This window comes from Schistocerca americana, chromosome 4 (assembly GCF_021461395.2).
Source record: "Schistocerca americana isolate TAMUIC-IGC-003095 chromosome 4, iqSchAmer2.1, whole genome shotgun sequence".
NCBI classification, from domain to species: Eukaryota; Metazoa; Arthropoda; class Insecta; order Orthoptera; family Acrididae; genus Schistocerca; species Schistocerca americana.
This window is the reverse complement of record NC_060122.1, coordinates 338,971,107-340,124,539: the sequence shown is the minus strand read 5'-3', so window position 1 is coordinate 340,124,539 and position 1,153,433 is coordinate 338,971,107. Positions and strand designations below refer to the sequence as shown.

Sequence of the window (1,153,433 nt, the reverse complement as noted above, 5' to 3'; positions counted from 1 at the left end):
GCGACGGCATAGAAGCGATGGAAAAAACGGATGCCTATAAATATCTAGGATACAGACAAAAAATAGGAATAGATAATACAAATATTAAAGAAGAACTAAAAGAAAAATATAGACAAAGACTAACAAAAATACTGAAAACAGAACTGACAGCAAGAAACAAGACAAAAGCTATAAATACTTATGCCATACCAATATTGACCTACTCATTTGGAGTAGTGAAATGGAGTAACACAGACCTAGAAGCGCTCAATACACTTACACGATCACAATGCCACAAATATAGAATACATCACATACATTCAGCAACAGAAAGATTCACATTAACAGAAAGGAAGGAGGAAGGGGATTTATCGACATAAAAAACCTACATTATGGACAGGTAGACAATTTAAGAAAATTCTTTCTAGAACGAGCAGAAACTAGCAAAATACACAAGGCAATCACTCATATAAATACATCGGCTACACCACTGCAATTTAATAACCACTTCTACAACCCTTTAGATCACATAACATCAACAGATACGAAGAAAGTAAATTGGAAAAAGACAACACTTCATGGCAAGCACCTGTATCATCTAACACAGCCACACATCGATCAAGACGCATCCAACACATGGCTAAGAAAAGGCAATATATACAGTGAGACAGAAGGATTCATGATTGCAATACAGGATCAAACAATAAACACCAGGTATTACAGCAAGCATATTATTAAAGATCCCAATACCACAACGGATAAATGCAGACTTTGTAAACAACAAATAGAAACAGTAGATCACATCACAAGCAGATGTACAATACTAGCAAATACAGAATACCCCAGAAGACATGACAATGTCGCAAAAATAATACATCAACAGCTTGCCTTACAACATAAATTTTAAAACAACACGTTCCTACATACAAGTATACACCACAAAATGTACTGGAGAATGATGAATACAAATTATACTGGAACAGAACCATTATAACAGATAAAACAACGCCACATAACAAACCTGACATCATACTCACCAATAAAAAGAAGAAATTAACACAACTAATCGAAATATCCATACCCAATACAACAAATATACAAAAGAAAACAGGAGAAAAAAATTGAAAAATACATCCAACTGGCTGAGGAAGTCAAAGACATGTGGCATCAGGATAAAGTTGACATCATACCAATTATACTATCAACTACAGGAGTCATACCACACAACATCCACCAGTACATCAATGCAATACAGCTACATCCAAACATATATATACAACTACAGAAATCCGTAATTATTGATACATGTTCAATTACCCTAAAGTTCCTAAATGCAATATAACACATACCGTACAGTTAAAAGGAAGTGATGCTTGATCAAGGTCCGCGTCACTCCATTTTTAACCGGACTTAACGTCTGAGAAAGTGAAGGAAATAATAATAATTAAAAATATTAAGTGCCATGTAATATTTTGTGTAATGTAATATCTTGTATAACACCTTTTATTAACCTGACACATTCCACACCATTACGAAGTGTCGTATTCATGATCTATGGAACAGGTACTAATCTAATCTAATCTATAACTGCCATCTGGTTTCTGTACAAATTGTGAATAGCCATTTGCTCCCTGTATTTTACCCCTGCCGCCTTCAGAATTTGAAAGAGAGTATTCCAGTCAACATTGTCAAAAGCTTTCGCTTAGTTTACAAATGATAGAAACGTAGGTTTGCCTTTCCTTAATCTATCTTCTAAGATAATTCGTAGTGTCAGTACTGCCTCACATGTTCCATCATTTTGATGGAATCCAAACTGATATTCCCTGACGTCAGCTTCTATCAGTTTTCCATTCATCTGTAAAGAATTCGTATCAGTATTTTGCAACCACGACTTATTAAACTGACAGTTCAGTAATTTTCACAACTGCCAACACCTGCTTTCTTTGGGATGTAATTATTATATTCTTCTTGAAGTCTCAGGGTATTTCAGCTGTATCACACATCTTGATCACCAGATGATAGAGTTTTGTCAGGGCTGGCTCTCCCAAGGCTATCATTAGTTCTAATGGAATGTTGTCTACTTCCGGGGCCTTGTTTCGACTTACATCTTTCAGTGCTCTGTCAAATCCTTCACGCAGTATCGTATCTCCCATTTCATCTTCAACTACATTATCTTCCATTTCCATAATATTGCCCTCAAGTACATCGCCCTCTATATACTCCTTCCACCTTTCTGCTTTCCCTTCTTTGCTTAGAACTTGTTTCCCATCCGAGTTCTTGATATTCAAACAAGTGGTTCCTTTTCTCCAAAGGTTTTTGAGATTCAGAACCAACAAACTGCTACCCTACAGACGACGGTATAATAACTTCTGGCTGCACAAGCTGCGTCGGCAGCACAACCAACCAACCAACCAGCCCAACAAATACCGCTGACCAGCATACCAATGTTCCAGGAATTTAACGACACAGAAGAGGAATGGCTTGAATACCTGACTCAGTTTCAAGCTTATTGTCAAGTTCATGTGTTCAAAGTACTGCAAATTTACAATACTTCCTTTCGATTGTGGGGTCCCAACTGTTCAGGTTAATACAAAAACTATTCCCAAATGTGTCTCCTCCTGAACTCAGCTATGACCAAGTGTTCGCCGCATTAACTCCATACTATGACCAGTAAGTCCAAATAGCTGCAGCTAGATATCAGTTCTTTCACTTTCAGAAAAAGCTAGACAGACTTACTGCCATTGGTACACAGAATTAATGGGCTTGAGTAGGAAGTGGCAGTGTTCCAGGTTGTAGAATATGGGAACAGTTCTTAAAGTACTCTGATCCATCGCTTCCTGAAGAATTGCAAATCTTAGAGTAATATGATTCAGGTGCCACAGCGACCAATAAGTTTGACCAGGCTCGAGTTTGTCAGGTCGAGTTGACCCTTGTACACAACCACCCCAAGCAGCCACAACAACAAGCTTGTTCACAGCTGTTGGACGGCCATTTAGACATGTAAACAGGTCTGTGAATTTAGTGAAGTCTTGCCCTAGATGTTTTGGTCGCCATAAAAGACAGAATTACACATCACATAAGGTAACGTGTTACACATGTGGAAAAAAAGGACATGTCCAAGCAGTTTGTTTGCAATGGCACAAAAATGCCAACTTTGCCCACTCCCAGAAAAAACAGGCTCATGCACATGCAGTGAAAGCAAAACCTGCAAAAGGTTCTAACTAAAGTAAGATTAAGGTTGTGCCTCCTACTCACCCTAGTGCAGTGCAATGATGTTCTAACAAACAATTTGTCTCATTACGAACTGATGGTCATTGTATGAACTTTCAGTTAGACACAGGTGCCTCAGTAACTTTGCTTAATCATGCTACATATGAACAATTAGGCTCACCAAGCCTTTCTAAATCTAGCAAGCACCTCATTGCTTATGACAGATAGGAAATTCCAGTGCTTGGACACTTTAGTTTGCCTGCCACTTACAAATCTCACATTAGGACAGTGAATTTTACTGTGTTGAAGTCAAGAGACAGTGAGAACATATTTGGTTTAGATGCCTTTGATTTGTTCGGACTTAGCATTCAAGACAATGTACTTTCAGTGGCTGCTTTTACTCCAAAAAGACAGTGTAGGCAGCTTGCTTAAAGAATTTGTTGATCTATTTTCAGAAGAAATGGGGAAAGCTAATAACTTTGTAGCATATGTTACACTGAAAGACAATGCACAGCCTAAGTTTTTGTGGGCCCGCCCCATTCCAATTGCTTTAAGATACAAAGTAGCAAGTGAATTGAAACAATTGCAAGATAATGATGTAATTGCTCCCATTCAAACTAGTCAATGGATAAGTCTTCTCATTTTGTTGCCTAAGCCTTCTGATCACATTCACATTTGTGTTGACTTCTAGTCTACAGTCAACCCACAGACAGTAGTTGATACTTACCCATTACCTTGCCTTGAGGAACTCACGGGCAGGCTTGGTGCAGGGCGTTACTCTTCTATGATAGATTTGTGTGATGCCTACTTGCAAAATCCATTGGATGAAGAATCACAGAAAGAATTTGTTGTAAATACACACTTAGGACTGTTCAAGTATTTGCATTTGCCCTTCAGTAGTTTTTCCACAGCCACCATCTTTCAACGTTACTTGGAACAGCTGACTACTAAAGTGCCATTTTGTTCAAACTACCTTGACAGTATTGTCATCTCAGGTCATTCAACAGAGGAACACATTGCCAATTTGCATACTCTTTTTCGAGTGTTGTCAGAAGTAGTCAAGTGTCATCTCAAAAAATACTGAACAACAGTACTTAGGTCATGTGATAATCAATCAGGATGTGCACCACTCAAATCCCATTTGCTTGCAATCCATGACCAGCCTGTTTCTCACAATGTGTCAAAACTGCAGTCAGTACTAGGCAAGATGACATTCTACATTCAGTTGATACTGAATGCTGCACAGATTGTGGCTCAATTGCATCACTTGTGTTGCAGAAATAGAAATGTGCCTTTTTTAGGGACTAAAGACTGTCAAGACACATTTCAGAAACTCAAAAATGCCTTGCTCAGTGACAGATGTTTAGTGCATTTTGACCCTGCCAAGCCACTACTTTTGCATGTCAACACCCCTTCCTATGGGATCAGCACTGTGCTTTCAGACAGAATTGATGCACAAGACAGACCTATCTCTTTTGTCTCAAAGTTGTTAACTCAAACTCAGCGCAATTATTCACAAACTGAAAAAGAAGCACTCACTATTGTGTATCATGTAACCAAATTCCATTGCTGTTTGTTTGGTTATAAGTTCATTTTAGTTACAGATCACAAGCATTTGCAGTCCTTGTTTCATCCATCAAAGCTGATTTATTTACTTATTTATTTATTGTTCTGTGGGACCACATTAAGGAGAAGTCTCCATGGTCATGGAACGAGTCAATACATGAAATTATAACATGATTGTAGAAACAGATAAAATGAAATATAAGAAACATATTTAGTTGTAGATTGTAGAAACAGATAAAATGAAATATAAGAAATATATTCAGGCGACACGTCGTTAGTTTAAATAAAGAAAATCAAGAATGTAACACTGGAATTTACTTAATTTTTTAGCTCTTCCAGGAACTCCTCGACAGAATAGAAGGAGTGAGCCATGAGGAAACTCTTCAGTTTAGACTTAAAAGTGTTTGGGCTACTGCTAAGATTTTTGAGTTCTTGTGGTAGCTTATTGAAAATGGATGCAGCAGAATACTGCACTCCTTTCTGCACAAGAGTCAAGGAAGTGCATTCCACATGCAGATTTGATTTCTGCCTAGTATTAACTGAGTGAAAGCTGCTAACTCTTGGCAATAAGCTAATATTGCTAACAACAAACGACATTAAAGAAAATATATACTGTGAGGGCAATGTCAAAATTCCCAGACTATTGAATAGGGGTCGACAAGAGGTTTTCGAACTTACACTACACATAGCTCGAACAGCCCATTTTTGAGCTAAAAATACCCTTTTTGAATCAGAAGAATTACCCCAAAAAATAATACCATATGACATAAGCGTATGAAAATATGTGAAGTAGACTACTTTTCGTGTTGAAATGTCACTTATTTCAGATACTGTTCTAATGTTAAATAAAGTGGCATTTAGCTTCTGAACAAGATCCTGAACATGGGCTTTCCACAACAGCTTACTATCTATCCATACGCCTGGGAACTTGAACTGTTCCGTCTCGCTTATAACATGCCCATTCTGTCTGATTAAAATATCAGTTCTTGTTGAATTGTGAGTTAGAAACTGTAACAACTGAGTCTTACTGTGATTCAGCATCAAATTATTTTCCACAAGCCACAAACTTATTTCATGAACTACATTATCTGATAATGTTTCAATATTACACACAAGATCCTTCACTACCAAGCTGGTGTCGTCAGCAAACAGAAATATTTTTGAATCACCTGTAATACTAGAAGGCATATATATTTATATAAATAAGAAACAGCAGTGGCCCCAGCACCGATCCTTGGGGAACGCCCCATTTAACAGTGCCCCATTGGGACTGAACATCATTACCACTCTCAATATTGCGGAGAATTACCTTCTGCTTTCTGTTCTTAAAGTAAGAGGCGAACCAATTGTAAGCTACTCCCCTTACTCCATAATGTTCCAACTTCTGCAGTAATATTTTGCGGTCAACACAGTCAAAAGCCTTCGTTAAATCAAAGAAAACACCTAACATTCGCAACCTTTTATCTAATCCGTCCAAAACCTCACAGAGAAAAGAGACTATAGCATTTTCAGTTGTTAAGCCATTTCTAAAACCAAACTGTACATTTGACAGCAAATTATGTGAATTTAAATGCTGCAGTAAACTTGTGTATACAACCTTCTTGATAACTTTAGCAAACACCGATGGCATAGAAATAGGTCTATAATTATCAACATTATCCCTGTCTCCCTTTTTATAAAGTGGCTTCACTACCGAGTACTTTAATCGGTCAGGAAACCGACCACTCCTAAAGGAAAAGTTACAGATATGGCTAAGTACTGGGCTAACATACATGGAACAATACTTCAGTATTCTGCTAGATACCCCGTTCTTGGTCATTAGTGATTTAATTATTAACTCAATCTCCCTCTTGTCAGTATCATGGAGGAGCATTTCAGGTAACAGTCTCGGAACACTTTTTTCTACGAGCGCTATATGATTCCCTGTTGGGACTAGGTTTCTATTTAGTTCACCTGCTATATTCAGAAAGTGATTATTAAATACTGTACATATATGCGACTTATCAGTAACACGGACATTCCCACTACGCACTGATTCTATATCCTTGACCTGTCTCTGCAGACCAGCCACTTCCTTTACGACTGACCATATGGTTTTAATTTTATCCTGAGACTTAGCTATTCTATCTGCATACCACATACTTTTTGCCTTCCTAATAACTTTTTTAAGCACCTTAAAATACTGTTTGTAATGGGCTACTGCATTTAGATTGTGACTGTTTCTAACGTTTTGATATAATTGCCACTTTGTTCTATAAGATATTCTTATACCTTTAGTCAGCCACCCAGGCTGCCTGTTTGTGCTAGTACCCTGTTTTGAACATTCTAACGGAAAGCAACTTTCAAAGAGCACGAGAAAAGTCTTGAGGAAAGCATTATATTTATCGTCTACTGTATCAGCACTATAAACATCTTGCCACTCTTGTTCCTTGATAAGGTTTACAAAAGTGTCTACAGCAACTGGATCAGCTTTCATAAAAAGTTGGTAACTATATTTAACATGTGTTGCAGCACAAAAATCTTTTAGACTTAAAATTTGTGCATCATGATCTGAAAGGCCATTCACCATTTTGCTAACAGAATGCCCTTCTAGTAATGACGAATGAACAAAAATATTGTCTATGGTTGTTCTACTGTTCCCTTGCACTCTCGTTGGAAAGAATATGGTTTGCATAAGATTATATGAATTAAGGAGGTCTACCAGCATCCTTTTCCTTGCACAATCACTTATACAATTTATATTGAAGTCACCACATATAACTAACTTTTTGTATTTCCTATAAAGTGAACCAAGAACCTCCTCTAGCTTTAGCAAAAATGTTGTGAAATCGGAGTCTGGGGATCTATAAATAACAACAGTAAGAAGTTTAGCTCCACTAAATTTAACCACACCTGCACAACATTCAAACACCTTTTCAGTGCAGTACTTTGAAACATCAATTGACTCAAATGGGATACCGTTTTTCACATACATGGTTACTCCCCCACACCGCAAAGAGCTCCTAGAAAAGCTGCCAGCCAACCTGTATCCTGGTAACGGAAGCCTCTGAATTATCTCCTTATTTAAGAAGTGTTCAGATATACCAATAATTTCAGAGTCAACATCTATAAGCAGTTCATTAACTTTATCTCTAATGCCTTGTATGTTTTGATGAAATATACTAATTCCCTCATTAATTGGATACCTAAGCTTTGTCAAAAGTGGTTTCTTTGTTAGAGAGACTTCCCTTAAGCAGGAATACCTGTCAGCTGACTTGCTTTTGCAGCTGTTGTTGTGGTCTTCAGTCCTGAGACTGGTTTGATGCAGCTCTTTTGCAGTATCAGTGTGATATTGTGTACAGACCTATGGCAGAGCATGGCAATACATACATCCTATCTTGGCTTCCGATTGGCCCAGACTGTGATTTTGATGCATCCACCGTATCTTGTTGCCATATCGGTGTGCAGGACTCTGAATTGCTGTAATCTTTTCCCTTGTACTATGGAAAAATTGCACAGGCTGTGAAAGCAGGCTGAGATCTAAAGATTTTGTTGCATTACATTCACACATCTTGGCCTTGTTCATTGAACAGTATACTGAACTCATTTGTGCACCGATTTATTGGACATCAGCATAACCTTTCCATTCAACAGTGTGTTATTCTAGTTCAGAATGACAATCACGTGTGCTTATTCCCAAAGTGTTGCAAAAGGATGTATTGCGATTGCTCCACCGAGGACATTGGGAAGTTGTTCGCACTAAACAGTTAGTGCATTGGGACTGTACTTGGCAGGACATGGATGCCCACATTGAACAGATGACATCACAGTGTCAGACATGCATGGGAAACCAGCCCACTCCACCACAGATATTGTTAGCTTGGCGTAAGACTCAGTCACCATGGCAGTGAGTGCACATAGACTTTGCAGGACCATTTTGAAACACTTGTTGGCCCATAGTGGTAGACTCGTTTAGCAAATTTCCATTTGTTGTGCCTGTGGCTTCTACCACATCATGTAGCACCATTCAAGCAATGTCCTCCATATTTTGCATAGAAGGTTTGCCGGAAGTACTTGTGTTGGACAATCGACAACAGTTCACTTCATGTGATTTTGAAAAGTGTTGTGAGTGAAATGGCATTCATCATCTAACAAGTGTTCTGTTTCATCATCAGTCCAACAGAGATTCAGAATGCTTTGTACGCATCTTTAAACAACAGATGGCCAATCTTTGCACCACCCACACGTGGGAACATGCGCTGCAACTCTTTCTCACCTACTATCACTCCCACCCCTGACGCGGACCATCAACGGCAGAACTTCTGCATGGCTGCATCAATTGGATGCTGCTACACTTGCTACACCCACCGCAGCATACAATGCTGCCAATTGTCTGCAAGTGTTGCTTTGCGCCATGAAATCTTATTCGTTTCAGGGTTTATGGCAACCATTGGCGCTGGGAAAGAGATGTGATCCAGGAACGCATTGGCTCTTATATGTACTTGATTGCAGATCCCGATGGTTTGCAGTGACGTCACCAGAACCAAATTCGTGCATGTCATTTGCCCCATGATTTTTCTGCTTTCCTTCCTACAGATACACAGCCTTATGGTACCGCACAGCCTTTGCAGCCACCTGCAGGTGCCACCAGGGCACCCCAGGAGGAGCAAATAGGCAATGAACCCTTGCCCCCACCGTCCCCACTTGCTGACCCAGTGGACCAGGACCCACCATCGCTGTCACCATCATCACCTCAGGACACTCCCTCAGGCCTGGTCATTTTCTCTGGCAGCAGTTTTCTGGAGGATGTTCCTGTTGCCTTGCAAGCCAGATGGCGGGGTATGGTCAGGAGTAGGTTATCCTCCATGGTCATGGCTCTTGGCTTGTCTCTACATCCAGTGTCCTGCCTCCTTTCCCATTGTCATTCTCATCTTCCCTACATGACAATGGTGTGGTGTTTTGAGGAGGGAGGAATGTACTGGTGTAAGTTGTTGCTACCGCCAGCACACCGGTTGGCAAACCTGTAGCAAGAAGATCGATAGTATGAAACCTGTAGCAAGAAGATCAATAGTACGCACAGGATCAAGCATGCCTATCACAAGGGAAGCCAGAGACAAACCAACAAGCAGCATGCCGTAATGCCTTCTCAACAGCATGTATTTAGGCTGCTGCCACTGACCAGAAGGCCTCAGTCACTGACGTACTAACTCATACTCTGGTTTGGCATCTCTCATTCAGTTGCAGTGTGGGCTCTGTTTACGTCTCAGGCTACGATAGTACATAGCATCAGATTATAGCAAGATTACCGACATTGTCTGCAAGAGGACTATTGCGGATGAGCTTGTACCACAACATATGGGCTCTATTAAAATTAAGTAGCAGCTATCCGTTCATGTAAATAAAGAACCGTGTTAATCCACAGGTACATTTGTGATGTAGAAAGAAGACTCTGGCCACCCATGTCAACACCCTCTCACTTGCTTCCTATGGTACAAGACTCTACACTACAGTCTTTCACACAGCCCTTGTGCACATCCTACTGCAGACTTTGCATGGCCTGCCAGTGCAGTAACATTGTTGACAGCAGTGCAAAATGTCCCAGTACGCTACTGCGGAAATTACTGACATGGTGCTTACACACAGCAAAGCAGATTGTAATGGGAGAGCAGCATGAAGATTGCGTGAGGAATGTTTTCCTAACAAATGTCCCCCGCATCATTTAATCTTCTCGTCCATCGAGAAATGCCTCACGAAAGTCAGAAAGCTACATGTAGATATTTTCTGCCTAAGGTGTGTTCATTGTTTGATGACATAGTAGCACTTTGTGTTTGGTACTTGTGAATGCTATCCCCAGTCTACTGTTTGTACTCTGATAGGTGCTGAAATGTGATGCAGGTCATCCACACTCGGCTTGAATGCTGCAGCTGGATGAGGATGTGCTGACAATGTTCTAAGGGGATCCAGCCACCAGCACTTGGCAGGTAGCACAGGCACTGCACATGGTTGAAAGTGCCATGTGACATGTCCAAGAGCACTGGCTCCAACCATACCATGTGCAGAAAGTCCAGGCATTATGGGAGAAGGATACCCCCTGTGTGTACATTTTGTGCAGTGGTATTTACAACAATGTGTATTTCAGACACAATTCCTGAGCTTGGTGCTATCCACAGATGAATGCATGCTTGCTAGAAATAGAGTATTAAACTTGCACAACATACATGTTCAGGCAAATGAAAATCCACATGTGCAGATGATTCAAATTCACTGACATCTGGTCTGAGAGAACTGGTGACCATATAATAACAGACTAACAGGACTGATCTACCTCATATTTATTATAAATTTTTTGCCTACCTTATTGGATATAGTGCCACATAATACCTACTGACATTAAAACACTAAAAGTAGGCTAAATTAGAATGTCAGTGGTGCTGCATAATTTTGGTGGGAGTCATTTACAAGGTATTGTATTTTGAAAAGTTCCCACGCTGACACTTGTACAATACCTGTGATAGCACATTAACCATCACAGATTCTGTTCAGAATGACTTGCCTTCCAGTCTGATAGGGAACAACTGCTGCACACATGCTAGCATTTCAGCAGAGATGTCCAAACAGACTGCTGTGATATGTCACTGCATATCATCAGGTGTAGTTGGTATGTCCTTCTAAGCAGCAGCTTTCCCCACAGGAAAAAGTCTAGAGGCATCAAGTCTGGGGAATGGACAAGCAATGGTACATGTCCTCTGAATCCACTCGAACAATTTGGAAACAATTTGTGAAGATACGCTGTAGTACTTCATGCACTTTGGGTTGGACAGCCATCGTGTTGGTACCACAGGTTCCTCCTAGTCTGCAGAGGAACATTATTTAGCATCTGTAGAAGATTGTCTGTTAGGATGCTGTGATACTTATGCATCTTCAGCGTTCTGTCTATGAAAAATGGGCCTGTGAGCTAATGGTTCACTATCCCACACCACATGTTTACACTTCATTGATGCTGACATTCCACCTGATGAAGCCAATGGGAATTATCAACAGACCAATAGTGAATGTTTTGGTGGTTTACCTGCCCTTTATTGATAAATGTGGCTTCATCACTGAACAAGATTTATGATACATCTGAAGTACCCTGTTTTAATGCCTTTGTACAGAAGACGATTCCCATAATCATTTCTATTAAGCTGTTAATGAAGAGAGATGTGATAGGAATGGAACCTATGTTGGTGGAGAATGCATTGGACACTTGCCTAACTCAGGCCACTACCTCATGTTATTGTGCAGGAGCTAACATGTGCATCAACTGCAGCAGCAACAAGAACATTAATTTCACCTTCTTCTGTCACCACTTATTTTCTTCTGTTACGTTGTCTAGGTGTTACCCTACCAGTTTCATGTAACTGGTTAAAGAAGTTGATAAATCATTTCCAAGATGGTTGACATCTATTGGGATATCTTGCTGCATACTCCATTCAAGAACAAACAGCATTATTCCTACACTCTCCATACACCACGAGTGTGCCAGCTTTTTCTACATTGGTAAATTCCATTGTCCACCCATGACCTACTGCTTAGACTGTCACACACTAACTGACTAGCAAGTTGCAGTGCACTCAAGGAACACACAATCACACTATAAGCAATCATAACAATATCACATCTAGCAACTACATAGGTTGAATGGCACAAACAAGTGGAAACTTTTAAAAATACAGTCTCCTGTAAATGATGTGCACTAAAATTCTGCAACAAACAGCACTGACATTCTAATTTACCCTACTGTTACTCTGTTGATGTCAATAGGCTTTGTTCTATTTAAAAAGTATGTGTTTGCATAAAAAACACACTTTCTAAGTATTATCACAATCTGTTGATTGGCTAACAGTGTGAGCCTGTGATTACCAATCCTGCACATCAATGGACTTTCCATTTCTGCAGTATTTGAGGTGCAAGTTTTAGGTGATTAACATGGAAAGTTTTCTGGATGACAAATTCAAATTGGGGCAGCATATAATGTCTCATAAGGATATTTTGCATGGAATTAGCTCTTTTGGTTGTGAATCACTGACAAGAGTGCTAACTTATGCGGTATAATTTACTTCCTGTTGTCCTACAGAATATTCATGCAGAAAATGCAGTTACAATTCATAACATATTTATTCAGTGAAAATGAATAATTAGAACATTATGGTATGTGAAAGAGATACGTAAACACTTTTCAAGAAGTGTCCTTAATACTGTCATTATGATTACTTTTGACTGCATGTACACCTTAATGATGCTTGTTTTTGGCTAAAAAAATATGTTTCAAGTGAACTTTGACTTTTGTCAACCAAACTGCCAAACACAATGATAGTTCCTACATTTTCCTTTGTGTAAGACTGTGTGTACAAGATTGTGAGTGGATGTAAAGTTCTAGATTTGCATATTTTACTGTTCACATTGTTTCTTTGTAATGTTTCATTGATTGTGTTGATACTTGTTTGTATTGTGATATATTGTGAAATTTTGAACATTTGTAAGTGCTGTGATAAACTGGCACTGTTATCATTAATTGTAGGCTTTATGGGATGTAACTCTGTGGAGTTGCCCAGTACAATATCACTGCCATGAGGTAGTCCAACTACTCTCTGTGGACCTGCAGTTAGTTCACTCTGATCTATGTTCATGACAACATGCTTTGTACCTAGTAGGACAATAAAATATATTTTGATGGAATTGTATGACCCCTTATTTGTTGTTATACATAACTACTATTCTGAGAACTGTACTTCCTTACCCTCCCACACATCACCATTTCTCTGTCTTTGCAAAAGTTTTGAAAGCTTTGAGACGCATAAGATACACAAAAGAAAAACTTTTTAACTTATCTTCATTTTCTCTTCTTGCTGGCTGCAGTTTTTGCATATAGGGACACATTAATGAGGCTAAAATTTTGATATTGTGGGTTCCAGTTGATCTGAATAATTGATGAAATACTTTCTGTTGCTATGACTTTCTTTCATTTTATCCCATTCTTCTATATCACAGTGACTTCACAATCTCCATTTTCATAAAACAAACAATCACTTTGTTATTGACAAAATTAAAAAAACACATGCATTGCTATCAGAGGCATGCTCACTACTGCCTACGTTCTGCAGTACTCACAATATTCCAATGAGTTTACAAAGCGAAAGAGCTTACAAACTTTCTTGACAAAAGAAGAATCTTCACCAAGTTATACCATTATTTTATAAATGAGTCCAGAAATAAATTTAATAATTAGTGTTAAAATGTGCAATTAATAATATGAATTTTAAGTATGCCAGATATTTCATGGTTTCAAATATTTCTGAAAGAAGAGTAATTTTAGCTGTATGTATCTGTTACAGATTAATTTCTTTTTATACATTTTAGCCTGAAATATAATACATCGTATACAAAATCATATAAAATTCATTTAGTTAAACAGCCAATATAATGTTCACCTTTACAAGAATCAAAACTATACATGGTATTGGCTATTTCTATTTTTTTTAAGGTAATTTTATAGGAGGGTGTCCTATTAAAGTGGTGACCCCGAAATTTCAGCCACGTCAACTTAGTGATGTCACATCTCCACCACCCACCCCATGTTCACTTGCAGCCACCACTGCTATGCATGATGCACACACACTGCAACTCCACCATGTGTGTGTAATGCCTGGATTCAGCACAACTGTCTAACCAGATTCATTACCTTATGAGCATACCATGTACTCACAGCATCCGGCAGCTCCTATGGACCAGCACTAAGCACCACATACTGCCAATCATGTCCAACTTCATGCCTGGCTCCCCCCTAACACACTGCAGATACGTTCACCTCATCACGATGCACTCCATCCCGAAGCTTCCACATCTGCTATGCCTACCATGCCGCATTTCTCTTCACTGCTTAACAACACACTGCTCCCCAATGCTTTGGTGCCTGCTGCACCTACAGTGCCGCATATCTCTTAGCTGCATTACGATGCGCCACTCCACAATGCCTCTGCTTCTGCTGTGTCTACCACACTGAGCAACAACCACCTCATAATGGTGCCAGCGTCACATAACCGTGGCCCTTACCCTCCACATGTCCTCAGCTGAAACACTCTCTGTTGAATGAGGACTCACTTATGCTGTGGTTTACACTTAGTGAGTACATAATGCAGTTTGCAGGCATCTCTGTGGATGATGACAAATTTGCAGTACTTCCCAACCACCTTGGTGATAATGCCAATCTCATTAATTACTCTCTGCTTGATATGCACACATAAACAAACAGGTATGAGATTGACAAGGCCCTTCTGCTGATTGTCTCACACACTAGAGCAACAACTTCATCCAGTGATAAGTGAAACCTCACTCGGTCATAGTATGCATTCCACACTGTGGCATAAGCTTCACCTGCAAATTGATATGAGCCTACTACCAAATCATGTCTGTGGACTTTGTGGCTATTAAAACTGCCAGAGAGCATTCAAAAAGTGATGCTCATCAATCAGGATGCTCCACTAGATTTCAAACTATGCCTGGCTGACAGAATGCTAGCACCACTCGTTGGTTAATTCTCATCATGACCAAGCTACAGCTGACAACACATGAACCCAACCAAGCCTAGCCAACACACCGGCCACTATTGCCACTATTGTGCACCTCCTACCACACAGACGCTGGCCATCCAACATAAACTGGGACTTGCTGAACCTTGCCGAGTAGGCACCTGCTAGTGCTCCAAGCAGATTCCTGGGAGATGAACATAAACAAACACTACATTGCAGACTACCACTGGTGCACCTCCTCCAGGTCACTGACACGTGCCTGCCAGTGAAAACAATGCAAATCGGCAGAGCACTATGCCTGTCCGCATGCACCACCTCTGCTGGCTCACACTCAGTTCAGCACCGAAGCATTATGTTCCAGACAGCCTTACTCATTCCCAAACTTATCTCACAGCCTGATACCAGTACACCAGATCACTCATCCTCTTCAAGTTGCTGGAAACCACCACTTCATGACAGCATCCACAGGTCTTATCTATGACCAGATGGCCCTCACCTCTTCTTTTATGATGCACTACGAAATTCTTACCTTCTAGTTAACACTGGAACTGATGTCAGTACGATTCCACTGTCTCTCACTCCTGCTACACTACTACACTTTCACCTTCGCCCATGCAATTGCATGCAGCTAATGACTCCATGATTCCAATGATTGGCATTGCCTCCATCACTCCCGATCTCAGCAAACACGCACCTATGCTCTGGATGTACTTGGTGGCTGAAACAGTGGAATCCATCTTAGGAACCAACTTCCTCAGGCACTACTGTTTACCACCAGATATGAACTTGCTCTGCTCCTACACACAATGACCAACGGCCAATCAGTGGCAAGATTAGTGACTCCCTTTCTGCCAACGATAAGTCACCATCTCCTACTTTGAAGTCAGAGATGCCTCTAAATCTTATCTTGAAATGTCAAACTCTTCTGAACGAGCTCCATACAATATCTGTTGTACACTCTGAACTCCGGCATTCCACCTTTGATATGCAAGCTACCAACAACATTTTCCACTCGTGCATCACTGAGACATCTAGTGAGCTCACTGTTCTGCTACACCTACACCCCCTTGCCCAATAACAAAGACATTGTCGGTCTGAAAACAGGTCAGTCAAGTGCCATTACCTAATTGTGCTCACCTGACCACACCTAGTGTTACTGATAGTGCCTTCGTGACCAGGTTGTCTATTGACAATGGTGTTACAATAACAATAACACTTATTGCTATGCCCTCAGCCCCCACTTCATGCCAGCCCATCTGGCTGAAGACTATTTGTACCATACATGGCGGGACAGTTCATCACATCAACATCATCCCCAGCTGACCAGACTGCGTCACTCGTACTGCCTACCTCTTCACAAACTCAAACTGGCAAAAGCACCCATCAACAAACTCTTATGTGCTGGTATTGTTCAGCCATCCAACAGTGCCTGGGCTTCTCTTATCAAGCTCTCAAAAAGGACAATACTTGGCAACTGTGTGGTGATAATTGGTACCTCAACACCCAGACTATAATAGACAGATACCCTATACTGAACTTACAAGACTTTGCACACAAACTTCCTGGTACCACTATACTCAGTGTAGTGACTGTAAAAGGACATATTTACGGATACCTATGGCTGGCAAGGATATGGATGACATGATAGTTTTCTCGTAGTCTCGGTATGAACATGGGATTCATTTACACATCATGTTGGACAAGTTAGCGGCACATGGTATTGTAATTAACAATGGTAAATGCCAACTGGAAGTTGTGTGTCACCTTTGTTGAACATATGGTTGATGCCACACCGGAGAAAAGGGAACAAATCTGCCTCCTCCCTCCCCTCCCAGACAATTGAGCTACGACATTCCTCCAGCGTCATCTCCCATATGCTGCCAAAATACTCTTGCCTCTGACTGAACAACTGCACAGCAAGAACACCACCATCAAACGATGCCTGACATGGACACCTGAAATACAAATGGCCTTCTACAGGATTAAACCCAACCTTACACATGCTGTCATCTTTGTCCTTTCATCACCCAGATGCACACCTCATGGGCACCGCAGAAGCCAATGAGCACATGATTGGTACAGTACTGCAGCAAGAGATCACTCTCACAACACAGCCATTGCTGTTTTTTCTCTTGAAAGTTGACCAATACTCAGAAGAAGTGGTTGATTTTCAATAGAGAGCTCTTGGCCATCTATTAGGCAGTCCGCTATTTCTAGGATGACATTGAAGGACACCATCTAAATGACCACAAGCCTCTTGCAGAGGTGATTAAAAACCCCTCTGTTAACAACATGCCAAGGCACTTTTACCATCTCGACCTGGTCTCACAATTTACTAACAACATCAGATACATCTGAGGTGTGAGAAACATAGATGCGAACTACTTGTCTCACTTGCTGGCTACATCTGCTCAGCTGGACTTTTATTGACTCTCTGGCACACAGGCCATAGATCCCAACCTACAACAACTACCCACTGAACAAGTCACTGGGCTACAACTACAAAAGTGCACATTGTCGGGAACTACCAAAACTGTTTGGTGTGATGTATTGCATGAGAAGATACAACCTGCCAGCCCACAATCCTGTCATGAAACTCTGTTCGACTTGCTGCATATCTGCACATGTCCCCCACTCAAATTAGTCACAGAATGCTTCATCTGGCCCAAGAATGCTTCATTTGGTCCAACATCAAGCTAGATGGCACTGTATGCACCAGGGACTGTGCCCTTGTCAACAGACAAAGGTAGGTCACTACACTCAGTCGCCCTTTGGGAAATTCCCTTTCCTAGAGGGGTGTTATCATACTGATTTATTTGGGCCACTTCCCGAGTTGCAGGATTCAATGTACATTGTATCCATGAATGGCCATCCATGAATGACATGCTGAGTTGAGGCCACCCTGTTAGTGGACATTTCAGCAAACACAGTTGCCAGGCCTTTGTTTGTAACTGGATTGTCAGGTTTGGCTGTGCTGCATCACTGATTGATGGCACACCAAGGCTGACAATTTGAGTCTACCCTGGACTAGCGCCATAGGGTTGAGAACTGTGAGATCCCCCTAAATGGGTCAGGTGTGCACTACACATCAGAGACTGCCACTCAGGTAGCTGATTGTGTTTTTGGTGCACACAAAGGTTTCTCAGGTTAGGCAATTCTTCATCCAGTCCAGATAACAATAACTGTATCAAACCCAGAAGTATCAGTGTAATATTGAAACAAATGCCTCCCACAGGTGAGAATATTAAAATCCTAATGCAAAACTTCTGAAACATTTGCAACAAAACACCTGAGTTTGAAGTGTTCATGAAAAACAGTGAAGCTCACTTAATATTACATAATATTAGGTACAGAAAGCTGGTTGAAACCTGAAGTGGATAGCACTGTAATTTTGGGGGGAAATTTAAGTGTATATCCAAAGGATAGGCAAATGGGAAATGGAGGTAGTGTATTTGTTGAAGTAGACAAGAAACTCAAATCTACTGAGGTAGAAACTGAAGCTACATATGAGACCGATTCGGCAAGACTTAATAAAATGATGGCATAAAATTATACTTAGATCCCTCCATCAGCCACCAGACTCATCTGCTGATGTAACCAAAAACTTAAGAGAAAACCTCATTTCACTTGTATGTAAGTCCCCCCAGTTGTACTGTAATCATCAATGGATACTTTAATCATCAAACAATTAATTGGGAAAATTACAGTTTTGTTAGTGGTAGGTGTGATAAGACTTCCTGTGAAATTTTACTAAATGTCTTCTCTTAAAACTATCTAGAACAGATAATTAGGAAGCCAACTCTTGATAGAAATGTATACCTCCTTGAGGAAGTCAACATCAAAAGTGGTATTAGTGACCATGACACGGTTGTGGCAAAAACAATTACCAAAATACGAAGGACAACTAAATTAGAAATTCTGGTAATATGTAATGGCTATTAGTGGCACCGAAGTCAATGTCCAGTCCATGCTGAATGAAATAGGAACTGGAAAGGAGTGTAGCAAAGCAAAAGTTGAAATGCTTAACTCCATTTTCAAATGTTTATTTCCAAAGGAAAACTGAGGAGAATTACCCCAATTTAATCCACACACATATAAGATGGCGGCTACAGTAAATGTTAAGCAAGTGTCCTTCCAGAAACACTTAAATTTTGCCGTAAAAAAGAAATCGTGTGAAAATTGTAAAGACGAAATCAAGAAACTGAATGAACGCATAACGAGCTTACAGTTCATAATCGGCAGTTTGAAAACGGACATTTCGAAAATACAACAAGAAAATAGTGAACTGAACACGCTAAAACTTGTGCGAGATAGTTCGTCCGTTACGGAAAAGTGGTCAAATGTAAAGTGCAAAAACAGCAAGTCCAAAGTGCAAATTCGGAAAACCTGCGAAAGTTACGCAAGCTTTGTGCACGAAAACACATTTCAAGTACTTTCGATCGCCGATAGTGAAAATGCAACTTACAGTTCGCATGAAAGTTGGGAAAAGCAAAATGGCACTTTGGGGAATAAGGTAAGAGAAGAAAATTTACTGACGCAAACAACTGTGAAGGAGGTCAATATAAATGTGCCGACCAAAAATTGTGTCGAAGTGTGTGGTAAAACAATACAAAACGATTCGCAAATTGTGAACTCCAATAACAGGAAACTGTTTGTGTTTTCAGACAGCCATGGTCGTGGACTTCCTAGTAAACTAAAAGAAACAACTGAAACATTTTCGTGTGGTATAGTGAAACCGGGAGCCCCACTTAGCGAAATTAAAAAAATGACCGAATCCGCAGAGGCAAAAAATCTGCATGATAAAGACTTCGTTGTACTTATGGGAGGCGCAAACGATGTCTACAAAAGTGAAACATTGAGTGCAACGCGCGATCTTAAACAGTGTCTGAGGAACCTCACTCACACTAACGTAATACTTGTCAATATTCCGCATCGCTATGATCTTGTAAGATGGTCATGTGTTAACAGGGAAATAGAAAGTGCCAACAGTCAGTTTGCAAAAATCTGCAAACATTTTAAAAACGTGAAATGCGTTGATATAAGCAGTATTGGACGTAGATTCCACACGCAACACGGACTTCACCTGAATGGCTTGGGGAAAGAATATCTGACAAGCCTGATAATCAGGGTAATAAAAAACCACCAAAACAAATTCAAAACCAAAACGATAATTGCATTGCCATCGCCTGACTCCATTACGAAAACACTTCAAAAAAATTCATTAGAAACTTCATCAGCAGCAGCAAAACATGTAAAAAAAGACCAAATTTTAACAGAAAGAACAGTGGACATCGATTTCAACAACAAAAGAACTACTGTTCCTCATCAGCCAAGTATTATTTTAGACGAAAATAACAAAAACGAGAAGACTCCAAGTTCACAAGGAAACACAGCAGTAGTGGTAGAACCAACATTTGAAGTGTCAGAAACAGCACCACCATCAACAACAACAAATAGAAGGCTGTTGGACAGAAGAAATGCTGAGCCTCCTTCTCATCTCAACGATTTTTTATGTGTGGGCCCGAAGAAAAAGAAGGGACAACAGTAGGTAGTGTCAGGTGTCTCCTCTCTCCTGTCTCAAGGCAGACTCCAATGGATTCTCAGTCAGGTAACAGCACTAATAGAATGAAAAAGCAAGAGGAAGGCATCTCTTTCTTTCATCAAAATATAAGGGGCCTCTTAAACAAAATAGATCAACTCCTTATTAACATTAGTGAAAAGGACAGTATAAATAATGCCCAGATTTTGTGCTTAACTGAGCACCATGTTACTGATAAATGTGCCTTGCCATCTATAGCAAGTTATACTTTAGTAACATACTACTGTAGGGAAAGTAAAGATAAAGGTGGAGTAGCAATTTATGTTAAGGATAGTGTAGCATACAAAGCTATAGATATTAAGAAATATTGTGTGGAACAACAATTTGAGGCATGTGCCACAGAAATAACAACTAATTTCTGTCTACAGGGCTCCTTCAGGTGACATAAAAACTTTTCTGCATTCAATGGAACTCCTTCTGTCATGGTTACTTTCAAAGGCGAAGGATATTGTAGTATTAGGTGATTTTAATATAAACTTTTTGACAGAAAATAAGAATAAAATAGACTTTGAGATTGTGATGACCTTACTCAATCTGACTTCAGTAATAAATTTCCCAACAAGAATTACATCCGAGTGCCAAACTATGATAGACAACGTTTTTTTAGATGTAAATAGACATCAGAATTATATTGTCAGGCAGGTTATAAGTGGGCTTTCAGATCATGATGGACAAATTCTCACTATTTATGACGTTAATCTGTTCAAAAAAGAATTTCCTCGATGGAAAGTCATAAGAGTAATTAATGAAAAGGCGAAAGGAACTTTCAACCACAGGTTGCAGCAAATGGATTGGTCTTTAGTATATAGCCATGATGATGTTGATACTAAATTTAACTGTTTTATAAATGAATTCTGTGCTCTTTTTGAAGAAATATTTCCCAAGAAATGGGTCAGAAACAGTGCTTCCAATTCTGTAAGCAAGCCTTGGATTACAAAAGGTATAAAACAGTCATGTAAAACCAAAAGGGAAACTTATGCTGCAATAAGATTCTGTAAAGATGTAGAAAAATGGGAACACTATAGAATATACTGTAAAATTTTGAAGAAACTAATACAGAAATCAAAAGCCCTTTATTATGAGAAGAAAATAGATAATTCTAATAATAAAATAAAAGCAATTTGGAGCATTGTAAAAAAAGAAACAGGAAGAGATGCAACAAGTAAAGAAGATATAAATAATATCAGATATGAAGGTATCCTAGTAGATAACCCCAAAAGGGTGGCTGAGATTTTTAATAAACACTTCCTATCAGTATCTCAACAGATTGGTTGCAAGCCTGATGTTGATGAAGCTGTAACTCTTTGTCAAGCTGTATATTCTAACACAATTTCAGAAATGCACCTTAATCCTGTCACTGTAGAAGAAATTCAAAAAATCATCATGTCTCTAAAAAGTACGAATTCTGCAGGGGTTGATAATATATCTAGTAATTTATTGAAATATTCTTGTGTGTGGATAAGGGACATTCTCTGTCATATTTTCAATGCTTCCCTTCAGAAAGGTGTTGTTCCCAGTAGACTTAAGTATGCCATTGTGAAGCCCCTGTACAAAAAGGAGGATAAAGCTGAACTAACTAACTATCGACCTATCTCTTTGCTGACAGCTTTCTCCAAAATTCTAGAAAAGCTAATACATGTAAGAATTACTGATCATCTCATGAAGAATGGAGTTCTCAGCAAAAGCCAGTTTGGCTTTCAAAAGGGCCGTTCAACAGAAGACGCAGTCTACGCACTTGCAAATGAAGTTCTAGAAACCCTTAATGAAAAAATGCTAGCACTTGGTGTCTTCTGCGATTTATCCAAAGTGTTTGACTGTGTTGATCACCAGATTCTCTTGCAAAAAGCAAAATTAGTAGGAATAAGTGGTGTTGCAAGCAATTGGCTACAGTCGTACCTCCAAGACAGAAAACAAAAAGTTGTGTTGAGTAGCTCGGGTGGAGTATGTGACACTTCCTCAGATTCTGAATGGAGTTCCATTACATGTGGAGTGCCCCAGGGCTCAATTCTTGGGCCACTATTATTCCTGATTTTTATAAATGATCTACCATCATGTACAAGCCTGCCGTGTAAATTTACATTATTTGCTGATGATACCACAATTTTTATGAGCAGTAGAACAGACAACAATCTTGAGGAACTCAGTAATCACATACTCTCAGATATGGTTAATTGGTTCAAGGTGAATGGTCTCTCATTAAATTCCAGTAAGACCAGCTTTATTCAATTCTGTACAAAAACAGAAAAAGAGAGAGAGATAAGTGTGACATGTGGTAATCAACCAATAGTCAGAATGGAAACAACAAAATTTCTTGGAGTGCACATTGACTAGAAAATGAACTGGTCTTCACATATTATTGATCTCTGTAAGAGGCTTAGCTCTGCTACCTATGCTTTACGGATTGTCACTACATGTGTTGAACCTAACACTGCAAAAGTGGCCTATTATGGCTATTTTCATTGTCTCATTGAGTACGGAATTATTTTTTGGGGCAACGAGCCATTAGCAAGGAAAGTGTTCATTGCACAGAAGCGAGCTTTAAGAATTATATGTAGATTGCGCCCAAGAGACTCTTGTAGAAATAGTTTTCGTAATCTTAAAATATACACAACTACATGCCAATATATTTTTTCTCTCATGTGTTTTGTTTGTAAAAATATAGATATATTTCAACCAAATAGTAATTATCATGAGCATAACACACGGAGGAAGAATGACATACACAGTGAACTCAGAAATTTGAGCTTGGCACAAAAGGGTGTCCATTACACTGGAGTAAAACTCTTCAATGCTCTTCCTCCCGAAATAAAGACAAAGATTCATAACAATAGCGAGTTTAAGAAAGCACTAAAAATATTTCTGCTAGAAAAAGCTTTTTACAGTCTAGATGAATTTTTAACTAAATAAATTGTAATATTTTAATATTATATAATACAAGTTGACATAATGCCACTACGAGTTTTATTTAACCTGAGATCTGTATCTGTGTGTGCTCCGTATCTGTTTTCTGTAGTGTTTTAATAATTCTAAGAAAATATGTATTTTCTTTTTCTATATTGCTGCCCAAAGAATTTACTGTATAAGTTTTTATATAATTATGTACTCAAATTTCTGTATATGCTATAAGATTATCAGACTGTATTTGTAAAAAACTGACTCGTTCCACGTCCTTGTGTATTCAACACAGTTGACCTATGGAACACGAAATAAATCAAATCAAATCAAATCAAATCAATCCTCATACCATTGAAAAGATGAATGGAATAATTCCTAGTGTGAGTGATGTTGAGAAACAAATGAAATCATTAAAATCGAACAAAGCTCCAGGGCCTGATGGAATCCCTGTCAGATTCTAAACTGAATTTGTGTCTAAGTTAGCTCTTATTCTAACCATAATCTTTCATAGATCCCTCGTACGAAAGACTGTGCCCAGTTCTTGGGAAAAGGCCCAGGTCACACCCATCTACATGAAGGGTAGTGGAAGTGATCCACAAAACTGCTGTCTAATATCCTTGACATCAATTTGTTGTAGAATCTTAGAACATATTCTGACCAAATTCACACTTTTCTCACATGACATACTGAAAGCTTTGGGTAAAGGCAGTCAGGTAGAAGCTGTATTTCTTGATTTCTGAAAATCATTTGACTCAATACCATATCTATGCTTATCAGCAAAAGTGTGATGATATGGGTTATCAAGTGAAATTTGTGACTGGACTGAGGACTTTTTGGTAGGGAGGACACAGGCATGTTATCTTGGATGGACAGTTATTCTCAGATATAGGAGTAACTTCAGTGTGCCCCAGAGAAATGTGTTGGGGCCCTTGCTGTTCATGTTGTAATTAATGACCTTGCAGACAATATTAATAGTAAAATCAGGCTTTTTGCAGATGATGCAGTTATCTATAATGAAGTACCATCTGAAAGAAGCTGCATAAATATTCAGCCATATCTTGATAAGCTTTTGAAGTGGTGCAGAGGTTGTCAACTTGCTTTAAATGTTCAGAAATGTAAAACTTTTTTCTTCACAAAACAAAAAATGTAGTGTCCCATAATATCAATAAGTAACTTTTGGACATGACTAACTCATACAAATATCTGGGTGTAACACTTTATAGGGATATGAAATGGAATGATCACATATATTCAGTCATGGGTAAAGCAGATGATAGACTGGTTTACTGGTAAAATACTGGAGAAGTTGTGTTGTAAAAAAAAGGGGGGGGGGAATATTATTATTAGTAAATATTATTGAATATCCATCTGAAAACACATTTTTGTAGGATATAATACAATTGTGTTATTAAAAATGTTCCGTGCTTATTTGAATTTTTCTTGGCTATCGAACTTCGCTCACATTTCAATTGTAGTTGCAGGCAGTGGACTCGAAGAACACCGACACTTGTCATAATCAAGAAAATCAAAACAACTTGATGCCGTACACAATTGTCCAGCTCTAAGGAATAAAGAACAACTAAAAGCCTTTTTAGGACTCTCTTCATTTTTTCGTAAGTTCATATCACAACAACTGATGAACAGTGACGCATTGCTCATTGGTCATGGGCTGATAAATGTCAGGAGGACTTTAATAACATTAAGCAGGCGTTGGTAAATGCAAACATTCTTAACCACCCTGATATGTCCAGGATTTTTGCCTATGTACAGATGCCTCATCTCAAGGGCTGGGTGCATGCTTGTTCCAGATGTGAGAGGAAGAAGGTAAGGAAGTACATAAGGTCATCAGTCCCCCCCCCCCCCGCCCCCCTCCACTCCCATGAGCCACAGACCTTGCTGAGGTGGGATGGTTTGCATCCCTCAATGATACAGATAGCCATACAATAAGTGCGAACATAATGGAGGGTTATTTGTTGCAAAGAGGCCAGACAAACATGTGGTTTCTGATGAGGGGCAGCAGCCTTTCCAATAACTGCAGGAACAAGGGTCTTGATGATTGACTGATCTGGCCTTGTAACGTCAGCCAACAAGGCCTTGCTGTGCTGGTACTGCAAATGGCTGAAAGCAAGGGTAAAGTTATAGCCGTTACTTTTCTTGGAGGCATCCAACTCCAGTGTTTAGTTAAATGATGATGGCATTCACTTGGGTAACATATCCCAGAGGTAAAATAGTCCCTGTTAGGATCTCTGGGTGGGGGACTACTCAAAATGATAACGTCATCATGAAGAACAAACCTTGCATTCTACTGATCAGAGCGTGAAATGTTAGATCCCTGAAATGGGTACATAGAATAGAAAATTTAAAATGGGAAATGGATAGGCTCAAGCTGGGCACAGTGGGAATTAGTAAACTTCAGTGGCATGATTAACATGCCTTTTGGTCACACGAGTACAGAATTATAAACACCAAATTAAACAGTAGGAGTAGTTCTAATAATGAATAAAAAAAATAGAATTGCATGTAACAATACGAGAGAAGGAAAGTTGCTACTCACCACACAGTGGAGATGCTGAGTCGCGATAGGCACAACAAAAAGACTCACACAATCATAGCTTTCGGCCATTAAGGCCTTTGTCAGCAGTAGCCACACATACACATACACACACACACACACACACACACACACACACACACACTGACGCAAGCGCAACTTGCACACAATTCTACAGTATCAGAGAGCTCAAACTACAGTGTAGCTATGATTGTGTGAGTCTTTTTATTGTACCTATCGTGACTCAGTATCTCCACTGTGAGTAGCAACTTCCCTTCTCTTGTATTGTTACATTCCGTCCTGGATTTTCCATTGTTATAAATGCAGGTAAGTTACTAAAAATGGCATCGTGGATGCATTATTACAGGTAAGAGAGACATGAAGCCAACACCCACCACAGTAATAGAAGTTTTTATGCCAAAAGTTCTGCAGATGATGAATAGGTAGAAAAAAATATAAAGTGAGATAAAAATAACTACTGAGACAGTTAAGGGAGATGAAAATTTAATTGTGTTGGGGGAACTGGAATTAACAGTAAGAAAATGAAGAAAAGCAAAAATAGTATGAGAGTGTAGATTGGGGAAAAGGAATGAAAGAGGAAGTCATCTGGTAGAATTTAATCATCGCTGACACCTCATTTCAAATCATGAAAAATTACTGTATACACAAAAGGGACCTGAAGGCGCTGAAAGGTTTCAGACTGATTTTATAATGGGTGGAGAGATATTTCAAAACCAACTATTAAACCGGCAATATTTGCAGGGGCATATGTGGACTCAGCCATATTGCTTACAAACTGTAGCTTAAAATTGAAGAATTAGCAGAAAGGTACAAATTAAGGAGATGGGTTCTTGACAAATTGAAAGACTGTAAGGTTGTTGAGAGCTGCAATGGGACCCATTAGGCAATGGTTGACTGAAACAAGGGATAGGAATAGAATAGATAGTGAATAAGTAGGTTTGGGAGATGAAAAGGTGAAGGCAGCAGAGGTTCAAATGGGTAAAAAAACAACATATAACAAAAATCCTTGGAGAAATCCCAGGAGATACTGAATTTAATTGCTGAAAGGAGAAAACATAAAAACACAGCAAATGAAGCAAGCAAAAGGGAATACAGACATCTAGAAAAAGAGACTGACAGAAAATGCAAAATGGCTAGGCAGGATTGGCAAGAGGACAAATGCAAGTCTATAGAAGCATGTACGATTAAGAGAAAGATAGATATCACCTACAGGAAAATTAAAGAGATCTTCAGAGAAAAGAGAAGCAGCTGTATGAATATTATTACAAGTTCTGCACCACTTGTTAGCAGCAGACACAGTGGCTGTGCCAAAGACTGAGATGGCGTGGAGTTTTACAATTATTTATTTAACTTTCTTTACAATTTCTCCCTCATCGTCATTGCCCAGGCCTGCGGATCCCTCCGCCTGGCTGCTGCTGTGAGATTCTCCAACAATGCGCACAACATGCGCCGCTGATCGCACTCGGGAGCCTCAGGCCACCGGTACTCCACTGAAGCCAGGATGCCCTGTGGTTGAGATGAACTCATCGCCACTCGTCGCCCCACTACGGCATTCCCACAGAGCTGCGTCACCATGAGGTCAGCTGCCAACAAAATGGTTCAAATGGCCCTGAGCACTATGGGACTTAACGTCTGAGGTCATTGGTCCCCTAGAACTTAGAACTACTTAAACCTAACTAACCTAAGGACATCACACACATCCATGCCCCAGGCAGGATTTGAACCTGGGACCGTAGCAGTCGCGCGGTTCCAGGCTGAAGCGCCTAGAACCGCTCGGCTACTCCGGCCGGCTCAGCTGCCAATGCCTGCTGCACCGGCGGCTGGGAAGCCATCAGTCGTGATGTCCGTGAGGTCATGGACGGACCAAGTGCTGTGGGGTCAGGTTGCCATGAAGTCCGGGCATCAGTCCCCGGCGGCACCTGTGACTAAGACCGCGCTGTGGCCGGTCCTTATGGAAGTTCTCGCTGTAGTTAGTCAGCCATGGTGCCGACCGAACTTGGGCCGCCCTCCAGAGCTGAAGTTGACATCTGGCGGCAAACAGATGACTCCTGCGAGCTGGAACAGACTTCCGGAATCGTCACTTACGAAGATTGAACATTCAGACACAGACCACGTCCGTCCTCAGATCCGAACTGCTTCCTAATGGCTTCTGTCTGTTGCTGCCTGTGCTCCACTGTTTATATCCGGCAGGATACCCTTGGTGGTAGCCTTTTGTTATTACTCCTGCAGTATATTGCAGTGTAACTTAGTGTGCTGGCCTCACTTCCCCTTACTCAGCACTCTCCAGGCTTTGCTCGGTGCTCGGTCTGTGCGTGTCCTTGCGTCAGACTGTTGGTAGGCTGTTGCTGTCAGCCAGGCTATCTGTGCATGCTTACTTCGCAATGCCTCGGTCGCCAGCATTCCTCTATTTTGCCATTCTCCACTGCATGAAGCAATGCTTACTACATGTGGCCACAACACTGCCTCCTCCTAAAAATTAATTCGTCCCCGAATTTACCCTACATGTTAACTCTAGTTCTATCCTATATTCTACTTCTTCCCTATATACATCCAGGTTGCCCTGACTCATGCCCTATTGGTAATCCATCTACAGGAATCTCATGGAACGGTCTTGCATTAACATGCTGAATCCTTTGTTTTAATGAGACATATACCACACCGATAAATACAGTCAACATGGTAATAGTACTGGTTGAAATACCAATGGTCACTATGGTATGTTTCCGCCTGGTATCGTACTCCTCCACATGCCTTAATAATTGCTGCGTTGAAATTTGACCTTTCTCTGGATCTATTAGTTTATCTATCGTTTGCAATAGTGTAGAATCCGAGGTGTTGTTAATATATGTCAAATTTTCTCCTGGAGTGATGCTGAATGATGCATCTGGCCAGTACAACTTCAGATGAGTATCTGTAACCTTGGTGACTCCAATGACTGTTGCTGGTAAGCTGAAATGATCCCCTACTATTTCACAATTTGTCCCATTGATTATCAAACCACTGTCCCATAATTCCATCTCCGTGGTTGCTGTCCAGTTCCCATTGTCATAACACTTGGGTGATATCCTCTCTGTAGCGAATACTGAATACAACCAATGCCTCCCAACTTGCTGAAAATGTGACGTAGGCTTCACTATTATTCTCCGACACTCCGATGCTTCTGCTTCTGCCCTAAATAACTGGATCTCACATGACCTCTTGCCCGTGAAAACAACCCGTGATGGACAAATGGAAACTGACTCCGTCAGACATCTACTCAACTCTAAACTTGACATAGTAGCATAAGTATGCCCCTTGTTAGAAATTAATAAAACCTACTGTGTCCTGAACTGTACGCCCTTCCCCATTCGCTCCCATCTGACTGGATAAGGATCCACTGTGTAACAGTGATACTGTCTCCCCACACTAGTTACTGGAAATCTAATCTCTATATACATCTTAACTAGATCCATTGTTACCTTAATCCTAGACATATGATAAAAAAGTGACATACTCACTTCAATTATCGGCACTACGTGCTCTACCCCCTCTGGAAACTCTCCCTCTGCCTGCTTCAGACTCTGTCTGAATTTTTCTGGTGACATCAACGTCACACTCACCTGCCCGTGCAATGCATTATGTACTGCCTCTTGCAATTCATCCATCCTCACCGCCGGCCGCAGTGGCCTAGCGGCTCTAGGTGCTTCAATCTGGAACTGTGCGACTGCTATGGTCGCAGGTTCGAATCCTGCCTCGGGCATGGATGTGTGTGATGTCCTTAGGTTAGTTTAAGTAGTTCTGAATTCTAGGGGACTGATGACCTTAGATGTTAAGTCCCATAGTGCTCAGAGCCATTTGAACCATTTTGAACCATCCTCACTCATGTATCACCAATGCTGTTAACCAGTTCCAGCAGCAATTTAGCCATTTCCAGCTTCCTTTCCACTATATCCAATCACGTTTGTACCTGTTCCAGATCTGTATTCAATAATTTCTGTGTTTGTTCCATATATGCTCGTAACCCTGTAGCCATCCCACGCACCACGCAAGTCACATTCAACAACTCTGTACCTAATCCCCATATCTTTGTTGTGTGTATATCTACTAATTTCCCTATGCTTTCCTCCCTGTTGCGAATAACTGTTAAAGAATTGTTCAGATCCTCAATATTGTCTCTATCCGCTGTACCAAAAATTGTTTTCAGCAACTTCGCACCTGCATTCAACCAACCCCTCTTTACTCTCTTTCTCCTCCATGGAATCATGCTCACAACTTGGCGCAGTTGTTCCCTTATTTCCTGCCACATCTCATTCCTTACCTGCGGGATGTTGAGTGCCAGCCGAAGCGTCCACTCATGACTCGTAAGGACCACATCCGGTTGTTTCCCGAACAACACCCCACTTCACAACGGCATATCCTGTACCTGGCCAGCTTGTGTCAGCTGCCAGAGGGTTATGCCCCATACTATCTACTTGTACCCCATCCCAAGTCACCTGCAGAATGGAGAGAGAAGGAAAAAACTGCCATCACTACCCCTTAATACCAATAAAATAACCCTAGTCTGTGCACAAAAATAATACACACATGATAATTACTGCTAACTACACATCCCTCGAACACAACTTATACTTAATACCTGGTTTACTGTCTGCTTCTGGCGCTTCTTTTCGCTTTCCGCCAGAAGGAGAAGTACATATATATGGATCTACTACCCCCTGGAACGGCTTCACTCTACTAACATGAACTACCATTGTCTTGGTAGGCAATTGTAATTTCACGTTGACAGGTGATGTCATTTCCACTACCTGGTACGGCCCCTGGAACTTGTTTGTGAACTTCCTGGTTCTCCCTTTTGGAACACACGGATTAGCTAGTAGCACCCATTGGCTTACTCTGTATTGTGGCAACTTCCTCGTTGTACCTCCCATCCATTTGTGTCATTCCAATGCTTTCGTGTTAGCTCCTCTAACTCTCTGCCATACTTTTTTTCGCAAATTGCCTTACATCCTCGCCCTCTGCTCCCATCCTTGGACGAAGCTTGTCAAAAGGTGATGGCATCTTCCGCCCATACACCAGTTCGTACGGCGACAATCCTGTTGACATATGTACCTTACTATTATATGCACTGGTTACGAATTGCAATACACATCCCAGTCGGTGTGTTGACTATTTACATAGTGACTCAACATCTTAGCGATCATGCGATGCACTCTCTCCGTTCGTCTGTTTGCTTGCGGATGGAATGGACTAGTCCATAGTTTCTTTACCTTCAGTAACTTACACAGTTGCTTCATCAGATCAGATGTGAAATTAGTACCTTGATCTGAGATTAAAGACTGAGGTATCCCAAACCTGAGTAACCAATCATTAACTAAAGCTTGTGCCACCATACTTGCTTTCTGATCTGGTAATGCGACCATGACTAAATACCTAGAAAAGTGGTCAATCACTGTTAACACATACTTATTCCCTGCTGCACTCCTATTAAATGGGCCTAATACATCAATTCAAATTTGTTGGAAAGGTCTGTCTGCCTCTGGTAATCTTTGAAGCTGAATCTTTTGATGGCTCAAGCCTGCACACTGTGTGCATGGCACACAATTCCTGACATACCCATCCACGTCTTGACGTCATGTCCTCCGCCAAAACTTCTCCACTATCCACCTAGCTGTAGCTCTTCTCCCACAATGTCCTGAAAGAAAATGGTCATGTGCCTGTTGCAAAACTTCAGATCTTAACGCTGCTGGTACAACGACGCGCGGACCACATTTTGTCGACCTGCAAAGTAACCCGTCCTGTACTAGGAACTGCAGTTGCTTTCTGAACAATTGGCAATCACTATCCATGGCTTGTGCCCTTTTTCACTCATCTTCAGTAGCATTGGCATGTTTCACACCTGGCTTGTGTATTACCTCATAATCGAACTCACTGAGTTTCAGCGCCCATCTCACTAGCCTACTTGCTGCGTCTTTCAGACCTAATAACCATTTCAGATCTGAATGATACATCACAACCTTAAACCTTCGGCCTTACAGATAACATCGAAAGTACGAAATCCTGTGTATTACCGCTAACAATTCCTTCTCCGTCGTGGAGTAATTTTGTTCTGCCTTGTTAAGTTGATGAGATGCGAATGCAATCGGAAGTTCTTTGCCATCAATTTCTTACTCAAGTGCAACCCGAAGAGCGTGATTAGATGCATCACATTGTAGTATAAACTCCTTTGAAAAGTCTGGAAACTTCAAAACTGGATCTGATTTCAGTATCCGTTTCAACTCCTGAAATGCTTTCTCACACTCTGACATCCACTGGAAGGTAACACCTTTTCTTAGCAACTTAGTAAGTGGCCTCACTATTTCTGCAAACCCCTGTATGAATTTTTGATAATAGCTCGCAAGACCAATATACGATTGCAGTTGTTTAACAATTTGCGGAACCGGAAAATCTCATACTGCAGAAGTGAGACAAGGATCTGTCTGTACCCCATCCTGACTGATAACATGCCCAAGATAATTTACTTGTGCTTGCGCAAAATGGCATTTGTCCAAACTTAATGTTAGCCGTGCTGCCTCTAATCTTTTAAACACCTCCTCAAACTGTTCCACATGCTGCTCTATATCTCTTGAAAAACTATAATGTCATCCAGATACACCATGCATTTTTTCGGTTTCAACCCACAAAGGACTCCATCCAACAACCTCTGAAATGTTGCTAGAGCATTTTTTTAGTCCAAACGGCATTCTTTTATACTCGAAATGACCACAATGCATCATAAATGCTGTTTTTGGCGTGTCCTCAGGACATACTTCAATCTGGCGATAGCTGCTTCGCAAATCCATAGAGGAGAAAAATTTACACTGCCCTAGGTTGTCTAATGTTTCTGTGATATTCGGAATCAGATATACATCCACCACTGTACGTTTATTTAAATGTCTGTAATCGCAACAAAAGCAAAATTTTTTCTACCCGTCTGGTGTCTTCTTTGGAACTAGGACCACGCTACTAGACCAAGGACTATTACTGTGCTGGATTATCCCACCTTCCAGTTGTTGCTCTATTAATTGCTCTACTACTGGTTGTAATTGTTTCGGTAGTCTGTATCACCAGAGCGTGATTCCCTGTTGGAATACAATGCTGTGTTATCGGTGTAGCAGGTAACGTACCCTGTGCTTCAAACAATGCTTTATACTTTGGTAATAATTTCCATACCCGAATGATCATTTACCCCCAAATGATTTACCTTGTCATGAAGTGCAGACATGCTGATGGTTTGCTTTACATCATAGTCTAGCCTTGAACTATCGATGTCCTCTTCATCCATTAACTCTACTGTGGCTATTACTAATCCCTTCGGCAGATCGACATCATCCCGCCCAAAGTTATCTAAACTCACCGGAACCATAAACTGCCCATTTATATCCGTTACCCATGTTACACTCCTATGAATAAAGCAATGCTTTTCATCTAAAACCTCATTACTTGGTAGTGGCTCTACCAAGAATAATCCCTGCTGTAGCACATCGACATCCACCGGTACCCAGATCAACTTCCCTGTACCTGTTTGTACTTTGTCACATGAAATCACCTTTAATGCACTTGTACGCAGTTCAGTTGGTATCACCTTAGCTATTGGTGCACCTTGCAAATCTGAAACATTTGCAACGGCGGTACCCATTGAGAACAAGTTCTCATCGAGTTACAGCGTATGTTGCAAAAGGTCAATTTTGGTGTGATGTTTAATCAGGAAGTCCAACCCAAGTATCGCTGAAAATCCCTGTCTCACAGTTGACAACACCTCCATTTGCTCCTGGAACCACATGTTCCCTATCTTAAGCTTGAGCTGTGCTGTCCCTAGTGCATCTAATTTTTTATCACCTACTGCGTGCAATCTGTATCTCGGAGCTTCCAATCCTTTCTTGCCCACGAGGTCCACACTGACAACTGATACACGCACTCCAGTATCCACTAAAACTCTTCCCCACTTATCTTTTATCCAAACCATCAAACTTCAATCCACCTCTTCGTGCACTCTCTGAGTACATCTTTTTGCTGGGAATGCCTCCCGATGGCAGGAACACTCCCTTTTTAGTTTAATAGTTTTTTACCTGCTGTATCATTAATCCATTTCTTGGCTTTACACTGCCATGCCTTATGCCCTATTTTCTGACAATTGAAACACTGCAGTTCTTGACATTGTCCCTTAAAATGACCTTGCTTCCCACAATGGTAACACTCTTTGGAAGACGAAAAAATTTTCTTGTCATTGCGACTTCTAGTGGCGCTATTGGCGCTATCCACTTACTGCAAATGTGTAGCTATGCACAACGCTGCTGCTAAGTTACTTGGATTTTCCATCCATATTTGGCATGAAAAATCTGGCGAAACCCCTCGCAAAAATGTGTCTAAAGCTCTATTCTCTGCTTCTTTCAATAGAACTTCATTTGCACTCACATCTTGCGTGAACTCATACATGTGCACATTTGTTCTTCTAACTCTGTCTGAAAATTCTTCTACCATTTCACCCATTTTTTGCATCATCCTCCCCAATTTTTCTCTAAAAAATCTGGCACTGTTTTGTTTCCTAAACCTTTGTAATAATCCCTCAGCCAACTCTGTGAACGTAGTAGCATCCTTTAACCCTTCGTGTTATGCCACATAAGTCTTTGTGTCACCTACTAACTGTAACCTCACCATTTGCAAACACATTTCATACGACCAGCCACACAGTCCAGTCATACTACGTATGTCACCAATGAAAACATTCACATCCTCTGATGTTTTACCCACGAAGGAAGGTATCAAATTAGCCACTGAACAATCTGCCACACTGGAAAAGACAGTACCCTTGCATTTTACCTTATCGCTTCCTGAGCCTGATTGAGTATTTTGCAACAATTGTTGCTCCATCCTCTGCATGTGCTGCTTTTGCAACTTATTTTCGTCAATCAGTTTCTTAACGTGCTCTGTCAATGCGACTACGGCATCACTTGTCGCGGTTGCACATGTCTCTGGCATTTTCCATGTGGTATAATTCACCTCACAAAAATAATATTGTATTACCCAGAAGCAAATTAATTCCTAGCACGTCTAATGGCAAGCCATCTAGACTTACCACATTGCCGCGTTACATGACCATAGAAGCCACACACATCACAAGTGCTTGGTACAAATTTATTGCAAGGAGCGACGTGACCTGTAAATCCACACACTACACATTTAGATGGTACTAAGTTAACGTGACTATCATTCCCACGAAACTGCGATAAGTCTACATGGCTGCTAGCCTTTCAAATGACACTCTCACATCCCTTAACGTTACCCTCAACATGTCTAGCTACACAGAAAACACAGAGAGAAGGCAGTTGCTCGACTCACCCTATTCGGTGTTTCTTGGTTGCTCTGCACAGTGCTAGTCAAAGTCGTGGTGTGGGTGCACCTGACACCACTTGTTATGACTTCTGCACCACTTGTTAGCAGCAGACACAGTAGCTGCACCAAAGATTGAGACGGCGTGGAGTTTTACAATTATTTATTAAACTTTCTTTACAATTTCTCCCTCGTCGTCGCTGCCCAGCCCTGCGGATTCCTCCACCGGGCTGCTGTTGTGTAGATTCTCCAACAATGCATGCAATGCATGCCGCTGATTGCACTTGGCAGCCTCAGGCCACTAGTGCCCCGCTGAAGCTACGATGTCATGTGGTTGAGAAGAACTCGTCGCCCCAGTACGGCCGTGAGGTCAGCTGCCGACACCTGCTGCACCGGCGGCTGGGAAGGCATCAGTTGCAAGTCCGTGAGGTCCCATCATGCGTAGTGGGGCTGGGTTACCATAAAGTCCGGGCGTCAGTCCCCAGCGGCGCCTGTGACCAAGACCGAACTGCGGCCGGTCCTGCTGGAAGTTCTCGCTGCAGTTAGTCAGCCATGGGCCGACTGAACTTGGGCCGACCTCCAGAGCTGAAGCTGACATCTGGTGGCGAACGGATGACTCCTGTGAGCTGGTACAGACTTCTGGAATTGTCACCTATGAAGATTGAACATTCGGAAATGGACTAGGTCCGTCCTCAGATCTGAACTGCTTCCTAATGGCTTCTGTCTGTTGCTGCCTGCTCTCCTACTATTTATATCCGGCATGAGGACGTTTTTTACCCTCGGTGGTAGCATTTTGTTATTACCTCCCACAGTATACTGCAGCGTAACTTTGCGTGCTGGCCTCACTTCCCCTTACTCAGCACTCTCCAGGCTTCGCTCGGCACTCGGTCTGTGTGCGTCCTTGTGTCAGTCTGTTGGTAGACTGCTGCTGTCAGCAAAGCTATCTGTGCGTGCTTACTTCGCAACACCTCGGTCACCAGCTTGCCTCTGTTTGCCATTCTCCAGTGCATGAAGCAATGCTTACTACATGTGGCCATAACAATATCAAGAGCTCAGATGGAAACTAGTTCTAAGCACAGAAGGGAAAGGTAAAAGCAGTGTATGAATGGCCTATACAAGCATGATGAACCTGAAGGCAATATTATAGAAAGGGAAGAGGAAGTAAATGGAGATGACATAGATGTGATACTGCGAGAAGAATTTGATAGACCACTGAAGTACTTCAGTTGAAACAAGGCCCCTGGAGAAGAGAAAATTCCCTCAGAAGTATTAATATCCTAGGGAGAGCCAGTCATGACAAAACTGTTCCTGTTGTGTACAAGATGTATGAGACAGCAGAAATACCCTCAGATTTCAAGAAAAATGTAATAATTTTATCCCAAAGAACACAGATGCTGAAAGATGTGAATATTACCAAACTATCAGTTTAATAAGTCATGGTTGCAAAATGCTGACACAAACTGCTTGCAGAAGAATGGAAAAAAAGCTGACCTCAGGGAAAATAAGTTTGGGTTCCAGAGAAACGTAGGAGTATGGGAAGCAATAGTGATCCTATGACTTATCTTAGGAGACAGGCTAAGTAAATTCAAACCCATAGTATTTGTGGGCTTAGACAAGGCTTTTGACAATGTTGGCTTGAATACATCTTGGAATTCTGAAGCTAGCAGGGGTAAAATACATGGAGCCAAAGGGAAATTAAAGAGATCTTCAGAGAAAAGAGAAGCTATACTACTTGTATAGAAACCAGACAGAAGTTACAATGTAGCCTATCCCTGATGTGATTTAATCTCTACACTACAAACAGCAAAGGAAACCGAAGAAAAGACTGGAAAAGGAATAAAGTTCAGGGAGAAGAAATAAACACGTTGAGGTTTGCCAGTGACATTGTAACTGCATCAGACAGCAAAAGACTTGAAAGAGCTTTGAAGAGAATGGACAGTGTCTTGAAAGGAGGATATTAGATGAACATCAACAAAAAAAATACAAGGGTAATGGAAAGAAGTAAAACTAAATCAGGTATTGCTGATGGAATTAGATCAGGAAGTAACAGATGAGTTTTGCTATTTGGATAGGGAAAACAACTGATGATAGTCAAGGCAGAGAGGAAATAAAATGTAATCTGGCAGTGGAAAGGAAAGCATTTCTGAAGAGGAGAAATTTGTTAGTTTAAGTATTAGGAAGACTATTCTGAACATATTTGTCTGGAGTGTAGCCTTGTACAGAAATGAAATTTGGATGATAAGGAGTTTAGACAAAAAGAGAACAGATGATTTTGAAATGTGATGTTGTAGAAGAATGCTGAAAATTAGATAGGTAGATCATGTAACTAATAGGAAGTACTGAACAGAATTTGGGAGAGAAGAAATTTGTGGCATAATTTGGCCAAAAGAGGTGACCGATTGACTGGATACATTCTGAGACCTCAAGGGGTCATCAGTTTAATATTGTAAGCAAGTGTGGGAAGTAAAAGTTGTAGAGGGAGGCCAACAGATGGGTACATTAAGCAAATTCAGAAGGCTGTAGGTTGTAGTCATTTTTTGTAGATGAAGAGGCTTGCACAGGAAAAAGTAATGTGGAGAGCTGCATCAAACAAGTTTTTGGACTGAAGATAACAACAACAACAACAACAACAATGTTTCCCCACGCTTTCACCCGTTTCTGGTAATAGCACAGGAAGTCCATGTTGACTAACGCTACAAGGTCAGATCATTCAGTCATTCAGACTGTTCCCCTGCAGCTACTGAAAATGCCATCGTTAGAGTCTTTTGCTGTAGCAGGTCTGAATAAAATCTCTGTTTTCAAACCACGTCAGTTCAAATAAAATACTCAAGCTTTCAATGGCTATCTCCATCACCATAATCATCAGGAGTAAGCTTTAGTCCTGATAATGATGGCAGGGGTACCCATTGAAGCTCAAGTATTTTATTCAGATTGACGTGGCTTCAAAAACCAGAAGAGTTTACACTGAAAATGCTGCTCTTACTCTTAAGGAACCATACACTTGTCTGGCTCACCACTGTTGTTGCTCCATTGGTATAGCTATGTGTATCATTCAGGCATGCAAGTCACCCCACCTTCTAAGGTCCATGGCTCATGAGAGTATCTGTGTACTGCATCAATATTATTCATGACCACTTGCATTCCTTCATACGTGATGTCTTCCATGCCAGTGATGGCATCTTCCAGCAGGGTAACTATCCCTCTCACAAGGCCTGTATCATGCTACAGTGGTTTGAGGAGCATGATAATGAACTCACTTTCATGTCTTGGTTATGATATTCTGCTGACCTCAACCATGTAGAACCAGTCTGGGATATTATTGGCTGTCAGCTCTGTACCTACAAACCGCTGGATTTTAATTTACAGGAACTGTGTGGCATGTTGTTAGACCTCTGGTGCCATACATCTCTGGAAACATATCAAGGACTTGTTCTATCCAGGAAACACAGAATCACTACTGTATTGTGTTCCAAAGGTGAACCAACACACTGTTCAGCACGTACTCATAATGTTTTGGCTCATCAGTGTGTGGGGGGCTGACAAAAAAAAGTTAAGCTCTCTGGAGGCGTGTAAGAAATTAAATAAAACTTAATAGGTTGAAAGGGTGTATGGTGTTATATCAGTGACTAGAATATCGAGTCAAATTTACAAAGAACTTGGAAGTGTTAGCCCACATATTGGTGTGACACTGAAACCCCTCTCTAGCCTGGATGCATGCACTGTTTTGGTTGCAATAGTGTCATAAAGCCATTGTATACTCTCTTGAAGCAAAGTGCGTCACAACTGTATTAACTGCTCCTTGATGTCCCACATACTGGCACTGGGAAGGATTTGATGTCAGAAGTGATCCCACACATTCTCTATCAGGGAGAGATCTGGGGATCTTGCTGGCCATGGGAGTACCTCAGCACCATGCAGACATTTCATAGAATCATGTGCCCTGTGTGGAAGAGAACCATCCTGCAGAAAAATGGCACAATGATTCTGCTGCATGAGAGGTAACATACAAGGACGCAGGATGTCTGTGACATATTGTTTGTGCCATCAGAGATCCCTCCAGCACTACCACCCATGACCTGTATTCATACCCAATAGCTCCCCACAGCATGATGCCAGGAGTAACACTGCTGTGCCTTTCCAAAACATTGGAAGAGTGGGACCTCTCCCCAGGTCGCCACCTTAGTTGTCAATGGTATCAAGAGTAGTGGAGAGGAGTGATTCATCAGTGAACACAGTGCCATGCCATTCATCAGCAGTCCTTGGCTCCCAGTCACTCCAAATTAAACCATTTGTGTTGTGGTGTTAACAACAACCTTCACATGGTGCAGTAATTCCCAGTCTGGCTGCTGCTGGTCTCTGACCAATGATGTGAGGTGACACAAAATGTTGCAGGGGATTCATTACTTGTTCTTGGATGGTAGGAAGATGTGAAGTGGTTGAGACAAAATTGGCATATAATACGGCAATCCCAGTTCATGGTAGTCAGACATGGTCGACCAGAACCTTGATGACAAGTATGCCTGCCTGCCTGCCTGCCTGCCTGCCCTCATGTTCCCACATGCAGCCCGACAACAAGCAACAGTCACATTGGAATGGACCACGAATCGGGATATCACATAATTAGATCAGAACATCATATATACCGGTGTATAATACATAAATGATATTAATGTAAGTAATCTGAGGTGTTCCCAGCATAATGTTGCTTCTGTGGTTCTTGGGTGTACCAATGGATCCGAGCGCCAAACGTTCATGATATTTCAGTAGACAACCATTCTACCATCATTAGATAGTGCTGATGGAATGAAATGTCTACTGTGGGCTTGCAGTATTTATAGTTGCCAGTACAGAGTTCAGGTCTCGCCGGCCCTGTCCTGTGCTCAGTGGTGGGGGTGTGTGCGGATTGGAGAGGAGAGTATGAGTTGCCTTCCACCCACCATCCCCATCATATTTTGCATACATGTGACACATTTTGCTTTTTTGGCTCACTGCTGATTAAATTATTAGTCACATACACTTCAATTGGTTTTTCGAAAATGCAGTCCCAAAATTTATTGGTGGTAGTGAGGACTTACGTTCGCTGGTAACTCGTTTTATGTCCAATTTCAGTGGAGTTTTCTGCTATTGCAGACTTGTTGGGCTGCAGTAAGTTGGTGTGGATCTCATGTCCTATACCATGTGCAGATTGTTTGTCCAGTATAAGTTTTCACATTCACATGGAAGTTGGTAAACCCCTCCCCCTTTTTTGAGACCCAAGTCATCTTTCACATCCCTTATAAAGTTCATGTTTGGGCTGACAGTCATCAAATGCTTTATATGGTATTTTCACAATAGTCTGACAATTTTTGATGATGCATAGCCAACAGACAGTAAGAAAACAGTCTTCTTATCTTCTTTTTATGTTTTTTCATGTTCTGTGGTGCTCTTGGGGCTCTTGCATCACAGAGCCATCTGAGTCTGTCATTTTCTGTATCCATTCTTGTGGAAGAAGGATTCTAGGTACCACAAACCTGCTGTCAGACTTTGTTCAGCTGAGGCAGATTATGTCCTGTATACTAGAGTGTTGAGATGGTCTTTTTCTGTGAGCAATGATGGCAGCTGGAGGCATGCTGATATGAATCCATATGCATTGGCTTATGATATACACTGTGGGCAAGTGAGCTATCAGCCCTATACTGAAACAGGATGTTGAGGAAAGGAAGCTGGTCATCTTTTTCTATTTCCATCATAACTTGATGTTTTTGTGGGCTTTCAATGATCAGATCCAGGATTACACCCAAGAACCATGGAAGCACAATATTAATGTATTTTATCAAAGTCACCACACAGATATGATAGTGTAAGAAAATGCCAGTAGTTAGGCATTTTGGGATGAACTTCGTCTGTATTTTGGGGAGTACTGTTACTATAAATTGGAAACTTCTTGTCAATTTTGTCTTGACTTTTGTAGTTTCTCACTGTGGGTAACACATTGTTTAACACTGATTCATTCAGTCATTCATCGAATAAGCACATTTGTGTTCCACAGATGAGGAAGAAATACCACAAATAACACCTGAGGACTTAATTTTATTCCTTTTCTTTGTACTTACATTTCACTTGTCATTTTTAATAGGGGTTTATTATTCGATCACTTCATTATTATTATCAAGTTAGTCATTTTTCTTCTTTGCATCAAAACCACTGGCCTACGCTGCAGTCTTTTTCATAGTATTTTTTAAAGTGGTCCATTCCTGCTCAACATCTGTTAACTAGAATATTGCTAAGTCAATCCAAAAGTGTATCTTGCAAGAAAGAGTGAACAGTTTCATTCCACGCACTGTTGATATCGAATTTTCTCTTGGAAGGATTTGAGAACCAGGATCACGGTTTACAATGGATGAGGATCCTCACATGGCTAACCAGTAGTTTGTGATCAGTCCAGAAATCATTGACATTTCCAGCTGTTTTTGGGATCAGGATGTCTTTCTTGTCATGTTGCAGAGTGATGATTTAGTCAATGAGATGCTAGTATTTGCAACATGGGTGCATTCATGTAGTCTTATAACTATGCAAGCGGAATCGCAAGTTAGTGATAAAAAGCTCATGCTCAGCCTCATAAGTGCAAAGTGAGAGTTATCTATATCTTGCTCAAGATCCATCCTCCACAGAAATGAAAACATATTTACAAGGGTTCAAGCAGAAGAGTCACATTGAAATAAGAACAATCAAGAACGATTGGTGGCAACAAAACACCAAGGAAATCCATAGACTGTCAAATGCCAGGGACATGCTGAGTTTTTATGCTGGAATAAAAGAAATATATGGGCCTGTGTGTTCCTCATCAGGGACATTGAAAGCCACCAACAATATGACCATCCTCAAAAATGGTTCAAATGGGTCTGAGCACTATGGGACTTAACATCTATGGTCATCAGTCCCCTAGAACACAGAACTACTTAAACCTAACTAACCTAAGGACATCACACAACACCCAGCCATCACGAGGCAGAGAAAATCCTTGACCCCACCGGGAATCGAACCCGGGAACCTGGGCGTGGGAAGCGAGAACGCTACCGCACGACCACGAGATGCGGGCTGACCATCCTCACTGGCAGTCAGAACATTTTTAATCAATGAAAACATTCTAGCTGACTCTAAACCACAGTTGTCTCGCTGCCAATAACTTTCTCAAATATGTCCCACAACATCCTACACTATCTTGGATGGCAGTCCCACTGACATTTAATTACTTCACCAAGGCCCTAGATTGTATGAAACTGTGAAAGGCACCCAGACCTGACAATATGATCCTGGAGATCATCCAGCCTGCCTCTAAAAACCAGACTCTTCTCCATATTTCTTCTAATGTGAGAAACCCTTAAGGTAACAGCTGATATGAGGAACTCCACAATTGTCACAATTTTTTAAAAAAGCAACTCAAGAGTATGTGATAATTACCATGGCATATCCTTACTCTCCATGGCTGGTGAAATGTTTGCTATAATTCTGTTGAATTGCCTCCAGACTCTTATCAAGACTGTACTTCCTGAACCTCATTGTAGATTTCGCCCTTCCAGGGGAACTATTGATTTGAGTTTCTGAGAAAGATAATTGCAGCAGAAGTGCAGGGAACTACATAAGCTTTTACTGCTTCTGTTCCATGACCCAGAAAAGTCCTCTGATACAATGTCCAGAGATGCTATGCAGACAATCTTAAAATGTTTTGGCTGCCCTGAACACTTTGCTTGACTGATTTGAGCTTTCGATGGTCACACATCTGGGCAGATGCTGTACAAAAATGGAACAGCTGAATAATTCTCCTGCTAGAATCAATGCAGAGAACAGTGACGAATTTTCATCTGAAGGGCTTGGTGAATTCATTTGTTTGAGAAGGGGGGCTGCTATTGTTTGCCTACTTTCAGCCAGTTGGTGATGCACTGCACTGATAGAATCAATGTGCATGCCCTGCAGTCTTCCCCAAACGATTTTACAGAAAGTATTCAGTAAAAAAATCATTTTTGTGCTGCTTATGGTTTTACATATCAACTTCATGATGAACTGCCCCTCATTTCATTACTGTTCATAGCCATTGTGATATTTACATTTACATAAGACACTGTGCAAATTCGAATAAGTTTGCAATGAAAAACAGAGTTTTTTACAATTTTGTGTTTGATGCGTATTGCATTATATGTTGTTGCATATGAAATTTATCTAACATATTGAATTTTTATTAGGACTTTGGTGGAGGTCTCTATCTGTCACCAATCTCAAGAAAACTGATTTTATGTACCACAATCACTTGTGATCGTGCATGTCACCAGTACAGCCACAATGAAATATCCATAACCTTCCTCATATCCCATAGGCTAAACAGTTTGAGATATCAGTATGAGATATTGGCAGTTAATTACAAAACAGTTTGAGATATCACTACGAGATTTTGGAAAATAATTGCATGCAAAGAGGAGTGTATTTTGCTCTGTGGTTAATACATGAAACTTCATTATCTACCTTGTAACTCAATGAGCCACAGACTACTTCAATGAAACAATGTAGTTTCTAAAGGCCATCAGTAGCTGTTGAAATGAGAATTGCTTTGGGTTTTGGAACGATATATGTCAACACATTACATGTTTATTTTCGTACTAAGGATGTAATTTTTCACAAGCTTTTGACCTTTCTTGTACTCAGTTCCTCACTTAATTAACCACTATTTCAGGATTCTGTCACAGTTACATATTCACAACATATTAATGAGGTGACATTGTGTAAACTGTGCTGTGTTTTGCCAAAAGAAGCGAATTTTAACGTAGCAGCAAGAGAAATGTAGTAGGTTTTACTCAAAATTCGCCACTTCTGACACTTCTCTGAAAGTTAAAAGTGGGTAACAAGTCAGATGAAAATAAATCTCAAATTATGTTGCATTTTCATTGGAGTACTCTTTGGATACTAACCAGAGAGAGGTGAAAGTAAATCTTTCTGGACTGTCACCATGCAAGTGTGGATGTGGAAGGGCTCCACTTAATATTTACAAAAAATATGAGTGTTGCCTTCAGTTTAGAACAGCTAGTTCCCCTCCAGCATGTGTTAGTTTTCCCTCATAGTGCATTGTCGGCTCACTTTTAAGCCCCATCACTATCTCTCTTCCGATGTTTGCCCAGCTTATTGCACATCTACTGGCCTTATTATTCTGCATGCATCTACTAATGGGCTCAAACAAGGCTGTATTCTCATGTCAATGTTGTTTGCTCTGTACCTAGCAGCCATGCTTTATGAGATATAATCTGTAAGCAACACAGGAGTAAAACTTCAATGCAGATTAGATTAAAGGCTATTTAATCAGTCCACATTGCTTTAAAAATGGGTCGCAACTCTCACTCAGATAACTGAACTGCAGTATGCAGATGACGTTGCACCTTCCACTCACACACCTGCAGAGCAGCAATTGTCTGTAAATTGTTTCAGAACTGTGTATAAACAGTTTGACCTGACTATCAACATCCGAAAAACTAAGGTACTCGCACAACTAGATCACTGAACTGGTTTTCTAGATTTCAATACCTCTATGTTGACCACACCACTAGAACAACTAGATCACTTTCTCTATCTGGGAAATATATTATCAACTAATTGCACTTTGGAAAAGGATGTAGAGAACAGGATTCATGCCATACATATTGCTTTTGGACATCTCGTTCAGTGGGTCTTCCTGAACGCAGATTGAATTGAGCAGCTGTTGTTTCTACCCTGCTCTATGGGTGCGAAACTTCAGTGCTGTATCGCAGTGATCTTAAAAGAAACTAGAATGCTTTACCCAGCAAAAGTTAAGTACCTTTTGAATGTCAAATGGGATGACTTGGTTTCAAACATTACTGTTCTTAAGAGCGTAAAGATGCACAGTATAGAAGCCACTGTTATTGGCCATCAACCCAGATGGATTTGGCATGCCCATAGAAAGAGAAACAACAGACTTATTTGACAAATTTTGCATAGTGAAATGAGTGCTCCTCTGAAGTGCTGTAAGGACCAATTCAAGAATAATTTGTAGCCTAAACATTGAACTGAATAATTGTTGCTGTCTTAAATTTTGTGCAGGAAGGTCACAGGCAGCAAAAAGAAATATGTCAGAGATGCAAACTTCGCCAGGCCCAGCCACGGCACCACTCCCCATTATGTATTTGTTTTTTTATTTATTTATTTCATTTCCATTAATCTCTATTGTGATAAATCATATGGAGTAGAACGAGTCAAGATTACATAACACAGATATAATACATGTATACAAAACGACCAAAATGCACCATAAAATGATGAGTAAGTTTGACGATTAAAATCAGATCAAAGGTATTGCTCGAGTAATATAAGAAATTACTTAACAAGAAAATATAATACATTGTCTAACTTAAACAATTAAAGATGAGTTATAGCAAAGCACATTAAAACAAAATTTTAAGAATATAAATACCAATGCCAATACAATTTACAAAGAAACAATAATTGCTTTATCTGCAGGTACTCATCAAGAGGGTAAAGGACTTTTATTAGGTATTCTCTTAATCTACGTTTAAAATTAGGTAAGACATTAAGGTGAACTTTAATATCTGAAGGAAGAAAGCTGAAAATTTTTGTGGCACAATAATGAACACCTTTTAACACAAGACTTACATTTTCAGATCGCTATGTAAATCATTTTTGACCTAGTATCATGATCATGGCATTCACTGTCAATTTTGAAAAGAGGCTGGTTATTAGCAACAAAAATCATCAAAGAAAATATGTGTTAAGAGGTGACAATATTTGTAACTTACAGAACAGATTTCTACAAGAATATCTTGGATGAACACCGCTCATGATTCTCACAGCTCTCTTCTGTGTAGTAAATATTTTTTTGGCTTAAGGTTGGTTACCCCAATATATTATACCATATGACATGATAGAATGGAAATAACCAAAGTAGACAGCTTTGATAGCATCCAAGTCACCAGTGGGGGTGATTACATACAGAGTATACGTTGCCACATTGAGCCTTCTATGAAGGCCTAGGATATGCACAGACCAGCTCATCTTGCCATCAATTAGAATGTGCAAGAACGTAGATGATTCACAGCATAGTATATTTAGTTTATCACAGTATAAGTGGCATACTTCATTTTATTGCTGAGATGTATGAAATAGCATAAACAGATTTTTTTTTTCGATACTTAGAGTTAGTCCATTGCACTTAAACTAGTGTAGCATATCAACAAGTGCAGCATTATATTTATTTTCTAGGTCATTGTCAGTTTGACTTCCAAGCAGAACAGTGGTATCTTTAGCAGACACTCGGTGTCTGTACAAAATGGGAGATCATTGGTGAAATAAGAAAAAGCAAAGGTCCCAAAATGAACCCTTGAGGCACTCCACACTTTAATGTGCCTCTTACATATGAGACGGGACTATCATCAGCACCATTAATTATCACCTTCTGTTTTCTTTTTTGTAGATATGATTCAATCCACCACCAATGCTAGCTCTCAAGCCATAAGACTTAGCCTTCTGTAAGAGGATATTGTGGTCTACACGGTCAAAGACCTCTGACAAATCTCAGAAGATCCCAATAGGCTACATTTTATTACTTACTGATTTTAAAATTTCATTTGTGAGAGAAAAACTAGCCTGCTCAGTTGATTTACATTTTTGGAAACCAAACTGGATTCTATTGAGTATGTTGTGGCTGTTCAGATGTTCTACAATTCTTTTATGCATTAGTTTTTACAACTCTTTTGAGAAACTACCTAGTAGTGATATTGAATGGTAGTTACATAATTTTGTTTTGTTATCCTTCTTGAAAAGTGGTTTCACAATGGCAAGCTTTAATATCCCTGGAACAGCACCTTGCTGCATAGACCCATTTAAAATGTGACTCAGGACCTGACATGTGTGGTCAATACAATACTTTAGGATTTTAGGTGAAATGTTGTCAAAACCAGTCGAATTTTTTTTAAGGCCTTTGTGGTATTTTTAACTTTAGTAATAGTGACATAGGCAACACAAATTTTGTCATATGTGTTGGGAATTTTACAAATCTATGGCCCCCATGTTTCATGCTAGGATTGGCCTCCTACGCCATCAAAGACATCTCTATTCCTGAAATGCGATGCAATAATGCAAATGCACTGACACGAGTATCAGCTGACGACGACGATTATTTAATAAGTAGTCGTGCATTTCGTAACAAACAAAATCATTATGTCTCCAAGCATAGCAGAAATCTTTCAACACTGTTGATCGAAAGTCCATTCTTCTTATCCGTGTACTACATTCCAAGCGAGCAAAGAAAGTACTCTCTACATTACTGTAGTGGGCTGGTACGATTAAAATATACTCGCACATGCAATATAAATCTTTATATAGCTCGTGAAATTCCGTTTGTAATTTTTAAAATGCAAAAGCCTATTTTTTGGAAGCTGTTTTGGTTATTCCAATCTGGAAACTATGATTCACTGTTTAGAATGCGGTGACTGGACTGAATAAAAATGTGTAATATAATTTTTTTCAATTATTCCCCCGATTTTTCTACATCTTTCCAATCCGGTATTTTTTTCCAAAGTTACCCATGAAATCACGATGTAATTTATTAACCGTACCGTCCACAGTTTCACACGGTGAGCCTTTGTTTTATAAAATTTTATTACTTCTTCTTGAAAAGTATCAATTTATTTTTTGGAAATGACTTCATTTTCTTGGCATTTACTTACAATTAATTTAACTTAAAAGGGCAAAAACTGGATTTTTAACTTTTCCATTGCTGTGTTCACAATCGATGTAAAAACATTTAGAACCTCTGTAACTGACGTTTCCCTTCCTTTAATTTTTAATATTTGGAAATCAAAACTGCATTGACTGCGAAGAAAACAAAGATCGTCTTCGCTGAAAGGACGGGAGAAAAATCAGAATTTTTGGTACTTTTTCTTTCGGCAAAAAAGATATTCAAGCATCTGTAGCGCCACCAGTTTTTCGCCACGAAATAGAAGCACTGCCACAGTTCTTGGAAATCGATTGTGTAAGACAACGAGTGCAGAGCTGACCAAAATACCGTACCGTCAGATGCAGCAATATTCCCAGCCTGTTTCCACTCGAGGTCCGGAGGCCAGCGCCTGCAAAATCGCCCACGACAGCCAGATCACGGCAATGGCGAGCCAAATGCTACACCTTCTGGCCACCACCATGTTCTGCGGTATGTGATTGGAAGGGTGCCTCGGCACAACAAGTAGGCATCGATCCTGTATAAACATCCACTATTTTTAGCCATAGGTACCACAGTCTGCCGGCCAGGGTGGCCGAGCGGTTCTAGGCGCTGCAGTGTGGAGCCGAGCGCCCGCTACAGTAGCAGGTTCGAATCCTGCCTCGGCCATGGATGTGTGTGATGTCCTAGGTTAGCTAGGTTTAATTAGTTCTAAGTTCTAGGGGACTGATGACCTCAGAAGTTAAGTCCCATAGTGCTCAGAGCCATTTGAACAATTTATCACAGTCTGAAAAAGAGGAGATAGAGAAAGTATATGAGGATATCAAGAGGGTAATACAGTACATAAAGGGAGATGAAAATATAATCGTTGTGGAGACTGGAATGCAGTTGTAGGGGAAGGAGTAGAAGAAAAGGTTGCAGGAGAATATGGGTTTGGGACAAGGAATCAGAGAGGAGAAAGACTAATTGAGTTCTGTAATAAATTTTAGCTGGTAATAGCGAATACTCTGTTCAAGAATCACAAGAGGAGGAGATATAGCTGGAGAAGGCCGGTTGGTACAGGGGAAGTACTAAGAAATGACGAGATCTGCTTGAAGTTCTCTCAGGCTATAGACACGGCAATAAGGAATAGCTCAGTAGGCAGTGCAGTTGAAGGGGAATGGACATCTCTAAAAAGGGCAATCACAGAAGATGGAAAGAAAAACATAAATACAAAGAAGGTAACTGTGAAGAAACCATAGGTAACAGAGGAAATACTTCAGTTGATCGACGAAAGAAAGAAGTACAAAAATGTTCAGGGAAATTGAAGAATACAGAAACACAAGTCGCTGAGGAATGAAATAATTAGGAAGGACAGGAAAGCTAAGACGAAATGGCTACATGAAAAATGTGAAGAAATCGAAAAAGAAATGATTGTTGAATGGACTGACTCAGCATATAGGAAGTCAAAATAACCTTCGATTAAATTAAAAACAAGGAATGTAACATTAAGAGTGCCATGGGAAGTCCGATATTAAATGCAGAGGAGAGAGGAGAAGGTGGAAAGAGTAGGCATTGAAGGCGCCTTGAGCGGGAATTTTGTCTGATGTGATAGAAGAAGAAACAGGAGTCGATTTAGAAGAAATGGAGGATCCAGTATTAGAATCAGAATTTAAGAGAGCTTTGGAGAACTTAAGACCAAATAAGGCAGAAGGGATAGGCAACATTCCATCAGAATTCCTAACGTCATTGGGGAAAGTGGCCACAAACCGACTATTCACGTTAGTGTGTGGAATGTATGAGTCCGGCGACATACCATCGGACTTTCGAAAAAATATCATCCATACAATTCCGAAGACGGCAAGAGCTGACAAATGCGAGAATTATCGCACAATCAGCTTAACAGATCCTGCAGGCAAGACTAAAGAAAAATCAAGTCACGTTCATAAGATTTGTCGACCTGAAAAAGGTGCTCGTCAATATAAAAAGTTGCAAGATGTTCTCAATTCTGAGAAAAATTGGGGTAAGGTATAGGGAGAGACGGGTAATATACAATATGTACAAGAGCCAAGAGGGAATAATAAGAGTGGACGACCAAGAACGAAGTGCTCGGATTAAAAAGAGTGTAAAACAGGATGTAGTCTTTTGCCCCTATTATTCAATCTGTACATCGAAGAAGCAGTGAGGGAAATAAAAGAAAGCTCCAGGAGTGGAATTAAAATTCAACGTGAAAGGGTATCAATGATGAGATTCGCTGATGACGTTGCTATCCTGAGTGAAAGTGAAGAACAATTACATGATCTGCCGAATGGAATGAATAGTATAATGAGTACAGAATATGGATTGAGGGTAAATCGAAGAAAGAGGAAAGTAATGCGAAGTCACAGAAATGAGAATAGAAACTTAACATCAGGATTCATGGTCACGAAGTAGATGAAGTTAATGAATTTTACTACCTAGGCAGCAAAATAACCAATGACAGACGGAGCAAGGAGGACATCAAAAGCAGACTAGCACTGGCAAAAGGGCATTCCTGGCCAAAAGAAGTCTACTAGTATCAAACATAGGTCTCAATTTAAGGAAGAAATTTCTGAGAACGTACGTTTGGAGTACAGCATTATATGGCAGAGAAATGTGGACTGTGGGGAAACCATAACAGAAGAAAATCGAAGAATTTGAGATGTGTTGCTACAGATGAATGTTGAAAATTAGGCGGACTGATAAGGTACGGAATGAGGTGGTTCTGCACAGAATCGAAGAGGAAAGGAATATGCGGAAAACACTGACAAGGAAAAGAGACAGGATGATAGGACATCTGTGAAGGCATCAGGGAATGACTTCCATGGTACTACAGAGAGCTGTAGAGGGCAAAAACTGTAGAGGAAGACAGAGATTGGAATACATCCAGCGAATAAGTGAGGATGTGGGTTGCAAGTGCTACTCTGACATGAAGATGTTGGTGCAGAAGAGAAATTTGTGGTGGGCCACATCAAACCAGTCAGAAGACTGATGACTCAAAAAAAAATCTCAATCTGGCAGCACCATCTAGGAGGAGAGGACTACCCAGGCAACAGGGCGACGTGGTTCTGCAAGCAGCCACAACGAGACTTGGGTTCAAAAATGGTTCAAATGGCTCTGAGCATTATGCGACTTAACTTCTCAGGTCATCAGTCACCTAGAACTTAGAACTAATTAAACCTAGCTAACCTAGGACATCACACACATCCATGCCCGAGGCAGGATTCGAACCTGCGACTGTAGCGGGCGCTCGGCTCCAGACTGTAGCGCCTAGAACCGCACGGCCACTCCAGACGGCCAGACTTGGGTTCCACCACCGAAAAGCCTACTGCTGGTTCTAAGTCCACACCCATGGACTTGGCGTCTTCTAGCTAGTAGGTCACTTCTTGGTTCACTTCGACTGCAATAAGCCTTTTGCCCTGGAGGGAACCCATTCGGGACCAGGGCAGTGCAGTCATTCCACCACCTGTGCTCGTGCAGACAAACTGATACTGTACACCTCTGCTCACAAGGGTGGACACCATCGCAGGGGGCTGTCTTTCTGTACAAGAATCACTATTGACTTCCTCATTTACCAGCATGTCCTGCCCTGAGTTGCAGAGTCATGCCTGAACTGTGCATATGCTGTCACAAAGGTGTGCATCAGCATTCTGGGCCAGCCATCAGTAGGCCACTGGACGCTTCTTGGATCAGTACCAACACGCTCGCTGCTGTCAGCGCATACCAAAGGGTGTTACCACTGCAGGACATCGCTACGAGTTCTGTAGCCTGTTTTCTAATAAAATGTTTGACTGTTAACAACGTTTTCTTGCACCGCTATTGGTCAACATCCTGAAGAAAACCCGTCAGCTGAACTCAACCAGAGGTCACTCATCCTGGCCCTCTACATTTGCGTGTCAGCCCTGGAATCAGTATCTGTAGTTGGATCAGAAACCACATCTCCAGCCACAACCTGCAGCATCAACTCGCATTGGGGCGAGTGCAGCGTTGTTTTGTGATTTTTTTCCGACTGCAAGTATCATGGCAAGTTAATTGGTCTTTTGCCAGAGGTCAAATTGTATTTGTAGGCTCATTATGTAACAGGTAAACCCAGACATTGTTAGGTGTATATGTAATTATAAAAGTTAGTTTTCGGCAGGTTGTAGAAGTTAAGGATAGCAATATAAAACTATCAGCTCCGAGGAATGCTGAGTCTGAATCAACTGTCGTGCCAGAAGAAGTAATTGTGTGCTGTAATGAAGTAAATTACGTGTAAGGATAGCAACATGGGTGATTTAAGAGCAATAGTACCTATCCCACTGTGGGATAATGGGTGGTGTTAAGAGACATTCGAGCCTAGGCCAGATATGCAGGGAAGCGCACGTGCCAATGATTGTTCTGCCGTGCAGAGTGGAACTGCAGACAGTCAATTTGCTGTTGATACTGCAGGGAGTGCACCGGAAGCCATCAGTGAGGTTGATCGTGTTGCAGATATTCTACGTCATGAAGTTGTACAAACACATTGATATCCAAAGTATGCATATTTAACGCCACCTGTAGTCTAACGACGTAAGTTTTGTGTAAATGATTTTCTTTTGACATATGACCATGTGCAGACTTCGTCACCAACGTCAGTTACAAAACACTTCAAAATTATTTAAACTCTTTTCAAAGTTGTCGCTGAATGGTTCTTGAACGAAACTGTAATTAAAACATCATCATTTGAGTCGTATGCACAGAACTACGTCACTCAGTCCAATTGGTTTGCGCAATTTTTTTTCAATTTAGATGTCGTTTGTTTCTTCTCAGAAATTATATTAATGCAAGTTATCTGTTTTAATAAACATTAAAACCACATTGAATAAACCTTCAAGACTCAAACTCGCGATGAACGTTGTCAAAAATTAATAATCTTGTCAAATAAATTAGTAATATTTCTTCCTTAACATAATTCTTCATAAATAAATTCTCGGAACACGTATTTAAACTTTTGTAGTATACATTAGTTTATTATCTTCCTATATACTACATATAGACGTGAACCTGAGCCTTGACAAGATAGGACTGAACATTTACAACATGATTAAACTTTCTATGACGTCATTGTTGTAGAAACATTACAAATTCTTATTTTTTCAGTTTTTAGAAGCACGACGCAACAACTCGGTTTCAGGATCTTCTGTTGCTCTTTGGCTGTCGACCCGCGACGTATAGTGCCCAGCAATTTTCTCTCTGGTCCCGGCAGTGAAGATGCTGTCTCCGTTCGTTGCACCGCCCTCTCCGTACATGAAACATAAAAATAAATACAAAACTTCAGATAATTCACAACCATTACAAATATTACAAAATACATAAACAAAACACTAAATTAAACTTATATTCACCTGCAAACTGGGCTGACACTGGTGGATGGGTGACGCTTCAATTTCGCGTCCCACTACACACCTGTGGTGGCACCGCCCCTGCTGAAGCAGAAAGGTGGTAGTAGAATAAAGAGGAAACGTTTTGGTCGGCAAGGCGGTGTCCTTTGAGGCTTCTGTGCTTGAGGATCGGAACGTTACGGTATGAGCACTATCTCACAGCTCGCGCAGTGACAGAGAATGGTAACTGCACACGCGGACGGCGTTTACAATGCAGCTCAGTTCATTGTGCCCAACGGGCACTGCACGAGCCTAGCATTAGACATGCGGGCGTACAAGAAAACCTAGAGTTGCATGAAGAATTTAGTCTGTGAGTAGCACTACAGACGAGGGCAAAAGGTGGAACATTTTGTGTGTGATAGTGCCATATGTAGTTCATGGATGAGCGTGATTGTAGGGCTACGTTTCCTGCGAAAATGTAAGGAAACTTTGGTCGCAGAGATAAAGTTCCAAATTATGCGCCAAAATAGAAAGTAAAGAAACCACAGGATAGACGAACAGAAATTCCTGACATAGGAGATGAATGAAGTAGAACCATTTACTGTTAAAGGTGATTTGTCTGAGACATTGTATCACGAGCTTGTTAGGAGGGGAAGACTTTTACAGTGCTGTATTAGTTTGTCCCAGATTCATTTTGAATAATGGTAGGAATATGTTTGTCTATGTTACGAATGACATTCGAGATACCTTGAATGTTTCGAGTGACTGGAACTTGAACTGTAATACACTGGTGGGATTAATGGTATATCAATTGAAGAGGTTTTCTTTTTATGCGATGATGAATAAGTGAGGTAAGCAATTTGTGGCTCACTAAGGATATGCCAGTGGCTATATGGGATAGTGGGAGTCAGTGCACTTTGTTTTGTGTAACTTTGCACGGGACCCATTGAGCTACGTAGGTATTACAGGATATACAACAGGAGAGAAGAGTTGTTAGTTGATAAGTAGTCACTTAAGAGAATTGCAGATCATATGGCAATGCCCATGGGCTAATGCCGTAGGCTTCGTATACAGTCAACGAATCTTGCGCGTTAAACTGACTATACTTACTAAAAATGTATTTTACACAGTCATCAGTGTGGAAATATATTTCGAGCCATTGTGGAACTACCCTTCGGCTAAGATCCAGGGACCGGGTTACCAGAGGGGGCACGTATTAGCGCCGCCAATACATATGGTGCTACAGGGTGAAACAGCAGCACTTCCACGGCTATTGCAAAAGGTCCATGGAAGCTAGCGAGTGCAGAGCTGACTAAAACACCATTACGCCAGATGCAGCAATATCGCCAACCTGTTGCCACAACGTGGGCCATGGACCAGGACCCACAATACCGATGAGACAGCAGAAAGGCAGGCCAACCACGGAAACGGCCAGTCAGATGCTACACCCTCTAGCTGCAAATAATGGTTCAAATGGCTCTGAGCACTATGGGACTTACCATTGGAGGTCATCAGTCGCCTAGAACTTAGAACTACTTAAACCTAACTAACGTAAGAACATCACATACATCCAAGCCCGAGGCAGGATTCGAACCTGCGACCGTAGCGGTCGCGCGGTTCCAGACTGAAGCGCCTCTAGCTGCAGCCTTCTTTCAGTGTACGTGGGTGGAAGTGGTGTCTCGGTACAACAAATACGTACTGCACCTTCTATCAGTTTTAGTGAAAAATATCTCAGTCTGACAGCACCATCTATCAGAGGAAGACTGTGCCAAGCGACAGGGAGACACGGGTCTGCAAGCAGCCTCTATGAAACCTTCCCCACTGACGAGCCTACTGCTGGTTCCAAGCCCACTCCCGTGGGGTTGGTGCCTTCTAGCTAGTGGTCCATCTCTGGGCTCACGTCAACTGCAGTCAGCCTTTTGCTCTGTCTGCCTGACATCGTGTGCCTCCGCTCATAATCGCAGGGGTGGTCCTCCTCCATAAGAATCATAGCGGGCTTCCGCGTCTGCCGGCGCTCTCTGACCTGAGTTGGAGAGTCGCGCCGGGATGGTGCATGTGCTGCCACGAACGCTGTGCGTCAGCATTCTGGCTGAGCTGCCAACAGACCACTGGCCACCAGTTGCATCAGCACCGGCGCATTTGCTGCTGTCACCACACGCCAAGGGGGCGTTGCCACTACGGGACGACGCTACGTGTGCTGTAGCTTGTTTTCTAATAAAATGAGTGACTGTTAATTATGTTTTCTTGAGCCACAATCTGTCAAAATCCTGATGACAACCTACTGCCTCAACTCACCCCTGCCACTGGAGGGTCATCCACTATGCGGATGGCCGGCCACTGTGACCCAGCGGTTCTAGGCGCTTCAGTCTGGAACCGCGCGACCGTTGCGGTTGCAGGTTCGAATCCTGCCTCGGGCATGGATGTGTGTGACGTCCTTAGGTTGGTTAGGTTTAAGTAGTTCTAAGTTCTAGGGGACTGATGACCTCAGATGTTAAGTCCCATAGCGCTCAGAGCCATTTTTTTGAACTATGTGGATGACATCCATCTTGTATTAGTATGTGACAGCAGGATTTTTTGTTCTACAATAACAAATTCAGAGATCTTTTAGCCTTTCTGTCCTGAGAATGTATATAGCAAAATGATTAATAATATTTGAATTATTTGATGAATGTCACACGATAATTGGTCACCTGCTGTGTGACGTGTTTTGTAATACATGAGCAAGGCACCCAATTCCTGCTACAATTTCCGCTCTTAGTTTATTTCATACATTATTAGTACCATATGTCTCACGTCCTCGGAAGTTGTCATTAGCATTGTTGCCCGCAAATCCAATGTACTTCTTTACATCAATCTTTAAATCACTTAAAATCTGTACACAAAAACTGAACATCATATCCGTCGTCTCCTCTCTTAGACTTACCAGTATCAATAATTTCATATTTATACATGTTCTGGCATAATATTGAAAGAAGAGTGGAATTTTTTTTTCATTTTCATAGTTGCTTTCACCTGTGTTAAAGCTATAAAATGAACAACTTTGAAGTTCATTACGAATGAGATTAACTGAATGTGGCACGGAACTTGCTTAATCAAATACGTTGTTTTTGTTGTAGGTGAGAAATACTGATTGTGTATGGCAATTTTTGAATCACTAATGTGTTTGGTATTAACTTATTAAGGCAGTCTATAGACGCAAAAGACTGATGTTTTTCGACCACATTGTTTGCAAACCACAGTTATGCAGCAGAAATTTTTTCTTCTTCTAAACTATCGTGTTTTATGAAATAACTTGTGAGAGTTTTACATATACTTGAGGATGATACGTTGGATTTATGGTTCTATTTTCCAATGTGGTCCTTTATATCTGCAATTCCTCTGTGAGCAATACTTAAATACGTATTACTGAGTTTAAGGAATGCTTCATATTCTGTTCTGCCTTTTTTTAATAAAAGGATATTTCTCCCTATATTTGTCAGAAAATTTGCACTTCCTCTTTGCATTTTGGACAGGGCTTAAAAATTATGAAGTACACGATTTAGAAACTTCATCATTAATTTTATGAAACTATATTTCACGTAAAGTAAAACTTTTTAAAGACGGGTAAGGAGCAGTGCGGTGGTAAGCAGTTTGTACAGTACTAATAGATTAACTCTTGCCGATCATCTCCTGCAGTGTCCGCCCCCGGTAGCTGAGTGGTCAGCCCGACAGCATGTCAATCCTGGGGGCCCGGGTTCGATTCGCGGCTGGGTCGCAGTTTTCTCTTCTCAGGGACTGGGTGTTGTATTGTCCTGATGATCCCTATCGACGCGGAAGTCGCTGAAGTAGCGTCAAATCGAAAGACTTGCACCGAGCGAACGGTCTACCCGACGGGAGGCCTTGTCACACGACATTTACATTTACAAGCTGCCGTAGAAATGCCACACAGGAATAGCACGGTTCTGGGATTGCACTCAGTAAGGAGGCTCATATTCAAATATGTTGCTATATGTAGTAATAAACACTAAAAGACAATTGAAGTGGCAGTTGCGCAGTGGAAAACCAGTAAGATTTTAAACTTAAGTTGTGTATCTATTCTGCATCAGATTGTTATATCGCAAGCATTGGCAACAACAAGAAAAGGCAAGGCTCGGTATCCATCGACTTACACCGACGCCATCGAAGCGGTACCAGGATGGGGAGCCTTCTTCAAAAACTTCTTGTTTTTCTTCTGCCTTCGTCTCCGTCTGTGCGGGATCGGCGTGGTTAGTGTTGTATTTGGCACGGTTAATTTAACGGGTAGCCAGACTCCCTATAGCCGGCCGGAGTGGCTGAGCGGTTCTAGACGCTACAGTCTGGAACCGCGCGACCGCTACTGTCACAGGTTCGAATCCTGCCTCGGGCATGGATGTGTGTGATGTCCTTAGGTTGGTTAGGTTTAAGTAGTTCTAAGTTCTAGGGGACTGATGGCCTCAGAAGTTAAGTCCCATAGTGCTCAGACCCATTTTTGAATCAGACTCCCTTCCTGACGCCACCCCAAACTAACTGTGTTTGTGTAAGCCATGTGAAAGTGTGCGAACGATTTCTAAATGATTGCGAATATGAGGCGGTAATTGGCCAGCAGCCAGGTATTCACGTATTCGAATGTGGAAAAATTCCTGAAAGCCAGATCCAGGCTGGCTAGCACACCGGCCCTAGACGTTAATGCGTCGGGCGGATTCAGTCCGGAGCTGGCACACATGCAACAATGTCGGAAGTGGTGTGCTGACGAGCGCGGCTGTAGGGTGGACAGTTATTTAAAACGTTGTCGTAGTGTAATTAGTAAAATTGACTTACATCGGTAGCAAGCTGTCGAAATATGTGATATGTAAATAAATATTATCGTTTCAAACTTCGTCATCAAACGCTTTCTAATTAGACGATTACAGTAACAACAGAACCTCAGCGCTTATGAGTTATATTTTGACGGTTGCGAAAACACGTGACGAGCGCAACGTGCTGCGCGCCGAATACACACACTGTGAAGAGTCAAACAGGCGATAAACAGGGATATTTAAACGTCCCAAAAGATGTAGCAGGGACACCGGGACTCGAAATTCTAAATGAGAACCATCCCTATTGATCGGAACATGGCAACAAATGGTTCAAATGGCTCTGAGCACTATGCGATTTAACTTCTGAGGTCATCAGTCGCCTATAACTTAGAACTAATTAAACCTAACTAACCTAAGGACATCACACACATCCATGCCCGAACATGGCAACAGATCACATCACGAAAGAAAGACCTTCGAAACTGATTTTTTTATAGTAAGTCTGAAAATTGGGAAACAGCAACTTAAGTGGCCGTGCGGTTCTGGGCGCTACAGTCTGTAGCCGGGCGACCGCTACGGTCGCAAGTTCGAATCCTGCCTCGGGCATGGATGTGTGTGATGTCCTTAGGTTAGTTAGGTTTAATTAGTTCTCAGTTCTAGGCGACTGATGACCTCAGATGTTAAGTCGCATAGCGCTCAGAGCCATTTTTTTGAACTATGCGGATGACATCCATCATGTTAAGTCGCATAGTGCTCAGAGCCATTCGAACCATTTGAGCCATCAAACAGCAACTTGCTATGAAAGTACCCATTTTTATAACAGATATCATCATCACTATGACGCTGCTAGTTCTGTATACATAAAAATGTACCGCAGAAAGGAAAGGTAGGCCTAATATAAAATAATTTTAAGAAAAGCAGGAAATATGTTCGGTAAGGCGCAGTGGATGTAATTCAAGCAGGGAATATACAAAAATTTTATTACAAATATAAACTTAACAAAAGGAGATACAGTACGTACATATTAAAATGTGAATCACGTTGTTTACTCTGATTTGGTATCTTTTTATCATCAAATTCTTCAGAGACATATCACTGTCTTATTTAAAGAGCTATCGAGTGCATATAGGTATTTATTTGCTGGTAGGCCTAATAGAATGTTTTGTAAATTACGATTTGAAATAAGTTTCTTTGCCTCTTTTAACAATATCAAGCTTATGTTAGTTCACTGGAATTCAATGAATCGATTAATTACTGTATAATTTGTATTGATTGATTTCCAGCTATCGAAGTTTACTTTAATCACTGTCTTTTTAAGTATTCAACGAGTAACGTGGACAACAGAGTGGAGTTTGGAATGAAATGCTCTATAGGCTTTTAATGAACTGTTACCCCGCAGTAGCTGAAAAGAATCGATGTGACATTTACAATTTATGCACACAAGAAACCATGTCAGCGAACTCACTTCATTCAAGCGTAACTGCTGAATATTAGTGCTTTAAGGACATGAAGGCACCTGCTTGTGAAGAGTTTACTGTGTAGAAGATTGAAACATTGCTGATGACAGCGCAGTGGGCTACCCCCACCAAGTGTTTCAGCGGTGTTCCCGATCTCAAGGACCAACTTAACAAGTCACGCAGTGACGTAACGCATGACGCTTCGAAACGGCTGCCGGTACGCGTTATCACGGAGCAGTACAGTTTGTCTTGCCTTGTATGCGCACCAGTTACCATCTTCTCCACTCACAAGGGGAGACTGTGCAATTCTGCAGACTCTAACAGCCAATAAACTTTTTCTTAGCAACTTTTCATCACAGAAATACGCCTGCATGACCTTCGGAAGTATTTGGCGACTGTCTTTAGGAAATATTTTACATTGTTCCACCAAAAACACTACTTGTAATCACGACAGTAACGGCATTATAATCAAGTAAACTTTCATTTCTTTGTAAGATATACCACACCACAAAAAATGGATTCCTGTTTTCGATATACTGAACACAAAATACCATCATCATACACAAGATGCACGATTAACTTTATTACTAAGTCTTAACTCGCCAGTCACCTAAACACCACAGCCACATTACACAGGTTGTGTCCAACACTGGAACAGAAGGAAATGTAACCTTCTAAGAAAAAAAATGAAATTTTTCTGTGTGACGTGATTTGTTGTGTGGTTGCAATGATACATGCTAGGAGCTACTTTCTGCGTCTCCTTTTCTTGCAGAAGATAAAATTAATTAATGTGCTTGTTACTCCTCTCCTCAACCAGGTAGCTGCGTTGAAATTGGATTGAGGTGCTTCATTTACTCAGGAACAATCATAATAATTAGTTTGCACATTTTGGGCTATGAATCGTGGTCCTAATAACACTAAAGCAGAGATGCCGCATGCGGCCCGCCATTGATCTGATGGTGGCGATGGTACCTTTCTTGGTCACTAAAATTTGGTAAGTCTTCCAGAAAATGAAACGTTACTAACGTACTACCACCGCCAACAAAGTCGTTTTGCACAGTAAAACACCTGAAAATTGAAATCATTTCCCGAAACGTAAACAAAGAATATGCACAGTGTGATATGTTAACAAAACCCAGTGCAACAATCTCTACAATGCATCAAATACGCATTTGCTACGATCTATGTGGATCATTAGTTTGTACCGTCATGATAGCGAAAAACATAAACGTTACCTGTCGCAGGAGTGACCACTCAGTCACTGAATCACAAGAAACGTCGCCAGAGCGCGACGAGAACAATAACGATGTACCTAATACCAGAATAAAAATGGTCCTATCGGAGCGAAAACTGCGAATATGTTCCTATTTATTTATAAGAGTCTGACAGAAATGTGAGGTAGCAGCTGCTTCATTCTACCTTCCCTAGTACCTTTAAAAATTTTCCCAAAAATTTTGGCATGCGAACATACTCCCGCTTTTTTTAACATGCAACTCATCTCAAACTCCCACAAGGTCCTCTGACTGTAACTGGCTCAAACTCACTGGTCAACTCTCTCATAGCTATCTACTCTCAGTTGCCCTTTTCTCACTCTCTCATTCAGCCCAACTCATTGTCATTATATCTTTGTGTCTCTCTGTCATTGTCTCCTGTGTCACAAAGTCCCCATTGTTCTGTCGTACTTCTACAGTCTAGTCTCACTGTCACTGTCTTCCTCTTGCTCTCTCTTATTGCTAATACATCTTTCCTTCTTTCTATTGGTGCTATCCCTGCTCACTGTCACTATCTCTCTTTTCCTTGTTGTCATTGTCATATACTCTGTCTCATATTATCTCTGGCTCTCACCCACTTCCAGTTTCTCATTCTCTTTATTCCCTCTCCGCCTGGAGACTGGATGTTTGTGTTGTCTTCATCATTTCATCATCAGTCATGAAAGTGGCGAGATTGGACTGAGTAAAGGCTGGGAATTTGTACAGGCGCTCCAGAAACCGAACATCATCATCATCTTTATTCCTCCCCTTCCTCCCTCCCTGGCACTGCCACCTTCATTGTTTTCCTAGCACTGTTCTGCCACTTTGTCCCTCTCTTCCTCTCTCACTGCTATTGTCTTCTTCCTTCTTTCTAAAACACAACCACTTTCTAATATGTTCCATTATTTATTACTTTTCCCTCTCTTTGCCACTGCCACCGTCTTCTTCTCCCTCAACATAAAAAAGCACAAATATGTTCGCATGCCAAAACCGTTGGGAAAATTTTTAAAGGTGCTGAGTGAGGCAGTATGAGACAGCTGGTACCCCACTTTTCAGTCAGTCTTAAATAAACAGGAACATATTCGCGTTTTTTGTGCTCCGTTGGTTCCCTACTGTTCCCTACCGCAGCAGGGCATGTAACTCAAATGAAAATAAATGTATTGGTTAGTAAAATTTAAATAGTTTACTTATGTGAAACTGAAATAACGCAAATCTAATTTTTCATCTCAGACCAGATTTTATGTGCAAAAGAAAAAAAAGTTGCATGTGCTTCAGTATTACAACATGGGTTTCCCAGATGATAACGGAGACACTTTACAGCGTATCTCTCCGTGCTACGTCACTTTATAAACTAGGTTTTCGCATAAAAATATGAGGAAAATTTTCAAGGTTGTTCGAGGTCGAGACCTTAGGAATATATTGTAAAAATTACAGCCATTTGCTTTGTGTAACCATTCCGAAGTCCGTGGTTGGGGTTTGGTACCCAAAAAACAAGTTTTCGGGGTGTTTACCGAAAACGGATAAGAATTTTGGAAACGGGGAGAGGGCTCTTCTAGATAAATGCCTAGTGAATGTACCGTTAAAAAGTGAGTAACTTGATGCGGTTATTTATATTTCGCATCATAGCGCATTTTAAGTGCAGCAGTACGGTAACTTTGAACCTCTGTATCTTGGAAACGGATAAACATCAAGAAAATTTCGGTTGTCCGAGATCGTAAATTTAGAATATACCGTAAAAATTTCCGACGTTTGCTGTGCGCAGCCGCCTTGGAATCCTCGCCTGGGTTTTGTTCCGCTAGTATAAGAGAAAATAGAGTAAAAAACCCTTTTTTGAACTAATGATGTCTTTGTTAAGTTCCATCAGTGACTCGTAAACTTCATCACATGCAATCAGTTCTTGTTGTGGTCTTCAGTCCAGAGACTGGTTTGATGCAGCTCTCCATGCAACTCTATCCCGTTCAAGCTTCTTCATCTCCCAGTACCTACTACAACCTACATCCTTTTGAATCTGTTTAGTGTATTCATTTCTTGGTCTCCCTCTATGATTTTTACCCTCCATGCTTCCCTCTAATACTAAATTGATGATCCCTTGATGCCTCAGAATATGCCCTACCAACCGATCCCTTCTTCTAGTCAAGTTGTGTCTCCAATTCTATTCAATACCTCCTCATTAGTTATGTGATCTACGCATCTAATCTTCAGCATTCTTCTGTAGCACCACATTTCGAAAGCTTCTATTCTCTTCTTGTCTAAACTATTTATCGTCCACGTTCCACTTCCATACACGGCTACACTCCATACAAATACTTCCAGAAACGACTTCCTGACACTTAAATCTATACTCAATGTTAATAAATTTTTCTTCTTCAGAAACGCTTTCCTTGACATTGTTAGTCTACATTTTATATCCTCTCTACTTCGACCATCATCAGTTATTTTGCTCCCCAAATAGCAAAACTCCTTTACTACTTTAAGCGTCTCATTCCCTAATCTAATTCCCGCAGCATCACCCGATTTAATTCGACTACATTCCATTATCCTTGTTTTGCTTTTGTTGATGTTCATCTTATATCCTCCTTTCAAGACACTGTCCATTCCGATCAGCTGCTCTTCCAGGTACTTTGGTGTATCTGAAAGAATTACAATGTCATCGGCGAACCTCAGAGTTTTTATTTCTTCTCCATGGATTTTAATACCTTCTCCGAATTTTTCTTTTGTTTCCTTTACTGCTTGTTCAATATACAGATTGAATAACTTCCGGGAGTGGCTACAACCCTGTCTCACTCCCTTCCCAACCACTGCCTCCCTTTCATGTCCCTCGACTCTTATAACTGCCATCTGGTTTCTGTACAAATTGTAAATAGCCTTTCACTCCCTGTATTTTACCCCTGCCATCTTTAGAATTTGAAAGAGAGTATTCCAGTCAACATTGTTAAAAGCTTTCTCTAAGTCAACAAATGCTAGAAACGTAGGTTTGCCTTTCCTTAATCTATGTTCTAAGATTAGTCATAGGTCAGTATCGCCTCATGTGTTCCAACATTTCTACGGAATTCAAACTGATCTTCCCCGAGGTAGGCTTCTGCCAGTTTTTTCATTCGTCTGTAAAGAATTCGTGCTAGTATTTTGCAGCCGTGGCTTATTAAACTGATACTTTGGTAATTTTCACATCTGTCAACACCTGCTTTCTTTGGGATTGGAATTATTATATTCTTCTTGAAGTCTGGGGGTATTTCGCCTGTCTCATACATCTTGCTCACTAGATGGTAGAGTTTTGTTAGGCCTGGCTCTCCCAAGACTGTCAGTAGTTCTAATGGGATGTTGTGTACTCCCGAGGCCTTGTTTCGACTTAGGTCTTTCAGTGCTCTGTCAAACTCTTCACGCAGTATCATATCTCCTATTTCATCTTCATTTACATTATCTTCCATTTCTATAATATTGTCCTCAAGAACATCGCCCTTGTATAGACCCTCTATATACTCCTTCCATCTTTCTGCTTTCCCTTCATTGCTTAGAACTGGGTTTCCATGTGAGCTCTTGATATTCATGCAAGTGGTTCTCTTTTCTCCAAAGTTTTTTTTTTCCTGTAGGCAGTATCTATCTTACCCCTAGTGATATGCGCCTCTACATCCTTTCATTTGTCCTCTAGCCATCCCTGCTTAGCCATTTTGCACTTCCTGTCGATCTTATTTTTGAGACGTTTGTATTTCTTTTTGCCTGCTTCGTTTACTGCATTTTTATATTTTCTCCTTTCATCACTTAAATTCAATATCTCTTGTGTTACCCAAGGATTTCTATTAGCCCTCGTCTTTTTACCTACTTGATCCTCTGCTACCTTCACTATTTCGTCTCTCAAAGCTACCCATTCTTCTTCTACTGTATTTCTTTCCCCCATTCTTGTTAATCGTTCCCTAATGCTCTCCCTGAAGCTCTCTACAACCTCTGGTTCTTTTAGTTTATTCAGGTCCCATCTCCTCAAATTCCCACCTTTTTGCAGTTTCTTCAGTTTTAATCTACAGTTCATAACCAATAGATTGTGGTCAGAGTCCACATCAGCCCCTGGAAATGTCTTACAATTTAAAACCTGGTTCCTAAATCTCTGTCTTTCCATTACATAATCTATCTGATACCCTCTAGCATCTCCAGGCTTCTTGCATGTATACAACCTTCTTTTACGATTCTTGAACCAAGTGTTGGCTATGATTAAGTTATACTCTGTGCAAAATTCTACCAGGCGGCTTCCTCTTTCATTCGTTACTCCCATTCCATATTCACTTACTACGTTTCCTTCACTTCCTTTTCCTACTATCAAGTTCCAGTCACCCATGACTAGCCGGCCGGGGTGGCCGAGTGGTTCTAGACGCTACAGTCTGGAACCGCGCGACCGCTACGGTCGCCGGTTCGAATCCTGCCTTGGGCATGGATGTGTGTGATGTCCTTAGGTTAGTTAGGTCTAAGTAGTTCTAAGTTCTAGGGGACTGATGACCTTAGAAGTTAAGTCCCATAGTGCTCAGAGCCATTTGAACCATTTTTCGAACCACCCATGACTATTAAATTTTCGTCTCCCTTCACTATCTGAATAATTTCTTTTATCTCATGATACATTTCATCAATCTCTTCGTCATCTGCGGAGCTAGTTGGCATATAAACTTGTACTACTGCAAACAGAACCAACCGATTTGCTCCATTTGCCTAAGCAGGAGAAGTTCGTAATATTCATACTTTGATCCTGTACTGTAGAATAGCAACACTAAGAAGATCCTTCTAATGGGAATACAAACTGTCCCCAGCCAAAAGGCTATGAAAAACACTTGACCCTACCTTTTTATCACTAATAGAACCTGATGTATGAGCTACAGAAGATTCCCGTTTCTATGCGCGGCGTTTTGCTACATACTAAGTACGCATTCTGTTGCATGCATACCGATAAATACAGAAAACTGCAACCAGTCATGTAACATGCTGTGTACCATCTGAAAGGTGCGAAAACCTGTTTAGGGAATAAATAAACGCCGCCTGGGACAAAATAAGATGGTATTTGGCCTGAGAATACGAGCTAGGTTCAGAGTCACACACACACCTGGCGCTCTACTCCTCTCAAATACATGCATCTTGCAATCGTGTTCTGGAAGATACGGAAAGATATGTTTACCCCATTGAGCACACGCGAGCACACAACACAGAGATTCCTCTTTGACAGACCCAGGCCGAGGAGGATTCTGGCAGACTGAGGTGCCCAGGTTCAGATCACTGTGGCTGAGGCGGTCCGCACTTCCTCAATATACCAGTGCAGATCGCGGACGGCACTACGAACGTCTTTGTGATCGTATTTGGAAGTCTTGTCTTGGTAACACCAGTCGAGACGCAGGTGGTCGCCGACAACCTGTGCATTGACGACGTGGGCAACGGCGCCTTTCGCCGCCACGATTTCGGGCTTCTGGAGTCCTAGTCGTATCCGGAGGTGGGGCGCCAGTCTCCGCGCGATGTACTTGACGACAGCGTCATGTCTCTTCACGCGGGAGCCATGGGTCCTGCTGCAACTCTGGACAACGTGGTTGGTGGTCCCGACGACGTTGCGTCCAGTGCTGTATCTCTTCTCGGACTCCCGGCCGCGTCTGCAGCGGGCGTTGGATGGTAGGTTGTTAATGCGTGAACGTATGCAGTTGATGCAGTCGCGGCCGCAGAGGAAACGACTGGTGTGCGCGAGCCGCTGATGCTGGCCAGGTGATGCAGCCGAAGACGTCAGCGCCACACCGTCGAAAGACACGTCGCCTGGTACAAATACAGCACTTAACCGCCCATGCCCGCCGCTGCCTGTCATCAGTCTCCAACCGCGACAAAAGGTGACTCGCATCGCCGACACCCCGAGGATTCAAAAATGGTTCAAATGGCTCTGAGCACTATGGGACTTAACTTCTGAGGTCATCAGTCCCCTAGAACTTAGAACTACTTAAACCTAACTAACCTAAGGAAATCACACACATCCATGCCCAAGGCAGGATTCGAACCTGCGACCGTAGCGGTCGCGCGGTTCCAGACTGTAGCGCCTAGAACCGCTCGGCCACTCCTGCCGGCCGCCCCGAGGACAACGACCTAAAATGGTGGGAAACACCATCCCGTCCCTCCTGCGCCAATAAGCATGAAGCCTCCCCACCTTCCTCCCTGCCCCCTTTTAGGATTACAGCCTTGTCAATCTATATCAGATTCCTGACTTTGAGAGGAAGCAATGGAGTTATTCAAGTCATAAAATGACGCTAAATATCCAGTACTGATGTTCCACATTATGGTTGGAAGTATTAACCACTGTAAATTACTTAGGAGTAGGCATCTAGACTGTGCTAATGTATATTCTCGCTTCAGTGTCATTTGCAGGAATGTACTCGTACTTCGTCATCCACGAAAAAAGTGAGCTACAATACACCTCTGGAAGTGTACTGCAGTACCAACCAACTTGCGTATGTTTTTATTACAACAGAACAAGAGTAGTTCTATATACATAGATGCTTTATACCCGAAAGGAGGTATCTTCAGCCAGTTCCCCAAGATTTTTACGTTTTCTTGATTCGTTCAACAATAATACACTCAGAATAGCGTGATAGTAAAAATATGCCACGTTGTTAATATTTTCCCACTGCTATTCGAGAGAAGGTGATTCTGACATCAGATTCGGGAAGAGAAGGACATATCTCTACCGTCTGCTGCAGTAAGCTCAAAATAATTTCCTTAATAATGGTATTCCCAACTCTATTCGACAAATAGCCACATTTTATTAAAACAAATAACAAGATAGAAAACTATGTGCCGGACCGAGACTCGAACTCGGGACCTTTGCCTTACAGGGGCAAGTGCTCTACTTGCCCGCGAAAGGCAAAGGTCCCGAGTTCGAGTCTCGGTCCGGCACACAGTTTTAATCTGCCAGGAAGTTTCATATCAGCACACACTCCGCTGCAGAGTGAAAACCTCATTCTGGAAACATCCCCCAGGCTGTGGCTAAGCCATGTCTCTGGAATATCCATTCTTTCAGGAGTGCTAGTTCTGCAAGTTTTGCCGGCCGGGGTGGCCGAGCGGTTCTAGGCGCTACAGTCTGGAACCGCGCGACCGCTACAGTCGCAGGTTCGAATCCTGCCTCGGGCATGGATGTGTGTGATGTCCTGAGGTTAGTTAGGTTTAAGTAGTTCTAAGTTCTAGGGGACTGATGACCTCAGCAGTTAAGTCCCATAGTGCTCAGAGCCATTTGCGCCATTCTCCAAGTTTCGCAGGAGAGCTTCTGTAAAGTTTGGAAGGTAGGAGACGAGGTACTGGCAGAAGTAAAGTTGTGAGGACGGGCCGTGAGTCGTGCTTGGGTAGCTCAGTTGGTAGAACACTTGCCCGCGTAAGGCAAAGGTCCCGAGTTCGAGTCTCGGTCCGGCACACAGTTTTAATCTGCCAGGAAGTTTCATATCAGCGCACACTCCGCTGCAGAGTGAAAATCTCATTCTGGAAACATCCCCCAGGCTGTGGCTAACCCATGTCTCCGCAATATCCTTTCTTTCAGGAGTGCTAGTTCTGCAAGTTTCGCAGGAGAGCTTCTATAAAGTTTGGAAGGTAGGAGACGAGGACTGGCAGAAGTAAAGTTGTTAGGAGGGGGGCGAGAGTCGTGCTTGGGCAGCTCAGTTGGTAGAGCACTTGCCCGCGAAAGGCAAAGGTCCCGAGTTCGAGTCTCGGTCCGACACACAGTTTTAATCTGCCAGGAACTTTCATATCAGCGCACACTCCGCTGCAGAGTGAAAATCTCATTCTGTGAACAAGATAGAAGCTTAGAGAGAGTATATGAACTACTCTCTCTGACCATATCCCCGTAATAATATTATCGGTAGAAAATCTATACCAAGTAGCCTCCACACTGTCGAACGACTGGCAAAATTGCAATGTAACAGTTACAGAAATAACTGATGACAATAAGGTAACTTCGTTTTTTTTTTCAATAATCAGGAAAGCGAAAATACTTTAGCCACTGCTTACCACAGCTTAATATACACAGACGGCTTTCCAGGTGTTTGAAGGCCATCAATCTGTAATAAGCGCATTGTTTGTTTTTCCCAGGTTTTCAGTGTGCAATGCGTATGTGTTAACTTGTTTTCCGCCTAGTTACTGGCAGCGTGATCTGCTTTTTGTATACAGCATCTAATCAAAAATATCAGTACGCTTCCAGAGCACTGTGCTGGATACGAATGCCGCAAAGCAGCCGGTAACGCTCTCGCCGTCGGATTCCTAACAAGGAAACCTCCCCATCGCACCCCCCTCAGTTTTAGTTATAAGTTGGCACAGTGGATAGGCCTTGAAAAACTGAACACAGATCAATCGAGAAAACAGGAAGAAGTTGTGTGGAACTACGAAAAAAATAAGCAAAATATAGAAACTGAGTAGTCCATGCGTTATCATAGGTAACATCAAGGAGAGTACGAGCTCAGGAGCGCCGTGGTCCCGTGGTTAGCGTGAGCAGCTGTGGGATGAGGGGTCTTGGCTCTAGTCTTCCTTCAAGTGAAAAGTTTAATTTTTTATTTTCAGACAATTATTATCTGTCCGTCCGTCCGTACGATGCGAGGTAAACTGCGCCGTAGTATCGGGCAAGGTAGAAGAATCTTTTTACCCATTCTCCAAGTGTACAAGTTAGGTGGGTCGACAACGTATTACTGTCACGTGACGCACATGGCGTCGCCAGTGTCGTATAGAATGTATCAGACGTGTTTTCTTGTTGAGGAATCGGTTGACCTATGACCTTGTGATCAAATGTTTTCGGTTCCCATTGGAGAGGCACGTCCTTTCGTCTACTAATCGCACGGTTTTGCGGTGTGGTCGCAAAACACAGACACTAAACTTATTACAGTGAACAGAGGCAAGTCCTTTCTTCTACTAATCGCACGGTTTTGCGGTGCGGTCTCAAAACACAGACACTAAACTTATTACAGTGAACAGAGACGTCAATGAACAAACGGACAGATAATAACTTTGCGAAAATAAAGAAAAAAAATTTTCACTCAAGGGAAGATTTGAACCTAGGTCCTCTTATTCGGCAGCTGCTCGCGCTAACCACGGGACCACGGCACTCCTGACGTCAATTTGTCCTTGATGTTGCCTATGTTGTCAATGGACTACTCAGTTTGTATATTTTGCTTATTTTTTTCATAGTTCCACACAACTTCTTCCTGTTTTCTCGATTGATCTGTGTTCAGTTTTTCAAGGCCTATCCTCTATGCCAACTTATAAGTAAATCTGAGGGGGGTGCGATGGGGCGGTTCCCTTGTAAGTAGGAACTAACGTCTCACACCACAATGGGCTCCAAATAAGGATACCAGTGCACATGAGGCGAAAGATAGCCAGTTAGGAATGATACATTGTTATTAACAAGCCATCATCCTGACGCACACTGAGGTTAAAAAAGTCATGGGATAGCGATATGCACACACACACAGACGGTGGTGCTATCGCGTACGTGGGGTATAAAAGGGCATTGCACTGGCGGAGCTGTCTTTTGTATTTAGGTGATTCATGTGAAGAGTTTTCCGACGTGATTATAGTCGCAAGACGGGAATTAACATGCTCTGAACACGGAATGGTATTTGAGAGCTATCCGCGTGGAACATTCCATCGTTAAGGGAATTCAACACTCGAGATCCACAGTGTCAAAAAATTGGCAACAATACCAAATTTTAGGCATTACGTCTCACCACGGGCAATACAGTGGCCGACGCCCTTCACTTGAAGACCGAGAGCAGAGGCGTTTGAGTAGAGTTGTGAGTGCTAACAGACAAGCATCACTGTGTGAAATAACAGCAGAAATCAATATGGGACGTTCGACGAACGTATCCCTTAAGACAGTGCGGCGAAATGTGACGTTAAAAGGCTATGGCAGCATGCAACCGATGCGAGTGCCTTTGCTGACAGCACGACATAGCCTGCAGCGTCTCTCCCTGGTTCGTGACCACATCGGTTGGACCCTACACGACTGGAAAACCGTGGTCCAGACAGATGGGTCCCGATTTCAGTTGGTAGGAGCTGATGGTAGGTTTCAAGTGTTGCGCAGATCCCACGAAGCTATGGACCTAAGTTGTCAACAAGGCACTGTGCAAGCTGGTGGTGGCTGCGTAATATTGTGGGCTGTGTTTACATAGAATGGACTGGGTCCTTTGGTCCAACTGACCCGATCATTTACTGGAAATCGGTATATTCGGCTACTTGGAGACCTTCTGCAGCCATTCGCGGACTTCATGTTCCCAAACAACAATGTAATTCTTATGGATCACAATGCGCCATATCACTGGGCCACAATTGTTCGCGGCTGGTTCGAAGAACATTCTGGACAATTTGAGCGAATGATTTGGCCACCCATTGAACATTTATGGGACGTAATCGAGAGGCCAGTTCGTGCACAAAATCCTGCAGTGGTAACATTTTCGCAATATTGCACGGCTATAGAGGCAGTATGGCGCAATATTCCTGCAGGAGACTTCCAACGACTTGTTGCGTCCATGCCACGTCGAGTTGCTGCACTATGTCGGTCAAGAGGTCCGACACGATATTAAGATGTACTGTGGTGTCACCGCCAGACACCACACTTGCTAGGTGGTAGCTTTAAATCGGCCGCGGTCCATTAGTACATGTCGGACCCGAGTGTCGCCACTGTGTGATCGCAGACCGAGCGCCACCACAAGGCAGGTCTCGAGATACGGACTAGCACTCGCCCCAGTTGTACGGACGACTTTGCTAGCGACTACATGGACGAAACATTGCTCATTAGCCGAGCCAATAGTTAGAATAGCCTTCAGCTAAGTCAATGGCTACGACCTAGCAAGGCGCCATTAGTAACATTGCATGTATCTAAAGAGTCTCACTTGTATCGCCACAATCTCCAGATGTACCAAAAGGATGGATTAAAGTTAAGTATTCCAGAAGCTACGTTCTTTTCTTTATAGCATTCATTACGTATCCTGTTTCAGACCTCACGCCATCCTGCTTTAGCTTAGCGCGTGCCTTTCGGCTTCCTCTCATTGTGTCTAGGCTGTCTTGTCTAGACACAACATGTACCCCACGACTTTTGGCATCGCAGTGTATTGTCCCTCCTGAGGTTCTTCCAGATAATGATATCTGATTGATCTGTGCAATAAGTCGCACAGAAAGGTAAGAAATGACCACTGTAATTTCCCTTATAAAGAAACTGTTTTGACACTGCACAGTATGTGATATACATTTACATCCTTTGCCAACCTCGCCGAAACTCGGAATTATTTCCTGTAACGTGACATGTAAGTGATAAGTAATGCTAGTTTGGGCTCGTCTGCACAGGTATTCATAGGTAGTCTATGGCGCTTTATGCCAGTAGCGCTGTGAGGACTGTTACGCAACAATATCAGTTGTCAGTATCATGCTGACATACTGTCGCTAGTGAGGTTCTTCCGTATAAAGGAATCTGACTGATCTGCACAATAAGTGGAACAAAAATGTAAAAGATTGAACCAGTAATTTCCTTTGCACGTAAACCGTCTTGATATTGCACATTGTTGTTGCTGTTGTTGTTGTTGTTGTGATCTTCAGCCCAGAGACTGGTTTGATGCAGCTCAACATGTTACTCTATCATGTGCAAGCCTCTTCATCGCCGAGTAACTACTACAACCTACATCCTTCTGAATCTGTTTAGTGTATTCATCTCTTGGTCTCTCTCTACGATTTTTACCCTACACCCTGGCCTCCAATGCTAAATTTGTGATCCCTTGATGCCTCAGAACATGTCCTACCAACCGATCCCTTCTTCTTGTCAAATTGTGCCACAAACTCCTCTTCTCCCCAATTCTATTCAATACCTCCTCATTAGTTACTTGATCTACCCATCTAATCTTCAGCACTCTTCTGTAGTACCACATTTCGAAAGTTTCTATTCTCTTCTTGTCCAAACTATTTATCGTCCATGTTTCACTTCCATACATGGCTACACTCCGTACAAATACTTTCAGAAACGACTTCCTGACACTTAAATCTAAACTCGAAGTTAACAATTTTTTCCTCTTCAGAAACGCTTTCCTTGCCATTGCCAGTCTACATTTTATATCCTCTCTTCTTCGACCATCATCAGTTATTTTGCTCCCCCAATAGCAAAACTCCTTTACTACTTTAAGTGTCTCATTTCCGAATATTATTCCCTCAGCATCATCCGACTTAATTCGACTACATTCCATTATCCTCGTTGTGGTTATGTTGATGTTCATCTTATATCCTCCCTTAAAGACACTATCCGTTCCGTTCAACTGCTCTTCCAAGTTCTTTGCTGTCTCTGACAGAATTACAATGTCATCGGCGAACCTCAAAGTTTTTATTTCTTCTCCGCTGATTTTAATTCCTACTCCGAATTCTTCTTGTGTTTCCTTTACTGCTTGCCCAAAATACAGATTGAATAACATCAGGAAGAGGCTACAACCCAGTCTCACTCCCTTCCCAACCACTGCTTCCCTTTCATGTTCTCGACTCTTATAACTGCCATCTGGTTTCTGCACAAATTGTAAATAGCCTTTCGCTCCCAGTATTTTACCCCTACCACCTTCAGAATTTGAAAGAGAATATTCCAGTCAACACTGTCAAAAGCTTTCTCTAAGGCTACAAATACTAGAAACGTAGGTTTACCTTTCCTTAACTTATCTTCTAAGATGAGTCGTAGGGTCAGTATTGCCTCGCGTGTTCCCACATTTCTACCGAATTCAAATTGATCTTCCCGAGGCCGTCTTCTACCAGTTTTTCCATTCGTCTGTAAAGAATTCGTGTTAGTATTTTGCAACCGTGATTTATTAAACTGATAGTTCTGTAAGTTTAGCACATGCCAGCATCTGTTTTCTTTGGAATTGGAATTATTATACAGCAGAGTCCCGCTAATCCCAACCCCGGTAATCCGAACGTTCGTTTAATACGAACATGAAAAATGTTAGTCTAAGTATGGAAAACTGAGCGGTAAACTGCTGTACATACACACTATTTTTATTTACACAGTACAGTAAACATTTATTAGAAAATTGGCAAGAAAACATTATGTTTAAACAATGCATAACAATGAAAGAAAAGTTGTCAAACATGCTTTTTTTGCTTAATGAAAACTCTGTTACTCAGTCAAGGGCCTCTGCTGCGTCACTGTGTGGCACCAGCTCTCCTTTGTTGCTTTCAGTCTCATTGTCACTTCCGTCACAGCGGTCCACTTCTTCATGGTCTTCGAGTCACAGTAGCAACTAAATCAGCGTCAGTAAGGTTCTCCACACATGCCCCATCCGCTGCCATCCACTCATCTACGTCTCCTTCACTAGCTACGAGGGTTATTCCAAAAGTAAGGTCCGATCGGTCGCGAAATGGAAACGACTATGAAAATCCGATAAAGCTTTGCACAGATGTGTTGGGTAGTGTCTCTAGTATAACCCCAGTTAGCATCACGTCGCTCTTCTCATTTCTGAGCTCGCAGTGAGTGCGTAAAGATGTCTAGAAAATAGTGTCTGCCGCCAAGTACGAGGGCCTGGTGAGAAATTTCGCCTGAAGCTATGCAGCCAACATTACATAACTGTCGTGCTGTTTCGTCTTCACGACAATTCTCAGCCGCATTCTGCAGGGGCAATGAAGATGCTCCTGCATCGTTTTCAAATGGAAATGTTAGATTACCCACAATACAGTCCGCAATTGTCTCCCCCTGAGTTTCATCTCTGGTCACATGAACCGCTGTCTTTGAAGACAACATTTTGACACAGACAACGAGGTGTAGGCCAGCGTGGAGAATTGGCGGAAAGCACTGGCGGCTGCCTTCTATGATGAGGCTATTGAAAAGTTGGTACAACGCTATGACAAAAGTCTAAGTCAGAACGGCGACTACGTAGAGAAGTAGCTGAAAGGTGTAGCTAATTGTTACAAGTAAAACATTTCTGATGTTCACTGTGGTTTCAATTTGGCTATCAATCGGACCTTACTTTTGGAATAACCCTCGTACTTCACATCCAGGGATTGTCTGTATCATTTGTAGTAGATTTTCCTCTCCATTTTCAACTAGGTTGCCCTGAAATTGACGAGATGTCGACAGTTTTCTCCACGATTTTCTCGGAGTATTTTCTGAAATATTCTGCCATGCCTCAGCAGCCCAATAAACGTTATGCTTCACATTGGTCTTGGTCTTTTTTATTTTGTTCACTAAAGGAATGCTATTATCTTGGATCAGCATTCTTAAAAATTGTTTTCTGTAAATCATGTTTGGTGTTTGCAATATGACCTAGTCCATCAGCTATAGAAGTGGTGTAACATTCGGCGGCAAAAATTTCGCCACAATTTCTCCATCACATAAGTCCTCAGTGCTGGGGTGAGATGGCGCGTTATCAGTAAAAACGATGGTACGAGGAGACAAATGATTTTCCTTAGAAAACCATCGAACTGAGAGAACAAACTGGACGTGAAACCATTCTTTGAACAGCTTACTGTCCATCCATGCTATTTTCTGGTTGCCATAACATACGGGCCGGGACTTCATGTTGCATTCTTTAAAAGCTCTGGGCCTAGCAGATTTGCCTATCACCATTAAAGGCAGCCTGTGATTACCAGCAGCGTTACTGCACGCTAATAAAGTCACACGATCTTTGCACATTTTAAAACCAGGACCATGGTCTTCTGCTTTTGATGCCGGGCTTTTTGTTGGCAATGTCCTAAAATTAAGGCCAGTCTCGCCAGCGTTATAAATTTGTTGGGGAGAATACTTTCCCTCTCTTATCCTTTTTTCAAACTCACCCAAGTATTCCTTCGCTGCATCACGGTCAGAAAAAAGCTTCTCTCCAGTAATTGTTAGCTGACGGATTCCATGGCGTTTTCTGAATCTGTCCAACCAACCTGTACTCGCACTAGAAGACTCATCACCATTCATTAACTTGTTCAGGGAAACAACCTTCTCCCGAACCAGTGCTCCACTCAAAGGAGTTCCCCTTTCTCTTTCCAGCGTAAACCAAAGGAAAAGAGCTTCCTCCATTTTATCGTACTGGGACTGTTTCAATGTCTGCCGAATTTCGAGTGTTTTTCCCGAAGACGTTGCACAGAACTTATCAAGTTATACTCAGATCTTCTTCTAATCAAAAATGGTTGCTTTACCAACACCCAGTTCCGTTGCCAGTTTAGATACATTCTCACCATTGTCTATCCGATTCAAACCATTCAGTTTTTCTTTGAGAGCTAACGTTGCATGTTTCCGTTTAGTAATGACGAAAATACGTACACCACTGCACCTGAACGAATACAATACAACTGTTACGCGTGCCAGCGATAGATAACTAACATAAACAAGCACTTATGCGTGCCAACTGGCAGTGCACTGATCACAGACACTACAAAGGTCTCAACAATGCATAACAGCAAGGGCAGGGAGTGAGGGTGAGCCATCGTTCTCAGACTTGTTCTCGTTCGTTACCATGGTGTACCTACTTATCTGCTTGGTATACTTCATTCTAGAAACTCGTCACCGTAATTTCGGCTAATCCGAACAAATCGGTAATCGTGACAAGGTCCGGTCCCAATTAGTTCGGATTAACGGGGTTCTGCTGTATTCTTCTCGAAATCCGAGGGTTTTTCGCCGTCTCGTGCATCTTTCTCACCAGATGGAAGACTTTTGTCATGGCTGGCTCCCCTAAGGCTACCAGTAGTTCTAACAGGATGTTGTCTACTCTTGGGGCCTTGTTTCGACTTAGGTCTTTCATTGCTCTGTCAAATTCTCAACGTAGTATCAAATCTCCCATTTCATCATATACGTCCTCCCCCATTTCCATAATATTGTCCTCAAGTATATCGCCCTTGTATAGACCCTCTATATACTCCTTCCACCTTTCTGGTTTAAATGGCTCTAAGCACTATGGGACTTAACATCTGAGGTCATCAGCCCCCTAGACTGAGAACTACTTAAACCTAACTAACCTAGCCGGCTGGTGTGGCCGTGCGGTTCTAGGCGCTTCAGTCTGGAACCGCGTGACCGCTACGGTCGCAGGTTCGAATCCTGCCTCGAGCATGGATGTGTGTAATGTCTTTAGGTTAGTTAGGTTTAAGTAGTTCTAAGTTCTAGGGGACTGATGACCACAGATGTTAAGTCCCATAGTGCTCAGAGCCATTTGAACCATAACTAACCTAAGGACATCACACATAACCATGCCTGAGGCAGGATTCGAACCTGCGACTGTAGCAGCAGCGCGGGTCCGGACTGAAGCGCCTAGAACCGCTCGGCCACAGCGGCCGGCCCACTTTTCTGCTTTCCCTTCTTTGCTTAGGACTGGTTTTCCATCCGAGCTCTTGATATTCATACAGGTGGTTCTCTTTTCTCCAAAGGCTCTTTAATTTTCCTGTAGGCAGTACCTGCCTTATCCCTAGTGATATAGCCGGCCGGGCTGGCCGAGCGGTTCTAGGCGCTACAGTCTGGAACCGCGGGACCGCTACGGTCGCAGGTTCGAATCCTGCCTCGGGCATGGATGTGTGTGATGTCCTTAGATTAGTTAAGTTTAAGTAGTTCTAAGTTCTAGGGGACTGATGACCTTCAGAAGTTAAGTCCCGTAGTGCTCAGAGCCATTTTGAACCTAGTGATATATGCTTCTACATCCTTAAATTTGTCCTGTAGCCATTCCTGCTTAGCCATTTTGAACTTCCGTCGAGTTCATTTTTGAGATGTTTGTATTACTTTCCACCTGATTCATTTACTGAATTTTTATATTTTCTCCTATCATCAATTAAATTCAGTATCTCTTCGGTTACCCAAGGATTTTTTTTTATCTACTTGATACTCTGCTACCTTCACTATTTCATCTCTCAAAGCTTCCCATTCCTCTTCTACTGTATTTCTTTCCCCTGTTCTTGTCAGTCATTCCCTTATGCTCTCTCTGAAACTCTCTACACCCTCTGGTTCTTTCAGTCTATCCAGGTCCCATCTTCTTAAATTCCTACCTTTTTGCTGTTTCTTCAGTTTTAATCTAGAGTTCATAACCAATTGATTATAGTCAGAGTCCACATCGGCTCCTGGAAATGTCTTATCGTACAATTTAAAACCTGTTTTCTAAATATCTGTCTTACCATTGTATGATCTACCTGAAACCTTCCAGTGTCTCCTGGTCTCTTCCACGTACACAACCTTTTTCCATCATTATTAAACCAATTGTTAGCTATGATTAAGTTATGCTCTGTGCAAATTTCTACCAGGCGGCTTCCTCTTTCCTTTCTTACCCCCCCCCCCCCCCCCCCCCAGTCCATATTCACCTACTACTTTTCCTTCTCTTCCTTTTCTGCTCTCGAGTTCCACTTCCCTATGACTATTAAATTCTCGTCTCCCTTAACTACTAGAGTAATTTCTTTTATCGCATCATACATTACTTCAATCTCATCATCGTCTGCGGAGCTAGTTGGCACATAAACTTGTACTACTGTAGTAGGCGTGTGCTTCGTGTCTATCTGCAATAATGCGTTCGCTACGCTGTTCGTAGTAGCTTATCCGCGTTTCTGTTTTTTATTCATTATTATACCTACTCCTTCATTACCTATATTTGATTTTGTACTTATAACTCTGTGTTCACCTGACTAGAAGTCTTGTTCCTCCTGCCACCGAATTTCACTATTCCTCACTATATCTAACTTTAACCTATCTATTTCCCTTTTTAAATTTTCTAACCTACCTGCCCGGTTAAGGGATCTGACATTCCACGTTCCGATCCGTAGAATGCCGGTTTTGTTTCTCCTGATAACGGCGCCCTCCTGAGTAGTCCCCGCCCGGAGATCCGTATGAGTAACTATTTTACCTCCGGAATACTTTACCCAAGAGGACGCCATCATCATTTAACCACGCAGTTAAGTTGCATGCCCTCGGGAAAAATTACGGCTGTAGCTTTCCCTTGCTTTCAGCTGTTTGGAGTACAAGCACTGCAAGACCGTTTTGGTTGATGTTACAAGGACAGATCAGTCAAGCCGCCCGAGGTGGCCGAGCGGTTCTAGGCGCTACAGTCTGGAACCGCGCGACTGCTACGGTCGCAGGCTCGAATCCTGCCCCGGGCATGGATGTGTGTGATGTCCTTAGGTTAGTTAGGATTAAGTAGTTCTAAGTTCTAGGGGACTAATGACCTCAAAAGTTAAGTCCCATAGTGCTCAGAGCCATTTGAAGCAGATCATTCAATCATCCAGACTGTTGCCCCTGCAACTACTGAAAAGACTGCTGCCCCTCACCAGGAACCACATGTTTGTCTGGCCTCTCAACAGATACACCTCCGTTGTGGTTGCACCTACGGTACGGCTACCTGTATCGTTGAGGCACGCAAGCCTCCCGAGCAACGGCAACGGCCGTGGTTCACGCACAATATGTCACATATATTTACGTCCTTCGTCAGTGGAATCATTTCCCCAAAACGTGTAATGGAAGCAATAAACAATACTAATTTAGATCTGTCCAGGTGGGTATTCGTAGACATTCTAGGACGGTTTAATGCCAATACCCTAGTGAGCACTGCACTACGTACTGTTATGTGTTTTGTATCGTCAGCGTAGTAAGGCATTCCTGCGTGCAGACAGGATATCATCTACTAGACAGTAAGCGGTTAGACAATTTAGAATAGCTGGAGATTGATACTATGAAACCCAAGGAGCCGGATAAACTCAGCGTGTATGGTGTTTACTATGTCTGGGCCATATTCGATTGCAAGAGTGACCTGTCTTAATATGCCTATTACATTCAAGGTTTACAGCGACCAGCCAAATGAGAAGTGGATAATTTACCACATTAGAACAGAACGAAAAAAAGGGTATGTGAACAGAGATATACAGATGATATCCCGCCAGACGAACGGGTGTTATATGTAGATGCTACATTTTAGCTGGGGAGACTAATTTTTCCCTCAATTCAAAACCTTATTAAAGTGTTAGAACGTATTTCGAAATTCTATAGCAAGACGGAAAATATCTAACATGCGTTTTAATGGTGGCAAACTTCAGTCACGCAACATCCTACAGTGGTCCATTGCAAATTTGATATTAAAATATAAGAAACATTTTCGGGACATATAGACCAGAACACAATGACAGGTTTAATCGAGCAGAACAGCAGGGTTAATCAGTTTCCGTGGCCAAATAAAACATAAGAACATATTTTTAAACAAATCGCTAAATTCAGTTTGTTCCTCTCCCCCAAACAAAATACATGTCGACCTTAGTAGACCCCCCCCCCCCTAAGGCTCTTACGCACACCACTGAAATGTGATCTGTTTGAACGGGAAGTAGCGGCCTAGATCTGCGGCAGCGGAAATTTACTCAAGCAAAGGGTGTGGGAGCGAAAGACTCTAAAACTGAAAATTTTCACATAACTTAATTGATGATTTTGGATATATTTCAAGTAATGCATACTAAATTTTATTGGCGACACAAAAACCTTTATGTACCAAAGAACTGATGGCTATCCACGATTTTTATTTGTACTGTACTTCCGTACAAGGCTTCTTTTTTCTGTTGGCGCTATGTATACAGAAGCCAAATTCGTACTCAAGATAGATGACGGGTGAGGGGGAGTGAGAGTTTCAAATCCCGAGGCACTTACTAGATTTTTTTTAGTGTGGATGTGCGAAAAACTAATTTAATTGACGTGTAGCATACCTTTTCTGTTAAGACAGTAATGAGAAACGGTAAACCAATGCACGGGTGTCGTTCCTTGGTGTATCACCCTCCCTTCCCTATTTTTGCGTCATGTCGACTTCCATGATGGCGTTCTTTGTGTTCCGACTGTTGGGGTAATCAAATTCCCTATACTTTATATCGCTAAATAATGATACAGCACGCTGTATAGACTCTGCAACACTAGACACTGCAAGACACTGCATTCCGGGCGGGTGTGCAGCCAGTTATCCCACAGTACTTTTCGCACTGTGACGTCATCAGCCAGACAGCCGGCACCTGACAGTGTGGAAGTGGCTCGTGTGAAGATCTAGGCGCAATGCGAGGCTTAATAATTATTGTATCAGAATAGCGAGAGAGATAAGTTAATATACAAGTAATTGTGAAGTTGCAAACTGTAACAATTATGGCCGTAAAAATAGTGGTGTAATATATAATCGATTCCCCAAAAATGCAGTACAAAGGGAATGGGTCACTCGTTGCAAGCGAACAGATAAAATGAACGTTAAAAGAGCACATATGCGCTCAATTCATTCTCTTCCAGAGGATCACGAGAGTGATTTAAAGAATGAGCTCCTTGGTTTGCAATAAAAATGAAAGTGAAAGCAAACGCATTTCCATCACAATATTCAGCAAACTAGCATGGATGTGCACATACAGCTGAATACAACAGTGAAGCTGCCGGTGAGATAAGCAAGCTTAATATGTTGCCGTATCTTGCCGAACAGCCAACGGCCTTGCCGCAGAGGTAACACCGGTTCCCGCTGGATCATCGAAGATAAGCGCTGTCGGGCTGGACTGGCTCTTGGCTGGGTAACCGAGCGCTGTTGGCAAGCCGGGTGCACTCAGTCCTAGTGAGACAAACTGAGGAGCTGCTTGATTGAGCAGTAGCGGCTCCGGTCTCGTCAACTGACATACGGCCGGGAGAGCGGTTGCTGACCACACGCCCCTCTATATCCGCGTCCTGTGACGCGTGTTGGCTGAGGATGGCCCGGTGGCCGGTCGGTACGGCTGGGCCCTCAAGGTTGTTGGGGCGGAGTTTTAGTTTTTATGTCGTTGAACTGATAAACTAAATTATGCGTTGATTTCACTGGTTTAAATATTCTCAAACAGTATTCATTTTATGTGTAGGTACATAATCATTATTTCTCGCGTATTATTGATAAAACAGACAACCTAACCAAACATTTAACCACCTTCATTGTTATTCCTGTAGGCTACACGCGGATGGGCTGTACACCACGAAATGAGGGACGTATAAGAGAGAGCAGTTGAAGCCTCTGAGTCTGTATGCTCAGAGAAGAGGAAACTGGACGAAGAAACAAATACGGTACCCATCTGTGAACTCCCTGATTTAAGATTTAAGGACGAACAAATCAAAAGGATGAATACATAAATAGAAGTTTTGTAGAAGAAAAATGAAGTGTAAGTAATGATCCTAAAAGAATGTGATGCAGCCCTGAAATGGATCAAAGCTGTCAGACGTTTGTTCAGAAAGAGAAAACGAAGTACTGTAGGGAAAGAAAGTGTTGTAAGGAACAAGATAGAGAATGTATTGTCTAAATGTTTCACTCAGGGACAGATCCACACTTGTTACAAGGCAACTGAAAGGTTAGTGGAGTTCCCATAATGTCGCCAATGCATTAACTTTAAAGGCCTTTGCTCGAAAATGTTATGGTTATTTGAGAAAGCACAACTTTCCTTTGTTCTGTTGTGCAACGCTTCAAAATTGGACGAGAATTTTAAGTGCAATCCAAGAATCTCGGAAAAATTTTTGACCATTTTGAAAGCAAGGGCTCATACATTTACTGTGCTAGAAAAGAAAATCGTGTTCTGTTTTGACGAAATGCACATTGACGGGCGAATTTGCTACGATGTGATGGAAGAAAAGGTCTTAGGATCTAAAAGCAATGTACTACTTGTGATGATTCGTGGTTTGTGTAAATCTTGGAAGGAACCAGTTTGTTATGAATTTGAACTGACTATGGTTAGTAATCTGTTCCAAGATATAATACTGAAAGCTGAACGTTCAGGATTATATATTGTGCCCATAACGTGTGGAAAAAGAAGAAAATTCTGGAGTGTTGCATGAGCTTTGCGTCAACACATCCAAAACATAATTCACAAATCTAGTGGACAAGGAAAGGAAGAAATGGTTCAAATGGCTCTGAGCACTATGGGACTCAACATCTGAGGTCATCAGTCCCCTAGAACTTAGAACTACTTAAACGTAACTAACCTAAGGACATCACACACATCCATGCCCGAGGCAGGATTCGAACCTGCGACCGTAGCAGTCACGCTGTCCCGGACTGAAGTGCTTAGAACCGCTCAGCCACTACGGCCGGCGGAAAGGAAGACCTGAGTTTTCTACGATGTGCCTCACTTACAGAAGCTCCTTAGAAATTACTTTTTAGGTGAAGTAGTACTTCTGCCTAATGGAACTTCAATAACGAAGTAGTTTATTGAGAGCCTTTTAGACAGTCACAAAGGTGATCTGGCTATAACACAGCGCTTATTAGAAGCTCACATCATTGTCACAGGTAGAACGCGACATAATGTTAGGATGGCTGCCGTTTATTTTCACACTACACGGCTAAAGTCCTGTTGTATATTCTAGGAAAGAAACGTTAAAGTATTTTCATTGAATTAGTCAATGAAGAGTATGACGTTTCGAAATTAGAGTTCCCTTTGGCCATGGCACGCCTCAACATAGTGGATTCTGTCTGAATCTTCCACATCAAGACAACACGTCAAGAAGGGTTCGAGATATTTGCCGTGATATGCACTTTGAAAACAAAAAGGATCTGTTGTCGTTTCAAAAGTGGTTTATCATCCATCCAAGTCTGTTTCAAGAAATAAAAAAGACGAAGGAAGGTATATTCTAACCGACTAAATCAAGACTGTCTAGGGAAAATATTTTTCGAGAATTCGAGGTCTAGTTTCTTCCTATAATAACATACGGCAGTGGAGGCCAAGCACAGAATTGGACCTCTTGTTGTCATAGGAAACGCAGAGTACGCACGGTTAAAAAGCACCGCAGCAGTTGCTGATGAGAGAATCAGTACAACTACACCTACATCTTACACACTGCAAACCACCGTGCGGTGCATGCCACAGAGTATCTGTATAACTGCTGCAAACACCGAAACACACCATGACGAATTCATGAAATTAATTACCAGTGAACTTTGTATTGACATGACAGAAGAAAAGCTCAGCGTGCAAGTAGTTCTGACAATGCGCACATGGAAGAGGAGAAAGAATTCCTGAGAACAATCCACGAAACAGAGGAAAAAAATCTGATGCAGTGGACGTTTCGCTGACTGTTCACAATATGGAAGGCTATCTTGCATTAAAGCAGCGTCCCATTAATAAATCTTTGGGGTCACGAACTGAAAAATGCTCAGTTCGGTTCTGATTCCTGAGTATCTACTGTTGAGCGATGGGCTCTTTTGATTCTGACAACAGACCGGGTGATCATAGTAAAACAGTTCGAAATTATAGCTTCCTGTTTTCATGGACATATCATTTATAAGTGTGGCAAAGCAGTCAAAACTTTGACAGCAATCGTTATTTAATGATTTACTTTGAAGCAAAATTTCCTCTGGTGCATGAAGATACAATTAGTTAGTACGCAAGGATGAGAATCCTTCCCCCCCCCCCCCCCCTCCCGCATATGGTATATGTTTATCAAACTGAATTATTGCATCTAGTGTGGAATTAGCCGGCCGAAGTGGCCGCGCGGTTCTGGGCGCTGCAGTTTGGAACCGCGAGACCGCTACGGTCGCAGGTTCGAAAAAATGGTTCAAATGGCTCTGAGCACTATGGGACTTAACAGCTATGGTCATCAGTCACCTAGAACTTAGAACTACTTAAACCTAACTAACCTAAGGACATCACACAACACCAAGTCATCACGGCAGGTTCGAATCCTGCCTCGGGCATGGATGTGTGTGATGTCCTTAGGTTAGTTAGGTTTAAGTAGTTCTAAGTTCTAGGGGACTAATGACCTCAGAAGTTGAGTCCCATAGTGCTCAGAGCCATTTGAACCATTTTTTTTGTGGAATTCTTTTCAGTTATATAATTGTTAAGACAAATTCATTAACACATTTTAAAAGCGTTTAAATGATTTACGGAATGTACATGCTATCTAAACCTTCCCACAACCTTGCTATCATACTTCGAGTTGGCTGATGCGGACAGCGGCTGTCCGCCTCCTGACATCACGGAGAGAGACCACTCATAGTTTCTTTGACGAACTGCCTACCCCCCTCCACCCTGCCTCCAATCAATATCTTTTATAAAGTGTGAGCTATTTGATGTGCACTTATTATATACACATTATCGGAGGGGTGGCTGATGGGGGCTACTTGAATCGATGGAAATCAAATGACACCTACCGGAGTTAACTGATTTCTGAGTGCTGCTATCGTGACCTAGCAGACAACACTGCTTTATGTATCAACTGTACGCAATACACCGTCCGCGCAAACTAAGTTGACTAGCGGCGCGGTGGCTGGTGGGAGAGACAGTGCCCCCGCACTGAGCGTCGACTTGGTTTGTGGTAGGAACGGGTGATCATGAGTTTGAACAGATGAAATGGCCTTTCCTGTTATTTAAATAAACCGATTAATCATATGTATTAATTGTTTCCTAATGATAGATTATTCGATAAATTGTTATGTTACATCTTTTATTTCTGAGTCTGTAAAGCATCATTTTTATGATAAAAAGGTTTGTTCTATAAAAAAAAGTGTTGGTATTATAATGGATTATACTGTAAATGATGAAAGTATGTGAATGCAGCTTGCCGCTAACTTGGTGTAATGTCTCTCACACATAAACCTGTACAGTAAAGTAAGGGCCTCCTGTTTTATCTTTAGGTTGATCCGTGATAAGACAGGCAAACAATTATACTAATGGAGGATTCTGCGTATTTTCTCTAATTTCATTCGCTCTCTCTCTCTCTCTGTCCTTTATCTATACACAGTTTTAAATATAATATTTCATTACGCGAACTCAGCCCAATAGAATCTCTGGTGGAGCCCTTCGTCTTAATATTCAGCGGCTGGCTTGCTGTAAAAGATCTTTATATCTATTATTATTGTTAAGCGCTGCATTCAGTTGGGAAACTCGATCGTTTGAACAATTCGTTCATTTTACGACAGATTTAGAATTTCAGATGTGTCCGAAGCCTTTTTGGACGATTTTATAAAATCTCAGTGGTTGCAGGCTCTCTTCGTCACAACTGAAACTTCCCCACTAATTACAGGGCCAAGACAATCATCAGTGATTCAGACAGAGAACTCATTCGTCATTCACTCTGGAATAAAAGGGTCACAAACCTTATTTCTGAGGAAAATTGTATATTCAATCCATCTCCATTACATGTTCCGTTTTCTGTTGAATCCAGTCTTACTTAATTTGCGTTTACAGTTTTTCTCTCTCTTCAAATAACCCGCTAGTGGCACAAACGTTAATAGCTCGCTTTAGCGAGAAGAAGAGCAAATATGTCTCTTTTAGCAACCCGACAATCTTCCAACAGATACTTCCGAAGCTGTCCTAGTTATCCCTCTATAATAACCATGGAGAATACATATATGTATCTCTGTTCTTCCAAAGAATAAACGTACTAGAAAAATACCTTGGCGTCGACGAGCTGTCGGCGCATATATTACTAGAAAATCCGATCAGATACTTTCCAAAAGTGAAATAAATGTGGATGATTTGATTGATAATTATTAATTATTGCGTGGTAGAGGGTAATTTTCCGTGGGGATAGGTTACAGTATGACATATAAATTTCTCTTTTTGTAACTAACAATAGTTGCTCAGTTTAATGAATTACATAGGCCTAATTGCCATTTTAAACATTGACAGAAAAAAATGCAACGCCAAGGAGTTGTGCGACATAAACGAAAGTTGGTAGGCCTGTTTCTGCATCTGAAACATAACGTCTCTTCAGATTTACCGCCAGTCACGTAACAGTGACGCTCGTAGCGCCACTACGAGGATGCAAATCAGATTTGCTTTAAATACACACTGCAACAGTCGTGAGCGTTAGTTACCTTTGAGATTGGATGTGGTGAGTTGGTGTTAGTCAAGAATGCCTTTCATGTGCCAAAGACGCCATTATCAACACCTCACTGAGTTTGAACGAGGTCGCGTAATAGGGCTACGAGAATGTGGGTGTTCCTACCGCGATATTGCAGGAAGACTTGGCAGGAATGTAGCCACAGAGGCGGGTATACATACACACCCACTAGGCATAGGCCTAGGGGCGGCAGATTCAGAGAGCGGCATTTTTTGCCCTATATTTATTTTAACATTTTACGTTTTAAAATGACTGCACTGACAAACGTAAAAAACTATTAACATTTAACTAATTTTGATTCCATCAGTAATTAATATTGTGAAATAGCTTGGTAGTTAAAAGAAGGCGTAACAACGGCAATCGACAATACAAGCTTTGAAATATTATTAGTTTACCAGGTGACTGATACGTGCGTTCTACCTCTTCTGAGGAGAGCTTGAATGTCTGGTCCATTCTTCACATCGAAGCTGTCCTAACTAATGACCGTCTCAACTATGACGATATAATTAACGAGTTGCTGCCATCAGAGCCAGACGCAAGTTGCTGACTGGTGAGGTTTGTTTATTTCCTTATACTAGTTTTAAAAATTTCAGGTTATGGTGTGATTTTTACTAGCAGCTTCAAGCAAATTCATTGATTTAAAAACTATATAGTTGTTTAAAACATTTTTCGGGGGGGGGGGGGGGCATATACTACGGCGTGTCTAGAGGCGCAAAAAATTTTAAATTCGCCGCTGTATATGATTGCTGGGAGATGTGGTAACGGGACGGGATTCCAGACAGCCACGTGGCATTACTAAGCACTATTGATAAGACCATCATGTTCGGTGTATGGCTCTGGCGGATCCTCCTACATCTGCCGCAGCAATCTGACCCGCAATTGGCACCACAGTGACTCAAGGAACTGTTACAAATCGCTTACTTCGAGGACAGCTCCGAGCCAGAAGTGCATTCCACTGAGCCCGAACCACCTTTATTTGCGTGTTTAGTGGTGTCAAGCGAGAGCTCGTTGGAAGGCAAGGTGGAGGTCTGTTGTGTCTTCTGATGAAAGCTGGCTGTGTCTCGGTGCCAGTGATGGTAGTGTGTTGGTTAGAAGGAGGCCAGATGAGCATTTGCGACAAATCTATCTGCGTGCTAGACACTCTGGACCTACACCTGGTTATACCACGCACTCTGACAGCAAATTTGTACGTCAATCTGGTGATTCGACATGTTGTGCTGCCGTTTATGAACAGCATTCCAGGGTGTGTTTTCCAACTGGATAACGCTCGCCCACATACCGCTGTTGCAATCGAACACGCTCTACAGACCGTCGACGTGTTGCGCTGGCCTTATCGATCAGCAGCTCTGTCTCCAATCCAGCACACACAGCTCATCATCGACGACAACACTACCGTCATCCACAACAAGCATCAAGAAGCCCCTGTATTGAGCGACCAAATGCAACAGGCATGGAACTCCGACCCACAAACTGACATCCCGTACGTGTACAACACAATGTATGCACGTTTGTATGCCTCATTCAATATTCTGGCAGTTAACAGCGGCTATTAATATACCAGCATTTCACATCTGCAATGGCTATCTCGCGCTCACATTAACCTGTGATCTTGCAATGTTAATCACTTAAATATGTTACATAGACAAATATATTCCCGACATTTCATTACCCTACGTCAATTATTCTTTGGTGTTACGATTTTTTTCATCAGTGTGTTTGTATCAGAAATATGTATCTATTTAACATTTGCAATAAAGCTAATTAATGTCAGTGTTTTTAACACTGATACTATGGTGAATATGCTTAAAAATACCAGAATTTTTTCTCTTAATGTTTTCTTTTTTAATTTTACAATTAGATCAGATTAGATTAGTACTAGATCATGAATACGACACTTCGTAATGATGTGGAATGTGTCAGGTTAATAGAAGGTGTCTATACAAGATATTATATTACACAAAATGTTACATGACACTTAATATTTACATGACACTTAATAATTTGTTTTGGTGGGGGGTGGGGATATTACCCACTTACTATATCCAAAAATTCATCTAATGAGTAGAAGGAGTTGCCATTCAGAAATTCTTTTAATTTCCTTTTAAATGCTATATGGCAATCTGTCAGACTTTTGATGGTATTAGATAAGTGACCAAAGACTTTTCTGAGCCAAAGCTAGATTTAACCTTAAGTAGTGAAGATCATCCTTCCTCCTAGTTTTGTAGCCATGTACACTTCTATTACTTTTGAATTCGTTCGGATTGTTAATAACAAACTTCATAAGTGAATATATATATTGTGAGGCTACAGTGAAGATCTGTGGCTCACAAGCTTTTGTGCAATGAACGCTCTTTTACTCAATGATGAGTTACCCCAGAATATGATGCCATACGAAAGCAGAAAATGAAAATAGGCGTGGTAAGCCAATGTACTGAGATGTATGTCGCCAAAATTTGCAATGACTCTAATAACATAAGTAGCTGAACTCAAACGTTTCAACATATCTTCAGTGTGGTTTTTTTTTTTCAGTTCAACCCATCATCAGTGCATACACCTAGAAATTTTGAATATTCTACCTTAGCTACCGATTTCTGATCGAAGTCTATATTTATTAATGGTGTCATTCCATTTACTGTCTGGAACTGTATACAGGGTGTTACAAAAAGGTACGGCCAAACTTTCAGGAAACATTCCTCACACACAAAGAAAGAAAATATGTTATGTGGACATGTGTCCGGAAACGCTTACTTTCCATGTTAGAGCTCATTTTATTACTTCTCTTCAAATCACATTAATCATGGAATGGAAACACACAGCAACAGAACGTACCAGCGTGACTTCAAACACTTTGTTACAGAAAATGTTCAAAATGTCCTCCGTTGGCGAGGATACATGCATCCACCCTCCATCGCATGGAATCCCTGATGCGCTGATGCAGCCCTGGAGAATGGCGTATTGTATCACAGTCGTCCACAATACGAGCACGAAGAGTCTCTACATTTGGTACTGGGGTTGCGTAGACAAGAGCTTTCAAATGCCCCCATAAATGAAAGTCAAGAGGGTTGAGGTCAGGAGAGCGTGGAGGCCATGGAATTGGTCCGCCTCTACCAATCCATAAGTCACCAAATCTGTTGTTGAGAAGCGTACGAACACTTCGACTGAAATGTGCAGGAGCTCCATCGTGCATGAACCACATGTTGCGTCGTACTTGTAAAGGCACATGTTCTAGCAGCACAGGTAGAGTATTCCGTATGAAATCATGATAACGTGCTCCATTGAGAGTAGGTGGAAGAACATGGGGCCCAATCAAGACATCACCAACAATGGCTGCCCAAACGTTCACAGAAAATCTGTGTTGATGACGTGATTGCGCAATTGCGTGCGGATTCTCGTCAGCCCACACATGTTGATTGTGAAAATTTACAATTTTATCGCGTTGGAATGAAGCCTCATCCGTAAAGAGAACATTTGCACTGAAATGAGGATTGACACATTGTTGGATGAACCATTCGCAGAAGTGTACCCGTGGAGGCCAATCAGCTGCTGATAGTACCTGCACACGCTGTACATGGTACGGAAACAACTGATTCTCCCGTAGCACTCTCCATACAGTGACATGGTCAACGTTACCTTGTACAGCAGCAACTTCCCTGACGCTACATTAGCGTTATCGTCAAGTGCATGAAGAATTGCCTCGTCCATTGCAGGTGTCCTCGTCGTTCTAGGTCTTCCCCAGTCGCGAGTCATAGGCTGGAATGTTTCGTGCTCCCTAAGGCGCCGATCAATTGCTTCGAACGTCTTCCTGTCGGGACACCTTCGTTCTGGAAATCTGTCTCGATACAAACGTACCGCGCCACGGCTATTGCCCCGTGCTAATCCATACATCAAATGGGCATCTGCCAAATCCGCATTTGTAAACATTGCACTGACTACAAAACCACGTTCATAATGAACACTAACCTGTTGATGCTACGTTCTGATGTGCTTGATGCTAGTACTGTAGAGCAATGAGTCGCATGTCAACACAAGCACCGAAGTCAACATCATCTTCCTTCAATTGGGCCAACTGGCGGTGAATCGAGGAAGTACAGTACATACTGACGAAACTAAAATGAGCTCTAACATGGAAATTAAGCGTTTCCGGACACATGTCCACATAACATCTTTTCTTTATTTGTGTGTGAGGAACGTTTCCTGAAAGTTTGGCCGTACCTTTGTGTAACACCCTGTATACCGTGTTTTGTCAAAGTTTAATGAGTGCCCATTTGCAGAGAGAATCACTTAATGATTTTCTGAAAAACATCGTTTACAATTTCATCAGTTAATTCTTGTCTGTTGGGTGTGATAGCTATACTTGTGTCATCGGTGAAAAGTATCGGCTTTGCATCTTCATGAATATAGAATGGAAAGTCATTAATATATATTAAGAACTGCAGAGGACCCAAGACCGAACCTTGCGGCACCCCTTTCTTGATTGTTTCTCAGATTGAGAAATCACCAGTTTTTTGCATATTATGTGAACTGTGTATTTCAGCTTTCTGCAGTCTTCCAGTTAGGTATGATTTAAACCGTTTGAGCGCTGTCCCATTCAAACCACAGTACTTGAGCTTATCTAGAAGTATTCCGTGATTTACACAATCAAAAGCCTTTGAGAGATCACAAAAATTGCATTCACGTTTCGTACAGCCGTTACGGCGCCTTCTATGACCACCAGCGGCGTACGTCAGGCCCACATAATGCCACCCCAAAACAGCAGGGAACCTGCACCTTGCTGCACTCGCTGGACAGTGTGTCTAAGGCGTTCAGCCTGACCGGGTTGCCTCCATACACGTCCTCGACGATTGTCTGGTGTCTGGTTGAAGGCGACGCTCATCGGCGAAGAGAACGTGATGCCAAGCCTGAGGGGTCCATTCAGCATGTTGTTGGGCCCGTCTGTACCGCACTGCAAGGTGTCGTGGTTGCAAAGATGGACCTCGCCATGGACGTCCGGAGTGAAGTTGCGCATCATGCAGCCTATTGCGCACAGTTTGAGTCGTAACACGACGTCCTGTGGGTGCACGAAAAGCGTTATTCAACAGGGTGGCGTTGCTGTCAGGGTTCCTCCGAGCCATAATCTGTAGGTAGTGGTCCGCTCCAGTAGTAGCCCTTGGACGGCCTGAGCGAGGCATGTCATCGACAGTTTCTGTCCCTCTGTATCACCTCCATGTCCGAACAACATCGCTTTGGGTCACTCCGAGACGCCTGGGCACTTCCGTTGTTGAGAGTTCTTCCTGGCACAAAGTAACAAAAAAATGGCTCTGAGCACTATGCGACTTAACTTCTGAGGTCATCAGTCGCCTAGAACTTAGAACTAATTAAACCTAACTAACCTAAGGACATCACACACATCCATGCCCGAGGCAGGATTTGAACCTGCGACCGTAGCGGTCGCTCGGCTCCAGACTGTACCGCCTAGAACCGCACGGCCACTCCGGCCGGCATCTCACAAAGTAATAACGCGGACGCGATCGAACCGCGGTATTGACCGTGTAGGCATGGTTGAACTACAGACTATACGAGCCGTGCACCTCCTCCCTGGTGGAATGACTGGAACTGATCGGCTGTCGGACCCCCTACTTTGAACAGGCGCTGCTCATGGCATGGTTGTTTACATCTTTCGGGAGGTTTAGTGAAATCTGTGAGCAGTCAAAGGGACTGTGTCTGTGATATAATATCCATAGTCAACGTCTGTCTTAAGGATTTCCGGGAACCGGGGTGATGCAAAACTTTTTTTTGATGTGTGTGTGTATATATATATAAATTCGATTACCAGAAAAATTATGATTAATCGAATAACTATAATTACTCAGCCATTTCCAGTTTGTGGTAACTTGTGCTGTGTCAAAACGCACGGGTTACGTTCGCCCTTACTAGTGCTGAGCATAATAAACGATAACTTAATAATAACACCTGGTTATTGTTACTGTAAATACACGTGTACGATGTATTAAAGCCCGCATCTCGTGGTCGTGCGGTAGCGTTCTCGCTTCCCACGCCCGGGTTCCCGGGTTCGATTCCCGGCGGGGTCAGGGATTTTCTCTGCCTCGTGATGGCTGGGTGTTGTGTGCTGTCCTTAGGTTAGTTAGGTTTAAGTAGTTCTAAGTTCTAGGGGACTTATGACCACAGCAGTTGAGTCCCATAGTGCTCAGAGCCATTTTTTGATGTATTAAAAAAATATGATGTAGAGAACCGACAGCAGCAATGAATAATTAATTAATTGTCGAAAGTTGGCGTGGCGCTGCGTGTTTGTTCGTTTTAAGTGGTTCCTATGGTATGACATAAAGAGTTAGTTAGTTCTCATGTAGACCTCTCGCCGACTAAGTGGATATATCGGTGTGCGTCTAGGTCTGATAGTTGAGCGACCCACTGCGTGATGTAGTGAGGCACCGCAGCTGGCGGTTAAGGCTTGGGAGAGGGTAAGGAGTTTTGATTGGTAGTACCAGTATTTTAATTTGGATACACTTCGCGGAGGCAGCGTGGCTATTTAGTCTATTAGACCCCTGCTCATATACGTGGTTGTGACGGTTGTTGCCTCCCAAAGCTGAGCAACGGAATATATAGAGATTCTGTGGGATTTCCTGAATAGTCGCTGGTGATACACCGGTTTTGGCGAATTTAGGTGCACGAGCTATCAATTGATTGTCGTCTTGTAGACAGTTCCGGTCGTAAAGTTTGCTGCGGTAAATCCAGCGTGAGCCTGGTTTGAGAGAGAAGTAGATTTGTAGATGCTGAGTTTTTGGGAATCGGTGGAACAGATATCCTGTCCGTGTTGTACGATTAGTGGTCGCAGCTCGCCCAGAGGTAACTGGGTTGTTACCCGTTTTGTTGAAGTGGTTTGGTAGTGGTTGGTGTGTGTGTGTGTGTGTGTGTGTGTGTGTGTGTGTGTGAAGAAAGGAAAGCCTCGAACACATGTTCGTAGTTGTTTAAATTCCACTATCTTACAGCGGACCGAGAATTTGCTCGAATAAATACGAACTGTTTCATTATATTGTGATAGAGTGCACCAGTAGTTGAGTGGATAAGCGACGAGAAAATAAAGGAACCATTTTACAAGCAGCTCACAGCTAAACAAAAACTTGATTAGCCAAAGTGACGAGTGGTTGAATTCAAGTAGGGAACTTAGCGGGTCGCGTATTGTCAATGCCTGAAGAGGTTCAGAATTGTTTTAAATTCTCACTTAAGGTTAGATTTCAAGTGGCGGTGGCACTTAGGGTTTTTGTTTAATTTTATTAATTACTGCGTTTCCGTGTTGTGGAGTGTAGTCTTTGATGGCACTCGCTCACTTTCGTGAATGAGATTGTATTGAAATACCTAGAGAAAATAAATTCAAGTTTTATTGGGTTAATATAAACATTTCCTGCCTTTGATTAGTATCTGGTTGTGTATATATATTTTACGAGAAAAGAAAAGGGTGAACCCAGAGATTTTAATACCGCGTTGCAGGACACGAGTATACGCTGGTATTTTGCCCAATCAAAAGTTCATTGATGGAGTGGAACCACGATAAACCTACAGAGGATTGAAATTCTAAAAAGTTAAAAACGATTGCATTGATGGAAAGATTGTCTAAGCAAATGCAAGTAGAATTGAAGTTCTCGTAATTCATTACGGAAAGGTCAACGATTACACCAAGGACAAAGATTATTAAATCTGTGAAGTACGTGACGTCGTATTATTTACATAACAACGCTGGGCTAAGTGCCAAGAGATTTAGTGGTAGCATAAACTATTTCAATTCTTATCGATATTGGTGGAAGCGTCTTAATACAAACTGGCCATAAAACGACGGCATATGGAATAGGAATTTTGTAAGTAATTAAAAAGTTACTAGTCTTTTCCAGAGATCATGTACTGCGTTGTGAGAATTTCGTTGTGTGGGAGAACAATTGCAATCTAGTTGGGGCATTTATCTCGACATAATATAAACAGGCACTGTATTTAAAGAGATTTGATGCTTGGATTCGGCCAGTAGCTTAGATAACGAGAGTTGTTATTTAAATCTGCCTATCTCGTAATTATTGCTTGATATTGGTGATCATTGTCATTAGTGTAATCGTGTCATTGTTCGATCACGACGTTGTGTGAAGTAAGGGTGCTGTCTTTCATTATTCGATATTCGAGCCGATTGCATAGTCAGTGGTTGAGGTTGCCGCAGTAGTAATTATACTAAGGGTGATCTGTCTTCAATTTGTTCCTTGAGAGTGCGATTACGGTACGAGCCAGACTTCGAGTAGTCACTAGGCGCTCCACTACGACTGGAATCTTCTAAAATCAGATAGCGATCCGCAGTCATAACATCGACTGTGAAATTTAAAACTGCACGTAATTAAAGCTGTAGTGGTCGACTGGTTTGCCCATGTATTTTGCGCGGCAGGAAACCATAGATTAACGGCGTGGCGACGTTGATACAGTACGATCCATTGTCGTAAGTTCGATCTTGGGTACCGCCAGTCGGCGCGTTACAAACTTGGCTCTTTGGGGGGGGGGGGGGGGGGGGGGGGACGCTGGTAACGAAAGCACTGCTGCTGAGAAGGAAAGGTGTGGAGGAGCAAGCCCTCCTCCTCCTCCTCTCAGGCAGGAGCACAGTGAAATCAAGACTGCATTCGTAATGCCTACTGCAATGCTATGCTGCTACGGCGCACTTAGTGTTTCGTACCTAAGGTTGGGCAAAATCCATACCGGTGCGAAGTCATCTGACAGCCACCAATTATATTGTGCTAATAGTACGTCTACGAGAGCAGAAGCAATACGGTGAATTGACGATAGCAGATGTGTCATGTGTAACTGATTTGGAATCTTGTATTTCTTGACGTTTTCGACCTGTTTAAAACAGTGTCACCTGCTGTCTAAGGTAGCGATGGGAAAGGAGTCAACAACGATTCAAGGCATTCGATTTCATTCGACGCAGCCGTTACCATTAATCATCTTCATAGCACGAGTACCACTACTGTCATCCAAAATCTGTACCTAAAGACTGGAAAGCTGCACAAGTCACACCAATAGCCAAGAAAGAAAATAGGAGTAAGCCGCTGAATTAAGGAGCCATCTCGCTACCGTCGATTTGCAGGAGAATTTTGGAACATATACTGTGTTCTAACTTTATGAATTACCCCGAAGAAAGCGACTTATTGATAAACAGTCAACACCGATTCAAAAAATATCTTTCTTGTGAAACACATTTATTTTCAGGACGTAACGGAAACTATCGACAGAGGATGTTAAATTGATTACATATTTTTAGATTTCCAGAAGGCTTATGAAACCGTCCCTCACAAGCGACTTCCAATCGGATTGTGTGTCTACGAAGTGCGACTGGATTCGTTATTTCCTGTCAGAAAGGCCACGGTTCGTAGTAACTGACAGGAAGTCATCGAGTAAAACAGAAGTAATATTTGGCGTTCCCCAAGGAAGTGTTATAGGCCCTCTGCTGTTCCTGATCCACAAAAACGATTTAGGAGACAATCTGATCAGCCCTTTTAGATTTTTTGCAGATTATGCTGTCATATATAGCTTTGCAAAGTCATCAGATGATCAAAACCAACTGCAAATGCCTTGGACAAGATATCTATATGGTGCGAAAAGTGGCAATCGACGCTAAATAATGAGAAGTGTAAAGTCATCCACATGAGTACTAAAATGAATCCAGTAAATTTCCGTTACACGGCAAATTACACAAATTTAAAGACTGCAAATTCAACTAAATACTTGGAACGACCACATACATAATGCCGTGAGGAAAGCAATCTGAAGACTGCGATTTATTGGCAGAACACTTAAAAATGCAATATGTCTGCTAAAGAGACTGCTTACACTACACTTGTTCTCTTCTGGAGTATTGCTTTGCGGTGTGGGATCCGCGTGAGATAGGATTGTCCGAGGACATCAAAAAAGTTCAAAGAAGGGCTGCTCGGGGGAGAGAGTGCCGTGGATATGATACGCGAATTGGGTTGGCAGTCATTAAAAGAAGGGCATTTTTCGTTGCAGCACGATCTTTTCGTGCAGTTTCAATCATCAACTTTCTCCTCAGAGTGTGAGTATCGCGCCCATGCACGTAGGAGGCCGAAATGATGATCATAAAAAAAAAGAGAAATGAGAGTTCGCACGGAAAGATTGAAGTGTTCGTTTTGCCGCGCGCTTTTCGACAGCGGAACGGTAGAGAAATAGCTGTAAGGTGGTTTGGTGAACCCTCTGCCAGGTACTTTATTGTGAATTGCATAGTAATCATTTAAATGTAAATGCTGAAATGACTTACTATGTAATGAATCGGAATATCTGTTGTCGAAATTATTCTTTCAAGTCCTCTTATAGGCCTTCAAAAAAATTAACCAGTCTGTAGTCAAGTTAGGGAGCACTATAAATATTCTAGGGCGTGCACATGCATTAATTATTCGCTCTTCTATCTTCTGTTTCAAATTGTTCTTGTTAATCCGGAATATACTCTTTCTGCAGATTCTGCAAAGCTTTGCATCTGTGTTGCTTAGACCAATGGAAAAACGCAGCTGCGACGAGGAAAACGCCGTTATTTCGCGCGAACTGAGTGATAAACTTCAGTGACTCTTAACGCTGTAGTACTTCTCATTGTGTTGGTCCACGTTATGCTGAAGTTCGATTCATACCGCAGACGTCAATGGAACGGAACGACAGGCGCTGTCACCGTCGATAAGTGGTGATTTCACACTAGACATGCAATGTCCCTTCCATCAGCCCTGAACAACACGGTGAAAATGTGGTTATGAGACTGGTAACTAGCAACGATAAAGTGTATTTAAACGCCAAAGAAAACTTCGTTGTGGACGTCCTTGATGAAGTTTGTAGCTATGACTAACTGCAGAAATGTGAAGCAGAAAGAGTCATCCAGACATTTCAGACTGTCGACGTTTATTTGCTAGCGAAGATACATACATACAAAGAAATCAAACAATATTTGTAAGACAATGTATTGAGCCTGTTTAACTTAACCACTGTTATTTTTTGCTTTCGAAGTACAAAATAACGTCAAAAATAACCGTATATTTTCCTTCAAGAGAGCTGTTAAAAAGAACTTAATTAATGAAAACTCTCGCATCAATTTAAGTTATTTATATGAAGTGTAGCCTTTTACTCAGTCCAGGTACTGTAAAACCTACGTACTTCATTTTTCGCATTTACATATCTCGCCTCTCTCGCAGAAGAACACTCTATACAAAAATATCAAACTAGTTATGGAACAGTCGCAGAGTATAAAAAAAATAAAGACAAATAATAAAGTCTAAGAAAACGCAAAAACATGAAATCCATTACGGAATAGAATTTTGCTGTGAACAAGTCTGTCCTCATCAATCCACCTCCTCGTGTACGTCCACGATGACGCCCCTGCACCAAGCTGACACGTAGCAGACGGGAAGACCAACTCCACAATCATAAATCACATTAAAAAAAACCGCAGGCACAGCCCATGGGTTAATAACTGCGTAACAATACGTTCTGAGAATAATGTCTTCCCCAACTAGAGGAAATAGGCTTGCCGCGTGCGTGAAGACGCCTTTGTTTACTCAGTGATGTGCAGCATCCAGAGAGAGAGAGAGAGAGAGAGAGAGAGAGGGAGAGTTGTAAGCTAACTCGCAGCGTCATTGCTGAGCATGTGTTGCGTGCTATCGCGTACAGAGTCACTGAAGCATTTTGCAGCACCTTGTGGTAGGGCGGGCGCCTGCTGTGTGACTGAAGCTGCTGATTCACGGGTGGGGGGACGCACGTGTTCAGCCTCGCTGACCTTGCCACGACTGAAACAGCAGCGTAACTGTGGATATCGTCGATTACTGCTGAGTGAGCGGCCGCTACTTATATCAGCCTACTTCCTAGCGTCACATCAGTCGGGCGACAACGCGTGCCGGAGAGGAGCTGAGAAGCTTGTATTTCAGGTAGGCCACAACAGGCTTAACTTTCGCGTCGACTGCTTGACAAGTGTGTTCAAGCGTTGGTGCTTCTGTTGTCATTTAAAAACCTGTGAACCATTGTTGGTAATTTTTGACACGCAAGTGGTTTAAAGCTTTTTTTGTACATGCGTAGGATGTTTCCTGTGAACTAGAAGCCGTAGATATTTCCTTTCTTTGTTGACCTGACTGATAGACGCAAAATGCAAACTATAAAACACTAGTTTTCCCCCTTTTTGTTTTGCACTACAGAATTTTTCATACTTAGTTGACAGTGTGGAACCTTCATTCTTTCTCTTTATATCTCACAATCATTATTTCTTTGTGGACAACAAGCAATCAGTTAAAAAACACAGAATAAGAGTACCGAACCGTAAGTCTATGAAATATTGCAGAGACTATAAAAGCTCAGTGAAGATACCATATAATACTGTTTGAACTACGTCAGGAATCTTTGCTCCCTGGATTTTTTCAAGCGATTTTGTACTTGTTTCCTCAGTTTGTTTACACTTTGAAATCTATTTTTCACAGCTGCCATAAATCTTCTGGTTATATGTCACATACCATATTCTGGTATTACATGTAGATTAAACTGGCAGGTTCCTGTGAAAGCTTCGGTACATTTGCTTAAATGCATAAAGGTATTTATTTATATTTTTTTTCATTGAAGGTTCATCTCACAATGATATAGGCACTGTTATACTAATATACAATGAAAACAAATAGCTCAAAATATACATAGACACAGAATATATATGTACCATAGAATGGAATGAATAGAAACAGTTTTCAAAAAAAATGATGATTTGAAATATAAGCACTAAAAACTAAATTACAAATGGCTCAAATGGCTCTGAGCACTATGGGACTTAACATCTATGGTCATCAGTCCCCTAGAACTTAGAACTACTTAAACCTAACTAACCTAAGGACAGCACACAACACCCAGTCATCACGAGGCAGAGAAAATCCCTGACCCCGCCGGGAATTGAACCCGGGCGTGGGAAGTGAGAACGCTACCGCATGACCACGAGCTGCGGACTAAATTACAGTAGGCCTCTATGGGATTCTACATATTGGTCTAACTTTAAACGTGTAATTGAATCTGGGACCTACCTCACACTTTTATAACATAAAAATATAAAAACTTGGTATTTCTGTTCACACCAGAGAGAGGAGGAATAGAAACAGGGGTGTTAATCATTTTTTCTATTTATTGGTCTTTGGCGTGAATAAAGACAAGTCAGAATTGTTTCTTTGGATCTAGGAGAGTAAGAAACAAAATTCATCTGGTTGAGAAAAAGTTTTATTTAATACAAAAACTAAAAATGTTGCATGAACTGTATTTTACATTGATTCCCTACAACCTAGGCAAACAAAACTTCGAATGGTATTCCCATTTGTCTTCTGATATTGTAGCATAGAACATTTATGGACATTTTGTTTCTGATTGCCCCGTTGTTTCTATACACCCCATTTTATGGTATGCGTTCATAGGATAGGACAGGACAGGTAGTCGGGACAGGTGGTTGCTGTGGCCTTGATGGAAGAACTGTCTTGGCATTTTCCTGAAGTGATTTAAGAATAACTAAATCAGAACACCTGAGTCAGTGTCTTAACAGCTGCACTACCTCTTTTGGTTGCTCACCATTCTGTAATATTCTTTGGTTTACACACAATTTACTTTTAATATGAAGTGTAGTTTTACTCTTCATCACTGGACACACTGACACCTGCTGGTGATTCCTGGACTATGGACATGCTGCTGTGCCCCTCATACTAACTCCAGTCTGTTTGGGAAACTGGTTGCAGGTCCATAAACTTTCAACTACATTCTGTGCACATCATCACGTTCGCCCTTCGTATACTTAAAAAACTTAGTCAGCATCCCCTATGATGTGTTAGATGCTGAACTCAGGAGATCGACAAGACATTATATGGTGCATTTTAGATCTTGAAGCATGATTTTTTGTAAAAGCTTTAAACCATGATCATGAACTGTAGTGCAATATGATGCTTCCTTCTGATCTGACCTGAGTTCTCTAAGTAAACATTAATAGTGTCGTCTGTATTTCTTATGAAGAATGTTTTGCTGCCTTTTTAAACAGATGTATTGTAGCGATATTTCTCCTTACCTTGGGCAATTTATTATACAATTTTATTTCTGATCGAAAGTACTGTTTTGAGTATTTTGTTTGGTTTTCCTTGGTGAATGTAAGTCCAGACTGGGTCTTCTTCTGTGATTATGTGTAGAACTGCTAATGAAATGCTTAGTAATGTTTTCCTTAACATGCACCACAGACTGGTGACTGTACTCACTTTATGCAGTGCAGTAAGGATGCCCACTTATTTCAATAGTTCTTTACGGTGAGCCTGACCACTACTTTTGATTATCATTCTTAGATTAAAATTGTGTGCACATTTTATATCTTTGAACACCAGAAAAGAATCCCATAGCTAAGAACTGAGTGTATGTAGGAATAACAAGTCTCTATAAGACATTGTTACAATCCGATGATAAAACCTATGAAAGTAATATGCTAATGACATTCTTATTGTCAGTATCTTTATGTGTTTATTGCATGTTAGTGACAGTCCATATTCATCCCTAAAAACTTTGTTTGTTACATAATCTGTGGTTTATCATGAATGCGTAATGTGACAGAGATATTTTCCTTTTTTATGTTTTAGTGTATGCTGTTCATTTTCTTGATTTATACTGCTCAGTTGTAGATGCCCCTGATAGTTTCATTTGCTTTTTCTAGTAGGAGGTCTGGTGTTTTATCAGTGATTATAATATTGCTGCCACCATCAAAGAGAATTTTTTCCCAAGTCTACTGTCTAGAATGTCATTGATATATGGCATATTAATAACAGAAATAGACCCAATACACTACTCTGAGAAACACCTACGTTCATATGTTTCTTATTTAACAACTGTTTTACTAAAAATTTATCAACATCATGCATTTAACTATCTCTACCTTTTGTACCCTGTTTTTCAGACAAGAGTTTAACCACTTGTTTGCAATTCCTCTTACATCTAGTGCTACACATTATGGTGTCGTCAATAATGAGTCAGCTTGGTGTCTTCTTCCAGTGTTGTACTCACATAAAACATAACTCGTTCCATTTGCATTGAGGTTGTTTATTTATGTTCTTCTATTAGACATTAAGCGTATCATGTTTACTCAGTGAGGGTAACCTTATCATTCCTAATGCCATTATAATTCCAAATGCCATATACTATCTGTTCACAAAGCAAACAGACCCAGAATATTTTAACAATAATGGTAAATCTGTTAATATTTTTTATGATGGGACATAACTAAGTGCATGCAATTTTAGCTATCCAGTTCTTGAGGGAATGCAGATAGCAGAGTAAGGAAGATGTGCCTTTCACTTACAGAGTGAGAGGAGTGGTCCAGAAAAGTACACAACATTTCCATAGTAGAGTGTAATGTTACCAATGAGAAGAACACCAAAAAGACATCATGAATGCGGACATATTTCTTATAGTCAAAGTTCAAACTGGGTTGTAAAGTAATAGATGCAAGTCCTACTCTGGTGTCAAAAATTAAGCAACAAATAGAAATTTTGTAAGGTTGCATTTATTTTGCTACAAAATAATATAAACAGGTGACAGTAAAGTAGAAACAGTGTAAAGAATACAGAATGTAAGCAACTGAAACATGCATAACAGTGGAAAAAATTTCACTCCATTTTTCCTATGTAACAGATTTGCATGCACATTCTGGCAGCTGGTTAATGTGCTCAGCATGGGATATGACTACCTCTGGCAGCAAGACAGGCCTGAAAACAATGGTTCATGCTGTGAATGATGTCATCAATCTCATGTTGAGGCAATAACGCGCGTTCCTCCCGCAGAGCTACTCGCAAGTCATGGAGAGTGGTTGGTGGATGCTGATGTGATGCAGTCCGTCTCCCTAGGCATCCCAGGCATGGTATGTAGGATTCAAATTGTGAGAGTGAGGAGGCCACGCCATGCGTGCAATATCTTCTGTTTACAAGAAAATATCAACCACCCATGCTCTGCGGGGTTGAGCATTATCATCCATCAGTATTAAACCTGGGCCACAGTAGCTCATGATGTCTCAAGATGTCATTACGATACCTGACAGCAGTTAAACCTTGCCTATTCACTTGTACAATTTTGTGAAGAGGCGTTCGAGTGGTCAACATAATCCCTGGCCACACCATTAGGGATACCCCTCAATATCGGTCCATTTCGACAATGTTTGGGTTCGGAGATCATGTACCATGTTTCCTCCAGATGCAGATCCATTGAGAAACACTCACCAGACTAAATCGGTACTCATTCATGAAAAGGACATTGGCCAACTCTTCGACCATCCAGGTGCCATGTTGGCGACTCCACTTTATCCGTTCCCTTCTATGAAGACACAACACAAGTATGCATACACCAGATCTCTGACAATAAAGGCGACTCTGCCAAAGCCTTCTGTACACTATTTGCCTTGATACAACATGTCCAATAGATGTTGAGACGTCCGATGCCAGTTGCCATACAGTAATAAGGCGGTAATGTCATGCCCTTACAGCCAAATAACGATCTTCTCTTCCTGATGTAACATGTGTTTGGCCCTGCCCTGGTCTTTGGGATACTGTTTTGGTCTCTATAAACTGTCACCACATCTGAGAAACAATGGAACAATTCATATTAAGAGTTCAGGCCATCAGTTTGCAACTGTCTAGCTTCCATTCTTCCTATGGCCCCCCACTGCAAAGAGTCTGGTAGGCATCTTGTCTGCACCATACTGCACTGTCTGTGAATTTATACACAGCAATTGTGGATGTGGGACTAACAGACAAACACTGCCCCATTGGTAGGTGCGCTGACGTCATCATCGGCATGGTTGTCTGTTGACTGGAATGCCATCTTTCATGCAGAACACAATCATACAGGCACTTTTTGACAGTTTGTATGATTGTTTCATGAATTAGGCACAGAACGGACAAATAGCAGTTAGTTGCTTTAATTTTGAGGACAAGTGTGGATTATAGTATATATGGGTTCATAAAAAATATCAAATTCAGCAACAGTCTGAGTGTAGAAACAGAAATTTGAGCAATAATGTTGAGGCTGCTCATCTGCAGAGATGTCATTGGTTCTAAGGTTTGCAGCTGCAGATATCTTTGTTTGCCTGTAGTTATCCAAGGGGGCTAGAGAATCTAAGCATAAAATATTGGGCACACTTTACATAAAATCTGTTGTTTTATATACTGTATTTGACTTTTTAAAGTTATGGAGTGCTTCCTCACTCTTGTGGAATGTTGGATAAAGCTCATTTCCACACCAACAGTTACTTCCCACACCTACAAGTTTAACAGGCTGTTAAGTACTACATCTTCATCTGTACCCTGAAATTCACTGTAAAGTGCATGGAAGAGGGCACTATGCCACCATATATTAAATTTCTTCCTGTTCCATTCACATATGGTGTGTGGGAAGAGTGACTGTTTAAATGTCTCTGTGATTAAAGTAATTCCTATATGATTGATATTCAGGTGGTTCACACACTTTGCAGTGACCCCCTCATCGTGGTTCTACCAGGTGACGAGCAATGCATCCATCATTCTGAATAAAGGTGACTACGACACTTAAAATTCAGCTGATTCTCAAGGAGGATACTACTGGAAACTGCCACTGAGGAAGACATCAGAACTCCTAAAACAGTGATCATTGGAAGAAGCCGTTATTAAGATTCTCCTCTCTCAGAAACTGAGACCACCTACGCTTTATAGGCTGCCAATGATCTACAAAATAGGTTCTCCTCTTTGCCCCATTGTGAATGCTGTGGTTCACCGAATAACAGAATGCCGAAACATCCTGCCAGCCTTGTTACACCACTTGTGGGTGTCTGTGTGCAACACATCAAGAACCAAACTAAACATCTGCATCTTGAGGAAGGTGATATAACGGACAGTTTTGATGTGGTCTACCTGTTTACACATGTTCCTGACAAAGACTGCATAGATCTTCTCTCCCAGTTACTCAATAGTATGATTGTGGGAGTGCTTAGGCATAAGTTAACATCATCGTATTGGAACCAGTTGGATGGCATAGCGACTGGAAGTCCATTAGCTCTAACCATAGCCAACCTTTTTATGAGAAATTTGAAGATGTTGCTTTGGACATGGCTCCAGATAGGCCAAGTTGCTTTTATTGTTATGTCAATAACACTTTTGTCATCTGGCCCCACGGAGATGAAAAACTATGAGAATTTTTAGAACACCTGGATGGCATTCACAACCACATTAGGTTTATGATGGAAGTGGAGATAGATAGTGCATTGCCCTTCCTTGATGTCATTGTTCACCGGAAAACCATTGGACACCTCAGCCACAGTGAATACTGGAAACCTACATGTGTGGCTCAGTATATGCACGCTCTTAGCCACCACCGTCCAGCACAAAAATAATGGCGTTCCGAACACTCTCATTCACCAAGTTAAAGTGGTCTCAGATGCTGAAAATCTGCCACTAGATCTAAGAAACTTCCAAAAAGTCTTCCAAGAAAACAGCTACAGTGATCACTAAATATCACAGGCTATTTCTGAAGAAGAGAACAAGAAACTTGCATTTCTGACTTTCTGTGGCACACTATCAGGAAAAATTGAAGAGATATGACATCTAATCAGTGTTCAGACCTCCATCAAAAATATGACATCTCATAAGGCCTGTGAAGGACAACCTAGGCTTGGAACACCTGGAGTGTGCAAAATACTTGTCAGTGTGGTTGCTGTGTTGGCCAAACAGTATGCACTATGGAACGATTCCAGATGGAACACGAGAGGTGCTTACGTTTATGCTATCCTGAAAAATCAGCCATGGCAGAATGTGCTTTAGAAAATTGACACCGAGTTTCGTTCGAAGAAACGTCTGTCATTACAACGACAAAGGGATTTTGGGATGGCACCATAAAAGAAGCAGCAGAAATGAAAATATCTGAAAACACCATCAATAATGATGGTGGTTTGCAGCTCAACACAGACTGGTACCCAGCCATCACGAGGTTGAAGCAGACGCGGCAGATATAGGACGAAAAAACTGCCACAGTTGACAAGGAAGATAGCACCAGTCATGTCACAGCCAGCAGTGTGACTATGTAACGGCGAAGCCGCAGTGACACAGCGGACATTTATACGTGACAATGGCTGAGGAGAGCTTAGTTGAATGCTCAAGGGATTTTAACCACCTGATGTGGCTGGAAGCCCAAGAAGACTTTATTAAACTTGTGACCATTTGTGCTGTCCTTCTTTGTGTATCTTCAATATCCTGTGTTAGTCCTATTTGAAATGGGCCCTACATATTGGAGCGATACCCTAAGATTGATCACATGAGTGTTTTGTAACCAACCTCCTTTGTGACTGACTGTGTTCTTCCCATGTTCTGGCAGTGAACCAACAGTTACTTACTATACCAGCATTTAAGCCTATGTGATCATTCCATTTTATATCCCCCAAAAATTATTACATCCAGGGATTACGGTGAGTTTTATTTCAGTTGTGGCTATTATGACTCACTGATTAGATACCATAACATTTTTGTTTTATGAGATGTATAATGTTACATTTCTGAATATTTCAGGCAAGTTGGCAGTCTTTGCGCTTCTTCTAAATTGTATCAAGATCTGACTGGATATTTGTGCAGTTGCCTTCAGCTAGCGCTTCATTACAGATTACTGTGCCATCTGCAGGAAGTCTAAGGTCACTGTTAATATCGTCTGCCATCTCATTAGTATTCATGTGAGACAGTAAGGTTCCAAAAACTCTTCCCTGGGGCACTCTGAAGTTACTTCTCCATCCAAAGAAATACTCCCTACATAGAAATTGTGAATCCTGTTCCATATTTCATTTGATGTCCCATATAGGATTGTACTTTTGTTAAGAAGTGTTTATATGGTACTGAGTCAAATGCTTTGTGGAAATCAAGAAATACTGCTTCACCCAGATTGTCTTGATCCATAGCTGGCCTAATTTGCACATTTTCACTCAATAATGCCATATGGAATAATGTTCTGGGGTAACTCATCTTTAAGAAATTCTTCATTGCTCTGTTGAGCTGTAAGAATATGTGGTACTTATCCACAACTATCTTGTAGGCATCTGTTTAAGAAGTTGGGCATTCTGACTGCTACTTCACAGTATATTTATTGCCTCATGAAGTTTGTACTAAACAATCCACTACTGTTTAAAAGGAACAATGATATACATAATTACAATACCAGAAAGAAAAATGACATTCATTACTCCACATTAACGTTATCTTTAGCACAAAAAGGTGTGCACAATGCTGCAGCAAAAATTTTTTATCACTTGCCCAGTGATATAAAATGTCTGACAGACAGCAAAGTAAAATTTGAAAACAAGTTGAGACAGTTTCTCCTTGACATCTCCTTCTATCCTGTAGAATAATTTCTTTTATTGTAATGTGTAAAAGATTGTTAGTAGGCCAACTAACTCACATCTGTGTATCTTTATTTTATGTAAAAATTAATTTGTGATGTGAATGTAAAATGCAAAATGCAAAATAATCCATGGAACATGAAACTAACTAACGAACTTTCAGGATGTCATATGCAAAAACATGAGTTGGATTTCACTTGACCAGTTATTTTGGAATCCTTGCTAGATGGCACAGAGGAGATGTTATTGTGTTGGAAATGCAACATTATGTTTGTGCTCAGAATATGTTCTATCATTCTTCAACATATAAATGCAACGATATTGGACTATAAGATTGTGACTTCTGCTTTCCCTCTCGTAGATGGAAATGACGTATGTTTTATTCCAGACAGTGGTTATAGTTTTTCTTGATGGATTAATGACATTTTATTGTTAAGAGAGGGACTAATTCAGCTGTAGTTTCTTGCCTTTCATTCTTTCTGGCCAACCTGATTTGTTTCTTGTTGGTTCCCAAGTTCCTTCAGGTAGCCGTATCTGGCTACCAATCTGATTATTGTCAAACTAGACTTGTAAATATGTAAATGACTATATATATGAATTATGTTTTTTTCTTAGACTGTAATGTCATAGCATGCAACAGCCCTCTATTCCTACATATTGAATGATTGCAGTATATTCTTTGTGTATAGGATGACAGATGGCTGTGTAGTGGGATGGTGTGGTCGTGGTGAGGGCCCAAGGAAGTTTACACGCAGGCCTGTGCAAGTGTGCTATGATTCGCCTGCTGCTGCTGCTGTTAATCGTTCATACTATGATGACCGTCGTTATGAGGCACTCACAGGTGACAGGGTTCTTGAGCTCATTGTGCCAAAGAAGTCTGCTCGCACGTGGAAAGTGATGCAAGGGGAACTGTGTCGGATAACTGTCTGTGAAGGTTCACAGGTAAGATTCTTCCTTAAAACACCATGTATTAAATCTGAAACCAATTGAACCTGTGCAGTACTCACTGGACAAAAGTCAGAAACAGTGTTCAAATTCCCATCTGACCATCCAGATTCAGGTTTACTATGGTTTTATTAAATTGATTAAGCTGAATGCCTGAATGATTCCTTTGAAAACAGTATGATGAAATTATGTTTTAATCGTTGTCCAATTCAAGATTAGGTGAGCACTGATCTGACTGGCTGTGTGCCGTGCAGCTGCATGAATACTGGCTATGTGTAACGGTATTGGCCGGCACACTCATGTGGCAAAATGGTGGCACACTTGCCATGTGAGCGCAACGTGGCCATGGTGCCCTATATCAGTTATCAAGGTCCATCTCCTCAAGCAGGCATTCAGCCTCTGTAGTGCCTAATACCAGACTTGGAAACATGAAGGAACTGACATATTTTAACTCATTAGTATAACTACGGCTTCTGCAGAAGAAAATGAAGTTTACTTCAGCAGTTGAAACGTTTATGATACTTGTATTTGTCGACAGAGAAAGGCACATCCCACATTTTCTCCCTCTCTTAATTGAGTACCATTGGTATGGAAATACAAGAGGTCTGACCATTTCTGGTATACTAGGCACATTGTACTCTGATACATGAGTGGCTTGTCTGTTAGTGATGTGCCAGTTAAATGTTCACACTTTTTTGAGAGAGGATCCAGTAATTATGCACATAGATAGAGCAAACTTAAACTGAGGATATTGTTGAGAGATGAGCCCATGTTCTATGGCTAATTATCAGTACATGTGCAGAGGTGCTATGAAGAGCATTCAAAAATGAAGTCAGTGGCCTCCAGTTTGGAATGGAAAGGACGATTTGAAAAGCACACCCTATTAAGTACAGATTTGTCCACCAGCAGCTGCTTTCTGACACGCAATGGCTTTTCATGGGCTTCTATTAAGGAGGCATTCTTAGTGGTAAAGCCGATAGCACCTTAGCACTGTTGAACATATGTAAACTGAAACTTTTCTCCAAATGTCATTTTGCCTGGTAATGGACGCAACACGAGCTTAGTCAAGTCTTCATCAGATAGGGCTTTCTGTAACATCAATAAATGTGTGGGATGAGAGCCCCACCAAATTTGGGAGACTGATTTGATATTACATAATGCTTTTTCACAGTCACGTATTACAAGGTTAGTGTGAGGGACCATTGAGAACTAGGAATCAAGAACAATGCCCAAGAATCAAGTCTGTGATGAGACTGTGTAGCAATCAAAATGTAGGATGATTCTGTCACAAATTCATCGATAGGAACACTTGAAAAATACAACGAGGGGTGACTAATCGGCCGAAGTTTTCAAGCTGTGTGCTCAGATGCAGTTTTTTCACATGGACCATAACAGAGGAAAGTGCAGCTTCACATTCCACAAAAGATATGGCGTGAATATACAAGCAAATATCAGCATCATAATGAAGTACTTTGATCAGTGTGGGAAAAGCTGTTTTAAGATCCATGGTGTACACAGCATGTAGCAAAGGATTGAGAACTGCCCTTTGTGGGAGGACATTTGAGACAATCTGGGGAACTATCATTTTACCCTGAACTTTATAAAAACCTTTCTTTCTGAAATCATACATTCTAGTCTGTAAACATTTCTTTCTAGGACACCTAGAACCCTCAGTTTGTGGAGCAAGTGATCTACTTTTACATTGTCATATGCTCTCTTGACATCAAGGGAAAAAAACTGTGATATTTTGTTCTTTGAAAAGACTGCCAAGATATCGTTAAGAAGTGAGTGATATTGTTGATTGTGCCGTTTCCCCTTTTAAATCCAAACAAGGAAGAAGCCAAGAGGTTGTTCGATACCAGACACCACTACAGTCATTGTGCAACTAAATGTTCCAGTGTTTATCCAATACAAGAACAAAGTGCAGTGGGTCAGTACAAAGTTGACTGACAATTGTGTGTGTTCTCCAGTCTTGGTTTGTTCAGTTCTATTAACATAAATGGAGAAACAAGGTAGTCATCACTGTGGACATGGCGTATTGAACCTGTGAGTGGTTGAGGACATACCAAAAGAGGAGAGATTCAATCAGGATCGCTTGTTCCTAAATTTATTGATTCTGTGCCATAATTCTGTAGTACTACTTTCCTTAGTTAATGCAGAGCAAAAGTTTGTCCAACTTAGCTTCTTTTCATGCTTAAGGACTTTCTTAACTGTTTGTTTATTCTCTTGTTGTTCAGAAAGTTCATCATAATGTGATAAGCACTTAATGCAAGACAGTGTCGTGCCACTGTCTGAGAACAGGCATACCCAAACAGGAGAAGGGTTCCTGACAGTTCCTGCCAACGATAAAGTCTTTCTTCTAATGAATGGAAGCATGTTCTGCATTGTTAGTGGTATCAAGGAGCATCAGGTAGGCTGTATGTGTGTAATAAGCAGCTGAACTGCTGGACTGGTTCTTCTAATATTAATGCATAAAGTGTCCAGAATGGCTGTCCATGTGGTGGAGGGACAAAGTATGCAAGTGCATTTTAGATTACTTGTGATTCTTACCTCAATTTGGAATTAATTGGACTCTATTGACTCCATTTTGATGCACCATTTGTCGGAAAAACTGAAGTCACCAGAACAATGTCTTATATCAACAGCTGATCTGCTTTTATGTGGTGCTGAGATCATTGTAGGAGATCTGTAATTTAGAATAATAGGCTTTTGTCATCTATGGCCTCCAACAAATCTATATTGCTCACATTCATGGCAATACATCTCTAAGCTTGATGGTGAACATTAAAATCCTGATAGACTGTATATGGAGATGGAGGCTATTTAAATAAGTCTCCCCAAGCACTGCTTTAGAGTCTATAATGGAGAAGCTTGTACACTGAAGCAACACAGAATTCAGTAGTAGGAGTCTTGACCTTAACCAGTATTGCCTGGGAGTCCAATGAAGGTAGGGACTTTCTGGAAAGAAATCGCAAAGCTTGTTAAAAGACCAATGCCATGTTTACCTTCCTGTTGTACTAGGTCGTAACCTCAGAAGTAGATGCTGACATTATGTTTTGCCACATTTCACTCAAAGAAACTGCAAAATAACTGTTCTGGGAGAGTCCCCTCTGAATAGCTTTCCAATTAGTTACAAGAGAACAGAGCATTCCGCTGGAGAACAATATTAGTCTTGTAGATGTTTACAGAAGTACTAGCTATGATTCATTATTTTCAGATTTTCTCTATTTTGAATGACCATTCAAGTGATTTGTGAATGACTCCAATAAACAACAATATTCATTATGTTTCTTAAAATATGCCAGTTACCTGAAAGGTCGATTGGTGCTCCTGCTTTCCTTTGTTAGACAATTAACCTTTAATGATATTGAGAAATTTCTCATTAATCGAACTAGGCTCTTGATTTGATGGATTTTTGTTACTTGAGATGTCAGTTCCTTCTGGTATACTAGATATGGCTTATAGGCATGATGTTACTGATGAATATGAATTGTCCTTTGTATTACTATCTATGCTGGGAGCTTGACAGTAAGCACAGAAGTGGGAGTTGTGTTCATTGGAACAAAGCAGTTGCCTTGGGTCTTGATAGCCACAAAGATATTGTTGCAAGTTAGGAAAATTGCATTGTCATGTGTATGTTCAATTTTAGTACACATTTGGCCATGGCACACTAATTATTTGGTGTTTGTCAATGGTGTGGCTCTTCTGACCCTCCCTTTGATTGGTGTCAACAAGATATGCTCATCTCGGAGGATTCTGTAGTGCAGTTCCTTCAGTTGGTGATGTCTATACCATGCGAGTGTAGGATTTGTCTGATGCACAAGACGGCTGGGGAGCAACACCCTTATAAACACGCTCTCACCTGAATGCAGCAAGACATTGTTGTTTGGGGAATTTTCTGTCGATTAACAAGATGATCACAGACTGAATAAATGCTGGCCAGAACACATAGAGCATTTGGACTGATCATGACAGTGTGAACTTGCTATGTCTGAATTACAGACTATTAAAGCACTGAATCCAAAAGGGAATGTATGGTTCCTCTTGACATCAGACTCCATATAAATACTGTAGTCACATCCTGGTAGTCTCTGCGATTTAAAGATTAGTGTACAAAATGGTTATTGAGAAATCTGTTCCGATCCATTAATATTAACTTTTTTAATATTCTGCCTAACATTTAAGATTTATTTTTCAAAGTAGAAGATAAATCATTATTTGAGCTCTGTTTCACCAGCTTATACAGTGTGGTATACATACTAAACTCTAATGTAGGTACAGAGCACCTACTTAACACTTGCTATAATTGGAATAAATGGAATGGGACTAATAGAAGCACTAAAGAGAAGAAGACAACTCTTAGAATTACTTTCTTTGCCTGAACCGCACATTAACAGCAACAAATATTGTGCCCAAGAACATATTCTAATGTAACTGAGTGTGGATTCAAAGGGATACTGTGTGTTATATTGAGACAGATTTGTGAGTGCCACATATTACTAAAAACTTGTTCTGGGAAATTCTTTGTCATGCCATTTGGCACCTGAAACATTGAACTGATAGGAAATTAGTTGTGAAATGAGCATGCAGAAGTGCTGAAATATGATGATGTATAGATGATATTCTGAAAACACATTCACCACTTACTGGAGATAAATAATACCTAGTCCAAAGAAATTGTCAGTACCCCATTCTGTAATAAACTGCCAGCAATACCAGTGCAATGCAGATGGTGATGGTATGTTATAACTCTGGAGATCATTACAGAACAAAAATCCTCATTTCATTGAAAGGTGTAATATGGTACACTAAATGGAGGCCAGGATTGCAGGACTCTCCTGCAGTCTGACAGTTTTTAGCATAGTGCCCATATGTTTTCTAAAAAATGTTTCTTGTTAGAGACAATACATCATCAGTCTGAGGTAGCCTGTGTCATAATCTGCTACAAAGAAATGAAAACTTCATTAAAAAAAAATAGAAGTAGATACTCATTGATATACCTTATAACTGTCTAAACAAATGCTGTAAGGGAAATATGCGCATAATAGTTTCATTCACCTATTTTCAGACTATTTATCAAACTTTACTAATGGAAGTCATTTAGAATTATACGAGAAATTTAAAAAATTACTAATAAAACATTTTTTAGTGATTATTGTTATGACATTTGTGGCGGAAGACTTACACAGGTAGCTAATTATAAGTATTAACAAACTATCTGATAAATACCTATATTGTTTCCTTCTTTAAAAAATTACAATTTTTTTTTTTTTTTGTGTTTTTAAGATGCTGAGATGTAATTTTAAAACTGTTTTGTAAAAATATTAATATAAGGTTTGGAATGACTTCATTAGTACATTTTCTATAGTTTTCATTTGATGTATACATGATTTTTTCAGGTTGGTGATTTAAACTTCTGGAATCTTCACAATACAAAGGAACGATTTTATTCTGGTAAGTAAATATGAAGGAACGGAAGGACTTTAAAATTTTTTTTTAATGTTTATTTTGACATACAAAAATCTTAAAGACAGTGTGTTACTCTTTTGGTTTGTTAACTGTACTTATTGGAAGTGATGCATCCAGAGAAAAACAAAACAAACTTTGTTTTGCAGGAAAAACACGTCAGCTACATTCTGCACATCTGACTGTTTATGACAGATTGTGGAGCAATTTACCGTACCTACGTCCAATGGCAACTGTTGTTGCTGACTCCATTAAGTATGGTATAGATGAGGATGGTGCAGGTGTACATGATGTTATAGGTAATATTGATGAATATAATATTGTATATATCAGTAAATTGTAAGAAAACTACTAAAAGTGACCATTTGCTATATTAACACACACACACACCCCCTCTCTCTGTGTGCAATGTATCATGCACGTGTAATGGTCCGTTTGTGTGTATTTTATGGTTGCCGTATGTTATAAACTTTGCCTACCTGAACTTGGAGGTAGTTGCAGAAGTACCGTGGCCCAGATATCTTGGCTCCAGACTCCTTTACCTCTGTTGTGATACCTGTGTCAGCTTGGAAAGTTGCTTAAGATGCCAGCTATTGCTGAATGATTTCAGACTCTTCTTCTTCAAAATAAATGTATTAATTATCTGTTGATGTGACTACATTGTTTTTTCACAGTTGGTTGCACTCAAAGTTGCACAACATTAGCCTGGTACAATGTCTCTTGTATGTCCTGGCTGTCAACCAGTGACTGACTTATCTTTGTTAGATGTCAACAAGCAAGTTTTCTACTCCCTCAGGGTTCAATGGGTAGGAGCATATCTCCTAGGTGGGATTTACATGGCACAGAAGAATCACATGTAGCAGCAAGTGCTGCAGTGATCATATCATTTCCCACTGCCCTGTCTCTTAGATGTGCTGTTTTCATACCAGCATGTGGTACATTTACAAACAAAACAAAAGTTTGATTCACAGAAGGTGGTAACTCACATATCCCGGTACATTACTGCATTTTACCACATTCAGTTGCTTGAATTGTGCACACAGCAACCTGATTAGCTAACTTCAGTGCTAAATAACTCTGAAATGGTGCAGTGTATCAGTTTTTTCTTAACAGTTATTTCTGAGTATAACCTCTCCTCCAGCACTCTTATAAGCTTTTCAGACTGTTTCTGACCACCCTGAATAGACAAGATATGTCCTTAAGATAGTCCATCTCCAAAGATAGATGATGTTGCTTCAGAATTGTACTTGAACTCTGTACCAAGGTGCAAAAACTCCCATCTGCTTAGATTCATGTTGACATGTGTTGAAACACAAATTGTCGAATGTCAGTTTCTTATAGATGCTGTTCTCCAATCAGCTATCATGTGTTCTCTTGACTAGCACAATTTGGAAATGAAGACATATATTATTCACCTGTCTAGTGAGATAAATATTTGTGTGAAGAGAAGCCAGTACTCTGTGTTTTGCCTAGTGGAATGATGCAAAACTTGCTGAAAAATAATGCTGAGCTGCTTTATTTTACTGCTTGATTTTATACAGTTATATTTTTGGCATCAAAAATCTCACTTTGACTACTCATTCAGTCTCTCTGATTAACAGAAGTCAAGTCTTTCAGAATGGGGAGACCAAGTGTAAAAATTTACTATGTGATGTAATATGGTTCCACCAAACATAACACACTTCCACATGAGACCCTGAGCACTTCAGTACAACTCTGTTTAGGAGCTCCATCCACTGTCATTCTAAAACAGTGCAGTTACTTGACAGAATGTTCTTGTTGCACTTGCTCCAGTAATTCTAGACCTATGAGATCAGCTAGTACACAGTCATCGTTGTCTGGAAAGTTCTTGAAAGTGGCTGAATCACAATCACTAAGTAAAAAAAATTAAATGTAGAACAAGTAAGTTGCAGGAGAAAGTGAAATCTGAGGGCCTTAATATAATGGTATTGTCCACATATCTCCAGAAGCAGAGGGGTTTCAGGTCTGTGCCCACTCCTTAAAATCTTCCATAAAAGAGTTAGTCACTGACGTGAACATAGTTCTCAGTTCAGCTAAATCAGCATTTTCTTAAGTTCTGGTCATTGAAAAAAAAAAGAAAAAGAAGTTGTAGCACAATGTCTGCCCAGCTACCATTACAGTGACAGTCATAATGATATTAGTCTTTCACTTTGACTGTTTGACACTGGCATTTATGGAATACATATTCATTGATTTGCAGTCCTAGATTCAAGTAATATTTGCTTTTAACAGTCTCGGTTACAGTGTACATCGAGAGTGGCAGGAAATTAGCTATGGGTGAAGAAGGCAGCACACAGCTGAACTGCTGCTAACATTATGGAATAGTTCTTAGTTCTGCCTTTTCAGTGCAGTGTTGAACCATCACACATTAACCATTTTGTTTGTAGTGAAAGTTTTTGTACTTCCCTGCCTTCTATGTAGAAACTATCCATTTCTGAGTTTATTAAATTTTTGATCAGTACAGTTTCAGACCCTTGACAGTTTTTGCTAAATGTAAAGGACTATATGTATGACTTGTTCGAATTAAATTTTGTTCATGTGTTAGTTGGTGTGAATTTAAAGTTTCATGGTTGGATACTCGTGTTTAGTGATCAATGGAATCAAAAGGAAAATTTCAGCTTGAAATCAAGATTTTAAAATGTGAAACATATATGTAGAAATGTCTCTTCAAATTTATAGAAGTTAGCACAAACACAATCATTCATGAATGCTTCGTCATCGTTGTTTCTCTCTTACATCTGTTTGAGCTTTCTGTGGGTTATGATCTTGTCTTGGTGTTCCCTGCCTCATGTAATGTTTATATTACTCTCTCTATGAATAAACCAATCATTAGTTCAATAAATAAATCACACACACACACACACACACACACACACACACACACACACATACATACATACACACACACATGGACACACACATGCAAATGCAACTTGCACACATGTGATCACAGTCCCTAGCTGCTCAGGCCAGCCCCCTTTTCATAATATTGTCATTATTCCATCCTGGATATCCCAGTGTTTGATTTCATTTGTGTTTTTAGTGGCATAAAAATGAACTGTGGGAAACAAAATTGGATCAGTTAAATTATGCAAATATTAAATAACTTATGTGCTGTTTACAAGAATTTTGTGAAGTCTAATTAAGTCTCAAAACTAAATCTAAAGTTATTTATACACATACATGTAGTATAAAAAAGTAAATATCCATGCATTTAGCTTTAGATATTTTACTTGTGAAACCTGCCCAGTGTTTTGAAATTGAGAAATAATTCTGTCTCAGATGGAAAAAAAAAATTATGAAGTACTTTTTTTCTGATTTTGTTGGTAAATTGTATGTGAGGGTATATTTTTGTCTTTTGTGACCACAGGAACTAGGTGTGATCAGTATACAACAAAGCTGATTACTGGAAAAGAAACAAATGACTCGTGTCATGCGTACTTAACAGAAGCTGTAAAGAAAGAGGGCCTGACGGAAGATGATGTACATGATGTATGGAATATATTTATGTGCACAGGATTCACTAAGGTAATATACGTATTTAGTTTGTGTATTACTAACAACTTCAAATTCAGGAATTTAAAAAAAATAGAATTTGAATTGATACTAGAATTACTAGTTTTTGTATTTAGTCGGTGATAAGAGAAAACTGGAAAAAACACCATAATGGGCACAAGAATTATTGTATTGACTTGAAGGCAATGCATGATGTCACACGGAACAAAAATTACAAGATGAAAAGTATGTGAAGGAATGTTGATGGGAAAGACATAATGTACAAGTCACCAATAAGTTTGGATCCTAGTGATGCTATACCTGATATTGCGTGCCATGTTAATTACAGAAAAGGAGTATATGCAACTAAAGAGCTATGTGTGGATGGATGGATTTGGTGTTTTAAGAGGCCAAACTGTGGTCATCAATCTCTCTATAATGGGTGTGTCAGAAACATGGGAGAAAACCATTTTATTTTAAACCATAAACGAAATGAAAGGGGGCAGGGCAAAAGAAACAGAGCATAGGACAAAGTGCATTTGACCATCAAAATGAGCTGACAGTCATAAAACTCAGAGATTTGAGGTACAAGTTGTTGGAATATCCACCATTTTCGCCAGATTTGACACCCTCTATGTCTTTGTACATCAAAGGCAATTCATGGGTGGAAAACATTTTGAGTCCAATGGCAGCCATAGACGGAAATATTGCAGATTTTCCATAAAAGCACTTCATTGATGGAATAAAATCACTTAAACATTGTTGGGGTATGTGCATTGACCAAAAAGAACCCTGCCTTGAAATGTAAATGTACTTTTTAACCTAGAAATAATCATTTGCTGTCAGATCAAAAATTCTTCACATTGCTCTCAGAAGGAAAATCCTTAGAACTTTTTCATGATTCATAACTCTTAATTTCACCCTGATTACAATTGTTTCGGTATGTGTTGAGTATAAGCCATTATTTGCCTCTATTGCAGTCTGTATTCCATTTTTTATATTCATAAGCTTATTGTGTACCTCAGATAAACTCTTTAAATATGAAGCTCCTATATATTATACTTAGAGTCTATGAAGAAATAAAATTCATCCAATAAGTCAGAATTTGTATCATCTGTGGCAGCTGCTTACTAAATGAAAACAACCACCAATTGAAAGGTTGGTGATCAATTAGAAACAATTTAAGAGGTGTAGTCCTATTGGATGTTTTATTGTTTTATGCACTTGGCATTCTGTGACATGTGGACTAGCTTATGCAATCAGGTACGGGGGGGGGGGGGGGGGGGGGGTGTCAGTGGGGAATCAAAATGTCAGTGGGGAATTATGTTTCATGTACATTAAGTTCCATCATAGGTAATAGCCATGCTTTTAACTTATTGCTCTTTAGAATTATTTACAAATGCTAGATGCAGTGGGAGTGCTGAACTAAAGCAAATTATAATATTAAGTATCTGATCTTTTGTTAGGATACACATCAGTACTTTGCCAAAGCCAGCCCAGCGAAGAAAGGTGACTACATTGAATTTATAGCAGATATGGATCTTCTTGTAGCATTAAGTGCATGTCCACATGGTGAGTAACAAAGTGGAATGAAGTAAATTAGAATGTGTACAAAACATATCACATTATGTACTCAGCTTCATAATAATTTTGCTTCTAGGAGATGTATCGATCCCAGTTGGCAGAGAAATACCTGACAGCATTTGCCATCCTCTGAAAGTTGAAGTTTTTAAAGCAAAGAAACCAGCAGCATGACTCTGTATTTAAGGGTTGGTTATGTGCCATCTCAGCCAGTTCTCACTTTCTGATACTTTGGCATAATTACCAGTCAACCATATGTGCAGGTGTTAATAAGCAGAGACACACTCAGTCATCTTACCACAAGAGCTGTCTCTACTATTCCTCACCTATGTTCTGTAGAGAAGAAAAGGAATATATTGCTGATATATGCTGTCTTAAGATAGTGCAGTTTTTTTAACTTTACAGTTTTTGTATGTGCAAAATAATCTGAAAATAATGGAAGTATGTGCAATTTTTTTACTAGTGTGTACTAGAAGTGTGTACTGGTTTTAGATGTAACAACTGAGTTTCTTCTTATGAAGTTATTGTTCAAACACTAAGAAAGACAAAATTCTTCAAAGAATAAGAAAATGTTTAATGTATATAAAAAGATAATACGTATACAGAATGTGCAGTATCACTGTTATATATATTTCCAGTGGAGGTTACTTTTACAATTACTTTTATTTGATGTATCATCAGTTGTATAAAGACTAGATATGTTGCTGATATATTTTTAAAAAATAAAGTTTTTACATAAGTAGAAGCATATTTGTACACACCACATATTCTCACTGGGAATTGCATACTACTTATGTAGGTTTTCATAAAATCGTAATATTTTGATTTTGTAATTGTCTAGACCTTTCAAAATATCATTTACAAATATATATTTAATAAAATTTAAGAGAAATTAATAGAGGGAAACAATCCACATGGGAAAAATATACCTAAAAACAAAGATGATGTGACTTACCAAACGAAAGCGCTGGCACGTCGATAGACACACAAACAAACACAAACATACACACAAAATCCAAGCTTTCGCAACAAACTCTTGCCTCATCAGGAAAGAGGGAAGGAGAGGGAAAGACGAAAGGATGTGGGTTTTAAGGGAGAGGGTAAGGAGTCATTCCAATCCCGGGAGCGGAAAGACTTACCTTAGGGGGAAAAAAGGACAGGTATACACTCGCACACAAACTCATATCCATCCGCACATACACAGACACAAGCAGACATTTGTAAAGGCAAAGAGTTTGGGCAGAGATGTCAGTCGAGGTGGAAGTGCAGAGGCAAAGATGTTGTTGAATGACAGGTGAGGTATGAGTGGCGGCAACTTGAAATTAGCGGAGATTGAGGCCTGGTGGATAACGGGAAGAGAGGATACATTGAAGAGCAAGTTCCCATCTCCGGAGTTCGGATAGGTTGGTGTTAGTGGGAAGTATCCAGATAACCCGGACGGTGTAACACTGTGCCAAGATGTGCTGGCCGTGCACCAAGGCATGTTTAGCCACAGGGTGATCCTCATTACCAACAAACACTGTCTGCCTGTGTCCATTCATGCGAATGGACAGTTTGTTGCTGGTCATTCCCACGTAGAATGCGTCACAGTGTAGGCAGGTCAGTTGGTAAATCACGTGGGTGCTTTCACACGTGGCTCTGCCTTTGATCGTGTACACCTTCCGGGTTATAGGACTGGAGTAGGTGGTGTTGGGAGGGTGCATGGGACAGGTTTTACACCGGGGGTGGTTACAATGGTAGGAGCCAGAGGGTGGGGAAGGTGGTTTGGGGATTTCATAGGGATGAACTAAGAGGTTACGAAGGTTAGGTGGACGGCGGAAAGACACTCTTGGTGGAGTGAGGAGGATTTCATGAAGGATGGATCTCATTTCAGGCTATTTTTTGTTTTACTTTGTTCATCACTTATTGAAAAAAAAGTTACAAAAACACATGACAAAACTACATTTTTGTATCACACATCAGCGCTGGCACGTCGATAGACACACAAACAAAGACAAACATACACACAAAATCCAAGCTTTCGCAACAAACTCTTGCCTCGTCAATAAAGAGGGAAGGAGAGGGAAAGACGAAAGGATGTGGGTTTTAAGGGAGAGGGTAAGGATGCCTTCTTGGTTACCCAAGCCTGCCAACCCAAAGTTTGGTACAGATTTATTGATGACATCTTCATTATCTGGACTCACAGTTCAGAATAACTCCAGATTTTCCTCTCCAACCTCAACTCCTTTGGTTCCATCAGATTCACCTTGTCCTACTCCAAATCCCATGCCACTTTCCTTGATGTTGACCTCCACCTGTCCAATGGCCAGCTTCACACATCCGTCCACATCAAACCCACCAACAAGCAACAGTACCTCCATTATGACAGCTGCCACCCATTCCACATCAAACGGTCCCTTCCCTACAGCCTAGGTCTTCGTGGCAAACGAATCTGCTCCAGTCCGGAATCCCTGAACCATTACACCAACAACTTGACAACAGCTTTTGCATCCCGCAACTACCCTTCCGACCTGGTACAGAAGCAAATAACCAGAGCCACTTCCTCATCCTCTCAAACCCAGAACCTCCCACAGAAGAAACACAAAAGTGCCCCACTTGTGACAGGATACTTTCCGGGACTGGATCAGACTCTGAATGTGGCTCTCCAGCAGGGATACGACTTCCTCAAATCCTGCCGTGAAATGAGATCCATCCTTCATGAAATCCTCCTCACTCCACCAATAGTGTCTTTCCGCTGTCCACCTAACCTTCGTAACCTCTTAGTTCATCCCTATGAAATCCCCAAACCACCTTCCCCACCCTCTGGCTCCTACCCTTGTGACTGCCCCCGGTGTAAAACCTGTCCCATGCACCCTCCCACCACCACCTACTCCAGTCCTATAACCCGGAAGTTGTACACGATCAAAGGCAGAGCCACGTGTGAAAGCACCCACGTGATGTACCAACTGACCTGCCTACACTGTGACGCATTCTATGTGGGAATGACCAGCAACAAACTGTCCATTCGCATGAATGGACACAGGCAGACAGTGTTTGTTGGTAATGAGGATCACCCTGTGGCTAAACATGCCTTGGTGCACGGCCAGCACATCTTGGCACAGTGTTACACCGTCCGGGTTATCTGGATACTTCCCACTAACACCAACCTATCCGAACTCCGGAGATGGGAACTTGCTCTTCAATGTATCCTCTCTTCCCGTTATCCACCAGGCCTCAATCTCCGCTAATTTCAAGTTGCCGCCACTCATACCTCACCTGTCATTCAACAACATCTTTGCCTCTGCACTTCCAACTCGACTGACATCTCTGCCCAAACTCTTTGCCTTTACAAATGTCTGCTTGTGTCTGTGTATGTGCGGATGGATATGAGTGTGTGTGCGAGTGTATACCTGTCCTTTTTTCCCCCTAAGGTAAGTCTTTCCGCTCCCGGGATTGGAATGACTCCTTACCCTCTCCCTTAAAACCCACATCCTTTCGCCTTTCCCTCTCCTTCCCTCTTTCCTGATGAGGCAACAGTTTGTTGCGAAAGCTTGGATTTTGTGTGTATGTTTGTGTTTGTTTGTGTGTCTATCGACGTGCCAGCGCTTTCGTTTGGTAAGTCACATCATCTTTGTTTTTAGGTATAAAATTTAAGAGAAACATGCATTCGAATAAAAACAAATATTTCTCAAGTGAAAGAGTCATCTTGGAAATAAATGAGAAAGTCACATAAAAAGGCATGGGATATCAAATTTTACCATTGAATATTTACTGTCTTAAGGAACTTCTATTTGTTTCATTTTGTTTGTTGGGATGACAATCAGATTGTAGTCATACATTGATCAGTTTTGATTATAAACTCCAGTACTTCATCATATGACAATGCATACACCTCAGATGTCACAAGGATCTTTATACAGCAACATTTGATCATGAAGATGACAAGCTTATAGTCAAAATAATCATTTTATAACTAACAATTATTATTCTTGTGTGAATCAATAATAGGAAAAAGAAGAAGTATATCAAGCTCAGCATTTTCTGAAACAGCAGTTAACTCATGTATTTTACAGTTTTAAATCTCATAACCCTTTTTTTCCACTGACCAATCTCAGCAGTTAATTATGTGCCATAACACTGCCACATAGATTTTAGTGACAGTGCTATATCACACATTTCTACATCCATTTCTCCAATAGGCTAATATGTGTACCTTTGGTAGCATATTATGGTTTGAACAATAAAAGGTTTAACTGACAACAATTAATGGCAGACCACAATAAGTATTGTTTATTATTGGAATTATTCCTTCTCCAAAAATAAATCTGAGATACACTTTGTTTTGAATAAGTTCTGTACCTCACAACTGTAACAAATTTCTTCATGCTGAAACTTCAGGTATAATGCAACTGGAACATGAATCATTAACTAAACATAGTCTTGAGATAGGCGAATTTTCATCCTGGTTGTAGTTTGTTTATTTATTTGCCACATGATCCATTACAACTTTTTGTAATACTACATTGTATGTATTGCACGTGCGTGTGTGTTGTGAGGTGGTGGGGAGGTAGTGTAACGTAATGTTTGTGTTTGTGATGTTCGCCTACTTTATTTCCTTTTTGATTGTTCTCGGTGTCAACATACTGCGTTGCTACACTGGCTGAAAAATGGGGGGTGGAAGTTCAACACTGACTACTTTAAATGATGCTGCCGAGAGATGCACATTTGCATTTCACAGTTCTTTACTTTCACTGTTGACAACCCCCCTCCCCCCACCCCCCACCCCCAATAATACACAGTTATATGGCCAGTGCACTACTGTTTGACATTCGATAAGTCTCTTTAATAGATTGCAAGCAAACATCAACAAACTGCTACAATAGTTTACTGTTGAGTATCTACGAGCAGTAAAAACCTAACCACACAGTTCCTGCCACATGATATTATTGAACAGACACTGTCATTGTTTTAGCACATAGCCTATTACACTTATTTCACAGTTAAGTGGATGGATTGTTGTTGATCTAACCAATATAGGTTCCTCGTCTGAAACTCAGCCGTGGACTGACTGTCTCAGGACCAAAAATTGGGCCGTTACATATCATCACAATAATAGGCACTGAAACTACACATTGTTTGTTGTTTAATTTACAGAAAATACAGTTAAAACTTAACTCTTTCAATTAACTGCATACATCAAAAAATTGCGTCTTTTAACAGTTTTCTCTACTACAAGGGTTAAGCCATATTATTTGTTTAAATCAAGAAATTAACAAATATAGTTATGCAAACTATACTTTTGACAAAACTGGAAATTACTTTGGAATTAATTAAGAGCTGCCTTTGCTAGCATGTTTTCAAATAGAGCCAAATAGATCCTTTAAGACTACTATTAGTTGTCCCCCCCTCTGTTTACAATTAGAACACAATTTATATTTGTTTATAAGTCAACAATAGAATTTGAGCTAGAAAACGATTACTGATTTCACCCTATAACAGAAGATACTAACTAGGAGTAGTCAAAATAAATTAGAAAATCAATTACTTGTGTAAAACTAAGCACAAAATTATATCTGATGTTACATTCTTTAAAACTGAGGGTCAACCTTTGTCTTTTATGGAAACGCAGATTACACTCACATGTGTTAATAGCAATTAGACAGAGATGAAAAAAATGAATTTTAAGGAGGCAGGTGGCAAAACAAGAGGGGAAGTAAAAATATCCCAATTTGCTTCGTCGCATGTTGTATGATGATGAATGAAGCAAGAGGGTGAAACCCAGGGCCACCACACAGCCTACTCCATGCGAGCAGCACCAAGGGGTTCACCAAGCTTAACATCCCCATCCAACGGACAGAATACCATCAACAATGTCACATGCCCTCACTCCATGAGACACAGGAGAGGTTTGATATTTAAATCAGGACATTGGCACAAAGTCTGGTGATAATAAACTTTACGCTACCACCTCTCCCTCCTTGCTAACTAAACACTGGCAGTGAAATTTTTTTTTCCACCACCAGGATTCAAGTCAGCTTACTGCCGCGTTGAGCACCACCTCACAAGCACACATTAGCGACCTCGAGCACAGAGTGAAATACATGCCCAAACATGTCTGCATGTCAAGAACACTACCGACTAACTGAGGATGATTGAAATACTATGCCCACCACATGCAACACAAAACAATACAAAATCATAAACTATTGTCAGCAGGCAAAGTTTTTTTTTTTTTTTTTACTGCTGGATATAGCTTAACCAGGTGTAGTTGCGTGACTGTTAGCATGCAATGTGCAGACAAACTAAAGGATAAGCTTAGAAACTGCCAAAAGTTAGTAAATAATATTCTGTCTGAGGCTATAGGATCCTCACAATGACATAGAAGTTAAGTATTGTGTCACAGAATGGAAAATAATGACAGTATGTATTTTGACTCACGGTATAAATCCAGCACAACTCCTTTTTATTTGTTTATGTCCTGAAATATTTGAGGTACATATATCATAACCTAGTTGTTGGATAACAGTTCATTAATTTAAACATTGTTAAATCAAATATTATTTGCTAGGGTCATTTTTATGTTTCTGTGGGCATACTTTACAAGAGACAAAATTCTTTACATGGGCGTTTTACATAATTTTCCTCTGTTAAGTGGGATACCCTTAATAATATTACAATACAATACACTTAATGCAATTTGGCACATGCGCGCTCTCATTTTTACAATACTAGTAATACATATTTCCCAGGAGAGAGCATCTTGGCATCAGCTGTGCAATATATTTGCAAAAAGTGGTTTGCAAGATACTGTGATACTGAGTAAAAACAGTTTTCCAGAAGATATAGAGTTACATATTTTTTAAAGATATATATTTTGCTAATAACCTTTAATGACTTTGTAGCCTATTAAATAACTGTAATTCTGAGTGATATACGCTTTTCTTGCACAGCATGGTATAACAATGATATCTGTGTGTGTCACTACTTGACCTCGTATGATATACATGTACAGTTTTAAGTAAATACTTTTTCCTTTTTTAGCATGCCCTTTTTTATGTACATGACACATAGTAGGGGTACCGGTAGGCTTCTAAATTGTTTAAAGATGGGTTTACATGATTTTTGACTGTTTACATTTTTCATTATCCTCACAATCTCGTTTTGTCAGTGGAAAATTGTTACACTGTGAGGGGAATTTTCCCAGAATATGTTGCCGTACCTCAACAGAGAATGTATGGAAGCGTAATACATCACTCTGTTTCAGGACGTGTGTTGTTCCATTTAATTCTTATTGCAGAGGTCATTTTGGATAGTTTAGAATTTAAGGGTGTGATGTTTAAATTCCATTTAAGATTGTCTAGTAAGTGATTTGCATTAAACAGATTTTGATTTTACAAGTATATAGGGATCTGTATGAAGATGTATAAATGGTTTACTTTAATTTTTGGGTAAAGGCAGCAGCTGATTAGTGTAAATGGAGGAGCACTGGCTTTTTTAATTTAGATGTTTTTACCCTGTTTGTATATATTATAATGAGATGGCTGGATGATTGGATGATTTGCTGAAAATGGATGCGAGCGCAGCATGAGAAGACAGAAAGTAGGTACAAGAACTTCTCTATTGCAGTTTGTTTATAATCATTAGACTCCGATACAGCTGGCCTCGATGGTGAGCAAACTGAATAAATTGTTCAGTATTGTCTCCCAATGCACTGACCTCCAGCAAGGTGCAAAGGAAATACAGGGTGTCCAAAAAGTCTTTCCCTGATTACATAAACTGATAACTCAGGCTAGAAGTAAGATACAAATATGAAACTGGTGTCTAATTGTTTACAAACTATCAAAGTTTTTTCACACATAAGTAAACTTCCACATGAGCACCATTGGTAGCACGTAGCACATCTACGCGATATTCAATTTCCGTCCACTCATTAGCCAACATCACTGGAGGAATCAATTCAATGACTGTGGTTATCTGTTGCCGCAGGGTTTCAAGATCTGGTACACGTGTTCGGTAGACCTCATCCTTGACATAACCCCATAAAAAGAAGTCTAATGGGGTTATGTCAGGAGAGCATGGAGGCCAAACCATTGGCCCATCACGACCAATCCATCGCCCAGGAAAGGTCATATCGAGATAGGCACGGACATCCAAACCCCAATGAGGTGGTGCACCGACTTGCTGAAACAAGACATCAGGGTGATACTGAAGCAGCTGAGGAACAGCATACAGTTGCAACATGTCCAGATACACTGCACTGCAGATGTGATGGTAGCCTCAGCAAAGGAGACTGGCCCGATAATTCGATCGTGCAATAGTGCGCACCAAACATTCACCTTTGGACTGCCTATGGTGCACTCCTTGACCTCGCCAGGGGGTTGTGAACCCCAAATGCGCACATTATTGCGATTCACTACTCCACTGACAGAAAAGGTCGCTTCGTCGGAAAAGGCAATTCGTCTGAGATAACCATCATCGTCCTCAATACATTATAGCATTTCAACCACAAAGTCGTATCGACTTGTCCTGTCCTAGGGCAACAAGGCCTGAATGATTTTGCACTTTGTATGCACGAAACAATAAACGTTTGTGTAAAATGTCATGGAGAGAGCTTTTTGGCATCTGTAATTCACGTGAGGCCTTGCACACCGATTTCTCCGGACTTCGCAGAAAAGACTGCCTTACAGCTTCCACCCTGACTGCTGAGGTTCTTGGTTGACCAGACCTCGGAAGGTCAGCAACCAATCCTGTGTTCTTGAACCTCTCATACCAGGTTTTTAATTCTTCTGACATCAGGTGGATTCCTTCCAAATGTTGTCTGGAAGTGTCTCTGCACTGTGGTTGGTGATCGTGTCTCATGGTACTACAGGACACACTGTGCCTTCTCCTGAATGGTTAACATGACTTCTTGGGCACTGCACCTCATGCACTACTTACTTACTGCGAACATAAAACAGAAAAAAATCTTTGATAGTTGTAAACAATTTGACACAAGTTTCATATTTGTATCTTACTTTTAGCCTGAGTTATCAGTTTATGTAATCAGGGAAAGACTTTTGGGACACCCTTTAGCTCTGAGCAGGTGCCTCCACTGCGGCTGCTGTGTAAGGGAAGATTTGCATTTTCCAGACCGTGTCATGATTGCTAGGTGTAATTTCTCTGTCGTGAACTCATGAACACATCAGAATGCACCACATCCAGCTGTGCAGGACATGTAAGTCCCTCATTAGTACTTTAGCAGGTGCATGGATGGCAGAGCCTGTGTGTTGCACTCCCAAGTTACAGGTGGGGGTTTGTGGGCTGGCAGTGGTAAATTTAGTTGTGACATTGACACGGCACTGTCCATCACAGTCTAGGCATAATGTACCTGCTCCAGCTGTTCTATGACGAGCTGTTTCAGTTGGCTTTAAATGCGACAGCTGCCAGCTCACTTCACGGTGCAGCTCCATTTGTATGTCCTGCCAAACATTCTGGAACAGAGGCAATAACCAGCTGTCATACTTGACAGCATATTGGACTGTAGAGACTTCCTGCGGGACTGGCCTAATGTCAGCATGCTGAGGTGTGATGACACAGGCAGTTGCTTTTGTTAATCATGCAGTTTAGTGACCAATGCCGGAAGGCAGTGGCTGTGGCCTGATTACAGCTCTAGGCCCCATACCCTGCTTCAAGTTCTGCCATAGTCTTATTCTTTTACAACTCCTCCCTTCTAAGAAAAGAAATTGTCCTTGGACTTCTATTGGAAGTTTTACTGTAATATAGGCACCAATTTATTTACAAGTATTTACACTTCACATTTTTAAATTGACTCAAGGTGACACTTTGTCTTTTACACTACGTACACTTTCTTTCTGACTACACTAGCAGTTGTCTCCACACAGAGGTTTCATTCGTTATTAATTGTGTCCTTTGTCAGACTGTTTCTCATTGGTGTTATTCTGACTTGTCTGAACCTTAGGTTGAAGTTGTCAGAGATGGAATTTGGGCAATGTAGTGATAGTAAGCAGTAACTATTATGGTTTAAATCATGCAGGCAGTTGAGGATGTGGTTCCTATAGTTATGAGTTGGCACTGCTGTTCTGTACGACACCTTTTCATGTGGTCTAAAAGTTGCTCCATTGCAATGTTATCATTTTGCACAAGGAGGCTAGCACAGTCGGGTCTAAACTGTTATTCAGATAAATCGGGTTTTCAGCAGATAGGATCTCTAGAGACAGTCAGGTGGGCAAATTAACATGTGGATGATATTTCGGTTAGTGGTTCCAGAGATGGTGGCAGTTAATTGAAAAGTTGGCCTGGAAATATTGCACCAGGTGCTGTTGATCAATAATCTTTTGACTGTGCAATTCTATGCACTGGGTGCCACTAAATGACCTCACTCATAACTAGTAGAAATATTAACCACTGAGTTTTCCATGGAGTACAACTGATGCGGACCTACTCTTTGGAAGAATTATGTTTTTCCTGTATTATCTCTTCAAGTTATTCTGTCACAGATTTGTGGGGGTGTAGCAAGGTGAACTCTCATAATCTGGATATGGCATGTACTTATAGTGTAAGGCTGGAGGTGATCGTCCTGGTTCAACAGCACAGTAAATTCCTGTGCGAACAGCAGTGTGTGGGACTGTTTTCACAGGGTCACTAGTAGTATCACTGATAGTATTTTGTGCACTTTCAGATGCACAAATTTTTGCAAAGTGTCACAGGCTACTGGGTAAGTATGGATGACACAGCACTCAAATCTGCATTCGCTGCAAGTTAATGTTGTTTTTATATGTGATGGTGGTCATTTGATAGTACAACGATAAAAGTTCTTCCACTACTGCTATTAGCAATTCTAATGGTGTGGTCTTAGGTAACCATTCCAGGAATTGAACTGGTTCTACCAGTATTGATGTTAAATGACCATGAACAGCATGTAATAGGGCTTCTTGTAGTTTGGTGTCCTCTGTATGTGTTTCACTCACACTATTAGTGAAGGTGCAGAGTAGTTCTGCAATTGTTAGTTGTGTATGTACATTATTCAAATGGTTCCCAAGTGTGCCAAAGTCATGATTAGTTGTGTTACCGATGCCCAAAAGTGGGATGTTGGTGTTGCTTACAAGGAGCATAGCTGTCTGGTATTGTTTACTTCTATTCTTTTCTAGGCTGGTGAGCTGCAGCATGTATAGGTCTACTGTTCCCTGGATGTCTTCTCCATCCACTTGTACTTATTGTAAAGCCTTATTTATCTTTCCTTGGTTCTCTGTGTTGGCGATACTGAAAATGACTTAAGATTCAACCACTGGTGTCTAGTCAACCCCTTTTATGTTGGACTAGTGGGACTAAATCTGTAGTTTGCCATAGCTGTCTCTGTAACCATGTAAAAGCTGGCTGTAGCAATTGATATACTCCCTGTATATCACTGGACCTTGTCTGGTTTTCCATCATGAGTTGTAACTTGTCAAAAGTGTCTTATTACCACTGAATTTTATTCTCCACTACCCATACACTGGGGTCCACTGATGGTCTGACATAGAAGACATACCTTGAGGGCTTCTGCCACCCTGCAACAACACAGCAGACTTATTACAACGAGGCTTCTTGAGATGGTTTTCTGTTTCATCCTGCATCTGTTGCCTAGCACTGGAACTGCTCTCTACTGTTTGGGTGTAGAACTGTGTGGTGTCCTAAATTAAGAGGAAATCCTGTAGTTAGTTTACTACTCCTGCTTGGTCCTAAGTGTGTACCAATGTTTCAGAATAACTATAGAAGTGTCCTGCTTTTCTTGCCAAAGTTTGGCCTTCTTTTTCCCAGGCACTAGTGCCTCTGGAGTTTGAAAACAAGGGCTTATATGAACCACTGTGGTGCAAGATGGAATCACTCAAAATAGTCCCTGATAACGTGTCACAATTTTTTTTCCTCTCCTTTTGGTACACAGGGTTTGTTAATGTAACTCATTGTCCTACATAATCCTTTGGTAATACTGCTTTCTTATTATGAGTCCTTTCTTGCTGTTCCAGAGCTATGGTGTTCATCTTTTTCCCTTAGTGCCAAATAGTCTTCAATATTTTTGAGATTTTTTTTTCACTGATGGTATGTCCTCTCCTGGGTGGAGGACTTAAAAAGCTAGAAAAGGGAAGGCATCTTTTGGCCAAAAGCAGCCTCTTGAGAGTATAACCATGTTCTCTGTGCGACTTGTGAATTGTATGCTCCTGTGGCACACTCAAGTAGGGCGTCCCAGTTATTGTGATGAAAGTTAACTTAGCAACTTAAAATTTTTGTAATCATTTGATGGTTTCTCTCCATTTAGCCATTTTTCTGTGGGTGTGATTCACTGGTCCTACAGCTCCTAATGTACAGTAACAAATGTAACTGCTGTATTAAATTGGACATAAAATTTGTTGCTTGGTCTGTTATTATTGTTTCCAATGTTCCAAACTTAACCATGCACCACTGTTACTACCTGTTGGATAGGCATGGCCGTCATGGAAATGAAACACGAAAAATTTTGATTATTGTTACCACATAAAAGTTCCCTGCTGTTATTTGAGCAAATGGTCTGAGTATATCAATGTCAGTCATTTGAAATGGTTTGTCTGCCTCTGGTAATCTTTACAACATACTCTTTTGGCAATTGAGTTCTGCCTGTTGTGCATGTGACACAAATCTTGACGTTAAGAATCAAACATCTTGACTGGTGTGTCATCCAGTAACAATCAATGTCTTGTCTGGTGTGTCATCCTCCAGTAACTTTGACTACATGGTGTTCTGTTGATCTGTGAATAGCGTCCAGCTAGAAATGAATCATGGCCCTACCTCATCACCTCATTTAATTATTTTTCTGGTACTATGGTATGCAACCCACACCTCATCTTTCTGTGCAACACAGTAACCCACTTCTCATCTTTCTGTGCAACACAGCAAAACTGCTAACATTGCACACCAGTATAAATTGCTTTTGGTAATCTGGAAAAGTGAGTACTGGATTAGAGGTAAATAAATCTTTAGTTTTACAAACACTGTTCACAATGTGGAGGCCATTGAAACTTTACTCCTGTTTTTAACAAATGTGTGACAGGTCTTCAGAAAATTTGGGAATGAATTTTTAATAAAAATTGGCTTTGCAAACTATGACTGCAAGGCCCTGACTGTAATGTAAGTTGGAAAATTTTTGATCCTATCAAAAGTTGCAAATTGACAAGTACATCATTTGGCAATGATATGACCCAAGTAACAGAATGCTTGTAAAATGAAATAGCAATTTTCCAGACTAAAAGTTAACTGTGCTGCATGCAGATTACTGAAACTTCATGTAAACATACTACATACTCCTGGATAATCATGGAGTACGCAATTATATCATCTCAATGACCCATGCATTGCTTTGGTTTTAGTCCTCTCAATACATCATCTAACAGTCGGTGGAGAGTAGTGGGCATATTTTTCAGCTCAAAAGGCATGTGACAATATTGGTAACGGCCACAGGAGGTTGAGAATGTTGTTTTTGGATGATCTCCAGGTGCTACCTCTAATTGATGGTACCCACTTTGTAGGTTGATAGTTGTGAAATAATGACACTGGCTCAGATTATCTAGGGTTTCTGTTAGAATGCATGAAATATACAATGAGCCAGAAAGTAGGTAATGTTATGCCACTACAATTAGGATTACAAAAATTGGAATTGAAAAATTATTGAAATTGTGTTACTTACATCTAAAACACGATCAGACTTCTATAAATAAAGTTGTTGATGAAATATATTACACTTTGTTATATAATTCAGGCATCACACCATGTAAATGAGAACATATTTACAAAGTGTCTGTCAGAAATAAATCTAGTAACTGTTCCACAAAATGATCACAAAAAAAACAGTCATTACATATACAGGCACCATTATCTAAAGCCACAGTTGAATCTACTAATGTAATCCAAGCCAAAGTTGAACATTATAGGCTGTCAGTTTATGTGGTGTGCTTATGGTTTAATCCAGAGAAGTGTTGTAGGCAACAGATCAGAGTTTCTTAAACTGAAAAGGAGATGCTGAGTTGCATATAGACACAACAAAAAGCCAGGCTGGTTTCAGCTGCCAGAGACTGTGGCCATGTGTGTGTAAGTCACTTTTGTGTGTGTGTGTGTGTGTGTGTGTGTGTGTGTGTGTGTGTTGTCTATTTTCAACAAAGGCCTTGTTGGTAGAAAGCTCATTTTGTGAGTCTTTTTGTTGTGCCTATCTGTGACTCAGAATCTCCACTATATGGTGAGCAGCAATTATCCTCTTCTAATATTGTTACTTTCCATCCTGGATTTTTCAATGTTTGATAAACTGAAGAGGTTTATATATCTTTGGATGATCATTCCAAGCTGTGAATACATAATGCAAACACGTGCACTTATACAAAGAAATTTAGCAATGGTTGGAAAGAACTATTATACATCATATACTATGTTGAATATAAAATACAATTATGCATTAGTGAAATGTAGGTCAGTTGTAAAAGCAATGTAAAATAACCACCTGTTGAAATGTGTTATGAAGCAGACCTCTGGATCATATACAATCATACTAGGAAAGAGCCTACAAATGTTTGCCTTAAAAATATTGTATACCATAACATAACACTATATTGTGCAGAAATGGAAAAGAATGTTGGACTGGTGGATTGGGGAAGAGGGGTGGGGCAGTGTAAGGAAACTGGGGGGGGGGTGAGGGGGGGGGGTAGATAGTATAGAGGATGGAGGGAGTGGTGGAAGGGAGAGTAATAAGATATAAGTGCCAATTTAAGGGAGTGGAGTGGGGGAGGGGACAAAAGAAGGGGAAAAATGTATAGGGGTGCAGCAGGGAGATGTAGCAAAATAGAGTAACGTAAATGAATATACAGATATGAGGATAGAGGTGGTGGAAGATGGTATAGGAAAGTATTAGAAGGTGGGAGAAGGGGGAGGGGTTGGAAGGGTGGAAGAGGAAAGGTTGGGGAATAGGGAGTAGAGAAACAATAGGCAATGTAAAAAAAAATTGAGTGGGAATATACAAGATGTCACTAAGATGTAAAAGGAATGTGTGTGTGCATAAAAAAATAGAAAAAAAGATACTAAACAAGAAAGGGAAAAAGGAAGAAATAAACAAGAAAGGGAAAAAGGAAGAGATACAAGGCTATAATAAACATGCTTATAGGAATGCATTGTTGCAACCGTCAAACAATGTAGTTTTATAATTTCATAAAAGAAAGATAATGGTTAATAAATACACCAAACCATTTATATCATACTATGTCTAATACTAAAGTCAGGTGATAAAATAACTGAAGTTAAACCAGGAAGACCCTAGTGGAAAAGGTAGGAGAGGAGTGGCAGGGAAACATGCGAACAATGTGGTATTATAATTTCACAAAAGGAGGGAAGTGTAGCAGATTGAAAAATTTCATAAATACAACAATCTATTCATGTTATATTATGGCTGATACTAAAATCATGTAATAAAATAACTCGAGTCAAACAAGGAGAATGTTCAGTAGATGTAAAGTCACAGGGAAGGGAAGTGACTGCCAAAGATTGGAAGGTATAGTAAATACAACAATCTCTTCAGGTCATACTGTTGCTAATATTACAACTAAGCAATAAAATAATTTAAATCAAACCAGAGAAAAGTATAATATAGATATAGTTCATGTGATGACATAAGCCATTGATAATATTTTGTGAAAGTTCTAGGAAGTACAGCAATGCATTCATATTACAATATGGCTAATACAGAAAAGAGACAGTAAAATAACTCAAGTCAAACCACAAAAATGTGCAAAATATGTAAAGTCATAGTAAAGGGAAGTGACTGCAAGAGAATGGAAACTATAATACATGCATTGATCTCTTCAGGTCATACTGAGGCTAATATTACAACTAGATTATCAAATAAGTCACACCAGGAGAAGTACAAACACAGACACAATGGTGACATCACATGTTATCTATTAATAATAATAATAATTTTATGGTATAGTTACTAAATGTATGTCAGACATGTTTGTTCTATTTCTGCCAGACACTGTGAATATGGTCTCTCTTATCTGCTGTAACACGTGCATGATATAACCAAGTTTGACGTATTTCAATGACGACTTTGTTTACAGAAGTCTGATCATGCTTAACATCTAAGTAATATAATTCAATAACCATGGACCTTTTCGTTGGTGGGGAGGCTTGCGAGCCTCAACGATACAGACAGACATACCGTAGGTGCAACCACAACGGAGGGGTATCTGTTGAGAGGCCAGACAAACATGTGGTTCCTGAAGAGGGGCAGCAGCCTTTTCAGTAGTTGCAGAGGCAACAGTCTGGATGATTGACTGATCTGGCCTTGTAACAGTAACCAAATGGCCTTGCTGTTCTGGTACTGCGAACAGCTGAAAGCAAGGGGAAACTACAGCCGTACGTTTTCCCAAGGGCATGCAGCTTTACTGTATGATTAAATGATGATGGTGTCCTCTTGGGTAAAATCTTCCGGAGGTAAAATAGTCCCCCATTCAGATCTCCGGGCGGGGACTACTCAAGAGGACGTCGTTATCAGGAGAAAGAAAACTGGCGTTCTACAGATCGGAGCGTGGAATGTCTGATCACTTAATCGGGCAGGTAGGTTAGAAAACTTAAAAAGGGAAATGGATAGGTTAAAGTTAGATATAGTGGGAATTAGTGAAGTTCGGTGGCAGGAGGAACAAGACTTTTGGTCAGGTGAATACAGGGTTATAAATACAAAATCAAATAGGGATAATGCAGGTGTAGGTTTAATAATTAATAAAAAAATAGCAGTACGGGTCAGCTACTACAAACAGCATAGTGAACACATTATTGTGGCCAAGATAGACACAAAGCCCAGTCCTACTACAGTAGTACAAGTTTATATGCCAACTAGCTCTGCAGATGATGAAGAAATTGATGAAATGTATGATGAGATAAAAGAAATTATTCAGGTAATGAAGGGAGACGAAAATTTAATAGTCATGGGTGACTGGAATTCGTCAGTAGGAAAAGGGAGAGAAGGAAACATAGTAGGTGAATATGGATTGGGGCTAAGAAATGAAAGAGGAAGCCGTCTGGTAGAATTTTGCGCAGAGCATAACTTAATCATAGCTAACATTTGGTTCAAGAATCATGAAAGAAGGTTGTATACATGAAAGAACCCTGGAGATACTAAAAGGTATCAGATAGATTATATAATGGTAAGACAGAGATTTAGGAACCAGGTTTTAAATTGTAAGACATTTCCAGTGGCAGATGTGGAGTCTGACCACAATCTGTTGGTTATGAACTGTAGATTAAAACTGAAGAAACTGCAAAAAGGTGGCAATTTAAGGAGATGGGACCTGGATAAACTGAAAGAACCAGAGGTTGTACAGAGTTTCAGGGAGAGCATAAGGGAACAATTGACAGGAATGGGGGAAAGAAATACAGTAGAAGAAGAATGGGTAGCTTTGAGGGATGAAATAGTGAAGGCAGCAGTGGATCAAATAGGTAAAAAGACGAGGGCTAGTAGAAACCCTTGGGTAACAGAAAAAATATTGAATTTAATTGTTGCAAGGAGAAAATATAAAAATGCAGTGAATGAAGCAGGCAAAAAGGAATACAAACGTCTCAAAAATGAGATTGACAGGAAGTGCAAAATGGCTAAGCAGGGATGGCTAGAGGACAAATGTAAGGATGTAGAGGCTTATCTTACTAGGGGTAAAATAGATACTGCTTACAGGAAAATTAAAGAGACCTTTGGAGAAAGGAGAACCACTTGCATGAATATCAAGAGCTTTGATGGAAACCCAGTTCTAAGCAAAGAAGGGAAAGCAGAAAGGTGGAAGGAGTATATAGAGAGACTATACAAGGGCGACGTACTTGAGGACAATATTATGAAAATGGTAGAGGATGTAGATGAAAATGAAATGGGAGATATGATACTGCGTAAATAGTTTGACAGAGCACTGAAAGACCTGAGTCGAAACAAGGCCCCCGGAGTAGACAACATTCCATTAGAGCTACTGACAGCCTTGGGAGAGCCAGTCCTGACAAAACTCTACCACCTGGTGAGCAAAATGTATGAGACAGGCGAAATACCCTCAGACTTCAAGAAGAATATAATAATTCGAATCCCAAAGAAAGCAGGTGTTGACAGATGTGAAAATTACTGAACTATCAGTTTAATAAGTCACAGCTGCAAAATACTAATGCGAATTCTTTGCAGACGAATGGAAAAACTGATAGAAGCCAACCTTGGGGAAGATCAGTTTGGATTCCATAGAAATATTGGAATACGTGAGGCAGTACTGACCCTACAACTTATCTTAGAACAAAGATCAAGGAAAGGCAAACCTAGGTTTCTAGGATTTGTAGACTTAGAGAAAGCTTTTGACAATGTTGACTGGAATACTCTCTTTCAAATTCTGAAGGTGGCACGGGTAAAATACAGTGAGCGAAAGGCTATTTACAATTTGTACAGAAACCAGATGGCAGTTATAAGAGTCAAGGGATATGAAAGGGAAGCAGTGGTTGGGAAGGGAGTGAGACAGGTTTGTAGCCTATCCCCGATGTTATTCAATCTGTATATTGAGCTAGCAATAAAGGAAACAAAAAGAAAAGTTCGGAGTAAGTATTAAAATCCATGAAGAAGAAATAAAAACTTTGAGGTTTGCCGATGACATTGTAGTTCTGTCAGAGACAGCAAAGGACTTGGAAGAGCAGCTGAATGGAATGGACAGTGTCTTGAAAGGAGGGTATAACATGAACATCAACAAAAGCAAAACGAGGATAATGGAATGTAGTCGAATTAAGTCGGGTGATGGTGAGGGAATTAGATTAGGAAATGAGACACTTAAAGTAGTAAAGGAGTTTTGCTATTTGGGGAGCAAAATAACTGATGATGGTCGAAGTAGAGAGGATTAAAATGTAGACTGGCAATGGCAAGGAAAGCGTTTCTGAAGAAGAAAAATTTGTTAACATCGAGTATAGATTTAAATGTCAGGAAGTCGTTTCTGAAAGTATTTGTATGGAGTGTAGCCATGTATGGAAGTGAAACGTGGACGATAAATAGTTTAGACAAGAAGAGAATAGAAGCTTTCGAAATGTGGTGCTACAGAAGATTGCTGAAGATTAGATGGGTAGATCACATGACTAGTGAGGAGATATTGTATAGAATTGGGGAGAAGAGGAGCTTGTGGCACAACTTGACTAGAAGAAGGGATCGGTTGGTAGGACATGTTCTGAGACATCGAGGGATCACCAATTTAGTACTGGAGGGCAGCACGGAGGGTAAAAATCGTAGAGGGAGACCAATACACTAAGCAGATTCAGAAGGATGTAGGTTGCAGAAGGTACGGGAGATGAAGAAGGTTGCACAGGATAGAGTAGCATGGAGAGCTGCATCAAACCAGTCTCAGGACTGAAGACCACAACAACAACAATTTTTAAATTGTAAATATTTTTATTTTTAATTTTATTAACTTTTTTAAAATCATAAATTTTATTTTGAAAAAAAAAATGAAATTTTGTCAATGGAGTGAGTGATTGATTATTTTGTAAAAATGTTTTTGTTTATTTATAGACACAATCACATTCTTATGACACAGTCATAACTGGTTTTGGCCATACAATGACCATCTTCAGATTCTATAACAATACAAAAGAAAATTTCTATTAAAACCTAAAAGTAAGAGCAACATTTAACCAGGCTTATTAGTAATCTAACTGAATTTATGCAAAATACATATAGTTCATACCTATGGTTTGTAATGTATTTTATTAGCATAATGTTATTTAATTTCTGGTCTGTTGTATTTTTCATGCATTGTGTTTGTGTACATCTCCTCAAACAATGAAAAATCCAGGATGGAATAATTTCAATATTGTGAAAATGATAGATTGCTGCTCACCATATAGTGGAAATTTTGAGTTGCAGACAGGCACAACAAAAAGATTGCTAAACAAGTAAGCTTTTAGCTAAAAAGCCTTTCTTAAATTAGACAAAACAAACACACATTATGCAAATGCAACTGTCATTGCTTAATTCAGAAGATGGCTTTTTGGCTGAAATTTTCCTAATATATATCTTCTCAGTATCATACTTGTAAGTAGCCAAAGGCTGAAATCATGTCTGTACCATATAATACAGTCAAATGGAAGAACTTCCATTTAAACTGTGTTATATGACTGTAGCCCCAAGTTACAGAAAGATTAGCAAAAACCTACATGCTTTGGTGTCATTTGGTTATTTGTTGTGGACACCGACAATAGCTGCAGACAAAAGGCTATTGTTTCTACAATCTACTTTTGAAGTTTATGGCTTATAAATTCATCCATGACAGGCTGTAAATGCTTTTAGACTCCATATGGTTTGTTATAAATAGCTGCTTCATTTCCAGTGGGAATATGATGTTAAGTTAGTGGTGTGGCAGGCAGTGGTCCAATAGAATCAAATAATCCTATTTAGTCTTCCAACATATTTCCATGTCCTTTAAATGTATTGCTTTCTTCCTCAGTGTGATCAGACTGTCCTGGTGTTTGGTTAACCTGACAGACACAATTCTTCTTCCATTAATTTTCTGTACATAGGATAAACTACACCATGAAAAACATTGTCCTTTACCTAACTTCCAATTCTCAGGCAAAGGCTCAACAACACATAAAGATTTCACCACCAGGTTAGCTCCTACATCAACCCAGATTAAGTTCCCAGTACCTTTTGGTACATCCCCTGAGCTGACCTTAAGGAACTTTGTACACAGTTTGGGTGGTCCACCTGATATCTCAGATGTTCTTTGCAACAGTAATGGTTTTCCAGCCATACTAGCAAGATGAAATAATGCTCCATCCAGTTCTACTATATGCCATTCTATGTCAATTTGGGCATGATGCTCAAACAGGAAATCTAAAAGGGTATGGTTTCATAGTAACTGCTGTTTAAGGGGAAAACTTCTATGCTAACCCAAAACTTACCTCCCCTGCTTGGAAACTTATTACTGTTGAACCACCACCTATGCTGCCTAATGCCCAGCATGACAGATTTAAAGCTACTTTACCAAGTATTCTCTTATTTGTGACGGATACCTAAGATTGAGCGTCTAATAAGAATTTACCGAAATTTCCTTTCATGTAACTGGTCAGAAAAAAGTATGTCATTGATTTTGCACAGAGGTGACATGTGTTAACCCTCAGTGGAAGCATTGTACAGTAGACCCCCTGCCCCATTTCGTGGCACAGTATGAGGTCCACCATTTGACCATCCTTCATACCTCTGCGAATTTCTGTTATTACAGTTTCATTCAGAATTTTCGAACCAGTTACAAGCCTGACACTGCTGAGCTCTGCAATTTCTCTTCATACGACATGTATGACCACATCTGATACATTTAACATTCATATTAAATACCACATTCTTCTCCCGTGACTTGGTGACCATATCTATGTCAGCCAATGCTGCTGCAGCTTCTACAGCCTCATTCAGCATCTTCAGAAATTCCATACAAACTCTGCATGACATGTCTGAGGGTAACACTCAGAAATATGCATCAAGTACTTTCTCTGTTTGGTTTCTGTAAAATTGTTTTGTTGGCATTATCCTGCAGTGTGAGGGCATATGTATTGATATTAATTTTGCGAATGCAGTCCACAAAACTCTCTACTGATTTCCCATTTTTCTGGAATATCCCATTAAACTGCTCATGGTAGTATCTTGATGCATTTTTCGTCTTATATCTCTCTAACAAACGTTTCATGAAATTGTCTAATGACTGTGCTTCTCTTAATTTCTCGAGGCACATTGCATACATAGTAGTGTCTCCCATTAACTTTAGTTTAGCTAGACTCAGTAACTGCTCATTACTTCAGTTTTCAAACCCAGTGACTGTATCCAAATTGTCAAAGGACCCATAGACATCTCCCCCATATTTTCTGGAGAATGGAGTGTTCAGTGAGGCAAAGTTGCTATCAAGGACAGTTGCACTAGTATGTGGCCATTCCTCTTTCTTCCCTTAATTGCTCTAATCCTGTCTGCAGCTGAGTTACTTGAGTTATCAGCTGCTGAATAGCTTCCTGAGCCAAAACTTGCTTATCTATATTGCCTATTTACTATCAACACAAGTATACAGTGTTCCCAAATTAAAATGAAAAGAAAGAAGGAAGATAGGGAAAAAGCCAACAGGCCCAAAAGAACTCTAAAATCAGCACTTACTACTAATGCTGAATAGAAATCATGGAACTGGCTGCTGTCTTCTTGTTGTCCATCTTCATCCTCAGCAGTTCTTCTACCAATTATTATGGGATGGTAGGATTAGAGAATGTGGGTGGCATTTCTCTGCTGAAGGTGGATGCAAGTGTAGCAGGAGAAGACAGTTTTTAAATATAAGAACTTCTTTATTGCAGTTTGTTTACAATTATTGGACTCTGGTACCGCTAGCGTCAATGGCAGGTTAAGTGTATACATCATTTAGTGCCTCCCAGTGCACTTACTTCCATCAGGGTGCGAAGAAAATAGCTCTGAGCAGGTACCACCGCTGTGGCTGCTGCATCAGTGACGGCTCGCATTTTGCAGCCCATGGCATGCTGGCCTGGCATAGCTACTCCGCAGTGAATGCATCAAACTGCGCTATGCTCAGTGGTGCAGGACATGTAAGTCCTTGATTGGTACCTCAACAGGGGCACAAACATCTGGACCCTCGCAACATTAAACTGCGGCAAAGTGTTGCATTGTCCAAGCAACCACTTGCTCAGGTAATGGGCAGGGATTTGTGATCTGGTGGTGACACATACTGCTATGTCATCAACACTGAGCTGTCCACCATAGACTGCCCCAACTGTTCAATGATGATGAGCTAGTTTGGTCAGATTTAAATGCTGCTGCTGCTACTTGTTGACTTCATGGTAGCAGCTGTGTTTGTATGTCATGCCAAATGATCTTGAACAGGGGCAACAATCAGCTGTAATTATCGGCAGAGGGTTGGGTTGTATATACTTTCTGGAGACTGTCTGAGCGGCTGCTCTGTTGGCAGAGGGCAGATGCTTCTGGTGTTCTCAAAGTTCAATGACCAACACCTGCTAGCTGTAGCTGTGGCCTGATTACAGCTCTGGGCTCCATATCCTGTTTCAAGTTTTACAATAGTTTTATTCCTTTACAGTAAAGAAATGGTCCTCATATGAGTAGATAAGTGCTATTCATAATTTGTTGTTAGTATACTTAAAAGCAGTAACCTGGATTGGGTGCCCCTGTTGAAGTATATCCTGATTCATTCCATAACTCTGAAGGGATTTTCAAAACACAATGTGTGAATGGATTATTGGCTCAGTCATGGTGTTTAGAGAGGAACTGTGAGGAGAACTTAGGGAAGATATACGAGGGGGGACCCAAAAGAAACCGGACTTCGAGGTGCTGCCACTCGTAGACGTAGTGCAGGGTTCTCACGCTAGATGGTGTTAGTAGAGACCTTCGTGAAACAGGCTGCGCAGGCAGCGTCAGTGTAGAGCTGAACATGCAAGTGTGGTATTGTGTTTCTCTGACTGTTGGCGGGTTACCTCTATGAAGTCGTTATGGCAACTTTAAAAGAACAAAGAGTGTGTGTGAAATTTTGTTTCCTGCTTCAAAAACTGCAATGGAGACACACCAAATGCTTCAGGAAGCTTTCCAGGAGGACGCTATGAGCCGCACACAGGTTTTCAAGTGGTTTGGGTGCTTTAAACGTGATGAGATGTGTGTTGAAGACCAAGCTCATTCTGGACGCCCTTCAACATCGCGAAATGAGGAGAACGTTGAAAAGGTCCACCAAAAGATCAACGAGGATGGTTGCCAAACGATTGACCAAATTTCAGGAGAGACAGGGATCAGTTGGAGCTCATGCCAACGGAGTTAGAGTGAGAATTGCACATGAGATGTGTTGCTGCTAAATTTGTTCCTTCTCACACAGGAGCAAAACACCATCCACATGAATGTGTGTCAGGACTTGAAAACAGAGATTGCACATGATCCTAACTTTTTGAACAAAGTCATTACAGGGGATGAGAGTTAGTGTTACGGGTATGACCCAGACCCAGAAACCAAGCAACTGTCAATCCAGTGGAGGACTCCCAACTCTCCCAGACCAAAAAAAGCAAGGCAAGTGAGGTCAAATGTGAAGACAATGATCATTGTCTTTATTGATGTTCATGAAATTGTGCATCGGGAATTCGTACTCCCTGGTCAGACTGTTAACCAGCACTTTTACTTGGATGTTTTAAGGCGTCCGCAAGATGATGTGAGGAGGAAAGGCCTGGAACTTTGGTGATCAGGTGACTGGTTTCTGCATCACGACAATGCTCCAGCACACACGGCCTTATGAGTGACCCACTATTTGGCATCTCAGAGGTGGTCTGTCATTCCCCACGTTCCGTATTCGCCGGACCTAGCCCAGTGCGAGTTTTTCCTATTGCCACGAATGAAAAAAACGCTAAAAGGGGAGTCTTATGACAATGTGGAGGCGGTAAAAACAGCTTCACCAAGGGCACTGGACAATATCAAACTTGAAGAGCTCCAAACATGCTTCGAACAGTGGGAAAAGAGACTTGACACGTGCATTGCATGTAATGGAGAGTATTTTGAAGGTGACTGAAGTAATTTTGTAAAAAGGTTCATCAATAAATTTTTTATGACAACAATCTGGTTTCTTTTGGGTCCCCCCTCATATATAAAACAGACAGTGTACATGGAAAATTTAACTCTTACAGCATTTTCTTCACCTACACATATACTCCTCATGACAGAAGGTATTTCATACCAATATTAGTGATTTTCTGTTTATTCATTCATTTGTACATCTTATTCTGTAAATCCCAAATCAAAGAGAGCCTTGAGAGATGTGGAACAAGTTAAGTTACATACGAGTATTAACAGCAGAAGCAGCCACAGCAGGTTACCCCCATAAAGTATGCTAAGATGATGTAATGACTAGTGGTAATCTATCCATGTTGAAAATTATGGAAACCACATCTAGATCACTTTATAAGTGTAGCATAAATTCTCTGAACAGTACTCAATGAAAACATCAGGTAACCAAAAGCATTCCAGTCAGCAAATCCACATTGGTGTGTTCATGTGGAAGTTCTGATGGGACTGGGATGGGGAGTTGGGTGGTTTCCCTCTGCCTGCTAACCATCCTTGTTGCTGTCCTACGTTGATGTATGTACTGTCACTTCTGACAGCTCATCCTGTTGTTGTGCCATTGACAATGGTTACTAAATATAGACCTGTTGTTCTTAGTGTTTATGATAAACTTAACTAATAGACTCACTGAAAGGTATTTCAAGAATATGAAAAACAATGCAGCAACAGTACAAAGAAATTCCCTTGAGGGATGCTGTGTACATGGCAGCAGAGGCTTGGGTTACTTTCTAGGACACTACACTAGCTTGAAAGAAGTTCCTTCTTTCAGCTGAGTCTATCACTGCATCTGATGAGCCATGAAGCAGGCAATTTGTATGCAAACTGGCTGGGCAGATTAAAGAATCTTCAAGAATTAAATAATGTCAGGATAATGTTCAAGACTGGATCAGATGTGATTTTGATGGCTCGGGCTTCTAAGTACTCATGGACAATGAAATAATTGCCATTGTCATTGACAATGAAATAATTGCCGTTGTCATTGACAATGAAGACCATTGCATGACGAGGAAGAGCCTAAGGACAATATTACTGGAAAAAAAACATCCAATGAGGAAACTTTTCACTGCCTTGAGACAGCTATCGTAGAGTTAGAACAACAAGAACATGAGGCTGTCCAACTGCTGTCCTTGAAATGCTTATGAGATTTAGTAGGGTGGAAAAAAGGGTTGCAACTATGAAGCAAGAAACAAATTTTGGATTTCTTTTCTTAAACTTTGGGCCTACTGATACTATATACGCATATAATAAATTCTCCTGGATTTTCCAATGTTCTGTAATAAGATACAAAACCAATGGCCAGAACTTACCTTCAGCAGGTGAAATGAAATCTGCTGATAGACAGACTTAAAAGTACATGTGACACACTACCTAATGTTCAAAATTAATAGTGCCTTCCTTGGGGAGGAGAGAAGTATAGATTGATGAAGGATAAAAATAACAGCTGTGCACTCAGATCCCAGGACAATAGGACACTGCCTTTGTGTAAACCTCTATATGTATTCATTTGGTTATAATAGAGGGAAACATTCCACGTAGGAAATATATATCTAAAAACAAAGATGATGTGACTTACCAAATGAAAGTGCTGGCAGGTCGACAGACACACAAACAAACACAAACATACACACAAAATTCAAGCTTTCGCAACAAACTGTTGCCTCATCAGGAAAGGGGGAAGGAGAGGGGAAGACGAAAGGAAGTGGGTTTTAAAGGAGAGGGTAAGGAGTCATTCCAATCCCGGGAGCGGAAAGACTTACCTTAGGGGGAAAAAAGGACAGGTATACAATCGCACACACGCACATATCCATCCACACATACAGACACAAGCATGTCTGCTTGTGTCTGTATGTGTGGATGGATATGTGCGTGTGTGCGATTGTATACCTGTCCTTTTTTCCCCCTAAGGTAAGTCTTTCCGCTCCCGGGATTGGAATGACTCCTTACCCTCTCCTTTAAAACCCACTTCCTTTCGTCTTCCCCTCTCCTTCCCCCTTTCCTGATGAGGCAACAGTTTGTTGCGAAAGCTTGAATTTTGTGTGTATGTTTGTGTTTGTTTGTGTGTCTGTCGACCTGCCAGCACTTTCATTTGGTAAGTCACATCATCTTTGTTTTTAGATATCTATATGTATTCAGTTTTGTATTTAAGTGAATTTTCTTCTGTTTCCTTTTTTTCATAATCCTATGAACATTGGCACAATATGTTTTCATAAATGACTGATTATTTAGAAAATCATTAACTCAACATCCTCCATTCCCAGTTGGTTTGGAAAACCAATGGTCTACTGTACATTTATATTAGGAGAAATATATCTAGTTCGAAAACAGCCACTACTCCTGTGAGACTATTTGTCTGCTGTGTCTATATAAGATTTCAAACGATGCATTTATGTAACTTGAGGCCGGCCACTATACAAGCAAAGTCAAGATGCATTTAATACAAGAATTAAATCCATGAGTCCAAATATCTGACAAATTGTAGAAGGGATAGCTCATAAGGTATTCTTTTACTTTGTTTTTGAATTGTCTGTGGGTCTTCAGTTACCTGCTTGAAATTTACCAGCAACTTTTTACAGTTCTTTATACCTCATAGAGATGTATAGTCTGTATGCAAACAATTTTAATAAACATTTTTGGAACAGTGATCAAAATTTTTAAAATTTTTCTTTTTAAAATTCAGTCTTGATCACACCACATATGTTACAAGAACATAGGCGACCGGTTTCGATCATAACATATGAGCGTCATCAGACCTGTAATTTAATTTAGAAAGTAATAGAAACCTTACTATATTGTCATTAAAATATAACAAAATGCTTATAAGGATAAAATACAATAAGCCGTGTCATATTTACTGTCAATCTAGTAAGATTTCTATTACCTTCTGAATTAAATTACAGGTCTGATGATGCTCATGTGTTATGATCAAAACCGGTCACCTATGTTCTTGTAACATACGTGGTGTGATCAAGACAGAATTTTAAAAAGAAAAATTTATGCAAACAGTTTTTATTTCTAGAACTGTGATTGATCCACAACAGTAGAAACAAAAATTGTTTGCACAGAGAATACACATTGTGAATTGTACTATTCTTCCTAAATTCACTCTCATTATTAACCACATATAACTAACCGAAACAAAAATTGTAACACCACGAAATGCTAGTCTAATATTTATCAGACTTTACAGAGATCTTATATGCCTAAACTTTCATTCCATTTAGAGTTAATGATGTCCATCAACAACATCAGTATAATGTGTGAACCATGTTGGTGTGAATACACTACTGCATTCATTGGCATGGAAGCAAGGAGCTTTCAAATATCATCTTGAAGAATTTATTACCATGCCTTCAGCACATGCTATGGCAATTCCTGGGCAGACTATTTAAGGATCCATTCATTCTTTAAGGTGTTTATAGGTAGGACTGAAGTGTGGGGTCTTACATTATCCTACTGGTATATGCCATTTGCTGTCTTGTTCCTGGAGGGTATGATGACAATGTTTACCATTCTTGCCATTATACTTCCTTCCTTCGACAATTACTAAGTGTCCAACTGTCATGTCCAATAGCTCCTCACAGCATTGTCCCTGGAGTTGTAGACATATGGACCTCATGAACTGCTGCTTCCTGTGATCTTTCACCAAATTATCTGTAGACATGTTGGTATGGATCTGAACACCACAAACAGAAAGAAGATGCATTGCTGAACACCACAGAGAGTCACCCAATTCCACAACTGACTTGGGCTCTACACCATGCAAGTCTCTGATAGCTGTGGTATGGTGTCAGAAATAAATAAAGCATGACAATTTTAGGTCTCAGTCCAGCTTCCAGTAATCTAATCTTTTCCTGGTGGTTCAGAGTGACACTTGCCTGTAACCTCTGCCCAGATTTCAGCTGCTGTCATCCATCTATCAGTTGTGCCCAGTCAACAATCTTCTCGCAGTGCAGCCCTTCTGGAAAGACCAGAGCCCATTTGTCTTGTCTCACTGCTGTCCTGAGTCTATCTTGTCACCACTCTTTCTTCAGTTATTGCGCTATGGCTAGCTGCCTGTGCGATCTGTTAACAAGATGCTTCAAAAGATAACGATAAGCCACAACTGAACATCCTTTCGTCATGCTTTGTTGCAACCTCCATCTGAAAAGTTCCCGTAACATTAGATACATCCACTAGCCATCATGTATTCACACCATTTTTCAATTGTAGGAATGGGCTTTTTCTGCACTGAAAATTAGTTACCATAAGGATGAAATTTTAAGCAAAATATCCCAGAGGCATGGAAGTACTGGAGTGTCAGTTTGGAAGCTTGCAGTCATGATGTCCATGACATAAAACTTTCCATTTCTATCACAGTACAATTAGTGAGGATATGCAGTAACACATAAGTTTAAGAATCCCAGGTTCCTGAAGAAGTTTCTGCAAGTTGTTTAATTTTCAGCTTTACACAGTAGACACTGTCCAATCCCATTAATGTTACCACCTGTAAAAGGCCTGAACAACCACATTTTGCTGTCCAGACATCTGAGAGAAATACAGGAAGAGAGTCAATGAGGGTGTGGAAGGTACTGACAGTGATGTGAAGCCATGCCAACTCCAGCATCATGACCAGCTGTGTTAGGTTCTCAGCTGAAAATCCATGGCATGAACACCCCGCTGAGGTGGCTCCACAGAGTGTTGACTGAGTTTAAATCTGAGGAGTTTGGTTGCCAGGGGAGTACTGTGCTCTTTGAACCATGTATGTACACTGTTAGCTATGTGGTGCATTGTATTGTCCTGCTGGTAGATGCCATCGTGGTGATGAAAAACAAATTGCATTAAGGGGTGGACATGGCCCCCTACGATAGATGCATACTTGTGTTTATCCATTTCACCTATCAGAAAGATGATATCACCCAAGGAATGCCATGAAAATATTCCTCAGACTATAATGTTCCCTCCTTTGGCCTGGACCCTTCTGAGGATTGTTGCAGGGTGTTTTCTCTCAGTCGTTTCATGCCTTACATGCCATCTGTCATTGGAAGAGTCACCTGTCAGCATTCAGTGGACGACCACTTGTGATATTTTCATGCAAATTCCAACTTTCATCACCGATGACAGCAGTAAGCATGGGTGCATAAACCAGGAGCCTGCTGCAAAGGCCCATGCACAGCAATGTTCACTGAACAGGCATTGAGGAGAGACTGTTGGTAGACTCTTGGGTCATCTGGGTGGTCAGTTACTCAACAGTTGCATGTCATTTCACCCACACATATCTCCACCGCCGTTATTCACCCCTGTCATCTATGGGACATGGTGCACCAGAATTGCCTCAGCACCAGTTTTGGATACCGCCATTCTGCCATGCAATGTATACTTTAACCATGGCTGCATGTGAACAGTTTACCAACTTAGCAATTTTGAAAATGCTTCCACCCTTGCCCTAAAAGCCAATTATCATCATGCCCTTTTGGACATCAGATAAATCACTCCATTTTCGGAACACAATAAAAACTGCACTATTTTCCAATACTTCCTGACACATTTTACGTACCCTCCACTGCTAGTGCTGCCACCTGCATGTGGTTATTGCATGTTGACATTGAACATAAGTGGTGGTCAGATTAATATACTTATTGTATGCTTCTGTATAATACTTTTTTGACCTTTGCTCTATTGCCTTGGCAGATTACGTCGTACGACAGAACTGAATGAAAGGATGCTTCCAGTACCATCTGCAGGTCAAAAAAGTAAGAAAGATAACAATATTATGGAAAGGAAAGTTGCCACTCTCCATATAGTGAAGATGGTGAGTCGCAGATAGCACAACAAAAAGACTTCACAAATAAAGCTTTTGGCCCATAAGGCTTTCATAAAAATAAAAGACACACACACACACAAATGCAACTCACTCACACATAACTGAAGTCTCAAATATTTAGATGCAAAGTTATCAGAAATGAGATTTTTGGTTTAGTTATTACTGTGCTAATGTCACCTGAGTTTCTTATCTATCTGGATGCTTAGGAACTTAGAGCCTCTTCCAGTGCGTGCTCATTGACCTCTACTTCTGGTACCTGTAAGTCATTTGAATTTGTTCAGAGCTGCATAATATGACTCTTCACAATATTAAGGGTTAAGCTATTTGCTGTGTACCAGCTGTAAGCATACTCCTTTATTCTCCTGGCAGTGTTTCATATGGATGTGTTTGGGCCCTCTGCCAGTATCCTGATGCCATTAGCAAGGATTACAGTTTTTAAGAGTTTTTCAATAACCTAGGTAAAATCATTTATGTAGGTCAAGGAGTGGGTCAAGCACTAAACATTATAGGATACCATATGTAATGTTTCCCCAGTCTGAATTTAGCTTTACACCTGTTGTGCGATTTACTAGTATGACCCTCTGTTTTCTGGTGTCAAGATAACACTCCATCCATGCAAGAGCAAGGCATCTGTTGTATGTTCTGTTTTAGTTTCTCCCATAGGGGAGAGTCTTGTACCTGGAAGATAGTGTACCTAGGAACACATGATGTTTGCTTGTCAGTGCTTCCATGTAATGACTGATTTTAGAATTACATTATGGAATGTGCATTAGAGACCAACATAGGCAGTACATTTACATCTACTTGCATACTCACATGGTGCATGGTGGAGGCTACTTTCTGCAGCTACTAGTCACTTCCTTTTCTGTACCTCTTACAAATAGAGCAAGAGAACAATGCTTGTCAATATGGTTCCATATGACCCTACTTCATCTTATCTTTGTGGTACTTACACAAAATCTACTTTGGCAGCAGTAGAATCATTCTGCACTCAACTTCAAAAGCCAGTTCCCTAAATTTTCTCAATAGCGTTTTGCAAAAAGAACATTGTCCTCCTTCCAGGGACTCCAATTTGAGTTCACAATGCATCTTCATAATAGCACATATTGATCTAACTAACCAATAACAAATCTAGCAGCTTGCATCTGAATTGTTTCAATGTCTTTCTTTTATCCAACCTGGTGCGACTCCAAAACACTCAAGCAATACTTAAGGATGGGTTGCACTAGTGTTCTATATGTCATATTCCTGGCAGATGCACCAAACTCTCCTAAAATCCTTCCAGTAAAATAAGTTGACCATTTGCCTTCCCTGGCAACGGCCTTGCTGCAGTGCATACACCGGTTTCCGGCAGATCATCGAAGTGGATGGGTGACCATCTACTGTTGCCATTTTTCCGGGTGCACTCAGCCTCTTTATGCCAACTGAGGAGCTACTCAACCAAATAGCAGCCGTTCAGGTCAAAGAAAACCATCCTAACGACTGGGAGAGCGGGCTGCTGACCACACGCCCCTCCTATCCACGTCCTCAGCTGAGGATGACACAGCCATCGGATGGTCCCAATGGGCCACTTGTGTCCTGCAGATGGAGTGCTTGTGCTTTGTTGTTATTTGCATTCCCTGCTACTTGTGTTACATCTTCATTTTTTTTTTAAATATTGTTTTGTAACATTATGTCTAGATGTTTACTCTATGTGACTACATCAAGCAGCACACTACTAATGGTTTATTTGAATATTATGGAATTGTTTTTCTGACTCATTTGCATTAACTATATTTTCTATATTTACAGCAAACTGCCATTCATCACACCAACTAAAATTTTTTATATGTCATGTTGTATCCTCCTACAGTTACTGAATGACGACACCTTCCCATACACCACAATGTCATAAACAGTCACAGATTGCTGCTCAACCTGACCATCAGATCATTTATGTATACCAAGAATAAGAGCAGTTGTTTACTTCCCTGGTGCATTCCTGATGATATCCTTGTCTCTGATGTGCACTTACCACCAAGGATAATGTAATGGGTTCCATTAGTTATGAAGTCTTTGAACCACTAACTTACCTGGCAAGCTATTCCATATGTTCATGCCTTTGTTAACAGTCTGCCATGGGGCACCATGTCAAATTCCATGGGGCACCATGTCAAACTCTTTCTGGAAATTTAGAAATATTGAATATTCTTGTTGCTCTTCACCCATGGTTCACATGATGTCATGCAAGAAAAGGCTAAGCTGAGTTTCGCACGAGCAGCACCTTCTCAATGCACACTGATATATGGACAGAAGCTTTTCCATCTCAGGGAAATTTATTATATTTGAACTCAGAGTATGTTCAAGAATTCTGCAGTGAACCAGTATTAAGGATATTATTGTAATTTTGTAGATCTGTTCTTTTACCTTTCTTACGTTCAGGACTCATACACACTTTTTTTCAGTCACTTGGGATTTTGCACTTTGTGAGATATTCATTATAAATTCAAGCTAAGTAAGGGGGCAGTGCTGGATACCAGGCAGATCTGGGGACTTATCTGGTAAACTCTCTCAGTTGCTTCTCTACGCCAAGGATGCCTATTACTATGTCCTCCACACAGGAGTCTGTGCAATGGTCAAATGATAGTATATTTGTATCATCCTCTTACATGAATAATTTCTTAGATGTGAATTTTAAAACTTGGGCTATCCCTTTGCTGTCTTCTATTGCCATACCAGACTGGTGAATGAGTGACTGGATAGAAGCCTTCAACCTGCTTAGTTATTTAATGTGGGATCAGAATTTTCCTGGGCTCTCAGCAAGATCTATAAGTAAAGTGTGATGGTGGTAGTTGTATGCTTTGCACATTGATGTTTACAGAAACAAATTTCTACTAACTACTGCATGTTCTTCTTTGAACTGAGTTTGCAACAGTCTAATTTTGTTATTAAACCATGGTGGATCTTTTCTGTCTTTAATCCACTTACACTGCACATACTTCTCCATTGCATGATTTACACTTTGTGCATAATTCTTTTATATGTATCATATTGGAACTAAATGATGTCTATGCATTGTTTTATTGGGGGGCTAACAACCACTTACCTGCTCTCCTAACATTCATGATGGATTTATTAACTTTAGTAACCATCATCACTATGATAACATAATGATCATTAATCCCTGTCTCTATGCTGGCACTACTGATGAGGTTAGGTCTGTTCGTAGCTACAAGGTCTAAAATATTTCCTTTGTTTGTGAGCTGTGAAACTAGTTCCTCAAGACAGTTTCTGGAAAACATGTGCAAAAGTCCTTCACAAGACTGGCTGTTTGTATCACCTGCAGTGAATCCACTCATGTCCCAGTCTATACTCAATTCATGATCCAGTTATTACTATCTTTGAATGATTTTAAAACTGTCATGTTGGAATCAGGAGGCTGATAACAACATCCAATAATTAGCTTGAGTACACCTAGACCTGTTACACATGTCCAGATAGCTTCACAGCTTGATTCAATTTCAACCTCAATAGGCACAATATTTTTGTCAACTGCAACGAGCATTCCCCCTTTCTACAGCATATAATGTGTGTTTTCAAAGTGAAAGAGGTGATCAAAAAGTTTCCATTTGCAGGTGTTGCTGCAACATATATGCAACCCAGCACAACTCTGATGGGAGTGTATAAACACTGACATGTAGAAAAAGAACAAGTGTGGACTTCAAATAGAAACTTTTGATTGCCCTTTAGATAATCCATGTCTCGCTAGCTAAGTATTTCAGAGCTTTCTACTTCATGTTTCAGACAATTCTTGGATATTAGAATAATTTGAGCATGACAAATTTCCTGTGAGGTAGAACCTTCAGGAAATTTATTACGAATACTTTGACAATGTACTGCTAAAATTTTGGCACTTGGACTGTCTTTACTTTGTGTGCTGTCTGGCTTCACACTCTGTGTATTGATTGGTGAGCATTCATCAGAGGACCTCAGACTACCACCTAGCCTAAAAAAAAACCATGTGCACTCCCCAGATACTCTGCTAGCTGAGTAGCTGCTTCCCTTGTGTAGTGCACCCCCTGAACTACCAAAGGGAGTCCTACAACTCTACACTGCAAAGCACATACAGAAGTCTGCAGATAAAACCCTCATAGAATTGACATAGCCTTTGGTTAAGACACTCCACCCAGCTGCAAACCAAAGCATCCCACTCAATTCTGGGAATGATGGTGAAAACTGTGAACTCTGTTTGCACACTGTGAGTGAGGCCAGCACTCTTCACCACTGCCATCAGCTACTCACAAAAACTGAAGATGGTCTCAGAACCCAAGTTATGATGTCATTGGTGCGGACATGTGCCACAACTTGCAGACAACTGCACCCTACACACTCAGTAGCAGGCAGCCTTCCTCTGCACCTTGGATAAGGCCCACCTGGCAGACATATCAAGTTCACATTGGACTTCTTTCCAGCCCTGGACACTATTTCCCTACTGGGTTCCACAATGCATATCTAACAATGGAGCTCCTGATAACTAGCTACCCCCCTGTCGCCGCCCCCCCTCCCCCCTCTCTGTGTGCCTGCTCAGACCCTGCTGAAGAGGTGGCAACCTATCCACTCACTTGGTGAATGGGTGAGACCACCCTCCGCACTGACTCTCCACATGGAGTGACATGGACACATTACCACCCACTACTCACCATGTGGTGAAGGTGGATCCCCATGTCGGGTAATCTGAAATGTGCGTTGGCAGCAGTTTCTTGCATTTCATTCTATATTGCTTTTGTTGTAGTGAGATGTGAGATTCTCCTTGTACAGCACCTGTAAAAATTGTGTGTTCTACGTATTTAAGTACTGTTTAATATTAAAGCTTTTTGGGGGATATTGCTCATTATGGAGTTTTATCGTGAGTAAAATTCTATATATTTTTGAAACTAGTTACATCAAGTGTGGACAGTTAAGCCATATTTTGACAGTCATGCACCATCCTGTACCTTGAAATGGAAGAAGGTTTTCTATCATGGAACACATGATATTTGCAAATGATCTGAATTTCTTTAATTCCTTAACAATTTTCCCTGCCAATAGCTTCTATTTCCAAATGTTTTTAACTTGTAACTGGTTTTTTATAATACTTCTTAACTTGATTTCACTTATTAATCATTGGTATATAGTAGAGTAGTAGTGCAAGACACACAACATTGACAAGATTTCCTTGATTGCAACACTTTTAAATTGGAATAGAATATTTGTTCTTATGTACATAGCCATGCAGTACCTTGAAAAAACTTTTTCACATTTGGGAAAACTTTATGTTCCTGCAATAAATTTTGTAACTTCAGAAAAGGCTGTAGTGCCTGTGTTTTCAGCTACTGATATGAAAAATTATTTCAACTGAATGTCCAAAGATTTGAATTTAATAATGATCTACATTGTTCCTGCCTTGTTCTTTAAATTTCCAATTTTTCCTGCATAGTACATGGTTTTTGTATTTTTAATGACACAGTGAAGAATACTGTCTTGATCAGAGTTATGCCTCTGCATTAAATCCTATCACAAGATGCTTTGATTCCAGTTGTTAGCCACCCTTCCTCTCAGCTTCCACTGTGATTGTCCCTCACTTTGTAAAGGAAAACTGGACTCACAGTTTTGTAAGATTATTTTAAAGAAAGAATTAAATTTCCCATCTCCTGTAAGTTTTTCATAATTTTTTTCCCATCTCTAGCCTGTAAATTTTTCCTGATAGTGTAATTGAGTCAGCATTTACAATTCTGTAAAATTTTACATTTCCCATCTTAATTAAGCCTATTTGATGTGGATGCTTTACTGCTGCCATTTGACCATCATGGTCACATAAATCATTTACTATGGGGATTACATCTGTTCCATAAAAGGCAGTTAGATTTATAAACAAATTATCAACTGCTGTTGCATTACGTACTGTTCTTGTTAGGAATGTTGCTGTGAGAATTAAACAACTACTGGACATCACTAACACAAGGTACCCTTCACTAGAACTATCAAAGATGAAAACTAAATGAAATCTCCATGTACAATAACTTCTCAGTTAATTATATTAACGAGGAAAAATGTGCTTAGAGTACAAATCATTAATCCCAAAAAAAATATACATATTTCAAAGTTGTGCTTATTCCTATATTTCCCTCTACTGAAAATAATTACACTATCTGAACTACAAACTTTCTCTACTGGTCCAATAATGCTGCACAGCTATTCATTTTTCATAGAGCAGGCATTGGATTTTAATGAAGTGGTCAAAGTAATTTGAAACAGAACAATAAGCGCAGCTAACCAAAAGCCATTTTTTAACATTCAGTATCATTTCTGCATCCAAGTAGTCCAGTATGAAGTGCCACACTAATAAAAATTTCAAGCAATGATATTGGTATGTCAATTTCATAATCTGCCCTTTGTCAAATGTATTGTAACATAGGCTTGTAATTCAGCACAAAAAGTTGATTGTTTAGCAGAGAGGGAAGTCTGATGAGGAGATGATTATTATGTAACTTTACTTGTTGTTTTCTGCATCATAGTGTTACAAAATCAATGATCCTTCTCATGTAAAGCTTATATTCCCTAAATACATACACATCAAGATGTTGGCAATATTTTGTTGTCTTTGGTATCTTTTTGGTCCCATTATACTGATATTTTGTTTCTTCACATTACCAAAGTTCCTCTCTTACACCTTGAATAGGTGATCATTCAAACATCTCTCAAGGTAAGACACACAGTTCTGCTTTTGAATGACTGATACTACTGTTTTAGGGATGAGTGATTTATAATACAAGCACAGTTTCATGCAGCTCTGAGAGTTGGACGTCATTCACTGGCCTTGAGAGTCAAAGTAGTACCACCTCTAATTGCTTATTGAAGTTTAAAACATTTACCTTCAGTTTAAAACATTTACCTTCAAAGGTTAAAGACTGTTATAAATGCTGTTTTGCATATTTGCAATAGTGTTAGTGAAGTACAGCACTCAAAGAGATGTTCAGTGTTGTACTTACTGAGATGCGGGTATATGGTGTGTGCACTGAGACTTTATTCAGTTTATTGTTTGTCTAGCTATACACCATTTCTTCATATTACATATACAGTCATGCAGTACTATTTTGTATCCATTGTTTTGTATCTGTTCAATATCTGTGACTTCCAAATGATATTCTGTAGATACAGCTTTGGATTTTTCTGTTGCCTGTGCTGGTAGGAGAAGATTGTCTCTCTTATTTAACAAGTTCCCTATGTTCTAATCAAAAAGTCAACTGGTATAATGATTGTTACTCTTCATATTATCCAAGATGACTTTTTTGTTTTACCACTGACTATTACAACTGTGCATATAATTTTTTGACAGCTCTGTCCTCCTGAAACATTTGCCCTAAAAAGTGGCAAGTGAAAATACTAGAAATCACAAGGATCAGATAGACAGTGCACAGGATACACTGAATGCTGCTGTAAATTTTTCGAGCAAGTTATCTCTTACTGGAAATACATGTTGACCATACTGTGTGTAGTGTGACCATGTGGGAAGTGATGCACCAGTCGCAACCATGTATGATAGCCCGGTTCTGTTGAGAGACTGCTGAAGCTCTGCATTTACACATCTGGCACAATGCTTTGTCTAAGGCTCATTATATTGCTTGAAGTGTGGCACAATCTTTACATTTGACAATGTTATGAAAAGGATAAATTACTACTCACCTTACAGTGGAGATGTAGAGTCACAGACAAGCACAATAGAAAGACTACTTCACAGGTAAGCATTCTACCAGACTCAGCACCAGAGTCTGGCCTCAGCAGCCAGAGACAGTGAGCTGCATTTGCATGAATGTGTGTAAGTATGTTTCAGAAGAAGGCCTTCTGGCTGAAAGCTTATGTATTAAGTAGCCTTTTGTTGTGACTGTCTGTGACTCAACATCTCTGCTATATGGTTAGTAGATCTGATCTTTTCATGATATTGTCATTATCCCATCCTGGATTTTCCATTGTTCAATCTTTGCATTTGCAGAGGAGCAGTCACAGCACTGTGCCTCATGTCATCCTCAATTGTGTAAGCAAGATTATGGTTAAAACTGTTCCTGGCATCCCTGATAATCACTTCAGGGTCTTCTTTCCCAAAACATTTCCATGAAATCCTAAATCACTGGTGACATTGCACTTGACCTGATATGAGGTTTGTTCAAAAAATTCCAGAACTTTGTCCACAAAATTTTTCTGCTTTTTCTTTTTACTTATTGTGCATGGTCTCCCTTGAAATACTCTCCTCCACAATTGATACACTGCTCCCACTGCCATTTCCACTACTGGAGGCAATCTTGGTATGCCGTTTTGGTGGATCGCACGAAATGCTGTCTGCAAATTTTCTTTTATCTTGTCTGTCATTGCAAATCTTCATCCTTCCAGTGTCTCATCATAACTGCAGACCCATGCCCCTCATCAACAGTTGCGTTTCTCTTAAGGAACATATTCTCATTTGCTTGATGTAAGAGCTCTTCAGAGATTGTGAGGCGAAAGTCTTTCTGGTCTTGATTGATGAGCTGTGTGACCAACTTGGCAGCAACATGATGCATTCCATCATGCTGAGTCAGGATTTCATGACATGATCCAACTGAAATGTTATCTTCTTCTACAATCTCTCAGACAGTCACTCTTTGATTCACACACACAACTTCGTTGACATTCCTGATGTGAGCATCATCAGTAGATGTCAAAGGGCATCCTGAATGAGGGTCATTTTTAACTTCCATCTGGCCATTTTTAAACTGTTGAAACCATTCATAACACAGAGTATGGCTTAAGCACTTGTCACTGTAGGCTTCCTGCATCATTTGGTGTGTCTCTGTAAAGGTTTTCAAGAGTTTCATGCAAAATTTAATGCAGACCTGTTGCTCCTCTAACTCTGCCATCTCAGAATTTGCAAACTGTGTGACACAATATTCTACTCAATACAACACTGAACATTAACTAATAGACATGCAATGATGAAACTTCTGATAGTTACACATTAAACACAGGGATGTGCAGGGATTACAACTGCATTTTGCTCCAACATGCCACTGGCATGAAATTATAAATGTTCCAGAATTTTTTGAACAGACCTTGTATGCACTACCCAGGGAGTTAAGTGCTAGTTCAGAAATTCCCCTCCCAAAACTACTCTCCAATAGCACCACATTCTAGGTGTTTTTAACCTTCTGCCTAATACTAGCTTTAGACTGCAATTTTTTCCCATCTTGTAACTTCCAGCAACATCTGAACTTCTTCCCTCCCTGATGTTGTAGGCAGTCATGGATTCAAGTAGTGCTCTAGGTATTGCAATCTCCCCCCTCCTCTCTTTCTTTCTCCCAAACAAATATTTTAGTGAAAGTGTTTATATTTTTCAATAAACCAATTTTCATATTTTATAGTTAACTTTTGCAGGATAAAGTGCATGGAAACTAAGAGTCTCAAAATTGACAAGGACTTCTAGAAATTAGTGGCTATGTTTACAGTTGCCTGCACGAGGGCCAGCTATCCCACATGGATTGGCTTGCGGCCTGCCTGCCTGCCTGCCTGGCCACCTGCCTGCCTGCCTGCAGGAAATAGTCTGTCCAAGAAAAGGCACACATTCACATCTTGACCATACATGTTGTCAACATCAAATTCAGCATGGTTCCTGAGAATGGTGGTTGCACGCTACAATTTTATATTCCATAAAATCAGACTGTCAGATTACAAGAGTTTGTTGCTACTACATTTCTTAGATCTTGTGTACTTCTCAAATTTTCAGACAAGTGCTTTTCAAATGCTGTATTTCTATAAACTGCAATTTCTTGGAATTTGTGCTCGAGTGATGCACCAAGCACTAATTTAAGTAAATGGTTATCATTATATCAAAACATTTTATATATTTTCTTGTGATCCGTTTATATCTGTTACATTAAAACATTTTATATTTTTTATTATTATTATTAAATTCATATTCATCTGTGACACATTAAAAGTCATAATGATGACAATTTATTCTTAACTTGGGGAGATCCAGAAACAAAATGTGACTCTCCACAACCAAATTCCTACTCTTACCTTTATAAACTGCAGCTCTCAACTGTTCTAATTCTGCTTGTGCTACTGTCACTGTGGCAATTTCCATACTTGTCAATTGTGATATTATTATTTTACTCTAGAAAGATTACATAGCAGCCGCATGGAGTGGCCATGTGGTTTGAGGTGCCATGTCAGAGATTGTGCGGCCCCTCACATCAGAGGTTCGAGTCCTCTCTCGGGCATGGATGTGTGTTTTCTTAGCATAAGTTATTTTAATTAGTGTGTCCAGGGACTGATGACTTCAGCAGTTTGGTCCCTTAGGAATTTACACACATTTGAACATTACTTACTTGTAGATTTGATTGTATTTGCTATCACAGTAATTTTATCCCCCTAACTCACCTTGATTCAACATCTTGTTGTATATTGTCATAGAAAAAGTGTTTAGCAAGTGTCATTATAATTGTTTGCTTATGTCTTATAGTTCACATGTACGTTGTAGAGAACCACTGCAGAATTGTGTATCAACTGCCCACAGCACAACAGCAGCTTTAGTGTCAAAGATGCTACTGCAGCCAAAGCTGGCCACTACAAGATGAACCAGCAACTATCCTTAATAATATTGTAATTGTAAGAAGTAATGTTAGTATTGTACACTTTTTGCTTCAATGGCTCCAAAAAGGTTTAACTGTGAACAGCTGTGATTTGACTCTGAGAAGTTGTCACTGAGCTTTGGTGCTCATGGGCTCAGAGTAGGTACTGACTATATGTTCTGGGAGTGCAGATATAGTAGGGTGCAAGTTGGCAGTCGTGTTAAGTCAACAATAGAAAGATACTTTTGAGTAAACAACTAGCTGTCAAACTTGAATTTCTAGAACTGTCAGATAGTAAAAAATGTATTATAACATATGTGCAACAGCAAATTATTGTACAACTTTGAAATGTTGCTGGAAATAAGATTACAACAAACAACTACAGACAACAATAATGGTTTACCCAAAGTTGACATATGCCCATCTACAATGTCAGGACATGTACTGATGAAGGCAATAACGTCAAAATAAGCTTATATACTAAAATAAAATTTCAATTATTGTAATGTTTTCCAATCCTCTTCATAAGATACAGTTCAGTTACAACTGTAATGTTTAAGCCATAGAAAATGACAGATGACATACAATATTTACATGAACCACGACTGAAAAATAAGAATGGAAGACCAAGAATGAAATAATCAGGTTAGAAACCGTTTAAGGCAGGAATGTATATTTTCCTTCTAATGCTCAATGTATACATCAAAGAAGCAATGATGAAAATATTCGATAAGTAATGCAACATTTTTTTTCTTACACAATTATGGTTGAAAAATGCAGAATTTTTTATGGGACATCATGGAAAATTCCTGCTTCTGCCCTTAATAGTTTCACAATGTTCTACATCTACACAGGGGCCCAACAAAGATGGCGTCAGGGGCCCAACAAAGATGGCGTCACGTGTGGAAGTAATAATAAATCGTTCTCCAGAAATTGACTTAAAAGTATCAGTTAGCTGTTTATATTGTAGCGAAATTGTTCGTAAAGGTGTCAGACTTTGTTCTGTGAGACAAATTTGGTGTCATACGAAATGTATTGCAGAAGTAAATTTGGAAAACTCGGACTGTAATTGCGGCGTAGTGACTTGTAACGGACGCCGAGCCGCAACAGAAATGGTATATTCTGGTGTTGAAGATTGTGTAGCGAGTGCATTGCAGCGTGATCTTGAACTTAGCAAAAAATACGCATCAGTGCTTCTCAACATGCTTAAGTATATCTCAAGCAGTTCTCATTGTAACGGCATACTAACAGAAACTAGCCGTGACTTTGAAATACCTAAAAAGTTCCGCTCCAAATCTGGTGAAACAGTGTACAAAGTACCGTTGCAGAATCGTTTTGATGCCTTGTATCCAGGCACAAACACGATAGGCCGCGAAACGTGTGAACTAAACAAACATTCACAAGAAAAGTGCATAAACACAATTTCTGAGTGCAATGAAACACAAGACTGTTACACAACTGTACAGACTGATGTAAACACAGTAGGCCTAGCGGAAGAAACGTGTGAAGTGAACAAATTCAAAATTGATAAATGCATTATCGGAAGAACGAAGACGAAAAAGTGTTATAAACGTACAAAAGTAACAGTTTACTCTGATAACCATGGACGAAATCTTGCAGAAATATTGCGTGCTGAACACAATGTGATAGCGTGTGGATATGTTAAACCAGGGGCTCCTATACAGGAAGTAGCTAAAAACATTGAGCAAGACAGATTACAAAACAAAAATCGGCGCATTGTACTGATTGCGGGCGCAAACGATGTGTATAGGAATGAACTGGCAACTGCAGTCCGCAACCTAAAGAAAACTCTTCATGCTACCGAAGAGGACACAGTGATAGTAACAGGAATACCTCATAGGCATGATCTCATACCTAATTCTTGCGTAAATTTAGAAATTAAAAAAGCAAACAGGCAATTCCAGAAAATCTGTAAAGCCTACTCAAATGCCTATTTTCTCAGTGTGAATTTTCTTCAGAGATGCAGCTACACAAATCATGGAATGCACCTAAACAGAAGAGGCAAAAGACTGCTCAGTGAAAAAAATCAGTGAAACTTTAGACAAACTCAACATGCAAGACGACTTTTTAACTGAAACTGTTATGCCACTGGACTTTCATGCAGAAAGCAATGATGACCAAAACACACATTCAAAGGAGGTTACAGCAGAATTAGCCGCCATCCCAGGCTATCCCAATAGCAAAAACGATGAAAACTCAACACTAGTAGAAGTAAGAGTAACATCAACAAAAATAGAGGCAGAAACACCAGCACAACTGCCACCAGTGTCACTAAAAGCAGCAGTACCAGAAACAGCAGACACAGCACCGTCAGCAGCAGCACAATCAACAGAAGCAGTACAGACAACAGGAGCAGCAGCAGTTCCAACATCAGCAGTGGCAGAAAAGTACACAACCTCACATGGAGCAACAAGCAGACGGAAGAGAGTGCCTCCCTCCCATCTGCAAGATTTTTTAGTCACAAGCATGATGAAAAAGAAACCTCCAAGATAAGTAACATTAAATCTCTAACAGTGCTTCACCAAAACATTCAGAGTATAAAAAGCAAAGTGCAACAGCTAGAAGTTGAGTTACAATCCTTAGACAGTCCAGTTATCTGCATCACAGAGCACTGGTGCAAAGTCAATGAAATTCAATACATAAATTTGCCCTCATATGTACTAGCTTGTTCTTATTGCAGAAACTCAATGAAAGGTGGAGGATCATGTATTTTTGTTAAGAGTGGTATTTCATTTAAAGTCAGGAATGATATTATCCTACTAAGTGTAGACAAGCATTTTGAAGTGTCAGCAGTAGAGATACCAGCTGTAGATATGCCCAAAAAACTAATTGTACTATGTGTATACCGTTCTCCCAGTGGTGATTTAGAAACATTCTTTTCAAAACTTATGCAAAGCCTAGAACAAGTGTCATCCCTGAAAAGTAATATACTCTTGTGTGGTGACTTAAACATTAACACAGCTAAGGCAGATGAAACCAGTAACACTTTTCTGAATATTCTGAATAGTTTTGGCATGTCCTCTTTAGTTAATTGTGCAACAAGAATAACCAAACACTCAACATCTACCATTGACCATGTAGCTACAGATATAGGTGGGGAAAACTGTGTCATAACTGTCAAAAATCTTGGACTGTCAGATCATTTATGCCAAATCATAAAAGTAAAAGCTTCTGTAGAAAAACCAGTAAACCTCCACATGTTTAAAAGAGTCTACTCAGACGCAGCAATACAAAAATTTTGCTTACAATTAAGACATGAAAGATGGGAAGAAGTATATTCAGAAAATAATGTGAATCAGAAATTCTCCAAATTCATGTCGGAGTTTAAGATAATATTCGAAGAAGCCTTCCCCAAAGCACTAAGTTCTACTGGAACATCCACCAAAAATAAGTGGATTACCACAGGAATTAGAAAATCTGCCCAAACTTTTAAATACCTAAACTCTATAAAAAACAACAACAGTGATCCAGATTTTCTTCATTACTACAGAAACTACAAAAAAATCTATAAGAAGGTGCTCAATGTTGCAAAAAAAAAAGACCAATGATAGACTAATAAATCTAGCTAAAAATAAAAGTAAAGCTACATGGACTATAGTGAAACAAGAGACAGGAACAGCAACACAAAGGCAAATAAACACCCAAATCAGGAACAAAGAAAACCTAACAAGTACCCCAAAAGAACTAGCAAACTTTGTTAATTCTTACTTTAGTAGTATAGCTACAAAGTTACAGGAAAATTTTTCAAAATCTCATAATCCACGAACACGGGAATATACATCAAATTCAATGGTATTGCTACCCACTACTGAGGAAGAAGTATGTAATGTGGTAAGGAAATTAAAGAGCAAAAATTCAGCAGGTTTAGATGAAATTCCAATGTCTGTGCTGAAAAAATGCATAAATAGTATCAAAGCCCCCCTAACCAATATCATAAATGAATCTTTCAAAGCCGGTTGTTTCCCTGATTATCTGAAACATGCAAAAATTTTACCTCTACACAAAAAAGATGATGTAGAAAACATTGAGAACTACAGGCCAATTGCCCTACTGTCATCATTTTCCAAAATAATAGAGTCCATAATGAAGAACAGACTTATGAGCTATCTAAACAAATACAACCTTCTTTCAAATGACCAATTTGGTTTCAGACCAGGGAGAGATACAGAAATGGCAATAGCACATTTCACTAAAGTGGTTCTAGAAGCACTGGATGAAGGCAACTATGTATCTGGCATATTCCTTGACCTGTCAAAGGCCTTTGATACAGTTGACCACCAGAATCTATTACTTAAGTTAGAAGCACTAGGAGTAAGAGGGGTAATCAACAAATGGTTCCATTCATACCTTGAAATAGAGTACAGTGGGTAGAGATCTCGCATGTCTCCAGTAGATCAAAGTTCATAGAAAAACACCTGTCAGATCCACAGCACATTAATATTGGGGTCCCTCAGGGAAGTGTGCTGGGTCCGGTGTTGTTCTTGATTTATATAAATGACTTTCCACAATATATCCGACATGGAGAGAAGATATTGTTTGCTGATGACAGCAATATTATAATCACCAGTGAGACATCAGCACAAATGTTGGAAAATTGTAATGAATCACTGAAAGATGTCTACAAATGGTCTACAGAGAATAAAGTGACCTTAAATATTAAGAAAACAAATAGCATACGCTTTAGAATAAACAGAAAAAACAGTCCCCTAAAGTTAAAGCTACATAACACCTCTGTAGACGAAGTGCCCACCACAAAATTCCTAGGGTTGCATATTGACAGCCAGCTTAGGTGGAGTGAACATGTTAAAAAACTCACAAAAAAGATATCTACAACGTGTTACGCACTTAGAGTTCTCTCCTCAGTATGCAGCGATGAATGTCTAAGAACTGTATATTTTAGCTATGTACATTCAGTCATAAGCTATGGGATAATTTTCTGGGGAAATAATGTACTCAACTTACAAACAGTTTTTAAAGTGCAGAAGAGAGCAGTGAGAATTATAACTAAAAGCAGTAAGTGGGCTCACTGCAGAGAACTATTCAAAGTACTTGGTATTCTAACTGTTCCCTGTTTATTTATGTTCCACACTATAGTATATATAAAGAAAAATATAGTGAATTATAGTACAAACAGCATTTTACACAGCTATAGCACAAGAACAAGCCACTGCCTTCATCTAGATAGGAGAAACAAGCATAAGACCCAAAAAAGTTTCTTGTATCAGGGTGTAAAATTGTATAACAAGCTGCCACAGGAAATCAAAGAAATTAACAGCATGTACTGTTTCAGAAAAACTCTTAAACTGTATTTTCAGGAACACTGTTTTTACACAGTAAGTGAATATTTAAATGTTTGAATGTAATTTAAGTGACATAATGACATTGTATTGTATATTCTGTAAATGTATAACAAGCTGCACAGGACATCAAAGAAATTAACAACATGTACTGTTACAGAAAACCCTTAAACTATATTTTCAGGAACACTGTTTCTAAACAATAAGTGAATATTTAATTGTTTGAATGTAATTTAAGTGATAAATGTCATTGTATTTGTATACTCTGTAAATGCATATAAAAGTGTCAATGTATCTGCAAAAATCACGGTATCCAAACTGACAACATCCATACATTGCAAAATGTCTACGGATGGCTAATCAAATAAATAAATAAATAAACAGATACTCTGCAAGCCACCACAGGGTGCACGGTAGAGTGTGCCATCTACCGTTACTAGCCATTCCCTTTCCTGTTCCACTCATAAACAGAGTGAGGGAAAAATGACTATCTATATGGCTACTTTGGACACACAATGCGAAGGCATGCCTTGCTGGAAAAAACATTAATGCTGGGGAAGATTGAAGGAACTAGAAGAAGAGGACGTCAGAGGATGAGATGGATCGATGGCATCACAGAAGCAATGTGTTCCAGCCTGGAAGGTCTATGGGAGAAAGTCCAAGACAGGAAAAAGAGGGCGTGATTTGGTTCATGGGGTCACGAAGAGTCGGAACCGACTAAACGAATAGAGAGAGATATATATATATGGCTCTGTATGAGACCTAAGTCTCATATCATATCTTCACGATCCTTACGCACAATTTATGTTGTTGACAGTAGAATCTATTGGTAGTCAGCTTCAAATGTTGGTTCTCTAAAGTTTCTCAATAGTGTTTCTCAAAAAGAACGTTGCTTCCTCCCCACCCCCACCCCCAACCCCCACCACCACCACCACCCCTGGGATTCCCATTTGAGTTCCCAAAGCATCTCCATAACACTTACATGTTGTTCAAACCTATCGGTAACAAATCTAGCAGCCTGGCTCTGTATTACTTTGATGTCTTCCTTCAATCTAACCTAGTATGGATCCCAAAAACTTGAGCAGTACTTAAGAATAGGGCACACCAGCATCCTATATGTGGTCTCCTTTACAGGTGTACCACTCTTTCCTAATATTCTCCAATAAACCAAAGTTGACCATTCACCTTCCCTACCAGAGTTCTCACATGTTCGTTCCACCTCAGATTACTTTGCAACATTACGCCCTGATATTTAAATGACTTGACTGTGTCAAGCAAGTCACTAATAATACTGTATCTAAATATTACAGGTTTGATCCTCCTACTCATTTGCATTGACTTACACTTTTCCACATTTATAGCTAGGTGCCACTCATTACACCAACTGGAAATTTTGTTTAAGTCATCTTTTATCTTCCTACAGTCACTGAACTTTGACAGCTTACCGTACACCACAGCATCATCAGCAAAAAACTACAGATTGCTACCCACCATGTCTGCCAAATCATTTATGTATGTAGGGAACAACAATGGTCCTATGACACTTCACTGGGGCGATCCTGACAATACCCTCGTCTCTGATGAACACTCGCTCTCGAGGACGACATACTGGGTTCTATTACATAAGAAGTCTTCAAGCCACTCACATATCTGTGAACTTATTCCGTATTCTTATACCTCCATTGACAGCCTGCAATGGGACTCTGTGTCAAATGCTTTCCTGAAATCTAGAAGTGTAGAATCTGCCTGTTGCCCTTCATCCATAGTTCGCAGTATACATGTGAGAAAAGGGCGAGCTGATTTCACATGAGTGATACTTTCTAAAACCATGCTGTTCATGAAGTTAATTTCTCAGTCTCGAGAAAGTTTAATATATTCAAACTGAGAATATGTTCAAGGATTTTGCAGCAAACTGAAGTTATGGATATTGGTCTGTAACTTTGCAGGTCCATTCTTTTACCCTTCTTATACACTGGAGTCACCTGCACTTTTTTCCAGGCACTTGGTACTAGGTGCTGGGCTAGAGATTCATGATAAATACGTGCTAGGTAAGGGGCCAATGCCGTAGAGTACTCATTGTAAAACTGAATTGGAATTCCAAACATACCTGGTGATTTATTTGCTTTCAAACCATTCATTTCTTTCTCTACACCAGGGATGCTTATTACCATGTCATCCATACAAGAGTATGTCCTATGGTCAAATGATGCTATGTCCATATGATTCTCCAGTGTGAATGATTTCTTGAAATCGAAATTTAAAACTTCGGCTTATGTTTTGCTATCTTCAACTGCCACACCAGACTCGTCTAAAAGACACTGAATGGAAGCTTTAAACCCACTTAGCAATTTAACGTAGGGCCAGAATTTTCTTGGCTTCTCTGCCAGATATTTTGCTAAGATGTGACAGAGGTAGTTATTGTACGCTTCAGGCATAGATATTTTGACAGATGCACGAATCTCTACTAACCTTTGCTTGACATCATTTGTGCATTCTCTTTTGAACTGAGAGTGCAACAGCCTCTGCTTCCTCAGCATATTCCAGATTTTGTTGTTAAACTATGGTGGATCTTTTCCATCCTTTATCCACTTACTAGGCACGTAACTCTCCAGACCACGATTTACAATCTGCTTAAACTTTGGTCATAATTTCTCTACATCCATCTTACTGGAACTAAGTGATGTCAGTTCACTGCCTATGTGAGATGCTAACAACTGCTTATCTGCTCATCTCATAGGTGTCAGCACTATACATGGTCTTCAATATGGTTTTTGTAATGTAGTTGCATCCCAAGCAGAGAGCTATCATTGGGTTTCGTTTGCAGAAAATCAGAGCATCACAGATATTCATACATGCTTTCAGAATGTCTGCAGGAGCTCATAGTGAACAAAAGCATGGTGAGACATTGGGTAAGGTGTCTGTCATCATTGCAACAAAGTCACGCAAACCTGTCTGATCTCCCCCTTGCCAGCCAGCTGCACACAGCTGTGACTCCTGCAATGTTGGAACGTGGCAACAGTCTCATTTGATGTGATGAATCACCACCAAACACTTCAGTGTTCAACTGGACGTCTCTGTTGGTAGTGCTGAAAAATGGGTTCATCACTTCAAAACAAAAAAGAAACAGCAATCTATGGAGTGGTGCCACGCCATCCCTCATCTGAAGAAAGAGTTCAAAGCTGCATCTTCAGCCAATAAAGTCATGACAATGATCATCTGTGACTCTGAAGAGATTGTTCTGTTTGATATCCTCCCTCATGGTGCCACAATCAGCTCTGAAGTGTATTGTAATTAAGAAATTACTTCAGAATGTTAGTCAGCATAAAAATGCAAATGAACTACTTCTTCTCCTTGTGCTTCTCCTTCTCTATGACAATGCAAGGCATCACACAAATCAGCCCACCCAAGAGAGCTCACAAAACTTCACTGGACTGTTCTTCCTCATACACTCTGCAGCCCTGATCACATACTTTCTGACTTCCATCTATTTGGCCCAATGAGGGATGCACCCTGTAGGAAGCAGTACATGGATATAGTGAGTAGAGTGATACCATACAGAAGTACTGGCCCTCCCAGTAAGGTAGCATAATGCCATCACATTGAATGAAGATTGTGTTGACAAAGTAGGTTTTGTAGCCAAAAGAGTGTGGAATAATATGGTGTATTAGAGTTCTGAGTAAAATCAATCTGCTTTAAGAAAAAAAGGTGTTGCATTACTTACTGAACATCCCTCATAAAAGAAAGATACAAGAGTGGGATTAAAATCCAGAGTGAAGGAATATCAGTGACAAAAGTTGCTGATGACATTGCTATCCTCAGTGAAAGCAAGGAAGAACTGCAGAACCTACTGATGAATGGTCTAATGAGCACCTACATTAAACTGATAGTGAAATGAAGAAAGACAAAAGTAAGATGAAGTAGCAGAAATGATACATGTTATAAATTTAACGTCTAAATTGGAAACTACAAAGTAGGCAAAGTGAAGGAATTCTGTTACCTTGGAAGCAAAATAATACATGACAGATAAAGCAAGGAGATTAATAAAAGCATAACAGCACAGCCAAAGAGAGCATTCGTAGCCACAAGAGGTCTAGTAGTATCAAACATTGAGATTTATTTGAGAAAGAAATTTCTAAAAATGTATGTTAGGAATACATCAATCAATATTTCTGAGCTGTGTTACTATAGACGGATGTAGAAAATTAGGTGAATTGATAAGAAAGGAACTGAAGTTCTCTGCAGAATTGGCAAAATAAAGAACATGTAAGAAAAATTGCCATGAAGAAGGGGCAGGATGGTAGGACATGTGTTAAGACACCAAGGAATAACTTCCATGATACCTGAGAGAGATGCAGAGGTAAAAACTATGTGGAAACACAGAGATAGGAATATATCCAACAAATAATTGAAGATGTTGTGTACAATTGCTATTCTAACATGAAGAACATGGAACATGAGAGGAATCCATGGCAGGCTGCATGAAGCCAACAAAAAGATAAATGACTAAAAAAAACAGAAGAACAGATATCACTGTTGTGACTTTTAGATGGCTCTGAATGTGATACTATTAAAGAATGTCACAAAATCGAAAGTACAAGCTGTTATTTGAGCACTAAACTACTTAACACATTTGTGAGGCATGTAATGAAATGACAACCAAAACAAAGTGTCTTTAGGTCTACCTTCAAGCTGATCTTAAAAGACAGTTGCTCAGCAGTGATTTATGAATGCCTTTACAATGGGTGAGCATTCAACCAGTTTAGTGTAGGATTACTGACTATAACTGTGTCTAAAACTTGTATGTTTCAAGTGCCATGAAAAGTTGTCACCAGATGGAAAATGGCAATTTGCCAGTCACTGCACAAGGGCTGGATGTGGGGCTGGTCCTTTAGAGTCTTGGGACCAGCCTTACATCCTCTTGGTGGCTAACATGTATGATCTTCAGACACATAGTGCTTGCTGATTCATTCCTCTGGCACAAATTTTCTTATCAGAACCACACAAAATCCATACAAAGCTAGAGAACACATGCTCTGCTTTCTCCCCTTTCAGAATCTGTAGTTAAGCAAATGTGTTTGTAAGGCAAATAACAAAAGAAATATAACAACCAAGTACAATTCAATTACATTTTATTCAAATACAATACATATCCTAAAAATCTGCATTAACATGGATGTTTCAAATAATGATACTGTATAACTGGTTTTCATCTGCACTTCATACTAATGAATCTATTTGTAACTTGAAACTGACAGAATTTCATTAACTATTCTTTTAAAGTTCTTAGCAATTTTGTCAACTGAAGAACTTTGTGGCTGACCAGGAACCACTGTGAACATGACTTGAGGGAATGTGGAGTTTTAGAGGTGAAAGCTGACTTAACCGATATCAGCTGACAAGTGAAGCATTCAGCTGAATAAACCTATATGAAAAAATTATGATAAAGTCTTATGTGATTATAACATGGCCAGTGCCACAGTATGAAAACGAAGACTCACCAGTTATTTAAAATTTTTGTAGTATGGTCCCCTAGGATGCATCTTAGCCAGAGCTTTATGTCAGTTTCTCATCAAATACTCCCATAGACCCTGTGCCAAAACATATTTTTAATCGACCTAGACCAAGAAAAAGAACTTCATTTGAATGTTGATCACTGAAATGGTAGCAAAGGGCATGTTGGGTAAGAAGACAAGAGAAGATGCTGATGTGATGGTAATGAACACCACTATATCTAAGGCTGCTGACTATGATAGTGTTGTCGCAGAAGATAACATAAATATCCTTCTATTGCTGGCAGCAGTAGCCTCTTCTCAAAATAATACATATTTCCAGATGAGAGGATGTGATAATTCCCCAGCATTCTGTACTTGTTATCATCTTCTAAATTGTACACATGGGATCCTCTTTTTCTTCAAGCAGCAATCAGCTGTGACAGTACTTCAGTTCCCTTTGGACAAGGGAAGATGAAAGTTAGCACTATCTGTGAGAAAAAGCTCTTGGTGTTTTCAAACATCCAAACACAACAGAATGCCAAATTTCTGAACCAGAGGAAAGGTTTCTTGTGACACTGTGTGATGCAGACATGAACAAGATACACTAGAGGATCCTTGCCACTGACCATTCTCTAAATCTGTAACAAAACACAAATTCCAACTTGTGAGACTGCTGTCTACTCAAGTTGCTGTACCCTTCTTTTTGTATTTACCAACAAGTACAGGCATGGCTGAGTAATGAAAAGATTCCTTCAGTTCAGGACTAGATGCTATCAAGAGAAATGGTGAGTCCCATAACAACAATGAAAAATGTAGTTGCAGACTCCTTACTGAAAATAATTTCTTACAGATATATGAAAGGATGTAGCATAGATGTCTATACCTTCAAAAAACAGAGCTCATGTATGGTATTCTGCCATCTGCAAACACTGTTCTGGCCATGTGTATGAGAAATCATCCATGTCAGATCTCAATGAAATGGATGCTGAGAGGGATTATAATGACAGGGAAACCCTAACTCATAAAAGAGGAGGAAGAAGCTGATGCATAATTTTTGCTTACCATAAGGGCCAAAGAGATCAACATGTTAACTTTTCTGTTTAGTTCTGTATTTTGTTCCATGCTTTTACATTCCTAGTAATTTTCATGATTTAAAGATAGATGTAGCTGGTAATAAATGACATTGTATAAGGAGGAGGGAAGTGTTCTAGCATTCATTAAATATTGCCATTTAGAAGCACTTACCATGAAAAATCTGCATAAATGAGTGTCCCACTGATGCTAGTGGAGGGGGGGGCAAGGGGAGTGGGGAGAGCTCTTGCTGTAAAGTCTGCGGTTTTTTGATACTTTAAGAATTTTGCCATTCATTTGATGCTCTGTCTCTTGGCAAATAAGTGGTGTAAATGTGCAACTGACCAGAAGCTTTGCAAAAAAAATTACACTGTGCAGTAAAAGCCTTGGTGATTTTTGTCAAGGATGAAATGGTATAAATTATGGAGAGAAAAAACTGAAAACATTGCCAAAATTTTGCAGTTACATGCTGACTGGGCTACTAAGGAGCCAAGAAAATGTGAGTACACCGTACTTTTTCATGCTCCATCCGTGAATGAAAGAGGAACACAGTGTTATGTGTGTTTCAGTAAAAAGTATCCCCTGCCGCAATTCGCAGAGTATAGATGGAGATGTAGATGTGTAAGTTATGTAGAAAATGAAAGAGCATAAAATATTGATTTTGCTAAAATAATGTACCACTTTGCTCATACAGAAATGCTTCATAAGAACTCATTTAAGTAAGAGAAGAATTTAGAGCACTAGACATATACACTGTTCTTTAGCAGCTTAAATTTTTACATGGATATGCAAACTTATGTATTTCTATGGAATTAATTGTACATTCTTGTTTTGTCTGACAGTGATGTGTTGATATTGTTTCACCCTTTCTGTGAAATTATTCACTTTTTAATTATTTTTTTATCTTTTTATACTGAATTAAGAGAAGTGTCTTATTAGTAAAAAAGGTTCTCATAAGAAGCTTTTTCGTTTTGTGTGTAAAAAAATGTACCTTGGGTAATGCACGTCATTTGTTATGTGCAATAATGCAGGTGTGAATAGCTGTTTGTTGTATGGATAAATTGGGAAAATGTTAAGATTATATTTTGCTTCACCAAAGACAAATTTTTAAAAAGATTTTCTTGCTATTTTCTCTTTAGACTCAAGTGGAAGGAGAGTAGCCAGGTTTTGTGTGTATGTTTGTGTGGGGGTGATTGGGGGGGTGGGGTGGGGGGGGGGGGAGTGGAGTGGAGCAGAGCAGTTGGCTATGAGAAACATTTCGTGTGTGACAATCTGCTGAGTGGGGTGAGGCGGAGGCAAGTGTAGAGGAGTGGACGAAGGCACCACTATGTACTTGTCCCGAGGACTCCACGACTGTACTTAGAGCCCCCTCCTGTAAGTATGTGTCAGTTCTGTTGGTACATTACTTCTTTCCCCAGAAGTTTAATGTAAAAAAAAGTCAGTGCACATGAAATTATACCACTTCTCTTTAATCACTGACTATGGTTACCACAATTTTGATAACTTTGCAAATGTTGTTTAGGAGTACAGCCTTAACGGAACAAAGGTGATGTGTTGGAATATTCGGCATAATTCTTTCTCCATATTTTTGTGATCGCCAGTCACAAAGCACTAAGATGCTGAAAAAAATTTCAGGCATGAGTACTATTTACTTCCAGCTGAATTTGAGAATAACTCCGTTCTTCAATTTGAGAACAACTCTGTTCTTCGGCACTGTGTGCCGAGGACGAGGTGGTACTGCTAAGTTTCTCTGCAGCTTCCATTTTCTTTCGCAGCTCACGTTTCTCTGCTAGTTTCTTCCTCAGTGCTTCTAGTTCTTCTGTGTCTGGAACTTTCAGCTCCTGCTTCTGTGGTTTCGGTGCGGATCTATAAAAAGTCACATCATTTAACTAATTTTAACAGTTTGGTTCATGAAACAATACCAATATGTGCAAAATAGCTTGCCATTCATAAGTACACTCTACGACAAAACAAATGACGGATCATAAAGGAATTAGCTGAATGGGACAGAAACCGGTAGATGTGATGTACATGTACAGATAAATAAATGGTTACAACTTCAAAAAACTTTGATGATTTATTCAAGAGAAGAACTTCACAAATTGAGCAAGTCACTAATGTGTTGGTCCACCTCTGGTCCTTATGCAGGTAGTTATTCAGCTTGACACTGATTGAGAGAGTTGTTGGGTGTCCTGAGATATATCATGCCAAATTCTGTCCGGTTGACTTGTTAGATCTTCAAACTGTGGAGTTGGTTGGAAGACTTTGCCCATAATGCTTCAAACTTTCTTAACTGGGGAGATGTCTGACAACTTTGCTGGCCAACATAGGGTTTGCCAATCACAAAGACAAGCAGTAGAAACTCTCACCATGTGTGGACAGGCATTATCTTGCTGAAATGTAAGACCACAATGGCTTGCCATGAAGGTCAACAAATCGGGGCATAAAATATCATTGACATACCACTGTACTGTAGGGGCAACCCAAGGAGTCCTGCTATGAAAAGAAATGGTGCTCCAGACCATCACTCCTGTTGCTGGGCTGTATGGTGGGTGATAGTCAGACTGGTATTCCACCACTGTCTGGGGCATCTTCAGACACTTCTTTGGTCTGGAATCTCATTGACTTCAGTGGTGAGTCCTGCTTTGAACTAAGCTCTGATCACCAGCAGAGATGTGTTGTCTGGAAACCCCTAGGCAGAGGTGTGATTCCAGCTAGACCGTTCCTCCCATAAGGCCCGACAATAAGGAATGATGGCCTAAGGCATCATTTCTTTTCATAGCAGGACCCCTTTGGTTTTCATCCATGGCACCCTTACAGCACAGCGGTACATCAATAATTCTCTCCCCTGTATTGCTGTTTATGTCAGGCCACCCTGGGCTTACATTTCAGTAAGATAATGCCCATCCACACATGGTGAGGGCCCTCCAACCGTCTCGGGATTCTGACGTTCTAACACACCAATGGACAGAATTTGGCACGATATCCATCAAGAGGATATCCACCAACTGAATCATTCGATGTCAACTGCCAGATTTGGACAATTTATGAAGCTCTTTCTCTTTAATAAATCATCCATTTCTTCTGAAACTGAAATAATTTGTTTGCCCAGATAATTCTTTCATAGTGCGGAAATTTTTCTTAGGCTTAGAGTGTATTAATGCATGTACATGAATAAAATTAGGGAAGTAGATATAGACACTAAATCTTATTCCTCACAAAAATCTATTCGGTTAAAAAACCTACATCTTTTTGTGGGAAATTCATTTACTCATATATATGAAACAAGGCGCAAACAAGATTACATGTTACCTTGCCATAGACTAACATTATTTGAAAATACCCCATATTACATGGCTTTGAAGCTTACCAATAAATCTGTTCCGAGTTGAAGGACTGAAAGCCAGAATTCACCTGCGCAAACATTGAAAAATATTTAAAAAGCAAATGTTACCACAGTGTGGATGATTTTATAAAAGAGGAAGACAAGTAGGAGATATTACATTTGCTTTGCTTTCCTATTTTTTCAACATTACGTTCTGTGTGTATGCTTATGTTCCCTTTTAATAGAGGTATATGTTCTTTTTATATGTGTCCATACTTATAAACAGTGTATCATGTGAACTATGTATCTAAATATCTAGATGTAAACATATATACTACTTTTATGAAAGGATGTGGTCTTTGAAGTATGTCCATATTTATAAATTACAGAAACAAAAATACTTTAAAAGAATGATTTCAAACCACTGTGGAAATTTTAAGAAAAAGGAAGAAATCTAACAAGTAATTATCTTTTTATATTGTAATGTGCTTCCAGGAGCACCCATATGCTTTATTTCAACGTATCTCGTATCTTGTTTTACGTATACTAAGGTACGCACAGAATTTTCATTGACGAGTCACCAATGTTTCAATCAAATGACTGTATATTTCATGTCATGTGACAATAAAGATTCTATTCTACTCTACTCTATTCTACTCTGTGATACACCATTATGAGAGAACAAAGGGGACTGAAATTTAATCATTCAGCACATACTGCTAGCGAGACAGTCAAATATTACATGTACTCCAGTAATCTGTTGATACTTTAGCAGAATTTACCAACAAAGTTTTGCAAAAGTGCTTTTACATTTTGACACATGGGAATACACAGCAGGCAAAGTCATATGTTAATGATCCAGCTTCAAAATTATCTGTCTAATGTGCACCACAATCCACACTTCATTGGATAACATAAGTGATTTGACTGCAGATTATCTACAGTATTTTACATTATCAGTATATTATTAAAACTAACACATGAACTTCTTACAGTGTTATTATGGAAATCTGTGTACAGACTGCTAATATCTGCTCAAGCAATGCAAACGGTGTGAGTGTCTGCAGAAATTTATGGGGGGGGGGGGGGCTGTGAAATTACTGCTTTTTTGTAAATGAATTGGTCAGTTTCAGTAAATCTCATGCCGCAACGACTAAATGTTATAGGTGACACACAAAACTTATTATATACCAGAGAATTGATGGTTATCTTCTCAATTCTAGAACTGTATGAGAATTCTACAATGAGTTTCTCTTTTACGATGCCTATGGCAAAATTTACAAGGGCCTGTAGCCTGTGCATTGACAGTAAAGAGACTGTATATATACTGCATGTTATTCTCTGGCATTGTTGGCAGTATCACAGGGTAATTCTTTTCTTGAGTTACCATATGCTCTAATACACATCCTCTGTAGGCAGATGGTTGAGTTCCACAGTAGAGGTAAATCTGCATACATATTCCTCAAGCATGGTGCAGTGCGTGGCAGAGGATACTGCGTATCAGCATCAGCGTTGAGCGAGGGGCGAATGACTGTGTGGCTCGGTATGAGAAGTGTTCTATCCTCCCTTACCTTATTATTATGATATTTATGCAAAGTATACCATGATGGCGGGAAAATTGTGGCACAATCTTGGTCGAATACCAGTTATCTGAAAATTTACCCCACAAGATTTCATCTCGCCTTTCTACCAAGTTTTCCTTTTATGTTCGCTCAGCATCTCTGTTTTACTTTATGCTATATGAACCCATTACAATCCTAGCAACGTACCTCTCAATTCCCTCGATGTCTGGTGTCACGTCTGCCTGATAAGGACTCCAAACATTGGAGCAGTATTTTAGAACTGGCTGCACTGGCATCTTGTAGACTACTTCCTTTACAAATGCACTCCATTTTCTCGGAACCCTTTCAACAAATCTAAGTCTGCCATGCATTTCACCTTACTGCTTGTTTCACAAGTTCGTCGTATTTAATTTCACATCTTATTGTCACTCTTGGATATTTAAACAATATATAGGTTTCAGAAGTGTACCACTAACCTTGCAATCCAATAGTATTGAGTTCTGCTTCTCTGCAATCGCCATTATCTTGGACTCACCTGTGGCTGAAGAGAGCTGCCACCATTTACACTAAGTGAGATTGTTTATCTACAGTAGTTGATTGACGATCTTACATTTTTGCAGACAGCACTGTCAGGGAATGCTCTGGCCCATTTCCGACCTGTCGTCATTTATACTGAAAATACTAGTGCTTCTATTTTGCTCATTAGTGCACAGCCACAGGAAGTTTTGTTTCTGTTGAACTTCTGCCATCAAGTATATGGTACCAGTTTCTATTAGATAAAATTTCTTTGACCCAGTCACCTATCTGACAAGATGATACATATAACTGTCTCTTTGTTTTTTGTCAGTGAGGTACATCGTCAGACGCGTTTCGATATTATAGATAAATTGACTATCTCTCAGCCATATCAGTTAAATTTGCAAGGTATCATATTTGATTCTTTCCTTCCAGAAACATTATTATTTTCGACTTTAAAATATGCTTGGGAACACAAATATGCTTGGGTAGCTCAGTTGGTAGAGCACTTGTCTGCAAAAGGCAAAGGTCCCGAGTTCGAGTCTCAGTCCGGCACACAGTTTAAATCTGCCAGGAAGTTTCATATCAGCGCACACTCTGCTGCAGAGTGAAAATCTTATTCTGGACAAATAATAAAGTTATTAGAAATAAGACCCACTGAATGAGAGCTTCTTGTCAGCTGCGGCTGAATTAACAATGAAGAATGTAACAGTTCATTTAATAAATGTGCATCCATGGTGGAAGGTACTTCTTGCAGCACTGAACCACTGAGCACTGTCATACCGCACCCTCCCCCCCCCCCCCCCCCCCCTCCTCTGCCTTTCTTTTCGTGATTCTGTCCCACTGCACGGGCAGAACGACTGTTAGTACACCTCCGTGTGCTCTATTCTCTTTGATTTTACCTTCTCGATATTTTCACTGGATATGCATAGGAGGAAGCAATATATCGATTGACCTTTCTGCGAAAGTATGTTCTTGGACTTCTAACAATACACTACAGTATGATGCAGATCACCTCTGTTTGTAGTGTGTGCCACTGGACTTGCATGAGCGTCTCCGTGATGTTTTCGCGGCTGATACAGACCTGTGACGAGGTACGTTGCTCTTCTTTGCATCTTCTCTGTTTCATCTATAATTAATTCTACATGGCACACGTCCCAGAACGGCGAGAAATATTAAAGCATCGGTTGAACGATGGTTTTGTAAACTGTCTCTTCTGTGGGAGGTCTACACTTGCTAAGGATTCTTAAAACGAATCTCAATCGGGCTTCTGTCTTTTCTGCAGTTACTTTTATGTAGTCATTCCACTTTAAACTGCTCCATACGCATACTTCCGGATACTTTACAGATGTGACTGCTTCCAGTGATTGTTCTGCAATCGTGTCATCACACGATAATGCGCATCATTGCATACTAGTGCGAAATATATTACATTTGTTTATGCAAAGAGTAAACAGCAATTCTCTCCACCTAGCGTCGATACTCGCAGGTCTTCCTGCAGTTCGCTACAATTTTCTGGCGGTCAACTTCTTCATATACAACTGCATCACATGCACAGAATCTGATGGAGCTTTCAACGTTATTCGCTACGTCCTTTACACATAGGCTAATGTCAAAATAAGAAGTCCAACAGCTCTCTATTGTGGTATCTCTGAAGTTACATTTACGACTGAAGGTTTCTCTCCGTAAGAGTTTATATGCTGTAGTCTATTTCGTAGGACCTCTTCAGTCTAGTCACAAACCTGGTCCGCTGCTCTGCCCACTCGTATTTTGTACATTGGGCGATAGTGCGGAACAATACCGAACATCTTCCGGTCGTCAAGGAACATGGCACCAATGTGGGTATCGGTATATAGCTCCTTCTCAATCTCACGGTTGACCAGAACGAGTTGGGTTTCATAAAATCTCTGTCCGCAGAAACCATGTTGATTCCTACAAAGGAGATTTTCGGCCTCTAGAAAGACCGTTATACGCGACCATATAACTTGATTTAAAATTCTAGAGCAAACTGAAAATGATATAAGCCTTTAATTGTGTGCACCCTTCTTCTAAACGGGAATGACTTGTGCGTTTTTGCAGTCACTAGCCCTTTCGCTGCTGCGGACGTGTACACACGGCTTGCTATGCCGTTCTCCCGATGCTGTGTGAGTGTATACGTGCGCTGCTTGTGTTTTCCCAGAGTGCTATTGACATCTGCATGCGTCCTCAGCTGCCGACTTCTCACTCTTGCGGACGAGTTACTTCCATCTCTTGAAGAATAAAAGAAGTGTGGAGTATTTTTCATACGACATATGTGCCTCTCTCCGTGCTATCATTGCAAAAAACCTCGTTTCAATATCTTGAACCGTTTATGAAATGTGACAATTGCTATGACCACATAATTTACGAGTCGCAGGGACGAAATGGGCGAGTCGGATATAAAAGTCAATAACTCGAGAACAAAATGAGATAGCGTTCTGCTCCCAGTTTTAAATAAAATTTCGATACCTTACGTAGAGTCATTCATCGCAACGTATGAGCTAAAATCAACCATACACAAACTTCGCTCAACGGATTTTTACCTCTGCAAACTCTTTAAAATAGCGTGCAATGTTTTACTTAATTTCATGCAGCACAGTAACTATGAGAGATAACGAAAGGAAATTCAGTCCTTTATTGAGCGAAGATATCAGACGTAAGGTGCGTAAAATCGACTTTTTTTCAGTAATTTTTATTTTATTTTATTTTTTTTAAACCGTCGGATGATAAGTATTCCATAGCGAACAGAACGCCGCCCCTCAGCATCGATATCAGCATTTGACGAGCGGTAAAGCCACAACAAATCCGCGCTCAGCAGAAAATGGAGAGAGCACTTCTGTTAGCAGCGAAAGGACTAGGAAAGCTTCGCTCCTACAGTTACCTGCGGCATACTGCTGCTTTCGCATACTCTACAGTCTACATCAGGGGTCTCCAAACTTTGTAGTCCGCGGGCCACATTGACTCCTCCAAGAAGTCATAAGGGCCAAGATCTACCTAGTGGGATTAAAGCACCGTAGCACTTCACGATCACCGTAATGTAAGGCTAAAGGAAAGATGCAATAGCAAAAATCTAAGGTTGTGAGAATAGCTAGCACTGAAACGAACTACGATTTTTATTTAATTACATAATTCTGATTGGTGGACGTACCTGACCGAAATCCTGGCGTATTTTATTCTGACGAATTTCACCGACAAAACAGTATGTCACTGCACATTCTTCACAAAAGCGTCCTGCAAAGTTTACAAAATCTCAAAATCATTGTTAGCAACACTGTTACTGCAAGACGTAACAGAGGTAGAGTATGCCAACGCATTGTTATTTCAAGTGGCGCAACAGTAAGTTTAGTTATGCAGTCTTGTAGCGAGTAGCAGAGCCAATGTCGCGGTGTATTGGTCGCGATAGGCCTCGAAACTCAATTGTTGGCAGTGTAGGTACCACCTCAGATATTTGGCGGGCCGGATACCGGGGTGTCCGGCCAGCTAACGTGGGCCGGTTTGCCGGCTCTCGCGGGCCGGTTTCGGCCTGCGGGCCGCAGTTTGGAGACCCCTGGTCTACATTACGCCGTTCCAACGCTGCCTCAAACGATGCGAGAACTGCCGGGCGCACCTTTGTTACGTGCATTCTGCGCATGTGCCCACCACATGGCCAACCCTGCCTTTATGTACTCGGCCGGTGCACAGCTGTCACAGAGGCTGCGTCTCATCTGCTTCACTGCCCGTGCGTTAGCCATTTGCGCACCTCTGCCAACCTGTGCCCGTGGGTGTCCTGCTGTCTGTCAGTCATAGAGAAGTTTTTGGTGCCTGTCAGACACGCCCAGAAGTTCAAAATGGTTCAGATGGCTCTGAGCACTATGGGACTTAACATCTATGGTCATCTGTCCCCTAGAACTTAGAACTACTTAAACCTAACTAACCTAAGGACATCACACAACACTCAGTCATCACGAGGCAGAGAAAATCCCTGACCCCGCCGGGAATCGAACCCGGGAACCAGGGCGCGGGAAGCGAGAACGCTACCGCACGACCACAAGCTTCGGACACGCACGCCCGGAAGTGAAATATTTAATGTCGATAGTTTTAAGGCACTAATATGGACAGAAGGAACGTACACATGCATCCCAGCTGACCGAACGTACCTCAACTCGGAGCGGCGCTGCTGCACGAAGCGCTGCGTGTGCTGCAGCAGGGCGTCGTGGTCGTGGCGCTGCTCTCTCGCCCGCCGCTGCCGCAGCTGCAGCTCCTCCTCCAGTTCTTCACGCAGCAGCTGCAGCCGCTCACGCAGCTGTCGGCCCAACACACGGAGATCAGCCGTTGGCTGTTACTATTGCATTCCTTCTAGAAAAGTGGCTACCTACTATCAGTGTACTTTCTCTTTGCTTCTCCACTCTGGACACAGTTTACCCACACAGCACGAGTAGCACGTGCTACGGGTCCCAAGTTCTCAGCAGGAGATCCGCAAGCATACTACCCAATTTAAATTTAAAGCAATAATAACACTTTGGAATATCTCTAGTGAACACCCTGGTGTCTACACTTAAGTAGCTAGAAACAGTTCAGTTAATTTTAGTGAAACACTCGTTTAAAATCTTCCCTAGCTAGACCGGTTTCGGCTGACAAGTATCAAAATTACGTAAAAAAAAGCACCACGAAGGAAATATCCGAATGGGATGGGAATCTGAACATGGGGTGTACGTATAAAGACAAGCAACTGATCACAGTTTCAAAAATTCTGCCCAATTTATTTAAGAGAAAGAGCTTCACAAATTGAGCAAGTCAGTTCACCTTTGGCCCTTATGCAAGCAGTTGTTCGGTTGGGCATTGATTGATATTGTGTAAATTCTGTCCAGTTAGCGCATTAGATCATCAAACTCCCGACTGCTTGGAAGGATCTGCCCATTATGCTCCAAACATCTGCAATTGGGAGAGATCTGGCGATCTTGCTGGCCAAGGTGTGGGTTTGGCAAGCACAAAAAACAAGCAGGAGAAACTCGCGCCATCAATGTATCACTGTGCTGCAAGGGTGCCGCGCTTGACAGCCAAAGGGGTCCTGCTGTGAAAGGAAATAGCAGCCCAGAACATCATTCCCGTTTTCAATTGGGAGAGATCTGGCGAGATTGCTGGCCAAGGTAGGGTTTGGCAAGCACAAAAAACAAGTAGTAGAAACTCGCGCCGGTGATGTATCACTGTGCTGCAAGGGTGTCACGGTTGACAGCCAAAGGGATCCGGCTGGGAAAAGAAATAGCAGCCCAGAACATCATTCCCAGTGGTCATGCTGTATGGCAGGTGACAGTCTGGTTGGTATCTCACCACTGTCCTCGGCATCTTCAACACATCTTCGCTGGTCATTGGGACTCAGCTCCAAGTAGGACTCAGTACTGAAAACAATTCTACTCCAGTCAATGAGATTCCAGGCTGAAGACGTGTTTGGAGACGCCCTGGACAGAGATGGGATACCAATTCTTTTCATAGCAGGATCTCTTTGGTTGTACCCACGACACCATTATAGCACAGTGATATGTCGACGATATTCTACACTCCGCTTTGTTGCCCTTCATGGCAAGCCTCCTGGTCTTACATTTCAGCAAGACAATACCCGTCCGCACATGGCGAGAGTTTCTGCTGCTTGTATTGGTGCTTGCCAAACAGTACCTTGGCCAGCAATGTCGCCAGATCTCTCCTCAATTAAGAGAATTTGGAACACTATGGGCAGGATCATCCAACTAGCTCGGCATTTTCGCGATATAACGTACCAATCGGACAGAATACGGCGAGATACCCCTCAGGAGGGTTCAACAACTCTACCAATAACGCCAAACCGAATAACTGCTTGCAAAACGGCCAGAGGTGGACCAACATGTTACTGCTTCGCTCAATTTGTGACGCTCTTTCTTTTGAATAAATCATCCAATTTTTCTGATATTGTAATCATTTGTTTCTCCGTACACTGATTTCCATCCCATTCGAATAACTCCTTAGCTGTGCGTCGTCTCTTCCTGTCTTACATTGTATTTCACATTAGTTAGCCACACACGAGCAAATATTAGCGGCGGGACATCGATATTTTTGACGGACTCTGGAAAACCTACAGGGAATACTCGTGCGTTGGTGGAGACACGATCTGCAGGCCGTTACCTCCAGTTCTCGAAACTGGTGATCCTGCGTCATCAGTTGGGCACGCACGAGTGAATTTCTGTGACGGCCTTCCGCCAGAAAGTTCGTGAGTTTTCTTGTTGTTTTCAGGTATTAGGAAGTTTTAGTGAAGGAGTGAGCCAATGAGATCATTGAAAAACTTATACAATTGTACCGCAAAGTGTCTTGTTTGGGGACATTGACAAATGAACATTTTAGGGACATGGATGTAAAAAATAGAGCATACATAGAAGTGGTTGAAACATTTATAGACGCTATTCCAACCGTGGAGTAAAGTGCAATAAAATCTATGCTATAAAATTTAAAATCATATTTAAAACAAGAGCTCAGAAAGATGCAGGTCTCTGAAAGAAGTGGAAAAGGGGAGGAGAAGTACGTTGTACAAAGCGACAACATAGTGAACGTCAGTAAATAGTTGCTTGTACTATGTTCAATATTATATTGCACACGTCAGTGTTACGTCTTTTATTTTGCAGCTATTATGAATTACCGTACTTTACAGAGGATCAAGTACGCCTTCTTCCTAGCAATCGAACCTTCACGTTTCTCAGAGGAATGTCCACGACTCTGCATCATATCCATAAGTCTGGAATGTTGCCTTCCGGAAATCCATTTTTTGACTCATTTTCTTTCGAGAAATATATGAGTACATAGCATACAAATGGCTGGCGACTCCCACAATTTTCTTCGTACTATGGTCCAAGCTAACATCCTGTCGACCGCGTGAACGAGTTTCAGAACCCAAAAATGTACTACAATAAAACAGTGTGTAAAAATGTCGCACAGTACAACGTATATTCGGCGACATACAGTCGCAACTACTGTTTTCCGTGTAGCGCACACCGCCGTCCTGGGTCCACCGATAAATTACGAAAAGCTGCCGCTTTACACGACACACTAAGGAACCTGGCCTCCGGCAAGATCTAAAACACTGAATCCAACGGCAAGGGCCTGTACTTCAGTGGAAAACAACGGGTCTGGGAGCAGCAGGCCAGATTCATCAAAAATATTCGGGGAGCTGCTCAATGTCTCTCGCCTGTCGCAGAAATCATCCTCGTCTGTGGCTAACTATTGTTGATACCTCGTTTAATCCGAAGTTACTCTTACAGGGGATTGACAAAATGAACACCTGACATGTACACAATTCTTTTTTTTTATTTATTAATAAGGCTTTGGGCCATCATTGGCTTTGAGGACAGCTGCAGTTCTTCGCGGAATAGACTCGTAGAGCGTCTGAATAATTTCCAACGGAATGTTCTGCCATTCTTGTACCAAAACATTCGGCAATTCCTTCAGCGATGCTGGAGCTGGAAATCTGCTCCCGACTCTCTGCTCTAAAACACCCACAACGGTTCAATGATGCTGAGGTCTGGCAATTTTGTTGACCAGGGAATATGTCTGATGATATTCTGATGCTCCAAAAATCACTTCTAACCTTCTTGGCTATGTGTAGGTTGCATTATCGTCTCGGAATATGGCAGTGTTTGTCAACACTATGCTAGTCATATTAAGCACTTAATTGTCGAGGATGTTCAGACATTCATTCGCAGTAATGCAGCCAATGAGGGTAAATATAGTACGAGCGGTACACCACGATATAGCCGCCAAAATCATAACGGAATACCCTCCATGCTTGACTGTAGGAAGCAGGCAGGCCGGATCGTAGGCTTCTTTTGGTGTTCTCCATACATAATCTGACCGTTTGTAGAAAACAATGTAAATGATGATTTATTGGAACAAAGCATATCCTTCCAGTCATCAAATATCCAGGACTTATGACTGAGGCACCACTTCTTTCGCAGTTTTGCGTTGGTTTCCTTATTAAGAGTATCGTAATTGCATACCTCCCATGTACGTTAGCCTTGTGATGGTTCCGCCGCACTGTGTTTGTTGACACAGTATTACTCAAGTGAGTGACATATTCCGCAGTCACTTTTGTCACCGTAGTTATATGTTGTGTAGACACAATCCTTTTTAACCCTCGCCGGTCTCTGTCAGGTAACTTCAGCTTTCGTCCACAGTTCCTTTTCGCCGATGATGTTCTACCATCTTTTGGGTATGCTGTCGTTTACCGTTAAACAACTCAACTGTTTTCGTCGCAGATGCTCCCGCTAATCGCGCACCAACGTTTTCCCCTTTTTGCAAGCCTGAAGAGATCACACATTTCACTGATCGCTTGTGTTAACGATCGCAGAACAAAGTGTTTAATAATGGAGCAGTAATAAGGGACGATGGGGCTACAGATTACCGCTGTACATTACTCTGAAGCCGACGCCGTCATTTTAGTAGACCCGAAATGTTGCAGACTACTGTTTACAATTGTTTCTAGTTATTGATTCCTGTTACGCCCACGCAAGAGTGGAATTAAATACGAGGGTAATCCCAAAAGTAAGTCTCCTATTTTTTATAAGTACATAGACTTGTTTATTTGCACAATGGTTTACATCAGTTTACAGCTTGAGCATTTAGCTATTTCTCGACATAATCTCCATTTCTGTCGATGCATTTTTCTAGACGCTCTGGCAGTTTTTGTATGCCCATGTCATACCAGCTCGCTGCCATGCTGTTCAGAAAGTTATGAACTGGCGTGATTGTTGTTTGGTCTCAGGTGTAAAGTGGTATGCCCAGGTTTCACCCGTGACAGTTAAGTCCAGAAAGTTGTCCTGTTCGGCTGCAAGGCTGTGAAGAAATGCGCGGGAAGCAATAGAACCCAGTACGTTGCCCTCGATGGTGAGTGTTCACCGGAGGTGAGGGTATCATCTGGAGTGCCCCAGGGAAGTGTGGTAGGACTGATGTTGTTTTCTATCTACATAAATGATCTTTTGGATAGGGTGGATAGCAATGTGCGGCTGTTTGCTGATGATGCTGTGGTGTACGGGAAGGTGTCGTCGTTGAGTGACTGTCGGAGGATACAAGATGACTTGGACAGGATTTGTGATTGGTGTAAAGAATGGCTGCTAACACTAAATATAGATAAATGTAAATTAATGCAGATGAATAGGAAAAAGAATCCCGTAATGTTTGAATACTCCATTAGTAGTGTAGCGCTTGACACAGTCACGTCGATTAAATATTTGGGCATAACATTGTAGAGCGATATGAAGTGGGACAAGCATGTAATGGCAGTTGTGGGGAAGGCAGATAGTCGTCTTCGGTTCATTGGTAGAATTTTGGGAAGATGTGGTTCATCTGTAAAGGAGACCGGTTATAAAACACTAATACGACCTATTCTTGAGTACTGCTCGAGCGTTTGGGATCCCTATCAGGTCGGATTGAGGGAGGACATAGAAGCAATTCAGAGGCGGGCTGCTAGATTTGTTACTGGAAGGTTTGATCATCACGCGAGTGTTACTGAACTGCTTCAGGAACTCGGGTGGGAGTCTCTAGAGGAAAGGAGGCGTTCTTTTCGTGAATCGCTACTGAGGAAAATTAGAGAACTAGCATTTGAGGTTGACTGCAGTACAATTTTACTGCCGCCAACTTATATTTCGCGGAAAGACCACAAAGATAAGATAAGAGAGATTAGGGGTCGTACAGAGGGATATAGGCAGTCATTTTTCCCTCGTTCTGTTTGTGAGTGGAACAGGAAGAGAAAATGCTAGTTGTGGTACGAGGTACCCTCCGCCACGCACCGTATGGTGGATTGCGGAGTATGTATATAGATGTAGATGAAGAACTCGTTGTCGCATGTGGTCCTCAGTCAGCATGCGTGGCACCCATCTTGCCCACACCTTCCGGTAGTTCAATGTGTCCGTTAAAATTCTGTGAGCGATACTTCGGGAAACCTCAGGAACCAACGTGCAGAGATCATCCAGGGTGATCCGCCGATCTTCACGCATGCTTTGCTCAACCTTGAACATTGTTTCCTCAGAAATTGACGGTCTCCCGCTCCTTTGTTCGTCGTGAATTTCGGTCCGACCAGCTGCAAATTTTCTACACCACTTGCGAACATTTTTGACATCCATGCACGACTCACCATACACTTCCGTCAATTGGCGATGTTTACACACAGCGCGTGAAGCACTCTTTATGACAGTGTGACCAACTGCCACACAAACAGAGTTCTGTACTTATTAAAAAATAGGAGACCTTACTTTTGGGATTACCATCGTAGTAAATATCACTGTGTTTTCGCAGATAGCGCAGTGTCAGGAAGGCATTTTTAGACGTTTTTCTGGTCTTAAAGGCATATTTCATCCCTTAATACGACGCATTGCGGCTTGTTTATGTAACTATCTTTTTGTTACACAGTTCTGGGCTGCTTTCGTAATACAGCATTTTCCTTCATATGGAATGAGGAAACTGATATTCCGTCTTTGAACTCCTCCCGAAAATGATGAGAATATATTTTGCTATGTCTGGACGGTTTGCAGTATTTCCCTTCTCACAGCGCTCACTCACAGAGCTCTTCGAGTTGTACTGATAGGAAATTTAAAGTCTAATTACAGAAATAAAACCACTACAACAAAAGTAACCAGCACAGCTAAAATTCATGTATATGAAGGAAAATATCGCTTGAACGAGTCCACTTACGAGTGAAATTTGATTCCTTTACACTTTACACTACAATCAGCACGACTAGTACACATGTAAATGAAGCAAGCTGGCATTTTTGTAATCAATACACTTCCACCAGAAGCTAATGTTAGGCCATACTACGAGGGTCACTCCAAAAGAAATGCACACTATTTTTGTAAAAATACAGTTTTCATTCTGCATGTGTGAAAGTTTTACAGTGGGTAGATACATTCTTCCCGCTTGTTTTCAAACTCAGTTCAACCTGTTCCAGTGAGTGGCGCCGTCACAGCATGTCTTCAAGATGGCTGCTACAATTGACGTTCGTCAGAAGCAACGTGCTGTCATAGAATTCCTGTGCTGTGAAAACCAGACAGTGGGAAACATCCACAAGGGATTGAAAAATGTGATTGGAGATGCTGCTGTCGATCGCAGTACAGTTAGTGGGTGGGCAAGCAGGTTATGTGATGAAAGCGGGCACGGCAATATTGAGGATTGTTCTTGCAGCAGCAGGCCTCGTACTGCACACACTCCAGACAATGTGCAGAGCGTTAACGAATTGGTGACTGCTGACAGACGCATCACAGTGAACGAATTGTCAAGCTACGTTGCGATGGGGGAAGGAAGTGTTTGCAGAATACTGAAAGTGTTGGCGCTAAAAAAGGTTTGTGCCAGGTGGGTTCCCAGGATATTGACAGTGGCTCACAAAGAAACAAGAAAAACGGTATGTAGCGAACTTTTGGAACAGTACGAGAACGGTGGAGATGAATTACTTGGAAGAATTGTGATACGTGATAAAACATGGCTCCATCATTTTTCACCAGAGACGAAGAGGGAATCAATGGAGTGGACATCATCCCAAGTGGAACCACCATAAATTCTGATGCATATGTGACGACACTGAAGAAACTTCAAGCTCGATTGAGTCGTGTTCGACCACATCGGCAAAAGCGGGATGTTTTACTGTTGCACGACAATGCACGGCCACGTGTGAGTCAAAAAACCGTGGAAGCGATCACAAAACTCGGATGGGCAACTCTGAAACACTCGCCTTACAGTCCTGACCTGGCTCCATGTGACTATCATCTGTTTAGGAAAGTGAAAGACTGTGTTCGTGGAACAAGGTTTGAAGATGATGACTCCCTTGTGCACGCTGCCAGACAGGTTGGCCCAGAATTTTAACCATGTGGGTAAACAGACGCTGGTTCCAAGATGGCGTAAGGCAGTTGAGAGGGATGGAAATTATGTGGAGAAATGAAAATATTGTTCCTAAAGGTTGTATCTACACACTGTAAAACTTTCAAATATGTAGAATAAAAGATGGATTAAAAAATAGTGTGCATTTCTTTTGGAGTGACCCTCGTAACATTGCAGACGTCGGCTTAAAGTCTGTTACATCATGAGAACTCCCCTTATTATACACTGAAAGATAACCTCCAAGATTTGGCGTGTCAACTCTTTACTGCAGCCACCTTGCAGTATTTCCGCGTATGCAGTGATGCCAACTTGCAACAAGATGTACTCTATTGCATGGTGTTCATATTATTTTGTCCACCCCCTGTATACGAAAGGAAGATAACATAGCGTATAAGACGGTTTATTCAATGTCTGATTTACGAGAGTAACGCTTCTCAATAGCTGATGGCGAATTCCTCGCCTGAGGCTGGGTGAAAATGTGTCGGTATTGAGCATATGCGTGAGACACGTATCACGTATGAGTAGTTTAGCCACTCCAGAGTTTACGAGAAGTATTAGCTTGCAGTTAAGTTGGTGTGATGGCTGTAACGCTGGGCAGACTGACCTCCGCGATGGACATCTCGCAGAGCAGGCCCAGGCCTGCGGTGGTGGCGTCGTCGCGGCGTCGCTCCTCGGCTTCTGCGCGTGCGCAGGCCGCGCGCACCTGCTGCAGCGCGCGAACCTCCCGGATCAGCGCCTCGCGCTGCCGCAGCTCCTCCTCGCGCTGCGCAACACACACACACAGATACCAGAGGCTGGCAGCTTACTGCTCAACACGGGTCTGCAGGCTAAGTAGGCTGCAGCATAGGGGCTTGCACCACAGACAGACCCGCACCACAAACACTGGGCACACAAGTAAACTAGTGACCTGCTCGTTTTTCTTTTTTTCCTTTATTGTGATTTCATTCCCCTCGCCCCTCGTGGGCAGGGTGAGGGCTGTCATGGATACAATATAACGACAATGAGAAAAAAACATTAGAACTGTTTTTTATTGCTGTTGTGGTCTTCAGTCCTGAGACTGGCTTGATGCAGCTCTCCATGCTACTCCATCCTGTGCAAGCTTCTTCATCTCCCAGTACCTACTGCAACCTACGTCCTTCTGAATATGCTTGGTGTGTTCATCTCTTGGTCTCCCTCTACGATGTTTACCCTCCACGCTGCCCTCCGATACTAAATTGGTGATCCCTTGATGCTTCAGAACATGTCCTACCAACCGGTCCCTTCTTCTTGTCAAGTTGTACCACAAACTCCTCTTCTCCCCAGTTCTATTTAATACCTCCTCATAAGTTATGTGATCTACCCATCTAATCTTCAGCATTCTTGTGTAGCACCACAATTCGAAAGCTTCTATTCTCTTCTTGTCTAAGCTATTTATTGTCCACGTTTCACTTCCATACATGGCTACACTCCATACAAATACTTTCAGAAACGACTTCCTGACACTTCAATCTACACTCGATGTTAACAAATTTCTCTTCTTCTGAAACGCTTTCCTTGCCATTGCCACTTTACATTTTATATCCTCTCTACTTCGACCATCATCAGTTATTTTGCTCCCCAAATAGCAAAACTCCTTTACTACTTTAAGTGTCTCATTTCCTAATCTAATTCCCTCAGCATCACCGGACTTAATTCGGCTACATTCCATATCCTTATTTTGCTTTTGTTTTTATAATAAATTAAAAATCAAAGATGGACAGTTAAAAAACGAAAACATATACATTCCGAAAACATATCGCAAAATGGTGAAAGTCTTCTGAGAAAAAACACTGAAGCACTACAGTTTCACATAACATCTGAAGGCCATGTGCTGCTTGAGAATTATTTTGGGAGCAGAGAATATGTTCCATAGGACTGAGGGGTGTGGGGTAGAAAAGATAGAGGTCAGTTATATGATATGGAGAGGAAGGTAGGGGTTGGGGTACTACTCAGCATACAGAAGGTGGGGGAGACAGAAGGTGAGGAAGAGTCTGGTGTGTGGGAAGGGTAATGGTAACATGAAGAAAGGGGTGGGGGATGCATGGAGATGATAAGGAAAGGGGAGTCCTGATGTGTAATGGGTATGTGGGCGAACTGAAGTTGGTAAGAGTGATAAATATTGGGGCAGGTCTCATTGTGTGGGAGATGGAGTTGGCTGAAGTTTCGTTGATACCGGAGTGGAGTGTATGTACATGTAGGTTGTTGCTGGTTGATTTGGAGGAAGGGGACCAAAAAGCGAGGTCATCGGTCCCATCGGATTAGGAAAGGATGGGTAAGAAAGTCGGCCATGCCCTGTGAAAGGAACCATCCCAGCATTTGCCTGAAGTGATTTAGGGAAATCACAGGTCCAGTGGGCTAGCCACTGGGCCAGCTCGCTCGGTTGTAGGTGTAGGGATAGTGGGATGTGTTTCTAAGGGTGCGTCAGCATACCTAGGTTGGTGATCAAATGGGAGACAATAGGGTTATTGGAATCTACTTTACATATAGCATATGAGAGCAGAGGCGTTCAGTGTAGGTGACGAGGGGAGACGGTAGAGGATCCATGTGAGGGAAGGTAAATGGGTACTGAAAGCAAGATGAGGCGTAAGTCGTTCAAAGTGATGGGACTGATATCCATGCAACATTCACATAGCACAGGATTGGTCAGACCAGAATTTGTAAGTGCGGAGAGTAGTCGAGGGGTGTAATTCCCAGTTCATCCCGTTATTAGTTATAGTAGTTTTAGTCTAATATGGGCTTTCTATTGGATGGTTGGTGAGGTTTTCACGTTAACTGCCAGTTGAGGATTCGTCCAAGATATTTTAGCGTGTTAGTTAACCAGTAAGGACGGTCGTAAATAGTAAGCTAAACGTGCTCTGTGCTTGCATAAGTATAATTAAGTGTCTACAGTCAGACTTGTCTGGATTAGTGGTTATAAATTATATACATAAACCTTCCCCATGAATCAATCTGTCTATTAACGAAAAATCATATCAAAATCCCTAAATTAGTGCTAAGAATTACCTTCACATACAGACTGGAAAAAGCGACGGGGACTTTAATCTATAACGCGTGCAAAATGAAATGAAATGAGCGTATGGCATCGTTGGCCAGAAGGCCCCATTCGGGGAAATTCGGTCGCCAAGTGCAAGTCTTATTTCAGTCGACGCCAGATGGGGCAACTTGAGCACCGTGGATGAGGATAACACAACACCCAGTCCCCGAGCGGAGAAAATCTCCACCCTGACGGCAATAGAACCCGGACCCGTGTGCATAGGAGGGGAGCACGTTACCACCCAGCTAAGCAGACGGACTATAATGTGTGTAGATATGCATAGATTATGATCAAGCTTCGCTGCTCTCTGGAGCTGTGGTGACTGTTTACTGCTTTTTGCCGCCAGACAGAGTCCTTGTACCTCACCTGCTTGTAGCTCTCATCATTGCTTCGAGATGTCTTTGCAAACGTCAGTTAAATATGAGACAGACAGCAATAAAAATATTATACTCACAGTATTACTACAGGGTGATCAGTCGTTAATGCAACCGCCTGGCGGTGCTGTTGGAGAGTATGTTCTCCATCTGCTGCAGGTCCTTTGTGAGTGTAGAAATCTAGCGCAAATAGCACGTTTGCGTTAGGTGGAGCAGTATACTGTATTGAGTCAAAGTGTTTCAAGTGAGATGGGGAAATACAAGTATTCTGTTCGCCAAAGAGTATTAATCTATGATTCATACTTGCGTACAGAACCAGCGAGTGCATTTTGAGAGATTATTTCAAAAGGAGTTTCCTAATGACAAACTGGCTATTGGCTTCTGTCTCGGGTTCTTCTGCCGACGTTCGGCTGATGAGCTTACTGACGTTTCGCCAGCACGAGTGGCTGGCATTGTCAAAGCTTCACCCTCCATTGCCGTTGGTGAACTGGAGCCGAGCTCGCGGCCGCAGGCTATATGTACCTGGCGCGCTAACGTCCGAGGGCTTCTCCGTGGTTATTTTCGGTGCGGTTTTCCTCTTGCTACCTGCGACGGTTCACCTTAAGGTAAACGGATCTTGGTTTCCCCTAGTGCAGCGAACGACCGAAGAACCCAAGACAGAAGCCAACTGGCAGTTTGTCAACAAGTGGCCAAACAACATTTTTGAATTTCCTGATGTTCAAGTTCCTAATCAGAGTACGATTCATCGATCGGTAAATAAATTTCGTGACGCAGGAAGTGTTCTTGATAGGACACAAAGACAATCAACCATGTACAGTACTCACGGAAGAAACTCTGGACTACATTGGACATGCTCTGGAAAGGTTTCCTGAAAAATCAGTTTAGTATCTTTCTCAGCAAATGGGAATTTCGTATGGGTCTGTTACAATGGCTACGAATCTACTAAAGTCACAGGCCTATAAAATAACTTAAATAGGGTGATCCTGCAAAAATGTTGCGGTTTTGTGAATGGATTTTGAACAGCGTGTGTGATGGAGAAATTCACCCTAACCTAACTTTCTTGTCAGATGAATCGTGGCACCTCCTAAATGCGAGTGTTAATTCACAAAATAACCGTTATTCGAGCTCTGAAAAGGCAAACGTAAAACACAGGGAACCCCTGGATGATCAAAAAATAGGAGAGTTGCGCGCTATTAGCGATGAGAGAATATTAGGTCTTTTTTTTCAGGAAAGAATTAACAGTGACAGGTATTTGGCAAAAAATGTGCAGCCTTTTTTTACCAATTAATTGAGAGAGAACTTGGTTTCGCTACCTTTCAAAAGAAATCTGCGACGGCAGATACAACCAACTTCTCATTACAGGATATTCTTGGAGTATTTCAAGATAGAGTTATCACAAACAACATACGAGCCCCTCGTCCCCAATTCAACCCCCTGCGATTTCTATGACTGGGGTGTATTAAAAGAGGAAGTATGAAAATCACATCCGCACGCTTTAGATGAGCTTAGAACTAACATCCGTCAAGAAATTGCTACCATTCTCAGAGGGAACTGCAGAGTGTAATGAGCAATTTGCTAAGCAGGTGTGAGAATTTCTTAAACAACGAAGGGAGGCAGCTCCAGCATCTCCTTGCTTAATATACGTGAGTAATTTACTTTCCTTTTGAAGTGTTTATGGTTCAAATGGCTCTGAGCACTATGGGACTTAACCTCTCAGGTCATCAGTCGCCTAGGACTTAGAACTACTTAAACCTAACTAACCTAGGGACATCACACACATCCATGCCCGAGGCAGGATTCGAACCTGCGACCGTAGCGGTCGCGCGGTTCCAGACTGTAGCGCCTAGAACCGCTCGGCCACTCCGGCCGGCAAGTGTTTATGTTGTGTGTGTAAGAAATAACTTACGTGCCAAACTGTCCTATATTCATTGCGAACATCCTATCACCCGCACTGCGGGCACAGCAGCCGGCCTCGTTGTGTTAACGAGTAATCACCCCCGTATAACCGTTAGTTATATACACAGATCTCCCTCATGACTAAATCTGTCTGTTAGTGAAAATCACATCACAATCCCTACAGTAATCCCTGAGATAAACCTCGCATATAAACAGAAAAAGGCAGCGGCGGCTTTAATTTGTAATATGTATAGATGTCTTCGTTATAATTTCGTGGTAAAGAAAATGAAATGATCGTTTGGCATTTACTGGCCGGGGTATCCCCTTCGGGGTTCGGCCGCCGCATTGGCGGCCAGTCGATCTCTTGACACTTTACTTGGCGAAATCGCTTAGGCTTTTAAAATGACGACTAGCGAAATTCTAACAGTTGAAGTGAGCTCGATTTCGCCGAAAACCGGGACACATAAAATCTGTTACTTATCTAGGCCAGACAAGGAGTCTTGAATCTCAAAGGTGAGTTAAACAATTTTCAGTTAAGTTTATTCAAACACTTTGCAGACCAAACTCGAACATACCTTGGGTTACAATTTTGTATTAAAGGACCGCGCCCGAGTATATATCATTATATATGAAAACAAAGTCCGGACGACTCACGACCTGTCCATTGTCTAGTGCTGCCTTTTGCTGTGAATTTGTAGAATTATTTCGAAAGAAACATAAACGAATATAACAGCTGCTGTCGTGAATGGTCGAGGCAATATGATGGCTTTGACATAATTTCGTGCGTGTACTCGTCAAGTTTCGCAGTTTGCTGTAATTCTGCTACAAATATGGTATGTTTGTTGAAGGTGCAAAAAATTTTAGAAGAGGAGAAAGAAATTCTGCAATAACACGCTTCATCCTTTTTTTTATAAGAATAATTATATTTTTGTAAGAAATATTGTAAAATTTGTAATCTATCAGACAACTAAAATAAATGTGAAAAGTAAATGTAGATTGGTCTTTTTTTAGTATTTTTACGCTTGAAAATACATCAATTACATACGTACAAGTAACGCTTTAAAAATGGCATAAATGTCCGGCTCCCTAGGCTCGTTATTCATCTAAGCGACTGGTCTCCAAAGTTAAGGAGATATTGTGGAGAAATAAATAACGTATCTTCAGATTCATATAGTGTGAGAAGATAGTAATTCGTTCCTGACGTTGTAGATATGTCACATGATTGTTTCAGCAGGAAGTTCGAAAGTCAAATATACAAACGCTTTTTTTAATACGAATGTAATTTTATGAGAAATATTTTTGTTGCTGTAACAATTATACTACTACAAACTGGAAACAACACGAAAATATGCTAACATCCCTACTGCAGCATTGTCAGGGTTGTACCTAACATGTAGCACGAAGCTGATAACTGCTGTGGCGACTGTATCCATTGTTGTAGGCGAATAATAACAGTCTAAGAGGAAAGAAAATCTACCACTGTAATAACCTGGTTTTCGGATTTATCTGTGTAACATATTGTTATGGATCACCACAAAATACAAACTAACAACAATAACAAGAACTAAAAATTTAAAATTGTAGGGGCCAAATAAATATTCTAACCTTCTAATCTCGTTAATTCATTGTATACTAAAATTTTATGTCATTAACCAATAAATTTTAAATAATGCATTACAGGCTTTTAATTCGAAAAATGTACTGAAATGCTATATTTGCAGTTTAGTTTCCAGTTTCTCCAAGTGGGGTCGGCATCACAGGCTTGGACTGACTTTACAACGCTACACATTTGCCTTTCAAAAATTCTACCTCCTATTTAGACTCAGTATCTCGGTAAAATGTGTAGGCGTAATTTTCGGCTACGACATGAAATGGAACAGCGACAAAGAGTTGTTGGGAAGGCAGATAATGGTACAGTCTCGGAAAGCGTAGTGCACCTATAAAGGAGACAGCCTACAGAACGCTTGACCGACCCATCGTTGACTAAGGGAGACCGCGGGTAGTTGGGATAAGAGGTAAGATGGAATTTAGTTTTTTCTAGCACAGCTGTTATCACTGAGCTCTAGTAGCGCCCATGTCTAAGAGTCTAACCACGTTGCCATCTCTCACTTTAGTTTCAGTACGGTGAGGACTGACATACAAAAACCAGTGCAATTTTCCTGATTTCCACCCAGGTGAATATTTTACTTCATGCGTTTGTTTTTTGTTTCTCTGTGACGCTCTCGAATGCGTGAAGACGTTTGAAACTGTTGTGATGAGGTGTCATAACAATTCTATTAAAGTGCTGGATTGCTTTATAAAATTTTTGTAAAACATGTCTAAAAAGTTTGTTGGAGCGAGTTCAAATCTTAGTATAGGGGTATGTTGACATAGTGTCTGTGGTGTATAGAAGTTTATCCCTCACACTCGTTTTTTTCCTTGTACATATTGTCCTTAATTTATTGAGTTTCAATGTATTCAGTAATGAAACTGAAAACATGACTACGGACGCTGAATCAGTCTCAGACTGATGGAAATAATATTTCATCTAACTATTCAACTGCCCTAACCAAGAGCTCAGTTTCAGTGAAAACCAAGAAAAAACAAATTACACAGAGATTGACATCGCGAAGGAAGACATAGAAAAAGCCACACGGAAGAGGAAAAGCAGTACAGAACAGAAGAGGATATGGTAGATGCAGAAACATTTAGTAATGGTGAGAACAGACTACAAACTGAGCTATGCAAATTCATTTAGCGCATTTGGAAGACTGAAGCGTTGCCAGAAATCTGGAAGACAGCAATCATTTACCCAGTATACAAGAAAGTAAACAAGATGCTCTGCCCTGACTAATGAGGGCTCAGTTTACTTAACAAGGCGTACAAGATCCTTTCTACAGTTATTTTAGAAAAACTAAAACCATTTACAGAGATTATCATTGGAGAACATCAGACTGGCTTCCGCCCAAACCATTCAACTACTGACAGTGTGTTCACTGTTACGCAAATTGTAGGGAAACGGAACTGTTAATAGTTTTTCAAAGAGCTTATGACAGTACGCATCAAGGCAGCCTCCGTAACACCTTGAAAGAGTTCTCCACTCCAAACCAACTAACTGAAGTGATTAGGGTATGTATCACTGCATCAAGAGTGATAGCGCAACCTGCAGGAACATACTTGTAGCCTATTCCCATAAGACATGGATTAAGTCAGGGGGATGCACTGTCAGGTGCACTGTTTAATCTCACACTGGAGGAAGTCATAAGAGACAGCAAAGTTGAAGAATGTAATGGTCTATAAATAGAAGGTGGCGGGTTCCAGATACTTGCTTACCCAGAGAACATAGCTTTGGTGAGCGAATGTGAACAAGATCTTGCGGACATAAGCGAAATGTCGCCACAGCAGCAAGTAAAGCAGGGCTGCTTAGCAATACACAAAAAATAGAACATGCGCAAGTAGACAGAACTAACCTTGCACAAAACAAGTTCACAGTTGATGAAGACAAGGACTAGTGTGTTTATCACTTCAAGCACCTAGGTTGGTGTAATTGTTACAAATAGAGACTGAAGAACATGAAAGAATTTCCGGTAGCTCCAGGTGACTATAAGCCCTAAGAGATACGTTGAAATCTAAAGGCAAATCACTAGTACTGGGACAAAGTTCCTTCAAGTACAATCTTCATTGTTGCAAGATCTCCCACAGAAGTCAGTGTGAAGGTTGAAACGTCCCCTTTGGAAAATTATGAATGACTGTGCTGGTAAACCTGGATCGCACTGTAGAACATAAGCGGCATACACGCCTTCTTCAGCCTTGTAAGTCTGCCATAGAACACTGTATTTCCACTAGTCATGCCATGAATTACAATGAGGCAAAAATTGTGGCCCATACGTCTGACTTTTGGAGTTCTATTATTTAACGAATCCGTGGAAATACGGCTGTCTGGCAATGAGTCTCTTATTAATCGTGACGGCGGTTACCAACTGAATTCGGCATGGAATCCAATCGTCGAGAACCTTCGTGTTCTCCGTATCCGGCGTAGTTCTGTGATGGAACCGGCGGAAAGACAATCGAATTGATATCGATGGGGCGAGTTTTCACCACGGAGGGCGCGCGACGCAGCAGAGTCGAACGCGCTCAAGTAGCGCACGCGAAATCACAAGTGAATCCACCACGCATGTGCCGGAGGGACCTTAAATACCAGAGGTCAGGGAGTTTTCGCTAGTATCACCTGAAGATGGCCAGAAGACTCTGTTCCGAAATATTGTGGCAAGAAGTTGCAAAAATCCGGCAGTTCGCCCGAGATTTTGTGGAACAATATGTACGCCGGGAAAGTTTTAAATCTCACATCAGTACTCCTGTGATACAGAAGTCTGTCAAAGTTACGTAGATCTTGTATTCATTGATTTAATAAAGTGAGCTAATATTTCATGAGTTACAACTGCTATGTGTCGCCTTTTCACCGTGCAATCAGAGAACTGTCTGTTATGACTGGGAGAAAGTAGTGTCGTCTGGTCATAACAACAACCAACGTAGATAAGACGGCGTCAGTACTGTAGAATATGTTAAGGAAAAAGGAGTGAGTGAGATGAGAGGCTCTAAAAAGCTATGCCGACAGGTTTTTACGAGAAGAGGAACGGTTTTGTGTGGAAGCTGCTTGGATTTCGCAACAGCACTGGGGGACAACCGCGCAGAAACGGTCCAGGAACTGCTGAGGCAGCCACGCAGTGGAGCAGTGACGCCGCAGCACTTGGGCACGTCGGCCCATCCATCTTCTGCCCGTGACGCAATATCGGCTTGAATGTCTCCCGCTGGCGCGAGTGGAAAGTCGTGGGAGGGCTCATCCAGACGGCTGCCTACCCACTCGAAACGCCGACATGAATGCGTCTTACAGCGAGTTTAAGTAAACTGAGCGCTGTATCACTAAATACTCCTTAATTTACCTTACTATAGCAACAATATCCAACTACCGTTTAAACTATAGTGGGGTATTTCGTTTTAGCCATCGTGGCACAGGCAGTGAAATAAATAGAAAACATAACGATATAATCTGCCTTCTGTCGCTTAACAAAGTTTTTACTTTGTCAATGTAAGAAGTCACAGCTTCATCAAGTGGGCTTGAGTTGTTATACAACGACCTCCACTGCAATGTCAGTATGCAAGAGACACATATCAACGGAAGTTACAGAGCATCATTAACTGCAGTGTACGCAATGGTCCTGGAGTATACACACAATTACACAAGAATGTATGTAGGTTTTAGCTGAAACTAATAAAAATGACTATCCACATTGGAAAACTGATCTGTCCCATCAGAAATTAATAGCACAAAATCGTGCACATGGTACAGATGCACACATAAAAGGCACTGGCTATGAGAAAGTTAGGTACCATAGCTTTGAATTTGTCAAAAAACCTTCCTACAAAATAGCAAACATCGTACAGCAGTGCCATACAAATATAAGTTTCTATACAAAACACCTTTAACATTAATTCACAATCCAGAGAAAACTCGCTTCAAAATTAATTCACGAACCAAGTCAATCTGATAAGTTCAATCAGCTGACTCAAAAGACTAAACACTAATTCAGCAAAGTTCTAACAATATTCAGAAATTCCCACCTCTGCTTCTTTTCCCAACTTTTGCTTTCTTCTGTCAATCAACATATTCCATGCACCCAATCTGATTACACCTATGAGTTCGCTATTAATAATTTCTGTTAATTTGTCGTATTAACAAATGGTTATTGTATATGGTGTAAAAAGTTTTTTGCATTATGTATTCCTGCACAATATAGTAGAATTCTTGCATGTATGAAACCTGCGTGATTGTTAAACAATTCACCTATGTTTTGTAACCTGATACACTAATTTACATGCTCAAATTCCACCACTGACAAGAATAGATGACATTACTATTTCTTCTGCTGGATATGTAACAAAAAATTGCTTAAAGGTTAAATTGTGTTGTATAGTATTTAAGTTATTTAGTGTATTTGTACGAATTAAATATTCACGAAATTTGTCATTTTCTTTCAAATTTGTAATTTTATCTTTGACAACTGTGAATGTTGATATAACAGTGTAAACAACAATGGGAGCTACGTCACTGTGTTATATACACAAGAAATCGCCAAAATTCATTCGTGTACTATTAACTTTAAATAAAATTTACATATACTCTTTTGTAATTCTGTATATATTCCACCACAATTTCGTAACTGCTGTGGTACTAATCCACAGAACGGTCAGCTGTCCGTTTATCGTTGAAATGACTTTTTTTTTTTTACTTGTAACTAAAAGTTTTACTCCACCAACAATGTATGTATGTATCCAGATCCCGCTCAAGCTAATGCCGGCTCTGGGTGCTGACGAGTCCTCTCCATTTGGCTCAGTCCTCCCACCAATTTTCTTCCTCCCAGGTCACAGCTCTCCTTTCCACAGATATTCTCACTCCCGTTTTCCAACGTGTTCTTGGGAGCCCTCTAGGTCTTCTTCTATCCATCTTTAGTTCTTCCATAATTTTGGGAAGTCTCTGCCCATGCATCCTCTTAACATGCCCGTACCATCTGAACCTCTTTTTTTCGATTTCTTCTCTCATACTTTCTTGTTTAAGGTCCTTTCTAATATCTACATTCATTACTCTGTCCATTCTTGTTTTTCCCTTAACTGCTCTGAGAAATTTCATTCCCCCTGCTTGCAGTCTGCTCCAGTCCCTTTCTGCCATTGTCCATGTTTCTCTTCCATAGGTGACAATAGGGAAGTAATAACTCTTATACATAAGGAATTTTGCTTTTTCAGAAACTTCCTTATTTCAAATCAGGTGTTTTATTGTTTGGTAGAAATTGTCTCCCTTCTGTAACCTCCCATTAATGTTGTAGGTTATTCTTCCGCCACTAGACATTTCACTCCCTAAATAAGTGAAACTGTCTACCACTTTGAGGGGTTCTTCATTCAAAGTAATAATCCCATTGATCCCTTTGTCTCTTCCAGATACCATTACTTCACTGTTATCTTTATTTATTTTTAATCAATACCATATCATTATTTCCTTCCACGCATCAAACTGTAGCTGTACATCCACCTCTTTATTGCCCCGAATTACCATATCATCTGAAAAAATCATCTTTTTGTCTTTTTCTTTTGCTATATCTTTAACTGCCCTGTTCATTGCCTTCATCATAACACTAAAAAGTGCAGGAGATAGACTACTTCCTTGTTTAAGTCCTTGTCTTATTTCGAAGTACTCAGAGTTCCCCAGTGGTGTTGTAATTCTACAGTTATCACCCTTTTGTTATACTCCCAACTTTTTTCCATCAGTTGACGGAGTGGTTCAGTCACGCGCGACTGAAATTGTATGCCAACATAAAGTCAAGCCATAATTTCTGAGCCGGCTGGAGTGGCCGAGCGGTTGGTTCTAGGCGCTGCAGTCTGGAACCGCGCGACCGCTGCGGTCGCAGGTTCGAATCCTGCCTCGGGCATGGGTGTTTGTGTGGTCCTTAGGTTAGTTAGGTTTAAGTAGTTCTAAGTTCTAGGGGACTGATGACCTCAGAAGTTAAGTCCCATAGTGCTCAGAGCCATTTGAACCATAATTTCTGACTCACCCTCGTCAATTCATTGTTCTAAACCTTGCGTAATATCATCAATAGTTTTGCTGATGATTTCCACTTGGTTCTCCAAGATGTTATGCGCCTTGTCAAGCGGGTCTACTTTATCATCTAAATTTGAAACTTGTTGTAGCTCCCAGGACCAGATGAAGTATCAGTGGACATGATAAGAGCAGCAGGTCCAGTGGGAATGCAGTGGCTGTAGAAAGTACTGTCAAGTGTGTGGAGAAATAGTACAATACCTGATGACTGGAGGAGACATTGTTCCCATCTTCAGAAAAGGCATTAAAAGACTTTGTAAAAACTACAGAGGAATAATCCCTATGAGTCATATAGCCAAGATTTTTTAAAGAATTTTACTAAATCGAATAAGTGAAAAGATAGAAAAGGAGCTGAGTGAAGAACAGCATGGGTTTGGAAAGGAAGAAGAAAGAATTTCACTCCACCAACAAGCAATTTACTATCTAGTCTAAGGTGTTCCTGATTTAGAAGACATTTCAGTGGCACTCGCAGTGTTGTACAAATCGTTGGATACTTCCTCAGCGAGTGTGGTCTGTATCACAAATGGTGAAATTCGCACGCAGCCATTTTGTACTCACTTTTCGAGCACAATACTGCAGAAAATATGATATGGTGGATTGTGACAATGAAGGAATCAGAGGAAACAGCACAGTGGCCAGTTCATAAAGAAAAATAATTTTTTTAGACCTGTATCTTTATTTTCAGGTTAACGTTCGACAAAAATTAACAGATAAAATCATACTAATAATTACAAGTTCATGCTTGGATGTTTGTTAATGCTTGGAAGGTTATGAATAGCTGTTTTAACTTCTGATATAACATGCAGCATTACAATAGTACACTCATGTTAAGAAAAGACAGAACACTTTGAACGACCAGAGATAGAAGTTCCTATTCACAGGACGTGTACATTAGTATTTTCTACAGAAATGAGTAGCATTTCAGTCACCTCGGTTCAGCATGTGTCCTGTTGCCTGGTAGGCACCTGATAGTTTGTTCCATGCGTGAGGCCATCGACGCGTACAAGGCGGAAAATGGCGTCCTCTGGTTAGCCAACCATGCTGCATTCACCTGGTTCCTAAGTTCACCTTTGGTGGCTGGCATTGGGTCATTTCACAGTATCCCACACATTTTCAATTGGAGACACGTCTGGTGATCTGGGAGGCCAGGGCAAAAGACTGACATCCTGTGACACCAAGAAGGGACGTGTTCATGCATGTGATCGCGCATTGTCTTGGTGAAAAATGGCGTCTGGGGTGTTGCGGAGAAAGGGTATGGCTATCGGTCGCAGGATGTCATTCCCATAGGTCACACTGGTCACACTGTCTTGGACACGGACGAACTGTGATTTGTGGTTGTACCCTAATAGCACCCCCACACATAAGACCTTGAGTTGAAGCTGTATATCTCGTGCGAAGGCAGTCACTGTGAAGCCGCTCCCCCTGTCTGCGGCGAACCAAAATGCGGTCATAATTTGCAAAGAAACAGAACCTGGATTCGTCTGAAAACACTATCTGATGCCATTCCTGTCCCCAGTGACGTCGTTTCATACACCATTGCCATCTAGCATGCTTCTGCACGTTCGTCAAAAGTAGGCGGAAAAATGGACGACGCGCACGTAATCCATGCCGTAATAAACGGTGACGGACTGTCACCCCTGACAGTGTACTAGGTGTTACACTGTTCCGCTATTGCGCCAGAGCCGAGAAGGACGCATCCTGCAATGCCATTCGGATGAGGTGTCGATCTTCTCAGGAGTGGTCTGGGTGGTGAAACCTGGCCCATCTCGTCGTGTTCTACTGCCTTCCGTGAACCATTCGGCACACACCCGTTGCCCTGTCGAAATATTTCGTCCCTCGCTTCCCGGATTGATGCATCGGATTCTCTCATGCCAATAATCCACCCTCTTTCAAACTAACTGGCTTGACTGTATGGTTCGCGCATACGTTTATGAGGCATCCTGCACGCCTACTCCAGTCATTTTGATCCATATTTGGTTTACAGCAACAACGAGAGCCGCAGGAACATTTTATTTGTATTGCGCCGCGATATCGATTTTGACGTTGGACCCGCGAGCGACCATGTGATCAAATGCTAATCACTTCTGCAGAACATTCTAATGTACATGTCCTGTGAATATGAACGTCCTATCTCTAGTCCTCCAAGGTGCTATGTTTTTTATGAACATGAGTGTAGTTTGAACCTTTGTCTCAGGAGCTGTTGGCCAGAATGCTTTATTGTGGAGGTGGAATGAGCAGCATCAGACAGCCTGTTTTGCTCATGTTGGAACGAGAGAAGACTGCCATGAACTGTATTCTGAGGCTTCAGGCTTACTGAGGAGTCTTTTTGGATTAAATCAGGTTTGTCGACTTCAGCACCCGAGATCAGTAACTTTGCTTTCTCTCCCTGGCAAAATCTGGCGAAGAAAACTTTTCCCAATCAGGGTTTACCGCGTCGTCAAAGACGAAGTTATTAGAGATAGAGCACAAGTTCGGGTTGAGGAAGAGTGAGAAAGGATATCGGCCAGCCATTTCAAAGGAACCATGCTTACATCTGTCTTAAGAGATTTAGGAAAATGGCGGAAAACGTAGATCTGGACTACCCGATCGAGATTCGAATTGTTATTCTCCCAGACTCCAGTTTAGTGTCCCCATCTAAATCGGTTTCTTCCAGACTATTACGCTCTTGAACGAAACGCTGAAGGAATTGTTGTTCTCCCAGACTCAAGTTTAGTGTCCCCACCTGAACCGGTTTCTTCCGGACTATTACGCTCTTGAACGAGACGCCAAGGATAAAAGAAAGACTTCACAGGTGCACCGCTGGAGGTGTGCTACACTAGTATAGGAAGAAACGGTACACTGCAGAGACCAAGCGAGGTTAAAAATAACTGGCGTAGTAGTAAGACACTCGACTTACACTCGGGAGGACAACAGTTCCAATCACGATCAGGCTACCCAGATTAAGGTTTTCCGTGATTTACCTAAATCGTTCAGATACGTCGGGACTCTATGAGAAATCAGCGGCGAGGAGTCAAAATGTGTGCCGGACCAGAACTCGAGCCGGCCGCGGTGGTCTAGCGGTTCTAGGCGCTCAGTCCGGAGCCGCGTGACTGCTACGGTCGCAGGTTTGAATCCTGCCTCAGGCATGGATGTGTGTGATGTCCTTAGGTTAGTTAGGTTTAAGTAGTTCTAAGTTCTAGGGGACTGATGACCATAGATGTTAAGTCCCATAGTGCTCAGAGCCATTTGAACCATTTGAACCAGAACTCGAACCAGGGGACTCCTGCTTAAGAGGCAGCTGCCTTAACTAGTACATCACCCGTACATGGTGTTTATCGCAAATGTGCGGACTATCTCGGTACAGTGCCTGGTGGACCCACACTGCCACTAGTGCCTCTTATCTGCAGTCCTCGTCCATGTTACCCACGCTTGCTAATTTTAGATCCCCGCCGGAAGTCGAACGTAAATGTCTGAAAGAACAGACACAACGCATTCATATAATAAATCGTTTATAGCAAGTGCCGGGTTGGTTCAGTTGAAATAGATCCATCCCTATTCCTTCCCCATTCTGCTCCAGTTAGAGCTTGTGTCTCATTTCTAAAGACCTCGTCATCGATGGAACGTTAAACCATACCCATCCTTCCAAAGTGCGAGCTAAAATCCCAAAGATGTTCGGGCTCACAAGCGGTTCCTCTTCGTCGAAATGTCTTGGCCCAAACTCGTCTAGGGGTTGAACCGCGCGTGTCGCATTACACGCCCTAAATTAGACACTTGTGACCCTATGGTTAAATTTTCTGACTGATGGCAAGTTTTCGAAATTGTATGAAGTTAATATGACATAATAACAGTAATAGTAATATCGGGAACTAAATTAACGACCCATAAGTGATGTAGGGCACACAGTTGCGATTTGGTTAGAATAATGTTTATTCAGAAAGTAAACTAGTTGCGAAAGTGGTCGTATGTAGAGTTACTACTACACTCGAGCGCATCCATTTGACACAGTTCGATCATTCACAATCTCATCGCGAAATACAAGTTAACTAAGCGAAAAGTTTGAGTTCGCACCAGGCGCGCGGCTGCTCACCGCTATGTCACGCGATACCACACAAAGCGAAATTTTCTAAGTCGATTCACTTCCTAGCTGCCTAAAGATCGACTGTCCGCTTTCAGGTCTCAATCCGAACTGTCCGCTTTGGCGTCTGCACCAGTACTGCCCTCTGCCCGTCTTCGCTCAACTGACTAGGGCAGTTCCCTTTCCTGAAGCCGTCCATCTGATTGGCTACAGCTTATTCTGCATTACTTTACATTTTAACATATTAAATAATCAAAGCTTGACAACTTTCATGTTCTAAATAAAGTAACAGTAATATCCATTACATAATAAACGTCAAATTCTTTTACATAAAACCAATACAATTTCCTTCTTAACTTTGAATGTCACGGCCAGTAGCCTTGCACCAATGTCCTTTCTGATAAATAAATAAAGAATAAAAGTAACTATTATGCACTAAACTTTACAACAAATATTCTATTACCTAATGCTTCAATAAGGTGTCATGCTGTCATCGTTCAATGTGTTTTGTGTGGAGGAAATGATGATTTGTAATTTAAATTTACTATATCTTTTAAACAAATAATGTTACAGAGTTGATATTTACAACGTTTGTCATTTTAATTACGCGCTTCTATATGAAATGTCGGTCGTAACGATCGACCAAAGCGTTCAGATTTTAGCATGCACGTCTTTGTTACAAAACTTGTTAATTTCACTTTGACATTGAATCCTAAACTATTATAGATATGATCAATATTCAAGTTATATTGGGATCACCATGAAAATTTATGTAGGATGGCAGATTAAAATTACTGTGGTTTGATTCCCTGCATTACTACAGAATTAAATAGTTTCCATAAATATTTCCCTTTATATCCGATCTTAGGTCCGCTATATTTAACACTGCTACGTCTGCTCGGCCACAAATGGCTTCTACTAGGTTTCCCTATGACGTAGGTCTGTCTCACTCACACACTACAGCGCTTAGGCCTCAATAGACAATAGACTCCTGTGAGTTTCCCCATCTCGTGGTCGATCTGCGCCCTTTGTGGCACGCGGTCCTGGACGACAGGGTCCGTTTCACAATTGCTGTAGGATGACTCTTTCGGCCATATACTTAAATGAGAGCGCAATGCTCGTTAACTCACAAAAGGGATGCAATTTTTAACTATCAGTGCCTAAAGTGAACTGAACAACTGCGGTATGGTCCTAAATAAGTCCACGCAGTACGAGACGTCAGAAAATATTCATGCAGTTAGGTGCTTACTCCTCAAACGCCTGGATACCTGTACACATGATGCCCAGAACGTCGCTGCAACGGCTAAACAATGGTGACAAGTCGAAGTCGAGGTAGTTCATTGCTACCTGTTCTAACTTGGAGACGACGTTTTGGGAACGTCTCGTCTGACTTTTCTCACTTTCTACCTGATCATCGTGTTACTGTACCTTCCAAATGGCAACTTACAACAATATCTAACTGCTGTGTCGATAGGCGAAAGAGTCTCTCATAAACAATATTCGGTCTTAGGTTGAGCTAGCAAAGTAACTGTTGATGTGTTATTGATCTGGTCAATTATCTTTCCACACATGAAACATATTTTGGCGAAGTTCGCCGTTATTGTCCATAAAAGAAAATGATTTGTTCTTGTGTATAATTCGAAACTGAGACTGCTGCTTTATCAGCACGTGCCGGTAAAAGTGTTGCGTATTTGAATCGTAGATTTGTTTGATTAAAGGTGGTAGTGTACTAGATTTTACATTATCCACAACTAAATTAGGTTTTTGTGTACGAAATAAGGAAATAAATATAACAATTTTCTGACAGTACTCGCTCGAAATGTTGTAGACTTACCTCCTTCAGTGCTTTCTCTAGCATAGCTCTGGTTTCTTCATTCATTTCTTGAACTGCAACAAAGATAAGGACATTTAGTCGTATACTGTTATGACAAACTTCAGTTTAATAGTAACAAGAGAGATTATATTAGTAATTACGTTACTTTGCACTACATAGTACACAACGTATGTATCTACAATTAGTAGGCCTGTCCTTACGTGTTAGAGGAAAGAGAAGAAGGTTATGCAAACGTCTATAACATTCTTTAAGATTACTGGACATGTATTTGGATGTACAGCAGAGCATTTATAATGAGAATACTGATCAATCGAAATGTCGTTTAACGAAAAGCGTCCCAGTCGCCAAATTCACATTTGCACGCGCGCTGTGTAGCGCTTCTGACGAGGCTGGGCTGGCCAACTGGAGAGTTTCTTCTTCCTTGCCAATTGTCGTTGTTGCTGTTCTGTGTTGGCGTCTGAAACTTCGTTTGTGACAGATCGTGCTGTTGTGCTATTCGCAGTGGCGACTGAACGTAAAGGCGTTGATCTTAAGTGTTTCCTATAAACTTGAAACGATAAATCAGTCAAAGAAAGATGTTAAAAGAGTATGAGAAAAAGGCTTGGACTCCTGTCAAAGACACAGCACTGGCAAAAACTTGAAATAAGCTCCTTCTTTCAGATGAGTCTGTCACCGTAACCCGAAGAGCCACCAAACAGCCAATTCGTACGCACGCTGGCTGGGCTGGTTAAGGAATCTTCAGCATTTGAAAAATGCGAGCAGTAAAATATTGAAGGCTGGTTGGAATGTGATCAATGACCCTGTCTGTCAAACTGATGACGATTGCCAGTCCTATCGACTACAATGACCCTTACAACGACGAGGAAGAGCCTAGTGACAACGTTGTTGCTGAAAAATAACCATTCAGTGGGCAAGCTTTTCACTGCCTTCAGATGGTGATGAAGTGGAAAAAATAAGAACAATGTAACGCTGTCCTTAAAACACTTGCGGGTGGATTTAGCAGCAAAAACAAATTCTGGACTCCTTTTCTTTAACTGTAGGCCTCCTTTAATGGCCATTTGGAACTGTTCAGAGGAGGATATGTAGTCAGTTCTCTGTGTTATTTAGAAGATATGTTTTCATAAGTGATCGATTATCTAAAAAATCAGGTATCCGAACACTTCGTTCCTAACTGTTTCGGATAATCAAAGCTCTACTGTAAATCTGGATTTACAGTGATGTGAGGCAGCTTTTGTATTTGACACGTATGTTGCACTTTTTCGTATCCGTTACAAGAAAGTACAAGTCGAAAATCTGCACCAGTAAATTTATGGTTACCAAATATTATAGCTTCATTAAACTGTTATACTTGTCAAGTAATGCGTTAACTGAAGACTATTCCTCTCATTTTTTAGACTGTCATCTGTTACAATCTGTGTCTAACATTAGCTACAATGTAAGCTGATAAGATGTAGATTATAGACGCTTTTCAGGATCAAATCTTCAATGAACCCTTGACACAGATGTCATTCTCTTAACCATAGATAGAAATCTGCATGGTTTTTCAGCTTACAAGCAACATTTAAATGTGGCATTAAATCTGAGACAAGTTTCAGGATTTTACAGAAAACTTCGTGAAGTAATTAAAACAATTAAATTCAAAAATTATTTAAAATTGATTTCTCATCAAATTATGAGAAAACACTTTCGTTATTTATATCCTAAATGTTGTGTTAAACATGTCTACATTTATTAATATGGCCAATGACATTAGTGTGATGAGTTCATGATATTGATTAGGAGTGACACAGTCACTGTGAAGGTAACAACTATCCAAAGCTACGAAATTTTGTAAATGCCACAACAGTCACTGATCGCAAATATTTGTTTGTTCAGTTACCGGTCTCGATCATTTTGATCATCTTTAGACTGATTTGCCTTCATGGCATTATCATGTCGAGTTAAATCATGATAAAATAGCAGCCACACATGCCTCATAATGTCTTCTGGTCGTCGCTTGCGTAAGACATATCTATCTGAAGATGATCAAAGTGATCGAAACTGGTAACTGACTAGACAAATATTTGAGCTTATGATAGATGTGGCAGAAAGTGGCATTCCAGTTCTTCATCTGTTGTCTGCTGAATTGAGTAAAATTAAACTTCACTGACTAGTCGGGTTGGTAACTTTACTGATTCTTCATTAAACATAGTATCCGTGACTGGCCCATATGATTTTGGAGAAACAGCTAATAATTACTGAAGGCCAAAACCATACTGTCAGAAAATTCTACTGAATAAATTCATGATGCAGTTTCTACTCATTCGGCGAGACTCTTTCGAGTTTGGTGTATTTAAAAGAGACATTTGGTGGAGATGAACGTAAAAGCGGCGAAGCTGCTATTAACCTGAAAAATGATTTAGCTACCATAACGCTTCACTCGTCGTCGTCCCATTGACGGTAATGAGTATGTGAGCTCCTGAGAGTTGCGTGCAGCTTATCCAACCACTTATATACATAGCGTTACTCTTAGCTATTTTGTGTGGTCGCGCTAAAATGCTAACCATTCGCATATTCCATAATGTAATACACTTCATGCTAACTTCGCGTTTGTTGCATGCCACTTGCCCGTTGTTACATTTTTATTGGCCAGTACTGTAGAACTAAAAAGACTGTGTTGATCTACTCATGTACAGGGTACGAATTGGAACAGAAAGGCCGCAAAAACCTTTTTAAAGAAACGTCCTGGGCTAAATACCTAAGTTCTTTCAGAGAGACAAATTCCCCAGTTGGCGTAAAACAGTGAACAGAGAAACTTGTTGCTTATGCGATTGCACAAGCTTGTTGCAGCGATGAGCTGATGATAACGATGATAACATTCATAGTTACAGCAGCTAGAATTCTCGCAGAGACAATTTTCTGGATCGGTAAATCTTGTGTGAACGCAGAAATGCACACTCTCTCACACGACTGATGTGCAAACCGTGAGCTATTGTGTTTCTCACAATTCTTTTCCGTACGTTCGTAAATGTAAAAGCTTGTTCCGTCCTTACCAGTGTTGGTGGTCTCCTCTAAACATACAAGTAGATTGCATTAGAACTATTTTGCAGAACAATTAGATTACAATTATCAACTTTACTCGTTTGTGTACATAACCAGACATCCCTGCGTACAGTAGTCTTTCATACTTTAGGTTTCGATATCCCACTGATAAAATAAAATGGGACAATCTCTCGCTTTCGATGGATATGTTTGGGAGGGTTCTTTTGGTTGTGATCGAAATTCTGGAGGTGCAAATCCCCTTCCAAATACTGACTATTGAAAAACCCCTTGTGACACTCCAAGCTCACTCTACCTGCCTTATAACGACTGAAAAGTGACTGCTGTTGCTTGTGGAGCAGGTACGCAACAAGAGAGAAGAAAAATATAGGAAGGAAGCTTGCAGGTTAAAGTCCATTTGACATGAGGATCATTAATGATGGATCACTCAAAGTAATCAACAGTTCATCTGTGATCCTAGTATTCATCTGGAATGATTTAGAAAACCATTGAAAGCCAAATTCAGGATTTTGTTAAAACAGTCAGTTACATTCTTCCTACTGGAAGCAAGCTGGCGGCACTCTTAGTCATTACATTATAAAATTTACAATTTCATACAAAAAAATTTAAGGAGGTAAAACACGATAATCCTCATGACAGAGTGAGCGATTTGCCGTAGGTCTCTAGAAGAGCGTAGCGTTCCAGAAGATTTTAAAAGGGCACAGGTCATCCCCGTTTTCAAGAAGGGACGTCGAAAGATGTGCAGAACAATAGACCTATATCTCTAACGTCGATCAGCTGTAGAATTTTGGAACACGTATTATGCTCGAGTATAATGACTTTTCTGGAGACTAGAAATCTACTCTATAGGAATCAGCATGGGTTTCGAAAAAGACGATCGTGTGAAATCCAGCTCGCGCTATTCGTCCATGAGTCTCCCAGGTAGATGCCGTGTTTCTTGACTTCCGCAAGGCTTTTGACACAGTACCCCACAGTCGTTTAATGAACAAAGTAAGAACATATGGACTATCAGACCGATTGTGTGATTGGATTGAAGAGTTCCTAGATAACAGAACGCAGCATGTCATTCTCAATGGAGAGAAGTCTTCCGAAGTAAGAGTGATTTCAGGTGTGCCGCAGGGGAGTGTCGTTGGACCGTTGCTATTCACAATATATATAAATGACCTTGTGGATAACATCGGAAGTTCACTGAGGCTTTTTGCGGATGATGCTGTAGTATATCGAGAAGTTGTAACAATGGAAAATTGTACTGAAATGCAGGAGGATCTGCAACGAATTGACGCATGGTGCAGGGAATGGCAATTGAATCTCGATGTAGACAAGTGTAATGTGCTACGAATACATAGAAAGAAAGATCCTTTATCATTTAGCGACAATATAGCAGGTCAGCAACTGGAAGCAGTTAATTCCATAAATTATCTGGGAGTAGGCATTAGGAGTGATTTAAAATGGAATGATCATATAAAGTTGATTGTCGGTAAAGCAGATGCCAGACTGAGATTCATTGGAAGAATCCTAAGGAAATGCAATCCGAAAACAAAGGAATTAAGTTACAGTACACTTGTTCGCCCACTGCTTGAATATTGCTCACCAGTGTGGGATCCGTACCGGATAGGGTTGATAGAAGAGATAAGAGATCCGACGGAGAGCGGTGCGCTTCGTTACAGGATCATTTAGTAACCGCGAAAGCGTTGCGGAGATGACAGATAAACTCCAGTGGAAGACTCTGCAGGAGAGACGCTCAGTAGCTCGGTACGGGCTTTTGTTGAAGTTTCGAGAACATACCTTCACCGAGGAGTCAAGCAGTATAATGCTCCCTCCTACGTATATCTCGCGAAGAGACCATGGAGATAAAATCAGAGAGATTAGAGCCCACACAGAGGCATACCGACAATCTTTCTGTCCACGAACAATACGAGACTGGAATAGAAGGGAGAACCGATAGAGGTATTCAAGGTACCCTCCGCCACACACCGTCAGGTGCCTTGCGGAGTATGGATGTAGATATAGATGTAGATGAATAAAGTGATGTGATGCACATTATTTTTTTCATGAGCATGATATTATGGGAGCTCCTGGTAACTGTGGGTAGCGATCGGGAATTGGGAAGCGTTGGGGAGGCTACTATATAGAAGAGGAAATGTGGTATGTCTGCGTGGGAAGGAACTGACAGGTAGTGAAGTCCCACTCGCGGCCGCGACAAGATTTATTGGCGGACCTGGATTAACTCTCTGCTCTGCTTGCTCTGTTACACTGTCTAATCAGTCTAAATAAGAGCTGGCAGCTTCGCTTTGATGCGGGAGACAGGGTTAAACTTCTCACTACTCCTATGTCAACACTATGTTACCACTTAGAAATCCGACCACTACGATGAAATATGTACACCGCTTACAGTTCCTACATCGCCTCCTAATGGCTCCTATCAACTTCTGCCGGTCATCTCCGCAAAACAAAACGGAAATACGGTTCAGTGTCGATAAAGGGAATAGTCTCTCAAAAACACAACGCTCAGATTTGCACGGAATCAAATGGAATTCATTTCCTTTAGTTAAACCTCGCCACTTCGTTTTTTTTTTTTTCAGTGAAATACTAACATCGAGATAGCAATTGACCCTGCAGTCCAATGTAAGGGCTCTGCCTATTGGGCACGTGAGCGATTTCTTATAGACAACACTCGTCAAGAAAATTTGTAAGTGTCTAAACAGAGTTCCACGCTGGTGCACTGGAAAGCGCTTTAGATTGCTTGTATATCCTTTCCATACTGGTAAAATATCTTGGCTGATCACTGAGTATCACCAACTACTTCTTTCAGAATCATGCTTTAGAGTACCTCCACCCCAGAGGGCACCCAATACCATGTACACCAGTGGGGACTACTGGCGACTCCTCAATTCCACGAGCTCCAGACCGCTCAACAAAACTACTTAACATTCAGACCTTTTGACCAGTCACACGTCAGCGACAGGTGATGCAAACACATGCTATCCTGGGAATCTTATTAATACCTAATCGAGTCTTTTAAGTCTACTCCAAAATCCATTTAGGAAGATTGGAGGAAGAGCAGCACATCAGATCCAGGCTAGAGAAACTCCCTTCCCCAACATACTGATTGTGGAGTAGACAGTAGCTATAAGAACACACAGTCTTGGCCACAAAATGATACGTTAGCAGTAGGATGTGGGTGTTAGGAGATGATTGGGATGCCAGCTGGTGAAGGGAATGGTGGACTGGAGCCTTCATTTTGTACTGGATGGGATGGACTGGGTAGGTTGTCACTAGAAGGAGGGCTATGTCTCAGGAATGAGTTCATGGTGTGGGGGGTGAGGGGGAAGTCGATTGAAATTACTTGGGCAAGGACATGGAGAATTGGATGATAAAGAGAAAGACAGTGTTGATAGATGAGCAATAGAGATTTGAACCCTGTTTGTGAAGAATGAGATTCTAATACCTAAGTGTTGCCCAATTTCCTTCGTTACAGTCCAAGTGATGATATGACAGTGATGTATACACTCCCTGACAAAAGAAGTGAAGCACCGAAATGACATTCTCGGATTTCAATATAACTTCACACACATACACACTGTTGGTGAGTATGTAATTGATTAAAGTTCCAATTCTCTGTGACAAGTAAAACGGATACAAGAATGCATTGTTACTAGATTTGGTAGAGTTTTCAAGGGGCATAAACAGCAGCAGATTTTGATTTACTGTGAAGGACACAGAGACGCCGCCTACTCATGTGAGACAGGAATGTCAGCACCCGACAGAGTTTGAATAGTGCCTCATTGCAGGTTTTGTGCAATATTCAGGCTTGTGGGGCATTTGAATACGGCTATGGCACAATTCTGCCCTGGAAGGGAATATCAGGGCAGGCATACTCATTGTCAAAGTTCTGATCGACCACATTTCATACCACAAGGGAGTATCAGTTGGACTGGGTAGTTACCAACACATTCATAGGCTGCCATTAACACCACAGCATAGACAGCTGCATTAGGAGTAGCATTGTGACTGGGAAGCATGGACTGGTGATGAATGGCGTCGCATTGTGTTCAGAGATGAGTCGTCAGCGACTATGGCGGCGATCTAGAAAGAGGTCTCATTCTTGCCATGTTTTGGAGTGGTATGGAAATGTTATTCCTGGTGTCATGGTGCGGGGAGTCATCAGGTACGACTTCATGTCAGATATGACAGTGATTGAGACAACTCTGAAGACGTAATTGCATGTGATGGGCATCCTGAATGCTCATGTGTTATGTCTCATGTGACAGTATCGTTGTGCCTTCTTTCAGCAGCACAGTGGTCATTCACACAGGACACATGTCTCTATGAACTATCAGCATGATATTTAAGTACTTCCATGTCCAGGAAGATCCCCAGATCTGTGCCTAATAGAACATGTGTGGGTCCAGCTCAGACATCAACTCTGTTCCAGTGCCATCCAGCATATCGAGGACCATGTGCAATATTTGTGGGCCAGCTTGCGTCTTGAGAGGATACGGTGGATTTATGACCCTCTTCCCAACCGAATTAGTGCATATGTCCAGGTTGGAGGGGGTACAACGTCATACTGATAAATTGGTTCATACTAGCAAATTCTGTGTAAATTTGACTACATTTTGTAATCACTGAAATAACATCACATACTCTATCAACTCGTAAAGTTTCATTTCTTCGTCCCCCCCCCCCCCCCCCCCCCGCCCTTCTGGATGCTTCACATTTTTTGCCAGGCAGTGTAGGTAGGAGAGTGCTCTGCAGCAAAGACAGTAGCTGCTGCCACGCGACAGCACATTTAGCCAGCGCCTCGCGCCACCCACCTGCGGCGTGCCTGCGGCTCTGGAGCTGCTGCTGCGCCTCGCGCGCCGCCTGCTGCACGGCGCGGCTCTTCTCCGCCATCTGTTGCGCCCTCAGCAGCTCCTCCTCCCGCATTTGTTCCAGCATCGCCGACAGCTCCTCACTCTGACAGAAACACAAAGTCAAATGTAGCGATAGCGAACAAGTTCAGCATTAGGAACAAATTAATCTGTTCGTGTGGAATTGTTGTATCTATCCGTGTAAATTGTTCCACGCTTGATTCTTATTTTGGCCCTAATTTCTTTACTGTGTCTTCTCAAACTCTGTGATTCGCAATCTTTTGCTTTTGAATGGTATTCCTTCTTTTGTTGATCTTGTTCTTCAAATTATACTGTTACAGAGTTTCAGATATATATGGTGATTCTTATTAACGTTTAAAAAACCACAAAGCGACGTAGATGATGCTGAGACGACTTATTTTATATACAACGAGACAAGTGATTTGATATAAGACACACTGGGCCGCAAATGTCGGGAAATACCCTGAAAGTGGGTGACAAATGTTGAACATGTAACGTCACCAGGTACTGTACATCGCCTTTTAAATTTTAATAAAAATCACCCTGCCTATAGGGTCATTTCGTGATGATGTTACAAATTTTCAGAAGGGTAAATGTATCAATCTGAGGTAAGGGACCCTGATCTAGTAGCGACTGGGTCGAAAGTTACAACCGAAAATCGTACTGATGCCTCTGACAGTGGAACAAATATGTCAATACTGTTGTTCCTAAGACTGTTGGGTAGGCAACTTGGAGACATGGTAGTATGGACCAAAACAAGGAAAAAATCTAGTAAACATGAGCTCTAATAGTATACCAATAGTATACCTTGAGAAGTATCACCACTTCTTCATCTTCAGTACTCTGAAACACTTCTCTTCTACTGAACGAGTGGCCACGCTATTAAGGTATGCATTTTGGCGCCCATATTTACTCGCTATTTTTTTTCTTGTTCGGATTACTAGTAGCGATACATGTAGTCCACTGTCAGGGGTACTAGAGCGATTTCTGCTAATAAATTTCGACTTGGCCTTTCTGGACCAGAGTCCCTTACTTCAAATTGATTCGTTTACCCTTCTCTATCGTTCCTGAAAGTTTGTAACACCACATTGGAACCACGCTGTAGGTATTTTATGAGTATGGGTATTCTTTTCATATATTTAATGTGCTTCACTTTTACAGAGTGATATTCATAATATTTTAACCTGACATATTTACATGCTACCAGAGCAGCTGAAGATGGCAATGCAGGGTTTTAAGCAGCTGATAGGTTGCAGAGGTATGACAGTTTGTTGCGTTTCCAATGTCTCTATCTTTTTTATCTAATAAGACATTGAAGAAATATATTTATAATTGAACAACACACATTGCAGTGGCATTCTGGAGACCTACAAAATTCGAGTAGTGTAATATTACGTTTCTCACGACTTGCAATGAAATTTTTCGCATAAAAAGGAGAAAATCTTCGAAATGTGGACGTCAAGACCAACAGCACACTGTGTGTTCTGCCCAGTTCCTGTCAACTGCATGTAAAACTGCCTTTTGACTCATACTTAAAACAAAACCATAGTCTTACTTTACTCCACACAATTTTAACACTCATAAAAACATATAATTCTGTGATCATGTATGTAGCCTCCTAATTTTGAGTGTATTAATACGCATAAAAGGTAATCTCAGGCTGAAAATGAACTCTTCCTATTCCATACAGTTAACCCAACGTTCTGATTTGTGACAGACTCTGAATTTAACATTCTTCTACCATTTTGGAAGCTGAACTTGTAATAAAACACTGTTTGAGAGTGGCTGAAAATAGAATTTTTATGCCTGGATTGAGAAACAAACATACAACGAAATTTCGAGACTCAACTGGGACTACATTTCACAGTTACATTCATACTAAGTGTTTCATTTATTTTCATTATAGTGGACCGGATAACCCTGCACTTACAAAAGCAAGACACATAATTCATGTCGTTCTTCTTGGTCACACATTTATGTTTACTAACGAAGTCTGTTTACTTTAATAAAAGTGAAAGGGTAACCAACACAAATGCTAAGGTTCAATGAAAACATACCTCTTATAGTAAAAAATAAGAAAGATTTGGAACAGATTAATTAATACAGAATTTGATTCAAGGTGAAATAAAGAAACGAGGAAAGTGAAGAACAATAGTATAAGGGAGATTAAAATCTTGATAAAAAGCATTACTGGGTAACTGGGATTACAAATAACAGCCAAAGTAAGACGTGAAAAGCAGATTGAGGCAATAGAAAATAACTTCCTTCATCGAAAGAACTTAACCTGTATCAAGCATTTACAGGTAACTGAGGGGGTGGTTTCTACAAATTTATGACTGGAGCAACATATTATGCGGAAAGCTAATGACAGACATTACGACACTTCAAGGGAAGAAACTGGAAGCATTCGAAATGCGATGCCACGGAAGACTGTCAAAAAATGAAATGTAGAGGTAAAATAAAAAGTTAAGAAGAACTATGACAGATAGGAGAGCAAAAAGTTTATGAGATAATGTCACTTTCTTTATCGTCAGGTTCGTCTAATATAACGTTCTCGAGTTAGAAGCCAAGTGTGTTCATCAGTATGGCACGATATTTTGAAGAGTTCGACTCTTATCATCTTGTGACAAATATCTTTTCCAGAATGTGATGGAAGCGACATTCATAAATATGTCGCGCCATATTTCTGCATTCTCACTCTTTGCGAACCTGAGAGGTTTGTATAACTTCATGAAAAAAGTGCAGTTTAAAAAATCATATTTGTGGTCCACCTGCAAAGAATGAAAGAATGATTAGCTTGGTACTGGTAGAAACACTCGAGGTTAAGCATTTTGGTGGTGCACAAGACTTTTAGCACTACATAGAACATAATATTGAGTACACTGGGAATCGAAGACGTCTGGGGAGGCCACGTGTGAGGATGCAACTGTACACGTGAAAATAAAGGAAAGCTAGATCACTGGAAAGGTTCCTGTGAGAAGAGGCATCAGACAAGGAGATAAATTTTCACCTAAATTATTGACCTTGACACAGGAGGATGTATTCAAGTGTCTGTGCTGGAGACAAAATATGTTTAATATGGATGGAAAATGTTTCAACCATCTTCATTTTGGAGATAATCCAACTTGGAAAAGATAACCAGGCAGGAGAAATCACCCAGGGAATTGGTCTCTTCTCGATGGCCTTCTAGAAACTTGATTACATTCTCTGTAAACATATGGACTGAAAACAATGATATTTGCAACAAACAGTGCAAACCGAAAGGGCAATACATAGAGAGTAATGCTTGGAGTGAGTCTGAGAGACAGTATCAAGAGTGAAGAGATAAGGAGAAGAACAAGTGTCTATAACATTTTCGAGCGAATAGTGAGACTGAAGAGATGTTGGACAGGACATGAGGCAAGGAACAACTACTAATGGACCAAAAGACTGTTGCAGTGGCGTACAAGTAAGTCATAGAGGAGCGTTGGACATCCTTTGATGAGATAGAGGGACGACATCCATGGACTTGCAGGAAGAAGCTGCATCCAGACGATCAAGCAAAGATAAACACCGCAATAGTTGCAGGAGGCAAATGTCCAGGAGTGCACATATAGAGCCTGAAGTAGAAGAAGGGGGTGAAAATAATAGCACGTAACAGGAAAAGGTGGAGGACGCGATCATTCCGGAGGGAAGGGCGATGGCAGCTGTACTGACCTCCTGGAGGCAGCGCTGGTGGGCCTCGCGGTTGCGCTGCAGCACGGCCTGCCTGGCGAGCGCCGCCTCCTCGCGGCTCAGCAGCCCCTGCAGGTGTTGGCGCTCGATGTCGGCCAGCTGCTGTTCCATCAGGCAGCGCGCCTCCTCCGCCAGCAGGCGCTCCACCTCTGCTGGATCCGCTAGACCGGCCGCGACGGCGCGAAGCCTGCCGCGAGCATACGCCACTGACTCGTACTAATACATCAGTATGTACGGAGGACCGATAAACTCAGGCTCACTCTTACTACTAAGGGAAGATTTTTCCACTCATCTGAGCTGGTTTGAGACCGTTGCCACAGGTGTCTGTAACTGATGTTCATCACTCGAGTTGCCTAGTCATAGAAAGAATGACCTCAAGGAGTCTCAGTAACATTAGTTCCAAGCTGAGGAAGTGCCTATTATTTGTTGAAGACACCAACACAGTAAAAGCCATTGTGCACACTGTATGTTCGTTAGGCTTACACAGCAACAGTAAGATTACATAAAATTCACCTGGGCTGCACTCCAATGTACTGGCCACTTCTTCGAGCTGCCTTCACCAAGCTTTGTCACGCTACAGCAGCAATGCGCTTGAATGCAAATATACCATCTTCTCTCCTGCTTTTATACACTCCTGGAAATGGAAAAAAGAACACATTGACACCGGTGTGTCAGACCCACCATACTTGCTCCGGACACTGCGAGAGGGCTGTACAAGCAATGATCACACGCACGGCACAGCGGACACACCAGGAACCGCGGTGTTGGCCGTCGAATGGCGCTAGCTGCGCAGCATTTGTGCACCGCCGCCGTCAGTGTCAGCCAGTTTGCCGTGGCATACGGAGCTCCATCGCAGTCTTTAACACTGGTAGCATGCCGCGACAGCGTGGACGTGAACCGTATGTGCAGTTGACGGACTTTGAGCGAGGGCGTATAGTGGGCATGCGGGAGGCCGGGTGGACGTACCGCCGAATTGCTCAACACGTGGGGCGTGAGGTCTCCACAGTACATCGATGTTGTCGCCAGTGGTCGGCGGAAGGTGCACGTGCCCGTCGACCTGGGACCGGTCCGCAGCGACGCACGGATGCACGCCAAGACCGTAGGATCCTACTCAGTGCCGTAGGGGACCGCACCGCCACTTCCCAGCAAATTAGGGACACTGTTGCTCCTGGGGTATCGGCGAGGACCATTCGCAACCGTCTCCATGAAGCTGGGCTACGGTCCCGCACACCGTTATAGGCTGTCTTCCGCTCACGCCCCAACATCGTGCAGCCCGCCTCCAGTGGTGTCGCGACAGGCGTGAATGGAGGGACGAATGGAGACGTGTCGTCTTCAGCGATGAGAGTCGCTTCTGCCTTGGTGCCAATGATGGTCGTATGCGTGTTTGGCGCCGTGCAGGTGAGCGCCACAATCAGGACTGCATACGACCGAGGCACACAGGGCCAACACCCGGCATCATGGTGTGGGGAGCGATCTCCTACACTGGCCGTACACCACTGGTGATCGTCGAGGGGACACTGAATAGTGCACGGTACATCCAAACCGTCATCGAACCCATCGTTCTACCATTCCTAGACCGGCAAGGGAACTTGCTGTTCCAACAGGACAATGCACGTCCGCATGTATCCCGTGCCACCCAACGTGCTCTAGAAGGTGTACGTCAACTACCCTGGCCAGCAAGATCTCCGGATCTGTCCCCCATTGAGCATGTTTGGGCCTGGATGAAGCGTCGTCTCACGCGGTCTGCACGTCCAGCACGAATGCTGGTCCAACTGAGGCGCCAGGTGGAAATGGCATGGCAAGCCGTTCCAGAGGACTACATCCAGCATCTCTACGATCGTCTCCATGGGAGAATAGCAGCCTGCATTGCTGCGAAAGGTGGATATACACTGTACTAGTGCCGACATTGTGCATGCTCTGTTGCCTGTGTCTATGTGCCTGTGGTTCTGTCAGTGTGATCATGTGATGTATCTGACCCCAGGAATGTGTCAATAAAGTTTCCCCTTCCTGGGACAATGAATTCACGGTGTTCTTATTTCAATTTCCAGGAGTGTATGTACTCTCATGAATGACAGTTGTAGCAGTGGAGGAAACGTTGGTTAATCACTTTACAGTATGTCGCAATCGATAAGAATTTTAAGGATACTACATGTAAACTATCAGCTACCGAGGAATGTATTGTAAATAGGCTGTTTAGGTTTTTATGTTGGTAACGCCACGTAGTGCTCTGTAGGAAAATCGCTAACAGCGCTGTGTGCAGTCTGTGGCTGGTTGGACTCATTGTTGGAATATTTGCTTGTGTAGTGTTGGGCAGTTGGACGTGAACAGCACGTAACGTTGGACAGTTGGAGGTGAGCCGCCAGCAGTGGTCGATGTGGGGAGAGATGCTAGAGTTTTGAGAGCGGACGATCTGAAGGTGTGTCCACCAGAAAAAGGAAATTTGTAAGAGTGGATGTCATGAACTTTATGTGTGTGTGTGTGTGTGTGTGTGTGTGTTTGTGTGTGTGTGTGTGTGAGGTAAGTGATTCATGAAAGGTATAGGTTATTGTTAGTTAGGGCCATTCTTTTGTAGAGATTATTGAAAGTCAGATTGAGTTGCGCTAAAAAATATTGTGTTTCAGTTTAGTTATGATCAGAATAAGTAAAGAGAGAACTGAGTACCTTCAGTTTTGCTGAGCTGTTTGAAAATCAAATAACGTATAAGTTTACCAGAACAATCATTCTTAATTTTTCAAGGGAAAGGTTCAGTGTAAGATATACAAACAGCTTCCATATTGACATGACTTTCCTGAATGCATGAAAGGCATTTACAGTTACAAATACGAACAACCATCAGCTGTGTAATGGAATGACAAAGATGAAAATTTCGCCAGACTGGGACTCAAACCCAGATTTTCAACTTTACGCTAGTGGTCGTCTTAACCGCTCTGGATATCTGTGTACGACTCACAGTCAGACCTAAACTTCCATATGTCGTCGTTACTGTGTCACAACCTGTCCTCGCACACACATTATGTAATTCCTACACTTTGAGGACATTTTAATTGAAATTCCCCCCAACGCCTCCCGGTATCGACAGATAAATACAATATTGCAGTGCCTGTGTTGTTAAGAAGAACAATGCAATGTTCCTTTGAACACACATGCTTGGTCGTGAGTCATGCACGGGTGGCCAAAGCAGTTATGGCGACTGCTCGTGATAAATGAAGTGGAAAATCCAGGTTAGAGCCCCAGTCTGGAACAAGTTTTCGTTGTCGATATTTGCTTACAGAGCTGACAGTTGTTCATGTCCGCAGCAGCTAATACATTTCATGTATTTCATCACAGCTGTAGTCGCCCAAGTGGCTGTTCCGTCGGATACGCATTCATGTCAGGAGTAACATTGCAATGTTCTTGTTAACAACACAGACACTGCGGCATCACACTTTGCTGAATGTGTAATGCGTGATCCCAGTAGAAAAGAAATGGAAGGCAGAAGCTCTGCTGCTTCCCTGTATAAGAACGGTGACCACAGGATGGCTCATGAGCTGCATGTGACTCTTGCCGTAAATCGTCTCACTTCTGCGCCTACCACCACACAAATTTCCATCTAGGGAACAAGGGACTGCAGAACTGCTACACCCTTTCTTCCTACACTGCTTTTTACAATCAACCACAACATACATTTTATCACAACAAAATATACCTACACTGTATAGTTATGTAATAGAATTTTTGTTCAAAACGAGAAAAATCCAATTTAAAAATACCTGCTCTACGAGAAAAATCTAATTTAAAAATATCTGCTCTACGAAAATGATTAAAGTTTCTTGTGTTCCGATTTTTTTTAGAAATGATTAGCTACATGTCTCTCTGAGACGTCGTACTGCTGCTGTGGTATTTTTACTGTACTTAACGAAACAAAATGAATACAACTAAGAAGTATGTGTAGTTAAATCAGTTCTTGGAATTTTCTAAACGTTTTTTTCTACTGCTTTCCTGCGTTTCTTGTATGTGTCTATCTGCTCACATGTTTCAGCTTTTCTGTGACTATCCTCATGAGCCAAACAAAACCATGGTCATTCATATAACCATTTCTTGTATTCTTGCATGCCTGATGTGCTTTGATAGTTCCACCTAATAAGAATTCGACGCAGTATGTACTGTACAAGGGTCTGACAGGCGACAAGTTCTATAGACATGTTCATTTCCCAATAGCCTATGAAACAATCGTAGCTTACCACTTGCTTTACAAACAGCTCGACGTACGTGATATTTTTCATTTCATAAGATCTGGTATTACAAATACCAAGCATGTTTATGTTTTGTCAAGTTCACGACTTTGTTTTTCTTTGCATTTAGGTGGCTGGTTATATATTATGCAGATATCTTTTCAAGATTTGAATAGGTATTTCTTTACTTTTTTGTAGATGCTTATTCACTGAAAACTGGTGCATCTGCAAAAAATTTGAAATTTCAGATTATATTATTAATGTACTTAGGCCCTAGAATGTTCTCTAAGGCATATCTGAAACGACTTCCTTGTCTCTGGATGAGTTTTCATTCTAAATATCCTGTCGCGATGCAGTCATAAAGCTGGCAATGTATACTAAATAAATGCATTTACTTCACTTGGTGCCTGCTGATATTAAGTGTAAGGAGCAAGAGAATTATGCTGCTGTCAGACATGAGTATTAGGTGACAGGGTTCCTATGGACGATTTCTACAATCTTCACTGCAGGTAAGTGTGATGTGTAATGTTCTGCAGTCATTGTGAACAATTTTACCGTTGCAGAATGCATGGCATATTTTGTCAAAAATGAAGCTAATTTAGTTACAAGACATGTATAGAACCTGAAGAGGTCTCCAATGATCTGCAGAACATTCAGGAAATTAACAGCTTCTACAACTCTGCAGTAGCATCTGAACTTACGACTCTCTCATATTCACTTTCGCAACGGTACGGGTGTTGAATGAGGGCAGTAGTTTTTGCTTTTCCTTTGCAAAAAATCATTTCAATATGAAGTTCAGCAGTTTGTGTTTTTTACTATTGCGCATCTCTCAATCAGAACGTATTATGCTTTGAAGAGCTTGATGTATAATTTGTTATATTGTCATTGTAGGATATAGGCTAAGTACTGATTACAAATCGTTCAGTTAAGAAGTTGCTTTGTCCCCTCCGAAACAAAGTTTTGTCTTTATTGGCCTCAAGTCGACAGGAACTGAACCTCACGTTTTCCTTCTCTTTCTAGAAATAAAGCTCCAGGTAAAGCTAAAACTGTTCAGGTAGTTCGTTATTGCCATCAAACCGATGGTGCAGGGGAAAACGTGCAGGATTTCATCATTCTTTTCAGAGACACATACTGTTTAACCACACAACATTCTCAATTCCCAAAATTGAATAACAAAGTCTGATAAATTTCATGTGTGGTTTTAAGCTCACGAAGGCTAAACAATGGATTAATGTACTCCTAACTAGTGGAGATATGAGAGAATGAAGACAGATAACAATCTTATCCCAAGGTCACAGTGTAACCTGATACCACCCATGGCCCTGGGGCACTTGTGTGTGATACAGTCAAGGTCAGAAAGTAACTTGATACATGTCACGTGTCCCCCCGCCCCCTTCCACCAGCCACGCCTGTATGGTAATTGCATGATATAAAAATAGCGGGAAAAAGAAGGTCACAAATTCACTGTGAGAGTTCCGGGACAGACAATGAAATAAGACAGTGTTGCCCTCCCTCTCCTCCTCCTGACCCCAGCGATCCAGAACAAGAGGAAGTCATTAAATGGTGGGAGAAGTCCACCCTTTTATTACTGATCCAATTGAGCGAGTTTTGTCATTCAAGACTGGCTACCACTGTGAAAGGATCACCAGCATCAGAGTTATCCTACTCAAAAAATTAATGATGTCATGACATTTCCTATAAGCGCTCTAAAGCATGACCACCTCTCATTGATGTTTAAAATTTTCGAGCGATTTTATCCCACATTTCTAGGTCATATATCAAAGAGGGGGACTGAAAAACTACCACACTGTGATATTTAAACAGATTACGCTGATATCCCTGTTACACACTTTCTGCAAAGCATTATTTAACAGCAAATGCACGCCTGCAACACGCCATCTACAAGCACAGCATTGTATAGGAATGGTAGACGAAAACTAAATTATTTAAAACAAAGTGAAACTGCAATGTGGAGATGCACATGTCATTGTTTCTATGGTACCTCAACTCCACCAAAATATATGTGTGTTTTAGTGTATAATAGTTGGATTTGGCGGTTAGCATTGTATGTTGACGCATTTTTTTCCTGGGTGGTCATTTCGAAGAAGAGGAAGAAGAGATCTTGTAGACACTTTGTATATTATCTTTTGATGGGGGAATCTGAATCGTTACTGGATGCTAAAGAAACCTGGTAGGGTAAACAATAAGAATGCATATATTCTTGGACATATGTATTTTAGACTTGTCTCTTGGTGAAAATCTATATTACTCATACGATTCTATTGCTCTACTGGAGCACTGGTTATTAGTCAGAAGCAAATTGCATTTCAGGATGAAGAGTCGATGTATATGCCTTAGAAGATTGTAGTTTCAATAAAACATTCGTTAAAGGCGGTATAGCGTACCACACAGCAACACTCTACTTAAAAAAGAAGACCAGCAGGTGTGTTTTAGTCCAGTCTCTCGGTGGAAATCTGTTACACATCTGATTCAATTTCTCAGCTAGAACACTGGTTATAAGTCATGAGGTAATAATTAAAGTTAAAAATCAAGAGGGGATTTGCATGCCTTAGGAGACTGTAGTTTTAACGGAACATTCGGTAGTGGCATGTTGCAGAACGACACAGCATTACTCTATTAAAAAAGGGGGACGGACAGGCACACATAATCCACCTTGTAGGATAGTACTAAAAAAATAGGACTGACAGACATAGTGTAGATGATCATTGTTAACACAGATTCAAACATAGACGACATAGGTGTTATACATTATTGTTATATTAAAGCTGGGGAAACAAACTTCTTCTCAATCCAGGACCTTGTTTAAGTGATGTACCTTGTATCAAAATTGTATTTTGTGATGGATAATATCTAAAAAGAAGCCAATGTCCTGTGCAAACTTGAACCATTGCCTTTGGAAGGTTTCCAGTGTAAATCATGTGTGTGGCATTACAATCATTCTGCAATTTGTCTAATAGGTTAATTCTCTGTCTATACATAGTTCTAATTATATAACTATAAACTAGGAAGAGACTCTTAACAGAGATGATATAGATATTATACATAATGCTATAATTTAGCTGATAAAATATATTTTTTCTCAATTTAATGGATTTTTAAAGTGTTATAACTTGCATCGATATTGTATAGCCAGGGCTTAATTGTCGAATTTGTAAATGATCTAATCTCGACAGCACTGCATCACCACAAAATAAAACTGGCAAGTCCTCCATACTGCCAGCACTGTGGTATGTTTTATATACCTATGCACCGAGCAGTAGGTTACCACAAAATCATGGAAATGAATAAAATTTAAATCAGAAGGATTGTTGTCAACGTGTATTAACGAATATATATATAATTGGTGTTTTGCCCTTAAAAGGCGCAGTTGGACTAAACTACATGGTCAATTACTTTTTCTGCCTTCCTTGCTGCCCAAACTTCCCTCATTCGCTCGCTGTGTTTCTGTTTTCGGTCCTCTGTCCATGCTTCTTTTCAGCTTCGTGTCTTCAGCTTCATCTTGGTTGCCTTTTTGGCTGTCCATATTTCCTTCATCTTCCGGCTCTGATCTTTTTTGCGTTTATCTATCCATTTTTTCCTTTGTCACAGTGTATCTCACGTAGTTTACTTTTCTTAATGATGTTTCTGAATTTTATTCTGTCGTTTATTGTGTCTGGTGTGATGTTGAGTTGGTTCAGGTCGTTTTTACCTCTGCCACCCATTTGTTGTTTATAGCGGTTACCCAATGAAAGATCTGTTTGGTCAGTCTGTGTGATGGCTTTCTGTATAGGTGTCCATAGAATTGTGGTCTGCGTTTTCTAATCTTTTCTTTGATTGTCTCCGTGTGTTTGTATAGTTCTTCTGTAGGTTTCTTTATCCATATTCCATTGCTGTTAGTTGCGCCAAATATTTTCCTGAGTATTTTCCGTTCTACTTTTTCTAGTTGTCTGATACGTGTATGCCCTAGGATTAGTGTGGTCTCTGCTGCATACAGTGCTTTGGGGAGCACCACCTTGTCGTAGTGGCGTAATTAGGCTTTTTGTGAGATAGACTTCTTGTTGTAATGATTCCACACTACTTCGTATGCCTTGCGCAGTTTAGTATTTCTTTCTTCGTTTGAGTTTCTGTTATGTCCACTCATTTGTAGTGTTTCACCGAGGTATTTGAAGTTTGCCGTTCTGTAAATCGTGCCGTACTTTGTATTCAGGGATGAGAGTTTATTTGTGCTCATAAACTGTGTCTTTTCGTAAGAGATCTGTAGTCCAGTTTTGTAAGCGATTTCGTGTAGTTTTTCAATAACTTCTTTTGTTTCGTTTATGCCTTTCGTGACAATCGCCAAACCGTCTGCAAAAGCCAGGCATTTAATCTGTAGGTTTCCTAAGGTTATCCCCTGTTGTGATATTTCCCATTCTTTTATTACCTTATCTAACACTATATTGACAAGGAGAGGTGAGAGGCCATCGCCCTGTCGGACACCTGCGTGAATTTCAAACGGCTCTGATAGTTCCCCAAAAAACTTTATTTCGGAGGTCGTGTTGGTCAAGGTTTGCTCTATGATAGTCCTTTACTCTCAGTTACTAGAGAGATTCGTTCGCTAACATATAGAAAACACCTAACTGAAACAGCTTTAAAAATGAGAACCAGAAACAATATATTACACAAACTCTCCGGAACAAGCTGGGGAGCTAAGGCATCAGTACTCAAAACAACTGCCCTCTCACTTGTATAGTCTGTTGGGGAATATTGCAGCCCAGTATGGCTGAACAGCGCTCATACAGCCATGGTAGACACGCAGCTGAATGTAGCCATGAGAAGCGTATCCGGGACAATAAAATCCTCACCCACAGAATGGCTACCTGTTCTGTCTAATATTGCACCACCGAAGTTACGACGTCAAGCAGCGTTGAAAAGGGAATGGGAGAAATGCTCCAAGAATCCCGAGTTACCGCTACACCAGGACTGTGATGCCACTCAAAGGCAACGTCTTAAGTCCAGGAAACCCTCCTGGAGACTTGGAAAAAGGCTTACTTCGGAAGGATTCCAACCAGAAACAGCATGGCGGGAAGAATAGTTCGCAACCAATCCCGATTCTGCAGGTCTCATTGCGGATCCTACACGAGTCCCTCCTGGATTCCACTTACCTAGGAGGTCGTGGACTACCCTAAATCGCATACGCACCAAGCACGGAAGATGCCAGGACTTGAAGCATAAGTGGGGAATCGCTGAAAGTGCCAAGTGTGACTGCGGACACCAACGACAAACAATACGCCACATAGTCACAGAGTGTCCCCTACGGAAATATGCTGGAAATTTGACCAGCATACACGAGGTCTCTGAGGAAGCAATCTCCTGGCTGGATACTTTAGAAATTAACCTATAGTTTTTATTACAACCTGGAAGCTCTGTTTGTCAATATTACTGTTTATAAAAACCACATTTTCTCTTTTACATGTAACTCATCCTAGTGTTTTTATCCATATGTATATTATTGATTTATCGATATAATCTAAGACTTTTATTACCATAAATGAATGTAATCTATTTTATTTGTAGTATATGCATATTGTGTTACCAGTAACATCATTGTTGTTCAATTCAAGTAATGCATCCTTGAGGCCAAACGAAATAATAAAAACTAGAGAGATGAGTAGTGAAAGGTATTAGAGAAGTTAATACTGACTACATTTTCCTTTGCTCACTGCCTCAACAAGATACAGCCTATTGTTCTTATCATGGCTGGAGGTGCGCCCAGTATCATGGCAATCACCCTTCACAGATGGGACAAAGAGAGCAACTATTCACCATCTCACACCCTCTCGTCTATCAGTTGTGTAGGCATTGATTGATCGTCATTGGCAGCCAAGACATGTGATACATGGATGGCCGTATCTCTCTCTCTCTCTCTCTCTCTCTCTCTCTCTCTCTCTCTCTCTCTCTGTCTGCCTCTCTCTCTCTCTCTCTCCCTTTCTCTTTCTCTCTCTAGCTGACTCAAAGTGGTTATGATATATATACATGTGACACAGAGGTATCTGGTGTGTAACTAATGGTCATGCCAGTACTTAGGCTGGGGGTGGAGCAGCGGCACTAGTCTCTGAGCCAGCAATCTGTGGAGTCATGGTTGTCCACAGATACAATGACACATGCATCTACACGTCACATTTTTAATTTGCTTTAAATAAGATACATTTCCTCTATCCCATTCCGATGTAATGCCAGTAGTGATGTTAACTGTTTACACCGTAAATTGAGCGATGTGTTGTGCACGTATACACTCGGATTTTTGTTTGGTCATGTTCAAGTCTACTATAAACCCATGGAGCAATACTCTTCTAAAGCCACCTTTTAGTGACATTGCTGTTTTTTAACATATTAATAATGCAGAAGCATGTTCCTTATAGACTTGATGAGTATGTCCTGTTTGTTTAATGTGGGAAATCAGTGTATTTTTTTAAAATATCGCATTGTGCTAATTGTTCAGTCCTGTATTTACATGTGTGTCTTTGGAATACTGAGAGTAAATCGACTGCAAATAGCAATGGAGGGATGCGTTCATATCTTGGAGTGCTTGTAGATGGTGCATAGCAAGAATGTTTTTGTTATTAAATAATGATTTGTGGAAAGTGTTTAATGGGGATTTCAAAGTAATTTGTTTAAAGAACACGCTGTGGTAACTGTTCAGACCTATATTTACATATGTCTTTGGTTAAAGATCTTGAAAAGAGGGAGAAAATCGGTCTAAAGTTGTAAACATCAGTCGAAGGTGGTCATGCTTTTGGGTACTTACAGAAAATGTCTAGATTCCTTAGATTTACAGTAGTTCAGCAACGCCCCATTCACACACTGTAATGTAAAATTGTCTTACACCATAAATTTTGTTAATATTTCACGCATTTTGCAGAATACGCCAAGATTATGTCATTAAATTATTGTAATTCAGCCATGACCTAGTCACACACTGCAATGTCAAACTGCCTTACCGTATAAATCTCTGTCCCCGTTAACTGAATGGTCAATGTGACGGATTGTCAGTCCTCTGGGCCTGGGTTCGATTCTTGGCTGGGTCGGGGAATTTCCTCCGCCCAGGGACTGGGTGTTGTGCTGTCCTCATCCTCATCCTATCATCCTCATCGACTCCAGGTCGCAGTAGTGGCGTCAAATTGAAAGACCGGCACCCGGCGAACGGTCATCCCGACAGGGGCTCTAGCCATACGATTAAATTAAAAAAACGTTATAGATTATGGTAATATTATCGCCATTTTTAAGTAGGATCACTCTGCTGTTGGTGATTCCTTCACTACGGTGCCCAGCCCATGAATGATAGAACTGACTCAACTGGACTAGTAATAACAGGTCTAAGGGAAGGATGGCAAGGGTTTTCTAACATTTTAATGTCTTCTTATTGGTCCAGATCATTGGGGGAGGGGAAGGGGAAGGAGGAGGAGGAGGATGATGACTCTGTCTTCTGTCCCAGAACTCTCAAAGAGGATGAGCCGTCTTCATTTTCCCACCATTCCTATGCAACACAACTGCCCGACAGGCATGGGCAGCGGAAGGGGGGATACGTGAAAGGTATCAGGTAACATCCTGACATTGAATATACCAGACAACAGTGGCCCAGATGCGTGGGTGGGATATCATGCTACATCGTGACCTTGAGGTAATATCGTTATCGGTCCTCATTCTCTCATACCTGCACTACTCAAATTGTTGTTTAAAAGTGGTTCTGAAGGACTTTCTTTGTCAACTGGCATACGTCTTAGTGCGTTCTGCAGCAGCTGAATTGATGTGGACGATGGTATACATTCCAGTACAGGTGACGCCCAGCGACCTATAAACCCTTGCTCACAGTGCCTTTTTTGGCATATTTAATATGCGTAAAACGAATTTCGGAGGAGGCGCATATAGTTGAAGTAAGAAAACCGAACTTGACTGAAACTCGAATAAATGACATTGTGCTTACTATGTCAGTACAGCAAGTCATAGAGTAAATCTACTGACATTATTATGTCCTTGATACGTCCCTAAATGACTGTGTACGAGTTTTCTGTTTAGGTTACTCAGTCAGGTGCTTCTTTTCAATAATTGTTGTTTGTGTAACAGAAGCTTCCAGTTTATATTTAGGTCGATATATTGTGCCCAATTATTGGCTGTGTCAGAATTTTGCAAAATACCACTCTATACACCATTTTTATTATAAAGAATCTGGTTGTTAAACTAATGAATGGTAACTGTAAATACAGTACTACCTTTGTATTTGTTGTTCTTCGTCCCTGAGGAAGCGTGCTCCTTCACGCAGTATGGTTGCGGCATTCATCTTCACTGGAAAGCTTGCTGGCTGTAACAGGAGGAGTCCCTTTAGTACTGAATGTCAAGTAATACATTCCTATTCATGACATGCTTTTGTGGTGATAATAATTTGCATAATATCAGCATTCACTATCAGTAGACTGGATAAAGGTTCAGTTCAGTATTTTTAAAAACACGAGTGTCTGAAATAAGTGCAGTGATTTGTGAATCCTTAACATTGTTCTATGACTTGTAGGTTCCGTAGCTCCCATTGAAGCAATACACGGTGTACGTGATTTCTTGTTACAGTGCCCCGTTCTGAAGCTGGGTGTAATCTTCTACTTAGAACTCATCAGAGTGCATACTATCCCACAAATAGCTTTTTCCTAATTCTCTGTATCATCTGAGCGCTCATTCTGTGTTGTTAAGCGTAGTGTACATAGATCTCTACGTCAACAGAATTCATTTAAGTGTCATTTAATGCGGCTTCATTAACATCTAAAAGAACAGTAGTCTTGAACAACTGCTTGTTTACTATTCTATGTTGACCACGACATCCCTCTATACAAGTTCAGCATTAGTAGTAAATTGCTACATACCTTTCTAATCAAGAAGGCTTTTCCCTATAACTCTTTCCCTTTGCTACATTAACTACTTCTGAAAATGTTGACGAATGTCAGTAATTCCCCCTTCTACTGTAAGTTTTGTTCAAACTTATGACCAGTACCACATCACTGAAGTTAACTGTACAAATAATCCATCGAACATAAAATTAAGTAACTTACTAACTTCCCTTCCGATATTCTGTCTAGAATCTTTGTGTCATTACATTAGATGCTCCAATAATTTTAATATCTCGTCTAGCGACGTATTTCAAATGCTTATAATTTCTTACTTTTCCTTCCCAGTTTTCATACTATATAACGTTTCATACAAAAAAGAAAGTAAAATTAATGTTAACAGTTTCACTGATGGGACAGGAAATCATCAGCATCTTTTTAAAAGAAACCTATTGTAATTTGCTCTAAGTGATTTAAGCATGATTGGACGTATAGTTTAACCTCGGTTCTCCCAAACGCTAGTTCAGTGACTTAACGACTCCACCATTTCGCTCGGTTTTTACGGATGTACTATTTGAGCCTCAAACATGCAGTTGCAGAATCTGCTACGTCAATCCCCACTCAATGCTTGGCACTAGTAGATTGATTTTGCTTGAGGAAACTTTCTTCAACAGTAAAAGCCTGCTGCCTGCTTAAACGATCTGTGTAGTCCTGCTTTCTCGACAACAGAATTGTAACATTTCTTTTGCAGTATCCTCTCTTGTTCTGTATTATACTCTCAGTTCTAATGCTTACTTGAGCGTAGATCGCATATCCGTTGCTCTCGTCATTTTTTTCCTTAGTCTACCTCAGTTGTAAACTAAATTTTTTTTCGTTACCAGTCTTCCGACTGGTTTGATGCAGCCTGCCACGAATCCCTCTCCTATGCCAACGTTTTCATCTCAGAATACCAATTGCAATCTACATCCACAATTATTTGCTGGATGAATTCCAATCTCTGTCTTTCCCTACAGTTCTTACCTTCTACAGCTAACGCTAGTACGATGGAGGTTATTCTGTGATGTCTAAAATGTTGTCCAATCATCCTGTCCCTTTTTCTTTTCAGTGTTTGCCTTGTATTCCTTTCTTAGTCGATTCTGCGGAGAAGCTCCTCATTCTTTATCTTTTGAGGCACCTAATTTTCAACATTCTTTTGTAGCACCGCATCTCAGATGCTTCCATTCTGTACTGTTCCGGGTTTTCCTCTCTCCATGATTCACTGCCTTAGTATACGGTGCTCCAAAAGTGCATTATCATAAATTTCTTTCCCAAATTAAAGCCTGTGTTTGACGCCGATAGGATGGTATTGACCAGGAAAGCCCTCTTTGCCTCTGCTGTTCTGCTTTTTATGTTCTCCTTGGCCATCCGTCATGAGTTATTTTGCTTCCAAAGTAGCAGAATTTCTTAAATTCGTCTGCTTTGTGACCACCTACTTTGATATTAAGTGTCACACTCTTCTTATTTCTGCTACTTCTTAATACTTTTCTCTTTCTTCGATTTACTCTAAATCCATGTTCTTTACTCATTAGACTGTTCATTCCGCTCAATGGATCCTGCAATTCTTCTTCACTTTCAATGAGACTAGCAATGACATCAGCGAATATTATCATTTACATCCTTTCACTCTGAATTGCAATCCCTAGGTCTAGGCCTGCCATTCAGGAGGGCTATCTTCTCTGCTCTCTAATCCATGGGGCATCTGTTTCCTTATATTTTTATTCCTTCCACTAACAGAAATTATCTTCACTTAGTTTTGAGAAACGAGATTACTCTTTCAAAGAGGGTAAATTTTGCGGAACACTGTAAACAATAATAGTCCTCAGCTTGCCTTATGAGAGGCAGAACCCTTCATCTATTACAGCACCGTTTACTTTTAGCTTTTTCCATGGTTATACCGTATTCCTGAATGAAGCTCTGTGCGAGACGCCGATTCATGTACAGCCAACGTTCTGCTGCACTTGTATCATATGCGTCACCCAGATAATGCCGTCATCCGTCGTTGTTGGTCACACACTTCGTGCCGCCTTTGTCATTAGTCCTCATCCGTTGTCTTAAGTAAGCCTCCCCCACGGGATATCTCCATTATTCGCCGCCACCCTCATGTGCGCCATCTTTTGTTTTAGCACTGTAATTTCTCATCTTCCCACCACTCTTCGCATTATCCATCACAAGAAGTCGCTACAACCAGAGAAGAACCGCCGACTATCACGACCAGCTGTCACCTACGAGAACTACATGGTGCTTCTCAGCCTATCCTTTATACGCTCCCTTTCTGCCCACGTATACCACTATTAGAAAGTCGCCCCCAGTTCTTTTACCATGAATCTTCACAATTAATAAACTGCTCAGCTGTTTCTTCTTCAGATACTCTAACCTCCGTTGCAGCTCCACTGTCAACTCTAATACTACTTAAACAGCGTGCAGCAACATCAGTGCCACCCTCTTCTATCTATTCTCATCTGCAACTCCGAACTGATGATTTTACAAGTCTCATTTGCATCATCAGTGCATTCAGACTCATTCGTACCAAGTGAAAATCTAATAGTCTCTTTGTTAGATAAGAGTGACCATGCCCTGGATGAGAGATTTCGTCACAAGTCTGATTTCATTATCCACCTAAAATTCACAAGAAACCTGTCACAAAAGACACCCCACAAGAGATTCTACATCTACGTATACACTCCGCAAGCCACCCTAAGGTGTGTGGCAGAAGATCACTTCCTTTCCTGTCCCATTCGCAAGTAGAGCGGAAGAAAAAGACTGCTTATACGCCTTTGTACAAGTCCTAATTTTTCTTATCTTCATGATCCGTACGCGAAATTTACGTTTGGCAGGACTAAACTCATTCTGCAGTCAGCATCAAAGGCCGGTTCTCTAACTTTTCCCAATGGAGTTACACGAAAAGAACGTCTTCCCTCCAGGGATTCCCATTTGAGTTCACGAAGTATCTCAAGTGTTGGCGGAAACCACGAGTAACAAATCCAGCAGCCCGCCTTTGTATTGCTTCCATGTCGTCCTTTAGTCCGCCCTGGTGGGGATCCCAAACACTCGAGCAGTACTCAAGAATTGGCCGTACTAGTGTTCTGTACACAGTCTCCTTTACGGATGAACCACACCTTCCTCAAATTCTCCCAATAAAGCGAAGTCGACCATTCCCCTTCGCCACTACCGTCCTTAAGCGCTCGTTCCATTTCATATCACTACGCAACTCTATGCAGAGATATTTACTCGACATGTCTGTATCAAGGAATATCCTACTATTGCTGTAAAAAAATTACCTGCTATTTTTTGCATTCTCATTAATATTAACTTACATTTCTCTACATTTAGAGTAAGCTGCCATTCATTACATCAGCCGGAAGTTTTGTCTAAGTATCTGTATCGGAGCCTTATCCGAAGTTAAAAAAAGAAGAAAAAAGAATCCTGATATTTCTAAATCTTTGGTATCTCCCCGAAAAATCTTACAACCTTTCAATAGTCCCTGGACTTAGAGCGCTAGGAAAGTGTTATCTATTGTTCATTAGTGTATGAAGAATAAATTACTAATATGTGTGTATTATTTTTGCATGTGAATTTGTAGGTCTCCTACAGATGTGAGCACACGTTTTTGTCATTACTGTTACTGTTACTTTAACCAACGTTAACTTTATGTACAAAATAACTGACATCTTTTTTCAGTCACGACTGTGTCAGTCAACAGCCTCGCAGAGCCTAAATATCTGTGTCACTTATATCTACATCTACATCGATATTCCGCAAGCCACCTGACGGTGTGTGGCGGAGGTACCTTGAGTCTTCTATCGGTTCTCCCTTCTATTCCAGTCTCGTATTGTTCGTGGGAAGAAAGATTGTCGGTATGCCTCTGCGTGGGCTCTAATCTCTCTGATTTTATCCTTTTATCCTCATGGTCTCTTCGCGAGATATACGAGGGCGGGGGGGGGGGGGGGGCAATATACCGCTCCTGGAGTTTATCTATCATCTCCGCAACGCTTTCGCCATTACTAAATGATCCTGTAACGAAACGTGCTGCTCGCCATTGGATCTTCTCTACCTCCTCTATCAACCCTAGCTGGTAGGGATTCTTCCAATGAATCTCGGTCTGGCATCTGCTTTACCGACGATTAATTTTATATGGTCATTCCATTTTAAATCACTCCTAATGCCTACTCCCAAATAGTTTATGGAATTAACTGCTTCCAGTCGCTGACCTGCTATATTGTATCTAAATGATAAAGGATCTTTTTGCCTATGTATTCGCAGCACATTACACTTGTCTACATTGAGATTCAATTGCCATTCTCTGCACCATGCGTCAGTTCGTTGCAGATCCTCCTGCATTTCAGTACTCTTTTCCATTGTTACAACCTCTCGATATACTACACCATCATCCGCAAAAAGCCTCAGTGAACTTCCGATGTTATCCACAAGGTCATTTATATATATTGTGAATAGCAACGGTCCCACGACACTCACCTGCGGCACACCTAAAATCACTCTTACTTCGGAAGACTTTTCTCCATTCATAATGACATGCTGCGTTCTGTTATCTAGGAACTCTTCAATCCAATCACACAATTGGTCTGATAGCCCATATGCTCTTACTTTGTTCATTAAACGACTGTGGGGAACTGTGTCAAACGCCTTGCGGAAGTCAAGAAACACGAAATCTACCTGGGAACCCGTGTCTATGGCCCTCTGAGTCTCGTGGACGAAAAGCGCGAGATGGGTTTCACACGATCGTCTTTTTCGAAACCCCTTGCTGATTCCTACAGCGTAGATTTCTAGTCTCTAGAAAAGTCATTATACTCGAACATAATACATGTTTCAAAATTCTACAACTGATTGACGTTAGAATCCATTTCAGGCAAAAGCACCCGATCAAGGTCTGACATCTCGCATTTCATCGCGCTGGAGTAACTATTTGGAGTGAAGACAATTTACAGAATTTCGCTATATTTTCCGGCGCATTAAGAGATAACTGTAATCCCCACACGGACTGCAGTTTCAGTGCAAATAGGGCGACTACCGTGGAAAAAGTGCTATTATTCGTAGTGGGAATGTTATAACCTCACTAATAAATAAAACCGTTGTAGTATGTTTCTGCCTACGAGTACATAGTAGCAACGGACATATCGTCGCACGTTAGCTAATGCCCGTTTTACATGAACGACTTTCTCGCCATCATCGGCTATTCGTTGTGAGGGCGTGCAAGTGTTTGCATGTAAATCAGGAGCCAAACACGGCCATAGTGACGTCAAAGATCAACTGACTGTGGTGAGCGTGGAGTTCTAAATTCTTGAGTATGTTGGAGACTGTGCATGTGCAGAGACAAGGGATTGTGGCATCGTCTGCGAACGTCGGAAGTGAATCAATTCTCGCTCAGATCACTGCTGATATGGTAAGGCGTTTTGTGCTTTTGTCTCTTCTTAATGCTTAAATGTCTTCTTAATCGTTATTTTGTTGTTTGTTTTGTTTTCACATTCAAAAGATGACACATAGAAATGGTATAATGCATGGACGGAGAAAAATCTTACAGTATTCACAAATAAGAACGAAAACACACACAACATTTTTAATTAATATTGTTTCAACAGTGAAACAGTCAGATCTATTGAACGAGAGAAATAATTTACGATGTTTTTTAACATTTAGAAACAACACAAGAGAAAAATGATAGTGTGAAAGGATGCTACTTACTGCCTTCTAAGTATTATTTGATGTCTTTGTAAATATAAATTTCTAAAGCAAATAAATGCATATGTTTTGAAATGTTGGAACTGTGCTTTTCCTATTTTTTCAGTTCTCGGTTTACCATACAACCTTTGTCGAGATGAACCACTACGAATTTTTCTTTGCGAAGGTTTTGAATGACGTCAGCCGCATTTGGGCATTGAAATGTATCAGTGGTAACAGGTGAAAATCTGTGCCGGACCAGGGCTCGAACCCGGATATCCTAATAAACGCGGATAGTCGCCTGAACCGCCGCGGTCATCCGGTCACGCTTTCCATCCGATCCAAATTTCCAGCCTATCACGCATCACTAGCGTAGCGTCACCTAGCCGTGAAACCCACACTCGCCATGTCTCATTCCTGCAAGAGATCGGGCTTGGAGTGTGTGACAGGCCGGGAATTTGGGTCGGATGGAAAGCGTTCCCGGGTGACCATGGATATTATTAGGATATCCAGGTTCGAGTCCTGGTCCGGCACAGAGTTTCACCTGTTACCATTGATACATTTCAATGCCCAAATGCGGCTGACGTCATTCAAAACCTTCGCAAAGAAAAATTAGATTGCATGTTATTGATATACCACACACCCCCAAAAAATACCTTATTCATATTTGGTGCATTGTACTGACACCTATTGCCAGGTACTCTGCATCAGCGACCTCAGTAGTCATTAGACATCGTGAGAGAGCAGAATGGGGGGCTCCGCGGAACTCGCAGGCTTCGAACGTGGTCAGGTGATTAGGTGTCACTTGTGTCGTATGTCTGCACTCGAGATTTCCACACTCCTAAACATCCCTAGGTCCACTGTTTCTAATGTGATAGTGAAGTGGAAACATGAAGGGACACGTACAGCACAAAAGCGTACAGGCCGACCTCGTCTGTTGATTGACAGAGACCGCCGACAATTGAAGAGGGTCGTAATGTGTAATAGGCAGTCATCTATTCAGACCATCACACAGGAATTCCAAACTGCATCAGGATTCACTACAAGTACTATGACAATTAGACGGGAGGTGACAAACCTTGGATTTCATGGTCGAGAGGCTGCTCATAAGCCACACGTCACGCCGGTTAACGCCAAACGAGGACTCGCTTGTTGTAAGGAGCGTAAACATTGGACGACTGAACAGTGGAAAAACATTGTGTGGAGTGACGAATCACGGTAGATAATGTGGCGATCCGATGGCAAGGTGTGGGTGTGGCGAATACCCGGTGAATGTCATTTGCCAGCGTGTGTAGTGCCAACAGCAAAAATCCGAGGCCGTGGTAAATCCGAGGCCGTGGTGTTATGGTGTGGTCGTGTTTTTCATGGAGGGGGCTTGCACCCCTTGTTGTTTTGCGTGGCACTATCACACCACATGCCTACAGTGATGTTTTAAGAGCCTTCTTGCTTCCCACTGTTGAAGAGCAATTCGGGGATGGCGATTACATCTTTCAACACGATCGAGCACCTGTTCATAATACACGACATGTGGCGGAGTAGTTACACGACAGTAACATCCCTGCGATGGACCAGCCTGCACACAGTCCAACGTGAATCCTATACAACACCTCTGGAATGTTTTGGAACGCCTACTTCGTGCCAGGCCTCATCGACCGACATCGATACCTCACCTCAGTGCAGCACTCTGTGAAGAATGGGCTGCCATTCCCCAAGAAACCTTCCAGCACCTGACTGAACGTATGCCTGCGAGAGTGGAAGCTATCATCAAGGCTAAGGGTGGGCCAACACGATACTGAATTCCAGCATTACCGATGGAGGGTGCCACGAACTTTTAAGTCATTTTCAGCCAGGTGTCCGAATACTTTTGATCACACAGTGTGTGTGTGTATCAATAAGGTGTAACTACAAAAGATCCATTCTTTCAGTGGGGATACCTCGAAGCTTTCAAATGTCAAACTGCGGAGGAGACAGCTCCCACAACACTCATAATTTTCTCACTGACTTGTAAACAGAAGTGACCACTCGTGACAGGTCGACTGCGAGTTAAAAATGTCAGTCAGTATCAAACTAGGTCATTCGACTGTTAGCGATATACAAGGTGAAAAAATGCTGCAATTGGGGGACGGCATGCGGTTCCTCATTCCACTTCAAGATAAAAATGTATGTGGCAAACCTTAGTCCCACCAAAGTAGTTAGTAGAAATGCAATTTAAAAAAAGAGCCTTGGAAGCACTGTACCTGCGTGCAGTGTGGTCAAGAACATGAACGTCTTATGGATGTAAACGGCCAGATTGTTTCGTCCGTGACACTAATAAAGCCAATAGAAAATAATAGTGGACGCTAATATCGTCGGTATCCAGTGGTATAGAAAAAACATAGGGGGCAGTCTACACTACATTGGAAAATATACTATGCACATTATATTCTATCGCTTGAGCTTTGTCCCGCAGTTACGCAGGGTCAGCCATCGTTCATCGGATTTGGCATGTTAATGTTTAAGGGGTGGCCAGATGCCTTTCCTGCCATCACCCAATACCCCATGGGACGAAATTAGTGTACCGCAACTGTTTGCGTCGAGTGTAATCCATGGAACAGTGTGAATGTGTTCAGATGTCTGTGAGCCATGGAACTGAGGCGGAACATGGGGAACAGCCCGGCATTCATCTAGCGGGATGTGGAAAACCGCCTAAAAACCACATCCAGGCTGGCTGGCAGATCGGCCCTCGTCGTTAACCCGCCGGGTGGATTCGATCCGGATCGGGCGCGCCCACCCTAGTCCAGGAAGCAGCACGTTAGCAATCTTGGCTACCCTGGTGGGTGGTGCCTGTTCTTTCAGACATGTCCAAAAGAACAGGCACCGTTTGATCCAGCAGCAGTTATGAATTAAGACACAAAGGGATTACAGAGATTGGCTGCGAGTAAACATTGATGAAAATCAATGGGGAAAGTTGAAAATTTGTACCTCAATGGGATCTGAAGTCAAGCAAGTGCGTGGAATACCGTAGAACGCCTCCTGTCAGACCCAAATTTTCAACTTATTAGCACACTACTAATGTAGTGCTCCTTGTCCGTTATCTTCATACTCATGGCATTTCGCTGATTTCCGTAAGAGATCGAGCCTGCTGTGCATCTGCACTGAAGAGATCATTGGCCATAATGAGGATAGTAACGAGGATTAGTAGTATGTGGTCAAGTTGAGATTATGGATCTGGCGGGAGGCGTTCTAAGGTAGTCGATGCAGTTTCAACGACCTCTGTGAACGAATGGCTCAGTGTCAGTAAGCTGGAGACCTGGGTTCAAATCCTGGTTCAGCACAAATTTTCGTCTTTCTTTATTGATTTCAATCAGTACTCACCCGCAGCCAATGTGAGAAATTCCTTTGTGTCCACTGTGCACGATAGTTCCGGTCTGTACATTTGACATCCATTCTTATCTTCATAGAGACATTACGTACACGTATGAGCAACACTCAGTTTAGAAAAGACGTTCATAGGAACCACCTCGACTTTGCAAACTCTTTACTACCCGCTGAATCATACTTTGCTGGACACTATGCAACACATGTGCACCCGACATTCTCAAAGCAGCATGTATGTGAGCAGTTAGATCGTGTACATCTGTGGGAAGTTAAAAAATAAAAAGGAACCTGGCGACAATTCGACCCATAACTCCATGGGCGATAGGGGGTTGATGTCCCAGTAGTGTACTCAGTGATTTACGATGGCTGGTACGGTACTGAGGAGTGGGCACGTTCGTCTGTACATTCTGCTGCATGATGTGGCAGTGTTGCTATCTTCACATTTTCGTGCAAGTGTTTTCAAAATGCACTCGATCTGATTTCGCTGGGCAAACTTTAGTCTTGAATTTGGATGAGGAATCGCATGCCGACATCCAAATGCTGCATTTTTTCTTCACCCTGTAGAAACCCCTGTAAGTCAACAGGCCGAGATTCTTGTTCAGCTGAACACTTTTTAGGTTCTGCCTGTCCCTCCTTGACAGACTGCGAGATGAGTCCAGTAGGCCCGGCGAGCGGCCAGACCGTGCAGACGTGACCTTGTCGGTGGGCGGCGGGCGCCTGGCGGGCTGCCGCGGCCGCAGCTGCTCGAGGCGCTCCTGCTGCAGCTGCTGCAGCCGGCGCCAGTAGCGCTCCGACTTGGCGGCGCCGGTGGCGGCGCAGCGGAAGGCGCCGGCCCGCGCCTGCTCCAGCAGCTGCTGCGCCGCCTGCCGGTTCGCCGCGCGCCGGTCCGCCAGCAGCTGCGGCTCCCGCGGGGGGTTCCACGTGGAAGCGGGCACCGGCCCCGCCGTCACTTGCTTCGCCTCCTGCGAGCACAGCCGACCGTCAGTCGCTTCATAGATCTGCATTACGCACTTGCTTTTATTCATTTATTTTACCTGTACGAGCGAACACCTAGTAAATGATTTAATTTGACACTAACAAGTAAACCTCCCCAAGGAGAAAACTGAGTTTAATATCTCTGAATGAATAGCGCTGAAACGTTAACATACACTACTGGTCATTAAAATTGCTACTCTAAGGAGAAAGGCAGATGATAAACGGGTATTCATTGGACAAATATATTATACTATAACTGACATCCGTTACATTTTCATGCAATTTGTGTGCATAGATCCTGAGAAATCAGTACCCAGAACAACCACCTCCGGCCGTAATAACGGCCTTGATATGCCTGGGCATTGAGTCAGAGCTTGGATGGCGTGCACAGGTACAGCTGCCCATGCAGCTTCAACACGATACCACAGTTCAGACGTTTTCAATTGGTGAGAGATCTGGAGAATGTGCTGGCCAAGGCAGTAGTCTAACATTTTCTGTATCCAGAAAGGCCCGTACAGGACCTGCAACATGCGGTCGTGCATTATCCTGCTGAAATGTAGTGTTTCGCAGGGATCGAATGAAGGGTAGAGTCACGGGTGATAACACACCTGGAAATCACGCGCTTTTATTATGGGTACCCAACGGAAACATTTAGGACATACCGCCGCTGAGAATCGACATGAAAACGCCTCAGGCAATGGCATAAAGTGCGTCAGTGGATCCACCCCTTGGGACGTTGATTCTCGCACATCTCACTGTCGAAAATGACAGTTGACAGTGCGATGAGCAATAGGACGAAGTTCTTGACAACTTTCGACACTGCGGCCATCCCCTGGGAGTTTCAACCTTGCTCTGAAGACAACGTGGTGCAGCGACCTCTATGAACGAGATCGGGACCCTTTGGAGTAGCTGCTGGTAAACCATTCGGCATGTGAGATCGTAGTCCAAGAAACTCTTCTGTTCCTGACGTTTCGTTCAGGAGTCGGCAAGACTCAGCGGAGGACGATGTCCAACTATGTCATCCAGTCGTGAAAGCCTTCATCCCATGGCTCTTTGGAGAGTTGAGTACCCGCAGTGTTTGCTCTGCTATACGGGGTGTAACTACTAAGTACCGTTCAAAACCGTTCGACGAAATTTCAACGTGTTCCGAAGTAGCAAAGGGATTTTCTATTTTTTCAGCGCTTGTATTTCGCGCTCCCCTGTGGCGCGATGATGCGGAACGGGCACATTATCATGTGCGTGAACCAAACGGAAAAGACGCCTCAGTTTGTCAACACCCTTGGTGCCATCCAAGCGCCTTTGTTGAGCGTTTTAAAAATGTAACTGTCGAAAACTCTGATACCAATTTAGTCTCGCGGCTGCTCTAGCACCCGACAGGGTATTGCAGTGGTTGCCTAACTCTCAGGGGGCAGTGCAGCCACGAAGCTGTGTCGAAGTTTCTGAAAGGTCCATTTTTAACGTGCCCAATAAAGGTTCGTGATTGGCTCTGAGGCTGTTGCCGAACTGGGTGCCTTAGAGATACCTTTTGCCATTTTATTCATCACATGTTGATGTAGCCCTCCTCCCCCCCCTCCCCCTTGTGATGTCGTCACAGTAGAGAGCGAAACAGGAGCCCTGAAAAAGCATAAAACCCCTTTAACACATTGTATCACGTACAAATTTCGTCTAATAATGGCTCTACCTGTATAGCAGAGCGAAAACTGCGGTCGCACTACACTCCGAAGAGGTCAGATCACATACAATGAGGTTGCGACCCGACGATGTCCTTACAGTAGGGTTGAAATGCACTGGGTTGGCAGCAGTGTTGAACATTGTCAAGAACATCGACTGTTGCTCACCGCACTGCAAACTGTCGTTTTAGGCACCGAAATGTGAGCGAATCAACGCCCCAAGGGAAGCGTTGGTTCCATCGACGTACTTTATGCCATCTCCTAACCCTGAGGCCTTTTCGTGTCGATTCTGAGAGGGCGGTGTTTCTGAAATGTTTCCCTCGGCCACCCATAATAAGAACCGCGTGATTTCAACGCTGGCTGTCGCGCTCCTGGCTTCCATAGCAGAAGCGGCACAAAAAGAGGTGAAATATGGGTAAAAGGGGGTGTGACGACCGTCCCATTAAGTGACTCATCCACGGTGGCATTAGGCAAAATTTTCGTGTAATTTGGTCCCAATGTGACATCATTAACCCCCCTTACAGATGACATGAACTTTTGAGCTGTCGCATTTTCTTCGCGTTTGTCGATGCCTTGCTGTTTGAAGCGTCACTAAGCCCGAGGATGACGTCGCAGGGTGACGCGGTTTTGTACCATTACAGAGGAAGGTTCTAGGCATCTTTGGGGCACATCTTTAATTTATGCGTCGAATGGAAAACAATTACGGGATTTCGAAAAAGAGATCCTTTAATAATATTGCGCACTGCAGAAACTACGTCCAAGAGTCGCTTTAGAAAGAGAGCTGGCTGTCCAAGGGAACACAATTGGACTCCATATCTGCATCTGCATCTACCTACAGGCTCTGCTTTTCACCATATGGTGCACGGCAGAGGGTTCCTTGTGCCACTGTGAATCATCCCCTTTTCTGTTCCCCTCACAAATGCATGGAAGTGAGAAACGACTGTCTACATGCACCTGTACGGCCTCTGACTTCTCTTATGTTGTCTTCGCGGTCCTTACGTGAACTGTACTTTGGTGGCAGTAGAATTGTTTTGCAGTATCTCGTAAATGACATTTTTCTAAAATTTCTGACTAGGAAATCGGAAAAGAAGGTCTCCTTTCCTACAGGGATTCCCATTCAATTTCACGGAACATTTCTGTGACACTCACGTGCTGATACACCTTCCAGTAAGAAATCACTCAACACGCCACTGAATTGCTTTGATGTCTTCCTTTAAACCGAAATGATGGGGATACCGACTACTCGAGCAGTGGTCAAGAGTGGGCCGACAAGCTTTTTTAGCGAGGTCTTCTTTACAGATGAGGTATACTTTCCAAGAATTCTCTTAATAAAACGAAGTCGATCATTCTTACTCCCTATAACGAACCTTACATTATCATTCCACTTCATGTCACCTTGCAACGCTACACCCAGATACATAGTAACAGTTGCTGAACTATACGAAATAAAATCGTCGTAACTTCTGAACGGTTTGCGTGAAGACGTTCAAACTGCACGGTTGGTCGCGGGGCATGATGAGAATTTGTATGCGTAGTATGGTTTGGTTTGGCGACGAACCCCACTTTCATTGCGGTGGGTTTGTCAATAAATAATACTGGCGCATGTGGGGACTGAGAATCCGCATTTCGCGATCGAGAAGTCTCGGGTGACTGTGTGGTTTGCAATGTCCAATCACGGAATAATCGGTGCGATATTCTTTGATGGCACGGTGAGTACCGAACGGTACATGATTTTGGAAGGTCATCTCATCCCCATTATCCAAAGTGACCCTAATTTCGACAAGAAGTGGTTCGCGCAAGATGGAGCTCGACCCTATCGAAGGAGGAGAGTGTTTGATGTCCTGGAGGAACACTGTTGAGACGGCATTCTGACTCTGGTAGTCAGAGGCCACTGGCATGGACCTCGATTGGCCGCCATATTCTCCGGTTATGAACACACATACGACTCCTTTTTTGTGGCTATATTAAAGACAAGGTGTACAGCAATAACCCCAAAACCATTGCTGAGCTGAAAACAGCCATTCAGCAGGTCATCAACAGCATCGACGTTCCAACACTTCAGCAGGTCATGCAGAATTCTGGTATTCGTCAGCGCCAAATCATCGCCAATGATGGCAGGCATGTCGAACATGTCATAACCTAAATCCAAATATCCGTAGTGACGTTTACATATTGAATAAAGTGTGTGCACGCCGTAGTTTGTAACTAATTTACGTTTTTTTCATGTAGTTCAATAATTGTCACTCTGCATAAGCATAGAGTGAGAAGAGACTAAGTAAATTATAAAGTCAGTTACACCAAAAATCAAAAAGGACATCTCAAAGAGAGCATTTTATATGACAAAATATTCTAGAATTCCTCCTTTTCTGTCTGATGCTACCTTTCCCATGTCGCCTTTATATAAGAGGAAATTACAGGAAGTTCTGAACTGAGAACTCACTGCCATCCTTACAGATCGCTGGGATTTGCTTGAAAAGAACCTGGACCTCTGCAGCTGCTCGCCCTGTCTGCATGGGTGTGCGAAAACATCTTTTTCATGAACGAGCTGGAGTCTAATCAACATTTGCCATGTCAAGTTTGATACTTGCGTTGAACTTACACGTTCTACCCCTCAGCCAGCTAGTTGTATCATTCAATAGTATCACTAGTTACTGCATAATGATATTCTGTGTAGCGTATGTTCCCCTATATAGTCCAGGGACAAAGAGAGTCAGAGGACGGTCCACAGGGCGTTGCTTGGAGAACCTATTAGAAAAAAGAAAAGAAAAGCTGAGCTAACATCCAAATATACCGTTCTCTGTTTATGTCAAATCATACTGGCATGTCCTTATCGACTTGTGAATACAAACATCGTTAGAGAAGTGATCTACGCCTTCTCTCCACTTCTCAAAATTTCTTGTTTATTGTCTTGGTGATCTTTCAGAAAAAAGGAGACCGTTCTCAAAAGATATCACCCAGGAAACGAGAGTCTGCCATGGTGTGTGGAAGTGGCTCTGAGCACTATGGGACTTAACATTGTGGTCATCAGTCCCCTAGAACTTAGAGCTACTTAAACCTAAGTAACCTAAGGACATCACACACATCCACGCCCGAGGCAGGATTCGAACCTGCGACCGTAGCAGTCGCGCGGCTCCGGACTGAGCGCCTAGAACCGCGAGACCACCGCGGCCGGCTGTGTGGAAGTAAGTATGTTTATAGCGTGCCAGCAAACGATGATTCACCTTACGTGCTGAGATGGCGGGGAACTCCCCATTCTGCTTGTTGAAGCATCCATGTGAATGTAGCTCAGGTTTAGCGCTTAACGATAGTGCGATACCACATCATTAAAATTACTGCTAATTTACATATATAAAAAGTAATGTAATATGTTCAAATGTACGAGGGTTGTCCAGAAAGTAATTTCCGATTGGTTGCTAAATGGAAACCACAGTGAAAATCAGAAACATTTTATTTGCAAGAGTTAGCTACACTTTCCAGATACTTCTCTACATAGTCGCCGCTCTGACGTAGACATTTGTCGGAGCGTTATACCAAATTTCCAACACCATTGTAATAGAAGGCAGCCGCCTGTGCTTTCTGATAACTCTCTATGCTGGTCTATAGCGCGTAGCCTGCACCCAGGTGTTGTCTTCATATCCAGCGTTTCATGTGAACAGAGATGATACTCAGGACGAGCCAATCAGGGCTGTGTTGTAGGTGATCCAACACTTTACATCGAAAAGGCTGCAAGAGCGTCTTCAGTGCCCCTGCGGAGTGCGGCTGAGAATTGCCATGAAGAAGGAAGTGCATGGCAGTTGTGTAGGTGGGCTGCATTCATTAAGGCAAAGCCTCTTAGCAGGCCCTCCTACTTGGCGGGAGACATGCTTGTTCTAGACGCCTTTACTCGCTCACAGTGCGCCCACAACTGACAAGAGCGTCTTGAAGCGATCGACGGCCGCACTAGAGATAGTACCTAACACATCTGTTCCAAGCTTCATCGGGTTTTCACAGTGGTGTCCATTTCGCGACCGATCGGAACTTAGTTTCTGGACAACCCTCGTGTAACAAAATAAAGTATCCTGAAAATGAAGGCAGCAGCACCAATAGTTTACGAGAAAATTGAGTTTTTTTTCTAGTTTTGAGTCCCACCAAAATACAATTATTTTCAGTGTTTTCCAAGTTATTAAGGAAAGCGTGTATTTGTAACATAAAAATAGCAAAACGTTACAGGATATCTGCCATTTTGGCTTATCATATAGGTTAAAAATTTCAGCAGCATATTAATTACATAATATAATAACGCTGCCCCAATTTTGATGTTTGTGATTATAATGGTTCAAGGAAGAGAGATTCTTAAACGGACCTTACAGGAGTGAAAGTGTGCAACAGTTTCCTTTGAAAATTATGACGTTCGTGTTTATAGGAGTGGAGGACTCTCTTTAACCTCATCGTATCAAAAAACCTTTCTCTCCCATGGAAAGATCTGACACTAACTTAGATTGCCAATTGGAAGAGCTATTTAGATTTTTGTATGGCGCAAGAGGGCTTTCTTAGCCTGAGCTTGAAGGTTTGTTGTGAGAAAATTGAGTGCTCGATTAACCGTCCACGTACAAGAACGATACTCACATCGTTGTGGAACAAAAGCAATAAATATCTGCTTGATGAGTGAAACACGTCTCAATCCAGGAGTACACGTGCCGACAGCTAACTACTGCTGCTACCGCACTGAGCGCGAAACGGCGGGAGGCGGAACTGCCGTCTGCATCACAGAAAACTGAGCCACCACCTAGTTCAGCTTCCTGAGCTCGAAGGTACTGAAGCAACAGGTGACTCAGCCAGCACGCCGAAGAGCCAAGCAACGTTTGTAGCGGCCACTCGCCCACCTAGAGGGAACTTAATATCACGAGATGTCGATAATCTCCTCTCTATGCGCGGCAGAATATTCATAGGCGATGACTTGAACACAAAACACCGAGTGGAATTCGCGGCTTACCAGTCTCAGCGGACGTGGGCTCTTGCACGTGGCTGATGCCCACGATGCGATAGTAGTGGGGTCCTAGAGCCCAATATTTATTCAAACCGTGACCACCCCGATATCCTAGACGTTGCCATCTTAAAAGGCCCTGGCTACCAGACACGTATCTACTAGGCGTGCACATTCATCGGATCATGTGCCTGTTATCTTTGACCTCGACCTGGACGGAAATTCCCCAGTGAGTGACCGACGACAGATAAGGGACGACGACCGGGATCACTTTAAAGTGCACCTAGCTGACACCCTTCCTCTAATTCCTAACACTGACGAAGCCGGCGTAGAGGAGGCGCTCACAGCATTCACGCAATTCACTCTGCAAGCCGTTGATGCAACCACTTCCCGGTGACCTCAACATCAACGAGATTTCTCTCGCCAAACATCTTGGAACTGATTACGGAGAAAAACCCTGTACGTCGTGAACAGCAGTTTACATGGCAACCCGCGACGAAGCAGCAATTAAAAATTAAATCGCCTTCTCCATGAAATAAAAGTCGATGTCGACCAGCACCGAAACAGGGACGGGGGGGGGGGGGGGGGGTGGAAAAACAGGCACGCTCCGAGTTGGTAACAGCGCTTGACGTATCACCAAACAGTTTCTGCGGAAGAAACATCGCACTCCTCCGGTACAAGTCGGGAGTGAGATTGTTTACGAGCCGAAAGCCAGTGTAAATGCCTAGGCAGTCGCGATCGAGGAGAACTTCGCGCCTATCGACGACGCAGTTGATGACAACCACATATGATTGAGCCCGCCCAGTTAGCCGTGCGTATTAGTGCCGAGGTCCGGTGTGCTGGCCAGTCTGTGGATGGTTTTTAAGGCGGTTTTCCACCTGCTTTGGTGAATGTGAAATCGGTAAGCGGATCTAAATCCCCTATTCAGTCACTCGTTGACCACGATGGCACCAAAACAGAGGACGACCGAAGAAAGGCAGAAATACTGAATTCAGTGTTCCGAAACTGTTTCACTGCGGAAAATCGTAACACGGTCCCTGACTTCAGCCGTCGCACGGACGCCAAAATGGAAAATATTGAAATAAACGATATCGGAATTGAAAAACAACTGCTATCACTTAGTAGCGGAAAAGCATCCGGACCAGACGAGATACCCTTAAGATTCTACAGTGATTATGCTAAAGAACTTGCCCCCTTTCTATCAGCAATTTATCGTAGATCGCTGGAAGAACGTAAAGTACCTAGCGACTGGAAGAAAGCGCAGGTCGTTCCCATTTTCAAGAAGGGTCATAAATCAGATGCGAATAATTATAGGCCTATTTCGCTTACGTCAATCTGTTGTAGAATAATGGAACATGTTTTGTGTTCTCGTATTATGACGTTCTTAGATAATACAAATCTCCTTCATAATAACCAACATGGATTCCGCAAACAGAGATCATGTGAAACTCAGCTCGCCCTATTTGCCCAAGAAATTCACAGTGCCGTAGACACTGGCGAGCAGATTGATGCCGTATTCCTGGACTTCAGGAAGGCATTTGATACGGTTCCGCACTTACGTTTAGTGAAAAAAATACGAGCTTACGGAATATCGGACCAGGTTTGTGATTGGATTCAGGATTTCCTAGAAGAAAGAACACAACATGTCATTCTTAACGGTTCAAAATCTGCAGATGTAGAGGTAATTTCGGGAGTACCGCAGGGAAGCGTGATAGGACCTTTATTGTTTACAATATACATAAATGACTTAGTTGACAACATCGGTAGCTCCGTGAGGCTATTTGCAGATGACACGGTTGTCTACAAGAAAGTAGCAACATCAGAAGACTCGTACGTACTCCAGGAGGACCTGCAGAGGATTAATGCATGGTGCGACAGCTGGCAGCTTTCCCTAAACGTAGATAAATGTAATATAATGCGCATACATAGGGGCAGAAATCCATTCCAGTACGATTATGCCATAGGTGGTAAATCATTGGAAGCGGTAACGACCGTAAAATACTTAGGAGTTACTATCCGGAGCGATCTGAAGTGGAATGATCACATAAAACAAATAGTGGGAAAAGCAGGCGCCAGGTTGAGATTCATAGGAAGAATTCTAAGAAAATGTGACTCATCGACGAAAGAAGTAGCTTACAAAACGCTTGTTCGTCCGATTCTTGAGTATTGCTCATCAGTATGGGACCCTTACCAGGTTGGATTAATAGAAGAGATAGACATGATCCAGCGAAAAGCAGCGCGATTCGTCATGGGGACATTTAGTCAGCGCGAGAGCGTTACGGAGATGCTGAACAAGCTCCAGTGGCGGACACTTCAAGAAAGGCGTTACGCAATACGGAGAGGTTTATTATCGAAATTACGAGAGAGCACATTCCGGGAAGAGATGGGCAACATATTACTACCGCCCACATATATCTCGCGTAATGATCACAACGAAAAGGTCCAAGAAATTAGAGCAAATACGGAGACTTACAAGCAGTCGTTCTTCCCACGCACAATTCGTGAATGGAACAGGGAAGGGGGGATCAGATAGTGGTACAATAAGTACCCTCCGCCACACACCGTAAAGTGGCTCGCGGAGTATACATGTAGATGTAGATGTAGATTCCGCCTCGGTTACACTATGTCGGCGATTGCTGTGCAAACACTTTATCCACGTACGCGTACACCATAATTACGTAATTACTCTACCACACAAACATTGGGGTTACACTCGTCTGGTGTGAGACGTACCCGGGGAGGAGAGGGGGGCGGGGTGTCCACTGGGGCCGAACCGCACAATAACGCTGGGTTCGGTGTGGGGCGGCGGAGGGGTGAAGTGGACTGCTGTAGACTGTTGTGGTGTTGTGGACCTCTGAGGGTTACTGAGTGGACGAAGCCTCTCCGTCGTTTCTAGGTCCCCAGTTCCATATAGAAAACAATACAATGTAGCTATCATGTTCAGAAGTATCTGGACGATCAGAATTTTGCGCCACATTCAAAAGTATCCAAAAGAGTTGTACTATTTTTCAAAAACGGATATGCTTCGTCCAAACTGCATAAATTGGCGTCATGTTCAAAAGCATCCAAATGAGATGAATTTTGCACCATTTTCAGATGTATCCGAAAGACCTATATTATTTATCAAAAAAATACTAAAGGGTGTAGCTTACAGTATTTCCATATCAAAAACATAGAAACATGTGCGCGAACACGCACTCACATATACATCAAAACTGATGCCTGAAACGTTACTATGAACACTCCTATTCCCACATCTGAATTGTTGTGCAGCAGTACAAAACACATTTGGCTAAAAATAACATGCAAAGCAGATAGTTGACACTAAATTCTCAGTCTAAACGAGGCTATGTCACAAACGAATCTGACTAAGCTCATAACTGTACAAAACATATGTTGCGAAATTTAAAAGTTTTTCTATGTATAGATTGTTCTATAAAATTTTGGGAAAACTGCTGGATGTCTGTAACTTGCTAGTACGATATTTCGGTTCAGAGTCTTCTGGCCATCTTCAGGTGAATACTGACGAGCTGCACACTGACCTCCCCTGTTTTAAGATCCCGCCGGCATATGCGTGGTGTCCTAGGTGGCACTGCGCATGCGTTGCTTGAGCGCATGCGTTTCTGTTGTGGTAAGTGTGTGTGCTGCTGTGCGATATTAGCGTGCGCAGACAATCTTTTTGATATCGAAGAGGCGAGCTCTCTCCACGAAGTGCGCACAGAGTATCACAGGGACTTACAGCAGAACCGCATGGACTCGAGCAACACATGCGCAATCCAACTAGGGCAGCACGCGTGTGCCGGCGGCGTCTTAAACAGGGGCTTAGTGTACTACTTGTCAGTATTCAACTGAGGATGGCCAGAATACTCTGCGCCCAAATATCGTACCAGTAAGTTACAGACATCAGGGAGTTCTTGTGCAATTTTATAGAAAAAAACACATGTTGGCTGAATACTACGCTAAGAAGGCAAGCAGCGATAACTGATACCAACAATTAGGTGATCAGAATTATTGTTGTATGACTGTCAGTTACTAGGAGAGTGCAATTAATGGGTAACTTACAGCTGATGCCTAAGAGATGACTATGGACTCTCAAACTGTCACAATGTTATTTCCATGTCTGAATTCTATGTAATATTTAATACATAAAGGTATTGGCAATTCTGTCTTAGGCCTACTTGAGGCTATGTTACTGGAGACAGAAATATGTAACTTTCATCATCTGACACGGTTAGAAGCTTTTCAGCAATGCTTCACCTCACAAAACACCATTTTGGAGGGGAGGAATATATGCATCGTTGACTATATTACAAAAATATAATCGATGTTAATGATGGCTGATATAGCTTTTTTTATTTCTAATTAAATCTCGTCTGGGACCTTCCTGTGGTAGCACGTTTATGTAGCAACGATGTTAAATTTTTCCCATACCTTAGCACAACAACCGTCCTAAAACTGATTTTGACTTATAAATTTAGATATGGGAGGAACTTTGTGACACTTGACATAAACAATGTGTAAGTGTGTATGTGTATGTGTGTGTGTGTGTGTGTGTGTGTGTGTGCGTGTGTTTGAATTTGGCTGTGGACACTTTTAACTTTATGGACTCAATTGCGGAAGTATGGTACAGAAGGAAGGAAAGAAGGAAGGGAGGGAGATTAAGGTTTAAGGATCCTTCGAAAGTATGGCACAGAGATTGAACTAAATTCATTGATACGTCCTGCTTAGGCAGTAAGTTAGATCCGAGTGTCAAATTACACCGCTATTGTCAATATCTTTACGTATTTTTCATAAATAATCGAAAACCTTTGAACATGGCATATATATTACGTCGTCTTGACACTTTGATCATGGCGCACAATTCAAATCACTTAGATACTTTTGAACATTGCGCAAATATACGCAAAAAATAAGATTATTCGGACAATTTTGATTATGGCGCAATATTCGGATCGTTTTGGTACTTTTGAACACGGCGACAACTTGCCCAAAGTTCAGATTGTCTGCCAGTGTGAAATCATGCTAAGGGTGGACGGCTTCTGACATCATTATTATGACGTCACAGAAAGTGTGTGTGACTTGTGACATCATGACGACGACGTTATAGGAAAGAGCATGACTTGTGGCGTCATGGATAAGACACCTACGTGTGCAAGTGACGTCACAAATGTGGGGGGAAGTGTGCTGGAGTCACCATAGTCATTCTATTGGTATGGACCTAAAACTAGGCGAGACGAAAAATAACAACGAAAAATTTCAAGCTACCGTCAGTTTCCTAATATTACATGGTTGACTGAAGTCTACCTCCATACGTAGCTGGCTGTGCCAACGAAAGCCGAATAAATATATTTTGCTCCTATATACAGAATACTACACTTTTGCGTTAATTTTTTAATGTTCATATTAAACCCCAGCTTAAAAGGGAACTGTCCAGTTCGACATGTCGATACCTGTCCTGTTTTTCACACAGGAAGAATACACCAAAAGAGACACGTCAAAAGTTTAGCGACTAACACGGACTGCAAGTACACACACACACACACACACACACACACACACACACAAAAAAGTTGCAAATTGTCAAATGCGTAGCTCACTGGATGGCCGGAGGAATGTACACCCCTGCTGTAGCTTAGGCAAAAAGTGCATGTGCAGCACGGTGGGTGCATAGCTTTGGTTGACGGCACGACGCTAAACACCACGGCATATCGCGATCGCAATTTGTAAAGTGAATTTTAGTTTCCATTGATAGTTTCTCTGGCAAAATTGTTAGTAGTTACTATTTACTTAAACTTGCAACACATTTAACTGCTATAATGTTTAGCAGTTACCTTTGCAGTATCGCTGAATGTTAACAACGGAGATAAAACTGAATTAAATTTCTTTGTGATTTCTTCGTATATGCTAGCTAACAGCATTTGGCTTTGCACAGGTTCCAGAGTTTCACAGTAAAGTGGAATCTAATTAATGCTTTCTACCTTGCAAAGACGAAACATGAAGGGCGTGGTAGGCAATCGAAATCATTTACTTCTCCTGAAGACCTCCATATATGTAATTTATCAGTTAATTTCCTGGACACTTATTCTAATGATGTTGACATTTCGTTAGAAATTACGGAAACATTAGAAGAAAGAGGAAACAGTTGACGATTCCGTGCACTGTTGTCTTAGTGATGATTGTTGTCCTAATTAAAAGTCCAGAACAAAAAACCCTACCTTCCTATCCCGAAGAAAACATTTATGGTAACAACTTTCAGTGTCAAAGAAAAGACCGAAATTTTTTGACTAAACGGACGGAGAAAACGCTTTAAGTTAAGCACTTTGCAAAACCGGTCCTGTTTCGTAAAATCTGAACGTGGATTTATAAAGGGAAAAAGATTTACACGAAGTACGAAATACACGCCAAAACGAAACTCGCAAAATTTCGAAAGAAAAACTATTCGAAAGATTCAGAAATGCTCGTGAGAGCCAATACTTGGTTGCCGAGGGTGATCGACGTGAATGGGCACTCTGAAATGTAAGTGAAATTAACATTAATGATTTTCAGGTTTCTTCGACCTTGTTAAACAGATGCAGGAAATTATATGGAAAAGGAAGCTGCAAAATTACAAGTTTATATCCCATAAACGTGTAGAGGAGATGTGATTAGTAGGTAATACTATAAAGAAATTCGAGCTGAGGTAAAGACGAAGCTTCTTGTTGTCCCCAAAAACGCTGTGCCGCTGCATATAAAGCCAGCCAGCAAGGTTTCGTGCAATAAAGGCACGTAAACTGCACTTTTCGCTGCTTTATACTTGTCTTCCGGAACCTCGAGGCAAATTCGGTTCAAAAATTTAAAAAAAGGTCTGTTTATTGCCAGAATTATTGTAATCGATGTGGAAAATCTGGATAAATGGAAGACAATAATTTCCGGTATTACATCCGAAACGTCTTCTTACAAGTTGACTTACTCCTGCTGGACTCTCTGCCTGGACATAACATCACATCTGTCTTTAGAAAGACGGCGAAAAGATTCCGCCTCTCAATTAAGAAATTTTTCGATACTGTACAGCAGCTTCCAGAAAATCGTCGGACAATATAAATTCTGATAGCTCTTCGTCATTTCAGGTTTACCACCGGAATCATGTTGTTAAATTTCAGTCGCTTGTGCATTTTGAGCTGGCGTCGCCAGGTTTTACGGATCTGATCAAGTATTGCGTGGTACGGAGCACAATATGCAGAATAACGGCGACGACCATTTCTTACTTCATCCCAGTTCTGCCTAAATAAATCTAATAATTACTTTGACGTACTAAAATGGATTAATTTTTCCTTTCTCAGATGTGCCTTGTGTGAATAAAATGTTGGTTTTCGCCATTCAATGTACACTTCGCATTTTTGTGATGACTTCTGCAAATAATCAAGGAACTTTGTCATTTTTAGTAAAATATATATTCTTCAAAAAGATTCGTACGAGCCGCGCTACAGCTGGGCTGCTGAGGCAGATCGCACCCCGAAGAAGCCAGACACTCAATAAAATGTTACGTACCGAATCTTGGATGTCGATATTCCCAGAAATCAATATTAAAAAACTACATCAAAAAGGGATTTCACTAACACGAAATCAAAAACTTGGCCCAAGTGAACCCAGTTTTATTACAAAATATTCAGTGTGCACAGGTTAATACAGGAATTACGTAGAATGTAGTTGAGCAGACGACAAAGAAACATCTAATTGGAATATAAAAATAAATTACAATAAACACTGATAAGTTTGGTAAAATTATCTGACCAAGGAATTGAGGTTGGTAGTAATCAACTTCCTAACATTTTTAATTCAGTGAAACATAACCATGGACGGATAACAGTGATTGTATGATCGTACCATAAAGAGAAATGAAAATAACCATGCAGCTATGCCTGTCTGGATGAACATGGGAAAGCCCACCTGAAAAAAAAAAATATTGGAAAACCCATAACTGGATATTTCCACTATAATTCTCGTTTGTTCACGAGTAGACTGCAGATGGTGGAGACGGATGCCACCAGGACTCGTCAGCCAATACAGACTGCCTCACAGGCAGCGCGAAATCTAAGGGCGAGTATTATCCTTGACTCTGCGCACAGAAATGTGTTTTCTTGGAATCTGTGCCGCTAAAGGTAGCCATCGGGTTTTTATCACTAAGAGGAGTGTTAGTTGGGCCTCTTGTATCTGCTCTGCTCAGAGCTGGTATCTAATATTCGCTCACCAATGGGAAAAAATTTTCCCAGGTATAAGCAATAGCATAATTATTATGTTACTATTTCTCTTCCACCATAACTATAAAAAACATTTTCCCATTTGAGAGTTTTCGCCTGCGCTGTTCCGAGAATTCCGAACTCGCGAGCCAACGTCAGAGTCTCGCTTCTTAATTCCATCAACGCGTGATCTTTTCCCGTACAGAAAGTTCAAATGACTCTAAGCACTATGCACTTAACTTCTGAAGTCATCAGTCGCCTAGAACTTAGAACTAATTAAACCTAACTAACCTAAGGACATCACACGCATCCATGCCCGAGGCAGGATTCGAACCTGCGATCGTAGCGGTCGCTCGGCTCCAGACTGTAGAGCCTAGAAACGCACGGCCACTCAGGCCGGCAGAAAGTTCATGAAATGGCCCCTGGCCTCCTAAACTAGCTGTTTATGACAACACAGAACTTGTTTCTTTCTTGTCTGTTGGTGTAAAGAAAAAAGGTCTCGCATCCCGCCGGATATCGGCATCGTTTGTCGCAACTAGCTTTCACCAAGCAGTGAAGAAAACACAGAGTCTGAATAGATTGGCTCTTTCCGGGGAGGTAAGCAGATAGCGATCTGTTCAAATGGGGCCCCGCTCCATTTGCCTTCTGACAACTCATTTAACAGGTCAAGTACAAAGCGCTCAACAGAAAGCACGTTGACGGAAGGGCCTAGATGTAAAACGATCATTTATTTTCTGCGCCAGTCTCCAAGTGTTACAGTTTTTAGCGCTCTGCTGGACTCTTAAACTGTGCATTGTTTTTAATGAATTCTTCTACCAGATCCCATATACGTTTGTTAACCCAGAAATTTAAGTCTCATTAGCAGATATCCCTTTCTCCAGTGTATGTTGTATTCAGTATTTCCATGTTCAGGGCCTTTCGTACACATCAGTGTCTCTTTAAAAAGCATGTTGAGAGCAAACGTCAACAACAAGGAAGAAATCTGCCTTTCAATATTTTTTGTGGTCATAAAATCAGTAGTACACGTTATTGAAAGTGAGTTGATATTTCTAAGAGTCTGATAAAAGGAATCTTTAGTTTCTGGATCATACTTACACATCAGTACATCTTTAAAATGTATGTTGCTAATATAATTCAACAACAATGAAAGAATTTTGTTCAATTTTTTCGGGTGAGTAATAATTACCCCCTACCCCTGCCCCCTCTTCTTGACAATGCGCATTACGGAAAATGGCTTGGCATTGCTAGGGTTAATGTGTGGTTCCTGGTCAATTCTTTGTCACTAAACACTGTAAAAACATACTATATGCAGATTAGATCTTGTAAGCCAAGCTAAAGGTTTCCGGATCCAGAAATGTGCGGCGAGAATTGCCTGTGTTCTGAACTCAAGTACACTCTGCAGAGGTCTGCTCAGGGAACTAAGGGTATTAACTATTGCTGCTCAACGTATTTAGTCCTCAATATAATTTTTCATTAAAAATATACACATCAAAAATGTTTTGCATCACCCCAGTTTCCAAAAATCCTGGAGGTAGACGTTGACTGTGGGTATTGTATCACAGTACCGCTGACTGTTCAGAGATGTCTCTAAACCCGGCCAAAAATGTAAACAACCATGCATGAGCAGCGCCTATTAGACGGAGGGGGTCCGACAGCCGATCAGTTCCAGTCATTCCACCAGGAAGAGGTACACGGCTCGTGTTGTCTGTAGTTCAGCCACGCCTAGACGGTCAATACCGCGGTTCGATCGCGTCCGCATTGTTACTTTGTGCCACGAAGGGCTCTCAACGAGGGAGGCGTTCAGTCGTCTCAGAGTGAACTAAAGCGATGTTGTTCGGACATGGAGGAGATACAGAGAGGATGTCGATGACATGCCTCGCTCAGGCCGGCCAAGAGCTGCTACTGCAGTGGATGACCGCTACCTAAGGATTATGGCTCGGAGGAACCCTGACAGCAACGCCACCATTTTGAATAATGCTTTTCGTGCAGCCACAGGCAGTCGTGTTACGACTCAAACTGTGCGCAGTAAGCTGCGTTACGTGCAACTTCACGCCCGACGTCCATGGCGAGATCCATCTTTGCAACCATGACACAATGCAGAACGGTACAAATGGGCCCAACAATATGCTGAATGGACCGCTCAGGATTGGCATCACGTTCTCTTCACTGATTGCTGCATATGCCTTCAACCAGACAATTGTCGGAGAGGTGTTTGGAGGCATCCCAATCAGGCAGAATGCCTTGGACACACTGTCCAGCGGGTGCAGCGAGGTGGAGGTTCCCTGACATTTCGGGGTGGCATTATGAGGGGCCGACGTTCGCCACTGGTGGTCATGGAAGGCGCCGTAACGGCTGTACTATACGTGAATGCCATCCTCAGACCGATAGTGCAACCATATCGGCAGCATATTCGCGAGGCATTCTTCTTCATGGACGACAATTCGCGCCCCCATCGTGCACATCTTGTGAATGACTTCCTTCAGGATAACGACATCGCTCGACTAGAGTGGCCAACACACTCTCCAAACATGAACGCTATCGAACATGCCTGGGATAGATTGATAAGGGCTGTTGATGGAAAATGTGACCCACCAACCACTCTGAGGGATCTACGCCGAATTGCCGTTGAGGAGTGGGACAATCTGGACCAACAGAACCTTGATGAACTTATGGATAGTATGCCACGACGAATACACGCATGCATCAATGCAAGAGGACGTGCTGCTAGATATTAGAGGTACAGGTGTGTACAGCAAGATGGACCAACACCTCTGAAGGTCTCGCTGTATGGTGGTACAACATGCAATGTGTGGTTTTCATGAGCAATAAAAGGGGCGGAAATGATGTTTATGGTGATCTCTATTCCAATTTTCTGTACAGGTTTCGTAACTCTCGGAACCGAGGTGATGTAAAACTTTTTTTGATGGGTGTTTATCTCTTTCTGAAACCAACAGCTCAGTTCATTGAATCAGTACTAGAAATAAGAATAATCATCACAAAGATTTAAAATTCACCAACTTTGGTCCAGGAAGATGTTCATTATTCAGGAATACTCATTTTCAATAACTTGCCAGTAGCCACAAAAAATTTAACTACTAATAAAGTTCAATTTATAATGAGTCCAAAGGATTTATTGGTGGCCAGTTTCTGCCACTCCATTAGTCTGTTTCTAAATAGAATCAAATGATGTGTTTAAATTCACAAAACTATAAAATAATACGAATGTTAGTACAATATGACTTCTGTGCAAATTCAGTGCAGTAATGCGATCATTGTAAATAAGCACTGTAAAATGATTTATCTATTTGATGATGCGTGACTACAGCATCCTAAGAATTACCACATGCACCTCACTGTACTGAACATGTACCTGTTTTGTGACAAGTCATTTATTGCCTTTTGAAATGAAAACATGTTATGAATTTTTTGACTTATTCCACAACCACCAGGACCATTCACCTGTTATCGTAGAACGTTCATTAGCATATTTGTTTTTCTTTGTAAATATTTATTGTGTATTCTTTGTTTTTCTGAGATGTTCTACTTCCTGGAGAATCTCCTCATGGAATGCGTAGTACATGCAATCCAATCTAATCATTTGTAAAAATACGCAGCATGTTCAAACGTTACAGTAGAATTGGCCAACAAATCACAATCATAGCTAAAGTTGAGAAATTCAGCTAAGTAAGCTGAATTACAACTTGGGAACCTGAAGTTAAAAACAAAAACGACAACAGATAAATCCATATCAACTGAAGTACGAACACGTAAAATGAAAAAAAGTGCAACCAACTGTATGACGGTATACCATAAAATTTGGACGCAATATTTTAACTAAACGGAACACATTTTGGTCTTGTTTTACAAATTTTTATCACTTGCTTACGGCCTAGGTGTCACGTTGTAGACCCGTTTCCCAGTACACAATTGATCCCAAAGATGGCAAAATAGCAAAGGAAAATAAATATCAACTTCTTAATCTATCAATTTTCGACTTAAACTATAATAAAATTTATCTCTATTGACTATTTTGACACAGTTGTATTTATAATGTGCAACCTTATACATTAAGACAGCATGTACTCCTTTGTAGAAGTTGCAGCATTATCTATTACGGATGAAAAATTGGATTTAGTCTGGCCAGTGAATAGTAAATGTGTGGATAGACACATCTGGTTTTCAATTTCCAGTATTTTTAACTCAGTAAACTGACTCAGTTTGCAAATAAAACGAAACAGATGTATGTATCGCCACATTTGCTATTGAATGAGCAGATTCAATTCAGTTTTTCTCCCCGTTTAGATAATGTAGCGTATCCTACGTCGCAGCAAGCTCTCACAATTAGAAATACTAGAAATTAAAAAAATAATAGATGAGCGTATCCTGCACATTTACTGTTGAATGGGCAGACTGAATTCAATTGTTAAATCTTTTGGATAATGTTGTATCCTTTACACAGGAGAGGAACCTTAGTCCGTTCATTCATAAGTAGGTAATGGCACAAATACACATTTTGTCCACTCAGAGTAAATGCTTTCCTTTTGACTATCATGAGGTTGTACACTACACATATTAAATATAATATAAATTATAATAATATAAATTATATTAAATATAATATAAAGATAACTTTTATAGTTTAAGTCGAGAATTTTAGATTAGTAAGTTAATATTTTTTTGTTTGCTTGGTTGTCACCTTTGGATTCAGTTGTGTCCTGGAAAATGGGCTTACAGCCCGACACCTGGTTTACAAAAATAACATAGTTCTGTGAAACAAGGCAAATTGGAAATTTGTGGTAAGTTCCTATGGGACTAAGCTGCTAAGGTCATCGGTCCCTAGGCTTTCACACTACTTAATCCAACTTAAACATAACTTACACTAAGGACCAGGACAACACACACACCAATGCCCGAGGGAGGACTCGAACCTCCGACGGGGAAACAAGGCAAAACAATGTTTCAAGTAGTTACTACATTATACAACGTTTTACCCAGAATCCACAGCTGAATCAATCTAAATAATTGGGCACATGTTAAATGGAATGTTTTATTCGAATTAATCTATACTACTACATTAAACACCTTGCATTTGGAATGTGAAGGTGAGTAGAGCTATTTCGGGCCGGGTTGAGTAAGGGAAGTTCCCCGCTGACAGCTGCTGCTGCTGCGGTCCGCCGCAGGAGATTGGCAGGGGTCCTGCGGCGAGTCACATGCCAAACCGCCTCCTTAACTGCGCGGCCATTATGCGTAATGGCTAGTTGTGTCCCGCTAACGACGACCCAAGGGTTGGCAATTACTGTTAACCGGCTTGGGACGCCGTCGCTCTTCCTCCAGAGAAAACTACGTCCGCCCGTACGCGGCCGCGCGCCTTGTTGGAGGGGCCCAGCCCGGGAAATATCCATTGTGTGCCAAGGAGGATGTCTGCCATTGTGGTTACGACAAGTTATGCAAACTAGATTTCGTAGAAGTCGTTATTATGGCAACCAGAAACCATGCGCAGCGCCCGCCTAGGTCTTATACAACGGGTGACCAGCATTCAAGCGTCTGTATAGCTGAGGTGTAGCCGGACCAGTTTCGGATCGCGACCTTGCTTACGATACACATTTAGATCGAGGAACATGCAATTTTTAGTCTCACGCTGAATGTCGTTTGTAGATGCCCGCTGTACGAATGCTAAACCAGTCTCGCAGTTTTCCATACCATAACCCGCTTCCGTAACTGCGGTCGCTAACGCTGGCCTTCTCCGTGGCGCTCAACTTTTGTCCTGGTGAAGGAAGAAATTTTGACCGGCAATTGAAGAAGAGATAAAAAAACAAACAAACACTGTCCGAAAAGGTCTTGAAGGCCGACGGGTACCGACTGGGGCCCCGACATTCTCAGCCCTCAGGTGTCACCGGATGAGGATTCGGAGGAACCCGTTGTCAACACACCGCTCTCCCGGCTGTTGTCAGTTTTCGTGATCAGTGCCGCTGCTTCTCAATCAGGTAGCTCCTCAAGTAGCCTCACAAAGGTTGACTGCATCCCGCTTGCCAACAGCACTTGGCAGACCCGGAGGGTGACCCATCCAAGTGTTAGCCAAGCCCGACAGCGCTTAAATTCCGTGATCTGATGGGAAACGGTGTTTGCACTTCGGCGAGGCCGTTGGCTAAAACGAAGAGAAGATGGTGGCATAAAATTCTTGAGGACCAGATTCTGCGCCAGTGTCCTGGGTTAAATACCAGACATTTTCTCACTCACTTATGAAATGAGGGAATGTCACACCGTCTGGTTACAGTCTGACATATACAGTCGTGACACTCACTGCCGTGAAAGTTGTTACCGTCTGACAGTTGAAGAAACACTAGTGCCCCTAGCGGTTGTTGTTGTTGTGGTCTTCAGTCCAGAGACTGGTTTGATGCAGCTCTCCACGCTACTCTATCCTGTGCAAGCTTCTTCATCTCCCAGTACCTACTGCAACCTACATCCTTCTGAATCAGTTTAGTGTATTCATCTCTTGGTCTCCCTCTACGATTTTTACCCTCCACACTGCCCTCCAGTACCAAATTGGTGATCCCTTGATGCCTCAGAACATGTCCTACCAACCGATCCCTTCTTCTAGTCAAGTTGTGCCACAAATTTCGCGTCTCCCCAATTCTATTCGATACTTCCTCATTAGTTATGTGATCTACCCATCTTATCTTCAGCACTCTTCTGTATCACCACATTTCGAAAGCTTCTATTCTCTTTTTGTCTAAACTATTTATCGTCCACGTTTCACTTCCATACATGGCTACATTCCATACAAATACTTTCAAAAACGACTTCCTGACACTCGATGTTAACAAATTTCTCTTCTTCAGAAACGCTTTCCTTGCCATTGCCAGTCCATTTTATATCCTCTCTACTTCGACCATCATGAGTTATTTTGCTCCCCTAGCGGTAAGAAAGCCATTTTTCACTTTGCGTCATATGTGCAACAAGATCAACGTTTGTTTTCAATACTCTTTCGACTTAATTTAAGTAAAAATTATTACATTTTTTCATCCGAAGCCTTAGTAAAATATCAAGAGACCTGAATAACAGCGAAGTATAATGTAAACAGATCCAAAACTCATGAAAGAAATGACATTAGCTACAATGCCTTCATGAAGTTATAATCTCGGAACTGCAAATAACTGTAACTTATCCCAATGAAAGCAAGAGAATGTAAACACAATATTTTATCCATAAGCAGCATGTTTCTTTTGATTACTGTTTTACGATTAGTGCTTTCATTGACGTGCAACAGTTATACTCGAAGTATAAAGATCTGCGCATTGTTACACTTGTCGAGGTATGAATTCACCAATATTTGTTTAATATAATTACTTCTTTGAAAAACGCGTGTGAGTACTGCATTACACACATTTTTCCCTATTTTACCGGTTCACAGAATTGTTTGTTCCGAAGTATACTGAACAAAACGTCGCATTATTGGGTAAATATACAACCCCTTTCTGAAATTTATCATGTCTTTCGCCGTTTAATGTTTACTTCTGGTTCTTAAAATCAGATGCCACTCTTCTACATGTACACCTACATCTATACTCTGTGAACCACTGTGAAGTGCATGGCGGAGGATACGTCCCATTTTACCATTTATTAGGGTTTTTCCCTGTTCCATTCACGCATGGGGAACGAGAAATGATTGTTGTACATGTTTTAATTATTCTAATCTAATCCTCACGATCCCTATGGGAGCGACCCGTAGGAGGTCATACAATCATTATTTAAATCCCGTTCCTGAAACTTTCTTAACAGACTTTCTGTCGGGATTGTTTCCATCTTCGAGAGTCTGCCATTTCTGTTATGTCCCCAACATGTCAGTGACATTGACCCGTGGGTCAAACGAACCAGTGACCATTCTCACTGACCTTCTCTGCATACGTTCAATACCCTCTGCTGGTCCTGTTTGGTACGGGTCCCAAACACTTTAGCAATATTCGAGGATGAGTCGCACGAGTAATCTGTAAGAAATCTCCTTTGTAGACTGATTGCACTTTCCCAGTATTCCACCAATAAACCGAAGTCTACTACTTGGTTTACACACGAATGAGCCTGTGTGATCGTTTCACTTCACGTCCCCACTAAGTTTTAATCACAAGAATTTGTATGAGTCTACAGATGCTGACTGTGTCTCACAAATATTACGAGGGTTGGAACTTTAATAGTGACAATTATTTATTTACAGCTCGTACAAAATAAATACCTGTTTCAAAGTTTTACTGACCTTCAAAGTAGTTACCAGCATTGTGTATAACCTGTTGTCAGCGATGTGGAAGTCGTAGGATACTCTTAGCAGTGCCAGTTGTGTTGAAAGTTCAAGCGGCGCTGTCTATTGCCGACGAATTCGTAGCAGTTCTGAAGCGAATGCCGTGAAGTGTTTCCTTCAGTTTAGAAATCGAGTTGAATTTACTCAGAGGAGTGCAGTCGGTGGCATAGCGCTTAGCAGCCCCATCAGTCAAACAAATCAGTAACAGCTTGCACTGTACGTGCTTGAGCATTGTCCTGCAGAAAGCGTCGTCAGTTCTGTCTCAAGCCGGTCGTAGATTGTGTTCCAAAAATGAACAGCACAGAGACAGAAGTGATGACACTTTCTGCAGGACCTGACTTTGTGTGCAATCTGAATTGTGTGTGTAAAAACCTCCCCGAGCAGTGAATGTTGCAGCGGAAGTAAAACGAAAGCTACATGATATTAAATTCCGCATCTGGCGTCTTTCAATCCGACAGAATGTATGTTCGGAGACCGTAAGTTACATCGTATGTATCCTCCTTTGTAAAGTGACAGACTTCAGTTAAATTCTTATAGTTTGATTGTGTATAATGTCTGGCATTATTGCGCCTATCGTGTAGTTACCAGGGTCATATAATTGTTTGTGATGTTTGTGTATTAGTCGTGGCGTGAAGATGACAGTGTGAGGAATAGGATGACAATGAAGAAAGAAGAGAGAAAACGCATTCACTTGTCTCCCCACTCGTCAAAAAATAAAGAAGTCAGGAAAGCATAAAGCAAGGTCGGCAAGCTTACCATCGTGTCCCAGTCTCCATCGAAATTGCTTATCTTCATTTCACAAGGGCTCTGGGAGCTAGGTATATGGAAATTAAGCCAGAGTCTGAGCGGCAACCCGTAGCCAGCGAACTCTATGCCGCAAGTATCACAACGGTGCTGGCCAAACATCGATTTTATTAAATTCTGTGCACTGCTTGGATTCAGATCAAGTGCTTCCAGTAGATACGCTTTGCCACCACCACATTTTAGACCTCGGCCACAGAGGAAGACTTGCTGACATTATCGTAAAGCAAAATTTCTAACATGAAATAATTATATTTTTAAAATGTGATGTTTTTACGTATCCATTCGTAGCTGCAGTTACCATTTTGTGTCATCTAACGGTTTCAGTTACATTCTGTTTATGACTTTTGTTTTTTCCTATATTATTACAGTCTTTGATCCACTTGACCATTTCATTAGTAGATAAAAAAAAACTGCAGAGTAGTCAATGCTCTCGTGTCACTTCTGTTAGAGAACGGCCTTAGTCCGTCACGCTTTCTGCCGCTATCTTGGGCACGAGAGCAGTGCCTACGTGACTTACGAGTTGTTTACTTCCGCTCCTTGATAGATCGTGTCACTAAGCTGATTGCCAGGTATATACGAAGAGCTCCTCACCAAGGTGACCGGGCAACACCTTGCAGAAAACAGCGCAGATCCTTCTTCAAACAACTGTCAGTATTCTTGTATGATCCGTACTTACATCTGCTCGTAAAAGAATTTTAGCGTTAATCTGCCACGCAATTGATGATGTATTTTATTTTAAAAAATGTTGTTTGGGGGCTAGATCGGGGTTGCAAATAGGCCTGTCTAACAAATACCGCGGCACTTTCTTTGAGACACGAGACGATGGTCCTTGGTTTATAAACGGAAGCACTGTCTAATTCATACAGAAAGATTCGAGTTAAATCGTAGACGCAGAGCAGGAAAGATATTAGTTTACTTAAGTTTTTATAACACTTACGTTCATTCTGCCAGTGGCCTAAGAGTGGGGACCGAGCTTTAATGTAAGAATTGCGAACGGCATTCAATAAGGAAGCAACAATTTTTTATTGAAAGCAGGCTGGTTTTATTCAGGATCCTAGTATACCGTACCTCACTCTTTTGGCTACAAAAGCCTATTTTTTAATAATGATGAAAAAACCGATTCAGCTGTGTGAAAAATATTTATTTATAATGCAACTAGTTTTATGGCGTTAGAGTCACATCTTCAGGAACACATATTTATTTCACGACTTAATTCAAATGATAATCAGCAGATGACCTAACATTCTTCGTCAGTTGTGATAAACCTACGACGTCTTTACGCCTGAACATTTCACCACAGCTGACAGAGGGTGTTGGGCCACCTACTGATAATCACTTGAACTAAGTTATAATCCCTGATTATGTGCCTCTAACGCCACGAAACTAATTGTATCATAAATAAATGTTTATCTTACAGCTGAAGTGGTCTTTTTCATCATGATACAATTCTACAGTTGTGGATGCCCACAATACAAAATTTGCTGGCCTATTTTTCAACGCGGTCTAAGGCGCTGCAGACATGGACTGTGCGGCTGCTCCCGGCGGAGATTCGAGCCCTCCCTCGGGCATGGGTGTGTGTGTTTGTCCTTAGGATAGTTTCGGTTCAGTAGTGTGTAAGCTTGGAGACTGATGACAGCAGTTAAGTCCCATAAGATTTCACACACATTTGAACATTTGAACATTTTTCAACATAATTTCCGGTCAATGCGAAGGCCTCACGCCACCTTGCTGGGAGTGTTTGTCTGCCCGCAAGGTGCCACTCCACTGGCCGACGTCAGAGTCAACGTCTTCCTGCATCAATAAAATATCCATCACCTACGTACTGCTTCCCGCAGAGTGCGTTGGGCCAAACATGTCGAGGTGGGAATGTGCGATATCCGAGCTGTAGGGTGCATGAGGAAGAACAGCCCAATAAAGTTTTGAGAGCTCCTCTATAATGCATAGACTTGTGTGAGGGCTTGCGTTGTCATGGAGGAGACCTTCGTTCGCGTTTTTGTGTCGACGAATACGCTGAAGTCGTTTCTGCAACTCCCTGCACCACGACTGCGGATATCAAACAGAATTAATGTACGGGTACACAATAAATGCCCAGTCGTTGGAAGCGGTAACGTCCGTGAAGTATCTGGGTGTGACTATTCGAAATGATCTCAAATGGAATGATCAGATTACAGAAGTAACTGGTAAGGCGAACTGTAGATTGAGGTTTATTGGTAGAATCCTGAAGCGATGCAGTCCTTCAACAAAGGAAATAGCTTACAATACGTTAGTTCGTCCAGTCTTGGAGTATTGTTCGTCTGTGTGGGACCCTTACCAGTTGGGTCTGTTTCAAGAGATTGAGAAAGTCCGAAAAAGAGAGGCAAGATTCGTGACTGGTACATTTAGCCATCGCGAGAGCGTTACAAATCTCATAGAAAGTTTGAAGTGGGACACTCTTGCAGATAGACGGCGCGCTAAACAGAAGAGGCTGCCCACTAAATTCCGAAATCCGATCTTCACCGAGGATATAGAGCATATGTTATTACCACCAACTTTCAAATCGCGCAATGATCACCATTCAAAGATAACGGAAACAAGAGCTCGTACTGAGGCGTTCAGACAGTCGTTTTTCCCTCGCGCGATCCGTGAGTGCAAAAGAGGGGGGGAAATATGACTTCGGCGCGAATTGTGCCCTCCGCCACACACCGCTTGGTGGCTAGCGGAGTATATATGTAGATGTAGATGTAGAATAACCTCTTCAGTGTTCCAGAAGACCGTCGTCATGACTTTACCGGTCGAGGGTGCATCTTTGAACTTTTTCTTCGGAGGAGAGGTAGCGAGGCACCACTTCATGGGTTGCCGGTTTGTTTCCGGTTCGAAGTGATGAATCCATCTTTCATCGCATGCGAAGATGTTTGACTGAAAATTGTCACGATCAGCCTCGTAATAGGCAAGCAACTCCGCAAAGACGGTCCTTCACCGCCTTTTATAGTCTTCTGTTACTTGGCGAGGAAGTCGGCGGGCACATGCTCGTAGCTTTGAGTACCCCAACTGGTGCACGAGTGTGTCAACACTACCAACAGAGAGGTTCAGATGAGTGGCGAAGTGTTTTATTGTGATCCATCCATCCCTTCGAATCAGAGTGGTCGCACTTTCCAACTTTGCAGGGGTCACAGCTGTGTGCGGCCGGCCGGCATGTGGGATATCGGACAGGTTTGCGCGAGCCTTTTGCGATGATGACAGGGCCTCGCCCAACGACTCACCGTGCTTTCGTTCACTGTCAGGTCTTCGTAGACATCGTGTAATAGCCTGTGACTATCTTCCATGCTCTGGTTTTCCGCCAAAAGAAACTCAGTGACAGCTCTCTGCTTGGAAGACACCTCCGTTACAGAAACCATTTTGAGAACTACGTACCGCGCCGCCACCTGTCGGAACTTCATGAAAGTATAGGGGCTGAAGCGGGAATAACCAACACCGACTCAAAGGAAGGCCTCGGCGCTTGTTGGTGACGTCACGTCAGCTAGGCACGGCGAACGCCAGGTCTGTTGCAAGCATACTCATAATGGTGGTGTCTCCCACTCTGACACAGGAAAATGTGACACTACTGGCGGTAGTTGACCAACATACATTGTTCTGAGAGATTTCTGCAATCAATTAATTGTGCAGTTCATTACACTTCTTAACAAATAGTGTACTCCTGAACTTAAATTTCCACCTGTTTTAAGGACTGACATACAAAAACAACTTCATGGTCCAGCAGCAACAGAATTCGTGCTTCTTCACCTTATTTGTAAATCTGAGGAAGTTACGTTTGTACTGGGTTGCTTTTACAAGAAACTGTGAACATATTGGTTCTCTTCTGTAGGTCTCTTGGTTGACTATGGGGTGGGGAGCACTGAATGTTAATGAAATATCTTGCGATTGTACTCGTTGGGGGAGGGGGTGGGGGACAGAAGAAGAGGCAAAAGAGAGATACTTGTTTTATCAAATAAAATGTTTTTATCTTATAAATTTTCTCCTTTCAGTTGCAAGAGGGGAATATTTATCTTTTCTAATGTGCATGTTTAAAAAGTTTAATCTCAGCAGTATTTTCGATGTATGAAGCTATTTTGTTTCCTGTTTAGAATTCCTTTCGTTGAAAACGACTGTAATCTAATGACTGGCAACAGTTGGACATTTACACATGTAAATTAGTTCACATTTCCAGTGGCGATGTCAAACGAAAATAAATAAATAAATATAAGAAAAGAGTTAATTGTAAGGGGGTTGGGGTAAGTTTCGATAACAAAATGGATCAAGTAAATATAGTTACTTGAATGTAAAATTTCCGAAGCTTGCAATGGGGCAAAGCGTCTTCTCATATTTATCTACTTTTGTTTCGACAGGATTCAGTAATACAGAACTATGATCTTCATTTGTAGCTTTACGATAGTAAGAAAATCTTTCATCTAAATAAAACCGCAGAATCCAAAACAATATCAAACATTTTGTCCAAAAATAAGAGATTTATAGTGATAAGCACGCCCAGGCGTTTCTGACTGCAATAGACCTGGCGTTCGCCGTGCCTAGCTGGCGTGACGTCACCAACAAGCGCCGAGGCCTTTCTTTGAGTCGGTGTTGGAATAACGCACGATGTCCCACAATATTCTCGCACTGTTTCAACCGAAACTGACAGAGAAAAAAAAAAAGTATCGCTTTGCTCATTGAACGCCCCTTGTGGCATCAGATCTTTCCATCGTCCTTGCCGCGTTACACTGTCGTCGTAGTTAAACTCGGGCGAACCCCAATTACATATTAACACTTGTTTGCAGTATTTATTTGCGTCCTGTAAACACGCAAATAGGCCTTCTACATGGTTTAGTGGTTAGTGTTGCCGGTTATTAACGCTGATCTTCTCGTTCGATTCTTGATAATGACCCCAGATTTTAGTGGGCTACAGATAAATTTCCCATAACGATCAGAATGACGCAAATAAATTTAAGTCACATGCTCAGGTAGAACTGGTTATCGTTAAAACCTACATTAGCGAGGCTTCGTTTTGCATTTTGTGCAAAAAACTGAAGACAGGGACGCCATGTCAGTTTCACAACTAAAATACGATCAGTTAGTTCTTATGGCTTCAAACAATATTTGAAATGAAGCCACTTATAACTTTTCTCCTGTAGCTATTTCGTACAGTGCTGACAGCGGTCTTTGCACTTCATTGAGCTGAATTATGTCCTTGGTTATACCGCCCTAGACAATGAAAAACTGATTGAAGGGATCAATATACCGTAAATTGCGGGTAGTCAGATGATACAACGCGCAAAATACACTAATAAAAACTTTGAAGCCATACACGTTGTACCATCTTGCAGTAAGATTTAGCGACCACGTGATTCCAAGAGTGCACACTTCTTCTTGGGCCAAGTTGGGTTCGTTGCTCCTCCTACTGTTGTACTTGCGAATATCTTATTTACTGTCTAAATCAACTGTGTAACCGTATTACAGAAAACGTACATGCTGTTTTAAGTCTTGCTGTCGTGAGCTCAGCCGGAAAACTCCGAGTTCAGGCCGCAAGCTTCATCGGCCTAAATAAACAAGTAGTCAGACACAAAGAAAGAAAAGGATTCAAGTTGTGAACCAAAGTGGCGTACGGCCCCAGCACTGTTTCGACAGCATCCGACCAAAGTAGGAAAAGCTTTACACCTAGCATGGCTAGATGCCTATGACTTTCTGCCTCACACCTTAACACCCTGATCATTCCCCAGCTAAGCAGACAGGTCATGCCTGTTGTTCGTGAAACAAGATTCCACAAAACTCAATACGATAGCAAGGCAACACCAAAATCGAGAAGGTAAAGAAGCTTCGCGAACAATATTTACAGCTCCATTAAACTCTGAAGCACCGCTTTGCTGGTTGGTGCCCCACCAACCAAATCCAAGCTATCCATGGCGCCCACGTTTTTCCAGTCAGCCATGTCTGGAACACGCGTCAAAGACTGTTGAAACATAGAGTGACTCTCGCCTCAAAGAAGTTAGTCACCCGAGCAACCAACGATCTATACGGTGATAAAAAAGTATTTCGCATTTTAAGAATAAGAGTATGGACCAAAACAAGACAAAAAATTCTAGTGTTGTTGATAATTCTTCCGGGTTATAAGGCCGTAGTCCATGGAATTCTTCAATTCCTAACGTTTCGTCCAATACTACGTTGGACATCTTCAGAGGTATGGTTGGTCCTGCTGAGTCCTGCCGACTGAGGACCAACCATATCTCTGAAGATGTCCAACGTAGTACTGGGCGAAACGTTAGGAATTGAAGAATTCCATGGACCACGGCCTTATAACCCGGAAGAATTATCAACAACAAACAGTACCATCCGGTCGTGAAAGCCTTCATTGTATGATTAAAAAATTCTAGTAATCATGGGATCTAAAATACATACCTTAAGAGCTATCTTAAGCTGTTGCAGACGACCATCAGAATGCTGTAGACTATTGAGGACACATTCCTTTCTTATTGTCAATGGATATACCGTAAACGTCTGTTAGTATGTTAGTATTGTTACTGTAAACTGTAGTCACAGTTCTAGGAAAGTGAGGCGCATACATTAGATCTTACGGAACCGGTCTGCGTTTTAATAAATTTGTGAAATACTTTTATACTGTAGTCTCGTCTTTGCAATCACTACCAACCTGGAGGTTGGCAGAGAGTGCTTGATCCCCTAAGACGTCCGAGAGAAGCATGCTTCACTATGAATGGAGATGGCCCACAACTTCAGACCGTACATAATGGCAAACAGATTACGTTAGAACTCTGCTGTTTTACTGTAACAGAATAATGTCTTCTCATTTCTTTACTTTTTTGTTGTCTTTATTTTGTAGGTCCTTCATAATAGCAAAGAGCATGCGGTAGAAGCGATGCATTTCACAGTAGCGAAGATGAACAAGTGCTGATAGGTCTTAAACTATGCATTTTGGATCCCATGATTACTGGAGACTTTTTCTCTTTTTTTGTCCATACTACCACCTCTCAAAATATCGAATAATTTTTTTAACGCCCTGATACCACGTTTATGGTACATGCCTCAGGAGGAAGAAACCCTTCGAGCATCAACACGTGCATTCTGTAAAGATGTGCAAGATGATGAAACGAATTATTAATGAACAAGGCTACTTTCACACTCTGCATGTACTCATTTATCACTATACCCGTGTTAAGTTTAGAATACAAAAAACCTTCGTTTTAAACACCATGCTGTCGCAAGAATAGGACTAAGGTGTTAACTGGAAGAGACGAACTGGATCTTTTACCTATACGAGTATGGAGAAAAGTTTAAACCATTGTTCTTTTTCTTCGTGTATGTGTACTCAAGTTTATGGAATAATAAACTGAGTCAGCTAGGGAGGCTAATTAAAGGAAAATAAATCTAAATCAACAAGTATAAGAATTCTAACTTTAGTATAGCATAAATGCTAGCAAAAGATGGCATTAAATACTTGTAAATGATACCCAAAGATCAATTACAGGGAAGTCAATACGATGAAAGGAATCCTTGACGAGAGAGTGAGAAGTCTATAAAGGCTGGTTTGGGGTCTTAAAAGAAAAGGAAAAAAATACGAAAACAGTAAGCTTCCTTGCCGGCCGCGGTGGTCTCGCGGTTCTAGGCGCTTCCGTCTGGAACCGCACGACCGCTACGGTCGCAGGTTCGAATCCTGCCTCGGGCATGGATGTGTGTGATGTCCTTAGGTTAGTTAGGTTTAAGTAGTTCTAAGTTCTAGGGGACTGATGACCACAGCTGTTAAGTCCCATAGTGCTCAGAGCCATTTGAACCATTTTTTGAAGTAAGCTTCCTTGGCTATGAACGACGAGATCCGTGGTTCAATTTTCAGTGGCAGCTTCATATCTTTTGTGGTGGAAATTTCTCGAAGCACAACACGACCTCGTAAACTCAACTGAGGAAATTGCTTGACTAAACAATCAACGAAATCGACATCCAAGCATCCGACGTGGCTTCAAACTGAGAGGCTTGCAGTAGGCTTAGGCTGTATCTCAGATAGATCGGAAGCACTCTGTAATAGATTACACGGAAATCTAACAAATATTGTCCCCCATTCAATCTCTCGTTGGACCGTCTGGTATCGAAAGTGAAGACAGCAGACAGAAAGCAGAATTTTTAATTTCCGAGTTTAAATGCACTCAGGATCGAGGCGCTACCATACCAATGTTTGAGTGCCGCAAGGTTTCACAAATGGGAATATCGATATTAGCATCCCTGCTCCTGAAAAACAAGACTGCGTACAGGCAACAAGTCACCAGGTCCTCACAAAACTGCAGACAAATTTTAAAATGAGTACGCCACACATTTAGCTCCATTCCTGTATCATAGTTACCGAGAATCGCCACCCATCAAATAGCCCCGCTTAACTCAAGAAGAGCGTCCGCCATGCCTGTCTACAAAAAGGGTAAAATATCGGATGCATAGAATTATAGACCAATATCCCTGACGGCAATCTTCACTGCTGGAAAAGAGTTAGTACACCTGGAAAGACGACGTCTATTTTGCTCCGTTGACAGCATGTGCCACCTGGAGATTAATAGATGCATCTCTCTCTCTCTCTCTCTCCCTCTCTTTCTCTCACTCTCTCACTCTCTCTCTCGAGTGGTCATGTCCTGTTGCGTGCCACTGTCAGGTCTGCATGTGCTGTCGGTCATGGTCAGATCGAACTGCAAACAAAGGAGCGTTAAACTGGTAAACCCCCAGCTGTGGATGTCTTGGAAATATTTCCACACTCTATCAGACTGGTTGATTAAATAATTAATTCAACACCCTTTGTATTGGGCAGTTTTTCCTTTGCATCCTATTAGTGGATACTAGGACTGGAATATTCGGTGGGATTCAATCCTGCAACCACCTGGTTTTCAAACTCTTCTCGATTTTTTTCTCCTTGCCTCCTATCGGTGGATATTGCCACAGTAAGGTCATATGATGGGAAGTCCATTGCTTGGAGATAGCTGAAAATTTAAAATTTTAGCTCAGTTGATGCTATGTCCTTCAAAAATCTGCAGAGGGGTGGGACTGGTGTGTGTGCTCGCCACCATCACAAACAATAAACTGATCAGTCAGGAATTTGACCTTGGATTGGGTTTCTGAAGCACTATAGAACTCCTAAATTGGGACTCTCCGCTACATTTGGAAGGAGGAGTAAGGGCCTACGCATGATAGGATAGAGACAACAACAACAAATACCTCTGCAAGACAGAGTCCACTGCAATGTATTGAGAACCACTAAACATGACACCTTAAATCACGATCCAATCCGTTATAGTAGTTGTTGTTGTTGTGATGACTAGATCAATCAGGAATTTGACATCGCAATTGGGTTTTTAAAGCACTATAGAATTCATAATTTGGTTCTCTCCACTCCGTTGAGAAGGAGAGGGAGGAAGGGCCTACTGCATGACAGGATAGAGACAACAGCAAATACCACTGCAAGAGAGTCCACTGTGATGTATTGAGAAGCACTAAACATGACACACTTTAACCAAAATCCAGTCCACAGCAGTAGTCGTCATGGCTAGATGTCGGAGATCACTGAAACCCTCACATATCCCACGTGCTCATGTCCTGAGGTCCGCAAGTAGCGTGCCAATCTCCCCATGCACTGACAACGCCAATGCTCAGAGGTCGGAGGAAAGTGCCACCATGACTGCAGCTGCATGTATGCCAGAGTGCACCAGCTGTGACCACTGAGGGCGTCTGGGGATGACTGGAGTGGTAGGAGTTCGGATGTTACCAATATGTCCAATGCAAACACTTGGCAATGATTGATATTGAATCACTCAATTTTCCATAGAGAATACATGCAATATACTTTGTCGTAGGGACAGCCCAACTCATACTGAGTCTTAGCCCGCTATTTAGCTGTCCAAAGGGCGCCACCACTAGGATTTGCCTCTGCAGCTGTGGACAAAAACCGATTAGTAAGCAAGCCAGAACTTTTCTTTTTACCCGCCATTCATGAGAGACTTAAACCAGAAACGCCTATTTGTTCTTGCCACAGGCTACCTCCGCCATGTACTCCACATGCCAAATAGTGTCGTCCTAGGAAACCAGCCATATATTTATCACTATAATTACAATTAAATATTAAAAATGCAGGGATTCCAACGCATGTGTGGTGAATCATGTCCATCAATAGAAAACCTATTTTACACCCTCCGCTAGGCAAATGAAGATGTATGTGAAGTATCCATTCCTCTGCCACATTTTGGACATAAATGGAGTCTCAATTTCGTAACTGCAATGATTCTAAGTTAGTGACAGTTGTTTTTGAGGTACTGCAAACCCTATGTATACAGAGTTAGTGCAACTTGGCATGTAATTTCACATGCCAAACACCATTACTATGCGTTAGTATGTTTCCTTGTAAGAGGCGTTTTCCTTTGCTGTATGAACAGTGGGCGCTGTACACCTCTGAAAAGCTATAGTGTGCATGTATCACAAAGAATCTATGTTTTTCTTTGGTGTAGAAGGAAGTAATATTGTCATCTTAAAGTTTGTCACACTTGTGAGTGGGATAGAAAACTTGCTGGGTGAATGTATGCCAGATGTTGGACATGTATGACATGCATTAGAGTATTAAGGACATTGCACCCCGCATGACTAATATTTCAGGAAGCACATGGCTTTATCATTATAGCGTATATAAGTGCAGAGTTGTGAAGCCTTAGGAGTGTGTGTGTTTATGTTGTACAATCATTTCTCTCTTCCTAAAACCTTCTTGGTAGTGACCCAGACACTAGAACAATATTTTAGAATTGACAGCACAGTTGATTTACATAAAATACTTCAAACTTCATCTGTGTGAGGCTCAATCATGCATAAACCTCACGTTTCTTCTAACTCGTTTGTTATATCATCCCAACACTCTGATACTTACTGTACACCGATAAGGGGTTCTAACCTTCTCGACAGCGTGCATCTGGAGAGGTTGTGTGCACTTGGATGGGTGCTGTGGGATAAGATTGGTGTGGAACAGTCTTTACTGAACAGCAGTTACAGACTCAGCTTGCTCTGTTTCTTCACAAGATGTGGAATGTAGTGGGTATAGTACCCTCCTACTTCTGGCCGGGTGCAATCAAATCAGCGACCAACTTTATCCTAAGAATGCAAGAATACTCTGCGACTCAAATCCATCTAAGGAAAGATGATCAATCGTAATCATAAATTACACACTATGACTGATGTGCTAGAAATATGTAGATAATCTAACTGCATCAGTAGATGACGCAGTATTCGTTTATATGTTCGAGAATTAAACATGAATGGACGTACTGCACAGTCATCTATCTACATTCACGGTCTAGTATATGGTAAACCCAGAGTAGTGGATGGGTCATTTAGCGATGACACAGAAACTGGGAAGAGTGCAGCCATGACATTAGTCTGTGCTGAAATTACGGGAAAACTTGTAAAATTGTTGACATTGATCGCACTATCAACTGTGGTGCTTATTACAGTTGTTGCCCCATACTGACAGTGTCCTTTCCATCCTATCCATCCACTGGTATGCAGTTGATTACCACATAATGATTGTCCATACTGATGGTGTCTTTTCCATCACATCTGTCCACTGGTATGTTATTGATTACTACAGAATTGTTGACTGATGCCAGTTGTTTGATATGGAGAGAGTCTTGGTGGGAAAAACACCTTCCACGGATGACCAGCATCGAAACAGTGATTGCGTACATGACTGCAATATAAGGAATCAACGCTCTTGGTCTCTTCCAAATAGAAAACCTAGACTTCAGCTGCCCCATCACTGTGTAAGATGTGATTAAATGTAGAGGTCATCACTTTCAGGCAGCTGTTTGGAAACGCTCTACAATTCCGCAAACTTTTCCAGTTTCCATATGTTGCGATGTCTTCCATATTATTGTCACTAAGAAACATCACCTCTGTCTGTTATTTTAACCGCCCTGTGTGTTGTGAGAGCACCACAGTTTACGCCACGTGATATCCAGTTTTCTCTGAGAGTGAATGGATCAAAACATGTTAATGTTGGTTTAGCACCTGACACAGGCCTCAGAGTGATGGCGGAAAAACAAAATATATGGCGGTGTACAAAGCTGTAGTCATACACTGCTTGGATGTGTTACAGCATAAAAACAATGTATTAAACTGCTTATGAAAGAACAACACAGTGGCCCTCTCTTGCGATTGTGGGATATGGTCTTCCTACAGAATAGGTGACGAAACTTTACACTGGCCGGTGCAACAGACTTCAATCACTGGCCACCTGGCCAATAGCTGTATATTTAACAGAATCATCAAATATGATAGATATCAGCATGCAGCCAGTGTTTGTTTTCATATGTTGGAAGAGAAGGATGTGGTAATATCTTTCGAGTTCTCTACAGGGTAACGATAGTGGGACTTTTATAGTTCGTAGTTTTTCTTTGTTGGCTGGTACAAAATAACGAGGATAGAGAGAGTATCTGGATGACAGACACGAATGCAGCCTGAAAGACGCAGATCTGCTTCAGACTGCTGTACGTATATGTAGTTTGGAGATGCACTGCAATGCAGTAGCATAATCCTTGTCCTCCTTCCAGTTCCTAAATGATATGGAGTCTTCCTAATTTTCCCAGTAAGAAACACCACTGTAACTGCTCGTGCTGTCTTTTCTACTACTTCATGCTGAAGGAGTAAGCTGTGTCTGGTGCTGGGCTTCTCATTGTACACAGCTGGAGGGGCTATGACATGTTCTCATTTCCGCCAGGTGGTCAAAACATGGTCCTGTCGCAATAACTCAGCTCACCCTGTCTCTTCATGGGACACAGAAGGTCTTAGATATAGCGCTCTTCAACTCCTACTCAGTTCTGACTTAAATTGCAATGATCACATGGACAAAGCAGCAGGGAGGGTGAGGCAGAGACAGTTACAATATGCAGAGCGACTGTCTAAAATTAAGCTGGAATTTTGCTGTGTGAGATCCTTAGCACATAGATTTGAAAAAGGTGACTCGTTTCAAGATATGAGAGTGCCACAAATATCATTTAACCAGTGGCTGCAATCATTAAAAGACGTCTCCTTAGGATCCAACGCAAGTATGTGGTTGAATAGATAGACGTCATACCAAATCACAGACAGCATTTCTACCAGAAAGCGTAACACTATAGATCTGAATAGTTAGTGTATTGGTCATTGGATTTTGTACATTTATTTCGACTTCAATCTAGTATTGCATTTTTTTAAGTGATTCCTCACATAGCACACCATCTACTGTATGTGATCATTCTGTCGACCATCATTATCCCTCACCTATAACGCCGTGGATGTATCGCAGAACTTCTGTTACACTGGTTACATGGTATCGAGATAGAAAGCGTTACAAAATAATGTTTGTCAGCAAGGGAAAGAGCTAGCTGTGACGAGAGGGAGTTGCAAATATCGGCTTAATATCATGTTCCTTTGCTGACTGACTTTCTAAATTCGGTGATAAGGGTGATTTTATTACGAGATTACGCTGCTGGTGAAATACACCCGCACTTTCAGTCTGTTAATACACACCCCGTGATTACCGTCTATATTCATATGGCTAGAAATGAGGGTTACTATACTTTCGGCTACCTAGTTTCAACTATTTTTCCAGGTCACCCTGCAAGTAGGCTGTTTAGGTTTTTATGTTAGTAACGCCACGTAACGCTCTGTATGAAAATCACTGACTGTGCTGTGTGCAGTCTGTGGCTGATTTGCATTGTTGGAACATTGTTATTGTAGTGTTGGGCAGTTAAATGTGAACGGCGTGTAGCGTTGCGCAGTTGGAGGTGAGACGCCAGCAGTGGTGGATGTGGGGAGAGAGATGGCGGAGTTTTGAGAGCGGATGATCTGGACGTGTGTCCACGTTTCAACCCAACTACCTAATTTCTGCTGTTTTGCACTATAGCTAAGCAAAAGATGCATATGGATTATCATAAATAGGAGACTATTTATGGATATTTGGTACGGCAAGGTGTTCTTGCATAGCAGTGGGTAGTTGGGTGACCTGGAAAAGTAGTTCAAACTAGGTAGTATAGCAATCCTTGTTTCGTTCCTAAAGGAGCTCCAACTGTAAAGATATATGTAACAAATTTATATGTCAGATCACAAGTCCAGGAGTAAACAAAGTGATCAGTAACAATCTTATAGATTTTGTAAAGTGTCCAGACACATGACTACAGAAAAATTTTACGTCTTCTTTGCCTAACGAGCATGGCATTACCAGACTGAAGACTACTATATACAGTTACAGAATTGATTGTATAATTGACCCAGTGCAAGATTGTTTAAATGTTTTAAACTCTAATAGACAGTATTTACAATGTGCTCCATTGTACTGTGTGCCAATCACATCCATGTGATGTCAGCTAACTAATAACTTACAGAACAGAATGAGATTTTCACTCTGCAGCGGAGTGTGCGCTGATATGAAACTTCCTGGCAGATTGAAACTCTGTGCCCGACCGAGACTCGAACTCGGTCCGGCACACAGTTTTAATCTGCCAGGAAGTTTCAACTTACAGAACAGTTGCTGCGTGGTGTCCAACAACGTTCTGCAGTTGTCTACTGCGGTAATATGAACACTTGAAAATTGACTGGTGTTCAAGAAAGTCTGTCAGACTCTCAAGACCGAGAAAAGCTTATAAGTTATGCTCTGTCTGCATACAGTTTTCATTATCTACCAGTAAACTACCGGAAATTCTTACCACTGACTCCAACAAAGACAATATAAGTATTACACAGTGGTGCTATATTAAAGCAGGGAAAACATACACTCCTGGAAATGGAAAAAAGAACACATTGACACCGGTGTGTCAGACCCACCATACTTGCTCCGGACACTGCGAGAGGGCTGTACAAGCAATGATCACACGCACGGCACAGCGGACACACCAGGAACCGCGGTGATGGCCGTCGAATGGCGCTAGCTGCGCAGCATTTGTGCACCGCCGCCGTCAGTGTCAGCCAGTTTGCCGTGGCATACGGAGCTCCATCGCAGTCTTTAACACTGGTAGCATGCCGCGACAGCGTGGACGTGAACCGTATGTGCAGTTGACGGACATTGAGCGAGGGCGTATAGTGGGCATGCGGGAGGCCGGGTGGACGTACCGCCGAATTGCTCAACACGTGGGGCGTGAGGTCTCCACAGTACATCGATGTTGTCGCCAGTGGTCGGCGGAAGGTGCACGTGCCCGTCGACCTGGGACCGGACCGCAGCGACGCACGGATGCACGCCAAGACCGTAGGATCCTACGCAGTGCCGTAGGGGACCGCACCGCCACTTCCCAGCAAATTAGGGACACTGTTGCTCCTGGAGTATCGGCGAGGACCATTCGCAACCGTCTCCATGAAGCTGGGCTACGGTCTCGCACACCGTTAGGCCGTCTTCCGCTCACGCCCCAACATCGTGCAGCCCGCCTCCAGTGGTGTCGCGACAGGCGTGAATGGAGGGACGAATGGAGACGTGTCGTCTTCAGCGATGAGAGTCGCTTGTGCCTTGGTGCCAATGATGGTCGTATGCGTGTTTGGCGCCGTGCAGGTGAGCGCCACAATCAGGACTGCATACGACCGAGGCACACAGGGCCAACACCCGGCATCATGGTGTGGGGAGCGATCTCCTACACTGGCCGTACACCACTGGTGATCGTCGAGGGGACACTGAATAGTGCACGGTACATCCAAACCGTCATCGAACCCATCGTTCTACCATTCCTAGACCGGCAAGGGAACTTGCTGTTCCAACAGGACAATGCGCGTCCGCATGTATCCCGTGCCACCCAACGTGCTCTAGAAGGCGTAAGTCAACTACCCTGGCCAGCAAGATCTCCGGATCTGTCCCCCATTGAGCATGTTTGGGACTGGATGAAGCGTCGTCTCACGCGGTCTGCACGTCCAGCACGAACGCAGGTCCAACTGAGGCGCCAGGTGAAAATGGCATGGCAATCCGTTCCACAGGGCTACATCTAGCATCTCTACGATCGTCTCCATGGGAGAATAGCAGCCTGCATTGCTGCGAAAGGTGGATATACACTGTACTAGTGCCGACATTGTGCATGCTCTGTTGCCTGTGTCTATGTGCCTGTGGTTCTGTCAGTGTGATCATGTGATGTATCTGACCCCAGGAATGTGTCAATAAAGTTTCCCCTTCCTGGGACAATGAATTCACGGTGTTCTTATTTCAATTTCCAGGAGTGTATTTATCTCAGCTCAGGACATGGTTCTCCACAATACCGCCAGATATAGATTTCGCCGAATTGGGGATGGTTCCTACAAATAATTTTACACCACAAGTCTTAAGGAAAAGAACCAACGTATCAAACAGGCTTAAACTATTCCCCATTAAAGTAATTACTCCTTTCAGTGCAGTTAATTATCAAGTCTATGAAAAAGAAAACTGGAAGTAGAAGAGGTCGAAGCCAAAAACGAAAGCTAAAGTATATGGCGAAAAAAATTGCCCCAAAAAAGAAGTATAAACTGCTACTGGAAAAAGAAGAAGCCATTGCAGATGTAAAAACAAGACTAACATATTACTTTAACCGCAAAGTATAGAAAAGCGTGGATACAAGTGGAGGATATAAGATATCAGCATTTACTGTCAATAGCAGTGGTAAGTGGCCGTATGTTGGATTATGGGCCGAAAATGGCGGAATGGAGAACGTTTACTACATTAAAGGACACACGAAAAATTTTTTTATAAAGCTCCATTCCCATCTAGATTTGCTTAAAAAGGATGGTTGCATCGTATGTAAATGCGCTGATGTGGATATTGTGCACCTAGCAACAGAACAACCGTTTGCTAAGCTTAAAACCATTGGAATAACAACTTTTAATGGTAATTCGTTTGCAAAAGTTGTAAACTTAAAATTCTATAGGGAAATCTCACAAGAACATGGAACAGAAGAGATGACGACATGTCCACAGGAAGACATGGAGTCTTATATCCATATTGTCATGCAAGAAATAAGAGGCCTGATTAAAATCACTCTGTGCTCTCAGGTGGAGGAACTGCAAGAAGGAACAGAACTAATTGTTAATGCCATAAAGGAGATAGATTATAGGAAAAAAACTATATATGTATTGCAATTCAATGACATACCGTCTTTGTACTTGTCAAATTACGGGTAGGAAAATGAAATATATGATTCAGATGTAGACTTAAGTTAAATTATAAGCTTAACGTTATTAAAACTACACCAAGCAAAACAAAGAATGAGTTGTTTTCTGTGTGTAAATGTATATGTAAAAATGAAAAAAGTTTTGTACAAGAATATTTGTTTTCGTATTCTCTACCCAGTCAAGCACCTTTCAGTAGTCTCCTATTTACAATGTTCTATGCATGTGCCTTTTGGATGGGGGTGGGGGCTTAGGAGGGAAGATGACTTCGAAAAGTAGTTGAAACTAGGTAGTTGAAAGTATACGAACCGTCGTTTTTTACCTATACGAGTGATTTTCCTGAGAATTCCCAAGTTGGGGAGGGGAGGGGGAGTGCTGAGGGGTGTTTTTCAGAGGGAAAGGGGGTTTAAAATTGATCGATTTAATTAATTAGTCAATTATCAGAAGTGTGCTTGTATTGGTGAGGGGAGTTCCCAGAGGGGTGGGGTAGGAGGAGGAGGTGGAGGAGAGGGAGGGGTGAAAATGGTTCAAATGGCTCTGAGCACTATGGGACTTAACAGCTGAGGTCATCAGTCCCCTAGAACTTAGAACTACTTAAACCTAACTAATCTAAGGACATCACACACACCCATGCCCGAGGCAGGATTCGAACCTGCGACCGTAGCAGTCGCGCGGTTCCGGACTGAGCGCCTAGAACTGCTAGACCACCGCGGCCGGCAGGGAGGGGTGAGAAGGCTTTCTTGGATGGACGTATTATCCCCAGGGAGTCGCAAACCACTTAGCAGAACAGTAGTTGGAGAGGAGGGGGAGGGGATCATAAATCAGTCAATAGTTGGAGAGGAGGGGGAGGGGATTATAAATCAATCAGCTGTCACAATTTAATTAATCTGACAATAATTTGATATCGAAAGTGGCCTTGTTCCCACTTTGCTCTACTAGTACAGTCATTGTGTCACGTGCCCTCACCTCACGAGACATTGTGGAGAGGTTCGGAATTTAATAGAGGACACTGACGCAAAGCACTGTGATCAGAAGCATTATGCCACCACCTCTCCTCCCTTTGCCATCCACACACTGTCAGCGAAAATTTCATCCAGCATGTGGATTCGAATTATTAGCACCTCAGCTATGGAGACCCGTTTATTATTTCATAATTGTATTCGTCAAGAACTCCACTTAAAAATCTAAACTGTTTGCAGATTCGCCTCAAAATCCTTCCGCCACACTTCCAGGTGCGACAGAACTGTGCTAAGCACAACACTACAATGCCACACAGTCATGGTTCACAACAAAATTATTGTCTAAACAGGTCGGGGAAACGTGCGGGCCAATCCATTCGCGGATATCCTCTTGTTCCCAATGCGCTGTTCGATGCGCTTGTGCATTTTTATCCACAAAAGTGAAATTCGGTCCGAATACGCCTGTGAAAAGACGCACATGGACAAAGAGTACAGTGTCGCAATAATGGTGATTGTACCGTGTTCAAAGATTTGGACGTTAGAACATCGACGCAACATTTTGCCTTAATGTCGTAACACCTAGACTATCAAAACGACCGTATATGATATTGCTGGACGTACCTTCACATGGCGAGACGTGGGAACACCCACTGCTCCCAGGAAGATCGTATAACATGATCGTTTTGGTGTTGTGTGCGGGCAGGCATAATGTTGCTTGGATGGACTGAGCTCCACATGTCTGAACACGCTACACTTACTGGTCAGCGTCACTGTGACACTGTACTCCTGTGCCATGTTCGTCTTTTCAGGGATGCATCTGGCTCTGACTTCATTTTCATCGATGACAAGATGCTTGTGCATTGAGCTCCTTAGGTGGCGGAGATCTTGGAAGGAGAGCATATTCGGCGAATGGACTGGCCTGCTCGTTCTCCCATCGAACACACGTGGAATGTGTTGGAGAGATGAATTGCAGCACATCCACATGCAAAAACAACCATCCAGAAGCTGTCCGCTGCGCTGTTGGCAGAATGGAACGCCCTAGGGCAAGAAGTCCTCACCAACCCTGTGGCCAGCATACACTGCCATCCAAGGGGATCACACACTCCATGAAGAGCCATGTCCCACCATTTGTAATGTACAGGGGACCCCCCACGAATAGCACTGACTTCAGTGTAATTATTGTCATTTCTGTCCTTCTTATTGCATATTTCTTCCAATTACCTTCTGTACTATACATATCTGTTATTTCTATGTATGGCCCAAGTTTCGTTGAGCTATGTTACTTAGTAGCGGCACATCAGATGAAAGTTACTTTCGTTGTTAACGTTTGCACACCAGTGTAGTTGTTACCCCTAGTGTCTCCTGAATCAGGTCTCTGGAGGGTGATTCGCAATGAGCTGTGAGTTTTAATGTTGAATGGATGTGTACAATGGAAATACAGGGGCTTGCTGAAAAGTAATGCCTCCGAATTGTTTACATGAAAACTCTTAAAGCTTTTTAAATAAAACAAAAGTTATTAACATTTGAGAGACGCCAAATCGTTTTGGCTTGTTCTTTCTCATTTATTTTTTGAACTGACTTCTCGGGGGATGATGATAGGAAGCTGATCAGGTATCAAGGGCTTTAATTATTCTTTGCTCGAATTAAATCAGGTGATGAGTCTTACTCTATTTTCTATATTTGCTAAGATCTGTTGGTGGACATTCTGTGAGGGAGAGGCTTACGGTACAAGGGAGCTGTATGTGGCCGCGTCAGCCAGGTCTGAGGAAGGTCAGGCCCAGACAACAATAGTGATGGTCGGCAAACACTCTTTCAAAGGGTGCCTTGGCTTTCTCTAAGCCAGAGGGAAGGCAATGTGGACTGCGTGGAATCTGCCAGTGCGATATCATGGCAGCTGGGTCAGGGCTTCAGGCCTCTGTATCGCTGCATTCTCAGAATCGCGGTTCAGTGACAATGGGGTGTCCGCCAAGCTGCCGCCTACCGTAGTCACAGTATTTTTGCTATGTCGGTTCTCTTCCCAAGTCGTGGTCTTCCCGTGTACATTTAATAAGAACAATTTGATTGGCCGACAGTTGATGAGGCTTGCTAACATGACAAGGCACCTTTAGTTTTCGGCGGTAGACCTCTTAGTTGAAGTGGGATTTTTCATGGTGTTTTGGAGTGGTTGGGTGCGGCGATTTTACACTTGTGATTGGCGCTAAGACCCGCAACCGGCCACTATTGGCAGCCTTGCAGCTTGGTGAGGCCGGTGTATCTTGATTTTTTGAGGAGTTGCTGTAGAGAACAGAATTTCTACGGGTACACTATTCCAGACCAGTGGAAAATGTCAAGTAGAGACCAGAGATCAGTGGAGTTAGGAGTGGTCACAGTGTCGATAGCCCGGATAGAATTCTTTTAACTGTTGATTCGTACCGCTGGTCGGCATAACTCTGGTTCGATCACGCAACTTGCTGGAACGTCGTTCACGACTGCAGCTCGTCAAAACGGTCAGCAGTCCTGATTGCAGCCAACAGCGTAGCCCGTCGCTGACAACTGACTCCACACGAATCCAGCACGGCGTTTGGTAAAGTATTTGGCAGCTCCGGCAGAGTAGGGACTCCGTCACTTACTTTGACGCGCACAGCAGAGCGCCTGCCTGCACAGTACCCACAGCAGATTTACTTTACATGTGGGTTTCTATAGTTGAGTTGTGTAACTGGGTTACTGTACCAAAAGTTAGGGAACCAGCAATCTGTAAGGATACTCAGTGCACTAACAGTAGAGGAAAGGGCACTGGAATCATTTGGTAAACCCCCATTTCATGCATGTCTGAAGAACATTGTAATATGAAGGTACAGACACTGTATAAACACAAACATCAAAACCATCAGCAACATTTCTTTTATATATATGGTTTTCGGGCGAGACGTCGGATGTCATAGTGAAAACTCCACAATATTTCATCAGCGCAACTGGCCGACATCTTCAGGTGCGACGAACACACTGCTAAGGCATGACTAGAGCCCCCTATTTAAGCCAGTGTTAGGCAGGAAGTGTGTATATGTGGAAGGCGCCAAATTCGATGGCCAATAGCGACGATATCAACCGATAGCTGTAAGGACAGCAACGCCACCTACAGGATGAAAAACCAACGACTTCGGCGCACGCGCGGAGGCTGCCGCTGCTGCTCTGCGCTGCCATCGGCCGTCCCAGCGACCTCTGTCGGAAGCCGCAAGCAAAGATGCGCGTCCGCGTAGGCGCGTGACTATCCTCCCATTGTCAACAGAATATTTATGTTGCTTGCGAATCGTCATCCGTCGTATGACCAATAGTACTCCTCTTTGCTCGATGCGACTTCAATATGGCCACCGCTGGATCCCAAGCTGTAGTGAGCTGAAAGCCCGTGTCTCTGTTTACAAGATTCGCGAGCTACGTATTTCCACTGCTTCCTTAATAACACTGTCACAGTACAAGAGAATTTTGGTATGTTTATAATTCATAGAATGGCCTGTACTGAGACAATTCTCGGCCACTGCAGACTTCTCTGGTTGCTTCAGACAAGTGTAGCGTCGGTGTTCAGTACATCTCTCTTCTACAGTGCGACAAGTTTGTCCGGTGTACGACATGCCGCAGCTACAACGGGAGGATAGTCACGCGCCTTACGCGGACGCGCATTTTTGCTTGCGGCTTCCGACAGAGGTCGCTCGGGCGGTCGCTGGCAGCGCGGAGCAGCGGCGGCATCCTCCGCGCGTGCGCCGAAGTCTTTGGTTCCTCATCTTGCAGGTAGCGTTGCTGTCCTTCAGCTATCTATCGGTTGATATCGTCGCTATTGGCCATCGAATTTGGCGCCTTCCACGCATGCGCACTTCCTGCCTAAGTCTGGCATAAATAGGGGGCTCTAGTCATGCCTTAGCAGTGTGTTCGTCGCACCTGAAGATCTCGGCCAGTTGCGCTGATGAAATATTGTGGAGTTTTCACTATGACATCCGACGTCTCGCCCGAGAACCATATATACAACATGTCCGCCGGGAAAGCCTCAAGCAACACAAAATTTCTTTTATTTATAAAGTTACTAGAGTTTTCACATAAAGAAATCGGAGGCTTTTCAGCACACTGTCGTACTTGGACTCCTGTGTTCAGAGTAGCTATCAGCACCTGCTCTCTCAGGCGGGAAGTTTAACTTTTGTCGTCACCTGCGGCGTCGGGGGCGGCGTCCTGGTGCGGTGGGCGCGCCGCAGGCTGACGGCTGGCGGGCGCGGCTGCGTGGGCGGCCGGCGGCGGGAGCGCGCCTGCGCACTCAGCATCTCGTGCAGCAGCGAGCACAGCCTCTGCAGCACACACACCAGGGCACGGCTCGTGGTACCCGCTCCCTTAATGCTGCATATGCCAAACTCACTGCCTTCCAAAGAAGGTGAAGCACCCAAGGACGTGATCAGATGTCAGTGTAACTTCACACAGTTACGCGTCGTCGGTGAACACGTACATAATTAGAGCTGCAATTCTCTGTAACTGTTAGAACGGCCACTAGAGTGCATCAGTGTTGTTCATGTTGAGTGTTGTTACACGGCCTGGTATGGTACACAAGTGGCGTAAACAGCGTCAGATATTGAGTCACCACTGTCAATGACGTGGAGATGCTTGTACAAGTGGGGGACAGCGTCATCAGCACCAGACAGAGTTTGAAACGGCCCTCACTGTAGGCTTCCCTTTGAGTGACTGGTCGAATCGTGCAATATCCAGATTTGTGGGCCACTCAGACTTGGCAGTGGCCCAATGTTGGGAGCATGAGGGCAAGCACTCTCATCATCAAGATACTGGTCGACTAGGTCTGACCACCACAAGGGAGGATCGCCTACTGCGCACCAATCACATCGTAACCACTTCACGTCAGCGCCTGCCATCTGAGAACCTCCTAGCCAAGAACCAGTTTGGATTCCAAACAGGGAAAGGCACAGAAGCAGCAACAGCATATCTTACTAAATATATCCTAGAAGCACTCGATAAAGGAAACTATACAACAGGTATATTTCTCGATCTAACCAAAGCTTTTGACACAGTGGATCACAAAACACTGCTGGTTAAGCTAGATGAACTGGGAATAAGGGGGATTGTAAAAAAATGGTTCCAGTCATATCTAGAAAATAGAATACAGATGACTGAAATAACACATTTATCATGTAACTCCAACTGTATTGAAAAACACATATCTGACCACAAACATATAAATATAGGTGTACCACAGGGTAGTGTCCTAGGTCCAGTACTATTTCTAATTTATATCAATGATTTCCCACAGAGTATAAAGCATGGGCATACATTATTGTTTGCACATGACACATCACATGTAGTTCTAAGAGACAAAGCTGAAGAAACACTAAAAAGTGTATATGAGTGGGCAGCTAACAACAAAGTCACGCTTAATATTAAGAAAACAAGTGATATGAACTTTTACATAAACAAAATACCATATTATAATAACCAGAAGTTAGGTAATGAAACCATACAATGGCTCGAAAGCACAAAATTTCTTGGCATGCAAGTTGATAGTCAGTTGAAGTGGGAAGACCACGTAAAAATTCTTCGTAACAGAATCTCTGCAACATGCTATGCCCTCAGAGTTCTTACTTCAGCATGCGATATTTCATGTATTAGACCAGTATACTTTGCGTATACCCATTCTGTTATTAGTTATGGTATAATATTCTGGGGAGTGAACAGGAAAAATATCCAAGCTATATTCAAATTGCAGAAAAGAGCAGTACATATAATGACCAAGAGTGCCAGCATGGCTCACTTCCTTGAACTTTTTAAAATGCTAAAATCTTAACTGTCCCATGTGAATATATTTTTCAGAATGTTATGTACATTAAAAAAATATTGGACACTATGTTAACAATGGTTCTGTACATGGTTACGAAACTAGGAACTGCAATAATTTGCATGTGGATAGAAAAAATAAAGTTAAAACGCAACAGAGTCCACTGCACAATGCCATCAAATTATGTAATAAATTACCGCAAAACATAAAAGACACAGAGACAATCTCCTCCTTGAAAGGAAAACTAAAAAAAAATTTACAAAATAAAAGTTACTATACAGTAATGGAGTACTTGAATTAGAAAAGGTTACTTAAAATCTGAAAGTTCTGTGTAAAACTATATGGAGAAATAATCATATAAGACTGAAAAATGTAAATTAGATTATAAGAAAATTTCACTGTCAACTATTGTGTAAGAAACAAATTTAAACTGTTTAATTGTCTATTATTCAATGACGAAATCCATACAACGTAAATTGTTTCACGGATTAATAAAGAATTCAAATCAAATCAAACACTCTCTGTCATCCTGTACCGGCTGTCAGAGACTACCAGCTTTGGGATTAGGGAACTACTGTTCCGTGTGTAGACTGCCATTAACTCCACAACACAAACGGCTGTCTTTCGAGTGGTGCCGTAACCAGGAAGCACAGACTGCGGATGAATGGCATCATACTGCGCTCAGCGATGAATTTCCGATTTTTCACTACACTGGATGACCATCATCGGCGAGTATGCCAGAGAGCTGGGAAAAGGTTCCATTCTTCCAATGGAGAGTGATGTTAGTCCTGGCATCTTGTTGTGGGTTACAGCTGGCAGTGTGTGAGGGAACTCTGACAGACATCCTGCATCCTCAAGTGACAGTATTGTGGTGCCAATTTTCTAGAGGACAGTCCTGGTTCACATACGGCATGTGTCTCTATGAACTGCCTGTGTGATGTTGGCATACTCCCATGACGAGCAAGATCCCCAGATCTGTCCCTGATACAATAGCTGTGGGACCAGCTTGGACATCAACTCCGTCTCGCTGCCAGTGTCCAGTACATCAAGAACCAGTTGCAATAGTTGTGGGCCAGCTTGCCCGAGGAGGGGATGCAACGGCTTTAAGACACCATTCTCAGTCGAAACAGTGCATGCATTCTGCAACATCATACGGGACTCATCTGCGACACGAATATGGCTATATACGTGACACGGAATGTTCACAAACGGGCGATAATACCAGCTGTAACGTACGGTTCAGAATGTCGGGCCACGTGCAGATGAGACGAACGGGAGCTCCAGGTTACAGAGACAAGGATGCTGCTCTGATCAGGAGGAGTGACTTTGAAAGATAGAGTAAGAAACGATCTCTTCCGAGGCTTTTTTAAGGCAACAATCACATCGTAAAAGCCTGAAGAGAATCGCCTATTCTAGTACAGGCAGTGAACCTGACGTATGTCTGCAACAGCACTTGACTTAAAAGAATCGATAAGAGGATTTGGATGCCCAATGAATACACGGATTCGGAGACTAAAAACGGCCGGACAACGATGAGACTGCACCCTGACATGACACAAATACACTGAGAATGGTATAACAAGAAGAGGAGGGCTGAGCACAAGAGATATAGGTGATAAGGCAAGGAAGACGAAGAAAAATAAGAACCGGTTTGGCCCTTTAACATCCTTTAGTGTCCGGAAGTGCTTCTGACTTCCCATCTAGCCTGACTATCGATTTGGAGAACAAGTCGGAGATACACAGGCTTAGAAGTTCAGAAAGAGCCCGCTCCCAAGGAGGGCGCCATCAACGCAGGCATGTCACGTGGGTCCATTCGTTGACGCGAGAGCGCTAGTAAATGCCGCAGCCTCAGCAGTTGACGACATTCTCTGATCACTTCGATACGCGCCATTGATAGTACAGAGATAGACATTGTGTGTGTGTACGTCTTTCGATTTGGCTCGCTCCTTGGGCTGTTTGCGTACGCTTACGACGGATTTCGATACGCACAGGACTTTGCTTCCGGCTAGCCATTTACTTCCTGAACTCTACTGTCGTCCCTGCCTCACCGCCAGTGTCAGTGATCGTAAAATGTGGTCTACCTATGCTCAGCAAGATAGAGGATAGAAAAACTTCTATCTTAAGGAACATTATTATCTCAGCTGATGTCCATCTGGGCGGTTTATTAGCGCGTTTTGGCCATATAAGTTCACCAGTACTAAACAAAAGACACTCCCTTAAAAGAACATATTGACTGCAAGTCCTACACATGCTGTATAACTGGTACTAGGACATCATGTTACCCTTCATCGCTAATGTAAAGCTGTCCATTCACACGCCGACCAGTCGATCAACCCCTGCCGAGCTGGCCTGACCCAACACATTCATCTTTGCGATGTACAGTTTTATAGGGGTCGAGTCCAGGCTGTACCAAGTGCAGCTATGTAACAATGCATAAAAACATTGGTGCTAAAAAGATCCTAAATGACAGGGGCCAGAGACGAGTCTCACGCCTTGTCAACGACAATGGGTTTCAAACCCGTGAGGAGCTTCACCAGTGCACTGCAACCTGCAAGCCCCGATCTCTACTTGCCATCCAATATTCTGCCCCTTTCCCTTCTGGTTTGGCATGGTGGAAAGTACCACGGAGCTGGGTACAGGTAGGATCTGCTACATGCTTGCAGTGTGTTCACACACAGTTAGAAGAGTCAGCGACTCGCTCATCAGGGAGGATGGCTTACTTGTCGACCAGTGAATGGTGAGCTTAAGTAATGGTAGTAAAGTGATGTGTGTGTGTGTGTGTGTGTGTGTGTGTGTGTGTGTGTGTGTTTGTGTGTGAAATCTTATGGGGCTTAACTGCTAAAGTCATCAGTCCCTAAGCTTTCACACTACTTAACCTAAATTATCCTAATGACAAACACACACACCGATGCCCAAGGGAGGACTCGAACCTCCGCCGGGACCAGCCGCACTAATCGCAATGTGAATGAAGTTGCCTGACTTCTTGGTGTGTTAACACGGACTGTCCAACATGTCTACACAAAATGCTGTACCAAGTGCAGCTATGTAACAATGCATAAAAACATTCGTGCTAAAAAGATCCTAAATGACAGTGGCCAGAGACCAGTCTCACGCCTTGTCAACGACAATGGGTTTCGAACCCGTCAGGAGCTGTTGCTATCAGTGTAAGAAGGTCCATCTCAACCAGTTTCCCAGCGTACACTGCGAGAAGAACTGCGTACAATCGACATTTGGAGTTGGGTAGCTAGCGAAATGCAACTGATACAGCAGCATATAAAGATGCACATCTTCAGTGGACCAAATGATACAAATACGAAATGATACCAATACGAAGTCAAACATCAGCAGACCGTGCTTCCCGGGTACAGCACCACTCGAAATGCAGCCACTTGTGTTGTGGTGTTAATGGCAGCCCGTGCATGGAATGGTAAGTCCGTAGTTCAGTTGCTGCTAGTCTTCAACCAATGGTATAGGATGACACAGAATACTGCAGGCAATCCGTTACTTATTCTCATGTGGCAGGCACAGACGTGAAAGAATTATGGTGTGCTTGGTGCACAATACACAATAGTTTCTTGTGGTGGTCAGACATACTCGATCTGAGTCTTGATGACGAGAATGCCTGCCCTAACGCTCCCACGCTGGACTATGTTGACCCTCAGTCACATCCAAAGGCTCCACAAATCTGGATAATGCATGATTCGACCAACTGGCCAAATGGAGACCCACGATGAAGCCCTTTCCAAACTCTGTCACGTGTCGATAACAATGTCTCACACGAGAATGTGGCATCTCTGTGTCATTGTGCTAGGCATGTTACCCTTTCTTCTTCACCTTCATGATGAATATGCTGTGGTCACTCCTTCTTCCAAGAAGGGGACAGCCATGTTCACGGGACTGCACGTATGTGCCCCTAGTTTGACAATCATTGAGGTATGTTATCGAACATCGATTGACCCTCTAAGCCACCCAATGTTAACCCCACACAGAGACTGGGACTACATGGAACAGCGGGTGAAACGTCCCAATCAACCTCCCAGCAATTTCGTAGGTCTGCTGGATCTAATCATCAATACTTTACTTCAGTTGAATACGTCATACCTGAAGGAACATGTGGACTCTCTTCCTCGACGAACTGAGGTCATTATAAGGCCTGCAAACGGTTTTACACACTATTAGCATCAAATCTCCTGAGGGTGATCATTTTTTTTCCAATGTGTGTATCCCTCTGCAAAAGCAGCTTAATAATATCTGAAATTGGCATCAGCAAATATCATGTATAATACCTATATCTAAAGACGGAATATAAAGATTCGAAATGCCTCATATACAGTCACAGTTGGCCTAACTAAAAATTTTCTATGTTTTTCTTCCAAACAATAGCGACACCCACAGCCTAAAGTCGAAAGTTTCACTGATATTTAAGAGGGTAGTAGTTACTTTAGGCAATGTCAAGAAAGTTGCTCAAGTTCGTAAACAGTGGAATATCATCTACTAGCTGGTTAATTGCTTGCTTGACCCACGATTTTCCTTTTCTGTCTCTCGTTATGAAATGAAGATCGTCGACTGTTTTACCAAAATATCACATTCACTCAGCGTTTGCATGAAATTTACACATTTTTTGCCATCGTAACCATTAATATAATACGAGGGCCGTTGAATAAGTAATGTAACGCTGTTTTTTCTGAAAGCAGATTGGTTTTATTCAAGGTTCCAGTACACCATATTATTCCTCATTCTTTTGGCCACAGAACCGTACTTTTCAACATAAATCCCCTTTCAATACGACGGCCTTACGCCACATTACTGGAATGCCATGCATTCACCGCATGGTACCATTCTACCGGTCGATGTCTGAGCCAACGTCTTGCTGCATCAATAACCTTTCCATCGTCCACGTATTACTTCCTGCGGAATCCATCCTTCATTGGGGCAAACAGACGGAAATCAGACTGTGCGTGTTCCAGGCTATGGGGTGGATGAGGAAGAACAGTCCATGAAGTTTTGTGAGCTCCTCTCCGATGCGCAGACTTGTGTGAGGCCTCGCGTTGTCATGGAGAAGAAGTTCCTTTGCATTTTTGTGGAGATGAACATGCTGAAATCGTTTCTTCAGTTTCCTGAGGGTAACGCAATAAACTTCAGAGCTGATCTTTACGCCTTGAGGGAGGACACGGAAAAGAATAACCCATTTAGAGTCCTAGAAGACTGTCGTCATGACAATACCGGCTGAGCGTGTGACTTCGAACTTTTTCTTTGGAGGAGTTATGGTGTGGCACCACTCCATGGATTGCCGTTTTCTTTCCAGTTCGTTGCCTTTGGCCCATATTTGATAAAAAAAATTGTCATGGCCAGCTTCCTAACACGCAACCGATTCCGCACAGATGGTCCTTTGTTGCTCTTTATGGTCTTTTTTTAGACGGAGAGGAAACCAACGAGCACACATCTTTGAGTACCCCTGCTGGTGGACGTGTGTCAATACTACCAACAGAGACGTCCAGCTGAGCAGTGAGGCGTTTGATTGTGATCCACCATTACCTCGAGTGAGAGTGTCCGCACGTCCCAACACTGCAGGAGTCAGAGCTGTGTGCGGCCGCTCTCCACGGGAGATCGGTCAGGTTTGCGGGACCTCGTAGCTATAATGACAAACACCTCACCCAAAGACTCGCAGAGCCTTTTTTCACTGCCAGATCTCCGTAGACATTGTGCAAGCTCGATGAGTATCTGTGAAGCTGGTTCTCTGACGCTTATTAATGAATAGCAGAACTGTCCATCACAGAAAATGCTGGAAAGCGTGATTTCGAGGAACCAGTCGGTTGTTGTCACATGTCTGTGGAAGAGTCAGCTGCTTTTTCTGCAGTTAACAGAAGACCCATATTTTGGGGTTGGATGCTTACTGATTACTGGTCACTCTGAGACCATAAAACTCCTTCTTAGCCCCACTTTACTTGTTTGGGCACCAGCAAGGGCACATTCGGGTGATCGCATTGGGATCTACTCACGTGTTGCTAAATATCTCGTTATGGTTTTGCTGTTCATTACCTTGGATAGAACCGTGAAGTAACCATTGCAACATAGCGCCACCGTTTCAATGCGGTGTGTGCAAGTGTTTCAGGCAGGAGCAGTGTAATAGCCTGCTGGATGCTGCAAGCCACCTTCAACATCGCCATTTCGTAAGAAAACATCACATGTCCCCCTTTGTCGCTTCGTCTTATCTCTTATGAGTGCCCTGATTTATATCAAAAGCTTTCCCCCAAGAGTGTCTACATTGACATCTCTACACATAATCCGGAAGTCACCAAGTGGTTCACGGTTTAGGTTACCTGGTACTACTGCTTGTCATTTGCCCTCCTGTTCCATTGAGCGCGTTGGTGCAGTGGTTAGCATACTGGGCTCACATTTGGACAGAAGACAGTTCAGAGCCACGTCTGCCCCTCTTGATTTAGATTCTCTGTGATTTCCCCTAAACTGCGTAAGGAAAATACCACGATGTGTCCTTTGAAAAGGACAAGTCAATGACCAGTGGGGCCTTGCAGTCAAAGGAAAAGATAATGACAACTTTTCCAGAGCTGCCCTGCCTGTTGTTTCGATTACACTGCAGAAGTTTCGCTGGTAAGTCCTTACACATCCTTCATGCAGTCCTGAGGATGACACTAGAGGCCATCGATTTGTTTTGTGGTTCTGTAGGCAACAGCAAACATTTTTCCATGAAGGCTTTGACCATCTTGCGTCACAGTGGGATAAATGTATTTACAGATTTGGCGACTACTGTTGTGCCAAGGCCTTGCATCTGCTCAGCCAGAAACCAACAACACAGACAAGTTATGTGAGCACAGACTTCGCAGGAGACAGCTCTTGAGCCTACGCACAAGGAATGGCTCCATTCCACCCGGCCATCAGGTGGCAACCCAAGTGCCTCCAGAGGTCACTGGCCATGTGGACCTTTTCTCCTCCTCATGTCATGTGACTGAAAGTAGTATCTGCAATACCCGGCTGCCCAGGCAGTATTTAGGCCGCTGTCCAGACTTTGCTCTGGGAGTTCGCTCCAAGTGAGGTTCCAGGGCCATGCGATAACTGCGAAAGCATTCCCACACTCAGTATCTCATTCTAGAGTCGCCACTACGATCACATTGCCTTCCACATTAAGCTTTTCCTCCAGGAGCTCCCAGCTATAGACCTAGATCATTTGTGGCCTCTGCACCAGACAGATGTGGCCACCACCGCTGTGGCATTTTGTAATATTTGACTTTGTTTTTCGGTGGCCATACATTGGACTTGAACTTCTGTGTGCCCCTTCAGGGCTAAAATTTTGCTAATTCTCTCGGAACTTTCACTTCTGCATGTCCCGTCCACACTTTTGACTACGGCATGCTTAGTGTATGGACATTAAGTTTTGAAACCATCAATTTACCGTAACATTTTCAGGCCTTCAGGCTTCGATATTATTGTTGTTCTTTCACTATTCAAGAAGCGACTTCTGTTCAGTTATTGACTTCCAAACTAACTCCCGTCGGAGAAGATCGTTTGTGTTTTTTCTAATAAACTTCATATTGATTGTATACCTGTGAACATTTACTACTCCACCTTCGCCGGACGCATCAATTGCTTTTTAAATAATAAACATTTTACTTATTTACTTCCCATGCGATTCGTTTTCATTTGACTGGCCTTCCTATTAGACTCCCCCCGGGCATTCCTGACGATGCATTTGCCCCCAATGAACACTCGCCGTCCAAGACAGCGTACTGGTTTCCATGACTTAAAGGTCTTCGAACCACTCACACATCTGAGAACCTATTCCGAATGCTCGTATTTCCGTTAACATAAATCTAGGTATATGGAGTCTGTCGGCTGCCCGTCATCCATTTTTCGCAGGATATCGTGGAAGGAAACAGACAGCTGAGTTTGGCACGAGCGATGCTTTCTAAATCCGTGCTGATTTGCCGACAGAAGCTTTTCTGTCTCACGGAAATGTATTACTTTCGAACTTATGGAAATTTTGGAAATTTGTGGTAAGGTCTTATGGGACCAAACTGCTGAGGTCATCGGTTCCTAAGCTTGGACACTACCTAACCTAACTTAAACTAACTTACAGTAAGGACGACACGCACACCCATGCCCGAGGGAGGACTCGAGCCTCCGACAGGGGGAGCCGCGCGGACCGTGACAAGGCGCCCTAGACGGCTCGGCTACCCCGCGCGGGTCGAATGTTCAAGAACTTTGCAGCAAGGCGATTTTAAAGATACTGCTCTGTAAGTTTCCCAGTGCGTTCTTTTATCCTTATTATACAGTCTCCTGCGATTTTTCCAAGCCACTTGGGACTTCACGCTGGGCGAGAGATTCGCGCAAATGAGGAACAAATGACGAAGGGTACTCTTTGAAAAACCGAATTGGTATTCCGCGTGTACCTGGTGACTTATTTGTTTTCAGCACTTTCAGTTGTTTCCCTACGCCTGGGATGCTTAATACTATATCGTCCATACGAGAGACTGTATGTCGGTCAAACACGGTATGTCTGCACGACCCTCTTGCGTGAATGATTTCTTAAACTTCTACTTTTCTTTCTAAGTCTTCTATTGCCATATAAAACGGGTCAGAAGATAGAAACCTCGGTCCCCGTGGTGAGTTTACGTGGGACCGAAATTTTCTCGGGTTCTCAGCAAGATCTTTTACTAAAGTATTACGACGGAGGCTGCTGTATTCTTCGCACGTCGATCTTTTTATAGGTCCATGAATTTCTACTAACTTTTACCTGTTGACATTTCTACCTTCTTTTATGAACTGAGAGAGCGACACACACTGTTTCTTCGTCATTTTTTGAATTTTGTTAATAAACCACGGTGGGGCTTTGCTGGCCTTAATCCACTTAATCGACACATAATTGTGCAACCCATGATTTACGATCAGTTTAAACTTTGCCCATATTCCTCTACGTCCTTGATATTGGAACTACACGATGTCCGTTCATGGTCTAAGAAAGGCGCTAAAAACTGCTTATCTGCTCTTTCGAGCATAACTACTCTCCTGATCTTCTTGATGGATACATTAACTTCAGTAACCATTGTCGCTAAGGCTACATGATCATCATTAATCCCTGTATGTATTCTGACTCAGTTGGTAAGGGGCAGTGTAGATATAAAATTTAGCTTACGCGGTAAGGCCACATTGTCCACCCCTCTGCAACCACTTCTCGTTTAGTAATGTACTAACAACGGCTGTTTGCTTTTCCATATGATTGTCCACAATCCATTCTTGGCTGCAACCACCCTTCTGTTAAGGCTGTCCTCGGCAACGTGAATTCTTTGTTTTAATATATGAATATTTTAATGATAATCTTCGTAACTGTGTGTTGTAACCGCTGTCGACTTCCTCGTTTGCTTGACGTTACTTGCTCGTCAATCCGCTTCAGAAAAACCAATTTTTTGTTTTTCATGTTAAATCGATGTTTACAGCTTTTTAACAAAATGGTGGTTAAAATAACTGGACACCACGAAGAGTTTAAAATGAACTTAAAGTTCATACGGTGTGCATTCACACCCATGTTTCCTCTAATTTCACACGTCAGTGTTGTCGTTAAGCTCCTGTTCGTGAAATATATACTATACAACATTTTTTCAAGTTGACATCCCTGATAGTAGATACGCTTATGATTCCTTTGCATTTATTTGGTTTTTGAGCGTTCTTTTTCTTACAAACTTCTCTGTAGTTTGAGTTCCTCCTGCTTTGTTGTTCTCGAAATACTATGCCTGTAATTTATTTTAATGCGGGGCAGTTAGCAGTTGTGAAGAACTAGAGTTGCTAGGAAGATATTCCGGGTTTAATATGATACAGTCACTGTTGTCAGTTGACTTCAAGAGAGTGGCCGAGGCTGAAAAGTGGATCCTTGAGGCAGCTAGTGGAGCCGAAATAACAATGAGGAACAAGAAAAGGAAGGGGGGCGTTGAGGAGCATCTAAACCAAGAAGAACAACAAGGGTAAGTCATAGATCAAATACACCTTTGAACTGAATTTCCCGAGAATTAAATTTTCTGACAAGTTTGTTTTATGCACAAAAATCTGATCTGAAATTTTTTGGGGTGTTGCAGGGTACTACTTGGAGGAAAGTAGACTACAGACACTAACGTTCTATCAACAGGAAGCAAAATACATATTGATTAATTATAAAAAATAACCTTAATTCAGATTATCAGATGTAAATAGTTCTAAAATAAAAACGTGTTCTTGAAATGACATGATCGTAGTTTACTTTTTAGACATGTTATAGTGTACTTGAAGTTTGAAGCATGAAAGTAAGACAGTGAGTGCATAGATTCCAAGCATGGACCGGTATGCAAAATTGTACACTACTGGCCATTAAAATTGTTACACCACGAAGATGAGGTGCTACAGACGCGAAATTTAACAGACGGGAAGAAGATGCTGTGATATGCAAATGATTAGCTTTTCAGAGCATTCACACAAGCTTGGAGCCGGTGGCGACACTTGCAACGTGCTGACATGAGGAAAGTTTCCAACCGATTTCTCATACACAAACAGCAGTTGACCGGTGTTGCCTGGTGAAACGTTCTTGTGGTGCCTCGTGTAACGAGGAGAAATGCGTACCAACACGCTTCCGACTTTGATAAAGGTCGGATTGTAGCCTACCGCGATTGCGGTTTATCGTATCGCGACATTGCTGCTCGCGTTGGTCGAGATCCAATGACTGTTAACAGAAAATGGAATCGATGGGTTCAGGAGGGTAATACGGAACGCCGTGCTGGATCCCAACGGCCTCGTATCACTAGCAGTCGAGATGACAGGCGTCTTATCAGCATGGCTGTAACGCAGCGTGCAGCCACGTCTCGATCCCTGAGTCGACAGATGGGGACGTTTGCAAGACAACAACCGTCTGCAAGAACAGTTCGACGACGTTTGCAGCAGCATGGACTGTCAGATCGGAGACCATGGCTACGTTTACCCTTGACGCTGCATCACAGACAGGAGCGCCTGCGTTGGTGTACTCAACGATGAACCTGGGTGCACGAATGACAAAACGTAATGTTTTCGGATGAATCCATGTTCTGTTTATAGCATAATGATGGTCGCATCCGTGTTTGGCGACATCGCGATGAACGCTCATTGGAAGCGTGTATTCGTCATCGCCATACTGGGGTATTACCTGGCGTGATAGTATGGGGTGCCAATGGTTACACGTCTCGGTCAGCTCTTGTTCGCATTGACGGCACTTTGAACAGTGGACGTTACATTTCAGATGTGTTACGACCCGTGGCTCTACCCTTCATTCGATCCCTGTGAAAACCTACAGTTCAGCAGGATAATACACGACCGCCTTTCTGGATACAGAAAATGTTCGACTGCTGCCCTGGCCAGCACATTCTCCAGATCTCTCACGAACTGAAAACGTCTGGTCAATGGTGGCCGAGCAACTGGCTCGTCACAATACGCCAGTCACTACTCTTGATGAACTGTGGTATCGTGTTGGAGCTGCATGGGCAGCTGTACCTGAACACGCCATGCAAGCTCTGTTTGACTCAACGCCCAGGCGTATCAAGGCCGTTATTACGACCAGAAGTGGTTGCTCTGGGTACTGATTTCTCAGGATCTATGCACCCAAATTGCGTGAAAATGTAATAACATGTCAGTTCTAGTATATTTGTCCAATGAATACCTGTTTATCATCTGCATTTCTTCTTGGTGTGGCAATTTTAATGGCCAGTAGTGTAATTAACTGACCTTCACAGAGGAGGTTGTAATAAAGTCAGTTTGAGAAATAGTGTTCAGCAAGAAACACACATTGTCCCATAATTTTCGTCCTACTAATAGCTTACGTTTTTTGACTCAGACTCGTGTAAACTTCATGAAAATTGTTAGTATTTTTTCAGGCATTCACAGATAAGTTATCTTAAGTGATAATTTGGAGTCCCGAGCAAGCAGTGATAAGCTTGATTACCTTTCGCATTCCATACAGACTAGAAGTCGTAATTAATTTTCTTTCCGACAGGGCAACAAGTGGAAACGTTGCCCCCCTCTACTGAAACACGCTGACTCTCCGCCATGGCCAGTTGCGAACACGCTCAACTTAGGTGTTACCAGCTCTATGCTCTCCTAGACGGTTTACTTCTTATTCAGATTTTTACACAGTTTTTATAACCGGACATGCTCCTGAAGACTGCCGCCATAGCAGAGCCCTGGCACTCGGCCAGATCCAAATGCGGCCGGGCCGAGACTCGTCTTCCGTGCCGCGCACCGGCGGCGTGTTGTTTGTTTGGAGGAGCGCCCGATCCCCGGCGTGGCCGCCGCAGGGGGCGGTAATACGGCCGCGCCCCGCCGCTGCGCCCCTCATTAGGCCGACTGCGGCCGACTCTCCCGCCAGGAGTCGCCTCTAATTAAAAGCATTCGGCCGCGAATCGCACCAAATTGCACCCGTCTTCCGTTGGAGAGGCGCGTGGCCAACGGCTATCGATCGCGACAGACAGGTTACACCGCTGGCAACGGAGCTCGTGGAACCCACAAACTGATGTCTTTTCCTCAGAAATGTTCTTCACCTTTAAGAATAATTTAAAGGAAGTTATATGTTATGCTACAGCGCACTCGTTATCATTCGTTAAAACGATGGTTCTGAAATTACATTCTTCTTGTTGTTGTGGTCTTCAGTCTTGAGACTGGTTTGATGCAACTCTCCATGCTACTCTATCCTGTGCAAGCTTCTGCATCTCCCAGTACCTACTGCAACCTACATCCTTCTGAATCTGCTTAGTGTATTCATCTCTTGGTCTCCCTCTACGATTTTTATCCTCCACGATGCCCTCTAATACTAAACTGGTGATCCCTTGATGCCTCAGAACATGTTCTACCAAACGATCCCTTCTTCTAGTCAAGTTTCGTCACAAACTCCTCTTCTCCCCAGTTCTATTCAATACTTCCTCATTAGTTATGTGATCTACCCATCTAATCTTCAGCATTCTAAGGGGGGAGGGGGGACGCACCGCGAATGAGTTACGCAAATTGCTCGCAAATTGATGTTCATACAGGTATCGACGAAAACTGCGAAACTGTAAACTTTGGCGACTAATGGGTGAATGTGTGCAGCGCAATTCTATCCCGCAGCTGGCAAGGTTTGTAAACAGGGGACATGTCGATACCTGGGCAAAAATTCCCTGAGAATTTCATTCCTCGTACTCAGTTGGACATAGCTATGCCTCGCAGACAGGCGCGTGAACAATATACACTGATGTCAGTGTTTGAGAGAGGATATGTAGCTGGACTCAAAGAAGCCGGTTGGAGTAACCAGCGAATCGCTCGACATTTGAATAGGAGCGATGCCAGTATTCGACGGAGTAAGAATGCATGCTTTCGAGGCGATATCCGTTAATAAAACATTCTCGGGTTTCAAGCCGCGTCAAGTGGTTTACTGTCCATGAGCTTTCGGCAGAGATCTCCTCTGCCATTGTCAAGCGGATGACTGTCGTGTGGTTGTCATTGTCGTGCTTATATAGCCGCGCCGTCACTCGTGACGTCGCTCGTGACGTCACTGGTGCTCGAACCCGCACCATATATGGTAATTTTTTGGTCGCGCGACTGCCGACTTCATCAGTCAGATTAAATGTCTGCGACTTGCTTAAGGGGATATTATGGTTAGCTTCGATGTGATTTCCTTATTCACGTGTGTCCCCATCACAGACTCTATTTACTTGCTGTCCCAGCTCTTTGACGACACCATCGTACATTTATTTAAGCACACTCTGACGTCATCATATTTCTTACATGATGGAGAGTATTTTAACCAAACTGACGGCATGGCGATGGGAAGTCCATTAGCTCCAGTAGTAGCCAACCTCTTTATGGAGCATTTCTAAGACATCGCCTTGGACACGGCTCCTGCAAAGCCGAACTGTTTTTATCGCTACGCCGATGATACCTTCGTCATTTGGCCAAATGGACAAGAAAAGTTAGAAGAGTTCCTGGAGCACCTCAACAGCATCCACGACCACATCAACTTTACAATGGGAGTAGAGAAGGAGGGTTCCCTGTCGTTCTTGGACGTGCTTATCCGCCGTAAACCCAATGGGTCTCTAGGTCATAGCTTTTACCGCAAGCCCACCCACACGAATCGGTATCTGAACGCCACCAGCTTTCGTCACCCAGCACAGAAACCGTCAGTTCTGAGGACCTTAGTACATCAAGCTGAAACCATCTCAGACGCTGAAAACTTGCCGAGAGTATTGAGCCACTTACGCAAAGTTTTTGAGGAAAACAGTTACAACAACAAACATATCTCACAAGCAGTGTCATCCAAGCCTCAAAGGAAGAAGACTTCTGAGGAAGACACCAAGCGAGTTGCATTCTTACCGTTCTGTGGTTCGACAAGAGCGAAGATTAGTCGGCTCCTGTAGAAGCATAAAATAGACACAATCTTCAGGCCTCCGGCAAAGTTCCGGCAACTAATTAAATCTAAAGACGGTGTAGGCCTCAGAAAGCCAGGAATTTACAAGATATCGTGTGTATGTGGGCAGCTGCATGTCGGCCAGACTGTTCACAATATTGAACAGCGCCGCATAGAACATGAAAGGTGTTACCGTCTGCGCTATCCCGAAAAGTCAGATATAGCAGAACATGCTCTGGAAAACGGACACCGAACTGCATTCGATGAGACGTCTGTTATTAAACGGACTACTGGCTTCTGGGATAGCGTGATAAGGCCATAGAGATTAGAATTTCTGACAACACCTTCAATAGAGACGGTGGATCCAGCTTAGTACAGCGTGGGATCCGGTGTCGAGGGAGTTTAAGCGGGCCGGGCGGTCGCGTGGCCAAAACATTACCATATATGGTGAGGGACCGAGCACCAGTGACGTCACGAGCGACGGCGCGGCTATACAGGGTGAGTCACCTAACTTTACCGCTGGATATATTTCGTAAACCACATCAAATACTGACGAATCGATTCCATAGACCGAAAGTGAGGAGAGGGGCTAGTGTAATTGGTTAATACAAACCATAAAAAAATGCACGGAAGTATGTTTTTTAACACAAACCTACGTTATTTTAAATGGAACCCCGTTAGTTTTGTTAGCACATCTGAACATATAAACAAATACGTAATCAGTGCCGTTTGTTGCGTTGTAAAATGTTAATTACATCCGGAGATATTGTAACCTAAAGTTGACGCTTGAGTACCACTCCTCCGCTGTTCGATCGTGTGTATCGGAGAGCACCGAATTACGTAGGGATCCAAAGGGAACGGTGATGGACCTTAGGTACAGAAGAGACTGGAACAGCACATTACGTCCACAAGCTAACACCTTTTTATTGGTCTTCTTCACTGACGCACATGTACATTACCATGAGGAGTGAGGTACACGTTCGACGGGCGTTTCATAGGACGTGGAGGACGCATAAACTGGCCAGCCCGTTCTCCTGATCTTACACCTCTGGACTTCTTTCTGTGCGGTACGTTAAAGGAGAATGTGTACCGTGATTTGCCTACAACCCCAGAGGATATGAAACAATGTATTGTGGCAGCCTGCGGCGACATTACACCAGATGTACTGCGGCGTGTACGACATTCATTACGCCAGAGATGGCAATTGTGTGCAGCAAATGACGGCCACCACATTGAACATGTATTGGCCTGACATGTCGGAACGCACTCTATTCCACTCCGTAATTGAAAACGGAAACCACGTGTGTACGTTTACCTCACCCCTCATGGTAATGTACATGTGCGTCATTGAAAAAGACCAATAAAAAGGTGTTAGCATGTGGACGTAATGTGCTGTTCCAGTCTCTTCTGTACCTAAGGTCCATCACCGTTCCCTTTGGATCCCTACGTAATTCAGGAGGACGACGGTTCAATCCCGTCTCCAGCCATCCTGATTTAGGTTTTCCGTGATTTCCCTAAATCGTTTCAGGCAAATGCCGGGATGGTTCCTTTGAAAGCTTGCGCTCCGTCTCTAATGACCTCGATGTCGACGGGACGTTAAACACTAACCTAACCTAACCTAACCTAACCTAACCTAACCTACGTAATTCGGTGCTCTCCGATACACACGATCGAACAGCGGAGGAGTGGTACTCAAGCGTCAACTTTAGGTTACAATATCTCCGGATGTAATTAACATTTTACAATGCAACAAACGGCACTGATTACGTATTTGTTTATATGTTCAGATGTGCTAACAAAACTAACGGGGTTCCATTTAAAAAAACGTAGGTATGTGTTAAAAAAATACTTCCGTGCATTTTTGTATGGTTTGTATTAACCAATTACACTAGCCCCTCTCCTCACGTTCGGTCTGTGGAATCGATTCGTCAGTATTTGATGTGGTTTACGAAATATATCCAGTGGTAACGTTCGGTGACTCACCCTGTATAAGCACGGCAATGACAACCACACGACAGTTATCCACTTGACAATGGCAGAGCAGCTCTCTGCTGAAAGCTTGTGGGCAGTAAACCACTTGACGTGCCTTGAAACCCGAGAATGTTTTGTTAATAGTATTCGACGACGTTGGCAGGACGGAGTGAACGAGAGCCGAACACAGCGTCGATAAAAGAAGCGGTGGTCTTAGAGAGACGACAGAAAGTGACGACTGAGTGACCGTCAGAGGGGCACTCAGAGCCCCGGATTCATCATAATCATCGATCCGACGTGCAGTTGCTGTTTCAATTGGAACAAGGACCATTAGTAGCCGGCTCACAGAAAGGGGGATGAGCTGACGTTCCCCCTTGCGCCTACTACCATTGGCTTCCGTACACAAAAGGCCCGTTTGCAGTGGTGTCGGGCACATTAGTCTGGAATCTCACTGAATGGAGTAGAACTGCTTCATTGATGAGTTCCGCTTCCAACCGAATCCTAATGATCAGCGAAGACGTCTCTGGAGACGCACTGGACAGTGCTGGGACACCAACCTGACGGTCGCCCGTCATACGGGCCGACAGCCAGGAGTGATGGTCTGGGGTGCCACTTCTTTTCATAGCAGGACACCTTTGGTCGACATCCGCGTCAACCTTATAGCACAGCGGTACGTCGACGATATTCTACGCTCCGTTATGTTGCCCTCGACGGCAATACATCCTGGGCTTGCATTTCAGCAAGATAATGCCCGCCTGTACACAGCGAGCTTTTCTACTGCTTGTCTTCGTGCTTGACGAACCCTAACTTGGCCAGCAAGATCGCCGGATCTTTTCTCAGTTGAGAAAAAAGCTCTTCCCGAACAGGCCATGAAGGCCCAAAGGTACCGACCGGCCGCCGTGTCATCCTCAGACCACAGGCGTCATTGGATGCGGATATGGAGGGGCATGTGGTCAGCTCACCGCTCTCCCGGCCGTATGTCAGTTTCCGTGACCGGAGCCGCTACTTCTCAATCAAGTAGCTTCTCAGTTTGCCTGAGTGCACCCCGCTTGCCAACAGCGCTCGGCAGACCGGATGGTGACCCATCCAAGTGCTAACCCAGCCCGACAGCGCTTAACTTCGGCTATCTGAAGGGAACCGGTGTTACCACTGCGGCAAGGCCGTTGGCCCTCAATTGAGAACGTTTGGGCCATTATGGGCAGCGCCCTGCATCGGCTCCGGATTCTGACGATCTAACGCGCCGATTGGATACAATTTGGCTTGATATCCCTTGCTAACAAAGAAATTCGATACGTTGCGCCGTTTCCGAGTTAATCAGCATTGAAGTTGGCCAATCAGGACGTTGCGCGCAAATTCAAGCGGCCCGCCAGAGACGGCGTCACAAAATGTGTTCATTTTGTTTCCTAAAACCAAACAAGAGAGCGATACAAGAACTGAACATGGGAAGATAGTAAGGATCGAGCCCGAGCCAAAGGCTTGAGGCGTCCCGTGCGCTACCATCTAAATTGTGATAGTAACTGACACTAAGTGTATCTTGCGGGCCTCTTGAATTTGCTCACGCAACGACCTGATTGCCTTAACTTCAATACTAATTATCTGGGAACAGCGCAAGTTATCGAATTTTTTCGTAACAATTGCTCTTCAGCACAACCTAGCCTGCAACACCCTTACAAGCTTTCCCCACTGTTTCTGACCATCCTGCATAATGCGAATGTGGAATCATTGAGTTCTGGTGAGCCAGTCTCAACGCCAAGCACGATATCAACAGTCTCACCTGACTAGTGCCCAGGAAAAGAGACATACTGTTGTCTCGGCGGTGCATGGTAATAGAGTCGTGGCACGTACTTTCAGACATGGTTTGTATGCACCAAGATAGACAAAAGGGTTTCGGGTATTAATTATACAACAAAATACATGCCTCTTTGAGTGCTACCATTTGCAAAAAACTCCGTTTCGATATTTTGAACCATTACTGAAACATGATAGGACTCACGACCATAGGGTTCATATCAGAACTGGGCGCCCTGCACGTGACCCTCTTGTCGGCACACAAACCAGACGATAAGGGAGACAGATACCGCTCTGTTCTAACTTTGAATACAATTTGTATATGCTAGCTACATTTCATACACAGCTTTGTATGACCTAAAACAAACCATACGCAAAGTCTACACAATGTGTTTTTATAATTGCAAGCCCTTAGATTTCGTCCAATGAGTTACTTAATGTCGATTCAGCAACTGGTAAAAAATTCGAGTGGCAGGAGAGGCTACACCTATCGCCACACTTAGCACATTATGTAATTGACATCATGAAGATTGGAGCAGCACGTGACAGCGGAGAAGTTCAACATCAACAGTCTGCAGCACAGAGGGTGTCGTAATGCTAATCCTCTATTGCTGCTAACTGTTCTACATGGAACTCTCTAGTGGCCACTGGCCTTCACCTGGGCGAATGAGGTCCAGTGGGGGACGAACCTAGATGCAGGGAGGATGGTATGAAGTAGCGAGAGAGCATTAGTTACCGGCCCTGGGGCATCTGGCTCCCCCAGGTGAGCGAACAGCTGGCTGGCGGTGTGTGGCGGGTAGAGGCGGCATGCGTCCATTGCCAGCAGGGCCAGCTGCTCGTCGTCAGTGAGCAACCGCATCAGCCGAAATGCCTTCAGCCCGTGCACACCCCACAGTGCGGACGCCACCATGCGCTCGCTGCCCGCTCGCAGGTGCACCATGCTCACCAGTGACATCACTGCACACACACACTGACACAGCTGTCACCACGCCTTATAGTGACACATATGCACAGACACAACGTACACCGAAGCGTCAAAGAAACTGGTATAGGAATGGGTATACAAATACAGAGATATGTAAACAGGCAAAATACGGCGCGACGGTCGCCAACGCCTATATAAGACAACAAGTTTCTGGTGCACTTTTTAGATCGGATATTGCTGCTACAGTGGCAGGGTATCAAGATTTAAGTGGTGTTACAGTTAGCGCACGAGCGATGGGACACAGCATCTCCGAGGTAGTGATGAAGTGGGGATTTTCCCGTATGACTATTTCACGAGTGTACCGTGAATATCAGGAATACGGTAAAACATCAAGTCTCCGACATCGCCACGGCCGGAAAAGTTTGCTACAAGAACGGGACCAACAATGACTGAAGAGTCGTTAACCGCGACAAAAGTGCAACCTTTCCGCAAATTGATGCAGATTTCAATGCTGGGCCATCAACAAGTGTTACTGTGAGAACTATTCAAAGAAACATCATCGATATGGGCTTTCGGAGCCGAAGGCCCACTCATGTACCCTTGCTGACTGAACGACACGAATCCTTACGCCTCGTCTGGGCCCGTCAATACCGACATTGGACTGTTGATGACTGGAAACATGTTGCCTGGTTGGAAGAATCTCATTTCAAATTGTATCGAGCGAATAGAGGTGTGCAGGTATGGGTACAACCTCATGAATCCCTGCATGTCACCAGGGGAGTTTTCAAGCTGGTGGAGGCTCTGTAATGGTGTGGGGCGTGTGCAGTTGGAGTGATAATGGGACCCCTGATACGTCTAGATACGGATCTGACAGGTGACACGTACGTAAGCATCCTGCCTGATAACTTGCATCCATTCATGTGTATTGTGCACTCTGACGGACTTGGGCAATTCCAGCGGGACAATACGACACCCCACACGTCCAGAATTGCTACAGAGTGGCTCCAGGAACTCTCTTCTGAGTTTAAACACTTCCGCTGGCCAGCAATCTCCCCAGATATGAACATTATTATGTCTGGGATGCCTTGCAACGTGCTGTTCAGAAAAGATCTCCAGTCCCTCATACTCTTACGGATTTATGGACATCACTGCAGGATTCATGGAGTCAATTCCCTCCAGCACTACATCAGACATTAGTCAAACTCCATTCCACGTCGTGTTGCGGCACTTCCGCGTGCTCGCGGGGGTTCTACATGATGTTACGCAGGTGTACCAGTTTCTTTGGCTCTTCAGTGTATATACTCAGAACACTTACACAACGTTTTAAACAAACAAGTTAACATAGCTCCAATCCTCCACTTTTGGCCAAGGTTTCTTGGTTATTAAGTAATCACCCTTTCATTTATTCCCCTTGGTAGCCCATTTTCCTCACTACCAGCTCGCCCTATGACTGGCTGATAAGAACCATTACTGTATAACAAGTCATATATAAAACAGCCCACTCTGCTCCTTGAGTGAAGAATGAAAGAAATCGACATAGCTATCGCAAGCACACTCACAATACAAATACACACATACAAAAATATATAACAAAATATTAATTTTGGTCTGGAGCGTGGGCAACATCATCTCACAAATGCAAAAACTGTAAGTCCCTAACTAAAGATACCCAGTTGGGATTCGCATTACCTAACTGGCGATCTTGCTGGGCTATTTAGCTGAATAACACAAAGTCCTTCAGCAGCCACACTGCCCTCAGGAGTAGGAAATGATAGACGTGAAAAAATCGTGTTAAGTGATTCTTCCGTCGCTTCTTGGTAGAACAACATACTAATAAATGAAAAAAAAATTACACTGCGTATGTTCTGCAGAACATTCATAATAGTGGTTTTTTTCACTTATTATGTAAAAGAATTTAAAAATTCACAATTAGTACATTACACAGAGGCCAGCACTTCACCACCAGTGTCAACAACACGAGCTAAACGACCACCTTGGTTTGCATTCGGCGACACATGTAACACCATACTACGCATAATATGTTACGGAAATGAAATGACTTCATTCGTAACTAATGTTGAAATTCGCATATTAGCTCTAGTTCGTTTTTGATTTGAAACCATTACATGTAATTATACTTTTTGTCACAAAATATTGAGTCCCATAGATAAGCAATTGACTACATTCCCAGAGTATGTCACTGGGTACATTTGTACACATGTCCATTCCGTATTCAGCTGCTTTGTGGCCTGAGAAGAGCATTGCGGCAAGTTTTATAAATAAGATAGTGGTCTTCATTTGACAAGTCTCGAAGTGCTTGGGACATAATTGTTCAATTACTCCTTCTACATACAGAAGGCATGTTTCTTACATTTTGTCTGTAAGATAAGGGAATCACGATAAAAATCGGCACTACGTGTATGCTACACTATATGTTCAACCAAATGGATGAGGTCGTATGGAATTTGCAGTCATGATGATATGTTGGTAGCCCACTAATCACACTACCGACTGCTATTTCTGTATGGCTTCTCCTATAAACAAGGGAATCTCCAGGAAGAAAAAAATCAACAGTTGTGTACCCTAATGTACTGGTATCCTCTGAATTCGCCTTGTATTTCATGACAACGAACTTCCTGTTCCTGAATCTCCAAGAAATGCTTCTGTGAACTATGATGAAAATAGCAGTGTTTCCATAATTGAATATGAACCGCCATCAGCTTCATGAGACGCAGACTTCTTTCCAAACACATAAGTCTCGATGCACAAGTTGACACAAGGAGAGGTCAATGACTTCATCACGGACCTAGAACTTCCTAAAAATACAGCATAACACTCGGCATCATGGTTCCAACAATGGAAGTATCTACACGACTCTGTGAAAGTGAAAAAATTTCGCACTAGAAATAAAGAACTTGTTTTTTAAAACCGAAGGTTCAAATGGTTCAAATGGCTCTGAGCAATATGGGACTTAACATCTGAGGTCATCAGTCCCCTAGAACTTAGAACTACTTAAACCTAACTAAGCTAATGACATCACACACATCCATGCCCGAGGGAGGATTCGAACCTGCGACCGTAGCAGTCGCGTGGTTCCGGACTGCGCGCCTAGAACCGCGAGACCACCGCGGCCGGCTAAAACCGAAGGGGACATCACATTTTGCAAAGACGTAATTGGTCTGATGCAGACACTGCATAGAAGAACTGTCCTTATCAACGGCGAGAGTTCATCGATGATTCAAAGATATGTCTTAAAGCTGTACTTTTTCATAATTGAAACGAATTTCCTTCCATTCCTGTGTCGTATACCGTCAATGCAAAAGAAACATACACAAATACAAAAAACATACTGACATTAATAGACTACACGAGTGGGAAGTGTTTGAGGACATTAAAGTTATTGTTATTTTATTAGGGATACAGTCTGCCTACACCAAGTACCGTTGTTTCCCTTGTAAGTGAGATACCCGTGCTAGACATAAGCACTTCGGTCAGAAACGTTGGCCCACGAGACAGACATTGACTCCTGCAATAGACGCTGTATTGTATGGACCATTGATAGATGGAAACGAAGTTTTATTCCTATCACTACATACAGGATATAAGATGAACATCAACAAAAGCAAAACGAGGATAAGGGAATGTAGTCGAATTAAGTCGGGTGATGCTGAGGGAATTAGATTAGGAAATGAGACACTTAAAGTAGTAAAGGAGTTTTGCTATTTGAGGAGCAAAATAACTGATGATAGTCGAAGTAGAGAAGATATCAAATGTAGACTGGCAATGGCAAGGAAAGCGTTTCTGAAGAAGAAAAATTTGTTAACATCGAGTATAGATTTAAACGTCAGGAAGTCGTTTCTGAAAGTATTTGTATGGAGTGTAGCCATGTATGGAAGTGAAACGTGAACGATAAATAGCTTAGACAAGAAGAGAATAGAAGCTTTCGAAATGTGGTGCTACAGAAGAATGCTGAAGATTAGATGGGTTGATCACATAACTAATGAGGAGGTATTGAATAGAATTGGGGAGAAGAGGAGCTTGTGGCACAACTTGACTAGAAGAAGGGATCGGTTGGTAGGACATGTTCTGAGACATCGAGGGATCACCAATTTAATATTGGAGGGCAGCGTGGAGGGTAAAAATCGTAGAGGGAGACCAAGAGATGAATACACTAAGCAGATTCAGAAAGATGTAGGCTGCAGTAGGTACTGGGAGATGAAGAAGCTTGCACAGGATAGAGTAGCATGGAGAGCTGCATCAAACCAGTCTCAGGACTGAAGACCACAACAACAACAACAACATATAAAACTGGGGGCATATGAAACGTTTTGTAAAAGGAGAAAGTAGGTGTCTTTATCAGTCCACAGATGAGAGAAATTTTTAAATACAATAAGTTTGAATGAGTGCTAAATGATAAGGAGAAAAGAGCATGGCCATTATTTAAGAATGTTTCAAATAGTTTTCTGGGAAACTTCAAGCTGAAAATTTCAAATAATTTGTAGATGATCTGATGTGCACGTATGAACAGCTCAAGTTTAGTATGTCACAAAAAATGCACTTCTTGAAATCACACGCAGATTCCGTTGCGCCAAACTCTGGTGAAGTAAGTGATGAATTTGGTGAGCGGCTCCACAAAGGTATACCAGTCATGGAAAAAAGATACAAATGGAAATGGAGTGTTGCCATGATAAGTGATTATTTCTTTAATGTGAAAATAGGCGTTCCTGTAAGATAGTTCCAAAGACAGGCCAAATATTACGTTTATAAGGTAATTAATTCTTTTTCGTGTTTTCATATTTCTCATACTTGTTTTTGTAAGATATATTTACTAAATATCGATACCTCAAAAACGAGACCTCATAAATAAATTTAAACTCATCTTCGGGTTCAGAGACCCTAAAAACATACAGGATACTTACTTTCTTGACCATAACATCCAACTTTTGAAGATTTATAGAACAGTGTAAATTGATTCAAATTATTTCATAGCTGACTCCGATTCTACAACCAGCTGCAGATACCTCAGAGCAACAACCTTTACGGTGCTTGGACACTGAGAAGATATTTGGTGTGATGGCTGATGGACGTTGCGGAACTGAAATTAGTCTAACGACATCGCCTGGTATTGATTGCCCCACCCAACTGCAGGTATAGTTTCAATAGAATAACTGAGAGCTGTCAGTGGTTGGAAGGGGAGGGGATGAGGGTCGCAGATCCCACGTGCTCATGATAGCGATATAAATCACTCCGTGTTCGTCTCTCACTCCTACACACCACGTTAGTTAGTTATTTTCATGTTCAATGGATCATTTTGCACGATAAATCGTAATGATGTGGACCGAGTGATTTTACATTCATATTTCAAATTAATTTGTACATACGGTTACATGCTAAACATTTCTGAGGCTTTTTTAAGAAAAAGTACACTACTGGCCATTAAAATTGCTACACCACGAATATGACGTGCTACAGACGCGAAATCTAAACGACAGGAAGAAGATGCTGTGATATGAAAGTGATTAGCTCTTTAGAGCATTCACACAAGGTTGGCGCCGGTGGCGACGCCTACAACGTGCTGACATGAGGTCCGGTCCGGTGAAATGTTGTTGTGATGCCTCGTGTAACGAGGAGAAATGCGTACCATCACGTTTCCGACTTTGATAAAGGTCGGATTGTAGCCTATCGCAATTTCGGTTTATCGAATCGCGACGTTGCTGCTCGCGTTGATCGAGATCCAATGACTGCTAGCAGAATATGGTATCGGTGGGTTCAGGAGGGTAATGCGGAACGCCGTATTGGATCCCAACGGCCTCGTATCACTAGTAGTCGAGATGACAGGCATCTTATCCGCATGGCTGTAAAGCATCATGCAGCCACGTCTCGATCTGTGAGTCAACAGATGGGGACGTTTGCAAGACAACAATCATCTGCACGAACAGTTCGACGACGTTTGCAGCAGCATGAACTATCAGCTCGGAGATCATGGCTATGGTTACCCTTGACGCTGCATCACAGACAGGAGCGCCAGCGAAGGTGTGCTCAACGACGAACCTGGGTGCACGAATGGTAAAACGTCATTTTTTCGGATGAATCCAGGTTCTGTTTACAGCATCATGATGGTGCATCCGTGTTTGGCGACTTCGCGGTGAACGCACATTCGAAGCGTGTATTCGTCATCGCCATACTGGCGTATCACCCGGAGTGATGGTATGGGGTGCCATTGGTTACAAGTCTCGGTCACCTCTTGTTCGCATTGACGGCACTTTGAACAGTGGGCGTTACATTTCAGATGTGTTACGACCCGTGGCTCTATCCTTCATTCGATCCCTGTGAAACCCTACATTTCAGCAGGATAATGCACGACCGCATGTTGCAAGTCCTGTACGGGCCTTTCTGGATACAGAAAATGTTCGACTGCTGCACTGGCCAGCACATTCTCCAGATCTCTCACCAATTGAAAACGTCTGGTCAATGGTGGTCGAGCAACTGGCTCGTCACAATACGCCAGTTACTACTCTTGATGAACTGTGGTATCGTGTTGTAGCTGCATGGGCAGCTGTTCCTGTACACGCCATCCAAGCTCTGTTTGACTCAATGCCCAGGTGTACCAAGGCCGTTATTACTGCCAGAGGTGGTTGTTCTGGGTACTCTGGATCTATGCAGCCAAAATGCGTGAAATTGTAATCACATGTCAGTTCTAGTATAATATATTTGTCCAATGAATACCCGTTTATCAACCGAGCGAGGTGGCGCAGTGGTTAGCACACTGGACTCGCATTCGTGAGGACGACGGTTCAATCCCGTCTCCAGCCATCCTGATTTAGGTTTTCCGTGATTTCCCTAAATCGCTTCAGGCAAATGCCAGGATGGTTCCTTTGAAAGGACACGGCCGATTTCCTTCCCCGTCCTTCCCTCACCCGAGCTTGCTCTCCGTCACTAATGACCTCGTTGTCGACGGGACGTTAAACACTAGTCTCCTCCTCCTCCTCCTCCTCCACCCGTTTATCATCTGCATTTCTTCTTGGTGTAGCAATTTTAATGGCCAGTAGTCTAGTTTTACAGATGTGATTAGTAGTTCCTAACTACCATCTTTCACACATTACAATAACAGAAATTGTTCTACGGAATGGGAGGAGTTGTCAAGGAGAGACTTTCTCTTTTGTTTTCAGATTTTACTTTGCTGTCTGTCAGACGTTTTATGTCACTGGGTAAGTGATCAAAAATTTCTATTATAGCATTGTTCACTCCTTTTTATGCTAAAGACAACCTTAATGTGGAGTAATGAATGTCATTTTTCCTTCTGGTATTGTGATTATGTACATAATTGTTGCCTTTGAACGGTAGTGGGTTATTTACAACAAACTTCATGATGGAATAAATATTTTGTTAAGCATTTGTGAGAATGCCCAACTCCTTAAAGAGATGTCTACAAGATGATCTTACAACGTGTTTTTGAGCAACGACAATCTTTTTTCCTTAAAGGTGAGTTACCCTAGAACATTATTTATGATATTATTAAATGAAAATATGCAGAACATGTCAACTTACTGATTTATCCCTCCCCAAGATTTGCAATGATTCTAAGTGCAAACGCGGCTGATGTTTTTGGAGTTCGAGAACGTGCTTTTTGTACTTTAATTCTCATCTACAGGGACACCACAGAATTTTGAAGTGCCACAGTATTTATTATTTCCTCGCCATGTGTTACACTTATCACTGGTGTAGTACCACTAGATGTGCAGAACTGAATACGGTGTGTCTTTTTAAAAATGAGGAAGAGACCATTCGCAGGAAGCCTGTCAATGATATTTTTAAGAACACTGTTTACCATTTTTTCCTGTATATATGCTTGGATTGATTGCAATACTAGTGTCATCTACAAAAAGAACTAATTCTGCTTTTGTGTATTGGACGGAATGTTACTTACATATTGATAAACAGTGGACCTAAGACTGAACCTTGAAGAATCCCATGTGATTTTTTTTTTCCCAGTCAAAATTACATCCCCAGCCTATGTTGACTGAATAATTACGTACAACTTCCCGCAGTCTTTTGGTCAGATATAACATTATCCATTGGTTGGCTGTACCATTAATTGCATAGAACGTCAATTTATCTCGGAGAATACTGTGATTCACACAACAGGTGCCATAGGCAGGTAGCAGAGAATACCGACTGGCGCTATTTTGTTATTTAATGCTCGTAAAAATCTTTTGAGTGAACATGTAAATGACATTTCCAGTAGAGTAAGTCTTCTGAATTTCAAACTGCGATTTTCTGAGGATATTATTGTTGCTAAGGTGAGATACTATTCTAGAATACACCGCCTTCTCAAAAGTTTTGGAAAATGATCTCAGCAGCGAAACAGGTCGATAGTTATCGACATCTCTCTTAAAGAGAGTTTTAATGTATTTCACTCTCTCCGGAAAAATGACTTAATTTAGTGATGCACTGTATACTTCAGGTAAGACCAGACTTATTATCTGGAAGACAATCTTTAGTCCTCTATTGGAAACACCACCAAAACCATACGAGCTTTTATTTTTGGGAGCATGTATAATTTTCTTAATTTCAGCAGGAAAAGTTGGTGATACATTCATATGATTGAATGTTAGGAGCGTTATTTTTTTCAAGATATTTTTGTCATTTTTCTCTTGAACTGTTTGCCCCTATATTTTCTACTATATTCAAGAATTGAGTATTCTATACTTTTGCTACCAGTGACTCTTCATTTATAGCCCTTCAATTAAGTTCAACATTGATTTTGTCCTGCTCTGTGGCTTATCTTGTCCCCCGTTCCACTCCCCAATCTAGGCCTTACCAGATAGGATTTAAGGAAAGGCAGAGAAGATCCAAAGAAGAGCAGCGTGTTTCGTCCTGTGTTCGTTTAGAATGCGCGATAGCATCATCCATGTGCAGTAGCAGACGCTGCAACAGCGGTGTGGTGCATAATAGAGAAATTTACTGTTAAAATTGTGAGCATAGTCTGGCAATATATTACTTCGGCCTACACATGTTTCGTGAATGCAGATATCAGAGTAATTCGAGCCCATAAGTAGGCTTACAGACAGGCGTACCCCCCAAACATCATCACGGATGAAAGAGAAAAATGGCGAAATGATAGTAGTATGCGAAATACAAGGATGACCACAGTAAACTTTTCAGTCATTACTGGTTTCTGTTACATAAAAATCCGTGTGTCTTAGGTGGCATACGGCAAAATAGGTAATCGCAGGTTGGGGTCGCCTTGTTTGCCGCATGCTGCCTAGGACTTATCAATTCTGAAGAATGCCTATGTATGGCCGAAACAGAACACAATACAAACGTATTCTGTGACTGTAGTGATGATTATGTTGGACTTGGGGCAGTCGGTAGCATTGTCATCAGCGTCCTTACTGGATATCAACACATACATCGTGGTTTGGAAAATGCTCTCAAAAGCGAAATTGCTGCGACAGTTTCCCAGGAATACAGATTAGCAGTGTCCTTCATACTGAATGGCTATGTCGACAGAAATATATGGTTCATCACTTATAGAATCAGTTCTCAAGTCACCTTGTCATAAATTGAAATCCACCAATCGTTTGGTAAAACGTCCTTATGACAGCTTAAACTACGACTACGACACATAAAACATTTAGCTCAGTGTATGCACTGTGGATGTTTAATTAGTGGTGAATTAAGTGTATCTAAAAGTTACGTTAGTGCGGTCCATAAAGTTTTTCTTCATATCTGAGCTAAAGGGTTTAAAAGGTTGTTTATATAAAAATGGAGGGTATTGGAAATAGCTCATGAGAGTATTAGTGTCTTCATTCTCACCGGTGTCCTCTTGAATAAAATTGCACTGATCCTGACTTGACATGCTACTTAATGGAACGAGAATCAGCTGAACAGAAATACCAAAACTGCCTGTAATTTGTGAATGATCAAGCACTATATACATATCAAGGGCCGACAACATGCACAGAACTCATCGCTATCCTCTGCCAAAGACTTCAGGGAGGAGGCCCGACGCTTCACAGTTTCAGGATGTGTGTTACACTGCTACGGTTGTCGACTAGGATGGTGGACAGGTCTCCATACAGGCGGACTAAGCTGCCGTTATGCCACCATGTGGAACACATGCATTGAGCATACGTTTTACAGTAAGTGATATTCTACAAGTTTCATACATCGGCGGATAATCCTGCTGAAGGAGGAAACTGTGTGTCAGTAGACAGTGCCTATTTGTAACATTGTGAGCACCTTTTCCTACAGTCGATGTGGCTGGCGTGAGGGGGCAATTTGATAGCCAGTAGTTTGTTATCTTCCATCTCCAAAGCATTCGTCCTCGCACTGACGCTTGATCCTTCTGAATGACAATGAGACGAGAGAGTGAAAAGGGGTGGCATGCAATCACACCACCTCCTCTACACGCTCCCTTGGCTGTTTATTCAGTCACGCCATGTGACTGAAATTCATATATCTATTTCGTCGATGGGTAAAGACGTATTGATGACAAAGATGATGGAAATCTAGGTTTAGCAACTTTGCCACCAGTGGCGGTAAGTACGCAACATGATCGCCATACATACAAGTCGGCCGTCTGGTGAACTACGAAAATGGCAATGTGACCAACCACAGAGCAGGTGAGAGTTGAGTTCTCTTCAAGAAGCCACCTCATGCAGAACAAGTCACCGCCTTCTCCCCGACACTGCCTCTGAGCTGTAAGTATGACATCTCCCCGCTTCGTCGGACTCTGCCGAATTCGTCGTCTCGCCCTGCTGGACTGCCAAGGGACTTCGACTGTTCGGCTCCAAGTAATGTAAGGACCGCTCTAATGAAAAGGTACCTAACAACCAAACCGGATGAAATCTGCATACCTCGCTTTGGGACGACGTAGTCAGACATCAAGGGACGTGGAAGCATGTGTCGTCACATCCCCCTAAAACATTCGAGGCTGTGCCCTCAGCAGGCAAGGTAATCCGTCTTTTTCGATGTCTGAGGTCTGATACTCATAGAATTCCTCGAGCACGGGAAAACCACTAACGGTGTCAGTACTGTGAGATAGTCCGTAGGCTACGAAAGTCCGTCAAGAGCAAACGGCCTGGGCTGGTCCCAGAGGGAGTTATTCTGCTCCATAATAATGCTCGTTCACACAGCTTCGAGGTCACACAAAGTGTACTGGCCAAGTTCAAGTTGAAGAAGCTTGACCATCCGCCTTACAGCCAGACATGTCGCCCTGCGAGTTCCATATGCTTGGCGCTCAAATAATAATAATAATAATAATATATCTCAAAGGGAAGCGTTTCAGTTCGGACAACGAATTGAGGAACATCCTCGCAATTTCAACAGTAAACTTCTCTATTATGCACCAAGCCTCTGTTGCAACGTCTGCCACTGCACTTGGATAATGTTATCGCGCGTGCTAAACGAACCCACTGTCGCAGCCGCAGGAACTCTGGGAACAGGGAACCTTCGGCTCGTGAAACATTGGGATAGTTGTGCTGAGGCCTCGGGCGATTGCTTTTGAACAAAGGATACAGTTATACCCACAGTGCTGTTTTGTATCTTTTCTTTTGAACATCTCTCATATATACGGAAACATTTCCCCTGGATAATTGTTTTACTAAGGTCTATCGAACACCGAACTTGCTAACGTTGTTAAGAAGTGTCACCGATTGTGTCTTGAGATACACTCTTAGCTTCTGGGCTCTCTGCTGTCAGTTCCTTCTACTCCATTTATTTTCTTATAGCCTTAAACGTTTCCCGTGTACAATTATCCGGAGTTTTAAGTTGTATTGATATCTGATGGCCAGTATGTGCCGAAAGTACAAAAATCTTTCTTTATTGCTACAGATTACAGAAAAACTAAATGAAAAGGCATGTTGGTCGCGTTTCTCGATAGACAGAATGTATTTTATTTCCAAAAGTATAGGCGTCGTTACTACCAGATCTCGCTTATCACATCCTACATTCGTTCGTTGTTCAATAGGGTTAGACAGCTTTCGCGAGTGACTTTTCTCAATCGGTATATCCGCTACATAACAGCGGAAAGTGCTGTTAGACAGCTGAAATGGTGAGGTTACACACAGCGTTAGACGTTTTCGAATTAGAATCACACCTAACTGACTTCATAGTTCAAAAAAAAAAAAATGTTCAAATGTGTGTGAAATCCTAAGGGACCAAACTGCTGAGGTCATCGGTCCCTAGACTTACACACTACTCAAACTAACTTAAACTAACCTATGCTAAGAACCACACAGACCCATGCCCAAGGGAGGATTCGAACCTCCGGCGGGAGGGGCCGCGCAATCCGTGATATGACGCCTCTAACCACGCGCTCACCGCGCGCGACCACTTCATAGTAAGGCAATTTTAATGTGAAATGTTATCTGTAGTGCAGTAAATGAGTTGCGATGATTTTGCACGAAATGAGGGAAGTCCGAGGAGTGAAGCGCGGCACTGACCTTTGAGCATGGTCGTGTCCTCCTTGGACTTGCGCTTGTAGTGCCGGTGGAAGCGGTCCGCTATGCAGTCCAGCATCCTCTCGTGCAGGAGGGCGCCGAAGAAGAGCTCCGCCACCACCGCCTGGTCATCGGCGGGCACGCTCTGCGAATGACACCTCCGTCTGCTCTAAAGCCTCAAAAGCGAATGAAACAGTATGCAGTGATGCGCATATTATCATTCAGTGATCAGACAGCTGTTCAGAGTGACCTAACAAACATCACAAAGAATAATTAAACAAGTTGCTTGCTAGGAATGAAAGGATGCGGGCGATAAAACGTGAGAGTGACTCCAAAAAGTAAGTAAGAATAACACCTCTACATTCTGCACATAACAAAAGATTACACAGTGGTGATGATTAAATTTCCTATGGGAGTTGTAGCACATCCTGGATTTCCGGAAGGCTTTCGACACTGTACCACACAAGCGGCTCGTAGTGAAATTGCGTGCTTATGGAATATCGTCTCAGTTATGTGACTGGATTTGCGATTTCCTGTCAGAGAGGTCACAGTTCGTAGCAATTGACGGAAAGTCATCGAGTAAAACACAAGTGATTTCTGGCGTTCCCAAGGTAGTGTTATAGGCTCTTTGCTGTTCCTTATCTATATAAACGATTTGGGAGACAATCTGAACAGCCGTCTTCGGTTGTATGCAGATTACGCTGTCGTTTATCGACTAATAAAGTCATCAGAGAATCAAAACAAACTGCAAAACGATTTAGAAAAAAATATCTGAATGGTGCTAAAAGTGGCAGTTGACCCTAAATAACGAAAAGTGTGAGGTCATCCACATGAGTGCTAAAAGGAACTCGATAAACTTTGGTTGAAAATGGTTCAAATGGCTCTGAGCACTATGGGACTTAACATCTGTGGTCATCAGTCCCCTAGAACTTAGAACTACTTAAACCTAACTAACCTAAGGACATCACACACATCCATGCCCGAGGCAGGATTCGAACCTGCGACCGTAGCGGTCACGCGGTTCCAGACTGACGCGCTTAGAACCGCACGGCCACACCGGCCGGCTGATAAACTTTGGTTACACGATAAATCAGTCTAATCTAAAAGCCGTAAATTCAACTAAATACCTAGGTATTACAATTATGAACAATCTAAATTGGAAGGAACTCATAGAAAAATGTTGTGGGCAAGGCTAACCAAAGACTGCGTTTTATTGTCAGGACACTTTAAGGAGACTGCCTACATTACGCTTGTCCGTCCTCTTTTAGAATTCTGCTGCGCGGTGTGGGATCCTTACCAGATAAGACTGACGGAGTACATCGAAAAAGTTCAAAGAAAGGCAGCACGTTTTGTATTATCGCGAAGTATGGGAGAGAGTGTCACAGAAATGATACAGGATTTGAACTGGAAACCATTAAAAGAAAGGCGTTATTTGTTGCGACGGAATCTTCTCTCGAAGTTTCAATCACCAACTTTCTCCTCCGGATGCGAAAATATTTTGTTGATACCGACCTACATAGGGCGGAACGATCACCACGATAAAATAAGGGAAACCAGAGCTCGTACGGAAAGATGTAGGTGTACATTCTTTCCGCGCGCTATACTAGATTGGAATAATAGAGAATTGTGAAGGTAGTTCGATCAACCCTCTGCCAGGCACTTAAATGTGATTTGCAGAGTATTCATGTAGATGTAGATGCAGATAAATTACTTTATTTATAAAATTTAAAACCGACGTTTCACAGTAGTACAAAGGCCGTCCTCACGGCAAGGTTGGTTTTTGGTGCGGGAGAGGTGCCTCCGTTTATTGCAGACGATCGGTGTCAGTAGTCATATTTACGAAACTTCATTGGCCCTAAAATACAAGGTATTTGGAAATTCCCGTAACCAACTTCCAGGACTTGTGAAGGGAAGTAATCACATAGTATTCTGAAAAGGAACCCATGTCCAGAAACGTACCGTTTCCGTTCTGCGACGGTTCCAATTTAGATTTTTAACTCATCCACTTCTGCTAGAGGAATTGAATACAATTATTAGGTAACAATTTGAAAAGCCATGTAACGAAAAATCTATTTATCTCTTAAACACTTCTGTCTGTATTAACTCTTAAACATTACGCGTTTACAATATTCCAAAACAAAAAAGAACTCAGCTACTGTACGTACAGAACGTAATGTTTAAGTGTTCGCACAAACAAATGTGCGCAACTCACAAATAGATGTTTCGTTATATTTCCTTTCGATTTGTTAGCTACACTCATGCTCATAAATTAAGGATAATGCTTATGGATGGTGAAACAACGCTCTGATGTGCGGATTGAGGGTTTAAATCTCCTCTAGGTACGACCATGCGGTGCATTTGACTTGCAGTCGTCGCACGGTGGCGCTGGCAGCAATCCACATACGCAGAGGTGTGTTGGTGCATGTCAGAGCACGGTGCAGCGAGTAAGTGTGCAGACAATTTCATACGTGCTAATAGTGACTGTATGTTGAAAATGGCTCAAAGAACACAAACTGATGACACTATGAGGGGGTAGAATACTAGAGCGACTGGAGGCTGGTCAAACACAGCAGGTCATAGCAAGGGTCCTCCGTGTTCCACAAAGTGTCATCTCAAGATTATGGTAACGATTCCAGCAGACAGGAAACGTGTCCAGACGCTACAGTACGGGACGTCCACAGTGTATAACACCGCAAGAAGACCGATATCTCACCATCAGTGCCCGCAGGCGGCCACGGAGTACTGCAGGTAGCCTTGCTCGGGACCTTACCGCAGCCACTGGAACAGTTGTCTCCAGACACACAGTCTACAGACGAATGAACAGACATGGTTTATTCGCCCGGAGACCTGCAAGGTGCATTCCACTGACCCCTGGTCACAGGAGAGCCCGTAAAGCCTGATGTCAAGAACACAGTACATGGTCATTGTAACAGTCGTCCCAGGTTATGTTCACGGACGAGTCCAGGTATAGTCTGAACAGTGATTCTCGCCGGGTTTTCATCTGGCGTGAACCAGGAACCACATACCAACCCCTTAAAGTCCTTGAAAGGACCTGTATGGAGGTCGTGGTTTGATGGTGTGGGGTGGGATTATGATTGGAGCGAACTGTAACAGGTCAGGTGAATCGGGACGTCATTTTGCACCAGTATGTCCGCCTTTTCAGGGGTGCAGTGGGTCCCACCTTCCTCCTGATGGATGATAACGCACGGCCCCACCTAGCTGCCATCGTGGAAGAGTACCTTGAAAAAGAAGATATCAGGCGAATGGACTGGTTTGCCTGTTCTCCAGACCTAAGCCCATCGAGCATATCTGGTATGCTCTCGGTCGACGTATCGCTGCACGTCTTAAAACCCCTAGGACACTTCAAGAGCTCCGACAGGCACTGGTTCAAGAATGAGAGGCTATATTCCAACAGCTGCTCGACCACCTGATCCAGTGTATGCTAACGCATTGTGCGGCCTGTGTACATGCGCATGGTGAACATATCCCATATTGATGTCGGGGTACATGCGCAAGAAACTATGGCGTTTTGTAGAACATGTGTTTCGGAACGGTTTTCTCAACTTATCATCAATACCGTGGACTAACAGATCTGTGTCGTGTGTGTTCCCTATGTGTCTACGCTATTAGCGCCAGTTTTGTGTAGTGCCACGTTGTGTGGCACCACATTCTGCAATTATCTTTAATTTATGAGCTTGAGTGTAATAATTGTACTACGTCATGCCTAATTCAATTCCTCTAGCAGAAGTGGATGAGTTAAACAAATGAACTGAAACAGTCGTGGAACGGAAGCAGTAAGTTTCCGGACATGGGTTCCTACTCAAAATGTTATATACTAACTCCCCTCTGCAAGTCATATACGTTTGTAACACGAATTCCCGAATACACTAAACAACAGGATAGTCATGAGGAAAGAAAGAGGGTAGGAAAGAAGCTATTCGCGGATTGTCCAGCTTGCCAGTGATTGGCGACAGTATGAAAATCAGCGCTTTGTTTCTGGTGGGTATCTTTCCTTCTAGGTGTGCTCAGAAATGCAGTGAGAGTTGCTCTATAGCTGTGTGTTTGCTTTAGGGTATCGCGGTGAGTCTTCCGTCCCGTAACCTCTCGCAGCCCGTCGGGCTGCGACAGTCAGCAGGCAGGACGCGGGAAGTTTGTAGCCGTCTGCTCTATGGATGTTATCTGGCTGCTTAATAATTTCAGTCGCCTCTCGTATTTTGCGGGGGAGCGTCCACATCTCTTTCGCCAGCACACCTGTTTCCTGGAACAAGACAGACTGTCCACAGTAACGCTGATGTTCCGCTGTCGCCCACTTATTACGCTGTCATTTATTACGCGGTCACGTTCTGCTACTAATGTGCTGACTGGCCTCCCTGTCTCACCTGTGTAAGCTGCACCGCACTCGCAACGTAGTTCATATACCCCTGCAGTATTTAGTTTGTTCACTCCATCGCTGCTGGAATCTGCCACGTCGTCAATCCTGTGGCTGCTGCAGAAAATCTATTTGAACCCTCGTCGGCGGACGACGCTGCCTCGCCGGTCGCTGACGCCCTTCGCATACGGTAAGTACACTAGTTGAAGCTTCTGTTCCTTGCCTTTTTCTCTTGTGTTATTCCGGTTGGGTTTGGTCGACTTTCATATAGTGTTGTTTTTATGATGACCGTTGGCACGAGACGTGTGGTGTAGCTCCCCTTTGTTCTTCTTTGGTGTTGTTAGCTTCACTTATGTGGTAGGAATGAGCTGTAAGCAGAACTGAATACTTCTGAGTTAGGTGATGGTGGTTCTCTGCGTGCAGGTACCGATTTGAGTGAGCTGGCTTCCGTTACACTTTGCGTCCCATTCTACCGTCCGCCGATCCATATATCTCCATGTTCAAAAATACATTACTGGCCATTAAAATTGTTACACCACGAAGATGACGTGCTACAGACGCGAAATTTAACCGACAGGAAGAAGATGCTGTCATATGCAAATGATAAGCTTTTCAGAGAATTCACACAAGATTGGCCCCGGTGGCGACACCTACAACGTGCTGACATGAGGAAAATTTCCAGCCGATTTCTCATACACAAATAGCAGTTGACCGGCGTTGCCTGGTGAAACGTTGTTGTGATGCCTCCTGTAAGGAGGAGAAATGCGTACCGTCATGTTTCCGACTTTGATAAAGGTCGGATTGTAGCCTATCGGGATGGCGATTTATCGTGTCGCGACATTGCTGCTCGCGTTGGTCGAGATCCAATGACTGTTAGCAGAATATGGAATCGGTGGGTTCAGGAGGGTAATACGGAACACCGTGCTGTATCCCAACGGCCTCGTATCACTAGCAGCCGAGATGACAGGAATCTCATCCGCATGGCTGTAACGTATCGTGCAGCCACGTCTCGATCCCTGAGTCAACAGATGGGGATGTTTGCAAGACAACAACCATCTGCACGAACAGTTCGACGACGTTTGCAGCAGCATGGACTATCAGCTCGGAGACCATGGCTGCGGTTACCTTTGACGCTGCATCACAGACAGGAGCGCCAGCGATGGTGTACTCAACGACAAACCTGGGTGCACGAATGGTAAAACGTCATTTTTTCGGATGAATCCAGGTTCTGTTTACAGCATCATGATGGTCGCATCCGTGTTTGGCGACATCGGGGTGAACGCGTATTGGAAGCGTGTATTCGTCGTCGCAATACTGGTGTATCACCCTGCGTGATGGTATGGGGTGCCATTGGTTACACGTCTCGGTCACCTCTTGTTCGCACTGACGGCACTTTGAACAGTGGGCGTTACATTTCAGATGTGTTACGACCCGTGGCTCTACCCTTCATTAGATCCCTGCGAAACCCTACATTTCAGCAGGATAATGCACGACCGCATGGTGCAGGTCCTGTACGGGCCTTTCTGGATCCAGAAAATGTTCGATTGCTGCCCTGGCCAGCACATTCTCCAGATCTCTCACCAATTGAAAACGTCTGGTCAATGGCGGCCATGCAACTGGCTCGTCACAATACGCCAGTCACTACTCTTAATGAAATGTGGTATCGTGTTGAAGCTGCATGGGCAGCTCTGTTTGACTCAATGCCCAGGCGTATCAAGGTCGTTATCACGGCCAGAGGTGGATGTTCTGGGTACTGATTTTTCAGGATCTATGCACCCAAATTGCGTGAAAATGTAATCACATGTCAGTTCTTGTATAATATATTTGTCCAATGAATATCCGTTTATCATCTACATTCCTTCTTGGTGTAGCAATTTTAATGGCCAGTAGTTTAGTATCGTTCCGTTATTTCCCTTTTGGTGAGTGGGCTCTATGTTCTTATGCAGCATGTTTACATGCTGAAGGAAGCTTTCCAACTCCGCCTCCCCATCTGATCAGATATCTCATATCTACAGACTGCCGCCAATCAATAGTCAACTTGTAGTTTCTTTCCTGCCGTTTTACTTTCGTCACGATTAGCCGATTATATTTTAGGGCCAATAAAGTTTGACGGATATATTTTCACCGACCGTTTACAATAAACAGAGCCATCTTTCCTCCAACATACCAGAATTTCCCTGAGAAAGGCAGTTTTAATACGGCCGAAATGTCGGTTTTAGAATTTATAATTAAAGTATGTTATGCAACGGTGCGGTACAACAGCCAGAAGAATTTTAATCATCACGACACTGTCCACGGAAGCCTACATAATTATTAAACACTGAATTTCTCATTCAGAAATCCGATTCTGATGCTGGCTGTTTGTGTATGATCACATTATGCCTCCTGTAGGAAGGAGAAAAGTCTACCGGCGCGTAGCAGAACTCGACAGCAGCTGTATCGAGACTGCAGTATGTCGTTCTCCGACATTGGTGCTAGCGTTGCTCGTGATCCCATGACTGCAATGCGAATATGGAATCAATGGGGTCAGGAGGGTCACAGTCAACGCCATGCATGATTTGAACGGCACATCATTTACGCCAGAGAGGGCCAGATCAGATACCCTGAGTCAGGAAAGTGCTTGTACGAACTATGACATATATCCAGACAGACAGTGCGCCACGTCTAGAGCACCTTGGGCTGTCAGTATGGTAACTACTTTTGCGTTATTATCAATATTTGCCAGCCTTGAACGCAGTTTATCACAATATTACAGGTTTCACATGTCTACGCTCATTATATGTGTTAAAACTAAATTGACAAAGACATTACTGCAACAATAATGCGTTCGATTGGCTGAAGGCAAATGTACATTGTCCAGTCACATTAATGTGACCTCCTGTCAAAAGCCTGAATAATCACTTTTTGCAGCAGGCTCTAGATACCGGCTCCCAGGTTGATGCTATATTTATCGACTTTCGAAAGGCGTTCGACTCAGTTCCTAACTGTCGCTTGCTACAAAAAGTGTGCGCTTACGGTCTCTCCAGTGACATATGCGGTTGGATAGAAAGTTTTCTAACAGACAGAGAGCAGTATGTCGTCTTGAACGGGATAACTTCAACAGAAACAAGAGTAGCTTCAGGTGTGTCCCAGGGAAGCGTAATAGGTCCTCTGCTTTTTACGATTTACATAAACTGTCTGGTTGATGGAATTGACAACGGCATTAGACTGTTTGCCTATGGTGCTGTAGTCTACAGGAAAGTAATATCACACGTAAGTTGTGAACAGATCAATGAGGATTTGCAGAAAATAAATGCGAGGTGTAATGACTGGCAGTTATCTCTCAATATTCGTAAGTGTAACCTACTGCGTATAACAAAGCGAAAATCACCATTACTGCAAGAGTACAAAATAAATGATCAGTCTTTGGAAGCGGTAACATCAGTCTAGTATCTGGGTCCGACTATTCGAAATGATCTCAAATGGAATGATCAGATTACACAAGTAACGGGTAACGCGAACTCTAGATTGCGGTTTATTGGTAGAATCCTGAAGTGATGCAGTCCTTCAACAAAGGAAATAGTTTACAATACGTTAGTTCGTCCAGTCTTAGAGTATTGTTCGTCTGTACGGGACCCTTACCAGTTGGGTCTGACTCAAGAGATTGAGAAGGTCCAAAGAAGAGCGGCAAGATTCGTGACTGGTACATTTAACCATCGCGAGAGCGTTACAGATCTCATAAAAGTTTGAAGTGGGACACACTTGCAGATAGACGACGCGCTAAACAGAAGGGGCTTCCCAGTAAATTCCGAAATCCAATCATCGCCGAGGATGTAGAGCATACATTATTACCATCAACTTTCAAATCGCGTAAAGATCATCATTCAAAGGTAAGGGAAATAAAAGCTCGTACTGAGGCGTTCAGACGGTCATTTTTCCCACGCGCGATCCTCGAGTGGAACAGAGAGGGGGGGGGGGGGGGGATATGACTTTGGCGCGAATTGTGCCCTCCGCCGCACACCGCTTGGTGGCTAGCGGAGTATATATGTAGATGTAGATGTAGACCTCTGCGAGGCGCGCAGGAAGAGTGTGAGTGAAGTTCTGTGAGGTACCGACAGGGATAAGGAGCCATGCCGACTCCAGTGCCGTAGTCAGCTCCACTAGGTGTCTCGGTGGAGGACCCATGGAGCGAACAGCCCAACCCAGATGGTCTCACAGATTTTCGACTGGCTTTAAATCAGGGGATTTTGATGGGCAGAGGACTACGATAAAATCATGCTGCTGCTCTTCCAACCACACATGTTTACTATGAGCTATGTGACACGTTGCGTTGTCCTGCTGATAGATACCATCATCTCAAGGCAAAACAAAATTCTTGTAGCGGTGATCGTAGTCCTCAGTCATAAATGCATACTTGTGTTGATCCATTGTGCCTTCCAGAACGATGAGATCACCCAGCGAATGTCACGAAAACATTCCCTAGACCATATTGCTCCCACGTGCCACCTGGACCCTTCTCACGATTGTTGCAGGGTGTTTGCTGTATGTCCAATGAGGTATGAAGTGTGATTCATCTGAAAAGGGCATCTGTCGCCACTTAGTGAACGTTTAGTTGCGGTATTGGCGTGCACATTCCAGCCTTCTTCGCCAATGAACGGCAGTCAGCATGAGTAAAGGAATCAAGCGCCTCCTGCGGAGGCCCATATGCAGCAATGTTCACTGAACGATCGTTGTTGAGGCACTGTTGGTAGCCCGTTGGTTAATCTTGCCGATCATACACATCTCCGCAGCCGTCATTCACGCCTGTCACTTATGGCCCATGGTGCACCATAGTTGCTTCGGCGCCGGTTTGGGACAGCGCTATTTTGCCCTGCACTGCATGCTTTAACCATGGAGGCATGCAAACTTTTTATTTACAGACTGAGCCATTTCGGAAATGCTTACACCCTTGGCCGAAATTCAATGATTATGCCTTTTTGGACGTCAGATAAAAGTGTGTTTTTCGACCATCTGCAAAACTGAGGAACCTGTTGGGTTCGGTTGAGGATGACCTTGGCCTGAGGAAATGTGGTGTGTACAAGATTCGTTGACAATGTGGGGCAACATACATACGTCAGATATGTCGCACAGTACAAGAACGCTGCGATGAACTTCAGCGTCATGCACGCCTTCGCCAACCGGAAAAGTCGGCAACACTGAATACAGGACATCGAATGATTTACGAAAAGACAGAAGTTTTATCCCTTAGCATCGTCTTCCTGGGATTGTTTGATTAAGTAAACAATACATTTCCGTACAGCCGATAATCTCATCAACAAGGATGCGGGATTTCAACTGAGCACGGCCTGGAACCCTGCATTGGCTGCTATTAAATCACGACGACAAAATTAAGATTTTTTCGATAACAGACTTATCATAACATTGGTCTAGTACAGTTTTTTAGTGAGTGGCGTCTGGCCGCACTGTTAATAAACATCAGCGTACAGCGCACGCGCAGTAGGGCCGCTCTGCGATTTTCGGCAGAGGGCATTTTAATATGGCACCATCCATCTGCATATCATTGCGCATGCGTGATTTCTACGCCTGCGCATTCTTCGCGGGCTTGTTCTGTATACAGGCGTCGACGTGCGGGTACCGCCAGTCGCACCTAGGCGCCAGCAAGGTTGAACCATCTGAAGATGTGGTACAGTTACTCTGAGAAAACACTGTGGAATTTGCACAACGTCACCCGGTGGCAAACCCGTGAAGACTGTTTACAACATATACGCCGAGAGTGGTTGAAAAGTCACAACTTCCACATTGATCAAAGAGCATGAAGGTCAATGCGGGAGCTCCTCATTGCTTTCGTTGATAGCTATATGCTCCACACGTCACCTTACGATTTGTGGCGGTAGGTACCTTGTGTACCAGTGTCATTTCCCCTTTTCTCTGTTCCAGGAGCGTATAGTTCACGGGAATGGCAATTGCTGGAAACCATGAGTGTGGTCTCGAATCTCACCCATTTTATCGTTATGGTCTTTCCGCGAGGGGTATACTTAGGAGGATGCAACGTATCGGTTGACTCTTCTAGGAACGTACGCTCTCGGAGCTTTAACAGGAGACCAAGCCACCATGCAGAGCGCCGCTCTTGCAGCGCATGCCACAGGAGTTGGATGAGCATCTCCGTGACGCTTTCACGCTTACTAAATAAACCTGTAGCGACACGCGTTGCTCGTCTTAGGTTCTTCTCTATTTCCTCCATCAGTCCTATCTGGTACGGATCCCATGCTAATAAGTAATATTCAGGTATTGGTCGAACGATTGTTCTGTAAGCTACTTCTTTTGTTGATGACTACATTTCCTAAGAATTCAAAAATGGCTCTGAGCACTATGGGACTTAACATCTGAGGTCATCAGTCCCCTAGAACTTAGAACTACTTAAACCTAACCAACCTAAGGACATCACACACATCCATGCCCGAGACAGGATTCGAACCTGCGACCGTAGCGGCCGCGCGGTTCCAGACTGTAGCGCCTAGAACCGCTCGGCCACCGCGGCCGGCCTAAGAATTCTTCGGATGAATATCAGTCTGGCATCTCCCTTATTCACGATTAATTTTATGTGGCCATTCCGTTCAAATTGTTCCGTAAACATACTCCTAGATATTTTATGCAAGAAACTGTTCCAGTGACTGTTCTGCAATTGTACAATCATACAGTAAAAGGTCTTTCTGTCCATGTATTCGCAATATGTTACATTTGTTTATGTCAAGGGTCAAATACAACTCCCTGCACGGAGCGTGCACCCTCTGCAGGTCCTACTGCACTTCGCTGCAATTTTCCAGGAACGCTTGGTCTGATATTCCATACGCGTCTATTTTGTTCATCGGGCGGCAGTGCAGAACAGCGTCCAACGCCTTCCAGAAGTCAAGGAACACGGCAGCTACCTGGGCGCATGTATCTACTGTTTCCTCGATCTCGAGGACGAACAAAGCGGCTGGGTTTCACACGGTCGTCATTTTCGGAAGTCATATTGGTTCCTAAAGAGGATATTTTCGGTTTCTACGAGTAGCAGTTTGGTGAGTGTGTTCGACGACTCTTCTTGAAAACGGGAAGGACCAGTGTCTTTTACAATCATTAGCAACTCTTCACTTCGCGTCAGGCTTTTACATCTGGTTGGGTTTTATTTTTCAAGTTCGATTTGTTCTTTGTCATATCCCCTGCCCCCTTCTCGGAAAATTAAATGAGTTTAGCTGAATTTCGGCTCAACAGGAAAGGCAGTTCAGACAAGAGGAAAACAGAACCTTTTGAAATAATGTGGTATTATAGAAGAATGCTGAAAGTAAATTAGGTAGGCAGATCGAATAATTGCTGAAGAGTCACTGAATCCAACGGGCGAAAAAAGAAAGTCATTACACAGTTTTACTGAACGAAGGGGTCGGTTTAGAGGATGCATCCCAAGGCATCAACGGACAGTCAGTTTTGCAGTATCCATTCAGAGACGAAAGGGATTGCTGAAGATAAACTAATGTTGAGAGTTGCATGAAACCAGTCTTCTGACAGAAGATCGCTACAAGAATAACACGAAAGGGCGAAAGGTTGTCTCTCGGGTTTTGAAACTGAAAAAAAAGAACGAAAAATTGCTTAAAAATCTTGCAAATTTTTTTATAAAAAATATTGTTCTGGTGTAGATAATTACCGAACAACATTATTACTTTCAACAAAATTATTAACACTGCCATATAAACTTTAATAATGCATTGTTTTTAACATAATATGTACAGCGTTAAGCTGTCAACTATAATAAGACTAAAATAAATCGTTATCAACACATAATACAAATTAATAATGAAATCGTCGAACCAGTCGATTTGTTTTCATGTTGTTGGGAGATGAAAACAACAACTAAATGGACATTTGAAAAACTAAATGCAGATTAAAAGGTTCTGGACTGCTTTAATGTGCGTAACTCGCAACCGGTAACCGACTAAGTAAATATCCATTTTAGTTGCAAGTCTGGCTGTCTCATTCTGCATTCGTTTCTCCTATTCTTAACACGAATCATGTTTGTGCCACCGTCCACGCTTTCCAGTCTGTTGTCTCGCAGGCGGTACCAATACACAACGTAACTGCCTGGCGGAGGAGCTCTTAATAGGCGGACGCAGATGAACACTGCAGTAATATCTTAGTTTAATAGGTTTTGGTAAGAGTGGCCAGCCATGGTTCGACCATTAAGTGAAAGGTAAAAACTGCCAACTCTGACAGAACTGATCATTGCCCTGTAGCGATACAATCCCACTGTCAGCAATTCCAAGGTCTGACGACTAGTTGGGAAACATATACAGCTAGCAGCGTCCGTTAAATCTCCGACAAACGCTTTGCATTCTTAGCAAACAGAAAGAACACTGAATGGCTTTTCAAAGATATGAGCGCTGAGGTAGCTGTTGTAGTTTCTCAGTTAGTAGAGAGAGGTCGTTGAAGTCGCGTAACGGACGAAGTGCGAATGGACGTAATAGTGACTGCGTCTGTCGTCGCCGCCGCCGCGGATGGACCCTCGGCAAAGAGAAATAATTACTGTACTGACTAGCGAGAAAAATTTATTTTTTATTAAAAGTGAGTATCAGAATTTAGAGGGGTAATTATTAGTGTTCACGCCAACTGCGCCGGGAACTAGTGGATTGCAGATGTCTATGGATTATAGTATTGGCCACGTGTGTATATCAGCAGAATGTTTTAGTTTACTTGGCTTGTGTTGAATCAAGCCGTGGGTGCCTGTCCCGCTTTGCGACTGAAAAAAAATACATTCATTTACAACGTCCAAACTGCGGTATCGGCCGATATCCGATTGGCCGCACTTTCAAATCACACACCACCAATCAACACCGCCGCGTCTCCTACAGCCCCCTCCACGTCACGAGGGCGCTGCCATGGACGATTACGGCGCTGCCAAAGAGATGCAAGCATCTCCTGTCCGGAGCTCCAGCAGCAGGTGTACTTGAGGCCGAATATTCATGCACTGTCCGCTTTTCTGTATGTTTGCCAGTTGAATAGCGCTTACAGACCATAGTGGCCAAGGTTCGACGTCTTCTGAATATACACTACAGGCCATTAAAATTGCTACACCAGCAAGAAATGCAGATGATAAACGGGTATTCATTGGACAAATATATTACACTAGAAGTGACATGTGATTACATTTTCACGCAATTTGGGTGCACAGATCCTGAGAAATCAGTACCCAGAACAACCACCTCTGGCCGTAATAACGGCCTCGATACGCCTGGGCATTGAGTCAAACAGAGCTTGGATGGCGTGTACAGGTACAGCTGCCCATGCAGCTACAACACGATACCACAGTTCATCAAGAGTAGTAACTGGCGTATTGTGACGAGCCAGTTGCTCGACCACCATTGACCAGACGTTTTCAATTGGTGAGAGATCTGGAGAATGTGCTGGCCAGGGCAGCAGTCGAACATTTTCTGTATCCAAAAAGGCCCGTACAGGATCTGCAACATGCGGTCGTGCATTATCCTGCTGAAATGTAGGGTTGCGCAGGGATCGAATGAAGGATAGAGCCACGGGTCGTAACACATCTGAAATGTAACGCCCACTGTTCAAAGTGCCGTCAATGCGAACAAGAGGTGAACGAGACGTGTAATCAATGGCACCCCATACCATCACGCCGTGTGATACGCCAGAATGGCGATGGCGAATACACGCTTCTAATGTGCGTTCACCCCGATGTCGCCAAACACGGATGCGTCCATCATGATGCTGTAAACAGAACCTGGATTCATCCGAATAAATGACGTTTTGCCATTCGTGCATCTAGGTTCGTCGTTGAGTACACCGTCGCAGGCACTCCTGTCTGGATGCAGCATCAAGGGTAACCGCAGCCATGGTCTCCGAGCTGATAGTCCATGTTGCTGCAAACGTCGTCGAACTGTTCGTGCAGATGGTTGTTGTCTTGCAAACGTCCCCAACTGTTAAGTCAGGGATCGAGACGTGGCTGCACGATCCGTTACAGCCATGTTGATAAGATGCCTGTCATCTCGACCGCTAGTGGTACGAGGCCGTTGGGATCCAGCACGGCGTTCCGTATTACCCTCCTGAACCCACCGATTCCATATTCTGCTAACAGTCATTGGATCTCGCCCAACGCGAGCAGCAATGTCACGATACGATAAACCGCAATCGCGATAGGCTATAATCCGACCTTTATCGAAGTTGGAAACGAGATGGTACGCATTTCTCCTCCTTACACGAGGCATCACAACAACGCTTCACCAGGCAACGCCGGTCAACTGCTGTTTCTGTATGAGAACTCGGTTGGAAACTTTCCTCATGTCAGCACGTTGTAGGTGTCGCCACCGGCGCCAACCTTGTGTGAATGCTCTGAAAAGCTAATCATTTGCATATCACAGCATCTTGTCCCTGTCGGTTAAATTTCGCGTCTGTAGCAATTTTAATGGCCAATAGTGTACATTGTTCTGAAAAGTGACAGACTTATAAACCTTTTTTGTCTGTTTAATTATATTTCAACATTCAAATCTACTGTTAGCAACTGACGCTGCTATCTCCAGCATCAAAGTTAGTATTATTTTTACTATTTGATATTAGACATAGAATAAATTAAGATCTGAATTCTCTGTTCATGTACAGCATCTGCTCCTAGCGCCCGTATCCGCTAAAGAACCACACAGCGTGCAAGGAAGACATAACAAACCTAACAATGACCTCGATTACTGTAAAACCCGTATTTTTATCCAGTATTATTACGCAGCCAAATTGTCGTTGTAGTATCTCCTTTGAAACAATCTATTACTCTCACCTATTAGGCTAGGTCACAAGAATCAAAATTTAGGCTGTTTTATTATTCCAAAATTTCTGTCACTCAGTTAACTGCGAGTGTTTCACGCCTCATCGAGCTCATCGTTAGCTCACCGTACTAGAAGTAGTTTGCCACTGAATGATAACAACTGGCTGCGTTAAAATACCGCACAATCGGCTGTGAACAAGTCAACTACCGACCAACTACTATTGCAGAAAAGCTGCCGCCGTGAAATATTGCGCGCTTTCGTTAAAACGATAAAAAATCCGCCCTGGTCCCGCAGGACCTGCCTCCCTGATTTTTCTGAGTGAACACCAGCTTCCAAAATTTGTGGAACATTTGGGACTTTTGCTGTACGGTGACATTGGTTCTGCCCCACAGACCTGCTCACTGGTTATACACAAACGGCAGCTAGTTACCACTCTGTGGTTGGTGCTCTGTCTGCCAGAAGAGTCCAGCAAGGCGTGATACATTATCACCCACTACATTTAATCTATATGCAGAAGAAGTACTTCAATAAGTCAGATAAGACTCACAGACAGGTATACTAATACACGTCCAAAGAATATATATATTCAGATTTGATGATGATGTAGCTGTCCTAGTTGAAAGTGCAGAATATCTTCAAGCTACATTAATTGAAATGGAGAAGGGTATGAGGGTACAACATAATACGAAAATAAATAACTGCAAAAGAGGCGTGGCATGTGACAAATAGGAGAAAACCAAAGTCCAAATTTATGTTGGTAACGAGCTACTTGGGCGAGTTGACACGTTTACTTGCTCAGGAAGTTAGATCAATAAGGGTGGACGGAACAGTGCAATAGTTAGGAGTAAAGCTACTCAAGCAAAAACTGCCTTCAACATGTAGAAGCAGATCTTAATTTTACAAACACAAGCCCTGAAAGCAGGAGACGATTTCTCAAGGCCTATGTTTGGAGTGTAATATGCTACGTCTGTAAATCTTGGACTCTGTGAAATGAAGAAGTGAAGAAACCAAATTCTTTCAAGATCGTATAGATACTTGCATAAAATAAAGTGGACTGAAATGTTTACAAACGAAGAGCTTCCTAAAAGAGTGGATCAGAAGAAAAGGCTGTGGAAGTCAGTTGTCAGAAGAAGAGTGCGCTTGAGACATGCGGGACTCCTGAACACAATAATAGAAATATACGGTGATGGAAACAGACGCAAAGGAAGACCACAAATAAGGTACATAGGCCAAATTATGAAATATGTGGGATGTAAGAACTACAGATAAATGAAGAGGAAATCGAAAAGAAGTGAAGGGTAGAGATCAGCAGCCGAAAAATCCTTGAAATGATCATTACAGAAGAAGAGAAGCAGAGTTAAGAGAAACTTTTTGTAAATCCTCTGAAGACCTTCTAAATATTGGTCGCAATAAAGGCTAGCCTCGAAACTCCATAAAATCATTCGCTGTACAAAGAAACCTTTCTCGAGTGTCACACCATGTTCCGATATGCTAAAAAAAACGGAAATACCACAAAGAAAGGGAGCATACCAGCTACCACACAGTTTGAAACGTCTCACGAAAATCCAACCAATGCTTGCCCTTCCTCGTACGAGATACGGCGATCTCTCCCCACGACCAAGTACTCTCAAGATTAAAATTCGGATCGCACTATTACTCTTTCGGTAGCATAATCCTATCAGCTTGGAAGAGACAAGTTATAAGCCAGGTATATATAAAGAAAAACAGAAAACTGCTGGTTTTAAGTGTGCAGTTGATAATCATAGAGATCATAAAGTCAATCAACAGGTCTTTTGAAAGTCCGAGTTTTACTAACTCAGCTGCAATGCTTTGTCAAAATTAAAATGCCAATGCCTTCTTTTCGTGCAATTGTTTCTAATGAGACAATTCACCAACATCTCTCGTCTATACATTTGCTGGAGCAGTACTTGAACTACAGATGGTAGTAAAAATGTTGAATATCCTGAAAATCTGTACTGTTTAGAGACGGTAAAAATTGTTCATTGTGTCAAAGGAGAGCCAGTATGAATATTTCGCTGCAAACTTAAAAAATGATCCAATGATACTGAAATATTCTCAGGATATTTTCTGTTTATTAAGGAAAAGGGCATCTTACACGAAGAAAAGGGAGCAGCTATGGAAAACAAGTGCAAGAAACGTATCTTTATTAGGACAGAATGTGCAAAAACGTTAAACAGTAGTCGCCACCCTCCCCCCCCCCCCTCCCCCCCATTTAGATCATAACTCACATTTTCAACATTAGGCAACAGTATGGTACGATAAAATGTGAAGCGTTATTGGCCATCTTTTGTGCACAAACATAATCCTGTCTTTATTATATGATTAAGACTCGAATTTTAACATTACAACAAATATATACAAAAAGAAACTCAAACCACAATTAGCAATACTGTACACGACGCAACATGCTATTAATGACTGAAAAAAGTAATTTATTTTTTCTTGAAGGAAGGGTTACCGAAGGTAGAGAAAACAACCACAGGTTGTGAAAGTTCTATGGATATTCGTGTGAAAACATTTTGTGCGGTCAAAGGTAGCCGAGAAAGTTATCGCGGTACGTCTCAAATGTATCACGTGAATGTCTGCTTACCTCATCTTCGAATCTCTTATCCAAGAATTTTTCGTCTGGAACTGTTCTGTCCGTATACAAGTCGAGTAATCGAATTAGGAGCTCTAGATGTTCGTATTTAAGCGGTAGTGCCTGAAACATTTATTTTTTAGTTCCGAATTTCTATGTGCTACACAAAGTACATGTTTATTGTGTCACAAACTTAACACCTACCTCTGTCTCTTCGGAACCCATTTCTCAAGTATCGAAAAATGTGTAGGATTCCTTTCTCCAGACCTGTACCGGGGGTGTTTACCCGATGACGTAAAAAATGTACACAAACAACCAAAGACTATATTCTTCAAGATCATGATAATCATGGAATAAACACTTCTTCTCTCGAATGATTAACGAAATTCTGGGGATTTTATTGTTTAGTAAAATGTTTTATGGATGGCAGAAGCTCACAATTACTGTAAACTCATCGTCCACAAACTTTTTTTGATAAAAAGTGGATGCAGAAGGCTATTCTTCAGTAAAGACATTTTTACCAGTAATACCAAATTTTTCGTGGTCCCCCTTCTAGTATAAGGAAAAAAACATCTTTGGATAGTTGTGCCGAAAAAAAGAGACCAAATGCTTCGAGAACTGAACGATTAGAAGAAGAACTCGCTATTGGCATTATTTTGGGTCTTGATTTTAGTAGTATACTTCTCAGATACGATTAAGGTTGTTAATTCTTATCTCTTATTATGATTTAATATTCTTAGAAGAATGATGCTGCAAACAAAACTAAGTTTTTACTGCAGTGTTATAATTAGATGTTCAAGTAAAATGACCCTTAAGTTCATAGTGAAAGTAGTTTTCACTTACCACTTATTGAAATTACATAGAACAAAACGCACACTTGTCTTGTAGAAGAAAGTGGTTATCGGAGGTGTTCTTCCGATGTGAAAAAATGAGGCCGTGAACTGCCAGAAGAAATATGAATCATTTACGATCTGTGTATTTCAGAAATTCTCTCAAAAGCACGTTTGTCATCGTCTTTTAAGGATTTTATAGCCTTTTCGTCAATTTTGGCAGCCAGTACCTGTCTCAGTCACATGTGATCATCGTATTATGTTCTGCTGAAACTGTCCTGAGAACCTCAGCTAACATTAGTCAGAAGATCTATTACGTACTACTGAAAAGAGTAGTGTCTTTGCTGCAAAAAAATTTTAGACTTCTACATTTTTTGTTGATCTAAGAACACGCCTAGATAATGAGTTCATTTTAACACTGATAATATGCTTTAAAATTTTATACGTTTCGAATGTATAGGTGGGTAAAATACTATCGTAGATTTGTAACATTTCTCGACTAATTTCTAGTTAATCTTATAAGGAAATAAGAGCCAGTCTCACTTTGCATTAAATTCCTTTGGTTGCCCGGCTGCGACATTATAAAACACTGAAAGTACTAAAGTGCTAGATTCTGCGGACGGTCTTGCCTATATAACATCTTGTTCCTGTTGTTAGGTGACTCATGGAGATAACATCAGAAATCAGGAACGTGTTTGAGGTCGTCACGGTAGAGATACATCACAGCCTGGCCGCAGATCGCCGGACAGTGTGGCCGAGCGGTTCTAGGCCCCTCAGTCTGGAACCGCGCGACCTCTACGGTCGCAGGCTCGAATCCTGCCTCAAGCATGTATGATGTGCTGTCCTTAGGTTAGTTAGGTTTAAGTAGTTCAAAGTTCTAGGGGACTGATGGCCTCAGATGTTAAGTCCCATAGTGCTCAGAGACATTTTTGGCCGCGGATCCACAAGACTGCATCCGTCCCAGCCGTGGGGCAGAAAGTGTCATTCTGAAGAATCATGTATATGGAGCGGCGTTCCACGTGGGATATACGCTAAAACCTGGCGTAGAAGATACTACACCTGCCCCGCGTCCCCACAGGAGAGACGGTGTTCGTCAACATCTACACTACTGGCCATTAAAATTGTTACACCAAGAAGAAATGCAGATGATAAACGGGTATTCATTGGACAAATATATTATACTAGAACTGACAGTGATTACATTTTCACGCAGTTTGGGTGCATAGATCCTGAGAATTCAGTACCCAGAACATCCACCTCTGGCCGTAATAACGGCCTCGATACGCCTGGGAATTGAGACAAACAGAGCTTGGATGGCGTGTACAGGTACAGCTGCCCATGCAGCTTCAACACGATACCACAGTTCATCAAGAGTAGTGACTGGCGTATTGTGACGAGCCAGTTACTCGGTCACCATTGACCAGACGTTTTCAATTGGTGAGAGATCTGGAGAATGTGCTGGCCAGGGCAGCAGTCGAACATTTTCTGTATCCAGAAACGCCCGTACACGACCTGCAACATGCGGTCGTGCATTATCCTGCTGAATTGTAGGGTTTCGCAGGGATCGATAGAAGGGTAGAGCCTCGGGTCGTAACACATCTGAAATTTAACGTCCACTGTTCAAAGTGCCATCAATGTGAACAAGAGGTGACCGAGACGTGTATCCAATGGCATCCCATACCATCACGCCGGGCGATACGCCAGTATGGTGATGATGAATACACGCTTCCAATGTGCGTTCACCACGATGTCGCCAAACACGGATGCGACCATCATGATGCTGTAAACAGAACCTGGATTCATCCGAAAAAAACGTCCGCCCCCGGTAGCTGAGTGGTCATCGCGACAGACTGTCAATCCTAAGGGCTAGCCGGCACGGTAGCTCAGCGTGTTCGGTCAGAGGGCTAGCTGACCTCTGTAACAAAAAAAAACTGAGTTAATGGAGCAACAACGTACTGAAACGGGTGTCATTCGAGGTCCGCCCAGAGCAGATACAACGAACGGAAACGAACAAAATTAGATTTAAAAGAAAAAAAAAGAGCCCGGGTTCGATTCTCGGCTGGGTCGGAGATTCTCTCCGCTCAGGGACTGGGTGTTGTGTTGTCCTAATCATCGTCATTTCATTCCCATCGACGCGCAAGTCGCCGAAGTGGCGTCAAATCGAAAGACTTGCACCAGGCGGGCGGTCTACCAGACGGGAGGCTCTCGCCACACGGCATTATTATTATTATTATTATTATTACCGAAAAAATGACGTTTTGCCATTCGTGCACCCAGGTTCGTCGTTGAGTACACCATCGCAGGCGCTCCTGTCTGTGATGCAGCGTCATGGGTAACCGCATCCATGATCTCCGAGCTGATAGTTCATGCTGCTGCAAACGTCGTCGAACTATTCGTGTAGATGGTTGTCTTGCAAACGTCCCCATCTGTTGACTCAGGGATTGAGAGGTGGCTGCACGATCCGGTACAGCCACGCGGATAAGATGCCTCTCGACTGCTGGTGGTACGAGGCCGCTGGGATGCAGCACGACGTTCCGTATTACTCTCCTGAACCCACCGATTCCATATTCTGCTAACAGTCATTGGATCCCGACCAACGCGAGTAGCAATGTCGCGACACGATAAACCGCAATCGCGATAGGCTACAATGCGATCTTTATCAAAGTCGGAAACGTGGTGGTACGAATTTCTCCTCGTTACATGAGGCACGACAACAACATTTCACCAGCCAACGCCGGTCAACTGCTGTTTGTGTATGAGAAATCGGTTGGAAACTTTCCTCATGTCAGCAAGTTGTAGGTGTCACCACCGGCGCCAACCTTGTGTGAATGCTCTGAAAAGCTAATCATCTGCATATCACAGCATCTTCTTCCTGTCGGTTAAATTTCACGTCTGTAGCATGTCATCTTCGTGGTGTAGCAGTTTTAATGGCCAGTAGTGTACCTCGCAGCATGTCGGGCAAGTGGGTGAATCCGCCAGGTGATTTTTATAAAGGCGTTCTTGTGTCACATACTTTGTCAGATACTTCCTGTTTACAGCCACATAGCAAGCGGCTTGTGCTTCAGAGCCTACTAAGGAATGGTGCACCGTTCTGCACAGCACCCTCCACCTCGCATTTCGATATTTCGATTCGGTCACGTTAGGCCGGCGGTACCGCTGTAGTTCACCGCAGTGTCGTTTCGTCTAGTCGAGGTGAGGTCACTCGCCGTAGATCCAAATAGAATCAGCCAAGGTGATTGAAGGGAGCCAGGAGGTACTTAGCTAGAGTAGTTCCAGTCGAGTTAGGTCTCAGAAGTAGGAACGGGAAGAACTGTGTCGGCCCACGTGAGTGTTAGGTCAGGCCACATTGGGGCGCAGGCGACGTGGTGTGGGTGCAGCGCAGCGCAGGGAGAGCTACGCGACGCACTTCTTAACAGTATCGTGTAGTATTCCGTTCTCAAGGAATGGCTCATCGCTTATATTCGAGTTCAGAGTCATATTCTGCCGTATGGCAGGCTGATGTTGCTGTGTGAGGCACCAAAACGGAACAAATTAGAATAGAAAAGCGTCTACGCGAAGAAGAGCAAAATTGCCTTGATGTCTGAGTTTTCTGAAACACGGTTCATTATCTGCTTCCGTTTCGACCGGTATCGAGTGTATAAAGTTCACGAACTCGATTGGGGACGTATCTTTTCGGAAGACTGTTTGAAGTGATGAAACACTGCCTGCGTCATTGAACTAAGTTTGATTAAAAAATTTATTACAAAAAGTAACCTATATGTAAATTTAGTTAGTCACATAGCTCGACACATATACATACAGTTCTCACGAGGAATAGTAAATATTTTAGGGGAATGAAGTATAGAGTACCTCGAATAAAACATTTTGAGCCGTGGTAAAAATTGTCGTTTTGAAGAGCGCGCCGCAGCGCGTAGTGTGAAGCAGTCCCCTCCGTTTCTGGCGGTGGCGCCGCTGTGGCAATCGCAGCTTTAGAGTCTCCCTCTGGTGGGAAAGGGCAAAGGTAGCCTGTTCACGTGCATTTAAGGGGCGCTATGATCTCGCCCGTCCTATCACTACACAGGATCTCATTGCTACACTCCGCACAAAACGCAACACCGCTCCTGGTCACGATCGTGTCACCTACCGTCACCTTCGTGAAGCTCCTGTCTCTTTCCTCTCCACCCTGGCCAGGCTTTACAATGTAGTCCTGTCCACCGGTTACTACCCCGACCTGTGGAAAACCTCCCGTATCCTCATGTTCCTTAAACCTGGCAAACCGCCGTCCGCCGTCTCCTCCTACCGTCCCATCTGCCTTACCTCGGTCTTCAGCAAGGTCCTGGAATCTATCCTCACCCGACGCATCCACCAGCATCTCCGCCAGCACCGCCTCCTTCCCGTTACCCAGTGTGGCTTTCGGCCGTCCTTCGCTTCTGACGACCTTCTCCTTCACCTCACTCATCTCCTTTCTGAACAGCTTAATTCCCGTCGCTCCGCAATCTTCCTCTCCCTGGACCTCGAACGTGCATATGACCGCGTATGGCATTCCGGTCTCCTCTTCAAGCTCCAAACCTTCGCCCTTCCCATTAACTACGTCCGTCTGATCGGCTCCTTTCTCTCCCGCCGTCCTTCCTATGTCACCATCCATAACACGGATTCCTACACCTTTTTCCCCTCCGCCGGTGTGCCCCAAGGCTCCGTCCTCTCCCCCCTCCTGTATCTTTTGTACACGGCGGACATGCCGCCGCCGTCACCCCCCGTCCACCTTCTCCAGTTTGCCGATGACACCGCCTTCCTTGCCCTTGCCCCCACCCTGCAACGCTCCCAACGCCTTCTCCAATCCCATCTTGACCGATTCACCGCTTGGTGTAACCAGTGGTTGCTCAAGGTCAATCCTTCGAAAACCCAGGCGATCATTGTAGGCAAAACCACCCCTTCCTTCCGCCTCCTTGATTTCTATCTCACCGTCTATGGCCGTCCCATCGCCCTCACTCCCACCCTTCAGTACCTTGGCGTCACCCTCGACCGTCGCCTCTCCTGGACTCCCCATCTCCGTACAATCCAAGCCAAGGCACGTTCCCGACTCCGTCTCCTCAAGCTCCTTTCCGGCCGTACGTGGGGTCTGGACCCTTCCACAATCCTCCACACCTATAAATCCCTCATCCGCCCTATCCTTTGTTATGCCCATCCAGCCTGGATCTCCGCCCCCCCTACCTTTTATAAATCCCTCCAAATCCTTGAACGCCATGCTCTCCGCCTCGCCTATCGCATCTGTCTCCCCTCCCCCACGCGGATCCTGTATGCTCTCATCCCCTTCCCCCACCTCCTCCTTTTCCTTGAAAGGATACGGATCCTGTACACCTCCCGTAAACTTGATCCTCCTCACCCGCTCGTATCCCCGATCCTCTCCCATCCCCGCCTGCTGCCGCACCTGTATTCCCACGTCCCGCCCGGTCTCCATCTCTCCACCCTCCTTACTCTCTCCCAAGGTGGCTTCCGCCAGCTCCCCTTCCCTGATGATGTCCTCCTCCCCTCCATCTACCCCTCCTATCAACTTTGACCCTGCCCCACCACCCACTTCCGGTGTCCTTTCCATTAGGCACCCTCCCTCCCTCCCTTCTCTTCCCTTCCCTCCCCTTCTCTTTCCTTTTCCCCCGTCCCCTCCCTCCGCCACTCTTCCCCCTGGGCTTCCCCTCCCCCTTCCTCCCTCCCCCCTTTCTCCCCTGCCCGTGGCATCTCTGCTCTCCCCTCTCCCTCTCCCACTCCCCTTCCTCCTCCTCCTCCTCTCTTGGCAGGTCCCCGGACTCGCACACGCATAGTGAACATTCGCGCGCCGGAGATCATCGCCGTCAGTGTCTAGTGTGTGTGCTTCGTTTTGTGTTTCGTGCAGTTACAACTCAACTGTTCACATGTGCCGTCGCAGTTCTCCGTGTTTTGTGCGCCGTGTCAACAAGTGTTAGTGTTTTTATCGTCCAACGTGAACGGCTTCTTGTTTTTTTGTAACTCCTTTCTTTGCCCGCCATTTTTTGTATTTCCTGTGTCACCTATCTCATATTATTGTACCCCATAAGGCTGAAGAGCGGCGTATTAAGCTGCTGCCAGCCCGCCTTGTATGAGGTGCTGAAAATTACCATAAAGGAAAAAAAAAAAAAAAAAAAACGCCCGTCTGTCAGTCTTGGTCAGTCTCTCGTCCCCAGCTTGCTAGTCTGTCTGTCGTCCGCATTTGTTAGGCAGTTAGTGTCTGTCTGTCTGTCGTTCGGAGTGCTAGTATGTCTGTCGTTCGGATCAACCTTTAAAGTCGGCAAAATGAGAGTCTTTCCACTCCGCCAGTAACAGAATTCAGTGAGTGGTCGCCCGGTCGGGGCTTAACTCCTGCATCTGAGTCGGCGCGTTACGCCGCCAGTCCGCTCGAGTTTGCTCAGGCAGTGGTCACTGGCGGTTGGATCGATCGGTTGGTCGGTCGCACACTGGGACACAAGATGACTTGTCCGTCTTGAGCATCGGCGCATGTGATGTCGCCACGTGAGTCCAGTGGGCTGCGCCGTACAGCGAGGGGTAGTGGCTTCGCGCTCGACACGAGAGCAACAGGAGTCAACCCACGACATCGGTCTGCCTGGTGCGAGCTGCGACGCCGTGAGATGGGAGATCGGCGCGCCTTCCTGCGTCCGTTGAAGAGGCTGGCAGCGGACGGTCCGGGAGAGCGATTTGGGGGTGATGCGCCAGGTCTTCTCGAGAAATCGCATTTTATTAGAAGTTAAGTGATTGGTGATATGTTCTGTGATTTACTCTTGTTAAATTCTACTTGTTTTCTTGGTCAGTCTCTCGTCCCCAGCTTGCTCGTCTGTCTCTCGTCCGCATTTGTTAGGCAGTTAGTGTCTGTCTGTCGTTCGGAGCTGCCTCTGTCATGTTTGTCGGATTTGGTGTGTTAGCGAATTTATTGCTTGGAGTGTAACGGCCTAATACCTGAAATATGTTTTGACCTTTGGAAACTTTGATATTATTGCCTATGATCCTGAGAGGCGGTATCTGTGTACTGTAAAGCATCTTAACTATTGTTTGACCAACCTTGTAGAATTTTATATATAAGATTGCATTTCATGGGCATTTATTTAAATGATCATTTTAGTATATAAAGTTGACACCCTTTCACGTAAGACTTTTCTTAGAAGTTAAAATTAAGTTCCACCTTCGGTGGCAAAGTTAATATTTTAATTGTTAGTGTTTTGTACCATTTCCATCCCTCCTACGGGGGTGCATAGTTTGTGTGCTTGTGTAAATTGTCAAAGCTTTTAGTTGAAAGTAATCTGGTGTGTTGCAGATTTACACCAGTGTAGTCTTTCAGAGGCTGTTATGAACGGTCGTAACTACGGCCGTGTCGAAAGGGAGCGGCAAGGTTCTCTGCCCGAAAGCTCATACAGTCAAAACTTGTTTCTTTCTGTCTCTGAATAAATGGTAACTTGATATTTAGTGGGTGCTTTCTGATTATAATTTTAAATCTGTTTCTTTTAAAAAATTCTTTCAGGCACTATTAAAGTGAATAAATTTCCCATTTGTTAAAAGGAATTTGGTTATGATTTCATCAGTTACTCCCTGGCAACTACTTCCACGCTTACATAGTGTTATTAAATGTGATAGTGTTCTTGATGAATCGCTAGCAAATAAAATAAATTCTTAAGAATATTCTTTGAAAATAAATCACGCTTCACATTTATATAACATATGTCGAGTTTCAGTTAGCCACAGAGATAGAGCTGTTAGAAAGTGTCCCAAACAAATATTCACAGAAGGTGTTAAGTAAAGGCAAGTTCAAATCTGATCTTCATAAATTCCACCTCCGACTTCAATGGACTTTCAAATTCTCTCGACAACACCACGTATAGTTCTTCTGAGGTCGTGTTGGTGGTCTTTTATGGGAGCAGCCCTATTCATAAACCAAACGATCAATTCGTCTCCTTTGATTTCTTTTCTTTATCGATTTTGTTTTTCCATCAACCAATAGGCAAAACTCTGAAGTTAAGGAACCTTGTGTAATACATTAATTTTTGTCGTTTAATTAAATACTATGCAGAGACATGTATATATGCTTGATCTCAGTGCATTGGAATCAATGGATTAATTCCGTTCTTCTTGTATATAAAACAAATGAAGTTCTTTAAGTCTAGTTACTTCCAACTTCTTCTTCTGTCTCGATACAAGTAAGAAAGCCTTATTACTGTCTTTAAGCTAATTGTGAATAATAATCTTATTTTTGAACTTAAATGATTGGCTGTTATTGAATATATCCCTTAAATGTCAGTAACTGTTAGTACAAATTTGTTACAGGCTTCAGAAATCTAATTCCGCTGCATAGTGTATGTTTGCTTATGCGACGATTCCACGTCATCAGCGCGATATGATATATATATATATATATATATATATATATATATATATATATATATATATATATATATATATATATATATTGTATTTGCATCCTTTTTCTTAGAACCTGCAGTCTACATTGTTTCATCGCATTGAGCTACATTTTTAACACCATCTACTAACAGACGACTTATCGCTCTCCTATTTTGGTATCTGTGTCTGGTTTCATCACAACTGGAAGAAGAAGAATAGTAGTACACACAATGTTGGCTGCAATGGAAACTTGTTCAAATTGTAATTTAAAACTAAATAGAATCACTTGCATCCCGCTGCAATTGTTATTTTCCCAACCTAACAACGATAGTATTCTGAGGCACCATGCAAGCTAGCATTCCATTTGTATTCTAACTAAAAACATAACATTATTTTTGTGCGGGAATATCACACTTGGTGGGCAAAAAAAATGTGATCATTTCTGCTGATACGTCTTCTTGGAAATTCTAGGTTTAGACGGATGGAAAGAAAGGACATGCGTTGTTTGTGTAATAGTTCACCGACGATACACAGAAATAATAAGCTGAATCAGGAGAGTGGGATTTATAAAAGACGGCAGTGCGTAACGGAAATAGGAATTTATAATTTTTCTGTTGAAACACAAGCATCGGGCACCAGTACAGCAAGTGGTGAAGTACAAGACAAAGCACAGCATGTAGATGTGACGCGATTGCCCTTGTGACCTCGGCGTCACTGGAATTCCATAGGGCAATATGTGCGAGACCGTGGTCGATTTGTCACACTGAGCGATGACGGGTCGTTTGGAGCTCGGCAACAAAACCTGATCTAGAAAAATTCACGCAATTTTGTGTCGCGTGGAGAATTAGTCAGACGTCACGAGGGAAAAATAAAAACATCGCAGCCCTCCCATCAGCGTCCACAATACACTTCATCAAAATAAATAACAATAAATAAACAGGTGAACAATTACAAGTACCAGCTGCAAGGAAAATCAAAATATTAAATTAATTTGTTACTATGAACTATATCGTTGACGTCTATATCAGTTTCATAAATTCAACTCAAAAGAACTGAGTATTACGCTGATTCTAACCAATTTCACTGTTAAAAGTCAAGACTACGGGCAGGTATTCTGAATTATCGGATGGACTATGGTATGAAAAGAATTAATGGAATATATGAGCATGGGATTCTACTCGTAATTTATAAGTTACGTTCTTATTTGCTAGCACAGAACTGTTTCATTTGTTCGTTGTACTAGCTTGAAATCTACAGTTACATCTATACTCTGCGATTTACTGTGAAGTCCGTAGCAGGAAATCTGTACCAGTATACTACACGATGAAACTATAAGTTGTTCCGATTTTCTTCACACGTAGATCGTGGGAAAATGATTGCTTGTATGCTCTGTGAGGTTCACAAGTCAGTTAATCTGATTCACAAGACACATTTAGAAGCAATTTGGAAACTGCAACTATAAATCTCACTGAAAACTGGCTCTTGTAAGAGGATTTTATGGAGGTATTAGCCGTTTTCTTTCGAGCCTATGGCAGTATAGATCTTCCGGCAAACTGTGACACTTCTTCAATATTCCTTCCCAAAATCTGGGATTCCATGTACTAGCGGTACATCTCTATAGTCACGTTCCAAGCACCTAGTCTTCTCAACGTACGTGATCGTTCCATCATGCATGGTTAGTCATTCGTATCTGTGTAATAGCTGTAACTCTCTAATCCAAGAGTGTTTCACACGTATTTGAAATTGTAGCAGACCATTATAGGAACTACTGATGCCTTCGGTCTCAGAAACAAGCGATTAACAGTCAGACGAGCAGATAAAGATAATGCTTTACTTAGCATTATGCTGGAAAAGTGTCAATTTTTCTGATTTAAAAGAGTCTCTTCATTAAGAATATTTGTGTCTAATTCTCTTTTAAGATATTTATACTTTACTTTACTGATACTTGCTCAAAAGTATCGAGGACATGAAAAACGTTTGCGTAAAATAGGGTGGGGTGACAAAAATTTTAAATCTGCATGTTTTTAGTTCAGTATCTGCGTCTACACATGAAAAGACGAAGAGAGATGTGATGAAGTTTCCACACTTATCCAATTCGTAATTTTAAATAAACTGAGCGACATAAATATTTTCTGACTTGACAGATGGTCATGACACTAAATATCTGGAAGCGTTTCACACAACAGTTTCGTCATAAAACATGTTATTCACTTAAGAATGCATGGTTGTTGCACATTTATTGTAACTCAGGCAGCAACATCTTAACCTCTTCGCTCTGTATTATCTTTCATTAATCACAGATATTTTTGATTGAAACCTTCATCACGCGGTCTGGTATTTAGCCTAAGGACCATAAAGAAAGGTAGTAACGAATAATCCGAAAACGGACGCAATCTTCTCCGCAGAATAATTTATTTTACACCTGTTCATTATATGCATTGCATTACTTTATCCTGGATTAATGAATGTGTAATGCACTCTCCCTTGAAGGAAACTCGCCATGGCCTATGGCCACAAAATCGCTTAATGTTCCCAACTTGTACTTCCGTTACAACTGTGTTGTTATTATGTCCACGATAAGGAATAAAACTCAAATTCACTGCGTTGGATGAATCTTCGTGAGGGGTTATAACTTCACAAGCCGACGATTATGAAGTTGGGACATTAGCATAATTTCTTTCTTGATCGCTGAATAACCTGTTCCACCGAATATGTGCAAATAAATAAATAAGTACCTCTGCGTGAGAAATCACCTGAGTAAGTTCGGAAATGAAAACAATAACCTTTTCGAAAGCCACAACGCAACGATCTCCTGAAAAAATTACACTTGGACACAAACAATTTTATATTTGCATGTCGATATGAAATATCTCACATGTTTTAAATACTAAATTATAATTCATTCCGATAGAACGTTATAATTAATTCAGCATATTTTAAATAAACTAGTTAAAAACAGTGTGTTTCCACATTGTCGACCATGTGTGACTCAGCAAAATATTTCGTAAAGCGTTCCCACGGATGCATATTTTATATGTTTAAACTGTTATGTGACAGTCGTATTGCGTGTAATTGCAGTGACCTTATTGAGTAATTTGTACAGTACTCGTTTTGTGGTTTTGCTTCGTCTTTGCCAGATATAAAAAATTGACAGAGAAGTATCTTTTATGTGATCCAGGAAAAATCTTTCACTTTAACACGAGTAAATTTATTACTGTGAAATGAAATGAAGTCCCATGCTTATTTTACAGAGCGCAGGGGAACGATGCGGGAGACCCGCACCGCCTTACTAGGCAAGGTCCTAGTGGAGGTGGTTTGCCGTTGCCTTCCTCCGACCGTAATGGGGATGAATGATGATGATGAAGACGACACCACAACACCCAGTCATCTCGAGGCAGGAAAAATCCCTGACCCCGCCGGGAATCGAACCCGGGACCCGGTGCTCGGGAAGCGAGAACGCTACCGCGAGACCACGAGCTACCAGTAAACCAAAAAATATGGATACGAAAAAGATGCGATTCTTTTTATTCTCTCCGAAAATTCACTCTCCAAAAACACAACAAAAAGCTGCTACAAAGAATTATCTGATGTGTCGCCCTTGTTCAGCGTAAGATATGGTGATCGGGAAGTAAGTTTCTGCAAGAGACTAAGCAAACACAAATTTCCCACTAATCACCACAATCCTCGCATCAGATAATACAACACACAGAATCCTTACTGCAGGATCGTAACCTGTACACAGCTAAGTGAGTTTTTCCATGGAGCTCTTCAGTACCATAAATGGATGTGTATGTCAAATGGTAGTGCGAAATCTACGTAATGCTGAATTTCTGCCTGATAAAGATAACCTAAAGATAATTTCATAGCTTCACTGCAGTATAAACCGGTGTATTTATTTCATTCTTTGCTCTTTTCTTAAATGATCTAAAAGAATCGTGTTTCATAGCCAGTTATTATAACATGTTATTACGATCTGTTATCAGTTACCATATGCTACATACACATCTACACGACTACTCTGCAATTTACGCTTGAGTACCCGGCAGAGGGCTTTTCGAACCACCTTCAGACTGTTTCTCTACTGTTGCACTCTCGAACAGCGTGTGGAAAAAGTGTACATTTAAATCTTTCCGTACGAGCTCTGATTTTTCTTATTTTATTACGATGTTCTTTATTCCCTACGTACGTTGGCGACAATAAAATATTTTCACATTCAGAGGAGGAAGCTGGTGATTGAAATTTCGCGAAAAGATCTCACTGTAACGAACAATGCCTTTCTTTTAATGATCGGCACCCTAGCTCCCTTATCATGTCCGCTACACTCTCTCTCCGATTTACCGGTAAAACAAAACGAGCTGCCCTTCTTTGGACTTTTTCCATGTTCTCCGTCAGTATTATATGGTAAGGATCTCATACGGGACAACAGTATTCTATCAGAGGGCGGACGAGCGAACTGTGGCCAGTCTCAGTACTTGTTGCATCATCCAATAAAACTCAGTCAACATTAGCTGTATGATCTTTCATAATTGTAATCCCTAAGCATTTAGCTGAACTGACAGCCTTTAGATGTGTGCAATTTACCGTATAACCGAAAGAACGTATTTCTTTTCGTACTTATGTAGATGACCACACACTTTTCCTTATTCAGAGACAATTGCCACTTTTCGCACTAAACAGATAGCGTGTCTAAGTCATTTTGTAATTCGTTTTGGTCTTCTGGTGACTTTACTAGACTGTAATGGCAGTATCAACTGCAAAAAATTTTAGAAGGCTGCTCAGATTTTCTCCTAAATTGTTTATGTAGATTAAGAACAACAGAGGGCTTATAACACTTCTATTTTACTGTATAATTTTTCCGTCGATTACTACATAATGTGCCATTTCTGACAGGAAATCACGAATCCAGTCGCACAACTGAGCGAGCCTTCTCCTCTGTTCACATCTATTCAACTCTGTTTCAGTAATTCGATATATGACTTACGTAATACGGTGCTGACCATATGGCATGTTCACCAAACGCCAATCGCTAAATAACAAATATAGTAATAAATAATTGAAACTTCCCTTTTCCAGAATAGAAGCTAATGAAGAGCCAGACATGCACTTCATGTAGGCAACCCATGTACGCAACTATATAATTTGTTTTCTTAGAATGATCGTACTATCTGAACATGGTCATCCTTGGTTGCACGATGGATACCCACTCTGTAGTCAGTTTCCGCACATCTGCACTAGTATTTCTCGAGTGGCACGGGCAACAATCTAGTGTCTTGAAGACCACTCACTTCAAGCAGCGATTCATGACGTGGACGCAGAAGAAGAAACCGATGGACGTCAAACTCGTGAACGCAGTAATAAGTGTCTGTCTCGTCTTGTACTCCGCCTTGGAACACATATACCGTTGACATCCTAGTAAGATGGGGAACTATCCTCGTGGAACAATGACAGGGGCTTTCGATGACAGTACCCAAGGATACATAATACTGAATATAATATTTTTTTGTATTTTTAACGCAGATTCAATACCTTGCTAGCGTTATTCACTTCAATATGACCTATCTGTTCTTGGAAGGAGTAGATATCTGGATACTTTGGCCTGTAAATACCTTGCATCTATTAATGGCATGTTTATGGCCAATATGACACAGTAGTATGTCTAACACAAATTTTGTACGAAATTATTGTTTATAATTCATTCTTATTGGAAAGTAATGAGATTGCAACGTTATGCTAAAAAACTGCAGTCGCAGGTTGTTATTTGGGTGGACAAAGCCGGCTTGGCACCTGTAACGGCTTTAGCCAGTGCCAATTCCGTATTTGGAACGCCAACAGCCGCAGTAGAGATCCCCCTCATAGTGTACCCACTTCTATATCGTGGCACGTGCCAATGATCTGGGACCTTAACCAGCCTCCAGGAAGATTCTCCATTTTGACACAATGTCGCATGACAATGGACAAACGCTAGTCACTTAACCTGTCCCACTCTTTTCCGCGGTGACACGCAGGTGTCACTCTTACGCGAAGTCAGCACTATGTAGCTGCTTTTAAGCCTCCGGCATACCTCAATGTGTCAGTCATCATTAAGAGTCTGCTGAAGCAGCCTTTTGGAGTCTTCACCGTAACTCTGCCACCACCGGGCCGCGACCCATGGACCTCGCCTGTTTGCCCATATCTACAGAAGGTTACTACACGAATGTTTCTTTTCAAGCTAATTGATACACGGGCATTATATTAATTGTAAAATTGCAACTGCGTTTCAAAATAAGTGTCATACATGTATTATATAATATATGTGTTTATGGTACTTTCAGAGGTTACAATGTTTTTAATTTCTCATATTCTTGTACTCATTCTTACATCAATTCTTATATTAACTCTAATATTTTATTTTTATGTGTAATCTTCAAGAAGAAAGGTGTATTTTCTTGGATGATACCGCTCGTAGGAACATTCAAGACAGAGAAATTCCAAACACTACAAGCATCGCCTGATGGCACATTTACCAGAGTGAAACTTTTTAATATGTAGGGTCTATCTCATTCAAGAAAGAAACGTCATTAGCATTGCTGAAGATTTTACGCCTCGGAAATAAATTCGCTGAAAACCACGCTTAATGGATCACTCTACCGAAAACGCGCTTGCATTTGGTTATGGATCAGGATATACTACAGGAATTTCACCGAAAAAATTTCCAATAATTTTCTCGTTCGCTTATTTATTTATTTTTAATTCATTCACCAAAAACACAATTAGGAGATGAATAAAGATAAAGTTATTTCCATATACATTGGAAAACGTTCGTGTACTAGTCTTCTACGGACATGGGAAGATAAATGAGAACCAAAAATTAAAGCGGTAATCAGGTTTCGAACACGTGGGAACAAATGTGTAACGTCACTTCGATCGAATTATTTCCTCGCTAAAAGGCACATAAAGTACCTCGAAAACTTTGACCATCGTTTTTTCAGAAACGGTCAAGTATCTACGGATAAGATGAGACACATGTGCGCTTATTTTGACCCCTGTTCCATCGTGTGGAGTTTCTGGGAAACAGGATTACGGCAGTTGCCGTGATGACGTAGCCTTGGAGTCTTCACCGTAACTCTGCCATCATCGGGCCGCGATCCTCGACCTCGGCCTGTTTGCCCACCCCGGGCGGCAACCACCCCACCAGCAACCCACACTCACTCTTCAGCCACCGACCCAGACTTTGGCTCAGGGTAGCACCATCGCCGTGCCTCTGGAACACCGCGTCCTGGCGGGCTTCCTCGTGCCGCGACACAGCAGAGCCAAGTGCGGGCTCCGTGCTGCTGCCATTGAGTCAGTTCGCCGAGTCTGCACACCACCTCACATCCCTGCACCTCTGGCCATTGCTACACCTGTTGCTACCACCCCAGAATATTAAATGAAAGTAGAAACGCACACAGATGAGAGGGTGAGTTCTATGGATAAATTAAGTATTTGCTTGTGTTCATCTTGATGCCTGTCGCTTCTGACCAGTTTGATAAATAAAGAAATAGCAAAGAAACTTTTGAATACGCACTGTGACCTTCTGTTGCTGCACATCAATCTCGTCTTCGGCAGAGAACGGCGCCTGCACTCCAGCCGAAACCTTTCATCCCATTACAGTTGGTGTCAGCTGGACTCCTGAAGGTGAAGATGGACAACTAGAAGACAGCAGCCAGTCCCAAGATTCCGAAGCTGCACCTTCCAGACTGGGGAAAGGAAAATGGATAGTCGTGTGCTGAAGAATCGTCTGGAGCAACAAGATATATAAGTAGCAAAAAGAATGGCTTTAAGCACTATGGGACTTAACACCTGAGGTCATCAGTCCCCTAGAACTTAGAACTACTTAAACCTAACTAACCTAAGGACATCACACACATCCATACCCGAGGCAGGACTCGAACCTGCGACCGTAGCAGCAGCGCGGTTCCGGACTGAAGCGCCTAGAACCACTCGTCCACAACGGCCGGCTGTAAGTAGCAGCCTGAATAACTTTCACTCGTGGGATTCCCTGTTTTCCCGTAATCTTGGGGTTGGGTACACCAAGAGCCAATCTGTTAACTTCTGTAATACGCACACAGTGCCATTTATCTGGACACTCCGCCCTCTGCACTGAGCCACACCCCGTACTTTGTAGCCAGCGCAGACAGTGTGCCTTGTTCAGGTGTGGGGAACCTTGGATACCCCGAAAACTTGGTAATTTCTTCGCAGTAAATCAGAGGAGGCACAAGTGTTTTCATAGTGAATAGGAAATTTATAGAGTAAATGCTTTAAGGTGGCTAAGGATGACAGGAGTAACGTGCACTTAAGGACATTGCTAAGGCCGGTATACTGAGAGGTGTAATCTGGGAAACTGAGGCACCCAGGGAAAATAGTTAACAGGTATTACTTAGGTTAATAAGGTAGGCTTATGCCGTGGTACTAGAACTAGAATAAAGAGTCGCAACAGGTTTGCTTGGTTAGGTTTTACCGTCTTCACATCATGCGGCATTGTCTCAGAACTGCTGAAGTGCTGAGATACCACATGGGTGCGAGCGAGATCGTCGCCAGACATGAGATCGTCAATTGAACAGCTGCAAGTCCCTAAAGAAGCAATGTTCATGATAGCGTAAGATCCGCGATCAGTAACCGAACAAGCCAAAGGAGTGACAAAGCGGTGAAGTCTACGGGATGTAGGAGATATGTGGAAGTAAAGAAACTGAAGAGATTTTTCTTATATGAAACATGTGGGGCTGATATAGCGCCTGTAGTTGAGGGAAGAATTAAGGAGATTTATACGGTATTGTAGAGCACAGGTGGGGCTCGTATAGTAGCTGTAGCCGGGAGAATTACAGGATTATTGTACAGCAAAGGTGGGGCTTGTATAGCGCCTAAAGCTGGTCAGCAGTATCGGAGACCTCTTGAAGCAGGGCCACTGGATAAATCTCTCAGGGTGACAAGCGTTAATAAAGTATGACAAGAGTAATAGGTCCTGGAAGTTAGATAGGTTCCCCACTTTATCATGGTCTCCTATTGTTGTAAATACACTGAAGCGCCAGATAAACTGGAAAAGGCCTCCGTATTCAAATACAGAGATATGTAAACACACAGAATATGGGGCGGCGGTCGACGAAACTGTTAGATCGGTTACTGTTGCTACAATCGCAAGTTATCAAGATTTAAGTGAGTTTGAACGTGGTGTTATAGTCGGCGCACGACGGATGGGACACAGCATCTCCGAGGAAGCGCTGAACAGGGGATTTTCCCGTACGATCATTTCACGAGTGTACTGTAAATCCGATAAAACATCAAATCTCCTACGTCGTTGCAGCCGGGAAAAGATCCTATAAGAACAGGACCAACGACGACTGAAGAGAATCGTTCAACGTAACAGAAGTACAACACTTCCTTAAATTGTTGCGGATATCAATGCTGGGCCATAAACAAGTATCAGCGTGCGAACCATTCAACGAAACATCATTGATATGGGCTTTCTAAGCCGAAGGCCCGCTCGTGCACCCTTGATAACTGCGCGACACAAAGCTTTACGCTTCGCCTGGGCTCGTCAGGAATGACATCGGACTGTTGATGACTGGAAACTTGTTGCCTGGTCGGAAGAGTCTTGTTTCAAATTGTGTCGACCGGATGGACGTGTACGTGTATGGAGACAATCTCATGAACCCTGCAAGTCAGCAGGGGACTGTTCAAGGTGGTGATACGCCTAGATACGACTCTGACAGCTGACACGTACGTAAGCATCCTGTCTCATCAACTGCATCTATTCGTGTCCACTGTACATTCCGACGGGCTTGGGCAATTCCAGCAGGACAATGCGACATCCCACACGTCCAGAATTGCTACAGGGTGGCTCCAGGACCACTATTCTGAGTTAAAACACTTCCGCTGGCTACCAAACTTCCCAGACATTAACATTATTGAGCATATCTGAGATGCCTGGCAACACGCTGTTCATAAGAGATCTCCACTCTCTCGTACTCTTACGGATTCATGGTGTTAGTTCCCTCCAGCACTATTTCAGACGTTAGTCGAGTCCATGGCACGTCGTGCTGCGGGACGTCTGCGCGCTCGTGGGGACCCTACACGATATTAGGCAGGTGTACCAATTTCTTTGGCTCTTCAGTGTAATTTTTTAATTATTAAGATACAAGAGAAAGGAGGCTGCACAAACTGCATAGTTCGCTCAGGCTGGTATTGCCAAACAATAAAGCAGTGCTCATACTACTTTGTATACATAGGTCAGTTTTGTTACCCATAGGATAAGATAGGATTTATCCCATAGTGCAAATATTTTTTGTGTCATTTGTTAATGATGTTATAAGTTATTAGCGTTAACTTGTAGAGAATGATATGGGGAGTAGCAGACAAGAGCGAATGAGATCTTCGTTCGAGAAACCCACTTTGATACCTATTTCATCCTATGTAGTGGAGACGAAAGCTGCTCACCAATGCGAAATAATTTGACAAAAGACACAATGAACCGTGAACGAAGATCTCTGCCTAGAGTCAAGAGCTAGTGGAGTCGAACGGAAAGTGCACGCAGTGAAAAGAACAATGTGATACTGTGAGCGAAGTTGGAAATGTGAAGTGTAAATAACTGTAAATAATTCAGTGTCTGTGTTTCAGCAAAATTCGTGGGTGGTTTTTATTTCGTAGAGGGGCGGGGTTGTAATAGCATAAGTCATGCTGTACAACCGCTATATCAGGAATTCCAAACAGCCACGGCAATGTCCTGCTGTCAGAAGCACCCCTCATCATGTGCCCAATTCTGTGTCACCACACGTCCGCATACCAATGACTGGGAACGTCGATCACCCTCCAGGAAGCTTGTGTAGTTTGACATAATGGACGTACGCTGGTCACCAACCTGTTCCACAATTTTGTGCGGTGACACAAACGAATGCCACCCTTCTGCAAAATCAGCACCGAGTAGCGGTATTTAGGACCAGAGCCCAGCTCTGTATGTCATAATCGGTACGGCGGGTCCACGTTAGGTGCCTGTCGTGTGTCAGACGTCTCTACAAGTCTACTGACCCAGCCTTGGAGTCTTCAGCAAAACTCTGCCGCCGTCGGACCGTGACCCACGGACTTCCACCTGTCTCTACAAGTCTACTGACCCAGCCTTGGAGTCTTCAGCATAACTCTGCCGCCGTCGGACCGTGACCCACGGACTTCCACCTGTCTCTACAAGTCTACTGACCCAGCCTTGGAGTCTTCAGCATAACTCTGCCGCCGTCGGACCGTGACCCACGGACTTCCACCTGTTTACCTAGCCTGGGGCGTCACCAGGCAGCCAGCTACCCGCTTCTGCTCTGCAGTCATCAGTCCAGATATCGACTGCGAGAAGTGCCATCGCCGTGCCGCCGGGGCACCATGAACTACCGCAGATTACAAGACAGAATATGCTGCTGACTGCCTCGTGCCATGCTGTAGCAAAGCCACGTGCCGTCGTGGCTATGCTGCCGCCATTGAGTCAGCGTGCCGAGGCTGCATACCACTGCGTAAGCAACTTACAAATGCTTCAAATGGGTCTGAACACTATGGGACTTAAGATTGAGGTCATCAGTCCCCTAGAACTTATAACTAATTAAACCTAACTAACCTAAGGCCATCACACACATGCATGCCCGAGGCAGGATTCGAACCTGCGACCATAGCGGTCACGCGGTTCTAGACTGAAGCGCCTAGAACCGCTCGGCCACGACGGCCGGCAGCAACTTACATCCCTGTCCCTCTGTTCGTTGCCACTACAATGCCGGGACATTACGTGAAAATGGAAATACACTCGGATGACTGCACGTGTTGGATGGAGAAATTAAATATTTCCAGAATGAGATTTTCACTCTACAGCGGAGTGTTCGCTGATATGAAACTTCCTGGCAGATTAAAAGTGTGTGCCGGACCGAGACTCGAACTCGGGACCTTTGCCTTTCGCGGGCAAGTGCTCTACCAACGGAGCTACCCAAGCACGACTCACGCCCCGTCCTCACAGCTTTACTTCTGCCAGTAGAGCACTTGCCCACGAAAGGCAAAGGTCCCGAGTTCGAGTCTCGGTCCGTCACATAGTTTTAATCTGCCAGGAAGTTTCAAGTTAAATATTTGTTTGTATTCATCCTCATGCCTGCCACCTGTCACCTCTCATCAGTTACATCATGAAGTCAAGTTTGATAAATTAATAAAGAAATTATTGTTTCCTCACTGTGACCTTCTTCTGTTGCTGCACGTCCGTCTCATCTGTGGCAGAGAACCATGCTTACACCCAGCCATCTTTCTCGCTGCATTACAAGCCCATCGACGGGGAAGGGGCGGTTATCAGGCCACAGAAAGCTGCACCTCTCGGCAGTCATATACTAGCCACAAGGTTTTTTTCGAGCCATTAAACAACAGGCGTCATTCTTCCTCCTGTCCTCGAGAAGGGGAGGATATTGAATGAACAGAAGTACCGTGGGAAGAGATTATGGCGCGAAAAAAGTAACTCCTAAGTTACAATTTATTAGTGCTGAGAGAGATGTGAAGTAATAAGAAGTTTGGAAAATAACAAGACTTCTATGACTATTAAAAGGAGATGTATGTTCTACGAGTATTACATAATAAGTCAGTATTTTCAACCAGGCAAAGTGCCCTAATTTGTGGTGGGGAATCTGGCGAACGCTGATCGTCTCAACTCAAAATCGTGTGATGATGAAGCCAGCCCGCTGGCTGCGATCCAGTGGAGTAGCATTTCTTTTCAGTGGCCAGTTTTGTCGTGGAACGACTCATTCATTTCAATGGTTTTTTTTAATGCAACGGCCTGTAAATGGTTTATTTGTAACAAAAATGATAATTTAACATAATATTTATTTGCTTCAAAGTATAATTTCACAATTAAAACAAAAGTTCTTAAAATAAAAAATTTAAAATAATATAAAGCATCAGGATTTTTAAATTTTCGTAATATGATTGCCACTGGTTCTTATTTTCATGTACACAGGATGTGCATTTTAACTGTAGATATTGAAATATCTAGAAAACTGTACATTGCAGGAAGAAAAGTTATAATTCCAATTTGTTTGTCTCTGAGTGGGACATCCAACGATACCACACTCGACCACCACCCCACCAAGTGCGTCGGTGGCGGCGGGGGAAATCTTTGAAATCGTCAAAGGACACACACGCTTTTTATTGCAGATTACGATTCTATAGCAAAATCTGCATACGTTTTGTCTGAAACATTTTCTTCATTTCGCCACAGGTGGCGCTGTAATCGGAGGAGTAGAAATGGGTATACAATCGTAATTTACGACACGTTACTCAATGGCCCTTGAATATCCAGTGGCACATGGGACTCCATCTCCGTGCTGCGAGTGTAGCACAGACCAGTATATCACAACTTCGAACTGGAAACCCCATTCGCTACGTTGTATTCCTCCGACATATCGAACAGGGTACTACATGACGCGCCCCTGTGTGCGTGGCTTGAGGCGTACGCTACTCTTGTTTTCCAATTAGAGTAAGCTTTCAAACGCAGTACCACCAATTTCAATGCACATAGTGATCCGCTTTTCAAACGATCGTACACAGGACAGAAGTACGCCTGCGGGAATGTCAGCACAGATGTTTCTGATGCGATCGACCATGCTTCACGGCCTATTTGTAGTTGCTCGTACACCTTATCTTTTATTAAATATCCCCACACAAAAAAAATCCGCCAAGTAATATAGCCACCTCTGCCGATCCACCGACCAGTGTAAACACGGTCTAATGCCTCCAGTGCTTCAGTTGCGTAATGCGCTGGGCAACAGTCATACTAAAACCACATACTTTGTCGAACGTCCAGGGCAACATCCTGCAGTAGTACCGGTAGTACCTTCTCCAAAAACGTTCGGTATTTGCGTCCATTCGACTTGCAGTCGAAAAATAAGGACCAATGAGTTTGTTCCCCACGATGTCACACCATACGTTACGGCCAAGAGCGTTGATCGTTTTTTTACAATAACCAGTGGGGATTGTCTATGCTACAGTAATGTATGCTATGCCGGTTAACGCTACCATGATTTGCGAATGTAGACTCATCGGAAAATAGAACCTCGGCAGAGAAAATGGGGTGCATTTGTTGATGTGTCCATTCACGAAACACTACTCGGTTATGGAAATCGGCGTCATGAAGATCTTGAAGCAGTGACACGTAGCATGGATGACAACTTATGACGATGCAGTATTGTGACAATACTATCTAGTGACATACCGGAATCGCGGTGTGATTGCCAGTCGCTTATCTGTGGGTTGTGGTACCCTGCCACTAATACAGATATTTCATTAGTTTCTCCTGTAATACATTTGCTTCATTTCCTTTTGCCAGTCTGTACGCTGCCATTAGATAAACAGCCGTTTGTCTGACCTTGTAAAAAAACGAACGATAGCCAGCTTCCTCTGAAAAACGCTCAGCATACAAGGCCTCAACGTTTCTTCTACATTGAAACTTCCTGGCAGATTAAAACTGTGTCCCGGACCGAGACTCGAACTCGGGACCGTTGCCTTTCGCGGGCAAGTGCTCCACCAACTGAGCTACCGAAGCACGACTCACGCCCCGTCCTCACAGCTTTACTTCTGCCATTACCTCGCCTCCTACCTTCCAAACTTTACAGAAGCTCTCCTGCGAACCTTGCAGAACTAGCATTCCTGGAAGAAAGGATATTGCGGAGACATGGCTTAGCCACAGCCTGGGGGATGTTTCCAGAATGGTAGAGCACTTGCCCGCGAAAGGCAAAGGTCCCGAGTTCGAGTCTCGGTCCGGCACACAGTTTTAATCTGCTAGGAAGTTTCAAATCAGCGCACACTCCGCTGCAGAGTGAAAATCTCTTTCTTCTACATTCTCCGTCAATTAGGATCATTTCAGTCTTTTCTTCTGTGGTTGTAGCATTCATCATCCACTTCCACATCTGTCCTCCAAATAATAGGTAGATGTGCGAGCAATAAATACTACGCAAGGACTGTAATGTTTAGAGCCGCTATCTGTTCTACGTCTGCACGATACGTAAGCTCTCGGGCGCAATATACTTCTTGTTATGATACGTCGCAGTTTGCTACCGGCCACGGTGGCGCATCGAGCAGTCCCTTGTCCGATATGTCGGGAGAATACAACGCTGCGAATGGGGTTTTCAATTAGAAGTTATGAAATACTGGCCTGTTCTGCTCTCGCAGCATGGAGGTGCGGTCCCACGTGCCACAGGATATTCAAGGCCCATTGAGTCATCATCGTAAGTCGTTGTGCTCATTGCTGAGCATCGTGATCCCATGAACCAAGCGTCTCCATCCCGGTAGGTTGCCAGCTTCTCTTAGTGCCTGCTGAAGCGGTAGACCGGAGATCTTCTTGATTTGATCTATCCATCTGCTCGCTGTTCTTCTCTTGGTCTCGTGCCCTCGATATTTCCTTGCAAGATCATTTTCTCTAAATTTTCTCCATCTCTTCTCACAATACAACCAAAGAACTGGAGAATTTTTTCAGTGACTCGAAAAGAAAGGCGTCTGGAGATATCGAGTTGTTCAATAATTGACACATTTGTTCTTCTTTCGGTCCATTTCATGCGAAGCACGTCGTAAATTATTCCTCCGATTACAGCGCCATCTGTGCCGAAATGAAGAAACCGTTGCAGACAAAACGTATGTAGTTTTTGCCGTAGAATCGCAATGAGCAATAAAAAACGGTGGTTCTCTTTGAAGATTTCAAAGTTTCCCCCGCCACCCATGTACGGCGTAGGGTGGCGAGTCGAGTGTGGTATTGTTGGATGGCCCCTCCGAGACAAAATAATTGGAATTATAATATTTTTTCTGCGATGTGTAGTTTTCGAGACATTTCAGTGTCTTCACTTTAAATGAACACCCTGTATACTTAATTATAGGCTTTTTGGATAACTGTCGAGTTCTCATGACAGGTTCAGCATCAAGTCTTTTGTGGTATTTATTTTTTATCGACATACAAGTGAGAACCCTATTTTTCACATGAATGTAGTTGCAGACAATTCTCCACCGACATATGCATGATGGGGGAAACCCACCTAAAACCGGGAATATAAGCGACATTTCCCAACTACGTTAGCTACCGTAAAGACAGGCCAACCCAAGGCGGAGGAGTGGCCATATACATAAAGAGAGGGATCCCTCACCACCAGGTATTCGTATCAGCTACCAATAAAATCGAAACAGTGCCGGCGGAAGTAACCACTGCCACCGGACTCCTAACAATTGTTGCAACCTACCGACCCCCACAAGACTACATAGACGAGGGAGACATAGCTGCTCTAGGGCAAATTGAAGGCAAACTCATAATAGGGGGCGACTTCAATACCAAACACCCCCAATGGAACTCTAGAGTAACCTCCAGAGCAGGCGCCAAACTGCAACGACTAGCGCGCGACGACCACTACGAAACATGCGGTCCCGTTGAACAAACACATCTTCCAAAAAACGGAGGTAGGCCCGACGTGATAGACATGGCCCTCACTAGAAGGATCGCGGAGTTTGTGGCCGAAAGGATAACCAACAGAATGTCCTCCGATCACAATCCAGTGATTCTAGAGGTCGATGTGGGAAAATGGGTAGCACTGCAACCGTACCAGACGTCCTACAAACGTATAGACTGGGAGCGATGCCGAGAAACTGTTGCCTCTGATATCGCTCGCGCTCAGCTGCTTACTCCCGAAACAGTAGAGCAAGAGCTACAAGACCTAACAGGTACCATCTTGCAGGCAGCGGAAGATGCCACTCCTTCACTCCCCAGCCCCGCAAGTACAACTCCCAGAACATTTGCTAGCCCAAATCCGTCACAAGAACAGAGTGGCAAAAGAGTGGAAGATAACCAGAAGTCAGGCCACCAGGAGGCTGCTCAATCGTCTACAGAGAGAGCTAAAGGTAGCGCTCAATGAGCACAGAAACCAGCAATGGCAAAACCACCTCACAGCCCTCAAAGTAGACGATCACACACTACGGCAAGGAACGAAACAATTTACCAAAAGACGCGCTAGGTTGCCGCCACAGCACGGCGAGAGGGGTCTGGCCTACAGCCACGCTGAGAAGGCCAACGCCCTCGCCGGCACCTTTGAGAAGCAGTTTCAAGCGACAGAACCCCAGGATGAAGAACATGAAGAGGTAGTCCGTCGTCAACTGGCTGTCTTTCTCAACGCTGAGGAGGACCCAGAGGACGAACCCCCCACTTCTCGCCCCCAAACGCGTGGCAAAAGTAATTAGGTCCCTCCCTACAAAAAGGTGCCAGGACATGACAGTGTCACCAACAAGCTAGTTAAAAACCAACACCTCGCGAATGTCTTCAACGAAATTACTCGTACCCGCGAGTTCCCAGCATCCTGGAAACACGCGGAAGTGGTTGCGATACACAAACCAGGGAAAGACCCTTTATTCCCGCAGCACTACAGGCCGAATAGCCTCTTGCCATCTCTCAGCAACATCTATGAGCGCCTCCTGCGTATTCCCATATGGGACCATATCGCCAACGAGCGACTTCTGCCGGATTTCCAATTCGGATTCCGACAGGAGCACTCCGCCCCACAACAGATCATGAGACTGGTGGAAGCAGCCACAGAGGGCTTCAACCACAGAGGCTACTGCGGGATAGTGCTACTTGATGTAGCCAACGCCTTCAACTCAGTATGTCATAAAGGGCTATTATACAAGTTATACACACAGGGGTTCCTCGGGAGCATAGAGAGGTTAATCCGAAGCTATCTCACGAATAGAACCTTCTCTGTCAAGGTAGAAACAGCCACCCCCACCAAAAGGCGTATTCGTCCTGGGGTGCCACAGGGATCGGTCCTGGGGCCTGTTTTTGTATACTGCGGACACTCCCACGGCCCCCTGGTGCACACCGCACAATATGCTGATGACACTGCCTTTTACACTCGTAATGCGAACAAGGACCTGGTCATTCGTAGGCTACAAAGGGTTTTGGATAACACAGATACCTGGGCCCGTCGCTGGCGCTTCACCATCAATCCTGATAAGACACAGGCTATGCTGATCACCCAGAGACTCGGGAGACACGGGCCCCACAACGCCCCCCCCCCCCCTTCCCCTTCACATGCACCTACATGGATCCCGGCTCCCCAGGCGCATATCCGCCAAATATCTTGGCGTAACTTTGGAATCGACACTAACGTGGAAACCCCACATAGACGAGATCCACAGGAAGGTCTGTCCATCCTATACCCAGTCCTCAACACAACCAGCTCTCTTCCCTGCTCTGTAAGACTAAACGTCTATCAGGCCCTTATACAGCCAGTAATGAAGTGTGCGTGCCCTGTCTGGGGAGGCTGCAGAACCGCGCTCTCAGGAGGGCACTGCACCTACCCATAGGATTCCCCATCAACGATATGCACTCCGCTGCCGAAATCCCACTCCTCAAAGAAAGGTTCCAAGATCTGACAAGGGTTTCTACGAGTGCTCTTCCAGATCTGGAAATAACCTCATCCATTCCTTAGGTCGCTATGACATGTCCCGTGATAAGCACAAACGCCCCATGACGATCTTCGACGACTAAGTCTAAGAGAAAAATCCCAAAAATCTCCAAGTCCTAATACCAATCCTTAACATTAAAATACCCAACTCACCAACCCCAGGCAAGTAAAAGACACCACCAGAACACCACCACAATACACAGACAGCCAAAACAATCAGAGATAATCACACACACACAACACACTTTGTGGAGTAAAAGCCAACAGGCTATAAACTCCTCTATACATTACCCCAAGGAGGGAAAGTAAAAGGTGAGAGAGAGCATCCTGACATTTCGCCAGAAGATGATGGGCACGAAACTCCTCGAAACGTTGCGACACGACGATGCCATCATTCGGCTGATAACCCGAGAAGAATTCATCATTGGAATACGCCAAGAAAGACTGCAATCGCATACAACTTTCGTTTGTCTCATTCATTGTGCTGCAGCCTGCACGATATCAAAGTTTCCACTCCGTGGAATCGTATAGTACGTGGCACTGCAAATTTTATATTAGACTTCTTAACTAAGCTTTTTTTCTTCGAGGAAAGGTCATTTTTATTTTATGTTGCATTTGCGTGTAGACATAACAGCAGTGTTCACACAAATGATTATACACCACATCAACTGCCAATAAGACTACTTAAAGTTTGTAGTCTGTCTTCTCTGCCCACAGAAACCGCTAAACTGATATAAGAATAAGTGGGATAAGAGTCGATCCAGCACACCTCACTGCAAGAAATTGCAAAAATTATTTGCTTTTTAAATTAGAAAGATAGTGTCAAGAATATTCATAATATATTTGCGTCCCAGATAAAATTCCGGCGAGGCAGGAAACAGAAGCCAAAAAAGGGACTGTCCCGTCTTCTTTACGAGACGAATTCCAGCCGGCAGGTGTGCTTCTACCGTTCACTGACAACAGAGAAACAGGCGACATTGAAATTAAATAACTCTGCATTGTCGTTTTTTCATAGCGCAGTTACTCCGAGTACTCCGTGTTGGTCAGTTCACCGCGCCGTGTTTAAAGGAAAAATCTTTGTGGTCGTGTGCCGTGTTTAAAGTAAAAAGCTTTGTGCTCATGTGCGGTGTACGACTGGAGCTTGATACAGTCTTTCTTTCCTTTTACAATTTTTTTTCTTTTGTTATGACTGTTGGTTGACAATTTTGTATGTGCCCTAACCTGAATAATAGTGAATAATGCAAACGTACAAAATTAAAGTGGGGCGGCATTTCGAAAATTATCGAAGGAAAGGCGAGAACGAGAAGCCAATGTTCTAAAAACACTTGGCAGAGTAGATCAATTTTTCGCAAAATATGTTGCTGGTTCGACTCCAAGTAGTACGGATGATATTTCTGGCACTGTAGCTGTTGTAAAAGAAGTAATTACAGACGAAACAAATGCAGCACCGGTGCTGTTTTTTGTGCTCCATGTAAATTGTTCGGAGGTAGGGCCGCGATTGCTACTAATGGTATTGCAGTTTGGAAAAATATTTCAAATATTTTATCTTATCATGAGAATTCACTTGAACATATAAATTCTGAGTTACCACTCTTAACCTTCAAAATTTGAAAGAGAGTATTCCAATCAACGTTGTCAAAAGCTTTCTCTAAGTCTACAAATGCTAGAAACGTAGGTTTGTCTTTCCTTAATCTTTCTTCTAAGATAAGTCGTAAGGTCAGTATTCCCTCACGTGTTCCAACATTTCTACGGAATCCAAATTGATCTTCCCCGAGGTTGGCTTCTATCAGTTTTTCCATTCGTCTGTAAAGAATTCGCGTTAGTATTTTGCAGCTGTGACTTATTAAACTGATAGTTCGGTAATTTTCACATCTGTCAACACCTGCTTTCTTTGGGATTGGAATTATTATATTCTTCTTGAATTCAATCTGTATATTGAGCAAGCAATAAAGGAAACAAAAGAAAAGTTCGGAGTAGGTATTAAAATCCGTGGAGAAGAAATAAAAACTTTGAGGTTCGCCGATGACATTGTAATTCTGTCCGAGACAGAAAAAGGACTTGGAAGAGCAGTTGAACGGAATGGACAGTGTCTTGAAAAGAGGGTATAAGATAATCATCAACCAAAGCAAAACGAGGATAATGGAATGTAATCGAATTAAGTCGGGTGATGCTGAAGGAATTAGATTAGGAAATGAGACACTTAAAGTAGTAAAGGAGTTTTGCTATTTGGGGAGCAAAATAACTGATGATGGTCGAAGTAGAGAGGATATAAAATGTAGGCTGGCAATGGGAAGGAAAGCGTTTCTGAAGAAGAAAAATTTGTTAACATCGAGTATAGATTTAAATGTCAGGAAGTCGTTTCTGAAAGTATTTGTATGGAGTGTAGCCATGCATGGAAGTGAAACGTGGACGGTAAATAGCTTAGACAAGAAGCGAATAGAAGCTTTCGAAATGTGGTGCTACAGAAGAATGCTGAAGATTAGATGGGTTGATCACATAACTAATGAGGAGGTATTGAATAGAACTTGACTAGAAGAAGGGATCGGTTGGTAGGATATGTTCTGAGACATCGAGGGATCACCAATTTAGTATTGGAGGGCAGCGTGGAGGGTAAAAATCGTAGAGGGAGACCAAGAGATGAATACACTACGCAGATTCAGAAGGATGTAGGCTGCAGTAGGTACTGGGAGATGAAGAAGCTTGCACAGGGTAGAGTAGCATGGAGAGCTGCATCAAACCAGTCTCAGGACTGAAGACCACAACAACAACAACAACACTCTTAACAAGAAAAAGTCACTTGGAACAATAGATAACCATTTCGAGTCATATGTTGAGACAGAAAAAAATGTACTGGCGCTGTCTGTTGAAAAGCGTGTTTGCAGTAGTGAAGAAGCCAACAATTCGTGGACTTCCCGTACGTGGACACGTTGAAAGATTCCATTCACTACATAATGGTCAATTTATGATGTCTCTTGAACTTATAGCCGAGTTTGATCCTTTTCTCGCAGAGCACATTGAACGATATGGAAACCCAGGGCAGGGACATACAAGTTATCTTTCTTCAACAGTCTGTAATGGAATAATAGAGCTTCTTTCTAAACGAATAAAACGAATTATCGCAAGTTAAATAAAACAGGCCAAATATTTCTCTATAATAGTAGATTCTATTATGGATATTTCACATATTGATCAATTATCTTTCATATTAAGATATGTGAGCGAGAATGGTGAACCTGTTGAACGTTTCCTTCTGCTTTTATCAAACCCGGGACACAAGTCCGAAAACTTAGCTGAGGGCATACTAAATGTCCTGTCTACAAATTCCATTGATATTACTGAATGTAGAGGCCAGTCACACGACAACGCAAGCAATATGTCAGGAACCTACACTGGTTTGCAGGCACGCATTAAAGAACGAACTCCGAAAGCGCATTATGTGCCTTGTGCAGCACATTCTTTGAATTTAGTCGGCACTAGTGCTGCAAGCTGTTGTCGAGAAGCATGTTCATTGTTCAGTATAGTGCAAAACCTTTATAATGTTTTCTCTGCTTCTACACAGCGCTGGGATAAACTTCTTTCTTTCATGAAACCAGGAAGCAAAATGGTAAAAAGTTTATCAAAAACACGTTGGTCAGCAAGAAAGGAAGCGTGTGTAAGTCTATATGAAAACTGGGAGGGCGTTATCAGTGATCTCACACATATTGTTAATAATACGTTTGAAAAACCACAGGTTGCAACCTGTGGCTGTATAGGTATGAGCAGACCTTAGATTCTCGCCTTCACACATTCCTTTTAAATATTTTGTGACTAAAGACCTTCTGACTTGTTATTTATTTAATACGTGACATGTAAGCATTTTGTGACTTTAGACCTTCTGACTTGTTATTTATTTAATACGTGACATGTAAGCACTGTCTCTGTCTTGTATCGTTAGGCAGTTACACTTTTTCATATAAAAATTGTTTTTCTTCCCACAAATTTATAATTACGTTATAGACCACTTTAAATGTCTAAATTCTGATGAAGGCACTCTTAGAAGTAATTAAGACTTAAAAATTGTGACCGAGGGCTCATTTGCTTCAATTTTAATTTATAAACGGTCACTGAACCAAGCAGCCACATTCAAAACTTTGCGACTATAATGTGATTTTTATTATAACTTCTAGCACATCCATTGGATTTACAAACTACATATTACCTGTTTATTTTACAACTGCCGATGGCAGAACGCGGAACTGAACTTCGTTTACGTGCAGATGTGACGGAAGGCGCCCGACAATGCTATACAATACCCGACTGACACAAGCCGCTCGCCGCTGTACGATCAAGTCACACTGATGCTGTAGTATATTAGAAGTGATGCGTATTCTTGGCGTCAGCTGTATGTATAGTTATCGTACCTCAGTTCAGTCGATAAATACGTAAAAGCTTTATAATACCGTTAGAAAGAGCTATGGTGAGAGCAGTAGCTGCAGTACAAAACTGTTCAGCGCTTACATGGATTAAAGGTATTGTGTACACTTCTTGTGCAGCATCTAGCTACACAGACCCTAACGCTTTACACATCAACTATTAGATTATAAAACAAATTTAATTTTTCCACACTAGTCTGTAAAATTATGTAGTAGCAAATCCTGTTCTGTTTTTGTTCGTCTGTATATAGTTATTAGTTCGTGCACCGAAATCTCTATTTCATTTTTATTTCATACGCTTTCCTATATATTCACGTATTAATACCGAACATGTTTTTTTATCTGCTACACATTCAAGTTATTAGAACGTAAAATGACTGTTTAATTTTATTGTTGAACGCATCTCTTTGAAAGGACGTATTAATTTCTAATGTATGACGCGTTCGCTTCAATTTTTAGGTCGTAACTCAACTTTTTTATTTTCATTTTCAACGGATTCGTGTAAAAGAAAATACCAAAAGTGAACGTATAACAAAAAACCGTTGTCTCCTACTACGCTCTGCTGAATTTTTACGACATAAAAGAAAAGTTATTTTCCTTGTGTTCGTTTCCGTTGTCTTTCGATAGAAGAATGTGTTAGCACAACGCAGTTTTAAGTTTGTTTTATCCGCCGCCGTACACCAAGTAGGGTTCAGGAACCATATTACATTTTGATTGAGAGCGACCAGACGGCTGACGCGTCCTTCAAAAAAAAAATGGCTCGGAACACTATGGGACTTAACATCTGAGGTCATCAGTCCCCTAGAACTTAGAATTACTTAAATCTAACTAACCTAAGGACATCACACACATCCATGCCCGAGGCAGAATTCGAACCTGCGACCGTAGCAGTCGCGCGGTTCCGGACTGAAGCGCCTACAACCGCTCGGCCACCACGGCCGGCGCGTCCTTCAGAACAACGAATAGCAGAGTACGAAAACAGCTCACAGCGCTCCCACCCAAAACGGCAATTGTGAAGTGGTTGGGTAAAAGATTTTTTTGGGAGGGGAGGGGGCGGGGAGGGCGCATATAGTATGGTGTGCCTAGGGGCGCAAAATTTTTAAATCCGCCATTGGCTGTACCATGCAGACACAGTTACAGTACGCATTGTTTCCTCCTAGAGAATGTACTATTCCTCGTACATCGTGCAATAGCGCCCTCTCCTACCATAATAATTGGTGATATTGTGTCAGATTCACTTCTCTTGCTGACTCACCTTGTAGTGGATGTGTTACAGCGTTGTACACAATGGTTCCGTATTCGAATCGAAAGCTTGTCGACATGGTGTTTGCTTACGGAAAGGCAAACGGCACAAAGTGGTATCAGGAGACATAGCCCCGCCGACAACAACCACAGCATTCAATGTCTGCAACATTGTTTCGCCATTTGTCTGAGACAAGGTCGCTTCAGGCAGCAGGAAATCATGAAAGACGTACCCGAATTGTTCGGACAGCAGACTTGGAGAAAAGTGTGATTAACATTGTGAAAGGCGACTGCTGGGCCAGTACCAGGCAGTTGGCCCGTCACTGCAGGGTTCAACATTCTCCATGACAACTGTTACTATCCTTATCACTTAAAGAGTGTGCAAGGCTTGCTAGCGACGGACTTTCCACATCGGGAGCAGTTTTCTTCACCAGGCAATCACAATTCAGGGATTTGTGTCATCCATTCTATTCACAGATGAAAACACCTTTACGTGGAGCGGTATCTTCAACTATTTGTAACAGTCATCTGTAGGACAGTATGCAGAACCCCCATGGTATGGTGATAGCGAATCATCAGCATCGCTGCAGCCAGATTGGGTGGCCGACCATATTTTGGGACTAGTCTTCCTTCCACGGCGCTTAAAAGGCGTTTCTTGAGGGTGACTTTGCCTCCCCTGCTGGAAGAAGTGCCATTGATGATTCGAAGGGTTATGGTGCTCCAGCCCACTTCACTGTTAACGTCCGGAGGCATCTCAGTCGTCTTTTCCCTGGTGGGGGGATCGAAAGTGGGGGTCCAGTTAGACGGTCTGCTCGCTCAACGGATCTCAACCCGTGCGATTTCTGGTCATGGGGCCAACTCAAAAGTATCGTGCATGCAGAGCCCATTCCAGATGTGGAGACACTGGAGCAGCGTTTTCGTGCTGCCTTTGACACGGTTCGGATGCGGACTGGCCGATGTGGATGTGTGAGACAGAACAGGCTGCGTCGCATACACGCATCTGTTGAGGCACATGGAAACCTTTTTCAGCACATAATGTAACTGTGGCTGCATGGTACAGCGCGTATTAGACTGCAGTCTCTATAACAACATATGACTGAATAAATGGTCTCTAATCCTGCCTCGGGCATGGATGTGTGTGACGTCCTTAGGTTAGTTAGGTTTAAGTAGTTTTAAGTTCTAGGGGATTGATGACCTCAGATGTTAAGTCCCATAGTGCTCAGAGCCATTTGAAATGGTCTCTAGCATGGAAACCATTCATTTTCGGACATAAGTTCATTAGACCTTTTTATTCCGTATCCTCTCATCGACTAATCCTTAGTGTTTGTACACGGTGGAAAAAATTACCATGTATACAGAACTGAATATCTCAAAAAAATACGCATCGTATGTAAAAAAGGTTACAGATGAACAGTCAACATTTTCGAAGGAGAAATCTATCTGTGGTAAAAAATGAATACCTCCAATTCCCCCACCGAGCAAGGTGGCGCATTGGTTAGCACACTGGACGTATTTGGGAGGACGACGGTTCAAACCCGCGTCCGGCCATCCCGATTTAGGTTTTCCGTGATTTCAGTGAATCGCTTCTGGCAAATGCCAGCATGGTTCCTTTGAAAGGGCACGGCCGACTTCCGTCATCCTTTCCTAATCTGATGGAACCAATGACCTCACTGCTTGGTCCACTCGCCCGAATTAATCAACCAACCAACCAACTCTCCACCTCCTCCCTCCCCCATGGGGGGCAACATTTTATTTACAAATGGAAGCCCCTATTTTTATTGAAGATACGGATCTACAACAGAAAATACCGCGGGTTTGCCCTAAACATTTTTACCATTCGTGGTGCATGAGGCTGTAATCAACAAAATTCAATTTTTCTGGCTTTTGCTATTAACAATTGATTCATTTGATTTTACATTACATTTTCGGTAAAAATCTAAAACTTTTCAGACATTTAAATGTCCAACCGTAAAAATTTAACTGTTGAAAGCAGTTCTGTACTGTTGTAAACAGCTGCTATTTTTGTGAAAAATTTTATTCAGTTTTGCAATTTGAGTATAGAGTGAAACAATTACATTTAGAAATTTAAATGTCTAATCTTAAAAGTGTAAGTGCACAAACAAATTTGCAAAACTAGATTAAAGTTTTAATTTAAACTGAAAAAAATTTATCGCAAATGTAATTTAGAATCAAATAAGTCTGTTCTTAAATGAAAAAACCAGAAACATCTAGGGTATATGGGTACACATTCTGCTGCTAATTACGTACTCGTTTTCTTCTTCTTTCACGTACGAGCTGCATTGGACTAAGTTTATTCCAAATGTTTCTCCTTTCTTCTCTTCCGTATTTCTCTCATCATTTCTCGATACCGAGCGAGGTGGCGCAGTGGTTAGCACACTGGACTCGCATTCGGGAGGACGACGGTTCAATCCCGTCTCCGGCCATCCTGATTTAGGTTTTCCGTGATTTCCCTAAATCGTTTCAGGCAAATGTCGGGATGGTTCCTTTGAAAGGGCACGGCCGATTTCCTTCCCAATCCTTCCCTAACCCGAGCTTGCGCTCCGTCTCTAACGACCTCGTTGTCGACGGGACGTTAAACACTAACCACCACCACCATCATTTCTAGATGCTTCTATGTTCTAACTGGCTCCAGTCTTCTCCTTGGGCTTTTCGTGGTAATCTTTGGAACCAAGCAATTTCTTTCTTAGTTGCAGCCGTTCCTCATTATCTTGCAGACTAGACATAAAAGTTTTTGAGTATCGTACCACGTTATAAAGTAAAAAACTATAGTGCAGAAACCAGATCCAGAAGAAAGCCAATGTAACCGCCGCCGAAACGTTTTTTTTTTTTTTCAGTACAGTTTTTTTACACTATGACGTGGTACGATGCTGAGAAAACTTTATGTCTACTGCCTCTGGCCGCGGAAGCCTACGTAATTACATCTTGCAAAGTAATTTGGAGTTCCTCTATGTCTCCTCCAATATCTTTGCTTCTGTCTGTGTGTTATCCACTTTGAATTTACTAAAATAAGTGGTCTTTTGGCAATCTGTTTGAATTCATCCTTTGTATGCCGCGATAAAAAGCTAGTCTTCTCTTCTTAGTTATGTCCGTAATTTTTTCAATATGTGTATGAAGTACGTTATTACGATTTATTCTGTATTGCATTTGCCCTTCAGATGGTCCCAAAATTTGCAATAGTATTCTTCTTTCGGTGATTTCTAATGCTTCCATTATCGCATTTTGTTCGAAGTTAAGAATTCCGTGCAAACCGTCCTCCCGAACGAATTATTGTGGAGTACTGTACTACTTTAGAGACCGGCCCGGATAGCCGAGCACGTTAACGTGCCGTTTGCGAGATTCTGAGAGAGGAGTCAACGCGCATCGAATCCGCCTCGCGGATGAACGACGAGGGTTGGTCAGCCGGACAGCCTTCATTTGGTGTTTAGGCGGTTTTCCCGCTCCAATTAGGTGATTACTGGGCTGATACCCAATCCCGCCACATGTATAAGCTACCTAATCAATTAGAAAACGTTCTCTGACTCGAAAATAAGATTTGCCCTAGACACAGACAGATGGGGTGCATGAGTTCAAATGTGTGTGAATTCCTATGGGACCAAGCTGATAAGGTCATCGGTCCCTAGACTTACACACTACTTAAACTAACTTATGCTAAGAACAACACACACACGCCCATGCCCGAGGGAGGACTCGAACCTCCGGCGGGAGGGGCCCCGCAATCCGTGACATGGCGCCTCTAAACGCGAGGCCACACCGCGCTGGTACATGGGTTCCACAGTCGAAGGAGGGCGGAGGGGGAGGTACCAGGAAGAGCATCCGGTCACCTGTCTACCACTAACACCGCAAATTTCCGTGTAACAACTACCGAATCCATAGAGTAACGGGATAAGGTGGAGGAGAAAGAAGAACAAGAAGTGTCTAAATTTAGCGTGGGGGCACAATAATTTCTGATTACATAGCCCTGCTTGCAAATGTTCAGGGAAAATCAGGACTACGGAAATACAAGTTGCTGAGGAATGAAACAAATAGGGAGTGTAAGGAAGCTAAGACAAAGTGGCTGCATAAAAAATATGAAGAAATAAAAAAAATTATTGTCGGAAGGACTGACTCAGCATGTAGGGTGAAATCAAAAGCAAGGGTGGCAATATTAAGAGGGCAACGGGAATTCTATTGTGAAACGCTGGGGTGAGAGCGGGTAGGAGGAAAAGAGTGCACTGCAGGTCTCTATGATAGGAAGATTTGTCTGGTGTGACAGAAGAGGAAACAAGAGCCGATTTAGAAGAGATATGGGGTCCAGTATTAGAATCAGAATTTAAGAGAGCTTTGGAGCAGACGAGATAGACGAGATAGATAACAATCTACCAGAATTTCTAAAATCATTGGGGAAAGTGACAACAAAACGACTATTCACGATGGTGTGTAGAATGTATGAGTCTGGCGACATGCCATCTGACTTTCGGAAAAATATCATCCACACAATTCCAAGGTCCACAACAATTATCGCACAATCAGCTTATGCATCCAAGTTGCTCACAAGAATAATATCGAGAAGAATGGAAAATAAAATTGAGGATGTGCTAGGTGACGATCAGTTTGGCTTAAAGAAAGGTAAAGACACCAGAGAGGCAATTCTGACGTTCGGTTGATAATGAAAGTAAGACTAAAGAAAAATCAAGACATGTTCATAGGATTTATTCACTTGTAAAAAGACTTCGACATTGCAAAAAGGAGCAAGATGTTCGAAATTCTGAGAAAAATAGGGGTAAGCTATAGGGAGAGACTGGTAATATACACTATGTACAAGAGCCAAGAGGGAATAATAAGAGTGGACGACCAAGGCGAAGTGCTCGGATTAAAGAGAGTGTGAGACAGGGATGTAGTCTTTCGCTGCTTTTGTTCAATCTTTACGTGAAAGAAGCAATGACGGAAATAAAAGAAAAATGCAAGAGCGGAATTAAAATTCAAGTTTGAAAGGATATCAATGATAAGATTCGCAGATGACACTTCTATCCTCAGTGAAAGTGCTGAATGGAATGAGCAATCTAATAAGTACAGAATATGGCTTAACAGTAAATCAAAGAAAGACGAAAGTAATGAGAAGGAGCAGAAATGAGAACAGCGAGAAACTTATCAGGTCTGATGGTCACGAAGCAGATAAATTTAAAGAATTCTTCTACCTAGACAGCAAAACGACGCAAGAGGAATGGAGCAAGGAGGGCATAAAAAGCAGACTAGCGCTGGCAAAAATCGCATTCCTGGCCAAGGGAAGTCTACTAGTATCAGACATTGGCCTTAATTTGATGAAGGCATTTCTGAGGATGTGAGTTTGGAGCAGAGCATTGATCGGTAGTGAAACATGGACTGTGGGAAAACCGGAACAAAAAGGAATCGAAGCGTTTGGGATGTGAAGCTACAGACGAATGTTGAAAGTTAGGTGGACTGATAAGGTAAGTAATGAGGAGGTTCTGCGCGGAATCGGAGCCGATCGGAATATGTGGAAAACACTGACAAAAAGATGGGACAGGATTATAGGTCATCTGCTAAGACATCAGGGAATAACTTCGATCGTAGTAGAGGGAGCTGTAGAGGCGTAGAGGAAAACAGAGATTGGGGTACGTCCAGCAATAAAGCAGTGGCGTAGATTGCTGGTGCTACTTTGTGATGAAGAAGCTGGCACGGGAGAGGAACTGTTTTCATATCATTAACTCTTGCTTTAATGGCTTCTTTCTCCATCTTGCTCAATTACTTAACCTAGATCAGTCGTCGTAAAACTGGGTTCGCATGCAGCACCAATCAAGTATACGTGCGGCTCGCGGTTCTCAGCCGTATTTTATACTCGTAATAACATGCATCCATGCAGCTAGCAACTGCCAGGCGAATCCAAAAATTCGTGCAAAGTGAGTAGTTTCTTATGAGTGCAATTTTCCTGGTCAGCAACTAAAACATACTTACAGAGACAGTAATATCGTACGAAGTAGTTAAATTTAAAGACGTTGGTGAAATTGGTAGTGAGCTAGGCAAAGATGGCCGCTTACCTCAGGGGCACTGTGGGGTCAGAGGATGTGAGAGGGGGAAGTTGAGCTGGTCGTCTTCCAGTACTGAAAACTCACGGGCGTGCGCGATTCGTATCGATCAGCCGCTGTTGTATAAATTTTGACACCGAAGTAACATGGATTCGTGAATATGTATTACAGAGACGGTCATTTTAAAATACGGTACGTGTCTGTAGACAGGAATATGAACTTAAATTGAGGCTGTTGTAATACAATTAATATAATGCAACGAATACAAGGAAAATGACAGTAAAATACTTGGTAAATATTTGCGATCGTGTCTCATATTACATTTAAATACAAGTACAGTTACCCTTATTAAACAATTAATCATCCGGTCTCACAAACAACGCAACAGTTCGTCAGGCAATTCCGGTGTCACATCTCTGCAGTCGCCGAGGGTGACACCCGACAGTGACAGAAGTCTGAAAGGGTCGACAGTAAGTGGTCCAAGTGGCGCCGACTTTTATCATGCAATACCCTTGGGGTCGGCTGGAAACATAGCGCGCCTTAACTATAGCTAGTTCATTGGGGGCTCATAACATACTAATCTGTGTAGATTACCGATTGATAACAAAACCGCTACGTATGCGACCCTAGGTGCTACCACACAATGTCAGTATTGGTCTTGGGAAGAAATGTTTGACAACCACTGCCCTAGATATTTGAACTTGTTATTTATATAAGTTTTTCCATCTTTCTTTTTCTTTAATTTGGGAACTGCCTTGATGTTTGTAACACAGCTGATTTTCTCAAAAGAGATTTGTAAGGCTGCTATATCAGCTTGTTCTTTCAGAAATTAAGCCTGAAAAAACAGTTAGGTCATCTGTATACTCTAGGCACTTTATTCATAAGTTGTTCCTTTTGTAACCTATCTATTTTTTGGAACACAGTTTTCCTGTGAGTATTACGAAGACGTTTTTGTTCGTATGTTGGAACAAAGTTATTTTAAACTAGCTTCGCTCAGGCAGTTTATATGAAACTGTGTGATAGTGCTCATTCTCGTTCCTTGGGAACTTAAAAGTGCTTCACGCTCTTCGTCTGTTTCGTTTTTTCGCTCTTCTTTTTGTTTTCGCTGTTTTGCTTCAGAACTGGCAGGATCTGCTCCTCTTTTAAGTTTGGGTATTGTCTTAAATATAAATCAAATCAACATTTTATTAACAAATACGTTAAGTAGACTTTACACACTTTATTTTCGATTTATATTCAATCACTGTATCACTTTGATTACTTACACTTCACTGCTTTATTCACTTACTGCACTACTTTTTTGGTTGCTCCCTTCGTCACTAATAAGAAACTCACATTCAAACCCACGAACGGTCTTGCTTTACATACCACTACCGATGGGGAGCCCCACCAGTGGCGAATTCCAGACCATACCAAAAAGGCTTCGAATGGTTCACAATGTTCCAGAACATTCCACAACATACGACAGTGTTCTGGATTATTCCACAATGATCTCGGATGTTCCAGGATGCCCCAGAACACTTTTTGAAACTTCACAAATGTTCCAGAATATTCTCAAATATTCCGGAACATCCCGGATCATTGTGAATCATTCCGGAACATTCTGGAATGTTGTGGAATGCTCTCGAATACTCTATAATGTTCTGAAACGTTCTCGATGTCCTAGAAATTTCTAGAGGGCGAAACTTTCCAGCTCTTATATCTTTAAAACTACGTCCTTCAGGTAAAAACTGGAACCTTATTCATGGATAGGGGACAGAGGGCTAACATATCATGTCACTCCCTTGACCGTACAGGGACTCGTTTCTGAGTTTTAGCGGGACGCAGATTGTACACTTACTCTTATAATATTGATTAAACTTCGATGAATATTTACTGTGCTTCATGGAACGAAAATGTTATCATAGTTTGTCAGTTGGTTCTGGCAACTAATTATGTATGATTGGGAGATCTGATACGCTGCTCCGACGCAGTTGAGAAGAGCAGCAGAACTTATCCTTCCTTTCCAAAGAACTAATATATAGCGACCGCCCTGTTACATAACATTTAATTTATATTTCTCGCGCCGACCGGTGTGGCCGATCGGTTCTAGGCGCTTCAGTCTGGAACCGCGCGACCGCTACTGTGGCAGGCTCGAATCCTACCTCGGGCATGGATATGTGTGATGTCCTTAGGTTAGTTAGGTTTAAGTAGTTCTAAGTTCTAGGGGACTGATGACCTCAGATATTAAGACCCATAGTGCTCAGAGCCATTTGAACCATTTTATGCGTTCCAGAGTGTACAATCTCGCGTTCCAGAGACATCATAGGACTTTCAAACAGGATCTTTGTTATAGTGTGCGATCGAAATGGCAGTGTTACAGTGATAAAGGAGCTCCTACGGTAAACGCCAATACGTCACCAATCCTCTCCCCTCTCCGCAAAAAAAATCACGTAACATACGCTATGGTTATGACGACAGGCTGGCTTAATATGAGTTTGGCAGTTCTGTCAGGAAAGAACAAAATCTGATCCAGAGCAGATTTACTGTAACTTTAAACAGACAGAGAGCGTAAATTGTGTGCGGTAGACGAGAGAAAGATCCCCTGCGATCGGTAGCAGCGACACAGGAAGGCTACAGATGTGGAACAAATCATCGACTTTACCGTCTACACATACAAATAGATACACTTTCACATACACTAGACTTCCAATTTTGTGTGCGTCGTGTTGTCCCAGGATTAAATTAAAACTACTTCTCATACGCCCGATGTAACCAGCGTTTTAGGGTGGTTTACCTTTTTTGTAAGGCAAATATCGGAACTGGAAACATCCTTCAAATTATTTGAAATTTGGACTTCCACTGCCTGGTATTTGCCTTAAAATCGAACAGCCCGCTCTACATAGAAAAAAAAATGTTCGACAGATTGACGTTTACTGTTGACTGTTATAACGAGTAATGAAGCTATTCACGATGGAACTGTTCCGACACAGTCTGCCTTGTATGGCTGCGTGAATCGGAAAACTGAAATCTCAGTTCGACAGGTGTTCGTTAAAATTATATTAGTCATTATTGAGCACGACATACGAACTGCATGTAAGTATTTTAAATTGTTTAGATAATAAATCGAACTTCCTTTAATTTATAGTAAAATGGTACATTTGAATTAATGTACGGATTATTCAAAATGCTATTCAACATTCGCGGGCTCTGTTTTACCTTGTATGACTAAATATCTATTCTTGGGCTGCTACGAACATGTCTTATTTGGGGGCAACTTCGATTGTGTGCTCGCACCAAAGGATCAGTGTCCATATTGTAATTAATGCCAGGAGCTGCGGCAACTGGGACAGACATGAATCTAACCATTACATGAGAAACAATACACGGCAACAGACACGGCTTTACATATGTTAACGAATCCTTCTGCAAGTCGCCTCTATCGTATTTAAATCACATGTAGTCTCGAATTTACCATCGTCGATGCGGAATTATCGCCCACCGCCTTTTCAAATCATGTAGCATAGATATGCAAGGTCGTCAGTGGGTGTGGAGGAGTTGCAGTGCTTGGAAATTGAATACAGCGCAGCATGGAAACCTGAGTGCCAACGCTTCATCGAGGACACTTGGCACATTTGTGAAAGACTCCTCCCAAGATATACGTCAACGGTACGATGGTGGCTGGAATGCATTAAACCTGCATTGCGCCGAATCTTTATTGCAGACAGGAGGAGACGGCGTGGAGGCGCATCACGACGGAATTTTATTTCACGAAGCTCTGCGAAATTTCTGTACAAGCGCCTTCAGAAGATCGGAATGCTTCCGTAAAACGAGCGCAGGCCGGAATAATTTCCTTAACACAAAGCCATCTGGACGGGGTTGCAGTCTGCGCAAGTGTCTTTGAACGAGTCACCGAGAATCTTCGCCACTGTATCATGTTGTCAGAGAAAAACAACATAGTTGAAGAGCATTTATACAGGTGGTCGTTCTGCCGGATGGTCACTGTAACACATCTCAAAAAGAAATTGCCAATGGCTTTGTGGAACAATACAGTCACGTCTACGACAAAGTGGAACACGGCGAGGTAGCATTCCATGACGTCCCCCTGATGCTATCCGCGTGCCTCGACGCAGCGGTCGAGCGAGTGTTAACGGAGGACGATTAACGGCAGAACTCGATAAGGGAGCATCGATTAAGTCGCTGGGGTCTCATGGGTTCCTTTAGAGTTTTATCGGACAAAGATGTCACAGTTCCGCTATGGACTGCCATGTACCACGAATTAATGTCCCTCAATGGGCCATTTCTATCCTCCTTTATGGAAGGAACGATCATCTCTATCCACAAACCATTCAGCGACAAAGAGATGCAGGCCTACCGACCACTGACGCTTCTTAACTGCAACTACAAGACCTACACCGGGATACTTGCAGGCGTTCTAAATGCGTACGGTGTTAAGTGATACCACGCGACCGTACCCAGCTGGGAAGGAATAACATATTGCGCTAACTTTTTAGGCGGCGCGTTATTCGATAGGACAATGTAACTATTACATATGATGATTCAAAACGAGGAAGGACCAGGGCAATGGAGAGGATCTAGCGTCACACACGCGGCTCTAACACGAGTTACAACGGGATCGGCAAGGAACAAAGCCACAAAGAAGGATATGGTTCATTATTGCTTTGTATTGAAAGAAGCAGCTTGTTCCTGTTGTTTGTTACACCATTTGTTAATACCACTTGTAGTCACTTCCTCTTCCTTAATAATTATAACAAAAAAAAGTAAGCCGCGCGGTGTTAGGCGTCTTGACACGATCCGCGCGGCTCCCCCCCCCCCCCTCCCCCGTCCTAGGATGTTCGAGCCCTCCCTTGGGCATGGGAATGTGTGTCGTACTTACCGTAAGTTAGTTTAAGTTAGATTAAATGGTGTGTAAGCTTAGGGACCGGTGACCTCAGCAGTTTGGTCCCGTAAGACCTTACCACAAAAGAAAGTAACGCACAAAATACTGTAAGAGTGCAGTTGCAATTTCCAAGTACTTTCAGTCTGGTCAGATTTCTCATAGTGTTTATTTTATTTTTTAAAAAAAAGGTAGCACTGCGTGTTAAAGCTCCATTCCACGACGGGGAGACGCACTACTCCAGATCTAATCCGTCTGGCGGTTTAACGACGAGAGTGGTTGTGCTAACCAGCACGTGGTTTTTAGGCAACTTCCCACGTCCCACTAAGTGAATACCGAGGTGGCACCCAAGTCCTCCCTCAGTTACATGATTCGAAAATATTTGGAAAACTACTCATGAGTAACACCATACACAGACTGTTGGGGAACCTATGCTCTAACCCTTGTATTAGGGTGGCAAGAGCAGGCCGACCGTATACCGATGTGGGACGAAGACACAAGAAGAAGATCTACGTACTATATGGAAAAAAATTACCCTGGGGTTACTCAGTCGCATTTGAATATTCGTTGTTTGTGAGACGATCGTGTTATGCCTCGTGTAAGAAAGAGAAACGTCATACGAGTGTGAAATCATTGGGCTCAAGAGGACCAGATTCAACGCTATGCAGGATTTCGGTCGTCCCACAAGACCAGCGCCCAAGAGGAGAGACAAACTGTTCGCTCGCCGTGCGGAGTCGTATAGCCACGTCACGTACCCCGAGTCAGGAAATGGGATTGTTTGCATCACGAAGAGTACCATCACAAACAGTGCTGCGAGGTCTGGAGCTATGTCACCACGGACTATCGGCAAGGCAAACATTTTTGCGGATGCCCTTGGCGCCACAATACAGAGCGGCGCACTAACATTTGTGTGCCCAACGACGACACCAGTGGGTTGGTTGGTTGGTTAGTTGGAAGGGCGTAAGGACAATACTGGGAACGAGAGGAACACCTCGTCCTGTTTTCTGGTACGTCCGCGTTCTGTACACAGCATCATGTTGAAAGTATTCGTGTGCGGAACTTCCAAGGAGGAAGGACATTGCAAGATTGCATTCGTCATCGTGATTCTGGGACTGCCCCTGGTGTGATGGAATGGGGTATCATTAAGTACACAACGTGATCACCTCTGGTTCGTACAGCTGGTAATTTGGACAACAAGAGTTAATTTCTGATTTGTTAAGGCCAGTAGCTGTACTCCATCTTCAAGATCTCCATGACGTTATCTGTCAACAAGACAACGCAAGGCCGTTTGTTGCCCACGCTTTTCTGTTATACCCCGGTACCGAGGGTGCTGAGTGTTGCCCTGGCCAACACGTTGCCCAAATCTCTCACCCAGTGAAAGGTCTGGTCACGGGACGTCGAGGGATCTCCAGACCACCACTCACCAGCCACTTCCACAATTGATGACTTCTAACGTAGAACTGAGGCAGAATGGAGTAACGTACGAGTTTACCTATATCTGTCATCTAAGCTCAAATTGACTCGATGCCCTGCTGGGTCAGAGCTGGTGTTGCTGCCAGAGGTGGCTGCTCTGTGTACTAAATTCGCGCACCATATACCCCCAAATCATTAAAAAAGTAATCATTCATTCTTCCTGCTCTAATGTACAAGCACAACACGTAAAATTTCTTTATTTGCTATTCTTCTTGGTGATGCAGTTTTCATGATCAACAGTGAAAATACGCCGAATTACAGACATTTAGAGTGGAGTCGTTGCTGATAATCGAATGTCTTTTTGAGACGCACAACTGCCAGACTCTAACCATCAGTTAAATCGATGCGCGTACAACATAGGAGTTATGTACCCACCATGGGAGTTTATGAGGGCAATTACCTTCTGCATTCTCTTTCGCATTTTTCACAGCAACAGCTGCGCCATTTAGTGCGGCCTGTTAAGTAAAATGACCTTCCGTCCTTGACTAGGTCATTCTAGAGAGGGTCAATTTACTTTCGTCAGTAAACAGCCGGGACCTCGGACTGCTTCAGTGAAGATCTCTCGGAGTAGGCTCCTCAAGAGTAAGATTATACAAACAGCTTCCGTCTCTCTGTCAGCTTTTCCTTCTCCCCAAAGCTAAGGAGTTTGCGAGTTCATTAACAGAGCAGAGCTAATGAGTTACGTATTGATTATGAGATGCATATTGACTTATAAATTTGCTAATGAAGTTGCATAAGGGTTCGTCATTTACTGTACGCATGGACTCTGGCGAAAACGAATGGATTATGACTCTGTTCTAACTCATTTCTAGTGGTACAACTTTTCGTTGTCTCCTTTGTTAGTTAGCAGTTCATGCAATATGAAAAAGTTTTTCTTACTGAGAGGACATCATTGATGACGTTCCTCAAGCGTTCGCTTTGAAATAATGCCAATTATCTGTTCTCCACATGGGGGGCATGCTATTTCATCCTGCAGATGGCTCAGTTATTATTGTCGGTCCTAAGAGACAAACGTCAATAATGATAATAGTAGAAAAACTTTTAAAGGTGATGCGGGAGGTTTCTAATAATTAATTTTGAAAGACACAGTTTTTCATTATCTAAGAAGTGAACGTGTACCGCTAATAACAAATTTTGTAGTTAAGCAAGTAATATGCACAAAACTTGTGAGCAAACTCGTTGACGAGGATTCGACCTGAGAGAAATATACAAGGACACGCTTCAACAACTCAACTGGCAATTTCTATTAGCTTAAATAAAGTTCAGGGAACATACTGAGATACGTTTATTTATTTCCATTAATTAATCTTAAACAGAATGTTATAAAATGTATGATTCGTCACTCAACTACATACAAGTCCAAAAAATAAGAAATCTACTTTTAAAAATAAATTCCATTTATTTATTACCCACAGCAAATTGAAGTATGTACGTCAGTTATTAACTAGGAATTAGTAGTTCGTACGGAGCAAAAGGACAATGAATTTACGAAACTTAATGATAGTGCACAACTGCAAATAATAATCTATAACTGTTTATATATGCATGAAGTTTTAGTTGATTTATATCTAGGACACCTACTGCATTTTCGTATTAGTGTCGTTTGTTATTTGTTACAATTACATTTTTTTCTGCTGTTTGATAGTAGACCAGGCATGGGCATCCTTTAGTGATCCGCGGGCCTGATTCTCATACTTCCTAAAGATCACGGTACGCTTCGTCAAGTGACGCGACAGCAGCACTTGTAGCTTAAAATCAAAACTATAGCGCCCACGAAGTTAATGTTTATGAGATAACGCGCTGGTATGAATAGCTCAGAAACTTCCGTTGCAGAATCTGCAACGCCCTTCGTAAAAAAATAATATTCACGACACGCAAAAAATGTAAGCATTTAGGGATATGGGATGCCAGACATCTAGAAACGTCATCACGGAAAAATCAACGCCTATAAAAGCTCCCGGTTGCAGCTAACTCATAAATGTCCATCCATTTCAGTGCGTCCGCAACGAACAAGGATTATTTCTTATTGTTAGTACAGAAAGGATAGAAAAACCAAATACGACTTGTTTTTGTCGCTTGCATGCTTAACGTCACATATGTAACACATCAACTCATTTGTAAAGTTATCAGACGTTTGAAGCTATTTTTAACATGAGAGTTCGATTCTGTACAGAATCAGGGGTTTACTGCTCTTTCATAAGATCTGTCGGACTTACAAAAAATTGTTCAAATGGCTCTGAGCACTATGGGACTTAACATCTGAGGTCATCAGTCCCCTAGAACTTAGAACTACTTAAACCTAACTAACCTAAGGACATCACACACACCCATGCCCGAGGCAGGATTCGAACCTGCGACCGTAGCGGTCGCGCGGTTCCAGACTGAAGCGCCGAGAACCGCTCGGCCACCACGGCCGGCCAGTCGGACTTACAAAAACACCGAGCGAGGTTACGAATTGATTAGCACACTGGACTCTCATTCGGAAGGACGACGGTTCAAACCCTCGTCCGGCCATCCTGGTTTAGGTTTTCCGTGATTTCCCTAAATCACTTCAGGCAAATGCCGAGATGGTTCCTTTGAAAGGACACGGCCGACTTCCTTCCTCATCCTTCCCTAATCCGATGGCACCAGACCTTGCTGTTTAGTTCCCACCCACAAATCAACCAAACAACTTACAAAAAGGCATTCAGTCCATCTATTCTAGCCATCCAAGTCGTCATACACCTGCATTTTCATTTGGACTAACGCTGAAAGATAAGTGGTTCCCATTGTTATATGACTGTAGAGTTACTAAAGGTATCAAATGTATTTATGTCGTATTCGGCTTTACGTAATAGCAAACTGCAACAATTTGTGTCGTTCTTTTGGACTCGTCTGGTGTCTGGCAATGCAGTCTAACTTGGAGGTTAAACACGGTAGCATGATGAACGATCTAGGAATGCTTTGTGTCCCTATCGGCGTCCGCATGCTCCTTAAAATCAAACCGACGTTTCCTGCCTTGAGAGAGCAGATATTATCATGCTGGACGAAAGAGTGCCGTACAGTGAACAATGTTTGCTCCGCTGCAGTAGTGTAGGACACCAAAATTTTTTTTATAGATGTGTGAATTATAATTCTTTGCATTAGGCAGTATGACCAAGAGAAGACAAAAATATGCCCAACCGAATAGTTAAAAAATCTCTACAATATTTAACATCTGAAGAAGACAACTTGGATTACATTAGCATCATGGTGAAAATCTTAATCACCATCTGTAGGAGTTACTGTAAAAGTAGACTTGACAGACATCGTAAAGTGAAGAGCCAAAGAAACAGGTACACCTGCCTACAATCGTTTAGGGTCCCCGCGAGCACACAAAAGTGCCGTAGCACGACCTGGCATGGACTCGACTAATGTCTGAAGTTCTGATACAGGGAATTGACACCATGAATCCCGCAAGGCTGTCCATAAATCCGTAAGAGTATGATGAGGTGGAGATCTTCTGAGCAGCACGTTGCAAGGCATATCCCAGATACGCTCAATAATGTTTATATTTGGGGAGTTTGGTGGCCAGCAGAAGTGTTTAAACTCAGAAGAGTGTTGCAGGAGCCACTCTGTAGCAATTCTGGACTTGTGGGGCGTCGCATTGTCCTGCTGGAATTGCCCATCTCCATCGTTATGCACACTGGACATGAATGGATGCAGGTTTTCAGATAGAATACTTACGTCTGTGTCGCCTGTCAGAGTCGTATTCAGATACAGAGATATGTAAATAGGCAGAATACGGCGCTGCGGTCAGCAACGCCTACACAAGACGACAACAGTCTGGCGCAGTTGTTATATCGGTTACTGCTGCTACCATGGCGGCTTATCAAGATTTAAGTGAGTTTGAACGTGGTGCTACTGACGGCGCACGAGTGAAGGGGCACAGCATCTCCGAGGTAACGACGAACTGGAGATTTTCCCGTACGACCACTTCACGAGTGTACCGTGAATATCAGGAATCCGGTAAAACATCAAGTCTCCGACATCGCTGTGGCCGGAAAAAGAACCTTTAAGAATGGGACCAACGACGACTGAAGAATATCGTTCAGCGTGGCTGAAATGCAACTCTTCCGCAAATTGCTGCAGATTTCAATGCTGGGCCATCAACACGTGTCAGCGTGCGAGCCATTCAACGAAACATCATCGATATGGACTTTCGGAGCCGAATGCCCGCTCGTGTACCCTTGATGTCTGCACGACACAAAGCTTTACGTCTCGCCTGGGCCCGTCAACACCGACATTGGACTGTTGATTGAAAACATGTCGCATGGTTGGGCGAATCTCGTTTCACATTGTATCGAGCGGATGGATGTAACGGGTACGGAGACAACCCCATCAAGCCACGGACCCTGCATGTCAGCAGAGGACTGTTCAAGTTGATGGAGGCTTTGTAATGGTGTGGGGCGTGTGCAGTTGGAGTGATATGGGACCCCTGATACGTCCAGATACGAATCTGACAGGGGACACATACGTAAGCATCCTATCTGATAACCTGCATCCATTCATGTCCATTGTGCATAACGACGGACATGGGCAATTCCAGCAGGACAATGCGACATACCACACGTCCACTATTGCCACAGAGTGGCTCCAGCAACACTCTTCTGAGTTTAAACATTTCTGCTGGCCACCAAACTCCCCAGATATAAACATTATTGAGCATATCTGGGATGCCTTGCAACATGCTGTTTGAGATCTCCACCTCCTCATACTCTCACCGATTTATGTTCAGCCCTACAGGATTCATGGTATCAACTCCCTCCAGCACTTCTACATGCTCGTGGGGGCCCTACACGAAATTAGGCAGGTGTACCAGTTTTTTTGGCTCTTCAGTATAGCTATAAACGCATGCGATTGTTTACGATCTTATGTAAAGATTGAAATGGAAATTATTGTGTTCCGTTTAATATCGATTTCAAAGCCAGTAATACCTTTTGTAGTACCTCCGTGTATAACAGCTATCTTCATAACATTTCATTTTATTGTAAAGTTTTCTGTAGTATATTACTGAACGATCACCCGGTATCAATTGCAAGCTGTCTATCTAAAGGCTTCCAGGGAAACAAAAATTTAAACTTCAATATATCATATAATTATTGGTCATTTAAAAATTTAAAATGCTGTCATAATCCACTCATTGACAGCTACAATCTTACGTTAAAGGTTTGACACGATAAGTAAAGTATGTCTTGAGTCATCGTACCTCATGTCACGCAAATTATCCAGACTATATTCATCCCGTGTTTGAGGAGAGCAAAAAAATGGTTCAAATGGCTCTGAGCACTATGGGACTTAACTTCTGAGGTCATCAGTCCATTCGACCTTAGAATTACTTAAACCTAACTAACCTAAGGACATCACACACATCCATGCCCGAGGCAGGATTCGAACCTGCGACCGTAGCGGTCCAGTGCCTTGAGGAACTTGTGGATGATATGCCACGACGAATACAGGCATGTATCAATGCAAGAGGACGTGCTACTGGGTATTAGAGGTACCAGTGTGTACAGCGATCTAGACCACCACCTCTGAAGGTCTCGCTGTATGGTGGTACAGCATGCAATGCGTGGCTTTCATGAGCAATAAAAAGGGTGGAAATGATTTTTATGTTGATCTCTATTCCACTTTTCTGTACAGGTTCCGGAACTCTCGGTTGTATATGTTCATGATGTGAAAGAATTTATACAGAAGAAAAAATCTGGCTAATGGTGTAAATGCTCTGTTGTTGTAGTCAAGATTGTCGGCGGGAAAGAAAACGAAAATGCACATTTGCACAGCACAGCATTATCTATCTTCAAAATGGTTCAAATGGCTCTAAGCATTATGGGACTTAACATCTGAGGTCATCAGTCCCCTAGACTTAGAAGTACTTAAACCTAACTAACCTAAGGACATCACACACTTCTATGCCCGAAACAGGATTCGAACCTGTGACCGTAGGAGCAGCGCGGTTCCGTACTGAAGCGCTTAGAACCGCTCGTCCACAGCAGCCGGCATTACCTATCTCACAGTTAGTTTTAACAAGAAACCCGTACACTGCCGCTGATAAAAATACCGGGTGATCAAAATGTCAGTATAAATTTGAAAACTGAATAAATCACAGAATAACGTAGACAGAGAGATACAAATTGACACACATGCTTGAAATGACATGGGGTTTTATTAGAACCAAAAAAATACAAAAGTTCAAAAAATGTCCGACAGATGGCGCTTCATCTGATCAGCATAGCAATAATTACCATAACAAAATAAGACAAAGCAAAGATGATGTTCTTAACAAGAAATGCTCAATATGTCCACGATCATTCCTCAACAATAGTTGTAGTCGAGGAATAATGTTGGGAAGAGCACTGTAAAGCATGTCCGGAGTTATAGTGAGGCATTGGCGTCGGATGTTGTCTTTCAGCATCCCTAGAGATGTCGGTCGATCGCGATACACTTGCGACTTCAGGTAACCCCAAAGCCAATAATCGCACCGACTGATGTCTGGGGACCTGGGAGGCCAAGCATGATGAAAGTAGCGGCTGAGCACACGATCATCACCAAACGACGCGCGCAAGAGATCTTTCACGCGTCTAAAAATATGGGGTGGAGCGCCATCCTGCATAAACATCGTAGGTTCCAGCAGGTGTTTATCAGCCAGGCTGGGGATGATGCGATTCTGTAACATATCGGCGTACCTCTCACCCGTCACGGTAGCAGTTACAAAACCAGAATTACTCATTTCCTCGAAGAAAAAAGGCCCGATAACGGTAGATGTGGTAAATCCAACACATACCGTGACTTTCTCGTCGTGCAATGGAGTTTCCACGACAGTTCTAGGATTTTCGGCAGCCCAAATTCTGCAGTTGTAGGCGTTGACAGACCCTCGGAGCGTGAAATGAGCTTCGTCGGCCCACAACACGTTACTCAACCAATTGTCATCTTCCGCCATCTTTTGAAACACCCACACCGCAAATGCCTTCCGCTTCACTAAATCGCCAGGTAACAGTTCATGATGCCGATGGATTTTGTACAGATAGCAGTCACTGACGTTTTGCTGTCCAGCGCCATCTGTCGGACATTTTGTGAACTTTGTTTTTTTTTTTGTTCTAATAAAACCCCATGTCATTCCAAGCATGTGTGTCAATTTTTACCTCTCTATCTACATTATTCCGTGGTTTATTAAGTTTTCAAATTTATACTGACTTTTTGAACGCCCGGTATATAGCCTGAATGTTTGTCAGAGTATCGTGTAAAAATACGAAGTGAAACGTCTAACAAGTTTTCGAGAGTTTGACAACAAAGTTAGACAACGACACATCTTTATATAGTAGTACAGGTAACAAACTGCTTCGAAAATTAGTCAATGAATGGGCCACTCTGTAGTGGCACCCCTGTAGGGAGTGGTGCGTGTGTGGTAATGCCGTAGGTGGCGTGGAAACAGTGGAAACTCTGTGGACATTTTAACAATACGACTTTCTTGTAGCTTCAGTTCTACAGGAGGCTGGCCGGCCTGCTGCCTCCGACGCTGAGTCCCAGGGAGGGATTCGGTGTCACAGCGCCAGCCGAAGTCGGCCGCCCGTCTGAGGGGCGTGGGTGAAGAGCCACCTCCGCAGAGCGAAGAGCAGCCGCCTGGTGTGTCGCTCCGTAGGGAAGTGTCGCTGTCGCAGTGTTGGTGGCCGTGGCCTCGCCTTCGCCGTCGGGCCGGAGTCCTGACGCAGCACCGCCGGGCCCGTCCTAGTAGCCGACGCCAACTGCACAGTCCAGAGCTCACAAGGAGAGGCGAGCCCGCCTCATGTAGAATTGCAGATATGTTGTTGTTGTGGTCTTCAGTCCTGAGACTGGTTTGATGCAGCCCTCCATGCTACCCTATCCTGTGCAAGCTTCTTCATCTCCCAGTACCTACTGCAACCTACATTCTTCTGAATCTGCTTAGTGTATTCATCTCTTGGTCTCCCTCTACGATTTTTACCCTCCACGCTGCCCTCCAATGCTAAATTTGTGATCCCTTGATGCCTCAGAACATGTCCTACTAACCGGTCCCTTCTTTTTGTCAAGTTGTGCCACATACTCCTCTTCTCCCCAATTCTATTCAATACCTCCTCATTAGTTATCTGATCTACCCACCTAATCTTCAGCATTCTTCTGTAGCACCACATTTCGAAAGCTTCTATTCTCTTCTTGTCCAAACTATTTATCGTCCCTGTTTCACTTCCATGCATGGCTACACTCCATACAAATACTTTCAGAAACGACTTCCTGACACTTAAATCTATACTCGATGTTAACAAATTTCTCTGCTTCAGAAACACTTTCCTTGCCATTGCCAGTATACATTTTATATCCTCTCTACTTCGACCATCATCAGTTATTTTGCTCCCCAAATAGCAAAACTCCTTTACTACTTTAAGTGTCTCATTTCCTAATCTAATTCCCTCAGCATCACCAGACTTAATCCGGCTACATTCCATTATCCTAGTTTTGCTTTTGTTAATGTTCATCTTATATTCTCTTTTCAAGACACTGTCCATTCCGTTCAACTGCTCTTCCAAGTCCTTTGCTGTCTCTGACAGAATTACAATGTCATCGGCGAACTTCAAACTTTTTATTTCTTCTCCATGGACTTTAATACCTGCTTCGAATTTTTCTTTTGTTTCCTTTACTGCTTGCTCAATATATAGATTGACTAACATCGGGGAGAGGCTGCAACCCTGTCTCACTCCCTTCCCAACCACTGCTTCCCTTTCATGCCCCTCGACTCTTATAACTGCCATCTGGTTTCTGTACAAATTGTAAATAACCTTTCGCTCCCTGTATTTTACCCCTGTTACCTTTAAAATTTGAAAGAGAGTATTCCAGTCAACATTGTCAAAAGCTTTCTCTAAGTCTACAAATGCTAGAAACATAGGTTTGCCTTTCCTTGATCTTTCTTCTAAGATAAGTCGTAAGGTCAGTATTGCCTCACGTGTTCCAATATTTCTACGGAATCCAAACTGATCTTCCCCGAGGTCGGCTTCTACCAGTTTTTCCATTCGTCTGTAAAGAATTCGTGTTAGTATTTTGCAGCTGTGACTTATTAAACTGATAGTTCGGTAATTTTCACATCTGTCAACACCCCCTTTATTTGGGATTAAAATTATTATATTCTTCTTGAAGTCTGAGGGTATTTCGCCTGTCTCATACATCTTGCTCACCAGATAGTAGAGTTTGTCAGGACTGGCTCTCCCAAGGCTGTCAGTAGTTCTAATGGAATGTTGTCTACTTCCGGGGCCTTGTCTCGACTCAGGTCTTTCAGTGCTCTGTCAAACTCTTCACGCAGTATCGTATCTCCCATTTCATCTTCATCTACATCCTCTTCCATTTCCATAATATTGTCCTCAAGTACGTCGCCCTTGCAGATATAACAAAGTTATATTGTTAAATTGCCCACAGCGTTTCCAATGATTGCACATCACCTACGGCGTTATCATACACGTACCACCCCCTACAGAGGTGTCACTACAGAATGATTCATACAGTAGTCTACCACAATACAGTTAAATTTTAAGCGAAATGCTGCCTAAGAAACAGCGTAATATGATTATCGCTTCTATTTGTCGAGAAGCATCTGGATGATTAGATCACTACCCTCCCTGATTTCATATCACGCTTCAAACACTGAGAGACCTCTTCTCATTTAGTTTTCATTGAACATTGCTTTAATTACATGTATTTTGTTGGATGAAGAAGATTCCCTTGTCTTCGGAAGGAAGACAAGGGAAGAGGAAGAGCTATGTAAAACAATTATTTATATCAGCTCCTTTGTATCTTTACTTGCTTCGACTATCAAGTCCAGAGTCTCTGCGCATCATAGTAACGTTCTGATCATTCATAACTTCATCAGTAGCCCTTTCAATTGAGGACAATCTATGACGATACCGTCCATTTTTTTTTTGTTTTTTTTTTGTTTTTGTGGTATTCCGATCAGAGAAATCATTACTTGGGGCACTGAGCTCAAGTAACACAGTATCCCGTGAAACTTGCAAGATCAGCATTAAAAATTATCTGCTGGTCTTCAGTGTTATCATTCATATATGTGGCAGACACTTTCACTGTCAAAACGTGCCATATTACTAATTCTCCCCAGGTTATCTTTGTCGCCGGCAGCGGTGGCCAAGCAGTTCTAGGAGCTTCAGTCGGGAACTGTGCGATCGCTACGGTCGCAGGTTCGAATCCTGCCTCGGGCATGGATGTGTGTGATGTCCTTAGGTTGGTTATGTTTAGGTAGTTCTAAGTTCTAGGGGACTGATGACCTCAAATGTTAAGTCCCATAGTGCTTAGAGCCATTTGAACCATTTTTAAGATTGCGCATTTTCGTTTTCTTTCCCGGCGTCAATCTTGACTACAACAACAGAGCATTTACACCATTAGCCAAATTTGTTATCTTTGTCCTGCCGTCGGGTCGGCGACCATGCTATTGTAGGTAAACGAAACTGTTGGTCGTATTAGGAACTTGCGATGTCCAAGAGGTATGAATGCGTTCAGATGAATCTGAGAGCTGATAATCTAAATTCATTTTTTTTTTAAATGATATGTCTCATCTTAGACTAAACATTTGAGAGTATGAAGAAAAGAGCGGGATTACTGTATACAACTGTTTCTACCAGCTGTATCATAAAGTCTTGAAACGTAATCAGAGACTGCGGCACGGTTATTGTTAGAGTGCAGGAGAGTCTTTATCTCGGAGCATTGTCTATTTAACAGCGCAGTGACGTCAACCGCAACATCTGGATCACGCTATCTTAATTAGTAATGACGAGTTTCTTTCCCGGCAACCTATCGCGCAAATGTCGCCTCACTGACGCAGAATCTGCCATACAGTTCTTAGCGGATGGCTGCAGGCACACATTTTGCATGCCCCTCACCACACTGCATACACTGTTTTTAAAAGAATGGTTAAATTCCAAAAATTATACTTTCTTATCGAGAGCCGTTAGTTAACAGTGACTGAAGGGACAAGTTGAAAATCCCATAACCATGAAGTAGCAGTTGTCTCAATTTATGTTAAAAACACCAAGAAAACGTGCGATTGATTCCAACAAATAGCGGGATCCCTCATCTTTGGATAAGAAGATAAAATGTAAAGCAAATCAAAAGCCACAAAATATGTGTGTTAACTATCATAATTTAGCCAAACTAAATAAGGTTTCCCTTGGTATTCACAAATCACTCATTTCCAGATCGCTGTGTGACAGCTTGCAAAAAGGGAAAAAACAGAACAGCTCTTAAAAAAATGGTCGGGACCCAACTTCATTAGCGACGAGGTAATAAAACCGAATGTACACGGCACACTGTTGCTGCTCTAAACCAGTCATCATCATAAACTGAAGTATTTTATTACTCATCTTTTCTACGCAAATTTCGGTCTCTTCCTTTGGCTGTAATCACAATATACCAGTAGCCACTCTGATTTCATGTTAAATGACCAAGTAAAGTTACACAAAAGAGCCAAAGAAACTGCTGCACCTGCCTAATATCGTCTAGCCCCCGCAGGCCACAGAAGTGCCGCAAGACGACATGGCATGGACTCGACTACTGTCTGATATAGTGCTAGAGGGAACTGACACCATGAATCCTGCAGGGCTGTCCATAAATCCGTAAGAGTACGACCGAGTGGAGATCTCTTCTGAACAGTATGTTGCAAGGCATTCCAGACACGCTCAATAATGTTCATGTCTGGGGAGTTTGATGGCCAGCGGAAGTGTTTAAACTCAGAAGAGTGCTCCTGGAGCCACTCTGTAGCCATTCTGGACGTGTGGGGTGTCGCATTGTCCTGCTGGAATTGCCCAAGTCCTTCGGAATGCACAATCGACATGGAACACGCCTATCTTACCACTGACTACTAGTGTTAGACACATACGGTTGCTGTCAACAAGTATGGGCCTGAAGATGATGTTGTAACAACATCGAAACTAGTCGCCAATAAAACCCACACCTTAATACAGCTGGAGGAATTTCGTCATTTTTAACATATATTATGCTAGCTGACGTCCCAAATCGTCCATTTTAACTATGGATATACGAAGATTAATGGAAGCAAGTGATCAGACAGGATGCTTACGTACGTGTCACCTGTCAGAACCTGATCTAGACGTATTAGGTGTCCAGTATCTCTCCAACTGTACACGTCCCACACGCATGCAAAGCCTCCACCAGCTTTAACAGCCTCCTCCCTCCCCCCCCCCCACCCCCGCCCATCCAATGAAGTGCCAGGTCGATGGATTCATGAGGCTGTCTCCATACCCATACACGTCAATCCGCTCGATACAATTTGAAACGAGACTCGTCCGTCCAGGCATCATGTTTCCAGTCATCAACAACAGTCCAATGTCGGTGTTGATGGGCCAAGGTGAGGCGGTAAGCGTAGTGTCGTGCAGTCATCAAGGGTACACGAGCGGGCCTTCGGCTCCGAAAGCCCATATTGATGATGTTTCGTTGAATCGTTCACAGGCTAACACTTGGCGATGGCCCAGCACTGAAATCTGCAGCAATTTGCAGAAGGGTTGCACTTCTGTCACGCTGAACTATTCTCTTCAGTCGTCGTTGGTCCCGTTCTTGCAGGATCTTTTTCCGGACGCAGCGATGTCGGAGACTTGATGTTTTACCGGATTCCTGATATTCACGGTACACTCGTGAAATGGTCATACGGGAAAATCCCCACTTCATCGCCACCTCGGAGATGGTGCGTCCAATCATCGTGCGCCAACTGTAACATCACGTTCGCACTCACTTAAATCTTGATAACCCGCCACTGTAGCAGCAGTAACCAATGTAACAACTGCTCCAGACTCTTGTTGTCTTATGTAGGTGTTGCCGACCGCAGCGCCGTATTCTGCCTGTTTATGTTTGAATACGCATGCCCATACCAGTTTATTGGCGCTTTAGTGTAGTTGTCTAGTTAACATAGCGATAATCTGGGAGCCGGCCGGCGTGTCCGAGTGGTTCTAGGTGCTTCAGTTGGAAACGCGCGACCGCTACGGTCGCAGGTTCGAATCCTGCCTCGGGCATGGATGTGTGTGTTGTCCTTAGGTTAGTTAGGTTTAAGTAGTTCTAAGTTCTAGGGGACTGATGACCTCAGATGTTAAGTCCCATAGTGCTCAGAGCCATTTGAACTATTTGATAATCTGGGCATACTATAACTCAAATAATTTTGAAATGCATAGTTATCACTGAAAAGAACGGCTGTCGACAATGTGATCACCAAAGATACGGCTTCTCTGAAAGCCTGTACTTCGCTTAGCAGAGCTGTAAGTACTGATTAACAGACGCTGGCCTGCCTTGATTTTATAGCTTTGAAGTTCAGGGCGGACTCAATAAAACTGGCTAGAAAATATTTTTATGTCTCACACAAAATATGTTCACAGAAAGATATGGCGCAGTGATAACACACTGGCATCACAATCGGTGGAGGGAAGGTGTGTGTGTGTGGGGTGGGGGGGAGGGGGGGGACAGTGGCTCAATTCCCCATTCGGCCATTCAGATTAAGGTTTCCCGAGTTTTCCTAAATCACTTAGGCAAATTCCGTTGTGCCCCATTCTTATCGACCACCTCGTCAATGCAACATTAAACACTTACTTCTTTAGGAAATACACTTATGAGCCAAAACATTATGACCACTGGCTTAACAGCGAGTTCATTCGTCTCTGAAACGAAAATACAGCTGCGATTCTGCGTGCCATGGATTCTTCAAGTTCTTGTTAGCTTTCCGGAGCTACGTGGCACCAGAAGTCTACGTACGTAGATTATGGGCCGGTGGTTTGTGGGCGTCGGACTGATGCCAAGACAGTTTCCCAGATTTGCTCCATCACGTTCATATCAAGATATTTTGGTGGCCAAGACATCGAAATGAGTTCATTATCGTGCTCCTCAAACCACTGTAGTATGATTCTAGCCTTGTGACATTGACACTTATCCCGCTGTAAGATTTCATTGCCCGTCGGAGAGCCACCAAGCCTGAAAGTATGCAAGTGGTCCATTATAATGTGCACATAGTCTGCAGCTATTATGGTGCCTTCGATTACTACCACAGAACCCTTGGAAGTACAGGTATACATCCTCCACAGAATAATAATGGATCCACCAGCCCGTGTCCGTGGCGCGGTGGATGTTTCTAGCAGCCAATCGCCTGGATTATGACGTATCCGGACACAACCACCGCCCTTGTTAACAAGAAATGTGATTCATTCAACCAGGTGACACGTTTTCATTGATACAGTGTCCAACCTCGATTATCATACGCCCAGTGCAATAGTAATTGACGACATCACCGGGTCAACACTGGAAAACAAGGGATACGCCTGCTGCAGTTCCCAATGTTCAACAATGTATGCTGAACAATGTGCTACGAAACACTTGCACGTGCAACAGCGCTGTACTCTGTTGTCAGATTCGCCACAGACCGCCGTAAAGAGCGGGCAAGCCTCAGGTCTGCATGTTCTGTGATGATCAATAGATGCCCAATACTTAGTCACCTAATCGTGGTTTCACCGTTCTTCAGAGGCTTACCGCAGGTGCTCACGAGAGTAACAGGCGAACAGCCGCCCAGTTTTACTGATTCTAAGATGCTCGTTCCAAATACTGGGCCTATAACAAACTCCCTTCGACACAGTTCCTTATATCAGTGGAATTCCCCATTTATGGGGCGTATATCCTTGCTAGAATGATTTCTCATTTATCTCTGTTCCATTTTCTTAATGCGCCGTGAGCCGCGACAAAACCAGGTGGCATTCAATCTCGCGGTGGCCAGTGGTCATAATGTGCATCTTAATGTTTTCGCGGCGCAATAACTGATCCATTAAATTTCGGGAGTGCAGCTGCATAAATTCTGTTTCTTCTTCTTCTAATATTTCGGCCATACAACTTTCGGCAATTTTCAGAGTGACCGGACGGGTGTTCTCCACAACAGACACTCACGGTGCTAAGAATAAAATCTATGGCGGACGTAGAGAACGATGAAGAAGACACAGAACGATCCAAATCCATGGCCGTCCCGACATATATGTGAACGCGGTCGTTAAAAATAGATCGGAGCCTCACCAAGCACAAAGTTAAAATGATTTTTCATCTTCACCGAAGACTGCAGCACTTTTGAGTCCCTTCGAAGATTAACCGATGCTCCGCAAAAAATTGCTCTGAGCACTATGGGACTTAACTTCTGAGGTCATCAGTCCCCTAGAACTTAGAACTACTTAAACCTACCTAACCTAAGGACATTACACACATCCATGCCCGAGGCAGGATTCGAACCGGCGACCGTTGCGGTCGGGCAGTTCCAGACTGAAGCGCCTAGAACCGCTCGGCCACACCGGCTGGCTGATGCTCCACAAGGCTGGAGTTTAAAAGCAAGTGTGATCTCGGGCAGACAACTTGTACAGTCCATAAAAGCTGCATGGACATCACAATTAAACTCGGCTGTTACAACCCAAGCACCGCATCGACACCAGTCACTATGCAGTACGAAAATGTCAAAATTCTAGCAATGATTTCTTCCGCGCAATCACTTCAGGTGCGGCTAAGTCGTTTACCGGCGCATCCACGGGCTTGCTCTCAGCACAGGGCCCCCCTCGCCATCTTCCTCGTGCCGCTGCTAACTCAAGACTACCATCACCGCCCGTCACACGCCGTCTCGCCCACCACATTCGCACCACAAGCCTCTCTGGCAAAGAGATTCCACACAACCAGCAGTTCCACCAGAGAGGCACAACGTCGAAAAACACCAGAACTTTGTGAAAAGTTTCGACGAAAGGCACACAAGGAACCGACTGACAGCAATCGCAGATTTTCCAACATTCACACAGCGGTTCTCGAATGACTCAATTACCAAAGAGGGCAGGTCTATGGTCGAGGAAATTAACGGTTAGTAGAACGTAACGACAGTTATTTACTTATACGAGGGTTGACTGAAAAGTAATGCCTCCACCTTCGTAACTTTTGAACAGTTGGCAGCATTGGTATGCGGCAGGTACTGGCTTGTTCCGTAGCCTCTTCTCTACAGCTCCAGCTGGCGGGAAGCCTTAGCAGTGAACGGTTGTGTTGTTGCAGTGTAAAGTATGGAACCCTGCGCAGACCGTCGGTCAATGCAATGTAAGCAACGTGCAGTCATTGAATTCTTGACAGCACATAGCACCACAAAGGAGATTAATGAGAGAATGAAAGTAGTTTATGGGTGATTGTGTTGATGTGAGTACTGGGCGTCGTTGAGCGAGTAAGTTTAAAGATGTTGAAGCGGGAACATCTGACCTGCGTGACAAACAAAGAGTTGGACGTCCTGTGACAGCAACCACCGAGTTTCCCACACAAAATGTTGATTCGGGACTATCATCGTGTCACTCAGAGAGAAACTGCAAGCACAATCGGCATTTCACAAGAACGTGTGGGTCAAATTACTGCTTTGCCTGGCTATGGGAAGATCTGTGCATGATGGGTATCCCGGATGCTGACTGCTGAAATGAAAGCGCACAGACTTGAAATTGGACTGGAACTTCTCTCGGGTTACGAGTATGAAGGTGATGCTTTTCTCCATTCAATTGTGACAGGATACAAATCGTGAGCACACCATTACGACACGGACGTTGAGTGAACTGTGAGACTGTGGTTGCGGAAACAGAGGATCGACTTCTTCCGTGACGGATTCAGGAAACTTGTTCCTCATTGGCAGAAATGTATCCAACTGGCTGGTGATTATGTGGAAAAGTGAGTATTGCTAATTAAAGATCACATTCTATGGATTATTTTTGTGTTTGATTTATTAAAATATTCCCATCCAAACCCAATTAACGAAGGTGGAGGCATTACTTTTCATTCAACCCTCGTACTTGGTGATTATATTGAAAAATAGCGACATGTATCTGTGTCACTTTGAAGTATAGTGCAGTATTCAATCAAGGTTCCTTGGCTGAAATAATGATGAGCAACTTACTGTTTGAAGTCCCCTCGTACATTTCAATTATCTAATGCACACTGAACTTGCCACAGGGACTTCACTGTGCGACATTATAGTGTCTCATCGCGTGAGGCGATTTAATATCCGTATAGTGGTACTAACTGTAACTGGGAACTTAACCAGGTGAGTAATCATGTTGTCCTGCTCGGTAGGTTGGCCCCGTCGTCGAGAAGCTCGTTATCCTTTCTCATTCCAGATCGGCGCTAGAACTATTAAGACATCTGCACAGCGGATAGTCTATCCACCCAAAAGCATTCGACATCATTAAATAGGTATTACATATGACAACTAGAAATCAGGTAGTTACCAGGTGTTGGGTAAAACCACACTGTGGCGTTCCTGGCAATTAAACAATAAACAAACTAGTCAAAGCAGTTGTCTGTGATGGAGAGAGGGGACACTTAATTACCAGGTACGGATCTTTTAAATGTTATCACATTAATAATCAGAGAGAAGTGGAACACAGAATGTCAAGAGACCTCCAAGAATAAGATTATGCCAAAGTGACCTCAGTGCTGACAACTAACTTCTGAAAAGAAAAACATCGATGTTCCCGAAGACACATAAATACTATAAGGGACGATCAAAAGGTTTCCGTTTGAAGGCTGTACAGTCCAGAATCGCTACGGTAATCACGCAAAACCGGTGTCAGCACTGAGAAAACCTACCACCGACGCACCCATGTTGAACATTTCCGTTTGATAAAACACCGCATCCTGCTGTGTGAGAACTTCTGTAACTGCATGGTGTACATCCTCGTCCGCCAAGAATCGTCGACCCTTCAATGCATTTTTTTAAGGGACCGAAAGCGTGATAATCGCATGGGGAGAAGACAGGACAACAGCGCAGATGCCCGATGTCTCCTGCTTGGGTTGGCATAACTTCTGCTGGCCTCCCAGATCTACGGACATCTTATGTCGAATCGCGATCAGCACAGAACTCGGGACACCATTCCACAACGGTGCTTTTCAAAAACAGACATGCTGCCGCAGAGGCATTCTTCACTCTCCAATGAATATTTGCCGGTGTTTGTTCTTCGGTAACCAAGAAAAGAATAACAATACGTCGGTCCTGTTTGGATGCATTTGCTAATAAAATTACCATAGCTCACGTTTCCGCATACACCGCACTCACGTGTGAAAGACACGAATGTCACACTAGGCCCTTTCCTACATGTCGGTGCTTATACACCCGCATATGACTCGTCATACGTTAGATATGGGCTCATCGACGTCCTCAAACGGAAACTTTTTGATCGCCTCTTATACAGGGTGAGGCAGAAACAATGGAAGTTTTTAGAACGTATAGTATTCAGGCTCAGGTTGTAGGAGTGGGGGGACTGGTGTGATCACGTGTTTGGTAGCTTCTGCCATTTTGTTTAGTCCAGGTCGTGGAGCCGTGGACAGTGCAACATCGTGTGTTTGATTACCATAGTTTTGTGCATAATAATGAGTCTATCGTTGCAGTTCAGCGTGAATTTAGTCACCATTTCAATGTTGCGAGACATGTTAGTGTTCCCACTCATAACATTTTACGCTGGGCTGAATCATTTCGTTTACGAGTAACAGTGATGAATAGAAAATTGCCAGGGGCTCCTCGCTCAGTACGCACCGCAGAAAAAGTTGAAAGAGTTCAGTAAGCCTATTCCGTAGTGCTGGTCAATCTGGTAGGAGACATTCTGCTGAACTGCAGTAATCGTTCAGTAAGTCGTATTTTGCACGTTGATCTAGGATGTCATCCGTGCAAAATGGCCATGGTGCAACAATTTAACCCTAGAGATATGTACAGCTGCTGAATTTTGCTCGAGAAATGGAGGCCATTGCTGGCCGATGTGGCCGAGCGGTTCTAGGCGTTTCAGTCCGGAAACGCGCTGCTGCTACGGTCGCAGGTTCGAATCCTGCCTCGGGCATGGTTGTGTGTGATGTCCTTAGGTTAGTCAGGTGTAAGTAGTTCTAAGTTCTACGGACTGATGACCTCAGAAGTTGAGTCCCATAGTGCTCAGAGCCATTTGAACCATTTTGGAGGCCATTCTTGAGCAAAATGACAACATTATTTTGTCTAAGAGTGATGAAGCTCACTTTCATTTGAACGGCATAGTAAATCAGCGGAACTGTTGTTATTGGACCAGAGAAAATCCAAAACTAATGCATGAGAGACTATTATATAGTCCCAAGGCGACTGTTTGGTGCGCTGTAACCGGTACAGATGTTATTTTTCATACTTTTTCCAAGACGACAAGGAAAATATTGTAACTGTAACCTCGGAATGTTGAAGACTGATTATCAATGAATTCTTCCTACCTGAACTATGAGGTAAACGTATTCCTATTCGGCGAGTTTGGTTTCAGTAGGACGGGTCCACAGCTCACACAACAATAATGTCAATGGAAGTTATTCGGATTGTTTTTCGTTATCGCGTCGGTTCCCGGTCTGGTGACATTAGTTGGCCTCCTCGTTCCCCAAACTCGTCTATACCCGACTTCTTATTGTGGGGTTACCACAAGTCATGTGTATACAAGCATAAACCACGTGCACTTGAAGAACTGAAGGAAGAAACTTGTGTGGAATTCGCTCAAATTGATAGAGCAATGATGGAGAGAACGGAAGCCAAATTACGAGAGTCGCTTGGGCAGTGCATCGGTGAAAACGGCCTTCACCTGGGAGATGTTTTCAAGCATTAATTTTGTAAAATGGCAACATCATTTGAGAATTATCCCGTAAATAATTTTTTTTAAGCAGAAGTAACGATATACTGTTTCTTTTAAACGTCCGTCATTTATGCCTCATCCAGTATAAGGCGCCACACACTTAACCACAGTAGCTACAGGATGCGTATATATATATATATATATATATATATATATATATATATATATATATATATATATATTGGTCCTATCGCATCCCCATTCTGTGACTGCTGTAAAGAAAAGGATGTCAACCACAACGTTTGTGGCTGCCCCAACATCTACAACACTACAAGCCAGCTACTACAACGTCTAGTTACGAACGGTTACTCTTTACCGTCGTTTACCACCGTACTACTCTTCTTGAAAGTTGAGAGTATTTCGCCTATTATGTACATTTTTGTTAGAAGAGCACGTAAACTTTTAATTTAATGCTGTTGTAATTGTTATGTTTATGTTGATGTACAATGTATTAATCCTACGTGTACGTTGCTCTTCAATTTGCTAAACCTTACATGCATGGGATAATTAATTATAGGAGTCTTTCTTCGATGACAAAAAACCTTGCCACACTCGCCTATTTAACCTAAATTGCATACATGTTTTCTACTGAACTGTGTAAGCCTTTTCCGTACTAATTGTGCAGTCTGGCTATAAAACGAAAAAGGAGCAGGCGGAGTCCAGACTCTAACAAGCAACGTCACAAGATGCACCAACAGCGTGGTTCACAACTTTGCACCAAGCCTACTGCAGATCACTTTTGAAAATATTGGCGACGCAGTCTGCACACACTCCGGGAGTGTTTCTTTTTCACCAAATGGTCTTAAAACTAGGCACAACATGGAAATTAGTAACTGATATAACGAACGCAAGAAACGCACACGAACAGAATCTACGCAAATCGCAGAAAGCCGCCCTGCACTGCTAGGTTCTTAGCGCTTCTGTACAGGAACTGTAACGCCCTTCTGGAAACGCTGTTTGCCCCTCACTAGCACTTGCTGCTTTTAAGTTTACAAACGTATCATAGATAATATAGTGAAAAAAGTAAGAGTATATATGCAAATGCATGTGAAAAATCTATTGAAATATAACAGATACCTTTCCTAGGCGGTCTAGAAGGCGTTTTCCATTGGGTTATTTGGAGAAAGTACATAGTTCGGACTGTCAATTCCAGTGTCTATGACGCGGTGAGTTTATGAAGGCTAGATTGCAGCTGCCGCATTTTCCGCGCGGATATTCGGGCTATGTGAAACGTCCGCTGGGATCTGACAGCTGCTACCGCAAATCACTTGCTTGACATCGCAACTGCTGCGGCTTTCCGGTCGAAATTGTTAGTGTGGAATCCCACAACACAGGTTGCGGCATACCGTCACAATACCGCTGAGTGTATCAACATGCTTCTGCTTTTATGTAAATGGATTATATATCTGCATTATGAACCCAAAAGGAAGATCGACATCGAGGTTATTAGATGTGATTTTGTACTGCTGAATCTGTGCTAGCAAGCAATGTTTCGTTTTGTGCAATCGTTTTACCCTGATTTTTAATTCCACTCCTGAAGCTTTCCTTTACTTCAGTCATTGCTTCATCGCTGTACATCCTTCACACTATTGGAGAAATGCAACATCTTTGTCTTACCCCATTTTTTAATTCAGGTGCTCCTCAGTTAGTCAGACATTCTTCTTGTTCACTTTTGAATCTAGTACCAGTTGTATATCGCCTGTCTTTGGGTATAGTTTATACAGTTTCCAATATCTTTCACCATTTTATGCTGATAAATGCTTTTTTGTAAGCCTTGCTTCCACTACCAAGTGCTACGTCAGAACTGTCTCTCCCGTACTTTACCTTTCCTAAAGCAAAACTAATCGTCAGTTTGCTTTTCCGGTCTTACTTATATTAATCCAAACAGCAACTTGGATGTATTAGTTGCTAAACAAATTGTGCGATACTTTCAAATTTACCTCCTCCTTCTAACGTTCTGCGTGGTGTCTGTTTGTTCTAAGTCGTGTCTCCCTACCACTGACGCTCTGAGCGTGTTTTTTTAGGGAATTGACTAGTTTGAACCTGGGACCTGTTGCTGGTAAGGCGACGCCAGACCACACATGATATGTAGAGTTCAGAAGAATTCAGTGAGACTAGCGATGATATAACCAAATACTTAATGATTTCAGCGTCAGCTCCACTACGCTCCCTGTAAAAGAATCTTAATACTAACTAAATTTAGTGGAAGGGGTTCAAGGCTTTCCTATTTTTAGTCAGCTGGTAAAAAAACGTCGAAAAAGCAGTTAAGTTTACCATTGGAAATTTTATTCTACTCACAAAACATTGTTTATAAATTGTACTATTGATAAAAGGGCCGGCCGCGGTGGTCTAGCGGTTCTAGGCGCTCAGGCCGGAACCGCCGGACAGCTACGGTCGCAGGTTCGAATCCTGCCTCGGGCATGGATGTGTGTGATGTCCTTAGGTTAGTTAGGTTTAATTAGTTCTAAGTTCTAGGCGACTGATGACCTCAGAAGTTAAGTCGCATAGTGCTCAGAGCCATTTGATAAAAGGAAATATTTTAATACAGGATTATAAAAACCAACTACGTTCAGCAAAAATGTGAACGAATATTCCCTGAGTGGGTTTCCAAGTTCTACAATGGATTGAAGGATGACCTATGCCATATCACATCTATAATCTAGGTTTAAATTAAGCTTCACAAAAGAGAAAACTATCAAAATGGTCTACAGTGACCCTCAATTATCTTTAATTACTTATCTAACTTGTCGTAAATTACAGTGGCTGATGTAGCTTCTCAATAATTATATAACAGAAATATCATCGCGTTTCAGATTTTAACTTATGTAGCAAATGTGAATACCATGAGCTTTAATTGACGATCGACACTAGTATTATGCAAAAAGGGGGTGTAACAGATGAGAATTCTGCAGTTCTGAGTGAAGCTTTATGCGCTGTTATGCAGCATCGCGTGCGTTCACTACCTTGTCGTTGGTTAGGCAGTGTCAGCGGGCGGCGGGCGGCGCAGCTCCATCCATCTCGCCGTCTCGGAAGCAACTCTCCCTTAACTTCTCCTTACTACAATTTACCGAAGTTGGTTTAAAAAAAACTATCTGGCTATGTTTTCATCTGACCAATCAGGGTCTCAATGTTAAACTTAAGCTCCGCCTACAAAAATTCTGTCTATCCAATGAGAAATGTTATACTTTTCGTGGTGGGGCAATGTTTTTAACGTTTGCAACGTAACAGAGACGCGAAAAAGTCTCACGCTAAAACTTGCAGCTGGTGTGGCCCTTTTAGTGTTATCGTAAGATCTATACTGTTCTTCTGGAGGGCTTTATCTTTTAGTATGGGCTGGGGGGTGGTTCTGGCGGTTGGCTGGCGACGTGGGTATCCGTCCCTTACCATAGGGCCTTCTAGCTTAACATGGTTCTGCTCTCAGCTTCTGTTCTCGTTTCTCCCCTCGGAACTGCGTCTGTCTCATGGTGGGAAGGTACGACATGCATTTAGGCATTCTTGTGATAGTCTGTGGTATTCCATTTGCTCACTCGTTACTCGTATTACTTTGGTTAATTTAATGTCACGATTTATTCGGAGCTATGTGATACTTTGCAGACGACTAGGTTACAATAGGACAGGGATTTGGGAAGGTATGTCGTCTAGTCTTCACCCATCTTCTTTCTTGGCCTCAATCATGCGAATCTTCAACTTCTGTTCTTCCTGCTTTTTCTCTGCTTCTTACTTGATTCTTGGTTCTTCTCTGGGCAGGATATGGGAATATTTATTGATAACTAGTCGCTTTGAAGTTCTCCTCTTAGTAACAGTTTGATAAATTGTTCGGATGTGTGATTTTTACTTTGTGGAAGTTTTCTACAGTTTCGTGCATCAGCGTGCTGTTTAATAGCAGTAGTGTGACTTTTACACGTATTTTTTTGCCAGTGGTGGCTTGCCCAAGCGGTCTTCTCCTCGGGCCGTTTTTTGCTCGCTCCACTGAGTCGGGGCGTCCCGGGGTTTACGAGCAGCGAAAGTCCGGTGTTTGCTTGTCTGTCCCTTCAGCAGTAGATTTACAAGTGCCCTTTGTTGGTCTCACTGTCCTTTCCCTTCTCTCAACGCTTCTGCCTTGTAGGAATCGTGTCTTGCTAATTACGTCCTTTCCTTTCTTGATACTTCTCTGGTTGCAACTTGTGGGTCGTTGCATCTGGTTTTTTGCTGGAGTTTTTTACAATGGTTCTTACAAAAAGTTTTACTTATATTCATCTAACATATTTCTAGTACCTATATTGTTTTATGCCTTTTTAAAAAGCTTTACAAATTTTGGCGCCCTTTCCATGTTACAATTCTAAGATATTTTGAATCTTAACCACTACAAGAATCCTCAAATTCGTTTTTTATTTTTGTGTTGTGTCATGATGTATAGCATTTTAGTATTTCATTCTGTTAGACTATCTACGCTTTAATCCCTTCACATTAATCTATAGTACTATTGGTGTTGTTTTTGTTTTTATTGAAACTACTTACTTTTTCCCACCTTCCTCTCTCTTCATTCTTCTTTCTCCTGACGATCTTTTCTGCAACATAATCTTGAAATATTGTGCTGATTATTTACCAGTGATAAAATGAATCCTCAAACTTTTTGATATGCCTCACATGGTGAAGTCCTAAGGTTTTGCCTGCTTTTGGGTTCATTAGTTCCACAGCTTTATCATGATCAATTCGGCTAATTATGACAGGTCCTTTGTATGCAGCAAAAAACTTATGTATTTTGTGTTTCTGTTTGCTGGAGAGATGGTGTGTTTTTACAAATACTTTCTGGCTTACTGAGAATGTTCTTTTAATTGCTGTTCTATCTCCTCTTTCTTTTCTTTTAATGGCTGCCTTTCTGATGTTGGAGAGTGCTGTTGCTATGACTTGTTTGTGCTGTCTATGCGGTACAATAGGAAATCTAACATTTTCTCTGGTTATGTTTGGGGGTTCAATATTTTTAAGTACAGTAACTGGAGGTAGTAGTGTAGTGCTATGTGGCATTTCATTTATTACTTCTTGAAAATCTTTAAGGTATATATCCCAAGTGTTGTGTCTTTTGCCTGCATATAATTGGCATAAAGTGCTTATGTCCTTCATAGATCGTTCTGCTGAATTTACGCTAGGTTTGTACTTAGATATGTAGATGGGTTTTATTTTGTGTTGTTTTAACGTGTTCTGCCATTGCACTGATTTGTATTGTGGCCCATTATCCGAAATTATTCGCTCCACTCGACCTACTTGTCTGAGAAAATCTTGTCTAAATGCTTTACTTATAGTAAGACCTGTTGCCCATTTTAATGGTGTCAAGGTAACACATTTAGAAGTAAGTTCCAAAACGACAAATATGAAAGTATATCCATTTTTTGTGCATGGGAGGGGCCCCATCAAATCTGTTTCAGCTATTTGTTTCAATTTTTTAGGGATTATTGGAAACATAGGTGGTTTGGTTTGGAAAGTGACGTATTTAGCCCTCATACATTTTTTGCATTTGACTAATACTGATCTAATTCATCTTTCCATATTAGGAAAAATGGCTTGTTTGTTTTATTTTTAAAAAGCATTTCTTTGGTCCAAAGTGACCATTACGTAAATGTGTATACCATATGTACTTATTAATTAGTTCATCTGGGATATAAATTAACCATTCATTCGTTGCAACATTTCGTCTAAAAAATAAAACATTGTTTTTTACGAGATAGCGCTGACGAAGGTCTGGAAAATCCTTGCTTCTCCACTTGTGTTCGATTCCTAGTATTTTGGGATCCTTGTCCTGTTCTTTGCCTATGTTTTTCAATGCTGTCGTAATGTAGTTTTCGAAAAGTGCTTGTTTCATATAGTACATTGTAAACTGGTCTTCTGCTGCTTCCAAACCTATGTTATTGGATGCACTCTGTGGACATCGTGATAAAGCATCTGCTAACACATTCGCTGGTTCTGGTATGTGTGTAATAGTGAAGTCAAATTCTTGTAGTATTAACATCCATGTGGCTAACCTCCCATGAGTTAGTTTGGCGGATAACAGAAATTCTAATGCTTTATGGTCAGTGTATACTTTTGTTTTTCTTCCGAATAGGAAGTATCGAAAACGTTGGAAGCCCCATACAATGGCCAATGCTTCCTGCTCCGTGACTGAATAGTTTTTCTCGCTTTTTGTGAGTACACGATTGGCAAATGCAATTGTTCTATATGATCGTAGCCCTGCCTGTTCGTATTCTTGGAATAAAACAACTCATAAACCTGTTTTCGCGCTATCAGTGGCCATACAAAAATTTTGTGTTAGATCAGGACGTGCTAAAATCGGTGATGTTGTTAGTGCGTTTTTCACTTTTAAAAATTCTTCATTGGCTTGTTGATCCCATACCCATGGCGTGTTTTTTCCAGTCAATGCACATAGGCGTGGTGTTGCGAGAGAGTCGATCCAAATAAATTTTGTATAGAATCCGGTGGGACCTGGAAATAATCTAAGAGTTTTCTTATTATATGGAGTACAGAATTCTTTGATTGCCGTTAGTTTTTCTGGGTCGGGCATTACCCCTATCTCGGAAATTATGTGTCCTAGAAATTTGACCTCTCGCCTTCCAAATTTGGATGTTGTTATATTTACTGTGACCCCATGCTCTTTCATGATCTGTAAAAACTGATTTAATGTGTCGTTGTGATGTTCCCAAGAGGGTTCTGCTATAATCACATCATCAACATAACAAGTAATTTTTTGTAAAATTTCAGGACTGAGTATAGTATTAAATCCCCTAATAAACGCTGCCGATGATATGTTTAAACCAAATGGCAATCGTTTAAATTGGTAACATCTACCGAATACGATAAATGCTGTAAATTTTCTACATTCTGGGGCCAATTATATTTGCCAGAAACTACTCCGTAAATCAATTGATGAAAATATTTTAGCACCATGGAAGTTTTGAATCAATTCCTCTATTTTTTCTGGGCGATCTGTCTCAGTGATTATGATTGTGTTGATCTGTCTGGAATCAAGCACTAACCTGATGCTCCCATCTCGTTTTTGTACAGTATGGAGCGGGCTGTTATATGTGGAGGTAGCTGGTTCAATAATATCATCATCTAACAATTTAGATATCTCCTGGAATACTTTATTCCTGTAGCTTAATGGGATTGTATAGGGTGGCACTCTAAATGGTTTGTGCTGTTTTACGTCAAACTTGTACTGAAAGTGTTTAATACTGCCAGTCTTAGGTAAAAATACCTCTGCTTTATCTCGTAAAATACCCTCTAATTCTCTTTTACTGTGTTCCGAAATACCTTGAACTTCTTGCAATTTTTCGTCGATTTCTTTATGGACTTCTAACATGAGTTGAGGCGATTCCCCCTTTTGTGCATAGCATTCTAATTCTTCATCCTCTTTATCTCGCATCATTCTTAATTGTTTGTTTATAACTGGTATTTCTTCTAATTTTAGCTTTTGCTCAAAGAGAAGTGTGACATTCCCGAATGTTACGCTACCTTTCCCCATATCTATTATCGCTCGTCTCACATTTAAAAAATCTCCACCTATAATCAAATCTACAGTTAGTTTAGGTATAATCACGAAGTTGACTTCGATCTTTTGACCTTGGCAGGAGAGAGTTAACCTTGTTTGTCTCGTAACTTCCTCAGCATTGTTTCTAATAGGGCCTCTTACTTTAATCTTACGTGTTTTCAGAACTGGCAATTCCTCATTGGCATTACACTGCATGAATAAATTTTCTGAGATCGCGATCGGTTCACTTCCGCTATCAATTACAATATTGACTGGGATATGCTTTACCATGTCCTTCACAATTGGTTGAATTTGAAAGGGTTGGTTCTGTTCTTCTTTTTCTTGCATCAACGAATCCTCCACTGAATCATACATGAGTCTTTTCAGGGCTTTCCCCTGTGAATTCGAACTTTCTGTAAGATAAGCTTCGACTGCTACTTCTCTCTCTTTTATTTCCTCTTCTCTATTTCTTCCTTCATTTACGCTTTCTTCAACATCCTCTACTTTTTACTCATCCTCGTCTATCTTCTCCTTCTTCGTCGCTACTTTCATATAATCGCATCTAAATGCTCTCTAATTATCGCTTCATAACTTCCTTCATTATATACGTTGGGTTGTGTGCCCACTAGTAACTTATTTTCAACTTCTGTCGACTGCGCATTATCCTAATTGAATTCGCTTTCCCTGGTTCCCATCTCAAATAGCTCTGCAATACTCATTACTTCGTCCTTTCCTCCTACATTCGTTGTGCATGCCTCTGGTAATTCATCTTCCTCGTCAGTATTCTCCCAATTAATTTCGTCCCAACACGATATTGTTATTTTCCTGTCTTAATTTTCATCTGGTCCCTGCGGATTTGTTTCTTCCTTCTTCTCTTCTCGTGATAAGGTATTTACTTCTCTGTTCAAGGTGCTGCAATTGTCCTGGGTCGGTGCGTCATTCTCTTTGGCATGGGCGCTTAGTTGTCAATTCGAACGTTTATCGGGGTTTGGTGGTCTTACCTCCACCTCTTGTATCTGTATTCTCTTTTCTTGTTCAGCTTGTTCATATTGGTTTCTTTGTTGATAATTTGTCGGTCTATTGATTCCCCAATACCCGTTCCGGTTGTCGTTATTCCCTCTGTAATAGTTGTTGCCGTTCCTGGGTGAATTATAGTTATTGCCATATTCTCTTCTAAATCCATAACCGGTTCTTTGTTGAAATCTATTGTCGTTTCTTGGTGCGAAGTTATCACGTGGTTCGTAATTATTGTTTCTTCGTACTGTGTCTTGTGGATTCCACTGCTTTTTGCTTTCGTTTTCACGTGCACTATGTCTTTTTCTTGCGTCTTCTTCCGAAAATATGGACTCTAGTTCCCTTAGAATACCTTTAAATGCTTCGACGTCATTGCCTCAGCGACCTACTAATGATTGCTGGTATTTGAATGGTAGCTTCATCGCGCATAATTTAATCAACTCTCCGTCACTGTATGGTACACCTAAGCATTGATTTTTCTTTGTCATTACTTCGAAAAATTTCACGGGACTCTTCTCTCCTGAATTTTCAAAATATGGGTTCTGTAATAATTCGTACTTCACTCTGTTCTGTGCTTCGCTGGACCAATATCGTGATAGAAACTTCTCTCAGAAATCTTCGTACGATCGGCATGTCGCTGCAACATTCTGCATGGTTTCTGCGACTGTTCCTGACATGTGTGCACATATAAAGTCTAATTTGTGTGCTAGCGTCCGGTGTTCTGGTAATCCTACTCGGAGTTGATCAATAAAAGTTCGTGGATGTAATGAGTTTCCTTCTCGAAAGTGGTGAAATTTTCTGACTGTGAGGAAATGATCGTTGTCGTACTTCGTCATAGTTCCATATGAAATTCGCGATTCTTCGCCACTTTTGTTTCTGATCATCTCTCCCGTCGTTCTTTCCGGTTGTGGTAGATCCATTGGATATTGTCCACTGTAACTTTCGCCTACCCTTGCGTAGTATCGTTGGAGTGGTACGCAATAATTTTCTTCCATCGGTTGTGAACGTGTAGCTGAATGCATTGCACTGTACTCTTCGCGACCTGGCTTTCCATTGTCACGTATTGGTTCGGTATCTTGTCTGGCTAACCTTGCCGCATCATTGCACGATCCAGACTGTCTTGAAACATACATTTGTGGTTCTGCATGTGTTTGTGGTGTCGTTTGTTCATCAAGAATTTCGAAACGTGTTTGTTGTGGTGCAGGCTGTCTGATTTTACGTATGTTATTTTCTGCCTGTGATTGGAATCGAAAATGCATGATATCTTCGTTAATTGCTTGTTCTTCCGGTGCTGTTACAGATACGGATGTGATTGCAGACTCAGTGCTTGTTCGATCCTGTCCACTACGCTCTTCAATGGTTTGCAACAACTCTGTTCGCAACTTCTGAAATTGTTGCTTCGTTTGCGCTTCTATTTTGACTATGCGGTTATCATATCTTTTCAGCGCTGCTTTTGTGATACGTTTGTGTAACACATTGTTTCCAACAATTTCACTCGCTGTACCTGCTGCTTGTCTAGTAATTACGTTTATCTGTTTCTCTAGTTTCTTGACTTCTCCCTGGGTGTTGTTACGTAATGTTTTGTCTCGTCCTGAGTGTCATTACGCAATGTTTGTACGTCCGCTTGTACCTAGTCAATGTCTGTTCTCAATTGATTGTGACCTGTTACTAAGTTTCCTATCACTTCTCGAGATTCTTTTGCCTCGTCTAAATATGACTTAGGTGTAACTGAATTTTTTTGTTTTCTTCTTTAATCGCACGCATTTGTCTCGTGGTTTCTGCATTCTGAATTTGAATTTGGTTCGCTATGTCTTTAATTTGCCTTGTCATGGTTTCCGTAATTTGTTGTAATAACTCTGCCAGATTCGTGGGTCCTATTGCGTTTTCTTCCGACGTCCTACGCTCTGTGTTTTCGCCCAAGTGTTGGTTCGCAACCGATTGTATTGAACTGTGCTGTGACACGTTTCTGCTCGCATTCCTTGTACTCTGTGGTGAGGGAGCTCTGATTACTTGTACTATGGGTTCTACGTATTCAAGACGCAACTTAGAATCCTCATCGTCTGTCTCTCTACTTTCCTGCTCCTCTGTCGTATGCTGACCTAGGTTTTCTGTGCCTTGACGTACATTATCCTCGTTATGGTGCGTTATCTGTACTATTTCTCGTGATACTGCATCGTCTGTTGTACTGTCCTCTATTCTCTGTCCATCTTCATGTTAGGTCTCTACCTCAATTCGCTCAAGGTCTCGATCTGCCATTGCTAATCTTTCCGAATCCCTCATTTTCTGTTTTAAAAGCAATTCAAGCGCCCTACTTCGCGTCAACAAGCGCTCATACGATCTCACGCGTTTCATAAACTTTTTGTTCACACGACTTCACACTTATTATACCCAAGACTAATATTCCATTCACTTACTTGTTGGGCCAGAACCAACTTGTCAACGATGCATCCGCCACTTGTGCGCTTGCATTGGAGAGAAAACTTAATTCCAACAATATTAAAATTCATAACTTAATTATGCTATTGTCTCTGCTAGAATGTCTCACTTTCTATTGAATACTTTCTTACTATCTATCGCTTTAGCTACTGTTTTCGACTGTTTATAACTTTCAAAAAAAATTTTTTACTATGAAAATTTTTCAACAGGATATTTTTCTGACCTAGTTAGGCATGTGGTCGACCTTCAATCATGGTATTTTACCATCCTGGCAGGGTCGCCATTCTCTAACATTCTGCGTGGTGTCTGTTTGTTCTAACTCGTGTCTCCCTACCACTTAAGCACAACGATGGTCTGAGCGTGTTTTTTAGGGAATTGACTAGTTCGAACCTGGGACCTGTTGCTGGTAAGGAGATGCCAGACCACACATGACATGTAGGGTTCAGAAGATTTCAATGAGACTAGCGATGATATAACCAAATACTTAATGATTTCAGCGTCAGCTCCACTGCACTCCCTGTAAAAGAATCTTAATACTAACTAAATTTAATGGAAGGGGTTCAAGGCTTTCCTATTTTTAGTTAGCTGGTAAAATAACGTCGAAAAAGCAGTTAAGTTTACCATTGGAAATTTTATTCTACTCACAAAAAAATTGTTTATAAATTGTACTATTGATAAAAGGAAATATTTTAATACAGGATGATAAAAACCAACTACGTTCAGCAAAAATGTGAACGAATATTCCCTGAGTGGGTTTCCAAGTTCTACAATGGATTGAAGGATGACCTATGCCATATCACATCTATAATCTGGGTTTAAATTAAGTTTCACAAAAGAGAAAACTATCAAAATGGTCTACAGTGACCCTCAATTATCTTTAATTAATTATCTGACTTGTCGTAAATTACAGTGGCTGATATGGTTTCTCAATAATTATACACTCCTGGAAATTGAAATAAGAACACCGTGAATTCATTGTCCCAGGAAGGGGAAACTTTATTGACACATTCCTGGGGTCAGATACATCACATGATCACACTGACAGAACCACAGGCACATAGACACAGGCAACAGAGCATGCACAATGTCGGCACTAGTACAGTGTATATCCACCTTTCGCAGCAATGCAGGCTGCTATTCTCCCATGGAGACGATCGTAGAGATGCTGGATGTAGTCCTGTGGAACGGCTTGCCATGCCATTTCCACCTGGCGCCTCAGTTGGACCAGCGTTCGTGCTGGACGTGCAGACCGCGTGAGACGACGCTTCATCCAGTCCCAAACATGCTCAATGGGGGACAGATCCGGAGATCTTGCTGGCCAGGGTAGTTGACTTACACCTTCTAGAGCACGTTGGGTGGCACGGGATACATGCGGACGTGCATTGTCCTGTTGGAACAGCAAGTTCCCTTGCCGGTCTAGGAATGGTAGAACGATGGGTTCGATGACGGTTTGGATGTACCGTGCACTATTCAGTGTCCCCTCGACGATCACCAGTGGTGTACGGCCAGTGTAGGAGATCGCTCCCCACACCATGATGCCGGGTGTTGGCCCTGTGTGCCTCGGTCGTATGCAGTCCTGATTGTGGCGCTCACCTGCACGGCGCCAAACACGCATACGACCATCATTGGCACCAAGGCAGAAGCGACTCTCATCGCTGAAGACGACACGTCTCCATTCGTCCCTCCATTCACGCCTGTCGCGACACCACTGGAGGCGGGCTGCACGATGTTGGGGCGTGAGCGGAAGACGGCCTAACGGTGTGCGGGACCGTAGCCCAGCTTCATGGAGACGGTTGCGAATGGTCCTCGCCGATACCCCAGGAGCAACAGTGTCCCTAATTTGCTGGGAAGTGGCGGTGCGGTCCCCTACGGCACTGCGTAGGATCCTACGGTCTTGGCGTGCATCCGTGCGTCGCTGCGGTCCGGTCCCAGGTCGACGGGCACGTGCACCTTCCGCCGACCACTGGCGACAACATCGATGTACTGTGGAGACCTCACGCCCCACGTGTTGAGCAATTCGGCGGTACGTCCACCCGGCCTCCCGCATGCCCACTATACGCCCTCGCTCAAAGTCCGTCAACTGCACATACGGTTCACGTCCACGCTGTTGCGGCATGCTACCAGTGTTAAAGACTGCGATGGAGCTCCGTATGCCACGGCAAACTGGCTGACACTGACGGCGGCGGTGCACAAATGCTGCGCAGCTAGCGCCATTCGACGGCCAACACCGCGGTTCCTGGTGTGTCCGCTGTGCCGTGCGTGTGATCATTGCTTGTACAACCCTCTCGCAGTGTCCGGAGCAAGTATGGTGGGTCTGACACACCAGTGTCAATGTGTTCTTTTTTCCATTTCCAGGAGTGTATAACAGAAATATCATCGCGTTTCAGATTTTAACCTACGTAGCAAATGTGAATACCATGAGCTTTAATTGACGATCGACACTAGTATTACGCAAAAAGGGGGTGTAACAGATGAGACTTCTGCAGTTCTGAGTGAAGCTTTATGCGCTGTTATGTGGCATCGCGCGCATTCATTACCTTGTCCTTGGTTAAGCAGTGTCAGGGGGCGGCGGGCGGCACAGCTCCATACAGCTCGCCGCCTCGGAAGCAACTCTCCCTTAACTTCTCCTTACTACAATTTACCGAAGTTGGTTTAAAAAAACTATCTGGCTGTGTTTTCATCTGACCAATCAGGGTCTCAATGTTAACCTTAAGCTCCGCCTACAAAAATTCTGTCAATCCAATGAGAAACGTTATACTTTTCGTGGTGGGGCAATGTTTTTAAAGTTTGCAACGTAACAGAGACGCGAAAAAGTCTCACGCTAAAACTTGCAGCTGGTGTGGAGCTTTTAGTGATATCGTAAGATCTATACTGTTCTTCTGGAGTTCTCTATCTTTTAACATGGGCTGGGGGGTTGTCCTGGCGGTTGGCTGGCGACGTGGGCGTCCGTCCCTTATCGTAGGGCCTTCTAGCTTAACACAGTTCTGCTCTCGGCTTCTGTTCTCGTTTCTCCCCTCGGAACTGCGTCTGGCTCACGGTGGGAAGGTATGACATGCATTTAGGCATTTTTGTTTTAGTCTGTGGTATTCCATTTGCTCACTCGTTACTCGTATTACTTTGGTTAATTTAATGTCACGATTTATTCGGAGCTATGTGACATTGCTGGATTCGCTTATCATGTCAGGGTTTTCATGGATGGTGTTGGATTTGCCTGACACCTTACATCCTGCTACGTTCGGGATGTGTCGATGAGATTCCGATTGTGTCGATGATATTTCCAAAGTCTGATGGCATGTGTATAGTCTCATATATTCTACACATCAACTAGAATAGTCTTTTGGCTGCCACTCCCCCTTCTCCCCCCCCCCTCCTCCCACAATGATTCTGAGAAACTAGGAGGAATGCTATCTAAGCCTTTCTTCTTATTTGATCGCATGTCTCACAAAGGTCTATGAAATTCTGACTCTAATAGTGTATCCCCTATGTCTTCCTATCGACTCCGTTTCTTCTTTTATCGCATCAGCAGACAGGTTTACTTTCCTCGTAGAGGCCTTAAGTTTTACGCTCTGCATCCACCTGGAATTTCTTTTGTTCTATTAATGTTGCCACCTTTGCTTTTAATTTCACTGAAGCTTGTTTTCACTCTTCTATATGCTGAATCTTTGTTATTGTAATTATAATTTTTTTTTCAAATCTGTATTGGCCACTGCCCAAAACAATTTGTAAAATTTTTTGTGGGGAGCATGGGGGCTATGTAAGTAGGTTGTTTAAGTTTTTATGTTGGTAACGCCACGTAGTGCTTTGTATGAAAATGACTGGCTATGCTGTGTGCAGTCTGAGGCTGGTCGGCATTGTTGCAATATTCGCTATTGTAGTGTTGGGCAGTTGGCTGTTAACAGCGTGTAGCTTTGCGCAGTTGGGGGTGAGCCGCCAGCAGTGGTGGATGTGGGGAGAGAAATCTTTTATCACATCAGCAGACAGGTTTACTTTCCTCACAGAGACCTTACGTTTTACGGTCTGCATCCACCTGCAATTTCTTTTGTTCTATTAATGTTGACACCTTTGCTTTTAATTTCACTGTAGCTTGTTTTCACTTATCTGTATGCTGAATCTGTTTCTTTTTCGATTTCCTTACATTTTCCCTGCACCCATTTAGCTTTAGCTTTGCTGTGATTCCTATTGATTTGATTCGTAGGTGACTTATACTGCTGTATCCCTGTGTTTGCATTCACACTTTTGTGCTTCCTACTTTCGTCCATAAATGGAAATATTTCTTCTCTTACACAATGCTCCTTCGCAGCCACCTTTATTTTACCTATATTTCATTGTCCCACATCTTTAATTGCCATTTACAGAAACATCCATTCCTCTTCAACTGAAAATTCCACTGTGGTATTTATTCCCGCAATATCTGCAACCTGAGAGAACTTCAAAGCACACCATCATTCATCATTACTTCACTATTTTCTTCGTTATATATGAATATTTCCTGGCAATTCTCTTAAAATTCAGCCTAACCTTCTTTATTACTAAATTGTGATCGGTGTCTATGTCTACTCCTGGGTACGCCTTACAATCCAATCTGATTTCGGAATCTCTGTTCCACCACGATGTCATACAGCTACTATCTTCTCGTGTCTCCAGGTCTTTTCCAGGTATACCTTCTTTTGTGTTTCACATCTCAAGCAGTCTTTCTCCTCTCATGAAGTACTCGACAGTGGTTTGGTGAATATTCTGGCTTATTCACAAACTGGAACACAGTCACAGTATAATAAGTGAACTAGTTTGGACGCAGTAACAGTCTTCCAACATAGCAGTCCTATAAGAACCCAGAAGTCCGAAAGCCGTGCCATATTTTCACCATCAGTTACGCGATATCACCAGCGCTAGAAGTTTTGAACTGAAGCCTCGCGGTCGACGCGGGTACGTAGGCAGTGGCCACGTGCCGTAATTGAGGGCACCACGGGACATGTTGCTCGCGCATTCTTTCGAGGGACGTTGCGTATTGTGAGCACCTTCTACTAGCATTGGCCCCGTTGTCATTCAGCAGTTGTGTGGACTCCATATCGATGTCTGAGTGCGAGCCTGAGGCCCTACCTGCTACATACACGTGTCTTTGGTATGCCGTGTGTTTCTATTTCGTGATATACGAAATGCTTCTTGCCCAAACCATAAATAGTTGTGAACACGCGTAGTAGCAAACTGTGAAGCAAAACCAGCGTAACCTCACCTGAAAATTTGTTCGTTGATTTGAAAGTCCAGTGTAACTCTTCTTGTACAGGACAAGGAGAAGATTGAGAAATGAATATGAAATACAGGGTTCTTTACGTAAATATGATGAAAATGTGTTTGACTTCATGTCTAGTAGTGAGATCCACAGGGACGAATTGCAAATTAAACTGTGTAATGTAAATGACAAAGCTCTGAATTAGAAACTCTTAAGTTAAAGTGAAGTTATAACATGTTAGAAAAGGAACCATTAAGTGTGCGTGACAGGTGGAGAACCTACGAAAGGCATAAATTGTAAGTGAAGTGCTGTGTTTGGCAAGATCTCTCTCCCCTACTGCCGAGCCCCTTAGCTTCCGTAATTCTATCTTCTATCTTTCCTCTACTACAGCATTCCAATCTCCTCTGTTAGATTTTCATCTCCGCTCACATACTGAATTACCCTTTCAATGTCCTTATATACATTATACCTTCATATTCCGCTTGTGTATCTGAAACATTGTTGTTGATGTTCATTTGCTATCGGTTCCAATGAGAATAATCACTGAACTGGTCAAAATAATTCAGTCTTTTCTCTGCCTTCCTGTTCATAACGAATACTACTCTCACAGAAATTCGTATCTTCTTTCGATTTCACTACATATAGACTGAGCCTTTGAAATTCCATTCCAAACTCAGATTCGTAGAATGTAACCCTTCAGTTGTTAATTCCAATCTTTTTCTGAAGGACACATCCCTCTTGGCAGTCCCCTCCCCAAGACCCGAACTGTGAATTTACCCACAATGTTTTGTCAATGGAAAGACCGTCATCACACTTTTTAGGTTACAGACCACACGCCCTGCGGATACACAATATACATCATTAGTGCAGTGGTTTCCATTGCCTTCTGCATCCACATGCTGTTGATCTTTGCTGATTCTTCTGCCTTGAGAGGAAGTATCTCACTCCAAGGGCAAGAGAGTGCCCTTATGACTGTCTGCTTCTACGCCCTCTTTCTGTCTCCTTCTACGCCCTCTTTGAGAAGGCCTTTAGCAGAATGAGAATGACACAGTGTATCAATGATATTATTGATTGATGAGGGTTATGGGACTCAACAGTGAGGTCGTCAGTCCCGAAATTCAAAAGTTACGTCCGTAAGATACAGGTCTACGCGAAAAGCGAGCGGAGCCAGCCAGAGGGGCCAAATTATAATGCGAGGAAGCTAAAAACACATAGTAGAAGGCATAAAAGGGTAGGACAAATCTAAAAACTGGATAAACAGAGGGATAAAAGAACGGCCTTTGCATAGTGGAATGGTCATGGGTCCCAAACCCAGAAAACAAGAAGAGAGGCCGACAACCAATCTGCCCCTGCTCCAGCAGGAAAGCAAAACCTTATAACTGAAAATAAAACCCACTTTCACGAAGGGAACTGAGGACCAGTTCAACCGTCCATCAGCCGTCTGTTAATATTAAAGACAAGGAATTTGGAAGGTTACACTTAGTATGATAGGGCAAAAGAAGGGAAAATTCCACCAATATATACATGATACCCTAAGTCTGATTCCAGAATCACATTGTGGAGGTGGCTCGTTATGCAAGAGAAAACAATGGGTGAGCCTAGTACGACCAATGCGTAGACGGCATAAAACAAGGGACTTCTTCCGAGAGGAGTGGAAGCAAGAGCGCCAGATTGCAGTAGTCTCCTTGACTGTGCGCAGTTTATTACTGAGAGCCGTAGTGCACCAGATGTCATTCCACTTTTGGGCAAAAATAAATCTGATATGAATCCACATACCTGCAATTGGAATCATGAAATGGAATGAGGGTAAGTATCTGCCTTTCAAGCCAAACTGTCAGCCAGTTCATTCCCCAGGACACCCATATGACTTGGAACCCAGAGAAAGACAATTGAGCAGGCGGCACCGTCAAGGGCAGAGAGAATGTGATGGATCACAGAGACCAAAGAGTGACGAGAGTAGCATTGGTCTATAGCCTGCAGGCTGCTCATTTAGTCGGTACACATTAAAACACTGTGGAGGGAGGCCTTAGTAACAAAATTAAGGGCCCTGTTAATGGCTACCAGTAGATGGTGTTCTTTGCCAGTAGCATATGTAGAAGTGCAGAACCATTAGTGTAGAAGATGGTAGCACCCTGGAACGCTTCAAGGAGACCTTAGGACCCTGGACTAGGTCAGGGAGAAGGAAATACACAGGGCACATTCCATTGAATGGGGATGGAGATCCCCACAGATGTAATTCCAACTGGCAATCCCACCCGAGGATGGGTATCAGGATGGAGACAACCTCGTTTGCAAAGAGGACGGTATACACGGGATGGTCAGGGAATCATCGAATGGCGATGGCGTAAGAAACCAGGAGTTGGCTGCGTCATATTTTTAGAGGAGGAATCCCCCCCTCAGCAAGGAGACTGTCGACAGCACTAGCATAGAAGGCAGCAATAACCAGACCCACCCCATAATGATGAACACGTTCAAGTAGTTTCAGAGTGGATAAAGCCGCTGACCCATAAACCTGACAACCATAATCCAGTCTGGACAAAACCAGAGCATGATAAATGTGGAGAAGAGCAGCACAGTCTGCACGCCACGATGTGTGGCCCAGGAGGTGGAAAGCGTTAAGCTTCCATATGCATGTAGTCTTCAGGTGGCGAATGTAGGGCACCCACATCAGCTTTTTATCAAAAAGAAAGCCCTAGAAACAGGACTGCACTACAACATCTAGGTGCTGGTTCCCTAAGTAAAGTTCTTGATCGAGATGTACTCTAGGTCTATGGCAAAAATGCATAAACCGCGTTTTAGAGGGAGAAAACTGGAAGCCATGAGAAAGAGCCCACGCAGATGCCTGTCAGATGGCGCCTTGGAGTTGGCCTTGGAGTTGGCGTTTAGCAGATGCTACCGAGTGGGAGCTGCACCAGATGCAAAAATCGTCGACATATAACGCCAGGGTGACCAGAGGCCCAACAAAAGGTGCAAGCCCATTGATGGTGATGAGGAAGAGTGTGACACTTAACGCAGAACCCTGTGGGATACTGTTCTCTTGGGTCTGGGGAGGGGAAACAGCAATTGGAGGGAAGGCATGGGAATTGCAGGGGAGGGGGAAAGGGAGAGATATAACAGAGGCAAAAGTTGAAGAAAGTGACGCTGGATGGAGTTGGTTTATTTTGGGAGAGCCTCACCATACGATAGATGGTCCAGCGATTTGTATTCTTGGATCTTTTTTTCTCTCTTGTAAGCTGCCAAGGGGGAGGTTACCATGAGAAAAAGATCGAATAATCTACGAAAGGATAACGTTCTACGAGTCGGGGCGTGGAATGTCAGAAGCTTGAACGTGGTAGGGAAACTAGAAAATCTGAAAAGGGAAATGCAAAGGCTCAATCTAGATATAGTAGGGGTCAGTGAAGTGAAGTGGAAGGAAGACAAGGATTTCTGGTCAGATGAGTATCGGGTAATATCAACAGCAGCAGAAAATGGTATAACAGGTGTAGGATTCGTTATGAATAGGAAGGTAGGGCAGAGGGTGTGTTACTGTGAACAGTTCAGTGACCGGGTTGTTCTAATCAGAATCCACAGCAGACCAACACCGACAACGATAGTTCAGGTATACATGCCGACGTCGCAAGCTGAAGATGAACAGATAGAGAAAGTGTATGAGGATATTGAAAGGGTAATGCAGTATGTAAAGGGGGACGAAAATCTAATAGTCATGGGCGACTGGAATGCAGTTGTAGGGGAAGGAGTAGAAGAAAAGGTTACAGGAGAATATGTGCTTGGGACAAGGAATGAAAGAGGAGAAAGACTAATTGAGTTCTGCAACAAGTTTTAGCTAATAATAGCGAATACCCTGTTCAAGAATCACGAGAGGAGGAGGTATACATGGAAAAGGCTGGGCGATACGGGAAGATTTCAATTAGATTACATCATGGTCAGACAGAGATTCCGAAATCAGATACTGGATTGTAAGGCGTACCCAGGAGCAGATATAGATTCAGATCACAGTATAGTAGTGACGAAGAGTAGGCTGAAGTTCAAGACATTAGTCAGGAAGAATCAATACGCAAAGAAGTGGGATACGGAAGTACTAAGGAATGACGAGATACGTTTGAAGTTCTCTAACGCTATAGATACAGCAATAAGGAATAGCGCAGTAGGCAGTACAGTTGAAGAGGAATGGACATCTCTAAAAAGGGCCATCACAGAAGTTGGGAAGGAAAACAAAGGTACAAAGAAGGTAGCTGCGAAGAAACCATGGGTAACAGAAGGAATACTTCAGTTGATTGATGAAAGGTGGAAGTACAAACACGTTCCGGGAAAATCAGGAATACAGAAACACAAGTCGCTGAGGAATGAAATAAATAGGAAGTGCAGGGAAGCTAAGACGAAATGGCTGCAGGAAAAATGTGAAGACATCGAAAAAGATATGATTGTCGGAAGGACAGACTCAGCATACAGGAAAGTCAAAACAACCTTTGGTGACATTAAAAGCAACGGCGGTAACATTAAGAGTGCAACGGGAATTCCACTGTTAAATGCAGAGGAGAGAGCAAATAGGTGGAAAGAATACTTTGAAAGCCTCTATGAGGGTGAAGATCTGTCTGATGTGAAAGAAGAAGAAACAGGAGTCGACTTAGAAGAGATAGGGGATCCAGTATTAGAATCGGAATTTAAAAGAGCTTTGGAGGACTTACGGTCAAATAAGGCAGAAGGGATAGATAACATTCCATCAGAATTTCTAAAATCATTGGGGGAAGTGGCAACAAAACGACTATTCACGTTGGTGTGTAGAATATATGAGTCTGGCGATATACCATCTGACTTTCGGAAAAGCATCATCCACACAATTCCGAAGACGGCAAGAGCTGACAAGTGCGAGAATTATCGCACAATCAGCTTAACAGCTCATGCATCGAAGCTGCTTACAAGAATAATATACAGAAGAATGGAAAAGAAAATTGAGAATGCGCTAGGTGACGATCAGTTTGGCTTTAGGAAAAGTAAAGGGACGAGAGAGGCAATTCTGACGTTACGGCTAATAATGGAAGCAAGGCTAAAGAAAAATCAAGACACTTTCATAGGATTTGTCGACCTGGAAAAAGCGTTCGACAATATAAAATGGTGCAAGCTGTTCGAGATTCTGAAAAAAGTAGGGGTAAGCTATAGGGAGAGACGTGTTATACACAATATGTACAACAACCAAGAGGGAAGAATAAGAGTGGACGATCAAGACGAAGTGCTCGTATTAAGAAGGGTGTAAGACAAGGCTGTAGCCTTTCGCCCGTACTCTTCAATCTGTACATCGAGGAAGCAATGATGGAAATAAAAGAAAGGTTCAGGAGTGGAATTAAATGTAGTGGCGTGGCAAGACAGCCAAGCCACTCGGAGGTAGCCGAAAGGCACGCGTTAAGCTCACGCAGATTGGCGTGAGGTCTGGAAAATTACAAGGAAATGAGAACGTAGAAAACGGACGCAGTTGCTGTAATACTAAACTTTAATCCACCATTGGAGAACATCGCTCTTGTTAGACATTATTTCCATTTCAATATACACTGGTTATGGCGCCTTGCTAGGTCGTAGCAAATGACGTAGCTGAAGGCTAAGCTAACTATCGTCTCGGCAAATGAGAGCGTATTGGTCAATGTAGCTTCGCTAGCAAAGTCGGCTGTACAACTGGGGCGAGTACCAGGACGTCTCTCTAGACCTGCCGTGTGGTGGCGCTCGGTCTGCAATCCTGACAGTGGCGACACGCGGGTCCGACGTATACTAACGGACCGCGGCCGATTTAAAGGCTATCACCTAGCAAGTGTGGTGTCTGGCGGTGACACCACATAAAACACAAGGTGAAAGGATATCAATGATACGATTCGCTGATGACATTGCTATCCTGAGTGAAAGTGAAGAAGAATTAAATGATCTGCTGAACGGAATGAACAGTCTAATGAGTACACAGTATGGTTTGAGAGTAAATCGGAGAAAGACGAAGGTAATGGGAAGTAGTAGAAATGAGAACAGAGAGAAACTTAACATCAGGATTGGTGGTCACGAAGTCAATGAAGTTAAGGAATTCTGCTACCTACGCAGTAAAATAACCAATGACGGACGGAGCAAGGAGGACATCAAAAGCAGACTCGCTATGGTGAAAAAGGCATTTCTGGCCAAGAGAAGTCTACTAATATCAAATACCAGCCTTAATTTGAGGAAGAATTTCTGAGGATGTACGTCTGGAGTACAGCATTGTATGGTAGTGAAACATGGACTGTGGGAAAACCGGAACAGAAGAGAATCGAAGCATTTGAGAAGTTAGAAAATTAGGTGGACTGATAAGGTAAGGAACGAGGAGGTTCTACGCAGAATCGGAGAGGAAAGGAATATGTGGAAAACACTGATAAGGAGAAGGGACAGGATGATAGGACATCTGCTAAGACATGAGGGAATAACTTCCATGGTACTACAGGGAGCTGTAGAGGTCAAAAACTGTAGAGGAAGACAGAGATTGGAATTCGTCAAGCAAATAATTGAGATGAAGAGGTTAGCACAGGAAAGGAATTCGTGGCGGGCCGCATCAAACCAGTCAGTAGACTGATGACCAAAAAAAAAAAAAAGAAAAAAAAGCTGAGTATTCTGGCGAGCGTGGAGAGTGGCAGTCACGACGTTTACACATACACGTGGCAGAATACAGGGGCTTCCCTCTCGGAGTGGGTGTCCACAGTCACCACACAGGAGGAAAATGTATGCCCAAAATGCAAGCACCGAAAGCACCTCATGCATAGTGGGACATACGTCTTCAAGTGACATCAGTAACACATAACCTCGACCTCCTCCTGGAGGGTATCTCCCCCCAAAAGCCAAAATAAAGGCGCCGGTATCGATGCAGTTGTCTTTATGACTCTTCTGCACCACGTCGAACAAAGTGAATGCCACGGCGTGCCAGATTAGCCCAGATTTCCTCATAAATTTGCAGGATGAGGTTCTAATGAAAAATCACTCCCTGGAACATATTCATTGGGACATAGCCAAGACCATCACAAGCACAAAGAGCTGCAGACTGGGTGGCAGAAGAAGCTTAGCTCAAAAGGGAGCCTGACTGCATCTTACTGAGAGACTCCGCTTCGCCAAACTTGTCCTCGATATTTTCCACAAAAAAAAAAGACAGCTTTGTGGTACTATCATCCTAGTAGAGACCAGGAAGCAGTGAAAGTGTTTTATCCCAAGATGGCTAGCCTGGCCCTCCCCCAGTGCGTAGCCAGGGAAGGGACGGCTGCAGGGCCATACACGGCAGCATTCAATGAACGTTTACCAGTTGGAGAGACGGCCATTTGAGAACAGCCAGATTTTTTCAGCTTGATACGATTCATGCGCCAAGCGTCTGCCTGGTACCACCCATTCCGATCAGGGGCTCTCCCCAAGGGCGCCTGGGATGGCCATTGTCGGGGGGGGGGGGGGGGGGGGGGGGGGGGGGGGGGGGGGTCGATGCTCCAGCCACGACATGCAACCACTCCTTGGCGTACATGGGGAGGTAACAGCTCAGTTATCAGTAGTGTGATACCTGTGTTGTCAGGGGTCTCAGCCAGATGGGTACAGAGACATGGACTGGCTACACAAGCTGGTGATCTAACAGGGAGGAGTGGAGCTATAGCAGAGAAGGAAGAGAGAAAGGAATGGGGCGCAGAGGAATCCACGCCGTAGACGCTACGAAGGGAGTTCTTTTCCCAAATGGCTCACATTAAAAACAGAAAATTTAGAAGTGGACGTCAACCCCAAGGGAGGACCGAAACTCCAAAAAGGATACAAGACAACAGGCAAGAGCAATAAAATTGGAAGCAATTCAGGGTACGCCCGCATCTCGTGGTCGTGCGGTAGCGTTCTCGCCTTCCCACGCCCGGGTTCCCGGGTTCGATCCCGGCGGGGTCAGGGATTTTCTCTGCCTCGTGATGGCTGGGTGTTGTGTGATGTCCTTAGGTTAGTTAGGTTTAAGTAGTTCTAAGTTCTAGGGGACTGATGACCATAGATGTTAAGTCCCATAGTAAAAAAAAAAAAAAAAAAAAAAAAAAAAAAAAAAAAATTCAGGGTACCAGGTGGATAGCCAGGTCAACATAATACAGAACACCATGAGAGGGGGAGAGTGGGGGCGGCGGGAAAGGAGCAAGGATGAAGGGGGGGGGGGTGAAGGAAATGCAGCCACAGAAGGAAGAACGGGCTGCAATAACTCCGGGCCCTGTGTGCGCCACACATGAACTCATGAAACAACCGTTAAACCCATAGGGTGACACTCTGTACCAGATACCCTTGGCCACCATTGCTGATGATTTTTATTAATGATTTAAGCAGTTGCTGTAACCAAACCCAGCATCAAGGAAGTTTTGATTCGCAGTCAAAGACGCTGACCCCAGTCCACAATTTAGGACAGTCGACTAAATTAAGCAAAAAGTTTTTAAATAGTTGTTGTTGCTGTTGTGGTCTTCAGTCCTGAGACTGGTTTGATGCAGCTCTGCATGCTACTCTATCCTGTGCAAGCTTCTTCATCTCCCAGTACCTACTGCAACCTACATCCTTCTGAATCTGCTTAGTGTATTCATCTCTTGGTCTCCCTCTACGATTTTTACCCTCCACGGTGCCCTCCAATGCCAAATTTGTGATCCCTCGATGCCTCAAAACATGTCCTACCAACCGATCCCTTCTTCTAGTCAAGTTGTGCCACAAACTCCTCTTCTCCCCAATCCTACTCAATACCTCCTCATTAGTTACGTGATCTACCCACCTTATCTTCAGCATTCTTCTGTAGCACCACATTTCGAAAGCTTCTATTCTCTTCTTGTCCAAACTAGTTATCGTCCATGTTTCACTTCCATACATGGCTACACTCCATACAAATACTTTAACAAACGACTTCCTGACACTTAAATCTATACTCGATGTTAACAAGTTTCTCTTCTTGAGAAACGCTTTCCTTCCCATTGCCAGTCTACATTTTATATCCTCTCTGCTTCGACCATCATCGGTTATTTTACTCCCTAAATAGCAAAACTCCTTTACTACTTTAAGTGTCTCATTTCCTAATCTAATCCCCTCAGCATCACCCGATTTAATTTTACTACATTCCATTATCCTCGTTTTGCTTTTGTTGATTTTCATCTTATATCCTGCTTTCAAGACACTGTCCATTCCGTTCAACTGCTCTTCCAAGTCCTTTGCTGTCTCTGACAGAATTACAATGTCATCGGCGAACCTCGAAGTTTTTACTTCTTCTCCATGAATTTTAATACCTACTCCGAATTTTTCTTTTGTTTCCTTTACTGCTTGCTCAATATACAGATTGAATAACATCGGGGAGAGGCTACAACCCTGTCTCACTCCCTTCCCAACCACTGCTTCCCTTTCATGCCCCTCGACTCTTATAACTGCCATCTGGTTTCTGTACAAATTGTAAATAGCCTTTCGCTCCCTGTATTTTACCCCTGTTACCTTTAAAATTTGAAAGAGAGTATTCCAGTCAACATTGTAAAAAGCTTTCTCTAAATCTACAAATGCTAGAAACGTAGGTTTGCCTTTCCTTAATCTTTCTTCTAAGATAAGTCGTAAGGTCAGTATTGCCTCACGTATTCCAACATTTCTACGGAATCCAAACTGATCTTCCCCGAGGTCGGCTTCTACCAGTTTTTCCATTCGTCTGTAAAGAATTCGCGTTAGTATTTTGCAGCTGTGACTTATTAAACTGATAGTTCGGTAATTTTCACATCTGTCAACACCTGCTTTCTTTGGGATTGGAATTATTATATTCTTCTTGAAGTCTGAGGGTATTTCGCCTGTCTCATACATCGTGCTCACCAGATGGTAGAGTTTTGTCATGACTGGCTCTCCCGAGGCCATCAGTAGTTCTAATGGAATGTTGTCTACTCCCGGGGCCTTGTTTCGACTCAGGTCTTTCAGTGCTCTGTCAAACTCTTTACGCAGTATCTTATCTCCCATTTCGTCTTCATCTACATCCTCTTCCATTTCCATAATATTGTCCTCAAGTACATCGCCCTTGTATAAACCCTCTATATACTCCTTCCACCTTTCTGCCTTCCCTTCTTTGCTTAGAACTGGGTTGCCATCTGAGCTCTTGATATTCATACAAGTGATTCTCTTCTCTCCAAATGTCTCTTTAACTTTCCTGTAGGCAGTATCTATCTTACCCCTAGTGAGACAAGCCTCTACATCCTTACATTTGTCCTCTAGCCATCCCTGCTTAGCCATTTTGCACTTCCTGTCGATCTCATTTTTGAGACGTTTGTATTCCTTTTTGCCTGCTTCATTTACTGCATTTTTATATTTTCTCCTTTCATCAATTAAATTCAATATTTCTTCTTTTACCCAAGGATTTCTATTAGCCCTCGTCTTTTTACCTACTTGATTGTCTGCTGCCTTCACTACTTCATCCCTCAGAGCTACCCATTCTTCTTCTACTGTATTTCTTTCCCCCATTCCTGTCAATTGTTCCCTTATGCTCTCCCTGAAACTCTCTACAACCTCTGGTTCTTTCAGTTTATCCAGGTCCCATCTCCTTAAATTCCCACCTTTTTGCAGTTTCTTCAGTTTCAATCTGCAGTTCATAACCAATAGATTGTGGTCAGAATCCACATCTGCCGCAGGAAATGTCTTACAATTTAAAACCTGGTTTCTAAATCTCTGTCTTACCAATATATAATCTATCTGATACCTACAAGGCGGCTTCCTCTCTCATTCCTTCCCCCCAATCCATATTCACCTACTATGTTTCCTTCTCTCCCTTTTCCTACTGACGAATTCCAGTCACCCATGACTATTAAATTTTCGTCTCCCTTCACTACCTGAATAATTTCTTTTATCTCGTCATACATTTCATCAATTTCTTCATCATCTGCAGAGCTAGCAGGATATAAACTTGTACTACTGTAGTAGGCATGGGCTTTGTGTCTATCTTGGCCACAATAATGCGTTCACTATGCTGTTTGTAGTAGCTAACCCGCACTCCTATTTTTGTATTCATTATTAAACCTACTCCTGCATTACCCCTATTTGATTTTGTATTTATAACCCTGTAATCACCTAACCAAAAGTCTTGTTCCTCCTGCCACCGAACTTCACTAATTCCCACTATATCTAACTTTAACCTATCCATTTCCCGTTTTAAATTTTCTAACCTACCTGCCCGATTAAGGGATCTGACATTCCACGCTCCGATCCGTAGAATGCCAGTTTTCTTTCTCCTGATAATGACGTTCACTTGAGTATTCCCCGCCCGGAGATCCGAATGGGGGACTATTTTACCTCCGGAATATTTTACCCAAGAGGACGCCATCAGCATTTAATCATACAGTAAAGCTGCATGTCCTCGGGAAAAATAGTACCGCTTACATATCTAGCAAATTAATTACATGGTATGTTGAACAGTATGTGTACTAGAGTGTATCTAGCTGTTGCACATGGCCAGTTCGACAGACACTGATAATTTTTGCAAGCAATGGTTCAAGTTTATTTTGTACTGTGAGGAAGCAAATTTTTGTTTGTGAAGCTAAGCAACTGCACTCCTGCAGATATTGAAAGTCTGTTTATAATTTTTATAGCATATAACTATACTTCTTCAGCGATAATATAGCGTAGAAATATTTAAGATCACCCTGCCATCTGTGCAATAAAAAGTAAGATTAAAACGTACGGATTCGTCTTGTGCGAGGGTGTGCTGAAAATTAATGCCTCCGACTTTGTGCGAAAACTCTTTACTTTTAAATAAAACGAACAATAGTAACATGCTACATCCTTAGTCTTAATGTCTACATATTTATTTTCAATTCAGTCACCCTGGCGACGAGCACGTCTTTTACAACAAAAGGCCTTTTTTTTATACCGTCACTTAGAATGTTTCACTTCATTGACGGAGGTACAACGTCACCTCTGCTTGCATCGTTTCATCACTATCAGAGTGAAGTCATCGAGTGTTCGTTAAGTTTTGGAAACAGGTGAAAATCGGATGGTGCCAAACCGAGACTGGATGGAGGATGATCGATGACAGTGAAGCCATGTCGCCGGATTGGTGCAGCAGTCGCAGTGCTCTTGTACGGTCTGGAATTGTTATGCTGAAGGAGAGGGTGCTCCATGTGTGGACGAACTCTTCGAATTCGTGCTTCCCATTTTTCTCCCGCCATGTTACACACTACAATCCGGTTCCCTCTCGCGGCAGAGAGTTGCAACTTGCGTCATCGAAGCGGGAAAGCTGACCAAGTAATGTGCATGACATGTGTGTTATAATAAAAAGTATAAATAATTCAGACATGAATGGAAAGAAAATTAATTTAAAGTACACATATCAAAAAAAGTTTTTTATCGCCTAGGTTCCGAGAGTTCCGGAACCTGTACAGAAAATAGGAATAAAGATCAACATAAACATCATTTCCACCCTTTTTATTGCTCATGAAAACCACACATTGCATGTTGTACCATCATACAGCGAGACCTTCAGAGGTGGTGGTCCAAACTGCTGTACATACCAGTACCTCTAAGACCCAGTAGCACGTCCTCCTGCATTGATGCATGGCCGTATTCGTTGTGGCTTACTACCTACAAGTTCATCAAGGCACTGTTGGTCAAGATTGTCCCAACCCTCGACGGCGATTCGGCGTAGATCCCTCAGAGTGGTTGGTGAGTCACGGCGTTCATAAACAGCCCTTTTCAATCTATCCCAGGTATGTTCGATACCGTTCATGTCTGGAGAACATGCTGGACACTCTGGTCGAGTGATGTCGTTATCCTGAAGGAAGTCATTCATAAGATGTACACGATGGGGGCGTGAATTGACGTCCATGAAAACGAATGCCTCGCCAATATCCTGCCGATATGGCTGCACTAACGGTCGCAGTATGGTATTCACGTATCGTACAGCTGTTACGGCGCTTTCCATGACCACTAGCGTCATACGTCGACCCCACATAATGCCACCCCAAAACAGCAGGGAACCTCCACCTTGCTGCACTCGCTGGACAGTGTGTCTAAGGCGTTCATCCTGACCGGGTTGCCTCCAAATACGTCTCCGACGATTGTCTGGCTGAAGGCATATGCCACACTCATCGGTGAAGAGAACATGATGCCAAGCCTGAGCGGTCCATTCGACATGTTGCTGGGCCCATCTGTACCGCGCTGCATGGTGTCGTGGTTGCAAAGATGGACCTCGCCATGGACGTCGGCAGTGAAGCTGCGCATCATGCAGCCTATTGCGCACAGTTTGAGTCGTAACACGACGTCCTGTGGCAGCACGAAAAGAATTATTCAACATGGTGGCGTTGCTGTCAAGGTTCATTCGAGCCATAATCCGTAGGTAGCGGTCATCCACTGCAGTATTAGCCCTTGGGCGCCCTGAGCGAGGCAAGTCATCAACAGTTCCTGTCTCTCTGTATTTCCTCCATGTCCGAACAAGATCGCTTTGGTTCACTCTGAGATGCCTGGACACTTCCTTTGTTGAGAGTCCTTCGTGGCACAAATTAACAATGCGGAGGCGATCGAACCGCGGTACTAACCGTCTAGGCATGGTTGAACTACAGACAACACGAGCCGTGTACCTCCTTCCTGGTGGAATGACTGGAACTGATCGACTGTCGGATCCCCTCCGTCTAATAGGCGCTGCTCATTCGTCGTAGTTTACATCTTTGGGTGGGTTTAGTGACATTTCTGAACATTCAAAGGGACTGTGTCTGTGACACAATATCCGCAGTCAACGTCTATCTTCAGGAGCTCTGGGAAGCGGGGTGATGCAAAACTTTTTTTCATGTGTGTGTATTGCAATTGCATTAAATGGCTCTGAGCACTATGGGACTCAACTGCTGTGGTCATCAGTCCCCTAGAACTTAGAACTACTTAAACCTAACTAACCTAAGGACATCACACACATCCATGCCCGAGGCAGGATTCGAACCTGCGACCGTAGCAGTCGCACGGTTCCTGACTGCGCGCCTAGAGCAATTGCATTATTACAAATGTTGTGATTGTACGATTTTTGGGTAATCGGACTTCCTCTCTTACATTTCAATTGTAGATGCAGGCAGAAGAATTCAAGGACACCAGTGCATGTCAAAAATAAGAAAATCCTCCTTACTTGGTCCCACTTCACTTCAATAAAAATACTTAATACTGATATCAAATCTTCTGTTTTTTCACAACATTTATGATACAAAACACTCGCAATACTTCGTACTTAAAACCGTACATCTTCATCGTCCTTCTACATACGAGAGAGAGCCACAACACAAAATCACGTACAAAGAAAAATGAATGATGTTTTTTTTTTTCATCTGTCTGCGCCCTACCGCCCATTCATAATTACTGTCTTTGCCGACTTTTATGGTCGATCGATGTTTCATTTTTTTCTTTTAGTAAATTTTAACTTAATAATATTCGGGGAGCGGGGGGAGGGGGGGGGGGCGGGGCGGGGTGGTGTCCTTCACCAATTCCTGCACACGGAAGAACGGAACAAACCATTCAGAGGCATTGCTTTTCAGCTTGCGCTCGTAAATTGTACACAACTTTTCTTATATATTGTACCAGCACATTTTAAAATATTGTTCACTATACATGTTTTAACAGTTAATGTGATCAAACAAATGTACTGTTATATGAGTTTACCGCCATTGGACGTTGCATTTTTTAAGCCACATGCAGCTTATTATAACTAAGCAGCTAACAAAAAGCTTTGCAATATTAGTCAAACAAAGGTTGCTCAGCTCTGACCATTGAATCCACATATTTTCCAGGTTTCGGACTTCGTGGCGACTAAATCCAATCCATAATCAGAAGCTGGAACTGAGGAAGAAGAAATGAGTGAACAGATAAGTCAGGACAAACTACCCGCAAGATAAACTAATTAAGTTTATGCACTCCTGTAACCCTCAACCCTCAAAAAACAGATCTTTAGTACGAGAGGGTCAGTGGACCCACAAGCTATCTCTCACATCCCAATTCTACAAAACAGAGTAAGAAGCAGAGCAACTTCATCTACTGTGAAGACAAGGTGGACAGGGGTCGAAATCCAAAGCCTGGCCACAGTGTCCCCCTTCCCGTCCCTGAACCGTCCCCTAGGTCTTTTAGTCCTCTACAAAGATTCCGAGAAAAACCAAAGCAGACCTAACGAAACATAAAGACAAAGCCAAAAGCGGCAATACATCTTCAAGCTGGTTCTGCAGATCTGCCAAGTTAACAAGGAGGAAGGGATGATTAAATTCCCCAATGTTGAAACTGTTCATTTTTAAGTCAAAAAGTAGCCTAAAATCTAGGATTTGAATATTTACTAAGAGTTCAGACTGGTTTGCTAATGTCTTAAAAATTCAAAGAAATAGTGGTCGTACTCATCAAGTTTCTGTATTTCGTGCTGTAGTCGACAAAATGTTTGGTCGTATAATTTGTAATACCAATGGTACAATTTAGAAAGCTTTGCACTTCTCCACTTATTGTATTACATCTTTTAAATTGCAGAAAAAATTTTACTTTCGAAACATTCTTGAAATGTGTGTGATAGAATGGGCTACGTACTATTAGTATTTACATTCAGTAAATATATCACAGCTTTCAGTAAAATTAGAAAAATACTGACAGTGGTACAATTTATGAAACTTTATCCTGGGGTCACTGAGCGCACTCAAAGATGACAGATTAAAGTCTGTGCCGGACTGGGGTCGAACCCGGATTTCCCATTTGACGCAAGCAGACCCCTAAAGCACCCCCTTTTTCCGTTAAGGAAGTAGAGCAGTCAGCTTCAGGCCGGCGGAGACAGGGTGGACAGGGGTCGAAACCCGAGGCCTGGCCACGGTACCTTTCCCTTCCTGTCCCCAACGTTTTTCTTAAATAAAACACTTTTATTCGTACAACGGCCCTTATAAAAGTAAAGAAAGCAACTAAACAAAAACAAAATTAATACATGTGTACAGCTTAAAGGCCACCCTCTGGCGGACCCGACATGAGACATTACATCCGCTGCTACAAGCAATGAAAACGTCTGTAGATCCTTCTAACCCGCCATTGATGTCGGGCACGTCTTCACAAAGGAAAGGTCAACACTGTCACTTTTGTCGGTCCATTTCGTAAACTGACAAGCTCGTAAGGTTAACTTCTCACATTCGGCGCAGCGCAAACTGTGAGGAGGGTCCAAAAACACACTACAGAGATAATTAACAAAGTGCCGGTGGATAGCGTTGGTGGTGTCGGCGACGAGCGAATCGTTCCAATAGGAAGGTCCAAAACTCGAGAAAGTGTTTGTCACCATTCTGGTAACGATACAATGTGGAAAACGCTTGATTCATATCACTCCAAGCATCTTAGAAGCGTATAAAACGTCATATCCGGGATAAGAAGGAATGTCGGAGTCACCGCCGATGGGGTCGCTCGCTGAATGAGGGTCCACTTCCAAGCCTCCAAAGCAGACCAACATTCCAGACAGTGTTCATCCATATCAGGTAGATGGCACTGGAGGCATAATGGAGAATCTGCCATACGCATGGAATGGAGTCTCTGGCGATTCATATATTTGTGGTTGAACACCAAATACCAGGCCTCTCTGTCGACCGAATCGCGAAGAGCGTCGTGCACTGAATGCTAGACCACTGCCCAAGTAACCGAGGGTAGATAGTTTTCATTCGGAATTCGGGGATGGCTTCATATCGTCTGGCAATAAACATCACTCGGCATACAGCACTGACATAACTGAAGCCCAAAAAAGACTCATTAAGTGTCGGGGAAATATGCGCCACTGCAGTTGGGGGCCAGTTCTTCGATCAGAGTTCCAATGAAACTGCACTTGCGGCAGGTCCACATCTTCGTCATCGTGGCGACACATAAAGCAGCTGCTCTAAACTGCGCGTTGATGATACCAAGATTCCCTCTGTGATAGGGAGGGTGACCATATCACATCACACTTCAATGATCATTCTGTCCCTGGCAAAATAAACAAAGACTCCTGTACACTGCGTGCTATAATCTTTAGCATAGGGAGAACCAGAACTAGATGGGATATCCTGGGTGGCAGATATATGTTGACAAAAGCCACAACTGAGCGAGTTGGCGCAGTGGTTAGCACACTGGATTCGCATTCGGGAGGACGATGGTTCATTCCCTCGTCTGGCCATACGTTATTTCCCTAAATCGCTCCAGGCAAATGCTGGGATGGTTCCTTTGAAACGACACGGCAGACTTCCCTAACCCGAGACCGATGACGTCGCTGTATGTTCTCTTCCTCCAAAACAACCCACCCCAACAAAAGCCACCTGCTGGACCATGTTCAAAGATCGCAGCAAGTTGCTATGGACATCCATATGTATGTCTTATGGGAGATGAGTACAGGTAAGGTACGTCGTCCTTCGACTGTCATGTGTAAAGATGACCTCCAAACATTATCATATCTGAGAGAGGGTAGGGGGCCAAACTCCCGTCTGGCATTTCCCTGACATTTCCAAGTTTGCGCGGCTTCCAGCAGTGGCACCGTAATGGGAAAATCACTCCAGTGATCTTTGGACTATTTCTGGTGTACGCACTAAAAAAACCAAATCGTCCGCATACACAGAACAGACGAAGTTATGGTCTCTCATTGTAAGTCCCCGCAGGTGGCATCATAATCTGTGTAACAGCAGCTCCATGGCAATGACGTACATAACCACCAATAGGGGCAACTTTGCCTCGCAGAGCAGGCGATAGTGATTGTACCACTGTACATCCATTGATTATAACCTGTGAAATCGCGCTGTCCAGAAGGTGCACGACGGTGTTAATGAAGGACTGGGAGAAGGCCAGCTGCCACAGCATCTTCTCAACATAGTAGTGATGTACTCTATCGAAAGCGTGGTCATAGTCCACAGCCACAAAGGCTCAACACATGTGACATGCCTCTGTCAGCACAATGACACCGTAGTAATCACCAAGCTTTGTCTGGATGTTGTTGCTGCCACCGAGGCATGTCTGCTCTGTAGGGACACCTTGGGGCAGGATGCTCCCAATTTGGGCACCCAGTGTCCTACTGAAGATCTTGAAATCTATGTTGAGCATTGTTCAGAGGGTGGTAATGGACAACTCCACTCCTAGCAGATGGCTTGGGGACTAAGAAGGATGCTGCTGACAAAGGCAGGTGGCATCTGCACTGCAGGGTTCATCAGTTCTGGTACGTTGTAATCGATTGGGGCATCATAACATCATGGAATATATGATAAAATTCTGTTGAGAGACCATCTGGACCTGCTAATTTGTTGGTCAGCCTTTTGTGAAGGGTGCCGTTTCGAGGTTCTATGAAGTTCGCCACTGCATCTCCACAGAGCGTCTATGGCAGCAAGCGCAGGACTTCATCCATCTGCAGACCATCATGGTGTTCTGTGGCATAGAACATCCAGTAATGATCCAAGAAGGAGTTCGGGCCATCAGGCACCACCCATCTGGCATGTCCAGCGTGGGGATCTATGATCGACGTCGGCGATGTTCGTATATAATGTTATACATCTACATCTGCATTGATACTCCGCAAGCCACCCAACGGTGTGTGGCGGAGGGCACTTTACGTGCCACTGTCATTACCTCCCTTTCCTGTTCCAGTCGTGTACGGTTCGCGGGAAGAACGACTGTCTGAAAGCCTCCGTGCGCGCTCTAATCTCTCTAATTTTACATTCGTGAGTACAGGTATACACGGCTGGCAGTTCACCTATGCTCCATTACTGACTTTGCGTGTACACAAGTGTGTTCTCAAGCCATCATGTGTAGGAGTAGTAATTTTTTCTTACAATCGCCAAACCTTTGCCTGACGTGATGGCGGCAGCAGTTGGGCGGATATCTCCTGTAGTAGAATAAAATGATTTCCCATGGTATCCCGTTGCCTCTCGACCGCAATGCATCACTGCGCCGCAGAGCAGTTTCTGCGCAACTGAGCTATCACTAGATCGTGGAAGGAAACATTGGAAGCCGCTTTTCACAGTTCCTCTGGGTCTCCACTATCTTCTGCCGATATTCTGGACCTTCAAGGAGCGCAACATTAGTCTTCCACGAGCTCCTGCTCTGTCACACCCTCCATCTTAGGAGGGAGATGATGTGGAGGTAGGAACCATGACCATAAAGATCGTCGGCCATATCTCAGCATCAAGCGTTTCCACCATAAGGCCGTGGGAGATGTAGACCCAGTCTAGGCGACTCGCCGAAAGTCCACTAACGTATCTGTATCCCTGTCTCTCACCATGAATACTCCGCAAGTACCGACTAGGCGAAGGTCTTGCATCAGCTGTTGCAGTTCCCAGCATGTGGCATTTGATCCTGTGGTGACAGGACACAACTGAAGCCGCCCCCTAGCATATGATTGTACCATCCCTCAAATAAGGGTATGACTTCCTCTGCATGAAACCTTGAATGTCCTCTTGTCCACACTGGAGGGAACGGACAAAGACACAATTCTGGCCCTCTGATTTGTGATAGGAAGTCCTAGTGCTCGTGGGAGGTAAATCAGACCATCCATCAGATTGCCTTTCTTCGTAGGAACAGCTGTACCAGTGCCATTGTTTGTGCACAGCTCCAGGAAAACGTCGTATCCATGAATAGATGGGAACTGATCAAGGGGCACTTCCTACAGGAATGTGATGTCGAGATCTGCCACTTGCAACATGTCATGAAATATCCGCAGCTTGACCTTGGAACTGATGGTGTTGAGGTTGATGGTGCCAATCCAGTAGGCCTAGGAGGTGGAGGTAGTATTGTTGTCGCTCGTTGGAAGAGGTAGAAGTGGAAGACTTGAAGAAGGCTTCACCATCGATAATGGATCCTTCCTATGTCCATCGGAATTTAACTCTCATGTTGAGAAGCAATTCCAACCACTTTAGCTATGGCAGACGACACGTTCCGGAGCTCGTCGACCCATATGGTCAGTCTTGTGCTGCGATCATCCCTCTGGATTAATGGGCCGACTACAGGTTGCAGCACATCCACGCTGGGGGCAGATAGTGAATCTATCTGTTGTCCATCACCCAGAAGTATGTGCAGTACGAGTTCTCCTTTGAATCCGCTGCTGAAAAAATTCCATCAGGGGAACTGAGGATCGTATCTTCCAGCTGAGGAAGGTCGCTACCATCTTCATCATCATCGTCTGTAGACACATCCTGCAGGTATTGGATGAAGCCAGTTGGCGTCTCTTCTGTCTCTTTGGAGCCTGTAGTTTTTAGACTTTAGCGTTGATAACTAACAACGACAACGGTGTCTGTTCTTACCACCGAATCTACGATGTCCAACCTCTCCTGCAGGGCTGTTGCGTTGCAAGACCAGCGCCATGAGTGCTCTGGTAGTGTGGACTGTCCATCTATAGCGCCCTGCCGCAACCTTGGGGACTGCTCTGGGTCGATTGAATACGACGCTTTTGTCGACAGTCGGTCTTTTCTTCTTTTTTGCTAGTGCCTTTGTCCCACATTTTGCACAGGGTAGGCCTGGGTAAGGTCGGATTTGGCGTGGTTAATTTTAAGGGGTGGCCAGATGCCCTTCCTGCCGCCACCCCCATACCCCCTGGGACAGAATGAGTGTACCTCAGCTGTCTGCATCTAGTGTAAACCATGAAATAGTGCGAACGTTTTGCAAATGTCTGCGAGGCTTGTAACTGAGGCGGGACAGCCCAGTATTCACCTAGTGTGAAGTGGAAAACCGCCTAAAAACCGCATCCAGGCTGGCCGGCACACCAGCCTCGTCGTTAATCCGCCGGGCGGATTTGATCCGAGGCTGGCGCGCCTACTCGAGTCCAGGAAGCAGCGCATTAGCGCTCTCGGCTAACCTGGCGGGTCTTTTGTCGACAGTTGATGATCAGCCAAAATAGACTGAAGGGCTCTCACATACATCAACATGAGCACTTTCAGATAGAGTGACATCTTCTCCTGCACTTTTGGCAGTTGCGTGATGTGACACTGCATACAACTTGCTCTGAGATGGCTTTCTTGCCCACACCCTGAAAAAGTCTCTGGCTGGCCATCATAAATTACGATGCCATGGCATCCGCCTATTTTCAAATAGGATGGGACATCTTTCGTAAGGTCTATGCACACTGTCCACATCCCTATGAGAACCAGGCATATCGTAAGGTGTGCCCATTTTTCTGCTGTATGGTCATAGGATGCCAGTGCCATAGTGCCTCAATGCTGCGATCACCTTATCTGCTGACACTTCAAATGGCAGCTTGATCACACAGACCATCCTCTGGTCAGGACCTGCATGCTCCACAAAAATATCTGAACTGAAGGTTACTCATCTTATTGGGGATCCTTTCAAAAACCACACCTTCCACACAGACCACGCTACTCATGTTGGAGAGGTGAATCCCTACTAGTTCGCAATCGATGCGATCATCATCTTGTACAAACCATTCAGTTTTCAACTCTTTTGGTCGCGCATATTCCGTCGTAAAACTGAACTTCAATATTGACTTTCGTTTTGAAAATGTTTTGGTGCATAAAAGGAAGTAAGCTGCATGGAAGCAACGGTAGACCACAAAACACCAAGAGCGCGCTATTGTGGTAGGGACATAAACAAGACATCTTTGTTGTGCCTCAGCCACCAGAGCATGTTTCCCGTCCGACCCAAATCTCCCTATGCTGCACACGCAGATAAGCGTTCCCTCTGCACTAATCCACTTGATCGCAGCATAACTATATTTACGCAATGGTTCAGAAACCGTTGTGCATCCACACTGAAATATCGTATATATTATATAGAAAGAACAGACACCATTGATTCGATCAGCAGCTGTATTCAATACATGACGAAAGAAATATCAGACATTTAGCTGCTGTGAGGCTTTGAGCAAACTCAACGGCGACAGGTGAAAATTTATACCTGGCTGGGAGTTGAACCTGGATTTCCTGCTTTATACGAGCTGTCGACCAGATGAGTAATGATTCCGGCAATGTGACAAACTCGTGACATACCAAGAACAGCGGTCAGCTCAGACCAGATCTCCACCACTTACATGCAACAAGATAAAAAGCAGACATAATGCTCTGTCGTTTCCATTAAACAAAATATTATTATACTAAAATACTTACAACTTTAAATATAGCTGTGAGCAGCAACCATGAAAATAGTTTTATAGCAAAGACAGCCCACTGGTTGCAATGGATTTTATAGTCGAATTGACCATGGTTTCGACTCCTAAACTAAGGGAGTCTTCATCAGAATTTATATTACATACGTAAAAAGTTGAACATAACAGCTCTCGTCATACAATTTTAACACGTGGCCTTTTTGGTGTTAAAATTGTATGACGAGAGCTGTTAGGCTCAATTTTTTACGTACGTAATATAAATTCTGATGAAGACTCCATTAATTTAGGAGTCGAAACCATGGTCAATTTGACTATAAAATCCATTGCAACCAGTGGGCCGTCTTTACTATAAAAATATAATAAAATAATTAAATTAACTGTATACCGTACGATACATCGTGTGCACTTTATTTCAGTCATTTGGAATGCTTCGTTCCTCCAGCTACATACGGTGCTGCTGCAAGGAGAGAAGCAAGTCGTTTCGCATACTCTAGGTACTATCGTATAGTTGTCCGATCAGGTCCAGTCGCCTTCCCTCTGTAGAGCGAGTTTACTAGATTTTCGGTCGCACGGTCACCTACTTGGATAGCTGTCATTTTAATGTTCGTGCGACGACTGAAAGGAGGAACTACGGTACGATTTACCCCGCTGAAACAACTTTGGAAATAGGTGCTAGTAAATACTGCTATCTGAAAACTGGATTAGCGACGACGTCGTCTCGTGCTTCGAGAAATGTCCACAGTGCACTTGACAGCAACTTCACCGCGTGCCTCCCGGAAGCGCCTTGGGGGCGGCTCAGTTTATGGAACTTTTGCGTCAAGTCAGCAGCAGGTCGTTAGAGAATAGGCGGCCAGGGACCTGCTTGGTTTTGACACGGAGGAGGCGGCCTCGCACTTCATTAACGAGTTAAGCACTAGAAGTGCAAAAAACCGATCTCGCACCCCTCTGTCGCCTTGATCGAGCAGAAATTCTTCCGCCGTTGAACATCTTCATCTTTGTTGAACAGATGCGAGGCATTTCTTGCCTTCGCTCAAACGCACGCTGTCCTCTGAAGCACTGAGACTGAAAGTCCTGGGACGGGTACGAGTTATCATTTTGGTACGACCGCTACCCCTAATGTACAGGCAAATGGCAAGGAATAGCATTACAGCTTGTATAGTTCCTGTTGATCTAAGCCACTCAGTACTGCATTTTAACTTTAATGGTTCACTCCGAAACGCAATTAAAGGATCACTTCTTTGAAACCCCGTAATTGTGTCCTATTGAAACGCAAAAGTTTGAAATTTGGTTCAAAGGTGCCTACAACCTTCCTCTGCAATTATGAGAAGGCGTGGCGCCCTGCGATGTCACCCTCGGGCTCGACGATGCCTCAGACAACAATGTGTCTGGAAAAAAGGTCAGAGCTCAGAAGTTCCTGTTATGTGTACAGTTGTAACCTCCCCGCACGGAATTTTGTTAAATGAAAATGGAAATGGAGCCAAGTGTAACCTCCCAACAAAAATAATGTTTAATAATAATGCAAAAATGGTGCCAAGCGTAAACTCCCCACAGAATTAAAAGGAATGGTAATTGACCATGAACCACCACAATAATATTAATTAAATAATGAACTATGAACCAAATGTAACCTCCTAACAGAAACAATAATATCTGGTAAATTTTATAAGGACAGCAGCGCTGACCTTCGGCCCTGTATTCTGAATAACAAAAGCAAAATTCTTACCTCAATAAACTGCAACTATATCTGCTCTTATTTATCGACACAGCTTCGTGCAATGCTGGCGTATATATATATATATATATATATATATATATATATATATATATATATATATATATATATATATATAATTCTTGGAAGGAATGCATAGGAAAAATTCTATAAATTGAAATGAATGCTTTTTCTTCAAAAGAGTGGAAAAATTCTTTAAATTGAAATGAATACTTTTCTTTAAAAGAGTTACTTTATAAAAATTATTATTGGGGCATCTTTTTCCGAACAAATTAAATTGCAATTAACGTACATTATTAATTATGCGCAAGGCTGCTTCTTTACCTTCTACAACAATACTCATCCTCCAGAGTCCTGACCAGAGTTGCGACCAGAGCACACAGCCGACGCATGCCGACTCCCGCAAACTAGTCCTGTCCATTCGCTACTAAAGCCGACCGACTACTGCTGTCGACTCGCGCAGACTAGCGCAGACTGACGACAAGCAACAACTAACGGTAAACTACTCTCTGGTCAGAGATTCTGTCATGCCTCGCCCATCGCCAGCGAAGCATACACATTACATAACCCTCCACTGGGGGGGCAAAAATTTGGCAGCGATGGTGAGTCAATTGGACTTGCCATGAGCAACAAATTTTTCTTAATTAATTAACTTTACAATCACAGAATATTTACATATATATAGGTGCAGAACATGAAATAAAATATAGTGCACATGCACTGAGTACAGAACATATGAGGCAATGGCAAAATGTATACACAATGAGTATAAAACATATTAACAAATGGCAAATGTGCACACGCACTGTATTTCAGAACATATCAGGGAATCACAAAATGTATGCGCAATGAATACAAATCATGTTAACAAAATGACGAAAGTGCACACGCACTGTAATACAGAACATATCTGGGAATCACAAAAAAATGTATACGTAATGAGTACAGATGGCATAAAGTGCACACGCACTGTAAAACTCTCTAATATTTTTACAACAAATAAACCTAGTGAGTACAAATTATATTGACAAATGACAAAAGTGCACACGCACTGAAGTTACACAATGAGTACAAAACATATTAACAAATGGCAAAAGTGCACACGCACTGTAGTTCAGAACATATAAGCAAATCACAAAATGTATAAGCAATGAATACAAATCATGTTAACAAAATGACGAAAGTGTACACGCACTGTAATACAGAACATATCTGGGAATCACAAAATGTATACATTAACAAATGGCATAGAGTGCACACGCACTGTAAAACTCTGTAATATATATATATATATATATATATATTTTACAACAAATAAACATATCAAGGAGTGAAATAAAGTGCACACGCACTATAGAAGTCTTTAGTATTTTCAGGACAACTGATCTTATTAACAAATGAAAGGAAGTGCACACGCACAGTATATGACTTTATCATTTTACAAGAATTAGGAAAGGAATGGGAAGGATTGCGTCATGGTTGTAGCACTTTAGGTTGCACGCAGCTGCACTGAAAGTCCATATCTTTCTACAGAAGCACAACACCAAGTGAGACAATCTGAAGCTCTTTTCCTTGAAGTATTAATCAGTGTAGCCACGACACTGAAATGTCGTAATAATATTCCAAGCTATCATTTTGGTAGTACACTAGGTACACCAAACAGTGGGACCATAATAACATCTCCATCGCTCAAGGTGGTGGACAGCATGTCGTGTCAACACCATGTTCTTGTAAAGTAGACCAACGTAGAATTAGTGCAAAAACCAAATATAGTGCTCCATGATCATGAGGATAGACAGGACAAATGGATATTGCAGTAATTTCTGGTAATTAGGTCAGAAGGTGAAGGACATTAACTCACATAGTAGTCTTCATTGAGAATTACACTAGTCTAACAACAGATTTGAGTAATTGGTGGCACTCATCGCCCAGTTACTGAACATTTCTGTACCATGTATGTAGTATTACAGAATAATGTTCATAAAATTAACTGAATATAGTAATTATTGGCACTCATTGCCCAGTTACAAACCATCAGAAGTCATCATTCAAAACAAAAGCTAATGAATGGCATAGTATTAACATAATTCACTTAATTATAGTAATCATTGGCATCATAGGTAATCTTATTACAATAAACAGTGGCATTCACTGGCCAGCTATAAAGCATTTTTTTGTATTATTCAGAAGTCATTACTCAAAATGAGTTAATTATTGGCATAGCATTTATACATAATTAGTCTAATTATAGTAATCATTGGCATCATAGGTAATCTTATTACAATAAACAGTGGCACTCATTGGCCAGTTACAAAGCATTTTTTTTTGTATTATTCAGAAGTCATTATTGAAATGACATACTATTCAGAGCTAATCAGTATTATTCAGAACTCTCTTAAACTAGTAGCATTATTTGGGACTGATAATTCCTTTGTTTGCTTTTGAGTTATTGCTGCAAATGAAGATGTGTAATGTCATTCGTCATGAGTCAACTGTAGCAAGGTTATGAAACAAAGGCAGTATATGTGATCACATTTATAAATGATAGACACAACTGGGTAAAAAAATATGCAAGTACTAGAACAGGTTTAATAAGTAACAGGTTTAGTAAGTATCATGAAAAGCTTCTCCTGGAAAAAATACAAAATGGATTATTGAGCTGAAAGAAGAAACGCATATTATGCTGAAAAGTAGTGAACTTCGAATTAACAGGTAGTGAAATGTGTATAAAAATATGTGTGTTCTCTAGCTGTCCTTTCCAAAACCTTCAGTCATCATACCATACGATATAAGACATGCTGTCAAAATGAACTGCAACAAATACTTAAATAACTACATAGCATCTCTTAACTAACAGCAAATATATAAACTTCATCATTATTTTCATCTGCAAAGAAAAACTTCATTATCCATATCACCATAACTCCCATTATTATCATCACCTGTAAAGAAAAACTTCATTATCCATAGTAGCATATTCTTCATCATTATTCATCACCATTCATTATCATCTGCAAAAAAGTCACTTCATTATTCATTATACAACTACTCCTTATTTCTATCATATTTCATCACTAAAACTAGGAGGGGAAGTTCTGTCTGACAGCCTGCATCAATCGCCTCGTATTCTGAAAGAAAAAATTAGTTAAGACTGCTATTCTACGATGTGTATAGTATATTCTTGTTAATGCTTGTTAATTCTGATCCATTTACTCTTCATCACGAGGTATTGCATCCTCTTTCGTTCATCCCGAACGTGAAATTCCCATTTCTGTTTAATTTATTTCGTTTACACGTTATATCTTTCTGAAAATGATGAACAAAGATAAATGTCTTGCATTTAATTCATATACCCATTAGATAAAAACTGGTTTATAGTAACATAATTGAGCATACAGCATAGCATGACAGAAAACGTAATATGTCAAAAACATTGACAGTGTTCAGAAGCAAAATGTACACAGTGTATCACAATGTAGCAGCAAAAAAAAGTAAAGTAGTCACGATGTTTAGCTATCATAAGGCAAAATGTTAAAGTCAACTGGTGTTTGTTATATCTTAAATATTTCATAGTACATACAAACAAAACAGGAAAACAATCATACATACATAAAAATGGAAAATATGCACGGTCTGATGTGTAACGACAAAAAGAGCGACCTGCTAACCTTACCTTGCCGAGCACTTGCCAAGAAAAAAATTACGATAATCATCAGTAAGTAGTCACATAAACATAATTGCATAAGTAGTCATAAAATGTGTAAGTTCATCCGGAAAAATATACATGGTCTGATGTGTAACGACAAGAAAAGCGACCTACTAACCTTACCTTGCCGGGCACTTCCCAAGAAAAAATACGATAATCATCAGCAGGTGTTCATGTGGATATGATTGCATAAGCGGTCATAAAAAATTAGGAAATGGCATTACAGTGTGATAAATCATAAAGTATCTTCATTCAATAAAAGGTTTGACGTTCGACACGTGGTGGTTCCCTTTGGTTTTTCTGGTTCTCAAAGTTTCGACGTGTACTACATTGGGGTGAGGAATGCTGCGAATCCGATATGGACCTGCGTATAGAAGCTCAAATTTACTGTATTTACTCTTTCCTTTGTTGGATAAATAGTGTGTACGTACTAATATCTTCTGGCCAATGTGAAATTCACGGCGTGTACAAACCTGTTTTTGCTGTCTTCTCCGGCGCTCTGCGGCACGTTTGATGTTGTTCAGCGCAATGTCAATTATTTCATGGTGTCGTAGTCGACGAGATGTAGGAAATGTTACTAATTCTTTAATTTTGTTAGGTGGTTCAACATTTTTCAGTATAACAGACGGAGATAGCATAGTAGATTCATTCGGTATGGAATTAATTACATCTTGGAATGAGAGTATGTGTGTGTCCCAATCAATATGTTTTTTATGGCAGTAAATTCTACACAGTTTACCAATTTCTTTCATTAATCGTGCACAAGGGTTCGAAGAAGCATGGTACCTGGATATATATATCGGAGAAATGTTTCTAGCTCGTAACATACGTGTCCATATAGCAGATCGAAACTGTGGTCCACTGTCGGAAATTACTTTCAACACATGCCCTACATGAAGTAGAAAATGTTTTACAAATGCTTTCGAATCAGTTTTAGCAGTAGCTTTGCGTAACGGAGTGAAGGTAACAAAATTTGAAGTGAGTTCAACAGCGACAAAGATGTAGCAAAAACCTCTATTAGTTCTGGGAATCGGACCAAAAATATCTACAGCGGCCATGTGTCTCAATTTAACAGGTACAATGGGATGTAATGGAGGAATATGTGACGTCGTATCTGATTTAGCTTTCTGGCAGATTTTACATGACGCTAAAACTCGTCGAATAAGCTTCTCCATGTTGGTAAAATAACAGTTCTGTCTCAGTATAAGAAAACATTTTCTAGCTCCGTAATGTGCGTAACTTAAATGAGTATACCAGATTAATTTGTTAACAAGTTCGTCAGGAATGCATAGTAACCAATTATTGCTGTCAGGGTGAGAGCGGCGAAACAGAATGTCATTGCGTACAGTGTAATGGTTTCTAATGGTAACATTATTCCCATCTTGCCAAAGCTGTTTGATTTCTTTCCATACGTTGTCTTTACTCTGCTCTTGTGCTATGTCTTGTAATGACGACGAAATGAAATTTTCAAATGCAACTTGTTGAATGTACATGGCGCTGAAATTTGCATTGCAGAAGTTGGTTGCGATGTCTTGCTGATTGTTGCTGAGAGAACGGGATAGTGCGTCTGCTACAATATTTTGTGTGCCCGGAATGTGAACAATTGTAAAATTAAATTCCTGTCAATAAAGTTTCCATCTACTTAATCTGTCGTGTGTAAATTTACCCGAAAGTAAAAATTGTATCGCTCTGTGGTCTGTGTAAACGGTCGTATGTCTTCCATAAAGAAAATGCCTAAATCTGGTAAAAGCCCATACAACACATTATGTTCCAAGTTCTGTAACAGAATAATTGCGTTCAGCAGGTGACAGACTACGACTTGCAAAAGCGATGTTTTTAATCACTGTACAACCATCTTCTTCAATTTCCTGAAAAATATGTACGCCTAAAGCGGTGTTAGAACTGTCGGTGGCAATGAAAAAATTTCTGGTAAGATCTGGGTGCGATAAAAGTGGTGCATTCAACAAGGCTTCTTTCAGGGTCACAAATTCAGAATGTGCTTGCCTATCCCAGGACCAAATAGTGTTTTTACCTGTCAATTGACATAATCTGGGGGTGTCTAAAGCAGAGTAATGAATAAATTTACGAAAAAAGTTAATTAAACCCAAAAAACTGCGTAGTTGTTTCTTCGTCGTAGGAACAGTAATGTCACGTAAAGCTTGAAGTTTTTCCGGGTCAGGCATAATGCCCTCTGCTGAAATTACATGTCCAAGAAATTTTATAGAAGTTTTACCAAAGTGCGATTTACTGAGACTAGCTGTGAGTCCTTGTGCACGAAAAGTTTGCAACAGTTGTTCAAGAATCAAATTGTGTTCAGACCAGTTAGCTTCTGCAATAAGAATGTCGTCTACGTACGTTGTAATTCTGTCTTTAAGTTCTGTCGGTAGTATTGTATTCAAACCGCGAATAAAAGCCGCTGAAGAAATGGTTAAACCGAACGGTAATTTACAAAATTGATAACAGTCACCAAAACAGAGAAATGCTGTGTACTTTCTGCAGTTCGGATGGAGCTGAATTTGCCAAAATCCCGATTTCAAATCTAATGTGGAATAAATAGCAGTACCATGAAATTTCTGTAGAAGTTCTTCTAGTGTCTGTGGGCGATCCGTTTCATTAATAATAATGTCATTGATGTGACGCGAATCAAGTACGAGGCGAAGTGAACCATCCTTTTTCTTAACAATATGGAGCGGGTTTATGTACGGACTAACTACCGGTTCAATAATTCCTTGGTCAAGCATAGCTTGCAATTCTTTCTTAACTTGTTCTCTATGAATATACGGATTGGGATAATGCTTGGCTTTAAATGTGTCGTGCTGTTTAACTTGAAATTCATACATAAAACCGGACTTAGTACCAGGAACGTTGTCAAAAACTGGAGCTTGCTGTAAAAGAATTTTGTGTAGTTGCGTGCGTTCGTCGTCTGTATTTGCACAGCTCCGTTTAACTTTATCAGAAATCGTCTGTATAAAGTCATACTCGGCTTCGTCTGGAGTATTATAGTTGTGTACGTATGTATCTGTGAACAATGTGGGATTCCAGTCTATGTTATGTGATGCAGGAATGACCTCTGTCCGATTAATTGTTTGTTCTTCTGCAGACAAAGAATGCTGAAATTCTAAAGCCAGTTGTACATTTTCATCCTTCAACATTAAATAGGAATTTTGAAAGTCAATAATGGCATCGTGTTGTACCAGAAAATTCGTACCTAAAATAATATTTGTCGTCAATAACGGAATAATCCAAAAATTTGAGTGAAATGTATGACCTGCAATACAAAATGATAAATGTGTCTGTAATTTTACACCTACTCCTTTACTAGATACTGCTCCTTTCACTTTTGTTTTGCCTAATGGTAACGTAGGATAGTATTGTCTTTGTTACACTCGTTAAAAGTTTCTTCATTTATAACTGACATAGGTGATCCTGAATCGATTACTGCTGAAAATTTCGATGATCCAATTTTAATTTCGATGACAGGGTGTGAAATGGTTTTTCGAACAACTGGTCTTTCCTGCAAAAGAGTGTCTCGGATATCGTCAAAAGTAATAATATTTTCGTGAACAAGATTCTGTGTATCTGAAGTATTGCTTACGTTGCTGGAAGATGCAACCTGTACTGTATCTAGTCAAACTCTATCTGACGTGTTATTATTTTCGGGAGGATGCTGTGGCATTTCGACTATTTGAACTGTTCTGTTATTTCTTCCAGACGTATTACGCTCTGGATGATACCTACTGTCTGGTTCATTCATGATTATATGTTGTGGCGGATGTTCTTGCTGCTGATAAGACCGACTGTTATTAGATGTACGCTGAAAATTGTGCTCATTATTTTTACGTCTGTCATGATAGTCATTTCTATACGGTGCATTGCGATAGGGATTGAAATAGTGTGTTTTCTGTATGTACTGATTTCCTTGTTGCTGTGCATTACTATTTGTTGGAACTGAGACTATACGTGCACGCGGCGAAACATTAAATCTTGGTTGACCTTGTACATTACATTGTTGGTTAGGTATGCTAATCGGCTGGTTTTGTTGCTGTTGTTGGGAAAAACCTCTATTGTTACCAAAACGTGGTTCCTGTTGCTGATAATTTTGACGATACTGATAATTAAAATTTTGTCTGTTATTAAAGTTCTGGTAGTTTTCGTTCCTGAAGCGTCTATTAGCTTTGCTATTGAAATTGCGTGGCTGATTGTAATTGCTGTATGTTTGTTGACCTTGGTTATTATATGAAAAATTTTTGTTTATAAAGGAATAATCCGATTGCTGCACTTCCAAATGCTGTAACAGATCTCTGAATGCCGAAATATTTTCCTTCTGCTGACCCGTTAAAAGTGACACTCTTATGACCGTGGTAATTTAGAAATGCATAATTGTATAAATGCAGATTCACTGTATGGTTCACTTAAGTACTGGTTTTGTTGGACCATGTGCTCAAAAAATTGCGTGACAGTGGAAAAATTTGAGTTCTCATAATTCGGAAAACTAATTAATTGATCCTTAATTCCGCACTGTGTCGTCTTCGACCAATACGCTGACAGAAAAGCATTCTTACCGAATAGCATTGTCTCGCGATCGGTCTCATACGAGTTGCCGGTTCGCCTTCCAAAAAACTGCAAATAAATTCAAGTTTGTGCGTTACAGGCCAAGTCGGTGGAAAAGCAAAGCTAAATTGTTGTATCCAATCCAGGGGGTGAATCTGTGTTCTGTCATTTTTAAAGACTTTAAATTTTCTCACGGATAGAAAATGCTTATAATCAAAATTATCGTCTTTGTACGTCTGAACAGGTTCACGATTGTATGAGAATCTATTTGTCTGTGACTGTTCGGGATCTAACTCACATACTCTGTGTAAATTACCTAAATTATACTGGCTGTGTGAGTCTGACAAATGTTCGCAAACTGGTCTGCTGTGATGTATTAAACGCTGAAACATTTTTCATCTCTGTAACCTCTTGCTGTAAAGTTGACAATTCTCTATGTAATGTATTATTAGACGAATCTATCTCACTGATCGTCTGCTGTAAATTTTGGAATTCAGGTGTTTGGTTAAACGAAATCGGTGAAGTAATATCTGATTTGTTATCATTATTACTTTCAATAATGTTAATACGACTGGCCAATTCATCATATTTTTCAGTCAGTATTTTTACCTGATCATCGTTTTTAGTGTCAGAAGCATTAATTTGTTTTTGTATTTTACTTGTGGTTTCGTTCAATTTTTTAACTTCAGGTTTGATGACATCGGAATCCTGTGTTAGTTCTAATTGTTCGAGTCTGTCTGTCACTGTCTGAAAGTCTACTGTGTGTGTATCTGTTTTTGATTTTAGATCGGAAATTTCATCACGCAATTCGGTGTTCAACTGTTTGATAGTATTAATTTCGTCTGATACTGTAGCAATATTGTTATCTACGTATGTTTTTGCTTTCGCAAACAATTTACGTTTATCTTCCTGTCTCTGTGCAGTAATTGTTTCCATGACTTGTCGTTTTACTTTATTTTGTTCCTGTATAAATTTACGGAAACGCGTTTCACTGTTTTGCAGTTGGTGATTAAAACGTTCGTCAATTTGACTGTTCTGCTGGTCGAATTTCGCGTCTACTTTTGCATCCAGTGTGCGCGAAAGTTCTGCTGTCATTAATTTAAACTCGTCGCGTAACTGTGTTGCTTTTTCAGAGCATTGTTTACCGACAGCACTAATTTCGTCTCTAAGCGATTCTGTTGCAGCTGTTTGCATATCCCTTAATTCTTGAGCAACAGATCTAATTTCTTCACTACTTTTCCTGGCGCAAGCCTCAATTTCCACACGTAATTGTTCTTTAGCATCATGACACTGCGCGGCAATGGCTGTAATCTGTTCACTAAGCTGTCTGGAATTGTTGTCTAATTTTTGATTAAGGTTGTCATGTTTTTCATTAAGTTGTTTGAAATTTTCATTAAGGTTGTCTAATTTTTCATTAAGTTGTTTGTTCTGTTCACTAAGTAGTTGTTTGTTCTGTTCACTATTTTGTTTGAAGTTTTCACTTTTTTCTTGTCTGAGATTCTTGTTAAGTTGTATCATTAATGCTATGACTCGATCCATGTCAAAATTAGCTACTGTATTCTTTGTGCTGTTTAATGGCGTATCTGCAATTGTCACGTTTTCTGTAACCATTTGGTTATTCTGTGATTCTTGAAAATGTTCGCCAATCGGATGTGCACTGTTAGTCCCTAAATCGGAATTAAATAAATCTGACGTACTTGGAGTACACTGTTCATTTTCATTAGAAAAATTTGTCTGTTCGTCACGTAAATTTTGCAAACCAGGTGTGTCAAGCTGGGCAGCGCTCATTGCAACAGAACGTCCCGCGTCATCCATTGTCGTCAAATTAATAGAGGACACAATTGAATTCATTTGTTCATCATTAGGATAAAAATCATTATTAGTGGTCGGTACGCACTGATTGTCTGTAAATGGAGGATTGTCATCATTACACTGCGTGTCGCAAGTACTATCGGTCAAATTATTAGAGTCGGTTATTTCACTCATTACACATCGCGATCTACTGTTAACAGTTTTTCGCGGCATTTTAACACAAATCAAAATTATTCACTAATGAAACAAACACAATGCAAAATGCAACAAACACTATTACAACAAAGAGCAACAAATTGCCGATGATCTGTGGAAGAAAGAGTGACAAATTAGTAAAAAATGCGTTGCGCCAGATGCAAACCACATTTAAGTAAATAAGAGCAGATATATGACTACTTCTCAGAAGATTCACAAAGAAATACGATCCTGGCCGGATGTCGCCAAGTGTAACCTCCCCGCACGGAATTTTGTTAAATGAAAATGGAAATGGAGCCAAGTGTAACCTCCCAACAAAAATAATGTTTAATAATAATGCAAAAATGGTGCCAAGCGTAAACTCCCCACAGAATTAAAAGGAATGGTAATTGACCATGAACCACCACAATAATATTAATTAAATAATGAACCATGAACCAAATGTAACCTCCTAACAGAAATAATAATATCTGGTAAATTTTACAAGGATAGCAGCGCTGACCTTCGGCCCTGTATTCTGAATAACAAAAGCAAAATTCTTACCTCAATAAACTGCAACTATATCTGCTCTTATTTATCGACACAGCTTCGTGCAATGCTGGCGTATATATATATATATATATATATATATATATATATATATATATATATATATATTTTTTTTTTTTTTTTTTTTTTTTTTTCTTGGAAGGAATGCATAGGAAAAATTCTATAAATTGAAATGAATGCTTTTTCTTCAAAAGAGTGGAAAAATTCTTTAAATTGAAATGAATACTTTTCTTTAAAAGAGTTACTTTATAAAAATCATTATTGGGGCATCTTTTTCTGAACAAATTAAATTACAATTAACGTACATTATTAATTATGCGCAAGGGTGCTTCTTTACCTTCTACAACAACATTCATCCTCCAGAGTCCTGACCAGAGTTGCGACCAGAGCACGCAGCCGACGCATGCCGACTCCACCAGACTAGTCCTGTCCACTCGCTACTAAAGCCGACCGACTACTGCTGTCGACTCGCGCAGACTAGCGCAGACTGACGACAAGCAACAACTAACGGTAAACTACTCTCTGGTCAGAGATTCTGTCATGCCTCGCCCATCGCCAGCGAAGCATATACCTTACACAGTGGGTTAATGATGTTACATTGCCACCAAATTTCACAACAATCCTGCTCAGTGTTGCTGTGGACGTGTTACTCAGTACGAAAAATTTAAACCTTTTTCTCTCCCAGATCATCATTTAGTCGATTTCTATGTTAATTTCTTCGTGAATGATGTCTGATTCGTTTAGTAACTCCCACACGCGTGCTTTTTCTCAGTGACCGATTCCTGACGGAAGAAGAACTCCCTTACTATGAAACAAACTATAAACATTCTTAGTGCCTTTGATCGTGGCTTAGTCTGTCCACGAGGGTTAGTGGCGTTGCGCTCCACTTTTAATTCAGTGGTTGTATCGGTGTGGATGTGTTGTCAGTACAACACAGCTTTTCCCCTGCGCCGGCTGTAGCGTCCTTTAGAGATGGGAAAAGTTGTTCATCCTTGGGAAGCAGTTCACTGGTGATCGCTCTTTTCCGGGAACCGTTAATTTTTACTCGTTCACCATTCATTGTGCTTGGTATATGGTTCTTATGAAAAATTGAAAATTAGTAGCATAGGTGACTGAAGATGGAAGGCACCAAGAGGGGGCACTTGCTTCCGCCCTGGAGTGCAGAGTTTTTATTCATAAGAGATTTCTCACACAGTTGTGGAAGTAATTTTCGTGATTCTGCAAAACATGTCGTTTAGCCAACTGTAGCGTTATGTGGCTGATCGCAGTGAAATAATATAAGGTGCCGCACGAAAAACCGGCCCCGAGTACAGACTGCTCGCCAATTACGCACGATTTGTTGACCACTACGGGCAGAATAGATAAACATGTAATAATTAGGCAGTGAAGAAATAACAAATAAGCTAATGCAAACAACTTCGTAACAATAGATGGCGATTGATGAGCAGTCTAGTACTCGGGGCCGATTTTGCGTGCGCCACCCTGTACTATTGAAATAATATTGTAGGAGTTATATTCTCTTTACAAAATGTGACACCATACACTCGATTACGAAGCGAGGGCTTCATTCGGTTGTAAGTCGGTCTGCCTTCCATAACAATGAACATGCTCTTTTATTTTGGATCAAAAAGAGACGGAAAATGGCTACTCGTGTGTGCCGTCCCGACGTCCTTTGCGTGTGTAATAACAAAAAATCTTGCCTTTTTACAAGTATTTCTTCTGCTGTTCATCGAAATAGTGAAGCAAGCTGATACGCTGTTTTGTTACCTGAAAAGATGTGTGTATTAAATACCACGTAATCTTTATATAATTTACGTAATCATAAAATACATTTTAATCACAGGTCGCGGCCGCTGAATAGGATACGAAAAGAACCAGAAGTTCAGATTACAAACAAGGTTTGAAACAGATCTAGAATGGGCGTGCGAAGCGAACGAAACGAACAACAACTCTATACTGAACTATGAGCAGTCGGCAGTGGAACTGCGACGAGTGGCCACACGAAGAAGGACGAGTCCGGCCGAGCGAGACCGAGACCGGGACCGAGACAGACGGGAACGGGACCGAGGTTGGAACGACACCGGTCGACGTGCCGTTGCGGGAACGAGAGCGACCGTTTCCCGTTCCCGGGAACCGTAAGTAGAAAGCCGCGACTGAAGTGAACTATGAAAGACCGTTCCTTAGAATTCGTTCCTCGCTCTTTCCGTTCATCTTGGTGAACCGTTCCTTTGGACCTGTTAGTTCGCTAACGACCCATCTCCAGTGTCCTTGTGCAAATTGCATCCAGGTATCGAATGAAACCTCTACCGAAATTGATAAAGATAGTAAGAACACTTGATTCGTGAATTACGTAACTATTACATTCTGCTTCTGGAAGATAATTCCTCCCTGAATCTAGATATAATTTCAGAATTTCTGTATCGGTCTCAGTTTCCATTTGACACTGGTTTCCGTAAATGCTTACGTCAGCCTATGTGTTATAGCATTATATGCGTCTGGCAAAAGAACACAAATTAATCAAAGAAATGAGCGACATGAAAGTACAGAAAAAAGAGTACACAAAGCTAATAATATTTTCTTCCTGATTTTCTGTGAGAGTTTGCCTCAGGAACGTCTCTTCGCAAGGTCCAGCAGTAGCCGGGGAACATTTTAATGACTGCCTTGACAATGCTTTTCCATTTGACAAATATTCGTTACTAGCGGCATCAAGGTAACCCGGGAAGACGTCCAAATGGTCGTTAAAAAAATGTTATCTTGGTTGGTTGATTTGTCGGAGGGGACTAAAGAGCGAGGTCATCTGTCCCACCGGATAGGGAAGAACGGGGAAGGAAGTCGGCCATGCCCATCCACAGGAACCATTCCGGATTTACCTGAAGCGATTTAAGGAAATCACAGAGAACCTAAATCAGGATGGCCGGATGCGTATTTGAACCGTCGTCCTCCCGAATGTGTCCAAATGGCTCTGAGCACTATGGGACTTAAAATCTTAGGTCATCAGTCCCCTAGAACTTAGAACTACTTAAACCTAACTAACCTAAGCGCATCACACACATCCATGCCCGGAGCAGGATTCGAACCTGCGACCATAGCAGTCACGCGGTTCCGGACTGAAGCGCCTAGAACCGCACGGCCCCCGAATGTGTGTCCAGTGTACCAACGACTGCGCCACCTTGCTCGGTAAAATTTTATATTAAGCGACATGTTACATCCTATAGGGTGGTATGATCTCACTGGTTCTTGCACAATATCGCGACAGTTTTCTGCCTTATGGTTGCCTAAAAAGTTCTTACAAATACTTAGGAAAGACAGCCAGGCCATTTTTTCAGCATCACTCAACAAATCAAGGAAATGTTCATCAGTCACTAATTCCATTATTTGCAACCCTACAAATATTCCATGCTCTATTTATGCTTCACTGATCCTTGGAACCTTATCTCTAAAATACAGGAATCCATGCAGTGTTTTTGTCCGTGATTTTTATGAAGTTTACCATAAGACTCAATTTAATATGCAGCGTATGTAGATACACATGTATTTATCTTCACTTACTGTCACATTCTCAGGAGGTACTGATAACGGCAATTCTTCTCTGACACATATAGTCTTAAAGCGGACGATAAATTAAAATATTGCATAGTTTTCTTTGTTTTAGAGGTAATTCCAGCTGTTTTTGTCACACCCAAATCACCAATTCCTCAAAATCATGGGGACACCAAAGGACATGTGAGGTGATGCTTTTAACCAACCTGTCAGGAGTGTAACACACGTCCGACAGCATGCATGAGGGGCTCGCTTTTAGTTTGGTTGCCAACTTTACAGCCACAATAATATTCATAGCGTTTCTTAAAAAAAGGATTAAGTTTTCGTTTTTGCTGTTTCAGATTAAACTCACCACAGATATAACAAAAAGAATTTGGGTTATTTATATAGGAACGAGGAGTTTCTCCTTCTTAATTCATACAAAACACAAACCTTCACGAACCAACAGCAACTCACTTCACAAGATCAGAGCTCTCTCAGTACTGAGACTGATGCAACAAACAAAATGCGATGCGATGTAACATGAGTATGACTCATCGACCTTCTTAATATCATGCCGGTGAATGCAGGAACTGAGGATCATATATGGAATTCCTTGTATATATTTCGATTGGTTACCAACAATTACATCCGCAAAATATAAAAGTAAATTAATTAAGCAATACCAAAACAACCATTATGCAGCATCTTCAAGTTATTTTATAGATAGAGGGTAGCCGCGCGGAGTGGCCGCACGGTGTGAGGCGCCATGTCACGGATTGCGCTGCCCCTAACGCCGGAGGTTCGAGTCCTTCCACTGGCATGGAGGTGTGTGTGTGTTGCTCTTAGCATAAGTTAGTTTAAGTAGTGTGTAAGTCTAGGAACCAATGATCTCAGCAGTTTGGTCCCTTAGGAATTCAAACACATTTAGACAGAGGGTACCTCAAAAACTGGGCTCGATAGGCAATAACTGATTCCATTTTCGAATTCGATATCCACGGCTTAGGTAAGAATGCCACTCGCATTCTTTGTGACTGAAGCCGCTCTTTCGTACTACAGTAATTGAAATATTTATTTTTATTTGAGTTACTTAGATGAAATATTATGTCAATTTTTGTTTGAAATTTATAAGTGTACCAAAAGAATAAAATAATTTAGATTTTTCATGGAAGCTAAAAGCTTCAGAAGAACAAGTAGGTGCTACATTGTTCAGTCTTTTGTTTTTAATGGTTCAAATGGCTCTGAGCACTACGGGACTTAACTTCTGAAGTCATCAGTCCCCTAGAACTTAGAACTACTTAAACCTAACTAACCTAACGACACGACACACATCCATGCCCGAGGCAGGATTCGAACCTGCGACCGCAGCGGTCTCGCGGTTCCAGACTGTAGCGCCTAGAACCGCACGGCCACTCCGGCCGGCTTTTGTTTTTAATAGTATATGTTTTAGATCGTAGCGAGATCTTCTGTTCTGTTAGCTCTATCTCAGTTAGAATCCCGGTTACAATTATGTTTGTTGTTGAAAAGTGTTACATGTGAAAGTTTCGTTTCGTACCAGCCTCGAATAAAAGAGAATGAAAGGTAATCTCTGGTTCAACTTCGTTTCTTTATGGATTTTAATACGTGGAATTATTGAAGTGCTGCTATTTTACATCTGAGGTTGATTGGTTTAAAAATACCAGACTGCACTTAATATAATTTTGAAGGCAGTCTCAATTTAACAGCAGTTAAACAATTTTCATGAAAAAGTTAACTTCCGATAGCAGCACAGAGCGATCGGTTGACTGTCATTTATTTGAAAAATTTCACCCACTACTTTGCAGCAACCTCTCTGACTTTCAGCGTGTAATCTGACGTGAAAACTTAATTACGACGAATATAAGGGGTCAAGACATTTATTTTCAATTCTGAGTGCTTGAGCCGGCCGGCGTGCCCGAGCGGTTCTAGGCGCTTCTGTCTGGAACCGCGCGACCGCTACAGTCGCAGGTTCGAAACCTGCCTCGGGCATGGATGTGTGTGATGTCCTTAGGTTAGTTAGGTTTAAGTAGTTCTAAGTTCTAGGGGACTGATGACCTCAGCTGATAAATCCCATAGTGCTCAGAGCCATTTGAACGATTTTTTGGTGCTTGGAATTAATTATAATTAGAAACAAATAGCGTTTGTTCACCGAATTAGACTGAGCTTCCTTAATAACAGGACTTGTGAACAAACAATTTACGACAATATCATGCTACGTTACGTCCGCTATTACTGTTTGAAGAGATTTTAAAGAAGTTTCTGACTCAGAATGAGATTTTCAATCTGCAGCGGAGTGTACGCTGATATGAAACTTCCTGGCAGATTAAAACTGTGTGCGCGACCGAGACCCGAACTCGGGACCTCTGCCTTTCGCGGGCTCTACCATCTGAGCTACCGAAGCACGACTCACGCCCGGCCCTCACAGCTTTACTTCTGCCAGTATCTCGTCTCCTACCTTCCAAACTTTACAGAAGCTCTCCTGCGAACCTTGTCTCCGCAATTACCTTTCTTTCAGGAGTGCTAGTTCTGCAAGGTTCGCAGGGGTGTTTCTCGTCTCTAAGACCCTTGTTGTCGGCAGAGCGTAGAACACTGATCTTTTTTTCCCCTTTTTCCTATCTTTAATTTTCAAATTGTTGGCTGTCTTGAATCCGGATGTAAACTAAATTCAATATTTTTCCTATAAAATGAGTGAAGAAATGATTGTCGCATACTGCAAAACATAAAGCTGAATAACTGCTCTTTTCCTTCCATTCAGGAGTTTGCGTGATAACACAGAAGAGGGTGAGTGATGTGAGCCTTTGTATGAATATCGGCGCAATTAAGGTGACACAATACTCGTAATTAGATGCACAAGAAAAGCTATCTTCCGACACTAGCGTCTAAAAAATCACAAGATTTACACTTTACGATTGCAGTAAAACCAGAAGAAGACGAAACAAAACAATACACTCATAGACATCGCATACATTACCAATGCAAATAGACGCGAATGAAATGGGAAAAAGTTCCTGAAACGTGTCGTGCTTTGCATGAAGTTGCCTGGTGCATTGTTTTATTATTTAAATCACACAGTTGCAGTCTTTCGAAAAATATCTATTACGATGACTGAATTTAAGAAAAGTATATAGTTTGCGAAAATGTATTAAAATCTTCCATTTTAGAGTTATCTCGCTATAAAGTGTCATTCTGAGCAGTTGGTCGCGGTATCGTTTGAACTACACTGCATGACAAAAAAAAAAAAAATATGCACGCAGAATACACGCTCAGAAGTCGATGTATCTTGGTACATGCACGTACAATCTGAAGGTATGTAAATGATTAGAGAGTTGCAGTTCTGTGTGGCAGGTAGAAAGGCCACTAGAGTGCATCGGTATTGTGGATGTTTACTGTTATTACCAAGGCTGCAAGGGTATATAGGGAGGGATGCTGAGTGATCCCTTTGAAGTACATGGAGATGCCACATACTCGTGTGAGAGAGCATTATCAGCAGCTGACCGAGTTTGAAAGGGCACTCACTGTTGGTCTCCACTTGGCCAGATCCTCGAACTGTGCAATATGCAATGTTTTGGACATTCAGACGTGACTGTGATCCGAGGTTGGACTGCATAGGAACGTAAGGACGGGGGCATACTCGTTGTCAATGTTCCATTCGGCAACGTCTGAGCAACACAAGGGAGGATCGTTGAATTGTGCACGAAACACAATGTAGCCCCTTCACATCAGTGTTTACCATCCCATAACAAGTAACGGATCCCATGCAACATTCTATTCATCCCACACTGTTAGACTGGCACCAGCAGCAGCCAGAGTAGTGAATTATCGTCGCGTATGTAGGCTGCCATTGACACCACAGTAAAAACGGGTGTGTTTGGAGTGGTCCTGTGAGCCGGAGGAAAGCATGGACTGCTGATGAACGGCGTCTTATTGTATTCGGCGATGGACCGCAGTTATGCACTATCCTGGATTACCATCGTCGACAAACATGGCGGAGACCGGGAAAGACGTCTCATTCTTCCAATGTTTTGCACAGTCACAGCGGTGTTACTCCTTGAGTCTTGATATGGGGAGCCATCGACGATGACTTCAGGACACAGCAGGTAGTGACTGCCGAAACTCTGCTGGCGCAACGGTACGTCATTGACATCCTGTTCCTCATATGTTAGGTCTCATGTGACAGCAACATGGCGCCATATTTGAACAGCACAATGCTCAACCACACATGGCACGTGTCTGTATGAACTGTTTGTGTCACGGTGAGGTACTTCCGCGACCAGCAGGATCTCCAGATTGTCCCCTTTACAACATGTGTTGAAACAACTCAGATGTCAAGTCCGTCCCAGTGCCAGTATGCACGATATTAAGAGCCACTTACAACAGATATGGGTGAGCTTGTCTCAGAAAAGGATACAACCATTTTGTGACACACTTCCCAGTCAGACCGTGTATGCAGCCAGGGCAGAGGGGGTGCAGCCTCATGATAAATGGGCTTATGCTGGCAAGTTCTATATAAATGTGACTCGATTTTGTTTCACTCAAATAACTTCACATATCCTGCGACTGCAGGCTTTCTCGGCATATTCAAATGATGAAATCTTCTCAGTCGATCAGCCGAGTGGTGGTGTCGTACTGTCACAACGTTTCAGTGAGTTTCGTGGCCATCATTTTCAAGATTGAAGATAAAGAGTGTAAAGTCGATGCATTAAGTTGTTCTGAAACCGGTGCTGATATTCAAGATAATAAAAGCGGGTTAAAAGCTGTGAGCTATCTGGTGACGTTATCCTTGCATTACTGAGCAACTGTTTCGCAAGGTATCCAATCTAGTTTACCAAATTGCCAACCAGGCTAACATTAATTATAATCTTTTAATAGTCATCTTACGACAATATATATATATATAAAGGGTGTTACAAAAAGGTACGGCCAAACTTTCAAGAAACATTCCTCACACACAAAGAAAGAAAATATGTTGTTATGTAGACATGTGTCCAGGAACGTTTACTTTCCATGCTAGAGCACATTTTATTACTTCTCTTCAAATCACATTAATCATGGAATGGAAACACACAGCAGCAGAACGTACCAGCGTGACTTCAAACACTTTGTTACAGGAAATGTCCTCCATTAGCGAGGATACATGCATACACCCTCCGTCGTATGGAATTAATGATGCGCTGATGCAGCCCTGGAGAATGGCGTATTGTATCACAGCCGTCCACAATACGAGCACAAAGAGTCTCTACATTTGGTACCGGGGTTGCGTAGACGAGAGCTTTCAAATGCCCCCATAAATGAAAGTCAAGAGGGTTGAGGTCAGGAGAGCGTAGAGGCCATGGAATTGGTCCGCCTCTACCAATCCATCGGTCACCGAATCTCTTGTTAAGAAGCGTACGAACACTTCGACTGAAATGTGCAGTAACTCCATCGTGCATGAACCACATGTTGTGTCGTACTTGTAAAGGCACATGTTCTAGCAGCACAGGTAGAGTATCCCGTATGAAATCATGATAACGTGCTTCATTGAGCGTAGTTGGAAGAACATGGGGCCCAATCAAGACATCACCAACAATGCCTGCCCAAACGTTCGCAGAAAATCTGTGTTGATGACGTGATTGCACAATTGCGTGCGGATTCTCGTCAGCCCACACATGTTGATTGTGAAAATTTACAATTTGATCACGTTGGAATGAAGCCTCATCCGTAAAGAGAACATTTGCATCGAAATGAGGATTGACACATTGTTGAATGAACCATTCGCAGAAGTGTACCCGTGGAGGGCAATCAGCTGCTGAGAGTGCCTGCACACGCTGTACATGGTACGGAAACAACTGGTTCTCCCGTAGCACTCCCCATACAGTGACGTGGTCAACGTTACCTTGTACAGCAGCAACTTCTCTGACGCTGACATTAGGGTTATCGTCAACTGCACGAAGAATTGCCTCGTCCATTGCAGGTGTCCTCGTCGTTCTAGGTCTTCCCCAGTCGCGAGTCATAGGCTGGAATGTTCCGTGCTCCCTAAGACGCAGATCAATTGCTTCGAAAGTCTTCCTGTCGGGACACCTTCGTTCTGGAAATCTGACTCGATACAAACGTACCGCGCCACGGCTATTGCCCCGTGCTAATCCATACTTCAAATGGGCATCTGCCAACTCCGCATTTGTAAACATTGTACTGACTGCAAAACGACGTTCGTGATGAACACTAAGCTGTTGATGCTACGTAGTGATGTACTTTTATGCTAGTACTGTAGAGCAGTGAGTCGCATATCAACACAAGCACCGAAGTCAACATTACCTTCCTTCAATTGGGCCAACTGGCGGTGAATGGAGGAAGTACAGTACATACTGACGAAACTAAAATGAGCTCTAACATGGAAATTAAGCGTTTCCGGACACATGTCCACATAACATATTTTCTTTATTTGTGTGTGAGGAATGTCTTCTGAAAGTTTGGCCGTACCTTTTTGTAACACCCTGTGTGTATATATATATATATATATAAAGAGAATTTAAATAAAAATAAAAAAAACTCCGCTGTACCGGTCCCAAGCCCGGGGCCTCATTATGCAAGTGATGAGGAAGGAGGAGGGGGAGGAGTAACAACCTCGTTTAAAAAACCAGAGTTCACCTGGCCCGGGTGATAGTACTCTGTCAGGGCCCCTTCGCTAGGGTTACAGCGAAGACCTCAACGGTAGTGAAGGCGGAGAGAACGAATCTCGGTACGGTGGAACTAGCGGAAGAGGCACATAATACAATAAATCCACCTTGCGTCTGACTTGTAACAAGCGGCACTGTGGTCGGCGTCTGTTCACCAGAGGTGCGGCCGTAATACAAATTCTGGAACTAACCACTCCAGTCTTAACCACTGAGCTTTTCTGAGCTCAACCCTTTGATTCTAAGTACTATTATGGAGCGTTTTAGTAATTACAAAATTACCCCAGGTGGTAACAAATCCTCCGCCATCAGTGGCGCAACTAGTCTATCTGATTCTGGGGAGACTAGGCTGAAACGCTATATCCCAAACCAGAGGAAATCGAAGTCTTTTGACCGACTCATGCCCAAGGTCGAAACATTTTTTGGAACTATCAATATTAACTCTCTCTTGACACCAGGAAAACTCTATAAATTAGGAGACACACTAAAAGAACAAAATATCAAAATTTTAGCCCTGCAAGAAACAAGGTTGCCTGATGAGAATACCAGGGATTTTGGAAACTACCGATTGTTTAAAAGTAAAACAGACAAAAAAATTCTTAAAAACACTCCGCATCTGGGTGTTGCATTCGCAATTTCGCAAGACATTCTTGGCTCCGTAATCGAAGTAAATCCAGTAAACAACAGACTAATGACAATTTCCATGAAATGTGCAAATAAAATGTACTGTTTAATTAACGCACACATGCCTATCAACCAGGAGAATAAAACAAATCCAGAAAAAGTAAATAAGTCATGGGAAGTGTTAGAGAATACAGTCTCCAAAATTCCTCAAAATTATGTAAAGATTTTAATGGGTGATTTTAATGCACAGTTAGGGAAAGAGAGAAAATTTAGAAAAACGGTCGGTGAATTCCCTGCACATAAATGGACCAATCAAAATGGAAAGAGGCTGGTAGTATTTTGCAGAAATTTCAATCTCAAAATTATGTCAAGTCATTTTAAGAAAAAACCTTCAAAACAAAAGACATGGCGATCACCTAACAAGGACATAGGTGAATTCCAAATTGACCATATTGCAATCTCGTATCCATGTCACAAAGAAATTTTAAATGTTCAAGTTCGTAAAGGCGCCAATATTGACTCAGACCATTACTTAACCCGTGTGAAACTAAAGCTAAAACCCCAAAATTTCAACAAAAGGACACCATTAATCCCCAAATTTGACACCAGTAAAATCCAACCATCATTATTAGCAGACGAATTTGACAAAACAAGTGCACAAAATTGGGAACAACTCAAACACAAGATTATCAAAACAGCTCAAGATCAAATTCCTTTACGAAAACACAAGAAACATGCTTGGTGGAATGAAAACTGTGATCATGCAATCAAAGCCAGACAAGAGACATTTAAAGCATGGAATAGCAACAAGACAGAAGACACATATGATACATTCCTGACAACTAGAAAAGACACTTCAAAACTAATTAGACAAACAAAAAGACAATATGAGAATAGTCAACTCTTAGAAATTGAAGAAGATTTTCAGAAATACAATACCAGAAATTTTTATAAAACTTTTAAAACCAAAATAAAGGGGTACCAACCCCAGAATCTTTGCTTCAAGAAGGAAAATGGACAGTTGGCTCTTAACAACCAAGAAAATTGCAAAGAACTTTCTAAATATTTTAAGAATCTTCTAAATTGCCCCGAGCCCACAGAAAGATTTCCACCAAAAATTCCCCAACAATGCAATCCAGTTTCACTTGCACCAAATGAAGAGGAAATCATTAAAGAAATTCATAGGTTGAAAAACAACAAAGCATCTGGTGAAGATGGAATTGTTGCAGAACTTTTAAAGACAGCTGGTCCAAAAACCGTTAAAGAAATTACTTCAATCATGTAAAACATTTGGCAAACTGAAAAAATTCCTGATGAATGGAAAACCGCCTTGATTCACCCACTTCATAAGAAGGGAGACAAAACTGATGTTAATAATTACAGAGGAATTTCTCTTCTTCCAGTCACATACAAAATCCTCTCTCAATGTCTTCTGAACCGAGCACAACAACAACTTGAATGGAAAATTGGCGAATATCAAGCAGGTTTCAGGCCAAATAGATCTTGCCCAGAACAGATTTTAGTCCTCAAACTAATTCTCAGACATCAAAAAATTTACAATAAAAAACTAGTTTGTACCTTTGTAGATTTTAGAAAGGCGTATGACTCAGTGGATCGTGAATCTCTTTTCCAAATTGTGAAAGAACAAGGCCTGGATCCTAAAACCACGGCAATTATCAGAGACACGCTAACTGGTACAAAATCAAAAGTAAAGTTCAGAGGAGAAATTTCAGAATCCTTTGAAATAAAAACAGGCGTGAGGCAAGGTGATGGACTCTCTCCGTTGCTATTTAACTGCGTTCTAGAAAAAGTAATACAAGAGTGGCGCGAACGAAAATTGGAGTTCAAAATTGACCAACCAGTGAAATTAGGACGAACAAATATTCGAATAGACTGTTTGGCCTTTGCAGACGACTTGGTTATTCTAACGCAGGACATCCAAATTGCTCAGAAACAAATAGAAATTCTTAAAGAAACAGCAGAAAGAGTAGGTCTCCAAATCTCATTTGAAAAAACACAGTATATGACTAGCAACAAACTGGCACCCAAACTTTTGGAAACTAAGTATGGAAAAATCAAAAGAGTTTCGCAATTCAAATATTTAGGTGAAACAATCTCAGAGACTGGTCTAGAAAAAATTGGAAATGAAATTCGTTGTCAAAAGATGGAGACAGCTTTTAGACTTACAAAAGACATCTACAACAAAAAATGTCTCTCGAGGTACTCTAAATTGAGACATTACAACACGGTCATAAAACCAGAGTGCCTTTATGGGGCTGAAACGCTAATTTTGAACAGAAAAAAGGACATTCAAGAAATCCAAAAAAGAGAAAGAAAAGTAATCAGAAAAATTCTAGGTCCAAAATATACTGAAGAAGGAACATACAGGCTAAGAGCAAATAGTGAAATTCAACAATACACCAGCATATATTCGGATATGAAAAAACGCAGATTAAAATTTTATGGGCATATTAAAAGAATGGATGCTACCAGACTAACTAAACAAGTAGTGGAATTCTACGAAAATCGAAGTAAAGCTAAATTTGAGACAATAAAATGGATTGCTGCTATAAAAGAGGACATGAAAGAGGCAGATATAAAACAAGATGAAATTCAAGACAGAAAATTATTTAGGCAAAGAATTCATGACTGGGTAGTTGGTCAAGCTGAAAAACCAAAGAAAACTGGAACCACATGGTCTGATGAAAGGAAAAGAGCTCATTCCGAGAGAATGAAAACAATTTGGGCAGAGAGAAAGTCTAAAAGAAAATAACTGAATGCCCCGTGATTGTACTTCGCGTGGTCCAGTAGGGCCCAAACGTGAATAATAATAATAATAAAAATAAATAAATCAGTTTATATTTGGACATTTATTTTAACACTGATCATTGTTCCTTTAAAATTTCAGCATATTTAATTTGATTCATAACTAAACTGGTGCCTTATTTAGGATTGTGAAAATGTGAGTTTGTAATCTTACGGAACACATCAAATTTGGAGCCAAGATTGGGAGACTGCAAACAACACTGCATTCACAAAATAACGCACGAAGAACGTTGAAACATATGCAACAGGAAATTAACCACAACCAAACAATTCAATTTTCACCCAAAGAAGTTACGGTCGTAGCACAATCCTGTCCGTCATGAAATTACCACATATTGGTATACTAAATTCATACTAATTGTCTGTGGCATCTTCTCGAAAAGAATAGCTGAGGGCTACTTTGATGATTACATCACATGCTTCACATCGTCAACTTGGTTTACACAAAGAGTGTAACTCCACAATAATTTTGATAGTTAAAATAAATTACATCGAAACGCCATTTACAAAAGAAAAACCTCCAACTGGTTAGTATCGTCATATTATTAACCTGATGGGTCAAACAATTATATAAGCATGTGGTCTAACATTCTGCGTGGTGTCTGTTTGTTCTAAATCGTGTCTCCCTACCACTTTCGCGCAACGACGCTCTGAGTGTGTTTTTTAGGGAATTCACTAGTTTGAACCTAGGACCTGTTGCTGGTAACGAGACGCCAGACCGCACATGACATGTAAAGTTCAGAAGAGTTCAGTGAGACTAGCGATGATATAACCAAATACTTAATGATTTCAGCATCAGCTCCACTGCACTCCCTGTAAAAGAATCTTAATACTAACTAAATTTAGTGGAAGGGGTTCAAGGCTTTCCTATTTTTAGTTAGCTGGTAAAACAACGTCGAAAAAGCAGTTAAGTTTACAATTGGAAATGTTATTCTACTCACAAAACATTGTTAATAAATTGCACTATTGATAAAAGGAAATGATTTAATACAGGATGATAAAAACCAACTGCGTTCAACAAAAATGTGAACGAATATTCCCTGAGTGGGTTTCCAAGTTCTACAATGGATTGAAGGATGACCTATGCCATATCACATCTATAATCTAGGTTTAAATTAAGTTTCACAAGAGAGAAAACTATCAAAATGGTCTACAGTGACCCTCAATTATCTTTAATTACTTATCTAACTTGTCGTAAATTACAGTGGCTGATGTGACTTCTCAGTAACTATATAACAGAAAAATCATCGCGTTTCAGATTCTTACTTCAAGTGGCAAATGTGAACACCATGAGCTTTAATTGACGATCGACACTAGTATTACGCAAAAAGGGGTTGTAACAAATGAGACTTCTGCAGTTCTGAGTGAATCTTTATGCGCTGTTATGCGGCATCCCGTGCGTTCATTGCCTTGTCGGTGTTCGTCAGGGGGCGGCGGACAGCACAGCTCCGCTCACCTCGCCGTCTCAGAAGCAACTCTCTCCTAACTTCTCCTTACTACAATTTACCGAAGTTGGTTTAAAAAAACTATCTGGCTGTGTTTTCATCTGACCATTCAGGGTCTCAATGTTAACCTTAAGCTCCACCTACAAAAATTCTGTCTATCCAATGAGAAACATTATACTTTTCGTGGTGGGGCAATGTTTTTAAAGGTTGCAACGTAACAGAGACGCGAAAAAGTCTCACGCTAAAACTTGCAGCTGGTGTGGTCCTTTTAGTGTTATCATAAGATCTATACTGTTCTTCTGGAGGGCTCTAGCTTTTAACATGGGCTGGGGGGTGGTCCTAGCGGTTAGCTGGCCACATGGGTGTCCATCCCTTATCGTAGGGCCTTCCAGCTTAACACGGTTCTGCTCTCGGCTTCTGTTCTCGTTTCTCCCCTCGGAACTGCGTCTGTCTCACGGTGGGAAGGTATGACATGCATTTAGGCATTCTTGTGTTAGTCTGTGGTATTCCATTTGCTCACTCGTTACTCGTATTACTTTGGTTAATTTAATGTCACGATTTATTTGGAGCTGTGTGACATGCTGCTGGTTTTGCTTATCATGTCAGGGTTTTCATGGAAGGTGTTGGATTTGCCTGACACCTTACAGTGGTACTGGTCTCACAAAGTACACCCCACGTGGGCTGAACATAAAGAAAATTTGCTATATTGGAAAATATTGTGAAGACGAGACGTTATAATCTCACGCACATTTGCAGTTAAGATTGATGATTGTAGAAATGATGGAAAGGAGGAAATTGGACATCTTGGGACTTGCTGAGACTAGGTGGAGAGGAGTTGGTGAAAAACCACTAAGTAAAGGATGTAAACTGTACTGGATAGGGAATGATAGGGGAAGAAATGGAGTGGCAATAGTGGTCAGAGAGGGTCTGCAGGAGGAGGTGGAAGGTATCAATGATCGAATGATAAAAGCCAGAGTACGAGTGAAAGGAAAAAGAATTGAAATCATCCAAGCATATGCCCCACAGGTGGGGTGTACAAAAAAGGAGAAGGAGGAATTTGAAGATGACATGCAAAAGCAGCTAAATGGAGGTAATCAGATTACAATAGGGGACCTCAATGCACATGTTGGCACAGACAGGAAAGGATTCGAGGAGATAATGGGACCAGAGGGCTGGGGGAACCGAAATAGAGAAGGAAAATTGTTGCTGGAATTCTGCAAGAGGAATGGGCTGGCGATCGCAAATTCCTGGTACAAGAAGAGAAGTAGACACAAAATAACTTGGTACAGTGGAGACTGGTCCCAAACTTCAGTAGTAGACTATGTACTAGTGGATAGGCAGATGATGAGCAGCCTCACAGATGTTAAGGTCATTCCATCTGAGGCCTTAGACAGTGACCATCGGCTGTTGGTAGCCACCCTGAGAGAGAAAAAAAAGATAGGGGGGCAACAGATATACAGGAGAAAAGTTTGTAGACATGGATGCTGGAAGAGGATGAACGGAGGACCCAGTACCAGACACTGATCAGGAAGAAGCTGCCAAAGGAAGATCAGAGAACAGTGGAAGAAGAATGGGGAGATTTTAAGAGGGCTCTAGTTGAGGCAGCTGAGACTGTGTGCGGAAGAACTAGCACAAAGAGGAGAAGTAAGGAAACCCCATGGTGGAACAACATATGTAAAGAGGCAGTACTTCGAAAGAACAAAGCCTTCAGAGAATGGTTCCAGACCCGAACAGAGGAAGCTAGGGTAAAATATAAGGAAAGCAAGAAACCGGCACAGACCATAGTAAGGGCGGAGAAGAAGAAGTGGATGGAAAAATGGACAAGAATGTTAGAAGAGGACAGTGAAGGGAACAAAAAAGTACTTTACACCATGGTAAGAAATAAGAGGAACGACAGAAGCGAGTGCCTGAGGATCATGGATAATAATGGAAGAGTTGTGGAGGAAATGCATGAGCTCAAAAAGATTTGGAAGGAGTACTTTGAAGGTCAGTTGAATGCCGCCAAGCGGGTAACTAAAAGCGACGGAGAGCCTAAGGCAGCAGACGATTATAATAGTGGGGAAATTGATGATCTAACTTGGAATGAAGTGGAAGAAGCCATAAAGAGGATGAAAGGGGGCAAGGCACCAGGTTGGGACGAAGTAACAGTGGATATGATACGAGCAGCAGGAGAAGTAGGAACCCAGTGACTATACAGAGTGCTGAGGGTGGTGTGGAAGGAGAACAGAATTCCTGAGGATTGGAAGAAAGGAATTATAGTCCCGATCTTCAAGAAAGGGGATAAAAGGAGATGTGAGAACTACAGAGGAATCACCCTGCTATGCCACTGTGGAAAAATCTATGAAAAGATCCTGGAGAGGAGAATAAGAAGCAGTATTGAAAGTAGACTGCAAGAGGAGCAGTATGGTTTCAGACCGGGAAGATCAACAACGGACCTCATATTTGCGGTAAGGCAACTGCAGGAAAGGCACTATGAGTACGGGAAGGACTTAATCATGGCCTTTTTAGATATTGAGAAGGCGTATGACAGTATCTGTAGGGACAAGCTCTGGGATGAACGCAAAAGGGATAGATGAAGAGAGCACACGAAAAGTCAGAAAAATGTATGAGGGAAGTGAGAGTTGTGTGAAAGTGGGGAGGGAACGTACTGCATGGTTCAAGCTGGAAAATGGGCTGCGACAGGGAAGTTCACTTTCGCCTTTATTGTTTATTATTGTTATGGATGAAATCCTACAGCAAGTATCAGATGCAATTGGAGATCATAAAATGAAAGCAGTGCTTTTTGCCGATGACCTGATGTTATGGGGAAATTGCGAGAAGGAGGTGCAAGAGCAGTTAGATGTATAGGAGGCAACGGCAGCACAATATGGAATGCATTTCTCTGCAAAGAAAAGTGAAATAATTGTCACAACAAGGAAGAAGAATAGGCCAAATGTGGATATAACTTGTGGAGGGGAAAAACTACAAGTGGTAGAGAACTTCAAGTACCTAGGAAGCATGATTGAAAGTAAGGGGGGAAACGAAATGGAAATAAATGAAAGGTGCAGAAAAGCAGGGCAGTTCTACAAATGCATTAGGGGGCTTATTTGGAGCAAGGAGGTGCCACAGAAATCCAAGGGAATTATATACCGAACCTACTTTGTCCCAAATTGGCATACGGAAGTGAGACATGGGTAATGCACAAAAGCGACAAAAGTAGAATACAGGCTAGTGAAATGAAGTTCCAGAGGAGCAGGTTGAGTGTAACAAGACGAGACAGATTGCGAAATGTGTATTGGAGGGAAAGACTAAAGGAGGAACCAGTACAGGACAGGATAGGAACATCACGACTGCAGTGGTATGGACACATGAAGAGAATGGATGAGGGAAGAATTCCAAAGAGGATGTTTGATCTGCAACTGGAGGGGAAGAGGCCCAGAGGAAGACCAAGAGATAGATGGGTGAAGGGAGTGAAGGAATGTGTGACGAGAAGAGGAGAGAACTGGACGAAGGTGGAAGAGGGGGAATGGTGGAAAGACAGAACACGATGGAGAGGCTTGTGTTCCCGACAGACCCAGCCAGTGGCTGGAAACTGTCCAAGATGATGATGATGATTGATGATCTTAGTTAGAGTTATAGATCATCAACACGTGGTTCCACTTTGCTCACAAAGTAGTGGCAAAGCAACTACTGGAAGATATTCTGAACTTCACACTCAGATTACACTGGGTTGCTATTTTAGATAACATTAGATATTTTAGATCTAAACCTGAAATAAAGGTGATTAAATTTTCAGTTAGGCTGAACTTAAGAAATCCATTGTCCTACGGACTTAGCAGAGACGCGCTTAGCCAGAGATCTTACCACTTCAGACGCTCGCCGTGGACAGACTGGCGTGGGCCCCTACCGAGAGTGCCTCACAGATACAGTCGGAAGTGACCAGAGAGGCAGCTTCCTATACCACCATGACAAGGGATGGACAGGACCCTACCAAGAATAGGAACCTCTTTGGTTTTAGAAAGCGTAGCTACCTGTTCCGACGTTGGTCCTACTGTTCTCTAGCAGATAGGCTTGTCTGCTACCATCAAGCATGCAACAAGAAATACATTTGCTCATTCATTCTTTCACAGAGAAGGGAAGGGGGATGACAGTATCTTATCATATACACTATATAAAAGAAAGCGCATGTACGTTCCATATGAGACTGTGTAACATGAATTACATATAAACTGTGTTTTAAAGTGTAGTAGTGTGACAGATCGTTCTTGTTTATGTGTAAAAGTAACACGTTCCACTGCTCAGTCTCCTCCCAATAGAGTCAGAAACACCACAGTAAATATAGAAGTGGAATTTATGCCGTAAATAACAACAGATTTAAGAAATTAACGTGAAAGAAATCCAACAGAGACCTTTCAAGGGTACGAAACCCAGCGAAACGCGGGGCAATACAACGCCACTACTCAGACAATCACTCGAAAATTTCATCACATATCCTCTCAACACGTGAAGTACAGAAAGGATTATCCCAATTTAGTGCAATGTTAAGGTGCTATTCCAGTGTTGGAGAGCCTGATACGAGTTGAGAAGGGAACATCAAGATGGGATGATGTATGAACTGAAGTTTCTATTAGGGAGGGAGATGGAGATGTATTAGAGCAGTCTGCGCAGCTGTTGTAGCCGCAGTGCCACGGTGATGCAGTGTGCAGCGTATCTGCCGAGAGTGCAGCAGATCTGGGTTCGAATCCTGGCCTTGGCACAAATTTTAATCCGTTCATTCGATCTGTATTCATTATCGTAGACAAAGTTGACATTTACATCTACATCTACATCTACATCTACATGGATACTCTGCAAATCAGATTGAAGTGCCTGGCAGAGGGTTCATCGAACCACCTTCACAGTTCTCTATTATTCCAACCTCGTATAGCGCACGGGAAGCCTTCGTCCCTTTTTAAGTCGAAGTCAACAAAATATTTTCGCATTCGGAGGAGAAAGGTGGTGATTGGAATTTCGTGAGAAGATTCCGTCGCAACGAAAAACGCCTTTCTTTTAATGATGTCCATCCCAAATCCTGTATCATTTCTGTGACACTCTCTCCCATATTTCGCGATAATAAAAAACGTGCTGCCTTTCTTTGAACTTTTTCGATGTACTCAGCCAGCCCTATCTGGTAAGGAACCCACACCGCGCAACAGTATTCTAAAAGTGGACGGTCAAGCGTAGTGTAGGCAATCTCCGTAGTAGATCTGTTACATTTTCAAGTGTCCTGCCAATAAAATGCAGTCTTTGGTTAGCCTTCTGCACAACAATATCTGTGTGTTCCTTTCAATTTAAATTGTTCGTAATTGTAATACCTAGGTATTTAGTTGGATTTACAGCTTTTAGATTAGACTGATTTATCGTGTAACCGAAGTTTAACGCGTTCCTTTTAGCACTCATGTGGATGACCTCACACATTTCGTTATTTACAGGCAACTGCCACTTTTCGCACTATTCCGATATTTCTTCTAAATCGTTTTGCCGTTTGTTTTGATCTTCTGGTGATTTAATTAGTCGATAAACGAGAGCGTCATCTGCAAACAACCGAAGACGGCTGCTCAGATTGTCTCCCAAATCGTTTATATAGATAAGGAACAGCAAACGGCCTATAACACTACCTTGGGGAACGCCAGAAATCACTTCTGTTTTACTCGATGACTTTCCGTCAATTACAACGAACTGTGACCTCTCTGCCAGGAAATCACAGATCCAGTCACAAAACTGAGACGATATTCCATAAGCACGGAATTTCACTGCGAGCCGCTTGTGTGGTACAGTGTCAAAAGCCTTCCGGAAATCCAGAAATACGGAATCGATCTGAAATCCCTTGTCAATAGCACTCAGCACTTCATGTGAATAAAGAGCCAGTTGTGTTTCACAGGAACGATGTTTTCTAAATCCATGTTGACTGTGTGTCAATAGGCCGTTTTCTTCGAGGCAATACATAATGTTCGAACACAATACATGTTCTAAAATCCTGCTGCATATCGACGTTAACGATATGGGACTGTAATTTAGTGGATTACTCCTACTACCTTTCCTGAATATTGGTGTGACCTGTGCAACTTTGCAGTCTTTGGGTATGGATCTTTCGTCGAGTGAACGGTTGTATACGATTGTTAAGTATGGAGCTAATCTGTCTCTGGAACATTGAAGTTTCATTTTGTTTTCTCCTCTCCTTCTGGCTGCTTCACCTTCTTTTTTTCTTTTTGTCAGACGGTGTAAATTTCCATGTCCCTGGCCACAGTCCACATGCGAGTGGACGCGCACTCTGTTGCAAGTGCGGCACAACGCCGCCTCTGCGGGTGTTTATTTTTCTCGGTGGTGAATCCGCAGTCGCCACGGCTGCTACGCGGAGGCTGGGGGGCGGCGGCGGAAAGAGGCAGCGCCGGGTGACAGGCGGGCAGCACGCCCGCGACCAGGCTTTGTTTATTTTGCTACGCATGCCCCGCGGCTGTAAACAGAGGCGGCGCGTCGGGGGCGGCTCGCGCATGCGCACTGGCGCGGGGCGCGCCCGCCTTAATGGACAGCCACCGCCGCGGCTCGCCCAGTGCACGCAGTGCCGGCGACTAGACGCTACGCAACGCAACGCGAGCTACGTGTTCCCTCCCTAGGTCTGCGTCCCGACAGAAGCCATGAGCAGCAGCGGAGACGAAGCCGTCACCCCACCCACTGAACAGCAGCAGCAGGCGCGGCGCCCCAGCCTCGCCTGTGCCGAGGAAAAGGTACGCCAAGTGCTGTCTCTTTCACTCACCGAGTCCGGCTGAGGCCGCCGAAACCACTGAGCGTGGTTGCCGTGGAGGAAGTACTCGAACGAGACTTTCTCTTATTTCTGTTTACACTTAGCGACTTGACTATTCTATACCTCCTTCTGGCACTGAAGCGACTTCATTCTCCTCTGTTCACTGATCGGTAACTACGAACGCAGACTGCTGTATAGTAGTTGAAATTTGATAGTTATGTGCCTAATTCTCTTCTCAACCCATTCGACGACGTAGCGGCTAAAAAGCAATAATCAGTGTGTCTCCTAATAAGCCTCTTTTTCCAGTTTTAGAAGTGTAATCCTCAGATATATTAAATGTACCAGTGCTGAGCCTGTTCGCAAGTTTGCTGATCAAATCTTGTCGGGTCATCAGTCGAAAAAGGTGCCAACCAGTTCCTCCCTCGTCGACTTCCCATAAAAGAGTGCGAGGATTCAACGAGTTCCCCAGTCATCTACATCTACATCCATACTCCGCAAGCCACCTGACGGTGTGTGGCAGAGGGTACCTTGAGTACCTCTATCGGTTCTCCCTTCTATTCCAGTCTCGTATTGTTCGTGGAAAGAAGGATTGTCGGTATGCTTCTGTGTCAGCTCTAATCTCTCTGATTTTATCCTCATGGTCTCTTCGCGAGATATACGTAGGAGGAAGCAATATACTGCTTGAATCTTCGGTGAAGGTATGTTCTCGAAACTTTAACAAAAGCCCGTACCGAGCTACTGAGCGTCTCTCCTGCAGATTCTTCCACTGGAGTTCTCCTGCAGATTCTTCGACTGGAGTTTATCTATCATCTCCGTAACGCTTTCGTGATTACGAAATGATCCTGTAACGAAGCGCGCTGCTCTCCGTTGGATCTTCTCTATCTCTTCTATCAACCCTATCTGGTACGGATCCCACACTGCTGAGCAGTATTCAAGCAGTGGGCGAACAAGCGTACTGTAACCTACTTCCTTTGTTTTCGGATTGCATTTCCTTAGGATTCTTCCAATGAATCTCAGTCTGGCATCTGCTTTACCGACTATCAATTTTATATGATCATTCCATTTTAAATCACTCCTAATGCGTACTCCCAGATAATTTATGGAATTAGCTGCTTCCAGTTGCTGACCTGCTATTTTGTAGCTAAATGATAAGGGATCTATCTTTCTATGTATTCGCCGCACATTAAACTTGTCTACATTGAGATTCAACTGCCATTTCCTGCGCCATGCGTCAATTCGTCGCAGATCCTCCTGCATTTCAGTACAATTTTCCATTGTTACAACCTCTCGATATACCACAGAATCATCCTCAAAAAGCCTCAGTGAACTTCCGATGTCATCCACAAGGTCATTTATGTATACTGTGAATAGCAACGGTCCAATGACACTCCCCTGCGGCACACCTGAAATCACTATTACTTCGGAAGACTACTCTCCATTGAGAATGACATGCTGCGTTCTGTTATCTAGGAACTCTTCAATCCCAAGAATACACGAGTAGAAATGAGAGGAAATCTCGCACCACAACGATCGCATTACTCGGAAGATAACCCCAACAGATCTGCTTAATATGTGTAGAAAAAACAGTAAGGCTCAATCTTCCATTGGAGACGTTATTGCAACTAGCAGGACTGGGTCCCTGAACAGCTACGAATCGTGTCTGGCGATCCTATTCGGGACTGCGCCATGCATTCAGCAAAGCCGGTTACATGGAAACCACGCGAACGATCTCAAGAATGATGCAGAAAATAATATATTTTCAACCGTCCTTTTTCCTATGAATAGGTCTTCAGGAGCTTTTTTTGTAGTGAATCCAAGTCTGAAAATCGCGTTATTCACTTCGTAATTCATGTGGTTTGTTCTGTCTTACGTGGTTTCTACCTAAATACTCATTATTCACTGTCATAAAACATTCGAGTTTGGCTTAAGGCGGTAGTCTTCTTTGAATAATCCTTTTTGAACGCATGAAAAATAGTGAATTTCGTGATTTTTTTTCAAGTAAAACGGAAAGTAATGCTAAATCTGATGATGTAGTATTATTCCTTACTCTTTTGACTTCAAGAAACCATATTATTGTCCATACCTGACTCTCGCTGTAACCGCTGCACCAGGTGGAAGGATCCCTTACGGCCGAAACACTGAACATCGGCGAGAATTCCCGACGCCCTCTTATTGGACCTGATACAAAATAATTTTGCATGAATCATATTCAACATATTTTCTGTCAGCATACGTAGGATAGTTGGAAAATATTAAGTTATAACAAAAGATGAAGTGTTGCAAAAAATCTCATTTTCTTCGCCCAAAAAACCGAGACAAAAGAGTGCACCGAACATATACTATTTAAGATACAGCAAAACGGCTTCGTACGCTTAGAGAGAATTGAATTTAGAATGCCGGCGTCAAATTCTGATCAAAATCTTATGTACCGTTCTCAAGCTATGTTTTCCGTCAATTTGAAAAATATGGTTAGGAGAAAAACGCTTTTGAACTTTTGGATTACAGAATGAGATTTTCACTCTGCAGCGGAGTGTGCGCTGATATGACACTTTCTGGCAGATTAAAACTATGTGCCGGACCGACACTCGAACTCGGGAACCTTTGCCTTTCGTGGGCAAGTGCTCTAGTGGTAGAGCAAGTGGTAGAGCACTTGCCTGCGAAAGGCAAAGGTTCCCGATTTCGAGTCGCGGTCCGGCACACAGTTTTAATCTGCCAGGAAGTTTTGGATTACATTTTGAGAAGTTGAACATACCTCTAGTCAGCTATCCCTGGACCATACAACAGTCCTTCCCGACCCAAATCGACGCCCTCCTCCAGCCTCTTCGTGACCAAGATGGTCCTGTGGGCCTCTTTGGAAGCTTTTTCATCCACTGTTCTGCTCACTCGATAAGCTTTTCGTCCGCTTTTGTGCAGTAGTTGTAACAGGCTTGTCCGGTCCCAGTTTCGAGTACTTCCATAATTTTACATAATGTAAGTTACGCCGTCGTTAAAATTACGTGCTGCAACATTGGCTGTAATCTAGACAATTTTTTACCCGCTGTAAATGGTTTACGGAGACACTTTTTCACACTTCGCATTGTAACTCGATAAAGGAGTTTCTGGTGAACTTGGGATGAACACAACAATAAAATAGATATTCCAGGCGACATTTGAAGCAGAAAAAAGAAAAAAAACGCGGCATTTGCCTCAAGAGGTATCGGGAAACCACTGGAAACCTTAATCCGGATGGGCCGCCGGAGACTTGATCAGCCGTCTTCCAGAATGCGATTCCCGTGCCATACAAGCACTGCGACACCGCGCTCGTTCTGAGACGAGCCCAATGTTACGGTAGTTCTATCTTTGTTCCGAAAAATTCCTGTGCAGTAAAGCACCATCGTACTGACAGATTCTCAAAGTCCCACTCAGGGCAATATTTCTGGTAGAACATTCGTGCAAAGTGCGAATAGCAGGCCTCTGCCTCGGACCCTCAACGCGTACTTGAAGTGATCTGTAATGCCGTTGACGTCTGTTTGCGTAGTGCAAACTACGGAGGTGCTGTATTACTAGCCTTAGATGCTGTGATTTTATCGAATGATTCAACAAAGGTACTGTCAAAAACCTCTCTCTCAAAAAAATGTTCAAATTTATGTGAAATCTTATGGGACTTAACTGCTAAGGCCATCAGTCCCTAAGCTTACACACTACTTAACCTAAATTATCCTAAGGACAAACACACACACACACACCCATGCCCGAGGGAGGACTCGAACTTCCGCCGGAACCAGCCGCGCAGTCCGTGACTGCAGCGCCTGAGACAGCTCGGCAAAATCTCTCTCTCTTTGTGAAGCGAAGCCAGACCGGGCGATGATTAAGACAGTGGACTCGTATCTGAGAGAATGGAATGTAAATCCATTCTATCACCCCGAGTACGTTTCTCTACGATTTCCATAAACCACGTCAGACTGGGGTAGTTCTTTCAACGAAGAGACCACCTGATCCGTCCCTTGTCCTTTTCCACCCTGTTACTAATTATCTCGGTATCGACGAAAGTTACATTGAAACTTACTTTTCTTCAATTTAAAACAATAAAACTTCACCCGAACCCATACGAAGTGTGTGCAAATGCAGACAGTGTTTTGCTATAACCAAATGTTCCCAATTACGTCCTTAAACGTATCTGATTATCATGTTATTAAATTCCTCTATGATGGTCTTTCTCGTGCCATCTCTTGTTTATGACGTTGGAAAATTTGTGCAATAAATTTAAATGACGATTCACTTGTAGAGTATATCTTCCTGAGTGTGCTATGGAGTAAAGCCGGCCGCGGTGGGCGAGCGGTTCTAGGCGCTTCAGTCCGGAACCGCGCGACTCCTACGGTCGCAGTTTCGAATCCTGCCTCGAGAATGGATGTGTGTGATGTCCTTAGGTTAGTTAGGCTTAAGTAGTTCTAAGTTCTAGGGCACTGATGACCTCAGATGTCAAGTCCCATAGTGCTCAGAGCCATTTGAACCATTTGCTGTGGAGTGCGTCTCTTTCTTAATTGCTTCTAACATAAAGGATGTCATTTATTGTGATGCGTATCTTAAAGTCAGAAAGCGTTTGAGAATATGTTGTTGACAAGATCAGTTTCCTTTAACTACGTGCCACAGCTTTCTCATGAAACAGGTAAGACCAGTTCAGAGCATTCGTGTTGTGCTATTAATACAGTCTTGACTTTGGCTCATGCGTGGTTGTGCAACGTCGCTGTGACATTGTTAGCGGCACCTCGAAGGCCGGACGTTCGATACGCTATCTACCGGTAGAGGCTTTAATCGACTCTGCTTCTCGCTCTGAGTTGTGCGTGAGGATGCATTTGTGTGTTGCTCCTGTATTGTGTGACGTCCATTTTTTACACTTTTTTCTTCTTCATCAACAAACTATTCAGCAGCGTTATTCTACATTTACATACATACTCCGCAAGCAACCGCACGGTGTATGGAGGAGGATACCCTGTACCACTAGTTTTTTCCTTTCCTGTTCTACTCGCAACCAGAGCGAGGGAGAAAAACGACCGTCCGTGTGCCTCCGTTTAAGCCCTATTTTTTCGTATCTTACCTTCGTTGTCCTTAAGCGAAATGTATTTCGGTGGCAGTAGAATCGTTCTGCAGTCAGCTTCAAACGCCGGTTCTGTAAATTTTCTCCTCAATGTTCCTCGAACGAAACGTCGTCTTCCCTCCAGGAATTTCCTTTTGAGATCCCGAAGCATCTCCATAACACTTGCAAGTTGTTCGAACCTACTAGTAACAAATCTATCAGCCTGCCTCTGAATTCCTTTAATCCGACCTGATACATATCCCAAACAACCGAGCAGTAATCAAGAACTGGTCGCACTAGCGCCCGATATGCGGCCTCCTTTACAGATGAACTACAGTTTCCTAAGATTCTCCCAATAAAGTGAAGTCGACAATTCTTCTTTCCAGTCACAATGCTCACACGTTCGTTCCATTTCATATCGCTTTGCAACATTGCGCCCAGTTATTTAAACGACGTGACTGTGTGAACCAGGGCACTATTAATGCTGTAGCCGAGCATTTTGTTTCTCCTACTCCTCCGCAGTAAGTTAAATATTTCTACATTTAGAATCAGTTGCCATTCCTCACACCAACTAGAAACTATGTTTAAGTCATGTTGTGTCTTCCTACAGTCAATCGAAGTCGCCACCGTCCGGTACACCACTGTATCATCAGCAGGCAATCGCAGAGTGCTGCCCATCCTGCTTGTCCGATCGTTTACGTAGGCTATATAGAAAACAGTAGAAGTCCTTATTGTATCTTTTAACTACACTACATCTACATCTACATCTACATGTATACTCCGCGAGCCACCTTACGGTGTGTGGCGGAGGGTACTTATCGTACCACTATCTGATCCCCCCTTCCCTGTTCCATTCACGAATTGTGCGTGGGAAGAACGACTGCTTGTAAGTCTCCGTATTTGCTCTAATTTCTCGGATCTTTTCGTTGTGATCATTACGCGAGATATATGTGGGCGGTAGTAATATGTTGCCCATCTCTTCCCGGAATGTGCTCTCTCGTAATTTCGATAATAAACCTCTCCGTATTGCGTAACGCCTTTCTTGAAGTGTCCGCCACTGGAGCTTGTTCAGCATCTCCGTAACGCTCTCGCGCTGACTAAATGTCCCCATGACGAATCGCGCTGCTTTTCGCTGGATCATGTCTATCTCTTCTATTAATCCAATCTGGTAAGGGTCCCATACTGATGAGCAATACTCAAGAATCGGACGAACAAGCGTTTTGTAAGCTACTTCTTTCGTCGATGAGTCACATTTTCTTAGAATTCTTCCTATGAATCTCAACCTGGCGCCTGCTTTTCCCACTATTTGTTTTATGTGATCATTCCACTTCAGATCGCACCGGATAGTAACTCCTAAGTATTTTACGGTCGTTACCGCTTCCAATGATTTACCACCTATGGCATAATCGTACTGGAATGGATTTCTGCCCCTGGCCATTAAAATCGCTACACCAAGAAGAAATGCAGATGATCAACGGGTATTCATTGGACAAATAAATTATACTACAACTGACATGTGATTACATTTTCACGCAATTTGGGTGCATAGATCCTGAGAAATCAGTACCCAGAACAACCACCTCTGGCCGTAATAACGGCCTTGATACGTCTGGGCATTGAGTCAAACAGAGCTTGCATGGCGTGTACAGGTACAGCTGCCCATGCAGCTTCAACACGATACCACAGTTTATCATGAGAAGTGACTGGCGTATTGTGGCGAGCCAGTTGCTCGGCCATCATTGACCAGACGTTTTCAGTTGATGAGAGAGCTGGAGAATGTGCTGGCCAGGGCAGCAGTCGAACATTTTCTGTATCCAGAAAGACCCGTACAGGACCTGCAACATTTGGTCGTGTATTATCCTGCTGAAATGTAGGGTTTCGCAGGGATCGAATGAAGGGTAGAGCCACGGGTCGTAACACATCTGAAATGTAACGTCCACTGTTCAAAGTGCCGTCAATGCGAACAAGAGGTGACCGAGACGTGTAACCAATGGCACCCCTTCACGCCGGGTGATACGCCAGTATGGCGATGACGAATACACGCTTCGAATGTGCGTTCATCGCGATGTCGCCAAACACGGATGTGACCATCATGATGCTGTAAACAGAATCTGAATTCATCCGAAAATATGAAGTTTTGCCATTCGTGCACCCAGGTTCATTGTTGAGTACACCATCGCAGGCGCTCCTGTCTGTGATGCACCGTCAAGGGTGACCCGAGCCATGGTCTCCGAGCTGATAGTCCATGCTGCTGCAAACGTCGTCGAACTGTTTGTGCAGATGGTTGTTGCCTTGCAAACGTCCCCATCTGTTGACTCAGGGATCGAGACGTGGCTGCACGATGCGTTACAGCCATGCGGATACGATGCCTGTCATCTCGACTGCTAATGATACGAGGCCGTTGGGGTCCAGCACGGCGTTCCGTGTCACCCTCCTGAACCCACCGATTCCGTATTCTGTTAACAGTCATTGGATCTCGACCAACGCGAGCAGCAATGCAGTGATACGATAAACCGCAATCGCGATAGGCTACAATCCGACATTTATCAAAGTCGGAAACGTGAAGGTACGCATATCTCCTCCTTACACGAGGCATCACAGCAACGTTTCACCAGGTAACGCCTGTCAACTGCTGTTTGTGTATGAGAGATCGATTGGAAACTCTCCTCATGTCAGCACGTTGTAGGAGTCGCTACCGGCGCCAACCTTGTGTGAATGCTCTGAAAAGTTAATCATTTGCATATCACAGGATATTCTTCCTGTCGGTTAAATTTCTTTTGCGTTTTATCTTTACCTACTGAAAGACGCATGCGTTGTATAATTCAATACCTGGGGTACATTCTAAATTGCTATCCATGCAGAGACCTTCATATATTTACTAATATCGTATTTTCTGTGCAAGTGCGCTTCTGCGGGGTTGCACGCTGATCTACATCTGCATCCATACTCCGCAAGCCACCTGACGGTGATGCTGATATACACTTCCAGGGATGAGGAAGAAGAGCAGATACATTGATAAGACAAAAAATTATGACCATAAGCTTTAGAGCGTGTTGGCCCCCCTTTGGAACGCACACCTGAGGTTCTGCGTGACACGGATTCAACAAATCCTTCGTCAATTTCCAGAGGTTTTTGGACCAGATGTCTACGGTCAAGTGACGGAATTCCCGTAATTAGAGCCGGTGGTCTGTGGCCGTCGAGATGACGGTCTATAGCGTCCCAGATGTATTCCATCGGGTTCAGATTTGGCGTATTTGTTAGCGAACGCATCAACGTGAGTTCACCATCGTGTTCCGCAAACCAATGTAGCGCGAGTCTGGCCTTGTGACTCGTACAGTTATACTCCTGGGACATGCTACCGCCATCGGGACAGACGCCAAGCATGAAGGGATGCAGGGAGCCCACAGCTGTGTTCAAACAGTACATAGCTGTCAGGGCTCCTTCGGTAACTACACTACCGGCCATTAAAATTGCTACACCACGAAGATGACGTCATACAGACGCGAAATTTAACCGACAGGAAGAAGATGCTGTGATATGCAAATGATTAACTTTTCAGAGCATTCACACAAGGTTGGCGCCGGTAGCGACACCTACAACGTGCTGACATGAGGAGAGTTTCCAACCGATTTCTCATACAGAAACAGCAGTTGACAGGCGTTGTCTGGTGAAACATTGTTGTCATGCCTCGTGTAAGGATGAGAAATGTGCACCATCACGTTTCCGACTTTGATAAAAGTCGGATTGTAGCCTATCGCGATTGCGGTTTATCGTATCGCAACATTGCTGCTCGCGTTGGTCGAAATCCAATGACTGTTAGCAGAATATGGAATCGGTGGGTTCAGCAGGGTAATACGGAACGCCGTGCTGGATCCCAACGGCCTCGTATCACCAGCAGTCGAGATGACAGGCATCTTATCCGCATGGCTGTAACGCATCGTGCAGCCACGTCTCAATTCCTGAGTTAACAGATGGGGACGTGACAACAACCATCTACACGAACAGTTCGACGACGTTTGCAGCAGCATGGACTATCAGCTCGGAGACCATGGCTCCGGTTACCCTTGACGCTGCATCACAGACAGGAGCGTCTGCGATGGTGTACTCAACGATGAACCTCGGTGCACGAATGGCAAAATTTCATTTTTTCGGATGAATCCAGGTTCTGTGTACAGCATCAAGATGGTCGCATCCGTGTTTGGCGACATCGCGGTGAACGCACATTCGAAGCGTGTATTCGTCATCGCCATACTGGCGTATCACCCGGCGTGAAGGGGTGCCATTGGTTACACGTCTCGGTCACCTGTTGTTCGCATTGACGGCACTTTGAAAAGTGAACGTTACATTTCAGATGTGTTACGACCCGTGGCTCTACCCTTCATTCGATCCCTGCGAAACCCTACATTCCAGCAGGATAATGCACGGCAGCATGTTGCAGGTCCTGTACAGGCCTTTCCGGATACAGAAAATGTTCGATTGCTGTCCTGGCCAGCACATTCTCCAGATCTCTTACCAATTGAAAACGTCTGGTCAATGGTGGCCGAGCAACTAGCTCGTGACAATACGCCAGTCACTACTCTTGATGAACTGTGGTATCGTGTTGAAGCTGCATGGGCAGCTGTACCAGCACACGCCATCCAAGCTCTGTTTGACTCAATGCCCAGACGAATCAAGGCCGTTATTACGGCCAGAGGTGGTTGTTCTGGTAACTGATTTCTCAGGATCTATGCACCCATTTTGCGTGAAAATGTAATCACTTGTCAGTTGTAATATAATATATTTGTCCAATGAATACCCGTTTATCATCCGCATTTCTTTTTGGTGTAGCAATTTTAATGGCCAGTAGTGTACTACATGTCCCAAGTGAGCTCCGATTAATGTCCTCCAAAAGCGTAAAAGTACGCCTCCATGGACCCTCGTCCGTGGCGGGGTACATGTTTCGAACAGCCGTTCGTCTGGATGACGGCATATTCGTACACGACCATCGACCTGCTGCGAGAAGAAACTTGAGCCATCCCACCGGGTGACACGTTTCCACTGATCCAGGGTCCAGTGTCTACGGTCCCGTACCCACTGTAAAAGTAACTGACAATGACGTTGCGTCGTGCACGTTGGAGCACGTGGGGGTCAGCTGCTGCGGAACCGCATGTTCAACACTGTGTGCTGGGCGGCACCACCGTTGCACACTGTCGTCAGATCGGCCATTATCGCCGTCTACGTCGCATTACAGAGTGGACAGGCCCCGACGTCCAGGTTCTGCAATGAGATGTGACGTCCAACACCTTGCCACCTGCTCTTGGCGTCACCGTCCTTCAGCCACTTTGCACAGACGCCTACTAGCCTCGTCGTTTCCGATATGTTCGTTCCCAGGTGCCGAGGAGTGGGGAGCGAAACAACTCTCTAATCTCTCCTTCCGTATCGAAGAAAACGGTTCAAATGGCTCTGAGCACTATGGGACTTAACTGCTGAGGTCATCAGTCCCCCAGAATTTAGAACTACTTAAACCTAACTAACCTAAGGACATCACACACATCCATGCCCGAGGCAGGATTCGAACCTGCGACCTTAGCGGTCGCGCGGTTCCAGACTGAAGCGCCTAGAACCGCTCGGTCACAACGGCCGGCCCGTATCGAAGTGAATATGTTTCATCTCCCAGGCTTTCATGTCATGATACGTGTACTGAATTACACCCTTATTGTTACTGACCCAATTAACGAGTTCTGGGCAGTCTGTAACGTGTAATTCTCCCATATAAAACGATTTAGAAAAAATATCTGAATGGTGCGAAAAGTGGAAGTTGACTCTAAATAACGAAAAGTGTGAGATCATCCACATGAGTGCTAAAAGGAACTCGTTAAACTTAGGTTACACGATAAATCAGTCTTATCTAAAAGCCGTAAATTCAACCAAATACCTAGGTATTTCAAATACGAACAATTTAAATTGGAAAGAACACAGAGAAAATGTTGTGGGGAAGGCTAACCAAAGGCTGCGTTTTATTGGCAGGACACTTAGAAAATGTAACATACCTACTAAGGAGACTGCCTACACTGCGCTTGTCCGTCCTCTTTTAGAATACTGCTGCGCGGTGTGGGATCCTTACCAGATAGGACTGACAGAGTACATTGAAAAAGTTCAAAGAAAGGTAGCACGTTTTGTATTATTGCGAAATATTGGAGAGAGTGTCACAGAAATGATGTAGGATTGGGGCTGGAAATCATTTTAAAAAGGCGTTTTTCGTTGCGACGGAATCTTCTCACGAAATTCCAATCACCAACATTCTCCTCCGAATGCGAAAGTATTTTGTTGACACCGACCTACATAGGGAGAAACGATCATCACGATAAAATAAGGGAAATCAGAGGTCGTACGGAAAGCCATAGGTGTTCATTCTTTCCGCGCTCTATACGAGATTGGAATAATAGAGAATTGTGAAGGTGGTTCGATGAACCCTCTGCCAGGCACTTAAATATGATTTGCAGAGTATCCATGTAGATATTCCTAGCTTTAGTGCACAGTTTCATTCCTGGAAGTCGTCTGTGACATGTCTGAATTCCGATTTCCTGCTGCAAAGGATATCTTTCGTTCCAAAAAGGCTGTTACGGCTTTTCTCTTACTACTAATCACGTGTATCTGATGTCATCTCCCAGTTTTCTCTTACATACCTGCCAAAGAATGTAATTTTTGTTCTGCTTTTCCAGAGGCTTTGCTCTTGCTAATGACCAATATTGTAGCTAGTGTACTACCACGGCTTAAGCATCAGCTTTTTCAATGACAGTGGAAACGATTGACATAGAGGATGCATCCAGAGAACCAGCCACTGAAACTGATTAGTGGGGGATATACAATAAAAAGAAAGCTAGTAACTCATGGAAAAATTTAGAATGATGTTGTCTGAAGACGATGCTAACAGAGGGAAACAAATATCGTGTTAACTAGCACCTATACATCCATTGAATATTTCTTAAGACGGAACCACAGACATATCTCTTATACAAATCAGAAGAAAAGCCCATATGAGCCAACCAAAAGAAAGTCTTATTTCACATCTCTCTCTCTCTCTCTCTCTCTCTCTCTCACACACACACACACACACACACACACACACACTCACTCTCTCTGTCTGTCTGTCTCTCTCTCTCTCTCTCTCTCTCTCTCTCTCTCTCTCTCTCTCTGTCATCTTCTGATTATTTCGGTGCGGCCCGCCACCATTCTTCTCTTGTGACAACGTCTTCATCTCAGAGCGTTACTTGAACCGTGCATTTATGGTCAGTGAAATTTTAGAAGAGTCTAACGACATATATTATAGTCACGTCATTGCTGCTAACTCTTCAATTATTTATCGGATATATTCCAATATGTCTTCCCCTACATTTTTTCCACCTGCAGCTCCCACTAGTCCCATGGAAGCTATGTCTTAACACATTCCTGTTCTTCCTTGTTATCAGTCTTATAAATATGTTCCTTTATTTGCCAGTTCTGCGGAGAAATTCCTCATTCCTTATCAAATATGTGCACCTAATTTTCAACAATCTTCTATAGCACCACATCTCAAACGCTTAGATTCTCTTTTCCCGTTTTTTCACAGCCCATATTTCACTACCAAACAATGCTACGCTGCAAACATACATTCTCAGTAATCCTTCAGTGGCTCCACTTTATTATGGAAGCCCCGTTGCAAGAGTTTTCGTGCTTGAATTGGTCGTATTAGCACAGACCTAATGAAGACATTCAAACCAGTTAACCATTAAATTCGACTGCTAATACAGAATTCCAGGATTCAGTTTCCTGTATCTTAAGTCCACCGCCGGGTTTTTCAGTCTGTATGTGAAGACTAATATCAGGAATTAATGTAGGGATTTTGATACGATTTTCACTAATAGAGAGACGGATGCACGAGGAAGGTTTGCGTACATAATTCATTATCATTACGCCAGACAATTCATCCAGTCGTAGATATTTACTGCTACCAGTGCGAAGCCGAGGCGCGTCGCTAGTCTTAATAATTTCAGGAGGAAAGCCAAATGACCTCTTAACGCCAACGCTCAATGCTCGCTCACTCCTGTGAAATCGAAGGCAATTCTTCTCTAATGAGACAACGAGTAAGCACCAACTAACGAAACGACATTCACATGACCTCTAGTACAGAATATTTTTGCTTTATGATCTGCGCATGGAGTGGATATGAGACCTACCATAAACAGCTAAATACGAATATAATTATGCAGAATCATTGTATGACCAGTGAAATTTAAGTATTCTTTTCTCAAAACAATATTTACACGACACGTAAATGGAAATAAGCATTAAATAACACCAAGTACACTCTTGTCTCCGCCACATTATTGGATATTGAGGCCCCACTTCGCAAAAATTAATTATGTTTTTCGTGACAGTCACAAGTGGCAGTCAGTAGATTTCGTTGACAAACCAATAAAACCTACTGAGGGCGACTTGCGGCTGCCCTGATAAACTTAATTTCAAGAGTCACTGTTTCCCCTGCAGGCAATGCCTACTCTCACTAAAAATTAATTAGTTAAATATGGACACTATAGTCCTACAACCACTAATAACTTTCTACAAATCATTGTAATAGCTGAGCATTACACGTTCCCCTACGAAAGAAAACAATGGAGACGCCGCATTACATTCAATAGAAGTTTCATTGGGACGTGGTAAAATAAGCTGAAAGGAAGGATTATGAGAATTTAACTCCACACCGACAAGCAGGTAATCGAAGATGTACCTCGGAAAGATCAGTGGTGCAAAAGGAATGTTTCTAAAGCATCCATCCAAGCATTCGCCGTAATCGAATGCAAGTCCATGAGATGGGCAGCACAAGTAAATTAGAAACTTAATTTCGTATAAAGAAATTGTGTAGTTCATGACGTATCAGCATTTGAGTGTAAGACGACGAACAAAGTGAAAGCAGTCAGAGTGGAGAGATTACACGAATATTGATTTTAGTAGGAGTTTGTGTTACAAAACGACTAATGATTCTGGCATCCGGAAGAACTGCCTCATATTCTGTGGATCTTACACCTCATAGTATTACTACAGAAATACGGTCAAATGAGAAGCTAAGTCTCTTAGTGAGTTAATACTGCGCGGCAGCACGCTGAAAGACGAGCTCACAACTTTGCACGTCAGTTGAATAAAGGTTATCTTGCAAGGACACTGTCTGGTGGTTGTTACATAACGAACGTTTGTTGTATTATCACAAGATTCCATTGCTATCACTTGCAATAGAAGCAGAACAGTCTGTCTGTATGTTAAGCATTCAGCAAATTAAGAGTTTAAGGCCCGAAAAGTAGGCTTAAAGCCGGCCGAAGTGGCCGTGTGGTTAAAGGCGCTGCAGTCTGGAACCGCAAGACCGCTACGGTCGCAGGTTCGAATCCTGCCTCGGGCATGGATGTGTGTGACATCCTTAGGTTAGTTAGGTTTAATTAGTTCTAAGTTGTAGGCGCCTGATGACCTCAGAAGTTAAGTCGCATAGTGCTCAGAGCCATTTTTAGCCAATGCTGTTCACGAGTGGCAGCGCAACAGGTTGAATCACCAGACTAGCGTAGAATTTTGCAGTCATGGTGAGTGGGATAACCACAAGAGTGCTACGCTGTGATAGGAAATCGCACCCGAGACGATAGCCCCAGATGTAGGTCCAGTGTATCTAGGACGCAGACAGGTTGGTTGCAAGCACTTAACTAGCTTCCTACTAACCAACAAAGAGTCAACACTGGCGCCAAGGCAGAACCAACTTTCATCAGCAGACGTCCATCCTACCCTTCAGTGAGCTCTCGCTTGACACCACTGAAATCGCAAATGGTGGCTGTTTGGGATCAGTGAGATGCACGCTACATGGCGTCTGGCTCGGAGGCTCGGAGCTGTCGTTGAAGTAGCCGATTAGTAACAGTTCCTTCTGCCATTGTGGTGCCAACTGATTCTCACATTGCTGCTGCAGATGTAGTGACGATGCGCCAAAGCTATACGCCGAACACGATGGTTTTCCCTCTCGGTAGTGCCACGTGGCCGTCCGGAGGCTGATTATTGGCCACATTCCTGCCACGTCTTTCGGCAGTGTCGTAAAAGGTATATTGAGCTTCTCATAGCCCTATTACACGACCTCGTTCGAACGCAGTAAGGTGTAAATAATGGCGTTTTTGTCGCCTTAAAGGCATTCTTGACTAACATGAAGTCAACACGTCCAATCGCAAAGGTAAATAACGATCACGATCGTTACAGCGTGTATTTAAAGCAAATCTGACTTGTTAGCGCCACTCTTATGCCACTGGCGTGAAAACTGAATAGAAATCATCTTCCAGATTTAGAAACACGCCTACCAACTTTCGTTTATGTCTCACAAGCTATCCTTGGTGCTGCGATCAGCGCATTAGGGATATTCACACTATGTGGCACAGTTTGTATGTCACAAAGTATGTTTAGTCCAGATTTGCTTCTAAGACCTATCGACGACGACGTCATTAGAGATGAAAACATAGTCTGGGATTATACAAGGACTTAGTGGAATATCAGCACTTGCCCGAAGCGATCTCCTGAATTTTCAATAGAACTCACACTGGGGTGTGTTGTTCTTTGAGGCCTGCCGCTGCTTCGCTTATGAAGTGCACGAGGAAACTTTTCTGAGTTATGTCAGGACTTTAGGCTTAAAATTTTAGTGAATATAAATAACGTAATATTGAAAAATCCTGATTCACTGCAGATGACAAATGGAGCAAAATATCAAATGGTTCAAGTGCCTCTGAGCACTATGGGACTTAACATCTGAGGTCATCAGTCCCCTAGAACTTAGAACTACTTAAACCTAACTAACCTAAGGACATCACACACATCCATGCCCGAGGCAGGATTCGAACCTGCGACCGTAGCGGTCGCGCGGTTCCCGACTGAAGCGCCTAGAACCGCTCGGTCACACCGGCCGGCGAGCAAAATATCAGCTGTACTGCAGATCAGACGCATAAACATCAGTACATGATACGAAGCTATATACATTTTTCTGTTGATAGTGTTATAAATGAAGGGCTTATTTCAATAGTGGTACAAGTCCACTTCTGTTTATTCTGAGATACAGAGTCCTAAAGTTAAATGAGCGCTGAACAATTTGCAGTTGAGATACTAGAAATATTCAAGCATATGGCTTCTTGCTAGAGATGAACCTTTCTTTCTATTTCTTTGGACCATTAATGTCAGAAGCATTATATACAGGTAAGTGGAGGTAATGGACTTGTACCACTATTGAAATAAGCCCTTCAAATGTAAGTACATTAATTTCAGAACTGTGTATACTACCAGGCCAAATCTATTTACATTTTATTTGACAGAACGTAAATGAACCCTATGACAAAGGTGTAACTTTACATAAAGATGTTTGCGTGTTCAACGAGAAGAAGAATTTGTGTTTGCTGAAGACGGACCGTTCAGTAAGTAATGCAACACTTTTTTTCTGAAAGCAGGTTGGTTTTATTCACGGTTCCCGTACGCCACATCATTTCCCACTCTTTTGGCTACAAAACGGTATTTTCACGGCACCTTACTGGAAGGGCCTATATGCCACATACTATATCACTCATACTAGTCGACTTCTGGGTCAATGTCTTGCTGCATCAATAACTCCCAAACATCCACGTGCTGCTTCTTGTGCAGTGCATTGTTGTACTGCACGAAACAGACGGAAGTCTGAAGGTGCGAGATCCAGGCTACAGGGTGGATGAGGAAGAACAGTCGGAGTTTTATGAGCCCCTGTCGGGTGCGCAGACTTGTGTAAGGCAATGCGTTGTCATGGAGAAGAAATTCGTTTCATTCTTGTAGTGACGAACAGGCTGAAGTCGTGTGCGCACTTGCAGGAGCCCCAGCTGTGAGCGGCTGGCCGGCAAGTGGGAGATCGAACAGGTTTGCGCGACCTTGTTGCGACGATGACAGAACGCCTCGCCCAGCTACACACTGTGCATTTGTTCACTGCCAGGTCTCCGTAGACTTCTGCAGGCGCCTGATCTGCGATGCGCTAGTTTATCCCCAAAAGAAAATCAGTGACAGCTTTCTGCTTGGAACGCACTTCCGTTACAGACAACAATTAAAGGCTACGTATAGCGCTACCACCTATCGGAACTTCATGAAACTACAGGGGCTGAAGCGGTACGTTCCTCTGCAAGGCTAACCAAAGACTGCGTTTCATTGTCAGGACACTTGAAAATGTAACAGATCTACTACGGAGACTGCCTACACTACGTTTGTCCGTCCTCTTTTAGAATACTGTTGCGCGGTGTGGGATCCTTACCAGATAGGACTGACTGAGTACATAGAAAAAGTTCAAAGAAATCAGGCCTGTTTTGTATTATCGCGAAATATGGGAGAGAGTTTCACAGAAATGGTACAGGATTTGGGATGGACATCATTAAAAGAAAGGCGTTTTTCGTTGCGACGGAATCTTCTCACAAAATTCCAATCACCAACTTTCTCCTCCGAATGCGAAAATATTTTTTTGACACCGACTTACATAGGGAGGAACGATCACCACGATAAAATAAAGGAAATCAGAGCTCGTACGGAAAGATATAGGTGTTCATTCTTCCCGCGCGCTATACGAGATTGGAATAATAGAGAATTGTGAAGGTAGTTCGATGAACCCTCTGCCAAGCACTTCAATGTGATTTGCAGAGTATCCATGTAGATGTAGATGTAGAAATCCTACTTTTTTTTTTCAATCTTGAATCTGGCCCAGAAAAAAATGCGTTGCATTAGTTATTGAAAGACCATCGTACGTATTAGGGGGCAAACGCGGACAAAATGTGATCTTCAACCACAAGATGAATATCCTGATATATCCATTGGAAGGAACACTGCCGATTTGCTTCCTCATCCCTGGCCATTTTGAGTTTCTGCTGTGTCACTAATGACCTCGCCGTCGACGAGACGTTAAATCCCAATGTTCCTTCCACCCTTCTTTTAATTCCCTTTTCTAGCTGTGTTCACTTTTAAGTTCTCTTTTTCCCACTCGGCTATTCACTTATACGTGAGTCCAAAGCTGCTAATATTCTGAAGATGCAAAATTGCGGACCTGCGTCTGCGTAATACTGTTGATCAGGTCCTTTTCGTAAGTGCGAAGCCCTTTCGTCGCTTGTTGCTTCTCAAAACGGCTGGTCGCGCCCAGAGGAACAAAGCCCGGGAGCAACAAAGCCAGCGCAGAGAAAGCGACAGCGGCGGCTGGAGTCGGCACAAACAGAAACGCACAGGCAGATAACACCGGGGGCAGGACCGACCGCTCCAGATAAAGTAGTTAGCGCCCCGGAGAGGCGACCCGCGCTGTGCACAGCCTACACGAGCTACGCGTTGTTCTCATTACCTTCTACATCTACATCCACATACATACTCTGCAAGACAACATGTGGCAGGTGGCGGACGGTACCTTGTACCACTACTAGCCATTTCCTTTCGTGTTCCATTCGTAAAAAGAGCGAGGGAAAAACAAAATGTATACATGACACCGCACGAGCCCTAATTTCTCTTAACTTGTCATCGTGCTCCTTACGCTAAGTGTACGTTGGCAGCAGTAGAATCTTTGTGCAGTCACATTCGAATGCCGGTTCTTTAAATTTTCTCAGCAGAGCTCTGCAGAACGTCCCTTCCCTTGCACTTGGGTTCACGATGCATCTCCACAATACTCGCTTCTTGACCGAATTTACCAGGACACAGAAATAGCAGCCCGCCTCTGAATTGTTTCGATATCTTCCTTTAATCTGATCTGATGAGGATCCCAAAGACTCCAGCAGTCGCACTAGTGTTCGATGTGCATTCTCCTTTACAGATGAATCACGGGATTTCCCTAAATCCTCCCAATAAATCGAAATCGACAACTTTTCTTCCCTACTACCGTCCTTAAGTATTCATTCCACTTTGCAACGTCAAGCCTGGGTATTTATTCGATGCTACTGTGTCAAGCACTACGCTACGAATGCTGTATTCGAAAATTAGGGAGCTGCCATTCATCACACCTACCAGTAATTTTGTCTAATCTTGTATCCTCCAAAATTTACTCACGGACGACAGCTCCTCGTACACCATAGCGTCATTAGCAAACGATTCGCACATTGCTAGTTAGCCTGTATGTGAGTTCATTCATGTATATAGAGAAAAACAGCGGTCCCATCACACTTGCCGGTCAGTATGGCCGAGTGGTTCTAGGCGCTTCAGTCTGGAACCGCGCGACCGCTACGGTCACAGGTTCGAATCCTGCCTCGGGCATGGGTGTGTGTGATGTCCTTAGGTTAGTTAGCTTTCAGTAGTTCTAAGGTCTAGGGGACTGATGACCTCAGATGTTAAGTCCCATAGTGCTCAGAGCCATTTGAACCATTTGATGACCTCAGATGTTAACTCCCAAAGTGCTCAGAGGCATTTGAACCCTTGTCTCTAATGAACACTCGCCGACTAGGACGACGTACTGGGTTCCATTACTCAAAAAGTATTCGAACCATGCACATGTCTTAACTTTATCTGTATGTTCGGACCGTCGTTAACAGTCTGCTGTGGGGCACCGAGTCAAACGTTTTCCTGAATTATAGGAATATGGAATCCGCCTGTGGTCCTTCATCCATGGTTCGGAGGATATGGTACGTTCTTTGCACCCTCCCCCCTTGAAAGTAAACTTCGCTTTTTCGATTTTTATGCACCCTGAACCCTGGACATCAGTTCTTGCACCGAAACCTGAGTTGGACGGGCTCAACGCACTATCTGCCTCTCCGCTGTGAATTCAGTTCTGTTTGGCTCAAATGACTGAGCACTATGGGACTTAACTTTTGAGATCATCAGTCCCCTAGATCTTAGAACTACTTAAACCTAACTAACCTAAGGACATTACACACATCCATGCCCGAGGCAGGATTCGAACCTGCGACCGTAGCGGTCGCGCGGTTCCAGACTGTAGCGTCTAGAACCGCTTTGCCACCCCGGCCGGCTCAGTTCTGTTTGTTCATTGGTTCTGAGATCTGAGACGGACGTGAAAAATGAACCCGTCGATCATGTTCGTAAAAGTGAGACACTACAACACTTACAGTACCAATTTATCAATCTTTCTTCATTCGTGTCAGCAACATACAAGACATTAATTGATAATAATGATAACAGAAACAAGAATTATGTTTTATTTAGCTCATTAGAGCAAAAAAAAACATGATATGTCTCCAGAATGGTTCACATAAAAAATTACGGAACAGTATAGGTAAGACAGAGTTGATAAATAATAACCCCACAGCAATGTCAGATTTTTTTGTTTTTTTGTTTTTCAGTAACATTGACATCAACATTCAGCAAGCCTCTGCTCCTTCCCTGTTCCAATCGCGAATGGAGCGTGGGTAGAGTGATCGTCGGTAAGCCTCTGTATTAGCTCTAACTTCGCGAGACATGGAAGTATTATGTTATCCGACTCTTCCCCGGCAGTACTCTCTCGAAATTTCAGTAGTGAGCCACAACATCTCAATTAGATAATTCAGTATCAAACTGAATTGTGACTAGCGTTATTATAACGACGTTTACTTTTTAGGTATGTTTGACACATTTACATTGATTCATCCCAGAATTGCCCATGTTAACGATACTGGCACTAACAAGTACAAGATATCAACAACTACCCGGATAGAGAAAGGAAACCATCGTGTGCGTTGTTGTCGCCTAAGACCCCATAGCCATAGCCCTCGGTATCCCGTGCGCTGGAACAGCCTACCGAACGACTTCCATTTAGTACATCTGCACGTTTCAAATACTCGGGAAATTTTAAGTTCTGTATTTGGGCCTTTGTTTCCTTTATATCTGTGTGAACTGAAAATGATCAATGGCCCACCATGAATATCTGAAAACCACCCGCATTATGCATTAAGTTTGCGAGGTGCCGGGGCTAGCAGTGTATTTAACACTAAATTCTAGAATCTACATATGTAAATGATGCTCTAAACCCCCCCCCCCCCCTATTCTAACTCCGACTTTTGCTGTTGCACAAGGATTAAAAAATATACGCGAACTGACTGTAATCAAGCCTGCAAGTGGAGTAGAAAAGAGTTTGGCACCTGCAATAATTTAATTTGAATAATAAGTTAAATAAACGAAGGTTTCATTAACATAGTGAATAATGATAGGTTTGCTCTACCGATTAATAGAATGAAAGTTCTGTCCAAAATAACAATATGATTTATTAAGACTAAACACAAAATACTAAACCAAAACACATGAAACATTTACAATACATCAAATTGGCTCAAATTGGATACTCATACAAACACTGTAAAGGTGAAGTTGTCCCGAAACTAGATTGTGAGGTTTAAGACGAAGTGGTATGTGGAGCCAATTCCTTGCTACTCAAATCATAAGAGAGACACACAACTAACCCAACAGTAATTGCTGGTACTCAAGACAGAACAAAGTTAGAAAAAGACGAACAGGCGCGCTCTGCTGAGCTCTGATTATCACCTAGGAAAATCCCTATCTGCCGGTGCTGCGGACATACATTACCAAACTGTCTTCTTAACTGCCAGAACACGATCTGGCGTACCGTAGGCGATGGCTGGTTGCTTCGACGTCCTTGACCGAAAGGCGAGAGCCGACTACCCACAAGAGCACCCATACAGGCCGAACACAGAACATTCCCGCCCCCACGACAGTGGCCGTGGTTAAACGTTCCAATCAGCAACTCGAAAACCGGCGGAAAATTCCACCCCATTGCCGGAGCACTACCATTCCACCAATGGAGATTCTTGGCGCCAATTTCTGCGCTGATTTTGCTACGTCACGGAGCTATGCCCTGAGCATGCCAATCACAGTTACTATTTTGCAGAAAGCGCGGGAATTTTCCCGCCACAACTGCCTGGGTACACAAGTCATTCCCACGCCTCGCTGGTAGCCCGCCAGAAAGTGTTTTCGCTAAGTTTCTGCGAAGTAACGGAACCTCTAGCCCAGCCGCTACTTCAGGCCCCGGCGGGTGTGTCTCTTGACAATGTCGGCGTCTGGAAAGCATTCACTCGACTGCCTCACACACGTCGGCTTAACCCTCTCGAGATGAGTGGAGCCCGCCTGTCACTGGACCACCTGGGTGACGAGAGACGCTGCGTGGGAAGTCCGCGTGTGAAGGAATAGCAACTTTCCACTGCATGCAATTAGAGAGGAGAATCGTAAGATAGAAATATGAGAGGGGGCTCATGCCACCTCTCAAGTTCTTCTATCAGGATAATTTTGTCACCACCGATTGTTCATATGTAGGCACCTCCACATTTTGTGTATTGGTGTGCTCTGAACACCACAGCCACAATCTCTGAAAGCCTGCATAGTGACGAAGTGGTGGTAAGTGTTTTATGGGTCACGTCATGTAAGCAGGTGTATAACGCCTTGATTCGACTGGACACGATGCATCTCCGAGGAGGAATTTAAATCTGCTGCGCTCAGTATCTCATGCGCCCTCCTGGCGTTGGCCAGATTTAAAACTGTATTTCCGTTTCCAGCGTGTTCCTCCTCGCCCACCAGTTACTACTAGACGACAGGCTTACGAATCAGAGCCGGTGCGCTGGCGAGCAGCAAGTGTCACCAGACATGGCTGGTTTACGGTGGGGGCCATGACAAGTGAGGCGTGCTGCCGAATTCCAGCGCCGGAAGCCTATGAAGGCCCAGCTGCAGGGGTGCGAGCACTGCACTGCTACGGTCGCACTGTAACCTTCCAACTGCCGTATCCGGTGATCGCCACGTGGCGCAGAAGGAGAATCTGCTCCCGTCATCAAGCAGAGATACCGCCTGAAAGCGGGAGCGATTCATAATCATTCGCGGCGGCGATTCAAGAGACTAGTGATCAATTAGCTGAATGATCATACCTCGCACTTTAGTCCTATGTACACACACACACACGCACACACACACACACACACACACACACACACACACACACAAAGAGCCCATGTTCTCTGCCATGGTGGTAGAGAGTAGGCTTACATGCGTTAATGTGTGATGACTGGGTGTTGTGTGATGTCCTTAGGTTAGTTAGGTTTAAGTAGTTCTTAGTTCTAGGGGACTGATGACCATCGCTGTTAAGTCCCATAGTGCTCAGAGCCATTTGAACCAAGCCATTTGAACCATGCGTTAATGGGTTAATGAAGGACAAATTACAACATTTATCTTAGCCAGTCAATTTTTTTTAACAACGCACATCAAGTGTTTCAGTGCTTTGCAATCACGTCCTCTGGTGTAAGTAATGGTTTAAATTTGTATCACTGTTCAATTCTGCTCGCTATCTGTCCTTTACGTTATATTTTGCTGAAACTCGTTATGTCACATGTTATTCAGAACATAACACAATCTTACGTTACAAACGATAACAAAATCACTCAGAAGATGATCCCGTAAGCTGCATCCTATAGACCATTATCATGCACACATACACGCACATTATACTTCTGAAGGCAGATTAAAAATTAAAGCCGTCCAGAGATTGTACACAAAAGATAGGTTTTACCAGAAGCTGGCGCCGCCATGTTAGGAGACTGTTGCTTACTATTGTTTCTTATCCTTAATTTTTCTCGTGCGCACGCAACAGTTGTTTTAAATACTAAATGTTACGAAGTCAAGAAGACACTTCCCCAGTTTTCTGGTCTCACCAGCTTATACGATCCAGTAATCTCGTTAATGAAAATTTCTGTTTGTTATAAGTTTCTAACCACAAAGGCAGCTTCTGTAATCCGCCCTTTTACTTCATATGGACTAAGGAAACTGATGTTCTCCCTACGTCCTCTTACCGAAAAGGCTGAAAACGTATTTTCCATACGTCTTTACACATACTGGGTGACAGCCATAGTCCCTCTATTTTTAGTGCTAGGTGTGGTAAGGCGTACAGCATATATACGGTTTCGACGGTGTTCTTCTTTTTTTAAATAAAATTATGCAGCAATGTGATCAAAATTAAACACTGGCTTGAGGGCTACGCTGATTGTGTCCCAGATGCAGGCATAATGTTTGACTACCATACCTCACATGCGGAAAGTGTATTCGACGATTCAACGTTGCTAACCATTCTCATTTACACACTTAAGAATGTCCACAGCAAATTAATTTCGTTATAACCCGTTTCGATGCAGCTGTAAGAGTTTTCGGAGGACACAGTGCGCGGTAGCCATAGCAATTCTGAGGTCCCTCGGAAGACACTTGTCTGGTCGACGCTGGAAAACCGCCGTGAGCGTTCTGTGTCAGATTCACTTGTCCTTGCTCGGCTAGAATAATGCTTCACATCTTCAAAGCGTGTCTGCCCATCTGTATCACTGGCATGTAGATTGCTGTGAATGTGATTCCTCTCCTTATTTCTTTCATAAGTGTCTTTGCAAATAACTGACTCATTTGGGTGGATACACCAGTCAACCTACTTTTTCTTTTACAGCCATTGTACCATACTCTTGCCACTTGGCATTTAAAATTTTTCTTTTGTGACTCCCATGAGCCAAAAACCCTTCTTGCATATTGGGTAAAGAAGAACGTTTAAGATGAACCTCTTCATTACTTGATACTTACTTTAATTTCCGTGTCCGGGCAAGAGCATCTTAACTCTCTTCTCCCAAAGCCCTGTAGCTTTAATAGCCTTATCGCTGCATAAAATGGATATTCCGCTGTGCAAGCAAACTCCGTCCTTGAGCACATGAGAAAATGTTCAATCGTATGTAATCCTCGCATTGACTTAACGATGTTTACTGTACATTTTGCGGTTCCTGTTCTTAATCTACTCAGCGTTCCCCGCGTAGTATACCATATTGCTACCTCTGTGTGATTTCCTTTTTGGGGTACAGGTTTGTATTTTGCAGTGTGTACAACTAGAGAGATACGTGGCGGATCTCGAATTAGCCTATCAGTGGCAGTGTACGTTGTACAAAGCTCTTCTTTGACTTAAGACGAGTTGGAACTATTTGTCGTTTTCCTCTCTACTTCATCGGCATCTTTATGTCTGATATCCAGTGGTCAACGGCTAACCCTTCCACCACCTGGAAACATCTGAGAAACTTCAGACAAGAATGGCAAACTACAATTGCTATATTTGGGATTTTCTTGATACCCTCCTGCTTGACCGGTTGAATAGTTGTGTTAAGCTGATTGCCTAACTGTCTCACTCTCCAGGTTCAGTTCTTCTTAGGTTTATGTTATTAAACTTGGTTAGACTTCTCCTACTTACTTGACAAGCCTAGACCACAGCAGAAACTGAATTTTCTTTTCGGTTCCATGAGTGGTTCGCCGATCGGTGTGGCCGTGCGTTTCTAGGCGCTTCAGTCTGGAACCGCGTAACCGCTACGGTCGCAGGTTCGAATCCTGCCTCGGGCATGGATGTGTGTGATGTCCTTAGGTTAGTTAGGTTTAAGTAGTTCTAAGTTCTAATGGACTGATGACCTCAGATGTTAAGTCCCATAGCGCTCAGAGCCATTTGAACCTCTTTGAGTGGTTCAAATGGCTCTGAGCACTATGGGACATAACATCTGAGGTCATCAGTCCATTAGAACTTAGAACTACTTAAACCTAACTAACCTAAGGACATCACACACATCCATGCCCGAGGCAGGATTCGAACCTGCGACCGTAGCGCCTAGAACCGCTCGGCCACACCGACCGGCTCCATGAGTGGCGTAACGTAACGATTCACGTTTGTCAACCAACACGGCCTGCCTTATTGTAGATACTTCCTTCAATGCTACAAAGTTACTGTTTCAGGGAACATAACTTAATAATTTTATATGCATTTTTACTGTTGCACAGTTCTTTTTGATACGGTACACACAGCACTGTAATGTGACGACTCCTGGCCAGGAAAGATATCTCCTTCGCGAAACTACACTGTCATATTTAGTGCTTTACGTGGAATTCTGATTTCTCTGAGAGGTAATACGAATACATACGTAATCTCTGTAGCAAGCGTATGATTAATGCCGGTCAAACAGCCATCAACAGCAGGTCAAACATGTGTAACGCGACCGGGGATTCTCTGAATGAAGATGAACGTCACTGTTCCAGAGCGACGACATCCAGATGATTGTGTTAACACTCCAGAGGAGACACGGTCCAAGTCAGCGCTCCCATTCCCAAGCACTTGCGCTAAAGAGGAACAGAGCCATTTCACAAGCCCACGGAGCCATGTGCGCTCCGTTCATTCAACTCATCACAACCTTCAACTCATGGAGCGCCTCGTCTGGTGAAGTCATAACGTGAGTTCACTTTATGTTTCATGCAACTTACAATCACAGAGTTAATGAACGAAGGTACACAAAAAAATTCGGCTGTACGTGATGGTTTCAAAATTAAATTTCATTTATGAATCAGCACAGAGCTAAGCTGATGAGAATACATGACAAAGAAGATAAAATTGTGAAAACGAAAATTACAGATGGTCAAGTTGAACAGGTTACGCAGTACAGATATTTGGTAAGCATGCTAAGTGATAGCTGGGCGACTAAAAATAAATGAGGTCAAAAACTGTAACGGTAGAGCAAGCATTCCGTAGTGTGTATCAGAATGGGGTTGTTTAACTGCATTGTGTGGAGTGTTTTCCTGTACGGCCGTCAATGCTGCACATTGGAGAAGAGGGTAGTAGGCAAAACTAAAGTATTCGACAAGTGCGTTTAGAAGAGAATGCAGGAATAAAATTCGTACACACATTAGTAACTTACAACAAACTTTACACGTAATTTGACACGTTTAATGGGACTGTGTTGCTGACACCTCCCCACCAAACTAGAAAACGAAAAAAGTTTATCGCTTACTACATTTTTCATGCAGTAAAACTGCCGAATCAGACATGGCGTTTTTATTTATTACTTCTCTACTGCTATTTGCAGCATATTTCTTAGACAGTACCCACATATACCACTCGATGTACCTGCAAAATTGTATCAATGTACTACACACAGTTCAGGAGATGTGATGCCATAAACATTGAGCTGTATGAAAACGATACTGCGGGATGAACTTCTCTAGAGATACCGATGAACTATGAATACAAATAAGAGTGAAATAATGTTAAATCTATATGATGAGTGGGTACGCGGGTGGATCGATATCAACCATACTTGTTACACATATTATTTACTATCTGGAAGAAAATGATGTGGGGTAGGAACCAGCAACCTCCTGCTGGGATGAGGGTGATAATGTGAAGAGAGAGAGAAGGGGGAAATTAACAGAAAGAGAGGACGAAAGAGGTGACTGAGACAAATAAGAGGAGGAAGAGATGTACAGTGATAAAGGGAGGGAGAAATGGACAGAGAAAGGGAACAGAGCGAAATGGACATAGAGGGGGGGAGGAGGAGGAGGTGGTGGTGGTGGAGAGGGGAGGTGGAGAAGTACAGTGAGATGGGGAGGAGGAGAGCGATAGAAGGAGAGAAAGGAGGAGATGGACAGGGAGAGAGGAGAAGGAGACAGACAGAAAGATGGAGGAGGAGGAAACCCCCTTAGAGGGGGCGAGGAGGAGATACGGGAAGGAGGAGATAGAGGCGCAGGACAAGATGGTCAGAGGTGAAAGAAGCAGATGGAATGAGAGAGGGGGAGGAGCAGACAGACAGAGAGAGGGTCAGTAGGAGATGGACAGAGAGTGGAGGTGGCTCGAAGCGGTGGACAGAGTGTGTTGTGAGGAGAAGATGTACAGAGAGAGGGGAGGAGGAGATGGAGAGAGAGAGGGGAGGAGGAGATGGAGAGAGAGAGGGGCGGAGGAGATGGACTAATACAAGACTGGACTAAATACAGAACTGGGCAATGCCGTGTACTCAGTTGGTTGGTGGATAAAGTGAAGAACACAGACGTAATGCAAAGGCCGAAGGAACAAGTAACTCCCTTAAACAAGATCAAGAAAAGAAGTACAAACTGGGTGGAACAACTGAAAATGAGTTCTAACAACAGCTATCGAAAGTGCAGCAGAAGGACAGAAGAAAATTAGAAAGCGAAGAAATGTCGGATGAAGTGAAAAGAGGAGGATACCAGACTATTAAGCACTTGCCCTGGAACAGGATCAGACGGAAACAGCAATGGTGTGACGGAATTGCCAACAGACCGAACAGCTTATCATGACATACCGTCAGCCGCTGTGGCCGAGCGGTTGTAGGCGCTTCAGTCAGGAACCGCAATGCTGCTACAGTCGCAGGTTCGAATCCTGCCTCGGGCATGGATGTGTGTGATGTCCTTAGGTTAGTTAGGTTTAAGTAGTTCTAAGTTCTAGGGTACTGATGACCTCAGAAGTTAAGTCCCATAGTGCTCAGAGCCATTTGAACCATTTGATTCGCGACCCCGCCACTGTGCGCCAGTCACCGCCAGGTGAAAGAGGACAGGCCAGGACGAGGAATCTGAAGGCGGTGTGGCTTTAGGAATCCCAAGCAACTCTATAGGCTCCAGAAGTGTCAAAACATTTGTCTCAGGTGCCCCAGCACCACCACAGGCCAGGGCACCAGCCTGAAGCCAATTCCCCCTACGTCAATACACAACAGACGCAGCCATGGCAGGTAAAAAGTCCAGAATTTGTTTATTTGTTTTTGATTCAGATCTGAGACTCGTTTCCTTGTTGCTAAATCACGCAAACATTTCAAAGACAGCGATTTAACAGCTTGACAGTCCAATTGCTGTCCTAGTCACTTCACAGCCATCTTACGGCAGTGAAAAGATTCCTCGGCGGATGGTCCTTTTACAGCACAATCGACGTCGCTATGGTCTTTCTCGTCATCGCAAGAGTCTTTGTCGCCGACAACAATGGTAATTATTTCTTTCTCTATCGTTATTTGGTAGTTAGGGTGATAAAAACCACGTTCAAGCCAATCGTGGATGTTTTCTTGACCATATTTTTTAATCTGAAGATTGTTTAACCAGCCTAGCCATTGCAGATCCCAATTGGCTGTCTGGTGTCCGACCTGGCCAGCCCAATGCCAGTGATAGTTGTAAACGGTGCGCGCATAATCTGAATTTGCCGATTGGAACGCTTTCGGTTACCCGTTACTTCGGTTGATAACCGATGCTTTGCTGCAGTTGGGAACCGGCCCATTTTTATATCAGCGTCATAATGACTGTGCCACATAAGCAAGCAATCACCTTCGTATCCTGTTTCGGAGAAAAGCAAGTGGAAATACCAGAAAACACTGCACAAAGTTTGGAGTATAACAATGTAAATCATACGTGGAAGGAATCAGTGCGTCTGATACTTGGTGGATCAGTTCACCTATAAACCTGGCTATAGTTATTCGACACACTTCATAAAGAATGGAAACGAATTCCGCTTTAAGCTTAAAAAAGAACTAGTGGGTTGCGGTGGGAAACGGGGGGGGGGGGGGGGCGCGATGATCGGGATTTTCTGAAAACTGCTTTTCGTAGTAGTTGACGGCTCTGGAGCGAAGGGTAATGGGTGATCAGGAATTTGAGCATATAAAAGAGCATCAATATGTAGAACCCAGGTTCATAATGTACTACAGAGGCACGTCGAGCCGCCGTCTAAGGGAAAGAAGTGGCGCAGTGCCTACAAAACTTAACTTCTCAGGCAGAGAACGCGAGTGTGGAATTTCCATCTCGTCATTTTCAGGCAGCTTTTTTCTTGATTCCTAGGACTTCTCCGAGCGAATTCCAAGACGAGAGCCATCAACAGAATCGTCGATTACCTAGACCGTAATCATGGAAACAAGCTAGTGTCAATGTAGAGCTCGTATCTAATAATGTATTCAGCAACCAGAGAGACGGGTTAGGTATCGTTTCCTTACGGAATCGCTTTTCACCTCTATGAACGGCATTTATAACTTTCTCCCCCGTTTCGTTATACCCACAAAAGTGACGCAACAGAGCATCGAGGTCATCTGAGCAACTCTGTGCGTAGAACCACAGCAGCTGCAAGCGGGAGATGTTAGGAAACCCGACCGATAAGAGGCGCGCGAGTTGCACCACGTGCAATGCCTCTTCGAGAGTGTCAGCTGGATTTACAGAACGACCAGAATAAATGTGGCGCGGCACGTATCTTCTGCCAGCTAGTAACTATTAAACGCAGAACACGAACACACTATTTACAAGACGGGACATGACAACTAAAACAATTCGGACTAATATTGCGTAACATTTGTTCACTATTCGTGAAATTCAGGTATTTTGCTTTTCATAGGAGGGCGCTTGGAGTATTCAAAGCAAAAGCCAGTAAATACCATTTTTCTTCACGTGGAACGTGACAGAGCTTCATATTTTTACAGCATTCTTACAGTGTCTTCCATCTCTGCCTCTGGTAGTGTATTTCAACTTTAAAACAGGGCTCAGTAGATAGCTGGGAGAGCTTCGTGCGTAGCTGAAACAAGATAATTTACGGGTCCGCACGAAGCAGTTCTCGATTCCAAACGTGTTCTATTTCTGTAGTGGGTAAGCTGTAAAAGAGAATATCTCGATTCCGTCTCAGATTCTCAGACGATGCCATAGGTCAAACGGATATCAACTGCGTTTTTTAAATAGGAACCACCATTTTTTACTACATATTCGTGTAGTACGTAAAGAAATATGAATGTTGTAGTTGGACCACTTTTTTTGCTTTGTGGTAGATGGCGCTGTAATAGTCACAACCGTATAAGTACGTGGTATTACGTAACATTCTGCCAGTGCGGACGGTATTTGCTTCGTGATACATTACCCGTGTTAAAATGGACCGTTTACCAATTGCAGAAAAGGTCGATATCGCGTTGATGTATGGCTATTGTGATCAAAATGCCCAACGGGCGTGTGTTATGTATGCTGCTCGGTCTCGTGGACGACATCAACCAAGTGTCCGGACCGTTCGTCGGATAGTTACGTTATGTAAGGAAACAGAAAGTGTTCAGCCACATGTTAAACGTCAACCACGACCTGCAACAAATGATGATGCCCAAGTAGGTGTTTTAGGCTGTTGTCGCAGCTAATCCGCACATCAGTTGCATACAAATTGCGCGAAAATCGGGAATCTCGAAAACGTCGGTGTTGAGAATGCTACATCAACATCGATTGCACCCGTACCATATTTCTATGCACCAGGAATTGCATGGCGACGACTTTGAACGTCGTGTACAGTTCTGCCACTGGGCACAAGAGAATTTACGGGACGATGACAGATTTTTTGCACGCGTTCTATTTAGCGACGAAGCGTCATTCACCAACAGCGGTAACGTAAACCGCCATAATATGCACTATTGGGCAACGGAAAATCCACGATGGCTGCGACAAGTGGAACATCAGCGACCTTGGGGGGTTAATGTATGGTGCGGCATTATGGGAGGAAGGATAATTGGCCCCCATTTTATCGATGACAATGTAAATGGTGCAGTGTATGCTAAATTCCTACGTAATGTTCTACCGATGTTACTACAAGATGTTTCACTGCATGACAGAATGGCAATGTACTGCCAACATGATGGATCCGGCACATAGCTCGCGTGCGGTTGAAGCGGTACTGAATAGCATATTTCATGACAGGTGGATTGGTCGTCGAAGCACCATACCATGGCCCGCACGTTCACCGACCCTGACGTCCCCGGATTTCTATCTGTGGGGAAAGTTGAAGGATATTTGCTATCGTGATCCACCGACAACGCCTGACAACATGCGTCAGCGCATTGTCAATGCATGTGCGAACATTACGGAAGGCGAACTACTCGCTGTTGAGAGGAATGTCGTTACACGTATTGCCAAATGCATTGAGGTTGACAGACATCAGTTTGAGCATTTATTGCATTAATGTGGTATTTACAGGTAATCGCGCTGTAACAGCATGTGTTCTCAGAAATGATAAGTTTACAAAGGCACATGTATCACATTGGAACAACCGAAATAAAATGTTCAGGCGTACCTACGTTCTGTATTTTAATTTAAAAAAACCTACCTGTTACCAACTGTTCGTCTAAAATTGTGAGTCATATGTTTGTGACTATTACAGCGCCATCTATCACAAAGTGAAAGTGAAAGTGGTTCGATCAACCCTCTGCCAGGCGCTTAAATGTGATTTGCAGAATATTCATGTAGATGTAGATGCAGATAAAATACTTTATTTATAAAATTTAAAACCGACGTTTCACCGTAGTACAACGGCCGTCCGTTACGTTATTTAAGGAAACAGGAAGTGTTCAGCCGCATGTGAAACCACGACCTGCAACAAATGATGATGCCCAAGTAGGTGTTTTATCTGCTGTCGCGGCTAATCCGCACATCAGTGGCAGACAAAGCGAAAAAAGTGGTCCGCCTAAAACATTCATATTTCTTTACGTACTACACGAATATGTAATAAGAAATGGTGGTTCCTATTTAAAAAAAAACGCAGTTGATATCCGTTTGAATTATGGCAGCGCCATCTAGCGGGCCAACCTTAGCGCCATTTGGTTTCCCCCTTCAAGCTAGACAAGTTTCGTTGTTTGTAGTTTTTTCGTTTGACGCTTGTTTCGTGAGATGGTCCGGTCACGATCAATGGACCACCTGTATATAGATGAACAGACTTTGTTGACGACAGGCAGACGTCCACAGTTACTTCGCAATAAAAAAAGCTGAAAGCGAATCACTTGGCAATGTCTGAAGTACTGCTAGAGGAAACTGACACCGTGGATCCTGCAGGGTAGTCCATAAATCCTTAAGAATACTTGGGGGAAAGGATCTCTTCTGGACGGCAAAGCATCCCAGATATGCTCAATAATAATCATGTCTTGTGAGTTTGGTGACCAGTGGAAATGTTTAAACGCAGAATAGTGTTCCTGAAGCTACTCTGTAGCAGTTATGGACATGTGTGGTGTCGCACTGTCCTGCTGGAATTGCACAAGTACGTCGGAATGCACAACGAACATGAATGGATGCGGGTGATGAGACACGATGCTTACGTACGTAGGTGTCACCTGTCAGAATCGTATCTAGACGTATTAGAGGTCGAATATCACTCTAACTGCACACGCCCCTCACCATTACGGTGCCTCCACCAGCTTTAACAGTCCCCTGCTGACATGGAGAGTCCATGGATTCATGAAATTGTCTCCATACCCGTACAAGTCCACCCGCTCGATACAATTTCAAACCAGTCTCGTCCTACCAGACAACATGTTTCCAGTCATCAAGAGTCGAATGTCGGTGTTGAAAGGCCCAGGCGACGCGTAAAGCTTTGTGTCTTGCAGTCATCAAAGATACACAAGTGGGCCTTCGGCTCCGAAAGCCCAGATCGATGATGATTGTTTGAATGGTTCGCACGCTGACACTTGTTGATCGCCCAGCACTGAAATATGCAACAGTTTGTGGAAGGTTGCACTTCTGTCACGTTGAACGATTCTCTTCAGTCATCTGTCCGGCTCTTGCAAGGTCTTTTTCCGGCCCCAGCGATGTCGGAGATTTGATGTTTTACGGGCTTCCTGACATTCACGGTACACTTGTGAAATAGTCGTACGGGAAAATCCCCACTTCATCGTTACCTCGGAGATTCTGTGTCCCATCGCTCGTGCGCCGACTACAAACGACGTTCAAACTCAATGAACTCAATAACCTGTCATTGTAGCAGTAGTAACCGATCCAACAACCGTGCCAGACACTTGTCGACTTATATAGGCGTTGCCGACCACAGCTTCGTATTCTGCCTGTTTACATATCTCTGTATTTGAATACACATGTCTGTACCAGTTTCTTTGGCGCTTCAGTGTAGATTTATAACATATTGGTGACGTATCAACGTTCGTGACGGAGCGGGACTCGAACCCGGTCCGGGAAGCGTACATGGATATCCTAATAGTTAACGCAGCCAGTCGCGATAAACGGCAAATCCGGTTTCGAGTTCCGGTTCGGCACCAGTATTGTCACCAATAGGTAGCAGATCTATACCTACCAGAGCTGAAGCAAAGTTATTCACATTCAGCGACTTTATTTCGAAGTAACTGCACAATTACATTCTGCATACGTGACTTGTCTAACTCGTAGCCAGACCTACACTACTGGCCATTAAAACTGCTACACCAAGAACAAATGCAGATGATAAACGGGTATTAATTGGACAAATATATTATACTAGAACTGACCTGTGATTACATTTTCACGCAATTTGGGTGCATAGATCCTGAGAAATCAGTATTCAGAGGCCGGCCGCTGGTAGCCGAGCGGTTCTAGGCGCTTCAGTCTGGATCCGCGCGACCGCTACGGTCGCAGGTTCGAATTCTGCCTCGGGCATGGATGTGTGTGATGTCCTTAGGTTAGTTAGGTTTAAGTAGTTCTAAGTTCTAGGGGACTGATGACCTCAGTTCCATAGTGCTCAGAGCCATTTGAACCATTTTTTCAGTAATCAGAACAACCACCTCTGGCCGTAATAACGCCCTTGATACTCCTGGGCATTGAATCAAACAGCTTGGATGGCGTGTACAGGCACAGCTGCCCATGCAGCTTCAACACGGTACCACAGTTCATCAAGAATAGTGACTGGCGTATTGTGACGAGCCAGTTGCTTGGCCACCATTGACGAGACGTGCTCAATTGGTGAGAGATCTGGAGAATGTGCTGACCAGTGCAGCAGTCGAACATTTTCAGTATCCAGAAAGGCTCGTACAGGAGCTGCAACATGCGGTCTTGCATTGTTGTTGTTGTTGTGGTCTTCAGTCCTGAGACTGGTTTGATGCAGCTCTCCATGCTACTCTATCCTGTGCAAGCTTTTTCATCTCCCAGTACCTACTGCAACCTACATCCTTCTGAATCTGCTTAGTGTATTCATCTCTTGGTCTCCCTCTACGATTTTTACCCTCCACGCTGCCCTCCAATACTAAATTGGTGATCCCTTGATGCCTCAGAACATGTCCTACCAACCGATCCCTTCTTCTGGTCAAGTTGTGCCACAAACTTCTCTTCTCCCCAATCCTATTCAATACTTCCTCATTAGTTATGTGATCTACCCATCTAATCTTCAGCATTCTTCTGTAGCACCACATTTCGAAAGCTTCTATTCTCTTCTTGTCCAAACTATTTATCGTCCATGTTTCACTTCCATACATGGCTACACTCCATACGAATACTTTCAGAAATGACTTCCTGACACTTAAATCTATACTGGATGTTAACAAATTTCTCTTCTTCAGAAACGCCTTCCTTGCCATTGCCAGCCTACATTTTATATCCTCTCTACTTCGACCATCATCAGTTATTTTGCTCCCCAAATAGCAAAACTCCTTTACTACTTTAAGTGCCTCGTTTCCTAATCTAATTCCCTCAGCATCACCCGACTTAATTCGACTACATTCCATTATCCTTGTTTTGCTTTTGTTGATGTTCATCTTATATCCTCCTTTCAAGACACTGTCCATTCCATTCAACTGCTCTTCCAAGTCCTTTGCTGTCTCTGACAGAATTACAATGTCATCGGCGAACCTCAAAGTTTTTATTTCTTCTCCATGAATTTTAATACCTACTCCGAATTTTTCTTTTGTTTCCTTTACTGCTTGCTCAATATACAGATTGAACAACATCGGGGAGAGGCTACAACCCTGTCTTGCATTATCCTGCTGAAATGCAGGGTTTCGCACGTATCGAATGAAGGGTAGAGCAACGGGTCGTAACACATCTGAAATGTAACGTCCACTGTTCAAAGTGCCGTCAGTGCGAAGAAGAGGTGACCGAGACGTGTAACCAATGGCGCGCCATACCATCACGCCGGGTGATACGCCAGTATGGCGATGACGAATATACGCTTCCAATGTGCGTTCACCGCGATGTCGCCAAACACGGATGCGAGCATCATGATGCTGTAAACAGAACCTGGATTCATTCGAAAAATGACGTTTCGCCATTCGTGCACTCAGATTCGTCGTTGAGTACAGCATCACAGGCGCTCCTGTCTGTGATGCAGCGTCAAGGGTAACCGCAGCCATGGTCTCCGATCTGATAGTCCATGCTGCTGCAAACGTCGTCGAACTGTTCGTGCAGATGGTTGTTGTCTTCCAAGCGTCCCCATCTGCTGACTCAGGTATCGAGACTTGGCTGCACGATCCGTTACAGCCATGCGGATAAGATGCCTGTCATCTCGACTGCTGGTGATACGAGGCCGTTGTGATCCAGCACGGCGCTCCGTATTACCCTCCTGAACCCACCGATTCCGTATTCTGCTAACAGTCATTGGATCTCGACCAACGCGAACAGCAATGTCGCGATACGATAAACCGCAATCGCGATAGTCTACAATTCGAACTTTATCAATCTCGGGAACATGATGGTACGCATTTCTCCTCCTTACACGAGGCATCACAACAACGTTTCACCAGGCAACGCCGGTCAACTGCTGTTTGTGTATGAGCAATCGGTTGGAAACTTTCCTCATATCAGCACGTTGTAGGTGTCGCCACCGGCGCCAACATTGTGTAAATGCTCTGGAAAGCTCATCATTGGCATATCACAGGATCTTCTTCCTGTCGGTTAAATTTGACGTTTGTAGCATGTCATCTTCGTGGTGTAGCAATTTTAATGGCCAGTAGTGTAAATGGGAAGACACTGGAAAAGAACGAAGTGCCGACAGACAGATTGGCAGCGGGGCGGACACAATAGGAACGTTTGCGGAATGGGGGTGGGGGGGGTGGGGGGGGGGGGAGGGGGGGGCAACAACTAATGACCGATGAAATGACAGGGCCGTTCTCCGAGGAGGCACTCAAAAAAAAAACCCTTTTAAAAAAAATAATGACTTACCAATGGTCTCATTAACTAACTCCTCTGAAAAATATGATTAGTCTTTGTTTATTATCGTTATTTAAGTAGCAATCATCTACACAGATCAGAAGCAATAATTACATTAATTGGGATTATTGGACGAAAGCGTTACAATAAATCTTACTTCTTCAAAGATCGAGCGACTAAACGTGCTCTGAATACTCAATTAAACTGAGTGTGATTTCTGTATTCGATATACTAACACTCGTAGATTCTACAAACAGAGGCGCAGCACATACGCCCACAATAACAAAGGTCAAGCAGCGGGACGGCTGAAGCGTCACATATGCGCCCCTGCTCGTGTGCACCGGACTTTGAAGGACGCAGCTCAATGTATTATCTGTCAAGCGACAGACGCGCAGGCAATCGATACCTGTCAGTTCAGTCCGGCCGCCGAAGCGGTTGCAGCCGCAGCTTCGCTCGCCGCTGGCCTACTGGCTGCTGTGTTGACGGAAGCTGCGTGCGGTGCCCCCCCCCCCCCCCCCCCCCCCCCTGTGAGTCGCTGACCTGTCTCAAGCTGCCGCTGAAGGCCGCCTCCTCACCGGTTACCACCGGCTGCGTACCGGCACCGCACAGCGCGGGCACGAGCGGCCTGTGACGTCACGGGCGAGCCCCCGTAGGCGTGCTCCCCACGTTGTCTGCGGCCGCGTCGCGGTGTCCCGCTATGACGCCGGGTCACGACATGCAGAAGAAGAAAATCGAATTTCGGAAACCGACTTTCGCTGTCGCTTGATCAAATATAGGTATTCCGAGAATCAGTTGCGGAGTTCCGCTCTACCGAAATTACCGTTCGGTGGTTTTGGTACACTACATAAATGACGTAGTAAATGGTAGCATTACCGGTAGTATTGATAGCGCCGGAAGGAAAAAAATATATACAGATGTGTAAAACAGAAACTGAGAGCCGACGGCTTCTCTCTCTCTCTCTCTCTCTCTCTATCTCTCTCTCTCTTCTTTCTTTTCTTTTTTTTCACATGATTAGTATAGCTCGTTACTCAGTGTTAATCCAATGTCTATTTTATATCCTTACTGTAACCAAAGCAATTACTTTTGATGCAAGTACACGCACAAATATAAGAAATATATACTATTTTTGTGGTTATTTTGTACTTAATAGAACGTTCTTCATCATGACCAAAGTCAAGAGTTTTCTTTTATTATTGATAAATGCGAAATTTATTTGTATATAAAGGAAACGTGTTTTATTTAGGTTCGACGAAGTACTGAAGCGATGTCTGATATAGTGCACTTTTATTTTGTACTTTTTTGTTTTACCTTTTTGTTCAGAAAGATGCGTTTGCTAACGATCTATGATAAATATGTATTGTATTTTTTACTTTTACTACAATATCCCTCTGTTTCACGCTACAAATCATCAGTTTTCGAGTAAAACTTGAACTTAACAGTGACAATTTCAATTTTATTATAAATACTGTTTTTAAATAACAGATAAGAGGATAACTATATAGAACAAAAATGTTCCATAGATTACCCGGCCCTTTATGAATGCAACGCACTTAACGTAAAGATAACGCGGGCACGACCTAAACTGGCCAACGCGGCTAGGTAAACTGCCGAACTCTACGCTTACTTATTATAATCTACGGCAGCCTACCACTCTAATTAATTGTTTTACAAGAACGTTTGTAAATAAGCTGTTACGATTTCGTTACGGTAATTTTTTGCTGAAGAGATAGGACGATTACCTTATGGTTGTCAGAGAACTCTGAAGCAAGAAGAGGGAGAGGGGGCTATTGTTCAAGAAGCCATCTTTAAAAAATCTCAGTATATCCACTGTGGATGACGATGACGATATACCCTGGAAAGACACTCTCACAATAATGCAAAAGAATCTAATCAAATACAAAAAGGTAAGCAATGCAGACATTTATGAACTCATGATGTTGCTTGAATTAGTCCTCTCACATAATTATTTTTAATTTAGTGGCAAATTTTAAATGAAAACAGTGGTCTGGCAGTGGGTAGCAGCTTTGCAGGCTTGCTTGCTGACATTTTTATAGATAATCTGGAACAAAACTTCTTCTTAACACACCCACAGTTTACTGACCAAATTCTGTATTATGAAAGATATGTAGGTGACAAACTAATACTTTGCAATGGTCAAAAGAAGAACTAAATAACGTAGTAGATGAAATGATGCACCCAAATACTAAATTCACAGTTGACCACCAGACCACTTAGGAATTAACTTCCTTGACATGATCTTCACTCACAATAACAAGCATACCAGTGATGTTAACATTAACAATACCTCATGCCACCCGAACCAACATAAAACTGTTTCCTTCAGGTCATCTGTAAACCGTATGCTCCCCACCCCTAAAACAAAGCGTAAAAAAGCGACTGGTTGCATATTTATTACTAGATTAACGCCAGTTTAAAAATCTTACTCAAGCCAATTACTGCGTGAGAACCTGTTTTATTACGTCTATCTAGGCCATGAATATTGTCGGAAAGAGTTCGAAAATGACTGGTGGAACATTATTCTACTTCGACATTTAGGGACTCGGAATAGCTAGGAAACTTCCCAATGAATAAAGTTACATTCCTATTACTGCACACAGACAGCGAATGCTTGGTCATGAGCCACTAAAAGAGTAACTGAGTATAGCTATTTACAGATCAGCTAAAACAAACATTTCAATATTTTTTCTCCTCTTTTATCGAATCAGGGTAAAATGTGCTGTTCTTCAATCAAATACGGAAGTGAAGAACTCTTCGGTTAGCCTAATACCACGTCTTTTCCAACACTCTACACGAAACCACGTGGTCTACATTAATGAAAAATTCTAAAAGCATGTAATTGCTTGACAACCGAACGACAACTCAAATGCGGTGTAGCTTTCGCATGCAGTGAAAATCAGTTGTGGGAGCTGAACTTTGGCATCTAAACCCTCAAAGACGCTGGAGTGTTTATCGTCAACCACAAATGGCATTGGAAAGTAGGTTTACGGAAAACCAGGTTTGGTTGACTACGTACTCACGTCTGAGAGATTCGTTGTTTGTTCGAGGTGGCACGTTTGAAAGCAAGATAATGGCAGCGGAATGTGGACAACTAGAGTTAACTGCCTGGTAAAGAATTTAGTAAGCAGCAAATTAAGAACTAAGCTACAACAATCTACTTCCCGCGAAGTGCATCCTTCATTGGACCGAACTCATGGAAGTCGGAAGGCGCTTGATCCGGGCTGTAGGGCGGATGAGGAAGAAGAGTCCACTGCAGTTCTGTGCGCTCCTTCCTGGTGCGGAGGCTTGTTTGAGGCCTTGCGCTGTGGCCGGCAGGTGTGGCCGAGCGGTTCTAGGCGCTCCAGTCTGGAACCGCGCGACCGCTACAGTCGCAGGTTCGAATCCTGCTTCGGGCATGGATGTGTGTGATGTCCTTAGGTTAGTTAGGTTTAAGTAGTTCTAAGTTATAGGGGACTGATGACCTCAGATGTTAAGTCCCATAGTGCTCAGAGCCGTTTGAACCATTTTGAACCTTGCGCTGTTGTGGAGAAGGAAAAGTTGGTCTGCTTTTTTGTGGCGACGTACACGCTGAAGTCGTTTCTTCAATTTCCTGAGTATAGCACAATACACTTCAGAGTTGGTCGTTACAAAATGAAGCAGATCATCAAACGGAATAACTCATTCAGAGTCTCAGAGGACCGTCGCCATGACCTTGCCAGCTGAGGGTGTGGCTTTGAACTTTTTCTTCGGGAGATAGGTGATGAGAATAGCCGTTTTGTTACCGGTTCGAAGCGATGAACATGTTTCATCGCCTGTGACGAAGTTCGTTACAACATTGTCAGAATCAGCACAGATAGTTCTTGGTAGCTCTTCATGGTTTCTGCTAGGCGGCGAAGAACCCAGCCGCGCACACCTTTGAGTACCCCAACTGGTGGTCGAGTGTGTCAGCACTACCAACAGAGACGTCCAGTTGTTCAGCGAGATATTTGACAGTGATCCGTCGATCACCTCGAATGAGAGTGTCCGCACGTTCCACGGCCGGCACGCGGAAGTCTGATAGTTTTGCACGGCTTCGTTGCGATGATGAGAGACGCCTCCCCCCAACGATTCACCGTGTTTTTATTCACTGCCAGGTCTCCGTAGACATTCTGCAAGCGCACCTGAATATCTGCGAAGCTTTGGTTTTCTGCGAAAAGAAACTCAGAGCTCTCTGCTTGGAACGGACCACCAAGCAATCTGCTTGGAATGCACCTCCGTTATAGGCGTCATTTTGAAGGCTAAGTATAGCGCCGCCACCTATTTATTAGAACTTCATGAAATTGTAGGGGCTGAAGCAGGAATATTGTACGATGTCCCACGACGAATTCTGCACTTTTTCAACCGAAATTCGCGGAGAAAAATAAACGCGTCGCGTTACTTATTGAACGCCCGCCATATTATGAAGTCTTATCTGAAGGTATTTATATGAAGCGTAGATATGGGAGGTTTTGAAATTTTGAAATGTGGTGCTACAGAAGAATGATGAGGATTAAATGGGTAGAGTGCGTAACTGATGAGGAGATACTGAATCGAACTGGGGAAAAAAGAAATTTGTGACACACCTTGACAAACAGAAGGGCTCGTAGAGGGAGACCAAGGTTGAATACAATAATCAGAATCAAAGAGATGCAGGAGGCAGTAGTCATGCAGAGTTGAAGACGCTTGCAGAGGATGGACTAGCGTGGAAAGCTGCATGTAACTTCTCTTCGTACTCAAGACCCAAACAGAGGCAACAACAAACTTTCTGTAGGATTGGTGAAAACAGTTTTGGTGATACGCAATCTTCTTGCCTAACTACCATTCCAGTTCTAAATTTCTCACAATCGTGATTAAGTATAATTAAAGCTGTAGAATTGCTGTATGCCGTGTCATCGGTGCACTAACAAAGTTCCAATCAGTGTCTTATTTCTGAAGGACTGATGGTACAGATTATGTTGAAACTGAGTAAGAAAACTTTCTTGAAGTCTATGAATCTGGGATAAAGTGGTAATTCTTACCCACTGCTCCGCTCTATAACTTTGTTCATGACTAGCAAAAGAGTCATTGAGTTACATCCCCTTCCAAGCCAGTTTGTTCCTTTCTCTCTTTAATATCCAATGTTTTTCACACTGTTGTCAGATACGTCCCATCATCATTTCACCTTGCTACAGACCCTCTGACAGCGAATAACAAACAACAAATGGCCAACTGATTTGTTAACGTGACATTTCATCATTTTCGTTATCGAGTTCGACAGAAAAGAAAGAAAATGAGAGGAAAAGAGACGAAAGTGAAACAGACAAACGAACAAGCAGGGATCTGGAAGTCTTGGTGTACTATTTCCGAGTGATACGATTGCCGCCGGCCGAAGTGGCCGTGCGGTTAAAGGCGCTGCAGTCTGGAACCGCAAGACCGCTACGGTCGCAGGTTCGAATCCTGCCTCGGGCATGGATGTTTGTGATGTCCTTAGGTTAGTTAGGTTTAACTAGTTCTAAGTTCTAGGGGACTAATGACCTCAGCAGTTGAGTCCCATAGTGCTCAGAGCCATTTGATACGATTGCCTTTGCACCGCCACTTAAGCCAGCCGGCAGCGGAGGGGCTGACCAAACAACACCTGGCAGTATTGTACTTTCCCGACCTACACGTCGTTTCACGCTATAAATAGAGCACTCTGCTACCAGCAACACTCTAACCATTGTCAAGGCTTTCCATCGGCCGAGGCAAACTTAGGACTAGTGCAGAAGCGGTGCAGTGCTAAACCTGGACTTCCCGTACCACACAGTAACCTGTACTAAACATGCCAGTAAGGTCGCCCCCCCCCCCCCCCCCCAAAGGTTTTCATCTGTATTGAACCTCCATTGACTGATTAATGAGCCTAAGATGTATTATCATTTGACCTACCAAGCTCATTCCTGTTGTAATGAACATTTCCCCCACATTGTTTTTCGCTCCTTTGCCGCCAAATACTTCTCATTACGTTTCTTATCTACCCATATAATTTTTGTTATCCTCCTTTATCGTAACATCTGAAATGCTCCCAGTTATTTCTTCTTTATAATGTGCAGCGGAATTTAAATAACATGTATCAGTCATAAGCTGAAATACCTACACTGCGCAACACAGTTAAAGGATCATTTTTTAAAAAACGCCGTAATTGTCTCCCATTGCCACTAATAAGTTTTTCCATTTACCTGATTAAAAAAATTAATTTTATCCTTTTCACATCTGGTGACTGTACCATTTTATACCTGAGGCCAACCTGTAAGCACTGACCACGTAATAGAGTGGCGTTCGCAGAAATTTATCAAAGAGGAGGCAAGATTCAAAAGTTGCAATTTTTGTTATAGCTGATTTAGTGACGCTGAGAACATTTAGTCACACAGAAAATAAATCTGACGGGCATTACACATTATTTATTGTATCCAACGAATTAGTCACAAGAAGTATTTTCATTCATGTAGGTTGTCACTGAAAATTAAAAACCTGAAGCTGGGAAAAAAAAACAGAACGATCGAGAAAATTCTGTTGGATAGCACGAAAACTAACTACGAAGAAACTCCAAATTAGTACCCCTCACGAACGTGGAGGAACACTGCAGGAAATAACAGAATTTCCCATCGCATCAGCAATACTCAGACTACTGGTCAACAGTATCGAAAGTCTGATATGTAATAACTCTCACATTCCAGGAACGGCAGTGTACCCCTTACTGCCGCCTCACTCTCTTGTCCCGTTACAATGCTGTATTTTATCTGATGATTATTTCGGAAATTGATCTCAGTCTGAGACCCAGCTATGATCTTTGGCAGTACCGGGATACGAACACGGGTCCTGCGCACAGCAGTGAGACACGCAGACCACTTAGCTACGGAGACAGACCATGTGCTTACAAGTTGGTCTCAGGTATAAACTGAGAAGCGACGAGGAGAAGAAAGATTGTGCTTCCGCGCTCAGGCTCTCGATAACCAAATCGTTGCTCGCTCCAAACGTTCTTCACTCATAAGATTGTCGCAGACATATTCATTCAGCGGCCAGCAAAATGTCAAAGACGTAAACAGAACAAACTGTGCACGCTACAGTCCCACGAGCTTGCGTGCACAATTTCATCAACAACTGTCACGGAACATCAGCATCGCACCTCATGCGTCAAGTCACAATCTTCAGTGCACCGCCCGCATCCGTCTCACAGACATCAGAGGTTATTGTGCAAACAGGATGCTGGAGGCTTTTAATAACTCATACTAATGTGACTTTAACATAAACTGTCTTCTGTTCGAGTATCTTGCGTTGAAGATACTCGGTATGTAGAAGAGGAAACAGTACCGACTGCCATTAAACAACTGATTATATAAACGTGTTATCTGTGGCGTCAGTGTCATAATAGGTCCCCACATTGTAAAAAAATGCGGGTTAGACACTGCGTCGTGAATACGGATGATGAAAGATGACTAATATTGGCTGATTGAGACTGGTATTCCGAGAAATACCTTTAAAATGCCGCTTCTCTTAAGATTCTTTCTCTCCCTTTCACAGATATACACTCCTGGAAATTGAAATAAGAACACCGTGAATTCATTGTCCCAGGAAGGGGAAACTTTATTGACACATTCCTGGGGTCAGATACATCACATGATCACACTGACAGAACCACAGGCACATAGACACAGGCAACAGAGCATGCACAATGTCGGCACTAGTACAGTGTATATCCACCTTTCGCAGCAATGCAGGCTGCTATTCTCCCATGGAGACGATCGTAGAGATGCTGGATGTAATCCTGTGGAACGGCTTGCCATGCCATTTCCACCTGGCGCCTCAATTGGACCAGCGTTCGTGCTGGACGTGCAGACCGCGTGAGACGACGCTTCATCCAGTCCCAAACATGCTCAAAGGGGGACAGATCCGGAGATCTTGCTGGCCAGGGTAGTTGACTTACACCATCTAGAGCACGTTGGGTGGCACGGGATACATGCGGACGTGCATTGTCCTGTTGGAACAGCAAGTTCCCTTGCCGGTCTAGGAATGGTAGAACGATGGGTTCGATGACGGTTTGGATGTACCGTGCACTATTCAGTGTCCCCTCGACGATCACCAGTGGTGTACGGCCAGTGTAGGAGATCGCTCCCTACACCACGATGCCGGGTGTTGGCCCTGTGTGCCTCGGTCGTATGCAGTCCTGATTGTGGCGCTCACCTGCACGGCGCCAAACACGCATACGACCATCATTGGCACCAAGGCAGAAGCGACTCTCATCGCTGAAGACGACACGTCTCCATTCGTCCCTCCATTCACGCCTGTCGCGACACCACTGGAGGCGGGCTGCACGATGTTGGGGCGTGAGCGGAAGACGGCCTAACGGTGTGCGGGACCGTAGCCCAGCTTCATGGAGACGGTTGCGAATGGTCCTCGCCGATACCCCAGGAGCAACAGTGTCCCTAATTTGCTGGGAAGTGGCGGTGCGGTCCCCTACGGCACTGCGTAGGATCCTACGGTCTTGGCGTGCATCCGTGCGTCGCTGCGGTCCAGTCCCAGGTCGACGGGCACGTGCACCTTCCGCCGACCACTGGCGACAACATCGATGTACTGTGGAGACCTCACGCCCCACGTGTTGAGCAATTCGGCGGTACGTCCACCCGGCCTCCCGCATGCCCACTATACGCCCTCGCTCAAAGTCCGTCAACTGCACATACGGTTCACGTCCACGCTGTCGCGGCATGCTACCAGTGTTAAAGACTGCGATGGAGCTCCGTATGCCACGGCAAACTGGCTGACACTGACGGCGGCGGTGCACAAATGCTGCGCAGCTAGCGCCATTCGACGGCCAACACCGCGGTTCCTGGTGTGTCCGCTGTGCCGTGCGTGTGATCATTGCTTGTACAGCCCTCTCGCAGTGTCCGGAGCAAGTATGGTGGGTCTGACACACCGGTGTCAATGTGTTCTTTTTTCCATTTCCAGGAGTGTATATACAGGGTGAACCAGAACTCCACCGACAAATTTTCAGAGGTTCTTGAGGGATACCGTCTGAGTATTCTGGAATCGGGGAGCCACATTCTCCGGTGGCTTGTACAGAGTAATAATGTGATTACTATTTATTCTGTTTTTTAGCGCGATCACCCTTGCTTTTGTGAAAATACCTTCCCAAAATTTAAGAAGCCTGTAAAATGCAATGACCAAAATGTACAACACAAAAAACAGAGTAATGCAACAACCCTCGGACGAAACACTGTGCTGTGACGTGGTTGCCGTCGCTGCGAGGACAGCTGTGAAACATCCCCTTGAAAAATTATGAATGGTTCACATGGTTCAAATGGCTCTGAGCACTATGGGACTTAACATCTATGGTCAGCAGTCCCCTAGAACTTAGAACTACTTAAACCTAACTAACCTAAGGACATCACACAACACCCAGCCATCACGAGGCAAAGAAAATCCCTGATCCCGCCGGGAATCGAACCCGGGAACCCGGGCGTGGGAAGCGAGAACGCTACCGCACGACCACGAGATGCGGGCAATTATGAATGACTGTGCTGCTAAACTCTACGTTATTTGATTTTCAAACAGCTGAGCATAACTCAACGTACTCATACAGTTTTCTCTTTACTTATTCTGATCATCGCTAAACTAACAGAATATTTTTAGCGCAACGCAATCCGACTTTCAATGATCCTTACAAAAGAATGGCCCTGACTAACAATAACCTATACCTTTCATGAAACAGTTACCTTACAAAAATCTTCGTTACTCTAACTACTGCAATACAGCGAGCGCCAATACTGCCACCTAAATAACTCTAATCACTGAAGGCACTAACTACTGATAGGCATAGTTAACAAATGAAAGATTTTGATAGAGAGCGAACAATGATTTACCTTAATAATGTTCAAAAGACATCATATATATATCTATCAATGCATGACAACCATCTTTACAAATTTCCTTTTTCTGGCGGACACTTGTCCAGAACGTCCGCTTTAGCAACCTCTCAAAACTCCGCCATCTCTCTCTCCACATCCACCACTGCTGGCGGCTCACCAACTGCCCAACGCTACGTGCTGTTCACATCCAACTGCCCAACACTACAATAGCGAATATTCCAACAATGCCAACCAGCCACAGACTGCACACGGCACAGTCAATGATTTTCATACAGAGCGCTACGTGGCGTTACAAACATAAAAACATGAACAGCCTACTTACACAGCTCACGTTGGCTGTGTTGTGCCGCTCTTCTGTTGCAGTCGGTGAATCCCGACAGGAGGTGCATACAGGCCAACCCTTAATCAGCAAGCCTGTCTATATAGCTGTGTATCACTGTTAACGCACAACTAACGCTGACGGACAAACAAGCCTAAGACAGAACCGAGCGTCCAGACATCAACGTGAAGATTAAAATTGGCATTACTATTGTCAACAAAAGGTACCGTGAACGAATCTAAACAAGACACGTATCACATATCGCCGACATTTGAACTGTTGTGCACTATTTTCACTGCAATACAGATACAGAGCTAGGAGGGCGTACAGAAAAGTAATGCCTACGAAATTTTAATGCGAAAACTCTAAGCTTTTTAAATAAAACAAATGTCATCAACATTCTACATCTTTACTTTTCATGTCTACATATTTATTTCCCAACGTTATCATCCTGGTGATGAACACATTTCTCCCAACGAGAGACCAGCTTGTTGATACCGTCACTCTACGATGTTTGGCGTTGTTTACGGAGCCGCGTCACTATCAAAGTAAAGTCCTCGAAGGAAACAGATGAAAATCGAATGCAGCCTAGTCGAGACTGTATGGAGGACGACCGATGACAGCGAAACCAACGAGATGGATTGCTGCAGATGTATCGGTGCTCGTCTGTGGCCTGGCATTGTCGCGCTAAAGGAGAGGGGCTCCACGTGTGGACGAATTTTACGAACTCCTGCTTTCAGATTTTTTGAGGGTCTCGCAGTACCTTCCAGAGTTTATGGTGGTGTCTTTAGGCATAAGTTCCAGACGCATCACACATCGAATATCTCAAGACACTGTGAGCATGAGTTTCGCTGCTGATGAAATGGTCTTGGCTCTTTTGGCTCTGTTATCCTACGTGGAGGAACTCCATTGTTGCTCTCTTCTTTTCGAGCACGAACAACCCAACGTCGCACAATACTAACGTCGATGCAATCACCACCGTACACAGCTTTCATTCTCATATGGATTTCAGTTGGTGCACGTTTTCTGCGCTTAGCAAGTCGATCACGGCACGCTGTCTCTCGTGCACCGACATAGTAACGTTACGCACCGACAGTTACAGGCTACAAATCGGAGTCCTCCAGCGGCACAGGTTTGCAACTCGAGTGAGCGAAGCGGGAAAGTCGACCGAGTAATATTCATGACATGTAATACCTCAACCGATTCCGAGGACAGAGTAAAAAAAAACTCAGAGCTATTACTTTTCAGCATGCCCTCTTAATTGGGCACGAAACCACACGAAATGGAATAACTGTAGCCAGCCGCCGAAGAGCAGGGGCACTTAAACCAAAATATTCAAAAGGTATCCCTGAGTAAATTCTGAAAGTCTCTCGGTGGAGTTTGAGAATCGTGTAAACTTTGTTCTGTGTGCTGTTTGTGCGTCGGATTTTCTGAGACGTAATTTGGGAACAAGGCCTGCAATTGCCTAAGCGAGCGTGTGCATCCACCTAAAATCCACCACTGGTATATGTAGCAGATCATCTGTTAAACTGCCGCGCGAATTCGATACGGATCGGGTATCGGGTTCACCAATTAGCCACACAAGTTAGAGCGCTGCGCGATAAGGCGTACGAATTGTCTTAACACTGCACAACTACCATGGGAAGCCAAGAAAAGCTTGGTCCGTTTAGGGCTTTCTGAAATGTTCTGAATTTTTTTCTTCACGTGCATATACATGACAGGGCTACGAACACCATTTTCAAAATGCAGAAAGAGCCATAAGAATAATATCCAAAAAAGCAGTGAAGCTCATTGTAAAGATCCGTTCAAAACATTGAGGATTTTAATTCCCCGTCTGAGTACATATACCAATCAGTTTAACGCGAAAAAAAATAATGCTGATAATTACTGCACAAACAGCTCTGCCCATGACAATGGAACAAGATGTAGACTAAATTTACGTTTCCCTGAAAGAACAAACGTAAAACTCAAAACTACTTTCTACCAAAAAATAAAACAGTGCAATATAGTGTTAAAGGAGGTTAAAGAAACTGCTAAAACAAACTTATTTAAAATGCAGTTAAAAAGTACCTGTTAAGGAATATGTTTTATGCAGTGAAGGATTACTTAGACAACACAGAGTAGGGGTTTGCTAGAAATGAAACACAAATAAAAATAATAACGATAATAAAACATCTCTCATTCCATATAACACTTTACAATAATTTTTTTCATTTTTTTTTCTTTTCCAGAAAAACTTGTTGTCAAAGCTATGCAATGTATAATACCAGCACTTTATCCTCTTTCTGAGCCCAACATTATACTTCTTATAGAGAGATGCTAACGCCGTTCTGCTGGCTAGCAAATGTACAGCTGCGGTACACAAAATGGTCCTAACGTCAGTCGACAGTGCGCATAGTGTGCACAGTGTCATGAAACTGTGTGAATAGCGTGCGTAATGTGTACAGTAACTGCAAGTGAGATGAGAACGAACTTCACAATATGGACAGCTACATCAGTGGAAATTCATGGTAAATTGAACTCGAATAAACCGCAAATAGCTGTCAAGTAATGATTTATTCACGACTGGTTTCACAGCGTTAAAGCAACATCTTCGGGATCACATAGATTAGCATACGGTGCCGATCCCAGCGTTCGTAGTCACAGAATCCGTGCCCGTGAAAAGGGGAAGTCATCAAAAATAACCCGCAGAGTCTTGGGGCGAGTGGTGCTGGGGATGAGGGGACTGTAGATGGTTGCTGCGAAGTTAAAGCACTGGAGGCGGGCAGCTGTGTACAAAACTGGCAGGAATCGCCGTACGATCGGAGGCGCTAGTGACCGATAGAAGACCACAAAACGTGATAGACACGGAGGGAAAGTCTATGACTACGAACGTCGGTGGCGCCTCCGTGTTCTGATCTACGAAACTTCTTTTGTTTCTCAGTGTCGAAACCATCGCACTGGATGACAAGGAAGTTCAGAGGTAGCGACATTAACGTGAAAAGCGTTACGACTTCACCACTCACTGACAATGGTCTTTGCTGCAGCTGCTTCTCGGCGTATCATGGAAATTACACTCCTGGAAATGGAAAAAAGAACACATTGACACCGGTGTGTCAGACCCACCATACTTGCTCCGGACACTGCGAGAGGGCTGTACAAGCAATGATCACACGCACGGCACAGCGGACACACCAGGAACCGCGGTGTTGGCCGTCGAATGGCGCTAGCTGCGCAGCATTTGTGCACCGCCGCCGTCAGTGTCAGCCAGTTTGCCGTGGCATACGGAGCTCCATCGCAGTCTTTAACACTGGTAGCATGCCGCGACAGCGTGGACGTGAACCGTATGTGCAGTTGACGGACTTTGAGCGAGGGCGTATAGTGGGCATGCGGGAGGCCGGGTGGACGTACCGCCGAATTGCTCAACACGTGGGGCGTGAGGTCTCCACAGTACATCGATGTTGTCGCCAGTGGTCGGCGGAAGGTGCACGTGCCCGTCGACCTGGGACCGGACCGCAGCGACGCACGGATGCACGCCAAGACCGTAGGATCCTACGCAGTGCCGTAGGGGACCGCACCGCCACTTCCCAGCAAATTAGGGACACTGTTGCTCATGGGGTATCGGCGAGGACCATTCGCAACCGTCTCCATGAAGCTGGGCTACGGTCCCGCACACCGTTAGGCCGTCTTCCGCTCACGCCCCAACATCGTGCAGCCCGCCTCCAGTGGTGTCGCGACAGGCGTGAATGGAGGGACGAATGGAGACGTGTCGTCTTCAGCGATGAGAGTCGCTTCTGCCTTGGTGCCAATGATGGTCGTATGCGTGTTTGGCGCCGTGCAGGTGAGCGCCACAATCAGGACTGCATACGACCGAGGCACACAGGGCCAACACCCGGCATCATGGTGTGGGGAGCGATCTCCTACACTGGCCGTACACCACTGGTGATCGTCGAGGGGACACTGAATAGTGCACGGTACATCCAAACCGTCATCGAACCCATCGTTCTACCATTCCTAGACCGGCAAGGGAACTTGCTGTTCCAACAGGACAATGCACGTCCGCATGTATCCCGTGCCACCCAACGTGCTCTAGAAGGTGTAAGTCAACTACCCTGGCCAGCAAGATCTCCGGATCTGTCCCCCATTGAGCATGTTTGGGACTGGATGAAGCGTCGTCTCACGCGGTCTGGACGTCCAGCACGAACGCTGGTCCAACTGAGGCGCCAGGTGGAAATGGCATGGCAAGCCGTTCCACAGGACTACATCCAGCATCTCTACGATCGTCTCCATGGGAGAATAGCAGCCTGCATTGCTGCGAAAGGTGGATATACACTGTACTAGTGCCGACATTGTGCATGCTCTGTTGCCTGTGTCTATGTGCCTGTGGTTCTGTCAGTGTGATCATGTGATGTATCTGACCCCAGGAACGTGTCAATAAAGTTTCCCCTTCCTGGGACAATGAATTCACGGTGTTCTTATTTCAATTTCCAGGAGTGTATTAACACAGGGAGCACGAATGACTCGCCAAAAGGACAAATCACAACACTGTGAAATATATTTTGAGCTCTTATCAAAAGACACTCCCTGCGGTTAAACGTCTTATCTGCAGAGTCAATACAGATATGTTCAACTGTGTAAATCACTGCCTCCTTATCACTTTACGTCATTAAAACTCTTTACTCTTCCTCTTGTAGTTCGACCGTAAATTTTTGTATAGAGACACTGTACAGAGATTTAATGAAGCTAATCATTTCTTGCGCGGCAGAAATCAGGGTATCAATACGGAACAAGAAATCAACTACGCAAGAGCGAACTGAAGTGGAAATTGACGAAACCAGTGGTGTTTGAAAGATGTGTAAGTGATTGTGTATAAGTGTTGGTTGTATATAAATAGTGTGTACTGGCAACATCGTAATTGTGGTAGCACAGTTTATGAATACTTAGGTATATTTAAAATTACAACATTTTGTTTATCAGTGGATAGTGTGAGATGACGATTTACGGTAGCAAATAACTAACTGTAACTGAAGTTATGTTTTATTCTCAATGTACGGGAGGAGAGTCACCATTCTTCTCCTTCATATATGAGTCATGCTATACCGTAAACACATTGTTTATTTTTGTCGATTGTGCCTCCTGCACCATTTTCTATTCAACGATTGCTTCTAATATACCAAGTACACTTACCTTCGATGTCCCTCTCTTGTTTTGCCTTCGTTTTCTGTTCTCATCACTTTTGTTTCCAGTTAATCCTTTCACTTGCCTCATCAGCATCCGAAAACACCACAGTCCCCTCTTCTTGGAAACAGTATCCGTCTGCGTTATCGATTCGGATAAGGCGTTGACGACCAACGCGAAAGAAACAGAACGAATTTTGCCGGCAACAGATACCGTCATCACCAGAATATGGGCTGCAAAGGAAGTAATCACAATGGCGAATGGTTCCTGATACCTAAACTAGGTTCCAGTGCCGTGAGCTACATTCAAAACTTGTCCACAGTATCCAATCCAGTGACGGCAAGAGGTACCACACTTTGAAACAGAGACGACCCTTTGAAATCCAATGAATGTCTGGAAAACATTTGGTGTGAGTTGTTCGCACGAAATCAGGCGCAAAATGCCATGTGTCCAGAACTGATCTTTTTACTTATTACGGAAAGACAAATGCGCTACCTAACATGGTCGTGGTAGTCATAAGCCAGTACATCTCGTACACTGCGACTAAAATATAGTGGAGCTCCATCAAGCACAAACAGTGCCTGTCTTCTTACAATGTAATGCATATTCTGCAGAATCTGTAGAACATATCATCGACAGTGTGATTTTTGTCAGTAATATGATAAAAAAAATGGTTCAAATGGCTCCAAGCACTGTGGGACTTAACATCTGAGGTCATCAGTCTCCTAGAACTTAGAACTACTTAAACCTAGCTCACCTAAGTACACCGAACGAGGTGGCGCAGTGTCTAGCACACTGGACTCGCATTCGGGAGGACGACGGTTCAATCCCGTGTCCGGCCATCCTGATTTAGGTTTTCCGTGATTTCCCTAAATCGCTCCAGGCAAATGCCGGGATGGTTCCTGTGAAAGGGCACGGCCGACTTCCTTCCCCATCCTTCCCTAATCCGACGAGACCGATGACCTCGCTGTCTGGTCTCTTTCCCCACACAACCAACCAACCAACTAACCTAAGGACATCACACACATCCACGCCCGAGGCAGGATTCGAACCTGCGACCGTTCCGGACTCTAGCGCCTAGAACCGCTCAGCCACAAGGCCGGCTATGATACAAAATTGTATTTAATAAGTAGAGTGTGCTTTCAGTAGGCAACGCAACACTTTTTTTTTTTTTTTTTTTTTGAAAGCAGGTTGTTTTTATTCAGCATTCCAGTACACCATATTAGTCCCCACTCTCCTGGCTACAAAACCCTATTTTTCGACGCAATCTGCATTTAATGGGTGTGTGTGATGTCCTTAGGTTAGTTATGTTTAAGTAGTTCTAAGTTCTAGGGGACTGATGACCTCAGAAGTTAAGTCACATAGTGCTCAGAGCCATGTGAACCATTTTTTTGCATTTAATGCGGCGGCCTTAGGCCACCTTACTACGAAGGCCTGAATGCCCGCACGGTACCACTCTACTGGTCGACGCCTGGGCCGATGTCTTGTTGTGTCAATAACCTCCCCAACAACCACGCACTGCTTCCGTCGAAGTGCATCCTTCACTGAACCAAACAGATGGAAGCCGGAAGTTGGAACACCCGGGCTGCAGGCTGCATGAGGGAGAACAGTCCAGTGAAGTTTTATGAGATTCTATCGGGTGCACAGACTTGTGTGATACTTTGCTTTGTCATGGAGAAGAAGTTCGTTTGAATATTTGTGACGACGAATAAGCTGAAACTGTTTCTCCAGTTTCCTGAGGATAGCACAATACACTTTAGAGTTGATCGCACCACGGTGGAAGACATCAAACAGAAAAACCACTTCAGAGTCTCGGAAGATCGTCGCCTTGATTTTACCGGCTGGGCGTGCAGCTTTGAACTTTTTCTTCAGAAGACAGGTGTTGTCGCGCAGCTCCATGGATTGCCATTTTGTTTCCAGTTCGAAGTGATGAATCCGTGTTTCATCACCTGTGATGATGTTCGACAAAAATTGTCACGATCAGGTATGTAACGACAAGCAATTCCGCATAGAAGACCTTCGTTGCTGTTTATGATCTTCTGTTAAGATGGTAAGGGACGCAATGGCTCAAATGGTTCAAATGGCTCTGAGCACTATGCGACTTAACTTCTGAGGTCATCAGTCGCCTAGAACTTAGAACTAATCAAACCCAACCAACCCAAGGACACCACACACATCCATGCCCGAGGCAGGATTCGAACCTGCGACCGCAGCGGTCACGCGGTTCCAGACTGAAGCGCCTTTAACCGCACGGCCACGTCGGCCGGCGGAACGCAATGGGCACACGTCTTTTGAGTACCCAACTGGTGGACGAGTGTGTCAGTATTACCAACAGAGACGTCCAGTTGAGCAGCGAGGTGTTTCATAGTGATCCATCAATCATCTCGAATGAGTGTGTCAGCACGTTCTAACATTGCAGGAATCACAGCTGTGTGCGGGCAGCCATCACAGGTAGATCTGCGCGATTTTGCTGCGACGATGACAGATGCCTGGCCCCGTAGACATTCTGCAAACATCTACGAATATCTGCGATGCTGTAGTTTTCCGGCTAAAAAAACTCAGTAACAGCGGTGTGCCTGGAAAGCATCTACGTTACAGATGCCATTTCGAAGGTACGTATAGCGCCGCCAACTATCGGAACATCGTGGAACTATGGAGGCTCAAACTGGAATGTTCCATGATGGTTCAAATGGCTCTAACATCTGAGGTCATCAGTCCCCTAGACTTAGAACTACTTAAACCTAACTAACCTAAGGACACCACACACATCCATGCCCGTGGCAGGATTCGAACTTGCGGCCGCAGCAGCAGCGCGGTTCCGGACTGAAGCGCCTAGAACCGCTCGGCCACAACGGCCGGCTATTCCATGATGTCCCACAACAAATTCTGCGCTTTTTTTTTTCAACCGAAATTTGGAGAGAAGCAATATGTCACATTATTTATTGAACGCTCCTTGTAAATAAAAAAAATGAGAATGTTTTGGTATGTTTTTATCTGATACTATTTCCTTGTTCTGGTGTGACGAATACGGCAATACTCACCTGTTACAGTCCGTCAGCGCAGAAAGAGGACAGCAGCGAATCTTAACAATGACAATGTTTCACCCTAAATTTTGATCCCACTTCTGAACCATTCTTTAAATCTTTGCCGGCCGGAGTGGCCGAGTGGTTCTGGGCGCTACAGTCTGGAACCGCGCGACCGCGACGTACAGACTGGCAGAGTATTTTTTTTTTTTTTCATTTACATGTTCTTGACTGTCTTGACTTTGAGCGACAGCACACATCAGATAACATGCGGTGTTGTTCGACCGGTTGCTGGGAACGCCTGTCGGAGACTAACTGCTGGGAGCGTCTGAGCGAAGCTTGGCGAGTCATGAGCTCTATTTTTAGAGGCGTGTGTGCTCGGCGGACGGCGTGGTTCCCGGAGCTTATTCAGCGGTCGCGGGCGACAGCTGCACGCCCGAAACACGATACGCGGAGCGTCCAGGCAATTGAAGCGACAAACATGCGCTGCGGACCCCGTAAGCTCTGGCAGCGAGTTTGTGTGCGCAGTCGCGAGCAGCTGGGGTCGCCACGCGAACTCCCGTTATAAAAGTAATGCCGGTCCCCGACAGAGGATTAGTCTCTGCTTACGTTCACAGATAGAATTTACGGGGGTTGATAATTGTGATAAAGGGTGGGCCATAAGTTATTTGTCGCTAGCAGTTCTTAAGACTTTAAGGGATTCCTGAAATTACTGCAGTAATGGAATTAAAAAAAAAATGGAGAACTAAATAAAAGGCGAGTGGTCGCAGTAACTTCAAGAATCCTTTATTCATCACAGTCGCATTGTTCCTCATCCATAACCGATAAAAGTTTTATTCCTTATGACTTTGTTTTGTCTAACGTTGTGGTAGTCAGTTGTGAACTTGACTGGTACGTCTAGAAACAACTGCACACGTCCTGGGTCGTGCTTACGCCGCAGTGGCACCTACCTTCCGGATTCATGTCGCTGGGACCCTCACGTGGTGACAAGGTCACAGCGTCACCGACACTGGAAGATTCCAAAATTCCGCCAACGACCGACGCTTCTTTCACCGTGCCAAGTTTCGACTGTATCAGACAGCGACCTGTGGCGGGTCCCCTTTGTCAGTAAAAGCGATCTCCACGCCCGAACGTATAGACTGCGGGTGGCAGTTGACGGAATTCAGATCATTTTGTTTTTGTTGGTCGAAACGGTTGACGTTCTCACACCAAAGCAAGGATTGTGAGACACGTATATGTTTAGTACACGAAAAAAGGAGCGTGTCATCGTTAGGATAATAAATATAACAGGGATACCATTTGTATCATGTAGTTCGGCATTTTTCTAATAAAACTGTTTCCATTCTATTGTTATTTAAAATCTGTAACATTCTTTCTCTATTAACAATATACACACATCAAATAAAGTTTTGCATCACCAGGGTTCCCAGAATTCTGGATTATAGAGGTTGACTGTGGATATTGTATCACAGACACAGTCTCTTTGACTGCTCAGAGATGTCACTAAACCCACCCCAAGATGTAAACAACGATGCATGAGCAGCGCCTATTAGACGGAGGGGATCCGACAGCCGATCATTTCCAGTGATTCCACCAGGAAGGAGGTATACGGCTCGTGTTGTCTGTAGTTCAACCATGCCTAGACAGTCAGTGCCACGGTTCGATCGCGTCCGCATTGTTAGTTTGCGCCAGGAAGGGCTCATAACAAAGGAGGTGTCTCGGACTGAACCAAAGCGGTGTTGTTCGGACATGGAGAAGATAAAGAGAGACAGGAACTGTCGATGACATGCCTCGCTCAGGCTACTGGCACTGGATGACCGCTGCCTACGGATTATGGCTCGGAGGAAGCCTGACAGCAACGCCACCACATTAAATAATGCTTTTTATACATCCGCATGACGTCGTGTTACGACTCAAACTGTGCGCAATAGGCTGCATGAACTCCAACTTCAGACGTCCACGGCGAGGTCCATCTTTGCAACCACGACACCATGCAGCACGGTAAAGATGGGCCCAAAAACATGCCGAATGGACCGCCCAGGATTGGCATCGCGGTTTCTTCACCGATGCGTGTTGCATATGCCTTGAACCAGACAATTGTCGGAGATTTGTTTGGAGGCAACCCGGTCAGGCTGAATTCCTTAGAGACACTGTCCAGCGAGTGCAGCAAGGTGAACGTTCCCTGCTCTTTTGGGATGGCATTATGTGGGGCCGACGTACGCCGCTGGTGGTCTTGGAAGGCGCCACAATGGCTGTACGATAGGTGAATGCCATCCTCCGACCAATAGTGCAACCATATCGGCAGCGTGTTGGCGAGGCATTCGTCTTCATGGACGAAAATTCGCGCCGCTATCGTACACATCTTGTGAATGACTTCCTTCAGGATAACGACATCGCCCCACAGAGCGGCCAGCATGTTCTCCAGCCATGAACCCTATCGAACATGCCTGGGATAGATTGAAAAGGGCTGTTTATGAACGACGTGACCCACAAACCACTCTGAGGGATTTACGTCGAATCGTCGTTGAGGCGTGGGACAATCTGGACCAACAGTGCGTTGATGAACTCGTGGATAGTATGCCTCGACGAATACAGGCGTGCATCAATGCAAGAGAACGTGCTACTGGGTATGAGAGGCACCGCTGTGTACAACAATCTGGACCACCACCTCTGAAGGTGTCGCTGTATGGTGGTACAATATGCACTATGTGGTTTTCATGAGCAATAAAAACGACGGAAATGATGTTTATGTTGATCTCTATTCCAGATTTGTACAGGTTCCGGAACTCTCGGAACCGAGGTGATGCAAAACTCTTTTTGATGTGTGATACATGTTAACTACGGGTAAATTAAAACTATTGTCTTAGAATTAAGTGAATGCATTAACTGAAGGATTCAGATATGCGTTCAACTGCAGTTGAATTTTTGAATGCTGCTCGTTATACTACTTCACGGCTTAATGCGAGGTGCTCTGCTCTTCTGAATAATAGTCTAGAACAGTGGTTCCCACCCTTTCTTAGGCCATCATTACCCCTGAGTGCAGTTAGACATTTGCTACTAACCCAGCCATTCCTCCGCCCCCCCACTGACTATTGCCCTCTCCCCACACATCAACTTTAGCAAGATTTTCTTAGAACACTTTTATTTTCAAAATGATGAAAGATGAATGATATTTATTGTGTGTGTGTGTGTGTGTGTGTATGTTTTAGAATGAAAGACGACGGAATTCCTCGTGCATCAAGAGCGCACTCTCAACTCCTTCTCAGACAAGAAAGCTAACTATCCACAGTGAGGGGAGATACTTGTTACAAAACATACTTCCCCAGAATACTCCTCTCCATTGGGGCACTTGCTTGACTTGCACACGTAACTTCATTTAAAATAATACCCTGTACAGCACTATAGCAGCCCTTATCGATGTACGGGACAAAGCACAACAAATGTGTAGTGAGTGGACTATGTGAACAACCTGTAACCTTCATTGCATTAATGCAACTAATTGGGAAAAAAGTAATTATTGGTAACTTATATAACCAGTATTACAGTCTTACAAAATTGTCATAACAGCAATGGTCTTTTGAAAATAATTTAGTTTCATGACTAAAACAGAATCGAGTCGTTCAGTTTCTGCCCCTCATAAAATTTCACTTTACTCGTCAGGGGGTAATTACCCCCATGTTGGGAACCACTGGTGTAGTAGAATTGCTGTCACTAACAGATAAAGATCAATATATGAAGACAGTAACTGTTCGCGAAAGAACAGATACCACTGATGACAGTGCAGCTTCTCTAGAATTGTCACCTTAATGTGCGCGAGTAATGAGTGGATAGGCAAATATCTATTAGGTACTTTACGTATGTAGGTTGTGGACAGTTGCGAATGTGGTTCTCATGGGAAGCGTGCAAGGGAGAAGTCCCTGCAGTCACGCTATTCATCTGTGTCCTCGGTGGCTCAGATGGAGAGAGCGTCTGCGATGTAAGCAGGAGATCCCGGGTTCGAGTCCCGGTCCGGGCACACATTTTCAGCTGTCCCCATCGAGGTATATCAACAACACCTGTCGGCAGCTGAGGGTTTCAATTAACTATCATTTTGATAAAGATCAAGTTTAATTTTTTGAACAAAGTATTAAATAGAATGCCAACGGCCTTGACACAGTGGTGATACTGGTTCTCTTCAGATTACCGAAGACTAGCGGTGTTGGGTTTGGCTTGCACTTTGAAGGGTGGCCGTCTGGAACTGTCGAACGCTGTTGGCAAGTAGGATGCGCTCAGCCCTTGTGAGGCCAGTCGAGAACCTACTTAACTGAGAAGCAGCGGCTGTGGTCACGAAAACTGGCAAGAGCCGAGGGAGCCGTGTGCTGACCACATGTCCCTCCATATCCGCATCCAGTGCCGCCTACGGATAAATATGACACGCCGGTCAGTCGGAACCGTTGGGCCATCAGATGCCTGGTCGGACGTAGTATTAAACAGAATGGATTAAGAAAGTTACGACTAGCCTCTCGTCCTCTGAAATCCAATTTCTAAAGCTGAACTGCTTTTCAATGTCACTACGAATCATCTCGAGTACTTAATACAACGTTTCTGTCTTCATTCATATATTCGTTAAACTTTTTTGGCTGTTCCAGTAACCGAGGAAAAAGTGTGTGGTATTCGACATGTTCTTCTCGAGACGGATATACAATGACGCGCATTCGGTGTCGTCGTAATAGTAAGAGTCGCGATTCAGGACTCGTCTCTAAGTACAAAAGCGATGTGGTAACTGTCCCGCCAAAAACTAACGTAGGATATCGGACGTGCAGTGACGAAGCTGTCGGCCGATCTCTGATGGCCACTTCTAGCAACACTAACCCGTGCCGCTATGACCGCGAACATATTACATGCTTTGTCACTGGAGAACTGACGCTGGACAGTTCACTGCCGTTTTCACACATAATCTTCCTTTTCGCACTATCACCTGGTAGCACACTTGTAAACGTAAGAAAGAGCAGGTGGCTACTCTTTGTGCAGCAACTGTCATTGTTAAACTAAATTACAGTTCAGAGATAAGATCTCAAAAATTTCATTTTGCCAGCTTGGCTCTAAATCGCTCTCAGTGAACACGAAGATGAAAATCTACAACACAGTGATTTGCACAGCAGTAATGTACGGTTCAGAAACATGGAGCATGACTAAGCGAGAAAGGGAAAAACTTAATATTTGAAAGAAGAGTAATGAGGAAGATATGGGGACCAGTTTTAGATAACGGAGAATGGAGGAGGAGGAAATCTACCTTTTGACACGACAAGCAACTATCCTCCAGAAGATAAAGAGCAAAAGAATACAATGGGTGGGCCATGTAGCCCGTATGCCAAATGGAAGACAGGCGAAGATGGCACTAGCGGGGAAACCAAACACCAAACGCCCCACTGGACGACCAAGGCAGCGCTGGATGGACGACCTGGCGAAGGACCTAGCAGCCCTGGGAATTGAAGACATCTGGCGGAACCGGGCACGAAACAGAAAGGAATGGAGGCGGTTTATGGAAGCAGCGCGTGGTCTACAGGGCCTGTGATCGCTGAATATCTATCTATCAGCTACATATTGTGATTTCGAACAACGACATTGTCTGCAGCTTGTGCTGAAACACACATTATTGTAATCTTAAAGACGCTCCCCATGAGAATGTAATCCTGTAATCCTAACGCTAATCGACGATAGCCGTGTTGCATATCGTTCGTATAGTTTACTGGGTAACGATTATTCCGCGAGGCATTATGTACCATTGCGCTGGTAGTACCTGATACGTTTCATAACTCGCATGTGTTCTTCCACGAGCGCTGTTACTGTCCAGCTCGGGCCAAGTCGGTACCTTTCGTATTCCTCCAGTTCATTACCCTCAGCGAACTTGACGTAATTGAAGCGTTTCGTTACCCACCTGTCTTCTTCTTTCCGCTCGTTCGTGCCTACTCAGCCGCTTTCGTATGTGTACAATTTCTTGTTCTCACCAGAGTAAGAAATTAGCGTCACGAGTACCGTATACATTTTATCACTTGCCACGCTTTCTTTCCCCGCACGAAACTCGAGTCCCACTCGGGCGGAGTCGGCAGTATTCGTAATCCTCCAATTACTTCTCCTCGTCCACTACCGTTTTCTACGTGTGGACCTCGCTGCCGACGGGAGCGTTGAAATCTAACCTTCATTCCTTCTACGGATAGCAAATCCCCGGCATTTCGATAGCCCACAGCCATAAACGGGGCATTTAACAGGGCTGGTGCAAGCGTCTGAAACACCGCTGCTGCCTTCCGGCGACCTTGTGCATGTGGCCGTGCCTTGCCACTGCAGAGGCCGCCTGCCGTTAGAGGGGACTGCCGTGTCTACTTGTAGTGGTCTACCCGAGGCCGTAGACTGGGATTCAGTTTGAGATTATTTTATTATTACAATGAGTTCAACTCTTGCAACTTCAGCTGTTACCATTAATTCCAGTACAACTATGGAGGCTATTCGTTGGACGGAGATGTCAACTGTCGGTCTCCCCCATAAGAGTTCGTATATTAACCACTGCCCCACCTCGTTCGCTGATACAGTGGAGTCACGGATAGCATCTGACCTCACAAACGCAACGTTAACGGCAACCAAAGGCTCATCAAGTGCAGAAGCGGTGGAAACAAGATAACACCAGAAAGGAATAAAAACTACATTTGCAATGATGTGAAGATTTTTCTAGCTGTTACGAAGGCGGTGAGGTGATATTTGGTTGTTCTGGTAGTGGTGCCACTGATGCTGTAGGAGGACGTGAAGATACTGGAAAATGGATGTGGTGGTGGATGATGAGACAAGAGGGGAGAAAAAGGGAGAAGGGAGAAAAGTCAGATTATAAACTCTCGACAATGTGGATTACATTAGGGACAGTGAACGTATGGACTGTGTGTCATTTGAAGTGCTCAGCAGGAGTAGATGCTGGAAAGTAGGCGGAGTATGGTAACTGCTTCATTGCGTGTAGACAGTAGGACGCTGTGTTGTAAACTACAGAGTTGGCAGCTTAACCTACGTAGGAGAGGACACGTGGTGGCGGTGCTCTGATTAGTAGTAGGAGTCAAGTTTAATACGGATGCGGTGTCTAAGAAAGGGAGCATAACGTAACTCATGTGCCATATGATGTGCAGTAGTGTGGCTATGGGAGCAACAACAGTCCCATGTTGAGGGATACGGGGAGATAGTTGCTATTTGAGTTTACATTTTGTCATTTGGAGATAGTGACTGCAGCTGTGGACGATAGAAAATGGAGTGTCAGGTAGAAAAACCGCAACATTTTCGACATATTCTTCTCCTCGAGTTCAATAGAGGGGTAACAGCAGCGGAAGCAGGGAAAAACATTTGCACCGTATAAGGACATATTGCTATTGGACAGGTAAGAAATTGGTTTTCTAGTTTTACGGTGCATCATTCTGAGATTCGTGGCTCTCCACGTTCCAGAAGACCTTCGGAGTTTGACAAAGATTGTTTAAACTCATTAATCCACAATGCCCCATGTTAGTGTACTTGGAACTGGCAAATTTGATGAACTTTGATCATCCCACGATCGTGCGACATTTGCATGCAATGGGGAAGGTTCAGTAACCGAGGATACGTGTATCGCATGCTCTCTGCCACAACCACAAGCATCATATATCCGATCAGGTGAATACCGGGCTGGTACCTATGTACAGCCTCAGACGTTTCGCAAATATATGTGCATCTCTGCCCGCTCGTCAACAACTGGCTCGTGAGCAATACCGACCGTTCCTGTCGTATAGCGTTAATGGTGACGAGGAATGGAGTGTTTATGCTAAATAAGGGAAAGATGAATTGATTGAACCCAAACAAAGCGGGAAGTCCCGGTAATAAGGACTGCGCTCATTCATAATGTTATGCATATGGTGGAACAGTGACGTTGTAGTGTCCTACGTATTGCTTTTTCGAGATGTATCCATAACTGGTGATATTTATTGTGAACAACTGAGACATTTTGCAGAGGCAATCCAAAAACAACGACCAGGAAGACTGGGTGAAGAGATGCTACTTCACGACAACGCCCGCCCGCATTCTGCAAGACTGACAAAAAACGCTATACAGCAGTTGTGTTGAGAAGTCATTCCACACCCATCTTATTCGCCCTCACATTTTCATCTTTTACCGCTCTGTGTCGAACAAGCTTCAAGGAACTTCCTATCCGGATGAAAACGCGCTCCAAATATGGTTGGACGAGCTTTTCGCCTCAAAAACACGTGATTTCTACAGTCGCTGAATCTAAAAGTTACCCCAGCGTTGGCAGACTGTTGTAAATAGTGAAGGAGAATATATTATTGATGATTAAAGTCTCTTACGTGTATCCGTTGCGTTTACTAAACTTATGGAAAAACGTTACGAATTTATGCACTAACCCAATATCTGATGTTTCCCCTCTCGAATGGTTCATATTATCAACTCTGATTCCTCCTAATAAACCCTCAGTTGTCACAGGAATTTCGTGTTCGTCATATACTTGCCACAAAGTAGAAGGAAAGGAATAAATATTAAGGAATGACACCCGTCTGCGGCAGAATCGTGAGAGACGGAGGAAAAGGATGCAGAAACAGCTCGGCCGTGTTCTTTTCAAAGGAGCCATCCCCACATTCGTCTGAAATCGTTTATGGAAACCACAGAAAACCGAAATCTGGTTTTGAGAGCAGTTCCACGGCCACTGCGCCCCTCTCTTGGTCTAGAAGTCACGTGTCGCGGCAGGGGTGAGCCTAACCTGTTGCATATGACGGAGCCGCTGCACGAAAAGCGAACCCAGGCGGTGGCAGCAGACTACTTGCAAAGCTAGCGTTAAGGCGCTCCTTTCTCTGTTGGAGCGGAAGTCTGCCTGTGGCTTACTTGTCACTAGTAGGAGGTACCCGTAGACTATATGAGAGGAATGTGTTTTCATTTGCTGTCTACATTCTGTAGATCGTTCCCAACAGCAAAGTGCTTGCAGTAGAAGAGGTGTACTTCACAGTAGCGAAGATCAAAAAGTCCTCATAGCTCCGTATGCATTTTGGAGCCCATGTTTACTTATCATTTTTGTCTTGTCTTGATCCACACTACCAACTCAAAAAATAGAATATTTCTTTTTCCAACACCCTGTATAGTAAATGCTCCTCCATACAACGTTATGCATCCCAAAATATCCCCACTTCAGTAAAAATCTGGTAGCATATTCGAACTGAACGTATTTTCCTTAGTTGGAACGACAACACTGAGAAGTTATGGTGGTGATTAGCTGGAGAAGAATGGAAAAGTCATGTGTCCAAAAAGAAATGCTGAAAGATGGGAGTGAAGACTAAGAGAAGAACTGAACTAGAGCTGCTTGAGAACATCAAAATAAAATAGATGAAGAAAGCCGAGATTCTTTGGCGAAGTAGTCAGGATGGGCATTGGCAGAAAAACCAGACGTGTCGGACGGGAGGAAATACATAAACTATCTCCGGAATATGAGGTGGAATCGTGGAAGTAGCTGTTGAAACAAGTTTGCAGCAACTAATGTATCAAGAGCACGAATATATAATGATGTGGTAGAGAAAAGAGGGCCAAAACTTAGAAAGTTGTTCTAGACTACACTCCTGGAAATTGAAATAAGAACACCGTGAATTCATTGTCCCAGGAAGGGGAAACTTTATTGACACATTCCTGGGGTCAGATACATCACATGATCACACTGACAGAACCACAGGCACATAGACTCAGGCAACAGAGCATGCACAATGTCGGCACTAGTACAGTGTATATCCACCTTTCGCAGCAATGCAGGCTGCTATTCTCCCATGGAGACGATCGTAGAGATGCTGGATGTAGTCCTGTGGAACGGCTTGCCATGCCATTTCCACTTGGCGCCTCAGTTGGACCAGCGTTCGTGCTGGATGTGCAGACCACGTGAGACGACGCTTCATCCAGTCCCAAACATGCTCAATGGGGGAGAGATCCGGAGATCTTGCTGGCCAGGGTAGTTGACTTACACCTTCTAGAGGACGTTGGGTGGCACGGGATACATGCGGACGTGCATTGTCCTGTTGGAACAGCAAGTTCCCTTGCCGGTCTAGGAATGGTAGAACGATGGGTTCGATGACGGTTTGGATGTACCGTGCACTATTCAGTGTCCCCTCGACGATCACCAGTGGTGTACGGCCAGTGTAGGAGATCGCTCCCCACACCATGATGCCGGGTGTTGGCCCTGTGTGCCTCGGTCGTATGCAGTCCTGATTGTGGCGCTCACCTGCACGGCGCCAAACACGCATACGACCATCATTGGCACCAAGGCAGAAGCGACTCTCATCGCTGAAGACGACACGTCTCCATTCGTCCCTCCATTCACGCCTGCCGCGACACCACTGGAGGCGGGCTGCACGATGTTGGGGCGTGAGCGGAAGACGGCCTAACGGTGTGCGGGACCGTAGCCCAGCTTCATGGAGACGGTTGCGAATGGTACTCGCCGATACCCCAAGAGCAACAGTGTCCCTAATTTGCTGGGAAGTGGCGGTGCGGTCCCCGACGGCACTGCGTAGGATCCTACGGTCTTGGCGTGCATCCGTGCATCGCTGCGGTCCAGTCCCAGGTCGACGGGCACGTGCACCATCCGCCGACCACTGGCGACTACATCGATGTACTGTGGAGACCTCACGCCCCACGTGTTGAGCAATTCGGCGGTACGTCCACCCGGCCTCCCGCATGCCCACTATACGCCCTCTCTCAAAGTCCGTCAACTGCACATACGGTTCACGTCCACGCTGTCGCGGCATGCTACCAGTGTTAAAGACTGCGATGGAGCTCCGTATGCCACGGAAACTGGCTGACACTGACGGCGGCGGTGCACAAATGCTGCTCAGCTAGCGCCATTCGACGGCCAACACCGCGGTTCCTGGTGTGTCCGCTGTGCCGTGCGTGTGATCATTGCTTGTACAGCCCTCTCGCAGTGTCCGGAGCAAGTATGGTGGGTCTGACACACCGGTGTCAATGTGTTCTTTTTTCCATTTCCAGGAGTGTATTTTCAGAGTATTTTGGTGTAAGGCACCCACGTTACCCGGTGGTTCGTACTAGAATAATTGCATTTTGTTTGGTAACAATGGATTGGTCGCGAATGTCCTCCGTCGCCATTTCCGTCACAGACATAAAATTAGTGCATAACTTCTTCTGCAGTTACATAGGGGACCTAGTTTGCGAGACTCCAGTCAATATTCATATGGATCTGGTTCCTGGAACTGTCGCAGACGCGGAAGTAGTACTCCTGGCGCGTTGCTGTAAACTCTGCCGTTGTCATGGTGGTTTCCACTTTCAACAAAATATGTAAGGGAACAGTTCTGGATTTGGTATGTACTATGTTGTACTCTTACAGAACAGAATGAACAAGCCGTTATACAAATGTACATATTTCGTCTGGAGGTTGCTGCATTACTCTGCGTATTGTATTCCACAGTTTGGTGATCGTACGAGTATTACAGGCCTTTTCACTTATGTGAAAGTATTTTCACAGAAACAGGTAATTAGAATAACAAACCGAATATTATTTATAGCAAGTCACCGGAGACCATGGCTCTCTGATACCAAAATATTCAGAAAATACCTCTGTACAGCCCCCGAGATTTTGTCGTTGGAGTTCGTGTTCAGCACGTCTAAGTTTGTCGCTGTGGTGTATGAGTGCAATTGCTGATGCTGGAGGTGGTCTTCTAGGAGACTTGGGAGCTGTAGAGTTCATCTACGAGAATCCCCCCATAAGAAGTGCAGAATGTTTCTTTAAACGTCCGATTTATTTTCCACACGCTTGATATTTTTACAGTATGCCGATACTTTCTTAAGAGACAATACGTCATTTTTCCACAGAATCTCTGTCCTTTTCAACAGCCTTGCACCACCGTGGAACTGAGGCGCGTATACCTACACGCCAGAAGTCAGAATCAGCACATTTGAGCCTTTGTTTAGCAGCCTTCACAAAGGGAGCAGTCATCTTCAAATCTCATTCCGCGAACAGATTCTTTCAGTTTGCCAAATAGATGTTACACATCCGGTGCCACATCATTGCTGTAGGGTGGGTGCTTCAGTGTTGTCCACCGAGGCTTTGTAGTCTAGGTGGCGGTTTTCTCACTAGGTGCCTGGGCGCATCCTCGCGAAAACAAAACATCGTGTTTCAGCCTATGTTGACCAACGCGAGTCATTCGAATATGAAGTTTTGCAGAGTTGCCACATATCCATCAGAACTGATAATTGTACCGCATGATGCGATATCTACAAGCAAGAGTTCTTCTGAATCAAAAAACACAATATCAAACAAGTTTCCAGCTGAAAGCGCAGCTTTGAATTTCTTTTTCCGCGATTCTGCATGATGGCATTGCGACGATTGCCTCTTCGCCTCCGGTTCCGAGCGATGCAACCAACTTTCAACTGCCGTCACAGTTCTTGCAGTCGTCTGCAATAGGTTATTCTCGCACTGCTCCAAACATTCACTGCACCCTGTCTCTCGTTTTTCTCTGTGGACATACGTCAACATTTTGTCTGAACCATCTGGGAGCAGTTCTCCTTTATCTTCAGAGGTTTTGCACACATTCGTTTCTCCTACTCCCACTCAGACTGACAGTTACCTTACTATTGTGCGTTTGTCTGCTAAAAACTGATTGAGAGTACGCTGCACATTCTTAGGAGTCTGTACAGAGCTCCGTACGCTGCTGCGCGGGAGGTCAACAGATAATCTGCTTGCCCAACGACTAGAGTCCAATTATTGAACGATGGTGGTTCACGCCTGTCGGGGCACGGACGGGAACTGCATTGTTGACGGTTCTAAGGGGGTTGCGGTACGCGCATAGAGGGGCTATGCGTTTGAAGAAAGTATGTATCCTGCATATTGTGACTTCCCCTCGCTTGTGAAGAGTTTTATCGCTTACCACCATCGTCAACCATACAGAAATTCACTAAGAAACTTTCACTGGCTACGACTTGCAAAGCAGGGCTCTCTGAACACTGCTGAACACTCGTTGGCTGTCAGAAAATGCGTGACTTCAGGAGCGTAGGACGAGCATAAACTCGACCGCAGTCGTCCTTGACTCCAATTACAATAAAGTGACAAAATTCATAGAATACATATATGCACATACACAATGGCAATAGTACAGCGTACAGAAGGTATAAGAGGGCAGTGCATTGGCGAAGCTGTCATTTGTACTCTGATGATTCATGTGGAAAGTTTCCGTCGTGGGTATGGTCACACGACTAGAAATAACAGCCATTTAACGTGGAATGTTAGTTGGAGCTGGGCGCATGGGGCATTCCATTTCGGAAATCGTTAGGGAATTCAACATTCCGAGTTACACATTGTCAATTTCAGGCATTGCCTCTCACAACGGACAACACAGCCTTCACTTAACGACCGAGAGAAGTGACGTTTGCGTAGAGTTGCCAATGCTAACAGCTAAGCAACACTGCGTAAAATAACCGCAAAAATCAAAATGGGACGTACGACGAACGTACCCATTAGGACAGTGCGTCGAAATTTAGGGTTAATGGGCTATGGCAGCAGAGGACCGACGCGACATGGTCTGTAGCACCTCTCCTGCGTTCGTAGCCATTTCGGTTGGTCCCGAGACGACTGGTCAGATGAATCCCGATTTTACTTGGTAAGAGCTGATGGTAGGGTTCGAGTGTGGCAAAGACCCCACGAAGCCATGGACCCAAGTTCTCAACAAGTCACTGTGCAAGCTGGTAGTTTCCATGGAATCCTTCTTTCCACGAACAATACGAGACTGGAATAGAAGGGAGAACCGATAGAGGTACTCAAGGTACCCTCCGCCACACACCGTCAGGTGGCTTGCAGAGTATGGATGTAGATGTAGATGTAGAATGGCAGGATCCTCTAATCGAACTAAACCGATCATTGACTGGAAATGGTTATCTTTGGCTTCCTGCAGGCCAATTGCAACCATACATGAACTTCATTATCTCAGAAAACGATGGAATATTTTTGGATTACGATGCACCATGTCACTAGGCCACAATTGTTCGTGGTTGTATTGAAGAACATTCTGGACAATTTGAGAGTGTGATTTGGTCATCCAGATTGCCCGACATGAATCCAGTGGGACGTAATCGAGAGCCGGGCGTGGTGGCCGAGCGGTTCTAGGCGCTTCAGTCCGGAACCGCGCGACTGCTACGGTCGCAGGTTCGAATCCTGCGTCGGGCATGGATGTCCTTAGGTTGGTTACGTTTAAGTAGTTCTAAGTTATTGGGGACTGATGACCTCAGATGTTAAGACCCATAGTGCTCAGAGCCATTTTCGTAATCGAGAGGTCAGTTCGTGCACAAAATACTGCACCGGCAACACTTTCGCAGTAATGTACGGCTTTAGGGGCAGCATGGTCTTGTATATTTGTTGGGGATTTCCAACGATTTATTGAGTCCATGCCACCTCGAGATGCTCCACTACGCCAGGCAAAAGGTGTGCCGACACAGTATTAGAACGAATCCCATGACTTTTGACACCTAAATGTATAGCTGTAATGCGATCAACACCTTCAGTACCTTCTTCTGTCTCTTGTGAAGGTCTGTCACCGTCTCGTTCTAACAACACGAGAACATTCTAACAGCACGTTACTTTAAATGAATGCCAAGTGGAGCAGCCCACCGAAACGGAGTGCTACGATAGCGCTACTTGCGGAAACATTTTGAATTAAATTTGAATGCGATCGGGAAGAATATTTCTATGGCTTCCGTGAGTACCAAATACGTAGAACAAAAGTTGGACTTCTTTTAATAAAAGTTTATCATTTCCTCCGGAGCGACCTTAGTAGATCCTAGAGGTAAAAGAAACAGACACTTCTTTTCCTACGTTTTTTATGTGGGTAAAGGAGGCGAAATGTGAATGTGGGAGGCTCTTTGTTTGTAAGGAAGGTAGATGGAGGAAGGATAACGGAACCTCTGTTTTCACGAGAAACATTTTCTGGAAAACCACCTATACAGAACAAAAGGTCTCGTTATGTGTAGAACATAGCAGAGAACTTTCTGCGCTGGTGGCGTAAGAAAAACGCATTACCAAGAAAAATAACTGAAACACGCCCAACATGTGCTCGTAGTATTTGTGCTGGCAGTCTAAAGGAACCAAAAATACACCTGGCTCGCGCCGCCGCTGCGGTCGGCCTGAGGTCGCTAGCGGTGCGAGCAGACACAACCGGCGGGCCAGATGGCCCCTGGCTGCGTCATCCGACGGGGGGCTTCTCTACGCTATGATCTCTGGCTCCTGTTGTCGAGCGCACCTGCCGGGCTGTGCACACTGTTTACTATAGTCCGATTAAAATTACTAGATAGTTGACGTCTTTCCCTTGTTGCTACAGTGTTGCCACATACGCTGCCGGCTACCGCTAGGTTACAGGCGACATGCAACCACGCCTCGTCACTTCGCAACAGCCGGTAACGTGTAGCGCGTAGCAATGTTGGAAGCGGGCGCCCAGAGGTATGACGGAATTGTGAGATGCTCTGTCAGCAGCTGTTTTTAGTGATCAATGACTCAAATGCGGCAGACGACACGTTTCGATCCTTGAATTCAAACTCATGACCTAACATAACCACAACCTAGTGATGTGCAAAGTATACGAGAAAACGGCAATCTGCAACCTGCAGCAGAACTGAAATAACGATCGCTTTGTTCACAGCGTTTAAGGGTAACCTTTACGCGCAAGCTGAAGACAGAAAAATTTCAGTTTCAGCACTAAAAGCACAGTGTAATTTGTCGCTGTCATTGGTTACCTGAAACTATCTTCATACTGGATACAAGGGCTACCGCGTTACCATACGATGAGCAGTTCTGATTCACACTTGCCTGCAAATTTTAGGCAGCACAAACAGATTCCAAATGAAAAAGGAACGGTTATTAGAAAAATAAGAGCATGAAAAAGGCAGTACGAAATTGAAAATGACACGGAAAAGTATTAAAAACAAAAAATTACATTTAAACCAATTAACAAACTAAAATAATGATCAAAGTCTTTAGATTATATTTAGAAAACAAAAAATTTCGCTGCATTAACGAAAATCGAACCTATGAGCTTCCCCACTTTAGATGTACACGCCGACCACTGCGCTACGCCATTACACTGCAGAAGGTGGTTGTATTTGTGACTCTGATGACCCAGTCGCAAAGATTAATTGCAGCCTTCAAAAATTAGGTTTCACGCAACGTCGTGCGACGTTTGTCTAATGAAAGCCACTCGCTCTCTGTGAATATAATAACTGTAAATGTGTGTACTTCGTTAGCATTGTTTCGTGTGTTGGTCGATGGGCTGGTTGAGGGGAGGGATCAAAACAGCAAGGTCATCGGTCCAATCGGATTTGGGAAGGATGGGGAAGGAAAACGACCGTGCTCTTTCAAAGGAACTATCCCGCCATTTGCCTGAAGCGATTTAGGGAAATCACGGAAAACCTAGATCAGGAACGCGGGTTTGAACTGTCGTCCTCCCTAATGCCAGTCCAGTGTGCTAACCACTGCGCCACCTCGCTCATCTCGTGTGTGTATGTTGATTTTGGTGCGGTTATCGTTTGTGATGACACAGAAAATAAAAGTACCGGACCCTAACACATCAAGAAAGAAACCCGGACAAGAACTGGATGTGAACTGACATGTAGGCAGTTTGGCAACGGCGAGCGGTTCGGGCGTGACACTGAGCACTCTGACTGGAGCAGCCAGCTGCAGTGCGTGATGTTTCAACTATCAAGTAATTTTAATCGGATTGTAGGTTTTGTTCCGTATTTTCACTATTGTCGAGACACATACTCGTTAGTTATTCGTCACTCACTTTAACTGAACATCGTTACGAACAGAGCCTGTAAAACATGTTGCTACCGCTGAGCAAAGAGCGCGTTTATGTTTGTTGACAAGTGAATGTCGCGACAGATGACAGAGCAGGTACCGCAGATAGACGTGGGCCAAAAGTGGCGCTCGACGAGGAGGTACACTGGTACGAAAACTGGTGGTGGATGAAATGTTCGCTGCCGGCAAGGGGAGCAGACGTGGTGGCTTAAAGTTCTGGATCACTAGTCTTGGCGCCGTTGTCCTGGATTACATTCCAAACGTCTTCGCAGTGTCTCATAAGGCGGCACCGTTGACGGTGATCCGTCCTTCGGATGGGGACGTTAAGCTCGGTGCTCTCCGAAAGGAGTAGAGTATGTTCTGGCACTGGGTTTCACCCTCTCCCTTTTCTCGTCATCATCATCATCATACAAACCGTACGCATGACTACACTTTATACGGTTCCATTACACTCACCTGCACATCACATATACACATACGTCGGAACTCTCACATATCCGAAAGTAAAGGAACCAGTGTGAGCGGAGGCGGCTGAAACCACCCTGTGGAATTTCCCAGCGAACAGTGCCATACGACATTAACGGTTTTTTTTTTCACAAGTTAGATCTATCTTTCGTTGCAAATGTTTCTTCAAATTTGTTGCTGACCCTTGTATGACTGAATACTATTGGCAACATAAATCGCAATTTGCTTTGTGTCTTGGCTCTCCCCTGAAATAAAAACGAACAGTTTGTGACTTCGCAACACTCTATAGTAAAAAAAAAAAAAAAAAAAAGCACTAAATCACCGTTAATGTGAACTGGTACGAGTTCCTGTAGTCTCTCCACTCACCTCAGATCACAGTTTCATTTTACAATCGAACGTAAAACTTTTTGTAATTTCCCCTTAGAAAAATTATGAATGACTCTGCTGGTAAACTTCTACGTTATTTGATACAAAGACAGCTGAGTAAAACTGAACGTATTCAGACAGTTCTCTCTTTACTTATTCTGATCATCACTAAACTGACACGCAGTCTGACTTTCAGAAATCCCTACAAAAGAATGGCCCTGACTAACAATAACCTATACCATTCATGAATCACTTACCTCACAAAAATCTTCGTTACTCGAACTACTGCAATACAGCGAGCGCCAATACTGCCAGCTAAATAAAACAGTGGACTCATATTCGTTCTGTGTTCATTCCTTAAAATGTCTGTCGAATGCCGGCAAGCACCTTCTGAAAGAGGCAACTGTTATTTGCTTCTCCAGCTCTCTGTAAACTCCGTAGTTAGCGGTTACTACGTCAACGCGCCATTTATTTAACCCTTCCTTTCCTCCTTTCCGAAGTATTCAGTATACTTTTCCGAATGCAATTTTAGCTAAAGTACAAAATGTACATCTCATAGCTTTTTTAACATACTTTGAAATTTAACGCAGTAACCAATCACGAGGCTCTAGGATAATGACAAACAGCTAAAAAAATGACAGTCAATGGCAAATTTTGCTTCGGGTCATTATCTGTAAATACCGCACGTCTGATCCAATGTATTTCTCTAGTTCCACAGTTGTAGAAAAGATTCTCCTTTTTTTTTTCAAAATTATTTCATCGTATTCGTCAGCCTCTGGTCACACAAATAGTATTATAGCTGGGTTCAAAGTCGTAGAAAGTCATCATCTGAAGATCGGTTTTCTTTCTTTTTGAACAGATCATCAGATGTGCTCCTTTACTTCCATAAGGCCTTTCATACAGTTCCGAACTGCCACCTAATGAACAAAATACGAATGTACGAAATATCAGACTTTTGGATACAGCATGTCGTCCTTAACGGAGAGAGGATCAATACTTTTCACAATGCACACAAGACTTTTATTATAGCTACAAACAAAAGAGACAGCAGAGGACAATGAAACAAGGAAATGAACCTAATAAATATAGGTTCGGAAACTATTGGTTACCACGGTACTACGTACTACGACTCATTACACGAACACTTTATAACAGAGTCAAGCACATTATCCTACTGAACATAGGTCCGGAAAGACTTGGTACCCGATGCGACCAATTTCGAATGAGTCCATGCACACCTTACGCCAGAGCCCCCGATGATCCAAACTGCAGACATGCACCTGAGGACAGACACATTACAGCAAGTATATCACACAGTCACCGTTCCTCAACCCGGGCGCGTTCCAAATGCATTGATAACTATCCACAATGCGTCCCCGGTGTTCACTGATACTGTCAACGAGGCTGGAATACACTGAAACTTGTAAATATCACCACACAAAAAAATCGAATGGGTTTAAATCGGAGGGCATGGGAGGTCGTGGTATTGGCGAGCCACGACCAATAGACTTGTCGAAACTCGTATCAGTAATGAGATATTCGAAATTATGATAAAATCCAATGAGGGAAGTTACTCATTTTGTAATTTACCTGCGATGTATCGAAATAAAACTGAAACGTAGCATCAGCCATTAATAGTGTTGTAACACTGACATGAGTGCAAGCGTCACGGAGATGCTGAGACAGTTCCAGTGGCATACACTGCAGGAGAGGCGTTCTGCATCGCGGTGTGGCGTAGAGAGTGCACATTTCCAGAAGAGTCAACGAATACATTGCTTCGCCCTACGTATACCCCGTGACAAGACCATGAAGGTATAATTAGAGAGATTGGAGCACGGAGGCTTACCAATATCGTTCTTCCAGCGAGTCAGTCGCTACTCGAACAGGAAAGAGGGGAAGTGATAGTGGTACAGAAAGTATCCTCCATCACACAACACAAAGTGGACTACAGAGTATAGATGTAGAGGTAGATGGAAGAAGTCGAAACCGGTTATGATGTCACCCGAGGCTAAAAAATGCAAAAATGAATTTCGTTTAGAAGACGCTCATAGTGTTTTCTTAAGGCAGTATGCCTAGTCAGTGATTTTTTTTCTGTTGAAGTTCCTTTCTCAGCGGAGCTGTGTGATATAAATACTGAGGTTGCAACTATAGTAGGAAAATGGGTGGAAGCGTAACGTCGTTACCTGGATTGTTGTGCTGGGTACTTATCTCGAAAGCGAGGAAACTTGTCGCGGCCAAGCAAGCGAGCAGATGACCTTCCTGTAAAAACATTCCCGTGTCCTAAGCACCTTCTATTGGCTGTGCTAATGAAAGTACTGCAGTCAGTTGTGTGTCATGACTGATATTATTTGTTGGCATCATAGTGTGATCTTTTCTTTTTTCTTTTATAACTTTTATCATTGTAAGACAAAGTGGGATGGGAGATACAGAGAATTTAAACAGAGTAATGTGAAAAATAAAATCCTAGGACGTGACGCAGCCACACCATTTACAGATTACAGAGTGAACAACAATTTTCAGTCACGCCGTGCATACTAACAATACAAAAATGTCTAACAAAATTTCGTCCTTTGTGCATTTGAGGCAGAAAGTGGATCTCAAACAAAAACAGTTTGGCAACTATTTAATCACACGTACAACAAGTGTGTTCTCCGATCAGTGCCGTGTTACTGTGTTGCTCAGCTAGTGCTGTGAATAGCGTTTTGTGTTAATAAAGTCATTTAGAGAGTTCGATTCACGGTGTACGTGTAACTTTCTTTCTTGAAAGCTGAAAGATACTGCACGACAGGCTGCCACAAAATAGGCACATCACTCGCCAGGAGTCCTCTCAGTTCCGAGCAGCCACCTGCTATTTGGGACTAATTTCTGCTTCTGCGCCATGCCCGTCAGAGCATCGCATTCGTCTGCCGACAGTGTTTCCTGCCGCCAGAGAGCGAGCGCTTTTGAAAAGTGGCTACTTTGCTTGCGGGTAGTACTGGCTAAGATGAAGATCCTTCTGCTGACAGCAGAAGTGCCGCAGACACTTTCCCAGTTCAGTTCCTACAGCACCAGTACACAGTTTGTGCAGTTCACCTATTACCGACATTGCCAAGACTACCTGCAACTACGCTTCGGAGCACAGTCCTAGGAGTTCCGTTCAGAAAACTAAGGTCCTGACTTAGCACTAACTATTTGCAGAGTGAATAAGTACCGTCAACCATGAGTGTCCGCGTAACTGATTTCCGTCATAGTGCCAATATCGTGGACCGTCAACAGACAGCAAAGTTATTTAAAGTTCATTGTACTAGGTATAGGACATCAAGTGACATGCATCAAACCATTTCCAAAGTCAAGTAGAATATTATATAATAACTAACAATAATTTTCTTGGGCCGGCCGTTGTGGCCGTGCGGTTCTAGGCGCTTCAGTCCGGAACCGCGCTGCTGCTACGGTCGCAGGTTCGAATCCTGCCTCGGGCATGGCTGTGTGTGATATCCTTAGGTTAGTTAGGTTTAAGTAGTTCTAAGTCTAGGGGACTGATGACCTCAGATGTTAAGTCCCATAGTGCTTAGAGCCCAATGTTTTTGGTTATTTCTTATTCTGTTGCCACATATCTGTTCTAGTGAAACACCATCAAGCAAGTGATTAATTTACAATAACTGGTGTGCAGACTGCCACCAACTTTATTGAATCATGATAAAAATAAATTCTCCGCCACCGTGAATGTTTGGGCTTAATTAATAGTAACACTCAGTTACAACATCCCAATAGATATAATTAGCCTTTACATGTTGATGATAATCAAAATAGGAATCGAGTTTGGTAATTACCTATGAAGACTGTTGCTTGTTACGGAAATAGTGCGAAACAGTACACTTAGAAGAGTGGCTGTGTTATTTGTATGGCTTCAAGGAAACTACCTAGAATAAAAGAAGTAGAAGTAAGAGGAATCGGGTGGAATCGGATACATTTTTACCTTGGTGGAAACGATGCAGCTGAAATAAATGAAAGCAATTCTGACAATGGACTGTGTAATGAAACAGGTCAATGGACCCTCTTTTGCCATGAGCTGGAATATTTGTATTGAATTCATAACATGATCCAACAACGTCCACATTACAATCCTTTATTTACTGTTGTTTTGGTTTTTATATGCATGGTGAGTCACTAACTACTGCCACCTGGAATAACTCCGAGAGTATGATAGTAGCTGGAAAGCTTGTGGGACAAATGTTGCATGGGACAACAGGGGCCATAATATGACGGTTTTTTTATTGCTAGGTGGAATCCTGTCAGAGATATGAAGGTCAACTTTGTTTTTTTAAATGGGATGTTATAGTTTGGTACTTATTTTCTGATAGCGGCTATCGATACGAATCCAATGATCTGTAACAGTAAGGCCTTTAAAGGTCAACGAACCTCAAAAAGGTGGCATGAACGTTTACTTACAGAAGGTGTTCGAGGTGATGATCATTGGTATCAATCCAGTGCTGCAATCTTCTTATCATTGATTGAGAGGTATTCCTCATCACTTCGACACTTATCGAAGCACATGCTCTGACAATTCTCACTCGTATATCGTGCAAATAGTAAATATTCGCCGAATACGGCGTATCCATCCAATGTGCCATTGATATGTAAACACCGTTAGACGGTTTCGCAATACAATACTAATAGGAACTGTAAGACTAGTATCGTCGAATCAATCGAATGTGAATGATGTATTTCTTCGAAGAATAATTCGATATGCTTCTCATTTACAGAGAATGCCAGCGAAATTCAGTGAGAGAGAGACTTATACGCTAAAAGATATCCTCAACGTACTAGCCCTACACTTCGTACACTTAAATGTGTGTATGATAAATTGAGAACAACTGAATGTTTAACGCATCGGAAACCTATCCGGCAAAGGAAAGTTACTAACGAGGAGACTGAAATTGGTATTCTTGTGACTGTGGTTCGAGATCCTTGTGTTAGTTCGCGTCAAACCGCAAGGGAATCTTGCGTGAGCCAGAGTAGTGTCGTCCGCGTTCTGCATCGCGATAAATATCATCCGTACCATATCAGTCTCCACCATGAATTAACTGGTACGGATGGTATGCGTCGCATTGAATTCTGCCGATGGGCTCAACTTCAGATTCACAGGGATGACACATTTATTAATTTGATTTTATTTACTGACGAGGCTACATTCACGAACCATGGAAATGATAATTTGCATAACATGCATTATTGGGCAACTGAAAATCCATGTTGGCTGCAGCAAGTTCTACACCAAAAACCGTGGTCGGTGACTATATGGTGAACAGAATTATAGGCCCATATTTCATCGACGGAAATCTTAATGATAGGAAGTACACCACATTCCTGCAAGAAACATTAGGTCTTTTATTAGAAGAAATACCTTTAGGGACAAGGAACTGAATGTGATATCAAAGCGACGGGTGTCCGATACATTTTCACTGATGGCTAGAAATGAGCTGCAGAGGCAATTCCCAAATCGTTGGATTGGACGCGGAGATGTGCCGTGACCGGCTCGTTCGTCATACTTGTCCCTCTGGATTATTTTTTTTTTTTTCTTGTGGGGATTCGTAAAAGACTTGGTTTATAAAGAGGTTCCAACTACAGCAGAATATATGCGAGAGAGAATCGTCAGGGAATGTGCTTCGTGAAGTGCCGATGTGACAAGGAATACCACTCAATAGATGATAATACGACTGCAACACTGCATTGATACCAATGGTCATCACTTTGCCACGTTTGTAACCTTCGCTGACCTTCAAAGACCTTACTGTTACACATCATTGGATTATAAGTACCAAACTACAGCATCTCATTAAAAAAAATTACCTTCATATCTCTGACGCGACCCCACCTAGAAACAAAAAACCAACTTCCATGCAACTTCCGTCCCACTAATGTTTCGGAGTTATTCTTGGTGGCAATAGTTAGTGACCCACCCTATTGCTTCATTTGTAAAGGAAAGAGGTTCTGTGAACTTCCAGGGGGTGTTTTTTCGAAATTTAGATGTCTGGAAACGTTATTTCAACGCTTTCCTTTCGTCAGAGGTACCAATACAGCGCAATGGCGCGTACCATCACAAATAGAGCACTGTATATTTATAACAGCAAATGAGAAAATATAGAATCTAACACAAGATTTTTATCTTCTAGAAAACGTAATTATTTTTCATATTACCGAATCAATTCAACAATTCAAAATTGCAACTACATTTGAAATTCTTATTGTCGTTATTACTATTTCTGTAGATCATTCGGAAGACATTCTTAAACGAAATCCCCAGAGAAATACATACGTGGTTACGTATGTGAGCGTTTTATATCTTCGCTCATTTGGAGTTAACAATAAGTAGTAGTAGCGAGTTGATAATGGTGGTCTGTTTCATGTTAATTCTCTATAGTGCTTCTCTGGAGTCTACTGTTGGAAATTGAAGTATTTATTTTCAACAGTTGTAATATTGCTGTTGCGGGAACATAAAAGTACTAAATGTAAAATGAAGAATATAAAACAGGAAGGAAGATAAGTAGTATGTTAATCTGAAAGATACAAACGCGATCTTATTTTCTAGACAGAAATTGTTCTTGCACTGAGCCATGTTTCTCAACTAGCCACGTTTCGGACGAGAGGCTACAAAGAAGCAGATGTGTAAACTGTGTTTTACTATGATTCGATCTTCCTTCTCATTTGTAGTGGTTGCACTGTACTAGCATAGAAGTAGGTAAAAAGTGCAGTTGATAATGGTTTTTCATGGTAACAGAGGGAAGGACTGTAATAATTGGCAAGAATGAAGGGGTGTAGTAAGTGGGACGGAACAGAGTAAACGTTTAAAGACAAAATACATCTTTGAAAGTAGAATGATAAAAAATGATTGTTATCAATTTTGTATTAATTTAAGTAATTCTACGTGTTTTGTACAGGGTTTTCCACATAAAAACGGCACGTCTCAAGTAACAATTAATCATCTGTATTAGGACTCTGTGCGAAATCTTATGGGACTTAACTGCTAAGGTCATCAGTCCCTAAGCTTACACACTACTAACCTAAATTATCCTGAGGACAAACACACACACCCATGCCCGAGGGAGGACTCGAACCTCCGCCGGGACCAGCCGCACTATAAGGACTCCTTGTGAAGTGACAACGCTGTTTCGAAAGTTGGTTACATTTTATTTTATCGGAAAGTTGAGTGCAGCTGTGTGTTCGTGCGTCAGTTGTTGCGGGAACAAGGGCGACCTTACGATACTTCGTAAGGGGGAAGGGACTAAATCTAAGGGTATGGTGTATTTTTAATATTTTGGAAGATGAATGGTGATTTGCAAGTAGACACAAACAACTTTCAGATCCGACCATGTTAAAAAATTGTATAATACTGACTTTTAAGTCCTTTTCTTGAAAGAAAAATACCTGAATACACTACCTTTTTTTTTCCTTTCCCTGACAGCTAATGTGTTCCCTGCAGACAGACTTGCCAGTACAGGTCTCTGGCGCCCCAAGGCCCCCGGACTTAAACATTGTGTGATTTTTGTTTATGAGTCACAGTAAAAAGCAAAGTTTATGCTGAAAATCCTCGAACAATAGACGATCTTAAGCTGAACACCACGCCTGCGGAATTACATTACGTTGCTTACGCTATCACAACAAGTCAGAGATGTCTGAATGCCCATGGCCACCACCTCCAGCATCTCTTATAAACAGGTAACTATATGTTTCTTAACGTTAATATTATCTATTCTTTTTAAATAAGTTCACTGGTACTTTAATCTCGGGCTTAAGGCGTACTGATTTTCTGTGGGACACCCTGTATAAGATATGTTGTAATTAATGTATAAAAGGTTAAGAAGACATAAAACACACTATGCAGCCTACAACTGGACAATAAAAAAATCTGAACTAGACCTGAATCGAAGTCGAGTACTCTAACGCACTCAGCAGCATAACTTCGCAGTATTGAATGAAAATACTTGTCGTGCGTTTAATTACAGATCTCTCAGATTGCCTTTATTTCATTTCAGTTTTCTACCGAAAATATGGACGGGGCGATATTTCATTAGAGACATTTCAGTACTGTTACCAAAGGCCTTGCCGCAGTGGAAACACTGGTTCCCGTCAGATCACCGTAGTTAAGAGCTGTCGGGCTTGGCTAGCACTTGGATGGATGACCGTCTTATCTGGCGAGCGCTGTTGGCAAGCGCAGTGTACTCGGTCCTTATGAGGCCAATTGCGCACATACTTGACGTGGAAGTAGCGGCTCCACTCACGAAAACTGACAACGGCCGGGAGAGCGGCGTGCTGAGCGCAGCCCCCCCCCCCCCCCCTCCCCCCGTATCCGCCCGCCCGTGGTCTGAGGATGACACGGCGGTCGGTCTGCACGTTTGGGCCTTCAAGGTCAATTTACATTTCTGTAATATTAGTATGCGAGGAATCGCGCTGCGGTGTCCGAGTGCGCGAATTTTGATTCACCCTGAATGAGAAATAAAAGCACTCCCTATTTGCTTTAATGCTACTTTGCGCAAGTCTCTGTTTAAATTGACTTTAATCCTACATAGATACTCGGTTATACAGGGCGGCGCACGAAAAACTGGTCCCAAGTACAGACTGCTCGCCAATTACGCACGAATTGTTGCCGCCTAGAGCAGATACAACAACAAATGCGCTGAGGTGACAAAAGTCGTTGGATAGTGATGTGCACATATGCAGATGGCGGTAGTATCGCGTACACAAAGTATAATAGGGCATTGAACGGGAGGAGCTGGCATTTGTACTGAGGTGATTCTTGTGGAAAGGTTTCCGTCGTGATTATAGCCGCACGACGGGAGTTAACAGACTTTGAATGCGGAATGGTAGTTGGAGCTAGACGCAGGGGGCATTCCGTTTTGGAAATCGTTAGGAAATTCAGTATTCCAAGATCCACAATGTCAAGAGTGTGCCGAGAATAGCAAACTTCAGGCAGTACCTCTCAGCACGGGCAACGCAGTGGCCGGCAGTCTTTCACGACCCAGAACAGCGGCGTTTGCGTAGAATTGGCGGTGCTAACAGACAAGAAACACAATATGAAATAAGAGAAGAAATCAATGTGGGACTTACGACGAACGATTCAGTTAGGACAGTGCCGCGAAATCTGGCGATAATGGGCGACAGCAACAGAAGACCACGTGAGCGCCTTTGCTAACTATACGACATCGCTTGCAGCGCCTCTCCTGGTCGCGTGACCATAATGGTTGGACCTTTGACGACTGGCAAGTAGTGGCATTGTCAGAAGAATCCACATTTTAGTTGGTAAGAGCTGATGACAGGGTTTGCGTATGAAGCAGACCCCACGGGCCCATGTTGTCAACAAGCCACTGTGCAAGATCTTGGTGGCTTCATAATAGTGTGGGCTGTGTTTACATGGAACGGACTGGGTCGTCTGGTCCAACTGAACCAATCATTGACTGGAAAAAGTTACGTTCGGCTACTTGGGTACCATTTGCTGCCATTCATGGACTTCATGTTCCGAAACATGGATGGAATTTTTGTGGATGACAATGCGGCATGTCACCAGGCCACAATTGTTGGAGACTCGTTGGAAGACAATCCTGGATAGTTTGAGCGAATGGTTCAAATGGCTCTGAGCACTATGGGACTTAACTGCTGAGGTCATCAGTCCCCTAGAACTTAGAACTACTTAAACCTAACTAATCTAAGGACATTACACACATCCATGCCCGAGGCAGGATTCTAGATTTGGCAGCTAGATTGCCCGTCGAATATTTATGGGACGTTATCGAGAGGCCTGTTCGTGCATAAAATCCCGCAACGGCGACACTTTCGCAATTACGGACGGCTATAGAAGTAGAGTGGTTCAACATTTCTACACTGCGCTTCCAAGAACTTGTCGAGTCCATTTAATATGGGATTGTTGCCCATGTATTTTGTCACCTCAGTGTAGATTAACATGATATACATAGGTAATAATGAAAAACTTACAAACTAATGCAAAGGTCTATATTTATTTTATTGATCTTGCCTTTTATATTAGAGCAAGTGCTGAAATTGACCTTGTACCTCATTCTGCCCCTAACATGTTAACATACATTTTGCTCAAGTTTGCCTCATTAATTCCCAGAATTTGATTACAAATATTGTCCTTCAAGTCTTCTACCGTTACTGTGTTATTTGCGTATGCTTTTCCCTTTAGACTGTCCCACAGATAAGTCAAAAGGGATTAGGTCAGGCGAGCGCTGCGGCCCCAATCCTTTGTTGATAGTCCTTTCTGCTGTGAATCTTTCACAAATTCGTGAGACTGACTCAACTTGAAATGTGACAGGTCGCCCTATGCTGTTGAAAGACAGCGTACGTCCGTTCATGGGGTGTAATTTCTCGACTATTCGCATAACCAAGGCAGTGTTTACTGTTTATTACCTAAAAATATGGGACCCAGAAACTGACTTGATGACACGGCACACCCCACTCCGATTTTTTCACCGTACAGAAGTTCCTCGTTAGTCTTATAGGGATTGTTTGTTGACCAATATCTGGTGCTCTGCGAGTCAATGTTCTGTCAGATGCAATCAGGCTTCATTACTCATGAAATACAACAGCGGATCCAATATTCAATTCTCAGTTGTTTGACACAACTACCTGCAGTAATTCAGACGATTTGCCTTATCTTCCTCCTTCAGTTCTTCGACACGTGGTATTTTCTAGGGTTTCATCCCTATATGGTGTGACTCATCATGACAAGACTTACGCGAAACGTTCACTTGTTGCGACAGTTTACGTGTCGACTTCTTTGGACTCTGGATCATTTGTGTTCGAATATCGGTCATCACAGCGGGTTAGGAATGGACGAGGCTCGACTCTTTTTCACGTTTGCAACTTACCGTGTAACACGACACTTTGTCATGAAATCCTATGTACTGCTCTTTGCTGGTATGGAAACGCCAGGAATCTTCTTTGCAAAAATATCCCGCGTTTCCTTAAACAAACAGGTAGACACGTACGCCATTCATTCTTGAATAGAATACATTTAGCTAAGATATTCATTTCACACTTCCTAACCAGTTGCAACAACTTTCGCACTGTCAATATAAAACGTACTCGCAACAGCTGCGAAGCAATAGATGACAATTGACGGGCGACAATGAGGAGTCTAGTTCTCGGGACGGTTCTTCGTACGCCACCCTGTATTAAGGCATACAATGTAATTTCATTTAGAAATAGTATGGAATACAAATAGATAGTACTGGAAAATAAAAAAAAAATGTTCAAATGTGTGTGAAATCTTATGGGACTTGACTGCTAAGGTCGTAAGTCCCTAAGCTTACACACTACTTAACCTAAATTATCCTAAGGACAAACACACACGCCCATGCCCGAGGAACCTCCGCCGGGATCAGCCGCACAGTCCATGACAGCAACGCCTCAGACCTCTCGGCTAATCTCGCGCGGCTACTGGAAAATAGAAAAACACTGTAACACAGAAGCCCATTTCACTTATCGGGTAAAATACGTGTCGTTAGTGACATAGCAAACAACTTTAACTTGCTTGCAAAATAGGGCTAATGATTACCAAACTATTTCAGAAGAATTACATTTACTTTCCAAGAGTACAGAAAAAGTATTTCGAGATTGCAGATGAAACTGCAGCGGCAAAGTGAAAGCTATTCGTGATTGAGTTGGACCGTGGTACGCGCGTTGCATCCATAGAACGCGCAGAGCTTCCAAACTGATCAGCCCTTTGTAGTGCTCCAAACAAGCACGATCTATCTTTGTCTTGATTAGAAATGAGACATCCGGCGTTGAAAGATGATGCCTTTCGCGCCCCTAAATCACAGACGACAAATAAACAAGGAGCAAAAGGAACAGTCGTGCCGCATCAACACGAGTCATATACGTCTCTCAGCAGACAAACAACGCAAGGGACAGGGATTGTTACAGCAGACTGCTTCTTAGTTCCGCACAGAATTCGCTGATGTCACCTACAACGCAATTGTATTTACATCCGAAACGAGAAATGGCGATTATGTTGCGTCCTATGGAATGTTTCCTATCGTGTAGTTGTTCTTTGCTAGAGAGACTGACATGCATTTCACACCTGTTACTAGTCATGTATAAGACGTAAATTTCGAAGAAGAAGCGTTTTTACAAACTGTTGCGAAATTCACCTAGCTATACTATATTTTTAGATTAATAAAGTAATGTAAATGCAGAAAACTGCCGTTAGTCACTTTTCTGAAATACTTATTTGTGCCATTAACAGGTTTTCGAACCAAGGCTCATCTTCAGATCGTTTACAGGGGATTACATAGTTATTTCAAAGCGTACTGCTGGGTGAAAACCTTTGTAACAGATAACAGTTGTACAGCACAGGCAGGATGCTGCAAAAGTTTCGTTATTACAGTGTATATGCATACATATACCGATCAGCCAGAACATTACAACCACCTTCCTAATACCCAGTAAGTCCACCTTCGACACGGATAACAGCGGCGACGCGTCGTGGCACGGTAGCAATGAGACAGGTAGGTCGTTGTAGGGAGTTGGCACCACATATGCAAACACAGGTCAATTTTAATTTTAATAATCAACAGCCTCAGTTGCACCGTTTACCTAGAATTTACCCAGGTTTCAGTCGGGATAACCCAACCTTCTTCAGAATAATAGTAACTACCGTTTGTCCATAGTGAACATCGTCAAGCTAAAACTGCAAATCCATAAATTATCGTCAGACTATAAAACTTATCTGGAACTGTCTCGGCCCCACTTCGCGACCGCGATGCGGCAGCCACGAGTGCTATACTGGAACTCAAAGTTTGAGTACTACAGGTACGAGGGAAAAAACCAATAACTATTGTTTTTAAAAGAGTAAACCACCATTTGACTATGTATGATTATGTTTATCTTTTGTACTATCCAGATATCGGCTTCTGTGCCATTATCAAATACAATGCTAAAGGTTATTAGACCATTATTAAGTCATATTTGTCAAAGCAGTGGTATAACATTATAATAGCTGCTCTGGCAGATGGCCCTGCAAACAAACATATTATATCAGCACTGTTATTTGCCAAAACTCTTGTTACAGTATGAGCTAGAGTTAGATTATATGAAATGACAAGGAACTTGAGTATTTCTGCATTATAAATTCTTCCTAACTACTTAAATTAAAATATCCACTTAGTACTACGGTACCGGTAAGTAATTGTTCAGAAGTTAAGAACTCTAATAATGCGTTTAATTGATTCAAAATAATTTAAAATCATCGAAGGGGAGCAGTGTTTCATGACCATTATCTTGCTATGAACTTCCCATCGCAAATTTCAAAATGCTAATCACTGCAGAACTGGAGCGTGTATTTTGTTTTACTTCTTAATATAACTGGAAATTCTGGCCTCATCTTCATTTCTCCGACTGGTTCGTGGCCCCTGAATAACTATAATTCCTAACGTTTAGTTCTTACTCAGCAGGGGTAAATCAATACGAAACAAAACTACGAATCACGCTTAAAAGCTAGACAGACAAATCGCAGCCATGTTACCACACATTGTTGCTAGCCAGCCAGGCATCCACACTGCATGCACGGAACGCATGTGCGATCCATCAGATTACCTGGGATATCCAAGAGATCAGCGACCGATCGCTGCGACTTGCCCTCACACGTGCGATGCACAAAGCGATCGATCGCCCATGCAATGCATCGCTACGATCCGTCGTTTGTGTATGGGGGCCCCTTCAGTTGTTTGATGTGAATGGAGTGATCAACCGTACTGCGAAGCGAATGTGAGACGTTCGAACTGTACTTATTATACTAAAGCGTGTATATGAAAACATGCGTCACTGGGGAGAGCTTAAGGACATAAACAGCATCCGGCAACGTCAGCGGTGACAAGTTAAAAAGCACAGCGTGAAAATAATAGCCACTGCGTAATTTTTTACGAACAGCTTGTTACGGTCAGTAGTTCTTCATATACCTTTCATTACGCAACAGATACTCCACAAATATCAGGAACAAAACAAACGACAGAGCATTGCATCACTGATGTCACATTATTTAGCTTAAAGCTAGGACAGCCATGTTACGTATTCTGAATCATCACCTGAGGCCCAAAACGCTTAGAGACGTTTTTTACCTGATAATGAAATACACGCAGCATAGAGTAATCCTTGTTCTGTAGCTGATATGGGCTTTGTAAAAACGCAAATTTTCATTTTACTGCTGTGGGCTCTGTGTAGCCTGATTTAGGAGCAGTTGTTCTAAACACACTTTTTAAAAGTTGTTTAGGTATGTAGTTATACACGTGATCGTATTTTTTTACAGCATGTAGGGCTTCTATCGCTGGTATAGACTCGTCAGTGCGAACCAGTAGTTTATATTAAAGATATAAAATAGTTATTTCAGAGATCCTACATGCATATACAGAATTACTTTTATATCATACAATCATGTCAACATTTTTTATACACTTGTGTCAATTTCAGTCCTACTGTCGCATAATTCCTGAAGAAAAGTGAAAAAATATGTATTCGCTTTTTATTTTTCATTGGGTATTCTGACTTCTGACTTTTTTAATGTCCAAAGCTCTTGGTTGTTCTTGTAACTAAATTCTGTCGCTTTGTTTAATTATGTAAGCAAAGAGTTTATTTGATATCTGTAATTTGACCATGGAGGTAAAAAAAGAAGGGAGGCGTCAACACGTCACAAACCTGAAGCCGGTGTCCGTCATTTTAACTAGACCAAAAGATTAGGTTCAACGCATTCATACCTCCATAGTTAACCGCTTTGACACTTCCCCTGAAGTCACTCTGACCGTGTTGGGTGCTTTGATTGTGTGGAGTAGTAGTTGTTTCATCAAAAATGCCAGCTTACGTTGTATATGGGTGTACTAATCGATTCGATCATAATCTAAATTTTAAAGAAATCACATTTCATTCGTAAGTGAATGAATTCAAGCAATATTTTCTTTTGTGTACATTGGTTATTGTTGCACTGTTTACTTTTATTGTAATAGATTTATTTCTGTCATTTGACTTCAGATTTGCCTTCCTTTACTCATTGTCCGTTCTCTCTCTTCTTTCTTGTGTTTTTCATTGCCTTCCAAGAAGCAAACGCCCCGACATGTATCAATGGTCTCGGCCCCACACAGCACACGGCTACACAACTGCGCTGATTCTTGGGCAGCATCTGATGCCCTAAGTTCCTCTCGCCCCTGTTATCCGTTGTTCACATTTCCTTCCCCTTTAAAAAGATTTCGGCTATAAGAGCCGGAGACAGTGGTCATGTGTGCGTGAGTTTTGTGCGTATGATTGTATGAATGTGTATTTGTGCTGTGCGTCCTTTCTGAAGAAGGCTTTAGCTGAAAATTTATGTAAACACTAGAGATGGGCAAACTGAAACACGTAACTGTTTCGAAAAAAATGAAACAGTACAATGTAATGTTTCGATACGCTGTTTCGAAACAGTGAAACAGTTTGTGTTTGTAATCTAATAAACCTACACATTTTATCATGTTGTATAAGTATGTCCATATAAACACAAATGAGGTGCGAGAGCGCTAATCATATCGCAGAAAGTATGAAACTACCACTAAGGCGTCTTGGCAGTTTCGTATTTCCTGCAGCAAATGCGCAGCTTTCGTGCCGTGTGGCTTTCATACTTTTCAATTGGCTGAGGACAGCCATAGCTGAAGACAGAAGAACCACCACGAACGGATCTGGAGATGGGAGCAAACTGCAGAAACAACGGATATGCTACTGGGATTCCCACATTCCGTTAGTACGGGTAATATACCCATCCTGCTAATTTCCATGCACATAAAGAGAATCATTGTGGATAATAGGCACAGTGGCTACAGACTCACAAATAACGCCAAATAATTCGAACAAATAACAAAATATAACAGAAAAATTTTTATCTTTCAAGGTGTTTCGAATCGTCACTATAAATTCACTATACTTCCCAGCCCTTCCCGTTCACCATTACATTATCAGTGATATGTCAAACAGATTGCTTGCAATTATACCTACATAAAATTTATGTATATGTCTAATAACTGTCAATCTACGCCTTTCTTTATTCAAAATGTTGTAGGCTTACTTGCGTTTCTTAATATGATTACTGTACATGAACAGAGAAGCGTATGTTATAAATAAAGTGTAATTTAACTGAATGATTTTCACATATTTATTACTTTGAATGTGAATAGTATGCATTATTTTATTGTTTGGTTAGTGTTTATAAAGCAGATGTTTCGTCATTTCGGAATAGGGCAGTCAGCTAGAAATGAAGCTTTCTTTTTGTAAATCTTAAGCTTCATGCTATTGCTTGTCAAAAAGATTTCGACACTCTTGAAAGTGTTTCAGTACCTAAGCCGAGCCCGAATCTCGTCCGACACAGAGCGGAATGAAACACCACCGTTTCGATACAATTAGTCCGTTCCAAGCGCAGGTGTACTGAAACAGCTTATTTTGAAACAACGATACAGTTTCTGTGTCTGGCTCGAGATCGAATCTGGTCCGGTTATCCGAGACAGGGGCGGAATGAAACACCACTGTTTCGAAACAGTGAACCACAGCCGATCCGAAACACTCAAACAGATCCACGTATCGATACACTGTATCGAAACATAGAAACAGTGGCCAAGTCTAGTGAACACTCTTATCATCGTGCCTGCCTTGTGCTCGGCGTGTGAGTGGCACTCTATGTTTCAGAGTATAGTTATTCCCTCACGAAGTTTGTTGTAAATAATCCACTGCATTTCAACAGGAACAATGAAGTACATAATTACAATACCAGAAGAAAAAATGACATTCATTGCGCCACATTAAGGTTGTCTATAGCACAAACGGGAGTTCACAATGTTGCAACCAGAAGTTTTGATCACTTGCTCACTGATATGAAATTCCTGACACACAGAATAAAATTTGAAACTAAGCTGAAAACGTTTGCCTTTGGTAACTCCTCCTATTCGGCAGAAGATTATCTATTGCTGTAATGTGTAGATGGTGATGGGTAAGAATACTGACTAACATCGGTCTGTCTTTAATTACAAAAACGTAAAAACTAATAAACGGTCAGCATGGACGCATATTTGCAAAATGAATCGCTTTCAATATATAATGACTCGTTCCATGTCATTACAATTTATCGTGCAAATGATACGTGGAACATGAAACTAAGTAACTAACTACTGGTATATCACAAAGCATAATATAGACTTATATACTTTGAAAACCTCAAAATGAAATTCAAAAGTAAAATCAGTAGACGTACATTTCATTTGTGCTATGTTTAGTTTTTCCTAAAAATCAACAGAGTTACTGTCGAGAAATGTACCGGTTCAAAAATGGTTCAAATGGCTCTGAGCACTATGGGACTCAACTGCTGAGGTCATTAGTCCCCTAGAACTAAGAACTAGTTAAACCTAACTAACCTAAGGACATCACAAACATCCATGCCCGAGGCAGGATTCGAACCTGCGACCGTAGCGGTCTTGCGGTTCCAGACTGCAGCGCCTTTAACCGCACGGCCACTTCGGCCGGCCACTCTACCTAAAAACACGGCGACATACTTTCCGTTTCCTCGTCAGTATAATTTTCTATGGGGTAGTCAGGAACAGTGCGAGTAACGGATATCTTGGCACGACGAAAATTAGATCGCAAAACGCAAATTTTATTTCTTCACGTTTGAAGTAACAGAGGAGCAGTAATGAAGCCATTTCTCATTTTTACACTCAGCTTCCTTTGATTTGTAACCGATTTCCTGTCTTGTAATGCAGATGGCCCATGAATATCATTTCCAAAGTGCCTACACAATACATGATCACTACCAATTCTAAAAATTTGTTTACTAGCAAGTTACATTTTCCTGTTTTAATAAATGGTTATTGTGCTATAAAATAATTTTTGCTGCTGCCAATAACGATTCTCTTTCTCTGATTCTTTTTCTGTTATTTCATCTATGATGCGTTTCGAGAATAGATTTTGTGGTGTATTAGGTCATTTACACGGTGTGGTTGCAATGTATGAAATGGTGCCTTTACTGTAACACACAAATCTGATATAACTGAATTTTCGTCAAAGACATTTGAGCCTCATCTTCATTTACGAATAAATACATAAACTTACGCAATTTTGCAATAAATGATGTATCTTTCTATATGGTTTGTGGTGAGTGTTCAGAAAAACTTTTACTTGCGGGTTTCGTGTAGTCCTCTTATGATGCAGCTCACACACATTCAACATCACTCACACAATTCATAGTGCTCAGCAGATGGCAAAAGCAGAAACGTTGAATAACAAAGAGTCAAAATGATATTTTACAGAGATATATTCACATACAAAAAAAAATATACATAAAAAATATTGAATGAAAAACTGGAAAGTGACACAGTGAAATTCTTCAGATTCTTTAGTATCCTTAACCAAAAAAATCAGATGGTGATGCATAGAAATAAGTACCTGTGTTACTAATATAGAAGCAAACAATGATTCGCATTAAGTACCATAAATATGAAGTACACTGAAGAATTGTACAATGTACTAATGAAACACTGTTTTCTGAAATTTCATCAACAAAAGAAATGCAATAAGTATTCCAGAAAGGAAATTAAGAACACTTGCCAACATGAGCAACCCACGGTGTAGTAAATCAGCTGAAGTCGCTTAATGAAGGTAATTCTTCAGGTCCAGATTGTACACCAAATAGGGTCCATTCCGAGTTTGCTGGTGTAATAGTTCCATATTCAACTATCATAATGGTACAACCGCACGCTCAACGATAGATCCGGACTTAAGAACTGGAAAGCTGCACAGGCCACAACAACATTCAAGAAAAGAAACAAAAGCAATCCCCTACAATAAACACCAATATCATTGACATCAATCTGAAGTAAGCTTTTGGTATATTTGCTTTCTAACATTATGAGCCGGTCGGAGTGGCCGAGCGGTTGTAGGCGCTTCAGTCTGGAACTGCGCGACCGCTACGGTCGCAGGGTCGAATCCTGCCTCGGGCATGGATGTGTGTGTTGTCCTTAGGTTAGTTAGGTTTAAGTAGTTCTAAGTTCTAGGGGACTTATGACCTCAGATGTTAAGTCCCATAGTGCTCATTTGAACCATTTTTTGAACATTATGACATACCTTGAAGAAAACAATACTGAGTTCTATCGACAAATTTGGTGCCTATGTAGCACCCTCAAAGTTGTGTGACTGGATTTGTGATTTACTGTCAGAAAGCACACAGTTCGTAGAATTATAGGCCCTGTGTTTCTAATCTACGTAGATGATTTGGGAGACAATGTGAACAGCTATGTACAAAATGATTTAGACAAGATATCAGTATGGCGCGAAAAGTGGCAGTTGACCATGAACAAAGAAACGTGCGACGTCCGGCACATGTGCACTAAAAGGAATTATCTAAATTTCGGTTAACAATAAATAACACAAATTTAAAGGTTGTCGATTCAACTAAATACTTAGGGATTACAATTACGGACAACTTAAATTGGAACCATCACATAGAAAATGGTGTGGGAAGGCGACCCACCAGCTGCGCTATACTAGCAAAACACTTAGCGCATGCAACGGATCTACTAAGGAGACTGTCTACACCACGCTTGACCGTCCATTGCTAGAGTATTGCTGTACCGTATGGGATCCTTACCATATAGGAATGACGAAGGATATCGAAAAAGTTCAATGAAGGGCAGCTCGTTTTGTGCTACTGCAAAAGAGGGGAGAGAGGTTCACGGACAAGATAAGCGAGTGTAGTTGCAATCACTGAAACAAAAGCGATTTTGTTTGTGTCGAGATCCTTACACAGAATAACAATCACCATCTTTCCCCTCCGAATGCGAAAGTATTTTGCTGAATCTCAATTATATATGGACAAATGACCATCGTAATAAAACTAGAAAAATCAGAGCTAGCATGGAAAGATTTAGGTGTTCATTTTTCCCACATGCTCTTCGAGTGTGGAACGGTAGAGAAATAGTCTGAAAGTGTACTGTGAACGCACTGCCAAGCACGTGGGTGTGAACTGCAGAATAGTGATGAAGAGGTAGATTATACGGGTACATACTGTGTGGACGATCTGTGGCGTCTCATCCCTCGTAATTGTTTCTAGTGTATGAGCATTGTGACTTTAAAAAGTATGAGTTTCTACGTGTGAGGACTATACGAAAACCGTAAGTAAAGGTCTTTTCTCCAAATTCACCACAAACGATAGCGGGAGATCGGTCATTTATTACAAAAGTGGGCGTGTTGGCACTACAGGTTCACACAGCGCAAACGTCATCCATAAATGTCATAATACAGCATAGACGCACTTGAAAATCGGAATCGTTTCCCAAAACGCGCATAAATAAAACAAAATCGTGACTGGCAGCGGAAAATCTGATTTTATAACACGCAAAACAACTGCTTTTACAGCCGTAGACCTTCACTAACCTTTTCCAATGCATAAAATTAAAAAAATAAATAAGTTTTTATAAATTCCCTTTCGCTATACATTACTTTTACATTGTTCTCAGAGTGATGACTAACACCATTTTTCCGCATCTTACTCTCCTAACACTAGAGTCAGCAGTTTCATGCTCATCTCTATACTAAGCTACAAGTCTTACGTTGCGGGACACTTTCTTTTTTGTCAGTAAACGAAAACTTTTACCTGATAGTGACGCATTGAAATAGTATCTGCGTTACTAATATAGCTGCGCAATTCCCGTAGTATTGGACACTTCCTCAGTCTTTTCTGAGTCGTGGAGTTCGTGAGCGCCATTTACTATTGACGATCGATTTTCTTTCACAAAGATACCTCAAGTAAGGAATTACAGTCACGATGGGGCACAGATAGGGGCAGACAATAATATAGAGACTAGGGTTACCATTTCCAAATGAAAAAAACCGGGGGGGGGGGGGGGGGGGGAGGGGGAATACTCTTTGGCCGGCCGCGGTGGCCGAGCGGTTCTAGGCGCTTCAATCCGGAACCGAGCGACTGCTACGGTCGCATGTTCGAGTCCTGCCTCGGGCATGGATGTGTGTGATGTCCTTAGGTTAGTAGGGTTTAAGTAGATCTAAGTTCTAGGGGACTGATGACCTCAGAAGTTAAGTCCCATAGTGCTCAGAGCCATCGGAACCATTTTTGAACTCTTTAGATGAAACACAATGGTTTATCGTTTTACAAAGGCATACTTCACGCTTCCGCAACATTCTTAAGTAACTCTTTCCTGGATTCAATGTTGTCATAGAACTGAGCAGAAGTGAGATCTTCTACAAATTCTTTAGACATTGTACAGAAAGTCTATTTCTTTCATCAGTCCACTGTATATTTAATAAGGGAAATATCCTTTCCAAAGCTGCGTTGTGGGCATCATCATCATCATTTAAGACTGATTATGCCTTCCAACGTACAGTCTGGAGCATAGTCCCCCTTATAAAATTCCTCCATGATCCCCTATTCAGTGCTAACATTGGTGCCTCTTCTGATGTTAAGCATATTACTTCAAAATCATTCTTAACCGAATCCAGCTACCTTCTCCTTGGTCTGCCCCGACTCCTCCTACCCTCTACTGCTGAACCCATGAGTCTCTTGGGTAACCTTGCTTCTCCTATGCGTGTAACATGACCCCACCATCTCAGCCTGTTCGCCCTGACTGCTACATCTATACAGTTCATTCCCAGTTTTTCTTTGATTTCCTCATTGTAGACACCCTCCTGCCATTGTTCCCATCTACTAGTACCTGCAATAATCCTATCTACTTTCATATCCGTAACATCAACCTTGTTAATAAGGTAACCTGAATCCACCCAGCTTTCGCTCCCATACAACAAAGTTGGTCGAAAGATTGAACGGTGCACAGATAACTTAGTCTTGGTACTGACTTCCTTCTTGCAGAAGAGAGTAGATCGTAGCTGAGCGCTCACTGCATTAGCTTTCCTACACCTAGCTTCCAGTTCTTTCACTATGTTGCCATCCTGTGAGAATATGCATCCTAAGTACTTGAAACCGTCCACCTGTTCTAACTTTGTTCCTCCTATTTGGCACTCAATCCGTTTATATCTCTTTCCCACTGACATTACTTTCGTTTTGGAGGTGCTAATCTTCATACCATAGTCCTTACATTTCTGATCTAGCTCTGAAATATTACTTTGCAAACTTTCAATCGAATCTGCCATCACAACTAAGTCATCGGCATATGCAAGACTGCTTATTTTGTGTTCACATATCTTAATCTCACCCAGCCAGTCTATTGTTTTCAACATATGATCCATAAATAGTACGAACAACAGTGGAGACAGGTTACAGCATTGTCTTACCCCTGAAACTACTCTGAACCATGAACTCAATTTACCGTCAACTCTAACTGTTGCCTGACTATCCATGTAAAGACCTTTAATTGCTTGCAAAAGTTTGCCTCCTATTCCATAATCTCGTAGAACAGACAATAACTTCCTCCTAGGAACCCGGTCATATGCCTTTTCTAGATCTATAAAGCATAGATACAATTCCCTGTTCCACTCATAACACTTCTCTATTATTTGCCGTAAGCTAAAGATCTGGTCCTGACAACCTCTAAGAGGCCTAAACCCACACTGATTTTCATCCAATTGGTCCTCAACTAATACTCGCACTTTCCTTTCAACAATACCTGAGAAGATTTTACCCACAACGCTGATTAAAGAGATACCTCTGTAGTTGTTACAATCTTTTCTGTTTCCATGTTTAAAGATTGGTGTGATTACTGCTTTTGTCCAGCCTGATGGAACCTGTCCCGACTCCCAGGCCATTTCAATCATCCTGTGTAGCCATTTGAGACCTGACATTCCACTGTATTTGATGAGTTCCGACTTAATTTCATCCAACCCAGCTGCTTTATTGCACTGCAATCTATTGACCATTTTCTCCACTTCCTCAAATGTGATCCTATTTCCATCATCCTTCCTATCCCATTGTACCTCGAAATCTGAAACATTACTGATCGTATTTTCACCTACATTGAGCAACTCTTCAAAATATTCCCTCCATCTGCCCAAGGAATCCACAGGATTCACCAGCAGTTTTCCTGACCTGTCCAAAATACTTGTCATTTCCTTCTTACCTCCCTTTCGAAGGCTGCTAATTACACTCCAGAATGGTTTTCCAGCAGCTTGACCCAAAGTCTCCAACCTGTATCCAAAGTCTTCCCAAGATTTCTTCTTGGATGCTGCAATTATCTGTTTGGCTTTGTTTCTTTCTTCAACATAACTTTCTCTGTTTACCTGAGTTCTAGTATGTAGCCATTTTTGATATGCCTTCTTCTTCCTTTTACAGGCTGCCTTGACTGTGTCATTCCACCAAGCTGTTTGCTTCATCCTACCTTTACACACTACTGTTCCAAGACATTCTTTAGCCACTTGCAGTACTGTGTCCCTGTACCTTGTCCATTCCTTTTCCAATGACTGTAATTGACTACATTCAACTAACCGGTACCTTTCTGAGATCCCTGTTAGGTACTTGTGACTGATTTCCTTATCCTGAAGTTTCTCCACTCTTATCCTCATACGTATGGACCTGACCTCCTGCACTTTCGGCCTCACAATCCCAATTTCACTGCAGATTAAATAATGGTCAATGTCATCAAAGAATCCCCTGAATACACGTGTGTCCCTCACAGCCTTCCTGAATTCCTGATCTGTTATTATATAGTCAATGACAGATCTGGTTCCCCTGCCTTCCCAAGTATACCGGTGAATGTTCTTATGTTTAAAAAAGGAGTTTGTGATTACTAAGCCCATACTGGCACAGAAATCCAAGAGTTGTTTCCCGTTCCTGTTGGCCTCCATATCCTCTCCAAATTTACCCATAACCTTTTCATACCCTTCTGTTCGATTTCCAATCCTGGCATTAAAATCACCCATGAGCAGAACACTGTCCTTGTCCTTTACTCTAACAACTACATCACTGAGTGCCTCATAAAAACTATCCATCTTATCTTGGTCTGTCCCTTCACAATGCAAATATACTGACACAATCCTAATTTTCTTGCTAGACACTGTCAAATCTATCCACATCAGTCGTTCGTTTACATACCTTATTGCAACTACGCTGGGTTCCATTTCCTTCCTAGTGTAAAGCCCTACACCCCATTGTGCTATTCCTGCTTTGACTCCTGATAGGTAGACCTTGTATTCTCCCACTTCCTCTTCTTTCTCACCCCTTACCCGAATGTCACTAACAGCTAAAACATCCAGCCCCATCTTACTTGCAGCCTCTGCCAGCTCTACCTTCTTCCCAGAGTAGCCCCCATTGACATTAATAGCTCCCCATCTCATTACCATTTGTTTGCCAAGTCGTATCTTAGAAGTCCCTGGTTTGTCAGTTAGAGGTTGGACTCCGTCACCTCCAAAGGTCCGAGGCATTTTGCTCTGATTGTTGCCAGCATCACTTTTAAAGTACCAGGGAAGCAGGTTGCTAGCCTTACTTGCCCCGAGTCCCATTGAGTTTTACCGCTAACGGTTGAGGGACTAACCGGTGTATTTGGTAGTCTTTGCCGTATGAGCACAAAGGTGACCACGTCTCAGAATATGTCCGAGATGCCCAGCCTTATTCCAAAGTAACTGGTATCCCGACTGTCGGGACCACTTACTTGGCCATTCATACGTTGCCTATGGTTCATGAATGAAATAATATTACGCAATTTTCAAAACTTGTGAATAGTCATCTCCAGAACGGCTACTCATGAAATGCCACCATCAAGTCGCCGTGGCATGACAGTCCACGATCGCCTGAAGTATTGCCGACGCTCTTATTTCTGCCATTTTATGCCCAGTTTTCAGTTCGAGTCCGCCAAATGACATTTGACATCACGGAACAACATCCTGACATGGAAGTCCAAGAACAGGTTTTTTTTAACTGTTTTATAAATTTGCAACCGTGATTGAAACGGAGCATTAAAAGCCGGGTGGGATTCGGCCAATCCCGGTGATTTGGTAACCCTGGTAGTAACTGCTCGCTGTGTGTAAATTTTCTCGTGAATCGACGCGCCATGGCTCGCAGAGTCTGAATAATTTCTGGGTATTCTCCAGTCACGGTGAGAGGCGGGAAGGGAGGCAAAGCGCGGGCAGGTGTTAGCGTGTGGACGTGACTGAGCGCACGCCACCCGAGCAGCGGCTGTGGGGGGCGGCCGCTGGGGCAGCAGTCACGTAGCCGCTGCTAACCGGTCCTGCCACTCACTTTCATCCCGCCGGCCAGCTCCTTCCGGCACAACCTACTTGCCGCCGCAACGCGATCTTGTCCTGCGGTCTCTTGGCTCCTAATGTTCCTATTACATGCTAGCTCAGGGCTGATTAACGGCAACAAGGCGTTTGCCTATGTAGCCACCATTCGTTTGCTCCCTGTCCAAAGTCACACTATAGCTAATTCAGATGACAGGTGAACATGGGGGAGGCGATTTCGTTGGTTCACCGTTTCGGAAAGCTACGGCAGCAGCAGCTGTTGCTGCATAAGTTCGCATGTTGGCCGTTCACGCGCAGAACACCAACATCCATGCCTTCCAAACCACTGTGTAGAAAAAAGTTTACGTGGCCATCATCCGTCCAAGCACAGAAATACAGGGCGAGTCAAAAGTCCTTGGACACCTTCGTAAGTTGGAAGATTACAGGGAAAATTGAAATGCGATGATGGGAACATAGATTTGATGTGGGGCCGCAACTTTTGGAGTGAATGTCATTCATGGCCGCCATCTTGAAATCCGCCATTTTGGATTCAAGTCCTTTTTTTTAATGGGAAGGGGGGATGTATGACACATCAAATAACACTCGCTTGAGCTCTGGAATTTAGTGGCGTAATTTGTTTTTGTATATCTTGTACAGTTTAGAGGTTATTAATGTTCAAAGTTGGGAAATTATCTTCATAACGACTGCTACAACACATGTTCTACGTGTTGCCCATCCCGTGCAATGCACAACTGTAGTCGCCGCAACCACATTAATAACTTCTAAACTGTACAAGATAGACAAAAACAAGTTACATCACTCAATTCCAGAGCTCACACGAGTGTTATTTGATGTGTCATACACCCTCCTTCCCATTAAAAAAAAATTACTTGGATCAAAAATGGCGGATTTCAAGATGGCGGCCATGAATGACATTCACTCCAAAAGTTGCGGCCCCACATCAAATCTATGTTCCCATCATCGCATTTCAATTTTCCCTTTAATCTTCCAACTTATGAAGGTGTCCAAGGACTTTTGACTCGTCCTGTATTGATTTGTGAATAAAAACCGCTTTTTTATTGCTGCAGTGTATTTTATTTGTTCCAGAGGTGTTTCGCGTTTTACTTTAAAGGCAGCTTCAGTGGAGTCTAGGATGATACACTTTTGTTTTGGCTCTGAACACTATGCGACTTAACACTTTTGTTTTGATATGCGATATTTGTAGATTAAAAAACCGACACGCCTTGTTTTTTTTACGCAAGTGATCACTAATTTACGCAAAAACAAGACGTGAACGGTTTTACAATCTAGAAACATCGCATATCAAAACAGTACTGTATCATTCTAGATTCTAGTGAAGATGTCTTAAAGTAAAAGGCGAAGCGCGTCTGGAACATATAAAATACATTGCAGTAAGAAAATGACTGTTTTATTTACTAAACGAATGTCACTGTCAGGTGCACGGCAGCGGATACTTCCCAGTGAACTAGTTATTGCGGCTTCTTCGCGGGAAGAATGATTGTTTAAATGCCTCTATGCGTGCTGCAATTAATCTAATTTTGCCCTCGCGCTCCCTGTATGACCGATACGTAGAGGATCGCAGCATGTAAATGGAGACATCATAGAAAGCCGATTTTTGAAACTTTGTAAGCAGTGTTTCTCGGGATAGTTTACGTCTATCTTCAAGAGTCTATCAGAATGTTCAAATGTGTGTGAAATCTTATGGGACTTAACTGCTAAGGTCATCAGTCCCTAAGCTTACACATTACTTAACCTAAATTATCCTAAGGACAAATACACACACCCATGCCCGAGGGAGGACTCGAACCTGCTCCGGGACCAGCCGCACAGTCCATGACTGCAGCGCCTTAGAGAGTCTATCAGTTCAGTTTCTTTAGCATTAGAGAAACAAACCTGTGACCATTCGCCCTGCCCTTATTTGTATACGTTCAGTATCCTCTGTTAGTTCTAACAGTTATGGGCACCACACACTTGAGCAATATTCTAGGATGGGTTGCGCGAGTGATTTGTAAGCAGTCTGCTTTTTATGTCTTATTGTGTTTCCCTAGTATTCTACCAATAAACCTAAGTCTGCCAAATGCTTTTATGAGATCGTTCCATTTCATATCCCTATATATTGTTACACCCAGATATTTCTATGGCTTCACCAGTTCCAGTTGTGACTCACTGATACTACGTGCTTTTGTTTTGTGAACTGCACATTCTGAACATACAGAGTAAGTTAACCAATCTTTGCATCACTTTGAAATTTTACCAAAATCCAAGTGAATATTTGTGCAGCTCTTTTTGCAGTATTTATAGAAATGACATCATCTGCGATAAATCTGATTTTGCTGTTAATATTGTGTACAAGGTCATTATTGTACAACATGAGCAGCAAGAGTCCTAACATACTTCCCTGGGACACATCTGCAGTTACTTCATCTGTTGATTACTCTCTGTCAAAGAAAAGATGCTGTGTCCTCCCTACTACGAGATCCTCAATTTTGTTAAATATTTCACTTGATACTCCATACGACCGTACTGTAGATAACAAGCATGACTGAGTTAGTTTAGCGGATCATAATAGTCTCATCACTTCCGTAAGCAATTTCACAATTAGCTTCACACATTTCTTAAAAGAAACTATCGTACTGGGAAACAAAGCATACAAGAACAAATTACAACCTTTATGTTAGAGACCGCAGTTGTCGTACACAGCCGACGTAACCGTCAGTTGGAGGTAGCATAGCGATATAAATACCTGGGCTGTAAACGATGGTAAGAAACAGGGTAGTTGTTTTGAGAAACTGCGCAGAAAAGTTTCAATAAAGTGTCGTAACTAAGATATTTAAAGACAACCATTGTGATTCTTTTATTCAGACAAGTCACTTGAGAATATTTATAGAGTAACAGCATGTTTCTAAAATCGTGATTTCTATCCAAACAGAGTGCACTTAACAAGTGTTAGCATTGGTTCACCGCTGTTTACTCTCTGGGCAAGTTAACGAAACGTTACACTGAAACTTCACAAAAATAAAAATTTAAAAGGTCAGAATTGTTTCAATTTACGATTCTGGGATGTGCATTACCAATTTTTGCAATAATAAAGCTTAACAGCCTCAAAAATTAATCTGTGATTAAGCCCAATATAAAATTCATTTTATTATCGCCTTTCTATAGCACGCAAACATAGCTAAGGATGGTTCTTAGCATTTCTGCCATCGCATTGTCCCGCGAATTCAAGTAAACTATGGAAAGGGACACAAACATTATTTGCACTTTTACGTGATTAGAAACAACTTTTGACGCACGTATGCGTTCAGTAACACATCCAGGATCTTGATCCAGGATCTTGATCTGAGTCGTCGTTATCCACACCACCCTCGGATTGATACAAATCGTTCTGAGAAGTATTTTCCTGGCACGAATACTGCACACGTTACTACTACTGGCAGGCATGTTTTGGCACTCACCGCTGTTTACATACACACATCCTGACAAAGTTGCCGTTAGTGTGAATCTGAAATTAGGGACGCAGCTGTCATTTCTCGCTTTCTCATAGAACTATCAACAATTTGAATAAAGCATCTCATACACCACGTTTTACATGCAATAACTCTGTTTATGGTGGGACTGCCCGTTACTGTTGTGTGCAGTTGGGGTCTTACGACAGTTGTGCACAGAGAAGAAGGTCTGACCAAACTCGAGCTCTGACTGGTCGTTGCTATGATAGCTGACCTGTAAACAAAGAGCTGTCAGTACAACGAAGACATCATCTAACCCTAGATATGTGACTTTATTGACGGCTCCTAGAAATCAAATGCAGCACATTAACCTGGATGAAGAACCGTCAACAGGTACAGAAACAATTTCGGACGGAATCTAATAAGGTGTCGGGTGGTTATAACTAAACTGACGGTGTTCGAGGCCACTGAAACTTTGTAAGCACGTTCAGTAACCGGTACGCTCGTGGAGTACGCAAAAAAAAAAAAAAAAAAAAAAAAAAAAAAAAAAAAAAAAAAAAAAAAAAAAAAAAAAGTTCCACTTTCTGCTACCATGTGGAAATATGGTGCTGTAAGCTATCAAAGTTTGGTGTGGGTGCAGGAAAAGGAGAGGAATGATCAAACACGTAATAACTGTTGTTCCGGAACGTTTATTAGGATACGGTCACAGGTAACTTCGCGTTACTGTTGATCTGTCATGGATGTGGAATAGACGTCTGACCAGATATTTACTAAAGAAAAATCACCAAACATCCGTAGGTTTTTAGAAGTAGTTATGCTATTTAGACGACCAATTTCGGCATCTCATTAATGTCATCTTAAAGCCCCTATGCACTCCATGTATAGAGAATCAGATACATCCATGTACGCATAACTGAAGCCATCAATACCTGGATCCGTGGACTTTTTGTGGAGAGTTTACTTCGAAGACTTGACAACAACTGAAGAAACCTGCAATCCGAGTTCTGTGAGTGCAGGAGCACCTTTAGGCTTCATTTGGTGCACATTCTGAATCTTATACGGATACCATTGCAAAATACGCCGCAAAATCTTTTGAACATATGACCAGGGGAGAAACAATTCCCGTGACACAGTTCGAGCACTGGATGCAGAATGTTTCTTCAAATGTCTTGATCATATTCTTTAGCCCATTTATTGACATGGGGCCGTCTCGCAGCTGTTTCTGACGGCGGTATTCCCGCAGTGCGGCGCCGCTATTGCTGCTGCTCTGATAAAATGGCTTCTTAACCCTTTACACCAACAGACATTCCATAAAAGAAATCAACACGTGACAAATATCATAGCGACATAAAACCACGAAACATTTCACTTTCTGACTGGTTGCAGCGCCACATTTTCACATCGTGGCAGAAAGTGGAACTAGTATTTTTTTTCATCTTACTCCGCGAGCGCAGCTATTAATGAACACACCAGCGATGTTTCATCAGAGTCCTGCGATGGCCGGACGGAGTGGCCGAGCGGTTCTAGGCGCTACACTGGAACCGCGCGACCAGTACGGTCGCAAGTTCGAATCCTGTCTCGGGCATGGATGTGTGTGATGTCTTTAGGTTAGTTAGGTTTAAGTAGTTCTAAGTTCTAGGGGACTGATGACCTCAGAGGTTAAGTCCCATAGTGCTCAGAGCCATTTGAACCATTTTTTTTGAGGCCCACGATGTATACAGCCCGCAGTGCAGCACTCCGAACACCGTTAAGTTTAATTATGACGACCAGGTACGACGTGACAACTCTTCATATTGTGCTGAACGAATCTTAATTCCTCTTATAAATATTTAAAAATAGTAGAGAGCGTAAGTTAGATGATGACTTGAATAGGAATCCGTTCCCTGTGACTAACCATTTCTCTTTTACAATAAAGGGAAAATCATGTAGAACAGTGTGTTCCGTTAGTCACGGTCGACTGACAGCCAATATGGTTTTAAAGTGTGTTTCATTGTCCTTCATCTGCTGGGTGAAAGCGCGATAGTAATTAAATGTTCCTGACAACTATGATCTGGAGTAACGGATAAGCGAGGAAACTGTATAACTCATAGTAATTTCCAGGTGCCATCGTTTTGACTCCGTATAACGCTTATAAGTGAGAGTCACTTTTCATGTCCAGAATCTGGAAATGAGCTTAGTTGATATTGAACTTAGATACGCGAGGATGAGTTAAGGAAATGCGGGGAAATACTTCACACAGTCATTTTATCTATGTATAGATAGATACATGTGTATTGTCATGCACTCTGGAAATAGGATAAATCATTTATATCTTACTAAAAATACTTGTTTGTTTGTAAATACCCTGAGAAATTTAATGCGTTATGCGTTATTTGATAATGTCGTATAAACACATATTGATAATCGTTTGTTTGTATGACGTCAGTGCTTTAAGGAATGAAAAAGAATTAGCCGACAAAGTATCGATGGCAGAGGAAGGAGCTTCGCGTTATTTATTTATTTTTATATGAGTAATGTAAGCGGAAAATTAAAGTATTTTCATTATGTGATAAAATTTTAAGTGCTTTCGAGGGCGTGTAATCGCAAAGTGAGGTTTACTTGCCTCTGTCCACGTTTTCTAAAATTATACGAGGCGAAGATTCCATAATTTCTCACTGCTCTGAAGAACATTGAAATATTCTGAGACACTGACCTGTTGACCTGTTGACTAACGCTGAAATGTGTCTTGTGAAATGAATCAAATTCTTTATATAATTATATTATTTGTTTGGACCATTGTTGAAAGGAAAAACTCTCAACTTCACTCTAAACTAGAAATATAGAACGTTCCAGCTGGCACTGGTTGGTAAGAAGGTTATATAAAATATCTCCAGAATATTATGTAGCCATAACGGCTATCCTCGGCAGAATGGAGACAGTGAAATAAATGGAAAACTTAATGATGAAATTAGGCTTCTGTTTTTTCAACAGCATTTTTGCTATGTCAGAGAGTAGTTCGAAGCCAAAGCTTCATCATCCGGACTTAAGTTGCTATGTTAAGGACGCCACTCGACCAAATACCGCAGAGGACTTGGAAGGGAACGGTAACAGTACTAGCAGGTGTTTTGAAGAGCATCGCGGTCTCCATCACTAAATCATACACTATGTGATCAAAAGTATCCGGACACCTGGTTGAAAATTGCCTACAAGTTCATGGCACCAACCATTAATAATGCTGGAATTCAGTATTGTTTCGCGCACCCTTAGCCTCGATGACAGCTTCCACTCTCGCAGGCATACGTTCAGTCAGGTGCTGGAAGGTTTCTTGGAGAATGACAGCTCAGTTTTCACGGAGTGCTGCACTGAGAAGAGGTATCGATGTCGGTCGGTGAGGCCTGGCACGAAGTCGGCGTTCCAAAACATACCAAAGGTTTTCTGTAGGATTCAGGTCAGGACTCTGTGCAGGTCAGTCCAGTATTGTCGTGTAACCACTCTGCCACAGGCCGTGCATTATGAACAGGTGCTCGATCGTGTGGAAAGAGGCAATGACCATCCCCGAATCGCTCTTCAACAGTGGGAAGCAAGAAGGTATTTAAAACATCAGCGTAGGCCTGTGCTGTGATAGTGCCACGCAAAACAAGAGCTGCAAGCCCCCTCCATGAAAAACACGATCACAACATAGCATCAGGCGGCTGCTGTGGCCGAGCGGTTCTAGGCGCTTCAGTCCGGAACCGCACTGCTGCTATGGTCTCAGGTTCGAATCCTGCCTCGGGCAGGGATGTGTGTGATGTCCTTAGGTTAGCAAGGTTTCAGCAGTTCTAAGTCTAGGGGATTCATGACCTCAGATGTTAAGTCCCATAGTGCTTAGAGCCAACATAACATCACCGCCTCCGAATTTTACTGTTGGCACTACACACGCTAGCATTCGTCATACCCACACTCTGCCATCGGATCGCCACATTGTGTACCGTGATTAGCCACTACACACAACGTTTTTCCACTGTTGAATCGTCCAACGTTTACGTTCCTTACACCAAGCGAGGCGTGAGGAGTAGTTTAGCATTCACCGGCGTGATGTAAAGGCTAATGAGCGGCCACTCGACCATGAAATCCAAGTTTTCTCACCTCCCGCCAACTGTCATCTTTTAGTGGATCCTGATGCAGTTTAGGATTCCTGTGTGATGAGGTCGGCCTGTACGCATTTCTGCTGTACGTGTCCCTTCACGTTTCCACTTCACTATCACATCGGAAACAGTGGACCTAGGGATGTTTAAGAGTGTGGAAATCTCGCGTACAGGCGTATGAAACAAGTGACACCCGCTCACCAGACCACGTTCTAAGTCCGTGAGTTCCGTAGAGCGCCCCATTCTGCTCTCTCACGATGTCTAATGACTACTGAGGTCGCTGATATGGAGCACTTGGCAGTAGGTGGCAGCACAATGCACCTTATATGAGAAACGTATGTTTGGGGGTGTCCGGATACTTTTGATCACATGGTGTACATGACTACCCGCTGTGGTCGTACTCTGCAGTGATCTACTACCACAAGCGAGATAGTGCCACTTCGGCGCTTCAGTGAATTGTGTTGTTAGATTGTGGTGAATTCCAGAAGTGTCGCGCAAAAAAAGATATTGTCTATAGTTCACAGCGAATCATGGGCGAAGAAATAAAAATGCAAGATTTGATGATAATGTTGCTATTCAGTCTGAGACGGCAAACAGCTTGGTAGATCAACGGAATGGACTGCGTCTTGAAAGAAAAACAATACAAGATGAATACCAACAAAAGTGAAACGAGTGTAATCGAACTAAGGTAGATGATATTGAGGAATTAGATTAGAAAATCAGACACTAAAAGTAGCAGGCTCGTTTTACTATTTTGACAAAAATAACTAGCAAAAACGTAATTAAAGTGGATATAACAAGTAGATTGGCAACATCAAGGAAAACATCCCATAAATAAAAAGGATATATGTTAACATCGTATGTAAATTTGTTAGGCAGTCTTATGAAAGTATTTGTTTAGCATGTAGCCTTATGCGGAAGTGAAACGTGGACGATAAGTGATAATGACAAGAAGATAATTTCTTTTTAAATGCTACAGAAGAATGCTGAAGATAACTGACTGAAACAAGTTTACTGTTACCAGTGACAGCCGCCCGCATCTCGTGGTCGTGCGGTAGCGTTCTCGCTTCCCACGCCCGGGTTCCCGGGTTCGATTCCCGGCGGGGTCAGGGATTTTCTCTGCCTCGTGATGGCTGGGTGTTGTGTGCTGTCCTTAGGTTAGTTAGGTATAAGTAGTTCTAAGTTCTAGGGGACTTATGACCACAGCAGTTGAGTCCCATAGTGCTCAGAGCCATTTGAACCAGTGACAGCATTTTGTACCAACCATCAGCTTAAGAGAATATATATCTGTTTGTATTATGAAGAGTATACTCATCTGCGTATATTACCGTTTAAAACATAATGCGAATGGTACTTCACCCACTGCTTTAATATAGCACGTAATAGGTGTAAGTTTATCAATCGACAGCTCTGTCACAATTAAGAAGGTGTTCTTCACTAACACATTTTCTATAGCCAAATAATAAAGAGCAAAATTGTTATATAAATTTTGCCACTATAGGCAACATAATTATCTTTTATGCGGTGTTTGCAGTTCACGTTCCTAAAAAACGTCAGCCTTGCTGACTTAAAAGTATGCAAAAAATCAAGTTATGTAAACGACAGAAAAGACTGTGACCGCTGGAGATGTTTACGTTTATATTTCTGTTGATCTACGACCTCCACAATGTTTTGAGACTTGCTCCAACGTTTTGTCACCGCGTTTTTCACGGTAGGAAGCATTATTATTTGTTTTAGTGTTATTGTCGTTGTTTTGCACTTATTGCAGTCTAACTTCACGTGTGTTCACTTCCGTGTTTGCGTAGTGCATGCGATGTATATTATGTAACACGACAGAAAAAAGAACTGTGACCGCTGGAGGTGTTTTTAGTTTTTGCACTTATGCCGAGCAAGGTGGCGCAGTGGTTAGCAGACTGGACTGGCATTCGGGAGTACGACGGATCAAACCCGCGTCCAGCCATCCAAACTTTGGTTTTCCATGGTTTCCCTAAATCGTTCTAGGTAAATACGGTGCCGGCCGCTGTGACCGAGCGGTTCCAGGCGCTTCAGTCTGGAACCTGGTGATCGCTATGGTCGCAGGTTCCAATCCTACCTCGGGCACGGATGTGTGTGATGTCCTTAGGTTAGTTAGGTTTAAGTAGTTCTAAGTTCTAGGGCACTGATGACCTCAGATGTTAAGTCCCGTAGTGCTCAGAGCCATCTGAACCATTTGTAAATATGGGGATGGTTCCTTTGAAAGGGCACTGCCGATTTCCTTCCCGATCCTTGAAACAATCCGAGCTTGTGCGCCGTCTCTAATGACCTCGATGACACCGGGATGTTAAAGCAATCTTCCTTCCTTGCATTTATATTATCGTTCATCTTGTCAGTCAAAGAGCTCCACCACAAAACTATGAGCGAGATAACTAGTTTCGTTTTTTTCTTCTGATAGTTTACCGAAAGTCGTAAACACGACATATACATGTATTAGTACACATAAATCCACCTGATGAGCGAGGTTTACACGTCTAAAACGCGCGGTGGAAATGAAAAATAAATTCTGAGTGGTAATAGTAAACTTGTTGTTTCGCTCGATACCAATAACAGTCACGATAAAGTGTACCCAAAGATAACCTTTAAAGTTATGCTGAAGATTCTATTCAGATAAAGAATGGCGAAGTGGGGAGAAAAGATCTTTCTAGCAGACCATGATTAAAAAAGGCATCAAGAAATCATCAGTTTTGTAATGAGGGAAGCGTGAGCAATAAAATTGTAGAGGAAGACCACGGCTTCAATACAGTAGCAAGTTAAAATGTACTGTGCTGTAATCATGCTGGTGTGAAAATACTTGTACGACACAGCTAGCGTGAAGACCTGCGTCTTCAAACAGGGGACCACGAATACATACTGTGCTTTTACCCCTCAGTTCTCAACAGAAACAGCTACATAATTCATTAATGTTCCAAACCAGTTGTTAAATAATCTAGTAAGTTAACGTACTATAATCAGTTCATCATAAGAATAAACTTGATGTAAACAAACACAAACGCAATGATTGGTGAGGAGCCGTAGCACACGTACACTGGTGTTGTTACTCTCTTGGAAGTAGGTCCTACTTATGTATTAGATATCTTATTACTGAGGTCCCATACTCCGAGGAGCGTAAGGGACGATGTGGGAAACCCACACCGCCGTACTAGGCAAGGTCCTAGCGGAGGTGGTTTGCCATTGCCTTCCTCGGACATCTTGTTACTAAGTTACGTTAAATGAAATTTTAAGATATTCAGATTTGTTAATAGCAATCAATGTTTTTCGTACTCACGCTTTAGCTATCTAGTTTTTATTTCAAAAATCGTGCACAGTCACAGCCTCTGCAGAGTTGTGCTCTCATTGTAGCACTGTTAATGCGCAGTATGAAAATGGCTGAGGCTGCTTTCTGTTCCGTGGTGCAACGCGCGTGGAACACGGTTGAAAAGTGCCGAGAAATAGGCTGTTCTTAATGTTTTTCATAAATTTACGGAAATGATCGGCTTTTAAGTTTTCCCAGAATTGTGTATATTGCAGTTGAGAACGAAAGCCAAATCGAACGTGTAGCGCAGTCGACAGGTTAATAAAGTATAAAACAAATGTGTTTATTCGTACGTTGGTTCAAATCTCCCTAATATCGTTTTTTTCCTCGTTCAATTTAAAATATCTACATCTCGTAATTATAAAACCGTCCTTTTTTTATCAATAATGCACGTCTTCTTGTTTCTAATTACTGTACATATTGGACGCGAAATTCCTGTTTCCATTTCGAATACAAATTCTTAACTATCGATGTTTTATGAAAGACTGCTCATAAAAGTTGTTTAAATTAAGAAAACATAACAATTTAATTTTCAAGGCAAAAATGAAAAAAACAAATCCTTTTTATTAGGACTATAGCCATCATTTTATACTACAGGGGTAGATATATATCGTAAAATCATGAAAAACAATCGTTTTCACAGCATCGAGCACATCATACAAATGCTGCATTTTTACATTTGCTACTGTACCATTACAATATGAACCCAACAGAACTGATCTGCAGCCAAGCTGCGGGATTTGGCCCGAGACGCAACACGACTGTTAAGCTGCCAGACGTACTGGAACTAACGCACGCCGCGCGGGTTAGCCGAGCGGTCTGAGGCGCTGCAGTCATGGACTGTGCGGCTGATCCCGGCGGAGGTTCGAGTCCTCCCTCGGGCATGGGTGTGTGTGTTTGTCCTTAGGATAATTTAGGTTAAATAGTGTGTAAGCTTACGGACTGATGACCTTAGCAGTTAAGTCCCATAAGATTTCACACACATTTGAACATTTGAACTAACGCACGCAGCTTTTTCACACGTCAGTGCCGAACGCTGGCGGGATATAGGAGCAGTGCTATCTAAAACTAACTGCAACAGTATTTCAGCTATCTTGAAGTAGAGACGACTCCGCTGGCTGGGACATGTCCACCGTATGGATCCTGACAGATTACCACGCGAGGTGATGCTTGGAGAGGTCTCTATAGCCAAAAGACCTGTAGGACGTCCTGTATTGAGGTTGAAGGACTCCTGTAAACGAGATATGGAGAGCTTTGGAATCGACACAGACAGATGGGAGGCACGGGCTAGCATGAGACCAGAGTGGCGTGATGATATATCATCTGGAATGTCGAAGCATGATGAAGGCTTGTTAGACAGATTAAGGCAGAAAAAGCTCCGCAATGCTCCTGCCTCAGCAGCCAGATACACTTGTGACAATTGCGTCAAGAGATGCCGTGCTGCCATTGGCTTGACAAGTCATATGAAAAAATGCAACCCATAATCGCACAGACACTGCAACAGTCATCTACCAAGATGTCGTGGCCAATATATATATATATATATATATATATATATATATATATATATATATATATATTGGCCACGACATCTTGGTAGATGACTGTTGCAGTGTCTGTGCGATTATGGGTTGCATTTTTTCATATGACTTGTCAAGCCAATGGCAGCACGGCATCTCTTGACGCAATATATATATATATATATATATATATATATATATATATCATTAAAAAAGAAAAGAAAATGCTGCGCCTGATTCGCTTCGTGGATTCTGTTGTTGATAGGCTCGCTATCAACGCAACAGGTGAGGCTTCCAGAACTGAAATGTATTTCTCGGATTCGGATAAGGAAGGAGCTAAGAGATTACCAGACGACTGACTGTAAGTAATACCCTCAGTGGCTCCAATATTTAACTACACGGTGACGTCCTTCGATACTTTCCTACGTTACACACAGATTATGCACGAAAATTACCTGTGGTTAACTCAAGAATTTTCATCTTCCTTGTTTTTAATTACAATTGTACGTTAGCTAAAAACGATAACGTGTTGCGGTTTCCGTCTAGTCGTCTAAGGAGCATATTGTGGGATATTTGCAGTGTATTATTTCATTCTGCTTAAAAATTAAATCACATTCGAAGCTGTATTGCTCCTCTGCTCGTCTCTTTACGTGTGTACTGCAGCTGGTCACGTCACTGCAGGCTAGCTGCACCAACCGACCGGCCGGTGCTGTCCAAGTTAAATCCGCCGGTAAGGCTGGTGTCCCTTATTATCGCTAAGTCGATGTGCGCGTAACGCACAGCACAAAACGTACCCTTATTATCATACTTGACAGTACTCCAGAGAGCTTGGGTCCAGCAAATGCGGAAGAATACATAGTGCAATGTTTACATCACGTTTATTCCTATGATGAACGGATTATAGGCCTGCACGTGGAATACCTGAAAGTGCGCCAGTAATGTATAATGTCTTCCATCAGCGTGCAGGCATTGACAGAACTGCGGTGTCCAGGTGGCGGCCGTAATTGCCCCCCGCAGCTGCGCCGTGGGCTTGTTTTCTTCCTCAGTGGGCGTGGATGGGGAGCGACGCCAGCTGGCGGCGCGGCAGCGTTCGTGGTGCAACAGGTCGCACTATTTGGAGGCTGGGAGCGCGCCAGTGCCAGAGACACCGCCGGGCGGTCGCCACAATAGAGACGGCTGACGGCGCCGGCCGAGCGTAGAACCCGAGCCAAAGGGCACCGCCGCCGCGCGTCTACTTCCGTCCTACGAGCGATGCGCGGACTAGGAAAGAGACTTAGCATAGCACAGAGTTGCTCAACTAACAATGCCATTTTTACATTCATAGTACAAGCCTTAAGTAATAATATACTACCGGCCGTTAAAATTGCTACACCAAGAAGAAGTGCAGATGATAAACGGGTATTCATTGCACAACTATATTATATTAGAACTGACATGTGATAACATTTTCACGCAATTTGGGTGCATAGATCCTGAGAAATAAGTACCCATAACAACCACCTCTGGCCGTAATAACGGCCTTGATACGCCTGCGCATTGAGTCAAACAGAGCTTGGATGGCGTGTACAGGTACAGCTGCCCATGCAGCTTCAACACGATACCACAGTTCATCAAGAGTAGTGACTGGCGTATTGTGACGAGCCGGCTGCTCGGCCACCATCGACCAGACGTTTTCAGTTGGTGAGAGATCTGGAGAATGTGCTGGCCAGGGCAGCAGTCGAACATTTTCCGTATCCAGAAAGGCCCATACAGGACCTACATCATGCTGTCGTGCATTATCCTGCTGAAATGTAGGGTTTCGTAGGGATCGAATGTAGGGTAGAGCCACGGGTCGTAACACATCTGAAATGTAACGTCCACTGTTCAAAGTGTCGTCAATGCGAACAAGAGATCACCGAGACGTGTAACCAATGGCACCCCATTCCATCACGCCGGCTGATACGCCAGTATGGCGATGACGAATACACGCTTCGAATGTGCGTTCACCGCGATGTCGCCAAACACGAATGCGACCATCATGATGCTGTAAACAGAACCTGGATTCATCCGAAAAAAATGAAGTTTTGCCATTCGTGCACCCAGGTTTGTCGTTGAGTACACCATCGCAGGCGCTCCTGTCTGTGATGCAGCGTCAAGGGTAACCGCAGCCGTGGTCTCCAAGTTGATAGTCCATGCTGCTGTAAACGTCGTCGAACTGTTCGTGCAGATGGTTGTTGTCTTGCAAACGTCCCCATCTGTTGACTGAGGGATCGAGATGTGGCTGCACGATGCGTTACAGCCATGAGGATAAGATGCCTGTCATCTCGACTGCTAGTGATACGAGGCCGTTGGGATCCAGCATGGCGTTCTGTATTCCCCTCCTGAACCCACCGATTCCATATTCTGCTAACAGTCATTGGATCTCGACCAACGCGAGCAGCAATGTCGCGATGCGATAAACCGCAATCACGATAGGCTAGAATCCAAGCGTTATCAAAGTCGGAAACGTGATGGTACGCATTTCTCCTCCTTACACGAGGCATCACAACAACGTTTCACCAGGCAACGCCGGTCAACTGCTGTTTGTGTATGAGAAATCGGCTGGAAACTTTCCTCGTGTCAGCACGTTGTAGGTGTCGCCACCGGCGGCAACCTTGTGTGAATGCTCTGGAAAGCTAATCATTTGCTTATCACAGCACCTTCTTCCTGTCGGTTAAATTTCGCGTCTGTAGCACGTCATCTTCGTGGTGTGGCAATTTTAATGGCCAGAAGTGTATTTCTTTTCATCTTTCCAAGGCAATTGGTTGTGTAGATAACGTTACTCTCTTACAGAACCTCATGTTTTATGGAACTGATGGCTTTGCGCACAGCCGGTTTGGATCACACAGCGTCAGAGCGTGCCTGATGCCCCTCCTGTCGCCACTCCATACCCATCGGGACGGAATTAGTGTGCCCCAGCCGTCTGCATCTAGTGTAAAGCATGAAATAGTGCGAACGTTTTCAAACGTCTGCGAGTCGTGTAACTGAGGCAGGACGTGGGCACTTTGACGGTATTCACCTGGTGGAACGTGGAAAACCGCCGAAAAATCACATCCAGGCTGGCCGGCATACCGGCCCTCGCCGTTGATCCGCCGGACGGATTCGATCCGGGGCTGGCGCGCCTATCCGAGTCCAGGAAGCAGCGCAATAACGCTCTCGGCTAACCTGGCGCGTTGGTTTGGATCATACGTAATCAACAAAAGGTTGGGCTGAATAATTCAGACTTTCGTTCAGAATAAAATTCAGTCGTTAGTTGCAAATGTATTTTTAATGTGCTTTACCGGTTTCGACAAACTAGTCGTCTTCAGAAGCACACGAACATAGGGATATTACAATTCTTTAGACAATGGTTATACATTTATGAGAAGTACAGGAATATTTTTTAGAAACTTACTTGGTTTAGCAGATGTCAACATCTTCTTCATAGAATACTATACCGATTCTAAACCCTCCCATACCTGTACCTTCGTCGATTCGACCACCACACCTACGTTTGGCCAGTAAAATGTTTAAAAGCGATGCAGCGGTAGAATTATAAAACCTCTATTGAAGGAAGGTTAAAGAAAAATACATTTCTAGTTTTACACGGTCTCTCCAGTGCAGTAAATCGCAAAAACTCGCACCGCACAGGCTGACTAAGAAAAGGACGTTGATACATATTTTTCACCCAGTGGAAACACTATGGAATAAGCATCAAAAAGAAAATTGCACCAACTCTTTGCACGATCATCTGAGTCATCGCGTGCCATGAGTATTGAACACAAGCAATAGTTTCACAAATAACAGAAGAACAAAAATACTTGATCAGTTTACCTAACGAATGTAACTCCACAAAAATGTGGAAACAGAGAAAGAACGTATACCCAGCGCAATAATCTGGATATAAAAACGAGGGTAACATCCGAAAAAGATACAAAAAATAAATCGAAGCTGCCCTTGACTAAAGAATATGGCTACACATTGTAAATGCCCTCTTGACAACGTACGTTGCGTTGAGGAACTGTACAAAATTGACTTCATCTGGGAGTCAGGTAACTCATCCCGACAATATGAATTTCATCGGGCCTTATGAGCGTTGCTGGTGGCACATATTGGACACAGTCTTGCGATGTTCCCCACACACTGGTACATCACACGTTACAGTCGCTTTTCGTCATTCTTCTCAGCTTATAGCTGCAGCCTCTGCAAATACGGCGTTCTTTAGGCTGAGAGGGCTGGGTTGGGATGCGGCGGCTCTTTGACCTGCGTTGGGAATTGCTGTTGTTTCGGGCACCGTTCAAAGATGTTTGTAATCGCATAACGTTTTCTATTCTCTGCTTCGCTTGCTGACGTTGCCCTACAACATATTTTTTTTCAATGAGCCATTCCTACGACGACGCATCTGCAGGAGAAATTCAGCCGAGACAGGGCATTCCAGTCTTAGACATTCTCTCACGTTTGGATGGCACCAAAATGTATTAGAAGTTGTCTCCAGAGGACGAACTTTTGGCTGACGACTGGGAAGCTGCTGAGCAACTCTTCTTCCTTGAACCAGTCTCGTTACTTGTGTTTCACACATTTTTCAGGTCAGTATTTTTGGGACGAATAGTTGACTGCTTTGCCCTGTTTTTCCCAACAGACGCTTCCTTCTCAATTTGGGTCACCGTTGCGCTGAGTGTTTCTTCATCCGACTCTGATGCAGAGTGGATAATGCCATCGGAAACGATGTCTTCTTCTTCACCGTTATAGTCTTCGTCAGAATCGTCAGATGATGACATGTCAACATCTGACTCCATTGCATCCATAGCTCTCTGTTGTGTCCGGCCCACTCGTCTAATACAGGGTGCCTAGTAAGCTGTTTTCTCAGATAGCTAGACAACAATTCAAGCAAATCATATTAATGGAGTTTACTACAGTAAATTGAATTGACAATACTTAACTTAGCGTTTTTACAACACAGCAAATGGCGACAAGCAAATGTTGTTACCTTCCAGGCCGACGTGCCGGCGCTTGATGTTACGCCGGAGCACTCTCAGTTTTGGGTATTTCGACAGGACCTAAAAAGAAAATGGAAGTTGTGGAATAGGTACCACAAACCACTTGAAACCAAAACGTTATTTTCAACAATTATCCAGTCAGAAACGTACTGCAAACTGGTCGCTCATTACTAAACGTTCGTCGAATCGACAAGTCCCATTTCGTTCCTGAATACTGCACGTTTGTCGTTTCGACGAATTAACGTTTACGTCGCGCACACCTGTACCTTCGACGATCACTTCATTTTTTGTTACATATCAAAACGAAACTGTACCATTTTCGAGTCCACTGAAGATGGCTTAAAGTGAAAGGCAAAACGCGTCTGGTAGAAATAAAATACATTGCAGCAAGAAAACACAGTTTTTATTTACAAAAAAAATATTTCTGTGCCTAGTGCGGATAATGGCAACGCAAACAAACTTGCGTTCATTAATGTTAACATTAATCATGTGTGCATATACTGTAAACTGACTCGTTCCACATCATTTCGACTAAAGTATCGCTCAAGTGAGCTATGCAACATGTAACTAACTAGTTAACAATGCAGACCAATTAAAATGTGTGATCCCCACTACTACCCTAATTTTACTTGGGATGTAACAGTGAACACTGGTTCCCAGTTTGGTAACCATGCAGTGAGTCAGTAGGTGCAATACCGACTTTGAACATTCCATCATACCAAGAGTTCCAGTTGGCTGCATTCGAGCTGAGAGACTGCGTAAGCGATCTTGGCTAAGATTTATTACCGGTAAGTTATTGTTAACCAGGTTATAAACTGAAAACGTACATATTATTTGTCAGTAGCCTGAAAGATGTTTCTATGTCTGTTATTATAACAGCACTGATAGGAACAGATGGAAATAGAAAGAAGTAATTCAAGAAATTGTATCTTTTCTGTAGGGAAGCTTTTTTTCTGAATGTTTTGAAGACAAGTATTCTTTCACGTCTCGTAATGGTTACTATTATTCTCATATCACAGACATACATGTTGGAGTGGATGTTTCTGGTATGAATACATATAGGAATTATTTCATTGCAAGTACATCGTCTTTATTTAAATGGAAGGGTTTACTGGACTTGAAAGTATTCATTTCAAAATGAAATGCTGTGCTACATGTACTAATGTAACAATTGACATTTAGTCTTTCTATAACATTATAAAATGTGAAAAAGTCATAAGATACCCCCTAATATCGTGTCGGATCTCCTTTTGCATAGTGCAGCAACTCGACGTAACATACTCTCAAAAAGACGTTGGAAATACCCTGCTGGAATATTGAGCCATCCTTCCTCTATAGGCGTCCATAACTGCGGAAGTGTTGCCATGCAGGATGTTGTGCATGACTTGATCTCTCTATTATGTCTCATAGATGCTCGGTGGGATTCATGTCTGGCGACCTGGGTAGGCAAATCATTCGCACGAAATATCCAGAATGTTCTTCAATCCAATCGCGAACAATTGTGACGGACGCAGTGACAGAACATCGTTGTATGGGAACACGAAGTTCATGAGTGGCTGCAAATGGTCTCCAAACATAAACATATCCAGTCAATGATCGGTTCAGTTGGACCAGAGGACCCAGTCCATTCCATGTAAACAAAGCCCACACCGTTATGGAATCACCACAAAGTTGCACAGTGCCTTGTTGACAACCTGGGTCCATGGCTTCGTGCAGTCTGCACCACGCTCGAACTCTACTATCTGCTCTTGCCAACTGAAATCGGGACTCATCTGACTAGACCACGATTTCCAGTCGTCTAGGGTCGAATCCAAATCTTCACGAGTTCAGGAGAGGCGCTGCAGGCGACGTAGGTAGGTAGAAAAGGCACTTGCGTCGGTTTTCTGCCGCCATAGCCATTAATGCCAGATTTCGCCGCACTGTCATAACGGTCACGTTCGTCGTACGTCCCACATCGATCTCTGCGGCTATGTCACGCAGTGTTGCTTGTCTGTTAGCACTGACAACTCTACGGAAACGCCGCCGCTCTTGGGGCATTAAGTGAAGGCCTCCGACCACTGCGTTGTCAGTCGTGAGAGTTAATGCCTGAAATTTTGTATTCTCAACACATTCTTGACACTGTTGATCTCGGAATATTGAATTCTGTAACGATTTCCGAAATGGAATGTCCCGCGCGTGTAGCTCCGACTGCCATTCCGCATCGTGCGGCCGTATTCACGTCGTAACCCTTTTCACATGAATCACCTGAGTAGAGATTACAGCTCTGCCAATGCACTGCCATTTCGTAATCTGTGTACGCGATACTGCTGATCTGTATATGTACACATCGCAACCCCATGAATTTTGTTACCTCTCTATAGGTCATTATAGTTTATTGTTTTCAAATTCCCTTTATTTGTTGCAATCACTAGTACTTCCCTGCATCTACATCCATACGATGAAAATCACTGATAACCGCTTGAGAGATGCCACTTTCCACTGCATTCGAGATCGAATAATTGCTTACATATCTCTTCGTGAAATGTAATTAGTGATATTTTGGCTTTGTACACGCAGGGGCAGGGGTAGTATGTTCTTAGGTCCTGATTAAATACTGGTTCTTGAAAGTTAGTAAGTGAGCTTGCGCGCATAATTGACTTCTGTCATCAAGCATCAGCTAGGTCAGGTTGTTTTTAGTATTTCTGTGACGCTGTCTGGCGAGTCTAAAAGACCTGTTAATTCGTACTGTCCTTCTTTGTTTGCGTTCAAAATCCCGCGTTAGTCCGATTTGGTATGGGTCCCGGATATGTGACCAATATTTCAAAATGGCTCTGAGCACTATGGGACTCAACTTCTGAGGTCATTAGTTCCCTAGAACTTAGAACTAGTTAAACCTAACTAGCTTAAGGACATCACACACATCCATGCCCGAGGCAGGATTCGAACCTGCGACTGTAGCGGTCGCGCGGTTCCAGACTGTAGCGCCTAGAACCGGTCGGCCACTCCGGCCGGCGATGAATAAGTAAGGTACCCCAAAAACACTGACCCAAAAAAGTCACAGGGCTATTGGCTGCCTGGGCCGTACCGTCATTCACCTGAAACCACTTGTATCATTTATTCCTCAACCTTGATTTTGATGATAATAATACATCGCTATAATATGACATCCAAGAAACTGCAAATCATAGTTATACAGGGTGTAACAAAAGAATCATCCAATTTAAAAAAATCGTAACTGTTATGTTATTTGAGATATGTGCGTGAACAACGTACTGTTGGAAAGAACAAACTCTTGAGTTCCCGCTAGGTAGCAGCAGTATGCACCCACTTCAATTCTATTAAAAATAGAGTAGGGGCAACAGAAAGCATTTTGTGTTCTACGTTTTGCACAGTGCACGTGGCGCGTGTTGCGTCGACGTTTACACAGGAAACCATACAAAATTCAGCTACTGCAAGCTCTTCGTGAAGGTGACAAACGACAACGTGTGGAGTTCTGAGATTTCGTTCTTGGCAAGATGACAGTTTTCTTCACGCTTAGTGTTTAGTAACCAGTCAGCATTCCATTTAAATGGAAAGGTGAACCGTCATAATGTGATAATATGGGGTACGGAGCAACCACATGAAGTTGTACAACATGAGAGGGACTCTCCGAAATTTAATGTTTGTTGTGCAGTTTCAAGGGAAAAGGCATATGGCCCATTTTTCTCATTTTTCTTTGTCGAGAATACTGTTCCAGGAACTACATATCTCGATATGCTTGAGAACTTTCGTTTCACACAGTTGGAGACTGATTCGAACGACTTCATTTACCAGCAGGATGGGGCACCGCCGTACTGGCATCTGGAAGTGCGGTAATTTTTAAATCAAAGGATTACTGAACCATGGATCGGTCGCACTGGACCAAACGATTCAGTATTACATTACTGGCGTCCAAGGTCACAGGACCTGACTGTAAGTGATTATTTCTTGTGGAGGTGTATAAATGACACTGTTAATGTGCCTCCGTTACCGACAACAATGGATGAACTGAGACAGCGCATAACAGCAGCTGTAGAAGCTGTAACTTATGACATTCTCGCTGCAGTGTGAGAACAATTTGAATACCGCATTGACATTTGCCGTGCATCACAAGGGGGGCATATTGAACAACTATGAAAAGGTATGAAAAAAAACTTTTTGAGTTTACCGTTCATCAAAAACAAAATTCATTGTATATGTTTATTAGTTTCAGAAATATGGACGTGCCAAATCGGATGATTCTTTTTGATACACGCTGTATGAGCATTTGAGAAGCATTCCTCCGAAACTTCGAGAACATGCGTCGTGCACTCTCTCACAACTCCGACAACGACATAATTTATACGATATAAAGTGTGCGTTCAACACTGGCAGCAATTCACTTAGCACTACGATTGTGCCGGCCGAAGTGGCCGTGCGGTTCTAGGCGCTGCAGTCTGGAACCGCGAGACCGCTACGGCCGCAGGTTCGAATCCTGCCTCGGGCATGGATGTGTGTGATGTCCTTAGGTTAGTTAGGTTTAACTAGTTCTAAGTTCTAGGTGACTAATGACCTGAGAAGTTGAGTCCCATAGTGCTCAGAGCCATTTTTGAACTACGATTGTGAACACCTGTCTGCAGACTAAGGCTACACGAGCCTGTAAATGGTGGGGAAATGCTGCTTGTTTCCGTGGTATCTGTCTATAATTGCGAAAGTCAGACTTTGTTGTTTGTAGGGCCTTTCTCTTTCTGTCTTATCCTACTCAACGCCCTTCTTGTAATACCCTAGAATTCCTCGTCATTTTCGAGGCCCACAGTTTTCATCCTACTTTACTAATCTCTGAAATTCCGGCTGTGTGGTCAGCTCGTCTGACTGTCATGCAGCGAGCACAGGTTTGATCGCCAGCGGGGTCGGAGATTTTTTCCTCTCGGGGTCTGGGTGTTGTGGCCGCGCGGGGTAGCTGCGCCGTTTGAGGCTTCTTGTCACGGTCCGGGCGGCTCCCCCCGTCCGAGGTTCGAGTCCTCCCTCGGGCGTGGGTGTGTGTTGTCCATAGCGTAAGTTAGTTTAAGTTAGATTAAGTAGTGTGTAAGCTTACGGATCGATGGCCCAGTTTGGTCCCGTAAGATCTTACCACAAATTTACAAAATTTTTTTCTGGGTGTTGTGTTGTCCTCATTATCGTTTCATCATCACGGAAGCGCAAATCACCCAACGTGGCGTCAACTGTAAAGACTTGCAATTCGGCGCCTGAACTTCCCCAGGTGGGGACCTCCGGCTATCAGTGCCATACGATCGTCTTTACTTTTTTCTTCGAATGTTGGCTGAAAAAAAGGAAGATTAGGTTTAACGTCCCGTCGACATCGAGGTTATTAGATACGGAGCACAAGCTCGGATTCTGTCAAGGACGGGGAACCATCCCGACATTTGCCTGGAGCGATTTAGGGAAATGACGAAAAACCTAAATCTTCATAGCCAGACGCGGATTTGATCCGTCGTCCTCCCGAATGCGAGTCCAGTTTACTAACCACTGCGCCACCTCGCTCGGTGAATGCTGGCTGCAGAATTTGCAGCTTGGGATGTATTTACAGGGTGGAGAAAATTTGTATCACGAAATTTTAACCCTGGATAGCTGATGCCAGTAGGAACCAAAATTACTAGCGTTGTGTTGGTCGACACAATTTTTAAACTACGGAAACTTGGGCGCCACGCGCTCCGATTGGACGTGGGATTGCCGTGTTGCCAGATGCTCTGGACAACGCATGACTGCGAATGCTTTGCCTGCCAGAGATCGCGATGTATCCAAGGCGGCCCACATGCTCGGTGGTAGCGCACCAGCCTTCGACTCTGAGGGCCTGGGGGCGAATTCGCCAGGATCCCGACACATCCATTGTAGTTTCATGATAAGACGTACCGGGAACAAATCCGTGAACAGCTGTTAGTTCGCGTACAGAAAGTTTTTTACAAATTGTGTCGGCCCTGAAAAGCGCATTTTTTGTAGCTAAGACATTGTTTACTTAAAGCAGGTGCTCGAACTGACGACCCTCTGACGCAATACAAGCTTGGTAACGTCGAACGGCGTCTTGCCAAACTCTTTCAAAGATTCCTGGCATTGCCCTGATGTGACTGGCGGCATGTTGAATGCGATCCATTAATTCCTCTTCGTGGTTCACGTCCGGGTGGATGAACTAGAACCGTGAAGAATCCCCACAGGAAAAAGTCCGGTATCGTGACGTTTGGTGATCGCAGGGGCCATGTCCTATAAGCACCTCTGCCAATTACCCGGCCGCCGAAGAGTTCATTTAAATATCCGCGCACAGCACGACTGTTATGTGCGGGGTCTCATCTTGCTGCAACCACTTGCGTAGCTGTATGTCCATGGGAACATCTTCCAGCAGGCCTGGTAGAGTTTCTTGCAAAAAGTGAAGGTAATTTGCACCGGTAAGTAGAGGAGGTAGACGGACCGGCCCAATCAGACGGTCACTCACAATGCCTGCCCAAATGTTGAGCGAAAATCGTTCCTGGTGTGGACGTACGTGACGGGAGGATTTCCCCTTGCCCAGTAATGAACATTTCGAGTGTTGTAAAGGCCATCCAGATGGAAGTTACACTCGTTGGTAAACAACACAATAGCGGGGAAGTCGGTATATCGTGTAACATGTCCAAGAAACCACCGACAAAACCCTAGCCTATGTGCAAAGTCCGCCACAGGATTTAGGTCTTGGACAGGGTGGAAACTAAATGGATGCTGGCCGTCATCCCTCAAAACCTCCCAGACTAACCAAATGCAGCATCCCGTCGTGTTGGAGGTCTTCCAGCATCAACATAATATTCCGCTAACGAGCCTGTTTCACCAAGTTGCTTGTGAAATGCTGTAAAAGTTTGCGGGTGTGGGTGGCTTCTTGCTGGGTACCGTTCCTCATACTACCGTCGAGCTTCATGCGCATTACCGTCGTCTAGTCCATAAACGAAACCCATATTTCGTTGTTCTTCAAACCAATACTGTGTCGCCATCGCAGGTGACGTGTGTGTATACCGCAGCGAAGCTTACGTGTGAGGTGGAGACAACCAGCAAGACCTATTCGATACTTGTGCGTATCGCGATGGGGCAGTGACGTGGCGAGGGACATTTGCACGTGTGAACCGACAACCATAGCGCTGACAAAAATAAAAACACGTACAGCCGTCCTTATGATTTTATTTTATTTTGTCGCTACCAGTTTCAACGCTTCATTGCGTCATCTTCAGGCTCTTTTTGACGCGGTACGGGTTGACACGATCCCCATGCTTAACCCATCAGAACCATAGCGCTGCGCGTCAACTGACGAACGGCAACAGGGCAACCTCATGGCCAATCGGAGTGCGTGGCGCCGAGCTTCCGTTGTCGACCTACACAGTAGTAATTTTGGTTCCTACTGGCATCAGCTAACCAGGGTTAAAATTTTGACATCCGGATCCACACCTGAGTGTCCTTACTTAAATTGTGTGCTTGAAAGTGTAATTTGAACAAAAACAGCTGAAATTGCCTTCGAGTATAATGTAGTAGTTCACGTGGGATTCAGTAAGTATTAAACTGGAAGCACCGACATAAAGAAAGCAGTCTTCCCTCCCTCGTGTGAAGCAGAAACGGCGGCACAATACGTTTCCGTGCTCGGCCGCGCGAAGGTGCCTAGGCGTTGTTCAGAGCGCCTCGGCATGTAGCCAGCTGACACACACTGCTCCCTTCCCCGCCTATCCGGACACATAAAAAGCACGCCTCAGCGCCACTGCTGCCCGACTATCTCTGCTGGCGGCGGTCAAGGCGCTTCGTTCCACGCAAGAAGAAAACAAACAGAAATTGTACTCCCATATTCGTCAGCGACACGTAGGTCACTGGACCATCCTGGTCGTGATTAGCCGTCGCCTTCTAAACTCCGAATGATTCGGCACGTGTGTACCGCAGCTCGCGAGGATGCTGAGGAGTAGAGGAAACTCATGTGAGGGTTGGTTTCACGTAAGACCGTTCAAACAACAAAGTTATCGACGCCTGCCCAGAATTTATATGAGACAATTGTCCTGTAGAATGGGAGGCGGAAAAGCGTGATCCTGCCCGCTTATAGATACAACGAGAGCTGTTGGATATCGTACTTTACTGGGTAACGAATATATTGCGAGGCTCGCAGTACCATTTCGTTATTGCCTGAAACGTTTCGTTACTCACACGTTTCATTTCCTGCACGCTTTCCGGGCCCGCCTCGGACCAAGTCGCCAATTTTTACATTCCACCAGTTTCTTACCCTCAGCGGTCTCGGAGTGACGGAACAGTTTCGTTACTGTCATTTTCAGGTTACTGACGCGGGTTTTACATCGGTATTAGAGCTGCTTCTTTTCGGTTACTGCCTTCCTGATATTATCTGATTTAGTGAGCAGTTTTCTGAATGACAAATATTGTTGTTACTGTTGTCTTCATTCCGAAGACTGGTTTGATGCAGCTCTCCGCGCTACTCTAACCTGGGTGAGCCTCTTCATCTCCAAATAACTACTGAAAACTACATCTTTCTGCTTACTGTATTCATCTCTTGGGCTCCCTCTACGGTTTTACCTTCCACACTTCCCTCCAGCTGGCTGGTGTGGCAGAGCGGTTCTAGGCGCTTCAGTCTGGAATCGCGCGACCGCTACGGTTGCAGGTTAGAGTCCTGCCTCGGGCATGGATGTGTGTGATGTCCTTAGGTTAGTTAGGTTTAAGTAGTTCTAAGTTCTAGGGGACTGATGACCTCAGACGTTAAGTCCCATAGTGCTCAGAGCCATTTGAACCATTTTTGAACTTCCCTCGAGTACTAAACTGGTGATCCCTTGATGTCTCAGATTATGCCCTATCAACTGAACCCCTCAAGCTGTGACACAAATTTCTTGCATCCCCAATTCTATTCAGTACTTCCTAATTAGTTACATGATCGACCCATCTAATGTTCAACATTCTTCTGTAGCACTAGGTTTCTAAAGCTTCTATTCTCTTTTTATCTAAACTGTTTATGTCCATGTTTCACTTCCATTCATGGCTACGCTCAAGACAAATAAATTCAGAAAAGACTTCCTAAGACTTAAATCTATATTCGATGTTAACAAGTTTCTCTTCTAAAGAAATGCTTTTCTTGCCATTGCAAGTCTACATTTTATATCCTCTCTACTTCGGCCATCATCAGTTATTTTGCTCGCAAATAGTAAAATTCATCTACTATTCTAAGTGCCTCGTTTCCTAATCTAATTCCCTCAGCATCACCTGATTTAATTCGACTACATTCCATTATCCTTGTTTTATTTTTGCTGATGTTTATATGATATCCTCCTTTCAAAACAATCTCCATTCCGTTCAACTGCTCTTTCAAGTCCTTTGCTGACTCTGACAGAATTACAATATTATCGGTTAACCTCAAAGCTTTTATTTATTTTCCTTGATCTTTCATTTCTACTCTAAATTTTTCTTTGGTTTCTTTTACCGCTTGTTCAATGTACAGATTGAACAGCATAGGGGATAGGTTACAACCCTGCCTCCCTTTCATGATCCTCGACTCTTAAAACTGTCGTCTGGTTTCTGTACCAATTGCAAAGAGCCTTTCACTCTCTGTATTTTACCCCTTCTACCTTCAGAATTTCAAAGAGAATATTCTAGTCAACATTGTCAAAATCTTTCTCTAAGTCAACGAATGCTATAGACGTTTGTTTACCTATGGTAAGTCGGAGGATCAATACTGCCTCGCGTTTTCCTACATTTCTCCGGAATCCAAACTGATCTTCCCCGAGGTCGGCTTCTACCAGTTTTTCCATTCTTAAATGGCGAATATAACACTGATAATTGAAGTTGCGAGTTTTGCACATTTATTGACATCATAACACAGCGTTAATCAGCTTGTATTCAGTAACTGCGACTGTACTTGCATCACAAGTCAGCACATCACGTAACTACGACTGTTTTGACAGAGTGGCCACACATTAAGTACACACTTTCATAATAATGCTGTGAACTGCACGTAACATGAGGTTTGCTTTGGTTACAGAGTCGCTGCACATAACAACTGTTCAGTTTGTCTTATTGACTGAACATGGTAAATGCATTCGATGACTGATAGCGATACTCCGTCTTCAGGCCACGAGTGGCCTACCGGGACCATCCGACAGCCGTGTCATCCTCAGTAGAGGACGCGGATAGGAGGGGCGTGGGGTCAGCACACCGCTCTCCCGGTCGTTATGGTGGTATTCTTGACCGAAGTCGCTACTTTTCGGTCGAGTAACTCCTCAATTGGCATCATGAAGCTGCGTGCACCCCGAAAAATGGCAACAGCGCATGGCGGCCTGGATGGTCACCCATCCAAGTGCCGACCACACCCGACAGCACTTCGGTGATCTCACGGCAACCGGTGTATCCACTGCGGCAAGGCCGTTGCCGACTGATAGCGATACAGAGATATTTATCATTTGATAATAAGGCGATAGCTGACTTTAATACGGATTACATATATATGCGAACTCACGCCTTATTCACATTGAAGCTTACATTTTAACAACTAACCATGGTATGAATTTCATACATGATGCTGGAGAAATGCTGAATCATTGTCCTCCATACCTACTTATAGACGCACGTAATATTAAAATTCGCAATTGGTATTATATTTCAGTTATTAATCAGGGGACATAAAAATATAAAAAGCCAAAGAACAAGTCTGATTAACTGAGACCTCTACTCTAAAAAAGGGAATAGGTACGGTGCTATTATATCGACATGATTTCTACTTCCACGGGGATTCGCATAGGCCGCCTTAAATTTTCCAAATAGAATAATTAACAATTTAACAAGCGGAAGTAATCATTTTGTAATCAGAAAAACCCGAGCTACGACACTATTGACTAATACTGGAAACTATCATTATGCAAGATTCGAACACTTTGGAACACGAACGTTTTGAATATGAATAACTTTTCACATAGGAAATTTATGGAAAAGGTATAATGTTTGACGAGAGGAGAACAAGACCTTTTAGTGAACTACCTCTGTTTATAAACAAACAACTCACTGGATATTTCATTTCCAAGCATTTTCTACGAATCTCACACTATGGATATTCCTTTATGAAAAATTTCCATGGGAACCAACTACAATATTATATTTAGTGACAGAGAAAATATATAGTGAATAATTAAATCTGATAAAATAGGGCATGAATAAGAAACTATGTACTGCCTCACATGTGCCCTTCACAAAACAAGCTGAAATGAAGGGGAAAAAAATCTTCATTCAGGAGTGGTATAAGAATAAGTACAATATTTCCACCTTGGTCTGTTACAGCGTGTCTCCTACCCCGCAGGCAATTCGTGCTGGCTCGAAAGCTTTCGTATCCCTGCAGTTACTTATTTTCGGTGGGCCAAGTCGGTAGTGGCACGAAGAACAGAAAATTCACCACGTTTCTTGTGCTTTTTTACCAACATGCAGTTTCCGTTCGACTGAAGATGGCGGTATTCGGAATCCTCCTGATCCTTCATTTCACATTCTACGGTTTCCGTCCTGCCACTTCAGGGGCCGATCGCCGAAGGCAGAATTTCCGTGTCTGCTTGTAGCGGCCTACGTGATGCAGTATCCTGGCGATTCAGTTTGAATTTATTTTCATGTAAGCAAGAGTTCAATTCTCGCAATTTCAGCTGTTCTCATTATTGCCAAGATAGCTGTGGTGCCTATTCATTAGTATTCACGAGAGAAAAATCTTTTCAGGAGAAAAACACCCACACAAATGGTGCAATTAAGAGTACGGTTATGACTACAATTTGCTGGCGTAGCAAAACCTATATATGTAGTGGTTACATCAGTAATGATATCCAATAAGTAAGTAACCAGTAATGAATCTCTTTTAACAGGTATCTGTCTCGACACTACCGAATACATACAGTACAGACCTAGGGGTAGGTTCAAAATGGCTCTGAGCACTATGGGACTCAACTGCTGTGGTCATAAGTCCCCTAGAACTTAGAACTACTTAAACCTAACTAACCTAAGGACATCACACACATCCATGCCCGAGGCAGGATTCGAACCTGCGACCGTAGCGGTCGTGCGGTTCCAGACTGTAGCGCCTTTAACCGCTCGGCCACTCTGGCCGGCACCTAGGGGTAGGAAATAGAAGTACAAAAAACAGCAGTAATATGGTATACGACTTTGAACCGATATTTTTTCGTTTTCGGTCTCTACCAACGTTACTTAGCCCAGGACGCAGAAGAGACGGCCGTTGGCGTGTACGGTGTGAAACGTCTGAAAGCATACACACTGTAAAAATAGTGAGGAGAGTACACGCCGGAGGAGGGATCCTTATGCTCTGGGGAATGTCTTCGTCATTCTGGAAGGCACAGCACATCAACACAAGTTTCCATCTATCTTTGAGAACCACGTCCACCCCTGCAAGCAGTTAGTTTTTACTCAGTACAGTGGTATCTACCAGCAGAATAATGCAACGTGTCCCGCACATAGCAATGTACGTGCGTGGTTCGAAGAGCTCCAGGATGAGGTTGCCGTACTACCCCAGCGCTAAACTCCCCGGATTTAAACCCAATCGAGAATCGATGGGACCACCTGGATCGGGATGTTGGCGCTGTCAAGCCATAACCGAGGAACCTAGCGCAGCTGTCCATGGCACTATACTCGGCATGCCACGACGTGTCTGTCGGTACCTCCCAGAACCTCACTGACACTTCCTGCATGTCTCGCAGCTGTCTGCGCTGAAAAAGGTGGTTATTCAGGCTTTTGGTAGGTTTTTACATGAATGTGACTGGACAGTTTATACAGGGTGGTCCATCGATCGTGACCGGACCAAATATCTCATAAAATAAGCGTCAAACGACAAAACCAAAAGAACGAAACTTGTCTAGCTTCAAGGGGGAAACCAGATGGCGCTATGGTTGGCCCGCTAGATGGCGCTGCCATAGGTCAAACGGATATCAACTGCGTTTTTTTTAAAAATAGGAACCCCCATTTTTTATTACATATACGTGTAGTACGTAAAGAAATATGAATGTTTTAGTTGGACCACTTTTTTCGCTTTGTGATAGATGGCGCTATAATAGTCACAAACATATGGCTCACAATTTTAGACGAACAGTTGGTAACAGGTAGGTTTTTTTAAATTAAAATACAGAAAGTAGGTATGTTTGAACATTTTGCTTCGGTCGTTCCAATGTGATACATGTAACTTTGTGAACTTATCATTTCTGAGAACGCATGCTGTTACACTGTGATTTCCTGTAAATACCACATTAATGGAATAAATGCTCAAAATGATGTCCGTCAACCTCAATGCATTTGACAATACGTGTAACGACATTCCTCTCAACAGCGAGTAGTTCCCCTTCCGTAATGTTCGCACATGCACTGACAATGCGCTGACGCATGTTGTCAGGCGTTGCCGGTGGATCACGATAGCAAATATCCTTCAACTTTCCCCACAGAAAGAAATCCGGGGATGTCAGATCCGGTGAACGTGCGGGCCACGCTAGGGTGCTTCGACGACCAATCCACCTGTCATGAAATATGCTATTCAATACCGCTTCAACCGCACGCGAGCTATATGCCGGACATCCATCATGTTGGAAGTACATCGCCATTCTGTCATGCAGTGAAACATCTTGTAGTAACATCGGTAGAGCATTACGTAGGAAATCAGCATACATTGCACCATTTAGATTGCCATCGATAAAATGGGGGCCAATTATCCTTCCTCCTATAATGCCGCACCATACATTAACCCGCCAAGGTCGCTGAAGTTCCACTTGTCGCAGCCATCGTGGATTTTCCGTTGCCCAATAGTGCATATTATACAGATTTACGTTACCGATGTTGGTGAGTGACGCTTCGTCGCTAAATAGAACGCGTGCAAAAAATCTGTCATCGTCCCGTAATTTCTCTTGTGCCCAATGGCAGAACTGTACACGACGTTCAAAGTCGTCGCCATGCAATTCCTGGTGCATAGAAATATGGTACGGGTGCAATCGATGTTGATGTAGCAGCGTTCTCAACACCGACTTTTTTGAGATTCGCGATTCTCGCGCAATTCATATGCTACTGATGTGCGGATTAGCCGCGACAGCAGCTAAAACACCTACTTGGGCATCATCATTTGTTGCAGGTCGTGGTTGACGTTTCACATGTGGTTGAACACTTCCTGTTTCCTTAAATAACGTAAACTATCCAGCGAACGGTTCGGACACTTGGATGATGTCGTCCAGGATACCGAGCAGCATACATAGCACACGTCTGTTGGGCATTTTCGTCACAATAGCCATACATCAACACGATATCGGCCTTCTCCGTAATTGATAAACGGTCCATTTTAACACGGGTAACGTATCACGAAGCAAATACTGTCCGCACTGGCGGAATGTTACATGATACCACGTACTTATGCGTTTGTGACTATTACAGCGTCATCTACCACAAAGCGATAAAAGTGGTCCAACTAAAACAGTCATATGTCGTTAGGTACTACGCGAATATGTAATAAAAAATGGGGGTTCCTATTTAAAAAAACGCAGTTGATATCCGTTTGAGCTATGGCAGCGCCATCTAGCGGGCCAATCACGGCGCCATCTGGTTTCCCCCTTCAAGCTAGACGAGTTTCGTTCTTTGTAATGTTTTCGTTTGATACTTATTTCGTAAGATATTTGGCCCGGTCACTATCAATGGACCATCCTGTATACACGCCCGGCAGGTGAAAGTATCACAGTACTGGCTACTTTTTCAACACCACAACGCAGAATTGAAGCAAGGAAATCGGCTGTGCCCTTCTCATATGAAACATCCAGGCATTTGCGTTAAGCGATTGGGGAGAATACACTCAGATCGGCCGGACGAAGATTTCAGTATTGCTCCTTCGAGAACAGATTACATTTTGTTCTTAACCACCTCGCTCGGTTTGCTAATTAATCAAATTGCGAAGAAGATTTTACAAACGTATAGGGTACATTCTTACAAAGAATTTTAAACTAATGTTTCTCACTCAAAGACACATAAGCATATTTGCAAAATTTCAGGTGACTAGCCTGTGCTTCAGGAAACTAATACGGTTTACGATTTGTCGATGACAGATGTAACATTGTTCGGTAATACTATTCGATGTGAAATAGTATGTCGCACAGTTCTACGAACGTAATTATGAACAACAATGTATATATAACATGTATACATAACATGGTAATGGTTTACATTCCTGTCTGTAATGAGGAATGGAAGCACTGGGAAATGGTTCAAATGGCTCTAAGCACTATGAGACTTAACATCTGAGGTCATCAGTCCCCTAGACTTACAACTACTTAAACCTAAGGACAACACACACATCCATGCCCGAGGTAGGATTCGAACCTGCGACCGTAGCAGCAGTGCGGTTCCGGACTGAAGCGCCTAGAAGCACTCGGCCACAGCGGCCGGCAAACACTAGGAAAGTCCAAATACAATAAGTATATTCATTTTGTCCTTCCTCACATAGAAGATTATATTTCTGGCTACAGGCCATGCCCAAAAGTTCCTCCCTTACAGATTTCCAGATGGTTTAACTGCAGCAAATGCTCAAATGTGTACGAATTCCTAAGAGATCAAACTACGAAGGTCATCGATCCCTAGATTTACACACTAATCAAACTAACTTAGGCTAAGAACAACAAACACACACACACACACACACACACACACACACACACACACACACACACACACACATGCCCGAGGGAGGACTCGAACCTCCGGCGGGAGGGCGGCGCATTCCGTGACAGGGCGTCTGAAACCGCGCGGCCACCCCGCGTGGCGCTAACTGCACCATGCTCCTTTTCATGCAAATTGTTCAAATGGCTCTGAGCACTATGGGACTCAACTTCTGAGGTCATTAGTCCCCTAGAACAGAACTAGTTAAACCTAACTAACCTAAGGACATAACACACATACATGCCCGAGGCAGGATTCGAACCTGCGACCGTAGCGGTCGCGCGGTTGCAGACTGCAGCGCCTAGAACCGAACGGCCACTTCGGCCGGCCTTTTCATGCACCACCCGGAATGCTCTGTTCAGGTACGCTTTGAATAATGCATGAAGCTCTGATTAAGCATGCATGCGTCAGCGAGTAGCCGATGTTCAGTGCGTATATCGGCAGGAAGCGAGAACAGTCCAGTCGGTACAAGATATTGTGAAATACCGACACATACAGCTTACATTTGTTGTTGAAACTGCACCCGAAAATGCTTCGGCTTTGCTATAATGCGCCATTGCTTACTAACAAACTGGAATCTTTACTCCATGTCAACTGTATGGCGCTGTTTATAAATAATGTGCAAACGGAGAAATGTAACTGTACTTTGTTTTGCGGTAGCTTTCCATGCCTGTTCCAATCATATTGATGGAATAACATTCATGCTCAGTGTATGCACAGCTATGGCTGTAGATTTGGTGTCCAGGTTCTGATAAACTAAATGTGCAGCCACTTCTAGTATTAAATGCCAGTCCTCTCTCATCAGTGCCTAGAGGTGTAAAAACGCGCGACATTCCGTCCGCGGCGTTCTCTCTCATTACAGCAAAGTAAGTTAACCACTGATTCTTGTAATTCACCCTAATCCTTACGTTCACTGCCGCACTCTTCCGGAATAATACAAACGAAAGAATGTGCTTCTCAAACACTCAACCACAGAATGCAAATACAAATGCAGAATACTAGCTTAGAAATGAAGTGGGATAATCCTACCACAGTATTCAAATACGTTCCACGAAGATCCATGAAAAAGGTTCACAACGATGGGATTCGTACTAATCATTAGGAATCAATCAATAGGCAACAAAAATTACGGAGACTATCAGAAGTGTTGCAATTTTACTATATGGCTATGAAACGCATCAATAATCCTGCATTTCGTATATTCACGAACGATATGTGGACTGATGTACAAATCTTACAAGAGAATGATTTCCCAGACGTTTCTAGATCAGAGGCCAGGTTTGTTTTGGTTAATTTGTAAATGTCAAACTACTTTCATATTCCGTCTATAAACTGTCATGTAAAACGTCTGGAGTAATCTGGAATCTGCTATGGAGCAATTAAAAATAGAAATAGTGAACAGGTGGCACGATACTCGAGAGAAAGAAGTCTGACGAGAACTATAAGAAGGCTCATGGTGACGAAATATGTGATACTCACTCTGGAAATGAAGAAGCCTGAAGAGGGAAAGAAATTGAAGGGGTGATCAAAGAAGTCACACGTAATTGAGCGTTTTACGAGCAACAGGATGGAATAAAATGTATTATAACCAGCGTGGTGATGGATATATGAAACATTTGATGTTAATAACATAAGACTTTGCGCATTAAGTCAGAGAGTGGGGGGGGGGGGGGGGGGGGAATGTTCATCAGCCTTCTGACTGGTTTGATGCGGCTGCCGAGACTTTCTCTGCTGTGCCAAGCTCCCCATCTCAGAGTAGCACTTGAAATCTACGTCCACATTTATTTGTTGGGTGCGTTACAGTCTCTGTCTCCTCCTCAACAGTTTTCGCCCTCTAATATAGGTAAATTATTCCCCGTTGTCTTAACACACGTTTTATGGCCCTGACCCTCCTTCTTATCAGTGTTTTGGCTCAAATGGCTCTGAGCACTATGCGACTCAACTTCTGAGGTCATCAGTCGCCTAGAACTTAGAACTAATTAAACCTAACTAACCTAAGGACATCACACACATCCATGCCCGAGGCAGGATTCGAACCTGCGACCGTAGCGGTCACGCGGTTCCAGACTGAAGCGCCTTTAACCGCACGGCCACACCGGCCGGCTATCAGTGTTTTCCCATATTTTTCTCTCGCCTATTGTGCGAAGAGTTCATTTCTCATCTCTGCAATCTCCTTCTGTAGCCCCTCATCTCAAACGCTTGGACTCTCTTCTTTTACAGCTTTCCCATACAATGAAACTTCCCGGCAGATTAAAACTGTGTGCCGGACCGAGACTCGAACTTGGGACCTTTTCTTTCGCGGGCAAGTGCTCTACCACTGAGCTACCCAAGCACGACTCACAACTCCTCCTCACTGCCTCAATTCTGCCAGTACCTCGTCCTCCTACCTTCCAAATTTCCCACAAGCAAAGGTCCCGAGTTGAAGTCTCGGTCCAGCACAGTTTTAATCTGCCAGGAAGTTATCAGCGCACGCTCCGCTGCAGAATGAAAATATCATTCTGGAAACATCCCCTAGGCTGTGGCTGAGCCATGTATCCGCAAACTCCTTCCTTCCAGGAATGCTAGTTCTGCAAGATTCGCAGAAGAGCTTCTGTGAAGTTTGGAAGGTAGGAGGTGCTGGTAAAATTGAAGCTGTGAGGACGTCTTGTGAGTCATGCTTGGGTAGCTCTGTCGGTAGAGCACTTTCCGACGAAAGGCAAAGATCCAGAGTTCGAGTCTCGGTCTGGCACACAGTTTTAATCTGCCTGGAAGTTTCATATTAGCGCACACTCCGCTACAGAGTGAAAATCTCATGCTGGAAACATCCCCCAGGCTGTGGCTAAGCCATGTATTCGCAATATCCTTCCTTCCAGGAGCACTAGTTATGCAAGGTTCGCAGGAGAGCTTCTTTGAAGTTTGGAACTGGCAGAATTGAAGCTGTGAGGATTGGTCGCGAGTCGTGCTTGGGTAGCTCAGTCGGTAGCGCACTTGCCCGCGAAAGGCAAAGGTACTGAGTTCGAGCCTCGGTCCAGCACACAGTTTTAATCTTCCCGGAAGTTTCATATCAGCGCACATTCCGCTGCAGAGTGAAAAATCTCATTCTGGTCTTCTGTAAAATACTGGTCTTCAGAAGTACATTGTCAGAAATATCTTCATCGGATGAATGCCTATGTTTGACACCAGTACATTTCTTTTGGCCAGGAATGCCCTCTTTGCCATTCCTAGTCTCCTTTTTACATCCTCCTTTATTCGGCCGCTGTACGTTATTTTGTTTGCAAGGTAACGTAATTCCTCCAGTTCGTCTATTTTGTGGTCACCAGTTAAGCTTCTCAATAATCCCATTTCTGCTACACCGTTACCGCGCCTGAACGGACTGGATATGCAGTAATGTTCCTAGTGCTTTGTTACCAACAGGTTTCACAACTACCGCAGCTGATCAATAGGAGTGACATGTGGCTCTGTCCTAGCAGTGTGTACCGTGCGGCATGCATAGCAAGGAGCTGCGCTGGTTTGCAACGGCTATAGCGTCAGCTCATCGCGTAAACATCTCGAGTGCCTCTTCCGACGACGTTTCCACCCGTCCAAGGTCATGGCGCGGAGTGAATACTATTACTACAGACTTCGCTTTTATCTGAAGTGGCGTTAAGTTTTCTTTGCACCGAGCCACGAAAACCACAACAATCAAACGCCCGCCAGGAACGAGAAACACTCAGCGTCTTGAATGTTTCAGTAGAAGTAATGATTACCAACAAGGAGCTCCGCAGTCAATACATACGTCCATGAAGATAAATAAGTCTGCATTTCAACTCACGACGCGCAGGGTACATCTAGACCTACATGTGCCTTCCGCAAGCCGTCGTACGTCGTGTGGCGACAGGATATAGTGTTGTAGCCTCATTTCTCTCATTCTCGTATTCCATGGTGTGTTATGTGGAACGAATGACAGTTGGTATCCCGCCAGATGGGCCCAAATTTTTACCGTCGCGGTAATTACGCGAGTTGTATGTTGGAGAAAGGAATAGGTTTCCTGACTAATTTTGGAACTTGTAATTTTTGCGACTAATGCTCTCCATGATGCGCGTCGCCCCCCTTGTAAGAATGCGAGGATAATGGGTCATTGCGTTCGTGACGTCTCTCAAAAATAAAGAAATAAATAGATTGGTAGATGTGTAGACATTTTTAAATATATAGGAAGCTCAGAAACACTCTGAAAGGCTTGTAAGGAAGTTGAAAGGTAGGATGTTGTGATGTCCCCTGTCCGCCGCGTGCTGGTGTCGACGCCGTGGTGCTGTTACTGCTACAGCTCGGACGGTGGAGTCGAGACGCGATGGATGCCTCCGTCGGTTAACGAGAGACAAGATCTGAAAAAGCTCTTAAGAAATCATTCCTCGCATAGTGCTTAAAGTTTGATTGCGAGTCCGCGCATTTTCCTTATTAATGCGAACTGCGCACTCTGATTGTCTCCTATGGTTTGAAGTTGAATTATTATGTGCCCGGTTAACACTTTAGTGCAGTAATTGATGAATCTTCCCTCGTGCGTATCGTCCACATCACCAAAAGCGAGAAAAAAGTTCAATTGCATATCGTATTGGTCGTTGTTTGTTCGCTCTATATGATGCGAGATCCACAGATACTCTTTAACAATGTCTTAATTATATTGCGTCGTAATATTATGTATGTCCAAACCTTCCTTGTCACTACTAACAGTCCACGAATTTAATTCCAAGTTAAATAGTCACTGTTCATTAACTTTTGATGAGCAATTACCAAATATTCATAGAATGATGGAGGCGACAGGTTGAATTTCCGCTTTTGATGAACAATTTTATTGTTCCTTTTCGCTAAATACTTTATAAACATCACGCCACACGCACACACGGTTAATTAGCACTGGCAGTTCTGTTAGTTTCAAGTATTGTGACAATTACGACAGCTTTAACTCCCAGCGTAATTGTATCTTCTTCATGTATTCGTGTCAGTGTCTCCTACTCGAGACTGTACGTGTATTATAGTATTTTGAAACTTTGTCCATTCCTTTCTATAAGTTCACTTATATGAATGTTGAGTCCAATATTGCCCACTTCCGTTAACAAAGTCCAACAACTCCGTATACACAGTCAGCATACTGTCTCGGTTCAAGTCTCTAGTCTGAATATCAGTTCACAAAATCCGTGCGTCTACGTCACGCAACAACCACTCTTGAAAGTAAAACAATCTCGTCGCGCTCCGTTCGCTCAACTATGGCAAGACCTGCTCTAGTATGACTTCATAGCACGATGACTAGCAAGCGACTTACTTTTTCCGTGAAAGAGTATTGTAGACGCACTGAATTTCTTCGTTGCGTTTACAACTCTCTTCCACATAAAAGTTATCTCTGACCGACATTTCTTTGGACTTAATTTTCATGGTATTAATTTGCAATTATTACTTAGATGTTTGGCAAATAACTAAAGATGACCTTTCTTTCTTCTTCCTTTCTACTAAAACACACTCTGTAATGCTTAATGTTGGTGTTTATCAAGACTTTCTGGTGTTATATCATCGGCAAAGTTGTCGTATCAGTCAGGATAACTTTTCCCTACTTAACATCATGATGGTCTTTCCTAATTGGGTTTTGGGGTTCATTAGGGTGTTACAATGTGCTGAGAAATAACTTTGAAGAAAATAATTCGATACGTCACGCCGTTTCCCAGTTATCAGACCGTCGCGCGAGCAAATTCGAGCGGTCCGCCAGATACAATTAGTGGCAGTTGTTCAAATGCCTCTGAGCTCTATGGGACTCAACATCTGATGTCATCAGTCCCCTAGAACTTAGAACTACTTAAACCTAACTAACCTAAGGACATCACACACATCCATGCCCGAGGCAGGATTCGAATCTGCGACCGTAGCAGTCGCGCGGTAGTTGTTCTCATGGTTTAGATGGTAGCCCACGATACTGCTCAGACTTTTATTCGGGTTCGATTCTTACTACAGTTCACGTCCAGTTTTTGTATCGCTCTCTTGTTCGGTTTTAGGAAACCAAACGAAGAACACGTTTAGCGACATTGTCTGTGGAGCGCCACTTGAATTTACGCGCGCAACAGCCCGACTTGCTATCTCCAATGCTAATTAACTCGGAAACGGTACAAAGCATCGAATTTATTTCTTAATAATTATTATTTCTCAAGACAATCTGCAGTGCAACACCCTTGCTAGCTATTCAGGATGTTCGGACTCTATACAAATTTCGTAATTCACAACTAACTGTCGGAAAATAAAGTAGTGTGAAAGCTAAGTGTCTCGAATATGGCAAGAAATTCTAAAAATTACAAGCTAAAAATTATACGGGTTACTTTTCAGCTGCCTGCATCGTGGCCGGCTCACGTGGATGGGCTTGAAGCTGACTGGTAGCATTCCAGTCAAGTGAATGTGCCCATGGCTAATCATACCTACTGTCAATAACTAATCCGATACGCTTCTTGAGTGCACGGGGAGAACTGGCAAACCACAGGATGTTGATTAAGGAAAGGTAGTAATGGGCGGCTCTCAAAAAAAAAATTATATATATATATATATATATATATATATATATATATATATATATATATATATAAATCAGAATGACTGACTTGCTGAATGCTGGCGGAAACAACTGAAACAAACAACGTCCCCTTCGTTTAGTTTACACTCTTGAACAGCCTTAGCAAGGAGGAGACCTGTGTTCACAGTTGTAACCCTTGTTGAAATATTGATAGTGGAGAGTGAACACTTCGATTTTATATTGTTTAAAATATGATGCTGTCAAAGTTGAGAGTGTTTGTTACTATTATCCCTTCAGCCATTAAAATAGTTAACTCGTCATACAACACCGTTCGGCAGCTGCTGGGGACATGCTGAAACACGGCCCCTGATCTTTCCTTAAGCGCTGTCGACGTGTTAACTCGTCCCGTTTCACCGACTCTCTGACTGCTGCGAACGAGTTACCTGCATATCTCAGCGAATAAAAAAGTGTCGAGTTTTATCATACATCATACGTGCCTCTAAGTGTGCTATCATTAGAAATATGACGGTTTGTGTGATAATATGACTCCCGATTCGCATGGATAAGAAAGGGTGCGTTGCGACGACCGTCTATCGGACATAAAAATCAAGAACTCTAGAACGAAATGAGATATCTTTTTGTTCTCAATTTTAAATAAATTTTCGATATCTTATTTACATTTTATATACCCAAATGTATGAGCTAAAATCAACCATACATGGAGTTTACGCAGCGCGTTTTTATCTCTGTGAACTCTTTAAAATTCAGTGCATTGGTTTGCTTTATTGATGCAACACAGGTAACTGTGACGAATAACGAAAAGAAATTTCGCCTTTTATTGAATGAAGGTATCAGATTGTAAGACGTGCAAAAATAAAATTTTTTCACCACATAGCTTCCTTAAAATCATAACAGTATTAGGCTAGCAGCACAACAACGAAGCTGCGCTCAGCACGGAATACAGACAGCACGTCCGTTGAAGCGAAAAGGTTGTACTATTTCTCTCATGGCATATATAGGTTGTGCCCCCTAAGAGTCTTCTGGTGCATTTTTTCTGGTGTTTCGTCTCTCATGCGGCGCTTAGCATCGACGGAAAGCGACAGTTTCTTTTCCATTACAAACAGAATTATTTTTAACGCACAGTTTCAAGTGCCCGTTCGATAAAGTAGTCCCAAACTAGTCTAGTGCGATATTCGTTTCAGCGATACGTGTTAACAGGGACAGTAAAACACGAAGAATAACCAATACTCCAGCTACACAACCACTTCCCGCGCTAACTGCTACCACACAATGCACCAGTGCTGCTCAGTTGCTGCTGGAGTACTAGCTGCTCTTCGCGTTTTACTGTCCCTATTTCATAAATATCGCTAAAGTCCCTAGCCATCTGAAAGTGAGTTCAGTGTCTTCATTGTCTCAGCGTCACGTTACTGAAGCTATGTCACCTGCATTGTTCAAGTGGCTAAAATATTACTAACCTAGCAAATTTTCGTGAAATATTTGGCACATAGTTCTCCCTTGGATTTTAATTTCAACTTGGTTTGGTGGATAAATTATTTCCTATCGTAACTTTGATTGAACACTGTTGCTGAAGAACGCAGCCAGCCACAAATGCTTTTAAAGAGCTTAATTTTAATGCCATTACCGGTTTCATGCTATCATGTCCATCTTCAGATGGCTAACTTTTTCAGTTACTGTAATTTATTCATCAGCACAATCCGTCCACTACGGCACTACACAAGAACATTTCAGTATTTATTGTTTCGTATGTTTTGTGGATAGTAAAAATATACTAAACTGAAAACTTAACTCCTCCCGAACAGGCCACGAAGGCCGAATGGCATCGACCGGCCGCCGTGTCATCCTCAGACATAGGCGTCACTGGATGCGGATATGGAGCAGCACACCGCTCTCCCGGCCGCATGTCAGTTTCCGAGACCGGAGCCGCTGCTTCTTAATCAAGTAGCTCCTCAGTTTGCCTCACAATGGCTGAGTGCACCCCGCTTGCCAACAGCGCTCGGCAGACCGGATGGTCACCCATCCAAGTGCTAGCCCAGCCGAAAGCGCTTAACTTCGGTGATCTGACGGGAACCGGTGTTACCACTACGGTAAGGCCGTTGGCCAAAAACATGCTAATGTGCCTGAATTTTATAAGGTATAAACTATGCAGTTATATATAATTATATATGTCCCAATGGACATATTTAGTCTTACGTAGGTGCTTATGTCTTTTCAGGAAGATGCAGAAAGTGTTGCCGTGCAAACAGGAAGCATACTCTGAATAAACCGCTGTGGCACAATACAACAACATTCCTCATATCAACTGCAGCTTTGCATTCGATAATTTTGTTTATATTGTGTATATATATAGCAGGTCAGCAACTGGAAGCAGTTAATTCCACAAATTATCTGGGAGTAGGCATTAGGAGTGATTTAAAATGGAATGATCATATAAAGTTGATCGTCGGTAAAGCAGATGCCAGACTGAGATTCAATGGAAGAGTCCTAAGGAAATGCAATCCGAAAACAAAGGAAGCAGGTTACAGTACGCTTGTTCGCCCACTGCTTGAATATTGCTCACCAGTGTGGGATCCGTACCAGATAGGGTTGATAGAGGAGATAGACAAGATCCAACGGACAGCAGCGCGCTTCGTTACAGGATCATTTATTAATCGCGAAAGCGTTAAGGAGATGATAGATAAACTCCAGTGGAAGACTTTGCAGGAGAGTCGCTCAGTAGCTCGGTACGGGCTTTTGTTGAAGTTTCGAGAACATACCTTCACCGAGGAGTCAAGCAGTATATTGCTCCCTCCTACGTATATCTCGCGAAGAGACCATGAGGATAAAATCAGATTAGAGCCCACACAGAGGCATACCGACAATCTTTCTTTCCACGAACAATACGAGACTGGAATATAAGGGAGAACCGATAGAGGTACTCAAAGTACCCTACGCCACACACCGCCAGGTGGCTCGCGGAGTATGGATGTAGATGTAGATGTAGATGTAGACAATCCACCAAGCAAAGATACTCATTTGCCAAGAAACAAAGATCTCAACTACCTTTTGTCAAGCAACATCTCCATACGATCTAAATGCTATCCCCGCACTACCCGTTACTTTTCTGCTCCCGTGTCTTGAGATAGTAAGACAACTGCAGTATGACAGTAATAACAGCGCCGTTGTTTCTTGTCGTTCCTCATTTATTCTACCGCGTTTCGAGTGCTTTTTGCAGAACGAATGATGTGAAGGTTTGCGGTGTGGTTAGTATCCATGGCTACATGATGGGAGACACGGTAAGGATTTCTCGTTACAGGAAACATTTTGACTTTCAACATCTCTGTTGTTGCTTAGCACGAGAAACAAAACAGGTCCTATCTGTTGTTGGCAGCACTATTCGGAGAAGATGCAGCTTACTACTTCCTCTTGCAGCTATTCATTCTAGAGAAGAGCGGCCTTCTACCTTCTCTCCCCGCATCTAACCTCTGAAAGCAATAAAAACGTTTCACTTGCAGTTCATACCGTGTGACGTACCATGAGCAAAAGCTCGTCCGGAAGTACAGTACGTTGTTCCTGTAGACCGCGAAGGTGTCGCTCGTGTTTATTTGCGTCTGGACGTGGTTGTTGGCTACACAAACAGATGGCAGCACTTACGTAAGCCAGCTTGCTGATAACTTCCAGTCTCCGCTATATTTAGGCATTATCTGCTTTTCTTATAGCATGCTGGCTGCATCCCAACTTCTATCAGTGTCTGGCATGGAAAATTATCTGACTCTGTCCGTTTATACGAATCACAAGTTATGAGAATGAGCTGACGCGCCGAAAGTCATTCCTTTTATTTCCCGCGTCTGATTGTAAAAATGCGGGCAACGTCAGATAAAAGTCGAAGCTATTACAGATATATGTCATGATTGATATTCCGAAACACTCACTTGTATCAATGAATTGCCTAATCGTTTGATTATGACTACGGTATTACGACGTGACTATGAACCGCTAGTTAACACGTAACTCAGACACAATCTTACTGTTTTTCCCAACCCTAGATGACAGACCCACAATCATCACAGTACGTGACAAACAGTTTTAAATGGTTCTAATGGCTCTAAGCACTAAGGGACTTAACATCTTAGGTCATCAGTCCCCTAGACTTAGAACTACTTAAACCTAACTAACCTGCCCGAGGCAGGATTAGAACCTGCGACCGTAGCAGCAGCGCGGTTCCAGACGGAAGCGCCTAGAACCGCTCGGTCACAGCAGCCGGCAACATTTTCGATTCTCATCTCCGTAATTGGAGTACCACAGGGATCTATTTTATCGCCTTTACTGTATACACTGTGGATGTACTTCACCCAACTCACTGGCACGAAGGTGTAGAGTTGCACACAGGTGACGTTGTATATAGGTGCCATGTAACGACAACAGAAGGCCAACAACAAACGAACACGCAGTACACAAGCAAACGAAAACCTGCTCAGTCCGTGGCTCATAAAATCTAATGTTAAAAACGTAAAATTTAATTTCTTCCAGCACAAAAACATTACAAGAAATAAAAAACAAAAACCAGAAGACATGCAGTTAAATTTGTGGCGACAAGAAATAACACCAAAAACGAAAACAAATTATCTCGGACTGACTGTGGCTACTATATTATCATGGAAGCCTCACATAGACATCATTGTAAAAACAAGACGACTTTCGGACTTCTAAAACGTATTAATGACCGGATGAACAGCACTTAATAAAAAACGTTAGTTCATACATACAAGACCTTCATTAACCAGTGTTCGAATACGCAGCGTCCGTCTGGTTGGCTAACCAAAACAAAACAGATAATTCAGCATAGAAGGAAGAATCCTGAGAATAGCTACAAGATCTAGCAGACATACGCCAAACAACGCCACTTACCAAACAGACAACATAAAAGCTTTAAAATACCGACTTATTGAACTTACTAGTATAAACGAACTGAAAAAAGTACCAATAAACTGACAACGGAAATACTGAATCATGATATGACATCTTCTATTGTTCTGTATACTTTTGACAAATTAGCTGCAAATTGTTTCTTGTTGATTACATAAATTCAAGACAAGCTCGATTCGGCATATGTAGCATTATTAAGTGCGCTTGTTCACTTTACATTTATATATCATTTATTCTAAGTCTGTGTAATAGTTCTATGAGATTTTGTCTTATGCTTGCATCTAGATGGAGTGATTTCCATAAAACATCTTGGAACGTAACTTCTGTTATGTACTGTGCTGCTAACATAGGTCACGTACTTACTTTCTACAGAAGAATAATAGTGAAATTTCGTCTCATTTTTTGACAGTTGTAAAATAATAAATAGTTCCAGTAGCAATATAATAGTACTATGAGGTTTTATCAAACATTATACTTACGTCTAGATAGAGTGACGTCCATAAATCGTCTTGGAACATAATTTATTTTATGTCCTATTTTGTTAACGTAGGTCAAGCATTCGCTTCCTACAGAAATTTCGTGATGTTTTTTGACAATTATAAAATAACAGATCCCAATGATGCTTTAAGTTAACAAGTCAATATTTTTGACAGTTTTAAAATGACAAAGCGTTCCAGCGGTGCATTATGTTTACAAGTAAATTATATCTTAACCAGTCAGAGTATTTTTGCCAGAGATATTGTGCATATGCAGATCTGCGATCTTAATGTTGCCTTTTGTTTCTGGTATATTTTTTTTTGTTTTTGTTTTTTTTTTGTTTATCGAGTTGTGTTCATCCCTTTTCTTTTTCTATTATACCAATAAAGTTTTCCAGATCATTTTTATGTCTGAGGTCCGTCTATTCATTTAGAATGTCTTTCTACTTCTTCAAAATTGTTCATGGTTTGACCTATGTAGAATTTTCAAAGCGTTTTCGATTGTGTTCGCTCTATGATTTTTATTTTTTAAGTTTAGGTTAAAATTTAATTGGTTGCTCTCGCAAACTCTTGTGTGTCAATCTCTTGTGTGTTCCCTGGCAAAAAATCTCTGACTACCTCAGATGTAATTTACTTGTAAACATTAACCATCATTGGAACGATCTGTCATTTTACAGCTGTCAAAAAAACACTAAATTTCTATAGAAACTAACAACATAGTACATAGAAGAACTTATGTCCTAAGATGATTTATTCACGACACTCCATTCAGACGTAAGCATAATAAAAAACCTCATAGTACTGTTACATTGACACTGAAACGATCTATAATTTTATAACTGTCAAAAAATACTACGAAATTTCACTATTGTTCCTCTACAGAAAAAAATATGTGACCTATAGTAATAACAGACCACATAAAAGAAATTACGTTCCAAGATGATCTGTGGATCGATACGTATAAGATAAAGTCTCGAAGTACTCTTACATAGATGTATAATAAAATGATATAAGACTGTAATGTGAGCAGGAACACGTTATTGTGACACATATGTCGAGTCAAGCATGTCATGAACTTATGTAATCAACAAGAAATAAACAATTTGCTGCAAATTTTGTCAAAAGTATAAAGAAGATGACATATTACGATCTTCAGGATAAAATAATTATTTTCAGTTTCCCAAGATTTCAGAACAGTTACCCACCACATTCAATAGCCCTATCCACAAAGAAAAAATACGTGGAATACAATCAGACAGACTTGCTAAAAGGACTAGCCGGCAGCATCAACCATCTCTGAAAAGAAAGCCGACAAAGAAGAATAACAACCAAATGAGAATAACAACCAAATGAAGTCTATAAAATAATTCCAACTGAGGTTTTAGAGGGGTTTTCCTCATCTGTAAGTCTGTGGCCAGGATTACAATAAATTCCACAAACCACAACCAAAATGAAATCTAAATCATAAATAAAGAAAATAAATGGATTTACAATTGTTCTTTCTCCCCAACCAAAAATAAATTGAGCCAAAATAGAAAAACCAAACCTACGGCTGAAAGTGAACAGACTCACTCATTAGCCAGTTCTCTCCCTTCAAGAGGTGCAATGAAAGATAAAAGAAAAGCTATGCTTCAATTTAAAAACTTACTTATTTTGTCCTCTTTCTTACTGTTTTGCTATGCATAAATTAAAATTTATGGATACAAGAAAAATGCTTTTACTTTAATAACACCCAAACTACATATTTATGTTGAGCCTATGATTGTTACACATTTAAATACAAATACAGCCACTAGTGCGTTTCGATTTTGTTTACATCCCCTTCAATCGTGTTACATAACTGAATCGTAGACGATGACGAGCCTATGGAATTTCTGTATTTTTAGGATTTATGTGATACTGTACAACAAACAATGAACAGTTCATAGAAAAACCCCTAAATCAGTAAGAAAGAAGTCAGTCCATTTGAAGATGAGGGAGTAATCCTCTCTAAAAAATCATGAAATACATAACAGAAGCCCCTGTGTGAAGCATTTTTATTTATCAGTGCAAATTAAACTATTTTCACAGCGTTTCACAAAAATTAAACCATAGATTTTCAAATATTTTTTTAAACTTGAGGATACCTTCTGCTCAAGGCAGTTTACTCTCTCAAGACGATTAAGTCTAGTTAGCGCAGAGCGATGTTAAGTATCTGACGTTTTATTTGAGTTTAGCGAGTAGGAGGGAGAAGGGAACCTTGGCGCCAATCCAACATATCCTGCATAGCTGTGCAAAGCGCCTGGAAAATTAAATTCTCGTTGGCCACCATGTCAGCACTATATCTTCACCACAGCAGATAGAGACGCACTTATATGAACTGAGAAAAAAATAGTGCACAATTGAAAAACATGTGACGTTTATTCGTAACACAATTGTTTTGTCTTTATCGGTAGGAAAGGAAGGAAGATAGAAGTGAACGCCCCGTTAACGACAAATACATAGAGACGTGGCACACAATCGGACTGGGGAAGGAGAAGGAAGAAAGTCGGACTTGTCCTTTTCAAAGAAACCATTCTAGTATTTGCCTTAATCGATGTAGAGAAATATGGATAACCTAAATCTTGACAGTGATACGGCGACTTCAACCGTCGTCTTATATACTGCGCATGCAGTGCAGCTCTTATCGTCCACTTTATACCCGAATATCGCCTAAGCGAGCTCTAAAATGTCAAATGATACAACATGCAGATGTAGATCCAACAGCTCTTGAGAACGAGAATAAATATTTGAAACGTGATGCAGTTGACATTGAGAAGGTAACACTCTCTTCAAATCAGTCAGACAAACGCCCTGACGTGTATACGTTGGTCACGCGAGCGTTATTTTTCCTGTTAAGTTTCACGAGAGTGAGCTATTGCAGGATTGTGAGCTCGTGCGTGAACGGATTCTGTTCTTTATTCAACTTTGCTACCGGGACAGAACACTGTTAACTCCCCTCTGTACTCATTGGTTGTTATACTGTCCAGTCGCAATAATGTGACCACCCGACAAAAGCCTGGAAACCACCTTTTCCAACGCGGACCGCTGCGAGATGTGCAGGAACAGAGTCAGCGAGGTTCTGGAAGATACCAACAGGAATTTGGAGCCAAGCAGACTCCAGTGCCGCTGCTCTAGGTTTCACGGTTGAGACGTGAACGCTCCGAGAGAGGTGGTCCCACAGATTCTCGACTGGGTTTAAATACGGGGAGTTTGCTTGTTAGGGATGTGCGAAAAACTCACTCTGGTGCTCTTCGATACACGCGCATAAAGTGCGAGCTGTGTAACACTTTGTATTATCCTGCTGGTAGATGCCATCGTGCCGAGGAAAAATACATTACTGGCCATTAAAATTGCTACGCCAAAAAGAAATGCAGATGATAAGCGGGTATTCATTGGACAAATATATTATACAGGAACTGACATGCGATTACATTTTCACGCAATTTGGGTGCATATACACTCCTGGAAATTGAAATAAGAACACCGTGAATTCATTGTCCCAGGAAGGGGAAACTTTATTGACACATTCCTGGGGTCAGATACATCACATGATCACACTGACAGAACCACAGGCACATAGACACAGGCAACAGAGCATGCACAATGTCGGCACTAGTACAGTGTATATCCACCTTTCGCAGCAATGCAGGCTGCTATTCTCCCATGGAGACGATCGTAGAGATGCTGGATGTAGTCCTGTGGATCGGCTTGCCATGCCATTTCCACCTGGCGCCTCAGTTGGACCAGCGTTCGTGCTGGACGTGCAGACCGCGTGAGACGACGCTTCATCCAGTCCCAAACATGCTCAATGGGGGACAGATCCGGAGATCTTGCTGGCCAGGGTAGTTGACTTACACCTTCTAGAGCACCTTGGGTGGTACGGGATACATGCGGACGTGCATTGTCCTGTTGGAACAGCAAGTTCCCTTGCCGGTCTAGGAATGGTAGAACGATGGGTTCGATGACGGTTTGGATGTACCGTGCACTATTCAGTGTCCCCTCGACGATCACCAGTGGTGTACGGCCAGTGTAGGAGATCGCTCCCCACACCATGATGCCGGGTGTTGGCCCTATGTGCCTCGGTCGTATGCAGTCCTGATTGTAGCGCTCACCTGCACGGCGCCAAACACGCATACGACCATCATTGGCACCAAGGCAGAAGCGACTCTCATCGCCGAAGACGACACGTCTCCATTCGTCCCTCCATTCACGCCTGTCGCGACACCACTGGAGGCGGGCTGCACGATGTTGGGGCGTGAGCGGAAGACGGCCTAACGGTGTGCGGGACCGTAGCCCAGCTTCATGGAGACGGTTGCGAATGGTCCTCGCCGATACCCCAGGAGCAACAGTGTCCCTAATTTGCTGGGAAGTGGCGGTGCGGTCCCCTACGGCACTGCGTAGGATCCTACGGTCTTGGCGTGCATCCGTGCGTCGCTGCGGTCCGGTCCCAGGTCGACGGGCACGTGCACCTTCCGCCGACCACTGGCGACAACATCGATGTACTGTGGAGACGTCACGCCCCACGTGTTGAGCAATTCGGCGGTACGTCCACCCGGCCTCCCGCATGCCCACTATACGCCCTCGCTCAAAGTCCGTCAACTGCACATACGGTTCACGTCCACGCTGTCGCGGCATGCTACCAGTGTTAAAGACTGCGATGGAGCTCCGTATGCCACGGCAAACTGGCTGACACACGGCGGCGGTTCATAAATGCTGCGCAGCTAGCGCCATTCGACGGCCAACACCGCGGTTCCTGGTGTGTCCGCTGTGCCGTGCGTGTGATCATTGCTTGTACAGCCCTCTCGCAGTGTCCGGAGCAAGTATGGTGGGTCTGACACACCGGTGTCAATGTGTTCTTTTTTCAATTTCCAGGAGTGTATTATGAGAAATCAGTTCCCAGAACAACCACCTCTGGCCGTAATAACGGCCTTGATACGCCTGGGCATTGAGTCAAACAGAGCTTGAACGGCGTGTACAGGTACAGATGCCCATGCAGCTTCAACACGACACCACAGTTCATCAAGAGTAGTGAATGGCATATTGTGACGAGCCAGTTGCTCGGCCACTATTGACCAGACGTTTTCAATTGGTGAGAGATCTGGAGAATGTGCTGGCCAGGGCAGCAGTCGAACATTTCCTGTATCCAGAAAGGCCCGTACAGGACCTGCAACATGCGGTCGTGCATTATCCTGCTGAAATGTAGGGTTTCGCAGGGATCGAATACAGGGTAGAACCACGGGTCGTAACACATCTGAAATGTAACGTCCACTGTTCAAAGTGCCGTCAATGCGAACAAGAGGCGACCGAGACGTGTAACCAATGGCACCCCATACCATCACGCCGGGTGATACGCCAGTATGGCGATGACGAATACACGCTTCCAATGTGCGTTCACCGCGATGTCACCAAACACGGATGCGACCATCATGATGCTGTAAACAGAACCTGGATTCATCCGAAAAAAATGGCGTTTTGCCATTCGTGCACCCAGGTTTGTCGTTGAGTACACCATCGCAGGCGCTCCTGCTGTGATGCAGCATCAAGGGTAACCGCAACCATGGTCTACGAGCTGATAGTCCCTGCTGCTGGAAACGTCGTCGAACTGTTCGTTCAGATGGTTGTTGTCTTGCAAACGTCCCCATCTGTTGACTCAGGGATCGAGACGTGGCTGCACGATCCGTTACAGCCATGCGGATAAGATGCCTGTCATCTCAACTGCTAGTGATACGAGGCCGTTGGGATCCAGCACGGCGTTCCGTATTACCCCCCTGAACCCATCGATTCCATATTCTGCTTACAGTCATTGGATCTCCACCAACCCGAGCAGCAATATCGCGATACTATAAACCGCAATCCCGATAGGCTATAATCCGACCTTTATCAATGTCGGAAACGTGCAGGTACGCATTTCTCCTCCATGCACGAGGCATCACAACAACGTTTCACCAGGCAACGCCGGTCAACTGCTGTTTGTGTATGAGAAATCCGTTGGAAACTTTCCTCATGTCAGCACGTTGTAGGTGTCGCCAGAGGCGCCAACCTTGTGTGAATGCTCTGAAAAGCTAACCATTTGCATATCACAGCATCTTCTTCCTGTCGGTTAAATTTCGCGTCTGTAGCACGTCATGTTCGTGGTGTAGCAGTTTTAATGGCCAGTAGTGTAAATTGCATGTCGGGGTGGACATGGTTCCCAATGATAGATACACGCTTGTGTTGAACCTCTGTGCCTTCCAGAATGACGAGATCACCCAGGGACAGCCAGGAAAGCATGCCTTAGACCATAACGCTCCCTCCTCCGGCGTGGTCTCTTCTGCCAATTGTTGCAGGGTGTTTCCTTTCAGACGTTTGACACTGTACGCGCCAACGGTCATCTGTCTGAAGTAGCATAAAATGTGATTCACCTGAGAAGACCAGCTGTCGCCACAGTGGACGTCCGGTTGCGGTACTGGTGTGCGAATTCCAGCCTTCGTCGCTGATGAACAGCAGTCAGCATGGGTGCATGAACCAGGCGCCTGCTGCCGAGGCCCATACGCAGCTACGTTAGCTGAAAAGTCGTTGAGGAGGCACGCTCGGTTCATTTGGCCGGTTATTCGCTCAACGGTTGCACATCTATTTGCACGTACACATCCCCGCAGCCATCGTTCAACCCTGTCATCTATGGGCCATGGTGCCTTGGTACCGGTTTTGAATAGCGCCATTTTGCCGCGCACGGCACACTTCAATCACGGCGGCATGCGAACAGTTGCCTAACTTAGCCGTTTCGAAAATGCTACCAGCCTTGACGCTGAAGCCAATGGTCATGAAGATTTGAAGAAACAAGCAGCCTTGGTTGCAGTGTTAAAAACTTTTTTTATTGCTTCCCAGTGACGGGTTTTGCCTTTATTTAGGCACTTCGGATTGCCTGATGCGAGGCGTGTTTTTTAAGTAAGTACCGTTTTGCCACACCGCGGCCGCAGCGCTGCGGTCGGCGTTCTGCGCATGCACACTGGGTACCTACATCTGTTGTCTACGCACTGACGCCATTACAGTCTGATTCTTCCTTGTTTACGTTGTGTACTGAGTGTTTAAGATCCCTCCGATAATCGTGAGTCCCGCCGACTGTGAAGTACAGACTATTGTAAGATTTCTTAATGATAAAGGCCTAAAAGCCATCGATATTCATCGTAAGATCTGTGCAGTCTACGGAGAATACATTATGAGTGATGTAATGGTAAGAAAGTGGGTGAGAGCATTTAAAGATGGCCGCACAAATGTGCATGATGACCAACGGAGTGGGCGTCCTTCGGTCGTTAATGAAAGTTCGGAGCAGGAAGTGGACAATAAGGTGAGAGAAAACGGACACTTTACGATTTCCTCCTTGCGGGATGACTTTCCTAATGATTCTCGTAGTGTTTTGTATGGCATTGTGACCGAGCACTTGGAATACCGAAAATTGTGCGCACATTGGGTACCGAAAATGTTGGCGGATGTGCACAAAACCAAAAGTTTAGAAGCGCATTGACTTTCCTTGAGCGGTACCACAACGACAGTGATGATTTCTTAAGCCAAATTGCTGCGGCGATGAAACATGGGTGGCCTACGTCACACCAGAATCAAAGCAACAGTCTATGGAATGACGGCATTCAGATTCACCCAGAAAATTGAAGTTTAAGCAAACAATTTCGGCCTGGAAAATCATGTGCTCAATTTTTTGGGACAGAATAGGAGTATTGCTTGTGGAATTTCTGCCTCATAATGAGACAATCAATGCAGCAGCTTACTGTAAGACATTGCACAATCTGCGCCGTTCAGTTCAGAACAAAAGACGTGGCAAGTTGAGCAAGGGCATCGTTTTCCTGCAAGACAATGTCCGTCTGCATGTGGCGAATCAGACCAAAGATCTCATCAAATCTTTTCGATGGGAAACTCTAGATCATCCTCCATACAGCCCCGATCTTTCGCCCAGTGACTACCATCTGTTCGTGCTATTGAAGGAACACCTGAGCGGTCAGCGTCTTCAAGACGGTGACGAAGTCAAAACAGTGGTGATGCAGTGGTTAACAAGTCAGGTGGAAGACTTCTATGAGGAGGGTATTCAAAAACTGGTACAACGTTATGACAAGTGCCTCCAATATTGACAGAAATTATGTAGAAAAATAGATTAAGTTACGGGCTTTCATGTAAAAATAAAATTATTGATATATCTTAGCACATCTTTTTTTAATTTCAGAATGGTACTTACTTAAAAAACACGCCTCGTATTTCATAGCGATGAGTAGCCGCAACATGCGCTATACTTCTGGCATGTTGTTGATGTAAAGATTTCCTGTAGGCCTGTTGCCCTTTGATTTGCACTAGACTGCTCCCCATGCCATAATAAGGTCACGTGCAATGTTAAGCTTTGACAAGGGAAATTTACCTGCAGTGATATTTTTATGCGTGGTATCTCACGTAACCATTGCTACCAAATATCAGCTAATCCGAAGTTGCCTAAATAAGGGTGAAGCGCATCATTGGGAAGTAATAAAAAATTTTAACACTTTAACCAAGACTGCTTGTTTCTTTGTAGCACACATACGGGTTGCTGTACCAAGCCAGGAATGAAATGGAAAAAATTTTCCAGAGATCATGCTCTTCTGGACGTCAGATAAATCGGTCCGATCCCGCATTACGATAACGACCGCACTTTTATCCGTGTGGGGCGTCCCCACAGAATCGCGTCTTGTACTCTCCATCACTAGTGCTACCACCCGACATTTACAAGTGGTTATTGCAAGTTGACGTAGAACATAATCGGTGGTCACGTTAATGTGACTGGACAGTGCATTTTCTTCAAAAAATGTAACGGACCTTTTCGCTTGAATCTAATGATACACAACCCCATCGCCACAGAGCATTATCTCTCACATAGGTGAAACCAAATGGATGATACTGAAAGGAAATGGGCATCACGAAATTAGTTCCCCATTCCTCTCGAGTTCTCGGCATGTGGATTAAACACTTCTCGAACCGTGCCATCGTTCTGGAACATTAAAAGGTACATCTCGCTACCGAATTTTAACTCTGAAATCATACACATATGAGTCACATAAGATGTAACACCCCTTTTATTTGGTGAACGGCTACACGCGGTTTTCAGCAAATGCTAGAGGGTCGTGGGGCACATATGTTTTTGTTTGGTTAATCTTTTTAGCGCTGGTATCAACCGAGATATTGAAGCAAGTATGTTTTTTTAAATGGAACCGTATACGTTTTATAACTACGTACGATAGCTCTTGAGAAGAGAGTTACAGCGATACAGCGTTTGTTAATGTCGACGTTGAAACCTGTCGTCAAAAAATTCGATAAATGTCCTAGAATGTGAGAGCACGGTGGCCCCAAAATGCATCTGCTGTGTAAATACTGCTAAGTAGGCGTCTCGGACCAGGCTGCGTCGTTGTACAGTATAACGTAAGGTAGGCCTGCGCTACGAGAATAAAGCTTCATTTCCCATTGACCTAGACTCAGGTTCACCTACAAATGTTGTATATGAAAATACGACATAGGCTAAAGTATAGAGTATCACACAGGGCTTAGGAAAACTATTTCACATTTGTGTATCATACCAGGTTTACGTGAGCTGAAGCAGAGAAATCAGCCGTTAATTCTTCAGGTATAAAGAGGTCTAATGCAAAAAGCAATTACTGTATTAAATATCTAAATGTAGAAAGAAGATATGACCCACCTTTTCTTCTAAGTGGATGTGTGCTTGTTAGAGGTAAAATACATGCTGTCGTACAACTTTCTCTCTCTACATACACTGTTTTAAATTTGTCATATGGGATACATTCGTTGAACTAAACATTTAATTAAAAATGTACCGCAAAGTAAACATTATTCTTAACAGGACGTTTTATGCTGAACGTAAACGCGTAGCGACGATGTTACTAGCTACGTGCAATACACCCTGTCGACTTACTTGACATTGCAATACAATTTCGTACACACGTAAATGCAATAAATAATTTACTAACACTGATATGATAACCATCAAAATCACATAACACAAACATTGCTTAAATTTTTAGGCAACATAGTTGTATGGAGATAGAACAGCGATTAATTTTCTTATAATCAGTTACTCAAAATGAGAGTCACAATCGCATTATTTATTTTGCCGCCAACTAATTTCAACCCACTATGGAGTCATCTTCAGTGCACTTTACACCATTTGGTCGCTCACTGGAGCCGTCACCCTGCCTGTGCACGGTTGGGAACTATAGTTAATAGTGTAAATTGCCCTGAAGATGACCCCATCGCAGGTTGAAACCGGTTGGCGGAAAAATAAATAATGCGATTGCGACTCTCATTTTGAATAATTGATTACAAACATTGCTTCCAAAAAATATATTTAAGCATGTTTTCAAACTGTTAATCATTGACTGAAAGGCACATTTGCAATCGCCGTTTGAAAGTATGAAAACAGATGTAATTACAGTGGATGATATGGAAGAGCACTGGCGATTCGACGACACGTATCGTCTGGCGTAATTGGGGCTTCATCATAGACTGCATCTTCGAGTGCTCCCCAAAGAAAGAAATCAAGAGTAGTCAAATCGGGGCACCTCGCAAGCCATTTGAAACAGAATTTTGTCCTATTCAATGTCCAGGAAAGTTCTCATTCAGTATTTGCGTTGTAGCACGGGACGAGTGAGCTAGACAACCGCCACATATACTGCCGAATAGCAAGTGGTACCTCTTCTATAGGTACCGGCAAAATGTCCGAAAGAAAGAGAGTGTACGAATGTCCATTTAGAACGCCTGAGATGAAGTAAGATCCTAAAGTGCAATTTCCTATAATGCCGCACCATACGTTTACACTCCACGGCGGTTGATGTTGCACCTGACAAAACAAGCGTGGATTTTTGGCTGCCCAGTAGTGCATGTTATGCAAATTTTCATTAGCATGGTTAGTAAACGTTGCTTCATCGGTAAGGAGCACTCGTTGGAAAAACGTAGGGTCGTCTTTCATTTGCTGAAGGGAAAACCGACAAAATGCTGTTTGATGTTCGGAATCACGGTCGTCGAGTGCTTGATGTAGTGACCGATAGTAGGGATGGAAATTCTGTTGATGCAGGATGCGATAGACACTTGTATGGCTGATTCCACATTCCTTGGAAATATGTCTCGTATGCATTAGCGACGTAGCCAGAACAGATTCTTCATGTTCTCTGTCGGTTGCAGTCTTCTTTTTTGTCCTCTTGCTGACGTTCAAGCAGCATGTCACGAGCGTCTTAATAATTCGTACAGTTGCCTGGCGCATCGGACGTTGGCGATACGGATAGATAGGCCTGTACCGCTGTACTGTTTTTACGGCATTTCTTTTACATTCACCATATAAAAGTAGCATATCCACCTTTTCCTCATTGGTGTAGATGTCTGCACGCAACGAATGTTGAAGCAGAAATGAGCGGCCTGCAGTGCAGACAAGTAAACAGGCAAATATGTTGACATTCTGACAGAGCGTAGCACGAGAGCTTTGCTTGGCGGTGTTTGCACCGCAAATGCGTTTTCCGGCCACCGTGCTCTCACATTCAGGGCACATCTCGAATTTTTAACAAACCCCCCTTCAGGTCAGATAAGACAGAAAGGATACATAAAATTCCACTGCAGTTTCTAAAATCATTGAGAGAAGCTGCAACAAATCGACTATTCACATTGGTGGGTAGAGTGTATGAGACTGGCCATATACCACAAGACTTTCCGAATATCATCCACACAGTTTTGAGGATAGGAAGAGCCGACAAGTGCAAGAATTATCTCACGATCAGCTTAAGAGCTCACGCACCCAATGCTGACAAGAATAATATACAAAAGAATGGGAAAGAAATTGAGGATCTGTTATATGACGATCAGTTTGGTTTTAGCAAAAAGAAAAGCAGCAGAGAGGCAATCCTAACTTTGCGGTTAATAAGGGAAGCAAGACTGATGGAAAATCAAGACACGTTCGTAGGATTCGTCGTCCTAGAGAAAGCGTTCGACAATGTAAAATGCAGCAAGATGTTCGAAATTCTGAGAAAAATAGGGGTAAGCTATAGGGAAAGGTGCGTAATACGCAGTATGTACAAGCACCAAGGGGAAATAATAAGAGTGGAAGACCAAGAACGAAGTGCTCGGATTAAAAAGTGTGTAAGACAAGGATTTAGTCTTTCGCCACTACTGTTCAATCTACATATCGAAGAAGCAATGAGGTAAATAAAAGAAAGGTTCGAGAGTGGGATTAAAATTCAAGGTGACACGATATCAGTGATAAAATTTGCTGATGACACTGCTATCCTCAGTGAAGGTGAAGAAGAATTGCCGGATATGTTGAATGGAATCAACAGTGTAATGCGTATGGAATATGGACTGAGAGTAAATCGAAGAAAGACCAAAGTAATGAGAAGTAGCAGAAATGAGAACAACGAGGAACTTAACTAAGTTACATAGGCAGCAAAGTTAACCCCTGACAGACGGAGCATAGAGGACATAAAAAGCAGACTAGCACTGCCGAAAAAGGCATTCATTGCCAAGAGAAATCTGCTAGTATAAAACTCAGATCTTAACTTGAGGAAAAAATTTCTGAGAGTGTGCGTTTGGAGCACTGCATTATAGGGTAGTGAGATGTGAGAAAACCAGAACAGGAGAGAATCGAATCCTTTGAGATGTGGTGCTACAGACGTATGTTGAAAAGTAGGTAGACGGATAAGGTAACGAATGAGGTTCTCCGCAGAATCGGCAAGGAAAAAAACATATTGAAAACACAGGCAAGGAGAAGGGACAGGATGATAGCACATCTGTTAAAGTGGGTAACTTCCATGACTAAAGAGGAAGACAGAGACTGGAACATGTTCAGAAAATAACTGAGGCCGTAGAGTACAATTGCTACGCTGAGATGAAAAGGTTGTCACTGGAGAGGAATTCGTGACGGGTCGAACCAAACCAATCAGAAGACTGACGATTAAAAAAAAAGTAAAGAAATTGGCCGTGGGTTTTTGAGAGGAACCATGCCCGCATTTGCTTTTATCTGTTTATGAAAGCAACAGAAAACGTAACTCTGGACGGCAAGAAGGGGTGTGAACCGCTGTCCTATCGAACGCAACTGCCGTGTCTGTCCTGAAGCCCGTTTTACACGAGCTTTTGAGTATGCGTCACGTGTTTGTGTGTAAATCAGCCGCCACCGCTTCGCGAGTAAGTCAGTGAGGTCGATGACATTTGAATGTGTCAAATGTGGAGTTTTAAAACAATGAGTATGATGTAGATTGCGTGTGAGCAGAAACAGGAGTGTGTAGTCTTCTGCTAACGACGGAAGTTAACCGATTCTGGCCGTGCTCACTCCTATTACAGTAATGCGATTTACAGTACCTAGAGGACGAGAAACCCTATGCTATACATAAATAAGAGCGATGAAAGATGAACATTTATGATAAAATTTGTTTCAACAGTGACAAGTTTGATATACAGGGCCACCCGGAAGTCCATTAACATTTGAAAATGCAATAATCCAGGGAATAATCTAGGGTGAGAGGTAACACATACACCTGAAATGACACGGGGTTTTATTGAAACCGAAAAAGAGTGCAAAAACCTGCCGACAGATGGCAGTGGACAGTAAGGCGTCAGTGACGCTGCATGAGAGCTCCCACAACTGCAGAATTTGGGCTATAGAAAATCCTACAAGTGTCGTCGGAACCCCATTCCATTGCGAGAAAGTCACAGTGTGGTGTGAATGTACTACATCAGTCTTGATCAGACAATTTTTCTTCGAGGAAATGCTGGGTGCTGCTTTTCGAACTGTCAGCGTGACGGGTGCGAGGTGCGCCGATATGTTACAGAATCGCACCATCCGTATCCTAGCTGATGAACACCCGCTGATAGGTACGACTTTTATGCAGGATGGCGCTCCACCCCATATTGCTACATGTGTGGAGGTGAGGATCGCGTGCTGAGCCGCTATTTCCGTGTGCTTGGCCTCCCAAGCCTCAATCCGTGTGATTATTGGTTGTGGTGTTACTCGAAGTCGCAAGTCTTCCGCGATCGTCCGATCTCACTAGCGACGCTAAAGACAATTTCTCACCATATCTACTGACGTGCTGCACAGTGCTGTTCACAACACTGGGTCTCGACTACACGTATTGTTGATGAATGACGACCGACATGTTGAACACCTGTGGTAAAAACATTGTCTTTGCTAAAGATCAATTGTTATGTTAATTATTGCTTTTGTATCACGTAAAGTGCCATTTGTTGGTAATTTTGTGTACTTTTTTTGTTTCAATACAATCCAATGCTATTTCAAGCATATGAGTCAGTTTTTATCTCTCTACCTTCATTATTCAGTGAAGTATTGAAGCCGGCCGCGGTGGTCTCGCGGTTCTAGGCGCGCAGTCCGGAACCGTGCGACTGCTACGGTCCCAGGTTCGAATCCTGCCTCGGGCATGGATGTGTGTGATGTCCTTAGGTTAGTTAGGTTTAAGTAGTTCTAAGTTCTAGGGGACTGATGACCACAGCAGTTGAGTCCCATAGTGCTCAGAGCCATTTGAACCATTTGAAGTATTGAATTTTCAAATGTTAAGACTTTTCGGTGACACTGTATTTAGTGAAAAACTTAAGTCCTCTGGAGTATGAAGATTTACCATACACACATCGTCAAGAACATCCACTATGAATTTTGCTTCAGTTCCTAGTAAACTCGATTTCTACTGTTTGTTCCTACATTTCATAACTATATTTCGATTTTTTTCTGGTCTGGTCCCTCATACTACGACATTCCCCGCACAGGTGCCGTACTGTGCTGGAGACAACGCTCAAAACACCTGCAGTTTTGTCGCCGATGTTTTAACGAAACAGGCGAGACTCGGTACAGGAACAAAACCCTAGGGGCGCTGCGCATAGAAACGTAGTTGAAGCGACTTAACTGGTTCAGACTGGGACGACAGTGACTCAACACCATCTCTGTCACATCGCTTGACGCGAAACAGTGTGCTGGTTGTTCCATGCAACAGTGCCGGATGATACACGGGACGAGAGTGCACTGCATCTGTCTCTCTATTTAGCTCCTCAGTATATCATTTATTTTTTTGTGTACAACAGTTTTTACATTCAAAATGGTTCAAATGGCTCTGAGCACTATGGGACTTAACATCTGTGGTCATCAGTCCCCTAGAACTTAGAACTACTTAAACCTAACTAACCTAAGGACATCACACACATCCATGCCCGAGGCAGGATTCGAACCTGCGACCGTAGCAGTCGCGCGGTTCCGGACTGAGCGCCTAGAACCGCTCGGTCACTCCGGCCGGCTTTTTACATTCCCAGTGTCCTCCGCTATGTAGTCATTCTCATTGGATTCTAGTGAAACTATCCGATAAAAAAAACTGTTTTTCGAGCTTATACTCTCGATCAAATCTTGATAATCAACTGGTTTTCGTTTTGTTATTGCTCGCTGCTAAAGTGTTACTTCGCAATAAAGCAAATCACTGCTTATATTTTGAAAAGTTTGCAGTCAAAACTGTAGTTGCTGGCCAGTTAACGTTTGGTGCTCTTTAGTCATACACTGCTGCAATATGAAATGCAGCTAACACATCGAAATTGTTTTTGGCGTTGGAAATAAAGCTATACCTCTTTCCAGTCTCGAGTAAAAAGGTGACATACAGGGGTGGAAGAAAATATGATAACACCACAAGGATAACACATTACCATGCCTAATATGGTATAGGTCAACCGTTGTCATTCAAAGCAACTTCCAGGCGTCTCGGAATGGATAAATACAGCTCCTGTATGGTTTTCAAGGGAATCTTCAACCATTTGTCCTGCAAAATACTGACTACTTTAGGTAACGATGATGGAGGTGAAAAGCGATCACGCAACCTTCAGTGGAAAGCAGGTCACAAACGCTCTGTGATATTAACATCTGGTGACTGCGGTGGCCACGGGAATCCCGCACGACGCAAGCTGTATGAGCAGTCGTCTTGGATTACGGCATCATCACTGGGGAGCAAGCATTCTACCATGGGATGGACCTGACCAGCCATAATGCTCACATAATCTTTGGCAGTAATGTGACCTAGCAGAGTAATCATGGGGCCCGTGGAATAATATGAAATGGCTGCCCAAATCATTGAAATATCCCCTTAGAAAAATTAAGAATGACTGTGCTGGTAAACCTCTACGTTATTTGATTTTCAAATAGTTGAGCGAAACTGAACGTACTCAGACATTTCTCTCTTTACTTATTCTGATCAACACTAAACTGACACACAATATTTTTTTAGCGCAACGCAATCTGACTTTCAATAATCCCTGCAAAAGAATGGCCCTGACTAACAATAACCTATGCCTTAAATGAACCACTTACCTCACAAAAATCTTTGTTACTCCAACTACTGCAATACAGCGAGCGCCAATACTGCCAGCTAAATAAAAGATCCTAACTACTGAAGGCACTAACTACTGATAGGCATCGTAAGCAAATGAAAGATTTTGATAGAGAACAAAAAATGTATTTACCTTAATAATGTTCAAAAGTTATAATATATACATCAGTTAATGACATCCAGTCATACAAATTTCCTTTTTCTAACGGACACACGTCCAGATTGTCCGCTCTCAAAACTCTGCCATCACTCTCCCCACATCCACCACTGCTGGCGGCTCACCTCCAACTGCACAATGCTACGCTCTTTTCCCATCCAACTGCCCAACACTACAACAGCAAATATTCCAACTATGTAAACCAGCCCCAGACTGCGTACAGCACAATCAGTGATTTTCATACAGAGCGCTACGTGGCGTTACCAACATAAAAACCTGAACAGCCTACTTACATCATCACCGAACCCCCCCACGTTTCACTCTTGGGATGTAAACTCTGTCAGAAGTTGGAAAAAGTGAGCAACAAAATTCATCTGACCGAACGACTTCTTTTTATTGCTCTGTAGTCCAGATTTTATGGCTTCAAATGGTTCAAATGGCTCTGAGCACTACGGGACTTAATTTCTAAGGTCATTAGTCCCCTAGAACTTAGAACTAATTAAACCTAACTAATGTAAGGACATCACACATATCCATGCCCGAGGCAGGATTCGAACCTGCGACCATAGCGGTCGCGCGGCTCTAGACTGTAGCGCCTAGAACCGCATGGCCACCCCGACCGGCTTTATGGATTCATTACCACGTTTGCCGTTATGGACATCTGCATCATTAATGAGTAGTTTTGGAATTCCAATTCGCCCAGCAGCTCCCTGTTTATGCAGATCCATTCGTGTTGTTTTGGTGTTGACAAGGTTCGCGAATGCGTCATGCAGTTCTGCAGTGACTTCTGCAGCTGTCGCTCTTTCTTTCGTCACATTCCTCTTCAATGATCGTCCGTTGCGACCACTGCACTTTCGCCAGCATTGTGACTTAGCGGATGACCGAATGAGGTGGCGCAGTGGCTAGCACACTGGACTCGCTTTCGGGAGGACGAGGGTTCAATCCCGCGTCCGGCCATCCTGATTTAGGTTTCCCGTGATTTCCCTAAATAGCTCCAGGCAAATACTGGGATGGTTCCTTTGAAAGGGCACGGCCGACTTCCTTCCCCGTCCTTCCCTAATCCGATGAGACCGATGACCTCGCTGTCTGGTTTCCTCTCCAAACAACCGAACTTAGCGGATGGTGTTTTCCCGCTTTTCCTGTATGTGGTATAAATCTTCGATACGGTGCCTCCTGAAACACCAAACACTTCGGCTACCTTGTTTACGAAAGCACCCACTACAGGAGCAATTAGCCCAAGTACGAATTCTCTGTGCTCCGAAATAACGCCCTCACAACTGCACAGAACTGTTCTGGCCACGACTGGCACTTGCAACGTGTTGAGGACTTTGCACAAGTGCTGTTAGTGGTCAAGTACAACATCGCAACCTGCAGTCCTGGATAGCATCTGCATTTATGCTCATGCATGCGGGGTATGAGTATTTATTTTATTTATTTATTTACTTTTTTTTCGTCCTGTTCCTTTACATTGGAGGTCGACGGTGACGTGGTTGGCAGCGACGTGCAACACGCAAGGCTGTTGCCACATTGTATCCAAAGCTGCCTACTGTTTCCCTTTTTCGTATGCTGCCGATAAAAGCCGAAGCATTCATTCCACCTTTCAAGCTGGAAAGACATCTGCACCTGTGCTGAATTCACCACACCCTGCTACACGACTGATGGTGACTGATCTCCCTTCAAATCCTGCAACGTTTCTTCTGAATACACCTCTCCTGAACAGTCGCAGAAATACATCCCTAGCTTTAGTCGTAATTATTATTTATACAGGGTGTCTATCGTAAGAGTCGTAAGGCGCATTTTCTCTGGTGCTTCAGCAGGTATCTGCAATTTCGTTTTCGCAATGTGTAGCTCTAGTCAGTCCATATAAACAGTGCTCGTCATAGAATGAAGGCTTTCACGACCGGATGACATAGCTGCTGGTAAACCTTTCCGGATGTGAGGTCGTGGTACAAGAAACTCTTCCGTCCCTGAAGTTTCGTCCAGGACTGCGCTGGACATCCTCAAACGCGCTCCTCCGCTGAGTCTTGCCGACTGACCGGTCGGACGTCCGTGAGTGACATATATACTGTAGAAAAGGGGACGTGGTCGAAGTGAAAGATTAACGCCCTCCTCTGTCGACATGTGGCATATAAAAAATTCCGTGTACGTGTGGTAAAGTTTATACTGGAACTACCAAGAGGAGCATAAATATACCGCTAAAAGAGCACAAAATTCTTTGCCGACTACGAAAAATAGAGAAATCAGGTGTAGCAGAGCATGCTCTTCAGCCAGGAACCCACGAAGTGAAGTTTTCTGAAACAGAAATTTTATATACAATATTAAATTATTGTTCACGACTATGTAGAGAAGCCATTGACATTTATAAGCATCAGGATAATTTTAATAGGAAAGAGGAGGCAATGAAACTTAGCGACATATGGACAGCAGCTCTGCAGAATCGCTAGACAATTTTATCTTTGACAAGACGACAATCTAAAATTTTATCATTGGCAAGGATTATCTCTGCTCATCACGTGTTACTTGGTCCTCTCACCCTTTTATACAGTATAAATGTCGCTCTCGGACGTCCGAGCTGTCCCAGGCCCCGACCGTATCAAACCACTTTTTCTGAAGAACGTTCCTCAGTCCGTCATTTCTCACCTCACCGCTATCCTCAATAACTGCCTAAAGCTAAATTACTTCCTTTCAGCCTGGAAGGTTGCAAAAATCATATCGATTCCTAAACGAAACACAAATCACCTGTTCCCACAAAATCACAGACCCATCTCCCTCCTCAGCCACTTCTCCAAACTCCTAGAGACTCTAATACAAAACCCACTGCAACACTTCCTTACTGCCAACAACATCCTTACCACAGAACAATTTGGTTTTCGTGCTGGACATAGCACAATACAGCAAGCCATTCACCTGGTAGAGCACATATGTTCGGAAAAACAACAGAGAAACAGCACCGGTGCCATCTTGCTCGATATAGAGAAAGCGTTCGACCGTGTCTGGCATGGCGGCCTATTGTATAAGATGTCCCAACTAAACTGTCGACTTCATATATTAAAAAAGATCAAGTCTTTCCTGACAATCAGGAAATTCTATTCACCAATAGATGGAGCAGACAGTCCCACTAGGGACGTAGAAACAGGAGTGCCACAAGGTTCTATGCTTGGTCCCCTCCTATACCTATTATATACAAACGACGTGCCTCGTATTCCAGGGGGCCAAACAGCCCTTTACGCAGACGACACGGCACTGTACCAAAGTGGCAGAAATGTCTTCTACATAGTCTGCAAACTCCAGCGTCACATGAATCACGCTGTCAAATGGTGCAACTTATGGAAAACAAAAATAAATGATGAAAACTGCCATCATATTCACCACTAAAGTAAAACCACCACTGCGAAGCATCGAAATTAACAACCAACAATTGCCCTGGAAAGGCTCAATCACATACCTCGGCCTGAAGACAGACAAAAGGCTAACATCCAGCCAGCACATAACAGAAGCTTGCAACAAAGGCCGTGCAAACTTTCTTCAATGATATCCGCAACTGAAAGGTAGAGGACTTTCAACCGCAACCAAAATCAGAATTTGGGAAGTGGTCATACTGCCAGCAATACTCTATGGGTATGGAGCATGGCGGCAGACAAAAATCTAAACAAACTAGAAAGGATACAGAACAAAGTCCTTCGGATAATAGCCAACGCACTATGGTACAGCAGCAGTGGAGGGAATTAGGTTCATGTTTGCTCATCCATGCATCTACCATTTCATCAAATAAAAATCAACGGCCTTCTATAAATCATGCCAACAATCACTATTTCGAAACTTCCTGTGCCGAACCGAGACTTGAACTCGGGACCTTTACCTTTCGCGGGCAAATGCTCTACCAACTGAGCTACCCAAGCACGACTCACGCCCCGTCCTCACAGCCCCACTTATGCCAGTATCTCGTCTCCTACCTTCCAAACTTTACAGAAGCTCTCCTGCGAACCTTGCAGAACTAGCACTCCTGAAAGAAAGGATAATGCGGAGACATGGCTTAGCCACAGCCTGGGGAATGTTTCCAGAATGAGATTTTCACTCTGCAGCGGAGTGTGCGCTGATATGAAACTTCCTGGCATATTAAAACTGTGTGCCGGACTGAGACTCGAACACGGGACCTTTGCCTTTCGTGGGCAAGTGCTCTACCAACTGAGCTACTCAAGCACGACTCACAGCCCCACTTCTACCAGTACCTTGTCTCCTACCTTCCAAACTTTACAGAAGATCTCCTGCGAATCTTGCAGAACTAGCACTCCTGAAAGAAAGGATATTGCGGAGATATGGCTTAGCCACAGCCTGGGGGACGTTTCCAGAATGAGACGGGGCGTGAGTCGTGCTTGGGTAGCTCAGTTGGTAGATCACTTGCCCGCGAAAGACAAAGGTCCCGAGTTCGAGTCTCGGTCCGGCACACAGTTTTAATCTGCCAGGAAGTTTCATATAAGCGCACACTCCGCTGCCGAGTGAAAATATTCTGAATCACCATTTCATCTCATCAACTCACTTGGCAGGGAGGAACAACCCCGTCACAAAGCACCCATTACCGCAGTTCACCGCCAGTTCAGAAATTAATCTGCGCGAGCTAAAACTCACTGCGTCAACCACCGTCAATTAAAACAAACCCAGCACCCCTTGTAAGCATCAGGGGAGGAAACGCCCCCCCCCCCCCAACCAAATACACAGCAATTTTTCGAAACACCGGGATAGTTTAAGTAGAAGACATGGCGCCACAGGGCGCAGAATCTTCTTAGAAGAAAACGGGTGCAAACACAGCCAATTCGACTTCTTCGACCGGTCAGTCGGCAAGACTCAGCAAAGGAGCGCCTCTGAGGATGTCCAGCGCAGTCCTGGACGAAACCTCATGAACAGAAGAGTTTCTTGGACCACGACCTCACATCCCGAAAGGTTTACCAGCAGCTTTCGTGCGACACCCATTGTCGACCGAAAGCATCGATTTGTTTCCCGTTACAGAGAAAATCATTCATAGGGCGAAATTTTACGTGTCCATTCGATCGAGCGGTCCCAGATTAGTCTAGTGCGGTACTTGTTTTGCCGATATGTACTAACAGGAACAGTGAAACACGAAGAAGAGTAACCAGTGCTCCAGCAACGACAGCACTGCCCTGGCCCGCGCTCACTGCTACTGCCAAGTATGATTGCTACTGCATCGCTGCTGTTTATTCTTCGTATTTACTGTCTCTGTTAATAAATATCTATAAAACAAATATCGGAATAGACCAATTTATCAGCACTCTACCTAACGGGAACCTAAAAGTCTGCGTTAAAAATAATTTTGTTTGTAATGGGAAACAAACCGACGGCAAGTGTTGACACTGGGCGTCGCTTGAAATATATGATAAGCAATAATTTTTTGGGCTGACTCCGGGTACATAATGCAAAAATTGCAGCTATCTGCGGAAACAGCAGCTGACGCCTCTTACGAGAGACAACCTGCATTGTACCACACTGAATGAAGTACAAAAATAAACTTTACATAGCGGCATTTTAAACAGCAATCAAACACTTGTATCAACTTACCTTATTGTAATGAGGAGCTTCCAGCATGAGAAATAGCAAGTGTTGTTTCCTGCTATGTCAGAGAAAGCTGATACCAGTTGCTCCAGTGGGATTTGTGGTCGCGTTGAAAGAAGAACTTACAGACCTAACTATTTGTGATGTTTATAGGATTTTACAGGTGCACCGAGTTTCTTGTTTTCTTTTTCATTTTCCTGAGCTTTAAACAATGATAAGCCAAAATAATGTCCTATTCAGAAAAGCTCATTAACGCAACTGAGTTTGGAACGTAGTTCGCGCTGTTTCTGCTTGTTGCATCATTTCAGTGGAAACAGGAGTGCGACGCAGATAAGCATCACGTCGAGCGAACTTTATTGCAAAGTGTTGCAGGAAATGAAAAATAACGTATAATTGTATTATAGTCACGATAAGGATGAAGTCATCTTGGCACCAGGGACAGCAGACTTTTTCTGGCAATTGTTTCCTATCTCTTTCTCCGTCTCTTTAGTGTCAGCCATGAGGTTGGTTTGCAACAGTACACCATTTCCCTCTTTTGTCTGCTTTCCTCTTCATTTCCGCGGATGTGCCATTGTATGGTAGAAAAACATGGACCGTGGGAACACCGGAAAAGAAGAGAATAGACGCATTTGTGATATGGTGCTACGGAAGAATATTGAAAATCAGTTGGACTGATAAGGCAAGGAATGTGGAGGTTCTCCGGAGAATCGTCGAAGACAGGATTGTATGGAAAACACTGACAAGAAGAAGGGGGAGGGTGGTAGAACATCTGTTAAGTCATCACAGAATAACTTCCATAGTACAAGAGGAAGCTGTAAGGGGTCAAAACTGTAGAGGGAGACAGACACTAGAAGACACGGAAGTGCAACTCTGAAATGAAGAGGTTGGCACAGGAGGGGAATTCGTAGTGGGCCATGTCAAAGCAGTCAGAAGACTGATGCATCTCACATCATTCATGATTGCTGCATTTATGACATCCTTGGTTGTCCCCAGCGATTATTTCCCTCAATAGCTCCCTCCGCTACAGTTGAAATGATGTTAACTGTGTCTCAAAATGTGCCCTAAAAGTTTGTCTCTTCTTATTTGTTTAAGTCTCCACAGAGATCCGGTTTCCTGTACTCTTCTAACCACCTCTTCATTGGTAACTCTGTCTTACCAGCTGATCTTTAGCATTTTTTTGTAGCACCTTATCTTCAGGGCTTCTAGTTGTTTTCTCTCTAGTTTTCCTATCATTCAGGTTTTACACTCTTATAGGACGATAACCCAAACAAATGCTTCCATAACCCGTTTCCTTACTGGCAGACTGATGTTCTTGCTGGTTAGTAAGCTCTTCCTCAAAATAAATGTAATTTTAGTCTGCCATATTCTGCTTACAATGTCTTTTTGGTTTCTACCATCTTTGATGATCCTGCTTCCCAAATAGGTAGATTCCTGTACAACTTTTAGCTCCTCTCTTCCAATTCTAATTCTTAAAGGTTCATGCTCTCCTTCAGCACTGTATACCGTTACTTTAGTCTTTCGCTTGTTTATTCTCATAACATAATGACTTTCCATTGTGCTGAGGATCTTCTCTAGATCATCTTTCGTCTCCGTGACCAGTTAAATATCACCTGGGTAATGTAGCATGTCTATCTTCTGCTCATTAATTCTGATCCTCACGTCAGCAGTTTCACGAACTTGGTCTATAACTTCCTGGATGTAAGCACTGATTACACAGACGAACGAAATATTTTTAAAGTTTTTTATACTTCGATAGCTCATCTTCATAGATTTTTATGAGCTGAATCCAAATCTAGCCTTAGTTATTTTGTATCACGCATAGTTTTCGAGCAATATTCTTTTTATTATATACTATAAAAATCCTATGCTATATGGTAAACGGGGAAATTAATAAATCGCTTTGTTACTACATAAGTATGGTTTGTATTTGCAGTAAGCTACTTAAAACAATGATATATGTCAATAGAGGTTTCACTTGTCAGCTGGAATTCGTTTGTATTTTCTTTCTCCTTTTTCTTTGAAGCTTCTTGTGTAGCTTTTTCTACGATGAGTCGCTTGCTGAACTTCTCGTTGAAGTGACCAACAGTAGTCCCCCATCATGTTGGTGTTCCAGCGGCCTTGGTAGCGTTTTTCCATCACTTTAATGTCCTGGTGAAAACGCTCTCCTTGCTCCTCACTAACATCTCCCATATTGTCTGGAAAGTAATCAAGGTGACTGTTCAAAAAGTGAACTTTCAGGCTCATTAAACATCCTAAAGTTTTAAGCTTCTTTAACATTGTAGCTATAATAGAAACATATTCTCGGTCTTTTTCACGTCCTAAGAACTTTGTAAGGACTTGCTTGAATGATACCCATGCTCCTTTCTCATTTCAGGTCATTGTGGATACAAAGTTAACATCAAACATCAATTTTCTAATGCCAGGTCCGAAAAAGACGCCTTCTTTTAGTTTAGCTCCTGAAAGGTGTGGAAACTTTTGGCAGAGATACTTAAAACATGGTCCATCTTTAGGCAAAGCCTTTACAAACTGTTTCATTAGGCCTAATTTTATATGTAGAGGTAGTAGGAGTACGTTTTTTGGATTTACAAGATTTTTACGCAGAATGGTCTTCTCACCAGGTTTTAAAGACTCCCTCACAGGCCAGTTCTTTCTGCACCAGTGTCTATCCCTAGCGCCTACTGTCTGATACACACAAGAAACATGGAAATTTGGTAAAGCCACCTTGCTGACCAAGGAGCATGCATGTCACTTTTAGATCGCCACATATCATCCAACCAAGAGCACAATAGCCTATTTTATTTAGCACTGTTTCTAGGTTTTCATAGTTTTCTTTCATATGTACAGAACGTCCAACAGGTATAGATGCATACATGTTACCATTGTGTAATAAAACAGCTTTTAAACTAGTTTTGGATGAATCAATGTACAGCCTCCAGTCTTCCTTTTTGTATTCAATACCAAACTCATTCATCAGACTGGGAATGTCTGAGCAGTACACAAAATCACCTTCTTGTTGAAAAAACTTGGAAAATTGCTGTTCTCTCTTTCTCTACATGTATGTGCTGGTTCCAACTGCCAATAAGTTCTTTTCTTTTAATCTAGAGCCAAGTAATTCAGCTTTTTCTTTCATTAAGCCCAGATCCCTAACCAAATCGTGAAGCTCGGTCTGAGTAAACAGTTGGGATCTAGACTTTTTGTATTATAATGGAATCATCTGGGTCATCTAAATCAGGTTGTACATCAGAAAATACTTCTGTTGGAATAGAATTTAAATCATCTGGTGGTTCAGGAACCGGCAAATCTACACCACTGGTCGGATGGCTGATGGAGGGTTAGGGTAGCTTATTACCTCCTTGTTTTTCGGATTATGACCAGTAATATCAACACTGCAAAAGTAACAATCATCAGAATGATTTCTTGGCTCCCTCCATATCATAAAAACAGCAAATCTGAAGGCTTTTTTCTCCTTTTTGGACCATTTTCTCAGATATTCAACACACACATAACATACCTTTTGCGGCGCCCAAGATTTAGCTTGATCACCAAGTTTAGATCCAAAGTATGATAGATAGACCTTTCTCACAAAGTCTGTAATATTTCTTTGGCGTTTTTTAATCACAAATTCACCACAAATATAACAAAAACTGTCAGCAGAGTTTTTACAACCACGATTAGACATTGTACTGAGCACATGTACAGGAAACGGGAAAGTGAGGTTAGGTTGACAGTAAACAAAACACCATCTATTAACAGAAAAAAGAATCAACCTTTTTTTGCCGGCAAATGTTTTTCAGCAGTGCTACCAAAGTCATCTACATTCATTACTCCTCCTTTTTAAATTGTTTTAACTATATAAAAGCTGTTAAATTCTTTAGAAATCGCTTAATTTAATAAATTTAAGTGTAAAATGTGAAGAAATGGTGGGTGATGCAGTTTTTTTAAGTACCATATTTGGATTTCCCACCCTAAAAAACATAAGAATAAGGTATTTTCAGCAAAAAAGTTTTTCCATCGTTGGCCTGTGTTACAAGAGGAGAAAGAGCACATGTCTGCCTCACGACTTTTCTAATTTTCGCGTATTGTTCCTGATGAAAATTCCTAACCATAGCCACTTCGTTCTTATAGAAGCTTTGTATCACCAGCATGTCTTTGTATTTTCGACATGGTTTCTTTTGCACTCTGAACATCTGTTGCCAGGTAACGCCATGAAATGCCTTTCCCAGGCCTACAAAGGCAATGTAAGTTTGTTTATTTTCCTTTGTACGTTGGTAAAATGTCCTTTATACCGCCACTTTACCGTATGAGTGGGAGCGTTGCTGTGTTACCGTTAAACTGACGACTCGGAGCCTGGAGCGTCAAGATGCTGGCATACAGGAAATGCGCAGAAGTCGGGGGACGACGGTTGGCACACACACACACAGTAGGCAGTGAGAGACCAGACCGGGCCTCCTGCAGACAGACTTCCTAATTTGAGGCGCGCAGCGCGGTCGTCTCCTTATTGGTGGCTTCCTGGCTGCGGGGATCTGCGCAGCTCCGGTCACGTTGTCCCCTGGCCTCCTCCGGCGTAATCCAGCAACTGGGCCAGAGGGAACTTTCCACCCGGAGTGCACTCTCTCACCTAGAAGACGAACAGACGACAGCGTCGACAGTCTAGTACGGGGTACTCACACACCTCCACCAAGCAGTGTATGTGTGTGTGTCCTCCAAGCGGTGTGTGTGTGTGTGTGTGTGTGTGTGTGTGTGTGTGTGCGTGCGCGCGCCTGGACGGACAACAGCTTGTTTTTGAAACACAGTCGAAGCTCCTTAACTCTTGTTGTCCTGTCTCCTCAGTTGGGCATAACAGCATGTTGTTAATTGTCACGTTAGGTCCGTCCGCGTCCAACTGAATAAAATCAATTTTATCATCGTCATTGGAAAGGTTTGTAGCTGCTACTTTCTATGAATAATAGCTCTGCTAGTTTTGAAGTTGTTCTTCTGCTTCCAGCCTTTCGAGTATCTCTAGCATAAGCCTGAATATGAAAACAAGTTTTCGTCTTGAAGCAAACCTAATAACGTGCGATTTCTATTAGTTACAAAGTACTCGCGTCTGAAGGTTTCAGAACATACTGCCTCGACGAAACTTATAAACAAGATGCCCCAGTGACGAGTCAACGTGTCTCGTCCTTTTATTGTTAGTTAAAGTTGTTAACTATTCATTACCAGTTATTAATAAGTGAATTAAAATTGTTTCCTATTCACTTGAGTTATTAATTATTTCTTGCAAGAATTTTGACTGCATACACCACTGTCCGCTTGCAACCCGTCCGGATAGGCGAATGCGTTAAAGCCCCTGAGGAAGCTCGCCGGCCCCGGATCCAATCAGCCCGGCGAATTAACGACAACGGCCGGATGCACCGGCCAATATCGAGTTTGTTTTTAGGCGGTTTTACCACATCCCACTACGTAAATGCTGCGTCCCGCCTCAGATACAAGTTACATCTACATCTCCGTGATTACTCTGCTATTCACAATAAAGTGCCTGGCAGAGGGTTCATTGAACCACCTTCATGCTGTCTCTCTACCGTTCCACTCTCGAACGGCATGCGAGAAAAACGAGCACTTAAATTTTTCCGTGCGAGCCCTGATTTCTCTTATTTTATCGTGATGATCATTTCTCCCTATGTACGTGGGTGCCAACATAATCTTTTCGGAATCGGAGGAGAAAACTGGTGATTGTAATTTCATGAGAAGATCCCTTTACGCAAACGTTGTCACACTTAGAACATTAGATGACGCTGGGCACAGACACATGGGAACACAATTTCTGTCCCGGACCGAAATGGAGGTATCCGGCCACCCAGTACCAGGAATACTGTGCCGAAAATAACACGCCGCGATCTGGTGCAGATCATACAAATAAAGTCCCTCGTACTACTAAAGATGTTTGTTTCAACTGTGTCTGTGACGTCGCTGACTGAAGTATCAATGGCACATCCTTGTGACCAGCAACTAGGCTTGCATCAGAGGCTGAAATTCCAAGTGCAATGTACGAGCTGCTCCCTGGCTCCATTTTAGAATCAGGGCAAGTCGGGGCAGGAGATGCACAATGAACGCTACCCCATGCCGTTCTGTGACATCCTCATTTCCACGGCTTGCTGCCTCGCCTCAATCCGTCCCCAGCCGGTCTCACAACTGTGCCGTCTAGAAAGGAAAAAAAAACGCCAGCTCTGTGGAAACACTGGAAAACACAAAAAAGAATCTCAAAAATGAAAGAAGACCGCTTTTGGCTTCCAGACTGAAGTGTAGCATTTCGGTTGCGTCCTTCAGAAAGGAATTATGCTGGTATTCTCCTTAATTGACCGAAAATGTCAGTTTTCAATTTATTTTTATTTATTAGTACAGCTCATAGACAATGAGATGGCCTGAAAAATAATTAAATGTGTAACGTGCCCTTCCGGCTAAGCCCACTTTTTGAAGCAACACTTCAATACTAGCTCGGTGAACATCGATTCCGTGAACTACTTGCAAGCAAAGTTCCACAGGACACGTCTAGAAGGCTGTGATATATACTCTTTGGTTTTAGAGAACATCTGTGACTCTGTTCCGTATCGAAGAATCAGTAACGAACCAGCTGCTTGTTTTTCCACGTTTCATCTGCTACATGATGCAGTTCTTATATTTAATGCTTGGAACATGAAGAAGATGAAGGTATTAGAGAGAATGAGTTTTAAGATAACAAATGTCACTCAAGGCTTCTTGATAAAAGTACATTTACAGCACCTCTCTTAAGTTGGAAAGTCAGTTGAAGACCTGGCAGAGGAAAGAAGGCAGAAAACAAGAAACAGGAAGAGAAACCTTGAAGGGAAAGAGGACTCTTAGATCAACTCTGGGGTCTTTTAAAGAGGTGACGTAAGGAAATACGTTGGGTAAACTTCAAATTACATTTCCTGGAAGTTATGATATTTAAGGGTTACATACCTTTTTCTCAGAATCTATGAAGGCTAGAATCATGAAATTTTGTACACTTATTTCTATAAACCCAATAAATGAAACTGTAGTTACGGAATTACAATTAAAAAATTATTAAAATTCTCCTATTCGATATATTAAAAAAAAACTGACGATGACACTATGGCTCCAGTATATTAGAACGTGTTTTTATAAAACAGTTCTGAAGATGGTCATTTTAGACCGAAACCGGTAGTCTGATGACAAAAAATTTGTGACTGTAGACTTGAAGTAAAGGAAATTTACTCTTGAGAGAAGTTTACTATATGCAAATTAAACAGAGCAAATTTTGCAGAAAGCTCTTGAACAGTTCAAATGGCTCTAAGCACAATGGGACTTAACATCAGTCCCCTAGACTTAGAACTACTTAAACCTAACTAACCTAAGAACATTACACGCATTCATGCCCGAGGCATGATTCGAACCTGTACCAGACTGAAGCGCCTAGAACCGCTCGGCCACAGCGGCCGGCACTCTTGACTAGTTCTTGAGAAGAAGGTATATACAAAATTTCTAAATTCCAGAAAAATGTTAAATATACATTTATGATCCAAAACATTACGGCCACCTGCTTAATAGTTTGTTTATCCGAGCTTGGAACGACATGCATCACTGAATCTGCATATCAGGGTTCCGAGAGTTTGTTAGTAGGTTTGTGGAGCTATGTGGCATTACACACAGGTCATGTAATTCGCGTAAATAACGGGCCGCTGATTTGTGCATGTGTGATGGCGCCCGATAGCGACCCAGAGATGGGTTCCATAGGATTTGCATCAAGCAAATTTGGTCGCCGAGACATCAACATGAGTTCACTATACTGCTCCTCAAACCAGCGTTGCACGGTTCTAGTCCGAGACACGGATAGTTATACTGTTGAAAGATGACATCGCCGTCGGCAAGGTATGAAGCATGAAGGGATGCAGGTGGTTCGCAGCTGTCAGCGTATCTTCGATTACTGCTACAGGTCCCATGCAAGAGTAGGAGAATGTCTTCCACGGCATAATACTGCTCCCATCAGCCTGTTTCAGTGGCGCGCTGCACGTTTCGAGCCGCCATTCACCTCGACGACGGCGTTTGTGGAGCCGAGCAGCTACCTAGTGTAGCAAAAAAGTGGTTCACTCGAAGAGCTGACACGTTTCCACTGATCGATGGTCGTATTCCAAAAGTACCGTGGCCACTGTATGGAAATTTACAATGTCCTTGGAAATTTCATTGCGGTATCTTCAGAAATTATCGATTTGGTGTCTCTTTTAAATAGTGTGTGTTTTCATGAAAGTCTCCCCTTAATCGCTCTCCAACTGCATTATTAATAGCATCATCAGCAGCATATGTCTGCTCATCTGTAGAGCGCTTTGCCTTTCTACGTACCTAATGCAGTATCTCCGCGAGAATCGATCCAGAGACATCGCGCTTACGAAACTAGGCGCTTACTCGCTCGGATGGGGACACATTGCATATTAGCGATCATAGAAAGCACGCCCAAAAGTTTCAAACTCGATTTTCTCGAAAACGGACGAGAATTGCGTCTTCTATTCGCAAATGTTGAAAGCCTAGTAGTGCCTCACACACTCTGTCAATGCGAATCAAATCGGTGAAGAGAAGTTCGTAGGGTCTCCTTGTTCAGTGCAAAGTACTGGCGTAAGTTTTGCATGGATCGCGGAAGCATTATAATTAAGATTTGAACGCGAAACACTTTGAAATGCTGTCAAGAACAAATTATCTCAGAGCACTGGGGCGTAACTATCCTCCCTGCAACTCTCCGTAAATAATAAGTTTCATCATCTAAAAAGCAAGTACTCACTTGTCCAAAAATATCACTGGGACTGCAGGTTTTTTATAACTGTAAAATATTTGACAATGGTTTACTAGGTGCGACGATCCGAAGTGGGTCCGAGAACAAATTTCAACTGGACAGGAGAGATATTAGAAATAAAGTCCTTTCTACATCGTGTGAGTCAGAGGTCGTGCACCAGTTTGGATGGATAAGGATGGAGGAATATATCATGTTAACTGATTCTCCCGTCGGTTCTTGGGAGAATATATCGGTCGTCAAATGGGCGACTTTGGCATTTGCCTCGGGGATCTAATCACTGCATCTCTCGAACAGAGGTTCATGTTTTGAAAGCTGTGGTGTCTCGTTGGACGATTTCGAATGTATTTTGTGGTGGTAAGCAGGATAATTTTGATCACATGATGTATTTCACAACCTCCCAGTGCGTCCATAGGGATGACAGTTGCGACCGCTGCAAGTTGACGGAGTTACAAAGTTTTGTTTTCAGAGGTTGACACGTAATGGGAGGCCCTAACACAATTTGCAGCTGGTAGGCCGAGCTTCTGCAGTTGGAGGTGATTTTAATATCATTCTAGTCCAGCGCGGAGTACTAGACTTCGCTGGCCGCGGTGGTATCGCGGTTCTAGGCGCGCAGTCCGGAACCGCGCGACTGCTACGGTCGCAGGTTCGAATCCTGCCTCGGGCATGGATGTGTGTGATATCCTTAGGTTAGTTAGGTTTAACTAGTTCTAAGTTCTAGGGGACCGATGACCTAAGATGTTAAGTACCACAGTGCTCAGAGCCATTTTTAGTACTAGATTTCCGTGTACGCTATAGTTTGAAACGTCCCCTTAGAAAATTATACATGACTGTGCTTAAACTGACACACAATATTTTTAGCGCAACGCAATCTGACTTTTAATAATCCCTACAAAAGAATGGCCCTGACTAACATTAACCTAGACCTTTCACAAATCACTTACCTCACAAAAAACTTCGTTACTCGAACTACTGCAATACGGCGAGCGCCACTACTGCCAGCTAAATAAAAGATTCTAACTACTGAAGGCACTAACTACTGATAGGCATAGTTAGCAAATGAAAGATTTTGATAGAGAACAAACAATGTATTTACCTTAATAGTGTTCAAAAGTCATAATATATATAGCAGTTCATGATATCCATTCGTACAAATGTAGTGTTTCTGATGGACACACGTCCAGATCATCCGCTCTCAAAAATCCGCCATCTCACTTCCCCACATCCACCACTGCTGGCGACTCACCTCCAACTGCGCAACGCTACGCGCTGTTAACAGCCAACAGCCCAACACTACAATAGCGAATATTACAACAATGCCACCCAGCCACAGACTGCACACAGCACAGCCAGTGATTTTCATACAGAGTGCTACGTGGCGTTACCAATATAAAAACCTAAACAGCCTACTTACAAGTTTAATAATGAAATTTATGCTTTGTGAACTGCAGTCAGTGAAGACGCCAGAGGAGAACTCAAGCCGCAGGCGTGAGTATACACTTTATAATCAAAATTATTTGTAACCCATTAGTGGACGTTAATATGGGACGTATCCACCATTCGTCTGGAGTGAGGGCAAACCGTTCTTCCTCAAGAGCCGAAACCAGGGAAGGTAGAAATGTGAGCCGATGTGATTATTCCATTTCATATCCTTACAAACTATTGCATCTAGGTATTTGAATGAGTTGACTAAATCTAATTCTGAATCACTGATATTGCAGTCATAGGATACTACTTTTCTTTTTTTTTTTTTTTTGTTGGGCGAAGTGCATAATCTTACATTTCTAAACATTTGAAGCGAGTTGCCAATCTTTTGCACCACTCTGAAATCCTGTCAAGATCTGAGTGAATATTTGCGCAACTGCAAATAACTGCATTATCTGAGAAATGTCTGAGACTGTTAATATTCTCTGCGTGGTCATTAATATACAATATGGACAGCAAAGGTCTGAACACACTACCCTGGGACCCACCTGATGTCACTTTACATCTATCGATGACTCACCATCTAAAATAACACGCTGTGTTCTCCCTGTCAATAAGTCCTTCCTTCATCCACTTCGACAATACGTGTAGGTTGTGATACGTCAAGGGTACTGTATCTATCTGACTCTCTTGATGCAAGGTGCTTCAAAATGGCTCTGAGCACTATGGGACTTAACATCTGAAGTCATCAGTCCCCTAGAACTTAGAACTACTTAAACCTAACTAACCTAAGGACGTCACACACGTCCATGCCCGAGGCAGGACTCGAATCTGCCACCGGAGCGGTCGCTCGGTACCAGACTGAAGCGCCTAGAACCGCTCGGTTACAGCAGCCGGCTCCCTGCTGGCTGGCATGGAGGGACTGAGAATGTAAGAAGCTGCATTATATAGACGTCAATGATAAAGAAAAGGTTTTTGTGGATCACTTCTGCTACCTTGGCTGTAGACGGGCGTGACCTGCGCTTTATTCCAACAACTGGGCACAAATTTTTGTTCGACGATCTACAGTATATTATATTTAAAAGAGGGACGCACTCAGCTGCAAATTATGTGTAGAAACTAACAGGGACCTCATCAGGCCCTGGAATCGTGCTTAATTTTAGCTCAGACTTGCATGGAAGCCAACAGCAGTCTGCATACTGAGGTCACATGTTTCTTCTCCAGCGTTATCTTGATGCGTTAGGCATATCTCGCCTTGACTAGCTCCTCTGCTAGCAACGTCGCGCCAGTCGTATTTGCGCAGTAATTGCCGCAATTTGCCACTTAGCGGCGCTAGCGGCCACATTGCCAGGACAAATGCGCCGCGCAGAATACGACCTCGGCACAAGTTGCAGAGTCGGTCTTGTACTTATCTCACACTCTTGTCTGAACGTTGCAGTGCTGTAGAGATGTACAGAGAGCCACTCAGTAGCACTGGATGCACATTGTTGTTTGAACGAGGCGCTTAAATTGAAAAAGGACTTCTGAGAAATATTGACCGACCCGGTTCCTGCGCATGCGCTGCCACCAAATTTGAGCTGCTAGTTTGCATCAGTGTCACACATAACACAATTTTTCATACTACTTGTTTCATTTTTCACTTTTACTTGAATATCAGTTTGATATAAGGTGATTCATGTATTTTAATATCTTCAGTGGCATTCAGGTGTTTGTCAGATGCCAAAATCAAATTTAACTCTTCTCACATCTCGAAAGCAGCATCAAGACGAACAAGCATATGCAGTATTCCTTGATATGCGAAAAGGTTTTAAGTCAGTTCCTCTCCGGTGCTTATTAGCGAAAATACGGTCACAGAAAGTATCAAAAGAAACTTTTAAATGGATTACGGATTTGTTGGTTGGGAGGAACATTTCATCTTGGATGGAGGGTCATTAACAGAAAAAGACGTAACTTCATAAGTGTGTCATGGGAGTGGTTTGGATCACATTCTGTTAATGTTGTCTATTAATAACCTTGCACATAATATTAATAGCAACCGCAGACTTTTTGCATATGATGCCATTATTTACAATGAACAACTTAAAAAACAGCATAAATACCAAGTTAGATTCTTGATCAAATTCCAGTGTGGTGAAGAGATTGGCAACTTGCTTTAAATTTTCAGAAATGTAAATTTTGCGCATTCGAAACTTAATATCGTGTGACTTCATTGACCACGAGTCACAACACCACATGCAGATATACTAGGGTGAAACATTCGTAGGGATATGAAATGATAATATGGGTATCCCTAGCAGGTAGCCCGAAGGCAGACTTCGGCTCGTGGTGCAGAATTTCTCTCTTGTAGCTTCTACCACAGGAGTAAATTTGTTGAGCATCTCCGTTCCGCTCTCGCGCCTGCTAAACGATACCGTGACGAAACAGGGTCGCTGTTTGTTGGATCTTCTCCATCTCTTCTGCTAAATCAATCTGGTAAGGCTTCTATAATGATGAGTAATACTCAAGAATCGGTCGAACGAGCTTTTTGTAAACCACTTATTTCGTGGATGTATTGACTTAAGATTCTACCAATCAGTCTCAGCCTTGCATCTGCTTTTCCTACAGTTAGTTTTATCTAGTCATTCCACTTTATGTCACCGGGGTAGTTACTCCTAGGTATCCTATTATAGACTATTCATTTATATGTATTGTAAACAGCGGCGGCCTTATGATGCATCCTTGGCTTACTCCTGCATTTACTATTACAGCTGTTGGTTTTGTTCCGTTGGGAGCACTGTATTGAGTTCTGTTAGCAAGGAACCCCTGAATCCAGTCAGAAAAATGGCCCAGGAAATGAGCGCTGTTATCTACAGCCCTACGGATCTCATGAAAGAACTGAGCGAGTTTCGCAGGAACTCTGTTTGCGGTGTCAAAGTCGATTCTTATAGAGGAGATTTTCGCTTTCTAAAAACGTCGTAACACGTATCGTAAAACATGTGGGCTACCATAATTCTGTAGCGCACTGACTTCAGCGATATAGGTCTATAGTTATGTTCATCTGTCCTACGACAGGGCCAGCGTTAGGGGAGGGGAGGGAGGGTAAGCAGGATAAAAGAATCTCAAACCTGACCGCTGAAGGTCTTCACTGAACGAACCTGCGGGACAGTTTTAAGAACAACATCAGACACTGGAGGGCAAATACTGTATATTATTTTTACCCATGCGCAGGTGTTGTAATGTTTATGAACGTATTTTAATTTCCATCAGTTGATACCAGATTTTAATTGAAGTAAATGAGCCCGGTATAGTCCCCAGAGATGGAAAGTTTTAAAAGAAAATATGAAGGGCTTATTTCAATAGTGGTACAAGTCCATTTTTGTTCATTCTGAGATATAGAGTCCTAAGTTGAATGAGCGCTGAAAAATCTGCAGTTGAGATACCAGAAATATTCAAGCATATATACGTGAATATTTCTGGTATCTCAACTGCAGATTTTTCAGCGCTCATTTAACCTTAGGATTCTGTATCTCAGAATGAACAAAAATGGACTTGTACCACTATTGAAATAAGCCCTTCATATAAGATCGCCCCTTCACGGGCTATCGGAAACGAGATAATTTGCACGGATAAATGCCGTGCGTCCGTATGCTAAGCAATTGCCAGGATTACAAAGGTCGGCTGCACTTGCTTTTAAATTTAATTTGATTGCGGAGGCACATACTGACCTAAAGGCCACTCAGAACGATTTGTACTGAACTAAAGGCCATTCAGAATGATTTGAAATCCTATCAATACGTCTTGATGTCTTCAGCATGGTACTTAGTATCACCTGCAGTAAACATACGTAACGTTATGCTTCAGGCAAGGGAAGCAAAATATTTGTTGGAAGTGCCGATATTGAGAGTCTAGTGGAAGAATTAAATAAATTAAGAAATTTACGCAGAAAGCAGCAAGGTAGCAGAAAATATTGGAATATTACCTGACTTGAACGTAACGATTCGCGCCACAGAGAAACGGGAAAACAAAAGAAAATCCTCTGCAGCTGTAAAAGCAGAAGAAGATTTAAAACTGGGCTCAGAGGACAGTTTTATACTAAATATTTTCAGTGTTATTCTAGACAGAGTTCTGTAACGCACGCTGCCATAGGCAATATCATGTACACGTTCTGGTTCTTTTGAAACTAGAGGGTGTATCAAAAAGAATCATCCGATTTGGCACGACTGTATTTCTGAAACTAATGAAAACAATGAATTTTCTTTTCATAGGTCCCCCTTGAGGTACACGGCATATGTTAGAGCGATATTCAAACTTACCACACTACAGAGAGCCGGACTTGAGGTACAGTTTTCACAGCCGCTGTCATGCAGTGTCTCAGTTCATTCATTGTTGTTGGTAAAGGAGGCATGTAAACAGTCTTTTATAAACCCCCACAAGAAATACTCACATACAGTCAGGTCCGGTGACCTTGGAGTCCAGTAATGTAAGGCTGAATCATTTGGCCCGGTGCGAATTATCCATCGTTCAGTAATCCTTTGATTTAAAAATTACCGCACTTCCAGATGCCAGTGTGTCGGGCAACCATGTAAACCTCGAAAGTCTTATCTTTCCAACAGTATACGCACATATCTTAAATAAAATAATAGTTATTATGTTATTAAATTGGAGGATTCTTTTTGATACACCCTGTCCGGTAGCCTAGAAGATTAAACACTATTAGAGTGCGTAGAAAACGTGACAAAGAAGTTAAAAAGCAGGGTTTGAAAGAATAAATTATGCGGTTAAAGATTCATGCAGCTAACTTTTGCAGAGACATGGCTTAGCCACAGCTTGGGAGATGTTTCAAGAATAAAATTTTCACTCTGCAGCGGATTGTGCACTGATATGAAACTTCCTGCAGATTAAAACTACGTGCCGGACCGAGACTCAAACTCGGCGCCTTTGCCTCTCGCGTGCAAGAGCTCTATCGACTGAGCTATCCATGCACGCCTCCCGCGCCGCCCTCTCAGCCCCAATTCTGCCAGTGTCTTGTCTCCTACCTTCCAAACTTCATAGAAGGTCTCCCGCGAACCTTGCAGAACTAGCACTCCTGGAAGCAAGGGCATTGCGGAGACATGGCTTAGCTACAGCCTGGGGCTTTCTTTCTTCCAGGAGTGCTAGTTCTGCAAGGTTCGTAGAGGAGCTTCCGTAAAGTTTGGAAGGTAGGAGACAAGATACTGGCAGAATTGGGGCTATGAGGAAGGAGCGTGAGTAGTGTATGGGTAGCTCAGTCGATAGAGCACTTACCAATGAAAGGCAAAAGTCCCTATTTCGAGTCTCGGTCCATCACAGAATTTTAATCTGCTAGGAAGTTTTAATATTACAGGTACATGATCTGGTTCATATGCCTTTCCAGTATTAAGCGATTGCAGTTGCTTTTCTGTTCCACGGTCACCTATCTCAATATCTACCATTTCGGCGTATTTCCGATGATTGAAAGGACGGCTGCAGTATGATCCGCAATGAAGGAATTTCGTAATGACCAAATTCATTATATCGCCCTTCTGTTATCTTCCGCTTCAGTGAGAGTATAAGTCACTGTACGACTGAACAGATGATTCGGATTCAATTACTGATTTTACATAAGACCAAAACATGTGAGAGTTTTTAATCTGATCGGTTGGTAAAAATTTACTCTCTAATTCACCGAGCACTTCTGTCATTTCCCTCCTCACGCTCATTTTCGCTTCGCGCAGCTTTCGTTTTGTCAGCTAGGTTCCGACTTTATACCTTTCATTCACTTGTTTACATTTCGCTCGTGATTATGCAGCATAATTTAAACGTCTTTTCCATGATGATTCTGCAACCAAAATATCCGGTAGTATTTTCTTGAATGAATGCTTAAGAGCTGGGGGTCCTGGCAAACACAGTTCTACAGCTACAGTTTACTTGTACGAGTATGTCAAACAGATAACTTAGAAGGCTGCAGTGTGGCGTCGTATAATGAACGTCACATCCTCCCAGATAGGCGCGTTCGATTATTTGTAGTGTAGCGGTAGCACACACAACCCAAGCGAGAAGGCACCGCGTTTACACAGCTGAGTCATGACGTGATTCAAATACTGCTCCATTCGTAATTATAATTACACTAACAAGTGTACTTTATTGAGTGGCCCTCTTCGATTTTCTTTATGAAGGATCCTTCAAAAAGCGCGCCGGTTTTGAATCGCATGGTAGTCGGTTGGCCACATTGTTGTGTATCATTTCGGTTTCCATAAACATTCCGATTGTTGCTTCAGTCTCAATATCTCGTATTTTTTCGCAGTGTGTCTAACAATGGAGCAGTTTACTATTGCTCAGCGTGTGTTAATAGTGAAAACATTTTATCAGAACGGAGAAAGTGATGTAACAACTATGAGAAGTGTTGGAGCGTTGCTAGGGCGTATTGAAGCACCGAAGGATCAACAGTTCTCAGGCTTACTGTGAAGTTCTAAGAAACCGGTTCAACCGTGGACATAAAACAGTTCTGGGAATCCTCGTATGACAGTCCAGGGAAATCGGCTCTTCGCTGTTCGCAAGAACTGGGCATGGGATATTCTTCTGAAAGGCGATTTCTTCTGCATAGTCTGTCCCCTTCAACCTTACAGAATTTACTTAATGCAGCAGTAGAAAGAAGCCGATCATGAGAAAGGGCAAATTTTGTGGACTGGTTCCTGAGAAGAATCGCAAGAAGACGGTTTTGTGATGAGCATCATCTTCAGTGACAAGGCTCACTTCCACTTCAGTGGATTTATGAGTAAACAGAATTGCCGCATTCGAAGTCTGAAAATCCTTGCGTAGTTCACTAGAGCGAAAGGCATGCTCAGCGACTGACGGTTTATTGTGCCTTTTTTATGGTGCCACCTGTCACACTTCCCGCAAAACGATTGACTTACTCCATGAGCGGTTTTCGCGTTGCCGTATCTCGAGTAATAGTGTCCAACAACAGTTATCAAGATCAGGTGACTTAACCACTTTTTCCTGTGGATTATCTTAAATCATTGGTACATGTCAATAAGCCTCGAAATATCAGCGAGAGGAAATTCGACGTGCTGTTGTCAGGCAATCATGGTGAGTTTCACGTACACAATTCTTGCACGCCAGCGCAGTCGTAGAAGTGATATGCCAGACATCATTTTCCATCCCGTAAATGGAAAAGTGTGATGAACATGTTTATGCATTATATTCAGGAGTTTTGAAAAAATAAATTTCATAATCTGACATATCAAACCCCGGTAAACCCACACTTGCCAGTAGCTGAGTGTAGTTAAATTCTTTTAGAATGTGGTAGAAGAAATCGCAACTGAAGATCTGGCAAAATGTTAAAAAAAATATTGTTTCATAATCAAAAAATAGGGTAAAATTTAATACGACTGAAACGGAACAACAGTCTGAGACAAGCCTTCCGGTGAATAGCTGACGTCCAATAATTTTATTTGCATTCTATTCAGTGTTTCCAACTGATTTTCGACCATGTCTCTACACATGTGAAACGCCCCTACGTTCATCTTGAAAGTTCCTTACGGACAGCAAAAAAAAAGTTAATCGCTTATTGGGTCGTAACATTTTCCCTTTGTTAACAATTTTGCACAAAACTGTTAGCCTCTGCGCCATCTCCGGTAGTACGTCTTGTTGTGCTCCCTGTTAAAGACTCATTTTTAGTTTTTTATATATATTTTTTAAATTTTATTGTCTCTTTCCTTTACCCAAGGCTGTCGGTCACCGGGTACTTGGGAAGCACAGATGTGCGGGCACGGTAGCGGCGAGGAATGGATGTTCCCTATTATACAAAGAAAGAAAGAAAGTTAGCTTCCAGATACAAATTTCTCTCTCTTCAAATGACTAGTTTCGGGGCCTCACGAAGTCTCAATCTTCAGATTGTTATATTGTGCAACTCCTAACCGCGTATTCCAAGAAATAAAAATTTGCGTCTGAATGCTGACCTATTTTTGTATACTGGTAAAACAAGATAGGTGCAGGATAAGTACTGAAACCAATACCGCTGCGAAGATTCTCAAGATGTCTCGCAGTTCAAATAACTCATCCAGATCGTGATTCTTCCTGAACACTTGAGTGACTGAAATAAAGTACAGAAGTATCAGTGTATCTTTGTGGTAGCCTATTAGTCTCGTTACGTGAGGTAAATAAGAACACAACAGCTGCTGTTTGGCCGGCCGTGGTGGCCGAGCGGTTCTAGGCACTACAGTCTGGAACCGCGCGACCGCTACGGTCGCAGGTTCGAATCCTGCCTCGGGCATGGATGTGTGTGATGTCCTTAGGTTAGTTAGGTTTAAGTAGTTCTAAGTTCTAGGAGACTGATGACCTCAGAAGTTAAGTCCCATAGTGCTCAGAGCCATTTTTTTGAGCTGCTGTTTGTAGACTCTTATTTTCACACAACCAGTTTAGAGTCCAATTAGGTTGGGAAGGGAGTGAGACAGGGTTGTAGCCTCTCCCCAATGTTATTCAATCTGTATATTGCGCAAGCAGTGAAGGAAACAAAAGAAAAATTCGGAGTAGGTATTAAAATCCATGGAGAAGAAATAAAAACTTTGAGGTTCGCCGATGACATTGTAATTCTGTCAGAGACAGCAAAGGACTTGGAAGAGCAGTTGAATGGAATGGATAGTGTCTTGAAAGGAGGATACAAGATGAACATCAACAAAAGCAAAACGAGGATAATGGAATGTAGTCGAATCAAGTCGGGTGATGCTGAGGGTATTAGATTAGGAAATGAGACACTTAAAGTGGTAAAGGAGTTTTGCTATTTGGGGAGCAAAATAACTGACGGTGGTCGAAGTAGAAAGGATATAAAATGTAGACTGGCAATGGCAAGGAAAGCGTTTCTGAAGAAGAGAAATTTGTTAACATCGAGTATAGATTTAAGTGACAGGAAGTAGTTTCTGAAAGTATTTGTATGGAGTGTAGCCATGTATGGAAGTGAAACATGGACGATAAATAGTTTGGACAAGAAGAGAATAGAAGCTTTCGAAATGTGGTGCTACAGAAGAATGCTGAAGATTAGATGGGTAGATCACATAACTAATGAGGAGGTGTTGAATAGGATTGGGGAGAAGAGAAGTGTGTGGCACAACTTGACTAGAAGAAGGGATCGGTTGGTAGGACATGTTCTGAGGCATCAAGGGATCACCAATTTAGTATTGGAGGGCAGCGTGATAAATACACCAAGCAGATTCAGAAGGATGTAGGTTGCAGTAGGTACTGGGAGATGAAGAAGCTTGCACAGGATAGAGTAGCATGGAGAGCTGCATCAAACCAGTCTCAGGACTGAAGACCACAGCAACAACAATAACGTACTCCACTAACGTACAGATCGTGGAGAAACAGTAAACATTTGACAACACAGATCCCATTTTATTCCGTTTTTTTCTTCTTTTTTTGTGGCATACAACGTAGAAGAAACTCTAACTCTTTCTTTTTCTACGATTGAATGCGGAAGTGTTAACACGACCTTTGCAAGAGTAGAAATATTTTCAAAACCTGTTTGTCCTTCAAAATTTTTGATTGATGACGGTTGACTGCAAAAGACTTGAAGCAGTTCTTTTGTAAGTGCTTCTTGTCTGCTTCAACAAAATAGCGGTGTAACGTCCTACAAATGCTGATTCTTTTCTACAAGGATTTGCAAATTTGGCATAACTGTTCTCTTTTCATAGCTGAGAGCAATATTTACATTACGCGGTGGAGGCTGCGATGGCCGCTCGAAAGAATTTCCTTTCCGATAATAATAAGAATTGTTGCCCGTATCTAGCTCTTCATCTTTACTAGGAGACAATTCAGAGCTAGAATCAAGTCAGTTTCTTCATGTGTTGTCTCCTCAGCTTCACTTGCTTTGTCACTACTAAACTGGTTCGTACATTCTCAGACATTTTTTATTATAAATACAGCCTGAGCAAACTGTTCCACCACTGATAAATTTTGTGGTACCTCGGGTAATGAACGAAACCAGTCAACTGCTGCATCGACAATTCTTATGTAACTGGTATGCTGTAGGTCATAATGACCAACTGGGCTTGAAAGCGCCTATTTCTCAACAATGGAATTGCGCTTATTGTTGATTTGTGAAGCTGAGAGATCTTTAAGAAGGTACTATAATCACTAGATTTAGATCATAAAACATGAGTTTTTTTAAAGAAGAACAGCATAAGTGGAATTTTGAAACTCACTATAGCAGTTGAGTGTTATCACTATGTTTTTCACAAAGAAGTTCAGTTAATGTAATAAACTCTACTAGCGTGACTAACGAACTCAATTTGAGGGAAAAACAACCAAATGGCACCAAATGAAAGACTTTGATAACAGAAGATTGTATGAAACCATATAAAAAGTTAAACATACTTTTTGAAGTGCGAAAGATCTCATTGTTATGTACGAATGTAACTGTTAAATTTGTAAATAAAAGTTTATATACGTTAAAAGTTCGTTTCCCGGCGGGGATTGGTTGTTTGTGCTGTCCCCATCGTTACATCTCACCTTCGTCGACACGCTGATTCCCGAAGTGACGTCAAATAGAAAGATTTGCGCGATGCTACAGAGCAACGCGAGAAGGGGTCTCCCGGCCAATGATGCCATACGATCATTTCACCACTACATGATTACTGTGCAAGGGCTCCGCTTCAACAGCTAAAATACTTATCATATTGGGCGTGTCACGTAATCTCAAAGTTAATAGGCATCACCGTAAGCATTTCTGATTTTTATTCTCTTTTTTATAGAATCTTTGATATTGAGGCGTTTTCACTCACTATCTAGGAAGTCCTGCCATAGAGTAACAACCATACTAATTATAACAGTAAATATGTCTTGATGGTGTATTCCAAGCAAGCAGTACAGCTTACCAAAATAACTAAAAGAGTTCTTTGGTCTTTTGTTGCAGGTATGTCCTAAAATCTTCCTTACGTTGCTGGCGGAATGAAGAATGTAGCAGAAATGGACGAAAGGACATTGAGATGTGCAGTAACTCTGTTCATGTTCATTCTTGGTAATGCCTGTAAGTGCTCTTAAAGACAATACGTTTAATATACACATCTTATTATGCAATATGTTCATTCCAGCTATTCGAATCTTTTCACAAAATAGAAGATTCCTTTTACTCAGTCAACAAGTTGTGTTAAAATCTAGAACTAATACAGCTTCCTCGTCTCTATCAATAAGTAGCTCAAAAAATGGCATGCCGTTATACACAAATCCGTCATTCCGTAATTGTGGATAGAGAATTTTCCTAAACAACAATAGAATAGCGATAGGACTTCTAGAGCTTAGATTAGATTAGTACTTGTTTAATAGATCATGAATACGACACTTCGTAATAATGTGGAACGTGTCAGGTTAATAAAAGGTGTCTATACAAGATATTACATTACACAAAATATTACATGACACTTAATATTTTTTTGTGGGGGTTGGGGAAAATTTGCAATGACCCTAACAGCATAAGTAGCTGAACTCAAACGTTTCAGCAGATCTTCAGTGTGTTTTTTCCAGTTCAACCCCTCATCAATGCATACACCTAGAAATTTTGAATATTCTACCTTAGCTAACGATTTCTGATCGAAGTCTACATTTATTAATGGTGTCATTCCATTTGCTGTGTGGAACTATATGTACTGTGTTTTGTCAAAGTTTAATGAGAGCCCATTTGCAGAGAACCACTTAATGATTTTTTGAAAAACATCGTTTACAATTTCACCAGTTAATTCTTGTCTGTTGGGTGTGATAGCTATACTTGTATCATCGGCAAAAAGTACCAGCTTTGCATCTTCGTAAATATAGAATGGCAAGTATTTAATATATATTTAGAACAGCTGTACCAAACAACAATAGAATGGCGATATGACTTTTACACCTGTACCGTAAGCCAGATAAACAAAGTGGTTTTTGTTTACCACAGATTTTTACGAACCATTCTTAACATTGCCCATGAGTAATTTCCTGATTAGGCGGGGTAGACAGTAATTATCCCACCAATTCACGTAAGCTGTTGTAAAACATAGAAATCAGATGCGTTTGCAAATCAAGCAATAATAAAAATACCTTGTCATTGGTTGAGTTGTTTGTTATCTGTGACGACTGTGTGTTATAAACACATTACTCATTGTAATCATTCTCTATGAAACTGTTTCTCAGTATCCATCGCGGGTAAATTCCACTGAATATGTTTCATCGGCGGATTATTTTTTTCTCAAAAGTTTCATGTTAAATGTGATTAACGACCAGGTATTCTTTTGCCCGCGAATGTAAAAGGTTTCACGATGGTAATCTGCGGAGGAAATTTCAGGATGTGACCCTGAATAGCGCGGATGTTATCTTGATTGCATTTTCAATACTATCGGCAGCTTGTACGCGTTCCGTTGAACAACTTGGAACCGTAAACAGACGTTTTGCAGATTCCCACAAAAGCACACAAACATTACTGAATTTTACAATTACTCCCCCCATACTCTTTTTTTTTCTGAAGCAATATCATCCATGACATTGAGATTTGATAACTATACCGAAAAAGATTAGCGAAGTCTCAGGAAAAATAATATGCTTGCGACTGACTTCTGTGCGTCGTATCTGAAGAGAGAACTACGTATTTAAAAGTAAAAGCACATTTAAAAATATTCGCTGCGGACAGGATTCGAACCTGTGCGGGCAAAGCCCATTGGATTTCGAGTCCAACTCCTTAACCACTCGGACACCGCAGCGCCGAAAGTTATCGGTCCTACACAGTACATATAATAATATTTTACTGTTATTGACATACCTTGATGTATTTAGTCTCATTAATCATTATGAGAACGAGAAATAATGTTAAGTATGTTTTGGGAAGGAGACGGTTCTCTCACCGTCGCCACGTTGCGAAGCTGCCTGCGTTAGTTCAATCTCTTGCCGCTAGGTGGTACTACAAGTCGTGAAATCGCGCTCATCTGGCGCGAGATTTCTTGTGGGACGAGCTCTGTCTTAGCTTTTGGTTTTAAGAGAAGAAATTTTTCGTGCAAATTGTTGATTAGTTTTTATTAAGTTCCTGCCAGTAAAACTGCGTATCAGATAGCAGCTTTACACCTTATGTGGTGAGAAATAATTTGATGTTATTAGCATATTGCAAAATTTTTAAAAACAATTTGACAGCATCTTATACAATAACGATCTTTTGCTTCCCTAGACATGGTTTTCCTGTGAAAAAATGCTGTTACATGCTGAGGCGTTTTTCTTATCTGTTACACTGAATAGCGTTAGTCTGTCTTCCATGTTCCAATGTGGGAGAAATCATTCAAAAATGTCGGAATTGAGTACATTTTGTTTCTTTATACGTTAGCATTCAGTCGCGGCTATTGTCTTCTGTAAAATAATCAAGGTATCCACTGCATCTATTGCGGTAGTAAGAACTATTGAGTAACGGAAAAAGAAGTCGGCACAGACATATTAAATAATTTACTTACGTGGTGAAGCACTCTATGCTCTTCAGAGAATTTGCAAGCCTAATTCTGTCAATAAATGTTTCTCCGGAGACCGTCATGGTCACAAAATTATGGATTCATTTTAATTACACGATGTCATCTAAATCTTGTGAGTTCATTGGCCAGAAGCTGCTGTATCGCTTCGAAGTATCACGTATTTAATGAGTTTTCCTTTATCTTTCGATGAAAAATAATTCAACAAGTTTCATTGCGAGTATGTCATTTCACAGAATATTTCTTCACATTTACGTTAGAGAAATGATTTCATGTATAATGCCGACGTCAAAACTTCTAGCGTTTATTAAAGATAATTGTTAACGAGAGAGGGCCTTTGTTGCCTCCGTACTAGGTGGAATGAATTGAATTGTCAGAATTAAGCTCTATCAGATCCCATGCAGGCACGTTGCCATCACATTTGCAACCACGAATCTTGATGCAGCACGTCTTCCTTGGCGCGTGTGGAAGGTAAAACTGTTTGAATTTGACCTTTAACGAACGTAGAAAGATAAAATAATGGCGCTGTAACCTCTGTGTTTGAAAACAGAATTACGCTACTTTACTGCCTTTTGAAAAATCTACTGCTCTACTGCTGAAGAGCAAATCCTCTTTTTTATCACATTTGTGTCTATTCCCTCAAAGTAATTTTTATTGCCGCGAATGTTGATGCACCAGTTGATTAACTACTTATTCCTTGAGATACTAATTACATTCTGGAAATCCCCTCTGTGAATTCCTCACACCACTTTTATCAGTTCCAAGTACTGAATCAAGTTGCTGTAAGTTTATTCCTCGTATGGATGTTGTTTAAAACCTCAATCTCTATAACATGTGCTGGGAAACGATAAACCACCATGTGCCCGACAGTGAGATTATTGTAAAGCGTGTGAAAGTGAAATAAATGTTTCTTCGGGATAAAAATTATTTCTGATGGTATAGGAAAACGACTCATAACAGTCTAAACTGATAATAAATATCATTTACTGCCCTATAATGTTGTCAAAATAAGTCAGGAGCAGCCTCTTCGTTATTCACACCAAAAAAATTAAGCTGTTCCCATGGCTTAAGTTATGCGAAAACGTGGGTAAGAAAGAGACGTGTTTGCAAAGCTATGGTGTCACAGAATTGTAGAGTGATGGCAATGGTAAGATGTGTCACTTGGTGTCACTGTCTTTGCGTTGATGGAATAGTATGAGTTAAAGGTTTGGAAATGTTAAAAGTGTAATCTGTTACCGCGGCGCATACTCCTAGCATCAGTTCGCTGATACAGCCCGATCCATGAACGATGGAGTTTCTCGCGTTTCGACAATTCCAAGCGTCAGTTGCGGTACGTGCATGCTCGTGCTTTCCGCTTGAAGACAGCGCATATCCTGCAAATTATGTCTCCCGCTTACTTATGTACAATTTTATCACTTACCACCACAATGAGCAGTGACAGCTCGCAACTAAACTCGCTACGATCACGTTTAATGCTCGCATTAGCTACGGCATTCACAGCAGAGTACTCAGAACATTCTGAAAGCTCATTGGCTGTCGAAGCATACATGACGCAGCTGCGCAGAACAAGCCTAAACTCCACCGTCATCACTCGTGACCCACTACAGTTGTGCGTAGTGTGTTTATAGCACTACAGTTGATGTGCAAAGGTTTGAAACAGCTGGTTTTCGTGTAAATTAAACGCGGAAATGACTGCTGCACCCGGAGCTAGGAAAGAAGTGAAGTACACTCAAAACTAAAAAAGTAGGGAAAGTGTTAAATTTAAGTGTTGGCTTCAACAAAGTAAAAAGGGCGATAATTTTGCTTATTGTAAGGTGCGTGAATGTGAAATAAAAATGTCTTCTGTCAAGAAAACTACTCTTGACAGACATGTAGAAACGAAGAAGCATGTGCAAAGTGCTGGAAGACTGATAGGAGAGAAAATTTTGACATGATTTTCATTCCAGGACTCAGATGTAAGCACAACGTTAAGGAGACGGAAATAGGCTCTGTGCGGAACGCAGCGTACCTCAACGTTAGGAAATATTTACAAACATCGCTGAAGTCAGTATGTTCAGAAATCGCCAAAAAATTACTCTAATAGAGCGAAGGCCACTGCTATTGTGAAACATATTACAGGTGGTGAAAGTGAAGACAGGGTATGTAATTTGCTTTGCAAAAATAAGTTTTCAGTAACTGTTGCTGAATCAAGACCTAGGACGTGGAACGATAGGGAAAGCACTTTTAGATCCTATTGTAGTAACTGAGGGCAATGCTGTTACTTTTTACAATAGTTTGATTGAATGCTTTAGCTTGTACAACATACCATATAAGGAAAACTTATAGACTTCGCTGCCGACGTAACTAGTCTCGTGATGGGCAAACCTAACCTCCTTTCTGCCATTTTGAAGAGAGATATCCCTCATTTGTTCATAATGAAATGCATATGCAATTCTTTCAGTCTGTACTCCTCCTGTGACTATACAAAACTGCTAAGAGCCCCTGAAGATCTAGTACGAGATATATTCAGTTACTTCCATACTAGCGCGCACATAGCTGCATTACAGGAGTTTCAAGATTTTGTGGGGGTCAAACAGTACAAATTGCTACATCCAAGCGAAACAATGTCATTGTCCCTTCAGGCGGTAATTTCTCGTGTGTCAGAGCAATATGATACTCTTTTTATTTTCTTCACGTATACTGCATCACAAGATCGGTTACTTATATCTAATACCATTCTTAAAAAACTGAAATGCTCTTATAACATTCTATACTTACCGATTTCCAATCAACTGCATAAACAATTGCAAAGCGAAGAGCCTCAGATGCTAACATTAGAGACAGTATTTCTTCTTCACTGCTCGCCTTGACTGCTGTGTCAATTCTGAACACCAGCGATACTCAGTACAGAGATCCAAATGTTTTTCTTTCCTCTCGAAGAGATCTGTTTATGTGCAAAGGTGCAGGTATCTGTGGAAAAAATGAAAGTTTCGAATGAAGTATATGCCGACTCAAGGCCTATATATCCTAATTTGTGCGGTTCTAGGCGCTTCAGTTTGGAACCGCGTGACCGCTACGGTCGCAGGTTCGAATCCTGCCTCGGGCATGGATGTATGTGATGCCCTTAGGTTAGTTAGGTTTAAGTAGTTCTAAGTTCTAGGGGACTGATGACCACAGATGTTAAGTCCCATAGCGCTGCGCCTGCGCTGTTGTGCTTAGCGGGGCGCCCTCCAGTGGGAAAGTTGTGTACGCGCTGACTACGCGGCACTCATCATCATCATCATCATCATCATTTAATACTGATTATGCCTTTCAGCGTTCAGTCTGGAGCATAGCCCCCCTTATACAGTTCCTCCATGATCCCCTATTCAGTGCTAACATTGGTGCCTCTTCTGATGTTAAACCTATTACTTCAAAATCATTCTTAACCGAATCCAGGTACCTACTCCTCGGTCTGCCCCGACTCCTCCTACCCTCTACTGCTGAATCCATGAGTCTCTTGGGTAACCTTGCTTCTACCATGCGTGTAACATGACCCCACCATCTAAGCCTGTTCGCCCTGACTGCTACATCTATACAGTTCATTCCCAGTTTTTCTTTGATTTCCTCATTGTGGACACCCTCCTGCCATTGTTCCCATCTACTAGTACCTGCAATCATCCTAGCCACTTTCATATCCGTAACCTCAACCTTGTTGATAAGGTAACCTGAATCCACCTAGCTTTCGCTCCCATACAACAAAGTTGGTCGAAAGATTGAACGGTGCACAGATAACTTAGTCTTGGTACTGACTTCCTTCTTGCAGAAGAGAGTAGATCGTAGCTGGGCGCTCACTGCATTAGCTTTGCTACACCTCGCTTCCAGTTCTTTCACTATGTTGCTATCCTGTGAGAATATGCATCCTAAGTACTTGAAACCGTCCACCTGTTCTAACTTTGTTCCTCCTATTTGGCACTCAATCCGTTTATATTTCTTTCCCACTGACATTACTTTCGTTTTGGAGATGCTAATCTTCATACCATAGTCCTTACATTTCTGATCTAGCTCTGAAATATTACTTTGCAAACTTTCAGTCGAATCTGCCATCACAACTAAGTCATCCGCATATGCAAGACTGCTTATTTTGTGTTCACATATCTTAATCTCACCCAGCCAGTCTATTGTTTTCAACATATGATCCATAAATAATATGAACAACAGTGGAGACAGGTTGCAGCCTTGTCTTACCCCTGAAACTACTCTGAACCATGAACTCAATTTACCGTCAACTAACTGCTGCCTGACTATCTATGTAAAGACCTTTAATTGCTTGCAAAAGTTTGCCTCCTATTCCATAATCTTGTAGAACAGACAATAACTTCCTCCTAGGAACCCGGTCATATGCCTTTTCTAGATCTATAAAGCATAGATACAATTCCCTGTTCCACTCATAACACTTCTCCATTATTTGCCGTAAGCTAAAGATCTGGTCCTGACAACCTCTAAGAGGCCTAAACCCACACTGATTTTCATCCAATTGGTCCTCAACTAATACTCGCACTTTCTTTTCAACAATACCTGAGAAGATTTTACCCACAACGCTGATTAAAGAGATACCTCTATAGTTGTTACAATCTTTTCTGTTTCCATGTTTAAAGATTGGTGTGATTACTGCTTTTGTCCAGTCTGATGGAACCTGTCCCGACTCCCAGGCCATTTCAATTATCCTGTGTAGCCATTTAAGACCTGACATTCCACTGTATTTGATGAGTTTCGACTTAATTTCATCCACCCCAGCCGCTTTATTGCACTGCAATCTATTGACCATTTTTTCCACTTCCTCAAATGTGATCCTATCTCCATCATCATTCCTATCCCATTGTACCTCGAAATCTGAAACATTACTGATCGCATTTTCACCTACATTGAGCAACTCTTCAAAATATTCCCTCCATCTGCCCAAGGCATCCACATGATTCACCAGCAGTTTTCATGACCTGTCCAAAATACTTGTCATTTCCTTCTTACCTCCCTTTCGAAGACTGCTAATTACACTCCAGAATGGTTTTCCAGCAGCTTAACCCATAGTCTCCAACCTGTTTCCAAAGTCTTCCCACGATTTCTTCTTGAATGCTGCAATTATCTGTTTGGCTTTGTTTCTTTCTTCAACATAACTTTCTCTGTCTACCTGGGTTCTGGTTTGTAGCCATTTTTGATTCGCCTTCTTTTTCCTTTTACAGGCTGCCTTGACTGTATCATTCCACCAAGCTGTTTGCTTCATCCCACTTTTACATACTACTGTTCCAAGACATTCTTTAGCCACTTCTAGTACTGTGTCCCTGTACCTTGTCCATTCCTTTTCCAATGACTGTAATTGACTACATTCAACTAACTGGTACCTTTCTGAGATCGCTGTTATGTACTTGTGCCTGATTTCCTTATCCTGAAGTTTCTCCATCTTATCCTCCTACAAATGGACCTGACCTCCTACACTTTCGGCTTCACAATCCCAATTTCACTGCAGATTAAATAATGATCAGTGTCATCAAAGAATCCCCTGAATACACGTGTGTCCCTCACAGCCTTCCTGAATTCCTGATCTGTTATTATATAGTCAATGACAGATCTGGTTCCCCTGCCTTCCCAAGTATACCGGTGAATGTTCTTATGTTTAAAAAAGGAGTTTGTGATTACTAAGCCCATACTGGCACAGAAATCCAAGAGTTGTTTCCCGTTCCTGTTGGCCTCCATATCCTCTCCAAATTTACCCATAACCTTTTCATACCCTTCTGTTCGATTTCCAATCCTGGCATTAAAATCACCCATGAGCAGAACACTGTCCTTGTCCTTTACTCTAACAACTACATCACTGAGTGCCTCATAAAAACTATCCATCTTATCTTGATCAGTCCCTTCACAATGCAAATATACTGACACAATCCTAATTTTCTTGCTAGACACTGTCAAATCTATCCACATCAGTCGTTCGTTTACATACCTTATTGCAACTACGCTGGGTTCCATTTCCTTCCTAGTGTAAAGCCCTACACCCCATTGTGCTATTCCTGCTTTGACTCCTGATAGGTAGACCTTGTATTCTCCCACTTCCTCTTCTTTCTCACCCCTTACCCGAATGTCACTAACAGCTAAAACATCCAGCCCCATCTTACTTGCAGCCTCTGCCAGCTCTACCTTCTTCCCAGAGTAGCCCCCATTGACATTAATAGCTCCCCATCTCATTACCATTTGTTTGCCAAGTCGTATCTTAGAAGTCCCTGGTTTGTCAGTTAGAGGTTGGACTCCGTCACCTCCAAAGGTCCAAGGCATTTTGCTCTGATTGTTGCCAGCATCACATTTAAAGTACCAGGGAAGCAGGTTGCTAGCCTTACTTGCCCCGAGTCCCATTGGGTTTTACCCCTAAAGGCTGAGGGACTAACCAGTGGATTTGGTAGTCTTTGCCGTATGAGCACAAAGGTGACCACGACTCAGAATACGTCCGAGATGCCCAGCCTTATTCCGAAGTAACTGGTATCCCGACTGTCGGGACCACTTACTTGGCCACTCCTACGTTGCCCGTGGTTCATGAACTAGGACATGACTACAGGAACCCACACCATGAACCACGCGGAACTATGTACAAAAAAATGGCTCTGAGCACTATGGGACTCAACATCTTAGGTCATAAGTCCCCTAGAATTTAGAACTACTTAAACCTAACTAACCTAAGGACATCACACACACCCATGCCCGAGGCAGGATTCGAACCCGCGACCGTAGCAGTCCCGCGGTTCCGGACTGCAGCGCCAGAACCGCACGGCCACCGCGACCGGCGGAACTATGTACACAACAGTTTGTCTTGGCAGTACGGATATTTAAATTTTTCTGATCCATTGGCGCGAAAAACCATCTGACTGAGCTAAATAGCTTAACCTCCCGAAAAAAAACTGAATCTAAAGTGGTAACGTTAATTTTCAAATGTCACAGGTAAGTTCTTCTGCAATTTTACAATGAAGCTATTAACAAATATTAAATAGTGTAGATGCTAGCTATGTCTGACACCTTGAATGACGTCAGAGAGTGTTTCCAACTCAAATTATAATAAGCATTAGCTTGTACACAAAAAAAAAAAAAAAAAAAAAAAAAAAAAATTGCATCACGAAGAAATTATCCGAATGGGACGGAATCGGTAAATGTGATGTACGTGTATAGACAAACAAAAAGTAGGATGTTGTGTTCAAGATAGTGAGCTTCACAAATTGAGCAAGTAAATAACGCGTTGGTCCACATCTATCCCTTATGTAAGCAGTTATTCGAGTTGGCATTGATTGACAGAGTTGTTGGATGTCATCCTTAGCAGTATCGTGCCAAATTCTGTCCAATTGGCGCGCTGGATCGTCACAATCCCGAGATGGTTGGAGGGCCCTGCCCCTAATGCTCCAAACATTCTCAGTTGGGGAGACCCGGCGACCCTGCTGGTCAAGATAGGGTTTGGCAAGCACGCATACAAGCAGTAGAACCTGTCGCCATGTGCAGGTAGGTATTATCTTGCTGAAATGTAAGCCCAGGATGGCTGGCCATGACAAGCGACAAAACGAGGGGTACAATACCGTCGACGTACAACTGTGTGGTGAGGATGCTGCAGACAACCAAAGGGGTCCTGCTACGAGAAGATATGGCACTCCTGATTGTCGGACTGTATGACCGGCGACAGGTACAGTATGTTGGTATCCGACTGCTGTCTGGGGTGCCCCCAGACACGTCTTCCCCTGGTGATCAGGGCTCATTTCGAAGCGAGGGTGATCACTGACTACAGCCCGCATCTCGTGGTCGTGCGGTAGCGTTCTCGCTTCCCACGCCCGGGTTCGATTCCCGGCGGGGTCAGGGATTTTCTCTGCCTCGTGATGGCTGGGTGTTGTGTGCTGTCCTTAGGTTAGTTAGGTTTAAGTAGTTCTAAGTTCTAGGGGACTGATGACCATAGATGTTAAGTCCCATAGTGCTCAGAGCCATTTGAACCACTGTCTACAATTCTACTCTAGTCCATGAAATTCCGTGTTTGGAGATGCCCCGGACAATGGTGGGATACCAACCTGTCACCCGCCATACGGCCCAACAACCACGGGTGATAGTCTGTGGCGGTCATTCGCGGCATCCTTACAGCACAGCGGTACGTCGACGACATTCTACGACCCATTTCGTTGCCTTTCATGGCTAGACATCCTGGCATTACATTTTAGCAAGATAATGCTCGCCCGCACACGGCAAGAGATCTTCTGCTTGTCTTCGTGCTTCCCAAAACCTACCTTAGCCAGTAAGGTCGTCAGATCTCTTCCCAACTGAGAACCCTTGGAGCATTAGGGGCAGGGCCTCCAACAAGCTCGGGATTTTGACGATCTAACGCGCCCATTGAAAAAATTTGGCACGATATACCTCAGGACGACAGCTCTATCAATGAATGCCAAGAAAAATAACTGACTGCATAAGGGCCAGATGTGAACGAACGCGTTATTGACTTGCTCAATTTCTGAAGTTGTTTCTCTTGAATAAATCATCCACTTCTTTTCTAAAATTGTAAACGTATATTTGTCTGTACATATAGATCACATCTACTGACTTCCGTCCCATGGATAAGTCCTTCGTGTTGCGTCTTTTCTTTGTCTTAGTGCGCATTTGCATGATTGTTACTATGTGTTGTGGGAAGTCCTTCTCCAGCAGCACCTGAGTTAAATTCACTCTCAATTTTTATCTTCCTTATCCTCTTTTCTCTGCCATCGCCTGCGTGATCTAGGAGGCTGGGACGTATGAAAGTTCTGTATAACACGTAATAAAGCCACCTTCGCCGAAGGAAATATTTGATTGGCGGATCCAGGTCAATCATTACAGCCATACTTCTCAGAAAGTTAAAAAAAACAAAAAAAAAACGCCACCAGCCTTGCTTTAGTTGATGAATCAAGGTTATATCGCCACTTCTCTTAAACAGTAAATTTCACAACTTTAGCGTCTGATCCGACTAATAATTCTAAACATTACACTGGTCTTCTCTGAATCTCCCATCTGCTTCAGTGGAACGACCTCGATATCTTCCAATATTTGAGTGTCAGAATAATAGGGTGACAATCACCAAACGACTAGTTTTATTGGCAGCAAAAGGGCATATTAATATTCTTAAAAATCTTGCCAAGTCTGTTTATTCGCCTAACAGTTCCACCAGCTGTCTGTTAGCACTACAGCGTAACACTAGGCTGCTGCCCAAGCCACTCATGCCTGGGCTAAATCACTTTATTGGCCATCGGAAATAAGAATGGCTGATAAAAGCTCCGCCTCCGAGAAGAAAAATGTCGTATATGGTACATAAACAATATGCGTAGGAAACGGGAACTAGCAGCATCATGTGGAGGAGAACCACCCCCACCCCCCCCCCCACCCCCTCCAAACGCACACACATACACACATAAATATTAACAGTATTTAAATGCACACATAGTGTGCAGTCAGTCATGCATACACACACACAGCTATGGTCATGTGGTTCATCCAACAATTTCGCACAATATCAACTGTTTACAAATAAATAAATAAATAAATTCACAGCGACGTACCCTGTCACTCAAAGCATAGTGTAGTGTGAGTACGAGAGGCTGCCAGTTGCATCCCCAGATGAACTGTTTTTCTCATGATGTGACAGCCTACTCCCAGCCACAGTGCAGTAAATACCTTATAGCCTCTCCATAGAAAGACTACTTTGCGCGCCATATGCGGAGCCGCGCCAACGCCCTCTAGCAGCACCTCTTGTAATCCTGAGTGACACCTGCATCCACAGTATGCGTACATTTTCGTCTTGAGACCTACAAACTCCACAACTGATGAACCATTCGTATCCTCTTTGATCAGACCGATAACGTTCGTGTGGTGTGGTATAATTCCAAAAGGATTTTATGCTTGACCTCCACGTTCCCACACGATCTGACGCGATCATGTGTATGTGCCTCTGATACCAGCTCATCTATCCGACCTTAGAAACAGTGTTATTGCAACAGTTATTCGTGACACATTGATCAAGGTTTCGGAAAACTCGCCTACCGACTGGATGTCTGATCGGTGTTCTCCTCGAACCATTGTGACACGATTCTGGCTCCGAGACACGGACAGTTACACTGGCGAAAGATGACATCAGCGTCGGGGAAGACATCAGGCATGACAGGATGCAGGTCGTTCGCAGCTGTCAGCGTGTCTTCGATTACTACCACAGGTCCCATTGCGAGCGCAGGAGAATGTCTTAATAGTGTTCCCACGAGCCCGCGTCCGTGGCGCGCTGCACGTTTCGGGCCGCCGTTCATCTCGATGACGGCGTTTGTGGAGACGACCATCGACCTAGTGTAGCAAAAATGTGATTCATTCGAATCCCGACGTTCCTGTGCCCACTGCAATCGTAATGGACGCTGCCGTTGGATCAACATGTGAACATGGAGGGATGGTCTGCTATGGAGTTCCATGTTCAACTGTGTACGATGAACGGGTGTGCTCCGAAACACTTGTGCTTACACCAGCATTGTGCTGTCTCGGTAGAGAGGCTACAGATCACCATCTATCACACAAGCCTCCGAACCACTCGTTTTGTGAAGAGTCGTCGACGTCCAACCAGTTAGCACCTAGTGGTAGTTTCAATGTCTTATCCCTTCCGTAGATGCTCACGACTGAAGCACGTGAACATTTGACCAGCTTCACTGTTTTCGAGATAGTCGTTCAAAGGCACTGCTTAACAATAATCTGCCCTTTGTCAAAGCCTCTAACCTCAATGGATTTCCCTATTTGCAGCCCATATCTTAGCTGAGGTTATCCTCCCGATCATGTCTGCTCAGCTTGCGTACTTTCGTTACCGCGTCACGTGCCCGCAGGGCCACCTGGTGGCATCCACCGTCGAGATGGGCACTGGTCATAATGTTTTGGCTCATCAGTGTATACAGGGGGTATCATAATTAATGACATAAACACGTACAGTTGAAAATACACGATATAGGAGCAAAAAAGTCTCAGTAAACATGGGCTTTGAAACGCATACCTTAAGAACTATGAGCGCTCCTCCATCTTCGAACAAACCTCTTCTTATGAAACTTCCTGGCAGATTAAAACTGTGTGCCCGACCGAGACTCGAACTCGGGACCTTTGCCTTTCGCGGGCAAGTGCTCTACCAACTGAGCTACCGAAGCACGACTCACGCCCGGTACTCACAGCTTTACTTCTGCCAGTACCTCGTCTCCTACCTTCCAAACTTTGCAGAAGCTCTCCTGGTTCTGGTTGGCAGAAGTAAAGCTGTGAGTACCGGGCGTGAGTCGTGCTTCGGTAGCTCAGTTGGTAGAGCACTTGCCCGCGAAAGGCAAAGGTCCCGAGTTCGAGTCTCGGTCGGGCACACAGTTTTAATCTGCCAGGAAGTTTCATATCAGCGCACACTCCGCTGCAGAGTGAAAATCTCATTCTGGAAACATCCCCCAGGCTGTGGCTAAGCCATGTCTCCGCAATATCCTTTCTTTCAGGAGTGCTAGTTCTGCAAGGTTCGCAGGAGAGCTTCTGTAAAGTTTGGAAGGTAGGAGACGAGGTACTGGCAGAAGTAAAGCTGTGAGTACCGGCCGTGAGTCGTGCTTCGGTAGCTCAGTTGGTAGAGCACTTGCACACGAAAGGCAAAGGTCCCGAGTTCGAGTCTCGGTCGTGCACACAGTTTTAATCTGCCAGGAAGTTTCAAATCAGCGCACACTCCGCTGCAGAGTGAAAATCTCATTCTGGAAACCTCTTCTTATCGCAAGCTCTTTGCTTTCGACGAACTATGAGCACTTGTTCAGTAGAAGAGATGTGTTTTGCAGTGGCGAAGATGAACAAGTGCTCATACTCCTTAAGGTGTGCACTCGAGAGCCCACGTTTACTGGACATTTTCTTCCTGTTGGGTCCATACTAGCACCTCTCGAAATATGGAAAGGAGAGAGCTCTCAGTTGAATTATTTTGTAGTAGAGAATATGAAGAAGTGTTCATAGCTGTTAAGGAATACACTATAGAGCTCATTTTCACCGAGACTTTTTTCTTTTATTATCTTGTACTTGTAGCTGTGTGCGTTTGCGCCATTAGTTATGACACTCCCAGAACGAAGGTAAATGATGGTGTCTTTCCGGCTAATAGGAAGTGCGCTTGCCCAAGGACGCTGGAGATCACTGAAGCAGAAAAAGCCACTGATATTTAAAAACTTTTTTTTGTACATAGTACTCTTATTACGATTACTTCTTGATTCCTCGTTGATCAGTGAAAGTTTCGTTAAACCAAACACTCTCAATTATTCTAGCTTTTTCTAGGGTCCCTTCAACTTTGGACGGTATTACTGCATTCATTCGTTTGAATAAATGTTGTGATGAACGGTTTATCGGAGTGGCTTGACACTGTCTGGCGGCACGACACTGTCAAGAGCCCGAACACCGGGATCTGCGATGGGCGGTCGCTTCCGTGTGCTGGACTCAGCGGGACTCGGGAGTGGTCCAAATGTCGGGGGTCGGCTATTCCCGTCACGCACTGTCCCATTCCCCAAGGAGGGGGCCCTATTCCCGGCTCCTCGGGAGGGAGAGCGGCTCAGCTCCCACAGGGAGGGGGGGGGGCAGAACTGCCTACGGATTCCACCACGGTCATCGCAAGGGCCCGTCCTTTGTACTCGGTTGACAGTGGCTCCTTTGCTTAGAAGATCTTCCCTGCAGGAACTGCGCGGGGCGCTATGTACAGGACGGGCTAAAAATCATGCAGCATTTATGACAGTGAATAATGTTTATTATTTATCCTAAGGGCGGACTTCAACTTGAGGTTTTCTTCTATCCGTAAGTGTAAACAATCTCCCATCCTCGGTCTCATAAGTCTATGGAAAATCAATACAAAGAAATGATAAATAAAAAAGTTATTCACAGGTATAACCCCTTCCTGACTTTTGACCCATCCCGCACTTTACAACGAAATCCAGAGCTATAGCGTAATTACAGTTCATGCACTTAACACAGACTTGAACTTGTCCTACAGACGAGTACGTATCCAAAGGGCACGTTAAGACTAATTAAAAAGTAAAAAGCCACCTCAGATGGGCTGGATGTAGTCCCGATGCCATCCCATATAGATCTTGATGCTAAAATAGTTTTTAACCGTAATAGACGAGGGGCGTTTAAAAGTAATGTAACACTTGTTTCTGAAAGCTGGTTGGTGTTATTCGGGATTCCAATGCACCACGTTATTCACCACTCTTTTTGCTACAAAACTCTACTTTTCAACACAATCTCCGTTCAATGCGACGGCCTTACGCTACCTTACTGGGAGGTATTGGTGCCGGCTTGGTACTACTCTACCGGTACTGGTCAACGTCGGAGCCAACGTCTTGCTGCCATCAGTTGCCTATCATCCACATATTGCTGCCCGCAGAGATCACCATTCATTGGGCCAAACAGATGGAATTCGGAAGGTGCGGGATCCGGGTTGTAAGATGGATAATGAAGAACAATCCATTATAAAGTTTTGTGAGCTCCTCTCGGGTGCGCAGTGTTGTTTAAGGCATTGCGTTGTCATGGAGGAGAAGTTCGTTTGGACTTTTGTGGCGACCAACACCCTGAAGTCGTTTCTTCAGTTTCCTGAAGGTGATACAAAACGCTTCAGAGTTGTTCGTTGCCCAATGAGGGAGCAGATCAAACAGAACAACCCCTTCAGGGTCCCAAAAGACCGTCGCTATGACTTTACCGGCTGACGGTGCGGCTTTGATTTTTTTTTTTTTTTTCCAGAGGCGATGTGGTGTGGCGGCACTTCATGGATTGCCGTTTTCTTTCCGGCTCGAAGTGATGAACCCGTGTTTCATCGCCTGTGACGCTGTTCGACAAAAAAAATTGTCACGATCAGACTCGTTGCTCTTTTTGGCCTTCTGTTAGGCGGCGAGGAACCCAGCGGTCACGCGCCTTCGAGTACTCCAGCAGGTGGACGAGTGTGTCGACACTACCAACAGACGTCCAGTTACGCAGCGAGGTGCTCGACTGCGATCCATCGATCACCTCGAATGAGAGTGTCCGCACGTTCCAACACTGCAGCAGTCACAGCTGTAAAGTGTAAAGGGAGATGGGACAGGTCTGCATGACCTTGTTGCGATGATGGCAGACGCCTCGTCCGACGACTCACCTTGCTGTTGTTCGCTGCCAGGTCTCTGTAGACATTCTGCAAGGGGCTCTGGTTTTCCGCGAAAAGAAACTCTGCTTGGAACGCAACTCCGTTGAAGACATCCTTTTGAGGGCTGGTATAGCGCCGACACCTACCGCACCTTCATGAACCTATAGGGGCTGAAGTGTGAATATTCCGCGATTGCCACAACAAATTCCGCATTTTTTCAAGCGAAATAAGTCCACTGGTAGAACCGACAAAGCAGAGGAAGAGCTGAGTTGGGGAAGACAGAAATGGAAAGCACCTCCATTAAAGAAAGCACGTAGCCACAGACTTCAGACCAGTATCCACTCTCGTAGCGCTGAGTGATAATAGCGAGTGCACAGTTTCATTTTAAGGTGCACAAGTTATGCATGAGAGTTTGTGACTGTTACATTTCTTAATAGCCGGCCACTGTGGCCGTGCGGTTGTAGGTGCTTCAGTTCGGAACCGCGCAGCTGCTACGATCGCAGGTTCGAATCCTACCTCGGGTATGGCTGTGTGTTTTGAGCTTAGTTAGGTTTAAGTAGTTCTAAGGCTAGGGGACTGATGACCTCGGATGTTAAGTCCCATAGTGCTCAAAGCCATTTGAATCATCAAATACGCCTCTTTACATTTTATCACTTGTAGCTAACGGAGCACCGCTGTCTGGAGTCTTCTATGAAGTATTACGACTTAAAGAGTGCCCATATTGAGCGGGACAGCCTTCATCTATGTACAGTACACGGCGTATTGCGCAATTTCCATACGTTGCTGGATGTGGAATAAGCCCGCACACCATCAAGCGATCCCGTTATAGAAGGAATTATTTTCATGCGACACGCCGCAGCAAGGGTGGGTATATTAATTACGAGAACGTTAAGCCCAAAGAGTGGCGATTAATCATGCGCCCGACCGCCTGGGAAACTTGAAAGAGGGCGCAAGTTTTGAGCGCCTCCTCGAGTCTGCTGAGCACATTGCACACCGAATGGAAAAGTACGTACTACGAGAAGATCCCGAAGTGCCATTTATTAAAAACTCTATCACTTGCTATATCCACCATTGTTCGTTCTTATCTAACTCCTCTTTTGTCGTTCGCTTCGCCCTGCCCTCTTCTGATGCTATCATTTCCTTCATTTCCATTTTGGTCATTGTCATTCGTGCTCCAACCACGTTGGTATAGTACCGTATTTGGCTCGCCGCATCATTTGACAGCAGGAGTAATACATTCTTACAGGTTCTAACTTCTCACATATGCTTTGCGTATAATCAGATGGAAAATTAATTTTTCTTGCAAACTGAACTGCCATAATTCCGTGCTAAGTTTGGAATTCTTCTATAAATTTTTTAAATATAACCTGTACTCTGTAGGATATCCAATGGACATTTGGCCCGCAATACTTACTTAAAAGACCATGTTAGAGAACTTTGCGATAGTCAGTTGTTTAATAATGGCCTGTTACTCTGAAAACTTGTCAACAATATATAACAACTACTGAGGATCATTCACAGCTTACGCTTTTGGTTTATAAAGACGAAATTGTTCTAACAAGCACCTGCCTAAATATACGAAGTATATGCAACATAACTAACAAGAAACACGAGCGAGGTATATTATTTTTTTAGTATGAAAACTGTTAATACTAGCACTGATTTCTTGTGCACTTGCGTGTAGCGCTTTAGGAGGGTTAGTTGTTTGTCGTAGTTCCATTGCACAGTTCTTTAGATTTACATTTCAACTAAAAGAAAATTACCTACCCAAGACTGTTACAAAAAAAAACTGTTTAAAAAAATGAGCTTGTTACCCGGTTTTACCAACGAAATGAGGCCGTTTGGACCTACTGAGCAGTTATTAATGTTGATGATAAAAGTCAGTGTTTTGGTCACATGCTACTTAAGCAATCGTTTAATTATTTACTGATGTACTGGCTACGCGCCAGTCTGTCGTTGCTGTACTTTTTGGATCTGAGGATGGCTGCGAAGTCGAAAGCACTGATTAGTTTCAATAAAATAGGATGTGTTCAAGGCATGACCTTCCTCCTGTGACAGTTATATACTATCTGGACCAGCATGGCACCCTATATACAGACGAGATCCAGATAAGAAATGTTAATATCAGTAGTTAGTTTACCTTCTCCACTGTTCGTAATATATACACCGGTAAGCTAGAACATTATGACCACCGACCTGCTATCGATATAAACCCGTCCAGGGTCAACTGGCGAAGAATGATTGCTAGTCAGGCATACGCGCGGTACATAAAAGCATCAGTGAACTTGCTGTGCGTGGGAATTTAACCGAGGCCAGATTGAGATGGCCAGGAGGCTCGGCGCGAGCAATTCAGAAACTGCACGACTTGTCGAGTGTTCGAGGAGTGTTGCACGCTACGAAACCAAGGTGAAACCACGTCCAGATGTCCGGCGTCGCAGGCTGTAAAACAGGACGGGTGACGAATTGTGGAGGAACTAACACCAGACTACAGAGTACAAATGTGTCTGAGCATACAGTGCACCGAACGCTCGAAACGATGGGCCTCCGCAACCGACGACCCATGCAAGTGCAAGTGTTAACACCACGACATCGGTAACTACGACTGAAATGGGCACGTGACCATCGGCACTTGACGTTGGCGCAGTGGCTCGGCGTTGCATTGTCTGATGAATCCCTATACCTTCTTCATTGTGCCGATGAGAGGTTCAAAAATGGTTCAAATGGCTCTGAGCACTATGGGACTTAACATCTGAGGTCCCCTAAACCTAACTAACCTATGGACATCACACACATCCATGCCAGAGGCAGGATTCGAACCTGCGACCGTAGAGGTCGCGCGGTTCCCCTAGAATCGGCCGTCCCGATGAGAGGCCACGAATTCGTCGTCTTCCAGAGGAACATCTCATTGACACCTACTCTACGGGAAGGAGACAAGCTGGTGGCGGCTCCATTACGCTCTGGGGAATATTCGCGTTGGCATCCATGGGTCCAGTGAACCTCGTGCAAGGCACCATGACGGCCAAGGAGTATCGTACACTGGTTGCAGAATACGTACATCCCTTCATGACGATCACGTTTCTCGACGGCAGTGGCATTTTTCAACAAGATAATGCGCCATGTCATAAGGCCAGCAGTGTGCTGGAGTGGCTCGAGGAACACAGTGGCGAGTTCCAATTGATCTGCTAGCCTCCCAACTCGCCAGATCTGAACCCAATCGAGCACATCTGGGATGCGATTGAACGTGGCGTCAGAGCTCATCGCCCACCTTCCCGGAATTTACGGACAGTATGTGAGTAGTGTGTGCAGATGGGGTGCCAACCATCCAGCGATCTACCAAGACCTCATTGCTTCGATGCCACGACGCGTCGCCGCTGTTATCCACGCCAAAGGTGCTCATACAGGCTGTTAGGTAGGTGGACATAATGTTCTGGCTGATCAATGTCTTTCACTTGAGCATGTAACTGTTTTTGCTTTCTATGTTTTAGTTTTTTTTCAGAGTACTTTGTGTCCGCTATTCAAATCTGTTGGTATTACCTTAAGGAGATATGTATTAAAAATAGTTCTTTCTTTCTTTTCTTTCTTTTTCTTGTGCGGTTTTTCCCGCGGATACACAGGGTCGGCATGGTTAATCGGATGTGGCAATGTTAGCTGAAGGCGTGGCCAGATGCCCTTCCTGCTGCCACCCCACACCCCCCGAGGAGGAATTAGTGTACCCCAACTATCTGCGACTAGTGTAATCCATGGAATAGTGCGAAAGTGTTCAGATGTCTGCGAGCCGTGTAACTGAGGCGGGAGGTGGGGACCAGCCCGGTATTCATCTAGGGGGATGTGGAAAACCGTCTAAAAACCACATCCAGGCCCTCGTCGTTAATCCGCCGGGCGGATTCGATCCGGGGCCGGCGCGCCTACCCGAGTCCAGGAAGCAGCGCGTTAGCGCGTTCGGCTAGCCTGGCGGGTTGTATTAAAAGGTCGATGCCTTTACGGAAAACAGTTTGCGGTTGCATTCGGAGCCATGATTGTACCTCTTCGTCCGAAACAAATCGACAGCAATGTATATCTTTCTTCAGGGCTCCAAAATTGGTAATCTCATTAGGAGAAAACGGGAATGTAGGGGGATGTGTAAGGGGTTCCCAGCGAAACTTACTCAGCGTGCTCGAAACAACATAGGCAATTTGTGGGCGGCCCCATGTTTCGACTGCGCTGCAGAAGTTTTGGTGGAAAGCTCTTGCGCATCCTCCATACAGTCCCGATCTCTCCCCATGCGGTTTTCATACTTTTGGAGCCCTTAAGAAAGACATTCGTGACCATCGATTTGCTTCGGAGGTACGCACCTAGGCACATTTGTGTTTCCATAGCCAACTGCAAGCATTTTTCCATGAAGCTATTGACCGCCTTATCTCAGAGTAGGATAAATTTATTGATAGTTATGGCGATTACTTTTGGAGTATGGGACAGTTTACTTACTTTTTCCATCTGTCTCGTTTTCATTTGACTGTTTCTTATCTGAGTATGAAGAACACACTTCTCGCTGTAGTGAAGAGAAATGTAGAGCGCATTACATACTTCCTTGGATATGTAGTCCAAAATCTGTACAGATGACAAAAGGGTGGCCACTTACTCCACCCGTGGGAGCTGCAAACTTACGGAGCTGTTTCGAAGCGATCCACATTTTTAGGAAATAATAATTAACATTAATGAAGAAACATTATTTTAAAAAATAACATTACTGAACTATATTTTTATACGACAAGAAATTGGAAGTTAAATTTGTGATGTGCTTTCTCGAGTGTTTACTTTTGCTCTGAGCTGTGTGAAATCTGGCCGATAATTAGTGAGCGCAGTTCGCACAAGATCACTTAAATGTTCATCAGATAGAACAGACCGATATTAGACTTGATAAACATGAGAGTTCAGTACAGTGATTCACACATATAAGTGGTCGCAAAATTAGAGGTCAATCTCTTGGAACAATCTCGTGTTAGCTGACACTTCTTTTGGGATCAAAATTCAACAGTTGAGCAACTGTTACGTTTCGGACCCTTTAATGCTTCGTACTCTTGACGTTCCAGTAACCCTCCCGGATGCTGATTCCTTAATAATAGGCGGTGAAACGGGACAGCCATCTTCCACAACATCAACAAAGAAAAGATTTTCCAAGAATGAATGAAGAATTAAGTGCCCTCAAATCACTAAACCTGACATTTATTTCTTCAGCAAGGCAAACATTCGACCGAAATAATCTTTTATTTGCACCTGTGCTAAAGGAAGGCTTTCGGTAATTTTCTTGAAGCATATGAAATGAGCAAATGTTTTAGTCTCAAGGTCTTTCCGAAACAGTCTTCATTTGGTATGAAAACTGAACATAGACTGCGCTAAATCAGAAGTAAGTTCATCACTTCCTTTAGTGATACGTTTAGTGTTTGCAACTGCTGAAAAACATCGGTAAAAAAGGTCATATTTAACACCCATTGTTACTCATCAATCTGAGGGTAATATTTTCCTTGATTGGATCCAGTAATCGGAAAAAAATCTGCCTAGAACATTGCCTACTGACAGCCACTTCACTAAACTATACCAAGAAACATCGTCACTAAGGTCGTCATTGCTGATGTCTTCTATGAAGAATTTGGAAGTTTTGCATTTTAACGAATATAGCTCACAATTTTCAGTAGCACATGCATAACACGTGGATACTGAAAATATTTTGATGTTAAATGCTCTCTGTGAAGAATACAGTGAACGGATGGGAATTCCAGGTATGAAGTGTCAGCATTTAAAATCCCCACAAGGCCTTGGTTTTTAACTCTCGTACACGGTGCACAATCGGTAGCAGTACTGACAATCTTCCCAGTAGGCACTCAGTATTTCACTAAAAGACCACCCACGGCTTCTTTAATGTCATAACCTCGAATAGTGTCCTTCAGTGTAACAAGGTGTAAGATTTCTTCCCCCTGAAGTCAGTTAATACGTATTTTAAATATGGCAGTCAGCAATTAATCTTGGATTTCTGTAGACTCTTACAAAGCCGAATGCACTGCTTAGCTGTTACTTATATTTCTTTCCAGGGTACTTACAATATCACCACTAATATCAGAAACTCACCTATCCATTGTACGCCTAGAAGTGGGCATTTCGTCAACCAGTTTTTGTAGTTTCTTATTTTGAGGGTATAAAATAGAAACAACTTGTGCAATATTGACCCTTACAAACTCTTCTCTGCATATCACGTGTCTCTGATTTTGGCACCGTTAAAAGCCAAGACGAAACCAGGTTCGGTTGTTGAATCTGCTTCCTGCCAAACGTGGTCTTAACCCTGCTCTGCCATTGAAATTTTTCCTTTAATGGACGACAATTTAGCTTTCCTCAACTGAGAACTAAGAAAAAAGTCTTTCCTAAAACCGCTGCGGTTAGTATCATAATGGCGTTTGGTTTACTGGCGTTGTAGTGTGACAAGTGTCATTTGACACAAAAGATACATTGCTATACCGTTCCTCCCTACAAAAACGAATTGCTCCTCCCACTCTTTATTAAACACTGTTCTCTTCTTCGCGTTTACGCTTCTTAGATAACACTGTAACTGTTAGGATACGAGCAATAATTACAAATTTACTTAAAAAATATCGGTCTCTAAACTCCGTCCGAACTGGCTTCGGAAGGCCCAACCGTACCAACCGAGCGCCGTGTCATCCTCATCCGATAAGCGTCACTGGATGCGGATATGGAGTGTATTACCACTGCGCCAATGCGTTGGCATAAACAGTGTTACTGTACGGAGATAAGTAACCATACTATTACAGTCCGATTAAAATTACTCGATAGTTATACTTAACAAGTTGTTGCTGTTTTCCTCCAATTGGAGCGCTCAACGTCACTCCCAAACTGTTCGCCGTTGCCAAACTGCCACAACGATTAGTTCACTTCCAATGTACGGCTTTCTTTCTTGACGTGTTTGTATCCTGAATCCTGGGTCTGGCCCTTTTATTTCGTATTTCATCACACGTGATAACCACACCAAAAACAACAAACCACAGAAACAGGATTCATATACTGCACTAACAAAAGCTACTGGATCCATCCGCACAAGACGCGATTCGGTGACATTTATAACGTTATTACGGTCACAGAATTCGGCCCACATTAGATGAGCTTTGCATGACATTGCGTGAAGTCAAATTTTTGAAGTCTGTGAATTAATCCTTGCTATTTGGGGATCAGAGTTTAAGTACAAGTAACTTTTTCAGTGTGATGTCACAGCGGAGTGGTTAGCGTACGACTATGCCATGCAGAAGGTCCACAGTTCGAATTTCGTCAAACGCCGCGATTTTTTTTAACTCTAAAGCCGTTGATTATGATTTTTATTCACTTAATTGGTGTAAATGTATTTTCTTTTATTTCTAGTACATCGTCGCGTCATTTCATCATCGTACGGACTTCTTTATTTGCTCTAACTTTTCTTTCTAGCGTTCTTTTTTCGTTCGGAATCTGCGTGCGATGCTATAATCTGAAACCAAGTGCCATCTAGCACTGCTAATCTGGCATCCCGTGTAGCTAGGATGAGGATAGTTTCAGGCAATCAGTTATAGCGAGAAATTACAGTTTGCTTTTACCGCTACAACTGAAGTTTTGATTTCACCGTATTCAAGGCGCCAAAAATTCGTTCTATCCCTGCATTTGAATGTGGCAATGGCAATACAGTAAATGCAAGAATGCACAATTCTTTGAACGAATTTCGATTTCCTTCTTCAGTCCAAAAATTGACTGTATTCTCCATCTTTTGCCTTCGAATGAAATTCATATTATTCTCTTCTTGTGAGATTGTTCCCAATACATTGATATAATTATATCCCAATTCTTTTCCTAGGTCAATAACATCATAAGCACTTGTTTTTGCCGGCCGTTGTGGCGGAGCGGTTCTAGGCGCTTCAGACTGGAACCGTGCGACCGCTACGGTCGCAGGTTCGAATCCTGCCTCGGGCATGGATGTGTGGGATGTCCTTAGGTTAGTTAGTAGTTCTAAGTTCTAGGGGAATGATGACCTCAGATGTTAAGTCCCGTAGTGCTCAGAGCCATTTGAACCATTTTCAATTTGTTTTAGTTTGCAAAACTTCTCTTACAGTCGATTTGTTCATCTTGGTTAAAATTATATTACTGAAGGAAAATCTATTTTTATAATTCTTTTATAAGGTTCTCTGTAAAGTCAACGTATCGTTTTGTTGCCCATTTGATACAGTTCTCATGTGAGTTCAACTTGCTAGCACAGGTTTCAAGGGCATAGCCGAGTGTAATACAGGAATTAAGACGATTTTATTGAACTGATGTAATTACGACGTTTATGGTAATAGCAGGCTCGTAAATTATTCTTTTACAAACTGATGGCAGAAGAAAAGTAAGCATGTCCAGTAATTTTGTGGGATAGGAGTTTTCATTCTCAAATGCTTTAATGGCTGTTTGGACTTCACCTAAAACACTTTGTAAATGAGTTAAGTACAGTAAATTGTTTAGATCTTCAAACATGTTACAATGTTTTCTAGTTTTGCATACAAAGAAACGCAATTTCAGTTGAACCCACTGTTGTAAAATACGACAGACTGCTGGATATATGGAAAGCTATCGCGTCGCACATAGTCTAAGTATTTTCAGTGGTGCTTTGCCACAATTTATTATTTGAAATATTTTTCTTTATTCTTCTTGACGACTTGGAGATAGATAAAACCAGTTGTAGGTTTCTCTTCTCATATGTTCTATGTTTTGGGGGTATAGTGTTTTCTGAATCATGACTCACTGCCAGTATATGCAAAGCGCAAGTACGAGATTTGGCAGTCCATAATCGGTTTTTAAAATTGTGTGTAGACCATTATTCACTCCTGTCATTACTGACGCGTTGTCTGTACCTATTCCAAACAAAATTTCAATTTCTAGGTTGTGGCTAGACCTTTTCACATCGGCTTTTTCGACGGGAGCAAGCGACAAAAATGTCGACACAATTTTTTTGAGATTTGCTACAATATCTTATTACAATTCGTAGATCTTTTAAAACAATTATGTCAGTGTATTCGTCTATCATCAGACTAAATTTTTCGTTATGGATATCAGCTCGCAGTACGTCCTTGAAATGTGGGCCCAACACTTCACTTATTATGTTTGAACACTTCGTTCGATGTAATTTGAAGTCTGTGGTGGATTTAGAGTCAGAAAATATACAGTTACACAGTTCTCCCAGGTGTTCCACAGTCAAAACCGAACAATATTCAGCAGCGAACAATGCAAGTGATGCTTCTCCTTTACTGTAAGGTCTAATACCGACAATTTTTTTTTTTTTTTTTTATACCTGCGAGGTCTTCTGTACCGATTTATGTCAAGTCTCACTTCGTTTCAATGTGCTTTTTTATACTGCTTAGTTTAGAATAAAATTTAGTATGGCTGTAGCGACGCATACCTTTGATATCATTTCCAGGAACTGGTGTTAGTCATCCATTAAGTTAGGTTTATTCTTCCATTCTTTTTTGTATTTTTGGGTGTGGCATTTTTGCTTCACTGGTAATTCCATTACAGCACACTGTGTTCGCTCACCATCCATGACGAAACACAAAGAAACTAATATGTGCAAAAATACACTTGAGCCTAGCCTTAGCGTTAACAGTGTCATCCCAAGCTACCCAAACACTTCCGAAGTGACACGAGACAACTATCGATTCCAAGCTACCCGAATAGTTCCGAAGTGGCAAGAGACAAATGTCGATTTCAGAGTGCCTTGCTCTAGTTTTTTGAACTATCTTGCTCTTGTCGAATATGGTTAGCATTTTTCAGTAGAACTAACAGTTAGAGAGCATACATATTCTCGAAGAAGTAGCATGTAATAGTTGAAGACAGGTAGTTTAAAAGGTCGCCAGAAAAGTCGCAAAATAAATTCAGATGCTAAACAGTTTCAAAATGTCGCTTTTAATGTCAAAATGTCGCTCAGTCTAGTGACAAAGTCGCTAAATTGGCAACGCTGCCCGCCGTGTTTCTGTGTCGTCAACAACTGAGCAACAGCTGACAGCGGATGTGGCAACACTGTAGCTGCAAGTAACAGACGTCAACTATCAGGTGACTGTCGCCCCTCGCTTCGTGCTGCTACGTGGTCGGCGCAGTGCGGCATAGCTTTGTCGAATCGGCAAGAAGAGTTCACAGTTGGAGTAAAGAGTTCCATTTGTATTAAACCGCGTCCACACCGTCCGCGCTACGCAAAACGAACCAAAGAGGTTCGGCGCAGCGTAGACCATCTGATGTGGTTGGCCGCTCGGCACAACAAGATATAAGTTCCATGCAAAGACGGTAGCTCGTACATCAAAGGACACGGTTCTTTCGCGCGCAGCACTGTTTGGGCGGCGTTTCTCGTTCTGCATTTTCAATGACGCGCACGCGCTCTGAAACAGTGCTGCGTATCTACGAACACTGTTCCAACATACACTGGTTTGCGCCGCGCATTTGTGCACGGCGCTTCGCGTCCGGCGTGGACGCGGCTTTATATGTGTGTATCACTTTTTCCTTTCTAAAATTTTATTACTTTGTTTCTTTATATACTTCATTTCACTAGTCTCGTTGTGGCTACTCCGGGATTATACCACAGAAATCATTTATTTCCTTTTGTTTAGTTTACAAGAATATTGGCTTTAGCAACCCTGCTGCGAAAGTTTCATGATACAGTTATCACCACTCTGTGTTCGTTGACACTAGTCTCAGCAGTGAATTTAGTGGCAATGTTCTCTGTGTTTTAAATAGCCGAAAACTTTTTTCATGATGACTTGTCGCTCTAGTAAGTTTAATTTTTCATTTACAATTTACAATTTCGCAGACGAAGGTTTTATATGTAGTATTTATTCCATCATGTCATTAGGTGAAGTAACTCTAGACGCTTGTATTACATGCAAGACTGTTGTGAGCGTCACAATACGTTGCCACCGACAATGTACCCCAGTTGGAAGTCTTTGACACATTTTCGAGAGTTTTCATGTTATTTTCATGTTGTATAAACGCTTTTACTATTTTTTTTGTAGGGTTGAGGGCGGAGGAGTTTGGGGGGGGGGGGGGGTGGAGGGTTGGAGTCCTGACGCCTCCGGCGCCCTCACTCCGGATGCGCGCCTGGATACGAAAGTGCGAATGTGTATGTCTGTCTGTAACAACCCTCAATGTTCTTTTCCCTAGAACACCTTGTAAGCAGCTTTGTGATTATTAATAATGTGTGACTTCAGTGCCATATTGTGATAACAAGAGACATTATAATAATTTATTTCTCGGGAAGTGAAGTTAATACAGACAACTACTACATCCAAAAAAGAAATTGTAATGTAATCCATTGATCCATTTGTAGATGAGAGTGTAAGCTCTCAGCACGCGCAGTGGGGGAAAATAAAAGTGGCCACTACAACAGCAAAAGGTAGCAAAATACACCTTTCACCCTTAATAGTCATGACAAACAATTCAGCTGTCAACATATCTGCACCGAACTTCGCCACTTTTCGTAATTTCTTTTACTTCTGATAATAGTATAATGTAACTTTCTCTAGCTTTTCAGCCTTATTTCGTGTTCTACTCTTGTTACTCGCCTCATCAATTAGATAGTGTTTTTCTTTTGCCTGCAACAAGCGTTTGGAATTGTATCACGTCATGGTAGTTATACTTATGATGCGAATTTGTGTATTTTGGAGAACTCAGATATCTTTGAAACGGAAAGTGATTTATGGGATTCAGGTCATGATTTTCTGCCGCAGACATCTGGTGATTAAACTAGGTAACATAACTGAGGAGTAGTTACTGTCAGCAGATATCTCCCCATCTCAGTTATGTCCACAACAATCTTGCGACTCAATTGCCACAAAAGTGAAGATGACAGCTAGGGCCGGAAAGGAATGGAAGGTCGCCTGGTACTTTGAAAACTCTGAAGGAGAGAGACGAGTCAACTGGTTATGCATATAAACCCACGAAACGTGGCAACAGACAGCTTCTTCACACCTATGGAGCATGCCAAGAAATTCCAGAAGAAGAAAACGTCGTTAGTGGAAATAATGAACAATATTCATCGAGAAATTCCAGCTTCTTGATGAAGAACAATTCTGACTTAAGCTCCACCATCATCTTGTGAAGGACTGTTAAGTCAGGGTGCTCTATCACAGTGTACGAAGGGAAGAAGTATAAGAACATCATTGTTACCGAAGGAGGGAAGAAGAAACCAGAAATTACTTGTTAACTTTTATAACGCCTCAAAGTATGCTGCGGACATTCTTGATCAAGAGATTTGTAAATATTCAACTAATGTTGCTTGTGGGAGATAGCCGATCTATTTCTTCTAAAATGTCGTAAATATGGCAGCAGTAAATGCATGTACAAACAATAATTAAATAACCAAAAATAATCTGGGTAACCGTTCGTGTAAAATATGTACGATAATACCAGTAATTTGCTCGAAGTATTATTTTATTGTTTAGAAATAAACAAATAAAACAAAACTAAGAAATTTTAGCAACTTTGGAAGCAGATTACATTTCTGGATAGACGTGCGACGTTTCGCATCGACAAAATCAACCGAAAAACTTTGAGGTAAAGCTTTGATTGGAACGTGTACATGTAATATAAGCGAATGAGAAAAGCATACATCTTACTTTAACCGGGTTGTACAGCTCACCTTTTGAAAATATTGTACTCTAGTCAAATACGTTAGATTTTAAAAAGCTGAAATTTTTTGTTGTTGTTTTCAATGAATTCTTCTACCTTGTTTGATAAATGGTTAAGATTTTCCAGGTAAACGTAACCCAAAACTCTGATTTTGTCCACTATAAATGTTTATGTGAAAGCCTGCTACTGTGAAAACAATGGGTTTGTTTATAAATAACTTTACTGCCACCAGCCACGATTTTCTTCTATTCGTATTTTACACGATGCTTTGCGGGAAATGATTTCTATTTTCTCGTGCGCAATTTTTAGTTAGTTTTCGATTTTTATATATTGTTACTGACGAAATTATACTTACAGTTTTTATGGTCCATTTGTGCAGAGTCTCACACATATTAAACATCACACACTATTTTCTGTGCACCATATACATTGAGAATAGCATACATAACCATACAGTTACAAAGATGTTTTTCAATAGAAGACCTGAAACATTATCTCTGTCGACTACATCGAAAAATATCTTTATAACTGTTTGGTTATATAAGGTATTCTCGATATAATTGTGTGTGATGTTAAATATATGTGATACTGCACAAACTGACCATAAAAACTGTAAGTACAAGTTCGTGCAATTTTCGCCACTAATATAAAAATCGATAACTAACTAAAAATTGTACATTTTTTAATATATTGTAGTAAGCTAAACAAGAACAAAGCAAGACCACACACATCGACAACATTACTAAAAATGGTGTAGTACACAGAGGAAACGCATATGAAAATGGGAATCATTTTCCGAAAAGCTTCACATAAAATTTGAATAAAAGAACACATAACCCAAAACTTTTAGTGGTAGTAGCAGATGTCACCTTTCCCTATAAATGTCCTATTCTGTATTATCAGGTTCAGGACGCAGGACGTTACTTACGCAACAGTATCTCTTTAAAAAGTAAGTTGTGAGTAAAAGTCAACAACAATTAGGGAAACTTTCATTTTTAAATTTTCTTTAAGGTGGGCATGAGGTGGGCGTTATTGAAGGAATGTTGTTGTTGGTAAGTTTGTGCTAAAAGATATTTTTATGTTCCGGACTGTGTTGTAGTTGGAGTCACGAACGATGGCGGGCGACTTTAGGCTTGTTCTGCGCACATACGTCGCGCAGTCCCCGAGATACAGTAAACGCCCTATAGTGTTCTGATATCCGTTGTCAATGCTGTAACCAACGCGAGCATTAAACATGATCGTGTCCGCACCCGGCAGCTGAGTGGTCAGCACGACAGAATGTCTATCCAAAGGGCCCGGGTTCGATTCTCGGCTGGGTCAGAGATTTTCTCTGCTCAGGAACTGGGTGTTGTGTTGTCCTAATCGTCGTCATTTCATCCCCATCGACGCGCAAGCCACCGAAGTCAAATCGAAAGACATGCACCCGGCGGACGGTCTACCCTAGTCACACGACATTTACATTTAACATGATCATAGCAAATTATTTGCTGACGTTTGTTGCGAATCGTCATCGGTGATCGTGGTCGTAAGCGACAAATTCTATGTCAGCAAACGAGAGATGTAATTTCCAGGATGCACGGTTTCTTCAAGCGAAAAACACGTATACGCCTACCGCAACTGTCGTATGCAACCGTCAACAGTACAAACCCCTTCCCTGCCTCGACATGCGGGAGGCGCCATCGTTACTGAGTTAGTGTATAACACATCAGTAACTCTTTAAAAAGTTAATACAAGTTAACACAATTAACGAGTTTTGCTTCTTATTTTTTTTTTTTAGGATGGGCATAAACTAGCGTCCCTTGGTAATGCGCGTTATGGAAAGTGGCACGGGGTTGCTAGGGTTAAAAAAGCCCCGTGGGCTAGTGGCAGAGCAGGTCAGGATGAGGAGAGGCTCACACTTTGCAGCGTGGGCCGGTTTTGAGCGCGGCGGCGCGTGTCTCGGCGCGCGTAATGAGTCGGCGTCGATAGCGGCGCGGAACAATGGCGGCGTCGAGTGGCGCCGCTGCTCCAGCAGGGCTGCCACACGCCGCGCGCAGCCAGGGCTGCCAATTGCTGCGAGCCCCGCCGCTGCCACGTCGTCCGATGACAGACACGAATTGTACGGTGGGGCTTATGATCTCCAACGGAAACGCAGTAATTATCTGATGTGTCTGGGCTGAAGTAGTACTGCGTGAAATGGTTTCTGATCACATCCACGGATACCTGTACGACGGATAGTCATTACGTTTCATTTATGTTTAATAATTACGTTTCTAGCATTTGTAGACTTAGAGAAGGCTTTTGGCAATGTTGACTGGAATACTCTCTTTCAAATTCTGACGGTGGCAGGGGTAAAATACAGGGAGCGAAAGGCTATTTACAATACAGAAAGCAGATGGCAGTTATAAGAGTCGAGGGGCATGAAAGGGAAGCAGTGGTTGGGAAGGGAGTGAGACAGGGTTGTAGCCTCTCCCCGATGTTATTCAGTCTGTATATTGAGCAAGCAGTAAAGGAAACAAAAGAAAAATTCGGAGTAGGTATTAAAATCCATGGAGAAGAAATAAAAACTTTGAGGTTCACCGATAACATTGTAATTCTGTCAGAGACAGCAAAGGACTTGGAAGAGCAGTTGAACGGAATGGACAGAGTCTTGAAAGGAGGATATAAGATGAACGTCAACAAAAGCAAAATGAGGATAATGGAATGTAGTCGAATTAAGTCGGGTGATGCTGAGGGAATTAGATTAGGAAATGAGACACTTAAAGTAGTAAAGGAGTTTCGCTATTTTGGGAGCAAAATAACTGATGATGGTCGAAGAGAGAGGATAGAAAATGTAGACTGGCAATGGCAAGGAAAGCTTTTCTGAGGAAGATATATTTGTTAACATCGAGTATAGATTTAAGTGTCAGGAAGTCTTTTCTGAAAGTATTTGTATGGGGTGCAGCCATATATGGAAGTGAAACATGGACGATAAATAGTTTGGACAAGAAAAGAATAGCAGCTTTCGAAATGTGGTGCTACAGAAGAATGCTGAAGATTAGATGGGTAGATCACATAATTAATGAGGAGGTACTGAATAGAATTGGGGAGAAGAGGAGTTTGTGGCACAACTTGACAAGAAGGGATCGGTTGATAGGACATGTTCTGAGGCATCAAGGGATCACCAATTTAGTATTGGAGGACAGCGTGGAGGGTAAAAATCGTAGAGGGGTACCAAGAGATGAATATACTAAACAGATTCAGAAGGATGTGGGCTGCAGTACGTACTGGGAGATGAAGCAGCTTGCACAGCATAGAATAGCATGGAGAGCTGCATCAAACCAGTCTCAGGACTGAAGACCTCAACAACAACAACAGCAACAATTTTTTATTTGTTTGCAGGTACTGGACGGTTATGAATGAAGCCCAGCTACCCACGGAGGTCCAGTATGAGCTGTAATTTTCGCATGGCAGCAAAAATTGGTAGGTGCGCTAATGCGATAAACGCGGAACCGATATTGGCTGAAAAAAATAGTTATATTTTTTTCCACGAGGTGCAACTGTGGCGTTGCTGATCAGTCGTTTTATGGCCGCAGCGTTTCGTCGACGTCTCCAATGCTCGTATTGAAGAAGGTGTGCGAATGGCGGTTAATAATAAAATCAGTCTTATGCCTTTCTGACTTTTTTGACCTTTTCTGACCACCCCTCGTTCCTACCCCATTACATATGGAAACCTTTCTACACATCTTTCTCGGATTCACAGCACCAGATTTGCAACTGGTCGCCAGAATTGGAACTAATCTTTTTTTCCATCGTAAATCGGTTCCGCATTAACGCATTAGCATATCTAGCAAGTTTCAATGACATACAATAATTACAGCCCAAACATCCACATGGTACCTGTGTACTGTATTTCTTGCCACTGAAATCATCGCGTCACGGTACCCCAACGCGCCGCCTGAGGAGCCAAAACAAAAGGACTCACTTCCTTGATAAAATGGAGTACTTAGCAGAATTCGTTTTCTGCATTCGAAGAGGATCAATGCTGCAACAATCCATGCTGAGTCAGTGGATGTGTACGGCAACAATGCACCATATAATTATGATACAGCAATTTGGTGGGCGCCGTGGTCAGGCAAGTCTGAATGACGACGAACGACATGGTAGACAAATGGTTCAAATGGCTCTGAGCACTATGGGACTCAATTTCTGAGGTAATTAGTCCCCTAGAACTTAGAACTAGTTAAACCTAACTAACCTAAGGACATCACACACATCCATGCCCGAGGCAGGATTCGAACCTGCGACCGTAGCGGTCTCGCGGTTCCAGACTGCAGCGCCTAGAACCGCACGGCCACTTCGGCCGGCGACATGGTAGACAGTCTCTCTGCGGAGAACCAGAGGGCTTTTACCCCAAGACCGATATATCACAATCGGGACGATAATGGGAAAGGTAGAAATCAATCATGCATCAGTTTTCAACGTAGTGTACGATATATTGAACACGAAAACCGTCGTCCCCCCTAGGCTCCGCCACTGCTCCTACCCATTCAAAAAAGCTTTCAAAGAGAGGCAGCTGTGGAAATGTTCTAGGGGAATGTTGACCTCAGATGTTAAGTGCCATGGTGCTCAGAGCCATTTGAACTTTTTTTTTTTGTGGAAATGTTTCAACTGTGTCAGGCTGAACCAGATGACTTCTTTAGCGACTTAATCGCTGTTGGACGAGTGCTGCATGAGTATGATTCCGAGACGAAGGAGCAAGGGAAGCAGTGGACATGGCTGGCTCTGAGCACTATGGGACTTAACATCTGAGGTCATCAGTCCCCTAGAACTTAGAGCTACTCAAACTAACCTAAGGACATCACACACATCCATGCCCGAGGCAGGATTCGAACCTGCAACCGTAGCGGTCGCGCGGTTCCAGACTGAAGCGCCTAGAACCGCTCGGCTACAACGGCCGGCCGCAGTGGACATAAGTGGATTCACTACCGCCGAGAACACGAAGAGCTAACGAACATCCGATATGGTGATGCCGAGTGTTTTTTGGTACTGCCATGGGGTGTTGATAAAGATTGTGTCCGTAAGAAAGAAATCGTCACAGGAGTTTATTACCAAATTCTCCCGGTATCAGAGGATCTCAAAACGAACTGTTGCGGGAAGCTGTCTAAGGAGATCCCACCGTAACGCCCAAGCTCATCCTGCACAGGACACAGCCACACATTCTATTCTTTCAAATACGGAATTTTGCTTACCCTCCCGTATTCCACTATAGTGGAACCCAGTATCGTCTTCCTGTTTCCTCGGATGAAGAAATCACTGCTTAACAGGCATTTCCAGAATGCCGACGAGGTGATTTTCGAGTGGAACGTTACCCCAACAGTCAAAATGCAGACTTCTACTTTCAAGGTCTCCACCAAGTCATCCACCGTCAGGAAAAGTCTGTCTTATTGAAAGGTGAATCGGCAGAGAAGGACCAACACCACCGGCAAGACTCATGGTCGCAGATCGTTTTGGTTTCGAAGTGATGATTAACACTGCGCGATTGCCACCTGAGTTAAAACGTACTGCGATAACAAATCATCAGCTTGACGTCAGTCGGAAGTCACGTACTGGTGTAGGAAAAAATAATAGGACCAAAATCAAACAGTGTCATCTCTTATTTCATTTCAAATCTTAACCTGAGAGGATGTGGTCTGTTGTTTCTGCTAGCGCTACAATTCTGAGTATAATCTGACCCGCCAGTGATAGTTGTGGTTTTGTAAATGTAGCTCCATTTGGAGTCAGGAGCGTGGGACAGCGGCAGATGGATAACGTATAACAATACTGTACCAACAGCCATTATTTTGATATTTCGTTATTAGTATCGACGTTCCAGTCACATCATCTTCAGGCCTGTCGCATGAATAACCCAAGTACCACTCTTGCGCGCATAAGACAAGTCACCAATAATCTTATCTGATGCCCTACATATCCTAACTCCATGAATGGTTTTATGTTGATTTAATGTTGTGTCACAGCGTTTCACTGAGGATAAGTTGTCAGTGTCAACTGACAACAACCTTCAGTGTAATAGGAGTATCTAAAGATGTGATCACGAAATTTTTTGCCTTAGAGCCAATACTAACATTGTACTGCGGCACCTCGCGCCGCACATGTGCTGATCTTATTAGTAACCGATACACTAAACTAAAATCTGTCCGAACAGGTCATGAAAGTCCAACGGTACCGACCGGCTGCCGTGTCATTCTCAGCCCACCGGCGTCACTGGATGCGGATATGGAGGGGCATGTGGTCAGCACACCGCACTCCCGGTCGTAGGTCAGTTTTCCGAGACCGGAGCCGCAACTTCTCAATCAAGTAGCTCCTCAGTTTGCCTCACGAGGGCTGAGTGCAACCCGCTTACCAACAGCGCTCGGTAGACCGGATGGTCACCCTCCAATGGCTAGCCCAGCCCAACAGCGCTCAACTTCGGTGATCTGACAGGAACCGGTGTTACCACTGCGGCAAGGTCGTTGGCATTAGTACCCGCTAACCTACATAAATTAGTTCGTTATGAGCTCCGTAATGGATTAGCTATAATAAGGGCGCGAAAGGTTTGCCGTCGGCCTCCTAGTACGGAAGACAAAAGATGAAACATCTCCCCTTTCACACCCTCTGACTAGCATTGCCCTCTGCGTCTGAGGTAAGCGGCTAACTTTACTCAGCTCACGGTTCAATTCACCAACGTCAATTAACGTTAAGCACGTCTTAAAATATGCATGTCTCTGCATGTATTTTTGTTTGTTACTGTGCAGGAAAGCTACGCTCTTATGCTGTTTAGAATCTCTTAACATTAGATCGCGTTTTTGGTTTCAGTTATTAGTTACTAAATGCATATTGCTATTAAATGCGTCAAAGAACCTCGGGCCGCACGAATATTTGAATTACTGATAGTGATAGCATACCATGAGAAAGGTTCTTCACTTCTTGAAAATAAGGAGAACATTGCAACTGAAGTCACTGGCGACACTATGTATTAGTGTCAATGAACATAGAGTATTGGGAGCTGTAATATGAAATTTTCGTAGCAGAGCTGCCAGTGCAAAGTTATTGTAAACGAAACAAAAGGGAAAAAAAGTATTTCAGTGGCGTAGTCAGCACAAATCTTGAACCACATATCACAAGAAATATGTATGTGTTCCTACGTTTCTGCTCCGTACAGCGGGATGTGTGTCCTTCTAAATGTAAAACATCGTAAAAGTTCTGTAGTAAAATGAGACAACTTACCATGTTACACAGTAGCTCTTATGGTTATGGTCAATGTAAATGTATTCTTACGGTCCATAACAATGGAAACATAACTGGTCTGGTCTCTGAAAAAATTTTAGGTGACCACGTTAGCGTAATGAAAATCTTCAGCATAACGTGTTTTCTTTTAGAGAAAAGTGTGCAAAATGTTCCTCACCCAACTGTGAAGCACGGTGCAGTTTCTGCAAAGGTTTGGACAGTCATATCGTGATTGCAGTGATTCTTCTGGTCGTACTGAAAGGCAAAGAAACTGATATTGTCCATGAAACGTTTTTAGACGATCACGATGACTTACAAACGTAGGACTTGTATACCACAAGGTTATTATGTTCTCAGTCACAAGGCCAGGCATTTCCAAGATTGGTTTATTGGTGTGAAGCTGTATAACACGTCCTCCGTGCGCAGAGCAATCGGCAGATTTTAGCACTATCGACCCACTGAGTTGTGTGTTGAAGGAACAGTGTAGGACCCCACAGCCTCTTCCAGCCTCTCTTAAGGAAAAGAAATAATTTCTTTGCAAGTAATGACATGAAATTTCGTTAAACATATGCACATACACAAGGGGCCTTCAATAAGTAATGAAAAATTTTTTTTCTGGAAGCTGGTTGGTTTTATTCAGGATTCCAATACACCTTATTATTTCCCACGGTTTTGGCTACAAAACCCCAGTTTTCAATATAATATCCGTTCAGTTCGACGGCCTTACCCCACTTTGCCGGGAGGGACTGTACACTCGCATGGTACCACTCTACTTGTCGACGTTGGAGCCAACGTCTTGCTGCACCAGTAGTCTCTCCATCATGCAAATACTGGTTTCCACAGACTGCGTCTTTCTTTGGGCCAAACAGATGGACGTCGGAAGGTGTGAAATCTGGCCTGTTGGGTGGATGAGAAAGAACAACCGAGTGAAATTTTGTGAGATCGTCTCGGGTGCGTAGACGAGTGTGAAGCATTCCGTTGTCATGGAGAAGGAGAAGTTCGTTTGCATTTTTGTGGTAACGAACACACTGAAATCGTTTCTACAGTTTCGTAATGGTAACACAATACACTTCAGAGTTGATCGTTGCGCCGTGAGGGAGGACATCAAATGGGATAACCCATTCAGAGTCCCAGAGGACCGTAGCAATGACTTTACCGGTTGATGGTGGGGCTCTGAGCTTCTTTGGAGGGGATGGATTGGTTTTGTTTCTGGTTCGGAGTGATGAACCCATGTTTCATCGCCTGTGACGACGTTCGATGAAAAATTTTCACGATACCAGCTTCTAACGTGCAGGCAATTCCGCACAGATGATTCTTCGTTACTCTCTACGGTCTTCTGCTAGACGACGAGGAATTCAGCGGATATACATCTTTGAGTATCGCAGCTGGTGGACAAGTATGTCAGCGCTACCAACAGACGTGTCCAGCTGAGCAGCAAGATATTCGATTGTGACCCGTCAGTCACCTCGAATGAGAATAACCGCACGTTCCAATACTGCAGGAGTTATGCTGAGTACTACCGGCTGGCACGCCGGAGATGGGACAGATTTGCGCGACACTGTTGCGATGTTGACTTACGCCTCGCCCAACTACTCATCGTGCCTTTGTTCACTGTAGACATTCTGCAAGCGCTTATGAATATCTGCGATGGCCTGGTTTTCCACCAAAAGAAAAAAGAGTGCCTGGAATGCACTTCCGTTACGGAAGCCATTTTAAAGGCTACCTACAGGTCCGCCACCTATCGAATTTCATGAAACTGTAGGTGCTGAAGCGGGAATATTCTACGGTGTCCCACAACCAATTCTGGAAGTTTTTTCAAATGGAACTGGCGAAGGAAAAATGTATTGCAAGATTGTTGAACGCCCCTCGTAACTGGTCTTCATCTGAGCCTTCAGGGTGCTTTGTCAGTTGTTACTTGCGTGTGAGGCTCTGAGCTAACAAGGTCAGCAAGTTTTTTCACTCACTAACATGATCATGTTCTACTGTTAGTAGAAAGAGACAATGGAAAACCGCATTTACTAATATCATTTTCCTTACTCGAGATATCCGCATCACAGTGCGCTTGCTCCGCTTTCCAGCACTATGGGTGAACAGGGAATCTTTGTCCTGACCTTGTTGGTAGGGGGAAGACGTGATGTGAGAACATCGAATTTTGAAGAGGTCGTGATGGGAATGTATAGTAACAAACTTGAAACCACTACACGCGCTGTGGCACGTGCTATCTGCTAAGTCAAGCAATCGTTTTTGAGGGTATAGTAAGGATACGGAGTTCGTGCAGTGCTCTGCATTTCATACATAGGCGTTATTAACAAATGAGCCGTGATATATGCTTGTCAGATGTATTAACAGTCGTAATAGTCGTGCATGGGGTTATGAGCACTCGCATACGATTTCTGTAAGATCTCACCAACAAAAGTCTTCCCTGAATGTTCAGCCTGGAATGGTTGGCAATCATGTTCTAGGACCTATAGTTCTACCAGTGTGCGTAACTGGACCAACTTACCAGCAGTGTTTGTACACTACACGCTCGTAACTCTTGGTTATACGAGGTGCGACAATAAAGTAATGAGACTGAGACTGATTTTCTTTGCAAGATGTGGCAACCCTGCAGGCTTGCGTAGGCACAATATCTTTGACCTTGGTCTATAAGCTGCTTTTAGTCCAAGCGGCACATCAATACAACTACTCAGTCATGAGTTGTGCTGTAGTAAGTTAACACGTGTTTGTGTCTCTCGTCACGGAAATGGAACCGCATGATATTGCGCAACGGTATGCCATTTCTTTTTGCCTTAAATTGGGTGAAAACGCGACGACAGCTTACGGTAAGCTTTAGAAGGCTTTTGGAGAGGAGGTTATGTCAAGAGCTCAAGTTTTTCGTTGGCATAAAATGTTTAGTGAAGGCAGAACGAATGTTGAAGATGAAGACCGCAGTGGACGACCATCAACCTCACGGATGGATGTGAACTTGGCCAGGGTGCGTGAACTCGTACGATATCATCGAAGATTATCCGTGAAAATGATTGCAGAAGAAATGAACATCAATCGAGAATAGGTTCGTCTAATAATAGCTGAAGATCTTGGTATGAGAAAGATTTGTGCAAAAACGGTCCCCAAAAATCTCACACCACAACAGCGAGAAACACGGAAAAATGTGGGAGCCGGTCTGTTAGATCAAACGGAAATTAATCCAGAATTGTTGAGCCATGTTATCACTGGTGATGAAAGTAGGGTTTTTCAGTACAATCTAGAGACAAAACGCCAAAATTTGCAATGGTGCTCAAAGGGATCACCCAGACCAAAGAAAGCTCGTGTGTCAAAGTCAAAAGTGAAATGCATGCTTGTGTGTTTCTTACATTCCAAGGGAATTTTCCATAAAGACTGGGTGCCTCTTGGACAAACAGTTAACCAATATTACTACAAAGAAATTTTAGAAATACTTCGTAAAATAGTTTTCGTGTCCGTGCCAACATTGCTAATAATTGGATTCTGCATCACGATAATGCGCCATCCCATACTGCTCTGTCGGTACAGCAATTTTTAACTCAAAACAAATTTCAGTACTACCACAGCCACCTTATTCACCAGATATCGCTCCATGCGACTTTTTTCTATTTCCAAGAGTCAAAACGGCGGTCAAGGGACACCATTTTCAAACAACACAAGATGTCCAAAAAGCTGTGACGAGGGACTTGGAGAATATTACAGAAGATGAGTTCTAGAAATGTTACCATCAATGGCAGAAGCGCTGGAAAAAGTGTGTGCAATCAGAAGGGAATTACTTTGAAGGACAGCACTAAAATTGACTAAAACGGTAAGCAAAAATTTTTTTCACGTCAGTCTCATTACTTTATTGTCGCACCTCGTATATCGACTGCTATGTTCAGTAACCTTTAGATTCACTTTTGTGGAGCTGCAGCTCATTGAAATTAAGATTTGCGAGTAGAAGCAATTGTTGACCTCAGGGAGCATTGGATAGACAGAGTAAGACCTGGTGTGTGGCCAGCATGTTCACCTGATTGAAAAACTTGTGCCAGCTTTGGGGATGCTGAACACGTTCATGTAGTAGATCGGTTTCCTAATAAGCCTACATTGTTGTCTCCGTGTTGGCAGCAACTTCACAACGAGTATCTGGTGACGATATGCTTGCGACCTGGCATAGTTTTACAAATGCCATAGGTTTCAAACATCCTGTCATTTAATATGCATTCAGTGCAGTTAGCTAACTGCTGAGAGACTGCCGCGTCGATACTTGTAAGGGACTTTTGCGTCATTTCCAGGTCGAAAGTAATCGACTTCTGGACAGAACAGTTACGGGAGATGAAACGTGTGCATTGTCACCACCAAGAAACGGAACGATCGGGGAAAAATATTCCGCACGCAATCTTCGGCAGAAAAGTCATGCAAAACGGATAGTTTTGGACTATTGCGTGGAAAGGGGAATGACAATGGCCAGCAAGTCATACTCAAATTTGCTACAAAACTATATTCGCACCGCAGTCTGCAATAAATGACGGGGACTTCTGACTGCAGTTGTTTTGTTGCAACACGACAATGCTCGTTCGCATACTGCCAGTTCGACCACAATAACAATACAGTATATGAAATTTGGTTGTGTTGAGTACCTACTTCTCTCACCAGACCCTGCCCCAAGTAGATTTTATGTCACACCTCAGAGAAGCGCTGGGAGATAAAATTTCTGAAGCGATGAAGAGATGATACCTGAGGTGCACGAACGGTTGCATTCACAATCAGAAGAATTCTTCTTACGAGATACATTCGTGTACAGAACATACGGACGAAAGCAGCTTCGGCATGATCAGTCACATCCAAGTATCATAGCTCGGTGAAACTTGGACCATACATGGAAAGAACAGCTACTGTATAGAAGAGAAGCTAACTGAAAGAAATATGAAACGAGATAAACAGAAATGACACTTTTATTCCGAGGCAATAATTACATTCAAGTGCCCTCAGTTTATGGTGGTCCCCTTGACAGTACAATTAATAGGATGTGTGATCAGCACAGACAGCAGTGCATGCTCTGCAACATGCTCTGATACTGACCACGGGGTTGGTAACGAGTTCTTGTGGTGGGGCGTTGCAGTCCTCACATGGCTCTGAGCACTATGGGACTTAACATCTGAAGTTATCAGTCCCCTGGAACTTAGACCTACTTAAACCTAACTAACCTAAGGACATCACACACATCCGTGCCCGAGGCAGGATTCGAACCTGCGACTGTACCAGTCGCGCGGTTCCAGACTGAAGCGCCTTGAACCGCTCGGCCACACCGGCCGGCTATTCCAGTCCTCCATCAGTCCGATTGACAACTGCTGGATGGCCGTTGGTGAATGTGGAAATGCTGCGATACGTGTCCGCAAGCCATGCCACACGCGCTCGATGAGATTTAGGTCACAGGAACGCGCAGGCCAGTCCGTTCGCCGAATATCCACCCGTTCTGAGAGTTCCACAATCTGCACAGTTCGATGCCGTCGCGCATTGTCATCCGTAAAAATGAAGACAGGCCGAACGCACCCTTGAAAAAACGCACACGGGGAAGGATTACGAGGAGCGTCTGAAAAGCCAGTGCAAAAATAAAAACTACTTACGTGTTTGGGATAAACCTTTTTTATTTTTCGTTACAGTCTCCTTTTAGACTTATGCGCTTCGTCCAACGCTGTTCTAATTTGTTGATGCCTTCCGAATAATAGGAATTGTCCAAGTCTGCAAAACAGCTATTAGTTGCTGCAATCACCTCCTCATTTGAGTAAAATCTTTGGCCCGCCAGCCATTTCTTCAAATTGGGGATCAAGTAGTAGTCCGAGGGAGCCAAGTCTGGAGAACAGGGGGATGGGAAACGAGTTGGAATCTTATTTCCAATAATTTTGCGACCAAAACTGCTGAGGTGTGTGCTGGTGCATTGTCGTGATGGAAAAGGACTTTAAATGTGGTCCAATCGCCGGCGTTTTTCTTGCAGCTCGGTATTCAAACAGTCCACTAACGATGAATAATATGGACCTCTAATAGTTTTACCCTTTCCCAGATAGTCGATGAGGATTATCCCCTGCGAATCCCAAGAGACAGTCGCCATAACCTTTCAGGCCGAAGGAATGGTCTTCGCCTCTGTAACCCATTGTTTGGTCTCAGGAGAATAGTAATGTATCCGTGTTTGATCCACAATGACCAAACGACGCTTGAAGTCCTGCGGATTCTTCCTGAACAGCTGCAAACCATCCTTGCAACATTTCACACGATCCGTGTTTGGTCAAGCGTGAGAAGTCGCGGTACCCATCTTGCGGATAGCTTTCTCATGTCCAAATGTTTATGCAAAATATTATGTACCCGGTCTTTCGAGATGACCATTGTTGTTGTTGTTGTTGTTGTTGTGGTCTTCAGTCCTGAGACTGGTTTGATGCAGCTCTCCATGCTACCCTATCTTGTGCAAGTTTCTTCATCTCCCAGTATCTACTGCAACCTACATCCTTCTGAATCTGCTTAGTGTATTCATCTCTTGGTCTCCCTCTACGATTTTTACCCTCCACGCTGCCCTCCAATGCTAAATTTGTGATCCCTTGATGCCTCAGAACATGTCCTACCAACCGGTCCCTTCTTCTCGTCAAGTTGTGCCACAAACTCCTCTTCTCCCCAATTCTATTCAATACCTCCTCATTAGTTATGTGATCTACCCATCTAATCTTAAGCATTCTTCTGTAGCACCACATTTCTAAAGCTGCTATTCTCCTACTGTCCAAACTATTTATCGTCCATTTTTCACTTCCATACAAATACTTTCAGAAACGACTTCCTGACAAATTTATACTCGAAGTTAACAAATTTCTCTTCTTCAGAAACGCTTTCCTTGCCATTGCCAGTCTACATTTTATATCTTCTCTACTTCGACCATCATCAGTTATTTTGCTCCCCAAATAGCAAAACTCCTTTACTACTTTAAGCGTCTCATTTCCTAATCTAATTCCCTCAGCATCACCCGACTTAATGCGACTACATTCCATTATCCTCGTTTTGCTTTTGTTGATGTTCATCATATATCCTCCTTTCAAGACACTGTCCATTCCGTTCAACTGCTCTTCCAAGTCCTTTGCTGTCTCTGACAGAATTACAATGTCATCGGTGAACATCAAAGTTTTTATTTCTTTTCCATGGATTTTAATACCTACTCCGAATTTTTCTTTTGTTTCCTTTACTGCTTGCTCAATATACAGATTGAATAACATCGGGGAGAGGCTACAACCCTGTCTCACTCCCTTCCAAACCACTGCTTCCCTTTCATGCCCCTGACTCTTATAACTGCCATCTGGTTTCTGTACAAATTGTAAATAGCCTATCGCTCTCTGTATTTTACCACTGCCACCTTTAGAATATGGAAGAGAGTATTCCAGTCAACATTGTCAAATGCTTTCTCTAAGTCTACAAATGCTAGAAACGTAGATTTGCCTTTCCTTAATCTTTCTTCTAAGATAAGTCGTAAGGTCAGTATTGCCTCACGTGTTCCAATATTTCAACGGAATCCAAACTGATCTTCCCCGATGTCGGCTTCTACCAGTTTTTCCATTCGTCTGTAAAGAATTCGCGTTAGTATTTTGCAGCTGTGACTTATTAAACTGATAGTTCGGTAATTTTCACATGTGTCAACACCTGCTTTCTTTGGGATTGGAATTATTATATTCTTCTTGAAGTCTGAGGGTACTTCACCTGTCTCATACATCTTCCTCACCAGATGATAGAGTTTTGTCAGGACTGGCTCTCCCAAGGCCGTCACTAGTTCTAATGGAATGTTGTCTACTCCCGCGGCCTTCTTTCGACTCAGGTCTTTCAGTGCTCTGTCAAACTCTTCACGCAGTATCGTATCTCCCATTTCATCTTCATCTACATTCTCTTCCATTTCTATAATATTGTCCTCAAGAACATCGCCCTTGTATAGACCCTCTATATACTCCTTCGATCATTCTGCTTTCCCTTCTTTGGTTAGAACTGGGGTTCCATCTGAGCTCTTGATATTTATACAAGTGGTTCTCTTTTCTCCAAAGGTCTCTTTAATTTTCCTGTAGGCAGTATCTATCTTACCCCTAGTGAGATAAGCCTCTACATCCTTATATTTGTCCTCTAGCCATTCCTGCTTAGCCATTTTGCACTTCCTGTCGATCTCATTTTTGAGACGTTTGTACTCCTTTTTGCCTGCTTCATTTACTGCATTTTTATATTTTCTCCTTTCATCAATTAAATTCAATATTTCTTCTGTTACCCAAGGATTTCTACTAGCCCTCGTCTTTTTACCTACTTGATCCACTGCTGCCTTCACTATTTCATTCCTCAAAGCTACCCATTCTTCTTCTACTGTATTTCTTTCCCCCATTCCTGTCAATTGTTCCCTTATGCTCCCCCTGAAACTCTGTACAACCTCTGGTTCTTTCAGTTTATCCGGGTCCCATCTCCTTAAATTCCCACCTTTTTGCAGTTTCTTCAATTTTAATCTGCAGTTCATAACCAATAGATCGTGGTCAGAGTCCACATCTGCCCCTGGAAATGTCTTACAATTTAAAACCTGGTTCCTAAATCTCTGTCTTACCATTATATAATCTATCTGATACCTTTTAGTATCTCCGGGATTCGTCCATGTATACAACCTTCTTTTATGATTATTGAACCAAGTGTTAGCTATGATTAAGTTATGCTCTGTGCAAAATTCTACCAGACGGCTTCCTCTTTCATTTCTTAGCCCCAATCCATATTCACCTACTATGTTTCCTTCTCTCCCTTTTCCTACACTCGAATTCCAGTCACCCATGACTATTAAATTTTCGTCTCCCTTCACTATCTGAATAATTTCTTTTATCTCATCATACATTACATCAATTTCTTCATCATCTGCAGAGCTAGTTGGCGTATAAACTTGTACTACTGTAGTAGGCGTGGGCTTCGTGTCTATCTTGGCCACAATAATGCGTTCACTATGCTGTTTGTAGTAGCTTACCCGCACGCCTATTTTTTTATTCATTATTAAACCTACTCCTGCATTACCTCTATTTGATTTTGTATTTATAACCCTGTATTCACCTGACCAAAAGTCTTGTTCCTCCTGCCACCGAACTTCACTAATTCCCACAATATCTCACTGTAACCTATCCATTTCCCTTTTTAAATTTTCTAACCTACCTGCCCGATTAAGGGATCTGACATTCCACGCTCCGATCCGTAGAACGCCAGTTTTCTTTCTCCTGATATACTAGATGACCATAGCACTAGCAATCTCACGCACCTTAATTCTTCTGTCATCCACCACCAGAGCATGGATTGTATCAATGATTTCTGGAGTCGTACCCTACACAGGGCGTCCAGAACATTCAGCATCACTTGTGCCCATATGACCACTCTGAAAATTTTGAAACGACTTATAAACTGTTCTAATCGAAGGTGCAGAGTCACTGTAATGTTTATAAAGCTTCTCTTTAGTCTCCTGAGGCAATTTGCCTTTCAGAAAGTAATGTTTAATCACCACACGAAATTGTTTTTTCGTCCATTTTTTGACAATCACTCGACTTCCTTGATTCACACGAATGCCAAACACAAAGAAATAGACCAATGTGTCTGAAACTTGGTGTGCGCTCTTTCAAAAGATGCTACTAACTAAACATGACCTCGATACGCGTCGTGGTGCCATTTCTCAGACTTTGCTTGGACTTTTCAAACGCCCTCGTACAGTGTCACAATGACATCGACCGGTGAGCGTATCTTGTTCAAAGATTTGTAGGTCAGTTCTCCCATGCAACATTAGGCCTCCTTACACTATGACACTTGGACCACTGAAACGATAATGTTCGACTATGCTTACGTATACTAGAGGTGCTTACACGTAATGCTCCCAGGAACATTGCCGAACATGATTGTTTTGGTTGTTCATGTGTTATGGTGTGGGGAAGATTAATGTTGCAAGGGCGTACTGACCTCTAAATCTGTGAGTCTTTTCTCGGTTGCATTCGTCCCTGACTTAATGTTTATGGATGAGAGTGCGCGGCCACATCGAACAGCGCAGATGATGTTCGGCGAACGGACAAGCCTGCCCGCTTCCCCGACTTACATCTCCATGAGCACGTGCAGGATGCCTTGGGGAGACGTAACACGGCGCGTCCACATGCACCTGCTAGCACCTAACTTCTTCTTACTAACCGTGGGACCAGCAGGGGAGCTCGTTGTAGAGCATGAATTGCTGTCCTTGGTGATCACACATTCCATAAGAACCATGTCCCACCATTCGTACTGCCCATGGGACCATCATAAATCGCTTTGGTATCAGTCTAATTATTGTCTTTGAATAAAAGTGTCATTCTTGTCCGTTTTATTGCGTATTTATTTCAGTTACGTTTTATACTATACGTAGCAATTATTTCTATTTTTGATCCAAGTTTCATCGATAAGTGTTACTTGGCAGAGACACATCATGTGAAAGTTACTTCTTTACTTAAGTTTTATACACCAGTTTATAAATGCACTTCCGATGCGTTTGGCAAGTTGAAAAAGAGAGAGAGAGAGATGCCGTATACGTACGTGCGATAAACCCCTTCACTCGACAATTTCTCTCCTTTTTACCTCCTCTGTGTTCACACAGACGGCGTGTCACTGATCTCATTTGTACTAAGATTGCAGTACATGCGAGGTGCCCATTTGCTTCCACCACCTTGGGTAATTAATGTTCACCGACCTACAGTCCTCTACAGTTGTTCTCCCCTGCTCAGAAAACAGCAGTAGGTCATAAATCCGTTATCTGGAGCCTGTAATAAGCTCTTAGCGAGGAACTGATATTATGTGAATAACAAAATTTTTAATTATTTTGTTTATACGGGATGTCACTCTTTTTTCATTAGCAGAATATGAGAAACTGCACTATTACATTCCACTTTAGAATCACAAATAATTTCCGTTGTTCAACAAAATAATGAACTGCGTTTTCCGTAATTACTATCACACTGTTCTCAACTCCATGTCCAAATAACCATACTTTGCAAATTAAGTCTTAACTGATACCGCGGCAAGCAACATGTCCGTCCTCCGACGCTCCCGAACCAGCTCTTATCTTACAGACGAACCATTCACCCGCCATCCGTGTTAGGCGCGATCCGATCTCCGAAGTGTTTCGTCTGCCTTTTCGTTTAGCGGTTGTTTGTTATTGGCTCTGAGCACTACGCGACTTAACTTTTGAGGTCATCAGTCGCCTAGAACTTAGAACTAATTAAACCTAACTAACCTAAGGACATCACACACATCCATGCCCGAGGCAGGATTCGAACCTGCGACCGTAGCGGTCGCTCGGTTCCAGACTGTAGCGCCTAGAACCGCACGGCCACTCCGGCCGGCGTTGTTTGTTATTCTGCTGGTTATTAATACTTGTGAAATAATGGAATGATGGCACGCTATTTGCTTTAATATTACATGTAAGTAAATACACTGTTTAGCTTTTTTAATATTAATAATAGAAGACTATCATTTTGACGCGCAACCTCCGAACACAGCAGCCAATCGCCGAGTAGGACCACAATTTTGGTGGTCTTTCTCACGATACGTGCACCGAACAAACCATCTGTCATCGGTACCTCACACCACATTGCGTCATCTAGCCACTGTTGCCTTTTCTACTGCTCTAAGAAGAGCTTCTCGTACGTGAATATGATGGCTGCAAAGCCAGAAATATCACAAGCGATGGAGCGCATGCTTTACATGTCCTGAGATCCATGTCGAAAAATGATGCGTCTGAATTTTTTCTGTATTACCACATTTGTAAGATAACAATTAAGGTCATTTGAATCATAACTGCTTTTTTTAAATATGTTCAAACTGCGTCGTAGTTGTGATTACACTGGACGTACTCATATACAGAAGAGAACAGAGTAGTCAAACCTACCGAGTAAGCGAAAAAGTCGTAATATACAACACAGTCTTTCATAAGAGATTGGTCGTAATGTAAAAAAACCAAAATGTTGCAAGTTTGAAGTAGGATTTTTTTGTGTGTTTGATTATTTTGGTTATTTCGTCGTTTTAGATACCTAAAGTTGATGCATACCGATCGAAAGCGTTCATAATCCCAACTGTAATTGCGATCTGGATTGTTCATGAATTAAACTAACCAGAGCGAATCAGTTTTGTCGGAAGCTGACAGGATGTGAAGTACGTGGCTATGAAAGTGAGAGTGATGAAGACGTGCTGTTCCCCTTCGCCTTCCCACAGCCATTGAGAGCACACAGGATGCAGCCATCTGCATATCGTGCCACTTATCGACAGCAGTGACGTCTGCGTCGTGGGCTGTAAGGTCACACTCCGGTCCGGCGCTGATGGAGACACTTAGCCTCTTGCGCACGTATCCGATCAAGTCGTTCCCGCCACTGATCTCGGAACGTGTCTGTTGCGCCGTGGATAGAGAACATACCGGGCCCTTAAGACGTAAAATCATCATAGACTGGCAAAAACTGCATAATTCAGACTGTAACTACGCTGCGCAACAGAATTAAAGGATCACTTTTTGGAAACCCTGCAACTGTCTCTCATTCCAACGCATAATTTTTACATCTTTGCTCAAAAGTGCCAACACTTTCCCTGTGTAATGGTGTAAAAGCGTTGCTCCCTGCGACGTCACCCTTGTGCTCGACGATGCTTGAGACAGCAAGTTGTCGATACGTGCGGAAAAAGGCCAAAGCTGAGAAGTTCTTGTGATTTGTAAAGTGAGTTAGTGATGTGACACCAAATTTCACCACAATTCCGCCCGACACGACCGTAGACGTGTCACACGATAGGAACGTCGTCATATGTTTCACACATTTTTTGATGCAGTGAAGGTCAGAACCGCAACGCTCAGCATTGACATCACGCAGTTTTCTTGTGAGTGACCGAGAAAAATATTTTCAGACACATCGCTGCTCAGAATCGTAACGAAAAGGCCTCAGAGAGTAGCATCAAGGGCATCATTGAAACCAGCCCTTTTCCTCTGACGCTGATTCCCGCTCATTTCTCGGTGGTATCGATAGTTCACAGTGCGGCGAGCAAAAGGACGACATTGTTGATAACCTTCGGCACTTTTGACACATGCTGGACAGTTCAGTCCATCTTGACAGACATCATGGGGCTGACTGAATGTGATCTCATCCCTTTGGAGTGCAGTGCAACCACAAGTTTTGGTCTTGTTTATAGGGTGGAACTACAGGGGCCGTTGGAAACAAAGAAATGGCTGTGAGCGCTATGGGACTTAACTTCTGAGGTCATCAGTCCCCTAGTACTTAGAACTAGTTAAAATCACACACATCCATGCCCGATACCGGATTCGAACCTGTGACCGTAGCGGTCGTGCGGTTCCAGACTGTAGCGCCTAGAACCGCTCGGCCACCCCGGCCGGCCGTTGGAAACAATTCGACGAAACTTGAGCGTGGTCTAAAGCAAACTTGAACGTGGTCTAAAGCAGCAAAGGATCCTGACGCTTTTTCAGAGCTTTTGTTTCACACCATCATGTTGCATGACCACAGTGGATTGCGACATTGACACTTGCGCGATTGACACATGCGTGAGTAAAACGGCGTAGGGTCCCTCTAAGATCCTTCAGTTCCGCAAAACCCTTGGTAACATCCACCCACATTTACTGAGTACTTGAAAAATGTGCCTGTACAGAGAAAACTGATGAAATACTCCTAGGTACCTGCACGCAAGCAACAGGCCCCAAAGATGCCTCAAGTGGTAGCCTACCTAGAGACACCTCGACTTACTTTGTGGGTTCTCTCTGTGAAGGTACATTTTTAAAATTCTTAATATACATGGGCATGTGGCACAGAGGGTATTGCCAAACTGGGGTGTCTTACGGAAATATTCTGCCATTTCATTCTTGCATATGCCTGTGTCACACCCCTCCATGATCACGCCACAGGAGGGTATGAAATAGCAGCACTGAAAAACCTTAGAGACCCTTTTCTGCATCCGATAACATTAAAATTTCGTCGAATGTTTTTAAAAGATCCGTAGTGGTTCCAACTTGTAAACGAGGCAAAAATTGTGGTCGTACTGCACCGCAAAGAGGTGCGATCACTTTGAATGTGCATAGAGAAGTGCTGAAACATCAGAGGGTATCGGCAGTGGCAAAGGCTGTGGAGAACGTTGTCGTCTCTGCATTGAGAACTGTTGTTATCGACCACAAAATTCGTGGGAGTCAACACTCTAAGGAAAGTGATGGTTGGTTTCATTGAGGCTCTTTATGCCATCCACTAAGGTCTTTTCGTTTCGATTATGAACGGCGGTGTATCTGAAATGTTTTGCCCAACTAACCACAAGAAACCCTCGTAGTTTTCTCGTTGAGCGTTCCGTTCTGACATCCATTGCAGAGGCGTCAAAAGAAGGGGTTAAATGTGGCTAAGAGGGACTATGACGACATTTCTATCGTGTGACGTCCACGGTGGCCGTAGGCAATATTGTGGTGAAATTTGGTGACAATGTGACATTATTAACGCACTTCATGTATCACATGAGCTTCTGAGATCTGGCCTTTTTTTCTTAATTGACATCACCACGTTGTTTGTGCTTCACAAGCCTGAGGTCGATGTCGGTGGCGCCATGGTTTTGCGCCATTGCAGAGGAAGGTTGTGGCTATGTTAAAGCCATATTTCAGAGGCTTATGCATTGGAATGGGAAACATTTACGGGTTTTCGAAAAAGTGATCATTTAATTCTGTCGCGCAGTGTGTATTTCTTTGTGAGTGTCTCAAGCTTGTTTCGGCTAAAGTAAGACTAAAAGTCTATAAGTCCTGGATTCAATCCCATACCGGTGCTGAGATTTTTTTCAACTAATACGATTTTCACGTTTGGCAGTTCTCTGTGCAAGCGAAGAAAAGAAAATTTACAATGAGTTTCGTATTCGAAGTTCAATAATCGTCCTAAGACTTGCTGGGTGGTTCGGGACTCAGGTCGGAAATTACCAGTCAAGTGAATTTGCAATCAAATGAACTTACCACCTCCAACAGGACCACAGAGTATAGCATCACAATGGTTAAAAAATCCTCACCTGGCTTTCCAGGTAGTGATTTTCCATGTTTTCCTTAAATCAGTTATGTTTATTATGTAGATAAGAAAAAATACGTATTTTGCAGCTGAATGTTTATTCTGTTTATAATTTATAGCTTACTGTACTTCAATAAAAAGTTACACACACACACACACACACACACACACACACACACACACACACACACACACACAGAGTGCCACCCTACCAACCTTCATCCCAAACCCAACACCCCACTCCACTCTCATTATGTATAGATCACACGATCAGTCAGCCATAGGGCAAATGAGCAAGTTATGTGCAAAGTGCAACAGTATAGGTTATGTGTTGAAGTGTATAAGTGTGACATACTATCAATGTACTGTGTGTGTGTGTGTGTGTGTGTGTGTGTGTGTGTGTCTAGCGCCTACAGGGGAACCAATTGACACATGAAATGAAAAGAATAGCGAAAGCAAGTGATAATTCACTACACTATTATTGTACACAATTAGACAATTTAAATGTGCTTGATGGAACCACTACAGATCTCCTAATAATATAGTACGTTTGGATCATATACAGGGTGGTCCATTGATCGTAACCGGGCCAACTATCTCACGAAATAAGCGTCAAACGAAAAAAATACTAAGACGAAACTTGTCTAGCTCGAAAGGGGAAACCAGCTGGTGCTATGGTTGGCCGCTAGAAGGCGCTGCCATAGGTCAAACGGATATCAACTGCGTTTTTTAAAATAAGAACCCCCATTTTTTATTACAAATTCGTGTAGTACGTAAAGAAATATGAATGTTTTAGTTGGACCACTTTTTTCGTTTTGGGATAGATGGCGCTGTAATAGTCACAAACATATGGCTCACAATTTTAGACGAACAGTTGGTAACTGGTAGGTTTTTAAAATTAAAATACAGAACGTAGGTACGTTTAAACATTTTAATTCGGTTGTTCCAATGTGATACATGTACCTTTGTGAACTTATCATTTCTGAGAACGCATGTTGTTACAGCGTGATTACCTGTAAATACCACATTAATGCAATGAATGCTCAAAATGATGTCCGTCAGCCTCAATGCATTTGGCAATACGTGTAACGACATTCCTCTGAAACAGGGAGTAGTTCGCCTTCCGTAATGTTGACACATGCATTAACAATGTGCTGACGCATGTTGTCAGGCGTTGTCGGTGGATCACGATAGCAAATATCCTTCAACTTTCCCCACAGAAAGAAATCCGGGGACGTCAAATCCGGTGAACGTGCGGGCCATGGTATGGTGCTTCGACGACCAATTCACCTGTCATGAAATATGTTATTCAATACCGCTTCAACCGCACGCGAGCTATATGCCGGACATCCATCATGTTGGAAGTACATCGCCATTTTGTCATGCAGTGAAACATCTTGTAGTAGCATCGGTAGAACATTACGTAGGAAATCAGCATACATTGCACCATTTAGATTGCCATCGATAAAATGGGGGCCAATTATCCTTCCTCCCATAGTGCCGCACCATACATAACCCGCCAAGGTCGCTGATGTTCCACTTGTCGCAACCATCGTGGATTTTCCGTTGCCAGTAGTGCATATTATGCAGATTTACGTTGCCGCTGCTGGTGAATGACGCTAAATAGAACTCGTGCAAAAAATCTGTCATCGTCCCGTAATTTCTGTTATGCCCAGTGGCAGAGCCGTACACGACGTTCAAAGTCGCCGCCATGTTATTCCTGGTGCATAGAAATGTGGTAAGAGTGCAATCGATGTTGATGTAGCATTCTCAACACCGACACTTGGGTGATGTCGTCCAGGATACCGAGCAGCATACAGAGCACATGCCCGTTGGGCGTTCTGATCACAACAGCCATACATCAACACGGTATTGACCTTTTCCGCAATTGGCAAACGGTTCATATTAATACGAGTAATGTATCACGAAGCAAATACCGTCCGCACTGGCGGAATGTTACGTGATACCACGTACTTATACGTTTGTGACTATTACAGCGCCATCTATCACAAAGCGAAAAAAGTGGTACAACTAAAACATTCATATTTCTTTACATACTACACGAATATGTAATAAAAAATGGGGGTTCCTATTTAAAAAACGCAGTTGATATCCGTTTGACCTATGGCAGCGCCATCTAGCGGGCCAACGATAGCGCCATCTGGTTTCCCCCTTCAAGCTAGACGAGTTTCGTTCTTTGTAGTTTTTTCGTTTGATGCTTATTTCGTGAGATATTTGGCCCGGTCACTATCAGTGGACCACCCTATATAGCTTCTTTTTTTTCTTTTCTTTTAATTTATTGACTACTGATGGTATGTAGTAGGAATAACTGAAACATGTGTGATTAAAAACAGAAAACTGATTTGCTCTTATCTACAAGATAAGCATAACCGAAGCGACAGCTGAGAAAATATGACTGTAAACATTAACAATATTACTCTCGTAAATCATTCGAAGAAAACGCAAAGATGATTTCTTGAACAAGGACACAGCCGATTTCCATCGCCATTCAGCACAATCCGAGATCGCGCGCAATCGCTAATGACTTCAGCGTGACCATCCGACTCTACTGTATAGCTCAAACTAATCTTCAAGCTGGCAAGAGAGTTACGTTTGTGTTCTACCTACTAAACAGTAAGTAGGTAAATAAAAGAAAAGAAGCCTACACAGTATCGAAATTGGTGATAATATTAATGTTACCACTTTTGTTGTTCGGAGTATTACGAAATATTTACGCCAGTCCGTTGGTTTGTATTGTGCCTGTTTACGATTTTCTCCATTGTTTCCACTCACAACCAAACAGCTACGTACGAAGTACAAAACTCGAGTGAAAATTAGAAATCTACTTTCTCGAGAATATGCGTACAAATGATACCTTCACCGGGAAGTGTTGCCATTATTAATAGCCGGTCGCTGTGGCCGAGGGGTTCTAGGCGTTTCAGTCCGGAACAGCGCTGCCGCTATGGTCGCAGGTTCGAATCCTGCCTCGGGCATGGATGTGTGTCATATCCTTAGGTTGGTTAGGTTTAAGTAGTTCTACGTCTAGGGGACTGATGACCTCGGATGTTAAGTCCCATAGTCCTTAGAGCCATTTGAACCATTATTAACACAAATTATGTGCAGTGACAGTTCTGAGCATGAAGATATATCTTCAGTTCCGCAGTCACTGAAATGAATTTAATGTTCCCCTCATTTTCTAGGTATTGCCGTATTTATTAACACGAAGCAATTTTGGATTGTCCATGTGCGATAAAGATGTAAGAATATTAAGACTTGACAATCTAGCGGGCAGTACATATCAATAAGATGAAGCAGAGGAAACACAAATATAAACGATATTGCATTAATGCAAAAGCTCTTAGCAAACGAAAGGGAGAAAACTTAGGGTTTACTGTTCTAAGGATTTGGATGTGAATAACTTGTTCCATCTATTATGGAAGGAAAGGAAGTTAACGTGGCTTTGATTAAGAGACTATCGATCGAGTGATTAACGCAACGACGAAAAACTTGAATCAGTGTGCTTAGTGAGATGGAGGCATTAATTCAGCTTCTACCGACTAAGAGTCCTGTGTCTTTATCATCACACTATATCGCTTAAAAAGTTCGTAACATCTGCTTGCCGCACTAACAGTTCTTATTTGGGACGAGTGTCAGCATATATACATTTCCCTTGATTATTTATGGTTCTATTCCACGTGGGAAGAAATCTGCTTGTTCGAAGTTGGAAGCGTTCTACAAGCCAAATTTGAGAAGTATTTTCAGTATGGAACAAGTTTCCTCACAGACTTCTGGATAGATGTTGCAGAAGGTAGGGTATGAGTGCTTCAGATCAGAAGAGTGTATGCGATGCAGAACACATCCCAATAAAATTTCTGAATAGCTGCGTTTGTTGTGTTAGCAGCGCACGAACATACATTAACACTCAGCGCAACCTTCTTGGATATTTTTCTTCTCGGACTCTGGGAAGCCATCTGAGGTGTTGGCAATGCTAGAAACTGCGATTGCATTTCTGCGAAGCAGTTCGTGGTACACGAAGCGTTCTTTACCCACCAGACGCATAACATGATATTTTCTGCATGTGTGATGTCTACACCAGTATTCCAGATGTCAACCAAAGGTTTTTTGCGGAAGATACATATTAAAGTAACTGCTAACATTACCCCCTCCCCTAACCCTTCCCAGTCACATTCACCAATGACGCGTTTCTTTAATTGTGACACGATATAGCATAGTCTCTGGAGAAAAATAGAGAATAGTTGTGTGTAGTATCTTTGTTATTTGGTACAAAATGGAGAAACGTTTTTTGTTTGATTATCTTCTTGGGTCTTATGTTCTAACTGACGGACGTTTATTGTTCACGGTCTGTGACTAATATAATTATCTTTAGTAATACTAGTAATAATTTGAATATATATAAAAATAATCATTCAAACATGTGTTTTTGTCAGTAGCAAGTACCTTTCCTACCCATGATTTAGTTACGTAATAATTAAATGTTGCCCTGGTCATTTTGTTTAGGCTCATTGTTGTAGCGACGCCATTATTAATAAAAATGAAATGTGCTATTTTAATAGTCACTTAATGCTAAAAATATTAAAAAATGATCTCAATAAATACAAAACGGCGTCTTGTAATATTTTCCAATTCATTTTCGGCTAGAGGTACAGTTTTATTAAGAGTAATTTCTATAAATGTGTACGCTGCCATTGCACATTGGCAGCTATCCCGGAGCATCAAGCCTCACAGAAAAAATAATAAAGCATTGTGTTTAATTGGCTTAACGCGTAATATTAAAGAAAGATTTTTTTAAATCCATCGTGAGTGAGACGGATGTCTTCACGTTGAAATAAGTGGGATAGCGCCCTGAGAAAATTTAGCCGTGGCTTTTAACAAACATAAAAGAGAATTTTTAACAAAACATTTCGTTCAGTTATCAGAATTCTCTAATCATTCAAAAAAAAGTTACGCGATAACCAGTTTCATTAAGCGATATGCATAAAGAAGAAAAGGCAGCATTCCGTGTCTCGTCTTGAAACGCCGAACTTTCAAAACTCTCTCTTTCTCTGATGAACAATTTCTTCATTAGGACAACACAACACCCAGTCCCCGAACGGAGAAAATCTCCGACCCAGCCGGAATCTAACACCGTACCAAATGGTTCAAATGGCTCTGAGCACTATGGGACTTAACATCTGTGGTCATCAGTCCCCTAGAACTTAGAACTACTTAAACTTAACTAACCTAAGGACATCACACACATCCATGCCCGAGGCAGGATTCGAACCTGCGACCGTAGCGGTCTTGCGGTTCCAGACTGCAGCGCCTTTAACCGCACGGCCACTTCGGCCGGCAACACCGTACCAATTAGCACTAAAGAAGTAATGAACTACATCATGCCTCATGGGGTACTTTTACTGCGTGAGCAACGAAAAGTAGTAAGCGATAAACTTTTTCCTTTCGTCATTTTGTAGTGGCTGATGGCAAGAAAAAAATTCGTAAAGGTGCAAGTCGCTGGGAGCTCTCATTCTCAAATGCTGGATGTATAAAGTCCGAGTTACACTTGTCTTCCATCCCCATCCCTTTGACAAGCAGGTATTTCTCACCTCCACAGCGATTGTTACCGTACAGTAAGGTATGTATGTCCGAAGTTTGCTTGAAATCGATCCAGTGGTTTAGGAGAAGATGTGGAACATACACACACACACACAACCATACATCCATCCATTTTTATAGGATGTATGGATAACAACGGATATTGCAGAACACAGTTTTGTTACATGAATAAGAACGCACCAGAATCAGAGGGAAACGCGAAAATGAAAAAAAGAAAAATTGGCCCATAGCAGAAAATGAATTTTCTTCCTACTACTCTGTAACTGCACGTCCCTAAGCACACGAGACCACGCCGAACACAAACACTTCTGTCATTTATCATCGTTCATATTATGGTCTCCTAAAGGCTTCTACTGCCGATGTGTTGTTAACTAAAATCGGAAATTTGTGGTAAGTTCCTAAGGGACCAAACTGCCGAGTTCATCGGTCCCTAGGCTTGTTGTTGTTGTTGTGGTCTTCAGTCCTGAGACTGGTTTGATGCAGCTCTCCATGCTACTCTATCCTGTGCAAGCTTTTTCATCTCCCAGTACCTACTGCAACCTACATCCTTCTGAATCTGCTTAGTGTATTCATCTCTTGGTACCCCTCTACGATTTTTACCCTCCATGCTGCCCTCCAATACTAAATTGGTGATCCCTTGATGCCTCAGAACATGTCCTACCAACCGATCCCTTCTTCTGGTCAAGTTGTGCCACAAACTTCTCTTCTCCCCAATCCTATTCAATACTTCCTCATTAGTTATGTGATCTACCCATCTAATCTTCAGCATTCTTCTGTAGCACCACATTTCGAAAGCTTCTATTCTCTTCTTGTCCAAACTATTTATCGTCCATGTTTCACTCCCATACATGGCTACACTCCATACGAATACTTTCAGAAATGACTTCCTGACACTTAAATCTATACTGGATGTTAACAAATTTCTCTTCTTCAGAAACGCTTTCCTTGCCATTGCCAGCCTACATTTTATATCCTCTCTACTTCGACCATCATCAGTTATTTTGCTCCCCAAATAGCAAAACTCCTTTACTACTTTAAGTGCCTCATTTGCTAATCTAATTCCCTCAGCATCACCCGACTTAATTAGACTACATTCCATTATCCTTGTTTTGCTTTTGTTGATGTTCATCTTATATCCTCGTTTCAAGACACTGTCCATTCCATTCAACTGCTCTTCCAAGTCCTTTGCTGTCTCTGACAGAATTACAATGTCATCGGCGAACCTCAAAGTTTTTATTTCTTCTCCATGAATTTTAATACCTACTCCGAATTTTTCTTTTGTTTCCTTTACTGCTTGCTCAATATACAGATTGAACAACATCGGGGAGAGGCTACAACCCTGTCTTACTCCCTTCCCAACCACTGCTTCCCTTTCATGTCCCTCGACTCTTATAACTGCCATCTGGTTTCTGTACAAATTGTAAATAGCCTTTCGCTCCCTGTATTTTACCCCTGACACCTTTAGAATTTGAAAGAGAGTATTCCAGTCAACATTGTCAAAAGCTTTCTCTAAGTCTACAAATGCTAGAAACGTAGGTTTGCCTTTCCTTAATCTTTCTTCTAAGATAAGTCGTAAGGTCAGTATTGCCTCACGTGTTCCAGTGTTTCTACGGAATCCAAACTGATCTTCCCCGAGGTTGGCTTCTACTAGTTTTTCCATTCGTCTGTAAAGAATTCGTGTTAGTATTTTGCAGCTGTGACTTATTAAGCTGATAGTTCGGTAATTTTCACATCTGTCAACACCTGCTTTCTTTGGGATTGGAATTATTATATTCTTCTTGAAGTCTGAGGGTATTTCGCCTGTTTCATACATCTTGCTCACCAGATGGTAGAGTTTTGTCAGGACTGGCTCTCTCACGGCCGTCAGTAGTTCCAATGGAATATTGTCTACTCCGGGGGCCTTGTTTCGACTCAGGTCTTTCAGTGCTCTGTCAAACTCTTCACGCAGTATCATATCTCCCATTTCATCTTCATCTACATCCTCTTCCATTTCCATAATATTGTCCTCAAGTACATCGCCCTTGTATAGACCCTCTATATACTCCTTCCACCTTTCTGCTTTCCCTTCTTTGCTTAGAACTGGGTTTCCATCTGAGGTCTTGATATTCATACAAGTGGTTCTCTTATCTCCAAAGGTCTCTTTAATTTTCCTGTAGGCGGTATCTATCTTACCCCTAGTGAGATAGGCGTCTACATCCTTACATTTGTCCTCTAGCCATCCCTGCTTAGCCATTTTGCACTTCCTGTCGATCTCATTTTTGAGACGTTTGTATTCCTTTTTGCCTGTTTCACTTACTGCATTTTTATATTTTCTCCTTTCATCAATTAAATTCAATATTTCTTCTGTTACCCAAGGATTTCTACTAGCCCTCGTCTTTTTACCTACTTGATCCTCTGCTGCCTTCACTACTTCATCCCTCAAAGCTACCCATTCTTCTTCTACTGTATTTATTTCCCCCATTCCTGTCAATTGCTCCCTTATGCTCTCCCTGAATCTCTGTACAACCTCTGGTTCTTTTAGTTTATCCAGGTCCCATCTCCTTAAATTCCCACCTTTTTGCAGTTTCTTCAGTTTTAATCTACAGGTCATAACCAATAGATTGTGGTCAGAGTCCACATCTGCCCCTGGAAATGTCTTACAATTTAAAACCTGGTTCCTAAATCTCTGTCTTACCATTATATAATCTATCTGATACCTTTTAGTATCGCCAGGGTTCTTCCATGTATACAACCTTCTTTCATGATTCTTAAACCAAGTGTTAGTTATGATTATGTTGTGCTCTGTGCAAAATTCGACCAGGCGGCTTCCTCTTTCATTTCTGTCCCCCAATCCATATTCACCTACTATGTTTCCTTCTCTCCCTTTTCCTACACTCGAATTCCAGTCACCCATGACTATTAAATTTTCGTCTCCCTTCACAATCTGAATAATTTCTTTTATTTCATCATACATTTCTTCAATTTCTTCGTCATCTGCAGAGCTAGTTGGCATATAAACTTGTACTACTGTAGTAGGCGTGGGCTTCGTATCTATCTTGGCCACAATAATGCGTTCACTATGCTGTTTGTAGTAGCTTACCCGCATTCCTATTTTCCTATTCATTATTAAACCTACTCCTGCATTACCCCTATTTGATTTTGTGTTTATAACCCTGTAGTCACCTGACCAGAAGTCTTGTTCCTCCTGCCACCGAACTTCACTAATTCCCACTATATCTAACTTCAACCTATCCATTTCCCTTTTTAAATTTTCTAACCTACCTGCCCGATTAAGGGATCTGACATTCCACGCTCCGATCCGTAGAACGCCAGTTTTCTTTCTCCTGATAACGACATCCTCTCGAGTAGTCCCCGCCCGGAGATCCGAATGGGGGACTATTTTACCTCCGGAATATTTTACCCAAGAGGACGCCATCATCATGTAATCATACAGTAAAGCTGCATGCCCTCGGGAAAAATTACGGCTGTAGTTTCCCCTTGCTTTCAGCCGTTCGCAGTACCAGCACAGCAAGGCCGTTTTGGTTATTGTTACAAGGCCAGATCAGTCAATCATCAAGACTGTTGCCCTTGCAACTACTGAAAAGGCTGCTGCCCCTCTTCAGGAACCACACGTTTGTCTGGCCTCTCAACAGATACCCCTCCGTTGTGGTTGCACCTACGGCACGGCTATCTGTATCGCTGAGGCACGCAAGCCTCCCCACCAACGGCAAGGTCCATGGTTCATGGGGGGGGCTTATACTCTACTTATACTCTACTTAATCTAACTTTAACTTACGCTAAGGACAACACATACACCCATGCCCGATGGAAGACTCGAACCTCTGACAGGGGGAGCCGCGAACCGTGGCAAGGCGCCTAAGACCACGCGGCTACACAGCGCTGTTGTGGTTATCTGATATTTAATTTTTAATACGTCGTATCAAGAGTAATGTGTTTGTTATAAATCTTCAGTGCGCCATGCCTTGAAACGGCATACCGTCATTACACGCAACATATTCACACAATACAGAAACAGCAAATTATGATGAAATCTAATATGATATCTCCCACGTAGCGATGCTACAGGTAAGTGCACAAAACATAGTTCAGTTTCCAACAGGGAGCAGATTGTACTGGATTGGGTGGCCTGCCCAGTTGCTAGATTTTTGGACGCCACTGAGAGTGGCAAAGGGAGTGACAGAATTCAAAGATAACAATTTACACGATTTCCGCCATTGAGATGATAGTAAGATGATGATTGCTTTTGGTTGAAGTCACGTGAAATCATCAAATTTTGAGTCTTTAATATTCACATGGAAGAAAATAACTTAAATGCCATCAAACGCTGGTAACCGGAAAGAGTCTTCTTTGTAATAGCTGGAGCGCTTTCGGACACATTTTTACTGTGGCGCACCTGAGACAGCCTATTAAACCGGAGGCCCTGGCTGGCGTCCTACCGCCCTCGCGCCTGTAATCTGATCGTGCTCCGCTAACCTGCCTTACAAACACGGGCGACGCAGTCGGAAGGGGCCCGCACTCCTGGGCTTGCGGCTTACGCTCTGCTCCCTCCGTATATCTAATTAGGCACGCAGCCGCGGCCGCGCCGGGGTCGTTATCCTTGCAACGCTCCGTACGGCTTCCGCCAACCGCACACATGCGTTCCCCGTAATCTCCCAGGCGTTGCCGTCGCGTGCTTGATAGGAGTCGAATTTTCGGGCATCCGGCTGCACCGTTCCGTTTAACGGTTCATCTGTGAGTGCCAGGTGCAAGAATTGCTGAATGGAAAGTATTCGCCAAAAACAAGATAATGTAAAATTATAGCTTTAGCGCTTACGCTAACAGGTAATGGGAAATTTTCGCTACATAGCAAATGTGTAATGAGTATGAAAAGGAGAAAACAAGATCAAAATTAGAAAAAAATGCTTCACTTTTAGTAATACTCTTCGAGAAAGCATATTCAAAACTGCAGTATAGGTTATTTTCAGGGATCATGAATCTTTCGATTGGTGTGATGCGGCCCGCCACGAATTCTACATCTACATCCATACTCCGCAAGCCACCTGAGGGTGTGTGGCGGAGGGTACTTTGAGTATCTGTATCGGTTCTCCCTTCTATTCCAGTCTCGTATTCTTTGTGGAAAGAAAGATTGTCGGTATGCCTCTGTGTGGGCTCTAATCTCTCTGATTTTATCCTCATGGTCTCGTCGCGAGATATACGTAGGAGGGAGCAATATACTGCTTGACTCCTCGGTGAAGGTATGTTCTCGAAACTTTAACAAAAGCCCGTACCGAGCTACTGGGCGTCTCTCCTGCAGAGTCTTCCACTGGAGTTTATCTATCATATCCGTAACGCTTTCGCAATTACTAAATGATCCTGTAACGAAGCGCGCTGCTCTCCGTTGGGTCTTCTCGGTCTCTTCTATCAACCCTATCTGGTATGGATCCCACACTGGTGAGCAATATTCAAGCAGTGGGCCAACAACTGTACCGTAACGTAGTTCCTTTGTTTTCGGATTGCATTTCCTTAGGATTCTTCCAATGAATCTCAGGCTGGCATCTGCTTTACCGACAATCAACTTTATATGATCATTCCATTTTAAATCACTCCTAATGCCTACTCCCAGATAATTTATGGAATTAAGTGCTTCAAGTTGGTGACGTGCTATATTGTAGCTAAATGATAAAGTATCTTCCTTTCTATATATTCGCAGCACATTACACTTGTCTACATTGAGATTAAATTGCCATTCCCTGCACCATGCGTCAATTCGCTGCAGATCCTTCTGCATTTCAGTACAATTTTCCATTGTTACAACCTCTCGATATACTACAGCATATTCCGCAAAAAGCCTCAGTGAACTTCCGATGATATCCACAAGGTTATTTATGTATATCGTGAACAGCAACGGTCCTACGACACTCCCCTGCGGCACACCTGAAATCACTCTTACTTCGGATGACTGCTCTCCATTGGGAATGACATGCTGCGTTCTGTTATCTAGGAACTCTTCAATCCAGTCACACAATTGGTCTGATAGTCCATATTGTCTTACTTTGTTCATTAAACGACTGTGGGGAACTGTATCGAACGTCTTGCGGAAAGTCAAGAAACACGGCATCTACCTGGGAACCCGTGTCTATGGCCTCTGAGTCTCGTAGACGAATAGCGCGAGCTGGGTTTCACATGATCGTCTTTTTCGAAACCCATGCTGTTTCCTACAGAGTAGACTTCTAGTCTCCAGAAAAGTCATTATACTTCCTTCTATATGCCAACGTCTGCATCTGAAAGAAACACTTGAACTCAGCGTCCTGAATTATTTGCTGGTTGTATTCCAATCTCTTACTTTCAGCTATACGGGAAGCAGCCAAGTTTTAATGTATATTCATTCGAACTTTCACCCATCTTCAGTTCGCTTAATACGTGTCAGATAGCAGAACGTCAAAAATATCAGCTGGAATTCTGATGCTGCAGCTGCTCTGTGCGGAATATCAATTTGACTACTACAATTCGTGCGTTGTAAGAGATCAATATATTGGGTTGGTGTATAACTTCGTAGCATTTTTCCGTAAGTTTGATAAGAAAACAGATACACACAGCAGAGATTTTAGTGATACTAATGTATTCTCCGTCTTCGTCTTCAGGCCACAAGTGGCCCATCGGGACCATCCGACCGCCGTATCGTCCTCAGCTGATGATGCGGATAGGAGGGGCGTGTGGTCAGCACACCGCTATCCTGGTCGTTATGATGGTTGTCTTTGACCGGAGGCGCTACTGTTCGATCGAGTAGCTCCTCAATTGGCATCACGAGGCTGAGTGCACTGGCTGAGTGCATTCCGAAAAATGGCAACAGCGCATGGTGACCCGAATGGTCCCCCATCCAAATGCCGGCCACGCCCGACAGCGCTTAACTTCGGTGACCTGACGGGAACCGGTGTACCCACTGCGGCATGGCCGTTGCCCATTAATGTATTCTGCTTCACTGTTTACAACAGCCTGCCAACGTTGGGGTAAATTATAGATTCCGCGACTATACATCCGGTAAGGAATTTCCACGAAGGTTGTACGATAAAGAGCGGCAAAGGTGAAAATCTGAGAACGCAATATCAGGTGAATAAGGTGCGTGCAGAATGACTTCCCAATCCAACTGCTGTATAGTGTTTTTTTGTCAGTCTAGCAGAATGCCGGTGGGCGTTATCGTGGAGTGGCATCACTGCACGCAGTCTTTCTGGTCGTTGTTCTTGGATTGCTTTAGCAAGACGTCTCAGTCGTTGACAATAAATGTCAACAGTGATGGTTACACCTCGGGGAAGCAAGCCGTAGTGCACTACACCGTCACTGTTACACCAGATGCATAACATCATCTTTTGTGAATGTGCTCAGGTCTTTGTGCAAGGAGTTACTGCTTTGTTTGGGCTCAACCATTCCTCATCACCAGCAATGATAGCGGATAGGAATGGTCGGTGTTGTTCACTAGCCAACTGTGATTTTAGCATAGAGCCGAATTTCCTTCCCCACGCACATATCGATCGATGGTGAAATGATCACAGTTCATCGCATTTGCCAGTTCTCGAGTACATTGTTGGGGATCATTATGGATTAATGCTTTTAAACGATCTTCATCAAACTCCAAAGGTTTTCCTGAACGTTGAAAGTCACTAATGTCAAAACGATGCTCCTTAAAACGAGAAAAACAGTTTGCTGCCGTGCGCTGTCCAATGGCATTATCCCCATACACGGCGCAAATGTTTCTGGTTGCCTCCGCTGCTGTCACTCCTCTGTTGAACTCAAACACAAGAAAACGCCGGAAATGTTCCAATTTCTCTACTTGGCACTCCATTTTCTAGCGTCCACAGCTCCACCCAGTATCTCCAAATAACAAAGTGACAATATGAAAATTCAAATAGCAACAGTGAACTGCACATAAAAAATGACAATGGATAAATAAATCCGTAGAAACTGGAATACCAACGAACAAAACAAAAATAGTACGAACATATGCGCCAATCTAATACTATTCTTTCGATGCACTTATTTTCTATGCTGCTTGTTCTTGCTCACAATTTTGTCTTTATTCATTATAAATGTCACTAGTGTATGTCAAATTTATTAACTGTGGGTAAAATGTTATTTTTTATATAAAAGGCACTGTAATATTTTTGTATTATTCAATATAGTTTCACTACTGCGTTTAGTAAGTAATCATTCACAGTACTCGGTGCATTGCATATAGGGTAAGCAATTTCAATTTTTCAGTCATTCAGTAGCTCAGATTGAAAATATTTAATCTATACACACGACAGACACATACGGCATGCATCTCTGAGGTCTTGCAGGCAATGACCTCTTCGCCTCATACCATATCGAGAACATACTCGCTGACGACGGGGGTCACAACCTACTATTGCGATTTGTAACACCAGATAGAGGGCCTTTGTGCCACAGTCCACTCGCTAATTATGTGCTGGATAACAAATCATCCATCTCCTCGCTGTGGAGTTAGGAAATCACCGCCTTGCTCGTGTATTTCTTGCTCACCGAACGTCACTGCGTCGAAGATTAGCATGGATCCGTTGGACGCTTGAAGTGTGGAAGGAGGTCGTCTGGACTGATGAGTCGCGGTCTACGGTGGTATACGACATTGATGATGTTGATGTTATGATGATGATGATGTTGATGATTATGATGATGATGATGTTTGGTTTGTGGGGCGCTCAACTGCGCGGTCATAAGCGTCTGTACAGAGTCCCAATTTTTTTCACAGTCCAAATTTTACACAGTCCGGTCTAGCCATTGTCAAGAATGATGATGATGATGGTGATGAAATGATCAGAACAACACAAACACCCACTCCCCAGGAAGAGAAAATCCCTAAGCCGGTTGGGAATCGAACCCGAGACCCCGTGATCCAGAGGCAGCAACGCTGGCCACTAGACCACGAGCTGCGGACGAGAGAGTACGAGTTCGTTGGTATCCACACCAGGTGATGGCTACCGCTTGCCAACCCCGCACTGTTAAAGAAGGGGATGGAAGTAATCTGGTGTGAGGGATATTTAATTGTGATGAAATAGGACAGCTGATACGTCTGCAATCTTTAACGCCGGCTAGTGCCACAGAGCTATCGACGGGGCATCTCAGGTTACAGATTTTCAGAAGCCTTTCTGACACTGATCCTCACAAGCGGCTTCTAATCGAATTCCGTGCTTACGGAATATCGTTCCAGTTGTGCGACTGGAGTCGTTTTCTTACAGAGATATCACAGTTCGTAGTATGTGACGGGAAGTCATCTAGAGAAGCCGAAGTGATGTCTGGTGTTCTTAATATATTTAAACTACATAGTTTAGAAATCGAACAGCCCTATTAGACTGTTTTCATCTACATCTACATCCATACTACGCAAGCCACCTGACGGTGTGTGGCGGAGGGTACCTTGAGTACCTCTACTGGTTCTCCCTTCTATTCCAGTCTCGTATTGTTCTTGGAAAGAAGGATTGTCGGTATGCCTCTGTGTGGGCTCTAATCTCTCTGATTTTATCCTCATGGTCTCTTCGCAAGATATACGTAGGAGGGAGCAATGTTCTCGAAACTTCAACAAAAGCCCGTACCGAGCTACTAAGTGTCTCTCCTGCAGAGTCTTCCACTGGAGTTTATCTATCATCTCCATAATGCTTTCGCAATTACTAAATGATCCTGTAATGAAGTGCACTGCTCTCCATTGGATCTTCTCTCTCTCTTCTATCAACCCCATCTGGTACGGATCCCACACCGGTGAGCAATACTCAAGCAGTGGGCGAACAAATGTACTGTAATCTACTTACTTTCTTTTTGGATTGCATTTCCTTAGGATTCTTCCAATGAATCTCAGCCTGGCATCTACTTTACGAACGATCAACTTTATATGGTCATTCCATTTTAAATCACTCCTAATGCGTACTCCCAGATAATGTATGGAATTAACTGCTTCCAGTTGGTGACCTGCTATATTGTAGCTAAATGATAAAGGATCTTTCTTTCTATGTATTCGCAGCACGTTACACTTGTCTACATTGAGATTAAATTGCCATTCCCTGCTCCATGCGTCAATTCGCTGCAGATCATCCTGCATTTCAGTACAATTTTCCATTCTTACAACCTCTCGATATACCACAGCATCATCTGCAAAAAGCCTCAGTGAACTTCCGATGTTATCCAGAAGGTCATTTACGTATATTGTGAATAGCAACAGTCCTACGACACTCCCCTGCGGCACACCTGAAATCACTCTTACTTCGGAAGACTTCTCTCCATTGAGAATGACATGCTGCGTTCTGTTATGTCGGAACTCTTAAATCCAATCACACAATTGGTCTGATAGTCCATATGCTCTTACTTTGTTCATTAAACGACTGTGGGGCACTGTATCGAACGCCTTGCGGAAGTCAAGAAACACGGCATCTACCTGGGAACCCGTGTCTATGGCCCTATGAGCCTCCTGGACGAATAGCGCGAGCTGGGTTTGACACGATCGTCTTTTTCGAAACCCATGCTGATTCCTACAGAGTAGATTTCTTGTCCCCAGAAAAGTCATTATACTCGAACATAATACGTGTTCCAAAATTCTACAACTGATCGACGATAGAGATATAGGTCTATAGTTTGCACATATGTTCGACGTCCCTTCTTGAAAACGGGGGTGACCTGTGCCATTTTCCAATCTTTTGGAATCCTACGCTCTTCTAGAGCCCTACGGTATACCGCTGCAAGAAGGGGGGCAAGTTCAGATGATGCTGTCGTTTACCGTGTGGTTAGGTCATCAGGAGAACCGTACTAAAATGTTGTCCTCCTCATAAGTACTCAAAAAAGATGAGTTAAATTTCAGTTACACGATGAATATAACAGATTTAAAGGTTGTAGATTCAACTAAATACCGGTTGGTTATAATTAAAGTACAGCTTCTCACTGAAGTCCCGTAGTGAAACTTGGTAGATATGCTAATGCTTTAATGCAGAACCGATTTACAATAATTTCAGTTTTGGCCACCAGGTACGAATCTGACGCCGTGAGTGCAAGAAAGATGTATAGAAATGTTTCCATGTGTAATGGATTACGAACGGTTTGTGGGCAAGAAAGGTAAAACAAGTGAAAAAAAATTATTTGATTTCATTATTAACTGCCACTTGCACAATTTCTTCAGTATGACAACAAGGAATGGTGACGAGATGCTGCAAAACCACGTGATCAACAGTTGCTCACAACTCAAAAAAAATGGCTCTGAGCACTATGGGACTCAACTGCTGAGGTCATTAGTCCCCTAGAACTTAGAACTAGTTAAACCTAACTAACCTAAGGACATCACAAACATCCATGCCCGAGGCAGGATTCGAACCTGCGACCGCAGCGGTCTTGCGGTTCCAGACTGCAGCGCCTTTAACCGCACGGCCACTTCGGCCGGCTTGCTCACAACTGTTGTAGTGGAATATGAGTGAAGTGTTCCTGTATACTGTCTTCAGATAAGGTAGAGACCGAACGTGTTCCTGGTAAACATGATCTTTTAAACATCCCCAGAATCAATAGTCACATGGACTCATATCAGATGATCCTGCTGGAAGACTTCTGGAGATAACACGTTCGTAGAACGTTGTATTAAGCAGATCTTTCATTGGGCGAGCGGCGTGAGATGTTGCCCTATCTTGCATGAAAGCAGTGGTTTCCACACAGCTGCACTCTTCCAAAGCAGGAATCACATGCTGTACATGGAGGTCTCAATAACGCGCAGATGTCACGGTACACCTGACAAGCCCTCGGGGATTTCCTCCTCAAAGCAGAACGGGCTGAGAATTACGATGCTTGTGAGTCCATGCCACAAAGTCACCTACGGCGAGTGCGCTGGCCCTTCGTGCACAACACGTAGTTTATCAATACCCCGAATTCGGCAATTACGTTTACTCACTGTAACTTGTAGTATAAAACGTGCGTCGTCACTCTATACAATATTGCCCAGCAACATGTCATCAACTTCGATCCGTGCCAGAAATCGAAGAGCAAATTCAGAATGTCGCTACAGATCATGAGGGTGCATGTGCTGCACCGTTTGGATCTTGTACAGGTGCGAGGTGCCGGGGCTAGCAGTGTATTTAACACTAAATTCTTCTAGAATCTTCATATATAAATTATGCTCTAAGCCCCCCCCCCCCCATTCTAACTCCGACTTTTGCTGTTGCACATGGATTAAAAAGAAACGCGAACTGACTGTAATCGACCATGCAAGTGGAGTAGAAAAGAGTTTGGCACCTGCAATAATTTAATTTGATAAATAATTTAAATAAAGGAAAGTTTCATTAACGTAGTGAGAAATGAAAGGGTTGCTCTACCGATTAACAGAATGACAGTTCTGTCCAAAATAACAATGTGATTTATTATGACTAAACTCAAAATAATAAACAAAACACATGAAACATTTACAATACATTAAATTGGCTCAAATTGGATACTCAAATAATTGCTGTGGAGGTGAAGTTGTCCCTAAACTAGATTGTGACATTTATGATGAAGTGGTATGTGGAGCCAACTCCTTGCAACTCAAATCTTAAGAGAAACACACAGCCAACCCAACATTAATTGCTGCTACAGTAGTGAGAACTCAGACAATGAACACCCAAGACAGAACAAAGTTAGAAAAAGATGAACAGGCGCGCTTTGCTGAGCTCTGATTATCACCTAGGAAAATCCCTGCCGGCCGCGGTGGTCTCGCGGTTGAGGCGCTCAGTCCGCAACCGCGCGACTGCTACGGTCGCAGGTTCGAATCCTGCCTCGGGCATGGATGTGTGTGATGTCCTTAGGTTAGTTAGGTTTAAGTAGTTCTAAGTTCTAGGGGACTGATGACCACAGCTGTTAAGTCCCATAGTGCTCAGAGCCATTTGAACCATTTTTGAAAATCCCTAATGTGCCAGTGCTGCAGACATACATTACCAAACTGTCTTCTTAACTGCAAGCACACGACCTGGCGTACCGGTGGCGATGGCTGGTTGCTTCGACGTCCCGTCGTGGTGATGATAATGTGGCGAGTATAGCCTGAAACAAATTATCCTGGTCTGGTTGTTCCACACTAAAGACTTCCTAGCAATACAAATGCACCTCTGAGGGAGATGAAGATGGCTCCCCACATAATCACTGACGGTATAGTGATTGATTTTAACAAGCGAAGTCACACAGCAACTCCGATACAGTCGACTTTAGCCGAAACTGCCCAAGACAGACAACATAGGCCGCTTGCACGCAGAATGCTCAATTGCCAACTGTACTCGGAAAGTTACGTTGAAGTCGGAACTTCAGCAACTTCGTCAAACAGTTACAATTAAATGAAAGTATATTAGACAGCCAACGGAAGGCAGGCTGTCCAGAGCAGCGAGAGCTCAGTCTTGTAACCTACTCCGACCGAAAGGTGAGAGCTGACTCTCACAAGAGCACCCGTACAAACCGAACACAGAACATTCCCGCCCCCACGACAGTGGCCGCAGTTAAACGTTCCAATAAGCAACTCGAAAACCGGCGAAAATTCCACTCTATTGCCGAAGGACTACCTTTCCACCAAGGGAGATTCTTGGTGCCAATTTCTGCGCCGATTTTGCTACGTCATGGAGCTATGCCCTGAGCAAGCCAATCACAGTTACGATTTTGCAGAAAACGCGGGATTTGCCCGCCAAGACTGCCTCGGAACACAAGTCTCCCACGCCTCGCTGGTAGCCCGCCAGAAACGGTTTTCACTAAGTTTCTGCGAAGTAACGGAATCTCTAGCCCAGCCGCTCCGTCAGGTCCCTGTGGGCGTGTCGCCGCCGCTGTTATGACAATGTCGGCGTCTGCAAAGCATTCACTCGACCCCCTCACACCCGTCGGCCTAACTCTTTCAAGATCAGCAGAGCCCGCCTGTCAACTGACCACCCGGGTGATGAGAGACGCTGCGTGGGAAGTCTGCGCGTGAAGAAATAGCGACTTTTCACCGCATGTAATTAGAGAGGAAGATCGAATTACTCAGAGAAATATGATAGGGGGCTCTTGCCACCTCTCACAGGTACCAGCGTTACTATAGACCGCGAAATTTTCGTTCTGTTGACCATGAGATAATTTTTGTGACAGTGCACGAGCACCAGCACCACCTGAGACTAGTGCTGCATGGTCAGTTACGGCAACAGCAACCTCGTCAGTAACTTCAACTGTGGTAGGACACCTCTTCTTCACGGCGCCACACCAAGCTCACCCATGTTTTTGTATTTCAGTTTCATCTTCTTTAAACTATTTAGTGACATTAAGCCTCTCCTCAGACCTTTCAGTCGGCGATATTCTCTCAATGCAGGAGTGTAAATCAAAAAATGGTTCAAATGGCTCTGAGCACTATGGGACTTAACATCTGAGGTAATCAGTTCCCTAGAACTTAGAACTACTTAAACCTAACTAACCTAAGGACATCACACACATCCATGCCCGAGGCAGGATTCGAACCTGTGACTGTAGCGGTCACGCGGTTCCAGACTGAAGCGTCTAGAACCGCTCGTCCACTGCGGCTGGCTAGTAGTGTAATTGCTGCCGTTCACACGAAACAGTTTAGTTAACAGTGCACGGTCTCTCGTCTCTATAGCCGTACTGTTCACTCACGTTATGGCTCGTCAAATGACAGCCTGGATGCCATACAGTATCCATCGCCAGATTTGCACCTGGTGGCCAAAACTCGAACTAATTTTTTCCAGCATGCATCGGTTCCGCATTAACGCATTAGCGTATTTACCAAGTTCCGCTGTCACAATGTAATTACACCCCACAGTGGACTTCCGTGACTAACTGTACTTTAATTATTACCATCCAATACCTAAGGATAACTTACATTGGAAACATCACAAGACAATGATGTGGTGAAGGCAAACCGAGGACTGCATTTGTTGTATTACATGGCAGTTTTTACCAGAATTGTCGCATAACCTATTTAATAATCCAATACGCAGATCCGACTAGTAAATCAATTCAAATGACTGATGCTGCATGAAAACTGAGAGCAATAATAACAAGTGCCAATGATTGCAATTCTGTCTGTGTCTCGTTTCCTTTTGGTACAGCGATTGCTCCTTGTATTGTGCTGCAGCTGGCTGGTGAAAGGCGACAGTCACGAGGGGAGCTGGATGGATCATAAAAATATAAGTGAGGAACACATTGAGAAGAGTGCTTTGCAAGCGAGGGTGCAGTCCGTTATAGTTTCATTGTGTATGAAGTACAGAGAATGCCTTTCAGCAAAGATAAGATCTGAAGAAAAGGAAACATATAACTGCTAGTATGGTACATAACCATTAGGCCCAAAGGGGGCAGAACGGAATTTTTGTTCAAAATTTAGTAAGGAGGCCTCTGACTGGCTCATAGTAATTATTTTGGTAGCAGAAAAGAGCTACTACATATGTGTACGTGCGTGCCTACTAATTGGCTGTGAATCTGTCGTATATTGGGGGAGATTTTCTGCCTTGTATCCCACTCTCAGGGAGAAATGTACTTGATTTGTTAGCCATGGTATACAAATCTTTAACATAGTGCAGCGCTTCAGCAACCGTGAATTGTTCAGAAATTAAAAAATTCAACCTTCAGTTGCAAGGTAAAATTTTATTAGTTTACCAAGGTTTCGATGCCAGTGATTTAATTTTTGTTGTTAAGAAGACACCATTATTGGCATCGAAACCTAGGTAAACTAATATAATTTTACCATGCAACTGAAGGATGACTTTCTTAATTTGTGAACCATGTAAAAAGTAGGCAACTTTTTAACATGTTTATTAAATTATTGTTGGTTAGAGCTTGGGTCTGTTGTAACTGTTTGGTGAGGTTCTGGTGCTGGCAGAACCAGGTGAGTTTTGTAGAGAAGGATAATAAAGGTGCCACTGAGTACAGTATGCTTCACTGTAGAGCTGTAGAACGACATGTATCCAACTTGGAACAAAAGTCAGAGGCCAGGGCTGAACTTCTCAGCCATTACTACAACCATCGTCTGTTCTCGTAGATCACTAGAGTTGTAAGCATTTGCCATATTTTCATTCACCGAAATGAGGTAAACACGAAGTCATTTATTTTGCAGCAAGGCTGCGCCTTACTGATCTAACCTTTACAGCCAGATAGTTGCAACCACTATGCGCTTAGGCGAGAGTGCTGGTTTTTGTTCATTATTTTCCGGGACTTTTCTTTAGCACACTAACTTGTTCTGTAATCATTGATCACATTCGTGAAAACTGTTTTATATCGTTTCTATCCCATATATACCTACCTGTGCTAAGGCTATCATTCAAGATTTCAATTCCTTGTTGCCTTGATAATTAGTAGTATTCATGGCTGAGAGGGTGAAACTTGTTTGACGACTTTTAACAGTAAATTATATTGTTATGGTGACCCTTAATTTCTTTTCTTAGTTTGTTGGGCCCCATTATCAATATGTCTATGTGTGGTAAGGTGCCAATATTCCATGGTTAATTGGACCACCTCTGATAATATGATTAGGGAAGCTGTTTCCCATTGCGCGACTTTGTTTTCGTTTAATTCACATAATCTATCACTGCAGGTCACCGGAAATGGATTCTGTAGCATCTCAGTGGTATGCTAAATGCTCACCCGACACATCAGAATTGGCAGAACGCTTGGGAAATCCAACAAATCTACTGAAGAAGTGCCTGAACTACACTTGACAGTCCTCTCCTCAAGTACAGGGATGGAGTATGGAATACTTACTGAACAGAGGGACGTCGATAAAGTTCAAAGAAGAGTAGCTTGTTTAGTATTATCGCGAAAAAATGGGAGAGTGTCCGGATATGGCTGACGACTTTTAGTGGCAGTCATTCAAACGAAGACGTTTTCCGTTGTGGCGACTTCTCACGAAACTTCAGTCACAAGCTTTCTCCTCCGAATACCAAACATGTTGTTGACTCACACCTACATAGGGAGAAATGATCATCGTAATAAATCAGAGCTCGCACGGACAGATTAAAGTGTTAAATTTTCCCATGTGCTGTTTGAGAGTGGAACGGTCGAGGAATGTTCTGAAAGTGGGTGTCTGAACCCTCTGTCAAGTCTGAATTGCAAAGTGATCATATAGATGCAGATCCCCCTGACCAATCGTTCATGTGCAGCATCCCACAGGCGACCAGTACCTTCAAGAAGAAAATGCATCTCCCAATCGCTTCCGAGTTGTGAATTGTTTGAGGAACATTCTGCGCCCTTAAGACCGCTTGTGTGGCCCGCTAGGTCACATGATCTCAACCCTAGTGAGCAGATCTGAGCCCCATTGGACGAGATAAGCGCGCAGGAACCCAGCTCAAATTACTCCACAAAATTGGGTACAGTGGTTGCTCGATCATGTATTGAAATGGATCTCTGGTTCTTTTGGTGTTTTGTGACGTTCATGCCATGACACGTAGCCTCCGTAGTACACGCCAGTAGGCTGGTGTGTTTAATTCAATTTCTTTAAATGTGGACTGAACGAGTGTGTGGGGTAATGTGTTATTGAAGTGAGTGATACTTCTGTGTGGTATCGTTGACGTATTGTACTCAGTTGTTCACTACTGGCTAACCTTCAACACTTGGAATTCCTTCTGGCAAATACTGCACCTTTTAGTTCAACTAAGTGAAAAGAATAGCAAGCGACTTTCTAATTGCATGTCTAGGGAGATGGCTTGTGAGTGTTCTTCCACACTTTTATTGCGGTAGCGTTCTCGCTTCCCGCGCCCGGGTCCCGGGGTTCGATTCCCGGCGGGGTCAGGGATTTTCTCTGCCTCGTGATGGCTGGGTGTTGTGTGATGTCCTTAGGTTAGTTAGGTTTAAATAGTTCTAAGTTCTAGGGGACTGATGACCATAGATGTTAAGTCCCATAGTGCTCAGAGCCATTTGAACCACACTTTTATCTTCTGCTTCCATCTTCGTCACAAGATTTTCATACATCATTTCGTAATTGGATCCTTTCGTGACATGATGTAGCTTTCAGTTTTCCTGCACAGATGTCGTGCAGCAGTTGTGCCCTTCTCAGGAAGTATCCGAATGTATTTAATTACTCTCTTGCGCGTCAAAATCATTCTCGTTCTTTTTTCTCATCTCTTCTGGGCACATATTCGTTTTTATATTTTATCTGTACATTTTTCTACAGCACTATATCTAAAAAATGTCCAGTTACTCCTTTTCTCCTTCAGTGTACATATTTCTGAGCACACAGTGCAATGCACCAAAAGAAACACTATACATGTCATTTTTGTAAATCTGGGCTCAACATTCAGGTCAGTGACCGTCTGTTCCTTTTGAAAGCAACCTCTAAAACTGCCATCCTTGATGTAGTTTATTAAGTCCTACAGTCTCGAAACACATGTGCTACAAAACTCTACTGTTTCCTGCACATGTACCCCGACATCAATATGGGATATGATCACCATGCACACGTACACAGGCCGCAAAACTTGTTGGCATACTCTGGATCAGGTGGTCGAGCAGCTGCTGGGGTATAGCCTCCCATTCTTGAACCAGTGCCAATTGGAGCTCCTGAAGTGTCGTAGGGGTTTGAAGACGTGCAGCGATACGTCGACCGAGAGCATCCCAGACGTGCTCGATGGTGTTTAGGTCTGGAGAACAGGCAGGCCACTCCATTCGCCTGATATCTTCTGTTTCAAGGTACTCCTCCACGATGGCAGCTCGGTGGGGCCGTGCGCTATCATCCATCAGGAGGAAGGTGGGACCCACTGCACCCCTGAAAAGGCGGACATACTGGTGCAAAATGACGTCCCGATTCACCTGACCTGTTACAGTTCGCTCCAATCATAATCCCACCCCACACCATCAAACCACGACCTCCATACAGGTCCTTTCAAGGACTTTAAGGGGTTGGTATGTGGTTCCTGGTTCACGCCAGATGAAAACCCGGCGAGAATCACTGTTCAGACTATACCTGGACTCGTCCGTGAACATAACCTGGGACGACTGTTACAATGACCATGTACTGTGTTCTTGACATCAGGCTTTACGGGCTCTCCTGTGACCAGGGGTCAGTGGAATGCACCTTGCAGGTCTCCGGGCGAATAAACCATGTCTGTTCAGTCGTCTGTAGACTGTGTGTCTGGAGACAACCGTTCCAGTGGCTGCGGTAATGTCCCGGGCAAGGCTACCTGCAGTACTCCGTGGCCGTCTGAGGGCACTGATGGTGAGATATTGGTCTTCTTGTGATGTTGTATACTGTGGACGCCCCGTACTGTAGCGCCTGGACACGTTTCCTGTCGGCCGGAATCGTTGCCATAATCTGAGATCACACTTTGTCGCACAGGGAGGGCCCATGCTACGACCTGCTGTGTTTGACTGGCCTCCAGGCGCCCTAGTATTCTACCCCTTATCAATACGTGATCTTTGAGCCATTTTCAACACACAGTCACCATTAGCTCGTCTGAAAAAGTCTGCACATTTACGGAGTACTCTGACATGCACCAACACACCTCTGTGTATGTGGACTGCTGCCAGAGCCAGCGTGCGACGACCGCAGGTCAGATGCACCGCTTGGTCATACCCCGAGGTGATTTAAACCCGCAAAACGCCCACCAGAGCGTTGTTTCACCATGTATCAGCCTTATCCTTAATTTATGAGCATGAGTGTAGTTTATGCATAGCGAACGAAAAGAGAGAATATGAAAATCTTGCACGTGTTATCAGATGGCGCTGCAGGTTGCATAAAACACATTGGTAGGGGAAGCTGAATCACTCCGTGTATATGAAGGGTGGAAGATAGAGTTTAACGTCCATTCGATGACGAGGTAAACAGAGATGCAATACTAACTGGGATGGCCAGGGACAAAGCTGGGAATAGGCTGTGACCTTTCCATTGGGGCATACTGGCTTTTGCTTAATTTGATCTAGAGAGACCACGGGAAATCTAAATGTGGAAGACCAGACGAAGATTATAAATGTTCTTCTCTTGAATGCGAGTAAAGCCTCTTAACTGCTACTGCACACTGTTTGGTTCTCCGTATAGATTAAGAACGGCGAATCTCTGGAGCTTCATCGCGTATCTGTTCCCATCATCATACTCGTAGTATCTTTGGAGTCAAGACGCATTTCACTTTCTACGCCAGATGCAGATTGAGAGTGGTCCGTCTGTGACTCCTGTAAATACTAATTACTTCTTGGACATTGTTTCCATCTTTCCAGTCGCATTATGTTTCGCCTTTCATTCCTCAAGTCAAATTAACTTCCGTTACAACGGAATGAATAGTGTGATGCCACCCCGGATGTGAATTTCTTTGTGCGTTTTGTAAACAGAAAGTAAATAATAGTTAGGTTTAACATATTTTTCAAGGGAATGGATCAAGCGGTTCTTGTAAACTGGCGGGATGGAAATATTTATTCTGGAGCGGTGAGTGGACGTTCGTTAAGTGTTTGTAACGCATGTGACTAGTGTTTCCGTAGGCAGAAGCCTAGCGAGGAAAAGCATCTATTTTCGGCCGGGGTGATGACTCCGTCTCAAAGGCAGACAGACTCAAGAGAAACAAACAGCTGCGGTAACTGCTCGCCACGCCGCGACCTTAAGTAAGGCATCCTTCGCGGAAATTGACTCTGGTCAACACGCACGCGCCGCGGGCGTGCCGTAATTTAATTGCCTCGAGAAGCCTTCGCCTGTCAACAGGAGCGCCTGTTCACATAATCGTTGGCATTGGCAGAGACTGGTCTTGCAGTACGTCCGAGTAGATTCGCTCTTCTTCCTAAACAGCGCTGCTTGAAATTGATTTACCAGTCTGAGGTTATTTACAGATCGCTATAGTAGTAGTTTTAATTTGTGTGTGTAGTTACTAAATGTAATATATTTGTTTCCTACGCAGCAAAGCGCCCACGTCCCCTAGTAATGGAAGTGAAGTCACCCTGTACGGTGCCCTAACCGGTGGTACTACATTTTTCTGTATCTAACTGTAATCAGGTAAGCTAACATGGAACAACAACAACAAAAAAAAATGGCTCGGAGCACTATGGGACGTAACATCTGAGGTCATCAGTCCCCTAGAACTTAGAACTACTTAAACCTAACTATCCTAAGGACATCACACACATCCATGCCCGAGGCAGGATTCGAACCTGCGACCGTAGCGGTCACGCTGTTCCAGTCTGAAGCGCCTAGAACCTCTGGGCCACACCGGCCGGCAACAACAATAAAAACTTGAGCAAAATAACTATAGTTTTATGCATAGTGTTGTCATGTTATATCCTAGAAGAGTGGCGAATATGTATTACATAAATGTAAAAAAAATGCCCATTATTATAGCATAACAGCTGTGAATATTACCGAGCCATCAGTTACTGGTCCTATAAGTATGAAGGATATCGGAGAGCGCCACTCCGTAACTCTCTCTCTCTCTCTCTCTCTCTCTCTCCCTCTCTGTCAAGCGGCCCTGGCGGGCCCATCGGCACCGACCGACCGCCGTGTCGTCATGTGACCATTGGATGCGGCTGGAGGGGTGTGGGGTCAGCACAACGCTCTCCCTGTCGTTGTCTGTTTTGTGACCAGGAGTCGCTACTACTCGGTCAAGTAGCTCTCCAGTTGGCCTCACGAGGCCGAATGCACCCCAGCCCAGTCCTTAAACCAAGGAAAAATCCTTGGCAGTGCCGCGAAACAAACCCGGGCCTTCCATATGGCAGTCAGCAGTACTGACCACTCAGCTACAGAGGCGGAAACCCGCGGTAAGGCCGCTTTTCTACCAGTTCTTGCGAGGACGGGAGCAATAGAAGAGATGCATGTTAGGAATTATTAAGAGAAGCAGAAAAACAAACCTATTGGACCAGGAAACACCCTAGAGAAGAAGAGGTGAATATGAATTGTAATGAAAATGAAGTGTAATCTGATTGTATATACTATCTGATCTGTGGTGTGCGTACTGTAAGACCTTCGGTACACACACCATCAGATTATTTGACTTGTCACTCTAATGAAGTAGGCGAGTGTCAGCAATATGTCTTGTGATCTTATTGTGGCGTGTTTATCTTCTGCCGTTAGGTCAGACGATAGAAATGCCACTTGCACGCTTAGAGTAGCAGATTGACGGTGACCAACTTTAAACAGAACTTGATTAATTTTCACACACATTTATTAAAATAATAACCATCATAAACCTTACTTAACTTGATTCTGGATGCTATTTACAATTGACAATCTGAAGTTCCTTTGGTCTTGGTATGTTAATCTTATTCTCACATATCTGTGATACTTGACAAAGTGTCTATACATTTCTCTTCATGGCTATGTACAGGAATATGGTAATATTATTAGGCGCAGACTGAAACTTGACTACAGACTAATGCAGACTGACTAATCAGAGGTCTGTACACTCATTATAATACCTTGCGCGTTCAGGTATCACTACGCGATTGTGATCCGCGAGGAGAAAAGGTTCTACATTAGCAGCAATCTCACTGGCTGCGTTACATATTAATACGCTGATCGGCGGAAGCAGAATTTGGTCCGTCTCTAAGACAGCGCCATCTCGTAGTGCGGAGGCGGAAGAGCGCTGCGCCTGCGCTGTTCTGCTTAGCGGGGCGCGCTCTAGTGGGAAAGTTGTGTACGCGCTGATTACGCGGAACTATGTACACAACATGATCAAAAGTATCCGGACACCCCTGCATAATGTGGAATTGCTCACTAGATGTCACGATAGGGAAACACGCCAGTATAAAAGAAGACAGGGCATATCTCTTTGTCAGTTGAGGAGTAATAGCAAAATGGGATGGTCAGGCTAGCCCAGTGATTTCGAATGTGGACTAGTCATTGGATATCACCTGAGTAACAGATCATCAGACTGATCTGATGCGGCCTGCCATGATTTCCTCTCCTCTGCTAATCTCTTCATTTCAGCGTAAGACTTGCAACCTACATCCTCAATTATTTGCTGGGTATATTTCAATCTCTGTCGTCTTTTACACTTTTTGACCTCTGCAGTTCCCTCTAGTACCACATGAGTCATTCCCTGATGTCTTAACAGCTGTCCTATCATCCTGTCCCTTCTCCTTGTCAGTGTTTTCCATGAATACATTTCCTCTCCCGATTCTGCACAGAACCTCCTCATTCCTTATCAGCCTACCTAATTTTCAGCATTCATCTGTAGCACCATATCTCAAATTCTTCGATTTTAATCTGTTCGGGTTTTTCTACAGTCCATGTTTCACTATCATACCTTGCTGTGCTCCAAATGAACATTCTCAGAAATTCCTTCCTCAAATTAAGGCCTATGTTTGTCACAAGTAGACTTCTCTTGGCCATGAATGCCCTTTTTGGCAGTGCTAGTCTGCTTTTGATGTCTTCCTTGCTGTGCCCATCATTGGTTATTTTACTGCCTAGATAGCAGAGTTCCTTTATTTACTTCGTGACCATCAATCCTGATGTTAAGTTTCTCGCTGTTCTCATTTCTGCTACGTCTCATTACTTTCGCCTTTCTTCGATTTACTCTCAATCCATATGCTGCACTCATTAGATTGTTCATTCCGTTCAACATATGATGTAATACTTCTTCACTTTCACTCAGGATAGCAATGTCATCAGCGAATCGTATCCTTGACATCCTTTCACCTTGAATTTTAATTCCACTCCTGAACCTTTCTCTAATTTCCATCATTGCTTCTTCGTGTACAGACTGAACAGTAGGGGGCGAAAGACTACATACCTGTCTTATATCCTTTTTAATCCCAGCACTTCGTTCTTGGTCGTCCATTGTTATTATTCCCTCTTGGCTCTTCTACACATTGCATATTACCGGTCTCTCTCTATATCTTACCGCTATTTTTCTCAGAATTTTGAACATCTTACTCCATTTTACACTGTCGAACTCTTTTTTCCAGGTCGACAAATCCTATGAACGTGTCTTGATTTTTCTTTAGTCTTGCTTCCACTATCAACCGCAACGCCAGAATTTCCTCTCTGGTGCGTTTACCTTTCCTTAACCCAAACTGATCGCCACATAACACATCCTCAATTTTCTTTTCCATTCATCTGTATATTATTCTTGTCAGCATGTTGGATGCATGAAAAGGTAAGCTGATTGTGCAATAATCTCGCACATGTCAGTTCTTGCCGTCTTCGGAATTGTGTGGATGATATTTTTCCGAAATTAAGGTGGTATGTCGCCAGACTCATACATCTACACACCAACATGAATAGTCGTCTTGTTCCCACTTTTTTAGTACTCCCTTGCTCCATTTCTTTGCGTATTGTATCTTCCTGAATAATCTCTTAAACTTCAGCCTACTCATCTTCACTACTACATCTGAGTCTATATCTGTTCCTATGTTCGCCTTACAACTCAGTATCTGATTTTGTAATCTCTGTCTGACCATGATGTACTCTAACTGAAATCTTCCCGTATCACCCGGCCTTTTCCAAGTATACTTCCGGTATTACTAACTGAAATTTATTACAGAACCCAATTAGTCATTCTTCTCTCTCATTTCTTGTCCCAAGCCCGTATTCTTCTGTAACCTTTTCTTCTACTCCTTCCCCTACGAATGCATTCCAGTCCCCCATGACTATTAGATTTTCATCTCCTCTTACGTACTGTGTTACCCTTTCAATATCTTCATGTACTTCATCTACCTCTTCATTTTCAGCTTGCGACATTGGCATTATACGTGAACTATCGTTGTCGGTGTTGGTTTGCTGTCAGTTCTGATAAGAACAACTCTATCTCTGAACTGTTCACAGTAACATACCTTCTGCCCTACCTTCCTATTCATAACGAATCCTACTACCGTTACACAATGTTCTGCTGCTGTTGGTATTACCCTATACTCATCTGACCAAAAATCCTTGTCTTCTTTCCATTTCACTTCAGTGACCTCTACTGTGTCTAGATTGAGCCTTTGCATTTCCCTTTTCAGATTTTCTAGCTTCCCGACCAGGTTCAAGCTTCTGACATTCCATGTCCCGACTCGTAGAACGTTATCATTTCGTTGGTTATTCAATCTTTTTCTCATGGTCACCTCCCTCTTGGCAGTCCCCTCCCGGAGATCCGAATGGGAGACTATATCGGAATCTTTTGCCAATGGAGAGTTCTTCATGACACTTTTTCCATTACAGGCCATATTTCCTGTGGATACTCGTAATGTATCTTTAATGCTGTGTTTCTATTGCCTTGTGCATCCTCATGCCGATGATCATTGCTGATTCTTCCGCCTTTAGGGGTGGTTTCTCATCCCAAGGACAGGAGAGTACCCTGAACCTCTGTCCGCTCCTCCGGCCTCTTTGATAAGGCCGTTGGCAGAATGAGGGTGACTTCTTACGCCGGAAGTCTTCGGCCGCCGATGCTGATTATTAATCAAAGTTTAAGCGGTGGCGGGTTTCGAACCCGAGACAATCAAAGACGCAAACCCCTAGACCACAGCTGAATCTATAAGATAGATGTCTTTTGTTGTTTCCACTCTCACCCTATCATGCCCAGCTTCTGCACCCTTCTGCACCAAACTTCTTTTACCCCAAACTGTCATAGGGTTCATTCGCCAAATTTCCTTTTTCACAAGGTCCTCCCTCCCTCCTTCCCACTTCCCGCCGCTGCACCACTCTTTCCACAACATCGATTCCCACAATTTCCCCCAAAAAACACACCAGCCCACCCTAATCTATATCCCTCTTCCACTATCCTCATAATCTAACCACCTCACTTCATTGGCATGTGTAACCTGACCTGTTCATCCTATAGGAGTTCCATCATCATCATCTTCTAATAAAACGTTAAAGGTACAAAGTTCACCGTCGAAATCATCATTGTCGCATCAGGATCAGTTGTGTTAGTAATGTCTTATGAATGTTTGTTTATTTTTTTAATGTTCGTTGTTAACTACACTGCATTTTACAAACGTTCTTGGTTGAAGAGGAGTCACATTATGCTGACAAACCCTCTCCTACAGAGTATGAAATGAAAATAAAGGAAAAAAAGAAGAAAGTTTGCTGAGCTCTATATGAGTGATTTGAATTTTGGTGTGGGATTCATCCACGATGGGCAGCTGTCTACACTGTGGCTCTGGCACATACGGAATTTTTGGTGTTGCTTTACACCTTCAGTGGGATGTTCTTTCAACTTCCGGTTACAGTTAATCAGTTAATGCATATTATACATATTTTCAGTTTCGTGGTTCACAGTCACTGTCATGGGAGACAAAACTAGTCATATAGCGTTACAGTTACTACACAAGGAGGGAGGTGTCGCATATAGAATCCCGTCCCTTCATGCAACTTTGTCTGCCAATTATTACTATTGGGTTACTGTCGGTTCTAGGCGCGCAGTCCGGAACCGCGCGACTGCTACGGTCGCAGGTTCGAATCCTGCCTCGGGCATGGACGTGTGTGATGTCCTTAGGTTAGTTAGGTTTAATTAGTTCTAAGTTCTAGGGGACTGATGACCACAGATGTTAAGTCCCATAGTGCTCAGAGCCATTTGAACCATTTTTTGGGTTACTGTGATTTACATGTGTTTTGTAGACTCTGTTTTCCGTATTGTTCACTTAGTACATCATATTTCATACACGAATCTGTTGTAATAAATTAATTATTTCAATGAATAGCTTTTCTTGTTCCAATAGGGAATATACCCTGCTAATTTACTAATTTTGATTTCGTTCAGTGGGCCACTACATGGTAGCTATAGTGTTAGCACAAGTTGCCAACTTAAGTTTCACTAATAGGGCCATTTCAGATAGTCCGTTGCACCCACCTTTCAGTAGTGAATCTTAAAGGTGGTTCTGCGACCAGAGTCGTTCCGGGGCAGAAATTAGTCTCAGGTAATTCCCACATTACCAAATCCGCTGCGCCTTGTACCTAGTCTGTAGGCCGTACTATCTCGCCGTATTTTGTTGAGAGCGGCCGGCAGTTGTCTTCGACCGCCTGAGTAACGTAGATCATTTACGTGCTGCGGATAATAAACGACATACTCAATTTTCAAAGGCTCGCACTGCGCCCACAAGCCCCTGTGGCCTTGGACGGAACCTACGCCAACGTGGCGCCTACCTCGACGTCCTGTGTGATGGACAGTGACTATGGGGACGCTAGTTGTTGACTGCTCCAGTACACCGACGAGGATGAGTGACCCTGCTAGGTTCTGTTTAAAAACTGAATTTTCTCATGATGGGAAATGAGAAGGAGCGATCGGTATTACGTGGTAAAAAACTTGCTAAGGCCAAGATCACACAAATATTTGTCTTATTTTCGACAACCGGTTTCGATAGAATTTGTTGCCATGTTCATGTTTTCAAAATTTTTGTTACAAAACGTGTGCTTTGTGAGTTGGAACTCATGCCAAGTTGTCATGTTAGTGGACAAAATGTATCATATTATACAAAGATTTGTAAGAAATATAACATTTACAATCAAAAGGTATCTTGTGCACGTCACCATGTCCGTATGTGTAGCGCTCACAGATTATTGTTACATAATTAAAATCGCAATATAAAATAAAATGCACAATAACAAATCGGTTTACGAAAATTTGGAGCCGTGCGGAGTGGCCGCGCGGTCTGGGGGCGCTATGCCACGGATTGCGCGGGCCCTCCCGCCGGAGGTGCGAGTCCTCTCTCGAGCATGGGTGTGTGTGCTGTTCTTCGCATAAGTTAGTGTAAGTTGCTTTAAGTAGTCTGTAAGTCTAGGGACCGATGACCTCAGCAGTTTGGTCCCTTAGGAATTCACACACATTTGAACTTTTGTAAATTTGGCATGTTACATTCATTGATGATCCACTTTACATGGCGTATACGATACCAACCATCAAGAGATGGAACATGTCAAGCTTACGTAAACAGATGTGCCACTGTTCATTTTATTGTATGTTGTGATTTTTATGACGTAACAGGAATCTGGTGTCGCAAGACGTCCTACTAAGATTGCAAGACAACGAATATGCAAATCAACGGTGAGAGAGCGACGCACATTGTATGCCCGTGTCCTCCAAGTGTGAAGCACTATGCTCCCCCAGGATCAGGAGAATCCCGTACTTAGGTGAACAACTGATCTCGGACCCACAGAAGTGGGTGTCTCTAATTACGAGGCGCACTCGATTAGCTATGTAACACATTTTTTTGAAATGTTGGCTTCATACAGGATTCCAATACGCCATATTATTACCCACTCCTCTGGCTACAAGATCCCTATTTTTCAACATAATCTCCGTTCTATGCGACGGCCTTACGCCACCTTACTGGGAGAGCCTCAACGCTCGTATGATATGACTTCATTGGTCGACATCGGAGCCGTCTTTCTGCATCAATAGCCTCCCCAGGATCCACGTACGGTTCGCGCGGAGTTCAGCCATCATTGGGCCAAACACGTGGAAGTCGGAAGGTCCGAGATATGGGCTGTAGTGTGGATGAGGAAGAACTGTCCAGTGTTACTGCGATGTTGACAGACGCCTCGCCAACGACTCGCTATGCTTTTGTTACTGCCAGGTCTCCGTAGAGATTCTGCAAGCGCCTATGAATATTTGCGATGCTCTGTTTTTGCACCAAAACAAACTCAGTGACAGCTCTCTGCTTGGAACGCACCTCCGTTACCGACGCCATTTTGATGGCTAGTATAGCGTCGACACCTATCGAAACTTCATGAAACAATACAGAAGTGGAAATCAGTATAAAGGCAGGGTGCGTACGAAAGTAATAGTACAATGTCTGGAGCTTATATGCATCGAAATTATTATGAAAGTAGTACATGTTATGTAATTCTTTAATGACTACTTATGTCTTATACATGTGTACTACATATAAAGACAAAAGCAGTCATCACAGAATTACATAGTTTCTTTCATAACACAAGTAACAAAATATGGAGTTTGCATTTTAAAGATGGAAATTGGTATAAAGGCACTGTCTGTCCTGTTGTGTTATTGCAATGGTAATACTTTTTCCAGCCTCCGTTCTTTCTAACTACCTCAAAATTATCTTTGGAATTGATTTTGTTAGGGCTTGTAGCTCTTGCAGTGAAATTGCCGCCCACTCTTCTCGTGTCGGTATTTTAAGCTCACATGTGGCCTCAGATTGCCCACCGTTGCGATAAACACACTATGCAAGTATTCCAGAAGAGCTTCAAGTCAGGGCTACATGCAGGCCAGTGCAAGGCCTCTTCATTTTTATCTTCAGACCACTTCTTGGTTGTAGGAGAAACATGCACAGATGTATTAACTTGTTGGAACATGAGACTTTTGTCTCCTAGCCCCTCATACATTCTAACTAATTTTGTCTCTAGCATCTAAATGTACATGAGTTCATTCTAGTGTTCAACCAAGCAATGCATGATTTACCTTTACCGCAGAAAGCTTCCCAAATCATAACACTTCTACTACCAAAGTTTTTGCTCATTGCTACTTGCTACTCTGTTCTCATATCATGCCAATAATACTGAAACGCATTTGGCCCATCTAAATTAAACATCTCATCACTTTATCTCACTCTGATGTCCATGGCATATTTCAGCAAGCTCATGTTTATTGTATTGTATTGTATTGTTTGGAACTGGGGACCCAGAAACGACGGAGTGGCTTCGTCCTCGCCGTAGCCCTCAGTGGTTCACAACCCCACAACATGCTACAGCAGTCCACTCACCCCACCGCCGCCCCACACCGAACTCCTACCCCTAGTTATTGTGCGGTTCGGCCTCCAGTGCGTTACACGGCACGGCTAACCGGGCGGTCTAAGCTCATGTCTAGTTTGTTTACGTGTGTGTGCCACAGCACGATCCTGTAGTCGTTTCCGGCCGGTGTGGCCGAGCGGTTCTAGGCGCTACAGTCTGGAATCGCGCGACCGCTACGGTCGCAGGTTCGAATCCTGCCTCGGGCATGGATGTGTGTGATGTCCTTAGGTTAGTTAGGTTTAAGTAGTTCTAAGTTCTAGGGGTCTGATGACCTTAGAAGTTAAGTCCCATGGTGCTCAGAGCCATTTGAACCATTTTGTAGTCGTTTCTTGAATGGAAGATGTTTGTCATTTGACAAAATTTGTCGTACACATCTGGCAGTTACTGGCAACAGTCTGTCAACAATAACGGTTCGTTGCCCTTGCTTTGTGCAAAACTAACCATTTGATGTCTCAGATAACTTTCTACCTTGCCCATATTTTTCGTTTTGCCGGTATCGTTCGTCCAATCTAACGAAATTACCAGTTACTGTAGTTCAACAGTTCAACTTCTTGGTGATTTGACAAGTAAAAAGTCCCATTTCTTGGTAGCACAGATTTTGCCGTTACATCACGTGATAACTGTTTTCAGCGTGGAATCGTCACAGTCGTAATTTACGTGCACAGCACGTACTGTCACTATAGAGCGGACTGCTTTTGTATCGATTTCCACCGTCTTCCAACTGAATCGCTGATGCCTTATTATAACTGTATACTGACACCAATGTGATAGCACTTGACTGCATTTGTCGGTATACTGGATCTCATACAACTGCATATGCACTGTGCACAACTATTCCAACAGACGATGTTAATTTTCCTACAAACATCCATGTCTTTATACTGATTTCCACTTCTGTAGCAACAGAAGTGGGAATATTGCACGATGTCACACAACGAACTCCGCATTTTTTCAACCGAAACTGGCCGAGAAAAAAAGTGGGTTGCACAACTTATTGAACGCTCCTCGTAATTCGGCGCTGGCGATTCCGTAAATCACAGACTGCCCGTGCGACATTAAGCAGGGCTGTTCCTGCAAGCAGCAGGTAGAATTTATTACCTACCCGTGTAAATCTGGCAGCCACAAGACATTGTTAAAGACGCCCACGAGCAGAAGGTTGAATTGTTTGCCAGGTGGCTCTACTGGTAAACAGTAATTGCCATACGGTTGTGCTGTGTAAACAGGAGGGCAGGTCCTGGCTGCATTCCACGCTGGGAATCTGCAGCCTGACAGCTGACGCGCCCCGGCCTGTAAATAGAGCACCACTTGCGGGCGCCGTTAACGTCTGCGTCGGTGAGGCCATAAATAACACGTTGTTTGGCCGACGCAGGCCGCGCTAGTTGGGCGAATAAACTGGTGCTTCCCTTCCCTCCTCGTAACTCCAGGAGCGACTACGCCCTGGTCTCCGTAGCAGCGACACACAAATGTCGGCCTGCGTACTGGGCGTACTTCCTCCGCAAACCGCTTCGAAGTGCACGGCATAGGACACTTACGATGGTGCCTTAGGTTCGAGCTGATTTGGTTGAAGGGACCAAACAGCGAGTTCATCGGTCCTACAGGATTAAGGAAGGATGGGGAAGGATGTTGGCCATTCCACTTCAAAGGATCATCCCGGCATTTGCGTGAAGTGATTTAGGGAAATCACGAAAAACCTCAATCAGCATGGCCGGATGCGGGTCCAGTGTGCTAACCACTGCGCCACCTCGTTCGGTCGCGCGTAGAGCGCCGGAAGAATGAGTTTAAATGCCACTGTGCAAGTTGTGATTAGTCTAACCTTGTGAGACCTGTGTTTCTCCCTGTGTATACAGTGTTCAAATAACTTCTGCGTATGCCGACGTCGTCGACAACCGCTGATATTTCGACACGAGCACAGCCAGCCATTTTCAAGGCAAAACTGCAGCAAGTAAGCGCTTTGCCAGGAAATTAAAGGTGCGGTTTGCACAGAAACTCCGTGAAGATAGCACACGCACACGCACGCTGTAAACACTAGCACCATCACAAACCAAAGATGACCGACGTCAGAAGTTAGCGATGTTGTTGTTGTGGCCTTCAGTCCAGAGACTGGGTTGATGCAGCAGCTCTACATGCTACTCTATCCTGTGCAAGCTTCTTCATCTCCAAGTGACTACTGCACGCTACATCCTTCTGAATCTGCTTAGTGTATTCATCTCTTGGTCTGTCTCTACGATATTTACCCTCCACGCTGCCCTCCTGTACTATCTTGTTGATCCCTTGATGCCTCAGAACATGTCCTTCCATTCTCTTCTTGTCTAAACTATTTATCGTCCGTGTTTTACATCCATACAAATACTTTTATAAAAGACTACCTGACACTTAAGTCGATAATCAGTGTTAATAAATTTCTCTTCTTCAGAAACGCTTCTCTTGCCGTTGCCAGTCTACATTATATATCCTGTCCTACCATCATCAGTTATTTTGTTCCCCAAGTAGCAAAACTCCTTTACTACTTTAAGTGTCTCATTTCCTAATCTAATTCCCTCCGCATCACCCGACTTAATTCGACTACATTCCATTATCCTCGTTTTGCTTTTGTTGATGTTTATCTTAAATCCTCCTCTGAAGACACTGCCCATTCCGTTCAACTGATCTTCCAGGTCCTTTGCTGTCTCTGACAGAGTTACAATGTCATCGGCAAACCTCAAAGTTTTTATGTCTTCTCCATGAACTTTAATTCCTACTTTTTCATTTTTTTCCTTTACTGGTTGCTCAATATACAGATTGAACGACATCGGGGATAGGCTACAACCCTGTCTCACTCCCTTCCCATCCACTGCTTCCTTTTCGTGCCCCTCGACTCCTATAACTGCCATCTTGTTTCTGTGGAAATTGTAAATAGCCTTTCGCTCCCTGTATTTGACCCCTGCCACCTTCAGAATTTGAAGGAGAGTATTCCACTCAACATTGTCAAAAGCTTTCTCTAAGTCTACAAATGCTATAAACGTAGATTTGCCTTTCTTCATCTATATTCTAAGATAGATAGGGTCAGTATTGCTTATTGTGTTCCAACATTCAACTGAATCAAAACTGATCTTCCCCAAGATCGGTTTCTACCAGTTTTTCCATTCGTCTGTAAAGAATTCGTTTCAGTATTTTGCAGCCGTGACTTATAAAACTGATAGTTCGGTAATTTTCACACCTGTCAACACCTGCTTTCTACCGGGTTGGAATTACTATATTCTACTTGAAGTCTGAGGGTATTTCGCCAGTCTCATGCATCTTGCTCACCAGGTGGTAGAGTTTTGCCAGGGCTGGCTCTCCCAAGGCTATCAGTAGCTCTGAGGGAATGTTGTATACTCCCGAGGCCTTCTTTCAACTTATGTCTTTCAGTGCTCTGTCAAACTCTTCACGCAGTATCATATCTTCCATTTCATCCTCACCTACGTCTTCTTCAATTTCCATAATGTTCTCCTCAAGAACATCACCCTTGTGTAGATCCTCTATATACTCCTTCCATCTTTCTGCTTTCCCTTCTTTGCTTAGAACTGGTTTTCCATTTGAGCTCTTGATGTTCATGCAAGTGGTTCTCTTTTCTCCAAAGGTTTCTTCAATTTTCCTATAGGCCGTATCTATCTTACCCCTAGTGATATAAGCTTCTGCATCCTTACATTTGTCCTCTAGCCATCCCTGCTTAGCCATTTTGCACTTCCTGTCGATCGACGGTTCAATCCCGCGTCCGGCCATCCTGATTTAGGTTTTTCGTGATTTCCCTAAATCGCTCCAGGCAAATGCTGGGATGGTTCCTCTGAAAGGGCACGGCCGACTTCCTTCCCTGTCATTCCCTAATCCGATGAGACCGATGACCTCGCTGTTTGGTCTCTTCCCCCAAAAAACCAACCAACCATTTTTGAGGCGTTTGCGTTCCTTTTTGTCTGCTTCATTTACTGCATTTTTGTATTTTCTTGTTTCATCAATTAAATTTAATATCTCTTAGCAGTATTAACTCTGTCGAATTATTTTTTGAGAAGGAGTGAGGAAGATTCCGTACTGAATATAAATAGAAACCACCATCTGTATTTATAAGATTACTAGCTAATTTAATTTCAACAGCTTCAAATGGTTCAAATGGCTCTGAGCACTATGGGACTTAACAGCTGTGGTCATCAGTCCCCTAGAACTTAGAACTACTTAAACCTAACTAACCTAAGGACATCACACACATCCATGCCCGAGGCAGGATTCGAACCTGCGACCGTAGCAGTCGCGCGGTTCCGGACTGCGCGCCTAGAACCGCGAGACCACCGCGGCCGGCTTCAACAGCTTCCTTAATAACAATATCCCAGTAGTTGGAAGTGTATGTCAGAATGCCCGTGTTGTTATATTTTATATTCCATAGGATGACCTGTGTCTAAGACAGTCGTCTGCAATGGCGGATTTGCTCGCCTGTTGTAAGCGTGTGACGCTTACCTCAGAACACCGGTCCTTCGCAGTCCTCATAGTATAACCAGTATATGACATGCCGCAACTGAAAGCAATACGGTAGACACCCACATCCTCCCCGCTTAAGGCAAAATGGCTGTAGACTTGCCTTATGCACAGAGCATTTCTCACAGGATTGGTCGTACTTTGTAGAAATATGATGTGAATTGTGTTTTTCGATACGATTTCAGATCAGGGTCATTTCAGGTTCCGTACAGGATGATCTTGGTTTTCGTAGGGGGGAGGGGGGATGTTTAACGTATTCCTTGTATTCCTTGCAGCTACAGCTTGTCATATATCGGTCAGACCATCATGACTGGGGATGACTGGTGCACGGAGCGTGAGCGGCACACTCGCTTGCAACGGCCGAACAAATTCGCCGTTGCAGAATATTGTCTTTTCACCGGTCATCCTATGGAATATACCAATTTGGAGATTCTGGCGTGCACTTCCAGCTGTTGACATAGTTTTATTAAGAAAGCTGCTGAAACTAAATTAGCGAGTAGCCATACAAATAGAGATGGTGATTTTTGTTTGAATTTTGCACGGAATCCTGCTTTCATACTCGTCAAAAGAAATAGAGGGAGAGTTTGTAGTACGTCACCCATTGATAATTAATTTCGCTATCGATAATGTTGTAATGGCACTTCTATTTAAATTGTGTGTGTGTGTGTGTGTGTGTGTGTGTGTGTGTGTGTGTGTGTGGGCGTGAATGTGTTCTTTCCGGTGTTTCTCTGTAAGCCGGGGTTTCAAATTCCCTTGCACAGCGTTTACTTGCTGCAGTTTTGCACTGAAAAATCGCAGGTTGTGGTCCTGCCGAAATATCGGCGGTTGTCGACGACGTCACGCAGCTGCATTCCAGTAAGTTATTTGAATATAGTCCAATCTTGTCTTCACCGCCCGTACCAGAGCTATACACAGTAATTTGAAATCTCTAGATCCTTCACTTAATGCTGGTTGTCGTTTTCGAAGTGCTCTTGCTGGATAGGGCTTTCGCTGGACAATTTGCGTCTGTATTCAAGAGTCTAGAAATTCTGGGTTTTCAGCGCTTCCGTGACTTTTCCCGTCAGTCAAGCAAACCTGTGAAGGTTTGTTCCGCCCTTCTTTGTATACGTTCAATATCCCCTGTTAATCTTACAGACTTGAGCAATGTTCCAAGGTGACACACACAAGAGATCTGGAAGCAGTGACCGTTTTGTCAGTATCCTTCCAAAGAGCTGAAGCCTATAATCTGACCTCCCTACAATACCTAAGAGAGTGAATAGATTTCAACACTTCTGAGAAAGACGGAGTAGGAAATGAAAACTATACATATGTACCAATCTAGAAAAAATCTAAATACGGGTAAGTAGGAAATACCAACCCATAATATTCGGATACAGCATTAGTAGTGACCTGCTTGACAGTCACGTCGTTTAAGTATCAGGGCGTAACGTTGCAAAGCGATATGAGATGGAACGAGCGTGTGAGGATTGTAGAAGGGAAGGCATACTGGAAGAATTTCAGGAAAGTGTGGTTCATCTGTAAAGGAGACGGCATATAGGACGCTAGTGCGACCTATTCTTGAGTACTGCTCGAGTCTTTGGGATCTGTATCTGACCGGATTGAAGGAAGACGTCGCAGCAATTCTGAGTCCTGAACACACACACACACACACACACACACACACACACACACACGCACACGCACACGCACACCCACACAAACCAAACACCGCAGACGCCAAATACACTTCAAACTCGCGCGCCCCACCCAGACAAACACGCTACGAAACAAATGAATATTACACAGCCACAACAATACGTAATGGCAGTGAAAACTGCGCCCATGTTTTGAAAAATGGGGGAAAGCGCAGTGTCAAGCGATGGCAGGTCACGAAATCACCCTATTGACTTCGCCAACAATATAGGAGAAAGCACCACAATAACAAAACCGTAAGTTACACACAAAAAACGTGATATATACTCATTTCCGTTTGTAAATGCATAATAAAAATAAAAAATAAAAATTACGTTTGCTGTTTGCAGATGAGAAGTTGTAGGTTGTGTAGCAGAATAGCTACCAAAATAAATGTCCATTAGCATCATGTGAAGTATGTAAACTAATGCATACATTCACTCTTTTTGCCAATTAAGCTATAAATAGAACTTTGACATAATGTTATAAACATCACACAGTGCATCAGGTCGTTAATACATAACTCAACTCTGAACTATGAACAAATAATGTATAATATTTTGCAACCATTATTCATTCACAATTGTAAATACTATGTATCAAAAGTTTCGCTAAATATTAATATGTAACAACAATATTACAGTTAGAAAATAAAAAATAACCCACTGAAGATACCACAAAGAGCGCTGAAACGTGTCTGGGTAAAATAAAACAGAAAAAAATATGTTGCATAAGGCGGAATTCCTCGTCCTGTAGATAAATCAGGAATAAGAGATAGATAAAGCTTGAGGATAATCGTACTTCCAGTCAAAAAATTGGTGAAATGAGAAGGCGACACAGTCTTGAGCTACACGCAGGTACGAAATTGCAGAAAAGATCACAGACATTATTTGTAGCAGGATGATAGCTTTCTATAGCGACGACAGCTTTCAGTAGCCATATTGCTCATACAAATCTTTTACTGTCTCGAGCAATCTGATTTATCTTTGTTTTCTCAACAAGAAAACCAAGTAGACATTAGTGAAAATTGGAGACTAGAAAGAATGCACTTCAGTGAAATGTTTATACCAAAAATGGGGTGCATTAAAGCACAAAAGTGATCGCAATTACAGGATTATAAATGGGCTTCGACGTTCAGGAATGAAATTGTAGCGGAGAAAGACGCTCCGTAAATCGGGGACTTGTGCAGAAAAATGCATTAAAATCACTGAAATATAATAACACAAGGAATTGTAGATATTAGTGCTTCTGTCAGTTTTCTTTAAAAGAACGTCAGGTATTTTTAGGCTTAGGTTCAAAAGATTCGCTGGAGCGATAGATTTTTTTTTTAAGGTAATAACAATGAATCCAAAATTCATCACCACTAACGATCTACCAAACCAAATTCGAAGCACCGACTTGGAATATTTCCAGAGTTTTTCTGCACCAATCAAAGTGGTGTTGTTTCATATCGGGAGTCAGTTTATGTGGAATCCACAGACGACAGATTTTTCTCTCGTCTAGCAGTTGATGTGAAATGTTTCCAGTTTGACTCATACCAGCGCCAATGTCAACCAAATAAATTCATAAAATGTCCGTCGATCATCCTCAAGCATTACCGAACAGCAGCAATATTTTCATTTGTAACAGCAGTTCTTGGGCGTCTTTCGCGTTTCATCACTAAGAAAAAGATCTATTTTGCATATCAGTTAAAAATTGCATATTTAGAATGAGGCCTTTTCACCAAACGCATTTCTAAGCCACTCTTCACATTGTTTTAGACGACAAAGATATTATAAAATCTGTATAAAAGATCGTAACTTGGAAATTTTCTCAAATTAAATTCATCTTTCGGTGCAGGCAAGATCTTCAAATGATAATTAACAATCTGTTAGAGAAAGTGAAAAAAAAAGAAATTACACAGCCATCAACTCGCAAAACATTAGAAAGTATCTGTCAAACATAAACAAATTTCATTTGTTTTTAGAACCATGGCATTGTAAGAGTTTTTAGACTCTCCCTCGTGTCTACTCTAATTTTTTGTTGTTTTCAGAGTTGTGTCGAATCCTCAAAGAGTCGACTCTTTAAGGGTACGATGCTACTCTGGGACCGGTGGTAGAGCCTCCAGACTCTCTGAGACACAAGTCGGAACTCTGGTTTCCCGTGGGGCAACAGCCGCTTTGGGATCCGAGGCGACTCAAGTGGCTTCCTCGCTCGGCAGCCAACAGTCAGCTGGCTGGAAGGCTCTTGTGCTGCTGCGCGGGTCTGCACATCCTGTGTCCGACGGCCAGTGCCCTACTGCCTGTGTATTTGCCGCTGTGAGAGTGGGATCCACAGCTCGACCTTCTCTGGACACTCGGCGCTTGCGCTGTGTAAGACAAGGACGATATCGCGTCTCTACTGAAATGTGACGAAGTCGTAACAATCCTCGTTGTTACCCAGTGCGCCTGACCATTTCAGCACAGCTAAGGAACCAGTGTTGACAGAACTTGGCATTACTCGTTGCTAGACATACAGTATGCTTCACAATTCATGTTATATAGGGGAAGGCGGGGCAAGATGGGGAAGCGAACTTTAAACCCTTACAAAAGGGACAAAAATAAACAAATTCAAGTAGGTTTGATTATCATTTGTTTACTTAACCATTGAATTACAATAGCATGCAAAGAAACCTGCTAACTTGTTACATTTAGTTAGAAATATCTCGATTTGAAACATAAACTACCAATTCCCCGTCTTGCCCCATATGCGGGGTAAGATGGGGAACTTGCATGAATTCATCTCTAAAGCTTAAATAAGGACTGGAATAACGAAATCATGTGACAATAAGGTTTCGAAACATGGTTCTGCGGATTGTAGAATCAGGTATTGCGTTTTATTTAGGCCTCTTACTTTCACACAGTACACAAGTGTGGACAGCCTCATCATCGTCACTTTGTATCCCTGCACAAGTGTCGTGGGCCCAGCGTCCGCAGCTAATACACCGTATCCAGCCTCCTTCAGAGAAGCCATAGCAGTATAAACATTCTTCACTCTCTCCCTCGTTGTCATTCGACCTCAGTTTATTATCCCATGAGCATGAAGGGGTGGTTAAGACGTCAGTAACGTTCGTCACTTTTTCGTTGTAATTAAGTCCTTTTGGTGGTATCCCAGGTTTATTAAACGTCTTTGAGAAGAGTTTTCGTTTACATGCAGCACGTTTGGGGACTCCTTTTCGTTTAATTTCTTCAGATAGTTCACTCCTATAAGGAGATTCGGTTAAAACAACGGGTTTTCCACGCCTGTTAGATGGTTTCCTTTTGTTTTTTTTTATCCACCTTCGGAATAGCTAACACTATTTCAGGGCTGGTAACCTGAAAGTTAGACGAAACAGAGGTTTGATCGTCAGTTGTTAATTGTTCAGGTGTTTTACGTCTTGACAACTACTCTGGTATTTGGTCTTCCGTTTCTGTAACTTCAGATATGTGAGCTTGATGAATGTCTGTAGTTGAACAGGGAAGGTAGTCACTTTCTTGAAGCACACTTCTGTTTACAGGCCAAATGCCTGTTTTCCGAAACCCGTTCACTGCCATGGACATTGTAGCTGAATGAATGAAGGCCTTGCCGAATAAACTTGCGATCTGATGCAGCATAACAACTTTTCCAGGATGGGTGCGGAGCCACGATCTTACTTCATCTTCGTAAAATTTACTGAGAGGTTTCATAAATGCCACGTCCAATGGTTGAAGACGGTGTGAGCAGTGTGGTGGCAAACACAGCAAGACAGCCCCATTTTCGCGGGCCACATCTATCAGTTCTAAATTCTTGATGTGCGTTTTGTGGCCGTCCAATATGAGAAGTATTGGTGTTTCCTTTGACGCTCCAGTAACTGCAATAAACTTCTTAAACCAAGCAAAAATAGTTCTTTCGTCATCCAACCAGTTTCTTGGACTTCTGCCCAGGCAACAGGGGGCAGGCCAGTCTCAAACGCTTGTTGCATTCGTTTTCGAGGATAAATTAACATAGGTGGTACGTAGCACCCCGATGTTGAAACACAGATTTCTGCAGTCACAGTCTCGCCTCTTTCTGCTGAAGTAACTGCTCCCACCTGTCTGCGCCCTTTCGAAGCAACCACCTTTGTGTGACCTTTTGGAATGACCGTTAAACCAGTCTCAACGCAATTGAAAATTCTGTCTCCCGTAAACTTGAATGTGTCTAATTGACTTTCTAATAGATCGAAAAACCGATCTACAGCAACTCTATTAAACCCCATTGCTTGGCCTCTGGTTTTCGTATTGTTAAGGTAGGATTTCGTGCAAGAAACCCATTTAACCAATCTCTTCCAGCAGATTTGGCTGCAGTATTAAATGGATGTTTGATGTTGTTTCGTTCAGCTAGCTGAAAAGCAGGTTCACAAAGTTCTTTAAGTGTTAGGCCAAAATACTGTCCTTCCATCTCTGTTAAGTAGTCTTTAAGTTCTGCCTCTTGTTCTGGGGTAAACACACTACGGATTGGCCCTAACCTTTTCACAACTGTGTAGCCAGGATTAGCACGTTTCTTTGCCACATGTTGTTTAATCGTTGTCTGTGGCACGTTGAACTATCGAGCAGCCCTGAAAGAACCCATATGACCTTCTATAACAGCATTTACAGCGCCTTCCATTGACTCCAATGACCAATCTTGCCTAGACGTTTGTCGCCGACACTTGCGAACCATCTGAAATAAAACACGTGGAACGTACTATTGAGTCAGATCATTCCTGGTAATCTATATTATATAGTAAATACCATATTTCCAATAGTCAGTCGTTAAAGAATAGCAAGAATACTGACTTTGCACGTTTTATGTATTTTTATTCACCATATAGCTTATGGCATACTTTGTAATTAATTTGGAAACGTTGGAATAACGAATACAATTCTATTTACAATTGTATTCAACGTATAATGTACGTGTTCAAAACCCGCAGCGAGGTAAACTCATGAGGCGATAAGAACGTAATGGTTGGACAAATAGTTGGGGCAAGACGGGGAAGGTTATGTTACGCCTACATGAACACTGTTTAGTGAACATTGACTACTGACACAGCAGTTTACTGTTAATATGACGTACTATTCAGTGCTATGTATACAGTCTGGACAAATGTTCACGAAACACATGTTTTAGGACCTCGAAAGGTGTAAAACATTGCAAATCATCATAACAATTGTACGTACCTTGCAAAGCTCACAGAAACCGCCGTGAAACTAAAGTTCAGAAATGTCAACACACTGGGACCTGTGTATTGATTATGTTGACGTAGCTATCCACAGATGGCAGCAAAAAAAATAAAAAAAAAATAAAAAAAATAAAAAAAAATAAATAAATAAAATGGTTCAAATGGCTCTGAGCACTATGGGACTTAACATCTTAGGTCATTCAGTCCCCTACAACTTAGAACTACTTAAGCCTAACTAACCTAAGGACATCACACACATCCATGCCCGAGGCAGGATTCGAACCTGTGACCATAGCAGTCGCGCGGTTCCGGACTGCAGCGCCTAGAACCTCACGGTCACCGCGGCCGGCACAGATGGCAGCACTCTAATTGTAGCTTATAGCCCTTCCCCGTCTTACCCCACCTTCCCGTCTTGCCCCGCCTTCCCCTACTTGTAGAGGTTGTAGAGCTGGGCCTTAGTAGATAATATTTTACGTTGGAACCCATGTCCGGGAACATCATCCAACAACGCTTCAGAGCGTCAAAGTTATAGGCGCCGGCGCTTGTAAATGCATGAATATGCAGGGTGATTCCGTGATGATGTTACAGACTTTCAAGGATGATGGAGACGGATAAATGTGTCAATTTAAGGAAAGGGTCCTTGTACCGGATGTTAAGCGAAATACATGAACGGTACTGTTATTGCTAAGAATGCAGGGCGTGCAACTTTCAGAGATGGTAGTGTGGATCAAGAAAAAAAAATGTCTAGTAAACATGTGCTCTAAAATTCATACCTGGGGAACTTTGACCTCTTTTTAGTCTTCGCTAGTGTAAAACACATCTCCCCTGTTGAGCAAGTGCTCATAGATCTTAAGGAGTGCCTTTTAGAGCCCTTGTTTACTAGACATATTGTCTTTGCTTTGGTCCGTACTTCCACCACCAAAAGTTGCCTACTATACAATTTTAGCGACAACAGTACCGTTACATGTATTCCACTGTCAGTGGTATCAGAACGGTTTTCGCTTATAGCTTTCGACTCGTTCGTTTCCGGTAGGGAGACCCTTACGTTAAATTGATACATTTATCCTTTTCCATCACCCTTGAAAGTTTGTAATATCATCATGAAATCACCCTGTATACACATATATTTAGAGGCCCCGGCGCCTAAAACTTTGATGCTCTATAGCAGTGGTTCTCAAACATTTTGAGCTTCGGGCGCATTTAAAAGGCCGCAAATAATTGTGGGCGCACTATATACACATTTCTGAGGAATATTTTGCAGCAGTCAAAACAGGAATACTGTGATAAAATAACAATTAAGTAATTTTACTTTGAATTTCGCGGCCAGACTACAGAAAATACAACTTATATTAATAAAAAACATGCATTATCACAATATGAACAAATAATTTTTGTCTGAAAAATGTGAGAGATTCATGAAGCATGATTGTCACCCAAATGCGACGGCCGAGTGCGGTGTTGCCTCCTACCCTGTCAAGGCGAAAGGCACGAGAAACTATTAAGTGAAACGTAGTGAAAAGAAATAATGCAGTAAAACTAACGAGTAATTTAAATTATAGAGAAATGTAATAATGCAATAAAAATGAAACGTACATTACGTCTACTCTTCCTAGTGTATGAGAAACGCGAGCCTGATGCGTCTTCGCGATTTCTTCAATGTCTGGAGATATATTTGAAAGACAAACCCGTATTTCCTCGTCGACACATTGAAGAATTCCTCTCTTTTTACATTTAACTGTGGTGAGGGCAGAAAATCCCAATTCACATAAATATGACGTCGAAAATTGAAGTAAAATGTTCAAAGCATTTTTAGATATCGATACATATTCCTCTTTTATAGGAATCCAAAAGGCTTCAAGAGACAATTCCTTATGTTTAATCATCAGTCCACGATCAGTAGATATAGCTGCCAGTTCTTCTTCTTCTGTTAATGTTAAGCCGAAATCACCTGAAGTTACCATGAATGGCTTTAGAATCCAGTCGTTCTGTTCAGTCTTGAAGGATGGAAAATACAAACTCAGGTTCTCTTCTAAACTTATTAAATGATCTACTACTATTAGAAGTATTTCATTTATGCACGTGCTCCTTATCAACGGGAACATTTCCAAGTTACCTTGAACAACTTTTCTTTTCCATATTTGTGGTCTTCTGTGAAACGCTTTAATTTCGTCGGTGGATGTGAGGATATTTTCTTCATTCCCTTGCATGATAGTGTTCAAAATATTGAACTGCTGAAATGTATCGGCCAAATACTGCAATCTGGCAATCGAAAATTCACTACGACGGAGGTTGCAAAAATGTAAATGAATTCATTTCTTCGAAAAACACGAGAAGTTCTTGTCGTAGTTTCATGCACACGAATAAGTATTTTCCCCCTCGACAACCACTTGACTTCTATGTGTAAAAGCAATCGTCTGTGCACTGACTCCAGTCGTTATACAGTTTTTCGAATAAACGGGTTTTGACAGGTCCTTTTTTAATAAAATTTACCGTCTGAACAACTTGCTCTAAGTCCTCTCTCAATTTTTCTCCCAATGTTTTTGCTATTAAGGCCGCCCTATGAAGAAAGCAGTGAGCCATGATAACACCTTTATTTTGTTTTTTTACAAAAGAAATAAGGCCCTTAACACAGCGTACCATCGAAGGGGCGCCATCTGTACAAATGCCTACGCACGACTTCCATGTTAACTGCCACTTATTAAGATAATCATTTAGAATATTGACTACGTCCTCACCTTTAATAGACAAACTTAATTCTTTGCGAAAGAAAAACTGATTTACTATTTGCTCTTGATTAATGAAACGGAAAAGTGCTAAGAGTTGCGATTGGTTGGTAACATCTGTTGATTCATCAACTTGGAATGCAATGTTTGAGTGCATGAGTTTATTATTGCATACATTTTTCTCAAAATCGGTAGACATTTCTATAATACGCCTGTGAACTGTATCATTCGACAAAGGAATCTTGCTTATTTTCATCGCTGCTACATTTCCTAGCATCGTCATGACCATTTTTTTTTTCAAGCAGTCAAAGCAAGTGACTCACCTATAGTATGAACGTTCAACTCATTGCTATTAGTTCAGAGACTTGGTAGGAAGCGATCAGAGCTTTACCAGAAACAGGCATTACACTTTCAAATTAATTTGCTGCCCTTGTTCGCTGTTTAGGCAATCTTTTGCAGTAGCTTACAGGCTTACTTTACAAATGTGAATGCAGTGTTTTAAATTGTTTGCTCACTCTACCAGGAAGCAGAGATTCATTTGCAGCCGCTGTGACCGAGCGGTACTAGGCGCTTCTGTCCGGAACCGCGTGCGCTGCTACGGTCGCAGGTTCGAATCCCGCCTCGGGCACGGATATGTGTGATGTCCTTAGGTTAGTTTGGTTTAAGTAGTTCTAAGTCTAGGGGACTGATGACCTCATATGTTAAGTCCCATAGTGCTTAGGGCTTTTCTAGTAGAGGACATATCAGAGCTTCCAAGCGTATAAAAATACAGAACATTCAGTTTCTTTGCACGATTTTATTAAAACAGAATTTACACATCTCTCTATCTATTCCATACGTACAGGGTGATTATTATTGAAGTTTGAAAACCCGAAGCGACGCAAGTGACACAGAGAGAAGTAATGTAATATAAGATACATAGGGCAGCAATTGTCGGGAAATTCCCCCAAGTGGATGACAAATGTTGAACGTGTGACTTCATCAGATGACGCGTCTCGCCGCACGAGTAGTGGTTGAGCCTCTCGGTCTGTCGCCCGTGATTACACGTAGCCGAGTCAAGTACTCCCGTCGGTGTAATTATACAGGTATTTGCGCGACTTCACTACGTGGCGCTCCGGGTTCTAATTTTGAGAGTGGCAGGCAGTATTATTATTTTTTTTGATTACGTTAGACAATTATGTGTTTACGTTAAGATTTACTGTTTTTTCTTACCGGTTTCGTGGTCCCCGCTGATTTCTTGCCAGGTATAGTACTACAAGACAGCTCTGAGCACTATGGGACTTAACATCGGGGGTCATAGAACTTAGAACTACTTAAACCTAACTAACCTAAGGACATCACACACATCCATGCCCGAGGCAAGATTCGAATCCGCGACCGTAGCAGTCGCGCGGTTCCAGACGGAAGCGCTTAGAACCGCTCGGCCACCGTGGACGGCTAGTACTATAAGAACTTAGCGTATTGTGTCACAAGCAAATGAGTATAAGCTTCCGAACTGCGTCGCTACTTGTAAGTGATATTTGATTCCTTTACTAAATTAAGTCCGTAAAAAAAAAAAAAAAAAAAGGAAGGGATAAATGAAAGAAACACAAAATACGAACAGCTTATGTTTGGTTACAGCAAGGACAATAATTTTGTAACTGTTAACTGAATGTTCTGTCGGTTCTTGGTAGAACAAGATTATAATAAATGAAAAGCGCTAGTTTGCTTCTGTTCTAATTATTACTTTTATTGTGTTAGCCGGTTTTCGGCTTTCAAGGCCATCTTCAGACATTTACTGACTATTGTCGCCAAAGATTGCCGACGGTAGTCACTAAATGTGTGAAGATGGTCTTGTAAGCTGAAAATCGGTTACCACAATACCAGTAATACAGTAGAACAAAAACGAACTAGCGCTTTTCATTTATTAATTTTGTAACTTATACCTTTGCAACAGATCAAATTTCAAATGGTGTTCGAAAAAAAGAGTAGTCTAGCGGAACCATGTGTAGCACTGCCCAGTACCGGCGAGGTTAGGACCGACAAGTCGCGGGGTCTAGGACGCCATGCCACTGTTCGCGCGGATTTCCCCCCCCCCCCCCCCGCCCCGTCGGAGGTTCGTTCGAGTCCTCCCTCGGGCATGGGTGTGTGTGTTGTCCTTAGCGTAAGTTAGTTTAAGTAGTGTGTAAGGCTAGGGACCGATGATCTCAGCAGTTTGGCCCCATAGAAACTTACCACAACAACAATCGACAAAGCCAAACGCTGCATGTGTGGCGAGGTACGTCATCTGATGACGTCACATGTTCAAAATTTGTCATATACTTTGAGGGAATTTCCCGACATTTGTGGCCCTATGTATGTTATATTAAATTACTTGTCTTAGGATCATCTACGTCGCTCCGGGGGTTTTTCAACGTTAATAAGAACCAACCTGTATGTAAATTAAAGTCTCCCACAGCGGTTTCTGTGTGTGTGTGTGTGTGTGTGTGTGTGTTTGGTCTAACCTCAGGTACTGCAGTAGGTATTTTGTTGCGATTTCACTGATAGATGGAGGAAAGCAGATTGCCTGTTTCACAAGGAAGATTTGTGTGTAGAGTTTATAAATATTCCATGCAAACTGGCTTAACTGTGATAAATTTAAGTCCCCGGTCACTGTGAAAGCTATGCCATTGCAGAACACTTCCGAATCGTCCATTATAAATTAAAGGCCCCCGCAATTTTTTACTGTCTCTATGCGCCGGCTAATTTCATAAACTACTGTAGAGTTTTAAACTGTTTTCACTGACGAATAGACTGCTTCAGGAAGGAAAGTTTGTGGGCACAGGAGACAGTTGTAGGCCGCCGGCAGCGCCACGCCAGCGCGCTCTGCCAGTACTGGGAGTCCGGCGCACGCCACCGCCAACTTCCCAAACGACATGCGGTGTGGGATGCGTCAGACTTTTCGGTGTAGAGTTAATGTTTAAGAGGTATGATTGGAAATGTGGATGAAGGTCACACGGAAAACGTAGCTCACGGTGGACTGGCGCTGGAATCGGGCCTACCTCGTGCTTAACCGCGTTGCTCGTCCACCTTGGCAGCTGCGCGGTAAGCGCGGCGAATTGCTGAAGCCCGTCGCACACGGAGCAAGATTCGCTGTAAGTTTCCTTGCTGGCTCGCGCGACGGTTACCTTGCGGGCTCCGCCGTCTGCTAGCGGGCTACCTTGCTGGGAACCTTGTAAGTAGTGAATGAGTCGTTCAAATGAACGCTTCACTCCAGTGAAGTGTGAACTAACCACTCAATTTCAATGAACTGGTACTTCAAACTCTTCACAGATAGCACACTCCACACTTTTTTCTGGTTCACTCACTCTCTTCCCCTCTCCCTCTCCCTCTCCCATTACTTCGGCGCTACGTCACTCATTCTCCCTTCACTTCAGTCCTCCCTCTAGTCGACGAATCGCGCGGTGTTTGTGGGGAACGATAGGTTTACGAGGGGTTGGGGAAGTGAGGGGTGAGGGGAAAGCAGCGTCAGTTGCTTCCTGCAGTGCTGACATCATTACCCTTGACTATTTGTGCAGTTAAACTTCGCGTCTACGGGTAGCTTACCGTTGGCAGCGCTTGCAGACAAATGAATATTAAAGATACAAACGAAGAGGCTGGCTGTGTGAGCACGCACAGCCAACATGAAAATAAAAGGTTAATAACACTGAAAGAGGGATTTTACCTAAAATCGTACCAATGACTACAGGTGACAGTTTACGTTTTGAATCTGGAGGGTTATTATCTTCAACAAAAATAAAATCTACAGGAAACCTTCTGAATAATTACTTAACGTAGGTATTAGACTTTGTGACAGTGGTAAACACACTCATTCTATTTTGGATTAAATTTTAAAAGGAACATAAAATTAGACTGCATTTCGTTGGTAGCCCTAGATTTCAGTCCATGAATACAACAAATAATGTATCATTTGGCAGATAAAGACTTTTTTGGGCGCTTCATGAGAAAATGTCGAGCAAGATTAAATGTAATACCTTCTTTATATGTGACAGGCTTCTCTGTTTATCTTTCCTTTGTCCCCTTCGACCATGTTCTATTTAACTCAGACGCTGTAAGAGCGTAAAACCGTGATCTGGGGTAAAACGTTGCGTGCACGTTACTGCATAGTTTGGCCATATGTTGGTAAAATTATGAAGTATTTCGAAGCTTTATTGTACGAGCAAGGCGAAGTGAGCGTAGCCGCGGCTGAGCGGCGAACTGGGCAACTTCGGCAGGCTTCCGTACTTCATGAATGAACTACTTCATTTGAACGCTTCACGGCAAAGAGAGAAATGAATGAATTAGTTCACGGGAATGAACGAGTTCGACCCATCTCTACTTGTAAGATTTCCAGGATAGGTCCGGTGCTACTTTTCTTGTAAGGTTCCCTGCGTGCTACCTGCGTTGGCCAATCATGAACGTTTCGTTTGTGACGTCAGACGCGGAAAGCTTGGGCGGGAAGCCTTTGTTGATAATCGCTTTTCTGCTGTTGTAAGGTGCGGTAGGAAGTTCTTATAATTATTAAGTAATGGCACCGCAGTGGTCCAAGGAAGCGATTGAAGCACTGATATGTACTTATAGGGAAGAACAGTGAAAAGCGCAAACTGTTATAATAAACACTTGCGTGCAGAAGCACTCGAAAGAGTTGCAAGTACCGTGTATCTTGTTCGACGATATACGACGAGCAAGGAGTGTTATAGCAAAATGCACAATTTACGTACTCAATTTAAAGTGGAGTACGCCAAAGTAAAATCATCGAAAAGCAGTGGCACTGGGATGAACGACGTAAGTACAAAACTATGAATTTTGTGTTGAATGTAGAAACCTACTACTTGCAAAAATCGGACACATTTAAGACTATTTCCTAGAAATATCACACTCAATTTTTACCCGATTTTTGAAAGCACATAATCTTGAATGGTAATGGATAACAATGTAGCTTTCTTCTGAATCAGAGGTGAAACCATACAAAGCAGTTCTTCAAATACCAATACATCCATTCGTATAAAATTTGCTAAGGATGTACGATCTTCTATCCTATAAAATAAAGTCGTATATAACAGTCATTATTGGTATATTTATAAAGTCAAACAGTAATCAAATGGTGATATACTTTTCAAACAGAAGTAGGTGTTATGCGAACTAACCTCAACTCTTTATGAAGCTTGGAGATCACACCTTTTCCAGCGTTTCTCCTCTTAATCCAGTTTTTCGCCCATTCTTTTTTTCTTCTTATCTCATTAGCATGCATTCCTGCATCGTTTAGCACCAAAACAGTTTGCTCTGAACATCTGTACCCTGAAGCAGCCACCTTCGTTCGATACAACATGCAGCCGATCACAACACAACTACCTTCCGATCTTGCACCGTGGGAGAGCTTCGGCATGGAAGATAGCCGGCTCCTTTCCCTGCAAGCCGGCAGGCATGCACGCCATCTCGCAAACTTGGCGGCGAACCTTGCTCCGTGTGAGACGGGCTTTACGGAAGGGGCCCGGGCTCAAATTCTGGTCGGTTCGGGAATTTTCGCTGTAAAAAAAAGATCCGTTGCGGTCGGCGGACCGTGCCGTAGCTCGTGGGGAATTGGCACCGGGCAGTTCCAGTTATTGCCACGAGATCTCACTCCAAACATCAACTCGCTCCTGAGAACTTCCAGTCCATACAGTCCTGCGTAAATCGTTTAAGTTATGTGAACATATAGTTATTCAGTTACCTAATGTTGTTTTCTTAATTTTAATCGTAACATTGTACCCAGTGCCTTGTCAACAAAATTACTGCTGCACCTGACAAGTCATCCAGCCATAGAGATTTTGAAAGCTTTGAGAACCTCATTTCGAAGTGACACGCAAGTCACATTTTACTCATCTACTATCGGTAAAATTTCCTCATACAATGATGGTAACACACAGGATCAGGGCGCTTACTAGACCAAGAGTTGATGTAGGTTGCTTCACTGAATACCTACTGATGGATATTGATGATGTGCGTATTGCTTGTTCTGAAATATCAGTGAAGGATATTGCCGAAAGAGCGTGCTAGAAGGATCATAGTAGAAGAGATAAGCTACGTGAAAACGAAAAGACCCAAAGTGCATTACTGTGAGGTTTATTTAAATATTTATGGAATAAAAATAACAGTGTACCATAGACAAATTTAGAAAACTGTTGCGTAATTTGTAAGACTGATATTAACCCTCGGTCAGGCGCAATTCTTGGACTCCTGAGTTCGGGCGCAATGAGCCCGACAGGCACAGATTTTGAAATCACCTATTATCCAGATTCTCAACTTTAGTACCCTAAACGTAATCAGTTACTTTCATGGTAATGTGTAGAGACAGAACATACGAAAGTGGATGAAAAAAAAAATGTTAACCACAAAAGTAACAAAATTGAAAGGACTGAAAGTTTGAAACCACCACCAAACAGTTACAGTTTTTAGTACATAAATTTTACTAAACAGTAAATTTAAGGAAAAAACTCCAATTATAAGCCACTTTTTTGATGTTGGTGTCTTTCACACTAACTCAGAATTACCAGAAGGAACACATTGGCGCACAGATAAGCAAAGTTGTTGTTGTTGTTGTGGTCTTCAGTCCTGAGACTGGTTTGATGCAGCTCTCCATGCTACTCTATCCTGTGCAAGCGTCTTCATCTCCCAGTACCTACTGCAACCTACATCCTTCTGAATCTGCTTAGTGTATTGATCTCTTGGTCTCCCTCTACGATTTTTACCCTTCACGCTGCCCTCCAATGCTAAATTTGTGATCCCTTGATGCCTCAAAACATGTCCTACCAACCGATCCCTTCTTCTAGTCAAGTTGTGCCACAAACTTCTCTTCTCCCCAATCCTATTCAATACCTCCTCATTAATTACGTGATCTACCCACCTTATCTTCAGCATTCTTCTGTAACACCACATTTCGAAAGCTTCTATTCTCTTCTTGTCCAAACTGGTCATCGTCCATGTTTCACTTCCATACATGGCTACACTCCATACAAATACTTTCAGAAACTACTTCCTGACACTTAAATCTATACTCGATGTTAACAAATTTCTCTTCCTCAGAAATGATTTCCATGCCATTGCCAGTCTACATTTTATATCCTCTCTACTTCGACCATCATCAGTTATTTTACTCCCTAAATAGCAAAACTCCTTTACTACTTTAAGTGTCTCATTTCCTAATCTAATCCCCTCAGCATCACCCGATTTAATTTGACTACATTCCATTATCCTCGTTTTGCTTTTGTTGATGTTCATCTTATATCCTCCTTTCAAGACATTGTCCATTCCGTTCAACTGCTCTTCCAAGTCCTTTGCTGTCTCTGACAGAATTACAATGTCATCGGCGAACCTCAAAGTTTTTACTTCTTCTCCATGAATTTTAATACCTACTCCGAATTTTTCTTTTGTTTCCTTTACTGCTTGCTCAATATACAGATTTAATAACATCGGGGAGAGGCTACAACCCTGTCTCACTCCTTTCCCAACCACTGCTTCTCTTTCATGCCCCTCGACTCTTATAAGTGCTATCTGGTTTCTGTACAAATTGTAAATAGCCTTTCGCTCCCTGTATTTTACCCCTGCCACCTTCAGAATTTGAAAGAGAGCATTCCAGTGAACGTTGTCAAAAGCTTTCTGTAAGTCTACAAATGCTAGAAACGTAGGTTTGCCTTTTCTTAATCTTTCTTCTAAGATAAGCAAAGTTGGCAGACCATATTTTCCTGGGATAGGCAGATTGTGTTATGATAGTTTTTACATTCATAGTTTGACATCCTTCTGCAACCCGTTTCTGTAGTGCAGGTGGTGCATCTACGTCTTTTTGGACGTGGGAAACGTGGTGATTCCTCTCTATCTTCAGTGGGGAAAAATCTTTTGAGCCGACTTTGCAGGCTGGAGGGGATTCCAACTTTTTTCATACTTCTTTTGTGTAGCTCTCCAAGAACAAGTTGATGTGCCAGTGATTTTAGGCACACTCTTCTAGGCATTTTCTCCAGTTGATTTCCAAGATAAATTACCTGTGAGTTGATACCACCCACATTCAGCATTGTGAAAAAAATTATCATTGGCCAGCGCTTTGTGTTTCGGCTGACACTGTAAGTAGCAAACATCTGATCTACAGCATCAACACCACCTTTTGTTTAATTGTAGAAAGTAACAATCTGTGGTTTATTTTTCTCTCCACATTTGGTATCAATAGCAGCGTCATTGTGTAACGAAGATATAAGAATCACATTTTTGTTCTGGCTTGGTATGTAGGAAACCAAAACCTTCCCATCATTAAAGCCAAACATGCTGCTGTATCGTTCCTTCCCTTGTACTTCAACAAATTCTGATGGTAATTGCCTTTTATTTTTTCTGACAGTTCCAATAAATGACAGCTTTTTTGTTTTCAAGAATCGATGAGTCCAAAATCAGTAAACCAGTTATCTGCCGTAATATTGCGACCAGATTCAAATAAAGGCTTAGCTATTTTCTTGACAACTTCACTTGGCTTGTTGCTGACACAGAAGGGACCCAATGGCTGTAATCCAACGTAGATCTCCATGTTGACTGTATACATCATTTTAGCATCAACAAGAGCAAAATGTTTTATTCCATATTTGTTTGGTTTTGATGGTATGTATTGCCGAAAAACACATCTTCCAACAAAACCAGGAAGCATTTCGTCTATTGTGACGTTTTCACCAGGGGAATAGCTCTTTTGACAATTTTCCACAAATTTTTCGAAAACTTCACGAATCGGTGCTAGCCGGTCAAATTCTTTCTGTTGGGTTCTGGTCATTCGGTCATCAAAACGAAGGCAACGTATCAGACTCTTGTATCGTTTGAGATTCATCACGAGGCTGAATTTTTCAACGCCGTCGCCTTCAGTCCCCCAAAGTTCCTCCAGACTTTGACGGTTCCCTCTGTATGCTCCTGCTAGGTACAACAAGCCAATAAAGGCCCTTAGTTCTATTGCATCTGTGGAACTGATGTCTCTCTCTCTGGAGAAACGATCGTTGATAGTGTCTATGTATTGGTTTGTGTATCCAACGATCATATCAAAGATGTCATCAGTGAATATATTATTCCAACATACAACTGCAGTTTTAGCATTCTTAGCATTTCCTACGATTCCAGGAAGGTGAGTGATGACGTTGTGAGACTCTTTGCGCTTTCTTTTCCCAGGTGGCTTTTTGGCCCACATGGTCTCATTATCTCTTCCTAAATAAAAGCTATTTGTTTTGTTGTCCCTTCTTTCTTCCTCTTCATCAGTCTCCTCAGCATCTTGCTCTGTTACAGAATCGCCTTCACGTTCTTCCACTTCGTCTTCAGAATCAATGTCACTCTCATCCCCAAGATCCTCAATCAGCGTGGGGTCTTCCTCTTCAGTGCACATCAGCAAATCCTGTATTTCCTCAAGATGACGTGGGTTAGACAGATCATGGTAATTCGGAGCCATATTTGTGGAAAATCTAGGGCGAAAAAGAGAAAACACCAGGATAATTACTTGCTCAGGCGCAATGTTCCTGAAAGGCCGAGCTCAAAATAGTATATATCTGCGTAAATAATACACAAAATTCACGTTACTCATCCATCAAATGAACAAAATAAGCACACTGATGAAAAAGAACAAAAAATACGCACCTTCGTAAGTGAGACGTGATCAGGCGCAATGAGCTTGTGAGGCCACGAACGTCACACCTCCTCTCCACGAGGGTCACGAGAACACTAATGGAGTGAGTTGTAAACGGCACCTGAAGATAGGAAGCTACTTAGTGGCAGGGAAATATCACGCCGCCTACTTGGCGAGAGAGGGGGAAAACGAAAGTCAGCTGTACCTGTCAGGGCGATTGCGCCCGACGGAGGGTTAAAAAGTAGCATATAAATTTGTTTATTTAATTACTAAGGATAAGCTACAAAATTTTGAAAGTGAAAATGAGGGTAACCTTTGAGAAAATGTTCCTCGGGTGATAATACGTGAACTAAACGTATCCGGCAACGTCCTAATCAAATTATTTGACAAAAATATTGGAAAAAATCGAGATCATAGCCAGTAACAAAATGACCACAAGTGCAAAATATTGTTCCATCGTCTCTCAAACAGTAAAAGTTGCATTAGCTTTTATGTACCTGTGTATTGTCTCATACGTCCCTATTTAAGAAGCATGTAACGTTTCAAACCGCTTATTACCCACCTAGTGGCAGCGCAAGGTACAGGGCAACTTTTTTCGACGGTTAGAACTGAGTCAAAGTGAGTAGCCTCTGTCTGCAGGAGACACGATCAGTTCCCTGTGCTGCAACAGGTGGTCCCTGGCTTCTGCTCCTCCGCTTGGCTGGCAACAGTCCTATTTTTTAGGGCCAGAAGCTCATTGAAGGGTAACATCTCCGAGGCTATAACAATCCGGATCGAAACATCTGTCACTCTCAGTTCGCTAGCTCGCATACAGATCATCCGACGTGAACGCGCTTTGCTCCTGGCATTTGCCGCCATGAAGCTACACACTGTTTTCCTGACCATTACTTTGAGCAAAAACGTCTCAGTGTCATTCACATTCAAGAGCCACCGTTTTTACTCGGTGTGCGGTACCACGTGTACGCGCTGAGCGCAGACAGCGCCAGGCGTGTGGTAAAAATGCGTTTGCACTTATGCACCTTGCGGCTAAACACCGTGCGGCTCTACTTGCCCCACGCACAAGGAGAGGCCTTTTCTACTACATGTGCGCACGGGTGATTCCATTCACACCTTTGTGTGCACACTCGGCGCCTCTATTTGCGTGCGAGGCAAACACAGCCGCAAGGACTCCAGCTGCAGGGCCCACAGGTGTAAGCGCACCTATAATCACTACACGTACACCCTTTGTCACATTGACTACAGTCGCATGGGTTCAGTATTCTCTCTCTACAATGGTCAACAATCTCTCTCTAGCATGGTACAAATTATTCATGCACACTATCTCAGACCCAACACTAGCGTGAGTTAAACATCCTTTGTGTGATTTTTTCTGTAGAGACTACTTATCTTTGGTTCACGTGCCCGTTGACTGGTGTTACTTTACGTTCACTGAAGGCTGCTATATGCTCCACGTTTGTAACTCCTATTATCAGAACTTATTGCATTATTAATACACTACTGGCCATTAAAATTGCTACACCACGAAGATGACGTGCTACAGACGCGAAATTTAACCGACAGGAAGAAGATCCTGTGATATGCAAATGATTAGCTTTTCAGAGCATTCACGAAAGGTTGGCACCGGTGGCGACGCCTACAACGTGCTGACATGAGGAAAGTTTCCAACCGATTTCTCGTACACAAACAGCAGCTGACCAGCGTTGCTTGGTGAAACGTTGTTGTGATTCCTCGTGTAAGGAGGACAAATGCGTACCATCACGTTTCCGACTTTGATAAAGATCGGATGGTAGCCTATCGCGATTGCGGTTTATCGTATCGCGACATTGCTGCTCGCGTTGGTCGAGATCCAATGACTGTTACCAGAATATGGAATCGGTGGGTTCAGGAGGGTAATACAGACGCCGTGCTGGATCCCAACGGCCTCGTATCACTAGCAATCGACATGACAGGCATCGTATCCGCATGGCTGTAACGAATCGAGCAGCCACGTCTCGATCCCTGTGTCAACAGATGGGGACGTTTGCAAGACAACAACCATCTGCACGAACAGTTGGACGACGTCTGCAGCAGCATGGACTATCAGCTCGGAGACCATTGTTGCAGTTACCCTTGATTCTGCATCACAGACAGGAGCGCCTGCGATGGTGTACTCAACGACGAACCTGGCTGCACGAATGGCAAAACATCATTTATTCGGATGAATCCAGGATCTGTTTACAGCATCATGATGGTCGCATCCGTGTTTGGCGACATCGCGGTCAACGTACATCGGAAGCGTGTATTCGTCATCGCCATACTGGCGTCTCATCCGGCGTGATGGTATGGGGTGCCATTGGTTACACGTCTCGGTCACCTCTTGTTCGCATTGACGGCACTTTGAGCGGTGGACGTTACATTTCAGATGTGTTACGACCCGTGGCTCTTCCCTTCATCCGATCCGTGCGAAACCCTACATTTCAGCAGGATAATGCACGGCAGCATGTTGCAGGTCCTGTACAGGCCTTTCTGGATACAGAAAATGTTCGACTGCTGTCCTGGCCAGCACATTCTCCAGATCTCTCAACAATTGAAAACGTTTGGTTAATGGTGGCCGAGCAACTGGCTCGTCACAATACGCCAGTCACTACTCTTGATGAATTGGGGTATCGTGTTGAAGCTGCATGGGCAGCTGTACCTGTACCGCCATTCAAGCTCTGTTTGACTCAAAGCCCAGGCGTATCAAGGCTGTTATTACGGCCTGAGGTGGTTGTTCTGGATACTCATTTCTCAGGATCTATGCACCCAAATTGCGTGAAAATGTAATAATATGTCAGGTCTAGTATAATATATTTGTCCAATGAATACCCGTTTATCACCTTGGTGTAGCAATTTTAATGGCCAGTAGTGTAATTAACCAGTATTTAAAATCCAAATTGTAAAGCCTGTCCAGCTACTTCAATCTCTCAACTAATTTTAAATCCCAGTAGCTTGTTAATGTTATCTGACCTGTAGGCCAGTGCAAGTTCGTTAGAAACAGCTGTCTGGTGGTTGTCGGTAACAAGTCAAGGAGGATGCCTACTGTACACAGAAATATGGGTCATCTCTGAGATGGAAACAGGTAAAGAAAGACGGATTTCCATCATGGAAACACTTGATCATGTACTGAAGAAGCAGACAAATGAGGGAAGCATGGCTCTTTGTTCATCTGTGGATTTGATATTTGTTGTTTACGACACTGTACACAGCACAGCATGGAAGAATCCAACAGATCCTAACGTCTTAAATTGAAATATATGAGAAACGTTCTGTATAATCTTCATTTTTATAATTACTTTCTGTACAAAACATTGTACATGAATTTAATGTGTCATCAACCCGTAGATTGCTTTCGAAGATCACAGTGCGTTACTACCCATGGTCCTGTTGCAGGTGGTATGCCTTTCTTCGTCCGATGAACTGGCTTAGTTAGGGGGGACCTACCTGTAATTTGGAACCAGGGCGCAGCTCGGTATTTTTCACGTCAACAAACATTTCCAGAGATGAAAGAAGTGATAAGGCATCAGCATACCACCTCCAATACGATCATGCCTAGTAAACTACTATGATGTCTGACGGCATAGACAAGTGTGGCGCTCCGTTTCGGAAATTATATTCATGATTTTTTAAATAAAATAACAAATAATATGACAAATGTGACTTTATATCTTTGTTGTACACCCTTAAGATTGCATTATGTATTGTTTAAGTAAAAATCTTGCACGCAGAGGACACTACATTCCATCGACGAAAGGGCTTCGCGGAGTGCGAGGGGGCGCTTGGTGGGAGCTCTGAACTCCAATACTTTCAACCTAGAACAAAATTTCATAAACTGCTTTGAAACTGACGACGTTTAACGTAGCACGTAGGCATATTTAAAAAAAATGGTTTTTAACAAAATGGCGGCACTCTGAAATAAAAATCTTTGTAAAAAGTGAACCAAAAATTGAAATTAAAATATATCCTGCGTACTACAGTAGGAAAAACGCCGACTCAACAAGTTTCAAAACTGTGTAATGTAATTTCACGTATATTTCATGAGTTATAGCTCCAGCCAACTTGAAAAATGTTGTTCTGAAAAGATGGGCGTTTAAAGTTTCAACTTGTGTGTTTTAATATTCAAACTGAACAAACCTTTAATCGGCAATGCCAGAACCGTACAGCCGGCCTTCTCTTCGCCGATGTCGGAACGCTCTCATTTTGGCGAAATTATATCGATTAACTGGCGTCCCCTTAGCAAACGATCGCGACTGTGATTACTTTCCCAACCTTTTCTATCGATATAGATACGGTTTTCTTATCATTTTCCAGCACTCGCATTGTACTTCGTATAAAACACAAGCGAAATGACAAGCAGACGCGAGATAACGATGTGCTCTCAGGCTGTCTGGCCATAAACGAATCATGTTACGAAGAGAAATCTTGTTGAGAACAGTATTTTAGTTGGTACTAATGCCCTCTGTGCTACTATCTGAAACTAACAGGATCCCTATTCCATCGGTAACCACCCCATTAACCAACCTTCGTGTTGATGACAGCTTTAGTTACGTTAGTTACAACTAGACGGACCATCACTATTCGGTTTTTTGACAGTGGTGATTTATACAGAAGTTTGATGTATCTCTTTAAAGTGCACTTCTCATTGATATGCTTTCTGGAGCTACAAGTTTGCAACGCTGTAGTAAGAATTCTCGAGGAATTCTTTAAGATAAGACTGAGACAGCAATGAAATGTTAATGTAGACATTTTTTGTGTTTCTCAACTGCAGTGAAAAAACAGTAATTTCATAAAAACATTTACAACCAGATTTATGGATATGAAAGTAATGTGTACTGACTCCGTAATCAAAGGATAATGACAGTTGACTGCCGATGAGCTCGGAAACATGCGTAAAGAAGTTTACAAAAAGTTTGAAAGTCTTATAAAATATAAACAATACCATTATGGCTCACTGCTGCAGATCGTCTTGCAGTATAACGGTAAAAGTGAGAGTACAATTTTCTGTGAGCTACCAAACTCATGTTCCAATTATCAACGGCAACATCAACAGCTTGCTAACCGTCCTTTTTCATACAGTGGTCTTAAGACTCATTGCTTTATACTTGCCATAGTTTTCTTGTTCGTCCCCTTCTCCACTTCTCTCGACCGACAAGTCTAATGCGTCTACGTGCGCGCCGACTTTCGAACTGAAGCGAAATCACGAAATGATATACAGTAAAACTTGCACAAAACGGAATCGCCTGGGACTAAAATAATTTTCCAAATTGGACAAGTTTCCGGATTGCGTAAAATTCACTGGGATACATCAAATTTGTCAGGTATCATGCACAAATATACAGTAAAAAATTTTAATTATGCATACTGTATTCCAGCACAGTACATGTTTATTTACTGCGTGTTGGACAACAGAACACTGGACTATTACATTAATTGATAAATAACACATTTCTATATTTTTACTCGAACATTAATTTCGTTTATTATTCTATGTACATACATATTATTCCCATGTTTATTTGCTTTACATTTCACTTTTCTGCCGCATATCAAGGAGGGAAAATTGTTTTAACGTCCTATTCAAAATTATTTAATTTGAGATTTCCACGTCGAATTTCGCACTTACTTGTTTCAATAAATAAATTCCTAAGATATTTATCTGCTAGGGTCACTGCATCGTTAGTATATAATCAATTATTTAAAAGAGTTCTCCTGTATAGGTATGCACTTTATTGAAATTATGTTTTCCATGTACCGGGTGTCCCAGAAGGAATCTTCAAAACTCAGGGATATGACAGGAACGATCGTTCGAAGCAAAAAAGTTTAGAAAACGGGCCCTAAAACGCATACCTTGAGAACCACGAGCACTTTCGTCATCTTCGATACTATGAAGAAAATCTCTTCTACTGCACTCTCTCAGCTTTCCGTGTTAACGACACATACCGTTTGTATGACATCATGTTACTGTACGTCTTAAAGTGCTACTAGTCAACTGAAACTGGCGAACGTAGGATCTTAGCGGGTAAAACAATTGTTTAACGGAACAATACCCATCTCTTTCACTGCGCACATTGTAGCAGAGGGTTGGTAGATGCGCAACAATGTTCCTGTATGCGCCGGCGTGCGTCAATAATGAGGAAAACGAAAAAGCCGACAATCAGAGCGCCAACGTACGAACCGTTTCCTTTGATGTAGTGTACCGACACTGAACGTAATTTATTCGTTGTTGCACGGAGCGGCTCGGTTTTAGGTTTATACCAGCAGCACCGCGTGGCGCTGGACCTCTTTTCTTGGTTTTGCGCCGCTTAACAGAGGTGTTAAAAATTAACGCCCATGTAGAGTCGTGAATAACTAATTATTTATTCGTTGTTGCACGGAGCGGCTCGGTTTTAGGTTTATACCAGCAGCACCGCGTGGCGCTGGACCTCTTTTCTTAGTTTTGCGCCGCTTAACAGAGGTGTTAAAAATTAACGCCCATGTAGAGTCGTGAATAACTAATGAACTGTAATACAGTAGTACTGTATAGGGTCTTTTCCGCAATATACAATGAATTATTAAGTATGTTTTAAGGTTAGCTTTCCGTTTTCGAGTTAGGTACGTTCCGCTTTACACAAAAAATCTGCATATAAAGGTGCACTGACTGCGTCGAGACTCAAATACTTGTACGTTTGGGCAGATTTCCGAATTATACACGTGCCGATTTCAGCAATTTTTACTGTAGTTTCACGGGACTCGGCACAGCAGTGCTGCCAACGTGAGAAAGACGAAGCAATGGTCACAGTAAGAGGGAACTGTTTTTAAGTGTATAGCCATTCCATACGAAACAATCTCCATCTCAGGCAAAACCACGAGAGTTGCATGCAACAGCTTGCTCCGTCAGCAATATTGCCGTAATGTAAGGAAATAATGCAGTCACATTGCAGTAGAGTTGACAGCAACACTGTTCCAGGTACATGTTGCCGTAAAATACGAGCCGTGTAAAATCACCTGAACTCTTGAACAGAACTGTATTTGAGTGGCAAGAACGCCATTTGATCATCAAATTTGAGTGAGTGGATGCATACCGGCATAGTGCAGTGAAAAGAGTGAGAGCTTCTATTTGCCGTAGTACAACAGCAGAGGAAAGATGAGATATCAGCTAGCAAAAGGAGCATAACAAGGCTGCTGTATCTGCCCATCTTTATTCAACACTTGCATACGTGAAATAACGCATACAGGGTGTCTCAGGGCAGATGGTCAGTATTAGGAATATTACTGGAATGAGTATTCGAAGCAAAAAAGTCTAGTAAATATGTGCTCTAAAATGGCTACCTGAGCTATGAGCGCTTATTCACCCTCGATACTGAGAAATAAAGGTGTTCCACGGCGAGCTCTTTGATTTCCATATTTTGAGAGGTGGTAACATGGGCCAAAACAAGTCAAATATCCACTGAACTTGGGCTCTAAGGTGCTTAGCTTAAGAGCTATCAGCATTGATCCCACCATACAACATCCGCGCAAATTATGGGAAACAAAGAGGTTGTAGTGGAGAAGATTTGTTTCAGAGTATCGAATATGAAGAATTGCACATAGCTCTCAAGGTATGTACTTTAGAACCCATGTTTACTAGACTTCTTTTCTTGTTTTGGGCCATACTAAAAATGTTCAAATGTGTCTGAAATCTTATGGGACTTAACTGCTAAGGTCATCAGTCCCTAAGCTTACATACTACTTAACCTAAATTATCCTAAGGACAAACACACACACACACACACACACCCATGTCCCAGGGAGGACTCGAACCTCCGCCGGGACCAGCCGCGCGGTCCATGACTGCAGCGCCTAAGGCTAATCCCACTTCTCTAGACACAGAAAGCTGAGTGCTTGCAGTAGAAGAGATTTTCTTCACAGTATCGAAGATGACGAAAGTGCTCGTGATTCTTAAGGTATGCGTTTTAGGGCCCATGTTTTCTAGACTCTTTTGCTTCGAACGATCGTTTGTCATATCCCCAAATTTTGAAGATTCCTTTTGGTACACACGATATATAGAAAACATAATTTCAAAAAATGTATACCTAGACAGGATAACTCTTTTAAATAACTGGTTATATACTAACGATGCAGTGATCCTAGCAGATAAACATCTTAAGAATTTATTTACTGAAACAAGTAAGTGCGAATTTCGAAATGGAAATCTCAACAGAAAAACGAAGACAATGGCCGTCATGAGGAGAGATACAAAATAGTGATAGATGAGATGATTTTAAATCATGTAAATCACCTCAGTTATCTACAGTGTGAGGCAACATATGGCTACAGGTAAGAAGTGGACATTAAATTTAGAAAATTTAGCCAAGTATGTGGAACAATTAACCTTAAAAAAACTGCAAAGATAATCAAATTAAATTCTGATGCATCTCCCACACTACCCTATGGTTGACTACCAAAGCAAAAAGAACCGTATTTAGGGACAAGAAATGAAATTCTTGAGAAGAGTTAAAGACCGCACAACAGAAGACAGACTAGGAACCAATATATTAGACAAGAACTAAATTTTTCTAGTGTAGATGATAAAACTTTAGATTTCCGGAGGAAATGGAACGAACATATCGAAAGAATGAGGGTAAAAGACTTCCCTTGAAGGTTAATAGAAGTGTCAGGGAAGATGATAAGCCCCATAACTGGCAACTTTTGCCTAATATCTGAACAGGAGAAGAAGAAGAAAACAGTAGAGAAAAGAATCAGCGAGAAACTAGAAATATACACAGAGCTTCTCAACTTAAAGTGGCCCATCAATTAAAGACGGACATTAAACGATCCTGTTATAACTCCGTGATTATTTTGCTTGAGAGCCTGAAAGATTTTCTTGTATACGGTGTGGGATATACGTAGACGAAAAGGGTCAGCAGCACTTTAGATTGTTCATTTACGATTTTTCAGTTTATGTCTGCTCTACGCTGATTTAAATGTAACTAGATGTTGTTTTGGTATTGAGTGTTTGTCTTTTACTCTGAATGTACAAAGTTTCTATACTTGCTTCTCAATAACCACAGCTAAAGTTTTGTGTTTGACTCCTTGTCATTCAATTTTTTGTCTTTGTAGTTTAAGTCCCTTTATCAACAGAGCTCTTGGATTATCTCACAGAGAGTATGCAGTGCCATTATCAAACAAGTCTGGCAGTTAGGGGTAGCTAAAGCCCATTTTAAACTGATTCGCTGTTGCGGTAAAGATTTTCCGCTTTTCGAGTGTGTGTGTGTGAGTTTGTGTGCATCGCGAGGAGCTCTTGTGTTGTAACTTTTCCAACACCTGGTTGAGCTAATATGCTTTTATTTCTTGATTATTAGTGCGGATCAAAGTGTACACGAATATTATAACATTTTCTTGGAACACTTTGGCAAGCCCAACAAATCTGCTCAAATGGTTCAAATGGTTCTGAGCACTATGAGACTTAACATCTGAGGTCATCAGTCGCCTAGAAGTTAGAAGTACTTAAACCTAACTAACCTACGGACATCACACACATCCATGCCCGAGGCAAGATTCGAACCTGCGACAGTACCGGTCGCGCGGTTCCAGACTGAAGCGCCTAGATCCGCTCGGTCACAGCGGCCGGAAACAAATCTGCGAAGGTCATTCACTTACATAGCAATGGCATCAGTCTATAAGGGAGAGTGAAATGAAAACGAGACAGATAGAAAAAAATAAAAATAAACTGTTTATTATTTCAGAAGTAATCGCCATTATTGTTTATACACTTGTCCCGCTGTGAAACAAGATGGTCATTGCCTTCATGCAAAAACGTTCGTGGTGGCGCAAGGAGCCGGCCGCGGTGGTCTAGCGGTTCTAGGCGCTCAGTCACGAACCGCGCGACTGCTACGGTCGCAGGTTCGAATCCTGCCTCGGGCATGGATGTATGTGATGTCCTTAGGTTGGTTAGGTTTAAGTAGTTCTAAGTTCTAGGGGACTGATGACCACAGATGTTAAGTCCCATAGTGCTCAGAGCCATTTGAACCATTTGGTGGCGCAAGGAACCATGATTGTACCAAGGCGTGCACCTTTTCGGCCTAAGCAGAGTGACAGTCACGAATGTCTTTCTTCAGCGTTCGGAAAAGCGTTTCCCAACGTAACGTCTGCAGCGCAGTGAAACAACCTTGGCAGCATTCATACTGGTACAGGTTGATGCCGGCCCACATGTTGCCAGGATTGTTGCACTACGCCGCAGAAGTTCCGCTGGGAAGCTCTTCCACGTCCTCGATACAGTTCCATGCGATTTCCATATTTTTGGAGCCTAAAGAAAGACATTCGAGGCCGTCGATTTGAAAATTTTTTTTAATGAAGGCACTGACCGTCTTATCTCACAGTTGAATAAATACTCGTATATTAAGAGCTATGGCGATTAGTTTTGAATTAATAGACAATTTACATACTTTTCTTTGGTCTGTCTCGTTTTCATTTGACTGTCCCTTATACATACACAATAGCAAGTCAACTTTCACAAAATTTGCTACATTTTATTCGAGTTACAGACATTTAAACGTTCATTATGTAACAGTTTCAATTTTAGCTCAGTAAGTGTTAGGTCAAAATACAACACACACTCTGTTTAAACTGTTGGCAGCACTTCACAGAGAAGGTGGACCTTCGTCCCCCGTCTCTCTGAAGCTGTGAGGGGCAGAGATAGCTTGCTCCTTCTCTACTGTATGAAAACACCAATGGAAAGCACATGCAACAATTTAACAGTCCTGATTGAATAAATATTTAATTTACTTAGCGTTTCAGTGTGGGAATCATCAATCTGTAAGAGCCATCTGAAGCAGGATTTGTAATAAATTCGAAACCGGTACTGATTAGATTTAAATAAAACATTTTTAAACCATACCTGCAGCTGGTTTCTGTTTCAAGTTATAAACATCGTAAAGGTATTACAACATCGTTCTCACAACGTCTCGTTTCGACAAGATAGCATCAACTTCGTCTTTGACATTGTGAAATCAGCTCTGATAAAAGGCCGAAACAGTCCAAAGATAAATATTGTGTGCAGTATGAACTTGTAAATAAATCTGTCATGAAGATCACGTCTACCGCTATAAATCTCTTCTCTAGTACTGTTATATACGATGACTATTCAGAAAGGAAGGTCCAATTGGTCGGGAAATGGGAACCAATGTGAAAATAAGAAATGTTTTACTTGCAACAGTTAACTATACCTCCCAGCTACTTCTCTACATAGTCGTCGCTCCGACCCAGACTTATGTAAAAACGAAATTTTGTCTATGGAGTGCGTGATTGATCCTCTTGTAAAATTTTTTTTGTTTATTTATAGACACAATCACATGTTTATGACACAGTCATAACCGGTTTCGGCCATACAGTGACCATCTTCAGATGCTAAAGGCGGCATACGCTGAACACAGGTTCATGCGTTGTCAACATCTGAAGATGGTTATTGTATGGCTGAAACCGCTTATGACTGTGTCATAAACATGTGATTCTGTCTAGAAATAAACAAAAATTTTTTACCATACTTCAGTCGTAGTACTGTACTAACTGTCCAATGCCTAGATCATAGAAAGCAGCCATTTGTGCTCTCCGCCAATTCTCTACGCTGGTCTACAGCTCTTCGTCTATGTGAAATGCTTTCATAGCCAATGGTTCGTGTGAGCAGCGATGAAACTCAGGGTGGTGCCAGTTACGTGCTGTATTGTGGGTGATCAAACATTTCCCACTGAAAACGCTGCAGGAGCATCTTCATTGCCCCTACAGAGAGCAGCCGAGAATTGTCATAAAGGAAACACATAACAGTTATGTTATGTGGGCTGCATGACATCAGGCGAAATCTCTCACCAGGCCCTCATGCTTGGCGGCAGACACTATTTTCCAGGCGTCTTTACGTGCTCACTGTGCGCTCAGAATGGAAGAGAGCGACGTGATGCGATCGACGGGCATACTAGAGCAAATGCCCAACACATCCGTACAAAGCTTCATCAGATTTTCACTGTGGTTTCCGTTTCGCGCCCAGCCGGATTTTGATGTGTTTCTCAGACTTCTATCTTCCAGAGGAAAACTCTTATTTGCTGGTAAGTCCCAAAACGGTGGGGCCCGACACTGGATATCCAGGAAACAGGACAACAAGTGCAGATGTGGAGCACCTGCGTGGCGAAGGCAACGGAAGACGGGAATGGCAAATGAGGTGAGCCCGTATAGGGGCGGATGGGCCGAGGATGAGACCACTTGTCGTCCGTCGCCAGCGTTCCCAGGCGCCTGTCCAGCCATACTTAGGACGCCCCCCCCCCCCCCCCACTCTCTTTTATATACACCGGCTGCCGCGACCGGCGCTTCCTGATTGGCCGGCGCAGAGGCGAGCCTTCGCCAGTTGAGCCAATTAACAAAAGAGCGGCGTCGCGGCGGTACTGCGCACTTGCGGCCCAGATACGGCGGCCGCGTGCCAAACGAGAGACGCGATACATCCTGTTTACGGGCCTCGCCGGCTGGCTGGTGTTTTGTTTCGCGTGGCGCCTGCAGGGCCCTCACAAAAGCCCGCGTCTGCGTGGGACACGCCGGCTGCGTGCAGATATTCCCTCTCGCCACGCAACGCGCGCTCTCCACGTCTTTCTGACGCCTCCGCCAGCAGTGTCTCCGGCGTCCCGTCCTTGCAGGGGTCATTGCTTTGTTTCCAGTGGCGATGTTTCAAGATGCGTCCGCTGCTATTTTAGTACCTGCTTCTTCATTCAAACTGTCGTTGTGGTCTTGAGAACTTGTACATCAACGTAATTACACTGCAGTTCATACTTAAGTGATTGGCAGAGGATGCATACAACCGCCTTCGGGCTATTTCTCTACAGGTGCGAACGCACTGTCTGTGAAGGACAACCAACCGCTTCTGTGGCTGATATTTGTTTAAATTAAATGAAACTACACTATGTGATCAAAAGTATCCGGACACCCCCAGAAACGTACGTTTTTCATATTATGTGCATTGTGCTGCCACCTACTGCCAGGTACTCCATATCAGCGACCTCAGTAGTCATCAGACATCGTGAGAGAGCAGAATGGGATCTCCGCAGAACTCACGGATTCGAACGTGGTCAGTTCGCTTGTGTCATACGTCTGTATGCGAGGTATCCACACTCCTAAACATCCCTAGGTCCACTGTTTCCAAAGTGATAGTGAAGTGGAAAAGTGTAGAGACAGGTACAGCACAAAAACGTACAGGGTGACCTCGTCTGTTGACTGAAAGAGACCGCCGGCAGTTGAAGAGGGTCGTAATGTGTAATAGGCAGACATCTATCCAGACCATGCCACAGGAATTCCAAACTGCATCAGGAGCCACTGCAAGTACTATGACAGTTAGGCGGGAGATGAGAAAACTTGGATTTCACAGTCGAGCGGCTGCTCATAAGCCACACATCACGTCAGTAAATGCCAAACGACGCCTCGCTTGGTGTAAGGAGCGTAAACATTGGACCACTGAACACTGGAAAAACGTGATGAATCACGGTACACAATGTGGCGATCCGATGACAGGGTGTGGGTATGGCGAATGCCCGATGAACGTCATCTGCCAGCGTGTGTAGTGTCAACAGTAAAATTCGAAGGCGGTGGTGTTATGGTGTGGTTGTGTTTTTCATGGAGGGGGCTTGCACCTCTAGTTCTTTTGCGTGGCACTATCACAGCACAGGCCTACACTGATGTTTTAAGCAACTTCTTGCTGTTGAAGAGCAATTCGGGGATGGCGATTGCATCTTTCAACGCAATCGAGCACCTGTTCATAATGAACGGCCTGTGGCAGAGTGGCTACATGACAATAGCATCCCTGTAATGGACTGGCCTGCACAGAGTCCTGACCTGAATCCTTTAGAACACCTTGGGATGTTTCGGAACGTCGAATTCGTGCCGGAGTGGCCGTGCGGTTTGAGGCGCCATGTCAGGGATTGCGCGGCCCCTCCCGCCGGAGGTTCGACTCCTCCCTCGGGCATGGGTGTGCGTGTTGTTCTCAGCATAGGTTAGTTTAAGTAGTGTGTAAGTCTAGGAACCGATGACCTCAGCAGTTTGGTCCCTTAGGAATGCACACAAACATTTTTGACTTCGTGCCAGGCCTCACCGACCGACATCGATACCTCTCGTCAGGGCAGCACTCCATGAAAAATGGGCTGGCGCTGTCCAAGAAACCTTCCAGCGTCTGACTGAACGTATGCCAGCGAGACAGAAAGCTGTCATCAAGGCTAAGGGTGGGGCAACATCATATTCAGTTCCAGCATTACCGGATACTTTTGATCACATAGTGTATATCGTTCCAGAGACCTTTTCGTCTCAAGTTTATACCACGTATACATGCAGACTGAAGTGACAACCGAAAATTTATGCTGAGGTGGGGACTCGAATCCGGGTCTCCTGCTCACTAGGTGGATGCGCCAATCACTACGTCACACAGAGGCTTTTCACAACTTCACGGAGTACCCTAGGACACCTCCCTCCTCAATCCAAATTCCCATTCATGCCTTAGGCCACTTGCTATCCCCCCCTAAACTTCCATAGCACTACACAGGCTCTCCAGTCTGTTGTCTCTGCAAAGGCTGTGGGAGTTTAGGCTGAATGCTAAGTGGGCTGCCTTGTGAATGGGAATTTGGATTGAGGAGAGAGGTGTGCTAGGGTAGTTCGTCCATTTGTGCTGAGGTGGCGTAGTGTTAGCGCATCTGTCTAGAGAGCAGGAGATCTGGGTTCGAATCACGTCTTTGGTACAAATTCACATTCGTCGCTTCAGTCTGCTTATATACATCATAGAAACTTAAACTGTGGTGACAAAGGTCATGGGGTATCTCCCAACATATACGTCATAGATGCTTACATTGAGGTGACAAAGGTCGTGGGATCTTCTTTTGTCCGGTGTAGTACAGCAACTCTACGTGGCATGGACTCAACAAGTCGTTGGACGTCCCTTGCTTAAATATTGAACCTTACTGATTCTATAGCCGTGCATAATTGCGAAAGTGTTGCCGGTGCAGGATTTTGTGTACGAATTAGTCTTTCGATTATGTCTCATAAATGTTCGATAACATTCATGTCGGGCGATGTGGATAGCCAAATCATTCGCTCGAATTCTGCGGAATGTACTTCAAACCAGCTGCGCGCAGTTATGGTCTGGCGACGTGGCTCACTGTCATCCATTAAAATTCCGTCATTGTTTGGGAAAGTGAAGTCCATGAATGGCTGCAAATGGTTTCCAGGTAACCGAACATAATCATTTACAGCTAATGATAACTTCAGTCTGATCAGAAGCCCCAGTCCATTCCATGTAAACACAGCCTACATTATTATGGAGCAACCACCAGCTTCAGAACGCCTTGTTGACAGCTTGGATAAATGGCTTCGTGGGATCTGCTCCACACTCGAGCCCTACCATCAGCTCTTACCAACTGAAACCGAGAACAGTCTGACTAGGCCACGTTTTTTCAGTCGTCTGGGGGCCAACCGTTGTAGTCACAAACCCAGCAGAGGCGCGGCAGGTGATGGGCTGTTAACAGAGTCACTCCCGTCGATCGTCTACTGCCTAGTCCATTAACACCAAATTTCGCCGTACTGTCCTAACGGATACATTCGGCGTACATTCCACATTTACTTCTGCGGTTATTCCACGCAGTATTTCTTGTCTGCTAGTACTGACAACTCTACGCAAACGGCGCTGTTCGCGGTCATTAAATGAAGACCGTCGGCCACTGCTTTGTCCTTCATTAGAGGTAATGCCTGAAATTTGGTATTGTCGGCACACACTATGAAACTCTGACTATTGAATTTCCTATCGATTTCCGAAATGGAATGTCCATGCGTCTAGTTCCAACAACCATTCCGCATTCAAGGTCTGTTAATTACCGTCGTGCGGCCATAATAAGGTCGGGAACCTTTTCACGTTTATCACCTGAACACAAATGACAGATTCGCCAGTGCACTGCCCTTTTGTACCTTGTGTGCACGATACTGCTGCCATCTGTATACGTGCTTATCACTGTCCCATGACTTTTGTCTCCTCAGTGTACTAGTGTGTGCGAGTGGCAAATCAGAGCCAACAGTAACTTGGGACGCCTGCAGGCGGTAACATGAAACGTTGGCGGTCGGCTGGCCTTGAGACCCGTCTCCTAGTGTTGACGCCTGGCGAATGTTCGCTGGTTCAGTAGCGATTTGCTCGGCGCCTTGAACGGGTGGGTATTTAAATTTTTTCTGGACAGACAGAAATCGCACTTTTGTATTATTGACCGGTTTCTCTTTGTAATAAAACAAGAACATTATCAGAATGCCTGGAATTTACAGTTTAAAGTATAGTATCTGGTTCTACATCTACATAGATACTCCGTAAGCCACCTTACGGTGCGTAGCAGATGATGTTGGCCTTGGCTGCAGTTTGGTTTGCCGGCGGTATCATCGAAGCGTTGGTTGTTGGTTGCATTTGGGACCCCTCTCTTGGCGAAGCCGGTCAATAAAATATATTGAGTGCGACTTGTGGCTGTCCTGAAAAACTTTAATTTCAGCAGTCGCTGTTTAGCTGCAGGCAATGCCTGCTCTCGATAAGGGTGTGTATTTATTGTGTTTAAAAATACTGAAATATGGAAAGAGCATTAAAGCTGGTACATGGAAAGAGCATTAAAGCCGATAGAGTTTTATGGTGAACGGGTATGTTCACGGACACCCAACGAACCGCGATTATAAAAACAAATTGAAAAGATTTGATGCTTAGAGCGAAACAAGTGAGATGTTAGAAAGAAATGTGCATGATGTGACAAAGAATATGCAGTCTTTGTTGGCAGCTTGTTGCCGCGAATGACTAAGAGAAATAAACGTAACTTTGAGTGACCATTAATCTTTCAGCCGCAGGTACAAATCTCTTAAAGAAATTTTAAGGCCTACACTATTCTATAACAGTTCGAAATCTGTATCTTTCATTGGGAAAATTTTCAATTCAACCATAAGGTCGTTGTGGCCGAGCGGTTCTAAGCACTTCAGTCCGGAACCGCGTTGGTGCTACGGTTGCAGGTTCGAATCCTGCCTCGGGCATGGATGTGTGTGATGTCCTTAGTTAGGTTTAAGTAGTTCTAAGCCTAGGGGACTGATGACCTCAGATGATAAGTCCCATAGTGCTCAGAGCCATTTGAACCATTTTTCCTACCATAACTGCTCCATGTCGTCCACCAGCGTCGTTTCTTTTTCTACTTTTTCTAATGATCAGCTTCTTGCAGTAAAATAAATGCTGCACGTGCGACGAGTGTTAAATCCTCTTCTTCGCTCTGGTGAAATTGTAATTAAAGTCCTACTTTGCAACAGTAATGCAACAGGAGCAATGTTGGCAGGTTATCAGAGCCATCTGCGATTCCACATGGCCGAATCCGTTGACCGCAAGCCCTTCCTTTGGGGAGGATGAGAAGACGAACGGCACTGCATTGGCCACCAGCGTTCGGCCAAATCCAGTGTCTGTCGTTCTTTGGCCTTCGTTGTCCGAGCGTGTACGCGTGAGCTCTGATTTATTTTATTACGATGATAATTTCTCCCTATGTAGATAGGCGTCAATAAAATATTTTCTCATTCGGAGGAAAACGTTGCTGATTGAAATTACGTGGAAGGATCCGGCTGCAACAAAAACGTCTTTGTTTTCACGATTGCCACCTCAAATCACTTATTGTATCCGTCTCTCTCTCTCCCCTATTTCGCGATAACAAAACGAACTGCTCAACTTCTTCAATGCGCACTGTCAATTCTATCTGGTAAGGCTCTCATACCGCCCAACAGTATTCTACCATAGGACGGGCAAGTGTAGTGTAGATAGTCTCTTTAGCGGTTTTGTTGCAGCTTCTAAGTGTTTTCTTAATGCAAGGCAATCTTTGGTTCGCCTTTCCCACAACATTATCTATGCGATAGTACCAGTTTAAGCTGTTCTTAATATTTGTCCCTACGTATTTAGTTGAATTGACAGCCTTTCGATTTATGTGATTTATCGTGTAACCGAAATTTAACGGATTCCTTTTACTACTCATGTGGATTACCTCACACATCCCTTTATTTGAGTTCAGGTGCCACTATTGGCACCATGCATGTTTTGTCTACATCATGTTGCAATTGGTTTTTATCATCCGATGTATTTTTTTTTTTTGGTCATCAGTCTACTGACTGGTTTGATGCGGCCCGCCATGAATTCCTCTCCTGTGCCAACCTCTTCATCTCAGAGTAGCACTTGCAACCTACGTCCTCAATTATTTGCTTGACGTATTCCAATCTCTGTCTTCCTCTACAGTTTTTGCCCTCTACAGCTCCCTCTAGTACCATGGAAGTCATTCCCTCACGTCTTAGCAGATGTCCTATCATCCTGTCCCTTCTCCTTATCAGTGTTTTCCACATATTCCTTTCCTCTCCGATTCTGCGTAGAACCTCCTCATTCCTTACCTTATCAGTCCACCTAATTTTCAACATTCGTCTATAGCACCACATCTCAAATGCTTCGATTCTCTTCTGTTCCGGTTTTCCCACAATCCATGTTTCACTACCATACAATGCTGTACTCCAGACGTACATCCTCAGAAATTTCTTCCTCAAATTAAGGCCGGTATTTGATATTAGTAGACTTCTCTTGGCCAGAAATGCCTTTTTTGCCATAGCGAGTCTGCTTTTGATGTCCTCCTTGCTCCGTCCGTCATTGGTTATTTTACTGCGTAGGTAGCAGAATTCCTTAACTTCATTGACTTCGTGACCATCAATCCTGATGTTAAGTTTCTCGCTGTTCTCATTACCTTCGTCTTTCTCCGATTTACTCTCAAACCATACTGTGTACTCATTAGACTGTTCATTCCGTTCAGCAGATCATTTAATTCTTCTTCACTTTCACTCAGGATAGCAATGTCATCAGCGAATCGTATCATTGGTATCCTTTCACCTTGTATTTTAATTCCACTCCTGAACCTTTCTTTTATATCCATCATTGCTTCCTCGATGTACAGATTGAAGAGTAGGGGCGAAAGGCTACAGCCTTGTCTTACACCCTTCTTAATACGAGCACTTCGTTCTTGATCATCCACTCTTATTATTCCCTCTTGGTTGTTGTTCATATTGTATATGACCCGTCTCTCCCTATAGCTTACCCCTACTTTTTTCAGAATCTCGAACAGCTTGCACCATTTTATATTGTCGAACGCTTTTTCCAGGTCGACAAATGCTATGAAAGTGTCCTGATTTTTCTTTACTCTTGCTTCCATTATTAGCCGTAACGTCAGAATTGCCTCTCTCGTCCCTTTACTTTTCCTAAAGCCAAACTGATCGTCACCTAGCGCATTCTCAATTTTCTTTTTCATTCTTCTGTATATTATTCTTGTAAGCAGCTTCGATGCATGAGCTGTTAAGCCGATTGTGCGATAATTCTCGCACTTGTCAGCTCTTGCCGTCTCCGGAATTGTGTGAATGATGCTTTTCCGAAAGTCAGATGGTATGTCGCCAGACTCATATATTCTACACACCAAAGTGAATAGCCGTTTTGTTGCCACTTCCCCCAATGATTTTAGAAATTCTGAAGGAATGTTATCTATCCCTTCTGCTTTATTTGACCGTAAGTCCTCCAAAGCTCTTTTAAATTCCGATTCTAATACTGGATCCCCTATCTCTTCTACATCGACTCCTGTTTCTTCTTCTATCACATCAGACAAATCTTCACCCTCATAGAGGCTTTCAGTGTATTCTTTCCACCTATCTGCTCTCTCCTCTGCATTTAACAGTGGAATTCCCGTTGCACTCTTAATGTTACCACCGTTGCTTTTCTTAATGTTACCACCGTTGCTTTTAATGTCACCAAAGGTTGTTTTGACTTTCCTGTATGCTGAGTCTGTCCTTCCAACAATCACATCTTTTTCGATGTCTTCACATTTTTTCTGCAGCCATTTCGTCTTAGCTTTCCTGCGCTTTCTATTTATTTCATTCCTCAGCGACTTGTATTTCTGTATTCCTGATTTTCCCGGAACATGTTTGTACTTCCTCCTTTTATCAATCAACTGAAGTATTTCTTCCGTTACCCATGGTTTCTTCGCAGCTACCTTCTTTGTACCTATGTTTTCCTTCCCAACTTCTGTGATGGCCCTTTTTAGAGATGTCCATTCCTCTTCAACTGTACTGCCTACTGCGCTATTCCTTATTGCTGTATCTATAGCGTTAGAAAACTTCAAACGTATCTCGTCATTCCTTAGTAGTTCCGTATCCCACTTCTTTGCGTATTGATTCTTCCTGACTAATGTCAGGAACTTCAGCCTACTCTTCTTCACTACTATATTGTGATCTGAGTCTATATCTGCTCCTGGGTACGCCTTACAATCCAGTATCTGATTTCGGAATCTCTGCTGACCATGATGTAATCTAATTGAAATCTTCCCGTATCTCCCGGCCTTTTCCAAGTATACCTCCTCCTCTTGTGATTCTTGAACAGGGCATTCGCTATTACTAGCTGAAACTTGTTACAGAACTCAATTAGTCTTTCTCCTCTTTCATTCCTTGTCCCAAGCCCATATTCTCCTGTAACCTTTTCTTCTACTCCTTCCCCTACAACTGCATTTCAGTCGCCCATGACTATTAGATTTTCGTCCCCCTTTACATACTGCATTACCCTTTCAATATCCTCATACACTTTCTCTATCTGTTCATCTTCAGCTTGCGACGTCGGCATGTATACCTGAACTATCGTTGCCGGTGTTGGTCTGCTGTCGATTCTGATTAGAACAACCCGGTCACTGAACTGTTCACAGTAACACACCCTCTGCCCTACCTTCCTATTCATAACGAATCCTACACCTGTTATACCATTTTCTGCTGCTGTTGATATTACCCGATACTCATCTGACCAGAAATCCTTGTCTTCCTTCCACTTCACTTCACTGACCCCTACTATATCTAGATTGAGCCTTTGCATTTCCCTTTTCAGATTTTCTAGTCCCCTCCTGGAGATCCGAATGGGGGACTATTCCGGAATCTTTTGCCAATGGAGAGATCATAATGACACTTCTTCAATTACAGGCCACATGTCCTGTGAATACACGTTACGTGTCTTTAATGCAGTGGTTTCCATTGTTGCTGTCTTTACGAGATGGTAAAAGACAGCATCATCTTCAAACAATACAAGAAAGTTCCTCAGATTGTCTTCTAAATCATTTATATAGATTAGGAACAGCAGATGGCTTACAGCATTTCCTAGGGGAACGCCAGACATCACCTCTGTTGTGATCGATGACATTCCTTTCTAAAACGAAATTACGAATCCGGTCGCACGACTGACGCGATGCTCCATAGGTTCACAACTTGACTGAGAGCAAATTCTGAGGAACTGTATCAAAAAGCCTTCTGGAAAGGTAGAAATATGGAATCAATTTGAGGTCCCCTGCAGATAGCACTCGCTACTTCATGAAAGTAACGTGCTGGTTGGGTTGCAAAAGAACGATGTTTCTGATTCAGAGCTAACTGTGGCTCAATAGATCGTTTTCTTTGAGGTAATTCATAATGTTCAAACACAGTTCAGCTCTCCACGCTGCTCTATCCTTTAATACCGTCCTCATTTCTGAATAACTACTGCAACCTACATCCATTTGAACTACCATACTGTAATGGTTTACCTCTACAATTTTTACCTCCACACTCCTGTCTAATCTTATTCATCTGTAACAGCACATATAAAAATCTTTTATCGTCTTCTTGTCTCAGCTACTTAGCGTCCACTTTTCACTTGCATACAAGGTTACACTCCAGACAAATACTTTTAGAAAGCGCTTCCTAACACTAAAATTTCTATTGGCGTGGTAGCCCGCCACGGCTTTGCACGAGTGGCACTAAATATTGACTAAACTAAGTTACTAAACTCCGCCCGAATAGGCGTTGGAAGGCCTAACGGTACCAACCGGCCCCGTATCATCCTCAACTACAGGCGTCACCGGATGCGGATATGGAGGGGCATGTGGTCAGCAAACCGCTGTCCCGACTATATTCCAGTTTACGAGACAGACTAAAAACCTACGGCAGGCAATTTTGTCTGGCTTAGCGGTAATAGTTCCTATGGCTAAACCTTCCACGTCAATCAGTTTATTGGTGAAGCCCTGCAGTAGTTCAAAAGATTGGCTTTCACATACAGACAGAAAATTGCGGAGGTAGACTTTAATTTATAACATGTATAGATATTAATAAGTTATTCTTTTTCAGAAACGCTTTTCTTGCTGTCATCATCAGTTACTTTGAAGCCTAGATAGAAAGACATATCGACTATTAATAGCGTCTCATTTCCTAATCTAATTCCCTTAGCATCATCTGATTTAATTCAACTAATTTCCATTACCGTTGTTTTACTGTTGTTGATATCAGTCCTGTATTTTCTTTTCGAGATATTATAAACTCCATTCAACTGATCTTCCAACTCGCCGTCTCTGACAGAATTACAATGTCAGTGACACACGTCGAAGTTCCTGCTTCTACTTTCTGAACTTAAACCTTTCTCCCAAATTTCTCTTTGGTTTTCTTTACTGCTTGCTCAATGTACAGACTGAATAACATTGGGGATAGGCCACAACTTTGTCTCAGTTCCTTTCACGAACTTTAATATCAGCAGTCTGATTTCACTAAAAGTTGTGATTAACATTTCCTCCCTGATGGTAATTTGACATTCACGTCCCTCATGGTAATTTGATGTTCAGGTCCACAATACAGCAGCATTTGAGGCTTAGAACCTGCGGACCCTCATAGTTTAACGCATTTGTCAACTACAGTTGCAATCGACTTATCAGTCACTTTGTCGCTAAATGCCAATACGCCAGCCTGACGTTTTAAAGGAGAAAAGGGAAGTTGGACATTAATATCCAGTCCACGTGTTTAAGAGGAGAAGGAAGATAACGGTTTAACATTACGTCGACGACGAGATGGCTAGCGACGGTCCAAGGCTCGAAGTGGGAAAGGAAGTCCACCATGGTCTCTTAAAGCAAACATCTCGGCGTTTGCACCCAAACACTAAAGCGTCAAAGAAAGTGGTATAGGCATGCGTATTCAAATACAGAGTCATGTAAACAGGCAGAATACGGCGCTGCGGTCGGCAACGCCCGTATCTGACAACGAGTGTCTGACGCAGTTGTTAGATCGGTTACTGCTGCTACTATCGCAGGTTATCCAGATTTAAATGAGTTTGAACGTGTTATAGTCGGCGCACGAGTCATGGGACACAGCATCTCCGAGGTAGCGATGAAGTGCGGATTTTCCCGTTCGTCCATTTCACGAGTGTATCATGGATATCAGGAATCCGGTAAAACAACAAATCTCCGATATCGCTGTGGCCGGAAAAATATCGTGCAAGAACGGGACTAATGACGACTGAAGAGTCGTACTCTTACGGATTTATGGACAGCCCTTCAGGCTTCATGGAGTCAGTTCCGTCCAGCACTACTTCAGACGTCAGTCGAGTCCATGCCACGTTATGTTGGGGCACTTCTGAGTCAGAGTGTATATGTGGACAAGGAAAAAAAAATTCCCGGATTTTTCCCGGATTTCCTGGTTAAAAATACGCTTTCTCCCGGATGAAAACACACTTTTTCCGTGTTATGAAGTGACAGTATATTTTCTCTCGGAACTGTAAAACTTATCAATTCTTTGAATGGTTATGTTTTTACACATGGGCGTAGAATTTACCGGCACTTTAAAAAACGAAACTCAGAGACGAAAACACCTTAAAATATTTTTTTTTTTTTTTTTTCGTATCATGAAAGTATAAATTCGAATCCCACCAAACACCGCATGTTACTTTCCGAACCATGTAATCGAGATTGCGATACGCTTTTGTAAGCGAGCCATTGCTCATGTCACGTGATCCCGCCAGCCGATGACAGCGGATATTCAGAGCGTAGGACACGTGATGTAGTCCGTTAATAGCAACATCACTGTTCAGTAGCGCGGATACACAAACAGGAAAAGTTAATGTTTTAAATTTACATAGTGTTGCTACAAGAAAAGCAAAGCTTTCACGTATAACATTGGTCTTTAAGGCTAATAAGCTGCAACAGAAGCTAAGCTTTCACATATAATGTTGATTTTTCTTGCCCGTGTTACACTTTAAGATACATCACACAAATGTGCCAGTAAAATTTTTAGCCGAGTCCAATGAATTGTTCTCAAAGTTTTCCACAAATAAATTAGCTACCGCAGAGGAGCGAGAGCTTCCCGTAGCACTACATCAATTTGCTCATAATAACGACACGATTGTCTGATCTGGGCTCGAAATACTTCCAATGGCTAGTCATCAAACGCTCTGTGATTTAAGGAATTCATCGTAGATAGTCCACTTGCGAAAATGGAAATTTACTTTGAAAGTAACGTTTTTCAAACCACCATTCGCAATTTTTCCCGCGACCTGTTAGAAATAGGTTCGTTTCAGCAGTCGTCAGAGAGAGCCAGATAACAGGCGCCACCGCGCTTTGGCAGCTGCTATGACGCAGGAAGACCGTATGTTCGTATGTGTAAAACATTAAAAGATCTTACGTTATGTCATAAAAGAAAATGTGACGAAAATAAAAAAAAGATATTTACTAAGCATATGTTTCACGTAACATCTTAACAAAAAAAAAAAAAATTGCTTGGATACACATAAATTCTTTTTATTTATATTACTACTCAGTTATAATAAGCTGTCACAGAAGATTATTCCACTGAACATGCTTCGAAAATAAAAGAAGTGAAACGCACGTGATAACCGATCAAATAGTCTTGTATGTGGTTACATAGACGGATGATACACACAAAGAAAACGATAATACTATGTATGTCGCCTAAGAAATGACAGAAAATGCATAAAATAATATCAGCTCTTTCAGATCATTGAGGGAAACAGAGGGTAAAGAACAGTACAAATACATTAATCGATCCTGGAGTGAAATCCAACATTATCTTCTGATTATACAATGTCTTCAGAAAGGTAAACATTAACTATAATCCGTTCATCATAAGAATAAACCTGATGTAAACATTGCACTATGTATTCTTCCGCGTTTGCCGGAACCTCATTGGATTTCCGTTTCACGTGGGACTGCAGCCAAGCTGTCTCGAGTACTGTCAAGTACGGTAATAAGGGTATGTTTTGTGCTGTGCGTTTCGCGCTCATCGACTTAGCGATAATAAGGGACAACAGTTTTATCGACGAATTTAGCTTGGACAGCACTGGCTGGTCAACTGGTGCAGCTAGTCAGCAGTGACGTGTCCAGCTGCAGTTCTCACGTAAAAAGAGACGAGCAGAGGAGCAATACAGCTTCGAATGTCATTTAACTTTTAAACAGAATGAAGTAATACACTGCAAATCTCGCACAATACGCTCCTTAGACTACTAGACGAAAACCGCAACACATTATCGTTTTAGCTAACGTACTATTGTAATTAAAAACAAGAATGATGAAAATTCCTGACTTAACAACAGGGTAATTTTCTTGCTTAAGCTGTGTACTGAAGGATTTCATCGTATAGTTAAATATTGAAGCCACTGAAGATATTACTTACAGTCAGTCGTCTGGTAATCTCTTATCCGAATCCGAGAAATACATTTCAGTTCTGGAAGTGTCACCTGCTACGTTGATAACAAGCCTATCAACAACAGAATCCACTACACCATCAAGGCGCAGCATTTTCTCTTCTTCTTTTATGATGAGCCGTTCTATATCGCGCCAGCGTTCGGCAGTGGCGTGCGAAAAGGCTGCGTGTGTTAGTTCCAGTACGTTTGGCGGCTTAAAAAACGGCCTTGTTACTTCTGGGTCCAAAGCTTGGCTCCAGATCAGTTCTGTTGCGTTCATATTGTAATGGTACAGTAGCAAATGTAAAATTGTAGCATTTGTATGATGTGCTCGATGCTGTGAAAATGATTGTTTTTCATGTTTTTATGATACTTATCTACCTCTGTGGTATAAAACGATGGACATAGTCCAAATAAACAGGATTTGGTTTTTCATTTTTGCCTTAAAAATTAAATTGTTATGATTTTATAATTTTAACAACTTTTATTAACAGTCTTTCATAAAACATCGATAATTAAGAATTTGTCTTTTTATGGAAACAGGAATTTCGCGTCCAATATGTAATTAGAAACAAGTAGACGTGTATTATTCATAGAAAATAATGATGAATTTCATAATTACACGATGTAGGTATTTCAAATTAAACGAGAAAAAAAGATGATAGTGGGCAGGATACATTACAGTGAGCTGGTTTAGGGTTTACCACATCGTGAATATATGCCCTCAGAACTGGTGATTGTGCAGTTGTTTTGCTATTCTATGAAATTTACATAATAATGCAGTTGGTCATGTTGTTTCTCCATTTGTGTACTTTGGTTGTTACTTTCTGAATTAGTGGTATTGGCTACCATCTTAGCTCAAAGTAGGCACAGCTGACAATTATACCAAATATTCACTCCTGTTTCCTAAACACGTATTAAAATAAAAAAAAATGAGAATGAGTTGTTGGATGTACGGAAATGCCACAAAAAGAAGTAAGGAAGGAAAGCAAAAACAAAGAAATAGAAAGAGCTGCTGAGTAGGATGCTGTATTATTCTTCATCGATAAATGAGGAAAGTCGTATTCCATCAGCAGCTTTGGCTTAGCCTTTCAGAGTATATGAGAGCTGCACAGTTGTTGTTTGAGATGTACACTCCTGGAAATTGAAATAAGAACACCGTGAATTCATTGTCCCAGGAAGGGGAAACTTTATTGACACATTCCTGGGGTCAGATACATCACATGATCACACTGACAGAACCACAGGCACATAGACACAGGCAACAGAGCATGCACAATGTCGGCACTAGTACAGTGTATATCCACCTTTCGCAGCAATGCAGGCTGCTATTCTCCCATGGAGACGATCGTAGAGATGCTGGATGTAGTCCTGTGGAACGGCTTGCCATGCCATTTCCACCTGGCGCCTCAGTTGGACCAGTGTTCGTGCTGGTCGTGCAGACCGCGTGAGACGACGCTTCATCCAGTCCCAAACATGCTCAATGGGGGACAGATCCGGAGATCTTGCTGGCCAGGGTAGTTGACTTACACCTTCTTGGGTGGCACGGGATACATGCGGACGTGCATTGTCCTGTTGGAACAGCAAGTTCCCTTGCCGGTCTAGGAATGGTAGAATGATGGGTTCGATGACGGTTTGGATGTACCGTGCCCTATTCAGTGTCCCCTCGACGATCACCAGTGGTGTACGGCCAGTGTAGGAGATCGCTCCCCACACCATGATGCCGGGTGTTGGCCCTGTGTGCCTCGGTCGTATGCAGTCCTGATTGTGGCGCTCACCTGCACGGCGCCAAACACGCATACGACAATCATTGGCACCAAGGCAGAAGCGACTCTCATCGCTGAAGACGACACGTCTCCATTCGTCCCTCCATTCACGCCTGTCGCGACACCACTGGAGGCGGGCTGCACGATGTTGGGGCGTGAGCGGAAGACGGCCTAACGGTGTGCGGGACCGTAGCCTAGCTTCATGGAGACGGTTGCGAATGGTCCTCGCCGATACCCCAGAAGCAACAGTGTCCCTAATTTGCTGGGAAGTGGCGGTGCGGTCCCCTACGGCACTGCGTAGGATCCTACGGTCTTGGCGTGCATCCGTGCGTCGCTGCGGTCCGGTCCCAGGTCGACGGGCTCGTGCACCTTCCGCCGACCACTGGCGACAACATCGATGTACTGTGGAGACCTCACGCCCCACGTGTTGAGCAATTCGGCGGTACGTCCACCCGGCCTCCCGCATGCCCACTATACGCCCTCGCTCAAAGTCCGTCAACTGCACATACGGTTCACGTCCACGCTGTCGCGGCATGCTACCAGTGTTAAAGACTACGATGGAGCTCCGTTATGCCACGGCAAACTGGCTGACACTGACGGCGGCGGTGCACAAATGCTGCGCAGCTAGCGCCATTCGACGGCCAACACCGCGGTTCCTGGTGTGTCCGCTGTGCCGTGCGTGTGATCATTGCTTGTACAGCCCTCTCGCAGTGTCCGGAGCAAGTATGGTGGGTCTGACACACCGGTGTCAATGTGTTCTTTTTTCCATTTCCAGGAGTGTATTACTGTGATGAGGGCTTACAGGGTATAGTGTGCTGACACTAAATCGACTTCACTCAAATGGCTCCGAGGGCATAGCCGAATAGCCTAGCTTACAGCCCACGCCTGGTTGTCGGATTATCATGAACAGTGTGACACAAGCACGAATAACCGCAATAATTCACACTCCACTACACTACCGACTGCGCTACACATACGGTATATAGTTTAGCTTTCATCTGCAGTATATACAGGTCTCGGGAAACTTCAAAGCCGATTATTTTAGTAAATTTGTCAAAAACATTAAGAACAGCTTATTTCTTGGCACTTTTTAACCTGTTCCACGCACGTGTTTCAGTACGGAACAGAAAGCAGCCTCCGCCGTTTTCATACTGCTCATTAACAGTGCGACAATCAGAGCACAACGCTACAGAGGCTGTGACCGTACACGATTTTTGAAATAAAAACTACGTAGCTAAAGCATGATTAAGAAAAACGTTGATGGCTGTTAATACATTTGAATGTCTTAAAGTTTAATTTAACGTAACTTAGTAATAAGATGTCTAGTACTTAAGTAGGACCTACTTCCAAGAGCGTAACAACACCAGTGTACGTGTGCTATGGCTTCTGACCAATCATCGCCTTTTTGTTTGTTTACGTCAGGTTTATTCTTATGATGAACGGCTTTTAGTACGTAGATACACCATTATTGGACTGCCCGTGGCACGGTATAGAAGCTCTTCTTGGGCTAAATACCCCATCACGTATGCAGACTAGAACCTCTTATAAAGTTCATAATTTTGTAAATTAATGCATATTCTCATGCGCTACAAGTTGTTATATCAGCAGCAAATATATGTTTCAGTCTGCTTAGTTTCTTCCACTTATTCACACGGAAACAATATCACTATCAGATACTGAGCGACAAGAGTAAGCTGGATAGTCTGTAGAGCCTATCCTTTGAAGGTGACTGGTAAAGATTCCCTTCTGGGAGCGCATTCCCTTCATGGACTTCAGTTATCGTCTGTCACATGTACAACCCGTAAACAGAAATTAACTTATGGAGGAGGATATTGCAGATTGTAGTGCTGGCAGCCACTCTGCCATTGTGCTTCTTCACGCTCTTCTTGCATTGCATTATATGTACTCGAAATATGTTCAGAAATGTGGTCCGATATGGTGACGGTGGAAATAAGTGAGACCCCTGCAGTTCAATCACCTTCTCCTTCGTACTTGAGAACTTTCTTAAAGAATCAGGTATAACTGAGACGTTGGTAAGATCCAGCGCTCAGACGAACAGGAAGAAAGAAGGTGCTACCCACATAGGTTCTTTATTTAATTTAAGGTCCTCAGTTAACGTTTTAATGTCAGTTGTCCACTGCATTTGAACAGTTGGGAAAATGCTGTTTTTGTTTCATGTCTCAATTTTCAGATTAGAAGTTTCGTAGATACGATGTTTAATACCCTGATGTTGCAAAAGCTACGGGATACTTCCCAACATCATGTCGGACCTGCTGCTGCCCGGCATTTGCTGCAACTTGACGTGGCATGGACTCAACAATTCGTTGGATGCCCCCTGCAGAAATGTTGATCCATGTTGCCTCTATAGCCGTCCATAATTGCGAAAGTGTTGCCAGTGGACGATTTTGTCTAAGAACTGAGCTCTCGATTCTGTCCCATAAATGTTCGATGAGATTAATATCGGGCGATGTGGGTGGCTAAATTATTAGCTCGAACTGCGTAGAACGTTCTTCAAACCAATTGCCAACAATTGTGCCCTGGCGACATGGCGCATTGTCATCCACAAAAATTCTGTAGTTGTTTGGGAACATGAGGTCCATCACTGGCTGCAGATGGTCTCCAAGTAGCCGAACATAACCAGTCAATGAACACTGAACACTGCCAAGTTCGTTAAAATCATTTATTCATATAGATGACCAGCTTCGGCAGTTCTCTGTTGTCAACTTCGGATGTGCATTTACATTATCATAGATAGATCCGAAGATGGCAACAGAGAATTGCCGAAACAGGTCATCGATATGAATAAAATATTTTAGCATCTTGGCAGTTAAGAATTGATAGTTTGTTTGTTTGGTTGGTTGATTTGGGGTTGGGGACCAAAAAACGAGGTCATAGGTGCCCTTACATTAGGGAAGGATGCGGGAGGAAGTCGGCCGTGCCTTTTCAAAGGATAAATGCTTCCAGGTAGGGACTCGACCCCACGACCCTCGGATTACCGTTCTGTATTAAGCCAGCCGCTGCCTATAAACTGCGCTAACGTAAATGGCTCACGGCTGGCCCGAATCGAGGCCAAACTGCTATTTTTTCTAAGCGTTTGACCGTCCGCAAATTCCACTTCTGTTACCTTCATTTCTGGTCACGCCGTAAATATAACACAAATTTGGGCGAAATCGGTGAGGACGAGTAGGCGTGGTCCCCGTGTCAGTCAGTTAAGAAAATCCACACACATAAGTAATCAGAGGACACGTACAAAATGAAGAAATAAAACGTGTAGTGTGTTGAAGGCGAGCAGGGGAGATACTGTCTAGTTAGTGAAAGCGGGAGATTTTCTTAGCGGTCACTTGGAGACGTCGGTTATCCGGAGAGGGTCCTAATTTCGAGTTATCGCCGTAATACTGTATGGTCTGTCCGTCGCAACTAGCGGGCAACAAGATTATTAACTGTTACTCTGACCAACCAGCAATCGTTTATCGACCCACTGGTGCCGATAGCACTCAGTTAAACTGTCTCATCATGGAGCCTAAACGGTAGGCCAGTGGTCTGGAGACTGACTATGACTGCCACGGAATACGTATTGAAGGAACAGAATTCAGTTCCCAGTGAGGCAGAGCTCTCGCTGCCGGGGTTCTTTATAATCTCGGGGTTCGAAGAACAAAGCCGACTGTGCAATGGGTAACTCATTGTTTAGAAATGTTCTTTTGTCTCAGGAGTATAGTAATGTATCCATGTTTCATCCACAGTGACGAAACGACGCTTAAAGTCCTGCGGATTCTTCCTGAACAGCTGCAAACCATCCTTGCGATGCTTTTTCACGATTCCGTTTTTGGTCAAGCGTGAGCAATCGCGGAACCCCGTCTTATGCACCCGTTCATTCGAGATGCCCACAGCACTAGCAATCTCACACACCTTGACTCTTCTGTCATCCATCACCGTATCATGGATTTTATCAATGACTTCTGGAGTCGTAACGTCCACAGGACGTCCAGAACGTTCAGCATCACTTGTGCCCATATGACCTCTCCGAAAATTTTGAAACCACTTATAAACTGTTCTAATCGATGGTGCAGAGTCACCGTAATGTTTATCAAGCTTCTCTTCAGTCTCCTGAGGCGTTTTGCCTTTCATAAAGTAATGTTTAATCACCACACGAAATTCTTTTTCGTCCATTTCTTGACAATCACTCGACTTTCTTGATTCACATGAATGCCAAACACAAAGAAATAGACCAATATGGCTGAAACTTTGTGTGCGCTCTTTCCAAAGATGCTACTAACTAAACATGACCTCGATACTCGCCGGTGGTTCCATCTGTCGGACTTTGCACGGACTTTTCAAACGCCCCTCGTATTTGCGAGTGGAACAGGGAAGGAAACGACTAATAGTGGTACAAGGTACCATCCGCCTTGCACCGTACGGTGGTTTGCGGAACATGTAGATGTCGATGTAGATGTAGCTGAAGGCGATGAGGACGGCGATATAAATTTTTTCTACGTCCAATAGTCGTTCAGTTCTCATCACGTGTAATTCACATGTCCGTTTCCCACCAGTTGAAGAGAAGTCTGTCTTACTATTGATCACACAGTACATCCCATAGCAGACAAATGACCCGGAAATAAGAGGACGTGGAATATCTTGCAAATGCAGATGATGCGAGTTCAACGAAATAAACGCCGAAGGGAGAATACTCGAATATACTACTGGTGAGGAACATTGAGAAGGCGCCAGACGACCTAGCGTATGGGACGTGACAAGTGTGTCTCAGAGTTGAGAAACAAAAGCCACTCAGACGGAAACTTGTTCTGACTGTCCTGAAAGAAGTCGGCACGTGGTAAACAGTGTCGTAAACCTCAGGCTTGGAGACATGTAGTCCTCGGTTGCCAGTACTGTTCCGAGCGTCCTCAAAGTTAATTCTGCACACAGACTGACCAGACTAGTATATTGTCAAATAGAACGACAGGAAAATGAAATGATCGTGTGGCATTGTTGGCCGGTATATCCCAGCGGGGTTCGGCCGCCAAAATACGTTCACTTTTTTTGGGTAAGGGAGGGGGGAGCGGGATGGGGGGGGGGGGGGTCATCAGTTTGCTGATAATTTATTTCCATTGCTAACCTCTTCATCTCAGAGTAGCATTTGCATCCAAGTCCTCTTCTATTTGTTCAATTTATTGCAATATGTGTGTTAAGATTTTTAGCATTTACAGCTCCCTCAAATAGCACGGAGATTCCTTGATGTCTTGAGTTTGTCTTATCATCCTGGCCCCTCTTCTTGTCAGTGTTTTTTGCCCGCATCTCGTGGTCGTGCGGTAGCGTTCTCGCTTCCCACGCCCGGGTTCCCGGGTTCGATTCCCGGCGGGGTCAGGGATTTTCTCTGCCTCGTGATGGCTGGGTGTTGTGTGCTGTCCTTAGGTTAGTTAGGTTTAAGTAGTTCTAAGTTCTAGGGGACTTATGACCACAGCAGTTGAGTCCCATAGTGCTCAGAGCCATTTGAACCATTTTTTGTCAGTGTTTTCCACATGTGTACCTCTTCTCGCTGGATCTGCCGAGAACCTCATTTCTTATCAGTCCATCTAATTTTTAGGGCCCTTCTACAGCAGCACATCTGAAACACTTCGATCCCTTCTTTTCCGGTTTTCCCACAGTTCATGGTCCACTTTTATTACAATGTTGTTCTCCTAACGTACATTCTCAGAAATTTCTTCCTCAAATTAAGACCGGTGTTTGATACTAGCAGACTACTTTTGACCAGGAGTATCTTCTTGGCCTGTACTAGTCTGCTTTTTGTGTCTTTCTTACTTCGTCCGTCATGTGCCATTTTGCTTCCAAAGTAGCAGAATTTCCTCACACCGTCCACCATCCGTTCCTACGTTTTGTTGGCAAACTTCTCACTAATCTGATTCTGCTAATTCTCACTACCTCAGTCTTTCTTCGGTTTATTGTCAGTCTATAGTGTGTACTCATTAGACAGTTCATTCCACTCAACATGTCCTACACTTTCCCAGAGGATAGCAGTATCATCAGCGAATCTTGTCATTGATATCCATTTACCATGAATTTTAATACCGCTCCTGAATCTTTCTTTAATTTTCGCCGTTGTGTCTTCGTTGTATAGTGTAAGCAGCAGAGGTGAAAGACTACATCTCTGTCTTATAACCTTTCTGATCTAAGATCGTCGTTCTTGGTCTTCCCCTCTTGCTTCTTGTGTATATTGTATATTACCCACATTTATCTGTAGCTTAACCTATTTTCCTGAGAATTTCGAGCATTTTACGTTCTCGAACGCTTTTCCTAGGTCGGCAACTCCTATGAACGTCTCGATTTTTCTTAAGCTTCGCTTTAGTTATCAACCAGTACCTCAGAATTGCGTCTGTTGCGCCCTTTATCTTTTCTAAAGCCAAACTGATCATCTAATAGATCCTCAATTTTTCTCAGTGTTCCATTAACTCTTTGAGTTTTAACAGTATGAAAAAATATAATTTTAAAATTTTTCCCACACTTAACCTTTATTTTCACAGTTAGCAAAGAATACAAGAAGAAACCGGCAGAAAGTAAAGAATCAAATGTTTGAGGAGGTGATTGGAGTATAAATGTAAATTTTTTCACGAAATTAACCCTTATTATCATAATAAGCAACGAATAAAACATGAAATTGGCAAAGTAACTAGTTGTTTTAAGGAGGTGGTTGACATACAGTTTTCAAACCACCTGTTATTTCATGCGACATACTTGAAAACAAATTCGCATCTTAGAGCGAATCCCACATCTCTAAACTTCCATGAACTCACAACGCCTAAAACAAATTATTATCCTAAATCACAAGCAAAAATAGGCCTAAAATTTAATAAATTATGTATTACAATACAGGGTGATTCAAAAAGAATACCACAACTTTAGGAATTTAAAACTCTGCAACGACAAAAGGCAGAGCTAAGCACTATCTGTCGGCGAATTAAGGGAGCTATAAAGTTTCATTTAGTTGTACATTTGTTCGCTTGAGGCGCTGTTGACTAGGCGTCAGCGTCAGTTGATGCTAAGATGGCGACCGCTCAACAGAAAGCTTTTTGTGTTATTGAGTACGGCAGAAGTGAATCGACGACAGTTGTTCAGCGTGCATTTCGAAAGAAGTGTGGTGTTAAACCTCCTGATAGGTGGTGTATTAAACGTTGGTATAAACAGTTTACAGAGAATGGGTGTTTGTGCAAAGGGAAAAGTTCTGGACGGCCGAGAACGAGTGATGAAAATGTAGCACGCATCCAGCAAGCATTTTTTCGCAGCCCAGGACAATCGACTCGCAGAGCTAGCAGAGAGCTGCAAATTCCACAATCAACTGTATGGAGAGTCCTACGAAAAAGTTTAGTTATGAAACCTTATCGGTTCAAGCACTGTCTGCAGCTGATAAGATTAAAAGAATCGATTTCTGTGATTTTATCCTTGCTCAAATGGAAACAGATGAATCTTTTGTTTCAAAGATTGTGTTTAGTGATGAAGCAACTTTCCACACTAACGGGAAAGTCAACCGTCACAATGTCTGTATATGGGGCACTGAGAATCCGCGGGAAACAACTCAGTATGAACGTGACTCGCCTAAGGTGAATGTTTTCTGTGCCATTTCAGCCAATAAAGTTTTTGGTCCCTTTTTCTTCGAAGGTGCTACTGTAACTGGACTACAGTATCTGGAGATGTTAGAGAATTGGCTGTTCCCTCAGCTCGAACAAGAAGCACAACAATTCATATTTCAGCAGGATGGAGCGCCACCACATTGGCACTTATCTGTCCGTAACTACCTGAACGTCAACTACCCGAGGCGATGGATCGGCCGCCAGGCAGCCCGTGACAGAGCACTTCATCACTGGCCTCCAAGAAGCCCTGATCTTACCCCATGCGATTTTTTCTTATGGGGGTATGTTAAGGATATGGTGTTTCGGCCACCTCTCCCAGCCACCATTGATGATTTGAAACGAGAAATAACAGCAGCTATCCAAACTGTTACGCCTGATATGTTACAGAGAGTGTGGAACGAGTTGGAGTATCGGGTTGATATTGCTCGAGTGTCTGGAGGGGGCCATATTGAACATCTCTGAACTTGTTTTTGAGTGAAAAAAAACCTTTTTAAATACTCTTTGTAATGATGTATAACAGAATGTTATATTATGTTTCTTTCATTAAATACACATTTTTAAAGTCGTGGTATTCTTTTTGAATCACCCTGTACTTTCTGTCCCAATGCTTTCATTTCCATAATACTCATAAAAGCGGCAGTACAAACTCAGATTTACGTTACAGTAACTTACGATATACTTATTTTCACGTCGGTGATCTCAGTATGGCCACTATAAATAAAAACTGAACGTAAAATCTCCTATGGTCACGTAGCACTATCTTCGCGCCAGCTACTGCTTTGAATGCTATGACTGCTACAATGTCCTAAATTCGTTAAGTACCTCACCGAGCTACTACAAGTCTCTGTCTTGCAGTAGCTTCTCTGGTTTCATGCGAAAGCACTGGTATACACACACACTGAAGAGCCAAAGAAACTGGTACACCTGCCTAATATCGTGTAGGGTTCTCGAGAGCACGCAGAAGTGCCGCAGCACGACGCGAAATGGACTCGACTAATGTCAGAAGTAGTGCTGGAGGGAACGGACGCCATGAATTTGCAGGGCTATCCATAAATCGTAAAAGTACGAGGGGGTGGACATCTCTTCTAAAGAGCACGTTGCAAGTCATCCCAGATATGCTCAATAATGTTCATGTCTGGGGAATTTGGTGGCCAGCGGAAGTGTTTAAACTCAGAAACGTGTTCATGGAGCCACTTTGTAGCAGTTCTGGACATGTGGGGTGTCGCATTCTCCTGCTGGCCAAGTCCGCTGGAATGCACAATGGACATGAATCGATTCAGGTCATCAGACAATCATATCTAGGCGTATTAGGGGTACCAAATCACTCCAAGTGCTTATGATCTACACCATTACAGAGCGTCCACCAGTTTATACAGTCCCCCCCCCCCCCATGACATGCCAGGGACCATGGATCCATGGATTCAAGAGGTTGTCTCCATACCGTACACGTCCATCCGCTCGATACAATTTGAAACGAGACTCGTCCGACCAGGCAACATCTTTCCAATCATCAACAGTACAATGTCGGTGTTGACGGGCCCAGGGGAAGTGTAAAGCTTTGTGTCGTGCAGTCGTCAATGGTACATGAGTGGGCCTTCGATGATGTCTCGTTGAATGGTTCACAGGCTGACACTTGTTGATGAGCGATCATTGGCATCTGCAGCAATTTGCGGAAGGGATGCGCTTCTGTCACGTTGAACGATTCTCTTCAGTCGTCGTTGGTTCCGTTTTTGCAGGATCTTTTTCCGGTCGCAGCGATGTCGGGGATTTCTTGTTTTACCGGATTTTTGATGTTCACGGTACACTCGTGAAATGGTCGTACGGGAAAATCCCCAGTTCATCGCTACCTCGGAGATAATGTGTCCCATCGCTCGTACGCCGACTACAACATCACACTCAAACTCACTTCAATCTTGATAACCTGCCATCGTAACAGTAGTAAGCGATTTAACAACTGCGCCAGACAGTTGTTGTCTTATAGAGGCGTTTCCGACCGCAGCGCCGTATTCTGCCTGTTTACATATCTCCGTATTTGAATACGCATGCCTATACCATTTCTTTGGCGCTTCATTGTATTTACTACGGTTTCTCACCAGTCACTACCAATCCATTCAGAGTGATTAATTTTTGGTTACTCTTCAGGTCGATAGTGAAGGTTGTGACGAAATGTCGTCCAATTGTATGAAGAGGAATTGCCCTGTCCAGATCTCACACTTCCTCGTCCAAAGGCGGCGACCGCTCTCCGCTTCCGGCCTTAATATCCAGGAGCCGGTGACCGCTTGAGTTGTGCTATTTGGCGGCCTGTAGCGAAGTACGAGAGCGCAGCGGGAGTTCTTCGGGAACTGACCTCGGGAATGGGCGCGGTGTTGGCGAAGCGACGGCCATCAGCTGCGGAGTGGCGGCGCGTGTAGCCCGCAGGACCCAGCTGGCCTCAGTCGACGCCCCACTGCCGACCATGGCGGGCCCACGGAGGAAACAGTAGATCCGTCTTCTGCCAAGTGCTGCGGCCGGTGCCCTAAGGATGACGTTACAGAGCGACGCAGTAACGCAACTACGCGTAACTACACATACCACACCTACACTTATTATCCAAAGTTGGATCATACGGGGTATCAGACGAAATATGTGACGTAGGGAGGACGTAGCATGTAGATTTGAATGGAGAGTCATCGACAGAAGTAGAAGTATCTTCGACTGTACCCCAGGGAACTGTGTTGAGTCCCCGGCTGTTCATGTTATATATTAACCACAGTAATACCAACGCATTTTCCATAACTCGTAATATCAATGAGTATTGTGCTCATCACAAAAAATCGTTACATGTGTGTAGCTTTTACTACCAACATACTTTTTAAATGGTACTGATGTATAAAGAAGGTCACAGAACCCAGCGAGGTGGCGCAGTGGTTAGCACACTGGACTCGCATTCGGGAGGACGACGGTTTAATCCCCCGTCCGGCCATCCTGATTTAAGTTTTTTCGTGATTTCCCTAAATTGCTCCAGGCAAATGCTGGGATGGTTCCTTTGAAAGGGCACGGCCGACTTCCTTCCCCGTCCTTCCGTAATCCGATGAGACCGATGACCTCGCTGTTTGGTCTCTTCCCCCAAACAATCTTAAAAGGTCACAGAACCTCAAAATTTCTTTTTGCACCATCTTACTATCGCCAGTGCATTTTCCGTAATGTTTACACTGAGTAGAAAGGTACTTCACGATCATCACAAAAAATTAAAAAAAATACAAATTTCGTTACCTGTCGTTGATTTTCATTCACAACATACTTTTCAAAGTTATACGGATGTGTAAGAAAGATTCTGCGGTTGAAAATATGAATATGATATCTATTACGAAAAGTCACATTCACTACTAAGGCTTAAATTTTTAGGGTCAGAATTTTACTGACATATTGCAAATAGTTTACGGAATCTGATATAAGAAATCATTAAAAACAATGAACAATTTTTCAAAATTTTACAGTATAGGGTACCAGACCACACTACGACATTTTCACAAGGTGGATACAAAATAGCCCCCCCCCCTCCCCCCCCCCCCCCCCCCCCCGCCGACCGCGGTGGTCTAGCGGTTCTAGGCGCTCAGTCCGGAGCCGCGCGACTGCTGCGGTCGCAGGTTCGAATCCTGCCTCGGGCATCGATGTGTGTGATGTCCTTAGGTTAGTTAGGTTTAAGTAGTTCTAAGTTCTAGGGGACTGATGACCGTAGATGTTAAGTCCCATAGTGCTCAGAGCCCCCCCCCCCCCCCCCCACACACACACACACACACACATCTTGGTACTGCGAGGGTAAATGATCTTGCGGACAATGTGAATAGCAACGTCAGACTTTTCGCATATGATACAGTTATCTGCAAGGAAGTACAGTTTAAAAGAAGCTCTACAAATATTCAGTGAGACCTTGATAAGATTTCAGAGTGGTGCAATGACTGGCTCTAAGTATTCAAAAATATAAAATTGTACAATTAACCAAACGAAAAAAACACATACTATAGTATGAATATAATATTAGTGAGTCACAGTTGGAATCTGTAACCTCATGCAAATACTGGGATGTAGTGTAGCACTTAGTCGGGACATAGGCACAGTCGTGGGTGAAGCAGACTTCGGTTTACGTGTAGAGTACTAGGGAAACGCAGTCTGTCTAGGAAGGAGATTGCGTACAAACCACTCGTGCGACCCACCCTAGAGATGGTGAAGGCACTGAACTGGCAGACTGCTGACTGTAGATTGAAAGTATCTCCAGTAAGTCTACTAACAAAGTTTCAAGAACCGGTTTTAAATGATGACTCTAGTGATATACTACAACCCCATACATATCATTCCCACAGGGAAGATTAGGTTGATTACAGGACTCACTCTAATATTTAAATAATCATTTATTTCATGCTCCCCACGTGAATGAAACGGGAAAAAAGGCAATAACTGGTGCAGTGGGACGTGATCTCGGTCATGAACTTCACAGTGCTTCGCAGAGTACAAACGGAGGTGTAGATTAGCTGGTGAATTTTCTGCGTCGTATGGTCCGTACTCCATGAAACTTTTTTAAGCCTGACTTTTCGTCGACAGCTGCGTTTTAGAGGTGCTCCTCGATCCTACCGACTGAGGGTCGAATGTTGGAGGGTGACGTAAATAACGAGAAAAGCGGGGGCCGAACTGCACATTAACCCTGAGTGTGGGGCGGCGGTTGGGTGGGTGGACTGCTGTGGCCCGTTGTGGGGTTGTGTACCACTGAGGGCTACGGCGGTCCCCAGTTTGTATACAGAATACCTCCGGATGCCTCCCAAGGACTCTTCGAGTCTACGACACGCAGAATCGCAGGTGTGTTACGCTCTGAAGGTGGACCCACACGGAATTAAACAGGTCTGGTCCAATGAAACAGTCTGGCATCTGCTTTACCTGTGATTACTTTATATGGTCGTTCCGTATTAAATCGCCCTGTACAAATGCTCATAGATATTTTATGGACATGACTGCTTCCAGTGATTGTTCTGCAATCGTGTAATCGTACAATAGTGGCCATTTGTCTCTATTTATGCTACATTTGTGTATGTTGATCGCTGTACCAAGCGTCGATCAAATGGTTCAAATGGCTCTGAGCACTATGGGACTTAACTTCTGAGGTCATCAGTCCCCTAGAACTTAGAACTACTTAAACCTAACTAACCTAAGGACATCACACACATCCATGCCCGAGGCAGGATTCGAACCTGCGACCGTAGCGGTCGCGCAGTTCCAGACTGTAGCGCCTAGAACTTCTCGGCCACTCAGGCCGGCAAGCATCGATCCTCTGAAGGCTTTTCTGCTAAAATTTTCTAGAGTTGCGACTTATCTCTGTACAACAGCATTATCTGTGAACAGCATCATGGAACTTCCGACGTTATATACCTCAGAATTACAGTGCAAATATTGCGGAAATGGAAAGTGCTATTGATGTGCGTATTTCACATAATGTGTCGATAGTCAGGGGCTCGTATTATTAGCGAATAAACAGACTGTAATAATATTTAGAAAGTATATTTTTTGTGCAAACATACTCTTTTTAAATGGATCGATGCCTGCTGTCATTATCAGACTGAAAGTAGTGTAAATTAGAATGTCAATGGTGTTTGTTTGCAGAATTCTAGTACGAGTCGTTAACGAGATATCGTATTTTGATAAGTTCCCACACCGATACTTGTACAACATTGAAGAACAACACAAATGCATGGAGTAGTTAGGTGGATTCTGACCAGTAACGATACAACTGACCATCACAGATTGTGTTGAAAATGAGCAGCGCAATACACGCTTCCAGTATGGTATGGAACAATTGGTTGCACTACTGCTACCATTTCGCCGCTGTGCCTGAGCGGTTCTAGGCGCTTCAGTCCGGAACCGCGCTGCTGCTACGGTCGCAGATTCGAATCCTGCCTCGGGCATGGACATGTGTGATGCCCTTAGGTTATTTAGGTTTAAGTAGTTCTAAGTTTACGGGAATGATGACCTCAGATGTTCAGTCCCATAGTGCTTAGAGCCATTTGAACCAGTTTTTGCTACCATTTCAGCGGAGATGTTGGAACACGCTGCAGTAATACGTCGCTGCATATCATCGGGTCTAGATGCAGACAACGTCTTTCAGATTTCCCCACAGAAAAAAGTCTACAGTCGTGAAATGCGGGAAATGCCCAAGCTACACGTCCTCTGCGTCAAATCCAACGATTTGGAACCAATTCGTGAAGACATGCTGTAGGACGTCCTGCACTTTGGACTGGACAGCCATGATGTTGGTAGCACTGGTTCCTCGTAGTCTGCAGAGGAGCGTCTTCTAGCATATGTGAAAGATAGTTTGTTAGGAGGCTGCGAAACTTGTGCACGTTCAGTGTTCCGTCCATGAAAAACGGGCCTATGAGTTTATCGTTCAGTATCACACACCACATCTTTACTCTCCATGCACGCTCACGTTCCAACTGACGGAGCTAACGACGATTCTCGACAGTCCAATAGTACATGTTTCGGCGGTTTAGCTGTCCGTGATTGGTAAATTTGGGTTCATCACGTAACAATCTGGAGTTTCCTGTCTTAATGTCCATCTACAGAAGTTAACGCGATTCTCATAATCGTTTGCATGCAGATCGTGATGGAGAGAGATGTGATGGGGGTGGAACATACGCCGACGGAGAATGCGTAGGACGTTTGTCTGAACACCCCCCCCCCCTTCCTTTCTGTCGTCACTTGATTAATTCTGTTACGTTTCCAGGTGTTACACTACCACTTTAACGTAATAAGTTGACAAATAATTTCCGAGATTATTGACGTATATTGGGATATCGTGCCGCATACGCCGTGCAACAACGAACTGCATTCTTCCTACACTCTCCATACACCGTGGCTTTGTCCGCATTTTCTGCATTGGCAAATCCCATTGTCGACTCACGACCTACTGCTTGGAGTGTCGTACACTAACCGACTAGCAATTCGCATTCCACTGTAGGAACACACAAGCATACCGTAAGCAACCATAACAACATTGTACCTAGCAATTACGCAGGCTGAACGGCACAAAACGAGTGTCGGTGTAGAGACATTCAAAATACAGTATATCGTAAACGGTTCGCACTAGGATCCTCCAGCAAACACCACTGATGCTCTAATTTACCCTACGTACAGTTTGTTGACGTCAATACGCATTGTTCCATTTAAAAATGTGTACGTTTGCAGAAAAAATATTACAATCTGTTTATTGGCTAACAATACGAGTCCCTGACTGCCAATCCACTTTGTGAAAACCGCAGATAAACACCTGTTTCCAAGGCTTGCGGTGCAAGTTTCAGGTGATTCATGCGGGAAAGTAATGGTCCTGTAGTAATCAGTTGGGGTAAGTCCGAAGTTACATTTACTTCTGATGATTTCTCGCCGTTCAGAGTGACGTGCTGTGGCCGTGTTCTGACTGCTATAATGCAGTCACACAGCTGGTCAGGTATTCCGCTCGCTTGTATACTACTGGCCATTAAAATTGCTATACCAAGAAGAAATGCAGATGATAAACGAGTATTCATTGGACAAATGTATTATACTAGAACTGACATGTGATTACATTTTCACGCAATTTGGGTGCATAGATCCTGAGAAATCAGTACCCAGAACAGCCACCTCTGACCGTAATAACGGCCTTGATACGCCTGCGCATTGAGTCAATCAGAACTTGGATGGCGTGTACAGGTACAGCTGCCCATGCAGCTTCAACACGATACCACAGTTCATCAAGAGTAGTGGCTCTGAGCACAATGGGACTTAACATCTGTGGTCATCAGTCCCCGAGAACTTGAAACTACTTAAACCTAACTAACCTAAGGGCAACACACACATCCATGCCCGAGGCAGGATTCGAACCTGCGACCGTAGCGGTCACGCGGTTCCAGACTGAAGCGCCTAGAACCGCACGGCCACACAGGCCGGCATCAAGAGTAGTGACCGGCGTATTGTGACGAGCCAGTTGCTCGGCCACCATTGACCAGACTTTCTCAACTGGTGAGAGATCTGGAGAATGTGCTGGCCAGGGCAGCAGTCGAATATTTTCTGTATCCAGAAAGGCCTGTACAGGACACGGAACATGCTGTCGTGCATTATCCTTCTGAAATGTAGGGTTTCGCAGGGATCGAATGAAGGGTAGAGCCACGGGTCGTAATACATCTGAAATGTAACGTCCACTGTTCAAAGTACCGTCAATGCGAACAACACGTGACCGAGGCGTGTAACCACTGGCACCTCATACCATCACGTCGGGTGACACGCCAGTATGGCGATGACGAATACACGCTTCCAATGTGCGTTCACCGCGATGTCGCCAAACACGGATGCGACCATCATGATGCTATAAACAGAACCTGGATTCATCCGAAAAAATGACTTTTTTGCATTCGTGCACTCAGGTTCGTCGCTGAGAACACCGTCGCAGGCGCTCCTGTCTGTGATGCAGCGTCAATGTATCCATGGTCTCCGAGCTGATAGACCATGCTGATGGAAACGTCGTCTGACTGTTCCTGCAGATTGTTGTTGACACGGGGATCGAGACGTGGCTGCACGATCCCTTACAGCCATGCGGATAAGATGCCTGTCATGTCGACTGCTAATGATACGAAGCCGTTGGGATCCAGCACGGCGTTCAGTATTACCCTCCTGAACCCACCTATTCCATATTTTGCTAATAGTCATTGGATCTCGACCAACGCGAGCGGCAATGTCGCGATACGATAAACCGCAATCGCGAGAGGCTACAATCCGACCTTTATCAAAGTCGGAAACGTGATGGTACGCATTTCTTACACGAGGCATCACAACAACGTTTCACCAGGCAACGCCGGTCAACTGCTGTCTGTGTATGAGAAATCGGTTGAAAAATTTCCTCATGTCATGTTCAAATGTGTGTGAAATCTTATGGGACTTAACTGCTAAGGTTATCAGTCACTAAACTTACACACTAATTAACCTAAATTATCCTAAGGACAAACACACACACCCATGCCCGAGGGAGGACTCGAACCTCCGCCGTGACCAGTAGCACAGCCCATGACTGCAGCGCCTCAGACTGCTCGGCTAATCCCACGCAAATCATTTGCATATCACAGCATCTTCTTCCTGTCGGTTAAATTTCGCGTCTGTAGCACGTCATCTTCGTGGTGTAGCAATTTTAATGGCCAGTAGTCTATATCGTTCGTTAGGCGGCAGCGCGGAACTGCATCAAATGCCTTCCGGAAGTCGTGGAACAAGTCATGCAATCTGGGTGCCAGAGTCTGCTGCTTTCTGGGTGTCGTGGACGAACAAAGCGGACTGAATTCCACCCGATCGTTGCTTTCGGAACCAACGTTGGCTGCTGCAGTAGAACATACTCAACGTTCGTCTTGACTGATATGTGCTTTCCCATCGTTAGTACTGTTTTTGTGCTATTGGCGCTAATTTACGGAAAACGGCTGTCGCGTGGCAAGTGGCTCGAGTGAACAATAAGCGGCCAAACCCATGTGGTCTCCGAGGCAGGCGACCGACCGCTTTCACGGGCCTCAGTCTTTGTGTAACCGCGTAATTGACAGAGACGAGCGTGAAAATAGCTGCCCTTCATTAAATTTCATGCAGCGGAGTAATTGTCGTCGGCGACGGCCGCCGGTGTGCGCGCCGCTGATTGCTATGGTAATGGGGCGAGGTGCGGCGCTGCGCCGTTGCACCCGCGAGCCCGCTCACTGCTCTGCTGTGTCGCCCCCACCCGGCGCAGCACGGCTCAGCGCCTGCCATTAAAAATAATGAAGTGCGCGCAGCGCTCCCGGCTAACGTATCGCCTTACTGCGCAATCCTACATCCAAGGCTGCGCGACGCTTCGCGTTGTAAGGCGCCGCCAGTGAATAACAGAGGGTCTGCCCGATTTACACTGCGGCGCAAGATCTCAGTGCGAGTCGGGTTCAAGCCAAGCACTCTTCCAAGTTAGTTAACTAGTGTTAGCTATACCTCCATATAAGGACAGGTCGTTGTTTAACGTAGTTACCTGGAGCACATAAAACCGGCCCGAACCGGAATGCGAACGCGCGTGACTAGCGTTACTAACTTGTCAATTTCTTTGCCACCTTCTAACTGCAGTTGCGAGTGGGTAGTTCCTACTCAAAGTAGTCGTTAGCTGAGTACTTCATTGTCATGCCTTACTTCATTGAAGAACATGTGTTCATTGTTGCAGAATATGTGCGGTCTGAATCCATTAAAGTTCTACATCTACATTTATACTCCGCCAGCCACCCAACGGTGTGCGGCAGAGGGCACTTTACGTGCCACTGTCATTACCTCCCTTTCCTGTTCCAGTCGCGTATGGTTCGCGGGAAGAACGACTGCCGGAAAGCCTCCGTGCGCGCTCGAGTCTCTCTAATTTTACATTCGTGATCTCCTCGGGCGGTATAAGTAGGGGGAAGCAATATATTCGATACCTCATCCAGAAAGGCACCCTCCCGAAACCTGGACTGCAAGCTACACCGCGATGCAGAGCGCCTCTCTTGCAGAGCCTGCCACTTGAGTTTGCTAAACATCTCCTAACGCTATCACGCTTATCAAATAACCCTGTGACGGAACGCGCCGCTCTTCTTTGGATCTTTTCTATCTCCTCCGTCAAACCGACCTCGTACGGATCCCACACTGATGAGCAATACTCAAATATAGGTCGAACGAGTGTTTTGAAAGCCACCTTCCTTGTTGATGCACTACATTTTCTAAGGACTCTCCGAATGAATCTCAACCTGGCACCCGCCTTACCAAAAATTAATTTTATATGGTCATTCCACTTCAAATCGTTCCGTACGCATACTCCCAGATATTTTACAGAAATAAGTGCTACCAGTGTTTGTTCCGCTATCATATAATCATACAATAAAGGATCCTTCTTTCCATGTATTCGCAATACATTACATTTGTCTATGTTAAGGGTCAGTTGCCACTCCCTGCACCAAGTGTCTGTCCGCTGCAGATCTTCCTGCATTTCGCTGCAATTTTCAAATGCTGCAACTTCTCTGTATACTACAGCATTAACCGCGAAAAGCCATATGGAACTTCCGACACTATCCACTAGGTCATTTATATATATATTGTGAAAAGCAATGGTCCCATAACATTCCCCTGTGGCACGCCAGAGGTTAGTTTAACGTCTGTAGACGGCTCTCCATTGAGAACAACATGCTGTGCTCTGTTTGATAAAAACTCATCAATCCAGCCACACAGCTGGTCTGTTATTCCGTAGGCTCTTACTTTGTTTATCAGGCGACAGTGCGCAACTGTATCGAACGCCTTCCGGAAGTCAAGGAAAATGGCATCTACCTGGGAGCCTGTATCTAATGTTTTCTGAGTCTCATGAACAAATAAAACGAGTTGGGTCTCACACGATCGCTGTTTCCGGAATCCATGTTGATTCCTACAGAGTAGATTCTGGGTTTCCAGAAATGACATGATACGCGAGCAAAAAACGTGTTCTAAAATTCTACAACAGATCGATGTCAGAGATATAGGCCTATAGTTTTGCGCATCTGCTCGACGACCCTTCTTGAAAACTGGAACTACCTGTGCTCTTTTGCAATCATTTGGAACCTTCCGTTCCTCTAGAGACTTGCGGTACAAGGCTGTTAGAAGGGAGGCAAGTTCTTTCGCGTACTCTGTGTAGAATCGAATTGGTATCCCGTCAGTGGACTTTATTGAGTGATTTCAGTTGCTTTTCTATTCCTTGGACACTTATTTCGATGTCAGACATTTTTTCGTTCGTGTGAGGATTTAGAGAAGGAACTGCAGTGCGGTCTTCCTCTGTAAAACAGCTTTGGAAAAAGGTATTTAGTATTTCAGCTTTAAGCGTGTCATCCTCTGTTTCAATGCCATTATCGCCCCAGAGTGTCTGGATATGCTGTTTCGATCCACTTACTGATTTAACGTAAGAACAGAACTTCCTAGGATTTTATGTCAAATCGGTACATAGAATTTTACTTTCGTATTCACTTAACTCTTCACGCATAGCCCTCCTTACGCTAACTTTGACATCGTTTAGCTTCTGTTCGTCTGAGAGGTTTTGGCTGCGTTTAAATTAGCAGTGAAGCTCTCTTTGCTTTCGCAGTAGTTTCCTAACTTTGTTGTTGAACCACGGTAGGTTTTTCCCGTCGCTCACACTTTTATTTGGCACGTACCTGTCTAAATTGCATTTTACGATTACCTTGAACTTTTTTCATAAACACTCAACATTGTCATTTCATGAAAAGTTTCCTGAAAGTAATATTCCTGCAAAATCAACGATTCAAGATGTAGTGAGAAAGTGGCGTTCGACAGGCAGTGTTGTTAATTCAAGCTGCAGTCATGGACTGGGCGGCTGGTCCTGGAGGAGGTTCGAGTCCTCCCTCGGGCATGGGTGTGTGTGTTTGTCCTTAGGATAATTTAGGTTAATTAGTGTGTAAGCTTAGGGACTGATGACCTTAGCAGTTAAGTCCCATAAGATTTCACACACATTTGAACATTTTTTTTTTGTTAATTCAAAGAGAAATAAGGCACCGACTGTACGTACACCTGAAGTTGTGGCAAACGTGGCGACACCCATTGAAACAAGTCCCTACAAGTCAACACGACGATTATCACAGCAATGTGGAATATTTCGCAGGTCAAGTCAACGCATCCTTCATGGCTTTAAAAATGAAACCTTACCGTGTGAGTGTCGTTCAGCAAATAAATGAAGTGGACAAGGGTAAGCGTACACATTACTGTAATTGGTTGCTGGAAAATGTCGCTGGGGGACAGTTTGATCCGTTCCTCCTTTTTTCGACGGATGAACCTTGGTTTCATCCGTCGGGTTACGTTAATTCGCAAAACACAAGACACTGGACTGCAGAGAATCCCCATGGCATACTGCAAAAGCCGTTACACGATAAAAAATTGGTGTATGGTGTGCTGTGTCTGGTAACAGAATTATCGGGCCATTGTTCTTCAACGAAACTGTTAACACACATGTTTACTTGAAACTCTACAGTGAATTTTCGGCTCTGTTAACTCCAAACGAAAAATGTTGTGCATATTTCCAGCAAGATGGGGCAACTTCTCGTACGTCGGATTTGTACTTAGCTCGTATGCATACTGATTTTACAGAAGAGAGGACCATTAGTAAAGGCTTGTGGCCACCCCGTTCTCCCGACTTGTCACCATGTGACTTTTACCTCTGGGGATTTCTAAAGGCCAGAGTCTGCCGCAACAATCCCAGAACACTTCACTTCATACATTAAAAAACAACATATGTGAAGAAATTTCGAACATTCGAAAAAGAGTACTGAAAAGTATTTTCCTTAACATGCTTCGATGTACACAACTTTGCTTGGATGTTAGCGGAGAACATTTTGAACAGAGACTTTAAATCCCTTTCTAAAATATAGTTATTAAACTAATAAAAGTAAATCTATTACTTAAACTCTTAATTACATAGTTAATAATGAAAGTACACAATAAAAACGTAAGAAAGCGAAGATGTACGTTGATTTTCTTCATTCATATTCCTTTCAGCGCAGGGGCTGGTTTTATGTGAGCCAATCTCTCTCTCTCTCTCTCTCTCTCTCTCTCTCTCTCTCTCTCTCTCATATATATATATATATATATATATATATATATATATATATATATATATATAAAGGTGTACAACTTTGCTTCCGCCGTTTTTTCCCGACATTTGAGACTTTAATGAAACAAATTAGTTACACATGTATCATTCAAAGTATTTTCCGTCGCTGGCCACTACTTTCTCCCATCTTTCGGCTAGTGTACGAATCCCGTGTCGAAAAAATTGTTCATGTTTTGAAGCGATCCACGAATCGATCCAATTTATGACTTCTTCATGAGATCGGAAGTGTTAGTCAGCCAGGCCATGCGTCATTGATCTAAACAGGTGATAGTCAGAGGGAGCAATGTCCGGAGAATACGGCGGGTACGCTGTGACCTCTTTTGCAACGTGGGGTCGAGCGTTGTCGTGCTGAAAAATCCCTTTATCGTACCTCTGGCTGTATTGCGGCCGTTAGTCTTTTAATGCTCTGCTCAAACGCATTAATTGCGTTAGATAACGAGCACTTGTGATTGTTTCACTTGGTTTTAACACGTCATAATACACGACGCAGAGCTGGTCCCACCAAATCCAGAGCATGATCTTGGAGCCATGAATATTCGGTTTGGCCGTCGACATGGAAGCATGCCCGGGATATCCCCATGATTTTTTGCTTTTAGGGTTATCGTAATAAACGCATTTTTCGTCCCCGGTCACAATACGATGCAGAAATCGTTTCTGTTTTTGTCTCTGAAGCAACTGTTCACAAACACACAAACGCCGTTCAATGTCTCATGGTTTCAGCTCACAGGGGACCTCAGTTCCTTCTTTCTGAATCATGCCCATAGCCGTGAGACGTTTTGAAATGGCTTGCTGTGTCACACCCACGAATCGTGCAATGTCTCCAATTCTGCATCTTCGAAAACATTCTTTCTTCCGCCACTATGCCGGTCTACGACGTTAAAATCACCGTTCTTGAAGCGTTGAAACCACTCACGACACGTTCTTTCACTAATAACGTTCTTACGTACTTGAGAGCATTCGATGAGACGCAGCCGCTGTTTCCTTCATATTGAAACAAAACAGTAACACCTCCCGCAAATGACGAGAATTAGGCTCCTAAACTGACAATTTGAATCAAGAATAACTTTATGATGCAGACACGCATTGACTAATCTTTGAATGAGGTTATGTTGACCGAGGTCCAAGCTGACGTCTGCGATCTGTTTCTTTCGACCGCTACTTACTACACACACACACACATATACGGGGTGTTACAAAAAGGTACGGCTAAACTTTCAGGAAACATTCCTCACACACAAATAAAGAAAAGATGTTATGTGGACATGTGTCCGGAAACGCTTAATTTCCATGTTAGAGCTCATTTTAGTTTCGTCAGTGTGTACTGTACTTCCTCGATTCACCGCCAGTTGGCCCAATTGAAGGAAAGTAATGTTGACTTCGGTGCTTGCGTTGACATGCGACTCATTGCTCTACAGTACTAGCATCAAGCACATCAGTACGTAGCATCAACAGGTTAGTGTCCATCACGAACGTGGTTTTGCAGTCAGTGCAATGTTTACAAATGCGGAGTTGGCAGATGCCCATTTGATGTATGGATTAGCACGGGGCAATAGCCGTGGCGCGGTACGTTTGTATCGAGACAGATATCCAGAACGGAGGTGTCCCGACAGGAAGACGTTCGAAGCAACTGATCGGCGTCTTAGGGAACACGGAACATTCCAGCCTATGACTCGCGACTGGGGAAGACCTAGAACGACGAGGACACCTGCAATGGGCGAGGCAATTCTTCGTGCAGTTGACGATAACCCTAATGTCAGCGTCAGAGAAGTTGCTGCTGTACAAGGTAACGTTGACCACGTCACTGTATGGAGAGTGCTACGGGAGAACCAGTTGTTTCCGTACCATGTACAGCGTGTGCAGGCACTATCAGCAGTTTATTGGTCTCCACGGGTACACTTCTGCGAATGGTTCATCCAACAATGTGTCACTCCTCATTTTAGTGCAAATGTTCTCTTCACGGATGAGCCTTCATTCCAACGCGATCAAATTGTAAATTTTCACAATCAGCATGTGTGGGCTGACGAGAATCCGCACGCAATTGTGCAATCACGTCATCAACACAGATTTTCTGTGAACGTTTGGGCAGGCATTGTTGGTGATGTCTTGATTGGGCCCCATGTTCTTCCAACTACTCTCAGTGGAGCACGTAATCATGATTTCATACGGGATACTCTACCTGTGCTGCTAGAACATGTGCCTTTACAAGTACGACACAACATGTGGTTCATGCACGATGGAGCTCCTGCACATTTCAGTCGAAGTGTTCGTATGCTTCTCAACAACAGATTCGGTGACCGATGGATTGGTAGAGGCGGACCAATTCCATGGCCTCCACGCTCTCCTGACCTCAACCCTCTTGACTTTCATTTATGGGGGCATTTGAAAGCTCTTGTCTACGCAACCCCGGTACCAAATGTAGAGACTCTTCGTGCTCGTATTGTGGACGGTTGTGATACAATACGCCATTCTCCATGGCTGCATCAGCGCATCAGTGATTCCATGCGACGGAGGGTGGATGCATGTATCCTCGCTAACTGAGGACATTTTGAACATTTCCTGTAACACAGTGTTTGAAGTCACGCTGGTACGTTTTGTTGCTGTATGGTTCCATTCCATGATTAATGTAATTTGAAGAGAAGTAATAAAATGAGCTCTAACATGGAAAGTAAGCATTTCCGGACACATGTCCACATAACATATTTTCTTTCTTTGTGTGTGAGGAATGTTTCCTGAAAGTTTGGCCGTACCTTTTTGTAACACCCTGTATATATAGTGTGTTTGTGTGTGTATGTGTATGTATATATACTGTATATACATACTGAAGAGCCAAACAAATTGGTACACCTGCCTGCTATCGTGGAGGGCCCCCGTGAGCTCCCTGAAGTGCCGTAACACAACGTGACATGGACTCGACTAATATCTGAAGTAGTGCTGGAGGGAACTGACAACATGAATCCTGCAGGGCTGTCCATAAATCTGTAAGAGTACGAGGGGATGCAGTTCTCTTCTGAACAGCACGTTGCAAGGTATCCCAGATATGCTCAATAATGTTCGTGTCTGGGGAATTCGGTGGCGAGCACAAGTGTTTAAACTCAAAAAAGTGTTCCTGGAGCCACGGTGTAGCAATTCTGGAAGTGTGGGGTGTTGCACTGTCCTGCTGGAATTTCCCAAGTCCGTCGGAATGCACAATGGACTTGAATGGATGCAGGTGGATCAGACAGGATGCTTGCATACATGTCACCTGACGGAGTAGTATCTAGACGTATTAGGAGTTCCATATCACTCCAACTGCACTCACCTCACACCATTACAGAGCCTCCACCAGCTTGAACAGTCCGCTGCTGACATTCGGGGTCCATGGACTCAAGAGGTTGTCTACATACCCGCACACGCCCGTCCGCTCGATACAATTTGAAACGAGACTCGTTCGACCAGGCAACACGTTTCCAGTCATCAACAGTCCAGTGTCGGTGTTGACGGGCCCTGACAAGACATAAGGCTTTGTGTCGTGAAGTCATCAAGTTTACACGAGTGGGCCTCCGGCTCCGAAAGCTCATATCGATGATGTTCCGTTGAATGGGTACCGCGCTGACACTTGTTGATGGCCCAGCATTGAAAACTGCAGCAATTTGCTGAAGTGATGCATTTCTGTCACGTTGAACGATTCACTTCAGTCGTCGTTGGTCCCGCTCTTGCAGGATCTTTTTCCGGCCGCAGCGATGTCGGAGATTTGATGTTTTACCGGATTCCTGATATTCACGGCACACTCGTGAAATGGTCGTACGGGAAAATCCCTGCCACATTATCATTTCGTTTTATTTGTTCCTCCGAATAGCACCACAACTACTACCGAACGGATATCTATTGCGAACTTAGTTTATGTGTTAACAGTGTGCTTGGTTCACAGTTGCCACGTACACAGCTCGCCCGTGTTCAGAAAGTGAATTACTTCACTAGGATCTCAAAGGTCGGCGGGCAGTTGGTGAAGCAAATACACCAAATGGCCCGTGAGACGCAACAATAGAAGAGGCGGAGATATAATTTATGTAGGTCAGCAGCGTTTGTGGACGTTGTCGTTAAAGGTCATGATCTTCTAGGTTGTTGCGCTTAACATTTCTTCTTCACAGTCGACGTTTCGACCCCTCTTCTGGTGTCTTCTTCAGGATCTCCTACCGCCCCCAGTTAACTGAAAACTCTCGAAGATCAGTGTCGTATTCACTTCAAAAGCAATTTTTCCCGCGCTTGTTCTGAAGTAACTTACTTGCACTTCCAGCCAGTATTTTGCTGCTTATAACTTTCGGTTGGTAGATGCATGAAAAGGAATTCCTCAATAAGCCTGCTGCGTCTGATTGATAGTATTATTGGAATTGTTAATCGTTGTCCCCATAGCAAATGTAATCTGTTCTTCTAAGTTCAAAGAATTTAAGGCAAACTGTCAAATTTACTATCTTGTCTACACAATGAGACACAGCTCCTTAACCTAAGTTAATGACAGAACCAACTACGAGGGTAGTTTGAAAATTTCTCTGAATGGAATAGAAAGAAACGACTTGCTTCAGTGTAACCTTTTTATTTTCCAACATAATCTCCCTGAACAGTAATGCACTTGGTCCAACTACGTTCCAACGCTTTGAGCCCATCTCGAAAACTAGATTCCTCTTGGCCCGCAAAATACCCGTCAACTTCGGCTGTCGGTTCTTCATTTGAGGAGAATCTCCTTCCGCTGAGAAAGATTTTGAGCTTGAGGAGCAGGTGGATATCTAATGCAGACAGATCTGGTGAATAAAGCGGGTGTGGCCACAATTCATATCTCATTTAATGTATTTCTGCCATGACAACGACACTTCTGTGTGGGCGCGCATTATCTTTCTGAAAGATGAATTTCTTTCTTGCCAGAACCGGCCTTTTCTCGCGTATCTTTTGCTGTAGTTGGTCCAGCGGGTTAGCGTTGTATTGTACCCTAATTGTTTGACCAGTGGGATGATAATCTGTCAGCATAATCCCTTTCCCGTCCAGGAAAACTGACGGCATGATCTTTCCGGTAGACCATATTGCTTCTGCGTTCTTTGGTGGGGATTAATACACATGTTTCCAATGCTTTCTCTGTTGTTTTGCCTCGAGAGTAAAATATTTTGGTCACAAATCGGCACGAAAAGCCTTCCGTTTCTCTGAAAACGGGTCAAATATTGTTGGAATATTTCCGTTCTGGTGCGTTTCTAATCTTGCGTTAAGAGTTGTGGCACCCATCGAGCAGATAATTTGCTCATATCTAATTCCATTGTTAAAATGCGACATGCTGTTCGGATGACATCCCTACAGCTTCAGTAGTTTCTCTCATTTTCAGTCGGCGATCCTCCCTGACCATTTTATGAACGACTGTAATAATTTCGGGGACAGTGGAACATCGTGTAAGCCGTCCGCTCAAAAGCCGTCCCTATCAAATTTAAACTCATTGGCAACAGTTGAATTTGAAGGAGCAGAGTCCCCCATTGTGTTGTGAAAATTTGCATGATTTTGTTTTGCTTTCATACCTTTCTTTATGAACTTCTTAATCACTGCCCGACTTTCGATTTGTGTTACATCTTTACAGATCGTTACCTGAGAACAACAACAGAAAGACATACGCACGACAATCTGTCTCTACCCACAGCACTGACGCATCACATGTTTACTCATAAGGGATGATCTATTATTAAGCTCGTTACGCTAGCGCTGACATTTGGTCATGATTCCAAGAACTTTTCAAACCACCCTCGTAGTTTCTTTCGCTCAAGGCAAGAAAATACAAAGTGAAGTTATAATAAAAACACAATTTTTATTAAAGGATATATTCCCAGCTCTCAGTTATAGCCCTTTATCTTTAATTTATAATTAATAGATTATGCATCATTATTTGTTTATGAGTAGCAAATAAAATCTGTTATTTACGAGGGTTGTCCAGAAAGTAAGTTCCGATCGGTCGCGGAATGGAAACCACAGTGAAAAGCAGGAACGTTTTATTTGCAACAGTTAGGTACACCTTCCATCTACTTCTCTACATAGTCGCCACTCCAACTTCGAGTTTTGTCGTAGTGTTGTATCAACTTTCCAACACCCGCATCAGAGTTCACCAAAATTACACGAAATATTTGGAAATTATGTACACATGCCATCCTCGTGAAGGATTCTGTGTATTATTAAAACTTTAACTTATAGTACGGATAGATGTCAATGATTCAGTTGAGGTAATTATTTGACTGTTAGACTTATTTAAATGTCGCAGAGGTAGCTTTTAAAGGTAATTATGCGGATCGCCCTTAAATCTCGTATAGATATATATTTTCCTGCTCTGTGAAGAAAATTTGGTTAGGGAACTGTAATCTAGCTGCGATATGCTACTTACGTGAAGGGTTGTGACAGAAATAGCTCCCTAAATGTTTGTATCCTCTTGCTTGTGACAGTAAAATTAACTTATGATTTGTGGATTTACTGAATGCATAACATTTAAGCGAGAGCTATAAATGTTCAGTGATTTTAAATAATCAGGCTTAATGTTTAATGGCTGCAGGTAAGTGTTGTCTGTGCAAAACTTATTTTTCTCTGAGACAAATAAAAATAACACTTCATTACTTGTTTGCAATACAAGAGGCAATACGATTTTCTAGTAAGCTTCTGTCTTCCTCGTTGTCAATTACTTACCACTCGCGCCTTCGTGGTAGTTGTGTCGTAATCCAAAACGAAAAGAAAATAAATGCCTCGTCGACTATTTTGTTACTGCTCGCAATTAATCTTCCTTATTCTAAAAATAGTAAATGAGTCCAGATGCTGGTATTGACACTGACTAACGTGCGTCTCCATTAATAAACTCTCATCTTGGTATAAATCTGGCAACTCTCTAGCAGTAGAAAAGCATTTTCTGGTTTCCCTGACGAAATAGAAGCTACCATTACCACTACAACATAGGGCTGTCTGGTGCCATAATTTTCGCTCTGAGCCACACCAAAGCATTCTAGGCACTCTTAAATATTCTTTGGAACAAGAAACAGGTGTGCAGTTTCAGATTTATTGGCCAACCTTCGTTGGCGCTGCGCACTCGCATTTAACATTGCGTAATCTGTTCTGAAGAGGGGCAGCAGCAGCTGCAGCCTTTTCAGTAGTTGCAGGGGCAACAGTCTGGATGATTGACTGATCTGGCCTTGTAACATTAACCAAAACGGCCTTGCTGTGCTGGTACTGTGAACGGCTGAAAGCAAGGGGAAACTACAGCCGTAATTTTTCCCGAAGACATGCAGATTTACTGTATGATTAAATGATGATGGCGTCCTCTTGGGTAAAATATTCCGGAGGTAAAATAGTCCCCCATTCGGATCTCCGGGCGGGGACTACTCAGGAGGACGTCGTTATCAGGAGAAAGAAAACTGGTGTTCTACGGATCGGAGCGTGGAATGTCAGATCCCTTAATCGGGCAGGTAGGTTAGAAAATTTAAAAAGGGAAATGGATAGGTTAAAGTTAGATATAGTGGGAATTAGTGAAGTTCGGTGGCAGGAGGAGCAAGACTTTTGGTCAGGTGATTACAGGGTTATAAATACAAAATCAAATAGGGGTAATGCAGGAGTAGGTTTAATAATGAATAAAAAAATAGGAGTGCGGGTTAGCTACTACAAACAGCATAGTGAACGCATTATTGTGGCCAAGATAGACACAAAGCCCATGCCTACTACAGTAGTACAAGTTTATAAGCCAACTAGCTCTGCAGATGATGAAGAAATAGATGAAATGTATGACGAGATAAAAGAAATTATTCAGGTAGTGAAGGGAGACGAAAATTTAATAGTCATGGGTGACTGGAATTCGTCAGTAGGAAAAGGGAGAGAAGGAAACGTAGTAGATGAATATGGATTGGGGGGAAGGAATGAAAGAGGAAGCCACCTTGTAGAATTTTGCACAGAGCGTCACTTAATCATAGCTAACACTTGGTTCAAGAATCATAGAAGAATCCTGGAGATACTAAAAGGTATCAGATAGATTATATAATGGTAAGACAGAGATTTAGGAACCAAGTTTTAAATTGTAAGACATTTCCAGGGGCAGATGTGGATTCTGACCACAATCTATTGGTTATGAACTGCAGATTGAAACTGAAGAAACTGCAAAAAGGTGGGAATCTAAGGAGATGGGTCCTGGATAAACTGAAAGAACCAGAGGTTGTAAAGAGTTTCAGGGAGAGCATAAGGGAACAATTGACAGGAATGGGGGAAAGAAATACAGTAGAAGAAGAATGAGTAGCTCTGAAGGATGAAGTAGTGAAGGCAGCAGACGATCAAGTAGGTAAAAAGACGAGGGCTAATAGAAATCCTTAGGTAACAGAAGAAATATTGAATTTAATTGATGAAAGGAGAAAATATAAAAATGCAGTAAATGAAGTAGGCAAAAAGGAATACAAACGTCTCAAAAATGATATCGACAGGAAGTGCAAAATGGCTAAGCAGGGATGGCTAGAGGACAAATGTAAGGATGTAGAGGCTTTTCTCAGTAGGGGTAAGATAGATACTGCCTACAGGAAAATTAAAAAGACCTTTGGAGCGAAGAGAACCACTTTTATGAATATCAAGAGCTCAGATGGCAACCCAGTTCTAAGCAAAGAAGGGAAGGCAGATAGGTGGAAGGAGTATATAGAGGGTTTATAGAAGGGCGATGTACTTGAGGACAATATTATGGAAATGGAAGAGGATGTAGATGAAGACGAAATGGGAGATAAGATACTGCGTGAAGTGTTTGACAGAGCACTGAAAGACCTGAGTCGAAACAAGGCCCCGGGAGTAGACAACATTCCATTAGAACTACTGACAGCCTTGGGAGAGCCAGTCCTGACAAAACTCTACCATCTGGTGAGCAAGATGTATGAGACAGGCGAAATACCCTCAGACTTCAAGAAGAATATAATAGTTCCAATCCCAAAGAAAGCAGGTGTTGACAGATGTGAAAATTACCGAACTATCAGTTTAATAAGTCACAGCTGCAAAATACTAACGCGAATTCTTTACAGACGAATGGAAAAACTGGTAGAAGCGGACCTCGGGGAGGATCAGTTTGGATTCCATAGAAATGTTGGAACACGTGAGGCAATACTAACCTTACGACATATCTTACAAGAAAGATTAAGAAAAGGCAAACCTACGTTTCTAGCATTTGTAGACTTAGAGAAAGCTTTTGACAATGTTAACTGGAATACTCTCTTTCAAATTCTGAGGGTGGCAGGGGTAAAATACAGGGAGCGAAAGGCTATTCACAATTTGTACAGAAACCAGATGGCAGTTGTAAGAGTCGAGGGGCATGAAGGGGAGGCAGTGGTTGGGAAGGGAGTGAGACAGGGTTGTAGCCTCTCCCCGATGTTATTCAATCTGTATATTGAGCAAGCAGTAAAGGAAACAAAAGAAAAATTCGGAGTAGGTATTAAAATTCATGGAGAAGAAGTAAAAACTTTGAGGTTCGCCGATGACATTGCAATTCTGTCAGATACAGCAAAGGACTTGGAAGAGCAGTTGAACGGAATGGACAGTGTCTTAAAAGGAGGATATAAGATGAACATCAACAAAAGCAAAATGCGGATAATGGAATGTAGTCAAATTAAGTCGGGTGATGCTGAGGGAATTAGATTAGAAAATGAGACACTTAAAGTAGTAAAGGAGTTTTGCTATTTAGGGAGTAAAATAACTGATGATGGTCGAAGTAGAGAGGATATAAAATGTAGACTGGCAATTGCAAGGAAATCGTTTCTGAAGAAGAGAAATTTGTTAACATCGAGTATAGATTTAAGTGTCGGGAAGTCGTTTCTGAAAGTATTTGTATGGAGTGTAGCCATGTATGGAAGTGAAACATGGACGATAACTACTTGGACAAGAAGAGAATAGAAGCTTTCGAAATGTGGTGCTACAGAAGAATGCTGAAGATAAGGTGGGTAGATCACGTAACTAATGAGGAGGTACTGAGTAGGATTGGGGAGAAGAGAAGTTTGTGGCACAACTTGACTAGAAGAAGGGATCGGTTGGTAGGACATGTTTTGAGGCATCAAGGGATCACAAATTTAGCATTGGAGGGCAGCGTGGAGGGTAAAAATCGTAGAGGGAGACCAAGAGATGAATACACTAAGCAGATTCAGAAGGATGTAGGTTGCAGTAGGTACTGGGAGATGAAGAAGCTTGCAAAGGATAGAGTAGCATGGAGAGCTGCATCAAACCAGTCTCAGGACTGAAGACCACAACAACAACAACAATCTGTTCACACATTGTAATGTACGACAACATACAATGGCCAGTCAGAAAGTAAAGTCCTGCTTTTTTTCCTCTTTCAATAAGTTGGCAATGTAGTAACCTTGAATCTGGCGTACTTCACAAGACCGTCTTTTGCAGCCCGCTCCAGTAACAGTGTCTTCTGTCATCAAATGGCAGCACTGTAGAAGTTGAAGGAATGGCCTGATTGACATACGTATGAGGGGGCGTTCTGTGATTGAATTCCTTAACGCAGAAGGTGAAACTGCTCACTTGCATTCGTGAAAGACTGAAGAAAGCAAGTGGAGATGCTACGGTGGAAGTCAGCACTGTTGGATTATGACTTTTTCACTGTGGTGCCATAATTTTCGCTCTGAGCCACACCAAAGCATTCTAGGCACTCTTAAATATTCTTTGGAACAAGAAAGAGGTGTGCAGTTTCAGATTTATTGGCCAACCTTTTTTCTCCTTTATGTTGTTTCAAATGTCTTCTGTTATATACTTTATGTCTTTCGGCTGAAGAGCAGCGCCTGTGCTGCTGCCAGTCCGCCCCGGAGGGAATTGAAGTACAATAAAGGAAAAAAAAAAAAACAAACGGAGTGCCAGGCTGACGACTACAGTGACTTCACCGAGCATCTGTGTGTCGACCAAATCCGCTGGGTAGCAACAGATGAGTTGTGTCGCCAGTTATCCATCGGCAAAGACAGTGTGCTGGCCGTTATTGAAAAGATTGGCTAGTCCAAGGTTTGTGTACGTTGGGTATCGCAAAATGTTGATCGACTAGAATAAAGAGGCAAGGAAAACAATTGCATCCAATCAGACTTCCATCTGTTCAGCCTACTCAAAGAAGCTTATTGGGGACATTTCTTTGATGATGCGGCCCTGGAAAAATTCCACGCACCAGTGTTTGAGGTATTAGGACGCTAACTCATAACGCACAGGTGTACATGCTCTTGTTTCAAGTTGGAAAAAAACTGGACATAGAGGGTAATTATATCGAAAAGCGGAAAATTAATCGTGAATGTTGTAGCTGTTATCGTCTGTATGTGGCACTTACAGTGGCGAGCGCCAAACTAGTATAAATTACTCTTGTAGTAACTCTTACTTATTTAGTCTGGAATAAGTTAGTATACTGCTTCTGTAGTGATATACTCTTTTAGTAACTGTTGGAGATCTCAATTTCTATTTACTTCTTTAGTTGTAACTAATGTATTAACGCCTTTTTGCTAAAGAAGTAAGCCATTTCTGCACGCTGCTGGCAAGTGCATTACGTTCCTTCCCGGAAAATTTCATTGTCGGCAGACATTATTGCATCACTTTTTGCGTAATTTATGTTCATCGCTGTAGTTTCAGAAACGAGAAACGATTATTAAACAATTATTAAAGTTGGAAAATCTAAATGCTATTGTACTGATTAATGATAAGATTTGTGTATTACGAAAAGAAACGTGCGATTAATGGATGAATCTATTGTTAACCCCGCCATCTGCAGCTACTACCGTCCATTGTTGGTTGGAGGCACGTATTAATTTAAGCGCCAGTTTGAGATACGAGCAAGAAGTAACATGGAGGTAGCCAAGCAACGTTCAAAAACATACAAAAAAAATGAAAAAGAGCGGTTTGCTGAAATAATGATAAAGGACATAACTGCTATTGAATCGAAAAAGCACTATGTCAACATGCTAAAAAGGAAAAAAGATGCTTGGGAAAAAATACGTTGAATACAACGCAGAAGCTCTTACACAAAGATCACAAGAGCAGCTTAAAGTGATTTGGAAGGACACGAAAGCGAAAGCAAAGAAAATGAAAGCTAAATGAAATGGAGATCAATTTCAAACTGGCGGTGGAGTAGGTGAGACGAAGATCGACGATATAAGCCAAATGTTTTGACTAAAGTTCAGTCTTAATCACATCATGTATGTTTTAATGATATAGGTAACCGGTTTCGGTTCTTTCTACAAAACCATCATCAGACCTGTGGATAAATTTTAAGAAATACTAGATACCAATCTTTAAATAAAATGAAAGTGTCTAATGATGTCAAAATTTAACAAGATAAAATAAAATTAATTATACCCATGGCTCCCTTAGGATTGTAGGCGGAGCCCTCTTCGCTGCTACGCAGTCAACTGATGGTTATGAGTGCTGAGCACGTACTTAAATATGCAGAGGCTCCGCCTACTTCCTGTCACACTACTTCACAACTGCCAATCAGCGTTCATAATATGACGCCATCGTCAAAGTATAAAAGTAGGAAATATACTAATAACATAAAATTGATTCATTTAAATGTCTGATTAACAGATAGTTAGTATGTCTACAGCTTATTTATATTTTGGATAAAAACAGTGAACTACGATGTGTAATAGTTGTGCCCTCTATGGGCAACCTTAATACTATTACAGTGCCAGTTACATCAAAGATGTGGAAGTCCTTGGCGTTGTGGTATATATCGATTATACCGAGTCGCCTACATCACAATTGCATCTTTGTTGGATGCTGCAGAATCGTCTTATTTTAACTGTAGTTTTTATAGCAATATTCTTTATAGCAGTAGGGTAGCAGCTACGAGTACGTTCCACATTATGTATATCTGAATAACTGATGAGACTGCTGATTAAATTTTTTAAAATCATCGATCTAATAGTTTTTATAATAATCAATGTCAATTTAATACATTTTTTTTATGTTGTGCAGCATATTTTACATACATTGCTTTTGCCATGGGTATAACTAGTCTTATATTTTTAAAAAACAAAAGAGTAGATGCTTTTATTATAAAATTTCGTCAAAAAGGTCGTAATAATATTTTTCGCGAAAATCTAATTGTTCATTGAGCAGCATTGATGACTTGGTTTTCAAATGAGCATATATCTCGATATCTTCTAGATTATTCATAAGTAGGCCTTTATTTGCATAACAAAGAACTTGTAAATTCTGTTCTACTGTCCCGTCAGCATGATTATTGAATGTTATATGATGGCCAAATACAGACTTTGTTCGTGAGGTACCCGACGTATGTTCTTTGTACCTTACTGCAAAATTTCGACCTGTTTAGCCGATATATATTTTCTCACAGTCTCTACATTGGATCTTGTACACTCCTGATCTGGTAGATTTTCCATTATCTTTACTTATGGTATGTCTTAATTTTTGTTGCAAAGTATTGTCAGTTGTAAATGCTATTGTTATTCCAGAATTTTTGAATAAATTAGTAATTCTATCTTATTTGTTTCCCATATATGTCATCGTCATATATTTTGGATTACCTATTAGTGGAGTACTTTGTGATTGTTGTACTTTATTAAAAATGATATCTACCTGTCATGTGTCGAAAGAGTTGGTTTTTGCAATTTGTTTTAAGATGGTCATTTCCTTTTTGATCTCATTAGCTTCTAGCGGTAATTTTAGTATTCGGTGTATCATGGACTTAAAAAATGCTTTTTTATACTTGTCAGGATGACATGATGTGGCATTGACGAAATTTTATAATAAAAGCATCTACTCTTTTGTTTTTTAAATATATAAGACTAGTTATACCCATGGCAAAAGCAATGTATGTAAAATAAGCTGCACAACATTAAAAAAAATGTATTAAATTGACATTGATTATTATAAAAACTATTAGATCGATGATTTTAAAAAATTTAATCAGCAGTCTCATCAGTTATTCAGATATACATAATGTGGAACGTACTCGTAGCTGCTACCCTACTGCTATAAAGAATATTGCTATAAAAACTACAGTTAAAATAAGACGATTCTGCAGCATCCAACAAAGATGCAATTGTGATGTAGGCGACTCGGTATAATCGATATATACCACAACGCCAAGGACTTTCACATCTTTGATGTAACTGGCACTGTAATAGTATTAAGGTTGCCCATAGAGGGCACAACTATTACACATCGTAGTTCACTGTTTTTATCCAAAATATAAATAAGCTGTAGACATACTAACTATCTGTTAATCAGACATTTAAATGAATCAATTTTATGTTATTAGTGTATTTCCTACTTTTATACTTTGACGATGGCGTCATATTATGAACGCTGATTGGCAGTTGTGAAGTAGTGTGACAGGAAGTAGGCGGAGCCTCTGCATATTTAAGCACGTGCTCAGCACTCATAACCATCAGTTGACTGCGTAGCAGCGAGGAGAGCTCCGCCTACAGTCCTAAGGGAGCCATGGGTATAATTAATTTTATTTCATCTTGTTAAATTTTGACATCATTAGACACTTTCATTTTATTTAAAGATTGGTATCTAGTATTTCTTAAAATTTATCCACAGGTCTGATAATGGTTTTGTAGAAAGAACCGAAACCGGTTACCTATATCATTAAAACATGCATGATGTGATCAAGACTGAACTTTAATCAAAATATAACAATTAATTGATCACTGCTTTCCAAAAATGTTTACCAAAATTGTATAAGCCAAATGGTTGTTGATATGGCCCGACAAGTTTTCGAGGGGATAGCTGGAGTTAACGACAATGACGCATCTGAAGATAAGCAACTTCGATGACGATAATTGCTCTTAAGATAGCAATGAAACTACTGAAGGTGGAACTTTATCCCATAGTCATGAATCTCGGCCAGCATTCTCTGGTGGGAGCTTATCAGAAGATACGCCCAGCAAAATAGGGGGAAACATGTAGTTGTAGTGAAGAACCGAGAATTGTTGAAAAGAGCAGACGAGCTTCATTCCTTAAAAATGCGGTTAATACGAGAGGAATGCAATGCAAAAATGTTATTAATAGAAAGACAAAGAAAAATCGTGGAAGAAGAGCATAACCTTAAAATGGATATTATGAATAAGTTCAAGAACGTAATAGAGCGAACTTCAGGTTCGAGTTCTTCAGCCAATGTGATCGAGAAATTTGGGTTTTTGTGAACGAATAAGAAAATATTCATGTGTATAAAACATGTTTCATTTCCTTGATATTTTTTCAAATGGTTAATACATTCTTGTTTCTTGTACAGCATAATATTTGTGTTTGTCATTTCAGCATCGGTATTAATTTTTGTTAATAACACATTATAATATTTATCTGAATTTGTAATATTATAAAAGAAGTCCTTTTTTAAAAAATAATCGAAACATTGTATGACTTTGTTCACTCAATTAGGAAATAAAATGAGAATATTAGCCCCCTAGCAATAAAAAAAATAAAAGAGAAAGTAAGGAAGAAAGAAAGAGAGAACGTAACTATAAAACTACACATACACGAAATGAATCAGTTTTCACTGCAGTAGTGACAATCCGGTGGCATATTTATTCATTTAAGAAGAAAAAGTCCTTAACTACCAATTTTACCAGCAAACTAGGTACAATTTCAATTAAAGTAATTACGTATAATAGACCTACTGACAGCTTGGCCTGCTGCCTCTGCTTGTGGCTGAAATGCATATTGTTGGATGTCATTCACCTCCACAGCATCAGAGTGAAACACATCTTTAACTTCTATTCCAGTGTAGAACTATAGCAGCCACAATAACATTCCCATATTTGTTTGGTTTAAATCGCATTGTTTTAGTGAGAATATGGAAACGTTTTTTCCAAACACTGAACGCTCGCTCTATTACACATCTGGTAGCAACATGGGCTCTATTGTATCGCCGTTCGGCGCCTGTATGAGCTTGGAACACAGGTGTCATAAGATGTTTGAAGGAAGCATTTCCACTATCTCCAACAAGCAACCCATCATATTGTCCATTTTCAAATTCTGCAGCAACATTACTATAGCACCAAATGCGTGCATCATGCGTGGAACTCGGCCAACGGCTTAGCACGTTCAAAATCTTCATGTTGGCGTTACAGATAATTTGTGTACTGATAGAAAAGAAATTCTTGCAATTTCCGTATAGTTCTGCTTGTGTTCAAGAAGGACAAAGTATTGGGTGTATGTGCACAATCTATGGCACCTGTGATAATTGGGAATCCACCAGTTCAATAGAATTCCTTTTTGGTCTTTAATGTGTTTTCTTGACTCAGTGGCATTTACACATACCGTGACTTTAAGGCAATTAAACTGTTTATCACACTGTTAAAAGCTCTTCCAGCAGTAGTACGCTGGATATTAATGAGATCCCCTGCTACGATTTATAAGTACCTGTGCAGAATATTCGCAGTCCACAAACAAGTTGCAGCCTGAGAGACAAAGCATGCACGGTTCCTGTCAGAATTATGCTGCAGTAACGGCTCCAGCATACCAAGCAGCAACTCAAAAGATTCCTTACGAAACCCAAACCGCTCTTTGAAATCACTGCCGCTATACATCACAAATGGGTCTCTGCTCTCGATTACAACCTTCATTCTTGGGATTTTAACCTCTTCCTCCATCTCCATGTATTCTTCGTAGTCCAGGTAATCTATAGAATTCGATACTAAAACACAGAACTCAAAGATCGCACCTTACTCTCTTACTTACTCCTACTACTGCCTAGGAGCTAATTTTAGCCGTATTTCCTCCTTAAGTTACTAACGTAGTAGCGTACTCTTCAGTGGTGTTATCCACCAGAAATGGAGTAAATAAATTTACTTTGGAAGTAAATGAAAAATTTACTCCTGGAGTAATACTCTTTTAGTTCAGTACTGTCGACTGAAAGTCACCGATTTCCTGCTCTCTTAGGAACTTACTACTTTAGTTTCACTTACTCCTGGTTGATGCTCGCCACCCTTACTTTTGTTATAACATAAAAAACAAAAACAGGGTACATTGCTTTCTGACTGAACATCGTATGTCATTGAACTAACTCTTTATGTACGAAATTACCTTACAGCAACCTTTTGGTGCTGCACTGTCCCTTAGTTGTCCATTATAATTATCCGGGCTGTTATGCCGTGGTCGGTTGATGAATTCTGTGGTGATTCCCAACGTTTCGTCTCCGGCTGCGGGAGACATCTTCAAGGGGGTCCAACACACACACAGTGTGTGTGTTGGACCTTCCATCAAGCTACGGACCCCCTTGAAGATGTCTTCCGCAGTCGGAGACGAAACGTTGGGAATCACCACAGAATTCATCAACCGACCACGGCATAACAGCCCGGATAATTATAATGGACATGATATTTCCGGCCGTGAAAGTTTACATTTTAGTGTCCCTTAGTTACCACTATATGTGTAACACCTCTGTGAGGCATAAGTAGTTACTTTTTTAATAAATTTATCAAAATGGACCCTTAGAAACTTCTGCAAAGTTCTGGTTACTCCTTTGATACTACTACCTAACCAGGGCATCAGTGAGGAAACGTATGTTTCAGCAATGGACCCGCCAGGTTAACCGAGAGCGCTAATATACTGATTCCTGGACTCGGGTAGGCGCACCTGTCCTGGATCGAATCCGCCCGGCGGATTAACGACAAGGACTGGTGTGCCGGCCAGGTTGTATGTGGTTTTTAGGCGGTTTTCCACATCCTGCTAGGTGAATACTGGGATGGTCCCCATGTCCCGCCTCAGTTACACGACTTGCAGACATTTGAAAACTTACGCACTATTTCATGGTTTACACTAGATGCAGATAGGTGCACTACTTCCGTCCCAGGGGGTCCAGTTTTCATAGTAACAGGGCCGACCCCGCGCTGAAGTGGAACAAAGGCCCACGAAAATGATGATGATGTTTCAGCAATGGGGGGGAACACCTGTGCAGTGGCACGTAGCTGACACTGTCATCAGCTGCGAACTGTTTCCTGTTTGGCCACGGTATGTAGACCCTTCGTGCTGTGACTGTCCCACGCATTATGACTGCCACGGTGTTTTTCCCTTATACGAAAGCAGAGGTGCTCTGGATTAGATTTTCGGCCGGGTCGGAGGATTTCTTCACTCTGGATCTTGATGTTGTGTTGTCCTCACGTTCGTATCGTCATAAATGACATTAAAAAGAAAAAGAGGTGACACATGCGGAAATATTGGCAGCGGTCGAAGACAAATGAATATCTTCCAACTAGAACCGATTTTCTCCGCTACTGGCAGCACAAGTAAAAAGGTGGACAAAGAATAGTATTATCGTCAGTATACAGGGTACATCGTAAGTAATGGGATAAACGCAAGCAGTTGAAATTACACGTTGCTAGAAGGAAAGAAGTCTGAGTAAACATAGGTCAGCAAACGAACAGTTTGTAGGTAACCGAGATTTTGTTGTTACCAGCCACAGCTGGCTTTATTCTGTGGAAACATTATCATCTCAGTTAGGCAAAGTAACAATACTGTACAACATTCAGAAAAGTTATTAGAGATACTTTGTTTGAAGTGCAGATAAAAATATAATAATAAATGAGTCATCAATTAAATATTTTATTGTCCAATTCTGAATGAACACGACAACAATTATATGGCCATACTCTTAGTTAAAGCAGGTGTTCAAAGTTTTGATGTGCCCGAACGCAGATCTGTACCACAGTGAGTTTCGAATCCTTTCAAACACACCTGAATCATTTCGAATTTCTTGATAAACACGACAAATCTCTATTCAAATTCTTCAACCATGTTAAACGTAGTGGCAGCAAACACAGAAATCCATGGGGTTCAGATTAGGTGATCTTGGAGGCCACGATACAGACCCACCTCGACCAGTCCATCTTTGGCCATATCGGCGCGTTAGATGTCGTCTCACCATAGCTCAAAATAAGCCGGTACACCACCATGCATCTACCAAATCGTCCGGCGTTCCTCTAAGTAAACATCCTCAAGCAATTATGTAAGATGATGCTGCAGCAACCGTAGGAAATTCCGTCCACTGAGTTTGTTTGGCAACGTGTACGACCCAATAATACGATTACCTAGTACCTGCAACAACACATTCAGTGAGAAATGTCGCTGATGCACCTGGGTTGGAGCCTAGATGACTCCAAATGTGAGAAATGTCATCAATTAAATACACCACAACGAAACAAGTGTGATCCCTGCTTCTTTTGAAAATAGACAGACCGCTAGTCTAGGACCAGAGTTCGTCTCACTAAGACACCGACCTCGTTGTAGGTAGTACGGTTGCATTGCACTGCGATGCATTATTCTCCAAACATTGCTGTAGCTCATTCCAGGAATTTGTGTGGAAAGTGTACGTGTCGAGATTCATGAAAGACGTTTGACTGTTTCCAACGCCACATCTTCAAGCACACACGTAATTCGTGCAGGCCTACTGCTCACGCAACGTGTGCAAAGCTTCCAGTTTCTCGGCGGCGTTGATGCACTCTTATAAAAGTTCGACTCCCGAAGCGATTGCGGGAAGGACGTGCATCTTGGTGGAAGTGCGCAGTCTCCCATGCATTGCCATTAGTCCTACCCTACATATAATGCATATCCGGATACTCCTCGTTACCACCAAACGTTGTCCAGCACAATTAACGCTCCACTAACAACTGACATGAGTGGCACTATGACTGTGAATTGGGCTGTCGTATCCAATTTGTTTGCCGGCCGGAGTGGCCGAGCGGTTCTAGGCGCTACAGTCTGGAACCGCGCGACCGCTACGGTCGCAGGTTCGAATCCTGCCTCGGGCATGGATGTGTGTGATGTCCTTAGGTTAGTTAGGTTTAAATAGTTCTAAGTTCTAGAGGACTGATGACCTCAGAAGTTAAGTCCCATAGTGCTCAGAGCCATTTGAACCAATTCCAATATGTTTACAGCTCCACGTCTCCAAAAAGTAAACAAAGACCATATCACGGACTGGCATACAGTCTTTACACAGAATCACGTCAGTAATGGCTTATAACCTCGAAGTCGTAATTATCTCGCAAACGGTTCATTCGCAGACCTATGAAAACTGAGACTTTTCCCTTTAGTAGCATGTACTTTCAACTGTATGCATTCACGCCGTTAATTATGACACGCCCTGTAGAGTGAATAAAAAAGAAAATCGTAGGTTAGCTTAACTTAAAACTATTGACTACGATTAGGGTACGCTGTCGCAGCGTCGCAGTCCGATTATGTAAACTTCCGAGCGCTGCAGGTTGAGTCTTTGGGGGTCCTGCCAAGCGAAACTAAGGACACAGTTGACAGCCGCAGTGCAAAGACTGCTGCCCGCCAGGAAACTCTTTAAGCATTCTGCTGCCGACCTTTGCGTTTAGAAGATGCAGATGCCGAGGTGAACTAATTACTTACTTTGCGCTATCAGGCCAAGAGGACCTCGCGCAGCTACAAGGCTCCTCTTCCATTGGATTCTAGACGGTCCGGGCTAGAGGTACACACAAACAAATTTCTACAACGAAAGGACTCGACATTTTATGTTGTTGGGTAAATATACAATCGATAGAGCCACTCTCAGGCATGTGATCCTCACCATTTCATGAACAGCGCTGAGTCGTATGGCGCATGTGAGCGCATGCGCATAAATGTTTGCTGTGCAGCAGGCAGAAGTACTCCTGACAGTCAACATGTGGGTTCCATAGCGGAAGATGCAGTATGTGCTCCGCTTAGCAGAGTTAGAATCTGTAACACTCGTTCAGTGGCGTACAAGAAGGGAATGGACGTGGACCTTCCCACACATAAATCCATTAATCAGTGGGACAGAAGTCTTCGAGAAACGGTTAATTTTGATTTCAAATGCTTGAAGACATTTTAAAATGCATGTGAATGAAGAGCCCATGGAACATGTACACGAAGCATTCACTAGATACCCGCGTAAATCCATTAGACAAGCTAGTTGAGAATTAGCGTTGTGCTCATACGTCTCCGGTTGCATGCTTACAACTCAAACTTTTGCATCACATTAAACATGTGATTTTGCTGTTGAAATGTTGCATCATATAGACGAAAACGAGTTCCTCAGTGCAGTGCTGTTGAGTGATTTATGGCTAAGATTGCATAAGCATGGTGTAATTGATCCATATCCTTATGGAGTCTGCAGTGACAGGGCGCACCTATCTCGACGTGTTGGAGAACTGTGCAGTTCCATAAATGCCTCCCGACGTTATTTTCCAGCAGGCTGGTGTCCCACCCGCTGTCATGGGAATATCACCACATTTTTCGATGACACGTTTCCTGAGCGTTCAGTCGGAATGGATTGCCTCATTGTCTGGCCCTCTCAATTTGCCGATCTGACTGCTAGATTTCAATGCATGAGGGTTTACCAAGGACATTGTAGAAATCTGGTAGATTTGAGACAGTGGATCTGTTGTAGCAAAGGCCATAACACCTGCCATGTTTATGAACATGTCGCGATATGTGGGATGCCGTTTAGATATCTGTCGAACTACTAACGGTGCCCACACTGAACTGTACCAACATGCATAAAATGTTTGAGCTCCTCTATACAATCTTGGACAGTTAAAAGCTATAAAAATGTTTTTGTATACCTCTAGCCATGATACCCTGTGTTTTCTGCTTACTGGTCTTCTTTCGCAGGGAATAAAAATCCATGGTTTTCAAACGCCAATGGTGTTTATCCATCCGAGAGCCATGTCCCGCCTATACAATCCGTTTCACTCTCATCCAGCCTATAATATTTGGGTTGTTGTAGGTCTCATCCATTCACAACTATGCTGCATCCTGCATTCCCCAGTGTTATCTTGCACTGTTACATTCAGTTGCAGTGTTATCTTCCTTAATACTTCCCGCTCGAAAACGTGAAGTTCCGCAAACATATAGCCATACGGGTCGGACAGTGTTTTGTACAGCTGGAGCTCATTTTGAGACTGTTTGATTTAAAAAGCTGACTCAGACTGAAGCACTATCGGTTTGCTGCTTGTATCCTCGCTTTGATTTCTGCCTCATACAGTGTGTCCCCTGTATAGCGTGCCACCAGATATTTTAAATTATGAATCCTATTGAACGGGTTCCGACTACCAGTGGCTGCAGTGTGTCTCCGGAATAGGCGTGGGTCCTGCTCGTCACCAGGTACTCAGTCTTCGATTCGTTCACAAGGAGATCGATGTTACTCGCTGCCTTCTTCAAGCTGTCGCTCATCTGCATCAGTTATGCCTTAGATCGCGGCAACGTCGCCATGTCGCGATGTACGCTGTTCTCACCTTCTACATCGATCCTTTCGAAATTCCTGTGGAAAGCGTCCCTCATTATCACTTCGGCCGTCAGGTTGAACAATATCACTAACACGCCATCTCTTGTCTCAAGCATGTGTTGACGTTCAAGCTCTCCGTGATTTGGTCCCCGAGTTTCACTTTGCCTTTTGAATCAGTGATACAAACTGTAACTGGGCTGACGAGTTTCTGGGATATTGAAAACTCGATTAGGCAATTCAGCAGGTCTTCGGCAAGCACCCACATCTTCTCAGTGAGCTGTCGTAGGACATAAAATAATATTGTCTACAAACGAATGGCTCTTTCTGAAATCACCCTGATCTGCACCAATCACTGCTGCGAACGGCTGGAGTCTATCCAGTATGCGGTTGGACAAGACACTACTACAGCTGGACAAAGTAATACTGATTACCTTCTGCGTTACAACAGGACTAATCATGTAACTTTTATCTTAATGAGACGAATACAAATTTGTAAGTCAGTACTGCTTCATTATCGCCTAAATTTTTTGTTATATTTCGTATTGTTTCAGGTAAGCCATCCATGGATGACCAATACTAGCAACCTACTACATCAACCTGCAATGACTGCATTGCTCTGCAGATCGGTGGATAACCTAGAGACATCGATGCAGTCAATGTAAGTAATACGTTTTACTGGTGAAAGTAGTTGCTTCATGGTAGGAACTGCAGCTTAAAGAAGTATTCACGTTTAAGTATAGGCCTACCTTTGTCTGTCACAACCAAAGAAAATGCATTATCCATTAATAAAATCATTCAGTATGGCCTAAGTATCACAACGAGACAAAGCAGGACGCACAAACGTGTGGCATAAAGACCTGTATTAAAACCATGCAATTGACTGGGGTGTGAAAATACGAGCTCTTGACAAAATAGAGATGATCTGTTGTTCTGATTTTGTTGTTTAAGTTGTAGACTAAATAATCACAAATGAAATATTTGTAAGTGCGACATTTGTTGTAAAATATTGTATACTGAAGAGCCAAAGAAACTGGTACACTTGTGTAAATCGTGTAGGGGCACCGCGAGCACGCAGTACTGCCACAACACGACGTCGTATGGACTCGACTAAAGTCTGAAGTACTGCTGGAGGGAACTGACACCATGAATCCTGCAAGGCTGTGCATAAATCCGTAAGAGTACGAGGGGGTGGAGATCTCTTCTGAAGAGCACGTTGCAAGGAATCACAGATATGCTCAATAATGTTCGTGTCTGGGGAATTCGGTGGCCAGCGGAAGTGTTTAAACTCAGAAAAGTGTTCCCGGAGCCACTCTGTAGCAATTCTGGACTTTTGGGGTGTCACATTGTCCTGCTTGAATCGTCCAAGCCCGTCGGAATGCACAGTGGCTATGAATGGATGTAGGTGATCAGGCAGGATGCTTACGTACGTGTTACCTGTCAGAGTCGTATCCAGACGTATCAGGGTTCCATATCACTCCAACTGCACACGCCCGTTACCATACAGAGCTTCCACCAGCTTGAAAAATCCCCTGCTGACATTCAGGGCCCATGGATTCATGAGATTGTCTCCATACCCGTACATGTTCATCCTCCCGATACGACTTGAAACGAGACTCGTTCGTCCAGGTAACATGTTTCCAGTCATCAACAGTCCAGTGTCCGTGTCTACAGACCCAGGCGAGGCGTAAGGCTTCGTGTCGCGCAATCATCAAGGGTACACGATTGGGTCTCTGACTCCGGAAGCCCATATCGATGATGTTTCGTTGAATGATTCGCTCGCTGAAAGTTGTTGATGGCCCAGCATTGAAGTCTGCAGCAATTTGCGGATGGGATGCACTTCCGTTAAGTTGAAAGACTCTCCTCAGTCGTCATTGGTCCCGTTCTTTCAGGATTTTTTAGCTGCCGTAGCGATGTCGGAGATTTGATGTTTTACTGGATTTCTGATACTCTCAGTACACTCGTGAAATAGTCTCACGAGAAAATCCCCACTTCATCATTACCTCGGAGATTATGTGTCCCATCCCTCGTGCACCGACTGTAACACCACGTTCAAACTCACTTAAACCTTTATAACCTGCCATTGTAGCAGCTCTGACTTCAGCGCCAGACATTTGTTGTTTTACATAGGCGTTGCGGAGCGCAGTGCCATCTTCTGCCTCTTTACATATCTTTGTATTTGAATACGCATGTCTATACCAGTTTCTTTGGCGCTTCAATGTAGCACTTATATATAGCTGGTGTATCCATATCGTTTTCATACTTCATTTATCACATTTTTTACAAAAAATATTTCATTGTTAAGGTTCCGTACTTCAATCGGTCAAAAGGAAGCTTTATAGGACAGACTTCAATGTCTGTCGGGCTGGCTGGGTGGCTGCCCGACTGTATAAAACCCTTTTTATCGGGAACAGTTGGAAGTACAAAGTCTAAATTTCTGTCACGCGTTAAGGTCTACGGTTCCTTGGTGATGTAAAAAAGTGAAGCTTGTAAGTCAATGCAACCAAAAGATACGGCCATTTGTGTCACATATTTTGATATTCGCAAAGTCACTCATTAAAACCTATAGGGTACTTTCCTTTGACGTAGAAACATGAAATTTGACAAGAAGAGAGGTTTCTGAAATTAAAAATTCTCAAAAGGCTTGGAATCACTGGGACCGACATGTTGCCAGTATCAATGTCAATACTCGTGGTATGTGGCTAGCGTTGCTGCCTCTGGATCACGGGGTTCCGGGTTCGCTTCCCGGCCGGGTTGGGGATTTTCTGCGCCCGGGGACTGGTTTTGTGTGTCGTCCTCATCATTTCATCATAAGTCGTGAAAGTGGCCATATTGGGCTGTGTAAAGATTAGGAATTTGTACGGGTGCTGATAATCGCACAGTTGAGCGCCCCACAAACCAAACATCATCATCAGCATCAGCATCATCAATGTCAATAACAGGCAAAAGTCGTCAAGATCCTCGGTTCCCGGAATGGATGAACTGTCTGCATACATATTTAAGTTTATATGGAACCCTCAGTGCGCGAGTCCTACAGTTTTTTTGCACGTTAACTGGGTAGTAGCCACCATGCTAATTATTGGTGTTTCCATATTATGTCTTTGATATTGTAACTGCACTTTACATCTTAATAACTTCGGAAGCCCGTGCACTCACAGCATTCAACGTGTTTACATTGGAAAACAGAGTATGCTCAGTGAACTTAGGTCAAACAAGTACAGTGATGTTACACACAGCCGGCCGGGGTGGCCGAGGAGCGGTTCTAGGCACTACAGTCTGGAACCGCGCGACCGCTACGGTCGCAGGTTTCGAATCCTGCTTCGGGCATGGGTGTGTGTGATGTCCTTAGGTTAGTTTGGTTTAAGTAGTTCTAATTGTAAGTTCTAGGGGACTGATGACCTCAGAAGTTAAGTCCCACAGCGCTCAGAGGCATTTTCATTTGTTACAGATACAGGTACATAACATGTATTACAAATTATGAAAATCAAATTTTTACTTAATTGTGGAACCACACTGTCATTTATAATATACAGAATGGTCGCTGGCATATTATATAAGGTTAAAGAGACATTGCCTTTTTTTCATAAAATTGATAGTTTGGAGGGGACCACGAGTTAAAGTTTTTGATTTTTACCATATTTCATTAAAGGTGTGTGGAAATGACTTAGCTGCAAGGTCTTCTTGACGCTGAGAATTAGTTGTGGTGATTTGGAGCTATGGATGCAAGTTTCCAGCTTCAAGCAGATTCATTCTCTTTCCTTTCCTGACAGTGGTTAGTATCTGAAGATTTCTTTAATTACTGTGGCTGAATGGTCATTCTCGTATAGATGTGTTGCAAAGGTGGATTTATCAATTTATTTAGCTGGAGGGTATCCACATGTTCCCGGTATCTTATAGTAAAACTCCTTCGTTTCTGCCCTAGGTACGAGGTGTGGCAAAAAAGAAATCGGACTGGTTGTTGTGCGCATTTCCGACTTCGTCGCTGACGAAGGGAAGAGTGGGAGAAGAATAACCTCGAGACTCTTCCTGACACGCGTACAAAATTTCACGGCCCCTTTGGTGGTTAGTCTGGCTCTGAGCTTTCTTAGAAACGGGTCCTGTGTCTGAGCTCCGTCGGAATTGTGCTGCGCTGCAAAGTGGAACAACGTTTTAACGTCATATTCCTCACAAAACTTGGAGAATCCGCCACACAAACTTGCAATCTGTTGAAACAAGTTCAGTGTCTCTTGTACGCAAGTTTTCGAATAGGTTAAGAGGTTCAAGGACGGTAGGGAAGACGTCGAAGACGATCCGAGAATATAGAGAAGGTCAGTAGAATTGTTCCAGAAGACCGCCGCCTGAGCATTCGAGCGATTTCAGAAATTACCTGCATCAATAAGCAAACTGTTGGACAGAATCTGCACGATGGTCTGGGCATGACAAAGGTTTATGCTAAAGTGGTGCCAAGAATTCTCAGAAACGAGCAAAAGAACCATCGAGCGGACTACTGTGTTGACTCTTTCGAAAACACTGAAAATGACCCTGGTTATCTCAGCAAAATAATTATGTGGGATGGAAACATGGGTATTCTAACACGATCCAGAGACTAAGCGACAATCCATACATTGGAAGATCTTTCAGACCCATGGGAAGAAAAAAGCGCGCATGAGTAACTCAAAATTCAAAGCAATGATGATTATTTTCTTTGATATCCGAGGGGTTATCTACATTGATTGAGTGCCTGAAAGTCAGACTGCCGATCAAGCTTATTATGTAACTGCTCTGAAGCCCAGCCGTGAACGTGTGTGACGAACGAGATCAGATCTGTGGAAGAATCGCTCACGGATTCTTCGTCAGGACAACACACTGGCCCATAACGCAATGTCTGTGAAGAGATTTTTGTCGAAAAACAACATTACAGTGACGGAACATCCATCGTATTCACCTCACTACCACCAATTGACTTCTTTCTCTTCCCAAAGCTGAAGTCTGCGCTCAAAAATATCATGTTCGAGTCCGTGGATGTAGTGAAGGAAAAAGCGACAAGCCTTCTAACAGCATAACAGAAAAAGACTTCGAGCATTGTTTTCAACTATGTAAAATTCGCATGGAGCGGTGCAGGGGCCTTAGTGGGGACTGCATTGAAGGAGACAACATTTCAGCTGTGAAAGTTTTATCAAGAAAGATTTAGAACATGAGCCCGGTTTCTTTATTGCCACAACTCGTAGAATTGTGGGCAATTGGTACATGAAAGTTTGTAAATACCTGATTTGCTGTGACACTGGCTATTTGTCTTGTTGCACTAAATGATGTGCTGTTGAGCTTATTGTCAGTGCTTCAGCGTGTTTGAATACCACTGTTACGACAAAGGTTAGCCACTTGGTATGAAATTTTTCCTCTAAGTGGAATGTGAACAAATGTGTGTATTCGTTCTTATGAATCTTATTTAGGACGTGTGCATTGTTTCTCTTTTGCTTTATTGAGAAGTTTATCAATAATATCTCGATTGTATCCATTCCTGTGTGCAATTATTTTGATAATGTTAATTTCTTTTTGTTCTTCAAGAGAACTGAGTGGGACTTGGTGTATATGATTAAGGGTAGATCTGAAAATGCCATGTTATGTCGTACCGGGTGACAGGAGGAGACATTTATGGGAACATCACTCGGGTTTTCAGTAAATTTGAAAGGCTTTATGGCTGTTTTCATTAGAGATTGTGAAATCAAAAAAATTGATTACCTTATCTACTTCATGGTCTATAGTGCAGTTAATGTTGTTGTGAATGCCACTGAGAACATTTGCCAGCTTTTCAAACCCTTTTGCTGTCCACTGTACAGGATAATGGAATCATTAACATACTTGTCGTAATAAATTATGTTATCTTCAAATAAACATTCCGATCTGAAGAATTGATTTTCTATGTGATTAATGAACATTTCTGCACGAATTCGTACCAAACTGTGCCCATTGCAAGATCATCTCTGTGCTGGTTGGTAAATTTTGTGTTAAAAGCCAAATAATTGTCTGACAGGATTAACTATAGCAGTTAAATGAGTTCATGTATCGCAGTCTTGGATAACTTTTTGTGTTTTAATAGATTGGTTTTAATTATCTGGATTGTGTAATGAGTAAGTTGATATATTCTATGAGATCACAGCTATTCTTAACTAAGAAATTCTTTTCTTAAGTATAAAAATTGCTGGGAATGTCCTTTAGCTTCCTGCTGATAAAATATAATAGACTATTTCGTGAGTTAAATATAAGACGGGTGTAGGAGAACCGGGTTTATGAATCCTTGGCTGTGAACATAACGCTGGTGCTGACAGGTTCATGACAAGGCACCTTAGGACATCAGAGTCGGATAACAGTAAATCAGAAGATTTCAGTAGTTTACTGAGCTAGACATGAAATTTGGCAATGGGGTCACTCCTATTTATTTCATGTATGTTGTTTTTATGTAAAAATTGCAAGATTTTGTTGATTTATTCAGATTCATGCACAACGACGGCTGAGTTCCCTTTGTCGCAATTCACTACCAGAGCTTTGTTTTCAGATAGTTTTCTGTTAACATTCCTGAGCAGTCTGGAGTCAGTACTTGTGATTTTGTAGATTTTTCTGCATGATATTTTAAGTCCGATACCGATCTGTTCATTTTATCTGAGTCACGTGTAATTTCAGAGCAGCCAAATAAATCCTTGATAATGTTATTGTTGAACAGTGGTGTAAAATGCCACGCTGAAATGTGTGAGAGGAGGGAAACATTTTAATTACCACCGACGCTGAGTGAGAAGAATTGTAGTTCCTCTAGTTCTGTCTATGGGTGGACAGTGGTAACAGTGAATTCTCAGTAATACCATCGAAGCAACTTAATAGTTTGGGCCTCCACCAGTTAATGCAAATTCACATAGTAACTTAGCTGCTCCATGTGATGAAATATCAACTTTGATATACTCGGAGGTTGTTAATTCAGGAAGTCCCAGAATTCGGCATCGGTGTTGTACTAATTTTTAAATCAAACACAGAGTATAACACTTTCGTGTCTTTTATTGTGACCGGTTATCATGTACATTGTTGGAACATACATTGGCCGTCTGACAGCCTACGAAAGACAGTAATGCAGACTGACTTAGTGGCTCATGTGCCGCGCCCTTTTATATAAAAATAAACATTCGAATACATTGTTAACTGTAAGATTTACACAATAACAATTAAAACTCATAAGATGATTTTAGGTATTTACATAAAAATATGGGCAAAATATTGCCCTACATGTTCTGATATTCCGTTTGGAAAAGTTTAGTTAATTTCATATAGAATTTCAATGAATTTTACAGTACAACGATATAAATTACATTTTACTTAATGATAAACAGATCACTTTGAATAAAATCAAGTAGAGCTATCATTTGAAATAATCATAATGAATAAACCTCGTAGCTCTTCAGAAATAGGGGAAAAGTAAATTTTGAAGAATATGTGGTTCAACATGACTGCACAATTCATATCACGAAATTTCAAAGTTGGATTATTAACAAACGGCTTATTCCCCTTAGTTGCTAATATTAATCGGATAGCATATTAATGTGAAATTTAATCTGAGATAGTAAACTCATTTGTACTAATTTTTTAAAGGGCAGTTTACTACTGGAACTGGGTGTAGACATAACAGTATAATTGGAGCTAAACTGACCTCTTCAGAGAACGTTGATATAATTGCGGAAATTCGGATAAGGATAGCAAGATAGTGGCATTTCAGGTGTAATAATATGTATGAGCCCTTTCTCAGGTGAATCAGTTTCATTATCCAACAGTAATGAACAGATCAATATTGGGCTTAAAGTTAAGAATATCATACACAAAAACGTACAAAATAAAAAAAAATACACAATTCTGCAAATACTGACTCCAGACTGAATTACGTTAGTCTAAAAACAATACGGACGGCCCTAGGATATACGTGACGCCTTTCCTCACAAAGTGCAACTGTACAATGTGTTGCACGGCAGCGAGGTTTATTTTCATGGGGACTATCGGCACTTTGAGTGTATGTCACAGCCATGATCTACCCGAAAGCGTTTCTAGCTCCATCTAACTTTCTGGGTGGCAGTCGCCGAATTTGGCATGTGCAGGGTGGAGGTTTGATAGTCACGGTGGCGTAGAATCGATACGGTTACATGGCAAAGCACTTTCATGCGGTCCATATTGTATGAACCAATCCAGGGCGTGAGCTTTGGTCATGACTGGACCTCAGTGCCCTCTTCTTGCCTCGAATTCCCGATATTTTTAGGGAAATGGAACCACATCACCTGACGACATTGGCTGGCCCGCTCAGTCGCATGTCGTAGTGTGCGATTTTGTTTTCCTGAGCAGCAAACTTAAAGTTTACACACGCTGGTGTTATTACACAATCAACAAAAGCAATAGGACGAATAGTCGCCGCGTTTCCGCTATCACCTGAGGACAACTTCTGTGGAGTGATAACTGTATGTCATCAGTAATGGCCGCTACTTCAACTGCGTTGTCTTTAAAAGTGATTGCGAGAATTGCATATCTGACAAAAAAATTGTTTTTGTGTTTCGTGTTAGTTGTATTTTTATAGCAAAATAGTTTCCTGTTCTATGTAGTTCTTCACAACAAGACGTTATTGGGTGCCCCAAGTTCCACTTGCTGCATTTTCTGTTAAACTTCATGTAGAAGAAGGATTGTCGTGATTCATTCTCTTCCTTACTCCTTCACAGAAAGTGCTTCGAGTCCTCTTATCCAATGAATGTTGATGGGTGTAGTTTGAATTCCTTAACACTGTCTACTCAGAGTCTGAATGTAGTTAATATGGCCATAGCCGTGACGAAATTCTCTTCGTTTGTAATCGGTGCTGAACGTGTTGGCATATGGAAGACTTTCACAGGAGAGGAATTCGTGGTGGGCTACGTCGTATCATCCAGAAGGAAAAAAAAAAACAAGTCTAAGATGCCGTGGTTGCTTCTCCAAGAAGATGACCCACCATTGTGCGGTGCTTGCAATGTACAGATATCTGCACGCCATATTTTTAAATGTTGGGTTTCCTATCATACGAATAGGGCAACAACCAGTCCCCCAACTCAGCTCATCTATACTGTAACTGACAATGAGACAAATGTGGTAAACGTTGTAAAATTCGTACTTATATATATATGGTTTTTTACTTACTTTTGGGTGGTCAATTTATTTCGTAAATAATCAGCAAACCACATTCCTTACACTGTTGTTCTTGCCTTCGTTCTGCTGCATATCCATTGTATCACTTTTTGAGGAAAAGACTATTAACATATTAGGTTTTGTGGCACGGAGCGTGACCCTGTATGTTTAAAAATGAGAAAAACGAAGAGAGAACAATGGGTACGTGACCACCAGTACGTTTCGTCTTCAGAGACCAGTACCGGGTTAAGCGCTCGGCAGGGTTAAGCTGTCTCACACGGCACGTGAAAACTGATGTGGACATGGAATTGTACCAGTTTTGTGACGTCAGTTTCTGTTATTTCAAGATGAGAAAGCACTGCCGCGCGTGAAACACAAAATAAATTCTGCGATATTTCGGTAACGTGCACATAACGCTTAACCAATAAGAGGCAAGAACACTCTCTACGTCACAAGCGTCAGAAGCGATACTGGATTTCGTCTATCTGAGTTAGAGCCCGTATTTGGTGGGTTGAATATATGCCGTTTCAAAGCACCAACACATCAACGACCTCTCGAAACCCGTCGTTATTCGTACTATTTCTCGTAATAAAATTACGGGACATGTCATTTTGATAGTTAAAGTTTAACCATATTTCTTTATTTTCGTATCATAACTTGAGCGTCGCGAAAGTATGCCGCTTCAGGCCAGTGGCCCATTGAAGATTCATCAAAAACGCGTTGTTCTTGATACGATTTGTTGTAACTAAATGTCGGTCAGTAACATATCTGCGATTAAAGCCTTCAGGAGATGATTACATAAAAGACATAGCTGTATGTGCAGCGTATGTAGTGGATAGAGGCGCAGAATTGTGAAAAAATGTGTAACTCATTTGCATCTCGCTATTTCCAAAAATTTTCTATTCACCTTCACGTTTTGTAAAAGCTTCATGGACTTCATTATTCATTTAATACAAAGATGTTCTGTAGTATTTGATGTTATGTAGATATAAGAATGCTCACTCTCAGGAGTGAATTTGAGCGATTTTGCGGACATGCAATCACCCAGGCAGCAACGAACTACAACAATACTTCCTACGTCACTGCTTGATCTGTTTGCTATTTGCTATTATCTGTTCATCTAAAACACGTTCTCGACTTTTGGCATAATTCTTTTAGAAAGAAGAATGCATGCACACACACACACATACACACACACACACACACACACGCACGCGCGAGCGCGAGCGCTTACTTGAAGTACAGGAAATGTAGTAGTAATATTACAGTAAATAAACTATATATGTGGCTTGATCTACAAAAGAAATTTCACTACTTGGTACTCTTGGCGATGTGTGTCACGCAAGACAAATTATGTGACGATGTACTGCAGCGCAGATTTAATCGGGACTCCTTACTGGCGGTCGTTTCAACGCTCTGCTCTGCAACACTAACAGTCATTCTAAATAAGGGTCATCAGTTTTGCTTTGACATGTCAGACAAGGATCAGCTCCTCGCACCTCAAAGGTCGATACTGGTGTCTACCCTCAGGAAAGCTTCCGAAATCCGACCACTGGAATGGAATATGTTCCTTGCTAACAGTTCAATATACCTTCTCCAACTGGCTACTAGCAACTCTCCGCGACAATCATCACAACAACAAAGCAGGAACACAGCTCAAAATAAAATGAAAAAAAGTCACAGAAAAAGTCAAATTTCCACAGAAACAAACTTCATGTATTAGCGTCTACTAAACCTCGGCAAGCTCATTTCGTTCACTAAAACACTACTGCCATTCAGCTAGCTACGGGCTCCGCGATCTGATGTCAGTATACTGCTTAGCGAGCTCATGCACACTCATTTAAAGGTAACACTCAGCTAGAATACCAGGAAGCTCGATCCAAAATCCACACCTACGCACAGAACGAACTTGCCGACTCTCTCAGGTTTCTGTACGGCAAGAAGTAACTTGACTGATGACGAAGAAGCACCCTCTCCCAACATCAAAAATGCAGCACTGAAACACCACCTCTGCCCCATAGGGCACATGACTTCTAGATCCCAACTGCTCCATTTTGTCAGCTCCCAATGTGCTTCAAGAAATTGTTTAACCCTTAGGCATTCCACCCAATCAGAATGAAGAGCTTCTGTAAGATCCTGGTCCCTGGCAGGATTTTTAGGAGTTTCCCTGTCGCAGTTGTCTCTCATGTGCAAATTACTCGCCCTTAAAATCAGCGTTGTTCTCTGACTACGAATCATTTATGAGGATTAGAGAAATACTGGCACATCATATCTAGGCCGAACAAAATAATCCTTCCCTCTGCAACAGGTAACTTGCCACGGTGATTGAAATAGAGAACATGGCTAACACACGTAGGTGGCCAGGAAATGATGTGTTACATTTCTCACGGTACCAGTTAAGAAGAGGGAAATATGCAGTGGCATCTACGATTTAAAGTGGAAACTTAATGAATGACGGATGTAGTAAACGATGACATTTTAAAATGAAATTAGGACTTGAATTCATGTAACGGTGTACTGATATTCTCAAGAATGGAACCCAGTATATGATGACATCAGTAAGGAAAGCTGAAATAATTCCTGCCAGCCGTGAGATGGCGGCGATAACGAACTACACTCGTAATCAGGAAGAACTAAGGTTATATACATGTGTGGCCATCCTCTCTTAGTTTACGATTGCTCTTCGCCCACAGTCTGTTTCCTTAGCTGAGTGGTCAGCACGTACAATTACATGTAGAAGATTTGTGTTCCATTTCCGATATTTCCAGGGTTTTTTAATTATTGTAAGGACTGGAACAGACTGTGTTTGGTCTCCTGAGGCCAGATGAGCAGCTACTTGAGTGAGAAGTAGCAACGGCTCCAAGGTGTGGAAACTTGGCAACTGCTGGCAGAGGGGGTGTGCTGACCGTGTGCTGCATCGTATTGCATCCAGTGACCACAAAAGCCAGAGAATAACAGCAGCCAGTCAGGAGAGCACAGCCTTAAAGATTGGTTTAGTCAAATGAAAGAGAATGTTTGAGCAGTTCCTGTGACAGAGAGAAATAATCGAAAACGAATGATACTGGTGTCAAATCCACAGTGTTGATGAGATTTGATCCCTACAAGAAGGGTAACTCAACAGATGTGAGTAACAAACTCCCATTGTCACTCCTTACATCAGTTTCGAGCACTTTTGGGAAGGTAATGTTCTCTGGGGTTGTCACGCACTTGCGAAGTAATGACAGATTTAACAAATCACAATTTGTATTTCGAAAGGGCCTCTCTACTGAGTCAGTTATTTAAGCATTTATGAGCACATAACCAAATCTTTAAATGATAAAATATCACAGCTGGGATCTTCTGTGATTTATCGAAGGTATTTTATTGTGTGAGTCATAATATTCTTGTAGCGGAGTTCAGTTGTGTGTGATATGTGCATGCCTGGGTTGGTCTGAACGTGGCAAACCTAATGCAGAAAATTACCCAAGACTGTCTGAGTATTACGGAGAGGGATGCCATGTCAAGTAAATTAGGAGAAATTGCAACGGGAGTTCCACAGGTTTCGATCTTTGACCCTCCACTGTTCTTGGTGTATATTCATGATTTGCCATTTCATGTGAACCAGGAGGCAGAATTAGTCCTGTTTGTAGATGATGCCTAACGGTATAGTGAAGCTGAACAAAGAAGCATCAAAAGCAAAAAATTTAGTAAATTGTGTTTTTGTGAAAGTTTCTGACTGGTTTTCTACTAATTGGTTACGTTTAAACTTTGAAAAACCAGAGCTCATCCATTTTCTTAGTGTCAAATATATGTCACCTCCTGTTTACCTAGTGAACCAACAAGGAATAATAAACGGAGCATACAGTCCTACGTTCTTAGGCCTGCATGGTGATGAGAACTGAAAGTGGAAAAATCAAACAGCAGACCCAGTAAAAGTGTTTAGGATTGGCTACGTTTGACATTACAATAATTTCCAGCTTTGAGCATACAGAAGACAGTAAGTTAACATATTTTCGTTTTGCACATTTTCATTCACTGATGTCTAGTGAGATCATATTGAGGGATAACCCCTTGCTTACGCAAAAGGAGTTCATTGCACAAAAGAAAGTATTTACAACTATTGGTGGCGCGCGCGCACTTACATATTACAGCACAAAAAGTGGCAACCATCTAGAGTTCTGTAAGTCCAGCCATATGCACGGTCTCCCGACACTGTAGGAACCCGAAGTGTCAGCAGGACGTGTTGTCTTCCACTAAAGCTATTACAGTGCTGTGACTGCTCATGTCCAGTGGTACTGGCGCGATAGCTCTGTAATAAAAAAAAGAACAAAGTGAAGTTTTAATCCATTGAACCTTAGAGGTTCGCACACAACTGCCCAAAAAAACGACGAAGAAACAGACAGAAATGAAAAGAACCACATGGTAAACCCTAGTGCAATGTACGGGAAGAAGCAAATTGCCAGTTGGAGTCCACTCATTCCCTAATTTTTCTAACCACGTATTGGATGTCCGCTAAATGTATTAACGGATGGAACCTCAAAGATCATTTGCTTCAGTTTCAAAGTCCCAGTAATACCAATACCTTCCGCGAAAAAACTCTTGGCTGCATCGGGATCAGAACTATTTATGCTCGAAAGTCACCTCGCCCTACAGTGGCCACCGGCAATCAGTCACCCGCCACTGGCCATTTGATGTCGGCGGCCGTCTTACCAGATGAACGCTGTGCAGCCCATCTTGGGCACGTTTCTGCTCTCGCATTGGTAAGCATAAAATTTTTTCATAATGTAATTCGATTATCTGCGCAAAATACTTCGATAAAAACCTTGGGGTTACGCAACATGCTTAGGTTACTAGGAGTGTGGTTATCAACTGTCATTTTCTTATTTGATGCTCTAGTATTTGCCTTGCAATTACGAACCGGATTTTGCGTAAGTCAATGTTGTGAACTTATAAAATAGTCACAAGTGGAAAACATGTAGCCGGCTGGGGTGGTCGAGCGGTTCTAGGCGCTACAATCTGGAACCGCGTGACCGCTACGGTCGCAGGTTCGAATGCTGCCTCGGGCATGGATATGTGTGATGTCCTTAGGTTAGCTAGGTTTAAGTAGTTCTAAGTTATAGGGAACTGATGACCTCAGAAGTTAAGTCCCATAGTGCTCAGAGCCATTTGAACCATTTGAAAACATGTAATATTTGCGACATATTGTTCGCTTTGGCTGTAATATAGGACTGAAGGCAGCGGAGGCGCCTTCAAACACTTACGACTTGTGTGGGGCTAGTGCTATTGGACAAATAGAGTCAGGAAAAGATTTTATTGTTTCAAGAAAGAGTATTCTACCATTTATCATTTTCCACACTCAAGACATGTCTATAATTAACATATATAATAAACTGGAAGCTTTTAAATATCGGGCAACGTTTGCATTGAATAGGCAAGGTTCAGAAGTCGGCTACTGCTTGCTTCATTCCAAAGCAACAAAAATCAAATGGGCGACTGTTAACTGCAATTTTGTTTTAATGTCATCAGTTCACCCTCTGTGTATTCCTGTGCAATCTTGTTACTGGTGACAACTTACGATGCGTTTATGTCGACTTATAAGATGTAATTAGCGGCTGAGCAGTATCAAATGACATCTCCTCGGGCAAAGGGCAGTGTGAACAGATAATATTTTGCATCTGGTGGCACAAAAATGATGTTGTGCACTACGAACTCCACCCTAGGAATGTGTCCACCGCAGCTGGCATTTGCTGCCTACAACTGAGACACCTTTCGGTCGCAATGTAAGAAAACCGACAAACAAAACCGCATCAAGTGTTGCTACTACATGGTAAACACTCTCTGCTGACATCACAAACAAAACTATCCAGGGAAATCACCCCTCACATACTTATTCTTCTGATCTTGTGCTGTCGAACGACCACCTTTCCTGCTGCTTATCGAACAGCCACCAAGAAAGTTCCTATCCAGACAAGACTGCAGTTGAAACCTGGCATTAACTCCGAACGAGTAGGTTTCTGCAGGCGTGGAATCGGTAAATTACCTAAGCAGTGACAAACTGCTTTAGACAGTGTTAGAGAATCTATTGCTGACGATTAATTTCACTCTTATGTTTACTATTAGGTTCAATAAATTAATTCGAAAACGCTATTAAAATATGCACTGTATTAATGCAAATGAATTACAACTTACCAGTCAAGTTTTGTACAGTGAAGTGTGAATTTTACAAGTGTCTTTTTAAACAGATGGGAATGTTAATCACAGCCCCACGGCACACTTACTCAGATAATAAATTTGTTGTCAACAGTGCATCTGAGTTCGAGAGTAACAGACATATGCACGAAACAAAACAAGTATGATCTGCATTATCCTTTAATGAATCAAGCTTTGCCGCAGAAAAGGGTGAAATGTGCAGCTATAAAGCTCTTTGTCAGTCTATCCATGGATATACAATGTCTAATAAACGTAGATTGCAGATGTTTCTTCATAAGAACTCCTTGTACACCGCAGGGGAATTATCGAATAGAAATAGCCATAGTTTTTGGAGAAAAAGCCTATAAATTCCAGCATTTAGCCGTATAAATGTTTTCATCATATATATACTAACCTCTTCCCCACATCTTCATTTGCGTATGCATTTCACACATGTATTGGAACATGTCCATTGGTTCCTGAAGAAGAGATTCATTCACTGATGGATAGGTAAGAGATGGACCAATTGGCTGGCCTCCATGCTCTCCAGACCTAAACCCACTAAACTTTTGTTTGTGGGGGTATTTGAAACCTCATTGTGTAGGGAACCCCGGCACAAGATGTTCAGAGTCTTCATGTCCATATTCTGGAAGCCTGCAAAACCATATGCAATTCTCCAGGGACACATCAGTGCATCTTAGATTCATTATGACGGCAGGTTGATGCATGTGTGCTTCCCGTGATTAATGAGTTGGAGAAGATGAATTGTAACATGGAAAAAGGTGTTTTCAGACCCATGTTCATATAAGATAATTTCTTTGTCTATGTGTGAGAAATGTGCCCTCCAATTTGTGTAGTACATTTTTGTTACATACTGTACACACACGCACACAATATATCATGTAAGGAATGATGCTTAGGGAAATTTCAGCCAACTTGGTATATGTAACATGACATCGGGAAAAACGTAGGATCTTTCAGTGCTGGTTATATATCTATTTATATCTTAAACAACTGGTGGAATTATAAGTTTGGGAATGTCTATTAGCTACTGTCCACACATCAGTATCCCCAGTGTACACAAATTTTAAAAGTTTTGAATTAATTCGCTGGTGGTAGTGGTGATGGTGATAATGATGGTGACGGTGGTAGTGATTATTGTCATACTTAACGCTCTTAGTAAAAAAAACCTGATACTAAATGAGTTAAAATATCTGGAATGTAACAGAGCGAGCAATTCAAGAAAGCAAATAGCTTGAAACCTTGGCTGAGAGAAACTCTTTTGCGGGCTATGATTACGGTGAATAAAATCCACGACTGTGTGATATTTCCGTTTTACCTTATGAGAATGATCAAATGAGAGCATAGGTAAGAATCGTGATGTCAAGATGGAAATGAGGCTAAATTTTATTTATAATATATGTCGAAGACTTTCAGCCTCGTCGATTGGAGAGAAACTGTAACAACTTTACTAATCTGTAATGGTAAAAAAAGTCATACAGAACGATAGTTTTCATTGCACTGTCGTGGTGTAAGTACAGACAAACATCATGGGCACGAGACTGCTTTAGCTTTGCCTGTTTTGTTACAGTAGAAAGTATTTCTGTGCCTCTTTTGCCGTACTACATAGGACAAGCGTTCTGACTGCGCAGGTGTTATGTAAATTCCAGTCGGCGTGCAGTATCTACACGCACGTCCCGGTGATCCACGAGAAGTCGCACTCGTCTGCACTGTGAGTGCAACAGGTCACATGCTTGGACGTTTGCCACCATTTAGTGCCGCACATGAGCGCCGGTTTCGTAACGGTTCGACTCTTTTAAAACTGAAGGACACAATAACAGCGGACACATTTAGCTGAGTGCAGCTTTCCTTACCTTATTCTTCACTGAAAAAGTAATTGGGAGGGGAAAGGGCGGAGGCTATATTTTGAAAGCGTTGTCGCACAAAGAGCCTTTATTGCCTAGTTTCGTAAATAAATGAAAGCTGTTATGTATATACCTACACGTATGTAACATACACCTATGTTAAATCGTTATCTTGCGGTTGTTCTTTGTAATAAGTTTAGAGCCTTTAAATATTCACTCAAACTGCCACATAAAAAGAATTGTTATTTGTAACTTGTTTAAAGTCTTCGGTAAGTCTTCACTTATGTCGTTATTTTACGTTGTCAAATGCAAGAAAAATTGTACTTCACGACTGCTGTCCTACTCCTGTCCGTCATTACACATGTGTGACATAAGCTGAGTTGTTAGTTGCTCTATTATCGTTACCTTCTAGTTCCCCATTCCCACTATTTATCTTTCTTCTAGACCAGTATAACAAAGAAGAAGAAGAGCAAGAAAGCCAAATCGCACATTTGCCTACTAAAAGGAATACAGAACAACGTGAAGTCATAAATAGTATAGATCGTAATGGGGAGAATAAACAGAGCTGCATAGACAGGCAATGAAGCAGCGAAGTCGGAGAAATGGCCTTCACACAGCTACATAGACAGGCAACGAAGCAGCGAAGTCGGAGAAATGGCCTTCATACAGCCAACCAATCATCATGATTCACATTTCCGTGGTTTCGCTAAACTCGATGTCAGAGTGGCTTCTTGAACGAGACAACCGACTGAGTTAATGGTCAGACTAAAAATGAAATCGAGCGGCGACGGGACGACAGTCTCTCCGTAACCCTCTGTCTACCTATGTGTCTCTCTCTTTTACTAGCGACAACACTTTCTTGGTGCGAGTAACCAATAAACGTCATGAAATGACTCACGCTCACACAGTGCACAACGGAGTAGTTGAAGGTAGCGGGTAATGGATAGTAGAGGGTGTTTCACATACGGCGCAAGCATTGTCTCCGGAGTTGTGCGGTAACCAGTTCCGAGAAGGCAGGCTCCCGTAACCGCATGACTTACCACTACTGTGCTAGGTATCACTTTTTAGCCAAGATTAAAGTAAAAATGTTGTAAGCGGGTGTACGCATCACACCTCTGTTTCCACGTCATGAATTGGCGTTTGATGTAACAGATCAGGATTCTCAGAACTCCGACGACAATTTTCTGCGAGCTCTCGCGCCTCGATAATGCTGCCATCATAACTGAAGGCAGAGGCAACAGAGCACCGTGACCTCTAACAACGTGTAGGAAATAATCACCGTCTAGGCAGTTTTTTTTACGTTATTGGACAGAAAAGGGGGTACGATAGCTCACAGGCAGTCGCAAAGCGATTCTCTTATTGTATTCTATAATGGCCCGTGACTTTGTGTTGACATTACTTTTAGCATATAATTAGCTTTTCGTAAACATTATATCTTTGGAAAATAACAAGCCCTTTTGCCTAAGTATTTACTAGTTTCTCTACAACGATGGTCATGAAATGTTGGGTTTTGCGTAGCACCTCCTCCATACTTAAGCAAATAAACTTTGCCAGTTTGCCAAAATTGGTGCTTCGCTGCCATGGTATTATCGATACCTGAGACTATGAAGACTGTATGCACCCTACTCGCGTATTTCCTTCTCAAGTTGTTTGCATTTACAGCAGTGTGCCATTATGGAATTTCGACGTAGAGACTAGCCTTCCATGGACACTGTTCTTAAGAACTAAGCTATCCAAGCCTGACATAAAGCTCCAAAGTACACCTGGCTCTCTTTATTTTGTTTCGTTCTGTGTATTCCTCGGTTGCAAGTTAGGTGTTCAGAAGAGACACGAGAATCACGTAAATGCTTTGCCTAGACTAATAATTGTATCAGATCGTCGGTTGTTAAAAGGCGATCGCAGTCTGTACGTGACTGGTTTACTTCGCAGTAATGGGAAACTTTCGATTTAGAAAGAGATGTTCAGTCTGGTGTACGTATCAAAAGCGGCTTTTAGTTTTGCTAATTGATGATCAGAGAGTCCAAGATCTTGCACATGTACATCGCAAGGTTCGCTCTGTATATTTGTAACAACATGATCCACTATTGATGCCGAAGTTTCCGCTACTTTTGTTCCACTGTTGAACATATCTGATATGCCAAATTAGTGAAGAACATTTACGAGACTGGTACAGGTTTCATCCATGATACTGGTGTTTACATTTATGTCTCTGTGTAAGATTATTTTATTCTTGGACACTGAAGATTTCTCCAGAGTCTCAGTTAATTTATTTAAAAAATTTCTATATTAGCACTGGTTGATCGGAACTCAGATAGATCATCTTCTTAAACGCCAGTATACGCTGGTTTAGTATCTGACATCTCGAAGTGTCTCTCATCATTAACTGAGTTGAGGTCATTTCAAAGTTTAAACTGTGTTCTGTTTTTGAGATACACTGTGTGATCAAATGTGCCAGTACAGCTATAAGTGGAAATAATATGGGGTGCGTCCTTTTTGACGATTTGAACTCTACTGACGAAGAGATAGCTGAATTACTGCGTAGAAGTGGCAGCCCAGTCTACCTGAAGAGCTGAAACAGAAAGCAGTGATATTGGACTCTGGGATCTGGACCGAAGTCGACGTTCTAACTCATTCGAAAAGTGTCCCATTGGGTTCAGGTCTGGATTGTGGGCAGGCCAGTCCATTTCGGTAGTGCCATTGCCCACAAACTATTGCCTCACAGATGCTTCTTTATGTCAGGATGCATTGCCATGCTGATTTAATCATCGTCTGCGAGAGCACATACTAATCAAGAAAAACCACATAACACAACCTCCTCCATATTTCACTGTTGGCACTACGCACGAAGGCAGGTAATGTTCTCCAGACATTCGCCAAACCTTAACCCTTCCATCTGATTGCCAAAGGACATAGCGTGGCTGAACATCCTTAATCATTCGTTTCCTGCCTTCCACTGCCCTGCGGCGTTGCCCTTCACACCACCTCAAGCGGCGCTTCACACGGACCACAGAGCATTGCACCCCAGTCTTTTAACTCCCAACACACAGTCATTGTGCTGGCAGGACTGCTGGCAGCACTTTGGAACTCTCGAGTGATTCCTTCTACTGATTTCATGTGATTTTTTGCAACGACTTTCCGCAATGCTCGTCGGTCCCTGTCCGCCAGTTCATGAGGTCTACCTGGTCTTGATTTGGCTGTGGTTGTTCGTTCGCTTTCCCACTTCAAGCCACCAACAGTCGCTTTGGGCAGCTTGAGGGCTGAAATGTCCCTCATGACTTTGTTACTCAGGTGAGTGAGTAGTCCACGTACGAAGTTACTGAACTCTCCTGCCCGGCCGATTCTACTGTTCCTATTTCTCTGCTGACAACGCGGTACCGCCGTCTCCCTCTATACGGTCAGGTCTGCCTCTCACACTTTTAGTAGTCAATTCCACATCACTTAAGGGTGTCCTGATGCCCGCCCGGTTAGCCGAGCGGTCTAACGCATGGCTTTCCGGAGTAGGAAGGAACGCCTGGTCCCCGGCACGAATCCGCCCGGCGGACTTGTGACGAGGTCCGGTGAGCCGGCCAGTCTGTGGATGTTTTTTAGGCGGTTTTCCATCTGCCTCGGCGAATGCGGGCTGGTTCCCCTTATTCCGCCTCAGCTACACTATGTCGGGGATTGCTGCGCAAACAAGTTCTCAACGTACGCGTACACCACCGTTACTCTACCATGCAAACACACTCGTCTGGTGTGGGACGTTCCCTGTGGAGGGGTAGGTGGGTGGAGGGGTGGGGGTCCACGGGGGGCCGAACCGCACAATAACCCTGGGTTCGGTGTGGGGCGGTGGAGGGGTGAAGTGGACTGCGGTAGTCGTGGGGTTGTGGACTACTGCGGCTGCGGCGGGGACGGAGCCTCTCCGCCGTTTCTAGGTCCTCGGTCAACATACATACATACAAAGGTGTCCGGATACTTTTCATCACATAGTTTGTGCTGGATTTCTGTATTTGTACATGGATGTTTTGTGATGCAAACTGCTGTACAGTTTGAAGACTGCATTTCAAATTTAAGTTGCCCTACTTTTTTTTGTAGGGAATATAAACTGATTGTATCGATAATTTCCAGTCGTTTAAATGTCTCGGGCCTGCCAAGAAAAGCTAGTGTAGCTACCAATAAAATCAGTGATAACAGTTAACTCGTGTAGAAGCGTATGCACGACTGCTTCGAGAAATATGATTCCGTGAAGGAGGCTTGGTCCGACAGTGTATGTCTTTACTAGTATCGCTCTCCCATAATGAGTCGCATGATACGTTCGAAAGAATCATTATTGCGATACGTAAGCACATTTTAAGGGAGTAAGTCTGCAGTACTGGAGTGGTGTGTGCGGCGATCAGTCGGCTGGTGACAGCTGTTGCAAGAGGAACGAGCAAATTTGATCTTACTATATTTAAGCCGGCTAATTTTATAGATGAAAACCAAATGAGAAATTAATTCAAGTTATCTAGATTGGCAAAGAGTAGACCAAGTAGTGGGCAGTAATAATGAAGGCAGTCTTTTGGCTTGTGCACTCGGTGAAGTAATTTCTACTTGATTTATTGTGGTGTTAGGGCTGAAGATAAACTTTAGAAGTTCCTGTTCAGAATTGCAAACACGTGCAGAAAAATGTGCTGTGTCATTACACCTCAAGCAACTAGGCTTGGATATTATCAGAGTTAACTATTTTGAAATGATGTGGGAAGGTACACTGAATAATTGTTAAGAAAAATAATCAGAAAAAATGATATTATGAAGAAGAGAAAACAAGGCCTTATGTTGGATGAATATCAGTTACGATGTCAGATGGCACTGTAATTGCCGGCCGGTGTAGCCGAGCGGTTCTAGGCGCTTCATTCTGAAACCTCGCGACCGCTACGGTTGCAGGTTCGAATCCTGCCTCGGGGATGGATGTGTGTGATATCCTTAGGTTGGTTAGGTTGAAGTAGTTCTAAGTTCTATGGGACTGATGACCTCAGATGTTAAGTCCCATAGTGCTCAGAGTCATTTGAACCATTTTTTAGCACTGTAATTAAGAACAGGCAACTGAGTGCAAGCATACGAAGAATTCTTTAAATGTTTGAATGGTTCTACAAATAAATCAGAAACATGATAAGTAATATTGGAAATAATAAGATTCTGGAAGTAATAGCAGGTGATGTTTATAACGTAATTCTGTGAATGAATGTAGAAAGACGGCTGTATATGATGGTGTTTTACAAAAAAAAAGGAGCTAGAGGAAAAGTAATACAAAGTAGCACGTTAATTTCTTTTTTCAGAATGTGAAAGAAGGCAGTGTGCCAAACCAGAAACTCCTCTAATTCATAAGAAAGGAGAGACCCAAGATATTAAAAAAAGCTTTAGATCTATCAACCTCCTCTCCATATTGTACAGTATGTTCAATACAGTTATCACTAGCCATATAGAAGACACATACATTTTAATCGAAAAATGGAAAATAACTTTCCTTATAAGAGAATGTAGCACTATGACCGACTTGCAGCTCGTAAACGGAAGGGCAGAAAGTTTAACTGAGCCTGAGTTGCTACTTTCCCTCAGTCGGAATGCTGGTTTGAAGAACGCAATACTTTCCACATCATGGTTTTATAGGGAATGGTTGCCAGCTAGTTAGAGGGGAAGGAAAACCTATGTAGCTTTACCAGAGTTGAATGGAGCGGTAGATAAAAAAAATTCTTTGGGCTTTATTTTTCATGTGTGAAACTATATTTTCATCAGTTTACGTTTAGCGGTACAAGTGACCAAGGTAAACCAATAGCTAACTCTTTTAAACTAGCTCTTGCAGAAAAACCAAGGCTTCTGTCATCGTGATGTCAGACAGCTTGACAGATGCCGTGCCTACCGCTTTAATGGCTGTCGCTTCTGCGTTTTTTACAGCCTTCCCAGAGGAAACACAAAGTAAAAGTAGTGTACGTTCCTTTGCTGTCATGTCCGGCTGCTGTCAGTCTTACAGCATTGTGTTAGTTAATCTGAACACACATCACAATTCTTGAAATGCCATGTGGTCAAAAACTAGTAAACAAATTAAATACACTATTGGGCCCGCTACGTATTATAATGATTATGACAAAAAGAAAGAAAAAAATTGATGTGCTTAAGACTAGGTTATTAGAAAGGGCTGAAGTAGGTGTGTGCTGTGGGATAACAATTACTGAACTATATGAAATAAAATCGCCATAACTTCTGAAGGCTGCAAAAATGGCTCTGAGCACTATGGGACTTAACATCTGAGGTCATCAGTCCCCTAGAACTTAGAACTACTTAAACCTAACTAACCTAAGGACATCACACACATCCATGCCCGAGGCAGGATTCGAACCTGCGACCGTAGCGGTCGCGCGGTTCCAGACTGAAGCGCCTAGAACCGCTCGGCCACAACGGCCGGCTGAAGGTTTGCATTAGGACGTTCAAAAGCGCAAAGTTGGCCGCGGAGCGTGATGGGACTTACTATGCGCATGCTCACGTGCCTATTGTTGTCGCCCATTTGCACATGAACACGTAACGGTACAGCGAGTATGGGGGACTGAGAATCCGCATTTCGCGATCGAGAAGTATCTTCACCCTGAACGGGTGACTGTGGTTTGCAATGTCCAGCTACAGAATAATCGGTGCGATATTCCTTGATGGCTCGGTGACTACCGAACGGTATGTGAAGGTTTTGGAAGATGATTTCGTCCCCATTATCCAAAGTGACACTGATTTCGACGTGTGGTTCATGCAGGACCGAGCTCGACCCCCACGAAGCAGGAGAGTCTTTGATGTACTGAAGGAGCACTTTTGGGACCGCATTGTGGCTCTGGGGTAAAAATGAAATGATCGTATGGCATTGTTGGCCGGGAGGCCCCATTCGGGGAAGTTCGGCCGCCAAGTGCAAGTCGTATCGTGCCGATGATGAAGGTGAAATGATGATGAGGACAAGACAACGCCCACAGTCCACGAGCGGAGAAAATCTCCAAACCGACCGGGAATCGAACCCGGGACCACTGCATGGGAGGAAAGCACTTTACCACTTTTTTTTTAAAAATAAATCTCGTTTTGTTCTATACTGTGCGTTGAATTTGTTCGTGACGGACGTCCGACGACACCAGTTCAGGTGTTCGTCATCCGTTCACTCAGTTTTTTTTTTATTACAGAGGGTACCTAAACCCTCTGACCGAACACGCTGAGTTACCGTGGCGGCAAATCTCATTTTGTTCGGTTGCGTTCGTTGCGTCTGCTCGGGGCGGACGTCGTAAGACATGCGTTTAAGTTCGTCGTTTATCGATTAACTCAGTTTTTTTTTATTACAGAGGGCAGTCAACCCTCAGGCCGAACACGCTGAGCTACCGTGCCGTCTCTCCTTATTCTCCGCATCTGGACATATGCGGCTCCTTTATGTGGGGCTATATTAAAGACAAGGTGTACAGCAATAACCCCAAAACCATTGGTGAGCTGAAAACAGCCATTCAGCAGGTCATCGATGTTCCGACACTTCAGCGAGTTATGCAGAATTTCGCTATTCGTCTGCGCCACGTCATCGCCAATGATGGCAGGCATATCGAACATGACACAACGTAAATCCAAATATCTGTAGTGACATTTGCATAGTGAATATAGTGTACACAGGACGTAATCTGTAACTAATTTACGTTTGTTTTCATATAGTTCAGTAATTGTCACCCTGTTTCTTTTTGGGAGAGTTGTAAGGCAGTTAGAAACAAAGTTCCTTTTACACATTATTTATGGATTAACTGAATCTGAAATGGAAAGGACCACAGTGTTGTTCACGAAAATGAGAAAAGCTTGACGAAGAAACGACGGAGAGAGAACATGTCTGCCTCTTGGGCTAGGCCTGCCAACCGATCTGGGAATGGGCACATGTAGCTGACATGAGGACCGCGTGAAGAATGCGCAAGGCGCTCAGTAACTGGTGTGGATACAAGTAAATCCACTGCCCGACAGAAAACAGTGAAGAGCGGATGCGAATGTAACCTCATAGACATACACAGAGGCCTCAAGCCGCGCACGCCGGGGAAGCGTGTGCACGCCGGACCAGTCTGCTCCACAAGCGAGACGTCTGCCTCTCGCCACGCGCAAATATACCGGGTGATCAAAAAGTCAGTATAAATTTGAAAACTTAATAAACCACGGAATAATGTAGATAGAGAGGTAAAATTGACACACATGGCCCGCATCTCGTGGTCGTGCGGTAGCGTTCTCGCTTCCCACGCCCGGGTTCCCGGGTTCGATTCCCGGCGGGGTCAGGGATTTTCTCTGACTCGTGATGGCTGGGTGTTGTGTGCTGTCCTTAGGTTAGTTAGGTTTAATTAGTTCTAAGTTCTAGGCGACTGATGACCTCAGCAGTTGAGTCGCATAGTGCTCAGAGCCATTTATTTTGACACACATGCTTGGAATGACATGGAGTTTTACTAGAACAAAAAGAAAAAAAAAACCATATTGCTAGACGCGTGACAGATCTCTTGCGCTGGTTTGGTGATGATCGTGTGCTCAGCCGCCACTTTCGTCATGCTTGGCCTTCCAGGTCCCCAGACCTCAGTCCGTGCGATTATTGACTTTGTGGTTACCTCAAGTCGCAAGTGTATCGTGATCGACTGACATCTCTAGGGATGCCGAAAGACAACATCCGACGTCAGTGCCTCACCATAACTCTGTACATGCTGTACAGTGCTGTTCACAACATTATTCCTCGACTACAGCTATTGTTGAGGAATGATTGTGAACATATAGAGCATTTCCTGTAAAGAACACCATCTTTGCATTGCCTTACTTTGTTGTGCTAATTATTGCTATTCTGATCAGATGAAGCGCGATCTGTCGGACATTTTTTGAACTTTTGTATTTTTTTGGTTCTAGTAAAACCCCATGTCATTCCAAGCATGTGTGTCAATTTGTACCTCTCTATCTACATTATTCCGTGATTTATTCAGTTTTCAAATTTATACTGCTTTTTTGATCACCTGGTGTATACCTAGGCGTCGTTGCTGGTGCGATGACACGTAGCCGCGAGATGTTTGTGTAGCGAATCACCCTCGTAGGCGCAGCTTAAGGATTGTCAGTGTTATACTGACGTCACCTGTCAGTGTAAATAACGGCCAAGTCTCTCTCCGGGTGCGCTATAGAAATCTTTTGCAGTGCTTTCAGTGCTTAAGAACTCGCGGTCTTTCCGCCACGTTGGGTGCCCACACTTAATAAGGTCCGTTTCAAATTTTCCCTGGAGAGGTGACGGCCGGGAGGATTTTTCGCCTATGTCTCAATTGTCGCTCCAGTGGAAAAACATATAGAAATGCTACTCCCTGGCGGCCTATTTTCCTGTTCCTCATTTAGTCACATAGGCTTGCCAGTGCATACACTGTCTGTTACCATACAATGTGCGAAGTACCGGTGGGTCGGCATCGCTAGCCTATTGTCCGTATTACCTCGTATAATTTTTAATTTTTCGTAGTCGAAATAAACCATTTAGGGAGGACTTTGTATTCGCTAATTCTGGAGTAGTGTGTACAGTTAGTAGCGATCTTTTTTTTATTTGTTGCCATTTACAAATGACTTGCCACCTAGTTGCTAAGACAGGTCGTATTTTCACAATATGAAATTGTACATGTGCAGAATGTAAAACTTACGTGACATTTCTTATTTGTAATACAGATTAGCAATTTAAACCTTTATTTACTTACAGACTTAAAAATAATTAAGAAATGAAAACCTTAAAATTAACGATATATGAAAAAGAAGATATAGATAGGGATTTAGGTGATGATGATGATGATTGTGATGAAAGTGTTTGGTTTGTGAGACTCTCAATGACGCGGTTATCAACGCCTGTACAAATTCCCAACCTTTTCACTGTCTAGTATCACCATTTTCCCGAATGACAATGAAATGATGAGGACAACACAAAACACCCGGTCCCCGGGTGGAGAAAATCCCCGACGCTGCCGGGTATCGAACCCGGGACCCAGTGATAAGAATTTAGGAAGATAGAAAAGAGGTTATGATATGTTATAAGTTTGCGACGTATTATAAATCGGGAAATTTTTTCCAAAATAACAAGATTCGTGTATTTAAGGAGAAATAATAGGTAATATGAGATTTGTGCCACGCGGGGTAGCCGCGCGGTCTCAGGCGTCTTGCACGGTCCGCGCGGCTCCCCCGTTGGAGGTGCAGGTTCTCTCTCGGGCATGGGTGTGTGTGTTGCCCATAGCGTAAGTTAGTTTAAGTTAGGTTAAGTGGTGTATAAGCTTAGGGACCGTTGACCTAAGCAGTTTGGTCACACAAGATCTTACCACATATTTCCAAAATTCATAAATTTGTATTAGAGATCCCACGATCTAGGTATCTCTGAGTGAGGGCTCTGCAAATCATCGAGTCCCTCACATTAGAGGCAGCGATCAAAATATAATTTTTAGTATTCATTTGATAAATTTACGTGTATATGCGTGTACTTGTATTACTTTTATACTACATTTGTTAGAAGTCAAATGCGCTTTAGACAGGGTGTAAACGGCACATTATTTGTGCATCTTTGTACCTTAGATTAGATTAGATTAGTTTTTCGTTCCATAGATCCGTGTTGAGGAGCTGAAATAACAATACTAATAGTGCGAATATATACAATACATCATTTGTTTCTAATAAAAAATTCGTCAATGGAGTAGAAGGAGTTGGCCACTAGTAAGTCTTTCAGGCTCCTTTTAAACTGATCTTTATTTGTAACTAAATTTTTTATGTTTGCTGGCAAATTATTGAAGATGAGTGTTCCTGAGTAGTGGATCCCTTTTTGAACTAAAGTAAATGCTTTTAAGTCCTTGTGCAGATCATTTTTGTTCCTGGTATTGTATGTATGAACTGAGCTGTTTTTTGGAAAAAGAGATATATTATTTAGGACGAATTTCATTAAGGAGTAAATATACTGAGAGGCAGTAGTTAGTATACCCAGTTGTTTGAAGAGGTTTCTACAAGATGTCCGTGAATTTACTCCACAAATGATACGTATTACACGCTTTTGGACCCCAAAATATTATACCATATGACATTATGGAATGAAAGTAGGCAAAGTATGCAAGCTTTTTCACTTTTATGTCGCCTATGTCTGTCAACACTCGAATTGCAAATACAGACTTGTTAAGGCGTTTCTGCAGTTCTGTGGTGTGCTCCTCCCAACTGAATTTATTATCAAGTTGTAATCCCAGGAATTTAAGACTGTCAACCTCTTCTATCTGCTCTTCTTCGTACTTTATGCATATGCTCGGTGGAAACCTCTTACAGGTTCTGAATTGCATATAGTGAATCATTTCGAAGTTAAATGTCAGTGAGTTGGCTTTAAACCATTTATTAATATCCATGAAAATATAATTAGCAGATCTTTCTAGAACTACACTCGACAAACTATTTATTGCAATACTTGTGTCATCTGCAAACAAAACGAACTCTGCTTCTGGCAGTGTAACTGATGAGAGATCATTAATGTACACAAGAAAAAGCAATGGCCCTAAGATGGATCCTTGTGGGACACCACATGTAATTTCTTCCCAATTCTGATGATGACTGATGACTTAATTCACTAGTCCCTCGCACTGACACCCTTTGTTTCCTGTTAGCGAGGTATGACTTGAACCATTTTGTAGCACTGCCCGTGACACCATAGAATTCTGATTTATTTAAAAAGATGTTGTGGTTTGCACAATCGAATGTCTTTGACAAATCACAGAAAATACCTGCTGCTTGTAATTTGTTATTTAATGAATTAAGTACATTTTCACTGTAGGTGTAAATAGCCTTTTCGATATCAGAACCCTTCAGAAATCCAAACTGTGTTCTTGATAATATGTTATTTGTGGTCAGATGGTTGAGAAGCTGCCTGTACATTACTTTTTCTAAAATTTTTGAGAATGCTGGCAAAAGCGAAATCGGTCTGTAGTTTGATGGCATCTCTTTATCTCCTTTCTTGAATAGAGGCTTAGCATCTGCATATTTCAGCCAGTCAGGAAATGTCCCAGTTATAGTTGACTGGTTACACAAGTAATTTAGAATTGTACTAAACTCACAAGAACATGCCTTAATTAACTTTGTTGATATTTAATCGTAACCACTAGAATGGTTTGTTTTTAAAGATTTTATTATGGAAGTTATTTCCTTTGGTGAAGTGAGTGACATTCATGTACCTGAAGCTATGTGTCAAGGCTAGTTTCAGATATTCAAGGGCATTATTTACTGATCCTGACAATCCCATTCTATCAGTAATGGATATAAAGTACTTTTTAAATAGATTTGCCACACTATGCCCATCGGTTACTAATGTGTCATCTACCCTTAGTGCTATTTGCTCCTGTTCCTTCCTGGTTCTACCAGTCTCCTCTTTCACTATATCCCATATTGTTTTTATTTTGTTCCCTGACATTGCTATCTTCTTCTCGTAGTGCATTTGTTTAGATGTCTGAATTACTTTTTTTAATATTTTACAGTATTCCTTGTATTTAGCTAAATCATCAGCATTGGAGCTATTCTTGGTCGACAGATACATTTTCCTTTTTGTCTTACAGGAAATCTTTATTCCTGGTGTGATCCATGGTTTTATTATAGACTTCTGTTTAATTTGAGTAACTTTTAGAGGAAAACAGTTTTCAAACATGGTACTGACATTGTTCATGAATGTGTTATATTTTTCATTCATGTCATGACCACTATAAACATCTTTCCAGTTCATATCTTTGAGCAGTTTTCTAAAACACTCAATTTTTGGTTGATTGAATACTCTCCTGTACTCAGATTTAGCAGTCTTGATGATCTGCTTAGAATTTACATCTAAAACAAGGAGCTGCATGTCATGATCTGATGGTCCATTTATTACAGGTTTTATGATATGATTTTGTTCGTTTGATTTGTCTATGAAAATGTTATCAATGGCTGTCCTTGAGGATTTAGTGATCCTAGTTGGAAAGTTTACCGTGTGAGTTAGATTGAAAGACAACATTACTAACTGCAGTAAATGTTTACTGGAAGATTGCATTAGAAAATCTGTATTAAAGTCACCAACAATCAAAATTTCTTTGTTTCTTCCTGTTAAATAACCCAAAAGAGCTTCTAGATGATTTATGAATAGATTATAATTTCCTGCAGGTGCTCGGAAAATAGTTACTATTATATAGGATCTGTTATGGAACTCTACTGCTGTTGCACATGCTTCTAGATGCTGCTCTAAACAGAATTTATTAATGTCAATGTTCTCGAATTTATGGCAGTTTTTAATAAATGTGGCAACTCCTCCTCCATCCATATCTACTCTGCTGAAGTAGGAAGCTAGCTTAAATCCTGAAATGTCTAACATATCTATACCAGTGGTCACTTGATGTTCAAAGAGGCAGATTATGTCAATTTGGTTAGATGAATTCATTTCATCGATACAAATGAGTAGTTCATCAACTTTATTTCTGAGTCCCGGAATGTTCTGGTGTAATAAAGATAACTGATACTGCATACTAATGGGATTATAACTGCTTTGGTGAAGATGAACTGGCAGTTTCTGATTATTTTCTGTGAAACATTGTTTAAATGGAGGCTGTATGCTAAAATCTGACTCCTGTTCATCTGTTTTCTCAAACTGAGTGTGTCTGCCAACCTCTCTTAAAACTCGTTTTCTATCCCCCTTTCCTATCCTAAAAAAGGCATCCCTCTGACACCTGTGACCACTGGTACTTTACCACTTGTGACAGTGTCCCCCTTAAGTTTTCTGCAATCAACCCAGACAGTTTTCCCTTCCCTTTCCTATTGAGGTCTTGTGACAGTGTCCCCCCTTAAGTTTTCTGCAATCAACCCAGACAGTTTTCCCTTCCCTTTCCTATTGAGGTGGAGGCCATGCCTAGTGTAGTCCCACCTATCAATAGCATCCACAGGAATCAAACCAATGTGGGACCCTATATCCGTCCTAAGCAGCCACTCCAACTCCAAGTTCACCTCCCTACAGAAGAGTTCAAATGAGGCCGAGGTTGGCGTCTCAACACAGACACAAATCCCACACTCGTACGCTTCGTTGCTGATGCTATCTTCACCAGGTCACTCTCTATGGAATATTCAGAGTCTCTGTCAATGCTATTTCTCGGACCACCCACTATAACCACGGCATCCTCCTTCGTGAAATCCTTGCATAAAGAACCTATATCCTCTGTTACCTGACCCAGATCTGCACTAGGCTTGAAAAAGTTTGTGACCTGGTACTCTGGACCTAGATTTTCCTGCAGTAGTTGGCCAACACCTCTACCATGGGAACTACCTAACAACAGAACTTTCTTTCTCTTTACAAATTTCCCTACCTTTTTCAAGCCCTTGAAAGCTTGTTGTGCCCTTTCTACAGCTTCAGCTAAATGAGGCTCATCCGATTCTGACTGAGGCAACAGGCAAAATCTATTTTCAAGATTTATCACAAAGCTGTTATGTGCTTGGTGTTTGTATTGTCTGTAAGGTACAAGCGTGTCTAAGCATAATAACTAATTGCTCATTTTCATTACAGGTATTACTTTATCTAAGCTTAATAAACAGTTATATCATTTAAATTACATGTATTACTCAAGACGTCTCTACATATACAGTATTAATATGATTCATGACAGCTGATCCACTTCTTTGCTGCTTAATTTACACTGGTGTCCATAATTAAAGCAACAAATTGAAATTTTGCGAGTCTGCGTTTATTTTGCCACAAGATAGTATAAACAGTTGATAGTAAAGTAGAAGCCACGTAGATAATATAGAACGTAAACAAGTGCAACAAGCATAACAGTAGAAAAAAATGCTCTTCGTTTTTTCCAACTTAACGGATTTCCACAAACATTCGGACAACTGGTTAATGTGGTCTGCATGGGGTGCGACTACCTCTGCCAGCAATACAGGCCTGGCAACAGCGGGTCATGCTGCGAATGATGTCATCAATCCCATTTTGAGGCAATAGTGCCGATTCTTCCCGCAGAGCTGCTCGCAAGTCTTGGAGAGTGATTGGTGGAAGCTGATATGACGCAGTCCGTCTCCCTAGTGCGTCCCAGACGTGCTCTATAGGATTCAAACCGGGGGAGCCAGGAGGCCACACCATGCGTGCAATATCTTCCGTTCACAAGAAAACATCAACCACCCGTGCTCAATGTGGTCGAGCATTATCGCCCATCAATACGAAATCTGGGCCCACAGCAGCTCACAACAAACGCACATGACGTGTCAAGATCTCACCACGATATCTGACAGCAATTTAAGCTTGCTATTCACTCGTACAATTTCATGCAATCGTGTTTGAGTGGCCAATATAATCCCTGCCCACACCATTAGGGATGTCCGCCCCAGTAGCTGAACGGTCAGCGCGTTGGAATGCCGCACAGGGGGCCCGGGTTCGATTCCCGGCTGGGCTCGGAGATTGTCTCCCCTCAGGGACTGGGTGTTGTCCTGTCACCATCATTTCATCCCCATTGTCGACGCGGAAGTCGTCCAATGTGACGTCGCACTCAATAAGACCTGCAGTTGGCTGCCGAACTTCCCGCCTGGGAACTCTCGGCCACTGACGCCATACGATCATTTCGATTACCATGAGGGATCCCCCTCGATAGCGGTCCATTTCGACTATGTCTGGGTCCCGAAATCGTGTGCCGTGTTTCCTCCAGATGCGACGTCGAGAGTCACTCTCCGGACTAAATCGGGACCCATTCGTGAATAGAACATTGGCCTACTGTTCGACCGTCCAGGTGGTGTATTGACGACTCCACTCTAGACATTCACTTCTGTGAAGACGCGTCAGAGGTACACATACAGCATATCTCCGATAATAAAGGCCACTCTACTGAAGCCTTCTGTACACTGTTTCGCTCGATACAACACGTCCAATGGATTCTGAGAGGCCAGGTGCCAATTGCCGTGCAGTACTAAGGCGGAACTGCCGTGCCTTTACATCCAAATAACGATACTGTCTTTCTGACGTCATTTGTGGTCGGCCCTGCTTTAGTCTTCGGGATAAAGTTTTGGTCTCTATAAACTGTTGCCACATCTTAGAAACCACAGAACGATTCACATTAAGCCATCGGGCCGCAGCAATTTGCAACTGTCGTACTTCAATTCTTCCTATGGCCCTCCACCGCAAGGAGTATGGCAGGCGTCTTGTCTGTGCAATTTTATGTTATGTTATGTTAACCGGGGACCTAGAAACGACGGAGAGGCTCCGTCCCCGCCGCAGCCGCTGTGGTCCACAACCCCCACGACGACTACCGCAGTCCACTTCACCCCTCCGCCGTCCCACACCAAACCACTGTTTCAGGATTATTGTGCGGTTCGGCCCCGGGTGGACCTCTCTCCAGGGAACGTCTCATACCTGACCAGTGTAACGCCTATGTTTGCGTGGTAGAGTAATGGTGGTGTACGCGTACGTGGAGAACTTGTTTGCGCAGCAATCGCCGACATAGTGTAGCTGAGGCGGAATAAGGGGAACCAGCCCACATTCGCCGAGGCAGATAGAAAACCGCCTAAAAACTATCCACAGACTGGCCGGCTCACCGGACCTCGACACAAATCCGCCGGGCGGATTCGTGCCGCGGATCGGCGCTCCTTCCCGCCCGGAAAGCCGTGCGTTAGACCGCATGGCCCACTGGGCGGGCTGTCTGTGCCATACTGCACCGTCTGTGACTGTATACACAGCTACTGTGGATGTGGGACTAACCTGCAAGCACTGCCCCGTTAGATAGGCGCCCTGACGTCATTGTTGGCGCGTTGTCCGTTGACGGGTATGCCATGTTTCGTGTAGAATACGATCGTACAGATACATGTTGACAGTTTGTATGATTATATCGTGAATTAGACACTGGACGGACAAATAGCGGTTAGTTGCTTTAATTTTTGATTTCAGTGTAGTCTTATATTATATCTACGTCTGTATATCAATCTCACTCTTCGTATTTGTTTCGGCATCTCAGTGTGTTGCTGTGTTTGCGCCAATGTCTATGTCATCCGAAGTATCCTCTTTGTGTTTGCACCTGTGTCTGTGCCATCCCAGGTATCCTCTTCCTGTGTTTGTGTGTTTGCTCTTATTTGTGTATGTGTCTGTTCTTGTTTGTATAATTTGTGTAAGGTATGTGACACATTATCGGTTATGTCATCCGGTATGGAGCAATCGGCTGGCTGTCGTAGAATTTGTCCTATGTTGTCAGGCTCAGTTCGTATGTGTGTGAATCTATCACAGTGCAAAGCTACGTATTCAGGAGTTCCTAGTTCTCTGCAGTTGCACATGTGTGTTCGGCTGAGATCAAACCGATGGAGAAGTTCTGGGTGGCTACCATGACCCGTAAGGAAATAGAACACGCCACGTGCGGGATGTTTACGAACATACGGCAGTTCACCCTGACAGAGTACGTGGGCCCAAGGGGGAATGTTGCTCCGCGTGGCTTGTCGGGTACAGCCTCGTTGCCGTTTCAGGAAGCGGCTTGACGGCCCGGCGTTGCAGGTGTGTTGTTGTTTTGGCCGCTGCTGGCATGGCGGGCGCCTTGACGGTGCGCCGGGGACCAGCGACTGGCAGGAAGGGCAGCTCGTCGCGTTACCCAGCAGAAAGCGGCCACTTTTTGTGGCGGTGCGCCCGCCCTGCACCGCGCTGCGCTGCGCTCCACCCCTCCCCCATTACCCCAACCCCCCCCCCCCCCGGCCCGTTTGGATGTTGTTGTCTGGCGCTGGAAGGCAGCCAGCCAGCAGCAGCAACAGCAGCCGTGACGCTACTCTACTGGCAGCTGCAGCTGCCGCCGCTCTCGTGGCCATAGGGCTCGATATTTACACTGCATGTGCCAAGATGTGCGGTGTGGCGTGGTGTGGCAGTGGAGTTGTGCACTTGCATCGAAACGACTGCCATTTAAGTTGTGCTCTGCCCACACTGACGCCTGGTCGTCAATCGACGGACATAGCCTCGGTATCTGACAATTACAGGAATGACATAATATTTAAGGTCGAATGTTTGTTTTCAAAGTTTTATCATCACCTGGAAAAAAATGAAGATACTTTTTTTTTCCAGTAACGCGTCTTTAGTTTACACACTGAAGTCCCCGCGCCACAGTATCGTAACACACCGCTAGAACAGCCAAAAACAAAATGGTGCAGCCCATTGACATATTTGAGTTGTTGTTGTTGTGGTCTTCAGTCCTGAGACTGGTTTGATGCAGCTCTCCATGCTACTCTATAGTGTGCGAGCTTCTTCATCTCCCAGTACCTAATGCACCTTCTTAATCTGTTCAGTGTATTCATCTCTTGGTCTCCTTCTACGACTTTTATCCTCCACGCTGCCCTCCAATACTAGCTGGTGATCCCTTGATGCCTCAGAATAAGTCCTACCAAGCGATCCCTTCTCTTAGTCAAGTTGTGCCACGAATTTCTCTTCTCCCCAATTCTGTTCAATACCTCCTCATTAGTTATGTGATCTACCCATCTAATCTTCATCATTCTTCTGTAGCACCACATTTCGAAAGCTTCTCCTCTTGTCTAAACTATGTATCGTCCACGTTTCACTTCCATACATGTCTACACCCCATACAAATACTTTCAGAAATGACTGCCTGACACTTAAATCTATACTCGATGTTAACAAATTTCTTTTCTTCGGAAACGCTTTCCTTGCCATTGCCAGTCAACATTTTATATCCTCTCTACTTCGACCATCATCAGTTGTTTTGCTCCGCAAATAGCAAAACTCCTTTACTACTTCAAGTATCTCATTTCTAATCTAATTCCCTCACCATCACCCGATTTAACTCGACCACATTCCATTATCCTTGTTTTGCTTTTGTTGATGTTCATCTTATATCCCCCTTTCAAGACACTGTCCATTCCGTTCAACTCCTCTTCCAAGTCCTTCGCTGTCTCTGACCGAATTAAAATGTCATCGGCGAACCTCAAAGTTTTTATTTCTTCTCCATGGATTTTAATTCCTACTCCGAATTTTTCTTTTGTTTCCTTTACTGCCTGCTCAATATACAGATTGGATAACATCGGGGATAGGCTACAACCCTGTCTCGCTCCCTTCGCAACCACTGCTTGCCTTTCATGCCCTTCGACTCTTATAACTGCCATCTGGTTTCTGTACAAATTGTAAATAGCAGTTCGCTCCCTGTATTTTACCCCTGCCACCTTCAGAATTTGAAAGAGAGTATTCCAGTCAACATTGTCAAAAGCTTTCTCTGAGTCTACAAATGCTATAAACATAGGTTTGCCTTTCCTTAATCTATTTTCTAAGATAAGTCGTAGGGTCAGTAACGTGCAGTAATTTGTGCGGAAATTACAAGCGAAATGTAGCCGCTCGTGCTCAGAGACCGGCTTTTTATCGAGGCGATAAACTGAAAGAGAAAATCAGTCATGGATCACTTAATACGATATTACACAATAAACTGACTTGACAGAAGTCGTGAGATAGCGACATGTACGTACATAGACGGCGGTATTGTGGAGTACACAAAGTATGAGAGGGTTGTGCATTGGCGGAGCTGTCATTTGCACTCTGATTCAAGTGAAAAGGTGTCCGACGTGATTACGGGTGCACGACGGGAATTAACAGATCGGACGCGGAATGGTGGTTGGAGCTAGACGTGTGGGACATTCCATTTCAGAAATCTTTATGGAGTTCAATATTCGGAGATCCACAGTGTCAAGAGTGTGTCGAGAGTATCTAATTTCAGTTATTACCTCTAACCATGGACAACGCAGCGGCCGGCGGCATTAACTTAATGACCGAAAGCAACGGCGTTTGCATAGAGTTGTCAGTGCTGACACCAAGCAACTCTGCGTGATGTAATCGCAGGAATCAATGTGGGACGTACGACGAACGTATGGGTTAGGACAGTGTGGCGAAGTCTGGCGTTAATGGGCTATGGCAGCGGACGAACGACGCGGGTGCTTTTGCTAGCAGCATGGCATCGCCTGCAGCGTTTCTCCTGGGCGCGTGACCATATCGGTTGGAAATTAAAGCAATAACAGCCTCGGTCGCAAATATGAAGCCTTTTTGACCTAGGTTTCGGCCACTACTAAGACTGCAATCGTCAGAAATAAGACATTTGAACTGGCATGTGACGTACAAAATAAATATCAAACGATAAAGCTTGAGTCACAAAATTTTGAAATAGGAAAACATAGAAGGAAAAGTTTCATGATCACAGCTTTATTTTTTTGAGGTGATAAATTAAAACGTTATGGCTACCCTTGTATCATATAATACGAGAATTCCATAGGATAACCTCCTCAATTAGATCAGTGGATTTGTTGAACAGGATCCAGTACGTATACAGGGTGGTCCATTGATAGTGACCGGGCCAAATATCTCACGAAATAAGCATCAAACGAAAACACTACAAAGAACGAGCTTGAAGGGGGAAACCAGATGGCGCTATGGTTGGCCCGCTAGATGAGTCGCAAAGTTTCGAGAGTATGTCACTGCAGCGACCAGGTATTATGTCAAAGGATACTCATGGTGTAATATGCCAACAGGGGGCCATAGACTATTGATCCACCGACCAGACATATTGCTGCTACAATTTTACCAATCAGTCAGCTGCCAAAGAGGCACAGGAATGAAAAATAGTTGATAAGGCAATATCGCATAAGGTTTGCCAAAAGTCATCTCACTTTAGAAATATGGAGGATGTGTTCTAGAGTCTTTCGGCACCTATTAGTTCATTGCGGAAAGCATCTCTGAAGAAAGTGAAAACTTTGTCCTTTCTCGTTAGAAGTTGTTGCCCTTTTGGTGCCTGCTGCAGAGGATTGCAAGGAATCAGACACTGCAGATGCTGTACAGGATACAAATGTCGATGAGAAAGAAAACGAAGAAGAAAATCGAGAACAAGAAGCTCAAGAGGAAGAAGATTAAAAAGACTTATAAATTTTTTTATTGCTAATGTATATTTTCTGTAATTAAAGCAGTTTTCTGATAATGTTTGCCATTAAAATCATAATTATTCACCAAAAGCATTTTTTGTGCACTCATTAAGTTTTTCCAGATTCTGTTCGCCATATTTTATCCACCGTTTTCAATTTTGACATAAAAGCGTTATCAGAAGGGTCAGAAACCCCATTATATCCATTTTGACAACTGGAGCAGATTTTGAAATTTTGGCCAGGTTTTCAGGATGGTGGCCCATTGTTGGAGAGGCTTCAATATCGAAGCATCTAAGACAAGGGCGGCCAAGATTTTGGCTCGCGGGCCATGCCCTGGCACTAGCGCCATAGCGCTCGGCCTCGTTGCACATCTCCCCCTCTACTACGCCATGCTGTCTTAGCGCTTGGAGGGGAGAGAAGGGGAAACCGTAAATGCACCGTATTTAAATAGCAGTGCAGTTCCACGGTGTACGAATTTGTATTTCACATGTCTCAACAACATAGATCACAAGCAAATCAAAGTTTCAGTATTACTGATACATTTCTGACGTGCTAAAGACGTAATGCAATTTTTATCTGGTAGAAACTGTCGCTATATGGATAGACACACATAATTTCAGAGATTTTCGCCCTCAAGTTTCCCCGTAATCGTGACTTGTTCAGTTTCATAATCGAAAATAGGTCTTTCACACAAACGTGACGATCTAAAGATTGTTGCACTTTTGCGCCCTCATTATGGTAACTGTATGTGAGGAAAGCAATATAGATGTTCTGGGTAGTTTTAGTGTAAAAGGGTTTGTCATTAAAACGGGAGTTACCTTGCAGGACCGTCAGCTACATCTGCATATACACAGAGGAACTCTCAACTGATGTGGCACACGGTCTCGAAAACAGCTCAGAAACGGATGTATGGTTCAAATGGCTCTGAGCACTATGGGACTCAACTGCTGTGGTCACAAGTCCCCTAGAACTTAGAACTACTTAAACCTAACTAACCTAAGGACAGCACACAACACCCAGCCATCACGAGGCAGAGAAAATCCCTGACCCCGCCGGGAATCGAACCCGGGAACCCGGGCGTGGGAAGCGAGAACGCTACCGCACGACCACGAGATGCGGGCACGGATGTATGATTGACAGTGTCATCAAAACGTCTACGAAACTGTCCTTGTAATTCTTTCAAGGCCACAACGAATTCTTCAAACCTCGCGTTTCCTTTAACGCCAGTGAGTTTAGGGAACTGGTCTGTGCTTGTCAGAATGTGTCCCTCTTATAACGCGATTTTCTTTTAAATGCATCCCATCAAAAAAAAAAATGGTTCAAATGGCTCTGAGCACTGTGGGACTCAACTGCTGAGGTCATTAGTCCCCTAGAACTTAGAACTAGTTAAACCTAACTAACCGAAGGGCATCACAAACATCCATGCCTGAGGCAGGATTCGAACCTGCGACCGTAGCGGTCTTGCGGTTCCAGACTGCAGCGCCTTTAACCGCACGGCCACTTTGGCCGGCTGCATCCCAGTGTCGCACTGTGGGCAGTATGCAGTCAGGTGCACCTAAAATGTGAGGTCTGTAATCCATTCCGGATGTTCTAATTTTTGTTCCTGTGCTCCTTTTTCCTTCATAAATTGAACAATAGTGAGTTCTAATTCGGAAAATGATCCCAGACATGCCCCTTGAATTAACCAACGTACTTTGCAATAATGTATAAAGTCTCCATTCTTTTCGCTCAGTTGCATCGAATCTGATGCAACTGACAGTGAAATAAAGCGTACAACTTTAGAAATTTTACGACTAATACCATCACCTGCTGCATGCCTTGAAATTTAGCACAAAGTGCTCGTTCATGTACTGAACAATGAATCCTGTCTGATGATCGTCGTAATTTTTTCCTCTCTCATTGTGGACTAAATCTTTAAATTCTTTCAGCATGGTACTGTAAAATCGTTGCATAGCAAATTTTAAGTACCCGTCACTTATGTGACTGCATAATAATTGTTCCGGCGTAAAAGTCAAACGCGGCCCGACGGTCAGGAAAGGTTGAGCAGAGAAGGTTGTGAAGAAGACGTCAGCCAATAATACGCTGACCAACCCCTAGGACGACACCGAGACATCAGCGGCCTCAAGGCGAAAGAACATAAGCGCCACGCCGCCTAGCCACGGCTCATTTGAAGACAACGCGTTCTACGAGCTCTACAGTAGCGCCTTAGGAACTGTGTTGTTTCAATTGTATTAAGAGTTGTGTATATTGTAGAGATTTTCTCATTTTGACTGTCGCCCACTGCTTGCGACACACCATTGTAGATTCTCAAAGTTAAGTATTGTCATTTATCTTACAGTAATAAAAATTCATTAATACGATTTGGTTGGATTGTTGTCTAGCGATTCGAGAAAGCAGGTTTCACAGGTACCCCATATTCAACGAGTTAGGCAGGACCCAACAATAGTTATTGTGAATTCTTATCTCTTTGTTCTGTCATTCCCATTCATTTTTAAAGGTTTGTGACGTTACACCGCTAGACTACCCCTTTTTGAGCAAATTGCCACTGGACCTGCGAACGTCCGTCATACCACGAACAAATTCTGCCGAACTGAAGAGAGTTATGCCGACTCAAAAATACCACACCCCAAGACCAAATCAAATGTCGCGCTGTACCGAGTACTTGCGAGAAGTACCAAACAGCCGCGCGGGATTAGCCGAGCGCTCTCAGGCGCTGCAGTCATGGACTGTGCGGCTGGTCCCGACAGAGGTTCGAGTCCTCCCTCGGGCATGGGTGTGTGTGTTTGTCCTTAGGATAATTTAGGTTAAGTAGTGTGTAAGCTTAGGGACTGATGAGCTTAGAAGCCCCATAAGATTTCATACACATTTGAACATTTGATGCACCGAACAAAGAAGAAGGAGGCCGAATCTTGGCCCACACTGTCGGCCGAATGAAGTTTGGCACGCCTGATCGAAGGGGAGGAAAATCCAGTGCTCAGTCTCCCTCCGTTCTGTATAAACTCAGTTGTGTGTACCTCCTTTTTAACTTATTGTTTCTGAGACTCAGACAGTGAACCTATGCATAATTTTCTGCTTAAAGTAACGTTTCCTGAAGCGTGAGACATCGCCTTAAGTTCTTCGCTTTGGGGAAAAAACCATTACTTGCAGTATTTTACTCCAGGAAACAGCGAGAATAATAACCGAAGAACAGTTGTTTCGTGTAACAGTAACGTTTGAAGTGTCGTGACATTATTCCGATGTTGTCAGAAACAGGAGAACTTGGTTTAACGAGCAGCAACAGTAGTGGAAAATACGAGGAAGGGAGTAAGTATTTTAATAAACCTCTGTGCACAGAAAGATACAGGAGAAGCAGTTACGAAGCGAAATTTTGTGAGATGACCAAAGCAAGGATATGTCAAAAGCGTGTAGAAAACTAGCATTCTTTCACGGCAATACTAGTTCCCAGTCTATGCCTAGGACTAGGAAAGAAGTTACAGAAAATGTTAATTTGATGCACATGAGAATCTACGTAGATCATGCTAATGGCGTGAATACAGAAAATAAAGGACTAGAGATATATCAATTTTAGCGATACGTCGTTAGAAGAACACTTTTGCAGGATCACAATATATCGCAGTCGTAACGACTTGATAGTATATGAGATGTGAAACTACAGCATGAAATATATGTTACGAAATTGGTTTTATATCGGGGAATATGTACTGATGATGTCTTCCTGACTGGAAATCGATGGCCTGGTGGAAATAGCAGTCTGTAAGCCGTCCTTGTAGTGGTCCACGACGAAGACAACACCGGCGTATGCGGTGTGTGTTGCTCGAACGTGCGGCTGATGCAACTCTGTGACGTAGTCGCCGGTGGCTACGCGCTGTGAATACGGTCTTGCAGACGGCTGACATTTGTGTGAGTCCACGGCAGCCAAGAAAGCGCCAGTGCAGTAAATTGGGAAGTTACTGGTTCTTCCTAAGACTACTTTTAACTGCCCGTCAACGAAATAGCAACCTGTAGTTGTTTTGTGCATGTCTCATTTGTCATACGGGGCGGTTCCGAAACTGTCAGACGTTGTGGTAAGCAGATTCAGCAGCTTTAAAATCAGTTATTATTCATTTACTAGCGGTTTCCGTAAGGAAACTAATCCTAATCATGTGACATAATTGGCATCTACATTGAATTATTAGAATTAAAATCGGATAAGAATACTAGAAACTTACAGTCATGGACAATAGAGTCATGTGCAGTAGTGTGTATAGTGTGTAACGTCTCTTCCTCACCAAGACGGCAGATACATGCGCAGCATGGATTTCATGAGACACCAAAAGTGCTAGAGAGCCATCCTGTTTCTTGACCGCTGAAATGTCACCTACATCTGACGGAGATCGGACGGAACGAAGGCCGCACATCTCGCTTGATGATGTTCCAAATGTACTCACTAGCGTCAAATTCAGCTAACCTGATCGTCGAATATTATTCTGACACGGTTCGGAAACGTCGGAATGGCACGAAGTCCTACTATAAGCGAATAAACACATACACGTGGTCCGGCACTAGGCTCGTGTATTTTTCGAAGGTGAGAGACCATGTGAGGCATATTCACTGCAGCCTTAAAATGCGTTCCCATAGGGCGTTCCAAGTAAGTATTAGCCCAGTCTTCGTAGACTTCGACCCATGTAAAAGAAATGTTGTGTGAAATCCGATGACGTCACATGGAAGCCTGGGTCCTCCGCTTCATAATAATTCTGATGAATTTCGGTCGTGCGTTTGCTTCTGCAATATCAACAAAGATTTGGCTGATAAAACTAGAAGACAGAAACTCAGTGTTTTCCGGAACTGTATGCTAGTGAAAGAATGTTGCTTTGTCCATCCTGGATCTTGTTAAATAACGTGAGCGTTGTGAATTGTTGGCGAGGAACACAGCCGTATTGATATTACTCTAATGCAAAAAGGTAGCCGTCCGAAGATGAGCATGATAACCGGTAGTGGCATTAAAATGAAGTATGCGTTTGCGGAGAAACTGGGACACCAGAATATGTCACATTGCTGTGTAACACGCTAGCACAAGTGAGACCCATACAGAACGACAATGACATCGCCAGAATAATACGTAATCCTGATAATTGGAACGCAATAAATAGCGTAGCCGATATCGTATCGAACACTGCATGAAGAATACGAGCGCCAAAACCCATATGGAAGGAGGCGTAGACAAGCACAAACAACACAACAAACGGCATTGGAGGACACAAACACGACCACAGGTTCCGAAACCGAGGAGGGAACACTAAATAAACATGACTCAGAAGGGATCAACACATAAGGTACCCAAACCAACCACGCATGACACTGCATGCCACAACAGTCACAATCAAAACAACAGGCAGTAACAATCATAAAACAAACACCGACACCACATACTAAGACTGTAGTAATAGGCTAACGTCGCTTGGGAGGAGAAGGCTCGAAGAACTTTTACTCCGAGGCTCCTCCTCCCCAACGACATACTGCATAGTGTTTAAAGTATACTGCACACATTATGTTTCTACTAACAAATTTACAAACGTAAGTGTATTTGTTCAAAAGTGATTCAAATGGCTCTGAGCACTATGGGACTTAACGTCTGAGGTCATCAGTCCCCTAGAAGTTAGAACTACTTAAACCTAACTAACCTAAGGAAATCACACACAACCATGCCTAGAACCGCTCGGCCACAGCGGCCGCAAGTGTATTTGCCATGTAAAGCTAAAATTCTTGTATTCCACGTATCAAATGCTCAATCAGTATTTAATCTATATAATACCAGGTGTATGTGTCTAAGGGATCGCATTAACAACGGTATACCAATAAGACTGTAACAATGAGAAGTCTTTGCTATTAGATTTAGAAGCATCCGACTCACCTTGCATTTCAAGGCGGTGGGTTACTCTGTACCGTTATTGAAATAAATAAATAAAATATAACTTCCCCAACGAACCAATGTTGTATGCACTTTCTGGAATACGAAACAAAAAGAATAGAGTCCTCAAAGCCTGCTGAGGCTAAGTAGCTTAACGTCACTCGAAGTTTCTTTCACATTTAAGGCCTGACTCATATCAGTATCTGCTTAGGGAATCAGTTGTCAAACACTTACATTAAGGCAAATTGGTCATCGGACATTTGTATGTTCTTGAAATCATCTGGTTGTGTAATACTGAGTTGCACGTCAGACAAGTTGTATGATTCTAATATCGCATGTAGAATCCACTTCCTGATCGACCACAAACTGTTCTTTAGTGTTTCTTCCGGTTCCACCATGCGATTCTCTCACTGTGCTAAAATATCGGCATATTGAACCCACTATTGTACAGGTTTCTTTGAGAAACTCGTTCATTGTTGGCTTTCCGAGATCCACTGAGTCACCTCTTCGTAGATACTTCAGACCATTTGAACTGCTCGTGACTAACAAGTGGCGCCACAGTCGTGGCGTGGAACACTTTCGTATGCACGTCCCACCGTGGGAACGTAGCTTTACATTCCATATAATTGTACTCCCATAGGTGAATACCCTCACCACTTACTTTAGTGTTACCCAGTCGGCGAGTGGACTGTATTGCTTCTAGTAGTTTCGGACGCACTCATACACTGTGATCAGTAGCTGCACAGATGGCGCAATCGGAGAGAGGACAATGGTAGTGGTGTTGGCTATGTTATGAATGACCTCTTGCGCAGTAAGGGAGGTGAAATTAGACGACTGAAGCCTATGCAGAAGTATACATGTCATACAACTTACAAGGAGAGATAACGAGTCTGCAAACATATGTATTAACAGGATATGTCAGTACGATCAATACAATACAGACACCCAAATGCAGTAATTTATGACTAGAGGACGCAAACAGAAAGCATAAACAAATTATCAACCAAAGGGAAAGAGGACTGACCACATACTTTATTCTCTTCACTGATCAACTGGAAAAAGTAGTGATTCCTGTAAGCCTCACAGGCATATGTTTTACTAAGATTTTTGTTTCCTCATTTGGCTCTTCATACAAAAATTTTATGGTACAGCATATAATTAGACATGCCTGATTGCGAAGAACTTTCTCTGCGTCGTATTAAATACACTTCTGGCCATTTAAATTGCTACACCAAGAAGAAATACAGATGATAAACTGGTATTCATTGGACAAATATATTAAACTAGAACTGACATGTGATTACATTTTCAGGCAATTTGGGTGCATAGATCCCGAGAAATCAGTACTCTGAACAAACACCTCTGGCCGTAATAACGGCCTTGATATGCCTGGGCATTGATTCAAACAGAGCTTGGATGGCGTGTGCAGGTACAGCTGCCCATGCAGCTTCAACACGATACCACTGTTCATCAAGATTAGTGACTGGCGTATTGTGACGAGCCAGTTGCTTGGCCACCATTGACCAGACGTTTTCAATTGGTGAGAGATCTGGAGAATGTGCTGGCCAGGGCAGCAGTCGAACATTTTCTGTATCCAGAAAGGTCCGTACAGGAGCTGCAACATGGGGTCGTGCACTATCCTGCTGAAATGTAGGGTTTCGCAGGGATCGAATGAAGGGTAGAGGCACGGATCATGACACATCTGAAATGCAACGTCCACTGTTCAAAGTGCCGTCAATGCCAACAACAGGTGACCGAGACGTGTAACCAATGGCACCCCATACCATCACGCCGGGTGATACGCCAGTATGGCGATGACGAATACACGCTTCCAAAACAGAACCTCGATTCATCCGAAAGAATGACGTTTTGCCATTCGTGCACCCGGGTTCGTCGTTGAGTACACCATCACAGGCGCTCCTGTCTGTGAGGCAGCGTCAAGGATAACCGCAGCCATGGTCTCCGAGCTGATAGTCCATGCTGCTGCAAACGTCGTCGAACTGTTCGTGCAGTTGGTTGTTGTCTTGCAAACGTCCCCATCTGTTGACTCAGGGATCGAGTCGTGGCTGCACGATCCGTTACAGCCATGGGGATAAGATGCCTGTCATCTCGAGTGCTATTGATACGAGGCCGTTGGGATCCAGCACGGCGTTCCGTATTACACTCCTGAACCCACTGATTCCATATTGTGCTAACAGTCATTGGATCTCTACCAACGCGAGCAGCAATGTCGCGATACGATAAACGGCAATCGCGATAGGCTACAATCCGACCTTTATCAAAGTCGGAAACGTGGTGGTACGCATTTGCACATCACAGCATCTTCTTCCTGTCGGTTAAATTTCGCGTCTGTAACACGTCATCTTCGTGGTGTAGCAATTTTAATGGCCAATAGTGTAATATTTTCTTTTGGTTCAATAGAAGGGCGTAAGTATTTCAATTGCCCACCACTTTGGCGACTTGCAGGCCCCAAATTTACCCCAGTTATCCAAACGGGGAAAGTTGACCTACAGTTTAACGTGGAATCCGAACCACGTGTTGTTCGTGGTGAGTCCTCACTTCATTAAGAGATGAACGCTTGTTTAATGACAGGCTTAAAATTTCGGTCGTCCGACCGGTACCCGATCTCGCGACGTTCCTGTTTCCAGGCACACAGTTTAGCGGCTAGATTATCAGGCCCGACTCCGTGCAACTACGGAAAGCAAACACTGCGATGCAATGCCTGGTATCTCTTTGACTGAAGTGGAATTGTCGTGAGTGGTGAGTCCCGCTTCGAACTGAGCCTGGATGACCAGCGAAGACGTGTCTGGGGACCCCCCCTGGACAGCGGTGGGATACCAACCTGACTGTAGCGCGCCATACGGCCCGACAACCAGGATTGATCTGGGGTGCCATTTCATTTCATAGCAGGACGACTTTGGTTGCCATCCCTGACACCCTTAAAGCACAGCAGTACGTCGGCGATATTCTATGCCCCGTTTTGTTGCCCTTCATAGCAAGCCATCGTGTGCTTGTATTTTAGCAAGATAATACCCGCCCACACACGGTGAACGTTTCTGTTGTTTATCTTCATGCTTGCTAAACCATACTTGGCCAGCAAGGTCACCAGATCTCTCCACAACTGAGAAATATAGAGTATTGTGGTATTGTGGCGAGGGCCCTCCAACCATCTCGGGATTCTGGCGATCTAACTCGCTAATTGGGGGCAGAGTTTGGCACGATATCCCTCAGTATGACATCCGACAACTTTATCAATCAATGCCAAGCCTCATAAATGCTTGCATGATGGCTAGAGGTGGACCAACGCGTTACTGACTTGCACTGTTAAGTTCTTTCTGTTCAATAAATCATCCAATGTTTCTGAAATTGTAATCGTTTATTTGTCTGTACATTTACATCTCGTTTACGGATTCCGTCCTGTTCGGATAATTCCTTCATGGTGCGTCTTTTTTTTTGGGAGGGGGGGGGGGGGCCAATGTACAATCGTATAGGTATCTCGTCACATCCAGTCGCCTTTCCTCTGTTGAGCGATTTTAGTTACTTTTATATCACGCTATCCTATATTTCTATTTACCTCATTTAGACGTTCGTGCGACGGTTCTGATACTTTGTGTACGAAGGTACCTGAATGCACATAAAACATAGAAAAGCAACTCAAATGTCGCGGAATGGGAACAGAACAGGCGTGACGTATTCAAAGGAACAAAGAACTTCTGCAGAGCGGGACGAATTCTCCCTTCTGAGAACCGGTCACCGGGCTTCACAGGACTGCGACGCCTAATACCCTAGTAACCTTCTTCTTCTGCGTTCCATGGATTAGGCCTGTTACGGCTTCGCACTTCAGTCCGCCCTCTACGTGGTCTCCCTACATACCTCTTACTCATTGCATGGTATGCCATTACTTGTTTAGTTATTTGGTCGTCATACATTAGCTCGAAATGCAGTTCTCTTGTTTCTGTTGAATTGATGGGGCAACTTCAAATGTTAAGCTAAATCATAAACTAAATTTATAAATTGTATTTCGTTTGGGGGCGAAAACCAGTTGTCTCAATGTTTCGTATGCTTAATTAGCTCGTCTTCCAAATGAGCAGTGAAAGCGTTTAAAAATCTACCCCAAGCAAGTACCACTGCTGCACTATCCCCTCTTTTAAGGGCAGCAACCCACCGTCTAAATGAGGTCTTAAGGGCACAGAAGTGCCCTGCTGCTTCCCTGAGGCTGAATTTTCCACTCTGTCGGGGTTGGGCACAAACGGCAATGTCCCGAGGCTAGTGTCGGCACTGTAGGTTTAAGAAAATTTACTACTATTCAGATAAAGGCAAGTTTCGTTAACAAAAGAGCTTACTTACACTACTGGCCATTAAAATTTCTACACCACGAAGATGGCGTGCTACAGACGCGAAATTTCACCGACAGGAAGAAGATCTTGTGATATGCAAATGATTAGCTTTTCAGAACATTCAAACCTACAACATCCTGACATGAGGGAAGTTTACAACTGATTTCTCATCCACAAACAGTAGTTAACCGGCTTGCATGGTGAAACGTTGTTGTGATGCCTCGTGTAAGGAGGAGAAATGCGTACCATCATGTTTCTGACTTTGATAAATGTCGGATTGTAGCCTATCGCGATTGCCGTTTATCGTATCGCGACATTGCTGCACGCGTTGGTCGAGATCCAATGACTGTTAGCAGAATATGGAATCGGTGGGTTCAGGAGGGTAATACGGAACGCCTTGCTGGATCCCAACGGCCTCGTATCACTAGCACTCGAGATGACAGGCATCTTATCCCCATGGCTGTAACGGATCGTGCAGCCACGTCTCGATCCCTGAGTCAACAGATGGGGACGTTTGCAAGACAACAACCAACTACACGAACAGTTCGACGACGTTTGCAGCAGCATGGACTATCAGCTCGGAGACCATGGCTGCGGTTATCCTTGACGCTGCACCACAGACAGGAGCGCCTGCGATGGTGTACTCAAAGACGAACCTGGGTGCACGAATGGAAAAACGTCATTTTTTTCGGATGAATCCAGGTTCTGTTTACAGCATCATGCTGGTCGCATCCGTGTTTGGCGACATCGCGGTGAACGCACATGGGAAGCGTGTATTCGTCATCGCCATATTGGCACTCACCCGGCGTGATGGCATGGGGAGCCATTGGTTACACGTTTCGGCCACCTCTTGTTCGCAGTGACGGCTCTTTGAAAAGTGGACGTTACATTTTTGATGTGTTACGACCCGTGGCTCTACCCTTCTTTCGATCCCTGCGAAAACCTACATTTCAGCAGGATAATGCACGACCGCATGTTGCAGGTCCTGTACGGGCCTTTCTGGATACAGAAAATGTTCGACTGCTGCCCTTGCCAGCACATTCTCCAGATCTCTCCCCAATTGAAAACGTCTGGTCAATGGTGGCTGAGCAACTGGCTCGTCACAATACGCCAGTCACTACTCTTGATGAACTGTGGTATCGTGTTGAAGCTGCATTGGCAGCTGTACCTGTACACGCCATCCAAGCTCTGTTTGACTCAATGTCCAGGCGTCTCAAGGCCGTTTTTACGGTCAGAGATGGTTGTTCTGGGTACTGATTGCCCAGGATCTATGCACCCAATTGCGTGAAAATGTAATCACATATCAGTTCTAGTATAATATATTTGTCCAATGAATACCCGTTTATCATCTGCATTTCTTCTTGGTGTAGCAATTTTAATGGCCAGTAGTGTGCTTTGCATGTCCGGGTTACCAACTGTACTGCGTATTACCAAAATCAGCCACGTGGAAGGGTTTGTCATTTGCTATGATAAGGTGTGCCACTCTGGAAGTTTTGCCAGTGTTTGGCCATATTGTATTAGACCACATTCACAGGATTCGCTCTCTTTATCTCACCATTTTCTCAGGTTGGTGTTGCTCCATGTGACGTCAGTTCTTGCGCGGTTAAGCGCCGTCCATGTAGGAAACGGTAGATAATCCCGAGCAGCCAATTGTTCTTTAGGCTTTATTAGTGTCTGATTAATACTGTTTTGCCAAAAATATTCTCGTCGTATTTCACGGTGCTCATGTAATTAGTTGATCTTTCACATAAAACTTCGCCGGGACTTTAGTCGGCTGTGCTGTATTTGGTGGCCGTGTAACGTGTGCCTATGACCATCAGACTGTTTCCTCCTTTCGGACTCTGTTGCAGCTTGCCCTTCTGATAGTGTGTGTAGCTATGCCGACAATGGCGTAAATTTGTTGAACTGGCGATGGTAATACATACATATCTTAATCAACATTGCAAAATTTGAAGTAAAATTTGAAAGTGTTTCGTTAAACTTACCAGAAGGGAGTCCAAAATTGCTATAATATTATCTGCATCTCACTAGTAACAATGGATGTACAGTTAACAAATTTCTCACCACTGACAACGACAAAAGGAAAGCGCTATGAGAAATAACACGTAAGCTTGTTTCTCTACAACAGGAGACAGTCAGCTACTGCTTTCTAGCAAGCAAATGGGTGATCCAAAGACGTCTGGCGGAGGTGCCTGTTCTGACGGTATTTCTCGTACCATTACTAGATCCACTAATTCAGGTTACTCTGAACATGAATCAGGAAGCTTATTTTAACATTCTCCGTGACCAATTAACTGTGTTCTCTCTTCAGCATCTTCACGCTCGGTATGCTGTGGACACTCCTGTCTTCCAATATCACAACAGCTGTGTTTACAGGGCCGCACATATTCCTCTCTAATTTGACGTACATTCAGCGGCCATATCGTATCTCGACTGCCTGTTAAGTCATCCGCTCTTAGTCCCACAGAAATTGTCTGTGACTATCTGGAACAGCGGCTGAAACGTAACAATCAACATCCCCGCAGTTTGGTAGTCCTTCAGGATGTAATGGTGAATGAGAGCTTCAGCTGGATATGACATACCTGAAAAAACTTGTGGAGTCTCTTCCGCGCCGAAATGAGGTGATTATCAAGTCTAGAACCGGTGGTAAACGGCGTTAGCGTGACGTTTCATAAATATCTGCTGGCAGATAACTTCTAATGTAGTAGTTTACTTTGCCACATTTAGGGCAGCCGTGACCATTTTATTACAGTATGTGTAGAAGATTACGTGCAGTTTGGCTCTTTCAATATTCCTTTTAAGAGCTTTATGTATCTACGATTTCCTGGAAGGAGAAACATTTTATAGTTTTTCATACGGCTGTTATAATGGCGGCCCCTCAGTACATTGTCATGTGGTTTTATACCGCATTATTATGCTTACCATCATTATTGGTATTACGTTAAATTTTGAGTAATTTGAAAGCACGTTACCAGCGAGCCAGACTAATGTGACAACCTGAATAATCACCTTCTTCAGTGCGGACCGTTGCGAAACGTGCAGGAAGAACGACAGTGAGGTTCTGGAAACTACCGACAGAGATGTGGAGCCATGCCGGATGCAGTGGCAGGGCCAGCTGCGCTCGGTTTCTCAATTGAGGACCAATGACGCTTACAGCCTGATCGACAAGGTCCGACAGATTCTCGATTGGGTTTAAATCTGGTGACCCTGGTGGCCGGGGAAGTACGGTAAACTCATGCTGGTGCTCCGACAGCGACCTGTGTGACACGTTGCTTTGTCCTGCTGGTAAATACCACCGTGGCGAGGGAACTGTATGTAGCGGTAAACATGGACCCTAAGGATAGATGAAAACTTTTGTTGATCCATTGTGTCTTCCAGAATGACGAGATCACCCTGGGAATGCAACAAAAACATTCCTGAAACCATTACGCTTCCTCCTCTGGCCTGGACCCTTCCGACGATTGTTGCAAGGTGTACGCTTTCAGACGTTTCTCGCCCTATACGCCAACGGCCGTCTGTGCGATGGGGCATAAAATGTAATTCATCTGAAAAGTTCACCTGTCACCACTCCATCAACATCCAGTTACGGTATTGCCGTGCAAAATCCAGGCTTCGTCGCTGACGAACAGCAGTCGGCATGGATGCATGAACTGGCACCTGCTGCGGACTTCCTGAACCTCCTCTGAACGGTCGTTGAGGTGACACTGTCGGTAGCCCCTTTGGTTCGTCTGGCCGGTCAGTTGCTCTACAGTTGCACGCCTGTTCGCCCGTACACACCTCCGCAGCCGTCGTTCAGCCCTCTCATCTATGGTCCTTGGTGCACGACAGTTGCCTCGGCACCGGTTTTGGATAGCGCTATTTTGCCATGCGCGGTATGACGTAACGTTAGCGACAGCCCCGGACGGTGCACAAGTCCCGCCCAATCACCCCCCTCCACACCAGTCCATATCCTAAGCTCCGCCCATGATCTGCCGCATGTTCCACATCAAAGTTGTTTGTATCACAGATATGCCAGTCAAAAGAAGGGAGAAAATCAGTAGTTGGTACGAAATACAGTTTTTCCGGTACCATTGTGAAAAGAATTGGAAATATGTTCATTGAATATGCGAGTTGAAAAATCATCAGTAAGAAATAAAAATAAAAATGGTATCCACACTGTCTTTTTTATTTCATGAGCTTTCATCTGCACTATATCAAAAAATCTGATATTTGTTAACTGCAGTGAGGCCGACCGGGGTGGCCCAGCGGTGCTAGGCGCTGCAGTCTGGAACCGCGCGTTCGATACGGTCGCAGGTTCGAATCCTGCTTCGGGCATGGATGTGTGTGATGTCCTTAGGTTAGTTAGGTTTAGGTAGTTCTAAGTTCTAGGGGACTGATGACCTCAGAAATTAAGTCCCACAGTGCTCAGAGCCATTTGAACCATTTTGAAGAATTTGGAAACAAGGTAGTATTGTACTCTAGAGATAAATGCGTTGGTAGGTTGCGCAGTTTTTAACAGACTGGTCTTGTGTTACGGAGGTTCTAATCTCCATCCGACCATCCTGATTTCGGTTTTTCTTAAGGCGAATTCTTGGATGGTTCCTACTATAAGGACACATCGACAACGTTCCTCATCCTTTACAGACCATAACCGTAAGTGTTTACATGCCTATATATGTGAATTCTGTTTTTTATCCTTAAACTGTAATAAAGTTATCTCCAACATCCTTGCAAGTATGATCCACAAATGAGTAAAATTATTACTGTTACTACTACAACTACTACTACAATTACTACTACTACTACTAGTAGTAGTAGTATTGCTATTATCAATGTTGGACGTCTACAGGATAAAGCAGAAAGACTTGGACAGTATTCCCACTTGAAGTACTATATGGGATCTCTTTAAACGCGGATAATTGCAAATCAGGCGATGGTGAGGGAATTAGATAAGGCAATGAGACACTACAAGTGGATGATGACTGTCATTAACCCTTTGAGTACCAGTGCTTTCTTCCTAAAACCACCGTTTTATAATTTTTTTGAAGTATCAGAGCTTCCAGTATGCAACCACTGATGCTGCTGCTAGACGGAGACATCTGATGGTACATTGATATAGTTCTGGGAATGTAGTGCATTGTAGCAGTTACTTAAAGCGTCTAAAGCAAGAATCAGCGCGGAAATTACGCTACGTGACTGTAGGAGAAAGTGACATGCGGTTTTTTATGATGATCATACTGAGGAGACCAATGAAAGTGAAAGTAAGTAAACTTGGAGCTGTTGTAAATTAGAGTTTGCAGTACAGCTGAGTGGTAGTATATAGTTTCGATATAAAATTTATTAAATTTTAGTTTCACTTTTGCTTGTTATGTAAAACTGAATTTTGTTTTAGGTATTACTGGTTCATGTCAGTTTGGAGATGTGGGACTGTATCGAGAAAAAAGAAGTTAAATCCCATACTGCTCAGAGCCATTTGAATCATCTGAACTGCAGTGAGCGCAAATTTCCGTCACATCTACATCTACATCTACATCCATACTTCGCAAGCCACCCGACGGTGCGTGGCGGAGGGTACCTTGAGTACCTCTGTCGGTTCTCCCCTCTATTCCATTCTCGTATTGTTTGTGGAAAGAAGGATTGTCGGTATGCCTCTGTGTGGGCTCTAATCTCTCTGACTTTATCCTCATGGTCTCTTCGCGAGATATACGTAGGAGGGAGCAATATACTGCTTGACTCTTCGGTGAAGGTATGATCTCGAAACTTTGACAAAAGCCCGTACCGAGCTACTGAGCGTCTCTCCTGCAGAGTCTTCCACTGGAGTTTATCTATCATCTCCGTAACGCTTTCGCGATTACTAAATGATCCTGTAACGAAGCGCGCTGCTCTCCGTTGGATCTTCTCTATATCTTCTACCAACCCTATCTGGTACGGATCCCACACTGCTGAGCAGTATTCAAGCAGTGGGCGAACAAGCGTACTGTAACCTACTTCCTTTGTTTTCGGATTGCATTTCCTTAGGATTCTTCTCAGTCTGGCATCTGCTTTACCGACGATCAACATTATATGATCATTCCATTTTAAATCACTCCTAATGCGTACTCCCAGATAATTTATGGTGTTAACTGCTTCCAGTTGCTGACCTGCTATTTTGTAGCTAAATGATAAAGGATCTATCTTTCTGTGTATTCGCAGCACATTACACTTGTCTACATTGAGATTCAATTGCCATTCCCTGCACCATGCGTCAATTCGTTGCAGATCCTCCTGCATTTCAGTACAATTTTCCATTGTTACAACCTCTCGATACACCACAGCATCATCCGTAAAAAGCCTCAGTGAACTTCCGATGTCATCCACAAGGTCATTTATGTATATTGTGAATAGCAACGGTCCTAAGACACTCCCCTGCGGCACACCTGAAATCACTCTTACTTCGGAAGACTTCTCTCCATTGAGAATGACATGCTGCGTCCTGTTATCTAGGAACTCCTCAATCCAATCACACAATTGGTCTGATAGTCCATATTCTCTTACTTTGTTCATTAAACGACTGTGGGGAACTGTATCGAACGCCTTGCGGAAGTCAAGAAACACGGCATCTACCTGTGAACCCGTATCTATGGCCCTCTGAGTCTCGTGGACGAATAGCGCGAGCTGGGTGTCACATGACCGTCTTTTTCGAAACCCATGCTGATTCCTACAGAGTAGATTTCTAGTCTCCAGAAAAGTCATTATACTCGAACACAATACGTGTTCCAAAATTCTACAACTGATCGACGTTAGAGATATAGGTGTGGCGTAGTGTAAGAAATTCTGTTGGGAAATATTAATTGGTAGTATCGCCAAGGATGCTGTCCATTATCTCGATTGTCTAAAGTCAATGTTGTGTATAAACAAGACAAAGTCGATGTCTTGGTTTGTTTCTGATTACCTCGTTAAGACTAAAGAATATAAGAGTGGGATAATGTAGAAATGCGTAATGCAAGCAGTCAGATTTTTATACAGTGACATTCTTCATTAATATTTGCCTGTGTAATGGGTGAATTTTTACTTGTGGACTCTTATGACTGCTTGCTTATAGCACACAAGATTACTTTGAGTTCTTCTTCACTGTTTGAGAGCTTTAGAGCTGCCTTGTTAAATGGTTCAAATGGCTCTGAGCACTGTGGGACTCAACTTCTGAGGTCATTAGTCCCCTAGAACTTAGAACTAGTTAAACCTAACTAACCTAAGAACATCACACACATCCATGCCCGAGGCAGGATTCGAACCTGCGACCGTAGCGGTCTCGCGGTTCCAGACTGCAGCGCCTAGAACCGCACGGCCACTTCGGCCGGCGGTGCCTTGTTAAACATATGTACATAATTTCGTCAGTGTCATTCCAACACATCTTATCGTACTTTAATGTCTGTTAGGTATCAGTTTTGACAACAGTTGGCAACAACAGTGAAGATTAGGTACCTTGTGTATGATAACTTTATTGAGAGTGCATATCTATGTTTCATTTTGACAGTATTACACAAACTGCTAAGAAGTAGTAAAAGCACAACACTGCCAGTATGAACAACCGCGGTAAAACAAAAACGACGAACAAAAACACGACAGCGACGAGGACTACCAAACATCATATTGTTGCGCTCTTGGTTGGTGTGGCGGGGGGTAGGTGTGGAGGGGGGTAAATGGGTGGGACTTGTGCAAATGTCGGGGGCTGTGGCTAACGTTTCCTGCGGTATACTTTAACCACGGCAGCATGCGAACATTTTACAAATGTAGGCGTTTCGGAAATGCTTTCATCCTTGACCCGAAAGTCAATGATTATGCCCGTTTGGGCGTCAGATAAATCTCTGCCTTTCGTCATTACAACGGTCATTCGTTGTAATGAATGCACTTGTTTTTAAAGTTCCCCCAACGAGCTCTGTATACCCTCCACTGCTAGTGTTGCCACCTGTCTGTGAGTGGTTTTCGCGCGTCGGTGTCGAAGATACGCGGTTATCATATTAATATGACGAACCGTGTATTTTGTGTACTGTTTTTATCTTAAAAGGTCCGTTACGATTGTCAGTGGGTCTGGTTCTTTGGTCGCAATTCCTGCATTTTCATGGAGTCACCTTTAGATTCCAGTCATTATGCTTTCTTCTTCGATAACTGTACTATTGATTTTCGTTTCCTTCCTCCCTCTCTATCAACCAGGTGGTGGTCACGGTTCAAAAAAATGGCTCTGAGCACTATGGGACTTAACATCTGAGGTCATCAGTCCCCTAGACTTAGAACTACTTAAACCTGACTAACCTAAGGACATTACACACATCCATGCCCGAGGCAGGATTCGAACCTGCTACCGTAGCAGTCGCGCGGTTCCGGACTGAAGCGCCTAGAACCGCTCGGCCACCACGGCCGGCGGTGGTCACGGTTTTTGTCTTCTAGGGAAGAGTGGAATAGCATAGTACAAGCTTTAAATGACTCAGTACGGGCAGTTTGGTTGTTCCTATCAACTGCAATAGTATCTTGAGATAATTTACTTCATTTACGCCGGAGATGCCGCAGTTCTTCGGACAACGAAACGTATTCGGGAAAACGACGATTCATATACCTATATGGTCATTCCGATATAGGTTCTATACGGTTTTCTTAAATTGGTAAAGATAAAACCAGGGGCAGGGGTCCCTGTGGAAAGGACACCTCCGAGTCGCTTCCACAATCCGAGCAAGCGCTGCGTATCCAATGACCTCAGCGTCGACTGGACGTTAAACCCTAATCCTTTTGCCTTTTTTTCTCTCATGCCTTCTTACGATCGCTGATTTTTGTATTTTTTGTTATTTTCCAATGCTCATAGTTTTTTACATAACTGGATGGTTCATACGCAAAGTTCGTTTTCAAATGTTACATAAAATATACTCAAAACGTTACTTCAATCGAAGTTTGTCCTTGAAATTTTATTTCGATAGTTCGAAGTTGACTATAAAGTCTTAACAATGGGGAATACCCTGTCACCAATATTACCGGCATATACTATATTATGGCGTTGTAGCGAGCACAGCACAACCGGTAATCGTAAATTGTAGGTTTTGCAGTCGTAAGATACAGCTGCAGGTTTACGTTATAGGCAGGAACCTGAAAAAAAAGAATCATGACAACTATTCATAAGAAAGGCGCTAGTCTATTTCTGTATTCACTTATCGAGCGTAAAATGGTAGGTGCAGAAACGGGATCAAGCGACACTCAAACTTAATGCGGACAGCATCTACAACGTGCTTAATACAGCTTCACATAAAACTGAGCCTGGTGATTAAAGTTACGGTGGAGGTGCTCCATCGTTCGCTGGTTGTCATCAAGGCGTATGACGTGTGTGTGTGTGTGTGTGTGTGTGTGTGTGTGTGTGTGTGTGTTGTGTGTGTGTGTGTGTGTGTGTGTGTGTGTGCGTGCGTTTGCGCGCGCGTGCGCGCGATTACTTATCCCTTGTGATCTCCTGCGCAGCACTGTTTTCGCAACGAACATGTAGTACACCGGTTGGAACCGCCTTGAGGTCAGAAATAGCCGCACAACTCGTATTTCTGGAACACTTTCTCTGGCCAAAAGTTGAATTCTTTGATCTGCGCATCTAAAATTCAGCTGGAGAGTATGCCTAGCCGCAGAGACGCAGTGCAAAGAGTTCTACGCATTTGAAGTGATGTAATAGCGCTGTTAGAAAATGTCATTAGTTCTGTACTTGGTTCAGAATAATAAAGTGATTGATACCTGGGGACGGTAAGGGGCGATGTTGTCGGTTCCCCGCTAACCGCACACCCAATAAGGCCACGACAGAAGCAGCTGTACTGAAATCCTTCGTACTTTTCGCGTGAACTTGCGTTACTTAGTTCTCGTGGAAGGAAAGTAATGGCCTTGTCGTTTTTCTTCTTATTTTTCTATTAACTGCAGACATTGTATTGCATATTATATTATAAAAACGTCAGAAAATAAACGAAGCGTACAACGAAAATGAATCATGACAACGGCAGGCGAAAGAAGGCGTTTAGCTGTTGTTCTGGACGCTCTCTTGTTCTTTATTATCTCTTCTTCTTTATTCGAATGAGATTACACACATTGCAAGAAATCAGTTAAAAATTACAGTAATTATTGAAAGCTATAGCTAAAGGATCAGACATCTGCGTGGTCCATTGCACTTGCTGCTCGCAAACGCAGGTCACTGTGGGCCAGTCGTTGCAGTGATTCCGTGGTGATATCGAGGGTGTCCTGTAACGAAGCCCTGTAGGATGTATCGGAGCAAATCAGATCCAGGTGGGCGTCTGTTTGCTCTGCAGCTCCACATCGGTTGCACCAAGGGTCACCATGAAGCTCTGCATTGAGTCATGCTCTTGTTGCAGATGCCTTGGTTTGAGCGAATCTTATTGATGTAGCACCACTGTGTTATGGGGAGGGAAAATCCTGGTACCTTCAGAGCTGGACCTGTCACGAGACAGAAGTTTGTGACATTCTAATCTTGTTGGCGACTGCTACAAGTGGACATGTCTTGACTTTAGTCTCAGTTGCTGCCTTTTAAGGAAATCTGCATGGACACGAATGGGAAGGGATGGGTTGGCATTACATTTTTCCATTACATTTTCTTAATGTCTAGACGTTAGTCGCGTTGTTATTTTGATTCGGATATAAAATAACACTTCTTCGGCACGACTGCAGAAAAGTTGTCGGTTAACCAGCGTGTTACACTGGGCTCCTTCCTGCCATGCTTATGATAGCTATTTTACTGTTGCGATTTCTCTTGTCCCGTAATTTCCGTTGATAAGTATTAATTAATTCATGCTGTGTCTTACAACACTAAGACAACTGCGTTAACATTCGAGAAAATGAAATAATTTCATTATTTCACAGTCTTCTCAAGTTTTATCGCCATTCAAAATAACAGAACCCTGAGCATCTTATATGTGAATATACTTTGCCAGCCATTCCACATACATTTGAACAAGTACTGTGTAAGAATGATTTTACTCTGTTAATGCCAACCAGAAACATGAGACTTTAATGAAGGAATAAACAGAAATTTAAAGTCAAGTAATATTAGGTTGGAGAAGGGGAAAACTCTGGAGGGTGTGTTACCGACAGAGCGGCCAGTTTGTAAACTGGCCTCTTGGATGCAACTCATAATTTTGAAATGTAAAGGGGATCGTCTGACACAACCAGATAGATAATTATTCTAGAAAAATGATGATGTCTTTCATTTGGGCATACCTTCGTTCATTCTCGAAGGTATCTGATACTTTGTACAGGACAAGTCAGACACTCATGACAACACTCAAAGCCTACAGGATGCGCTCGACATGTTGTCCAGCACGTTGTGAGGTGGTTGTCATCCGCTTCCCCTATTTCTCATGGATTTTAACCAGCACATGTACTGGAATGCTAGCACAAGCGTCAACAATGCGCCCTCTTATGTGTGCAAGCTTCTCAATTTTCAGCATATACGCAATTCCCTTACATGTCCCCACGGACAGGGATCCAATCAACATAAATCCGGGAAATGTGGCTGCCAATCCACTATTTTCTAAATTCACATACCACAACACCTATGAAATAACACAGTCAGGTTTGTATCTTGTATTTGTGATCTAAAGCAGATGCATTCTGTAAACCTCTGACGAATCGATAGCGTGGTTGACAATGGCTAAATTAAAGTTGTACAGGAATCTTATTGTAGAAGTAAAAATAAGATAATGGCATCCACAGGATTACCCTACTGCACCTCCTGTATCTTTTTGTTGGAAAATATCCTCTTGAAATGAAGCCTTTATGAATGATGCTGGAATGGCCTGAAGTTTGGCTGCCAGCAAATTCGATCAGTTCTCGTGTCTCACCTGCTTCATCACAAGAGGAGGAAGTATACTTGGAAACGGTCGGGTGATACGGAAAGATTTTACTTAGACTACATCATGGTCAGACAGAGATTCCGAAATCAGAGACTGTATTGTAAGGCGTACCCAGGAACAGATACAGCTCATATCACAATAGAGTGGTGATGAAGAGTAGAATGAAGTTTATGACTTTAGTCAAGAAGAATCAGTACACAAAGAAGTGGGATACGGAAGTAATAAGAAATGACGAGATACGCTTGAAGTTCTCTAAGGCTATAGATAACAGCAATAAGGAATAGCTCAATGGGCAGTACAGTTGAAGAGGAATGGACAAACAAGTCAGAAAAATGAGGACACTCTACACAAAAAAAAATCCTGCTATATCTCTACCATCCTATAGCGTTGTAAAATTACCGTAGGCTATGATATGTAAGCGTGGACTACGGTAGTTTTCCCAGTAGCTTTGTTCAGTTAAGGTCGTACCCGAATTACCTGTGCAATGGATGTGTTGCATACGTATCGGGCGTTACGTCATAACGATCGTTTCTTTATTTATTCGATCAGCGCAGGCAGGACAAATATGCAAATGTACATCACCAGTGGAGTGTACAAAGTATCATGCCCCATTTGTCCTGCCTACTATGTAGGGAAAATACGCAGAAACTTCAAAACACGTTTTCAAGAACACGTAAAGGCTTTGAGGTTCAACCACCTCGAAAAACAGTCATTGCACGACATATGTTGGAAAGGAAACATATCATCAACAATCTAGAAAACAATTCGGTAGTTCTAAATAATGAAGCCAATGGTAAGACCCTAAATCTGATAGAACAACTGGAGATATACCTCCACAAAATCAAATTACCGGTAACTAGGTTAAATGAACAAACAAATTTCGCAAGCCACAGCTATTTCAGTAATTTTAAAGAGTTTTTCTAAAGTTATTCCCTGCATATGTCAATTGTTTCGTGCATATGTCAAGTGTTTAATAATTGTATCTTTAGCAATATGAGTAAATTCAACTTCGACCAAATCATGTACTAAAACATCTGTGAAGTGATTACAGACATGTGTATGCGAATGTGCTTCTTGAATGAAGCGATATGTACTCGTACGAAAACGATGGTGAAAAGAATGTATGCTGGAGCTAAAATGTTAAAAACGCTTTTATTCGATTATTTGGTAACTTTTGCACTATTTCGCACATATTTTCCGAGTTCGACTTACGAAATTCGTAACCTAAGATCAAACCTTTTCGTGACAGGAATAAGCATTTTGTTGGGTCCTGCCCACTCGTATCATGTAGGGTGCCTAAAGGATGCTGCTTTCTCGGATAGCTATACAGCAATTCAAGCAAATCACATTAATGGTTTTTATTGCAATACAGTAGATTGACAATACTTAACTTCGGTTTATAATAGTGCCGCAAGCGATGGGCGACATTGAAATAATCAATGTCCTTCACTATATACATACAATGTCCATGTAAGCAATTCATATATGGCACAAGTCTCAGTATAACACTTAGGATGGCGCTCTTCTGTGGCCTCTTCCAGTACTGCCTTTGCTAACGTCCATCTTCTACTGTCCGGCCGAGGCTGGCATGAGCGGCACTTATGTTCTCTTAGTGTAGAGGCCGCTACTGTCACGGTGACGTCATAGTCAGCGTGCTATTGGCTGACGTCGTCTCACGACCTTCTCTGCTCTTGCGTTCTTCATCTTCGTCCCGGCGCTTGTCGATACTCCGGAACACATTTCACCTCATTCAAGAGAAAAAATAAAGCATGTATTAAGATAAATTACACCTGATGATGGACCTACAGGGTCCGAAATGCATCGTGAACTTAATAAAACACGAAAAATTGTGACTGAAGGCGTTTTTTAATTCATACCTCCAGTGTATTGAATACAGTCACGTTTGAAGCTGTGACGTATGGACAAAATTATTTTTTTTTTTAAAGGAACATTCCGTTCCGTCGATCCGAGAGCCACTGACGGCCTCGGTTCCACAGACGCACTGACGACGCCGTCATCCTAGGTCTCACACGCTGAAACGTTGATTTGCTCAACAGGTAATGTATTATCCGAGCAGAGAGAAGAGTCCCATTCCCACGTCTTACGGCACCTCCTTTTGTGTCGTGTAGGGGAGCGTTGTTCCGGGACGGGGGAAGTCGCACCGATCAAACAGAGAGGCCGCCGTCGGGACAACCAGAGTGTGCATCAGTTGCTCACTAGTTTCCGAGAGTCGCCGGGCCGCCGGGACTTAAGCACCGTTGCATATGTGACCGGAAGTATCGTAGACGACGAGGAAAGTGTCACTCCTCCAATTGTAGTTGCGTTATCCGTCGCTGCAGACTGTCAGATCTGATGTTGCCCCCTTTTCCACACCAAGAACAAGTACGCGGTTGTACGTCGTACACGATTAGGGCCCGACATTCGCTGATGGTCAGAAAAGTAACATGGCTGCGCAGATCAATTGTAGTCTGACGCCGCCCCCCCCCCCTCCCCCCGTTAAGAACAGGTATGTGCGGAAGCGGGCCTGACATTCTGTCGTATTATCAAGTAGAGCGCCGTATGGCCGGAAAGCCGCTATGACGTACTCTGCAGGTACCTCGAATGGCAGTTCGAACACGCGAATAGTTCTAATACCAAATCGTGAATGTTCGACTTTGACCACACCGGCGTTACCGCTAGCGTGATGATGATGATATTTGATTTGTGGGGCGCTCAACTGCACGGTCATCAGCGCCCGTAGAAAGTCCCAATTTTTACACAGCCTAATTTTTACACAATCCATTCTAGCCACTGTCACGAATGATGATGAAATGATGAGGACAACACAAACACCCACCGCTAACGTGACGGAAACGGCGTCCGTGTTTGACCGCGTTGGAAACACGCACGCACGGAGCTTCAACGCTCATTTTAACGTAAACGGCGTTACTGAGGATCAAGAGGTGGGATCTTCGCCTCCTCACGGAGAAAATGTTCCACATTTAAGGCTTTCGGTCGCGCGTATTCCGGACAAAAGTCGAAACGTAATGTCGGTTTCCTGACCATATTCTCCATGATAGTGCGCAGGCTAAGTCGCGATGTAAACAAAAACGTCGTCACACCCTCCGCAGGCGGAAGTATGGCACGTCCTCTCCGGGGGGCCGCTAAATCCAGACTGCCTATCAACTAGACCACCTCAGCCACCTGTAAGTATGAATTAATATTTTTAAATTGTTTATTTCCTCGTATTAAAATTACATTTCAAATATTATCATGATAAAGAAAAGTCTTTGATAATGAACCTTTTCAGACCTCGGGTTCCACCAAACATCTCTTTCCTGTTCTAAAACTTTGCTGCAGAATTCACATGCATTCAGTATAGGCAACAAGGTAGGCTTATTAGTGGTTGAAGCTATTTTTAGTTGTCCTGACGAGTTTCATTTTGTCCTTCGTACTTATTTCTCGATATCCGATCCAGTCGTCGTGAGTTGCTCACCTTGAGACCGTTCCCTGTCTCGACTACAACCGTTCGCTTACTACTGAAGTTCTCCTGCTGCCCTGTACTTGTCCAGTCAAGAACTGATGTTAAAGTGAGGGGAGCAAAGCCCATGACTCAGATATTTCACCAGAGAAATACGTGCATAGAAGGCAATACACAGTAAAAATTTTAAAAATTAAAACTTGTGACTTTTGCCTGATGAGTGAATAATTGTCTTTCAAACAGAACTCAGATAAACGCAGAGCTATAAAATCTTCGTGGACTTCCGCTTTCCTGCGCGATGCCGCCCTGTAACCATGAAGGCGACGCAGCGGCTCACTTCAGATCGATCATCTCCCTCGACTCTGGAATTAGCGAGGGAACAAAAGCTTCATTCTTGACTGGACGGAGTAATACTCCCCCCCAAGAAAGGCCTTTCGGCTGCAGAGTTGCCTTCGAGCAGTACGAGTCGGCCACGTTTTATGATTTCACTGTTTGAGGATTGTTTCTAGTAATACACCTCAAACTATACCAGATAAGATTATTTCAAAGCGTGTGGCTATAGTATAAACATGCATGTAATTTCAGAGGTCCTCTCAGCCTCACTAACGCGGCCTCATTTGTTTTCTTCCCTGGATTTTTCCGAGTTCTAGTTGTGAAAGGAATGTAAGGGGTGCCACAAAGAAAACACATTTTTTAAAAAGTGGATAGTAGTAGAGAAGTGGCAAGTTCACTGGGGTGGTTCTCACCACCTGTGAGTAGTTGAGCATACGCAATACCAGTAATTTACCATCCCTTGACTCTTTACAAAATGCACTCTCGTGCATAAATCAGTTTCAAAACAACGATTTTCAGCTAAAGCTAGTTTTTCACGAATCTCAGTTTTTATGACGTCGTATCCCTTGAACGATACGCCGCACCATGATATAATTTTGCATGTACATTCAGTGGTACATATGAATGCTATCGACAAAATGTGTTGCGAATAGAGTTAGCCACTGCATGAATAGCAAAAATTTAGGAAACGGTAAACTTTTTTCCTTTCATTATTTTATGAGGTCTGGCAGGGAGCAAAAGTTTTGTGGAGGTTTGAAATTACGTGTAAAGTTGGTTGATAGCTGCTAAGTGCACTCATTCTCAAACACTGTAGGAATATACTGTGGGTATTTACGTGCCGTGAGTTACAAGATATACAGGGTGTCCCAGGAGGATTCATCAGTGTTCAGGGATATGACAGGAACGATCATTCCAAGCAAAAAAGTCGAGTAAACATGGACTCTAAAATCCATAACTTACGCGCTGTGAACACTTGTTCATCCTCGCTACTGTGCAACAAATCTCTTCTACTGAAAGCTCTTTGCTTTCCATATTTTGAGAGGTGGTAGTGTATACAAAAACAAGAAAAAATGTACTTTAAGCATGTGCTGTAAAGTGCGTACCTTAAGAGCTAAGAGCATTTGTTCATCTTCGTAACTGAGAAACATATCTCTTCTACTGAAAAAAAAGTGCTAATAACTCTTAAGGCACTCATTTTAGAGCCCATGTTTACGACAGAATTTTGGTTCATACTTCCTCACCTCAAAACGTGGAGCTTGCGTAGAAGAAATTTGTTTCTCAGTGTCGAAGATATTGACCATTCCTCCTGAGTAACCCTTTTTAGATAGTTTCTAACTGTAATACTTGTTTTACTGCGTTAAACATAACATTAAATCTGTTAATGCGTAGATCAAATTTTTTGATTCGGTCAATAATGATGTAAAATTTTGAAAATCAAATATTTGGTGGCCCTGGAAGCCTTTAGCTAGGCAACGTGCAACTATAAATGAGTAATCATGCAGCAGATTACTGATTTAGTAATGTAGCTGACACTAACGGTGGTGGGCACCACGAGACATTCGCCTTTTTATTTTGAAACATTTTTCTGGAAATAAACCATTCCCTTGCCACTATATCTATACATATTTAAAAAAAATGTGTGTGTGTGTGTGTGTATGTGTGTGTGTGTGTGTGTGTGTATTCGTGTTCGTGTTCCACTACTCCTCCCAAACCACTGGATCGATTTCAACCAAACTTGATACACATATGCCTTATCGTCAGATAACAGTCGCTGTCAGGGTTAGAGCCATCTACCTATTATACGGAGGTATAACTTTATAAATACTGAGATGCGTGGAAAATTGCTGCATGATGCATGACGTTTAAATTTATAATTTCTTAGGTTCTAAGTCTATTCGCAGCATATTTCGTAGACTGTTTCCACATAATGACGCTGAATGTACCTGCACAACTACATCGTTATACAACACATAGTTCAAGAGATAATAGTAATAATAATAATTATTATTATTATAATTTTATTGTCTTTAAGTCATTACAGCAATAGACAAAGTCACACACATAATACAATACAGTACATGCTATAAAATAACAGAATTGTTATTAACATTGCAGTTTAATATCACAGGCCATGAAATCCTTTATATTGTAGAATGGGTTTACAACTAACCAGTCGTAAAGTGTTTGTTTGTGTTGTTGCTCTGGTAAATTTTGTATAGCTTGTGGAAGTTTGTTAAATAATTTGTGGCTCATAAGTTCATAACTGTTAACTGATTTTGACAGTCTGTGGTAGGGCGTATAGATACAGCTGTTTGTCCTAGTGTTGTAACAATGTATATTTGCCCTGCGTTTTACTTAGGTAAGTTCTTTTTTCTGCAGAGTAAAACATAATAAATATATAGGTTTATTACTGTCATGATTTTTTGTTGAGTAAACAGAGGTTTACCATGAACCTTGTATGGTGAGCCTGTAATTATCCTAATAGCTTTCTTTTGCAGCAATAGTATATCATGCACACAAGTGGAGGAGTTTCCTCATATGGAGTTTCCCCATATGACGTCATAAACGCAGACATGCGTTAAAAATGCAGTATCATGCATGAAGTTTTAATACATTTACTTTTCTACTAAGGCGCCTCTACAATAAAGTCAACTTAAATAAATTTTTGACACCTTCCAGAGCTTTTGACAGCTTAAAACTGCGAAGCGCGAACGCTGTAGGCGAAAACTATAGCCGTCTATAGAGCTCTGAAGAGGCGTTGCCATAGATTCATTTACAAAATCGTGTCGTTGACACGCGAAGCAGCTGACTTACACATCTGTACATTCTATATATTTCTTTGTACGACTGTCTCATACTTTAAAAGCTGTTTTAACGAATAGGTGGAAATTAATTTTTTTCAATGTTTCTTTACAAAGGCGTTTCATTTTTCGTTTCCGTTTCTAATACTTTTCTATTAAATAACTGGGCAATGCCTGTTTGTCAGATGGTAGTCCAACACCGGTCGTAGTGAAAACAGAATCAGCCGGCAATCCCTGTACGGTGAGGGAATGAGAGACGGGAGGAGGCACGGAGAGAGAGAGAGAGAGAGAGAGAGAGAGAGAGAGAGAGAGAGAGAGAGAAGCGGAGTATCCACGATGCGATACTTAACGATGTACCTTCTGAAAACTGCATAGCTGTTCCTTACCTCAGAGGCTAGTCAGCTCGGCATTTCATAAACCACAGCTATACAAAATCCCACAACAATACGAAACCGGTTTCTGATCATTTTTTTAACTCAGAGTTGTTGTTGTTGTTGTGGTCTTCAGTCCTGAGACTGGTTTGATGCACCTCTCCATGCTACTCTATACTGTTCAAGCTTCTTCATCTCCCAGTACCTACTGCAACCTACATCCTTCTGAATCTGCTTAGTGTATTCATCTCTTGGTCTCCCTCTACGATTTTTACCCTCCACGCTGCCCTCCAATACTTAATTGGTGATCCCTTGATGCCTCAGGACATGTCCTACCAACCGATCCCTTCTTCTGGTCAAGTTGTGCCACAAACTTCTCTTCTCCCCAATCCTATTCAATACTTCCTCATTAGTTATGTGATCTACCCATCTAATCTTCAGCATTCTTCTGTGGCACCACATTTCGAAAGCTTCTATTCTCTTCTTGTCCAAACTATTTATTGTCTATGTTTCACTTCCATACATGGCTACGCTCCATACAAATACTTTCAGAACTGACTTCCTGACACTTAAATCGATACTCGATGTTAACAAATTTCTCTTCTTGAGAAACGCTTTCCTTGCCATTGCCAGTCTACATTTTATATCCTCTCTACTTCGACCATCGTCAGTTACTTTGCTCCCCAAATAGAAAAACTCCTTTACTACTTTAAGTGTCTCATTTCCCAATCTAATTCCCTCAGCATCACCCGACTTAATTCGACTAAATTCCATTATCCTCGTTTTGCTTTTGTTGATGTTCATTTTATATCCTCCTTTCAAGGCGCTATCCATTCCATTCAACTGCTCTTCCAAGTCCTTTGCTGTATCTGACAGAATTGCAATGTCATCGGCGAACCTCAAAGTTTTTACTTCTTCTCCATGAATTTTAATACCTACTCCGAATTTTTCTTTTGTTTCCTTTACTGCCTGCTCAATATACAGATTGAATAACATCGGGGATAGGCTACAACCCTGTCTCGCTCCCTTCGCGACTACTGCTTCCCTTTCATGTCCCTCGACTCTTATAACTTCCATCTGGTTTCTGTGCAAATTGTAAATAGCCTTTCGCTCCCTGTATTTTACCCCTGCCACCTTTAGTATTTGAAAGAGAGTATTCAACATTGTCAAAAGCTTTCTCTAAGTCTACAAATGCTAGGAACGTAGGTTTGCCTTTCCTTAATCTTTCTTCTAAGATAAGTCGTAAGGTCGGAGTATGTGTGTTATTTGAAGTTTTCCCATGAATGGTTCGATCCGTTGCGTCAGATGCAGCGCCGTAGATCTGTTGAGATTATGTATGTAACTGTTGACAAATCTTACATGTACAACATTGAGCCGTGGTAAAAATTGCGGTTTTGAAGAGCGCGCCGCAGCGCGTAGTGTGAAGCAGTCGCCCTCCTTTTCTGGCGGTGGTGCCGCTGTGGCAATCGCAGCTTTGGAGTCTCCCTCTGGTGGGAAAGAGGCAAGGTTGCCTCTTCACGTGCATTTAAGGGGCGCTATGAGTTCGCCAGCGGGTCAGTCTCTCGTCCCCAGCTTGCTAGTCTGTCTCTCGTCCTCATTTGTTAGGCAGTAAGAGAACTCAACGAGTGGTCGCCCGGTCGGGGCTTATTTCCTGCATCTGAGTCTGCGCGTTAGGCCGCCAGTCTGCTCGAGTTGCTCAGGCAATGGTCATTGGCGGTTGGATCGATCGGTTGATCGGTCGCGCACTGAGACACAAGATGACTTGTCCGTCTTGAGCGCCGGCGCGTGTGAAGTCGCCACGTGAGTCCAGTGGGCCGCGGCGTATAGAGAGGGGTAGTGACTTCGCGGTCGACGCGAGAGCAACAGGAGTCAACCCACGACATCGGTCTGGCCGGTGCGAGTTGCGACGCCGTGAGAAGCGTCCGTTGAAGCGGCTTGCAGCAGACTGTTCGGGAGCGCGCTTTGGGGGTGCTGCGCCAGGTTTTCTCGACAAATCGCAGTTTATTAGAAGTTAAGTGATTCGAGATATGTTGTTTGATATACTCTTGTTGAATTCTACTTGTTTTCTTGGTGAGGTCACCAGTCGTTGTGCTTTGGGGTCGTCCCATCATTCTTCTCCGTTTGCCCACCCGTGGGAAGGTGGTCGTATATAAACTGGGTGGTCCGTTTTTTCCCTTGTGGAGTAGGGGCGGATTAGAGCAACCTGCGGTTCGGGTTGTCCGGTAATCTCCCTATCAATCTGCCGTACGTTAGTAGCTGCCTCGGTCATGTTGGTCGGATTTGGTGTGTTAACGAATTTATTGCTTGGAGTGTAACGGCCTAATACCTGAAATATGTTTTGATCTTTAGAAACTTTGATATTATTGCCTATGATCTTGAGAGGCGGTATCTGTGTACTGCAGAGCATGTTAACTATTGTTTGGCCAACCTTGTAGAATTTTATATAAGATTGCATTTCATGGGCTTTTATTTAAATGATCATTTTAGTATATAAAGTTGCCACCCTTTCACCGTAAGACTTTTGTAGAAGTTAAAATCAAGTTGCACCTTCGGTGGCAAGGTTAATATTTTAATTGTTAGTGTTTTGTACCATTTCCATCCCTCCTATGGGGACGGGGTGCATAGTTTGGGTGCTTGTGTAAATTGTTAAAACTCTTAGTTTAAAGTTATCTGGTGTGTTGCAGATTTGCACCAGTGTAGTCTTTCAGAGGCTGTTGTGAGCGGTCGTAACAATGGCCGTGTCAAAAGGGAGCGACAAGGTTCTCTGCCCAGAAGCTCATACAGTCAAAACTTGTTTCTTTCTCCCTCTGAATAAATTGTAACTTTGATATTTAGAGAGTGCTTTCTGATTATAATCTTAAATCTGTTTCTTTTAAAAAATGCCTTTAGGCAGTATTAAAGTGAATAAAATTCCCATTTGTTAAAAGGAATTTGGTTTTGATTTCATCAGTTACTCCCTGGCAACTACTTCCATGCTTACATTGTGTGATTAACTGTGTTAATGTTCTTGATGAATCGCTAGTAAATAAAATAAATTCTTAAGAATATTCTTTGAAAATAAGTCACGGTTCAAAAATAGCAAAATTAACAGACTAATGTGACTAGTGATGTTACAACCGGTGTAAAACCACTTCATTAGAAATACGCACGATGCTCACTAAAGTACTACACAATCTCTGAAGAGAAAACGTGAACCTGAATGAAAATAAGTTGATTATGAACGCATCGAGTCTTGTTTGTAAACAGGCAGCAGCGGTCGACATTCCCGAGCAACAGCCAACCAGACACATTCGGCTGCAATTCTTCGCTCGCAGAAGCTTGCCGTGGCGGCCTGTAGCAACACAAAAGTGTCAGCTGCTGACAGCCAGCTGGCGGGAGCTTTCCTTTCATCAATAGACGAGTTACGCGCAGCTGCAACTGAAGCCTCACACTCACAAACATGGTTTATTCAGATGTTCGCTGCTATGCTCTTGTTGGCTTTTTGCCGCGGATGGATCGTAAAATCGCCAGTACAACATATTACATGCAACGATACGAAGAAAACAACTGTCTGTTCATTCATACGACTCTTATCTCGATAGTTCATAGGCGAAGTACTGATGCTAAACTGTTCGCATTGATCCTGTGCCCACAGTCATGTTGTACAAATGGAGAAGATGTCCTAATTATTGACAACGCCTTTGGCACAATTGTTTTATTAATCAACGTTGCGTGATGTAATTTTAGATTTTTTACTTCTGATGAAGGTATATTTATATATACCGAAACCTTGGTCAAGAATTTTAATAAATTTTTATCCTGCAACTGTTGCGGCTGTCATCCTTTATCGTGAATTTAACAAACACAAAACTTCTAGGAACCATTTCTGATTGTCAGCTGAAGTGGTGTCAACACGCAGATACTTGCAAATAGAATACTGTCAGCAAGTTACGCCCTTAAGACTCTGTGTTCAGTCTGTAACAGTATTGGCTTTCGGTTACATACTGTTTCTGCATACAGTTAACATTAGCTCTGTAGTTATTTTCTGAGTAACACAAGCACAAAATATGAACACAGTTTTCAAATTAAATAAAACTGCCGTAGGAACCGTAAACAAAGATAGTAATTGGGCTCATTGAAAGAACCTGTTCTCAACATTTCAGATTTTTAATACAGCATGTGAGTACATTTACCAATCAGCTAGGGACATTTTAAAAGAAATTATTGGCAATTATTGAACCAACAGCTCAGTCCAGATAATGGAAAAAGACTGGACTTTTCCATGAAATAATTAATGGAAGACTTACAGCAGCACTTTCTCCAAAGAATAAAATTTAGACAATAAATTATCAAAGGAGATTATAGAGATAAGAGAATCTAAATTAAAAGTCAGTTAAAAGCTATGTGTTAAGTAACATATTTCAGTGAAGAACTACGTAGATGATACAAAGGAGGGATATGGTGAAAATGTAACACGGGTGGATAAGAATAAAACACCTCTGTAAATTCCCAACACACCTTAGCACCATAGTCTCTCTCTGCAAAATCTTTCTAACATTCGGCGTGATGTCTGTTTGTTCTATATCGTGTCTCCCTACCACTTTCGCGCAACGACGCTCTGAGCGTGTTTTTTAGGGAATTGATTAGTTTGAGCCTGGGACCTGTTGCTGGTAAGGAGACGTCAGACCACACATGACATGTAGAGTTCAGAAGAGTTCAGTGAGACTAGCGATGATATAACCAAATACTTAATGATTTCAGCGTCAGCTCCACTGCACTCCCTGTAAAAGAATCTTAATACTAACTAAATTTAGTGGAAGGGGTTCAAGGCTTTCCTATTTTTAGTTAGCTGGTAAAATAACGTCGAAAAAGCAGTCTACAGTGACCCTCAATTGTCTTTAATTACGTATCTAACTTGTCGTAAATTATAGTGGCTGATGTGGCTTCTCAGTAACTATATAACAGAAAAATCATAGCGTTTCAGATTTTTACTTACGTAGCAAATGTGAATACGATGAGCTTTAATTGACGATCGACACTAGTATTACGCAAAAAGGGGGTGTAACAGATGAGACTTCTGCAGTTCTGAGTGAAGCTTTATGCGCTGTTATGCGGCATCGCGTGCGTTCATTACCTTGTCGGTGTTCGTCAGGGGGCGTCGGGCAGCACAGCTCCGCTCACCTTGCCGTCTCGGAAGCAACTCTCTCCTAACTTCTCCTTACTACAATTTACCGAAGTTGGTTTAAAAAAAACTATCTGGCTGTGTTTTCATCTGACCAATCAGGGTCTCAATGTTAACCTTAAGCTCTGCCTACAAAAATTCTGTCTATCCAATGAGAAACGTTATACTTTCCGTGGTGGGGCCATGTTTTTAAAGTTTGCAACGTAACAGAGACGCGAAAAAGTCTCACGCTAAAACTTGCAGCTGGTGTGGTCCTTTTAGTGTTATCGTAAGATCTATACTGTTCTTCTGGAGGGCTCTATCTTTTAACATGGGCTGGGGGGTGGTCCTGACGTAACAGAGACGCGAAAAAGTCTCACGCTAAAACTTGCAGCTGGTGTGGTCCTTTTAGTGTTATCGTAAGATCTATACTGTTCTTCTGGAGGGCTCTAGCTTTTGACATGGGCTGGGGGGTGGTCCTAGCTGTTAGCTGGCGACGTTTGTGTCCGTCCCTTATCGTAGGGCCTTCAACTTAGCACGGTTCTGCTCTCGGCTTCTGTTCTCGTTTCTCCCCTCGGAACTGCGTCTGTCTCACGGTGGGAAGGTATGACATGCATTTAGGCATTCTTGTGTTAGTCTGTGGTATTCCATTTGCTCACTCGTTACTCGTATTACTTTGGTTAATTTAATGTCACGATTTATTTGGAGATATGTGACATACTACTGGATTTGCTTATCATGTCAGGGTTTTCATGGAAGGTGTTGGATTTGCCTGCCACCTTACACCTTACAGTAGAGTTCTGCTATGGATAACAATGACATCTTACTCACATTCTGAGCTCTAAACGTCACTCATTATGGAGGAATGCTGATTCAGTTTTTCAGACAAGCAAAAGCGAAGTTATGGCACACAAAATCGAAGCTAAGCATGATATTCATGGTCCTGACGTCAAATTTTAATTTTTTAAGTTAGTTTACATTGAGAAATAACTTGTTTGGAAGAATTTGTAGCCAGCCGGAGTGGCCGAGCGGTCCTAGGCGCTACTGTCTGGAACCGCGCGACCGCTGCGGGTGCAGGTTCGAATCCTGCCTCGTGCATGAATGTGTGTGGTGTCCTTAGGTTAGTTAGGTTTAGGTAGTTCTAAGTTCTAGGGGACTGATGACCTCAGAAATTAAGTCCCACAGTGCTCAGAGCCATTTGAACCATTTTGAAGAATTTGGAAACAAGGTAGTATTGTACTCTAGAGATAAATGCGTTGGTAGGTTGCGCAGTTTTTAACAGACTGGTCTTGTGTTACGGAGGTTCTAATCTCCATCCGACCATCCTGATTTCGGTTTTTCTTAAGGCGAATTCTTGGATGGTTCCTGCTATAAGGCCACATCGACAACGTTCCTCATCCTTTACAGACCATAACCGTAAGTGTTTACATGACTATATATGTGAATTCTGTTTTTTATCCTTAAACTGTAATAAAGTTATCTCCAACATCCTTGCAAGTATGATCCACAAATGAGTAAAATTATTACTGTTACTACTACAACTACTACTACAATTACTACTACTACTACTACTAGTAGTAGTATTGCTATTATCAATGTTGGACGTCTACAGGATAAAGCAGAAAGACTTGGACAGTATTCCCACCTGAAGTACTATATGGGATCTCTTTAAACGCGGATAATTGCAAATCAGGCGATGGTGAGGGAATTAGATAAGGCAATGAGACACTACAAGTGGATGATGACTGTCATTAACCCTTTGAGTACCAGTGCTTTCTTCCTAAAACCACCGTTTTATAATTTTTTTGAAGTATCAGAGGTTCCAGTATGCAACCACTGATGCTGCTGCTAGACGGAGACATCTGATGGTACATTGATATAGTTCTGGGAATGTAGTGCATTGTAGCAGTTACTTAAAGCGTCTAAAGCAAGAATCAGCGCGGAAATTACGCTACGTGACTGTAGGAGAAAGTGACATGCGGTTTTTTATAATGATCATACTGAGGAGGCCAATGAAAGTGAAAGTAAGTAAACCTGGAGCTGTTTTAAATTAGAGTTTGCAGTACAGCTGAGTGGTAGTATATAGTTTCGATATAAAATTTATTAAATTTTAGGTCCACTTTTGCTTGTTATGTAAAACTGAATTTTGTTTTAGGTATTACTGGTTCATGTCAGTTTGGAGATGTGGGACTGTATCGAGAAAAAAATGTGGATTTGTTTTCAAATATATACATGAAATGAAGGGTGGTTACAAACTGTATGTCCTAGAGGAGCGAAAGTTAAACCGTCTTCTCAAAATAATGGACTGCTTTCTTTTTTGCCAATTTCTTTTGTATTCATTGCTTACTATGATAATAAAGGTTACATTAGTAAAAATTTCAAAATTATATTTATTTTCATGTAGTCGCGAATCAAAGGGTTATGAGGCCGAAGTAGAGACTATATGAGATTCAGACTGGCTGCAGGAAGAAGATCATTTCTGAAAAAGGGATATTTGTTAACATCAAGTATAAATGGAAATGTTATGAACTCTTCTTCTTAACGTATTTGCTTGGAGTGTAGCCTTGTATGGAAGTCAAACGTAAGCGATAAACAGGTCAGACACGAAGAGGATAGAAGCTTTTGAACCATGATGCTAAATAAATATGCTGTGGATTATACGGGTAGATCGAGTAACTGATGAGAAAGCACTGAATCGAATTGAGGAAAGAAGAAATTTATGGCATTACTTGACTAAAAGAAGGGCTTGTTTGATAAGACACATCCCGATACACCAAGGAACAAATACATTAATGCAGAGAGGAATGGAGAGAAAAAACTATAGAGGGAGAACAAGGTCTGAATGTAGTACGGAGTTTGAAATGGATGGAGGCTGCGCTAGTTACGCAGACGTGAGAAGACTTAACACACGGTACTAACGTTGAGGGCTGCATCAGACCAGTGTTTGGACTGCAGACCGCAACAACAAGCAGCCGACAGCCGGGCCAAAATGTCCAGCCGAAGGTATACCCATTTTTTAGACTGAGTAGCAGTGACGGAAATATATAGAAATCAGTGATTATAATTACAGTTCCTGAAGTAGAATGTTGAATAGTTTTATCACCTTAGGATCAAATTGAGTACTTTAAGCAGTTCAATTCTCACAAAGCGACAATACAATTTTCCGCTGCATGAGCCGGCAAAGTGGCCACTTAGCTTTAAACTCAAAAATAAGGGATAAGGAACTGTTTTAACAGAGAACTAAATATATTTTATTGTGATACAGGTAAAATTTAAACGTGTTCCTGAAACCCTGTACAGAGCGCGAGCCTAGAGGGAACACAATTCGTACTTAGTCCACTGGTCTTCTGGCATTGAATTTGAACGTTTTCTTCGCTGTAGCTGCACCCACTATCTTCATCGTTGTCGTCAGGGAGAGTTCTTCTAGGGTTGTGGTTCCTGATTTTCGCAATTTTTTTCTACCCTTCTTCTCGTCGGATGCTTTCCGTTTTTGATATAGGAAACGCCGCTATACATAGCCTTCAAAATGCAATCTGTAACGCAAGTGCGTTCGAAGCAAAGAACTGCCATTGAGTTTCTTTTGGTGGAAAATCAGAACATCGCAGATATTCATAGGCGCTGGCAGAATGTCTACGGAGACCGGGCAGTGACCAAAAGCACGGAGAGCCGGTGCGCGAGGCGTCTGTCGTCATCACAACAATGTCGCGCAAAGCTGGTTGATCTCCCGCGTGCTGGCCGGTCACACACAGCTGCGAGTCCTGCAGTGCTGAAACGTGCGGACACTCTCATTTGAGGAGATCGATGGAACACAGTGAAACATTTCGCCGCTCAGCTAGGTGTCTGTTGGTAATGTTGATACACTCGCCCACCAATTGGGGCACTCAAAGATTTGTGCCGGCCTGGTTCCTCATCACCTAACAGAAGAGCATAAAGAGCAACGAAGAACTACCTGTGCGGAGTTGCTTGCCCGTTACGGGGCTGATCGTGACAATTTTTGTTCGAACATTGCCAGGGACGTGAAGCATGGGTTCACCACCTCGAACCGGAAACAAAACTTCAGTGCATGGAGTGGCTCCACAACATCTCTTCTCCGAAGAAAAAGTTCAGAGGCGCAGCCTCAGCAGGTGAAGTCATGGCGACGGTCTTCAAGGACTCTGGAGGGGCCCTCCCTCATGGTGCAACGATCAGCTCTGAAGTGTATTGCGCTACCTTCATGAAATTGAATAAACGACTTCAGCGTGTTCATTGCCACGAAAATGAACTTCTCCATGACAACGCGAGGACCCGCACAAGTCTGCGCACCCGATACGAGCTCACAAAACTTCATTGGACTGTTCTTTCTCACCCACCCAGCAGCCCGAATCTCGCACATACTTCCGTCTGTTTGGCCCAATGAAGGATGCACTCTACTGGGAACGGTGTATGAGTGATGGGGAGGTTATTGATGCAGAGTGGTACTATTCGGTCATTCAGGCCTTTCCGGTAAGATTGCGTCAGGCCATCGCATTGAACAGAGATTATGTTCAAAAATAGAGTTTTGTAGCCAAAAGAGTGGGGCATAATATGGTCTATCGGAATCCTGAATAAAACCGACCAGCTCTTTGAAGAAAAGATGTGTTGCATTACATACTGAACGCCCCTCATAAAATCCACAACAATCATTATAACTCTGAGGATCGGCACAGCAGACAGATTAGGTTTCTCGGATTGACAGGGCCCTCCATGGAGAGTAAGCTGAGACATAGCCCGAGTGACGCAGGCACCTCATAGCCCCTGCGCGAATTGCCATTTTGCCCGCCATGGTCACTTTTCCCGCCTGTCCCAAAGATGTAGGTATGCAAGAGACACCTTATGTCACATGCAGTGAATACACTTTAATGTGGAGCACAGAGAGGAATCGTTAGCGTTAGGATTGCACCCGGAACAAGTCCCGCCCACTCACCCCCGGTTTTCCCGGTCTTTGTTCGGCACCTGGGCATCGTTTCAGTTGGCCCACGTGGTTTACCGCGTTCGGCTGCACTTGGAGTGAATGTTGAATTAATATCTTGCTAGGTCTTAAATTTTGCCAGATAGTTAAAAGACACGTTACAAAAAACGTGCACAATTGGCATCAGCTGTGCCAGGTACTTCCACAGCAAATATAAGAGAAAACAATTTAGCACTTAATTCTTTAAATACGAGAAATCAGTATTCAGACGAATAGCCTATGAAGAAACATACTTCTATGTGAGAAAAAGCACCCAAAGCTAAAACAGGAAAAACCTACCCTCAAAGAATAATTTGCTTGGAGGAAGAGGAACCACAGCATACTTGACACTTAAGTTTCGGAACTCAGATAGTACATGTGAAACAAGCAACAATGTTCACTATACTTCCAGAGCGCATCAAAATTACTTTGTTATTGCTAGATCGATCCAAGCTGTTTTTGCGTGTTATTCACTGAATAGTTTTGCTGAAAAGTTTTAGGGGTGGAAGAAGAACTAACACAGCATGAGGACGTTTTACAGCCGTCGACACTGCACCATTAACTGCTCTGTGACAAACATACACATCATCATTTTTATTGTTAAAAAATGGTTTGAATGAGCCGGCCGAGGTGGCCGAGCGGTTCTAGGCGTTAGCCGGTGCGGTAGCTCAGCGTGTTCGGTAAGAGGGTTAGCAGCCCTCTGTAATAAAAAAAATTGAGCTGATCGATCAACAGCGAACTTCAAGGGATGTCATACGACGTCCGCCCCGAGTAGATGCAACGAACAACAGCGAACAAAATGAGATAAAAAAAAGGCGCTTAATCTGGAACCGCGCTGCTGCTACGGTCGCAGGTTGGAATCCTGCCTCGGGCATGGATGTGTGTGCTGTGCTTAGGTTAGCTTTAAGTAGTCCTAAGTCTAGGGGACTGATGACTTCATATGGTAAGTGCTCAGAGCCATTTGAATTTTTGTTTGAATGACATTTACGAAATTAATAAACCTTTTGGTTAAAAACAGACAGGACAAAGAATAGCGACAGATTATTTTCCTGAGACGTTTGCAACAGCATGTAGGACACTAATCACACAGAAATAGCCACAGTTCTTTGTAACCGCTTTTATAATGCGCAGGTATGGCATTGGAAGAATTTACAAGTTAAAATTAACCAATTATCGCTGCAAATACTAACGAAATATGTCACATAAGCAAATATATTATTGCTTTCATTAGGCATTTCTACTTTACGGCATTCTTATATTCTTTACATTTCGTGAGCTACTATGAGGGCCTACATAAACAAAACAACTTTGACTTATTTCTATATAACGTTGATTTTAGACAACAGAGTTATTCGACTGCATCTGTGGCTTTACTACCGACATGACAAATTCAAGACCATTTTTTTCGCGTTGTATGTTTGCTCTGCTGTTTTCCTCAAATAAACGTATTATAATAAGTGAGTTAGTTAATGAAAATTTGTCCTTATTGCCCTTAAAAAAACATCACGTTATTTTTTGTTTTCTATTACTGCCGATGCTTTCAATTCTCTATAACAATTTTTATTTCTTTAATATGCAGTCTCATATTATATTACTATCCAGAAAAACTTAAATTTCTTATAATTACTGAATTTCATCAGAGTGTTACATATGCTGGACTGTGACGATAACAATTTTGATGTAGTTTTCAGATTGCGGAACTGGCGGCTGTTTAGGGGAGGGCCTTACACTGTGGATAGGCATGGAGGGGGGTGAATGGGCGGGACTTGTTCCGGGTGAAATCCTAGCGCTAAGGGCACGTAGCACAGAGTAAAAGGGCTGGTGGCTAGCCGGACACCCCGAGGAACAGGCTTGCCACCTGTGGTGGCGCAAGCAGCCCACAAGCGCTCGAGGCGTCGCGGCGCTGTGCTGTGATGACACTCTTGCGTCCCCCCCCCCCCCCCTCCCCCCGCCTTGCACGGCCTGCTGGCCACACTCAACTGCAGCGGCGCGCTGGGCCGCCACAAATACCCGGCAGTGCCTCGCGCGCCGCCACACGACACGCACTGAACACCCAGAGGACGCCCGAGACGCCACCAATGGCCGACTTCTTCGTCAAGGCAAGTTCAGTGTCGCTCGCACCCCTTCGTCCGTGTCGACACCTACTTCCGGGAGCGCATAACAGGGACACTTTTTCTTCACATCCGCCCTAGGTTTCCGGTTCTACGGCTAAGAAAGCGTACCAGGATGTGGCTATGCTACCCAGTCTTTTAAACCTGAAGTCTCTTTCCACGTAATGACATACGAGGCGAATGTGTCTTTTTTTGCGTTCGAAAGCGACGTACCTTTTTGTTTGCTTTCTTTTTCTTCTTTGAAGCTTCTGAAAATGAATCTTCCTGTAATTGCAACATTTCGGTAGCTCCTCAACCTTTCCTATCCGCCGCTGTCTGTTGCACCATTAGTATTGTCGTCTGATTAAATTCTCATGGGCGGGGTTGACAATCATGTAGAATATTTTAAAGGACATCATGTTCGCCGTTGACTGTAGAAATTATTTACTTCACAACTGCATTGTCGGCCTTGGGCCGTTTGGAAGTGGTACTGCAAAAGCTAAAGTAATACAAAAATTAAGCAGAGTACTTGTGTATAAAAGAAACTACACAAACATATCATGTAGACAGAGGTATTATTACAATAATGGTGAAAATAATACATCTCTTACATTTTGCTTCAATACATATTGTACTTCAAAATATTCCGGTCCGTATACCTGTCATCGTCAAGAATAGGCCTTTTCACTATAGACATACAGTAAAATCAGACGAGTGGGAAGCTCTGTACATCGTGAAATGATGTAAATTACATAAAATGTTAACATTATTCAGCGGCTGGTCCCGGCGGAGGTTCGAGTCCTCCCTCGGGCATGGGTGTGTGTGTTTGTCCTTAGGAAAATTTAGGTTAAGTAGAGTGTAAGCTTAGGGACTGATGACCTTAGGAGTTAAATCCCATAAGATTTCACACACATTTGAACATTTTTTGAACATTATTCACGTAAATCACTACAAACCAATTAACATTGGTAACATGTCACACAATTGGCATCATTTCTCGATGTACAGGACTTCGCACACGTCTGATGTTACCGTATTTCTATTTTTGAGTATGACATGTACACACTGACAGAGGATTTTAAAGTCTGACATGCGCAGAAGAAAAATGTAAATGATGTATTATTTTCACCATTTTTGTAATGTACCACTGTCTACATATATACGAGTGCACTCCGTGCTTCATTTTTGTATTCTTTTAGCTTTTGGAGTACCACTTGAAAATGGCTCAAAGGCCGAAATTGCAATTGTGAAACAAATAATTTCAACAGTCAACGACGAATGTGATGTCCTTTTAGAAAAAGTACGCTCGAGTTCTCTCTGTTTTACTAGACTGTACGACATATAGACCCTCCTTCCAGAAGCGAAGTAAACCAACCATAATATCGACCTACTCTGCGGATCCTTTGGTTTTTTCAGATATTTCCTTGTTTACATAATATGTTCTGCAGTGACTAAAGAACCTTTAAATTACTAAACGCGGTATTTTTTCTCTTAACAACAAAAAGGAACTCACTGCTGATATGCTGATATTCTATATTGTTATTTATTTAACTAGAAACAGTTTTTCGGTTTCATAGGCCGTCTTCAGGTGACAGTTGAATGTCGCATCCATACATAAAATGACGGATGACTTACAGAAATGGTTCAAAGGGCTCTGAGCACTATGGGACTCAACTGCTGAGGTCATTAGTCCCCTAGAACTTAGAACTAGTTAAACCTAACTAACCTAAGGACATCACAAACATCCATGCCCGAGGCAGGATTCGAACCTGCGACCGTAGCGGTCTTGCGGTTCCAGACTGCAGCGCCTTTAACCGCACGGCCACTTCGTCCGGCGATGACTTACAGAGATACAACTAATACAGATACAGATTGTTTACAAGGAATTATTACATTTTTACACTATGAAAGGTACCGTTACATTGCCAACAATTAATTATGATAATTGTCATATTGCTGTATATTGCATTACTGAAAACTTATTTAACGGAGGAAAAAATGAAATTGTGTTTGGTTATTTAAAACTAAGCTAGCATTCTTAGTTAAAATGTTTATGGATTTCAAATTTAATACTTTCTCTTAAGGAAATCTGTTCTTTTCGTGATGGACAGTGTAGAGCGGTGCTTGAATTAAATGTGATAGGAGATTATCAGAACCTCTTTGGAAAGGGAAGGAAGAGAGTTGACGTTTAGCGTCCTGTCAATGCTGAGATCACCAGAGACGAAGTAGAAACTTGGCTTGGACAATAATGTAGTACAATTCGGTCACGTCCTTTTCAAAGAAACCAGCCCCCCATTAGCCTTAACCCTAGATTATTAAACCTCCTAAAATTAATGAACGCAGTTGGTACCAATTCGCGATTCCCGCCAATCTGGTTTTGTCCTTATAGGGAATAAAACAAGACGTTTGTATTTATTTTGTAAGTGACATACCACTGGAGGCCTTATAAGTGTAATTAACTGGTACACAAATTATAATTTATGACTTCCTTTGAATAAAATATGGAGTAGTAAAATTTACGATTGTTTAGCAACAATGTAATATTTTCCCCCCTTAAGTGTTGTAGGATAATCGATGTAGGGGATCTGGATGGCCGTAAAGGCATATGAACCCCAGCCCTCACGAATGCGAAGCCATTGGGTTAACCACTGCACCAACTTGCTCGAAGAAGCTACTTTGATCTTATTTGTATGGGCAGCATTAGCAGTAGTGTGTCTTGACAACATTAGCATGTAAGTCATCCTCGTTATTTACTACTTGTCGCTGTAGATGGTGTGCAAGAGCTGGGTTGTTTGTTGTTAGTCTCGTCATTCATGAATTCTGGATGTGTATCATGCGTATTTCTGGGCTGTCGTCCTAAGAGGGTAAATATATTTATGCTTTGGTTTAGCTGTTTGTCTGGGGAAGGACGTTAATATGTCCATCATATTCGTTCAGTAAGTATTCCGTATCCTCCTTGTAGTTGTGGTAGTCTTTATTGAGTTAATTTCTGCTGCTTTGTGTACTATGTCGGAGAGTGTTATGCAGCGAAGCCGCAAAATGCTTCTGGATTAGCGTATAGTATTTTCCACCCGCATGTCGTTAAGTGGGCCAGCTACCTCACCAGCCTTCTCAGACGGACTGATCATCATACGCGCGACTGCTACGGTCGCAGGTTCGAATCCTGCCTCGGGCATGGATGTGTGTGATGTCCTTAGGTTAGTTAGGTTTAAGTAGTTCTAAGTTCGAGGGGACTGATGACCACAGCTGTTAAGTCCCATAGTGCTCAGAGCCATTTGAACCATTTGATCATAATAATCTATAACACATTCCCTCACTCCATTAAATATTGCGGAGAAGTGTAAGAACACTGACGCGCAGTCTGTTGATCAGGAACTACCCTACCGGTTCTGCTCTCCAGCTAATGCTGCGTATTATAATTATTTCACTACCGGGAACTGAGTTTTCTGTACTCGTTCGAGCAGCTCTATTTGTTCACATCGGTTCTCCAGGAGCGCGTGCTCTTTTATTCATGATGTTCTACTTTGCATTTGAAGGTAACGGTATTATTGATTTTCCACGCAGGATCTCTACGACTCATCATTAACATGTACTCTCCAATTTTCTTTGACATTTTGTGTCTTCTATACGTGTAATTAGGATCAGACAATTACAATATCATTATGTTTACCGTATTTCTTTTACAGACGTCGTATACGTGTGATAAGCATAATAGATTACCAGGATCTTTTTAAATTACAGTGGGCGACTTTCTGTGGTTTCAAGAATAATCTGCATCCCTGATTACATACAGAGAGATACTAATAGCCAACTCGTGCCCGTACATAGCTGTGTAAGTTCACACGTCACTTCTTTCTCTTACATTATCCGCCGAAAACATTGTAGAGTGTGTAACTGAATCTTCTTTGTCAGTACTGAAACCTACGCCTAATATTTTTAAAATTCCCTCGGTGCGTCATCTTCTCACTGGGTAGCTGTGCGATTCAATTAGCTCATCAGCTCGTAGCCTTTACCCTAACGTGGTGATGTGGTTGCATTCAATTGGTTTGTACCTGTTCTTACTTTATACTTTACGTTTGCACATTTCATTAATTTTCATCTTTTTCTTATACACAGTTACGTGCTTAAGACGTAACGGAGCTTATTTTTCGCAAAGCATTGTAGTGTCTTTGATGTTGACAGTAATGTACGCTTTATTTTTAAATTTCGTTCGACTCCCTATCAATGGTTTACTGAAGCTCATCTGCTACGGTATTCCTTTCGAATAATTTTTTGCACGTATTCTTCCACTGGACAAGTCATGTTAACGGAAGGTTGTCTTGTTTGTTTCCTACACAATCTTTCATATAAACCTTTCTCAAGGGTCCTTTCTAAGTCTTTGTACATCAACAAGTAGTCCTTTTTTTTTAACTGAAGAAAATAGTCGTTTCTTCGTCTGTTATTGTGATCTTAGACAAAGTAAATCACGAACTTCTGTGGTGTCATTCTATGACGACGATGGAGACATAACTAGGTGAATAATAAACAAAAGTTTATACGTTTTATGCGGTACGTTTTTCTGCCCAAATCTTGGATTGAAAGAGTAGGTAAATCGATGAAACACATTTTTGAAAGCAATCAGCGGGCAAGTCAAGATATCAGTTTTCATCCTGCGAAAATATAGTTTTTTAAATGGCCTCCGATTGTCCTCTATCGTGCTTTCAGCCAAGCCCAAACTGTAAGGTTCAGCCCAACTTACCGTACAAACTACGTTCTTTATGTATCTAGAGAGTACATTTCATTTGTACAAATGAAATATACGTTTATACACTACACACTGCATTTGCATCATTTGACGCATCATCCATACAACGTATAAACAGTAACGGAACAATGAAAACCCCCGCCTATACCGACACTTACGGAAGGACTCAAACCCGCGATCTCCCCTTTACGAGACACCGAAACTATCCTCTAACCACAGAGGCCGGTAGTTACTCACTTTTACGACAGCAAGAGAAGTCTTTTTCTCAGACCTGATTGATGCCAGATCGGCGAGTGCCGTAGCTCCAGGAGGTCGGTGTTCAGCGTGGACGCTCACAACAATACCATTGAAGCTAGTGTAAGGCCTTGGCACGTGATTTTTCAGGATACCGAGTCATTGATGTGATGGAAGTTAGCCAGTGACAACTGCAAGTATCAAGAGGTGTTTACAGCCAGACGTGATCGCTACCTGTTGCTCACAACCCGCAGCGTAATACCTGGTAGAATGCAACAGCGCAACCATCGAAACTGTGCGCAGATACTCCGGTGAAGATGGACGTGAATGAAGTCTGTATACAGGTAGCCTGAGTCACTTAATCAAGAAATCATTGATCAGAATGCTACGGGGCGAATAAACGTTTTTGATTAGGGCACTTAGAATGAAGTCGTCACCAGTATTACACTTTCGTGCACATTTAGCTCTTCCTAGGGGCATCTTTTGTGTGTTCTTTTTGATGAAACTTAGAGTAGTATAAGTAGTCACCCTGGGAAACAAGAAATCTGTACACGATGATTCAGCTGTATTTTTATGCAGCCCGCAATTCTGTACCTGGCCTTCGAAAATCCCGCACGAGATTTTCATATTCTCTCGCTTTCTACGCGCAAACTATGAGTCCTACAGAAAAATTGAACAGGACCCTTTTTGTAGGAAATTTATTGTAGTTAAATTTTGTATTGGGATACGTTTCCTCTGGAGGAAACGGTTTTCGAGTTATTCAAGAAAAATGTACAGAAGGTGACCTTTAAACGCGCTTTCCACCCCACATTCATCCGTCACGAGTCAGGATTTCTAGTATGTTGTTCGTGGCACTCCTCCTGTCAGAGTACAAAAATTTACGACTGCACGAACTATTCCTGATATTCAATCTTTTTTGGTCTCTATCGATTGGCTACTACGCTACCAGAACATTTGGATATTTCGTTAACATTATTAATTTAAACGTGTAAGTGAGGATATTGTAAACGTTAGGCCTGACGAATACAACGGTGTAATTCTTTATTTTATGCTGATAAAATTCACAAAATTGTTTCGTAAAATTTATACAGAAGGCAAGTTTACAATCTGTAAGTGCTCTATCACGCTGATGACCTAATAAAGCAAGTCAATGAAGACCAAGAAAAGGTCGAATCTGCGAAATAATTCGTGCAGTCGCAAATTTTTATAAAGTGGTAGGAGGGACTGCCATGAACAGCCTATAGTAAATCCTGACCGGTGTGGGGTGAGTTTGGCAGTGGGAGTGTGTTTCAAGGTCACTTTTCTATGTTTTTCGTGAATAACTCGAAAACTACGGTCTCTTGTGAAAACGTACTTCAGTATAAAATTTAACTACATTAAATTTCCTACAAAAAAGTTATGTTCATTTTTTCTCTAGGACTAGTAGCGCACGACAAGCGAGATAATATGAAAATCTCGCAAGCGGATTTTGAAGGCCAAATGTAACATTGCAGTTTGCATAAACCGATATCGGCAGGGGCAGCTCAGTCACACTGTGTAACCGCCACTAATAGAGGTCGTTATTGTTATTTAGACGTGTTATCGTCTTTCCTGCCGTACTTCCCTCCCTCTTCCTATGTTGACGCTATGGGTGTCTTACACCCACCATATTTTTCCAAATAATAAATAAAATGTATTTTAGGTTTGACTAAAATGCCTCCCGGCGGCAGAGCTATTTTTTAAATGTCACTCGCCATAGAACACACGCACGCACACACCGCACACACACACACACACACACACACACACACACACACACACACACACACACACGCGCGCGCGCGCATTCTTCTTCTCCTACACTTGCTTTTCTCCCACAGTAATTTTTCTAGATACTGAGTAAAATATGTACCAGTATTTGTTGAAACACCGCTAACTATACCAGTAAAAAGACAGACAGGCATCGGTGAATTAACGTCTTTTTGGTACTTATTAGTGAACACTAGATCCCTTTATGAGGTATTAGCCTGTTGCGGTGTTCAGTCCGAGGACTGGCTTGATGCAGCTTCTCATGCTGCTTTATCCGGTGGGAGCCTATTCACCTCTGAGTAACTACTGCAACCTACGTCTGTTTCAACCTATTCACCGCAGTCATCTCGTAGTCTCCCTCTACAATTTTATTCCCCCACCCCACCCTCGCTACACTCAATAACCAAACTGGCAATTCCTTGATTCCTCAGGATGGCTCCTACTAATTGATCTCTTCTTTAACTCAAGATGTTTCATATATTTCTTTTTCCCGAAATTCAATCCAGTATCTCTTCATTAGTTATTCGATCTGTGCATCAACGTTCAGCATCCTTCTGTAGTACCTCTATTCTTCTTTTGTCAGTTGCTTATCTTTCAAGTTTGATTTCATTCTATGATACACTCCAGGCAAATACCTGACAGGGCAGGAGCAGAGGCTGTTGTGGGCATCCAGGTGGTCGAAATAAATACAGATGTTTTGCCTCAAATGTACCCATTAGAGTTTATTCAACCAAGATTACGACTGGGGGGGTAGATGTGGCACTGGGGGCTCACCCCCCTGCTCGAAAGAGTAGTCGTCGAAAGGGTAGTTCTGACTGAGAATCCGGAATAGGAACAGGAGAGCGGAAGAAGTACGTGTTAGCTAGTCGAGGGCCGTAAAGCAAGAGAGAAAAGCTACCCACTCTCTTTCCTGGTGTGACCGCGTCTCAGTAACCACGCGAGTCTTCTACGCATCCTTTTTGGCCGAGAATCGTGAACAAGGTCCACTTTAAGGCTTTCCTTCTTCAGCAATTCTACCGTTGGAACAATAATAGCTCAGCAACACTTGCTGAAATCGTGGGCCTGCTGTAACCTGTCTCTGCAGGTTCTTACCTGTCAACAAGAACTGGAAACCTTTCAAGGAAATAAACTGGTCTCAATAAAAATCTTAAAAAAGTTACACTTTCTGCCTCTTCCAGTTCAGTTGCTGTTCCAAGTATTTTGCCTTCTCTGACAGAATTACAATATCATCGGCAAACCTAAAAAGTTTCTAATTCTTCACCCTGTGCTCAACCCCTTATCCAAATTTCTAGTTGGTGTACTTCACAGCTTGTTCAATGTAAAGACTGAATAACATCGGGAATAGGTAACAACCCTGCCTCTTTTCTTTCTCAAGCACTGCTTCCCTTTCATGCCCCTTGACTCTTAGAATTGCGGTCTGGTTTTTGTACAAGTTGTAAATAATCTCTCGCTGCCTGTGTTTTATCCCTGTTACATTCAAAATCTCAAAGATGTAGTCCAGTCGACACTGTTGAAAGCTTTCTCTAACTCCACAGGTTGGTCTTCCTTCAACCTGTCTTCTAGGATAGGCCGTAGTGCCAGTATTGCCTTTCGTATTTCTACGTTCCTCCGTATTCCAAACTACCTTTCCCCGAGGTCGGCTTCTATCATGTTTTCCTTTTTTTTGTAAATAATTGGTGGCAGTATTTTGCAATCGTGAATTATTAAACTAATGATTTGGTAGGATTCGCACATGACAGCACCTGCTTCTTGAAGTCTGAGAGTATTTCGCCTGTCTCATATGTCTGTATCGTCTGTCTGTTTAGGTAAATAGTCAGCATGTCTGATTGCTGTGCGAAGGACGGGGTTCAATTCGCAGTATGTCAGAGTTGGTGGGAGGACAGAAACGGGTTGGAGACAGCCTCGTGATGCTGATTGCGTAAACAGTGGCGGCGCCGTGGTTTGGGAAGCTGTCAACGGCCGGGAGAGCAGCGTGCTAACACCTGCCCCTCACATAACACACCCGAAAGACGCCTCTGGCAGAGGATAACACGGCAGTTCGTTGGTAATGAATGGCCCGACAGGGCCAGTAGACGGAAATTTAACTTTTGTATATCTGTATTTCCCTACATATAAGTACGCTCAAAAGAGGAAAAAAAAGGCGCACCACTAAGGAGTTATGGAAATTGGCCACAAACTGATATTTGCTCAAGTATCGGTAGAAAATGCAAAATTAAAAACTTAGTCGGCCGATGGACGTGTGACGCTGTAACATAATTTCACCAGGCAGCTGGCAATGGTAGTAAACAGGGATCATATCGATACCAGTGCATAAAGTCTCTCCGAATGTCATGCCTTGTACTCTGTTCGATAGTAACTATGCCTAGCAACACAGGCGCAAGAACAGTATACGCAGATGTCAGCGTTTGAGAGAGGACGTGTAGTCGGGCTAAAAGAAGCTGTTAGGAGTAATCGGCTAATCGCTCGACATTTGAATGTTCGACAGTGTTGGAAGGAATAGGTGAACCGCGGCCGAACACAGCGGCAAGAAGGAAGCGGTCGACATATAGAGATGACAGAACGTGGGGACCGAGCAGTGGTCAGAGGGGCACTCAGAGCCCAGGTTCATCATTATGATAGATTCGACTTGCAGCTGATGCTTCAGTGACCACAGGAGCCATTAAAAGGTGGCTCACAGAAAGGCGGCTGACGTCTGTACACCACCAAGCACGTTTGCACTGGCGTCGGCCACATTCGCCGCCTGGAATTTTAAGAATTGTCTTCACTAATGAGTCCCGCTTCGAACTGAAACCCGATGAACAGTGAAGGCGTAGACTTTTGGACAACATGGTTTTGGAGATGAAGCAGCGATGAGTATGATTAATCAATTATTCAAAAACAGTCTTAATCGCATTTATTTTTATTATACCGCCAACCAGTTTCAACCCGACGTAGGGGTCATCTTCTGGGCGTTTACACCACTGGTCGACTGCTGGTGGTGTCACTCCTGTCTACATAACGGCAGGAGTGATACCACCAACAGTCGACCAATGGTGTAAACGCCCAGAAGATGACCCCTACGTCGGGTTGAAACCGGTTGGCGGTATTATAACAATAAATGAATAATTGATTAGTGAAGGCGTGTCTGGAGGCGGCCCGGGCATAAATGAGATACCAACATGAGTGTCGAGCGCCATACTGCGCGAGAACCAGTAGTGATGGTCTGGGATGCCAATCATTTCATAGTAGGACCCCTTTGATTTTCTTACGGGACACGATATTCTATGCCGCATTTTGTTGCCCTTCATGACAAGCCATCCTGGGCTTACGTTTCAGCAAGATAATATCCGCCCGTATACGCCCCAATTAATAACGTTTGGAGCATTACGGGCAGGGCAATCTACCTAGCTCGTGATTTTGATGATCTAACGCGCCAACTCGACAGAATTTGGCACTTTATCCCTCAGGAGGATATCCAACAAATCTATCTAGCAATGCCACGCCGTATAACTGCTTGCATAAGAGCCAGAGAGATGGACCAACGCGTTGTTGACTTGCTCAGTCTGTTGAGCTCTTTCTCTTGGATAAATCATTCAATTTTTTTTGAAATTGTAAATGTTTGTTTGTGTGTAAATTTACATCACATTTATCGATTTCTGCCCTATTTGGATAATTCCTCCGAGGTGTGCCGTTTTTTTCCCCTCCTTACAGTTTATTAACAGGCTTGCATAATTTTCTGAATTTATTTATTTATTTATTTATTTTTTTTTTTTGCATGTCCAGTGAAGGCAATGAACATTCGGACGTATAATTTGAATACGCAGCTGGGCGTTTTCTTCAATGAACAAGGCTTTCTTCGTTTCGGTTTTGCTACCGTGAGTTCGTACGTGAAATCTCCAATATTCGATAGCATTTCGCGCCATCTTAGTTCACAATGACTGAAACTTGGTTCCGAATGATCGGGCCGGTTTACGAATCGCGCTGCTCCCGAGAATGGTCCACTGAGTTGGCCGTTGCGCCACGTTGGTCGGCGCCAACTCCGAAGGCGAGAATTGCGCAAGTGCTGCCTAGTCTTAAAGGGGAAGCTCGCAAAGAATGCTTCATATTGTTCTGCCGCTGGAATATTTTGCGTGATAAGAATGCGACTGGATGCCGACGCTGTAAACGTTGTATTGGGTTGTATGAGTCTTCACATTTTCTGCCTTCCCATCCGCGAAAAGACTTCACACGTTACGTAACACTGCGCTTGTTAGAACACGTCGCGCTTTCTATAAATACGCCACACAAACTACCGCCAATTTTAAACTCCATTTTCATGGCTTCAGATGCCCGCGAAGATGCAGTGGTCCAAAAATAGTTGACGCTTTTTTCCCTAGGGAAACATAATAGTGGATTGTACCGAAGAATTTATTTTACGAAGTAATTTATGAATAAAATGATAACTTTCCTGTGCTATATATTCATAAACAGATATTAAGATAAATAATGTTCATGAAATGTATTCGCAGTTGCCAATACGAACAACAATCAATGGAAGAAAAGTGGAAATGACTGTATGGCATTGTTGGCCGGGAGGCCCCATCCGGGGAAGTTCGGCCCCCAAGTGCAAGTGTTATTGCAGTCGACGCTACATTGGGCGACTTGCGTGCCGGTGTTGAGCATGAAATGATGACGACGACAACACAACACCTCGTCCACGAGCGTAGAAAATCTATAGCCTGGCCGGGAATCGAACCCGGGCCCGCTTGCATGGGAGGCGAGCACGTTACCACGCAGCTAACCAGGCGGACTGTGCGTATTTTGTAAGGGAATGACGTCGAATGAAAATTTGTGTCGGACTGGGTCTCGAACTCGTATTTCCCTGTTTACGCTAGCGACCGCCTTAACCACATTGGCTATCCGCGCACGATTCACGGACAGAGCCAAATTTTCAAATGTCGTAGTTCCTGCGTCACTGCTTGTACTCGCACATTCCCGTTCAGGGGCAACATTGGTATAAGCGGATAAATACGATATTGCAGTGCCTGTGGTGTTAAGAACAACGATGAAATGTTCCTTAGAGATGTATGCATGTCCGAAGGAACTTTGCAACGTTCTCCTTAACTCCGCAGGCACTGCAATATCATGAATAATGTTTAGATTGTTCGCAGTTTAGCTGACGAATACACACAAAAAAGAATCATGGCGTCATCTTGTTGCGATCAATGTTGTACCATGTTGTATCTCAATTCGGTACGCACAAGATGAGCAAGAAGATATCCGCCTGGCCCTCTCCCACGATTGACATAATTAAATAAATTTAAGCCCAAATGGGGCAAATATCAACTTCTTCACTGAAGAGTCTAGGAGTAACTATAGAATGAAAATCTGAATTTAAGTTAAAATGAACAGTCGAGGTCCCATCGGATTAGGGAAGGATGGGGAAGGAAGTCGGTCGTGCCCTTTCAAAGGAACCATCCTGGCACTTGCATGAAGCGATTTAGGGAAATCACGCAAAACCCAGAGCAGGATGTCCAGAGGCGGATTTGAACCGTCGTCTTCCCGAATGCGAGTCCTGTGTGCTAACCACTGCGCCACCTCGTTCGGTGTGTCGTGGTGTAACGTCCGTTTGCAACAGAGAGGTGTAAGGTAGGAACCTATAATGACAGCTGATTCTGCACAACTACTCTATTAGCAGCCGAAAGGAAGTGGCTTTCGAATGGGAACCGTAAACTTTTGATGACAAGTCAACTGGGTCCTGCACCGAAAAAAACGTCTGGTGTGTCATATAGTACACTTGTGATAGTAAATGTGTCATTTGATACGAATCTCTTTACGGGAGCACCTAGTTTGTACGACTGGTAAGTGACTGAGATATGCCTCCTTGCCCGATATAGGTGTTTGTATGAATGTGAATGTGGTCACTCTCAAGGAAATGATGAAAGCATAATAGTCACATAAGCTGCAACAAATGAACGCAACAGTTTCACAATCACAATTTCTCTGTGCTGTGTCAACACATATGTTCTGTACGTTTTTGAAGTTAGGTTACGTTTTGAAAGTCTTGACTTGAATTCCTGTGTTGTAACATAGATCACACCTGCCTATTAGTTGGTTTCATTTCTGTGAGACGTCTATGTGGTATCTCGGCTACTCTCATTATTCATCACATTTACTCGCGACGGTAACATATTCTTACCATATGACTCATATTGTATAACCAATGTACACTACTGGCCATTAAAATTGCTACACCAAAAAGAAATGCAGATGATAAACAGGTATCCATTGGACAAATATGTTATACTAGAACTGACATGTGATTACATTTTCACGCAATTTGGGTGCATAGATCCTGAGAAATTAGTACCCAGAACAACCACCTCTGGCCGTAATAACGGCGTTGATATGCCTGGACATTGAGTCGAACAGAGCTTGGATGGCGTGTACAGGTTCAGCTGCCCATGCAGCTTCAGCACGATACCACAGTTCATCAAGAGAAGTGACTGGCGTATTGTGACGAGCCGGTTGCTCGCCCACGATTGACCAGACGTTTTCCATTGGTGAGAGATATGGAGAATGTGCTGGCCAGGGCAGCAGTCGAACATTTTCTGTATGCAGAAAGGCCCGTACAGGACCTGCAACATGCGGTCGTGCATTATCCTGCTGAAATGTTTGGTTTCGCAGGGATCGAATGAAGGGTAGAGCCACGGGTCGTAACACATCTGAAATGTAACGTCCACTTTTCAAAGTGCCGTCAATGCGAACAACAGATGACCGAGATGTGTAACCAATGGCACCCCATACCATCACGCCTGGTAATAAGCCAGTATGGCGATGACGAATACACACTTCCAATGTGCGTTCACCGCGATGTCGCCAAACACGGATGCGACCATCATGATGCTGTAAACAGAACCTGGATTCATCCGAATAAATGACGTTTTGCCATTCGTGCAGCCAGGTTCGTCGTTGAGTACACCATCGCAAGCGCTCCTGTCTGTGATGCAGTGTCAAGGGTAACTGCAACCATGGTCTCCGAGCTGATAGTCCATGCTGCTGCAGGCGTCGTCGAACTGTTCGTGCAGATGGTTGTTGTCTTGCAAACGTCCCCATCTGTTGACACAGGGATCGAGACGTGGCTGCACGATTCGTTACAGCCATGCGGATAAGATGCCTGTCATGTCGACTGCTAGTGATACGAGGCCGTTGGGATCCAGCACGGCGTTCCGTATTACCCTGCTGAACCCACCGATTCCATATTCTGCTAACAGTCATTGGATCTCGACCAACGCGAGCGGCAATGTCGCGATACGATAAACCGCAATAGCGATATGCTACAATTCGACCTTTATCAAAGTCGAAAACGTGATGGTACGCACTTCTCCTCCTTACACGAGGCATCACAACAACGTTTCACCAGGCTACGCCGGTCAACTGCTGTTTGTGTATGAGAAAGCGGTTGGAAACTTTCCTCATGTCAGCACGTTGTAGGTGTCGCCACCGGCGCCAACTTAATGTACATGCTCTGAAAAGCTAACCATTGCATATCACAGCATCTTCTTTCTATCGGTTAAATTTCGCGTCTGTAGCACATCTTCGTGGTGTAACAATTTTAATGGCCAGTAGTGTATATAGTATGACAACTGCCAAGACTACAGAAAAAGAACAAATATTTCAGTGACCGGGAGGACAGTTAATAATGTTTAAAAAAAATTAATGGCACGTGGGAGTTGTGGACATGGCTCATGAACTTGGCAGTTCAGCACCATGACCACTTACCCAAGAATCTGTTGTTATTTCTGGCTGCTTTTAACTGCAGATCTTTTCCTTGGATCTTTCACTGTTTCTATTTTGCTTTTTTTTTCACAGTCCAGTACACCTTCTTCCTGTTGTTATGCTTGATATGTGTTCAGTTTATGTCGGGCTACCCACTAGGCCATCTTACCTCCAAATCTGAGGGGGGCTCGACGGGGAGTTTCCCTTGTCGGTTGTTATCGTAAAAAGCAGCGCATTCTGAAAAGAACACCGATGCGAATTAAGAGGAAGAATCCTCCGACGATGCTACTCGTTTGGATGGTTCCATGCTGCGATCTCGAATCACCATCCATAGCGTAATACTAGATTTGTCAAAAATCGCGCTCGAACGGATCCTGTGCTACAAAGCCCCAGTTGCTACAAAGTGCCCACCTCTGTACTCAGGGAAGGCGCAAGAAGCATCACAGAGATCTTCCAAACGTTTTGAGCCTCGGGTTGAAGGCCTCCGATTTACGTTAATCCCAAACGCAAAATTTGCAGATATTTCTGTGTCTGCTACATAGAAACTCATGAAGGCAATCACCAGCAAGAGTGTTATCAACAATTATTTCAACGCGCTCCTAAGCATTCTATGGCAGTCAAATAACCTCACACAAATTGGTCACAAGTTTGGAAAAAATCCAAATGATGCTTTGACCCACAAGTATTGGAGCTATTACGTGGAGACCACTACCGTAAATTACCTAACTCTTGCTTCTTTTTTTTTTTCTCTTGAGGTATTAGACAAAAATGCCTGTTACGGTACCCTTCTTTGCCGGGGCTTTCCTTTAACTGTTCTTCCTTGACATCTGTAATTTCCGGCTTTTAACGGACTGTCTCACCCACTATTAGTTCTAGGCGTTCCTTCCATCTCCTGTTATAATCTACAATTTTACCACTTAGACTAAAAAATTTTAATTCCTCTCTAACATCTTGTTTCCTTAGTCTGTCTTTTATTGTGCATGGCTGGATACTGCGTTCTTGCCTTTGTGGATCATCTACTTTTCGCTTCTATAGGACGGCATGGGGACAGCAACAGTTTTGTAAAATTCAATGTGAATATCTGTCTCTTGCTAAGAAATATGAAAACCAACTATCCACCCTCTCAGCTTTACGTAGAGTGTGTAGTATATCTGTTCACGAAAACGATTATCATTTGGAACGGGTGACGAGAAAAACACCATAATTAAGATAAACGTCGACCAACGGAAGAAGAGGCAGTGCGACTGGCTATTAACAACAGGAGAAGGAAGCATGAGTGGTGGACGGATGAATGTGACAATGTAGTCGAGACCAGGAAGAAAGCATGGATGAAATGGCAATCCTGTAAAAAGCAAGAAGAATGGTCGAACTTCCAGAATGCGAGAAAAATTTCTGGCAAAACGATCAGAAATGCCAAGAGAAGTAGATGGAATGAGAAACTTGAAGAAACAAACACAGCCATCAAGAAACACAAATCACGGATCTTTTTCAAAGAAATGATGAGCAGAATTAAAGGCTTCGAGGCAAAAGAACCCTTCGTAATATGACAAGATGGCACAATAAAAATTGGCGAGAAAGGGGTGTGCGAGGAAATGGCTAGGTATTTTAGGGGTTTGCTGAATGCAGAAGCACCGACAGTAAAGTGGCCACAATTACGCTCTAGGGACGAAAGTCAGGATAGTCTAGACAATGCACCCACCAGAGCAGAAGTAGCAGAGGCAATTAAAAACCTCAAAAACAACAAGGCATCAGGCAGAGATGGTATCTGTGCTGAAGAGATCAAGTGGGGTGGGCCTGAAATAGAAAAAATGGCTCTGAGCACTATGGGACTTAACATATGAGGTCATCAGTCCCCTAGAACTTAGAACTACTTAAACCTAACTAACCTAACGACATCACACACATCCATGCCCGAGACAGGATTAAAACCTGCTACCGTAGCGGTTGCGCGGTACCAGACTGAAGCGCCTAGAACTGCTCCGCCACACCGGGCGCCCCAGAAATAGAAAGAGGTATGTACAAAATAATAATGGATATATGGAGAAATAGAAAAATACCCATTGACTGGAAAGAAGCCATTATAATACCACTACACAAGACAGGGGACGAGAAAGTACTGGATAACTACAGAGGCATCTATGTCTTAAACATAGTACAAGGTTTTGTCGAGAATCTTGCTGAACAGTGTTGAAGAACAACTGTGGCCGACAATAGGAGAGTACCAGTGTGGCTTTAAATAAGAGAGGAACTGTACACAATACATATCTGGAATAAAAAGGATAACTGAACACAGACACAGGAAAGGAAAAAAATGACATTTTTGGGCTTTCAAAAGGCCTACGATTCAGTTGAGAGAAGTACTCGGCCTGATGTGTTAGAAGATAGAGGACTGGATCCTATAACAAATACAATAATAAAGGAAAGGTTAAGCGACTCTACTGCCAGGATCAGGCATCGCAGTACGCTGTCAGAAAGCTTCGAAATAAAAACAGGAGTTCGGCCAGGGGATGGGCTGTCACCAATTTTATTTAACCTGGTTTTGGACGAAGTAGTGAGACAGTGGAGACAACTTATAGATATGAAGTAGTACCTGTAAAAAATAAAAAATAAAATAAAAGATGAAAAATTAACAAAAAATTAAGTAATTATTTTATGTAAAAAAACTTATTTTTAAGTGACACGTTCCACATCATTACGAAATGCCGTATTTATGATCTATGGAACAAGGATTAATGTATGTATGTATGTACTAAATAGTAATATGAAGATCAAAGGCGTGCAAATAGGGTACAAGATCGAACATAATGGAACAGTGGACTGCATGGCATTCGCAGATGACATGGCACTCTTAAATGAGACAGAAGAAGAGACAAAGACAGCACTAAACAATCTAGCCAGAACAGCAGAAATGGTCGGACTGAAGATTGCATGTAAGAAGACCAAGACATTGAACACTGAGTCTGACTGGAAGATAGATAACTAAGTGGTTGAGAAAGTCAACAGTTTTCGTTATTTGGAGGAGAAGACAATTGGTGGCATATAGAGCAACAGTAGCGAACTAGACAGGGCACAGCTTTTGCAGAAGCTTCGGTATTGGGTGAAAACAACACATGGCAAGAAAAACCTGTCACGGATGCCAAATTGCGACATTACACAGCAACTGTAAGAAATGCTGCTTTGTATGCATCAGAAATGGTCACTCACGGTAAGAGAGCTTGTTTACAGTTGGAGGACGAAGGGCGGAAAGTTTTGAGAGACATATGGAGCACCAAAAATCTTAGGGTATCTGGATACACCGAACACGACAGTAACTGTATGAAAATATTGAACCCATATCGAATTAGATACGGAAGAGGAGATTACGATTTGTTGGGCACATCATGAGGATGGAAAATGAGAGGTTGACTAAGAAGATATGGAATGCAACGTGTCATACGGGAAACAACTGGATGAAGGAAGTCAGAGGTGACTGGAAGGCTGTAGGAATAAAAGAAATGAATCTGCATGCCGTAGTACATGACAGGGAGAAGTATAAAGGGTTGGCTGATGGTCACAGGCGGCCTGACACCAAAATCAAAGTTGTCTTAACTGAAGAAGAATGAAGAGGTATTGAGAAGAAAGAAGATGTGCAAAACAAGCCACACGTGATCATGAAGGGTCCTAACGAAGCAGACGAAGAAGAAGAAAAGTGTACCACATTTTGCCACCAGATTGGAAATTTTTCCTGGACACTTAACACAATGTCTTTTCCTGGCTTTCTGGTCAGTTCCATTTGTCTCGATCAAGTCAAGGGCATTGAGCTACAGGAATTTGTCGACGTTTTGAGATAGCAGTACTGGAGTCAGAGATTGACTGTGAAGTATTCTCGCAGTGGCTATATCGCTATCTGTTTATAGGGATATTATGGAATAGAAGCTTATTCAGTCTTCTGGTAGAGCGTATCTCGAGTAGCTCAGTTGCAAAACTAAAGCCCTCTACTCTACAAATTGAACGTGACAGTAATATGTTGGTCCATCTCTGTCCCTTATGACCTGTTAGTGGCTTGGCATTGATTGACAGACTCGTTGAGTGCCCTCCTGAGCGCTCTCGTGCCAAATTTTGGCCAATTGGTGAGTTGGATGCCGAAACGCCCGAACTTGTTGGAGGACCATGCCCATGATGCTCCAAATATTCTCAAATGTATTCGCATTTGCGAATATAGGCAACCGTCACCTGTAAAGTGGAATAATGGCAATGAAAATTTGTGCCGGACCGGGACTCGAAACCGCATTTCCCGCTTACCGCGAGCGGTCGCCTTACCGTTAGGCTATCCGAGCACGATTCGCGGCCACACTCAAACCATGCGAATACATATGACGTATTTCATAACGTCTGTAGTCGCCGCAGCACCGACACGTACGCGGCAGTCAGGTCGGTATCCCACTGCAGTTCTAAGTGGAACTCGTCACTGAAGACAAATCTACTTCGGTCAATGAGATTCCAGGCCGAAAGCGTGTCTCTGTGTACAAACGTTAGAAGGCGAACTGAACTGAACACACATCATTTTATTTAACATTTTGAGACTTGTTTTACATTGTATTAGTAGCACAGACCGACAGACCATAGCTTGTAAGACAACATTCTGGCATCTTCTCTTGCACGTGGCCATCGGTTCTCTGAAGTCTACGTCTGGCGGTGCTAGCATTTCCTTTGAAGATTGAAGATCCCATTGGCTGCCATTTAGCTGCTGTGCTCCTAGTGGAACGTAAAAGATAACAGACACATCTGTAGTTCTCAAAAAATGAACACCATACACATAAACGCTGCATTTATTACTCAAAATTAATAAGCTCAGGTGGTTGCTTACCGTATGTTAGTGCTGCTATAACTAATACTGAAAAATACCCAGTATCATCACACAGTGCACAATCATTTATATGTGACTCTAGAGTCAAGTTACCTGCCAGGTTAGCCGAGAGCGGTAATGCGCTGCTTCCTGGACTCGGGTAGGCGCGCCGGCCCCGGATCGAATCCGCCCGGCGAATTAACGACGAGTACCGGTGTGCCAGCCAGCCTGGATGTGGTTTTTAGGCGGTTTTCTACATCCCACTAGGTGAATACCGGGCTGGTCCCCACGACCCGCCTCTTACCCGACTTGCAGACATTTGAAACACGTTCACACTATTTCTTGAATTACACTGGAGACAGACAGCTGGGGTACACTAATTCCGTCCCGAGGAATATGGGGTGGCGGCAGGAAGGGTATCCGGCCACCCCTTCGCTTTAACCATGCCAAATCCTATAGTAACCACGCCGACCTGCGAAAAATGCGGGAAAAAGACAAAAGCGAAGGAATAATGGACTCTCGAGTCAAGTTAATAACCGAAAATTAAAATGAAATGTTCGCATTCAAACCCAATGGAACAAGAATGTTGGAAAAGTCGTCTAAAATTACAAAGAAAACTGATTAAAAATCAGACTGTTTTGAGGCCACATTTGAGAGTGCAATAGATAAAAAAGGTTTGCTGTAGTACTGGATTCCCTTTCTGTGGCCCTTGCCGTAATTCTACGGGTGTATATATCTAATTTACATCTAAAACCGATTCAAACAATGTGTCAATATAGCACAGAGGAAAAGTTCTGCAAGAAAAAGTAAAACTCAGTTTACGTCGTTTAAAAAATCATACTGTTGTGGATTCAAAATATAAACAAGCATTGTCACCTTTGTTTTTATTTATTTTAATTCCTTGCGTAATGTAAGTAATTTGAAGGGTACGTTGATAGTGATTGAGCTTTGTGCCATGTGTCGAAGATGCGTTGTTTTTGTAGAGTAGAGCGATTATTTGAATGTGCTACTCGAGGCTGTGTGGTACTCAATGAACATAGATGAAAACTTTATACTGTTTGCAAAGTTACATGTATGGATAAAGTAAAGCTTGCATTACGACGAGGAACTGTAGTATGAGGGTCATTCTTTGAAACTGATCTACATATGATCAACATCAGAGTTGCACAATTATACACTACTGGCCATTAAAATTGCTACACCAAGAAGAAATGCAGATGATAAACGGGTATTCATTGGACAAATATATTATACTACAACTGACATATGATTACATTTTCACGCAATTTGGATGCATAAATCCTGAGAAATCAGTACCCAGAACAACCATCTCTCGCCGTGATAACGGCCTTGATACGCCTGGGCATTGAGTCAAACAGAGCTTGGATGGCGTGTACAGGGACAGCTGCCCATGCAGCTTCAACACGATACCACAGTTCATCAAAAGTAGTGACTGGCGTATTTTGAAGAGCCAGTTGCTCGGCCACCATTGACCAGACGTTTTCAATTGGTGAGAGATCTGGAGAACGTGCTGGCAAGGGCAGCAGTCGAACATTTTCTGTATCCAGAAAGGCCCGTACAGGACCTGCAACATGCGGTCGTACATTATCCTGCTGAAATGTTTGGTTTCGCAGGGATCGAATGGAGGGTAGAGCCACGGGTCGTAACACATCTGAAATGTAACGTCCACTTTTGAAAGTGCCGTCAATGCGAACAACAGATGACCGAGATGTGTAACCAATGGCACCCCATACCATCATGCCGGGTAATAAGCCAGTATGGCGGTGACGAATACACACTTCCAATGTGCGTTCACCGCGATGTCGCCAAACACGGATGCGAACATCATGATGCTGTAAACAGAACCTGATTCATCCGAATAAATGACGTTTTGCCATTCGTGCACCCAGGTTCGTCGTTGAGTACACCATCGCAGGCGCTCGTGTCTGTGATGCAGCGTCAAGGGTAACCGCAGCCATGGTCTCCGAGCTGATAGTCCATGCTGCTGCAAACGTCGTCGAACTGTTCGTACAGATGGTTGTTGTCTTAGAAACGTCCCTATCTTTTGACTCAGAGATCGAGACGTGGCTGCACGATCCGTTACACACATGCGGGTAAGATGCCTGTCATCTCGACTACTTGTGATACGAGGCCGTTGGGATCCAGCACGGCGTTCCGTATTACCCCCCTGAACCCACCGATTCCATACTCTGCTAACAGTCATTGGATCTCGACCAACGCGAGCAGCAATGTTGCGATACGATAAACCACAATCGCGATAGGCTACAATCCGACTTCGATGGTACGCATTTCTCCTCCTTACACGAGGTATCACAACAACGTTTCACGAGGCAACGCCGGTCAACTGCTGTTTGTGTATGAGAAATCGGTTGGAAACTTTCCTCACGTTAGCACGTTGTAGGTGTCGCCACCTGCGCCAACCTTGTGTGAATGCTCTGAGAAGTTAATCATTTGCATATCACAGCATCTTCTTCCTATCGGTTAAATTTCGCGTTTGTAGCACGTCATCTTCGTGGTGTAGCAATTTTAATGGCCAGTAGTGTATGTTATCGAGATTAATGAAAATTTTTGTTTTTTAAAAATCTCAGGAGTTTTATAACTTGCACCGAAAGTGAGTTCAGCTGCGTAAAGTGCACGTTATTTGTTTTAACAAACAATCTGTAGGCGCTGAAAAATGTCAGATTCCAAAGAAAAATGGAAATTAAATTTTATTCTGAGCGGCTGGCAGCATAAACTTGCATTCTTGAAAGCAAAACAAGGGTATGTTTTCCTGTGTTCTGGGTCTAATGTTGGCACGAAGAGTGTTTTTGAGATTCACCGTAACTGCGATTCCTTGACTGCATTGTACGAAGGTCTTACGCTTCTTTTGAACACGTTTCAAGGCTAGCACGCGTGAAGCTAGCTGCACAATGGGAGTAGGCTATGGCACGAGTAAACACTGCCGCTCCTAAACTAAACGAGCAACCTTTCTCAAGTGTATACGGCCTAGCTCTACAAATAAAGTATGAAACTCACTATCTTTTGAGTTAGGTGGCGCAGGGGAGGACCGGCATTCAGATCCACGCCCTGTTTGGTTTTTCTAAACCGCTTGAGGCAAATATCTGGATGATTTCTTTGCAAAGGACAGGGCCATATTCTTTCCCCAATCCGAGTGTTGTTCCGTCTGTAACGACCTCTTTCGTCGACGTGACGTTAAACCCTACTCTTCCTCCCTAGCTATAGGTAAGATGAAAAGCTCTGCTACTGGAGGTCTCTATAAAAAATCTGAGATCACATCTTTTTATTTGTAAACACTACATTTGACCAAACTTAAGAGCCATTTTTTATCGTTACGCCTGAGGACACAAATCACACCCCCTGGAAGAACAGTGACACAACTAAAAATCGATTCTTGAGATAAATCGGCTTAACGAATCGTACAAATGTATTGAAATATTATAAGCTTACTTTAAATTTCAAGTAAATATTGTTGACCGTAAATTCGATCATATTCTTTACAACAGTTGCATGGACTAGTAGTTGTAGTCTCGTCGAATATGAGTAATTATTAATTAGTCCTTTGAGTTGTGTCACTTTTATTGTTTTTCTAAAAGTCTTTTGTTTTTGTTATGGCCCCTCAAGCAATAGTTTTGTCACTTTTCCACTGCAGATTACTGCAATATAATGTCACATTCTAGGCACTACAGTCTGGAACCGCGCCACCGTTACGGTCGCAGGTTCGAATCCTGCCTCGGGCATGGATGTGTGTGATGTCCTTAGGTTAGTAAGGTTTAAGTAGTTCTAAGTTTTAGGGGACTGATGACCTCAGAAGTTAAGTCCCGTAGTTTTCAGAGCCATTTAATGTGACATTGGAACCTCCAGCAGGCAAAATTAGATACAATAAAAAATGAAAAACAAGTTGCAATTTTTTTATTAGAAAAATACAAAATGCAAAATTATAATTTATGAAAATTACATAATACAATTTAATAGCGAACATGAGTTAGGTACAATTTAAGGAACACAATTTACGAAAAAAGTATAGTATCGTGATTGGGCTTGTATAATGTAGGAATACTTTTCTCCAAGAAATGGGATTCAATAAGAAATTTCTTTGTAGCAGGAATTTCCATTTTTTCCTCTATGGTGCAACGCACGAGATTTCGTAATATTTACAACAGTTGTAATCGAGAAAAGAGTGTCCGTAGTGTAACATAGAGACACTGCATAAACACAGACATTGTAATAATCAGTGATATTAGAAATTACATTCGACTTACCTTATGCATGAAAAGTGTCACAACTCAGAATGTGCGGCTCTTCTTGAACGACCCATTCGAACCTGTCAGTGGCAACACAGTAGCGACACCGTTCTTGCCGTGGCGAATAATAAAGCAGCCTACAACAAAACTGATACTACTGCCCCGAAGTGGACAATCCGTGAAGTAGGGATGTGACTTTTTCGTGCAGGTAGGGGCATTCGCACGCATTTTTCAGTGACATAAACTAAAAACTGTCTTTTTTAACCTGTGTCACAATTCTTGCCGGGGTGCGATATGTTGACAGAAAATATGATGCCAAATTTAAGAGGCGATGTTTCATTTGTTATGCCTTTATGGATAGAGTGTGGACAGAGGTAAATGCAAAATAAAAGAATATAGAATACAAATTTTAAAAATCTTCATGTTTGTGTCTAAATTTTAATAAATTCACGCTTTCTTGTATGAGTTATCCTTCTGTTTTTCCGTAGACGGTTCACAGCACATACCAACATCTACCGTAAGATGTTAAAAGAGGTAACGTCTGTGGCGCACAGCTTATGACAGGGCCACGTAGAATACAAGCTTTCTTCGCCGCAGCACTTAGAGGGAGAGGGTTTCGAGCCCATCCCCCAAGCCACCGTTTAGCCCCGGGAAAAATGTCCGTGTACTCATGTAATAGCAGCTCGAGATTAAACCTAGAGTCTCCGGGCCGGAATCGTGTTCTCTGTCCACTAGACCGCCACGAGCAATACTTTAAGATCTATATGTATGGGTATTAAACGTTGCTGTATTACCATTTTTGCCAGATGATGAGGTTACGGCTCGAAACAAGTTGCAATGCCTAAATCATTTAAGGTAATTAACAAAGCAGTTGTGACTCTTAGCAGTCTCTGGGAAACCAGTTCATAAATATTAAGAGAATTTTTTCATTTGTGTGCGTTCTGACACTGCTGATTTCTACGTCCATTCGAAAATCATTGTTACAAAATTTGACGATAATTAATTGAATTTTTTCAGCTGGTCACATAGCAGTGTAAAATGCATAGTCATATAGTGCGGAAAACAGCAACGTAAAAAACAGTTCTGAATTAGAAGATTTAATGAGCAAGAAATGTAATGCTCATCTTGTTTTGTGAATGCATTTGTGGCTGGAAATTTCTTCTTTTCTAGGGGATGATGTAAAGGTGCAGGTTCCGCTAAAGAGAGTCTTCTGTCGTGTATACACAGATTTCATACTGAGCGCTGTCCTCAATCAACAGGTTCAGAAAACATTCTGAATGCATTTTCAGTACAAATTCTCGTTTCGACCATAAATAAATCGTACTGGCGCACATTCTGTGCTCGGCTAAAGGGCCAGCTTGAAGCAAAACAAAGACTGTCCCACACGAGGCCGAGACAAAGACTAATTTAGTTTTGGCGCGTGTGACAAATTACGTAGTACAGCATGAAGTTCTAGATTGTTCCAGAACCGGCAACTGGTCAAAGTAACATTCGTGCATAGCTTTCTGCACACATGAGTGAGCAGTTACAAACAAAAGACGTCTCCTCAGATTAGTAAAATTTATAAACATAAAAATAATTATATATTATTGTATGTAATTTTGAAATAGAATTTTGTAAGAATTACAGGAAATGCCACACACCCTAAATAATAAACATTTTATATTTTTTCTCAAATGACTGTTTCTTTATGAAACATTGAGTTTACTTTTGAAAAACTAGAACTGTTCTTGATTTAAAAGATAGTAAAATTGTATGAGTTTCTTGGTAACCAAATATTGTAAAGTGCGAAAAATATGCCACTTGTGCTCAAATAAAATGAATGGAATTTATAGGATAAATAACTTCTTTTAAAATAAAATATAGAAATAATGTTCCAAAGTATTACAGAAAAAGTATGAAATTTAAATAATACAACATACTTTTCAGTACACCGATCACACAGGCTCGCCTTTTGTACTTCAGACATGGCAGTTTTAGGTAAAACATAGCTGAAAAAAGAATAGAATTGCAAACAGACTTAGTATCGTAATCTACTATTGATCAAAGATTCCAGTAATTCTGGTTCGTTATTCAGCACATGTTTGCCTTTTGTGTCATTTGATTCTTCTCTTACGTTGGCACAGAAAAGGCTTACTTAAAAACCATTACCCTATTCAGGACGTGGTGTAAGTCATTAATTCATCATCATGCCTGATTTACTCTCAGTTACGGAGAAGAGAAGGTCGCACCTGGGCAGCAGGAGATGAACTCGATTCCTTAGGCACGGCCAGGGCAGGGAGTAGGGTCACTGAGTGCTAGTGTCGAGTCACACAGATAGGGCCACTCTTTCAGCTTTCCATAGCCGGTTCCTTCCTATATTACGGAAGCAACTGCACGAGATTTGTTCGACGACAGTATTACTGCTAACCATCTGTAGCTCAACAGGACGTACGACTGCTGCTTTGGTTTGAGGAACACGGTGACATAATCACTCTGGCAACCTGGCACAGATATTGACAGAGTATCACATTTGAGGTGTGAGCGAACACCCGCTCATTCACCCCACGACGAATAGCGGATGCCTCAATTATCAAAAAATCCCCATCAACTGGATTTGCATAACCGTAAGGTTGATGTCTCGTAACACTTTTAATACTCAGATTTATGACCCTTGGTACTGTTCATTTTCGTTTCTGGACTTGTTGATTGCTCATACTGAGAAAGTTTGATCGGTGAAGTAAAACCCCTTCTATTCTCCTACGTTGCGCATAATGAACCCGCGTCTACAAATAGAAGCGTTTATCGCCGAAGTTGGTTGGGCTACACACTCCTTCGAGACTCAAGAACACCGACAGTGGCAGAACAACTGTCCTCTGTCGCGCCTGCCTGCACTGGAAGACGCCTCAGCGAATGCCGATCCCGTTAGGCGCGAGAAACCTTAGAGGTCGAATCAATAGAGGCAGGCGGCCAACGAGGAACTATGCGCCGCACACTGCCCACTGCCCATTGACTCTGGTCGCCTTTCGCCTCCCGCCTGTGATTCCCACAACGCGTGTGCCACCACCGAGTCACCAGCTGCGCGCCGCGGTACGGCGGAGCATGCTTCCGAGCCAAGCTGGTCAACGCTACTGCTTCGTCACCTGCCATTCTCAACAATGCCAGAATACTTATTAATGATTTTATTACAAATTTAGCTCCGCAATAATCCTTAGTCACGTAGGAGAAGTACCTGGAGGGAAAATTAAAACTTGCCTGGAAAATATGTGATGCACCTTAAGATAGGCAACTCAACTTACGTCATCCACCCCCACCCCCACTCCCCACCCCCTCGCACTATTCCTCGGGGCAGATGATGTAAGTTGGGTTGCCTGTCGTAAGGTCCATGAAGTACACTCTAAGACAAAAAAAGACGCACCTCGAAGAAATTATCCGAATGGGTCGGAAATCGGTAGAAGGGATGTACATGTAGAGACAAAGGATTACAATTCCAGAAAAATTGGATGATTTATTCAGGAGAAAGAACTTCACAAATTGAGCAAGTCAATAACGCATTCGTCCATCTCTTCCCCTTTAGGCAAGCAGTTATTCGGACGGGCATTGATTGATAGAGTTGTTGGATGTCTCCGTGAGAGATATCGTATAAAATTCTGTCCCATTGGCGCGTTAGATCGTCAAAATCGCAAGTTGGTTGGAGGGTCCTGCTAATAATGCTCCAAACATTCTCAATTGGGGAGACATCCAGCGACCTTGCTTCCCAAGGTAGGGTTTGGCAAGCACGCAGATATGCAGTAGAACCTCGTATAATGTGAGAACAGGCATTATCTTGCTGAAATGTAAGCCTAGAACGGCTTTCTAAGAAGCGCAACAAAACAGACGTAAAATATCGTTGACATACCGCTGTGCTATAAGGGTGTTGCGGATGACAACGAAGATCTCCAACTATGAAAAGAAATATCTCTCCAGACCAATACTCCTGGTTGTTGGGCCATACGGCGACAGTCAGGTTGGTACCCCCACCGCTTATAGACTGAAGTAGAGTAGTCTTCGGTCTGGAATCTTGTTGACTGAAGTAGAGTTGTCTTCGGCCTGGAAGCTTATTGACTGAAGTAGAGTTGTCTTCGGCCTGCAATCTTGTTGACTGAAGTACAGTTGCCTTCGGCCTGGAATCTTGTTGACTGAAGTGGAGTTGTCTTCGGCCTGGAATCTTGTTGATTGAAGTAGAATTGCCTTTGGCCTGGAATCTTGTTGACTGAAGTAGAGTTGTATTCGGCCTGGAATCTTATTGACTCAAGTAGAGTTGTCATCGGCCTGGAATCTTATTGACTGAAGCAGAGTTGCCCTCGGCCTGGAATCTTGTTGACTGAAGCAGACTTGTCTTCGGCCTGGAATCTTGTAGACTGAAGTAGAGTTGTCTCCGGCCTGGAATCTTACTGACTCAGGTAGAGTTGTCTTCGGCCTGGAATCTTATTGATTGAAGCAGAGTTGCCTTCGGCCTGGAATCTTGTTGACTGAAGCAGACTTGTCTTCGGCCTGGAATCTTGTAGACTGAAGTAGAGTTGTCTTCGGCCTGGAATCTTGTAGACTGAAGTAGAGTTGCCTTTGGCCTGGAATCTTGTTGACTGAAGTGGAGTTGTCTTCGGCCTGGAATCTTGTTGACTGAAGTGGAGTTGTCTTCGGCCTGGAATCTTGTTGACTGAAGTAGAATTGCCTTTGGCCTGGAATCTTGTTGACTGAAGTAGAGTTGTCTTCGGCCTGGAATCTTATTGACTCAAGTGGAGTTGTCTTTGGCCTGGAATCTTATTGACTGAAGCAGAGTTGCCCTCGGCCTGGAATCTTGTTGACTGAAGCAGACTTGTCTTCGGCCTGGAATCTTGTAGACTGAAGTAGAGTTGTCTTCGGCCTGGAATCTTACTGACTCAAGTAGAGTTGCCTTCGGCCTAGAATCTTATTGACTCAAGTAGAGTTGTCTTTGGCCTGGAATCTTATTGACTGAAGTAGAGTTGCCTTCGGCCTGGAATCTTGTAGACTGAAGTAGAATTGCCTTCGGCCTGGAATCTTGTAGATTGAAGTAGAGTTGTCTTCGGCCTGGAATCTTACTGACTCAAGTAGAGTTGTCTTCGGCCTGGAATCTTATTGATTGAAGCAGAGTTGCCTTCGGCCTGGAATCTTGTTGACTGAAGCAGACTTGTCTTCGGCCTGGAATCTTGTAGACTGAAGTAGAGTTGTCTTCGGCCTGGAATCTTATTGGCTCAAGTAGAGTTGTCTTTGGCCTGGAATCTTATTGACTGAAGTAGAGTTGCCTTCGGCCTGGAATCTTGTAGACTGAAGTAGAATTGCCTTCGGCCTGGAATCTTGTAGACTGAAGTAGAATTGCCTTCGGCCTGGAATCTTGTTGACTGAAGTAGAGTTGTCTTCGGCCTGGAATCTTATTGACTGAAGTAGAGTTGTCTTCGGCCTGGAATCTTGTTGACTGAAGTAGAGTTGTCTTCAGCCTGGAATCTTGTTGACTAAAGTAGAATTGCCTTTGGCCTGGAATCTTGTTGACTGAAGTAGAGTTGTCTTTGGCCTGGAATCTTACTGACTGAAGTAGAGTTGTCTTCAGCGATGAGTCCCGCTTTTAATTGCGCCCTGATGACCAGCGAAGACGTACTTACTACCAACCACCTTCATCTCTGGGCAATGGTGAAATACTATCCTGACTGTCGCCCACCATACGACTTTCATAGCAGGATCAGCAGGATTCCTTTTGGCTGTCATCCACAGCTTGCTTACAGTGCAGCGCTACGTTGACGATATTCTGCACCCGTTTTATTTTCCTTCACAGCAAGCCATCCTAATCACGATATTTTGGGATCGCTTTTTCATGTTGGCGTGGAAAATATTTTAACCAATGCTACACTATTAAAGTAATTACTACAGACCATCGAAACACAGTAGCTTAAAAGCCTAATCAGAAGCGCTCGCATCTGAAACACAGCGGCGTTATTTATGGGACACATACTGTACAAACGTAAATGCTGACCTGCACTAACGATATCTTCATCCTCACCACCACGTTTTCTTACGCTCCTAACTCACATCATTTGACTTGCACTTCTTGTCAGTGCTCTAGACGTCATTGAAACATGGGACTTAGGGAAAGGCAGGATTTGGTGTGGATGGAGACGTACTCAGTGATACCGTTGGTTGCTTAGTTTTTTTTAAAATAACTTACACTTCATTTGGAACCAATTGCAAATAAGGTTGACAGTAAGGAACAATTATCAAATATGACTGTTAGGACACAGTGTCTAATAAAAAATTCTTAAGCAAGTTGCACTCACAACTGAAGGCCTTGTTGACCAGAAATTCAAATTATTTGTCAGCTGGTGGTCCCAATAGAAAAAACTCAACAAATTTGAAATATTTAAAAAAAACAATCATCACAACCTGTTCAAACCAAGAGTAACCGAAAAAAGTAGGCCTCAGACAGTGCTCCAAGGACCGGCCTGGGAAAGTCGCTCAACTTCTTAACCGATGAGACAGGCAGCCAAGAGTTGCACTCACTTAACCAGATGGCAACTCAAACCAGTGACAGTTTAAATGCAGACCAACACTCTTACAAGATCTACCTAACGTCTGATAACCAACACAACGATGGGATAACCCAGGCAAGGCGGAACCGGCGGACAGTACTACGACTTGAGAATCCGGTTAGAACATTCAGAAACAGAAGGAACCACTACGACCAAAGTAGTCCAAAAGAAGCAATAATCAAGGAGGCCGTCAAACTACGCGCCTTACCAGACAGTAGCGCTATCGAGGGAAGGTACACTTCTGCGAAAATATGCTAACCTCCAGGGCAGGTAACTGGGGTATTAGCTGCCACTAGGTAAAAAAATACTGCTGGTTGGACTTCACCAATAAACACATAGAATTCAATGATCAATAATAAGAAGCGGAGGTTGGCTAACTAATTCCACCAACTCCAAACATTCCACTCGTTGCTCTTCGTCTCAGCAACCCTGCGAGCAGCAACGCTTGAACAAATGGCGTGATCTCAAAATAATAGAAGTTTCACTACTGGGTTAATGTTCACTCAACTCAGACGTCCTAGATCCGGTGGAGAACGAGGTTGTGGCCCTCGCATCTACAGCCCCCTCGATCTGGCAGTGCCTGCGTGCTGCCAGCGGTCCCGGCATGTCCACACGCTGCCGGACCTCACTGTTGCTCCGCCCCAACCGAACTACCCGACGCACTCCGATCTGGAAAACACTTGACGCCCTTCCAAAAATAGTACTAGGGCACTAGATATCGATAACCGCTGCTGCTGCCACTTGCGGACAAACAACGCTAGCAAAAGTAGTGGCGCCAGTAAACATGAGAAGAAGACGAGACGCCACTATCCCTATTACACGATGCCAAGCTGCCAACGGCACCAATGCGAGCCGCAACAGGGCTCAGTCATCTTATATGTTATGACTTATTTTTATTCATCTAGACCAGAGCCCCTCACACACTGAAAAACGCGCGCGTGCAAACCGAGGTGCTGAGAATATTTGCACAGTGCCTCCGTCCAATTCTGTTTAATTTGCCTCAACTCAGCTTGAATGATGAAGGCGCCCTGGTGAGCTGCCGAGTGCGTTGATAGGCGGCTTATTGAACACTGAAACTGATAAGCACAATACAGTTACTAGAATAATGGAACAATCTGCCCTGAGAAAAGCCAAGATTTCGGAAAGTGCACTTAAATAGGAGTGGCAATTTTCTATTTTTTTAGTTTGTGAGGATAAAGCCAAATATGTGATCTGCGTTACAGTAATTACGTGTATAAGAAAATCGTCTATTTAGAGACACTACAGAAAATTGCATTCAAAAGAATATAGAGAAATCACTGGGGACGCCAAGAGGAAGAATTAAGAAAGTTGAAAACTCTTGCAGAAGAGTATTTTGTATCGACAGATGAGGTTTTTACTGGTGCTGTGGCATCCTTATTTTGGTTAATGGCCCTGCATAACGAACTGAAGCCTGTTTACATTCCTCTCAAACGTGTATTCGTTTTTTTCGCTTGTATTATTTCTAACACTACCTTTTTCCTCTAATTTATGTCGAAGAAGATAAGGGCACTACGAAAGGACTCTTAGAGCTAATTATAAAGTTGCTGTACGTTTAGGAAAAGCTCGGGAGCCGTTAATGGAAGGGTCATTGATAAAGAATATATTGTTGAACGTAATAGAGGCAATGAATCCCACATTAACTCTCGCATACAGCTGAATACCACTTTCCAGTATGACAAGATGTCGGCGAATCAACGACATTACCAGGAGTGGCTGAGCACCTGAAGGATAATTTGGAAAATATTTCGAGTAGATTTCCCCACCATGTTACAGCTCTGGGTGGAGATTTTAATTTGCCGGATATAGACTGGGAGACTCAAACGTTCATAACGGGTGGCAGGGACAAAGAATCCAGTGAAATTTTTTAAGTGCTTTATCTGAAAACTACCTTGAGCAGTTAAACAGAGAACCGACTCGTGGCGATAACATATTAGACCTTCTGGTGACAAACAGACCCGAACTATTTGAAACAGTTAATGCAGAACAGGGAATCAGCGATCATAAAACGGTTACTGCATCGGTGATTTCAGCCGTAAATAGAAATATTAAGAAAGGTAGGAAGATTTTTCTGTTTAGCAAAAGTGACAAAAAGCAGATTACAGAGTACGTGACGGCTCAACACAAAAGTTTTGTCTCAAGTACAGATAGTGTTGAGGGTCAGTGGACAAAGTTCAAATCCATCGTACAATATGCGTTAGATGAGTATGTGCCAAGCAAGATCGTAATAGATGGAAAAGAACCACCGTGGTACAACAACCGAGTTAGGAAACTGCTGCGGAAGCAAAGGGAACTTCACAGCAAACATAAACATAGCCAAAGCCTTGCAGACAAACAAAAATTAGGCGAAGCGAAATGTAGTGTGAGGAGGGCTATGCGAGAGGCGTTCAATGAATTCGAAAGTAAAGTTCTACGTACTGACTTGTCAGAAAATCCAAAGAAATTTTGGTCTTCTGTCAAAGCGGTAGGTGGATCAAAACAAAATGTCCAGACACACTGTGACCAAAATGGTACTGAAATAGAGGATGACAGACTAAAGGCCGAAAAACTAGATGTCTTTTTCCAAAGCTGTTTCACAGAGGAGGACTGCACTCTAGATTGTCGCACAGATGACAAAATGGTAGATATCGAAATAGACGACAGAGGGATAGAGAAACAATTAAAATCGCTCAAAAGAGGAAAGGCCGCTGGACCTGATGAGACACCAGTTCGATTTTACACAGAGTACGCGAAGGAACTTGCCCCCCTTCTTGCAGCGGTGTACCGTAGGTCTCTAGAAGAGCGTAGCGTTCCAAAGGATTGGAAAAGGGCACAGGTCATCCCCGTTTTCAAGAAGGGACGTCGAACAGATGTGCAGAACTATAGACCTATATCTCTAACGTCGATCAGTTGTAAAATTTTGGAACACGTATTATGTTCGAGTATAATGACTTTTCTGGAGACTAGAAATCTGCTCTGTAGGAATCAGCATGGGTTTCGAAAAAGACTGTCGTGTGAAACCCAGCTCGCGCTATTCGTCCACGAGACTCAGAGGGCCATAGACACGGGTTCACAGGTAGATGCCGTGTTTCTTGACTTCCGCAAGGCGTTCGATACAATTCCCCACAGTCGTTTAATGAACAAAGTAAGAGCATATGGACTATCAGAGCAATTGTGTGATTGGATTGAGGATTTCCTAGATAACAGAACGCAGCATGTCATTCTCAATGGTGAGAAGTCTTCCGAAGTAAGAGTGATTTCAGGTGTGCCGCAGGGGGGTGTCATAAGACCGTTGCTATTCACATAAATGACCTGATGGATGACATCGGAAGTTCAGGAAGTAGGTTACAGTACGCTTCTTCGCCCACTGCTTGAATACTGCTCAGTAGTGTGGGATCCGTACCAGACAGGGTTGATAGAAGAGATAGAGAAGATCCAACGGAGAGCAGCGCGCTTCCTTACAGGATCATTTAGTAATCGCGAAAGTGTTACGGAGATGATAGATAAACTCCAGTGGAAGACTCTGCAGGAGAGACGCTCAGTAGCTCGGTACGGGCTTTTGTTAAAGTTTCGAGAACATACCTTCACCGAAGAGTCAAGCAGTATATTGCTCCCTCCTACGTATATCTCGCGAAGAGACCATGAGGATAAAACCAGAGAGATTAGAGACCACACAGAAGCATACCGACAATCCTTCTTTCCACGAACAATACGAGACTGGAATAGAAGGGAGAACCGATATAGGTACTCAGGGTACCCTCCGCCACACACCGTCAGGTGGCTTGCAGAGTATGGATGTAGATGTAGATGTAGAGTTTGCATGAAAAACTTCCTACTAACGTACTCCGTCACAGTCGATGAGTTCACGGATTTTAGCGATACGTCTCAATTAGTTTTCTTGCGTGGAGTGGTCGACGACTAATATGTAACGAAAAATTATTATTATTATTATTTGAATCCCTTTTGCACCGGTAATCTTGTCCAACCAACGTAAGCCCATCACCCACAGCAAATAAATACTTGGCAATCACGAAGACGTTTTGAAAAGATCGAGACAGACGGAGCGAGCGAGACAAACGTAAGGAAAGAGAGAGAGAGAGAGAGAGAGCGCTACTGCGCGAAGTTGAGGAGTGGGGGGCTTGCACCTTGTCAACATAGCCCAGCCGTCTTCTGCACTGTGCACTGCGCGACGCGCTGGTGCAAACACCTTGAGAGGTCCTGAGCCAGACATCTCTGAGTAACAGGCTCTTGGGTTATCAGACTGTGGTATCAGAAGTCGGTTATCGATTTATCGCCCAAACTGGTAACACTGATAGACATTCCCACAGAGGCATAGAGGGTGGAAAGATTGCTTGAACCTTCATGACCTATGTACGAGATCTGCATCACTTATGTCGAGGCTCCGACAGTATATTACTGAGTTCTGTGCCGGCCGAAGTGGCCGTGCGGTTAAAGGCGCTGCAGTCTGGAACCGCAAGACCGCTACGGTTGCAGGCTCGAATCCTGCCTCGGGCATGGATGTTTGTGATGTCCTTAGGTTAGTTAGGTTTAACTAGTTCTAAGTTCTAGGGGACTAATGACCTCAGCAGTTGAGTCCCATAGTGCTCAGAGCCATTTGAACCATTTTTTTTACTGAGTTCTGTATTTGATTGTGTGTAGTAACAATGACTGAAATGTATGTACTATTGTTAAGTATATCTTGTCGTTTTTTTCATTACAGGTTGGTAAAGGAGCACGTGATGATCTTAGTGCTAAGACGGGATATTCCGCTTGGAGAGCTGTGCCTAAGTACTGCAAAACTAATTCATTTGTATTAATAAGTATTGTTTGTGTAGTTACTATTTATTTGTGAGTTTGCATTGGCTCACTACCTCATAATCTAGAATGAAAAGTAATTAATGGCAATAATATGAAACGTCGGAGAAACGACTCGGCTATATCTGTAATAAGACATTTAAAACGTTTTCATTGTTTGATTATGGAAATGGTATAGTATACCAGCTAAGGTAAGGTAATTTTTATTTTTCAGTGAGCAGCACGTTTTATCTCAACGTGAACCTTATACGTAATTATCCATCTTGACCACTTCACTATCAATTTTTTTCGGAATGAAAGTAATTAACGTATGATTATTTTAATTAATGTCGTAGTCAGATGTAAAATGTGAAAAAAGGCCCGCTGTTTCCTTTTCCAGTGCAGGGAAGGGTATAGAACATCTTGCCAAGTTTTTAACTCATACTTCAAGTGCTCTATATGGGCACCGTATGTGACGCAGCCAACGTGATTTTGTGCTTGCAGTTCATCGACACGAACTAACGGGAAGACGCGACACCAGCCCGCTTTGCATTTCTGTTCATTGGGTTGCCTAGCTCCAGGCGCGCACTAATCAGATGCGACAGTACAGAGCAGAGAATTAACAATGAAATTTGAATACAGCAAGACTTACAACCGCAGTCTGTAACTACAAAATTTCCTCAAACAGTTAGTAAACTTCTCTTTACCAGTCGAACATTGAGACGTAGCAAATAAAAGGCAGCAAATCACCACTGGTTCTCTGGTCGTGGGACATATACGTACCAGTGGTAGTGAAAGGGTTAAAAGACTACTAAAGACTGCTACAAAAGAAAAGTAATGCACACAAAGAGCTTGCACAGTTATCTGTCCAAGGCATGAAACTGCGTAAATGACGAAAAAAGAAAAAAAAATTATAATTTGGTGAATTAATGACTTAGAAGGTGACTGCGTATTTCATATTTAACAAAAATAACACAGAAATGTCTCCTAAATAAATACAGTATAGGGAGCAGAAAGACAGTTTTGAATGGAGTTCTATTTGGTCCTACATTAGAATCGGTACTGTTTATCAGTACGCAAGCGACAGCTTGTAGTACTACGCAATCGACAGCTTGTAGTACCTAATATATTACACAATGCCGCACATAAAAACGGTAACTTCATACATTCTCTGGCTTCGCAGTACAGTAACCATTAGAGCAGGAAAGAAGCAAAGTTCTGCTGTTTGGGTAGACTCATCCGCCGTGGGTTGCGTTGAGGCCAGTATCGAAGATTTTGTCTTTTCTCTTCACCATTGACGTAAAACATGGCTTCATCACTGAACAAAACACAGTCTTTAGTAAAACTGATATTTTCATCCAGTTTACAAAATGGTTCAAATGGCTCTGAGCACTATGGGACTTAACATCTGTGGTCATCAGTCCCCTAGAACTTAGAACTACTTAAACCTAACTAACCTAAGGACATCACACGCATCCATGCCCGAGGCAGGATTCGAACCTGCGACCGTAGCAGTCGCGCGGTTCCGGACTGCGCGCCTAGAACCGCTAGAGACGAATCCAATGATGTGTTACAGTAAGATCTTTTGAAGGTCAACGAATGTCACAAAGGTGGCATGAACGTCCATTTACAGAAGGTGTTCGAAGTGTTGACCATTGGTATCAATCCAATGCCGCAATCTTCTTATCATGGATTGAGAGGTATTCCTCATCACTTCGGCACTTATTGAAACACATGTTCTGACAATTCTCTCTCGTATATCGTGCAAATAGTAAATATCTGCCGAATACAGCTATCCATCAAACGTGCCATTGATATGTAAACACCATTCGACGGTTTCTCAATACAACACGCATATGAACTGTAAGACTAGTATCGTCGAATCAAGCGAATGTGAATGATGTATTTCTTCGAAGAACAATTCCATATGCTTCTCATTTACAGAGAATGCCAACGAAATTCAGTGAGAGCTAGAGACTTATACGCTGAAAGATATTCTCAACGTACTGACCCTACACGTCGTACATTTAAACATGTGTATGATAAATGGATTGGGCATATATTAAGAAAGAATGACGGACTGATAAAAACAGTTTTAGAAGGTTATGTAGAAGGGAAAAGGAAGCGAGGAAGGAAGAGATTCCAGATACTGGATGACATGATGGACGGTACAACATACAGCAGCCTTAAGAAGGAAGCAATGGATCGCAGAAAATGAAGAGGCAAAGGACCTGCTAATATAGCAGATAACTGATGATGATGATGATGATGATAAATTGAGAACAAGTGGATCTTTAACGATCGGAAACATATCCGGCAAAGGAAAGTTACTAACGAGGAAACGGAAACTGGTACTCTTTCCACTGTGGTTCGAGATCCTTGTGTTAGTTCGCGTCAAATCTTAAGAGAATCTGGCATGAGCCAGAGTAGTGTTTTTCGTGTTCAGCATCACCATAAACATCATCCTTACCAAATCACTCTCCACCATGAATTAACTGGTACGGACTGTATGCGTCGCAATGAATTCTGCCAATGGGCTCAACTTCAGATTCAGAGGGATGACACATTTATTAATTTGATTTTATTTACTGACGAGGCTACATTCACGAACCATAGAAATGTTAATTTGCATAACACGCGTTAATTCATGTTGGCTGCGGCAAGTTGCACACCAAAAACCGTGGTCGGTGAATGTATAGTGTGGAATCCTGGAGAACAGAATTATAGGCCCCTATTTCATCGAAGGAAATCTTAATGGTAAGAAGTACACCACATTCCTGCAAGAAACATTAGGTCTGTTGTTGGAAGAAATACCTTTAGGAACAAGGAACAGAATGTGGTATCAACACGATGGGTGTCCGGCACATTTTTCGCTGATAGCTAGAAATGAGTTGCAGAGACAATTCCCAAATCGTTGGATTGGACGCGGAGGAGATGTGTCATGGCTGGCTCGTTCGCCAGACCTGACGCGTCTGGATTTTTTCTTGTGGTGATTCGTAAAAGACATTGTTTATAAAATGGTTCAAAAATGGTTCAAATGGCTCTGAGCACTATGGGACTTAACTTCTGTGGTCATCAGTCCCCTAGAACTTAGAACTACTTAAACCTAACTAAGGACATCACACACATCCATGCCCGAGGCAGGATTCGAACCTGCGACCGTAGCAGTCGCGCGGTTCCGGACTGAGCGCCTTAACCGCGAGACCACAGCGGCCGGCTATAAAATGGTTCAAATGGCTCTAAGCACTATGGGACTTAACATCTGAGGTCATCAGTCCCCTAGACTTAGAACTACTTAAACCTAAATAACCCAAGGACATCACACACATCCATGCCAGAGGCAGGATTCGAACCTGCGACTGTAGCAGCCTCGCCCTTCCGGTCTGAAGCGCCTAGAACCGCTCCACCACAGCGGCCGACCATTGTTTATAAAGAGATTCCAACTACACCTGAAGATATGCGAGAGAGAATTGTCAGAGCATGTGCTTCCATGAGTGCCGATGTGATAATGAATACCACTCCGTCCATGATAAGAAGATTTGCAGCGCTGCATTGATACCAATGGTCATCACTTCGAACACCTATGTAAATGGACGTTCATGCCACCTTTGTGACCTTCGTTGACCTTCAAAGACCTTATCGTTACACATCATTGGATTCGTCTCGATAGCCGCTATCAGAAAATAAGTACCATACTATAGCATCCAATTTAAAAGAACAAAGTTGACCTTCATATCTCTGAAGCGACCCCACCTAACAACAAAAACCTAACGTCATGTTATGGCCCCCATTGTCCCATGCAACATTTGTCCCACAAACTTTTCAGCTCCTATCATACTTTCTGAGTTATTCTTTGTGGCAATAGTTAATGACTCGCTCTGTATATCACGAGGGGGTACGCACGAGTATAAAAGGAGGTGGGGAGTGTTGTGTTAGTAGAGTAGCAATAACAGCAGAATGGGTTGGTCAAAAGATTTCTGTGACTTTGAACTTGGATTAGGTCATAGGATGTCTCCTGCATAACAAATCCATCAAGAATGTTTCAAGCCTTCTGAAGCTGCTTTGGTGATGGTGAAGTTCAAACACGAAGGATCAACCACAGCTAAAGACAAGGTAGACTTCATTTACTGACGCACGAGGATCATCAAGTATTGCTCAGGATGGTTGTAGAAAACTGCGTGAAATCAGCGGACAGAATCACTCGTGTGTTCCAAAGAGCTACCAGTAGTCCGACTATCACAAAGACTGTGCGTAGAAAGTTAAAAAGAATGGGATAGAATGATCGAGCGGCCACACATGTCTGTAGCTAGCTCTAAGTGACGCTTGAGGCGAAGTAAAGAGCGATGCCATTGGACAGTGAATGACTGGAAGACGGCGATTTGGAGTGGCAGTCCTATGTGAGGTTTTGGATTTGATGAGTGCGTGGAGAACGTTACCTGCCATCATGTGTAGTGCCAACGCTGATGTATGGAGGAGATCGTGTAACGGTGTTGGGATGTCTCTCTTGGTAAGGATGTGAACCCCGTTTGCCGATTAAGAAAACACAAGATCTGGAAGGATATGAATACATTTTACAGCTTATGGTACTATGTACAGTAGAGGAATAGTTCGGAGACTATGAAAGGCTGTATCAGCATGACAGTGCAACCTGTTATATAATGCATAATCTGTGAGGCGATGGCTTGCGGACAGCAATATTCCTGAGATGGAATTCCCAGAGCCCCAACCTGAGCCCTGTGGAACACTTTTGGGATGAATTAGAATGTCGAATTTCCTTCAGACACTAGTGAGAAACATTACCATCTTCTCTGGTTTTGGCTCTTGAGGAAGAATGGGTTGCAATTCCTCCACAGACATCCAGACACCTGATTGAAATGTTCGCCAACAGATTTCAAGCTAAGGGAGAGGGGTGAACGCACCACATAATGATGCCCACTAATGGGTGTCTGGATACTTTTCATCAGATGGTGTATATAACTACATTGATGGGATTGCGACATTCACGTATACAGATAGCGGTAGTATCGCGTACAAAAGGTATAGAAGGGCAGTGCATTGGCGGAGCTGTCAGTTGCACTCAGATGATTTATGTGAAAAGCTTTCCGATGTGATCATGATGCTTGACGGGAGAATGGTAGTTGTAGACAAAAGGAAATCGTTTGGGTATTCAGTGGTCCGAGATCCACAGTGTCAAGACTGTAGCGAGGACCTCAAATTTCAGGCATTACCTCTCACCACTGACAACGCAGTCGCCGCAGGCCATCACTTAACGACCGAGAGCAGCGGCGTTTGCGTAGAGTTTTCAGTGCTAACAGACAAGCAACACTGCGTGAAATTATCGCGGAAATCAATGTGGAACGTACAACGAAGCTATCCGTTAGAACAGTGCGGCGAAATTTGGCGTTAATGGGCTATGGCAGCAGACGACCAACATGACAGCCTATGCTAACAGTACGAGATCGGCTGCAGCGCCTCTCCTGGGCCCTCTACCTTATCGGTTGGGCACTAGACGACTGGCCGGCCGGTGTGGTCGAGCTGTTCTAGGGTGCTTCAGTCTGGAACCGCGCGACCGCTGCGTCGCAGGTTCAAATCCTGCCTCAGGCATGGATGTGTGTGGAGTCCTTGGGTTAGTTATGTTTAAGTAGTTCTAAGTTCTAGGGGACTGATGACCTCAGATGTTAAGTCCCATAGTGCTCAGAGCCATTTGAACTAGACGACTGGAAAACCGTGGCCTGATCAGATGAGTCCCGATTTCAGGTGATGATAGGGTTCGAGTGCGGCCCAAGTCGTCAACAAGGCACTGTGCAAGCTGGCGGTGGCTCCATAAAGGTGTGGGTTGTGGTTAAATGGAATGGACTGGGTCCTTTGGTCCAGCTGAACCGATCATTGACTGGAAATCGTTACGTTCGGCTGCTTGCAGACCATATGCAATCATTTGCGGTGGAATTTTTATGGATGTAAATGCGCCATGTCACCGGGCATCAGTTGTTCGCGATTCGGACGACTCTGGACAGTTCGAGCAAATGATTTGGCCAGCGAGATCGTCCGACATGAATCCCAACGAACATTTACGGGAGGTAATCGAGATGTCAGTCCGTGCTCAAAATCTTGCTTTTGTGTTAGCAGAAGAGCCAACACCGTGTAACGAGTGGAGGCCGAAATGCACGCGTTTTAGCTCACTCAGGCTGGCGTGAGGAGGGAAGAACCATACTGACGTGAGGTCTGGAACATGACAAGGAATGAGTATTCAGAAAGCGGACGCAATTGGCTCTGAGCACTATGCGTCTTAACTTCTGAGGTCATCAGTCGCCTAGAACTTAGAACTAATTAAACCTAACTAACCTAAGGACACCACACACATCCATGCCCGAGGCAGGATTCGAACCTGCGACCGTAGCAGTCGGTCGGCTCCAGACTGTAGCGCCTAGAACCGCACGGCCACTCCGGCCGGCGGGACGTAATTATTTTGATGCTTAACTTTAATCCATTAATGATGAACGTCGCTCTTGACGGTACATGATTCACAATATTATCTGTTCAGAATACATTCTTGAAGATATTTCTTATAGTAACTGAATATGGCGCCTTGCTAGGTCGTAGCAAATGACGTAGCTGAAGGCTATGCTAAACTGTCGTCTCTGCAAATGAGAGCGTATGTAGACAGTGAACCATCGCTAGCAAAGTCGGCTGTACAACTGGGGCGAGTGCTAGGGAGTCTCTCTAGACTAGACCTGCCGTGTGGCGGCACTCGCTCTGCAATCACTGATAGTGGCGACACGCCGGTCCGACGTATACTAACGGGCCGCGGCTGATTTAAAGGCTACCACCTAGCAAGTGTGGTGTCTGGCGGTGACACCACACTTGCTCCCCAACACTTTTGCGATTATGGACGGTTATGGAGGCAGCATGGCTCATTATTTCTGCAGGGGACTTGCAACGACTTGTTCAGTCCATGCTACGTCGAGTTACTGCACTACGCTGGGCTAAAAGAGGTCAGACACATTATTGGGAGGTATCACATGACTTTTGTTACCTCTGTGTACTGTGTCCACTTCTTCACCTGTCGCAACATTCACTTGTCGACAGACACTAGCGTGCACATTGCTCAGGAGCAAGTGTCAGACGTTCATACGCAATTTTGTCTAGTATCGAGTATCGAATACTCTGTCGTGGGTATGTCTCACGACAGTACAGAATAAATAGACCCCAAGAGCGAGACCAGGAACTTTTCTCCCTTGTCTCGTGAACTGCCGCTGCTGATTGTGCTTCTGCCCTTCCGCCGTTTGGAGAGGTGAGCCTCCGCGGACGCACGCGGATCGTGCCCCAAAGCGTGGGTGGGCCGCGTCGTTATCTCGGGGCCTGGAGTGACCGCCGCTGCCGCCGCCGCCGTCGCCGCCACCCCTCGGAGCGACGCCCGCGCATGCGCGGTGGCCGCAGCGGCGCGCGCCCCCGTCCTGAGGCCTCCCGGTCACCAGTAGGCTGGCAGCGGCGGTGGCGGCAGGGGAGGCGGAAGATTCGCGGAGACTGGGGCGGCGCCATGGCGACCGCGGACCTGGAGGTACGTAGCCGGGGCGCTGCGCGCTTTACGCACCGCTCCTAGCGAGCGATGGCTGCTCACGGCTCTTGAGCGAACCCAGCTGCGTCCGACCACTGTGCGCTAGGCGGATCACGGTGGCTGGTAAATTTTCCACCGTCCCTTGATCTCTGTAATATTTTATACCACAGTGCCGTAATCAGCTTCAGCGAGACAATGTTCATCTGAGACGGTCAACAGATAAAGACAGGAATTTAGAGTTGTAATACTACCATAGGGTATCACAAGTATGGTAGTTTTCCTGGTAGCTTTGGTCACTTTAGGTCGTAACCACGTTACTTATACGTTGTTTGTGTTGCATACTTACCGGGCGTTGCCTCATTTGGATCGCTACGTTTGCTACGAAATCAGCGTCTTACTAAAGTCCCACAGGAACGAGAAGCGTTGTACCGTCTAGAACCTGAGTGAGGATATACAGGGTGATCAAAAAGTCAGTATAAATTTGAAAACAGAATAAATCACGGAATAATGTAGATAGAGAGGTACAAATTGACACACATGCTTGGAATGACATGGGGTTTTATTAGAACCAAAAAATACAAAAGTTCTTAAAATATCCGACAGATGGCGTTTCATCTGATCAGAATAGCAATAATTCTTTACAGGAAATGCTCAATATGTCCACCATCATTCCTCAACAATAGCTGTAGTCGAGGAATAACGTTGTGAACAGCACTGTAAAGCATGTCCGGAGTTATGGTGAGGCATTGGCGTCGGATGTTGTCTTTCAGCATCCCTAGAGATGTCGGTCGATCACGGTACACTTGCGACTTCAGGTAACCTGGGGACCTGGGAGCCCAAGTATGACGAAAGTGGCGGCTGAGCACACGATCATCACCAAACGACGCGCGCAAGAGATCTTTCACGCGTCTAGCAATAGTTTTTTTTTGTTCTAATAAATTCCCATGTCATTCCAAGCATGTGTGTCAATTTTTACCTCTCTATCTACATTATTCCGTGATTTATTAAGTTTTCAAATTTATACTGACTTTTTGATCACCCGGTATACCATATTTCTATATCCATAAACAACTGTCGCACTTATCGATAATAACAAAAAACTCTTGCGTTTGATCGTGATGAATATCTTACTATGGATTACAAAAACAGCAATAGTAATGTAGATTTTTTAATGTTTGGGAATGTAAACAGTACTTGCATCGGAAGTAACTGATTTGGTTACTTAAAAGCGCTGAAATTCTACCATAAACTAATTTTTATTGCTTATAAAATGCAATTTATATTTTGTAGGGATACTGAATACGCAGAGGACTGACACTGGATGAAGTGCGGTTCTAATGATATGTAAAACAAACAAATAAAAATGAAATAAAGAGAAGTCGCGGCTCCCAGTTTCTCTCTCACGTGTTCATTTATGTTTCTTTCTCTACTGCTGCTACTAATACTAACGCCTACGCCACCATTTACTACTTCATTTATCTATTGTATTAAAACTAAAGAATAGTTTTGGTCACGTGGGATTAGCCGAGCGGTCTGGGGCGCTGCAGTCGTGCACTGCGCGGCTGATCCCCGCGGAGGTTCGAGTCCTCCCTCGGCCATGGGTGTGTGTGTGTGTTTGTTCTTAGGATAATTTAGGTTAAGTAGTTGTAAGCTTAGGGACTGATGACCTTAGCAGTTAAGTCCCATAAGATCTCACACACATTTGAACATTTTTTGAATAGTTTTGGTAGGGAGCAACTCTAAAGGAAACAAATGATCATTACAGAATCTATAAAAATTACCGTGTAGCCACCTACATCAGATTATGACCCTTGTGTTCTTCAGTCCGAAGATTGGTTTCATGGAACTCTGGACGCCAGCCTACTGTGTTCAAGCCTCTTCGCATCGGAATAGCACTGGAACCTACATCCAACTGAACCTGCCTACGGCATTCATCCCCTTGTCTCACTTCACAGTTTTTCCCATCACATTTCTGTCGACGACCAAACTGATTCCTTTATGCCTCGGGGTGTCTCCTATCAACTGATCCCTCCTTTTAGTCAATTTTTGCCATAAATGACTGTTTTCCCTAATTCGATTCAGTACCTTCTTATTATTGGCTCGCTCTGTCATTCTACTCTTCAAAAAGCATATGTTCGCTGCTTCCCTGAACGGTAGGGGGGCATGATGAGATAGGTGGTTCATGGGCATATCGTGATGTGGACACATTAAACAATGAAGTTATTGGAAACTAGCAATAATTAATAATATTAAAGCAATGTAAGTTTTTATCTATTGACACTCTGAAGATGATCATTGCCTGGTGGGAAAATGGTGACGGCATTGTGAAATGCTCGTGCGACTGTGCCGTTAAAATAAAAAAGTCAACAACAAAATCAGTCAATAACTTGAAGTCCAAAGATAGTACGTCATTTTTTTTCCAAACATCCCTCTGGCTGTCTTAGGGGCTGTCGTACTCCTATGCGCGTGTACCTGCTTGCGAACTGGATCATGCTGTAGTGTTGCGCAGTTTGTGAACCGAAACTCAAGAGCTGTCGGACCCAACATGTTTTCGGTACTGTTGAGCTCTGACGGCGAGTATTCGAGTACCAAATCCGAGAAGAACAATTCCCTTTTCACGTTGTGGGAATCGGTTCGTGTCGGCAGCTCTCGAGAACGGAACGGTAACAGTTTGTTGTTCTCCTAAAAGTTGTCGAATCTCGTTTGTTTCCAGCTGCGTCTTACTAAGGAGGTTTTGGCAACGGATTTCACTCTTTCACTTCTTATACAAGAAAAAACCAATATTTCATTAAAAGATGTATTCTATATAAAAAGAATTTGATCATGGATACTTTATATTCGCATCAACATAACCCCTTAGGATTTCGCTAATACTTAATATTAAAAATGGTTATGAAAACACAAGAGGATCAAATTTTTTGAAACAAATTTCTAATGAAAATACTGACGTCGTTTAATTTTACAAATTAATTTTAGAGTTATGCAAAAAGTAAAGCTGTCATCAAGCCGAATGTTATATTGAACACCACAATGTTTTAAAAGGCATCTTTCTGTTGGAAGTTGTATGGCGTTCCCTTCCTTCGACCTTTGAGCTGACTCACCAAGCCAGTTAGAGCAGGACCAACAGATTAAGGGGGGTAGGACATCAAACGGGCCGACTTGGAGCAGGAGAGGCACCACAGGACATTTTAATTTGCACTGTCTATACTTTTACAAATAAATTCATGAAACTTCCGTTCCTTTGACCTTTGAGCTGCCTCACCAAGCCAGTTAGAGCAAGACCAACAGATTAAGTGGACTCCGAACCCTGATGGTACTTGGCATTTTGCCTGTCAACAAACATTGTCGGAGGTGAAAGAAATGATAGGTGACAGATAAAAATTTTAGGACACAACTATAAAACTTGCCAAGATATCAACGCTACCATCTGACGATGAGCACAGGCTGAAACTAGTAAAGGAACAATAAAATCGTTTCTAAAAGAAACATGTGGCTGGTTACATTGTTTCCTACAGTGTAATTAAACCAAGTGTTAGAGATGATTAACTTATGCTCTGCGGAAAATACTACCATGCGGCTTCCTGTTTCATTCTCTTCCACCATTCCATATTCTCTTATTATTTTTCCTTCTTTTCCTTTCCTACTATCGAATCCATAATAAAGTTTCCTCTCACTTAACTATCCGAATAACTACTTTTATCTCGTTACACATGCTCTCTGTCTCTTCATCGTCTGCGGGGTTACTTGGCATATATGAACTTGTACTACTGTCGTGGCTGTCGAATTCGTCCGTCTTGACAATGATAATCTGTTCACTTAACAGTTCATGGACGCTTACCCGCAATCCTATTTTATTATTCTTTATTAGACGTACTCCTGAATTACCCCTATCTGATTTTGTATTTTTAACCCTGTACTCACGTGATTGGAAATCCTGTTCAATCTGTCACCGAACTTCATTAATTCCCAATATATCTAACTTCAACCTATCCTTTTCGCTTCTTAAATTTTCTAACTTACCTATCCGATTAATGAATCTAAAATTCCACGCTGCGATCCGTGGAATACCAGTTTCGTTTTTCCTGATGACCACATCTTCCTGAGTAGTCCCCGACCAGCGATCCGAAAGGGGGACTACTTCACTTCCAGAATATTTTGCCCAAGAAGATGCAGTTCTCATTTAACCATGCAGTAGAGCTGCATGCACTCGGGGAAAGTAACGGCTGTAGTTGCCTCTTGCTTTCATCCGTTCGCAGGTGATGTTACAAGGTCAGATCAGTTAATCATTTAGAGTGTTGCCCCTGAAACTGTTGGCAAGGCTGCTGCTCCTCTTGAGGAACCAGGCGTTAGTTTGGCCTTTCCACAATTACCCATTCGTTGTGTTCGCACCTACGGTGTGAATATTTATACAGTTGAGGCGTACATGCCACCCTACCTAGGCAAGGTTCGTAGTTCACGGAGGTTTTTTTTTTTGGGGGGGGGGGGGGGGGAGAAATATGATCATCTACAGAGAATGTGTTGCCAGCTATCTTGGTATAAATATCTTTATTCGTTAGTCAAACTCACAACGTTCGGCCAACTGCTATTACGGATTTCAGTATTATTATTTCATTGTAAGACAGACGCCTTATTATTAAAAAACAGAACGTCTTCGACAGCTGTTTAGCGAAACCTGTGGAATGGTACCAGGAGACACCTTCATGTCTAACCGGCAATAGCACTGCGATTGTGACTGTTAAACAAAGTATTTGTACGTTATTTGAAATCACCAACCCTTTGCCCATACAACTTGGGTGACTGTACTGGTGTGTACAAATTCATTTATTAGTTCTAGAATTAATAATAAATTTTATCGCTTAAGCTGAAACTGCTCTTTCAGAATCTACACCAAAGTGCCCCCTTACCAATTCGACGGTGAAATTTGACTGAAGTTGGTAATAATCCTGCACGGGTAGGACAACACTGCAGGTTCGAATTCTGGCAGGGCAAGATGTTTTAATGTGTCACGAAGCCACACTGCGGTGCAAACTGGATAGCGAATTCAATTTTCTATCTTTCACAGTGCGTGGTCAACTCATGCGGCAACCACCGGCTTTTAAAGCTGCTCGGATAGCATCAAGTAGTACTGCTGAAGATAAGAATTTGATACTCCATACACTTTACTATTACGTGGATAGTGTGATAGTGAGGCACAGAATCGCGAACTTCAAGGAATCGAGAAGTCCGTTCTAGAGAACCAAAACGAACTAAGTATAATACGTTTACGAGTACAACCTAGAAGCTAGGGGTATCAGATGCTTCAACCACACAAAAGCTTGTTCTCCTGTGAGTTCTTGGGTTTCAGATGTGTATCCAACGTATCTCTGCACATAATGTGGATTTTCATTCATGTGCTGCGCTTCTATGTAAAACAGTTTCAAGTAAATGAAGCATAGCTACAGCCAATTATGATGTGAATTGTTACGATAACATCAAAATAAAAAATAATGTTTATTTTATTGATGTGTTTTGTTTGTTATGGTTCAAATGGCTCTGAGCACTATGGGACTTAACATCTATGGTCATCAGTCCCCTAGAACTTAGAACTACTTAAACCTAACTAAGCTAAGGACAGCACACAACACCCAGTCATCACGAGGCAAAGAAAATCCCTGACACCGCCGGGAATCGAACCCAGGAACTCGTGCGTGGGAAGCGAGAACGCTACCGCACGACCACGAGCTGCGGACTTGTTTGTTATGCTTTCCTTTATAATGTGATTTTAAAGATGCTATTCTCGATTAAAAAAAAAAAAAAAAAACCATTCGTTCTCTTACTTCAGTCTCACACTTTATAGATGGCCCCATTACATATAGTGTCCATTTATAATTGAGGTTAATTTCAAACTGAAAAATTAATTCGCACTTGTTTGTAGGATAATGGTAGCTAGACTAAACAAAAATCGGCACTTATGCAGTTTAGCAGGTACGGAAAAAATTTTTCATTTTTTTTCAAAATTTGATCGATTATAGCCAAATTTGATACGCTGATTACGAATACGATATTTATTTTCGCCCCAGTCAATTATTTACATCAAAAAAATTGTTTTAAATTTTTTTAAAATTTTTTTATTTTTCAATATTTTGTCGATATAGTGAATTCTGATGCGCTGATTTCGAATATAACATCCATTTTCATTTTGCCTTGACCGTCGGCGATATCTTCTGCCCGATAAGCGCGGCGCTGCCGATGACGCAACATTGCGTAATACACTAACTAATCAGTATTTTCAAATCATAGGCGGCCGCTGCCGCGGCCGCATTCCAAAAAAAAATCTCCCAACCTAACGTCAAGTGGGCTACGCTACAGATCAATTTATGCAGTTTAGCAGGTACGGAAAAAATTTTTCATTCCAAATGTATCTGGCTTGGAGAGCTTTGTGGGTGAATATGTAAAGTTTGTTGGTGATTGTACTTTGTATTTTCATAAATAAAGTGATCTGTAGCGTAGCCCACTTGAGGTTAGGTTGGGAGTTTTTTTTTTGGAATGCGGCCGCGGCAGCGGCCGCCTATGATTTGAAAATACTGATTAGTTAGTGTATTACGCAATGTTGCGTCATCGGCAGCGCCGCGCAAAAAAATTTAAAACAATTTTTTTGATGTAAATAATTGACTGGGGCGAAAATAAATATCGTATTCGTAATCAGCGTATCAAATTTGACTATAATCGATCAAATTTTGAAAAAAATTGATAAATTTTTTCCGTACCTGCTAAACTGCATAAGTGCCCAAAAATCAAGAAACGTTCGTTGGATTTGTCGGCCTGGAAAAAGCGTCGACGATGTCAAATAGTGCGAAATCTTCGAAATTCTGCGAAAAATTGGGTTAAGCTATATGAAAAACGGGTAATAACAATGTGTACAAGATCAAAAATCGTTCGAATGACTCTAAGCCCTATGGGGCTTAACATCTGAGGTCGTAAGTCCCCTAGACTTAGAACTACTTAAACCTAACTAACCTAAGGACATCACACACATCCATGCCCGAAGCAGGATTCGAACCTGCGACCGTAGCAGCAGCGCGGTTCCGGACTGAAGCGCCTAGAACCTCTCGGCCACGACGGCCGGATGTGTACAAGATCAAAAGAGAAAAAAAAATAAGAGAGGAAGACCAAGAATGAAGTGTTCGGCTTATTATTATTATTATTATTTCTAAAAAATTTGTTACTGGCTACAGTATTTCTTACAGTGTAATCTACGAATATAGCTGCGTTCTCCTCTAACTACTGTACATAAAATAACTCGGTTTAAGATTCATGAAAGAAGGCTATATACATGGAAGAGAACTGGAGACACTGGAAGTTTTCGGTTGATTATATAATGGTGAAACAGAGATTTCAGAACCGGAGTTTAAAGTGTAATACCTTTCCAAGAGAAGATGTAGGCTCTGACCATAATTTATTGTTTATGAACAGTAGGAACTGAAGGAACTGCGAAACGGTAGGAAATCAAGGAGATGGGACTTGTTATTGAGTCCTGCTCGACCAGGTCGGATTATAGGAAGACATCGAAGCTGTTCAGAGGCGGGCTATTAGAGCAACACTCTAGTATTACGGAGATGCTTCGGGAATTGCAACGGGAATTCGTGCAGGGAAGGGGAACACTGTTGAGGAAATTCAGAGAGCCGGCATTTGAAGGTGACTGCAGACCGATTTCGCTGTCGCTGATAGCCAACTAGTCTGCGGAAGTTTGTTTCACATACAACTGGAAACGCCTTATCAACATGACTAATCGCTCTTGGATATGTGATATTGGATAAATTCTGAAACGCGGCTTATGAGCAATAAAGTCATTCCTTGCCCGATGTTTGACTTTTTCCATTGCGACGCAGTCAGCCTGAACTCAGAACTGCTTGTTGTTTTAATTTCAAGTCTGGCATCGGATACCAAATGACATAATAAATATTTTCGGTAATATAATTACAAATTAACAATTTCCGGATTTTTTTCTTTGCTCATACTGTTAAGCCTTCCTTCTTGCCAAATTTTATGATGTAGGCCAACGGGAAGTAACCTATAGGTTTTAATGAGTGAGTTTGCGAGTATTAAAATATGTGACGTAAGTAGCCGTATCTTTTTAATGCATTGACTGAGAAGCTTCAACGTTTTTCGTCTCCAAGAGACCATAGACCTCAGTATGTGACATAAATTTCAACTTGGTACGTCTACAAGTTCCTGCGAAAAAGGGTTTTTAACAATCGAACAGTCACATAGACCGGCAGACAACAAAGTGATCCTGTAAGTGTTCCGATTATATCTACACTGTTACAAAACCGCCGGCCGCGGTGGTCTAGCGGTTCTAGGCGCGCAGTCCGGAACCGCGCGACTGCTACGGTCGCAGGTTCGAATCCTGCCTCGGGCATGGATGTGTGTGATGTCCTTAGGTTAGTTAGGTTTAACTAGTTCTAAGTTCTAGGGGACTGATGACCTAAGATGTTAAGTCCCATAGTGCTCAGAGCCATTTGCACCATTTTGTTACAAAACCCTAAAAACAGCTAAGCCAAATCGTAAACAGCCTACGAGTAAAGAAAATGTAGCATTGCAATACCCATACATTTTGCCAAAAAAACACCCTTAACAGGCATTTGTCTGAGAATAGAGAGATCATTGACATGTTTTCCGACGTGATTCAAGTAATCTGAGCGCTGGGTCCCACGCTTTATTGAAACTCAAGCCTTTGCCCCTGCAGAATGAATTGCCTGCCACTCAAATCTCGTTAGCTTCCTTATTACAATTGCAAGAAATTCGTGTTGTTGTCCTATTTAAACTGAAGCACGCTCTACCTTCCCAAGGGTTTTTATGTTATTTGACTGGTCTTGAAGCATCATCATTATCATCACATCATCATCATAGTAATCCATATTCATGGATTAGGTTCGAGGAGCCAGTTCCGCTTTCAGCTTCTTAGCTCCGTAGTTTCATACACTATGTGATCAAAACTATCCGGACACCTGGCTGAAGATGACTTACAAGGTCGTAGCGCCCTCCATCGGCAATGCTGGAATTCAATATGGTGCTGGCCCACCGTTAGCCTTGATGACTGCTTCCACTCTCGCAGGCATACGTTGAATCAGGTACTGGAAGGTTTCTTGGGGAATGGCAGCCCGTTCTTCAGGGAGTGCTGCACTGAGAGGTATCGATGTCGGTCGGTGAGGCCTGGCACGAAGTCGGCGTTCCAAACATCCCAAAGGTGTTCTATACGGTTCAGGTCAGGACTCTGTGCAGGTCAGTCAATTAACGAATTGCACTTCAACAGTGGGAAGAAAACATCAATGTAATCCTGTGCAGACGCAAAACAACGAGGGGTGCAAGCCCCCTCCATGAAAAACACAACCACACCATAACACGACCGCCTCCGAATTTTACTGTTGGCATTACACACGCTGGCAGATGACGTTCACCGGGCATTCGCCATACCCACACCCCGCCATCGGATCGCCACATTCTGTAGCGTAATTTGTCACCCCACACAACGTTTTTTCCACTGTTCAGTAGTCCAGTTTTTACGAGGCGTCGTTTGGCATTTACCAGCGTGATGTGTGGCTTATGAGCAGCAGCTCGACCATGATATCCGTTTTCTCACCTTCCGCCTAACTTTCATAGTACTTGCAGTGGATCCTGATGCAGTTTAGAATTGCTGTGTGATGGTCTGGATAGATGTCTGCTTATTACACATTACGACCCTCTTCAACTGTCGGCGGTCTCTGTCAGTCATTAGACGAGGTCGGCCTGTACGCTTTTGTGCTATACGTGTCCCTCCACGTTTCCAATTCACTATCACATCGGAATCAGTGGACCTAGGGATGTTTAGGAGTGTGTAAATCTCGCGTACAGACGTATGACACAAGTGACAGCCAATCACCTGACCACGTTTGAAGACCGTGAGTTCCGCGGAGCGTCCCATGACTACTGAGGTCGCTGATATGTAGTACCTGGCAGCAAGTGGTTGCACAATGCATCTAATATGAAAAAACGTATGTTTTTGGGAGTGTCCGGATACTTTTAATCACATAGTATAGGTCGACCTATGTCCCTTACCCCTTTGGGTATATAGCAAAACTTTTTTTTAGCATATGTGCCTTCTTGCATTCTGTTTATATCATCCTCCCATTTCTGCTTGTACGTGTCGGCTTTCTCTGTTGCTGCAAATATTTTAAGCTCATTTCTGATATCTTAGTTCTTTTGATTTGGCCTGAGAAATTCCATTTCTGAAGTTAATTTTCTATTAATGTCTTTCTCGTTTGTTATCCAACAGCTAGTGTTTTGAAGAATTTCGATTGCGTTTCTTTAGTTGTCTTTTTGTATAATGTTCTTTTTGTTATTGTATAGACACCTTGAAATTTTGCCGCTTTATTCTTCACATCTTTATCATGATCAGTAGATATGTCACAGCCTTGTAACTAAAATGACTTACTCGCTCGATTATTTTGTTTTCTGACACTATTTTTTATCGCACGTGTTATTTTGCTCGGAATGCCATTATTTTTGTCTTTTCTACTCATATTTTGCATTGAATAAAACTGGAGAAAATACTGCAACGTTGTTTAACTCGTTACTTAGTTATAATACCGTTCTTATGTGTTTTATTCCCTGTTTTTGTTACAAATATAGTTTCACTGTATAAGCTTTTTATGCCCCGCATCCAATGTTGCGCAGCGATTTCATTTTCATGTATTATTGACCAGAATTTAATTCTGATTAATCTGTCAAAAGATTTAACACAGACGGTAAATACTATTTGTGCCTCATTATTAAATTATTTTATTTGTCGTATCCCCAAAGTGAATATATTTTTTGTTTTTCTTTGGTTGCTTCTTCTTTTTTGCGACTATGTTCCGATGCGCAAGTGAGAAACTATTGGCTTTATTATAGTTGTATAGACGGGACACGTCTACATGTATATAGACGCAACTGAGGAACGATTTGACTTTGAACATCCGCAGGGTGTGCTAACATTCAGTGCGCAGACTACCATGGGCGATACGGGAGACAAAAACAAATACATTTCGTAAAACAACTGTGCGCCGGAAAACCATAATGCGTGAACACAGAGAGAGCGTAGATAATACACGAGTGGAGCCGATAAAAGTCGTTGTGTCTAACGTTGTTACACCAAACGTTAGTTTGAGATATGTAATATGTTTGGAAGACATACTCTTCGACACACGGCTTGCGAGAAACGCCGCGCGGGGTAGCCGCACGGTCTCAGGTGCCATGCCATGGTTCGCACGGCTCCCCCCCTCCTCCCCCCTCCCTCATCGGAGTTAGAATCCTCCCTTGGGAATGGGTGTGTGTGTTGTCCTCAGTGTAAGTTTGTTTAAGTTAGATTAAGTAGAATGTAAGTCTAGGGACCGATGATCTCAGCAGTTTGGTCCCATAGGAACTTACCACAAATTTCCAAATTTTCGCGAGAAATACGGGCCCTGTTTAATAGGTCACGGCTGCAAAATACTAACGCGAATTCTTCACAGACGAATGGAAAAACTGGTAGAAGCCGACCTCGGGGAAGATCAGTTTGGATTCCGTAGAAAGGTTGGAACACGTGAGGCAATACTGACCCTACGGCTTATCTTAGAAGCTAGATTAAGAAAAGGCAAACCTACGTTTCTAGCATTTGTAGACTTAGAGAAAGCTTTTGACAATGTTGACTGGAATACTCTATTTCAAATTCTGAAGGTGGTAGGGGTAAAATACAGGGAGCGAAAGGCTATTTACAATTTGTACAGATAGCAGATGGCAGTTATAAAAGTCGAGGGACATGAAAGGGAAGCAGTGGTTGAAAGAGAGTGAGACAGGGTTGTAGCCTCTCCCCGATGTTATTCAATCTGTATATTATGCAAGCAGTAAAGGAAACAAAAGAAAATTTCGGAGTAGGTATTAAAATCCATGGGGAAGAAATAAAAATTTTAAGGTTCGCCGATGACATTGTAATTCTGTCAGAGACAGCAAAGGACTTGGGAGAGCAGTTGAACGGAATGGACAGTGTCTTGAAAGTAGGATATAAGATGAACATCAACAAAAGCAAGGCCGACCGGAGTGGCCGAGCGGTTCTAGGCGCGTCAGTCTGGAACCGCGCGACCGCTACGGCCGCAGGTTCGAATCCTGCCTCGGGCATGGATGTGTGTGCTGTCCTTAGGTTAGTTCGGTTTAAGTAGTTCTAAGTTCTAGGGGACTGATGACCTCAGATGTTAAGTCCCGTAGTGCTCAGAGCCATTTGAACCATTTTGAACAAAAGCAAAACGAGGATAATGGAATGTAGTCGAGTTAAATCGGGTGATGCTGAGGGAATTAGATTAGGAAATGAGACACTTAAAGTAGTAAAGGAGTTTTGCTATTTGGGGAGCAAAATAACTGATGATGGTCGAAGTAGAGAGGATATAAAATGTAGACTGGCAATGGCAAGGAAAGCGTTTCTGAAGAAGAGAAATTTGTTAACATCGAGTATAGATTTAAGTGTCAGGAAGTCGCTTCTGAAAGTATTTGTATGGAGTGTAGCCATGTATGGAAGTGGAACATGGACGATAAATAGTTTGGACAAGAAGAGAATAGAAGCTTTCGAAATGTGGATGGGTAGATCACATAACTAATGAGGAGATATTGAATAGAATTGGGGTGAAGAGGAGTTTGTGGCACAACTTGACTAGAAGAAGGGATCGGTTGGTAGGACATGTTCTGAGGCATCAATGGATCACCAATTTAGTATTGGAGGGCAGCGTGGAGGGTAAAAATCGTAAGCAGATTCAGAAGGATGTAGGCTGCAGTACGTACTTGAAGATGAAGCAGCTTTCACAGGATAGAGTAGCATAGAGAGCTGCATCAAACCAAACTGCAAAAAGCAACAACAACGGGCCCTGCAACGAACTTGTGACGTGACACTAGTGGGCTTGTCTGCCACACTTTGCGAACGCTCGATTCCGTTCAGGACCCCGGGAAAGCAATTATGTAATTGAAAAAATGCTCAAATGTGTGTGAATTCCTAAGAGACCAAACTGCAGGTTATCGGTCCCTACACTTACACACTACTTCAACTAACTTATGCTATGAACAACACACACACACCCATGCCCGAGGGAGGACTCGAATCTCCGGCAGGAGGGGCCGCGCAATCCTTGACATGGCGCCTCAAACCGCGAGGCCATTCCGCGCGGCGTAATTGAAAAGGTACCCACTAAACGTCTTAACTTCGTCCTGTGCTGTCGAGAGCTTGCATACATTTACATGTAAACTCGTCTAAAATAGTTGCTCCCTGCCGGAGGCGGCTCCTGGCACTCGTCGTGTTACATGCCGTGGCGTAGGCGCCAAGACCTATCTTTCTCATGCGCCTCGCTTCGGCACTGACTCACTAAACAGCAGGTAGCACTTGTGCTTGCATAACAGTTGCAGTGTCAACATGGAGCGCGATACACATCGGGAACTGCGAGACATACATTTTGTTTACGGTGCGGCTGAAGCAATAGTCGAAGAGCCCAGAGAATGTACAGTTCATGCAGACAGTCGTGAACACCGTAAACACGATACGCAATACACTCCGCGCAGTCGATGTCAAGCGTCGGATGTGTTACCATCAAGTCAGGTGGAGCGGTCCACTTGTAGAGCATAAAAGGTGATAGTGTCTATCAGTTAATGAAGAAAGAAGCAGGCGCTGATCCAATTACCAGCCGGGTAGGAGATTTTCTCTGCTCGGGGACTGGGTGCTGTGTTGTCTTTACTTTCGTATTGACACAGCTGACATTCCAGTGCTGAGCTGACTGAATGGGCAACTCGTGACAGCCAATAATTTGAAAAAAAATAAGAAAGAAGCTGTTCTAGGCGATCCATTGAAACTTAACTCCACATTGAAAGAAGTGGCCGAGCAACTGATGTATCGTTAACTCCCGTTCGGCGAATCAAGAGAGAACTGTGGAGACTCCAGACAGGTGAATCCTCAATATTTCAACGCCTCGCAAATGGGCCAGAAGGTCTTGGAGGGCCAGTTTTGACAGTTCCTGACGAACAATTCGTTCGCTGCGCGCTGAATTATTACTACATTACAGATAAAAGAAAACGCACTTTGAAGTAAATTCGTAAAAAGTTATTGAGATTAATAAAATTTAGAAGTATGAAAATACTTCGTAAGAAGATGACAAATAACCTAAAAGTTCTCCAGGAATAAAGTAGTATCAGGGCAAAACGAATTGCTCACTTAAAAAGTATCCGGGAGTACAGACTTGGTGCCGTCCAATTGTCTATATGGACGAAAAATACGTTGACCGAAAAAAATTACAACACCAAGAAGAGCTGTGCGTCATAAACGAAAGTTGGTAGGCGTGCTTCTACGTCTTAAAGATGATACCTATTCACATTTCGTGCCAGTCGCATAAGAGTGGCGCAAGTAAGCCCACTATGGCGATGCAAATCAGGTTTTCTTTAGATACACACTGTAACGGTCGTGAGCATTAGTTACCTTTTCAATGGACTTGGTAAGTTAATGATAGTCAAGAATGCCTTTAAGGCGACAAAGACACCATTATCAACATCTTGCTGAGTTAGGACTACGAGAAGCTGGATGATCCTTCTGCGATACTGCAGAAAGACTTGGTAGCCACTGTACATGATGCTGGCAGCGGTGATCACAAGAATGTACGGTCGCAAGAACACCGGGCTCCGGACGGCCACGTGGCACTACCGAAAAGGAAGACCATCGTGTTCGGCGTATGGCTCTGGCGCATTGTACTTCATCTGCAGCAGCAATTTGATCAGCAGTTGGCACCATAGTGACAACGCGAACTGTTAGAAGTAGGTTACTTCAAGGACGACTCCGAGCCAAACGTCCTGTACCGTGCATTCCACTGACCCCAAACCACATTCATTTGCGACTTCAGTGGTGTCAAGCGAGAGCTCGTTGGAGGGCAACGTGGAGGTCTGCCGTGTTTCCCGATGAAAGCTGGTTCTGCCTCGCTGGCAGATAAGATCGAGTGTTGTTTAGAAGGAGGCCAGTTTAGGGCCTGCAACCACCCTGTCTGCTTGCTGGACACTCTGGACTTACACCTGGAGGTGTGGTCTGGTCGGCGATTTTTTTATGACAGCCGGAGCACTCTCGTAACTATCACACCAAATGCCTTCAAGTTTATACGTCAGTCCAGTGATTCGAATTGTTGTACTGCCATTTATGAAGAGCATTCCAGGGGGTGTTTTCCAACTGGATAACGCTGTCCCACATGCCGCATTTATAATACAACACACTCTACTGAGTGTCAATATGTTGCCTTAGCCCACTCGATCACCAGATCTGGCTCCAATAGAGCACATATGGGACATCACCGGACGACAACTACAGCGTCACCCACAAATAGCACTAATCACTCCTATATTGACCGACCAAGTGCAACAGGCATGGAACTCATTCAGACAAACTGACATCTGGCACCTGTACAACACAATGAATGCACGTTCGCGTGCCTGCATTCAACATTTTGGCGGTTGCACCGGTTATTAATGTACTTCACATTTGCAATGGCTTATCTCGCGCTTACGTTAACCTGTGATCTTGCAATGTTAAATACACTACTGGCCATTAAAATATAGACACCAAGAAGAAATGCAGATAATAAACGGGTATTGATTGGAAAAATAGATTATACTGGAACAGACATGTGATTACATTTTCACGAAATTTCGGCGCATAGATCCTGAGTAATCAGTACCCAGAACAACATCCTCTGCCCCTAATAACGGCCTTGATACGCCTGGGCATTGAGTCAAACAGAGCTTGGATGGCGTGTACAGGTACAGTTGCCCATGCAGCTTCAACAAGATACCACAGATCATCAAGAGTAGTGAAAGGCGTATTGTGACGGGCCAGTTGCTCGGCCACCATTGACCATGCGTTTTCAATTGGTGAGAGATCTGGAGAATGTGCTGACCAGGGCAGCAGTCGAACATTTTCTGTATCCAGAAAATCCCGTACATGACCTGCAACATGCGGTCGTGTATTATCCTGCTGAAATGTAGGGTTCCGCAGGGTTCGAATGGAGGGTAGAGCCACGGGTCGTAACACATCTGAAATGTAACGTCCACTGTTCGAAGGGCCGTCAATGTGAACAAGAGTTGACCGAGACGTGTAACCAGTGGCAGCCCATACCATCACGCCGGGTGATACGCCAGTATGGTGATGACGAATACACGCTTCCAATGTGCCTTCACCGCGATGTCGCCAAACACGGATGCGACCATCATGATGCTGTAAACAGAACCTGGATTCATCCGAAAAAAATGACGTTTTGCCATTCGTGCACCCAGGTTCGTCGTTGAGTACACCATCGCAGGCGCGCGTGTCTGTGATGCAGCGTCAAGGGTAACCGGAGCCATGGTCTCCGAGCTGATAGTCCATGCTGCTGCAAACGTCATCGAACTGTTCGTGCAGATGGTTGTTATCTTGCAAACGTCCCCATGTGTTGACTCAGGGATTGAGACGTGGCTGCACGATCCGTTTCAGCCATGCGGGTAAGATGCCTGTCATTTCGACTGCTAGTGATACGAGGCCGTTGGGATCCAGCACGACGTTCCGTATTACCCTCCTGAACCCACCGATTCCATATTCTGCTAACAGTCATTGGATCTCGACCAACGCGAGCAGCAATGTCGCGATACGATAAACCGCAATCACGATAGGCTACAATCCGACCTTTATCAAAGTCGGAAAGATGATGGTACGCATTTCTCCTTCTTACACGAGGCATCACAACAACATTTCACCAGGCAACGCCGGTCAACTGCTGTTTGTGTATGAGAAATCGATGGAAACTTTTCTCATGTCAGGACGTTGTAGGTGTCGCCACCGGCGCTAACCTTGTGTGAATACTCTGAAAAGCTAATCATTTGCATATCACAGCATCTTCTTCCTGTCGGTTAAATTTCGCGACTGTACCACGTCATCTTCGTGGTGTAGCGATTTCAATAGCCAGTAGTGTATGTTGCCTACAGAAAAGTAACCACGAAATTTCATTACTCTACATTACATATTTTTTAGTACTGTGATTTTTTTCCGACAGTGTATTTATACTTCCCACGCAGCATCGTACGGATGGAGTGACAATTAAATACAGGGTGTGTTGAAGTCTGTTTCGAAAGGAAGCACAATTATCGTCATCCATGATGGCGGGGAGGACGGTTTTGTATCAAATGCCTACGTAAGGTTTATATCTGGGCAGAAAACAGGGGATAATGACAACGATGTGGTCTTTTTAAATTATAAAAAGTGACTCAGGGAGAGATTAATAACTAATATACCCACAATCCCTTTTTCACGTGGCGTTTCTTACCGCAATAAGCTACTGACTCACGCTTCAACATCAAACTCCACGAGGGAGAAATGATGTTCTGGTTAACAGAAGGGAATTCCTTTCAATGGTGGCAGGCCCCAGTTGAATTCGTTAATCAAAATGAACAATCCAGGCCAGGGTATTTATGAAATAGACAGTATAGTAGCGTAACATGGGCATACTGTGTTACGACTTCCGCCATACCATCCAGAATTGAATCGTTTGGTGCTGCTACGGGCATGAGTCAATAACGCCGTTTCTGAACGTATCGTGAGATTCGAATGGGCACGTTATTGGAAATGGAAATGTCGTGTGGCTAGGGCCTCCCGTCGGTAGACCGTTCGCCTGGTGCAGGTCTTTCGATTTGACGCCACTTCGGCGACCTGCGCGTCGATGGTGATGAAATGATGATGATTAGGACAACACAACACCCAGTCCCTGAGCGGAGAAAATCTCCGACCCAGCCGGGAATCGAACCCGGGCCCTTAGGATTGACAGTCTGTCACGCTGACCACTCAGCTACCAGGGCGTACGGCACGTTATTAAAACTTACAGATGAACAAATTGCTTCCGTGACAAAAGAAAATTGGAAGAAACGCTGTGAGCACGTAAAGAAAATTGAAGAGCAGTATATTTCAAGTGCTGATTTACTGGACCAAGCGCTGGAGATGTGTTTTGTGTGTGAAAATTGTGACAGTGAATGACGGTGGTATTATGTCAAACTCTTCCCCTGTCATGCATGTCCCCTTCTGCGCATACGAGTGTTCTCCTCTGTTTGCACGAAGTATAGTATGAACATTTGCCTGCAAGTAGACGTCACATTATCGTACATTTATTGCAGTACATTCTCGACCCGGAAACACCGGCACATCGATGGTAAGCAGAACTAATACGGGAAGACCGCTGTCGGTGTTTACAGCTAACGTTGAGGAAGAAGTTCTGTTACATTTTGAGAACAATCCAGAGACAAGCACACGAATAACTGCTGCTGTGTTCGCTATTTAAACGTTTATTACAATAACGTGAAAAAAATTGTAGTACATCGGAAAGATACGTATTAAAAATATTCATATATTAAAGAATTATGCACCTGAAAACACGCTTGTAATAGATTTCAACGTTGCATCAGAATTTCGAAGCAATCGATTAAGAACTTTCGGAGATTAACGATTTTGAACGAACCGACTTATATATTTTTATAACGTTTCGCCTTTTGTTACATGTATGTATCACATATATATACATATGGCATTTTAGTAGGTATATAAAAGAACTTGAGATTTCGACTGAAACGTTGTGTCAAAATTTCAAAGCATCCGTGAAGAAGTTTCGGAGACTTGAGATCTTGAAGAAACGAACGTATACGTTTGTACTTATATTCACAAATCCACGAGAGAAGTTCCGAGACGTACGCTGTACAACTTCACGGCAAATGGCCTCGCCTTAAATCGGTGGCGGAGTTCATTCAGGATAACCGTACCACTGGAAATGAAGAACGCAGTTCCACAGATGTCAGTGTGGAAACAATCAGCACCAAATCGGGAGCGATTCTGTACCAAAGATCCACTTGGCAGTGGAAAACAGCTACCACAGGCTACCTGAAAAACTTAAAACCAGCGGCGAATACGAGTTTCGAGATTATTCCGAGGATGACAGATGAAAATGCGGAGAAATTCGTTTATATAATTCATTAAGTTGCCGCAATATGGAAAACATCTGCACAGACCAGGGCATGATGATTGCCCCTGAAAAATGGAATAAGAGCTACAGATATCTGGTAAGGAAGAATTTAATGTTTGTCTTCCGTAAACGGAAGGCCCACCACTGTGCATTAAAATTGCAATACCATGAAAGCAACATGCTATGAACGTCAAATTGAATGGGACTTTTGAGAAACCTCACATGTCCAGAAAAACAAACTTATCAGGAGATATACAGAACGTTCCAGATCTTTAAATTATGCTGAAATTCCGAGTTTCTTTCTCATTCTTCACTGAAATAGATGTAGAGGAAAGAGCGCCAGTGGACTGTAGGCAATCGTGATACGTTTTCTTGACGATAACTTAAGACTTATTTAGTGAACAAATCGGTTTTCTCAGTGTTTTGTAATAAATAAGCATGAATCATTACTTAACTCATACTTTATTGCTAGTATGGACAAAAATCAAAGAAATTATTCCAGTTTTCCATTGTCTTTGAAATTACACACATGGTTCTTTCTTTGACAGATCTGGGCCAGTTGTATATGTCAGCTTGGAAGTTATGGATGATTTCTTCTTTCGGTAGGAATGGTAGAAGTCGCCTTAGGTCATGCATTTTATTGTCATTTTTAGACACATATCGATTATTCTCTGTTTCTGACAGTGCTGACAACATAAAATATTGGGGGAAGCCCATATCATATCTATGTGGAGGGTATCTCTTCGGATTAGGTGATACAGTGGCTGCATAACAAAGAAAATGCCGGAACGTATGGGATATAAAATCATAGGTAAATCGATTTTGTAAAAAAAAAATGGATATGTGGCGTTTCTCAGTGTTCCCATTCAACCGGCGTGATGCGTATTAGAAGCTTCGATGTGCAAATGATTAGTATTTCAGCGCAAACGCACGAAGTAGGTAGCAGCAACGCTACCTACAGTCTGTATATAAGAAAAGATTACACAGCGCGTTTGTCATTCAGAAATCGCTTTAGATTGTCGTTGTTCAAAGATCGTCCCTGTGTTAGAAGGAGAAACGACTGCCATCGCGCGTTGGAATGCGACAGCGATAGGATCGTTCTGCGATATTTTCGCTTGTGTTGGTCAGAATACAGCGGCTATCAGGAGAATATGGCATCAATGGGTTCAGGAGGGCCAAACTCAGCTCCATGCAGGATATGAACGGCCCTACACGATTATCTCTGGAGAGGACAGATATTTTGCTTGCTCAGTCATGCAAGATCGTACAGTAACATCACAAACCTTCACTCGGGATACCCCGTGTATCAGGCGAATGTGGAGTCGAAGGGTTCAGGAGAGCCATACTCAACGTCGTGCAGGATGTCAATGGTTCCACGCGACTAGCGCCGGAGAGGACATATACATTGTTTGCTCATCCATGCAGGATCATACAGCAAGGTCATATACATTTACTCGTGATGCCTCGACTATCAGGGGAATGTGGAATCTATGGGTTCAGGAAACTATGCAGGATCTCAACTGCTCCAAGCAACTAGTGCCGGAGGGGAAAGGTATATTGTTTGCTCTGCCATACAGGATCGTACAGCAGCGTCACACACCTTCAGTCAGAAAATGAGCTTGTTTGCAGCACGCATGGGCAGTGAGACGCCGTCTGGGGCGCCACCGACTGACAACACTACGACCATTGTTGCGGCTTTGTTTCACGCGGCAGCAGAAAGAGGCTTTTGGGCAGTCGTTATCCGAATGACGACACTGGACACAGACTTTCCAGACGACTCTCAGTTTTGCGTACACCATCACGACAGACGTATCCATGCGTGAAGGCTTGTAGTAAAGCGAAAGTTTACAGACTGCACTCTTCATCGCCATATAGACCAGCACATGGAGTGATGATGGTTTCTAATACTGTTGCTTACAGAGCACCATCACCTTTGGTTCGCATAGCCATTAATGTGGACAGCAGGCGTTGCCGACGCCGACGTCTGTGTCCTATCTTCGAAGTCTTCATGAAATTACCTTCCAAGTTTACGTAAGTCCTCATGTTGCCCCTGCTGTCTTGGCCGGTCATGGGTTGCCGAGTGACTGGCACGTCACTGCTTGCCAGTCACTATGTTTAACAAACTCTGGCATAGAGCTGAAGCCTCAGTAAACGATGTTCTTGTACAGGTCATCAAAATTCAGTCAGACTCTATAACCAGCCAGGGCTTCCCGAGGTGGCAACTATGTGTACTAAATTTCGCACACTGTATTTAATCATGTATTGTTAACGCTATTTGGATGGTGAATGAGTATGTAGCGTTTATCCGTAAGTTTAATAAACACTAGAGATACATATAACAGAGACTTTGGTACTGTCCTTCACTATTTACAACGGTCTGCAAACGCTGTGGTAACTTTTCGATTCCGCGACAGTACAAGTCAGGTGGTTTTGAGGCAAATAACTCGTCGAGTCATGCTCGGAGTGCATTTTCATCCGGAACGGGAGTTCTTTGAAGGTTGCTCGAGAGGGACAGGAAAATGCGAAAATCTGAGGGCCCAATATTGGGTGAATAAGGTGTGTGCGGAAAAACTTCCCAACCCAACTGTGTATTGCCGGCTCAGTCGTTGACAATAAATGTCAGTGGTGACGGTTACCCGTCGGGGAAGTAATTCGTATTACACCACACCGTCGCTGTTCCACCAGATGCATAACATTACCTTTTGAGGACGAACGCATGTCTTTGAATGGGAAGTAACCGCTATGTTTGGGCTGAACCATATCTTTCTTTTCCTTACGTTAGGGTAAAGACACCATTTCTCGTCACCGGTAACAATGCAGGATAGCAATGGACGGAGTCGTTCACGAGACCATTGATGACGAGCAAGCAGAGGTGCACTTATAGCCGCACACAGATTTTTGTGAAGTTGGCTTACACCATGCGGTACCCATACACCCGATTTTTGAACCATCCCCAGTGCTTTCAAATGTTGCACGATAGTGGAATGATCGCAGTTCATCACATCTGCTAGTTCTCGAGTACACTGATGCACATCCCTGTGGATTAATGAGTTTAAACGATCGTCATCAAACCGTGAAGCTCTTCCTGAACGTGAGGAGTCACTAACATCAGATCGATCCTCGTTAAAAAGAGGAAACTAGTTCCTTGCCGTGCTGCGCCCAGTGGCATTATCCCCATACACGGCGCGAATGTTCCTGGCTGCTTCCGCTGTTGTCATCCTTATATTTTGAACTCAAACAGAAGAATATGTTGGAAATATTCCGATTTCTCCTCTTGGCACTCCATCTTTTAGCGTCCACAGCTCCACTCACTATCACCAAATGACGAAATGAAAATATGTAAACTCAAGTAGCTATAGTGACCTACAAAAGAAAATGACAATTGATAAATAAACCCATATCAACGGGAATACCATGCTGCAAAACAAAAACGCCACGAACTTAGGCACCAACCTAACACACTGAGGCGCCAAAGAAACTGTTATAGGCATGCGTATTCAAATACAGATATATGTAAACAGGCAGAATACGGCGCTGCGGTCGGTAATTCCTATATAAGACAACAAGTGTCTGGCGCAGTTGTTAGATCGGTTGCTGGTGCTACAATGATAGATTGTTAGGATTTAAGTGAGTTTTAACGTGGTGTTATAGTCGGTGCACGAGTGATGGGACACAGCATCTCCGAAGAGCGATGAAGTGGGGATTTTCCCATACGATCATTTTACGAGTGTACCGTGAATAACAGGAATCTGGTAAAACATCACATCTCCGACATCACTGCGGCCGGAAAAAGATCCTGCAAGAACGGGACCAACGACGACCAACGACTTGAAAGCAGCAGCAAAGAGCTGGTGTTACCTTAGCTATGGGTGAAGTTCCCGCACAGTACACACACATTCTTGCATGCGTGCGCTCGCACATACGCACACGCACACACACACACAAACACACACACAGACACACACACACACACACACACACACACACACACACACAATGATATGCGGTGTATAAAACGTCGACCTTTACAACAGGAGTAACAGAATGCAGCAGGCTTCCGTGGACACGAAACAGTCCATTGTTCTGCGCGGAATGAGAAGTTTCATTGTTCGGAGGACGAGGCGCACTTCTGGACCGCAACACATGTACTGACTATTTAGCAAATGGGGCCTATTGTTATCATCGCGGCTGTTACTACGAGGTGACTTCAGGAAAGACAGATTTTATTCCACATATTTGTAAAACTAAATGGATAGGAGATTAAATGGTTAACGTTCCGTCAGTGACGAGATCATTATAAATGGAGTAAAATCTCGGAATGGATAAGGTTGGGGAAATAAATAGACAAAATCCTTTCCAAAGATATCATCTCTGGCATCTGCATTAGGCAGTTTAGGAAAAAAACAGAAGATCTAAGTCTGGAATGCCGGACAGTGTTTCAAACGTACAGAAACGCGAGTTTAATGTCTAAACAGTGCACCGCCCTGTTTTCTTTCAGACTCAAATGTAAGAATTCCTAAGGAACCAAACTGCTGATGTCACCGGTCCCTAGACTTACCACTACTTAAACTAACTTATGCTAAGAACAACACACACACACACACACACACACACACACACACACACGAGGAAGGACTCGAACCTCCGGCGTGAGGGGACGCATAATCCGTGAATGGCGCCTCTAACCGCGCGACCACTCCGCTCGGCTTTCAGACTCACGAAGAGCAAATAGAGAAGACGAATGCAGTTACGCAGGGTGCAATGAAATATCAGTGATCAGTACAGGAGTGCTCATCGATTTGGGCTTTGGACAACTCTGATTTTTGATTAGTGTATGCTTGGTAAATGATAAGATGGGAATGTATGTGGGAACCACAAAAGATCTCATAAATCGATAAAGATATCGACGTATTCAAAGCTCTTGCTTTCTAATGATGCAAGAGTACTCTTGATCTTGCTGACGGATATCTTCAGTGATGATGTTTGGTTTGTTGGGCGCCCAACTGCGAGGTCATCAGCGCCGGCACAAAGCCCCAATTTTTACACCGTCCAATTTTTTTCACAGTCCAATCTAGCCACTGTCACGAATGATGATGATGATGAAATGATGAAGACAACGCAAACACCCAGTCCCCGGGCAGAGAAAATCCCCAACCCAGCCGGGAATCGAACCCGGGTCTCCACTAGACCACGAGCTGCGAACGAATTTCTTCGAGACTGAAGTGAAATTCGTCTCAGTCAGGCATTGCAAACCATATCTCTGATGACGTGCCGTAGCTGATGACGTACTCAGTTGTCGGAGCCGAGGTTCACCTCTTACCGTGACAATGGCGCTGCCCATTAGCGCTGGAAACGGCCTCGGTGTGAGTACGCGGCTGCCCGCCTGCGTGACGTCATTGGGCAGAGAGGGAGAAAGAGAAAGAGTGCGGGAGAGGTGTGTGCGCGGTCCAGGGCGCAGGCCCTGCCTCCGGCGGCGGAAGCCGCGGTCCAAAGGTCAAGGTGCAGCCTGGCCGGGCCGCCCAGCCGCCCAGGGCTGCGGACACTCGATACCTGCCACCGCCACGCCACCTCCCAGCTCCACACAGCAGGCGCAGCCCGGAGGCCACTGGTCTCTGGGTCACCCCCCCCCCCCCTCCCCCCTACAAGCACTAGCGGTCCTAGCAGCCAAGTACCCTACAGCTCTGCCACAGCAAATAACAGAAGTTCCCTTGTTGTATGTATGCAGTAGAGTAGGAATAATACGTAATAAGTGATTAATGGTAGCGAGATTTAGAGCTGCCACCTCTGGGAGTAACAAAGGTGGCCATCGCATTTACACTACTGGCCATTAAAATTGCTACACCATGAAGATGACGTGCTACAGACGCGAAATTTAACCGACAGGAAAAAGATGCTGTGATATACAAATGATTAGCTTTTCAGAGCATTCACACAAGGTTGGCGCCAGTGGCGACACCTACAACGTGCTGACATGAGGAAAGTTTCCAACCGATTTTTCATACACAAACAGCAGTTGACCGGCGTTAACAGGTGAAACGTTGTTTTGATGCCTCGTGTAAGGAGGAGAAATGCGTACCATCACGTTTCCGACTTTGATAAAGGTCGGATTGTAGCCTATCACGGTTTATCGTATCGCGACATTGCTGCTCGCGTTGGTCGAGATCCAATGACTGTTACCAGAATATGGAATCGGTGGGTTCAGGAGGGTAATACGGAATGCCGTGCTGGATCCCAACGGCCTCGTATCACTAGCAGTCGAGATGACAGGCATCTTATCTGCATGGCTGAAACGGATCGTGCAGCCACGTCTCGATCCCTGAGTCAACAGATGGGGACGTTTGCTAGACAGCAACAATCTGTACGAACATTTCGACGACATTTGCAGCAACATGGACTATCAGCTCGGAGACCATGGCTGCGGTTGTCCTTGACGCTGTATCACTGACAGGAGTGCCTGTGATGGTGTGTACTCAGCGACGGAGCTGGGTGCACGAATGGCAAAACGTCATTTTTTCGAATGAATCCAGGTTCTGTTTACAGCATCGTGATGGGCGCATCCGTGTTTGGCGACATCGCGGTGAAGGCACATTGGAAACGTGTATTCGTCATCGCCATACTGGCGTATCACCCGGCGTGACGGTATGGGATGCCACTGCTTACACGTCTCGGTCACCTCTTCTTCGCATTGACGGCGCTTTGAACAGTGGACGTTACTTTTCAGATTTGTTACGACCCATGGCTCTATCCTTCATTCGACCCCTGCGAGATCCTACATTTCAGCAGGATAATGCACGACCGCATTTTGCAGCTCCTTTACGGGCCTTTCTGGAGACAGAAAATGTTCGACTGCTGCCCTGGCCAGCACATTCTCCAGATCTCTCACCAATTGAAAACGTCTGGTCAATGGTGGCCGAGCGACTGGCTCGTCACAATACGCCAGTCACTACTCTTGATGAACTGTGGTGTCGTGTTGAAGCTGCGTGGGGAGCTGTACCTGTACACACCATCCAAGCTCTGTTTGACTCAATGCCCAGGCGTATCAAGGCCGTTATTACGGCCAGAGATGGTTGTTCTGCGTACTGATTTCTCAGGATCTATGCACCCAAATTGCGTGAAAATGAAATCACATGTCAGTTCTAGTATAATATATTTGTCCAATGAATACCCGTTTATCATCTGCATTTATTCTTGGTGTAGCTATTTTAATGGCCAATAGTGTAATTGATCTTGGAAGACAGGTACGTGTACGACATTCTGTGCTACTTCAACTCTACGCAGTAGTTCAGTCATAGCGACTGGCGAGTAGTCAGTTTCTCAGCAGCTCATGACTAGATGCTTCCAGTGTTTGTGATATCTGGGGAACGTGCAAGCTAGGCCAATAGTCGAACACCCTCTGTGAAGTGGGCCTGGACAGCAGGGGGAACATGCAGTCTTGTGTTATCTTGTTGAAGAATAACATCATGCAGACATCGAAGACACGGAACGGTCACCGACCGTAATACATCATTCTAATTAGCAGCTGTTCTAGCCAGAGAAGATGGTGTTGTGTGTTCAATAGCACACCATAGCATGACACCTCGTGTTCGACCTGTAGCCAATGACTGCTGTGTCTGCCAGAGATACAGCCACACACAGAGAAGGCGGCACACGGCAAGACCCCGATTCAGAAATGTGCAACATATTGCGGTCGGACACAACGCGGACTATGTTATGCTTCCGCCACACGTCACGCAAATAGTTCCCAAATGAACATTCATGTGCCAAATGCAGATATAAGCAGACGCAAGTCTCCTCTCAGACAGGGTGTATCAACAGTTAGTATCAACACCGGACCTCGAGACAGCATCATGATTTCTTTAGTCGCCTCCCAAAAGAAGCCAACTCGACATTCTATTAGTTATATTAGTCATTGTTCACAGAATTCAGCACTTGACCAGTGTCCAATCTAGATCAGTGTAAGTGAACTTTCAACTACATTAAACACATCCTCTTCACAATCAAGTTACTTAGTGTATGATATATAATAATAAATCGTTGTAAATTGTTGCTAATAGGTGTTATGGTAATTTCTGTCGTAGTTTGCCTAATCCTGTTTGGCCTTGTAACGAGGTTGTATAGTCGCTGGATGCAAGAGAGCCACCTCAATGACAGCAACTGCTTGCGGTAGTAGGGGGTTCTCTTTGTGCCACATTCGTCTTTGACGCCAAAGGTATTTGGTAAATACAGAAATGATGAACGCAGTCTCGAAACGTTTGTTCTCGTTAGAGCCTCCCCACACGGAGTACGTGTAGCTACAGGCTTTTTCGAAAAATAATCTAGTTTTTAAGGGTCGTCATAGGCTGGTGAAATGAGAAATGCAATGGGTTTTAGAACTACGAAAGCGAAGAGATTGTACATTTATTTTTGTACCGAGGACGTGCTTTTTCATAAGATACTGATCTTGCTTTTCCCCATTTCTTTACTTAATAAACCACTGTTTCAGAATGCTCTCGCAATTGCGTCTGCACAGCATGTTACTGAGGTGGCACTGTGTAAAATTTGCTGTTGTTTGGCAAAAGAAGCAAATTTTAACTTTGCAACGACAGTAATATGTAGGTTTTACTCAAAATTCGCCCCTCATGTCGCTTTTCTGAAAGTTACAAATTGTTAACAAGATAGGCGAAAATAAACCGCTGCTTTTGTTGCATTTTCAGAGGAATTCGTTTTAGATATTAATCAAAGCAGAAGTGATAGATCTTTTTGAATCATCACCATGCAAGTGTGAGCGTGGAGGCGCTCTATTTAATATTTTAAAAAATTGAGTGTACACTTCAGTTTAGAACGGCAGTTCCCCTCCAGCTCTGGGCATTTGCCCTACAACGCCTGCCATAACACTCACCGCTACTGCTCTCCCTACGCATGCCCTGCCGACTGCGCATCTACCGGCTGCCTTATTCTGCACTAACTCTACTTGCTGTTGACAATAATGACGCACACCTTACTCATCCCCATCGAGCTTGCATTCGGTAGTGCTCGGTTCTGCTTGGGTTTGTTTTTCTGACAGTGTTAGTTGTTCGTTAACAGTGATAAACTGCAGTATGGGTAAGTTTACTGGACTTGTCCGATATGCATGGTTCACTGAAAGCCATGGAACAGGGGTAAAATGTCATTATGCTGAGCTGTTGCCGCATTGACGTCAACCGCAACACAGTACTTTTACATAGGAAGCTTGTTACCTTACTCTGTGTTTTGTATCGTACATTTTGATAAAAGCGTGTTTCAGGTAGACCGCCTCTGTAGCAGAAGAGTTAGCGCCGATGTTTTCAGTACAGAAAGACACTGGTTCGATTGCCGGCATCTCTTCGGATTTTCGTGAGGAGGGGAGGTCTGGAATGGTGTCCACTCAGCCTCGTCAGGCCAAATGAGGAGATGCTTGAATAAAGAACCAGCGGCATCACTAGGATTCATTTGATGACGATAATGGCTGGAGGGATTAGCGACGTGCTTATCACATGTGCCTCGATCATACACTGTAGAGCCAAAAAAGCTAGCACGCCTACCTAATATCGTGTAGAGCCCCCGCGAGAACGCAGAAGTGGCGCAACAAGACGTGGCATGGACTCGACTAATGCCTCAAGTAGTGCTGGAGGGAATTAACACCATGAATCCTGCATTGATGTCCATAAATCAGTAAGAGTACCAAGGGGGGTAGGTATCTTCTGAGCAGCATGTTGCAAGGCATCCCAGATATGCTCAATAATGCTCATATCTGGGGAGTTTGGTGGCCAGCGGGAGTGTTTAAACTCAGAAGAGTGTTCCTGGAGCCACTTTGTAGCAATTCTGACCGAGAGGGGTGTTGCATTGTCCTGCTGCAATTGCCCAAGTCCATTGGAATGCATAATGGACATGAATGGATGCAGGAGATCAGACAGGATGTTTACGCACGTGTCATCTATCACGGTCGTATCAGGAGTCCCACTTCACTCCAACTGCACACGCCCCACGCCATTACAGAGCCTCCACCAGCTTGAACAGTCCCCTGCTGATATTCAGGGTTCACGGATTCATGAGGTTGTTTCCATACCCGCACTCCTCCATCCGCTCGATACAATTTGAAACGAGACTCATCCGACCAGGCAACATGTTTGGAGTCATCAACAGTCCAATGTGGGTGTTGACGGACCCAGGCGAGGCCTAAAGCTTTGTGTCGTGCAGTCATCAAGGGTACGCGAGTGGGCTATCGGCTCCGAAAGCCTATATCCATGATGTTTCGTTGAATGGTTCGCACGCTGACAGTTGTTGATGGCCCAGCACTGAAATCTGCAGCAATTTGAGGAAGGGTTGCATTTCTATCACGTTGAACGATTCTCTTCGGTCTTCGTTGGTCCCGTTCTTGCAGGATCTTTTTCCGGTCGCAGCGTTGTCAGAAATTTGATGTTTTACCGGTTCCCTGATATTCACGGTACTCTCGTGAAATGGTCGTACGGGAAAATCCCCACTTCATCGCTACATCGTTGATGCTGTGTCCCACCGCTCGTGCGCCGACTGTAACACCACGTTCAAACTCACTTAAATCTTGATAACCTGCCATTGTAGAAGTAGTAACCGATCTAAAACCTACGCTAGACACTCTTTGTGTTATATAGGTTTTGCCGACCGCAGCGCCGTATTGTGCCTGTTTACATGTCTCTGTGTTTGAATAAGCATGCCTATATCAGTTTTTTTGGCCCTTCAGTGTAGATCTCTCCGCATACTGCCATGTTGGCTGCAATCTACAAGTCGGAACAGGCGTAAGGGCTAATTCGTAATTGTTGTTGCATTTCAGGTTTTTTAACCGTTCCGAACTGTGGTAACAAACCAAATAAATAATAATTACTTTATTACTCTGTAATGAGCCATCGAACACCACAGACCCCTCAGAAAATATCCATGTAAAACCTCCGAAATTTTGCCAAAACTATAGTGACTGCAGTACTTCAGTCATCTTGATAATTGAGTGTGGTATTTGGGGTTCAAGGAAGTGCTTGGAAATCGTTATCATGTTCTGCCAGCCACTGAGCAACATGTTTGCTCATATGATAAAGGCACATTATTTCCCTAAACAATTCCATCATTCCGAGGGAAAGTGATTGTTGCCTCCTATGCCAATTCTAACCTATTCTGAACGAAATCTCCGTCTCTTTGGGATTCACTGGATTCAAAGGACTTCTTTCGATAAAGTGCACTGGTTTACATATGACCAATAAAAGTAACAGCGTTGCTCTTCTGCAGCACTGGACAGATCTGCACCCTGTTCGAGAGGTAGACGCACTAACTGCGCTTCAGAGGGCCACAGTTATTCCCATCATCTGTAAGGAAAATTTGGGCGTAGCGTCCCGTGGACGACGAGGTCCTTAGAGACGGACAGAAGTCCGGATTAGGGAAGCATTCGGAAGGAATACAGTCATTGTAAAGGAAGCATTCCAGCATTCACCTTAAGCGGTTTAGAAAACCACGTAAAACCTAAATCTGGATGGCCAAATGCCAGCCAGGACTCTCAGCCTATGTGCCACCTTCTATAGATGACCAGTTCTGCTACGCTACTTTCACTTATGATTGAAAAGAAAGTTCATTTTTCTTATTTAATTTTGTTGGTATTTGGATGAATATACGTTCTTCAATTCTTTATTTAGTAGATTAATTCTCTGTCTACAGAAGTTCACATGCATATCACTTTGTTAACTTTTGTTTTGGCATCACGGCCAACACCTTCATATCTTTTAGCGCTTCGTCATTCAATGCCTAAAGAGGCTAAACTGTCTTCTAATATGGTGCTCCACAACTGACTCTACGCTGATGTCTGCCATCTTGCGGACGAGTTTGCCTATAGACTAGTACTAAAAGAATTCACAGAGTAAGTTCTTACAAAACATGCCGCTATCTCCGTTGCGAAACGCAAGGCTCAGTACTTTCTGCAACTCAGATGTGCTGCTTCTGCTGTGAATCAGGAGTACTATTCGACTTTAAAGGCTGATTAACGGGAGAGATAAGGGAAGATTCAGAGAAAGCTATGCGCTTCGTGATTTAGCTTGGGAGTGCCACAGAAATTTTCAGACTGATCTAGGAAGTACTACAAGAAACGCGTTGTACTTCTTGGGGAAAGTTATTTACGTAATTCGAAGATCACACATACCAGACCTTGTCAAAAACTTACTACTTTCTCCAAAATGCATTTTACGTAATGATAAATCTGTCTAAAGAGTTCAATGGCATAGATTTTTCGCGTTCATTCAGAGGGATGTCTATATTTTTTCTTTCCGCGAGCCATCCGCCAAAAGAACTGGGAGGCGGCTTGGGGTGAGGATTTATGGTTATGATACTGTATGTAAAGCACAGGACTAACATTCGTGAGGAGTGGGGATCAAATCCCTATCGGACCCTCGAGATTTAGGTTTTCCGTGGTTTGTTCGGACATGTCTGGAAGAACAGATACCGTATATATATATATATATATATATATATATATATATATATATATATATATATATATATACAAAGGCTCACCGGCCATTTGACCATCTACTTCTGTGAGGATGCACAAACAGTGCCTGAATTCTTACGGGAATCGGCAAAAAGCAGCGAGTAATGAGCATACTGGGCAGGGGCACTATGAATGTAGTGCGGTACAACAAGTTGGTTAATGTGGGTCTCAGGGGATGCGTGCCAGAGATAAGTCGCTGCAGTGCAATATCCTCTGTGTACTCGGTGGCTCAGATGGTAATAAAAAAAACTGAGTAAATGGATCAACGACGAAGTGAAACGGCTATCTTGTGACGCCCTCCCCGAGCAGATGCAACGAACGAAAACGAACAAAATGAGATTTAAAATGAAAAAAGAAAGATGGGTAGAGCGTCTGCCGTGTAATCAGGAGATCCCGGGTTCGAGTCTCCGTCGGGGCACGCATTTTCAACTGTCCCCGTTGACTTATATGCAGCTCGGGGTATTCATTTCATTGTAATAACAAACAAATTTTTGTCTTCACTATTTGAAGTAGTACAGTTATATAGTTACTAACAGATGTGTTGCCGTCGTGATCAAGGCAACATAGTTGTCAATAAGTTACAAGACAGACAGCTCCTCGTTACTACGTACAAGATGAAACTGCGTAAATAAAAAATTAAATTCTGACAGTTTTACAGATGTTTTACTTTTTTTACAATTACATTGTTGAAATAATGGTCACAGGGAATGAGAACAAAACGGCGGTTTATCTTCTTGCGTTCGGTGGTCGTCGCGTAAATGTTACCCTCTGACCGGCGTGAAGATGGTCCGCTTCCAGAAAACTATACGAAGCTGTGTCGCTCCAACCGACAGTTTCAGCATGAAACACAAGAACATAAATATTTTGTAACTATTTCCCAAATCATAACCGGTAAAACTCATTAAATATTAGGTTGGTGTATAAATTTGAAGCGTTTTTATTTTGTATATTAGTATTGCAGTTGCTATGGGTTTATTTATCAATTTTCATTTTTTATTGGTAGTTCAGTGTTGCTGTTTGACTTTATGTATTGTTATTTAATCATTTGGAGATAGTGAGTGGAGCTGTGGACGCTAGAGAATGGAGTGACATGTGGAGAACTGGAAACGTTTTCGACATTCTTCTGTTTGATTCAGTACAGTGGTGACAGCAGCGGAGGCAACCACAAACATTTGCGCCATGTATGAGGCTAAATGCCATTGGATAGAGCGCAGCAAAAAAATGGTTTTCTCGTTTCAAGGAGGATCATTTTGACATTGGTGGCTCTTCAGGGTGGCTCTTCACATTCAGGAAGATCTTCGGGGATTGATGAAGATCGTTTAAACGCACTAATCCTCAGTGATCCACGTCAATATACTCAAGAACTGGTAGATGTGGTGAAATGAGATCATTCCACTTCGGTGCGACATTGGCATGCAGTGTTGAAGGTTCAAAGATCTGGTTTATGAGTACCTCATGCTCTAACCCAGTATCTCAAAAATCAGCTGGTTCTTTTCTGCTTGCACGTCATCAAACGGTTCGTGAACAAAACCGACCATTTCTACCCTGTATAGTTAATGGAGTAGAGAAATAGTGTCTTTATACCAACGTAAGGAAAAGAGAGGAATGGTTGGGCCCCGACAAAGCAGCAACTCCACGTACAAAGATCTGCGGACATCCACAACAGATCTGGTGGAACAGCGGTGGTGTGGTGTACTACGAATTGCGTCCCCAAGGTGTAACCGTCACTGCTCACATTTACTGCCGACAACTGAGACGTCATGCATATGCAGTCCAAAAACAGCGACCAGGAAGACTGCGAGACACGATGCTACTCCACGATAACCGCCACCCGTATTCTGCTAGATGTGACGTCCCCTCTCCCCTTTTGTTGTCGCTGTTGATGTTGAGCCGCTACTGCTACAGCCCGCTCGGTGGAATGGAGACGCGACGCGCCGTGATGGTTGTCCCCGTCGGATAACGTGGAACAGCACCTGAAAATCTCTAAAGAAGATTGTTCCTCGCGTAATGTATGAAAGTCCGTTTGCGAATCCGCACAGTCTCCTCAGCGATGCGAACTGTTGATTTTAATGGTCTATTATGGTTTTATGATGATTTGTTGTGCCCGGTTAGTTATTTATTGCAGAACTGAGTGAATCATTCATCACCGGCGTCGTTTCACACCACTGAAGCGAGGAAAAATTCATTTGCGGTTCAGTATCACTAGTTGTTGTTACGTTGCTAGGCAGAATTGTTCACTACGGCACGACGCAAATCCAAAGATTATCTATAATGCTATCTTGCTTTCGTGCGTCGTGATATTTCGGCAAAACACTCCTTTCAATGCTCAATGTTCATCAAGTCACTCTTTCAATTAAAATGTTCACAGTTAATTAATTTTGACTAACAGCTATCACAGAGTTCAATTAGTGATGGAGCCAACACGTGAGATTTCCATTACTGACGAACAATTTTATTGTTCCTTCTTATAAGGGAACATCCCCATCGCACCCCTCTCAGATTTAGTTACAAGTTGGCACAGTGGATAGGCCTTGAAAAACTGAACACAGATCTATGAAAAAAATAAGCAAAATATACAAACTGAGTAGTCCATGCGCAAGATAGGCAACATCTAGGATAGTGTGAACTCAGGAGCGCCGTGGTCCCGTGGTTAGCGTGAGCAGCTGCGGAACGAGAGGTCCTTGGTTTAAGTCTTCCATCGAGTGAAAAGTTTACATTTTTTATTTTCGCAAAGTTATGATCTGTGCGTTCGTTCACTGACGTCTCTGTTCACTTTAATAGTTTAGTGTCTGTGTTTTGCGACCGCACCGCAAAAGCGTGCGATTAATAGACGAAAGGACGTGCCTCTCCAATGGTAACCGAAAACATTTGATCGCAAGGTCATAGGTCAACCGATTCCTCCACAGGAAAACACGTCTGATATATTCTGTACGACACTGGTGACGGCATGTGCGTTACATGACAGGAATATGTTGTCGACTCACCTAACTTGTACACTTGGCAAATGGGTAAAAAGATACAGTTTGTATATTTTGCTTATTTTTGTTATAGTTCCACACAACTTCCTGTTTTCTCGATTGATCCGTGTTCAGTTTTTCAAGGCCTATCCACTGCGCCAACTTGTAACTAAATCTGAGGGAGGGGGGGGGGGGTGCGATGGGGAGGTTCCCTTGTTAGCAATTAGTTTATAATCATCACACCACACGCACACCGATGAATTAGATCAATTACGATTGTTTTCAATTCGGTGATCGTGACAATTACGACAACTTTTACAATCGGCGTATTTGTATTATCTTCGTGTGGTCGTATTAATGTTTCCTACTCCATGCTAATCAGGTATTGCAGTCTCCGATAGTATGTCGATTCTTCGTTGTAACTGTTCACTTTCACGAAGGTTGAGTCCAATTTTTTGAATAGAAACGATCTCGTAGCGTTTCTTTTGTAGTACTATAACAAACGGTGCTCTCTCTCGACGTGATAGCAAGCAAGCTAGCAAGCGACTAACATTTCCATGATCGAGCATTGTAGACGCATTGAATTTCCTTTTCGCCGCGTTTACACCTCTCTTTCACAATAAATATTATCTTTGACCGACACATTACTTTGGAGTTAACTTTCGTCGTACTAGTTTGCAGTTATTACTTAGATGTTAGACAGCTAACTAAAAATAACGTTGCCGGCCGGAGTGGCCGAGCGGTTCTAGGCGCTACAATCTGGAACCGCGCAACCGCTACGGTCGCAGGTTCGCATTCTACCTCGGGCATGGATGTGTGTGATGTCCTTAGGTTAGTTAGGTTTACGTAGTTCTGAGTTCTAGGGGACTGATGACCTCAGAAGTTAAGTCCCATAGTGCTCAGAGCCATTTGAACCATTTGAGAAATAACCTTTCTTTCTTTCTACCTTTATATCATGACATACTCAGTAATTATTGAAATTGGTGTTCATCAAAACTTTAAGGTGTTATATTATTGTCAAAGTTGTCGTACCTGTCAGGATAACACTGTTCCCTAGTTTAAATTATCTTGAAATCCTTATTTGGGTTTTCGGGTTTCTTGGGGTGTTACATAGACTAACAAAAAACGCAATACAGGAGGTGGGTTGGAAAGTCATTCCGCTCCCACCTTATTCACCTGATCTTACACCTTCAGATTTTTCATATTTTTCGCTCTCCATTTTCTGGATGAAAATACGATCAGAACATGGCTTCGCCTTAAAACCACGTGATTTCTATAGTTGTGGAATCGATAAGTTACCCCAGCGATGGCAGACTGCTGACAAGGGAACCTCCCCATCGCACCCCGCTCAGATTTAGTTGTAATTTGGCACAATGGATAGACCTTGGAAAACTGAACACAGATCAATCGAGAAAACAGTAAGAAGTTGTGTGGAACTATGAAAACAATAAGCAAAATATACAAACTGAGTAGTCCATGAGCAAAATAGGCAACATCAAGGAGAGTGTGAGCTCAGGAGCGCCGTCGTCCCGTGGTTAGCGTGAGCAGCTGCGGAACGAGAGGTCCTTGGTTCAAGTCTTCCATCGAGTGGAATGATTAAATTTTTATTTTCAGACAATTATCAAAGTTCAGGAACTCACACATAATCAGCTTCGCTCTCAAAAATTTCAGGAGATGTTCAAATTTGCTTGGACATATGCAGGATTTGACGGTCTACACACGGAAAAATTTGAAAACGTTAAAAACATTTGTTTTGACAGAGCACAGGGAAAACTGTGCGACTGTGAAACTGTTGCATTCATTTGTTGCAGTTTATGTGACAAACTCTTATGTTTTCACCACTTTTTTGGGAGTGATTATCACATCCAGAAGAAAACCTAAATCGGGCAAGGTAGAAGAATATTTTTACCCATTCGCCAAGTGTACAAGTTAGGTGGGTCGACAACATATTCCTGTCATGTGACGCACATGCCGTCACCAGTGTCGTATATAGTATATCACACGTGTTTTCTTGCGGAGGAATCGGTTGACCTATGACCTTGCGATCAAATGTTTTCGGTTCCCATTGGAAAGGCACGTCCTTTCGTCTACTAATCGCACGGTTTTGCGGTGCGGTCGCAAAACACGGACACTAAACTTATGACAGTGAACAGAGACGTCAGTGAACGAACGGACAGATCATAACTTTGCGAAAATAAAAAAAGTAAACTTTTCACTTGATGGAAGACTTGAACCAAGGCCCTCTCGTTCCCCAGCTGCTGACGCTAATCATGGGAGCACGGCGCTCCAGATCTCACACTATCCTTGATGTTGCCTATCTTGCGCATGGACTACTCAGTTTGTATATTTTGCTTATTTTTTTCATAGTTCCACACAACGTCTTCCTGTTTTCCCGATTGATATGTGTTCAGTTTTTCAAGGCCAATCCACTGTGCCAACTTATAACTAAATCTGAGGGGAGTGCGATGGGGAGGTTCCCTTGTGAGAATAGTGAAGGAGAATGTATTATCGATGAATCAAAGCCCCGTTTTGTGTATCTGTTGTGTTAATTAAACTTGCGGAAAAACTCTACGATCTCGTACACCAGCTTAGTATTTTATATGAAGCAATATTTACCTTGTGCCAATCAGGCGATAACGACAGCAGTATGATCGAAATATTGTCACTGTGCGAAGTGTAGCTACAAAGGGGGTCATGCTGAAGACTATAACAGGCAGTCACGGTAACGTGATCCGATGACAGTTTAGATTATTCGGTTGGCGCTCAAGAGCACGCTTTCCTTTCGTTTCTCGTGCCAGAGTGAAAGTGCGGAGTGCGCCCGGCGCTAGGCCGCTGGAAGGCTGCCGCAGCGGTGCTCGGTGCGTGCCGGCATTGGCCACGGCCGTGGTCGCCTCTCGAGGTTATTGACCTCGCGCGTGCGCGCCACGTGGCGCCCCATCTGGGTCAGCGGAGCGGCCGGCGTGCACGCCACGCGCGCGCATCGATTCCGGAGCCGACGCTCCTCCTGCGTGCGTGCGTGCGTGCGTGGGGCAAAGGTCACGGGATCAGCCACAGCTGGGCGGACGTCTGCAAGAGGTTCGTGACTCGCCTCGGTATTCCACGTCTGAAAACTGCAACACGTTCAAAATGACATCGAGACTTCCGGTGAACGGGATGTTAAACTGTCTCACGTTGCTGCTCGTGTAATAAATACTTGAGACAGTTGTGGATAATAAACGAGGGGAAATATTTTTGTAATGTTAATCACAAATAGCAAACTGGCAATACTTCGCAACTGCTAAATATGTGTGGGAACTGGATGTGCGTCTTAATCCCCTTCAGCGCCCTCTGTTTGTCCAACTCCTCCTCCGTCCCCTCTCTTTCTCCATCCACTCCTCCTCCCCCCTCTCTTTATCTATAACCTCCTCCACCCAATCTCTCTCCATTTCTTCCTCCGTTTCTCTCTATCTAAGCCCTCCTCGGCTTCTACGTGTATTTTCTCTCTCGTCCGTCCTCTGCCCATCTCCTCTTCCACGTTCTCTCTGATCTTGAATTTTGTCTACTGTTTCTACAAATGAAACCTTAATTGGCAGTTGAAGTCGCTGAGCCGGCCGAAGTGGCCGAGCGGTTCTAGGCGCTGCAGTCTGGAACCGCGCGACCGCTAGGGTCGCAGGTTCGAATCCAGCCTTGGGCGTGGATGTGTGTGATATCCTTAGGTTAGTTAGGTTTAAGTAGTTCAAAGTTCTAGGGGACTGATGACCTCAGAAGTTGAGTCCCATAGTGCTCAGAGCCATTTGAACCATTTTTTTTGAAGTCGCTGAAAATGAAAAGGAAAGTGGCTGGTATCATTTGGGACACAATATGTAAGAGAGATATCTCCAGCTGCTGAATCTGAGAGGCCAGTTGCTTCAACGACATTATTTTCCGTAGTTGTAACCTGCAAACAGCTAGGACTACATTGTTTTGGACGATTCAGATTCCTCGTAGTATTCTAATCATAAGCCAATAAGCCATAAAAACTGGTTTCTTAGTTTCTGTTAAATCCAATCATGAGGAACATAACAAAACAGCATATTATTGTGTATACAATATTTGTTTAAAATTATATATAAAGAGGAATAATATGTTGAGAGAAATCATTTTTCTAGTGGTTTAATTATCCCGCTATTGTTGTTAAACCGGACTGTGAAACAAGTTAACGAAATCGCACATTTTCAAAGCACAGCACAACACAGCACAGAATTTTCTCTCTCACAGACGTCTTTAACAGAAAATCTGCGAATTGTTACTTTAAAAAAAATATGTAGCCTTTTGTCAGTATGATTTTCTATTAAAGCATCCTGCAAAAATTTGAAGAAAGTTTGGTTAAGCGTTTCCTGGGATTTTTACTAACAACTTTTTCACGTTGTATATTACATACATATTGTATATATTAAAAATATGTAGCTATGTCTATCCCAATGTTTATTAGAATATCATGTAATTGGAAGTAAATGGGCCAAGATCATTTCAAGATTTGTGCTACCTGTACTCTTTATATGTTACATAAATATTTATATACTGTTGATATTGAAATATGTGTAGACTATGTCTACCCAAGCGTTTATTAGAGTTTCGTGTAAATATATAAAAAAGTACTATCTTACAGTTATCCAAATGTTTATTAGTGTATCGTATACACAGTTGTAGTAAATCGGTCAAGAGCTTTTCAGGATTTTATACACCATATATATTAAAAAGATATGTAGCCAATGTCCATCGGAACTTTTGTTAGACTGTGATGTAAAAATCTGAAGTAAATCGGTCACGAACTTTTCGACATTTTTAGTAACAGAATTAAACGAAGACTTCTCTTCATATAGTGATATACATTAAACTTAATTAATTACGCGACCAAGGCCTCTAGATACGCGGTAAGTGACTAGTCGCTGTGACAGCTGCCACTGGCGTCGTTGGATGCGCTTGGGGGGGGGGCTTCTGTTCGTAACTTTAGTGATAATTAGAACTAGCAAACTACTCGATCAGTCTCTAGCAAACTACTCAATCAACCTCTGTAAGCCACTCGCTGATTACTTGCTGCCGTGACAGTTTCCAGCAGCCTCGTTCGATGCGGTATGGAGCAGACTATAGGCAGCCCTTCGCTTTCGCAGCCGCCTGTAATTCAGTTTCTCCCCTTGGTGCCGAGTGCACCTCTTTTTGGACCCCGCAATACCAAAAAATCAGTTGCAGAACCGGGAATCGAACCCGAGTCCTCCGAACTGCTCAAATACGTAGACGAACAGTTTTGATGAAACAAAATAAATATGAGGGCAGTTTGATAAGTCTGGTAAAAAATTAAGAAAAATGTTTGTTCCGTGAACAACTCACCTTACTTCTCGACGTAGTCTCCTTGATCCAGCGATCCTCCACCTTTTTAATCCATCGGAAAAATAAGTTCTATCAAACTCAGCAAAATACTCTTTGACTGCAACTATCACTTCCTCATTTGATGAAAATTTCTTCCCAGGAACGCAAAGTTTAAAGTTAGGGAACAGGAAGAAACGACTTTGGGCTAATTCTGGTCAATATGGTGCATGAGGAACCAATTCAAAGCCCATCATGCACTTTCCTATTGTTATCACTAATGTGTGGGATAGTGCATTATCGTGGAGAAAAAGGACTTTTTTGCTTTCCGTCCTTGGTCTTTTTCAGCCAACCCCAGTATCCAACGATCTAAGAATGAAGCATAATTGCGTCCAGTTATGGTTCGACCTTTTTATAAAATCTATGAGGATTATTCGTTGGGAATCTCAAAAGCCAGTGGCCATCACGTTACCAGCTGACAAAACTCTCTTTGCCCTCTTCGGTGCACTGTCACCAGCCTTTGTCCATTGTTTTGACTTCTGTTTTCACTAAGATGTGTAATGATCGATCCAGGATTCATCAACACTCAGAAATCGGAGGAAAAATCTTGAAATTGTGTTGAAATGTTGTGGCGGATGAGCTTTTGGTCCACTGTGAGCAATCGCGGCACCCACCGCGCACACAGCTTCTTCATAGCCAGTTCTCCGTGCAGGATATTATACACTCGCTCAGTTGAGGTGCCTACAGTATCACCAATCTCACGAATTTTTATTCGGCGGTCTTGCATTACCGTATCATGGATTTTGTCAACGGTGTTCTTGGTGGTAACCACAGTTTCGCGGCCAGAGAGCGCTTCGCCTTTTGTGCTTGTCCGCCCACGTTGAAATTCATTAATTCAAAAGGAAATGGTCTTCAATGATGGTGCAGAGTCCGCGTGAACTCCGTTCATTTTTGTTTTGTTTTGTGCGGCAGTCCAACCCTTCGGATGAGAAAGTTTAACAACAGCACGAAGCTCGGCTTTCTCCATTTTCAATCGCAGTCGACACACTGAATAATGAATAATTCATACGATTGCCAACAATGAACCTTATGCTGTATGTTGTTCAAATTTTTATACGATCTTTGGAATAATCAAGCTCACCAACCACGAAGGCGCAACAAAAATGATTCACTCTTTCATGGAAATCTACTAGATTTGTCAAACCACCTTCGTACAAGGGATAGTCATAATTGCTACGAAACTGATTCGCATTTTGTGAATACAAATTGACGTCAGGTGTTTGTGTCAAATGAAAATTTGTGCTGGACTGGGAGTCGAACCCGCATTTCCCGATTATCGTCTGCGTTCGCCTTAACAACTTCGGCTATCCTAGGACGCGTCCGTTTGTCAAAAACAGCTGACGTCAGTCCGGATTCGTGAAATACGAATCAGTTTCGAAGTATTTACCACAGCTGTAATCGCCAGAACTGTGTATGTGCCTTCAGACCTGCATACATGTGTGGAGGACATTGTATGTGAAGATACAGAAGATATCCAACACTTCAAGTTCGCCGTTGATGCAATACCTCGATGGATATGCATCAGTACCAGTCCATTAAAATGCTCTTCCGTCATTCTGCTGAGAAGATATGTCTTCAGACGGTGTAAGGTTGTAAACGACCTCTCCACAGTGCTGATCGCTACAGGGTAGGTGTAGAACAACTGGCACAACACTCTTAACATTTAGCAGCGCCGTTACTCTTTTATACGCCTCTTCTGGAAATTTTTCCATATTTTCGTCCATTTGTTGCCAGATTTGTAGCTCTCTCTCTCAAGCTACAAAACAAGGGAGATCGTGTTTGTTTGGTTCAGCACTTTGCAAAAATTTCTATATATTTTTATCACCAGAAGTTCTGCACAGCAATTTTTGTATGTTTCCGAGTCTTTGAAGGTGAGCTGTAGGGAGTCTTAATGACATTTCGATTAACAAATGATCGAGAAAGGTATGAAATTTGACAGACGGTAATACCCCTCTACAGACTGTGACTGAAAATTGTGTCTCTTAGTTTGTTAAAAGCATAGAAGCACTGATACGTAAACAGAGCTCCGCCTGTAAGCATTCCCGAAAGTTCTGAAGTGATTAGTAATAGTGTCTATTTATTTACTTATTTATTTATATATTCAATTAGCTTTTGCCCGCGGCTTCTTTCGCGTACCAAAAAATGTTCAAATGTGTGTGAAATCTTATGGGACTTAACTGCTAAGGTCATCAGTCCCTAAGCTTACACACAACCTAAATTATCCTAAGGACAAACACACACACCCATGCCCGAGGGAGGACTCGAACCTCCGTGGGACCAGCCGCACAGTCCATGACTGCAGCGCCTCTGACCGCTCGGCTAATCCCGCGCGGCTTTTCGCGTATCATCAGTATTGTTATGATTGATGAGGAAGTACAGGAGAAGCACAACTCGCGATGTGCTTCGTGCCCCCTCCCCCCCCCCCCCCCCCCCCCCACCACCACCACCCGCCTCCCCGCTGCCCCATCGCACGAAGTCAGGTGTTCTAAGTCTTTGTATGTCTGTGGAATCACAGCCCCCACACGAATGCAACAATTTCAGTGCAGATCTTTGATTTAATTGAAGCCTGGTTTAATTACAATTGTCGTGACATATGTTTGATGAAAGTTTGTTCGGCCGCTTAAAGGTAATCTGCTATATGAAGTAAAGAGATTGCCGTCAGCAACACGCTACCTAATCAACATGTGGTACATAATTTGACGTCATACTACAATACACGTCACAAAAATCTCTACAAAAAATGCCGCGAGAACATTTGTTAACTTTTATGATTCATCCACAGTCACAATTTTTATGAAGTCTTTCAGATTTTCTGCCGGTGGAAACGAAGAGAAATTTTTATGGGTGAGCAGTAGAAAATAAGCATATGCTCTCGTGAACTCTTGTGTAGTTCTTTTTGAGATCTATAGTTTCGTGGTTTCAAATTTGACGTAGTTCTTACCGCCGGCGCAACGTATTGTAAAAGAGTGCATTGCCGGCAAAGGTATTGCTGCTTTTATTCACTATTATCGACTACTATCACCTTCGGCTACTAATTTAATTTTTTAAGTGGCTTATGTTCTTTCTCGGAGTTCATGCTACCTCCATAGCAAACTTCATCAAATTCAATTAAATGGTTCAAATGGCTCTGAGCACTATGGGACTTAACATCTATGGTCATCAGTCCCCTAGAACTTAGAACTACTTAAACCTAACTAACCTAAGGACAGCACACAACACCCAGCCATCACGAGGCAGAGAAAATCCCTGACCCCGCCGGGAATCGAACCCGGGAACCCGGGCGTGGGAAGCGAGAACGCTACCGCACGACCACGAGATGCGGGCCAAATTCAATTCAGAGATTCTGCCGTGAAAAGGCAGGCAGACTTACTTTCACATTTATAACCTTATGGATTACTCACTGTGCCTTTCAACAAGAAGTGAAGTGTTACATCATGACTGAAATATGCTGGTTCTGATAAAACTCCTAACAGGACACAAGGTGTTATTTGCCAACAAGAGGACTGGCGAAATGCCAAGGCGCATAGAGCAGCAAATGTACTGACTGCGATGACGAAAATTCGAAACGTGGCAGTACTACTTCTTAGTAACTAGGAAAAGAATCCGGAGAGATCAAATTTTTACCGAAAATATTTGAATGTGTGAGCCATAGAAATTTACAAATTTTTCACAAAGTAAAAAATTTAACTTTAAACCTACACAACAGCACGTTTATCTGCTACGCAATTACGAATCGATGTCTCGTTTTATTCTACTTTTATAGTAAATTCTGACAAAAAAGAAGCAAGAAGGCATAACACACCAAGTCACACTTACGTTCGGTTAATTCCAGGCTTTATGCATTTTTTAAACTTACATTTACATCCGGACAGTAAGCAAAAATTCAAAAATTGTGATTATGTCGAGATTCTCTCTTTGTCGGAGTGTCCGAGGGACACGTGCGCCCGTGTCCCCACCCCCTAATATGGCGTTGGCCATAGAGTTTTCATTTTGAGATCGAAATAATAAAATTACGTAATTTATTTTATGTTTGTTAGCTGGTAAATGTCTGTAGTCTTGGTACACATAGAAATCCACACGCCATACACGTACCGCTGGAACACCAACGCTGCAACAATCCGTGCTGGGTTGGTGGACGTGTACGGCCACATTGCACCACCGTATAACGCAGTTGTTGTATGGTGCGGATGCTTCCATTGTGATCAGACAAATATGAATGACGGCAAACGATGTGGCAGACCATCTCTTTGCCTAGAACCGGGAACTGCAAGTGGAGTGGAAGTCGTGGTGCTCGAAGACCGGCGGATCACAATAGAGGCGATAATGGAGAATGTGATAGTCACAGAATGTACGGAATTATGGAAAAACCAGTACTTTAAGTATTCTGAAGTTAACTACGCATTGAAAAGTGCCTCAGAAATTACAGGAATATTTAAAACGTATTTAAAAGCTCTTGGCTTTTGTACTTGCCCATAACAGAAGGAGTCAGCAAGAGGTCACCTGAAGCATTTGAACACAATAAAACTGTCAACTGATCCTTTTTTTTAATAAAAATCTTTGGCACACTTTTCATCTTTACCTACCAAAACTGAACTTGGCAAACAACATCAAAGTAGGCCCGTTTCATTGGCATTGTAGATTTGACTAGCAGTTAAAATATGGCGTTTAATTAAATTGCGAAAAGTTTCTTTGTATTCTTCAGCTGAATTTGATCTGCTGATCGTAACTCCCACCTAAGTCAAGCTTCCGAATTCCATGACGAGTTCTGAATTGGTATAGCAAACCTTAAGAAGGTACATATTCAATTTCCGATAACCCCAAATCATCACGCGACTGCTTACCTTGCTCCATAATAATAGGTCTAGTTACAGGTTTCCCTTCAGACCTTTTGGGACAGAAACACTTGTACAAAAATGCGCCCAACTGATCTAGTTTGGGCTCTTTCAAAGTTTTTAGTGATTCAGTGTCTCTTATTGCAACTGTCTGTGAGGTTTACTTTTGAAATTGACATCTCTTTTACTTAATATAATAGACTGCTGAAGAACCAACTTTGTATTCTTCCATAATCTGGCCGGCCGAGCGGTTCTAGGCGCTTCAGTCTGGAACCGCGCGACTGATACGGTCGCAGGTTCGAATCCTGCCTCGGGCATGGATGTGTGTGCTGTCCTTAGGTTAGTTAGGTTTAAGTAGTTCTGAGTTCTAGGGGACTGGTGACCTCAGATGTTAAGTCCCATAGTGCTCAGAGCCATTTGAACCATAATCTTATTTATGTCCTTACCTTCCTCAATCCGACTAATAATGTCAACTTTTTGTTTTACCGTAAGCGTAACAAGTTTACATTTCACTTCCATTTTGTTTTTAGAGCTGCTTGATTGAAAAAACTGTAACACAACGATACGCAGCACTATTTGATTGCGATATAAAACAGCACTAATCGTAATTGCACTCAAGAGCACAATTTTTTTAGTCGATGTAGGTAATTGGTGCACGGAAGAAGTATCTGGCAGGTGGCACTGCACGACTCGATGCAGTTGACCACCGCCGAGCGCTACCTTATTCCACCGAACGCATCCGAAATATTCAGCATGTATGAAGCGATGCGGATTATTGAACATGATAGACGGTCGGATGCTTGATTAATGACCTGCAGGCGGCGAAAACGCGATGGAGATGCTTAAACCCAGACTCGACCTGCGTATATCATCAGGGTGTAATAAGGGGCGCCATGTACATTTATCTCGACACCCTCCTATTCAATGTGCTTTGCTTATTAATCATGGGGTACAGTTTTTTGAGCTTCGCATGTGCTCCGTTGGCGACGTGTTGTATCTGGCGCCCCATCTGAGTTTACGACTCAACCAGACACCTGATTTTTTCACGGAAACGTACTAGGCGTGGACATAATCTTTGTGCGATGTTGGTGTTCGTGCAGTTATTTATGTGGACACAGGGCTACTAGAATACACGCTAGGGGTCAAACGCAGGCTGGCTGTGAGCTGTGACGTCACTGTGAACCCTTCCGCCACTCCGCAGCGCATTGAAACTTAACAGGCACACGGTGCACACGTGTATCACTCATAAGCAGGTACGAATGTAATCGATATTTTTCCAGATTTTAGAGTGTTACTATTATTGTTAGGCTTTATGGCTATTTTTGTCTATGGTCGTAAAATGCTAGTGTAATGCCTCTGAACTACGTCTTTTTCGAATTTTGTTAGTAGCTTTGAGTTTTCATCTCATTGTTTTTAGGAAATATATGAAATTTAAATCCTAACTTACTTAGTTGTCTGCTGTGGTAAGTACAACTGGCGATAGCCCGGCGAACCATTATTTTTCACTTAAAAACTTACTCCAAAAAATTGCTCAGTGCAGTGATAATTACGGCGTAATTCTGAATATCAATAAAACTGGAGGATAGATAGATTGCCTTAGCCTTCTTTTTAATAGTGACTTCACTAGGAAGGGAATATTTCGATATATCTCTGACGAAAGATAACGCTTTATAAATAGGCAATATATAATCGCAGCCTTTGGAGTATCTTCAGAAGACACTGTGGTACACCGTCCTTTCATAACAACTTTTTTGCTGACGGTAAGAAAAAGTGCCCTGAATCACTTTTTGAACATGTTTTAATTTTAGCAGCTCAACGCTACAATGAGAGAGAGAGAGACGATGTAAATCTGCTTTCTTTTGCCTAAGGTCTTTTATTTCTGTTTCCATAATTTCTAATTGTTGGCATAAGCGCGCCTTGTCGCATTTACAGCAGTGTTTGTTTTCACGGTTAATGTTTTGTTTAGTAGTAACTTCTTCATTAGTTGGTAATATATTTACCTGTAAAGTACTGTATTTTCCACTTCTTTAGGTTGGTTGGTTTGGGGAAGGAGACCAGACAGCGTGGTCATCGTTCTAATCGGAATAGGGAAGCATGGGGAAGGAAGTCAGCCGTGCCCTTTCAGAGGAACCATCCCGGCATTTGCCTGGAGTGATTTAGGGAAATCACGGAAAACCTAAATCAGGATGGCCGGAAGCGGGATTGAACCGTCGTCCTTCCGAATGCGAGTCCAGTGTCTAACCACTGCGCCACCTCGCTCGGTACTTCTTTAGGGTAGCTTCGTTTTGCCCGTACATTCTCTTATTATCAGGCTACAGCCTAAATCAGCAATGGAGGATGGTAGATCTATAGTTGGAACATCATCTACATCTACATGGACAATCTGCAAATCACATTTAAGTGCCTGGCAGAGGGTTCATCGAACGACCTTCACAATAACTCTGTACTATACCAATCTCGTATATGGCGCGGAAAAAACGAGCAGCTACGTGTGAGCTCTGATTGCCCTTATTTTATTATGATGATCGCTTCTCCTTATGGAGGTCGGCGTCATCAAAACATTTTCGCATTCGGAGGAGAAAAGCGGTGATCGAAATTTCGTGAGAAGATTCCGCCGCAAAGAAAAACTCGTCTTCAACTTGCGTTTCGAAAGAATGTTGAACAGTTCATTACTCAAATCCCTTTCAGTTTACAAGCATTTATCCATTTTCGTTTCGTCTCATTGTTTTGGGAAATTTAATTCTAATTTACTTAGTTGCCTGCTGTGGTTAGTACATCTGGCGATAGCGCGGCAAACAATTATTTTTCACCTAAGAACTTACTTCAAACAAATCCCTCAGTACAATGATAATTAAGGACATAACCCTGAATTCAATCGCCAATCTCTTGTAAAATATCACACCTTGTGTTCGCTCGTAAACTCTATTACAATCGAGTACTTTATGGCAATTGCAGGCTACTGAACGCTGGTAGGGTGCACTCTGACGTCAGAGGCACGTCTTGCTGCGCATGTGACTCGTGATCCATACCTTATATTCTAGTATCCGAGGGTCAACGTGTGAACAGAACTGCCTCCCGCTTATCGACCTTTCCCTTGATACGACATTTCTCGAAGCAAAACTCGACAGTTCTAAGTGGTGTTAGTAGTCGTGAATTAATGTTTGAGAGTTCCAATCTTGTGCTGGAATTGCGGTGTTATCTACGCAGATAGCAACATCATGTTATATGCTGCTGGGATATCGTTAATGTAGATGTTAAACAAGAGGGGTCTGAATATCATATCTTGTTGATAGTTTGCCTTGAACCTCAGTGTTGAAACTTCTTTTTGTGGGGTAAGAGTGTATGAGAAATACAAGCCCGTTGGGAAAGCAAGCGTCGCTCAGTTTGCTGATGAAGCCATTGTGTCAAAGACGATCGAAGGATTTTTCGGTATCTAGGAATACAGCCACCGTTGCTTTGTTGGTGTTGTAACTGTCTGTTATGTGTTGTACTACACGGAGGAGTTGTATTGTAGAGTGCGAGTTCAGCACAACTATATCAAACACCGCAAGCACGTTTAATGAGTACACATGAAAATACGAATGGTGCTGAACTGTCTGCCTCAGTAGAGAGTTGTTCTTTCAACACACACATGGAATATTCTAGCAAATTACGATATTTCAAAAATAATTATGTTCCAGAAGCTTCCAGAAAGCAGAAAAGTCAAATCGTAAATAAAAGCATGTAACGGAAATTGAACCGATTACATGTATATCAAGAGCTAGCTCACAGCACACATCAATACCTGTATCGCACATCCTACAGTGATGCGAAAATTAAGCTGTGGCGGTGCTTCCGGATCTTCCTTACTAAAGAACTTTTGATTTCAGTTGAGCATCGAATTTATTTAAATACTACGAAGTGTGAACTTCTATAAAATGGTTTCCTTTCACACAAATATCCTAAATAACGTAAAGCATCGTAACAATACCGACTGAATGGTCTACCGTGCACAATCAGTTTTCGTGCCATCAACGAATTCTTCATCAACTCCGAATACTCTGAAAATTATTGATGTCCTACTTGAATTGTTGTTTGCAATGTGCTCAATTAAAAGAAAAGTAACAAAAGTGATTACGAATATGTTTCAGTTACTTTAAAATAAGTCTTTCTTCCGGTTATACAGAGCGTTCCCACGACGTATCACATGAGACTAATAAATTTCGATTCAGCAGTTCAGTCGACGTAAGAATCAACTGCACGAGTAGGTTCCAAGTTTTACCTGAGAGGTGAAACATCTTACGCATTTGTATTCCTTCTGCGCGAAAGAGAAAAAATAATATCGACTGCTACATTTTCCACGTGCGCTGATGTGAATATCTGAATAGCTCCTTCTCTCGTACCACTGCACAATAAGGCACAGTGTCTTCGTCGTCGTCGTCGTCGTCGTCGTTGTTCCCTCCCCCCCCCCCCTCCCTACACACACACACACACACACACCAATCTCTCTTCGTTTGGACAAGCAGTGCACTTGGATGTCGTTAAAAATGAGGTCTTTAGGTACTGTTGCAAGTGGGGTGTTGTCGCGCGCTGATCGTGTAACAACGGACAAATGATATTGGGATGCCATTTTTGGACTCTTTGCAGAAGTCTCTAAAATGTAATTCGGGTCTTTTGTGCTACAAGACTACCCTCACAGTCATTTTGCCGTAATTCCTTCATTGCATAATGCAAAATACTTTCTTTTCATAAAAAACAATGTAATGTCGTATGCTCTCGTAACAACTGTACGCGGTCACTCACAGTGATGGGACAACCGACTGCTTTTAACAACCGATTGGTCAGTCGATTATTTATTCCTAAAGTCGGGTTTTTCAGATGAATGAAAGAACCGAACGGAACTAGTCTCTACGACGGTATCAGCTGTATGAATGTCTTCACCCACTCACCGGGTTTGAGCGATTTTCTTTATTTTTTCAGCCTTTTTGGTTATACATGAACCATGATTAGGGTTGACAACTTTTTTAGAGAAAAATAAAGCATTCTATTTCGAGGACATGTGAATAAAAAATATATTTCTAAAAATACAGTATTTTCAACATGCGTGTGTTACTCACTCATATACGAATTTTGGTATTTGTGGCATTAAAACTCAATTCTTGGTTAGTTTTAAAAGTTTAGTATCTGGTGGTGCACTGAATATTTATGTATATACGGGGTGTATCATAATTAATGGCGTAAACGCGTACAGCTGAAAGAACACGATACTAGAAGCAAAATAGTCTCAGTAAACATAGGGTCGAAAGTGCATACCGTAAGAGCTACGAGCAATTTTTCATCTTCGATACTGTGAAGAAACCTCTTCTACTGCAAGCTCTTTGCTTTCCACATTTTGGGAAGTACTAGTATGGACCAAAACAAGAAAAAATGCCCAGTAAACATTTGCTCTAAAATGCGTATCTTAAAAGTTATGAGCAATTGTTCATTAGAAGAGTTGTGTTTCCAAGTAGCGAAGATGAGCACGTGCTCATAGCTGTTAAGGTATGCATTTTAGAGCACATGTTTACTGGACTTTTTTTTGTTTTGGTCCACATTACTATTTCCCAAAATATGGAAAGCAAAGAGCTTGCAGTAGAAGAGATTTGCTTCACGGTATCGAAAATGAAAAATTGCTTGTAGCTCTTAAGGTTTGCATTTTCGACCGTATGTTTACTTAGACATTTTTTATTCTAGTATCGTGTTCTTTCAGCTGTATGCGTTTACACCATTAATTATGATACATCCTGTATAAATGAACAATCACTTTTTAATACACTTTTATTAGGTTAGATTCTTGTCTGTTTGTTCAGTTAAGAATTTTGCACATCTAACCTCGAGATGAGCTAGAGACTTGAAACTTTCACAATAGCTACGAAATGGATGACACTGCAATATTACCTCGCTTCAGAATCTGGTGTGTGGCGGAGGACACTTCGTTTTTCGGTCTGTTTGTCTGTCTGTTCGGTACAAATTTTGCAACTGATTTTAAACTAAGTACTCGATAAGCTAAGGACTTGAAACTTTCAACGTAGCTCAGAACTGAATGACAATGCAATATACATTCACTTTCTTTTCTGGTGTGCACCGGAGGGTACTTGTGTGGCGCAGCTATTTTCCTGTTCTCCTGTTCTAGTCGCGAATGTTTCGCAGTTAAAAACGATTGCTGACAAGCTTTCGTGTGAGCTCAATTCTTTCTAGTTTTTGCGTTCGGGATGTTTTTAGTGAGATATACGTAGGAGGATGCAATACATTGGTTGACTTTGTTGAAGAGAAACTGAAAAAAAAAAAATCCTGAAATTTACCACATGTCTCTGCTGTAATCTCATCAAATTGTTTGAAATCAAATGAAACACTTCAGACACACACGGCTAAAAAGCGGGAAATAACTATTTAAATAAAAAACTTTTTAATGTGACACTTTTTTACTTGAAAAGAAAGACTAACTAATTCAATCAATATGCAAAGCTGCAACAGTTTCAAATACACTGAAGCACCAAGGAAACTGGTATAGGCATACTAGAGATATATAAACAGGCAGAATACGGCGCTGCGGTCGGCAAAGTCTATATAAGACCACAAGTGTCGCCCCAGTTATTAGATCGGTTACTGCTGCTACAATGGCAGGTTCCTAAGATTTAAGTGAGTTTGAACGCGTTGTTACAGTCGGCGCATGAGCGATGGGACACAGCATTTCCGAGCTAGTGACGAAGTGGAGATTTTCCAGTACGACCGTTTCACGAGTGTACCATGAATATCAGGGATCCCATAAAATATCAAATCTCCGACATCGCTGCGGCCGGAAAAAGATCCTGCAAGAACTGGACCAACGACGACTGAAGAGAATCGCTCAACGTTACAGAAATGCAACCTTCTGCAAATTGCTGCAGATTTCACTGCGGGGACATCAACAAGTGTCAGCGTGCGAACCATTCAACGAAACATCATCGATATGGGCTTTCGAAGTCGAAGGCCTACTCGTGTGCTCTTGATGACTGCGTGACACGAAGCTTTGCGCCTCGCCTGGGCCCGTCAACACCGACATTGGACTGTCGATGACTGGAAACATGTTGCCTGGTCGGACGACTATCGTTCCAGATTGTATCGAGCGGATGGACGTGTACGGTGTGGAGACAACCTAAGGAAACCATGGGCCCTGCATGTCAGCAGCGGACTTTTCAAGCTGGTGAAGGCTCTGTAATGGTGTGGGGCGTGTGAAGTTAGAATGATATGGGACCCCTGATACGTCTAGACACGACTCTGTCACGTGAAACGTACGTAAGCATCCTGTGTGATCACTTGCATCCATTCATGTCCATTACGCATTCCGATGGACCTGGACAATACCAGTAGGACAATGCAAAACCTAGACGTCCAGAATTGATAGAGAGTGGCTCCAAGAACACTCTTCCGCTGGCCACCAAACTCCCCAGACATGAACATTATTGAGCATATCTGGGATTTCAGAAGACATGTCCACCCCCTCGTTCTGGTATTTATTTATTTATTTATGGACAGCCCTGCTGTATTCATGGTGTCAGTTTCCTCCAGCACTACTTCAGACATTAGTCGAGTGCATTCCACATTGTGTTGCGGCACTTCTGCGTGCTCGCGTGGGCCCTACACGATATTAGGCAAGTGTACCAGTTTCTTTGGATCTTCAGTGTATTTTCGTTGAATTGCTCTCACGGCTGCTTTCACTCGAAAAGTAAATGAATAATAATCCATCTGACACGTAAAACTATTATCAGCTTCCTCAATCGTTTTCATTCTGCTGCCGCACATTGGTTCCAGTCAATATTAGGAATGGATAGTCCGACCAACTGGACGATTCTTTACATTCTGTTACCTTTACAGACTGGTTTCACTCATCAGGTTGCTGCCATCACTGGTCATTCATATACAGTCATTAGTTTATTCTACCATGTCTTTCAAATGGAATCACAAAGTTAGAACCTGTCTTAATGTTCTTTGCTGGCCTTGCGGTTCTTCTGGGTGCCATGAAAGCTGCGAAGTTTTCTTATGGTACGTTCTTTAAAGTACCACAGAAGTTTCCGCCCAATAGTACCTTTATGCGCATCTGCAGTTAAATACTCATTAAGAGCGCTTTCCTTTTTCTTCGAAGGACGTTTGATTAATGTTAACGTTCGGTCGATGACGGGGTCATTAGACACGGGGACCAGGCTCGGATAGGGTAGAATATGTAAGGAAATCCGCCTGTGCGAAGCGATGGCGGACTTACTTGATCGAACCTAACGGTAACATATGTAGCAGCGCGCCTCTGAATTTCTTCTGTCTTCCTTTAATTCTTACTGGGTCCTACTACTTAAAAAGTCTTTGAACGACTCACATATTTGGGAACCTATTACGGATTGTGATTGCGAACATTTGGTTGGTAATCAAGAACTGGTCACTAAGTGTTATATGCGGTCTCCTTTGTAGATGAGCTACACATTCCTAAAGTTCTCCAGATATCCGAAGTCGACCATTCGCCTTCCCTGGTAACCTCCTGATGCGCTCGCAACGTTTCAGCCCGCATCTCGTGGTCGTGCGGTAGCGTTCTCGCTTCCCACGCACGGGTTCCCGGGTTCGATTCCCGGCGGGGTCAGGGATTTTCTCTGCCTCGTGATGGCTGGGTGTTGTGTGCTGTCCTTAGGTTAGTTAGGTTTAAGTAGTTCTAAGTTCTAGGGGACTGATGACCGAAGCTGTTAAGTCCCATAGTGCTCAGAGCCATTTGAACCATTTTTGAGCAACGTTTCATGTCGCTATGCAGCGTTAGGCCTAGACATTTAATGGACGAGACTGTGTCAAGCAGGGCACCTCTAGTACTGTATTCAAACATTACATGATTGTTTTTCCTACTCATCTGCATTAACTTAAATTTTACTACATGTAGAGCAAGCTGCTATTCATCGCACCAAGTAGATATTCTGTCTAAGTCACGCTATATGCTTCTAAAGACACTCAACTACGATACTTTCCCGTATAATAAAGCTTCGTCTGCAAACAGTCGCAGGTTGCTGTTCACCCTGTCAGACCATTTATGTATATAAAGAGCAAGCCCGGACCTATCATACTTCCCTGAAGAAGTCCTGGCGGTATCCTTGTCTCTGATAAATACTCGCCGACAAGAGGACTTCGAGCCACTCACATATTTGGGAACCTAATCGGTATGCTCTGACCTTCGTTAACTGTCTGCAGTGGAGCTCTGTGTTAAACGCTTTCCGGAAGTCTAGGAACATTGAATTTGCCTGTTGCCCTCCGTTCACGATTTGCACGATATAGTGCGAGGAAAGGACATAATTTTGCACGAACGATGCTAAGTCTGTGGTAATTTATAGACAAAAGCTTTTCTGTCGCAAGGAAACTTATTATATTCAAACTTAGAATATGCTCAAGAATTCTGTGGCAAAACTATTTTGGGCATGTTGGGCTGTGATTTAGCGTGTCCGTTCCGGGTGGCTCAACAGCACACCGACAGCCGGCAGTGTGAGCTACCACGTGTTATCGGAGCAACAATGATTGGGAGTCCGGCCCTGTAGTGCCCCGCGATAGTGGGGACGGAGAACGGCGGGCACTGGAGATTTGCTTCATGGACACAACAGGTACTTTATTCCCCCCCCCCCCCCCCCCCCCCCCCGCCCCTCCACCCCTCCCACCCCCTCGTAGAAACACAGATCCCTGTGCTTACTTTGCTTCCGAAGTAAGGGTTGGACATGAAGTTTGACGTGAAAAAGACAAACTATTCAAATAATCAATATTTATGCTTTAAAAGTACGTGTACAGTGTGCGTTCCGATAAAACTCAGAAACGAGTCCCGGTACGATCAAGGGAGTTATGTGGTGTTACAGCCCCCTATCTTCTATCCGTGAGGAAGATTCCCGATTTCACCTGAAGGGCGTGCTTTTGAAGATATAAGGGTCGGGAAGTTTCGCCCTCTAGAAATCTCTAGAACCTTCCAGAACATTCGAGAACATTCCACAACATTCAAGAATGTTCCGGAATGTTCCAAAATGATGCGGGATGTACTGGAATTTTCTGGAATAGTCTGGAATATTCGGGAAGTTTCCATACTGTCAGGTGACATCCCAGATCATTGTAGAACATTCCAGAACACTCTCGTATCTTATGGGATATTCTGGAACATTGTGGAGCATTCTAAGCCTTTTTGGTATGTTATGGAATTCGCCACTGATTGGGCTACCCATTGGTAAAGACCTGTCGTGGGTTCAAACGTCAGTTTCTTATCAGTGACGAAGGGAGGAACTGAAAAGTAGTGCAGTGACTGAATAAAAGCCAACAGTGAAGTGTGAGTAGTTAAAGTGATGCAGTGGCTAAATATAAATCGAAAATAAAGTGTGAAATGTATGTGAAGTATACTTAGTGTATTCGTTAGTAAAAAGTTGATTTGATTTATATTTTAGACTGTGATCAAATGTAAAAGAGGAGGAGGTCTTGCCAGTTCCGTAGCAAAACGGCTAAAACAAAAAGAATAGCGAAAAAACGAAAGTAGTATAGTTTCCAATAAATATTTTTACCTCTTATACTCTCAAGTTTATTATCATTTTATTCCAACTAACACACAACATCATATCAACTCCCTGGACGAAGGCGGGTACCCCAACTAGTGGATCTATATTTTCTAGTCTACAAACAAGCAGAAAGCATTGTTTGGCCTCAGAATAAGCCCCATATAGCAGTATATACAACAGTACACGTCTTCGTGCCACACATTTAAAACAAAATAAAAACCTAGTTACTCAGAGGGGATTTTTTGAATAGTACTTCATTACAGAATTGTTAGGTAGCATGGTTTTATGCAATAATAATGATATTTAACATCGTGGAAAGTGGTTTGTGAATGATTTTCTGGGGCACTGCTTCATTTTAAGGGTTAACTCTTCTTCAACTTTTCTTAAAAAATTTCACAAAATAATTTTAACTTATCATATAAAATCACAACAGTATTTCACATTGCATTTACGAAAAACTGCCCACAATTCTAACATTTATACTGCTGGTAGTCTGAAAATATCACAGTATCACGAAAGTACCACAAATGATTAAGGAATCTGGACGCTCAGCTGTAGCAATTCAGGATACTTAGTTTTGTGCTGGTAAAAATCAAAATCTATATCTATATCTCTCTAAGACCTTTGTTCCTATTTGTTCATATCTGCATATGACTCTTCAGTAGCATTGATCTTCACACCATACGAAATAATAATCAAGAAACACAAAAAATAATTTCTTTACTTTCATTTAATTAACTGCAAACGTTAGTACACACGAAAACAATTTCTTTTCAACTTTTCATGACAGTTATACTGCTGGCGTTTGCTAATACGCATCACTAAACATCCCTCAAATAACCTTTCTGTCACCAGAAATTTCAGTTACTCCTAGTCTTTTTTTAACTGCAGTTTTCCGACAACTCGAAGAAAGCTTTCCCCCGTCTCGAGGGGTCCGCGCCCAAACTACCTGACAAAGGTGGTGTGCATAAATAATCCGCAAGCTCTGCTACTCTCATATCTCCGTGTAGCATTTCTCCATCTTCTGGCTCTTTGTACCAAAGATAGGGCCAAGTCATCGAGCAGGCGTGGTTCCAGGGTTCGGCTCCGGGGGATCCATACTTTGTTATTGTCCTTGACCAATACCGCTGCAAGGAAATGCAAACCCTCAAGGACAAGGTGATTTTATTGACAAGCGAGGTGATAGGTAGTTCAGCATTGTAGGACTATATGATAACAAATTCAGATCAAATGAAGCACACCACACATTTCACTGTAAAGGTTGTCCGAACAGTCGCATCATTACACAGTATAACCCCCCCCCCCCCCCCCTCCCGCGGCCACCGTATAGTGGCAACCCGGGCGTGTATTCTCGCATGCAAAAGATCATGTCGGTGCCGATAGCACCCTGCAATAGATTGTCCCAAGCACCCTGCGCATTTTGTTACAGTTCAGCAGTGGTTCTTGCAGGCCCTAGAGAACGAGTAAGTTCCTGCTTTATCATGTCCCTTACATGTTCAGTTCGTGACAGATCTGGTAATCTTGCTGGCCAGGACAGTTGTTGTACACCACGGAGAGAAATGTGCAGTTACCAGTCCCCCAAATGAGCCAATTTTGCTTATTGACGAACCCACCCAAATGAAAGTCGGGTTCGTCGCTAAACCAAACCATACAGCTCATACTAATTCCCATCATGCCTCGCGGCTAGCCTTGCTGTTTGAACGTCCTAACGCAAACCGTTAGAAGTTATGACGATTTCAATAATTGTAACCCTCCATAAGGGGCAGTCAAATGAAAACGAAACAGGTGGGAAAAAGTAAGTAAACTGTTTATTATTTCAAACGTAATTGCTATAACTTCTAATACACTTATCTCACTATTAGACACGACAGTACATGCATTTAAGCAAAAATGTTTGTGGTTGCCCACGGAATCGTGATTATACTCTTCATCCGAAGCAAGCTTACGGCCACGAATCTCTTTCTTCGTTGTTTCGACTATGCTGCAGAAGTTTCGCTCGGAAGGTCTTACACATCCTCCATACATTCCCGATCTCTCCCCATACTATTTCGATATTTTTGGAGCCCCGAAGAGAGAAATTCATGGCCGTACGTTTGCCTCGGACGCCTGTATACTATCGTGGCTCCGTAGGCAACCGCAAACGTTTTTCCTGAAGGCATTGACCGTCTTGTCTCACAGTGGGATAGATGGCATATTGACAATTATGGCGATGACTTTTCAAATAATAGACAGTTTACTTACTTTTTTCCATGTGTCTCGTCTTTGTTTGACTGCCCCTTATATTTTCCTAGAAACAAAGGTAATGGCGGTAACAAACTGAACAAATCATTAGTACATTGTTCCCATGTAACTAACAGAACACTCTGAAAATATCTCAAAACCTCAGAAATTCTGTCGATGGTCTTCGGATTCGTCCTATATGCAGTATAACACAAGGACATAATTTGAGACTGCATGCGTTTCTAAGGAAACGTTACCGGGGAACTAGAGATTCGGCAATAGAATTCGTCTTGAAATAGGAGCTGCGCAACATATAGAGCCCTTCAGACAGCTGTCACTACTAATAGGAACAGATTATTAAACGAACCAGCTGTCAGTCGATTGATTCTACGAACTCGGCTACACATTTCCATTGATGGCAGTGGAATTTTCAACAGGCCCTCATGCTCGCCGTGCACACGAACGGGAAAACGCGGCTTGCAACGCAAATGCTTACATAACGTAAGGTATGGAGAAGTTTGCGATGTCCGAACTGGTTTTACTCTCTCGTGTCTAAGTTGCGGCTTACACACGGTGTTACTGTGTTTGATGCAAATATTTCTACGCGACAGCGAGCGTTCGTAGCTACAGAGCAGTGGCAATATATACAGTGTCTGTAGTAAAATAAAGGTGTAATTTACTGGCATAGATTATTTCAAACTGATCAGATGGATTCGGTGCTTTGGATTAATTTATACTACAGGAAAATTTTAAAACAGAGAACGCTTAGTTATCATACTTATTACTACTTCGCCATGAATGGATTATATCGACAGACGAAATGATTCGGTAATCAAAACTCTCACTGGAGGTCCTGTCTGACCTCTGAGTTGTTACCATATGGGAATCACTTCATTTCTGCTTATAATAAGTTCTTCTCATTTCTCTCATAGTCAGTAACACTACTCTCTTCGCAGTACACACTTTTATCACAGTTATCTGCACTGGAGAGTTACGCTTGAGGCCTAATATTCATAATTCAACAAGAATATGCGCCAACGTGCGCTTATAAAGTAAAACTTTTTTGTGTTAGGAGATACAGTGTTACTTTCTAGTTTACTGTCATATTCTGCCGTAATTGAGTAGCAACAAGCGTGAGACAGCAGTGGAAGTGGGAACTTTCGTCGTCGTTTTCAGTACTTTGGTTCGGAGTGGTCAGTATTCAGAGATATTTTTTGGTAACATCTCATCATAGATATATCTGTCACCTCGTCAATCATCACAGGTCCGTCTTTGGCTTTTGCAGAATTCATCTAATGGCAGGAGAAAACGTCTTATCGTTAAACATGTTATTTTCCTTGTATTGAGCTTTTTGTAGCAGCGAGTCTCTTCTCTAACTTCGCTGCTCTTAAAGTTTTTATAAATGGTTCAAATGGCTCTGAGCACTATGGGACTTAACATCTGTGGTCATCAGTCCCCTAGAACTTAGAACTACTTAAACCTAACGAACCTAAGGACATCACACACATCCATGCCCGAGGCAGTATTCGAACCTGCGACCGTAGCAGTCGCGCGGTTCCGGACTGAGCGCCTTAACCGCGAGACCACCGCGGCCGGCTAAAGTTTTTATAGATCATATTATGTTGCAGGCGACGTGTCATGGTTAGTATTAAATTTTGGCATACCAATTTTACTATTGTGTGTGGGCCTTGCCTGTCTCCGTAAAAATAAATGCGTAGGAATGTATAACTTCGACTATTCACTGGACAAAATTGCTTTAATTGATGCGAAATTATTTCATGCATCATGTAAGGTTACGTAAAATCAATTCTGCGCTGAGGTTCGTTAGTAGCCCTCCAGCCTTTTTTCTCATGTTTTTTAAGCTTCAAACACTTCTTTCAGTCGTCATACATAAAAAAAACCTTTTATGAATTCTTCACAAGTAATCACATACAGGGTGTTACAAAAAGGTACGGCCAAACTTTCAGGAAACATTTCTCACACACAAATAAAGAAAAGATGTTATGTGGACTTGTGTCCGGAAACGCTTAATTTCCATGTTAGAGCTCATTTTAGTTTCGTCAGTGTGTACTGTACTTCCTCGATTCACCGCCAGTTGGCCCAATTGAAGGAAGGTAATGTTGACTTCGGTGCTTGTGTTGACATGCGACTCATTTCTCTACAGTACTAGCATCAAGCACATCAGTACGTAGCATCAACAGGTTAGTGTTCATCACGAACGTGGTTTTGCAGTCAGTGCAATGTTTACAAATGCGGAATTGGCAGATGCCCATTTGATGTATGGATTAGCACGGGGCAATAGCCGTGGCGCGGTACGTTTGTATCGAGACAGATTTCCAGAACGAAGGTGACCCGACAGGAAGACTTTGGAAGCAATTGATCGGCGTCTTAGGGAGCACGGAACATTCCAGCCTATGAATCGCGACTGGGGAAGACCTAGAACGACGAGGACACCTGCAATGGACGAGGCAATTCTTCGTGCAGTTGACGATAACCCTAATGTCAGCGTCAGAGAAGTTGCTGCTGTACAAGGTAACGCTGACCACGTCACTGTATGGAGAGTGCTACGGGAGAACCAGTTGTTTCCGTACCATGTACAGCGTGTGCAGGCACTATCAGCAGCTGATTGGTCTCCACGGGTACACTTCTGCGAATGGTTCATCCAACAATGTGTCAATCCTCATTTCAGTGCAAATGTTCTCTTTACGGATGAGGCTTCATTCCAACGCGATAAAATTGTAAATTTTCACAATCAACATGTGTGGGCTGACGAGAATCCGCACGCAATTGTGCAATCACGTCATCAACACAGATTTTCTGTGAACGTTTGGGCAGGCATTGTTGGTGATGTCTTGATTGGGCCCCATGTTCTTCCACCTACGCTCAATGAAGCACGTTATCATGATTTCATACGGGATACTCTACCTGTGCTTCTAGAACATGTGCCTTTACAACTACGACACAACATGTGGTTCATGACGATGGAGCTCCTGCACATTTCAGTCGAAGTGTTCGTACGCTTCTCAACAACAGATTCGGTGATCGATGGATTGGTAGAGGCGGACCAATTCCATGGCCTCCACGCTCTCCTGACCTCAACCCCCTTGACTTTCATTTATGGGGGCATTTGAAAGCTCTTGTCTACGCAACCCCGGTACCAAATGTAGAGACTCTTCGTGCTCGTATTGTGGACGGCTGTGATACAATACGCCATTCTCCAGGGCTGTATCAGCGCATCAGGGATTCCATGCGACGGAGGGTGGATGCATGTATCCTCGCTAACGGAGGACATTTTGAACATTTCCTGAAACAAAGTGTTTGACGTCACGCTGGTACGTTCTGCTGCTGTGTATTTCCATTCCATTATTAATGTGATTTGAAGAGAAGTAATAAAATGAGCTCTAACATGGAAAGTAAGCGTTTCCGGACACATGTCCACATAACATATTTTCTTTCTTTGTCTGTGAGGAATGTTTCCTGAAAGTCTGGCCGTACCTTTTTGTAACACCCTGTATAATACACGGAAACTTTCTGCCTCAGTCAAGTGTGTTCCATCCAAAGCCGTTAACAGTTTAGCAGAAGACTTCAGTTCGGCAGATGACCATGTACTGATTTACACTCTTCAACCATTTTATTCGTGTAATACAATGAATTTATTTTTCATCAAGTTACCTTCCATTAGGAATATGGAATGCACTCAACGACTATGATATGACGGTCAAAATGATGGAGCACAGCAATCAGTCATCCTTTCCTTTCAGGCTTTATTAAATCAAATCTAAATTTCGACTAGTAACTTGCCAATATCAGTACAGTGTTTCAGAGTTTTAGTACATGCCCTAGAACAGTGTTTATAATATGCCCAGCATATGTAAACAGATGTGCTGTTGTGTTCCGTGTCTGCATGATGTAACAAGCATCTGTGAGCAACATGTATATGAACATGGCCTTTTACGCAAGGTGCATAATGTTTTTAAACATTTTAGCGATGACAAACTTTTTATAGCGTGCTGTTTTTTATCCATTTGACATCTTGTGCATGAGGTTCAACGTAAAATGAACACGTTTTACAACAAAAGTATTTTAAGGCCTGAAGGTGACAGCAAAGTCTGTTGAAACCAATTGTCTTAAAAAAAAAAAAAAATATTTTATGCCATCTTCGCTGTTGGACGAATTATTATTATTATTGCTGTTGTTCTTTTCTGACTTATCAAGTGGTTAAGTTTAACAAATAAAGTTCATTGTTCATGGATACACACAGTAATTTGTAGGCTGGTCATAACTAATACTTGATTAAGTGAATTGAAAGTATCTCATGCCCTCAAAATAATGGTTAGCATACAAACTACGTAAAAATAAAATATTTAGAATACTGAGTTGAAATTCACATCAGTGCAACCAATTCAAAGAAGAAAGTAGCTTCATATACAAAAATGCAACTTCTACTGGGCAGCCAGCAGAAATAAAACACAGACGTGGACGCTGCACAAAATCTCTAAGTGTCCATTGAACTGATACGAAATACATAGAAGCATTGCAATGGACGGCACAAAAATTTCTGTCTCCGAAAAGCGTGTAGCTGAATTTCAGCTCAGACAGGCATATGCTTAGTGTCTCCAGCTCCATTCAAAGAACGGCGAGTGTAAGCAAGATGGCCACTGCGGTTTTAAACCATCTGCTAATAACTTCGCCCTACTTATCTGTGCAAATGTGTCACCGTCGGTTGCGCTTCCGTCGGATCCTGATGAAATGTGATTGTCTAAAGTAGGCTATTCCAAATGATATGGCCCAACCAAAGTTACATTTCATATGCTTTAACAGCACTTTGATGTTGAATTTCGTGCGGTTCAAGGTCAGATCGTGTCTGATTTAACATAATTTATGCACAGATAGATGGTTAGTCACATACTACACTCAGTTGGCGTGCAATAATTTGATTCTTTGAGTGGGGTAATCTAACACAGACGTACTTGAACACAACGGCTTGCGTGTGGAGAATAAATCATTAACGTATCCATTAATCACTCCGTCCTTCTATACTGTAATTATTCAATATAAATAAAAACACAGCAGTGTGACTGGCCTCGAAAATTCAAAGCGGCAGCCAACGAAGTCATGCCGACCGACGGTCTTCTGGGATTCTGAAAGGATTAAAAATGGTTCAAATGGCTCTGAGCACTATGCGACTTAACTTCTGAGGTCATCAGTCGCCTAGAACTTAGAACTAATTAAACCTAACTAACCTAAGGACATCACACACATCCATGCCCGAGGCACGATTCGAGCCTGCGACCGTAGCGGTCGCTCGGTTCCAGACTGTAGCGCCTAGAACCGCACGGCCACTCCGGCCGGCTGAAGGGATTATTCTGTTTGTTGTTCTCCCTTGTTGTGCAACGATCAGCTCCAAATTGTATTGTGCTGCCCTCAGGAACTGAAGAAACGACTTCAGCGAGTTCGTCGGCACAAAAATCCAAACGCAAAGTGTCGCACATGTCTGCTCGCCCGAGAGGATCTCTCAAAGCTTCATTGGACTGTCCTTGCTCATCCATCCTGCAGCCCACATCTGGCATCTCCATACTTACATCTGTTCAGCCCAAGGAAGGATGCACTCCACGGGAAGCAGTACGTGGATGATTGGGAAGTTATTGATGCAGCAAGACGTTGGCTCCGGCGTCGAGCAGTTGAGTGGTACCCTGCGGGTTTACAGGCCCTAGCAGTGAGATGGCATACGATCGTCGCATTGAACCGAAATTATGTTGACAAATAAGATTTTGTAGCCAAAAGAGTGGGATATAATATAGTGTATTGGAACCTTGAATAAAACCAACCTGCTTTCAGAAAAAAAATGCGTGTCAATACAATCCTCGTATATTCTTAGTTTCATTATTTAATACTGGTTGTTGAAACTTTGTAAGTAGGCTTCCTCTGGATAGTTGTATCCATCTTCAAGTGTCTGCCAGTTTAGTTTCTTCGTGATCTCCATGATATTCTCCACAGCTGAAACAAAGCTGTGACCATTCGTGTTGCTCATTGGATTTGAGGAATTCAAGCGTATTGCGGCACTGAACGCAGAAACATCAAGCAAGATGCATTTGCAGCTTCACACGGTCAGCTCGTAACGCGCCCGTGGGTGTGGGACATAGTAGGTCGCTGGGTAGGATTCCTCCGCTCATCTGTAATAATTTAACGAAAATACAAAGACACTGTGTCTGAGTTGCCCAAAACAAGTTTTGTATTATCTGGGTGTTTTACTAACATGTGCAGACTTAGATTCTAGGGTAGCAGTTAGTGAAAGAATAAGCCTCATGAAACTAACAAAATGACTTTACTGCGAAAGGAAAACAAAACGATAGCAAAAATAAATGCAATCTTCACAAGGCAGAGCAAATCTGTGAAATAAAAATTTGCTTTTCGGTATCATTGAGCACTTGTTACTGTCCGTTACGTGGTCGAGACGGTGATGCTCGAACCTGTCGCTCCTTAGGTCATCTACTGAGTAGGAAAGGTTCCTGTATCAACAAGAATAATCTAGTGGAATTGCCATTTTTCGCGAGACATGAGTTTCGCCTTTTTCTTTTACAAGGATAGAAGCTGAAGTAATGAATTAAAATTTGTGCCAGGTGTAATGGTTAGCACATCTGCCTAGTCAGCAGGAGACCTACGTTCGTGCCTCAGCCTAGGCATAAATTTTAATTCATTACTTCAGCTTGTATCCTTATCGAACGTAAAGTAACTTTCAACTTGTCTCGCGTATGGTGAGTTGGGTTCATGTCAGTAGATACCGCAACTCATTGAATTTGGTTGAGTCTTTACTCCTCGAGGAAGGCGTTCAACGGGTCGATTTGTTGAGCTACTGCATTTTGGTGTCGGAAAACAGGCCTATCACGAAATGTTGACTGTAGGTCTATACATTTGATTAGGATTTCTGTCCTGATATCGCGAAGCTCTCGAATTACTCAAGTCAGTGGTTAGAGGCATCTGACGTCCGATCCAGAACCTAACTGGATCTACCTCCCAGTTGAATCCATAGGACGGCATCCCTGAAACTTGTGTTCGTACCTGACCACCACTTGTCAGTGGGAAATGTGGCGTACTGGTTCGACACAGTCTCTAAAAAGGCAGTGCACTGACGAGCCACAATTTGAGCCACCGAATGTCAGGAACAACGAGAGAGAAAAGCGATGAGATAGATCAACCAGTCGGGAGTCGTCAACTGCTAATAACCGAATGGGAGCCGTAAGAACGCAATGAGGAACGGGATGGGTGGAGATTACACTACAGATAAACAGATACCAACGAGTGATCCGGGGAGAAAGAGAGAGAGAGAGAGAGAGAGAGAGAGAGAGAGAGAGAGAAAGAGAGAGAGAGAACCTCAGATTTAGCGTAAAAGGAGACCGAGAACCAATAATGCTTTACAACAACGTATAGCGATGCGTACCATACGCCACTACAGAACCCTAAATTATAAGTGCATGTTACGATAAAGAACGACAGTAGCGCCGCTAGTGGTCTGGCAGTTAACTTCGAAGTCGAGAAAATATGGGTAGCGAATATTTTAATTGTCTCGACTTTGGGTCCTAGTACTGGTCCGCAAGCTCGTCATTCGATACCAGTATTGATGTCCTAGCTAAACGCGTTTCCACGCTGCACTAATTTATAACGTTACCCAAAGCTAATCTGTAGCAACCACGCGCATGCGCCGACGCTCGAACAAGGACGTCGCATGGAAAACAAATACTGCGCGTCGAACACGTATAGATGTGACTATGCGTTGAGGTTCAAACAAACGCATTATTAGTCTCATAGTTATTAGGTTTAAATCTGACGGTATTTTGTCAACAAGGAAGTTCGATCGAAGAGCGAAACAGACGTTTTCACGTAAACACACGGTTTGTTTGTTTTTCAACCTTGAATACTGTACCGGTACTCGTTCCAATAAAAAGTGACGGAGGTGTCCATAACTATAAAAATAAATATCGGGTAAGTATTCATACTAAACAGTTTCCGAGAGCAAATTTTACCTTCTACTGTAGCGATATCTAGGACAAGGTTTGTGTGAAAGAAAATTTTTGGAAAAGCCAACGCAAAAGTCGGAAATTAACATCAATTGCCGCATGTATGAATTATCATGAGTGAAGAACGGCTCCACCGATTTGGTTGATTTTTGTCTTTGTTGTGTTCGAAACTGTCAGGACAAGGTTTGCATAAAAGAAAATTTTTGGAAAATCCACCGGAAAAGTCGGAAATTACTATTTTTAAGCTGTTGATGGTGATGGTATTTTTGGTATGAAAAAGAAAATTAAAAAATTGAACTGGGTGGCAGTTCTGCTGTTACATGCTTTCATCAGAAAAAAACGGGTTGACAATTATACATGTAATATATAACTACGTATGTAATGTATAAAGGAATAAGGTTGTTGCGAAAATCTCGAAAGGTTCTTGACCGATTTATTTCAAATTTTTACACGACACCTTAATGAGCGTTCGGACGAACATAGACTATATATTTTGTAATATACCGGTATGTAACATACACACATATGTAATACATAAAGGGAAACGTAGTTATCACAAATCTCGAAAAGTCTGGACCTATTTACTTCAAAAATTTACATGATACTTTAACTAACATTCGGACGGACATAGGAAAGTACGGTATATATTTTTGTAATACATGTAATATATAGGTAAATATACGTGTAATAAATGAAGGGAGAACCGTTGTTACCACAAATCTCGAAAAGTTCTTGACCGATTCACTTGCAATTTTTATATGATACTCTAATGAACATTCAGATGGAAATGGACATAGAGAGGGGGGAGAGGAGCAGCTGGACAGAGAGAATCGGCAGGAGGTTATGCACAGATAGAAGGGGGGGAGGGGGGGTATGTACAGAGCTACTGAACATTCAGACGGAAGTGGACACAGAGAAGGGGGTCGAGGTGACGGAGAGTGAGATGGGGAGGAGGTTATGCCCAGAGAGATGGGGTGAGGGGGAGATGTACAGAGAGGATGGATGAAAAAATGGGCAGAGAGAGGGAAGGAGCAAGAAATTTAATATGTATATGTAATGTTCATACATACTTAGCAACTGAAAATCATTGCCATGTTCACTAGTAGTTAATACAGTTTTTATTGTACGTCCCTTCAGCATTAATTAAATGTGTTTTTTCTCTTTCTTCCAGAAATACATTGTGACGACAGAAAGATCGGGAGATCTTCATGTATATGTTCAGGTAAGCAGTATATCACTTCTTCATCTTTTTCTTCTTACCATTAATGTAGTCGATCTCATCGCCTGAACGTATAGACTTGGGATGGCAATCGGTGAAATGCAAATAAATTTGCTGTCTTCGGTCAAATTGCCCGACACGATATCGAATGTGGACCATGAGAAACTGATAAGTTTAATCAAAGATGGAGTTTTTGGCATCCTAACGTTAAAAAAATCATGATCGGCATATAGTTCGGAATATATGGACCGAAATGGCAGTTTTATTGGTAATCACAAGTAGGCAAAATCATTATCTGGAATTTAAGCCGTAAATTATAACCACAAAAAATAACCTGTTCAAGTGGGAAGTGTGGCGTATCTTATGCATCAAGTCACTGTAGTGGATCTTTTTTAAGCTGTGGTAGGTGGGCATTAGTTGTCCACCGATTATTGTTATTACTGCTCCCTGGCGGTTTCATGCCCGTACGGCGGTGATTTTATTGCATGACGGGGTCTGCAAAATGTGGTGTATGTGTTTCTTCTTTCCAGTGTTGTAGATGTTCAGAGTATCGTATTTTAATCTTTATGCTTGTCTTTCACACATATGCCGAATTACAGTTATGGAAAGTTAATTAACATTTGTCTGCACAACTTCAATCTCCAAACACAGAGGCATCGTGGTTTCCATCCCAACCTATAAGGTCAGAATCTAACCTACTTCATATATAGAAGAAATTCTAACCTAACCTCCCTGATACCGCCAAAAATTGACGGAAATCGGACGCGCTGTTACCAATATGTCGCACGACGTTATTGGGCGACCTTTGGCGACGAAGTCCCACGACCATTACTGGTGCCAGTGTGAACGCAGGCTTAGATTGACACCGACAATGGTCGTCAGATGACTTCGAGAAATCGTTCGATAACATCGGCCGACGTATTGGTAACACTTAGAGATGGGCAAACTGAAACACCTAACTGTTTCGAAACAAATGAAACAGTACAATGTAATGTTTCGATACGCTGTTTCGAAACAGTGAAACAGTTTGTGTTTAGTAATCTAATAAACCCACACATTTTATCATCTTGAATGTCTACTCTATAAGTATGTCCATATAAATTCCCGGCGGGGTCAGGGATTTTCTCTGCCTCGTGATGGCTGGGTGTTGTGTGCTGTCCTTAGGTTAGTTAGGTTTCATTAGTTCTAAGTTCTAGGCGACTGATGACCTCAGCAGTTGAGTCGCATAGTGCTCAGAGCCATTTGAACCATTTGTCCATATAAACACAAATGAGGTGCGAGAGCGCTATTCATATCGCAGAAAGCATGAAACTATCACTTAGGCGTCTTGGCAGTTTCGTATTTCCTGCAGCAAATGCGCTACTTTCGTGTCGTGTGACTTTCATACTTTTCAATTGGCTGAGGACAGCCATAGCTGAAGACAGAAGAACCACCACGAGCGGAACTGGAGGTGGGAGCAAATTGCAGAAACAACGGATATGCTACTGGGATTCCCATATTCTGTTAGTATGGGTAATATACCCATCCTGCTAATTTCCATTCACACAAAGGGAATCATTGTGGATAATAGGCACAGTGACTATAGACTCACAAATAACGCCAAATAATTCGAATAAATAACAAAATATAACAGAAAAAATTTTGTCTTTCAAGGTGTTTCGAACCGTTACTATAAATTCACCATGCTTCCCAGCCCTTCCCGTTCACCATTACAGTATAAGTGATACGTCAAACAGATTGCTAGCAATTATACCTACATCAAATTTATGTATATGTCTAATAACTGTCACTCTACACCTTTTTTTATTCAAAATGTTGTAGGCTTACTTCCGTTTCTTAATGTGATTACTGTACATGAACAGAGAAGCATATGTTATAAAAAAGTGTAATTTAACTGAATGATTTTCACATATTTATTATTTTGAATGTGAATAGTATGCGTTGTTTTATTGTTTGGTTAGTGTTTATAAAGCAGATGTTGTAACAGGACAGTCAGCTAGAAACGAAGCTTTATTTTCGGATATCTTAAGCTTCATGCTATTGCTTGTCAAAAAGATTTCGACACTCTTGAAAGTGTTTCGTAAAGTGTTATGTTTTGTTTCAGTACCTGTGCCGAGTCCGAATCTCGTCCGACACAGAGCGGAATGAAACATCACTGTTTCGATACAATTGGTCCGTTCCAAGCACAGGTGGACTGAAACAGCCTTATTTTGAAACAACGATACAGTTTCTGTGTCTGGCTCGAGATCGAATCTGGTCCGGTTATCCGAGACAGGGGCGGAATGAAACACCACTGTTTCCAAACAGTGAACCACAGCCGTTCCGAAGCACTGAAACAGTTCCACATATCGATACACTGTATCGAAACATAGAAACAGTGGCCAAGTCTAGTAACAGTGCGTTCAGTTTATTTCGACAATTTTTGGCGGAGTGAATCAGGTTAGCTTAGCAGCTTGGGTTATAATCTTTTCTTTGTATGAAGCTGGTTAGATTATAATCTCCTAAGGTCGAATGGATACCACGATACCTCTGCGCTTGGAGGCGAGAGCTGTAGTGCGGCTTTTGCTTTAAAAAAGACGCCGAATGCATGTGAATGAGCTACGGCGTGTCTATTTCGAAAATAATGTTGCGAGTACTATACACTCTGCTTTCAACTACTGGAAGAACGAGACAAGTTTTACGAATATTTTAGATGACAGGAGAAACGTTCTGTTGCATACTCGAGATATTTACAAACACTCTATTTCGCTGTATTTATTTAAAATTGTGCACACATAAGTCAGTTATAACCTTCAATGACTGTAATTAAGCATGCATATGAAAGACAAGCATAAAGCTTAGCTTAAGAAACTCTGAACACGTGAAGCACACCGTACAACACATTTTTGCAAACCACTTCATTTAACAGAATTATCACCCTATTGGCATGAAAACGGGAGTAAGCAGTAAAAATAGTTTGTGAACAGGAAGTGCCAACCTACCACAACCCAAAAAGGATTCGCTACAGTGACTTTAAGCATAAGATACACCACCCTTCTCACTTGAGCAAATTGTTTCTGAGGTCAGAATTTACACCTAAAATTTCGCCTACTTGTGGTTTCCAATAAAGATGCAATTTCAGTCATTGATTGCAAATTATATCCCGATTATGAAATGTTTCACCCCAGGGGTGCCACAGACTACCTTTTTGGACTAATCTTATCAGTTTCTCACTGTCCATCTTTCGTGTGTAAGAGCGTCAGTTGATTTGACCAAAGAAAACAAACTGATTTGAATTTCACCGTTTGTCGTCCGTAGTTTGTACGTTCGGGTGATGAGATTGGCTGCATTGTGACAATGCACCTTGTGGCGTACTGATTTGAAAATATAGGCCAATGTTGGCGACGGCCGAATCTACTGGTAAGGTGGAACCGTGACTGCAACTTAGGCCGGTATTACACTATCAAATTTCTTTGTCAAAGATTTGATCAAAGACGTGATCCAATATTCCGTCCAATATATTTGACAAAGATCTTTGACGTAGCGCTACAAGGGGTATTACACTGTCATCAAATTTTTCGTCAAAGTTCAAGATGGCTGACAACAACTTGTTATTAACCACAGAAGTTCTACGTACTTCAATTGCATTGTGTGCAGATGCGGAAAAGAAGTGGGGGGAAAAAATGGAACCATACATACGAGGTTGACAGTCTTAAAAGCCCTGGGATTACAACTTGATAATAAATTCAGTTGGGAGGAGCACACCACAGAACTGCAGAAACGCCTTAACAAATCTGTATTTACAATTCGAGTTTTAGCAGAAATAGGCAACATAAAAATGAGAAAGCTTGCATACTTTCATTCCATAATGTCATATGGGATAATATTTTGGGGTAAATCTTGAAGTCAAACAAAAGTTTTCAGAGTCCAAAAGCGTGTAATACGTATTATTTGTGGAATAAATTCACGGACCTCCTGCAGAAACCTCTTCAAAGAACTGGGTATACTAACTACTGCCTCTCAATATATTTACTTCTTAATGAAATTTGTCGTAAATAATATATCTCTTTTTTCCAACAAACAACTCAGTTCATACATACAATACCAGGAACAAAAATGATCTGCACAAGGACTTAAAAGCACTTACTTTAGTTCAAAAAGGGGTCCACTACTCAGGAACACTCATCTTCAATGATTTGCCAGGAAATATAAAAAAATTTAGTTAGAAATAAAGATCAGTTTAAAAGGAACCTGAAAGACTTACTAGTGGCCAACTTCTTCTATTCCATTGGCGAAATTTTTAATAGAAACAATGATGTATTGTATTTATTCATGCTAGTAGTATTGTTATTTCAGCTTAAAAAAAATCGACATGTTCCACATCCACGAGGATCTCCTCAGCACAGATCTATGGAACGAAAAACTAATCTAATCTGGGTGAAGCCGTGGGTTTTATGATGACACGATAAAAGCATTCAACAAAACTTGTTACGTGAGCTTACAGTGGAAGACGTCAAGTCGTACATCAATTACTTAAGAATGGATGAGCATACATTTCTGCATGTGCTCAATGAAGTGTATCCTCATATCACAAAGCACAATATTCACTTAAGAACTGCTACATCTTCAGAAGACAGGCTCACTATAACACTCCGATTCCTTGCTACAGGAGAGGGTTATGTTATGTCAGGTCAGGTTAGGTCTCCAATCTTCTTAATCTATTTTTGTATTAAGGGTGCCTCACGTTGTAAAGCGCCTCATCAGATTCAGACATCTCTATTAATTTTGTAGTTGTCGGCACACACCAATTGTATTTACCGGCAATGGTTATAAAAACACTACAGACGACAGAACGCTGCAGCGATGCTAGCGCTCCATGTGGTAAAATGTCACATTGCAGTGAACAGAAGACAGGCGGTTTCTTTGATCAAATCTACAGCGAGACCCTAGATTTGATCAAATATTGGACGACATTTGACAAAGTCCCTATTACACTATCAAATATCTTTGACAAAGATATTGGACAAAGATTTGATCAAAGATGTGATCCAATATTCCGTCAAATATATTTGACAAAGATCTTTGACGTAGCACTACAAGGGGTATTCACTGTCATCAAATTTTTCGTCAAAGTTCAAGATGGCTGACAACAACTTGTTATTAACCGCAGCAGTTGCACGTACCGCAATTGCATCGTGTGCACATGCGGAAAAGAAGTGGGGCAAAAAAAGGAACCATACATACAAGGTTGACAGTCTTAAATTCCTGGGATTACAACTTGATAACAAATTCAGTTGGGAGGAGCACACCACAGAACTGCATAAACGCCTTAACAAATCTGTATTTGCAATTCGAGTGTTAGCAGACATAGGCAACATAAAAATGAAAAAGCTTGCATACTTTGCCTACTTTCATTCCATAATGTCATATGGTATAATATTTTGGGGTAAATCTTAAAGTCAAACAAAAGTTTTCAGAGTCCAAAAGCGTGTAATACGTATTATTTGTGGAGTAAATTCACGGACGTCCTGCAGAAACATCTTCAAAGAACTGGGTATACTAACTACTGCCTCTCAGTATATTTACTCCTTAATGAAATTTGCCGTAAATAATATATCTCTTTTTCCAACAAACAACTCAGTTCATACATACAATACCAGGAACAAAATGATCTGCACAATGACTTCAAAGCTCTTACTTTAGTTCAAAAAGGGGTCCACTACTCAGGAACACTCATCTTCAATAATTTGCCAGCAAACATAAAAATTTTAGTTACAAATAAAGATCAGTTTAAAAGAAACCTGAAAGACTTACTAGTGGCCAACTTCTTCTACTCCATTGACGAAATTTTTAATAGAAACAAATGACGTATTTATTCATACTATTAGTATTGTTATTTCAGCTTAAAAAAATTTGACATGTTCCACATCCACGAGAATCTCCTCAGCACGGATATATGGAACGAAAAACTAATCTAATCTGGATGAAGCCGTGGGTTTTACGACACGATAAAAGCATTCAACAAAACTTGTTAGGTGGGCTTACAGTGCAAGACATCAGGTTGTACATCAATTACTTAAGAATGGATGAGCATACATTTCTGTATGTGCTCTGTGAGATGTATCCTCATATCACAAAGCACCATATTCACTTAAGAACTGCTACATCTTCAGAAGACAGGCTCACTGTAACACTCCGATTACTTGCTACAGAAGAGGGTTATGTTAGGTTAGGTCAGGTCAGGTCTCCAATCTTCTTAATCTATTTTTGTATTCAGGGTGCCTCACGTTGTAAAGCGCCTCATCAGATTCAGACATCTCTATTAATTTTGTAGTTGTCGGCACACACCAATTGTATTTACCGGCAATGGTTATAAAAACACTACAGACGACAGAATGCAGTGATGCTAGCGCTCCATGTGGTAACATGTCACATTGCAGTGAACAGAAGACAGGCGATTTCTTTGATCAAATCTACAGCGAGACCCTAGATTTGATCAAATATTGGACGACATTAGACAAAGTCCCTATTACACCATCAAATATCTTTGACAAAGATATTGGACAAAGATATTGGACAAAGAAATATGATAGTGTAATACCGGCCTTATGCAAGGAACTGCCATATTTTGTGCATTGTGTAAATTTTGCTCTATGTGTGATCTTATTGCAACTGTATGTATATTGTATTTATTGCGATGGTGATTTGAGACAAGCACAGAATTTGCCTAAACGGTCATGGGAAACCTCCGAAAAGTATAACTTAGATAGGCCAAGCGCTCCAGCCATAGTCGTTACAAAAGCGATTTGACATTCAATCAGCTAGTGAGAGGGACAAATATACGGCAAAAAAATCAAGACAGATTCAGACACATTTTGCATTGTAGAGAAAATTTTTGTGTGTGATCGCGTAGATAATAATAAAAATCTGAGTACAGCGTGTCAGTGTCTAGAGGTAAAGGGCTCATGTCAGAGCACAAAAAATGCGAATATTTTCTATTTATTTAAAAGACTAACTGGAAAGTGGGGTACCAGCTGCCTCATTCTACCTTCCTCAGCAACTTTAAAATTTTTTCCAAAGATTTTTGGCATGCGAAAATACTCGCGCTTTTTTTTTTAACATGCAGCTCATGTCATATTCCAACAAGCTACTCTAACCGTAGCTCACAATCGTTAATCCATCGCTTAAGTTGCTCATACCCATCCACTCCCAGCTGCCCTTTCTCATTCACATATTCTGCTCAACTCTCTGTCATTATCTCATTGTGTCTCTCTGTCATTGTCTCTGTGTCACAGCCACAGTCTCCTTCGCTCTGGCCTATTACTACAGTCTCCTCTTACTCTCACTGTCTCCCTATTGCTCTCTTACTGCTACTATCTTATTCATTCCTTCCGACTGCCGCTGTCGCTTTTCTCTGTCTCCCATTATCCCTCGTTCTCCCCCACCTCCACTTTCTCCTTCTATTTATTCCTCTCCCCCTGGCACAGTCTCCTTCACTCTTTCCCTAGCACTATTCTGTCACCATCAACTGTGTTCCATCGCCACTATATCCCTCTCTTTTTATCACACTGCCATTGTCTCCTCCGCTATTTCTGTGCCACAACCACTGTCTACTATCTTCTAGTATTTATTACTTTTCCATCTATTTACCACAGCCAGTACCTCCTTCATTCTTAGCATAAAAAGCACGAATATATGTGCATGCCAAAACTTTGGGGAAAATTTTCAGTGGTGCTGAGGAATGTAGAATGAGGCAGCTGGTACCCTATTTTTCAGTCAGATTCTTTTAAAGAAAGTGGAACACATTCGTATTTTTTGTGCTCTAATAGGGCCATTTTTCCGCTGTTTCCCTTCTGTGCCCGCTGCAAGAGGGTATGGAACTCACATGAATCGAAATATGCTCGTAGTAAATGTGCGCACTTTGGGTAGTGTGTGGAATTCATGTCATGCTGTAATCTATGTCCGAAGTTAAAGGGGACATGAGGCTTATTAAAATAAACTAACTGTGTATTCTTAGAAATAAAACATGAAAGAAGAAAAAGATCTGATATGTCAGTACACTGCATCCAAAGTCTGGAGGCGTAAACTTTTGGATTGAAATACTGTTACGTGTCTGACCCACACTGCCTAACAGTGATGTTAGGCAGCTGTCCACCACCCCGGTCATACTATGCCTCCCCCTCCCCACTCCAGCCTCCTCCTTACCCCCACCCAGTCGCCACTCCCATCATGCACTGGTGCTGCTGCTCGCAGTGTTGTTTCAGTTACCTTAGACTGCAGTCATGTATGTGAGTTGCATTTGTGTGAGTGTGTGTGTGTGTATGTGTGTCTATTGTTGACGAAGGTCTTAACGGCCGAAAGCTATAATTGTGACAGTTTTTTTGTTGTGCCTATCTGCGACTCAGCATCTCCGATGGTAAGTAGCAACTTTACTTCTCATAATATTGTTACATTCCATTTTGGATTTTCCATTGTTTGGTGTTAGAAAAGTTACAAAAAATAACAACATATTTAATATATAAAATAAAAATGTATGTATGTTTCTCATTGCCTCCCAAACCCCTGGATCGATTTCAACCAAACTTGGTGCACAAATCATTTACTATCTGGAAAGAAGCACTGTGTGAGTAAGAGACACCTACTTTCCACAGGGGTTGGGCCAAAGGTGACATTGAAGTATAACTCAGGAATGTCTGGAGCTGTTTTAACCAAGCTTTGTACATACATGACTTATTTGTATAAAAATTCCGTATGGGTAACATACCCCTTTCTACCACCCCTAGGGGTGGGTGTGGTGATGAGAAGCCATTACGTGTAAAAATATTTGCTGACGACCAATTTTGGTATTGAATCCATAGTTTTTTAGGTTGCTACACTCATTGACAACCGTCCTTGTGATATTTCAACCCTCCCAACCCAGAAAAAGTTGCTATGACATTAGGACAGCTCCCCCCCCCCCCCCTTTTCAGCATCCGCATGGGTGAGTGTGGATGTAAAAAGGGATATCTTAAAAGTATAACTCAGGTACACCTGGAGCAAATTTCAACCAAATTTGGTATACACATAACAATTTTTTTGTATAAAAGTAATGTGGGTGTACCATAGGGATGGGGATAGGTATGGGGGTGAGGGAGGTGATATGTAAAACTGGTCTACAACAAACAGTTGGTATTTCTTTCCTGAATTCAGTCGAGTTGAAATACTTTAGAAGTATAATGTCTCATATTTGTGTGACAGCCAGGTTGCAACAATGAGTCCTGCAGAGAAGCAAGAATTTTGTCAATGTGTTTCTGGATCGAAGATCATGCCATACAGCTGACTGCCATAGATACATTTAACATCCTCTGTGGAGTTGTATGATGTAAAACCACAAAGAATCTGACATATATGTGTGCAATATATGTGACGTATGCATAAATGTGTGAATTCGTGGGTGAAAAGCTAGTTACACACAAAATACGCACAGCTACTGGGCTGCAGCGTCTGTATGGGAAGTAAAATTTCATTTGGATACGTATAAGGACCAGCAAGTGTTATTTTATGTGCTCCTAATAAAGTATTAATTTATTTAATCCCATGTGGTATTTACAGTATAAAACAATTGACTTTTCAATGACCACCTCTTACAGTAACTGAACATGAGATGAGCACTACGGTTTTTCCAGTACAATGCTGTATTTTCACTCAGATATGTGTTATTATTTATTAAAATCCATATAAATCATACCACATTTCATGGAGGTGTCATTGGATTAGGGAAGGATGGGGAAAGAAGTCGGCTGTGCCCTTTCAAAGGAAGCATCCTGGCAGTTGCTTGAAGTGATTTAGGGAAATCATGGAGGACGTGGGTTTGACAGTTGTCCTCCCAAATGTGAGGACAGTGTGCTAACCACTGCACCACCTTGCTCAGTCAAAATCAGCTTTACCAAGTTGAAGAGAGAATCCCAGCATTTGCCTTGCAGGGCTTATGGTAATCTTTTGCCCATAAATTTATTTTTAATCATATTTTTCGTTTGTTATTGTCTGTTGACATGAGGTTACATACACCTAGGAGGATCATAAATCATAGTGTAGCAACCTGCAAATACCTTGTGTTAATAAATAGTGGATACCGTGTATTTCTATTTCAAGTTCAAGAACTCATTTTTCCAAAAGGTCTTGGAGAATAATATTGCAAATTATCTGGCCTTTTATAAAATTATATATCCTTTTAATTGTGTTTTCTTAAATCATTGGATAATTCATGTATTGTATGTGTTCTGTTTCTCTTTCTAGGGTGATCTCAACCAGCAGGCAAAGAAAGCAGTATTTCTTACTGTGCACGACTTAGGATGCAACCGTAAGTACAATGCCATTTAAATCCACCACAAGAGATGTTTGGGGCATTGCATTGCTTTTTAGACAACAAATAATGAGACAGAATTGCTGGCCAATACTTACTTCCAGGTGGTGAAATATCAATACTGCTGTCAGGCACATATAAAAATATGTTACATTCTCTCAGCTTTAGGAACTAATAGTACTTTCTTTTGGGGAGCACAGAGGGACAGACTGGAAAAGATTAAAAAAGAAGGGCCAGTCACTAACATTCAGGATGAGAGGGACTCACCTGTATTGAGCACAAGGAGAGACAAAGCTGAAAGCAAGTTTAGTTTAGTACGTTTCATTGATCATAATTGTGATTTCTTGCTACTACATAGAACGAGCCAGGTTACAATAACAGTACACTATCTCTGTGTAAACATGACAATACACCAGCCATTTGCATAATTGTCTGAAGATATCTTTTTTTGTGTATACAGTGATTTATACTTAGCATTGTTCACACATGCACACACACACACACACACACACACACACACACACACACACACACACACACACACACACACACACATCATACAAAATTATAAGGTGCATTTTCTCTAGATTCTTGAAAATTCATTTTTGCAATGTATAGGTAGAGTCAGCCCAAGGCAATAATGCTCTTCATTTCCTGTGACACCCATCCTCAGTGGAAAACATAGGTTTCTTCTCATTAATAACAAATTGGTCTTTGAAGTGCAATTTTGTGCGTGTGTTTGATAGGGTTCACAGATTAGTCTAATGTGATTTTTTTGTGTAAGGAAGTGTATTACCAGGGACAGTAAAACATGAAGAATAACCAGTAGGCCTAGTCCTGTAGAGACTGAATATTGTTGTTGCACTGCGATGACAGACAGATGGCACAGCTATGAACCAGCGTGTGGCACTTTTCACAAAAAGTATTTAATGTAGATAACAGCTGCAGACACCAAAAGAATGGAATTTTTGTTTTTATTTTCCACATTTTCCTTGCTGAATTTTCCCCATCACATGTGCTGCCCATGCCATCTGCTTGCTACTGCTACACATTAGCATTACTCAGCCACTATTAGAGTACTAGTTGTTCTCCATGTCTGGCTGTCTCTGCTAATACAGGTCACTGAATATGATACTAGAGTAATTGTGAACTTTTCTCTTGAATTGATGCATGCAGGAAGAAGGAGAAAAAAGAGAAGAAACACTTAATTTTCAATGAGAAACATTGATTTTTTTGCCAATCACAAGATATAAGTTTGGGTTGACTTCATCCATACATTGTAGAAATAAATCTACAGATTGCAACACCAAGGAAAATACTCTTGATGAGTGTTAGAAGAGACATCAATTTAACAAATAAATTCATATTTTCTGAATTATAAGCTTTCATCTGTGAAATGCAAAGAATTATGTAGCTCAGTTGTAGGGGCAGATAAATATTTACATTGTAACTGTAGAGTAATAATTAATTAAATTAACAATGTGGATTGCTTCTTAATGTCCCAAATCCATCATTTCTTGAGATATCTTTGTCTCTTTAGCTGATTCTACACCATGATCAGCATTTGTGGCAAATTAAAATTCTGCTGTGGAATGTAAGAATATTATGAGAAGATTCAAGAACTTACTGCAAAAAAAAAAAAAAAAAAAAAAAAGAAGAAGAAGAGAATGAGATACAGTGGGAAAATTTGGATCAGGAATACGAAATAAGAGAGGGGAATGGCTAATTAGCTTCTGCAAAGAAAAAACTCACTAGTAGTGGGTAACAAATTATTGGAAAATCACGAAAGGAGATGTTATATATGGACCTTAGTTGTGAATAGAGATAGATGTTGGCTGGACTACGTTCTGATACAAAAATGGTTTAGGAACTGTTTGAAGGATACCAAAGCTTACTCAAGAGCAGACATATGCTCAGACTACAACCTCACAGTGGGAGAAATACAAATGAAGTTGGAAAAAGTGTGGAGGGGTAAAGCAAAAGAAAGATTGAATTTGGAGATACTCAAGGACGTAAGTAAGGCTTCACAGTTGGAAGAGAGGTTTATGGAAAAATGGGAGAGAGCTAGAAAGGAAGAATGTGTAAATGATAAATGTCTGCTTGTGTCTGTGTATGTGCGGATGGATATGTGTGTGTGTGCGAGTGTATACCTGTCCTTTTTTCCCCCTAAGGTAAGTCTTTCTGCTCCCGGGATTGGAATGACTCCTTACCCTCTCCCTTAAAACCCACATCCTTTCGTCTTTCCCTCTCCTTCCCTCTTTCCTGATGAAGCAACCATTGGTTGCGAAAGCTAGAATTTTGTGTGTATGTATGTGTTTGTGTTTCTATCGACCTGCCAGCACTTTCGTATGGTAAGTCACATCATCTTTGTTTTTAAATATATTTTTCCCGCGTGGAATGTTTCTCTATTATATTCATATATATATACATATTTAAAAACAAAGATGATGTGACTTACCCTATGAAAGTGCTGGCAGGTCGATAGAAACACAAACAAACACATACATACACACAAAATTCTAGCTTTCGCAACCAATGGTTGCTTCGTCAGGACAGAGGGAAGGAGAGGGAAAGACAAAAGGATGTGGGTTTTAAGGGAGAGGGTAAGGAGTCATTCCAATCCCGGGAGCGGAAAGACTTACCTTAGGGGGAAAAAAGGACAGGTATACACTCCCACACACACACATATCCATCCGCACATACACAGACACAAGCAGACATTTGTAAAGGCAAAGAGTTTGGGCAGATATGTCAGTCAGGCGGAAGTACAGAGGCAAAGATGTTGTTGAAAGACAGGTGAGGTATGAGTGGCGGCAACTTGAAATTAGCGGAGGTTGAGGCCTGGCGGATAATGAGAAGAGAGGATATACTGATGGGCAAATTCCCATCTCCAGAGTTCTGACAGGTTGGTGTTAGTGGGAAGTATCCAGATAACCTGGACGGTGTAACACTGTGCCAAGATGTGCTGGCCGTGCACCAAGGCATGTTTAGCCACAGGGTGATCCTCATTACCAATAAACACTGTCTGCCTGTGTCCATTCATGCGAATGGACAGTTTGTTGCTGGTCACTCCCACATAGAAAGCTTCACAGCGTAGGCAGGTCAGTTGGTAAATCACGTGGGTGCTTTCACACGTGGCTCTGCCTTTGATCGTGTACACCTTCCGGGTTACAGAATTGGAGTAGGTGGTGGTGGGAGCATGCATTGGACAGGTTTTACACTGGGGGCGGTTACAAGGGTAGGAGCCAGAGGGTAAGGAAGGTGGTTTGGGGATTTCATAGGGATGAACTAAGAGGTTACGAAGGTTAGGTGGACGGCGGAAAGACACTCTTGGTGGAGTGGGGAGGATTTCATGAAGGATGGATCTCATTTCAGGGCAGGATTTGAGGAAGTCGTATCCCTGCTGGAGAGCCACATTCAGAGTCTGATCCAGTCCCGGAAAGTATCCTGTCACAAGTGGGGCGCTTTTGTGGTTCTTCTGTGGGAGGTTCTGGGTTTGAGGGGACGAGGAAGTGGCTCTGGTTATTTGCTTCTGTACCAGGTCGGGAGGGTAGTTGCGGGATGTGAAAGCTGTTTTCAGATTGTTGGTGTAATGGTTTAGGGATTCTGGACTGGAGCAGATTGGTATGCCATGAAGACCTAGGCTGTAGGGAAGGGACCGTTTGATGTGGAATGGGTGGCAGCTGTCATAATGGAGTTACTGTTGCTTGTTGGTGGGTTTGATGTGGACGTGTGAAGCTGGCCACTGGACAGATGGAGGTCAACGTCAAGGAAAGTGGCATGGGATTTGGAGTAGGACCAGGTGAATCTGATGGAACCAAAGGAGTTGAGGTTGGAGAGGAAATTCTGGAGTTCTTCTTCACTGTGAGTCCAGATCATGAAGATGTCATCAATAAATCTGTACCAAACTTTGGGTTGGCAGGCCTGGGTAACCAAGAAGGCTTCCTCTAAGTGACCCATGAATAGGTTGGCGTATGAGGGGGCCATCCTGGTACCCATGGCTGATGGAAAGTCCCTATACCAGTTCCAAACTGAACAATCCATTGCCCTCACCCACCTAATCCTTCACCTACACATCAACTCAGCCAATGAACACACCCATCAACTCCTATCCTTAATAAAAGTCCTCAATCTTACCTCTCCCGCATCCACACCGGCTGTTCAAAGCATCCTCCTACAGGCCAACCGCAAATTAGAACAGCATGCCACCCTCCACCTCAAAAAATTATCCAATCTCCTGGTTTCCCACATCCGGAAAGGCAACTTACTCACCCTTCACAACCTTTCCAGCAAACCTCAACCTCCTCTCATTGCACACAAACCAAGTCTCTCCCATCTACTCAATGTCCCACTTCCAGCTCCACTCCCTCCAAAACCTCAAAATTCCAATCAACGCAATCTGGAACGACAACACCCCAGTTCAGTAGTTAACCTTTCCTCTAAACCTCTCTCCCAATCCAAAACCTCTGTCCTATCCAAAGGCCTCACCTTCAGCCCCACTCCCAGATTCAACCAAACAGCCCTCGTCAAAGATTTATTGTCCTACACTCGTACTCTCTGCTGGAAATATCACTTTGCCACGAAGAAAAATGATCCTAATCCTACCCCTAATGATCCAACTCCCCAAGACACTGTCCAAATTGAACCCTCCCTGGAACAGTTCCGTCCTCCGTCACAGTGGGACCCACATCCTCTTCCTCAAAATCACCCTCTCCAAACCTTCCAGGAATTTCTGACTTGCTTCTCAATCCTTAAGAAACCTTAATCCTACTCCCAACATCACCACTGCTGAAGCCCAAGCTATCCGTGATCTGAAGGCTGACCGATCCATCGTCATTCTTCCGGCAGACAAGGGTTCCATGACCGTGGTACTTGATCGTCGGGAGTATGTGGCTGAGGGACTGCGTCAGCTTTCAGACAACACCACATACAAAGTTTGCCGAGGTAATCCCATTCCTGATGTCCAGGCTGTGCTTCAAGGAATCCTCAGAACCTTAGGCCCCCTACAAAACCTTTCGCACGACTCCATCAACCTCCTGACTCCACCGACACCCCGCACCCCTACCTTCTACCTTCTTCCTAAAATTCACAAACCCAATCATCCCGGCCGTCCCATTGTAGCTGGCTACCAAGCCCCCACAGAACATATCTGCCTACGTAGATCAACACCTTCAACCCATTTCATGCAGTCTCCCATCCTTCATCAAAGACACCAACCACTTTCTTGAACGCCTGGAATCCCTACCCAGTCTGTTACCCCCGGAAACCATCCTTGTAACCATTGATGCCACTTCCTTATACACAAATATTCTGCACGTCCAGGGCCTCGCTGGGATGAAGCACTTCCTTTCACGCCGATCACCTGCCACCCTACCTAAAACCTCTTTCCTCATTACCTTAGCCAGCTTCATCCTGACCCACAACTTCTTCACTTTTGAAGGCCAGACATACCAACAATTAAAGGGAACAGCCATGGGTACCAGGATGGCCCCCTCGTACGCCAACCTATTCATGGGTCGCTTAGAGGAAGCCTTCTTGGTTACCCAGGCCTGCCAACCCAAAGTTTGGTACAGATTTATTGATGACATCTTCATGATCTGGACTCACAGTGAAGAAGAACTCCAGAATTTCCTCTCCAACCTCAACTCCTTTGGTTCCATCAGTTTCACCTGGTCCTACTCCAAATCCCATGCCACTTTCCTTGACGTTGACCTCCATCTGTCCAATGGCCAGCTTCACATGTCCGTCCACATCAAACCCACCAACAAGCAACAGTAACTCCATTATGACAGCTGCCACCCATTCCACATCAAACGGTCCCTTCCCTACAGCCTAGGTCTTCATGGCAAACCAATCTGCTCCAGTCCAGAATCCCTAAACCATTACACCAACAACCTGAAAACAGCTTTCACATCCCGCAACTACCCTCCCGACCTGGTACAGAAGCAAATAACCAGAGCCACTTCCTCGTCCCCTCAAACCCAGAACCTCCCACAGAAGAACCACAAAAGCGCCCCACTTGTGACAGGATACTTTCCGGGACTGGATCAGACTCTGAATGTGGCTCTCCAGCAGGGATACGACTTCCTCAAATCCTGCCCTGAAATGAGATCCATCCTTCATGAAATCCTCCCCACTCCACCAAGAGTGTCTTTCTGCCGTCCACCTAACCTTCGTAACCTCTTAGTTCATCCCTATGAAATCCCCAAACCACCTTCCTTACCCTCTGGCTCCTACCCTTGTAACTGCCCCCAGTGTAAAACCTGTCCCATGCACCCTCCCACCACCACCTACTCCTGTTCAAATGGTTCAAATGGCTCTGAGCACTATGGGACTCAACTGCTGAGGTCATTAGTCCCCTAGAACTTAGAACTAGTTAAACCTAACTAACCTAAGGACATCACAAACATCCATGCCCGAGGCAGGATTCGAACCTGCGACCGTAGCGGTCTTGCGGTTCCAGACTGCAGCGCCTTTAACCGCACGGCCACTTCGGCCGGCACCTACTCCTGTCCTGTAACCCGGAAGGTGTACACGATCAAAGGCAGAGCCACGTGTGAAAGCACCCACGTGATTTACCAACTGACCTGCCTACGTTTTGAAGCTTTCTATGTGGGAATGACCAGCAACAAACTGTCCATTTGCATGAATGGACACAGGCAGACAGTGTTTGTTGGTAATGAGGATCACCCTGTGGCTAAACATGCCTTGGTGCACGGCCAGCACATCTTGGCACAGTGTTACACCGTCCGGGTTATCTGGATACTTCCCACTAACACCAACCTGTCAGAACTCCGGAGATGGGAACTTGCCCTTCAGTATATCGTCTCTTCTCGTTATCTGCCAGGCCTCAACCTCCGCTAATTTAAGTTGCCGCCACTCATACCTCACCTGTCTTTCAACAACATCTTTGCCTCTGTACTTCCACCTCGACTGACATCTCTGCCCAAACTCTTTGCCTTTACAAATGTCTGCTTGTGTCTGTGTATGTGCAGATGGATATGTGTGTGTGTGTGCGAGTGTATACCTGTCCTTTTTTCCCCCTAAGGTAAGTCTTTCCGCTCCCGGGATTGGAATGACTCCTTACCCTCTCCCTTAAAACCCACATCCTTTTGTCTTTCCCTCTCCTTCCCTCTGTCCTGACGAAGCAACCATTGGTTGCAAAAGCTAGAATTTTGTGTGTATGTATGTGTTTGTTTGTGTTTCTATATAAATCTACATGAAAAAGAAGCTTCCCGAAGCTAAACGCAGAGAAAATATACATTGCTACAACACTAGGATGAATAGATGTATTTTTACTCCATTCCATAGACTCTCAAAATCATTGAACAGTTATGAACTAATGGGGCACAAATTATTTAATAAACTTCCACTAGCTGTACAAGATTTACCAGAGCAACCATTCAAACAAGCAATGTATAACTGGTTAGTTGCCCACCCATTCTACGGCATAAAGGATTTTATCAATTGTAAAATTATACTGTAATAACAAACCAATTACTCTTTTGCAACAGGAATTATATAGTTATATGAGTATGACTTTGTAGGATTTCACTAATCGTAATATAACCATTAAATAACAAACCTATTGTTCTTTTGCAATATGAATTATACTGTATCATTTGTATGACCTTGTCAATTGTAATATTATACTGTAATAACAAATCTATTGCTCTTTTGCAACAGGAATTATATTCTGTTATAAGTATGACTTTGTAGGATTTCATCAATTGTAATATTACACTATAATAACAAACCTATTGTTCTATTGCAACATGAATTATATTGTATTATATATATTACTTTGTCTATTTCCTTAATGGCTAAAGGCCTAATGACAATAAAATTATTCTGTTGTATTCTATTCTCAATGATAACTTCTCAAAAAAATTTTCTAACTGATGTCTTCATGTTTTCTTCTGTTAGATACATCATTCCATGATTTTGTCAACCATCCCTGTATGAGTGAGATCAAGGAAAGATCAGTTTTCATACATATTGATGTGCCAGGACATGAAGACAATGCGCCCAACCTACCAGAAGGGTGAGGAACTAGGCCAATATTTCAAGTGTTAAGTGTGAAATATTATTTTCCTTCACATTCTATTGCATCAGAATTCTTGAAGTCTTCTGGTTTTAACAAAAACAGTTTCATGTCATTATTTTTTTATGGTGGTGATGTGAAGAGTAGTAACTCATTCATTTATAAATGTTATTTTTTACTATGAAATTTTCAGTTGAAAATTGCTGATCAAATTTTTAATGTATTTTTCTACTTCAGGTTTCAGTTCCCATCACTTCAGCAATTGGGAGAGGATCTTGTCACTGTACTTGACTTCTTACATGTCAAATATGTCATTGGTCTTGGAGAAGGTGCAGGTGCTAATGTGCTTGCAAGATTTGGGCTGGCCTACCCAGCAAGAGCATTGGGACTCATTCTGATTAACTGCACAGGGAGTGCTGCATCTGTGCTTGACAACTTCAAGAATAAGGTAGCATTGCCTGTAACAATAATATTGCTTTAATTAGAGTAAATTAGTTTTCCCACTTTATTGCTTCTACATACAGACTAAAATTAAACTGAAAATGACTGAAAAAGAAACTGCAGTGGCAACTGGTACCATCATTACTTCGGATGGCTGCTGAAACTAATTTGTTTATCAAGGCTATGGCTGTAGGCTGCTTTTCCACCCTTCTCTGATTTAATTTATGCTCCTTATTTACCAAATTTGAGAGATGTTAGAGTCTGGACTTTCTTGATTTCCGTTATAAATCAACAACCTACAACTGACTTAAAAAATCATATTATCCACATTTTATAATGTTTATGTTACCTCCCAAAATTGTTCAAAATAATAATTTGTTTAAGAGTGTAAGTAATGGATAAAGTAAGAATAATGTGCATTCTCTAAAATTTCTAGCCCCATTCTCACTGTATGTCACTATGTTTTCCAAGATACTACACCTATGTCAACTTAAGAAACTCTTCTTCTTTACTTACAAATCAGTGGGAAATACAGGATGGCACATTCAACACCAGCAGTGTCATGTCAGGTTCAATTAATGACAGAGAATGTGGATATTTGAGAGAGTGTAGTGTACATGAAAGTTCAGCTAAATATCATACTTTTACATGTGCTGTTTTGCCCCTTAATGCCTCTGCAATTTGATGAGTAGTAAACTATACTTGTTGTGTGTTGTTATTTCCTTTTACAAATTGTTTGTTATTGCTGTTATTTAATTATTTCTTTAGTTTTACATGAAATAAATGAAAGACAGCCACTCACCTGAAGTACCCTGATATGTGGCACATAGACACATGTAACAGAACACAGTATTAAGTGACTTTTGAGCCCTGGTACTTGTTCTGGCAGAAAGTACATAAATTCACACACACAGAGACCCAATTGCACACAACCACAGCTGCAGCATATGACAATGAGACAAGAAGTTTTAAGAAGCATCACCTTGTATTTCCTCAAGAAACCACACTTCATATTTACTTTGATCAAACCACACATGGGTTGAAAAAAAATTTCAGTTCAACAAGTTGGTGTTGAAGAACTAGCAATAACTATAATGAAGCAATGTTCTTATGTGTACAGAATTACATCTTCCCCAAAATTTGAACAGAAAACAATGCAGTGACATTCTGTGTTTAAAATGTTTTGTTTTCTGAGGATAATTATTTTTGTATTTTCTTTGCAGTTTGTCAATTGGAAGGGGGATGCTGGAGTGAGTCAGTCTGCTGAAGAATATCTGATATTCCACAAATTTGGACATGTAAGTCTGCCTTCGCTGTTTTGAGATTTAGACATCTCCAAAATTTTGGAGCAGTTGTATTGAACTATATTTTTTCTATATGAATGTTTTATAATTTAATTGTTGCAAGTTGATTACCTGACATTACCTTCTTACATATTTACCCTAATTTATTAAAAAGGAAAAGGAATCACATTTATGTATGTGATACATGTCTGTAATTTTAAAATGTAAGTATAGTCAGCTTCTGTTTTTTGTGCCTCTCTCCTGCATCAGTGCAGGGCTACCATGGTTAAGTAATGGATCTGGCATGGTTAATTTAAAGGGTGGCCAGATAGGCTTCCTGTTGCCATTCCATTATCTCCCCAGAATAGAATATTTGTACCCCATCTTTCTGTGTGTAGTATTATTCACCCAAAAGTAAGCAAGAGTTTTCTAAGTGTTTGCAAATCACGTAACCAAGGCAAGCCTTGGGTGCTAGTCAGGTATTCATCTAGTGGGATGTACGAAACCACCTAAAAGCCACATCCAGTCTGGCTGGCACACTGACCCTTAATGTTACTCTGCCATGTGGATTTGATCCAGGGCCAGTGCACCTCCAGTCCTGGAAGTTGTGGTTTAACATGTACGGCTGTCCAGGAGGGTTTAACACATAAGTATAGTACACAAATAATAAATTTAGTTTTTTAAAAAAACTTGTAATGAAGTGATTACAAATGGTATTTTTAACTTCCCATTAAGGAACAAGAGCAAATAAATTGTTGGGTGGACCCAACCTACAGCAAGCAATATAAAAACATTGTGAACTCAAATCTACTCCTCAGTACTAAACAGACTGCTGCTCTACCTTTTGCTCATGACAAGAAAACAGCTCTCATTGAAAACTGCAATCTCTTAAAGCTAAAATTGTATAAGCCCTTTCCATTCCTTTTAGCACAGTTGCTTCAATGATGTTACATAATATCTTTATTACACAACCTTCTGCCATTGAAAAAGTTTTGCAGTTTTGGCTTCCATTATGAAAGTATTGGAGATCCCCTGTAAGCAACAGATCATGTGTTGTAAATTGAGTCAGATCTCACAGGTTAGGTTTTTCTAGAAGGTGCTGCAGGATACTATTCATTTCTAAAAACTGCCATGAAGAGACTGCAAAGTTCTAGTCAACTAACCTAAAAATGATGAATTTGACTATAACATTGGCACCTTGTGTGTAATTTTAGATGTTACACCCTTTCCACCTTTGTTCTCACCTCTAGGGGTGTCTTAACTAAACAAATTTTTTTCTCATTAAGAAGTTATACGTTTACCAAGATTCAGTAAAATGGCTTCAAGAAGTCCAAAGTTTCAGTATGTACTGCTAAACCCACTGACGTCTTACCCCACTAGCTCTTTTTTCTGCATATGTGTACCAAGGTACAAATGTCAAATGCATGGTAGAATATAATTTTAAGATGGTCAGTCTGAAAGTAGCAGACCCTGATATTATTACAATCATAGCAACAGCAGGAGAATGTCTGTCACATTCATCTTCAAGACAGAAAAAGAAAAGAGGAGTAACTGTAAGAGAATTGTCCTTCAGTAAGTAAAATCATAGGAAAGGCAAAATTTACATGAAAGGAAAACTATGAAAACAATAGTGTGAGTTTATATTCTCAAAAAAAATTACAGATTTCTAGTCTGACATGATTGTCGCTATGCCTTTATGTATTCATTCATGTTAGAAGTATTACTCTTACGTTATCTTTTGAAACAAAACTTTTTATGTGAACAATTACCTCTTTGACAGTCTGCCTCACTGTTCAGTTGCACTAGTGTCCAAGAGATTAGGTGGAGTGATAGATATCATGTATCACTTCCACTCTATTTCAGATGTTAACCTAGCAAATTATTGACACCACAGCAATAAAACCAAGAAATTTCTCATTAACACTTTGCTTAATTGCTTGAGTGCTTTAAGACTCACATATAAATCATGACAATGCGTAGCTTCACAAAAAATACAAGTCTCTCAATTATTGTTAAGATCTTAATAAGCTATGTTGGACCTTAAAGTCCCTAATTGTCTGTTGCTCATCATAAATGTTTCACTTTAGAGAAAAAATTAACAATGGTGAGTGCCTAATAAGAGAAAAGAGGAGCATCAGTTGCAGTTGCTGTCAAATGATATTCCTTAGAAGCACAGGGGCAGTGTAATTTTCCAGTATCATATCATATCTTGTTACAGTGTGCTGGTGAAGTTTATTTCCCTTCATGTGTGTTTTTCTGTTCTTATGTTCTTACTCTCACCTCATGTTTTCTGCTTCTTGCTGCTGTGGCATATTTTTTAATGTACGCAAATTTTCTTAAAAATGAGTGCCCATAAAGGAATTAATACCTTAATGGATACTTACCCTAATGGGGCATGCCCCACCTCTCTCATTCAATCATTTTACTCTTCCTATGAGTAGTTGAAACAGTATTCAAAAATGTAGAATTAAATGGCACCTAAGATATATGACACAGTAATTAAGAAAACTGTAGAAAATTGGTCAAATGTGCATAAAAGGAAGAAACATTAATTAAAACAAGAAGAAACATGGCTTGTCTTTTACTGCAATTAATTCTATTAAATTATCATTGTTCTAAATTATATACTGAAAAATGAGGTTACAGAAATTTACAATGAATCAGAAGAGAGCCCTCCAGTATATTCATGTTATTCCTTTATTGAGAAAACAGGAAGAAGTGAGAAAAAATTAAATGAATGGAAGGAAAGAGCAGAGTATTTAGGTTTCACCAAGAGAAAATATAGGGTTTGGACAAAAATATGGAAACACCACAAGAACATAAACACCGATATTACCCAAGTGCACAGGTTGTGCTGTAGCGTTTGACAATGAACAGCAGCTGTGCAATGTCCTTAATACATTTTAAGTATCAGTCATGGTCTGAACAGTGTTCTGTGCAATTATGAGTGCATTGTGTTGCAGCTAATGGAATTCGAACATGGGCAAATTGTTGCTTGTATGGTGCGGCTCCCGTAATGCAGGGAGCCAACCTGTTTGGTGCTTTAAAGGTACCATATCAAAAATTTATACTGCATACAGGGAAAGTAGGAGGACATCATCCATTAAGTCACAACATGGACAGAAGTGTGTGTTGAGTTGTCGTGATGAATGCTAATTGAAAAGCTGCAAAAGTCACTGTAGAACTAAATGTCATGCTCACAAATTTTATCAGCACCATAACAACATGAAGGAAACTCTATGGGCAGTGAACTGCAAGATGAGCTGGAATTCCAAAACCAATAATCAGTGACACAAATGCCCATATCAGCAAAATATGGTAATGAAGCCATAAAGTGTGACTATGGAGCAATGGAACAATGGAAGAAAGTTATTTGGTTGGATGAATCTTGTTTCACGCTGGTCAACTTTATGTCCCAAGAGTGAAACATGTAGGGAGTTGGGGGGAGAGGGGGATTCAGTGATGCGGGCAGATATATCATGGTGTGTCATGCCCCATGGTTACTTTGCAAGGTCACATTACTGCCAAGGATTATCCGACCACTTTGGTTGATCAGGTCCATCCCATAGTACAGTATCTCTTCCCCAATGGTTATGCTATGTTGCAAGAGGATGGGGACCCTGTTTACACAGCATGCATAATCCAGAACTTGTTTTGTGAGCAGATGGAGGTATTACTGCATCTCCATTGGGCACCACAGCCACCTGATCTTAATATTACTGAGCCTTTGTAGCCTACTTTGGAGAAAAGGATGTGTGACCCCCATCATTGTTACCTGAACTTGCCACTATTTTGCAGGGGAAATGGTATGAAATTCACCTGGAAACCATACAGGACCTGTATTTATCCATTCTGAGATGACTGGAATCTATTTTGAATGCCAGTGGGTTTCCTACACCATATTAGGCATAGTTGTGTGTTGGTTTTTGTAGTGTTTCCAAATTTTTGTATAGCCCCTGTATGTCAAAATGACCAAGCAAAGAAAGTAGAAAAACTCATCTCTTATGATTGAAAGTGAAACATTATAAACCTACATCAAAACTTGATCTTGTGTCAGTCAGTGATCTCTTCTTTGTGGCTCTCTTATTTTCTGTCTGTTGCCATTTCTTTCTATAAATTTCTTAAAATATCAGTTGGTACTCATTTCTTGTATCAATAAATTAATTTATGCTTGTGATTAGTGGTTCTTATAAACTTTTTTCTTGCATTTCACCCACTGTTTATTTATTATTTTCATTTTCTGATTTTTCTGTTATTATTTCCTCTCAACTCTTAGCTGCCGCCTTTAATGCCAATGTATTAACAGACTCGATTCTTGTTTTTTGGCTAAAATCCTTCTGTTCCACTTCATGCACATACTTTCCTTATTTCTAACTTTACTTTTCATTGTTTTATACAGTCTTCTAAAGGTTCATACAAAACTGACTGTACTCAAAATTAGCCGATATTCAATCCAGACTAAATGCTGGTGTCTTTCATACACATTTCAATACAATGTTTTTTGTAGCATTTCTTATTATGTTCATTTCAGATGACCTTTCTCCTGATATCATTTAGAAACATCATTTCAATTTTGAACTGTCTCATGCAAATTCTGGAGTTATTATGTGCAATGTCTTTCTGATATATAATTATGTGGTTTTTATAATGAAAATATCTTGTCATGTGAAAGGAAATTTTTTTTCCATGCATGTGTTTGTAAAGAAAATTCACAACAAAGTTGACATACCTGTGTTTTGTAATCCGCATGCAGATATGGCATAGCATGTGAATCCATTTCTGTATTGGAATGTTTCTTCCAACATACTTCACTGCACACAATATTTTGAACAAATTCCTGAGTGTAGGGAGCCCAAGTATTTAGCATGTATACTATTAGCAAAGACACTGTACAATCTGCTTGTAAACACCATTTTTTATTGTGTATGTGTAAAAGAGAGTTTTCTGTCATTGAAAACTGTTATGTGTCTTATGAAATTTATGAAACCCACAATTAATAGTGTCTACACATAATAAACATTGATGAAATGTTCCAAAATTCTTCTCGGAGAATGATCAAAGTTTTAGTGACAATAATTTATAAAATACACTTCATTCCTAAGCATTCTGTGTACGTATATTGTTCTGTTTGCATCATTTAAAATAATGCAGGTGTGTGGTATATGTGTTGTGATTCAATGTAATAGTTATGAATAACATTTTCTGGCATTACAGTTGGTGCTTACATAAATAACTGCAACAAATTTTATAATTCAAGATACAGTAATTACATACAGAGTTACACCCATGGCATTTAACTTGAGTGTTACATCTTATAATAGCCTACACAAAATGTTAATATAATAAAACTCTTGTAATGACAAGGAATATTTATTATATTTCTTTAATCCTTATGCATTTCAGCATTAAGACATTTTCAAAGGAAGGAAATCGTACTCATACAAAGTATCGCACTGAAGCTAATCACATAAAACATAAGTGCAAATTGCAGTTATGCACTTTCCTTTCAAAACAATAATTTGTTTCAATAGGATTTTGATGAATAAACAAACAGTCTTGGTTGCAGGGATATAACTCTTATTTGTTTACCAATGACACGTTTTGTATGATTCAGGCATCTTGAGATGAGCTGATATTAATGGTGTTAGTTTGGTGTGACGCCAAGCATACAGAATGCCCCAACAAATGATTTCAACTGTCAAATATTCAGAAACATTCCACTGGGTCCTTGTTGAAGCATGCAACATAATCTAGTGAATGCAAAACAGGATCAGGCCTAAATAGATCTGTCACCATGCAAACATATTTGAGGTTTAGTTGCTCATAGCTGGTCTATGCCCATGCATTCTTAAAATGTCATTTCATCCTTAATGTTGTACTTATCTAGCCTAGGAAAATTAATAGCATAAGTATCAAAAGATGTATTCCCGTATGTGGAGACTTAAATATAAATACACTGAATCCTGATGCTACCTGTAACATTTTCTCAAGTATTGCTCAAACTTACAATTTAGTGTCAGTGGTAAATAGTGAAACAAGAATAACAGAACAGTCAGTGGCAGCTATTGATCATGTGTTAACAGCTTTAGATATAGAAAACTGTAGTGTGGACGTAATTATCCAACCACTTCATTCAGATTGTAAATACAGCCTCAGATCAATTAAAAACAGCCAATCTAATCCAGCTTCCTCACACTTCTATAAACGGTATAGGTAAACATACAGGAAAGTGCTGCTTGTAGCATATACAAACCTCATAATTCCAAACTGATACACACTGCCGAAAACAAAAACAAAGCAGTGTGGAAAGTCATAAAGCAGGTAACAGGAACCAGAAAGAAGAATAAAACAAACATAAAAATCAAAGACAGAGGGGCCATAATAAAAGATCCAAGATTTGGCACACTATATAAATAACTACTTCAACAGTATAGGAACAAAATTACAAGAAAAAATTCAAACAGCCCCTTGTGTCAAAAAGCTAAACAAATGTATACTGCATTCAATAGTATTACTGCCCACAACAAAGGAGGAAGTCTGTGAAGCAATTCACAGGCTGAAAAACAAAATTTCAACAGGTTTGTATGAAGTTACCAACTTGTGTGATAAGGGACTGTAGAGCCTATCATCACCATTAATTGACATTACAAATCAATCTTTCAAATAGGGTTGCTTTCCTTACTACAAAATATTCTAAATTACTGCCTCTCTTCAAAAAAGATGACACTGAAAATACAGAAAATTATAGGCCACTCTCACTACTATCTTGCTTTGGAAAAATAATGGGAACTGTGTTAAAGGATATACCTATGGACTATTTAAATAAATACATCCTTGTTTCCAATTACCAGTTTGGTTTCCAATCAGGGAAAACCACTGAATTAACAGCAGCATATCTATCAGCTCATGTCCTAGATGCACTGGGTGAAGGGAATTGTACAACAGGTATATTCCTCAATGTAACTAAAGCTTTCAACACAACTGACCACAAATACTGTTAAATAAGCTAGATGAACTGGGAGTAAGGGGGGTGGTGAAAAAATGGTTTCAGTCATATCTAGAAAATAAGAGTGCAGTCGACTGAAATTACGTATGCATCAAGTGGCTCCAAATGTATTGAAAAACATAGTTATGATCCTAAATATATGAATATAATGGTATTGTAGTGTAGTGTGCCATGTCCAGTACTGTTTCTAATTTATGTAAATGATTTCCCACAAAGTATCAAGCATGGACAAAATATTTTGTTTGCAGATGACTCTAATGTACTGATCACAGACAAATGAGTAGAAGTACCAAGAGAGAAAGATGAAAAAATGCTTAGCAGCATATGTGAATGTGCAGTAAACAGTAAAATCGCTCTTAATATAAAGAAAACAAGCACTATGAACTACTACATAAACAAAAAGCCAGATTACAACAACCTGAAAGTAAATAATGAAGCTACACAATGTGTGGAAAGCACAAAATTTATGGCAATGCATGTTGACTGTTAATTAAGGTGGAAAGAACACATAAAAATACTTAGCAATAGAATCTCTACAGCATGCTGTTGTTGTTGTTGCGGTCTTCAGTCCCGAGACTGGTTTGATGCAGCTCTCCATGCTACTCTATCCTGTGCAAGCTTCTTCATCTCCCAGTACCTACTGCAGCCTACATCCTTCTGAATCTGCTTAGTGTATTCATCTCTTGGTCTCCCTCTATGATTTTTATCCTCCACACTGCCCTCCAATACTAAATTGGTGATCCCTTGATGCCTCAGAACATGTCCTACCAACCGATCCCTTCTTCTAGTCAAGTTGTGCCACAAGCTCCTCTTCTCCCCAATTCTATTCAATACCTCCTCATTAGTTACGTGATCTACCCATCTAATCTTCAGCATTCTTCTGTAGACCACATTTCAAAAGCTTCTATTCTCTTCTTGTTTAAACTATATATCGTCCACATTTCACTTCCATACATGACTACACTCCATACAAATAATTTCAGAAATGACTTCCTGACATTTAAATCTATACTCGATGTTAACAATGTTGTCTACTCCGGGGGCCTTGTTTCGATTCAGGTCTTTCAGTGCTCTGTCAACCTCTTTCCGCAGTATCATATCTCCCATTTCATTCTCATCCACATCCTCTTCCATTTCTGTAATATTGTCCTCAAGTACCTCGCCTTTGTATAGACCCTCTATATAATCCTTCCACCTTTCTGCTTTCCCTTCTTTGCTTAGAACTGGGTTTCCATCTGAGCTCTTGATATTCATACAAGTGGTTCTCTTTTCTCCAAAGGTCTCTTTAATTTTCCTGTAGGCAGTATCTATCTTACCCCTAGTGAGATAAGCCTCTACATCCTTACATTTGTCCTCTGGCCATCCCTGCTTAGCCATTTTGCACTTCCTGTCGATCTCATTTTTGAGACTTTTGTATTCCTTTCTACCTTCTTCATTTACTGCAGTTTTATATTTTCTCCTTTCATCAATTAACTTCAATATTTCTTCTGTTACCCAAGGGTTTCTACTAGCCCTCGTCTTTTTACCTATTTGATCCTCTGCTGCCTTCACTATTTCATCCCTCAAAGCTACCCATTCTTCTTCTACTGTATTTCTTTCCCCCATTCCTGTCAATTGTTCCCTTATGCTCTCCCTGAAACTCTGTACAATCTATGGTTCTTTCAGTTTATCCACGTCCCATCTCCTTAAATTCCCACCTTTTTGCAGTTTCTTCAGTTTTAATCTACAGTTCATAACAAATAGATTGTGGTCAGAGTCCACATCTGCCCCTGGAAATGTCTTACAATTTAAAACCTGGTTCCTAAATCTCTGTCTTACCATTATATAATCTATCTGATACAGCATGCTATGTGCTCGAAATTCTCACGTCAGTATGTGTTATTTCATGTATGAGATCAGTGTATTTTGTTTGAATTCGTCTTGTTATTAGCTATGGCATAATTTTTTGGAGAGTTAGTAAGAAAAATATTCAAGCTGTATTCCGACTGCAAAAAACAACAATACATGTAATGACCAAAGGTGGAACTATGGCCCACTGCCTCAAACTATTTAAAATGCTGGAATTGTTAACTGTACCTTTGAATATATTTTTTAGAGTGTTAGGTATCTTTAGAAATATTGACCACTATGTTACGAATTGCTTAGTATGTGATTATAAAACCTGAAACTACTGCAATATGTATCTGGACAGAAAAAATTAAGTTAAAACTGAGCATAGTTTTTTTACAATGCCACCATATTATGCAACAAATTACCACAGCTTATAAAAGACATAGATACTACCTGTTCTTTCAAGACAAAGCTTAAAGATTATTTACAAAATAAAAGTTTTTACGCAGTAATAGAGTACCTAAATTAAAACAAGTTACCTATTATAAGAAGTGCTGTTTATAAAGTGTATACAGAAGTAATAATTTGCTAAGACTATAACAAAAACCAAATGTGATTAGATTTTTAAAAATCGTTGCCAGTTATTTTATAAGAAATTAATTTTAAGTCACTAAAATTTTAGTGTTTTGGATGATGAAATTCATACAACATAAACTGTTTCACAGATGAATAAAGCAATCAATAACTCAATCAGTAATGGGGTTCCCTGTAGAAGTATCATGATTCACAATAATGTCAATTTTTTAAAGAAAATTTTATCTTTGCAAGAACTACAGCATTTCTCAAGAGACGCTCTTGTCATTGTACATGATTTCCTTTCATTTGATATTTGTCTTTTCAGTCATAAGGTTTATAACTTATTAGTGCATTTTTCATATTTTTATTTGCTTCAAAACCATATTACAGCTTTAATTCTTAAAAACAAACACATATTGCTACAGGCTTTCAATAATTTTTATTTTTGAGCCAAATGTTAGAAAACTGCCATGCTCATGGATTTTGGTAAATAAAAATAACATAAAGGAAAAGATGAGTGAGAATAGCAGTGTACCACAGGTAGAGAAAGTTAAAAACAAACTTAATCAGTGGTGAAAGGAGATTTACTTTCTAAACAGCAAATCTTGCAACAGCTTATGGCAATAGACAAAATTCAATGGTAAATGCAAAATGGTTTTTGAATATATATCACTAAATTATTAATATCTATTACCTTATAGTTTGTCTGTATTTATTTAGTTCATAGACAAATTAATTTATTAGTTGTTGTGTTTATTCCACTAGTTACAAAAACGCACATATATGAAATCATGAGAATGATTTGAACATTGTATGTTACATGTTTCAATTAATTTTCTTTTTTCCTTTCATGTTATTCTACAACTAACTCTACAGCTAATGTCTGAGGTAATGACAAACAAATGTTATGCACAAATTAGTTCTTGGCACCTGTAGACGCTGAAATAGAAGGCCATGATGTCATTATGTTATGTATAGTTTTACTGTTTAGATGCCTTTGTTTGAGACAAGTTGTTACATGTACAGTAGAATTTGAGAAACAACTGCAACAGTGCACTGCCTTTATGATAGAACATATAGGTATCTTTGTATTGGTAATGCTTGCAATAGTGCATATATCTGTAGATGTTATCTATTGCATTGACTTTTTAGATAGGGTAGAGTTATCACTTTGCACATTTGACCCAATTTTTTGAGGTCCTTATGCTTATGATCTTTATAGCATTACATTACAATACCCCTAAAATATTTTATTTATTCAGTGCTTTTTGTTGAGATCATTCAGTTCCTGAAAGATTAAAAGATAACCATATGTCAGTTCTTAGTTTAAGCTTATGTTTCTGCATCATGCTGCTTTCTTATTTTCAGCAATTGGTAAATGAAACAAACCCAGACAAGGAAAAAGTCATGCAAGAATTTCAAGCTCGTCTGCGAGGGACCATCAATAACAAAAATCTGAAGCTCTACGTAAATGCATTTTTGGGGTTAGTATGCATTATATATTCAAATATATTGCTAGCTATTTAATAGATCAGACACTACCCCTTACATTATCATGTTATTGTTGGTATCTTAAAGCAGCTGTATGCTTTAATTTTAGTCCCTAAAAATAATGTGGTCTTGTAATTAGTATGAAAATCATGAAAAAGGGGAGGGGGGGGGGGGGGGGGGGGAATCATTTCAGATATCAATTTCTTCAGTTTAGTCATGAACATCTAATATCTACTACAGTATTTTGTACTGTAAATACAGTACAAATTTTTGAAAAGTTTTGAAGGTCAAAGGAATTCAAAAACCTCTTTGTAGGCCATGCTTATGTTCTTTATGTAAGTTAGATTACATTTTTAGGATTACAGTATCTAATATATGGTATACTGTACTTAATAGTTTGTAGCATATTAATTAAAAATTTAAAAAAACTCAGTAATTTTTGTTTCTGGTGTTATTGAGTAACAATGTCACACCATTGTTTCGTTAGAAGGATGTCAGCCAGTGTTGACTCATAGGAATGTTTAACAAATTTTAGGGCATCCTATAATAACAACACATGTACTGTAATTTCTGTGTTATACTATACCTAGTGGGTTTTTGAGAGATGTATTCTTCATATTGGCTTACCTCTAATGCTCGAAAACCATCTGTGGCTCTCACTCTTGTCATCCATGCCATCTACTTCAGGCTCTTCAGTCATGTCAGCATTTGACTGCAACAATTTTCTACAGTTTCTTGGTCCATGATTTTTGTTGTATCATCTGTGACAATGCATTCATCCACCTCACAAATATCCAAATCTTCACATCTGCAAATTCTTTTTACCGTATCTGTCAAGTTTACAGAATTTTCTGCCTGATCTTTTTCAAGCCCATCATACATTTTCTACAACCCTTTCAAAGAGTTTCTGCTTTCATTATCCCAGGCTTGTGCACATCAATAAACTACATGTTTCATATTCACTATATTTAGTGCATCATTCATACTTTTGTTTTGCAAGTCATTACCTTGCAGGATGGTTCTTAAGAATATCCCATGATAGTGCTGTTTAAATGTCATTATTATACCCTGATCGAGTGACTGAAATAGATTGGTAATGTTTGGGGGAAGGAAATGCACAATATCACCACTTTTAACATGGAAGGAAGTGTAGGCATATTGTCAGTTAATAAGATGCCTTTTTAGGCAGATCTTCTTCAGTTAAAATGTAGACCATTCAGCAAAGAGTTCACAAGACATCCAGGAACGTTTCTGTGGTGTATAAAAAACTGGTAGCACTTTCTGAGCAACATTCTTCAAGGCTCAAAGGTTTATCAACTTCCTGATACACAATGGAGGAATTCTGAATGTGCCAGAAGCATTTATCATTCTTTTTTCATTTTGTGTCCTATTGTAGATGTTCTTTTGATGAGGGTATGGGCAACATCTTGAAAATAAGTCCTGTTTCATCGGCACTGTAAATCTAGCCATTAGTATAGCTCTGAATGTAATCTTCAAACTCTAAAACATAAATTGTGTCTGGGTCTTCAGATAATTTTTCTCCATGCACATTCAATTTCCCAATGCTGTATCTGTTTTCACACCTGTGTAACCACCCACAGCATGAAGGAAAATCTATTTCCTTATCTCATAACAACTTGTATAAGATTTTAGCTTTTTCTCGCAAAATCAGGCCATCAAAGGCATGCCTTTTTCTCATTGTTGGGTAAATCAAAGATAAAGAGCTTCATCTACATTTTCAGAGTCAGATATTTCAAGTGTATTTCTATGAGGATTGTTCACAGCTTGTTCTAGAAGTTCAGCTTTCAACTTCATTCATTCTGAAATGGCAGAAACACAACTCCATAATTAGCCACCAGTTTTCAGTAAACTTTAATTTCCATCATCATTGATAGCAGCTAATTTATCAGCAAAAATAATCACAAAATGCTTCTGCTTAAGTTCGATAGCAGAAAAATTGACTCACAATGGGAAGAAACAAACGCTGAAAGGCACTGTTGTTGGCAATGTAGCTTTATTTAGACTGGTGAACTGGTGAGTTGGTGGGTGAAGCAACTCAAGGTCAGGCAGTCACCTTTCCCTGCTACATGCAGTTCAGCAGGTCAGGCAGTCACCTTTCCCTGCTACATACAGTTCAGCAGGTCAGGCAGTCACCTTTCCCTGCTACATGCAGTTCAGCACACTCCCGTCTCTTCCATCCCTCCCCTCCCCATACTCTCCAGAGGTGTTTCAGATAATCGGGGTTGTGGTTGTCCAAAGTGCAGTTAACCAGGGTTTTACTGTAAACTCAAAACCTTAAACTGATTTTCTATTATAATTTCTCGCACTAATTTTATTTCATACTGTTTTTCTTTCATGGAGCAAATGAGTATGCAGACTCTACAAACTGACACTGAGTACATAATTATGATATCTGTTACTTAAAATGAGAGCTATTAAAATTACAACTTAGTTTAATACCTAGAACAGAAGCTTTAGGATCATCATTAAACAAGGATGAATTGGTAACAAAATTAATGGAGACAATATGCTCCCAGTAATAAATTATTTTGGACTTGTTTAGTGTAAAAATTTCAATCTAAAATATTTACATATTACATTATTTAAATTAAACAGGTGTAAGTCTATTTTAGGCATAAATTACAAGCAGTACAATTTGGAAACTTGGTGAACTGTGAGACAAAACCTTAATGTATATCCTGATATTTATTTACACCACTTCAAGTGAAATATTTTTAGGATGTTTTAGAAATTTTTATAAAAATTTTCTTCAGTATCTGTAATGTAATATTAAAATAGCTAATTTTACAGAAAACTTGACCTTAGAAATCTGGTGATTGTAAAATAGCTTGCCAAGTAAATGTGGCTGCGAGTAAAGAAAAGCCAGCCATGTTCCACTACTATGCTTAGAAATATAAACTATATTTAATTCTGTTGAACTGCTTCAACTACATATTAGGTGCTATTTTACATTACTACTGCTTGATAGCCTTGATTAGTTTATGCCCTGTACTTCTGTGACTATGAACTCAGAACTGTGCATCACGTGATTCACATAAAATGTGGACACAGTTACCAGTATAACAAGTGGTTGCAATTATTCACATGTTTATTAATTGTAAAAAATTATCACACTGACACACAGAAACTCCATTAAGACATGTACTTTTTATTTCATTATTGCGAATAGATACCTAAAACGTAAGAGGTCTGCTGTATGAATTATCCTACATGCAACTGTACCTAAAAGTGGCATAATAAGAGTACGCATGCATTTTTTGTTGAAATACCACTCCTTTCCTACATAAATACAATCATCATGTCCCCTCTATTTCCACACTATTTTGTATCTTTTCTATGCCTTGTTTGTGTTTTTAGAGCAGAAAGCCTTGATTTTGAGTATCTTGTAGGTTACATCCATTTTTATCTTATATCTTATGATAATTAATTACATCAGTCTCTCTCTCTTGACACACACACAGGAAAGTCAGAGAGAGAGAGAGAGAGAGAGAGAGAGAGAGAGAGAGAGAGAGAGAGAGTGGGGGAGGGGGATGGGGAGAGGATATTATGAACATATAATTTTAACTCATAAGAAGCATAAACATCCTAACTATATGGTAGTCAGATCTTCAAATATGAAGAGTTCTTAGTATCAGGAGCCAAAGAAATTTTTGTGCTGAGTTATTCCATGTTGTAACTAGAAAATACTCTTCCATGTGTAAAATATTTCTTTTCTTTTCAGACAATACTCACTGGATAATTATAGGTGTTTTATGTGGTACTCCGTTTGAATTCTGGTGATTTTTGCTTGTACTGGTATTGTAGAATGGTAGGCAAATGCACTTACTTAAAATAATATGCGGGTCATCCACAAAGTAAGTTCCATTTCTATTTCTATCCAGGGTAGTGCTATGATCACAGTTCTGAGCATACATGGCAGTTACTCTGACTCAAGGAGAAGACATGTATGCCATTTTAGATTGCTGCTGCTGACGTGTGCTTTGTAGTGCTTCTTTATAACAACAGCCGTAATTGAAAATGCTTCCGTGTGTGAAATCAGATCTGTGATTCATTTTCTAAATGCAAAGAAAGTTAAACCAAAGGAAATTCATCAGCAAATCTGCGAGGTTTACGGGCAAAATGCTGTGACTGGTTCAATGGTTAGAAGATGGGTCAGACTGTTCAATGACGAACGTGATCAAGTGCATGATGAAGAATGAAGTGGATGCCTGTCTGTGGTTACTAATGAACTGGTTCACACAATTGAAGAGAAGATTAAGCACAACCGCAAGTTTACACTTAGTTCCCTTCCTAAGGAAGTTCCGCAAATCTCACAATCACTAATTCATGAAATTGTTACTGAAAAATTGAAATTTCGAAAACTTTGCTCACGTTGGGTACCCAAAATTCTTACTGAGCAACACAAAAAACAATGGATGTCCAGTGCACTTCAGTTTTTGACATGCTACAATGAAGAAATTGATGGTTCTCAGATAGTCACGGCGGATGAAACTTGTGTATCGCACGACACCCCTGAAACAAAACGGCAATCAGTGGAATGGAGGCACACTTCATCTCCAATTAAGGTTAAGCCTAAGCAAATCTTGACACCTCAAAAAGTCATGTGCACCATTTTTTGGGACAGAAAAGAGGCATTTTGCTGATTGATTTCTTGCCATGAGGTCAAACAATCAATGCTCACGGTTACCGCGAGACCATTAAGAAATTGTGCTGCACAATACAGAACAAGCATCAAGGATTACTGTCAAAAGGTGTTTTTTTTCCACAGTAATGCCTGACCTCACACGGTGAATGTGACCAAACAACTCTTATAGCAATTTCACTGGGACCCATTCTGATCATGCTCGGTACAGCCCGGACCTCGCTCCTAGCGACTTTCATCTCTTCTTACACCTAAAGTCTGTCCTTGGTGGTCAACACTTCAACAATGATGATGATCTGAAAGAACATTACCACATGGTTGAATACACAGGCGGCAAACTTTTATGAAGAAGGCATACAAAAACTTGTACCACTCTATGACAAGTGCCTACAAAATTTCAGAAGCTATGTAGAAAAGTAGTTTAACAGTTGTAGATTTTTGTACAATAAATATTTTTTCTGTATCTGAACACATTTGTTTAATATAACCAAATGGAACTCACTTTGTGGGCATACCTTGTATGACAGAATAACTTATGAGAAAGCAAACTGAGAAAAAATGGTTTCCAAGTTTTAGTGTCTTATTCCCAAGTTTTTATATCTCATCATTCTTGTGAAGATATTGTTATTGGCTTCAGAAACCCAACTTACTAAAAGTTCTTGTTGACAGTTTTCCTGTTTTTCATTTTCTTTCTGAGTGTATTGTGTATTTTTCCCTCCTTTACTCTACCTAATGTACCTTCTAGCAAATTTACCACCCTTGTCGTACTTCAAATAGATTTCACATTGTTTGAAAAATTGCATCTCATCAAATTGATACCTATTTCAGGCGCAAAGACCTACCTTTGAAAAACTGCCAAACAGATGTTTTGCTTATCACAGGCATGTTAAGCTCTTATGCTTCAGTTGTTGAGAAACTACACAGAGACCTTGACAAAGCAAAAGCCACACTTCTTAAAGTGGAAAGAGCTGGAGATGTTCTACTGGAAGCTGTAAGTCATATCTTTAATTACATAATCACATTCATTAATAAAAAATATGAAAAGTAACTGTGAGTAATTTTCTTACAATATATCCATAACAAATTTGATATTTTCTTGTGATCACTGCGTTTTATGTTTTCTACTTGCTATTTATTTAAGGTAATGAGTGGTCTATTACTTTGAAGAAGAAGAAAATAGAGTTTAAAAAAAGGAAAATGAGAGACAAATAAATGAGGCTTACCAACTATATTTGCATAATTTGAAAAAAAAATACATATTTGCAGCAATATAGATAAAATGTATAATGTATTCAAACTATCAAATGGGGAAAGTTACAAACATTATTGATGGCAAACCATCACAGGAGTGTGCTACTGAAACCTCCTGACAGGGTTCAGGATGTTATTCAGATGAGGTATTGAGGTAAGGTCACAATTGGAATCAGTTAAATCATAGAAATACCTGGGCGTAACAATCTGTAGGAATATGAAATAGAATTATCGTAGAGAGGTGGATCAGCTGGAAAACTCTGTTCATCAGTGGGATGTTGGGAAAATACAGTCAGCCTACATGTGAGATTGCTTACAAAACATTTGTGCAACCCATCCTAAACTACTACCCAAGTGTGTGGAACTCATACCAAACAGGACTAATGAAGGATATTGAACACAAACATAAGTATGGATCCCAGATCAGTAAGAAATATTGAAGTATTGGTCGAACAGGTGATTTGTCAGTGGACTTCATTTTCTGTGGATTCTTCCAATGAATCTCAAGTATGGCATTTGCCTTATCTTCAAATAATTCTGTGTGGCTGTTCCACTTCAGATCACTCTGTACACTTACTCCTCGATATTTTATGGAAGTAACTATTTTCTACATTATTGTTCTACATGATACGATAATGGGACTTTCTGTGTATACACAATGTATTACATTTGTTTATGTAAGGGTGAATTACTACTCCTTAATCCAAATGTCAGTCCCTTGCAGAACTTCCTACATTTCACCACAGTTCTCCAGCATCATCCACAACAGTATCATCCACAAAAAGCCACATGGAACTTGTAAAATTATCCACTAGGTCATTTATATATGTTGTGAAAAGTAACAGTCCTATAACACTTCCTTTGGTATGCCCAACTATATTTTTATGTCTGAGGACTTCTCTCCATTGAGAATGACATGCTGCGATCTGTTTGCTAGAAAGTTTTCAGTACAATTATGCAGTTGGTTTGATACTCAGTACGCTCATTTTTTCTTTGTTATACAGCAGTGTGGAACTGTGTCAGATGGCTTCTGGAAGTCAAAGAATATGCATCTACCTGTGTGCCTGTACCTACTGCTTTCTGGGTCTCGTAGTTGAACAAGCAAGCTGGGTTTGACATACAGTTGTTTTTGAAGCCCATGTTGATTCCTACAAAGGAATTTTAGGACTCCATAAATGTCATAATCAGCAAGCATAAAACATGCTCCAAAATTCTGTAACAGGCAGACATCAGAGATATAAGCATATAGTTCTGTGTGTCTGTTCATTAATCTTTGTTGAAAATGAGAATGACCTGTCCTTTTTTCCAATCATTAGAAATGCTTTGCTCCTGCAGAGACTGCTGCTATAAGAGGGGCAAGCTCTATCACATACTTTATGTAGAATCAGACTGGTATCCATTCAGGTCCAGTAACTTTTTCTCTGTCGAGCTTTTCTGTCCTGTCGTTACATTTCAATATGTCACTTTATTGACTGCCTTTTATGGTTTCTCAGTTTCTCCATGAAACCATCTTATGGATCAAGCAAATTAGTGACCATTTGTGCTGCTATTCTATGTATGTGTTCAATCTCCTTTTGTTAGTCCTGTTTGGTATGAGCCCTGCACACTTGAGCAATATTCTAGTATGGGTCGCACAAATATTTTGTAAGCAATCTCCTTTGTTGGCTGGTCGTTATCTCAGTATCCTTCTGATGAACAACATGTGGCAGCTGCTTTACCTTTGACTGAGCCTATATGATCATTCTATTTCAGATCCCTACAAATTGTTACACCCAGGTTTTTCTATGATTGGACTGATTTCAGTTGTGACTTACTGATACTGCAGTCATAACATACTACAATTTTGTGTTTTATGAAGTGCACAGTTTTAAATTTCTGAATCTTTAAAGCAAATTGCCAAGCTTCTCACCAATTTTATATATTTTCAAGATCTGGCTGAATATTTCACAGGATATTTCATTTGTAGATAACTCAATCACGAGTGACAGTCTTGAGGTTAGTATTGATGCCTTCTGCCATGTCATTAATATACAATGTGAACAACAAGGGTCCCAACAAACTTCCCTGTGGCATGCCTTAAATTATTTTACATCTTTTGAAGATTCTCTATTCAATATAACATGCTGCATCATCCCTACTAACCAATATTCAATCCAGTCACAAATTTTATTTGATACCCTGTACAATCATACAGTATTTCCATTAATAAGTTTGACATGATACTGAGTGAAATGCTATTCAGAAGACAAGAAATACTGCATCTACCTGAGTGCCTTGATCCATGGCTGTCAGAATGTCACATGAGAAAAGCTTTCACATAAGTTTCCGGAATTCATTTTAGTTGGCATGGAGGAGGTAATTTTGTTGTAGACATCTCATCACAGATAATGAGACCTGGTTTGCCCAGTGTCATCCAGAGTAAAGTTGGCAACTGCTGAAATGTTAACTTTGGCCCACAATGTTTATTAATATAAACAGCTTTTGTAATAAGCAAATAACAAATTAATCCATGAAACAGGCAGTGACAGTTCTTGGAGAAATACACTCCTGGAAATGGAAAAAAGAACACATTGACACCGGTGTGTCAGACCCACCATACTTGCTCCGGACACTGCGAGAGGGCTGTACAAGCAATGATCACACGCACGGCACAGCGGACACACCAGGAACCGCGTTGTTGGCCGTCGAATGGCGCTAGCTGCGCAGCATTTGTGCACCGCCGCCGTCAGTGTCAGCCAGTTTGCCGTGTCATACGGAGCTCCATCGCAGTCTTTAACACTGGTAGCATGCCGCGACAGCGTGGACGTGAACCGTATGTGCAGTTGACGGACTTTGAGCGAGGGCGTATAGTGGGCATGCGGGAGGCCGGGTGGACGTACTGCTGAATTGCTCAACACGTGGGGCGTGAGGTCTCCACAGTACATCGATGTTGTCGCCAGTGGTCGGCGGAAGGTGCACGTGCCCGTCGACCTGGGACCGGACCGCAGCGACGCACGGATGCATGCCAAGACCGTAGGATCCTACGCAGTGCCGTAGGGGACCGCACCGCCACTTCCCAGCAAATTATGGACACTGTTGCTCCTGGGGTATCGGCGAGGACCATTCGCAACCGTCTCCATGAAGCTGGGCTACGGTCCCGCACACCGTTAGGCCGTCTTCCGCTCACGCCCCAACATCGTGCAGCCCGCCTCCAGTGGTGTCGCGACAGGCGTGAATGGAGGGACGAATGGAGACGTGTCGTCTTCAGCGATGAGAGTCGCTTCTGCCTTGGTGCCAATGATGGTCGTATGCGTGTTTGGCGCCGTGCAGGTGAGCGCCACAATCAGGACTGCATACGACCGAGGCACACAGGGCCAACACCCGGCATCATGGTGTGGGGAGCGATCTCCTACACTGGCCGTACACCTCTGGTGATCGTCGAGGGGACACTGAATAGTGCACAATACATCCAAACCGTCATCGAACCAATCGTTCTACCATTCCTAGACCGGCAAGGGAACTTGCTGTTCCAACAGGACAATGCACGTCCGCATGTATCCCGTGCCACCCAACGTGCTCTAGAAGGTGTAAGTCAACTACCCTGGCCAGCAAGATCTCCGGATCTGTCCCCCATTGAGCATGTTTGGGACTGGATGAAGCGTCGTCTCACGCGGTCTGCACGTCCAGCACGAACGCTGGTCCAACTGAGGCGCCAGGTGGAAATGGCATGGCAAGCCGTTCCACAGGACTACATCCAGCATCTCTACGATCGTCTCCATGGGAGAATAGCAGCCTGCATTGCTGCGAAAGGTGGATATACACTGTACTAGTGCCGACATTGTGCATGCTCTGTTGCCTGTGTCTATGTGCCTGTGGTTCTGTCAGTGTGATCATGTGATGTATCTGACCCCAGGAATGTGTCAATAAAGTTTCCCCTTCCTGGGACAATGAATTCACGGTGTTCTTATTTCAATTTCCAGGAGTGTATTCATTGGAGTCACAATAGAAACCATTCAATGCTATAGAGTAGAAGGATGAGGTCCCAGCAAGAGTAGCCAGTTAATATGTATTTCATAAGAAAGTTCTGTAAAGGCAAGAGGTGTTGGATCCAAATGCACCAAGCACACAGTAAACAAACAGTACTGCAGAGTCCACTTGTAGAGCCAGTTGGATGGCAGCAAACTGAAGCAGAGGTATCTGTCGGATGGCCTTTTATTGGGCTTGCTGCAGGCTTTCAAGTGACTGGCCTGTGGTAGTAACTGTGATCCCACCGTAGGTGCCCTCACGGTATGTGTGTGACAACTCATTGGTATCGTTCATTTGTACACGTTGTGGGATTACTAAAGCTATCACACAATGCCACCAGTTTAATTCATTGTAGAAAAGGCAGCCACTGTAGAAATAGTACACAGCTGTCTGCATCATGTTTCTACAGACATCCAAAGACCAGTGTACTGATCTTTTAATTGACTCTAAAGAGTGTTGTGGCTGATAGTTTCTAGTAGCTTTATAAATGTTGTGAAACAGAGAGTACTTTGAAGGTGAATAAATGTATGTTGCCTGTATTTCTGTTTTGTGATACTATTCACTGAACTTTTTAGACCCAACTTGTTCATTTGGTAACAGCATTGATAAACTGGCCCTACAGTTAGTGACTCTGACTATCTATTGAAAAACATATCTAATGTTAGCGTAAAGTAGGGGGTTTCATTTGCAAATGAAAAAGTCATGTGATATTTCAGGACACCCACTGAAGATGCCTTGTAATTAAGGTGAATCACATGAATCACACCTGGGTGGGAAAAAAAATGTTAACGTGCCACATGGAAAAGGTGTTATTCTTTTGAATCACTGTAATTTATATACAGATAATGCAAAAATGGCCAGCACAAGAATCTTGTTAAGGACAGTCTTGTTTGTGTGTTGGTCAAATGCTCAACATCTGAACTACATATTGAGTGATTGCCTTTACTCCTTTTCACTTCTACCAGCATTTTTATTCCAATTAGAGCTTTCTGATATTATCTAAATATTTAATATCACCAAAAGCTGATTAGCTCCATATTAATTATATTTTCTAAAGCCAGTGCATGGAGAGATATGACAAGTGATAGACAAATTTGTGTTGACAGAACTAAATAGGTAACAATACAGAAAAATTTGCAGGTGACAATATAGCTGGAGACAGTAGAGTCACATTTTGTAACAGTAGGTAATTTTTTACACCTGTCATGTAGTATGTTATGTTGTGTTACAAGCATTTTCTTCATGAGAGTTCCTATTGTCTGCACAGTAGTGATCTTATTCACCCAATGCTTACTGTTCTCTAAGCTGCCACTCTTCTGTTCATTATCCATTATCTTATGAAGGAATGAAATATTAAAGATTCTGCATCAATTCATGGTAGAAGTTACATGTGTGTGTGAACTTGGGCAAGAAGATTGCCATCTTGATTGTTCAAACATTATATCAAGATTTATGGGCTAAAATAGAGGATACCAATAAATGTCTACATAGGCTTATGGTGAGACTTATCCCCATATTACAGTGCCTTAATAATTATTCTTAGATTGGATGATTATATGATTTTCCGTTCAGATTTAAATTTTGTGGCATGGTTCATATTGCCAGTTAAAGGTGCAGTGATAAGAGAGCCTGCAGTTGTCGACAAGCTAAATTGTACTTTATAAAATGTATGTTTGACCATCAGCTGCTTTTATTTTAAGCCTAAATATCAACCGGTTTCAGCCATGGACCATCTTCATGAATAAGGGTTAAAATGTTTTAAGCTGTTCTCCATGAAGATAGTCCAAGACTGAAACCAGACAATACCTGAGATTAAAATAAAAGTGGCTGGCAGTCAAACATGCATTTTATACATTACTTATGGCACTTGATAGTCACCTTGCAAAAATGTTTAAATAGTACTGTTCCTGCAAACTATTCCAAAATTTTTTTCCACACCAAGTGCTACCAACACAATCAGACAAGCACTGCATCATACTTTACTATATACCAGCCACTCAAAGGAGAGCTCATTTAAATGCACTTTAAAATAATATTCTTTAATCAGTAAAGATAATTCAGCTTAAAGAATGCAGTTTCATTTTGAGGTTAACAATTTGTTTCTGGAAAAGTAGCCAAAGTTATTAAATTGTTTGGTAAAGTTTTGAATGACTTTTCCATTTTCTGGAAGAAGAGTTTCACATCCTCAATATGAATCACTTCCTGAACATCGCAAGAACTCATTTCTATCAACAGCTCTTTTCTTGCAAAAAATTTCATCCCATGATATGTTGGTGATTTGGTATGTTTACATTGCCTGTTTTTTCCATACTATTCATCTCTAGACTGAAACAGTGTCCACATATTTCTTCATATCTGCCTAAGGGCACACCACCTTCCATTACCTTTTGCAAATGTCAAATTTTTCTTTTATCAGCCTTAGCATATTTGTATTGTTTCTTTCTGTTACCAGCTTTAGCTTATTTGCATGGTTTCTTGGGAAGGGTGAATATACTGGAGAACTAAACCACAATGAACTTTCTCCTTTTATTTCTGGACAATAAAATAAGCATATAAGTTTTTAATCCAGACACTTATTCCCCTATGGAACTTCCATTACTGTACCATGTGTATTATTTAACTTTATGTTAAATGTTTTACTGCTGCAGTGCAACACACAGGAGTAGCATAGCACAACAGTTAACTGACTGTTCTGGAACACTGCAGTCTGTGTTGTTCCCATTTCCTTAAATATTTCACAATTTCTCAGAACATTTGCATTGAATGTGCATTTGCAAATGAAAAAGTCGTGTAGTACTTCAGAACACTCATTGAAGATGCTTTGTAATTAAGACAAAACATGTCAGGGTGTACCAGATAAATAAAGAACTTAATATCCAGGATTTTTGTTTTGAACGACTGTAATTTACAGACTGTTGATGTTTCTGAGCTTCTGGACAGTTTCCTTCAGATCTAACAAAAACACACATATACACAAATGTAATCATTGTCCTACTTTTCTGCAATGTCATTGCATGCAGCCTGACAGGGATCCAAAACAATGACGCTGTTCAAAAGCTTAGCAACTTTTTCAATCTCATTTATGTGCCTATTAACTGTTTACTGCCTCAACTATACAACCCCTTATATTATTTGTGTAACTTTTGTACTATTTTATCCAGAAAAGTATAAAAAAACAGTTCTCAAAGCAGAAAAAATAAATTGAATGATGTTTGTTATTCTCTTCTGTCTTAGATTAGATTAGATTTACTTTCATTCCAATTGATCCGTAGTGAGGAGGTCCTCCAGGATGTGGAACATGTCAGAAAAACAACAATACATGACAAATATTTACAACTAAAACAAATAAGCTAATGTACCATTCCACAGGTCCCAAGTGGAATGATCGTCATTTTTTAATGAACACTATATGAAAGTCATTTTGCAAATACTAATGCACTGAATTTAAAATAAAAAAGTTTTTTATTTATTTATAAGGTAGGCTAATAAACATGTAATACAACTACTATAATACTTACTTCATTTAATTCAGCACTAACATTATTGTGTTGTTACAGCCTCACAAAGTAGCACAGAGCATCTTGCTGTTTTGCAAAGGTCAAGGATTACTGACTTCTATTACTCTGCCTGGGGTTGAAAGACAGCGAGCATTTTCTGGAGGATCATTTGATGGGGAAGGGCGTCCAAGGAGACTTTCAAGAGGAATGAGCATGGAGGAGTATGACAAACCGAACATTCGGCGTCTGTCAATTACCATTAGCAATGATACAATGCCGAACAAGCACAACTAAATACTTCTCCGCATGTAAGATGCTGAAAGTATTTAAACATGCCCCAAACAGGCTGCCATCAAGTTTAAAATTGGAAGCAATTTTTTTTGTATCTGAAAATGAAATAATAGAGGATGGAAAATATATTTCTACTGTGTTTTCAAATCACATCACACCAGTTAAATTTCTTTAGTGAAATCTGTGTTTTCAATGTGTTGGTGGCAAGACATTTCAATGGGGAAAATGCATCACTTTGCCTTGAATGTGTAGCTATGACTGGTGCAATGCTATGTCATTTGTTTCTTAATTTCTGAGAGCAAGCACTGACATAAAAATAGAGGTACCTGGTGTGTATTTAGGTAAGCTAACTGTTTATCTGTATAAATAGTATTTTCATAAGATGTTTTTTTTCTTTTTTAAACTGTAGCTGTAAGGAAGTTTTAGGAGATACAGAAAGACATATACAAGTATATAGATATACACAAGAAAGCTAGATTTCATAATGCCACTTGGAACATCAAACTGTATTATATCATTTGCAACATTTCTGCATACCTGCTATCACTTGAAACATCCATGTACTGAGACAATCAGATTGTTTGCTGAAAGCCAGGGTTATTGGCAGATTTTGTAAGAAACTGTGATTCAGTTTTCAGCACTCAAAAAAGGCATATTATTGATGATGTCACCATTTGTTGCAGTGTTAAGCTACAATAAATTAAAATGATGGACCAGTTTTACTCTTGATACACCAGGATAGATCCTTCTGCTTTATGTTTGTTTGACAATGTATCTGCTTATAAAAATGTGGGTATTATATATCATAATTGCTTTTAGTTGTACTGTAGAGTACAAATCAAAATATAAGTAGATTGGGTAACTTTTGTACAAGAAGTGTAAGCTAAGGCTGAAGGAATACTAAATACATTCTGTCAGATATTATTGCAATTGTGTTGGTCCTTTTTTGTAGAAATTTGCTTAAATGAGTTTGTTTCAGTGTTCATTGAATTATTTCTTTTTCATTAATTTCTACTCAAACCAATATTTCCCATTCATTCTACACTTTTGTTTCATGTTCCACCTAAGGATAAAACAATTGTTTAAATTATGGTAAGGAAACTGAATCCTGAATTACCAATTTTGTTTCTCAGTAACAATGCAAATGAGCACAACAGTATTCCAAAATCTGAAGTAATGCATAAGTGCCATTATTAATAGGACTGATCGTAAGTTTCATGATATTACGTTTTATAACAGTCTGTTAGAACTGGATTACTTTCTTCTCTTGTATTACTTTTGAGAAGCAGTAAAAGCTAATGCAACCTTATTGTATCATAATTGATTATTGTATTTTGTTGTACATTTGTAGTTCACAGACTTCAAAATGTGTGAAAAAAGTTTCATAGTACAAATGTAACTCAAGCAAGTATTTATATTGCCAAATGTAACACAATATTAATTAGACTGTGCCAAGAAACCTCGTTGAAAGACGCCCATGCAGCTGTGAACTGCAAGTGTCATAGTAAATTAATCCGTTCTGTATATGTCAACGGCAATAAATATAGAAAACATTTTACAAGATGTAAAACCTGTGTCATATAACAGGTAGATAATACTAAGGTCAAACTTTAGTGTGGTATGTTTCTGTAAATAGAGATGCTTCAACAATGAACCAAAGAATATGGAAATAAATTTTATTGAAACAAAATTGTTCTCATTTTTCTTACTGCACATTGTATCGGAGTTATGTCTTAAGCATATCTTTTGAGTTTCGGTGATTGTAATGGGTGTATATATAGTGTGGTATCCTGTTTGGGTTGTGTGATGATGAGTGAAGGGTGAGAATGAAACCCAGTGCTGGCACATGGCCTACAATTCTTAAATACCAAGAGAACTGCTGTGCTTCATGATCCCATCCAATGGGTGGATCACCATAAACAGTATCACATGCTCTCATTCCTTAAAACACTGTGGAAAAGTTGGAAATTTAATCCAAGGCGTTGGAAGGAAGAGTGTTGATGATAATTTTTTCCACTACCATGATTTGAACCAACTATCTCTGAACTGAGTCCTATCGCAGAGGAATACATTAGGAACTTCTGTTAGAGAGATGGAGTATTGGTAATGTAAGAAACGCTACTACACACAGATAATGAGATGGAGTCAACAATAGTCTTTGAAGACCAGAGAGACATTTAGCCTAATCCCTGGAAGTGGAGAGGAATACTGATAATTTGTGCTCCAAAAAGAATGTACAGGACATTAGCCAATTAGATTATTTTATGTGCCAAGGTGAAAAAAAGGCATCAATAAATAGTATTTCCTGAATGGTAGTGCAGATTTAGTGATTTAAATATGAATGTTAGTATTCTACCATTTGTTTGTTTATTATTTTGTTTCATCTATTCAATAAAAGTCCTTCTGTTACACTACGAAACATACTGAACATAATGTTTTAAAATTCTGGAAAGAGTAAAAGTAGCAACTCACCATATACAGAGTGTCTCAAACATTTTTGGTTGATTTGAAACGGGTGATAGATGATCCACAACTGATTGTATTGAGATAGGGAGTCAATAGTTAGAAATGCATATTTGTGAGTTATGGACATACACAGCGTACACCACATAGCAACAACGTAGCTCACAGTAATTGTTCAAAGCAATGACCATCAGTCTCAACACATGTATATCAAAGGTTCATGCTGTTCTGCTGCACTCTCACAAAGATCCTGGGTGTCTTGTACACTGGAAAAGGCAGTGGATGATGAACAACATACATTCCTGACCACCAAACAGACATACTTAGTTCATAGCATGTGTGTTGTGTTAGGACCACATGCATCTCATCAGTGCATTAGCCTTTGCCATACATGCACCACTATCCCTGATATCAGTTGGCCATTACATTAGACAACTAATGACGTGTCAATGGTGAGGTGTGTTACTGTGTACAGTGCTTGACGTGTAGTCAAAGATGGAATGTTACTCATCATGAGAGTTGCAGACATACATTTAATGTACGGTGCAGCAGGTGTAGTGCCTGGAAAGTAGCATTAATGGACAGAGAATGTTTCCCAACAGGCATCATCCTGATTCAAAGAAGTTTGTCTCTGTGAATATCAACTTATGAGATGGGATCATTTCCATCAACAAGAGCAGGCCAAGGTTCCCTCCAAAGATATGTCTTAGCACCAGACTTTGAGAACATGGTGTTAGATCATGTGGCCAACAACCCAGTAGTAAGGACCTGTTAACTTTCCTGTGAAACGCACACTTTGAAGCATACAGTATGGAGAGTACTGGTGAAACAGGAATTACACCCATCATAAAGAACAGATTTTGAGCCCCGCATTCACTTCTGTCAATGGATCACCCACTGCAGTGCTGTAATGCCAAACTTGGTACAGTTTTTATTGCTCATGGATGAGGCCTCATTCACCAATGATGGTGCCGCAACAACTGCAGCAGCCATATCTGTAGTGAGGACAATGACCTCTCCACCCACATTGGTGGCTACTAGCAACAACTTTGTTGACGTATTTGGGGGGGGGGGGGCATTATCCAAGATCACCTAATAGGGCCTTATTTGCTGCATCCTCATTTAATTGGTCCATGTTACTAGGTGTTCCCACTAGATGTGCTGCCACAGTTATTGGAGACTGCATCCCTTGTTGCCTGTGAAGGGTGTGTACCAGCCCACTTCACTGTTAATGTCCACAAGCACCTCATCAACACATTCCTTCATCATTGGGCTGGAAGGGGAGGTCCTGTCCTATGGCCAGCAAAATTACTGGATCTCACACCTCTGGACCCTTTCCTTTGGGATTACATGAAGATGCTGGTGTATGAAACGCACATATAAACGGATGAAGACCTTGCTAGTGTCCAAGCTGCCTGTCTCCTGGTACAACAGACACCAGGGATCTCTGTGAGACTGCAGCAGAACTGGATGCGTCATTGCAATACATACATTGAGATTAGTGGTTGCCACTTTAAACAGTTACTGTGAGCTATGCTATTGTAAAGCCGCGTATGCTGTATGTGTCCATAACAAAATAAATATGCAGTTCTGATCATGGGTTCCCTATCTCAGTATAACTGGTTGTGGACTCACTATCACCTTTTTCAATTTGGGAAGTTGGAGGAAGGTATGGAGGTAAGGAAAGCTAATAGCAGCAAATGCACAGAACAGGAATGGTGAACTCACTCTGCTGCACAGAGGGCAGAGTTGTGTGTCATGCAGAATGACATGGAGAAATGAGAGGGGGAGATATAACAAGGAAGAGGGAGACTGCACAGAGTAGGATGTGACTGCAGAATGAGTGAAGTGGCGGTCATGGGGAAATGAGTGGATTTGTGAGACAGAGGCTAAGAGAGACTGAAGACGGGAGGATTACAAGATTGAAGGATGTATTGTGAGGACAATTAATCTCTACCTAATTTAGAGAAGCTGCTTTGTTACAACTTATTTGGCAAACAAATGTGTGAAATAATAATTTATGTATTTGTGTAACTGAACATTTGTGGCATTTGTATGAGAGGATTTTTTTTATGCCAGAGGAACCCACAATGTGAAGAGTGAAAATCTCATTCTGGAAACATCCCTCAGGCTGTGGCAAAGCCATGTCTCCGCAATATCCTTTCTTTCAGGAGTGCTAGTTCTGCAAGGTTTGCAGGAGAACTTCTGTAAAGTTTGGAAGGTAGGAGACAAGATACTGGGAGAAGTAAAGCTGTGAGGAGGGGGCATGAGTCGTGCTTGGGTAGCTCAATTGGTAGAGCACTTGCCCGCGAAAGGCAAAGGTCCGAGTTTGAGTCTCGGTCCAGCACACAGTTTTAATCTGCCAGGAAGTTTCAAGAATTATGTGTCTTATTCAGAGAAAGAAACTCATATATTTTAAGTAAAGTGGGGTCATAAGGTCGGAAAGATTAAAATGTTAACATGGCATTAGCCAATTACAGAAGTAACCATGATGCTGTCCTGGAATTCACTCATTAATGCTAATAACAACTATATATTGAACAGAAACTGACTGAAACCAGAACTGTATAGCAAAGCAATCTTAATTACAACTGACATAGATTCCTTGGAGTAGGCTGTACATCGATGGTGGTGGAATATTTATTGCCATAAAAAACATGATTGTCTAGCATCATTATTTCAGATTTTGAATGTTAAATTGTCTGGCTGAAAGTGAGCAACAAAAGTAGGTCAAACAATATAATTTGATGCTTTTATAGAACAAATTCCTCAGGGGCTATAGCGTCAGAATGTGTCGGAGAAAACTTGGAAAACAATGGAGATAAATTCTCTAACCTTATCATGATAATAGGGTGAGGTATCAGCTTACCAGCTATGGATTGAGAGAGTTAGATTATTTAAATAGGTATCAGGGATAAGAATTTGAGTGAGATTATTGGTCAAATATTGATAAGCCCGCTAAAACACATAGGGCTAACAGGTAATTAGGATTGTGGAAAGGGCCAAGAGAGTTGTGGTCGGATTCATTTCACAATTGTAATTTATTATCATTTAGTTCACAAATACATTTTTGAAAGAATTAAATATGCTTCACAGCTTAAGGCCTCTGAACAGATGTTTTAGAATAAGTTCAAACTAAATCTTCAAAATTCCAAATATTCTATGATAATTACTGAACGCAGAAGGCCACAATGTTTTAAGAAGCTAACAGGGCTGATGGCCCACAAGGTGCACAGAAAGAGATGAACGCAATAAGATGGCTGAAGGCTGCAAGGTAAATTCTGCAAATTAAGGAAATAAGTATTGCCACAATCAGTAAAATAATACATTAAGTTTAAAAATTTCCTTTTGCAACTCAAACAACGGAAGGTCCACAATAACTTGTAAAATATTTCAGAGGAAATTACAATAACCTTACAAGAACAGAAGGTGATAATGCTTGGACTTGAAGGAAACTCTGAGAACATGTTTCCATGGCTCTAGGCCCACGACTAACCTTGCCAAATTAAAAATATAAAATACAGTTAAATTACAACAACATTAACACTGCCAAATGGATAATTAAGAGAATGACACTCAGGAGTCTCCAGTGGATCGGCCTGCCCTCGTTCTCTTAGGTGAGACAGGTGGTAAGCCCAACTACACCTGATTCATTGGAACCCAACCAGGGGACAGTCATGGACCGACCGACCAACCACTTGCTTGCCATGACAGAGTACACGAGAATTCAAGGCCCCCCAAAAAATTACAAGTATCACTTTCCCCAACAAATGCGTATGTGAACTGAGCTGCCAAAACTACGTACTATGTTAGGCAGCAACAACAGGTGAGGAAAAGACACTGCCTAAAAACTACGTTGGTGGCCAGGGCAGGTAACCAGAACACTAATGGCCACAAGGCAGAGAATTCCACTGGTTCACTTAACTACGAAGCAAGATAATACAGTTAACTTCACCCAAAATGAGCACTGCCTGAATTTATGTCAGCGGCCAGGGCAGGTAACCAGAACACTAACGGCCACAAGGCAGAAAATTCCACTGGTGCACTTGATTATGGGTAAATTAATTTGATCAATTCCACCTGACAGCAGCTATCTCAAACACTTCACTCGTTGTTACTCACTGGAAAACCTCCAGAACAGCAACGCCAGAACCAACTACGTAATGCTCAAAACCACTCAACCTTCACGTCCTGGGTCAGCAAGTGATGTTGCTCATACTGATTGGACAGCTCCAGACAGACTCTCACACTGCGCAGAGACCGCCAGCATGGAGACGTCCTCGAATGAACTGACTAACCAACCATCTACCAAAAGTCAGGCCCGGCTTAAGTGATGCGTGGCAGCAATGGACAGGTGGGCGGTGTCTGCACAGGGCTCACTGCTGCTGCTGCAAGCCGGTGACTGGCTGGCCCAGGCTGTACTCCAGATGTGTTGCAACTGGCTGCCAGGGCCCAACTCATGACCTGAACTGCCGCTGTGAACTCTCCTCCTCGCACGTTCCGACTGACTCCTCTCAGAATGCCAACAACATCTAAAATCATCGTCAGTTGAACTAACACCAACTACAAACACAAGCTGACAAACACTTACACGAAGACCTGAATGATACAACAGCAACTACCAGCAGCAACTAAGCATACACGAAGACAGATCGGGAGTTGATAGTTGATTCACACACACACACACACACACACACACACACACACACACACACACACACACACACACGCACACATACAGCTGACTCATGAACGATCACCGAGCCAAAATGTGTCGTCCTGTAGGATGACCAACCGATGATCCACCAAGAGCGTGGCCCAGCTCAAGTGATGCGTGGTGGCAACAGTCGGGCGACCATGTTGGTGCAGGCCTCACTGCTCCAACTGGACTGCACTAGTGCCACATTGCAACTCCTTGACTGGCAAGTCCAGACTGTGCTCCATATGTTCCAACTGACTGGCAGACCCGAACACCCAACCCGAACTGGCGAACACCCAACCTGAACTGGCAAACACCCAACCTGAACTGGCTTATGACAGACAACGACCGGGAAATAATAACAGTCGAGCAAAGATACAACGAGAGGGGATATATCGATACACACTGCTAATGCCGCTCATGGTCAGGCAAAGCAGCAACTCAGTGACAGTAGTAATTGAAATTAACGTAGTGAGGTGGAAGTACGTTAAAAACAGGGTGTAAAATACATGAAGGCGGGAACACGAGCCACACACGGCTCAAATATTTTATCTGACTATTACCTAAAAGATGTTGTTAGAGAACCAACTTGTGAGGATAATGTCTTAGATCTCCTAGTAGCTAATAGATCTAAAATTTTGGATTCCATGAATGTAAAGGAGGTCTTGATGGCTATAAAGCAGTTATAGTAGCAACAACTACAGTTCTTAAAACGAATGATAAAGAAGGTAGGAAAATATTTAGGCAACTGTGTGAGCATTCAACATTGAAAATTCATCTGTGGGTGCAAAATGTGGAGTACCAGTGAATAAAATTCAGAAGTATTGCCCATATACCAAGCATACTGTTAGTAACTGAAAGGTCTGCCAAGGTTAAATAGCCCTGTTAGGGGCTGCTGCTAAGAAATCAAACAGAACTTCATCGCAAATTATGCTAAGTCAAAACCTTCTTAAAGAACAAAACTCGCCAAGACCAGAATGAGTTCTAGGAGCAGCATTCAGTGAATTCAAAAGTAAAATTCAGCCCCCTAATCTGGCAAATTGCTGTAATAGCTTTTATGTTAAGTAAAGTCAGTAAAAGGATCAGAGTCATCTATACAGCTGGCAGTAACTGCATTTGTGTCTTCCTAAATTGTTTCACTGTGGAAAACTATTCTTGCTTTCTATTGTTAAACGAATCCCAAAATAACACACATAGAGATGACAATACTACGAAAAGGATAGTTGCTACTCACCATATAGTGAAGATGCTCAGTCACAAATAGGCAACAAAAAAAGACTGTCACAAAATAAGCTTTCAGCCAATGACACCTTTGTCAAAAATGGATGACAGACACCCCCCCCCCCCACACACACACAAACACATATGCACCCACAACTCACACACATGACCACAGTCTCTGGTGGTTGAAGCCAAACTACAAGCAGCAGCAGCAGTGCATGGTGGGAAAGGCAACTGGATGGGGGTAAGGAGGAGGCTGAGGTGGGGAGGGAGAGGGATAGCAGGGCAGGAATTGGGAAGGGCGAAGTGCTGCTGTGGAACATGCAGTGATGAGATGGAGCGAGGGTATGGCAGCAAGGAATAGTCAGGAGGTTAGATGGATGATAAAGGAGAGAGGTGGGTAGCAGAAAAGGCGAAAAGTAGTACTGGGTGTGTTGGTGGGACAGAGGGCTATATAGTGCTGGTATGGGAACAACGAAGGGGCTAGATGGGTGAGGACAATAACTAACAAAGATTGAGGCCAGGGGGGTTACAAGAACATAGGATATATTGCAGGGAGAGTTCCCACCTGCGGAATCCAGGAAAACTGGTGTTGGTTACCTCATGGCTTATATCCCTGTAACAGACCTTGATGCAAGACCTGTCCCATGCATCCTCCCACCACCACCTACTCCAGTCCGGTCACAAACATTGTATCCCATCAAAGGCAGGGCTACCTGTGAAACCAGTCATGTGATCTACAAGCTAAGCTGCAACCACTGTGCTGTATTCTATGTGGGCATGACAACCAATAAGCTGTCTGTCTGCATGAGTGGCCACCAACAAACTGTGGCCAAGAAACAACTGGATCACCCTGTAGCTGAGCACACTGTTCAAAACAACATTACTCATTTAAATGACTGCTGCCATATGGATCCTTTCCACCAGCGCCAGCTTTCCTGAATTCCATGGGTAGAAATTCTCCCTGCAATATATCCTACGCTCCCGTAACACTCCTGGCCTCAACCTTTGTTAGTCATTTTCCTCACCCATCTAGCCCCTTCCCTGTTCCCATTCCAGCACTGCACAGCTCTCTATTCCACCAGTGAACCTAATCTTTCTACTTCTCTCCTTTTCCACTACTTCCTCCACCACCCACTGTCTAACATTCCGACTGCACCTAGCTGCCCTACTCTCTTTCCACCTCACCCCTACTACACGCTCCCCAGCAGCACTTCACGATCCCCCATCTCCACCCTGATATCCCTCCTCCTCCCCATCCAGACTCCTCCTTATCCCCACCCAGCTGCCTTTCCCATCATGCACTGCTGTTGATGTTCATAGTCTGGCTTCAGCTGCCAGAGATGGTGGTCATGTATGTGTAAGTTGCATTTGCGTGAGCCCGCGTGCCCGCACTTGTGTGTGTGTGTGTGTGTGTGTGTGTGTGTGTGTGTGTGTTGTCTGTTTTTGCCAAAGGCCTTGTGGGCTGAAAGTTTATTTTGTCACAGTTTTTTTGTTGCCTATCTGTGACTCAGCATCTCCACTATATGGTGAGTAGCAGCTATCCTTTTCATATTATTGTTAGATTCCATCCTCTATTTTCCAGTGTTTGATTTTGCCTGATGGCTTTTCTTCCATCCTAACCCAGTGCTGTTTTCCTTTGTTACCATTTTTTAATGCAGTACTATACTCAATATCCATCCTTCCTTCCCTTCTTTCATGTGTTTATTTTGTTGCCTTACAAACTGCACTGCACACTCTACTTAAGAGCCACCCTGTATCAGCCATCTTACCTGCACACAACAGACAGCTACAAAACCATGCTGATTGTTGGTGCAGAATCTTATGTCCCACATTACTCACCAATAACATTACCCTATACCTTCAAATTGATCACTCTTCCTGTATCACTCTCCCATAGTTTTGTGTGTTATTTTCCGCACCTTACTGATGCCACATTTTTTTGTATCTCATCCTACCAACCCTTACACCACCACACTCCTTCTCCTTTCTGTCCCAGTTTGTACCTCCTAATTTCACCTCATCCATTCACATCTGGCATTTCCTTCTTCACACTTATCCACCCTCAGACATGCAACCCAAGTAAAATATTTTTTTATTTATATCTTTTCTTTGATCTCATTGTGACTTCACACCAATTTAGAGGTTTTTATCTTTCACTATCATCGTACTCCCTCTGATTTCTTCTTGTTTCCCTTTGTTTCATCCATTTCACCCTTTTAGTTATTTTTCCCATGTATTTGGATGTATTTTTGCAATTTTTTTGGATGTAATTCCACACTATTTACATATTTTTTCACTTTTTTCCCACCACCATGGAGCCTTGCTCCTTCCATCTGCAAATACAGAAAAGTTTCGTTATCCCTGGACAGAACCCAGCCCCACATACTGTTGCTACATTGTTGCTTGGCTCATGGAATCCCTCCAAATGGCATTACCATCGAAGTACACACTCCAGTTGTCACGTTTCCTTCCACAATGACCTCCATCTGTTCAGATTTGACTAATCTTTAGCCCTCACCAACATAGTCCTGCAAAACTATATCAATCAAGTTGAAACCTCCTTGCACCAACTCCCCTCAATCCACAAAATGCTCCTACTATGCGATGCCAAATCCCTGGAGCCCATAACACACACTGAAACTCTTGCCCTCCAGGAACTAGAGCAACATACACAATGCCACCTCAAAAACGCTCCACCCTGCTCACTTACTACTCCTGCCCTGGAGTACCACTGTCCACCACCTCTGCAACAACCTCCAAGCCTTCCCTACATCCCATCATAGCTGACAAACCCTTTCTTGCAAACCTACTACATTTACCCCATCCTACAAAACTCCTTCCCATCACCACACAGAATCAGAACCTTAACAGACCCATAACACAGTCATGAAGCTTTCCACCAAAAGCCTTAGCCCCACAGAAGTATCAGTCCTTTCCAAAGGCCTCATCTTTTGCCCCACTCCCAAATTTAATCATGCAGGACTTGTTAAAAGACCTTCTCTCCTTCTCCCAGTCCCTACAGAGGAAACATTTTTTTTCACCAACTCCACCAGTTAGCCTCAACCAAAGCCAATGTTGAACCCTGCCTGACTCAGTTCATTCCTCCATTCAACCATGATACACCCCTACTGCCCCCAAATCACCCCTGTTAACTTTTCAGAATTTCTTAACCTCAAACCTTGTCCCACCAGCATTCCTCAAATCCCACAACATGCAAACTAACCTTACATCCACAGAAAGAATTGCAGTCCATGACCTAAAAACTGATCGCAGCCTTATAATCCTGTGTGTGGAAAAAGGCCCCACCACTGTTGTTTAAAACTGCAAGGATTATCTGGCAGAAGGACTCCACCAGCTGTCACATACATCAACCTACAAACCTTGCCACAGTGACCCCATTCCAGAAATCCCACAGGATCTACAGGCTTTACTCAAATCTTTAGGCCCATCCCAGAACCTCTCCTATAAATCCAACAACCTCCTTCCTAATTGCTATGACCAACTATGTCCTCACTCACAATCACTTCTCCTTTGAAGACATTACCTAGAAACAAATCCAGGGTACGGCTGTGGATACCCACATGACACCATCCTATCCCAACCTATTTGTGGGCCATTTAGAGGAATACTTCCTAAACACCCAGAATCCTAAGCCCATAACCTGGTTCAGTTTCACTGATGATGCCTTTGCAATCTGGATTGAGGGTGAGAACAGCCTATTCACATTCCTCCAGAACATCAACACCTTCTCCCCCATTCACTTCATCTGGTCCTACTCAGCCCAGCAATTCACCTTCCTAGATGTTGAACTCCATCTCAAATATGGGTGCACCAGTATCTCTGTCCATATCAAACCTACTCTATTTCATTTGAACAGACAAGGCTCTTCAGCTTTAAGTAAAATGTATATGGATGTCTGCAAAATCGTAAGCGAGGGAAACTAATATATCCTGATGGGGGTAGTAAAGTATTTAAACAGAAAATTGTCCACATTTCTGCACCTAAGACATCACAAAGTTGTGAAGAGGCAGTTTTTCGGGAGGAACATCCTGAAGAAACAAAAAGCAAAATAGGTGTCAAAATGTTACATCAAAACATTCAGTACCTAATCAAAAAGTGCATACAATAACAGCAAGCTCTAAGTGAGGAAAATGCAGATGTAGTCATTCTTACAGAACATGGGTTGTCTAATACTTTAATTACAATGACTAAATTTGACAACTATATTCTGAGTAGTAATTTCTGTTGAACAGAACATAAAAGTGGGGGAGTTGCCATATATTGCAAAGACCATTTACACGCCACAAAACTGGATTTTACCACAGAACTTAGTGCGGAAATTACCTTTGAAATTTCAGCAATAAGTTTGTTGGTAGACAAAATGCCCCTGGTTGTTATAGGTCTGTACAGATCTCCTAATAGTATTGTGGACAATTTCTTACAAAGCATGGAAGAAATGATAGAAATTATATGTAATAAGTATAAGAACATAGGTATTGTTATAGCTGGTGATTTTAATATAGATTCCTTAAAGTGTACTAAAGATTATGAAAAAGTAAATGATATTCTGTGTAGCTATAATTTGTCAGACAGAGTTAATGGGCCAGCCAGACTAACTAAAGATTCCTCTAACTGTATAGATCACTTTTACACCAACTTAGATAACTGGAGAGTTGACATAATAAGCCTTCACCTCTCTGATCATTTCTGCCAGACAATGGAAATACTGAATATGTATGATTCACAAAACACATATGAGATGATGGAAATAAGACGTACAAATGACAAATGTTTAGAGAAGTTGGAGTCTCCACTGCAGTCTGAGACATGGAATGACATATATTGTGCAGAAAATGTTGTAAACAAATGGAATAACTTTTATAACACTTTCTTTGCCCATTTCAATGTAACATGTTCAGTTACTTTCAAAAAGAAATATACTCAACACCGTATAAGACTTCTTTCAGAAGTAAAACAGCTGAAGGAGAAAATGTTTATTACTTGGAAAATATATAAAGAGTTTCCAGACACATCAACTAGAGACAACTACCAAACATGTCGAAAAGCCTATAAACAAGCACTGAATGCATACACAAAGGAAATTATACAGCACAAAATTACCACTTCAAATAACATAAGCAAATCAGTATGGAACTGTGCAAATGAGAGAATCAGCAGAATACCAAAGGCTAGTGCCAACAATATCCAACTAATGACTGATAATGTAAATATTTCAGATCCATATATGATCAGCAATGTTTTTAATGCCCACTTTATAAAGTCAGGTAACATGTGTGTGACCTCTGACACTGATGACTACAGAATTCCTTACCAGGTACAAAAATCAGTGTTTATTTATGAAACAGATACAACTGAAGAAGAGGGAATCATAAATAAATTGCAAAACATATTCTCTACAGGATGGGATGAAATCTCCTCCATTATACCAAAACGATGCAAACATTCACTCATATCTGTTCTGGTCCACCTCGTTAATGAAAGTCTGAATAAAGGTGTGTTTCCATCTGAATTAAAATATACAATAGTCAAGCCTTTGCACAAAAAAAGATAGTATCGACAAAGTCAAAAACTACCAATTCAATAGCTTAATTACAATCCTAAGCAATGTATTAGAAAAGATTATTTCACTATGGTTAGAAAACTTTCTTGTCAAAGAAAAAGTGCTACGAGAAACCCAACATGGATTTAGGAAAGGCTATTTAACATCATCTGCCATATGTGATGTAGTACATATAACAATTATGAAATTAGATGAAAAAGAAAGGGTGGCATGTTTGTTCCTAGATTTATCACGTGCATTTGACACAGTATCTCATGAGCTGCTGCTTGAGAAACTGGAAACTTATGGTATCAGAGGAATAACCGAAAGACTCATTCAGTCATACCTACAAGACAGACATCAGTTCACACAAGTCGCACACAAAGTCCAGCTATAGTAAAGTATGGTGTGCCCCAAGGGTCAGTTCTGGGCCCTTTATTGTTCATACTATATGTTATGATCTGCTCACAGAACACAACAGCAAGATACTTAACTATATGGACGATACAACCGTTGTTAACTGGGGAACCAATGAGAATGATTTGGCCCAAAATTGTTCTGGTGTCTTATTTGGATTGAAGAAATACTTTTTAAAAAATTCACTTAAGCTTAACATCAATAAAACAAATCTAATGGAATTTCAAATACACCCCAAATAAGATGAAATGCAATGGAGTGTTGTGTCTGATGATGGTTCAGAAATAAAATTGAAAGATAAAACTTCCTTCCTTGGTGTAATGTTAGATCAGCATCTCTCTTGGGAGCATCATATCAATTTATTATGCCAAAAACTAAGCAAATACATTTATGCAATGTGGACAATGTCACAATTTCTTAAACATGAGCAAATGAGTATAATCTACTATGCGTTAGTGTATCCAGACCTCACATATGGAATTGAAGTATGGGGATGTGCTGCTGCCAAGTATGTAAATAGGGTATTCATCCTTCAAAAAAGGCAGTTAGGATCATGTGTAAGCTTAGATATAATGAGTCCTGCAAAGCAATTTTCAAAATTAAGAAACTACTAGCACTCCCATCACTATATATTTATAAAACTGTTCAGCTGATGCTAAAATACAAGCAGCACAATCATATAAATACAGGGTGTATACTACCCGGGACAACCGGGAGATCTGGGAAAAACCCGGGAATTTTTTCATCCGGGAGAAAACCGGGAAAAACCCGGGATATTTTTAGGATTCCGGGAATTTTTCATTGTTTTAGTTTACAGTTAAATTTGTGTATTTTTGGCCTCTAAGAACCGAATCTCTAACAAAGGATATTACGTAGGAAATGCGCCATACACAACAATGACACACAGTGCTCATGCAAGCGTCTGCCAATTGAAAATGTGTCAAAGGCTTTAGGAAGACTATGCAGTGCTTCATAACAACAAATTGCCTCCAATGAGCGCAAAGTCACAACTGTTTACATTGGATTCGCTTTGGAGTTACGAACGGGCTCGTGCGTATGCGCAGTTGAGTCACTTTTTAGTAGTAGATTCTCCCGCTTCTGGCTACAGGAATGTGGCTGTTGGCTGTGCAACCAGTCGCAGCAAGCAGCTAGATGCTACCGGGAAAAGGCGGTGCTAAATTCATATTCTTGAGGAAAAAAACTTGTTTCACAAAGCGCCTAGCATCCACCGCACGTTTGTCTATCGATTATTCATATGCTTTTGAAACGCTTCCCTGTTGGTTTTTGAATATTTTTGAACACATTTTAAGTTGATTTCTGAGTGAATCATAAGTTGACTTTTGAATGCATGCATTGTGTATGTGATGTCTCTGTCAGAAGAATCCTCATCGCATCTAGAAATAAACTTTCGTATACAAAAGGGTGACGGGGCTGTACGAGCTGAGGGAGTAAATCTGAACGGATGAATGCCAATCGCTGTCTGCTTATGTGGTTGATTGGGTTTGCGAATGATCAGCATTGTTATAATTACTAGTGAAATCCATAGATTCAGACTACCATAATGGAAATAAACAACTGACAGGAATAACAAGTGAGAAAGATTACGTATTATCTTCTCGGTGTATCCAAGAAAATGAAATTTCGACACATCGCTACACTAGTAAGGACCAGTAGTACAGTCACCGGCTAGCAGCCGATAAGTTCTATTCTGGAAGTAACGTGGAAAACGTTGTTCGAACACGTAATAACGCCTAACCAGGAAATAATCGCGGGATAACTAAACCTGTGATTCTGGCAGGGTTAGTGAAGTTGATCGGCGAACAAATTTTGACAGTGGCACCAATAGCTACAGAATTGGTGATGACAAGATTGTTAGAATGAGGAAGGAGAAGAAACGGGGACATCACACAAATTATGGAAGAATAAGACGATTCCAAATTTATATAAAAATTTCGTAACACTACTTTTCGATCTCATGCTTGAGATGCTGGTGCGTATGAAAGAAATGTAAAACTATTTCCTAACATAAAACTTTTTGCTTGTAGTAGGCCTAATAGGTATCTGATATCGGTACTTCGTGAATTATATTCTGTCGTGTTATAAAAAATTTGTGCCAAAACAGTCTCGTTTAGTTGGTGTGTTACAAAATTGCTGCCATATTAGAAAGGCCTGTTTTGTTTTGTCTAGCAGACAGTTGCAAAATAGACGTAATCAGATCGAGAAATCACACCAGTCTTGGGTATTATTTGTATTAACAGCTTTTTCAGTATTAGATAACGACATTTCGATTTTTCATGTAGCAAATTGTTTGACGAACTTTGATGAGGTAATAGATTCTTTCGCAGAAAGGAAAGCACACCATGAAAAGCTGTAGCAAGATTAGAGAGAAAAAAGTGCTAGGAGCTAAGGTTTGAAGAAATGTGTAATTTCTTGCTTATCTCTTGTCAATATTGGATTTATATATCCTATATTTATTTTTGTGTCGCACAAAACAGCAAGTTATTAACTAATAGGCAATAAAGAGTTCAGATTTTCTGAAGAGTTGTTGTTCTATCGATTACAAGTAATCCCATCCGCTATGAATTGTGAGGTTTTTTTTAAAGAGGGGCAGGCTGTCAAACTGGCCGACTGGGAGCAGGAAAGACACCACAGGACATGTCAATTTCCACTCTCCCCCCAATATAGTTTGGACGTGTGGTAGAAAAATGCTTTATGAAGAGGTGTGGCACTGCACTTTGGCATACTTAAGACCAAATAATATGTCTTACATTTCCTCGAATACATATGTTTTATGTTTCAGACTTTTCAGATGTGCGCAACAAGATGAACACATTTTGAAAATTCAACTTTTTTTTAGTATTGACCCGCTTCGCAAATGTCCTAGATCCGGGGCTGATGCGCAGAGCAGTCTGAGTAATAGTGGGTGATTTTGCTGTTTCCCCTTCGCTTACTCTTACGTCAAATGAAAACAAAACGGATATATGTGACAGGGAGCTATCAAGTGAATTAAAACACATTCACATAATAACGGAAGGCTGAAATATGTCATTAGTTTCAGATTTTATTTTATTTCCACCTTTCCACCTGTACGCCATAACGAAGAACCAAACATGATATAATACATTACTGGTGCTCCAAGAAAATTTGCATCCCGAAAACCACTGAAAAGCTTAATATCAGGTCGAGGTCCACTTCATTGGGAATCTGGACATGCGAATGTGCCCTTTAGGTATGAACTTTAAAAGTGCACATTTTAATATGGTTCACGAAATTCCGATGCTCTTGCAGTATCCTCTGATGTCTTGTGTCTTTTATGCCATAATGTATGAACTTTTAATATTTTACACGTACGTACATATGGGCTTCCTACGTCATGATAGCTACCCAAGTGCGGTGTCGCCTGTTATCTGCGCTCTCTGGCAACAGCTGAAACGAACCTATTTCTAACAGGTCACGGGAAAATATTGCAAATAGTGGTTTGAAAAGCATTAATTTCAAAGTAAATAGCCTTTTACCTAAGTTGAACTATGTGCAAGAATGTACCATGAATTTATTAAACCACAGAGCGTTTGACTCTCATTTAAAAATCAACTCTTTAATGATGAGCCATTTAGAAGAATTTCAAACCATGAAGGTCATACATTTATGTCATTATTAAAAATTTTACCGGCACATTTTTATGATATATCTTAAAGTGTAACACGCGCAAGAAAGGTCAACAGTATACGCGAAAGCTTAGCTTCTCTTGCAGCTTGAGGCCGGTGTTGTATGTGAAAGCTTTTCTTTTCTTTTAGCAACACTATGTATATTAATTTAAACTATTAACTTTCCCTGGTTGTGTGTTCGTGCTACTTAACAGTGATGCTGCTGTTGGCTGACTACATCACGTGCCCTATACTCTGAATGTCCGCTGTCATCGACTGGCGAGATCATGTGACATGAGCTACGAACGGCTTACAAAAGCTCATCGAAATCTCGATTTCAATGATTCGGAAAATAACATGCGGTGTTTGGTGGAATTCCAATGTATACTTTCGTAATACGAAAATACCCAGTGTACATGTTGCTGTACATCAAAGATATTTCCAAAACGTGTCTTTTTCCCTGAGTTTCGTTTTCTAAAGTGCCAGGAAATTGTACGCCCGCATATAAAACAGTAACCATTCAAAGGATTGATAAGGAAAAATATACTGTCACCCGGGAGAACGTGTATTTTTAACCGGGAAATCCGGGAATTTTTTTTCCTTGTCCACGTATACACCCTGAAATAGAGAACTGCACATGTACAATACTAGGAGGGATGATGATTATCACCTGGAAAGAAATAATACAAAAAGTGCAGACAAGGGCCCCTATTACCTGGGTATCAAATTTTATAACAAACTTCCAAAAAATTAAAAAGCTTAAGTGGAAGCTGCTTTGAAATTGGCTTGATTGAGTTCCTCAGCAATAATTGTTTTTATGGTATTAAGGAATTCCTCTCAGAGGAGTAGAATACTTTCATTTGTATAAATAGTATTTACATGTACCAAAAAAAAGTAACATAATTTTTTATCTGTCGGCCTATTGTATATAATTGTTTCCCACAATGTTATAATGGGACATGATCAATATGTAAGCTAACCAAAACAAATCCTTGTATTTGTCCATGGAGAATAAATAAATAAATAAATGTGCATCAACTACCAGTGATACCTCCGCTGTGACAGTTGCAACCTGTTCGATACCAAGAAGTCCCTTCCAAAGAGCCTAGCCACCCACAGCTATTGCATCTGCAGTGACAAGTGGTCTGTCTCAAAATATATCTTTACAGACTGTAATTATCCTCCCAACCTTGTACAAAAAAAAAAAAAAAATCTCCTGTGCGTTATCTTCCCAGACAACCTCACCTCCCAAAGTCTCAATGTCTGGGCACAGAGGAGCATTCCCCATGTAACTCAGTACCACCCAGGACTAGAGCAACTGAATTACATTTTCACCAGGGTTTCTGCTACCTCTTGTCATGCCCTGAGATGAGAAATATCCTGCCCACTAACCTTCACACCCCTCCCATAGTGGTATTCCACCATCCACCAAACCTACAAAATATACTCATCCATCCCTACACAATCCTGGTTCCCAAACCCTTACCTCATGGCTCATATCCCTGTAATAGCTCTAAATGCAAGACATGTCCCATACATCCTCTCACCACCACCCACTATAGTCCAGAAACAAAAATCACCTATCCCGTAAAAGGCAGGGCTATCTGTGAAACCAGTCACATGATCTACAAGCTAAGCTGCAACCACTGTGCTGTATTCGATGTGGGCATGACTACCAACAAGCTGTCTGTTAGCTTGAATGGCTACTGATAAACGGTGGCCAAGAAACAACTGGACCACCCTGTTGCTAAGCACATCGCCCGGAGCGACATTCTTCATTTCAGTGACTGCTTCACGGTCTGTTCCATGTGGATCCTTTCCACCAACACCAGCTTTTCAGAATTTCACAGTTGGGGACTCTCCCTGCAATATATCCTACATTCTCATAATCCACCTGGTCTCAGCCTTTGTTAATCATCATTCTCACCCATCTCCTTTCCTGTTCCCGTTCCAGCACTACATGGCCTGCTATTGCACCAACACAGCCATCTTTTTACTTCTCTGTTTTTCACTTCTCCCTCCCCTGCCCACCACCATCTAAACCCCTCACTGCACCTAGCTGCTCTACCCTCTCTTCAACTCATCCCTGCATGTTCCCCAGCAACACTTCACTGGCCCCCACCCCTACCCTGCTATCCCTCTCCCTCCCAGCTCCAGCTTCCTCCTTAACCCACCCAGTTGCCTCTCCCATCATGCACCACTGTTGCTGCTCATAGTGTGGCTTCAGTTGCTAGAAACTGTGATTATGTGTGTATGAGTTGTGTCGGTGTGTGTGTGTGTGTGTGTGTGTGTGTGTGTGTGTGTGTCTGTCTGTCTGTCTGTCTGTCTGTCGTCAATTTTTGATGTAGCTGTTGGCCTAAAGCTTATTTTGTGACAGCCCTTTTGTTGTTGTCTATCTGTGACTCAGAATCTCTGCAACATGGTGAGTAGCACCTATCCTTTTCATAATATTCTTACATTTGTTGTTGTCTATCTGCAACTCAGCATCTCTGCAACATAGTGAGTAGCAACTATCCTTTTCATAATATTGTTACATTCCATCTCAGATTTTCCATTGCTAGACACAGAGATAAATTATCACAGAACAGAAAATCAACTAAAATTGTACAATAAAGGAAAAGATTCTAGATCTGATGGGATACATTCACAATTCTGCATGGATTATACAAAAGAACTTGTTCCCTTTCCCCTAAGGTGACCACTCCGTAGTAGAATGAGTAACATGTTTTATGTTTAGCCATTATGACATGTTTGGAAATTGAAAATCTGCTCTTTTGTAATGAGTCTTGTGAAACTTAGTTTCTTCTCTTTTTCCATAAAGTCTAGAAGCTAATAGATAATTATGATGTTGTTATGCTATGTACTTAACTTATGGAATGCAAGTTTCATTATAACGGATATTATAATAACTAAACCATTCAGATCCTATAGTTCCACTCAAGGATTGTGAATAATTTACTGAGAAGCATTCTGTCAGAAAAAAATGCAAACTGCAAACTCAAAAAGGATTTCCTGTCTCTTCCACAGGAGTATCACTGCAAAGCATGATTTCTTTGTGAACTCTTGAGAGTCTTTTGATACTATAAAAGAAGAATTAGTGACTGCACATTGCCAAATAGTTTCATTCATGAAAATCCACTCCAGTTGCTGTGTAGAACTTTATTTAGTTCACTACTGGTTTCAAGCTTTATATTAGACCATTTTCAAATGGCTCTGCAAGCTGCCATAATTATAAAAGAAATATACATGCTGTGTAGAACAGAAGATGGGAAAACACAATGTTTACATATGTATAAGGACAAATAGTGTGTACAACTTTTATAGGAATCTTCCATAATTCAAGATAATTGAGGAACAGACACATACTGTAACTAACTGGTTATATTCTCATAGTTAACAAAATACCACTCGACAACTGAAAGAAAATACAGAACTGTCAAACTGAAAAGCAAAGAGAAAATATCATATTGGTAGAGTTAGCTCAGAAGACTAAAGAACAATATACACTTTTAATCTTTGCCCTAGATGGATGCATCCTAGACTCAGAATAGGCTGTAGAGAAGTAATATCCAAATGGTAAAAGTACAAGTCAGGTGCGTTTAAGATGATATCATGAGAAATATGGGGTTTTTAAGACTGTACTTCCTTACATTATAAATATTCTTTGCCTTTCAGAGGATTTATGTTTTGACATATTTGAGAATTCCAAACTGTAGGTTTTACCAATAAATGGATAAAAATAATTTTTGATGTTTCATAAAAACATGAAATAGGTGCAGTGGATGGTGCATCTAAGTAAAGAGTAGAATTATGTCCTCTGGCTTGTGCTTTTTTCATCTGGATGCTGCACCATAATTTATTTTACACTGTATTTGTATTTATACATATGTAAACCTTATTTTCATCTTCCACATATGCATCATATTTATGGCTGTTTTCAGAACCATTTGATACCAGTAGTGGACTACATAAATCCTGGTAAAGCCACTGGCAAAAAGGTTAGTGAAATACAAACTTGACATGAATCATTTACAAACCACTAGGAAGAAGAGGATATAAGATTTTGATTGTCACCACAACACTGCCGGAGTTCTTACACCAATAGACAGCTAGATTTCATCAATTGTGGGTATGATGGCTACTGTGCAGTATAAATTTTTTGGCATATTTGAGATCAGAAGAAATAAGTTGGCAGTTTCACTGCATAAAGCACTTTGTCTCTGATTCAGCACTGAACCACTAACTAGGTAAAACACATAAACCATTGGTTCAAATAATTTCAACAGAGTTGATGTGTCAAATGAAGGTGAAAGACAATTTGGAGGAAGTTTTGTGCACAGTCCAAGTAAATTAACCAAATGTTCTGATAGAGAACTAGGAACACATCAACAAAACTGCTTGGAAATTTTCAAGATGCTATTTTTTGTACAAATTTGTGGCCTTCAATTTGTGTAGTCTTGTTGAAAATGACAGAGATAAGTGTACTGAATTTTGTGGTGATATATTAGGAAAAACAGAGAATGAAAAATTTCTCCTGTAATAAATTTTTAGTGATTTTCATCTCAGAAGGGAAACACAAACCTAGTGAGACCCTGATTTTGCTCATTGTCTTTTACAAATGTATTACACACTTAGATGTACAAAATGCTCCTCTAGTATGATGTGCTTCTCAGGTTTTAAAAAAACTGATGTTCATGGTTTTATGAGTCTGATGAATACCATGCAAGAACTCCAGCCATCGTGCAGCAGTGTTAACATAGCTGGCTACGGTGACAGGTTAGAAGTCTACCCACACTGTGTTCAAGTTCATCTTCTGTAGTTTTACTAATCTTCCACCATACATTTGTATCACTAAAACAAGTAATGTTTCAAGGAACAACAACAGCAATAATAATAGTAATAATAATAATAATAATAATAATATTAATAATAAACCCCATGGAGGCCCGGGAAAAGAATGGGCCTCCGGTATGTTCTGCCAGTCGTAAAAGGTGACGAAAAGAACAAACCACTAATAGGGCTAACCCCCCTTTTAGTGTGATTAGTTGGTTCAGGACAGAACTAAAGAAGCCTCGGACAAGCGCTGTCATGGTCGGGGATGACGTTTGAACCCTATGCCTGCCCACAATGGTAACGACACTGCTAGCCAACTGGAAAATGATTTAAATCCAAATAGAGGTGTTTTGCAGGACATGCTTCCTGCAACCATCCTAGAAGGAAAACAAAGACAGAGGATGAGATGGTCAGATGAAGTTAATCGACACCTCATGTTCTGTTATTACCAAGCAACAAACCTAGGAACCAACACAACTGGATACAGATCACAAGTATACACAACATTTATTATCAGATACCCAGAATTAAAATTTTTAACAGAACAACGACTAGCTGATCAGATCTGTGTAATAATAAAAAATAACAGGATACCCCAGTCAGAATTAGAAAACATCAAACAACAAGTACAACATATACTGGAACAAAATAATGTGCAATCAGAAGAAGAAGAAAATACAGTAATGGACTCAAACATCCCAGAGCAAACAAACAAAGAACAACACGCATCAATTAAACAATCAGAGGAAAACGAAATCTTAAGACAGCCACCAGAACAAGCACAAATAGAACTCGAAGTAACACACATGTTAGATATAGAAGAAAAATTTCAGCTGACATGTATAGAATACAAAGACACAAATACAGACATTAGACCATTCTTGCATAGACTGCCAAATAACCCACAAGTCGAAACAACAATAAAAACTATCAACACAATCATACACAACAAAATAAATGAAAACACAACTATGGAAGAGTTACAACTACTGGTTTCTATAGGAGCACTCACTACACTAAATATACACACTAGGCAGAGATCAGAACCAACCAACACACAGAAGAAACCCACAAAACCAGCATGGCAACACAGGCTACAGATCAGAACAGAAAAACTGAGAAAAGACATCGGACAGCTAACACAATTTATAGGAAATGAAATGTCAGAAAAAAAAACAAAAAAGGTTAGGTAAAATCTCACAACAAGAAGCGATAGAGCAATTAGATGAAAAGAAGCAGAAATTACAAGCATTGGCCAAACGACTTTGAAGATACAAAAAAAGTGAAAATAGAAGGAAACAAAACCAAACATTCAACACAAACCAAAAGAAATTTTTCCAGACAATAGATAACACACACATTAAAATAGACAATCCACCAAACATAACAGACATGGAACACTTCTGGAGCAACATATGGTCAAACCCGGTACAACATAACAGGCATGCACGGTGGATACAAGCAGAAACAGATACATACAAGATGATACCACAAATGCCTGAAGTGATAATTTTGCGACATGAAGTCACCCAAGCAATTAATTCTACTCACAATTGGAAAGCCCCTGGAAAAGATAAAATAGCAAATTTCTGGCTAAAGAAGTTCACCTCAACACATTCACATCTAACTAAATTATTTAACATATCTAAAAACAAAGATGATGTGACTTACCAAACGAAAGTGCTGGCAAGTTGATAGACACACAAACAAACACAAACATACACACAAAATTCAAGCTTTTGCAACCAACGGTTGCTTCATCAGGAGAGAGGGAAGGAGAGGGAAAGACGAAAGGATGTGGGTTTTAAGGGAGAGGGTAAGGAGTCATTCCAATCCCGGGAGCGGAAAGACTTACCTTAGGGGGAAAAAAGGATGGGTATACACTCGCACACACACACATATCTATCCACACATATACAGACACAAGCAGACATATTTAAAGGCCTTTAAATATGTCTGCCTTTAAATATGTCTGCTTGTGTCTGTATATGTGTGGATGGATCCTTTTTTCCCCCTAAGGTAAGTCTTTCCTCTCCTGGGATTGGAATGAGTCCTTACCCTCTCCCTTAAAACCCACATCCTTTAGTCTTTCCCTCTCCTTCCCTCCTTCCTGACGAAGCAACCATTGGTTGCGAAAGCTTGAATTTTGTGTGTATGTTTGTGTTTGTTTGTGTGTCTATCGACTTGCCAGCGCTTTCGTTTGGTAAGACACATCATCTTTGTTTTTAGATATATTTTTCCCACGTGGAATGTTTCCCGCTATTATATTCATATCATAAATTATTTAACAGTTACATTGCAGACCCATACACATTCCCTGATACACTTACACGTGGAATAACTTATCTGAAACCTAAAGATCAAGCAGACTCAGCAAACCCAGCTAAATATTGCCCCATAACGTGCCTACCAACAATATACAAAATATTAACTTCAGTCATTACACAGAAATTAACGACACATACAACACAGCACAAAATTATAAATGAAGAACAAAAAGGCTGTTGCAAAGGAGCACGAGGATGTAAAGAGCAACTGATAATAGATGCAGAGGTGATATATCAAGCTAAAACTAAACAAAGGTCGCTACACTACGCATACATTGATTACCAAAAAGCTTTTGATAGTGTACCCCACTCATGGTTACTACAAATATTGGAAATATACAAAGTAGATCCTAAATTGATACAGTTCCTAAACATAGTAATGAAAAATTGGAAAACCGCACTTAATATCCAAACAAATTCAAATAATATCACATCACAGCCAATACAGATTAAGCGTGGAATATACCAAGGAGACTCATTAAGTCCTTTCTAGTTCTGCCTTGCTCTGAACCCACTATCCAACATGCTAAATAATACAAATTATGGATACAATATTACTGGAACATACCCACACAAAATCAGACATTTGCTGTACATGGATGATCTAAAACTACTGGCAGCAACAAATCAACAACTCAACCAATTACTAAAGATAACAGAAGTATTCAGCAATGATATAAATATGGCTTTTGGAACAGACAAATGTAAGAAAAATAGCATAGTCAAGGGAAAACACACTAAACAGGAAGATTACATATTGGATAACCACAGCAACTGCATAGAAGCGATGGAAAAAACAGATGCCTATAAATATCTAGGATACAGACAAAAAATAGGAATAGATAATACAAATATTAAAGAAGAACTAAAAGAAAAATATAGACAAAGACTAACAAAAATACTGAATACAGAATTGACAGCAAGAAACAAGATGAAAGCTATAAATACTTATGCTATACCAATATTGACCTACTCATTTGGAGTAGTGAAATGGAGTAACACAGGCCTTAGAAGCACTCAACACACTTACACGATCACAATGCCACAAATATAGAATACATCACATACATTCAGCAACTGAAAGATTCACATTAAGTAGAAAGGAAGGATGCAGGGGATTTACCGACATAAAAAACCTACATTATGGACAGGTAGACAATTTAAGAAAATTCTTTCTAGAACGAGCAGAAACTAGCAAAATACACAAAGCAGTCACTCATATAAATACATCAGCTACACCACTGCAATTTCATAACCACTTCTACAACCCTTTAGATCACATAACATCAACAGATACGAAGAAAGTAAATTGGAAAAAGAAAACACTACATGGCAAGCACTCGTATCATCTAACACAGCCACACATCGATCAAGATGCATCCAACACATGGCTAAGGAAAGGCAATATATACAGTGAGACGGAAGGATTCATGATTGCAATACAGGATCAAACAATAAACACCAGATATTACAGTAAGCATATTACTAAAGATCCCAATACCACAACAGATAAATGCAGACTTTGCAAACAACAAATAGAAACAGTAGATCACATCACAAGCGGGTGTACAGTACTAGCAAATACAGAATACCCCAGAAGACATGACAATGTAGCAAAAATAATGCATCAACAGCTTGCCTTACAACATAAACTTATAAAACAACACGTTCCCACATACAAGTATGCACCACAAAGTGTACTGAAGAATGATGAATACAAATTATACTGGAACAGAACTATTATAACAGATAAAACAACACCACATTACAAACCTGACGTCATACTCACCAATAAAAAGAAGAAATTAACACAACTAATCGAAATATCCATACCCAATACAACAAATATACAAAAGAAAACAGGAGAGAAAATTGAAAAATACATCCAACTGGCTGAGGAAGTCAAGGACATGTGGCATCAGGATAAAGTTGACATTATACCAATTATACTATCAACTACAGGAGTCATACCACACAATATTCACCAGTACATCAATGCAATACAGCTACATCCAAACTTATATATACAACTACAGAAATCCGTAATTATTGATACATGTTCAATTACCCAAAAGTTCCTAAATGCAATATAACATATACCGTACAGTTAAAAGGAAGTCGCGCTTGATCAAGGTCCGCATCACTTTCCATTTTTGACCAGACACAACGTCTGAGAGAAGAAAGAAAGAGTAATAATAATAATAACAATGAGTAATAATTTACTTGTGTTGAGGTATAACCAAGGCATAACAAGAAATTGTTATGGAATGATCATTCATTCATCCAATCAAAAGGAAAATTCTGTCTATAAAACTATAAAATTGATGAATGGAATTGCTAACCAGTACTCCCCTTAATGAAAATGGCAGTACTATCAACAGACATATGCAGAGCATTTTTTCATGAGTTGATGAATGTTGATTGTTCAAAATTTAAATTTTTGTAGTTACAAATCAAGCTTGTTGCCCTGTATGAACTACCGGAATGGTTTTGTCAAAAGCTGATATTCTCTGTTGTCATAGGCTGTTGAAAGCCATGAGTTTTAGCAAAACTATATATTTGCTCTGAGATAGTTAAGCAAAAGTTCACAAATGCAAAGTGTACATGAAGGGAGAATAACAATGCAGTATGTAATTGTGAATGACAATGTTAGAGAGTGTTCTGAAAAATATAAGGAATATAAATCGTAGGCAAGCACTTGCCATCAGGACCAACAATAGAAATAAATAAAATAAATTAGTGGTTTACATAACATTAACTCCTCATTATTGCTCAGCTCAAGTCAGCTTTTCAGGGGGCAGGGACATCAAGAAATAAACAAAAAGGAAGAATACTGATTCAATAACATACAGCATAAGGAAAACAGATGGACAGACTGTACCTGTGTGTGTTGCAACATTTCAAGCAATATCAGGAATTTCCTAAGACAAGACTCTCAAAAGGAACAAGATCTCGAGAAAAATAAACAATTAATAACAAACCGTAGGTTCCACAAATGTTGTGTAAGAAAGTTCTTTGCAATAATGAAGGAGGAGACCCCAAATGTAAACAATATTAGGAAAAAATTAGTGATTGAATATAATAGAGGGAAACATTCCATGTGGGAAAAATATATCTAAAAACACAGATGATGTGACTTACCGAACGAAAGTGCTGGCAGGTCGATAGACACACAAACAAACACAAACATACACACGAAATTCAAGCTTTCGCAACAAACTGTTGCCTCATCAGGAAAGAGGGAAGGAGAGGGAAAGACTAAAGGATGTGGGTTTTAAGGGAGATGGTAAGGAGTCATTCCAATCCCGGGAGTGGAAAGACTTACCTTAGGGGGAAAAAAGGACAGGTATACACTCGCACACAAACATATCCATCCGCACATACACAGACACAAGCAGCCAGTCTGTCTGCTTGTGTCTGTGTATGTGCGGATGGATATGTGTGTGTGCGAGTGTATACCTGTCCTTTTTTCCCCCTAAGGTAAGTCTTTCCACTCCCGGGATTGGAAAGACTCCTTACCCTCTCCCTTAAAACCCACATCCTTTCGTCTTTCCCTCTCCTTCCCTCTTTCCTGATGAGGCAACAGTTTGTTGTGAAAGCTCGAATTTCGTGTGTATGTTTGTGTTTGTTTGTGTGTCTATCGACCTGCCAGCACTTTCGCTCGGTAAGTCACATCATCTGTGTTTTTAGCAATATTAGGAAAAAGATAGATTGCTATTCACAGTAAAGCTGACATGCTGGGCTGCAGACAGGCACAACAAAAAGACTGTTACACATTTAATGTTTGACCAAAGCCATCTTCAGAGAAAAAAAACACACACACACAAACACACACACACGCATTCACACAAGCAAACACACCTCATGTGCACATGGTCACCATGTCTAGGAGCTCAGACCAGAATAAAAGCAGCAATCTGGAGTGGGGTGGAGAAGGGACAGGGTGAGAGAAGAGAAGAGTGCTATCTGGTGGGGGGTTCAGGTACTAGATGGAGGCATCACAAGAATGTCAGACACAGACTCAGGAGAAAAAGGAGATGAGCAGGGAAAGGGAAAGACAGATGGGTGCACTGGAAAAGGAAGGCACACAATGAGTTTGAGGGGATGTGATAGGGAGGAGATGATAGGACAGAGGGGACAGAAACTATTGGGTGGAGGGTGCAGGGACAGTAGTTTACCTTAGGTTGAGGCCAGGAATGGAGAATTTGTTGTAAGGATAACTCCCATCTGTGCAGTTCAGAAAGCTGGTGGTGGTGGGGAGGACCCAGATGGCCTTGGTTGTGAAGCAGCCATTGAAATGAAGTATGTTATGTTCAGCTACATGTTGTGCCAAAGGCTGGTCCACTTAGCTCTTGGCAGTGACCGTTCATCCTGGTGAACAGCTGGTTGATAGTCATATCAGTATGAAAAGCAATGCAGTGATTGCAGCAGAGCTGGTATATAGCATGGCTGTTTTCAAATGTGGCCTAGCCTCTGAGGGGGTAGGGTAAGGCGTGACAGGACTGGAATAGGAAGTGTTGGATGGGTGGAATGGGCAGGTCTTGCACATAGGTCTTCAACAGGGATATGATCCCCATGGCAAAGGGCTGGGAGTGGGAGTGGCATTGAGGTGGACTAGGATATTGTTGGGTTGTTTGTGGGAAGAGACCAAACTGCGAGGTCATCGGTCCATCGGATCGGGGAAGGACGGGGAAGGAAGTCAGCTGTGCCCTTTCAGAGGAACCATCCCGGCATTTGCCTGGAGCAATTTAGGGAAATCACAGAAAACCTAAATCAGGATGGCCAGACGCAGGATTGAACCGTCGTCCTCCCAAATGCAAGTCCAGTGTGCTAACCACTGCGCCACCTCGCTCGGTGGACTAGGATATTGTGGAGGTTTGGTGAGTGATGGAGCACAACTTTAGGAGGGGTGAGATAAATCTAGGGTAGGACAGTCTGGAGTTTCCATTGTTTCAAATGGGGTTAAAGTATGTTTCAATACATCTATGGTAAGTGGGGACTTGAAAATCAGAGATAATACATAATTAAAGTATGAAGTTATAGATTAGCACCATCTCAAAAACATAAAAAAGTCAATTACAGTCATAATTAAAATCACTTAACTAATGTTTCTAATAAATTCTACTTTCAAGATTTTGAGCATAGCCATTCTTCAGCAACTCTGCAAGAAAGAGCTTCGATGGATAAGAAATGTCAGGCAATGAGTGCCAAAATACAAGTTTATTGGACCTTAATCAGGTTTCAACAGTTTTAAAACCATCTGCTTTGGAAGATTATGTACATAGAATGACATTATTTACAGCCTTATAGCCAATGTAAGAGTCGTTGACTCTGTCTCGCACATGTCGTCCACTTGATCACCATTTAAAATAGTAGCTATCTACTGTAGGGCATTGTCTTAAAACTGCTTTCATATGAAGTATTTTAAATTAGGTGGATGACATGTACTAAAGAGAATCAACAACTCCCACATTGTCTATAGATAATGTGATTCTACGCAAGATATCTTCTAAAGAAGAAGGTTTTGAAACCGTCTAAGCCATGGTTAAGATTTAATTAACCTATATTTTGCAGCTGGTTGACTGTTACTTCTAATCCACTGAAATTCTACTTTAATCATCATAGTATACATGAAAATTTGACACTTATAGAGAATACAGTACTATCCAATTTCGCATTACATTATTTTGAGATGAAATACAGTTCAGCACTTGGAGTGTTTAAGCCGCACATTGTTTGCTACACTTGTGTTGTAAAGAAATATTTACAGCAGAAAAGAGAGAGAGAGCAATAGGCCACAGGTAATCCACAAAGTGGATAATCCACCACTGAATAATCGAGAGTTTACCGTACAACGGAATCAGCCAATACTAAAGCTCTCTGTAGATGAAGTATTCTATTCAAGACAAGTTTGGCTATATAGTTTGTGCAATATAATTCATTCCTGAACAAAGTCAAAGGAAAGCATTGCTTTTTATACTTGGCTTTAAACAGAAAGACTGAAAGGATGCAACCAAATAACCTTTGCCCTATTGGACTTTCCCAGAAACTGTGAGGCATCCCAGCCAGAAAATGGTCCAAATGAAATTCGTTTATTTTGTGATTGCTCTACCAGTAAAAATAATAATATCGTAATGACCTCCATGAAAGAAAGCAGAAAATTTAGTAGGCTGGTACAATACTTTCTTGCTCATAGTCACAGCTGTAGTCCTGGAAAAAGGAAGATAGTCTTTCACAAACTGAATACTATAAAGATCTGGGCATCAGAAAGATGTTAAATAAAGACTGAGAAGCAAAGGATCTCAAGCAACCACCTTGAAAAAGAAGAACATGGCCAGCAAGGGCAAAACCGGAAGTCTTAAAACTTAAGAGGCATTTTAACATACCAAAAGGAGCAGGAGAGTTTTATAAGAACATTTTTTGACAGTGATCAATAGATTTCCCGTTTAGTGTTGATATAGATGGTATTTTGTGTTGTATTTCAATTATGTTTGTTACTATTTTGCTCTTCTGTTTATCAAATATTTATGAAAAAGAATGATGTTAAAGGGTTATACTGTAGTACATCAGGGAACTTTGTTCTTCTATTGCAAAATAAAGAATGAAAGTTTTAGGAAGGTCAAACACACAGTAGGAGCTGTGGCTAAAAAAACTGTGTGAATGAGAGGGCACTTCTCATAGTACCAGTGAGGCTTCTGCCCATTCCATTCATGTATGGAGTGCAGGCAGAATGATTGCTTAAATGCATATGTGTGCACTGTAATTAGTCTTATCTTATATTTGTGATCCCTACAGCAGCAGTATGTATGCAGTTGTAATATATCCCTAGATTCATCATGTATAGTTAGTTCTTGAAAATTTTGTGAGTAGGCTTTTAGAGGTTAGTTTGCCTCTATCTTCAAGCATCAGCCAGTTTGGTTTTCTTGCGAGCCAAACAAACCTGTGACTATCAGTGCCACCTTTCTTGTTATATGTTCAGTGTCCCCTGTTAGTCCTATTTTGTCTCACATATTTGAGCAATATTCTAGGATGTGTTACATGAGTGTTTTGTAAGCAATCTCTTTTGTAGACTGATTGTATTTTTCTAGTATTCCACCAAAGATCTGAAGTCTGTCACCTGCTTTACCTGAGACTGAGCCTACATGATCATTCCATTTCATATCCCTACAAATTGTTACGCCTAGATATTCATATGAGTTGACTGATTCCAACTGTGACTCAGTCCCATTGCAATTACAGGATACGTGAAATGCACAGTTTTACATTTCTGTAGATTTAAAGCAAGTTACCAATCTTTGTGACCACTTTGAAATCTTATTAAGTACTGACAGAATATTTTTGCACAATTTTTTTTATAAGTTACTGCATCATTTGCAAAATGTCATAGTTTACTATTAATATGGTTGGCAAGGTTACTAATGTACAGCAAGAATGGCAAAGGTCCCAGCACACTTTCCCAGGTTACTTCTACATCTATCAACAACTGTCAATCCAAGTTAATCTGCTGCATCCTCCCTACCAAGAAATCCTGAACCCAGTCAAACATTTTGCTTGATACCCCATATTATTCCATTTTCAGTAATAAGCCTAGCTACAAGAAATACTGCACCTACCTGGCTGCTATGATCCATGGCTTTGAGTATGTCATGTGAGAAAAGTGTGAGTCGGGTTTTACATGATGGATGTTTTTGGAATTCATATTGGATGGCATGGATACAATCTGTTGGTGGAAGAAGCTGACCTTGAGGAAGATTGGCTTGGGTTTGAGAGAAATGTAGAAACATGTGAGTCAATATACTGGCCCTACAACGTATCTTAGAAGATAGGTTAAGGAAAGGTAAACCTACATTTATACCATTTGTAGATTTAGAAAAGGCTTTTAACAATGATGAATGGACTACACTCTTTGAAATTGTAAGGTAGTAGGGATAAAATACAGAGAGTGACAGGTTATACACAATTTTTACAGAACCTAGATTGTAGCTATAAGAGATGAAAGACAGGGAAGGCAAGTGGTATTTGAGACCAAGGAGAAATTTGCGAAGGGAATTTGAGTTGAAGGAGAAGAAATAAAATCTGTGAGGTTTGCTGATAACATTGTAACTCTGCCACAGACTACACAGGACTTGGAAGAACAGTTAACCAGAATGGATAGTGTCTTGAAAAGAAACTACAAGATGAACAACAACTGAAATAAAACAGATGTAATGGAATTTAGCTGAATTAAAGAAGGAGATCACAGGTACAAACTCTGGTCCAGTACCCATTTTCACTCACTGCCACTGATAGCAGTCATCCCCCTTCAGTTTACATACAGTGTTTAACAGCTGTGAAACCTGCATGGTGGTGTTATTTCAAGAGAACAGACACCATGCATTCAAATACTTCATAAGTCTGGCTGTGCAATGGATCCACTTTGGATGCACAAATATGTCCAATCTCCCATGGGAATCTCTAAGTAGCAAACAGGAGTATAATGGACAGGGACTGTGGATAGGTGGCCCTCATTGGGAGTGAGGATTGGCCATGTGGCATACCGAGATAGTGTGAGCAGTTGTGGTAATGCTGTGCCCTGGATGGTGCAGTGGTTACCACACCTGTCTATTAAGCAGATCTTGGGTTCAAATCCCAGTCCAGCACACATTTTTGCTCATCACTACTGATTCGGCTTAATGTCCCACTGCAGTTGATAGCAGTCATTCCCCTTCAATTTACATATTGTGTTTCACAGCTGTGGGATCTGTGTGGTGTCTGTTTTTTGAAGGAATAGACACTGTGCATTCATATAATTTTCTGAAGGTATTTGTTTGAAGTTTAGCCATGTGTGGTAGTGAAACATGGTTGACAGGCAGTTCAGACAAGAAGAAGACAGAATCTTTTGCAATGTGGTGCTACAGAAGAATACTGGTGATTAGATCGGTAGATCAAATAACAAATGAGGATGTTCTGAATTTAATTTGGGAAAAAATAATTTATGACACAACATGATTTAAAAAAAAAGACCAGTTTATAGGACACATCCTGAGGCATCAAGGGACTCATTAGTTTGATAATGGAGGAAAATGTGGAGTGGAGGAGGGGAAGGGACAAAAACTGCAGAAGGAGACCAAGTCTGTAATACACTAAGCAGCTTGAAATGGGTATAGATGTAGAATGCATACTGACGACCTCAGCAGTTAAGTCCCATAGTAATCAGAGCCATTTTTTGTAGAATGCAGTAGTTATGCAGAGATTAAGAGTCTTGTGTAGAATAGACTAGTGTGGAGAGCAGCATTAAACTAGTTTTCAGACCAAAGCTCACAACAACAAGAAGTTACATCAGTGCAAATAAGTCATGTATCAGTCCACAGATTCTCATTTTTTTTCATTCTTCTTTTATTTCTTTATTATCAGGAACATGGATGCGTGAGCCACTAAGATGAATGTGCATTAGTTCTTGCATGGTGGTTATCTGCAGGATTGTATGAATGAGGATTTTTTGAAAGTTTGATGGTATGTCTCCAGATCCATAGTGGCCAGTGGTGGTGGAAATCCTCTCAAAATTTACATATGTGGGAAACGTATTGATCACCAATGTGTAAATCATGGTGTGAACTTTGATCAAAGTTCTATTGGCTGAGACCTACCTTGACCTATCATCACTGACAGCAGCCCACAGTCATTTTGACACTCCAAAAATTTCCAGCTGTGGTATAGAGGTAGCATCATTAAGTAGTAATCAAAATGTTCTGAGTACCAAGTTTGATCCAAGCCACTACTTAAATTCTGAATGAAAATTGTCATAAAATGTGGCTGAAAACTTCCAGTATAGGGAGTCACCCTCATTCAGCCAATGGCCTCAATGCGGGCAGAGGAGCAGACAAAGTTTCAAAGCAACCTCTGGCCCTTGGGAAGCTGCTCCTAAAAGGTGTGAAAATAAGCAATGATCAACAGCATCAAGCTGCAGGAAGCATTGGGAACCACTGCATTAAAAACAAGCAATATGTATTCAAGGGATATGTGGCCTGAAACTGAAAAAGTGTCATCATTATCTCCCCACTTGTAAAAGATTCCACTTCAGTTCTCCATTCAGATCTCCAGGATTGGGCTGCAACAGAGAGATGACTGTGAGAAAAAGATTGAATTAGCAATGAAAGGGTAATATTCTTTGGGACAGAATGGAGTGTCAGCTGTTTGAAAATTGTAGGGAAGTTGAAAAATCTGAAATTGAAAGCACAAAGGCTCAGTCTTGTTCTAGATAAGGATTTCTGGGCATATCAACATGTCGTAATATCAACAACGGCAGAAAATTCTATAGCATCGGAATGAATAGGTACATTGGCAGATAGTGAGTTACTGTGAACTATTCAGTGACAGGATGAATCTCATCACAATCAACAACAAACCAATGCCAGCAACAACAGCTGAGATACACATGCCACCATCACAAGCAGGCAACAAAGAGGTAGAGGAAGCATATGATGATTTTTAACAGGTAATTCAATGTGTGAAGAGCAATGATACTCTAATAATCAAGGGTTACTGGAACACGGTAGAAGGTAAGGAATGAAAGAGAGAGCTACAGGAGGATACAAGCTTAGTAGTATGAATGAGAGAGAAGAAAGATTAATTGAGTTCTGCAGTAAATTTCAGCTAGCAATAGCAAATACGCTGTTCAAAAACCACAAGAGGAAGAGTACACTTGGAAAAGATCCAGAGAGAAGGGAAGATTCCAGATGCATTACATCATGATTATGCAGAGATTCCGAAATAAGATAATAGATTATAAGGCATACCCATCAGCAGATACAGACTCACAATCAGATCACAATTTAGTGATAATGAAGAAGAGACAATTTTCCAGAAGAATGAATGTGGAAAGGTGTGAAATACTGAACTACTGAGGAATGATGAAATGTACCTGAAATTCTCTGTGTACGGATGCAGGAGGAGCTGGCCACTGTTCGCGAACAGCTGAACATGTTGATGGCCGTGGTCAGCCGTCTTCAGGCTGCTGCCTTGGAGTGTAGCAGCAGTGGGGAGTCTGGTGCGTCGCATGGTACACCCCAGGTGTTAAATGCTTCACCCACTGTCCCTGCTGTCGAGACATCTTTGCGGGTACCGGGCGCGGTTGGGCCACCCTCTCCCCAAGGGGAGGCGGGTGATGGAGCCCCTTAGGAAAATAGTGGAAAGGTCGGGGAAGAAGGCCAGTGTTCACTCTGTCTGCTTGCCGGGGGGTCTCATCTGAGATGTAGAGGATGCCCTGCCAGCGGCGATCCTCTGGTTTGGAGCCGAGTAGAAGGCTTAAACCAGAGGCTCAGACGATTCTGCGGAGATCTGGGGTGCAAATTTTTTGACCTCCGCTATTGGGTGGAGAAATGTAGGGTCCCCCTGAATAGGTCAGGTGTGCACTACATGCTGGAAGCGGCTACAAGGGTAGCGGAGTACGTGTGGAGTGCACATGTGGGTTTTTTAGGTTAGAGAATTCCCTCCCTAGGCCCGGCAAGATGCCTCCTGAGACACGGCAAGGTAGGAGCAGGCAAAATGCAACAGGGAATAACAATATTAATGTGCTAATAGTAAACTGCAGGAGCATCTATAGAAAGTCCCACAACTGCTCTCATTAATAAACGGTCACAATGCCCATATAGTACTAGGGACAGAAAGTTGGCTGAAACCAGATGTAAACAGTAATGAAATCCTAAACTCAGGTTGGAATGTATACCGCAGAGACAGGCTGGACAGTGAAGGGGGAGGCATGTTTATAGTGATAAGAAGTTCAATAGTATCGAAGGAAATTGACGGAGATCCGAAATGTGAAATAATTTGGGTGAAGGTCATGGTTAAAGCAGGCTCAGACATGGTAATTGGATGTCTCTATAGCCCCCCTGGCTCAGCAGCTGTTGTGGCTGAGCACCTGAAGGATAATTTGTAAAATATTTCGAGTAGATTTCCCCACCATGTTATAGTTCTGGGTGGAGATTTTAATTTGCCAGATATGGAATGGGAGACTCAAACGTTCATAACGGCTGGCAGGGACAAAGAATCCAGTGAAATTTTTTAAGTGCTTTATCTGAAAACTACCTTGAGCAGTTAAACAGAGAACCGACTCGTGGCGATAACATATTAGACCTTCTGGTGACAAACAGACCCGAACTATTTGAAACAGTTAACACAGAACAGGGAATCAGCGATCATAAAGCGGTTACTGCATCGATGATTTCAGGCATAAATAGAAATATTAAAAAAGGTAGGAAGATTTTTCTGTTTAGCAAAAGTGACAAAAAGCAGATTACAGAGTACCTGATGGCTCAACACAAAAGTTTTGTCTCAAGTACAGATGGTGTTGAGGATCAGTGGACAAAGTTCAAAACCATCGTACAATATGCGTTAGATGAGTATGTGCCAAGCAAGATCGTAAGAGATGGAAAAGAGCCACCATGGTACAACAACCAAGTTAGAAAACTGCTGCGGAAGCAAAGGGAACTTCACAGCGAACATAAACATAGCCAAAGCCTTGCAGACAAACAAAAATTACGTGAAGCGAAATGTAGTGTGAGGAGGGCTATGCGAGAGGCGTTCAATGAATTCGAAAGTAGGGTTCTATGTACTGACTTGGCAGAAAATCCAAAGAAATTTTAGTCTTATGTCAAAGCGATTGGTGGATCAAAACAAAATGTCCAGACACTCTGTGACCAAAATGGTACTGAAACAGAGGATGACAGACTAAAGGCCGAAATACTAAATGTCTTTTTCCAAAGCTGTTTCACAGAGGAAGACTGCACTGTAGTTCCTTCTCTAGATTGTTGCACAGATGACAAAATGGTAGATATTGAAATAGATGACAGAGGGATAGAGAAACAATTAAAATCGCTCAAAAGAGGAAAGGCCGCTGGACCTGATGGGATACCAGTTTGATTTTACACAGAGTACGTGAAGGAATTTTCCCCCTTCTTGCAGCGGTGTACCGTAGGTCTCTAGAAGAGCGTAGCATTCCAAAGGATTGGAAAAGGGCACAGGTCATCCCTGTTTTCAAGAAGGGACGTCAAACAGATGTGCAGAACTATTGGCCTATATCTCTAACATCGATGAGTTGTAGAATTTTGGAACACGTATTATGTTTGAGTATAATGACTTTTCTGGAGATTAGAAATCTGTAGGAATCCGCATGGGTTTTGAAAAAGACAGTCGTGTGAAACCCAGCTCGCGCTATTCGTCCATGAGACTCAGAGGGCCATAGACATGGGTTCACAGGTAGATGCCGTGTTTCTTGACTTCCGCAAGGCGTTCGATACAGTTCCCCACAGTCGTTTAATGAACAGAGTAAGATCATATGGACTATCAGACCAACTGTGTGATTGGATTGAAGAGTTCCTAGATAACAGAACGCAGCATGTCATTCTCAATGGAGAGAAGTTTTCCGAAGTAAAAGTGATTTCAGGTGTGCCGCAGGGGAGTGTCGCAGGACCGTTGCTATTCACAATATACATAAATGACCTTATGGATGACATCGGAAGTTCACTGAGGCTTTTTGCAGATGATGCTGTGGTGTATCGAGAGGTTGTAACAATGGAAAATTGTACTGAAATGCAGGAGGATCTGCAGCGAATTGACGCATGGTGCAGGGAATGGCAACTGAATCTCAATGTAGACAAGTGTAATGTGCTGCGAATACATAGAAAGATAGATCCCTTATCATTTAGCTACAAAATAGCAGGTCAACAACTGGAAGCAGTTAATTCCATAAATTATCTGGGAGTACGCATTAGGAGTGATTTAAAATGGAATGATCATATAAAGTTGATCGTCGGTAAAGCAGATGCCAGACTGAGATTCATTGGAAGAATCCTAAGGAAATGCAATCCGAAAACAAAGGAAGTAGGTTACAGTACGCTTGTTCGCCCACTGCTTGAATACTGCTCAGCAGTGTGAGATCCGTACCAGATAGGATTGATAGAAGAGATAGAGAAGATCCAATGGGGAGCAGCACACTTCGTTACATTATCATTTAGTAATCGCGAAAGCATTATGGAGATGATAGATAAACTCCAGCGGAAGACTGCAGGAGAGATGCTCAGTAGCTTGGTATGGGCTTTTGTTAAAGTTTCGAGAACATACCTTCACCGAAGAGTCAAGCAGTATATTGCTCCCTCCTACGTATATCTCGCAAAGAGATCATGAGGATAAAATCAGAGAGATTAGAGCCCACACAGAAGCATACTGACAATCCTTCTTTCCACGAACAATACGAGACTGGAATAGAAGGGAGAACCGATAGAGGTACTCAAGGTACCCTCCACCACACACCGTCAGGTGGCTTGCGGAGTATGGATGTAGATGCAGATGTAGAAATATTAGAATCATACCTTAACTTACTTAATTACACTCACATCCCAACTAGCAAAAATAATGGAGAGGATACTGGAAAGAAGGGTGAGAGAAAAAGTGGAAGGGCAGTTAGAAGAGGAGCAATATGGCTTTTGTCATGGTAGATCAACAGAAGACCCAATATTTAGTATGAGACAGTTGATGGAAAGACATTGGGAGTATGGGAAAGATCTGGTGATGACATTTCTCAACCTAGTGAAAGCATATCACAGCGTTCCGGGGGAAAACGTATGGGCAACCTTGAAGAGAAAGGGAGTAGGAAAGCAAACACTTGAAGTCCTCCAGGCAATGTATGAAAAAAGGTTCCAGACACCAGGTGGAAGAACTGAATAGTTTAAGAATGTTATGAGACTAAGACGAGGAAGTGTGATATCACCACTACTGTTTATAATGATGATGGATGAAATAGTCAAAGAGACGAAAGAAGTCCATAGAGGAAGGGAGATGAAGTTGTTACTATTTGCTGATGATATTGTGGTATGGGAAACAAGCGGTAAGGAGGTACAAAAACAAATAGACATCCTAAATGCTAAGGTCGAGAAATATGGAATGATATTTAGGGTGGAGAAAAGCAAGACCGTGGTGTTAACCAGAGGGGGTAGAGAGGGCAAGGGACAAATTCATATTAAAGGATGGGGTATTGAGATAGTGGACAACTTTAAATATTTTGGAAGTGTATTAATGGGGAATGCTCATTTGGAGACAGAAATTAGCAAAAGAATACAACAGAGTAGTACATTTTACCAGTGTGTGAGAGGGTTGGTGTGGGGAAGGGAAGTGCCAATGGGGTGCAAGCTGGTGCTATACAAGACTTACTTCACACCCGTACTAATTTACGGCTCAGAGACTTAGACTATTACTAGAAGAGAGAAGAGTAGGATACAATTCAGAGAAATGAAGTTCCTGATACTTATGCAAGGGAAGACGAGGAGAGACAGAGTGAAAAATGATGTTAGAAAGGAAACTGGAGTGAAGTTGACTGAGAAAATTGAAAAGAATGGATTATAATGGTTTGGGCATGTGAAGAGGATGGGAGAGGGAAGAATACCAAGAAGAATGATGGTGCTCAAGAATGAGGGCAAGAGGCCAAGAGGAAGACAGAACAACACGGATTGATACAATATAGATGAGTTTAAGGAGGTGAAACTTGCTATGGAACCAAATTGTGGAAATACCAAGTAAAGTGGTGAAGTATCATTGATACCCCAACCTGACCAGATGTTGGATAGAGGGGAAATGAAGATGATGATGACTTTAACAAAGTTTTGAAGATTTGAAATCAAATAAGTCAGAATGGATAGACAAGATTCCTTAGGAATTTCTAAAAAATAATTGTGGAAAGTGGTAACCAAATTAATATACAAGTTGGCCTATAGAATCTATCTGGAGACATACCATCAGACTTTCAAAAAATCCTCATTCATACAATCCTGCAGATAACCAACATGCAAGAACTATTGCACATTCGGCTTAGCAGTTCATGCATCCATGTTGCTGATAATAAAAAAAAAAATTAAAGAAGAATGAAGAAAATGAGAATCTGTTAGATGATGATTAGTTTGGTTTCAGGAAAGTTAAGGCACCAGGGAGGCATTCTGACAATACACTTATAATGGAAACAAGACTTAATGTAAATCAAGGCATGTTCATAGGAAAATGTTTGACAGTATAAAATGGTGCAAGACACTTGAAATTCTGAGCAAACTAGCTGTAAGACATAAGGAAAAATAGCTAATATATAATATTTACAATACCTAAGAGGGCAAAGAAGAATGGAAGACCAAGAATGAAGTGCTTGGATTAAAATGATGAAAGAAAGGGCTGCAGCCATCCCTTCTGCTCATTCTATATGCTGAAGAAGCAGCAGTTACAAAAATAAAAGAAAAATTCACAAGTGGGATTAAAATTTGGTGAGAAAGAGCATCAACAATAAGATCTGCTGATGGCATTGCTATTCTCAGTCAAGCAATGAAGAATTTCAGGCTCCATTGACTGGAATGAACAGTTTAATGAGTGAAAACTATGGATTGAAAGTAAGCTGAAGAAAGATGAAAGTAATGGATGTAATGGAAGTGAGATTAGTGATAAATTTAGCATCAACTGGTGACCAATAAGTGAATGAGGTAAAGGAGTCCTGCTACTACGGAAGTGAAATAACACATGATAAATGATGCAAGGAGGATATAAAAAACAGACTAATAAGGGCAAAGAGAGCATTCCTGGGCAAAAGAAGACTACTAATATCATACACTGGCCTTAATTTGAGTAACTAATTTCTGAGAATGTATGTTTGGTGTACAGGATTGCAGCATGTGAGAAACAGACAAATACAAATTGAAGAGTTTGAAATGTGGTGCTATAGAAGGATGTTGAAAGTTAGGTAGAATGATAAAGTAATGGATGAGGTGATTCTCCACATAATCAGCAAAGAAAGGAAAATATGGGGAACATGGACAAGAAGAAGGGACAAGATGAAAGGACATGAATTATGACATCAGGAAATAACTTCCATAGAGCTGAAGGGAGCTGTAGAGAGTAAAAAGTGTAGGGGAAGGCAAAGATTAAAATATATCTAACAAATAATTGAGGATGAGGGTGCAAGTGCTACTCTGAGATGAAGAGATTTGCACAAGAGAGGAATTTGTGGTTGGCTACATCCAACTGGTCTGAAGGCTGATGACTAAGAAAACAAATCATCAAATTAAATGGATTACAACATTTGATGGTCCTGCCTTTTCATTCATAGCCAAGTGGCAAAGTAAAACTGCTAGTCTGCATTTTCAGAAGCAAAATGAATAAGAGTTTGGGGAGGTACCCTTGGAGTCAGCTCTTGTATTATTCTTGAATATATGCAGAATGACACACCAATCAATAAGAAGTTGGGAATTCTATACACTCCTGGATCTGCTTTGACTGATCCCAGGTGTAAAGCCACAACAATATTGTACCCTGCACAGCCTGACTTCTTCAGCGAAGACCAGTTTGCACATCATTGATGGTCATCCTGGCATGTGGAGAGTGCAGAGCTCTGTGCCATATGAATCAGCTGCACCTATGATGGACTGACAATCAGCAGCATTCACCACAGCTGTAGATGCAGGGGAGAAAACCTCTCCTGTCACTGCCACAAGAATTTCACTGTCATCAACCACTACTACATTTACATCTACATCCACATCTCCTTCTATACTCTACAAATAACTGTGAGGTGCATGGCAAGGGGTATGCCCCATTGTACCAGTTATTAGGGTCTCTTTCATTCCATTCACATATGGAGTGTGGGGAGAATGATTGTTTGAATGCCTCTGTGCATGCAGTAATTATTCTAATCTTATCCTCACAATCCACATGTGAGCAATATGTAGTGGGTTGTAATATATTCCTAGAGAAACCATTTAAAGCCAATGCTTGAAATTTTGTTAATAGACTTTCTTGGGATAGTTTACGTCTATCTTCAAGGGTCTTCCAGTTCAGCTCCATCAGTATCTCTGTGACACTCTCCCATGGATTAAACAAACCTGTGACTATTCATGGTGCCCTTCTCTGTATATTTTCAGTATCCCCTGTTAGTCCTATCTGGTAAAGGTCCCCCACACTTGGCAATGTTCTAGAACTGGTCGCATGTGACTTTTAAGCGATCTCCTTTGTAGATTCATAGCCTTTCCCCAGAATTCTACCAATAAATTGACCTCTACCATCTACTTTATCCATGACTGAAGCTATATAATAATTCTATTTCATAACTCTAAAAAGCGTTAAACCAAGTATTTGTATGAGTTGGCCAATTCCAACAGTGACTCATCGAGATTATAGTCATAGGATAAAGCATTTTTTGATTTTCTGAAGCACAAAATTTTACACTTGTGAACGTTTATGCAAATTGATAATCTCTGCACCACGAAATCTTATCAAGGCCTGATTGAATATTTATGCAGCTTCTTTCAGATAGTACTTCATTATAGGTAACTACATCATATGCAAAAAGCCTGATTTTACTATTAATACTTTCTGCAATGTCATTAATATACAACATGATCAGCAAAGGTCCCAATACAGTTCCCTGGGGCACACCCAAAGTTAACTTCTACATCTGATGATGACTCTCCATTCGAAATAACGTATTGCATCCTCCCTCCCATAAAGTTCTCAGTCCAGTCACAAATTTCACTTGATACCCTATATGGTCATACTTTTGACAATAAGGTTAGGTGTGGTACTGAGTTCTGATTGACTTGATCCAAAGCATTCAGAAAATCAAATGAGAAAAGTGCCAGTTGGGTTTCACGTGACCAGTGTTTTTGAAATCCACACTGGTTGTTATTAAGGAGGTCATTCTGTTCAAGATACCTCACTATGTTTGAGCTCAGATTATGTTCTATGACTCTACAGCAAATTGTTGCCAAGGATATTGGATGGTTGTTTTGTGAATCACTACTACTACCCTTCTTGTAGATGAGTGTGACCTGTGCTTCTTTCCAAGAACTGGGCATGGTTTTATGTTTGAGGGACCTGTGATAGATTGTAGTTAGAAGAGGGGCTGACTCAGCCACAAATTCAGTATAGAATCTGACAGAGATTCCATTGGGCCCTGGAACTTTGTTCAGTTTTATGATTTCAGCTGTTTCTCAACAAATATTTATTCCATTCATCTTTTCAGTTGTACGAGGATTAATTCTCCTGAGTTTTCTTTTGCAAAGGAACATTTGAAAATGGAATTAAACATTTCAGATTTTGCTTTGCTACTCTCAGTTTCAGTTTCTGTCTCATTCACTAGGAGCTGGACATTAACTTCCCAAATTTCTTTGGGTTCTGTGAAAAATCACTCGACAATATTCTGCTAAGTAGGCACTGAAGGTATCACACATTGGCCTCTTGACAGCCAGCCAAACACATTTCATTCGGCATCTCTCTATCTCTACTGAGGTTTCCTGTAAAGTTTTTGGGTACATTAGGAGATGTGTCTGGGTGATAGAAGGATCCGGTTATCATTTTATGCCCACCACTGATACCGAGTGTTGCCTGAACAATCTGATGGGCAGCCGCAGTTTCTACCTCAGTGAATTTGAGTTTCTTGTCTACTGCAACAAATACACCATCTCCATTTCTCATTTGCCTATCCTTTTCATAGACACTTAAATTTTGGACAAAAATCTCACTGCAATCATTTTCAGGTTTCAACCAGCTTTCTGTACATTGCATTATGTGAGTTTACCTGCTTTTCATGAACACTTCAAACTCTGGCACTCTGTTGTGAATGTTCAGCAGTTTACCATAACGATTTTAATAGTCTCGCCTGTGAGAAGCATTTCATTAGATCTTATACTGATGCTTCTGGGTTTCCTACAGCTATAATTATCAGGATAGGGTGGAGAGTTGCCCAATCTAAAAAGCCCTTGGGTGTAATATACACACAATCATCTACCTGAGTAGCAGCCTCTGTTGTGTAGAGCACACCTGACCCATTTATGGGGACTCTACAGTTCTCAACCCTATGGTGCAATTCTCTGGAGCTCTTCCAACACACTGATTCGCAATAGCTGCCAATTGTTTGACATTAGTCAGGGCGATTTCCAGCTGTTTAGAAATGTCAACCAACACTTCATGTTTTTGAGAACAGCAATCACGGTGGGGCTGCATTTTGGCTAGTGCTATGTGTTACAAGGCAGTAAACAAATAACTATAAATTAAGCCCACTGATTATCTTTTAATCTGTTGAGTTAAAAAGTTGCTAATTCCCTATAAGAATGCAACAAATACATAAAACAAGATTTAAGGCAACACAAAAACCTGTGGTAAAAACTACTACTTTCCTAAAGTTCCATGATCTTGGTCACACCACCACTCAGCCTCAAAGATCTGTAAGATCTAGGAACATCAAGATGCAACTGGCAATACCGAGCCCTATTCCTACACCTCACACCATGATCTCAACAATGTGGCCAGCTATCTAGGACACTGAGATGTAGATGCCTTCAAACACCAATACTGATGGGGCAGTTCCAATCTTTGCACTGGTTCAGCTGCCCACACGTTGAGACCACAACAGAGTGAGTCAGTTCCACTCTTACTCACGGGCTCCATCAAACAGGCATCTCTAGATACAATCAGACAACAAGGGAACACCATTAACCAGACCAAGGCAGATTGTGACTGAAAACTACATCCTTTTCATTATAGACTTCAGCTCAAAGAGGCTTTATTAAAGCACTGCTATTGTCACACAGAATCACAACATCTCATCTGCAACAGTATTTCAGCTATCCTGAAGCAGAGATGACTCCACTGGCTGGGACACATCCAACATATGGATCCTGACAGATTACCACATGAGGTGATGCTTGGGCTTCCTGTATTGAGGTTCAAGGACATCTACATCTACATCTACATCTACATCTATACTCCGCGAGCCACCTTACGGCGTGTGGCGGAGGGTACTTATTGTACCACTATCTGATCCCCCCTTCCCTGTTCCATTCACGAATTGTGCGTGGGAAGAACGGCTGCTTGTAAGTCTCCGTATTTGCTCTAATTTCTCAGATCTTTTCGTTGTGATCATTACGCGAGATATATGTGGGCGGTAGTAATATGTTGCCCATCTCTTCCCGGAATGTGCTCTCTCGTAATTTCGATAATAAACCTCTCCGTATTGCGTAACGCCTTTCTTGAAGTGTCCGCCACTGGAGCTTGTTCAGCATCTCCGTAACGCTCTCGCGCTGACTAAATGTCCCCATGACGAATCGCGCTGCTTTTCGCTGGATCATGTCTATCTCTTCTATTAATCCAACCTGGTAAGGGTCCCATACTGATGAGCAATACTCAAGAATCGGACGAACAAGCGTTTTGTAAGCTACTTCTTTCGTCGATGAGTCACATTTTCTTAGAATTCTTCCTATGAATCTCAACCTGGCGCCTGCTTTTCCCACTATTTGTTTTATGTGATCATTCCACTTCAGATCGCTCCGGATAGTAACTCCTAAGTATTTTACGGTCGTTACCGCTTCCAATGATTTACCACCTATGGCATAATCGTACTGGAATGGATTTCTGCCCCTATGTATGCGCATTATATTACATTTATCTACGTTTAGGGAAAGCTGCCAGCTGTCGCACCATGCATTAATCCTCTGCAGGTCCTCCTGGAGTACGTACGAGTCTTCTGATGTTGCTACTTTCTTGTAGACAACCGTGTCATCTGCAAATAGCCTCACGGAGCTACCGATGTTGTCAACTAAGTCATTTATGTATATTGTAAACAATAAAGGTCCTATCACGCTTCCCTGCGGTACTCCCGAAATTACCTCTACATCTGCAGATTTTGAACCGTTAAGAATGACATGTTGTGTTCTTTCTTCTAGGAAATCCTGAATCCAATCACAAACCTGGTCCGATATTCCGTAAGCTCGTATTTTTTTCACTAAACGTAAGTGCGGAACCGTATCAAATGCCTTCCTGAAGTCCAGGAATACAGCATCAATCTGCTCGCTAGTGTCTACGGCACTGTGAATTTCTTGTGCAAATAGGGCGAGCTGAGTTTCACATGATCTCTGCTTGCGGAATCCATGTTGGTTATGATGAAGGAGATTTGTATTATCTAAGAACGTCATAATACTCCTGTAAAAGAGATATGGAGAGCTTTGGAATCAACACAAACATATGGGAGGCACGGGCTAGCATGAGACCAGAGTGGCATGATGATATATCATCTGGAATGTCAAAGCATGATGAAGGCTCGTTAGACAGATTAAGGCAGAAAAAGCTTTGCAATGCTACCACTGCTCCTGCCTCAGCAGTCAGATACACTTGTGACAATTGCGGCAAGAGATGCCGTGCTGCCATTGGCTTGACAAGTCATATGAAAAAATGCAACTCATAAACACACAGACACTGCAACAATCATCTACCAAGATGTTGTGGCCAATATATCTGCAGGGCTGCCACTGTCCAGATGCTGCAGTCCCCACTGTTTTAGATGGTGAAATGGGGGTGATAGAAGTAGGGTGCTGCCACCATAATTTAGAATTCCAAAAGCCACACCCTATTGTGGAGTGGTGAGCAGGTGGGTGGGTGGGGAATGGGGGGAGGGGGGGGGGGTAGAGGCTGTCCTGTAGGAAACACTTTCTAACAACACTGACAACAGTACATGCAGACAGCCACAGCCCACTGACTACAACACCATGCAGACGGCCACGCCATCCACATGGTAGAAATGATTGTAAAAACAAAATGCCACAGGAACAGGGTCCTCATTAGTGTTTGCCTTATGTGTCACTGCTTACTCTTCATATTTATTTGTCTATACACACTGCCTGACAAAGAAAGTGAAGCACCCAAAAGAGCAAGAGGAAATGAAACTTAACTAGTTGAGAAGGTATCCATTGTTATTTCAGTGATTACAGAATCAAGTCAAATTTACAAAGAATTTGGCAGTATGACCCACTTATTAGTTGATGTTGCTCTCCTCTGATCTGGATGTGTGAACTGATTCAGTTGGGAAGGGTGTCATAAAGTCATTGTATCCTCTCCTGAGGCAATCTGGCACACAGCTGTTGTAACTGGCTCTTGATGTACTGGCACTGGGATGAATTGACATCTGAGCTGGTCCCACACATTTCACATTGGGGACAGCTTCAGCTATCTTGCAAACTATTGGCTGGGGGGGGGGGGGGTGTACCTCAACATCACACATCACACAGACGTTTCATAGAGACACTTGATGTATGGATGAGCATTGTTCTCTTAAAAATGACACCACAATATTGTCACTTGAAAGGTAACTCATGAGGCTGCAGGATATCTGTCATACACCATTGTGGCTTCAGAGTTCCCTCAATCACAACCAGCTGTGACCTGAAGTCATACTCAGTGGTTCTCCATATGATGACACCACAAGTAATGTTGCTATGCCTCTGCAAAACACTGGATGAATGGGACTTCTCCCCAGGTCATTGCCATACTCACTGACAGTGGTCATCCATTCATAGAAGGTGCTGGAGAATTGCAATACATCACTGAACACTATGACAATTTTCATAAACAGTCCATGCTTCCCAGTCATGGCAGCACTCCAAATGTAGCCATTTGTGTTGTGGTGTAAAAGTCAGCCTGCACATAGAAATGTAATTCCCTAGCCCAGCTGCTCTCTGAAAAATGGCATGGGATGACACAAAATGTTGGAGAAAATCTATTACTTGTTCTCAGATAGCAGGCACAGATGTGAAGGGATTATGATGTGCTTGGTGCACAATTGGCAATCCTCTCTTGTGGTGGTCAGATGTGGTCGACCAGAACCTTGGCGATGATATACCAGTCTAACATTGGGCCACTGTCACATCCAAATGCCTCAAAAATCTAAGTGTTGCACAATTCAACAGGCCAGCCAAATGAAGACAAACAACGAGCTCCCATTCAAACTCTGCCAGGTGTTGATAACCCTGACTCACATATGTACACAGCATCTCCATGTCCTTCACAGTGACACTATTCATGGCTCTTATATACTCTCACAGGCCTGATAACAACACTAAACACAAACAACACTTGCATGCTCTGGTGGCAGTTCTACTTGTCACAAAGAACTGCAGCTCTAATTATTTACAAACCCACCATGATGTGTCTGTGTGTGAAGGTACATTGACATTGGACAATGTCTTCTGAGTGACTCCCTTTTTTGTCAGGAGCTGTATATAATTTATGTTACATATCTGGTTTTGGTAGTGTTTAACTCATATGATCTCTGCATGCCATCTTAGTAATTATTTCTGCATGACATTAAACTCACAGCCTGTTTATTCTGTAGTTTTACCAGTATCAGCTACTCTATATTACTATATTCCTGTCTTTGCACAAAGGCAAAGAGAGGAATTTAGTACAAAGTGCAAACAGTTCCACTTTGTACTAATTCCTGTGCTCTGTTATTATTTTAATATAGATTTGCCATAATAGTATAGTTTTCAAAAAGGATTGGAAGATTATTCATAGAATGTCTGGAGAGAACGGTTGATGGAATTTCAAACACAATTCTGAAAAATTGTTCCAGCTAATAAGTAATATCTTTAGTCATACATGCAGTGTATCACCAGCACAGGGAATTTTTCCAGACAGGTTAAAATATGCATTTCTTAAACCACTTCATGACGAAAGTGACAAGGCACATTGAACAATTATTGTCCAGTTTCCTTACTGAGATCTTATTTCCAAAACAATAATATACTCAAGAATAGTTGCACAGTTAAGTGACTACAATTTACTTAACATATCTCAGTTTGGATTCCAGAAGGGTTGCTCATCTGAGAATGCTATCTATATATCCATTCATTCTTGATCTATGTGAATGACTTTGTTCAATATATGTGTCCGCAAAAAACTATCCTATTTGCCGATGTCACCAGCATATTGCTTACTGAATCCAGCCCAGCAACCTTGCAGCCAGCAGCAGAAAGTTCTATGAAAAGACTTTCTGAGTGGTTCACAAAAAACAAATTCATTGTAAATACTGAAAAAACTGTGTGTGTCACTTTCATTTATTCCCTTCATCTAATCAAATGTCTGTTCAAGCATGATTAAGAAATTATCCCCTAGAAAATGTAAGTGTCGTGAAATTTTTTGGTTTTTGGGTTCAGCAAGACTTAAAATGGGACACAAACATAAATAACTTGTATAGGAAACTCTCACCCATGTGCTATGGACTAAGAATATTAAAGTCTATAATAAGCAAAGCAACAGTACTACAGGCATATTATGAACAGTTCCACTCACTGCTTTGATATAAGCTCATTTTCTGGGGACACTCAACACACAGCCTAAAGGTTTTAGAATTCAAAATAGAGCTTTAAGAATAATTTGTGGCCTTAAAAAGATAAAGTCCTGTAAATATCATTTTGCTTACCTTCATATTCTGAATGTTCCTCACTTGTTCATTTACGAAACTTCACTACAGACTACCTCTTTAAAACAGGCAGACTACTACAAAACAAAAATGTACACAACTAGTGTACTAGAAGGAAATCAAATATTCACAAAAATATAACGGAACTACAATGTATCACAGGAGCATAATTAACATTGGTGTAATAATACACAATGGAATACCAGAGAAAATAAAAATCGCAATGTATTCAAAATTTAAAATTGAACTAAAGGTGTTTCTAATAAAGTACTGTTTCTATTCCATGAAAATATTTCTGAATATGTAACAAAAAAAGTTACTTAAAAATTAACTTCTAAGAACATTACCTAATTTTACAAATTTGCTACAACTACATATTACTTCCAATTTTCTTTGACCTATCCAATATCAGTTGTACAATTTGTGCTGTATCATGTAACTGGACCAATAAAAAATTAGTCAGTCAAATAGTACAAGCCTTACATAACAATATATCACCAGCTGGTATTTTCTGTGATCTTCCTGAGGTGTTTCATCATGTAGATTATATTACCCTATTATAAAAACTCACGTTTTATAGGATTGATGGCTTTACACAGGGCTGGTTAGAATCATACTTAACAAACTGAATGCAACAAGTTGTGCTGAATAATTTAGACAATACGAAATTGTAAAGGCTTTCGTGGGCACTTGTTGACAAACTACCTATTGGCTTCTGTCTCGGGTTCTTCGGCCAACGTTCATCTAATGATTTTTCTGACGTTTTGCCAGAACGAGTGGCTGGCATTGTCAAAGCTTCACCCTCCATTGGCGGTGGTGAACTGGAGGCAAGCTCGCGGCCACAGACTATATGTACCTGGTGCGCCAACGTCCAAGGCCTTCTCCGCGGTCTTTTCCTGTGCGGTTCTCCTCTTGCTACCTGCGACGGTCGTTCACTGCAGTGCGGGCAGCCAGGATCCGTTTACCTTAAGGCTTTCCTCTTTCTTGTTGAAACTGTTCGCGTGTTTTTGGATTTCTACAGCTTCTCTGAACAAACGCGTGTGATAGTGCTTCTCTACAGCCAGAATTTCCATGTCGACGAATTTTATTACGTGGTCGGTCTCATTCAGTGCGTGCTCTGCCACGGCCGATTTCTCCACCTGCCCCAACGCGGAATGTCGCTTATGCTCTTTGATCCTGGTGTTAATTGATCGTCCAGTCATTCCGACATAAACTTCTCCGCATGTGCATGGTATACGGTATATTCCCGACATTGCAAGTGGGTCTCTTTTCTCCTTTGCCGATCTAAGACACTCTTTGATCTTCCTTGTCGGTTTGAAAATCGTCTTTACGCCGTGTTTGCACAATATACGGCCGATTCTGTCCGTCACTCTGGGAATGTATGGTAGAAAGGCCGTACCCGACATTTCTTTTTCTGGTTCCTTACTTCGCCGAGTGTTTGGCTCTGTTACACTTCTAATGTAATTTGTGGAATACCCATTGCTCTGCAGAACAGTTTCCAGGTGTTGCATTTCTCGTTTGAGGTGCTGAGGCTCACATATTCGTCCTGCTCTCCTTATGAGCGTACTAATCATGCCTCTTTTCTGGCTCGGATGGTGGTTTGACAGATTATGCAGGTATCTGTCCGTGTGTGTCGGTTTCCGATACACGCTGTGTCCCAGGTTTTCCCCGTCCCTTGTGACCAGCACATCTAGAAATGGCAGTTTCTTGTCCTTTTCTATTTCCATGGTAAATGTTATGTTGGCATGGAGGCTGTTCAAGTGTCTCAGGAATTCACCGAGCTGTTCTTCACCATGGCTCCACACCACGAAAGTATCATCGACGTACCTGTACCACGCCTTAGGTTTGCAAGTCGCCGAGTCCAGTGCCTGTGCTTCGAATTGTTCCATGAAGAAGTTGGCCACCACTGGAGTGAGAGGACTACCCATGGCGACACCTTCCAGCTGTTCGTAGAAATCGCCATTCCACGTGAAATAGCTCGTGGTGAGACATGCATGGAAGAGCTTTTTGATGTCTTGCGGGAACATGGAACCGATGTGCTCCAGAGCGTCACTGAGTGGCACTTTTGTAAATAACGAAACAACATCAAAACTGACCAGGATGTCGTTTGGCGCAAGTTTCAGTTTCTTCAGCTTCTCAATGAAATGTCCTGAGTCCTTAACGTATGTGTCGGTCTTCCCCACGTGTGGCTGGAGCAGAGAGGCCAAGTGTTTCGCCAGTTTATACGTTGGTGAGCCAGGAGCGCTAACGATCGGTCTCAGTGGAACGTTGTTCTTATAGATCTTGGGTAATCCATACAGCCGAGGCGGTAGGTCTTCTGTGTTGCACAGGTTTCTCTGTATGTCCGCCAGCAGAGAAGACGCCTTGATTAATCGATTTGTGTTCCGAGTGATACGCTGCATCGGATCTGCGCTTAGTTTTCGGTACGTCATTGGATCTAATAGGTTTCGGATCTTTTGCTCATAATCTTCGGTTTTCATTTCGACAGTCGCATTCCCCTTATCGGCAGGCAGTACCAATATACTCTTGTCAGCGTTGAGATTCTTAATGGCTTGTACCTCTTCTTTCTTCAGGTTGCAAGCTGGTGGTTTTGCTTGGCGCAGTATCCTGGCTAGAGAAGCACTATCACACGCGCTTGTTCAGAGAAGCTGTAGAAATCCAAAAACACGCAAACTGTTTCAATAAGAAAGAGGAAAGCCTTAAGGTAAACGGATCCTGGCTGCCTGTACTGCAGCGAACGACCGTCGCAGGTAGCAAGAGGAGAACTGCACCGGAAATGACAGCGGAGAAGCCCTCGGACGTTGGCGCGCCAGGTACATATAGTCTGCGGCCGCGAGCTCGCCTCCAGTTCACCACCAGCAATGGAGGGTGAAGCTTTGACAATGCCAGCCACTCGTGCTAGCGAAACGTCAGAAAAATCATTAGATGAACGTCGGCCGAAGAACCCGAGACAGAAGCCAATAGGCAGTTTGTCAACAAGTGCCCACGAAAGCCTTAACAATTTTGTATTACGCCTCTATGGGGAGGAGATTTGCAGATTGTACCGACACCTTGACCAACGACGGAAGAAGAAAGCATGACTGATGTCCTCTCTCGCCTTTCTGTCACGGTGCCGAGATGAATGTGCTACACCGAAGTTCTTGAGATGCAAGCGCCTATTCACCACCGCCCAAGCACATCGTATCTACGACAGAATGGAACGAGCTTTTCTTCGTGAGCAAATACATACAACACGGAGAGACTTGGCAAGAACGGATCAGGAACTTCTGGACATTTTCTATCAACTAAGTAGCAGAATGCACCGAGACGACTGGGACAAGATCGACAGCATCACTCACAGGAGCATGCAGAACGAACTCGAGCGCTGCACCGAGTGGCAAAAGAAAAAGTTTGAAAGATGCCGGAAGCAGACTGACAAGGCGATTCCCGACATGTCACACACAGTGGTCAACCTCACTGAACGACAATTCACCGAAGAGGAAATGTCTGTTCTTCAAAAAGGAGGGAATTTTGCTATCGTCCCGAGAACTATACCTATGGAGGACATCATTGCCAACACCGAAGCAGCCATTCAGACCCTTCCTTGTGAAAGGGCAGAGGAAATACGCACTGAAACAGCCAGGATACTGCGCCGAGCAAAACCACCTGCTTGCAACCTGAAGAAAGAAGAGGTACAAGCCACTAAGAATCTCAACGCCGACAAGAGTATATATTTGTACTGCCTGCCGATAAGGGGAATGCGACCATCATAATGAAGACCGAAGATTATGAGCAAAAGATCCGAGACCTATTAGATCCAACGACGTACTGAAAACTAAGCGCAGATCCGACGCAGCGTATCACTCGGAACACAAATCGATTAATCAAGGTGTCTTCTCTGCGGGCGGTCATACAGAGAAACCTGCGCAACACAGAAGCCTTACCGCCTCGGCTGTATGGATTACCCAAGATCTATAAGAACAATGTTCCACTGAGACCGATCGTTAGCGCTCCTGGCTCACCAACGTATAAACTGGCAAAACACTTGGCCTCTCTGCTCCAGCCACACGTGGGGAAGACCGACACATACATTAAGGACTCAGGACATTTCATTGAGAAGCTGAAGAAACTGTAACTTGCGCCAAACGACATCCTGGTCAGTTTCGATGTTGTTTCGTTATTTACGAAAGTGCCACTCAGTGATGCCCTGGAGCACATCGGTTCCATGTTCCCGCAAGACATCAAGAAGCTCTTCCATGCATGTCTCACCACGAGCTATTTCACGTGGAATGGCGATTTCTACGAACAGCTGGAAGGTGTCGCCATGGGTAGTCCTCTCAGTCAAGTGGTTGCCAACTTCTTCATGGAACAATTCGAAGCACAGGCACTGGACTCGGCAACTTGCAAACCTAAGGTGTGGTACAGATACGTTGATGATACTTTCGTGGTGTGGAGCCATGGTGAAGAACAGCTCGGTGAATTCCTGAGATACTTGAACAGCCTCCATGCCAACATAACATTTACCATGGAAGTAGAAAAGGACAAGAAACTGCCATTTCTAGATGTGCTGGTCACAAGGGACTGCGAAAACCTGGGACACAGCGTGTATCGGAAACCGACACACACGGACAGATACCTGCACAATCTGTCAAATCACCATCCGAGCCAGAAAAGAGGCATGATTAGTACGCTCATAAGGAGAGTAGGACAAATATGTGAGCCTCAACACCTCAAACGAGAAATGCAACACCTGGAAACTGTTCTGCGGAGCAATGGGTACTCCACAAATTACATTAGAAGTGTAACAGAGCCAAACACTCGGCGAAGTAAGGAACCAGAAAAAGAAATGTCGGGTACAGCCTTTCTACCATACATTCCCAGAGCGACGGACAGAATCGGCCGTATATTGCGCAAACACGGCGTAAAGACGATTTTCAAACCGACAAGGAAGATCAAAGAGTGTCTTAGATCGGCAAAGGAGAAAAGAGACCCACTTGCAATGTCGGGAATATACCGTATACCATGCACATGCGGAAAAGTTTATGTCGGAATGACTGGACGATCAATTAACACCAGGATCAAAGAGCATAAGCGACATTCCAGGTTGGGGCAGGTGGAGAAATCGGCCGTGGCAGAGCACGCACTGAATGAGACCGACCACGTAATAAAATTCGTCGACATGGAAATTCTGGCTGTAGAGAAGCACTATCACACGCGCTTGTTCAGAGAAGCTGTAGAAATCCAAAAACACGCGAACAGTTTCAACAAGAAAGAGGAAAGCCTTAAGGTAAACGGATCCTGGCTGCCCGTACTGCAGTGAACGACCATCGCAGGTAGCAAGAGGAGAACTGCAGCGGAAATGACCGCGGAGAAGCCCTCGGACGTTGGCGCGCCAGGTACATATAGTCTGCGGCCGCGAGCTCGCCTCCAGTTCACCACCGGCAAGGGAGGGTGAAGCTTTGAAAATGCCAGCCACTCATGCTGGCGAAACGTCAGAAAAATCATTAGATGAACGTTGGCCGAAGAACCCAAGACAGAAGCCAATAGGCAGTTTGTCAATTTAGACAATGTCAGACTCTATTAGAAAAACTCACATTTTATGGAATTGATGGCTTTACACAGAGCTGGTAAGACTCATACTTAAGAAACAGAATGCAACAAGTTGTCCTGAATAATTCAGACAATGTCAGAAAGTTAGACAATTTCAGTGATAGATGGTAAAATATATATTGCAAAGTTAGCACCACAGGTTTCAGTTTTGGGTATACTCCTACTCCTTATATATGTGAATGACCTTCCACTTCACATTTAACAAGCAAAATTTGTACTTTTTGCAAACAAAACTTGTGTTATAATAAATCTCATTAGAGAGAAAGCAACGGAAGAGTTGGTAAATGATATTTTATGAAGAATTATTATGTGGTTCTCTAAAAATCGATTCTCCCTAAATTTTGAAAAAAACACACTACATTCTGTTCTATACAACAAATAGTGTCATACCAACAGCTGATATTGCACATGTGCAGGAGTCAGTAAATAAAGTAGAATGCTCCAAATTTTTGGGTGTACATATTGACAAAAACTTTAACTGGAAGAAGCATATTACTGAGTCTCTCAAACAATTAAGTTCAGCTACTTTTGCTCTTCATATAATTGATAAACTTACAAACAAAAATATCAACCTGCTGATGTATTCTGCCTACTTCCACTCAATAATGTCTTGCAGAATAATTTTCTGGCATAAGTAATTACTTATAAATGAAGTACTGATTGTACAAAAGTGAAGAGTAAGAATAATATGTGGTGTTCACACATGTTCAAGGAGCTATTCATTTTAACTGTGCCATCACAATATGTACGAGGTTCATTCAAAAAACTCTGCAATATTCGTAATTTTGCACCAATGGTGTGTTGGAGTGAAATGCATTGGCATCCCTGAACACACATGTTTAATGTGTAGGTGCTGGAAGTTTCATTGTTGTATGTCTGTTAGTCATTGTTCAGTGCTGTATTGAATGGAACATTGTGTCACACAGTTTGCAAATTTCGACATGGCAGTTACAGGAGCAATACTTCTGCATTAAATTTTGCATGAAACTCAAGAGAACCATTACAGAGACACACCAAAAGATGCAGAAAGCCTACAGTGATGAGTGCTTAAGCCATACTTGGTGTTACAATTGGTTCACATGGTTTAAAAAGGGCTGGACGGAAATTAAACATGAAACTTGTTCACGACACCCTTTGATGTCTACTGACGATACACATGTCAGGAATGTCAACGAAATCATGCATGCCAATTAAAGACTGACTTTCTGAGAGATCGCAGAGGAATGTAACATATCAGCTGGATCATGTCATGAAATTCTGACACAACATCTTGGAATGCATCATGATGCTGCCAAGTTCATCCCATGGCTCATGAGTCAAGAGCAGAAAGACCTTCATCTCATAATAGCTTTTTGATCATGCAAATGACAATGAGATGTTCCTTAAGAGAATCATAACTGGACGCAATGTGGGTCTTCAGTAATGATGTTGAGACCAAGGTTCAATCTTCACAATGAGTTGGGAAAGGTTCTCCAAAACCAAAATAAGCTCATGTCATGTCATATGTCAAAGCCATGTTCATCATGAATCCAAGCCACAGGGATGAACTGTTAATCTATGGTACTGTTGGGACATGTCGCAGTGCCTGCAGGAAAATGTGAGAAGGAAATGGCCTGAAACATGGTGAGGCAATTCATAGCTCTTGCATCATGATAATGCAGCTTCATAGTCATCCCTATTGATGCATGTTTTTTGCACAGAAAACGAAATCACTGTGCTGCCTCATCCTCCATACTCTCCAGATCTGGTCCCTGCACTTACCTTTTACTTATTGTGTATAGTCTCCTTCAAAACACTCTCCTCCACAATTGATACACTGCTCCATATGCCATTTCCACTTCTGGAGGCAATCACGGTATGTCTCTTGCTGGATCACTGGGGGAGAAGAGGGTGATTCCTTTGTGTTTTGGATCAGAACTGATCTAGGTAGAGTGCAATGTTTACTTTATTGAGTGTTGATTTGGACTGAGTTGCAAATTGGGATATCCAATTGAGGGTACTAGTGAATGAGAGGAGTTCTTTGACAGGGAAAAGTAATTGAATTTGTGTTTGATACTGGTCTGACTTTTCAAAAGAAGAGATATCTTTGGATCAGACAAGTATCAAAATGAAAGTCATAGGACTGAATGGGGCCTGGGATTGTGAGGTGTTAAAGAGTTTGATTGCAGCTATTGTTGGACGTACATGGAAGATATGTAGGGAGTGAGATGTTACTAAGGAGGCCAGTTTGCACATGTTGGCTAGGAGGCAGGAAGTGTACAGAGTAGTGCTGTGGCTGGTAATTTAAGTAGAGAAGCTGAGAAACCCCCCGTTTCACAGTATTTGACAGGATGGATAGTTTGTTTAGATAGTGTGAATCATTTTGTTTAACTTCACAGACAGCTTCAAGAATGGCACTAAGTATGCTATCAGTGGCTGAAAAGAGAAGAATTTGAAATAGACAGAGAATCTGTTTAGAGTAGAGACTTAAGTCAAAGTTGGTAAATTTTTTCTACTTTTAAATGCATCCTTTGCTAGTACTAGCGTTTTGGACTCCAGAAGATAAGTACTGGTATGTTGTTCTTTCGTCTTATAATTATTCGCTTTCCCAATGGGAATTTTTCTTGATACACCTACTACAAACATAATTTGCAATTCTGATGAGTGCCTGCTTCTGGGCTTATCATGAGCCCAGTATCCAGTGTGGTTTAAGTGAGTTTGCATATTATATTGGGGATCTTCCCAATGTATCTTCAGCTTACATTTAAGTTTTCTGACCATTTATGTGTAACGTCTATGAAATTCAGAAATAGTTCTTTGTATTATAAACATATAATGTCATTGCTGTTATGGTCTTTAGTCCAAACACTGGTTTGACACAACATTCATGTAAGACTCTTCATCTCTGCAGATCTACCACACTCTACATCCATTTGAACTTGCTTAATGTATTCTTGCCCAGGTCTCCTCAACAAATTTTAATTTGCACATTCCCTTCCATTACCAAACCGACAGTTCCTCGATGCCTCACTATGCTCCTGTCAACTGATCCTTTATTTTAATCATGTTGTGCTGTGGACTTCTTTTTTCCCTGGTTCAGTGCAGAATGTCCTCATTTGTTGTTTGATCTACCTCTCTAATCTTCAGCATTCTTCTGTAGAATCACACTTTGAAAGGTTCTGTCTTCTTCTTGTCTCAAATGCCTATTGTCCATGTTTCACTGCCATATAAGGTTAAACTCAACAAAAATACCTAAATATCTTCAGAAATGACACAGTAATACTTAAATTTATAGTAAATGTTAAAAATATTTCTCTTTAACAATGAAGGAAAACACAGATTGCTACTTACCATAAAGAAGACACATTAAGTTGAAGACACACACAATTGAAGGACAATTACATACAGCTTTTGGTCACAGCCTTCATCAGTAATGAGAGACACACATCTTTCAAATACACATAAGCAAGCACACCTCACACATACACGAGCATCAACTTCTGCACCTCGGGCCGAAATACAACTATCACTTGGGATGCAAGCAGCAGTCTGGTAGAGGAGGGGAAGGAGAAGGGATAGTAATGTAAGAGTGGGGAGAGAGAAGAATGCTGTCTGGTGGAGTTTGTAGGGATGAGAATGCCAACAGATGCAGCATCAGGAGATTGTGGGACAGGGAGGTGGGGAAAAAAGGAGCAGAAAGGATAAAAAAAGGTGAGGAGTGGGGAGAGACAGGTGGATGCATTGGCAGAGGGCTAAGGTAAACAGGGTGGGGGATGAGAATGAGGAAGAGATGATAGGACAGATGGGGGTGGAAATTGTTGGATGGACGGTGTGAGGACAGTATGTTACCATAGGTTGAGGCTGGAGTAATTATGGGAATAGAGAATGTTTTGTAATGATAATTCCCATCTGTGTAGTTTAGAAAAGCTGGAGGTGGAAAGAAGGATCCAGATGGCTTTAGTGAGGCAGCCATTGAAACCAAGTGTTTTATGTTAAGCTGCATGGTGTGCCACAGAGTGGCCTACTTTGCTCTTGACCACAGTTTGGTGATGGCCATTCATCCTGACAGCTGCTAGTTAGTCATATCAATACAAAAATCTGTGCAATGACTACAACAGAGCTGGTAAATGACATGGCTGCTTTCACGCATGACCTGCCCCTTGATGGGGTAGAATAAAGCTGTGACAGGACTGGAACTGGAAGTGCTGGGTGGGAGGATTGGGCAAGTTTTGCAGGGCTTCCACAGGGCCAAGATCCTTGTGGCATGGGGTTGGGTTTGGGAGTGGCATAGGGGTGGGCTAGGATGTTGTGAAGATTGGTTGGCAATGGAACACCACTTTAAGATTGGTTGGCAATGGAACACCACTTTAAGATGGGTGGGATGTCTCTCAATTCAGGGCATGATGACAGGTAATTAAAGCCCTGGCAGAAGATGTGGTTCAGTTGTTCCAGTCTGGAGCAGTACTAAGTGATGGAAGGGACGTTCCTTTATGGGTAGTTCTTAGGGGTAGTTGGTGGGTTGGGGGTGTGAGGAGAAATAGCATGGAAGACCTGTTTGTGGACTAAGTGGAGGGGGTGGGGGGGGGAGGGGGGGGGGATAGTGCCTATCTGTGGTGAGACCCTCAGCATACTGAGCAATGGAGTTTTTGTCACTGCAGATACCCCATCCCTCAGTGGCCAAGCTGTATGGGAGGGATGTTTTGAGATGAAAGGCATGACAGCTGTTAAAATGCAGATACTGTTGGTGGTTGGTGGATTTAATGTGGACAGAGGTGTGGATACCATCATCCAACCTACTGCTGCCTCGGGGGACCACTATCCATTCCCTATCATACTCACAGTGTTCCTTGTCTCCACAGCTCATAGCAGCTAAACCCTGCCTAGCTAACATTTTCAACTTGTCACATCCCCAATAACACCTTATCAACTCTCCATCAAATCCAGAGCCAAAACATTCCTGTAACACTGTTGTAACCTTCCCACCAAAATCCTCTAGGCCATTTGATGCCGTGTCACCTGGGGAAGGATGGTAAGGAATTACTGGAAGGTGAACAGTGAGTGGTTACAGGGAAGGGGTGTGGGGAGTGTGTGGGGGGGGGGGGGGGGAGTATCACCACTGGATGGCAGTATGAACTGAAAGAGGCAGGGTTCAATGTTGGAATTAAGGTGGTTTTGGTTGTAGGAATTGGCAGCAAAGGAAGACATTCCCCCACTGCAGGGCTGAGGAGAAGGAGAGTAGGTCTTTGGAAAGTCCAGCAGTTTAAATTTGGGTGTAGGGCTAAAAGTTAAGCCTTTGGCTATGACTGAAACTTCTGTGGATCTGAGGGTTTTGGTGGAAAGGTTAACAACAGTGTTATGGGAATGTTTTGGTTCTGGATTTGGTGGCGAGTTCGTAGGGAGTTTTGGGGGATGTGGCAAATTGAACAGGTCAGCTAGGCAGAGTTTAGCTGCTGTGAGGGGTGGATGAGGAGGATCCCTGTGGGTATGATAGGGGTTGGATAGTGGTGCCCTGAGGTGGCAGCAGGATATCAGCTGCTTGGATAACTTATGGAGCTGTTGTCTGGAATGCTCCTCCAGGTGCTGGAGAGCAAGAGATTCAGTTTTGGAGACGTGATGTAACGAGTAGGGGCTGGAGAGTAGTAGTACCTAATGGAGCAAGCAGACTTGATTCTGGGATGCCTGTGACATGGAGACAGGTTTTTGCAGTACTAGGTTTGGTTGGGCCAAGGATTAGAGGACTCTGAAGAGGTGTACATCATTATGGAAGGAGGGGTGGGATACAGAGAAATGAATCTTTATGGTTAGGGCGTTTGGGGCGATTCTGTGGTTTAGGAAGCATTTGAGAAACAGGATGTGGGACTGGGTTTTAGCCAGGGAAAGGGATGCTTTTCTGAAATGGTGCAGAAACATGGAACAAGGGTCAATTGTGGCAGGAATGGTGTAAAGAAAATGGGAATGACGCAGAAATGGGCAAACTGTGTTTATGGTTATTATGAGAGGTGCTGGATAAGCGAAAAGATGAAAAAAATACGTAAACACACGCAGAAATATGCACAGATACGCAAAAAGTGCGCAAAGATACGTAAAAATACGCACAAACACACAGAAATACGCAAAAATACGTGAAAACCCGTAAAAATACGCACAAGTGCGTTAGAAACATACAGAAACGTGAGAGAAAAGGAACGATGAGGTATGTGTGTGTGTATGTGTGTGTGTGTGTGTGTGTGTGTGTGTGTGTTTCTGTGTGTGTGCTGCATCAATAATCTGTGGGGGTCACAAAGTCCGAGTTGTGTGTGGAAGATCGTTGTTACAGTGTGGCTTGGAAGCAGATGCAGTCTGGAGGGCAGTGGATAAATACAGGCTAGAAGAGAAAGATCGGACGCTGAAAAGAGTAATACTATAGAGAAGAGTAACATTTCAGAAAAGCATCCCTTTCCCTGGCTAAAACCCAGTCCCACATCCTGTTTTTCAAATGCTTCCTAAACCACAGAATCCCCCCAAACGCCCTAACCATAAAGATTCATTTCTCTGGATCCCACCCCTCACAGGGTTGTGAATGAGAGAAAACAGTTCAGCAAACTCAAGCAATGGAAACTCCATATAGGAATATCAACAATGTCGGAAAAGACAGATTGCTACTTATGTACTCAAAGAAGATGAGTTTAAGCTGCAGAAAGGCACAATTAAAAGACAATTACTTACAGCTTTTGGCCTCAGCCTTCATCAGTAAAGAGACTCACACACCATTCACACACACAAGCAAGCACATCTCACACACACACGACTGTCAACTCCAGCATCTCGGGCTGGAATGCAGCTATCATATGGTATGCAAGGAGCAATCTGGAGGGAAAGGGGAAGAGACAGTAGCATAAGGTTCAAAATGGCTCTGAGCACTATGGGACTTAACTTCTGAGGTCATCAGTCCCCTAGAACTTAGAACTACTTAAACCTAAGTAACCTAAGGACATCACACACATCCATGCCCGAGGCAGGAATTGAACCTGCGACCGTAGCAGTTGCGCGGTTCTGGACTGTAGCGCCTAGAACTGCTCGGCCACGCAGGCCGGCCAGTAGTGTAAGGGTGGGGAGAGAGACAAATACTGTCTGGTGGAGTGTGTAGGGATTAGAATGCCAACAGGTGCAGCATCAGGAAGCTGTGGGACAGGGACGTGAGGCAGGAAGAAGCAGAAATGAGCAAAAAAGGAGAGGAGCGGTGAAAGATGGACAGGTGCATTGGCAGAGGGCTGCAAATAGGCAGGGTGGGAGATGAGAGTGGGGAGGAGATAATAGGACAGATGGGGTGGAAACTGTTGGGTGGAGGGTGTGGGAAGAGTGTGTTACCATAGATTGAGGCTGGAATAATTACGGGAATGGAGAATGTGTTGTAAGGATAACTCTCATCTGTGTAGCTCAGAAGAGCTGGTGATGGAGGGAAGGATCCAGATGGTTTGGGTAGTGAAGCAGCCACTGAATTGAAGTGTGTTATGATCAGCTGCTCTTGGCCACAGTTTGACAGTGGCCATTCATCCTGGTGGACATCTGGTTGGTAGCCACACCAATATAAAAAGCTGTACACTGATTGTAGCAGAGCTGGTAAATGACATGGCTGGTTTCCCAGGTGTCCTGGCCCTTGATGGGGTAGGATAAAGCTGTAACATGACTGGAGTTGGGTGGGTGGATTGGGCAGGTTTTGCACCTGGTCTTCTACAGGAATATGGTTCTTGTGGCAAGAATCTGGGCTTAACTTTTAGCCCTACACCCAAATTTAACCATGCTGGACTTGTCAATGATCTACTATTCTTCTCCTGAGCCCTGAAATGGAAGCACATCTTTGCCACCAATCGCTTCAACTAAAACCTCCCTAATTCCAACACTGAACCCTACTTCCTCCAGTTCATACCACCATCCAACCGTGATCCTTCCCCCCTTCTGTGTAACCACCCACTGTTCACCTTCCAGGAATACCTTACCTCCAACTTAGCCTCACCATCCTTCCCCAGAACACCAACCTTTGAGTAGAAGGAATAACAGCCATACACAACCTCAGAACAAATCCTGACATAATCATCCTACCTGCAGACAAGGGTTCTATCACTGTTGTTATGAATCACAGTGACTACCTGGCAGAAGGCATCTGCCAGTTATATGACTCCTCCACCTATAAACTCTGCCAGAGTGGCCGCATCCCACAGGTCCAACACAACCTACAATTCCTGCTTAAAGTCTTAGGCCCTTTCCAGTATATCTCCCCCGAGTCCATTTCCTTCCTCACTCCTATGACATCCCACACATCCACCTCCTATATGCTACCCAAAATCCACAAATCTAACAATCCTGGAGGCCCCATTGTGGCTGGTTATTGTGCCCCACTGAACAAATTTCAGCCCTCATTGACAAACATCTCCAACCGGCTGGCCATTATCTAGCCTCTCACATCAAAGACACCAGTCAATTCCTTCACCAACTCTCCACCATCCCCATCCCTTTACCATTTGGATCCCTACTCATTACAGTTGATGCTACCTCCCTACACACCAACATTTCTCATGCCAGTGGTCTTACCACTATTGAACACTACATTCGCCAACATCTTTCAGACTCCAAATCCACTACCTCATTCCTCACACACCTTACTACCTTTATCGTAGCCCACAACTACTTCTCATTTGAAGAGAAGGTATATAAGCAAATCAGTGGTACAACAATGGGCACCCACCAAACCTCCACAATATCCTAGCCCATCCTAATGCCTCTAAATTTTTTGTAGCTGGTTCTAATAATAATCTGAATAATTCGGAGGCAATGTTGTCTACTCAACAGACCTTGTTTCTACTCATGTCTTTTAGTGCTATGTCAAATTCTTCCTGCTGTATCATATTTCCCAACTCATTTTCACCTACTTCCTCTCTTTTTTCTACAAACAAGTGAGGTGGTGCAGGTTTAGCACACTGGACTCTCATATTCAGGAGGATGATGGTTCAAATCCCTGTCCAGCCATACAGATTAAAATTTTCATGATTTTTCTAAATTGCCTAAGCAAATGCCAGTATGGTTACTTTGAAAGTACATGGCCATTTTCTTCCCCAATCTTTCCTAATCTGAGCTTGTGTTCCATTTCAAATTATCTAATTGTCAATGGGATATTAAACCCTAATCTTCTTCCTTCCATTTCTTTCTATAGCATAGTCCTCGTATGTATTCCTTCCACCTTTCAGCCTCCCCTTCTTTGCTCAGTACTGGCTTGCCACCTGAGCTCTTGATTTCACACAGTAACTTCTCTTTTCACCAAAGATCTCTTTAATTTTCTTACAGGTGTCACCCAGCTTTCCCCAAGTTATGCATGCTTCTTCAGCTTTGCATTTATCATCTAGCCATTCCCACTTTGCCATTTTATGCTTTCTGCAAATTTAATTTTTTAGGTGCCTGTATTCCCTTTCACCTGCTTCATCTGCTACATTTCTAATTTTGTCCATTGTCAATAAATTTCAATATCTCATGTGTCTATCTAAGATTTCTATTAGGCCTTGTCCTTTTACATATGTGATGCTCTGCTGCCTTCCCTACTCCATCTCTCAAAGCTACTCATTTGTCTTCTATTGTATTCCATTTCCCTGTTTCAGTTCAACATTACCTAATGCTCTCTCTGAAACTCTCACCAACTCTTGGTTCTTTCAATTTATCCAGGTTCCACTTTTTTAGCTTCATACATTTTTGCAATTTCTTCAGTTTTAATCTGCCGCTGATATCCAATAAATTATGATAAGTATCCACATCTGTCATGGAAAATGTCTTATAGTTAAAATCTGGTTCTGAAATCTTTGCCTTACCATTACACAAGCAGTCTGAAACCTTCCAGTGCCCCCAGGTGTCTTCTGCTTTTACAACCTTCTTTCATGGATCTTAAACCAAGTTTTAGTGATGTTAAATTATGCTCTGTGCAAAATGCTACCAAAAGGCTTCCTCTTTTATTAATTTCTCCCAGGCAATACACTCTTACTATTTTCCCTTCTCACCTTTTGTTATTACTGAATTTCACAATCACAATTTAACTGTTATCCCTCTTAATTATCTGAAATGTTTCCTTTAACTCATCATACATTCTTTTAACTCAACACACATTCCTTCAATTTTTCAGCATCTACAAAGCCAGTTAGCATATAAACTTGTACTACATATGGTGGGTGTTGGCTGTGAGTATATTTTGGCAATGATAATGCATTCACTATGCTGTTCATATTAGCTTACCTGATTTCTGTTTTCTTATTCTCAGGGCTTCTCCTGAATTAAACCTATTTATTTTTGTGTTGATAACACGGTACTGACCTGACAAGATGTTGTTTTCCTCCTGCACAGCACTTCACTCATTCCCATTACGTCTAATTTCAATCAATCTATTTCTATTTTTAAATTCTTTAACCTGCCTAACTTACTAAGTGATGTAACTTCCCACACTCTGATCTGTAGAATGACAGTTTTGTTTTCCCAAAATCATACAATGGAGAATCCAGGATAGAACAATGATTTGAAAAGGTCAGATTGCTGCTCACCACATAGAGGAGGCATTGAGTGACAGATAACATGACAACTAGATATCCTTTATCAGACACATTGTAATGAATCTTCCCTCCTTGAACTTTTGTAATTAAATTGAAATGTTCAATTCTGTATAAATTTTGGCCTGACTTGAGTTAATTTTATTCTTAAATTTTGTATTCCACATATAAAGATAATTTTGCATTTATTTGATCATCAAAACACTATTTTTCTGATAATGTAATTTTATTTTTCATATCACTCCATTTAACAAAATCCATGTTGGACCATGAAAATCAGGAATTATGATTGTTAACTTAAATGAGTCAAAACTACTTCACAGTGAAAGTAACATTATTACGCTGCACTAGCAGATTGAAAACATGTGTAAGGCTGGAGTGGGAGCAGGAAAGGGGATGGGCAGGTGGAGGACAGGGACAAGCAAAGGTTGAGGTCAGGGAGGGCTACAGACCAAAGGGTATAATAAAGGAAGAGTTCCCTCCGGCAAAGAAAATCTGGTTCTAGTGGGAAGAATCCAGGTAGCACAAACTGTGAAGCAGACATTGAAGTCAAGCACGTCATATTTGGTCACATGCAACTGGGTGGTCAGGCTGTCTCTTAACCACCATTTGACAGTGGCCATTCATGCTAACAGACAGCTTGTTAATTATCATGCTGTAACATTAAGCCATTTCAAAATCTGCTGAAGTGTAAAAGAATTTATCGTTGTTTGTGACAACAGTTAATATTGTGAAAAGTTCATTGGGCAGAGGTGTAAATTAAGTGGAGTATAAATCTTCTTCTTTTCTCTAATATGGAGACTTAACATGTGATATGCATAATAATCAAGTTTACAGATGCACCATTTGAAATAATATTATTTATTATCACATTGTTAGGACTGATGACAAATGTAGATTCTGTCTCAAAATCTGATAGAAGACTAACCTTACTGGCTACATGAATCTGCAGCATTTATAGTAAAAACTACAATGGGTTAATTGTTATAAACAGACTTTAAGTGAGTTACAATTCAAAATTTTACATGGAGTTTACAATTTAGATGACAAAATACTTTTAATTTACAGGCAGAGTAGCAATTTATCCTCTCTATATATCCTGATGCCCCTACTGTATCATCACCAGCTGGAGTTTCAAATGGGGGCTATGTTACTTCTGGAATATCTTACCCAAGAGGATGCCATCATCATTAAGCCACACAGTAGAGCTACAGTAGTAGCTTCCCTTTTAACATTCAAAGTACTAACATAGTAAGGCCATGTTAATGTTACAAGGCCAAATCAGTCAATCATCCAGACAGTCACCCCTGTAACTAATGTAAAGGCTGCTGCCACCCTTCAGGAACCATGAACCATCTGGCCTCTTTGCAGATACCCCTCCATTGTGGTTGCACCTACAGTATGGCTATCTTTGTTGTTGAGGCATACAAGCAACCCCTCCTCAGTAAGGTCCATGGTTCATGGTTCATATTATGTACTTATGTCTAATGTATGTTGTTATCAGATAAAGGAGTAGCTGTCCCAGGTCAAAAAAGTATACAAGTAATTGTATTTACATGTAACAAATGGTAACATCAATGTTACACTGTGTCAAGTGACTTATGCTATATAAGTTATCTTGCAAAGAAATTAATCAGATGGTAGAGCACTTGCCCCCGAAAGGCAAAGGTACCGAGTTTGAGTCTCGGTCCGGCACACAGTTTTAATCTGCCAGGAAGTTTCATATCAGAGCACACTCTGCTGCAGAGTGAAAATCTCATTCTAGAAACATTTCTGTTTTGTTGATTGTAATTTGTAATTGAAATATGAAAAAAAAAGAAAACATCACATGCTTTTGTGCTGTGAGAAATACGTCTTGCTAAACGCTAATCAGAGGCACTGAATTAACAAATGTTAAGTGCTAGTGCTTGCTGGGAGTGGAAAATTCAATAGTTAGAGTAACTCTGTTAACACAGAGCAAGGAAAATGTGGTAATGACTTAAATAGAGTATTATGTTGGCATAAAACAAGAAAAAAACTGTTTTTGTTTTATTCAATGACATTTTTAAATAGTCACAAACTTTTAGAATGAAATGCCATTTAATATTGTGGTGGAATATGTATCCTTCATATAAATTTCTTTCTGAGAAGAGGCTGTGAAATATATAACACAAAAATCATTGCACTTCATTCAGACTAAATGCCTGAAGGCCAGAACAATGTAGTTATCAATGACAAAACTGATATAAAATAATTTTCTTTCATAGAGTTTGCACAGGGAAAGTTAAATCTACAATTTTATTAAACCATAGACATGATGCATTCATTATTACATTAGTGAATTGTAAACAAAAGACACTGATGTATGACATTTAAGTGTTAAGCTTTGTATATAAATGATCTTCTGCAGCTATCACAAATTACATATATCACAAGTAAAAATAAATTTCACAACATTTACTTATTTAATATCACATGTATACATACCTACAATTAATATATAAGGCAATATTTGTAATGCATGCCAATGCTCACTGAAACAAAGTGCAGTTTCTCTGTGCACATGCATCTATTTCAGCAATGAAGTTGTAGTTGTTAAAACTTATATGTTTCCTTACAAATGAATAACTATAAAAAATACCATTCTGTTTCTAATGATAAATTACCTTTAGCTGTTCTGCTTCTTTGAAAGAATGACTGTCTAGACAACTATATAAATTTATTGAGACCAGTGAATAAACTACACAAAAAAACAAATTTATTTCAATCTCAAAGACAGTCATATCTGTATTTTGGCATCCAATAATATGAATTATACGACACTTCAACACAGCACAATCATATAATAAGCCAAAATGTGTCCAATAAAGAATTATCTTCTAATGTCAACATTTATCTCAAGGAAATGCTTTTTATAATTTTAGTGACATGTCATACAAAGTATGGACAGTAAAAATCTGAGAACGTCACCATGATTGATGAAAACAGTACAGTGAGCAAGGCTGGAGGCTCATATTTTCATAATTGTAGCACAATAGTTATTAAAGTCTTTCTCAAGATTCCACTTGCTGATGATTTATAAAAAAACATCTAATTGAATACAACTCAAAGAATCTTTCCTCTTTGGATGCTTTATTCTCTGCATATTACTTACTATGTCTATAAAGTGGGACAGTTACTGATCTGGCTGTAAGGAAAAGTAACATTATGTATACAGGGACTCTTTGGCCTTTCAGTCCTACATCTTTTGCATAAAATTCTTGTCATTTGCTCCTTGATTTCATTTGAATATTGTGATTTTCATTGCCACATGCACATCTTGTGTTTGACACAGAAATATCACTTGCATTAGTTTATACAGTTACTTGACCTTCGCACTTGTTTCTGTCATAATACCTAAACTACAGAGAGGGCATGTAAAACAACTGATAACAGTTTTATCATCAAAAAGGTTACTTTGAAATTCCTTATCATTCCATGTGCTTTGTTTATGACTTACAGAGCAAGTGTTACCAAAATTATTTTTCGTGTTTGATGGAAATGAACTTCTCTTTTCCTCTACTAAATCTTCACCAACTGAGACAATATGTGATCTGTAAAAGCAGTAGAGATAAATTATATAAGCAGTTTTTTAAAGGTTTAATGCATTATTAATGTAAACTATAAGCTTAACTTTATATGGGTATAATACAGGAAGAATATATATCAAGTTTTTGCAATTACAGTGATTTTGTCCTTTGTATCCTAAAAGAAATAAATAAAAAGACATTAGCAAGAAAACTATGCTAGCAGAAACTGATAAATGTAGACACACGTTTGGCTGCAGGTAAGGCGACACATTGGAAATATTATTTTATTCTAGGGTACCAGCAACAGAATTATATTCAGCTAAAAATCAAAGTAACATTAGCAGATGGACTCAGTGTATCTGTGCTTGGGGAAATGAAATTTGTTTTAATCATATAATGTCAGTTGTATTAAAAATACTGTCAGGGTATTGAATAGGAGAATCATGCAATAAAGAGATAAAGAGACATGTCAGATTGTTCAGAACGTCTTCTCTGAAAATTACTTCCAATACAGAACTTACAAATGACAGAAACAGTAACAAACAGACCCAGTTAGGAGAATATTTTTGGTTAACAAAAGTGACTGCATACAAATGGCAGAATATTCAAGTAGTCAGTATCAAATATTGAATTCTGAGGATAAAAATGTGGAACACAAATGAAAAAATAAAAAGTGCTGCACAATATGTATTAGACAAGTATGTGGTAGAACTATGGAACATTTTTACACTTATGCATTATGATGTTTTTAGAGAACAAAACTCTCCTTTAAAACAGAAATCTTGTGAAACTCAGCTTTCTCTGTTCATCCTTGAGATATACAGTACCATATACAAAGGTGCCCATGTTCATGTCATGTTCCTTGACAACCAGAAGGCATTCAATATGGTTTTGCACTGCCATTTAATAAACAAAAGTCACGAATATTGGATCAGATTTGCAACTGGACTTAGAACTCCCTTGCAGATGACACACAACATGTCATCACCATCACGATTTCCTTCCAGTGAGCCAGGTGAACTATGTGCCTCCATTCTCTTCTCTTGAGATCTTCCTTATCCTGGTCTGTCCATCTTTTTCTATGCTGTATAATTGGTCTTCTTCCTGGTACCTCCATCTCCAAATATTGGTGTGGAGTTCGAGTTGTATGCATTAGCTTCACATGACCAAACCACTTCAGTCTCACAGCACTCATCCTCTCCTTTGTAATCAATGTCATCTGCAGGTCTCTCCTTACATAATCATTCCTGACTCTGTCTCTCTTAGTTTTTAGTAGAGCCAACCTAAGGAACTTCATTTCACATGCTTGTATTTGACTCTCTTCTCTCTTATTTTTGACACAGCCCTCTAGACTATACATTATAAATGGCAGGAGATAAGTTTTATACATGGTCTTTTTGGCTCTTTGAGGGACTTTATTGTCCCAGATTAGATTTTGTACTTGGTAGAAGAAGCTAAATCCTTTTGTTATTCTAGTTTGGAACTTCCATTGCGTGATATGATGCTACCCAGATAATTGAAGCTTTTCACACATTCAACCTTCATCCCCTCCAGTAAAATGTGACAAGGTATGGGTGTCCTGCTCATCTTCATTGCCACTGTCTTGTTCCTACTCACAGTTAACTTGAATTTTTTAAGTTTTGTGTTCCAGTAATCTAGTCTCCTCTGAACCTCCATATCCGTCTCTCCCCGAATGGTGATGTCATCAGCAAAAACAAAAGCATTAAGATCTTTATTTTCTTCTTGTTTGATTTCTTTCATGATTATGTCCATAAGTGTACTGAAGAGTAAAGGGGAGAGTGAATTGCCTTGCTGAACACCTCTCTTTGTCTTAAACCATTTTGATCTTCCACCTCCTACTCATACACTGCTCTCACAACCATCAGCATCTGACCTTTCCAATTAATGAATCAGGAAGATTATGCTTTCTCAAGCATTCCCACATTTCATCCCTTGGTACATTGTCATAAGCTTATTCCAAATCCATGAATACTACTATCAAGTCCTTTCCTTTTTCCCTATACTTCTCCATTAACTGACAGAGAGAGAAAGTGAGATCTATTGTTCCCCTATTACTTCTGAACCCATGCTGTTGTTCCTCTGAATGCTGTTCTAGAATTTTCTGCAATCTTTTTCCTGTGGCCTTTTCCATTATCTTAAGGCAGTGTGATAACAGTGTGATTCCTGCATTTCTTTCTACTACCTTCCTTAAACAATGTTATTATAATTCCTTTTTTCCATTCATCCCGCACTTTGTTTTCTTTCTGTATCACCTCCAGCACCTGGTGTAACCATTGTATTCCATGGATTCCCACAGATTTAATCATGTCCATTGTCAGCTCATCTACTCCAGCCACCTTCCCACTGTTCATCTGTTTCAGGGAATTCTCAGTTTCTAACTAAGAGATTGGATCCTGCTCCTCCTCTAATTCAATGACTTCGGTGTCACTTTCTTGTGTACCTTCCCCATTCATTAAGATTTCAAAATAATTCCTCATCTCTCCTCTGATACCTTCCATGTCCCTGATAATATCCCCATCCTCTGTTTCAATTGCTTTTATGTCTTCTTTATCAGATATTTTACTTTTCAATAACCCATATAGCAGTTTGTGGTTCCCTTTGCTATCCTGCTCTAGTTTCTGGGTGAATATTTGCCAACTCTTCTTCTTATCTTGTTTCACAATTCTCTTTGCTTGGAGTTTCTTTTGTTGGTATTCCTTCTCCAGTGTTGTCACCTTGAGTTCATCTTTTGGTACCAGCCCCTGGTTTTGATTTCTTTTTTCAAACTCCATGTTTTTCTTTGCAATATTATATTTTTTAATTGCATCTTTTAATTTATCATTCCACCGACTGGTTTCTTTGTCTTTAGCATCTTTCTTTGTCTCTCAGTGTCATTCTTAATGGAACAAAATTGACAGACATAAATGTAATTTTAAGAGTATCCCAAAAATGTGCACATAGGATCAACACTGTCTGCAATTTATATTAATGATCTAGTGGATAAAAACTGAATGCCCTTGAGACTATTCATGAACAATACTGTTGTCTATAGGTAGGTTGCAATGCCAGAAGACTATAGCGAAATGTGGGAAAACCTGCAGAGCATAAAAAATTAACATAAGTATTGGAAGTTAATTCCAAACATAAATTAATGTGACATTGTGCGAACAGTTCCACTACCGTTTGATTAGACTATTGGTTGCAAATTACTGGAAATAAGCCTTTGACTCCTAGGCAGAGTCTTAAGGAAATTTAATTCATTCATAAAAGAAATGGCTCACAAATCAATTATTCAGAAGATCCTTGAGTGTTGTACATCAGTTTGGGAGCTTTACTATCCCCCCCCCCCCCCCCCCCCCAAGAATTAATAGAAGAGTAGAGAAGATTCAACAAAAAGTGGTGTGTTTCATATCACAGGATTGCTTACTTGGCCTGAGAGATGCTCAACAAGCTCCACTGGCCCATGCTACAACACAGGCACTACATCCATCAGGTGCAGAGATGTTTATTGTTTAAACAAGTCACAAGAAGTGTTGGACAACATATTACTTCTGCCCACATATGTCTCATGAAAAGACAGTGATGATAAAATCAGAGAAATTAGAGCTTATATGATGATTTGGGAAAAGATGTATGTTAATCACATGAAAGGTATACAGGATTCTCTAGCATACTGTTTCCCAACATTTTCCTTAAATTCATAACAGTTTCATGCATCATAAAGAATGGTAAGCTCTTAAAACAAAATCAACTGCCAGACACAACTGGTTTCATCATTTATGACAATATATTTTACAGTGGAATGTTTATTTCCTTTTTTTACATTTTAACTAATTACAAAATATCATCCTGCTATGAAATTTTTCAAAGCACGCATCACATACAGTAGTATCTTGGCACTTTTCTTGCCATCCATTGCACTGCTTTCTCTTTATGTTGCTCCCAAAGTAGACATGGAGGAGTTTCTTCTTTTTATAAAAAAATGCTAACACTGAACATATAACATAAAAGGTTGATCAGTTTTGCAAGGCACATCTTTTTGAAATTGTTGCAGTATTATTTCCTAAACCAAAGTTAATGTTTATCTCTATTTATGGTACCCCAACCTCTGATATACATCAGTTTATAGACCAAATGAGACTCTAAATAAGTATCTGCTTGCAAAATACAACCACCACAAGATAACATCATTAGTGATATTAATATTGACATCACGCATAAAAACATGAACTGTCACCCATTTTCAAAACCTATTAAGATACAACAACTTGTACTGTGTGAATGATAAGACAACTCAAATAGATGTATGCCTGTATAACATAATATCTAATTTGATGAAAGATGAGTACCTATCTGATTGACTGATGGTCAACTGTGAAAACTATCCCATTCAGCAACCCAAACACAATAAGAGAATCAGATTGTTATATCCAGACAACATTACATAGCTAAGACAACAATTATCAGAACGTGAGTGGGATACAGAGGACCAAATAATTGTGTTGGTAATGATAATGCTTTTAGCTTATTTATTAACTTAGTAACAAGTTAGTTCAAAGCTGTTGCCCACAAGTAACTAAAATGTGAAAATTGATGGTACACAGAAAAGGCAGAACAACTGGTTTACAGATGAACTGCATAACCAGAGAAACACAGTTATTGCCCTACATAAAATGGTCAAAACTGATGCCCTAGAATTGAAATACAGGTACAAAGTTGCCAGGAAGAAATGCAGGACTGATATGCAGACAGCACAGTAGAAAGGGACTTATGCTTTCATTGAAAATTCCAGCAACAAACATAAATCTGCAGGAAGATAATAAACACAATACCAAGGAAACATAAAAGCAAACAAGAAACTCCAATAATGCCAGAAATACTGAATGAATTCTTTGTAAAAAGCACGAAGTGTGAAGCTCCTACTACCTCCACACCAGATGATGCAACTTCTGAAAGTATTTTCGATAACATACCTGACTCAAGTAACTTATATTTTAAATGGAAACATGTTACCCGCCAAACTGTATACAAAATTGCCACAAACCGACATTGCTCTTCGAGTGAAGATCTTTATAGCAT

At 42.4% G+C, this 1,153,433-nt stretch overlaps 3 protein-coding genes, 1 non-coding gene and 3 pseudogenes across 6 annotated transcripts; 2 read left to right on the top strand and 5 right to left on the bottom strand.

The window, feature by feature from the left end:
- The first annotated feature begins 98,709 nt into the window (after nucleotides 1-98,709).
- LOC124612749 (uncharacterized protein C11D3.03c) lies at nucleotides 98,710-119,625 on the top strand. Its single transcript, XM_047141140.1, has 7 exons — nucleotides 98,710-98,944; nucleotides 108,096-108,348; nucleotides 113,751-113,805; nucleotides 113,967-114,116; nucleotides 117,209-117,366; nucleotides 118,800-118,905; nucleotides 118,994-119,625. The coding sequence occupies exons 2-7, from the start codon at nucleotides 108,097-108,099 to the stop codon at nucleotides 119,086-119,088; spliced, it is 816 nt and encodes a 271-aa protein (XP_046997096.1). The 5' UTR covers nucleotides 98,710-98,944; nucleotide 108,096; the 3' UTR covers nucleotides 119,089-119,625.
- A 53,672-nt stretch (nucleotides 119,626-173,297) lies between these two features.
- Nucleotides 173,298-189,760, bottom strand: LOC124612245. The gene is made up of 3 exons (XM_047140321.1): nucleotides 189,721-189,760; nucleotides 181,391-181,536; nucleotides 173,298-173,699 (listed from the first exon to the last, which is right to left on the bottom strand). The coding sequence occupies exons 1-3, from the start codon at nucleotides 189,733-189,735 to the stop codon at nucleotides 173,465-173,467; spliced, it is 396 nt and encodes a 131-aa protein (XP_046996277.1). The 5' UTR covers nucleotides 189,736-189,760; the 3' UTR covers nucleotides 173,298-173,464.
- A 118,136-nt stretch (nucleotides 189,761-307,896) lies between these two features.
- Nucleotides 307,897-308,014, bottom strand: LOC124614477 (annotated as a pseudogene).
- A 169,531-nt stretch (nucleotides 308,015-477,545) lies between these two features.
- On the top strand, nucleotides 477,546-1,079,950 carry LOC124614043 (uncharacterized protein ZK1073.1). 3 transcript variants are annotated; one of them, XM_047142874.1, is made up of 10 exons: nucleotides 477,546-477,719; nucleotides 1,033,514-1,033,564; nucleotides 1,043,816-1,043,879; nucleotides 1,051,809-1,051,926; nucleotides 1,052,164-1,052,374; nucleotides 1,053,591-1,053,665; nucleotides 1,063,939-1,063,950; nucleotides 1,064,431-1,064,546; nucleotides 1,070,045-1,070,207; nucleotides 1,078,030-1,079,950. In XM_047142874.1, exons 1-10 carry the CDS (start codon nucleotides 477,630-477,632, stop codon nucleotides 1,078,261-1,078,263), a joined length of 1,134 nt encoding a protein of 377 aa, XP_046998830.1. In that variant the 5' UTR covers nucleotides 477,546-477,629; the 3' UTR covers nucleotides 1,078,264-1,079,950. The 3 variants fall into 3 exon arrangements, with proteins under 3 accessions (XP_046998830.1, XP_046998831.1, XP_046998832.1); XM_047142876.1 differs by lacking the exon at nucleotides 477,546-477,719 and adding an exon at nucleotides 924,287-924,390; XM_047142875.1 differs by lacking the exon at nucleotides 1,063,939-1,063,950.
- On the bottom strand, nucleotides 617,246-617,362 carry LOC124614388 (annotated as a pseudogene).
- Trnas-cga lies at nucleotides 665,597-665,678 on the bottom strand. The gene has a single exon. It is a non-coding gene; the product is annotated as a tRNA-Ser (tRNA).
- On the bottom strand, nucleotides 727,894-728,011 carry LOC124614283 (annotated as a pseudogene).
- Nucleotides 1,079,951-1,153,433: the final 73,483 nt, after the last annotated feature.

Bases quoted from the DNA above. Each gene is read 5' to 3' on its own strand.
- LOC124614043 (XM_047142874.1), top strand. From the start codon at position 477,630: ATGAGCAGCAGCGGAGACGAAGCCGTCACCCCACCCACTGAACAGCAG. The intron at 1,051,927-1,052,163 runs GTGAGGAACTAG...TTTCTACTTCAG, and splicing joins GCGCCCAACCTACCAGAAGG to GTTTCAGTTCCCATCACTTC. The intron at 1,064,547-1,070,044 runs GTTAGTATGCAT...TACCTATTTCAG, and splicing joins TACGTAAATGCATTTTTGGG to GCGCAAAGACCTACCTTTGA.
- LOC124612749 (XM_047141140.1), top strand. From the start codon at position 108,097: ATGACAGATGGCTGTGTAGTGGGATGGTGTGGTCGTGGTGAGGGCCCA. The intron at 108,349-113,750 runs GTAAGATTCTTC...TGATTTTTTCAG, and splicing joins CTGTCTGTGAAGGTTCACAG to GTTGGTGATTTAAACTTCTG. The intron at 114,117-117,208 runs GTAATATTGATG...TTGTGACCACAG, and splicing joins AGGTGTACATGATGTTATAG to GAACTAGGTGTGATCAGTAT.
- LOC124612245 (XM_047140321.1), bottom strand. The intron at 173,700-181,390 runs GTACGTTCGGTC...GACTTTTTATAG, and splicing joins CAGCGCCGCTCCGAGTTGAG to ATCCGCACCGAAACCACAGA.